The sequence below is a fragment of the Felis catus genome, chromosome B4, assembly GCF_018350175.1.
Source record: "Felis catus isolate Fca126 chromosome B4, F.catus_Fca126_mat1.0, whole genome shotgun sequence".
NCBI classification, from domain to species: Eukaryota; Metazoa; Chordata; class Mammalia; order Carnivora; family Felidae; genus Felis; species Felis catus.
Genome location: NC_058374.1, coordinates 35,233,477 through 36,207,467, shown reverse-complemented (window position 1 = coordinate 36,207,467; position 973,991 = coordinate 35,233,477). Strand labels below are relative to the sequence as shown.

The 973,991-nt window shown below is 43.7% G+C and overlaps 7 protein-coding genes, 6 long non-coding RNA genes and 2 pseudogenes across 76 annotated transcripts; 3 read left to right on the top strand and 12 right to left on the bottom strand.

Annotated features, from left to right (window-relative positions):
* Positions 1-5,389: 5,389 nt before the first annotated feature.
* DCP1B (decapping mRNA 1B) lies at positions 5,390-64,202 on the bottom strand. Its single transcript, XM_003988262.5, has 9 exons — positions 64,053-64,202; positions 57,453-57,493; positions 53,004-53,131; positions 23,395-23,461; positions 21,101-21,236; positions 13,078-13,206; positions 10,715-11,578; positions 7,989-8,237; positions 5,390-5,601 (listed from the first exon to the last, which is right to left on the bottom strand). Exons 1-9 carry the CDS (start codon positions 64,200-64,202, stop codon positions 5,521-5,523), a joined length of 1,845 nt encoding a protein of 614 aa, XP_003988311.1. The 3' UTR covers positions 5,390-5,520.
* Positions 25,972-779,359, top strand: CACNA1C (calcium voltage-gated channel subunit alpha1 C). 40 transcript variants are annotated; one of them, XM_045061160.1, is made up of 51 exons: positions 25,972-26,549; positions 176,427-176,748; positions 181,365-181,470; positions 522,861-523,000; positions 530,084-530,223; positions 567,365-567,523; positions 574,184-574,380; positions 585,052-585,155; positions 592,888-593,060; positions 622,817-622,891; positions 625,360-625,450; positions 632,908-632,934; positions 647,737-647,897; positions 648,853-649,078; positions 663,405-663,612; positions 664,366-664,486; positions 666,177-666,291; positions 667,094-667,214; positions 667,561-667,630; positions 675,040-675,172; positions 679,360-679,489; positions 680,683-680,742; positions 680,884-680,943; positions 685,330-685,436; positions 687,599-687,686; positions 688,470-688,577; positions 689,430-689,482; positions 689,807-689,953; positions 691,321-691,522; positions 693,095-693,253; positions 693,873-693,983; positions 710,664-710,747; positions 711,303-711,386; positions 725,429-725,461; positions 728,757-728,885; positions 731,377-731,442; positions 733,004-733,095; positions 741,150-741,315; positions 741,913-742,040; positions 742,694-742,790; positions 744,606-744,708; positions 754,823-754,924; positions 757,968-758,095; positions 758,521-758,655; positions 760,205-760,557; positions 761,158-761,184; positions 763,532-763,660; positions 767,169-767,275; positions 767,602-767,705; positions 769,514-769,849; positions 771,765-779,359. In XM_045061160.1, the coding sequence occupies exons 1-51, from the start codon at positions 26,411-26,413 to the stop codon at positions 772,065-772,067; spliced, it is 6,759 nt and encodes a 2,252-aa protein (XP_044917095.1). In that variant the 5' UTR covers positions 25,972-26,410; the 3' UTR covers positions 772,068-779,359. The 40 variants fall into 40 exon arrangements, with proteins under 40 accessions (XP_044917095.1, XP_044917096.1, XP_044917109.1 ...); XM_045061161.1 differs by lacking the exon at positions 761,158-761,184 and having other exon boundaries at positions 667,085-667,214; XM_045061162.1 differs by lacking the exons at positions 585,052-585,155; positions 622,817-622,891; positions 761,158-761,184 and adding an exon at positions 585,460-585,563 and having other exon boundaries at positions 25,974-26,549.
* On the top strand, positions 59,841-64,905 carry LOC123386507. Its single transcript, XR_006600470.1, has 2 exons — positions 59,841-63,798; positions 64,179-64,905. It is a non-coding gene; the product is annotated as an uncharacterized LOC123386507 (long non-coding RNA).
* LOC109501414 lies at positions 104,994-121,213 on the bottom strand. 7 transcript variants are annotated; one of them, XR_006600462.1, is made up of 7 exons: positions 120,976-121,213; positions 114,118-114,387; positions 113,358-113,441; positions 113,063-113,141; positions 112,733-112,777; positions 105,285-105,346; positions 104,994-105,192 (listed from the first exon to the last, which is right to left on the bottom strand). It is a non-coding gene; the product is annotated as an uncharacterized LOC109501414 (long non-coding RNA). The 7 variants fall into 7 exon arrangements; XR_006600467.1 differs by having other exon boundaries at positions 114,297-114,387; XR_006600465.1 differs by lacking the exon at positions 120,976-121,213 and adding an exon at positions 114,735-115,772 and having other exon boundaries at positions 112,733-113,441; positions 114,118-114,175; positions 114,297-114,387.
* On the bottom strand, positions 242,818-245,990 carry LOC102900005. Its single transcript, XR_440690.5, has 3 exons — positions 245,733-245,990; positions 244,468-244,627; positions 242,818-243,070 (listed from the first exon to the last, which is right to left on the bottom strand). It is a non-coding gene; the product is annotated as an uncharacterized LOC102900005 (long non-coding RNA).
* On the bottom strand, positions 264,133-264,594 carry LOC111561308 (annotated as a pseudogene).
* LOC123386506 lies at positions 290,950-303,146 on the bottom strand. The gene is made up of 2 exons (XR_006600469.1): positions 302,234-303,146; positions 290,950-291,277 (listed from the first exon to the last, which is right to left on the bottom strand). It is a non-coding gene; the product is annotated as an uncharacterized LOC123386506 (long non-coding RNA).
* On the bottom strand, positions 686,000-697,711 carry LOC111561309. 6 transcript variants are annotated; one of them, XR_006600460.1, is made up of 6 exons: positions 697,582-697,676; positions 697,212-697,292; positions 696,773-696,946; positions 695,723-695,877; positions 690,048-690,207; positions 686,000-686,323 (listed from the first exon to the last, which is right to left on the bottom strand). It is a non-coding gene; the product is annotated as an uncharacterized LOC111561309 (long non-coding RNA). The 6 variants fall into 6 exon arrangements; XR_006600461.1 differs by lacking the exon at positions 697,212-697,292 and having other exon boundaries at positions 697,582-697,711; XR_006600458.1 differs by having other exon boundaries at positions 697,212-697,684.
* LOC109501884 lies at positions 764,773-765,907 on the bottom strand (annotated as a pseudogene).
* Positions 779,360-790,653: 11,294 nt separating the features above from the next.
* Positions 790,654-825,386, bottom strand: LOC102899890. Of its 7 annotated transcripts, none has more exons than XM_045061158.1 (3): positions 800,212-800,464; positions 792,569-793,102; positions 790,654-791,042 (listed from the first exon to the last, which is right to left on the bottom strand). In XM_045061158.1, the coding sequence occupies exons 2-3, from the start codon at positions 793,043-793,045 to the stop codon at positions 790,875-790,877; spliced, it is 645 nt and encodes a 214-aa protein (XP_044917093.1). In that variant the 5' UTR covers positions 793,046-793,102; positions 800,212-800,464; the 3' UTR covers positions 790,654-790,874. The 7 variants fall into 7 exon arrangements, with proteins under 7 accessions (XP_044917093.1, XP_044917094.1, XP_044917091.1 ...); XM_045061159.1 differs by having other exon boundaries at positions 790,654-791,039; XM_045061156.1 differs by lacking the exons at positions 790,654-791,042; positions 800,212-800,464 and adding exons at positions 820,085-820,163; positions 825,321-825,386 and having other exon boundaries at positions 792,151-793,102.
* On the top strand, positions 824,118-847,738 carry IL17RA (interleukin 17 receptor A). Of its 2 annotated transcripts, XM_023256595.2 has the most exons (13): positions 824,118-824,392; positions 834,106-834,130; positions 834,858-835,004; positions 835,985-836,097; positions 837,459-837,585; positions 839,168-839,215; positions 839,318-839,481; positions 840,179-840,262; positions 840,625-840,709; positions 841,526-841,537; positions 841,806-841,907; positions 843,868-843,906; positions 844,506-847,738. In XM_023256595.2, exons 1-13 carry the CDS (start codon positions 824,249-824,251, stop codon positions 846,002-846,004), a joined length of 2,589 nt encoding a protein of 862 aa, XP_023112363.2. In that variant the 5' UTR covers positions 824,118-824,248; the 3' UTR covers positions 846,005-847,738. The 2 variants fall into 2 exon arrangements, with proteins under 2 accessions (XP_023112363.2, XP_023112364.2); XM_023256596.2 differs by lacking the exon at positions 841,526-841,537.
* Positions 846,121-849,500, bottom strand: LOC123386505. The gene is made up of 3 exons (XR_006600455.1): positions 849,133-849,500; positions 848,722-848,839; positions 846,121-847,706 (listed from the first exon to the last, which is right to left on the bottom strand). It is a non-coding gene; the product is annotated as an uncharacterized LOC123386505 (long non-coding RNA).
* Positions 849,501-852,344: 2,844 nt separating this feature from the next.
* Positions 852,345-857,244, bottom strand: TMEM121B (transmembrane protein 121B). Its single transcript, XM_019834246.3, has one exon. The coding sequence runs from the start codon at positions 856,993-856,995 to the stop codon at positions 855,214-855,216; it is 1,782 nt and encodes a 593-aa protein (XP_019689805.3). The 5' UTR covers positions 856,996-857,244; the 3' UTR covers positions 852,345-855,213.
* Positions 857,245-881,197: 23,953 nt separating this feature from the next.
* On the bottom strand, positions 881,198-899,421 carry HDHD5 (haloacid dehalogenase like hydrolase domain containing 5). Its single transcript, XM_003988298.5, has 8 exons — positions 899,158-899,421; positions 893,260-893,463; positions 891,851-891,963; positions 889,946-890,039; positions 888,587-888,620; positions 886,201-886,375; positions 882,281-882,469; positions 881,198-882,092 (listed from the first exon to the last, which is right to left on the bottom strand). Exons 1-8 carry the CDS (start codon positions 899,404-899,406, stop codon positions 881,759-881,761), a joined length of 1,392 nt encoding a protein of 463 aa, XP_003988347.2. The 5' UTR covers positions 899,407-899,421; the 3' UTR covers positions 881,198-881,758.
* A 20,566-nt stretch (positions 899,422-919,987) lies between these two features.
* Positions 919,988-950,298, bottom strand: ADA2 (adenosine deaminase 2). 7 transcript variants are annotated; one of them, XR_006600453.1, is made up of 12 exons: positions 950,186-950,255; positions 946,579-946,946; positions 943,805-944,030; positions 942,217-942,427; positions 931,952-932,079; positions 930,152-930,242; positions 928,301-928,409; positions 925,002-925,159; positions 924,255-924,457; positions 923,919-924,014; positions 921,338-921,576; positions 919,988-920,528 (listed from the first exon to the last, which is right to left on the bottom strand). XR_006600453.1 is itself a non-coding variant. In XM_045061152.1 (11 exons), exons 2-10 carry the CDS (start codon positions 946,898-946,900, stop codon positions 923,915-923,917), a joined length of 1,548 nt encoding a protein of 515 aa, XP_044917087.1. In that variant the 5' UTR covers positions 946,901-946,946; positions 950,186-950,255; the 3' UTR covers positions 921,046-921,576; positions 923,876-923,914. The 7 variants fall into 7 exon arrangements, 6 of the variants coding, with proteins under 6 accessions (XP_044917087.1, XP_023112360.2, XP_044917086.1 ...); XM_045061152.1 differs by lacking the exon at positions 919,988-920,528 and having other exon boundaries at positions 921,046-921,576; positions 923,876-924,014; XM_023256592.2 differs by lacking the exon at positions 919,988-920,528 and having other exon boundaries at positions 921,046-921,576.
* Between the last annotated feature and the right edge of the window lie 23,693 nt (positions 950,299-973,991).

Below are 973,991 nucleotides of genomic sequence, written 5' to 3'. Positions count from 1 at the left end.
TCTTGCCTTCTTATCTTACACCATCTTTTTTTTTTGCCTTGAACACCCGCCTCCCCCCATTTTGTCCACCCTTACCTGTCCTTTGTGAATCGGCTCAGGCCTCCTCTTCCTGGAAGTCTTCTCTCAACCTCCTGTCTGTTTTAGGTGTGCTGTAATATCCCATGCCTATCAATTACTGCCCTTACCACGTCTTACAGTTAGTCTCCTTCCAACCTGGACTGTGAGATCCTTGGGTCAGGATTAGGTCTTATTTGCCCTTATGTCTCCCCACACAGAGAGCTCAGTACATGTTTACTGAGTGAATGAATGAATGCAAGCATGCATGAATGAAGTGGCCCCAAACTTGGCATGAGGAAAAGAGTTTAGGGAAAGGCAGCTCATTTCCAAAGGGTGGGAAAGATAGACATGCTTTTTGGATATATGAACCGGAACGAGGTACATTCCTCTAAGAGGAAAGGGAAAGCACTGGGGAGGATGAGCATTTTCCAGGAATCCAAAACTAGGAGTAGCTGTCTTTTTAGCCGATGTTACTGTGTTTGGCCTGGGGATGACAGAGGCATCTGACGGGTAATGGACATTCAGACACAGGCTGGGCATTTCACTGCAGAACAGAGCCCCCCATCCCATCAGGGTCTGATATTTACGGATTTTCTGTCAAGCCACAGTTTCTCAGCCTCTGGGCATGCTGGGTGAGCTACTATGCATACAGCAGGGAATAAAACTTAAGGAACTCATAACCCTGGGGAAGTGCTATAGGAAGGAAATATGAAAGCATCAAAAAGAATTCTGGACAGATCTATGATGGAGCCATAAATGGCAACAAAGAGAAGCTGGGATACACCTAACCTTTGAGGCTGATGGGAGTGAAGAGCAACTCCTCCCTTGCCACATTCCCTGGGGCTGCTGTCCAGAAGAAAACGCCACTACGGAGCGTAGATGGCTCTGACCCAAAGCGACAACTTCTATGCTCCCATGATAAACACACAGAAAATAATTTTCTTTCCTGCTACTGTCTTGGTTGAAGAAAGAGACAGGAGGTGGTGGGATTCAAATCCAGAACTGTTTGGCCCTAAGTATATGTTCTTTGCCATATGGGATAAGATGCTCATGGCAGCCTACCTGTTGGGACTGCCATCTTGGTCTTTTGAGCCCTTAAGTTGATTGTGTAGGCTCTAGCTGTGCTGAGGCAAGACATAGTCGGCATTACTTCTCAGCCTGGTGGTAGGAAGTGAGAACAAATCTCTTGGAGGAACCAGAGCTTCTTTCACTGCTTATGTCTTCCATAGAATCGTGTGTGGACACAGCTGGATGGGACCTGTCATGGGGCCACTGACAATATGCAGTCTTCTAGACCAGTGGCCTTATTGTTGCTGTTAGTGATGCTCAGCATCACTAAGTTGGGAACACCCACTGCCTCTCTTGAGTGTTTCAGCTCCTCCCAGCCTTGGCAGGATGTCCTACCTGGATTTTCACTCGGTAGTTTGTGCCTTTCATCTTGGTCCTTAGACTTATAGGGGAATTCTTAGGTTTTTGGCTTACAAACATTGGGTCTCCCACCCTTTCTCTTGTCTATTTAGAATGATCTTTACTTCCTTCCTGTTGTGCCCTTGTCCAAGAGGACTGGCTTATTCAAGAAACCCGGCTGCATGGTTTGGGCTGTGCTAGCTGGCTCAGAGCCACAATGCCCGCCTGCACTGCTCAGTCCCTGGAGAAGGTTAACAACAGAGCTATGCTTTCCACCTCCCCGTTGGTGTTTTAAGACCACAGTCGACACACGCAGTTTTTATTTGTGTACTTTTCTCAAGGCTCGAAGTTGTTGGAAGGCATTACTCATAACTCAATTTGGTGAATATCTATCTAGATACTCGAGATTGAGTTAAATATACCAAGTATTTGTAACTGCCTCTCTCACTATCCTAATTATAAGAGGGAGGGGGATGCCAACCACTTGAAACCTGAAATCAAGTATTCAGCAAAATGCTGGGGAGACCCACCAATCTGTGCAGCCAGGCAACTTTACATGTTGAAGTGTTGCTACAACCTGCTGGCTGCAAATGATAAATTTAGCCTTAAAGATGGCTCAATGTTCCAAAGCTTAGGAAGCAAGCTGATTGCTTTGGAAAGGGAGGAGCCACATGTCTGAACAGAGGAGAAACTGGAGAAAAAAGGGCTTCTCTATGGCTAGAACGAGGGAGCCGCCAATTTGTCCATAGATTCTAGAGACCTCACTCCTAACACAGCACCGTCTACCTCCACCCCAGGCCAGCCCAGCCCTGTCCTGTCCTGCCCAGCAGAACAAAGAACTGTCTTCACAGTTCAGTTGAGTTCCTCTCCTTCCTTGCCTTTGTACTAACATATGGTTGAATCCAGGTGAAGCCTGGTATTTAGAGGCCTGGTCTTTGATGGGACACCTCCCATTGTTAGCATTACATACCCGGGGATGTGGGCTCTAACATGTGTCAACTGTTGCTTTTCTCTTTAACACCCAAGAGAACTGAAGATAGCCAATGTCATCCAATTTTATCAGCAAGACTGGGTACGAACACTAGAAAATTCTTAAAGATGCTGTTAAATGTTTCTCTCACTCTGCAATTACCTCCATGCCTGGTTTTCTAAATGGGGAGACTGAGCAATGTGTCTTTTCAGAAGTTCAGGGACTATAAATTCTATTAACAGCACTGTCTTCTCTGGTTTTACAAGTAAAATGGCACTTCACCTATAAATGCAGGGACAGTAACAATACGATCTCGGGTCACACTGACATCTTTGTCTTAAAGAGCTCATGTTCATCTCCTTCGGAAAGAAGGGGTAAGTGTTACTGTTTTCATTTTACTGATAAAGAGATGAAGGGGAGAAGAGGGTATAGTAAAGTGACCACAGAAACATAAGTGTCAATATAAGACTTAACACTCAGTCACAGTGGATGACAAATGATGGCATTGAGGTTCACTCCAGCAGTTTCAGGCCTCATCCCAGTGGCCGGAAGACTGGGACACACCAAACAGTACAGAGGGGGCGAGAACGAACTCATAGAATGCACAGCACAGAGGAACCGCTTTCCACAAATTGCCCCCATCTAAGGACCCTGTGTGGCGGGTCTTACTTTCATTTTACAAATGAAAACAGCATCTCTAAGAGGCTCACCTACGCAGGCGCTGAAGGCACTGCCTGATGAAGGCTGTGTGTTTTGTCCCCACACCTCGCAGAACTGACTTCCGTAACTTCTGCAAGCTTGAAATCCACCTTGTCGGAGAACACTGCCTTTAGGCATAATTATCTCAGTTTTGCATCTGAAATTCAATTAGCTTAAAACTGCTGCCTGGGAGCCAGTGACACCTAGGAGTGGCATCCGTGATGGTCTCAGAATTTGGGATGAAAGTAGGAAAAAGAAAAGTCAATTTATATATGAAATCTAATTTGGGGTACCTTAGATAACCCATTTTATCTATTTCTTGGACTCTCTAGAGGAAGCTCTTTGTACAAAGAAGGTCTCCTCTGTTTTGCCATGTAGAAGAAATAAGCACTCAATCACCAAGTGCCCTTTAAAAGGGTGACTTAGTCTTTGGTCTAAATGAATTGGGCCTGTCACTTTTAAAGTGATTCATTCCAGTAAAGGATGGACAATTTATTACTTTTCAAAACAGATCACTGTGGCGTTGACCTAAAAAGTCCCGAGTGAAGCCTGCAGTGCAGGTCTGACCCTGCTGGGCCCAGGTCCTTTCTTCTGTCACATAGCACTGTGCATCCTTTCACGTTAGGTGCTGCAATTGATATTTCTGTTCTATTTATTCATTGCTGAGGTTAAAAAAATAAATATTTCAGAAATCAGCCATTTTCTACCCCCAGATATATTAAAACATTTAAAATGGAATTCATTTCTCTCTAGTTAGAGAAGCAACTCTAAACATGTAATTAAGATCAAAGAGACTTTTTTAAAGAAAAGGTTGGCAAGCGGTTAAGTATATCATTGATTTTGTTCCAATTTTAGTATGTGTGTTGCAGAAGAGAGCACAATCGCTGATTTCGGGATAATAGGTCATGTGTGTCTCTCCCCTTGCCCCATTCTCCTTATGAGAGTATGGAGGTATTACATACACAATTATTAATTTCAAGTATTTTGTTAGAACATCACATGGGTTTACATCTGTGTTAGATATTGTAGGAGATGTCAAAAAAAAAAAAAAAAGAAAAAGAAAAAAGAAAGAAATCCTTCCTTCCTAAACGTAGGAGGGTAACAGTAGATTCCTCAGTCCAGTGAATGGCACATCACAAGGGTAATAAGAGTCAATTCCTTTCCTGCCCACCTTTTCTCTGTAGAAGAAAAGGCACACTCCTGCAGGAGCAGGGGAAGTGGTATTCCCAGGTACACTACTGATGGTGTGCCTGCATGAAGGTCCACAGCTTAAAGCCCAAGTCTTAGCATCAGAAGCTATCAGGAAACCTATTTTTCCCATGCCTCCTATATGACCTATAAAATGAAAATAAAACCTGTCTTCTGGACAGCATTCTAGAGATTTTTTATGATCTAAGAATAAAAAGAGCTATAGAAATGCAAAGCTTTATTTATTACTAATATTCAGCAGAGACTAATTCCCATATCGACACTTCTGGGCCTTAACAACTTGGCAAGGGCTCTTCTGACTCCCTCCAAGATTAAGCTCCTCATCTCTGTGAACATAAAATCAATCTGCTATGTAGCTTGAAGAGTCTTTGTCATTATGCCCCTAAAGAACCTAGCACCTCTCTTCAGAGGCCAAGAGAAAGCTTTAAAATCTTTTGTAGACTTCTTCTCAGCATGTTTTGCTAAAAATGACAAAATGTTCATTTGGAAGCATAGGCAGGCATATTCGGCTGGTTAGGTCCAAAAGAAATAACAGGAGCTGGGATAAACGAAGTGTTACTGGAAATCTGGGCCATTTGTGGACTCCTAGAACAACTCGCCTCTAGAAGCTAGCTATAAATATCCTTAGAAATAATTTCCCTTCAAAAGCCTTGGGAAAACATGCCAACTGGATTTTTACAAATGAAACGTTTACTTTGGTAAAAGAAAACCTCCAAAGGCTAGGGTAGGTCCGCGTAGGTTAGTATGTGGGGTGACACTGCCACCTGGTGGCTGGCATGCGCTACAGCACAAGGAGCTCAGCAACAGGGAAACCACACTCCCCGCGTTCAAAGAATAACCAGAGCTATTAATAAAAAAGAAACCAAGTTTCCAGAACAGTCCTTCCTACTGAGAGGCTACTTCTTGTAGAACTGGCCCCATGCCTGCAAGGACAAAATAATTTAAGCTTGGAATTTACTGTGTGATATGAGCAAAAGACTTCTATCTGCTCGATTCTTAGTACAAGGTGTAACCAAAGGATGTGATTAAAAAAGAGCTTGACTGAAAAAAATTCTGAAATGTTTTAATTCATATCGTACATACTTTTAAAAAAGGCGGAAACATTTAGGGTAACACCACTGACGTGAAAGAATCTTGAGCCACAGGACCTTGAAAATCAGTCTGAAAATGTTTTGCTTTCACATTGTCTTTTTCATGGCTGCTTGTGTCATGCTGAAGAGATAAGCTTCGTAGATTATATTCAAGAAGTTGTCATCGTTCTGGAAAACAAAATCAAAAGACCCAAGGGAATGTGATTTGGCTGGCAGGAACCAAAGGCTTCCTCTGTCTTGGAGCTAAACTGGCATTCTGACACTCAGACCCTCCTCTCTGCCTGTCTGCTCCAACGGCTGGTGGTTTTTCACTGCACACGAGAGTGTTAAGTGGGACTGGAGGCCTGACCGAGTCAGCTGATGGTGTCCAACAGTCATATGAGAAGTAGCAAGTGCTCATTACCTACAGCACGGATGGGCAGCCCAGCCACATGGCAGTATGGGATGAGGGTCACTCAAAAAAAGCCCGGGTCTGTTTCAGGAAAAGATACAGGTCCTAATAGAAGGCTGGAGTGGGAGGCAATGATCCAGGTCAGTGGTCTCTTTGGTTAGGAGATAGCTGGGGCTTCTTAAAGGTTCTCCAAGTCTCCCACAATATACACACTTTATTTCAACATTAGTTAAGATTTACTTGCAACATGCTTCATTTATATCATCGAAACTAGCATAATTCTCCCATTAATTATGGAAAGTTTTTGGTCTGGGTGAGTGGGCAGCAGTTAGACTGGCAGTCTCTGGGCTCTACTGCCTGGCTAGGACTGAGGGAGAATCATGGGTCTAATCAGTGGTGCTCTTTGTTTTTAATTCTAGAGACTTCTCCCTCCCACTCAAATCCTTTAAAGCTTTAGCAATTCACCCACATTTCACATTCCCCCTTCATTCCCTCTTGGCACCCCACGCACATAGTGTTATTCTCATGCAATGAAAGAGTGATTTCTCCCTGTTTTTCCTACAAAGTAGCCACAAAGTCCCTGTGCGTGAGACTGTGTCCTACCAACAGGCGAATACTAAAAACAGTCTGCATGAGTGACTTCCAAGAGTCCATCAGGAAGATGATGTCTACATGGGGAAAAGTAAAGTGTATGCAGAGAGTGGACGGATCATAATTTTCTACCTAGCAATGTACCGGGCCTGCTCTAGACTTTTGCTGGAGTCTTGGCTCCTGTACAAAGATCTTTGGAACAATGTTTTTTTAAATGGAATGAACCAGAAAAAAAATGTGAAACTTCTCAATTTAAGTTTTTTTTTTTATTTATTGCACATAAAAAAGAAGTTTATAGATGTCCTAAGTCCTCATGAACTTATGAGTGGCTTGAAAAGGTGGGAAATATTTTTACCCTGATATTTGTTTATGGATTATATGGATCAGCAACTCATTTGTTGCTGATCTTTAGTGGGCTGCTATTCTGCTTTCACACTTGGACACTGATTGCTAGCCCTCTCTCCTTCCCTTCCCTCCAAAATACGTGACCTTTAAAAAATGTTTTTAATAACAGAGACCACAGGCTTTTTAACTAGGACGGAACATCTGTGGAGTGCTAGCCAGCTCTCTGAAAGTCTGCCAAAGCTTAAGTAAAGTACCACAAAAATTTTCTTAAAGACTATATCAAAGACACCTAACTATGTTAACTGAGGTGTTTGAAGTCTGTCTGGATAAAAGTGTTCCACTTTTCAAGGCCTAGCATATATTTTTGGGGTATGCTTCACCTGGTAGACTGCTGAACGGCCTCCGGAGGCCCATCCCTTGCAGTCCCATTACTACCATGGCCCCAGCCCAGTGCAGCAGGAAGGAGCACTCTGTAGCCAGACTGCGGTTGAATCCTAGCTCTGCTATTTCCTAGCTGTGGCCTCAGGCCAGTCACTTAGCCTCAGTTTCCTTGTCTCTAAAATAGAAAAGATAATAGGGTTGTTGTAGAAGGATTAAATGAATTAATATATGTGAAGCATTTAAGACAGCGCCCGGCACAGAGCTCTCTACATGTGGCCACTGTTATGTTGTTACCTCACGAGCCAAGTGAGACAAATGGCTGACAAAGAAGTCCCCTCCTTCTATCCTGTCCTATCAGTAGGTTTCAAAATTATTTGTAAAATATGCCCTTAGTAGTCACAGCCATTACTTGCTTCCCTACCTTTTTCCTCCTTCAACAGTCCTTGTGAACCTTCCCCTAAATGCTGCCACTTACTCAAGATGGCTCTCACCTCCATTTCCCCATGGTGAGCTTTCTGGGCACCAGCCAGCACCTACAATGCTCCCAGTGGCTGCTTAATTACACAGTATACGTTTCTTTCTTTTCTGGCAGGTGACAGCTTGGAGGACTTAGTCAATACTACAAAATCCTTGATGGTCTGAGACACCCAAAGTCCACAGCCAGTATTTTGAATCTCACCCAGCTAACTGAGCATGGATGCCGTTGAGGTTTAGGTTGAATTGTTACATGGTCCTTTTATTCTTGGGGAGTACTAAGTAGGCATTAGCTAACTGAGTCTTTATCTCAAAGTGGCAACCAACAGGTCAGCAGGGAAAGGGAAGAAGAGAGACGATGTGACTCTCCTACCTGAATGAGGTACAGCAGTGCTTCCTGAAGCTGGAGCTTGGTAAGTGGGCTGCTGGTGACTGCAGGGGGTTCTGGGGTCTGCAGAGGCAGGAGGAGGCTGGTGGAAGTGGCAGCTGGTTCTTGGCTTCCCAGAGGCAGGAGCCCACTGTCCCTCTCCTTTGGTGGGGCACAGGTGGGTTGTGTGAACACCATAGGGGACATGAGCAGAGAAGGAGCCACTGTAGCAAGGACGCGCGGAGGTGAGATGGCCTGCTCACAGCAAATACACACAGAGGGCAGGAGTAAGTAGCAACTCATTGAAAAGAAAGGTAGACAGATAAAGAGGCCCCTCGCTGGCAAGAATGGATATAAATGAGTTTCAGTATTAATTGCTCACAACTCCACTAGGTGGAGGAGCCTGTAGGAGACTGACTCCTGCTCAGTTGTCTCCATATTTTCCTTTGTCATCACTAAGCTGCTCTGGCAGTCTGCCGCTGTGACTATTGTTCCCACTGCATATAAAGCTCATCCTCTGAGTAATATTTTCTGCAGTTTACCACCATCACTTTGCAGCATGCATTTAGGACTGCTCTTCTCTTCCTCAGGGCTAACTGGCCACTACTCTGACCTAAAGGTCCAGCAACCCACGTGAGTTGTTACACTTGCTGGGGGCACACACACATTTCCATTCCTGATTTCTCTACGTGGAGGAACCTTCCCGGCCTCTCTCCACCTGCTCATGATTTCTCATTAGGAGGGAGACATGCTTATTAGGTTCACCCCTCCTAGTCCCTCCCTGATAGGATCTGCCAGCTCACGGAGAGCATCCAGCTCAAGTACGGGGGCAGGAAGGGCCAGTGGTGCTCAGCACTGCCAGTGACTTATCTGTCCAAGACAGTATGTCTACCTCACTTGGCTAAACACCTAAAACCAAGTTTTCCAACAGCTTTTCCAGTTATGCAAGTGACATTTTATCCCTGTCTGATGGACTCCTACAGCTAGCTCTCATTTGTTTCTAAGGCAGGTGAGAAAAAATGCCCCAAAAGAACTCACGAGAAGGGGGCATAAAGGCTGATAGTCTAGAAGCTGCTGTGACTTTTATGTATCTTATAAAAAGATACTCCCTCAGTATCTTTTTGGGCAGAAAGAAGCCTGGAGGAAGGCAGGTTGTTTGTTTTCTTTAACTGTCCCTATCTGCCATCGCGAGGAGAGGAGCTAGAACAGATGCCACCCACAGTGCAGGTCCCGGCACCCTTAAGGAGAATGCAGTGCAGGCTGACGGATGCACACTGTCGTGATCAGCTCTCCACACACGTGGGCACTGAAGAGAAATGAGAATTGTGCCCACTGAAGTTGATGTCAAACTATTAACCCCAACTTTTCTAGCGTCCCATCTAAACTACCAAGAGAAGCAGGTATCAAAGAAAGGGACACTATCGCACTGAAATGAGGAGGGGGGTGGGTAACAATCGTTTCTTTGAGATTGTCATAAATAATCAACAACACTTTGACTCAGGCTCTCATGTATACAAAGACTTACGCTATGTGACTGTGATCTTTGTTTTCAAAAAGGTGAAGGACTTTTGAGGAACCGTTGTAAGCTACGGTCCTGTAAGCAGGACAAAAAGACCAATGCTGACATCTGTTAATGAACAGAGAGAATGTCCTAACTTTTTTATTTTTTTTAATTTTCTTTTTTAAAGTTTATTTATTTTTGAGAGAAGGAGACAGAGCATGAGTGGGGGAGAGGCAGAGAGAGAGAGGGAGACACAGAATCTGAAGCAGGCTGCAGGCTCTGAGCTGTCAGCACAGAGCCCGATGTGGGGCTTGAACTCACAAACTGTGAGATCATGACCTGAGCCGAAAGTCGGATGCCTAACTGACTGAGCCACCCAGGAACGCCAAGAAATGTCCTAACTTTTAAACCCAATGCCTTTTCACTGAATTTGTACCAATCCAAATGGGAAAAAAAAAAATCAGAGGTCTCCAGATGTTACTCATAGGTGATGAAACAGCTGTGGTTTTCTCACCGCTCCAAGTTACTGATAAACTTAGAACTGCCTTTCTCAAAGGACAGAGTATTTCTGAAAGTATTTCCTCCTGTCTGGCACTTTGTGTGTGTGTGTGTGTGTGTGTGTGTGTGTGTGTGTGTGTGGAGTTAGATGGCATACTCACTCCTCTCTCAATCTTCATTAAGCTATACCAGCGATAGAAATAAAACCAGCCTGCACCTCTGAGGTGGTGAGTCTGCATGCCTTATCACTCATCACACACCTGCAGGTATGTACCCACAGGAAGCACGGTGCCTGGCACGTAGTAAGTGCTCAGAGGTATTTAGTGAATACATGGATAAACAGTAATGATTTTAAAATAATCAGAAAAGGTCGAATGTTTGGCATCTCACAGTATTTCAGAGCAGACAGTAAGTATCCATGGTCAAAGATTAGGGGGTTCTCTGCACGTCCGTGTTGTTTCCCGTGTTCACGTGCTTGTGTCAGGCCTTACGACACTGTGAAGATTTAACTGTACAAATAAAGTATCTCTAAAAGGCGGGAAGCCCCCCAGATGGCTAAGCAAAGAAAGGATGCTCTCTCCAGGCAGAAAGTTATGGTGATAATCAGATGCACAGATATGGCGCTCGGCGCCCTGCTCTGCACAGAAATGTCCCTAGAGCACAGAGGCTGATGCCAAGCTTCACTGCAGTGCAGCAATACCGCCCCCACGCCCCCACCCCTGTAGACACGCACCTGAAAAAGAGGAGTCTGCTTTTCTGTGCTGGGTGTCTTGTCTATCCAGGACTCCAAGGTCTTCCCTGTCCTAGAGCTCTGGGTTACCACGGGGAACTTCGCTGCCAAAGCCGGCCGGTTAGATGCGTGCAACTGCTGCTCCTGCTGTACAATCTGAAGCTTTTTCAGTAACTCTTGAGGGGAGATCACTCCAGAGCTGCTCATCTGATTGCCAGAGAGGGGGAGTGTCGGTCTCGGGTGTGTTGACTGCTCTTTTCCGTGAGCCTGATGTCCTGGTGTCTGAGGTGGAAGGGAGCCATTGAAATACCCCACCTGTGCCTGCACCAGTCCCCTTACTGGAGCGCCGGGGGTGGCAGCAGGGAGAGTGGTGCTGAGGTTTGGGGCAGCTGAGCCAGCAGGTGCTGGTATACTAGGCTCATACTTGTTCGCTGACCTTGGGGTGCTCTGAAGCTTCTCCAACAGGTTCTGAGTTCTGGAAGCACTCTGTACATGACAGGAAGTCCCAATGCTATGGGGAGACCCTGGCTGGACAGGTCCCAGAAAAACCTCCCCAGCAGAACAGGTATTGCCATTTTTGCAGGGCCGGTTTTCAGGCAGCTCTGACAATGGATGAAGGTCTGTACTCCTGACCATGAGTTTCTGAATGGCCGGACAGAGCTGTTTCTCGAGGGGGGGTGAGTGTCTTCTGGGTTCCTCATAGGAGAGAGAGCGTACAACCCCCTGCCTGACCGGAAGTTTCTCCTGCTGCTGCTGCTGCTGGTGGCGGATGGTCTGTGGGGACCCCACAGTTTCTTGACATGTAGATTTGTCCTGCTTCCCAAAGAGAGCTGTCAAGGACAAGTGTTGTGGTTCAGGGTCTAAGGTCTGGAAAAAATAAAAATGTCTGAAAATGGTTCTATAGACAATTTGGTTATATAGGGGGGCTATGAAACATAACTAACCTCACTGATGATTTATTCTATTTACATAGGATCAATTAGAAGGGATGAAAAAACTATAATTATAGTAAATTTTACAAATTTAAGACCTCCTTTTAAGGTCAAAAATTTTCAGTATTCTTCTCTACCACCCCTGAGATAATGGTCATATTCTAGCATCTGTTGATAAAATAGGTCCTTGATGGGCTTGGGGTTCACAGACAGGGGACCAGTATGGTACAAACTTATATATACTAAAAGGGAAATAATCTCTTCAACAGGAAGTCCGCCTAGCCCTGCAGAGTACAAGAAGATGCTAAGAATGCACAGGAATGTGAGGATTTTTGTAGAATTATAAATTTAGGACTGGAAAGAAATCTAAGTCATCTAATCTAACTTGACCCTTTCAACTAAATACCAGTAGCTTTAAAACAATCATCATGTGCATACATACTATGTGCCCTGGCCCGATCAGTCACAAAGCTACCTCCTTCCTGCTCTGTATCACCTCCTGCTCCTTCTGCTGCTTCCTGTGTTGTTGGACTAAGAAAACATGAGCTTCATTCTAAAGTCAACATATTCCAGTTTCTCTATTAAAAAAAATTTCCATGGAAGGCAAACAAAAATAAAAGAAAGCTAAAACATAATTAGAAAGACTTATTTTTTAAAAAAATCAACATGAGCCTTTCATTTAGCCAGTCTTTATGTCTTTTGGCTCTATATTCATTTTCAAAATTGATTTAAATGAATTCCTTAAAAACAAACAAACAAAAAATACCAAATCTTTAATGAGGAATAACCATAGGAAACAGAAATAGCCACGTCACATTTGTAATCAATAATGGGACTTCCAGAGTAGCAATTTTGTTAATGCTGCACTATTCTGAAAAATATATGTACAAAATATGCCATCATACTTATATATTTAGATGCAAATGCCATGACAAATCATCAGGTCTACAGGGGAATTGTATGCCCCTCCTCAGAACAGGAATCCATTTCTGTACACTCAGTGCCCAGCGCCACACCCAGTATGGTGGAAGTGCTCAGAAATGTTTAACTGACTTGTTGCCTTGGTGTCCTTCCCTCAGTAGCCTTGGGAAGCCAACCATCTACCTCAGAAGAACACGGACCTGCCAGGTAGTATTCCTGTCAGTTCTGACAATGTTACGAGTTTGCTGTTTTTTAAAAAATATATTATCTAAGGAGTTCAAGTCCACAAGAGATGAGCACAGATTATGGTAAATGCCAAAATTAAAATTTCAACCTGCTTCTAGGAAGAATACATTAATAGTAATTTTTTAAAAATCTTGAATTTGAAATCTTTCTTGGGTTTACCTTGAAGCACCCTTGAATAGTACCAGGCTCTCCCTTGACTATACTCTGGGTCAAAGTTCTTTAAGAATTCTAGAGAGACATGGCAAATGAAAAGCACAAGACTTGTACCTGGCTGGGCCGAGGTATGCGCTGTTGCTGGTTTTCACTAGGCTTCACTGGAATTGGTTTGATGAGATTGGGGTTGTCATAGATAGCAGATGAACTGGTTATCTGTTTTGGCTCAGAACAGGTTTTACACTGAAATGGAAAAAAGAACCTTATTTTTGGTGAAAAAGAAGCTTTAATCTTTTTAAAAGTACATAACTTGTTGCTCTTTATTTTATCTAATTGGTAGCTATTTTTTGATAAATTTTTGTGCAAAAAGGAAAATTACTTTATCTCCTCTGATATGAGCTATATTTGAGTATAAGTCAAATCCAATTTAATTTTTCTTTGTTGTACAATTTCAATGCCCTAAAAATATTACCAACAGTGTCAGTCTGCAAGACCCAGAGACTCTGAGATACCTAGATGCTTGAAAGGCTATGGATATGCTTAAGAAGCAATAGTTTAAAGATACAGAGTCTAGGAGCACCTGGGTAGCTCAGTTGGTTGAGCATCTGGCTCTTGATTTCAGCTCAGGTCATGATCTCACCATTGTGAGACTGAGCCCCAAGTCACGTTTTGCACTGAGTATGGAGCCTGCTTAAGATTCCCCCCCTTCTTTCCCCCCCTCCCCCCTGCCCCTCCCCCGCTCATGCAAGTATGTGGACACACTCACTTGCTCTCTGTCAAAAGAAATGGAGAGAGTATCACTTACTTAACCATACGCTTACTGTTGTCTGTTTACATTATTTCACACTTTTCAACATGGTATAATAAAGATTTTTACTTGTGGAAAAAAAAGAAATGGAGAGTCTAATGCTTTTCATTGAAAACAGTGATAGAAACAATGATTTATTATTTTTAAATTTTTTAATGTTTATTTATTTTTGAGTGAGTGAGAGAGAGAGAGAGAGAGAGAGAGAGAGAGAAAGAGACAGAGTGTGAGCCAGAGAGGGGCAGAGACAGAGGGAGACACAGAATCCCAAGCAGGCTACAGGCTCTGCACTGGGAGCACAGAGCCCTATGCGGGGCTTGTACCCACAAACTGTGAGATCATGACCTGAGCTGAAGTCAGACGCTTAACTGACTGAGCCACCCAGGTGCCCCAGAAACAATTCTTTAAATGCCATGTCTGGATAACTGTATGGTTTATTCACCCATTAGCAGTTGACTTAAAACTGGGGAGTTGCATTATCAAAGTAACTAACCTTTTCCGTCTACAAACCAAAAAGTAAAGCTGATTCAAACCACTGATTTAAAAACTGCTAACATCATCTTTATTTAATAAATGACGTTTTACATAAACAGAATAATTCAAATCTGAGTGTTCTGAGCCACTCACTACAAATTAGAATTTCACAGAGAAAGAGACAAGAGACAAGACTCATCATTTCAAATACTGAATCATTATCATACATTAATCTAACCAACCATGCAATTGCTAACACAGTAGGATTTATAACACCAAGAATACAGCAATGATGTCAGTATCTACCTTGTTGAAACACCAAATAAAACTGAACATAAAACCACTACCTTCTATTCTAATTGCTAGTTTCAACTGTCAAGGCCTCAGGCCAGAAAATATCTCACACTGTCCCTGACATGGAATGAGCTATAAAGACACTCTTGTCCCTCAAGAATCTAAGGTGTTTTACAGTTATTGGGTTGTATTTTCTAATTCAAGGATGTAAGAGTATGGGGTCAATTACCACCATGTTCACTTGGGTTTGTAAAGTTAATTGTACATAGGACTTATTTTCTTCCAAGAATCCTATCAATAATTTGGGTATTTGGCACTAGATTGATTGGGAGGTGAAATCCCTTTGAGTCAAAAAATGTTATTTCTAATTCTTAGGTGAATGCTGGTGGCTGCATGGACCAACTGGCCTGGCTTTCCAAGGCAATAACCAACACAAGACAAGAATACAGCCTGAGATAGAGTCACTTACAAAATGTTAGCATGGAAGCCTAGAACTTCTGCTTGCTATGTAAAAGAAAGAGGACACTCAGATTACTTTCAATGAATGACCGTGTCTGTACTTTTTCATCCCCTCTGTTCAGGGACCTTGAATTCAAGCAAAGAAAAACAGATTTCCCCCCCACCTTTGCTATACACATATCTGCATGGGCCAAGAAGCTGCTGTTTCTTGCTATGCATAAGCCCCAGATAGCCTTTCTAAGTAAAACTGCTATAAGCTGTCTTCTGTGTCACTACCTATCCATCACTGAAGCCTTGCTTTCATGTAAAAATTGTTCTTTATCAAATTGCTCAGAATTAAACATCATCTGCCTCAATAGTTCGTAGCTCATTTTCCAGCTGTTTAATTTTCTATGCTTCTCTCGACCCAAATAACTCTATGATACTTGGAAAAAAACACAGAGCTGGAAAAAGTGCATAATGGATTCTCCATAGAGATCCTGAGGCACTTCTTTAAAGCCTTAAAAACTATGTCACATGATCTCATTTTCTCACACACAAACACACAAACATATGTACCCATGCCAAGAGAAAAGCCTGGAAGAAAATATACTGAAAGCGTTAAAAGTAGACATCTTGGGGTTATAGGATTATGGATATTTTTTATTTCCCTTTTCTACTTTTTTGACTTTTCCTCATTGAACATCAAACGACACTTAGTAATTTCTTTAATTTTATAAATAAATCACAGTATATTAAAAGAGACTTATTAATTCTTGCCTTAAACCACAAAACACAACATAGTCCATTTCTGCACACTCAGAACTTAACTATGCAGCCAAGGATCCTTTCTGGCCCTGGTTCTTTTTCTTACTGAGCGTTGGTGGTTTTACTGTATTGCTCATTTGCATATCAGCTAGAAGTCTAATAGGAGGTAAAAAGAGATGAAGCTCAAATTAACATCATGCTACTTTACAGCAGATTCACAGAAAGTTGTTGCTTAGGGGAAAAAATATAAAATATTGGCCAAAATAAGGTTTTTAAATTATTTTATTAACTTCATGTAAGTAGTTGCATCTGATGTCAGTAGGCTTCACTTTACCAACATCATGTACCTCTAGCTCAAAAGTTTTCCTCCTCTTAATTTTTGGGATTTTCAAGAATTGAGTAATTTTAAAGTTGGGAAGCATCCCAGAAATCACTGAGTTTAATCCCTACCCAGAGAAGTGAGATTCTTTTCTAGTATCCTGGTATGTCATCATGTGGTTTCTTCCTGAATACTCCTGGTGATGGGAGAGGCACTTCCTCACACGAGAAGTCCGAGGGAAATCTTGTTTTCTTTCTCTTTTGCCTCTGTGTTCCCCCTTTCCTGTACCTCACAGCCATTTTACTCATGATCTCCACATGTTCTGAAATGTCTGTGTGTGGGAGAGGAGGTAACACAAACACAGGCAAATATAAAGCAGGTTTACACAATGCAACAGAAGTTTACAGAGGAGCATATACATCAGGTTGCATAGATCAGAAATAACAGGATGGACAAAGACCATTTGAAATGGGCCGTGAAGGGCTAATCATACGTTGGCAGGTAAAGAAGGAGAGGGGACAGCATGGGAAGAAGGCATGAAGACACTTGCAGGAAGTGACACTGTTACTCTGGTAGGAGTTTCAAATATTTGTGGGGGGTGGTGGAGTAGAAGGTAGTGAGATTAGAAGAATAAACTGGGGCTATGTTATGTAATCCTTGGAGAGTCCAAAGGTTCATATACCAGGCAACGAGAAACCAGGAAGAATTTAGACCAGAGAAGTAATGTGATGATTCAGGTGCTCCTGGGTTACATCACTGGCTGTTAATGACAGAAGGAATAATTTCTTCTGCTTATCACACAGTTGGAGCAATTAACATTATGCATATAACATGTATTTGGGTTTAGAGAAAAGCAAGTCTATACGCTGATTAAACATCTGCACCTCATGTCAACACTATAACAACCAATATGGGGGGCATAATGATGAATAGAACACTGTTCTGACCTCAACAAGTTTATTATTTTTATTTTTTATTTTTTTAATGTTTTTTTCAATTTATTCTTGAGAGAGAGAGAGAGAGAGAGAGAGAGAGAGAGAGAGACCATGAGTGGGGGAGGGGTAGAGCAAGAGAGGGACACAGAATCCGAAGCAGGCTCCAGGCTCTGAGCTGTCAGCACAGAGACCAACGTGGGGCTCGAACTCACAATCCGTGAGATCATGACCTGAGACGAAGTCGGATGCTCAACCAACTGAGCCACCCTGGCGCCTGTGACCTCAACAAGTTTATAGTGGTAGAAGTTGACTTAAAGGTAACAAACGAGGAAGAACAAAATAAGTTCTAAATAGTAACAGACTGCTGAGTTCAGTAGAAAGAATAATTAATTTGAACGAAGAGATATGGGAAAATTCCATGTAAAAGTGGAATTTTAACTGGGCTTTGAAGGATATGTAGATTCTGAAGGGCAAACGAAGTGAGGGGAAACACTGCAAGTTGTAGGTACAGTATAAAGTGATAGCCTACATGACATCTCCAAAACCACGTATGAGTGTTTCTCTGTGTGTGTTCTGTGTCCTTTGATGAGACAGTCAGGTGCAGCTATAAGAGGAGACAACGGAGAGGCTCAGGAAACAAAATTACACTCAAAGGTCCTAGAAACAGGAGGCACAGGACGCCCCACAGGGCCACACGGGGCAGCCTCAGGGTGGGCAGGGAGCAGAAAGCGGGAGTAAAGGGAAAGCCAAGACTAGAGCCTCTGCTGGGGTTTCTGTACTTTAGGACTGGCTAGTTTGGATAATTGCAGTATGTTCTACACTACAGGGTGGTTCCTAGTAGCCTAACCTGGCTCTGAAATGATTAAGGCAGAGGAATATTACCTCCTGGGGTGCTGGGGCCAGATCCAGGAGGGATGGCTCTAGACTGGTTAGTGTGCATGTCAGAGGCATCCTCTGACTGGGCCCTTTGCTAGTTCTAAGAATTGGCTAGCCCAAGGAGGAGGATTCTGTCCCCAACCAGAAGACTTTTAAGATGTCAAAACATCATAAAAGAAAAATAACACAATATATGTGTTTGTGTATGTGAATGTGTGTATGTGTGTGTATGCATATGTGTGTGTGTGTTGAGAGGAGGGAGGGAGAAGAAAATAATTTTTGTTCAATATTTGCATTCATTATTTATTGGCCATCGTTAAGCTGTCCTCATAGAACCTAAGTTACCAGAGGGCAAAAATGTCACCTTTTAAGATTAATCTTTGGTGTGCCTAACATAGTGCAATTAGTAAAGTATAATGAGTTGACAGTTGCCAAGTCATTAGGATATCTTTCAATGGCTGTTAAAGAATTAAGCAAAACACAAAACTAATACAGAAATAGTTGTTACTGACTGAATCTGGCATTTTAAAGAATCCTCTGTCCAGGCCCTCCAATCGAAGGATAACGAAACTGTGGTTAATTCAGATTCATATTCGTTTGTATTCATTCCCTCAACAATCATTTATTTAGCACCTATGTGCTGGGAGCTCTGAAGGTTCTGAAGATAAATGAAGGATGTTCTTAGTACTCAAGTAGCCCACAGTCCAACAATCAAGAGAAGGTCAACCATCAAGTCAAAGGCATGCTAAAGAAATTCGGTCTGTTGTCCTTTACTATGTACCCTCCCCTCAGGATTTTTCTGAGCTTCCTTGTTGTGTCATTTAAGTTGTTTTCTACCTGCCCTTTCCCCCTCTTCCCTTTCATTTTCTGTAAACTATAAAGTTTAAGAAAGCTCAAGACTTAGATTCAGGATCTAATGACATGTAAGAACATTTCGAAGTGGTGCTACATGTTTCTGTTTCACATTATATCACATTAGGAGGCACGTGATGTCTGGTTATCTGACTTTTAAAGGCACTGATCAGTGGATTCAGATGGTGGCAGATTGATCCTTCCATGGTCAAGTTTCCATCAAACTTTCTCATAATATTAACATTACTAATGACAATTGCTTGAATCACTTATTTTACTATGGTGATTTTAAGTTCTATCACTTCATCTACATTTAATAGCTGGAATTCTTGGTTGAGAACTTTCCCTCCTAAACCACGATTATGCGGTTACTCTGAAAATTGGTCCCTGCTGGGCAGGCAGGGTAAATGCTTAATTCCTTCCCATAAACTACCAATTATCAGAGGAACGACTTGGCGTCCTAATACCTCCAAGAATAGCCAACAATTATTTTTTTGTTTTGTTTTATATTTTTAGTCTGCTTGCTCTCTCATCACCACGAACTCACAGATTATATATATGCAATGTGTTTCAATCCATTGTAGTCATTCTTGTTGATGTTAGAATTTGATGTTTTGGTTAGCGGTCCCTTCACGTTGACTTCTGTGCCCCTTTCACATATTTTCCTATCCCAGACATGGGATATAGGAATTGGGAATTTCTTCAAAGAGCCCTGATACCTTCTAGGAGGGAACAGTATTTAGAAACAATAATCTTGGGGCCAGGGGTGCTTATTGCTACTGGGTTGTCACTTATCTCTAGGTCTCTTCAGGGTAGAAGTTAGTAACTACATATTTAAGAAACCAAATATGAACTAATTCTCACACTTTACTTAAAATTTAACATTATATGACTTTAACTTATTATTTTTCTCTTATACGAAAGGTTTTGTTCTGAGCACATAAACATACTCATTTATTATATCCATGACAGCTAAAAAAATTACAATGCCAATGTTATTATTAACAATAAAACCACTGAATGAAGTTTACAATTTCTTTGCAGTTCTTTTTGTCCTTCAAATATAATGCTCTAAGGGTCCTTATGTCCTTTAAATATAATGTACTAAGGGTCCAAATATGGGGCTCTGAAGTCACTTTAATTTCTTTTCTAAGTAATTACATTATGATATTCAGTTATGTACATTATTTCAGCTGGTTTCCAAATCCTAGGTTTTAATTATCCTTTTTCCCTAATTTTCTTTTTTCCTATGTTTCTAGAGAGTGTCAATCTTTTACTTCTCAATTTTTATAAGAGCAGTGTATAAAATAGGGAAATTAACCCTCTTCCTGTTGCTTAAATATAAATGTTTCTCAGTTTTATATATCTTTCCACTTTTTAAAACCAGGCAAAACATTTATTTTTTTTATTTTTATATAACTGAATTAATTGCTTTTGGGTTTTAAGATATAGTTAGGAAGATTTTCCCTTTCCAGATTACAAAGAAATCTATACAAATTTTCCTCTGGTACTTGAATGTTTTTTTTTTACATTCAAATTTCTAATAATTTGGAATTTATCCTGGTATAAGGGACAAATCCAATTTTGTATTTTTCCAAATGGCTACCATTTGTTCCCATTTCATTTATTTAAATATCCACTCAAACAGTTGATTTGAGATTTTCATCTTTATCTTCATCCTAAATGACATCCTAATGGGGGGTCATTTTGGACTTTCTCACCTGTCCCATTGGTCTCTCTGGCTGTTTATGCATCGATACCATCAAGACCATAGTGTTTTATGTGCTTAGGTGTTAATGCCTTAATATTCAGAGTTTGCTGCCCCTTCTCTCCCAATAGTGCCCTTCTTTGTCAGAGTTTCTGCTGCTTTTCTTCCTGTATATTTCTTGATGAACTTTACAATCAACATGTCTGGCTCCAGAAAAGAAGAAAATAAACCAGTCTTTATTTGTTTAGGAATCATCTAAAATTTACAGACTAAACAGAAGTGAAAGCTTTAAGTTTCATCTTCTTATCCAAGATCAGGACATATATTTCCATTTGGTCAAGTCTATTTTTATGCCTTCATACAGGTTTTGCCCTTTCCTTGTTACCTTTATTCCAAAGAATGTTATATTAATAGTTGCTACTGTAAATGGGGTCTTCTAGTAAACCTTCTGATTGGGTACTATTTGTATATATGAAGCCTGCTGATTTCTTAGGCTACCTTTTAATCCACTTAAAACAAACAGTCTTCTTTATCCTGCTGAAAGCAAATAAAGACTTAACTTGTCATACAATTTTGTTTGGTGGAAGGAATAGCACTAAGCCTTTCCCAACAAGCATATTACCACTGTAGGATTTAAGTATGTTTCACAAGGGAAGACAAAAACTCACCTTGGTGTATTCATCTTTGGCCTTGGTGAGCATTCGCAAGATATCTACTTCCTTGCCCTCTCCTGAATTTAGGATCATTGGGGAGTTTCCTGCTCCAGCTCCCTGATGGGCTTTCAACTGTTCATACTGAGTTAGGCTAGAAAAACAGAGGGGAGAATCCACAGAAGAAAAACGAACTCAACACAAATGTCTTTTAAAACCATCCAATTCTCACCCAGTTGTTTTTGTCTTGTTATAGTCATAGTAGAAGTAAGACTGCTTAGGAATTGAAAGAAGAAAAATAAGAGTGGAGGTCCTGAGTACAGTGAGTATATAAATGAATCCAGAGTAGGGGTGGGCAAACTATGTCCTACAGGCCAAATCCGGCCCACCACCTGTTATGTAAAGTTACAAACAGACACACTGTTACTGTATCACTTAGGTGCCTCGCACAGTAACTGCCGAGTTGAGCAGATGTGACAGATAACTATGGCTTTACAAAGCCTAAAATACTTGTTTTTTTGTTTTGTTTTGTTTTTCAGAAAAAGTTTGCTGACTCCTCATTTAGAGCATTTGACAGGACTCATTAATTGCTGAGGAAACCCAATTTAGAGTTCTCAAACACTGAGCAAACGGCATGGCATATCGAGATTTCCACCCCCCCACGCCTTGTTTCAATATGCCTTGAAGTCAAAGCAAAATTGATTCCAGCAACTCAAATCCTCTAGTCCTCTGGCAGTTTATGAACTGTGAAGATTCCACTCTAGAAGAGGGGCATTACAACAAACAAACAAACAAACAAATGGAGCAATGTAGAGTGTCTTCTGTTTTCCTGAAAACAATACAGAAGGGAGACCAGATTGTTCCTATGTGGTGCTAGGTGACACTGAGAAAAATACTTTTCCTTTTGTGTGCTTTGACTTTCAGCTCAAATTTTTATAACTGCCATGTCATTTATGGTAAAAGAGATCTGAGAATTTACTGGGAGATTTAATTCTAACTGAGGAAGGGCTCAGAATCCACACATATCAGCTGCTTATTGCTAGTCAACAATCAATTTCCTGCCCCAGCTGTTAAGTAATTACTGCAGAATGCTAACAATTTTAACATGGCCTCTTGGCTGAGCCACAGGGTATTTTTTAATCTATATAAAATCCTGCTATTATTATCCATTGCACAGTTTACAATAACATGAATGTGTTAGGAACTAGTTGTTATGGTGGTAAATACCAGTTTGAGCACACTTAATCACCATCTGCAACTTGAGCTGGTTACCTACAATTAGCTATCACAAGCTAGATTTTCAGAAATCTATTTATAAAAAAGTGTTCCCCACATTTCGTTTTGGGGGGTCACTTTTAAGTCATTTCCTTGCCTCAGGATTTAAAATTGGAAAATGGTTCTTTTACAGATGGAGATGCTTTGTCAAATCCATGCGGGCAGCAGCCATACTGTGTGTTTGGCGAAGTCCAGTCACTGGCTGCGATACGGCATGTGTAGGAAATTTAGTTCATTCTGAGGCTTTAAACCATCCCCATAAAGCAGGGAAAGAACTGCCTCCCAGTGAGCAGCGTCGGGGCTCAAGAACCAATCACAGAATAGACAGCATGCTTACCTGGGCCTTCTTTTCAATGCAGTCAGGGGAGCCAAGAGTGGGAGTCAGACAGTGATTTAAATTTCCCAAAATGCAGATGGGACAAACCACAACATATCAAGAGATTAAAAGAAAAAGAGACTAGCTACAAAAAAAAAAAAAAAAAGACTGTCTACTGATCACTAAACTAATATTAACCCAGATATTTCTAACAAGATTGAAAATAAAGTCTACGTACTCAACAGCATTTGAGATGTGAGGAAATTCTGACCTCCCATAACCATGGGTATGCAGTTAAAGGAAAGCGTTTAGGGCAGGAAGGAAATGGAAGATCTTAGAGGATGTGTAGCGGCCTTTAAAATGGCTCAGAGTGTTCTTTTTACTGACAGCTATACTGATAGCTTTTCAAAGAAAAAAACTGCTAATTTGCAAATGAGTAAAATATTGAAGAAAACTGCCATCTGGAACAATTCATATCATCGATATTTCACACATGCAAAAAAAAAAATGAGGTGAACTGTTCTACCTACTGAGGAATCTTATCTAGTGAAAATGTAAAAATATGTCTGTTTTTCATCTAAGTAATAGTACATGTTTTCCTAACCACTGTGGAAAGGATTGCTGTGAGGGAGATATTCTGTTAAGAGTATAGTGTAGTCATACTGGGAAACACAAACAAAAGCATCATGTCCTGAAAAATACTTAGCCTTTCAGCACCTACTTTTTCATAAGCTCTGCAATTCTTTGGCATTCTTCCTTATCATAAAACCAAATTCCATAAATGGACACTGCAAAAAACACATCAAACAAATTATGAGCACCTTCAAAACTACAAAAGGGAAAGAAATTCCCTTTCCATCTTGAAGAAAATACACACTTACAAATAAATGAAACCAATCACTGGAGTTTAAGCTTGAAAACCTAGTACTGGAATTTTCTAAGCCCACAGAGAAATCTGTAGTGGTCTTATGCGTGCGCAGACACATATACATACCCCCAATAAAGTATGTTGCCCTTAACAATATAGTACCTGAACATAATGGGCATCTGGCAAATGCTTCTTAAATGAATGAATACAGGCTGAAGACTAAACTCCTGGCTTTGAAGCATCATTGTTTCTAGATTCCATCTGCACATTTATATATGTATTTCATCTTTAAGTATTCAGAAACCTGATGCACAAATTAGGCCTAGAAATCTCTCTCCTCTCAGGAATATGTTAACTGAAAAACTGGCTTTGTAAGCTGTAAGTTAAGAAAGAGTACAGAAAAAAATAAAATTCAATAACAAATCTCTGCCTTCAGAATGTACAGAATACTTACAACTGTTGAAAGATGAGATGTGACTATGTCTTAATCATTTAGGAATGAAAGAAAAATGTAGTAAGTTGTAGCTGCTATGGATTCATCTAACAATTTTCAAATAAACTGTATACCTTAGTATGTGCCCATTTACATCATTTTTATAGCAAAGGCTAAACAGTTCCAAAGTACATTTATAAAGATCTAGTTAAGGATTTGGTGGTATTTTAATCATATAAATAATGCATTAACTACAGATACATTTAAATAATCTTCATTGAAAATGGCAGCAATGTTACGATAGAGCAATGAAAAATAACAATATATTTTTTTCCTAGTACACTATGAATTTTTAATATAATGACAATAAATATATCTTTTCCCAATTTATCTGTTAATTTTCCCTCTTCAAATTACAAATCAAATAAATTTATGTTTGAGTTTTTAAGTTTTTACAATGTTTACACCTACAAATAATTATAATAAAATATAACAATATATTTTTTTAAAGGAAAAACTTTAAAATTTAAACGTTCAAAACATTTAATTATATACATATTATTTGGTCATTAAAACAGCTGATATTTTAACAACTTCTTTTCCCCACCCATCTGACCAGTGCCTCGGTGTGGGATTTCTGCTTCTTGTCAATAATGATTCAGATACAAAGCTTCAGGAAATGTCTCTTTAGTGCTATTTTAAACAGATATAGTTTTTAAAAGGAACCCTATAAATCTGAATTACTGACTCGCCATAAGGTGGCAATGAGGTTTTAAACTTTTTATATGATTAGTGTGCCAGGAATCTTTATCTTACCTACATGTGAAGAGGAAAAAAAAAAAAAAAAGGAAAAACCCTCCAGCATTTTCCTGAACAGGACCATTTTATCCTCCTAGAAATACATACACATATTTCTCTTTAGTACATTGATAATCTTTTGAAAAAAGAACATCTGAATTCTGAAGCTTATGTGCTGAGAGAGCCTCAATACTGAAAAGAAATTCTTTCATCTCAAGATCATTAAATGTGTATCTTAAAGCTTTTCACTCAAGGTTCTTTGCAAATCCATCCACACTAATGTCCTATTCTGATTGCCTACACAGATTCCTATACACTCACCCATTGAGCCTTGTGTCCTTGTAAGCAAAAGTGCATTAGGTCACTGACCTTCAACGACAATAAATCTGAATACATTTGTGTGTTGTGGCAGTTTTAACTGTAGTTATAAAACTAGGAGCCTGGTCTATTTTTTGATTACAGTGAAACCTTCCTTTTCTTGGAGACTGGGTTTCCCAAAACTATCAAAAGAGAAAGGTGGTAGCAGGGGAGAAAAACACAGCACAACTAAGAAACTCCAGGCCCAATGGCAGAGGAAAACCAGCCATTTGTGTCTCATCTGTAGAATGTATTAGTAGAAATGTTTTGAGTGTCATTTTTTTTGTTTGATGTTACACATTTGTGGCATTTGACATAAGGATTAGGTTTTCATAAGAGTTAGATGCCAAGGAAACTGTTGATACAAACAGAAAAGCAGTCTGACAATGTCATTACCATGAGGTAACTGAAATGTAGATTTAGGAAGGAAAAATGCTATGAAAACATCTTTCAGATGCCAAAGCAGAATGAAGGGAAGATCAGGTCTGTAATGACTATTTAAGACATGGTGGAGGTTTCTTTAGGACCTGACCATTTATCTCTAAAACAACGGGACTTCAAAATTAAAATGGGATCATTTTGAAATAGCACTTTTCATCCCAGTTAATACTTAGTTTAAACATAAAATTTAACTAGTTGGTGGAGAAAAAAACAGACCGCCTAACAGTCTTGGCTACTGAAGGGTAACACTGAGATAAAATGTAGAACTGGACCTAAGTTTTTTTCTCCTTAAAATAGTTTCGCAACTTGAGTTGCATTCCACCAGGAAAGGGCCAACAGTTACATGAACGTGCACATTCCAACTGAAGTTTTCTGCCTCTTAGGCCCAAGGTCTCCCAACCCCTGGACAAAACTATCGCTCTTCCACACAAGAGGCTATATCAAAGCAGCTCGTGCTGATATATAAAAACCAGAGATCAACATGCCTCAGGGAGGTGATGAGCTGACAGGCTGACAGAAACCATTAACTTCACATTTCAATCCCAGTTTTCTTGTACAGCCACTGGGGGAGAGGCCCGTCCTTATGTAGGCAGTGAGTACAGCAGGCAAGACAGAAAAAAATAGGTTGAAAAGAACCAAAAAAGAAGGTGTGGTTTCTTGAATTCTAACACTTAAAAAGGAATCACCGGGACCTAAATTTGCGAGGTGATACAGCGGTGTAAACTTGTAGAACAATGAAATGGGAATGACTTCTGGGCTTTAAGAAATTACAAGGAGAAAAGCTCATGAGAAGATTTGTTTTAAAAAACTGACCTATTAGTCCACATCTGGACATCCACCATGCTTCGAGCCTTTGTTCAGCCTGCTGCGCCTGCATACCAGCCGCTTCCCAGGCACCCTTCTGCCGAGTCAGAGGCGAAGTTTAAGGGCACTTTGGTGCATGAAGCTCAACTCAACTGTTTCTACATCCCTCCTGGAGGTAAGTAACCCAAAAGTGGAGTAAAGGCTAGAAAGAACACGTTGAAGTTTACTCTAAAATATTCTAATGACATCTAGAATGTGTGATATAACGACTCATCTTTTTGGCAATCCTCTTCGTATTTAATGCAGGACTTTCAATAGCACAGTTGTGAAATTTTGCTGAAAACTCTACTGTCCTGGTCTATCTCAAGCTTTGGAAAATTTCAATTGAAAAAAAAACACTGTTTGAAGCAACAGGCAATGTAATATTGCCTTCACCTATCTATTTAAGCAACAATCTTCCACTTTCTTTTTAATTCTGCATGCAAGATTAAGGAAAGTAAAAATTCCCCCATTAGATTTCATGTCTGAATATGTAGGTACACACAGATGACAAAGAGAGCAAGCTGATTATATCTGATAATGGTATTTTCTTCTTTTTAAATTTCTTCAGCAGAAAAATTGAAAGCTGATAAAAATTTAAGAGTGTAGTTCAGAGGTCATTAGAGGCAATATCAAAGGTCCTTAAATGCACTCTTGGATTCGTATTAGCATGGAGCATTAGTTCATTCTGGATGTTCTTTGGGGATTTACCTCATCTGGTTTATGTTCCTAACAAGTATTTCTATACAGGATGTTCTTTTAAGCCACATATCATCTGTCCCATGTTTTACCCTAAATATCTTTCAACTCCAAATCATGAATGGTGGTGTGCAGTCGTCTAATAAGGATTCATGCTAACATTTGTGCAACTTCAAAATATAAGGCATATTTCCATATAGTTAGGAAGTAGATAATTCATAATTACATAGGTAAAGTTTAAATAGGCATGAGAAGGATATCTGATTTGGTAATGCTCTCTTCTCTTTCTCTCCTTAATTTTTTTTTTAATGTTAATTTTTGAGAGAGAGAGACAGAGAGAGACAGAGAGAGAGACAGAGAGCACGCGAGCAGGGGAGGGGCAGAGAGAGAGAGGGAGATGCAAAAACTGAAGCAGGCTCCAGGCTCCGAGCTGTCAGCACAGAGCCCAATGCGGGGCTGGAACCCACAAGTCGTGAAATCATGACTTAAGCTGAAGTTGGACACTTAACCAATTGAGCCACCAAGCGCCCCATTCTCTTTCCCTCTTTAATAATTTCATTCAAAAGCAAAGGGATATATGCTTCTTAGAATGCAGCAAAGAAGGCATTTAAATTCCCTTTTTTAACTAGGAAAGCTACGGAAATGTGGCAGTGTAAATTACATAAATCTCTTCTGCGCAGTTAAGGATAAACCAAAATTTAAAATTCCTTCAAACCCCATTCCTTTCACCAAGTCTTTTCCAAATGAGTGGAATAATAACCCCAATGTAAGGACCAACATCTAATCGATGTAAACGCTTGTTTTTGAGACTTTGCTCAAATACCATGTTTCTTGAATCTTTCTGTAAGATTGGCCACGTTGACGATGACCTGTCACTGGTATTTGGTGGTAAGTCTGCACACCCAGCTCCTACCCTTTGAAAGATCACCAGGTAGTTAAAAAATCAGAAGTTAGAATCATGAAGTTTTAGAGGTGGAAGGCAGCTAAGAAGTGTGCAGTTCAACAACCTATTTCACTAATGAGGAATGTGTGGTCTAACAAGGCAAAATGACTTAGTCAATGTCATTTTTACTGGTTCAATCTGTTTTCTCTAAAATATGCTCCTCCCCCCACCTTACAAATGAAGTAAATAAAGATTGAAACAATTTTTATGTTTGAGGTGTAGGCTTGGTTTTAAGAGATGGGAATTAGCCTTTTTTAAAAACAAGTTTGATATGGACTCTCAAAAAGGAAAAAAGGAAAGATGGGAGGGAGGGAGGGAGGAAGGGAGGGTGGGAGGAAATGAGGGTAGAAGGAAGGAAGGGAGAGGGAGGAAACAAAGAGGAATCTGAGATTTCTAGTATTGGCAGTATTTTTATGGCAGTGAATGCTAGGACAGCAATCATACTGCCCATATTCTGGCAGCCACATATGGGAAACGCAAGCTCTGTTTGGCTGCTGTACGCTGACTCTGTACCTCTACCCCATTTGGAAGGCTTTGCACTAAAAATGTTTTCCTTCATAATGTTCTTTAATGCCTTTAAAGCAGTGTTCTTTCATTCACCTTCTGCCTTAGCTCTACTGACCAAACACGGACACAATCTTGTAAAACAAAATCTTCACTGGCCACGGACAGTCTACATAGCGGTGTTATCTTTGGCCCCCCGGTCTGGTTCTTTTCATATGACATAGCTTTACTGCACCTCACAAATCACTGATCCCATGATCTCAAAATACTGGAAGGTTCACAGTAGATGAGAAGCAGTTTCTATTTTATGGGTGACTAATACTCATGAACATTTTGTGAGAAACAGTAGAAAACCTAAATATTGTGAAGTAAAAACAATTCTTTTTTCTAAATAAATTATCTTCATTGTAAAGTTAATGTCAGAAACAACAACCACAAAGACAATCTCTCAACTAAAGCATTATACTAATTTGGATTAAGTTAATATGTATCTCCAACCATACACTAGCATTTATTACTTCAAAAGAAAAGGATGGATTTATCTTTTAAAAAGTTTTTATTTAAAACAAATGCATGTTATGTCATTAGGCCTCCCTAATCTCCACAGAGGTCGTTATCCAAATGAGAAACTTTAGGTCTGCTACTAGCCTCAAGTTCATGAAAGGCCAGATGGAATCTTTTTCATGACATACTAATTTCCTAATTTTATTTATTTCAGGGGAAAGTTCCTTTAATCTGAGATTTAACAAAGTAAATAAACATTAAAAAAAATTAGGAAGCAGGAAAAGTTATCAGTAATAATAAATATAAATAGGAATTACTTATTCTGCTTTTTGGCCATTTAAATTTATATATATATATGTATATATATATATATATATTTTAATTTTATTTATTTTGAGAGAGAGAGAGAGAGAGAGAGAGAGAGAGAGAACTCATGTGTGCATGTATGAGCAGGGAAGGGACAGAGAGAGAGGGAGAGAATACCCTAAGCAGGTTCCACACGTACAGCACAGAGCCCGATGTGGCGCTCGATTTCACCAACTGCAAGATCATGAACTGAGCTGAAATCAAGACTTGGACACTTAACCAACTGAGCCACCTAGGTGCCCCTATATCTTCTTTTTGTTCATAATCCTGTGGATTAATTTCAAAATCTCCTAGACCACAAATAACAAACATGGGTTCCCTAAAGTGTCTTTCCCCCTCTCTGAGCTAATAGTTGTCTTCAGAACTATGAGTTTTTCTCATTCCTTTAGGGATAAATAATCTCAACTTCTTTGTTGCTCCCATAGTTTTTTGTACACCCTTGAACCAAAAAAAGAAAAAAAAGAGCACATGTCATAATTAAGTATTTACACAACTGTTTGCTCCACTAGACTATGAATTCCTGGAAGGTAGGACATTGTTAATACACCCAGCATAAGACTAGCATGGGGTAGACAGTCAATAAATATTTGCTGAGTCAGACTACAAGATCTTATACTATCAATATTCCTTGTATTGCTAATATTAATAGTTATCACTATTCTGGGCTAATTACACATCACAGGTTAGATGTGCTAGATCCTCTGTATTCAATGGTAATAACTTCTACCAGGGATTACATAGCATGGGGTTTCTCCTAACATTGCTTAACATTTCTCCTTCTAACTGGAATTTATTTAGTTTCACACATTTGGTAACCTTCAGCATTAGCTATCTTGATGGGATTTTGTCACTGGGGTTGAGCTCCCTCAGATTGTATATTTCTATTGCCCCAGCACTTTGTAGGCACTAATGTATTCATTTCATGTGTATTTATTATTATGACAATTCTACCATATGCCAGTCTTCCTGACTGAATACCTGTCAGGCCCTGGCAACTAAGAGCTCAAAGAATGCAATTAATCTGCAAAATCACATGCATTTATCTTGAATCCCAACGTAGCAAAATAAGTCTTATCGCATACAATTACAGTTTATGAAAAATATATGTTTAACCTAAACATAAGAGTGTTTCTACATGTCAAAGCTTGTTCCAATGAAAAGCAGACTTCGTCATATTTGACTCAGATTATTTAACCAAGTGTTTGATAATTACAGGAATAGCTTTGCTGAAAATATCCTAACTATTAAATATATGATCAATGAAAAACTTCTAAGATTCCATATAGCAGTGGCCTAGAAAGGAGCCAAATGCTACTTCTTTAAAAAATTTTTTTAAATTTTTAATGTTTATTTTTGAGAGAGAGAGAGAGAGCGAAAGAGAGAGAGAGAGAGACATAGCATGAGCAGGGGAAGGGCAGAGAAAGAGAGAGGGAGACACAGAATGTGAAGCAGACTCCAGGCTCTGAGCTGTCAATACAGACAACTTGAACCCACAAACAGTGAGATCAGGACCTGAGCTGAAGTCGGCCGCTTAACCGACTGTGCCACACAGGCGCCCCCAAATGCTACTTCTTGATTGAAGAAAAATAAGCCAGAGTTTCTGTACTTTTTCCAATTTGACCTCAATCTATAATTATGGATATAGGAGATACCACTTTTTCCCAAAGCCCTTTATGTTATAAACATTGAATCATGTTTTGGTCCTACTTAAATTAAATTAGATCTCTAAGGCTGTATACAGTATAATTTTAACACAAATTCTTGGCTAAAATCGTTTTATTTCTCCAAAACCCCTAAGAACATGAAAAATTCTAACTTTTCCTTCTGTGGGTTAAGAAGTATATTAATCCAATACTTTCAAATTGATTATTTGAAACTATTTTCTAAGTGGTTTTTGGACAAAAGTCAATAATAGAAAAGAAAGACTCTAAAGAAGAACAGATATGAGCACTCAGTGCAGCCATAATGAGCACTGACTATGTGCAAAGCACTGTGTTAGGGTAGGGAAACTAAAAGATGTTTCACACATTAAGCATTTCCGAAAGTGTTTTGGAATCCAGTTTTTTTCTGCCAAGATTTAGACTTCTCTCATGCCAAACTGGGCTCTGAAAAACAAAATATAAAATACAGTCTGTCTCCAAGCCACAAGTGTAGTGTATGAATCCAAATAGCATCACTATGCAGATGTTTCTTTGGTAAAGTTGAGAATCCTAAAAGTGTTTTTTGGTTCAGGATAAAATAAACGTGACTTCACTTTAATTTCACTCACATAGTATCTGTGTATCAGCTTTGCTACATGGGTTCTTTATCTAACTGTGCCAGATTGTTAGGTCAAATAAGTTTAGAGATGCATATACACAGCTCCCCATTAAATTCATGTGACTGTCCTATATCCACTGAGTCCTCTGGTAATAATGGAAGTCTGGAGGCTGCATAAACTGGGTGGTCAGGGTGAAGAGAAGTATTGTTTCCCCACCTTGTGTGTGTGTTTCAAGGAGCTACCAAGTATCGCAACTCAACACAGTAATAAAAAAAAAAAAACAAAAAAAACCCCCATGAAACCTAGATATACTACATGGCTCAAAGGTGAAATTTTGCTTTATGTGAGGCTTTTCAGATCCTCCTTTAACTGATGGGATGTGAGTTCTTTAGATTAATAGTCTCCTCTAGAGTTTAGATCTTTTCCTTTCACCACGGACTGAGCATTGACAGAAGAAAAGAGTGATTCTGGGTTAAGGTCAGAGTGACAGGTTTCATCACTCAAGTCACAGCAGATGTACAACCCTTAACCATATATTAAAACACAATAGCTTTCTGAGCAATGGTGCATAATAAATAGGTCAATTTTTCAGTTAGAATGGTAAAGGAGGCTGACAGACACAGAGTAAGATTCAGTGACCACACTGTAAGGTTTAAATTTTGGTGGCCTTCTTTCTTTCTCACTAAGAAGCCCAGACTTCAAGCTGGTAGAAAGAATTCTTGGTTACCTAGTGCAACCAACCACTCCTCTCATGTACAGTAAAAGAGCAAGACTATATCAGTTACCTATTCTAATTGCATATGAAATGTCAAATTCCTTGTCTCCCATTCCATACTGCATATGATTTGAATGAGTTTACTTTAAGGATCTTGTATCACTGGACAGATCCTTAATAGAACATTCTCTTCTTATTCCTGCAAATACTAAGATTCTGCTAGAATGTCAAGTATTTTTAGCCATATAATTACTTTAAAGATCTTTCTTGACTCTAGAGGGCTTTAGGGGTTCAATAAAATCCCTGAAGTTGTATGCAAAATCATGTGTCTATATGCAAAGAAGACATTCTTGAAAGTAGGAAGTACAAAGCATAACCGCCCCCCCCCCCCAAAATGCCTGGCACATGGCAGGCAATTAAAAAATGTTGCGAGGGCAGGGAGGAAGAAAAATGTTGCGAGGGCAGGGAGGATCATCAGATCCTCAAAGGAATTTGTGACTCAAAAAAGGTTAAGAACTACTATTTGGGGATCAATACACCAGTAAATACCTTAGAATGGAAAAATAACTCTCAATTATCTGTGAGCAGATAACGTGACTTTCATTTTCTTCGTAATAAATTTACACAGAGTTCACTTTTAACCTTTCAAATTGGTTTTGTAATAATTGCCTGAACTGATTCCAAGGTTAAAAAAACAGTTGATAAAGTCTCAAGGTCTTCAAATTTGTTAAGATGTAAGACCTTTTCCTCCTCCACGTGGCCTGAAGTCTAGGAGAGAGCTTCAAAACCAGACTTTGCATCCTTGGCCACAGCAAGGGTGAACCACACAGTTCAGCTTCTGTTACTGCTCTACATTAGCTTGAGAGGTAGGATTTTCAATCTTTACCATGAAATGGCCAACAGTGAGGAATTCAGTAAAGTTGGGCAACATTGTGGCCCTTTCTCAATCACCCCAAGCAGAGTATCTGCTGGACAAAAGCATCAGACATATATCCCTAATAACAAATCTAGAATTGATATAAATGATTTGGGAATTACATTAAGTACATTGTGTCTATTTCTTATCTAGATCTGTTCATTTTCTGTGCTTATTTGGTACCACAGAACACAAAATATTAAGATGTAGTCTCTGCCCTTGGTAATCTATTACTCAGGTCACTGCTTTCTCAATAGCCTAGATAATCAATAATCAACCAATTAATGACAGAATAGTGGAAGAGAAAACATTTCACAAAATGCATTTGACCTATCTTTGTTTGCAAATTTGGCTTTCTTACTGCTATTACTTATTATGACTATGCCCAGGTATATTTCAACTGGAGCTTTGGAAAAAAATTAAAGCTTATATTTCATAATATGTTTTCTAATAGCCATCAAGAAAAACTGTATTAATTGCTTACTATATATGAATTGTTTACTATATATTTTGTTCTAGAAAAAGGACTGTAAAATAGATGCTACGGCTTCTCTCTGCCAGAAAACTGACTTTATTATTTTTTTCATTTTATTGTTTTTAAATTTACATCCAAATTAGCTAGCATATAGTGCAACAATGATTTCAGGAGTAGATTCCTTAATGCCCCTTGCCCACTTACCCCATCCCCCCTCCCACAACCCCTCCAGGAACCCTCTGTTTGTTCTCCATATTTAAGATTCTCTTATGTTTTTGTCTCCCTCCCTGTTTTTATATTATTTTTGTTTCCCTTCCCTTATGTTCATCTATTTTGTCTCTTAAAGTCCTCACATGAGTGAAGTCATATGATATTTGTCTTTGACTCACTAATTTCACTTAGCATAATACCCTCCAGTTCCATCCACGTAGTTGCAAATGGCAAGATTTCATTCTTTTTCATGAAATTTCATCAAATTTGATCAAATTTCATTTGATTGCTGAGTAATACTCCATTGTGTATATATATATATATATATATATATATATATATATATATATATATATACCACATCTTCTTTATCCATTTATCCATCGATGGACATTAGGCTCTTTCCATACTTTGGCTATTGTTGATAGTGCTGCTATAAACATTGGGGTGCATATGTCTCTTTGAAACAGCACACCTGTATCCCTTGGATAAATACCTAGTAGTGCAATTGCTGGGTCATAGGGTAGTTCTATTTTTAATTTTTTGAGGAACCTCCATACTGTTTTCCAGAGTGGCTGCACCAGCTTGCATTCCCACCAACAATGCAAAAGAGATCTTCTTTCTCTGCATCCTCCCCAACATGTGTTGTTGCCTGACTTGTTAATATTAGCCATTCTGACAGGTGTAAGGTGGTATCTCATTGTGGTTTTGATTTCTATTTCCCTGATGATGAGTGATGTTGAGCATTTTTTCATGTGTCGGTTGGCCATCTGGATGTCTTCTTTGGAAAAGTGTCTATTCATGTCTTTTGCCCATTTCTTCACTGGATTATTTGTTTTTGGGGTGTTGAGTTTGATAAGTTCTTATAGATTTTGGCTACTAACCCTTTATCTGATATGTTGCTTGCAAATATCTTCTCCCATTCCATCAGTTGCCTTTTAGTTGTGCTGATTGTTTCCTTCGCTGTGCTTTTTATTTTGTTGAGGTCCCAGTAGTTCATTTTTGCTTTTGTTTCCCTTGCCTCCAGAGATGTGTTGAGTAAGAAGTTGCTGCGGCCAAGATCAAAGAGGTTTTTGCCTGCTTTCTCCTCGACGATTTTGATGGCTTCCTGTCTTACATTTAGGTCTTTCATCCATTTTGAGTTTATTTTTGTGTATAGTGTAAGAAAGTGGTCCAGGTCCATTCTTCTGCATGTCGCTGTCCAATTTTTCCAGCACCATTTGCTGAAGAGACTGTCTTTATTCCATTGGATATTCTTTCCTACTTTGTCAAAGATTAGTTGGCCATATGTTTGTGGGTCCATTTCTGGGTTCTCTATTCTGTTCCATTGATCTGAGTGTCTGCTCTTGTGCCAGTACCATACTGTCTTGATGATTACAGCTTTGTAGTATAGCTTGAAGTCCGGGATTGTGATGCCTCCTGCTTTGGGTTTCTTTTTCAAGATTGCTTTGGCTATTTGGGGTCTTTTCTGGTTCCTTACAAATTTTAGGATTATTCATTCTAGCTCTGTGAAGAATGCTGCTGTTATTTTGATAGGGATTGCATTGAATATGTAGATTGCTTTGGGTAGTATCAACATTTTAACAATATTTGTCTTCCTATCCAGGAGCATGGAATCTTTTTCCATTTTTTTTGTGTCTTCTTCAATTTCTTTCTATAGTTTTCAGTGTATAGATTTTTCACCTCTTTGGTTAGATTTATTCCTAGGTATCTTATGGTTTTTGGTGCAATTGTAAATGGGATCGATTCTTGGATTTCTCTTTCTGTTGCTTCATTGTTGGTGAATAGGAATGCAACCGATTTCTGTGCATTGATTTTATATCCTGCAACTTTGTTGAATTCATAAATCAGTTCTAACAGTTTTTTGGTGGAATCTTTTGGGTTTTCCATATAGAGTATCATGTCATCTGCGAAGAGTGAAAGTCTGACCTCCTCCTGGCCGATCTGGATGCCTTTTATTTCTTTGTGTTGTCTGATTGCAGAAGCCAGAAAACTGACTTAAAAAACAACACTGAAAAGGGGAATGGAAAGCTAATTCCTTCCACTCAGGAAAAAAGATCAAGTTGTACAGGTTTTCATATATTCAGCAAAAAGAAACATTTCTTCTTTGGCCCTGTGGAGGGAGTAGATGGCCCAAGCCAGAGGAAAGAGGGCATAGACTTCCTAACAATCTAGACACTACAAACACAAATTAAACTATTTCCATTAACTCAAATTACTTAAAACTTTCAGTTGAGGTCAAATTACATGAAGGCTTTGGTGTCATTTGTTTTAAAATCCTGAATATGTGTTTTAGAATAAAGATAGTGAGTTATACCAGGTTGAGGAAGCCAAGATAGAAACTGGAGAAGAGTTAGTTTAGTACTGTCATCAATTTAGAAGAAGAGATCAAGATTAGAAGAAATGGTGGTTAATACATGCCAGGATAAAAAAGAAAGGTAACCAATTATATTTAAATATTCATTTATGTAAAGAGTCTTCTTTTATAAAATTCAATTGTTTTCACTCTTTTTCAATGTTTATTTATTTTTGAGAGAGAGAGAGAGAGAGAGAGCGCGCGCAAGTGGGGAAGGGGCAGGGAGAGAGACAGAGAGAGAGAGACATAGAATCTGAAGCAGGCTCCAGGCTCCAAGCTGTCAGCACAGAGCTTGATGGGGGGGGGGGGGGGGCTCGAACCCATGAACTGTGAGATCACGACTTGAGCCAAAGTTGGACACTTAACCGACTAAGCCACCCAGGTGCCTCTACGTTATGTATGATAAAAGGGACAGAACTCAAAGTGTTTTGTTTGATGAGTTTTGGCAATAATACACTCTCAGGTAAGCAGCCACCCAAAACAAGATATAAAACATTGTGATCACTTTTTCAGTCAAAAACTATAGAATTTCCACCACCAACCCCAGCAGATAAAATCATTTTCTCACTTCTATCACAATAGATTAGTTTTGCCTGTTCTTAGACTTCATATGAATGGGATCATACAACATGTACTCTTTTGTAGATGGCTTCTTTTCCTCAGGATGCTTTTGAAATTCATCCATGTTATTGAACCAATTGGTATTTCATTCCTTTTTATTGCTAAGTAGTATTCCCTTATATGGATATACCAGATTTGCTTGTCCACTTACTTATTGATGAATGGACATTTGGGTTATTTCTAGATTTTTCTGGCTATTATAAATAAAATTGCTATGAACATTTGGATAAAAGTCTTTGTGTGGACAATATTTTTTCATTTCTTTTAAGTAAATACTAATGAATGGAAATTGTTGGATCATGATAATTATGTTTATAGGTCTATAAGAAATTGCTAAACCATTTTCCATAGTGGCTGACCATATTACCCTCCCACCAGCAATGTATGACAGCTTCAGATGTTCCCACATTCTTTTTTTTTTTAATTTTTTAATGTTTATTTTTGAGAGATAGAGCACAGGAAGGGGAGGGACAGAGAGAGAGAGAGAGAGAGAGAGAGAGGGAGACACAGAATCTGAAGCAGGCTCCAGGCTTTGAGCTGTCAGTGCAGAGCCTGCTCTGGGGCTTGAACTCACAAACTGTGAGATCATGACCTGAGCCAAGTCGGACGCTTAATCGACTGAGCCACCCAGGCCCCCTGACTGTTCCACATTCTTATTAACACTTAGGTAATGTCAGTTATTAAATTTTGGCCATTCTACTAAGTTATGTGGTATTTTCATGCTAGTTTTCATTTGTATATCCATCCAATGTGCGATAAACATATGAAAAAGTGCTCAACACAATTATGGCAAAATGCAGATTAAAACCACAATGAGATATCACTTCAGAACTCCCAGAATAGCTCAAGTTAAAAGGAACAATATCAAGTGTTGACAACGATATGAAGCAATTGGAACTCTTATACATTACTGGAAAGAGAGTAAACAGGCGTGCAACTTTAGAAAACTGTTCAGCATTATCTATTAAAACTAACAAACCTCTGTACTACATATAAGTGGTTGCTAAAAACGCAAAACAATTAAGTGCATATACCTACTTGAAAACCATGGTCCAGAATGTTCATGGCAACTTTATTCACAATAGTTTAAAACTAGAAATAATTCAGATAACCCACCAACAGGAGAATAAATTAATAGATTGCAATATTCTGATGCTATAGAATACTACGTAGCAATAAAAAGCAATAAGCTATTGCTACAACATAGTTACTTAGGAGTTTCTGGTAATTATAGTTGAGCATCTCTTTATTGGCTACTTATAGATCTTCTTTTGTAAAATGTCTGTTAAAAATATTGCCAATTTTTAAATTGGGTTCTTTTCTTCCTATTACTGAGTTCTTAGAGTTATTTACATATTCTGGATATAAGTATTATGTCAGATATATGAAGTGAGAATATTTTTTCCCTGTCTGTGGCTTGCCTTTTCATTCTCTGAAAGGTATCTTTAGGGGGCACCTAGGTGGCTCAGTTGGTTGAGTGTCTGACTCTTTTGGCTCAGGTCATGTTCTCATGGTTCGTGGGACTGAACCTCACATCGGACTCTGCACTGTTAGCCTCTGCTTGGGATTCCCTCTCCCTCTCTCTGCCCCTCCCCCATTCTCTCTCTCTCTCTCTCTCTCTCAAAATAAATAAAGAAAAAAAAATTTTAAAGGTATCTTTAGAAGAACAGAAGGTTTTTTTGTTTGTTTTTGTTTTTGTTGTTACAGGTTTTTTTTTTTTTTAAGGGGAAGGCAGATAGGTGGCTCAGTCAGTTAAGCATTTGGCTCTTGATTTCAGCTCAGGTCATGATCTCACAGTGGTGAGACTGTTTAGGATTCCCTCTCCCCTCCCTCGCTCCCCACCCTGCACCCAATGTCCCCTTGCCTGCTTGCTTGCATGCACAAGCTCTCTCTAAAAAACAAACAAAAAACCCTGAAGTTTTTGATTTGATAAAATTTTTCCTTTTGATGGGGAACAACTTATCATTTTTTTCTTTTATGGTAAATGCTTACAAGATTTAATTTAAATCTAGTGTTTGGTAATACTACCTGTTTTTAACTGTTGTTGATAAAGTCTTACAGATGTGGTTGCTTACACAAACATGGAAAAAAGGATTTCTTATTTAATTCTCAGATAAATTGTCTATAGCATAAGCATTACTGTTTAAGCCATGTGATTGTGATTTAACAGGGCCACTGGAAAATAGCAACATGACCTATTTTCATATATCCTAACTTTGGTGTAATGAATAAACTTCTTTTTTGGGGGAGGGGGGTGCATTTTAAAAAGGTGATTTTATTAAAGCACAGGGATAGGACCTGTGGACAGAAAGAGCTGTCATGAATAAACTTCTTAAATATCAAATCAGAATGCCTCAATAAAACAAATTTGAAGGAAACATTCTTTTTCTTTAAATGTTTATTTATTTTTAAGAGAAAGAGAGAGACAGAGTAGGAGCAGGAGAGGGGCACAGAGAGAAGGAAAAACTGAATCAGAAGTAGGCTCCAGGCTCTTAGCTATCAGCACAGAGCCCAGTACGGGGCTCAAACTCACAAACCGTGAGATCATGACCTGAGCTGAAGTTGGACACTCAACCGAATGGGCCACCCAGGCGCCCCTGAAGGAAACATTCTGTAAAATGTTTTTTAAAACTTAAAGTTTCATAAAGAACATTCACATAAGATTAAATTAACATTTTCCCACATTATATATCTCTTCCTAGAACTGTTAAATTTCTCAAGATGAGAATGCATGAATTTTCACAACTTGCAATAATTTCTAGAAACTTTTAGGTAAATGTTACTACTATCTATATAAAATCAACCTTGAGGAGCAGAGGAATTCCTATGTAAGCTGCTGAAATTATTTAGTATTTTGAGTTTCTATCCAGGAACCACACAGAGCTTTAAGTTATGTTTATTGGCTGTTGGATAATGCCCCAAAAGAAAAAAGATTGAAGAAATAGTTGTGAAATTGTTGGTTAAGCTTTATTGGTTGCCTTGAATAAAGAAATCTAATAAAAACTCATTACAAATATTTAACTGTGCACACCTAATGCCAGGAATTAAGGAGAGTGGAAGGATATCTTGTCACGTAGGAGCTTTCTAATGGAGAAACTAAGACCAATATCTATAAGGTAAAATATAAGTACTAGTAAGTGCCTGCTCCATATTTCCAGCTCAGCATTTAGCATATTATTTTGAACACTTATATTTATATGTCCGTCTTGTGTGCTAGGATAGTAAACTATAAGAGGGAAGGGATGTGCCTTATTCTTTAATGAACTCTTGAAATCCAGCATTGATCCATCACTATCAACAGACAAGTGCTCAATAAGCACTTAAACAAATCAAAGTATATGTTGCAGCAAGAAATCACAGCTAGACACAGGAATTATAAAAACAGTAGGGAGAGGTCAAGTTTCACTTGGGTTTTGAAATATGAGTAGAATTTATATGGTAGAGATTGGTCAGGGTGAGGGAGAGAATTCAAGGAGAAAAAATAAGAAACATGTTTAAAAACACGGAGATAAGAAATTAAAGAATATTTTGGGAAAAACATATGTTGTGTTTGGTTACAACAGAAAACAAGTGTAGAAGAATAATGGTAGACTTGGCCAGACAGGCAAACTGGTACCTGACTATAGTAAGGTTTAAACACCTCGTGAAAATGTTTTCTTGGTAGGCATTTAAGATTTTGAGCAGGAAAATGACTTGATCAGACTTATGCTTTAGGAAGATAAATCTAACAGTGGTTTTGCATGGAGGGGATAATAAGCCAGATGCAAATTATAAGGCTAATGTTATATCATCCTTTTTATATGTTCTTGGGCTCAATTTGCTAGTATTTCTCTTTACTATGGTAAAACATAAGTAACATTAAGCCTACCATTTTAACCATATTTAATTACATAGTTCAGTGCATTATGTACATTCATGATATTGTGCAACCATCAGCACTATCCACCTCCAGAACTTTTTCATCATCCCAAACCAAAACCCTGTACCTGTTAAACACTAACTCTCCATTCCCTCCTCTCTCCAGCCCCCTGGTAACCACTATTCTGCTTTCTGTCACTTAATTTAACTCTACTAGGTACTTCATACAAGTGGAATCATACAGTATTTGTCCTTTTGTGTATGGCTTATTTCACTTAAAGTCTTAAAGGTTCAACCATGTTGTAGCACGTATCAGAATTTCATTCCTTTTGGGGAACCTGGGTACTCAGTCAGTTAAGCGTCCTACTCCAGCTCAGGTCATGATCTCATGGTTCATGGGTTCGAGCCCCGCATCAGGCTCTGTGATGATAGCTCAGAGCCTAGAGCCTGCTTTGGATTCTGTGTCTCCCTCTCTCTCTGCCCCTCTCTGCTCATGCTCTGACTCTGTCTCTCAGAAATAAATAAACATTAACAAACTTTTTTTTAAAAATTAAAATTCTGCAACTTACATTAAAAAAAAAAAAAGAATAATTTCAGAGCCACCTGGGTGGCTCAGTGGGTTAAGCGTCCAACTTTGGCTTAGGTCATGATCTCACTATTTGTGAGTTCGAGCCCTGCTTCAGCTTCTGTGCTGACAGCTCAGAGCCTAGAGTCTGTTTCAGATTCTGTGTCTCCTCTCTCTGCCCCTCCTCTGCTCACGCTCTCTTTCTCTATCAAGTAACTGATAGTGTTGCCCAGGTTTCTATATCCTTGCTGTTTTCTGTCCATTTGTTCTATCAATTATAGAAAGTGGAGTACTGAAGTCTTCCAAGTATATTTGCAAGGTTTTATTTCTCCTTTTATTTCTATTACTTTTGCTTCACATATTTGGAAGCTCTGTTATTAGGTGTATGTTAATGATTGTTATGTGTTTTGGATAAACGGACCTTTTTATCATTATATCATGTCCATCTTTATCCCTGGTAATTTTCTTTGTTCTGATGTTTACTTTGTCTGATATTAAAATAGTCACTCTAGCTTTCTTTTAATTAGTATTTGCCTGGTATATCTTTCTCTATTCTTTTACCTTTAATTTATCTACATCATTACATTTAAAAAGGGTTTTTTAATAAGCAGCATAGTGTCGGGTCATGATTTTTTTACCCAATTGGACAATCTCTTTTAATTGGTATGTTTAAATCATTTATATTTAATATGCTTAATATAGTTAGATTTAGATCTGTTTTGTTTCATGTTTATCCTTCCTGTTTGGTTCTGATGTTACTTCCATTCTTGCCTACTTTTGTATTACTTGAAATGTTTTTAGTATTCTATTTTAATTTACCTATTGGCATCTCTATCTGTTTGTATTGTATTTTTTTAGTGGTTGCTCTAGGGATCACAATACACACACTTAACTTTTCACAGTCTACTACATTTTTCATTTTACCATTTCAAGTAAACAGAAAGGCTTTGCAACTATATAGGTCCCCTTGCCCTCCCCCTTTATATTATAGTTGTCACACATATCACATCTACATACATTAACCCCCCCCCGACAACATTATAACTTTTGCTTTTAATAATCCTGCGCATTTTAAAGATCTAGAGAGAAGGAAAAGTACTTTTTATTTACCCATATATTTACTACATATATTGCTCTTCCTAAGGCACATTACAGTTCCAACTTTCCCTGTGGTATCATTTCCCTTCAGTCTGAAGAATTTCTTTTAGCATTTATTTTAGAACAGGTTAGCTGACAAAAAAATTCTTTTAATTTTTCTTTATCTGATGTCTTTAATTTCACCTTAATTCTTGGGGGACATTTTCACAGGGGAGAGAATTCAAAGTTGACATTTCTTTCATTTCAGCACTTTGAAATGTTGCCCCACTGTCTTCCAGGCTCTGTGGTTTCTTAAGAGAAATCTGTAGTCATTCAAAACATTATTCCTCCATATGTACCATTTTCCTCTGGTTGCTTTCATGATTTTTTAAAATCTGCTTTTCAGCAGTTTGGTTATGATTAAGAGGCACAGTTTCCTTTGGGCTTATCCTGTTTGGGGTTCAATGAGTTTCTTGACTCCATATATTTGTGTCTCACCAAGTTTGGAAAGTTTTCAGTCATTATTTCTTCAAAAACTTTTCTACAGCAGTCTTTTTCTCCTTTCATGGTACTCCAGTGACACAAGTTCAGACCCTTTGATATTGTCCTATAGGTTTCTGAGGCCCTGTTTTGTTTTCATCTGTTTCCTCTATATCTTCAGGTTGGTGATTTCTACTGATCTATCTTTGAAGTTGCTGACTCTTCATTCCTATTCTGCTATATCTCTATTCTGCTATTAAGACCATCCAGTGAATACTGTATTATTCAGTTCCAAATTTTCCATCTGGTTTGTTTTTATATCTATTTCTCTGCTGAGAATTTCTCTTTACATTCTTTTTAAGAGTATTTAGTTTGGGGGCACCTGGGTGGCTCAGTGGGTTAAGCATCCAACTCTTGATTTTGGCTCAGGTCATGATTTCACGGTTCACAGGATCAAGCCTGGCCTCAGGCTCTGTGCTGTCAGTGTGAAACCTGGTTGGGATTTTCTCTATTATCTCTCTCCCCCTCATTCCCATGCTCTTGCTCTCTCTCTCAAAATAGATAAATAAATAAACATTAAAAAATCAGTTTTACCTCATGGAGCATAGCAATAATAACTATCTTAAAGCCACTGTCTTACAATTCCAACATCTATATCATCTCAGGGTAGGCTTCTGTTGATTGGCTTTTCCCTTGAGAATTGATCAGATTTTCCTGTTTCTTTTGCATGATTAGCAATTTTGGATTGTACCAAATGTCCAACATTTTGGTTACATTGTGAGACTCTAAAAACTCTTAAAATCCCCCAGAGAATGTTTATTTTGTTTGAGAAGGTGATCAACTCTTTTAGGGTTAGATAGGAAGTTCTGTCTTGCCTTTTGTGGGCCATGGTTCTTATGTCAGTTCCATTTCAAAGCTGTGTACTACTCAGGTGTTAGTCTAAAACTTGGATGGTGATTTATATTGTAGGTGAGTTCTCAAAGCCTTTGCTGTTTCTTTGTCTTTGTTACATGTATGTGAGCCTCAGAGGTGAGACCAGGACATGTGTCCATTTATAATCAGAATTAGATTTTCTTATTCAGCTTTCTCCTCTACAGTCTCCCCAACTTTTGAGCTCTCAGGGACCCTTTCCCCCAGTCCTCTGGCTATAAAGTCAGGATATCTGTCAAAGTTTTAGCTTATCACAGTCAGCTAGTCTATATAGGTTGGGATGTTCATAGGTAAAGCAAAAGAAAGATCAAAATATATAGTGGGAATTCTTCCCCATCTTTAGACCACAGGGGTCCTGGTTTCCAGTTCCCGTGGCAGAGACAGGCTGTTTTTTGGAATCTTTAGGTGACTGTGCCACCACCATCACTGCCACAGTGGCAGTTCAGCTTTGCGCTGCAATTGGCTTCAGGGTAAGGCTAGGAGAGGGAAAAAAGGGGGACTGAGGGAGATTCTTTTCATGCTTTGTAGCTTACAGGAGTCCACTTCTCCAGTTCTGAAACTAAAAAAGGAGTTTCTCCTAGTTTTTGTTGTTCTTGTCCATAGTTCTGCAACTTGGCCCACTCTTTTTTTATTTTTAAAAAAATTTTTTTTTCAACATTTATTTATTTTTGGGACAGAGAGAGACAGAGCATGAACGGGGGAGGGGCAGAGAGAGAGGGAGACACAGAATCGGAAACAGGCTCCAGGCTCTGAGCCATCATCAGCCCAGAGCCCGACGCGGGGCTCGAACTCCCGGACCGCGAGATCGTGACCTGGCTGAAGTCGGACGCTTAACCGACTGTGCCACCCAGGCGCCCCTACTTGGCCCACTCTTGAGTCACCATCAGGAGATAAAGAATGGATAAAATCCAGAAATTCACCACCATACTGGTTGTTCTTTAAGCTTTGATCCCCCCCCCCCATATGTCTATTGTTTACTTGCAGAATCTTCACTTAGTTGCTTTTTGTATTTAGGACTTTTAGTTCTGTTTAGATGTGAGAGAGATGTCTCATAGTGAACTTACATTTTGGCTGGTGCTGGAAGCTTTGGTCATAAGGAGTTATGACATACCCCCATGTAACAGATAATGCCTGAACCAGAATGGATGTGGGAAGGGAAGGGAAGAGAAAACAGGAGAACCACTACTGAACTAGGGCTTAGCAACTGTCTGAGAAAGCTTCAGTTTACTTTACTATTACCAAACATGCTACAATACAATTCATATGAATATTTAGCCTTACAAATAATCTATTAATACAAATGAGCACTAGAAGTCCTCTGACCTGTAGCTAAGGAAGTTATACGTTTGGGGATATACATAAGTTTTATTCTTGAGTAAATTTTCCTCTACAAATAATGCTATACATGCTAGTGCTATATTTCATATGTGCATCATTATAATGTTAGTGTGCTATTCTTCAGTATGTGTACACTGGACTAAAAAGACTCTTGTGAGTTGACTCAGAAATCTAACCAACTAAAATATTATTTTTATGAATGCATCCTGATATCCAATTTTTTAAAGTTTTAATTTTTTTATTTGGAGAGAGAGAGAGCATGCGCATGAGCAGGGGAGGAGCAGAGAGAGGGACAGAGAAAATCCCAGGCATGTTCCATGCTGTCAGTGAGAAGCCCAATGCAGGGCTCGAACCAATGAACTGTGATGTCATGACCTGAGATGAAATCAAGAGTCGGATACTTAACCAACTGAGCCACCCAGACACCCCCTGATATCCAATTTTTTTTAAATGTTAATCATTATCAAAATAATACATGTACATAATTTAAAGTCATATAAGGTTTATAATAACAAATAGCAGAACTCTTCTTTAGCCATTACATTCTTTATTACTGTACCTCCAAAGCCACCTTAATTATATACATGACAATTATTACCGCTCTCCATTTATTTCTCATCTAACTTCTCTTGAGGCATTTAAACTTCTTTTTCTATATGTTGTATATACACTACTTCCTGATTTTTAAAAATTCATTGACGATTTAGTTTTCTTATAATACACACACTCTTACATATAAACACACTTTCCCCCATCCTTCCAATAAGTATAAAACCATTCTATAGTCTGTTTATAATTTAGTTATTATAACTTGCAAAGCCATATAGTGTACTATAATTACATTTCCTTTCTTTTACAATATTTTGTTTTCCCAGGAATTAAGAATTGCCTCCTTTTGTTGTACTTTTCCCTCCCTCTCTTGGTTTTCAATGTTTTTACAGCCTCCCAAACTTTCTTAACAAAAAACTATAAATGTCCTAATAGATTCAAAGTATTAGCTGTAAAGTTTTTCCTGGATACCCTTCCTGAAGCCCTTTATTCTTATACTTTAATTTAAACTGACTGATCTTTAGTTGCACAGGGTTCATTATGGGATTCCTTTTTACCACTGTTGTTAGAATTCTTTTACCTCCATCCAGTGTTTGGATTCCCTTTTTCCTGAATGGTTTATGTATCAGTCACAGCAGGCCAAATTATGCTTCAGTAACAAATGACCCCCAAATCTCAATGGTTTACAATGATAAAGATTTATTTCATATACACATTACATGTCCATCATGGGTCACTTTTACCTCTGTGCCATATTATCCTCACTCTAGGATCCAGGCTGACAGAGCAGCCTCTGCCTAGAACATTGCTGGTCATCAGAAGGAAAAGAGACATGGTGAATCATGAACCTGTTCTTAAAGTATCTGCTCAGAAGTGACACAAGCCACTTCTACCCACATTTTACTGGCCAAAGCAATTCATATAGCCATACTTGAGTTCAACAGGGTCACTACATATCCTCCAGGACGGTGGGTCATAGGGGGAAGAACCAAATCATGTAGTCAAGTCTGACACCAACAGAGCAGAGATATATAAACTTTTGCAGGGAAGCAAAGTTAATAATTGTGAATAGTAAAGCTATCATAGCATATCTTCCTCTTTCTTGTTTATTTCATCTTTTATGTGAAATGCATCCCCTGCCCTTGTGGATTTATGTCTTTTTGATTTCTTTGTTGTTATTTCAATAGTTATAGGAGAACCATAGGAATGTGTTCAACATGCCATGTCATCTACTAACCAATTAGTTTAAAAGGGCACTGCTAGGACATGGCATGTTTGAAAGAGGAGGACTGCCCATATATTATCTTTTTCATTTAGTGTACCATTTTCCATTATTTATATCAGTTTTTATCAGATCCTACAAATGTCAATAAAGGATTTGAACTGTATTTCTTTCTGAATACAAAACTACCCAATATGGTAAATTCCCTTAAAACTGAGGAGGAGGTTCTAAAACAACTTTGATCTTAAATATCTTGATTTTGCTTTTATCATTTTCTCTAAGCTCCAGGCTTATGTCTGCAATGAAATCAAGCAGCTCAAAAGAATCTTGTTCTAATCCTGTAGCCACACACAATGATACATTCAACATGTTGGTCTAACTCTGAAATCTACTTGCCAGTGCTGTCTCTAATGTATCTTAGATATTACGATATATTTGGGAAAATACAGTCTTTTTTAGGTGTACGATGGAAAACACAATAAATGGTTACTAAAGGATTATAAAAGAAATGGTCAAATTCAGCTTTTTGATACATTATTTTTATTTGATTTTCTCCTAATAGCTGAGATACAAGAGATTCTCAACTTAAAAAAAATTTGGGGGCGCCTGGGTGGCTCAGTCAGTTAAACATCAGACTCTTGGTTTTGGCTTAGGCCCTGATCTCATGGTTTGTGGGATCAAGCCCCATGTCCAGCTCTGTGTTGACATTGCAGAGCCTGCTTGGGATTCTCTCTTCCTCGCTCTCTGCCCCTCCCCCACTCACTCTTGCTCACTCTCAAAATAGAAAAAACTATAACAAAAACACCTTGTCTTTTATTTATATATTTTCATATCTGTATAGTAATACTGATTTTATTTTCCTAAAGTCTTTCTTTCTCTAGTAACAGAAAGCTATTCAGAAATGGTAATTAAAAGGCATTGAAGGTCATCTGATTTGTTGTATTGGCTTTAGGTCAGTGACTAGATTTTACCAGTCACTGCTCTGTCAGTTGTTTTTTTTTTTTTTTTTTTTTTTTTAAATTTACATCCAAGTTAGTGAGCATATAGTGCAATAATGATCTCAGGAGTAGAACTCAGTGATTCATCCCCTAGATATAACACCCAGTGCTCATCCCAACAAGTGTCTTCTTTAATGCCCCTTGCCCATTTAGCCCATCCCTCACCCAAAACCCCTCCAGCAGCCTTCAGTTTGCTCTTTGTATTTAAGTCTCTTATGTTTTGTCCTCCTCCCTGTTTTTATATTACTTTTGCTTCTCTTCCCTTATGTTCATCTGTTTTGTACCTTAATTCCACATATGAGTGAAGTTATATGATATATATATATTTTACATTTATTTTTGAGAGAGAGCACAAATGGGGGAAGGGCAGACAGAGAAGGAGACACTGAATCCAAAGCAGGCTCTAGTCTCCCAGCTGTCAGCACAGAGGTCAACACGGGGCTAGAACTCACAAACCATGAGATCATGACCTGAGCTAAAGTCAGATGCTTAACCCACTGAGCTACCCAAGCACCCCCATATGATATTTGTCTTTTTCTGACTAATTCGCTTAGCTAATACATTCTAGTTTCATCCACATTGTTGCAATGGCAAGATTTTATTCTTTTTGATTGCTGAGTAATATTCCATTATATACATATACACACACACACACACACACACACACACACACACACCCCACATCTTCTTTATCCATTCATCAGTCAATGGACATTTGGGTTCTTTCCATACTTTGGCTATTGTCAATATCAATGCTATAAAATAAACATTGGGGTGCATGTACCGCTTTGAAACAGCACACCTAGATCCTCTGGATAACTGCTGGGTCAAAGGGTAGTTCTATTTTTAATTTTTTGAGGAACCTCCATACTGTTTTCCAGAGTGGTTGCACCAGTTAGCATTCCTACCAGCAATGCAAAAGTGTTCCTCCTTCTCAGCATCTTTGCCAACATCTGTTGTTGCCTGAGTTGTTAATTTTAGCCATTCTGACAAGCGTGAGGTGGTACCTCATTGTGGGTTTGATTTGTATTTCCCTGATGATGAGTGATATTGAGCACTTTTTCATGTATCTGTTAGCCATCTGGATGTCTTCTTTGGAAAAGTGTCTATTCATGTCTTTTGCCCATTTCTTCACTGGATTATTTGGTTTTTGGGTGTTGTGTTTGATAAGTTCTTTACAGAGTTTGGATACTAACCTTTATCTGATATGTCGTTTGCAAATATCTTCTCCCATTCTGTTGGTTGCCTTTAGTTTTGCTGATTGTTACCTTCACTGTGAAGAAGATTTTTGTCTTGATGAGGTCCCAATAGTTCATTTTTACTTTTGTTTCCCTTGCCTCTGGAGACCTGTTGAGTAAGAAGTTGCTGAGGCCGAGATCAAAGAGGGTTTTGCCTGCTTTCTCCTCTAAGATTTTGATGGCTCCCTGTCTTACGTTTAGGTCTTTCATCCATTTTGAGTTTATTTTTGTGTATAGCATAAGAAAATGGTCCAGGTTCATTCTTCTGCATGATGCTGTCCAGTTTTCCCAACCCCATTTGCTGAAGAGACTGTCTTTATTCCATTGGGTATTCTTTCCTGCTTTGTCAAAGATTAGTTGGCCATATGTTTGTGGGTCCATTTCTGGGTTTTCTATTCTGTTCCATTGATGTATGTATCTGTTTTTGTGCCAGTACTATACTGTCTTGATGATTATAGCTTTGTAATACATCTTGAAGTCAGGAATTGTGATGCCTCCAGCCTTGAAAAACCTTGCTTTTTAAACTTTGAAGTATAAAATAAAAAGATTAAGTATTTCTTAAAAGGTAAGCTTTGCTCAAATGCGTCACTGATGTGTTAGTGCTTTCACTGCTTGGTCCTGGGCTTTTGAAGTTAGGCTTTCTCAGTTCAAATGTTATTTCCATCTCAAAACTGTCATGGATCCTGATAAATTACTAAATCTCTTGAATCTCAGTCTCCTCAATTTTAAACAATAAAAGAATTTCCAAGAAAAAGTCATAAGAGTCATATAACCCATTTAAAGCCTTGACATGGTACTTGGCAGATAGCAAATGCTCAGTAAATGTTTGTGGAAGAAATGAATTTCAGTCCATAATTAACAGCTGTCTTATTTACTTTTAAAGCTTATATAGGTCAAGCCTTATTATAACGAAGTTTAAAAGCTATAAATCCCTTACTATAATAAAACCATATATTTCGTGTTTGGTCAAAATTCAAAGTTGCTTATTTGTTAAACATCTTTTTTTTTATTAACTGAAGAAACTTTAAGATTTTTACTTCATTTTGCTCTTCTAAATTCATCCAATTCAAGGCAGGGTTAATTGTCTCCCTATGTACCATTTTTTTTTTTTTTAATTTAATGAATCTAAAACACTCCAAGAGAAAACTCACCACAAACCTAAATCAACTTTACCTGCTGAAATGTCCAAACATGGCCTATGACACACCTAGACCAAAGTGAAATGCCAAGACCATACAGAGAAGATTCTTGATTACACAGGTCTTGGGGGATATAGAGTCTTAAAAACCATTCTTGAGTGAAGCTGGGTTCATTGTTCAAAGGACAATCTATATGACAGCAGAGAATATGTAAACCATAAGCAATCATTACATAGAGTATTTGAATTTAGAAACATTTGAGAGGTATCTGAGACTCTGAAAGCACCTGGGGTAAACTCTTCTGTGAACCTTTGATGTCAGAGACTGAAAAGGCTTTTACAAATGAACAAAAACCAAAGACTATGGCTGCAAAGGCAATTAGTACCAGATATTAAGGAGAAAATAAAAAGCAAATAAACCCAGAAAGGTAAATAGATCCATTCCCTACCATTCTTTGTTGTTTAACCGATTCCATTTCTTATGGAAATTATTAGAAATATTTTGTTATGCATCCCAAAGGCTGCCTTCAATTTGCATTCGTGTTTAATAGTGCAGAGAACAGTACAGATGATGTAGAAAAAGCAAAAAAAAAAAAAAAAAAAAAAGCAGAATTTATGGGTTTCTGTCAGGTCTGTTATCTTATTGAGCCTCACTTTTCTCATCTGGTGAAAATGTCTACCCTACAAAATTGTGATTACAAAATATGGTAAAATAAATGAAAATGCCTAGAACAGTGCTGTTCAATGGAAATATAAGATAAACCACAAATGTGAGCCACATATGTAATATTAAATAAAAAATTAAAAGAAGCAGGTGAAATTAATTTTAATAGTATATTTTATTTAACTCAATAATTCAAAATATTATCATTTCAAAAGGTAAATCAATTATTAATGAGATTTTTTTACATTCTTTTTTGATAGTAAGTCTTTGCAAATCTGTGTGTATTTTATACTCACAGCACAGCTCAATTCAGACTGGCCACATGTCCAGTGCTCCATGGCTGCTTGCAGCTTGGGGAGACCCTGCTAGAGAGCAGAGGCAGCTTGGGGCGACCCAACTATAAAGCCACGGCAAAGCTTAATAGGTTTATTATATCCAAACAGTATTTCTTATTAGATAAACCCTGTGGGACTTAGGAAAGCTATTTTTTAAATCAACCACATTAAAGAGAATTTGTATTTTTATATTTTTGACATAGTATGTGATATATAATACATAATACTGTGATAAGAATTTACAATAAAATACCATCTATACTGACTAGACCAAGTATTTATCCCAAGTAAGAGCAATCAAAAAGGATTATTATAAATCACTAAAGTCATTTATATTTATTTTTGTGGTTATTTTATTAGGATTTTAATTGTATATTAATTTGGCATAGAACCTAATAATCTAAAAAAGTAAAACCTGACAGAACTATAAGCATACAAATAATTCAAATACCTATAAGCTACAATTGACTTAACTACACTCCCACCAAAGAAATAGGAGTAAAGAACAAAATTTTCCCTATATTACTAAATTTTTTACTTCACAGGACTTACCATTGGTAAGTCATGTTACAGTTTTAATGGCTTTTTTTCTCATAAGAATTTAACTGTGTTCTCTAAATAATAGATGACCACCTTTCATGACAACTTAATTATATGTGAATACAAGTTAAAATACTATATTTCAAAACAATTCACTGAAGTTAAAACATTAAATATTATTTGCATTACATTCATTATTAAAATTACACTGAAGAGTATACAGTCAGCAACTTCTTGAACCTTGACCTCAAAAGCAAGGTGGCAAACGTATGGAAAACATTTCCTAACTGCAAAGTCTTTCTGCAAGTTACGCACAAAGCACAGATCATGTGCATGCACATACAATTTATATTTAAGGATGCTCTCATTTTCTGTGTATGGAGATGTTCCTGCAGTTTATATACTTTTCATCATTCTTCTCTGAGCTGCCCAATAGTTCAACACAAATGGTCAGATAAGATATAAGAGTCAAATGGAGAGAGAATATCGGATAGGTCATTGCTACCTCATTTCAAATCAGACAAGGCCTAGTTAGTTATCTAATACCACAAAGTGTTATGTAACGTTGAACATTATAAAGTGTTATGAAATTCGTAATGAGCAAAACTCTTTTGGCTTTGGTTTTTCATTTACTATATGTTCAAAAGATGGCAATTCTAGAATATAGGCCCTCTCCCTCAAACATCCTGTCAGGATGTTCAGTCAAGTGATACATAAGGAAAAAGTGCCACTAGCTGAATCACTAATTCTGTATCTGTACACTGCCTATGTGTCTGTCCCTCTACAGTCTCCTGACCAAGAATTCACCTCACCTAGCCCTGCTCAGGCTTAAAATCTCCAGTGGGTTCTACTACAAAGTGGTCTAGCTGCAAAAGACAGGGTTCAAATACTTCCATCATCATATCACATTGTTTTCATTTAAACTTTCTCAAGGAAGAAGATATTCCCTCTCAACGGGACATGCATTTCCCAAGCTAACTGATGCTGATACTAAACACAAACACAAACACAAACACATCCGCTGTACAATTTAAAACACTTGGCCAAACTGCAGAAATAAAACTACCAAATGCATTAAGAAAGACTCACATCTGGCATTTCTGTAGAGAAGGAAAGGGTCCTGGAGCTGGAAATCCAGGTCTTTAGTAATGGGTTCTGTCCTGTTTTCCATGCTCAACCTATTCATAATGGTGAACCCATGCTTTGGAGAAGCAGACCTAAAAATCACAAGGGGTGGGGAGGATATCAAAAGACAAGTTATTCAACAGAAGTACACTTTTAGTAGAACTAGTATTTGAATGTCTCTCAACCTTTTTGCATATATATATATATATATATATATATATATATATATATATACACACATACACAGCTTTGTGCAAGCAGACTGTACACATACAAAGCAATGATTCTTTTTTTTTAAGGTTTCTTTTTTTTAATGTTTATTTATTTATTTTGAGAGTGAGAGAGAGTGAGAGAAACAGAGTGAGAGACAGAGAGAGAGAGAGAGCTAGCAGGGGAGAGGAGCAGAGAGAGAGAGAGAGAGAGAGAGAGAGAGAGAGAGAGAGAGAATTCCAAGCAGGTTCCATGCTCAGCATGGAGCCTGATGTGGGGTTCGATCCCATGACCCAAGCCAAAATCAAGAGTCGGACACATAACCAACTGAGTCACCCAGGTGCTCCTAAAGCAATGATTCTTTACTATTGACTAATAGAATTAATGCACTAATTTATGCACCACTTCATATGTAACACATACAGCATGACTGCCATTGCTGTTCCTTTGGCAAAATCAAGTCCTACTCATTTAGCTATGTGTGTAGAGATATCTTGTTTCCCTATCTAGGTTGTAAATTCCTTTAAGGCAGGAATATTAACCACTTTAAAAAATTACAGACACACTTTTGAAGAATCTTGATAGTTAATAGAGAATGTACATCACAATCATGAAGAAATTTTTCATAGAAAATGTTAGTGTCAGTTTGAAATTTAGAGAAATGATGCCACTCACTCTGGTCAACAAACTTGTAAAGAGATTCAGTACAATTAAAACATTACAGAAGTAAGCAAACAGCTTCACAGATAAACTAGTATAAAAGTTTTTCTCCATAAAAATGTGGCATTTAGTGATTTTTATTTTTTGTTTCATTGAATAAACTGTCAGTGCCTACTCTGTCAGGCAGAAAGAGCCCAAATTTTACACCAAGTAGAACTCTACCAACTACATGTGCATTTGTCTACTCTTGGGTGACAGCCATATAGTAATCCAACTGTGCAACTTCTGGTGACAAATGAAACACCAAATGCTTCTATGCTGAAAATGAAGCAAGCAGAATTCATTTATTTACTTGAAACTAGGGCAGCAGGGTAACAAACCCACAGAAATGTTGTGAGCAATAGGAAGAAAAGGTGTTCATGTTTTAATTTTATTTCACCTTAGCCATTTAATGATAATAAAGAAGTAAAATAAAGCTACAGTACCACCTACAGAATTTTCTTTTGAGACTTCCAATTTTAAAGTTGATGGAAGGCAATCATTGTGTAACTTATTTTACAAAGAGGTAAAGCAGAGGTGGGCATATAACCAATACTAGAAATAATCATGACAATCATTTCAACTTAAATTCTCAGAAAGTATGAAAAGTGAGTTCCAGAGATCTCTGACAGAGGGTCCTTTGGAAGTGTCAAGCTCAAAAATCACCAGTGGGTGTCTCTATGAACTCTCTATCACAGAAAGCAAGCCATGGGAGGAAATAAAGAAATAATTTTTTAAGTGTTTTAGGTGTTTTTATACAGAATCAGAATTTGATTCTTCAAGTATTTCATTATCACAATAGGACCTCACCTCTGTAATAGTATGGTTATTATATCATCTCATAATTTATAAAATAGGCTCAGGGGATAAATGTGCCAGTTGCTTTAAAGCAATATCCGTAACAGAAGTCAAAATATTATCACCAGCAGCTCCATTACCTGTACTAAACACTCCCTTCTGACTTTTATGAGCTTTGTCATTCTCTACTGAGAAAAGACCTCAACATGCTAGAATCTGACATCTATCTGGTCGGCGGGGGGGGAGTGAAGGGGGGTTGGCGCACCTCCCCCCTAGCGGCGGGGGGGAGAGGAGAGAGATGGGAGACGCTCCTATTGTTGAGGAGTTAGATTTGGGGAAGAGATTAAGGAACAGGGAAAGAGTTGTTTCTCAACTTAATGGTTTAACTGACAGCTCCATTTGGAACTCAGAGTATATTAAGAAATACTTGAGAATGCAAAATCTACATTTTTGGGGGGTACAAAAATGTATAATTTGTTAATCTTCTGCAGATGAGAGAGAGAGACCCTACTAAAAATCCCTAAAATAAATCATTAATGTATATGAACACATCTTTTCTTTCACTTCTCAAAAGATTAATACATGTGAAAAATGAATGAGAATGTGTCATGTGTGTGCTTAGCATATATCAGAGTTCAACCGTTTGGTTTTCTTTCCACACTTCAGAATTCTCAAGAGTAATCTACACTCTACTGAAGACACTCGGTGGTATGCTCTGGTACTCTGGAATGTAAACTGAAATAGCCAAGGCTCTTGGGCACTCCCACTTTTCTGAAACCTTGAAGAAACTGGACCTCCTCCTTACCTTGCTCATCCATTCCTTTGTTTCCATTCCCACTATGGCCTCCGCCTGCACCTGCACCTGCACACTCTTCCACCATTCCTGCATGGTGCCCGCATCTGGCCTCTGTACCATTCTCATTTTGCTTGTATTTGTATGGCTGGCTCTTCTCGATCTCTCTGGGGCCCTAAAACTTGACCATTAGCTTTTGTCACTTTCCTGTCCTTCAGAGAACACTCATTCTCTCATGGCTTCAATGACCAAATTAAGGCAGATAACTCCAAACTCTGTATCTCCATCCCTGACCGGGACCGGGCATCTCCACCTGAATGCCCTGCTATCATTCCAAAATCGTTATTTCAAAATAAAATTATTTTCAGCCCAGATTCTTGACCTCCTGTCTTTCCATTCTGCTCCTGGTTCTGTCAGTTTTTCAGTCTTCCCTTTCAAAACTTCCATTTTTTTAATTTATTTTAAAAAATTTCATCACTCCTTCTATATGTGCGATGTTTCAAGAAATCTTCTCCAGCTCCACTCCTACCATTTTAGTCCCTCCCCTCCTCATCTCATATCTACTCCACTGCAATAATCTGTCCAATGTCCTAACTCCAACTTCTGGAATCAGTGCATCTTCATAATGCTAATGTACTGACTTATCCCACACATTTTGCCGGAACTCTATTACTTCCCTGGTCATAAACCTTCAAAGACTCCCTACTGCTAAGAAAATAAATGTCAAAATCCATAGTCTGACATTCTAAGCCAGCAAAATCTCTTCACCCTCACTGTCTCCTAACTAACATAAACCAGTAAAAACTCTCTGCAGCCAAAAGTCATTTTCCTTACTGTTCCTTCACCACGCTGGGTTCTATGCCTCGGCTTCCAAAATTCTTCCTGTTGAGACAGCCCTTCCCTCTCCTCTATGCAAGTCAAGTACTACCTTATTCCTAAGGCCTACTTGAGACTCAACAATTCTAAAATGCCTTCCAGAATCACAGCAGCCTATTCATTGCTTATAACCTATCAACTGGCCCTGAGGATAGGCTATCTGTATTGGGGTTTATGTTTATTTGGGGGGGGGGGTATCTTTAAATGTGAATGTGTAAAAAATATATACTTGCGTGTGTGTCTCTGTGTCTGTGTGTGTGTGTGTGTGTGTGTGTGTGTGTGTGTATGCATTTTCTATCTCCCCAGTGAAACTGTTTGCTCTCGGGGCACCTGGGTGGTTTAGTTGGTTAAGCGCCTGACTTTGGCTCAGGTCATAATCTTATGGTTTGTGAGTTTGAGGCCAGTGTCAGGCTCTCTGCTGTTAGTGCTGAGCCTGCTTCAGGTCCTGTCTCCCCTTTCCCAGCTTGTGCTGTTTCTCTCTCTCAAAAATAGATACTTAGGGGCACCTGGGTGGCTCAGTTGGTTGAGCGTCTGACTTCAGCGCAGGTCATGATCTCATGGTTTAGTGAGTTCAAGCCCCACATCGGGGTCTGCACAGGCAGTGCTTAGAATTCTCTCTCCATCTCTCTCTGCCCCTTCCCCACTCACGTTGTCTCTGTCTCTCTTTAAATAAACTTAAAAATATATATATATATATACATATATATATGTATATATATATATGTATATGTATATATATATATATATATATACATATACATATACATATACATATACATATATATATAAAAGAACACCAAGATTTAAGTTTGTCTGTATTGGAGTTTAAGTTACATTCTGCAATTAGTATTCCTCACATGCTACCAGGTGACATTACTCAGTATTCTCTTCTTTACATCAACTAATAACTTCAAACTAAGATTCAGGTTTTTTTCTTCTTTTTGAAATAAAACTACATTTGAGGAAGAAGGACACAATGGAGTAAACATATTCTTTCAAAGACTGTCAGTTTCTTTGTAAAAGTAAAATTTTCTTACCTTGTGTAAACAAATAAAGTTCCTTCCACATCAGTCTTTTCCTAAAAAAAAAAACACAGCAAAATATATATATTTTTCTTCATTAATAGTAACTTTCACAGAAGCTAGAGAACATCCCATTTCAAGTAGGGCCAATCTATGTAATATTCCTAGGACAAGGAGGAAAGCAGTACTGCCTCAGCCTGGCAGTAGCCCTGCTGATTCGACATCGGGAAGCATCCATTCTCCTTTTGTCGTTTACAAAATAAACTGTCATTATCTCTTTTCACCAAAGACAGGGACAGCAACACACCTCTGGCTAAAATAATACAAAAATTTGCTCCATGGATTTCATTTGAAAGAGGAGACTAAAAGTGTGCTGCCTTCTCTATCCTGTGAGCGGAGTATATGCCAAGCTGCGCAAATCACTCATGTCTGCCTTTCATTACACTTCTATTTTCTGGGTTCATTATCTCTTGCCATATCCTGTCACCTAGGAGAGCAGATGATCTGCCAATAATAACTCTACTTTGACTACAACATAGAAGAGTGGAACAATGCTGTAGTTTTCAGAAAAATTAATCACCAACGTGGTGTGGAATATTTAGAGTCTAGTTTGGATCTTTGAAATCAAGTTAGAAACATTGCCAGGCTAGGACTCAAGAAATGTCACAGAAACTAGTTAAGTGGTAAAGTGAAAGTGTTCAACTCATTTCAGTTCATTTGGAAAGGCTCTCTTCCATCTCTCTGAAGACAGGGGCCCAGGCCATGATGAAAATGTTCATCAATATAATGCATAATAAGTTTTAACAGTAAACAAGTTATAATTCAGAATTTCAAAGGTACTTTTGTTATTTACATGTTTTAGTTTCAGCATTCCATTTAACCTAATATTTTACTATTAATCTCTATTATCAAAATCATTTGAAATTTAAGTACACTGTAGTTGTGGGAGAAATATACTCTTTAAGAACAAGGGTATATAATATCAAGTGGTAATTTTTTAAAGATATATTTTTAAATAATCTCCACACCCAACATGGGACTCAAACTTGCAACCCTGAGAATAAGAGTCACATGTTCTACCAACTGAGCCAGCCAGGTGCCCTACATGCCTTTTTTAAAGGCACATAAGGGGCACCTGGGTGGCTCAGTCGGTTGGGCGTCCGACTTCGGCTCAGGTCATGATCCCACGGTCTGTGAGTTTGAGCCCCGCGTCGGGTTCTGTGCTGACAGCTCAGAGCCTGGAGCGTGTTTCAGATTCTGTGTCTCCCTCTCTCTCTCACCTCCCCTGTTCATGCTCTGTCTCTCTCTGTCTCAAAAATAAATAAAACGTTAAAAAAATATATAAAGGCACATAAAACATTGGAAGCATGATCCTCTCACAAGCTCAAGTGATTTCAACAATTTTCTTGGTCACCTTAGTTCGGTGGGTCTTAAAAGTATGGTTCCCACATCAACAGTCTCAGCATCGCCTGGGAACTTATTAGAAATGCAAATTATTAGGCCCCTCCCCAGGCCTATTGAATCAGATGCTGGGGTGCTGCCTAGCACCCTTTTTTATTAAGCTGTCAGGTGACTCTGATGCACGCACGCTTTGTGAAAACCACTGCCTTAGTTCAGTAACATATTCTCTGCCCATAGAACTATATCAGGAGTCATGAAATCAAAATCCACTATGCCCCAAATTATATCAAACATCACCAAACATTGTTTTTTAAGAGCAAATGGATATTAAGAGTAAATTACTTAACAAGAATTGTAATCCTCATTATTATAGAATATGCAATTAGAAATAACTTAGAACAGTGAAAGCAACTTTAGTCAGTCTTTTCTCTAATACATAAACATTGGTAAGAAAGTTAGAGTTCATCCTTAAACTGGATTTATTATACAGTTCATATAAATCACTTCAGTGTACTGTGAAAAATATCCTTATTTCTCAAATGTGGTCTTTTGCCACTGTGCTTTGAAAAATACTGAGTCAAAATTTAAAAAAAAAAAGATACAGAAACATTATTACTTACCTTTCCTTGTGTAAACAAACATGGTTAATTCCTATCTGTTGAGAAATCTATATCCTGGGTGCACTTCTAAGAATTACTTAAACTGCCACAATATTAATCATTGAGAAAATGGCTACCATAGAACAATAAATACTACCCAAACAGTCTAAAAATTTGTGGGCATTCCTAAAGTTCAACTGGTACAGTCAGCAAGTATTTACTATTCCACAGAGACTTTAAGAATAATTTGTAAATATTGGGGCACCTGGGTGGCTCAATCAGTTAAGCATCTGACTTTGCTTCAGGTCATGATCCCTGGTTAGTGAGTTCGAGCCCCGCATCGGGCTGTGTGGACAGCTCAGAGCCTGGAGCCTGTTTCAGATTCTGTGTGTGTGTGTGTGTCTCTCTCTCTCTCTGCCCCTTCCCCACTCACACTCTGTCTGTCTCTCAAAAATAAACATTAAAAAAAAAAGAAGTTGTAGAGATTAAATTTTTGGTATTATTACATTTATAAGAAACTGAAATTGAGATATGTACTGGTGAAGAAACTAGACTAAGAGCCTATATGTATTGCTAGGGGCACTTGCTGCAAGGCCAAAACACTTTTCTGTCTTCCAGTATTTGACCTTGGACTGTTTCATCTTAGTGATCCAAACCAGGATGATTCTATGGATTGGTACACATAAAGCTAAAAGCTTTTGACTTGTTTCCTTTCTTCCTCCATGAAGTAGTAATAGAAATTACCTTTTCTTGAAAAAAATAAAAATAAAAAATACTTTAATGCCCGATTTTAGTTTTGAAAATCCAGAATCAGAAATATAAAAGGCATGTTTCTTCTGAAATTATTCTCCAACTGGTAATAAGCAATTTTTTTTATTCCACATATAAGTGAAATCATATGGTATTGGTTATTTCTTTCTTTAACTTATTTCACTTCGCATAGGGTCCTCAAGGTAATGGACCCCCCTCTTGATAAAGTGTTAAAGAATTTGTGGCCATCTTCAATTGCAACAGATCCTTAAAAAGTTAGAAATTCTCTGTGAATGGCTAGGGGCCATACTTCCACACCCCAATACCACCGGTCTGGTCTCCCTGTATAATGAACATCATCAGGCAACAGCTTTGGAGTTTTCCTTGGGATCCAGACCCAAGTAACTAGGTAAGTCTGCACCAAACAAAATCCACTGTGTCCACTGCCCACCATGAGCACTGTCATCGGCATTGAATTAAAGTGTATAAGGGATTTCTTAAATCCTGATTATGAATACTCAGAGTAGGGTTCTTTCCAGGTCACACTGGGCTAGCTAGTTTATTCTCTATTCTTAGCTAGTTTCTCCACTGAAAAGATAGAACCAGTCTATACCACTCAGATCTTGATGGAAAACACATATTTTTTTGAGAAAACATATTTTAAGTGCTCTGTTACAACTGGATAAAAAGGACTTTGTTAATGTAAATTCTGATCTCTCATAGCTGAACAGCTCTAATTCATGCATGCATTTTCCTGGTGCCTCCAGAGTTATCCAAGGGTAACCAGATTTTTTTTCCCCCCTGGGCAAAGCCCAGGGTTGAGGTTCTGGGGTATAGTTAGAACAAGATTTTATTAGGTCCTCCTTAGCTCCTCCAGGCAAGGAGGACTTCTATGTTAAATCATTAGTTTATAGTTCTGGGGAATTTTAGCTAAAATTTTAAAAGTACAATTTAATGGTTTAATATTATACTTCATTATAAAATCTAACATGTATTAAAAAAACTAAGCAGTTCAAAATTTAAAATAATAAAATGGAATATAAAACAGTGCTAGCTGGCAAATTATTGGGACTTGGCATAGTATTTGGCACTTTTGAAACAACCCAAAGCAATCTCTGCATTACTGATTATCTATGTTAATATAATGAAAAAGTAGGTCTCCATTTATCCTCATAAATCGGTCTCTCTCAGTCATGCATGTAGCACCTAAGTCAACTGTGAAGCTTTTAACAAATAGCAAATGCCTGGACTTTACACCCAGAGATTTTGATCTGGCAGGTTACACCATTTAAAACTCCAAGTGATTTCGATACACAGAAAACTTAGAAAACCACTAGCTAGAAACAAGAGGACAAAAGTCACTCTGAAGCAATTTCTCAAACTCAGCACTTTCAACATCTGGGGCCAGATAAATCTTTGTCACAGGGGCTTGTCCTGTGCGCAGGGTATTTAGCAGCAGCTCTTGCCTCCATCCTTTGGATGCCAGCAACAAGTTCCCTGGAGACAAAGTCAAAACTAGTTACAAACCACTGCTCTGAGGACTGACATGAAAATAAATAAGGTTATACTCTTCAACTGACACATAGGGATTTGGGGAGAGCAGTCTTTCCAGATAATGGGAAGTAGTTCCAGCTCTAAAATTCCCATCCCAGTCATGACATAATCTTTCTTAATCCTTCCTTCAAGTACCTCATTTTCTATCTACCCTTTATTACTAATACCTCCTGCTCTGAATGCCTGAAGTCATTCTTCATCTATTACAGTGTAGTAAGAATTCTCCTCCATTACATCCCATCTGCTTTCTTGCATATACTTTCACCTCCAATCTCAAGACTGTTCATTAAACTTTTATTGGGTTTATATTCAAAAGGGTCCCATCCTGAGGCCAAGTGATGGCATATGGAGAGTGGTGACAAACCATTTACCCTCAGCAACTGCTCTGCATCTGAACTAGGTCTCTTTTTTCCGGCTACCACAGCCTTGAAGATCAGTACTTTGAAAGAATGACCTTTTACTGAATGAAATATGCCCCGTCTGAAGGCAACAAGTCCAGGAAGCAGGAAAACATAACTCCTGTAAATAATGCACTGTGACACTTCTGCCTTTTGATGAGGCTTTAGAAGGACTTTACTGGCTATCTAATAAACCTCTGTAACTATTTTAACAGGTATCTATCACACAGATCCTGTCAAAAGCCTATATAGGGGACAATTGTTTTCCATGATTAATGTTCTCCTCTACATGTTAACAATATCTCAAGATTCTCCAGACTCTAATCCCACTGTCCAGTCAGTTCACACAGGACTATACATCCTCTGTCCTTATCTACTACAAAATTACCTTGATAGAATTAACACATGCCTTCGGCCTTTTTTTTTTTTTTTTTTTTACTAGAGCAGTATAATAGCAATACAGGTGTAGAATATCCTTGTATTTTTTCTAAATTGTCATTGATGAAATTATCCAGTACATTGCTTAATGTCCTTTAAATAAAGACCCAGGTGACAAATTCTCCTGAAAATTAGGAAGAAATAACCTCTCTCCTGACCAAGTGGCATACTTCCTATTACAGAGCAATGAATATTAAAGAGCTCTCCCATTTTCCTTTTTTGCATGATTACTAGGAGTACAGACCTAAATTCCTTGCTCCATTCCAGTAAATTTCCTCAGTTAAGAACTTCAGGCAAAGCTATTCTCTTCTCCCCCATTTTTGGGTCTCCTTTTTAATCTTTTTACTTTTGTTAATGATTTTCAGGTGAATTTTTATTACAGACTGCTCAAGATCCACACTAGAGATAAGGAGGCTATGTACATTTACAAATGCAAATGTTAAAAAAATATGTGAATTTGTTCAATATGCATGTTTTCCTCGCTTGAATTTTGATGTCTTGGAGAATACATTTAAAAAATCACCTGAAATCCATTAATCTAGGCCTTATTCTTTATACTGTTTTCTAACTTATTTAAAAATGATGGATGGCTATATAATGGATGGATTAATATTATTGGGGACAAAAATCAATATGAGGAAAAGAGAAAAATCACATCTCTATATTCAAGTGGGTGGGTTTACAGAATCACACGCAGTAATTCCTGCAACAGGACTCAAGTGTCTTGTGCTCCTACCCCATTCTAATTGTGAGGAAAATTAAATTTCATCCCACTGCTATTTACTGGGGTTTTGCTTTGAAAAGTGCACTAAATAATTCAGCTCCCAAACGGACTCAGATTTTAAACCCATTTTGGTCTTGGTAGGCTGTGGTGTAATCATTATCCCAAGAGCGTCAGCCTCCTTCGAAGTGTTAGACCCAGCCCCATTTTGTCCTTGATTTCCCGATGCTTGCTCTTTTCTTGGTGTATTCCCTGAGTTCACAACTCCTACCAAGGTTTCACTTCTCTTCGTCCCATCTAAGACAGATGTTCCAGAACCAGAACTCGGTTTGTCCATCCGTCCCCTAACTCTGCCTCCCCTACAGCCACGTTTTACTGTAACAGAACCCTGCTTTACTTTCTCGTAGTACATCAGTCTTCCGGCCTCGAAGCATCAGGGCCCCCTCCTTCCTTCAGCTCTCCGGGTCCCGTCCCTGATCGGTCTGGTCTCCCCACGTGGGGTATCGTAGATATTTAAGTCTTTTCCCCAACTTCAGGTGGCTTCTCAGAGCGGCCTCCCTCTCCCCCAAAACCCTCGGCCCAGGAGTCCAACTGCCACAGCTTCGGCCTCAGGCCGCGATCCACCACCATCCACCTCCATCCACCTCCAGGGCGTCAGCGTCTGGTCCCCCTCACTGGGTTCTGGAGCCCCGAGTCTGACCACCCCGTCCCCACCCTATCCCTGCCTGCACGGCCTCGTCGCGTCCGCACGCACCCACTCGTTGGCCCGATGGCCGAAAGTGTACAGAGCCACCTGGCTGGCTACGTCCACGATGCGGTTGATATAGGGGTCGTGGCGCTGCAGGGCCGCCAGGCTGATGTCGCGCCCCTTTCCCACCAGGCCGCCCGCTGCCACGGCCGCCATCTTCCCTCCCTCACCGACATCAACCCCGAGCTGTCGGAAGCCACTCTCAATAGATCGCAGAACGAGCGAGCCACCTCGTAACCGAAAACACGCGGCGACCGCAAGTCCAGGGAGGCCTTCCTTCTCCAGCCATGCCCCCACCTCCTGTGACGGACGCAAGACATTACTAATCGATGGCCGCACTCCCGCCGGCGACGATCGTTGCCACTGGCAACGGCAAGCCCAGGCTGGAGGTCTGAATCCTGTACCCCCTCCCCAAGAGCTGTTTTCTTCTTCTGTGAGCCTTGGAGCTGCACGCGCAATAGGGTGTATCTCTTGGATGTGTTCGACGTCTTGGCATGTATTTTCTTTGACGCTCAGTGATCAAATCTATAATAATAAGCTTCAAGCCTCAAGCATTAATAACTGAGGAGAAACAGAACTGTGATTTCTGTAGGCGCTAACACCTACAGCTTCTCAAAGTGTGGTTCTCCTGGTACCCCCTGGTAGTTCCTGAGACCCTTTCAGTAATTGGCCAGGTCGGAGCCATTTTCATGGCAATGCTAATATATATTTGCCTCTTTCACTGTGCTGACATTTGCACCAATGGTGCAAAAACCATGGCGGTAAAAGTGCAGGTGTCTTAGGAAGAATCAAGGCGGCGGTACCACACTGTAAAAGCCAGTGTCACTTAAGAGTGTTCTCAATAAAGCAGTAAAAACTATTGACTTTATTAGAGTCTAACTCTTTGGTTCACTTTTTAAATTCTGTGTGAAAAAATAAGAAAGAAGTATGTTCAAAGCACATGTGCTGAATATGAGAGTACTGTATATTTGTCTCCATGAAAACACTTCTGTGCTTGAGTTAAAAGCCGAGTTAGTATATTTTTATTTTTATTTTCATAGAACACTATTTTTACTTGAAAGAAAGATGGGCAAACTACGGTTATTCAGACATATTTGATAGACATTTTTTCAAAAATAAATAACATGCATCTGTCACTTTCAGGAAAACAAGGACAATTATTGTTGCCAATGAGAATTTTTGAGCTTTCAAGCAAGAAATAGAAGTTTAGAAAACATATATCTACTACCACAAGTTGGACAGCTTCTCAGTACTTGAGGTCTTTTCTGATGAGATCAGTAGGCATTTACAAAATCTGTGATAAGGATTTGGTCTTTAAACCTTGAGAGAAGATGAACGTTCGTCAGTTTGATTATGTATAACTGGATGTACCTTTTTGTTAAAATCTTTTAGTAAATGTTTAACATTTCTTTTATAAAGGAATTTGCCTTTGTATCTTGAGGCCAGTGGGCAAAGTCTACCTTTCCCAAAATTTCAGGGAACACAGATACACCCTAGTTGTCTCCCTAGCAGTTGGTCCAATGCCTTGTGAATAGAAACTTAGTAAATGCTCACTCTATTGAACTAAACCATGAGATGCTTAAATTTACTTATTAAATGTCTTTTTTTTTTTCTTTTAAGAGCTCTTGACTTATAGAATACTGGAATCTGAGTTGGGATAAAAGAACCAAATATATCAAGTCCTGCTCTTTCAGAGTTTACATTCTGAGGAAGATTGAAAAATTTGAATCTTTAAAAAAAAACTTTACATAGTGTAAGAAAAAAAGAAAAAGAAAAGGGGAAAAACCTTGAGGATTAGAAATAACACTCAGAAAAAAAATAATGTCGCAATGACTTCAGCATTGCCATATTGTTCATCTCCTGGCCCACAGTTTGAGCCCCATATCAAGCTCTCTGCTGTCATCGTGGAGCCCACTTCAGATCCTCTATCCCTGTCTCTCTCTGCCCCTCCCCCGCTCATCCTCTCTCAAAACTGAATAAACATTTAAATAAATAAAATTATTTTTCTCCAAACTCTTTAAGCTCTAGCCTTCTAGGATAAAAACAGACTTCTACCTAATTTCTATTTGAATAACCTGTGTAAAACAGGTCATTACTTATCCAAATATACTAAATTGCAGGCTCTATGTTAGTAAAAAGACCATTTACAATAGGCGAATTCTTTTTTAATCCCTATCACTTCAACTTCCATTGGCTTCCACACTGCTGGCATACTTCCACTGTGTTTCCAGAAGCCTCATTATGATACCTTGAACATCTATTGGTAACTTTGGGGTTTCATGATTATTTTATAACTGTCATTATGAGATAAAACATGTGCTAACACTTGGTATTTAAATTTATACACCACAATTTAAAACAAGTTTGTAGTATGATAAATAATGTCCAGGTCTGTGATTTTTATACCATTGCAATGACTAAGATAGAATTCACTACCTAATCCATAAAGGTAATTTCAGGAACAGAATATGTTTAACTTGTTTGAAAATAGGGATATAACTGAAAAATGTTTGGTTTTGTAGCTATGTATGAATACTTGTAAACAAATATAAATTGACTTTTTAGGGCATAATAATCTAGAGACAGAAATACACAGTCTACTTTATTAGTACTCTTTTCTTTATTGTGTAAAAACCTCTAAGTTTTGCATTTGTCCTAGTGTAGAATGTGTTGGAATGGAGGGGAAAGAGGAGTTTCCAGGATACTCCCTAAGAGTTTGTGATTCTAAAATGATTTAAACAAATTCTAATGTTCTGCTTGTGCTGCCTGTACAAACCATCCTTTTTGCTAGGAATTTTGTACTAAATGATGATAGAAGTAAAGAATTAATGAATGCCCTCTTTCTCCTAGTGGAGGGAATGGTTTGAAGCTGTGTTATCAATTGTTTTCAGCGCAAGGTTCCTTTCTTTTTCAGGCAGCAGTACATAGTGGAATAGGGACCCTTTGGAAAGGGAAATTACTTTAACCTCTTTTTATCAGTCACCTTCAGCAAGTGACCTCACCTGTAACTTAGGGATCCTAAATAATATCCACCCTACCAATTTTATAGAGTAAATGAGATCAAGTTAGAAAGAGTACTTGAAAAAGATTTGCAATCTATAAAATGTTCTGCAAATGAAAAAAGCTATTATGATTATGATTATCATAACTGTACTATCATTAGTATTATTTTCTTCATTGCTATTACTATTTATAATAGAAGCCCAGAAGGATCCTTCTTGTCCAATTACCTAGTCAATGCTCAGTTCATCTCAACAAAGTTTTGTGTGACAAGGAGCTCATTAGTTCCACAGACAGTTCAGTCCTAGGATTTTTACAAGATGGAGAATCTGAGCTAAAACATACTTATCAGAAACTTCACAAAAAGAGGAAGAAATAGTACAGGAGATATAGGTATGTGTTCCATGAGATTGCAAAGCAGTTAAGATGTGAAACAGCCATCAGAAGGCCTTGGAACAGAAGAGAAGGGGCAGATGTGGGGAAGGAAGGGACTTGTTGGGTGAACCTTTGCTTGAGCCTGTAAAAAAGATCAGAATTTCTCCATTCTGGGCCCAGCCACTGACAGGATTAAGCCTCTGTTAACCTGACCTGGAGTGGACATGGGGTAATTGGAGCTCTTTGGTGTGGGGAGACCACGCATGCACATTCTCTTCTAATCTCACTTTGCCTTGAGTCTCTCTGCCAGTCCTACTAAACCTATTCATTTTGTCTCATTGTCAGGGGTCAGGCTTAGTGGGCTTAGAGGACATCTATAATAACAACATATTTTCAGCTACTTCTCAATGCCCAGAACATACTAAAACATGAGGAAGTGCCTTGAATTCCACACAAAGAGATTATAGGCTTAAAATGCAAAAACCACTGTGGTAACTTATGTCCATGAGTCTCAACACCTGATTGCTAAGAAGGCTTCAGGAAAGGGTGAGTTGAGAGGGCAAAAGACAAATCTCCCTGTTTTGAGAGTGCACGGTGGAAGGGACCATAGAAGTTGCATAGACCCTCTGCTGTGTCTCTGCAAACACAGGCTGCTCTGTGTCACGTGATTCAGGAAGTTGTTATTGAATGTGGCCAATTTCATATAAAGCAGTTTGTACTGGGACAGAGTGGGGATGTGGGGGATTCCTAGTGGACTGTCCATTAGGACAAGGATAGTAAACTGAGTTACCTCTCAAATTACCTAGGTGTGTGTGGTGCTAGCTGGTTCACCATAGTGGTACCAATCCCATACAGGAATGGCTTTAGGATTATTTGACTTGGGTGGAGTCCACAGTTCTAGGCAAGTCACTTAAGTTCTCGGTGGAATATGGTGATTGAATTAGAAGAATTCTTCCCCCTCTAGATAGTGTGACTATCTGTTGAACCACCTCCATTCAACAAACCTGTAGATGATCCCAGAAACGATAATGAACAATCTGTTCAGTGCACAGTGAAATTAGGTCAAGATATCAGCCCATTAAGGACTTAGTAATGGACTTACATCAAAACTGAGGGCTGAATGTTTTAATCAAGAAAGAGAAAGGTGTCTTCATTCATTGTGCTCTCTTGTTCTCAGATGGAAGCAGTCATTGTTCAGAGAAATGAATGTTTATCCTTGCCACCCGTTAGGTCGCCTGCTGCCAGGAGTGATCACCTCTCTCTGCAGATTTTTAATCCAGGTGAAATACATATTTCAAGTTACCTTGATGATTTACATGGCAGCCTATAGGAAGCAATCAGAAAAAGTGTCAGGGACTCCTGGCTGGAATACATTCAAAGAGTTTTCTAATTACTTATTATTGATGCAACCCTACCATGTCAGCTCTTCACTTTGTGATTGATTTTTTTCTTTTTAAACTAATGTATGAATCCCCAAAGGAAAAATGAACAGCAAAATATTGTGCTGAACTAAACTTACGTCCAAGGAAAGAGACTTTGGAAAAACAATTGGCTTGGTCAGAAGCTAGGACCCTAAAAAATGGGCTAGAGGCCTGAGGGGGAGGTACAGAATCTGCTGATAAAATGCTGATATTTCAAAACATTTCCCAGCCTGGACCCTTAAGCCTATCGTATGTAGCCTCTATTGAGTTGACAAACTACAGCCCACAGGCCAAATCTGGCCCTCTGTTTCCTAAATAAAGTTTTATTTGGGGCACAGTCATGTTCAATGTATTGTCTGTGGTTGTTCTCACCCTGGAACAAAGGAATTGAGCAGCTGCAACAAAAACCAGATGACCTGCAAAGCCTAAAATATTTACTATTGTTTCCTTTGCAGAAAAAGTTTCCTGACTCCTGGTATATTTGGTTTTTTGAAATGATTTTTTTAAAAGTTTATTTATTTTGGGGCAGAGAGAGAACCCCAAGCACGTTCTGTGCTGATAGCATGGAGCCCAATGTAGGACTCAAACCCACCAACTATGAAATCATGACCAGGGCTGAAACCCAGAGACAGATGCTTAACCGTCTGAGCCATCCAAGTACCCTTCCCAATAAGTAACTTACATCCGTAGGCACCCAGTTTGTGCACATTGTAAGCACATAATAAATTAGAAAGGGTGACAAAGTTTGAAGCCTAGTTTTTATTCTCAAGGAACTTAAAATCTAGTCGAGGAGATGAAGATAAGCATACATGGAAAAATGGTGAACAATAAAACATAATATATAATCAAGGGTTAAATTTAATGTGTGGACAAGCACCAGACTTTAGAGAAAGGGAAGGAGGGTGTGTGAGTCCTCTAGTAGTTGGAGCAAGCAGTATTTAATATAATAAAGTTCCAGGATACCATAAGAGCTTGAATGCTCCCTTGAGGTCCACTGTAATTGGGTTTGACCTGTATTTCTACTCTAGTGTCATTTAAATCACTGATATTTTTGGCCCTGTGCTTAGGGGATACCTTAATGACCAGAAGTATTTCTGAGTAACTTTAACTGATTGATTTTTCTGGGATTTGGGATTCCTTCAATATCCCTAAACTACAGAGAATTTAATTCAGTCATAGTGGCATAATGTCTTTCTTTTTGGAAAAAATATAGTGTAATGATTAAGAACATGAGCTTTAGAGTCAGAGAGACCCAGGTCTAAATCTTGGCCTCATCTTCTCCTAGCAATATAACCTTGGGGGTTCTGTTAAACTCTGGACCTCAGTTTCTTCATCTACAAATTAAGAACAATAATAATGCCTACCTCTTCAGGCTGTCATGAGAACTAAATCATATAATGCATGTGAAGTGCTTAGAATATAAAGCTCTTGGTACAAAGATGGGGCTTGATCAATGTTTAGTCATTGGCCATTACTTTCTTAAAAATTTTTTGACATTTATTTACTTTTTGAGAGACAGAGAAAGCGTGAGTTGGGGAGGGGTAGAGAGAAAAGGAGACACAGAATCCAAAGCAGACTCCAGGCTCCGAGCTGTCAGCACAGAGCCTGACGCGGGTCTCGAACTCACAAACCGTGAGATCATGACCCAAGCCGAAGTTGGACATTCAACTGACTGAGCCACCCAGGTCACCCTTCTCCCCCTTTTTAGTTTGTTGATGGTTGTGATTCTTAATTTTTAACATTATCACCATTGCCAGTCTCCTAATTTATTTCTATAATGTCCTTGGGAACTTGGGGACAGGGAGCACTATATAAAAAATGCAAATACAGATCTACACTTTGATGTACTGGCAGGAACCTGGAGCTCTTTCAGGCTCTGTATTGACTGTCTTTGGAGGAGAGGTGAGTTGACAGTTGTACTAGCCTTGTGGATTGAGGATCAGCATCTATAGGTTTTCACCTATTTCTGTGATGATAGGAGAAATCATGTAGAAACAAGACCAGTTTTTCTTGTCTGTAATGGGGGGTAATAACACTTATTTTTGTAACTGTTCTGAGTATTCCTGAAAGAGCTCTTTGAAACACTTTAAGTATTTTGATGTAGTCATAAAATACAAGGCTTTAAAATCAGGATTTGAGTGTCCAAAGAAGGCTCTCCTTCCTCTGTGGATAAAGCCCAATGATAGCATTGCTTTTTGTTTCCCTTGAGGTAATTTGAAGATTAAAGGACAGGGTATTTTCTACATTTCCTGTTGATAATAAACGGCCTTCTGCAGGGCTTTGACCTTCACTGCTGTTTTGGAGACTCCTAGGAGCAGTGGCCATGACTCTAGCCAGCCTCGCTCATGTTATTACAGGGTTGTTCCTCTGAGGGCCTTTAATGTTAATACATTTTCAAAGAACAGCAAACACTGAATCCATTGTTTGGTTTTAGTTGCTTTTGTTAAGAATTATATGGGCTTTATAGAAAATGAGAAAATGTCAGGAAAACAAGCATGTTTATTTAACCCAAATAAACCATGATTAGTCTAAACAGGGAGAATTATTATAATAAGTAGGGCAGCCTCTGTCTCTCTCCTTCCCTGTGAAGTAGATAGGAAGTATTGCTGTATTCATTTGTCAGATATCCTTTACATTTAATCATTTATTCACTCAGTGAACATTTGGTAAGCTCTTATGATGGAACTGGCACCGGACTGGGAGCTGAGAATACTACAGTGAGCAAGACAGGCATGCCATGCCCTCCTAGAGTTTAGTCTAATTGGGAAGATGGACACATAAACAGCTAATGACAATCAAGTGGTCGGTGCTATGTAAAAGGTTTGGGATGCCATGGGAGCACATGCTGGAGGCTCAAGAAAGGCTTCAGTTTCTTTAAATGAATTGCCAAGTATAACAAAATGAAGGTGTTGTATATCTTCTCTTTAGGCTCAGACCAGGGTGGAATGGCCCTAAGATTGAGAGACTGGGCCCTGGTCATTCTTACACCATGAGTTTTCTTGGGTGGTTTGAGCTTTTCGGTCTTAGAGAAGCCCTAGAGACTTGTCTGAGTGGGGCCGTAGACATCATCCTAAAGCCACCTTGATACCCTTTGGTCTTGGAGGACAGCCGACTAACTAAGACCCTCCCAAGGGCAATCCTTTCCTCCTTAGGGACTACCAACTCTTAGTCCAGGTATTCATCTGTATGAATAGTATGTACTCGAACTACCGATAGTTTTCACCTGATCAGCCCTCCCTTATTCTCCTTGGGGTCTCCCTTCCCAAGGGGGCAGACTGGATTCTCTACTTCTTCACACTTGTCACCCTGAGGCAGGGCAGAGGAGACCTTGTCAGCTATGAAAGGGCTAGTTTACTAATCAGTAGACTCTTCTGTACTCTGTCCCTTTCCCCAGTGCTAAGTGATCATCTTTAAGTAGGGCTAGCAAGGCATACTCATTGGGTTACATTTATTCCTTCTTATTCTTCCTAAGGAGCTATACAACTTTTGTTCCTTCACTGCATTTCATGAAGTAAGCTATAGTGTTGGCTTGTCATAGCCCCAATTTCCCTTCAATGGGGCTAAAAAATCCAAGAGAAGGCTGACTAGGAGTCCACATATGGAGATATCAGGAGCCCCCTCTTTGCTCATACCTGAGGTTAGGGATAGATGAGGGACAGGGATAATTCCTAGGCATTCAAACTTGAATTGTCACCAAGATAAGTAGTTTTAGCCTCTTCTTTGTGTAGAAGAAAGCTAAGCTAGAGGAATGGCTTTTGTGAGGTTACATCAGTTTAAATTTTTTTTTTAACATTTATTCATTTCTGAGAGACAGAGAGGGAGGAAGACACAGAATTCAAAGCAGGCTCCAGGCTCTGACCTATCAGCACAGAGCCCAGTGGGGGGCTGGAACTCATGGACTGCAGGATCATGACCTGAGCTGAAGTTGGATGCTTAACTGACTGAGCCACCCAGATGCCCCAAGGTTACATCACTTTAGAGAGAGCCTAGAGAAGAAGTTCTCAAGCCTTGGTGGAAGGCATTTAAAAAGAAGTACCAATGGCCAGGGCTCACCCAGACTAGTTCATCAAACTCTCAGATTGGGCCTTGGTAAATCTCCTTAAAGTGAGTCTAACTGCAGCCAGGTTGGAAAGTCCCTGGACAGCATGGTTGGCAGCCTGTATGCCAAAGACAAACTTCCTAGGTTTGAATGTGGCTCAGCTATGTCAACCTCAGTTTTCTTTCTGTAAAATGAAGTTTCTAATGAATCCTACTTTGTAGCATTGTTGTTGAGAATTAAATGAGAAAGTACAAGTAAAGCACCTGAAAGGTATCAAGTACCTTTAAATAAAATGGCAATGATAGAACAGGATTAGACTGTGGGTCTACTGATTTCCAGACAATGCTCTTTCCACCTTTATTAAGGCCTATGGGATCAATTCAGTGGCAATTGGGCTGCTTCATCCTTTAAAATGATTCACTGTATTAAAAAATGACGTGAAGGGGCACCTGGGTGGCTCAGTTAAGCATCTGACTTGGGCTCAGGTCATGATCTTGCAGCTTGTGAGTTCAAGCCCCCCGTTGGGATCTGTGCTGACAGGTTCTTTGGAGCCTGCTTCAGATTCTGTGTCTCCCTCGCTTTCTGCTCCTCCCCCACTCATTCTCTCTCTCTCTCTTTCTCTCTCTCTCTCTCAAAAATAAATAAACATTAAAAAAATTAAAAAATAAAATATAAATAAAAAATGACATGAATGGCCTGGTTTCTTAAATAGGGAAGAGTATTCCTTATTTTAAGCTTCTTTTTTTTAATGTTTGTCTATTTATTTACTTATTTATGTATTTATTTATTTTCTTAACATGAGTAATATTTTTATTAGAAAAAAACTGTTTCCCAAAACATACAGTTAATGCAATAAATGACATTGTTTTGTATTTTTTTGCAAATCTCTTTAATATCTGGTTTAACAAAAGAAAGCTACATTGTCACATGGGCTCTGCATTCAGTTTGTTGTGATACATCAGTTTGGTTAAAGGACATGAAAAGAATCAAAATATTGCCTACAATCTTTTTGATAATATACCAAAAACTGACAAGGGGTAGCTCCTTAAAGTTAGTTGCAAAATGGAATCTGAAACCATATTAATGAACTTCTCATAATCTGTTACATTATAATTCAATGCCTTGCACTTTGCAAGAATCTTTTACCTATGAATGATTTTGTAATATCATGTACTGATTACCTAAATCAATATTGGTTAACTGTTTTTATGCTGGTCTCTCAAATACTGATATAGTTCATGACACGATATCAAAAAGTTTCATTTGCTAATATCATCATTAATCTCATGAGAAAAATCTTTAAGTTATTAGGATGCTATTAAGGTCATAGTGACATATACAAATTTTTCAAAATCCTAGCTTTCACTTAAAAGCTTAAATTTCATGGATAGCAACAAATGCCATCAGCCATTTGCCTTACAGTGACATACTCATTTCTTTTTTTATGCTTTTTTAATTGAATTGTTAACTTTTCAGAGTAGTTTTAGGACCACAATAAAATAAAGGGGAAGGTACAAAGATTTTCCATATACTCCCTCCCCACGCACACACACATGCACACACACACACACACACACACACACAGCCTCCCATTGTCAACATCCCCCATCAGAGTGGTACCCAAAGTTCATAGTCTACACTGTGGTTCGCTTTTGATGTTGTACATTCTATGAGTTTGGAAAAAAGTATAATGGTAGTCATCCATCATTATGGTATCATATAGGATACTTTAACTGTCCTTAAAAAGCCTCTATGTGTGGCCTATTTATTCTTTCCCTACTGACCCCTTGGAACCACTGATTTAATAGTTTTTGAGGAATTTTGAATCTACTATGTTCATGAGAGATATTGATCTGTACTTTTCTTATACTGTCTTTGTCTGGTTTTGGTATTTTGGTAATGCTGGCCTCATTGAATGAGTTAGGAAATATTTCCTCTGCTCCCACTCTCTGAAAGAAAGTGTAGAGAATTGATTTAATTTCTTCCTTAAATGTTTGGTAGATTTTGCCAGGGACACATCTGGACCTGGTGCTTTCTGTTTTGGGAAGTTATTAATTACTGATTTTATTTCTTTAATAGATATTCAAATTGCCTACTTCTTGTATAAGTTTTGGGATATTGTGTCTTTGAAGGAATTGGTTCATTTCAACTAGGTTACTAAATTTATGGTCATAGCATTGCTTATAATTTATTATCTTGTTAATGTACTTGGGATATACAGTGAGGTTCTCTCTTTCATTTCTTTTTTTTTAATATATGAAATTTATTGTCAAATTGGTTTCCATACAACACCCAGTGCTCATCCCAAAAGATGCCCTCTTCAATGCCCATCACCTACCCTCCCCTCCCTCCCACCCTCCATTAACCCTCAGTTCTCAGTTTTTAAGAGTCTCTTATGCTTTGGCTCTCTCCCACTCTAACCTCTTTTTTTTTTTTTCTTCCTTCCCCTCCTCCATGGGTTTCTGTTAAGTTTCTCAGGATCCACATAAGAGTGAAAACATAGGGTATCTGTCTTTCTCTGTATGGCTTATTTCACTTAGCATCACACTCTCCAGTTCCATCCATGTTGCTACAAAGGGCCATATTCTTTCTCATTTCCATGTAGTATTCCATTGTGTATATAAACCACAATTTCTTTATCCATTCATCAGTTGATGGACATTTAGGCTTTTTCCACAATTTGGCTATTGTTGAGAGTGCTGCTATAAACATTGGGGTACAAGTGCCCCTATGCATCAGTACTCCTGTATCCCTTGGGTAAATTCCTAGCAGAGCTACTGCTGGGTCATAGGGTAGGTCTATTTTTAATTTTTTGAGGAACCTCCACACTGTTTTCCAGAGTGGCTGCACCAGTTTGCATTCCCACCAACAGTGCAAGAGGGTTCCCGTTTCTCCACATCCTCTCCAGCATCTATAGTCTCCTGATTTGTTCATTTTGGCCACTCTGACTGGTGTGAGGTGATATCTGAGTGTGGTTTTGATTTGTATTTCCCTGATGAGGAGCGATGTTGAGCATCTTTTCATGTGCCTGTTGGCCATCTGGATGTCTTCTTTAGAGAAGTGTTTATTCATGTTTTCTGCCCATTTCTTCACTGGATTATTTGTTTTTTGGGTGTGGAGTTTGGTGAGCTCTTTATAGATTTTGGATACTAGCCTTTTGTCCGATATGTCATTTGCAAATATCTTTTCCCATTCCGTTGGTTGCCTTTTAGTTTTGTTGATTGTTTCCTTTGCTGTGCAGAAGCTTTTTATCTTCATGAGGTTGTCTATTTTTGAGAGAGAGAGAGAGAGAGCAAGTGAGGAGGGGAGGGGCAGAGAGAGAGGGAAAAAGAATCCCAAACAGGCTCCAGCTTGGAACGAACTTGATCCCATGAACTGTGAGATCATGACCTGAGCTGAAATCAAGAGCTGGATGCTTAACCAACTGAGCCACCCAAGCACCCCTTATTTTAAGCTTTTTAATCATTCTGTTTAGTGTCTCTTGCTTGATATAATTTATTGATTTATTTGTTCATTCATTTGTTCTTTGATTTGACAAACATTTGTTGTGTTCTTATTTGGTTGCCGAATACTATCTAAATATTGTCAATATGACAAAAAATTAAAAACAGATCCTGCTTTCCAGCAGTTTAGAGTTTGATGGAGGAGATACACTAAAGCAAATTACTGTACACTGTATTTACTATGTCAATAGATTTATAAAAATAAATAAGTAAAAGTTCTTTTTTTTTAAGTTTACTTATTTATTTTGAGAGAGAATACATTCAAGTGTGCACATGGGGGAGGAGCAGAGGGAGAGGGAGAGAGAGAATCCCAAGCAGGCTCCACACCCAGCACAGAGTTGTACATGAGGCTTGATCTCATGACTGTGAGATCATGATCTGAGCTGAAATCAAGAGTCAGATACTTCACCGACTGAGCCACCAGGCACCCCAACTAAGTAAAAGTTCTAAGAACAGTTTCTAGTCCTCCAGGCACTCTGGGTGACCAAAATACTATTATAGTTTTGGTATAATTTAAGGTGCCAGATGCTAGCTTCAGCCCAAGACATTCTGACTTAATTGATAGGGGTGTGACCTGGGCATCAGGATTTTTAAAAGCTCCCAGATGATGTTAACGTATATTAAAGTTTGGGAATCACTGATGTATGAGCTTCCTGCTCATCAAGGATACAACTGTAGGTAGACTGGAGCTAGATGCTTAGGAGGCTTCTGGATGTGGCTTGGACTTTGGGACTGGAGATTATTCTCTAGTCAACAGGCTGAAGTTTAAGAGAGAAGTGACATCTGATTTCCAGAAAGATACTTCTGGCTGCAATGTAGAAAATAGGTCTGGAGACAAGGTAACCCATTAGGAGAAAAAGATGACACTGAAGGCTTAAACTGGACTAGTATGGTCAGAGAGTGATGGTATCAAAACCCTGGGCACACAGAGGAAAAGAAAAGGAGTCAGGGCAATGGAAATGTTTTGCTTTTGCTGGTTTTCAGCTTTGAAATTGAACTGCCATCTTGGTAAACATCTAAAGAATTCAGTTGCTACTTCATAGGTTGGTCTTTAAATGAAGGCTGCTCCTTCAAGAACTCTCAAGCATTTACGGATTTCAGAATCATACAGAGATAAGTTTTCACCCTTAAAAAAAAAAGGATACAGATTTTTTAATTAGCCAGTTAATTTTGGCAAAATAGATAATTATACTCCCAAATAGACTTTTTGGAGGGAGAGGAGAGGAGTGGTCTGGTTACTTACATTAATCCAATTACTTGGATAATTGCCAAATATCCACTTATGTGATGTGAAGATTTTTTTTTGGCCTTATCCAATGCTTCTTATAATCAAAACGTATTTTTACTGTTGTTGGGGCTGTGGAGCTAATGTGATTCTGGTGGTGAGATGATTGGGTTCATTTGCCTTGTGCTGTATCACATTTCTTTGTCAGTTGAGTCTAATGCCAGACTCATCATTCTCAGGAAGGAGGTAGAAGAAAGCAAGAAGAGCTGGCTGGAGGCTTGCATCTTGGCTGGAAGGCATAGCACAACAAATCAGAAAGAACTTTGGTTACCTTCTAAACTGACACAACACAGTATTAATGTCTCAACCAAAGTGAGGTTCTGAATATTTGTTAGAGCCTTCTAAAATATAAAAAGTCATTCTGTGCTCAAGAGTCATACAAAATCAAGCCACTGGCCAGAGTTTGCAGACCCTTGGTCTAAACAGTGAACAAAACAACACCTCAAGGGCCGATATGTAGTCTTTGCTGATTTCTCTGCTATAGATATTCCCTCTAAGACTTGATTTCACATAGCAACACAAACGTCAAATGTGGAGTAGGAAAGAGATGCTCAGTAGCCTATGGTTTTCCACCATACAAATTCAACAGACCTAAGTAAGTCCAAGAACAAAGATAATGGCAAAATGTAGTAAAGCACTTAGGAAGTAGTAAGATTTTGACTGTTTCTTCCCTTTGTTTTTGATGTAACTTATTTAAGTGTAAGCTTACATATTTGATACCTGCTATGTTTAACAATTGGTTCACAAAACTTCTGAAAATTTAACAATCTTCTCTCATCAGCTGGTGCAAGCTGCTCCTGTGCACCACTCATAGGTGTGGTAGGCAGAATGGAAGGGAAGGTGGAATGCTGAGAAATAACTGGGGTAAAAGTGAAGGAGTGTGGAAAGATGAAATTCAAGGGTGTGGACAAACACTTCATCAACTGAGATATAGCCAAGCTTGGGCATTGCACAAGACAGTAGCTGATTTTACAGAGCTAATTTGGTCTCTCTATCTTAACAAGCATGACTCAATTAATTTGAGAAGAAAATCAGTTCAGTTTGACCAATACCCAGTAGGGACAGAGAACTTGACTTAATACAGGGCACATCTGATTTTAAAAGCAAGGTACTCAAATTTACATGTTAATAAAACTATAATGGTAAAACAAAAGATGGAGCTTTTCCCTTATCATCATGCTGGGTTTTCTTTCCCAATCCAGCTCTCTTACAAACATATAAATAAACTGAAGCCAGCTAAAGCATCAGTCCCAAGTCCCTAATTAAAAAAAAAAAAATTAACCCTCCTTTAAACATTGTCTGATGAGGGGGTAAAATTTATCACTCTCCGCTGAGAGATGGGATTCCTGATTTCTGTGGAGGCTATTGGAGGGAAAAAGGTAGAAGTCAAACTGGGTGGCTCCCTGAGTTGTTACTTGGGCTCTAAGCTGCATGAGTCTTTAACTGCCCCAGAAGAGTGCAGAATGGATGGTTTGGTAGGGAGGAAGGAGGAAGGGGGAAAAGCAGAGGTTGAGATTAAGGATGGGAAGTAGAATCCAGATGGCCTCTAATGGAACATGTTATTTTTGTGAGAGGGTACTATTAACTATAGCACTGTTTGATTTGCTCACAGACTGATTCAGTTTTCAGTGCCCATAATATGTTAAATATTACTTAATATGAAGTACATAACTGCACATATTTAATATTTACTACCTAATGGTATCCTTAAAATATCAATGGTAGATGGTTTTATGTTTCTGTTGATTTCTCATGTTCTTTAACTTTGTGTAGGGAGAAACCATTTGTTAAATTTCTTATGTTTCTTACTATACAGCATTGTGTCATGAACATGGTGGGCAATCTTTAAAATAGGGTTAAAGACAAACATTAAAGGTATATGATTCTTTCAGAGAGTTTCTCTCTCTCTCTCTCTCTCTCTCACACACACACACACACACACACACACACACACACTTTTCTTGGAAGCTGAAGGAAAGGCAGGAACAGAATCCTATCAGCAAAAGCCCTTTGATGGACATCAATAAAAATAATTGCAAACTTTCACTGAGGAATCTCTGTATGCCAGATACCATGCTAAGCATTTACATGCATTACATCATTTAAATTTTAGAATAACTCTGTGAGATGGGTACTAATATTATCCAGACTTTTTAGATAAATTAACAAGGATCAGGAATATTAAATAAGTTGCTCAGAGTCACTCACAGTAGTTGGGAGAGCTGGATGGGGTGCCTAGGACCATTTGTTCTCCAAATCTGTGCTCTGCACCTTTACTTCCTGGTACCTTCCTTCCCAAATCATTAATCAGGATAGGTTTCCTGAAGTCGATTTACATGGAGTTAACTTCAGAATGAAAGAATAAAAATAGAAGGCACTGGGGGATGGGAGAAGGTAGACTCCTTAAGACAGATACAGTAGAAAAGAAGGAGAAAAATTCTAGATGCTGTAAGCTTCCCGAGTCTATAAGTACACTTGGCTGGAATGAAATGGTTGAAGGGGAAAGAAGGGAAGACAGAAGGGCTGATTTGGTGGAAGGCCATGGAGGGAATAAAATTAGACATTGTAGTTACAGAATAGAAACTCTGAAACTACACTGAATCTACAGCATCTCAGGAATGGAAGAGAACTTGAATGCCATCTGCCTAATACATAAATTTGCTCTGCGTCTTGACAAGATGGTTGTTAAGCCTCCTTGAATGCCCTTGAAGATGGAGAACTCATTAGGCAGTGTCAACAGATGGTGTATTAGAAAGTTTTTCCTTGTGTGAAACCTATATATGCCAACCAGTAACTTCTCAGTGGCCAGGAACTGACTTTTTAGTGCCATATACAACAAGTCTCAGAATAGTTCCTAGGGTAAATACAGAAATATCCACACATTGACTATTTTTTCCCAGTAGTAAAATTATTCCTAGATATGGAGTTCACAAATATCCCCTAATCACTGATTATCATTCAGAACACTTCTCAATCAACTGGCATCCTCCTAGGTAATAATAATAATAATAATAATAATATAATAGTAATAGTTGATAATAGTTGAGTGGGTGTTTATATGTCAGGAGCTTTGTATGTGTCATTTCCTAGGTGACTATTTCTGTCTTATAGCTGAGGAAGCTGAGGCTCAGAGAGCTTAAATAACTTTCTCAGGGTCATCCAGCTTATAGACAGAGGAGTTGGGGTTTGCATACAGACAACTTGGATCCAGAGCTAGAATACCCAATAAATAAACCAATCTGCCTGGTATAAAAAGAGAATGTTACGGAAGGTAGAATCTACCCAGGGATATGTAACTTGCACAGTCCCACTTAGAAGGGCTCTGAGCTTGGTTTAATGCTCTGCTGTCCTTGTCTTAAAATTTCTAATGTATTGGGAACAGGGAGCCCTGCATTATCATTTTATACTGAGCCCTGAAAATTAACTGGTTCTGGGCCTACCAATGAAACAATCAAGCTAACAAAGAAACTACCTTTTTGGCAGTGTGGTGCATCTAGTGTCCTGTAGCTGTGAAGGTTAATATGTTTTGGAATGACCTGTAGAACCCACTTCGCATTCTGTGCCTCCTGATTCACTGCCCTGGAAAGCCCCAGAGGGCAGCTGCAGTGGTCTGGGCACAGGACGTGTGGATGGCTTCTTTCCTTGTATCTTCAATGCTGTGCACAGAGGATGGGCCGAGTTCTGGCAAGGATGCTTTTACATTTTTGGTTTTGTTACTTTCTACTCCTTTGACATCGTGTTTTCTGTCAGATGAAATTTATGGGCACATTATAATAGTTGACAGGACCAACAAGCCTCCAGGATTTCCCCGGGAGAAACTTCCACCTGCTGAGTGAGAGCTTCCTCCTTTTGGCTAACATGGGAGCTCTTGGCTCTCCTCATTACTTCCGCAGACTGCTGTAAATGCCAGGAAGGCGGACGTCACAAGAGTCGACAGAGGTGAGATCTGGAGCTGCAGCGGGATCTTTCAGTAACTGTTCCAGGAAAAGTCAGCTGGAAGAGGTCATGTCAGCGCTCCTTGAATATCTCCCTTCATTTGTCTTAGCATATCCATTTGAACAAAAATGTGCCTAAGTAAATGTGACTCAGCCTATGGCTGCCAATTAAGAAAAAGGACAAACAACATGTAATAACACACATCCTCCCCACACCTTCTTTATAACATCAGTTGCCTGATATGATATTTCACTGCTCATTAGTCTTCCTTTAGACTGTGAATTCTTTCAAAGTGGCAGGAAGGTATTGAGAGCACTGGATTGAGAGTTAGGAGAGCTGGGTTTCTGACTAGTTTTACCTGTTCCAATTAAGTGAGGGGGTTAAGTAAGTAATTGCCAAATCCTGCTTTTCATATCCAGCCTAGGACTTTTATAAGGCTTCGTAATTTGGGAATGGACAGATTTTTAGCTTGAGTTTTCTTCTCTTGGCTCAAAGTACATAGGCTTTTGATCAATGAAGAGGTATTTTCTGAGGTCTTTTTATTCACTGCACTGTGAGTACAGCATCAGAGTGATATGTACAGGCAAACAGGTTTATTATGAGAAAATTCCATAGGGGGTTGCTTTCTAGACTTTCCACACTTTTCACTTAGGGCCATGGAGTCTTGGCTCTGACTGTCAGGCGGGATCCACCTGGGCCATATATTTGCATATGACATCCTTAGATGGGATACAGATTCGGCTGCTGTAAAAGAAGCCCAAAATAACAGTGAATTAAATGGAGGCAGACATTTAATTCTCTTTTGAGCAAGCCAGTGCTTCCCAGTGTCAGACACCCAGGTCCCTTCTATCTTGTTAAGTTAACCTCCACACCTAGGCTGTTGCCTTCACATGCATGGCCCAAGATGGCTTCCAGGCATAGTCACTGTACCGGTAACAGGATGAAAGAAGAGGACTGAAAGTAAGCTGCAGCCAACGTATTCCTTCCTAGCCCATCAACCAGAACTCAGTCTGTTGGAAGAGGGGAATGAAATATTTATTCTAGGCAGCCATGTGGGACACTTGCCAATGGATATTGGCAGATAAGTAGCAGTCTCTGACATGTGGTTTTTATCTTAGGATTTGATTAAGATGAACAAAAGTTCTGTTGCAGATGTTGGGAGCATCTGCACCCTTGACCTGTCAGAAGATCTCTACATACATTTAGTATGTGAACTTATATGTGATGAATTATGAAGACTAAAGCAGGTTATGGCATCAATAATCCATCCTCCTCTGAGGAGTTAGTGCAAACCTTCAGGCCGTGTGGCCATGGATACAGTCTCTGAACTGGCTCAGTGTAGGTCTCCTCAGAATACCCCACAGGGTTCTTGTTTGGACTGTGCTAGAATGTCAACTTCTAGCTCTTGGGCTTCATTTATGGACTTGTCAAAGTGTAGTACTGGTTTCTACGGAAGGCAGGCTTAGCTTCCTCCTAATACCCCCAACAAAATGCTGTAGCTTCCAGTTTTTCTAAACTGAATTCTCTGCATCTCTGTGAGATCTCTGTAGGGAAGGGGAGGAGGCCCCTTTTGGAAGGAAAAGTTACTTCCTACTTAGAGTCAGGGTGGAAAAATGATCTCTGGCCATACAGAAACATGTTCTGTAGTTCCGTGTTCCATGCAGCACCTGTAAATGCTGATACCAGGCAGTGGTGTCTCAGCAGAGCAGGGGCAGTGTGTGTGATCCCCCCACCCCCAGGCCAACATCTGGTAGGCAAACAACAAGGGACATTGTGGGGTACACAGGGACTCTAGAAGTGAATGTGACAGTATGCTTTTCCCATCCTAGCTCTGTATGCTCTGCACAATGGAGGGGCAGGCATTTTTTTTGTTACCCACCAGTTTACTCAAAGCCTCTAAAATGATTCTTGGATTGCTTTATTTTTAGCCTCCAAACAAGGCTGAGCCTTCCTGCTCTTCTTTTTTTCTCTCACATTCCAGCCTCTTGGAGTGTAGTTCTGTATTCTGTATTCTGCTTCAAGTCCTCTTCGTCCATTTAAGACTCCAATACCTCTTCTTGGAGAAGCCCTCCCACAAAATACCAGCCTCTGAATTTTTTTGACACTTGCTGATTTTACCTCATATTTCTTATATTCGTTGACTTGAACTATCATTGATCTATATTGTTAAGTACTTAAACTCACATGTTTTTGTCACCTTTTCTCAGGTTGTAAACACTTGAATTCTTTTGTTCCTGTATTTATCAGTCATTTACTAGGGCCTGCTCTGTGCTAGGTACTGTGCTAAGCACTGGGTATGCAAAGACAAACGATTTCCCTCCTAGCACCTGCCTTGGATAACTGAGGAGGGAGGGCAGTTACTAGAAACAGCAACAGAGCAAATAATTATTCTACTGGTAGACATATGTGTGAATGCTTTGAAAAATAAGAAAATCAATTGCCTGGGAATGTTGGAAAGTCTCATGAAAGAGCTGACATTTTTAATGACCTATCAGATGGAAGAGATGGGAAGTTGCTGACGGAGGGAGACAAGAGTGTTAATGTCTATGTTCCACAGTTTGAGGGAGGTGGGGGTTGGAGGTCTGCATGTGTTTGGGTGGGGAAAGGAGAGATGAGCAGGTGAAAATGCTGAAAAGGTGGGGTGGGAAAGATGGTGAAGTACTTATAGGCTCTGCTAAAGTTTTTGGGTAATCTTGTAGTGAATGCGGACCTGAAAACTCTTAAGGAGGGGCATGGTGTGATCACATCTGTATATTAGAATGCTGATGTTGACTTCAGTGTGAAAAATAGATTGATTGGGGTAGGGAGTAAGACCAGAGACAGGTGGATCAGTCTGATACACATTCCTGCTGGAAGATGGCACTAGCAAGATGGGGTGGGGAAAGGCTAGGAATGAATGAAGGGAGCACATCTGGGAGGCATGAGATTGACTCACTGTATGTGGAGGAAGCTGTAGGCACCAGAAGCCTTCACTCCTCTGCGAAAGGCCATGTCTTACCCCATATATGATAAAATATCAACTGACTTTTAAACACTGTATGGGGCATCTGGGTGGCTCGGTTGGTTAGGTGTCCAACTCTTGGTTTCAGTTCAGGTCATGGTGTCACAGTTTCGTGGGTTCAAGCCCTGTGTCAGGCTCTGCCCTGGCAGTGTGGAGCCCACTTGGGATTCTCTGTCTCCCTCTCTCTCTCTGCCCCTCCCCCACTCATGCTGTCTCTGTCTCTCTCAAATAAACTTTAAAAAATTTTTAAACACTGTGTACAAGTATATTTTTGTGAATATTTGAGTTTTGATGTTAACACCTCAGATTTAAACATTGATATCATTATTTTTTTAATTGATTATCAACAATTCATGTGAGTTTACTGCCTGAGTACAAGATGGTGTGATGATGATGACCAGCCTATTTGGTGGTCAGACTATTTTCTTATTAAGTAGCCTTTGTGACATTTTGGGGAGTTCACAGTGTACATTCTGGGAGTACATAATCAAAATGCATTCCCTGCCATGTTACAAACAAACAAACAAACAAGCCTAAAACTGCAAAATGTTTCTTTTACTTCAGGTTTCATGAGTTAAAAAAAAAAAAAGTAGAGAAATAGTCCTCTAATTCTTTCCAGCCATTCCCCAAAGAAAGGTACTTATGATGTTTTATTAAATTCTAACAGTGAGGGTTTTTTGTTTGTTTGTTTACTTGCATCAAGCCAGCAATCTGAACCATGATGTCGGGGGTGAGGGGAGTTAAGAAAAGGAAAATGTTTCCTGGTATAATCTCTCTACTAGTACTAAGAAAGGCTTTGTCCCTTGGGTGGTATATGCCACCCAAATGGCAGAGCAAGGGGATTTAGGAAAATGTCTTTTCTTTTTTGTCTGGTGTTGCCCATAACCACATAATTGTTTTTAACTTAATTGGTTCAGATGCTGCATTGTTTCCAAAGGAGATCAATCTTTCTTCTCTCCATCTCCCTCCTGTTTTTTTCCCCCTATTTGTTAAGCTCCTCTGCTTTAATGCCTAAATGCTTAACAGTTTATCTGTGGATCCCCTTAGCTCCCAGATACTGAAAATGAATTATCTTTATGTTATGGCTGCTATTAATATATTCCTGTTTGTCTTGGCCTCTGAGTTATGGGTAGCTGTCTGCCTTGAACATTGCGTCATAACAGTTGTATAACCTCTTTCAAGCACTGCAGCAAACTTGAATTTATAAATGCCTGTGGAGTGAGAGGGACTGACTTGAGCATGAAGTTCCCTTCCCTGGAGGTCTCTGTCAGCTGATCTTTCCAGAGTGACTATAAGAGACTCTTACTCTTCCTGGCATTTCTTGTCCAATTATTCATTGACCAAGTTTAATTGCAGGGATCCAGCAAGACATCAGTATCAAGTTTTAGAAAGAATGAAGTGGGGTTGCGTTGATTGACATAAAACTCTAATAAATGATCCAGCTTAATAATTTTGGGCCATTTAGACAAAACACACAGATCCAGAACTGAACAGCTTGTCTCCTGGGAGGGGATCCGTTGGGCTGGTAACATTTAGCAGTTAGTTAAAAGGGATGCAGAGAGCTCTTTGGAAGGCTTGGGTTTTGAACATTTTCATTTTGGTCTGGGATTGCGTCCCTGGAGGGATTCCACTTGCACTTCTTACCTGAAATCTTCACCAACTCTGTACAAGTTCATCAATTCAAATAAATATCTTTGAGCGAAGTGACTAGAATATTCCAAGTTTCCCCACAGCATTAAATAATGCCTAAGGATGCAGTATTTGAAATTAAAATTTTTAGGTTTTATTTTCAAAAGAGCTTCACGAATTTCTATTTAAGTGGGTCTCAAACTATGTTCCACAGAGTCACAGGGGTTCCAAGAAAGTGTCTCAGGAACTGCCTGGGACGTAGAAAGAGATTCTGTGTTCTTCCTATGTCACTTTCATCCAGAACAGCTCCACACTTTTATATGCTTTATATGTTGGCCTTCCAAGTAAGTTTAATTCTAAGAATGAGTTCTGCTGCTTAAATAATTGGAAAACAATTGCTCTAGTCCAACTTCTCAGTTTTAATAGAAGAAGATACTGAGGGCCAGAGAGGTTGTAAAATCTGCTCACAGTCACAATACCAATGACCAAGATAGATCTAAAACATTGATCTCTTGTCTACCAGTCCAGGGCTCTTTACTTTTCCTAATGACTATTAGATTCCTCAGCGTAGCCAGAACCAGCATGAACCTAATAGCACCAACCTTAGAGCTAAACTAGAACCAAAAAGAAAATAGATTCTGCCTATAGAGAGGCTGGAGAGCACAGAGGTTAAACATGAGGGCACTGGATTTGGACTGTTGGGGCTCAAATCTCTTCTCCACCCTTAGCTGTATGACCTTGCATAAGCTACTGAACTTTCCTTGCTCCCTGCTTCCTCGGCTGGAAAACAGCTGTTACGATGATAAAATAAGCCAGTGGTATACAAGCACTGCCAACAGTGTGTGACAGGTAGTAAATACTCAATAAACATTAGCTTTTATTTGAAAGTTTGTATCTTAAGCTCTTTGAATACTGGGATTTCTATAACTTTCCCTTGGATGCATTGTAACCTGTAAATCCTATTACATTTGGTGCTGAGGATGACCACATTTGTGGGTATGTGTCCCCTAACATTTGTTAAAGACTTTATCGCGTGGTAGGAGCAGTGATAGGATCATATGCTATTTGAACTGGAAGCTTGTCTTACATTACAGATAGCTGAGTGAGAGCTGAGGCCCCACAATCAGAAAGGACTTGCTCAGTCTTCTGGGATTTTCCAAATTGTGACATCTGACACAATCCTGGGGAGCCTGCAGTCTATCCTAAAACTACTTATTCTTTGCATCAATATGTTTATGTTGCAGTTAAAATTTTTTTAATGTTTATTTATTCCTGAAAGAGAGAGAGAGCACAAGCAGGGTGGGGCAGAGAGAGAGGGAGATACAGAATCGGAAGCAAGCTCCAGGCTCTGAGCTGTCAGCACAGAGCCTGATGTGGGGCTTGAACTCGTGAACTGCAAGATCATAACCTGAGCTGAAGTCGGGTGCCCAACTGACTGAGCCATCCAGGCATAACCCCCCCAAAATTGTTTTTATTGAGGTAAAATTCACTTGACATAAAATGAACCAGTTTACAGTGTACTACTCAGGGGCATTAAATACATTCACGATGCTGAGCCACCATCATGTCTATCTAGACACCAAACATTTTCATCACTTCCAAAGGAAACTCTGTACCCATTGAGCCGTCACTCCCCATTCCTGTCTCCTCCCAGCCGCTGTCAACCACTAACCTACTTCTTGTCCTTATAGATTTACCTATTCTGGATTTTTCAGGTAAATGGAATTATTCAATATGTGAGCTTTTATATCTGGCTTACCTTACTTGGCACAGCACTTTAAAGGTTCATCCACATTGTAGCATGTATCAGTGCTACATTTCCTTTTTATGACTTTTATATCGCATTTCAGTTAAAGGATTCCATACTCCCTTTTGTCTCCCATCATCCCCCTGAACTGAGGCTAACTGATTGTAACACAGTTTTCTGTTTTACTATTTCTCTTTTCCTTTCCACTCCAAACCTCCATCATTGATAAGGGACTGCACTGTGGTTCCCTTTCTTACTACCAACCTATCCCTAGTTTCTCAGGACAGGAGCCCAAGAGCAGAGAAAGCTCACCCACCTGCTATTTTATCTAGAGTATATCTGTGAGGCACCCCTTCCTGCCATTTAGATACATGCTTATTTCCAGGTATTTGTGAACTCTGAGGACCAGGCTGGCAGCTATTCCATGAAGAAGGAAGAGACCTCAGAGGCTGGACAGTTCAGCCTCTGGATGATACCTAAGTTCTGTACACAACCCATATGGCCGTGGAGAGGCTCCCTTTTCATCAATGCCAGCTCTGCCAGCTTTTTGTCACACACTCCCAGCCTGAAAGGGGAACCAGCTAGCACATGGCCCACTCTGTCTTGGCAACAAGCCATAATGCAGGCGTCATTTCATGATGTTGAGGTGTTCTGTTAACCAGGTGAGTTCTTTGTCTGTAAGGATGGACATCTGAACTAGAGAGAAGGAAATTTAAAAAATAACATCACTATACTAATGAGGCCCAATAATTCCTATTTTAAGGTTGGATCTAATGCTGAAGAATCTCTGGCATCCTTCCTTGGAATCAATTACAGTCAATTTCATCACATTTTACATCAGTTAAAGGAACATTGTCAAGATAAAATCTTGCCCAACATAGTTTTTGTTTTGTTTTGTTCTAATTTCCTTACTCTCCTAACCAACAACTTCATAGATTATTTTGCCAAAAACGTATTTTTCGAGCCAAATTTTACGGGTTCAGTCTTTATTTGGGCTGTGGTGAGGAAAGCAGCATCCTCCTGTTCTTGATCTCACATTGGTTAGCTGTACTGCTCTGGTCCTTCTCCATGGTTCTCAGGTGCGCCCTGGGGTTGACCTTTTGTCTGCATGCAGGGGCCCGTGTCCTGTTTCTTTAGGTGCTTGTGAGGTTGTGTCTGTCTCATTGATGGGATTATTTGTGCTAATCTTTCCAGAGGACAGGCATGGGCCACAGCAGGGCAGAGCTGCCTGGGAGGGGTCAGAGCAGGCAGCCAGAGATCTGATGGGCAGCAGAGCCTCGGCAGGTATAAGGCTATGCTCCACAGTTCTGAAGCTGTGGACAAGCCAACCTGTAGGTCTAGGCACCAGGAGCATGAACTCAGTGAAGATGAACTCAGAGTAGCTGAGGCAGAAAGGATCAAATGTGAACTTTTATACCACAGGTGAGTTAAGTAGCCAGCAAGAGGACCACTAGCAGGTTGGGACATGGCCCATGAATTTAGGTTTCAAAAGAGAGGCAAGCTTTGTCCTGACCTCTTTGACCTTCTTTTTTGTTCCCTGTGTCAGGCAAGAATCCACAGGGGTGTGCTGGCTGCTGGAAGGCAAGACAAGCCTCCACACATGCAACTTATTTCTGATTAAGGATGGACAGAGAAGCTCAGACCTTTTCATAGGTCTCCTAGCATGAGTTGTTAATTAGATTTTGTTCTGTTGTGGCATAGGGATCTAGAGACACTGCTGCGTAACTACCCATGGCCATTCCTGGGCCACCTACCAGGCAGAACTCCTCATCATCAAACTTGGAATATCCAAAGGGTCAGACACCTCTTGACTCTCTTAGGGGTCCAACCTGGATTCTTTCTCATCACTGTGGTCTCAGTATGGGGAAACTCTGGAGCTTATCCACGCTTTCCCTTCACTGAGGTTTCTGGTGTCCAGGTGAGCCTCAACTGGCTAAACGGTGGGCCAGGTTCCTTAGCACACAGATGGGTAGAATGGTGAATGTGGGGTTGATCTGAATTCTCCAGGCTCAACCATTTGGAAGACAATGATTTCCTATCTCCTATCCCTCCTTCCTTGTCCCATATCTTTCTTTGGGCAGAAGAGGATTGAAGAATGATTTTCTTTTTATTTCCACCCTTATTTTCTATGGGAATAAAGTTTCAAAATAAGTCTGCTTGAGTGTCTACCTCTTTTCCTCTCCTGCTTCCCCTTACCCCAGAGCAGTTTCTGAGTGCAAAACGGAGTCACCATTACAAATTCCTTTACCCAGGTTGCACCCCTAACTGATTAAATCAGCACCTCTGAAGTGGGTCCCAGGCCCAAGCTGTTTATGCTCTCTCAGTAGGCAGTCATGGTTGGGAACCAAAACCGTAGCAAAACTTCCTAACAGTGGCCTAGCCAGGGTCATCTTGGCCAATGGAGGCATCTCTCTGCTCTGCCTTCCTGGATGGGATCACCAGGAGGCCAGGCTTCACTGCAGGTACAGTTCTGTATCTGAGGCAGCACAGCAGTTAAGAACTTGGCTTCTGACCCTAAATTGTCTAGCTGGAAATCCTGACTCTGTCACTTACTGCTCTGTGTCTTCACCAACAATGCGGGGCTGATAGTTGCCCAGGCTTTGGAGGGTGGTTGTAAGGAAACTTTGAGTTATTGCACACAAAAGGTTTAAGGGATCATGAACCATAGAGGTGCTAAATAAATATTATTATCTGTTATGGAATGATTTGTTTTCATAAAACTTTATTGTTGAACATGATCTTTGCCTCTTGGTGGTTTCTCCTTGGTCCTAGTGTCAATTTCCTCCTCAAAGACAAATGCTCCACCCCTGCTGTGAGGGCTGTGCAGGGCTGACATAGATGTGAGTGAGGAGCACCGACTGCTGGTGTCCTGGTACCTGGAGATGGAGGGCACGCTTTGGGGCACCCCTGGGGGAGATTCCTGTGGCCCCAAGCCCCAGTCCCTCTCTGTATGGATTATCTTACGGTTTTAGGTTTCATCTGAGTGTTTGTATCGTAATGACTCCCATTGGCCTCAGTGTCACAGACTATCCCTAACATGAACAACAATCTGTCACCAGTCACATCCTGGTGCTCCTCCAGGCAAGAGGTTCAAGTGCGTGTTTATAGGTGGCACACAAATTCAGAATAACTCTGATGCTCTTGAAAAGGATTTTTTAAAATGGACTTAGCATCTTGGTTTTCCTTCCGTTACTAACTAAACCTACCAAATGCATCTTTAAATGAAGTCAAAGTTAGGACAATTGATGTTTCAGAATAATTGACAAGCATGAGAACCTGCTGGAAACAGCAAGGTTATTAGGCAGATGTGTTTGTGGGTGTTCAGATGTGAATTAAACCGATCCATTACACTTGTTTGGTGTTCATTGGGGCTGCAATATTTTTATGCAGAAGCCGTGAAAGGAGACACAGTTCAGTGGTGTTTATTAGTGACCTTGTCTTGTCCTCTGAATTATGGACAGGCAGCTCAGAACATCAGGAGGTGGTGCTAACAATTGTGCCGTGTTTCTGTGTATTCTGTATCCGTGAGATGTTGCTGCCCTCTCGGGCTTGAATTTTGAAGTAGAGAAAGTGAACGTGGCTTTTCAGATCGGAAGTATTTATAGAACTAGGTTCTGATATAACAATGGCTGAAGCATTTGTGCAGGAAATAAGAACACACCAGAAAAGAAAGAGAATTTCCCTCCCTACAAAACACCTTCCTCCTGACAGTGTCTACTTTTGGGGGGAGTCTTCTTTATGACAAATTGAGGGTTTGCCAGTCTGATCAAAGGGATATTAGACTGAAAATGCGGGTGGTGGAAGAAAGTGCTAAGCCAACCCTATGGCACTGAGAGGAACACTGGGCTGGCACAGTGATGCAGCTGAACCCTCCCTGGGGGTGTCCCGCTGGCCTAGTCTGCCTCTGGAGAGGAGATGTGTGGGATCTCCAGTCCTTGACTTATAAGGAATCCTGGGGCATGTGTAAGCAGCTCCTCCCGCAAGTGAAGCCCAGTCTCTGTGTCCAGCTGGCTCCTCCTTCTGGCTTCTGACACAGGTGCCCTATAAAGCCCGCCCGCATGCCGTGGCCATTAACCTGCTCGCACAAGCAGACACTGTCTGGGCCGCACCTCTGTCCTGGAATTCTGTGTGGGGCTCAGGCATCTGATACCTCTAGCACCCAGAACATGGATCCCTTTTCCCCCTCCAAACCCAGGCTACTTTTATACCTTAAAAATACAAAAGCCTGGCTGTATGTTCTTTCCTGGAAAATTGAGCTTTATTTCCATTCTTCTATGCTAAATGCCTCTTGGGGTCTTACTGTCCTTGAATGGTCAGTGGCATTATCTTCAGGGCCTTGAGTATGATTCATGCTATAATTCTTTTTTTTTTTCTTTTAGGTTTATTAGTTTATTTTTAAGAAAGAGAGAGAGAGCAGGGGAGGGGCAGAGAAAGAGAGTGTGAGAGAGAGAGAATTCCATGTAGGCTCCACACTGTCAGCACAGAGACCGGAGGGGTTTGAACTCGCAAACTGTAAGATCATGACCTAAGTTGAAATCAAGAGTCAGACGCCCAACCGACTGAGGCACCCAAGTGCCCCCATGCTATAATTCTAAGGGCAAGCATTTTCTAGCTGTCTCATACTAAAACAGATGAGAACAACAACAAAATTCCACTCCCCCCACTATTGTATCATAACACCCCTCGCCCCCGCAGTCAAACCTCCAGCAATCATCTCACCACAGACAGGAGCATAACATGGCTAGATGCCCAGGAACTACAGAAGATGCAGTTTCCAAAGGAGCCAAAGGAACCATAGGCATCACGAATAGAAGCATCGCATCTAAAATGATGGTGGTTGATGATTTGTGCTGGTCTGGTCACCACCCTGAGAGCTCAATTCTGGTAGCATGTTTTTTTTAATGTTTATTTATTTATTTTGAGAGAGAGGGAGAGGGAGACAGAGAATCCCAAGCAGGCTCCGTGCTGTCAACACAGAGCCCCACGGGGGGCTCAAACTCACAAACTGTGAGATCATTACCTGAGCTGAAACCAACTGAGTCACCCAGGTGCCCCTGGTAGCTTATTTTGAGAGAAACACTGATAGAGAAAGAGAGATGAGGATGGCAGAGAATGTGAAAGTAGCTTATGTTTTGGCTTGGAGAATAAAAGATTCATAGAAAAGGGAGGAAGATCTTATATATATTATTTCATATGTTATCTATATTATCTCTCTATAGTAATGATCTATATTCTAATAATAATTCTAGCAATCATATTTTGAATATCTGCTATGTCTTAGATCTTTGGAATGTGTTAACTAGACAATCGTCATGACAATCCTGTTGGGTACGGATGATGAAACTGGAGAGGTGAAATGACTTGCCCAAACTCCCACACTTAGTAAGTGCAAAGCTGAGATTCATGTCTGAGTCCTTCCAGCTCCAAAGGCCATGTGCCATCTTCCTTGTCTCCTTGCTTTGTGGAAGACAGTACGCTTTCTCTCGGTGCCAGAAAACTGAATTAGAGTTACAGAGAAGGAATTGAAGCAACAGAGATTCAACTCAACATTAGGCAGAACTTTCCGTCATGCAGAGTTGTCCAGAGATGAAATGAATAGCTCTACTGTGAGTTTCTAGTCCCTCAAAGGTCTTCAGGCACAGGCTGAGGGGCTGATGTTGAAAGTGCAGTGGGGGTTATTGAGTATTATAAGAAGGAGCCACCAGATGACCCATAGTGATCCCTCCTATTTTATTAGTCTATGTGAAGTAACTCCCCCAAATATACAAGCTAAAAGAGAAGGTCAGTTAATATGCTGGACCAATAACCAATCACTCTGAAATAATTCAAGGACTAATTGTGCCATCCAGTGTTATTAAAGCTTGTTATTTCTCATTCATTCATTCATTCATTCACTTACTCAACAAGTATTTTTCTGAGAGCCTACTATGTGCCAGGCCCTAGATATATAATGGTGATTAACACAGAGTCCCTCTCCTCAGGGCAAAGAAAAGTATAAATAGGTGATTTTAATTCTGTGTGTAAATATAATTAGGAAATTACAGGATGCTGAGGGATGCCTAGTGCGGCTAAGTGGAAACAATTCAGGAGCTACCAAGGTGAAACCCTGAAGAAAAGATAGAGATCTAGGCAAAGATAGGCCTAGATAGAGATCTAGGCACATGTAAAAGGCCTAGAGGCTTGAGAAGCTATGGCTTGAATGGGAAACTCCAAGCCCAGTCATGCACTTCGGGTGTGAGCGCCCCCTGCTGGTATGGGTGGACCTCTGCTCCCCTGCAGGGCCCAGTCTCCCCTAGCCCCACCATGGTGCATGTGACCTATGAGAGAGGATCCTCAGGTCTGTTCCAAGACAATGTCTCCTGCTGCTCTAAAACTTGCACGTTGAAGTCTTGCAAAGGGGCAGTTGGCCCTGAAGATTTCACTAGGCCAGAGCCATTCTGAATTTCTCCACAGAGATGGGGGCACCATTCTTTCTTCCACTAGGTATTATGCTTTGTCACTGGGAAACAAAGCAGGGCTGCTTGTGTCCCGGTGTTTCTTGGAGTCCCTTGGTTCTGCTAGCATCAGCTGCAGTTCATTAGACTCACATGGCAGGGAGTGGGCAGGGTGTTATAGGGGGCAGGAGAGGGGGAGAGGAAGAACTTGGAAATGACAGCTCTGTTTCTTCCAACTCCGTTCTTTTCCCCCCAAACCCCCAGCACACAACTCTTCCATACAGACACCTTCCCACCTCATGCAGACAGAACACTGTGGGTCTTACATCCTTTCAACAACTTGGACACATCTGATTCCCAGTGGGGGGCACAGAGCAGATTCAACCTGGGATCCCTATGATGAGTACATCTATACATCTATATCTAAGTGTGCTTGTGGAACACCAAAATGTGACAGGTAAGGGGATCATCTTATTATTTTCCTACCTCCAAGGCAGGACTGTACTTAAACCATCTCAGACAGATGGTTAACTGTCCTATTTTAAAAGATCTCTAGGGAGGACGATTTTGCAATTCCCCATGGCTGTCTGTTCTAGTATTTAATCATCTTCATTACCAGCGAGTTCTTCTTTATGCTACATCTAAATCTCTTTGGTTGTGATTTAAGTCTTGTTCCTTGAGGGTAGATGCTGTGGATCTTCTGCTTTATGGGAGGGAAGGATTCTGGTCCTAATTTTGCAGGCTTGGGAATCATCCATTCTATTTTAACCCCCTTCTTTGGGGGTTATTTATTTATTTTTTAATTTATAAACATGAGGGTTGAGTTAGGGCTGGTTCCCAAGGAGTTGTCTAGCTCTAAAAGCTGTGACATCTCAAACTAAAAGTGCTGCACAGGTATCCTGTGTGATTCAATACTCTGTAGAAAAAAGAATGCTTTGCTGCATGAAAAGCTTGTGGCTGAAATTTGAAATGAGGCCATATAGACCTAGTCCAGAAAGCCATCTTTCCATTAGTGACACAGGATGGGACTTTAGGAAGGGATGGACAATGGAGGGGCTGCTGCCACTGAAAGCTGGACCTTTCAGAGACTCTGCAGGGCCATCCATGACCACATTTTGTGGGTGCTATGCCAGCCTCTAGTCCCTGACAACTGAGAAAGTGAATACCTGGTTGTATAGAAGGCTAGCTTTTCACCCTCCCCAACCTTCTCTATCTTTAAAAAGTGCTTTAGGAAGGATAATACGTTAAGCCAATACTGTGTAACTCTTCAGTGAACTGAGAAAGGAGCTGTCACAGACTCATTTTTGGTTTAGAGAGGCAGTGGTTGGCATGGGAGGATTCAGGCTGCCTGAGGATGGAGGTTTGCCAGGAACGAAGACAAAGGCTCCACACAAAGAGCAAGAGGATGCTGAACACAAAGTTCACTTATTTCCCAATTTTTTCTAAAGCATTCTTGTCTGCTACCTTTGGTATGCGTGTCCAGAGGACAGCTTGCTGAAGGCTGGTATTAGCTCACTTTAGGGGATAGCTGTTGGGCACAGTTTATCCCAGGCAAAGTTCTACCAGCTAAGCTCACTGAGCATCCGGCCTCATCGGTACAGATCTTTCTCGACTTATAATGGGGTTATGTCCTGATAAATCAATTGTAAGTTGAAAATATCAGAAGTCAAAAGTGCACTTAATACACCTAACCTCCCGAACATAACTTAGCCTAGCCCACCTTGATACTTACACTAGCTTCCAGTTGGGCAAAATTATCTAACATAAAGCCTATTTTATAATAAAGTGTTGAATATCTCATGTAGTGTATTGAAGACTACTGAAAGTGAAAAACAGCATGGCTGTAAGGGTAAAGAATGGTTATAAATGTATCAATTGTTGGCCATGTGATCATGGGGCTGACTGGGAGCTGAGGCTCACTGCTCCTGTCCAGCATTGTGTGAGAGAGGATTGTATCGCATATTGCTAGCCCAGGAAAAGATCCAAAATTCAAAATTCAGAATCCAAAATTCAAAGTACACTGAATGCATATTGCTTTTGCACCTTCGTAAAGTCAGAAAATCTTAAGTTGAACCATCATGAGTTGAGAACCATTGGTCCCTAGCAGTGAAGGCAGCTTCAGCCAATGACAGGATCACATCATGAGACAGATTAACCTACCACTCACTTGTATACTCTTACCTCCTCAAGTTCTTTAAAAAGCTACAGAAATAAAGAATTTGTTGTTGGGTAGGCATGCCAGGAATTTTAATCTTCTACAAATATAAATGTGAGATTGTTGAATTTCTCTTGCTTTTATTACTGGTATCATCAAACACAGCCCTAGACTCACTGTCTGCTGACAGCCATTCTTGTTTTATTATCTCAGAGTTAGCTGGGAGTTAAAGTGTATTAAGGACCCAACTCGGTCTTGAAATTATTTGTTAAAAACTGTAGGGTACTTAGATGGCTATATACTGTATGATTCCAACTCTATAGCATCTGGAAAAGGCAAAACTATAGAGACAGTAAAAAGATCAGTGGCTGGGATGGGGAAGAGATGAATAGGTGAGCAAAGAGGATTTTTAAGGCAGTGGAAATACCCTATATGATATTATAATGATGGATATAGTCATTATACATTTGTCCAAACCCACTGAATGTATAATACTGAGAATGATCTTGTGGGTAAACTATGGATTTGGGGTAATTACGCTGTCAATATAGGTTCATCCTTGGTAAAAAAAAAAAAAAAAACATACCACTCTGGTGAGGGATGTTGGTTCTTCAGAGAGGGGATGCTTCTCCTTCTCAACTTTATGGTAAACCCAAAACTGTAGCAAAACAAAACAAAATAAAAATAAAAAATCACGTTGTGCCTCTGAATGGGAGAGAAAGAGCAGGACCATCCTACCTGGATTCGAGTCTTTTAGGAAGGGGTGTTGGCAGATAAAGCGGGGGTGTGTTGCAGAGCCCATTCTTACCATTGTACAAGTCAGGGAAGAATTTAAATTAGCTCAGGATTCTAACCATCCCCCACCTGATGAATAGCACAAAATTTTGAAAATACCTGAGCCTTCTATATAGCTTTTCAAAGCTTGGGGACTGGCAGCATCCTCCTCCTCCGGGAGCTTGTAAGAGAAATGCAAAATCTCAGGCTCCACCCCTGTCTGTGGAATCAGTCTGTATTTTAACAAGATCCCCAGCTGACTCATATACATATTAAAATTTCAGGGGCAGCTGGGTGGCTCTGTTGGTTAAGAGTCTAACATCAGCTCAGGTCATGATTTCCCGGTCTGTGGGTTTGAGCATCAGGCTCTGTGCTGACAGCTCAGAGCCTGGAGCCTGCTTCAGATTCTGTGTCTCCCTCTCTCTCTATCCCTCCCTGGCTGTGCCTGTGCACGCGTTCTCTCTCTCTCTCTCTCTCAAAAAGAAATAAACATTAAAAAATTTTTTTAAAAATTTGAGGAGCACTGGAAAATGAGAGTCCTTCCAGGTAGAGTCTTAGCATACGATCCCAGGCAAAATTGTGAAGGAGTTCTTTGAATTCACTAGTCTACTTTTTGATAGTCTTTTTTCTCATTCAAGTTTTCTTCTCCCTCCATTCCTTTCTACTCTCATCCCCTTCTCCCCAGACTGCCCCCCCTCTAAAAAAAGCCCATATAGACAAATAATAACACAGACTGTATACTCAGTATGGCCCAGGTCCCTTACATACTGGGACAAAAGAGATATGAGAAGATAATTCATGTTAAATTGTAAGTGACTTCAAAACTTGAAAGTTCTTTTGTTGGGATATTATAAAATAGGATACTTAATAAATCACTAACCTAAAGAGTGCATTTCTATTTGTAGAAACTGAGTCATTGTGGTACTCTGATAAAGACTGTAGACATCTGGGGGATAGGGTGACTTTCTTAACACTCATTTGACACTTTGTAGGCAACCACTTAACTACATAACAGACTGACTTAACTGAAAGGATGACCCCTAAAGCTTCTCAGACTGGTAAGTCCTCATTGCTCACAGACACTAAATTCTTAGTGCTGCATCTCAGATACGTTTTTCTTATCTGTATTATTTTCATGTACTTGGCCACTTAAGGTACTAAGTCCAGGTTTAAAAATACGTGATGGGTCACCTGGGAGGCTTGGTTGGTTGAGCGATCAACTTTGGCTTAGGTCATGATCTCATGGTTCATGAGTTTGAGCCCCGCATCAGTCTCACTGCTGTGGAGCTTGCTTTGGATCTTCTGATCCTTTCTCTCTTTCTGCCCCCCAGCTTTCTCTGTCAAAAATAAATAAAGTATTAAAATAAGTGATGGATGTTAGAAGAGTTTTGATAAGCCAAAGAAACATAAGAGAATTTTATTTTTAAAATTTTTTTTAAAGTTTATTTATTTTGAGACAGAGACAGCATGAGTGGGGGAGAGAGAGGGAGACAGAGAATCCCAAGCAGGCTCCGTGCTGCCAGTGCAGAACCCAACATGGAGCTTGAACTCACAAAACCGTGAGATCATGACTTGAACTGAAACCAAGAGTCAAATTGCTTAACTGACTGAGCCACCCAGGTGGCTCAGAATCTAAGAGAATTCTTGGGGCACTTGGCTGGCTCAGTCAGTAGAGCATTTGATTCTTGATCTCAAGGTCATGAGATCAAGCCCCACGTTGGGCCTAGAGCTTACCAAAAAAAAAAAAAAAAGGGGGGGGGTGGAATTGTTGAGATAATATTTCTGGAGATACGTGGACCCATGCTTAATAGGTGCTAGTGGTTTGCCAGGCAGCTTTGACATGTGATAAATGCTCAGATGTTTTTGTGTCCATTTTCTTTCCAGTTACTGTAGGAACAGATCTGACTTGCGTGATATTTCCCCTTTTTATTGCTTGATCTGATTTTTCTCTCATTTAAGTCACTTCCTGAAGATGCAATCCAACATCACAGCAACTCCCTGACTGTCCTGGGCCCAAATGTTATCAGAGGTGAAATCCCTAAACATGAATTTTGTCAATAAGTGATAGTAAAAGACAGATGCTAGGAAAAGGAGATGGATAAATACAGGTGTTACAGATGGGACACCGGCAAATGCAAGGATTGCAAATGCTTTGTAAGTAAACACAGCTTTTATAGGTAGGAAATTGCAAAATACAGTTGCTATGAGTGATGGTCTTTGGGGCCAACAGTCAGCCCCTTGCTACAAAGAGGGGCCTCTTACTAGAAAAATAAGAGTCAAAACATGCATATAGGGTCCCAGATCCCTAAAAGAGGGTCTTTTTAGCTAGATAGCCCACTAAACAATGATGAGCAGACAAGTGAAGCAATTTAATTTAGTTTAAAACTAAATTAGTTCTAAATTTAGTTTAAAAACTAATCATTGTGGGTAACCTACCAGGGAGCTTCGTCAGGAACATTAACTACCAGCTCAAGGCCACCCTTTCATGTAGATACTTCTGTGAAGTGATTGAGAGAAGTAGGGCAGGTGTCCTGGTCTCAAAATATCTCCTCTGCCAGTCTGTAATATGCCTAAAATTGCACCATTAGCAAATATTCCTTTGGATAAACTCCCTACCACCTCCAGAGATTGATAGAACAATCATTCATTCATTCATCAAATGTTTCTAACCACTTACTATGAACCAAACACTATTCTAGGGAACAGAAATTTATAGGCAAATACAACATGGTTCTTGCCCTTGAGATGCTCAAAGTCTAGTCAAAGGGACAGGAGGTAAACAAATAACTCGAATAAACAAATGGCAATTAGCAATATAACTACTGCTCTGATACAGATAATTGCAAGGCTCTGTGGGGGACAGAGGAAGAGAATTCTCACCCACCTGAACAGGTGAGGCTTCAGGACATGATTCTTGACCTGAGTCTTATAGGATACAAAGGATGCCAGACAGATGCCAGACAAGTGCCACACAGATGTCAAGGATAGGGGTTGGCAACTTGGATGTGGAGAGAAGGAATGGGAGGTGATTTTGGACTATGGGGCTCTGCAAGCAGGAGGGAGCATCCCTGTGTCTAGGCAGAGGAGAATAGACTTTGGGTTCCCATGGAACATCATGTAGGCACTGCATGCCTATGTGTGTTTAGAGAGTGCTTCTGCAAATTGGGGAGGGGAGGCATGGCAGAATTTATGCCCAGAGATGGAGGATGGCGCAGACCAATTTGTCTACTTGGTCACTTTGTTGAAGGCACGATAGCACCATATTTCTCTTCATTCAACGTTCACCCATTCCTCTTCATTCAACGTTTTGCCACCCACATGCAGCTTTTCTATCCAGTGAAGTCTCACTCCATAGCTTCAGCAATGAGAGGGTTAACCAGCAGATTTTTGAGGTTAGACAGTTAAACTCCATCTGTGTGTGTGTTTTTTTTTACATTTATAATTTGGGCATTTAAAAAACTATTGAATATGGCTTAAATGGGGTCTTTGTGTAATGGGAAATGTTTTAAGCCCCATGCTTACCAAACTTCTATAACATTGATCTGTCCCAGGAAATGGAGCCTGCTCTGCCCTCTGCAGTACAATTCATCTTAATGGGACCTTAGCTAAATGCATGACTTGGCAGCAAATAATTTGGTTAATCTAAGTACTCCCTTTACAGGATTTGCTTTTGGAGTTTTAAGGGAAATTTTCAAGCAGAAAATGGTTACTGGGATAAAATTGTTGAAATTTAGTTTGCCTTTCATGGGAAATTTGGCAGAATTTGGTTATCAAACTCCAGGTGTAGGCTGGGTAGTGTGGAGACGTTGAATATTCTTGACTTCTGCTTCTGAAGAATTGGTTTCAAATATTTTCTCTTCAAATAGGTAGTGTGGACTCTTACATAAGCAGTGGTGGCCAACTCTTTCCCCTTTTTCCAAAAAAGGAATTAAAAAACAAAAAGAAAGGACTGGAATTGTGCTTAATGATACTCAGGTTGGACCAGAAATGATTACTGGGTGCTACCACAGATTGTCAAATATGATTTAAAATTCCATCTTTCTGGTAATTTTCTACTTCCTGCTATTTTTCTACTTTTACTCACCACATGTTTTCATATTAATGTTGTTTTATACTCAGAACCCTCTCCTTGGGGGGTTCCCAGTTTATGGTTGAGGGAACTGATACTCAAAGAACATAAGAGACTTGGCTAAAGTTACACAGCCAGCTAGGAATAGATACAAGCTTTGAACTCAGATTTCATTCTAATACCTAACCTTTTTGGCTCCCAGACTGTACATGAAAATATGACAGATTCAGATCTGTTCAATAAATCCTGACTGAAGGCCAGAACCAGGAGAATTTCTCCTGAGGCTGAGAAAACCCAATCTCAAGTTGTTGAAAGGGTAGACCCAAGCAGTGAAGTCCAATAGTCTTCTCTGTTGGGTCTCTATGGATTAAAAACATACTTGAAAATTGAATGATTCTGTCATGGAATAAAGTACAAATAATCTGGGGTCAAAAAGAATCCTCAGGAGTGTTTGGATTGTCATTTTCCAAAGGATGTTTTCTATACTCTCTGGGATAACCAGAGACATGACCACATGACACTTAGCATCTCTTTCTCTAAGAATCTCAAGACTAAAAACCTTGAGAAGGGAGGCAAATTGCTCAAGACCATGTTGGGGATAAACAAAGGGTGGGAAGGAGAAATCAGACATGTTAATTTGTTTCACAAACACGTGCTTATAGACCAGGCACCTGGCGTTGGGAGCCCACCTCTCCTTCTGAAGAGCAGTGCACACCAGTGTGGAGGCAGAGTTATCCTATCCATAGGCTGCCCTAGGTGGGCCTCCCTGGGCATCAGTCCTTGTTGAGCCAGGAGTCCCTACACTGCTTTGCTTGCATATTTCCAAAAAAGAGTTTCAAAAAGTATGTGCTTCACTATACATTTTCAAGTTAACATCCAAAATTTTTCAAAATAAGTTTAAATGGTTGTAAATGATGCAATTTCTGGTGCTTTGTAGATCTTGACAGTTTAAAATAAAATAAAACTGTTGCACCCCTCTTTAAAAAGTTTCCAATGAAATATAAACACCATCGCTATTTGAAACCTCTATTTATCCACTCAAAAATATTATATAAAAGCTGTTTTTTAAATAAGATTTTGCATCATTTCTTTTTCACCTTAGAAACATATTTCCATTTCATTTCCTCCATAAAAGTTTACCCTGATGCAATATATTTTTATGCTGAAAAGTCTGTCATTGATTACACAATCATACTATTCTGCAACAAAAAGAGGTATATAAATTTAAATGTAAATTAAAAAAATTTCCTGTGACTATAAGGCTTGGTGCTACAAGTTTCTTCTGGGTTGAATTATCATCACAAATATTATTAATATACAATCGAGCAAGACAATGTACATACATTATGAGCTTTTTAAAAAATTCAAGTATAATTAACATACAGTGTTACATTAGTTTCAGGCGCACAGTATAGTGGTTCAACAATTCTATACATTTCTCAATGCTCATCAAAAAAAGTGTACTCTTAATTTCCTTTATCTATTCCATGTGTCTCCCCACTCACCTCCCCTCTGGCAACCACAAGTTGGTTCTCTGTATTTAAGAGACTGGTTTTTTTTTTGTCTCTTTTTTTCCTTTGTTTGTTCATTTGCTCTCTTTCTTAAATCCCATATATGATGAAACAATATGTATTTATCTTTCTCTGACTGACTCATTCACTTAGCATTTTACCCTCTAGCTCTATCCACATTGTTGCAAATGGCAAGATTTCATTCTTCTTTATGGCTGAGTAATACTCCATTGTATAAATATACCACATCTTCTTTATCCATTCATCTCTGGTTGGGCACTGGAATTGCTTCCATATCTTGGCTACCGTAAATTCCACTGCAATAAGGCATACAGGGGCATAAAATCTTTTTGAATTAGTGTTTTTGTATTCTTTGGGTAAATACCCAGTAGCGGAATTACTGGATCATTCTATTTTTAATTTTTTGAAGAACCTTCAAAAGCCTCCACAATGGCTGCACCAACTTGCATTCCCACCAACAGTGCATGAGTATTCCTTTTCTCCACATCCTCACCAACAATTATTTGCTGTGTTTTTGATTGTAGCCGTTCTGATGTATGTAAAATGATATCTTATTGTGGTTTTAATTTGCATTTCTCTGATAAAAAGTGATGCTGAGCATCTTTTCATGTGTTTGTTGAATATCTATATATTTTCTTTGGAAAAATGTGTATTTTTAATTGGATTATTTGGTTTTTTGGTGTTTTAGTTATATAAGCTCTTTATATATTTTGGCTATTAATCCCCAATGAAGTAATGATTAATATAAAAGTTAAAAATTATCCCAAATGTATCTCTTACAAAGATGGACGACTGGAGAGGGTATGGTGTCTGATTAAAGGAGGCTTTCTGGACATCAGTATTTCAAATATCTCCTTTTTTGGTGCCCTGGTGGTACTCGCATCACAGGGAAATGGATCACGGAAGGATGTGTGTGTGTGTGTGTGTGTGTGTGTGTATAAAGGCATGACTTTCTTCTGTCATGTGAATGAAGGATGCCTGTGAAAGCTCAGAAGAGAAAGAGAAAGTGGCTGGCAGCCTCCAGCCTCTGCCCCAGTTTGTCCTCCAAATAGTGTTAAGATTGGATATATGTGAAAGTTGGGGATCTGGAAACTGATTCCATTAAAACAATCCATGTACCATGAAGATAACACATACATCAGTTTGAAGATGCCATAAACTACTCCAAATATTTTCCAAACCTGCTTAGGAAATTACTAACGTGTTCTTGATATATCTAGATAAGACTAGTTTGCCTTGGGGCGCCTGGGTGGCGCAGTCGGTTAAGCGTCCGACTTCAGCCAGGTCACGATCTCGCAGTCCGTGAGTTTGATCCCGCGTCGGGCTCTGGGCTGATGGCTCAGAGCCTGGAGCCTGTTTCCGATTCTGTGTCTCCCTCTCTCTCTGCCCCTCCCCCGTTCATGCTCTGTCTCTCTCTGTCCCAAAAATAAATAAACGTTGAAAAAAAAAATTAAAAAAAAAAAAAAGACTAGTTTGCCTAGACTATTCAATATAAATACAGGCATAAATATACCTTTACTTTCAGTAGATTTTAAGAGAAAAGTGTGTTTGGGGGATATTTCATCTACAGAATCAGTTGAAGTGGATATTGTCATTGATTTATCTAGAACAAATAAAAGCTATTATATGCCACATAAATTATAAATGCTGTCAATATTACTCTATCACAAGATTGTTATGGTTACAACATACCCTCTTATGAATTAGAATCATTGAATGATCTTATGCTGATTGGAATGGGAACCAATTCAACTAATCAGAACTTGGCATATCCCTAGCACACATGGGTCACAGACACACAGAGTTGTTGATTTATACTAGTCCGTTAGTCAGGATAGGCAATGTCGCACATTGGTGATGACTTCCAAATTTTGGAGACTTAGTACAATAAATGCTTCTTTCTTTTTTTTTTTAATTTTTTTAACGTTTATTTATTTTTGAGACAGAGAGAGACAGAGCATGAACGGGGGAGGGTCAGAGAGAGGGAGACACAGAATCTGAAACAGGTTCCAGGCTCTGAGCTGTCAGCACAGAGCCCGACGCGGGGCTCGAACTCACGGACCGTGAGATCATGACCTGAGCTGAAGTCGGCCACTCAACCGACTGATCCACCCAGGCGCCCCAATAAATGCTTATTTCTTGCTTATTCTATATATCCAGAGGGGGTTTGTGGGAGAGGTTCTGCTGCACAAAGTCACTCAGGGATCTAGGCTGATGGATGCTTCTCAGTCTTGTAGCTGCACCATCTGGATTATGTGGCAGAAGAGAGAAAATGGGAACATCGCAATGGGTCTTTCATCACCTCAAACTTGAAGCGACACATGTCATTTTTACTTACATTTCATTAGTCGGAACTAGTCCCACAGTGTGTACAGGTACAGAGTAATTGAGAAGTGCAGTCTTCCATGTGCCCAGAAGGGGAGGAAAACAGAATATTATTGGAATTAAACTGTAGTAAAGTTGATATAGGTGTCAGTTCATAAGCAGCATTAATCATCTTGGAAAAAAATGATTACCAAGGTTTGGTGATAAATAATAAAACAACGAGGTTATATTCATTGCAAAAAATGATTATAGTAGCAGGACTGAACATGAGAAAAACAGAAAATTTGAATCTGTTTTGGAAAAAGGCAAAACTGGCAAACTTTGAAAGAATGAAACTTGTCTTCAAATATGACTTTTTTACCTAAGACCTCTTTAGTAGGTAGAGCTGGTTCTGCAGGGTCATATGAAGAGATAGTTCCAAGTCTCCTGTTGCACTTGAAAACTCTGCCAACTTCCTGACTCTACCAGTCTCCACCTGGTTACTGAATTGAAGTCATTTAGCAAGTTCATGATAGTCATCACTAGGAAGATATTCTTTTTGTGGACCATGTAAGCCCTTCAGCTTTGCTTTATCTAAGTTGTTACCTAGATGTGTTATGGGGCATTGACCTCACTGTAATTGTGGTAATGTTCAGCTATAACTTCTCCATCTCCTGGGACTTGGAAAATCACTTGTCAACAATTTAGAAGATAGAGTGACTAAGCCAGATCAAGCGTAATTAGTTATAGGAAATTTGGGTTTACTTTCTGAGAATGTAAATATTTGGAATTATTCTTATCTAAGTAGCTTATATTAGTATTCTTTCAGATTTAGTACAGGGAGGGGACTGCTGCAGGTTGGTCCAGGGTATCCCAATAAAAGATCCTTAGAATTTATAGTCAGAATAGAGGACCATCTTCAAAAAAGAGGTCTTAGGGAACAAACATCCTTCTCTTGTCCAATAAGGTACCCTTCCCCCAAATGTCAGGCAAAGGGCTACCTCACCTATGTCAGATCAAGAACCCAAAATTTTCAAGGCTATGAGAACTCTAGTCTAACGTGATTTGTGATCTTCTAGGGAAGCAAGGTGGAAATTAATGCCATGGAATTCTAAAAGGAATAGATGCAAAGTGACCACTCAATAAAGAATGATCCAGAGCACAGGTATGAACTGAACCATTATCCATGGGTAAGAAAGAGAAAAACCAGGTGTCAGAGAGAAAAGACATTTAATACCAGCTGAAATATCAAAGGAAAGGTGAAATTACCAAGAGTGGTATTAATAGGAGGGCTGTGGATTGAACAAGAGAGTTGATAACTGATTTCTGATGGCGGGGGGGGGGGGGGGGGACATGTTTTAAAGACAATAGAGAACTTAGAATGCATTTACAAAAGGATGGAGGGAGAGGAAAGAATGTTTATAAAGTTGGTTAGAAGAGGAAGGTTCTGGAAGGTTTACTGAAGAAAACACTTTACAGTTTACTTTGAAAAACATTTTCAGGGCACCTGGGTGGCTCAGTCAGTTAAGTATCCCACACTTGATTTCGGCTTAAGTCATGATCTCCCAGTTTCATGAGTTTAAGCCCTGTATCAGGCTCTACTCTGATAGTGCAGAGTCTGCTTGACATTCTCCCTCTCTCTCTGCCCTTCACCTGTTCATGCTCTGTCTCTCAAAATAAATAAATAAACTTAAAAAATTTTTTTTAAAAAAATAAAATAATAATATTGCTCCAAAAATAGTAAGATACCTAGGAATAAGCCTAACCAAAGAGGTGAAAGATCTATACTCTGAAAACTATAATACTGCTAAAAGAAATTGAATATGACACAAAGAAATGGAAAGACATTCTATGCTCATGGATTAAAAGAACAAATATTGTTAAAATGTCTATAATACCCAAGAGCACCTGGCTGGCTCAGTTGGAGGAGCATGTGACTTGATCTTGGGGTCATGAATTTGAGCTCCACATTGAGTATGAAGATTACTTAAATAAATAAAACTTTAAAAAATGTTTATACTACCCAAAGCAATCTACACATTTAATGTAATCCCCATCAAAATACCAACAGCATTTTTTCACAGAACTAGAACAAATAATTCTTTTTTTTTAATTTGAGAAAGAGAGAGAGAGAGAGAGAGAGCACAAGTTGGGCAGAGAGGCAGAAGGGGAGAGAAACAGAGAGAGAGAGAGAGAGAGAGAGAGAGAGAGAGAGAGAATACCAAGCAAGCTCCATGCTTAGTGCAGAGCCTGATTAGGGGCTCAATCTATCTTATGACCCTGGGATCATGACCTGAGCCAAAATCAAGAGTGGGACGCTCAACCTACCGACCCACCCAGACACCCTGAGAACAAACAATTCTAAAATATGTATAGAACCACAAAAGAACCTGAATAGCCAAAGCAATCTTGAAAAAGAAAAAGCAAAGCTGGAGGTATCACAATTCTGGACTTCAAGTTACATTACAAAGCTATAGTAGTCAAAAAAGAGTGGTACTGGCACAAAAATAGACACATAAATCAATGGAACAGAATAGAAAACCCAGAATGAACCCACAACTCTATGGTTAATTAATCTTCAACAAAGCAGGAAAGAATATCCAATGGGAAAAATAATTTCTCTTCAACAAATGGTGTTGGGAAAACTGGATAGGAACATGCAAAAGGATGAAACTGGACGATTTTCTTATACCTCACAAAAATAAATTAAAAGTGGATTGAAGACCTAAATGTGAGACGTGAAAACTTAAAATCCTAGAAGAGAGCACAGGCAATAACTTCTCTGACATCAGCCACAGCAGCTTTTTTTTCTAGATGAGTCCCCCCTGAGGCAAGGGAAACAAAAACAAAAATAAACTACTGGGATTACATAAAAATAAAAAAACTTCAAGGAGCCTGGGTGGCTCAGTTGGTTAATCATCAGATTCTTGATTTCTGCTCAGGTCATGATCTCACGGTTCATGGGTTTGAGCCCCACGTGGGGCTCCACGCTGATAGTGCAGAGCCTGCTTGGGATTCTCTCTCTCCCCCTCTCTCTTCCCCTCCCTCACTTGCTCTCTCTCAACAATAAATAAACTTTAAAAGAAAAAAAACAAAATAAAAAGCTTCTGCACAGCCAAGGAAACAATCAACAAAACTAAGAGGGAACTCATGGAGTGGAGAAAGATATTTGCAAATGACATATCTGATAAAGGGTTAGTACCCAAAATATATAAAGAACTTATAACATTTAACACTCAAAAACAAATAAACCAGTTAAAAAATGGGCAGAAGACATGAACAGACACTTCTCCAAAGAAGACACATAGATGGCCAACATACACATGAAAAAATGCTCATCATCACTATCATCAGGGAAATGCAAATCAAAACTACAATGAGATATCGCTTTGCACCTGTCAGAATGGCTAAAATTAACAACACAGGAAGCAACAGGTATTGGTGAGGATTTGGAGAAAAGGAACTCTTTTGTACTATTGGTGAGAATGCAAACTGGTGCAGCCACTGTGGAAAACAGTATGGAGTTTCCTTAAAATATTAAAAATAGAATTACCCTAGAGGTGGCTGGATGGCTTAGTCAGTTAAGTGTCTGACCCTTGATTTAAACTCAGGTCATGATCTCATGGTTGGAGGTTCAAGCCCCGCATCAGGCTCTGCGCTGACAGTGCAGAGCCTGCTTGAGATCCTCTCACTCCCTCTCTCTCTGCCCCTCCCCTGCTTGTGCTCTGTTTCTCTCAAAATAGATAAATAAACTTGAAAAAAAAACAAAAAACAGAACTACCCTACAATCCAGTGATCATACTACTGGGTATTTACCCAAAGAATAAAAAAAAACACTAATTCAAAGGGATACATGCACGCCTATGTTTATAGCAGCATCTACAATAGCCAAGATATGGAAGCAGTCCAAGTGTCCATCGATTGATGAATGGATAAAGGAGATGTAATACGTGTATACAATGGAATATTATTCAGCCATAAAAGGAATGAAATCTCGCCATTTGCAAAGACATGGATAGAGCTATTGAGTATTATGCTAAGTGAAATAAGTCAGTCAGAGAAAGACAAATATCATATGATTTTATTCATATGTGGAATTTAAGAAGCAAAACAAGCAAAGGAGAAAACGAGAGAGAGAATCAAGAAACAGACTCTTTTTTAAAAAAAATATTTATTTTTGAAAGAGACAGAGCTTGAGCAGGGGAGGGGCAGAGAGAGAGGGAGACACAGAATCCAAAGCACATTCAGGCTCTGAGCTGTCAGCACAGAGCATAATGTGGGGCTCAGACCCACCAAGGTGAGATTATGACCTGAGCCAAAGCCAGATGTTTAACCAAATGAGCCATACAGTAGGAAACAGACTCTTAACTACAGAGGACTGATGTGTTCCAGAGGGGAGATGGAGCAGGGTGGGTGAAATAGGTGGTGGAGATTAAGGAATATACTTGTTATGATGAGCACCAAGTGATGTAAAGAAGTGTTGGATCACTATATTGTACACCTGAAACTAATATTACACTGTACATTAAATAACTGGAATTAAAATGGAAAGTTAAGGGGCTCCTGCATGGCTCAGTTGGTTGAATGTCTGACTCTTGATTTTGGCTCAGGTCATGATCTCAGTGGCTCTGCACTGAGCATGGAGCCTGCCTGGGATTCTCTCTCTCTCTCTCTCTCTCTCTCTCTCTCTCTCTCTCTCTCCCTCTGGCCCTCTCCCCTGCTCACTCTCTCTCTAAAATAAAATTAAAATTTAAGATTAAATTTAAAAAAATAAAAAGAAAAGAAAAACATATTCTATCTAGCACAGGGAATAATTTTGGAATTGGCCTGGAACAGTTAAGAAGGTAAAGAGGTTAGGGAGGCTGAGTAGCAAAATGAACTATGGGGTTTAAAGTCAGGTCCACTCCTACCCAGCTGAGTTGGTGTGTGGACAAGTTACTTAACTTCCCCAAATGTCCAATTTCTTTAAATAAAAACTGGGGATAATGTTTACCCCACCGAGTTGTTATATGTGTGAAGTTGAGTATTGAGGGAAAGGAGTATCTTCTGTAGTCTAGCAACTGCGCTGGGTTTATTTGCCACTCATTCAAGTATTAACATATGCCCATAATTTCCATTTATAAATGAAGAACTGAGAGAGAGAAAGAGAGAGAGAGAGAGAGAGAGAGAGAGAGAGAGAGAGAGAGAGAGAGATTGCCCAAGTTTCAGTAACTAGTAAATATTGGACTTGAGATTGAAATGAGAATGGGTGAAGGGACTTAGTCTGAGTGAAGGTAGTATGTGAGATGAATGGAGACTCCTCAAAATATATGTCCATGTCCTAATCCATAGAACCTGTGAATATTACCTTATTCAGAAAAATAGTCTTTGTTGATGTAATTAACTGAAGGATCTTGAGATGAAGAGATCATCCTGGATTATCAGTGAGTCCACCAACAAATGATGTCTTAAATGTGAGGCAGAGACATATTTGACAGCCAGGAGAGGTGGAGGCAATGGTGACCACAGAGACAGAAATTGGAGTAATGTGGTCACAAGCCAGGGAATGCCAACAGCAGCCAGAAACTGGAAGAGGCAAAGAATGAATGGTCCCCTGGAGACCCTGAAGGGAGCATGACCCCGCTGGATTTTTTTGACTTCAGCCCTCAAATCTGAGAGAATAAATTTCTGTTGTTGTAAACCATCCATTTAGTGGTAATTTTTTATTGCAGCCCTACGACATTAATACATGTGGGAATGGCTTCCACTCTGTGAAGGCCCTTGAGCACCTGAAAGGTGGACACAATATTGGACTGGTTCTGAGACTTACTGAGGGGATTCCTTCTGAGGGTCAGCAGGTCATCCATATGAAGCTGACTTTCTCAGGGCCTTGACAAGTAATCAAGAAAGTCATTTTAATGACTTAGCTCTTCTTTGGGTGTCAGCTTTTCTTTGCAAAGAGCCATTAGAGATGAGGCCACTTGCCCCATTTTTCAGAGGGGGCAAACAGGGGGACAGCTACTTATGTGACTTAGCCTGGACCGCTGAGTTGCTGAGTTAGAAAAGAGAGTGCCATGATTTGAACTCACATGTGGCATATGAATTCTCCTGCGAGAACAGCTGGTCTTCAGGATTGGGCCATCAACCATCTTGCTGCTTTCTACCTTTGGGTGTTAAGTATTGCTGAAAGTCACAAGGGTGGGTATTTTACCACAACGTTATCCCTGCCATTTAAGCTTACTCTAGGATGAGGATTGAATTCCCCCCACACCTCAAACACTCTGGCCTCCTCTTTGGAATTGAAATTGGGGCTGAGCTGCCAGGAGAGCTCTCCTTAAATGCAATATATAAAGACAACCCAGTGGGTTAGCGGGAATCTGTTTTTATCCTATGGCTTCTAGATAAGTAGGTGAGGAGGAGGGATTCCAATGTGATATAGAACAGAAGTCTGTCAGTAGAGGTTCTTCAATACTGACATGGGTTATAAAGGCAGCAGGGTTATTGTGGGTCTCTCAAAAGGAGGGCAGGGATCACTCCACCCTCTTCAGCTCTGCTCACTGAATTGTGAGTAGGGCGAGTTTTCCTGAAGCCTTTCTCTCCCCTCCATTTTAGATCCAGTACCTGAATTGTCTTGTGTGGTAGAGTGGACTGCACACAGCCTCTGGATTTGCATAGACTTGGGTTCAAATCCCAATTTTAATGTGTTTATTTACTTATTTTGAGAGAGAGAGAGAGAGAGAGAGAGAGAGAGAGAGAGAGAGAGAATGTGAGCGGGGGCGGGGGACAGAGAGAGTGGGAGAGAGAATCCCAAGTAGGCTCTGCGCTGCTAGCATGGAGCTTGATGTGGGGCTTGATCTCACAAATGCTGAGATCATGACCCGAGCTGAAATCAAGAGTTGGACACTCAACGAACTGAATCACTCAGGCACCTTTATATTTTTTAAATGCTTTATAGTTTTAAATGGGCAGGGGTGAGTCTCTTTGGCAGGGCTGTGGTGGAGTCACATATTAGACACTTGATAAATCTTTCTTACGGGGATGAGGGATGATAACAACTTTAAATGAGCACATTGCACACTCCTTACCTGGATTATTAATTCTCCCAAGCACTCTAGAGAGGTAGGTACTATTGCTAGTTCCATTTTGTAGAAACTGGGCATTAGGAGGTGAAGTCAGGAGTCCACATTCCCACAGCTTATAGGAGGGAGGGCCTGATTCTACGCTTGGCCTGTCTCCAAAGACCAGGCTCTTAACCATGGTTAAAGCACCTGCCATGGTACCAGACACTCACTAGGTGTTATTAAGTGATGGTACTTAGTCTGAATTCAACAAGTATATATAAAGAGCACCTATGTTCTGGGCACTATTTACTCCTGAAAACATCTAGGCAAGTGACCTGGGAAATGCTGGGATGAATCAGTTAGGTTTGATTAAGGAAGCAGTACCCTCATGAGTACTGGGGGTGACAGGGAGGAAGGGATTGGTTGTAGGGCTGAGACTTACCCAGTGATGGGTCTGAAGTAGCTATAGATCAGCAGGGCCAGAAGTCTGGAAGAAAAGCCAGATGTGAGGTGGGAGAGAGTGAGGCGAAAGTGAAACCCCCAAAGGAACTTTTATTTTTCTCTTGCCACTTTCAACCTTGACTTTGAAACCAAAAGCTGGTATCCTTTACCACAGAACGGGACATAAGCTTTGCTCCAGACTCAGAGTAGCTGAAGGGGAAGATGTGGCAGGAGCTGGGGAAGGCTGTGGGCCCACACCAACAGGGAAAGTCCCCGGATGGGTCACAATGTGTTGACAAGTTTGAAGTAGCCCCCGTAGCCACACACTGACCTTCACAACATGAAAGCTGCCGTTTCACTTCTACCTTCCGAATGCTCCACAAATATCAGTTGTAGGCAATCCTGAGGAACTACATACAGAAGGTAATTCTAGGAAGGAATTAGTTAAGTTGGCCTGATGCAAAACCGCTGCACCGATGTTCCAATGGTGCCACTTCACTGATGCACATGGCCTTACTGAGGTACAGAGGGTAGGTAACCTCTTGGAAGGCGCATTGAGGAAGAGCCTTCTGACTCACTTCTTCCCTGGCAGCCTTGGGTCAGACAGAAAAAAAAGAAGAATGTACCTGTGATCCTACTTCCCAAAGAAAGCTCTTGTCAACATTTTGGTGTGAAGCCTTTGTAGTCTTTTTCTTAGTTCGAGTATACACCTAGTTCAAATATTCAAGAAAAATGGAATCTTAGCATACATGATATTTTATAACCTGTTTTTCTTTTAGTGTGAATAGCCTTTTCCATGTCATTAATATTATTCCTTAACATTGTTTACATCTGCGTAAGAATTCCACAGCATGAATGTACCTAGTTTATCTATGAAGTGGTTAATGGCATAGTCTCTGAAGACAGACTACAGGGGTTCAAATCCCAGGTCTTCCAACATTTGCTAGCTGTGAAAATGGGCAGGAGAGTTAGCTATCCCCAGTTTCCTCACCTGCAAAATGGGGGTAATAGTACTTCCCTCAGAGGGCTGTTCTGAAGAACAAATGACTTTTTATATGTAGATAACCTACCTCTATTCTGATATTATTTAATCAACCTTCTAAATTGAATATTTAGATTGTTCCCAAGCCTTTCACCAAGGCTTTCACTTTTACACATACACCATAATTAACAAATTAAGTATAGTAAATATTTGTGGTTACATTAGGGAATCTCTTCCAGAGTGAATCATGAACTCTACATACATTGAGTGTCCATAATGTACAAAACATTATGCTATACACAAAGAAAAATGAACACAGTTCTCTTCCTTAAGACATTTGAAATGCAGTGGGGGTGGAGAAAAGGCACATTTATATACAAATATAATACTATGTACAAACATACCAGCAGGTAGACAGAGGGCACAAATGAAGAACTGTGGGAGAGGAGAACACACCTTCAGCTGGGGAATCAGACAGGCAATGGAAGAGATAGAAAGACTTCGCCCTCTGCTCCCATCACCTCCCAGATCCTCAAATCAGAATTCAGAGTGGTTTTAGTTTGTCAGGTTCAGAATTTGTTACCTCGAGAGAGAGCACCAAGGGCTGTGTTCCAAAGGTTCCAGGGATACAGGTGTACAATGCAAGACCAAATATTTAGGAAATACCTTTTTTTCTGGAAAAGGAAAGAACACATTTCACAGCTGAATAGAGAAGTGAAAAATGAAACTAAAGAAGCATGAAGGTAATATTTACTTGCTAGATTTATACGGTGCCTACCTTTAGAAAAGCCTGGCTATAAATGCAGCATGTGCCCTCCCCTCCCGCCCCCCCCCCCCAACATACATATACTCTGTTCTGTTATCAGGCTCTGAATTCTCTGAAGCACATTTTGCGGTCATTTTACTATCATTTTAAACTCTTCATCCTTCTACCCACCCCAGATCACCCTCAAACATCCTCTCCAAGAGTAGATGTTTGGAGTCAGACACTCCTAGGCTAAATCCAGACTCTACAGTTTACCTGCTGGGTGACCTTGGACATGTAACTGAAGTCTCTAAGTCTCAGTTTCCACATCTATAAAATGGGGACCCGAAGAGCAATATCACATCACCTATTGCACCTAGGGCTGCAATGAGGATTACACGAGTGAGGCCTGTAAAACATTTACACAGTGCAGATCACTCAATGGTGTGATCACTTATCACTCTGACATAGGCCTATAAGGAAGGCCTTAAGGAAGAGAACTGTGTTCATTTTTCTTTGTGTGTTCATTTTTCTTTGTGCATCCTGAAACTAAGTGGAAGAGATATTTAGATTTTTGTCATTTCTAATTTTCTCTGTTAGGTTGAAAATTGAGTATGAAAACACCAGAATGGTGAAGAAGTCAGATTTCTCCTGTAACCAACAAAATCTAGACTGTTTCTAAATCTAGGCTGCTTTTCTAAAGGTAGGCACTGAATAATCTAGACTGTTCACAGGAGAATGAGGATGACTGATAATGTTTAATGCCTCTCCCAGGGGGTATTTGCATTTTTAACTGGGGCCAAAACCCTTGGCCAAAGGAATAAAGATGGAATGGTGGGATTTCAGCTACCAGGCAGGGGACAGTGGGAAATATTTTGATGTAGTGAATTTTAGTACTCTTAAACCATTTCAGGCACTCATTCATTCATTCATTCACTCATTCATTCATTCAATGCATATTTATTAAGTAACTACTGTCTGCCAGACATTGTTTTATGCACTTGAGATACAATAGTGAACAAAATAGACAAAGATCTCTGTCCTCATGGGTTTCACATTTTAGTGGGGACATAAAGACAATAAATAATATAATTAATGAATAAGTAGGCTTTATTACGTTACGGATTAAATACCATGTAAAAACTAGAGAAAAGGGGAGAGTGGCAGTCCTGGGGGGAGGTTGGACAGGTTGCATACTAAATATGGTGGTTAGGGGGCGCCTGGGTGGCTGGGTCGGTTAAGTGTCTGACTTCAGCTCAGGTCAAGATCTTGCAGTTTGTGAGTTCGAGCCCTACGTTGGGCTCTGTGCTGACAGCTCAGAGCCTGGAGCCTGCTTCGGATTCTGTGTCTCCCTCTCTCTCTGCCCTCCCCCTGCTCACGCTCTGTCTCTCTCTCAAAAACAAACAAATAAATAAATTAAATAAATAAATATGGTGGTTAGGATGAGCCTCATTGAGAAAGTGACATTTCCCCACTGTTTTGAAGGAAGTGAGGGAGTTCACCAACTGGACATCTGAGCAAAGAGTGTTTCTCAATGGGGACAGTTAGAGCAAAGGGCTCAGGGAATGTGTGTGTGTGTGTGTGTGTGTGTGTGTGTGAGAGAGAGAGAGAGAGAGAGAGAGAGAGAGAGAGAAAGAGAGAGACAGAGAGACAGAGAGATGGAAAGGGAGAGGGAGGGAGATGGAGATGGGGAGGGAGAGGGGGAGACAGGAACTGAGAGAGACACAGAAAGAGAAAGGGGCAGTGGGAGAGATCATTCCTGTAAGTGCTTGGGGAACAACAAGGATTCAGTGTGGCTGGAGCAGGTGGGAGAGCACTAGGAGATGAGAAGTTGTGCACTACTGTTCAGGTGAGTTTGTAGGCTACTCTAAGGAACTTGGCTTTTACTAAGTGAAATGGGAACCACTGGAGGGTTTTGAGCAGAGGAGTACAGTGATGTGACATTTTAAATGGATCGTTGTGACCACTGTATTAGGGATATACCAAAGGTGGGGAGGGAAAGGTACACCAGCGGGATCAGCTACTGCAGAAACTCAGGTGAAGGATGATGTTGGCTCAGACCAAGGGGACAGCAGGGGAGGAAATGAGAAGTGGTAATATTCTGCATTTATCCGAAGGTAGAACAAAAGGGATGTAGGAGGATGAGAGAAAGGAGTCAAGAATGACTCCAGGTGTTTGGCTCCATCAGCTGGGATGAGGAAGGCTGTGTGAGGAGGAAGGCACAGAACATAAGGAATTCAGGGTTTGGATATGTCAGGTTTGAGGTGTCTATCCGACTCCCAAGTGGAGACTGAGGTTGGCTGTGTAGCCTGGCACTCAGGAAGTCTGGGCCGGAGATACAAATTTGAGATAGACAGTTGCTTAAAGGCATGAGGACAGATGGGATCACCCAAGGAATGAGTGTGGATGGGAAGTGAGGCGGTCTGAGGGCGGGAAGGTAAAGGTTTTCCCAGAGGGAATTGCAGGTTCCCCTGCTAGAGCTGACGAAGGTCCATTCTAGAGCAGCCCGGGCCTGCAGGGGGTGCCCTGGAACTGGCTGTGGTTGCAGTGATGGAGAGAAATGTTTGCTTCTCCGGGAAGGAGAGACGCTCAATAGATTCCTTCGGGAGTGGCAGGAATAATTAAGAGAAGTAGGTAAGGATATCCTAGTAGCACACGTGCTCGGCTGCCTCCAAGGAATTGGAAAACCTGGGTCTATTAATCTGTTCAGACATCTGGGCACCACCGCCTAGCCTACGAGGCCCCGCCTCTCCAGCCCTTTCTCTCTCTCTCTCCCCTCCCCTCTTCCCATCCTCGCCTCTACATGTCACTTCTACAACCGCTCTGATTATAATTGATCAAACAGAATCACGGAATCACGGCTCATTTTGCTGTTTTGTTCAGTGGCCCGATCTGCAAAGAGACTCTGGTAGTTGGGCGGATTGTATTCTCCCCTCTTGGAATTCCGCTCACAGAGGCCTTCCCGTCGTGGTCTGCCGCGCAGGGACACGCCGGTGCCGCCGAGGATAACGAGGGCGGGGGGCTGGAGGCAGGCGGGGTGGGGGTGGGGGACGCGGCGCCGGCGGCGGGGCGCGAGGGGGTGTGTCCGCGCCCCGGCCCGCCCGCCCCCCCTCCCGCCCTCCCCGGGGGCGCCCCGCGCGGCCCCTCACCCCCGCCCCTCGGCGGGCCCGCCGCCTCGCCTCGCTCCCCTTGACGTCATGTGGGCAGCAGGCTGGCTCGCGCGGCGCGGCCGAGGGCCCGAGCGGGTGCTCAACTTCGGGCTCAAGTCCGCGCGGTGCGCCCTGAGCCGTGCGCCCGGCTCCCCGCGCGCCGCCGCCGCCGCCACATCTGGAAGCGTTCAGCGCGTCTGCTTCCAGCGCGCCGGGCGGGCGGGCGGGCGCGGGCAGGGGAGGGCGCGGGCGCGGCGGGGCTGGGCTGGGCGGCAGTGAGCGCGGCGCTCTCTCGCGCGCCCGGTGTCTCCCTCTCCCTGCCTCTGCAGAAACAGCTCCCTGCCAGAACGGCGCTCGGCGCGGCGCGGCCCGGAGCGGCGGCGGCGCCTCTTCCTGCCTGCTAGCCCTCAGGAGTTGCTGGATCTTTTTGACAGAAAAAAGCCGACAGGGGCCTCGAGGAGGACTCGCCACGAGCGGGCAGAGACGGTTCGGCCCCCTGCTGGCCCGGGCGGACCCCTCTCCCCCCGTCCAGGGGTCCGCTGCTCCCCCACTCCCCTCCTTTCCACCTCTTCTCGCTCTGCCTCTCTCGATTTATTTTTTCGAACGGTGTAGCCGCCAGAGGTGCGGTGCTAAATTCTTGGAAGGGGCCCGGATGTACTGAGGATGCATTACAATTTCACAAAAGGAGGCAGTAGTGGAAAGGAGCAGTTTTTGGTGTTTGATGCAATAATGGGAATCAGGTAATCCTCAGAAGGGAAGAAGAAAATACTGCAGATCCACGGCTTCCTTGAATTTGCACGAAAGCCGCCGACCTCGGAGGAGGGATTAATCCAGACCCGCTTGGGGGTGTTTGGCCATTTCTTCCTCTTTGTGGCTTCTTCTCCTTTTAAAACAATTTTTGGTCAATGGTCAATGAGAACACGAGGATGTACATTCCAGAGGAAAACCACCAAGGTAAGGCTGGACCCCGCCGCCTCGCCGGGGCTCCAGCCCGGTCTCCCGCCCGGTCTCCCCGCCCTCTCCACCCCTCTCCCGCTCTCCCCCGCGCGCTCCCCGCGGCCCCTGGGCCGGTCCCTGCGGAGTTGCCCCGGGCTGCGTCCGCGAGGGGCGCCGGGCAGCGGGGCGCCTCCGCCTCGCCCGAGCGGCCGGGAGCCCGGCGGGACCCGGGCCGGAGCCGCCCGCGAGCCGGAGCGGAAAATTCCCGCCCCTCCCCCTCCCCGTGCCCGGCTTCTCCAGAGCATGTGTTTCCTATGAAATTCCAGGCGAGGGGGAAAAGTTCCCCAAGTGTCTGCTCTGCCTCGCTTTCTCGCGTTTGCCTGGGAAGCCCAACTGCCCGGCCGGCGGCGCCGGGGGGGAGGGGGCGGCGCCGAGCCCCGCGGGCCAGGGTCCCTCGCCTCGCTCCGGGCGCGGCTGGGAGCGCGCGCGCGCACCCCGCCCCAGGTCGGCCTCGCGCCCCCGGCAGCCGCCGGGCGTCCCGCTTGCAGCCGGGCGCCCCTTCCCCCCGGCAGCGCGCTCCAGGTGGCGGGTGGGGGCCCGGGATGCAGATGTGAGACTCGGCGCCTCTCTCCCTCTTTCCCGTCTCCCTCGCTCCCTCTGTCTCCCTTCCTCTCGCCCGGCTCCCTTTCTCCTCTCTTCCTCTCTCCCTCTCTCCCCCCCGGCTCACCTACACCCACCCACCTCTCTACTGCCATTGACCCCGAGTGCACCTACGCCCCGTGTGTTCTTATTCGCACCCACATGTGGGCTAGCACCTGAGGATGTAAGCAGTTAGAATTCGGGCGGTGTGTGGGCTTTGCTTTTTCATGTTTTAAGGAAATAATGAAAGGGTGTGCCAAGCTCACGCGGCTGCACACTATTGCCCAGTGTTTTGCCAGCATCTCCATCCTTGGCATCAAGTGTCACCAGCTCCCCCCAGTGAGGGGGAAAGGCTTTCAGGTAACTCCCCACTTCTTGGAAACTTTCTCCCTCACCCCCATCCCCATATTAACAAGTTATTATGTTTTGGCATTGCTCAGCAGTTAAGGTTATGATGGAGTGTGGAGGGTTGGTCTTGCTGGAGTGTGGCAGCCTCCAGCTTCATCTCTGTCTTGTCTCTATGGCTTTCTCTGTCTTTTTTGGGTGTAGTCTTTCCTTTTTCTCTCCCAGTTTCCCAAGCCTCCCTGTTTACAATCTTCCTTTCAATTTCTTCCTCCTGAATACCTGTCGCTGTTAGTCCTGTTACTTCCTGGGGTATACTTTAAGTGATTCTCTGAGGACCCCAGCCTGGTGTGTGTGGGGGGAGCGGTTGTCTCCATGTCTCTTTTTTCCAGCCTCCTCCTACCCCCATCTCCACCATTTGGGGACAGAGCCCCTGTCCTTTAGAGCCACCTGGCTGGTCTCTGTCCATCCTGAAACCGATTTGAGGGTCAGCTGTCCCTTTGCTTTCCAGCTGGGGTGGCAGCATGAGGATTTTGACTTTTTGGTAGAAAGAATTTTGTCAAGGGCCATGGGTTCTAGGGTGAGCCAGGGCTTTGTCATTAGGGCAGCTTCTGTCCCTGGATTTCTCAATGCCATGACCCCATCCCTCACCTGTTCCCCTGTCCCCTTTCTAGCAGATGGAGCAGTGGATGCATTAGGAGGGAGAGGGTGAGAAACACAAAGGAAAGGGTGATATTTGTGAAGTGTGGGGATGGATGTCTCCCCTCCAGGCTCTCAACTCGGTGTGAGCAGCCTTGAAGAGGAGAGCTCAATAGTATTGTCCTTACTATCACTAATGATGGCAGTATACTGTGGTAAGAATTATTATTCGCATAACGATAATATTAGTTTACCAGGTCCCCTCTTACTGCAGGATAAACCCCTCTTGGCCCCTTTCCTTTCTTTTGCCCCTTTGTTCCCTGGCATCCTTCCTCCCACCCCATATGCAGGGAGCAGACATTAAAAGTAGGAGCACTGACCCTGGAAAGGTTTATGAGAAAGATGGAGGGACAGGAGCAAGTGAGCCGTGACCAGGAGCTCTGCCTTTCCAGCAACATGCCAACAAACACTATGGCAACCTGAATTCCAGTTCTCTCCCTTGAAGCTGCAGTGATTATATAATTCACAGGAGCAATTTTGCCTCCATTCCTGGATGCGGTTCTCAGGTGAAAGAGCACCAGGATCCCTGTCTCCCCTCCATTTCCCATCCCCCTTTCCCTGGTCTTTGGCATTGCCCAGGGTTTTTTTGCAGGGAGGCGAGATGGAGGGTGATGGAGGTAGGGAAGGGCAGACCTGGAAAAGCACGAATATCTACAAGGAAGGGGTTGCTGTGGTTTAATAACCAAAGGGGTGATGAAACATAATTGGGGGTTAGAGTTTCAGGAAAGAGAGTAGAGAAGCCAAACAATTACCTCAGATCAGTGATGGTGACGAACCAAAGAGTGGAGAACTGAAAAAGTTGCCAGTGGTGGGGCTTTACATTCTTCTCTTCCTGACAGAGTTGAAGGCACTGGATGCACTGGCCCTTTCTCCCCAGCTTTTCAGTGCTGTGTGTGTGTGTGTGTGTGTGTGTGTGTGTGTGTGTGTGTGGGCGCGCGTGTGCATTGAGAGTTGGGATATGGAGACCAGTGGCCAGTGCATTGGGATAGCCTGAAGGTTCACTGAAGGACTGGCTTTTGACCCTGGGCTTCAGGCTGGGAGTGGCTCATGTGGGCCTTGCCTCACCTCTGGTGCCCTATCTACTCGGTCCCACGCCAACCTCCCGCTTTTCTGGGCTGATTTTCCATTGCAGGCTCCAGCTAGCAGATGAGTTTCTTAATAGTCAACCAGTTAGCAAATAAAACATCAGAATGTCCCTTATCTGCTGGAGACAAGGCAGAGGGGAGAAACGTGTTCTGGGAGGGAAGACATACTGTGCTTTTCTTTTAACTACTTAGCAATACGGCAGAATAGTAATCATAATAAAGTAATAATAATAATAATGATCACAGTTAACTCTCTTTACAAATGGTCATAGACAATGTTGCTTGCACCTTAGCTTGTGTGGGTTATAGAAAGCATGACATTAGCTTCTCTTTCTCTGGGTACTGCATGGAGGAAACTGGAGAAAAGGGGCTATTGAGGCTCAAAATATCATTCCTAGTATTGCTCTGATACTTTACAGTGTATCAGAATACTACATAATAAACTATATTACAAGAACCAATTATTCATTATTTCCATAGAGCACATGCTAAGAGTATTTAAATGCGCGTGCGCGCACAGACACACACACACACACACACACACACACACACACACTGAATAAGGAAAATATTTCAGATTACACAAGAGTTTAATGCACTTTGGGGACCCAGTGAGTTGTGGAGAGGAATATTGGTAATGCAGCCCCCTAAGACTGTTTGGACATTTCTACCTCATATTAAGTGGAGAATTGTTCTCTACAAGTAGATGTTACAGGTATAGTACTTTGCAGATGAAACGGTGAGCTGTTAGCCCCTGCAGCTGCCTCTCAGAGTCTTGGTGATGACTTGAACTCTTCCTGCATTTTTTTCTTTGAGTGAACATTGTCCTAGGTGGGTTCATCTATGTATATAAAACTTTGGACTTAACACTGAAGCATACCGAATGGGGATTTTGAGGCCCTGCTGATCTTTGTATCCTTACTTCTGGCACAGGTCCCCGCTCATTCAGGCCCTTGATACATGAATGAATGCATGCTGGTGAGAACGAATGAATGGAGACCTAGAAGACCTAAAGTGGATGTGCTTTCTGCCTCTCCCAGTAGGTGGCACTCCAGGGCTTAGGAGTCAGGAAAGGGGCAGTCTCCCTGCGTTTGGTGAGGAAAGATATTGGGAGAGTTTGGAGAGAATTTCCTGTGTGCTGTGACTCTTTGCTTATACCTATACCTGCCCCAGTGCAGAGAACCCCAAAGACCAGTGTGTGTTCCCGTGCCAGCACACACACCAGAGGACCCCCCAGTGTGACTGAGGCCCTCAGTGATCTTGCCACCCTCTGGTAAAGAAAACCCACTTTGGATTTCTCCCACTTTTGCACACTCTTACCTCAGACTTCTGTTTACCTCTAAAACAGCATCCTACTCAGCCTTGAGGGAGCCTTTTGGGTGATTAGCTGAACTTGTTATGGCTGTATATTAATTTTCTCCCTGATTTACCATAGATGTTTTAGTAACCAGAGGGGCCAGGACTTCCCAAGCCCAGTGGAATATGAGGTGACCAGAAATTTGGGATTTGGAAACCCTAACCTATAGGGTTACAGAGCTTGTCAGCTCAAAGGCAAGAAGGCGTTTTCCTAACTTTATTAGGGGAAAAAAAAACACAAAAACAACTGGGTACACTTCACAGCTGATTTCTGTTTATGAGTCTGGCTGGGCTCATGCTGGGTAATGGCAGAAAAGCTCCCGAGACCCAGGTTAGTCAGTAACTGAGATTTGTTCTAATTTTCAGTGATGTTTTCCAACTCTTGGTTGTTTCTTTTCTATCCCTTCAGTTGGCCTTCTTAGTTGTTGTGGCAAATTCTGTGAGGTCTGAGAACCTCTTGCTATCAGGTTAAGAAGGGGCGAATGAGTGGACCATAGCATTTTCTTCCTTTTCAGTAATTCTTCCTGCCTGGTGAGGCATCTGTTTGTTACATGGTAGTAACAGGTCAGCTGGCGTCATCCCCACTTTTCCTTGCTGGGACTCCAAAATCAGTGCTCCGCATTCAAAAGTAAGAGACAATTTTATTTTCCAGTATTGACTAAAGAAAACTGATAGATTGTTTGGGAAACACCTGAAGACTTAAGAGCAAAGCCAATTAGCAAATGATCACACTAATTTAGTCTGTTTTTAGATCCCATCCTCACTGTTGCCTCAGTTAATGCTGGGCACTGTGGAGGAGAGCAGAAGACTGATTTTAAAAAAAAGGCATGGGGAATTGTTTTGCAAAATATCAGGTGCTGAATATTTAGCAACATGAGTGCTAAACATTCTGATAATGAAACAACACTCCAAGCCATGGCTGTCATTATTAAAATAATTTAGTAAACACCTGTTTACATGTACCTCAAGGTTAGATACTGTATAAAACAAGTAAAAGTGACAGGATCCCTCTGGGAAAATGGAATGATTTTCAGTGCTGTTCTAAACCCAGGTCCATAGACTTTAACTGAACCCGGGTCAGAAAAGCAGCATGGAGGGCTGAAGTAGTGAATGTGATGGTTTGAACCAATAGCCCAGGTACTACAGGAAAGGTCTTCGATGTATTTTAATTCCCAGATGGAGTGCTTCTGTATTCAAGATGAGGCTTTACTGACCCTAGGAGGTGCACACCTAGAACATTGCCACAGACCTTGCTTCTTTCCCTCCATGGTGTAGGAGCACTTGGAGGCAGGTGCTCGTGGCAAGAAGGCAACTGGAGCTGAGTCTCGGGTTCCTAGGAGGCTTGGGACCCTGAGAGCCATGCTGCAGTTGTAGTCTGTGCCCTGTGTGGGTGGGGGCCCAGGAGGGCCTTGTAGAGGAGCAGAGTTGTGAAATGGCTGGGAGCTTCAGGAAGCCAGCTGTTGGGAGAAGGACGCAGGAAGAGGCCCAGATGACTGGGATGTGTCCAGGGTTGGGGAGTAGTTTGGGGAACACAGTTACAACTTGTGGAACTGAATTAAATCAAGTGGGGATTTAAGGGACATAAGGAAAGCAGTTTGGGCCTGGAGCTGGGGAGTCAAACAGAGGTTGAAAATAGGCCCTTCCCCAGAGACCAAGGAAATGAAGGGAATAGTAAATCTGGCTCAGAGCCAGAGAATGAGGAAAGGGTGGATTAACTGGCAAGAAGCCAAAAGTTCCTCCCCTTCCCAAAACCTCATCAGACCATTGCTGTCCATAACATGTTCACTTAAAAACATCTTCTTGCTGCACTGTGTGCGTGTGTGTGTGTGTGTGTGTGTGTGTGTGTGTGTGTGTATGTGAGAGAGACACAGAGAGAGGGTGGGGAGGAGGTGGTTCTAGATTCATGAGCTTTGAAGGGTTTGTCAAACAGACGTAGAATAAATGTAATGTCTCTGGGAATTTACTTTCTAGGATCAAAGCATTTTAAGGAACCTTAGGACAAACTGTTTCTAGTTACGAAAACAAAGGCTCCTAAAGAGTCAGTCACTCAGGCAGGGATGTGACAGAAAACAAGGTCTTCAGACTCTTTTTCCTCCTGCTTTCTCTTGACCACACTTGGTATATGTTAAACCTGATAAGAAAGCATTGCTTAGTATTTCTGGTAAAATTTTGCTTAATCAACCTTTCAACCTCTCCCTATTCTACCTCTGTCCAATCCCACCTTTGTACTGACTTAAAATCACTTCTGAGATGTTAGATTTGGAAACAGAGTTGGAGTGGGGTGGGGGTAGCTATCATTGGAAAGGTTTAAAAATAATTTCTCAGGCTGCAGAGTAAAAGTTCATACATGTCCACAAGGACCTCCAACAAAATTCAGATCACTATTCTGTCTGCAAACAGATATAGCTCCAAGCTGTTTTTATTTGTGTACTTCCTTTCTGTCCCGCTCTAGGCTCATTTCAGCCCCTGTGAGGGAGTGGGGTGATGAGAGGCGAGCTGTTCTGTAGGACTTCCCTTGGCGAACTGTTGGCAGTTCTTCGTGGACTGGCTTTGCTGTTGGCCAGTGCATGGAGTCACATCACTGCAGGGTAGAAACCATGGGGACATTTAAGTTGCAGGCTGGCCAGAGGACCGGCTGCCGTGGACTCTACCTGAGTTGGAAGAACAAAGGCTTCTCCTTGCTTCTTTGTCAGGGCTGGTCTTCTAGGACACGGCTCTGCCCAGGAGACGTTTAAATAAGGAGCCCTGGTTTAAATCAGCACATGGAAAGGAATTCATCTAGGACCTGCCTCTGACATTCCCATCATCCTTGAAGCGTTTGTTGGCTGACTTGTTTGATGCTCTTATAAATCGAAAACTGGAAGGCCTTTTAGGCTGACTTGATCTCTAGCTTTAAGACAGGGGCATGAGCTAGACTCACCCTTAGAGATGTGGCCTTTGAGATCCCTGGGGGAAACCACCATTTCAGAACATAGTGTTGTGATAATTTCATGAAATATTCACACTGCCAATCTGCCAAGGGGGGTTTCTTTTAATACACTTGGCTACACTTGGTATTGCCCGCTTGAACCTAGCTAAAAAGAAAATAAAATAATCTTGTCTCCTGTCCTTTAGAGAACCAAGCCAAAATCCAGACAGTAAATGAATGTTCTTCCCCATATAGCCTGTGGGCAGAAATGTTGACTTGATTACTCAATTAAGCTCTATTTACTTTGTAACCATTGTGTCATGTTCAGTCATTTATATTGTTTTTTTCCTTAGAAAATAATCCATGTTGGGCTAAAAAACTTTCAAAGATGTTAGTTAGCAAAAGTAAAAAATAAAATAAATAAGACTACGGCTAGAAAAATGACTGGGGTCACATTCTTTGACTTGATCTTTTGTTGAGAGTTCTGAGGAATCAAGCCTTACATTTTTAATCTATAAAATGGAGATAAGAATCCTTAGCCAGTCAACTTTACAGGGCAGCTGTGAAGCTCCGTATGGGAGAATGAGTGTAAATCACCATGCAGGTATCAATTATTCTTATCAGAAAGCAGACCACTAGGGTTTGAAAAAGCAGTGCCATGAAACAACTTTCAAAGTGTTTCAAACTACTTTGTAGGTGTTATTGGATGACTGACATTATTCAAAATTTCAAAGATGGAAATGGAAAACAAAAAGCAACAGAGACCGAGGTGGTCTGGCTGATACCAGAATAATCAAAGAAGTGAAAAATTGGTCATGATAGGCTTGGTATTTTGGTTTTCTTGACATCTGTTGACCAGTGTGAGGCCAGTAGAATCCCAGGACCGTGGGACCGTCTGAACTGCTGTTTCCAACCAGAGTGTCAGGACCCGGGGGTGCAGGGTTTCCTTATGCCCACCAAGCAGCTGTCCACCTGACACGCTGCTGTCCTCTCCCACCCACAGCGTGAGGCTCCCTGCCTTCAGCCTAAGGTCCAAAGCCAAACTGGTCAGAAGTCCTTTGGTGGTCCAAATATCTGAAAATAGGGCCACTGAGCAGGAAGGACACCAGCTGGGCAAACGAACATCCACTTGCTTTCCGACATGAATTGCCGAAACCTAAACACAGCTCCTTAGTACAGAAGGACAGATGACTGCCTGGAAAATAAAACTTTGCTTCAGATGTAAAACTTGCCTTAGAAAAAAAAAAACCAAACCCCTATTTTTCATGAATAGTAAAAGTGCTAGAGGTTTGTAGATAAAGAGAGGGAATAGTTCCATGCAGCACTGAGACACTTACCACAATAGGAAAAGGCTTTAATTTTCCATCTTAAGTGACAGATTAGCCTTTAGTTTCCTAAAGCAAAAAAAAATCTCATCATTAAAAAGGGTGCTGGAAAATTCACATTTAAGTTTGTACCTTGCTCCCCTCACTATGCCCCCTCTCCCAGCCTCGGGTCAGTCTGTAGAGTCTTTCATGCTTTCATTTTTATTTAAAAAAAATAAGTTCTATTGAAGTATAACTTCTTCCTTTTTATATTTTTAGGATGGGGCAGGAGTGATAACTACCACTTATTGAATGCCTAGTATGTCTCCAGCAGTGTTCTTTGGGCTTCATGCACTTACTATAATTTTGTCCTTATATCAGTCCTTTGCGGCAGGTGCTAATATTTTTCAGATGAGGAAACTGAGGACCAAAGATCTTGTGTATTGTGGCCAGCATCACCCAGACAGTATTGGGGTGTTAGAATTAAATCCAGGTCTGTTAGACTTTCAAAGCATTTGTTGTTTCTATTATTTCTCTATGTGGGGAAGAGGAGAAAGAAGAACTCACTATCCATCCATTTTGGAAAAAACTACCTTGGGCTAGCCTTATGGAACCGTGCTTGGATTTGCTCTGTGGAAACTCCAGCTTCTCCTGGTCATGTGTAGTAGATAAACAGTTGAACACTTGTTCTTTCTTTCTTTCTTTCTTTTTTTTTTTTTAGTATGTATGTATGTATGTATGTATGTATTTATTTATTTATTTATTTTGAGAGAGAGAAAAGAGAGTGTGTGTGTGCATACACACACATACACATGTGTGCGAGTGAGTGGAGAGGGGCTGAGAAAGAGGATCCCAATCAGGCTCCACACTGCCAGCACAGAGCCCAACGTGGGGCTCAACCCCATGAACTGCGAGATCATGACTTGAGCTGAAGAGTTGGACACTTAACAGACTGAGCCACCCAGACACTCCAACACTTGTTCTTCTTTGGTGGCTGCTATGTGGTCACTCTGCATGCCCCTCCTCAGGGTCCCATTTTCTGGCTATTCATTTATGCCCATGGTTTCTGACTGGGCCCTCTTTGGTTTTTCAGATCCCTCTGTAGATCTTAATGGTAGATCTAGACTAGTAAGTCTTGGCTTTGAGATGACCACTTCTTGGCATGGCTTTACTTCACCACCCATTCTTGGAATGTCTTCTCAGCAATTCCCTCCTGGAAAATGGACAGTCTCCATCCTCAAACAAGATTCTGACGAGTTCAGGGGACCATCCTTGCAGCTGAGCTTTCGAGACTTCATGAATGAATGAATGAATGAACTATTTATTTTTAAATAACACCTTTGTGGAGATATAATTCACATGCCATAAAATTCACCCTTTAAAATATACAACTCAGTGGTTTTTAGTCGTTTTACAGAGTTGTGCAACCATCACCACTGTCTAATTCCTGCACATTTCATCACCACAAAAAGAGATGCCCCCCACTGGCAATCATTCTCCTTTTCCTCCTCCCTTCAGCTCCTGGAAACCATGAGTTTACTATCTGCCTGTATGGATTTTCATGCATTATTGTCAGCAATAATAATTCTACAATTGGAGCTCCTCTGTGTAGTCTAGCTGTTGGCAGCACATCTCATGCATTTCAGATCTAGGTATGTCGTGACAATCTGTATGATAAATGATTCAGTTAAAAGGAAGCACATGAGATTATTTAGAGACTTGCGTATCATTTAGAGCTGAAATTAAGTACTTTCTTTCACTTATGGAAAGAATGGTTTTAAGATTTATTTCTTTTAACTGGCTCAGTAAAGCTAAGTGTACAAGTCACATCTATTGATAGTTAAAGGAGATGTGAATGCTGACCTTTAAAATTTTTTTATTGTGGTAAAATATATGTAACAAAAATTTGCCATTTTAACCATCTTAAGTATTAAAATTCAGTGGCATTCATTTACAGTGTTGTACAACTATACCACTGTCTATTTCCAAAACTTTTTCTTCATTCCAAGCAGAAACTCTGTTACCACTAAGCAGTAACTCCCCACTCCACCCTCTCCCCAGCCTCTGGTGACCTGTGATTTACTTTCTGTCTCTATGAATTTGCCTGTTGTAGATATTTCATATAAGAAGAATCATACAATGTTTGGCCTTTTGTGTCTGGCTTATTTCACTGATAGTGTTTTCAAGATTTAGTCCATGTTGTAGCAGGTGTCAGAACTCCATTCCTTTTCAAGGCTGAATAATATCCCATTGTAAGTGTATACCGTATTTTGTTTATCCATTCATCAGTTGATGGACACTTAGGTTGTGAATACACTCTGGCTATTGTGAATAATGCTGCAATGAACATTGGGATACAAGTGTCTGTTTGAGTCCTCGTTGTTAATTCTCTTGGATATATACCAGGAGTGAAATTTCTGGTTCTGAATTATGACTTTTTAGTTAGAAGAGCCCATTTCCTTGTGTGACTCCCCAAGTTTGAATCCTGCAGAGGAAAAATATAGTATTATGAAGTTCCACTGTGTCAGTAATGAGAATGTAGTATTTTCTCTGGGGTCCCAGTGCCTATATCAGAAATTTGACTCTAATTAGGTATTTAACAATCTAACAGCTGTCTTGATGAGGAGTGACTGATGCTGCCTCCATTCCAAGAAATAATGAACGTCCCTAGATCCAGTTCAGCGTTTACCTCCATGCTGATTGGGATTTGTAACTGGACAGGAAATGGGTGTTTGGCAAGAGAAAGCTATTTAGTCTGTCTGTCTGTCTGTGTCTCTCTGTCTGCCCATCTGTGTAGTCCAGGGGCACCCATGTCTGTAGAGAGCTATATCCAGTCTGACAATCCTGATGATTGAGGTGGCTGCTGTTCCTCTGTACTGTTGGAAGGGCAGTGTGGCTGGGTTGATAGGGTCTCTCTTTCCCAGCTTTGGAGATGCTTGGGGGGAAGCCGTGTCCCAGAGCTCTTGTCTACTCCTCACACCATCTGAAGTCTAGGCAAGGGAGGAAAAAAGTGTGATGGAAAAGAAACAGGGAAAAGAGTCAGGAAGAGAGGGAGAGAAGGGAGTGGATAGCAGAGGGAAAAATTTTAAACTTGATAGGTCCATGCTGGTGATTAATGGCCCAGTTAAAGATCAGGAAGCTTCTTTCCAATCTTGGGATGGCTTTTTTTTGGTAATTGTCTTACCTAAAAGTAGTAATATTACCTTACATTTTGATTGACCTAAAATACCTTTTTAGTCCTTTTCATGTCTACTATTTTAGCTGTTCTTCAAAAAAAAAAATCCATTGAAGTAGTGGGACAAGTGTTATTATTCCTAGTTTATCAGATAAGGAAAGCTGGGCTTAGAGAATTGGAACAACTTGCCTGGTTAGGGAAGGAAAAAAAACTAGTCAGGTTTATTTTTTTTGAGAGAATATTTTATGTTAGACTTATCTTATGTTTATTTTTGGGGGTCGCATATATGTTATTTCATTTATTCCTTACACGAACCCTATTAAAGTTGGATAGCTTTTTGGTAACAGGATAGACTAGAATTCACTTCTCCTTATTCTTGGTTTTGTGCTCTTTTTGTAGCCTGGCTGTATTATCTGTTAGGGCACTATGTTCTGATGTAGGCACAGATCTCAAAGCCTTATGCCTGCTCAACTTCACATACTTCCATGAGCCTGTACATCTTGATTGGTGGGTTCAGCCTGGTCATAAATGTGCGCATGTGCGTGTGTGTGTGTGTGTGTGTGTGTGTGTATGTGTGTCTTAGATTAGCAGAGCTCAGTATGCTAAGACAGAGATGCAGGTCACTTCGAAGACCAATACACTTAATTTTATCCAACTATTAGTAAATTATTCCCTTGTAGGCTCTGACTTCACATCCCCTCCCTGGTCCTGCTTATAGGTGTGTTCTGGCCATTGTCCATAGCTAAAATATTGCACAGTGTTTCTCCAAAGTCAAAAAGCTTCTGCTACCTTGTCTGGGTGCCCAGGTCATTCTGGGGCTCTAAGCTCCACATCTGAGGGGATTGCAGTGAGTCACATCTCATATTTGGTCTGCAGTGGATAGAATCTTATGGCTCTGTTTTTCAGTTATTTAAAAGGCAAAAATTTTGACCTATGCCCAGCTGTCTGAAAGACCAGGAGATAAGAAGCCTTTTTCTAAGATAAGTTGACTGTGAAGTGTCCCTGAATGTGGGGTATCTCATGCCAATTGTGATGAAAATAATTTTAAGTTGTTTTTTTCCCTTCCCAGAATTGGGATGGTTGGTCGTTCACAGAAAGTTATGAGCATCTGTTATCTGTAAGGCAATTTGCTCATAAGATCTCTGGATTCAAGGAGACCTTCAAGATTATAGTCTCTTGATTATCCCTTCCTTTAGGGAGTATGTAGTTTAGTAGGAGGCAAGATACACACCCACATTCACAGATAGAACTATAATAAAAGGCAGACTATGCTTGATGTTACAGGGAGGTAAAGATGAAAGCCTTACTGGTTTAAAGAAGGAGGGTAATACAGTTAGATGGAATAAGTAGAGAAGGCTTATGTAAAGATGATGACAGCTGGATCTTGAAGGGTGAACACAAGTAGGGTAGAGAGAGGGGTTGCACATTCACTACAAGAAGAATGGTATAGTCAATGGTATGTTGAAAGGCATATGCATTGGATTTTAAAGGAATAGTGAATTGGGTTGGATTAGAGCACAAGTTATATATGGGCAGAAGTGAGAGTCAGGCTGAAGAGCTTGCATCCCATTTGGTAGGCAGCGGAGGACCACTGAGTGAGGAGTGGTATGGTCAGAGCTGCTCTGCCAGAAGACCAGGCAGGGAGCAGAGTAAAAGATGAAGTGGGGGTGCTAAGACTGCAGGTGGGGGGACATTTATGAGGTCATAGTCCAGGCATGAGAGGGAAGAAGGGCTTTTCTTAACAAAAGCCAGAGGGCAAGGGAATTCTTTGCTGTTGTCTATATGGAAAGGGGAGAGGGTGGATTTAGGGAGTAAATGGAAGATACTCAGCATATGTGCAGAATTAGAGTTTATTTATTTATTTATTTATTTATTTATTTTATTTTATTTTATTTTTTTTAGAGTTCATTTAGAGGTGATGTTTGAAACTGTGGAAATGGATGAAATTATTAGGGAGAGGGAACAGAGAGACGAAAATGATGAAGGGGCTGAAGATGGAGTCCTTACATTCAAAGGATAGGAAGGGGAAGAAATGGAGCAGACAGAACCAGAATGGTCAGGGAAGTAAAAGAAGAGCCTTGCTACTGTGGAGCCATGGAGGGCAAGAAGGCCATCGCTGTCCGTATTAAATGGACTAGTGGGTAGGGAAGATGGGAACTGAGAGAACTCTACTAGATTTGATGATCTGGGTATCAGCAGTGGACTTTGAAAGTGGGTTCAGTCAGACTGCCTGGTGATGAGGCACGGTTGATGTGATGGGAGGCATAAATGGACCACTCTTTCTACTCTTTCTAGAGTCTTGACTGTGAAGGAGAAGAGAAGAGATGGATTTGTTGGCACATGAGAGACGACATGGAAGTGCGGGACTGTTGATGAAGCAGATCTAGAAGGCAGTTGGAAGTGGGGTCAGGGACAGGAACGGGAGGTTTAACCCCAACCAAGGAGGTACAATTCTGTCTTCAGAAATAGACTAACAGTAAGCAGAGGATGAGAACATAAAGAGTTGTGAGGGAGAGCTGAAGAAGGAGATATTATGGGTCTCAGGGACTGCATTGCTGGATCCTGAGACAGATGAAGGCAGTTGTAGTGTAGTCTGAGTTTGAAGACACAGGAAGAGGCAACGGTCAGTAGAAAATACTATGGGACATCCCAAAGATAATCAGTAAGTGTTGCTAAGTCAGAGGAAACCTGGTTGAGGTCAGGAGGCGTGAGTTAGGGGCCAGCAGTGATCAACACTCCTAGGGAAAGTTTTTCCAGAACTGACTTTGCCAAAGTGAGATAGGCACTAAGTAGGTCAAGGGGGCAGAGGACTCTAGTTCTGTAAAGAGATAAATTAAGCTAGAGTTGATGTGGGAGAATGGAGGTGGTTGCCTAGGACAATTGAGGTGGCTGGTGGGAATGGAGGTCTCAGGACACATAATTTTAGTAGGATTCATGAGTCTGAATCCTCCAGCCTGCCTTTGTTCTCATGGATTATTCATCAGAATAGCTGGTTGGCCACTTGAGCTCTGAGTGGATGTACAGAGGAGCAGGTGGGCTTTCTTTGGGGAACATAAGAACAGGAAGAAGATGGCAAACCTGGGTGGTGGGGATAATGGCAGTGTAAGAAGAGTAGATATAAGGTGATGGACTAAGGTGTGTGTGTGTGTGTGTGTGTGTGTGTGTGTGTGTGTGTGTGTGTGGAAGGGTAAGTGCATGGAGACAAATTTTACTGAAGTCTTAAAATTTGGCTTCCTGAGAACCTTCTGGGCACTAACACCAAAGCAGAGAGCCCATGCTCCAGAGACCTGAGGTCATGTTCAAGACAAGGATGGAAGGAAGCAGGTAACATCAGGACTGGCATAGAGGTGGACATAAAACATCAGGTTGTCACAAATAGTCTTGGGCATCATGGACAAGGAGTTTGCACTTTTGGCCTCAGTCATGGCTCAACAGTAGACAGGAGTGTTCTGGACAATTCAGATGAGAAGTGCCGGCTTGGGGTGGCACTATGATATTAGTTCCTTGGAGAACTGATTAGCCTTTGTGGAGTGTTAAGCTTTATGATTTCATATCATTACAACTGTATGTATATAAAATTCCTGAGAAAAGAACAATTTATTATTTTTTCTTTATCCCCTCCCTCTCATAACCTCCCATAACAAAAATGTTATAAACCACTGGAAAATCTCAGGCTGGATCCCATTGGAGCTTTGCAATGCCTGTAGTTTCCTGCAAAAAGAAAAATATGATATCTGAATGTTTAATGAGAGGATGTAGTTTTTGGTGCCAAGGACAATAACACTCTTTGAATGCCATGGACGTATACTCTTCTGGATGGTACTTCATCCAAGAAAGAGTTGATGACCAGGAGGCACCCCAGGCTCTATCCCAGTCCTTGCCACATGTATAGGGACTCTAGTAAGAAGTCTGACAGGCAGCCTCTGTGGACTGGAAAGCCTTGCCTAAAGGCAGTGAGAGGGGCAGTGGCTGCAAAGGCCTAGTGATTTGAGTAGGGGAAGCTAGGCCCCTGCACTTCCGCTCATGTTCTCTGCACTGACCATCACAGTGAAATGCACAGATAGTCCAGTGGCTGCAAGTCCTGCCTTTTTCCTCTAGCTCCCTGAACCCATCCCCTACCTCTTCCACTAGACCTGACCATTGTGTGGCACAACCCCAGCGAGAAGGGTGAAGCCTTTACTGGGAAGCACATTTTTCTGCCTTTCTTAGGTAGTGAAGTGGCACTAGTTGCCGGCCTGCCTTCCCAGAAACCTCTGGGAATTGGCATGACCAGTCCTGTGGCCACCATTTCACCTTGTCTGGCTTTATCTGGGAAACCTCTTTGCCGAGTTTGGCCTTTTATTGTGGAGAAACTCAAGGTGGCACTGACCCCACCTTGATCTCTTGCTGGATCTGGGCAGCAAGACTTTGGGATTTTCCCTTTTTCCACTCCAGGGAAACTTGGGCAGAATGCACCCCTTTCCTCTGAGGGTATCAGTTGGGGAATGGGCTGAGTCTGAATGCACTGGTTTCCTCAATTCCTGTTGCACTTTCCAGACAACTGGTTCTAGATATTTCCTTAGAGTTTGACTTAGCTATCGTAGAATAAAGGGGAAAAGAAGATCCTAAAGAATAAAATGGCCTTAAAAATGTTCTTGAGTTGGATGAAGAAATGGAATAGACCTGGTGTCTCCAAGAGGTAGGCACAGCTCTTCTTTGAGACATCCACAGAGAGCACACTGGGCAGTCACATTTATGCACACTCAGCCCAGGGGCAGGCATATGTCAGTGCCTCCTGAGGGGTTATAAATAGGTTGTGGTCCATTTGAAGGAGAGAGGATAAAATGGTAGTAAAAGTCATCTTTATTGTGTTTTAGGCCCAGAAGTAAATGAACAGCAATTCTAAACCTTAGGGAAGTGTTCCTTTAGCACTTGGGGACCAAATGCTTTCAATTTCTTTGTCAAATATCTCCATGCGGTATGTGTATGTGTGTGTATGTGTGAGAAAGAAGAGGCAGAGAGGAGGAGAGAACAGCATGACTTAGCTGGAAACCTCTGAAAGACAGCATGTTGTTACAAGGTTCAGGCATGCCTGGGCGCAAGGAGACCTGTGTTTAGATGTACCTCAACCCCTTGCTTTGGAATTTTGGTTGAATCATTTAACTCCCCTATGTCTCAGGATCTACATCTGCTACCACTCTGTGCCCCACCCCCATTAAGAATCTGTTTATTCTTTTAGCCCCATTTATAAATGACGATTACTTGAATATTTCATAGGGATTAATTGAAGTACCACAGGAGAAAACTTATTGTGTCCAGTCCTTTATATACTGTCAGCTACACAGGGAAATTGTAATGTAGGTTCAAATGCTTAAAGAATATTTCTGAGCCGAGTTTTTTCTAAGAAAGAACGTCTTGGGGCTCCTAGGTGGCTCAGGTGGTTCAGTGTCCAACTGTTGGTTTCAGTTCGGGTCATCATCTCATGGTTCATGAGATCAAGCCATGCATCTGATTCTATGCTTTCAGTGTAGAGCCTTCTTGAGACAGTCTCTCTCTCTCTCTCTCTCTCTCTCTCCTTCCCCTCTCCTCTCTCTCTGTACCTCCCCCCACTTTTGTGCATGTTCCTCTCTCTCTCTCTCAATAAATAAATAAATAAATAAACAAACAAACATTTAAAAAAAGAGAATGTCTTAGGTGGTAAAGGAAGAATATAAGACAACCTTGCTCTGGAACTTCAGAAATAGTACCAGAGAAAAGGGCTTTGGACTTAAAAAATTTTTTTAATGTTTATTTCTTTTTGAAGGAGAGAGAGAAAGACAGAGCATGAGTGGGGGAGGGGCAGAGAGAGAGGGAGAGGGAGACACAGAATCCAAAGCAGGATCCAGCCTCTGAGATGTCAGCACAGAGCTGGATGCAGGGCTCGAACTCATGGGCTGTGAGATCATGACCTGAGCTGAAGTTGGACACTTAACCAACTGAGCCACCCAGGTGCCCTGGGCTTTGGGGTTTAAAGGCATGGGAATGTCCTGTGTTTCCCTGGCCTAGAGAGGGGTTCTTGAATTGAGGATGCTTTATCTTACATGCAGTAGATGTGATGAAGAATTCAAAGCTGCTCCCAAGGAAGCTTTTGTGAGGAAGCTTTATTTCATCTTTTATTCTTTTCCTTTCTTCTTGGTTTCTTTCCTTAATATGGAAGCACATATTTTATAGTTCTTTCAGGAATGGTCTAGAGTGGTAAATTTCAAACTTCCTCAGTCTTTGTTTAACATTGTCTTTTTTTCTTTTGTCTTCACTCATGAATGATGTTAGGTACAAAATTCTGTGGTAGTAGTTTTACTCCAGCAATTTGAAGATATTCCATTTTCTTCTGGACTCTATTGTTGCAGATGAAAAGTCTGCTATAAGCCTAAATCACTATTCTGACTTAAAAAGATACTCTTTGACTTTAGTGTTATGTGGTTTTACACTGTTGAGTTAATACAGGATTTAAAAAAATCTTGCTTAAGACTTGGTGGGATGCTTCAATCTACAGATTCATATTGTTCTCCAGTTCTGTAAAATCCTCAGTCATTTTTAAATATTGCCTCTCCCCTGGTCTATTTTATTCTAGAACTTTATTATTAAAATATATATTGATCTTTCTCATTTTACATTTTCTCTTAAATTCTCTTTCATATCTTATATTCCATTATCCCTCTTTGTTATATTCTGAATAATTTCTTCAGCTCTATCTTCCAATTCACCAGTTTTTGCTTCATTTCTTCCTAAACTACTGTTTAGCCTTTAAATGCATTTTTATTTTTAATGGCTATTTTGTTTCTAAAAGTTCTATTTTGTTCTTCCTCAAAAAATTTTTAATAGTGTATTTTTTTCCCTTTTGGTTTGTATTCCATATTTTAGATTGTTAATAATTTTAAAATATATAAATCCTATAAATCATATATATACTCTATACATATAAAGTGTGTATAGTCTATTTAAAACTGTTTTATCTACTTCAGCCCTTGGGGAATGGTTATTCTTGTATCCACTGACTTTCATTGGTGGTGGATCATTTCCTTCTGTGGCATATAAATTTTGCCATCTTCTTTGTGAATTTTTTTCCCATGGGGTTTTAAGCACCTTGAGTTGTGGAGGTCTTACAATAGTGCTGTTTTGCAGTTGCTTCTAGTGGGTAGTCTTGGTGGTTTCAGTGTCCAGAAACAGTTTTTAATATTTGCTTCTCGACTTAAAGTGCCCACAGCACACTGGTGCTTTAATTATCATGAGAAAAAAATATTTCAGACCCAGAATTTCAGTCAGAGATTAATGGAACATGTATATGAAATGAATTGACTCAGACAAACAGGAAACTATTTTATTTTATTATTTTATTTTATTTTATTTTATTTTATTTTATTTTATTTCAGTTTAGTTTATTTTGAAAGAGTGAGAGAGAGTGTGTGCAAATTGGGGGAGGGGCAGAGAGAGAGGGAGGGAGAGAGAGAGAGAATCCCAGGCAGACTTTGTGCCATTAGCACAGAGCCCAACACAGGGCTTGATCTCGTGAACTGTGAGATCATGACCCTGAGCCGAAATCAAGAGTCAGACACTTAACCAACTGAGCCACTCAGGTGCCCCAAACAGGAAATATTTTAATTTTTCTACCGTTGCTGCATACAGACCCTCTCTGTTGGATCTCCCTTGCCTTTTCTATCACATTCTCTCAGGCTTATCTTTTCTTTCCACTCACATCCAGTTACTAGAATAGTCTCATTTCAATAGTTAGGACTCATGTTACAGATATTAAAAAAGTCCATAGAGGGGCGCCTGGGTGGCGCAGTCGGTTGAGCGTCCGACTTCAGCCAGGTCACGATCTCGCGGTCCGTGGGTTCGAGCCCCGCGTCAGGCTCTGGGCTGATGGCTCGGAGCCTGGAGCCTGTTTCCGATTCTGTGTCTCCCTCTCTCTCTGCCCCTCCCCCGTTCATGCTCTGTCTCTCTCTGTCCCAAAAATAAATAAACGTTGAAAAAAAAAATTAAAAAAAAAAAAAAGTCCATAGACTATTTCAGGCCTTACCCATGGCTTTCAGATTTGTATGGAGAGTAGTGTAGTGATCTATTTTTTTTTTCCTTCTTCTAGCTCTTCCACTTCTCCCCTATTTCTGCACTTCTCGGATTAGGGCAGAGGAGAAAAATTTAGAGGAAGTAAGGCTAAAGTCTCTCTCCTTGGTGCTGTTTCTTGCCAGAGATTGGTTGACTGTCATGTTCTGTGCTGTGGTACTCATCTCAATACTGGCTCTTTGGTCATTTTTGTGGGTTCTTTGATGGTCCTCATGGGGTCCTTTATACCACAGAGCTCCCTGATGTGGGTAATGTGGAATCTCCCAGACTTCTTGTGAATCTCACAGCCTCTTTATGCTGAGGCAACCCTCTTGGGTGGAGTATTTTACAGTGGCTTCAATCCAGCCACCTTACAGTGCCATTAGCTCAGCCCAGTAAAGGCTGCTGTGTTTAGTTAAAATTTGGAACTGCAGGCAGCTTCCCATTGTTGCCCTTTCTTCTTACCCTGTCTCCAGTTCTCCAAGAATTCTCTAGAATTCTTGAGGCAGGAAGCAGGCAATGTCCTTTGGTTTTTGTGTGCACCCTCCAGACTCTAAAAGACATGGGTCAGCGCTTTCCCCACGATAGTCCTCTGTTCTGGTTCCCTGGGGAGGGCATGTGGGTCCTGTCCCTTAGTGGGCATCAGGCTAGGAGGTGGCAGGCTGGTCTCTTTTTATCGCAGGCACGCCAGTCTCAAGAGATGCTCCCCTTGGTACTCACCTCACTTGGCTTGGGAGGGAGGGGGAGGGTTGGAGAAGCACACTCTGCCATAGCCCCTACCTTATTATCTCTAGGACTCCTGTTTCTAGTCCTCTGCTTATATGGGCTGGATGGGGTGATGGAGGGAGGGTGAAAGGACCAGTTTGGTTACCTCTTACTTTTGCAGCAAGGTGTCTGTCCAGTACCTTCGTTGTCTGAGGAATACTTCTCATTGACTGTTCTTAGGTTTGGGGCTTCAGCTGGAATGCTGAGACAATAGGAAAAGTACCAATCAGCATCTGGTGACCCACATTTCCTTATCTCTTTCTTGGGATGGTGGGCAGAGATTTTAGACTGGGTTTTTTACTGGGGAACAGTTTTTCCAGGTTCTTGGCTTTTGCCAAGGCCTCAGTTCCCATTCTTGACTTTGTGGGGTCCCTTAGCTATGTCTCCTCCCAAGTAGATGTTAAAAGCCCAGCTCTGGCTCCACATCCTCCAGGGCCATCACAGCTGTAGTGCTTCGGCTTGTTACTCAGCTTTAAGTTCTCTCTTTCTCCCTGGGACTGAGGAATTCCCTTTCTTTGTGTCAGCTCATATTGTTCAGCATTTCTCTGCATAGTAAAACAATGAATTTGGTTTAAGCTTGGCCTGCCTCATTGCCAGAACTGGAAATTTGCATCTGTATTTTATAGACCACTAATAATAATTCTACTTCCATCACAAAGATGTGAGGACAAATGAAATCATGGATGTGGACATGCTTGGAAAATTTTGACCCATTTATGAAGAAGGGGTTATTATAAATATACCTCTGCTTGGTTTGTTGAATCATTCTCCCTTGAACTGGTACTTTAGTAAAACTATATTTTTAAGCAAAACTGTCAATGTGACATGATGATATTTAATAGTTTACCTCCTTTAACTATCACATTCAATTTATGGCCCCTAATTATTTCCAGTCTATCCTTTGAGACTTACTCATTTAGAGTATTTTAAACTTTCTGGATGTCAGTCCATTATTTCTTCTTTTTAACATTGTGAAGTATAAGAGGTATATATTAGGTATACATTAAAACAAATTTTCATACATTAGGTGTCTGTTAGGTATATTAAGTATATATCAGGTATATCAGGCTGGCTCATTCTGCTTTTTTTCACTTAGGAAACCAAAGACAGATCGGACTATCAATCATCAATCATCAATCAGTCAGTTAATGTTAAGTGAGTGCTTGCTCTGAGTTTGGCACTATAATAGCCACGTAGCAGAGGGCATAGACAAGCATAACCAATTTTGACAGCCATGTATGAAGCATCTAGCAGAGCCAGATAGACACAGTGCTCAATATATTGAGGAATAAAACAGATGGGCATCTGCCCCCTGGAGCTTACAATGGAGCCACTGGCTGAATTGCATTAGGATTTCTCAGTGATAGCAACATGGTACATTGTTATAACCATACTTACTTGGTAAGTGAGTGAATCCTTCAGACTCTGGAAGTCTTGCTCAGTTTTTTTTACAGAGCGTTAGTATATAGACTGATACCATAATCCCATCAGGGATAAATTAAAACAAAAACCAAAACAAAACAGAACAAAAACGTAGTCTGGAAGTTGAGCAACTTTTGGTATGAAGGCATGAAACATAGTATGAAAAATGATTTTATGGGGCTTGTTTGCTATCTGTGTATCATGGAGGTTTGTCTCTGGTTGTCATTTCTGTGCTCTTCCATTGCTGTGGAGCTTTTTCAGATTACTCTTAGGAATCCAGAGCTCTTTGCTTTTACCTCTCCTTTCCTCTGTCAAGACATGCTCACAGAAAAAGGGCTCAGATATTCAACAGAGTCATGAAGCACTGTCCTTGTTCATCCTGGCAGTCATGGGTGTGTCTTGAGTGAACTCTGCTGTCCCTTGAAGCCAACACCATCCCTTGAGGGTGTGAGGAGAATGGTTCCTTCAAAAATCAGTTAAGAGCTCCTCCAGAAGGAATAGGGCCATGAGGACCCTGCTCAGAGGGAGACTGGAATCAACAGTTTATATTTTTCTATAAAGTTACATCATTTTTATAGCTTCTCCAAAGTATTAGCATGTCCAGCCTTTTGTCTAATTGTGAAATGAAAGATTTTGTCTCTTTTTTTTCAGGAATTCTAGACTCAGAAAATTAAGGTCAGGAGGAATTAGTAAGACTACAATCATTTCATAGATGATTTTACTGAGCTTATGGCTTCAGATTAAATTAGTAAAGGATATAGCTAAGATGGCAAACAGGTTCCAGGTTCTGTGCCCATTCAAGACTAGTGATGGCTACCTGGACTGCCACCTGCTGAAATTGATTCTAACCATTGCCCAAACTGGGGAAAAGAGTGTAGTGATTGATTAGTGATGTCTGCCACAGACTTAGGATGGAGTTAAGGCATGCAACACACCTACTATTTTGGCTATTCTTGGTAGAGATGGACAGATGCTTAGGTTATATTTTAAATAGCCATCAGATCCAGTTACTTCTGTCAAACAAATAGCCAATTCAACAGCAACAGCAAAAAATAAATTGAAATATGTGTTTGGTTATAATGAAGAAAAAAGAAAAGTCTTGTCCATTTTATAGACTTTGTTTTTCACTTTTTATTCAGGTAGGTTGTTAAATCATAGACAATTTTTGAAAGGTGAATTAAATATGAGAGATTCTAATTTCCGATTTAACTTTCCTGGAGGAGTCACTAGATAGTACTTTGTAGTTTTATATTGTCTTTCTAAATATTTTTCAAAGCATTTCATACATAGTATCTCATTTTATTCTCACTTGATCCCTGTGACAGATTTGTTTCTAGTGCATAGCAGAGGTAACTGTGCTCAGAGATGATCTGGCTTGCCAAAGGCAGTCACGAGCAGTTGAGGGGTTGGCCTTGATCCCTGGCTTCCTTCACTTGTACCATGAAATTTCTGTGACCCCTCTGGGGTCTCCAGGAGATTTCTGCCCAGCTGATTATTGTTGATACATTTTCTAAGGGGCAGGAGACTGTATGCTGGGGCAGCGACTCAAAATAGTGTCTGTTCCCTGCTTAAGAGGTTGTCCCGTCAGCAGCAGCCTGATGAACTAGACCCCACTGCTTCGGTAAAATACTTTGGGGTTTATAGGATGGAAAGTTTTGTTTAGAAATGAAAATAGCCCATAGTCATTTGTACCCTGAAGTTGTCAGCTGATGCTGTCTGAGTCACCCCTCACCATCTTCTGGCACTCTTGAAGGGCCTCCCAGTGGTCCACCTAGAGTGGTCTGAGCGTGGCCATATTTGGCTTTCTAGAGCTTGTTGGCTTTGGAAGTGCCTTTCAACCTGCCAACACCCAAGTGGGGACCCAGATCAAGCTGTGCATTTAAATGGCCAGGCAGCAGAGAGGGCTCAAGTGGAGACATCCAAGGGATGTGGGGCCATTTACTTAACATAAATCAGCTCTCTGAGCGGGAGTGTCTTAATGCATTCCTTTGGTTATAAACAGTTTAGCGTCATGACAGCCAACATTTTCTCACCCCGCTTTCCCTAGCCCAGACCGCCGTTTGGATTGTTTCTGCAACCAGGGACTTTGATGACTGCAGGGGATGGTAAGGAGGTCCTTCTGAAGAATAGTAAGCTGTTATTTATCAGAACCTTCTTCCTGGAGTGTTTGTGCTCAGTGGGTGCAGGTGGACCCCCTCCACCCACTCTCGCTCATTGCTCCCAGTGGGTGCTTTGCTGCGTGCACCACACAATCTCATTTCATCCTTACTTCCAATTTATGAGGTAGGAACTACTATTATTCCAGTTTTACAGAAAAGAAAACTCAGGTTCAAAGAACTTAAGTAATGTGCCTAAGGTCACACAAATAATAAATGATGGAGCTGGAATTTGAACCTAGGCAACCTGTCTTCTGAGCCCTTGGTCTTAAAAAGTCCTGCCATGATTATCTTGTTCCTTTTCTGATTTGTATAGTTTATTGCTGGGCTTTTGAGAGTTTTCTTGGTACCTTAAATAGCAGCCTGTATGCTGGCAGGACAAGCCTGTGGGCCCACTCACACCTCCCCTAGCAGGAGCAAAATTCAGGTTAAGAATGTGTGTTGTTTCGGAAGTGGTGTCAGCATAATGGTCTTGTCCAAACTCAGATTTAGAATAGCAAGAACCAGGATGCAAGAATCTTGGTTTGTGGTCTGTTCCAGCTTTCTCTTGGGAGTGGAAGGGCCAGGGCTGGTGTTTGGAAGTCTGTGTGTACCCATAGGGCACTAACCAGGAATCCATTTTGGTAGAAACGGGGGTTGGTATATTTAGAAATCATCTCTAGGGACTGTCATATGTGTTTATCTGCATGCTCAGAGATAAAAGTCAGGGAGGTGGGTCAGTAAGAAAATGCTTGGTTGACATCCAGTTGACACAATGGTTCTTTCCCAGGGATACAAGGCAGCCTGATACATAGGGCCTATTTTGGGGTCTTACTTTATCAATTTGGAATTGTCACTATCTGCACTGCAGTAAAACAAGACTAGCCTGAATCTGCCTTTCCTGACTCGAAAAAATATCATCACACAGGTTTGCCTTAGATTCAGTCTTTCCCCAACATGCTTACACACGCAGATGGAACCTTCTTATTCACTATCTAATTTAGGGCAGAAACTTACAGAGCTATGTCAAGAGGGGCTGTTTTCACTTCTGGATATTACACATGCTTAATGTTCTCACTTTGAATACATTCCAAGAGGATACAATAAATAAAGGAGTATGCACACATCTATCTCAGTGGCAACATGGCTCACGTGGAGTCTGCTGCTTTTGGGGATAATTTGCATTTATTTTCTCCCTCCCCTGCTCTCCCTCCCCTCCCCTCCCCTCTCCTCCTCTCTCCTCTCCTCTCCTCTCCTCTCCTCTCCTCTCCTCTCCTCTCCTCTCCTCTCCTCTCCTTTCCTCTCCTCCCCTCCCCTCCCCTCCCCTCCCCTCCCCTTCCCTCCCCTCACCTCTCCTCCCATTTTTTTCATAATATTAGAGCTGTTTTTCCAAAAGGTAGGAAAGAACAACAGAGATTATATCTTTAGCACCCTATATTTTGCAGTCATAAAATTATTTGCCTCTGACTTTTCTTCCAAGTTTGATTTCCATTTATTCTAGAGTCAAATACACTGGAACTGGGACCATTGCTGGTTTCTATAAGATGGCTCTGTTAAAATGAGCTCTTGCTGTGTATAATGAGACTTCTTATGTAGGCCACCTATTAGGAAGGCCCAGGAAAACTTCTGCTCTTGATATATGCAGCTACCATATTAGAAAGACATGCAGTTTTGCTCCACAGTACTTTCTACTGAAAGGGAAATCGTGGGCCAAACCATCCATGGAATCCAGGAAAGGGACAGAAGTGTTGACTAGGGCAAGACAAACTATCATGATCTGGAACAGATTCTAAGCTAGGATATACTGTTGCATTGTGAACTAGCTGGAGTTTAATGTTTAGCAATAAGACTGACCAACATTCAATATAAACATGAACATGTTTCCAACTTCAGGGATGAATGGAAATTTAAGCTGTACACCTTTATGATCAGTTGGGAAATTTAATTTAGGTACAACTAATAGCTTTGTGTGTAAGTGTGTGTGTGTGTGTGTGTGTGTGTGTGTGTGTGTGTGCGCGCGCGCGCATGCGCATGTTAGGTGGGTGAGAATTTCATGCATTTGCTTGAATTCATGCATTAGCTAACTATCTGGGCAGGTGTTTCATAATGGAGATCTCTCATATACACAAATGATAGTGGGGTTCAGACTTTGTAGCTGATTGTTGATATCTCTTGTATTTCATGATTTCTTCTCCTATCTCTTTCAAAAGAAAGGGGAGATACTGTATGGGCAGTCCAAGATAGATAATGTTATATGTTACAGCTTTTAAGTTTTTACTATATTTTTAAGAGGAAGGGGAGTGGTTTTGGCTAGACCAGGCCGAGTTGGGGTTTAGAAATAAAAGTGGTTATGATTCATTGACTATCTAGTGTATGCTCAGTCTTCCTTATATGGGAACTTCATGTGAACTATGTAATTTATGTCTCAGAACAGTCTTGTGTCGTAGACATACACATTTTAACTGTACATAAAAAAGAATAGGTTCAAAATAGCTAATGCCTGGTGATCCACAGAAATTTGGATCTGTTAAGAGTATAGAGTGTGGAGGTAGAAGATAAGGGCTCTGGCCTCTGGCCTGTGAGGTTTCGGGGAGCTGGAATGGAGCCCTTGTATAAAGCCTAGAACCTTCAAGAGCTTCCTGTTCAAAAAGGGAGATGAGAAAAACTCTGTTTACTGCTCTGGTTCAAGCAGCAAGAAAGCTTCCTGTACCACCTTTGAGAAAGAGGAGCCCCACTCCTGGACCACTTATATGTATAGAGTCTGAATTTATGCTCCTTGCCTGTTATAGGAATTTTAGTGTAAAATTATTAAAAAAATGCTATCTTGGATATTGATTGATGAGTCAATTAAGAAAATATGGTATATACATACTGCTATGGATTAAATTGTGTCCCCCACCCAAATTCATATGTTGAAGCCCTCAAGTATGTGGAGATGGGTCCTTTGGAAGATAATTGGCCTTAGATGAGGTCATGAGGGTGGAGCCCCCATGAAAGGATTAGTGCCCTTCTAAGAAAAGACAGTAGAGAGCTTGCTCTTTCTGCCATGTGAGGTCACAGTGAAAAGGCGGTCATCCACAAGCCCAGATGAGGGCTCTTACCAGAAGCCAATCATGCTAGCACCTTGATCTCAGACTTCAGCCTCCAGAACTGTGAGAAAATAAGTTTCTGTTGTTTAAGCTGCCAGGCTGATTTGATTTGTTACGACAGCCTTAAAAAAGAAGAAAATCCTGCCATATATCACAACACAGATGAACCTTAAGGACGTTATACTAAGTGAAATAAGCCAGGCATGAAAAGACTCTCCACATAAATGTGGCATTTAGAGTAGTCAAACTCTCGGAAACAGGAAGCAGAATGGCGGTTTCCAGGGGCTGAAGGGAGGGGAAAAGGGGAGTTGTTGTTCATTGGCTATGAACTTCACTTTTGCAAGATGAGAAAGTTCTAGAGATCTGGTGCATGGCAATGTGCATAGTTAATGCTACTGTACAGTACACCTAAAAATGCTAAAGATGGTAAATATTATGTGTCTTCTGCCACAGTAAAAAAAAAAAAAAACAACCCTAGATTTAAGATAATTGATATCCATAACGGTCCTTCAGCAATGAACACAAAGAACTCGGAAAGCACACTTCTACAGCTCAGGGTCCCTAACACTTTTGTAAAACAAGCAATCCTGGCTGAAGATGAGCTCTCAATAAAAAACATAAACCTCATAACAAAACAAACCTCCATGAATTAGAACCAGCTAGATACAATAAGCAGCAAAATTAGTGCCCCCAGAATGAAAGGACAATTCGAGGAGACTATAAAATAAATTTGTTTCAAACAATTAAACAGACAAAAGAAGTAAAAAACTTAAGAAAAGAATAGAACTCTATGAAAAAAGAGAATTTTGAACAAAGGGCTGAGTATACTTCTAAAACTGAAAAACACAATTGTTGAAATAAATGACTTTAATTCATTAAAGGGGTGCAACATCAGGTCAGACCTAGCAGAGAGTAAAATCTATGGTGGGAAGTTGCCCCTGAGGAAGCCGCCCAGGCTTCAGCGCTGAGAAAGAAAGTACTGAATCCGTGGAAGAGCAATGAGAGAAATGGAGGACAGAATGAAAAAGGTTCAGTATATGCCTAGATGGAGTTCTAAGAAACAATAGAATGGTAAAAAGACATTGTTTTAGAAGATAATGCGAAGAATGTTCCAAAATTTAAGAGAGATACTGATTTTCACATTGTAGTAGCATGCTGAGTATCGAGAGTAATTAGAAATACATCTACATCTAGACACTCACTGGACAAAACTGCTGGAATGTCAAAGAAAATGAGAAAACCTTAAAAGCAAGCAAGGAGAGAAGACAAATTATCTGCAAATGGCAGTCTTCATCAAGCTACCACCGAGACCAGAAGACAGTGAAATAATGTCTTCAAAGTGCTCCGTGACTCTCAAACTAGAATTCTGTGCAAAGCTGGATTTTCATTCAAGAGTAAGGGTGGAAAGGCATTGTTTGTACAGAGACTGATAGTATGCCACTCTAAAGTGGCCTTGCTGAAAGAACCAAGCCACACGTTTAGTAAAGAAGCATTGTTTGTTTGTTTGTTTCTTTCTTTCTTTCTAAAGAAGACTAAGATTTAGGATAATTTGAAAATAATGTGGTTTTAAACATTAAACAATAATAAGATTCTAATAAGTGATAGATGGAGTGGGTGCAAAGATCAGAATTTAATGCATTCTGAGGTCTTGGTATTTTTCAGAGAAATAGTGAACTGTTATTTAAAATATTTCCTAATTCAAAACAAAAAAGAGAAATATCCAGACACTGACCTTTGGATACCCATCATTAACACCAGAATAACAACTAACATATAGTAAATTCTTATTGTGTGCCAAGATCTGTCATTTATATTATTTCATCTAGTCTCACGGCAATGATACGAAAAAGATAACTTGCCATTTTGAGAGGTAGCAAAACAGGGCCTATATTTACCTTTGTACTCCCATCACTCAGTATAATGTACAGCAGTAATATGTGTTCAGTGAGTGTGGGTGAACCAAACCCAGCTGAGCTTAAAAGGCAATCAGCCAACAGTGTGCCCCCATCGTGATATTAGGAAAGTGATAAAACCATTGTTCAGACTCCATTCTGTTGAATCTCACGGTCCGGTCCTGCTTCTCTACAGGGCTCTGCTCCTCACTGTTTACTTCTCTGGGTAAATGACTTTCTGGAATGGTCAGACATTGGCTGTGCACTTCCTATAAACTGATGCCCCACTTCCCCCCCCCCCCCGTACATTCTTTGGTCTCCTGTGTGACAGGCCCCACTCAGACCTGATGCCCTGGCTGTGTTTTTACCGTGTGTCACACAGGCAAGCAGTCTCTTTGATGTTTGTTTTGATTTCACAAGTTTTTATGTGGTACTCAGACAACATTTCCAGCACTGTGTTGCTAGGAAATGCAGTAATGATCACAGCATTTAGAGCACGTACGTTTTCTCCTCCCTCCCATATACACCTGCCTTTACCATCTGTTCAGGATGCCCACTACTGCTGCTTCAGTACCTTGACCCTGCCCTACTGAGATGCTCCACTGCATTCTGGACTGGGGGTCAGTGGAGCTTGGATTTCTTTACCCAAGGAATTGTCAGTGAGAAAACTAGCACCTAGGGTTGCTAAGCTACACTGTACTCTGTGCTAGTCACACACTGGAGGAGAGGTGCTGAGATACCCCACATTTAAGGAATCTTCATTTGGTTTCCTGTATTTTGAATAAAAATGCTTTATCTTCTCGAGTCTACATGAGATCTCTCTCCTTCCACACACACACATGTGCGCGCGCCAAATTAACTGGTGAAGTCTGTGAAAATAGTTTGTTTTTTTTTTGGTCATTGTTTTTTGTATCTTTGGTTTTAATCATGGATGGCACTGTTGGTTTCCTGCATTGGCAGTTACTTTCAGGCTAAGACAACTCATCAGGTAGTCCCACACGAGCTCACTTGCACACAGAATTGAAAAGGGAGCTCTGAATTTAGGTTCCCATTATTGGCTTCCCACACATTGTTATCATCTTTCTGAGGTTGGTTTGTTGATTGATTGATTGATTGATTGATTGTGAATTTGGGTAGACCTAAGATCAGATCCATCTCAGAGGGCTTTACAGTGCCAGAGTCAGCAGGTCTGCTGCACAGATGGTGTCTTGAAGGCAAACAAAGGCTCTTAGCTTGCTGCTCACGGAAGCTGTGTGCTCCTCAATCTCTCTGTTTCTCCCCAAGGAGGCCCTGGCTGTAGATCCTGCAGTACCAGGGCAGCCAGTGTTGTTGAGGCCTGTGCTCTGTGGTTTTGTGGCTAAAACAAAGCATTTCAATTTCCCCAAAGGGGCCACAGGACAAGGTTATACCTTTCTTAGGGAGATAGCTTGAGGCAGGTGGGAATAGGAGGAGTCCTGTTCTGACTCAACCATCTTGGATGTGGCTTTGGGAAAGCCTTTGGTCTTCAGTTTCTCCAGCTGGAAATTTAGGGAACTCATCTCTGTGTTGTAAAGAGAATTGAGTGAGATGATAGCATGAGAAAACGCTTTGTAAATCTTAAAACAAAATACAAATATAAGGCATTGTTACTCTCAGTGCTTGGAAAATGGATTGTGGGAAGTTAATGGCCCTTGCTGTATAGTGTGTTTCAGTGCCAGGAATGACAAGAGCTGTCAATAAATATCGATTAATGATGAGGTAGAGAAGCTTTTGGACTCTGTGTAAGCCAGGGCTTTCTATATTAAATGCATGCATTCACTCAGTCATTCATTGAGCAAGTATTTATTGAACGCCTGCTAAATGCCATGCACTGGGAATACAAGTGGACAAAACGGTGAGATCATGATTAATGTTTTTTTCTGGCCCTTTACAGAGTTAGGTGTGTTTTTCAGAAAGTTAAGTTTACTTGTTATAAAGGATTGTCCTTTATGCTGATAATATATCTTCCCTGCTCTTCAGTGTTAAATGTTTTTGTTTTTGTGAAACGATGGTGATTGTGGATGGTAGTTGATTTTTGAAAAATTTCTCACATAGCCAATCTGAAAGAGATGTTACTGGTCCTTGAAATTCAAAAGGTTAGGGCCCTGATCCAGCCCAAACTCTTACCCAATGCAGAAGTCTCTTTAGTGTTCCTAACTGGTGGCCTAATTTCTGTTTTGATAATTCTAGGGAAGGGGGCCTCACTAGCTTCACAAAAGCAGCCATTCTGGTTTTGAATAGCCTTTATCTTTTGAAATAAGATAAAGTGGAAATGTGCTGTGACTTAGCTTCTGTGACTTTTGCCTATTCATCTTATTTCTTCCATCTGGAGCAAAGAAATGCATTTACTCTATGTTATTTAGCCCTCTGGATTATTTTTAAAGTTTAAATTTTTAAAAAGTATTTATTTTATTTATTTATTTATTGATTGATTGATTGATTGAATTCCAAACAGCTTGACATGGGGCTTGAACCCATGAATCGTGAGATCATGACTTGAGCCAAAACCAAGAGTCAGATGCACAACCAAATGAGCCACCCAGGTGCCCCTTCCTCTGGATTTTTGAAGCAAGTCACCATGCTCCCTCTAAGCATGTTTTCCAGGGCTGTTGTCCCCACTTTCTTCACCCAGTTCTCATGGCTTTGTTCCTCACTCTTCACCTTCTTCTGGTCACCCTTCACTTTGTCACTGTCCCTCTTGGTGTCTGTTTCTCGGAGGGACACATGCTTCAGCTGTGGGTGGATTTGTGCTGAGTGCTTGCTCAGCCTGCTGCTTCCCTTATTCTAGGCCCTGAATGCAGATGAAGGAAGTAGAGATTGCATTTGCCTTTCTGGCAGCTGTGCTGTACTGTTGACTCACGTTGAGTTACAGTCTACTAAAGCCCCTAGGGTCTTTGTCATATAAACTGCTGATAAGCCAGGGTTCCTCTTACCTTATGTTTAGGCAGTGACATTTTTTTTCGTTTAGGTGCTGTACTTTACATTCATGCCTATTATATTTCATCTTGTCAGTTTGGACCATAGTTGTAGCACACTGAGGTCATTTGAATCCTGATTCAACTTTCTAACTTACTAGCTATTCCTCCCAGATTTGTGTCAGCAGCACATTTGACAAATTTGTCTTCATCCAAGTTTTTAATTCAGTGTTTAAAAAGCTAGAGCCAAGGACAGAGCCCTGGGTCACATCAGTAGAGACCTTCCAAGTTTAAATGCATCTGTGAATCAATGCTCTAAACATCTGTGCATAGAATCAGTGCATCTATGAATGCATCAATCATTAATGCACCTGTGTATCAGCTAACTACAGATCACCTAAGTGTATCATCCACACAGGTGATATGAATTTTTTCTGACTTTTCCACTTATCTTTCTTTAGGCAATGTCAACTGTGCCCATTATTGAGCCCACCATTGTTATGATTATGACCTTCAAATTTAGTTTTTCACCTCACATATCAGTCTCAAGTTCACATTTAAAATTTTCTACTGGACGTCTCCAGAATGTTTCAAGTTTTTCTAAATTGATTCATTGTCTCTATGCCCCCTAGAACCTTTTCCTCTTTCTGTGGTTACTATTTCAGTGATGACACCACCATCTTGGTTAAGCCAGGTACCAGGGAGCCATTCTCAATGTCTGCTTTCCTCTAACGCTACAGCTAATTCAGTTAGCTGGTCTTAGAGACTCTCCTTCTTTATATTTCATAATCCACTTCCCAGATTCTGATCTGTCTTGCCTATGTGATTATAAGAGTCTTCTGACTAGATTCTCTATTCCTGATATTACTTCTTTTAGTGCATCCTTTGCTATGTCACCAGAAAGCAAAAGCACAAATTAGATTATATCATTATATTGCTTTGAGCACTTTGCTGGCTCCCTGTTAAGTATGAATGATGGCTGGTCCTTCATAGTCTAGCCTTTACTTGTCTTAATAGCTAATCTATTACTGTTCCCCTCTACCAACCCTACACTTAAGATGCACTATCTACTGATGGTTCCCAAATGCAGTATATTCATTTGTACCTTGCACATGCTGTTCCCTTTAACAGGATTGCCTTTTCACCCTTTCTTGTCAGCTAGCTTCTATTCTTCTTCAGTGCTGGGCTCAAGCATCCCCTCCTTTGGGACTCCTTCCTGACAGCTCCAGAATGAGTTAGGGGTCCTTTTCCTGAGCTGCCATCACACTCTAGGCATACTGGTTAAATACCTTGTCACATGGTAGAGTAACTACATTCTTGTCTCTCCCACCTGGTTGGGGGCCCTTCTGGATAGTGACTGTGCTCCCTTTACCACTGTAGCCTTGGCTTCTAGCATAGGGCATGGGACATAACAGGTATTCAGGGTTTATTGAACAAATGGGTGGCTTGCCAAATTAGTTCCATTTTATTGTGGACCTTGTGACTATTAATTTCCCTGCTCAGCTGTATTCTGTGTCTGTGGTGTCCTTTTGATTCACTGGCCTTGTAATCCTATTACAAAAGTTAAAGAGGTACTTTGATATCGATTAGGTTTTTTCTTTATAGGTGTTTCAAATCGTTTGATTTCTGATCTACTCTAGGCATGTTAAACTCCATTTTTTTACTTCTTAGTTATGTGTTTGTTTCTCTGGCACTGTATTAGTAAAGGAAGGCTATTAATTATCTATAACAAGTAGTCCCTAAATCTCATGGCCTTGATACAAAGTTTATTTTTTAATTTTGTCATAATGCAGGATTCGTCATCAAGTAGTCTCCCACAGGTGATTCAGTGATCTCAGGTTCCTTTCATCTTGTGTCTCTGCCCCCTTTTAGGTCTTTAGAGACCTCTCCATTCAGCTGATGAATGAAGAAAGAGAGAGGTTTGCAGATGGGAAAACAGAGAGGTTGTGTGTAGGAGGTTCCTCCAGGCCAGGACTGGATGTAGTACCAATCACTTCTGTTCACATTTCATTTGCCAGAACTTAGTCACAAGGCTGTGTCCAAGTACCAGAGAGGCTGGAGAATGTGGGCTACCCGTGACCCCAGGAAGAAAAAGGGAACACAGATATTAGTGAGCATTACCAGTTTCTGATATTATACTCTGTCTTAGGTTCTGACCTCATGTGTTCCAGATCCCTTCTTAGCCAGGGTTTCGCCTCCAAGCCTTTAGACCTTCCATCTCCCAACCTGGGTTTTTGCTTTTTGCTCTTTGCCTTTGCATTTTCTTGAACCCTCTGGTCAGTTGTTGGCTAATTCCTCATTCCTTGCTGATTTGGCTAGATTGATGCCTCATCTCTCCAGTTTCCTAGCAACCCTCCTTGTCTTGCTCACGTGTCTGAGACTGGACCATCTGATCCTTGGTACCTGCTTGCCATCACCATGTGTGTTCCTTGGATGAGAGCCCACCTTAGTCCAAGAGAGGAGAGTTTCTTAAATATGTCCAATGCTTTGAAGTCCTTCCTTTGAGTACTGGTTATGGATTGGAACTCTATTTTTAGAGACAATTAGAGAATGTAGGCAGATGAAATGAGAGCCATAAAATAAGTAAGACATTGGAAAATACAGCTGTGGGAAGCCAAAAGAATCAGTGCTGTGTATCTTGAAGGAGACAAGCCTGAAGGGAAGAGCCAATCTTAACATATTTGTAAAAAGTTGGTTTTAAAATTGTTCTAAAGGTAATGGTGCTAGAGTAGATGTTCTTTTGTTACTCTGAAAAAGAAAGTGTCTCACATTTCAGTGTGGGATTTTTAGGTAGGAGACTAAGAAAAAGTTAATGAATTCCAGAATTTTGGGATCTGGGGATAGGTTCTTGAGAGGTTTAGTCGAGTGCTTTCCTGGAAAACACTGAGTCGGAGAGCCCATCCCAGGTGCCTTGTAAGCGACCTGCTGGGTGGCAGGAGGTGGATGAGCAAGCTAAAATCTTTTCTCATTCTGTAATTCTAGAAACAATAAGCGGGGTGTCATGCTCTTTTGGCTCATACCTCTTTTGAGAGATGCTCATAGTTAAAGTATTTGTCTCTGGGTAATATTTCCCAATGATTTCATAAGTGGAGAGGGTATTGTCTTGTAAGGTTTCAAGTACTATGATGCCTGGATTCCATTACTTCTTTTATCACCCACTCACTCTGCAGGTTACTGACTTGGGCATTCTTTGGATCGTCTGCTTATCTATTAAGTGGGGATGGGATGGAATGAATTTTCAGGAAGTTTGGGTGAGAAGTAATTCATGTTTCTAACTAACATGCTTTACAACATGTGAGTGAAACATGCTATACAATTATTACTTGTGTTAGGTGCATTGCTCTGCATCTTGGTTCTTTTGTTCTTGCCCTGAGACATGTATGGTTATTTGCAAATATTATTTCTTAGAAATAGCTTTTTAAACTTGTGTGGCTCTCCAAGTGAGGCCTGAAGTGGTACCCTCTGTGGGTTTGGGGACCAGGGAGGAAGGAGAGGAAGGTAAAAGCTAATACCTTCAGGCCCCCCACAGCCTGTGGAGGCTGTGATCCATGCTCTATAGCCAAGCTGCTTGGTTTGAACGGGTGGCTTTCCACAGTTAGTTTCTCTGTGCCTCAGTCTTCTTATCTGTAAAGTGGGCATAGTAATATGGTTACTTATGGATATGTTGAGAAGATTAAATAAATTAACACACATAAAATTGTAAGAACAGCATCTGGTCCATATAGTAAATGCTCTATCTAGAAGTATTACTTTTAAGCAAGAATTCCCCAAAGGTATCCCTGTCTTGTTTTCTCCTTTATTGTTTGAATAGGCCCCTCCCATACATTTTAAGGGCTCCAAGGCTGACTTTATGCTTACAGATAAGAGGAGAAGGACATTTCCACTGTTTTCATGCTGGCTCAGGTTATGTCAGGAGATGACTACCAACACACACGGTAACCAGCATTTTCAGTTGATAGAATTTAGTTGGAGTGGTTATTGTATGTAATCACAGCATTGAAGGAATATCTGAAGACCTCACTGCATCAGGCTTGCGTGCTGTTGATATTCTTAAATCGATCAATGAGATGCTGAATTGGTAAAGGAGGGCTTTCAGACCTGCATTATTACTTCAGGTATGGTCTGTGGGGCTCTGACATTTTTCACTTCATAGTCTAGCCAAATTGAAGCTGGTCCCTATTCCTGGTGAATCATCCTGTTTTTACCTCTGATTTTATGTTCTTGAGTATTTACCTGTTTAACGTCACATGAGGAAGGCTGGGGTATGGTGTAGAAAAATGATATCATGAGAGCATTTAGAGAATAACTATACTTGTTTACGTCCAGTCTGGGCCTCTTCCCTAAGCCCTGATCCATTCTTCCCTGTCTCCTTGGTACTTGGCCTAATACCCCTGACCCTGCAAGGGAGGCAGTAGAATAAGCACCACTTTGGAAGATTAGGATAAATTTGCAGGAGCTAAGGCTATACTTTTGAAAAGTTAAAGTCAACAAATGTTCATTAAGCACCTCTTATGTGTAAAGCACAACACTGGGTGCTGTGTGAGGTACTCAGAGTAATAGGACTTGACTGCTGTCCTCAGTGAGCTCATGATCTTCCAGGGGAGACAAACATGTAAGTGAATGCAGGAATAAAGGCACAGTGATGGGAACCATCACATACGCTGTGTTGTAAGAGGCCTTGGGCCCCAGCAGGGCTCATTTGGTACTTGTTATACACTCAGGGACTTCTTATTATTTTTTAATTTGTTTTATTGTGGTGAAAAACACATAACATAAAATTTACTATCTTAACCACTTTTAAGTAGACAATTCAGTAGTGTTAAGTATATTCACATTTTTGTGAAAATAGATCTCCAGAACTTTTTCATCTTGAAAGATGGAAACTCTATACCCATTAAACAATTCCCTTTTCCCTTTTCCTCTAGCCCCTGGCAACCGCCATTCTACTTTATGAATTTGACTATTTTAGATACCTTGTATAAGTGGAATCATATGGTATTTGTCCTTTTTTTTGTGACTGGCATGTTTCACTTAGCATAATGTACTCAAGGTTCTTTCATGTTGTAGCATGTGACAGGATTTCCTTCCTTTTTATGGCTGAATAATATCCCATTGCGTGTCTATATCACATTTTGCTTATCCATTTGTCTGTCTGGACACTTGTATAGCTTCCCCCACTTGGCTGTTGTGACTACCTCTGCTGTGAACATGGGTGTACAGATATTTCTTCCAGACTTGCTTTCAGTTCATTTGGGTATCCAAATATCCAGAAGTGGAATTGCTGGACCATATGGTGCTTCTATTTTTAACTTTTTGAGGAACCTGCATGCTGTTTTTCATAGTAGTTGCACCATTTTACATGTCGCCAACAGTGCACAAGGATTCCAGGTTCTCCACATCCTTCCCAACATTATTATTTTCTGTTTTATTTTTTTTTAATTTTTTGTTTTTAATGTTTATTTTTGAGAGAGCAAGAGACAGAGTGTGATTGGGGGAGGGGCAGAGAGAGGGAGACACAGAATCCGAAGCAGGCACCAGGCTCTGAGCTGTCAGCACAGAGCCTGATGCAGGGCTTGAACTCAGGGACCATGAGATCATGACCTGAGCTGAAGTTGGAAGCTTAACCAACTGAGCCACCCAGGCGCCCCTGTTTTGTTTTATTTTATTTTTGACAGTAACCGTGCTTGGTGTTAGGTGATATCTCATTGTGGTTTTGATTTGCAGTTTTTGATCATTAATTGAGCATCTTTTCAAATACTTATTGGCCATTTGTATATCTTCTTTGGAGAAATATCGGTGCAAGTCCTTTATCCATCTTTGAAAAAGGTATCTATCTATCTATCTATCTATCTATCTATCTATCTATCTATCTATAGAGTGTACATGAGTGGGGGAAGGCCAGAGAGAGAGGGAGAGAGGATCTCAAGCAGTCTCTGCTCTGTTAGTGTGGAGCCCGATGAGAGGCTTGAACTCACAAACCGTGAGATCATAACCTGAGCTGAAATCAAGAGTTGGGAGCTTAACTGACTAAGCCATCCAGGTGCCCTCTTTACCCATTTTTTTAATCAACTCTGAGACACTTTTGTTTCTGTTCTCCTCATACCATCCGTCCCCTGCCCTAGACATCTGGCACTGGCCTGCTTCTGAGGGCCTGGCAGGCAAGGACTTTGCGCTCTGGAAGTCCCAGATGTACAGCTTACTCATCACCATCAGCCAAATAACCAAGACTGCCTGACTCTGCCCTCTCCCTGCTGCTTTCAGGTTGCCATGGTTTCACTCAGATGCAGTGTTGAGGGTATTAGTTTCCTGTTGCTGTTGTAACAAATTACCACGAACTGAGTGGCTTAAAAAACACAGTTCTGGAGGTCAGAGGTCTAGAGTGGGTCTGCAGTGCCGCATTCCTTCTGGAAGCTCTAGGGAAAGAATTAGTTTCCTTGCCTTTTCCAGCTGCTGGAGGCCCCTTCTTCCATCTTCAGAACCAGCTGTGTAGACCTTCTCCTTTCTCCTCCCCTGCCTCTCTCTTCAAAGGACTCTTATGATTATATTGGGCCCACCTGGATAATCCTGGGTAATCTCCCCAACTCAAAATCAGCTTAATCACACCTGCAATACTTTTACTCTGTACGGTAATATTTAGTTCCCAAGGATTAGGGCATGGACATCTTGGGGAGGGGATGTTATTCAGGCTACCACAATGTGCCTCTGCCATGTAAAGGGCAGTGGTTAGAGCAGTTTTCATAGGCCAGCTTCTTGTTATGTGCTTGCCAGCCTCAGCCGTGGCTTGGGTTAGTAGAAATAGCATGTAGGAATCTTGAGGCTTGGGCTCAAGTTTTGTGTTGACCTTGACCTGGCGGTGGAACCTAGGGCATGTGGCTTGCTATCTCTGGGCCTGAGTGCCGTTACCTCTGAGAGGAGGTGCTGGGGACAGATGGTGTCTAGGGCACTCCTGCTCTGCTGTGGCTGAACTTGCCCCCCTTTTACACCCAGCTGTCATTTCTCCTTTCATTTCCTCACTTTGCGTTGTCCCATCAGCTTGTGTAAAGACCAAGGCTGTCCTGCAGGGGGTAGAAAAGAACAGGTGTGTGAGACTTTGTGAAAATGGCTGCCGGGTACCAATTAAAGCATAGCAGAAATGAAGGGCGCAGGGCTCAGCTTTGTTGCCTGCCTCTTTTCTCCAGTCCCCACGTAAAGTATCTTTGGAACAAACCAATGAAATTGGTACATGCCCTGTAAGCCTGATTGGGTCATACATAACTTGCCCAATAATTTCATGCGAGACTTCAATTATCCTTCTTTTCCAATTCAAGCCTGATAAGGTCAAATATTTGTAAGCTGCCAGCCAGATGGAAGCTATGTCTCCCAGAGGCTCAGATGTTGTGTAACCCCATCTGTGTGGTGACTGGTCTGGGCTGTTGCATTCAAGGAAGTGTGAGAGAGTGTTGCCAGCTCTGGATGTGGCATCGAAGGCAAGACATCACTAGGTGTTGTTTGTTCTCTCTGAGATGGGTGGTCCAGCTGTGCTCTGGAGTGGGCTGGGAGAAGTCGCTGGAGAACTGGCATCCTCCGGGGGCTGGAGAAGGAGGGCATAACTCCTTGTGTCTCACACCACTCTTTCGCCTTGCTGACTCAACAGGTACTGTTGGCTGGAAATAGTTAACCTCTGGTAAGCATGCACTGGTGTTAATGAATCCTATTTATCCTTATAATATTATTCCTGTTTTACTGATAAGCAACCTGAGGATCAAACAGGTTAGGCTAACTTAGCAGAGAGCAGCCAGCTTTTTAGCTGGGGAGAGTTGAGACTCACACTGAGCTATGTCTCATTCAAAAACTCCTCTTCTTTGTACCTTGGCACTTTATAACTCCTGGCCTCGTCCCTTCCCCTGAAACCATTGCCCCCTCGGGAGTGGAGTATGGGAGCCATGGGCAGGGGGAGGGAGGGGTGCCTCAGTTAACTGAAGCACTGAGCCACAGTCTAGAGAGGGTGACAGCCCAAAACCACGTGCTCTGGCAGAGGTGAACCAAGTGCTGTAGAAAGCTAAGCTGCCTGGAGCTAACCTTTGGGCCAGTCTCGCCTTGGCTGCTTTGGTTTCACATCCAAATTTAGTCACAGACTCTGAAAGAGCAAAGTCCCTGGCTGGGCAGATGTTACTGGAGAGTATGTGTGGGTGGGTGTCTGTGTGCCCATCTGTGCGGGTGAATGTGCAACCCAGGGATGCTGGTGGCTCATTGAGGCAGCGAGCATGGCTCACGTGTCTGCGTCTCCCCACAGTGCCTGCCCCAGTGCAGCGCATGCACCCAGACATTCTTGACCGCTTACCCTGTGCTGGCACTGTGGGGGCTACAGAGTGGAATGAGATAGGGGCTGTGCTTACAGGGTTATGTCTGTGCAGGGGGAGAAGCCACACACATACTTCATGGAGATACAAGGAAAGTAGTGGCAAAGGCCATGGTGGTGGTGCTCTGTGCCTGCAAGTTACTCACAAGGGACACACACGCATTTGCACATTTGTGCTTCAGCGTGAACGTGTGGTCATGAGGGGAACTTGCTTTCCTGGCCTTATTCTTGGCAGGCAGCAGCTGCTGTCCCTTCTCCCATCACTGATGCTTCTACACAATTGTGTGATCACTGATGATTTGGGGTCAGTGAGTAGTGGCTCTGTAACTCCTTGGTTCAACTGGGAAGTTAGACCAAGCATTTGCTATCCTGAGTGGAGTCCTAAGCCCATAGTTTTATAAAGAAAACTGCCTTTCTTTGTAAAAGGCAAACAGTGATGCTCAGCAAACAGTGTCTGTAGTTGCAGGCTGCCAGGGGACCACCCAGTAGCAAAGCTATGTTTAGTCCATGCGTGTTTTATATTAAAGGGCCCTTTAGTGGAGTACTGAGCACATAGAGCAGACTGAAGCAAATGCCCCATTTGCCCCAATAACCTTCTCTACCTATATGAAAACTAGGTGACTGATTTTTAGAAATATGCTTCTGGGTCTAAGTTCCACATCTATGCTCGTATCCTTCGGTAGCTGGTTTCTGTTAGCTCCATTTCACAGATTGGGAAAACCAAATTGAGAAGACTGCCAAACAAGTCAGACATTCAGGGAGAGCTAATAAGCAGGTAACTGTAGTTCCAGCAGCGTCCTGCTCCAAAACTTGAGTGTGACAGAGAGGACCAGGAAGAACAGATTAGTAAGTCAGCAGATATTTCAGAAGCTGGACAGTGTGCAGTGCAAACACTGTGTGTCCTGCTCTCAAGGAATCATGGCAGTCCTAGCCCATGTTTGTTGAGACTCTGGTGGGGGGGGGATGGCCCTATTTAAGTGGCTGCCCTATTAGGTAAGTGCTTTTCAGCATTATTAGCATTAAAGGAGGGAATTCAGGAGTGGGTGGGGGCATTGAGCATCCACCTAGGAAGCCTGTTTCTTTTGCCAGCATGTTCCTCATGATAAACTCTTCTGCCACCAACATGTGAATTCTAGAATCAATGAGTACCAAAATATATAAATATATATGCATACACACGTGTGTATATATATGTGTGTATACGTATATGTATATGTATATGTATATGTATATGTATATGTATATGTATATGTATATGTATATGTACATACACACACACATATAGGACCTTAGTGATCATCTGGTAAACTCCTTCATTTTACTGATGAGGTAGCTGAAACACAGGGAGATGAATTTGTCCAGAGTCACATGGTTCCTTAGCGGGGGAGGGAAGAAGAGACCCATGTGCCCAGCCCTGGTCCTTGGTCTTCTTGACTCAAGGGGAGCTGATCAGGAAGTGAGATAGGGTGGGGCTGTGTGTGCTTTAGTAGGAGCGTGGAGGGTTGTGAATTGTTGATACTCTGGGTAGGGTCTGTGTTGAGGTGCCCACAGAGGCCTTCGTGGTGCTGAGCCTGATGGCCCTTCTCAGGCCAGGGCCTCTCCATGCCTCTCCTTCATTGCTGCAGGCCTCAGGGATCCAGATTAATAACCACATCAGCAATAAAAGCAATACCAATTAATGCCCACTGTTCACTGAGAACTTTGTATATGACTGCACCGTGCCAAGTGCTTGTAAATGTTTTAAAATCCTTGAAACAGTTTAGAGGTACCTGAGTCTCGGAGATATTAAATAAGTTGCACAGGCCCCCAGGGTTGTAAGTGGCTGTACAGAGTATGAACTTGGGTCTCACGTGACTCTTGATCTTTGCTTTTAACTACTAGACTCTGCTGCTTTCTCTTCTAGCCATCACCATTCACTCAATTCCCTTGTAGCCTGTCCCTAAAACTCAGTATGTATAGATCCCATACTCTTCTTTCTCTCTCCTTCCTTGGTGTCTTCATAGGCCAGCACTAGATTCACTTTGTCTAGAGGTTATAACCCTCCTAATTACTGTGGGGGCATAGTTGGGAGAGAGTCACATAAACAGGGTGACAAAGGAATAGAGATTATAGAGTTTTACAGTGTTTTTACAGCCCTGGTTTCTGCTCTGTTGAATCATAACTCCATTCTGAGATGAAGAATGGAGGTCATGTTGACCTCTGCCTCCTACCTTTGGGTTTTTAACAACAGACTTTCCCACCTCTCCCTGTATGTTCCCTTTTGGCCCAGCCTTTTGGTGCTCTGAGGCCTGGGGAAGGATGTGGGCAGCACTAGAGGTGTTCTTGGCCCACACTGGAACCTTGCTCTGAATCTCTGCCACACACAAGGATGATCCTTGTCAGATGTTTCTTCAGTCTTCCAAGGAGGAAAAGATGGAGGAGAGAGGCCAGGAAGGGTCAGGTACTATTGGTCTGGAAGGTCCAGAAAAAGCCGTGCAGAAAGACGGGAAAAGGCAGCTTGGGGCCCAAGAAGGAGAGGAGGGGCTCAGCTGGCTAAGCCTCCGCCTCTTGGTTTCAGCTCAGGTCATGATCTCATGGTCTGTGAGTTCAAGCCCTGCATTGGCCTCTGCGCTGACAGTGTGGAACCTGCTTGGGATTCTCTCTCTCTCTCTCTCTCTCTCTCTCTCTCTCTGCCACTTCCCTGCTCACTCTGTCTGTTTCTCAAAATAAATAAACTTAAAAAAATTTTTTTAATAAAAAAAACAAAGGACAGGAAACACATATGTACACACTCACGTATACACACACACACGTGCACACACACACACAGAGGGAGAGAGCTCAAGGGATTCCTGGCTGTGTAAGAGTCTCTGAGGAAAGAGCATGGATTTGAGATGCCAGAGAAATTGGAGGACTTGGGGGTGGCTAAGTCAGTCCTGGCCTGGGTCTCGTTGGATGGGGTCCATGTGTTTCTCTCTGCCTTGGTTTCATCATTAGCAGTGGGAATGACGTCATTTGTCCCCTCACGTAAAACTATCAGATGCTAAGTAGAAATCATATTCCTTCAGAAAACACTTCTTTTTGTACCTGATGTGTGTCAGGCACTGGGCTAGGCATCAGAGCTACAGAGATGAACAAGTCACAGCCTGCTCTGGAGATACTCCAGGTGCCCAGAGCAAAGTTTTTGGACAAGACTGAAACCATGGAAATCCAGGGATTGATCTAATGTTCTAGTTACCCATCTTTCCCAGCCAAAGATCTGACGCCTGATATTCAGTGGAGCTTGAGAACACTATAGAGGTATTTGGACGTGAGTCTGGTTTCACTCAGTTGTGAAGGCATGTTTGTGTATGTGCATGTGTGATTTATTTGATAATTGGGAACAATTTATGACGAAACTCTTTGCATCCTTTTCTGGGCCTGTGTCATGTGCTGAGGGCCCAAGTGGAAGCCTATGTGGGGAGGCTCATGTGTAGGGGTAGAGACTCGTCCTGCTGCACACCTCCCTCTAGTGTGCATGCACCCTACCCAGCCCTTCCTGAGGATGGCTCAAGTAGCATACATTACAGATGCCTTTGCCTTCCAGCGCTCTGTTCCTGAGAAGGCAGCCCCCCACCTCCTAGATCTCATTCCTCTTGTAATGTCCTTTAAGTGCTTCAGGTCCAACACTCCTCCCTCTCTGGCTTTTATAAAAAATTAAATTAAAATTTTAATATCTTTATGTTATGTAAAACTTATATAAAGTTTACCATCTTAATGTTTTTTTAGTACATAATTTAGTGACATTAAGTACATTCACATCACTGTGCTATTGTCACCACCATCCTTCTCCAGAGCTTTGTCATATTCCTGATGAAACTCTGTACCCATTAAACACTAACTCCCCTTGCCCTTCTACCCCCCAGGCCCTGGCAACCACCAATCCACTTTCTGTCTTTATGGATAAGACTCCTCTAGGGACCTCATAGAAGTGGAATCATACAGTATTTATTTTATGACGGGCTTATTTCACTTAACATAATGTTTTCAAAGTTCATCCATTTTGTAGCATGTGTCAGAATTTCTTTCCTTTTTAAGACTGAATAATAGTCCATTAAATGTATAAATCACATTTTGTTTAGCTATTCATCTGTTGATGGACACCTGAGCTGTTTCCAACTTTTGGCTGTTGTGAATAACGCTACTGTGAACATTGGCATACAGCATCTGCTCGAGTCCCTGCTTTCAGTTCTTTTGGGTATATACTCAGAAGTGGAATTGCTGGATCGTGTGGTAATTCTGTGTTTGATTTTTTGAGGAACCTTCATGCTGTTTTCCATAGCTGTGGTACCATTTTACATTTCCAGCCAGCAGTACCCAAGGGTCATACTTTCTCCATGTCTTTGTCAACATTTATTATTTTCTAATTAAAAAAAATTTTTTAAATGTTTATTTATTTTTGAGAAGCAGGGGAAGGCCAGAGAGAGAGGGAGAGAGAATCTCAAGCAGGCTCCATGCTGTCAGTGTGGAGCCCAATGCAGGGCTCTATCCCATAAATCATGAGATTATGACCTGAGCTGAAATCAGGAGTGGGGTGCTCAATCGGCTGAGCCACCCAGGCATCCCTTCTCATTTTTTTGATCATGCTATCTTAATGGGGGTGAAGGGCTCTCTCTGGCTTTGAGGACTTCAATGTAAACCATGTTGATCCACCAGGTGTCTTGGGGAAACCCTGGAATAGTAAACCAGGAAAGAAACGAGGGCTGGAGGGTCATATTCTCTCTGTTGCTCTTCCTAGCTGAGTAGCCCTTTAGGTTGACCTTGCCCTGTGTGCACAGACAGATTGGAGGCAGCTTCTTAGGATAGCCAAGCATACCTCTTTCAGGCCCTCTCTGGCTGGGAGCCCAGCCAGTGAACACAGGGAGCTGAGAAAGTCAGGCTGACTTTCTCAGCCTGTATCTTTGAGGTCTGTGGGGAGGAGATCCAAGCGCTGAGAAACTCTGTAGGAGTTAGACTGCTTAGGGAGGAGAAATGGGGGCTGTGAGATGCCCTGACCAAAGATTTCTATGCCTGAGTGTCTGAGCTAGGATCCTGACCTCTTATGGTGTTTGGCTGAGCCTTCTCCTTCTAAAGAGGAGGAAATTGAGAGCCAAAGAAGGAAAGCGGTCTGTCTGAGTGCACAGGACAAATGGGTGATGAAACTGAGACTGGAATTCAGCTCTCTTGACTTCTGGTCTGGTTCTTCTCTCACCAAACTCAGGAAGGAGTCAAGATGGCTTCATATCTTTTGAAGTTTAATATTAACCAAGGAACAACAGGCTCAGGGGGACTTGCTTATTTTTTTGTTGCCTTCCACCATCTTGTCTGCCTGCTGTCTGGCAAAGGTTTTGTGGGGATTAATGAGATAAATGGCTTTGACTTTTCTAAGTGAAAGAAGCATTATACTTTATACAAAGCATCGTTATTAAATAGCCTATGAGTGTAGAGGAATACACTAATGTGTTTCTTTTGTCCCACCTTAATGAGAATTAGAGACATCAGGAGGAGGACAAATGGGTCATGTATGGGTGTATAATGTTTTTCGTGTGTAAGTATGTGCAGTGACCCCCTCCCCACCACAGTGCAGTCCCACGGGGTAATGGAAGAAGAATTTCAGAGCCTCTCACTAATAGAGGATCCTAGGAAAACGGAGCACCGTTTTCAAGGATCTTTGGATTCCTGTGTTCGGAAGTCTCTGGATGGATTCACTTTTCCACGAATTGATACTATTAATTTGTGTGTGAAATATAGCAGTTTTTGAGAGGTGGTTGCTTAACATGGAGGGGGTATGCTTTTGGGGAAATATATATATATATATATATTTTATAAAACAGCTTTAATGTTTTATTTTACTTCATTGGAAATGAGGTATTCTTTTTTGGTGCCCTGAGACTTTGCATGTGGGCATCTGTGGAATGATTCTTATTAAGTATCTTTATATGTGGGTAATACATTCATAGACTTAATCTCATTTAGTCTTTATGATTGTCCCATGAGTAATGTATTATTATCTCTATTTTACAGATGGGTAAACTGAGAAGTGTGCATCACTTGGTACTGGGCAGTGTGGCTGGGGGTGGGAGAGACAGCCACAGGGTCAGGGGCCTGGTTCAATGCTATGGGGTTGTGCTCCAGATGGAGGAAAGCCACTCCCTGCCTCCAGTGTCTGACTCTGTTCCAGCTTCTTTGAAGGGTTTGTGCTGATATGGATGGCACCCCTCAGACCTGGGGCCTGAACACAGGTGTCCTGGCTCTGGGTCCTGGTGTCTTTCTCTGTGTGTACACATACCTGTTCATATCTCATGGAGCCGAGTTGATATTTAATGGAATTGTTGTTACAAATCAAGATAAGAAAAAAGATAGGATCTTGCCCATATATGTATCTTGGCTAATTTTTAAGTCAACTATTTTACTTTGCTCCGAACCTAGATACTTTTGTTCATGGAGAGCTGTAGCTGAAGACACAGGGTGTAATTATCCTTTGTCCCAGAGCTTAGGTTTGAGGCAGCAGAGGGCTGCACAGAGGTGTGTGCTCAGTTTTCATGGGACTTCTTGTTCCTGTGCAGCTGCAAGCAGAGGCTTGTATTTTCCTGCAGTGCTGGGGACTGGGAGGAAGAGGCTTCAGGCAGGCTAGGAAGGTGGGCGGCCGGTTTGCCAGGTGGGGTCTGTGTGCACAGCCTCCCCTAACCCTGCGCCCCACCACCCAGATTGGGTATGTCGACAGCTGGACCACAATCTGATACTGGTTTGGCTACAGTAATTTTGGAAGTGTACTTAAATAATGAAGCTGAAACCATAACTTTTTTCTTTCTGATTACCAAAGAATTATTTACTATACCAAAGTTGGAAAATATAATAACTTCAAAAAGAGCTAGTACTTACAAGGTTCTTACTCTCAGCACTATTCTGAGAGTTTTATATTTATTAACTCATTTGATTATCATAACAATGCTGTGTGATAGGCAGTATTATCATTTACATTTTACAAAGAAGGAATCTCAGCTACAGAGAGGTAAGGCAATTGTTCCTGCCACACGGCTAGTGACTAGCAGAGCTAGAATGTGCATCAGGTCTGCCTGGTTTCTAAGTCTATGGCCCTGAGTTCTAGGCTGAACTGCCTCTCTGCAAATAAATGTGGCCACCTAGAGATAACCACTAGTAGTATTTCTTTCTTTCCCTCCCTTCCTTCCTTCCTTCCTTCCTTCCTTCCTTCCTTCCTTCCTTCCTCCCTCCCTCCCTCCCTCCCTCCCTCCCTCCCTCCCTCCCTCCCTTCCATGCTTCCTTTCATTTTTGTAAATCTTTATTCTAACTATTTACAGGACAAAATCTAGATAGACACATAAGTAGGGGAGTTTCTAAGATACACATTTTTAAATTGTTGGACTTTTTCTATTTTTCAACAATAAGTGTATATTCCTTTCAAGTTTAGTAAAAACAATAGAGATCTTAAATCATTTTTGTCATGCTCATGATCTAGAAAGGTGACTTTTAAAAAAATTATAGCTGAGGGGCACCTGGGTGTCTCAGTCAGTTAAGCATCCGACTTTGGCTCAGGTCATGATCTCACGGTTCGTGAGTTCGAGCCCCGCGTCCAGCTCTGTGCTGACAGCTCAGAGCCTGGAGTCTGCTTCAGATTCTGTGTCTCCCTCTCTCTCTGCCCCTCCCCTGCTCATGCTCTGCCTCTCTGTCTCTCTCAAAAATAAATAAACATTAAAAAAATTATAGTTGAACCTCTAGGAATATTTCTATGTGTTTTCTTCTAGTCTTTCTTCTATGAAAAAAAGTCTTTTTAAAAAATTGGGCCCATACATTTTTGGGCACTGTTTCTGTTGCTTAACATCATGGAAGTTTTTTCTATATTATTTTTCAAAACATAATTTTTATGGCTTCTAAAATTGTATCATGTGGATGTGGGATCAATTTATGTAACCAGTCCCCCTGTGTTGGGCTTATAGGTGATTTTCAATTTGATGTTGGTATAATTTACACTGTGGTGAATACCCGGATACGTTGTTTTGCTGGAGTCTCTGATTAGTCCTTTAGGACAGCTTCTGAGAATGGTAGTCAAATGATTGAATTCCTTAAAGACTCTCATTAGGAGTGCTGTGTTGCTTTCCCTACAGGGTTGATCAGCCCATGCTTCCTGCTGGTGAAGTGAAAGAGGCATGGGTAGGGTTCTGGAGTTCAGCTTCCTCTGCTCCCCTCAGGGCTGAAGAGGCTCCAGACATACTGAGACCTCTCCCGCAAAACAGAACCTCCCATGGAGTGTCTGAGTCTATGAGTTCTGAGCCTCAGCAAGGCCACGCCCCTGTTGCAGGGACCATATGCCATTCACTGTGGCAGTGTGGCTGGGCATTCATAGGCATGGATGGAGTCAGAGGAATTACTGCTGGTTCCTAAAGGTGCCTTGACCAGTTCAGTGGATGAAGTACGTGGGCAGATGAGTATCACCCAAGTGAGTCTTCCTGTCACCCCATCCTCCCAGGTGGTGAGAAGGAAGGAGGTCAAGGCCACTGAGTACACTAACAAGTGTCCTCTCAAGATAGCACTGCCTCATCTGTTGTAGTTCTGGTGACTGGGAGAGGTGTAGTCACTCTGTGTCTCTGTTTTCCTACCAATCAAATGGGGCCAAAGCAGCAAAACCCTCTATAAATTGGGGCCAGAAGTTGAAGTAATTAAAAATGTCATGGGAAGAAACTGTCATGGGACAATTACACTTTGAGATATTCCCTCTTTCATTCAACACATTTTGACGGAACGCACACCATGCTCCAGGCTGTTCTGGACTCTGGGGAACACAGTAGTGAACAAAACAGACAAAGGTGCCTGTCTCTTGGGGCTTCCCTTCTGATGGGGGATAAGAAATAAATGTCCACCTAATATATGAAATAAACACATGAATAAACACACATATGACATGCTAATCTAAAACAATCGAATAACATCATCTCTGTAAACTTCCACATAGAAATAAAAATTTTGCAAAAGAACTCCCATGCAGGAGATGTGTTTTGAGGACCTAGTAGGTGACAACCACCCTGCCAGGGTTTCTGAGGCCACAAAGCTGGTTCCTGTGCTTAAGGAGCTTATGAATCCCTGGAAGAATACGAGCAGAGCACCCATATAAGAGTGTAACCACTCTCAGCCATTCATTAGCTGTAGCCAAGGAGACCGTGAGCCAGTGTTTGGTCTTTTCATTGTTGTGGCCAGCTGTCCCCAGACGTCTACAAACAGAGGGAAAGTTTTTCTGGTTTTCTAGCTGGTATCTGACCTCACTCAGGGCCAGATCTAGTTTTTTCACTACAATGGCTACTTTGCATTGTACTCTGCATTTGCTACTCTGAAAAAGCTGAAATGGCTGACTTGATAAATTTGAATTGAACCTCAACTAGGTCCTGTAATTTAGGTTTGCCATCACCAGGTGGTGATAGGTGCCTTAGTTCAAATAGCAAGAGGTTGAGATTTCCCTCCTCTCCCTGCTTGGAAAAAAGTGGAAGAAATGTTTTATTACTATCACAATTTATTATCTTTGGTTGGAGAGTGTGGTTTAGGGTGTGTATCTGTCAGTTGTTTTCTGCTGTTTTTCTTCGCCTGCTCTCTGATGTCAGTATGACCTTGAGTAATGCTAGGGAAATGGCTTTATGATTAATGTCCTCTAGCCGAGGTAATGTTGGCAGACCTCCTCTGTAGATGGAGGCTAGTTTGCTTCCATGGGAGTCGGTCCTAGAATTCCTTTTCCTGTCTTTCTCTCCTTTTGACTAGCTGCCCTCTGAAGAACCAAGAAAAGATTTAGTTTGCTGGATCACTAGAAGGTGTGGTACCTTTACCACTCTTCCAGTTGTCTTGGGCTCCTGAAATGCTCCAGGTTCTTTGCCTTTTCCCTGGTCATTAGAGAGGAGTGAGATGTAGAATAGGCAAGTGATGCTTTTATTTAAGGCAGTATCTGATTGAATTAGGCGAGGAGATGGCCACAGATGTCCTTGGGTCCCTGTCTTTGTTTTGGAGCAGGTTTGACTACTGTGATGGTGGGCCTGTTCTGAGCATCCCCATCTCTCATGAACTGTGTTTGTAGAAGGGTGAGGAAAGAGTGGAAGAGAATGCTATTGAAAATAGTGTGGAAATGGCTCAGGTGAGAGATACAGGTAGCAGCTGTGACACACTTAGAAGATCCTTTGGGTGCTCGGTCTGAGGAGATGTTTCCACTTCAGCTGGGATGTCCTGGGGCTCTCTTAGGACCTACTTAGGTTGGCAGGGGCGGGGGGGGGGGTGAATGTCAGTTTCCCTATCTGCCCATTGGGATAATTAGTTTTTCATTCACTTGACAAGAGTGTTAGCCACTGAAGAATGACTTTTTGTTTTTAATGTTGTTTGTTGGGTCTCAGACTGTCTTAGGCTTTGAAAACATGTCTTTTTGCATAGGGTGATTATTTCCTGATCAGAAAATCCACCCACCTATCAGCATCTGAATCAGTTCTTGATTGCTTTTTAAAAAAGTTTCTTCACAAATTTTACTCTTTCCATTATGACTTCCTTTTAATATAGACCTGTGCTGTTCAGTATGGTAGCCACTAGCCATGTGTGGCTATTTAAATGTAAACTAATTGAAATTAAATAAAATTTAAAGTGTAGTTCTGTAGTTGCACTTGCTACATTTCAAGTGCTTAATAGTCAGCAATGACTGGCGGCTACCATATTGAACATCTCAGAGTTAAAAGAACATTTTCATCATTGTAGATGTTCTATTAGACAGCGAGACTGTAGACTGTATGTCTCAGTCAGGGGTCAGACCTACAACAGACACTGCTGTAGCCATTTTCAGAGGAAACATACTTAATACAGGAATTCAAGGGAATTTGATTGGAAGGGTTAGGAGAGCAGGCTGTAGGTAGGGCCTCTAGGAATGACTCCCAGGACGACACTGCAGAACTGGCTCACCAAAAGGACTGGGGCTCTGGTATAATTAGGAAGATGAGGAATCTGGAAGCCATTGTGCCAAGAGCTGGCTCCAGGATCACACCACCTTATCCATGTTCCAGGTATCAAAAAACCATTGCCATAGCCTTGCTGGCCCTATAGCAGTGAAATAGATGCTCTCCCCAACAGACTTAGTTTCAGTTCACTTCTTGAGTTGACCAAACCCCATAGTTACATCAGGAAGTCCAGCTACAGGGGATATTGGAAATTATAGTTGTTAGCTCTTTTGCCTCTACAGGACAGGAAGGCACAAGTACAGGGAGGTTGCAAGAGCTGCTGAGTTTAGTCAATCCACCAGTCTACCCCATCTGCTGAATGGGGCTGAGCCAGAGCTGACCCTTCTTTGCCTGAGCACCCCTGGGCTTAAGATGGATAGGTCATCGGGTATCTTCTAAGACCAAGAGATAGTATCTTCCCTTTTGAGTTTCCCAGCTATCTCTGTAATGTTCTAGCTAGAGAAGATTAATGGCCTCCTGCTTTCTAGTTATTTGGCCTTTAATGGGCAGAGAAAGCACGGTTTCTGTTTCAGGTTGGCTGCTACACTCTTAAAGAGAATGTTGGCCCCTGGTCACTACAGTGAGATGACAGACAGCAAGAGCTAAATGGGCTTCTGCGAAGATCTCGGGTGACACCCTGGCCTGAGAGAAAGCATTTCCTTTGCACAGTAGAGATTGCTAAATAAGAGGATGGTTAGGCCTTTAGGAGGAAATGCATTTCCAGTTCTCTCTCTGCCAAGCGTCAACTGCTACTTCTTGCTCTCCATAAATCAATCTGGGTTGTAGTTGTGTGTTTAGAGTCTGGTCATTAGTGGTGACCTCCTTGGTGCATGGATGAAGGTGCTCGGGCTAAGAAGGAGGTCGTGCTGTCAAAGCACATCTGCAGCACTGTACTTTTTTCCACACACATGGCTAACTGGGAATCTCTTTATGGTGCTGGGGGTTTGGTCATCTTTGTTCAAAGGTGTATGGAGGCAGGGGGATGGGGAGTGCTACTTATTTACATTGGAGGATTGGGGTTGGGGGCTTTGAGAAGGAATTATTTAAGCCCAAACCTGAAGCATGAGAAGGAATTACCAAGCCAAGAGCAGAGGGAATAATGTTCTAAGTATGTGCAAAGGTACTGTGGCATATAAGAAGCGAGTGTTTGTGAGGAGTGAAATGAGGCCAGTATGTCAGGACTGCGTTGGACCAGGCTGAGAGGGGAATGAGATGAGAGAAGTGGCCAGGGCCAGCCTATGTGGGCTTCATAAGTCATGGCAAAGAGTCCAGATTTTGAAGAGATTTATGTAGAAGAATGACAGGAACCTGATTTATGATGTATATTTTTAAAAGGTCACTCTGGCTGCTGCATGGAACTTGGATTGGGGACAGGCAGGAAAGGAGAGAGAAATGTCAGGGGGCTACTGCAGCATTCTGGGCAAGAAATGGATGGAGGTCTGGATGAGGGGGGTGGCGTGGGAGATGGAAGTCATTGCTCACAAACTCTTCCTTCAGAAATCTCCCCTATAATCACATCCAAGAAGTAAGTGGGAGAGCCTGAATAAGCCCATGCTTTAGGGTGTAGGTGGGCTGATTCCAGCAATTTCTAATGCTTACCTGTTATCTGCCTTCATCTGTATCATGACCTCATCATAGTGTAGTTGTTAGCAAATAGATATTAAGCATCTTTTGCAGTAAGGCCTGGGATCAGGTGCTTGGATGGAGATTGATTAAAGGAAAAAAAATCAACTTTTTCATTGCTGAGCACCTTCCAGGTCCCCAGCTCCATGCCTCACTCATGGGGGTACCAAGGAAGCATAAGCCACTGCCTCCTGACTTTTTTTTAATCTTTACTTGAACCTTGCAGAGCAGAATGACATATGGCTGACCAGTCTATGCAGGGGTCTTGCCCTGGTTCTAGTCCCTTGGAGAAGCAGCAGCTCTGTGTGCAGAGGAGGGAGCTACAGATCCCAGGGGATCTGGGCCATTTGACAAATGGGAATCATTTTCTTATATGTGAGGGGCAGGTGGCTGTTGTGGGCACCCACCTGTTTGTATGTGGCCTGATCTGCTCTGGGGCTCATTCAGGGATGAGCACATCAGTACAAATAGTTTAGTAAGGCAGGAGCCAGAGCAGACTTAAACGGTGGCATCTTTTCAGCTGGCAGCCAGGAGACAGAGCTTTGAATCAGCTTTATAATTTGAAAATTGGTCTCTTTGCATTGGGTGGTTATTTCGTGCTAACAAAAGCCATCAGGGACACAATGCTGCTTGCCCTTCCTCCATGGCACTGCTCTGGGTTCAAAAATGTGGAGCCTAAGATGGTGATTTTCCATTCCTGGTATTCTTGGATAGTTGTGCCCCCTTATTGAGTGGGACCTGGAGATGCTAATAGAGCCTTGGGCCTGGGGAGGGAATCATCCCAGTGGATGGGGGAAAATTGCTTAGAGGAGAGGAGGCTAGGCTGGGCCTTGGAGCACAGCCCTTGTGGAGACTAGCCCTGTGGGGCCTTACCTGTCTCACCTGTGCGTGGCTCTGTGTTTACTGTGGCAGTGCCTTAGTCATGTCACATGGCTGTAACAATGCTCAGAGCTTCCAGGGCCAAAATAATGAAGGCTGTTTTTTTTTTTTTTGTTGTTGTTGTTGTTGTTTTGTTCTTTGGCTAGGGAGAGGTTGACATTCCATTTTTCCCTATGGACTTATTTGTATGTGCTTTCTCCAGATGGTGTGCTCCAGAGAGGTCCTTGTGCTCTGGGAATATAAATAAGGTCACCCATGGTGCAGGGTGGCTCAGAAGTCAGCTTGCCAAGACATGGCTTTCAAAACAACGTATTGGCTCTGTGGAGCCACAGTCATCTTGCTCTCAATGTCAACAGCTCAAGGTGCATAGGACGTAACCCTCCCCACCACCCCCCCAACCCCACAGCCTTTCTGAGGCAATGGATGTGTTCTCATGCTGGTGCTTCCTGCCTTCTTCCCAGGATTGCTTGGCTTTTCAAACTGGCAAGTGGTAGGAGAGAGGAGGATTAAGACAGTGCTTAGGAGACAGTATGAAGATTAGAGTTTGAAGACAGTGATCTGCGGGAAGGTGTGAGGTGCTGAGGGCTTGTGAGAAGAGAATTGGAGTCTGGAGAGGCTGACAGTGGTGGAGACATGGCTGCTTTTATGCATGTGAGGGAGGAGAAGTTAGTCGAGGAACTAAAATAGAGTCCATTAAGTGTTGTCAATGCCAAGCAGAGAGTCTAGTAGGGAAAAATTATATACCACAGATGGAATGGATAACATTAGAATTCCAACCCTGGTGAACCCAGTAAGAAATGAGATCAGGCCACTGTTTACTGGTCATTCCAACACAGTTGATAGAAAAAGGGACACCTTCCCCTTTCATTCATCCCAGAGGCACCCCAAGGGTTACTGAAGGGGCTAATCACGTAGTAGAATCCTTCCTGTGAAGATCATACCAAACATAAAGGATGTTCTTAGGTCAGAAATGGGACCCTTCGGGTCCTCTGGGTGGCTCAGTTGGTTGAGTGCCCGACTCTTGATTTTGGCTCAGGTCATGATCCCATGGTTCGTGCATTTGACCTTGCATCGGGCTCTGTGCTGACAGTGTGGAGCCTGCTTGGGATTCTGTCTTCTTCTCTCTCTGCCCCTCCCCTGCTCACTCTCTATTTCTCTCTTTCAAAATAAACAAACTAATTAACTAACATTAAAAACAAACAAAAAAGAAATGCAGCCCCTTCACCATCAAGGCCCACAAACCCAGTAGGAGATGTGTGCTCTGCTCGTGGCCATGGTGGTGGGCACACACGTGTATATGCCTGTGGGGTACATGTGTGAATTCTGAGGAGGCGGAGTATAGTCTAGCAGTTAACTATGAGTGCTGTGCATGCTGCTGAAATCTCTCATTGTCTCACTTTGTGACCTTTAATGAGTCACACGCTCCTTTGTTTTCTTATGTGTTAAATGGAGATATGAATGCTTCCAGCTCTCATGCTTCGGGTGCCCTTATTAATTCAAATCCTCTCTTCTAGTTTTTTCCTCTGGGGTATTATAAGAAAGTGAAGGCCCAGCCTTATTGGGGGCCTTCCTTGCTTTATGCCTATGATCCACACAGTGAGTGTAGGGAGGGCAATGGCAAGGTGCGTGAGAGAGAGAGAAGACTTCTCATAGGAAGTATTGGGTTCTCCATGATCCTGACATTCCAGTTAAAATACTTTACCCCTGGGGGTGCAGCAGCTGCCCAGAGCAGCTGGAGCAGAGGAAAAGAGGAAGGTGAATGGAATATATGGGGAGGCAGGAGTCAGTGTCATGTTGAGAATATAACCATGAATTGAGTATAGCAAAGAGGCAATTTTCCAGGCCCTGGGGACTGGGGGTGGGGCTCTAATGCTACAGCGACCAGATGGCAATAGTGCAGGAGGCAACTGTCGGGACAAGAAGGCTGTAGACCAGCTGGTACTAAAGAAGAACTGATGTGCTCATCTTGGTATCATAATAGGGGTGGTAAATTCGTGGCATCTGTGATACCATTTCCTACCCTTTGTGCCCATGGCAGACATCACTAATCTATCACAATATACTTTTCTTTGTAGTCAGAGAAGACTCTGAATCCTTTAGGCACAATCTTTTGGGCAGTCAAGTCAATCAGTTGGCATAAGAGTGAAAACTTATTTACTGTCTGTCACTGGTGTGATGATGGAAAGGACATAGATTTTGGAATTTAGCAGAAATGACAGCTCAGACAGGTACAAGCTTTGTTGTATTGAGCAGGCATATTGGTCAGGTCTTTTTTGGTTGCAAAGGATAGAAACTCAATTTGAGTTAGCACTGAGTTACTTAAGTAATATAACCCGAAGGCTCAGGGTAAGGCTAATGTCAGACATGGCTAGATGCAGGAGACCGATGAGGTTGCTAGAGTCTATCTCTAGGACAGAGTATGTCTGCATTCTGTCTGGCTAAAATGGGTCATTGCTTATCTCCTGTGGGGAGACAGGGCTGGTGGTGGTGGTGATAGGGTCTAGATAGCAGGTCACAGTGGGAACAAAAGTTATATTGAGGGTCAAACACAGAAGGTTCAATCCAAGATAAGAGTAGGGAGAGGTGCTAAGTGTTTATCTGAATACTAGTGAGTTGTGGCGAGGAGAGGGAAGGGGCTCCACAAGGCAGTTTGTTTTGGGCCCAGCAGTTTCCCTGGAAGAGCCTTGTGTATACTGAACAGAGAAGAGGGTCATTGTGAGGAGGTTTGGAGGTGACATGCATATGCAACTGGTTTGCTTGCTCCAGCCACAGTCACTGATGGCAACTGATGTGGCATCCAGGTGCCAGGCTCACTGCCCCACACTGCCACCCCATTCTCTGCTGCTACTCTTGATCCTGTGGCACCCAACCAGGTGACAAGTCTCCAGGTCACGCATCTGTCCTGGGGCATTCAGGTCTGGGCCCAGGCTGAGCTGATCCTGGGTGAACCTTGTAGGATTCTAGGGTGAGGAATCCAGCTGATCAGACTGAAGAGTGCCCAGAAAGTATGCATTGTGTCTTGGGGGCAGTCTCGAAGGCTCTAGGTGCCTTTAAATCAGAGAAGTGCAGATGCCTGTGTTCTGGATTTCACTGGTTTCTACCCAGGTTTCCTTCCTGACAGTGTCCCTCTACCCCACCCTGTCAATCCTTGTCATACAGAGCTCCGTTTCCTAGATATCAAATGCTATATAATGAATCACCCCAAAACAAAGTGGCTGATAGCAGCAAACACCTTGCTGTCTCCCACAGTTTCTGTGGGTCAGGAATTTCTTGGGTCTCTCATGGGGTTGCAATCAGATGGTGACTGGAGCATCTGGGGGCTGGCTGGGAGTCTCTTTCTTTGCATGTGGTCTCTCCATGTAAGCTAGTTTGGGCTTCCTCACCACACGGACTTACACTGCATATTTTGGACCTAGTTTTAGAAGTGATGTACTGTCATTCTGCTGTACTTTATTGGTCAAAACAGTAACCCGAGACAAATCCCATTTCAGAAGGAAAGGACATAGGTCCTCTTTCTTAATGGGAGGGATGTCAAAGATTTGCTGACATAATTTAAAACCACTACAGGCCCCTACCCCCTCGTATCCAACCAACACTCATTGCCTAGATAGGTTTAAGGTACCAGGATATAATCTTACTTTGGTCCAGTGCCTTTCTTTTATTATACTATTTTTATTTTTGGAACTTGGGTAGAGACCTGAGTGAATTACACTCTTCAATTCATTGTACATTTGCCATCATTGCTTCATGCAATGACTCTCATTCATTCACTCATTCATCCATTCTTCCTTTGTATCCCCATATCCTACTTTCCTTTTGTACTCCTAACTTTCCTTAAACAACCATTCTGTTATATTTATGAATATCCTTTATTTTCATGTGTTCTTATAAATATGTGTTTTAATAGACATATCTTGCACATGTACTGTCTTCTGTGTCCTCCTTTTCTCCCTTGCTCGGTGCTCCTGGGTGCATACACGTACCATACATGCATGCTGTAATGCATACATCTTATGTCTTGTCGCCTAAAATGAATCAGTGAAACTAGAGAGGAGGAGTGACATGTCCAGGGTCACACAGCTGAATTGCAACCAGAATAGTTTTCCTGACTCTTTTTCTCGGCATCACACATTAATGTTTTCATGCGTCATCTCCCAGTTTCTTGCAATCATTTGAAATAAGATTTTTTTAAAAAATCGCAAGTCTGGGTTCCTTTTCCTAGCTCTCCTGTTTTCTCCCTAGTAACTGCCATCCTCTGTCCTCTCCTCCTGCAGGTTCCAACTATGGGAGCCCGCGTGCAGCTCACGCCAACATGAATGCCAATGCGGCTGCGGGGCTCGCCCCCGAGCACATCCCAACGCCTGGGGCAGCCTTGTCCTGGCAGGCAGCCATCGACGCGGCCCGGCAGGCTAAGCTGATGGGCAGCGCTGGCAATGCAACCATCTCCACCATCAGCTCCACACAGCGGAAGCGGCAGCAATATGGGAAACCCAAGAAGCAGGGCAGCACGACTGCCACACGCCCGCCCCGTGCCCTGCTCTGCCTGACTCTGAAGAACCCCATCAGGAGGGCGTGCATCAGCATCGTCGAATGGAAATATCCTTTGTGCTCTGGGTTGGGCAGGGGGCCCCTGGGAGCCCTGGCGGGGCCAGCCCCACAAATGCCACCAGGTAGTGAGCTGTGTTGGCTGAGCTGAGCCTACAAAGTGGCTCTCAGACCTACTGCTTCTTCATCACTGGGGTGCTGTTTGAATGCAGAATTTTAGGCCCTGCCCTAGACTTGATGAATCAGGATGTCTGGGGACAGGGCCCAGGAATCTGCTGGAATAACAAGCAGGGTATCTTTTTCATATATTTTTTCATACGATAAGCAACATTTGAGAAAATGATCCTAAGAGGTTATGAAATATCATCTCACCCAGCTGAGCCTTTCCAGGTGTGTTGGGTTAATAGTGGTTACATGCTGCTACTCCATAGCCTTCTTTACCTCCCTTGTTATGGCACTGGCGTAGTTTGATGACCTCCCCTCTCTCTAGTGTGAAAGAGCCCAAGAGGTGCAAGACGGTAGTGGTCAGTGACCCTGGTTCTTGGTTCAAGGCTTAGGAACAGTGGTTCTCAAACTTGGCTGCACATTAGCATCACCTGGAATGTTGTAACAAAATACAGGTGCCTGAGCCCCACTCAGGCATAATTCTAAAACTCTCCACATCATTCTGATATATAGCCAAAGTGGAGAACGCTGGCCTGGAGGTTTCAACACAGATCCACTTTGTATGTATAGAGCCCAGTGAGTGGGTCCTTCAGAGAAAATGACTCTGAAGGGCCAGACTCTCACTGTGGAATTATAGGCCCCTTAATGTCCTGGGAATTGTGGGTTGGTGGAGATTGATAGGAGCTTCAAGATCAGTAGGGCCACCTCTGACTTTCCCCAGTGATGACATTGAACTCCATATGGTCATATGGTCAGTGACAGACAGGACTAGACCTCTGGCACTTAGTTTTGGGCATTTCCATAATAAGAGTTCATGCAGGCAGGGCTACCATGTCTTCCGGGGCTCAGGATGGGAGTGTTTGGTGTTATTCATGACTTTCCATAGAAGGATTTAAAAGTCTTGGGTAGTGGTTGAAAGGCAAAAGAAGATGGCTCCGGAGAGAAGAGCTTCTGTTTAGCAATAAATGTCAGTTCTATAAATGTTTGAGCCCCTCCACTCAAAAATAACTTTATGAGAATGCAGTGCAAGCTGGCCGTCTGTCCTGAGTGGCCAAGCATGCTTCCAGTTCCCAGATGACTGGGTGAGAGGCTCGGCTCTGCACAACCTCCTTATGCTGCTGTCATAACTGCTCAATCAGAACCACAGAGTGGGAAAGGTGGGGGCCGTGCAGGTCAGGCTCCCCCAAAGGGGAGGGCACTGAGGCCTGGAGAAGCTGAAGAACTTGGTCAGATCACATAGCCTGCAATGGACAGAGCTGGGTTTCAAATTGAGGTTCCCCAAGTCCCATATCCATACATTTCCCATTCCCCATGCACCCATAGTATAGAGGATAGGTACCAGGGTAGATGTTCAGGGGAACACCATCCAGCCCACTGGGACACAGTGGCACCTGGATCTGGAGCCTGAACCACTCCCATCATGGCCATGCCTCCTGTGTTCTTGAGTGGTCATGGGTCCACTTTTCTCATCTTTAATAGGGAATAACCAGAGAATTAATAAGGGCTGCAGAGTCCGTGCATGTGGAAGCATTTTCAGAAAAGCTATGTCAGGGGATGTATTCAGTGAGTACTAGTTAACTTCAAGTCTGTTCTTCCTCTCCTGGGATGGACAGCTCCCTGACAAGGAGCACTGAGTGCAGAATGAAGTGCCAGGTGCCATAGTAGCCTGGGAGAAAGGGAAGAGAGGAGATAGCAGTACACAGGGCATGACGGGGAAGTGTGGGAGAATGGGGGCTTTGTAATGAAAATGTCTGATGTGTTGTCCATGGAAACTGGTCAGAAAGCCCCACGAGGCCTGAGTCTGGGATTCATGAAAAGACCCTTGACTGGGTCAGCAGCAGTGTTAACAAGGCAGTTACCTGGTGTGCCACCTGTGGACCCAGCCACCTCACTGCACCCCCATGCTGGGCAGAGGGGTGCTGCAGCCACACCACCTGGGTGACTGTGCCCTCCTCACTGCAGGAAAGGAAGTGGGCCCACCCTCAGCAGTGCTAGTTGGGTAGCATTCTTAGATTGCCTTGGAAGGGTAACTGGACAGGTAAAGAGATGGTCTGGTGTATTAGCTAGTCAGTGTTCCTTGAAAGAGTGGAATCTGATGCTGTCATTAAGAAGGGAAGACAGTTTTAAAACTGGTCTGGCTGCCACAGGGTGATATAGTACGCCTCCAGGTCTCAACCTGGGTTCTCCTCCACTCTGCAGCTGATGGCTTTTCTTATCTGCCTGATTGGTTTCTTTACACATTATCTTCTCTAGAAGTAGCAGGGACTTTTAGCATAAGATGATGGATGGATAGCCTGGATTGGCAGAGGATGTAGAAGTGATAGTGTAAGAGACACCCCAAGCTTAGCCATCACCCACTTTGGTGGAAGGAACAAGTTGACATTTGAGGATTGGATGCATGAGGTCTGGCTTAGCTGAACTGATGTGCTATCACCCTGGTGGGAGGAGCACAAGGGACCAGATGATGGGAATGAAACTGAGCAGCCCCTAGGTCGAATGTCACTTTCCTAAGCAGATGGGGAAAGGGCTAGAAGGGAAGAGGTTTTGTGATAGGAGGAATAAAGTGCTAACTCCCTAAAAATGCTTTAGGGTAACTTTAGGATATATCAGCATAGAGTAGTCCTTACAAACTCAGACTTTGGAACCAGACTTCCTATGTTTGAATCCCATTCTGCCACAGGCTATGTGATGTTGGGCAAGTTAACATCTCACCTTTCTGTGCCCCACTGTCCTCATTTGGAAATAGGGATGACAATTTTATACTCAATCACTCAGGGTGTTTGTATGGAGCAGTTAGAAAAGAGCCTGGCACAGAGTATGCTCTCAGATGTTAGCTACTGTCCTTCCTGTTGCCATCACTGTCATCATTGGCATCACCACTGTTATCACTAGTTCCTTGGCCAACTCAAGGGGCAGCACATATTGGAAAACATAGTCAGTAGGTCTGTTTCTGGACCTGGCTCTGCTGTTTGTCAGCTTGGAATCTGGGAGAGGTTGTTTTACTTTCTGTACCTGTCAGTCTGGGAGGTTAGGCAGGTCTGCTGCCTACCATCTTGTGGATATCAAGGCACACGTAGAAAATGGCAGCCTTCATGAGGTATGCTGGGTAAATGGACCCTCAGCTATGCCCATAGGGCTGAGGGGGATCAATAACTAGCACAGCAGCTAAAGCCTTGACTAAGATGGCTTCCAGGCCCAGAATTGCCCTGTTAACACAGGTCAGAGGCCATTCAAGGTAGGAGAATGAACCCTGGACTCTGTAGTCAGGGAATCTGGGTTCTAGTCCTGACTGGGAAGTACCTGCTGTGAAGTCTTCAGAAAGTTTCTCAGGTCTTCTGGGCCTCAGAGGTTTGGACTAGATAATCTCTAAGGTCTTTCTCCCTGCTTTGATTTATTAACTTTGTGAGTACAGGTTTCCCTGGGAGAGGAAGTTGGTCCCTTCTTCCAGGATTCCCATCCTCTTTCCCTTCCTCTTCCTGTTAGGTCCCATGGGCAAGCCTGGAAACCTGGCAGTGTTATGGGGGTGGGGGGGAGATGGGGCTGGAAGAGCATAAACTGGCCTTCCTCTGAAGTTTCCCCTTTCTGGCCTTCATTTGTGGGCGCAGGGTAGAAGGACCCTTATCATATTAGGTCATTTTTTTCTTGAGAATGTGTTCTTTCTGGAATTTTGATAAAGAAATCTGGTACAAGAACTTCACGAAGTGCACTGCCATTGGTGAGTGAACCAGCTTGTCCCTCTAGATCCCAGCACACGCCAACGGAAAAGTCATGAAGATCTAGATGTCAGCCTTGCCCACTGAAGGCAAGGCCTCCACAGACTAAAGAGAGGTAAGGTATTCCATGTGGAGCTGTGTCTTGGAGCAAAGATGGCTGTCCTGCCCTAAATGCACAGTATACATGCTGCTGTGCTCTTGAGGGTCCAAGCCCCCAGCCATCTTCAGGTTCTGTGGAAGGTGTCAGAAGATAAAGTAGAAAGGGGAAAAAACACTCTAAACTTCAGATTAAAAGATCTGAATCTCCAAATTTCAATGAAAAATCTTGAAGTCAAGTCTGCCTTAAATCTACTATCTCACCTCTCCCAACCATAGCTTGAGTCCCTGGGTGGCAGCGTGGAAGCCACGGGAAAAGAGGTGTCTAGGGGACAGCCTGTCCCAACTGGAGCAGGCACTGCTCTGTAAAAGCACCCCTGAGCACACATGAGGGAAAATGAAGTCCAGTGCAATCTAAATAAATAAAAGAAGAAGAAAAAAGTTTTTAGAAATGTGTGTTTACTCTGGCACGCGACTGGCCTCCACTGCTTTTGACATATTAGGAAAAATTTTGGCGGGGACCCATTAGAAGCACTTTAAAAGGCATATGTTTCTTCTCAGAATACAAGGGGCTTGGAATGTATTGTTCAAACAAAATTCTTATGAATCTTTGATTCATTTTAAAATATATATGTGTATGTTTGTTTCACTTATGCCTTCTGTGGCCTTGACTTCCTTAACTCCCTTCCTCAGACCATTTGAAATAATTATTTTACTGACTATTTTTGCCAATTGTGTGGCCTTAGCGATCTATATTCCCTTTCCAGAAGATGACTCCAATGCCACCAATTCCAACCTGGTAAGTCCACCATCCCAAGTCTCTGCTTTTCTCCCTCGGTGCAGGACTGAGCTTGGATCACATGGATTCAAGGTGGAATGTGGGGAGAAGTGACATGTGTGTTTGACATGCTCAAAAGTGCTGCTGCGCTCAGATCTCAAGTGCTATTGCTGTCTATTCAAATCAGCACCTGTCTTATCACAGCCTGTTTTCAGAAAAAAATATTCCAATTAGGTGGTGGTGAGATGTGTGCTCTGTGTGTGTGTGTGTGTATGTGTGTGTGTTGAGGGCTACAAAATGTGCTGCATAAGTTGCACGTGCAGGTGCTTGCAGGCACAAGCTTTCATCTTGGATCATTTGTTACTTATTTTAAGTGACTGTGTCCCATTGGTAGGGTTTGCTCAGGTGATCTGTAGTATCACTGCACGAGAAGTAATTTCTAGGAAGCTTTTAGGAAAGTTTCCTTTTGCAGCCAAGATGTATTATTTAGTTGAAAGGGTTTTATTTTCTTGGGAAAGGCGGCTTTCCATTTGGATTGTTGGGAGGCCAGTGCTGGCAATTTGGGGTTAGAATTTGTCCATGGAAAAAGCGCAGAGTGTGTTTACTTTTGGCTGAGCGTGAAGTCATTACAGAGGCCTTTGCTCTGTCTGGGCATGGGAGGAAAAGAGTTCTGGAATGCAGTTGGCAAAATCAGGGCACTCCAGGATGCCTCTGCTGCAGGCAGTAAGAAGATCCTGCCTCTCTCCCCCTCCCCCGGCAGGAATCCTGTGATTCCCACCAAGTGCATCTTTTCCCCTCATCAGCACCTTCCTCTAATTAGCGAGATTGGGCTGTCTGATGAGATCGTTTTGAAAAGAAGCAGGAGGGTTACAGAATTCTCCTTTCTGTTGTTGCTGGCTGCTGATGGTATCATGGGTGTAATTCTTTTGCTTTTTAACCTTTGACATTTTCTTTGGCCCCTTCAGCAAATAGATCTGATGCACATTTGAAACTTCTCCCCTGTTTTCCCCAGTTCTGACGATTGGCCCCAGCTCCATATTGGGTAAGATGTTATGGTGTGAGCCGGGCTGCTGCGTCTTGTGGCTTGGCTTGGGCTACGTGTTGGGGACAGGTTCCCTAGCTGGCCAGTGAGCTCCGAGTGATGACATGGCCAGAGTCAGCAGGCAGGCAGAGCATTAGCAGTCCATGCGGCCTTCTGAGGCGTGACCTTGTCTCTTAACAGGCAAGAAATCTTTACTGTGTCAGAATAAATACAAGCAGGAGTGTCTCCCAAACGGCCCTTGGAAAAGCTGGAGCATCTTCCATCAGTTATACTTGTCTCTGTGTCCACCTCCCTCCCCCCACCACAGCCCACCCAAAACCCCTGCAGCTTAGCACTTAATCTGCAACTTAAGAAAAAAGAAAAGAATCTGTGTCTTATTCTGAAGCCAGTGAAGCTTTGGGTGTACTCTAGGCAAAAGCAGTGGGGAAAGTGGCTAGAGAGTTTGTGTTTATTTTATGCCCCAGCCCCTCCTGTCGGAGCTCCCTGGGGGGATTAGCAGCACAGAGAGGGAAGCCTGGGCTGGCTGCATGGGAACAGAGGGGCTGGCGGGACAATGAGGGTAGGGGTTGTGTTGGACTTACCCTGGAGCTGGGGTGGAGGTCGCCGAGTGCAGAGACTGCTGGAGGGACAGTGGAGTTTTAAAATCACACCACAGAGTGATGGAGGTGTTCTAAAGTGGGATGGTAGTATGGTTGCACAGCTGTATAACTGTACTAAAAATCATTGAGTCATATATTTAACAATGGGTGATTTTTATGGTATGTAAATTATACCTCAATAAAGCTGTTTTTATAAAAAAGAATAATACCAGCATGGAAGCCCAGGCCTTTCAATGCCTCCCAACATCAGCTGCTTGTTGCTCTTTTATACCTTGCAAATGAAGGGGAGGTTAGATAGGTGGAGGGAAAGGGGTGATGGGAACAGCCAGTGAAATTTGTCAGTGACATTACACTAGGAGTTTGGGGGGGGGGTTGCAGAGCAAAGTGTGAAGAGTTGAAAAGGGGCTTCTACGTGCTAGATCAATTCCCACCTCTTTCAAGCCATGGCTTGGGCAGTGACTTACCAAATGAAGGAAGCATGCTAGCATTTCCTTTATCCCAAATACAAACACACACAGATAGACACATAGATACACACACACACAAACACACAGAGACATGCACAGATAGACACAGACACGCACATGGACACAGACACACATACAGAGACATATACATACATAGACACACACAGACATACACACAGATGTACACACAGACACAGACATATGTGCAGGTATATTACACAGACATGTAGACATACACACAGACGTACACACACACAGACATACACACAGATGCACACAGTAGACATACACATAGACATATACCCACAGATACACACAAAAACATACATGCACATATACATACATAGACACATAAACACATAGACACATACACATGCACACACTTCTCTAATTCTGCTCCATTCCTGAACTTATATATATGTATGTGTATGTGTGTGTGTATATATATATAATTTTTTAATTTTAATTTTTTTTTAGCAAGAGCCTGCATTTGCCACTTCTGCCAGTTTGCTTTTGCTCTTTCTTCAGCTCCATGCTCTCTGTCTCCCATCTCTATCTCTGGAAAGTAAAAGATATGGATCTCAGTTGGCAAACTCAGGAGGGAAAGAAATGCAACTTGTTTTTGCTTTCCTATAACTGAACATCCTGTCTGATTTGTGACTCCATTTGGCCTGTGGCATAAAGCTCATTCCTGTAAGTGCTCTCAGCCCCTTCCCTGTAGTTGTAGCTTAGGGCCACTGCATTATGGAGCCAAGGGGACACACTGCTCTTGTGTGGTCAGTCCACACCATTGAAGAGGCCTTGTCCCTCTTGGAAGGGCCTTGGTCTTTGATCCCTGCAGGCGGTGTGGTCCCTTATTCTCCAGCATGGGGTCTCTTGATCTGTAGCTCTGGATCTCTTGTGGCCGTGCTGGGGCTGCAGGAATGGGGACACAGTGAAGATTTCAAGGCCTTTTCAAGGACACACCCCAGGGCCTCACTTATTTTTGTTTCCTTGCTGATACTTCCAGGTTTGCCATCTTGGGGTCTTTGTTTGGGGCAAGGTTGACCAGCAGATGCCTCCTGTAGTCTTCTATATGGTTCTCAGTGCCCTGACCTATACTCTTTGAACTCTGAAGCCATGGTGTGACTCCTGTTCCCTGCATTCCACTGTGTCATACCTTCCCTGGGAGAGTGCAGACCATCAACTTAATGGGAGGAGTGCACGACGGCCAAGGGTATTAGAAAACCCCTAAAACAAACAACCAAGCCAAACCCACACTGGCTTGTACACCAGGCTATTATTCTGCTCCCTGGATATAATGCATATGAGTGTTGTGATTTGAGCCCTCTTCTTCCCTTTTCTCTCCACAGCATCTTATGTTGTGAGGTGCCCCTTTGCAAAACTCTTTTGTCCCTTGGCTTTGGGACATAGTTACTATCAAGTCCCCTCCTATGTCTTACTTTTTTTTTTCCTGCTTCTAGCTTCTTGTCTTCTATGGGGACTTTTACCGGTCTGTGTTCTGGCCTGTCTTATTTCCTCTTTTTGTGCTCTCCCTTTGGTGAGCCCAGCTACTTTCACAATTTCATTTTCCCTGTCTAGCTGTTTTATGCTGTTCCTAGACTTATGTATCCAGCTCTCAGCTCTTTTCTAAAGCCCGGGCTAGGATTTCCTACATTAGAGAGGCCCATAGACCAGTGCAGTGATTCCTGAAACTGGCTTGATTATTACAAACACCTGGAGAGCTTAAACTGAAAGATTCCAGTGCTTTGGTAGATCTGATTCAGACTGAGTAGTTCTGGGGCATGGTCTGGGAATATACATTTGGAAAATCCCTCATGGGCAGGATTGGGGAGCTAATGATCAGTCAGATTTGGGAGCTACTGGCTTTTTGGATGGAGTAAACTTTGAGTTGGCCTGATATGGGTTCATGTCTTGGCCTTACCACTTTGTATCTTAATCTGGATCTTAATGTGGAGTTGTTTATTTTAGTCTTTCTGAACCTCAGTTCCCTAGCCTGTAAAATGCAAGTAATGCTCCCTCGCCGGGTTGTGGGGAAGAATAAGGCCGACGGTGGTCATGAAATGCCCAGTATGGTCTTGGCACACAGTGACATGTGCCAGGATGTCTTGCAGACACTTCAGACAAACAAGTCCAGATAGGATTTATCCTCGCTCTCATCACACAACCAGTCTCAAAAAAGAAAACAAAAGAAACCATGCAGGAATGTTGCTCCTGACCTTTGCTCTTAGCCTGGTCACTGGCTCTACGGACTGACCTTGATGTCACACGGAGTCATCCTGAACGCCTTCTTCCCCTCACTGTGTTCATCTGAGCAGACTTCCAGAAATGGAATTTCTATTGACAATATCTCCAATTTAGCTTCCTTTCTATTTTCAAAGTCATTTGTGTAAACTTCCTGTGACTTTGTTTCTTTGTCTGTAAAGTGGGAAGGGCATAATCACAGTATCTACCTTGTGAATTGCTGTGAGTATTAATGAGACAAGACGGGTAAGGTTCTTAGAAGAGTGCCATAGTGAGGGCTCTATGCTGGGCAGTGGTGGTGTTGTTACCCTCATGCCATTGTCAGCATTCCAGCCTGGGCCATTGTGGCCTTTTGCCTAGACTATTGCAATAGCCTTTTGCCTTGTATTCTACCTCCAGAACCTCCTTCTATGGGTCCATCTTATGCTCCTTCAGTCATTTGACAAACATCCATGCCCAGAGCCAGGCACAATGTTTGGGATATTTCAAGAGGCAGACAGGAAAGATAAACATGTACAGATGTTTGCAAATCATGAAAGGTCTTATAGGGGCTCAAAGTGTCAGGGAGGAAGCAATGATTTGTTTTGCTATTGGGAAGAGAAGAGGGAAGGCTTCACATGGGAGGGCATATTTGAGTTGCCTCTCCCAATAAGAGGTGATTTCCAGGCCAAAAGAGGCAGTTTATGTGCTGCCAAAGCGAGCACCAAAAGAGGCATTTCAGGCTGAGGTGTACACATGTGCAAAGGCCCTGTGGCTGTGCCCTTTATAACTAGAGTTTCAAGTGAATGAGAAGAGCCAGGAGAGGGGGTCTTCCTGGCCCATGCCAGCAGTTGAACTTAACTGCAGGTGATGGGAAGATCCTGAAGATTTTAAGAGCAGCAGAGGACTGGGTCTGGGAGTCTTTTTGAGAAAGTGTGCTTTCTTTTTCTCTTTTTGAGAAAGTGTAAGGAAAATGGCTTGGATAGAGACTTCACTATTTGTAAAGAAAAAAAGAAACTGCAGAAGTCCAGATGATAGTGACAATAGGGATAGAAAGGAGGGTGGTCGATTTAGGAGGTAAGCCTCCCCAGACTTGTGACCAATTGGATATTGTAGATGAAGCAGAGAGCAGAGTCCTGGGATGGTGATGTGCCTTTAGCCAGGAGGACTTCACATTTAAGGGGAAGGGACTGAGGAATGCAGTCTGAGCTTTGTTAAGTGAGAAGCTCATGGAACATGCACATGGAGATGTCCAACAGGCAGTAGATACTGGTTAGAGGCTCAGGAGGCAGTTGGGGCTGAAGAGGGAGGAGTGAGGGCATAGATGGTAGGAGAAGCCACGGGCGTGATTTGGAGCATTTCAAGCTGGACCCTGGACTCCCAGGCTGCAGCCATGAGGTGGACAGAGGGAGGGGAGCCCCAGAGGGTATGACAAAGATTCAGCCTGTGAGGTAGGAGGGAAACCAGAGAGAGTAGAGTTTTAGAAGCAAAGGTCAGAAAGTTTACAAACATAGAAGAGAGACTGGTTGCTGGCTCAGGCTTGTCTTTCTGGCAGTCCAGGAATCCCAGGAGGACTGGCCTGCTTTGCGGGGGAAGCTGAGCTCAAGGCCCAGCATAAGAGGAGAGGACGTAGGCTGGCATCTGTAGTCTCCCCCAGGCCCTGAGATAGTAGGTGCATAATGACTGTTTATTGAGCTTCAGTGTCGTGCCAGAACATGGTCCCTCAATCACGTAGGTTCCCCTAAGATGAAGCTCGAAAATTCCCCCAGTACTTTCATGGTGTGGTCCTATATTTTAAATAAGGAGCTGCTATTTCAGAGTCCTGCTCTGAGAAAAGCAAAGGAGGGATGATGGCAACAGCAGTGGTTTTCGGACCTCGGTGGGTGAGGATCCTATGGAGAACTGGTTAGCATGCAGACTCCCAGGCCCTGCCCCAGAGACTCCCATTCCATGTCTGGAGTGGGCCCCAGAGTCTTGTCCACGGTCATCCCCCTTCCTCTGTGACCTGGTGTGGGGGACTGGGGACTGGCCTCTGAGCTTGTCATCATAGGGTGGACCCTCCTGAAGCTCGCCCTCCTGACAGCCCTCTCTGGGACACGTTGGCTGCTGAGAGGTTTCCCACTCTGTTGGGTTCAAGAACAGACTGTTTAACGAAGCACGCTGGTGCTGTCACAGAATTAGCAGCGTCTTCCTTTCACACACCCTGGCAGACTCACATCTGCGCTTATGGTTTTCCCTTCCATACATCCTCCGTCATCCTCTCCTTTCTCCTGTCTCCTTAATATAACCCCCACTTATTTTTCTAGCACTTTGCTTTCTTCTCCTTCCGAGAGATGAAAAGTATTCCGGTATAGAATTTTTTTTGGCTCTTTCTGTCATTATTTAAAGAAAAGTCTGTTTTATGTTCCACCTAACATATACTTTTGCACCCAAATCCATCATCTTTGTTATCTTTTCCTCATGTTAGTAAAGGATAATGAAACCGAACTGGCCCATGACACGACATTTCTCTCTGTGTTATTCACAGTCTTGTTACTGGCAATGCCACCTGCTATGCAGTACATCATTTATAATATAGCAGCTGTAAACCTGTTCCACCAATAGCCGTTACCCAGTAGGTGTATTGTAGGGTGTCTGTTGAATAACCTCAGCGAGTGGGGTGAACTCATCGTGTGTGGAAAACTCCCAGTTCTCTCAAACCCTGAAGTCCACAAAGATTTGGCTTGGGTTGAAATATTAAGAGAATATATTTGGCATTTGACCTTGTGCAAAGAACAGTGCTGTGTACTTTCTGGAGCAAGAGCCAGGCTCTCTGCGGAGGCGGAGAGGCCAGAAAAGGAGTTGTTTTGGGGCTGGGCTTGCCATCTCCATTGCAGACTAGAGTGAGCCCAGGGGGATGGGTTTGTGAGAGGTACTTGAGCCACATTAGGAAAAAGGTTGGAATGTCAGATTTCCTCACTTCCTCCTGTAAAGTTGGGACAATGATGAGAGTTGGCGTCATAGGCTGGCCGCGAGGGTTAAATGAGTTAATGTATGAGAAGTGCTTAGAACAATGCCTTGGCACAGCAAATGGGTGTTGTCCTTTAGAACTCAAAACCAGAGGCTGAAAGCCATCCCCTCCATCTGGTTCCTTGGGGTAAGTCAGGATCAGTGGCACTTCAGGCTAGCTTTTGTTTCAGAAGGGCGAGAGAGGACACCCAAAAGCCCTCGTTTCTAGCAACTCTAATCTGGCAAGATGGACGTGTGTCTGCACATGCCTCAGCCTCATCATCTACTGCACAGGGAGGAGAGTGGAGATGCATTCATGGTGAAAGACAAGCCCTGAAGGGAGAGCCCTGGGTGGCCTGTGGGGGACCCTATCCCCCACCCCCACAGGTGTCTTGTGCCTGGAACAACCCTGTGTCTGTCTCTTCCCAGTCATAGCTTCAGGAGCCGGGGTGTGCCTGAGCACTGTAGAGTGGAGGTTTCCACAATCCCCAGGCAGGCTGGGCTGAAGGCACTCTGCAGGGTCTTGCATTTAGGCCACAAGTTCTGAGATGAGTCCAGGACCTGCCCACCAGGCTCTCCGAGACCTGGGTGGCCCCAAGTCAGAGCTTCTATTTGAGAAGTGAATAAAAATGCCAGTTCAGGGGGCCCCTAATCTCTCTGCAGTGAGCTGTGATTTCTTGTATCATCAGGTTTGTCTAAGAGTGAGACTTTCATGCTTCAACAAAATGCAATTTGTTATTGCTACCTTGTATGTGTCATCTTAATGCCCCAGACTTACACACTTTGCAGAAATACTAGGGTTGTAAAATACACCAATAGATAATTGCAGGTAATAAGCCACATAGCTTCTGCATCGTATGTGAATCGTCTCTGTGCTGTGTGGTGAGAGGGAGCAGGGTTGGGGGGAGGCAGCAGTGTTTAGTCTGTCTTCGGATGAGAGAATGAGCACGATACCGTGCTTCCTCTGAGGTGCTCATTGATTTGGTCAGGGTGGGACCTGGGCATGGGTATGTCTTAAAAGCTATTCTGGAGCCAGGGTTGCAGGAATTGACCTGGGAAGAGAGATCTGAACTGCATGGCCTTAGGTCAGCCACTTAACCTTCCTATTTGTGTCTCTTCCGGCGAGTGGGAGTAATAAAACCTGCTTAGTCATAATAATCGCCCTTATTGAGTGATCACCAGGTGCCAATGCTTTGCAAACACTATTCCTAATCCCCACAGCAATAAATTATAATATCTATTTACTTCTTTACTTGAGGGTAGAGAATTTTTCCCTTTTGTTTGCTGCTCTATCCCCAGCGCCTTGCGCGGTAACTGGCATATGTCAGGCTCTTGATAAATATTTGTCGAGTGAATGAATGAACCCTGCCAGGTAGTATCCGTTTATTTCAGATGAGGAAATAGTATCTCAGAGAAATAAAGTGACTTGGCGAGTGAGTGGCAGAGTTGTAATTTGAACTCAGGACTGTATGAGAGCATTGCCTGGGCTCTTTGCTCTGTTCTCTGGAGTATGTAGGGTTGCTGTGAGCATAGAATGAAGTAGGTGTGAAAATGTTTCAAATATTAAGCACTCTGTAGCAGTATTAACAGGTATTTAAAAAAACAAACTTGGTTCTGTTTCAGAATAAATTTGGTAAATGCTGAGAGAAGTGAAGTTAAATTAATTTGTTGTGAGACTTCTTGGAGTCCTTAACATGATAACAAGTCACTATTTAGTGCTTTGAGTATTTTAATGCATTTAAGAATCTTAAAAACCCTAGTTATTATCCCATTTTACCGATGAGGACACAAGCTCTGAGAATGGAAATAATTTGTGCCTTGAAGCGTAGCTGCGAAGTGAAGACTGTCTTGTAGACAGTTGTGTGGACACAGGCAGTTACCTGCGTGTGTGTTCTTAACCATTGTGCTACAGCAGCCTCCCTGAGAGTTAAGGTGCCTTTAGGCTCCCTGGACTTTCCCAAACCATCCCAAACTACAGACAGTTTGAGGAGTGGTGTCCCTTGGAACACACCATGGTGAATGCTGTACTCAATCAAGTAACTCAGTGGTTTAAAACCACAGGCAGGAGAAAACCCTCACCCCAAGGATGGATGCCGTTGGGAGAAAGGACAGAGCAGGGAGCAGGATGGGGCACACTGCAAGGCCAGTGCAGCAAAGGAGGCCAGCAAAGCCCACCTGGTGGCCGGGTCAGGGACTTGGCATTTCCGATGGGATGGCAAGTTCCCTGATAGAGTTGCGCTTACTCTGTCTTAAACCCTCGGGTGCCTGGGGCAATTGTTTGACTCAGTGTTTCCTCACTAAATATTTCAGAGGAGGAAGCATTGTCTGCTCTGCATTTGCCAGAGGATGGGGTGAGAGGAGATGATGCTTTGAAGTCTAAGCATGTTGACACCTCTTGCTTCATTTTTATCCATCTGTATTCATTTTGGGGGGAAAATGTTTCATATGGATTCACACTCTGGGTAATGGAACCCCTTTCATGTATCAAACTCCTTTTAACGTAAGTATATTTGAAGAAAGTCTTTCTGGAATATAAAATACAAATCCCTGGATCTTTAAAAGAAAATTCTCAAAATACTCCCATCCTTTTTCTGGGACTGTACAGTCACTGGAAACTTCAATTATTAAAACTTCTGTAACACCGTAAAACCATTGAGAGAGTGAAGGAAACTCCCAATGACCCCAGAACACTGTGACCTGAGAGGGTCTTTGGGCATCATTTTCATACACCATCCCTGTTGGGGTGTCTCTTGCCCCCGTACCAGCCCTTTCAGTGTGCTGTTCCCTCTCTCCTGGGAGTGTGGAAACTGGATAACCACATCCATTATAGTTATGTACAAAGTAAGAGTAAATAGATTCTGATTTAGGAATGCATTAGCTTTAATTTGTGGATTTTATACAATTGATTTTGGCTTCTCAGAAGCCTTTTTTCCTCTTTATTCCCTTTGTTCTTACTGATTTCTGTATGATTGAAGTTGTTGGATTAGTGCCTTTCAACTAATAAGAATAATAATAGCACCATCCACACTCATGTAGCCACACTTCCATTGCTGCCACTGCTGTATGTATGTTACAGTGTTAACTCATTTAGTCCTCTCAATAACTCCATGAGACCTCTATTATTATGATTATAATCATCCCATTTTAAAGATCAGGGAAATGAGACACAGAGAAATGAACTAGCTTGCCCCAGGAGTGTGGATCCTTAATCAGTGCCCTTAACTGCTGTGCCCTTTGGCTTCCTTAAGGTGGATAAGGGAGAGGTGTTTTGCCCATAATATGCTCCTTTTAATTACTGGGGGCTCAACTAGAACACCTATAACATATGTGATGATCTTTTATTTTAAATGTTTATTTATTTATTTTGAGAGAGAGAAAGAGAAAGCAAGCAGGGGAGGTACAGAGAGAGAGAGAGAGAGAGAGAGAGAGAGAGAGAGAGAGAGAGAGAGAATCCCAAGCAGGCTCTGTGCTGCACAGAGCCTGATGCAGGGCTTAAACCCACAGACAGTGAGATCATGACCTGAGCCGAAACCAAGAGTCAGACGCCTAACCGATTGAGCCACCCAGGTGCTCCTATATGATGATCTCTTTATCAAGGGTTGTCAGAGGAGGAGGGACAATGGAATGTAGGGAATAAGCGCCTCAGGCTGTATGTGTTTGTGAAAGTCTTAAGGGCATGGCACCCCTGGTTGGTGCCATTTGGTGTGGTGTGGGAGGTGGGTGAGGAGAAACTCATTTGTGTCCATTGCTGCCTGAGCAAAAGGCTGGCTATGAGACCTGAATTCTTTCAAGGATCCCTGAGTCACATTAGCTGAGACCTTTAACCAAGTAGGCCTTCAAGCCTCCTCCTAAATAGATGAGAACCTCAGGTTGGAGCAGAGGACCCAGAATCAGCCTGACTTCCTGACACAAGCGTAAAACCTGAATGAGCCTTCTTGGGAACCGAGTCAGTCCCTTGAGCAGTCTTGGGGATTGTTTGGGGAAGCGTTCTAGAGAGCTAGAAGGGCCTGCATTTGAATGAGGAGCTGTGTTGGGACCCTGGTCAGTATAGTCTAGTGGCTGGGCCAGCAGAATCAGATGTAGGGGACCTCAAGGGCACCCAACCTCAGATGAGAGCCACATCCCTTTCATGGGTGTGGCTTCATGGGATACACCTGAACACTCCAGGCCCCTTGGGAGATGGGTAAACATAAAGCCACAGCCTAAACCTGGTAGTGTGATGACGGTGAGAGAGCCCCAAGTTTGGAGTCACCGACCTGGGGTCTAGCTCCCATTTGGCCGCCAACTAGTGGCATGGCCTTATCACTTTATTTCCCTGGCCTTTAGATTTCTTGGTAGTGACATAGGTAATAGCTTGTACCTCACAGAGTCACAGCAGATTCAAATGAGAGGATGTATATAAATGCTCTGTAAAATGCAAAGTGCCATATAAACGTAGCTGCATTATCACAGTAACTATTGTTATTAAAACTAGTCAGATATAGTCGGTCTCTGATACATTTACTCCCTTTTTTCTGGTATGTTCCTCTGTGAACCTTTTCCTTTAGCCTCCTCTCAAGATAACTTAGAGATGCAAAAGAACTAAAAAGCCAAGTTCCAAATTTAGTTCCTGACCTTTCCAAGATGGATGGTGAGTGGTGTGGCCATAACCTGTTTGTGCTGAGTGCAGCTGGGCTGTTGGAGCCTGGGAAAGCCAAGCGAGGGGACAGCCGTCATATCCTTGACTGGGCTGGGGCCTGGAACCCCTCACCCTACATGTAGGGAGCCCCTTGCTGGGGAGCTCACTGGGTGCTCGTTGTGTTTGCTCTTTGGGGCTAGTTTAACTTGGGCACAGGTGAGTGTGGCAGGCGAGTAGTTCCTTCAGCACCGTCCTACAACTTGTAAAGCCTTCCAAAATACGGGGCAGAGATGACAGGAGAACACTGGAGTTTCTGTGCTCCAGGACACATCATCAGCAATATGGCCTGGGAAGGGCTCTCTCTCTAGTGCCTTCAAGTCCTTAGGGACTGGGTCAGACATTGAGAATAAGGACAGATGTCCAGGAGGGGACCTCGTGAGCTGAATCGGGTCTTCTGCAGATTGGACCACAGTGCTGTGGGATTTGTGGTCAGGTTAGGTCTTCACAGGCTCAGAGAGCACGGACCTCAGAGCCACCTGTGCTTGTGGGTGGATTCTGGTTGTGCAGGCAAGGGCAGTGGCTAGTCTGCTTGAGAGCTGGGCTATGTTCACAGGTCAAATGCAGTTGGGTTTGAGTTGTGGCAGCTGGCAGGGTTGGAGAAGAAGTAGATGCCAAAGGGAAAGGCACAGGAACATGTGTCATCTTAGTCTGCAGGCTGCCACAGGCCCACTTTGCTAGCCTACTTGGTGGCTGAATTCTGGGATGACTCCCAGTGCCCTGCAGCCTTGCACAGTCAGTCCTGTCCCCATGATTGTGGGGCTGTCCTGTGATTAGGACAGGAGAGCATGACTGTGGTGGGGCATGCTATCCTACATAGTGGCTTTAAGAAAGGGGCAAAAATGGAAGGACGGAGGTCTAATCTAGTTTGGTGACTGGGCCCTTCCTGATGAAAAGATTCAGAGTACAGGAGGGTTTGATGTGTGGGATATTTTCTGTTGTTGGTTTTCATGAAGGAGGGACCCTGTAGCAAGCATCTGAGCATGACCTCTAGGAACTGAGAGTGACCTGATCTGATGGCCATCAAAGAATGAAATTCTGCCAACAGTGTGAATGAACTTGCAAGAGGACTCCCCTGTCCGTCACTGCCCTGATTTCATCCTGAGCAGAGAACCTGGCCCCTCTGTGTCCAACCAACAGCACTGTGAGCTGTCAAATGCATTTTGTTTCAAGCCACTAAGTTTGTGGTCATTTGTCATGCAGCAGTAGAAAACCCTCAGTTCCCTCCCACACTTACACCTGGTATTGCTGGGCTTGAGCCGGTCTCTGCCCCTTCACTGAGGGGCTTCTGCTCACATTGTTGTTCCTCTGCTTTGCCTGGCTAAATGCAGCTGGCCCTTGATGTCTCAGCCCAGATACCTCCACTTTATGCACTTGTTCCTCTGGCTGACTTTTACGTATCCTCAAGGCTCTGATTGGAAGTCACTTTTTGTAGGAAGCTTTCTCTTCTCTTTCACAGCTCCATAAGATTTTCTAGATTCAGTAGCCTTATGCATGGTTTTGCTTTCTCCGGTTTCAGTTACCTACTACAGTCAACCAAGGTCAGGAACAGATGATCCTCCTTCTGATGTAACGTCAGAAGGCCAGCAGTAGCCTAGCACTGTATCGCAATGCCTATGTAATTCATTTCCCTTCATGTCATCACACAGGCATTTTATCATCTCACGTCATCACAAGAAGGGTGAGTACAGCCCAGTAAGATATTTTGAGGCAGAGAGACCACATTCACATAACCTATTACTGTATATTGTAATTGTTCCATTTCATTATTAGTTTTTGTTATTAATTGCTTATTGTGCCTAATTTGTAAATTAAATTTTATCGTAAGTATGTATGTATAGGGAAAAACCTACGATCTATGGAGCTTGGTACTCTCTGTGGTTTTAGGCATCCACTGGGGGTCTTGGAGTGTCTCCCTGCAGATAAGGGGGGATGTGTCTCTTATCTAAGCACTGTTAATCTCCTGTTTATTTGTATGTGTATCTCACAGTGTTCGGTTGGTAGGGCTGCTGTAAAAAATTGCCACAAATTTAGTGGCTTAAGACAACAGAATTTTTTTCTCCCACAGTTCAGGAGGCCAGAAGTCCACAATCAAGGGGTCGTCAGCATTGGTTCCCTACAGGCACTCTGAGCAAGAATCCGTAGCATGCCTCTGTCCTCGCTTCTGATGTTGGTCATTAATGTTTGCCATGTGTTAGCTTCTAGACATCTCACTCCAGTCTCTGTCTCCACCTTCACATGGCCTCCTTCTCCAGGTATCTGTCTCTTTGTGTCCAGATTTCCCTCCTCTTATAAGGACACCAGCCATGGGATTAGGGCCCACCTTAATCCAGTGTAACTTTATCTTAACTTGATTCTGTTTGTAAAGACCCTGTTTCCAAATAGAGTCATGTTCACAGGTACCAGGGGACACAATTCAACCCACAACACTCACTAACAGTAAGCTCTGTGCAAGCCGGGATCATGTCCATATGGTATCCAGCATAGTGCCTGAATACTGTAGGAGCTTAATATGTATCTGCTGAGTGCCTGGCTGGTCTGTTATAGGCATTGCTTCACTTTAGGGAACAGTGTGCCTAGGGTGGGTGTGTGTGCTGGCAAGGGTAAGCTCGTGGTGCCCCTGTGACAGCAGAGCTGCCTGACAGACGGCAGCTTGGGTGGCAGCAGAGGTCCCTTCCACCCCAAAGGTCTGAGACCTTAACTCAGTCCTGTAGCTCAAGACTTGCTCCTGTCTTCCCTCTCTTGCCTCCTTGGCCCACTGGTGTCAGATGTGTGCCCCAAGGGAAGGGAAAATTCTGACTGTATCACAATTGGAGGTCTGTGGGTAGGGCAGCTCTCCAGGTTACAGTAGGCCCAGTCCTGATGCCTCCTTAGCCCCTCCTGGTGCCAGTGAGTGGGAAGGAAGAGGCCTCCCAAGGGGCCGCAGAGAGGGCCCTGGCTTCCCCACTGGTTCCCAGTGCATCCTGACCGACCAGGGAAGGCTTGGGCTGGTCCTCCTCCTCTTCCCTGGCACTCAGGGCCATTTGAAGCCAGTTTGGCAGAGGCCTCAGCAGTGACTTATCTTTGCCAAAGTTCAGTCCAGACAGAGGGGAGGAGCTCTTGGTGGACACGTGGCAACTCAGCCAGCTTATTCCACACCCTTCAAAGTGCTGTCCCTCCCTCTCTGTTTTGTGTCTGTGTGTCATCGTGTTTCTAGCAGAAGACCCATCCTGTAACCAGAGAAAATCTCTCCTGGGACGGGGACAGTCCCGAATTCACTCTGGGACCAGTCATAGAAGGTGGATGATTTGTGGAATGATCCCCGGGGAGGATCAGCAAGAGGGTCCTTTAACTGCCACCAGAAATTTCTTTGTGATTATAGATAAGGGGCTCCCAGCACTCTTGATTTGGACTTTGCTCCAAGGACCATTCTTGAAGCATAGAATGTACTCACTGAGTATTTGCTGAATAAATAACTGAGTGGGTATGTGAGTGAGAGAACTTGCTGGAGGAAAGGGTACTGGAGAGGTGGAGTGTGACTGAAATAGCACCATCCTGTCATTCCAGACCTTTCTCTGCTCCTCACTAGCTGGATGACCTTTGGCAAGTAACTTTGCCTCTCTGACCTCTGTTTGTACATTTTTCATCATCCAGGAGAGGATTATAAGTTTATTTATTTTGAGAGAGAGAGTGGAGGGGGAAGGAGCAGAGAGGGAGGGAGGGAAAGAGAGAGAGAGAGAGAGAGACAGAGACAGAGAGAGAGACAGAGAGAGAATCCCAAGCAGGCTCCACGCTGTCAGAACAGAGCCCGACATGGGGCTTGATCCCACAACTGTGAGATTACAACCTGAGACAGTATCAAGAGTCAGGCACTTAACCGACTGAGCCACTTAGGCGCCCCAAAGAGGATTATGTATAGATGGTCCTTTTACATTTTGCACATCTGGAGTCTTTGCCTGGTTGCTAGACCATTTGACTTGGTGGCAGTACAGTCATTCACACATTCATTCAATAAATGTGTATTGGCTGTCTGCTGTGTACCAGCTAGGTGCTGGAAATACGAAGTGTGCATACAGACGAGGTCTCTGCCCTCAAAGAGCTTATGTTCTATGATATCAGTCAGTAAACAACAAGGCAAATTAATAAGCAAGAAAATTTCACAGCATTGACAGTAGTACCATGAAGAAAGTAGAAGAGGCTCTGGAGGCAGAGAGCAATGGGGGTGGGGGTGGGAGGCAGGGAAGGTCTCTGAGGATGGGTACTGGAGCTGAGAGGTGGTGATGGGAAGAAAGGGACACTAGAGGCCTGTGGGAAAAGTCTACAGATGGACCTGGAGCAGGGAGGACTCACAGGTGTGTGTGGTGGGAGTGGCTGGTGCACAGTGAGGAAGGTGAGGAGGCATGCCAGCTGTCAGATGGGAGGAGCTGCCTCACCTGGGCCACGCTGAGGGGGTTGCTCTGAATGTTGGGTTGGCAGGTCCTTTTAGCTTGTGAAGGTCTGCAAAGGAGCAGGAAGCATCCAGAAGGGTGATAGGAGGTCAACAGAGAAAGGTGAACATTTCTGCATTCACTTTGTCATTCCAAAAGTGATGTATGTGTTGCCAGTGGGCCTGTGTAGGTCTCACCAAGAGGAGGGAAAGGTGGGAGTTACAGAAATATGTCAATGGCTCCTGTCAGAATTCATCAGTGATATGGAGGCCAGGTACCTCTGGAGGCAGTTTTCCTGACTCTTCCATACACTGTGGTCTCAGTGATCCAGCCTTTGGTAACCTGTCAAGCTCTCTACACCCTGATTCATGAGGGGAGCCCTTCTGGCCAGCCCATTGGGTGGTATACAAACCCTTCTGCTCCTTGGTGGCTGGAGAGGATTTGGAGCCTCCCTGGGGCATCTGGCCTCTGCAGCCTTTTGCTGTCAGGGGAAGAGGAGCATGGAGACAGCACTCTGGATGGTTTCATTTTATGTATATCTGTATATCCCACCTATCTGGAAGGAGAGTATGGGCAGCCTACATTTAGAACTTCACTCATTTCCTTTGATGGCAGCCCCAAGGCAGAGGTCAGCCTTGTGTGAGTCATAGTAACCCAGTCTATATGAGATTAGCTTGACCAGAAGCCTGTCCAAATATTTGGAGGGGTAATGTTAGAGAGGTGTCTATTCCTTTCCATCATTTGGGGAGGTTGACATGAGACTCAGACACAGGGGAGAGAGCACTGAGCTGGGTGGTCCCTGGTCTAGTCCTGGCATAACCACCACTTGGCTGTGTGCCCTTGGAGGTGATACCTGGTGTTTATGAGTACTTCTAATGCCATAGCTTTGTGCCTTACATGCATCACCTCATTCAGCCTCCAGCAACCATAGGAGGTGGAGATATTGTTATCCCCTATGACAGAGAAGCAAACAGGCTGGAAAAGTGGACGATTTGCCTGGGTGATTGCACCTGGAGAGCAAGAACCCAGAGTCCATGCTCTTGGACTGTCCCCTGCAGCTTTGGCAACTGGCCTCTGCTGGCCGAGTCTCATCTGTAAGGTAGGAGTGGTGAGATGATCTCTAAAGTCCTTTGCAGTCTAATGTCATATGAATTCCTTCCATTAACTACAACAAGATACAAGCCATTGATAGCACCAAAGTCCACATTCCAAAGCGAGGAAACCAGACATATTCTGTACACAAAAACAATTTTTAGGAATTAATCACAAAGGGGGCAGATCAAGAAAAACTTGATATTCTCCCTTGCTCCCTCTCAAATTATATATTTGGAGGAACTTTAATTTTTTTTTAATGTTTATTTTTGAGAGAGAGAGAGAGAGAGGGAGAGAGTGTGAGCAGGGGAGGGACAGAGAGTGAGGGAGACACAGAATTGGAAGCAGGCTCTAGGCTCTGAGCTGTCAGCACAGAGCCTGACACGGGGCTTGAACCCCCAAACCTTGGGATCATGACCGTGGCCCAAATCGGACCGACCAAGCCACCCAGGCGCTGTTTGGGAGAATTTTAAAGGACTTTGTTGAAAGACTACTACTATTGGATTTCCTGGCTCTTGTTGGGTTGTGGTAGGGGATCAACTTATGCTAGAGGTGATACTTATCCTAAGTTTTTCTGACTTTCCTCCCCACCTCCACCCCATCATCCAGTGGGACATGCTATCTGCATGCTGTTAATTGTGTCTTTAGTTTACTTTAAAGTTGCCTAAAGACATTTGACTATAAATTTATAATCACTGGTATTAGTGGTATTTAAAGAAAATAGCTATGGTAGGCAAGGTTAGCTGGTTCATCCAAACAAAGATTACCAGAGCCCTACTCTGTTGCTTGAGGTCAGCACTGTGTGGGCACATAAGAGGTGTAAGCGTCCCTACCGAAGCATTGAGAATGCAGAGTTAGGTAAGACATATGGAAACATCAGGCACTAATCTGTAAGATTCTGATATGATTCTGATGTTCTGATTAGTAGAAGGCCAAAAAGGAAGTGATTAGTGTGAACTGGAGTGGTAGAAAAGGTTTTGCTGGAGGTGGGGCTTGAGTGAAACCTGGAAGGTGGTGGAGGAATTGGCTAGGACAGTGGTAGCAGTGAAGGAATTCCAGGTAAGAAAAACAGGAGATACAATTCCATGCAACAAGTACAATTTTGACATATAAACATGGATTTCTCAAAGTTCAGCCTAAGAACATTTTTGGGGTGGTCTGCATTCATTCATCAACAAATACTTACTGAACACCTACTGTATATAAGACACAACAGGAGTTAAGACACACAGTTCCTGCCTCATGGGATATCGTTCTATCTAAGGGAGACAGGTACCTACTCAGCATCTAATTAAATAACTAATTTTTTAATTATAATTGGCCTCTAAAATATTTATGTTTATGTTTGGGTGTGACTATATTTGCTTTAAAATAATATTTACCTAAGCTACTGAAAAAACAAAGCCTGAACTAACGGTCACCTCATTGCTTTGAAGAGAGGGCTATATTGTAAAGATGATGTTTCTCTTCAGTTGTGATTAAAAAGATGTTTTAGGGTAGATTGTAGAATTTTTGTACTGTTCAGGTGGCTCCTCGATCAGAAAACCTGAGACTTGCTGAATTAGAGGGATGAAGAGTGAAGGGGAAATCTAAATTTCCTTGGGGGAATAGACCGTGATTGCTTGAACTAAATCCTAAGGTACAAGGAGAGGATTCCAGAAGTTAAAGAAAACATACCCCAGGGGAAGAAACGGAGCCACAGCAGAGGCAGGAGGGCCACACTATGAGATTGTTCAACAGGAAACTCAATTAGCATGCAAAAAAGTATCTGCATTTCAGGGGTGTTTTCACTGTGGGAAGGTACTGAGCCTCTGTATGCCACCTGCTGTCATTCCTTACATATCAGGACGATTTGAAATTCTGGGTTGACAAAGTCATTTTTTTCTCCCAGTAGCCAGCCATTTCTAGTAAAGCTTGTGGATTTTTTTGTACAAAAAAAATGTTATATTCATTTTACCCTTTTGGAGTCAGGAGGGTTTCCTGCCTGAATAATTGTTTTTCTTTTCTTTTTCTTCAATGTAGTATTCTTAGGTCTGGCCTTTTGGAACTGAATAATAAAATTCTTTGTTTACTCTGTGGGTCTTTGCTTATGTTAGAGCTGTTTTATCTCAAACATTTGTAATTCTATATGTTGAAATCAGCCTTTCTTAAACTTGTGAATTTTTAAGATTTGAAATCTACTCTTGGTTGTATTTACAGCAACAGTGCAATTCTTGTCATAGGTTTCTTCATTTGTTTTGCTTGTTCATTTATTTTTCATCCTTCACTCGTTCAGCTAGCATTTCTGAGTATCTCTTATACACCAAGCCTGGGCAAGGGACATTCAATTATAGAAAACGTTGTGGGGAAAACACTAGATTAATCTCTGTTATGGTAAATGTCAAGTGTTGCCAAGTGTGGGGTTTGGTGGAAGGTGTGGATTTTCCTGGCATTTGTCTTTCTTGCCTGAATTCTGATTGTCAGTTGGATACTGGCATTTTGAGTGTCGAATATATGTTTCCCTGCAACATAGAGGAAGGTGCTGACTGACCTGCTCTAGAAATACTAGCTGGGCTGTCTGCCCTTGGGCAAGTTGCTTAACCTTTCTGAGCCTCAGTTTCCATCTGTTGCTTAGCACTACTTAACTCACAGGCTTTCTGTGACGAACATTACCTCATTAGAGATAATGTGTCTAAAAGCTCTTTAAAAATTGTGCAGCATTATTCAAATGGAAAGTATCGCTATTTTTATTATCGAGTGCCTACTAATTCCACACCAGGAGTGGTGACAAAGGAGAGAGGGCTTTGTCACGGTGCTGGGTATCCTAGGTGTGTTTTGGATTGTGGGGGGCAGGGCAGTGCAAAGAAAGGCAGGAGTTTGGTTCCTGCCCTGGGGGACTTTAGGCTCAGATTTGGATGACAAGAACCAATTAGAGAATCATGGAAGAGTTAAGAGAAGGCAGAGAGGGCTTGAGGATCTCTCTGGGTCTTTCTGGCTCCAACAGTCTAATCATACTCAGGGAAGGTTTCACTGGGGAGTTGGCTCTCAACGTGGCTGTCATCAGCATCAGTCAGAATCACCTTCTTCATTCTCATCTTATTAACACTGATAATTGTTAATAAAAATCAATATTTATTGAGTGGCAGTATGTGGTGATTCGGTTGGGGAGTCAGGATGCTCACATGAAAAAAGATAGTACATTCCCTGTTCTGGGGCCCAGATGAGGGAGATGCCAAGTGCTGCAGGAAACCAAAGGAGAAGGCAGCCCCAGGTTTGAGGTCAGTGGGAAAGGTGACTGAGCAGCAGTGGCTCCTGACCTAAAGGAGGAGCAGGATTTAGACAAAAGCAGAGCCATCTGAAAGGACATCCCATGTTTCTGTTTATCTGGAAGCATTTAATTATCTGTTTTCCCATCAAGCTTGAAGAGATTACTTTCTATTCTCAATACCTGATTTTGTTTACCTACTAGAAGGGGAGAGCATCTTAAAACCCAACTCATGCAGCCCCCTGCACCATTTCCTCTCTTCTTTATAGAAGGGGTTTTGTGCTGATGCATAGGGGCACTTGTACCCCAATGTTTATAGCAGCACTCTCAACAATAGCCAAATTATGGAAGGAGCCTAAATGTCCATCAACTGATGAATGGATAAAGACATTGTGGTTTATATACACAATGGAATACTACTTGGCAATGAGAAAGAATGAAATATGGCCTTTTGTAGCAACATGGATGGAACTGAAGAGTGTTATGCTAAGTGAAATAAGTCATACAGAGAAAGACAGATACCATATGTTTTCACTCTTATGTGGATCCTGAGAAACTTAGCAGAAGACCATGGGGGAGGGGAAGAAAAAAAAAGAGGTTAGAGAGGGAGAGAGCCAAAGCATAGGAGACTCTTAAAAACTGAGAATAAACTGAGGGTTGATAGGGGGTGGAAGGGAGGGGAAAGTGGGTGATGGGCATTGAGGAGGGCACCTGTTGGGATGAGCACTGGGTGTTGTATGGAAACCAATGTGACAATAAATTTCATATTAAAAAATTTTTTTCATAAGGTGAAAAAAAAAAGAAGGGGTTTTGTGGGATTTGCCAGTGATTTTTCCAGCATTCAAGATAAATGCCTGAGGGCTAATGACACCCAGGGAGGGCTAATGACACCCAGGTAGGGCTAGGTGTGAGGGAAGGAGGACAGAGAGGGAGAAGGGCAGCCTGAGTCCTTCCAGTTGTGGGCAAATGAAAGAGAGGACAGACAAATCTCCCCTGAGAACGCTTCAGTCCCTTGAATGATCAAAGCAAATTAATTTCACTGAAAGGCATATCTCTGTTCCTTGCTCAGTTCTTATCCCTATCTTTATATCTATACAATCCAGGGCTTTAAGGACAAAGGGTGGCATCTAGAGAGATTAAAACAAGTCACTGATATAGGGTGGCAACCCCCAAAATGTTGAGATTCACTTGCTTAGTGTTTCAGAAGCTTCAAAGGAATTGAAGGTTTAAATTTCAAGCAATGGGACCAACCAGAGAGAAAGGAAGGTAGGAACACAGTGTACTGCAGAGGTCGAAGGTGGAGGTAAATTCTGCTGTTTTAACAGGGCCAGGCTTCCCAGACGGCACGTTTCTGGATGATGTTAATACAATGGGAGGTTTACTGACAACTTCTTCAGGCAGTCTTGGGGAGTGAAATGCTAAATATGGGCAAGGCACACATTTGGCTTTGCTGGTACTGGGGCTTCACCGAAATTATCTACTAAGTACTTTCCAGGGACTTGTTGCCTCTTTATGACAAGTGTTAGATAATTTCCATTAACTCAGTCATTGATAGAAAAGGCAGAAAGGGTGGTGGTGGAGAGAGAAAAGATCAAATGAGGCTCAGGATTAACTGCATGAACAGGGGAGATGAAGGGAGAATGGAGAGAAAGCGTACATACATCTTAGGACAATAACATGTAAAAGGCAATGATGAAAATACTGTGACCAGGTTGGAAGGAGAGGAACTGTGAATTATAAAGTGAAAGGAGACTTCATTCTACTTTCCTGAACCTTTCTGGGGACTTCTTTTGGTAATTAAATAAGCAACAGGTTTTCCTCCCAGGTGAATCATTTTGGAAAATTCACCCTTTAACACTTGGGTTTCTATGTTCTTGATTCATAATCCTCGGATTACCACTGTGGGTTGTGAAGGGTCCATTGGAAAACAACACGCCATCAGTACACCTGGTACGAGTTAGCAGGGTGCTGGGGATGGGGCTAGATGCAACTTCCAGGGCTTCTTAAAAATTATTATTTGTACATTTGCACGTATATACATACACATACGTACTTATACCTGCCAGTCTTTCAACAATTTTTAAAGGAATTAGCATTATAAAGTCCTAAGGAAATCTCTGAAGGGACTTCACAATAGAGAAAAAGGAGGGAAAAAGCCCAAATATATCACTCCGCTGCAAACCAATCATCCACACAACCACAGAAATCTCTGATAAATTTCTTGTGAAATAAACTCCTTTCTGCCTGACAGTTCTCTTTGGAAGTGTTCTCTCTGCCTTTCATATTAAAATATTGCATTGAAAAGACCTGCTGTGGAGATATCGATCCCACTTATGGGCAAGGAGGCATCTGAACTTGTCTTCCAGCCACTGCTCAAAGATTCTATGTATTAACCTCTGCTGTTCACGCTTGTGTATTTAACCAAACTCTAAGGCCAGGCCAGGGCTCCTCATTTTTGAGAATGCATTATGGTCCAGGGGTTCTGGGTCACATCTTTCATTTAGCTGCCATTTACCTTTAATCGTACTGATGACGATTACTATGATTACAATTCCAGGGCATGTATCATGTGCCAGGAACTTTACTCATAATAACAACTCTGCAACTTTAGACTTTTCAACTCTTGTTTGCAAGCAAGGAAGCAGGTTTGAAGGCAGAGTAACCTAGCTGTGGTCACACAACTAGGAAACAGGGGAGGTAGGATGTGACCCACATTCTGTGTTACTCTAAATGCTGTTCTTCCCAGTGTACTCAATGTTTGCAACCATGTCTATGCCAGATATATTGTCAAAGGGGCCCGAGGAGGGGGAAGAGGGGTTTGTTGTCTGAGAACACAGGAGTGAGCAAGTGGTGGCTCCCTTTCCTGGGGCTGGAGGGTGTAGCCTGGGACTTATGCTTTCTCAGCCCTGTGTGCTACCAGAAGCCATCCTACCACAGGCTGGCGGGTGTCTGTGGGAGTCATCACTTTGCGTCCTGTCTGGACCAACCCTGAAATCTGTTTTTTGGCTTCTGCAGTGGAGATTCCACACATAAGACTTGATTTTGCCCAGGGTCATCAGGGAAATGATGTCTTGCATTTGGGAAGATGTGGTCTTGTAGGTCACCTGAGCAGCAGAGGAAATCTTGCAAGATGACATTGGGCTTATGTGGAATTAACTTGGAAGCTGATGAGTTGGCTGGACCTGAGAACTCAAAAAGGGCATTTGAATGTTTGAGGCTGAGGAAGAAAGGGCAGCTCTGACCCATCTTGGGATATTGTGCTTTGTTCTTGTGACCCTTTGGAAATGCTTGAATAAACGCACATGTTCAGATTCATGCCAGGCTGGTGTAAAGAATCAAGCTGAGCATGCATCCATTCTAGGCTCAAAGCCAAAAGAAAGAGAGACAGGCCTGAAAAAATATCTGGGGAATGTCATAGTCCCTTCTCCTGGACTTACTTAAAAAGCCCAGGACCCACTTAATATTTTGATTGCAAGAATTATCTCTGTTGATGGTGTTTTGCAAAGCAGGAATCTAGGAAGATCCTAGCTACAGGAATTCTTATAGTAGTAGAGCAGGCTACTGTCCTTTCTGGTTTTCAGCAGTATTTTAATTTCCTGATTATGTATTAACTGTCTACCATACCAGAAACTTTCTTGGATCAGGGCTGGCCTTGAGTAAGAGACGGTAGCCTGAAATGCAGCGGGAGAGATTTGTGTCAACAGAGGACAGCAGGTGGGACCATGACTTAGGAGAACCAATGCCCACTGTCAGAGGGCATGTGAGGGTCCAGGCTGGGACAAACCCCAGGCATGGCTGCTGGGGAAGCTGGGAGTCTGTGCCTGGGGTGCTGGCTGAAGGCGGATGTCGGCATAGTGGCTCAGGAATCTGGGTAGCAGGCAGAGTTTAAGGAACCAGTCTAGCTTTATGGGTTAAGACTGTAGAGTAGGCAGAAAGCAAAGATAAGGCTCCAGGTAATGACTTTTACTGATGGACTATCTGGCACAGAGACCATATAGTAGAAGTCAGAGATCCAGCAAGGAGAAAGGGTAACAGAGAGCCATGACATGGTGGTGGAGTCTGGGCGGCAAGTGTACCAGTCCCTAAGGGCTTTCTGCAAGAAGCCGGCATTCTATAGCAGGTTTGGCTGGCTTGAGGCTTGCAGGCTGAGATAAATCAGAGTCAGAGCCATGTAAGAATGAAGTGGCAGAATAGGAAAGGTCTTGCTGGCCTTGGTCTCTAGAGGAACCACTGCATGGAAGAAGGAATGTGTCCATTAACTGATCAACAGAACACAAGAGAATAAGAGTGTCCTTCACCCCCAATTTCCCAGCACTTCCCGAGGAACAGATCAGAGGGACGACAAACCAAAGAGGAAGATGTCTGTTTACATCATGACCTTCTGCCCTCTGAATTTCAATAAGACTTTTAGGCTACAAAGCATCGTTGATGACAGCAATGCTTTCCCCCTCCTCTAGAAGGTTAGGTGGCTTTGAAATAGGTAAGGCTAATTTCATTCCCTCTCTGAGCTCCAATGGAGAGGATGTTTGGTGAAAAACATGTGGGCTATCATGCAATTAATACTTAATATACACTGGTGTTTTCAAGACAATGACACAGAATCAAAATTTAACACACAACTTTGAGTTTTCAGTTTTTTCCTGCTTCTCTCCTTCTCAAGGGTGAACTGTCTTTAACCCTCCTATTTTTTTTTTTAATCTAATAGCAATACTTTCAAAGCACTTTGAGTACGCCTCCTGGGAAGATGACATGGGAACTACAGTGGTACCTCTGGCAGGTGCCAAGGGCCTGAGGCTGCTTGTATTTTTGTGTCCTGCATGCTTTCCTTTGCATTGGCTTTTATGTCTGTGTTCACTATTGGTCTGTCTTTGACAGTTATGGGGAGGTGTGAGTAAGTCCCAGAACTCACTGAGTTCCACTGAACTTGTATATTTTAGTCGCAAGAGACTCTACCAGTAGTATGGGATTCTGTGGGCACAGTTACACTCAACTGTGATACAGATCATTGGAGCTAAAAGAAAACCTGAAGATTATCTACTTGAATTCCCTGGCTTTACAAAATAATGAAACTGAGGTTAAATTAGATTTTACTCAGGTCTAAAGAAAATTGAAGTCATTCGTAGCACAGCCAGTGTTCTTTGTATAGACCACTGGCTGACCAGTGGTAGCAAGAAAACGCATTTGGGATGGTAGGGCTGAGTGTCTGACTGAAGAACCATTTTTATAGTCTTAAAGCTGTGGTCATCATTCATCATGTATTTGCATAGGCTTAGAGTAGCAGAACCAAAAATAGTCTTTCCCTTTTCAGGAGCAACTCTGCATAAAAGACTCACTTCCTTTGGACTCTGTCCCTATCATATCCCTTTTAGTAGCCAGGCCGAGATATCTGGCCAGGAGTCTGGGTACATCCCAGCCAGAGAACAAGCACTTGTCATAGAATGAGTCGTGAAGCTGGGCGCAGAGCCAGGTTAGCAGAGAAATGGTTTTATATTGATGAAGAAGGGAGATTTATACCTTGTCTCGACCTCTGTCATTATGAAAGCGCTACAGAGAACTAGAGATGACACTAGGCCACTCTGGCAGACACATTAAGCTTGTTTTCCTCCATCCCTAATACATAGGCCAGTGGACCCTCAGGAATCCATTCTCATATGTGGTGGATGAGCCAAAGATTGGGTAGAGGCCCATTTTGATAGCTTATTACCTGACGCTGTATCTTGAACCTGTGCTGCCCTAGGGATATAGCATGTCTTGGAGGGATCTGAACCAAGCAGTGATGTGGCAACCAACGGATCCCTTTCAGTCAGCATACCTGGACAGGTTTGAAACCCTCATGTTTCTGGTGCCTTGGCCCATCTGAGAAGTTTGGAACTCAGGCTGTCATTGTGAATGTTGGTAATGGTCAGTCAGCTGGAGGGTGACATCAGATGTGCAGTTCCCTGGTTAGCCACATCACAGCTGACCACATTATGGTGGAGGTTGTTCATACAAAAGAGGTCACAGATTCCACTAATGACAGAAATGATTCACTCAACATCTATTCTCTTCGTCTTTCATAGTAATAGCATCTTTAGCTAGGGACATGGCTGCCTGAAATAACGAACTACAGTTGGTTACTATGGATGCAATTGGCTGCATCTGTATGGTTAGTGAGGTTGTGTGATAAGTAGTAGCTAATGGGATGTCAGCAGAAGTGATGTGTACAGCTTCCAGGTTTTACCCTTAAAGGGAAAGCTGTGCCTGCCCATTCCCCTTTCTTTCCTCTTGCTGGCATGAGTGCAGTCATGCTGATGAGCCACTTGGATCATGATGACCGAAGCAGCACCCTAGACATGGTGGAGCAGCAAGCAGAAGGCGCCGGTGCCTCTGGCAACTGGTAGAGTTCCAGAAGAAACAGTTTGGGGCATCCAGCTGCCCATCATGGACAGCAGGGCACAGACTAGCAGAATGAAGAGTGAGGAGATAGCCTCATTTCTGATCTAACTCTAATAATAAATGTCAGTGTCCACTGAGTCAGTGGAGTGGTCGGTTCCCCTTTATTGCTTTGGTCTGTTGGTCCTAAAACAGCCTATTGTAACTTGTGTGAAGAACTGGCTCTTATTCTTGAGATGAATGACAGCACTTCTTTTACAGGAGCATCCTCACTTACATAATTCTTTCTTCATTTTAGGATGGAAGTTCTTTTTTTTTTTTATTGTGATAAAACATACATAACAAAAAATTTACTATTTTTACCATTTGAAAGTGTATATTCAGCGGCATTAAGTGCAACAGTTACCACCATCCAGCTCCAGGACTTTTTCATCTTTCCAAATTGAGGCTCAGTAACTAATAAACTAACTCCCCATTCCTCCCTTCCCCTTAGGCCCTGGCAACCACCACAGTCCTTCCTGTCTCTAATTTGTCTACTCTAGGTACCTCAGAAGTGGAATGTACAGTATTTGTCCTTCAGTGATTGGAGGCCACTTGTTTTTTTTTCCCCCCATTTTATTGTGCTTCCTTTCATTGTGCTTCTCAGATACTGTGTTTTTGTTTGTTTGTTTTTATATACAAATTGAAGGTTTGTGGCAGCTCTGAACCCAGAAGGTCTGTTTGCCCCATTTTTCTAGCAGCATTTTCTCATTCATGTCTCTGTGTCACATTTTGGCAATACTAACAATATTTCAGACTTTTCATTATTTTTATATTTGTCATGGTATCTGTAATTATTTTTAAACTATTTTTTTATTATTGAAGTGTAATTTACATACAGTGTTGTTATAGTTTCATGTATACAACACACTGATTTGACAATTCTGTGCATAACTCAGTGCTCCCCATAGTAAGTGTAATCACCACCTGTCCCAATACAATGTTATTATCATATTATTGACTGTATTCCCTGTACTGTTCTTTTTGTCTCTGTGAATTATTTATTTTAAAAATGGAAGTTTGTACCTCTTAATCCCCTTTCTCTATTTCATTCTGCCTCTGCCCCCAGCAACCACCAGTTTTCTCTCTGTATTTAAGAGTCTCTTTGTTTTTTTGTTTGGTCACTTGCTTTGATTTTTAGATTCCACATATAAGTTAAATCATATGTTATTTGTCTTTTCTGTCTGACTTATTTCACTTAGCATAACACCTGCTAGATTCATCCGTGTTGTCACAAATGGCAAGATTTCATTCCTTTTTTATGGCCAAGTAATATTCCAAATGTATATATACCACATTTTCTTTATCCATTCATCTATCAGTGGACACTCCAGTTGCTTCCATATCTTGGCTATTGTAAATAATGTACCAGGAAACATAGAAGTGTATGTACCTTTTCAAATTAGTGTTTTCATTTTCTTTGGGTAAATACTCAGTAATGTAATTACTGGATCACATGGTAATTCTATTTTTAATTTTTTTGAGGAAACTCCAAACTGTTTTCCATAGAGATTGTGTCAATTTATATTCCCACCAACAGTGCACAAGGGTTCCCTTTCTCCACATCCTCGCCAACACTTGTTATTTCTTATCTTTTTGATACGAGCCATTCTGATTGGTGTGATGTGATATCTTACTGTGGTTTTGATTTGCATTTCCCTGATGATGAGTGACGTTGAACATCTTTTAATGTGTCTGTTGGCCACTGTATGCCTTCCTTGGAAAAATGTCTATTCACATGGTCCTCTGCCCATTTTTAGTTGGATTATTTTTTGGGTTGAGTTGTAGAAGTTTTTTAATATTTTGGGTATTAACCATTTATCATATATATCACTTGCAAATATCTTTTCCCAGTCATTAATTTGCCTTTTTGTTTTGTTGATAGTTTTCTTTATTTTTATTTTGGTATGGTCCCAATAGTTTATTTTTGCTTTTGTTTTCTTTGCCTGAGAAGGTGCATCTATGAATATGTTGCTAAGACCAATGTCCAAGAAACTATTGCCTAAGTTTTCTTTCAGGAATTTTATGGTTTCAAGTTTCACATTTAGGTCTTTAATCCATTTTGAGTTTATTTTTTGTGTATGGTTTAAGAAAGTGGTCCAGTTTCATTCTTTTTCTTTTAAGTTTTTATTTAAATTTTAATTAATTAAAATACAGTGTAATATTAGTTTCAGGTGTACAATATAGTGATTCAGACTGTCTGTATAGCACCCGGTACAGCACTCATCACAACAACTGCACTCCTTAATCCCCATCACCTATGGAATCCATCCCCCTACTCACTTCCCCTCTGGTAACCATCAGTTTTTTTCTCTGTAGTTATGAGTGTTTCTTGGTTTGCCCCTCACTGTCTTTTTCCCTTTGCTTATTTGTTTTGTTTCTTTAATTCTACATATATGTGAAATCATATGGTATTTGTCTTTCTCTGACTGACTTATTTCACTTAGCATAATACTAGAGTTCCATCCATGTCATTGCAAATGGCAAAATTTCGTTCTATTTTTTTTTATGTTTGTTTGTTTTTGAGAGAGAGAGTGAGCAGGGGAGGGGTACAGAGAGAGGAGGACAGAGGATCCAAAGCAGGCTCTACACTGACAGAGGAGAGCCCAACACGGGGCTCAAACTCACGAGCCATGACATCATGACCTGAGCCTAAGTCAGATGCTTAACTGATTGAACCACCTAGGTGTCCCAAGATTTCTTTCTTTTTTATGGTTGAATAATATTCCATTGTGTATATATCCCATATGTTCTTTTTTTTAAAATTTTTTTAATATATGAAATTTATTGTCAAATTGGTTTCCATACAACACCCAGTGCTCATCCCAAAAGGTGCCCTCCTCAATACCCATCACCCACCCTCCCCTCCCTTCCACCCCCCATCAACCCTCAGTTTGTTCTCAGTTTTTAAGAGTCTCTTATGCTTTGGCTCTCTCCCACTCTAACCTCTTTTTTTTTTTTTTTTCCTTCCCCTCCTCCATGGATTTCTGTTAAGTTTCTCAGGATCCACATAAGAGTGAAAACATATGGTATCTGTCTTTGTATGGCTTATTTCACTTAGCATCACACTCTCCAGTTCCATCCACGTTGCTACAAAGGGCCATATTTCGTTCTCATTGCCATGTAGTACTCCATTGTGTATATAAACCACAATTTCTTTATCCATTCATCAGTTGATGGATACTTGGGCTGTTTCCATAATTTGGATATTATAGACAATGCTGCTATAAACATGGTGTGTGTATCCTTTTGAATTCGTATTTTGGTATTCTTTGGGTAAATACCCAGTAGTATGATTGCTAGATAGTAGGGTAGTTCTATTTTTAACTTTTTGAAGAATCCATACTGTTTTCCAGAATGGCTGCACCAGTTTGCATTCTCACCAACAGTGCAAGAGGGTTCCCCTTTTTTCATCTCCTTGCCAACATCTGTTGTTTCCTGTGTTGTTAATTTTAGACATTCTGACAGGTGTGAGGTGATATCTCATTGTAGTTTTGATTTGCATTTCCCTGATGATAAAGTAATGTTGAGCATCTTTTTATTCATCTTTTGGTCATCTGTGTCTTCTTTGGAGAAATATCTATTCATGTCTTCTCACTTTTAATTGGATTTTTTTGTTTTTTGGGTATTGGGTTTTATAAGTTCTTTATATTGTGGATACTAACCCTTTATCAGATATGCCATTTGCACATATCTTCTTCCATTCTGTAGGTTGCCTTTTAGTTTTGTTGATTGTTTCCTTGGCTGTGGAGAAGCTTTTTATTTTGATGTAAGCAAGATGTTTCCCTTGCCTCAGGAGACCTATCTAGAAAAAAGTTGCTGTGGCTGGTGTCAGAGAAGTTATTGCCTGTGCTCTCTTCTAGAATTTTTATGGTTTCAGGTCTCCCATTTAGGTTTTTAATCCATTTTGAATTTATTTTTGTATATAGTGGAAGAGAATGTTTCAGTTTCATTCTTTCACATGTTGCTGCCCAGTTTTCTCAACATCATTTGTTAAAGAGACTGTCTTTTTCACATTGGATATCCTTTCCTGCTTTGTCAAAGATTAATTGACCATATAGTTGTGGGTTCATTTCTAAGTTTTCTATTCTGTTCTATTGATCTATGTGTCTATTTTTATGTCAGTAGTATACTGTTTTGATCACTATAGTTTTGTAATATAACCTGAAGTCTGGAATTGTGATGCTTTCAGCGTTTTCTTTTTCAAGAAAGAAAATGGCCTTTTTCAAGGCCATTTGGGTCTTTTGTGGTTCCATACAAATTTTAGGATTGTTTGTTCTAGTTCTGTGAAAATGCTGTTGGTATTTTGATAAGGATTTCATGAAATGTGTAGATTGCTTTAGGTGGTATAGATATTTTAACAATATTCTTCTAATCCATGAGCATGGGATATCTTTCCCTCTTTGTGTCTTCTTCAGTTTCTTTTATCATTGTTTTATAGTTTTCAGAGTATAGGTCTTCCATCTCTTTGGTTAGGTTAATTTCTAAGTATCTTATGGTTTTTGGTACAATTGTAAATGAGATTGATTCCTTAATTTCTCTTTCTGCTACCTTATTATTGGTGTGTAGAAATAAATCATATTTCTGTACATTGATTTTGTATCCTGCAACTTTACTGAATTAGTTGATCAGTTCTAGCAGTTTTTTGGTGATGTCTTTTGGGTTTTCTATATATAGTATTATGTCATCTGCAAATAGTGGAAGTTTTACTTCTTCCTTGCCAGTTTGGATGCCTTTATTTCTTTTTGTTTTCTGACTGCCATGGCTAGGACTTCCAGTACTCTGTTAAATTAAGTGGTGAGAATGTACATCTCTGTCTTGTTCCTGACCATGGAAGAAAAGCTCTCAGTTTTTCCCCATTGAGGATATTAGCTGTTTTTTCTATATGGCCTTTATCATGTTGAGGTATGTTCTCTCTAAACCTACTTTGTTGAGGGTTTTTATCATGAATGGATGTTGTACTTTGTCAGATGCCTTTTCTGCACCTATTGAAATGACCATATGGTTCTTACCTTTTCTTTTATTAATGTGATATAGCACATTGATTGATTTGCAAGTATTGATCCACCCTTTCAACCCAGGATTAAATCCCACTTGATTGTGGTGAATGATTTTTTTAAATGTATTGTTGGATTTGGTTTGCTAGTATTTTATTGAGGATTTGCATCTGTGTTCATCAGGGATATTGACATATAGTTCTCTTCTTTAGTGGTGTCTTTATCTGGTTTTACTATAAGGTAATGCTGGCCTCATAGTATGAATTTGCAAGTTTTTCTTCCTTTTCTGTTTTTTTCAAATAGTTTGAGAATAAGTATTAATTCTTCTTTAAATATTTGGTAGAATTTGCCTATGAAACCTTCTGGTCCAGGACATTTGTGTGTTGGGAGTTTTCTGATTACTGATTCAATTTCTTTGCTGGTTATGGGTCTGTTCAAGTTTTCTGTTTCTTCCTGTTTCAATTTTAGCAGTTTATATGTTTCTAGGGATTTATCCACTTCCTCCATTTTGTCCAATTTGTTGGCATACAGTTTTTCATAATATTCTCTTGTAATTGTTTGTATTTCTGTGGTGTTGGTTGTTACTTCTGTTTTCTCCTTTGTGATTTTATTTATTTGCATTCTTTCTCTTTTCTTTTTGATAAGTCTGGTCCATTTTTAATCTTCTGTCCAGTTTTCCCTGCACAACTTATTAGAAGTACTGTCTTTTCCCCATTGTATATTCTTGCCTCCTTTGTCATAGATGAATTGATCATACATGTATGGATTTATTTCATGGCTTTCTGTCCTGTTCCATTGATATATGTGTCTATTTTGGTGCCAGTGCCATACTATTTCATTACTGTAGCTTTGTAGTATATTTGACACTTGGGATTTTGATACCTCCAGCTCTTTCTCAAGGATTGCTTTGGCTATTCGAGGTTTTATGTGGTTCCATACAGATTAGGATTATTTGTTATAGTTCTAGTGAAAAACGCTATTGGTATTTAAAGCATTTATTTTTATTATGGAGAGAGAGAGAGAAAGAGAGAGAGCGAGTGAGCAGGGGAGGGGCAGAGAGAGAGAGAAGAGAGAGAATCCCAAGCAGGCTCCATGGTTAGTGTGGAGCTTGACATGGGGCTCAATCCCATGACCCCAGGATCATGACCTGAGCTGAAATCAAGAGTCAGACACTCCACCGACTAAGCCAACCAGGTGCCCCACTATTGGTATTTTGAAGGAAATGCATTCAGTATGGATATTTTAACAATATTAATTCTTCAAGTCCATGAGCATGGTATATCTTTTGATTTGTTTGTGTTATTTTTTAATGTATTTCATCAGTGTTTTATAGTTTTTAGAGTATTGCTCTTTCATCTCCCTGGTTAAATTTATTACTAGATAATTAATTCTTTTTGGTGCAATTGTGAATGGGATTGTTTTCTTAACTTCTCTTTCTGTGACTTTGTTAGTGTATAGAAATGCAGCAGATTTCTGTATATTAATTTTGTATCTTGCAATTCTACTGAATTCATTTATCAGTTCTAATAGTTTTTTGGTGGAGTCTTTAGGATTTTCTATATATAGTATCCTATCTGCAAATAGTGACAACTTTACGTCTTCCTTACCAGTTTTGATGTTTTTATTTCTTTTTCTTGTCTGATTGCTGCAGCTAGGACTTTCAATACTATGTTGAATAAAAGTGGTGATAGTGGACATCCTTGTCTTGTTCCTAATTTTAGAGGAAGAGCTTTCCATTTTTCACCACTGGTATGATGTTAGCTGTGGGGTTTTCATATGTGACCTTTATTATGTTGAATATGTTCCCTCTAAACCCATTTTGCTGACAGTTTTTATCATGAATGGATGTTGTATTTTGTCAAATGCTTTTCCTGCTTCTATTAAGATAATCATATGGCAGGGGGCGCCTGGGTGGCTCAGTCAATTGAACGTCAGACTCTTGATTTTGTCTCAGGTCATGATCTCATGGTTCGTGGGTTCAAGCCCCACATTGGACTTTGCACTAACAACACTCAGAGCCTGGTTGGGGTTCTTGCTCTTCTTCTCTGCCCCTCCCCTGCTTTCTCTTGTGTATGCTCTTTCAATCTCTCTCTCTCTCTGTCAAAATAAATAAATAAACTTTAAAAAAGATAATCATATAGTTCTTATCCTTCCTCTTGTTAATGTGATGTATCACATTGATTGGTTTATGAATATTGAGCCACCCTTGCATCCCTGGAATGAATCCCACTTGATCATGGTGAATGATCCTTTTAATCTATTATTGAATTCTGTTGGCTAATATTTTGTTGAGGATTTTTACATCTATTTCATCAGAGATATTGGCCTGTAGTATTCTGTTTTTGTAGTGTATGGTTTTGGTATCAGGGTAATCCTTGCCTTGTTGAATGAAACTGAAAATTTTTCTTCCTTTTGTATTGTTTTGAAATAGCTTGAGAAATATAGATATTAACTCTTTAATACCTGTTTGATAGAATTCACCAGATGGTAAAACCATCTGGTCCTGGGCTTTTGGTTGTTGAGAGTTTTTTGATTACAAGCTCAATTTTGTTACTAGTAATCACTCCCTACAAATTTTCTATTTTATCCTGATTCAGTTTTAGAAGATTGGTGTTTCTAGGAATTTATCCATTTTTTCTAGGTTGTCTGATTTGTTGGCATACCATTTTTATAGTATTCTCTTATAATTCTTTGTATTTCTGTGGTATCAGTTGTTATTTCTCCTCCTCCATTTCTGAACTTATTTATTTGAGTCCTCTCTCTTTTTTTTATTTATAAGCCTGGCCAAAAGTTTATCAGTTTTATTTATCTTTTCAAGTAACTAGCTCCAGTTTCACTGGTCTTTTCTATTTTTTTAGTCTATTTCATTTATTTCTGCTCTAATATTTAAGATTTCCTTTTTTCAACTAGCTTTGAGCTGTGTTATTCTTTTTTTAGTTCCTTTAAGGTGTAAGGTTAAGTTATTTATTTGAGGGTTTTTGTTTGTTTGTTTCTTGAGGTAAGTCTGTATCACTGTAAACTTCCCTCTTAGAACTGCTTTTGCTGTGTCCCAAAGATCTTGGACCATTGTGTTTTCATCTTCATTTATCTTCATGTTTTTTAAGTTTATTTCCTCTTTGATTTCTTCATTCACCCACTGGTTGTTTAATAGCATGTTGTTTAGGGATGCCTGGGTTGCTCAGTTGGTTGGCTCCGTTGACTTTTGATTTCTGCTCAGGTCATGATCTCATGGTTTGTGAGTTTGAGCTCCACATCCAGCTCTGTGCTGACAGTGTGGAGCCTGCTTGGTATTATCTCTCCCCTCTCCCTCAAAATAAATAAATAAACTTTAATAGCATGTTGTTTAGCTTCTATGGGTTTGTATTTTTCCAGTTTTTTTTCCTTGTAACTAATTTCTAGTTGTATACCATTATGTTAAGAAAAGATGCTTGATATGATTTTAATCTTCTTAAATTTATTGGGACTTGTTTTGTGGCCTAATGTGTGATATATATTGGAGAAAGTTCCACATGCACTTGAAAATAATGTGTATTCTGCCGTATGTTCTGTATATACGTGTTAAGTCCATCTGGTCTAATGTGTTATTCAAAACCACTGTTCATTTGTTGATTTTCTGTCTGGATGATCTGTCCATTGATGTAAGTAAGGCATTAAAGTCTCCTATTATTATATTACTGCCAATTTCTCTATGTCTGATGATATTTCCTTCATATATTTAGGTGCTTCTATGTTGGGTGCATAGATATTTACAATTGTTTTGCCCTCTTGTTGGGTTGATTCCTTTATCATTATACAGTGCCCTTCTTTGTCTCTGATTACAGTCTTTGCTTTAAACTTCATTTTGTCTGATATAAGTATTGTTACTTTGGCTGTTTTTTGGTTGCTTTGTTTTTTGTTTGTTGCTTTTTGTTTGTCTGTTTATTTGTTTTGGGGGAATCCACTTTTTACTAAGGTGGGAAAGAGGTGGGTAAATTTCTTGCTAGGAAGGAGCCAGGGACTGTGTTCATTGGGAATTTAGAGACTCCAAACTATAATTGTGCTTTTTTGTCCAGTGTAGGATGTGGTAGCCCTTGCTAAAATGTCTTCTGTTATTGCACCTTTTAATTTTTCTTACTGGGAAATGAATGGTGTCTGCCTTCTTCACTTGGAGGCACAGAGGCATGGATCATGAATAAGGTAGTTGGAATGTAGTTGGCAAAATATTAAATACCAATTATCTCAGAAAAGCTAAATAATCACAGAATCCCTCCAAGCTCTATCACTTTAATTGTGCTTTCAGCTATTCTTGGACATTTCTTTTTCCCTTGCCTCCCTCCACTCTGCTTTCTGTTTCCCAAAATACTGGGCAGAAGTTCTTTTAAATTCAAGAAAAAAGTTAGACTTTACCTTTCTCCCCAGTGACACTCTTGAAATCTCCTCTTTGACCAGGGAGATTTCCAATGTAAAGTTCAACAATAGGATTTTTTTTCCTTTAGGCTCTCCATTTAAATATCTTGGGTTCTTCCTGACAAAAGGAGGCTTAGTCATCCTCCAGCAGTGATGGGTCCTACTTAAAAAACAAACAACTAAGAAATTCTGCATCCCACTCCAGCCATGTGCTGCTGAGACTGGCCAGGACATAAGAGAAGGACAATACACTTGGAAAGGCAATTCTGAGACTTGGGATTATCTTGGCAATGAGACAGAAGGTAAGCGATCAGAAAACAAAATCTACCAGGTTGTAGAAAGAACGCTACCTCAAATGTATAGAGCTACTTTCTTCCTGTGAATCCTAGAGTCTTCTTGCTCCCTGCCCCACTCCTGGGGGTCATTGCTGTGTCCAGCATCCTGGTGCCCACGTAACACAGAGGGACATTGAGGTATTAGAAGAAGGGGGTCTTCTCACTTAGGCCAGTGGGACCAGTGGAGGATGCAGGATTAGGACTCAGGTCTCCTAGCTGGGAGTCCTGTGTATGACTGTGGAGTCTAAAATGTTTCTTTCTTTCTTTTTTTTTTTTTAAGTTTTTTATTTATTGTTGACACAGACAGGGACAATGCGAGCAGGGGAGAAACAGAAAGAGAGGGAGAGAGAGAATCCCAAGCAGGCTCTGCACTGTCAGCGCAGAGCCTGACGCAGGGCTCAAACTCACGAAACTGTGAGATCATGACCTGAGCTGAAACCAAGAGCTGGATGCTTAACTGACCGAGCCATCCAGGCACCCCGAGTCTAAAATGTTTCTAACTATACCTCCAACACTTTGGAATTTGCCATGGAGGGAATCCAAGGCTCCAGGGCATAAGTCACTGAGGGTTTACCAAGCAATTTTACACTGTGAAGAAATTGAAGCCCAGAAGAACTTCTTTTCTGATGACTCCTACACAGGCTGCCTCCTTCCTTCTCTCAATTCCAAAGGCACAGAATGTCTGATCAGAGAGTTTAGCATACTGCATTGTACTGTTTTCTCACAGTTTCACATATCAACCTTGTCTTGCCAATGAGACAGAAGCTCCCTGCAGGATAGATGGTAGGTGGGGGCTTTGTGATTGCTATATTGATGTTGACAAAGCTCCCCAAGTGGGATGTTCCCAGGGCTTGTTTCCTGAGGTGGCTCTGTGTTCTTAAAGAGGCTCATCCCACCTTCCTGGGGTAGAGGTGCAGTCTCCCTCCATTTACTGAGTTATCAGGAGATGAAATATTTTTTTACTTTGTGAATCCCATGGCATTCTGGGAAGACTCTTCTAATGCAAACATAATTCTCTTTGCTTGTAATTACACAGGTGTACACACACACATACACAGAGTCATACCCCTGATGTGTAAGGGGCCTTGTTTTGCCTGGAGAACACAGAGCATGAAGATACATTTTCCATGATGGCTGTTCCCATAGTGTGGGCTTGATTTGCCTGTAGACAGCAGGAGTTGGAGTGTTCGTTTTCTTCAGTACTAATGTAGGACACCTGCCTCCACAGGTGAAGAGAATGTAGCCTTGAGAGCCTAACAGCCCTATGAGCTTTGTAACTTAGACAGTGTTTTTATCTCACTTGGGCTTTGAATTCCTCATCTGAAAAAAATAGGATTACCCTAAAAGGATCTTTAAAGATGTTTTCAGAATTCTATACTAAATGAATTTGTTAAGTTTATTTATTTTTGAGAGAGAGAAACAGTGCACACATGCAGGCACCTGGGTGGCTCACTTGCTTGAGCATCCAGCTTTGGCTCAGGTCATGATCTCACAGTTGTAAGTTTGAGCCCTGCGTCAGGCTCTGTGCTGACAGCTTGGAGCCTAGAGCCTGCTTTGGATTCTGTCTTCCTTTCTCTCTGCCCCTCCCCCTGCTCGTGCTCTGTCTCTCTCTTTTTCTCTCAAAAATAAATAAACATTAAAAAAAAAAACCCTGTGCACCTACAAGCGGGGGAGGGGCAGAGAGAGAGAGGGAGAGAGAGAACATCCCAAGCAGACTCCACACTGTCAGCACAGAGCCTGGTGTGGGGCTCGATCCTACAAACTGAGATCATGATCTGAGCTGAAATCAGGGGTGTGATGCTCCACTGACTGAGCCACCCAGGCACCCTACTAACTGAATTTTAATTGCCATTTTCTCACCATTCTTTGGCCTTCTTAGAACTGACTAGAATAGCTGGATTAAAAAAAAATATTTATTGTTTAATTTACATCCAAATTAGCATATGGTGCAATAATGATTTCAGGAGTAGATTCCTTAATGTCCCTTATCCATTTAGACCATCCCCCCCTCCCACAACCCCTCCAGCAACCCTCTGTTTGTTCTCCATATTTAAGAGTCTCTTATGTTTTGTCCCCCTCCCTGTTTTTCTGTTATTTTTGCTTCCCTTCCCTTATGTTCATCTGTTCTGTGTCTTAAAGTGCTCATATGAGTGAAGTCATATGATATTTGTCTTTCTCTGACTAATTTCACTTAGCATAATACCCTCCAGTTCCATCATGTAGTTGCAAATGGTAAGATTTCATCCTTTTTGATTGCTGAGTAATACTCCATTGTATATATACCACATCTTCTTTATCCATTCATCCATTGATATACATTTGGGCTCTTTCCATACTTTGGCTATTGTCAATAGCGCTGCTACAAACATTAGGGTGCATGTGTCCCTTCAAAACAACCTATATCCCTTGGATAAATACCTAGTAGTGCAATTGCTGGGTTGTAGGGTAGTTATATTTTTAATTTTTTGAGGAACCTTCATACTGTTTTCCAGAGTGCCTGCACCAGTTTACATTCCCACCAACAATGCAAAAGAGATCCTCTTTTTCTCCATCCTCGCCAACATCTGTTGTTGCCAGAGTTGTTAATGTTAGCCATCCTGACAGGTGTGAGGTAGTATCTTATTGTGGTTTTGATTTGTATTTCCCTGATGATGAGTGATGTTGAGCATTTTTTTCATGTGTCTGTTCACCATCTGGATGTCTTCTCTGGAGAAGTGTTGGAATAGCTGGATTTTTAGGGAATTTCTGACCTCAGTCCATTTTACTCATTGGTTGTAGAGATTCATGTCTCTTGGGGCAATGTCTGACTTAAAAGTGCTACAAGAATATATTGGTGGGTGCTTGGGTGACTCAGTCAGTTAAGTGTCTGACTTCGGCTCAGATCATGATCTTGCAGTTCATGAGTTTGAGCTCCGTGTCAGGCTCTGTGCTAACAGCTCAGAGCCTAGAGCCTGTTTTGGATTCTGTGTCTCCCTCTCTCTCTGCCCCTCTCCCCTCACTCTCAAAAATAAATAAACATTAAAAGTAACCTTTAAAAAAAGGATATATTGGATTGCTGAGGGTGGCTCAATCTGTTGAGCGTCTGGCTCTTGGTTTTGGCTCAGGTCTGATCCCAGAGTTGTGGTATCAAGCCCCATTCCAGCTCTGCACTGAGTGTGGAGCCTGCTTAAGATTCTCTCTCCCTCTGCTCCTCCCTGCTTACACACTCTTTCTCTTTCTATGTCTCTCTAAAATTAAAAAAAAAAGAATATATTGATTGTTGAGAGAAGGTGCCGCCTCTTAGAAAACGTCACCAACTCAAAACCAGGGCATCTCCTGATGAGAAAATGGGCACCGAGACTAGTACAAATCCTTCCAGAGGTGGGAGGATGAGCCAGCCAGCCCTGGAAAGCCATTTTTAGGCGAGCTTTCCACTGGCTTTGAAAAGTCTAATTATGTTTCACACTTAAAAGAGAAATATTTCTGAAGCTGAGGATTTTGTTCCTTAAACTTTGAGCAAATTATTTAACTTCTCTTTTATTACATGCCACTTCCATGGCTCCCTAATATCTCTCATTTTTATTATTAATGTTATAAAGTGTATTTCATTAAAGGGTAAAGATGCAGAAAAAGATCAATAGCCAATGCACAACAATAAGAATAGATCTGACAAACAGAGTTGGGTGAAAGAAGCAAGACAAAATATGTTCAGTAGGATTCCATTCATATAAAGCTAAACACAGGCTTTTAGGTACACATTCCATAGGTGATAAAATCATAAAGAAAAGTCAGAGAATGGTTATAGACAAAGTCAAGGTAAGGACTGTAAGGAGGGGTTGGTTCATGATTCGGGAGGACCATGTTGTTTTTCTTGATCGGGATGGTAGTTACATGAGAGTTTGCTTTCTGCTTATTCATTAATCTATAAAAATATGTCTTATGAACTTTTCTGAATGTATGCTATATTTTATAAAAATAGAATACAGTGATATGGAAATGAGAAAAATACAGTAGTTTAGAAGTCGCAGATAAATATGGCAAGATTGAGTGCTCTTTTCCAAAACCACAGTAAAATGATGGCAAAAGAATCTTTAAAAATGCATAAACCACAAAGACAAAATGAATGGAAAAGAAAATACCAACAACCACACATATATAGATAGATATGCCTATCTATAACTATATCTATATCTATATATCTATCTAGAGAGAGGGGACACTGGATTTTTATTTGTCATTTTTTTTGTATTTGAAATATGCTTTGAAGACATATTTGGCCTGAGATTCTTTGCCATGGTTCTTAACAACCATACAACTGCAACCAACTGCTTTATAGGGCTTTGCCTCTCAGATAATTTTGCAGAGGCCTACCCATTCCTCTAGTTTCTTGTTATAAGCATCCTCAATTAAGTTGATCTGGTGTGTAGCACACAGTTCCTCTACCAGGTTTTTGTGCATTGACTTGCCAGACACATATTGCCCTGGATGGGCCATGGTGGATGGGGTGTTCTTCAGCACTTAGTTTGTTCACTTATGTATTTATATATGTATATATTTGTTTATTTATTTATGAGAGAGGGAGAGAGAGAAAGAGCAAGTGTGTGAGCAGGGGAGGGGCAGAGGGAGAGGGAGAGAGAGAATCCCAAGTAGGCTTCATGCTGTCAGTGCAGAGCCCAATGTGGGGCTCAAGCCCATGAACCATGAGACCATGACCTGAGGAGAAATCAAGAGCAGTAATCAACTGAACCACCCAGGCACCCCTTCAGTACCTCTTTTAAGTCAGTGTTAGTGTCCATTTCACTGCCAAAAGTGATGCTTTCCATGGATATAGTGTGGGGGGTTAAGGCTAGAGCTGAATCCTGAACTCACCAGAGAGGCTCTGCCTTCATGCAATCCAGCGGCAACAATATTCTGGAATCTGGAAAGTAGATGGACAAGTAGTGACTGACTTTGCACACATAAGATAACTGAATCCTGAGCTGCAGTGGGGAAAATGGGGATAATCCTCATTTTCCATGCTAGGAAAAAAGTTAAAAATTGGTAAGAAGCTATATGAGCATATTATTTTAAAATACAGAATTAACTACCAAAAGAAACAGCTAAAGACTCCAAAGTGGTTGTTTGTTTAGAAGGGAGGTAGGAAAGAGAACTGTGGTTTTCTTTTTGTGATGAGCCTTTTAGAACTATTTGTCTCTTTTAATTATATGGATATATAACAGATAAAAATGAAAACTGGAAAAAATTAATAGCTTATTGCTGCTAAGCAGCTATTTCCTTTAGAATGATTTTGCATTTTGGGGCGCCTGGGTGGCTCAGTCGGTTAAGCGTCCGACTTCAGCTAGGTCACGATCTCGCGGTCCGTGAGTTCGAGCCCCGCCTCGGGCTCTGGGCTGATGGCCCAGAGCCTGGAGCCTGCTTCCAATTCTGTGTCTCCCTCTCTCTCTGCCCCTCCCCCGTTCATGCTCTGTCTCTCTCTCTCTGTCTCAAAAATAAATAAACGTTAAAAAAAAAAAAGAATGATTTTGCATTTTAAAAAAGAGAGACATGGGGCTCCTGGGTGGTTCAGTCGGTTAAGGATACAACTTTGGCTTAGGTCATGATCTCACAGTTTGTGGGTTCGAGCCCCACATCAGGCTCTGTGCTGAGAGCTCAGAGTCTGGAGCCTGCTTCAGATTCTGTGTCTCCTTTTCTTTCTGCCCCTCCCCTGCTCATGCGCGCTCTCTCTCTCTCTCTCTCTCTCTCTCTCTCTCTCTCTCTCTCTCTCTCTCTCTCAAAAATAAATAAACATTAAAAAAATTAAAACAAAAAGGAGAGAGAGAGAGAGTCCTATGTTGTCCACTCATTATTTAGCAGATCTTTTCTTGAGCATCTGTTATGTGCTGGGTATTGAGGCCACTTCTTTTTTCAGTGTTTTCCTTTTTTAAAAAAATGCTTCTTGGGGCGCCTGGGTGGCGCAGTCGGTTAAGCGTCCGACTTCAGCCATGTCACGATCTCGCGGTCCGGGAGTTCGAGCCCCACGTCGGGCTCTGGGCTGATGGCTCAGAGCCTGGAGCCTGTTTCCGATTCTGTGTCTCCCTCTCTCTCTGCCCCTCCCCCGTTCATGCTCTGTCTCTCTCTGTCCCAAAAATAAATAATAAAAAAAAAAAAGTTGAAAAAAAAATTAAAAATGCTTCCTACTGGGACCCTAAATTTAGGAAACTAGTGACTGCCTGTCCTGTACCTTTTTCTCCATAGATCTCTGCTGTATGTAGTATTGTTGGAAATTGCAAATTTCTAACAGTTTGTGGTTAATTAGCTGAGTACAGTTCCTGGCAGGTAGCAGGCACTCGATGGATAGACCAACAGTTGTTCTTATGTGTACTCCTCTCCTGTCTCTCATCCACAAAGTAGACTAACTCTTGACCTGCTCATGTCCCAAGATCACCCCTTAGCTTGAGCAGAACAGGGAAACTAGGGAGGGCCTGCTGCAGCCCACCTGACCCCCCACTATTTACACCTTTGCTACCAGGAATCTAATTATTTGAGATTCAGCACTTGGAGTTTTGAAGACTGTTTGGAATTTAAGGAAAGTACAAATGCTTCTGAGAGGAAAAAGACTATGAACCATGATCATGATAATTTCCACCCTGGAGTTTCTACACTCTGATATCTCATCAAGGGCATAATGGTGGCCAGAGAGTTCTTTTTAATATTTCAAAACACCTAATGGAAACTGCCCATTTATTCAAGATAAGGCTATAAAGAGTAACTAAAATGTCAAGGTTCTCTGCTCTCGCTGAGAGTATCTACTGACTTGGCAGTGTAGCTCTGGTTATTCCTTGCTGGTTAGGTGCTATGGTTGGTAGCTATCTATCCTTGATAAATTTAAGAGTGGAAGGGGAGATAATAATTACCAACACAGTTTATTTGGTTAACAGAATCTTGCCAAAGGCAGTGCCCGTGTGGGGAAGTAGGAAAGGGGTTGTAGGGAGTGGAGCAGGTGAGGGCCCTGCACACTGTCTCACTCATTCCCAGGAATTTGTGAATGGGCTGAGAGCAGAAGGCAGAGGAGGGGTACGAAGATCAGCTTCTGCTACCCGTTTTATCACTTTGCAGAGGGCTGGCCCAAGGGGCCAGTGTTGCTGTGAAAGGCGCCCAGCCCAGTGTGTCAACCCTCCCTGCAATTCAGACCTTATCACACAGCCTCATGGCAGCAGGGATAAATGCTCCAACAAGGCAAATGAATCCAGAGAGAATAGGAGCCTCAAACCACGAAAAATGATGGAGACTACGGCCTACTTTCTTGCCTTGTAAAAGTCACTTACATTTTTCTGGGGTACCAAACTGCTCTGTGTGGGGAACAGAGCTGTGAATGGAGATGTGTGAACCCTGTTGGGCAAACACAGGATGCTGTGGTCTCCAGTGGTTCTAGCTTTTGAGCCCAGACCAAAGAAAGTGAAACTGGTGACTGTATAGAAAACTTGGACCAACCAAGTTGGTCCATTTACCTCTTTGGTGACTCAGGGGGTGGAAATGGTTTGGGGGGTTTTGTTTTGTTTTGGAGGAGTGATATTTGGAAGCAGAAACTCTAGAGAAAGACATCCTGATCTTCTGGGGCACTTAAACCTACCACCACAGACCTTGGTAGTTAGTTGTTTTCTGTTTGTTTTGTATTTTCTATTTTTGTATTTCCAACCAGATTGTAAGGTTGCTGGCATCCATATATTTACCAGTAAGTCTCAATTTTCTAATCTTTAAAATGAGCATAATGATGCCTATTTTGTAGGTTTGCTGTATTAGGGGTTCACTGCTCAGTTTTGGTTTCACATCCTTTTCCCCTTCCTGTACTCTCTCAGAAAGGATCTCATGTCCAAAGAACAGTACTCTCCAAGTGAGGGAGATGGCTGCTTTCTTAAAGAGCTTAGCAAACATCTGAGAACTGTTCCCTCCTGTTTAAAGACCCCTTGTTTCCTTGCATTGAGCCCAGCCCAGACCATGAACCCATTTGTTCAGCTGGGATGAAGATGCTGATTTTACTGCCACAGAGAGACAAGCCCCACCCAGTTTTGCTTTTTACATGGAATGCATGACAAAGCTGGAGGAAATGAACAGGAAAGTTCACAGAGGGTTGTGGTCCATACTTTCTTATTCACAAAACAAAAGAATAAAAGAAGAAGCAGGACATGCCTTTGAGGTACATTAACCCTGTCCATTGGCTGTCCCTTGGTGTAACCAGTTAGAATAGCTACTCCTCCAACAGGGAGACCTAGAAATGGGATGGAAAGAGGGATGAAAGTGCCCTCAATTAATAGTAGAGGAGTAAACAAGAGGACTGAGGGAAGAAGTTGCTTCCCTAACAGGGAGGATATAGCCCCAGGCACACAGCCTAGCCCATGGGAGGGCCTTCCCAAAGGGTAATTGTCACTATTAGTGATGGCTTTGCCATACTGAGTTGATGTCCATGCTGTAACCACAGAGCTCTACTGAGATGAAATTCCCTCCTTAGTGTGCTTTTGTGGACCCCTTTACTGAGAATGGCCCACAGAAGCACACTGAGGAGGAAATTTCATCTCAGCAGAGCTCTGTGGTTATAGCATGGACGTCAACTCAGTGTGGCAAAGCCATCACTAATAATAACCCTAATAATGTTAATAATGGCCCTCTTGGTCACCCTCATTAAAACTAGAATAATTTCTGTCCCTCATTTGCCCATGTGTCTGGAAAACCAATGGATATGCCTTCCCTATTTAAAATATGACTATTGAAATTTGTGTGCTTTAAAATTTACGGTGAATTTCCTCATATGTCACTTGCACCTCATAACAGCCTTATCAAGCATAGACGGTATGAGTGTAAAGATAAGGAAGCTGGTGTCGAAATGGCTTGAGCACCATGCCAAGTTACTACAGTGAGTAAATCACCAAGGCAGGACAGAAGTCTTTGGACTACACATCCCATGCTCCTTTTTGTAATCCACAATGCTTCTTCTGCCTCCTGTCTATAACCTGGTAACAAGACTGGTCACTTTTCTTGATGAGAGGCATCATGTGTAGACCCTTCTGTTTTCTAGAGGAGGAAAATGGCTTTCAGCTTGTGGTGAAGGTTCTCAGAAAAATAGGAACCAAAAATGTCTTCAAGCCCAGTACAGGTGCCAGAAGAGTTTGGCAAGTGAGTTTACCGCTGCTGAGTCAGGCCCTGGTCCCCTTCTCCCGGGATTTGGATCAATGTTGCAATGACTCTGGCAGCTCTGTGCATTTCCCTTGGCCTCTAAGGCATTCCAGTGATGATGATGGCTTGTCAGGGTCATGGGCCCAGTACAAAGCAAGGCTATTTGTGGCTTATCGAAAACATAACTGGAGCCACCTGCATGTGAGTCTGGCTGCTTGGCCTTTGGGGCCTGCAACTCAGCTGAAATAAAATGTTCATATATCCCTCTGTATAGTACATATCAAAAGTCATATCTTTTTCTTTAAGTTTGCAAGTAATTGGAAAATCAAGTTGTCAACTCCCCTGCCATGTTGGACGACACTACTCAGTTTCTTATTCCATCCTCTGGGCCTGGAACATCCCTCTTCTCTCTTTGTTTCTGTAAATCCTGCTTGCCTGCAAGACCCTACTTTCTCCATGGAGTCTCCTTGCCAGAATGCCTGTGATCTGGTTGTTTGTTGCTCAAGCTGATGCTTTATTAAATATCCCCTTGCAGTGTTTCATGATTGCTTTATGCACAGTTATTCTGGCTGGATTCTTTGGAGCCAGACACTGGATCTGCCTTATCTTTCCCCTTTCTGTAAGTGCCTAGGTGTGCTGAGCACACGTGAATGCTGACAGATTCATCTGATGAAAAAGTGGAGATCTGGGAATCTGGAGATGTGGTTTTGTTATACAGGATGAATCCCTTCACCTCTCTGGTTGCAGTCTTTATCTGTAAAATGAGAGTTGAACTGGATGATCTGTAGAGTTTATGCCAAATCCAAAATTCTAGGAGTCCTTATAGATTAATCATAGAGATTCTCATTGCTTTTACCTGTCTGTATGCATTCTCCATATTGCAACCTGTTAAGCTGCCTTTGTCTTATCACCTGCACCTATGATTTGGCTGCATGTAGCTTAAAAGGAATATTATCTTCCTATCTCAGAGACAAGTTACAGAGGAGAATGAGGGAATAGTGAGTAGTTTTAGAAGCAGATGTCTTTCAGTCCTGGGTTCAAATCACAGTCCTGTCATTTACTAGTGTGATCTTAATCAAGTTACCTTATTAAATACTACTTTTCTCATCATAAATATAGAGTTGATAATATTGGTATCACAGGGTGATTGAGGAATAAGTGAGATAAAGCATGTGTGGTGTATACACAATGTAAGTGCTCAATAAATAGTGGTGGCAATAATAATTGTAATTGGGAAGCAAAAGAGTGTGTCTTCTTATCCATCGGTGAGCATTTTCTGATTTGTAAACTATTGGTTGTATTTTAAGACAATGTGTTTATCATTTTAATAAGCAGCGTAATGATTTGAAGAAAATCATTTTGGTTCTAATAAGAACACTAACAGTACTAATTATGCACATGATAGCATTTTAACAGAGCTCCATAATTTATGGAATTGGGAGAGACTTACAAAAACATGGGTTGACTCTCTGGAGTCTCAGATTTCTGGTGAATGATTCAAACGGGCTACTTTTGCTTCCTGCCAGTGCAAATAAATCAAGTGTAAACCTTTACTTTTTAACCAAATTGTGGAAAATGGGACAGGTTTAATGATAAGGAACTGTCTTAATGGGGCACTGTATTCTTGAGGTGATTGGCTAAGGAGAGACTCTCCGATTTATCCCTGAACTACCAAAAGTAACAGACCTGCTCTCCAATTTGCTGCCCCCCAACCCAGCTGCTCTGGATTTAAGTAAATGAAGTTTCTCGAGTCTTAAAGTTGGAAGGTAGCTCAGTGATCTAAGCAATGAGGCCTTAAAAAAGACTTTGGGTGTAAATCAAAAATTTCTAACTGCCTTGCTCTGAGATGTCAGGAAGGTCACTTATCGACTTTGGATACCTTAATCTTACCAACTACAAAAATGGTATGATGCATGATGAACATAACCTGGCTTTAGAGAGTGTTAGTGAGGAAATAACGTGTTAGATGATCTTTTTCTGCCTAAATGAAAAAAAAAATGTATATTGAGTATTACCTTTCAAGTAACTTGGACAAAGTCCAGGGATTGTGTGTGTGTGTGTGTGTGTGTGTGTGTGCCTGAAGTTCAAGTATTTGTAAAGGTTTCCAGCACACAGTATCTTTAAGAAACAGAGAAAAGAGTTTTATCAAAATAATGCTTTTCATCAGTGGCAGGTGAGCAAGATTTAGGACTTTCAGATCTCCCATGTCTTATCTTGACAATTTATGTTTTAACTGAGTTTCAACATTAGCTCTCAGGGTCAGAAACAATTCCAGAAGATAAAGGAGGACGAGGAAGCCAATTTTTAATAAATGTTCAGAGAGTAAAAAGAAATAATCAAAATGGTATACATTGCAGAGGGCACATGGTCTATGAAGAAATAGCTTTGGGTAAAACAGAACAGGACGAAGCTTCAAAGTGTCTTCTGCCTGTTAGTCCCATTAGTGTTCTAGTGATTTCTCAGAGATTGATTATCTCTGGGGAACTGTGTTACATCAACCCTCAAACTGTTTTTCCAAACCCATTAGGCCCAGCAAACATTCTGCACTGTTGGGATAATGGGCTTTTGTGCCATATTTACCCATATTCCTTCAGCTTGTTTCCCATCCTCCCCAGACCCAGTCAGGGGCAGAAAGATGCCTCCATTCCTAGTAGTTTGTGGGATTCCCACTCATAACCCTTTGAGTGGGCAAAAGAAACTCAGAATGGAGAGGCAGCATCTACCCAGGTTATCTTTAGGTTGGCTAGCCAATTCTTCAAGTGGCTTTTGATGTTTATTTAGATTTTCATGGGGAGATACACTGTCCCCATTCAAAATGCCCCTTTTTATTAGAAATATATAGAATATATTAGAAGTATATAGTATGTATTAGAAGTACATACTTAAGGAGCATCAAAAGTGAGGGGAGAAATAGCATCTCTTGAAGTCTCTTTCTTTGTCTAGTTTGGCGGGCAAAGGAGTTTGCCAATTGCTAACTTTATAAATAACCTCACAGTTTCAGTTTTGTCATATGTAAAATGGCAATAATAATAATGCATCCTTCATAGGGGAGTTAGGAGAATTAAATGGGTTAGTTATTTGGTAAATGCTTAGCACTGTGCCTGCCTGACATCATAGAAGGCACGCAATAAAAGTTAGCTAAAGTTATGTTAATTTTCAAAGGGTAAGAATTAATAGGCATATTGTAAATTGATATTAAGAAGGAATAAGATGCATATTTGGGAAAAGTGGGGGTCCAGGAGAGTAGCTAACAGCATTTTGAATGTGGGAATATGCAGGATGTGAGCACATCTTTGTACTTAAGGTCTACATCCTCCTTGCCACAGAAACTACTTACATCAGACATAGCAAGAGAAAAAGGATAGTGTGAGCATAGTACAGAGGGGCTACCCATAAGTCTATGATACTCAACCTTTTAATATCATCCTCAGTCACTTCATTCATTGATCCCAATTTATCACCCAACTTGTGCTATACATTGATGTTATAGATAAAAACAATCCACTCTTTACCCTTAAGAAAGCTGAGGGAGGACAAGTTCTTGAATGATCAGGAAGAATGAGGTGTACTGGGAAGGCTTCTTGGAGGAGTTGATAACTGAGATTAGATGAGTAAGAGTTATTTAGCAATAGGATAAGAGATTTTCAGGTAGAGGTTCCTGTATTTGCAGAGGCATGGATGACAGAGCACTGTGTATGCTATATCCTGTCTGCTAATTTCAACATCTGAGTCATCTCATGGCTCTTCTCAATTGATTGCCTGTTCTCTTAAGTAAGGAATTTTGGATTATGTGTCTAGCAATTTTGGATTATTTTCTGGACATTGTCAGTGATACATTGTAGAGCCTATGGATTCTATTTGTTCCTCTCAAGAATGTTAATTTTTTTTATTTTAGCAGGTATTGAATATTTTTTAAATTTACATCCAAATTAGTTAGCATATAGTGCAACAATGATTTCAGGAGTAGATTCCTTAATGCCCCTTACCCATTTAGCCCATCCCCCCTCCCACAACCCCTCCAGTAACCCTCTGTTTGTTCTCCATATTTAAGAGTCTCTTATGTTTTGTCCCCCTCCCTGTTTTTCTATTATTTTTGCTTCCCTTCCCTTATGTTCATCTGTTCTGTGTCTTAAAGTGCTCATATGAGTGAAGTCATATGATATTTGTCTTTCTCTGCCTGGCTAATTTCGCTTAGCATAATACCATCTAGTTCTGTACACGTAGTTGCAAATGGCAAGATTTCATTCTCTTTGATTGCCGAGTAATACTCCATTGAATACATACACCACATCTTATTTATCCATTCATCCATCGATGGACATTTGGGCTCTTTCCATACTTTGGCTATTGTTGATAGTGCTGCTATATACACTGGGGTGCATGTGCCCCTTCGAAACAGCATACCTGTATCCCTTGGATAAATACCCAGTAGTGCAATTGCTGAGTCATAGGGTAGTTCTATTTTTAATTTTTTGAGGAACCTTCATACTGTTTTCCAGAGTGGCTGCACCAATTTGCATTCCCACCAGCAGTGCAACCTCGTTGCACTGCATCCTCGTTAACATCTGTTGTGAATGGAGTTGTTAATGGTAGCCATTCTGAAAGGTGTGAGGTGGAATCTCATTGTGGTTTTGATTTGTATTTACCTGATGATGAGTGAGTGATGTTGAGCATCTTTTCATGTGTCAGTTGGCCCTCTGGATGTCTTCTTTGCAGAAGTGTCTATTCATGTCTTTTGCCCATGTCTTCACTGGATTATTTGTTTTTTGGGTGTTGAGTTTGATAAGTTCCTTATAGATTTTGGATACTAAGACTTTATCTGATATATCATTTGCATTTTTCATCTTCTCCCATTATGTCGGTTGCCTTTTAGTTTTGCTGATTGTTTCCTTTGCCGTGCAGAAGTTTTTGTTTTGGTGAGGTCCCAATAGTTCATTTTTGCTTTTGTTTCCCTTGCCTCTGGAGATGTGTTGAGTAAAAAGTTGCTGCAGCCAAGATCAAAGAGGTTTTTTCCTGCTTTCTCGTCTAGGATTTTGATGGCTTCCTGTCTTACATTTAGGTCTTTTATCCATTTTGAGTTTATTTTTGTGTATGGTGTAAGAAAGTGGTCCAGGTTCATTCATCACACGATGCTGTCATTTTCCTAGCACCACTTGCCAAAGAGACTGTCTTTATTCCATTAGGTATTCTTTCCTACTTTGTCAAAGATTAGTTGGCCATACATTTGTGGGTCCATTTCTGGGTTCTCTATTCTGTTCCATTGATCTGAGTGTCTGTTTTTGTGCCAGTACCATACTGTCTTGATGATTACAGCTTTGTAATATGGCTTGAAGTCTGGGATTGTGATGCCTCCTGCTTTGGTTTTCTTTTTCAAGACTGCTTTGGCTATTTGGGGTCTTTTCTGATTCCATACAAGTTTTAGGATTGTTTGTTCTAGCTCTGTGAAGAATGCTGGTGTTATTTTGATAGGGATCACCTTGAATATATAGATTGTTTTGGACAGTATTGACATTTTAACAATTTAGCAGGTATTGAATTTGACTGAACTCAAACATCAAACTCCACTTTCTCTGTAGTGGGCAGAAACTTAAATCTCTGATCAGTTCTATTAAACTTAGCTGGGTTGTTTAGAATCTGTCCCATGCATGTATAGCTTAAGAGTCAGCTAGAGATTTGGATGGAATTTATATATAGAATTTAGAGTTCCATTCTGAGGCTCTCCCCTTTTTGGTATTTCTTCTCTCATTTTTCAGCTGCCTCAACTCCATCTTCTGATTCTGCAGGTATCTATCTAGTTTGTAGCCACTTCACAGGGTGTTTATTGGGGCCCCCTCTCAAGCAAAAAGTTGCAAAGACCAGAAAACTTGTCCAGTGCTCCCTTTACCCAGTTTCTGCCTGCTTTTGGTTGCCCTCTAATGCACACAAATAGTTATTTTTGATATTTTATTAGATAATAGTTATGCAGAAAGGATTGGTCCAATATAAGCTACTTAACATATTGGAAGCAAAACATTTTCATGGATATTTCAAGAACTTCAAGCTGTTCAGTATGGTTGGAAGGGTGTGTGTGTGTGTGTGTGTGTGTGTGTGTGTGTGTGTATTGTAGGGGACTGGAAGGATATATAGCTTGGAGAAAGGCAGAGGCCAGGTCATCAAGAGCCTTGTGTGTAACACTCAGGAATTTGAGCTTTAGCCTGAAGGATGTGATGAAGAGCTTTAATTAGAAGAGTAAAATGATCAGAATTGTGTCTCAGGAACATGGCTTGACATCTGTTTGAAGGATGAGCCAGAAGAGGTAGGAAGATAGTTAGGAGGCTAATGGGTAAAACAGAGTTCAGTTTTCTCCTTTGCAAGATGAGGGGTTGAGCTAGCTGATCATTAATGTCTTTTAGCTTTAACATTATGATTTTCCCACTAATGTCCTTATTTGGCCTTCCTGGAGCTGGGGGTTCCTGTAAGGCTGTGTTTTGCAGAGCACTATACACAGCCCTGTGATCCCAGACTTTAGATGATGCCAACAGAGAAAAATATACTTGGTGGTGTTCTTTGGTTTATGAATACATTAAGGCAATGGGGGCACAAAGCAACACACACAAATGTACCATAGGTGGTTAACAACCTTTGAATTTCTCTGTCTCTCTCTTACTTCCTGCATCACAACAGGCATTTGGTTATTCCATGTTATCTTAAATGGCCTACTATTAACCTGAATTTGACTTTTTAAGTTCTCAAAGAGAAGGAAATGGGCCTATTAGGAACCCTGGGACATATTGCAGTTGGGGTGCCCAGATTGGGAACAGTGGGAATATACCCTATCATAGTTTTCTGAGAGCCTCCGGAAATGCTGATAGCAGTATGATGGACATACTGGATTTTATCCTTTCCTGGTTCTGGCCTAATAGGAAAGTGAGGCTTCCCTGAGCCTCAGAATGTTCTGCATCTTCTAAAGCCTCTTGGAGAGCAAAGAGCTCTTTTGTGTCAGATTGTGATGGCATGCTGAAAAGCAACATCAGCCCTTGCTCAGGAGGGCAGTCCAGAGTCCAGTAGGCTACCTTCATCATGACACAGTTTTATGTGCTTTGCCTTAGTAGGAGCTCAGGCCTTTTAGTTCTTAAAGCTGGCTGAGTATACTATCCTTGGTAAATCAATCCTACATTCAGTACAAGAAACACCAGGCTTTAGGAGTTATAGAGGCAACAATGTAATTCTTGGATGGTGTTTCTTACATGAAACTGTAAACAAGGCCTTCTTCTTAGGATTTCAAGACCTGGTACAGAGATTCGTGAATTACCTTCCTGACTTTTTGCTTTGAGGAATGCCATTTTAGTCAGAGTTGACTAAATGATAAAATCATTTAGAGCCTATGTGGCTCTAAAATTTTTCTATGATCTGTTTCCAGCCTGGAGTGTATGAGTGTATTAGCTCACTTATTTACTAGGCACCTGGGGTTGACCTGGGGAAATTCTAGTGATTAAGATGCAGTTCTTGTCCTCAGAGAGACCCTAGGCTAAGTATCTGACATGGCCCCTCCTTGACTGCTTGGCTTTCTACCCTGCAAACTGAGCTTATGAACATGGTGTGCCTTTCCATGGTGGTTCTCTCTTTTCTATCACACTGTGGCCACTGAATTGGATTTGGTGAAAATATCAGGAAGTGAAATAATGTGCTTGTGGCATAGATGTTCAAATTTGGCCACACTTGACATTTTGCCAACTTCTATTATATCTATTATGGTATAATCTGGCCAGTGTTTGGATTTGAGGGTGCTGTGGGGCTCACTCCAAGTTCATGTCCTATTTCTCTGCCTCTGTGCCTAAGTTTCTGCCATTGGTGTAACTCATCACATTATCATGGGCTATCCCATGGGTTATCATGGATGAAGGCATATTCTACTGGAAGAAGTTGATTGGGGAAGCACTTGACTTATTTATGATGTTCCATCTGAGATCTGTGGATGGCAGCAGTGGGAGGTGGGGATGAGTTTCAGGGGTTGAGAGAAAGTGAGTCAAAAGAGCGTGGAATAGGCAGAAATAGGAATTCTCCCCTGTTGCAGTTTTGGCAGGTTCTCGGCATATATATAATTTTTTTTTTAACTTTTATCTCAAGCATATAATAGATGATCAGACAATGAAATCTCAGGCTCAGCCTTGGCTGGCAGTTAGATCTGTGAATCTCAGCCCCTATTTAAGTCTAGTCAGGACTGAGTCATTACAGGGTGCCTTGCATATTCACATAGTGGGATTTTTCTCAGTCTCATTCATTTTAATGTGGCTTCAGCATAACCAGGTCTATGAGGAATGAGGTATCCTTCCCAATATGGGGATAAGCCCTCTGCTCTGAAGTACCTGCTGATTTAGATCAGACCCTGTTTTTAGAGGGAAAAGTCTGTTTTAGAATAGGAGGGACAGAGGAGCTCAGCCATGACCTAAGGGAAGAGAGGGACTGAGCTATCCTACCCCTTCATGTATGGTTGACTCAGCCAAGTTTGACTGCAAGAATGGGTCTTGGCCCAGGATGGAGAGTATCCATTAATGAGGCAAGTGGCTTCAAGAAGATCAAAATAATTAGTCAGTTTTCACTGCTGCAGTGAGTCACCATCTTGAAGACATTATGTTCCAACTTAAGAGTTAGGAAGCTGAGGTAGAAGACGCCTAGTTCCTCCTCCCCAGGGAATGCCAAGTGTGTCTGAGGGCTGGTGGAGAACGGATGAGGATCCAGTTCTTTTCTGCTGCCTGCGCTTTTGCTTCCTTCTTGCCTTCAGTGGGAAGGAATGTGAGAGGGACAGTGCATTCGAGTCTGAGGTGAGTTGGAACGGACTCATTAGGGGCAGATGAGTAGTCTAGCAGAAAGCAATGTATCTAACACTGCTACCCAGGACCCTGGGGACTAGAGAGATCTCATCAGGCCTGCAGGGGTTCCTGAGTGGCATATTGGTAGGCCTGGCTTTCCAAACCTCACTGTTTGAGAGGGATAAATATTCCCCTTGGAGGCAGGGAGAAGGGCTGATGGTGTCTGCATCTGGAATTCTCCATCTGTGTGACTCATGCAGCCCGTAGAATGCCCTGTAGCAGGGAGAGACAGCTCGCACCCTGTGGTTACTTTACAGTACATGGCTTTCCAAGTACTGGGTTGGATTACTGAGAAGTCTTTTCCCTGGGGCATCCCCATATAGGTGAGGTGGATGTCAGTCTGGAAAGCTGATTCACATATTTTCTAAAAGCCAGGCAGGAGCAACATGACCTGTCAGGGTAATAAGTTCTATAGCTGTGTGGCCAGAGCTAGAAGTGTGTCCACAGAACAGAAATTCCCTTGGAACTGAGCAGGATGTCTCCCTTAGAGACTGAACCCTTGATCTTTATTTTCAAGAGTCCCCCACTGCAGCTGACTTGCAAATGAGAGGCTGAGACAAGAGACGGCTAGGCTTAGGGCATAACATCACCTCTGTAGGAAGGAGGAGTCAAAGTGTACATTCCCCTCCCATCACAGAGTGATGGGCACCCTGCACAGAAAGTCTGTCAAGAAGAGTCTAGTAGGAGAACTCAGACAGATGGGGCTCTGTTAGGTTCTGCCACTTTCTGGATAAGTGACCTTCGGGACACCACTTAAACTCTTTGAACTGTCTTTCTACCCCTCCCTCTGTCCCTCCTTTCCTTTTGAGTGCCTACTAGGGGTTATAAGTACTCAAAATGCAGTGGGAAGTAATATAACAAGGCTGATGCTCTATAAGAGAGTGACAGAAATGAGGTAAACAACTAAATAAGTAAGACTATTTTAAATCCTGGTAAGTGCTTTGAAAAAAAAAAAGTGATGGGGTGGATGGTGCAGTGGAGGGGGGTGTGGCTACTTCTGGGGGGTAGCATGGAAGGCCTCCCTAAGGTAATGCTCTTTGGGCCTTTTATTAATAGGCCTGAGAGAAAGGCCATTAAAAAAAGAAGGAACAGGAAATGCAGTGGCCCTGAGATGGGAAGGCCCGTAGGCAGATGGCCATGATGCCCTAAGTGGGCACAGAGCCTGGTCTCTGAATCCCAATGTGAAGGAAAGCTTATCTGGAATTACTGTGAGCAAGAAATAAACTTACATTGTGTTGAGCCACCTACATGTTGGTGTGCATTATAGCAATTAGTGCCACCCTAACGAATACAGTATAAACCATTGCATCTAGTGGTGCAGAGGGCCTGAAGCAAATGTGGAACTTGAACACAGAAAGGAAAGCCAATTATCACCTCAGCAATAGGAGGGTGTTCACCTCTCTCTCCTTGTAGTCTGAGCCAGAGGCTCTGTCTTGCTGTAATGTCAGTTCAAAAGGCAGCATTTCCAGACTCTTGTCACGTCACCGGGAGCCCTTGGTCCTCTAATTAAGCAGTAATATGCTTATCCAATAAATACCATATGGTTGCAATGAATCAAGACCAAATTATCATAGCTTTAAAAATTAATATTATTAATGTTGATAATAAAATCTTACAATTTTATGTCATGTTTTTCTTCTGAAGAGCTCAATATGCAAGTATTAAAATATATGTCCAAATATCATACCAACTGTGCCTTAGGAAGAGGTGAAGACCCACAGAAAAGTTGGAAAGATGACTTCGTACTTTAAAATAAGGCTCACTTCTTTCACCTATCTCTGACCCCATAAAGATAGCTAATCTTTTCTAGCAATAAACCAGAATAGTGTGATAGAATTAGGAAAATGGGATTATCTTCATGTCACGGTAAGGAGATGAAGCACAAATAAGGGGCTGGAGTGAATTAGATACTACAAAATGTCAAGATGGGAGAAACTAGAGTAGACTTGCCCTCATGAACCTGGACTATCGAGAGAGGATATGGGGTGGGGTCAGGGAGCATGGGAAGGAGAACTGGCCAGCTTTGGCCAGTGCCTTACTGGCCTGGAAGTGGCAGGTGACTGCAGAATTGATGAGGAGCCAAGGGAGGGATTTATTAGGAAGCACTGAGTTCTGAATGGTGGGCATACTTGAGGACAGGAGACTAGCCTCTATCTAAGAGGGGCTTACCCTAAGGGAGGTTAAATGATGGATTGATAATGTGCCCAGGGAGTTCTCTTACTTATGAGTGACAAAAGTTTAAGAGTTTCTGTGTTTGGCTCTAACCCAGATCCATTTCTTCACTGAACTCAGAGATGCCATGGGATAACCCAGGGGAGTTGGGGGAAAGTAGGCATTTACATCTGAGGGGGTAGTTAAGAAAGAGTTGTGAGCCACAGGATTCAAACAAGTTGCTAAGGACACCATGGAGACCATTACTTGGTCAGTTCTCCATTTCTAGGAAGGCCCATAACCATAAACCAAAATTCATTAGTCTCTTATTCAACAGGAATTAATTAATTGGCTATATGTTCTTCTCCTACCCTGGAGGAGCTTATAATTAAGATGATCATACAATGTATTAGCCAAACAAAGACACATTTGAGAAAGAAAGGGGACACTATTAATAATTATATGGGGACAACAGGCACACACAAAGGTGGCTCAGGAAAACTGGGATATATGGAGACCCGACTTCTGAGATATCACTCCATTCACACCGAGGTACAGTGAGATGCATGTTCCATGAGCAGTGCATGTTTCCACCCGTGTCCTCATCTTCTGCCAAGAATGGGACTCCTTTCCTGCCTGCCTGAGTCCATTCTTCTTACTGTCAAGACTCAGCTGAAGCCCCGCCCCCCAACTCTAGCCACTGACTAGGTTTGTGACTTTGGACAAATTACTTAACCAGTACTCAAATTCTGTCAGTAAAATGGGGATAACAAGAATACCTGTTTTGCAGGGTTGTGGTGAAGATGAATGAGTTAATATAGATTTACACTAGAATGCTGCCTGACATAAAGTAAGCACCACATACATACTGGTTACTATTATGATTGGCTTTGTGACAGCAGATAACTTACCCAATGTCTCTGCACTTTAGTTTCCTCATCTGGGAAACAGGGACAGGAATACCCACCTTTTATGGACTTGGAATTCAATAAAATATAGCCCCCCTCTTCCTTAGAATAAGCAGCAGACATCATCCACAGATTTATTGCATAATATATTTAGATGTGGTTAAAGAACATTTACTGAATGGACAGGGGGTTGCCCAAGAGGAAGGAAGCAAATAGGGAGAGGGATGTGTGGCCTTCATGGAAAGGGTAGGCAGGAACCCAGATAAGCGGATTGCTAATCTTCTTAGCACCCCCAGGCAAGAAAGAAGACTCTAGAAGTCACGAGATGGGCTGGCCTTTTTCTCAGGATAAAAACCAGAGGAGCTTTCTTTAAACTAGAGAGGCAAGGCACGTAGCTACATCCAAAGTCAGAAAATGACCAGCTTTTTTGCTTCTAGTATTTGACCTCCATTCAGAACTGATGGGAGGCACAGAACTATTCTAAGTACTTTGAATTATTATTTACTTACTTCATTAGGTTCATCTATAAAACAGCAACTTATATTTTTTAGAAATGGCTTTATCATGGAAAATTTCAAACATAATCAGAGACTTGTATAATCATTTCCCATGTATCCATCTCTCAGCTTCAGCTCCATAGTTATCAACACCTGTCAAGTTAGTTTTCTTGTTTCCCTCAAGACATTTTATCTCAGATATTTGAAAGCAAATTCATCATCATATATACAGATGGTCCTTGACTTATGATGATTTGACTTGTAATTTTTCGACTTTACAATGGTACAGTAGTAGAATCAGTAGAAACCATACATCAAACTTTGAATTTGGATCTTTTCCCAGGCTAGCAATATGCAGTACTATACTCTCCCATGATGCCTGGTGGTGGCCATGAGCCACAGCTCCCAGTCAGCCCTGTGATCACAGGGCCAGTAACTGATGCATTTACAACCATTCTATACCCATGAAAACATGCTGTTTTTCACTTTCAGTACAGTGTTCAATATATTACATGATATATTCATTATTTTATTTTAAAATAGGCGTTGCATTAGATAATTTTGCCCAACCATAGGCTAGCGGACATGTCCTGAGCAAGGTGGGCTAGGCTAAGCTATGTTTGATAGGTTAGGTATAGCAAATACATTTTCAACTTATGATATTTTCAGCATACAGGTTTATTAGGACATAACCCCATCATAAGTTGAGGAAGATCTGTAATTTCCTCTAAATACTTCAGTGTGTATCTTCTACAGATAAAGACTTAAAAAACCCCAAATATCTGAATCACCCCAGACAACAATAACACCAACAAAACTCAGTAAATCCTTAATAACATCTGATACTCAGTTCATATTTAAATTTTCCTTATTATCTAAAAAAAAAAAAAAACCTTTTGCCATTTGGTTTGAATCAAGATCCTAATAAGGTCCACACATTACATTGACTTGTATGTCCTAAATCTCTTTTTATTAACGATTGCCCCCTCTCCTCTTTTGAATGTCATTTGTTTGTTGAAGAAACTGGGTCAGCTGTCCTGCAGAATGTCCCACATTTTGATTTGGCTGACTACTTCCTCATTTTGTCATTTAATTTGTTCCTTTACCCTCCTATTTCTTGTAACCTAGAAGCTAGATTCACGCTCCATTTGTTTTGGAGGGAAGGTCAAGGGTATTCTTGTTGGGGCTATGCACTTCCTGTTGTAGTACATCAACATCACTTGTAGTGATTCTAGGACTTTTGAGGGGGCTCAGGAATTGATTGTCAGACTGTTCTCTCTATTACAGAGCTCCCCATCAACTTTTCACATTGTGATTTTAGCATCCAGTGATGACCGTTGCCCATACCTGTTATTCACTAGGACTTGTAAAATGTCCATTTTTTATTCCATCACTCCTTTGCACTTACTAGCTGGAAGTCTTTTATAAAGAACTACACTCCCTCATCATTTATTTGGTTTTCCTGAAATACAGTTTGATAGAGAAAGCAGGACAAGTGCTTTCCTATCATTTGTCAACTTTTGGAATAATGAGTTGGTGCCCTAGCAAAGAAGGATAGATCTTTCATGAATTAATTAATTAAACAACTATTTATTGAGTTGCTGTTGTATGTTAAGCATTGTTATAACTCCTGATGTGAACAATTTTTTGTTCAGCAGTGAACAAAACGGACACAACTCTGCTTTCTTGGAACTTACATTCTGGTGGGAGAAGACAAATAATAACCAAGCCAGTAAGTTGATATATTGTGTTAGGTGATGACAAGGGATATGGAGAAAAATAAAGCAGGGCAGGGGTATAGGGAGTGCTGGAGGAGTGGGAGTTGGGTTTGCAATTTTAAATAAGGTCAGGAAGGCTCATGAGAAGGTGACATTTAAACAAAAACCTGAAGAGGGTGAAAGCATGAGCCATATACATTGTCGGAGAGGAGCATTCCAGGCAGAGGGTCTTAAGGTGGGGACTGTGCCTACAGTGTTTGAGGAATAACAAAGAGGCCAGTGTGGCTGGTGTGAGTGAATGAAGGGGAAGTCAGTAAGAGACGAGGTCAGAAAGGTGGGAGAGGGGGCTGACCAAGTAGGGCCTAGTAGACATTGGATTTCCCCTTGAATGAACTAAGCAGCCACTGAAGGGTTTTGAGCAGAGGCATATGATGTGACTCCTGATGGAGTTGTCAGGTAAGGGTGGAACCGAGTTTAGATTTAAAAGTAGAAAGCTTCTTTTCTTGCCAGCTAGTACTGGCAAGGTGGACAGAAGGTGTTTCATCTGTTTGGAGGGGAATTCTGCATCTGGTTAGTAGTTGGACTATAGGAAATACTGTCTCTTAATCTATCCTTTTAAGTTCCTAGGTTTAACATTTTCCTTGGCACTGTTGAGCACTTCATAACATAAAATTCCAGGGCAGAAACCTTCCTCTTTCACCCTCCACACAGAATGACTATATGTCCATCATCCCAGAGAAATCGAATTCCATCTTACTCTAAAATTATGATACAGGGGAAAATGCCACCACTTGACCTATCTCCTTTTGTTCTTGGTTACAAGTCTGTCAGCACATTTTCCCATCTCTAAAGAATTGGTGTTGGCTAACCAGTGGGGATTCCTGGTGATTCTAGAGGTAGGTCAGTGTTTGTGGCAGCAGAGACCATCCATCTGTCCAGAGGTTACCACTTTAAGCATGGTGAGGGGCACCCTTTTCCTTCCAGAGTTTCCCAGTCAGCTTGGAGCACACCTTTTCATCCATGCCGCCTTCTCAGCATCCAGAGAGCCTTTTTGTGGACGAGCATCTGTCTTTGCCTGTAACTCCTGCCTGTCATAGGCTGTTAGGAATTTATGGGTGCTTAGCAACCAGGAGAGGATATAATACAAGCAGCCTGAATACAATACAAGCTATGCCTGTCAAGTAGCTGTTCCCTCTCTCATCTTCTGCTCTGGGTTTGTATGTGAAATAAAAGAAGAGACAGAGACACTCAATGTCAACTTAAACAGTGGCTTTTTTTTTAATTAAAAAAATTTTAAATGGAATCTAGTTCAAGCACACCTTGCCTCAAAGAAAGCTTGCAAGCATCCCTTCTCATCATTCTGTGTCATCATTCCAGGTGGTTCTCTGTAACCTTCTGAGGTTTTTTCCCCACAGGCCTACTTCTTGGTAGGTACACCAAGGGAAGCAAGGGGGTGGGAGGAGGCCAGGCCTCTCCACAATGCAAGGTTCTTCTCAAGCTGCAGGTTCTGAAGAGGATAAAGAAGGACATAATGAGGGGAGAAAATTTTCCAAAGAAGGGACATCATAACTTAGAATGGTCTCTGTGCCTCTTATTGAAAGGAAAATTGCTGGCTAGGGGAGTGGCAAAATATTTCAAATGAATGACCATCCTTGGTAGCGGCCAATACACAGCAAATGGAAATGGAGCTCTCAGGCCAGGAGGCTTCAAGAGGAGCCAGGGGCTTGTGGGAAGGGAGGGGAATGCTACAGAGCTTGCTGTCTGCAAGGGGTCATACACTGTTAGCTGCAATTCTTAAAAATACCTGTAGGAGGCATGAACCTTCCTTTTTGCACAGATGAACCTAACTCAGAATTGCTGCTGCATGTGAGGTTATGTGCTGCAGACAGTCCAAGTCTACATAAGGCTTGACAAAGGATCTAAGTGATTGCCTTGTAGTGTCAAGGCATCCGTGTCTGAAGAGCTGGATGCTAAGACCTAGAGTTTGGCCCCCTTGCAAGGTTGTCATAAAAGGCTCCTGGAAAATGCCCTTCTTTCCTGACTCCTGGGCAGACTCTGCCACTTTCTTCATGACCTGGTTCCCACCAGGGAGTTTTTGGGGCTGCGTGAGTACCAGAGTTTTGGACCTATGGGTGTGTTCTTTTTTTTTCAGATGAATTGCACATCCCCTGAGAGGAAAACAAAAAGGTAGAAGTAAGGGGAGTCTTTTTGTGGTGAGAACAACATAATGCTTATTTAATTCATTAAACAAGCATTAAAACGAATGTTTGAAAACTTGAAATCCAAAGTCTTTTTTTTATAATCTGAGTGTCCTCTTGTATCTCCAGTTGTTCATGGTCTTTACAGGCATGGGGACACAGCACAGAAGTTAGAGGGTGATGTATTGCCAAAGATGAAGCATTCCCTGGGCCTACCGATGATGGTAGGTTTTAGTGAACTCATGGTTTTGGACAGATTTTTGACCCAGTGAGCTGTCTGATGAAGGGAAAGTACACAAACTTATTAGTGAAGTCAGCACCTTGGACCCATAGACTCTTTAAGGTTAGCAGGACCTCTGAGGTCATCTAGCCCATTGCCCCATTGAATGCTTGATTAGTAATTGATGCAAAAATTCCAGGTTCTGCATTCCAAAGGTTGACCCAGGCCCATATTATTGGTTTAGAATATTATCATAATTAATGGAATGCTGCTAGAATATTGGCTTCAGACCTGAATTCACAAATTGGAAGATTTTCAGCAGTAAAAATATCCAGAGGAAGCAACAGACATTAGTAAAGTTAGAAAGTAGACACAGTGAGAAAAGAGTAAGTTTAGTAGGTTCAGAAGGAACAATCAAAGTTTCAGAATAATGATCACAAATAAGTATTCAGTAGTTAAATAAAAATACCCTTGGTCCACACTTACTTGATGTGAACCTTCTTTCAGGAGGAGTTCTTGCCTTCCTACCTTTGGTTTCTTCACCCTCTGAACCACTGGACACACAACTACTGGAGTCATCTGCTGAGAGTCTTCTTCCTCTGCATTTGTTCTCTCCAAGAATGAAACTTTCATGGGTTCTCTTTGTCTAATTGGAGAAAGTTAGAGCTTTTTACACTTGCCTTTCAAGGCTCCACCCTTCTTTCTCCACCCTTTGATATAAGCTTTTGTTTGGGGCAGGTGGGTTCACCCACTGCCTCCTGAGCAGGCCTTACTCTGAGTCTTTGCTCATGCTTGTTAGAATGGGGAGCATATCTTATAGTTCCTGTAACTTCCATTATTACCTACCGTGAGGTTGAGTACATAGTAGATGTATGAATGAATAAATGAAGCCTACATTCTACATAAACAAACATACAGGTATAAGCACACACCCATATGTCTGCATGCACAGAAACACCCCCTACTCCTAAGCACAGATGGAGATAGCCCCTAGCACCCCTCTTTTCTGGCACCTGGCAAAGGGCGAGGGGCCTAGAGAAGTATAAACATCAACCAGAGGGGACAGCAGTAAGATACAGAAGCTCCAGTTCTTGTTTCTCTCTGGAGCCAGCATCTGCTAGGAAGCCCAGCAGGTCTGAGTACTGGCAAGCCTGGCATGGAGCCCTTCTCCTTTCAGAGGAAGCAAAATGTCCTGGCAGGATGAGTCAGTGGGAGAATGGAACCAGAGAGTGAGTCACTTTGGGAGGAGAGGCTAAAGGATCTTCTCTGCTCAAAGATATTTTAGTCTTGGTAGGTTTTTCCCATTTCTCTTGTTTAGATATAAGTTTGGGACATGTGATTGCGGTGGGTAAGTTCTCAGATGTAATACAGAAAACTTCCCCTTGACTGTCTGGAGTGCTGCGTACTGGAACACTTTTGCAGTAAAGTGAGAGGTTAAGAGGGCTGGCTTTGGAGCCAGGCAAGCGGGGTCCTAATCACAGCACATCCCAGAAGCAGCTAGGGACCTTGAGTGGGTGCTTGAGTCCCTTGAAGCCTACTTTTTATCATTTTTTAAAATAAGGGTTTTTGCGAGTGTCAAATGAGATCATGTATTCACTTATTCCACAAGTATTTGGCTGTCTAATGTGTGTCTGGCACATTGCTGGGTGCAGAGTACATGGAAGTGAATGCTACAGATTTGGACCCTGCCCTCTGGGGTCCAAGACACTGGCTGGGAGAGCCACCATGAGGAAAGCCATTTGTGTAGTTACCTGTAGACAGGAAGTTCTCAGCCAAGACAGTGATTACAACGATCATTACTATTTCTTCAGTTTCCTCTAAACCAGCTCATATTTTTGCATCTCAGTTTCTTCTATAAAATGTGGAGCTGAATTAAAATAATCTCAAAGGGGAATACCCCCAGCCTCTAGCCTTAAGTTGAAGTTTTGGAGCTCATGCTTGTTATTTGGAGAGTCTGTAAAATACAAATGGGAGGCAGCTGGAGGGAGCAGCATCTAGGCCTTTAGTGTGGGATGGAATTAAGATCAACATGATCACAATAGACTGGTATGGTCACAATAGAATGGTATGGAGACCTGAAGCAAACAGGAAGACATTGGAGTCTGATATTTAGGCTCCCAAACTCAATTGTTCAAAGACATAGTGAAGGAGAGCAGACTTGAGAATAGAGCACATGAAAACAGTCCAGGTATTTCATCTTAAATGATGGGGGCTGCTAAAACTATAGTGCAATCCCAAGCTGCATTTGTAGGTGGGGAGTGCTTAGTGTTTAGGATAGGGGAAGAAAAAGAAGACCAATAATAGCTCAGACTTTGGAGTTATTGTAGGCCAAGAGACCTACATATATGATATTATTTAATTATAGCTTGTTGAATCCCCACAGTAACCCCACAGAGTCAACAATACTATTGTTATTATCACTTTATAGATGGGAATACTGAAACCTAAGTAATGGATTAAAAGGGATACTGCTCATGGCCCATAATGAATAGCTGTAGGACCAGGCAAGAAGATGTATTTTCAGGGGGTCATGTAGAGAGGGAGTGAACTGACTGCGGGTTACTTGTTAGTGTAGAACTCCAACAGTGGGTGGATGCTGTGGGTTCAGTCAAGAGCTGTTTAGAAATAGAACATGTCAAGAGGTTGTGAGTTCTCCATCCTTAAAAGCATTCATGCAGAGGCTGGAGGACAGTCAGTGATGATGGAGAGGGAGTTTTGGCACTGGAAGGGACTGGCCAGATGACATGTGAATTTCTGTCTGTGGAAAAGTAATGATGAGGGAACCCATGTAATCTTTAATAACATGCCCAACAAGAACAACTATAAAGTGTGAGCAATGAGGTAATACTGGGAAAGCGAACACAAGCATGGGTATTACCCAAGTGGAAACATGGGTCCAGTGACAGGATCTGTGCACCTTGGGGGCAGAGGTTCTTATGGGTTTCCTCTTCCCCGTGCCTTCCCCAAGTCTTTCTCTGTACAAGACTCTTTCTTCTTCTCTCCTACAGCACCTGAAATTGAAACCCACTCATATCTGTGGAGGTTTCAAAGCCCTTTGCCTATTGGTGAACCATGTGGGGGTCATTGTTATCATATTGAGGGCACAAAATCCAAGGTCATTCTGGGGAAGTGGCTTCTCTAGTGGAATTTTTATAGGGAGAAGTGGTCACCTCATCTGTATACCCTCTCCTTTTCTTTGTTTAATTTATTTGGGAAATACTTGTCTCATGTCTACTACTGGCTGGAATTGTGCTAGGGATGGAGACTCAAAGGTGACTAAGGTGTGTTGTTGTGTTTTCTCTGTGCAGGGACACAGGGAAGTAAGCAAACAGATGATACTGCACCATGAGTGTTGGGATAAAGGTGCACCCAGGGTCCTGGGGCAGCATGTGGGAGGGGAATTTACCCAGATGTCACCTGGCTGGACTTGATGGTGTCATCCTAATAAAATTTCAGACAGGGATTGGTTTTAGTCCTCATCCTGCCACATGCCATATGGTGGGCAAATTTCTTAACCATTTAGAGCCCTTGTCTCTCCACCTATTAAATGGGGATAATATTACTTCCTTCAATTCATTTCTGTGAAAATCTAGTTAAATGAGTTAATTTAGGGAAACCAATTTAGCGTAGTGTCTGGCCCAATAAAGGAAATTTCCTTGCCTTTCCTGACCTTGGTAGGGGTGAAGGGTGGGCACAGAGATGCTGAACTTGATGTCCACGAGTCCTTAAGACAGTGGTTCCCAAACTCTTGGTCATAGATTGGTGCCCAGCTGAATATCATAATCACAGGAATGGTTTCTTTAGTACAAGTGTTGGGGTGCTTTCTCTGGAGATTCTGTTTTGGGGAGTGTAGGAAGGGGCTGCACCAGAATTTGAGAAGTTGCCCAAGTGATCCTGAAGCATAGGTAGATTTGGAGACCTACTGAAAATATATTCAAAAGTATGAGTGTGCATGCACACACGTACCTATGTGCATTTTTCCAGAGAAAGGCCCCCTTGTTTTCACCAGATTCTCAAAGTGCTTCATAATCCCACAAAAATTAAGAATAGCTCTTGTGTGCTGTGTGCTCGCTGGCACAGACGATGGTCTGGAGAATATGGGCTTAGGACATGAACTGGCCTCTAAGTCTAGCACTGCTGGGCTCTCCTCCTCCCCTCACTCTAGAGATTCCTGGGGAAATAGGAACAGGTGCTTGGTCACCTGACTCTGGCAGGTGGGTAAGTGGGGCATCTCATCATGCTGACTCCAGAGGTTCCTGAGATAGTTGTAACTGGCCTGAAAAGTTGACATGGAAATCATTTACGTCTGGTTCCTGTAAACGTGAAATCTGTTATGAATTACATCCATCTGAGTGAAAGAGGGATAGAGGTTTGTGGTGTGTGTGCAGGAGAGGCAGCCTCTGCATGGTCTGAAAGCTTTTGCAATTTTTCCTAATTGGTCCAATCTTTGTCAGCAATGAGTCTCCTTTTTTCTTTTCTCCATCCCATCCTCTATTGCCTGTAATGTCTGACTTCCTGGCAAGGCAAACAGGCATCAGAACTGGGATGTTGTGATTCCGGAGGATTTTCAGGTGTGTGATGGTAAAAACAGGCAGGAAGGGAATGTTGGCTCTGTGTTTGGCAGCTAAGGAGACTTGTTTTTCAACATGCCTTGTGAGGTTAGGAGACTTGGACTTTTTTCCTTGTTTTCTGTATTCTCGGTAAGTCTCCTAAGATGCTCTATGAACTGTGCTGTGAATTCTGACTTTGCCTATGATGTCCTCAAGTTTACCACTGAAGGGACAGAAGTTCGCAACTGTTTCCGGTCGCCATGGGTGATACCTTGGTAACTTGAACTAAGTTCATGTTAGTTTGTAGTCTTTGGTGTCAACTTTAGGGTACCCATTCCTTTGTTGTCTCCTGTCAGAGCTAACACAGACCAGGTAAGAATGTGATTTGCCTCATATAGAACCCCCTACCATGCAGTTATATCTAGAATATGAAATAGTCAGTGAGTGCTGTGAGTGTCTTTCTGTGTGGTTGTTAGTCTGTTCGTTCATTCCTTCAACCCTTACCTCTTGCTTGTCTGCCACGTGCCAGGCACAGTCACCAACACTGGAAGTATCGTGAGGACCAATGCTCAGTCCTGCTTTTCTGGAACTTACCTTTTGGTGAGAAGGACAGGAGAATAGGCGGCATGATAGAGCAGACAGAGAATCTTGTTTTCTAGGATACTTTCTTCCTTGTTAGCTTGGTGGCTTCCTCTTCCTCACAAAATACTCCTAACACTAGGATCTTAAAGATGAATAATAATGGAAATAACTTAAGATACTTCCCCTTCCATGGGCATTTGCCTTTAAACTGGAGTTAAAATCTTATGTAAAGGGATGTGGAACTAAATTTTGGGATAGGCTCTGTGGGAAGACCTGGAATCTCCCTCTGAAGTGGCTAATGCTGCCCGGCTGGCTGTAGCTCATTCACCATGCCTGTCGCCAAGCTGTGTGAAGGTGCAGATGTCTTCACCGACACCCTCCAAGTTGTCTCTCTTGTGTTTCTACTTCTCTGCTTTGTATCACTCCCACTTTACCACCGGTGAATCCCTCTCTGTTTTCATGTGTGGCTGGCAGGTGCAGTCGAGATACCAGGAGGAAGGAATCAAGCAGCTGAGGAGGGGCCAGGCTGTTCTTCCTCCTGCCCACAGTACCTGCTCTGCACCCAATCCTTCCCCCTCACCACACTGTCTACCCTGCATACCCCCGTGCCTTCAGAGCTTTGCCCAGACCTCTGAGGCCTGCATGAGTGCCTGTCTACAGGGCTGTCTCTCAGCTAGTACTCTGGCTCTTATCTCCTGCCTTGCTTGTATACCCCTGGGCAGAAGCTGCCATGTATCCTTGGCCACCTTTTCTCATGGACCATGTCTTTTTTGCCCTGTCCCTGAGGCCAGCCTAGACTTCCCAAAACATGATAGCCATCTTTGTGGCCCTTGTGTGAAGAGAGCCCAACAAACGCTTGTGGGCTGACTGATTGGCTTTCCAGCCAGGCCATCAGTTGTTTCCTGGCCACAGTCTGGCTCCTCTTTTGAGTGCCTTCCCCTGCCCCCCACTCTAAGGAGGCAGTGGCCAGATTCACGTCAGCAGCTGCTCCCACTGTGGGCTGTGGTTTTGGTGAGCCGCTTTTTAGGCCTCTCATCTTTATGGGAAGCCTGCCCAGCCCCGGCCTGATTAGAATTGGATGGTGGCAATAAAGGTTTCCCTTCCCTCCAGTGGGGCTGAGTGTGTAGCCTTGAATGGCTGGAGTTAGCCACACATGATAGCGGGTTTCCTTCCCGGGCCTCTAGTCACTGTCTTCAACTGTGTGGTGGGTCTACTTGGCTCAGGTCACCCAGACAGGACTGAAGTCAGGCTCTTGCTGTGTTGGGTAGGGCCTGGGTAACTAGGTCAGGTTAGGTGCCCACCCCTTGATCTCCTTTGGGATGGAACTTCTGAAGGAGAGCCAGGCAGTTGTGCAGTGGGTCCTGAAGCAACAGCAGGCCATGGGGAGGATGGCCACGGATGGAGTGAGGGCACCTTTCAGTGACAGAAGGTACCTTCTGCCCAAACAGAAGTTGAATTTATTTATTTATTTATTTACCTATTTACTTACTTACTTACTTTTATTTATTTATTTATTTATTTAAAAAAAATTTTTTTTCAACGTTTATTTATTTTTGGGACAGAGAGAGACAGAGCATGAACGGGGGAGGGGCAGAGAGAGAGGGAGACATAGAATCAGAAACAGGCTCCAGGCTCTGAGCCATCAGCCCACAGCCTGACGCGGGGCTCGAACTCCCAGACCATGAGATCGTGACCTGGCTGAAGTCGGACGCTTAACCGACTGCGCCACCCAGGCACCCCGACTTACTTACTTTTAAAGGAAGGAAGGAAAAGATGAAGAACTTTAGAGGTCAGAGTCTGAGACAGCCCAAGGTGGAGACAAAAGGGGTGTCAGGGAAGAACATACACTGAGACACAGAGAGACAGTGAGTGGCAGATTGGCAGAGAGAGAGGCAGGAAGACCACCGGGAGAGAAGTACTGAGAGGGAGACAGAGGAAGAGGGAGAGGGAAGCCTAGAAGAAGCAGTGGTGACATTGCTTATGGATTTACTGATCCCTGACTTGTTCACAACTTCTGCTGGGAGTCTCTAAAGTACAGTCTTAATGTAGGTATTATTAATAATGTAGGTATTTTTAAATATTATTATTAAATATATTATTAAATAATAATAATAGGATTTCTTGAGCAATTGCTGTGTGCCAAGTACTGTGCTAAGACATTTTGTAAATGTAACCTCCTTTAATTTTTATGACAATCCCATGAGGGGACTTTCATTATCTCATTTTATACAAGAGGAACAGGTGCTCAGAATAGGGAACATGGCAAGCAAGGAAAAGAGCCAGGACTCTGACCTGAGGTCTGTGGAACCCCAACGTGTATCACTGTAAAATATGTGACACTTCTTTCTCTTCTGGGAGCTGCACCATCCATTTTATCCCATGTGGTCCTCTTTTCACAAACAGCCCACCCCTTTTTCATCTCCTACCTCTGCCATCACTCTCTGCTTTCTTGCTGCCAGCAGTCAAGCCCACAGACTCACCGTGAAAATGTATCTTACCTTTGTGTACCATTGTGTTTCTAGAGCCTTTCCCATGCAGTGATTCTGTGAGCAGATATTATTTTCTACATCCTGTAGAAGGGGAAAGTGGCTCAGTGAGATTCAATGACTGCCTAGGGTTACACCACACAACTGTTAGGTGGTGGAGCCAGGATGCAAATCCAGTGTCAGAATTCAAATCCAGCACCCTCCTAACGTCACTGGCCACCTCTCTGAGGAGCCATGTTCTTCATAGCAGCCACTCCATCTTGAGCCAGACGATAGGCCATGGAACCAGGAAGTGGTTTGCATTTGGAATAAGATGGGGTTGGTTGTGGGTAGAGAGACACTGAGGCAATGAGTGGGCCCATAGAAACTTCTCCCTGGGAGCTGCAGCCTCTCCCCAAGGCAGAGCATCTGAGTAATGGCTTAGTGTTGACCGCTGGCCATTTTCAGAAAGTCTGCCCTCCAACAGAGTAGAGGGCTGATACGTCAGGTAAATGTGAGGAAACCTACTGTTTGGGGGGCATGTGTTAGTGACTGGCAGACCTGACATCAGGGAAACATGGAGACAGCCAGGTGTGGCAAAAGGACCAGGAGCAGTGTCCACAGAGAGTAGGATACCTGCCTTGAAGTGTTCCATTTACCTTCTTTAAAGGGAAATGACCACGAAAGCAAAGGCAGATCTCCCACTGGTGCTCCCACATGGTTGCAGCTAAAGTCCTGAGGCTCTAAGGTCCCTGACATGTTGTCCTGATGTCAGAGTCGGGTCTGCTGACCCCTCAGAGGGGTTAAGTTGTCCCATCTGCACCCTCGCTACCCTTCTGTAGCGAGGAGGGTATCTGTGGAGCCACCCCGGCCCTATCTCCTTGAAACACTGCCTTGGGCCTCCAGAAATAGCAGCTGTCAGAGAGAAGCAAATACCCAACAGAACAAGCTGCCTGTGTGTGAGTCTTTTCACTCAGAATTAAAACAGAAACCAAAAAAATTGTTATCAACACAATACCTAGGGGCCATGTGATAGAATAACTGTCGTCTTCCTGGGGTTGTGTAAAACTTTCCAAGGCCCACGGCCCTCTGATGTTTGGTAACTCTACCCATCAGCATATCGGACATCTTCAAATATATCCACAAATCACATCAAGTAGAATATGTTTGCTGTAACAAAGTTAGAAACAATGGTTGTGTTTTTATAATGTTGAGTTTTATTAAGAATAAATTATTCACTTTGGTCTTGTGATATAGACTTTATTATATTGATAGATAACTCTTATGTGTTGAGCTGCATTTGACTAGTTGACACAATGTTAAGTGTTATGGACATTGAGTTACATATGCATTTTGATTTTGTACTTTTCCTCTCTATTTTGGACCCAATCTAGTTTTTAAAAAAATTTTCAAGTGTTTTTCTGGGGTAATGAAAAGCTTGTAGGGCATAGGCATTGAGTCTCTTGTGCCCAGTGTATAATCTCTTCTATCCCTTCCCACCTCACCCTCCAGCCCCAGAGTGAGAGAGAAAGAAAGAGACTTCCTCAATGAATTGATATTCACTTTCTGGCCTAAATTATACTAGGTTCTCAGGTCCTCCAGTCTCCTCTTGGTGTTGTTTTTATAACTATAAAATATAAGAAGTGTTCTTTGAGAAATGTGGAAAATTTCTAAGTGTCCCAAACAGATGATATTAAATCAGTTACCACAGATCCTTTGGCAGAAGGGAGGATATAAATTCTAAATGTGATTGTGTCAACCAGCTCAGATTTTCAGAAGTGAAGAGTAAAGATGTGGGGAGGGCTGGTTCTTCCAGAGCCTCTGACTGCGACCTTTGTGTGGCTCTGGTGTAATGTAGATGATGGATTTTTCCTCTTGCTCCAAAAAAGAGACTTGTGCTGGATGTAGCCATGATGGAGGTGCCTCACAGGCACTGTGTGCAAATATTGTGCCTGAGGGGAGCAGAGTGAAGAACTGACTTGGGTGACAAGAGGCAGAATTTTAAATTTTTTTTTCAACGTTTTTTATTTATTTTTGGGACAGAGAGAGACAGAGCATGAACGGGGGAGGGGCAGAGAGAGAGGGAGACACAGAATCGGAAACAGGCTCCAGTCTCCGAGCCATCAGCCCAGAGCCCGACGCGGGGCTCGAACTCACGGACCGTGAGATCGTGACCTGGCTGAAGTCAGACGCTTAACCGACTGCGCCACCCAGGCGCCCCAACAAGAGGCAGAATTTTAAAAAGGAGAGGAAACCTGGGGAAAACCCCTCTAGGGCCAGGGACCTGGCTCATCCAAGACATTCAGGTAGGGTCCGGGCTATGGAAGCAGGAAGACACTCTGCCATGAGGGGACACCATGGCTTCCTCTTTAGGGACTGAAGCTGGGCTCTGGCTATGCTTCCCAAGATGGGGGCACCAGGTCTAGCTTCCAAAGGGCCACTTCTAGGAGGGGCCTGTTACTCATCTGGAAAACTCTATCAGCACCTTGAGTGGGAACCTGTAGGGGCGAGGGAGAGGGGGGAGCATTTGGCTATCCTCAACCACAGTGATTTACCTGACATAAGAAAAACTAAAATGAAGCATCATGAATTGTGACAGGCCCCGTTAATGTGACACACTCATTAAGAGCTCTGATAACTAATGATATTTAAAGAAGGGGAAAAAACCCTCATAAAAAGACATGAAGGGATTTACTACAGGAAAAGAAAATATAGATCCCTTGAGATGACTGATACAAGAGAACAAAGGAGGTCATGAAAGTGGCTGCCTTTGATCAAGGTGAGAGCCAGAATCTTCAAGGTTGGGCACAGGTACTTCTGAAACCCAGGAGAAGCATCTTTTGGGTCATGCCTGGTGTTTCTCCATTAAGCAAGTAGTACATTCAACCAGAACTTGCTCTTTGTTAATGGAGTGGAATCCCCTTTCTACACTAAAAATGAGATTATGTAAAATCTAAAATTTATTTCAAAGAGGGAGGGCTTTTTTTTGTGCCTGATGCATTACCATAAAATGACACTGTCTTACTCCTTATTGCCTAATTAGTAATATTGTACTTCTGTGTGAAATGGTGTGTTTAAACATTGCCAATCGATTTAAACAAAAGAATTCAAAATACTGTAGGATGGAGCACAGTGAAACATTCCTGCCAGCCAGTGTTCTCCCAGGGTAAGGTTTTTGTCATTTCAAGGTATGCCTGTGCAACAGGAACATAGCAGAAGAGGGAAGTTTCCTTCAGTTTCCCAGTCCTCACCATGTTTTCTGACCTTTCCATTTCCTTCATCCAGGGCTTAGCTGGTCCTAGGGCTGTAAAAAGTTTTAGGGTCTTATAGACTTAGCTGGATATTGGGCTTAGTGGGATCTATCATTCATTTTCTCATTCATTATACACGTAGTGAAGACATATATAAACTATGGGTTCTAGGTATTAAAGACATCGAATGAGGATAATAGAGTTCCTTTCCTTTAGGAGGTCAGCCCAGTGGGAAAACAGATGTTCTTGTGGAAAATTGAAATATACCCTGGTCAGCAAAGAGGATGGTAGAGAGATGAGCAGATTTCATGGCAACCTTGAGAAAGAGTGTAGTAGAATAGCCTGCCTGCTGTAACAAATAACCCCCAACTCTTGGTGGCTTAACAGGATAAAGGTTTATTTCTTCTATCACAATCCAACTTAGATTGGCAGGGTCGTGATAGGGGACATTCAGGGATTCAGGGTTCTTCTGTTTAGAGGCTGTGCCATCCCCTTGGGCCTGGAAATTTTCCTTTGGAGCCCCTGAATCTGGGCTGACAGATAAGAGATAATAAGGGGCATGGAGGGTTGTACCCGAAGTTTTAAGGTCCAGGCCTAGAGGTGGGGCTCATCATTTCCTACATGTTCCATTGGCTAGAAAACAATTCATGGCCCTGCCCCCTGCAGGGGAGTCTGGGAAATATGGTCTGGCTTTGTGCTCATGTGGAAGAGGAGCAGGTTTGGTGAACATTAGTGCCACATTCACTGCAAGGAGCAACTGCTGCCCCCCCCCCCCCCGCCCCGGAAAGTCAGAGCAGCTCCATGAAAAGTGAGTATTGAGGGTGGGTGGAGTTTGCCACATAAAGATGTTGAGTGTTGGTGCCAGGCCAGGAGGGAGTAGGGGTGTGAGAAGAGTACCTCAAGGAAAGGAAGTGGAAATAACTTGGATTTGTCTTCAGATAGAGCTGGATTTAAACATTGGCCTACAACTAGCAATGGTGTGACCTTGAGCCTGGTTCCTGTGTATCCCAGGTGTCAGCTTCAGCTCTTCATCCCATGCCCTTTCCCAGATTGTGGGCATTAGGGACTTGCCTTCTACAGTCCCTGCTGGCTCCAGTGTCAACCACAGTCACTTTCTCTGAGTATGCCCTTCTCCCTGCTCTGGACAAACCCTGACATGGACCTGTTCCCCTTCTTTGAGTTATACACACACACACACACACACACACACACACACACACTCACACACACAGACACTCCAGTCCCACACAAGGTTGTTTTTTTTTTTTTTAATTTTTTTTCAACTTTTTTTTTTTATTTATTTTTGGGACAGAGAGAGACAGAGCATGAACGGGGGAGGGGCAGAGAGAGAGGGAGACACAGAATCGGAAACAGGCTCCAGGCTCTGAGCCAGCAGCCCAGAGCCCGACGCGGGGCTCGAACTCACGGACCGTGAGATCGTGACCTGGCTGAAGTCGGACGCTCAACTGACTGCGCCACCCAGGCGCCCCCCCACACAAGGTTTTTATGAGTATATCAGCCTGTACTCAGGTTTTGGGAAGCTAAAGGGAGTTCACATCATTGTAATGTAAATATTGAATGTTTGAAGTTTCTGTGCTTAGAAAGTCCTTCCGACATTTTTGCCTACCCAGGCCTTACAGTTTTAATGTATTTCTTGCCCTTTCTATTTCTCCCCCTCTACTGCCCCCAAACTACTTGAACATACTCTCCTCATTTTTATTATGCAGAACAGTTCAGCTCTATATAGTCCCTAAACTTAGCTCAGAGCTTTCCTCTGCACATCCACTGATGTGCTTTCCCACACAAGGGGCCATATCCACTGATGTGCCTTCCCACATGATGGGCCATCTGATGGGGATCTGACCCCATCTTCTTGGATGAGGGAAAAGGGGTGGTAGAGAGACTCATTTTTCCATTGCTTCAAAGGCAGAAGCAGATGGCGTCAATTTTTGTTTTAAGTAACTTTTTCTTTCTTTTATATACAATTTCACTAAGGATCAGATGGGAATGTTGCCACCCAAATTGCAAGGTTGTTGTGAGAAATAAGATAATACATGAAAATGTGTAATATGGTGCCTGGCACATAGCAGATCCTCAATTAAAATGCAGCTGTCACTCCTCTCCCGCCCACCCTCAGAGTCACAGGGTATTAAAAGGCACAGTGCTGTGTGGTCAGTGACACTGACCTAGATGGGTCAAGGGGACAGTGTGTGATGGGGAGTCGTGAGAGCTGGAGCTGCAGAGGGGGAGTGGGGCCAAACAATTTCATGCCGTGCTTTTATCCAAGGAGATGGGCCTTTGTCCTCTGCATTCAGAATTCAGAACTTAGCACATTAGATATAAATGGGAGGAGAACCTTTTAAAATAGCCGTCTGTTTGAGCAGAAGTCTTTTTACTGAGATTCAAGATGTGACTCCAAGTAGGTTTAAATTTGCAGAGCACATGCAGAAGCTGGTTCGTCGCTCTAGGATGCCACACCTGCAGTTAGGGCAGACGTAGTGTGTCCTCCCACGTGAGCTGCAGCTTATTGGCCCTGTCTGGAAGACCCGGCTGAAACTTGTTACCCTGAGGAGCTGGTTTGCATGACAGATCCTGCAGGGAAATGGCTGGCAGAGCTGGAGGGTTCACGTACTCTCCCAGCAGCCTGCTCTTTGTGAGAGCCCCGTGCCTTTACTTCTCTTTGAGAGGTAGAGGAAGAGAGGCCCAGGCAAGCTAAGCAGCTGACACAGTCAGGCATGTGCTGCAAGGATCAAAACCCTTTCTCCTGCCACTCCCCCAGTCTCCCAGAGCTAAGAGGGGCCCTGGCCCATCCAGCAGAGGGTCTTCTCCTGCAGCAGTCTCTTGACAAGTCTTTGGGGCCATCCAACCTCTGCCCCAACACCTCTAGGAGTGGAAATCCATTTGGGGATATCTGTAATCCTGAAAAAGGGTTTTCTTAGAGCTGTCTTCCTTTATCTTTCACCTGTTGCACTTCATTTTGCCATCTGGAGGGGAAAAAGGTATTCTCCCTTCCTTAGGAAATCCTTGTTGATACCAAAGACAGCTCCCATGTGTTTCTTGGTTGTCTTGGTTGTCCCTTAGGCTAACAATCCTCTTCACTGCACCCTTTCCCTGCAGTCCTGGCCACCTCATCTGAACTCTGCTGTTTGCCTTTGACCCACAGTTCCTCAGCTCTACTTGGCCACAGGGATGAGAGACTGTTGCTTCCCCTTAGGACAGCATAGCCTGAGATTATATACTGCCTTCCTCCTCCTCCCTGCTCCTTTTTGTCCTCCCCCTCCCTCCTCCTCATCCTCCCTCTCTCTCTCCTCTTTCCCCATCTTTCCTCCTCCCCCTCCCTCCTCCTCTCCTTCATTCTCCCCCTCCCTTTTCCTTTCCTCTTCTTTCCTCCCTCCTCCTTCCTTCCTCCTCCTCCTCCCTTCTTCTCTCCTCTCCCTCCTCCTTGTTCTCCTCTCACTCCTCATCCCCCTCGCTCCTCCTTCCACATCACATTGTTTACTTGTGTTGAAATTTTAGGCAGCTGGAATTCCTCAGTCATTTTTCATGTGTAGTGGTAAGTTTTGTTTCTCTCTTTCTGTCCATGGACAGTTCCTTCTTTTGGAGATTTCCTGGTAAATGTTTTTCCTTGACACACTTGGCCCCTTTTGGGGCTTCTTTGCTTGTCCCCCCCCCCCCCACCATTCCTGCTCTGTGATATTCTTATTTTCTTTCCCACTATGAATGCTGTGTTTCAGTGACTGGAGGAGTTTTGGGCCTATTTGATGAACTTCTTATGCTCCCTTATGCTCCCTGTGAACACTTATGCTCCCTTTGGTTCTATCCCATTTTCCCATGCAGGAACGCTCATTCCCTAAGTCCTGACCGGCCATTGAACACCTATGGGAGGTGTCACTGGGTTTCTTGCCCTCATAGGAGCACAGTGTTCATCAGGTTCTATCCTGCAGCCTACACTGGCATATCTGAAAATTCCATCATTGTAGAAGTAGGAATACTTTCCAAACAAAGGTCCTGTGAGGACACTTGGGGACACCGTATTCCCAAGAGCAAACACTGACTACAATGTCTTTTTGGCTATCATGGGATCTGGTAGAAAACTTTCAAGTTACCAAAATAGAGAATATGTTCTAATGTCTTGCAAATGAACCAAATACACTTCCCTTAATGGGAGAAGAGATGTGTGTGGTTTTTTTATCACTGATAATAGTAGCAGAGATGACAGTAATAGTTATTACTTGCCTGGCACTGTGCTCTGTGTTCTACACACCTTTGTCATTTAGTCCATACAGCAACTAATGAGGAGTGAGTGTGCATATCTCAAAGCCTGGAGGGGTCATCAGACCTGCCCTGATCACACGGCTAGAGAGCAGAGCAGTGGAGCCAGAGCTCCCTGTAACCAGCAAGTCATGTTTCCCACAGGACAGTTGGGATCATGGCTGTGCCAGTGTTGCTGCCACTTGGGGGTGAGTCTCTGGGCCTTAGTTTCTCCCGTGGTAAAGATGGGATCAGATTAGATGTGCTTAACAGTGCTATCAGCTATATATATCTATGATTTGATATCTCTGTTATTTCAGAGACAGCTTCCTTTGGGAAACATTGTTGTCACAAGAAAAGAAAATTGCCTTCTGTCAAAATGTTTTCTAGTCTTGGACACAGTGAATGGGGTTAGCACCAGAGGTAGAAAGCCATTACTACAGGAAGCAGGGTGGAGATGAGGCTTAGGATGGGTGGATGGGCCAGCATCCTAAACTGAATAGGGACATAATTCTTCGGGAGCCACAAAATTATGCATCTGATTCTGTCCCCTGCAATTCAAGCCTGCTAGAGGTAGTGAATGTCAGACTGGTGAGGATCTTCCCCTCGGCCTCAGACTCAGAAATTCATATGTCAGGTCAGGAAGGGGACCCCAGCACCATTTAGCACCCCCTTCATTTTATGTCAGCATACGTGGAACTCTCAGCCCTTAGAGGACAGAGACCTCTGAGGCCATATGTTCCAAACTCCCAAAGAATCTCTGACAGAGGAGACTTTAGATCAGGGGGCCTCACACTCTGTGCCCCCTCAGGGGTACCATCCCTGATAAGTACATCTTCAAGAGCCAGCCTTGGTAGAGCAGGGCTTCCTTTTGGAATATGGAACTTGTAAGACTCTTTCAGCCTCTCTTCCAGTAGTTTATCTGTCAGGCTGGTTAGTAGGACAAGGAGTCCGGAACCCTCCTGTTGTTTCAGGAAGCTCCTCTTGTCCATCTATCCTGAATACCTGTGATTTGCCAGCTCACTCTACAGTTCTTGGTGGGAATTAATGAATCCGGGATTCTTTGCTACTTCTCAGGTGATAAATTGTGATAAAGTATAGTCAAGATCTCCTAGCCTAAATGTAATGAAAGCCTAAATGAAGTACCATTGGTAAGATATTTTGAGTCATACACACAAAAATAATTTATTGGCAATCCCCAAATTTTGAACTGTTCTTTTATTCATTGTTAGCTTGGTGTTTTAAACTTAGAAAATTTTAAATGGCATTTAGATTTCTGGGCTGGCCTGTTTAACCCATAATACAGCTGAAACACTCTATAGTTACCATGAATCACAGTGGAAAATAATATTTTTGTAAATGAGTAGTATAGAATTGCAGTTAGACTCCCTCTATATCGAACTACTTTTGGAAAGCCGTCAGCAGTTTCCAGCCAGAACAGAAACACATTTAACACTGAAGTGTAAAAGCAGGATGTCCGATTAATCTTTACTCTGATAAGAGGGAAGTGAGGAAGATCCGAGAGTTTACTGGGTATTTACATGGTCCAGGCAAGCAGCAAGGAGAGCAGTGTGGTTCAGGGTTCTTGAGGCTGTGGTAGGTGTAGCCCTTATAGTCTCCTGTAAACATTTCTTCCTGGGTATTTTTTTCTAAAATTTTTAGTTTTATTTATTTATTTATTTTGAGAGAGAGAGAGAGAGAGAGAGAGAGAGAGAGAGAGAGAGACATGAACCAGTAGGGAAGGGGCAGGGGGGGGGGGACAGAGGATCTGAAGGAGGCTCTGCGCTGATAATGGAGAGCCTGATGTGGGCCTCGAAGCCACGAACCATGAGATCATGACCTGAGCCACCAGGGTGCCCCCTGAGTATTTTAAATATCACCTAGCCCAGTAGGTCCAGAGCTGATAGGAACAAGGTGGGCAGCAGGAAGGGAAGACTCCAGGGCTTCTATAGTTTTGAGCAGGACAAAACCTGTTAGCAGCCTGCCTTCTGGTTCAGAATGGATGGGCTGGGCTTGCCCAGTGAAACATATTCTGGTCCTTTTTAGGTCAGCTGTCCCATGGCCAGCAGTATATCCAGAGCTGGCTTTTTACCAGGCACAGCCTGGCCCAAAGCACCCCTTCCTTCAGGGGCACCATCTTGCTCTTCTAAGATGGGAGATGGGAGCTAAAGCTGTCAGAACAGGGAGACTGCAGCAAGGTACCTCACTACAGCCCAGAACGCCTACCCTATGCCCTTAGGAAATTTAAATCCTACCACTCTTTCGGCTGCTCTTCTCTATCAAGACATGTAAATCGAGATTCCCAATTTAAGAATTTATCCCTTCTTCCCTGGGTGGATCTCTTCCCTACCCTCTACCTCTGTCTCTCCCTTTCGTTCCCTTCTCTCTCCACTCTACCCCTCCTCCCTCGCCCTCTCTCTTTCCTCCCAGTCCCTCTTTCCCTCTTTTTCCTCCTCTCTCCATCTCTCTCTGTCCTCCCTCCCCCCCTCTCCAGCTTCCCTGCGTCTTGACTTTACTAAAGCTACTCACTGACCATTGGAAATGCCCAATTAAATCCTGAGTGCTGTGTGACTTAAATTCAAATTGTACCCCAGGAATTCTGACACAGTCTGTGTTTCCCATTGATTTAAAAAATTAAGACTCAGTGATATAATGTAATTCATTATTATGTAATAAAAGCCTATTATGGATTGTAATTTTTCAGTGACTAACTCAATTTTACTTATTAGTGTTCATTTAAATCTTAGCTTATTATATGTTCAATACTACAAGTATTAGAACCATTTTTCTTCAAAAATCAGCCATTTGGATTTTTTCATCAGTTTAGACAAGACTTTCCTCCTCCTTCTTTCTCCAAAAACATTCAGGTAGGTGAGATTTTCCTACATTCAAATCAGTGATTGAATAGGACCAAACTGGAGGATGATTAAATTTGGAACCAGAAGCACCAAACTGAAATGAATTTTATTAATTTCAAAATCTGACATTTTTGAGGACCCTTTAATAGAACCAGGGCTTCTGTAAATAACCACCCAGTGAATCAGTTCCGTGCAGAAACAAACCTGTATCTTGAAATGCAACTTTAGATCATTTTCAAACCAAGCTGCAATTTCATTAGGAAGGTTCCCCTGATTTACATTTTCTGGGTTTAGTAAATTCAATTCAAATTTATTTCCTCCTAAATGAATTTTTACTACCGGAAGGCCCTTGTATGGAAATGATCTTCTATCATTATGTGGTTTGCCTGCCCCTGAGGGTGAGATGGCCTTGATATTGGAGTGGCAGCCAGGGCTTGGAGAGGACTGGAGTTACCTTTCAAGGCTGCGTGTGTGTACACACACACACACACACACACACACACACACACACGGCTGAAACAGGAGTAAAGGACACGCTCAAGAAGGAAGGTGCTTGTGTTTGTGCCTGCGTTCTTTAGGACAAAATATTCAGACCTGGCTGTTCTGCTGAAAGCATCTTTGAAGGCAGCAGGGGCCAGGACCTGGGGATCTGCCTGCCTGTTTTCCTCCCCACCTGGCTCTCTCCCCACCTCTGCCTCCCCTGGAGAAGTGGCTCCTGAGGAGGTATGCCGCCAGAAGAGCGCCTGATCTCTGTTGAACCAGAGGCCTCCCCTCAGAGGCTATGTGGATGTGTTCCTCAGGCATAAGAATGACTCACCATGTAATGATTCCCTACAACTCCGTATACTGTAGGCCCCACACGTGTGGGGGAGTGGTACTCTCAGTGTCGCACAGTGGCATTGAGTTCCTCCATTACCAAACTGTGAAGACTTCAGTTTTAAAAAACAGCAATTGAATCATGTTTGGTAGAAAAGGTAAATTCTGCAGTGTCTTTGATAGAAACTCCTCATTTTCTACCCTGCAGCTCTCAGGTTGCACCAGGGGGAGGAAGTCAGAGGTGGGAGGTGGGAAGGTCAGATGAGGGATCCTGGTATTAAGGGAAGAGGACAGAGGACCTGCCTACTAAGCCTTGTGTCCAGGGTTGCTGTGGCGGGCATTCATTTTGACAAGGCCAACAAGAGGTGACATACAGAGCAGCATATTTATTCCATGTGATTCTTAGTCTTCAAGGTGAGGGATGCATTTTGATGTTCTGTTAATTGTTTTCAATCATATATTATAGTGTATTATCCAAAAATCTTTTCTAAACTTTTTCTGAAGCAAATGTAAGCTCTTGTAAGTTAGGTATTAGTTGCGTAAAGTCATTTCTCCTGAAGCTTGTGAGTTTTTCCCTTTTGACCTTCAACAAGTGGCTCCACATTGTTCTATCACTCCATCCTGCCCATCGTCTCCTGAGGGGCTTAGAGGCTTGCGTCCTCCCGATCCTTTGTGCTCTGACATCTTTGGTGTGGCAGCTCTGTCCTCAGAGACCTCCCCCGAAATCGTAAGATGGCTCTACCCATTTCACACATCCCAGGCAGAAGCAGCAATGTCCAGGCCACAGGAGGCATCTTCCCCCTGAGTGTGTCTTAAGAATGAGGATGCTTCCCCCAGAAGTGTCCAATACACTCCACCATTTCTCCTGGCCAGGAATTGGTCAAATGTCCCTTTAGCAAGGAGAATGGGATTTCCTGACTGGTTTAGGTGAATTAGGACTTACCTCCAACACTGGGATTGTGGTATCACAACCAACCAGAATCTGGGCTTTGCCAGCCAGTGAGCAGGAGTGATAGCTTTTAGGCAGGCAGTGATACTGATTTCATCATTAGTCTTCCTGGCAGGGACTTAGAGGGTACCCACCACCTGTTTGTTTATTCATTTTAAGAGTTCAGCTTTAAAAAAAAATTTTTAATGCTTATTTATTATTGAAAGACAGGGAGAGACAGAGCATGAGCATGGGAGGAGCAGAGAGAGGGGGAGATACAGAATCTGAAGCAGGCTCCAGGCTCTGAGCTGTCAGCACAGAGCCTGATGTGGGGCTTGAATTTACAAAATCCGAAATCATGACCTGAGCTGAAGTCAGACACTTAACCGACTGAACCACCCAGGTGCCCCTAAGAGTTCAGTTTTTTATTGAACATGTTATAAAACAGGTTTAGTCAGAAAGACCAACGCCCATGTCATCATCAAACTTCAGATTCTTCTTTCTTTGCTTCTGCCTTCTACTCAGCTGGGGCAGCAGTGGTAGAGCGGTCAGGGCCTCTGCTGGTGCCGTGCCAGCTGCTGGGACAGGTCCACCAGCCCCTACCATGCAGACAAGGCTCCTGATGTTGACATCGGCCAGAGCCTTTGCAGACAGGCCTGGCCACAAAGGTTTAACACTTAACACCTGCTGCTTTCATGAGGACATTGATCTTATCCTCCATTTCTGTCACCTCATTGTCATGCAGAATGAGGGCGCTGAGTAGATGCAGGTGAGCTCCAAGATGGAGGCCATGGTGTGGGCGCGTGCCAGTCTCAGGGTGAAGTGGGGGACCCACCCCAGCACAGCCTCAGCTTCCTCAGAAGGACTGAACACCTTAGCGGCAGCTGCTGAAAGTGATACTGACCATTTACGTTTTTCTAGTCTTTTGTCACGTGCAAAAATATGTTTTTTTTCTCTTTAAGTTGTAATGATTAGAGAAATTATTCAGTGCTGACCTCGGGCCTCTGTTTCTTCTTGCCTGAACTGGACAATGTGGATTTTAGAGTTGGAAGCCCTCTAAGAACATGCAACTCACAAGCACCTGGGTGGCTCAGTCAGTGAAGTGTCCAACTTCAGCTCAGGTCATGATCTTGTGGCTTGTGCTTTCAAACCCCACATTGGGCTCTGTGCTGACAGCTCAGAGCCTGGACCCTGCTTCAGATTCTGTGTCTCCTTCTATCTCTGTCCCTCCCCTGCTCACGCTCTGTCTCTCTCTTCTCTCTTTCAAAAATAAATGTTTAAAAAAACCATGCAGCTCAATCTTTCATTTTACAAATAGGGACACTGAGGCTCATGCTGCTAGGGACTTGCCTGGTGGGTGTCTCATAGCTGGTTTAGCTGAGCATGCCTGTGATGGCTTGTCTCTCATTTCATGGTTTTTTTTTCTACTTTCACTATGCTCCAGCCTCTTTCTGTCCATGTAATCAATGCTATTGTGCACTTTTAAGCTTTTCTCTCTGTTAAAACCTGTGCGAGAACCGAAGAACTAGAGAGCAGTCATTTATAGCTCAGCATGAATATTAGATACTTCATATTTTAAGTCTGCTCTTGAATCATTTAAAGACACTTCAAGCATTTATTAACAGAATGAGAATTATTTTGGGGGTAGGAGACCGTTACTTCTTTTCCCGGTCTTTCAGAATGAAACTGGTACCTCGTCTGCCTTCTTGCTCCTCGAAGGCACAACCATCTCAGGAGCTACAGCAGAGAAGAGAAAGGGACCTTGCTTCACATGAGGAAAGTGTCCTGCTGAACACCATCCTTAGACCCTTCATTTAATCTAAAAATGTTTTGTGTGTAAAGTACAAGCTCTGTTGTCTTCTGTAAGCAGAGGGTGAGGTGGGTGAGGTGAGGCTCATGGATAAAGGGCCATAGGTCCTTAGAATGCTCCGGGTCCCAGAGATGAAGACATCTGTCTGACAAAGTCCCCCATGTCTCACAGTCCAAGACAGACTTCTCTTCTCCATAAACAGATGCTTTTAAGTGCCTGATCATAGAAGCCTAGGAAGTGGCTGTTTGTACTACCAAAGTTTTTTTTTTTTTCTATGCAGATAAAATCATCATGGGGATCCTATGAAAGGAGTATGTCAAGTGTGTACCTGGAGTATCTCCCCTGGATTATTTAGAAAATGACTTGATTTCCACACTGAGTATTGTTTAAAGTGAGACATACATAGTCTTTCCCTTAAAGTGACATGCCTCTGAACTATTAGGTCAGAGACCTAGTTAGGCTATTAGGTCAGAGAAGCAACAGGCTAGTACCAAGAAGGTGGTTTAGGATATTATGTCTGCAGTCCTGTCTCTGAGCTGTCCTCCCCCGTTGCCACCAAGTGCCATGGTTACTGCCTTGTCTTCTTCCCCTCAGGGTAGCTCTTGCTCAGTGCTGAGGCCATTCTTTGTTAGGGTCTGTGTCACCCACTGCAGGGTGTTTAGAAGCCTTGGCTTTCACCCCCACTTAAGTCCCCACCCAGGCATGGTGACACCTGGAAGGACCTCTGCTCACCTCGAACCACCTCCTAAGGGGACATAATGCTCCTGGTTGAGAAGGTCCATTCAACACAGAACCAACTAGAAAGTTAGAATTCTGGGGCCTGACTTAGTCATATGTCTAAGCCTGTCTCTTCCTCTGTTTTTAGGGCAGTTTTCTGAATCTAGAGAAGGAGGACATTTCTTTCTGCTCACCTGGCTGCTGACATTATAGCTTCAGTCAGCGAACAAATGAAATAAACATTGATTATCATCCCCCCCTTCTCTCCACACACCCATGGGGCGTTCACTCATGCATTATGGATGCATTTTCACACCAAAGAGATTGCTAAACAGAACCAAAGGGGGTAGCGTGGGGTATTGTGACTGGAAGACCTTCACAGCAGGTCTTCTTCTTACCAAATCTCAGGGCCCAGGGCCCCAGGCTCTGTTCTTCAATGCCCAGGGGGGCATGTGACGTCTGCACAACCACCACTTCAAAGCGGGATGCAGGGTTAGGGATGCTTGGCAGTTTCTTGGACATCAGACAGCACTTGCAAAACAAATTTGGTGAGTTATGAATGAATCAGAACCAGACGAGTTAGTTACATTTCTCTCAGAATGCATATTTAAAACTTCTTACACACACACACACACACATACACACACACACACACACACACACACACACACACACACACCAAAGAACATTCATCCCTTCCCAGGGGAGGGGGTGTTGGTCACATGTACTGGAGGGTTTGCAAAGCCAGTGTAGTTTTCCAACCCATGACATATCTGCATTCTCATCCCTTCCCTTTTTCTGGGCACCAGTCTTCCTGGTAGGAGGTTATCCATTTGGGCCCCTTTAAAGGACTGGGTGAAACCAGGTGACAGCCTTCTGCAAATTCAACTGGGAAACCTCTGTATGTAGAAGTTCAAGGTACCCTCCCACCACCACCTTGAGAGGCTGGGTTCTCACAGTTCCGACATGGAGATAGACTTGTGGAGGCGGGGTTTGGGAGGTGGCAGGTCGTGGTGCTTACAAGGAGGAAGCCGACAACCCAGAGGTGCTCACTCTTAATTTGGCTTTCTCTTTCTTATCCTTCTATTTAGGTCTCATTAAATGTCACTTCATTTGACAAGTCTTCCCTAAGCTCCTATTCTAAATCCTCTTTCCTGTTATAACCTTTTATCTTGCCCTGTATTGCCCTTTTATCTTGCTCTTGTCTCTTGTAGAACTTAAAACAATTTGTAGTTACATTTATTTGTATGATTGTTGGTCACCCCAGTAGATCATAAGCTGGGTGAGGTTGAGAACCTTATTTATCTTCTCGCCATTGTCATATCCCAGTTCTTAGCCCATTGCTGGCATGTAAGAAATAGTTGTCAGATGAGTAAATGGTGATGGTAGACTCCTCTTGGGTTGATGTTTTTGAATAAGGGGTAGGCAGAGGGTCTGGTGTACATGGTCTGTGTTGGGGATTAACCTTGATTTGGGGATACTCAGGGAGGCAGGAGGGCGAGTTGGGCAAACCTGGGGCTGCTCCATGTAAATCGAGTCTGAGCCTCCTGGTAGTCTACTTGAGATTTGGTGCTTCCACTGGAGCTCCATGAGATGTAAAATCCAAACCTTGGGATGACATCCAGAGGGAAGAAGGCCAGTTGACAACTTATATAATGTAGATTGGTGATTTCAGAAGCACAGGGCAGTGTTTTCAAAAATAAAATAAGACACTAAGGGTTGGGGGAATGGCAGAACATGGGAGTTGAGTCTGCTTCTGACCTGGGAGGAGGTGCTATGCAATGGTGAAAAGAGCTCAGACTTTGGAGTTAAGCCAGCACTTGATTCTAGATTTCACCACCGACTAGTTGTGTGGCTCTTAGCCAAGTTGTTTATCTAGTCTGTGTGAAACTTGGTATTTTTATCTGTAAAATGGGCCTAGTGATAGCTCCTGTTCTGCATTGTCATGGATATAGAGATGACATGTATGTCTACCTCACACTTTGTGTCCAGTGAGTGTTGATTCTTAGTTCTTTTTCTCTTTTGAAGAGTCAACATGGAAGATTTAAGATTTCTCCTTCTCTCCAACCTAATCTCGTCCCATTTATTTAGTCATTTACCAGTCCTTAGGTATATAGTGCTCACATGCAATGTACTCATCATTGTGTTAAGGGTGGTAAAGATTCAAAAGAAATGCAGGTTTTTCCTGCAGAATGTCTCCCATGTTAACATATTCCTAGGAGAATATACCTTAGTTTTCAATAGTCCTGTTTCATATTTTATACACAGCTCTGAATAAAATGATTTTTCAGTTGATATTTATACAGGAAATATATCACCCAAACTCACTGTACATTTTGAAAAAAAGTCTCCAATTATGTTTCTAATACAACTGGTAGAGCATGAGAAACAATTGTAGGTGATTTGTAGAGCCCACAGAGTATCAGTAAAGGAGATGTGCTTTGGGGATATTTTGGGGGCTAAGAAAGGCCATGTGACTACACTAAAGGAACATTCATCCTCTTCTCAGGGGAGGAGTCTTGGTCACATATATGTGTTGGAGGATTTGCAAAGCCAATTTAATAAATAGTGAGGTAGACCAGACTGCTTTTCCAACCCATAATACATCCGCAACACACTCTTCCCCTTTTCCTGACTGCCAACCTTCCTAGAAGGAGGTCATCCATTTGGGCCCTTTTCAAGGTCTGGGAGAAACCAGGTGACAGGCTTCTGCACATTCAACTGAGAGATCAGGAAGTGCTATTTTAAACACTTTACATCCTAATGTGATAGTTTATATGATAGTTATGTGCTGTACTTTGCTTACATTTTAGGAAATACATTATAATATATTTTGGTTTGGGGTTGATGTAATGCAACACATTATAATTTTTCCTATTTAAAATAATGGGAAATAGGTTAGCATTTCCCACTGAACATACGATTTTCAGAAACAGATTACCAAAATGTGCTTTTTCCCACGTGGTCCTTATCTTCAAAGAATGTAGTCTAGTTGGGGTGATAACACAAACAACAAGAATTGAACTTTCTTATAAGGAACATAACATAAGATGACATACAGTTCAATTAGGTGTTGGGGTATGCATTATGGTCTGTTGATTTCATAGGGATTAGAAAAAGCAGAATCACTTGGGTGGGGGGGAAATTCCAGAGAGGTTTCATGGAGGGGACTATACCTGCAGGGACTTTAAGAATGGCAAGGCCTGGCTAGGATGGAAATCAACTTATAAGCCATGGCTGTTTGAATGTCAGGCTTGAGAAATTTCTTCCAGTGAGCATTCCTTAAATACCTATAATGCACCAAGTACTGTGTTAAGTATGAAGTGATAAGGCAGAAAACATAAAACATTGTATTATACCTGCCTCAAATCTCTTCATGTCTAAGAGTAATCAGAAGACATGTACATTGAAAACACACAACATAATTCAAATGAAAAAGTTACAACATGCTGAAAGAGGGATAGTGACGAGGGGAGATGACCTGAGACGTCACCATGGCTTTGGCTAGGATAACTATGTTAGCTGAGATGGTCTTAAGGGAAGACTATGACTAGGGCTGCACATGTTATTAACAACTGGTCCTGCAGCACTCATCAGAATGGATACCACTGGCCAGGAGAGCTGGTGTAGGGTTCTGGAGCCTTCTGTCCTGCCTGGCATAAACCCTCTATTTAGTGGGTTCAAGGGAGGATCCAGGGGACCTGAGGAAGGGGGCCTGGGTGGTACAGGGAATTTGGGAAACTCAGGGAAATGGCCATTTACCGACCAATATGAAAGTGTCTTAATATGTAATGATCAGTTTGTACTTATCATACCTAGTAGCTGAAGATTAGACCAAATTAGAACCCCTGGGGTGAGTAAACCAATGAAGTCAGGTTATCTAACTTCTTCTCACCCCACCCCAGAACAATGTGTTTACCCCGTAACAAATGCCTTGTTTTTGGTTTGGTTTGGTTTGAGGTTCCACCTGGTTTAACCTGAGGATCTAACTTAGGGCCTGAGTACCTGCCCCCCCGCCCACACCAATAGAAATAATGGAGAAACGTCATTCCTTTTCTAACTACTCTGAGCGTTTGAGTTAACTCTAATCCAAGGGTACCCACCCCCTGGCCCCTTCCTCAGATCCCTGGACATCCCCTGCACCCAGTAAATAGAAGATCTATGTCTAGCAGGGCAGAGGGCTCCAGAGACCCGGGCCAGCTCTCCTGGCTGGTGGTGTCCATTCTGACAGGTGGGTGATTTTTAAATATTACTCCCTGGCCCTCATGCCTTCCAGTAAGAAGCAACGAATCATACTATACCTCGCTAAAGTCTTGGTTTGGGGTGATGTGTTTATTGTTAGAACTGTTTTCATAAAAACAATAATCAAACACCTTTAAAAATTTTGTAAGCATCCACTTTATATATCAATATGGTTTAAAAAAAAAAACAAATACCACAGTCCTCATGAACAAACAAACAAGACAGTTGGAAGTGGTCTGTCGATGGTTGTAATAATAAGGAATTCACTGGGAGGAGTCATCATGTGCCTGATATTTGATGGCTCTGGGAAGACAAATGGTGTTCCATCTGTGTGCATACTTGTATTCAAGAGAAAGAGACACAGAGAGTGAGACAGAGACAGAGAGACGTGTGTCTGTGCCGCTCTGTATTTTGGGCAGTGTTTCATAAGATTCTTAACTGGCTTGTACCACCATACACACAGTGTTCTATTAGCAATTGTTTGGCCAAGAATAAAGAATTCCTAATTATATTTTAGAAATACAGTTTAAGGAGCTGAAGTTTAAAATAACTGTCTTGAGCTTCAGAAAATTCATCTCTGGAAACCATCCAGGGAAGGATATTTGTACTTTCCAAGGGGGTGGGGGGGGGTCTGGTGGGGCAAAGAGCAAGTCAGATTTTTCTTACATTTCAGGCAGTGGCTTCCTGAAAGGTTACTCATACATTTCTTTAAAACACTAATTGCTTGCTTTCTCAAGAGCCAAGACGCATCCAGTCCTCCAACCAAATTCTCACCTAAAATCAGAAGGCTTAAAATCCAGTTATTTTAAGTGCTGCGTACTCTTAAAAATATGTGTCTGGTTATGTTGTATATAAGCAGCTCATATCAGAGATGCAGCAAGTCAAGCTGTATAAAATTTAGTAACACATGCCAGAGAGGAGACAGAGGGAGAAGAGAGAGGGGGGAGAGAGAGAGAGAGAGAGAGAGAGAGAGTAGAGAGGGGCGGCGGGGGGGGGGGGGGGAGACTGACTGATATCCTACCATTTCCTCCAGGAGAGGCTCGCATTTTACTTTCAACCCATTTCTAAAAATGGTAAATGCACAGTAAGAAAACAAGTTTATCTGTTGCAGGAAGGAAGGAAGGGCAGGGAGAGGAATCTAATCTTCAACTTGGTGTGATTTTATTTTTATCCAACTGCTTTTGCAACCGAACATCTGGGGGGAGCGGCTAGTGCAGAGTTGGGGTCTCCCTAGTTTTCAACAGCTTCATTAGGGTCATCATTCGAGATTCATTTTACCAGGACCATGGTGCAAAATATGAAGTCTTTGCAAAGACGGGAGTTGGGGGTGGGGTAGGACAAAGTAGTGACGTTCGCAAGACTGTACCAAGTGAAATGGTGATGGTATTGCTCATAATGACAGCTTTAGGATTTCTGCTGTCTGAGGGCTTCAGGTAGCTTGTGTTGTTTCCCTTTCCCCTGAGGAAGCCCAGGATTGGTGGGAGTGCCTCGATTCTGAAGTCCAGGGTAATGATCGAGATCTAGTTGATTCAAGGTTAGAGGTGGATTTCAACCTAGTTCTTGCAGGGCTGGCAATGACATTTGGCTCTAGTGCAAATGACCTCAAAGGCAGTAACAGGCAAGTGTGATCCCCGTTAGGCTTGTGGTGGCTCAGAGAACTGGGCCCAAGTTTCTAAACTGGGAAGCATGCCAGTAATGCAAGTGTATTAGGGGAAAGAGCATTAGGTTAATTTTTTTATTCGTTGATTCAGTGATTCGATGTCTATTTCTTGGTCACCTATGAGGTGCCCAGCGCAATGCCACAGGCTGTACTCAGGGTGCAGTGAAGCTGGCTGCTGTGTCACCGCCATCTCTTCAGTAACTCCTCTCCATTGGAATCTGTGGCTATAACCGGGTATTTTGTGCCATAGAGAAGGAGGAAAGGATGTGGATGGGTAATGAGGACAAGCTGGGATTTTATGTATCAAGATGGTTGTGTAGTGATGGTAAGAGCTGTCTCTTGGGTCCCTTTTAGCAGAAAGGAACATAAAGCTTTCAAAAGAACCCTATTTTCCAGTTAGTGTCAGGACTGACTTTTCCATTTGTTTTGTGGTCAAGTGAAGGCCCTGCTGAAAACCCAGGGGTCCAGGTGGACATTGGCATGCAGGGGCCCTCAGCTTCAGCTCTGGGAACAATAAATCAGACAGATCTTGCTGAATAAGGAGCCCTCTCCAGGCTGTGATGTCAGAGACACATATCACTTGGGATTCTGCAGTTAATGGACTGCTATCCCACTTCCTTACACTTGTAGAAATCATGCTCCAGTAGCATTGTTGGACTCGTCTGGGTTGTGCCTGGTTGTGCCTATGTCATATCAGGCATTGTGAATACATGGCCCCTCTAGTAAAAGTCTGGGGTGTCTGACTTTGGAAGAGAAGAAATGTGTCCATGAACTTTAGCTTGTCTAGAAACAATGCTAAAAGCAGATTTGATGGCTACTGTTGCTGTCTTTTTGTAAGAATATGAACTGCTGTGGAGTCTTGTTGAAATACAGCAGTCATGTGCATCTCTATAACTTATTCAGTAGGACCCTACCTGCTGATTCTCATTCTCTCAAGAGCATAAATTAAGTCATACAGCTCTGGCCTTGCTGGGAGGTTGGGATGGGGAGTGGGGTGATCAATGGGGCTTGCTCTCAAATCCCCAGTTGTTCTGCTCCTACTTTTCCTTGTCATTCTCTCTGTTTACATTATTTGCACAAGCTTGGGGGACCAGAGGCAAGAACTGGCATTTGGATTAATGGCTAGATACTCCAGAACAGTCAAAGAACCAAGAAATAATGTTTATGTTCTGTTCTGGGTTATATATTTTTATGGGCTGATGGCAAAAGAAATAATGATTTTAGTTTCTTAAGTACGCACTTCTTGCACTAATATTAAAAGTAGCTGCTGTTTGCATTTGCTGAGTGCACATTAACCATGGTAGAGGGAGAGTGTGGTGAGTCAAGGGTGAGTCTGTTGGAAGGAAAGAAACCACGAATTCCACTATTGCTGCTGGCTTCACTCAAAGTAGAGATTCAAATTAGCACATACTATCTGAATTAAATAAATCATACTGTAAAGAAATTAGACGGGTCTACATTTGAGGAAACCTTATTATAATGACTTATAAAGGAAATTATTGCCAACAAAATTTTGGGTTTTAATTTATCTGATCTGCTTAAAGCATGACACACCTGTCTATGTGATAAATCAATTTTTTGAGAATAGAGACCTGGATAGAGAGTAGTATTTAGCTCTTAAAATACAGAGCTTAGAATTGTAGAAAGAGAGGTATTTTATCTAGGTCAAGTATTATTACTGTTGATATCTTCACCGTTTACCCAGAATGCTGTCTCTGCCGTGTGTTTGAGGCAGCACCCAGCTCCTTCCCAGCTCCCTCTTTCCCCTGGTGTGTCTGTTGTGTGCTGGCTGTGTGTCTGGGACAACCGCAGGTGCTAAGGTTATGAGGGTGAGTGGTTAGATGTGATTTCTGCCTTTGTGCAGCTTAGGGTCTGATGGGAGAAATGAACAAAGGAAACAGATAACCACTGGACACGTGCATTTTCTCTTCTGATATCAGACTCAGCCCGGAAGACCCTGAAAATAATTTCACTGCCTGTCCCTTGGAGATGTTTATAAATTGCTCAATGATTTTTATCATTATGCTCTTTTACCTTTTGGAATTAGTATCATGATGGCTCTTCTGGTGGTATCACAGTTCTAAAGGAAACTGTGAACCACTCATGCTGCCCAGCCCAGGCTCCTGACTTCCACAGTCACCTCTGGGGCTGAGGCTTGGCTAAGTAGTTTCCAAAAGAAAAGTGGTCAGTTAGGACAGGGGACCTGCCTCTTCCTGTTCCTTCTGAGCCAAGGAGTGGGATAAGTATCTGACAGCCTGGAGTGGGTCCAGCTTCAGTCTGGAGTCAAGGCTGACCACCTAAGTGGGGAAAATGCCTCCTGGCTTTTGCACTGCTGCTCTCTCTCCGGTGCCGCTGGTTAGCCAGCCTTCAGGTTTTAGCCCTCACCTGTTTTTAGGAGGCCCCCTCCTGCCGCCTCAGAGGGGAGCTCCTTGCCCTTGGTGCTGGGCTGGGAGCAGCAGTGGGGGCTGGCTGGGGAGAAGGGCTGGGCTGAGGCGGAGGCGAGATTATTGCCTGTTACACATGGACATCTAGACGGGGGAAGAAACATAACGGCTTTATTTTTAGGCTTTGCTAATTCTCACTCTTCTCCTAGTTCGCTGCTACCTGGCAACAGCTTATTGTCATGGCAACGCCAATGTTAATGAGTGAAGCTCTCTGTGTGTCTGTTTTACCCAGTGCTCTGTGACAGACAGTCTGTGGAGCTATCTTTCTGGCCATCGGAGGCTAAACGCTAGACTCCCTTCTCTTCTGAAGGCCTCCCAGGCCCTGTCCGTGAAGGAGAGGAATGGAGGCAGCTGCCGAGGGATTTCTGGTTTTGCTTACACATTCCTAACGTATTCTGTGTTTACAGATGGGCCTGCCGGCTTCACACACTGCCCCTCCCCCGCCTGGGCCACCCCCTCTCGACATGTTTCACTGGCAGCCATGAGCTTTTGAACAATAACCAGTTTTCTCATGTTCCAGGCACCTCGGGATTTTTATGCAGGTTTTCTGGCACCTTCTCTGCACTTGGTCAGCAAGGCTCTGAATCCTGGGTCCTGAAGAGGGGGGAGGTGGTTGCAGGTCTCAGAGGGAACCTAGGGCTTACATCTGTGAGTGATAGCCCGCATCCCCCTGCCCTCAGACTGAGAAGCAGTAATGCCACCAAACAGTGTTGTCTTGGTTTCCCTGACATCTGTTGATAGAGGTTGCCATCTATGGCCTTGCAATCATATGTGAGGGAGAGCAGCAGAGCCAGCAGCCTCTTTGTGCCTCAGTTTTTCCATCTCTAGGCTGCGCCCATCTGAAACCTTGACAGTCCTCCATGTTAGCCTGCTGAGCAGTGATGCATGTGAAGTGTTCTGGGTTCCCCTCACCAGTCCTATCATGTATGTGGCTTCCAGAACCTCTCTGTGCCTCAGTTCCCCCACTCATAAATTAAGGAGAGTAATCAGGTAAATATGGGTCAAATTGCTTAAAGCAGTGTCTGGCATAAAATAATGGTTCAATCAATATTAGTTATTACTGTGGGCATTATTTACTCCACACACCAATCTTGTGAAATAAGTACTGTTCATATTCTCAGATTGCAAAGAAGGAAACTGAGGCATGGAGAGGTGGAACAACTGCCTTGGGGTGACTGGAAGTGAGAGGCTTCAGTTGGGAGGCTTGGGCCACTGAGCTTGGAGGGGCTTACCCTCCATGCCCCTCAGGGTCGCAGTCCTCACAGCTGTGGAGAGTTGCTCCCTTCTCCTAAGGGTGGCCTTGGGGCCTCGTGAATGTGCATGAGCACTTTGCATTCCTTGGATAGAAGGTGCTATGTGAACCAGAGAGTTATGAAATTTCACCAGTGTCATCTCCAGGGAGGTGGCTCTTAGTTGTTTTGTATGGCTTATCTTGAGGTTGGCACTGCAAGGCTCTGTAATAAGCGATGGAATCAGGATGCTTGGAGACTCCTCCCTATGGCCCCAGACTGTTCTCAGGACACAGGGTCCTTGGCAACTGTCTCTCCATTGAGCTATGAAGCACATCACCACTCATGTACTCCCACTAGCTCATCCAAAGTTTTCAGCTCCTTGCACAGCTTTATTTTTTCCCCAAACTTCTTGTAAGTAAATTATTCTATGTATTTTTTAAAAAATAGCAGATTCACATAGTACAAAATAAAGAATACATGAAAGGGTATACTGTGAAAAGTCTCTCTTCTTCTTTGCTTCTCACCTCCAGGGCCTGTCCTGGTAGGAGACCTACACATCAGAGAACATATACACATATTGTTTTCTCATTCGCCCCTGATGTGAACACTTATACATTCTGTCCTGCATTGCTTTTTTCCCACCTAACTGTACCTGGGAAATTGCTCCTTATCAGTACACAATTAATGAGAAGTGGCCTCAATCATTTTCAACAGACAACTCAAAAATTTTATTGGGTTTTATTCTAGGTCAATAAATTTGTGAATAATTGTGATGAAAACTTAAGAAAGCCTAAACACCAGCAATAAGTTAATAGAAACAGTTTTCTATTATTGAGTATCACCAGGATAATAATACCAGGATTCTTTTTAATCCCTTAGCCATTTTTTAACCTGTGTAAAGCTGAAATCCAAAGTTGCAGAGCTAAAAATGAGCCTGAGTCTGTCTGCGTCCACATCCCTGTGCCCTTTCTGTCACACTGTTCTCCTTTTCTTATGTAAATATGCTCAAAAATGGATCTCAGCCACAGGCCTGGGCCCCAGAAGCTAGGTTCCTCAGAGTGACCAGTGTACTTTTTTTGTTTTTAATGTTTTTATTTATTTTTGAGAGAGACCAAGACAGAATATGAGTGAACCCACTCATATTCCCTCAGAGAGAGAGGGAGACACAGAATCCGAAGCAGGCTCCAGGCTCTGAGCTGTCAGCACAGAGCCCGACACAAGGCTCGAACTCAGGAGCTGTGAGATCATGACCTGAGCCAAAGTTGGACGCTTAACCGACTGAGCCACCCAGGTGCCCCGTGACCAGTGTACTTTAATTTAGTGATGGCATTGCTGAATAGTCCTCCCGCCCACCCGCCTTTCCTCCTCCTGCAGGCCCGGCCATAATCCATAGGCAGACACTTCTGATTGGCAAACATAATTTATTGATGCATGGGGTTCATTTGAACTCCATCTCTTCTCTTCTGTGCTTCTGTTTCTTTACCTGTAAATTGTGCAGAACTGTCTCACCCCTGCCTAAAAGAGATACTGAAGAGGTGATCAAAATAATGTTAAGTGTCTCCCCTCCTCTCTCCTTCTGATGTTGCAGTGGAGTGTCCTCTGGGTCTGGGCTTAAGCACCTTGTGAGTGGGAAGTCAGGAGGAAGGGGGCATGAAAACCTGGAGGCAACTTGGGAGTGTGTAAGTGCTGATGTTTAGTACGTGCTCCGCAAGGACCGGCTGCACAAGATAGCCAGATCCACATGTGGCTGTGTATTTTGGGTTCACTGGTCAGAGATATGTCAGAGACATGCCTGCCTGAGGTCCCTGGCTTCAGCGTTCATCTGCTATTTGGAGGTGTCCTGTTGTATTATTCAGGGCTTCAGTCTTCATTTTCCTTACCCCTCACACTGCCTCTCCCTTCCTTTCTGTGAGCTTGCTCACTTCTTAGGATAGGTTCTGGTCATCTATCGTGGTGCTGAGTTCTCTGCTAACCTTATTGCTCATGACTTTGTGGGACTGGCATCGCTGAGAGGGCACAGACAAGTTCAGAGCTGGGCTTGCTCACCCCGGCCACACCCAAGCAGGTCCTGTCCCCTGGGTAGAGTGCCCTCTTCCTGCTTTCTAGGCCTGGCTACATCATGTCCATTCCCCTCTCCCTCCACTGGGGCTACCCCACATTCTGTGGACTCTCTGCAGCTCCCTGGACTCCTCCAGCTCACCCTCTCTCCTCTCCTTTGAACTCCTGCTGTGGGTCCTGGCCTCCAGCACAGCTTGGCATTCTGTTACATTAACATTTCATGTGGATGGAGAACTAGTCCTTGGGAACGTGAAGCTGCTGCTGTGACTATAGCATGGATGTCTTCCAATATCCTGTTTGGAGGGCTCTCCCCAAAAAGGCAGAGGAGCCCCAAGGTAAGATGAAGGGCCTTAGAGTCCCAGGTCTGCCTACTGAGAGAGGAGAGACCTGTGGGAGAGAGCGGAGAGAGAGACTGTCCCAGAGTATGTCCTGCTGCGGCCACTTGCATGTCCACCTTTGCTTGTGAAGCTTCTGACAGAGATGTTTAGAACTCAACTTGTTGATGAAGTCACGATGCTCCCCTTTTAGCGACACCCTCTGTTGTCAAGAACTCGGAGATCAGAGAGCACAGCAGCAGAGAGATGCATTCTGAAGTGCTGGTTACAGAGGGGAAATGATCAAATATAGAACTGGACAAAGCCACACTGACTGTCCTCAGCACACACCAAAGGAAGTACCTGGGAGTCCTGGGTGAGAATGGGGGAGGCCGGGACCTGGGGGTGTTTTAGGGTCAGAGGAATGTGAGCATGACCCAGGTCCGCTGTCTCCTGCAGTGAGTCCAGGGAGCCAGCCTCCTCTGCAGCCTCCTTCCAAGCCTGGAGAGTGGAGCGCTCTCTCTCTCTCTCTCTCTCTCTCTCGCTCGCTCGCTCTCTCTCTCTCTCTCTCTCTCTTTCTTCCTGCCCTTGCTGCCTTAAAAGGACTAGATTATAATTTCCTTAAGGACTGAGTAGGCCCAGAAATACCTTCTTACCTGCTTACTCATATTAACATTCCTGCCAAGAAAGAGGCAGGTTCTTATTGCACAATTAGAGATAAAAGGTTTGCACTGGAGGAGGCAGTGCTCTGCAGTGAGCATTTCTCATTCAGACATAATCAGGCAAACACCTAGAGTAGTTGACTAGCCAGTAAACCCTTTTTACTTTTGATGGGAGAAAAGGTGTTATTTACAGGGTAGACATTTTGTAAATAAAGAGAAGGGGCCCCCAAAGAAGAGAGAAGAGAGTTAATAGCAGTGATTCTCACCCCTGCAGAATAATAGGGGAGAGGGAAGGTTTAAAAAAATCTAATTTGTCTTCCTCAACTCAGAGATTGGGATTCAGATGTCTTCAGCTGGGCCTGGACATCAGTATTTTTATAAAGTCTTTTTTTAAAGTTTATATATTTTTGAAAGAGAAAGAGAGCATGAGCAGGGAGGGGCAGAGAGAGGGAGACACAAAATCTGAAGCAGGCTCCAGGCTGTCAGCACTGAGCCTGATGCAGGGCTTGAACCCACGAACCATTGAGATCATGACCTGAACTGAAGTCAGACGCTTAACTGACTGAGCCACCCAGGTGCTCCTGGACATCAGTATTTTTAAAAAGCACCCCCAGGTGATTCTAATGTACAGTCAGGGTTGAAAACCATTGGTTTAAAAGTGTTTAAAGACAGAAGGCAAAACGTGCAGACCCCAGCATAGAATTTGCTCCATTTCCCAGGCTAGGACCCACAGAAGACATATCCTGATTTTAATGGACAGTGGCACATTCCGAAAAAAATACTTCAGGATTTTAAGAAGCTTGGGTGTTTCTAAAAAACTGTTCGTACGCCTATGTTTTGTGGCAGCATTATTCACAATAGTCAAAAGTTGAAACAACCCAAGTGTCCACGAACAATTGAATGGATAAACAAAATGTGGTGTGCACCTGCGATACAAAAGAAGGAGATTCTGACATGCTATAGCATGGATGGACCTTGAAGACATTACACGAGGTGAAATAAGCCCAGACACAGAAGGACAAATACTTATGTGGAGGACCTAGGAGAAGCAAATTCACAGAGACAGGAAGTAGAACAGTGGTTTTCAGGGGCTGGGGAGGGAAACTGGGCAGTTATTGTTTAATGGGTATTGGGTTTCTGTTTTGCTAGATGAAAAGTTTTCTAGAGATGGATGGTGGTAGTGACAGTTGCATAGTAATGTGAACATGTTTTAATGGTTCTGAACTGTACACTTGGGAATGGTTAAGTGTCGGAGGGGGGGCACCTGGGTGGCTCAGTCCGTTAAGCATCTGACTCTTGGTTTTGACTGAAGTCATGATCTCATGGTTTGTGAATTCGAGCACCACATCAGGCTCTGTGCTGATGGTACGGAGCCTGCTTGGGATTGTCTCTCTCTCCCTCTCTCTCTGCCCCTCCTGCTCTCTCTCTCTCTCTTTCTCTCTCTCAAAATAAATAAATTAAAAAAATTAAAAAGAGAAATGGTCAAGATGCTAAATTTTATGTGTATTTTACCACAGTTTAAAAATGTTAATTTCAGATTAAGTTAAATTAGTTCTTAAAAATAAGAACTGTTTAATATTTTGGAAAAACAGAAATTTATAAAGAAGAAATTTTTAAAATCACCACTTGGTACTTTGATGTGTTCTTTTTCCTACATGTGTGTAAATGGGCATGTGTGCACGCACACACACACACACACACACACACTTTGGATGCTACTTGATAGATGCTTTGCAACTTGTGTTTTCATTTGGACTTGCTCTGATTTACCACACGCTTATTAGAGATGGCTCCGTTTTGGAGGAGGGCTAAGTGAGGCAACACAGCACAGTCAGGTCTGGAGTTGAAAATGGACTGGATTCACATTGCAGTTGTGACATTCAGGATCTTGGTGATCTTGGGCCTAATTGTGAGCCACAGTTCCTTGTTTGAGGGCTGTTTTGGGAATTAAAGAGATGCCAAGTACTCTCTCAGGCCCCTGGGAAGAGGGAAGGATCACTGTAAGCCTCCACTGATGACACACTTGTTAGAGGCATCTACTTAGTACTTGTCTTCCTCTAAACTTCCCAGATGGGGGTGGGAAAGCCTTCACCAGAGATTTAGGAAATCACTGTGGCTGCCGCCTGGTGCTGTGACCCTGGGGGCATCATGTCCTTTCTGGGTCTAGTTGCTGCATCTGTTAAGTGAGCATGTTGGTTTTTGGCTCTCGAGGTTCCCCTCACTCCACCTGTTCTGGCAGCCTTTGCTCCCCCATAACCTTTCAGTTCCTGATGCACAGCCCTCAGTTGGTATGCAGTACTGTTTATCCACTGTGAGATTCCCAGTCTGCTTGGTTCTCCTGATGTTGTGTTAGGGTAAACATCAACAATGCACAATGACATGCAACAACATTCCAGATGGGAGCCACTCCCTCCATCAAGGGCAGACTGCTTCATGGCAAATTCATTTGCTTTTTCTAGGAAGTTAAATTTCCAGTGGTGCAGTATTGTGGTCATGAGGAGCCTGGAGAGGCTCTGCTGGGAAGAGAGGTATGTTTTCCCCTAAAGACAGGGCCTGAGGGTAGAGGGCCAAACTGCCCCCTTTATGACTTCTAAAGCTCTTGAACAAGGGCAGAGGAAACAGATGGATTGTCAAGACTGTGGAAAGAAGTTCTAAGTCCAGCTCAGAGCTGAGCACATCTCCCAGCTGCCAAATGGAAGGTCTCTATGTGGCAATGCTGGGAAGGAAAATTGAGTTAGGCTGACTTGCTCCAAATAAAATGCTATATTTAATTTCACTCTGGGAAACATTTGATGTCTGGACTACTGCAATATGTGAAATATATTTAAGAAGATCTGTTTTGTTACAACAGAAAAAAAAAGGAGGGCAGAGAGGTCCTATATCAGCTGTAGGTTGAACATACAGGAATCTGGTAATTTCAATTTGGTTTTTAATCCTCCAGCAGCTACTGACCATAGGTTGACTAGTCAGTATCTAGCAACCTGAACATCGTTGTATGAGTTGTATATGTCTCAATATTTCAGTCTGGGAAATGCCTTTCAAGTAGAACAAGACACTCGGTATGGGATGGAAGCTGTCAGTCTTAAAACTGGTGATGTGCATTTGTGTGCGTGACATATGGGAGGAAAGGTTGAGTTTAAACCTGTGCCAGATTGAACCAATCCTACAAATATGTGTCTATTTGTTTTAAAAGTCAGTCTGGTGGAATCTTGTTTCTAAAATTGCTGTGCCGTGCATGCCCTTTGTGATTGCCAGGAGCACTGTGGTTTTGGACACTTCTCCTCTAGAAGAGTTCCCTTGTGCCTTGGTGGGCTATGCAGAGAATTCGAGAAAGAGCCCACAGAACTACTTTACTTTCCACATTGTCCCTGTCCCTGTTTCCATGTGCCTCTGGCCTCACTCTACTTTTCTTTTTTGGTGTGATGTCAGAAGAAGCTGCTCTCCCTCATCTGCCCTCATTTGATATCCGCTCAGAGGACCTAGCTGAGGCAGAGAGACCAACAATGCTTCTTACTCAATTCAGAAAACTCCTGTCTTACATTTTATCTGGCCAACTAGGAACTAAGCATTTTGTTGTTGTTCATTTATTGAAAAAAAATACAGAATCAAGTATTTTCAAGGATTCTGTCACTCTCTAGAGTTGTAAATAGAAGTTGTCAAATACATCTCATGTCCAGTGTTTCCATCAGACTTCTAGAGGGAGAGTTCTGGCCTTTTTCCCTGAAGTTGGCTTGGCTTTATCCCTTCACGATGATTCGGATTAGAGAGGGAAACTAATCTTTTAAAATGACTGTGAAGGTTTTTCTTTGGGGTACCTGAAACACTGTAAACATTTTCTTTCACACACACCATGGGCTTTATTGTATCTGAGGCGCTGTCTCAGGCAGGGCCCTGGAAGAGAGAGGAAGCACATGCTGTGTGGCCTGTTGACCCAGGGCCAAAGGGAGCCCAGGAGAATGGCTGTCCTTGAGGAGGACTCTGACGCTGGATAAACTCCAGACATTGACCTGACAGGGGAATCATACAGGGAAAGCTGTTCTCAACTATAGAAAGGGTTTCTTGCTCTTCAGAGGTGGAAGGAAATGGCTCTTTGCTTCTTGCATCCAGCATTAGCACAAACTTGTGGAAAGGGTGAAGGACTGGGAATCTGGGCACCCTGGTTCTCAAACTGTGCCATGGGCAACTGGGGACATTGTGTAAAAAGCACATACCAGATAGGCATGTGTTGGAATCCTGATGTAATCCATTTGTTATCTCCATGAAGCTGGGTTTCCTGACCTGTAGGAGTGGGGATAGCAATGCTTCAGAGAGTCGCCCGGAGGCTCATATGTGGTCACACATGTCAAATGCCAAGTGCAGTGCTGGCTCCCTGGTCAGGGCTCAGCAGTAGGCAGTTGGTAAAGCATCGCCTCTGCCCACCCAGGAGTTCAGCAGTGCTGATGTGGGTGAGAGTCTCACATGCATGTCCATAGCTGCTATTGTAATCTAGAGATCTAATGTAAACACTTTTTATATTTTTGTTTTTAATAATATGTCAGGTCTTCAAATTGTGAAAAACAGTTGTATTGCCCTATCTATATCTTACTAACCTGGACAATTTAAATATCTCTAGAATATGAGAGAAGACACTTCTGGGTGTTTTCTTATATGTTGTAACTTCTTATGGTAAATTCCCCCCACCCCCCGCTTTTTTTTTGAGATTAGTTTTAAAGGATGTAGATTTTTATTTTCCAATGCAGAAGGGCCTTGTTCTGATGCCTGCTTAGATTCTGCTAGGTCTGTCTGATGTGAGGTGAGGCATCACAGCCTGAGCTTTGGGGTCTGCCGTTACCCACCAGTCTTGACTTGCTGTTGTTTATGGTATCTCTTGTCTTTTCCCCCCTCTTTTCTGGAAGGCAGTAGGTGGTATGTCTTACATTAGATTTAGCCACCATATTATGCTTGGTTAGGGCAGCACTAAAATGACTCTTCTGTGCATTCATTTACTCAACAAATATTTACTGAGAATGTATGATTCTCAGGCACACTGAGGGGCATAAGAGTTTACAATTTCTGTACATGTGGGGGGAGGGAAGGGGGAAGAGACAAAATATAGTAGTAGGCAAATCAATAAGAGATCTTAATTAATATGAATAATGTGGTTGGTGCTGTGGACAAGGAATCTAAGAGAAGCAAAGTGATGGGATATCATGATTATAGGGAGGGAGTTATTTTAAGTTGGTGGCCAGGGAAGACCCCTCTGGGGCTAGGATGATAAATAGGAGCTAAGCTTGTTAAGAAAGAGAGAAAGAGCCTTTTGGGAGAGAGAACAGCAAGTGTAAAGGTTGCAGGACAAACTTGGTGTGTGTCAGAAACAGAAGAGCATCCGTAGTAGGAAGCATGACAGGTTTTTTTATTTTTGAAAGGTTGTCTGCCTAGGCAAATGGATTGGGGGTGGGTGGGCAGTATGAGAGACCAGTTGGGAAGGATGGAGGCTGGTACATTGGGGTGAATGGGACATGCTGTGGAGGCAGAGCTGCTGGGAAGTGGAAATGGTTACAGTCACTTTGGAGGTGGTTTGTTCAAAGCCTTAAAATCTTCATTCCTTTTGGTTCAAGAATTCTGTAGGCTTTTGCCCTGTGGAAGTAATCAGAAATACACAAAGACTATTTACAAGTATTTCATTGTAGTCTTGCTCATAATAGAGTCAAACCTGAAATAATTGAATTCCTCTCTGTTATTCCTCAATTTCTAGAGGACTGGTTGACTATGTTAGGGTGCATCCATGTGATGGAACACCATGTAGCTCTTCAGATGGTGATATGGAGGATACTTAATGGCTTGGGAAGAGGTTGATAGATATCTAAATGGAAATATATAGAATGTCATCCATAATATCTCACTTTCATAACACATAAACTCTATTTACATCTCATGTAATTATAGATAGGATGTACTATAACCTGGGAAGTCTAATAGGGTGTACATTAGAGTGTTAATGACAAGCCATTTCAGGAAGTGAAATTACAAATGATTCATTTTCTGAATAATTATGATTCTTACCGATGGTCTATGATAAACATTTTGAAATAAAAAATAAGGGTTATTTAAAAAGTTATGGGGGTCTTACCATGTCTGATTATAAATTGGAATAGTGAATAAATCAGTGAGATAATGGGTCTTCCATATACCCTACCATTCCTAGGGTATGGTTTGTCTTCAGAAAGTTTGTATCAAGAAAAATGTTGAATTTGAGTCAGAAAAATGGAGTCAGAGACCCAGGTCTGCCATAGACCGGCTTTGGATCTTGGACACTACACTTAGTGTCTAGCACACAGACCCTTGACTTATTCAGTTTGCAAATGGGAATGAATGATGGTAATAATGAAAATAGCAATGATGTTTTGATGGAGTTGTTTTGAGGATTAAATGACAGGGATGAGAAAATATCTTCTAGGATGAAAAAAACAATGTAAATATTAATATTCCAGGGCCCAAGTCTTCACACACAGACTTGATTGTCGGCACAAATATATTTGGGGGTGGATCATTTGTGGCGTACTGTAATGCACATCTCATGCAGTAAAGGGCCACACTTTCACTAAGTGTTAGGCCAGCTTGCTTCTGGTCCCATGCCCTTAAAAAAGCAAACAATCTGAACTTAAGGTACAATTAGCTTGTCCTGAGCGGCAGGCAGCTCTCAAGTGAGGAGTGCTTTCTCATTCACTGGAAAGCTGTAAATGAGATGCCATCTCAGCAGCCGCTGCACCCAGGGCCCCTTTGATATATTACTCAGCTGTTGTGTTACATAAACCTATTGGAAATGAACCTGCAAAGGAGTTGAGCAGAGGGAGGTACCAGTGAGAATAAGGATGAAGGAGAAATGCACTGTCTCTCTGTTTAAAGGAGACATTTGCTTTTTAATGGACCCTGGACACTGGGATCTGAAATATCATGGCCCTGATGTAATGGAATGGATATGCATGGAAACATTGATGAACGACTAACAGGCACTTGATTTTTAAATTCTTAAATTGGTCAAGGCCAGGAATGTCCTGCCTGGCTCTGTAAGACTCATAGTGTATTAGATGGTGTTGTCCATATTAGGATGTCTTATTGGAGAGTTACCCCTCCGGGAAGAAGTTGTATGTGAGTCCCTTACAGCACAAGAGTTTGAGCCTCTGTTTTCAGCTTGTGATTTCTGGAAAAAGGGAAATGAAGCAGCCAAGCCTGACCAATTGCTGAGGTTTATTTCTTTGGGGACTCCTAGCCTCTTTGAGGTGTAGAAAGTACAGCATACACATCCATTACGATAAAGGATAACTGTTGCTGAGTTGAATTGCTACATTGGAAAGAATACTGGTGCCCAGCAGTGCCTTCTGACTCTAAGAAAAGATCCCTAACCTTGCCATTTCAAATGAGGACCCTGGGAGCTGCCAGTTAGGTGTGCCAGTAGTGCATTCCTTCTGATTGAACATTCACCATCCTTCCCGTAGTGGATGACCCTACCATCCACATGTTCAATTATGTGGGAAGGATAATGGCAACAATAACAACTACAACTCCATTCAGATATCTACAACTCCATTCAGATTATGATGCATCCTATAAAAGATGTACACATAAAATCCTCTGGGAGTTTAAAGAAGGGACAGAATACTTCTGTTTGGAGATATCAGGAGAAAAGCAATTTGAATGTAATATCTGAGATGTTGATTACAAATGGTAGGGACCGTGACGGGTGGAGAGGTGAGAATTAATTCCCGGCTGGCCTTGCTTGTTGGATTTTATAAACTGAACCTACTGCCTTCTGGTTGATTCTTGCAACTAACCCCATGCTCCTGGTTAGTTCCACTTTGTAATTCTACTTCACAATGATGTTCAGAATTGGAAATGGAGTTTTTATTATAATAAACATCGTTGGTCTCAAGAGACCTGTATGAAAAAGTAGGATTTCCAGTCTCCTACTCTCTATTACCTGTATGTGCATGAGTCACATATCTTTATCTTTATTCTGGAACTCTTTCCTGCACCTCTAATCCACCTGGCTAAGCATCTAAACTTGGTTATCCGAGCATTCTCTTAGGCTTAAGTCTAAAACAGAATGTACTACCTTCCCTTCCCCCATTTTCCTTTCACCACAAGCTCTCAACTTCCCAGCCACCTGTCTTAATACCTCATAGCAGTAGCAAGAATGGCCAGTTACATTGAATTTTAATATGAAGGGAAGGATAGAGTCTTGTATTAAAAGGTGAGTTTGGAGGTCGAGATCTTTTGTTGGCTCACTTTGGGATCTTGGGCAATAGCATAACTTGCCATCAATTTCCTGATGAAGAAAAGGCAACTTGGCTTCCTTTGTATAAGCAAATAGAAAAGTGTCAGAGATAATTAAATTGTAAAGCACCTTGGGGTCCTGAGATGGGAGGTTCACATGTAAACACCACTATGCCATTGCCATTGTTGGCACACGGGGATGAAAATGTATTTTTGCTTACAGAGTGATTTTCTGAGGTTTGGTTGAAAGGGACAACATGTACCTGAGCCAACTATTAGGACTATTTTTCTTCTAGCACAATTTATCAAGTGCTTTTTGTCATACCCAAATTTTGTAGGAGTGGAGAACTTTTATGTTTAAGGTTGTGGCTTTTTAGAATGAATGAATAACCAATAGCACTCCAAACTGAAGGATGTGAAGATTGTCAAGCTTCCATTTCTGATTTGCTTTCTGTTCTCGTACAAGTCACCTCACCTTTCTGCTTTTTGTTTCTCCATCTGTGAGACACTGCTCACTTCACCAGGATATCTTCAATATGAATAAGATAATGTGTGGAACCCTTTCAGCTGCTGCATCATTTAAAAGCATTTATTCAGCACTTATGCCATGTTGCACAAAGAGAATTATAAAGACCACATTCCTTCCTTGCCTGCTAGATTATATTCTAATATCTTCTTAAAAAGGCAGAAACTAGGTAGCTAAGGAGAGTAATAATTCAATTGCTATCTTTGTGTTATAGGATACAAATAACAGTAGCCTAAATAATAAGAACTGAGCGGGAAGAAATCTGGTTATCAAGGTGGAGCTCACATGAAAAATCTAGAGATAAAATGGGAAGTTCTCACCTATCTGGAACTAAGTCCCACAGGAACCTTGTTTTGTGTAAATGAAATTCCGAAACATCACCTCTGGGACCTGAGCAAGGAGACCTTAGTAAGAGGGGCGGGGAGGTTAGGGTACAGGAAAAGTGCTCTAGAGAATTTTGTTTGAGATTGTGGGTAATTAGGTTTCTGTAACTGTTTCTTCTTTCCCAGTACAACAGAGACTTGTGTTAAGGTTTAACATCTGGAAAGAGAGGCTGTTCTAGGGTAGTAGGCAACCACCATTTCACTTTCTGAACATTGTGGTCATTGCATTGTGGGTCTTCATGAGAATGAAATCCCAGTCAAACTGGACATGGGTGAAGCCCTAGGGAGCAGGGCAGCCATACAAGAGCAATCACCAAATCATCTGAGTATGAAGCATCCTGAGGAACTTTCACAAGACTGTATGCATCTTACTTCCCCATCAGTTAAACAACTTTGAAAGATTGGCCTTTGGGAGAAGAAGGCCACTTACTTCCCCAATACTGGGAGAAGGAAGTGGAGATGTCTAGTTACTTACTAAATCTCTGCTGCTTCTTAGAGAAGCTAAACTCCCAGGTATGTAGTGCTCTCACTTTCTCTCTCTGTCTCTGTCTTGTTCTCTCTCTCTCTGTCAGCTCTCTCTCTCTCTCTCTCTCTCTCTCTCTCTCTCTCTCACACACACACACACACACACACACACACACACACACACACACACGGTTTTCTTCCTAGAGGGGTGGTAAGATCTGTCAAAATTAATTAAATTATCTGTTACTTTTGTTTCTCTTCATAGTTTACAGCATCTTTTCACTGGTGTGATCTCATTTGACACCGAAAGCTAGCTCTCATGGTGGGTGGGACTATTACTGATGGCTACCATTGTACGTTAGAGGAAACTCAGACTCAGAGGTTAAATGACTTGGCTAAGGTCCCCACGTAGATCTAAGACAGAGGCAAGGTCTTTGAACTCTGCATTCATTCTGAACACCTTGTCATTCTCTCTGGAAGATATCAGCATTCTAGAGGCACCTGTATTTAAAGACCACCTCTCAATGACAGAATTTCCATACAAACTTTTCAAGACCCATATACATATCTGGATTTCCTCTCAATATCTCACATTTTAAAACTACTATTTGTCACCATAGCCTGCAGTATGGTTAAAACCTGGCTTGCTATTGTTAATAATTATGCAGTGTCTTTGTTTCCTCCAAGGAGACTCAAAATGGAAGCTAGCAGGCTGGGAACTTGTCCTTCACTGTGCTTGGGTCGTTAACAGCTATTAAACACATGGAGCTTGACTCCCATCGCCCTTTAGTTCTCAGGCTCCCTCCCTGTTGTTTTTTCAGCAAGAGCTTCAAGTATTCTATTGGTATTAGGAGAGTTCTTGAAAAACATCCTATGGTGGTACAAATTTTTTTCTAAGGAAGGCATCCTATAAGCAGTAAATCTGAACAGCAGCACCTGGATCCCTGACCAGGTGGAAGGTGCTAAACTTGCCTAAGGCTTAAACATATACCTGTCCTGGGCCCAATTACAGATATTGTTTTTTTTTTTTCATTTCATAATGCTTTATTATTTGCCTGGGAACCACTGCGCTTAAGATTTAGTGTATTTGGGTTCTTTATAGGAGACAGAAAGATAACTACATGTACATAAAATCTCAGAGAGAATATGAAAAAAGCTCATCAAAGGAGAAACTAATTCCAATCCAGTGGCCTTCTTTTTTTTAATATGAAATTTATTGTCAAATTGGTTTCCATATAACACCCAGTGCTCATCCCAACAGGTGCCCTCCTCAATACCCATCATCCACCCTCCCCTCCCTCCCACCCCCCATCAACCCTCAGATTGTTCTCAGTTTTTAAGAGTCTCTTATGGTTTGGCTCCCTCCCTCTCTAACTATTTTTTTCCTTCCCCTCCCCCATAGTCTCTGTTAAGTTTCTCAGGATCCACATTAAGAGTGAAAACATATGGTATCTTTCTCTGTATGACTTATTTCATTTAGTATAACACTCTCCAGTTCCATCCACGTTGCTACAAAAGGCCATATTTCATTCTTTCTCATTGCCTTGTAGTATTCCATTGTGTATATAAACCACAATTTCTTTATCCATTCATCAATTGATGGCTAAAATGAACAAATCAGGAGACGATAGATGCTGGAGAGGATGTGGAGAAATGAGAACCCTCTTGCACTGTTGGTGGGAATACAAACTGGTGCGGCCACTCTGGAAAACAGTGTGGAGGTTCCTCAAAAAATTAAAAATATATCTACCCTATGACCCAGCAATAGCACTGCTAGGAATTTACCCAAGGGATACAGGAGTGCTGATGCATAGGGGCACTTGTACCCCAATGTTTATAGCAGCACTTTCAACAATAGCCAAATTATGCAGATATTGTTGTTATGCTGACACTGTGGCCCATGTGTAGGGAGGTGATCCTAGCTAAGTGTTCACTCCAAAACTTCTGGGTGGACCACTGTGTTTTTCTCTGTGTCCTGGCCTCCTCTTTTTAGCTAATCACCCTCCTCTCTGAAATTCTCTCTCCCTGACTTTGCCCAGGATCTCCTTCCAGAGCCCCTTCTCCCTTTCACTAAGTCCAACTTTCTGGAAAAATGATTCTTGTACTTTAGTATCCATCTTTCCTGAGGACATTTAGCATTTCAGACTCTCTGTGGGAATCAGAGACTCTGCCCAGCTAACGGAATCTCCCAGGTGGGTAGTGTAGTCTGGTGATGTGCATCCGGGGCTTTGGGGTCAGACGGACCTGAGTTTGAATCCTAAACTCTTTTGATTGATACAACAGCTCCATAAAATAGGTACTGCTCAGTCTGTGTCTTACAGAGGAAATAGCTCAGGAGTTAACTTACTTGCCTAGAGCTTGAACTCAAGTTTGCCCCACTCCAAAGTCCATGATATGAACCACTCTGCCCTACTCCCCTTTCTCAGCCTGAGCTGGCAAAGTGGTCCTTGTGTTCTCCCCACTCTGCCTTAGCTCATGGGAATGATAAAACAATACAAGAGTTAAGTCTGAGTTTCTGTTTCCTAAGAATCTAGTTGACATGCCATGTGTAAAGATGTAGGGGCTCAGTTATGGAGTTTGGAGGTAAAGGAGATTGGAAAGGAGGGAAGCACAGTCGAGATTTTGAGCCTCTACAGGTGAGTTTTCAGCTCTCCTCCAGGTGCACTCATTCCATCTTCCACCTTTGTCATTGTGTCAGCAAGGTCCCCTGGGTGAGGAGACTGTGGGTGCCTGGGATGAGCAGTGCTGCACTTTGCCTGTCTGTGATTTTCTTCCTTGAGGATAAATGCAGCAGGATGCCTCTCCCATCTGACTTGAGTCAGATGTGCCCTAGTTGCCAAGGAAAGAGGAAAATTAGCATTTCTAACAGTGAGTAATTGAGACTGACTATGTGCCAGGAACTATACTATACATGTAGGTCCTAGAAAAACAGAGATAGGGAAGACGGTCCCATGACCTCCAGGAGGCTCAATCTGGTAGGAAAGACAGCTGATGTACTGGCCAGTTATCATTAACAGGCTAGAGTTGTGAAGGGCATGAGAACAAGACACAGTGTTGATTAGGGGAGAGCATGGGATTTGGAGTTCTGAAGGGCGTATCCAGCTTTGTCTTTTCCTTGCTGACCCACTTAGGCAAGTTCAGTTTCCTCATCTTTATAATGTGCATCAGTATATTTTTTCTTGTAGGCTCATTGAAAGGATTAATTAGATACCCATGGGAAGTGCATGTGCTTCATGCGGACCTCATCCAGTGCCTGGGAGGTAGTTGGTGCTCAATAAAGTAGTAGCTATACTATGCATATATAGAAATAGATGCATGTGTGTTTGTATATATGTATACATATTTTTAAACTCTTTCTTTCCTTTATTCAACAAGTATTTATTGAGTACCTGTTCTAGACACCAGAGAGTTAGCAGTAAATAGAACAGCTCTTCCTGCCCACGGGGAGCTTAGGTTTTAGTAGGGAGAGACAGTAAATAAATAAAATAAATAAATAAATAAATAAATAAATAAATAAATAAATAAATAAATAAATAAATAAAATACATGGTATTAGATGGTGACAAGTGCTATGGAGAAAAGTAAAACAAGAAAATAGGGATGTGGGTGGAGGTTTAAATTATTAATAAAATGATTAGGGGATATTTGAGGGAACTAGCCAGGTGGACATTTGGGAGAAAAGCATTCCAGGCAGAGGGAATTGGGAGAGCAAATATTTAGAGGTGAGAGCAGCCTGGCGTGCTCAGGGAAGGGCAAAGAGGCCAGCACATGTGGAGTGGCATGAACTAGGAGGAGCTCTAGTTGAGGATGGGACAGAGGGCTCACTAGAGGAAAGATGGAGCAGGACTTTGTAGGCCATGGTAAGGACATTACCTCTTACCTGGAACAAGACAGAGCCTTTAGAAGTGTTGAGCTAGACAGCAACATGGTCTGACTGTGTTATAATAGGATGACTGTGGTTGCCATGTGGAGAAATCACGTATGGGGGAAGGATACCATGCATGCATGCGTGTGTGTGTGTGTGTGTGTGTGCACATGTGTGTCTCAGCATTAAATCAGAGAACCTTGATGTAAGTAGAGAATGTGATTGCCCTGTGTTACAAGGACAAATGAGAATGGATAGTGGAGGAGATGGAGGAGGAGGCCTGGAGAAATATGGTTCATATTGTGGGTTTGGCGCTTCCTTGTTATTTGTCTGAATGGTTTCCCATCGCTGTGGGCTGGGGACACTATAGCAGGAAGTGAGGGACTGTGGGCCTCTCCACCAGTCTCAGGCTGGGCCTTGAACATGTCCAGATTGTGGGTGAATGGACATTGTGGGGAAAGGCATGATGCACCCATGCATGTCAGATATCAGAGCAAGCCAAGATCTGAGGGTATGCTGAGGGCAAGGCAGGGACCCTTTCACTGTGGCTTTCCTGTGTGCCAGACAACGAGGAAGGGTGTCCTCAAGCAGAGTGGGGGGATGGAGTGAGAGCCTAGAAGCACAGTCCCCGAGAAGTGAGAAATTACGTGTGTGTCTGTGGATTGCTCCAACTTCCCAAGAAGACTCTGAGGACTTGAGAGCTGATAATATGACCTAAAGTGTCCCAAAGGCTAAGAGAGGAGCAGGTGAGAGTAGTGAGTGAAGTTACACAGCACCCACCCTGGCCATTGGTAGCTTCAGGAACCAGCAAGTGTGTGCACTACTGACTTGTCCTCTCTCTCTCCTGATTGCTCAAGGGGACCTATACTTTTCTGGAGCAAAGAGGACTTTACAACTAGAGTTTTCTCTTTTGATTTTGTGGGGTATTTTTCCTCATGGTCAGTCACAAAGCCATAAATACATTTCCTCAAGACAAGAAGAAACAACTAACTCTTGTGTAGTGCTCATTTTGTGCTAAGTACTGTTCTGAGTGCTTGATTTGCAATAACTCCTTTAATCATCAGAATGGTTCTGTGAGGTAGGTAGCATTATTATCCCCATTTTGCATAAGAAGAAACTGATGTTCAAGACCTTGCCCAAAGACCCACAGTTAGTAAGTGCTGGCCATTATTGGAACACATGTTTCTGACTCCAAAAGCCTTATCTCTTTTCCCTTTATCAATCTGGTAATTATTTGTTATTTACCATGTGGAATTAGTTTTTGGAAACAATTTGTACAGATATACACAAAGGAACTATGTGGTCACAAAGGGGAAAAGCAGCTGCATAAGTCCTTTTACTTTCCCATATCTGTGTGGGGTTCCTGCTTGGCAGCTGGCAATTTCCACCTCTTGTTTGTGTTGTAATTTATTACACGTATGTCATCCTCCTTCCTGAGGCTGGAAACTCATTGAGACCACAGTCCATGTAGAATTCATTGTCATATTTACTATTTACTATAGGATCTCAGCCAATGCATAAAACATAGTAGGTCCTCAGTAAATACAAAATAATTTCTAAAGTTGAATAAGTGTATTTGGTAACCAATTCTTAAGCCACCCATTTCTGAAAATAATGAAAAGGGGGACATTTAAATACGTGAGTGATAAGACATTCATTACAGTTAAATGGTGCTTTTATGATTTGCAAAACCTTCTATACAGTTTATCTCATTTCACCACCACCCCCTCACCACCAACCCTTGTAAAGGTGGTGGGGCACATGTTATTTTCCCAATTTAATTATGAGAAAACCGAGGTTAGTGTCAACAAGTGATCTACCCAGGGTTGCACACGGGGCTATTTTGTATTTGTTCTTTGTTTTTAAAATCAGAGCAGAATCAGAACCATCATCTCCTGACTTTCTATTTTGTGAGTGACACATACCTACTAAGTACAAAGCTTGAACATAGGACCTAATGATACTCATTATGCATGAACAACAGGGTGTTTTGATTCCTCTCTTTCTGGCAGGTTGCAAACAATTTAGTAGAGTACTACTCAAAATGTGGGCCCCAGCTGCTAGAGACAAGTTAACCAGTTACCAATCTATGGTGAGATCACGAGCTTGTGGCAGAATGTGAATCAACTACGTCATAAACACTGCTTAGTTTACCTGACTTTTTTTTCCCCTCTTTTTACATTTTTCTTTTAAATACTTTTAGGCTTACATAAAAGTTGAAAAATAGTACAGAGAGTGTGCATAGATCCTTCACCCAGCTTCTCTTATGTTTATATCTTGCATCACTGTAATATAATGATTAAAGCTAACAAATTGCCATTAGTACAATACTTTCAATACTTTCAATACTTTCAATACTTTCAATACTCGCGGTCCGTGAGTTCGAGCCCCGCGTCAGGCTCTGGGCTGATGGCTCAGAGCCCGGAGCCTGTTTCCGATTCTGTGTCTCCCTCTCTCTCTGCCCCTCCCCCGTTCATGCTCTGTCTCTCTCTGTCCCAAAAATAAATAAACGTTGAAAAAAAAATTTAAACTTTAGATTTCCTTTTGATTTCACCAGTTTTTCCACCTATGCTTTGTTTCTGGTCCAGGATCGAATACAGAACCCCACCTGGCATTTAGTCAGCAATCTCCTTAGTTTTCCCCCAATATGTGCTTGTCCCTTGGTCTTGCCTTGTTTTTTTCCATGACTTTGACACTTTTGAAGAGTACAGGGCAGTTATATTGGAGAATGCTTCTTAATCTGAGTTTGTCTGTTTCCCCATGATTTGATGTAATGCATTTTGCACACTGAATACATGCATCACTTCTGAATATCATATAAGTAATGTGCCCTTTGCATTCTATCATAATAGAAGCAGAAGATGTTAGAATGTTTTTTTGCTGGTGCTGTTGACCTTCACCTTCATCACTTGGTGAAGGTGGTGTCTGTGGAGTTTCTCCACCGTAAAGCTGCTATTTCCCCATTTCTAAGTAATACATATCCTGTGGGAGATATTTTGAGACTGTTCAAATTCTGTTGCTTCTCAAACTTATGCTTATAATTTTAGCATACATAGTAGATCTTGCCTGCAACATTTATTGCTGTGGCATTAGCCTAGTTTTTCTATTGTCTTCTTTCCCTCTACATTTATTAATTGGCATTCTTCTATTAGGAAGAGCTGTCCCTTCTTCCCCATTTCTTTCTTTATTCAATTATTAATTTATGTCACTGTCATATTTATTTTATTCTATGGGTCACAACCTAATACTACACATATTTATTCTATTGTTCAAATTGATCTAGCTTTGGTCATTTAGAGCTCTTCTGGGTCAGCTCCTATAGCCTTCAACATGCCCTCAGTCCTCAAGCATTTTCTTGCTTTTGGACCACAAGATACTCCAAGATCATCTTGAATTTTTCCTTCCCCAACCCTGAAATGAAACACTTCCCCCAAGGAGCCCTGGTTTATTTCATTGGAGAATATATAAAAACCAAGATTTGGGCACTAGGCGTGCTCATTGCTATCAACTTTTTTTATATCAATATTTCCTTGATGAAGGAAGCTTCACATTTTGAAAGTGAGTCAATGAGCTCCTTATCTTGTCATGAGCCACTAACAATTTGTGACCCTGCCACTTTGAGTCTCAGTGGTCTTAAAGATCTGTAACCATGCACATGTCACCCATCTGGTGGTAATTTTAAATTCCATTGAATTAAAGTCATGAATCAATGTTATTCTTTCACTCATGCACGAAGCAAGTATGTGTTGAGCACACAGTACGTGTCAGGCCTTGTGGGTGCTGGGCTCACCATGGTGCATTAAGTTCTCCTGAGGAACTTCTAATACAGTGTCTTCTATTAAATGTAGGAGACAATACTCTTTTTTGGTCACTGCACAGTATGAGAACTTATTTAAGATTATTCAGCATTCTAAAACCTAGGGGATTCAGCCTAGGGGATTTTTAATTTTGATTTTGGATCCAGAAATTGTGAGAATATGAACAGGCTGTTCCCTAGCACTGTAGCACTTGGTATCATTAAAAACCTTTGCCCATGACTTGATTCTGACATATGGGTGGTTGAGTCTTTTAGACCTTATGCAAGGAGGCTGGAGACAGATACTTTGACTTGAAAAGACTTTTGGTGTTTAATTGCTCACTCTAATCATTGTGTGAAAGAGTCTGCTGGCAGGAAGGAGTAAAGGCTTGTGGCAAAAATAGGGCTCCGTCTTCAGTGCTTCCCTCTCCCATGGAGGCTGGGAGATGGAATAAGAGTACTCCTCTTCAAACTAGCCTCAAACCCCAAAAGGATCCCTTCAGCAAAAGTGTGTTTTCAAAGATTCTGTTGCTTGACTTTAATATACTCCACCTGTACATCAAGTTGGATCTAGGCTCAGATTGAAGAAGATAAACAGTGATGTCACTTAAGGTCACTTGGACATGATTATCCCCACTCCCACTGTATCCTATACTTCCCATCTGGTTTAATACAATCTGGCATTATTTCAGTGCTTCCCACTTTGGCTTGTTATTAGTACTTCTTTTAACTGTTTGAGCACAAATGGACTAAGAATCCCTTTCACAGCTCAGAAAGTGTTTCTGGCAAAGAGGATTCTGCTGGTTGGACAATATAATCCTATCAAACAAGTCAATTGTCTGGAAGCATCTGTTGGTCTCTTTTACTTTTGGAAAAGATGGAAATGCTGAAAACTGATGCTAAGGGGTGTTCTCTCTATATTAGTCCTTTCTGGCATCCATTAAATTATGAGTATTTTGTGTTACTGAACACATGTGTGTTTTGGCATGCAAAATATACACACAATGGCCAATTTATTGCCTGTTCTTGGGAGGAGAGGAACAGTGGAGCTGTGGTAAGTCGATTGCCATGCACTCTGGTTAGAAATGGGAGGACAATAGGATCAACTGTGTTTGCCTTGAAAAGTAGCATAGGCATCTGAGAATCCATTTGCCAGATGTGTCAAAGATGGGTAATTGGGTATACGTTTCTCAGCATATAATGCCATTCATTTAATGTGGCCAGTTCTCCAACCTTTAACTTGGTAGTTGACCAGTGGCTGGATTATGAACATGAAATCTTTAGTGCCTATCTCACTGTGTTGGTGCTTTTCACAGAAATTGTGTGTGTGTGTGTGTGTGTGTGTGTGTGTGTGTGTGTTAATACATGAAATCCAGTTTAGAGAAAAACTTTGTGTGCCCCATCCTGCTTGCAATGCAGTGGTCTGCCCTTGAGAATTTTAAATGAGCTGACCTACATAGCTTAACTATTTCAATTAAAAGTGGCAGAGAGTGTAGATTGGCAAGAGGTGGAGGACAGCAAGGGAAAAATCCCTCCCAGGAGCTTTGGTTCAGGCAAAGCAGTGGAAGAGACAAGAGATTCTGGGTAAGAATCATAAATGATAGCCATCATGGATGCTTTGACACCCTGCTATGAGTGAAGTCCTTGCGAAGGTAGTTCCTTAGTATCCCTTGCTATGGACCTGTATTTGGTCTTCATGGGATTGAGGCAAGCCAACTCTCTCCCGGGGAAGAATTTTGATGTTATTCCTTAATTTTCCAAACATCCACTCTTGTATTGTCAGCTGTCTCTACAGTTGATTCTCTGAAGGGCTGGTGCTCTCCCCATCTCTCTAAGCCTTGTCTCAAGGGAAGATGTGGAGAGGAAATGCTGTATATGGTACAGAGTAGCCATTCTTGAATTCTTATTTTCCATTTCTTCCCTACTGCTCAGAATTCTGACTCCACAGAAATTCCTAATTAACTCAGTTGCTCTACAGCGACAAGCTAACATCTGGAGCTACCAAGTCAGGAAAGCCATTCGGCCCAGATCCAGCACGGATTTTCTCCCCTTCGCACCCAGCTCAGCAGTTGGGCACTGTACCAACCCTGACATTGTGGGATGAAGATGCCAAGGGCTGGAGCAACTCAGGGCTAATTGTTTCACCCAGAAAATCATGGGTTAGATATTTTCAAATTGCTTGCCTATTTTGAACAGTTTTTTGTTTTGGGGTTTGTCTTGTTTTAGGGGGTTTTATTGTTGTTATTTTGGTAGGAGATCAGAGATCATACAGTCCCTGGAGGGGGATCTGCCCTACATATTGCCTGTATGATACTCCTACTAGATGGGGGAGATGGGGGTTAACTTAGGGCTATGACCAGGCAAAGGTGTAGTACTCTTCAAATCTATCTATATGGCTCCTCAGGAGCCATATGAAATAAAATGATGAACAACAACTTGTCTCTATCAGGCTGGATGGAGGCAGTTAGGTGCACAGGAGATGTAGAAGCCACTGCTAGTTTGCTTTTTTCAGTTCCAGTTCACATTTGTGGTACCGTCTATCTGTTTATCATATATAGTGCTTATTATGGGACTGGCACTATTCTGTTATACGTAATAGTGGACCTGATAAAGTAGGTACTAATGTTGTCCCCGTTTTACAGGTGAGAACTCTTAGGCATTGAGAAGTTAATAAATTTGCTCACAAACATTTGCTTCTGAAGCTAGGGTCAGAGATCAGGCAGTGTGGCCTTAGAGTCCAGCCTGCTATACCAAAGACACACTGTCAGTAATGTAGGTTCCATTTCAACCCAGCCCCAAGGGTTTTCAGAGAAAAATCCACAGTGCTTCTTGGGTCAAGGTCAGTGTGGCTCAAACTTAAATTTGCATATGAATTGACTGGAGATCTTTGTAAAATGTAGATTCTGATTCAGCAGTTCTGGGGTGTGGCCAGTTCCAACAAGCTCCCAGGTGATGTCAATGTGGCTAATTCGTGGTCCACACATCCAGTTGCAAAGCCTTAGTAGGCTATTCTATGATTTTCACTATCAGATTGCACTTAACTGGCTGTGGAAGAAACCCTTGCATTTAAGTAGAGGACTCATTAACACCAATATGAATTTAATGAGTGATCAATTGGAAAAGAAAAGAACTATAGAAGCAGGGAGTAATCAATTTCTGTTAAAAAAAACTAATTTTCATAGGACTTTAATAGAAAATGGAAAGAAAATGTTCTCCTTTTCTGTGTATTAGCCAAGGATCTTTCTTTTGTTCTTGGGCTTACCTCAGTACTTCTGGGCTAGTTTAAATCCTCATTTTTTTCTGAGTCACCATTACATACAGTTCTCCCAGCCACACCCCAGCAATGTACAAGGGATCAGACACAAAGTTAGATCCCATCACAAAGGCAGAGTCACCATGGTAACCACATCCTTTGAATCTTGAGTGTGCCCAGGAACCTGAGCAGAGCTGATAGTTGAACCAAGTTGTTCTCCTGAGAGATGGGGAGGAACAGAGCCCTGCCTACACTAGGCTGCTATATCTTCATCCCTACAACCAGAGGTGTCCACTTGCTGTGAAGAGTCTAGACACTCGGAACATCCTCCCCTCCCTGTAATCTTGAAGTTAGTCTCCAGGGTGTTTTCTGACCCTAACTGCCCTAACACCATGAGAATATTTCAGTGCCTTGGGATACTCTTGTTCTTCTGGTTTGAGTTTTGGTGGATAACCACACCTGAGTCTTGCTGTGTTAATATCTCGATATTTTGGTTTATCTGCTTACTGGTGGTGTGGGGCATATGGCAAATCCAGTAGTGAATGGGCCTGGGCAGATGTGACCCCACCACATGGTGGCCTCATGGGGAATCTTAACTCCAGTGTATGGAATCAGTGAAAAGTGTAGCTTTCTAGATCAGGTTTTTATTTTATACGTTAAGGCAAAAAGCTATCTTCTATAATTTGGAACCTCTCTTCCTTTCCAATTCTCTCCACGGCCTCCATTGCTTGAGGGATGATGGTATGGGTTCACTTTTTCCCCTCTCATTTGGATGACACCATCAGAGAAGCACTCTGTACCTCTCCGTCAAGACCCATGAGATGACCTAATGTTTGATGGAGCTGAGGAAAAAGAAACCAAAATGACCCAATGGAACATAAATGTTGATTTGTTATTATTGTTTGATAGAAACAATGAACTCAGTTGTATTAGCTTGGCCACATGACTTCTTGAAAGGCATCTTTCAGATATGGAAATACTTCAGAGGGTTGTGTTGAGTCTCTAAGAAGACACTGAGCATTCAATTCCCAGTTGCCAATGGTCGACCTCTTTTGAGACATTTCCAACTGGAAAGGAAAGACAGGTCTTCCTACCTCCTGTGGAACCTCACTTTTAATGACGTTGCCTTATGAAGATGTGACCTAAGGAAGGACTGGGTACAGACAATGCTTTTAATCTCACTCACCTTATTCTTCATCTTTATATCTAAGTTTCAAGAAACTAATGTTAGCTAACAGCACTGTTTTTACTGCTAAGCAAAACTTCAGGAAGGGGCATTCTTTGATAAAACATTAACCAATTTTCTCTCGATTTAAATTAAAACCTATACTGTTTTCCTTTGCCCTCCAAGCTCTACTCTTATTTGATTATTACAAATCATTTTAAGGAGTATAAAAGTGACAGTGACTGGTTTTAATATTGAAAACCTAAAATTAATAAATGCAGTTTTGACTGCTGCTGCTGTCCTTGTGTTCTTTTTTGTATGTTTATTTAAATGCCAAACAATATTGCTGCTTGCAGACTGTCCGTTCTAGCCTTTATCATCAAAACCAACAGAATCCGGTTTGGGACCAAGGCTCATGCACATGAAACTGGGAAGACATTATGCTGAAGAAGCATTTCTTTTTTTTTTTCTTTTTTTTTTTTAAAGTTTTATTTTTCAACATTTATTTATTTTTCGGACAGAGAGAGACAGAGCATGAACAGGGGAGGGGCAGAGAGAGAGGGAGACACAGAATCGGAAACAGGCTCCAGGCTCTGAGCCATCAGCCCAGAGCCTGACGCGGGGCTTGAACTCACGGACCGCGAGATCGTGACCTGGCTGAAGTCGGACGCTCAACCAACTGCGCCACCCAGGCGCCCCAAAGAAGCATTTCTTTTTAGAACAACCAATATTGATAGGAAGCATGATGTGTGTTTAAGCCAATAAGTATTTCCTGTGAAGAAGTAAGTAATTAGTTGATTTTGACACCATCTTCCCATAGAAATAGTGACACTGGAGCAAAGATACATTTTTACTGAATTTTGAAAGACTGGAGCAGTTCTTGCCTTGAATCTGATTTCTGTCAGACCCAGAAGCTTCTCATAATACATTCTCTGGCTGGTGAAGGGTGGTGAAGGGTGAAGGGTTTGGGAAATGGAGAGGAATTCCACTAAAATCACTCTGAACCTTAGAGAAAAATTGGAAGGGGATCAGTCAGCTGACTCCCTCCCGTGTGAGTCAGAATAAACACGTAGTTCTGCTGGGACCTGGAAGGCTCCAGTTAATGTGGAATGGGCTTGGGTGGATCCATGAAATGCTCTGGGAGAGGAAGGGGTTGGCTGTCCTCAGAGAGGGGAGGGAATCTGGATTTCTTAGTCCTTTGGGTGGAAGGTTACTATGTCCAAAGGGAGTCTTTTTTTTTTTTTTAAGTTTACTTATTTTGAGAAAGAGAGAGAGAGAGCAAGCAGGGGAGGGGCAGAGAGAGAGACAGAGAGAGAGAGAGAATTCCAAGCAGGCTCCACACTGTCAGCATGGAGCCTGACATGGGGCTAAGTCTCATGAATTGCGAGATCATGACCTGAGCTGAAACCGAGAGTCATGTGCTTAACCTTTGAAGCCACCCAGGTGCCCCCCAAAGGGAGTCTTTAAAGAGACTTTGTCCAAAATAAGAGGGTTATACTTGCAGGAAGTGGAGAAGAAGAGGTGAAGTTGGGAGGAGATCTCCTTGGTTATGGCTGAAATGTGGGAGTTGATAATGTAGAGAGATTCTGGAACCTCCAACTCTGGTTTTAAGGGTCAAGGGTTTTCATTTTGACTAGCTTAGTTCCTCAGCTTATTAAATGGCTTTCATCAAATTGCTTAACCACCTTAAACCTTAATTTTCTCACCTGCAAAGTGGAGATAATGCTTGTTCCAGAAGGTTGTTAAGGGGATTACATGAAATAATATATAGCGTCATGACTGTCACATAGCAGCTCTTCACGTTACAAGTTATTGTTACTACTTCTAGTTCTGTTACAATACCTGACTTGGGAAAGCATGACGGGTGAGGAGTGACGATAGAAACAGTCAAGATGTAGACACTAGAGCTGGCACAGAAATGGCGGCAGAAGTGTTTAAAGGGGACCCAGGCGGCAGAGCACCACAGTTTGGCTCCATCCACAGGCCATTGACTGTCATGTGGTGTATTGGTTGCCTAGAGGAACAGCAGGGGTTGGGACAACAACACCTCCCTCAGCCCCTGGGGCTTTCCTCCTCCACACACTTCCCCCTGCCCCCTGTATTTCATACTGGAAAGGCTCTTGGTGGGAGCCACAGCTGGGAGGAGACTATGGGCTTAGAAACAGTGTCAGGATGAGATACCACAGACTCTTGGCCTTTTTGCCCAATCCCTGAGGTCACAAAGGCTTCCCTTCCTGGGGTTTTGCTCACTAGCCACAGTGTTTTAGCTTTTTTCCTGGGAAGCCCAGTTTTTAACTGGTAAGAAATTTTATTCCAATAGTCTGTTTTAGTTCCCTTCTCTGTTTTTGATCGTCCTTCTTCTCTCCCACCAGCCTCCCACTCTGCCCCCCTACACACCCTGCCTCTTTTCCAATTTTAGCGGTGTTACCAGGGCAGCTTTTCAGAAAGCCTGCTTCAGTGGTTCTCGCCTGGGCCGTTTCCACAGCGGCTGTGTGCCGGGTACCATTCACTGAGGCTCAGCAATTGTGCCCCATCTGTTCCTCTGGCTGCAGCCACCAAGCATCTGTGGGGGGTGGTGAAGGCTGAAGATGCCCAGACAAGGGGCAGGGAGGACCTGGCCACGTGATGACCAATGCAGCAGGGGTGCCTGGCAGGAGACTCAGAATAAAGGGCCCTTATGACCTCCAGGGGTCGGGAAAGAGTGGGAAATGGAGATCAAGTTAAAATTAAAAGGTTTTAAAAAGTCATTTGTGAAGAATTAAACAAATTTCTTTCAAACTGCTTTATTACACATAGGAATTGTATCAATCAACAGTGAGCACTAAATTGCTGGATCAGTCAGAAAATATTGTTGCTGCTGAAGAATCAATGCTAATTGAATCATTAGGGCATTATTACATGAAACACAAATAGCTTAGTATGATAATTCTCTGCTCTGCTTGATCTGTTATCTTCCAAGAAGCAGTGAAACTATGTCTGTACTGCCTGATCAACTGCCAGGGTCCCCTCCATTACTGCCTTTCTCATTAGAGTTAAAGGTGGGTAGTGGTTGTGGTAATTTCCCCCTATTAAGAAAAGGAGGGCGGGTGCCTGGGTGGTTCAGTTGGTTAAACATCCAAGTCTTGCTTTTGCCTCAGGTCCTGATCTCACGGTGAGATGGAGGCCCACATTGGGCTTCACCTGCTTAAGATTCTCACTCTCCCTCTATCTCTCCTCTATCTCGCTGCCCCTCCCCTGCTCACATGTTCTCTCTCATAAACAAACAAACAAACAGACAAACTTTTTAAAATGTGTATAATATAGTCCTTCTTGAAGTCAGTGATACTGAATAATCTTGACAAGTAAGAAGGTTGAAGAAGAATTTGGATTGCATTTTGGAAATCTTCTGGTAGGGTCTTTGATATGTGAATATATGTCTGCAACTTTATTGAAGTAGGCAAAATGCAAACAGTGACCAACCTGAGCTCAGAATAAAAGGCAGGGCTGCAATGGGGATGCCAGTTACAGGCTGAACACTCAGGTCTGAGCCCTGAAGCTGACTGGAATGGCTCTGGAATGCACAAGACATTTTCTAAAGTCTTGGAGGCCAGTATTAGAGCTGGGTTCACCCTCTATCACCTACACACTCTGATATTGACCTTTCCACATTGAGGTGCTGATGGATGTTAGTGAAAGGAATGAAATATTTTCTAAAGTAGGCCATGTTGGCCTCAGCTTTCCCTCCTCTTCCACCCCTCTTTTGGCCATTTTTCTTTCTCCCCCACCTACCCTCCTGACCCCTGGCAGCCCAGAGCCCCCATCTGGAGCCCTCCCCCAGGCTGCCTGTCTCACTCTGTCAGTGGCTCCTGTTCTGAAATTCCCCTCCCTTTGTGAGAAGGTCTCATCAGGCCTGGATTTCCAAAGTGCATATCCCCCCATCTCACCACCTACCATCTTGGGTGTTTTGGCTGGTATGAGACTCCCCCCAGGGATTACATTTGTATTTGAACAACAGGTTACTGGGAATGTAAATCCTAACCCAAATGGAATTATCCTTGAGGGAGTTTCAAGGATTTCGTAAATAATACCAGAGACATAGTTCACAAAACCAGTCTTGGCTGTGTCTCTCCTAACAATGGGAGGTGATGGGCGTGGGAAGAGGAGAGGCGTTTCCTTGAAGGCTTGCTGCAGCTTTCTCTCTGATTTGTATGTGGACCAAGAGACCTAACCCCTCCCATGTGTCAAGGAGCAAAGGGGCACAGTGAGAAGGACAGCATTTGTCGCAGACCCACTATGTCCTGCTGGTGCACTGGCAGTGTGCTTTCACGTAGACCATGTCACCTCGCCCTCATAAAAATGCTCGGAGGTAAATATTATTACCCCCCCCTCAGTTTTAAGTATGAGAACACAAAAACTTAGAATTAAGTAATTTGCCCAAGGTCATGTAGAAGAACTAACATTCAAATCCAAGTGATCTCAACAGCAGGCATGTCCATGGTATCACATTATGTTTTCCCTCTCCCCTTGCCCATCACCCCACCACACACATGCACACACATGCACATGCACATGCACACACACACACCACTTCTCTCGGTTGATTCTAACTGTCCTGTATTTGCCTCCTGTAGTCTTTCCTCCAAGTCACATCCCTACTTACTCATCTGCAGGACCTCCTCTTTATCTTCCATATTCTGCCCCCCTTCTTTTCCAAGCTTCTTTGTCTTCCTTAGCAGCCTCTCCACCAGACTGCCATCTTAGATGTTCCAGACCTTGGCCACCCCTCCCCACTCTGCGTATCATACCAGAAGCCCTAGTGGCCAGCACATTGTCAGGTATCTCGCAAATATTTAGGGAATGCATCCTCTTCCCTTGCTGCGTCTGCCCAGCTCATGTTCCCTTCCTCCACCTCACCAGCTTGTACCAATTGCTCCTTCTCTACTTGCCCTTCTCAGCTGTGCAGTGATTTCCAGAGGCTGGTGAGCAAAACAAGTAGAGACTGGTCATAAAAGAACCCATGGTGGATGCAGTTAGTGATTGTGTACGTACGGGCAGAAATATTACAAACATTTCTCCTTTTTGCGTTGCCCTTGGCTGCTCTTCGGTGGAAGAAAGCCTTTATCATGCTTCTACTTTACATGGGAATACTTGGTCATTTTCCTCATTTGCCCCCGTAATTAGTTTTTCTGTCTCCTCCACAATAGAAATGAAAGAATTATCATGAGGTGCCGTGAGCCATGCCTGTGTGTTTCCCCTTTTGTCAAATGCAGAGTACTCCAATCCATAACACTATCTTGTTGTCAAGGTGACCCCTTCTGAAAAAGCTTCGGGGTAAGTGTGCGTGCGTGTGTGTGTGTGTGTGCGTGCATGTGTACATAAGCCAGAGAGTGGGTGAGCAGAAGAGAGCACTTGTGTGGGGGAATATATATGTGATCAATCACACAATGTGAGAAGCCTGGAAAAATAGGTCAAAGAAATGACAGGACCCACTGTCTCTGCTGTAATTCTGAGGTTCATCCAGTGTCTTAGAAGATTAATGAGTGGGGTTTTGAGTTGCTTTGTGCTTTCATGGGCTGAGCAGCAGTAGGCAGATCATTTTTAACCCACCTTACCTTTCCTTTTCCCTGTTCAACAGTCCTCAGGGGGAAGAGCATCATCTCTGCCCCTTGTCTGTCCTCCCTTGCTCAAACACACCTAATGGGCAGAATCATTAAAGGGGGGGTGGGGGGGGGTTGGCAAGATTCCTCCCAACTTGAGTGCATATGCCACGAAAGCAGGGATTTTCGTCTTGTTTTATTCCCTGTTGTATTTCCAATGCCTGGGACACAAGGGATGTTCACAAAAGTTTTATTGAATGAATGAGTTTGCAAAGTATTTCTTCTAATTTGCAGTCATCGGCATCTCTATTTCCTCTCTACCTGAAGGCAGTATTACCCTGCCCTGTCCCCTGGGCCCCTGCTGTCACCATCATCACTCAAGATCCTCCCTGCATAATGCAGCCTCATTTCTTGATCCAGACTTCTTCCCAGTCCTCTACTCATCCCTGTTCCCATCCACATACCCTCTTGTTCCCCCTCTGCTTCTTCAGACTTTCTACATGGCCATGCCGTTTTCCCAGCTTCACTTTGCTCTTGGTACAGCCCTACCTTCTTACCTCATGGGGTTCTCTTTGGCCTTCAGATCAGAGGTTGCAAGCTCAAATGTCTACCCAAGCTAGGCAAGAAATGTATGTAAGGGAAGCAGGCCTGGTACAGGGAGAGGGTTCACATTCCCATAGGTGTATGCTCGTCTCCAGCGTTATAGGAAAACATCAATGCAAGAATAATAATACATAGCTTCTGACACTTGGTCTCCAGGTTGGAGAAACAGTGGGGAATGAAGGGGTCTGTGCCACCCTCAAGAATACTTATTTCCTTAAAGGTGCACCTACAGCAGATTAGCACCATGACAGAATATCTGCCCACTGTCATGAGCCCTTCTGGTAATATGGATTTGGGCTGAAACCTAATGTTTCGTAAGCGCTGGCTCAAAAAAAAATTTTTTTAAACAATTATGTCTGCCAAATAAAACACATTTGTGGTCACAGTGACCCACTGGCCTCTGGCTTGTGACCTCCACTCCAAAGAGTCTTCCTAGGTCACAGGAAGTGACTTTCCCTTCCCAAGTGCCCCTAGAACTTAGAGACACAGCATCACATGGTAGGAAGACCCCTAGCCAAAGAGTCTGAAGACCTACTCTCTAGTCCTGATGGCCTCAGTTTCCTCATTTGTCAATAGGAACAATAATATTTGATATGTTCAGCTGCTTGGCTGATAATTTTGGAGTGCTTTCATATGCATGGTTTCATTTGACTCTCAGAAGAACCCTGTGTAGGCTTGAGAAATATTTTTAATTTAATAGGAAATAACTGAAGCTCAGATAGGTTAAATGTGTTACCCAAGGCCATACAGCTTATAAGTGGTAGAGCTGGCCATGGCATTTGGGTCTTTTGTCTCCTGAGGTTTTGTGTTTTGTTTTGTTTTTTAAATCTTGGACAGAATGGTAAGCTGTTAAGTGCTATGTGGATACTTAAGAAGAAGTGAGAAGCTTACTGTTATGTGGGTTACTACTCATATGGTAGATGCCATACATTACCACATAGTTAAGCAGTCATCTGCACAGCATGGTGATTGATCTTGGATTATTTGACACGTGGTCATCTTCTCTGACCAGACTGTGAGTACCCAGACACAGGGATGAAATCTAGTACAGAGATGTCTGTGGAGGTGTTTGGTAAGTAATTGCTGATAAACTGAATCAAAGGAAAGTGGTGATGCCATGTGAGAGGGAGCCATACCTTGACACCAAAGCCAGGCTGTGCCTGAGGATTGTCAGGACCTGTGGACCCCGTGATTCTCAATGCTGTGCTCTTAGTATGCTAGTAGCTGTTGGTCACATGTGCAGTGTAGCACATATGGCAGCTGCTGTCAAGATGGTCACCATCCAAGGCCTCCCAGTTGGGATATGGGAAGGAATGAAATGGCATGGTGGCATTTTGGAGTACGACCTGGGTTTGATTAATTCTTGTTTGTGGACAGTTTAACTCTCAAGCCTCAGTTTCTTCACCACGAGGTTAACTGCAAAACAAGGATAACAGAGGCTACTTCATATGATGGTGAGGAAGGCTAATGAAAGTCACATGTGCTAATACAACTATACAGTGCCTGGCTTTGATCAGTACTCAATGCAGTGTACTGCATGGGGATTCCTTTCGTGTAGCAGGACTGGTAAGGGCACTGTTTATCTGCTTGTGCTGATGCTGGGCCCTGAATTCCTCACAGCAGTTGTCAGGTAAGATTCACTCAATGCAAATAATCCTTTGTAACAGTACCTGGACGAGCCTTGTAACTTGAGATTTTATGAAGACAGTAAAAATAAGTGGAAACTGACTCCGTCTACATAATGGGAAGAGAACTATTTTCAATTTGCTTAATCTTAAAGCCAACTACACACAATTGTGGATATACAGCAGAGTTATGATGAAATTCCAGTTCATCTTTACCAAACCTCCAGTCAAAGGGATTAAGAACATGGTCTCTAGATAGTTCTGAGACGTTCCACCCACCTCTGGATCCATCCCTGCTGTTCTTTGCTAGGATTTCCTTGTCTGTTTCAGGCCTTCGGCCTCCTCGGTCTGAAGTTAGGCACTCACTCCAAGATTCTTTTAGCTGCGGCCTTCATTAATTACTTTGGGAAGGGGACTTTGGCTCCCCAGGATGCTTTGCAGAATGTCAGCTGCCTCCTTTGCTCATGACCACTAGCCTAGGAATGTGGTGTTGACTCTGGTTGCAGCTCTGCTCTCGAACAGAAACATTTAGGGCTGGAGCCTTTATTCTTCACCAGGCAGGAGTGTTTCCTTAGGGGGAAGGCTAGGTGAAAACAGACCTTACCCTTCCATCATTCAGCACGATGCCATGACACTCCTTTGTAAACCACTGGACAGCCAGATCCTTCCGGAACAGCACCCCCCCTCCCCCCAGGTCCCAGCCGTCCTTCAGGATTGTGCTGTTTACTTCTCTGTGCTCACTGTGGCTCAGTCAGTACACATTTCCCACTCTGGGGTTTGGCAGAAGGGTATGCAGAATCCTGGTGTGTATGGCTCTGAGAGTATAAGGCCAGCAGTAGGTCGTGTGAGCAACTTACTCCTCCTGAGAGCAGAGCCACCTGCCCACTTTGCTGTGTGCAAGGACTCTCGTTGAGCAGTTCAGAGCCTGGCATTGAACTCCCCCACAGGAATGTGCTGGGGATTATTGGTTAATGCCGGTAAAGCACTTGGGCTATAAATGTCAAGTTTAATGTTAGTTAATAAACAGGGGGATTAGGTTCATTTATGCAAAAAGGAACTCACTTCACAATGGACATGGAAAGGAAGACTTTACTTTTATCAACAAAAACAAACAGTAAACTGTAAACCCAGATTCATCGAGCCTGAGGCTCTATCTGGTCTCTCACCCTGACATCCCACTGGTTTTCTCTCACTGGCCATAAACTCTGCTTGCTTCCGAGTGGATTACCTAATTGTGTTTGTGTGTTTGATGTCTTTTGAAATGAAAGCATCTCAGGAAAGTGTTGAAAGAAGAGCAAACAAGATAGAGACTGCATGGCCAAGTGGAGAGGCCCATGCCATTTGTGACACCAAGAGGGATTGGTGTTACTATTCCCTGGAATTTGGCATACTTTAAAGGAGGTGCTTCAGTTAATGGTCTTCTATTCTTTCTATTTTGTACATAACAAAACTGAAGCATAAGTATTTCAACAAAACTGAAGCATAAGGATGTGCTTTGAGTTCATTCCCTGTAAGAAGCTTCTGAGGTAAGTTTTTCTCAGCTCAGTTCCCCTGAGAAAATCCTTCAGCACATGTGTACTCAGCCATCCATTGTTTAAGTTTTTGCTGACAGGATAGCAAAGGGAAGAATCCTTACAGAATCCTTGGCCAGGAATTTGCTGGGCACTTTATAAACCTCTCTTTGTCAGGTATGTCATCCCATTTTGCAGACTAGGCAACTGGGGATCAGAGAGGGTGGTCTACAAGATGTCTGAGCTTTTGCACTTCTCACTGTGTCTCCTAAATGTAGTGATCACACTGTTCAGTTAGTTTTATTTTTATGTTCCACAGCACCTAGTATAGATCCATAGCCCTTTTTCTGTAATTCTGAAATTTGAGAATCTCTGAAAAATGAAAGTTCAGTTATTGTCCATTTGGCAAAACCTCGACCAAACTCATGTGGGGGCAAAGAGACCTAGACTGATGTGAGGGCAACTATGGTCTTTATTTAACCTGCTCAGAGTGACTATTCATATGATTCATGGCAGAAATATGTTGACCTGTGGGGTCCTTCACCCTGCTGTGGTGTTATATACAGTATATGCACAAATTACCTTTCTAGAACCTGAAACGTTCTGAATTTTGAAATGCACTTGGCCCCAAGAGTCTACAATAAGGGACTATGGTTCTATATAAAGCTCTGTGCACAGGAAACCCTGGCTGTACACTCTCCATTAGTGGGAAAGCCCGGCACATGGACTTTCCTATGCTATGCACCTGTAGCAAGGGGGGTCACAGAAGCGAGACAACCTGTTCAGAATCTTCATTAGGCACCTGCCATATAGTAGTGAGAGGAAGGGCTAACAAAGAAAAGAAGACTGTAAATTAAGAAAGGCTACATCGATTTCCTTCCTTTCCTATAATCCTGTGACTCCTAAAAACTTGCAGCTTCCTTTAATTCATTCTGTTTGTCTTTTGCAGATTTCACCCAAGTATTTCAGAAATAAATCTTACTCTTAAAAATACACCAGGTGGTGGGGGTGGCCTTTTATAACCTTACTTTCTTTACATGGTCATGACACATTTCACGGAGTTTGGAACACCCTTGCATTTTCCCAGGAGGGTCACTCCTGGATTCCCTGCACCCCCCTGCCTTGTCAGTGCAGTAGGGTCTGCTTTTCCCATCAGCCTGATGCTCCCTTGTCCTTGAACTCCATATTCTGGGTGGATTTAATTAGCTAAATTCGCATGTGCCAAGATGAGATATAACCTGTGTTGGGAAGTCCCTTGGGGATTTCTGGGGTAGGAGAAAGCTCAGTGGTACCATACTGTGATGGAATGTCCCAGGATAACAGGGCAGGGCAGTGTGACTGCAGACTTCATCCTCCTGGCGGGCACGTTGTGCCTGTGGCTGAGCCCCAGGCTTCCTCATACTCCTGGGGAGCAGCCAGAGTGGGATCTGATTTCCTGGTTCTTCCTCAGTTCCCTGCGGACTGTGATAGCAAGATTTTGCAAAGGCACAAAAGAATCTCTGCTGAAACTTTTAAAGTCTTTAATCACTCATTCTTGTTTCTTCTTAAGCCCCTGGACTTTTGCCAAGCCTCTTTGTCCTTCCTCTGTGAATTCTCTGTCACTTCCACTTACCCTCGTTTCACCTGCTGCTCCTTCTCTTTGTTTCCCAAGGGAGAGGAAGATGACTGGAATTTTAGGAACAAAACAAAAAACAACATGGGACAAGGATAAAAAGTGCTGTGACCACTGCAGAAGGTGGACAGATGGTTGAGAACCTTTGTAGACTGGGAGAAAACAAAAACAAAAACAAAAAGCAAAAAACACAACTCTTCTTTCTTCTCCCATTCTCAAAAAAAAGTTATTTCTAAAATTGAGCTGGCTTATTGGGTGCCTTTGTTTACTCAGACCTTGTTTTAACTCATAAATTCCATGTGTGTGTATGCGTGTGTTTCTTTTCGCTAAGGGAAAGATAACACCACAACAACTCAGCTAACCCGGGAGGGTTGGCCCAAATGTTGTAAAGTAACGAGGCAGCTGTTATTCTGTGCTCTGTTTATGCTGTATATTCTCTTAATGTCTTGCTTAGCATGCTGTAGCAAAGTATCATAGACTGGGTGGCTTAAACAACCACACATATTTATTGCTTATGGTTCTAGAAGCTGGAAGTCCAAGATCACGATGCTGGCAGGTTTGGTTCCTGGTGAGGGCTAGATTCCCGGATTATAGGCAGTTTCTGTCTCACTTGTGTGCCTCCTCAGCCTTTCCTGGTGTGTGTAGGTGGACGGAGAAAGAGAAACCTCTGATGTCTCTTCTTCTACTTACAAGGTCACTAATCCCACCATGGGGTTGACTCCTATGACTTCATCTAAACCCAATTCCCTCCTAGAGCCCCAACTCCAAATACCATCACATACAGATTAGGGCTCCAACATATGAATTTTGAGGGGACACAAACATTCAATCCATAACACTGAACTTCCACTTCCTGGCTGATGGACTCTTCTTGATAAATACAACCAGTGAGCAGTGCCTCTTCCCTGCTCAACTCCTGACCAGCTAAGCAGAGGAGCAGATGAGTTTGGAGGCCAGAGTTGGAATGCTGGGAAAGTCCAAGAAACATTCCTCTACGGCAGGACCAAGGACCCAAGGGAGCATCCCTTTCCATTATGAAGGAGCTGGGGCCCACTCCTGTGCTCGATTTTCCCATGGTTTTAGCTAGTGAACAAACTCTAAGTGAGATGTTAAGCCCATGGTGCCATAAGAACTGACAGATGATGTATTGCTAAGTGACATCCAGGACAAGCAAGAGATGGCTTCTGGAGAAGGGATGGCTGCAATGGGGAATAAAAGCAAGTCCTCCATTCTGTTTGGGGTTAGGCAGGTGTGGGATCCCAAGGTCAGTGCAGGGCTGCTCATGCTCACTCCAAAACCTCAGTGGATATAAACTCTTGAAGAGAACAACATCCAACTCCACTTTCCTTTTTTTAAACATTAAATTTTTTTTTAACATTTATTCATGTTTTTGAGAGACAGACAGAGACAGACAGAGACAGATCATGAGTGGTGGAGGGGCAGAGAGAGAGAGGGAGACACAGGATCTGAAGCAGGCTCCAGGCTCTGAGCTGTCAGCACAGAGCCTGATGCGGGGCTTAAACCCCTGAATTGTGACGTTATGACCTGAGCCGAAGCTGGATGCTTAACTGACTAAGCCACCCAGGCGCCCCTTTATAAACATGTTTTTAAAATGTATCTGTTTTGAGAGAGAGAGAGAGAGAGAGAGAGAGAGAGAGAGAGAGAGAAAATCCCAAGTAGGCTCCACACTATCAGCGAGTAGCCCAACGTGGGGCTTGAACTCATAAATTGTGAGGTTGTGACCTGAGCCAAAACCAAGAGCTGGATGCTTAACCGACCGAGCCACCCAGATGTCCCCAACTCTACTTTCAAAAGGAGCTTGGAAAGAAATGAACCAAAGAAGGGACCAGATGCAGTTTCCTGGCCATGGTGCCTCACAGTATGGAGGTGAGAGGGGCTGGCTTCAGAATTGACAACCGTAGGCTCAGTTATGGCTCTGATGTTTGCCAACTCTGGGACCTTGAGCAAATGGCTCAACTCTCGACCTCAGTTTCTCCATCTGTAACATGAGGGTTGTAATAGCACTGGTCTCACAGTGCTGTTATGAGGATTGCATGTGGGAAGCACCTGTCACAGTGCCTGGCGTATAATAGGCCCTCAGTAAATTTGGGCTATTACTATTGGCACATGTGATTGGCATCTGAGTTTTATTTAGTAGCCATTACACTTTCTTGCTAGTATGTATGCTCAGGAGGCTATCAACAGAGAGGTAAGGAACACAGACTGTGGAACCAGTTTGTGTGTTTGAACTGGTTTTGTTTGAATCCCAGCTCTATCACTTACCAGATGTATGACCTTGAGCAAGTTAATGGACCTCTCTGGGCCTCACCCTTCTCATCTTCAATATGAGTATAAGGTGGTATATACCTCATAGGGTTATGGGGAGTGGATATATGTGAAGCAGGAGTTGGCAAACTATGGCCAACAAGCCAAAACACTACCTGTGTTTGTAAATAAGGTTTTAGTGGCACACAGCCATGCTCATTCATTCATGTATTATGTGTGGCTACTTTTCTGCTACAACAGCAGATATGAGTAGCTGTGACAGAGACCGTCTGACCTACAAATTCTAAAATATTTACTTCCTGGCCCTTTACTGAAAAAGTTTGCTGGTCTCTGGTTGTAAAAGGTTTAGACAGTGCCTGGCACAGAGTAAATGCAAGATGAGGGTTTGCTATTGTTACTACTGTTATCTCTTTACAGTTTATGATCACTAGACCCTCCCTAGTGGTACACATAGGTTATGATCATTCCCTTCTTGTAGAGGATCTGGGATGTAGAGGACTCAAGTGACCTACCCAAGGTGGAGCTGGGTCTAAAGTCTAGCTCAGGGCACACTCTGGCAGTGGCCCTGAGTCAGAGATACTTGCCTTGCCTTTCCTGTGGATTTCTCGAGGACAGGGCCATTGTCTGTCCATCCCTGTTTCTGCTCTTCTCCCCAAGGCCCACACAGTGCATCACACAGACCCTGGCTTCAGGGATGCTGGCTAATTCATGCCTCCTGCCCCCACCTGCCCAGCTCCCAGCACTGAGCTCTCCACATGGGACATCTTTAGCTCTGGGTTGTTCACCTCCCTGACTGCTGAAATTGGGAGGGCTTGGCTTATTACCATGGCAGAAACTCCTCTGCTTATGCACATAATGTGGAATCCGGGAAGAAGACCCACTCCATTTCTGGACCGTTAGTCAGGACCATGGGTGTGACTGATCTCTAGGTGGTTCACTGAGCACTTTTGCATTTGTTATCTCACTTGATCCTCACAGCAAGGGACAAGGTGGGTGATGGTGTGCCCATTAGTCAAGCTGAAAGAGACTGAACCCATACCTAAGAGCATGTGTTAAATGGCTGAGTCAGAAATGGAGTCCTGGTCTTCAGCTCTGTCCAGCTGTTCTCCCTTCCCCAGCCTCCTGGCTTGATCATCGTGGTGGTGCCAACACCATACCCTTGGGCACTCCTTCCACTGTCTAATGACTCACTGTATGATACCTCTTCTTTGGCTTTAATGGAAATTCCATGTGCTTTAGGAGTTTGTTCTGCTCTCAGTGGAGATGAAAAGAAGCTACTCAGAAAAATAACTATTTTGTAATCTTTGGTCTTGATGGTGTCTTCTGCCCAACCAGTCTAGGCTGGCATTTCTATCTTTTTGGGTTTGCTGGAAAAGGGTCCAGCTCACCCACCAAGGTGACTTTTGTAAACTGCAATTACACCTTCCAGTGTGAAGCAGACGGAAGGACAGTTTGTTCTGAGTCAGCTTAGCTCTTCCATAGAATAGTCATGTCACTTTGGAAAGCCCTGAGTTTGGTGTGTGTGTGTGTGTGTGTGTGTGTGTGTGTGTGTGTGTGAATACTCCTTGATCATGTAATTTCTGGGGAGTAGAAAACCACTCCTACAAGCTTCTGAAGAGCATAGGAGAAACTGGAGCACATTTACAGTAATTATGAGCTTATGGGGATGAAGGGCAAAAGGAAGTCAAGTTACTAGCAGAAAACATGGTCCATTTGACCTATCTCCTGGGGACTGAAGTTCAGCACAGGAGTAGACAGTTGATGGCTAGTCAGAGCAACACCTAACTTTCAAAAGCAATGATATGAAATGGCTCAGCTAAACCATGTTGAAATCTCCTTCATAATGAAAAGCAGGTGCTATAGGAGAGAACCCACTCCTACAGATTTCCAGCAGAGGTTTCCAAACCAAGGAGGTTGAAGTCGTTCAGCAAGGCCACCAGGAAGCAGCCAGATGTCCTGGTGTTCACCCAAATGGACCTGCCACAGCCCTTGAGTTTCCCCATTACTAACCTTCCAGATTCAGTGGAGACCTTCTAGACACTGTCAGTGCAGTGTAGCCAAACTCAGCCGCAGTCCCCTGTGAATGAATGTACATAACTTCTGGTGGGTAGAACAAGAAATTGCTTTATAACCAAAATGCTCTTTTGGTTGGACAAATAATCAGAAACAGCTGCCCTGCAGCTTTGAAGAGAATGGAATCTTCCTAGCCTCCATGAAGCGAAAACAATTCGGGAACCAGAGCAGAACAAGGACCAGGATGGGACATGGGGCTTAGAACAGACTTCTGGCACCACCCCTGATTGACCCTACATCACTTCCCCTCTCTGGCCTTTGGTTTCTGTATCTCTCAGACAGGGCTAATGAAACCTGTTTCTTACTGAAACTCCACACCGTGAAAATTTATTCTCTTATTGGCAGCAGGCTTAGGCAAAGTGGCCCGCCACATAAAACAGCTTGAATCCTTGAGCATGGTGGATGGAGGTTGTTTAATGACTGAAGCTGTGTAGCCTGCTCCATGTTTGTCTTACCATTAAAATTTTTATTGTTATTTGTGAAGTATCCACTGGAGTTCAGGAAAAGTCTGCACACTACTAAATCAAGTGAGCTCAGCTCCTGCTGCAGTTAAAATGAGTGCTGTAACCCCAATTAATAATGATTTTTTTTCACCAGAGACGGCTGCTTGCATGAATGTATTATCTGCTGGGGAGCCCTTATGGAGCCTGCTCCCAGTGTGTAAATATTCAGTCTGCCTAAAAAAGAAAGTCCAAAAAAGGGCTGGTTTATTCACAGTGGCCTCTATGATCTGGTCACAGTCAAGGGCCTCTTCAAATCATCAGCTCTGATATTATACACAAACATTTGGGTCTACAGGATAATCTGGAAAGAGGATGCAAGAGGGAAGGCAGAGTGCTGAGTGTGAGGTGGGGCGGTGGGGGCAGTGCAGGGCAGGAAAGAGAAAACCAGAAAACTGAGAGCTGAGGTTGGAAGCCATGAAACAGGGCTGAAGGCTCATGCCATGATTCATGGCTTATCCTTATGAACAGCCTCTACTGTACATCAAGAGGCAGGGACAATAGTGACGAGCTTAGAATGTCAAGGTGGCCTCTGTAGGTGGTAGAGGCCTGCTTTGTCCAGATTATTCGGTTCCATTGAGAGCAAATGCCAGATTGGATCAAGGTGTTTGTACATGGACAGCTGTATGTTTTATATACAGACCTGGTGAATCAAGCCCCTTCTGTCTTCTTTGTAAGCGTTCTCAGCTATTATTTCTTCCCATTCTCTTTCAGAGATCTTTTTGGTCCTTCCATGGCCTTCTGTGTCATCACTTACAGGATGTCTCTTAGCTTGGATTACACTACTTTTTGCCGTCTCTATACATTCAAACTAACTTGAAAATTTTGACAATGTTCCCCGCCCCCCATAGAGGAGAGCACCACTAATTCTCTACTCTTTTTGTTACCACAGGCAGGGAGAAGAGGGTTTCTACGCCACAGCCCCGTAGTGAATGGTGTGGGAGGAGCACTTCCCACTTATCCCTTGACTCATGCCCTTGACTCCAGGGGAGGGGAAGTAACTTATCTGATTCATGAGTTTGGCTTAGCCCCTCTGGGACTCTCTTTTGAATCTACTTGTCCCCAAAGAAGGGCTCACCAAGTTACTGGGGCTGGCTCTGGCCCTGTGGGGAAAGCCTACAATGGTTCCACTTTTTGATTGGGCGAGTAGCTTTAACTCTGAGTGAACTATTGGGCAGCACTTTGTAACCACCCATCTAAGCCACATTCTCCAATTTAGAATTTGTTTGTAATGAAGCTTTTAGTTTGATTTCAGTCTGTATGTCTCCTATATCGTATTTCTTAATTGGTTCTGAACTTGTAAGAGGGAAGAATGGACAATTAGTTTTTGGCCACCACCCAAAGCCCCAGAATTCCTCCTTGATCGCTGTTTCTAGAAGGCTCTCTGAGCAGCTCTGGGTATAATGGAGGCAAGGCAACATCTGTGGACCATTTTCTCCCTCAGACTACTATTTAGAATTATAAGAACCCAAGTCTATGGCTCCTGTTTTTGAGAACATCTGCCATAGAAATGTTATAATTTTCCTCTCTCTTTATCTCTGAAATAATGATACTTTCCTGAGAGGAGGGCATCAAGGAGTAAATGAAATAACACACATTTACACACAATAGGTCATCAGTAAGTACCTGCCCTTCCTTGGTTGCCTGTGTCACAGTTAAATAGTGATTGCTGAGAGAAAGTTCACTCTGATGTCTAAAACAGGCCTATCTTGTTACCTTTAAAAGCCATTATTTCTGTATCATTGAGAGCGATTTATAAGCTTAACATATGATGAGGAAACGTCATACCCCATACACCTGGTTTAGGGGACCATTTGAGAGAAAGAACCTCAAAACCAATAGAGAGAAGAGAAGTGTGCTAAGAAGGAGAAGAAACAGCCAGGGCATCTGGAGAAAGTGGAGGATGGGCCTGAAGGAGTTTGGCTGTTAAAATCATTAAACATGCAGTGATGAGCCTTAAGGTATCCATTGGTGGACCTCATCTGGGCACTCCTGAGTTTGGTTGTGCCTTATTTAAAGCTAAGATCGGAGCACCTGGATGGCTCAGTAGGTTGAGTATCTGACTCTTGGTTTTGACTCAGGTCATGATCTCACGGGTTCATGGGTTTGAGCCCCACATCAGGCTCTGTACGACAGCATGGGGCCTGCTTGGTATTCTCTCTCTTCCTCTCTCTCCACCTCTGTCTCACTTGTGCTCTCTTCTCGCTCAAAATAAACTTTTTTTTTAAAAGCTAAGATTGACAAGGTCTGAGAAAAGTTGCTAGACATATGCTATGTTAATGTATAGCTTTCTCTCCCACATCTTGGGATGCAAAATCATCTCATTTTTCTGGAACTTTACCATATGTGTCTAGTACTGTGCCCACCACTGTGGAACCCCTAGATAGGCATCCACACTCCAGTTGCTCACAGGCTGGTAGGGAGAAGAATATCAATATGGAAGAGAGTCTTAAAGCAACACAGAACTCTTTCGATCAGCAAGCTTCTTGAGGACATGGCTTGAGTCTTATTTATCTTTGTATCCCCCGGTCATCTGGAGCAGCCCTTCTCCTTTGTTTATTTCTTATACAGGGTTTAATTCCATTTATATTTTAGTTCTGGATATATACTAGGTGACCCTGAGTTTTCTAGCTGTATAGGAATGGAGGCACAGGGGCTCAGACAGCCAGCTTCAAGAATGATCTGCTTGCCTATTGCTCTTGTGTCTTTTCCATCTATTCATCAGTAAACTGACACAGATGTGTGTTGGCTCCTACTCTGTGCTGACGATTGTTCAGGGTCAGAGCTTCTCCTACCGCTCACCTTTTGTCCACTTGATTGTTAACATCTACCTCAGAGGATGAGGGAAAAGGAAAAATCCAATCAAAGTACTCCATTGTTATGGAGTCAGGGTTGAAGTCAGCTTGTTGACCCATCAGAATTTCAGGGGAAAGGAGAACATTGATGTTGAAAAAGTTCCTTAGGTGATTCTGAAATGGCCCACTGCCCACTTCCCACCTTAAGAACTACAGGTTCATTTCCATATATTTTTAATTTTAAAATGTTTATTTATTTATTTTGAGGGATGGGGGAAAGGGCAGAGAGAGATGGAGAGAGAATCCCAAGCATGCTCTGTGGTGTCAGCCTAGAGCCTGATGCAGGGCTCGAACTCACATACCATGAGATAATGACCTGAACCAAAATGAGGTGCCAGTTGCTTAACCAACTGAGCCACCCAGGGGCCCCCATTTCCAGTTTTAAGAGAAAGATCTTGCATTATCCTTCTCTCCCCTCTTCACTTTGGTTGGTGATTGAGGAATGGTCTCTCTGAGACTCATCCCAAAGATCTTTCAAAAGAAGAGAAACAAAGCTTAGCTTGGTACTTCTTTTCTGAAGAACATATGCTTTGATGCAAAACTCAGGAGCAACAGCCTTGAATTAAAGCAGTCATGACTTCCCATCAACCTTAAGGCACTTTGGCTGTGGGAAAGCAGTTGCTTTGGATGCAGAGAGGTTGGATGCCCTTCTGGCTTCACAGCTGACCTGCTGTGTGACCTTGGGCAAGTCAGATTTCCTCTCTTTGCCATCTGTAAAACGAGGATAAAGACACTTGCTACCTACTGGTTTTACTGAGGTACTGAGAGCATGTGAGATAACAGAACAGAGTTCTCACAGTTCTGCTTCAGAAACAAAGTCTGGTTATCAGGAAAGCATCATTCCCCAGATTCAGGGAGTTCTGACAATCTGTGCAGGGCTTACAGACAGTCCTGAGGTCATCCCAGGGTGTGGAAGGCAGCCTCTCCCTCCAGGCCCAGACCTACTTACCAATGCCCTTGCCTGTCTGCACCAGCAGAGAGGAAGGGATGTCTGAGCTGTCAGGAGGTGGTGGGTACAGATGGTCTCTGGCTGAAAGAGAGGGAAGTGCCAATCAAAGAAGGTCGGCCTCCTCAATTAGAACTCAGAGCAGATGGGTCTGAGGCAGCCAGGAGGGGCACTTCCCAGTTTACGAAGTATGTGATGGTGAGCTGGTGGCCTTCAGAGAACCAGAGAGGTCACCTAGTTCATTTCCTTTCTTTGAGGAAGGGCGTTTTTAGGATAAATCTGACAGATGAGTGTCCTCATTCAACAGATAGTTAATAGCTTTACTGTGAGTGGGGCCGTATGCTAGGCCCTGTGGATATAATATTAAACAAGATAGACCTGATCCTGACCTCACCTCACAGATGTTACAATCACACACACTGCTCCTTGCCACTCGCATAGGAATTGTGGGTGGGACGGGAGGAGGAAAGTCACAAATGCAGATTCCTGGATCCCACCCTAAAACTACTAGATCAGAATATGGGGAGTTGAACCCACAAGCCTATATTTTTAACATGTTTCATGGTTCACCCTTGTGTGTGTTAAAGTTTGGTAACTGTCAAAGCGAAGAGTGATCAGTGACTTGAGCACACCAGTGTCTTAAAAATGAATTATATATACAGTTGGAATGCTTTTGCTAAGTCTAGTCTCCCATGTCTAGGTTGCTAGAAAAGTCCTCCTCCCGCCCCCAATTCTGGTTGTACAGAAGATAACTGCTCAAATCAAATAAACTGAAGGGTTGATTGAGCTTTTATTCCCTGCCTAGCTTCATGCTGTTTGGAAACAAAATATAAAAGCTATATTCTTGGCCCCTGTGAGCCTACAGGGTTCTTGGGCTGATAAAACACACCAGTTACCCAGCCAGAGATGAGGAGGTTAAGGGCCAAGATGCAGAGCAGATGAAGTCCCCAAGCATATATAAATAAAGACATTGTTGGAGGACATGGTTGCAGCCAAATCCTTTCCAGACATCCTCTGATTCCAATCTGATGACCAGAGTAATAACCTATTAATGAAGTTGAAAAAGTGTCCTGGGGAAATTCAAGAGATGTAGGTGTAGGGGAATCCTTACTGATGAGAAAGTTCCACCAATGAGGTGTTCTCATGTTTGGGAACCAGAACACTATCTTTTAAAATTCTGAACTTTCCCCCCCCCATTTAGTTCAGTTCTGTCTTCTTTGGGCAAGAACATCAATTCTTTTATTAACATTAGCTGAGTAATAGTTGAACCCTGAAATCATAATGGCTTAACACGAAGTTTATTTATCACTCATATAAGCCCAGTCGGCCTCGGGTAGCTCTTCTTAGGTAGCCCTGCTCTGGTAGCCCTGCTCAGGTAGCCCTTATTTATCGAGGGATCAAGGCTTTGCCATCTTTGGGAGGTGTCTTCCAAGGAAGTGATATCCAGGAGCCAGCCAGCCAGAGGAATGAACAGAGAGGATAATGGTGGCTCTTATGGGCCAGGCCTGGAAGTGGTGACTGTCACTTCCACTGATGTTTCATTGGTCAAAGCTTGGTCATGTGGCCACATCTGTCTGCAAAGGATGCTGGGAAAGGTAGTCGACCTGAGTGCCTGGGCATGGTGAACAGCCAGCTCCACCCTATCATGTCTTCCTAGTGCAGCTCCTTCCTGCAGGCTCTTGGACTATTGTCACTGATCTCTCCTCCTCCACATTCTCTCAGTCTCTCAAGCAATGAAGTTCACAGCGAGTTATACCTCCCCAATCTTCACACCTCCTTTATACTCATCAGAACTGCACAGAAGGTCTTGATATTGTATATTCTTTATCCTTCCCCCTCATTTCTCCTCTTCCTCCACTTCATTTGGTTGTCCTCTTAAGCTAAACTACCTGAAATCGCTGATGTTGGATAGTTTTTGCCCTACAAAGATGGCATTTTCGTATGGTTCAGTCAACATTATACTCTCAGCTTTCTCCTGAGAACCCTAGATCTGCCTTCAGTAAATGCATTCCCAGTCCACAGTGGGCAGAGGTTTCTTTGAGAATTGAGACAAAGGAAAGAGAGAAAAGATGAGGGCAGGGTTTGCATTCAGTGCTGTTACCTGATGTGTTTTGGATCTCCCCTACCTCAACTAAGAGCAATCTCATTTCTTAATAATTTCTTAATAATAACCTCTTAACATGGCGCCTGGGTGGCTCAGTTGGTTAAGCATCTGACTCTTGATTTCAGCTCAGGTCATGATCTCACAGTTCGTGGGTTCGAGCCCCACATTGGGTTCTGTGCTGACAGTGTGGAACCTGCTTGGGATTCCCTCCCTCTCTCTGCCCCCTCCCTCAAAAGAAATAAATAAACATTATTAAAAAATGACCTCTTATTTCTGGTTACATACTGAAAGTTTTCATGTACATCATCTCATTCAGTTGCTTTAAGGATTTGGCCTCTCAATTAATGAGATATGAGAGGTATATAATAATATCCTTCTTTATATTATACTGCCAGGAAACTTAGGCCAGCATTTACAATTAGTCAGAATAACTGTCCTATGCTTTTGGCTGGTCTACTTGCAAAAAATTACTTATTAATTTTTGGAAATTGTCATTTTCATCTTTTTTTTAAATGTGAGATTAAAATTCTCTCAAGTCACCTTTTAAAATGGTGTGGGATAAAGCAAGTAATTTTAATTATATCATAAGTCTTTTTAGGAAGACTTTATTATCATAATCTTACATATGTAGAACTGAGGTCCATAAAAATAAAGCCGTTTTTCAGAGCCCTGCTCAGCATGGTATCTGGAACTGGGTGCCCACCTCTGGTACTCTTTCCGCTCCACAATGCTACCTTGTCCAGATGGCCCATTAGGACTTTAATTGCTTCCCTCCCAATTTCACATGATTCTTATTTTAAGAGACTTGAACGTTTTCTATCCTATTTATTATTATAGATGTATGAGCATTGTCTAATTAAAAAGAAGTCATATTTTTTTAATCAATTTGTAGTTAGGTTTGTTACATCAAAATGAATTCTTAAGTTTTCAGAAAGGGAAGAGAGGCCAAAAACCCTTCAAGAAAGTAGATTTGAGAGACGGAGTAATAAAGTGATGTTAAGAATTCAATATAAGTTAACTTGTATATGCTTTTAAATTCCAAAAATCGGTGGGGGAGATGAAGTTACACTAGCGAGTGAACATGATTACTAACAATGGCTTTTCCTAACTGGAAGGGTTTTACATGGGCCTGGGGGAAATCAGATAGCTCAGTATTTCCTTCACTTTCTGTTTTTTCTTTTTTTGGGTGGAGGGAAAAGTAGTCCAGGGCCATGAAGATGCCAGGAAAAGTAGCTTAAAACTCAAAATGTGGTCATGAGCTAACATCAAAAATCACCTGGGAAACCTAATAGAAATGCATATTCTTGGGCCTTGCCTCAGATGACAGATTGGGAACCACCTGTCCCACCCCCCCACCCCCCCCCGTCGCAAACCTTGGGACCCAACAATTTGTTTTTTAACAAGTGTACCTGGTTTTTCTAAGGCAGGCTAAAGTGTGTGACCATTTGGCTTAAAACAACATCAGCTGGAAGCCACTTCTTCATTTGGATAGGAACTAGACAGTTAAAACATCTCTGAATGAATTAAAACTGCTAATGAGGACAATTAATGTCTTTGTCATAAAACAAACAAACAAAAAAACCTTCCTGAGTTAGTAGTTAAAGACCAGAAATAAGTTGCTCTGAAGTGTTCTAGTGAGAGCTAAGGGCAGGACCGAATTTCTGAGGGTCTCTTGACAGGAGGAAGTAGTAGGGAAGCCTGTCTTCTGTGGCTAGGAGGCTGACAGTGTTGCATTAAGAACTGTATTGGATCTAGGTGTTTAATTTTCTTTATATAACCAGAACAACAGTTGTACTTTAAAATTTTTTTCTTATTAAAAATTAGTCAATTTATGCTTTAAAAATTTTTGTAGAAAAAGCATGGGTAAACATCACTGTCAGTGAAATTCCTGCCTTCTTGGGTGTTTTAATGTCCTACTCAGAGAACATCTCTTTCCCAACCGGCATCCCCAGATTGCACACTCGCATCCAGAAGAAAACAGTAACCTTGGGAGCATTGGTCCAGCAAGCTCAGTCAGCCCGGAGGAGAGCAGCCTGCTTCTCAGTGAGGTCACGGACCCCTGCTGTGCTAGGCACATTGGCCTGGTATCGGCACTTGGCTGACACAATCTGGGGAAGAAGAGAGGAGTGTAGTGGCTCAGACCCACAAAGGCAAGCACCTGCTTCTGCCTGTGAGGCCATAGGCCTGTCCTGGAGTTAGTGTAGCATCATGGTCAAGAGTATGGACTAGGGATCCACATGGAACTTGGCTCAAGTTGTGCTTCGACCACTTGTTGGCTGTGTGATCTTGGGTAAGCCATTGCCTCTCTCAGCCTCAACATTTTTGTTCCTAAAATGGGGGTAATAACAATACGTACTATGGAGGATTCTTTTGAGAATTAAATGAGTCAGAGTAGCAGTTCTCAGCCTTTTTGGTCTCAGGAATGCTTTATACTCTTAACAATTATTGAGGATCCCAAAGAGTTTTTCTTTATGAGGGTTGTAACTGTCACTGTTTACTATATTAGAAATTAAAACCTAATTCATCCAAAAAACCTCACTACATGTTAACATAACATCTTTTTAATGAAAAAGAATTGTTTTCTAAAACAAAAAATTGAGTGAGAAGAATGATATTGCCTTACCTTTTAAAGAGTTTCCTAGGGGCACCTGGGTGGCGCAGTCGGTTAAGTGTCCGACTTCAGCCAGGTCACGATCTCGTGGTCCGTGAGTTCGAGCCCCGCATCAGGCTCTGGGCTGATGGCTCAGAGCCTGGAGCCTGTTTCCGATTCTGTGTCTCCCTCTCTCTCTGCCCCTCCCCCGTTCATGCTCTGTCTCTCTCAGTCCCAAAAAATGAATAAACGTTGAAAAAAAAATTTAAAAAAAAAGTGCTTAAAAAGAGTTTCCTTAGTGTCTGGCTTAATGGAAGAGAGATTCTAGTATCTGCTTTGTCACTCAATATGATGCAGTATCGTGTGTTATGCAGTTATGTGGCTTAGAAAACTCCACTGTAAGACTATTAAAGTGAAAAAGGGAAATAACATCTTAGAATTATTATGAAAAATTTTTTGAGCTCACAGACACACCAAAGGGGTCTTAGGCACCCTTCTGGGGTTCCCTGGGATACACTGTGAGAACCATTCGGTTGAAAAATCATGACAAAGGTTTAGTATACTGCTTTGCACATAGTAAGCACTAAGAAGTAAATTATAATTGTAGATATCACCATTAGCTAGGGGACAACATCAGAGACAGTTTCTACACATACTAAGGTAGAGTGCTAGAAGAAAGTGAGGCTTTGCTTCCTGCTTCCTGTGTGCACAACCCGCACACCCAACAGGTGCCTCTGTTGCTGCTGCAGAGAAGTCCTGCGACATCTCATCTGGCCAGTGAGAGCCCTGAAAGGGCCTGGATATGTTTCAGGCTGCAATGCCAGGATTGTGCACATGTACTAATATGGGAATGATTTCATGTGGGCGTCACAAAGATGCCTTTCTTCCTAAGAAGCAAAACACTCGCCTCTCCATCATCTTATTTGTCATCTCAGCATCCCCATGTCAGTCTAGTCCCAAGGTGAGTCAGTGCCAGGGCCAAGTCTTTAACCGGAGTTTCCTGATATAGAGCAGAGTCGGGTAAGGAGGGAATGGGCAGGATCAGCAGAGGTCTGCCAAGGGGCACAGTGCAGTGCCTTCAGGACTCACATTGTGGACACAGAACTTGTCACCTCAACCTAGTGGATGGTCAGTTACCCTGAGATATGGGCCTAGAGCCCATGACTGTCCTCCCATCAAGGGACTTGCATACCATGTGACAATCAGCTGGCACTCCCAGCTACCTTTCCCTTGGCTTTTCTTTGAGTCCAAAAGCCATAATGCAGGCAGTGGGCTGAATGCTGTACAAGCTGCTGTGTTGGCATGTAATTTGGAAACCCTTTTCACTTAGCCATCTATTAAACACCTGGTGTGTTTCGAGTCCCCAATCTGTTTCCTCCCTCATCTGCCGCCAAGAGAAAGAATAAAGGAACACTGACCAATCTGAGTGGGGGCTCAGACTTGCCGTTGCAACAGCAGTCTTTCTTGTGGCCAACACCTGTGTCTCTGGCATCAGCAGTGGGTATGTGCAGCCACAGATTGGGGATGAAGATTGAGGACCTGGGACCAGGAATCTGACCTGTGCCAGTGCTCATTGTCTGAGCAGATCAGTGTCTGTGGATGGCAGAGTCAGAGAAAGACAGAGACTGGTAATGGGGAAGGCCAGGATGTGGCCTGGAACCAGAGTGATGCTTCATAGGTCCAGGGTGGGGGTGAGGATGTCCGAAATGTGGGACAAATGGTAGGAGTCCAGAAAGTTAGTGGGAGGAGGAAAGAGTGACAGCATATAGAAGATCAGAAACCCATGACAGGTCTGGGAAGTGGCTCTGGCCCCTGCTTTTTAAGTATTCTCTGGGCACCTACAGGGTAGGGGCTATATTCATTCAACAAATATTTATTGAGTACCTATTATGTGTCAGGCATTTTGTAGATATATCAGTTGTGGCATTAGTGAACAAAACAGATAAAACACCCTGCTTTCAGGGAGCTTACCCCTTAATGGAAGGAAGAAAACAAAGAATAGGAGAAAATAAAGGAAGAAAAGAGTAAAATATATTAGATATTGAGGGGGAATTAAGGCAGGGAAGGAGATAGGGTGCCAGGATGGGATTATAATTTTAAATAGAGGGGTCAGGGAAGGTCTCATTGAGAAGATGCCTCATTTGAGGCAAGACCTGCAGGGGTTAAGGAAGTGAGTCTGGTAGATATCTGGGGAAAAGGGCATTCAGGGTAGAGGGAACAGAAAGTACAAAGGCCCTATGCTCAGAGTGTCTTTGAGGAACAGGGAGGAGGCAGGTGTGGTTGGAGCACAGTGAGCTCTTTGAGATGGGGTCAGTGAGGAATAAGGGAAGAATAAGTAGAGCCTTAAAGTCATTGTGATGATTATGACTTTTACTTTGAATGAAGTGTAAAGCTTATGGAGGGTTTTAAGCAAGGAGTGACATGATCTGATGATGTTTTAAAAGGGAATCGAAGGGGAGGCTGTTGGAGCTGGTAAAAGCAGGAAGATCACGCAGGAGGCTAGATCAGTAATTCAGGAGGCAGATGTTTGTAGCTTGGACTGGAGCATAAACAGTGGAGGTAGAGAGAAGTTGCTGGATTCTTAATATATATTAGAATACAGCTAGGGATGTGAAGGCGATCTGGCTGCGACATCTGTCACCCCATTGATCACCAGGGTTGATTCGGCTGATCTGGCTGGCTAGGCGGGTGTCCCCTTCCTCCCTCATTACTCCATGTGTGTCCCTCCCGAAGCTGTGCGCTACGTTGAAGAGGACAACCTTCCCCAATAGAGGAGGACTGTTCTTCGGTCAAGGGTATACGAGTAGCTGTGCTCCCTTGCTAGAACCTCCAAACAAGTTCTCAAGGTCCATTTGTAGGAGAACGTAGGGTAGTCAAGCTTCCAAGACTCCAGACACATCCAAATGAGGTGCTGCACATGGCAGTCTGCCTTTCTTTAAAAAAAAAAAAAAAAAGTACACCTGGAATGATTTGCTGACATATTGGACAATAAGCATGGAAGAAAGAGGCATAAAGGTCAACTCTAAATTTCTTGACCAAAGCAACTGGAAAGCTGGAGATAGCCATTATCTGAGATGGGCAGTAGTTGAGGGAAGTTTGGATGTTGGGTTTTGGATGTGTTTAGTTTGAGGTATCCATGTAGAGATGTCAAGATGACTGGAGAGGCCAAAACTAGAGCAGGGAGAATCAGAGAAATGACTAAAAAGTGCAAAGGAGAGAGAGAGAGAGAACAAAGAACAGCAGCTCGTATAAAGCCAAGTTCTACTTCTGGGATCAAATGATCAATGAAGGGGCATCTTAGAGCCAGCCTCAAACCCTAGGCCTAAACCCAAGGAACAATGAGCAGCCAAGGGTGTCCATTCCCTTTTCCACCCTGCTGGTTTTCCCTAGTGGGCAGCAGAGGACAGTGCTCAAAGCCTTACTTCAAACAAGGCTGACTCCCAGGGAGTAGGCAGGAAGGCAGGCCCTGCTGGGATTGGAATGGACACACAATTTATTGTGGTATCTCCTAAGACAGGCTGTCTCTGGGGGGGTTTCTGGGGGGCTCTTCTGGGGAGGATCCATGCTCTGCTTTTCCCAGACCAGTCCTCTGGCACCATTGTTCTCCTGAGCCTGTCTTCAGATGCCTGCAGTTGTCCAGGGAGATCGAATTGGCAGATCAGAAGTCCTTGATTAGACCTGCAGAATGTCAGAATTGACAAAAAGAGCATCCTGTCCAACCTTCTCTTCTTACACAGGAGGGAACTGAGCTCCAGAGAGATCACATGACTTGTCCAAATTAGAAGCTTTATGACCTAGGGCAAATCACTTAACCCTCGCATCCGTGCCAGGCAGAGAGCGTCTTCCCAAACGCACTGTATGCTTGTGGTTCTTCCTGTTCCCCGACCCTCCTCCACATGGGCTATTCACTGCCAGATCAGGGTTTAGAAGATGACTGGCATCCCTGAGGTCACCCAGCCCTTTTGGCAAACTAGCCACCCCATCAGATGACACATGGATTCCTTAGCAGCGAGTACTTCCTCAAGACATATTTTTCTTAAAATTGATGATACTCCTTTTGGCTTTGCCATTCCCCATGTCCTCAGTGGGGCAGAAAGTTAGCTCTGCACCAACATGTTCTTCATCTGCCAACAGCCACCTCCTTCCCCATCCCAGAGCTGTCTTCTCTGGCCTGCCCAAACCCACATTGGTCCCTTTTGTTCCCTGCAAATCCCTTTCTCCTTCCAATTGTCTGAACTGAACTTTTTCTTGACTACTTCTTAAGCCTCTGGATTTCTCCTTAAATATCAGCTCCAGGACGCCTGCCTGATGAGCTGAGGTCATTCCTACCCTCAAGTGACCTGGTGCATTAAGCAACAATACCAGGGATTCCAGGACAGTGAGTTTGAAGATCAGCATCTTTGCTGGCCTGGTGGGAGGCCCTTGGCCCTTGTGGAAGTGGGTAGAGTGATACTGGCTTTCATACAGTCTTCAGGAGGGAACTGTTAACTACCATGGCTGTCTGCCTCTCTAGGTGAAGAGTGCCGGGTCCTCCACCCTCCAGTTAATGGTTCAGAACTTACAGAGCTGGAATCAGCAAACTGAGCATTTGTCCTACTCCTGTTTCATGTGAAAATCCTAGGCTTGGGGCCCTCTGAACCCATGGGTGCCTGATGCTTTATTTCAAGACAAGGCAGGAAGATGATCCCCCTCTGTCTTGCTTTGTGCCCTCCTCAGCTTCCTGCTGGATAGTGGGGGAGGTGGCATGTTAGCAAGGATCAGGAACTTCCGAATCCCCAGCTCATTCTTCTCCTATCCTGTCTTCTCCTCCTATCCCTTCTTTACAGGTATTCAAACCTTTTTAATTCTGTGGTGGCTGAATAGCCTCCCCCAGGGGACCATCTTGCCTGCAAATGCAGAGTGAGATGTGCTTCTCCACCATCATCTTTTCTCTGTTTGTGATGCCAGAGCTCAAACCTATGGTGCAGTGGAATGAGCCTGGAATGACAGGGGAGACGCCTAGGCTCTACCCCTCTTTTATAGTGAACCTGACAGTTGTGTCACTCCTCTCGGCCTCTGTCTCCTACGAAAGGTGATGCTGGCTTGGCCAGCAATCTCTGGGGTCCCTTCTGGCTCAGACATACTGCTGATGGCCTTCTTGTTCCCAGTGTATTTTTTAAGGATCCTGTGTTATTTATCTCAGTATCTCTGCTCCCCTCCACTGCACACTGCTATCCATGCAGTAATGACATCAAAACACCCACACTGTATCTCAACAATCTGATGAGATAAATGCCTCATCCTTGGGCTCTGTGGACACAGAGTAGCAATTCCCCTATCCCACTATCAAAAAGCTCAGAAAACACAGGCTGCCAAGGAAGAATAGGCAGCCATACGGATCACCATGTGCGTGTCATTAAGCACATTCTCCCAGCCCCAAAGCCCCTGTTTTCTCCAAAGCTGCCTCACTTTTTCCCTTCTTCTATCTCCAGAATAATGCCTCTGAACTGGTTAGCTTTTGAGAATGTGTTGGGAGGGCTGACATTGGGAGCATATGGTCTTGTTATCCAGCATGTAGCTCCAAGTTGGATGCACCAGCAACTGGCCAGGTCCTGAAAGTAATTAAACTGAGCGTATTGATCCAGGGTGGCGCCAGGGGCCTCAAGACACCTGCTCTCATGCTCCTTCTGAAGTGTCCCTCTCACTGGTGAGACAGACTGTGGGACTGTCAGTGTTGGTGCTGCCAGGCCTGGCATGATGTGTTTGCGCCCCTTCTCCCGTTATGGACCAGGAGCCGGGACGCCACATGGGAGCTGGGACATTCCAAGAGAAGCAGTAGCTGGTGTGGTCCTGTAGTGAAAATATACCTGGCTCCAGCATGCTGAGTGAGTGACCTTGGGCCTCAGTTTCCCTGTAAGCAGAAAAGAGATAATAGCAAGGTCCTTGTACTTCCAGGAATGCTGTAAGAATCCAGTGCTACAATGTAAAAGCACATAGAGAGACTTAGAGGGAGTTCACATATCAAACACTGTCATGTAGGGAGCTAGGCGGGTATGGGTTCAAAGTGTGACATGCGACTGGCTATATGTACTTAACTGTTCTGAGCTTCTCTTTACCATCTATAAACTAAAGGATAATAAAACTACATTGACTGGTTTCTGATAATAATAACAAGTGCATCTGTTATTTATTGAATTGGATTCTTCCCAAAGCCCAGCACAGTGCCTGATGCACAATGGGTGCTCAAGAAATGTTCATCAAGTAAAGGGAGCTAGGGGCTTTACTCATACTCTCCTTTAATCCCTACAACAAACCTGTTAGGCACCATAGGATTATTATCCCCATTTTAAATATGAGTAAAATGAGGCCCAGAGAGGCTAAGGAATGTGTCCAAGGTCACATAGCTAGGACTTGGTGAAATAAGTCCCATTGTATAGTACTTGTTAGAGCTTCCTGGGAAGTTTGGCAATAGGGTGTGGACAGGACCTGGCAAGGAGGAAACACCCAACTGGATGCACCATATTCCATCCACAAAAATATATCATATCCCTCATAACATCCCACAAAACTAGGTATCATAATGCCCACTTTACACATGAGCAACTGACGCTCAGAGAGGGAAAGAACCTGAAGGACTGCTTGCTTCCCACTTGAAAGAGTCCTAGTGAAGGAAACCAATTTCCCATGAGTTTCTCTTCCATCTCAGTAGGACCATCAGCTCTGCGTGGCAGCCTGCACGGTGCTCTGTCCCTCTCCGAGGGGGATGTGACTGGAATGTCTCAGACGGCCCTGGGCAGCAAGCAAGGAGCCCAGCAGGCTGGAATTCCTTCCGTGTGGCACTTCTGGGAGGGATATTCCCCCTCCGTGATTCTTGGGAAATCTTGGCATCTGGCTGGTCTTGCCGGCCCTGTTTCTCTGACTGTTCTTTCTGTCTTGGGGCCCTCGCCAAACATCTGACACCGTTCAGGATCGATTGCACGTAAAGTGAAGAGTGGTTTTTATTTTGTTTTGTTTTGTTTTTGGGGGGTTTTCTTTTCCCCCTGTTGTCATCTAAGAAACAGGTTTTAGGTCTTTGATTCTCTTCCAAAATAACAACCATATGGGGCCTCCATTTATACTAAACAGCCTGTGCCTTTTGCAAGAGACCAGTTTGTTTTCATTTCGTGTTGAGCCTTGACTTGCTCTAAAAAGTTTTAATCAGGTAGCTTCTGAAAGAGGGAGAGAGAGACTTGTGAGCACAAATGATGCCTTATCCCTCTGAAGGGAGTTTAGCTTTCAAGGGTATGGCAGGAGCAGAGCCAAGAGCCCAAGAGGTGAGATCTGGAGAAGCCGAGGGTCACTGGCAGGACCCTGGCAGATCCATGCTCAGTGGCTGGAACAAAGAGCACTTTGAACCATGCAGGGCTCTGGCATGTTTGTTGATCGACTTATCCATGGTCCAAGCCAGCTGCTTTTGTTCCAGAGGATTTCATGGATTAACTCCCTGGGCTTCAGAAAATTGTTTCTTTTTAAGAAAGGGAAGTTTGGAGGTGACTGCAAAGGAAATTCTTATGGGCAGGCTAGGGGTGCTGGGGGAGTATTGGACGGGGTGGGAGGTCACATATATATTGGGGAGATGGTCAGGGGCTCCCAGGGAGAGAATTGTATCCACAGTCATGAGAGGGTTCCTCCAAGGACCTCTTCTAGCAAGTGCCGGGTCTGGTAGAAACAGGAGTGTGGAGGCCTCAGGCTGGTAGCATCCTGGGCATTAAAGCTAGACCACAGCAAGGACTCCCCAGGGCTGAAGGTTGCTAGGCACTGGGGTAGGTTTCCTAGGGAGACCGTGACTAGAAACACCATCTGCCAAAGATGATTTAGTTCCAGAAGAGGCAAGGGAAAGAACGAGATGGTCCTTTCTGTCCTACTTAATCTTGGTTCTGTTCGCCTGGGCCACGCATTCCTTTCCTGAAGTGGAAGAAGGCAGATGCGGTCCTGGGTAAACTGTCTTGTAACAGGGAGGGCACCACCTCTCCGACTTGCTCCCATCCCCTGCCTAGGCCCTGGGTCTTGAGAACTTGCCCGTTCCCTGCCCGCTGTCCTGCCCTGGCAGCAGGTACCAGCAAGCCCACGTGTTGTGGTGGGGAGGGTGTAATGGGCATATGATTAAATACTCATACTTTGTCAAAACACTGACAGTTACAAAATGCCTCCGCATCTACTCAGGGAAGGGTGAGCAATGAACAAAATGACTTCAATATGCAAAAGACATTTCCATGGAGGCCAGGAGGGAATACGAATCCTAGAGCCAGGAGGAGTAATGGGGATTAGTGCTTGATTTATAGGCTGGCTGAGAGAAATCTACTGGCCTAAACCTGCCTAAATTCTACTGTCTGCATGTGTGCTTAAGGAGCTGGGCCCACTTTGCTTTGAAAAGCTGTTCCGCTGCTGTTGATGGGAATGAGAGTAAAGTACCTGGCCAGGGTTGAGGGTGGAGGAATTCTGAGCCCCTGGGTTCTGGATTGAGCAAAACATGCTGCCCTGATAGAAATATGTGGTCCTGAGGAGAATTTGAAAAATAAGAAGGGTGATTGCTTATTTAGGACAGGTTTGGATACAACCACTCCTGGAGGCAAGGAATGAACTTCTAACCATGGAAGCTTTGTGTTTTCTCTATAGATCTATCTTGAATAAATATAAAGAATGGGTCATATCACCATACGAATTGGAGTACACTGATGGTTCAACTGAGAGGACCTTATTGAAGGGCATTTTCACAGAGGGAGAGGGAGCCAGCAAGGCTGTTAAGCCACCCACATCTAGCAGTGGAGGGGAGCTAGGTCAAAGGGGGAGGAAACAGTGCTCTTGGATTCCAGTGAGAACTGGAGCTGGGGAGGAGGGACCATGAGCTGGAAACCATGGTCATGTAAGGACATGGCCTCTGCCAGGCCAATAGCACCACATCAGGTGGGCGTGGAAAGAAAACATCCTGACTTCTCTTTCTTCATAAGCTCCAGTGTCCTGCTGGTGCTTCTCATTGGCCAAACCAACCTGAAGCCAGATAGCAGGAGAACCTGGGAGATATAGTCCCTGGGCATCAGCCCTCCAGGCCACAGAGCAGGGTGGGGAGGGTAGAGAGTGGATCTAGGGGAGTCAGCAGGGAGCAAGAGCTTATTTGTAGTATTAGCTTAGTTTGCCAACTCTGGAAAGCTCTTCCTGAGGAGGGGAATTTATAAAGAGCTTACCTACTTTCAAATTATTCGGTCCCCAAGACTATCATGCTTACCTTGCAAAACACATTGCTCAAATGATAAAGGAATTCTGAAATGTCCCACATATCCCTCCTTTATTTGTGAAATAATCAGCTTTTGGAGGGCAGTGACTGAGCCTTTTATTACCAGTTGTCTGAGTAAATTTAACAGCCCCCACCTGTGTATAGTGCATTAAACTTCACAGAAGACAATAATTCAAACCTTGAGGCTGACAAAATGGTGACAAGGCGGACCTTTTGGGGAGTGAAAATGAGCAGGCTTGACTCAAGCACTATGAGGTCCACAAGCACTCTAAAGATGCAATAAGCCCTCTCTGGTGAAAGAACACAGATACACAGTGCAGCGGGAGCCCATGGCAATGGAGGACAGGGATCACGAAGCAGAGAAGGAAGTCACTGGACTGTCCCTCTGGCTTAAGTGTGGCCATGAATATACGCCATGAAGGGCTTGTGGTTCCTAAATGCCTCTGGCATCCTGAGCCCTTGTGGTGGGTATTTCCACTATTCAGATTATTCTTTTAGGTGAAGAGCTTAATCCACTTGAGAGGGAGAGCATGTGAAGTCATTGGCATATCCAGACAGACCAGATGGCCATTTCCCTCCTTGGCCAGGCCTGGTGATGGGTGGGGGTGTGGACAAGGTGAGAAGAAAAGGGGAGATAAAGGGCATCAGACACACTCTTTGCCAAGGGCTGATGGCCTGTGGCCTGTTCTTCAGAACAACATGGAACTGTTTGAGATAATAGCCCATAGTGTTCTTTCTCACGTAGCTGTTTCTTGGTCTCCAGAATCTTGCTGGGCACTCCTTCATGGTGTCCTGGGCAGGCAGGCTTTGTCATCTACAACCTTTATGAGGCAGCCAGCTGCCACCACTCAGGCCTGGCTGGAAGGGCCTAGGCAGGGTGGGGTGTGGAATTCAGTTGATGGTTTCCAATTCCAATTTGGGTGAAATGCAGATTTTCCTCCCCTCTATGTTTCTCTTTCCCAGTTCTGTCCTGAATGGAAAAAATGTCTGTAGATTTAAGTCCAAGGTGCAGCACTGGAGCTGGTATTTTCCCTTTTGACACAACACAGAAAATGGAGACAGCCCTGGGCCTGAGGGAATGCCTTCAGAAAGACTCTCCCTGACTATGGGTCACGAGCCAGATGGCCTGAGCTCAAGTCCTGCTGTTGCCACTCACTGGCTGCGTGTAAGTTATTTAACGTCTTAGTTCTTTGGTTTCCTGACCTGTAGCCTGGGGGTAACCATCGTATCTATATTAGGGATACTGTGATGAGGGCTGAATGGCTTAAGGTGTATAAATACAGCCAGCATGCCCATTGTACAATAGGTGGCATGTGAGTATTTGCTGTTACTATGAGAAGTACTCTTCTGGGCACGGCATCCTCCTGGGGCTCTGGGGACATGGAGCATCTGTGAGGCACCGGTGGGGGAGGTAAACATCCCTCAAGCATCTCTTTCATCAAGAAACCTGCAGTGAGTCTGCTCACTTGAAGAGTCTGGATCCACTCCACAATCTGGCTTCCAACCTTACCTACTCTTGCTACAAGTCCTCTGCCTCACCAGGGAAATCTGTTAGTTCCCTCCAACCCCCACCTGCCGCCATCCCCCGGATTTGCTTTTACCTGTGGACTTACTTCTATGTTTTTAACACTTCTTTAAGAACACAGAAAAAGGAGCTGCTTCCTAACAGTTCTTCATAGGGCCTGGCATTACAGGGATTTGCACAGTTGGTTTTGTAGGGCGTGCCTACTCCTAGGGGGTTGACTTTTTGCTTGTTTCTCTGATACATCGTCATTGTGTTGTAGAGACAACTCTGCATCTCAAATTCCTGTAAGGCAGCGGCGGAAGGGCTCTGGCTGCTGCCTGGGACCCTGTCTTTTCCTGAAACAGAGGCAGGTTACATGTGACCAGTGCTAGAGTGTATTTATTCGTTCTACTGAACACATGTCCACAGTCCCAGGACATGAATAAACTAAGTCCACAGCTACAAGAAATCAATTCATAGGCAAGTAAGACTCTGATGCTGGCCTTTAAAAAGAAACTACTTGCATTATGTGTTACAGATCAACATTGTCCCTATTAGGAATAAAAAGCCTCAATGATACCTTTACTTACCACTCTATGTTGATTGTTAAGGGTTATGTACCGAGATGACTATTTGATCATTTGACATCTAAGCATCAGTAGTTCAAAGTGGGGATGCAGAGCACCAGGCACACGGAATTGGTAGAAGAAATAGAACTGGTGGAGAAGAAACTGGACCCCTAAGATCTTACTATCTGTGCAGCCTGGGGAGCTCCTCTGGGTGCTGGGTGAGGATCAATAGGGCAGCCAGTACCCTGAGGACATACTGCTCCTTTTGGGCTAGGGAGAGGGCCTTCATCTTTTCTGGGAATTAAATCAAAAGAAAACCAGAAGAAGAATCTAGACTTCTTGAGGCACTGCGGGGCAAACATCCCTCAAGCATCTCTTTCATCAAGAAACCAGGAGTGACTTGGCAAAGAAAGCCCAGACAGACAGGGGTGTTCAAGGAACTCTGTAAGCTCTCCTGTGGACTAAGAGGAAGGTACTTGCAAATCCAAATGGGTACCATAGGGAGCATGCCTGCAGAGAATGGAGGGGACCACCTTCTTGGCTAAGCAAGAATCCCATATGCTTAGGAGGTGACAGGAAAGGTATACCTCCGGTGCAAAGCCCTGGAGGGGGCTGATTCATGAGGCGCAGCACAACATAGACTCAGCAACCAGCCTGCCTGTGAGGGAAGCTGGCTCCACTTCTGATCATGTGACCTTGGGTAAGTTTCTTTACTTTTCTGCCTCCCAGTGTTCTTATATCTAACATGGTAAGGATGGTATTTACCTCAGTAGGTTGGTCTAAGAATTATCTGAGCTAAGGCATGTTATATGCTTAGGACAGAACCTGGCATATGCAAAGTATCCAAGAAGTTGTTTACTATTATTATTATTATTATTATAATTATTATTACTTATTATTGTTCAGGATTAATCAAAGAAAGCTTCTACCTTTTCTTTTTTTAAATTTTACTTTTTAATTTTTTTAATTTACATCTAAATTAGTTAGCATATAGTGCAAAATAATGATTTCAGGAGTAGATTCCTTAGTGCCCCTTACCCATTTCTCCCATCCCCCCTCCCACAACCCCTCCAGCAACCCTCAGTTGTTCTCCATATTTATGAGTCTCTTCTGTTTTGTCCCCTACCTGTTTTTCTATTGTTTTTGTTTCCCTTCCCTTATGTTCATCTGTTTTGTCTCTTAAAGTCCTCATATGAGTGAAGTCATATGATTTTTGTCTTTCTCTGACTAATCTCACTTAGCCTAATACCCTCCAGTTCCATGCACGTAGATGCAAATGGCAAGATTTCATTCTTTTTGAATGAAATATGTATATGTACACACACCACATCTTCTTTATCCATTCATCCATTGATGGACATTTGGGCTCTTTCCATACTTTGGCTATTGTTGATAGCTATATCATGCTATAAACATGGGGGTGCATGTGTCCCTTTGAAACAGCACACCTGTATCCCGTGGATAAATGCCTAGTAGTGCAATTGCTGGGTCATAGGGTAGTTCTGTTTTTAGAAACTCCATACTGTTTTCCAGAGTGGTGGCACCAGCTTGCATTCCCACCAACAATGCAAAAGATATCCTCTTTCTCCGCATTGTCGCCAACATCTCTTGTTGCCTGAGTTGTTAATGTTAGCCATTCTGACAGGTGTAAGGTGCTATCTCATGGTGGTTTTGATTTATATTTCCCTGATGAGTGGTGTTGAGCATTTTTTCATGTGTTGGTTGGCCATCTGGATGTCTTCCTTGGAGAAGTGTCTATTCATGTCTTTTGCCCATTTCTTCACTGGGTTATTTGCTTTTCGGGTGTTGAGTTTGATAAGTTCTTTGTAGATTTTGGATACTAACCCTTTATCTGATACGTCATTTGCAAATATCTTCTCCCATTATTTCGATTGCCTTTTAGTTTTTCTGATTGTTTCCTTACTGTGCAGAAGCTTTTTATTTTGATGAGGTCCCAGTAGTTATTTTTGCTTTTGTTTCCCTTGTCTCTGGAGACGTGTTGAGTAAGAAGTTGCTGTGGCTAAGATCAAAGAGGTTTTTGCCTGCTTTCTCTTCCAGGATTTTGATGGCTTTCCTGTCTTACATTGAGATCTTTCATCCATTTTGAGTTTATTTTGTGTAGGGTGTAAGAAAGTGGTCCAGGTTCATTTTTTTCTGCATGTCGCTGTCCAGTTTTCCCAGCACCACTTGCTGAAGAGACTGTCTTTATTCCGCTGGATATTCTTTCCTGCTTTGTCAAAGATTAGTTGGCAATATGTTTGTGGGTCCATTTCTGGGTTCTCTATTCTGTTCTATGGATCTGAGTGTCTGTTCTTGTGCCACTAGCATACTGTCTTGATGATTACAGCTTTGTAGTATAGCTTGAAGTCTGGGATTGTGATGCCTCCTGCTTTGGTTTTCTTTTTCAAGATCACTTTGGATATTCAGGGTCTTTTCTGGTTCCATACAAATTTTAGGATTATTTGTTCTAGCTCTGTGAAGAATGCTGCTGTTAGTTTGATAGGGATTGCATTGAACATGTAGATTGCTTTGGGTAGTATCAACATTTTAACAATATTTGTTCTTCCTCTCCAGGAGCATGGAATCTTTTTCCACTTTTTTGTGTCTTCTTCAATTTCTTTCATAAGTTTTCTATAGTTTTCAGTGTATAGATTTTTTACCTCTTTGGTTAGATTTATTCCTAGGTATTTTATGGTTTTTTGTGCAAGTGTACATGGGATTGATTCCTTGATTTCTCTTTCTGTCACTTCATTGTTGGTGTATAGGAATGCAACCAGTTTCTGTGCATTGATTTTACATCCTGGGACTTTGCTGAATTCATGAATCAATTCTAGCAGTTTTTTGGTGGAATGTTTTGGGTTTTCCATATAGAGTATCATGTCATCTGCGAAGAGTGGAAGTTTGACCTCCTCCTGGCCGATTTGGATGCCTTTTATTGCTTTGTGTTGTCTGATTGCAGAGGCTAAGACTTCCGATACTATGTTGAATAACAGTGGTGAGAGTGGACATCCCTGTCTTGTTCCTGACCTTAGGGGGAAGGCTCTCCGTTTTTCCCCATTGAGGATGATATTAGTGTTGGGTCGTTCATATGTGGCTTTTATGATCTCGAGGTATGCTCCTTCTATCCCTACTTTCTTGAGGGTTTTTATCAAGAAAGGATGCTGTATTTTGTCAAATGCTTTCTCTGCATCTATTGGGAGGATCATATGGTTCTTGTCCTTTTTTTTTTTATTGATGTGATGAATCACGTTAATTGTTTTGCGGATATTGCACCAGCCCTGCATCCCAGCTATAAATCCCACTTGGTCATGGTGAATAATTTTTTTAATATATTGTTGGAGCTGGTTGACTAATATCTTGTTGAGGATTTTTGCATCCATGTTCATCAGGGAAATTGGTCTATAATTCTCCTTTTTAGTGGGGTCGTTGTCTGGTTTTGGAATCAAGGTAATGCTGACTTCATTGAAAGAGTTTGGAAGTTTTCCTTCCATTTCTATTTTTTGGAACACCTTCAAGAGAATAGGTGTTAACTCTTCCTTAAATGTTTCATAGAATTCCCCTAGGAAGCCATCTGGCCCTGGACTCTTATTTTTTGGCAGATTTTTGATTACTAATTCAATTTCCTTACTGGTTATGGGTCTGTTCAAATTTTCTATTTCTTCCTGTTTCAGTTTTGGTAGTGTATATGTTTCTAGGAATTTGTCCGTTTCTTCCAGATTGCCCATTTTATTGGCATATAATTGCTCATAATATTCTCTTATTATTGTTTTTATTTCTGTTGTGTTGGTTGTGATCTCTCCTCTTTCATTCTTGATTTTGTTTATTTGGGTCCTTTCCTTTTCTTTTTGGTCAAACTGGCTAGTGGTTTATCAATTTTGTTAATTCTTTCAAAGAACCAGCTTCTGGTTTCATTGATCTGTTCTACTATTTTGTTTGTTTTTTTTGTTTGTTTGTTTCGATAGCATTAATTTCTGCTCTAATCTTTATTATTTCCTGTATTCTGGTGGTTTGGCATTTTATTTGCTGTTCTTTTCCCAGATATTTAAGGTGTAAGGTTAGGTTGTGTATCTGAGATCTTTCTTCCGTTTTTAGGAAGGCCTGGATTGCTATAAACTTTCCTCTTATGACTGCCTTTGCTGCATCCCAGAAGTTTTGGGTTGTGTGTTATCATTTTCATTGACTTCCAGATACTTTTTAATTTCCTCTTTAACTGATTGGTTAGCCCATTCATTCTTTAGTAGGATGTTCTTCAGTCTCCAAGTATTTGTTACTTTTCTCTATTTTTTCTTGTGGTTGATTTCGAGTTTCATAGCATTGTGGTCTGAAAATATGCACGGTATGATCTCGATCTTTTTGTACTTGCTGAGGGCTGATTTGTGTCCCAGTATATGGTCTATTCTGGAGAACATTCCATGTGCACTGGAGAAGAATGTATATTCTGCTGCTTTAGGATGAAATGTTCTGAATATATCTGTTAAGTCTATCTGTCCAGTGTGTCATTCAAAGTCATTGCTTCCTTGTTGATTTTTTGATTAGATGATCTGTCCATTGCTGTGAGTGGGGTGTTGAAGTCTCCTACTATTATGGTATTACTATCGATGAGTTTCTTTATGTTTGTGATTAATTGACATATATTTGGATGCTATCACATTTGATGCATAAATGTTTATAATTGTTATGTCTTCTTGGTGGATAGACCCCTTGATTATGATATAATGCCCTTCTGCATCTCTTGATACAGTCTGTTTTTAAGTCTAGATTGTCTGATATAAGTATGGCTACTCCAGCTTTCTGGAATCTGTATATAGATATAGATATAGATATAGATGATATAGATATAGATATAGATAGATATACATATATATGTATGTGTGTGTGTGTGTGTGTGTGTATAAATGTATATATATATTTTCATCTTTTCTCCCCTCAGAGAGTCTCCCTTAAAATTTCTTGCAGGGCTGGTTTAGTGGTCACAAACTCCTTTAATTTTTGTTTGTCTGGGAAACTTTTTATCTCTCCTTCTATTTTGAATGACAGCCTTGCTGGATAAAGAATTCTTGGCTGTATATTTTTCTGATTCAGCACACTGAATATATCTTACTACTCAGAAAAGTTCTACCTTTTCATGACTTAAGGTGAGTCCAGTATCTCCCTTTACTTTATTGCCTCATCCAGGTTTACTGGTACCAGATTTTGGTCTAAGGGCTCTACAGCATCGTTTCCCAACCCTGTGAGGGATACAAAGATGATGGTTCAATAGAACCATCTTTGGCTCAGGCAAATGTGGCTCATAGGTGGAAGGACTCAGTGGAACACACTCCTCCATGAGTTCATGTGAGAGTCACCATCAAGAGCTTGGCTAAGTTCTGAGCAGTGTAGACAAGGACAAGTTTCTCATAGGATTTTCAGGACCATACTCTTTATAGCAGTAACTAGCACAAGGCAGAAAGTGGGGGACTCATGGGGACAAGGATGTGCCAGCTGGAATGGGCCACATCCATAAACAGAGTTGCACTGGTACTGGAGATGTTTCTGGATACTCATCTTGGAAGACTTGAAAGGTGAAATATGCTCTTGTACCCAAAGGGTAGGGTCTGGTCTGGGGACAGAAATAGGAGTGGGTGAGGAGGCTCTCTGCTTCCCTCAGTAAGTACCAATGCCTGACAGCAATTGTATACAGGCTCTGCCCTTGACCCTGGTGAGAACTTGATGGGTGGCCATTGATTGTACAGTGCAACGAGTATGGGTTTTACATGGCAGTTTCTAGCAGACAGGGCTTGCTCATCTGAGTTCTGTGCAGCATGCAACAGGAATTATCTTTGCCATGGTGTTAAGGAGTAGCATAATGTCATACTTGGGTGCTTGAGTGGTGGTGATGATGGTGATGATGTGGTGGCCTAGGGCCCCGTGCCACCTCCTATGTGGCTTTATCCTTGATAGCAGCAAGTCATCATTCTGTTCAGCCCATTTCTAAACGGGGCCAAAACACCCAGCAGCCATCTCAAAAAATGCTGAGGAGCCCAGGTATCTACCCAATATTGGCATTCTTGAGTAGTTTTAATAAAAACCCTTGTTGGCTTTATTTATTCAGCTGTGAAGGATCTGTTGAGTTTCTGAGCTGTGAGCATTCCCTTCAGGTAATAGAAGGAGGCTCATCCTGGAAGAGGGAGTGTTTACCTTTGTCCCATTCATAGAGGTCCTAGAACACTCCCAACTATGAGGGAGCCCCCGATGCCCTCATTGAGTTTTTAATCAGTTTGTGACTGCTCAGTCCAGACTTCAGAAAGATATTATAACAGTAATGATGAAAATGGCAACCTTTGGTGAAGCATGCCAGATGGTGGGTGTCTTACATGCATGATTTCTAATTCTCACAATAACTGCATGAGGTAGTTTCTTTTTTTTTAAAGTTTCTTTTTTTTAAGTTTATGTATTTATTTTGAGGGAGAGAGACAGTAGGAGAGGGGCAGAGAGGGAGAGAGAGAATCCCAAGCAGGCTCTGTGCTGACAGCACAAAGCCTGATGCGGGATTCAAAATTACAAACCGTGAAATCATGACCTGGGCTGAAGTCAGATATGTAACTGACTGAGCCACCAGGCACCCTGGCATTCATATTTTCTATTTTCAAATGGGGAAACTGAGGCCTGTGGATCCCAAATGTCTTTCCCAAGGCCACCTAGCTAGAAGCCAGTGTAGTTAGAATTCAGGCCCAGGTCTGTCTGATTCCCAGGTGGTGCCTTTTCTACAGCACAGTGCATGGGTACAGTCTGGAGCAAGAGGTGACAGGCTTTGCTCTAAAGGAGCACCAGATGGTGGAAGAGTGCCAGAGCAGGCTGGCACAGTGGCTCCTGGCTGGGACGGGATGCTGACTCCCCCCAGTCCTCAAGGGTCAGGCACAGGACTAATGTCTCTGTCAGTAGACATTGGTCCCAGGCGACCAGGCATGCTGGCAGCTTTCCTGGCCTGGGCACGCCCTGCACAATTCCTCCAGCATGCATGGGCCTCTTGACAGGGAGTGACAGCTGTGATTCACCGCTTGCACCAGTGGCAGGAGAAACACGGGTGAAACAAGGGGGAAAGGACTATAATTACCTCTTAACACGTTTCCACATTTCTCTGCTGTCAGAATGGTTTTGTTTTCTGATTTATTTTGATCTCCTTGAAAATTAGTTGCTGCAGTGCATTGGGTATGTAATCGTTGTCCCGCTAGCTAGCAGTCATCATTGGCAATGTAAGCCAGGCAAATGTGATTTTTATCCCCTTTCCCTGATTTGTGTCAGTTTCTGTGTGTGTTGAGGGCCAGGGGAAAGGGTTGGCCATGTGGTATTAGGTATGTCGGCTGCCTGTCTGCATACCCTGGCTCCTCACCACTACCCTAAGAGGGGGCAGAGTCTTGCAGGCAGTGTCTCTCCAGAAGCTCCATGCCCCCATGGATTGTCCAGCGAGCCTACAGTCTTAACTCTTTTGCCCTCGCTTTCTTTCATCCTCCTGCTCTAGGCCTTGTCCAGGCTCCCCACCCTCTCCCCTACAGGCACATACAACTCCCTATGCATTCCACCCCAGCTCATGGCCCCCACACAACTCCAGCTCCCACCTTTGACCTACCACCTCCATCTGCTCTCAGGAGCCTGTACCCACTCACAGAGCTCTTAGCCATGAAACACAGAGAACTGGGCTTGACATCACTCTGCCCACAGCACCGTCAGATCTGTGCGCCATTCTCTGTGGGAAGGTGGCCAGTCTTAGTCAAATGGAATAGTAGAGACCTTTTCTCTCATGTCAGGTCAGGATGGAGAAGGGAGCTGTTATGGTGCCATGGCAGTTTAGGTGGGGGAGGAGGGAGTCAGCCCTGTAGAATGTGAGGTGCTTGGTACCTTTCAGGGATGGATGTCCATCAGTAGGCCCAGGAGAGGGTTGCCAAAATGAGCACTATGGAAAGAAGAATTTTATTATTATTATTTTTTTCAACGTTTATTTATTTTTGGGACAGAGAGAGACAGACCATGAACAGGGCAGGGGCAGAGAGAGAGGGAGACACAGAATCGGAAACAGGCTCCAGGCTCTGAGCCATCAGCCCAGAGCCCGATGCGGGGCTCGAACTCACAGACCACGAGATCGTGACCTGGCTGAAGTCGGACGCTTAACCGACTGCGCCACCCAGGCGCCCCGGAAAGAAGAATTTTAGAGCCAGGAGGAAACTCTGTGGTCATTGAGTCCAATGACTTTATTAATCAGTGGAGAATACTGAGGCCTTAGAGATGGGACAGGGATATACTCAAGATACACAGCTGGCTGACAGCAGGTCTGGGCTAGAATATGGATTTTGATTACATTCTATCCAGAAGGAGGCTGGCTGGCTTCATGATTGGAGCAGACAGCTGCCCATGTGCTGGGATTTGGAGGAATCTGCCATTTCCTTCCTGGGATTCTATAATCCAAAGAACCTTTTTCACTAACAAAATTTGGTGCCAAAAAGAAAAGGTATGGGCTACTTTGTTTCAAGTGCATGAGGAGGAGCGAAACGGAGCCCACCTGTTCAGCTTCCCCTGATATTACAAGGGGGCCCCCTAGGCATCTCTCTAGAATCTTTAACAACCCATAGAATATAGTGACAAAACATTTGAGGCCCCTATTAACAGGGCATATGAATGGATGAAACATGCCCAGCTTCTACACCTTTGCATGATATATTTCCCAGAGTAATTGAAAGCAGAGACCAGGACTATAAAAGAATGGAGTTCCCAATAGGAGAGTTGTTGAATAAGGAAATATTTGGAAACCAAAGGAAATGGCGTGGGAAAGATAAGTTCATCTGGGGTGCTTTTGGGTTGAGGATAGACTAGATCAAGAAATGGTGGGGGTCCTGGAAGCTGGGGTGCCTGAATCAAGAGTGCAGGGATCAGAGATACCAGAGAAGATTTCAAGCATAAACTCCAACCACTCGATGAAATTACCAGGAGTATGTAAATTCTGACACCTGTGCCATGGCCTGAACTCTTTCCAGCATGCCAGAAGGGCTACAGAGTCACTGCAGAAAATCAGATTAAGCTTTTCTATCAGAGACTGTGCCGTCACCTAATATTGATAACTGATATTCGCAGAGCACTTCATGCTTTATAAGTCACTCCCGTATGCCAAGTGATTCTTCCAATACCACATGAGGTGGCTATTATTATTACCATCCCCATTTCACAGATGTAGAAACACAATGAGCCATTGCTTTGGAAGCACCATTACTAACAATGCCTTCTAACAGTTATATTTATCGGCTCTTGTCCTAGAAACATTTCGTTTAATTCATCTCTCTCTCTTTTAGTAGACAGGCAAACAGTAGAACACACACACACACCACTCTTTCTTGCTCTGAGGATTGGTAGGGAAAGGATTTTGCTTCTGGCTTCTCAATAGCAGTTTCTCTGTCTTTGCTCTCTAACAAAAGACACCTTCAGAATGCCCTCTGCTCATTAATGTAAGGAGGCTTCAGGCAACAACAATGGGACTCCAACCCTGCCACGGGCTCCTATGAAGAATTCCAAGAGGATGTCCCAACACATGTCTGCTCAAGGATCCCAGCAGAGCATGTCTTAAGTCCTTCACTGCTGGGTCTTGACTGGGCAGTGTCCCAGGAAGCTGAAGGAGCCTTCTCTCTCTTGCCTCCTCTACCTAACAGAAAGGTGGCTTCTGTCCTCTCCACCCCTCCCTCCCCAACTGCACGCCACAAATGGGTCTGTTTTCTCTGATGCTTCTTTATTGCATGTTAACACTTAATTTCTGGACTTGATCCTATTATACCTGCAGCAATAGAGAGCAGAGCAGAAGGGCCCTCAGATACTATATTAGAGGCAGAAACCGCCTTTAATCTGATCACACTGAGGTGGCTACATATCGTCACTGCTTTTCATGCAGACTGGGGCCAGCCCAGCTACCAGTGCCCAGACCACTGATTCCTGGCCTGTTTCAAGGCCTGCAGCGAGGACCCACCCTCACTCCCCACCACAACATGCCTGGAAAACAGATTCCAGGAACTTTGCCCTTGCTGCTGGTATGGTCCACGTGGCACAGAAGTATGCCTGACTTCAAATTTGATAGGAACAGACCAATGTATGAAGTCACCAGATACCGAGATGTTTTCTCCTGGCTTTTATATCTCCCATTTATGTTTAAAGATATTTTTTACTGATGTATAATTTTCATAAAGTAAAATTATTTTAGGTCTACAATTCTATGAATTTTTAAATATGGCTTTATTGAGACATAATCAACATACAACAAACCACTCATAATTTCAAGCATGTACTTTGAAAAGTTTTAACATGCATGTGCACTTTGTGAAACCATTACCACAGATGGTCAAGAGAGTGAACAGATCTGTCACCCCCGAAATTTTCTCTTGTCCTTTGGTAATCCTTCCAGCTCATCCTCCCCACCATCCTCTATCTTCTCCTGTCACTATGTTTGTATTCTCTATAATTTCTATAGGTAGGATTTTTATATATGTATTCTTTTTTAACTGACTTCTTTCATTCAGCATAATTATTTTGAGATTTGTGGATGTTGTTGGATGTATTGATAATTCATCCTTTTTTTATTGCTAACTGATGTTCCATGAATGGATATACCCAAATTTGCTCACCTGTTGATGGAATTTTGGCTTTTTTCCAGTTTGGGGCTATTTAAGTAAAGTCGCTGTGAATGCTTATGTAGAAATCTTTGTATGGGCACATGCTCTCTTTCTCTTGGATAAATACCAAGGAATGAAGTGGTTGCATCATATGGTGCTAGTGTATAACTTTCTAAGAAGTTGTCAACCTGTTTTCCAAAGTGGTTGTACCATCTTACACTCTCATCAGCAGTGTGTGACAGTTTGAGTTCCTCTCCATTTTCCCCGATACTTGGCCTGGCATTGGTTTTTGCTGTTACATATAGATAGTGGTACCTCCTTGTGTTTTCAATTTGCCTTTTCCTGGTGACTAATGATACTGCACATCTTTCATATGCTTATCTGCCATCCACATATCTTCTTTGGTGAAGTAAAGTATTTATTTGTATCTTTTGCCCATTTTCTAATTGCATTGTCATAATTGCATTTTGAGAATTCTTTATATATTCTTGATACTAGTTCTTTATTAGATATGTGCTTTGTAAATATTTTATTGCAGTTGATGGCTTGTCTTTTCTCTGTCTTCTTTGTCTGAAACCAGTTTCCATTTATGTGTGGATCAATTCCATCTATTCTCTATTCTGTTCCATTGACCCATTTGTCTGTCTTTACACCAATACCACATGTTTTTGATGATCAAGTCTTTATAATATGTCTTGAAATAAGGTAACATTTGCTACCGCTTCAACTTTGTTCTTCTTTTCTCAAAGTTGTTTGGACTATTCTAGATCGTTTGCATTTCCATATGAATTTTAAATCTGCTTGCCAATTTCTGTAAGGAAACGTTTTTACTTCATGTATTGTGAAGTTCTGTTGGTAGGTGCATAAACATTTAGGATTGTTATGTCTGTTTAAAGAATTGGCCCTTCAGGGGGTGCCTGGGTGGCTCACTTGGGTAAGCCTCTGACTCTTGATTTCTGCTCAGGTCATGATCTCACAGTCATAAGATTGAACCCCATGATGGGCTCCATGCTGGGCATGGAACCTGCTTAAGGTTCTCTCTCTCCCTCTCTCTCTTCCCTTCCTCTACTCGTACACATGCGTGTGTGTTCTCTATCTCCTTCTCTCTCTCTTTTAGAGAGAGAGAGAGAGAGAGAGAGAGAGAGAGAGAGAGAGAGAGAGAGAATTGCCCCTTTTGTTGCTGTGAAAATACTTTCTTTATCCCTGATGATATTCTTTGCTCTGACCTCTACTTTACCCGATCTTAACGTAGCCACTCTGTTTTTCTTTTATTCATGTTAGTATTGTTTATCTTTTCTTAACTTTACTTTTATTTTTTGAGAGAGAGAGAGTGTGTGAGCTGGGGAGGGACAGAGGGAGAGACAGACAGACAGAGAATCCCAAGAAGACTCTGTGCTCAGCATAGAGCCCGACACAGGGCTCCATCCCTTGACCATGAGATCATGACCTGAGCTGAAATCAAGTCAGACTCTTAACCCACTGAGCCACCCAGGCATCCCTCCTACCTTTTACTTTTAACCCATTTGCACCTTTATATTTAAAATAGATTTCTTATAAGCAATGCATAGTTGGGTCATGCTCTTTATTCAATCTGATTGTCTCTTTTAATTGGGGTTTTCAGACCATTATATGATTATTGATATGCAGTGAGGTTTATCATCTTGCTATTGTTTTCTATGAGTCCCTTATGTTCTTTGTTCCCTTTTACCTTTTTTTCTGCCTCCTTTTGGATTATTTTTTTTCTAAAATTTTATAAGTTTTTTATTTTTTTACTTTGAGAGAGAGAAAGCGTGAGCAGGGGAGGGGCAGAGACAGAGGAGAACACGAGAATCTCAAGCAGGCTCCCCACTGCCAGCATGGAGCCTGACATGGGACTTGAACCCACAAACTGAGAGATTATGACCTGAGCCAAAGTCAGATGCTTAACCAACTGAGCCACCCAGGTGCCCCTTAGATTATTTTTTTTTGTTCCATTTTATCTCTTTTGTTGGCTTCTTAGCCAAAATTCTTTGTTTTGTTTTATAATGGTTGCCTTAGGGTTTATAGTATACATTCCTAATTCATCACAGTCTACCTTTAAGTGTTGCTATACTGCTTTCACTTAGTATAAGAACCTTATAATAGTATACTCACATTTCTCCCTTCATGGCATTTACACTATTGTCATACATTCTATTTATGCATTTGTTATGAACCTCATAATACATTATATTTTTGCTTAAATTGTATTTTAAAGAAAAAACATACATCCATTTCTGTCATTTTTCATTTGTTTATCTAGATCCACATTTTCATCTCATATCACTTTCCTTCTTTTAACATTTCTTGTAGTGCAGGAATGCCAGTAATGACATCTTTTAGCTTTTGTATGTCTGAAAAAAAAGATTTTTCACCTTTATTATTTTTTTAAGTGTATTTGTTTATTTTTGAAAGAGAGAGAGAGTGTGTGTGCATGTGCATGCAGGACAGACAGAGGAGAAAGAATCCCAAGCAGACTCTGAACTGTCAGCATGGAGCCCCACTTAGGGCTCAAACCCACAAACTGTGAGATCATGACCTGATGCGAAATCAAGAGTCATATGCTTAACCAACTGAGTCACCCAGGTGCCCCTCACCTTCATTTTTTAGATATTTTTTGCTTAGTATAGAATTCTAAGTTGACAGTTCCTTTTTTATTAATTTAAAGCTATTGTTCCACTGTCTTGTTGTTACATTGTTTTAACAACAAGAAATCTGCTGCCATCCTTGTCTTTGTTCCTCTGTAAATACATCTGTCTTTATGCTCTGGCTACTTTTAATGTTTTCTTTTTATCACTGGTTCTGAGCAGTTTGATTATTATGTGCCTTGGTGTATAATTTTTTTCATATTTGCTATGCTTGAAATTTATTAAACTTCTTGAATCTGTAAGTTTATGTTTTAAAAATTAAATTTGGTGAAGTTTTGGCTGTTATTTCTACAAATATGTTTTCTGTCTCCTCCTCCCCATTTTGTGAGAATTGTAATTGCATATATATTAGACTGCTTGAAGTTGTCATACAGCTCACTAATGCTTTTTCTTTAATTGGTCTTTTTCTCTTTCATTTCAGATAGTTTCTATTACTATGTCGTCAAGTTTACTAATCTTTCCTTGTGTCATGCATAATCTGATGTTAATCCTAGCCAGTGTATTTTTATCTTTGACATGGTAGTTTTCATCTCTAGAAGGACTATTTGGGTCTTCTTAATATTTTTCATGTTCCTACTTAACTTTGACCATATGGAATGCAGTTATGATTACAGTTTTAATATCCTTATCTGCTAATTCTAACATCTGTGTCATTCTGGTCAATTTAAATTGATTTTTCTTCTCATTGTGGGTTGCATATTCTGCTTCTTTGCATTGGATGAAAGACATAAGTTTTACCTTGGTTAATGTTGAATTCTTATAAATTCAATTCAAAATAGTTTTATAAATATTTTTGAACTCTATTCTGGGACTCAGTTAAGCTATTTGGAAACAATTTGATTCTTTTTTGGTCTTGGTTCTAATATTTGTTAGGCAGCATTTAGTCTAGGGATGATCATTTCCCACAACTGAGGCAAGACCCTTTTGAGTAGTCTACCCAATGCCCTGTGAATTACGAGTTTTTACACTCTGGTTCATAGGAATAGGAATTATTTCCAACTCTGTGTGAGCACTGGGCACTGTTCCCTTTAATCCTCTTGGATGGATGGCTCCGTGGCAGAAAGACCCTAAGGTGATCCTCAGTGACTCCTGCCTCTTCTTATTCATGCCTTTGTGTAATCCCTTCCCTTGAGTGTGAGTAGGAGCTGTGGCTTGTTTCTAACCAATGAAATATGACATAGATAGTAGGGTGCCACTTCTGTGACCGGGTTATATTATATGGTAAAGGTGATAGGGTGTCTCTCACATGATTGTGTTATACAGTAGAAGACTCCAGACTAGGGCTAGAAAGCCTCCTTGTGGGCTTAATGATGTAAGTGGTCATATTGGAGAATCCCACGTGTTAGGGAACTGTAGGCAGCCTCTAGAGCCCCAGGTTGTCATACAGCCACAGGGAAAAGAATTCTCCCACCAATCTGAATGAGCTCGGAAATGGATTCTTCTCTAGTGGAACCTCCTGATGTTATTACACCCTGGCCAAAACTTTGATTATAGCCTTGTGAGGCTCTGAACAGAAGCCGCAACTAAGCTATGCCCAGACTTCTGACCTACAGAAAGAGTAAGATAATAAATATGTGTTGTTTTAAGCCACCAAGTTTGTGGTAACTTGTTACACAGTAAATATAAAAACAAATATAGTTCTTTCCTGTGCCTCAGGCCATTTCTTCACACACATGCATCAATGACTACTTTGCTGAATCACCCAAGGGGATCCTTTGCAGACCTCTGGAGTTCTCTATTTGTGCAGCTCTGTCCTATGAAATCTAACTGCCTCGGTCTCCCCAGACTCTCAGCTCCATGTCCTTAACTCAGGGCATCTTCAAGGCTCTACCTGGGTTCTCCCTACTCATGCTGTGGCCTGCAGACTATAACAAGGCCATGAGCCTAGGATAGTTGTGGAGCTTACCTCGTTCCCTTCTTACATCTTCAGGATCTCAGACAGTGCTTTTGTTGCCTGCTGTCCAGTGTCTGGTTGTTTCAGGTGAGAGTGTAAATCTGGTTACCATTATCCTACCTTGGCCAGAAGCAGAAGTCTCTGGTTCTATTAATTCTGTCAAATGTATATAATCATATAAGCACTATCACAATCCAGATAGAAAACATTCTCCTCATCCCCCAAAGTTTCCACATGCCTCTTTGTAGTTCCTCCTCTCCTCAGCACCTGGCAACCACTGATCTGGTTTCTGTCCCTATAGCTTTTCTTTTTCCAGAATATTGTATAAATATGATTCTATAGTATGTCACCTTTTGAGTCTGGTTTATTTTAATTTAGCAGAATGCTTTTGCAAGTCATGCATATTATTGCATGTATTTGCATGTATCTGCTCATTCCTTCTTATTGCTGAGTAGTATTCTACTGTGTGCTTGTATCACAGTCCTTTCGGTGATTTGGGAGTAATTAGTCCAAAGAGCTATAGATTAATATCTATGTCTCCCTAAGATAGGGAGACAATCAAATTCCATGCGCTAAGCCTAAGTCTTTCTGTTTTCCTGCCTGCCTGCCTGCCTTCTCACCCATCCATTCTTACCCCCATTCCCTCTCCTCTCTTCGCCTTCCTTCTTGCCTTCATGCCTACCTTTCTTTAGATAAATGGAGGTAAAGTTACCTAATAATTTGACAATTATTATTTTAAAACCAACCCAAGACTTTTCAACCTATATTCCACAGACCGAGATGTCTCCCTCTATCCTTAAATCCAGATGACTGTTGGAAATTCTGGAAGGAAGAGATCCAGGGGTGACATTTCTGGAATTTGGTGGCCTTGTATGACATCACACTTTGGAGGCTGGATTGGGATACATCCAGTTTTGCCTGCTTTCTCCTTCTCCTTTCCTATTCCCAAAGTAAGGACAGTCCTCTGATCCAAAAAGCACTAGACAGCCTGAATGCATTCCTGGCTTGCCGATCCTTAATGCTTAGATTTCCTTCCCAATGGGAAGGGAGCCTGTCTGAGAAGTGAGGCAGGACTGGAAGTTCTGTGGAGGCTGAGTGCTTCTCATATAGGTCCTGAAGGCCCTGCCTGAGGCAGTGGATTTAGGAGAAGATTGTCATGACCACTTCTTCCCCCATAGCCATGTCAGAGTGGAGAATGCACCCAGGCAGGAACTTAAGAGGAGGAGGAATGAGTGTGCTCTGTACATCTGAACTAGCTGTGCCCACTGAATGAGCTGTCACGGACAGGTGGATCTCACTCGATTCACACCAGAGAAGGGATATGGAGTGTGGAGCCCTGCAGTCTGTCTACGGCAGGTCTGCATAGACTTAGCTTTCTCCAGACTTGGTTAATTCCTTTAAGACCCTTCCTCACTCTGAAACACTTATAGGATGTGTCAGGAATGTTTTCAGCTTCAAGCAGTAGAGTTCTTAAGAAGTCTGGAAGTAGCCTCGGGACTGTCCAGCAGCTCAAGGTGCCACTGAGAACCGGGGCTCTCTCCACTCCCTCATACTAAGCCTGTTCATACTCAGACTTGCTTTCTCCTTCATGCAAGGCAGGTGGTGCAGTGCCAGCATCACATCCACATTCGAGGCAGGGTGAAAGAGGAAGGTATGGTGACAGCAGCACTCTGTCCCTTTAAACACACAACAGAGGCTTTCCCAGAAGCCCCTGGGATAATACTTCTTGAACTTCAGTATACCTAAGTGTCACCTCAGGGTCTTGTTGAAACACAGATTTGGATACTTTAGATCTGGGGTGGAGCCTAAAAGTCCACATTTTGACCAAGCCCTCAGGATATGTCAGTGCTAGTAGAAACTGCATTTTGAGTAGCAAGGTGCCAGGCTACCACTCCTTCATCATATTGTCAGAACTTAGTCACATAATTACAACTAGCTGCAAGGGAGGCTGACAAAGAAGTTTGCTTTGTTCAGCCTTTATAAAGGAAGGGGCCAAAGAGAAGAGAAGGCAAGACTTTGTAGGACTGTGTACTAGAATTCTACTGAAAACACAAGCTACGGGAGCTTCTGAAGCTACAGGTTGACTTGGGACAAGATAGAGACCTCGTCCCCATAAGAGAGGGCCATAGACCTGCTTACACTGTGTCCACATCCAGTCCATAGGGCCAGGAACTCCCTGCCCTGAGCTGGTCATTCCTGTGTGCCAGGCTGTGAGTGAGCTCATGGGAGTAGGGACTCCACTTACAGAACTCCATTGCCTTAGCACCAAGCACGATGCTGACACATAGCAGTACCTGGTAAAATGTTAAACTGTTAAACTGAAATGTTACTAGCACATTTTCTTATTACAGGTCTTCTCAAACTTTAATGTGTATACACAGTTGCACAGTTAAGTAGGGGAACTGTGTTAAAATGCAGATTCTGATTCAGTGCACCCAGAATGAGGATTCAGGATGCTGCGTTTTGAACAAGTTCCCAGGCAATGCTGCTGCTGAGGATTCTGGACCCCACTTTGAACAGAAAGGGCCTAGAACATGTAAAGTCAAGTTTTTCTTCTTAACTTATCAGCAGTCACTTGTTATTCATTCACCCAGGGTGAGCAGCTGTTTGTGAAGATGTTATCGGATATTAGAAATAGACCCATGGAGGTCAGGGGGACCCTGCTGTGCTTGTTTCTGAGGCAGGGGGCCTGGAAGTCTGTAGATCTCATCCCTTGCTTCCTTGAGCCCCTGCCTGTCCAAAACAAAAATGAGCAGTGTCCCGGGGTGAGAAGAGAGAGCAGCCAAGCTCATCTTTCAACAGCTCTTAACTTGCTTGGCTCTAGACGTGAAACAGGAACATGCCACCCCTGTCTCAGCCCTGGCCTTCCGGAAGTGCTGGGGACTCAGGCCCAGCTGCGTGAGGGGCCAATGCGTTGCAGATGTCCGAGGTTCCCTGGCACAGAGTAGGCTTCGGGGGGGGGGGGCTCGGGAGAAGCTAGGAAGAGCGAGAGAGAAATACATTTTCTGTGAACAGTTGTGCCCAGGGGAAAAGCTAAATTCTCTAGAGCAGAGCTTTGGATTTTTTTTTTTTTTTTTTTTAAGTAGCGGGAACCCAGTTACTGGAATTTCTTCTGAATTAAAAGCCAAACAAAAGTTTCTTGCGGTTTCAGTTACACAAGAGACTGCTGCCAAGAGGGAATGAATGAGAAGAGCTGCTGAAAGGAAGAGACCATGAGAGGCTGGAGGATGAGGGGGTGAGCAGGACAGGACCCCAGGGCCCATCACAAAGAAGTTCTCTTGGTTGGGGCACGCTGCCCGCTTCTGTGCTGTCAGCTTTTCAGGGAAAGAACTGACTGTACCAGTCTTCCAAAGGGGGGTGCGTGAAAGTGATGTGTACGCCCTAAGACATGTACACATGTAAGTGATTATCATGCCTGTGCAATTTACCATAATTCGGGCCTTGCACTGTATGGGGTCTTGCTTTGTTCGGTTTCCTGGCTGATTGGCAGTTGGGCCAGACGGCTCTCCTGCCCCTAAGCTACGAGGCTCTCACTCAGATGTGAGGCTGCAGCCAACGCCTGCTGCTGCAAGGAGCAGGGATAATGAACTTCCACCGGTAATCCCCAAACTTCATTTTTCTCAGCACCTCGAGCCTCCTCACACTACCTTCCTGGTAGCCACAGAATGGGCCTGGCCAGAATATGTCTCCGTCTCTCTCCCCAGCCTGCCCTCTGCAGGTGGCACTGCTTGAAGCAAATGGGGGTCTGGAGGACAGGTCTGCAGGATCCCAGCTTGGGCTCCTGTGGTCCCAGCTTCTTCCCTGGGGAGAACAGGGGGCCACTAAGTGCTGGCAACAGCTCTCAGACCCAGTTCCCTCTTAAAAAACTTTCCATGTTTCGGGGCGCCTGGGTGGCGCAGTCGGTTAAGCGTCCGACTTCAGCCAGGTCACGATCTCGCGGTCCGGGAGTTCGAGCCCCGCGTCAGGCTCTGGGCTGATGGCTCAGAGCCTGGAGCCTGTTTCCGATTCTGTGTCTCCCTCTCTCTCTGCCCCTCCCCCGTTCATGCTCTGTCTCTCTCTGTCCCAAAAATAAATAAAAAACGTTGAAAAAAAAATTAAAAAAAAAAAAAAAAAACTTTCCATGTTTCTCCATTCCATCCCTGCATATTCACCTGACAGGAACTTCCTCTTCCCTTGGATCAAGTGGGTTGGAATGGCTCCTGAGAGCTGCCTGAACTCTGCATTCAGAGTTTCTGCATTCAGAGCTTGAAATGGACAGTGGGAGGAGTATTTATACCACAGACATCGGCAAGGGTTACAAATCAGGGTTTTCCTCCCACCATTCCCTGGAAAGTGGTTTGTTGAATACTTAGCAGCATGTACTGGTTATGAGCACTTGTGAAGGTAAGGTCCAAGTTGGGAGGAGCCTGGGTAGCAGAGGGAACCCTCCCACCTTCCCAATAGCCTATGCTGCCCATCATAGAGTAGCTCGTTGGAACCAGGAGCTCTGCTCTCTGAAACTCTTTGGACACTCCCTTACCCAAGAGGGTTGATCAGTTCTTCTGTCGGAGGCTTCTGCTCTGGAACACAGCTGGATGTACTCTAAGCTGAGTTGTAGACAAGACTTATTTTCTGTGTTCCTGGCCTCCCTTCTATTCCCTTCCACAATTACCCATTATCTAAGACCTGTCTCTTTTTCTTAATGTTTATTTATTTTGAGAGAAAGAAAGAGATGGGGGGAGCACATGCACATTTGTGGCATGGAAGCAGGGGAGGGGCATAGAGAGGAAGAGAGAGAGAATCCCAAGCAGGTTGCATGCTGTCAGTACAGAGCCCAACATGGGGCTCGATCCCATGAACCATGAGATCATGGCCTGAGCTGAAATCAAGAGTTGGCCGCTTAATCAGCTGAGCAACCCAGGTGCCCCTAAGCCCTGTCATTTTATCTGACATTACTTTTATTCTTTTTAAACAACCTGCCACTGATATGCACATTCAAAGAGAGATTGATGTCTACCTACCCAAAGACTTTTGGGAGACACTGGGGAGTGTTTTATTGAGGATTACAGTTGTAAGTCCAAGGAATACTGCATTGATAGTGGGGTTCAGTCATTTCCCATGGGAGGTAGGGAAGTGCTTTTTAAATTGCACAGCTTTTCAGATTTTGTAGTATTTTAAGTCACCACTTTTTAGGATTGGAAATCACCCTAGAGATCCTTTAGTCCAGCCCTCATCTTATAAGCAAGGAGGTTGAGGCCCAGGGAGGGTTCCCGGAGGGGCTAAACTCTAACAAAAATGAAAGTCTCCTAGTGTCTTTGCCTGCTTGCTTGCTTGCTTGCTTGAGTGTTGAAAGGGCCGATGCCTCATGCCAAATTATGGATGACTGCTGGAGTTATTAGGATGAACAGAGAATCACCAAAAGCTAAATACTCATCATTTGCATCTGGCCATTTCTGTCTTGTCCTTTTTCTTTGCAAAGAATTTTGAAACTAGACTGGCCTGTTTGACTTTCCTTTACAGTTCTTGTCAAAACTCACTGAGGCCTGAGAAATGGGGTTGGCTATTTACATGAAAAGGGAATAGGAAACAGAACCTTGATTTTCCTAGGCTCTTACCTTTCTTTGGTAAAGGAATTTGAGATGTCCTGGAGGCAGATATTCCTAGAATAGAATTCTTTTGAGGTGGAGCAAGCAGATGCAAATGTGCCGTTGGCAGCATGCCAGATTTTAAGGGCCAGTGTCTACAGGAAGTACATGCAGGGATCAGCTGTAGGCCCCTGTGGGGAAAGACATCATGGGTAATATGGAGCCTGTTGGCCCAGTAACTAGCTGCTTTACAGCAGTCTGGATTTGGGGTTCTTCTTGCTGGTTGAAACTCAGGTTCATTAGGTTCATTCACCAGCTCATATTGATCGAGCATGGATGATGTGGTAGGCATTGGCAGGGTTGTAGCCATGAGAATGGCTCAGTCCCTGCCCTGGAGAGTGTGCTGGCTAGTAGGGAGACATAAGCCAAGAAGCAAATAGCAATGTAACTTAGGTATTAAAACTCTCCTGAGCAGCTCTCCTCTGGAGAGAGGGAAACAGAGTCAAGGGAATCATTCTTACAATTTTGTTGTTTTTTCTTACTGAGTGATCCTCATCCCAGGATAGAGGAATTCTTCACTGTTCCAAAAGAGTGTGTCTCAGGTGCTGACATTTTGCCAGGACAATAATTGGTAGCTGCCCTCCACTCCAAGCAGATTAGAACCCCAGTGGAATGTTAAGCAGATTTTTATTCTCTTTTTCTGGAGATAAAATCCAAAGTCAAGGAGTGGGGGCTTGTGTAAGAAATTTGGATGTTGTGTATTTGGTCTGGCTAACTGGTCTCAATTACACTTATGTAGTAGCTTCCTATAGGAGCCTGCCCCCAACTGGCAGAGGGGCTGTTGGCCATTTAGACCCCATCTAGATTCCTCACACTGGTCTTTCTTTCCTTTTTGTGGTCTCTTGGCATTTTCAATCCCTTTCCCCTTCTTTCCAAGGAGTGTTCTAGAGAGGAGGGTTTCTGGGAATGGGCACCCTTCTCATCTGACCTCCCTAGGGTGAGGGGCAGGAGCCAGTATCGAATCATCCTTGCTTGTTTGGATTGTGGCCCAGACACTTGTGTCCTCATGGAGCAACACTGGATAAATGACCAATGTCCCTTGAGGCGTGCTACTCATAGTGCAATTCCAGAGAAACAAGGGGATCAAACTGAAAGTGGCTCATTTGTTCCATGGTTATTTAGGAGGGTCGAATCAGTTGAGATCATTGCCCCAAAGAGCAGTTTCAGCCTGCATGGTTTGGAAGCCGTCTTGTCTGATGATAAGCTATGTCCAACTTTGTGATTCTGGGTGAAAGAGGTCCATGTGCCATTGGGAGTGACTGTGTGAGTCTTTTAAGTTACTAATTCTCATCTATGGCCACACATTAGAATCACCTGGGATTAACAGAAACAATGCCCAGATCATATAGTCTAATTAGGACTCCTGGTTCTCAGACTTTAGTGGTCCTCAGAATCACCTGGGGAACTTGTGAAAACACAGATTCCTGGGCCCCACCCCTCGAGTTTCAGGGGCTCTGGGATGAGGCCTGAGAATATGTATGTCTAACAAGCTCCCTGATAATTAGATGCTGCTCATTAAGGACCACACTTGGAGAATCAACAGTATGATCAACTGGGTGACAACTCAGAATCTCTGCTGGTGTGACCTGAGCATCAGAATTTTTTCAAACTCCCCAGGTGATTCTAATGTACACCCATGACTAAAAACTATATTAAATCAATGATTTATGGCATCTTCTGATAACTATTCTCTGGTCAGATTGTGTGCCAGGAACCATGTTAAAGTGCAAGGGACCTTTAGGAGTTCCACTGATCCCTGAACCATCAAAGGGAATATAGACCTGCCCAAGGACATCCAGTGGTTGTCCTTGTCCTTTTGAGGATTGAAGTAAACCTCCATCTCTCCCTGCCCTTTTCCCTTGAGGATGAATGTGCAGCAAGCTGTTGATAGCAATGTCACTTGCCATGAGCCTCCTTACACTCTCTAGCTAGCCTCTTCCTGAGGTTTGATGATTTCTGGCCAAATATATGATGATGGGCTATTTACCTCACTCTGGAGTTTGAGACTCTTGTACAGATTCTGCCCCCGTGGGCAGTTCAGGAACCAATCAACCACTTGGCCGTGGCAACCCAGAAAGCATCACCAATTGCTTTGGAATAGGTTGATTGCACCCAGAAAGTGCCCTTTCCACTCTCCCCATCAAGTGTGTTTGCAGTTCCATTTTCCTCTTTGAGTCAGCTCTTCTGTTACTGGGCTCATGTTTCTTTCTTTTTTTCTTTCTTTTTTTTTTTAATTTTCCAAATTATAAACCTTTTTTTTCTATTTGAAGGGTTCCAAAAACAAAAGCACCTGCTCATTTTTTTAAATCTACCCCTTAAGTAATGGTAACATAATATGTATTTTTAAAAATATTTTTAAATTAAATTTTTTTTTATTTTTTTAATTTACATCCAAGTTAGTTAGCATATAATGCTATAATGATTTCAGGAGTAGATTCCAGTGATTCATACCCTATGTATAACAGCTAGTGCTCATCCTGACAAGGCCCTTTGCGCATTTAGCCCATCCTCCCTCTCACAACCCCTCCAGCAACCTTCAGTTTGTTCTCTGTGTTTAAGAGTCTCTTATGTTTTGTCCCCCTCCTTGTTTTTATATTGTTTTTGCTTCCCTTCCCTTGTGTTCATCTGTTTTGTATCTTAATTTCTTCATATGACTGAAGTCATATGATACTTGTCTTTCTGTGACTAATTTCGCTTAGCATGATACCGTCTAGTTCCATCCACATAGTTGCAAATGGCAAGATTTCATTCTTTTTGATTGCTGAGTAATACTCCATTCTATATATACCACATCTTCTTTATCCATTCATCCATTGATGGACATTTGGGCTCTTTCCATATTTTGGCTATTTTCAATAGTGCTGCTATAAACATTGGGGTGCATGTGCCCCTTTGAAAGAGGGCTCGTGTTTCTTGATGGGGTCTGTGTTTTCCGAGGCCTTCAGGAGTGGCTCTTTCTATCCAGTTTGGGTGCTAGGCTGAGAACCCACCCTTGTGTTCTGTGCTTTGTGTCTTTGGCAGGTCAGAGCCTCCTTGGTCTTGTCTCCCCCATGCTTGTGTCTACAACAAATGTGAGGAGAAGCATACCAATGAATCACCACACTGTAGGGTGCCCATGCCCACTGCTTTGGCAGCCCCAGTCAACAGATTCTGTAGCGCAGTCTTTGTCAGCAGCACTGCTACTGAAGGCAGCCAACAAGTACCACTAATATGCGCATGTGACCTGAAAATTACAATGTAAATGGCAAGGCAACACATGTATAGGAAGGCAAATTTTAATTAAAAGTGTGTTCTCTGACTCAGCCTGCCTGTAAGGATACAGAAATGCCAAACTGTCAGGATGCCAGTCAGGTTAAAAGGGTTCTTCCCTCGTGCAAAGTGGACCAAGTGGAGGAACTAGGGCTTCATTGAAATTAGATGTCTTTGATTAATTATGTACCAGATGCATCCCATATGGGGAAGATGTGCCCCCAGTTAGGAAAGCTGGCAGGAGCCGAAGCTTCCTGAGGAATGGTGGGTCTCCTCTCTTGCAATGAGATAAGGGTGCAGGCCATATAGTGGGAGTGTATGGGAGGCAGATTTCTGTGTGGGAAAATGGACCACATGGCCCATTAGCACGTTGTGTGTCTTCCAGTGGGTGTAGTTGTTAGGGCATTGGACCCAAAAGTCATTCTAAGTCTGCTGGAGCACTGGAAGGGAACAGGCCAGATGAGGGCAACCAGTCATGTCCAGGGACAAAGCTCACTGTAAGAATGAGTTCCTATGGAAATCTCCAGGGGAAGGATGGAGAAGAGCTACAGAGTATATGAAATGTGTGGTTGCCATTTGGGCTCTGGTATAATCAGGAAATCAGATATGTACAGTGGAAATTCATTCATGTAACAAATATTTATTGAGTTCCTACAATGTGCTGGCATGATGCTTGTTCCTGGGGACACAGTGTTGGTGTAGATAAACATGGTCCCTGTGTTCACTGAGATTCCTGTACCATTGGAGCATATCAACATAGACAGGGTACTCATGATAAATATATCAGGACTATCTGCGCAATGGCCCAAGGTTCTTATGATCACACAGTGGGGACACCCAGATCTGAAATAACTTTTTAGGATCTTAAATGGTCAAACACAGATCTCCTTCCTTCCTCCCTCCCTTCCTTCCTCCCTTCCTTCCTTCCTTCTTTCCTTTTCTCCCTTCCTTCATCTAAAGGAACAACTTTCCTATTTTGTCATTTACATGCTCACACTCTCAGCTCAAGTGACTCTTCTACTCATAAGAGGAAATTTGTGTCAAATCACATAGAATCACTGAATATATGCATTTGGAAGATCACCTGGTCCACCCCTCTGACTTTAAACATGAAGATACTGAAGCCAAAGAAGTTAAGGAACTTGTTCAAAATGATACAGCTAGTTAGCAATAGAATTTGGATGGAAATCTGCTTTCTTGACTCCTGACTTAGTATTCCTTTTACTTTATTTTACTTTGTGTCACCTTTGAAAAAATGAAGCCAATTCAGGGGCACCTGGGTGGTTCAGTCGGTTAAGTGTCCGACTCTTGGTTTCAGCTCAGAGCATATCTCACGGTTTGTGAGTTCGAGCCCTGCATCAGTCTTCACACTGACAGTGCGGAGCCTGCTTGGGATTTTCTCTCTCCCTCTCTCTGCCCCTCCTTCGCTCACTCCCTGTCTCTCTCTCAAAATAAATAAATAAAACTTTAAAAAATATTTAAAAAATGAAGTCAATTCAGGGCAAGTTCTTGGGCACTTATGGCCAAGCTTTCACTCTGAAGAGTTAATGTTTTAATTGGCACAGCAGAGCTAAGTCTGCAGGTGGGTAAGTGTAGACAGGTGGAGAACCAGCATCAAAAGAGAGCCTTCTGGCCAGCACCTGACTCCCTTAGCAGATGTCGTGTCAATTGGGGATTGGCACATCAGGAAAGGGCTGATGCTGGGATGCTGTCTCCTGGGACCCCTAGGCTCAGCAGGGCAGGTTCATGTTTCAGGGAAGAGTGGTGCGAATTTTCTCTAGGGAGCCTGTGGGCGGCAGCCCCATGGGTGAAATGTTGGAGCAGGCACTTTGGGGGAAAATTATAAGAATGGGGAAGAAAGTGCTGGTTGGAGATAGAGAAAATGCTTTCTTTGGGGGAAAGAAATCATCTGTATCAAGGAACTTCCTTTCCCCCATGCAGATCTGGGGAGTATGACCAGAAGGCATGGTGGGAAGGCTGCAATGGGGACATGATTCACTGTATTGTCCATGAAAAGGAGGAAGGGCACCTGGGTGGCTCAGTCGGTTGAGCATCTAACTCACGATATCAGCTCAGGTCATGATCCCAGGATCATGGGATTGAGCCCCAAGTCAGGCTCTGCTCTGAGCTGCCTAAGATTTTCTCTCCTCATTCTCTCTCTCTCTCCTTCTGTCCCCCTCCAATGGTGCTCTTGCTCTCTCTCTCTCTCTTAAAAAAAAAAAAAAAAAAAAGGAACCAGAGGAACCTCCTCTGAGTTTTATTAAAGAAACATGCTTAGAGTTACTCCACCCAACCCCCCACCCCCACCCCTGCTGGGCCCAGGGCTATTCCACTCAGTGTCATAGAGAGTGAGAAGCCAAACCTGTGCACAAAAGGAGTCAAGGATTCTTACGAGAGTAAAATGTTAAATTTACCTGGAGAAGTTACTTTTCACAGGGATGTGAGGTATGTGAAAGACCAATATTCCAAGAATGAAATTGCCCGTATCATCAGCACTGGTTATGGGATCTTTGGGACACAGGGATGATTTCCTAACTGCCCTAAAGAATCACATCCTTGGCTTTCTCAAATAGGTTGTCTGAATCAGCCAGCCAATTGAGAAAAAATGGTGGTGGTTTGCAGCATGGATTTTGGAGTTACGTAAACTGGATTTAAATCCTCAGTTCTGCTAGTTGCCAGCCATGTGGTCAGGCCCCTTTAACTTGCTGAGTCCTAGATCCTATGTACTGTGAGGTAATAACTAATACATCACAGGGTTATTGCAAGGATTAATAGCATCAAAAGCACCTAGTAGTATGTCTGGCTCATAGCAAGCACTTAAATGGTAACCCTTACTAAAAGCAATAAAAAGTCCTTCCTTTGAAGCAAAAAAACAAACAAACAAACAAACAAACAAAAACAAACAAAAAACGTTATTTGGAAAATAGTGCAGCCTTTTAATGAGGGAGCCTCAAAATCCATAGATACCAGCCAAAACAATCAAAATGGAACCCAGACGGGTGTTTATCCAAGGCCCTTTGCTTACCTACTCTAGGGCCCTGCCCTGGAGCCTACCCAAAGCATTTGCTGGCGCCACCTACTGGTAGTTTCTTGAAACTACAAGCTCCTTTTCTGGATTTGGCTCCTTGGTGAGTAGGACACCAGGGAGAGGAGGGAGGAAAGGAAGGTAACTAGTAGTTTTGTAACTGTTTTGATTACTTCAAATTGAGATGTTTGTAAATAAGATGTTAGAGTCTGGAGATTTTGTTTGGTCTTGTGTTCAGCATAAATATAGTTTTATTAAAACTTGTCACAGCAGCATCCTGTGGTGGAGAACACAGGATCTGGCTGTGACAATAGCTAGAGCAACTTCCGAGTGGCAGCATTTGGAAGTGCTTTTTTCTGGGTAGCACATCCAGGCCACTGTTGATTTGCTCTTTGTCTATTCTAAGAAGGAAGAGAGGCGAGTGTAACCAACCCACTGACGTTGGTCCATTTGCCATTAACATCACCTCTGTTTACTACATGGGAAAGTGGTGCACATACAGGGGAAAAAAAGCTTCTCCAGAAATCCAAAGTGAGGCAGAAGAAAATATCCAAGTTAGAGAGCCATCCTACATTTTATTTTGAGTTTTTGTTTGGAAGCATTTTTCCAACTGAGAAGGCAAGAAAGTATTGTTTCAACTCTTCACTTCTTGGTTGGGTTTAATGATCTTTCCCATTTTGGGGCTACCCTGAGCCCAACTATCAGTAAGAGCAACAGGAGGGCATTGCAAGGGTTAGAAATAAGGGGAAAACAATTGCCAAACATCTATTAAGCACTACTATGTGTCAGACCTGGTTGTGGTTCCTGGGGAGGCAAAGAGGCATAGGACTTGAGCTTATCTTTAAGAAATTGGTAGTGAGGAAGTGTGACAAGTTAGATGAGAATTTAGTGATGTAAGTTGGTGTTCGCTTCAGCGAATGATGGGTCTCATAAGACAGGGCCATCCTTTTGTGGAATATTAGAGAAGGAAGCATGCATGGAAAGTGGTTGGAAGTGGTTCTGCACCTCTGAGATGAGTCAATTCTGTCTGCATTTTGTATGTCCTTTCTCTGTCTACAGAACGTTGTTATAGATGCCCTGAGGTGTTTGGAGAAGGATAAGGTTAGGTACCCTTTCTCGCCCTCTGTGCCCTCCCACTCCCACACTGTACAGCATAGAGGTCAGGAGCACTATTTCGGGAATCAGCCCACATTTGAAATCTGCAGCACTAATCAGCTCTGTGACTAATCAGCTCTGTGATCAAGTTATGGAACCTCTCTATAGACTTATGTATTCAATCAACGAACATGTAGCAAGTATCTTCTGTGAAGGCATGGGGGTGTTATGGTGGCCAAAGCAGGTGAACTAGAAGGATTAGGGTAGCCTAGAGCATAGAGGATGCACAGAGATAGGTGAATGGGGAAGGAAAGGCAGGTAGCAGGTAGCATATCTAAACAAAGCCACCTTCTCTAAGTGGCCTGGGGACCTTCTAGAGCTCAGCCAGATCTCTGCCCCAAATGGACAGACCATGGTGAAGAACCAAGTGGGAATGTGTGTTAGTGTCCATTCCTGACTTTCTCCTCTTTCCATTTTGTTTGTGCCCCGCAGCACCAGGCCCTCATGGTGGTGCTGGTGGGAACCTGCACACCTGGTTACATGTCAGTGCCAAGGAGGCTTCTATAATTGGTTCCTTGCTTTTATTTTCTGGCATATTTATTAATTCCAGAAGACCTTGGCAACTCAGGAAATTCCACTTTCCTCTGCAGCTCCTTTATACTTTCTCTGGTGTATGCCCAGGCCACAAATACTTGTGTATTACTTGGATTTTCATAGAGACTTCTTATAAAATCTGAGACCCTGGTGGGTATATTTCTGCCCTGGGGGTGGGACAGGAAAGAGAGTGGAAGGGGGAAGGTGAGGCGTCTGGACACTGAAGTGTCAGGGACCCTGGTGTTAGCGTGTCACACTGACCGGTCATAATATCTTCTCTGTGTCTGAGCATCCATCCCCTAACATGGCTTCCAGGGCTCGTCAGTGCCTACGGGACAGTCTTCATGCCTGTGAAGGCCTCTTTCAAGGAAACAGTAATACTTTTAAAATCTCCTCTGAAGTGCAAAAGTGAAGGACATGGTCTCAAGCTGTAGCATAGGTGTGCTGGATAGATAGAAGCAGGGTTTTTGTTTTTTTTTCCTGATACAGGTACAATGTCCTTTTGCTTATTAACAATAATATATGTAAATATGAATGAGTCATATCTGATAACATGATGACATAGTGTGGTCCTGTCACATCCTGGGATAAATAAATGTCTAGTATGCTTAATAAGTGTTAAGAACAACTAATATTTTTCAAACCTGTGACTCCATGAATGCCTTTAAACCTAAACTCTTTCTTTCTTTTTTTAAAATTTATTCTTTTTTTAAGTTTATTTATTTTGACAGAGAGAGAGAGAGAGAGAGAGTGTGTGTGAGTGGGGGAGGAGCAGAGAGAGAGAGAGAGAGAGAGAGAGAGAGAGAGAGAGAGAATCCCAAGCAGACTGTGGGCTGCCAGCTACACAGAGCCTGACATGGGACTCGAACTCACAAAAACATGAGATCATGACCTGAGCTGAAACCCAGAGTCAGGTGCCTAACCAACTGAGCCACTCAGCCACACCTAGAAGGAAGAACATTCTAAGCAGAGAGAAGAGCATAGCCCATGGCATGGGGAATGAATGTGGCTGATGTTTTAAAGGAACCTTGAGTAGGCAGCCTGCTAGGGGAGATGAAGACTGGGGCCAGAGTGGGAAGACCTTGAATATCCTGGGAAGAAACTGGATCTGTTCCTTTAGTCAGTCAGGGAGTGCCCTGATGACATTTGGGAAGGTCTGTCTGGTGGTGGCAGGCAGTGGCTGGAAGAGGAAGAGTGGACAGGGAGGTTGGTGGGGAAGCTGCTGTGGTAGATCAGAGAGGTCAAGAATGCTTGGTCTTCAGTGATGAGGGCAGGAATCCAGGCAGAAAGCAGGTCCAAGAAGATGTGGCTCTGTGAGCAGGGAAGACTGTCTCTGAAGACACATCATAGAGCTTGAAGAATGCCACAGGGTCAAGAAAAGAAGCAGAGAGTCAATGAGAGTAGAACTCAGGTCATCAAAGTCAGACAAGTCCAAGTAGGTATGCTGGTTAAAGCAGCTTTCTTAGTTAATATACAACAGGTCACTGTCATACCAAGCATCTCCGGAAGCTGCTGGGACTATGGATGCATTGTTGATCACACTGACCAAGGCAAGTAGTCAAGGCAGTTTTCACCATTAGTCAAGCAGAAAACCCAGCCATAGGTGGGCCAGGCAGTCTGTTCATGTGTGTAATTGGTATGTGTTGTATCATGTCTGCCCCAGTTGTGGGATCTCCATGGGCTCACAGTTCTGTGGCATACTCTTCTCAAGGAAGGGATTTCTTTGGCATTTGTCTCTCACCTAACCCTTCTTCCTATTTCTTCTTTCACTATGTCTTCTGGGGCCTGGACTATTGCAGTAGTCTTCCCACTGGGTCCTTGCACATAGCCTCCCATTAAATTTAGGAAGAAGACTCTAGCAGAGGTGTGCATAAAGCCCTCTGCTAGAGTCTTCTTCCTAAACCCTCTTTTGCTCTTTAATCCCCCTTTAAAACAGATTCTTTGGCTCATAGAAGCCTAGATAGTTAACATCCTTAATCTGACAGGTGGCCCTTAGCAATCCCTGAAGCCTATTCTCCATTATTATTTAGGAATCAGCTAGTATGGCCAAGCTGACTAATTCCTTATTTCTTATTCATATCATGTCCTTCCCACCTCTGTCACCCCCATCTAAAATGCCTCTTCCTGTTCTGTCCTTCAAGGTTTCATTCAAACCAACCCCCCTTCAATGAAGGATAAGTCCTCTGACATCTTGCAGCCCTTACTATATACTTCACGCATTTGGTACAAGGCAAGTGTGTTTGTGTGCCCCAATTTTTCTTTCCAGGGTGGGGAATTTTCTTCTATCTCTTGGATTCCCAGTACCTAGCAGAATTCCCTTAAAATAACATTGTTCAGTGAGTATGTGTTGATAATAATGATTCTGGTTCAGCTGAGGGGGGCAAATAGATGCCAAATAGTATTAAGAATGGTAAAGGTTTAAAAATAATAACCTACCGTTTATATTCATCACAGTATGTCAGGCACAGTGCGAGGCCCATCACAAGCATATGATGTCAGTGTTGTAACCACCCTGTTGCTTGGCAATACCTCCATTTTACAGATGAGCCTGAGAAACTGAGACTCTGAGAAGCTCAAGGTCACATGGCTTGTAAGCGGCGGATATGGAAGTAGAACAGCTGTCTGATTCTCAGCTCACATTCCTAACCTCTCAATGTGCATCCTCTATTAGTATGTCGTATCACAGATTGCATGGATTTTTTTCACTGGTTTGTTTCTGTGAACATGTTGCTTCTTTGTCCCTGTGACTGGGTCTTGCCCTCCTCTCTAATAGAGGAACAGCCTTGGTAAGAGGCAAGGAGAATGGAAGGGGTGTCACATGCCAGAGTGGTCAGAAAAATGAGGTTGCTCAGCAGGTGTCATAAAAATGGATGACTTGTGCCCTGTGCCTTAGAGTAAAGATGGGAAAATGGAAAGGGAGTGGGGAAAAAGAGAGATGTTGACAGATGATGAGTGAGCACAAGTGTTTATCCATGCTAATGGAGTGGGGACGTGATAGCCACTCTGCCCTAATGGTTATGAGGAGCAATCTCTTTGCAGCAAAATGCAGAAGTGCAGGGAATCTTCACCCTAGAGACAGAGGAACCTAAAACCCTTGATTGCAAACAATAGCAGAAGCATTTCTATATAGTCTGGCCTCACAGGCCAAAAGACAGGTCATAGGCAACAAAGACAGTTTATATTTAGGGTAAATTTAACCCTGACACTGGTTTGGGCTCTTTTCTCTCTGGACCCTCAATCCAAGGCCATCGCCACACACTGGGACAGGCTGGAGGAAGGTTACTGGGGTCAAAAAGAGTGCAGGTCCAGTTTTCTTCCCTTCCAACATCAACCCGAAAAAATATCTGCTTTCAGAACATCCTCATCCCAGACCACCTACTGCCCACCACCACCTGCACTGTTGCCAGGCAATGTGGCCCCAACCTCCTACTCTGAGGTTTCCCACATGAAACTGCTGACTATCTGCATCCTCTACCATGGAGCCAAGGAGTGAGGAAAAGGGGAAGGGAAGTCAATGTGATAAGGGGCACAAAGTAGTATAAAACGCCCCAGTTGGTGTGTGGTCCAACAATAGAGAAACATCCATCTGCATGGGGTGGAAATTTCTCTTCCTTGTAAGTGTCCCACTGCCTGAAATTCCACCGTTAGAGCTTTGCTTTGCTTCCATTATTCCATAATCCTCCAGGGAAAGAGAAAACTTTAACGTGCTAACACCCTTATCAGAATCACTTAGCTCGTCACAGATCAAATAAATCCATGGAACTGACTGAAGAAATGGAGAAGGGCTTAGAAAGCCAACTGTGTCTTCATCATCATTTTGCCTGGATACTGCCTTGGGGGTGCATCCCTCTGCCAGTTGGTGGGGAAATATCCATGATAAAAGGAAAGGTGTCCAGTGAGGGACAGAGAAGCAAACAACTGAGTAATAAAACTAACTCCGATTTTGTTTGCAAGCTTCCTGAGTGTTCTCCCCTCAGCTTACCCTCCAAATTTTAATTGTCATTTACTCTAGAGACAGGAGCATCAAAAACATGGGAACTGCCTTATTGACAGTAGCATTTACCAGAGGCATTTACAGACTGATTGTTTCTTCCACAGTGCTGGTGGGGCTTTGGGAGAGAGAGATTCTGCCTGCTCCAGGAGGATATTGACAAATAGAAAACCGTTGGCAGATTCAGAAAGTTGTCATTAGTGGACAAGTCCACGGGCCTGATTCACTTGTGCTGTTATTAAGATTGTTATTTTTAATTTCTCAAAAGACAGTGGGTTGTAAGAAAATGGGCTGTTGCCTCTGCCTCCCAAGAGGAAAGGAAAAGGGGAGAGAGATTGCTAAGGAATCCTCTCTGTGGAGTTATGACACCCAGGTGTTGTATTTTCCCCACCATCACTAAGCCTCAGAGCATGCTTGTGAATTTTGAGTGATGTTTTGACATTAAAATCATTCAGGTTGCATCTCTGTGAGAATCTTGGGTCCTCTCCTTCTGCTTGGTCTGAATATATACATTATAGATGTGTGTGACTATCCATATATTATATATATGTATGAATATATGTTAAATATGTGCGTGTGCATATGCATAGGTATATTCATATATCTCACATTAGAATATTTCTCCATACCCCATGAGTTCACAGGTATATGTAACATGTATACACCTGAATTTATTTTTAACAGTTGGATATATATAGATGTGTTACAGCACTCCAGCATTTGCCAAAAACACAATATAAAACCAAAAACTGCACACACATTTAAAGGAGGAGGAAGACGAGTGGGAGGAGAGGCAGGAAGAGGGGGAGGAGGAGAGGGAGGAGGAGGAAGAGGGAGAGGTGAGGGAGGAGGGAGGGGGAGGGGGAGGAAGAGGAGGAAAAGACAGGGAAGAGAAACTCTCAGAAGGAGGTTGTCTTTTCTGTTTCAGGGGCCCTTAGCAGTTGTTCCAAAATATACTTCCTTCCTGCCTTGTCCAGTGTGAAGGAAACAATATTCCCAGTGATTATAGCCATGGGCTTTGGAGTCAGTTTGGTTCAAACACCCATATGTGCTGTTGTGACCTTAGTCCAGGCACTTGCTCTCTCAAAGCCTTGGTTTCCCCCATCTGAGTGTAGGGGCAATACCTCCTACTGCTCGTAGGTTGTTGGAATGCAGAAGTAAAGGGAAGTGAGTGTAGACAGCATGGCTCCTGCCTGCCCTGTGATAAGCGCAACAAGGGTCTCAAGTTTCTTTAATAAGAAACAAAATCATTCATGCTGGAAATTAAAATGCAGGTATCCTTCAGGTGACAGTGTCATAAATTGGCATCAAGGCTTCAGTGACTGATATTATTCACTTTTTGCCCCAGCATTTGGAAAACAAAGAGTAGAGTCTGGAAGGCTGGCAGGCTAACTGCTGTTGTGCCATGGCATCATCTGGGGCCACCTGGTTGGTTCTGGTTCTGATATTGCCATCAGATGTAAGCAAGTCACTTCCCTTGTGTCCCTGTGTGTCCATGGAGGGCCTCTCCCAAGTCTCTCCCAGCCCTGACGTGTTGTGTCCATGACACCAGGTGGACAGGGAAGTGTGCTGAAAGCTGGCCTAAGGAGTGACACCAACGTGGTCACCATCTCCCAGGGACTTGACTTTATCCATTTGCACGTGTGCGTGGAATATGTTTTGTTTTATTTACTCTTCCTAATGAGGCTGAACTGAACTAGTAATGGTATTAAAACATTTTAATGTTACTAGTTTTAAAATTAGCTGGAGCTGTTAAGGAGCATCCCTGCTCACTTTGTTTATGTGAGAAAGCAGCTTTTGAAGGTCAAGGCTGAATGGCCAGAGTCCTTCAACTTAAAAAAGACAAATGTGTAAGCTATGCATTAGAACCACCAGAGAAGCTTTGAAAATATGGATGTGGGGTGCCCTGGGCTCCAGCTCTTCTTGGCTCTCCTCACTTTCCCTGGACATCACTATTGAGGCCCAGTGGACTAAACTATATACATTTTTCAGTGGATATGGGGAGGGAAGGAAGCAGGGAGGGTTGGAATGCCAACCAGCTGTTTCCCATTTCCTACCCAGTGAGTGTTCAGTAAGTATTCATCAAAGATCTCTTGTCTGATGCCTGTCGTGGTTTAATTCAGGTGCTGTGGACAGAAGAGCACAGATTGTATCAGTGCTTCTCAATCCTGAATGACCACCAGAATCTCCCAATGATCTTTGAGATAATATAGATTCCTGGGCCCCACTCAGATTTGCTGAAACAGAATCTCTGTGGGTAGGAATGAAGAATGATTATTTTTATTGTTGTTTGATTTGATAATAAGCTAGATTCAGAAAACACTGGGAGGCAAAGACTCAATCCTCATTTTCCAGGAAAAGAGACTTTACATGTCTCCTATTGACCATCTGATGGTTGTGGGGTCCACTAGATAGACCACTGTGAGCTGTGGGACCCAGAAAAGATACCCAACCTCCTCAAGCCTCATTCATCATCACCACAATGGCACCTGCTTCATAAAAGTGTTGGGAATTAAGTGAATTAATACATGAATAGTGTGTAGCACATCACAGATATTCAGCAAGTGTTAACCATCATCATCATTCATTTTGTAACTCAAGTCGAAGCTGCAGACAAAGAGAGAAATTTAGGAGATTTAAAGAATGTGAAGTAAAAACTTCTGGCCCTGAAGTCTGCAGCAGCCCTAGGGACTGGCGGGGGTAGACTAGTTTTGAATTCATATCTGAACTGAGAACTCTGGGGAGGGTTGAAGTAATGTTCTGCACATCACACGCAAGACATATTTATAAAGAATGAGTGCCATCTTTGGGAAAACAGTGAGGTCCTGATTACCATCCAGAATGAATTAATTAAATTCATTTATTGAGTGCCTACTGTTTGCTCAGCTTGATGTTTTGGTAGCATCACATAAAGAAGGACAGTATTCCCTTCCTTGAGGACATTTGTGACCCGGTCTAGGAAGTATAGTTAGCACTGTTTGAAGAACAGGAGCCAGATAAGAGGATGTGTAATTAAGTGCTAAACTGTGTCATTCGGACTCTCCAGAGCTAAAGGATTCAAAGGGCATATTCAATGAGCCCTGAAGATGGTGAGGGGCCTCTTGAGAGAGTAGGGAAAGGGCCCTGAGTCAGGAACCTGCCCGGGGAAACCCAAGACAAGAAATGTGTAAGGCGAGGCTTCTGGAAAGCAGCCTGAGACAAAAGTGATACAGCTGAGATCAGGGTGATGAGCAGCTGACCTGCCTGGGATCCCTGAGCCCATGGCCACTTCTCATCAGGGTCATTAAACTCTGTGGCCTTGGGGACAGCTCCCAGTGGTCTCTGGGCATGCATGCAGTCCACTTTTGGTTGTGAGCAGGTCTTCATGGAAGATTTGCCCAGGAAGCTGTGGGCACAGCCTCCATATCCTGAGATTGTCTGGAGTGGGGGGGGGGGGACACACTCAGCTCCAGGGCTCACCTGACTCTGGGTAGGTGAGTAGGTGCCCTCCTTCCTCTGTGCCACCTTTTGGGGGACATTAGTAGAAACCTCTGTCCCAGAAGACTAGCTCCATATCCTGCTTTCCTCTGTGGATGTTAAAGGTTTTCCAGTCTTATAAAAAATTTTTTTAAAAGTCAGATTTTATGCCTTATGTTAGAAATGCTGCAGCTTTAATTCCCCTCCTGGTGAATCACAGATTGCTTATTAACATTTTTCAAGGTTCAGAGAAGTCTTGCAGTAAACAACCCTGTGTCACCTCCAAATTTTCTTGACCACAGAACACTTCTTCCTACAGAGCACCTATGAACATTCTGAAAATGTAGTGTCATTGGCTAATCTCCTGTGGAAACCCTGGAATAATAGGGTCTTACAAGGCAGAGCCTGAAGGAGCCTGACAGATATCATCTGCCCATTCATTTTCCAAGTGAGGTGCACAGAGGCCCAGGATACCGAAGAGATTTTCCCAAGATTCCCCAGCCTGGCTTTGGCAGTGGTTGGGAGCCCCAGATTCTACTCCTAGTTTAATGTTCCTTAGTTGTTAACCAGCTGGAAATAAAAATGAGAAGAGACTGTAGTCAGGCTTTGCAATTGAATGAACTATCAGTGTGGTTGAGAGACTATTTCGAAGACATTTTAGATTTGTTTCTGGGTCAGTAATCTTGCAAAAGAAGTACAATCCAACTGATTTATTAGGAAAAAATTTGTAAACTTTGGTTCACTTACAAGAAGAAGTGTTTGGGTTTCTGAAAAGGATACTGCTTTTGAGGCTGGATGATTTTCGTGACCGACAAGTGTTTATGGACTGAATTCTGGCTGCCTCGGCTATTCGATGAGACGTACACAGTGAATTCCTACCCTGAGGCCTCATCTGTGGCTATTTAACCCATTCACCATCCTTGACCCTTGACTGGGGGACTCTCCCAGGACTGGGACGGTAGAATGGAGAGTACTTGGCCTATATCTTGGTAGGAGCATAAGGCAGTGCATGGCGCCCCCGTCCCCCACCTCCCGCACTGTGAGTGCCAGGTTGGCCCAAGTGCTGGGAAGCGAATGTGAAGCTCACCTTCCAGAGGAGGTAGGAGGGTAACTTTGAGGCCCCTGCCTCCTGTGTACTCTCCATGCCTTCCACAGGTAAGCTGTAAGAAGCTACCAATTCCTGGAAGTTCCTTCCCTTGTATCCCTGCCCTCCTGGAAGCCTGTGGACTTTTCTTCTCTGCTGGTGGGGGCTGTCCACCTGTGCCCATGTCCTCTCCCCTGTGATGGTCCACAGTGAGCCAGGGTTGGGGGAGGGCTTGAGGGTAGGTAATGAGTGGCCTCTTACCTTCTCCTCCACATATGCTTTTTCTTGAGAAGGGTTAAATACATTAATAGCTTATTCACCAAAATGTATCCAGACCTATTTTTAGTGCTTTGAACATGTTGACTCTTACATAAGATTCATTCAGTATATATAAACTATTCAGTAAATATTCCCTCATGAGAAGAATGGTATTTTGGTCTGTTTTGTTTCTCTGCCCTTCACGTTCTAATTTAGGACTGGGGAGCATGTTGGCTCCATCTCCATGTTGGTTGTCTTAAGACTGAGTGCTCTGGCTGTATCTCATTGCCTTTGCAATGGTAAGGGGTTAGTGCCTGACTGGGAGACTTTGTAAATGCAGGACATACATCACAGCACAAGCAGGGGAGGCCAGAGAGCAAGATGCTGAGCGGGCTCTTCATGCCGTGGAGAGAGGATGGCCTGGTGCCGTGGGGAGCATCACTCTGGGCCCTCTCTCTTCTTTTCACTTGACTCCTCCTTCATCTCCTCCTTTGGCCAGGCTGTGGGAGCTTCGGGCATTAACTGGCAGGGACATGGATGGGCGTTGGAGCCAATATCCTGGCTCATGAGCATGGCTTCTAGCCACGCACATGTTTTACAGATTGGAAAATGAGTGACAGAATCTGTCTGAGGTGCTTGGGCTGCCTTGAAAAGAGCCCCACAGATTGGGAGACATGAACAACACAAATATATTCTCTCAGTCTGGAGGCCACAAGTCTGACATCAAGGTGTCAGCAGGGTTGGCTTCCTCTGAGGCCTCTCTCCTTGGCTTATAGAGGGCCACCTTCTCCCTGTGTCTTCACACCACCTTCCCTCCATACCTGTGTGTGTCCACCCTAATGGCCTCATTTTAACTTACTTAGCTCTGTAAGAGCCCTGTCTTGAACTATAGTAGCCCTCTGAGGTACCAGGGACTTGGACTTCCACATATGAATCAGGGGGAACACATTCAGCCCTAATAGAATCCACTAGTGGATTTGTCTACATGGGCAAGACTGGTATGAAGGTTGTGCAGAGCGTGAGCACCTAAGTCCCATCCAGGCACCCGGGGGGTGGAGGAGGAGCCCTGAAAACTGGTATGTTTGGGGAAATGAGATGCTTTGTGGTAGGGACAGTCTTGTTGGGCTTTCATCCCGATTCTTCCTGCATGCCACAAGTGCGTACCATGTAGGAGGCCATGGAGGGAGTCTTTGCAGTGGCCCTGCTGCTTCCTGGGGGAGGTGTGGCCCTTCTCGAGAAGAGCCTGGGCAGATGGCTCTGTCTCTCTCACCTGCCGAAGGCAGGGTAGGGAGTAGGTCTCGTTTGTCACTTCTCCTGTTAGAGCTCTGAGAGTTCAGACAAGGACAGACGAGATGTCTGTCAAGGACTTTGAACTCTGGTGGAAAGTGAAACATCAGACAGTGGATTCTGGTGACTTACGAGTCTGTCAGCTGGAGGCAGTGCAGACCCCGTGTGTGTGTGGGTGCACACCTGTGCCCGCGAGCATGCATATGCACACATGTGTGTGCCTCCATGTGCTTGTATGCATGCATATGAAGGGGCAGGGTGGGGGCTTGAGAGAGAACAGGGCCCTGGGAGAAATGTGGAGGGTGGTCCAGCCTAGCAGACTCTTTGGGATTGCCAGTCTCCCCTCCTTCCGAGTGTGGCCTCCCCGAGCATGCAGTGGCAGCCACAAGAGGCAAGCCTGATATACTAACCCAGCACTAGAGGAAACCCTAGTGCCCGGTTTCTCTGGACTGAAATCACCTCCACTGTGACCTGTTTTGTCCCCCGTGTTGTCACTCTTCCACCCTATGAGTAGGGCCAGACCGACCCCATAAAGCTGGGAGAGGAAGTGGCAGCTCACATAACTGAGCATCCAGAGGAGGCAGACCCTGTGTTCTTCCTGTCTATAAAGGGAAAGAAAGCAGATTTCTTACAGGCCACCAAGCATGTGCAGACCTCCCGGTGAATGAGCCCTCCCTGTACCACGCAGCACATTCACCTGAGCCAGAGCAGCTAGTTGCTTGTGAATTCAAAAGATGCTCTTTGCATCCAAACACTGAGCTAAGTGAGGTTCAACACGTGGGCACAAAGCAGGGCTGTAGGGGGAAAAGAGGCACAGGGCAGGGTGAACCACATATGTGGATGAGAAAAGTAGCCGCACTAAGGGCTTTCCATTTTTACAGAGTTTTAATCTTGACTGTGACATTAAATTCTTACCTAGTTGAACACAGTGCTAAGTAGCTAGATGGCAGCTGTGTGAGCACGTTTTTAGAATATCTGCCTTGGTGTCAGCACCATCCTGAGCCACTCAGAAGACTGCTGGGCAGAGACTCCTTGGTAGGGGCTGAGGGAGGTGTCTGAACATATCTTCCCTGAACTCCTGTCCAGCACCCAGATGTGCACACACAGGGCTAGTTCTGGGCTCAAGCTGGCTCTGTGCCACCCCAGCCCTTCCCGTATCCAGCACCTGGGCCTAGAAACGTGGAGTTTAAAATCTGAGAGACTCTGATATCACCTAGTTCAACCCCATAATTTTACTCTGGAGGAAGCCAAGGCTCAGAGAAGTTAAGACACTTGCCCCAGTCATATGGCAAAGTTCGTGGTGGAGCCTCACATGGAGGCCAGCTCTCCTGGTTCCCAGTCTGGTGCTCCTCCCGTGTATGACAACATATCTGTCTTATCTTGGATGCTGTCCCCATTATCCTGCCTTTCTTTCAGCTGTGCACACCTGTAGAGGTTCAGAAACAACTTAGGGTGAGTTTTCTCCTTCCTACCACCAAGAAATAGTTGGCTGTTTTTTGGTGGGTTTTCTTCTTCCCACCACCCAAACCAGTCTGCTAGTGAGGCAGAATTGTGGTGTAATAATACTATAGCAGACACCTTTCTGATGCTTACTGTGTACCGGACACTGTGTTAACTATAGTACTTAGGTTAACTCATTTAATCCTCATATTGACATTCCCCATTTTAACAGTTGAAGAAGCTGAGGCATGAAGAGGTTAAGGAACTTGCCAGAAGTTCCTTAAGGAGTCAAATCCTGGTGGTGGAGCCAGGATTTGAAACCAGGTAGTCTTGCTCCAGGTGCCATGTTCTTAACCTTACCTGTCTTTCCCATGAAGAAAGACCCACTGGGCCACTAGTCCTATTGGGTGACAGGCTGCTAGGATGTGAAAGGGACTTCAGAAACTTCCAGAAGCTATGGTTTGGCTAGGCAGATTGATGTTTTCCAGGCTCTGGTCCATGGTGGGAAGCTTAGAATGAGCAGATACAACACACCTTCAGCCTGTGTGATCTGTGGTCGGACACATTCCGGGCGAACAGGATCAGCAGGAAGCCCTCAAGGACAGAGTGATACCTGGCGCTGGCCTCCAGTTCAGGTCCACTGTCTTATCCTGAAATTCTGCCAAAGAGCATGCAAACTTGCAGAACCCTGGAGTCCTCTCACAAATAGCTAGTTTGAGTCCTAGGACTTGAGTAACAATAAAGTTAAGTCTATAGTCTTTTGTCCCCTTGAACATAAAATTAAAGGGAAAAACCTTAAAAATAATTCCTCTTCTGCCTCTCCTCAACTCCAGATCCTCAGAATGTCAGCCTTTTCCTAAAACCCACATTCAGACACTTCTGAAACTATACCTTTGTGTATCACAAACTGTCTTCCAAAGAATACTGGATGAACTTTACTTGTAAAAAAGAGTCAGTCAAAAAAGTTTGAGACTTGCTGGTTTAGAAACATGCTAAACAAGCTGATTTGCCACAGGACCTATCATTGGGGTCTTTAATATGCAAATGTCCTTTGGAAGAAGAGCTTATGCACATCCATCTCACATACAAATGAGAAAGTGTTTCTAAAGTCTGTGTGTGTGGGAACAGCTCCTGCAGTGGCAGTGATAGGAAATGAGATAGTGGCCATTTGCTGTCAGGGGAATGAGATCGTCAGGGCTTCCACATCCCCAGTGACTAGATTTGGAGGAGCAGAACTTCCCTCACCAAACCACCACTGCTACCCAGAGCCCATTCTTAGCTGCCTGTGGGGTACCCAGCTGAAACATGAGACAGCCGCCTGCCAGCCAGCTCTTTGCATCCTTTCTTGAGCAAGCTGACGACTCTCCTCCCATCTCCTCCTGGAGTTTAGCCTTGGGATGTGCAGAGCTGCAAGTCTGATTTGGACATTCGATCACCCCAGAGGATTCAGAGCTGGGTTCTGGGCTCCTGCTGATGTGCCTGTGGGGCTGCTGCAGGTGGTGCTGACCACTGCACTTTAATCTGTTTTCTGTATCTAGATGCGGGGTAAGTTTCTTTGGCAAAAATGATGTCATTGACAAAATAAAAATCTGAACACTGGAGATTTCTTTAGTTGAGACAAAGCAAGGCTCCACGATGCCTAGGAACCTGTGTAGGACCACACAGCTCCTAGGAGGCAACAGAGCCCTGACTAGAATCCAGCTCCCCGCTGCCCAGAGTTTGTGGGTTTCCCCGTTGCATGGCTGTGCCTCTTGCCAAAGCTCACTGGGGTGGAGGTGGATGGCCTGAAACTTTGACTCTGGTTCCCAAATTTTGCTGTGCAGCACAACCACCCAGGGCACTTTCTAAAAATTACAGAGCCATCCATCATGAAGGACCAGGACCATGCAGGATGAACCCAGGGATGTCATCTGGGAAAGACACTTCATCTTTTGAGGCTATGAATGGAGCGTTCTTTTCTGTGCTGCTGATCCCAGAGCACTGAGAAGCTTTGCCTGCTCTCTGGTGTGTTTGAATTTGCATGGTCTCTTGACAGGGCAGAAAGTTCAAATTCTTCTGGCTTAAGCCCACTTATGTAACTAACTGGCCACACTCTCAATTCTGGAAGACCAATACAACTGCCCATTATTGTAGATTCTAAAAAGCAAGGGTAGAAACAGAAGCTCCTGGAGCCACAGAGGCTACACCAGGAAGACTTATTTACAGGGAAGATCTCTGCCTCTGTTCCCAGAGATTATCATTCAGGGGGTCTGGGGTGCAGGCCAGGAATCTGCATTTTTAGCTTAGCACACTCCCTTACCACCCCCAGCCCATGTGGTTTTGATACAGTTAATCCTTGGACTACACTTGGTGAAATGCTGACGCAAATAGTAAAGACCCAAAACTACTTAATTATAGGAATCATTCAAACACCCACAGGCTAGGATATGAGGCAAGAAACTCCAGTCCATGATTGTCCAAGTGGCTTAGAGAAAGAAGCAAGGTGGGTAATGTGTAACACAGCAATGTCATCTTGATATCATTTAAAAAATTATTTATTAAGGGGCACCTGGGTGGTTCAGTCAGTTAAGCATCTGAATTTTGATTTCAGCTCAGGTCATGATCTCACGGTTCGTGGGTTCAAGCCCCATGTCAAGCCCTGTGCTTACAGCACAGAGCCTCGTTGGGATTCTCTCTCCCTCTCTCTGCCTCTTCTCCCCCTCTCAAAATAAATAAGGAAACTTTTTTAATAAATAAAAATAATAAAAAATAAAAAGTATTTACTAAGCACTGCTTTCTAGGTGGCTTTGCAAGCACTGTATTGCACCCAGTGATCTACACAGATGTGGTCCCTGCTTTCTGGCCACTTACAATCCAAGAAGGAAGGAATAAGGAAGTGGAGCAGAACTGGCTGTGGAATGCCAAATACCCAGCACAGAGCCTGGGAGACAGCTGGGATCTCCAGTTTCCAAGAGGGAGCAGTCTGGGTATACCTAGTACTACCTGCAGTCAGAGACATGGTAGCCTGGGGATCTGTGATTAAAATCTCCCTGCATGGTCCCAGAGCCACTCAGCTCACTACTCAGGCCACTCAAGCTACTGTGCTGGGAGCACTTAGTATTCAAGACCCCTTGACAACTCTTAGCGTTCATTTAACACTTAACACCCCCATCAGAGAAGTTGTAGTATTATCTCTACTTTATACACAAGAAATGGAGGCTCAGAGAAGTAACTTAACCCAAGTCAAGGCCTCAGTCCAGGTCTGTTTGATTCCAGGGCCCACTTCTACTCCTTTAAATTTCCTTAACCGGAAAGATGGGGCAACATTCTGTATCCTGCCTCACAGTTGCAGAATTCTTGAAGTGTATCACTAACAAATCTAACTTGGCTTTTGAACCAGTGGGAGACAAAACTACATTGACAAATAATAGGATTTACATGAAGTTTTGATTTGTTTAGAGAGATACTATAAACCCTTTAGCGTTGTTAACTAATTTGGAAATTTGACTTCCAAAGGAGCCAATGCAAAGTATTTTTCATAACCCAGCCTTCCTTTCTCAGATCTGAAGAGGGAAATAATATGGTAGATGTCTGAAAGTGTGGAGCGGGTTATATTTAGCTCTGCCTAAAGGCAGGAGGAGGGACTAGATGAAATTTGCAAGGGCCTTGTACTCAGAGGATTCTTTCATTCACTGGGTTCCAGTTCTCAGTGCATAAGAGGTGCCAAGGACCCAGTGTGTTTTGGAGATATCGTGTAACCAACTTGTAATGTTCTCAAGCACATCAGAAAAACCAACTGTTGCCTCCAAACACCCTTCTTAATGCAGATGGAGTTTTCTATGAATCCTGGAAAATGCACTTGGGTGGGAGGTAGATAAGGAATGGGAAAAGGAAGACAACCCCAATTTTAGCAAACCAAGAGCTGGTGTCTGTAACAACGCAAAATACTTTCTAGAAATCTAATCCTGGTCATGGGTGTAACATCTTTCCCCCGGCTCTCATCCTAGGCTTCCTTTCATGCTGATGGCAGCAAATGGTGGGGCTTTCCTCTCTCTGCTCAGAACACAGGACATCACTCTTTCTCTGAAACTAGCCAGGTTCTTTCCTTATGTCAGCAGCTTGGGAGAAAGCCACTGTCACCTCATCTCTCCCTTGAAGCACATCTAACTTTCCCAAATAGCAAACTCTGTCTCTTTTAGCAAATGACTTCCAGATGCTGGAAGCAGCGGCCAGTGGAATTTTATTGCCCCCAAACTGTGGTTCTGGGCCACATACTTCTGACTTGAAGGTAATTTGGAATGTAAACATTGCAAGGCGTGTACTGGAATTAATTAAAGCTACCCTGTATTCTCCTAGGCCTACACGACTGCAGTTAACTGTTTACATTAACACCAAGCCAGGCAGATCAACTGGAGTGTGCATGAACCCTTGATTACCACTTTTCCCCTTTCCTTCAGAAAAAAGTGAAATTGGACCCAAGCTGGCCCCTTTCCTTGGGAGGGGGGGGGTCATCAATTCCAACGTAAGAAGAGGCTTCTTAAGCCATCTTCTCTACCAAGCAAACAGAAGGCTGCTTATACATTGAAGCACAGGTGGACATCACATGTTCACCTGGAACCAGTGACAGGCATGACCCCCTTGCTGTGTCAGATATCAGAAGCTTATTTAACTAGAAATGCAAGTATGCACATTGAGAGGGACAGTCACAGCCATGGTGGGCCTGCATAGAAATCCATGGCATATAGCACATGGCTGCCATAACTAGACACAGCTTTGGGGAATAGTTTTTTAACTTCATGATGGCATTGAAAAGTAGGCTGAACATTCTGGAGATGGATGGTGGTGGTGGTTGCCTAACAATGTGAATGTATTTAATGCCACTAAACCATACTCTTAAAAATGGTTACCATGGTAAATTTTATGTTTATGTGTACACTCCCCCCCCCCATAAAAATGTAGGATGATTGGGCTATAAAGGCTCTTTGGGACTATGCAAGCTATGAACGTCTAGAATGTTCCTTACTCTCCACCATGCAATACAAGAGGGTGGAATTGTTGCTCTCTGGGAACAGTTCCACACAATTCCAGGGTGTTTCAGGGGCATATACGGAAAATACTAGGAAGTCATGCTCCTGGGACCCACCAATTCCTCACATCCTCTCTATGTCTTGAGTGACATCTCATGGCAAGGAGCATTAAGAAAAGCTGAATAAGTGGTTACCTGCATTCATTATTGACTGTAGCCATTAAAACAGACTTAAAGTCATCTAGATTAGCCCCAATCCTAAAGGACAAAAAGGACTTAAAAATTGTTCAGTGTGGTGAAAGCAGGTGTCTGGGTGTGGGGGCACACACCAACTATTGTATTGTCCAAACTCTGTGATTGTTGGAGATTCCTCCTTATATTAAGAAAAAAAAAATCCTCCTACCATATTCATTGGCCCTCATTCTACCCACTCATATTACAAGAATAAAGTGCCAATTCCTCTTTTAATAGTACTTTAAGAATTTGAAAATGAATTTGAACTTTCTGTTGCTACCTGAGATCATCCTCAGTTCCATCAGATGCTCCTTTGTTGGCTTCCAGACCCCTTACTAGCCTATGCATCTTCCTTTAGGCTCACAGTCATTTTTCAGAGTGATGCTAGAACTAAACAGTACTGTTGGTGTTATGCTCAGAGAAGGGTGTAGAAATTTTATTCTCTATTTTTCTTTGACCTCCATATGTCCAACAATATAGCCCAATGTTATATTTTAACCATCATATCATATTCTTGCTTCAAAAAAAACATATGGTCACCTAAATCCTCCAGATTTTTTCACAGGAATAGCTGTTGAGCAAGGGCTCCCCATTCTTGAAGTTAGATATATTTGTTTAACCTGAACCCAGAAAGTTAACATAAACCTTATTATAATTTATTATTTTGAATCAGTCCATCTGATACTGAGATATAGAATCCTGATTTCCTTACCTACTCTCCTTCCTAGATTTGAGTGTGTCTACATCTTCATCTGAGTTACAATTCTGTGTAACACGTTTTGATAGAAATGTTGTACAGAATTGGGCCATGGAACACAGAGACCACCTTTCCAGTTTACAGCAAAGCATTAATCAAAGCTCTGTGGGTGTTACAAAGCCTCTCTGAATCCACTTAGCCCCATCTTCCAGCTTCTGGTTCTCCAGTCTGTCCCCAAGGATTGGTGGAGCCTCTGCTCAAGAGAGGTTAAGTGACTGTAGCAGTCAAGCCAAGCTAAAAGGGGAGCATGGTCTTTGGCATGTGGTGGGTGTCCAGTACATTCTGTGGAGTGAGTTAATCTGTGAAAATACTGGTCATCCCCAAACCTCATTGTAGGTGATAATTTAGGCTTCACTTCCTCCCCACAAAAAGAGTTTCTTCAAAACTGCTCACAAAGTGAAATGGGAGGCTTTGAGTTGAATTTCTCCTGGCACCTCTGATAGGATGCTAATCAACAGGACAGTAGCTCAGAGGTCTTTGGGAAGAGGTGTAACTTAAGGTTTAAGGGCCCAGAAAATCCCCAAGAAGAAAATAAGGTCATCCCTGTAATCAGTGAGGATAAACTAAATGACAGTTCGGAACAACATTTGGTTTCATGGTTCACTCAGAACATTGATCAGGAGATTTGGGGAGTGGATTTTCCTGACTTCAAGGAAGTGGAGGCCTCTTGCCCTCTGACATAGTCTGTCAGGTAGGACAGTCTGTCAGGTGAGAGCTAACAGGACCCAGGAGGACCCTTCTTAGTGAAGTAGCATTAGCAGGTTGGTTGAGAATGAAGCAGATGGGGCTAAGGAAACCAGGCTTTCAGCTGAAAAAGCTTTTATTGCTCTTTATCTATTGACACTTTTTCAATTAAGGAGCCTCCCCTGAGATGATCTATCGCCTCCCTGTCTGAGCAGGAAATAATTACCATCAAAGCAATTTCATCACATGCCATACATCTTTCTTGTGACCAGGGAGGCCACAGGGAAAATGATCAGCCTCCTGCCTGCTGCGGCTTTATGGGCACAGGGCCCTAGCTTTGGATGCCATCCATCTTTCTGGAGGGCTCAGCCCCTACTATGCCTCCTCCTCTTCCTTCTCTCTCCAACCCCTTCTTGGTCTCTTTGGGGCTGGTGACAATGTTAGGAAATCTAACCATGTTACCTGCTCTGTCTGAGGAGTGAGAGGAGCTGGAGCCCCCACTTTCTCTTATTCTCAGCACTGGCAGGGTCACTCATATATCCAGATGTCTAGGAACATGATCCAGTAGGGGTTACCATAGGATCAATTTTTATCTTACTGAGGGGTGTTTTTTTCCTTTTTGAGAGTTCAAAATTCCGATGTCCATGATCTGATATTCTAAAATAAATAAATATAAGTGTTATTGAACTACAACACGCATATGGTGAAATATAGAAACTGTAAGTGTAAGCTTGATGAATTTTCACTGAGTCAGCACTGTGTAGCCAGCACCCAGATAAAGAATCAAACCATTATTTGCTCTCCTTGTGTCACCTTCCAGTCACTGTCCCCTTCTCCCTGAACCACTGTCCTGACCTCCAGCTGCATAGCTCAATTTTGCCCTTTTTTTGTACTTTATATAAATGGAATCATACAATATGTACCTTTGGGTCTAGCTTTCTTCACTCAAAATTATTTTGAGATTCATCCATTCTGCTGCTGTAGTTGTTTTTTGTTCATATTCGTTGGTAAATAGTATTCCTTCTTATGAATAAACCACAGTGTTTATAACCATTCTATTATTGATGGATATTTAGTTTTTTTCCCTTTGAAATAATAAACATATGCATGTACTTCATTTAAGGGTAATTCCTAAGAGTGGAATTACTGAGTCATCAGGTATGTGTATATTTAGCTTTATTGTTGCCAGTTTTACACAGTGGCTCCACCAGTATGAACTTTTTTTCAGTGTAGAAAAATGAGAGAACAGTTCTCTGTCCGCCTGACCCCCAACCACCATCTTGCTTTTATAAAAGGAAACACAGAGCTGTGGCTTATCCAAAGTGAAAAGGGTCAGATCTTTTGACCTGTCATGGGATAACCTTTATGTTAGCCTGTAAAGGACTCTTCCTTTTGATGGATATGAGGGAAGAGGGTGCATCCTCCTTATGTCCCTCAAACTTTCCTTCAAACCATTCTTCTACATTGATAATTTTTCACAGTGTCTTATGGGAACTCCAAATGTTTAAACACAGATGGACACCAAAGGAGTGGTCCTCTTTGCCTTACTTATGTGGAGGATTTGGGCAAGTTTGAAACCTTACCCTCCCTTGATGGATATCATCCATGACTATCTGCTTTTCTTTGCATCAATAATCTGGGAACGAGAGAGAAATGAGTGTTTGCTTAAGATTGAATTTATGACAACATGGGACCAGCCTCCATCAACTAGACTGATGAATGCCTGGGTAAGCATACTGCATATTTGTGTATTTTTCCTTCTAGCTACCCACCCCTTTAGCCTTCTTTATTAAGCAGCTGTGTTGTCAAGGTGTTTGACTTATGAGGGGAAAGAATGAGCTCTAGCAGTCCTCATGCCACTCGCAGTTTCCATTAACGAAAGAAGTGAAGGCAGAACTGTGCTCCCGTGCCTGGCACAGAGTTTCAGGTGTGCTTCAGCTCTCCTCCCCAGAAGGGTTAGGGAGGGTGTGCTAAAGGGGAAGAAAAATCTGTTTATTGAGCAAAGATTAAGTTCTGGCCATTATTTCAGGCATGTGGATACAGTTGACTGAGCAAATGAATGAATGAATGATTAGTTTTAAAATACAGTTAAGAGAGCTTCTGTTTGCTTTCTCAGAACAGAAATCTTCTGAGACTTACTTTGATCCAGAGTAAGAGTGCTCTAAGAATACATGGCTTTTTGGCCAAAGTCCCTTAATGTTCCATAACCTTGGGAACCTCTTCTCATCAACAGAAAAATCACTGTTATAGTTCTTTGTATATAAGACTCTCTTGGCTTCTCCAGAGCCAGCTCTGAGGGTGAGAATAATCACAAGCCACAAGCTATTATCAGAAGGCAGGGCCTTTGTGGACAGAGGAGTAACTGAGGGCCCTGTGCCCCAACCCAGGAGGTCACTAGCTCCATTAAGAGAATGGGCTCTGGGCCTGTTAAACCTCCACTAACCTGGGGCAGACCCCCAAAGCTGAACAGATCCAGGGACATAGAAGTTCAGAGCAGTTGAGACCATGGCCTCTGGTGTCAAATCCCAGCTTTCCTATCTCTTAGCTATGTGACCTTGAGAAAGTACCTGTGTTCCTCTGAGATGTCAAGTTTCTCATCTGTAAAATGGGGATAATCATATTGACCTCATTGGGTTATTATGAGGATTATATCAGTCAGTGTGTGTAATGTGCAGGGCATATGGGAAACATTCAAAAGTATTGGCTATTATTTTTGTTGTTGGAGAAAATTTTTGTCAGGCACCTGCTATAGGACACTCCTTTTGGGATATCTGCTTTGTGCACAAGTCCAGACATAACTGGCATAATGCCCATGTAGGACTGGTTGTTACTGGAGAGTCTGCTTTACCTGGTTGAGGAAAGTCCTTGTTTGTCCTGTATAAAATGCCAGGCTACAGGCTCAGGCATGGCTAGAGTAGCATCTATAGGGTCAGAGACCCCTGTGGCCAAAGAGATCCCCAAATGCTTGTTGATGCCTAAAACACTATTAACTCATTTGTTCACCAATGAAAATGACCAAGTATCTGCTAAGTCAACCTTGCTAGCACCCTACATGACTGTGCATATGTTCATGCTATATAAAGAGAGCTGGTTGCCAGTAGAATGAAATGCATAACTGCATAGAAAGATGACTGAGTGTTGGTTTGATTTTGTGGATTAAATGAGCTTATACATGCCAAGCACTCAGCATAGTGCCTGAAACATGAGAGAACTTCATTACCTTCCACCTCAAAACAAAACAAAACAAAACAAAAACATTAAAAAAAAAACAGAAAATATCAAGTACTGGTGAGGAAATGGAGAAACTGGATCCTTGTACACTGTTGATGGGAATGTAAAATGGTTCAGTTACAATGGAAAACAATATGGAACTTCCTCAAAAATTTACAATATAACTACCATATTATCTAGCAATTCTACTTCTGGATATATATCCAAAAGTGTTGAAGGGAGGGTCTCAAAGAGATATTTGTACACCCATGTTTGCAGCAGTGTTATTCACAGTGGCCAAAAGGTGAAAGCAGTTGAAATATCCATAGATGGACAAATGGATAACCAAATGTGGTGTATAATACAATGGACTACTATTCAGCCTTAGAAAGGAGGGAAGGTCACTTGGGGGTTCAGTAGGTTAAATGTCCGATTCTTGATTTTAGCTCGGGACATGATCTCATGGTTCGTGAGATCAAGCCCCTCCATTGGACTCTAGGCTGACAGCAAAGATCCTGCTTAGACTTCTCTCTTTCCTCTCTCTCTGCCCCTCCCCCACTTGCACTCTCTCTTGCACAAAATAAATAAATAAAAACTTTTTAAAAAGGAAGGAAATTCTGACACAGGCTACAATGTGAATGAACCTGTGAAGACGTTATGCTGAGTGAAATAAGCCAGTCACAAAAGGACAAGTACTGTATGATTCCACATTGTATAAGGTATCTAGAGTAGTCAAAGTCATGAAGACAGAAAGTGGGCTGGTGGTTGAGGGCCTGGAGAAGGGGAGAAGGAGGAGTTGTTTAATGGGTGCAGAGTATCTGCTTTGTAAGATAAGAAGAGTCTGGAGAATGGTCGGATAGCAATGTGAATGTGCTTAATGCTACTGAATTGTATACTTAAGGCTGATCAATATGGTAAATTTTATATTTATGTGTATTTTACCAAAGTCTTTTTAAAAATTAAAAAAATGTTTTAAATATAAAAGGGACTCAGTAAATAAATATTTGCTGCATCTGAATCCAGCTGAACAGAAGAAATGCCTTGGAGAACAAGAGCACTGTGGATGAGGGCAGGTCCTGCAGATGACTGGATGTGCAGATGACTGGATGTGAGAAGAGAGGCCAGTTCTGGAAGGGATGGCTGTTATGCCTCAGGTCTCTTTGCTGTCTTGGCTTGGGTGGAGAGATTGCAGGAGAGCAAAGAGAAAGACACGATCACCTTTCATTTCATAATCAAACTGAAACCAGCCCTGGGACAGGTGCTGACAGTGACTTGAACACATTCGAAGGAATAAGTAACTGACATCATGTGTTACTTAATGGGGGAGAAGCTAGGGAGGCTGAGCCCTGAGAAAATGTGCCATCTTCATGTGCCATGAAGGCAGAAAGTAGACAGCAATGGGGAAGAGGGTCCAAACACACATTGGAAGGTTTGCTTGGGGCTGGGAGTGGTACTGGTGGGTAGCAGTGGCTTGGTTGGCAATGGCCAAGAAAGTGCAAGTTGTGCTAGTCTAATTGACTTTCCCAAATCAGATTCATGAAGTGTTTAAAGACTTTTCTGTAGACCCCTCAGTTGAGTCTTTCTCCTTCTGGAACTGGAACCCACACAATCAGAAAAGGTTTTGTTAGAGCCACGAAGTGTAATTACAGACCTGACAGGTGGCTGCAAGTCAGAGGAGACATCTTACTCTGCAGACACTTAAACAATGATTTCAGCAAGGTGACAGCGGAGAATTCTAAGGGTGTCGGCCTGCCCTGTTGAGCCACAGCCCAGCACCACATCGCAAGCACCTTCCTTCCTGGATGAAGATCAAGGGCAGACAGATCCAATGACATTGGGATAAATTGGTCTTTTTTCTCAGGTTTGCAGTGCAGGCCAAAAAGAGGCATCATTCATCCATCCTTCCCCTGGCCAGTCCACATTCTTCAAGTGCTCTCTCTGTGTCAGGCACTGCTCTGGACACTGGGCCACACAGTCTGTAAGGACATGGCTCCTGCCTTCAAGGGGCTTTTAGTCTAGAGACCCATTGCCGAGGGTCTCAGAAAACAGAGGAGCCAGAGCGGCAGCTTGGACACAGGTGGGGACTCAGGGCTTGGGTGAGTTTATAGAACCTCCCCATGGCAGGCAGACACCCATGCAGCAGTATCTAGGTAGAACAGAGCCTGGCAGGAAGTAAGTGTCCAAAGGGAGAGAGATGGACAGATGGGGTGAAGGAGAGAGGGAGGAAGGGAGGGAGGGAGGAAGTCAGGCAAGCCTACTCCTCTGAGTCCTACTCTCTGGAACAAGAACTGAGAAATTCAGAATTGAGCTCCTTTTCTGATAATAGTGATGTCTTCCCAAGGACTAATCCTAAGTCTCCAGAGGGGTGCTTGAAAGTGTCTAACAGCAGTTCTTTCCTGGGAACGTTAGGTTCACAGGCTCCCCTCCTTGAGAAAAATGCCCTTATCCTATAGTATATCAACCGCTCTGTAACCTGTCCTAACCAGGACAGGGTCATCGTGGATCACTAAAGCCTTGTGGGCTCCCTCCCCTTGCCAGGATCATGTGATATGTGATACAGCTTCCAGGACCATGCAGGAATGGATCACTTTCCCACATAGCAGTCCAGGAAGCAGACAGGCTGTCTTGTGTGGCCCCAGGGTCCTGACAACCCTTGCTCCCTGTGCCTTTCTTGCCCTTTGGAAAAAGGGCCTGGCAGCACTGGTTGGCTGACTCCAAGGTCCCTGTGCAGAGGCTCTACAAGGTGAGCCTCAGGCCTGGGAGAGTGGCTGTTGCTCACTTCCTGGGGTCTCAACACAGACCCACCCCCCCATCCAAAAGCAGGCCTTGTCTTCTTCCACCTGCCGGACACTCCTTAGACCCTCTTTAGACTTATTTTATTCCTTGGTCTGCTCTTGCTATGGATTTTCATCTGATCTGACATGTCTACAAGTGTTGTAGGCTTGCAGGGAGTGTGGTGGGCCAGGCAGGGTTGAGCATTCCCTGAGACCCAAGGCAGCAGGAGTGCTGGGGGCGGTGGGGGGGAGGGGGAAAGGTCCAGATCCTGAGACAACTCAGGGAGGCACCCCATTACACGGGAGCTTCCGGCCAGACATTTCAATTCCTCACGCTTGAGTCATTTCAGCGTTTCAGGGAAAATACAAACTGCTTCCCAGGGCTGAGGAAGCCCCATGAGCTATTCTGGTCTTGGCACCAGCTCCCTGCCCCTCTACAGTGCTGATCCCCTGGGGCTTTTGCTGCAGGATGGTCTCTTAACTCTGCCATCACATATTTCCTTTCCCTTCTCAGACAACCAGTCCCCTCACTGCCCCCTGCCCCTCTGGGGATTCTACTTCTAGCTGGTCCAGTGCTCAGGCCACTGGGTGTGTCCCCTGCCTGAGGACAAGCCCCATTGTTACTGACCCCCTGGGCCCCTGGCTCCAAACTGAGCAGGAAAATTGGATTTCCAGTGGTTAGTCAGTGCCTGCACTCAAATCCTGGACTCCAGGCCCTGTGGGATCGAACCTCCCTAACCCCTGCCTCCCAGCCCTAACCTTCTTCCAGGCAGCCAGAACAGCCTGCGGCTCTGCCCTCTATGGCTGTCTTTCAGCCTCGCTTTCATTTATTTCCCATGTGTTTGTTGAATATATAATTTTTAGTGAAAAAGAAAGCAGCAAATACCCAAATATCCAATACCAACTTGTCCTATTCCATCAGGCACTACGTATGCACTCTTAGTCTGAGGAAATACACACAAGGCATTAAATAGCAATTATTGTAATTAGCAGAATGCACACGTGATCAGTCACCCTTGGGCCCCCGCTCTTCCGGTTACTGTGCCTGTGGCATTCATGGATGCTATAAGGGGCAGAGGAGGGAGAAAGGGGGCTTGTTCCCCTGGGCTTTCTTCCCTCCTCTGGTGCATAAGGATCTTTCTGGGTTAGAAAGCCTCCCTCTAAGGCTGCCTTTCTCTGTGACTCACCCTCAGGACACAGCGCCCCTGGAGAGAAGTACTGTATTAATTAAGCTCATCCCTGAGGTTTGCAGCCTCTGTTAGGCATTTAGGCCAAGGCAACTAACTAGGGGGAGGAGCAGAAGATAAGGACAGTATTCCTGACGTGCTTGAAAACCTGAGCCCATCTGCACCCCCTTCTGTGTCCACCCAAGCTCCCCTCAACACACACTAATGGCTCCAGGATAGTTACAGGTCCTGGGTGAGATCCAGACCTGCTAGTTCCCCCAAAATCCTTGGATCAAAGGAAGGGTTTCGATGGCCATGACCACTGTAGCAGCAGCTGTTTAAGGCTACGGATGGCCGAAACTGCAGCCTGTAATCACATATTTTCGGTTGCCGCATTATTGAAAATTAAAGGTGTGTGAGGCACAGCCTCGTCCTCCAGCCAACAGCGACCTGCCTGCTTAGCCTCAGAACAGGCTGCCAGTGTCACTGCAGCCAGCACTGGCTGCCCTGGCTGCCAGCTGCGACTGTAATGGCTCTTCAAACCTTTCCATTTTTCCAAGGGGACCTCTTTCTAGTTTCTACAGGTGTGGTTGGGGAGGAGCAGGTGCCTGTATAACCTCAGCCCCTCCCTTATCCCCTAGTATGAAAGGATGGACTCTGCCTTCTGTCCACCCCCTCCCCCCAGGTGCAGGCAGTGTACCCATGGAATCCCATTACTTGAAAGTTAGGTCAGGACCTTAGTTCCTCATCCATAAAATGGGAACTTATTTCCACCTTGTAGGACTGAGGGGATGATTTAATGCAGTACTGCTGAGCCTTGTGTTGACATGAATTAATTAGTTAGTTAATTAATTAATTAATTCTGGTGAGTCAGTAAATACTGAGCACCTGTTGGGTGTCAGGCAGGAACTACTTTAGGTTCTGGGGATAAAGCAGTGAGCAAGATAGGGCTTGGCTTTACATGTGAGTGTGGGTGTGGATGGGTGGAGGAACAGACAATTAAGTAACTATACAAGTAACTAAACAAGGTGTTTCAGATAGTGATATGTGCTTTGAAGGAAATAAAATCATATGGGATGGGAGAAAGTTCCATTTGAGCTGAGACCTGAATGAGGAAAAATAGCTAATCACGTCACAGTCTGGAGGAAGAGCACTGTAGGCAGGGGAATGTCTCATGCAAAGACCCTGAGGCAGTGATGAGCAGAGCAGGATTATGTTGTGATAGTATCTGGTTCCTGCCTCAAAGGAATAGTGCAGATCAAGTGCATGTTAGAATCCTGAGGTGACCTGGGGACCTCATTCAAGATTCCAGAGAATCTTCCACCTAGGAGTGACCACTGAGTTCCTGGGAGGTGTCTCAGATTGGGCAGAGCTATCAGAACTAGATGTAGCTGCTGAGGCATCTTATTTTGTTCAGTAGCTAAAACTCATTTATTTATAGAGCATTAGTATTTATTTTTATTTGAGATAGATAGAGTGCACGTGAGCTGGGGAGAGGGGCAGAGAGAGAGAGAGAGAGAGAGAGAGAGAGAGAGAGAGAGAGAGAGAGAGAGAGAATCCCAAGCAGGCTCCACACAGGGCTCAATTCCCCCACCCTGGGATCATAACCTGAGCTGAAATCAAGAGTTGGACGCTCAACCAACTGAGCAACCCAGGAGCCCTATAGAGCATTATTAAGAAACCAACTTAACCTGTACTCTGGTTGAGTTGCCTTACAGTTGTGTGTGTATATTGTTTAACATTGCACGGTATTTGCCATGCAAATACGCCTTCTCAGAGGATGAGCAAGGAGCAGTGCTTGAGGACCTGGGAAGGTCACGCTTGCTCACAAAGTGCAGCCTGGTGAATCACAGGTGGTTCTGGAGCCAGCCCGGATTATGGTTTCTACTTTTAATTAAGTAGTAATGGTGTTCGTAAATGCAGGGGGCCAGAAGACTGACTGAGGGCTGGGAGGGGGACAGCACATTAACTCCAGGGATTATGTATCCTGCCTCTTCGAGGTGCCCCATGGTCCCTGATGGTCCTGACACTCCATGTATGTGTGCAGCTGTACAGTCTCCAATCACTTCCAACTGCACCATCCCATCTGAGCTCAGAACAAGCCTGAGAAGACAAGAGAGGGCTTGTCACCTCATTTTGTGGTTCTTTGTGGGACTGTCAGCTCTGAAGGTACTCTCACCATGCACCTGAACTTTGGTCAAGCCCTGCTCTCGAGTCTTTCTAGCCTGCTCTCTGTTCCTACTTTTCTCCATCTCCTTCCCCCTTGCTCCCTTCTCCCTCTCCCCTTTTCTGCACACATGCAAAAGACAGCCAAACACAGCTGCAGCTCTTTTTTCCGGCAGAACTTGCTCTGTCTTTCTCAATCTGGTAAATCACATTTCTAAGTAAGCTTGAAGTTTAGAATTTGTTCCTTAAACTCACAATCCAGAAAAACAAAAAAACACCCAAGCTACCTTCCTCGATGGCGGCATTGCTGGTTTCCACTCTTTCAGGGACCAGGTAGATTTGTGCTCACCACCACCGCCCCTCTTGGCAAGGATGGTGGTGGGCAGGAGTCCAGGCCTTACTTTGTGGACCAGGAAAACAATGACAGGATCCGGGGGAGTGATTGGGTGCTGGGGGCGGGTGGAGTGTGGAGCCATCCGGAACAGGATTGGACTGGAACCAAACTGGAAGGAGGATCATAGTCTGGCCATGGCCCGGAACCCACCCTCCTGTGCTAGCCCTCCCCCTGAGCTTCTCCACATGCTGAACATCCTGCCCTGCATCTGCCCCCTTCCTGCCCTCAAGAGACTAGACTCTTTGCTCAGTGATAACCAGCCCACCTCACAACTTATTTTTCAGTGGCTGTTCCTACTTCTCTTTACTAATTGTATCTTAGCAACAGGCTTGGGGAAACTGCATTAACTCAAGAGTGACCCTACCAGAGGTTGACTAGGGCTTTGTGGTGAGTCAGTGCAGGGAGTCAGATTTGGGAAAGTTTCTGGAGGCACCCTTCAGACCATCTCTGAGAGCCGGGGGTCCGGTAGTGACCTTCTGTCTCTGTGTGGGAGTAGCCCTCCTCCCATTTCAAACAGAGCCTAATGGTAGCGGCGGGTGGGGGGATAAGAGCGGGGTAGTGGTGGTGAAGGAAGGTCAAGAGCACATGAAACCTGAGCCCTTCCTGCCCAGCCCACTGCGTAGTAGCCCTTTCCATTTCTCTGGTGAGTCTGGGTTGTGTAGTCAGTCTGGACATTTCCATTTGAGAACAAGCCAGTTGGCTCTATATATAACCCAAATGTCCAGAGGATTGTCAATCCTTCTCTTCAAGTCTAAAAATATGAGTGCAAGTTCCCGCTCTGATGCTTGAAAGTGACTCACTGTAGCCTCAGTTTCCCTCCGAAGGACAGAGAATGGGCCTGACATCTCAGGACCTCCATGGGCCTTGCATAAGACATACAGACACCTCACGGGGCAGCAGAAACCTAGGGGAGCCCAACAACTGTTCATTTATTTATTGGTTTTGCTTTTGGGAGGTTTTTTCCATTTTTCATATTTTCATTTCTCTGGACTGAAAAAGGGACTAGCTGCAACCTTATTGCCCAGTGACTGTGCCCAGGAGCATCTGGGTATGTACTCGGATCATGCTGGGTTTGCCCCCATGTTTGCCCAAGGCAGTTTCATATGTGCATGAAGAGCACAGAGCATCCCCAACCCTTCCTGCCACTCAGAGCCACCAAGGCCCTTTCTGCCCAGGGGGACCGCCTCCGTCAGCTTACACCTGTTGGAAAAGGAGCGTTGCCAGGATCCTGATGCTTGCAGCTGCTTTTCTGCTCTGCTCTTGTGTCTGAAGTAGGAAATAGGGCAGACTTGCTGCTAGACTCCAAAGGTCATTAACAATATGAAAAGGAAATAAACAGGCCTCTGTAAATCACCTCTTTGATGGGCCTGCGTGGCAGGGTGCTGGGAGAGGTGGGGCACTGGACCTGAGGAGCTGAGCTGGGTCTCTCTGCTTGGCCTGACTCTGTCTTCGTCCTATTCTCCATCTGATGAACCCACCAAGAAAAAGCTATTGTGTACCTACTGTGCATCAGGCACTGTGCTGGACACTTTTACATTAGTTATGGAATCTTCACCCCAACCCCATGGGGAGGGAATCATTTCCATTTTTACAGATGAGGAAGCTGAGGTTCAGAGAGGTTAAATGGACAGACTCAAGGTCATATAGACTCAAGGTCATATAGACTCAAGGTCTGGGTGGGCATGGGCTCTTTCCTGAGAATCTTGCCATCCGAGAGCCTTCTACAGTGCTGTGAGGTGAGCAGGTGCACTGCCCTGCTCCAGCACCCTCCTGCCTTCCTCTCTGTGCCACCCGGTGTGCAGAGCACCCACCCTCTCCACAGAGGCCTTCCTGAGCAGCCTCTGCCTACCACCAACACAGTCTAATCCCCAGTGCCATTTCCTCTGAGCTCCTTTCCTGTTGGAAAATTATCCACTGAACTCCCTGATGCAGTAAGAATACTTGGTCACAAAATGGTAGATTAGTTCACTAATGGGGCACCTCTGTAGGACTCTTGAAGATAATCCCTAATAAGTCATTGTCTAATGGTTGCATTTTATTTTCCTGTTTTGGATCATGGTATATGGTTTGTTGGAAGGAATATAGACTCTGAAAGACAGATGCCAAGTCCTGATCCCCACTAAACATTGATGAACATACAAACTCTCTGGGCTCCCACTGTATCATCTGTAACACAGGGATTAGGGAAAATTCTGCACATTAAGCACATAACACAGGGCCTGGTGCCCAGAGAGACCCTCAACAAATGTTAGTTTCACTTTTTGTCCCTTTTGAGGGCAAACAGGTATTTTTTCTTGATTTATTTCAAATCGTGTAATAGCTGCCACCTCCACTGTAAGACCGTCCCTGGCCATGTGGTCTGGTGGCATTGCCCTGACCTCTTAGGGCACTCAGCCTCCAGCTCTGTGGGCAGCAGGAGGTTTTCTCTAGGCCAGGGAGGAGGAGGGGGCTAGAGAAGGACAAGACCCCTACTGCCTTGGCTGTGGGCTTTCCCAAGGGGTCCTCCCCCACCATTCACAGCAGATGTCTGGCCTGCTGCGCCCTCTGCTGGTCACTGTGGGGGAAGGACACGAGAGGGGCTGCGGGGCAGTGAGTCTCCCCCAGGCCGCAATTTGAGGAATATTTTTGTTTTTCATTATTAAGTTTTTCAGAAGAGATTTTGAGGGAAGGACTAAAAGAGACAGGCAGAAAAGAATAATGAAGGATGGGAGAGAGAGAGCTAGAGAGAATAGAAGCCAGTTGGGGGGGGCAGTTAAGAGGATGAAGGCCATACGGTATGTGAGCTGGCCTTTCTTCACAGGGAACGCGGATCTCACGTTCATTAAATACACCTGGGAATCCTGTAAAAACTGCACATTTTTAAAAAGTTAACTGTATATTATAGAATTTTAATCTGATTCAATAAATCTGAATCATGGCCTAGGAATCTGCATTTTGATGAGTTTTCCTACAAGTTTGACGCAGATGTTTGGGGATCATACTTTAGGAAGCCCTGAACCTTCAGCTGGGACTCCAAGATGCTGGATTCTCAAATTTCTCCAAGGATTTTTGCCCCTCTTCCTGGAAGAGGCAGGATCTTGGTCTCATTGAAGATTGTCTACACACCGAACTTGAAAGGGCTGCCCCATTGCCCTTAGACTACAGTGACTATCTTTCACAAATTTAATCGGACATGACTCCTACCTCTCAACTCTCCTCATGTTGTATCTCTAGTAAATACCCCCTGAAGCCCTAGTAAATACCATCATTCTTGGCCTTGAGGACCCAGTCCATATTTCACACACTTCTTAAGGCCTGGTTATCTTGATCAGCTCATTGGATTACCGCCTGAAACCAACCAAATGTGATATTTCATTGATCTCTCCTCATATCATGTCACTCAGAATGGCTTGTGACTGACAGATAACTGAGATGTGATCTAGTCTAATTGTCCTTAAGCAAGAGTGTGTATGAACAACACTTCAGGAAGCTTTCTAAAAATATGCAAGCTTGGACTCCAGGAGGCTCATGATTTGGTGAACATTCTCTTGATAGTGCTGTGGCAGATACTTAGGTACCCTCTAATACCCATTCTTGCCCTTCCTCCATCCCTCTTTGTTTTTTTCTTCCATCCTCTGCCAAAAATATGGACATGATGGCTGGAGCTCTAGCTACCATATTGACCCGTGAATAGGAGGTACACACCCTGGAGATGTATGAATGGTGAGTTGGCAGCATCTGGTGTTTATACATTATATATACATTATATAGTGTGACTGTTTACCTCCAGATTTTTATATAAAAGAAGTAAGCTTCTATTTTGTTTAATTCACAAAAAAGGGAAGCCCAAACCTCTCCCTAGAGACTCAGATCCTGGATGTTGGATGTCTGTTCCTCTTGTTTTTTCAGTAGCTTTATAAATTCTTCCTAGTTGTAGCACACACAGTACTTAAACTTCCTTTGCAAAAATTGTAACCTGAAAAGCACTGCCAGGCATATATAATTAGCCAGAAATATTCAGTTGATTGAGTGATTGATTAGGTTGCCTCTCTTCCTATTTCTACACAAAGAAGATGAAGTTCATCTTCTCCTGACTCGGTGGAGTCAGGAGTTCTGGGGTTTTGTTCCAATTCTGTCAGTAACTAGTTCCATGGCCTTGTAGCTAACCATGGTCCATGTTAGAAGAATGGTTTTTGACCAGGTGACCTTCATTCTCCATCTATTTATAACATGCCAAGAGGATGACCTTAGTTCTAAGAGGCATTGGGTGATGTGTGCGGGAGTTTAGAATGTATGAACCTGTTTGGTGAAGTTCACTCAGTGACATTGTTGGTTGGAGCATGACTGGGAAAGACATAGGGGGTGATACAGCAGTTCCCCTGGAAGAAAGTGAACTTGGAGGGTTGCCTTGTGAAAAGCAAGATGAAAGTTCAGCTGCTTCATTATATGTAATCATAAAGGCAGATGGATTCAGAGGAAAACAATGAACATGACTAGAACTGGTGAAGTGAAAGCCCTGAGGTGGAGGGTGATGCCTGAGAACTGGCATCTTGTTACAAAACCCTCAGATGCTTCCTCTGACCTTATCTTCCTGCTTCACCTATGTCCTGTCATCCTGAATATCTAATTCAAAAGATGAGATCATGTAATTACTCCTTAGGAAAATACATCTTCCAGATGCCCTAGATAGGGGACCAGTTCTTTGCAGAGGAGAATTTTGATAGCATCTCAGCCAAAAGAGCAATCGTGTTAGATCTATCAAAGAGGCAAGACTGCTTGCCCCTTTTCTCCCCATGCATGAATAGTCAGGAAGATGCTGGCTGTGGTATTGGCTGCCCCTTAAATAATCCCTGAACTTTGAAGGTTTATTTAAGCTGCCTGGATTTCTCAAGATGGTTTGCTCATTTCTTTCTTCTTGGTATCCGGGCAGTAGAATGTCCCTGGGGATATTCAGCTCCCCGAGGTGAACAGTGTCTGCCAATGGGGCTTTGTGCCTAGTTTAACATACATTCTCAGATGTTATTACAGTAAAGTCACCATGATTCTAGCAATTTTATCCCTTTTCTTTTAATTTGTCTGCAGTTGTCACTTAGTTCTGTCCCCAGAATGGGCATTGAAATGAACCAAAGGTAGAGATGGATGGGGTTGTCAACCTGAGCTCTAAATGCAGGCCAGATTGTCTGCTCTTGTTCATTCACCCGAGGATAGATATTAGGAACACAAGTGAACATTAGCAGATTGGCAGTCTTCAAACCAATGTGAGCAGATTCATATGGAACACATAGGTGGGCATGTGGCTTGACAGATAAGTCTTATGGAAAGTTGGGAACAGAGTGAATTAACACCACTTGGACTGTTCTCGGGCCATTCATTTACCATCTTGGTGTGATTAGACAATGATGACTAGATGGGGGCTTTTATTGTGTAATCCCAATTGGAAAGTCATTATTAGTTATTGTTAGTGTGCCTTCCTTATTGTGCCATTGGATTATCTGCAGTGTATACTGTGACAGTGTAGGTAGACAAGGCCACTCCCTGCAGCCTCCACAGAATGACTAAAGAGCAGTGCAGTGCCTCATCTGGGGCCAGGTGGATTTGCCTGCACATGAACCAGCCCTTCTTGTGTTATCCCTGTTCTACTCTTACGTCTAAGACTGGTTTGTTCAGGAACAACAACAGTATGGGCATTAATGAAGTTTGCTGTGAGCACCTCCTCATTTTGTGACAGAGAACTAAAGACAGAGCCCAAGGGAAGTGTTGGTATATGATGGCTCCCTGGTCCCTCTGGTCACCCCCCTGGCCTCCGTGAATGTGCAGACACTACAGGCCCTGATAGGTGCCACTGTCCTAATGACTGCATTCCAGTCTTTACCTGTTTTCTCTACCGGGATCACGTCCTTCTCCTGTGCATAATTTCAGAATGGTTTTGATTAGTGGAATAATAGCATCAACATTTTCTACTGTTTAATTATTATAATTTTTCAAACACATAGAACTCTGTAGTATATTAGCCAGAATTAGGTGATGTCTTGATATTACAATGGTTGCTTGCTGTACTCATGCCAAGTATGGAAACTTGCTCACCAGGAAGGACTCCCTTCATCTGTAGTAGTAATGTGCCAGCCAATGCCAGTGCCCCCCATCAAGGCAGCGAGTCACTGGGGACTGCCCCTCGTTAATAGATAGTGCTGTAGGGCTGGCATCAAGTAAGTGGTCCTATTCTACACATGTCACATGATATACTCTACCTTGTCACCTTAGGTCCTTCAAATACACACAAAAAAATCTTGTTTTTAGCATTTTGACAAGAGGAAAATATTTTTGTTCACTAGCTATGGATGCCATGTGGTTGTGTGAAAATGGGTACATGGTAAGAAGTTTTAAGCATGGGAAAGATATGGTCCATTTGCATCTTTGATTTAGTGAGGGGGAAGACCTAAGACAAAAAAAGTACCAGTTAGGTGCCTATGACATGACTGTCATGGTCTTTGTAGTAAAACAAAACAAAACAAAACAAAACAAAACAAAACAAAACCCAACCCCCTACAAATCTTTTAGGAAGGCACCAGGCTTCAGAATGGTATTCTACTTCTACTTCTCAGTAAGGCCACAGCAGCTGTTTTTGCTCCATTCAGATTAGAAGTCCATTGCTGGGGCAGTTGAGCCCCAGTTGGAAGTACAGTAGTTGGTTTGCACTAAGGGACATGCTATTTTGGAAAATTTACGTCTTTAAACACTGGCAACCCACCCAATGTGGTGAGATGCTATCTCTTTGAAAAGCTCACTGGAGCTAAGAAAGACTAGGAAAATGGCTGGTTGGTGTCTCTCCACTTAGAGAGGGGCACACTTGTGCTGAATGTAGAGATGAATGGCAAACACACTGTTTGAATTGCATTCTTCCCCTCCCTCCATCCCTCTCACCCTCATAGTAGAAGCTGCACAAGTTAAAAGCACAGTTAATGGGACTCTACCTAAATAGAAGATGTTAAGAGGACTGACCTTCCCTGTGCCAGTGTGGGAGGGCTGGGATGTGTGACCTTAGGACGGTCATCGCAGACTTCTGAGCCTCAGTTTCCCATCTGCAAAATAAAGGAATTACGTTGAAAAACAATAGTAAAAGTAATAATGACCAACATTTATTGGGCTCTTTCATGTGCTAAGTACCATTTCAAGCACTATAAGTCTTTTGACTCATTTGATTCTCATAATAACCTATGAGGTCAGTATGGCCATTGTTTCCATTTTACAGGTTCAAAAGCTGTGGACCTGGATTTGAATCCAGGGAGCCTGGCTTTAGTGCAGGAGCCAGATGCTTAGCCATTATGCTCTGCATCCAAGATTCTAAATTATGTGAGATTAGGAGAGAAAAACAGTTTACCCTGAAACCTCTATAAAAACCACCTGGCCAGATGGAGATACAAAAGCAATTTCTAAAAACAACAATGATAAATCAGTGGTGAAGGAAAGGATTATATAATAAGAGGTGCTAGGACAATTGGTTAGCTACTTGGAAAAAATATCAAAGCAATTTAGATTCTCATTTCATACAGTTTGCCACAATAGATTCCAAGCTTATTAAATAAATTAATGGGAAAAGAAGAAAATAGAAGAGAGTATCAAATCTTTGGCTGGGGGAGGACTTTAATAGCTCAAAAAAATGGAAGAAATTACAAAAGTTGATGATAGTTCTAACTTCAAGAAACTGGAAATCTGTACACCAGAAATAAAAAAGTCAAACAGTGAATTTCTTAATATTTATATTTCTTAATATTTTTGCCTAATAATTATTTTGCTTAACATTTATGTTTAAAAATATATCTAAAGAAATAAGAAATGCAAAAGCTCTAATAGATAAATTGGCAAAAAATTCACACAATGCCCTAATAAACATTTGGGAAAATGTTTGACCTAAGTAATAACTTTAAAAACTTTATAGGGGTGCCTGGGTGGCTCAGTTGGTTAAGTATCTGACTTCAGCTCAGGTCATGATCTCACAGCTCATGAGTTCGAGCCCCGCATCAGGCTCTGTGCTGACAGCTCGGAGCCTGGAGCCTGCTTCTGCTTCTGTGTCTCTATCTCTGCCCCTAACCCACACGCATTCTGTCTCTGTCTCTCTCAAAAATAAACAAACATTAAAAAAATTTTTTAATTCTACTTTATAAAGAAATGCTATATTGCATATTGCATACATATTACATATTACATACATGTATATGATCTTATATACATATATAAATGTGCATGCATAAATATATATGTATATATACATATGTACAACATACATACACATATTTCCTATCTCTATAGCTGCTGAAAGGACTTAGAAGTGACAACCCAGGAGCAGTAAGCAAAACTAGCATCCAGTTCTTGGTCTCTAAATAGTGTTCTCCACTAAGAGGAATCAAAAGCAAAGTAAGCACAAGAGAATCCTGCAATATCTGGTGCCAGAAAGTAGTGCTCACAGAATGATGTGTCAATGGACGTAGGTGCCAATTCAAAGGGACTCACTCCCACTGGCTAAATCTGAGATAATTTGAGCTTCAAAGTAAATGACATTAACAGATTGAATAAAATAATAATCCATGAGTCCATATTGATGTAAGTAACTTAATGAGTAAATAAATGGGGAAGAATAAAGACAACTTTCTGTTGAAACAAAATGCTAATAACTAACAAATACGGAAGAATGAAGGCATTAGAAGGTCACCACTCAGCCATATCCCACTGCTTCAACTAAGAATCATCAATGTATGCTAAAACCAGTAAGTGAATCAATTTTTTTAATGTTTATTTATCTTGAGAGAGAGAGTGCAGGGGAGGAGCAGAGAGAGAGGGAGAGAGAATCCAAAGCAGGCTCCAAGATGCACAGAGCCTGACGTGGGGCTTAAACTCATAAACCATGACATCACGACCTGAGCTGAAATCAAGAGTCAGACGCTTAACCAACTGGGCTATCCAGGTGCCCCCATAAGTGAACCTTTAATGAAGAACAGTATATTTATTTACATAGTCTCAAAGTATCTCGCCAGAAGTTACTTATTAAATAGTAACCTTCCAGTGGAGAAACTCATATACCACCTTCACCAAGAGATCAATGTTAAGCTCACCACTAATGGGACAAGCCCACATCATGTACCCCCGTTATGATACTTTGAGATAGATACAACATCACTTCTGTGTATTCCTGCTCAGAACGCATAACCTTAATCCAACCATGAGGAAACATCAGAAAAACCCAAACGGAGGGACATTTTACAAATATCCTGGCTCTTTCTAAAAAAATGTCATGGTCATGAGAGAGAAGATTGAGAATTTTTCCATCTAAAGGACACTAGAGATACGACAAATAAATGTAATACACATGATCGTGGATTGAATGCAGGACTAGATTTCTTTAGGAGGGTGGCTATTAAGGACAGTGGGTGAAATTTAAGGTCTTCAGTTTAGAGATAGTATTTATCAATGTAAATTTTCTAATTTTGTTAATCATAGTACATAAGAATGACTTTGTTATTATGAAATACATACTGAATTATTTAGATATAAAGGGGTATTGCATTTGTTACTTACTCTCAGATGACCCAGAAAGAATTTTATGTCTCTTTGTATGTGTGTGTGTATGTATGTGTGTATGTATGTATGTATGTATTTATTACATATTTATATATCTAAATCTATCTTGCTGAGAGAGAATAACAAAGCAAATATGGCAAAATGTTAACAATTGAGCCATCTGGTTAAAGGGTACTTAAGAGTTCCTTTTACCACTCTTGCAAATTTTCTGTATGTTTGAAGTTATTTTAAAATAAAAAGTTAAACAATAATGAATGCCCTGTTTTGCCTCCAGAATTAACAAGGGGAGCAGGATATGAGGAGGGCAAAATTCCTGAGCCCTGCCAATGGGAATGCTTCACCCAACTTGTCTGGAATGCAACTTGGCAATTTGCATTTAGACCTGAAAAATATTTAAAACTTTTAGCCCCACTTCTACACACAAAAAATTACAAATATGTAAAGATTTAAGTACAAATATCTTATTGCAGTGTTACTTTCAAAAGTGAAAAATTGGAGACAAGGTAAATATTCCACAGTGGGGCCTGATATGGCCCCGCTAGGGAATATGATGTGCCCGCTGAATGATATCTTGGAACAGTCTTTAACAGCATGACCAGATGCTTATCTTATAATGCCCTGTGAAATACCAAAAAACAATATACATTCTATAAATCTCAATTACATTTAAAACATACATTAAAAAATCTGGGGGTGCCTCTATCAACAACAGCCAAAGTATGGAAAGAGCCCAAATGTCCATCGATGGATGAATGGATAAAGAAGATGTGGTATTTTTACATATGTGTGTGTGTGTGTGTGTGTGTGTGTGTGTGTATACACACACACACACACACACACAATCGAGTATGACTAGGCGATCAAAAAGAATGAAATCTTGCCATTTGCAATTATGTGGATGGAACTGGAGGGTATTATGCTAAGTGAAATTAGAGAAAGACAAATATCATTTGACTTCACTCATATGAGGACTTTAAGAGACAAAACAGATGAACATAAGGGAAGGGAAACAAAAATAATATAAAAACAGGGAGGGGGGACAAAGCATAAGAGACTCATAAATATGGAGAACAAACAGAGGGTTACTGGAGGGGGTGTGGGAGGGGGGATGGCCTAAATGGGTAAGGGGCATTAAGGAATCAACTCCTGAAATCATTGTTGCACTATACACTAACTAATTTGGATGTAAATTTAAAAAATAAAATTTAAAAAAATCTAGGCGTGCCTGCATGACTCAGTTGGTTAAGTGTCTGACTCTTGATTTCAGGTCAGGTAATGATCTCTCAGGTTCATGGTTAGAGCCCCACATCATAGAGCTTTGCACTAACATCATGGAGCCTGCTTGGGACATGTCCCTCTCTCTCTGCTCCTTCCTTACTCTCTCTCTCTCTCTCTCTCTCTCTTGCTCTCAAAATAAATAATAAACTTTTAAAAACCTGGAAGAAAGTAAGCCAGAATTGTAAGCTAACCCTCTTTATATAGCATTTCCTCCTACTTTCTAATGCTTTTCAGTTATATCTTATTTCTTATCATAAGCAAATAGTCCAAAGCCAGAAAATAATGGCAACACCAAATAAAGTAGCAAGGAGAGTTTGAGCCTTTTTATGACCATGTGAAGAAAGTCCAGTGTTCCAGCAGCCCTGAAGCAGCCCCCTTGGGCTTGCTTCAGTCCCAGCTCTTGAAAGAGGGATGAACACTAAGAGGGTCAAGGTGACAATGTGAAGGGTGGCCCTCCTGTGGGTAATGGGGGTGGGCACTATGGAATCTCACTTACCGCCCCCAATGGATAAGGAAACAGAGTCTAGGAGAGATTAAATGATTACACAGGTCAACATTTAATAAGAGGTGAGGCTGGAGTTCCATGTGAGCTTGAATGACCCCAAAACCTGTGCCCTGACTTCCTGCCCTGACTTGCCCCTGGGCAGTGCCAGCAGTGGGTAGAATCAGCGTGCTGCTCCTTGTTTTCATCCTGACTAGTCAGCTTGCTTGCTTTCTTCCTCCTCTCCGTCTTGGTTTCCTCAAGCTTATTATTTAAAAAAATAAGCATCCTTATTTTTCTCCTGGAATTCTCATCCCACAGTGGCCTAAGGGGAAGAAACAATGTTCGCTTCAGTGTTGGAAGCATTAACATATCATCCAGTCCACTTCCAAAGGTGATTTACTTAGCCTTCGAGGAGCAAGGAGCCCATGCTGTTAGGATGGCGCTGGTCCTGTGTTCTCCATCACCTCAGAAGGCATAACTGCAGGGGACACCGCAGGGAGAGATTTAGTTTGGCATCCAGAAGACTTTCTAACAGTAAGAGTGAATAAACAGAAATAAATTACGCAAAGACACCACTCACTCTCTCCCAGAGAGCCTTGAGAAGAAATGCCTAACATTTGGGTATCTTCTTTGGTGTTCAAGGTGCTATGGCACTTGTCACCTCCTCAGATTCTTACAAGAGGGTCCTGAGAAAGTCAGGGCAGGAATCATTACCCTTAGAAAAGGAAGCAAGGCTCAGCGAAATTTAAGTTACTTGCCTCCAGTCATTGGTGGTTAGTCAGTCTTCTGACTTCTGGACTCTTACTTCTTCTGCCCCTTGGGATTTAAAATCTTCCTTAAAGACCACCCCAAGGCAGGGAGGTGAGCTGGATCATTTCTAAAGCTGCTTCCCTCCTTAACAGCTTGATTTACCTCAACTAGTGAACTTCTCCATTCTTATAAATGTTTCTCCTCCAGGTTACCCCATCTAGTGAAAAAGATTCATGTAAGGCAGAGATAGGCTGGAGCCTCCATCTGGACACTGTTAATTCATCCTGTTCCAGAGGAGACCACCCTCAAATGAAGGTGCCCCGACATGACTGCAGTCCAGCAGTTGTTGATTAACACACACTGGGGGTACTACTGGAACTGGGGAGAGCCAAAAAAGGGGAAAATCTCACCATGGGTTGAATCAAAAGAACTCCCTTGAGGCTTGGAGGGACAATGGTGTTTGTTCATAAGGATGACTCCACTTCCATCTGGCAGACTGGGCACATTTTTTAAGAGAGGAATTATGCTGTTGTGAGGCAAAAGTGGGCTTTGAAGTCTGACAAATCAGGGTTTGGTGCTGACTTCATTTCTTAGTTGTATGACTTCTAGAAAACTCTTTTTTTTGCAATCTTTTTTTTAATGTTTATTTTTGAGACAGAGTGCAAGTCGGGGAGGGTTAGAGAGAGAGGGGGACAGAGGATCTGAAGCAGGCTCCACACTGTCATCAGAGAGTCTGATGCAGGATTCGAACTCATGAACCATGGGATCATGATCTGAGCCAGTCTAATGCTTAACTGACTGAGCCATCCAGGTACCCCCAGAAAGCTCTTTAACCTCATTGAGTCTTAGTTTCCTTAGCTGTAAAATAAAGATAATAATAAACTCATGGTTTCATAACAAGGGTTACTAAGATGGCAAATACCAAAAACCTGCCATAATTGACTCTCAACAATTTTATTTTACTCCTAATTAAATGGAAATATTATACTTTAGGGTTCCCAGTGTGTGTTTGGGAAAGACAAGCTCATAATTCATTCGGGGTCCTAAGCTGCATTTCTTGGGCCTCTCCCATTCCTTTCTTCAAGTTCTAACCTCATGGATCTGTATGAATGCTCTAAGGGTAACACATCCGAAAGCCCAATTCAGGGACCCTCACATGTGCTCTGAGCTGGTGGTGGCCACTCATGGACCCCAGCCAGCCTTATCTGAAGCCCCTACAGGCCAGAGTGTGACTGTAACCACGTGTCATCACCCTTGCTCACCCAGTAGCCTCATGTTGGCTGCTGGAGTTTCAGTCTGGGTTCTACAAATGGCCCTAATGATTTATGTCCCATGACCCAGTGTTCTGCACCCACAAGCCTGTAGCCTCCCACCTGCCGGAAGTCATTGGGAATTAAAAACACCAGTGAAAACAAACAGCTGCAATGTATTATGTCAGAGCTATTTCCTTCCTCTTGAAGACAGTCTCCAGAGGTAATTTTCTTTAGGTCACCTACCCTGTGTTGAACTTAATAGCTTAAAAATGACCTAAAATGTACAAAGATGTGCAGGTATAGAAGGGGGAAAGGCAGTTTTCCATGGTTAGGAGCCTATCAGAGCAAGATGTCAACACACTGGCTCCCTCCTGTCCCTGGAAAGCAGGTCTGCTCTACTCTTCCTTCCAAGTGCATTTCCATGTGCAGGATGTGTGTCAGGGGGATCCTGGGTTAGAGACCCAGCTCTTCCATTTGCTTGCTGAGTAAGCTTCTTCTTCTGAGCACTTGCTTCTCAAGCATGAGTGTCTTGTCTTGTAGACTGAGTGCTGACATCTGCCTGACCTCGTTACAGGTTGTTGTGAGGTCAAATAAGGCAGTGCAAGTGAAAGCCCATGGTAAATTCTAGAGTACAGATTCAGAATGAAGTAAGTTGTCACAACTTTTGGCAAAAAGAATGTATGGCAGTGGTATAGATATCTCTCCCCAAAAACATAAGGCTGGAAAAAAAATCAAGGCTAGCCCGAAGGCTGTTAGTGTATAAACAGTTTTTAAGTAGTAAAAAATAAAGAGAGAGAGAGAGAGAGAGAGAGAGAGAGAGAGAGAGAGAGAGCTAGAAGATTTTAGCATAGGGAGACCTCAAAAGCCTTGAAAAGGAGTATAAAACCTCTCCAAACAAAACAAAACAAAAGCATCCTCTTTGTTTCTCAGTGACAATTCCCAAACTATTTTAAGCCACATTGATTCTCAAGAGAGAAACCACCACCAAAGCATGGATGAAGAGGTTTCATTTCCCTGCCACTGCTGTGAAATACCCCATGCTAATTTAAAGATCTGGAATTTTCTAATAAAAACAACCAGAATGTGTTAGGCAAGATTATTCCAACTCTGCCCATCTGTCTTTCTGTCTATTGTATCTGTCCATCTAGCCTGCTTATTTCCAAAAGATTTAAGAGGGTTTTATTAAATTTAAGACCATATGAAAGAGGACAATTATAGCCCCTGTTTGATTTTTACATTACAGATAGAGCAGTAGTTTTTTAAAGAACCATGTTTGTCTCTGTCCTATTTTGGGTCTCAGGTACATGGTTCCTATTTTTAGTAGCTCTGTGGTATTGTGAATCTGAGATTTCAACCACCAGTGAGTCAGAAGGTCTGGCTGCCCAGAGATACGTGACTCAGATGGGCAGGAATAGTCTGCCAAGAGGTGAGGGTTGAAAGGGGAGCTTTTGTGCTTAGTGAAGAACGTAAATGAAAACTTGATGTTTAAATAGAATTCTGTTACCCTTCCAGAGGTCCGTTTCCCCTCCTCCCTGAAACTTCTAATCCCTTACCCAGGAAAGAACCAGTGCCAACTCATTAGCCATTTCCTCCTCTTTAGGAGTGTCCTGGGGAAGAGGTTTCTGGGCCACATCAGAACAGCCTCTTCATAAGCAGAAATGGAAGAAAGAAATGGACAGAGTACAGATGTTGGGGTAGGTGAGGGTCACAGGGAGAATTTTTCCTTTTTTAAGAGTAAGGAACTAGAAGAACAGGTGGCTTCCTCTGAAAAGGGGGAAGTTACCAGTTGGTATTTTCTTGATTAGACATTGGATTGGAAATACCATAGAATTTAGTTATCCATTCACCATGCATCCAGTTTAACAAGCATATATATATATATATATATATATATATATATATATATATATATATATAAAGCTGACTACATACTGGACTAGCCCTTTGCTAGATACTAGGAGAAGAGTATTCTCAAGAAGCTTACAGATTGGCAGAAGATAGTCAGAGAGACAATTTTGCTACAGGATCCTTTCCAAGGCTAAGGTTTAGTGAATTTAAGTTTTCAGGAACTTTGGCACTTCAGAAAGTCTCTGTAGAGGCTCTGCTTGCGTTGAGGTAGATGAGCACTTGGGAGTACATAACTAGATAAACCCAGAGGAAACGAGGATTGTTGGCTTTGGCTATGTGAGTACCCCTCCCCCTTCATACTTTTCCCAGGCACAGACGTCTCTTGAAGCCAAGCACCTGCAGGGTATGGGCCCTCTCTGGGCGTGGGCCCAAGGGTTCCAGTGATCAGAAGCCTCCAGCCTCACCTGATTGAAAATGCTCATCATGGGAGCTGGGATAGTTGTGGTTTTAGCTGCTGTTTAGATTTTCCAGTGTTCCATGAAAGCTCCTGAATCTCTTCCCTAAATAACAAAGTTCTGTTTGGTATTTGGTGAAATGTTTGGAGTGTAGTGTTCAACTGAGCAGAACTAAGCTACTGACAAAATACTGTCTCAGTCATTTAATAATAATAGCTAACATTTGTATAGCACTCTACAGTTTAACAAAGCTCTTTGCAGCAGCTCTGAGAGCTTCATCTGAGGGCAGGGTTACCATGGGCATTTCACCCATGGAAAATGGGCTGCCCAGAGGAGCTGAGGAACGTGCTCCTGGGCCCACGGCTGGTAAGGGCAAATGTGGGACTTTTGAGTCCTGAGCCAGAATCATTGCCCTTCACTACCCTCCCTGAAAGCTTTGGCAACTAAATGCCTCTTCTAATGCTGGTTTGATTGTTGCCTCTGGTCTCAGTCCCCTGCAATATGCCAAAGGCTGCTACCAGTTGTATCTTCCCCAAACTCTCTTTAGTTGTGTAATTGTGCCCTTTTCCTGCTTCAGCACCTAGAATAACTCTTCTAGGATTAAGTCCAGGCTCAAAATACTGGAATATCTCCTCTTTGCCTGGTGCTCTCTCACTATCCCACCGTACTTCCTCACCACCAACAACTGGCATTTTCTGTAACCAGGCTGACTTTTCTCCATGATTAACATGCCATGGTCAACTTTAGATCCCAGTGTTGGCTAGCTGTGAGGTGGGAGAGGGGAAACTCATTTGTTTGTTTGTTTTCTCTTGTAGCCTCCTTGGTATCTGGCAAGGGGCTAGTTAATGAACAGCAAACCCCTTCTGAATCAGTAAGTCAGAGAATCTGAGTGAAATGGGCATTTGTGTGGACATAACAGCACCACGATAGAGTCAAGAATAGGATAAGCCTCCAGGATGGGCTCTTTGTGGGCAAGAGACTGTCTGAAATAGATGCTTAGGAGAAAGGGGAATGTTTTTCCAAGACCAGTGAGCCCACATCATGAGCAGGATCAGGTGTTTTGGAGCCCAAAGTGGCCTGCAAATCAGACATGTCCCCTACCCTACCAGTGGAAGTTGGTGTGGCTGGAGTCATGGCCACTCTTTAGTCAGTTGGCAGTGGCCACAGATGGCTCATATCAGCTGTTTTCTGGGCAGAAGCCATTCTGTTGATCCTCAGAGATTGGGGGAGGCCTGAGGGGATGGGGATTTATTTAGGAAGACAAGTTTAAAGGAACTTCAGAATGGAGCACAGAATGACTTAGAGAGTGGGCCCCAAAGGGGGATTCAATGTCCTGGAAGCATGAGAATATCAGAGGCCTTGGAGGGAGTCCCATTGGAAGTGGAATAGGGATATTGAAGGCTTATCCTAGGCACTCTTCCTCCATGTCCCTTCCTCTACCAGATTCATCCCCTTCCCCCATCACCTCCTCAAGTGGAGCTATTATATTGATCACTGTAAACTGGCTTAATAGGTTTTATGGACTAACCTGATCATCTTACTATGAGTTACAGTATTATTTTGTGGGGAAAAATGCTCCATGCCTTTTTTCTCCAAATTTTAGTAATAGCCTTTGTTTTAAAGAATAATCTTAAGGGGCAACTGGGTGGCTGTTGGTTGAGCGTCCGACTTCGTCTCAGGTCATGATCTCACAGTTCGTGGGTTACAGCCCTGCACTGGGCTCTGTGCTGACAGATCAGAGCCTGGAGTCTGTTTCAGGTTCTGTGTGTGTGTCTGTGTCTCTCTCTGCCCCTCCCCTGCTCATGTTCTGTGTCTCTCTGTCTCTCAAAAATAAATAAATGCTAAAAAAATTTTTTAAACAATAATCTTAAAATTATAATTATGCAAGTAATACATAATCATTATGGAAAAATTAAAGGACAGATTTTTTTTGAGAGAGAGAGAGCAGGGGAAGTACACAGGGAGAGAGAATCTCAAGCAGGCTCCATGCTTAGTGCAGGGCCCAACACAAGGCTTGATCCCATGACCCTAGGATCATGACCTGAGCCTAGATCAAGAGTCAGATGTTCAACCAACTGAGCCACCCAGGCATCCCAGGACAGATTTAAAAAGAAAACAAAACTATTCAAAGTATCAGACATCAGGGACACTACCATCTTGTAGGGTATATCCTTCCATCTTGAACCATACGAATGCAAAAATGTAATTTTTAAAAAGAATCCTACTATACATAGTATGATATGTAACCTGGTTCTTCTTTAATTACATACCATGAATACCTTTCTGTGGCACTAAATATGAATCTACAGTATCATTTTAATAGTAATCTAATATTGAATTATATGAAGGTATCATAATGTACTTAATCAGTGCTCTGTTTGGAGAGGGTTCTCTATTATCAACAGCACTGTGAAGAATAACTTTATTCTTCTATATATACCTTTATAATATATATAAGAAATAACTTTATCAGTATATATCTCTTTTTGTACTTGCTTTATCCTGATGAGGAATTCTAGTAGGGGGATTTATAAGTGAAATGTTATGCCTCTTGCTGTATGTTACCAAGACCCTTAAGAGAGCTTATTGAAATCTAGATTCTCAGTAGCAGAGTATATAGCTCCCAGTTCTTTGAGCATTATCTTTACTAATCTGAAAAGAAAGAACAACTAAACATGGTATAACATTGGAAAATGTTTTCTGAACCAACCCTCATCCTTTGAAAACACAACTGAGGAGCCACCTGTAAAATCCCTAGCAAAACGTGGCCAGACCCAAGCCAGGGGCATCCTTATTTCTACCTTTTGTTGAGACAAAATTGTAATGCAACAAAAAAATTTGAATGGTTCTAGAAATGTAGTGAGATGGGATTGATTTCATCCCTATCTGAAATTTCCTTGAAAAAAGAGATCCTAGTAAAGATCCAACTGTTTAATTCATGTCCCAGTGCCTTTGTTTCCCAACCAGCTTTGGACTCTGATTGGAATACAGTGTAGGCACCTTTGAGACCATGTTTGAAGTAGACATGAAGTAGGAGGTGCACTGGGCCCAGCTAAGGACCCTGGCCTAGGCCGGCTCTGCTGTTCTATACCTGTCACCAGACAGGCCCTTCCTGTCCTCACCTGTGCAGGTCTGAAGCGACAAGGACCACGCCTGCGCATTGGTTGGACAATCCTGACTTCTCTGCCCACATGCTTAGCTGCGTGACTTTGGGCAAGTGATGTGCACAGTGATTATGCTGTCTACCTCATGCAGTTGTTGTGAGGATTAAATAATGTGTTAAGAGCTTGGCACACGATAATCATTTTTCTTTTGCCGTTTCACTCCGCCATCTGTTCAAATGAAGGATTAAATTATCTGATCTCTAAGAATCCTTTTAGATCAAATTTCCTTAGGATTTCAAGTCAGCACGAGTGAGATCTTGCCTGTTTAAGCATTGATTTCAGCGTAGCTGTGGAATCCTATCTCAGGGAGGTGATGCTTTTGCTGGCTTGGCATTTTTGCAGATAGCCACAGCCTTAGTACTCACACTGAGACATTCTCCTGTGCAGGCCTACTCTTCTGTGATATTGTCCATGTGCTTCTGTTATCTTCCTTCGTGACTGTTGTCCAGTTTAGAAAATGTATTTCCGGGGGATGAGCCCATACCTGTCATCTCCTTTGACAACTCCCCCAATCTCCACAACCTCCTCATCTCATGTGCACCTGCATGAGGGGCTGCATTCAGGCATGACTAGCTGGTTGATAGGGTGTTTGATTGACAGGGAATTTATTTCAGTGGGTCAGCCTTACTGGTCCTGGCTGTGATGTCCTTTTCATTGCAGCTTGCTATTGGTTTATTTCAGCCCATCTGCACACCCCCAATACCACCAGTCAGCTCGTAGTTGCCTGTAGCTCTCATAGGTATCCCTCCAGGAGTTAATTCCATGCTGCTCTGGCAGGTCTCCACCTGCCCTAATGGGTTAGATCACTGGGAGTGATGATGAGGCCCAGCCATTTGTTAGGAAAATAAAACAGAACACATTATTTCCAAATATTATAAAAAAGGAATGACTCGTTAAATATTAGCCACTTAAGTGTTATCTTTAGAAATGTCTTCCCTTTGGTCCATCAAGCAATCTAATCTCCAGTTTATAATGTAATGTAATTGCTGAGTTGTAATTCCAACTATATTACATCCCCTTTAACTCATGCTATGTGTCCCCAGTGATGGAGCAGAGTTCTGGGTTTCCACTTCATGCACATAAGGTGCCTTTCCTTTTCCCTGCCCTTCGCTCTCACCTATTCTAAAAGAAGTAAATCCAGTTTTAGGTGTATCCAGAGTTCTTTTTATGTTTTCCACACTTCATAAATCCACCTCGGAGATTCATCCATCTAATCCTTCTTTCATTCAACAAATATTTACTAGCGGGATAATAGCCACTTCAAACGTAGAGTTTCTTTCCAATCTCATGAATGAGAATATGACTAGCACAGTGCCTGGCACACAGTAGGTACTCAATACATTTTTTTTAAAGCAGCTCTCATGGTTCTTGATGGTCTGGGCCAAATATTGTAGCCCTGGGCCTAGGTAGATTTGCCTGGAGGAAACAGTTTGCTGCTTTCTTAAACAGAATATATTGAATATATTTTAATCATTTAATCTTAGATTTTATCACATATTTAATCATTTACTCAAGATACCCCAAAGCTATCATTTTGACCGTCAGTGCTGTAATGAATGTTTTATTGAGGAATGCAGAGTTCTTTGTGCCTGTATTAAAGAAGCTCAGAGTGTTGTCTTTGTGGTTCTTATGTTTGATTTTTAGAATTTCTTTCCTTCCTTGAAGTGAGACTGTGGGAGCGGGAGCCTTATTTTTCTGTCAGTGTGTCTCTTTGTGATAACAAGTATCTTACATTTATTTATTAGGAGTTTTCATATGCATTATTTTATTTAGTCCTTACATCAAACTCTGCAAGGTAAATGGAATCACCTCCAATTTTGCTGATTAGAAGAGAGAGGGGGAAAAATACCTGAAGCTTTTAAGAGTTAAGCAAGGTATCACAGACCACATGGATAGGAAAGGGGACAGTGGAACCTACAGCCTGGTCTTCTGATCCTAAGCCTGGGGCTCTATGCCAGCATCCATCTCCTTTAGCAACTCCTGACCTTTGTCTTAGAGTGTTGGTAACCTGCTGCAAACCTGAGTGTAAATGACTGGGTAAATGTTTAAGAGGCTTTGCTTCAAAGAGAATGTTTGAGATTTAGTGCATGGGTTTTGTGACCTCTCTTTATTGGCTGTTGACAGACCTTTTTCTTCTTTTTCTCTGATGTATAAACAAGGAAGATGGATAGCAGATAGGGTTGCTAGATTTAGCAAAAAACAAAGCAAACAAAGAACAGTAACAAAAAAAAAAACATAAGATGCCCACTTAAATTAGAATTTCAAATAAACATTTTTTAGTGCATATTTCCCATGTATTATTTGGGACATACTTAAAAAAAAGAATGATTTTTTTTTTTTTTTTGTCTAGCTGAAATTCGGATCTAGCTGGGTGTCCTTGTTTTATCTGCAGCCCTAAGAGTTGGGCTTTCGTCTGGGCTCAGTAATGACAGAAGTGCCCTGAGTGAGAATGAAGGCTGGGAAAAGAAACTGGTAGGTTGCATAATCTATAGTGTTAATTAGATAATGCTTCCTGGAAACAATGGGTCCTGAGATGCTATTTACACAGCAGTAGGGAAGTGGTTTGGCAGGTAGCTGGAGAAGGGGCTATTCGTATGAAAAAGAGAATAGCAAACTGGAAAAGGATGCCATCTGGAGACACATGCACAGACCAAACAAGGGCCAGTTTACTTTGAGTAAAAGTAAATTACTTTTCAAACATAACAGTGTTTTGTTTCCTGCCTAATATAATGATCAGTTTGGTTCCTGTACTGGAAATAGAAAAAATGGTGTCACCTTCCCTATACTCTCAAGGCAATCTGACAATGATTGTTTGAAAATCTTTGGTTCCCTCAGGCAGTAAATTTAAGGAGCAACTGCCTTGAAAATGGAATTAAGTTGCTAAAGACATCTTTCAGGCAGTCTGGAATTTCTTGAAATCTGGGATATCATTTTTTCCCAATAGCATCTTGAGATCTCCCAAGCCCTGCTTTTAAGGCTGATTGCTACCTGCTATTAGGGAATTTGCCTATGAAGATGCCAGGTAAAGGAAGTTTACAGGGTAAGTTGAAAATTGCCAGCCTGTTAAATGGGATGATGTAGCAAAGACAAGGCATTCTTTGTGATTGCCTCTTCTGGGTATGCAAGTGTTTCACATGCAGCCTTTCACACATCTTTGTAAAGCTTCTCTTGCACCCACAGGAGTAGGATCATGCCTCATGTCCTTGTCTGAGCGTCTCTCTATCTCCTTTCTTTGTATGGTGGTTTACATTACAGATCCAAGGACCAAGCAACTCCCTTTTAAAATTTATATCCACTGATTTTTTTTGAGCAACTTTATTTTTTTTTAATTTTTAAAGGTTTGTTCATTTTTCAGAGACAGAGAGACAGAGTGTGAGGGGGGAAGGGCAGAGAGAGGGGAGACACAGAATCTGAAGCAGGTTCCAGGCTCTGAGCTGTCAGCACAGAGCCTGATGCAGGGCTCAAACTCACAGACCGTGAAATCATGACCTGAGCTGAAGTCAGACAGTTAACCAACTGAGCCACCCAGGTGCCCCAATCCACTAATTTTTCTTATGTGCTTGTTATATACCAGATACATATGAAGATGCACAGTCTAAACCTCCTCCCTCAATGGTTTTTATTTTTTTAATTTAAGATTATTTATTTTGAGAGAGACAGAGACAGTGCAAGTAGGGGGGAGGGCAGAGAGAGAAAGGGGGAGAGAGACAGAATCCCAGCAGCCTCTGCACTGTCAGTGCAGACCCTGATGCAGGGGCTCAAACACACGAACTCATGACCTGAGCCAAAACCAAAAGTCAGATGCTTAACCGACTGAGCCACCCAGATGCCCCCCACCAATGAGCTTTTGAGGGCCGACTGGGTGCCTGGCCCCGTGGCAGGTCTTTCACTTTGCCTTCAGCACCCATACTCCTGGAGGGACATGGAAAGGAGCTGAGGGTGCCAGAGACTTGCCTTCTGCCCCATAGCTAATAAGCAGCAGAGTTGAGATTCGAACTCATGTCTTCTAACTCTAATGTCTTGCTTTCTACTTGTCTGACATCACTTAAGACAAGGATTACAAACCAAGGCGGGATAGGTTGTGCGCAGTGGTATGGGACTACACAGATTGAACTCCTGTTTCTTTAAGACATATTTACTTTGGGGTGCCTGGGTGGCTCAGTGAGTTGAGCGTCTGACTCTGCCTTGGGTCATGATCTCACAGTTTGTGAGCTCGAGACCCATTGGGCTCACTGCTGTTAGTACGGAGCCCGCTTCAGATCCTCTTTCCCCCCTTTCTCTCTGCCCTTTCCCTGCTTGCTCTCTCTCTCTCTCTCTCTCTCTCTCTCTCTCTCTCTCTCTCTCTCCCAGAAATAGATAAAACATTAAAATATTTTTTTTTTAAAAAAAGAGACCTATTTACTTTGAAAAGCTGGTGTGGCGGTCCCAAGAGACTAGGCTTGGGGTTTTGCCTTAGCTTCATAGAAATGTGGACATTGAGTCAGCTTTTCCCAAACATCTAGAACTGAAGCTGAGTATCACACAAAGTCAAGTTGTGTGGCCCTGAGCCCTGTATCTCCGGGTTTGAATACTGTGGAGAAGAATCGCCTGCTGAGAACCAGGAGAAAACCAAGCAGGTGCCTTTCTCATCAGTGGATTGCAGGAATGGTTGAAGGCTCTGTTCTCCCTGAGAGTACCATGGAGGTGGGTGGGTGTCAAAAGTACTTGCAGAGTGTACAGAGGCAAAGAAAGAGTTTGCAGGAATCTATGAAGCAGGGGTGCATACAAACTATGAAGCTGTGCGGGGCACAAATGTCACCTCATACACAGACCCTGCCCTCTCTCCTTCTTCCAGCAGGTGTTAACTTCTTGGTAGCTGCATCATGGGAAGTTCCTGGGGCCCCAAGGAAGAGCTGGGGTGGGAGATTTGGGGGTGCTTAGGGCAGTAGCTATGAACTAACCAGTTCTGAAGTATTTTAATGGTTTAAACACTTAAATCTTAAGTGCTTTATTACATATATTAGCTTGGGTAACCTTCACAAATTACTGTAGGAGTTAGATTCTCTTAATATTGCCATTTCACAGATGTCAAAACTGAGATACAGAGCCATTAAGTAACATCCCTAAGATCTCAAAGCTGGAAAGAAGCAGAGCTGGATTTGAAGCTTCTGCTTAATTTTGAAGACTGTGTTCTTAATTACAAGGTGATTTCTGTCTCTTTATGCTAGTTGCCTGCTACTCTTTCTGGAGGTTTGTCTAGGCTGGCCACCTGAAATCATTCATTTCAGAACTGTGGCATGGAAGTGACTGAACAGGTTGGATCATGGTATGATCTCTCCCTGAGGTACTAAAAAGGAATAAGGTATGATGTTTAGGCATTGGAAACTTCGTTCTTCTCTGCCAAATTCCAATGTCTGGGACCTGGATGAGGGGAAGGAGAAACCAACCCACCTCCACAGGCCATGCCCAGCACAGGAAACCCCATGAACTGCCTCTGAGACTAAGCTAAGCCTGTGAAGAAACTGGGGCCATGTGGTAGTTCTCAGACTCCAAGGAGCTTTTCTGATACACAGACTGCCTCTGTTTTCCATCCAGAACCATTGTAGGCCCTTTGGGGTCTTGGGGAGCCCACCCTCCTGGGCTCTTGGAAACCTTCCCTGAGGCCTTGCTCTCTGTAAGGTGATAGTTGTGGCTTGTCTGTCAGCAGATCGGTGGAAGGCTGAGCTGTAGGGTGTGTGTGTGTGTGTGTGTGTGTGTGTGTGTGTGTGTGTGTGTACATGCATGCTACATGCACGTGCGTGTCTGCATGTGAGTGTGTGTCCAGATGTACTCCACCCCCTCCCCTAGGCATAGGACAAACTCATGCTCCCCAGATTCTAGAAGAAATGTTTCCATTGTTCCAGTGCTTTGGGACAATGGGCTTGCTATTTTTAAAATTTGTGACCCATGGGGCACCTGGGTAGCTCAGTCGGTTAAGTGCCCAACTCTTGGTTTCTGCTCAGGTCCTGATCTCACAGTTTCATGAGTTCCAGCCCCACATCGGGCTCTTTGCCTGCAGCATGGAGACTGCTTGGGATTCCCCCCTGTCTCCCTCTCCCTCCTTCTCCCTCCCTCTCTCTCTCTCTGCCCCTCCCCCGCTCACACTGTCTCTGTCTCTCTCAGAACATAAATAAAATAAATACACTTTACAAAAATAAATTAAAAAAATAAATAAACTGAAATTTGTGACCCCAGGAAGAGATAGATGTTGACACTGTGTCAGCATGGCTGTGGCTCAGTGCAGTGCTTCCTGGCTTTCTCTGAATGTCCTGTTCACATCTTAGAACCTGCTTCGGGGTAGGGAGCACCTTCTAAGCCTTGAGGATGACTCCCTTCATCTTACAAAGCACAGGTTTGTCAGGTCTCAGCAGGGGGTGATGGGAAGGTCTTCCAAAGTAGTATTTAGGAGTAAACATTTCGTTTATTTCTAATAAACCTTGCTTTTGTATCCACTTCATGATAAGAATATACAGGTATAGACATAAGTATACACAAAGCAGTGTATATATGACAATCATCTGGTTTCTTGTTCACCTCAAGGGCCCTTTTGGGAGTGCCCCATGATTTGAATCATGTGGATTTTTGCCCAGGCCTCCTCTCTTTTCGGAATGCTAGTCCCCTGTGTAGCCCTTTGACTCTGGCTAGTGCCACAGACTCTATAGGACTCAGGTCATCTGACCCCCTTCCAATGAGTGAGGTGCCCTTCGTATCATAACATACCCTATTTTAGTCTGTCTCCTGCCTCATAATTCTTCACTCATAAATTCTTCGTCTCATAAATTCTTCCAGGGCAGAGACTGTGCCTGGCTCTGTGTCCTAGCTCAAGAGGTATATGAGCCTGCGTTATGTGCAGTTAGCTCCCAAATTAAGGGATGAGTGCTCCCTTCTCTGCCTCCCCCAAAGTCCACACTTTTCCCACTATACTGGTGAGGAATGGACTGAGATTTACCAGCACCATGGCTGCCTGTCTTCCGGATCATTTCATTGTCATTTGTACTTCCTCCAGCATCTGGGTGCTGTGTGCCAGGCACATTCACAGAATCCATTATTTCATTTCCTTCTGAAGACAACTCTGTGAGGCATCTGCCAGCTGCATAACCATATACATTCTGGAGGTAGATGGGGGAAGGAAGGAAGGAAGGAAGGAAGGAAGGAAGGAAGGAAGGAAGCAAGCCAGGCTCTACATATCTACTTGTGGGTTTAGTAAAAACTTTCAAGAGAGGTCCTGCGTGCAGCCAACTCAGAATTAAAAAAACAACAACAACAACAAAAAAAAACGGTAGCAGGCTCTGGACCTGACGCCCACTTGCTGGTTGCATAGAGATTCCCCTGCCCCATCTAGCAGAAGTGTGGTTCCAAGGGTCAGAGAGTCTCAAGAGATAGGAACCCAGGAGCCATGAGGACTGAGCTCATAGACTGCCTTTGGAATTCCTGGATAGATTAGTCTTCTGGAATCCAGACCCCTGTGCCCCACTCAGGCCTGTTCTCTCTCTGCCTCACTCAAGCCTGAGCTGTGGACACAGGGCCAGACATGCCCACTGATGTCCCTGGGAAGCTTTTGCAGGTGGCCAAGTTCCCTCAGCCCCTTCCCACCTTGGGAACAGGTCTCAGACCCGGCTGCCACCCTCCTGGGTTGCCTCCCGCTTTGGGGGGCTGTGTGTGTGGAGGGGGGATGTCTCATACCTCATACCCACTGCAGAGGAGGTTGTTCCACCCTGGGGCTATTCTCACGGAGCCACTGCAAACAGCCCTTGGAGCATAGCAAGAGAGTCAGTGCCAGCCAGGGACTCTGGTCAGGTCTCAGGGAGAGAAGCTTGCCCTAGAAAGAGCAGTGAGGCGGTGGCGCAACAGACCCACTCTGGGTTGTGATGAGCCCCTCTTCGCCTGCAGTGCAAGTAGGAGGGTGGCTGGGCTGGCTGCCAGCAGTGGGACTGTTACCAACAGATGTGCCTGAGGTGGGGAGGGGCCTGGACAGCACAGGGGAGTCCTGGGCCAGTCCTGACTTCCTGGACCTTCTGCCAGATGGATTACAGGTCTGCTGCAGGCCCCCTTCCCTCCTCAGGGCAAGGGCGGACAGCCCCCAGCACCAGCCATAAGGAGCTAGACCCATCAGACCCAGCTTGGGGGGAACTTCCCGTGGTTTCCAGCCCACGCTGAGTCACGCAGCTTCTCAGCCACTTAGACAACCCAAACGTGGAGGTGACTGGCATACCTCGGAGCCCCCTTTCCTGTCGGCATTTATGGTGTCTTCTCACTGAGCCGCAGCACCTGGTGGAGGATTACAAATAGGGTCCGCGAGGGAACGGGGCTCACAAGTCGGGTGGGCAAGGGTTTCAGGCGACTAGTCGGCACAGGAAGAGGCACTATATTAAGGCCTGGTTATGTTTAGAAGTCATCCCGAGAATGTTTGGCATGCTGAATATAAACTCGCACTTCCGTCTGCCTGCCACACTTTAAGATCTCTCCCAGAGGGACGCAGAACGTGGGGCACCCTGGAGGAGCTGGGAATGTCTCAGGGGGAAGGTTTCTTTCTCGGGAACCAGGGGACAGTGGGAAATAATTCCTGAGCTTGCTCCTTTCCCAACTTCCCAAATGTAAGATGGGGACATGGATAGATGTGAGCCAGTGATGTCGGCATTCAGATACCAGCAGGAAAAGCTCTCCTGTGAAGCCCACCCAATCCTTAAATGCCCCTCTAATGGACTTCCTCTGAGAGATGGGTGCTAATGTGAGGATTATAGTTGGAAGTTCAGTTAGCCCAGAATGGTGAAAACAATGGCTGTTCTGGATCCATGCTGAATTGAAGGATGACAGCCCCAGAAAGGACAGTGGGTTCTTATCCTGTCCCCTCACTTGATAGATGGGGAAACTGAGACGTAGAGACAGGATGGTGACCTGCTCAAGGTCATACCACCATTCAGCAGCAGCCTAGGCTGTAGGCTGCAGGTTTGGTTTGCTCTAATTGCATGTTCCCATGGATTGTAAAACCACGTTTGGGGTGGGAAATGAAATCACTCTTAGGATTGAGATATCCCCCAAATGCAACTTACAGAGCTGAGACTTGGTTTGGAAAGTGGCCTTAGCAGCTTTGGGATAAGGAAGCAGTGCAGGCTGGTCATGAAATTACAACAGAGTATCAGGGAGATTCTCCAGTACTGTCTTAATTGGAATAATCTTTTTTTAAGGTTAAGGGGAAAATGGAAGGGCTCTCATGGGGTAAATGCTTTTGGGCAAATGCTTGACTCTGCCAGGCCAGGGGCATCTCTAGTAGGGATCCACCACGCAAGGGAAGAAAGCCCTTCCCCACCTTCACCCTGCCCTCATCCTCACTGTGATGTTAGCCCTGTACATGGTCATGGGCATGCAGTGTGGTTCCTGGACTTAGGAGGAAGGTACTGTGGGTGAGTGTGAAGAGCTCTGCCCTCACACAGGTCTGGCTTTACATCCTGGCTCTGCTTTTCTGCTGCTTTATAAAGATTTGAGCTATTTCAACTCCTGAGCCTCCATTTCCTCCTCCATAGAGTGGGGATAGGATTGTGTATGAACAAGGCCTGGCACATTGTGTCCTCCAGAAAGGGCTCTGGATATAGTAGATGCTCCAGAAATACTGTGGTCTGACTAGGAATTTGCAGATTTGTTATTTGCTTAGTCTTGAAGAGGAAAGAAGACTAATTTCCCAGTAATCAGGATATAAAGATGTAGTGGTTGCAGAGAAGATCAGAGAAAGAAATGGAGCAAGGTAAAAGGAGTAGCTCCAGGGTTCACAGAAGTTTTGGGATTCCTTTTGGGGTCTCTAGCTATGATGTTCACCTTGGGAATCATGTTTGTTCATTCAATGGCTTGTCTGGAAAACTATAGTGAGGTGAGGTGACCCTTTCCATGTAACATCCTTGTTTTGGTGGCTGGTGTGAAATTCCTCCTTGCTGCATATGCCTTCTCTCACTGTACCAGAATAAGACCAGAGACCCCCACATCCCTCCATCAAGTCAAGGACCTACAGCTGAGAAAAACCCAGGACTGGACCTTCCCCAGAGGGTTAGGTTGTGACAATATTAATACTAATCAACAGTGGTGGAATGGTCATCACATGCCAACTGCTGTGCTGGAGACTTTACTTCAGAGCAAACCTAGGTGGTAAGACACTGTCGTTACTCCACTTCATGGATGAGGAAGTTGAGGCACTGGAGAGGTCCTATAATTTGCCCAAAGTCACCTGAGAAGTCAGTGGGAGAGGTGGGATGTGAACCCTGGCAATGTGACTCTAGAGTTTGTGCCCTTAATCACTATACCATACAGCTTTTTAAGTAATAGAAAGAGAAAGATCAAAGGGGGAAGGAGAATGGGCCTCAATATACCCATTGACAGGAAATAGAAAAGGAAGTGCCCTGCACCAAGTGGCCAGTTGTTGAATGGACAACATTCTTTCCCTGAAGGCCCAGTTGTTGTTGGTCTGAATGATAAGTACCCCCTTTCTCCAGCCCTTCTCCACTGAATGAGAGCTGAGCTCTGCCCCCATCACCTGCCCCAGCCAGCTTCCTTCACCTGGCCCCGTTTCCTTTTAATCATTGGACACTAGAGTCTCTTGAGTTGGAAAGGACCGTGGAGGTCACCCAGTTAATTCTGTCACCCAACTCAGGCGTCCCTCTGTGGTCTTCCTGGCAGGACCTGTCAGATCATGCAAGGATGATGGAAAGAAGCTCCTTCAAATACCCATCGAATTGTTGGAATGCCCTTGTTCATAACCTCAAGCCAAAGGCTGCCTCCTCACAGTGGCTCCTGCAGGCCCTCTGGTCTGCTCCCTCAGGCCATCTCCTGGCCCAGAGGCAGTTTGGTTTCCTCAGTTGTCCCATCAGGAGTTGGAGGTGTGATAGGTGAGCTGCTCACTCCCTGGGCCCTGTCCCTGCCTTCTCTGTCTCTCCTGTCTTCAGGGTGGCTAATGTGGCCTGGTGAGTGATGACTTGTGCAAGGATTCAGTGAATGTGAGGTTGAGAGGCCAGTCATGGAGGGACTGCTTGATTTTAAGTCTCCTTTCCCATTTATCTTTCCTCAAGAACTTTTCTACAGTGGTCATCTTACTTGATTTGGTGTCTCCAATGCTGCAGACTGGAAATCACCATGAGCAATTCTGTCTTGGCTTGGTTGCAAGACAACATGTTTCCTTGCTGTAGGATTTGTAGTTCTGTGTTCCCCTGGAATGTCCATTTCCCCACCCCTACGCCCAAATCCATACCTACCACCTCTTCCCCACACCTTGGGCCCAGAAATGATCCAACAAGGAAATTTGAACAAGAAAGAGACAGTCCCAAGGCTCCAGAAGAGCCTGAGGACAGAAATAGGACTCCTGTCTTGCCAGGTTTCTGTCTACCCAGTACAGCAAGCCTGAGTAGCCTGCCATGCTCAATGTGGCCTGACTCAGAAACATGTTGGTCAAAATGCCTACCTTCCACCCCAAATGCAGCACAATTTCCTGTGTCTCCAGAGCCACAACATTCCTTTCCTGTGCTTCTAGTCTGCTCTGCAGCAGCTTGGTGAGAAGACAGGCAGTGTGGGGCACTGTCAGATTAGATGCTCACCTAATGTCTCAGAACCTACGCTGTGGGCCTTTGGCAAGAGACCCTGCTGAAGACGCTACCCCAGGTGGCTCTGTCCTCTTCTCCCCCTCCCCTGCTTGCCTAATGAGGCCTCCTAGGCTGCCTGAGGTTGTCAGAAGGTCTATATGGTGAGTCCTCAATTGACAGCCCCTCTGGGAATACAGTTCCCCTGTAATTAAATTCTTACATTAAAAAAAAAAGTCTTCATCAATCATACAAAACAAGCTGCCTGCATTTGATGTGTGTGGGTTGCAGGAAGATTTGGTACAAAGTAGTAGGGTTTGAAGACCTTCACAAGACATGCCAGGTGAACTCCCTGTCTTACTGCTATTTTCACCACCTTTGCCAGTAGCTGCCTCATTCCCCATCCTGGAAGGGGATGCATGTTACACCCAAGGACCACTGAACAAGCACCAGACTATTTTTTGGGAGAAATATGTCCTGTGTTTGACTGTTTGGGACAGAAAACTAGTTTAGGACTATCCCTGACCTGCCTCTTGGTTGTGATATGGGCTCTGAAAGGCCACTTCAACACTCTGAACCTCAGTGTTGCCGGTCTGTAAAATTGGATAGTGATGTTCACACTGACTTTCTCAGAGCAGTGGTGAAAGTCTGCAAGACAGGGGCACCTGAGCATCTGACTTCAGCTCAGGTCATGATCTTGCGGTTCATGAGTTCAGGCCCCACATGGGGCTCGCTGCTGTCAGCACAAAGCCTGCTTCATATCCTCTGTCCCCTCTCTCTGCCCCTCCCCCACTTACGCTCTCTTAAAAATAAACAAACATTAAAAAAAAAAGACTGTAAAACAAATGACTTTCAACTCGCGAGTGTACACATAAGGGACTGATGGATGGTTTTTCTGGAGGAAAGGGTGGAGCTCCTACTGTGTGGAAGACAGCGTGCTGGGTGCTACTGGGAGGTCACCTGTCAAACCTGCATCAGGGCAAGGGAGATGAGTGTGAGTTTAGAGGAGGACCAGATTACTCTGGCCAGGATGCTGAAGGGTGTTGTCTTAGAGAAGGGGGCATCAAGCAGAATCCTGGCATATGGGTGGGATCTTTAGAGGGAGAGATAGTGGACTGTATCCAGCCCAGCCAATGAGTCTCCTCAGGCCTGATTCAGCCTAGGGAAGGGGCTCCCTTGGTTTCAGGAAATTCTGAAGCCGTGGTGCCTTGTGGTAGCGGACCTGCATCTCCTTGGCTCTGCCCTTATACTCCCCACCTGTCCCCTGCAGGAATGCTTCAGTGTTGCCTGGACTACTTTCCTGGATTGAGCACCCTCTCCAGTCCCCAGGAGGCCTGGCACTCACCTGAACAGGGTTACTATGGTAGGAGGTGAAGAGGGACAGGACTGTGGGGCAAGTCAAAGCCCAAAGTGGCCCACGGACCACCTGGCCGTGGATGTGCCACATGCCACCCAGTGGTGCTGCAGGCCAGGGAACGCACTCTGGTCTGGAGGGCTCCCTGAAGGAAGTGGAGTGTGAACCGTGCCTCAGCTGTGGACAGGATTTGAAGGGAATGATGCCAGGGGTGGGCGCTGCAGTGCAGGCATGGGACTGGGGATGGATGAGGCCTGTCTTGGGGATTATGATTAGATCCGCGTGGCTGAAGCAGAGCTGTGTGGAGAGAAGCTGGGCGAACAAGGCCAGAATGGTGGGGGAACCACACCTTGTGGCTCCAGAATGCTGGTTAGGCATCTCAATGTCGCACTGTAGGCAGCAGGGTCTTTTGCGTGTGGAGGGAGAGGTGATATAAAACAGTGCTAGTTGTGTCTTCGGGTGATTAATCTGGCATTTGTGTTCACAGGATTAGAGGAGAGAGAATCTGGAGACAGACTCCCATCAGGCAGCCCTTGCTATGGCCCAGGAGCCATGTGAAAATGATAGAATTGGGGTCTGCTTCCAAAATGCAGCTGGGGGCATTGCTAGGAAGGAATGGATGGAATTTGTCTTCCAGAAACTCCTAAACTGGTGCACGCCCTACCTTCCATATCAGCTCTGCACAGTCAAGCTGCCAGCCGTCCCCTCCCCCACCACGTCCCCCTCAGGACTGCAGCCTTCAGATCCCTGCTCCCCTTGCCGGTGCCTGTCGCAGAAGCCAGTGCAGAGCAGGAAACGGAGAGCACAAGGCCAAGCAAACAGCTTTGTGTTTCTTCCAGTGTCTCTGGGTCATTCTTCAGCCACCTGCTTGGAGTTTTGATAAGCCAAGTCTTTCTTTAGAAAAGCAAGCAAAACGGCTAGCAGGAACACTGGCACGATGTGCAGTCATTACTGAAATGCTGGTAGGATGGGAGGTTGTTTTTAAAATTTTTTTTTTCAACGTTTATTTATTTTTGGGACAGAGAGAGACAGAGCATGAACGGGGGAGGGGCAGAGAGAGAGGGTGACACAGAATCGGAAACAGGCTCCAGGCTCTGAGCCATCAGCCCAGAGCCCGACGCGGGGCTCAAACTCACGGACTGTGAGATCGTGACCTGGCTGAAGTCGGACGCTTAACCGACTGCGCCACCCAGGCGCCCCGGGAGGTTGTTTTTAAAAGAGACTGAGAATCTAGTCGGCAGCTGAACTGAATCCCATCTTTGAGAACCAGGGAATAAGAGGGGGGAAATGTCTCCCTGGCTGAGTTTGAGGTTGTGAGAAGTGTATGTTCTGGTCAAGCCACCAGGATGGTCCTCTACTGGTACAACAGCCTGAAGTGTGGAAAAGACTAGAAATGGGATCCACTCCTCCCCCCTGCCTGGCAGGAAGAGCCAAGGCACTCCCACCCAAAGGATGGGTTCAAATTTAATTTTTCTGAGCATGGCAAGAAAATGCTGAATCTCTGCTGCTCCTGACACGCACTTGTGCTTTCTCCAGACCTGACAAGACTGGCCTTGATTTCTGGTTCATTCTGGTTCATTCTCATTTTCCTGGTCTACTGTCTCCCTTTCAGTTTCAACCCAAATATTCTTTTCTGAGCTGGTGGGTTTCCTCCACCCTTAGCCTCTGTTTTGGTGAGCGACTCTACATAACCCAGGTTTGCATAGTAGACAAGCTAAAGAACCCTAAAGAAATGAAACCAAATGCTAGGGTTTTAGGGGGGTGCCTGGGGAGGACTGGTGGGGAGCTATAATATTGTATAAAGTGGATATTAAACCTACAGCAGCAAAACTAATTTTGTTTCCTTTACCCCCCCAACAATATTTACAGTATTTAATTGGAAAGGGTTTTTGTTATTGTCTTTTGGGGGTTTTTTTGGCCATTGTCAGGCCAAACCTCTTTTAAGCCTTCATTTAAGACCAAGAGCGGATTTTACTTTGGGATCTGTTCTTTTCCAGAGGGGAGAAAGCAGGCTGTCATTCATCTGTTAAGGCATGGCCATGGCAGTTGTTAAGGTAATGAAAAACTTAAGCTGCTCTGAGCCCCCTCCAATGCCCTGTGCCCCTTCTAGGGCCTTCTCACCATCCCACATTTCAGCAACTCAGAGTCAATGCTGGTGCAGGAGTCTGCTCCCACCCTGTTCCCAGGCCCATTCTGATCAGTGGGTGCCACACTAGTTGCAAAATATTGTTAGAAGCTCTCTGTAGTCTGCAGGTTATGTAGTCTGCCAAGTCCCTTGATTCTGGGTACTAGAATTTACTGCTGCTCTATTTTTCCCTTATTGAGATAGAAATGGTACTTGTCAAAATCCTACTCACTCTCTTAGGCCCAGCCCAAATGTCACTTTGTTGATGAAGTCTCCCCTGGTTACAATGACCACCTGCTCCTTTGGCCACATGACACTTGGTTTGTGCCTCTTTTACAGAACCGATGGTATTTAACCTGATATTACACCAATGTTCACAATGGGCAATTTGCCCCCCAGGGGACATTGAACAATGTCTAGAGACACTGTTGGCTGTCAAAGCTAGAGATGAATCCTACTGGCATCTAGTGGGTAGAGATGAGGGATGCTGCTGAACATCCTACGATACACAGGACAGGCCCCACAGCAAAGAGTTACTGGCTCAACATATTAGCAGTGCCAGCCTGTGTGTCTCTATGTCTGTCCAGCTCCTACCTGTGAACTTCTTGAGGGCAGGACACTGCTGCTTGTATCATGTTCCAGCCCACTCCTCCCTGCCCCCACCCATCTGGAACCATGGTGATCCTTTCAATTTAGTTGGTCACTCCATTGTGCGTTGAACTGAACTTACTTAGCTAAATTGAATCAAACTGAATTGAACCTAAGCTACCCACCAATAATTAGTCAAATGCACCAATTACCCTGTGTGGTAGTACAATCTTTCCTTTGCTTCACGATCAGGGAGTGAAGAAGGTCCTCTTTAAGCCCACACTAGTAGGTGAGCCCAGGCCCCTGAGAAGTTGAACTCAGGGGCTTAGGGACAAACATGAACATTGTAAAGGCTTTGGCTCCTATCATGCATCTTAGGGGCACAAGGAGTATGACCTTCTCATCACCCAAAAACAGATGAAGCTAAGAGCTACCACTGCCCCCAACTCTCTTTCATAGTAGGTGTTGGAGAAGTGCAGGACAGGCCAGCCCACTGGCCTAGAGGCAGTGCAGTGAAGGGCAGAGCAGCATTCTTGCATTGTAGCCCACAAAGATGTTCATATCTCTTCTACACCAGTACTGACAGTCTGACCTTGACCTGTGGCCCTTCTTCCCTCATTTGTAAATGGGAATAATAAATTCTTACCTGCTTTGAGGCAGGGGCTGGGCTTGGTCATCCTGGTGCCTAACCCAAATATAGTGAGCATTCTGTGTGCCTCGCTTCATTTACCTTTATCAGTGTTCCCATTCCAGATGAGGCCACTGAGGCCCAGAGAGATGGCATGGCTTGCCCAGGGTCACACAGCTAGAATGCGGTAGAGCCTGATTCCAAACTCAGAGTCTATGCCTCATCCACTCCAGAACACTGCTTCATCCTTCCCTCTACTTCTCAAAAAACGTAGTGTCTACCCATCTTTCCATCGTCTTCATGGGCTCTTAAAGGCATAAGGCTGTTTTTCCTGGGTGTTTTTAAGCCATGTTTGGAATATACACAGTGATCTCTGGGCTTTCACTCACTGACTAGAACCAAAGTGGGACAAGATTAGAATTGGAGCTTTCCTTTTATTCAAGATTAGATTTGCTGTTCCATCCAGAATAACCTGCTGTTCCCCATCTATACTCCCTGGTTTCAAGCAGACCTAAAATTACAAGAGAATTACCTTGCTTTGAGGCAGCTGGTATTTCTGTTTCCTGATGAAAGTAGATACTAGAGAGTGGAACTACCCAGAAACCAGGGGGCGGCATGTTGGCCATACGGGAGGCAAATAAAGCTCGTTTTCTTTTCTTGGCCTTCTTAAAGATGTATCTAATTTGGGGCATTTTTAGTTTGGTTCATCTGTATCTGGAAAGGTTCTTCTTTTCTCCCTAAGTGACATCTCTCTTGAGCGCTTCCCTCTTCTCAAGGTGAGTAATCCCCTCTCCAGCTGTTCGTAATTACTAATTAGTGAACAAAGAGGCTAACAAACAAAATTAGTCCTTGGGCCATAATTTGGGATTGAACCAAAAGGAGAAGAAAGGCCTCAGTGTGCTTTTCTTTCCCCCCTAAAAAAAGAAAACAACAAAACATAACACATTTGCCCTCGGTAATTTGTCATAGTCACATCTGAGTTGTCCGTAGGCTGCATATTCACACCATATGAGGAGAGGTTGCAGGTGATGGCTTACCTCCTCAGCCAGTGGAGGGGCCCCAGACAGGTGCTTCACAGAGCATGCCTGGCATCATCATGGGATGGAGAAGGAATGAGCTGCCATTCTTTAGAAGAGGTAAGCTCCATCCTACCCATCTGCTCATCCATGCTGGCTCAGGGGAAGGGGTACTCTTCCCATTCTCTCTCTTTCTGTCTCGTTCTCATCTTCAGTATGCCCAGTACAAAAAGAGATATAGGCATTCATATTCCACTTACATCATGTCTTTGAAATCTCGTTACTGCTGTTTCCATTTATTGGCCAAGACATTGAGGCTAAGATCTACACGCTTCCTCAGAGAGACACCTAATAAGTAGCAGTACTAGGAATTAACTGTGGTCTCAAGATCCAGTGCCCATAGCCTTAGGAATTTACAACTAATAAATGCCAATTTCATTGGGAAGACCAAAATAGCATATAAGAAAGGATTTAAGAAGAGAGAAGTGCTAAATTATGAGCTACTAAATACACTTGGCTTTCTAGAAGCTGCACAATCCAGGTTAACCACAAAGAGGTGGGTGGTCTGTGAGTGGGAGAACAGTACGCTCACCTGCTTGGCTGTTCTGTGAGATCACCTCTCAGGAAATATTTAGAACTCAATACCCACTTTCTAACTTCCTCAGCGAAGTTCCACCATCTCTTTCCTTGCTGGGAAAGTGGGATAATTGTTCTAGGCCCCTCGAGGCTGCAGAGGCAGATTTTTTTCTCAATTTCCCTGCCCTTCTGCTATCTCTCTTACCCCCTGCTATTTTCCTTTGCAGCCTACTCTCTGTCTAGCTTCTTCCTCCTTCCTCCTGGCTGGCTGATCTCTCATATCATTGACTTGAGAAAGTTTTGCATCCCTTAAAAACCTTCTCCAAAGTGAATTTATGCTATGATGAGTGGCTGTCACCAGGGCTGCTGATGACCCACCCCTTCCCTTGACTCTGGCTCCCACATTCTATTATGTTTTCTGCCACTTCTCCATTGCTGAGTCCCAGCCTGCCGAGTTCCATCACCAAGATCAACAGCAAAGCTAAGCAGTCCTTCCCGATGGTTGGGTGGGCCATCAAGTAAGCCATCAGTCCTGTAGACTCACCTTGTCTCTTTAGCAAGCACCCAGAAAACTTTTGGGGTGTGTTGCCATGGAGATGATGGAGTCTTCCTTGTAGTCCCTTCCTTAGACTTTCTTATGCAACCTGCCTCTTTCCGGAGTGCTGGGATGCTACAGGGAGGTTTCTTAAATTAATCCTGTCAAAATAGCCTTCGAGTTCTTTTGGAGCAGGGATTTTTTTTTTTTTAATCTCACAAGACACAAACTGTTCAAGGGAAGAACTGGGAACAAAGACAGCTCAAGAGGACCGGGGGGCACTTGGAGAACATTTAGAGGAGAGCGTGGAAATGATTGATGGGCTGGGAAGTGGGACCACAGCAGAGGGGTGAGAGGCAGGGGCTGACTTAACTGGGAGAAGAGCAGGCTGACAAGTGACCTAGTAGCAGGGTTCAAGTTTGTGGAGTGTTAGGATATGGAGGCTGGTGATTAGCTGACTCCCCATCACCACCAGAGAAGGCAAGACATTTAAAGAGGGAGGAAGAGGAGGGGAGCATGGAGCTGCTGGAGGAACTGCTGGCCAGAGTGTGGTGAACACAGAGAGAGGGTGGGTCGTGGGTCTCCCTACCTGGTGTCTTCCCCTATGAGCCAGGCACTGGTGGTGCAAGTGGTGGAGCATCTAGCCCAGAGGCTCCCAGTCACTCGTGCTGTGATCAGCACCTGGATGGCAGCATTGGCATCTCTCCACACATGTTCAGAATGCAGTTTTCTGGGCCCCACCTACATCTCCTGGTTCAGAATTTCTGGATGGGAAAGTCCAGGAGTCTGTTTTTAATAAATTCTTCCAGAGGAATCTTAAGAGATTCATTGAGAACCAAGAGGCTAGTATATGGAAAAAGAGAAAATACCTCCTCAAATTCCTCTTGTCCCCTTCAGCATCCAGCATGGTCTTTCACCACCCATAAGCCTTTCCAGAACCCAGACCACAGATGCCCTCGTAGCTCTGCCCAGTGTCTCTACTGGCTCCCTTGCAGTGGGCCCTCTGTGGGGCTCAGGAGCCTGGTGCCTCTTCTCAGGCATGGGCACGAAGCTTCTAGAAGAAATGCTCATCCCACCTCTTTGTTCCTGACTTTGCTGACAGTGACTGGAGTCTAGGCAGTAGCTTTGTAGAGTTAGCCATGACCAAGGAGTCCCAGAAAAACCCCACCACTGCATCAGGTGGCTGGCGTGCAAATGGGCTGGGAGCCAAGAGACGACCCCTCCTGCTGGAAAGCAGGTCATCTTTCCTCCTCTGGTCAGGTGTCCTCCTCTGGAAATGGAGAAGGCTATAGATGGTCTCCAAAGTCTGTTCTTTCTGTCTGTACTGGCCATTTGAGGAGTTGGATTTCATAAGGAATTCTTGAAGAATGTATAATCCTGGGTTCAGTGCAGTATTCAGAGTGCAGTGGTTCAAATGTGGTGATTTTTTCTCTTTTACATTATTTGCCTTGGGGAGCTAGGATGGATAAGGAAGAATATACCAATATGCCTGTCCCCAGTTAGCTTGTGTGAGGCTGCTGCTCACCACATGTGACCGTGGGCATGTTTCTTTCACTTGAAGGCAGATTACCAAACTACAGATCCTGTTCTTTGGCTTTGGAACAGGTTTTTGTGTTTTAAATGTGGCGCCTGTAATCAAAGAGTACTGTTCATAGGAAGTAAAGGAATGTTGTGGGGAAGGATCATTATTTCATGGCCTTATTTGTTTTATTCCTGCTGAGTTCTAGACTACAGTGGTATTTTTAAAAAAGAAGAAGACGAATAAGAAGCTCCAATGGCAATTATTAACTTTGCTTCTGAGGTGTTGGAGACTAGCCACATCCTGGTACTTGAAAAAAAAAATAATGAAATTTTGGTATAAGACAAATTACTAGTTTTCTACCACAGAATTTAGTCCAGCTTTCCTCCTTAGGAACTGAACCTTGATTTTCACCTGGCACATTGCAACCTAGACTGAAAAGACTGTGTTTTCCAGTCTCCTGTAAGGCTTGGTGGCAATTTCTGGCCAATGAGAGATATAAACTAAAGTACTGTATGTGGTAACTTAACAAAACCTCCTTTAAGGGAGAGGGATGAGCCCTTCTTCTTCTTTCTTTTCTCCTTCCTGTTTCCTGGAATGCAGTTGTAATGGCTGGAATTCCAGCAGCCACGTTGACTGTACAATGGAAGCGAAGAATTTGCTGATGGCAAAGCATAGTCTCAATGACCATGAAGCTGCCATCCCAGCCCATCTCCCTTTAGACAGAGACTTGAGAGAAAAATAAGCCACTCTTATTTTTTGTTTCATTTATGCAGCTGGAAAAGACATAGGAAAGGGCACAGTTTCTAAAGTCAGACTGGTTGTGACATGCAGGTCTGCCTCTGATTAATCATGACCTTGAGCATGTTATCCTCTTGATTTTCAATTTCCTCATTTGCAAATTAGAATAACAATCTCGGGGCACCTGGGTGGCTCAGTGGGTTAAGCGTCCGACTTCAGCTCAGGTCATGATCTCACAGTTCGTGAGTTCAAGCCCCTGTCGGGCTCTGTGCAGACAGCTCAGAGCCTGGAGCCCGCTTCGGATTCTGTGTCTCCCTCTCTCTCTGCCTCTCCCCCACTCACGCCCTGTCTCTCTCTGTCTTTCAAAAATAAATAAATGTTAAAAAAATTAAGAAAGAAAAAAGAATAATAATCTCTACCTCACAGGCTATTCATAGGTATTAGATACCATATTTATAAAGTATCCCATTTAGTACCTAGCACATCGTAGATGGTTAAAAGTAGCAGCTATGTGTATGTGTATGCGTGTGTATCCATCTGGCCACAGACACTGTGCCATGTTCTGGAGGTGTATAGATAAATACAGTATACCCCTGCTCTCACTCGCAGGCTCGGGGGAGAATCTTGGTGTCATAGCCGGGGGCCCAGTCATAAAGTATGTGCATGTCTGCATGCCACGATGCAGGCTTAGGTGATCTTAGTGTACACATCAGCAATTGAAGAGTGCTCTCTTGCAGTGAGGCCTTTGGTCTTTGCTCACTTGGACTTGCTACTTGGGATACTCTTCCCTCTCCTTTACTCCTCTGAATCCTGCCTATTTTTATGGCCCATTGACATCCTTTCTCTTCCATGTCTAAACTATTGCAGCCATTCCTTGATTTTTACTAAGTTTGTCTCAGCAAAGACCACAAAGTTAGGGCTTAACATATTCTCTTACTAGGTGTGTGCATCTGTGTTCATGTGCAGGTATGCTTGTGCGTGTGTGTGCATGTATATGCACCCATCATTTCCAGCTGGACTATGATCTTCTTAAAGGTAGAGACCAGGTTTTAGAATTCTTTTTATGTGGAATATATAGTAGGTGCTCAGTACTGTTATTGAGAAAGCAGAGTTTTACAGGTTAAGAACTTTTTTCCCTGTGAGAGCTGTGTCAGGCTTGTGGTCCTTCTCAGTCTCCTGTGACTGCAGACTGTGTAATGAAGCAGAAAGGGAAAGAGCGAGGAGGATGAGGGATGGCTTGGCTCAGAGGTGAACACATCACCTGGCCCAGGCTCTGAGCCCAGGGGCTAGGGCAGCTTCGCCAGGCAGACACAGGGGAGACTTTCTCCTCCCCAGGTAGGAACTGGATGATAAGAGATGGTTTCTCACCCTAAGGAAACTTCTTCATAAAAATTTTCTTCATCAAAACCTTCCCAGTAGCTGTAACATGCTGTTAGTCATATGTGATGATGGCCCAGGGGCGAGTAGGTGTCAGGCATTTTAGATGAACTGTCTCTTTCTATTAGGAACGAAATCTTGAAATCCCATATATTCATATTTCAGCTCTCAAGGGGTTATGACCCTCGGCCTAGGAGCCACCTCTGATTCTTCTTGCCCCTTGTCTTGCCTGCCCATTATCTGACTCATAGCATTGTCTATCCCCAGGAGTTACCTGTGAGGATCAGGAGACAAGCTGCCTTGGAGGGTTTCCAGTTCTAGAAACCTTAGCGGATCTGATAATACACTGGGAATATCTTATAAAACACAGAATTATCCTTTCCCCCCTTTGTCATTTTTATATTTCTGTTTTTATAAATCCCACATTATTTTGACCTGTCTCAACTAATACCATAGTCCATTCCAAATAACTTACTAACCTGTACTAACAAAACCAGTTAGGGCTGTCAGAATAAATGTGTATTATCTGGCTCCTTCTCATCCCTTCTCGGTGAGGTCTTTCTCAGACTGCTGGGGTGCTCAATGGACAGGTACTTTCAGAGTGCCCTCTGTATGTCCCACATTAGGGTCCTCACTCTACCCTCCCCATCTCCTTTCCAGAATTGTCTTCCTCCCTTCCCCCCTTCCTTCCTCCCTTCCTCCCTCCCTCCCTTCCTCCCTTCCTCCCTCCCTCCCTTCCTCCCTTCCTCCCTCCCTCCCTTCCTCCCTTCCTCCCTCCCTCCCTCCCTCCCTCCCTCCCTTCCTCCCTTCCTCCCTTCCTTCCTTCCTTCCTTCCTTCCTTCCTTCCTTCCTTCCTTCCTTCCCTCTGTGAAAGAATAGACATGATGTGTATGTGGAAGGCTGAGGAGGATAGCCTGGGAGTTCTCTTTCAACCTGAGAGTCCTCGTCTTCCTCATCTCAATGTGGATGAGTTCTGGGTCTTCTTCAAGGGCAGCCCTAACCCATCAGTCAGCTGTCTGAACCCCAGCCCCAGAATCCCTGTTTCTGGTATGAGTTCTCAACCTCAACGAGAAGGGAGATCAGAGTGAAGGCTGTTGCCCCTCCTTGTAGCTCATTTTCTTCTGTAATCATTGTGATTCTGAAGGTCTGTAGGTGAATATATATAAGAATAAAGAAAATTGATCAGAAATATTAATACAAAAGGGAAAATGCAATTTGTGGAGGATGCTGAGACCCCATGTGGGCTTCTGTAGGAGAATAGGAAGTGAGACTGGCCTTCAGGCTAGAGGCACTACAACAAATACAGTTACAGAGGAATTGAACAAATGCATTTACAATATCTCCCTGAATTAAAGGGTTAAAGTCTGCCTTTACCAATTTTATCCTAATAGTGGAAAAACCGCCTGATATTTTCTTAGTTTTTGACAGTATGCTCAGTGAAATTATGGAATGTGTATAGGGGCCAAAGAAGGCAAACATTTTGATTTTCTAAAGTCCAGAGGCTCTAGAAGAGTAAACTTGATGTTACTCCATGGCAGACTCTTAGAATAGATTCCCTAAAAGATAGCATATGTGTGCCTTAGAAAGAAATCAGTAATTTTAGGAACACACTGAATTAACTAGGTTTTCTTAGTTGGGGGATTACTAGGCTTGGATCAAAAGGATACCTAAGATAGTGTTGATTTCAATAAGGCATTTGGAACATCTATCATAATTTCTTCATGGAAAAAAAATGTGGAAAATAAGTTGTGATTGATTGGCCAACTCTGATCAAAGAATGTGGTTTAACAGATTGATGCCAGTTTGGAGAGGGGCCTCCAGTTCAATGCCATGGTGCCCAGACCCAGTCAACATGTGTATCATTGAAACTGAAAAAAGGAAACATCACGTTTGTTGAAGACACAAAATTGGGAGAGATGACTAATGCCATAAGTAGAAAAAAATATTTACAAGATCCATGCTGGCTCCTTACTTAACATGGCAGGAGACCAAACATGCTTGATATGCTTCCTAAGAACTTCCAAATAAAATACCCATAAACATACCAACAAGTTTAAAATTGGCAATCACATTCTAAATTATGGAGTAGTTAAGAGCATACATCAAAGAGCAAGTGGAATTCTTACCAGTGGGACTGGATGGTTTGAGAGGCACATTGCTGGCCTGCATTCCACACATCTACCAATTGACAGTCCCCAAAGAACTGGATTGTTAAATAAGATGTAATTCAGATAGAAAGATATTATAAAGACATATTAAGATATGAAGGCTTCTGAAAATAAACCATTCATATCTTCCTCCTGAGACAATGAATCAATTAATCCTTAATATCCAGGTGACTGAAATGAATCAACATCAAGGACTCAAGGATAGTATAAAATGGACAATGATGAACTTGAAACCAATTAAATAGAGCTAGGGTATAATAATTAAGAGCACAGGCTCTGGGAGGCGCCTGGGTGGCTCAGTCAGTTAATTGTCTGACTTCAGCTCAGGTCATAATCTCGCAATTGGCAGGTTTCAGCCCCATGTCAGGCTCTATGCTGACAGCTCAGAGCCCAGAGCCTGCTTTGGTGTCTGTGCTTCCCTCTCTTTCTGCCCCTCCTTGCTAATGCTCTTTCTATCTCAAAAATAAATAAACATTATAAAGAAAAAATTTTTTAAAAGACCACAGGCTCTGGGATCAGAGAGACCAGCAAATGAATCCTAGCTCTACCACTTACTAATTCTAGAACTATACAAGAGTTATTTAGCCTCTATGAATTTCACTGAAAAAATTGGATTTCTATAAGAATTAAGTAGAAAATGTGGATAAAGTGTTTGATGCAGTTCCTGGCACATAAAAAATGCCCAATAAGTTTAGCTTTTATTGATGCTATTAATATCATTAATAAAAATAACTTTGTTAACTGTAATTACAAAATAAAAATTGGAATTAATTTTTAAAATTATATTTTTTATTAATTTTTTAAAATGTTTATTTATTTTTGAGAGAGACAGAGACAGAGTGTGAGTGCAGGAGGGGCAGATAGAGAGGGAGACACAGAATCTGAAGCAGGCTCCAGGCTCTGATCTGTCAGCATAGAGCCCGACGCAGGGCTCGAACCCACGAACCATGAGATCATGACCTGAGCTAAAGTCGGACACTTAACTGACTCAGCCACCCAGGTGCCCCTAAAAATACTATTTTGAGGAATAATTGTGTGATAAGAAACTTAGTATATAATACAAGGTTAAATGAATAATATTAAAGAAATAGTGCTCAAAGAAATTAAGTATTACATGTGTTTAAAATGTATTAAATATACTTGTCTTTTTTTTTCACAATATATAAAGTTTATTGTCAAATTGGTTTCCATACAACACCCAGTGCTCATCCCAAAAAGGTGCCCTCCTCAATACCCATCACCCACCCACCTTTCCCTCCCACCCCCCATCAACCCTCAGTTTGTTCTGTTTTTAAGAGTCTCTTATGCTTTGGCTCTCTTCCACTCTAACCTCTTTTTTTTTTTCCTTCCCCTCCCCCATGGGTTTCTGTTAAGTTTCTCAGGATCCACATAAGAGTGAAACCATATGGTATCTGGCTTTCTCTGTATGGCTTATTTCACTTAGCATAACACTCTCCAGTTCCATCCATGTTGCTACAAAGGGCCATATTTCATTCTTTTTCATTGCCACATAGTACTCCATTGTGTATATAAACCACAATTTCTTTATCCATTCATCAGTTGATGGACATTTAGGCTCTTTCCATAATTTGGCGATTGTTGAGAGTGCTGCTATAAACATTGGGGTACAAGTGCCCCTATGCATCAGCACTCCTGTATCCCTTGGGTAAATTCCTAGCAGAGCTATTGCTGGGTTATAGGGTAGGTCTATTTTTAATTTTTTGAGGAACCTCCACACTGTTTTCCAGAGTGGCTGCACCAATTTGCATTCCCACCAACAGTGCAAGAGGGTTCCCGTTTCTCCACATCCTCTCCAGCATCTATAGTCTCCTGATTTGTTCATTTTGGCCACTCTGACTGGCGTGAGGTGATATCTGAGTGTAGTTTTGATTTATATTTCCCTGATGAGGAGCGACGTTGAGCATCTTTTCATGTGCCTGTTTGCCATCTGGATGTATTCTTTAGAGAAGTGTCTATTCATGTTTTCTGCCCATTTCTTCATTGGATTATTTGTTTTTCGGGTGTGGAGTTTGGTGAGCTCTTTATAGATTTTGGATACTAGCCCTTTGTCTGATATGTCATTTGCCAGTATCTTTTCCTATTCCGTTGGTTGCCTTTTAATTTTCTTGATTGCTTCCTTGGCAGTGCAGAAGGTTTTTATCTTCACGAGGTCCCAATAGTTCCTTTTTGCTTTTAATTCCCTTGCCTTTGGGGATGTGTCAAGTAAGAAATTGCTACGGCTGAGGTCAGAGAGGTCTTTTCCTGCTTTCTCCTCTAGGGTTTTGATGGTTTCCTGTCTCACATTTAGGTCCTTTATCCATTTTGAGTTTATTTTTGTGAATGGTGTGAGAAAGTGGTCTAGTTTCAATCTTCTGCATGTTGCTGTCCAGTTCTCCCAACACCATTTGTTAAAGAGACTGTCTTTTTTCCATTGGATATTCTTTCCTGCTTTGTCAAAGATTAGTTGGCCACATGTTTGTGGGTCTAGTTCTGGGGTTTCTATTCTATTCCATTGGTCTATGTGTCTGTTTTTGTGCCAATACCATGCTGTCTTGATGATGACAGCTTTGTAGTAGAGGCTAAAGTCTGGGATTGTGATGCCTCTTGCTTTGGTCTTCTTCTTCAAAATTCCTTTGGCTATTCAGGGCCTTTTGTGGTTCCATATGAATTTTAGGATTGCTTGTTCTAGTTTCAAGAAGAATGCTGGTGCAATTTTGATTGGGATTGCATTGAATGTGTAGATAGCTTTGGGTAGTATTGACATTTTGACAATATTTATTCTTCCAATCCATGAGCAGGGAATGTCTTTCCATTTCTTTATACCTTCTTCAATTACCTTCATAAGCTTTCTATAGTTTTCAGCATACAGATCTTTTACATCTTTGGTTAGATTTATTCCTAGTATTTTATGCTTCTTGGTGCAATTGTGAATGGGATCAGTTTCTTTATTTGTCTTTCTGTTGCTTCATTATTAGTGTATAAGAATGCAACTGATTTCTGTACATTGATTTTGTATCCTGCAACTTTGCTAAATTCATGTATCAGTTCTAGCAGACTTCTGGTGGAGTCTAAATATACTTGTCTTAATGAGGGGAGCCATGAGTTACAGTTTTGTTTTAGACTTCTTAAGTTATAGAAGCTTTTGTTGCATATATATGTAATAAGTGTAAAGGTTAAAAAATCAGGTTTTTTTTTTAACTCTCATTAAAGAAAAACAACACCAAGAGGCTAAAATGTAGTCTGTGAAACAAAAAATGAGAAAATAAACATACACAAAAATGTCCAGAAGCATAAAACAAAATGGCCAAAGATATCAATGGTGGTAAAATATGTAAAAGTGGGTTAAATGTTCTTGTTAAAAGTCTAAAACTCTCAAATTTAGAAAATAAAACCCAATCATATTCTTGTACAGACTCACTACACACAAATGATACAGAAAGACTAAAAATAAAATTAATGAATTAGAAAATAATACAAGAGTGGATTTGATAGGTACTGCTGTGAAATAAAAAATTGTGTGACCTCTATAAAGTTTATAAATAAAAAATAAAAAGGAAAACAATAAGGAAGCATAAAAGGAAAACAATAAGGAAGCATAATATATACAAAGGAAATTTTAAGGTTAAGAGAATGGATGATATTAATAGTTGTATGCTAAAATATTTGAAAATTTCAATTGCAACTTTATGGAGAAATTAAAGTTTCAACTTTAGATAATTTGTTCCAAAACACAGAAAAGGAACATAAATAAAGTTTAAAAACATTTTAGTAAAAGTAGCATTATCTTGAAAAAATTGTCACACATAGAGAAAAAAAATTATTTCAATCTTATATATGTACACAGATGAAAAATAAATTGAATCCAGTAGATTCATAATTTGGTAGGATATATTCAGTGAACTGAAAAACTATTTGATATTGGGAAATGTATTACTATAATATATCACATTAGTGAATCAACTAAAAAAATAATGCATCATGCAATAAAATCCAATATCTATTTTATTTTATTTTATTTTATTATTATTATTATTATTTTAGATAAAAGGCATTGGCTGATTTATTTCCACCCAAAGTATTTCAACATATTAATGGAGTTTTTAAAGTGTAACCTTTTGGCTGTGTTTTTATTTTTATTTTTATTTTATTTTATTATTTATTTATTTTTTGTATCAAATTTATAGTCAAATTGGTTCCATACAACACCCAGTGCTCATCCCAACAGGTGCCCTCCTGAATACGCATCGCCCACCCTTCCTACCCTCTCACCCCCCATCAACCCTCAGTTTGTTCTCAGTTTTTAAGAGTCTCTGATGCTTTGGCTCCCTCCCTCTCTAACCTTTTTTTTTCCTTACCCTCCCCCACAGTCTTCCGTTAAGTTTCTCAGGATCCACATTAGAGTTAAAACATATGGTATCTGTCTTTCTCTGTATGACTTATTTCACTTAGTATAACACTCTTCAGTTCCATCCACGTTGCTACAAAAGGCCATATTTCATTCTTTCTCATTGCCATGTAGTATTCCATTGTGTATATAAACCACAATTTCTTTATCCACTCATCAGTTGATGGACATTTGGGCTTTTTCCATAATTTGGCTATTGTTGAAAGTGCTGCTATAAACATTGGAGTACAAGTGCCCCTATGCATCAGCACTCCTGTATCCAATCCATTTTAAATAAACTCACTATGGGGGCACGTGGGCGGCTCAGTTGGTTAAGCATCTGACTTCAGCTTAGGTCATAATCTCATGGTTCATGGGTTTGAGCCCCACGTCAGACTCCGTGCTGACAGCTCAGAGCCTGGAGCCTGCTTTGGATTCTGTGTGTCCCTCTCTCTGTTCCTCCCCCACTCGTGCTCCATCTCTCTTTGTCTCTCAAAAATATAAATGTTAAAAATAAATAAATAAATTTAGTGTACTAGAAATTGTATACTTAACATAATTTTTAAAAAAAGTATCTCAAACCAACAGCAAACATTTAGTGATGAAACCCTGGAGTTGTTTTCTTTAAAATCAAGAACAAGAAAGAGATGTTCACTAGAACCATTGCTAATTCACATTGTAAAGGGTCTAGAGGATGCAACAAAGTAGGAAGTGGAGAAGAAGAGATAAAATTGTCAATATTTGTAATCAATGTGATTATAATCCTAGAAAGTCCAACTAAAAGTGGTTAAGATTAATAAAACCACCTGGAGGTAGCTGGATATGACATAAATACTTTAAAAATCAATAGCTTTTTTAAGTATCCAAAATTAAATACATGAGACTATATGACAAATGTAACTGAAAGTCATAGACCATTGTTTGAATAAATGGGATCATGGAAAGAGTGAACATTGTGGAAATTCCAGATATTTTCAGATTAATTCATAACTTTAATTCCATTCAACAGTCCAGGGTAGTCAGGCAGGGGAGAGTTGGAGGTAGTGGGAAGAAGGGGAGCACTTGACAAAAGTAATTCTAGAATTTATTTGGAGGAATAAACAGGCAGAATTTACCAATAAAAACATGTAGAGAACACTAGTGAGGAAAGGATCCTTTTCTATATAAGAAAATATAATACTATCATTAAATAGAATAGTATAGGTAAAGGAATCCACAGGTAGAGCAGTGAAACAAACCAGCTAGGAAACAAACTCTGGTAATATTTACTGGTGTATAGAATAAAATTTTTGAACAGAAATGTCCAAAATAGTGTAATAGCATCATTTTCATTTATTTATTTATTTATTTATTTATTTATTTATTTATTTATTTATTTTAACTTGTTTTATTTTTTATTTTTTTAAATTTACATACAAATTAGTTAGCATATAGTGCAACAATGATTTCAGGAGTAGTTTCCTTAGTGGCCCTTACCCATTTAGCCCATCCCCCATCCCACTACCCCTCCCGTAACCCTCAGTTTGTTCTCCATATTTATGAGTCTCTTCTGTTGTGTCCCCCTCCCTGTTTTTCTATTATTTTGGTTTCCCTTCCCTTATGTTCATCTGTTTTGTCTCTTAAAGTCGTCATATGATTTTTGTGGATGTCTAGTTCCATCCACGTAGTTGTAAATGGCAAGATTTCATTCTTTTTGATTGCCAAATAATACTCCATTGTATACATCTACCACATCTTCTTTACCCATTCATCCATCGATGGACATTTGGGCTCTTTCCATACTTTGGCTATTGTTGATAGTGCTGCTGTAAACATGGGGATGCATGTGTCCCTTCGAAGCAGCACCCCTGTATCCCGTGGATAAATGCCTAGTAGTGCAATTGCTGGGTTGTAGGGTAGTTCTATTTTTAGTTTTTGGAGGAACCTCCATACTATTTTCCAGAGTGGCTGCACCAGTTTACATTCCGACCAGCAGTACAAAAGAGATCCTCTTTCTCCGCATCCTTGCCAACATCTGTTGTTGCCTGAGTTGTTAATGTTAACCATTCTAACAGGTGTGAGGTGGTATCTCATTGTAGTTTTGATTTGTACTTCCCTGATGATGAGTGATGTTAAGCATTTTTTCATGTGTCAGTTGGCCATCTGGATGTCTTCTTTGGAGAAGTGTCTATTCGTGTCTTTTTCTCATTTCTTTACTGGATTATTTGTTTTTTTGGGTGTTGAGTTCGATAAATTCTTTATAGATTTTGGATTATATATGTGGATTTTTAAATCAATTTGACTAGTAAAAGAGAAATGCAAATTAAAACAAGGTACCATTGTTTTACTTATTAAATTGACAAGCATTTATTTTAAAACATAGTATATTAGCCAAAGTTTTGGCGAAATGGGTTCTCATATACTATGGTAGAAATAGAAAAATTTGTAACCTTCCTGGAAATGATTTATACAAATTATATACAATTTGTATATAATTTATATAAATTGTATATAACTTATACAAATACATCTAGGTCTTTCAAATGTTTCTATCCTTTCACCAGTAACTTTCCTTATAGGAATCTAGGCTAAGAAAATAATTGGGCAAAGATTTATATTTATGTACAATGATGTTCATTGCAGCATTACGTATAACAGCAAAAAAAAAATGGACATAAGCTAACATCAAAGGGGAATGTTTAAATAAATTGTGGTATAATTCATGTGACGAGCTAATAAAAATGATATTTTTAAAGCTTGCAAGTCAAAATGTTCATTGTGCATTAATAGTAGGATATAAAACATACGGACAGCATAATAACAGAGATTAAAAGGAAAATAAATATGCATAATATCACATTTTCTATACTCTATAAAAATAAACTCAGTAATCTATGAATAAAAGTTCTGGACCACAACTAATGAGATCAATTTATTATTAGAAATGTAAAGTTCTACATTCAAGCTCAAAAAAAAAAAAGATAGAAAAGGAACAGGACTGATTTAACTTATGGGAAAAAAAAAACAGGGGCTTTAGTTGCCCACATGCTTGGTGATGTGATTGTAACCAAAAAAAAAAAAAAAAAAAAAAAAAAAAAGACCGGGGTTGCCTTGATGGTAGGCTGTGGTGTCCAGGTTATGGGAACAACAGTCCCTTCTCCTCTGTACAGGTCAAAGCACATCTTGAGCATGGCTCCCCATGTTTCCAGGGGCCAAGGGGATTCCTCATTTTGTCTTGGTCACATTCAGTGAGTGAAACCAGAGTAGCCATCTGGAAACCATGTTACATAAGGACCTGTGCGGGGCCAAGGGACATTTTGCCTAGAGAGGAGAATATTTAGGGGCAATGTAATAGCTGATTTCAATTACATGAAGAGGCTGTCACAGGAAGAAAAATTAGGCTAATTTGGAGGGGCGTCAAGAAGCAGAACTAGTTCTTGGGGAGGAGTTAAATGAAGACAGATTTTAGAACAATGTAAGGTCTGAGTTATAACAATTAGATGTGTGAACAAACATGATCTCATCTTGAAAAGTGGTAAATTGTTCAGGACAACAGAAGCTGAACAACTCTTGTTGAGGAGTGATCATCAAAGACTTCACTGAGCAGAAATTGGCCTAGAAGCCATTGAAAGACCATTTCAACTGTAAGAGTCTGTAATTTCATCAATGACTGACTGGAGGTCTCAGTGGGCAGAAAAAAAACAAACATTCAATGTTACACAGATTCTCAAGCCAGTGGTTCTCAACCTTTGCGATGCAACAGAATCATCTAATCTGTGAAAAACAGATTGTGGGGCCCTACCCCCCCAGTTTCTTATTCAGTGGGTCTGGGGTGGGACCGTGGAATCTATATTTCTAACAAGCTTCAGGTGATGCTGATGCTACTGGTCCAGAGACCACACTTTGAAAACCACTGCTTGAGGTCACTAGTAACAAATAAGGAGGTTTTATTGAGCCTATAGTCTAATGATATAAAAATCCCAGCATCACTATATGGAATATAAAAGATACATGCTAAGTAATTACTGATTCTCTTATCTATAATTCTTGAACTGTATTGTTGAAATTTGTGGAATTAAATTACAGGCTCTTCAGAGGTCTGAATGGATCCACATTCATATCCTGATGACAGGACAGCCGTATCAGCAGGCCAAATAAATTGATGTGGATCATTAAAAGTCTGTAAGAGAAGCAAGTGCTGCGATTTTCTTCTATTCTTCTATTTTTAGCTGTTCTACATTGTGGGGAAGTTCACTGTCACTTAGAAATTCATGAAGGAACTATAAAGTGTTGGTCTTGGACTTCAGAATGGCTCACAATTAGCTTTTTTGGATTTTGTCTTCTTGGTTTGTTGTTTATGGTTTGTTGTTTTCTTGGCCCTAAAAGAAGGCCCTCCTCGGTGAAACATGTTGCTATGATTAGAGCACCGTTTATGACCTAGAAAGCCAGAGATGGGCTCCAAAAGTTTGAGGATGCCCCCAGTGTCTCTAAGTAATTCTTTTTTTTAATATTACATTATATTTTATTTTACTTAAATTCAAGTTAAAATATAGTGTAGTATTTGTGTCAGGAGTAGAATTTAGTATTTCATCACTTATATATAACACCCAGTGCTAATACCAACAAGTGCCCTCCTTAATGCACATCACCCATACCTCTTGTGATTGTCTCCATTCAAAGTGAGCCTCATTTATTTGAGTTTTCAGCTAATCAGCTTAGGAAGGAACAGCCTCCCCCTGGCATCCCCCCAACCCCCTGCCACTGATCTCTTCACAGTTTATGATGTGGAGTGTGAGCAGACTGTGTGCTTAACACACTTTGGAGTCAGTTGTCATGGTGCTGGGGAGGAATCTGGTTCCTATAGCAACATCAGGTTGACTTGTTGCACCTTGTACCACAGGCAGATCTTGAGCAGTGGCTTATTTGATCTCAAGTTAATCTGGGAGAGATGGGTATGTGTCATACTGAAAAATGTCCCATTTTCCTACAACTCACCCAGTCCTTCCTGTCTGCTTATCCTCTCATCCATATCATCAAAACTTTTTTAAAAAATAATAAAAATTTCACATGCCCTTTCTTTAACCTACTTAAAAAACTCCAAAGTATTACTTTAAAATTTTTTAACGTTTTTTTATTTTTTATTTTTGAGACAGAGAGAGACAGAGCATGCATGGGGGAGGGGCAGAGAGAGAGGGAGACACAGAATCAGAAGCAGGCTCCAGGCTCTGAGCCATCAGCCCAGAGCCCGACGCGGGGCTCGAATTCATGGAGTGCGAGATCGTGACCTGAGCTGAAGTCGGACGCTTAACCGACTGAGCCACCCAGGCACCCCTCCAAAGTATTACTTTAATACCTTCATCAGATTAAGGTGTAGTTTAAATGGTTAATTCCTTTTCTGTACCTTACTGAAACCAGTTCACCCGATGGCATGCCTTTTCTCTGGCTAGGTCTGTCCAGCTACTTAGGGGGCTGTACATTTACTTACCAGCATTCATTTTTATTTTCCCCCTTTTTTCCTCTTTAGTCTTCTCTAACTTCCTTTGGATCCTTCCTTTCTTCCTTGGTGTGCTAGAATTTTCTGGTATTGGAACTTTGATTGCAATACTTAGGAAATTTGGCCATCATTTTTGGTTATACTGAGGTTTTTATTGTGATGGCAGTCATTGTTTTTACCCTTTCCTGCTTTCACGTTATTTGTGGCTCCCATTGGAGCCTTCCTAAATTCTCCATGCCTTCCTAAGCTCTGCTTGTTTTCCTGTGATTGGGAACTGGGTGTTATTGTTTGTTTGTTGACAACTGTGCAACAGGCTGATGTGTCAGGTAGGCTGCCAGAACATGACCTTCCAGGCCACCAACCCTCCACTTCTCACTGTAGCGCATCCCAGCCCCTACCATGTTGCTTTTGGAGGCCCAGGCTGTAAGGTGGGCATCAGTCAGGGCTCCTGTGCAACTCACACCAATGTAGGTCCCCAGCTCCACGGTTTGTCCTCCACTCCTGTGTCCACTCCAGAGCAGAGTCCTTAGCCATTCATTTAGCATCCAAAGAATACTAATAGAGGTAATAACCATAGCTGTAGGAATGACACATTGGTGTTAGGTGATAAATAAACCATCGCCCGTCAGCGTCAGCCCTACTGCATCCAGCCAGCACAGTTGGAAAAGCAAACCACAATGTTGAAAGTCATTCCTTCAGTCTCCAAGTCACGCATCCAGTAGAAACTGGACTCTTGGAGTGCTGGGTGGTTCTACATCAGGGTCTGTGGCAGGACAGCCTCAGAGTTTGGCATCATTGTTGGGGAATCAGGCATAAAAACAATAGCATGCTTTCAGTGACGATCGATGCTTTAATTTTTACAAAACCTTTTGGAGATAAGATTATTATACCATTTTCCAGATGGGGAAACTGACTGAGAAAGGATAAGTGGTTTATCCAAAGTCACCCAGCTAAGAAAGAGTTAGAGCTAAAGCATAACCTGGGTCCAAGATTCCCATCTCACATCTACTCTTCTCTCTGGGCCACACTTGTGTTGAGCAGCTACCCAAGAAATGGCATGGCTGAGACACTGCTGAAGAAGGACAGTGTCTGCCCTGTGGGCCACCTCAGCAAGCTGTGTTGGCTGGAGACATGTTGGGCACAGGCAGGGCTCAGCCTCAGAAACTTCTGATGAAAATGACAGCTGGTGTGATGGCCTGGCTGGGGTATGGCCCAGCCTGGAGCTCCTGTGGGACCTCAAGCCAGAGCATCTTCCATAAGCAGACCAAGTCTTAGCTTTCTTACTACAAAGTGAAAGAGTTGGATTAGGAGTCCTTAAACTCATGTTCATTTATATTATTCTATGACTTAGGAAGCTGTTTGTTGATGATCAGATGTTTCCTTTTTAAGGTATTTTCAGCTTCCCATTTATAGTCAATATTGAGTTGTTCCCTGTGGGTGTGTCCAGGCCCCTGCTGTCTCTCCTCTCCACACATCACACCATAAGGATGCTTTTTATTGTTGTTGTTATTGTCATTGTTTTTATTATTATTATTATTATTTATTATTTTATTATTATTATTATTTGAGAGAGAGAGAGAGAGAGTGTGAGCGGGGAAGAGGGGCAGCAGGAAAGAGAGAGAGAAGCAAGGATCACACTCAAGCAGGATCACACTCACTGTGGAGCTCAGCACAAGGCTCATTGTGGGGATTGATCCCATGACCTTGGGATCATGACCCGAGCCAAAATCAAGAGTTGGATGCTCAACTGGCTGAGCCACCCAGGTGCCCCTATTTTTGTTATTATTAAATTGAGTCCTTGCCTTAGCATTTTCTTAATGTTCTAGGCAGGGACAGTGGATTTCTGGCAGTGGTGACCTAGTCAGTACAGAGCCTTTAGCCCTACTGGTGTTGCCCAGAGCTCACCAGTTAACTCCCAGGCCAACTGCGCTTGAAAGTGTTGACCCAGGCCACATGGACTGAGAGCTATCTTCTCTTCCAAGTCATGTGCTTTTCACATGGGAGGACTGTAAAAGATTAAACAAACCTAGAAACTGTCAGAGAAGGACCAAACCACCAAGGGAGCAAATGAGAAGGAACAGGAAGTGATCCAGGCAGGGCCTGTGTGCAATCTACTGCCTAGCTCTGTGCCTGGCACCTGACAAACTAACAGGCGTTCAATAAATATTGGTTGAATTTCCGTCATTGCTCAGGTGATAGGAGCAGCTGAGCTCAAGCAGGGTTTCCCCTTAAGCCTCAGCCTTGGAGAAATGGTATCTTTTTTGTCATTAGAAAGCATATGGCTATTCAGGCTACATAGGGTTAGAAGTCCAGGCTGGAGCCCCAGCTCTGGACCTGCTGTGTGATGTTAAGCAAGTCGTTGAATTCCAAGCCTTGGACTGTGAGGACAAGCACCCCTTCCTCTCAGACTTGCTGCAAAGTCCTTACAAAATGCACCTGAGCTTAGGCAAAGAGAACAGGGGTAAGGTCTTACCCACTTCCCCTACACATGGCATAGCACTGGCACCTGCCAGGTTCTCAGCAAAACGTGGCCGTTGGGTAGATGAAGAGATGGGAGGACAGAGGGACAAATAAATGAACAAGGAGTGTCTGGGAGCTAGGGCAGACAAACTTCACTTAATCTGAAAGGGTTGTCCTGGATTACTGTAACAGTCCAAGGGCCAGTGGCTTGCTGTCTGTTTCTGCCCAGAGAAGCCCTGGGGAGGAGTGTGGGGGCCTAGATGAATCCAGAAACACTCAGGCACGAAGCTTGAACTAGGATTCTGATGCTCTGGGCTAAGTAATGCTACATCTGTCGCTAGAAGCAGAAAGGCATACCTTTCTGCTCGGAAAACCCCAGCTTCCAGCCTGCTCAGCAGAGAAGGGGTGGGAGACAGTGGCACCCCAAGAGTGTGGAGCACAAAGGCCCAGCACCGAGCATGCTCCACTGCCTGCCTGTCTGGCTGGAGATGGATGACAGTAATCACAGAGGCGATAATCTGGCCTTTTCTTCCAGGCCCACCTGCTGCTGCTGTTGTCACGTTCTGTGCTCTGCTGCCATCCTCCGCAGTGGTGGGGCCTACCTCTTGGCAGCCCTGGGGTAATAATTAGGGGTGGGATAGCTCCCCAGCTGCTGCGATATATTTGAGGAGGAGCCTGGGGAAGAGGCGATGGCTGGGATCCAGCCAACAAAAGGAGAAATTAAATGGGCTGTCCCGGGAACCCACAGTTAGCATTTAAACTCTAGCATGAGCTGTGGGTTTCACCTAAAAAGCAGGGTTTTCGTGAGGGTTTGGACTCCCCCTCCCCCATTCCCTCTGCTACTTGTGAGTACAATTCATTCTGGTGAGGTTGGATGACTCTCAGCAGAACCACTCAGATATGATGCTGTCATGTGTAAGGCTCAGAGGCTGGGTCTGAGGCTTCCAAGACATCCCATGCAGTGCGAGGATAAACACACTGACAGAAAACAAATGAGTGTGGCTTCAACATTGCCCCCATCGCCCCTGACCCATTCACAGCCCAGATGGCAGCCCAGTCCACAAGGAACTTACTGTCTAGTACAGCCTTCCTTGCTGAGTGCCCTCAGCCTACATTCTGCAGGCCATCAACATGTGTGGCAGGACCCAAATTTAGAGGGAATTGGGATTTTGTTTCATTTACTGTCTGTGTCATTCAGACTGCCATATTGGTTGTGGGGAGAGAGCCAGGAAATATTGATAAATACAGGCACAGGTACTGTGCACTGAGCACATCCTGTGTTCTTTATGTCATGTCATCCACACCACATGCTTAAAAGATAGGGTTGTGTTATTTCCATTGTACAGCTGAGTAACGTGGGGGCCACAAACATTTCATGCCGGCCCAAGTTCAAAACCAAGTGTGCCGGACTCCTAGACTTCTTTCTATTTTTCTGTGCTGTCCAGAACATGACCCAATGTCTCTCTTAATAGAATTGCAGAATTTTACCACCTCTCCCATGTGGAAAAACCCTGTGAAAGAAGGTGGGGCCTCCAAATGAGCTCCTGGAGCCCAAGAGCTGAGTAAATGGGACTTGCCAAGGAACCCCATGCTCCTGAGCCGTGAAGAGGGTGGAGGCGGGGGTAAGAGCCCTTTGCACAGCTGAGCTGTTACTTCTTTTCAGCCAGGAGCTCAATGAAATCATTTGCCCTCTTTTGGACTTTAGCTTATTCCAGAAATGACGATGACAGAAGAAATAATACAGTTAATGATCGCAAGAGGGTTAATAACTGCATGGGAACAAGTGAAGCACTAGGTCTTGGGAATGGACTCCACAGGTAGAAACAGCCTCAGAAATACCAGTTGGGAAAATATAAAGCAGCTTGAAGGGAAGGGTCTCAGTGTCCCAAGGGATGCATGCCACCCTCCATGTGTGCAGTGGCTGGAATGCTTGATGCCCAGGTGAATGGACAGATTCAGGGACTTCGATGTCCTGTGCCAATTATTTTTCCCACAGAATGCCCACCTTCATTGCCCATGATTCCTCAAGCCATCAAACATAGGCACGTTTGTGCCAACCAGTGTCTACAGAACCATGCCAAGGGTGGGTGGTGGAAACCATCTGCCATATATGCATGGTAAGGGGCACATCTGACCCCTGTGGAGAATTTAAAAACAATAATAAAACTTACCAAGAGCTGGTTTGCTTTCTGTCGCCATTATGTTCTGGCAATTCTAAATAATGTCAGTGATAAAATACTGCCCAGTGGAGCAGGATGCTTCCCCAGCACCCCACCACCACTTTGCATTCCACAGAATCTATACATTTCTCTGTTGGACTTCCTTTGCTTGGCTGCTCTTGGCGTTCAGTTGGTCGGTTGATTTCCTTGTTAGCCAACAGGCCACTGCAGTCACTTTCAGTTGCCATCCTGGTCAATCCCACGTTAACTACACAAATTTAAAGTTTATTTATTTATTTTAAGGGGGGCAGAGAAAGAGGGAGAATCTCAAGCAGGCTCTACACTGTCCCCTCCAATGTGGGGCTCAAACCCATGAACCATGAGATCATGACCTGAGCTGAGATCAACAGTCAGATGTTTAACTGACTGAGCCACCCAGGTGCCCCACTACTACACAAATTTAGGTTGTTTTGTGGTTGTATTTAGGCAACTACCTTGAGAATGGTAGGAAACCCCAGGAGAGGAGGAGAACCAGGTGGGAAAATACCGTTTTCCTCTTTTTGTTATTTACTTATAAATGTCACAGAAATATTTCTGTTCATTTTGGATTTTTGCAAAGTGCTTTTTTTAAATGGAGACCTAGATCCAGGGCCTGTGCTGGTGATGTCCCTTTAAGCAGAGCCAAGGGGGGGATGGCATGGCAGGGACATGTGAAGCTGCAGAGGTACTTGCACCGTACAATTTTCTGGGTCCTGACTGATAAATTATTGTGCGTCTTCCGTGTGCTCTGACATGCAATACAATTTGTCCGTGCAGCAGTGATGATAGGCTGTCCTGGGCTGATAATCAAGAACCCTCTATTTAGCTCCTTCAGCCTTTTGGAGAAATCTTAAGTAACTGTTCGTGTCCCTTTATCAGTTTTCTCTTCCACATTTTAGCATAAGTGGAAAAAGCTTTTAACCTTGAGAATTTTACTCACTTGGGGGCTGGGGGCGAGGAAGATGTGTTGTTAAAAGCGTAAAGGAAGTGGGAGGATCTTGACACTCTCAGCTAGAATGGCTTTTTCTTGGCCTGCCTCATGGCAGTGTGAGACTGTCTGGGTCCTAGAGATTGTTCAGTCTGCCTTCACTTTACAGGAAAGGAAGCAAACCCCGTGAGGGAAGTAACTTGCCCAAGGTCATGGGGTGGGTCCGCGGCAGACCCGTCAGGAGGTCAGGTTGAGCCCTGCCACGCACCCCTCGCCCCCATCCTGACCCCAGAGAGACCTGCACCAGCCCACCATACTTCCCATGGGCTTTGGGCTCCTGACACACCCCTGCACCTGAGGGATGGTCAAGTCAGCTTAAGCATCTGTTCAACACTCTACCCTAGTGGTGGGGTGTCCCTTGCACACTTTCCAGGTAAGAATTATTGGTAATAGGTTGTATAATCATGAAGACAGATGCCACTTTTGTTTCTGTGTAAATTGCTGTATAGCATCTCTATAGTCTAACCCCACCTTGTGTAAAACAGGCTTTGGCATTTGTATGCCACTTTTTGGATTTAGTTTTACAAGCCTTAACACATGAAGCTGCCTCTTTCCTTAAAGGCACAATGCTTGCAACTTGGGTACCTGGACAATGGTCTTGTGATTCAAATACAGTTTCCAAAAGATGGGACCGACAACAAGAGAGCAGGCAAGGATTTCATCTGTGTTATTTTGGTGATGGAATGAGCATTCATTAATTGTCCTCTATCTGGTTATATTCAACTGATTTTTTTCACCTCTTGGGGAATCTTCTACTAACCTTTTCTAATAAACTAGGTCCCTAAATAGGTTGGTTTGGTTCCAGATGCTTCCTCATCCCCCTTTCATTCCCAGGGAACAAATACACAACCCATTTGGGTCAGTTTTCAACCTATTCTCCTGTTCTTATGAGGCATTTGGAATCTATATCTTCAGGGCCCTGATAATTCTAGCTGTGAACACAGTGCCTGGGATTGGTGGGGGGGGGGGTCCCCGCACTGAGGAACTCTCTCACGTAGCAGCCTCACTAGCCAGATGCTTCAGCCCCAAGGAAAGACGCTGCCCCTTTCTGCACAAGCAAAGCCCTCACTGCAGAGGAATTTGTCCAAGCGGGTATCACAAAGGTTTGTTCTGGGCTGAAAGCTGGCACGAAAGGGCTCTGACAGTGAGCAACATTAGAATTAAAGACATGATAATACTAATTAACTTTCCCATGCCCATGCTCTGTGCATTTATTATTTGTATAGAGATAAAGCCTTAAATAATAGGCTGGCCTCTTTGGGAGCCCCAGTTGGGGGGAAAGAAGGCAATGTCCTCATTACAGCAAATAAGATAGATGGTGTTCTGCCACTGTGGCACATCCCCCAAGGACAACCTAGAGATGGTGCAGCCTCCTTCAGAGCGAGCCCTGTGTCCAGTAATGTGCACTTTCTCCTGGCAGGGTGTGGGGAGGGCAGCGGGACTAGGGCATGTGGAAGAAGAGAAGCACTTTCCAGTGACTTGGCCATCTGCCTTCCTGGGCCTGCTATGAACCATGCAACAGTAGCCTTCAGCCTGGCCACCTGTGGTTGCAGGAAGCTCTCTTGATTCTGTGGCCTCAGTTTTGTCCTTTATGAATAAGGGAAGGTAGAGGATAGATAAAAAGTCATCAGCCTGGACAGGCTTCAAAGAGTCCTTGAAGTTCCTGAAACTATATGCAAAATGTGACTGTGCTTGTGGGCATTTTTCAGGGACTAGAAGCCCACTGCTTGCCTCTAAGTCCCTGAACCAGAGGTTAAAAGCTACTAAAGGAGGAGCTCCCCAAGGGTCCACCTTTCTCTTCTAAGTCACTGATTTTAGAGCTGCCAGACCTGATGCACTGGGGTTGTGGAGATGGATGATGGATGCTTGGGTTGAAATACCCTATAAATTAGCTGTGTAAAAGCAATTGACTCAATGGCTTTCCAATAATGCCTCCCAAATGGGGTGGCTCTAGTGCCCCTACCTCATCTGCATCTGCAACAGCTCTGGAAAGCTGGCTCCCCTCCCCAAGTTATCCTCAACATAAAACCCCAGGACATTGCATCAGTTCTGGGCTAACCCTGCAGACTGTTCCAACCATGGGGCAGCTTAGTGGTTCCCTTGTGACACAGAACTAAGCCCATCTCCCCGAGTCTGTTTCCCTCTAGTGCCCTCACCATCTAGAGCCTGTGCACTATACCTTCCACTCCAACCAGGTGACCTGCAAAGCAATTCCTAGGATGTCTGATTTGAAATTCGACTAATAAATTAGTAATAATGAGTTTGACAATTGGGAATGCTTGAGAAAAAATCTTCTGAAGTACTTGGAGATATCCTGGGGGGAAATAGAAACAACTTTATTAAGAATTGGAGCATCTGGGAAAATACTGGGAGACTGATTCCCAGGGACTGCCCTGGAATCAGAGGGCCCTCTTTGATTAAGTTCTGCCTCCAGCCAAGTGCAGACAGGTTTGCTTCTCTTTTGTTTTCCCAAATATTCCCCTTGCTCTAATCAAGAGTTCTTTACCTGGGATTCAAGGAGTCTATAGATAGAATTCCAGAGGGTCCATGAACTTGGATGGGAAATAATTGGATCTTTTCACAGACTTCTTCCTGAAATGTATCATGTTATTCCTTTGTGAATGTAGGCAACAATCCACCACACTAGTGCAGTATCTGTGACTTTTTCCCCTGTTAAAAACCATGGGTATTTTCCTATCACATTAAAATGGTTATAGATGTCTCAAAAGGATTGTTTTCCCTTCATCAGTACCTCAAAAGTCTGGTAGTCTACTCGATTTGTATTTAATGCATTAACAAAGAAGCATGTGTATTTTTATATTGAAAATTATCTTTTAAATATTTTTGTTAACTATATTTTAACATAATTGGTTTTCTTTGCAATCCTTGATTTCCATTTTAAAACATTATTCTGAGAAGGGATCCGCGGGCATCACCAGAACTGACAAAGTCTTCCAGAGCAGGAAAGGTTACAGTCCCCTCCCTGCTCTGCATAGACAGTCCACTTTTCAACCCTGTGCTGCTTCTCTCTGGCCCACATTAAGGGTGGAACTCTGAGCTTATCTAACTGTTGGGGGAGGAGAGACAGAGTCCAGGAGAGGAGGGCAGAAGATGTAGGAGCCTGTGTGCTAAGAGTTGAAAGCAACCACATACCCTACAAGAAAAGGTTCCTAACTTGGGAAACCCCAGAATGATTTTGCCAGAGACACTCTTTTATCTCCTCAATAAGTAAGAAAATAACTCATGAGTATTGACTACAGTCAATATCACATCAGTGTGGGTCTGGTGGAATTGAACCAGAACCCCTCAGATATCTTGGGTCAGTTTATTTACTCCCCACTGTTCCTTGGAGTCCCACAGTGGGGAAGGGGCCTTTACTCTGAATGCCTGGACCAGGGCTTGGAGGCCGCTGACTCTGGGCTAAACAGGACTTCCCTGAGGCCTGTGGTTGGGGGAAGGGGCAGTAGCCCCTAATAGTTAGGACTGTGGACTCTAGAGCCAGCTAGAACTAGGTTCCAGTCCCAGCACTATCACTAACCCTGTGTCCTAGGCAAGTTGATTCATCTCTTTGTGCCTCAGCTTTCTCACCCATAAAATGGGTGCTATTTCGCTTAGGCATGCCTGGCTTGTCATAAGCACTAAACACTGTCACAGACAGACAGCCCCTGCAGCATTTGCAAAGCTTAGAAAAAGGAGAGCGGACGGGGAGCAGCAGAAACTGAAGCAGAGAATCTTGTGGTAACATTCGATCTGGAGGTCCTGAATCTTCCTTTTACCTGTCATTCATGTCACAACAGCTCCTGGGTGATAAAGAGACCAGAAGCGGGCTGAAAGTCTTCGGGTGGTAGGAACGTGCCCTTTCTCCTTGGTTTGTAAGTAATGGTTCCTTCACGTCCAGCTGAGTGAGGGGTCAGCTGCAGCTCCAGAATAAACGCATGTTATAAATAGAGGGCCGAGATTCCCAGACGGAGAGGAGGGGGTCAGTGAAACAGCAGAATAAGTTGGGAATTTTCACCGCTTCATCTGTAATGATAACATTAACAGCAATCATAATCATCATAAGAGGGGATCTTGTAGCAGAGCCAGAGCAGGGAAGAAAGCCTTTTTCCCGTGCCTTCCTGGGGAGAACTAGACACTCAAACCACGTCAAAACAGAAGGAACCAAAAATATAGCTAAAAACCTTTTGCCCAAGTGGCCTTCCCAAAGAAACCAAGATAAGACGGCCCTGCTGCAGAATGGGCCCAGAAAGGAGAGAGCAGAGAGAGGGAGCTGGGCCTGGCTTCATCAACTGGTTTTAACTTCCTCCGTTAATCACTTCAGTAGAGCTGTTAACAGGCAGGAAATCTAATTGATGAGCATTTCACCTCCCGGCTTCCCTTTCTGCCCAAGGTGCTAATGAGCAGGGAAATCACAGATCCTTTGGTACAAGGTCCTTAAGAGGTCATGCGACTGCCAACCCCACCCCACCCCCACCCGCCTCATTTGAACCCCAGCAAACCCTCCAAGCGCTCTGATTTTTATTTTTTAAATTTTTTTTCAACGTTTATTTATTTTTGGGACAGAGAGAGACAGAGCATGAATGGGGGAGGGGCAGAGAGAGAGGGAGACACAGAATCGGAAACAGGCTCCAGGCTCTGAGCCATCAGCCCAGAGCCCAACGCGGAGCTCGAACTCACGGACCGTGAGATCGTGACCTGGCTCAAGTCGGACGCTTAACCGACTGCGCCACCCAGGCGCCCCTGATTTTTAAACTCCTGTAGACTAATTTTCTCACCTCTTGTGGTCACACACAACACAAGGGAGTCTCAGCACCCCCAGGGACCTGCCCTCCACCTGGCCCTAGCTCTGCCAGCCAGCCACCCATTGCTTGTCCTGTTGCTGGGGAATCGCTGGCCTTTCTGTAGGAACTCATGTTCTTGAAGACAGTCATTGGATCTCATTTCTGCTGTCTTTTCTCGAGGCTGCACAACTGTGCATCTTTCACCCCGTGTGTACGCATTGTTCTTTTGGACCCCTCCCCTCAGGATGCTGTGTTCACCTCCCTCCCGATTCTCCTTCTGCTTTCCTTGTGGGTCCCTGAACTGGGCACAGAATCCATTCAAGCCTTTAGCAACACTGGGTACAGTTACAGGAGGTCTCCTAGCACCTGCTGGCTGCTCCTTTCTAACACAGGCAGAACGGTTATCCCTTCCAGTACACAGCTCTTTGTCAGTCCCCACCTCCCTCTCTCCTTTATGTGAATGCTCTATTTTCTTTTCCCTGTAGACAATCCTGCACTTTTTCTTATCTGAGTCATAAGAGTGACAGGGAAGGGAAGCTAAGGAAAAATAAGTAGCACTGCCAATATGAACCTGGGACTTAATCCTCACCTTGGAATGTTCCAGTGCTGATGAGGGGCACTGCAGGAGACAGACAAACTCTGGAGCAGAAGGTTTCAGAGGCCTGCAGAGTAATTCCTTTGCAATCTGAACAAAGCCCATTCCTCCTCTTTAGCAAATGCTTTTTACTTTTTGGTCCACTGGAACTTAGTGCAAGAGCAGTTCTCCAAAGGGCTTTCTGTGTCCCATTGGGCTTTAATAGTCCCTGTGGATGCCATCTGGAAAGGGGTCAGGGAATGGTCATCTTCCAGCATGGGAGCCAACCAACTGGGAAAAGAGAGTGAGATGGAGAAAGAGACAAGCCAGTACTCATTCTGAGAGGCTGAAAATCACTTCCGAGGGCCTGACGATTTACAAAGACGCAATCTGGATTCCCAGAGCAAATGAGTCTTTATACTCATAACAGGTTGTAATTTGAGTCATATAGGAAGTTAAGAAAGTGAAAACATGAGTAAATGCCAGTGTGATAAAATCATAGTCTCCAGGCTGGAAAAGACGTTACAGGGATCTGCTTGCACTCTTTCACTTTAGAGATGGGAAAGCTGGCCTGCCCAGATTCACACGGCTAGTTACTGCAGGACAGCGCCAGAACTGTTGGCCTGAGTCGTCTGTCCTGCTCAGGCTTCCCTCTCAGAAAATGAGCCTCATTGCCAATTTCAGATACAAAAAAAGAGAGAGGCTATCAGAAAATGACCCCACCAACAAATAAATTCATCCCTTCCCTTGTTCCTGTAACACCCCTGCACCTGAGGGCATCCAGGACCTACAGCTGTCTTCCGTGGCCTCATGCTGTCACTCCCTCTCCACCCTCTCCCTGTAACTTAGTTAAATCCCTGCCATCTTTAGCCTGCAAAATTGGAACAACCTCTGGACCGGTCTCTCTTCTTCCCTACAGTCCTAATCCATTTGCCCCTCTGTAGCTAGAGTTAGCTTCTTTCTAAAGTGCAATCCTGATAAAATCGTTTCTCTGGTTAAAAGTCTTAAAATCCTTCAATGACCCCAGTTTCCCCTTAGGATAACTATCAAACTCCTTAACACGGTTAACAGACCAGTGGTTCGCACCCCTGGATGCACATTAGAATCACCTGGAGATCTTTTAAAACTCGCCAATGCCAGGGCCTCACCCCTACTGATTCCACAAAATGAATCTGGGTTGGGGCCAACTGTGTGCTGGAGCTGGAGCTGTTCCGGCTGGCCCAGGAGAGCCAATCATTAAATGTTCAGGAATTTTGCAAGTGGGTTGTTAAACGCAGCCATTATTAAAAATTAAATTATATAAACCTACAACTAAATTATATTAAAAACAAAGGTCATAAAATACTCAAAATCCATCACTTCCTAATGATTTGACTATATTTTCTTACTGACTATGCTCTTGAGGTTATTTACATCGATTGTGTTTGTATGAAGGAAATACATAATGCTGTGCTACTGTGCATATCTTCCCAGCTCTGCCTTCTGTAGCTTGAAATTGGCCATCGTGGGAGTATTCATACCATGAAAGTAGCAAACGCAACAGATCCCCCCACCCAACCCATTCATTAAACATATCATTGAGTGAGGCTTATGTTTTGACATAATTTTTTTTTAATTTATAATGTTTCTTTTTGAGAGAGAGAGAGACAGAGCATAAGCAGGGGAGGGGCAGAGAGAGAGGGATACACAGAATTTGAAGCAGGCTCCAGGCTCTGAGCTGTCAGCACAGAGCCTAACACAGTGCTCGAAATCACAAACTGCAAGACATGACCTGAGTTGAAATCAGAAGCTTAACCGACTGAGCCACCCAGGCACCCCTTGAAATAATATTTGTAAAATTCCCCCAGCTGGGTCTAATCAAAGTTGAGAACCCCTGGCCAGGATCTGGCTCCTCGCTGCCCTTCTAGCCTAACCTCTTGAAAAACTTCTCCCCTGCCCACAACTTCCTTCAGTTCAGCCACACAGAACCACCTGCAGTGGCTGAAGTATGTCATGTTATTTCTTGTTTTTGCATTTTTATTCCCCTTGACACACTGTTTTTATGCCTCGGATGTCCATTGCTTCCTCTTTGGCCTGGCAAGCACCTGTTGATTTTTCAGAACTCCACTCAATATCTTGTCCTCTGGGAGGCACTTCCTAGTGCCTTCCCCTCCCCCAAGTCCCACACTCTCCCTTTGGGACCTGTTCATATAGAATCTTATAGCACTTTATGATTACATTTCTCTCTGCACCTCCTCTATGAAACAGTGAGCACTCTGAGGGTAGAGCCATGACTAGCTCAACTACACTCCAGCATGGGAGCAGTCCCAGCATAGTAGATGTTCAGCACATGTTGTGTGGGTACATGAGTGAGTGAACCCAGGTCTCCTGGCCCCCAATGGGGTGTTCTTCCCACCCCACACCTGAGCCAGCAGTTCTGAGCTTCTAAAAAGTCAACTGCTTCTGAAACTTTAACTGGATTGTACTCTGTGCCTGCTGCTGTTGAGCCCAATAGGAAGACAGTCCCCACTTTACTATTATTGAGTTAAGTTTAGTTGTTTCAGGTTTGGAATTCACTCCATGCATCCTTTGTTCATTCTGTAATACCACCAGTATTCGAGGCCTTGGGATGTGGTGGTGCACAAGGCAGGCGAGAGGACTGCCCTCACAGAGCTGTCAGTCATGGGTGGCTCAGATGAGGAAAATAGCACTTACTATTAAATGTGATAACTGCTATGGAATGGAAAGCATCTGGCTTCAGGGTGACCTCCTGGTCTGCAGAGTACATGGCTTCCCAGAGTAGGTGAAGTCTGGGCCTGACCTTGAGGAAAGAGGATTGGAAGGTGTTTCATGAAACTGGAATGTCCTGTGTGAGGGCTCCAGGACCAGAGCGAGCTCAGTGGGTTTAAGGAGCTAAAAGAAATTGGATGATAGAATTGAGGAAATGAGTAGTGACAGCTGAGGCTGGAAAATCAGTCAGGGGCTAGGACAAGAAGGGTCTCCAAAGCCATTTTCAGGAGTCTGGATTTTATCCTGGAAATGGTAGAACACCACTGAAAGCATAATGCAAGGGAATCCTGCTAGCAGATCTGTATTTAAGAGAACTCATAGTAGTGGTCCAGAAGAGACAAAAATGAGACAAAAATGGTTTAGTAGGAAGAGGCTGCTGTTAGGATGGCTAAAAGGGAATGCATTCAAGAAGCAGAATCATAGAACATGATGGCTGAACTTGGTGGTGAAGGTAAGGGAGATATGAAGATCTGGTTGGAGAGGTAGGGAGGTCAATCAGTTCATGGGCTCATCTTTGGGTTTGTGGATTTGACAGTATCCATGATGAACCCAAGTGCAGTTATCTGGGAGGGAGTTAGATTTTCAGATCTGTAACTTAGAGGAGATATGTAGGAGAGAAGTATAGACTAAGGGTCATCAGCTTGTAGATGGTAACTGAAACCACAGAAACAAAGGCCATTTGTTGTCTTAGAAAAATGAATAGAGTAAGAGGAGCTTAGGGCTTCATAGGAAGAGCTGAGGATGGAGATGAGCCCAAATGGCCAGAAAGTAATAAAACCATAGAAGTGTGGAGTCGTGAAAGCCAAGGAAGATTTGTTTGGAGGAGTGAGTGGTGAACAGAGGCCCATGTTCTTGCTGATACGAGAGGCTAAGTAAGATATGGACTGATGCGTGGCCCTTGGATTCAGAGCATGTTGGCCATTGATGAGCTTGACAAAAGGGGTGCAGTTTTGAGCAGAGGCCAGGAAGCACTGTGCTGGGGGTGGGGTGGGGTGATGGGGATGAGATGATGGAGACAAGTGTGTGAACTCCTTCAGGACATTAGGCTACAAAAGACAGGGGTTGGAGAGGGCAGTATATGGAGGGAATTCTGTGGGATCAAGAAAGGGTTTTGGTTTGGTAGCTTGTTTTCAAGCAGGAGAGGCAAGCTGGCTACATTTAGAGTAAAAAGGAAGATTGTGAGCCTGTCCTCCAAATGAGGGAGAGTGACCTTTTAATACGATCAGTGCCATATGTTATTGTGTAACCCCTGTGTCTAACCTGACAGACATTTAGAATTGTCAAAGACATTTCCTTGCTTAGCCTCATTTCATTGATAACTGCTTGTGCCAATTCCACATGGCCTCCTAATTGTCCATACTTTGGGCCTTCATTTTTTTTCTTCCTTGACAGATTTTTAAAATAAGGCTCCCATCATTAGCCTTTTGGGGGCATCATTAAGTCCATGTGTTTATGCTCTGTTCTTACTCCTGCTCTATTCCAGCCCAACTCTTCCCATCGCTTTAACCACTCTGGCCCTGAATCCCTGTATTCCTTCCTTCCTTCTTTCTTTTCCGGGCAAGTTCCCACTGGTTAGGATATACTCTGTAATTCCTGCCTCGCCTACCTCTCATTTAGCAGAGTTTACGGAAAGCTACCTAACGTGTCTTGAATTCCCAGCCTGAGAAAATTAGGCTGAATTTTTATTATAGCTTCTCTCAAGAATACTTCTAGAAATCACAGAATCTTAGAACCTTATTACTGGAGTAGAAGTTGAGAAGTCACCTAACCCATCCCCTTACCTCCAGGCAGTTTGAGTTTTCTAAACTCTTTATAAATAGATCTTCTTCTTAAATATTTCTACATAAAAGATCACAACCTAAGCCTATGATTAGGGTGACCATATAATTCAGCATTTGAACAGGAATACTTGTAAGAATGAAATTTGGGCCCTAACCAAATAGGACACCAGGACAACTGAGGTAAATTGAGACTTTACTGGGCTAGCCAGGACACACAGTCACCCTACATATAATGGATATGAAAGATGGAATCTGAGAAAAACTTTTTTGGCATTAGGAGATAGTCATGGGCATTTATTATATAGGATAGACATTGTTCTACATACTAGAACTAAAGATGAGTAAGACATAATCCTCACCTTAAAAAAAACTATTGGGGAAGAGAGACACAAATACAATTTGCAAACAGTTTAGTAAGTTTTTATTTCAGTTTTGATAAGGAATAGCTTTATGAACAAAGTGCTTTGGGAACAGAGAAGAAGTGATCAGGGGTTCAAGAATCAGAGGAGGTTACATGAGAGCTAGGTTTTGAAGAATGATAGGATTACTCTAGAAGTAGAGTTGTAGAGAAAGGGGGAAATGTGAAGATACGGAGACAGTGTGTGACCAGAGGACAATGTTTGTAAAAAGAGAGAGGCAGGAAATAAAGCCAGGAAATGGATTAGGGCCCTGCTAAGGAGCTTTAACCTTTTGAAGGTATCATCAGTTCTGTGTGTTTGTGATCTCTCACATGTGTGCAGGGCTTTGTCATGCTGGAATTTAGTTGACACATCTAGGAAAGGTGTAGAGAAGGCCAGAATAGGGAGTGATTGGGGGTAGAGAGGCCAGCTTAAAGACTCTCTGAGCAGCAATGCAATAGGGTGTTCCCAAACTCGGGCAGTGTCAAGGAGGACAAAGAGGAGGAGAATGCAGCAGTAGAAATGATGGGATTTAGTGCATGACATTGAAGATGATAAATACCAAGTTGGCAAGATCTCAGGAGTCTACTTTGGAGGACCAAGAATATGGGCTTCCATTCACTAAGACATGGAGTAATAAAGGGGCTGGGTCTAACATCACTGAAGACAGTTTGGGGCACTTATTTAGGTGCTTATGGTACATACACATAGAGATACCTATTATATCTTGGGTCTGGGGCTAAGGGGACAGATTCTTTCTGGAAATAGTGATTCTTCAGTGGATTGATTGAAGATGTGGTGGTAGATGAGAAAAGTCAGGGAACAAGTATGGAATTGAGAAGACTCAGGAACCCAGGCTTGACCTCTGGGAAACATCTAACCCCAAAGAAAAGGGAACCATGAAGGCTCTTCAGAGTGAGCAAGATCAGAGAGAGTCAAAGGAGCACTGTCTAGGAAGCCAGGAGAGAAGGACACTCAGAGTTGCGGGGGGTGACCAAGGAGAGGCCACCGGGTCTCAGAACCAAGGCCTTTGGGGATCTTTAAAAGAGCCGTTTTAATAAAGTGATTGAGCAGGAAGGAGCCTTGGGTAGAGTGGGATGGGAGATGGAGAGGAGGAAACAGCAAAGTGTAGCCTGCTTCTTTAACATTTGGAGTTGAAGCAAAGGAGAAAGTTTGAAGTTTGAGGGTGAGCTGGGGTTTAACAAAAAGGCTTTTTTTTTTTTCAGGTTAATGGAGCTTAAGGAAGTCCCTTTTTAAAAATCTTTTAATGTTTATTATTTTTGAGAGAGAGAGAGGGCACTTGAGCCGGGGAGGGACAGAGAGAGAGGGAGACACAGAACCTGAAGTAGGCTCCAGGCTCTGAGCTGTCAGGACAGAGCCCAATGTGAGGCTCGAACTCATGAGCTGTGAGATCATAACCTGAGCTGAAGTCAGACACTGAACCAGCTGAGCCACCCAGGCACCCCTGTGCTGAAAAATTCTTATAACTTTAAAGTCAACATTTTCCCCAGACATTGGCCTATAATAAATTATTCTAGATGTTAATTTAAACAAGAGGGGGAAGGGGTAAATAAGTGGATTATTTCTAATGAACCATCTATTTACAGTATTTTCATAGTTACCATCAAAATGTTTCCATCTGATAGTTGTCCTCTGTGCATCCACAGTAACTTAATTTTTATAATTTTTTTAAAGTGATGTGCTCATTAGAAAAATTTGGCAACATAGCCCCTTCCTTCCTTCCAGGAAGCTACAGGGGCCCTGCTAGCTTTCCACCTGTCTGGGCATCTTTGCACAGACCTCGTCAGCTGGTGGAAAGAGAAAGCATCTGATCTGCCAGCTCCTTAGGTGTATCTTTTGGTTGGTGGTGGATTTCTGAGAAACCATTCTCTGGGCACTGGCCCAGAGCATACTTCGCATTTTCCCTAAGCTACTCTCACCTTTATCCTTTTGAGGGAATTTGTCTTTGGGTGATTCTGTGTCTCCAAGGTGTGTGTGTTTAAAGAGGTCTTCTCACTGTTGTTTGTGCAGAGGACTTGAACACAGGCTAGAGAATTGTCACAGATGCCCACATGGGAGGAAAAGAGCTGTACCTGAGGAGTTGCCCAGACAGCACATTGGCTGAATGTTCTCAGGGTTGATCCCACCCCCCATGGATGTGTTGATGGGCACATTCAGCAGAAATGTGGCAACTAGAGAGCTTTTCTTTATGTCTCTCTGGACTTCGATCCTTACATCTACTAAGAACCCTGTATTATTGACAGACCATTGACTAGTGTTAACCCTCTAATAAATTACTGCCTCGCACTCAGGCCCCCAGACAGACACAGGTGCCTCAGCTAAAGCTCACCTTGGTAGTTGCTTCTGGAGTGAGCAGCCTTGTACCTGAAGCTAACACTGCCACTTCATCTTCTGTGGAAATCTGGGCTTACTAGGAGAGGCAAGGCCCCCAGACAAGTGACATCACAACTTCCTGACAAACAGCAGAACATGCAACCTGGGCTGAGGAGTCCTCTTCAAATGATTACTAGCTGAGTAGAGAATGGGCAGACAGTATGTGAATGACTTCCAGTTGTAGACCCAGACAATGGGCTCATCCCCAGTTGGCCAGGGCCTCCAACACCTGTTCCTCCAAGGCGGCCATGGCATCCAGTGGTGGGGCTAGCATACAAGTTTCCGACTGCTGGAATCCTCATTTCCTGGCTTTGTCATCAATTAGCTGTGTAATCTTGGGCAAATAGTAATTGGAAAGAGCCTGACAGCCCAGATCTCACGTTTGCTCCTTGCTACCTGTATGGTTTAGGGCAAACCATTGAACTTCTCTAAGCTTCTGTTTCTAATATGTAAAAGATGATAGGAATACTTACTTTGTTTGCAGGGTTGTTGTAGAAATTAAATGATGTATGTCAAATGTCTAAAATACGTGTTCAGTAGATGTTAGTTTCCCTTGTTCTCTCAGGTTTGTATCCTTATTGGGTCTAAAATTCTGTCATCCCAACAACCCTTCAGGGTAGGGTCTACATCTCTGAATTAAACTGAAAAAGGAGGCAGGGAAAGAATCCACACAATTTACTCAAGTTCTCAGGATAAGCCAAGGGTGGTCCAGTCCTGCATGATTCAGTGCTCTCCTCTTCCTGCTCCTGATGTAGCTTCTCTCTGGTGTGAATACAGGGGCCATTCCTTATCTCACAGGGTCAACATGGACACGGCTGTGATAAACATAGGCTTCAGAATCTCAGGGCTTAAAAAAAAAATCAGGTGAATAATAAAATAAAATTTTCTCCATTCCCTGATGCTTGACTTTCAAAGGAACAGGTAGAATAAATGTGAGCCCTGTCCCTCGAGTACACCTTTAAATATTAAGCCTTTTACTTAATTATGAAAAAAAAAAAAAAAAGCAGATCCCCTACTGCCTGGAGAAAATGGCCATCTTCTGTCCCTGGTGACATGATGTCATATCACTTAATGTCTATGTAAATATGAAGTGTTTTCAATACTATAAAATCTTGGGTGGGGTTTTAGGAGGCCTCTCCCCTTGGCCAACCCAAAAAAGTCTTCAGAGAAGCAATGAGGATAGAGGTGGGACTGAGAAGGAAGGGCTATAGGAGGGAGAATGGGAGCCCACCCCCAGAGAAGTGCAGCAGGTAGTACCAACCCAGTCTATCTCAGGTTAGAAATCTTAATGGTTTGTTTTCTCATCTATAACTAGGCTGGATGTACCATAAGCTGCATCTTAAAGCCCGTCTGAGGCTAGACTCCTATTAGGGCCCAAATTCTACATTGTTAACTTATTTTACTGTATGTGTTTGTATTTTTCATTTGCTTTCTTTTTTCTTAGTTTCTTATTGATATTTTTATATGAAAATTCCCAGCTTTGTTTTAGCCTAATAAATAAGAGTTTTTTCATGACGCTTAAGATAGAGAGAATCGGTGCGCCCCTAGTGGCCAGAGGTGGTAGTTACGGGGAAAGCGAGCCCAGCGTCCCTCAGAGCCCCGGAAAGAGCATCTTCTGCTGGAACTGCCCAGGAGACAGCACACTTCCCAGGCTGGAGTTGTGTCTTTCTTCCTATCTGAGATTTCCCATATATACCTTATCAGGCAGGCCTTTTCTGTGTTTCACTGAGCCTTGTGATTTTAGAAAAACTAGGCAGTGAACAGGGACCTGACTTCCAACTTTTCTCTTTTGCATTTATATCAACCCAGATCTGAGCCACATACATATAATATCAGCCTTCTATTGAGAGTTTAGAATGTTCTAGGCATTGACATATGTTATCTTATTTAATCATTACAAGCCAAGATCAGGTATTAGGGTCCCCAGTTTTTGAATGGAAAAACCAAGGCTAGAGAGATTAATTTGTCAGGATCACATAGTGCGTCTGGCTCACTGGAGCCTGAGTGCCCAGTCACATTGTCTACTCTCATGACATTGAACTTCAACAGTGGATGGCCCTGACTAGTTCATGGGGTTCAGCTGACATGGGAAGTGTGTGTGAATAGTATGTTTTATACAGGCTTTCCCACTGAGTCCAATACCCTAGTCGAATAGATAGAGCTTCTAGAAAATATAATTCTTTTTTCTTTTTAAAGGTTATTTTTATTTATTTTGAGAGAAATAGAGAGCAAGTTGGAAAGGAGCAGAGAGAGAGAGAATCCCAAGCAGGCTCCATGCTGTCAGCACAGAGCCCTATGCGGGGCTTGAAGTCACAAACAGTGAGATCATGACCTGAGCCAAAGTCGAATCAGACCTTTGACTGAGCCACCATTAAAAAGAAAATAGAATTATTTTTAGAGTGCTCAGGCATTCCCTGAGATTCTAACTGTGCCAAGTTGTGTGTGTTTCAGTGACATGTGTCTGTACTCCACACTTTCTGAGATGGGACAACTGAGAGAGGTGAAGAGAGGGATCACTTTGGGAATTGTGCAAATATTTGCAGCTTGATTATTCCTGAGTATATATCACTAGCAAAGCTGCTTCTGCTCCCTTCCGGGTCTGAGTACACAAACGTCTATCCAAGTAGAGTGGTTCTTTTTTTTCTCTTTCTGTGGTTGGGGGACAGAAAGGCAGTCCAGCAAAACCAAAGGCTTGGGGCAGGCCTGACAGGATTTGTAACCTGGGGAATGTGCTGAGCTTTGATTCAGCTGAGCAGTGGCTTGCTGCCCAGGCCTTGTGGTCCTTCAAGACATCAGCTGAGGATCCCAAAACGTAGGGCCCCATGAACAGGGTGAGTTGTTGTCACCAGGACTTGCCCTGTCACCACCTATTAAATTTTGCGGGGACCCAGCAGCCCCTGGCCTGTGGTCACACAGCAGTCTACCCCTGGCCAAGAACTCTGGCATGAAACTAGACCTCTCCAACTATTTAATGTTTCATTAGTGGTTTTCCAAAGGCATGGGTCCAAGCTTGGCTGGGCCACGCCATTCGGAAGTACGTGAACACTTAATAAAATCAAACTGTTGAAGGATCCCAAACCCAGGAATCTGGTCACTTGGAAGTCCAGGCTGGAAGCCCACAGACGGCTGCTGCACTGTCTCAGTTTTTTCCTCTTCTAGATGTTTCTATGCCATACATCTGTCTCTCTCAAGTTATCCAGCCTGTTTGTAGTTCTTAACTATTGGGGTTCACTAACCCCTTTTCATATCTAATGAAAGTTTGGACTCTCCCCCCAGAAAAATGCACCCATGTACTAGCATACAACATTTTGTTTAGAATTGCAAGGTGTTCATGAGCCACCCTCTAAAGATGGATCCCCATGTGAACCCCTGTGCTTCCACATTTGACATGGGGGACTGTGGAGTATTCTCTCACCAAGAAAATGCGTAAACAAGGTTTGTATTTTTGAAATGTCAGAAGTCCTCAAATTGCAGAATGAGGCCTAAGCTATTAGTCACTTAGGACTTCACAGGCAAGAGTAGGAGCTCAGTTGAGTGACAGGCCTTTCCAGGCACAGAGTCACTCAGGGGCAATTGTTCAGCCCCCAGGAGCTTTAGGAGTCTGGGGCAGTCGAGGTATTGGAGAACGTGGAACAAGGAATGGTCTTCAGCAGGTGCTAATGACAGGATATGGAGGGAGGGAAGCAAGTAATGCAGCACATCTGCCTTCAAATGCTGATGGCTGTGGACTCTGTGGCCCTGGGCAAGTCCAGAATCTGTGACCCTGTAAATGATAAAAGCTAGTGGTTGAGAGGCATTAAGACATCCAAAGTGTCTGGCACAAAGCAGGAGCTCAATAAACTACACAGAGCTGATGGCAGAGATGGAGGAAATAGTAAACACACCCCCTTCCAGATGAGTGGTGTTAGTGTCACAGAGGGCTTCCTGCTGGCTTCTCACCTCAGGGGCCTTTTGAAAAATCTTTTGTACTTTCCTCCTTCCTTCCAGCACCACCCACCCCCTCCGCCCACCACTTTAAATTTGAGAGGAGGTGAGAATGGTGAGGAGAAAGTATAGTTAGGTATTTTGGCAACTAGCTAGGCAAATGGCATAATTTGTCCCCCAAATGAGCTGCAGCAGGTGCCCTTTGGGAGAAGGAAGAACTCTGAAGTGTGAGCACCCCAAGGAGTGGTCCAGGCCTCCTGACCCAGTCCCAGAGCCTGCAATTCCGGAATCTCCACCATTGGCCCAAGGACAGGCCTAGGGTTGGGATAAACTCAGACCACGCTGGCAAGGCAATTAAGAGGAAGAGGCTGTTTGGCTTCTTCCAAAGGGTAGAGGAGGGTTTCTCACTTTTGTGCACTAAAGACTAATGCACTCTTTTAAAGTCATTATTTTCATCTTCTGAGTTCTGTTGCTGTTGGGCAAACTCTGGTAGCCAAGATTACTTAGCACTCTGAAGGCCTTCTCCATGTAGCTGCCCCTCCCCAGAAGGATCCCTGACACCTTGAGTCCCCTGGCCAAGAAAATTGTATTTAGCTTTACTTTGTGAAGTTTGTATTATAAAAGTAATAGGTACTTCTTCATCTTTACATATGAAGTTATCACATTGAATGAGACTTTCCAAACTGCATGCCTCCTATTTGGAGAGGTTCCTCTAAATGAATGTGTCCCTCCCCTTTGAGCATTCTGAGATTCTTCACTGTTAATAGCCTGGGAGGAAGGGTGTGGCTGGGGCTCAGGAGAGAGAATATAGGTACATGACTGTGTTTAGTTGTAGGGAGCACAGTCTTTTCTTTCTGCCCCACCCCTGTCCCCTGTTCCCAAGTGGAGCCCCAGCTGAGCAGGAACAGCCCACAGCTGACCTGCCACTGTCTATGTGAGTGATACTGCCACTCTGCCAAGATGCTCACAAATATTTTGGCAGGTTGTCTGACTGCTATCGATGTTTTCTAGACAGATAGTCTTGGCCTCTGTGGAAGAGGACAGTGAGGGGGTGGTGCTAAATGGGGGCATAACTCTGGTCTGTAAGTCAGGAGACCTGCACTTAAGAGCCTGTGAGCCACATCTCCTTATCTGCAAGTCGGGCAGCTTGGGTCTTCCCACCTTCCACAGAGTTAGTATCAGTTGAGATTCTGTCTAGAGAACCACTATGAAATGTGCATTCCAGAATTCCAGGTCTGCTCATAGCTGTGGAAAGAAATGGAAATGTGCCAGTTCCAAGATGATGGTGAGTGGCATCTAAAGATGTACTAAGCCATTCCTGGATCAGATGTCCCAGCAGAGCCCAGCAGGTTAGAAAATGACAGCGGAGCAAGGAGGCTGTGGCACATTCTTACTTGCAGACTTAAGAATGAAAAGACCTTTGAAACACTATAATGGGGAAGCCGGAAGAACACTCCTAGAGTCAGGTAGAAGAGGAGACTCCCTGGAGGAGGGAGGTGCCTCCACCCTAGGCACCTGTGACTTGGCCAATGTGTGGCCAGCCATCCTCTGCCCATTGCAGAGGGTCATGTTGCTAAAACATGAATTTGATCCTGCAATGGCTCCCATTGCCCAAGGAGCAGGTTTGTGCTCCTGAACACACCAAACAAGGCCCTCAGAGCACTGGCCCCTTTCACACAGCTCTCTCCCCATAAGACCACCATTTCCCAAACTTTACCTCAAGCTCTTGGCACATACTGTTTGCTCTGCCCAGAATGCCCTTCATTACTGCCCTTGAAGGAGTAACTCAAATGTCACCTCTTTAGAAGCCTTCCCTGACCCTCTGACCCCTACATGGATCTGTGCTGCCCTGCCTGAGTCCCTGCTCCCCTAGATGGAGAGTCCTCTAACAGAGTTCACATCCAGTCCACTGATATTCAGCACAGCACCTGACTCACAGGAAGTGCTGAGGAAATGCCAATGACCAGCTAACTCTGGCCTAGAATACCTCAACCCATGATCTTGCACTCTGGGGCTGACTTCCATGTCTCACTTCTGTCCCCAAACCTCTCCTCTTCTGAGGCCAAATGGTCATTTCTTCAGTGGTTCATAGGAGTCTTCAGTGTCTGTGTGAGTGGGTAGGGCACGCCCTGCAGCCTGACCCAGGAGACACTGCACTTAATGGCCTGAGGTAGGCCCAGCAACCCACATCTTGGAGGTGATATGTAAGGTGCAGGGATGCAATAGTGAAGGAGCCACAGAGCTGGAAGGAGCCTTTGGGCTCTCACCTCCAGCAGAAGGGAAGAAGAGGCCTCTAAAACCCTGCTGTGAGAACACTTCTTGGCCTGGCCTCCTGCTACCCTGTATTCTCACCCACCGCCACTGGTGGCTCTCCTCTGTCCCAATAAACAGTTAACTGGCATTAATTTCCTGTCACCGGCCCCCTCTCCCGTTTGCCCCTGCTGACATCCTCAGGAGGAACAAGGGAATAGTTGGCTGGAACCAGCTCCCCAAGAGGACCTCAGCTGGCCCCTAGCACATTGCACACAGGGAATGTAGCAGCAGCCAGTGGCTGACCGTTCACACCTCAGCACAGCTTCTGCCCCCAAGCTTAAAGGATTAAGGCTGCACCTGTAAAGCAGAGAGAGCTTGTATACGTACAGCAGGTCTGAGCAGAGCGGGGGGCAGTGTGAAGATTCGGTTTTGTTCTACAGGAAGCCAAAGAGAAGAGTGATTTGGCCCCGGGATCTGTCAGAGTACAGAACATGAAAATAAGGGAAACAGACCAGGGACAGACCGCTTGAGTGAAAATGTCTAAGGGAAACGGGAGAAGCGAGGTGTGTTTAGCCAGCTTTGTCACACTAAGCAGGATTGTTATTAGTAATATTGAATACATTATCCCAGCACCCGGAGGGAGGTGAGTTCTGTCACTGTTGAAGCTGATTAGATTGGGAATTAATCATGGTGTTGGCAGTAGGCCCTGACTGATATGCCTGGAACAGGGTAGTGGGTGTCAGGGCCCACGGCCCACGAGGTGGCTGGTGCCTTTGGCCAGGGAGGGACAGTGGTCTTGAAGACAGAAGCCCCACTGCTTTTCCAGGTAGGGCCAGGCCTGTGCTGGGCTCAGAGGCAGCCATGAGGAAGTGACAACCCCCTCAGCCCAGAGTCCACAGTGGGTATTGACACAGATCTAACAGTACACCAGCTATTTGACCTTGAACAAGTCACCTGACCTTTCTGACCTGCAGGGATATTTTTACTGAGGAGCAAGTGGAGGCTCAGAGGGGTGAGCTTCTCTCAGGGTTACTTAGAGGACAGGGGAGAGGAGTGTGGAGTGCTTTGTGGACTGGAAGCAAAGAGGAGGCTGTGTGAGTCCTTACAGAGAACCAGGGGGCTGCCTACATGGGTTTTTATGAGGACCACTCGCTCTATCCCCTATGAGTTCCTTCCTGATCCAGGGCCACAGTGGACACAATTGTCATCATTAGGTAATTCATTCCTTTCTATCTTCAGAGCTCCTAGAAGCCTTCCATTTAGCCCCAGGAGTAATCTATTGTGAACGAACATCTCAGAGTTGGCAACTCAGAAGTGCAGGGAAGTGTCCTTGGTGGGGAGGAGGGTGGGACTAGGGGGGACTAGGAGGTTTCTCCTGGGACCAGGCCACTGGAGGTCTTCCGGGATCCACCCTGAACTTCCCCAGCTCTTCTTGTCACCAAGGCATCTTGATTCATCCAGCACAGGTAGAGATGGCACAGAGGGACCAACTAGGCAGACATCCTCTGGGTTCAGGGGAGCCCAGTAGTTTTTTAGGCCTCCAAAGGCATCAGAATTCATCCTTCCATGAGATGCCATCTCAGTGCCCAAGGCCACTGGAAAATGGTCCCTAGAAAATGGAGCTCTTTATACAGTTTGCCCGTGCCTTCTCCCCACATGGGTTTACTCTCTATTTCATTAACGAGCTGCTCACAGTTACCTCAGATCATTATAACTTGGAATAAGCTCATTGTTTGGAATCAGCCCTGCCTTTCCTGTCTCTTGGGTTTTTGGAAATATTAATGCAAAACTGCCTGCCTTTAAGCATCAGAGGTTTGATCCCCTCCCTTGCAAAGGATTTGGGAGATTTAGACAATGGGTCTTATAGCAGCAGTGGCCCATTTCTATGGTTTTTTTTTTTTTGAGAGAAGGAGAACATGGGCAGGGGAGGGACAGAGAAAGAGAGGGACAGAGGATCTGAAGCAGGCTTTGCATGACAGCAGAGAGCACAATGCAGGGCTCAAACTCACGAACCGTGAGATCATGACCTGAGCTGAAGTCAGACACTTAACTGACTGAACCACCCAGGTGCCCTGACAGTGGCCCATTTTTAAAATTTCATTTCCTGGAGGTGAGAGCAGAAGGGTGTACTATGGAGTGTGGGATAGGTGCCTGGGACTTTGCATTATCTCATTGGTTCCTCACTGCAACACTATGAGGTGGGCAATGTTAAACCCTTTTTACAGAACTGAGAACTGAGGCTCAGCAAAGTTAAGTAACTTGCCCATACAATACATCGCTGGTAGAGTGAGACTCAGCCTCACTTAATTTTAGAAACCAGGATATTCCTTTCTCGTTGATTTAGTCCCAAAGCTAAACCAGAATGAGGAACTTGGTGATGAGAAATAGCTCATGGAGAAGCAGGTTTCAGGTGGTTTACATGGAGCAGGTGCTCATCACCTACCAGGTTATCATCAGAGTTAAAAGCACATGATTTGGAGTCAGAGGAACCTGGGTGTCAGGGCCTGCTCCATCACCCACTTGCTATTTGTAAGACCTTGGCCTCATCAAGCCTCGAATCCTGGTCTGTCACGTGTTAGCCACCTAAGGCCTGCTCTGAACATTGAACAGAATAATACAAATAAGGCACTCAGCATGGAGTCTCCTCTGCCCACCCCAGAGTAGTTCAGGGTCCCCATGATACACCCCACAGCATCCTCTGCCCTCACTTGAAAGGCTCTTCCTTCTTATCTTTCTGCCTCCCCACCAAGTTGCCCAAGCAGAGCCCCATCTGGCCTGCCCACTGCTGAGTCCCCAGCCCTTGACTCAGTGCCTGACACCAGGGTCAGAGGTCAGTAAATATTTTATGGCTATGAGCTACAACTGTTACCATTGTTGTTTCCTTCTTCTACCAAAACCCCATTTTTCAGTTTAGCCTGATACCTCCCTCCTGCCCTGCCCTGCCCACCCATACCCTGCACCTCCCTTCTCTGAGCCTATTCTCCCTGCTTTTCTATTTACCCTTGCCCTCCCTGCCCTCACTCTCTGCATACCCTTGCCTCCTTAAGTCTCCTCACAACACTCTCAGAATATTGGGGGTGCTTCTGGTGACACCTCAAGGTTTGGTACAGATCAAAGTTAGTCCCTCAGTACCATACTCATGCTTTTGCCTCTTCAGCTCTTTGGGGTTGGCCTCTGTGGGGTTTGGCGGAGGGGGGGGACGTGTGTTCCCATCTCCATGGCAGGACTCAGCCAGGCTGAGTGTGGAACAGGCTTTTGGGAACATGGAGTCTATGTGGTGATCAACAAAGGCACTCCTAGGTCACTTTCGAGTCCTATCACATGGGTGGGGGTGATCACCTTTTGGCTTTTTTCCTACTTATTAGGACCTTCATGATTAAGGTTGGAGGAATTGGTTAGATTGTGTTTTGAAAAAGGGTGAAAATTTGCCTTTTTATGTTTCATGCTTTATCATCCAACCATGCATCCCAAAATATTGATTTGGCACTTAACTACATGTCGTCCTCTGGTAGGCAATGAATCAAATGAGATTAACACACCTGTTGACCAGCTTCAAATTTAAGACCCAAAACCAGACCCACCAATGAGGACTTAAGTGTGTCTTTAAAGATGAGTGACATAAAATTTATTATTCTCATGTTCATAGTGCACACTTCTAATAACAGACACATTTTCATGTCTGTGCCCTCATCTGATCATCATAACCAGCCTATGAGGTTGGCATGTAAGATAAGTCTCCTCATTGAACATATGGGGAAACTGAGGCATGGAGTATAAGGTTATAGAGCCAGCAGACAGGGAAGCAACCATGGAGACTCTGCCCCTGATTTCAGTGCTGATTGGGTAGACCCAGGCTGCCTGGGTGTGAATCCAGTTCCTCCACTTGTTTAGCTTTGTTTTCCTTGGCAAGTTACTTAACCTCCCTGTGCCCAAGTTTCCCCATCTTTAAAATGGGTGTGATAGCACTTACAGGCTTATCATGAGGATTAAGTGAGTTAATATCCACAAAACAAGTACTAACTTATTATGTGCTGGCACATAATAAGCACTGAATATTTGCTCAGTAAAAAATACAAACCTAGATGCACATATGGGGTCCTTTTGTAGACTTTTGGACATCTCCACATTTGAAAGGAAGGGAACAAAGTGTCACCTAGTTTTCTGTTAATTAAAGAAGGCTCCAGATATGGAGTCAGCCTCATGAGGATGGAATCCCGTATTTTAAAACCCTTGCCTAAAATAACTTGGATGTTCTCTATGCATGAATGTTGCATGTGCATGCCTCTGGATAGAGAGCAGGAATACGAACTGAATTACAGTGTCTCAATAATAAGATGGCAGTGTTAATTCCAAGTGCTGGAACATCCTGCATGAGAAAACCTGGATTTCCAACCTGGTTCTCTGACTTCACCAAAGCTAGATAATTATCCAAGCAGCACCTGACCCTTCTGACTATTTATCTTATCGGTAGGCAGCACTTCAAGCCTTCATTGTTAAGGCTTCCCTTCTTATTCCTGGCACTTTAAGGATGATAACGAAGTAAGGGGAGAGTGCCGTGTGCAACGTGGCTGGCTAGGAACCTCAGACGAAGAGTGCAGTTTGAAGAGGCAGTGCCATGTTCTTCTAGGGGCCAGAGCCAGGCCTCACATGGAGCTCTGGAGAACAAGAGCCAAGCTGGATGGAGCCAGCTGGAAGAAGAAGGTGTGAGATTGCATTGCAGGCAGTGTGGGTATGGAAAACAAGGGGTTTGGTTTCCCAGGCCACTCTGCCACTTACTGCTGTGTGACCTTAAGCAAGGCACTTAACCTCTCTGAGTCTCAGTGGTCCTATCTGGGAAATGGAAATATTAATACTGGCACCGTCTACATTATAGGTGAAATCAGTTCATAAATCTTTTTTTTTAAGTTTATTGATTTCTTTTGAGAGAGGGAGAGAGAGCATGCGAGCAGGGGAGGGGCAGAGAGAAAGGAAGAGAGAGAGAATCCCGAGCAGGCTCAGCACTGTTAATGCAGAGCCTGACATGGGGCTTGAACCCGCCAACCATGAGATCATGACCTGAGCCAAAGTCAAGAGTTGGATGCTTAACTGAGTGGTCACCCAAGCACCCACAATTCATAAATCTTAAAGAACTATACTGATGTTGTTGTAAATTGGAGAGAATCAGTGGTTGCTAGCAATAACTTTCCATCACCAACCAGCCTTGTGGGCCCCAGTGTCAGTGCACACCTCAGAGCCTGGTCTCAGGAACAACAGGAAGGTTCTGCTACTCCACATCCATCACCAGAACTTTTCTTCCCTCAAGGATTTATTCTTTGGGTGCTGACTTAAGCCATCATCATTTATACTACCTTATGAATAATAAGTTTATTAGATTTTTCCCACCCATTTGACCCCCTACTAGGAGCAAGATTTGTTTTGTTTTGTTGAGAGGGGTGAGAATTGAAAGGGATAGCCAGATCACAAGGATCTCAGAGTTAGGGGAATTGGAATGGCTTTGTGGAGACAGGGGAGGGGAACTTGAGTATCTAGGCAATAGCCCTGAGACACACAGAGCCGGGATGTAGGACTAGAGTAATAAGGAACAAGCCACAGTCTCCCCAGAATTTCCTAGAGGCCAACCTGTTTGTAATACCCTTCATTCCTGGGGCGTCTGGGTGGCTCAGTCGGTTAGGCGTCTGACTTCAGCTCAGGTCATGATTTCGCAGTCCGTGAGTTCGAGCCCCACGTTGGGCTCTGTGCTGACAGCTCAGAGCCTGGAGCCTGTTTCGGATTCTGTGTCTCCCTCTCTCTCTGACCCTCCCCCGTTCATGCTCTGTCTCTCTCTGTCTCAAATAAATAAATAAATAAACGTTAAAAAAAATACCCTTCATTCCTTTCTGACCAGTGCCTCATCTCCCAAAAACCCAGTTGAAGCAGACAAAACTCCAGGCCAAAGACACTCCTTGCATTATTGACCTTCTAGTCTTGCCCATGGCTGGGTAGTCTCCTGTTTACTCACTCATCTGTAAGGGCTGCGGAGTGAAGGTGTTGGAGGCAGGAGTGAGTGTGGTATTTTTGAGGACCTGGAGGAGGTGGGATTTGGAGAATCTGGTGGGAGCTGCAGGCACATAGCGCCCACACTGGCATCCCATCTCAGACAACTCTGCAAAGTCTGGAACAGCCATTCCAAGGCTGCTTTTCCTTTCCCTTTCTTTTACTCTCCTTTAATTAAACTTTTTTGATTAAATGACAGCTTTCATCACTCCTGGCAGCTGCTGAGAGACAAGATAATTTATAGATGCATTGACACTGTATGATTAGGACAAGTACAGTAAATAACAGATGAGAAGATGATTCGCAGCAACCTGAAGGCCCCCATCTCTTCAATCCACCCCCTCCCATCTCCCAAGTGAGTCCCAGGTAGATGTCTGCTACCATCACTATGGGATGCCTTTCCAACTGCAAAACATCAGAATCATGGCATGTAGAACACTGCCCTGATCCCGTAGACCACAGTCCTGCTCCGATGCCCCAGGGGCTTTTTCAGAGCTGCCTGTTACTACATGGGGAAGCACCTAATATTCACTCTTGAAAGCTTAGAGCTCCTCCAGGTCAGAATTTCCTTGCTGGTTACTGGGGTATGCCTGAGGGCAGGGCCTGGGTCCCCTGGGCCAGTCACTTCTGGTGACCACAAGCACATCATTCATCTGTTGCTGGATGCCATGAAAATACTATCATTTTCTCTGTGTGCCCCACTGTAAAAAAGCCTGAGAATCTACTCCCTATGCCTCCTACAAGGGTAGTGATTAAACCACCTCAGGAAATACTAGCATCTATCCTCAGACCTTCAAAACTGTCAGGGTCCCAACCTCCTCCCAAATGCACCTTGTTACCTCTTAATGTTAACCAGAAATACTCACGGTGGTCAGCCCAAATGTACCCCTCTTTCTGGGTAAAGCATATTTCCCCTTGTTTGACCCTCCTCAGTCTAATATTTTGTGTGTTCCTTTTCTTTGTGTGCTCTTCTTCTCAGGAGCATCCCTACCTAAGTCACAGGAGGTCCACTTAGCAGGCATTTTGCATGTGTGTGCAGGTGTTGTCTGTGCATTTATAATTAGTATTTACTAGGCAAGATTAAATCAGTGACATTCAACCATGTACAATCCTGAATAATTAGGCACTGAATTGTAAGACAAAATTTTATTTCACCTCAAAGGTTCATCCCAGTGTGCATCCCTTCCAATGTGGACCCTTCTCATGTGGCTGGGAAGGAAGAATCAAGTGCCCAGTCTAATGCATGAGGTACTATGGGTTCCAGAAAATTAAGTGGACAAACATGTGTGAAAATAAATGATGTATCTTGTCATCTTCTGGGGGATTACTTGTTAACATAGAAAGAAATGAAGCAATTGAGATTTCCATTGAAAGATTACACAGTTTGTGGTTGGTTGTTTTGTTGTTTTAGTTTTGTTTTTGTTTTTGTCTTTTGTTTTGTTTTGTTTTGTAGCTGTTGTTTGTAAAGAGCCAAGCATGAAAGACTGAGAGAGCCTGGAAAAAGACAAACTTTAAGATTATAAAGAGGTATCTGGGGCACCTGGGTGGCTCAGTCGGCTGAGCATCCGACTCTTCATTTGGGCTAAGGTCAGGATTCCAGGGTCATGGGAATGAGGAGGTATCCATGTCACACTTATTCCTAGTTTCCCTTCAGTTGCCTAGCACAGCGCTTAGGACACCACAGGTGTTTCTATATATACATTGCTAAACTGCATAGGGGAACATATTTTGTTGGTTGGCTCCCCTGCTTCAGTTTCCCCTTGGCAACCAAGGCTTGCTGGTTTGGAGGAGGACTTGAGCTACTCCCGGAGGAAAATCAGGAAAGATGGGGGAAGGAGACATGGATATGTTCTACTGATCTAAGTTACATTATTTTTAATTTTTTATTTCTAAATAATTATAGATTCATAGGAACTTTCAAAGATAGGACAGAGAGGTCTGCTGTACCTCAGAGGTTACATCTGACATAACCATGGGACAATATCAAAACCAAGAACTGATACTGGTACAATGTGTATATATAGTTCTGTGCCACTTTATCACTTGTGTGGATTTACGTGAGCACCACCACAATCAGGATATAGAACTGTTCTAACACCACAAAGATTTTACTCATGTTACCTCTAAATAGTCACACCCCACTTTCCTCCCCACCATCCCTAATTCCTGGCAACCACTAATTTGTTCTCCATCTCTATGATTTTGTCATTTTAAGAATATTATATAAATGACTTATTTTTACTTTCCTGTGGATTGCTGGAACATGTTTTTAGAACTCCATTTTTATTTATCTCTAGTGTTTTTGAGTGTATCTCTTTATATAACTATTTCATTGGTTGCTCTCAGTATTATAATATATACATAATTTATCAGTCTACTGGTGTTACAGATTACTAATTAATTTACTAATTACATTTACTAATTAATTACCAGTTCAAATTGTAGATACTTTATCTCCCCTTACCCTGCCTGCTTATAATATAACCATTGCATATATTTTCTCCACATACATGAGAAACACATTAGTGTTACAACTTTGGCTTTAACCATCAAACATAATTTGAAAAACTCAAGAGAAGGAAAGTCTATTGTATTTACCTCTACTTTTGCTCTTTCTGTTCTTTCTTCCTGATGGTCTAAGATTCCTTTTTTTTTTCTTTTTCCAAAAAAAATCATTTCTATTTAGAGAACTTCCTTTAGCCATTCTAAAGGTAAGTCTGTTGGTGACAGATTCTATTAGTTTTCCTTCATCTGTGAAAATGCATATATTTTCCTTTCATTCATGAAATATATTTCTGCTGGATGTAGAATTTGGGTTGATAGTTCTTTTTATTTAGCTCTTGAAAAATGTTATGCCACTTCCTTCTGACATGTGTAGTCTCTGATTAGACTTGTTTCCCTCTCTAGGTAACCCATTCAGTTTTCTTTCTGTGCTTTCAAGATTATTTCTTTGGCTTTAATTTTCAGGGGTTTGTGCTGTGTCTTGGTGTGGATTTCTTTCAGTTGATCATATTTGGGATCATTCAACTTCTTGAATGTGTTAGTTTATATCTTTTGCCAAATTGGGGGAAATTTCAGCCATTATTTCTTTGACTACTTTTTTAGCCCCATCTTCTTTCTTTTTTCCTTCTGTTATGGCCCAAATGTTAGATCCTTTGTAATGGTCCCACAGGTATCTGACACTCCGTTCACTTTTTAAAGACTATAGTGTGTATGTTGTCCACAATGGGTGATTTCTATTGCTCTGTCTTCATATTCACTGATTCTTTCCTTTATTGTCTCCATTCTGCTATTGAGCCCATACACCGAGTTTTTAAATTTCCTTTGTTGTATTTTTCAGTTCTAAAATTTTCATTCTTTGTATCTTTTATTTCTTTGCTGAGATTTTCTATTTTTTTCCTGAGACTTCCTGTTTTTTATTATATTGTTTTAAGCTTATTTATAAGCTCTTGTTGAAGTGTTTTTATGGTAGCTATTTTAAAATCTTTGTGAGATAATTCCAACATCTGGGTCATTTCAGTGTTGGTATCTGTTGATTGTCTTTTCTCATTCAAGTTGATATTTTCCTGGGTTTTAGTGTGATGAATTATTTTGATTGAAAACTGGACACTCTGAGTATTTTTTAAAGTCTTCCATCATATCTGGCTTCCTTTGACGTGAACCCAGCAAGAAAGAGGAACACCACCTCATTACTCCCAAGTGTGAGTGGAAGTCTAGGTTTGTCATTTGGCCTTCACTGACACTCAGTAGGGCAGGGTCTTTTCATTACTGCTGGTAGTAATTTAAGCTCCCCACTAGAACTTTGCTGATGTCATCCTGACCGTGGCACCATAGTGGGCGACACTGTCACTGGACAGCAGTGAAAGACATGACTCTCCAGCAGGCCTCCACTGACACATCTCAACAGGGAGAGGGAGGTGTACCTCATTACTGCCAGGTCAGAGTGGAAGTTGTTTCCCCACATGGTCTCCACTGACACCATGGGGGTACTGGGGAGACTCATTACCACCCAGAGGGAAAGAATGTCCTGGTTCCTCACTTGGCCTAGTCTGACACCATCCCAACAGGGGATTTGGAGTGCCTCATTATAGCCTGGCAAAGATGGAGGTGAGGATGGAAGTCAAGGCTCCTCACTCAGCCTTTGCTGAAGGAGGTGGGGATGGAGCAACAGTTTTCCCTGTGGTGTTTGACTGGAGTAGAATGATTACTATCTAAAGTTTTCTTAGTTTAAAATCAGGCAAAGGATTTGAATAGACATTTCTCCAAAGATGATACAAATGGCTAATAAGCACATGAAAAGATGCTCAGCATCACTAGTCATAGGGAAATGCAAATTAAAAACACAATGAGATGCCACTTCACACTCATTAAAATGGAATTATCAAAAGAACAGCAAATAACAAGTGTTGGCAAGGATGTGCAGAAGTTGGAACCCCTGAGCATTGCTGATGGGAGTGTAAAATGGTACAGCCACTATAGAAAACGATATGATGGTTTCTCAAAATATTAAGCATAGAATTACCATATGATATATCAATTCCACTTCTGGATATATACCCAAAAGAAGTGGAAGCAGGGACTCCAACTATTTGTGTACTTGTGCATAGCAGCATTGTTCACAAAATCCAAACGACGGATACAATCCAATTGTCTAACAATAGATGAATGGATTAAAAAATGTGATATAAATATACAGTGGAATATTCTTCAGCCTTAAAAAGGAAGGACTTTCTAATACACACTACACCACTGAAGATTCCTGCAAGCATTATTCTAAGTAAAATAAACCAAACACAAGAGGCTAAATATTGTAAGATTCAACTTATAGGGGTGCCTAGAGTAGTCAAATTCATAGAAATAGAAAATAGAATAGTGGTTACCAGGGGCTGGGTGGGGGGATTAACTGAGAAGTATTATTATTTAATGGGTATAGAATGTCAGTTAGGATGGTGGTGATGGTTGCATACAATGTGAATGTACTCAATGCCACACAACTGTACACTTAAAACAGCTAAAATGGCAAATTTTATGTTATATATATTTTACTACAATTTGGGGAAAAGTTTCTTTCTTACTAGGTGATTCCTTTTCCTGAGCCTTTAGCTAAAGACAGGAGACTTCAGTTGGATATTGTTTCTCTGTACCCATTAGGATTTTGGGTTGCCCAGAAACCCAAGGACCTCACCCACTGTGTCGTTCCTCAGGCCCCACGATTCCTAACCAGTCTGCTTTCTTCTCTCCACCTTTTAGTCTTTTTATGTTTGTTTTATGTGTAATGTCCATGGATTTTAGTTGCACTTTGTGGGGGAGAAATAGGGGAAAATATGTCTGCTTCATCTTTTCATAAGTAGAAGTCTCAAAGCCACTTTATTTTATGGAAAGATTTCTGTCCATGTTTCACTTCCTTTTGCTAGCCAGTGAAATCTCATTCCTTTCAATTTAGTATATAAAACTATAGCTAAAAACATCTCTCATTTTTATAGACAAGGGCTCTTAATTCTGAAATCTAATGTTGATATTTCTAAACACTTCCAGAGCAACAGTTATAAAAGTAGCATGTTGTCATAACATTTCATTCCCCACCATCTCCTCTGTTCTGCCCTATGTTTCAACAATACTAATTCCAGGTAAATCTGACTAGTGCACATTCTCAACCATAAAATTAATTAATTCTACTTGTGCAGACATTTCTCTTCTTGTCCTAATTATCAGTTTCTTCAACATGTGCCTGCTGTCCCTTTCAAACTTTTATTAATGTATGTGATCATATATGTTTATGGTAGATTTGTGCTTTTGTTCTCATCATAACTTCTAGTATTTAAAATAGCCCTTGGATGAAACACCCTGGTGCAGCAGTAGAAGCAGTGGGCTTTGAATTAGGACATTTGGTTTCTAGTCCTATTATTGTCACTAACCAAGTTATCATTTCATTCCCCTGAACCTCAGATTCCTCATCATTAAAATGAGGGAAGGAGAATTGGATCACCCCTATGGACTCTTCCTGTTTGAACCTGACTTTACATTTAGGCTACTCATCTCTAATAAAGTCAACGTCATTATCAGACCAGGGGATTAGAAAGAAAGATGTCACCCCACACCTGATCACCTTGATGATTATGTGCTGATGGGTAGGAACCAGCAGTAGCTTGATAGTATGTGTAAAACTTCCATTGGATTCCTATTTTGGGTTTGTCACCATAATTTTTTCTTTTCATTGATAATTGTGCTTGGAGCAATACCCAAATTATAAGTGATTTTTGTCCATTTTTTTCTCCTGAAGTTAGGTGCCTTAATCACAAGGTCTTCTTTCCCTTTTGCCTCTTCCTTTCTGTGTCCCCACAACCCCCTTTTGCAGGAGTAAAATATGCTTGAAGCTGAAGTGCTCACCTTAGCAAAGTCAGTCACCTGTGCTCTCTATGCCTTCCATGGCTCTTGTACCAAATACAAGAAAGAAGAGTTAACCCAGGGCCTGCTTTCCACCAGGGGAGGGAGCAACTCAGGTGTGATGCCCAGAATTCCTGTCGGGGCAAGAGGAAGAAATAAGGAAAGAAAGAAGATGAGGCCAGAGGGGAAGGAAGGGCACAAAGCAGAACCAACAGAGCAGAGAGATGGATGAGCAGGATAGCTCAGGGAGACAGGAATGCAAACAGAGGAGAATCCTCTATCAGGGAGGGGATGAATCGTCCTTACCTGTCAGCCACCAGGCCTCAGTGAGCTGGCAGCTTCTTCCTCTCACAGACTGCAGGTTGTTTTTAGCTGCCAGCCTTGCATGTTGGGATTATGCATCCTGCTCCTATTAAAGTTGGCCAGAGGGACAGTTTCACTTCTCCAGAGCAGCATGGCTTGCCCAGGGTCAGTGCCCATGTTGGTTACAGAATCTACATTACCTTGCAGGGCACCTTTTTAGCAGCCTTACCACCACCCATTTTTTAGAAACAAGAAACTCTGGCTTCACATTGTCTGAAGCATGAAAGGGCATAGAGAACCAGCCCCCCACTCCAGATCATGGAGACACCTTGCTTTAAGAGTTTTTCAAGAAATGGATCCCTGCAAGGAACTTGGTTCATGACACAGTTTTCATTTTTAATGGACCATGATTTCCATGGATCACTTTGTGTAAAGGAAGCCAAAATCAAACATTTAAAGTGAATGAGAATAGGGTGCCCAGGTGGCTCAGTTGGTTGAACATCTGGCTCTTGATTTCAACTCAGGTCATGTTCCCAGGGTCCTGGGATCAGACCCCATGTAGGCTCTGTGCTGAGCTTAGAGCCTGCTTGGGATTCTCTCCCTCTCCCTCTGTCCTTCCCCTATACATGTGCATGTGCTCTCTCTCTTGATCTCTCTCCCAAAAATAAAAATAAATAAAAATAATAAAAAAAAGTAAATGAGAATAAACATGCCTGGAATAAAAAGCATCTGTACCCTGTGTGTGTGCATGTGCGTGTGCATGTGTGCGTGTGTGTGTGTACATTCAGCATGCATATATTTTTCAGGAGATAATGCTATACGTAGATGGCTCCCCTGCTCTTTTTTTCTCCTTGCTATCTGCTACCACACATGGATTTTTCTCTGGTCTTTCTCTTCCAACTCTCCTTTCCTGGACAAGAGCCCCAGCCTCTTCCATATAACTGCTAGGTTCTGTCACTCTCTGGAGAGGCCTGTTCTACCTATTGGGAAGGGTCTGGGTCAGCACAAATCCCACCATCATGATGTCCCCCCCCCACCCAGCAAAGCTCCCCAGGTGGGTGTCCTTTCCTAGTAGATCCCACCTCTTCACAACCTTGTAAACTCAGATGTCAGGAGCTACCATCACTTAGGAGGGTAGAAAAAAAGAACAGAATTCCCACCTCTAGTACCAGTCCCTACCCAGAACCCTTAGCAAGTAAGAATGAAAGCAGACCTTTCTCTAGATTTTTATGAAAAGGCAAACTCCAAAGAAGTCACAACTTGCAGGTAGTTGGAGCACTGGGGCCTTTAGGGACAAGGCACCTGAAAGACCTTTTAGAACCAGAGAATGGTGGCTGGAGATGGGGACACACCAGAATGTGGTGCTTCTATTTTCCACTGGATAGAAATTACTGATAATTACTACAGAAGCCCTGATCCTTCTGAGGTCTGAAATGACTTCAGAACAGTTAAAACCCTTGAGAAACAGAGCAGGGGAGCATTGTCCTACTTCCCTTCCAGCTCTGCCTGGCCCTGGGATTGCTGGAGCTGCTGGCTGTGGCCTTCTAGCTGCTTCAGAAACAAGCCATGAGGTGTCCAGGCCACCCTTCACATTTCAAACCAGGGATCCCAGAGGTATGTGGAGCTTGGGGAGATGCACTGCAATGAGAAAAAAAAATTGCAGAGCCCTGGCAGTAGAAGAGACAAGTGCATTAACCAAGCATGCAGCCTTGCCCACCCCAGGGCTCCCTCCTGTAATCCCTTCTTTTGTGTCTTTAAATACAGTCCCAGTGAGGAGACACAGAAAGCCAGCCTTCCTTCTGCAGCGGTCTCCCTGAGGGAACAGCAGACATCTGCCTTCTTTCATCTGGGGAGTCATGTAAGAGGCATGGGAGCCATGAGAGGTGAAGGCCTCTGAACTTGGATCATCTCTCCCTCCCTGCTCTTCCTCAGGGCTTTCATTTGGGGATAGGAAATGCCCTTCTGGGGCCCAGAGCATCTGCCACTGTGATCCACAGAGGTCCACAGGAGCAGCAGCTTCATGAATAAGAGAACCTGCCCTTCTCTCCCTCACCACGGCCCCCAGCCCTACTGCTTGACTCCCAGAGTACCTCCTACCAGGACATCCTCAACCCCTGCTGGGAAGGCAGTCCCAATATGAGAAAATTAGTAGACACTTAAGAGCTCAGTTCAGCCTTCGGCAGACATTGACACATCTTGTGTGCAGGTCTGGGAATTGGTTTCTGACCAAGGCCCCAAAGGATGATTGGGTCCAAACACCCCCACCCTTGTTGACTTCAGCAGTTAGCCATGAACCCAAACAAACACCTGCTACAGTAGACAGCCTGGACTGGCCTCTGCAAATTCTCCATAAATTGTGGACTAAGGGAGGAGAGAGGAAAGAGCCAAGAGTCAGAGAACCTGGGCTCTCATCGCCTCTCTGTTGCTAAGCTTCTGAGGGTCCTCAGGCAAGTTACAAACCTTCTGGAAGTCTTTTTCCTCACTTGGAGTAACACTACCTGCCATTCAATTAGCTCTTATTAGCCTCAGTTTTTTATATATTCAAGGAGTAATATATATATATATATATATATATATATATATATATATATATATATATATATATCACAATAAGAATGGCATGCTCACTGACCCATCAGAACAGACCTAACAGACAAAACACCCTGTGTACTCACACTGGGAGGGACACCCCAGATGAACGTTGGTTCAACACACATCTCCCTTAAACCTCATACAACCATGAAATGTAAACATTGTCATTATCTTATGATGATGATTATTCCCACTATTCACTTTGTGAGTTCAGAAACTGAGGCTCCGGGAGGTTAAGTATGTTGCCCAAGGTTGCATAACTAGAAGAGATACCAAGAAAGGTGAGAGAATGGTAAGGATTCCTAGTGGAAAGAATCACCACCTTCTCTGGTCAGCAGCTGCAGAACTACAGTGCTGTCCTGGGCAGGAAACTGGGCAGTGACACCCCACCCCTCACCCCATCGGTTGGGGTCTTTGTCTCAGGATATGGTCTGAGCCCATATTTTTAAGGCCATCCAAATCCAATACCAGCCTCCACATAGCCAGCTCAGCAGCTGGGCAGCCTTCATGGGCAAGGTGAGCTTGGGGCCTGGACAGTATTTATGACCAGCCAGAGCCTCCACAGCCCATTAACTTCCTAGCATCATTATCACTCACCCCAGTCTAACCCAGTCCAGAGAATACTGGGGATCCCACCAGGTCAGTCTCGGGGGCCTAGACCAAAAGAAAGAGAAGGGTCCCATCAGACCGTGGCATCCTGGAGACAGATACACTACACCCACTGGCATTTGCCCTTGCATGCTTAACTGGCATTTCTCACTTATAGCAGCCCGTGGTGCCCTGTAGACACCAGGGGACCAGTCTGTGGTGACAAGGTTCTTCTGGCCTAGTTCTTGCTCACTAGAGTCTGAGAAAATGCCTTGGAAGTGCAGCCCCTAGAAGGGCTAGGACAGAAGCGCCTGGGAACATGATGTGTGCTCAGTGACCTAGTCCCTTAGATAATCAACACTCCAGAGAGGGCTCTTCTACTTGGCTCTGTAGCCTGTTAGAAGGTCTCTCAGAGAAACTCATGTCAGGCAGTAAGTTTTAGGATGAGGTACTCCATCAAAGGCTTTTCAGGCCCTCTGAATCTTTTGACGTGTTGGGAACAAGGAGCAATGCCCAGCAGACCTGGCTGCTTAAACCAGGGTCTCTGCAAAGTGAGATGTAAAAGCCAAGGGCACAGAAGTGGCAAACTGACTCAGGCCCAGGAGGCTCTGATCACATGCATTCTGCTTCATGGCCTGGAAGAAAGAGCCCTGGGCTATACGTAAGGAAATCTGGGTTCTGGTCCTGTCTCCCATGAATTGAGTTCAGTTTCATTCAGTGCCTAATAAATCATCCCACTTTTTTGAACCAGGGAATAAATAAATATCTTGATCAATAGGTCAATAAGTAAATGTTTAACAGATGTCTATAAAATGTATGTAATGCATTTTCAGACTGTTGACATTGGAAGGAGGGACTCTGCTGAAGGGGAAGACAGCGTCTGTACCTAGGTGTTTCCAGTCTGCTAAATGCACACCAACATACCTGTTCGATGTGACAGTATTGTAGAGTATATAAGAGGAGGCACCACTGAGGAAGGCCTTTGAAAAACATTCAATTTTGCTCAGAGATAACAAACTAAACTGTAAGTGAAACTTATAAGCTAAAAGGCTGGGAGAAAGAGACATTCATAAAATCAGTCATCTCTGGGACCCACTTTTTTGGTGAATAAATGAAGGACAGGAAGAAATGAAAGCAACCTGACACATTGTGAATGACTCTCCCACCCTCCTTCCACCCTCCCCCAACCCTCCTGAACCCTTCCCCTTTGCTGCTTAAATTGCCATATGAATTCATTGCTCTTGCCAAATGAAGTCGGCAGAGATGGAAATGTTCATTTATTGGACCAGACATGTGTCAACACGGCTCTGATAAAATGCTCCTATAGGCCATCTGAAAGCCCATTGACTCAAAACCACTTCCTATGCCCCTGCAAAACTGCTGTTTGAGTTTTTTTTTAATTTTTTTTTACATTTTTTTTTGAGAGACAGAGAGAGACAGAGCATAAATGGGGGAGGGGCAGAGAGCAAAGGAGACAGAGAATCCAAAGCAGGCTCCAGGCTCTGAGCTGTCAGCACAGTCAGCACAGAGCCCAATGTGGGGCTTGAACTCACAAACTGTGAGATCATGACCTGAGGTGAAGTCAGACGCTTAACGGACTGAGCCACCCAGGTGCCCCGCTATTTGAGGTTTTATGGCTGCTTCTGGCTACATCTGCCCCCCCACCACCCTGGTCTGACCACCTTTCTCAAGTCCCACTGCCCCTTTATAAACTTCATATGAACCACTCAGATCTTGGAGCCAACCTATCCTTTCCCACCTCTGTGACTGTCCACAATGTTCTTTCCACCTAAAGGGTCCTCTGGCCATCTGCCTGTCCTTTAAAGCACAGTTTCATGCTGGCCCCTCCAAGCAGCCTCCCCTCCCCTGAGCTGGAGGTGAGCTGCCCTTCTCCTTCCTCAGCACTCCCGCATTCAACCTTGTTCTATCATTATTTGAATATAGGATTTCCTCTACTGCCAGATCATAAATGCCTCGAAAGCTGAGACTATCTGGTGCATGTTGAAATCACTCCCTGCGTGCCCCACCCCTGCTCAGTGTACTGCCTCACGTGAGGAAGATGCACGTGGTGTGTGCAAAGACCATGGGGTTCAGAGGAAGCCAGGCCCCAGCTCAAAGCCTGGATCCATCATTTACTGTGGGACCTTGGCCAAGTTGCTTAACTTCTCTGAGCCGCTACTTCCTTCTCTGTAAGATGGATATTACAACAACCGCACTGTGATGACGACTCATTGCCTTATGGTGTCTGCACAAGGCAGTCGCTCATTGTTGGCTCTATTTTCATTCTCCTCACCTCACCGGCTCCACCCCTTTCAACATTTCTTTTCAAAGGACTACCACCTGTACAACACAACCCTCCAGGTCCTTCAGGATTCAGTGGTTGGGGATGGGAATTTTACTGAGATGATCAAAGGGTTAAGCCATATGGAAACTATGGGGGAGATAACTGCTTCCTGTGGATGACCGAATTCTGACTGGTTGTGCTGAGTGGGTGGTGTGAGTACAGATGACTGCAGGTAGGCAAAGAGCCTGACAGATTTACCTCTGAGGAGGTGTGAATATGAACCCCATTCAGCTCGTGCCCTTATATACATCAGGGCTTTCTGCCCACTGGTCTCACAGGAAAGCCTGTGTCCATTGAGATGCCAAAAGTTCTTCTGAGATAACAAAACCCAGCAGGGTTCTGTGGTGCAGTGAATGTCGGACACAGAGCTTGGAGTCTAGAATGAGGCTGAAATGCCCTTTGTGTTTTGATGGTGTTAGAGAGAAGGGGGACCTCCAAGCTTCCTGGGTATAACTAGTCCTCAACTCATGGCTTGTATTGAAATGGCCTCTTTCCTAGTCTGGATCCTTCTCCTGGCTCTGAGGCTTCTCAAGCCAGGGGCCACTGCTTCCTCATCTGTGGATCTCCAGTGCCCAGCATAGTGCCTGGAGAATGATAAACTTATAATAAATGTTTGTTGAAATTATCAAAACTTGGACCCCCTGAGGCCCGGGCCTCTGACTGGACAAGCAGTCTGTTGGATACTGGGCAGGCACATGGAGTCCATTTCCACAGGCTCTGGCATTGTGAGCCCAAGGCTCAGAGAGAGTCACAGTGGGAAGAAGCAACATGGAGGAGAGTACTTACCCTAGAGCAGAGGCTGCTTGTGTGACCAAAAGGCAGTCAGATGTCTGCGGGGGATCCTGACTCCAGTTGGATCGAAGTACTGAGATCATGGGCTTTCTTCCTCCACAGGGGATTTACAAATGGCCTACTCTTCCCAGAGGAGCTGAAACAGTGCCCTTCCACATCCAGTTAGGTTATCTGTGGGCTCCTGGAACATGGGACAAAGACATGCCAGATACATGCCCGGCAGGCTCTTCCTGCAGGGCACATTCCATGTGACACCTGTGTGCGCCGTGGGCTCCTGTCACATGCACACACACACCCTTCGTTGGGCAGACACCCCTGGGGCATTGTGAGCATGGCTGCAGGAACCTTAACCCTGGGCATCCGTTCTGGGTAGGAATCGGACTCTGACAGATGTGGCTCTCTTTCTAGCTCTTACGTGTTTTCTCTTCCTGGTCATTCTGCCATTTTATCCTCCCTTCTTATTTGTCAGTTTTCTTCTCTGGCCATTTATACTTGTCTTTTACCTCTTGTCCTCTTTCTTCCCTGGTGGGCACCCTCACCCACACTCCTGCTGATGCTCTAAGAGCCACATCAACCTCTTCTACCCACATTTCTGGATTCAACTCTGGCTGTGACCCTGAGTGGGGCCCAGCCAGTCCCCCTGCTGTCCTGCAAGCTGCTGTCCTGAATTGCTATCATGGAAATGAAATGTTCAGTTTTCTTCCAAGTGGAGATGCTTTACACTATTTTCTGCAAGCCCACAGAGAGTGAAAATAAGAACCAATAATAGCAGCAGGAACAACAAGATCACTGCAAGAAGAAACAAAAACCTGTAAAAGACTCTGGAACCCAAGCGTCTCTGATTTGATCAACCCCAGGTCATCGGAGGGTGGCCATAAGTGGGCCGGGCCTGGCCTCTTGCCCTCAAGGTCCCCTCACTTTGCCACACGTGGTCAGTCACAGCTGAGCACGTCAGCTTTTCCTGTGGGACAGCAGATGAAATTAGCGATTCTCCATCACTGTTGTTTCCTCCTCCAACTTCCACTGGCTCCTAATGCTTTTCTTCTTCTCTGCTTCTCCCTTTGCCCACATTCCTCTCCTCCAGATGTTGGTCAGGGCTGTTTCCCTGACCGCTTTTCTCTGCACCCCACACCCCAGGCTGTTAACTGCCACCTTCTCTGATGCTCACTCGTAGTGATCTCGCTGTCCGCAGGTGGCTCCTCATCTTGCTTCTGTCTCTTACCTTCCCTCTTCCTGAGGGGCCAGGTCTCAGGCTAGCTTGAGTGCAGGGTTCCAAGGAGGTAGAACCCCACCACCATACACATACACACAGCTTGCTCCTCCTTACCTTTCGGGCCCTAGCTCATTACCTCCTTCTCACAGAGGCCTTCCCTCATGCCCCCATGGATTTCCTCTTAACATCTTATCACTATTAAAAATGTCTTATTTGTCACTCATTCTGTGTCCTCTCCTCACCAAAATACAAGTTCTATGAGATCAGGGACCTTTTCTCATGCAGTGCTCTGTTCCCAGGGCCCAGAACAGTGTCAGGCACATTGGAGAAGCTCCACTGGAAAGGAAGGAGGGGAAGAAAGGTGGGAAGGAAGGAGGGAGAAAAAGGGAGGGGATAAGGAAGGGAGAGAGGGAAGGATAATTTGTAATATTTGCAAATATTAACACATTGAATCTTCATAACAGCCCTAAGGGGTAGCTGCTATTATCTCCATTTTACAGATGAGGAAACTGAGGCACACTTGGCCCAGATCAAACCCCTAGGAGGTGGCAGTGATCAGAACCAAGATGTCTCCCTCCTGAGACTGGGCCCTTAACCAGCTTGCGGTCAGTGTCCAGTAGTATGGACGAGGCAGGAGCCTGGCTGGTGGCAGTCGGACTCCTCTCTCTCCACCAGGGAGCTTGTCCATCAGGAGCAGGAGCTGAGGGGGACGGGCAGTCATTTCAACTTGGCACCTACCTTGAGAGTAAGGCCCACATAGATGATTTCATTCATCTTCACACCTTCATCATAACCCCCTGAAAAGGGTGTTACCAGCATTACCTTTCACAAATCAGGACCCTGAGGATCAGAGAGACTAAGGAACTGGCCAGAGTTCACACAGCCATTACAAACAGGGGCCAGGGCACCTGGGTGGCTCAGTTGGTTAAACGTCAACTCTTAGTTTCAGCTCAGGTCACGATCTCACAGTTCATGAGATCAAGTCCCACATTGGGCTGTCAGTGCAGAGCCTGCTTAGAATTCTCTCTCCCATTCCCTCTGCCCCTCCCTCCACTCACCCACCCCCAGAATAAATAAATAAACTTTAAAAAAAGGGTGGGGGGGGCTAGATTCAAACTCTGGTCTCCTGGTTCCAAATCCATTCTTCACATCCTTCACGCTGGGCTTCCCATGAAAGACACTCCTTTGACATTCATGACTGCATCTTCCTGTTTTGAAAACTCTTGTTCCATACACACATGGCATAAGCATGCCATAAGCATGTATATGAGGCATATAATTGCCTCATATGGTCTCTGGTCATTTCTGTAAAATGTTGAGCATCGGCCTCAGGCAAGGATGTGACATTGATCTGATGGTGAAATCAGGTTCAGCTCATGCCATTTTGGTGGAGATCTTTTCCTGAACCTAGACCCTCCCACAAGCTGGACCTCCATGTGCTCAACACTGTGATGTGTGTTATATAGGTTGGTCCTGTGTAGGGGCTTCCTGAGGTGAGCAGCTTCAAATCACGGCAACCTTTACCCTTACTTTGAGGCCCCTAAGCAACAGGGCTTCACATACCTGTGGCTGGTCGGTGGGTCTGAGCTCTGGCACTTTGCAGTCCTGTGAGCTGCTTTGCAAATGCACATGCCTCAGGCTCTTCCCCAGTCCCAATTCATCTCTGGGGATGGGCCCATCACTTTATTTTTAATATTTCCCAAGAGGCAGGTTTCCCCACTAAGGCTTTTGGAGCCAGGAACCCTGATTTGTGTCCTCCTCTGTCTCCTGGTGGTGTGTGACTTGGCTGCAAGAGGGTCTAGGCAGATGAGAAGGGAGAGGTAATGATGCTGTTAATCAGAGACACTAATCCGTGCTAATGTATCATCCCTTCCAGGTAGCATTAGAACATTCTAATTCAGTTAAAAATCGCATCTCCTTGAAAAGGCCCTTGAGGAGTGAATGATATGAATGTGGAGAAATTAGGAGACTGGCTGGAGGGTTCTTTGGGCAGGAGACTTTTCACTGTGCTCCAATTCCCCCTGTACCTCTCCAGCTGGTGGCAGAGGCTGGCACCAGAGTGCCAAGGGAGGTGTTCCCAGGGAAACTGTCTTCTAGCCATGTATTCAACAAGCACCAACTTGAGGCCCACCACACACAGGCCCTGTGCTTGTAGGTGGGACTATGGGGGTAAGCAAGACCAGGTGCAATCCTTGCCCTCATTGGGCTTACACATAGTGGAGGAAATTATTGTTACTTAAGTAATTATTTCCATACATGTGGACTGAAGGGGCTGTTCCTTTCCTGACTCTGGGGTCCCTGCTACAACCTTCTGAGTGCATGATCCTACCTGGGACCCCAACATAGAATCCTAATAACATCAAGGCTATTTTTTCAGGGAGTGGGGCTGGCCTGTTATTTCAGACCCCTGGTGAGGTCCTGAAGTGCTCCACGTCCCCACAGCATGATGCCTGACATTCCTTTGCCCTTGGTCGAGGTCTTCCACATTACAGATAGATTTGAACACAGAAAGGCACAGACACCCCCCAAGAAGGGGGACCTCTAGGACTTTGTTTTACAATAAGGTGTAAATAACCTGATCCTTCCTGGGAGCAGGGTTATTTTTGTTTTTGTTTTTGTTTTTGTTTTTGTTTTTGTTTTTGTTTTGATAGTGTATTGTCACGTTAGCTAACATACAGGATATACATACATACAGTGTAGTCTTGGTTTCAGGAGTAGATTCTGGTGATTCATTGCTCACATACAACACCCAGTGCTCATCCCAACAAGTGCCCTCCTCAATGCCCATCACCCATTTGACCTGCCCTCCAACCCCCACCCCCATCAACCCTCAGTTTGTTCTCTATATTTAAGAGTCTCTTATGGTTTGCCTCCCTCTCTGTTTGTAACTTATTTTTCCTTCCCTTCCCCTATGGTCCTCTGTTAAGTTTCTGAAATTCTACATATGAGTGAAATCATATATCTGTCTTTTTCTGACTGACTTATTTCACTTAGCATAATACCCTACAGTTCCATCCACGTTTCTGCAAATGGCAAGACTTCATTCTTATCATCAGCTACAGAGTGGGAGTAGATTTTAATAATAGAGAGAACCTGACAGAGGTGTGGGCCTGAAGGAAGGCAGGCGGAGAGCCATGAAAACAAAATCTGCCCACATTTCTGCCCAGTTAGGCCAGAGTAGTGTAGAGAAGGTGGGATCAGAGAATGGGAGGCAGAGGATGGGAAGAGGGAGAGAGAAGAAAAGGCTCCAGTGGGATGTCCCAGTTATCTGCCCTAAAGCCAGGAGCAGGAGCCAGGGTCACTCTTCCAGCACATAAATGAAGCTTTGAGGAGCATGCAGGCAGCTCAGTCAGAGAGACTGACCTTTGCCTGCACAGAGTTGGTAACACCCCTGGGCACTTGGCCAGAAAGCTTCCAGACATGGGTGTCTGCAGCCTGATGCTGGCCATGCTGAGCCCCAGTGTGCTGGGAGGGGCCTCAGACCACCTCCTGGGGTCCCAGAGCCCTTATGGTCTCTTGAGAGCTATGGTCCCCTATGGAAACATGCATAAAAACATGTATAGCACACCCTATATACATGCTTTAACAGAGGCAGGCGGAGGTGAAGGGAAGAGGCATTCATTTTACACATGAGAAAACTAAGGCCCAGAGAGGCAAAATGCCTTCCCCCAAACCGAGTCCTCTCTACCCAATCCTGTGCTCTTCCTTTCTATCATCCCAGATCTACCAAGAATCGTTTATCACATCCAACTAGATTTGTTAGGGCATACCTGGGGCCCAGACAGACTAGAATCTTACAGTGCCGTCCAGATGTCACTCCTCTGGCTACACAAGTAAACTCAGACTTGATGGTCCATGTGTCCTGATTTGGGCGGCCAGAGAATTGCCCCCCCAAAGAGGGGCATAAACCCATTCTTCAGGGCACACAGTGAGGCCTCAGTTAATAGTAGTTGCGATATGAAGGAAGGGGAAAAAATTCTCAGAGGTGTACCTTGCAACTCCTCTTAAGACATTTTGACTCTGAAATCCCACTTCAGGCAGATTGGAGAGAGGGCAGCTGGTGCTGGGGTGGAGCTGGCTTCAGAGGTGTGTCACAGCAGGGGCCAGGCCTCTGCCACCACCTCTGTCTCCCACACGCTTTAGCCTGGTCTATATAGAATATATTCAACTTTGCTCGGGGCACTGCCAGACTTTTCCTTGCGGATACATTTTGGCCGTAGCCAGGATAGCTCAGCCAGACATGGTTGACAGCGTCAGGCAAAACAGTATATGTGTGTGTGTGTGTGTGTGTGTGTGTGTGTGTGTGTGTGTGTGCGCGCGCGCGCGCGCCCATATTCAGGGGAGGGGTCGGCAGGAGACTGAGTGCTAGAGGACTGAGAGTTATGGAGCCCAAAAGGGACATGGAGCCACTCCCACTAATTACACCCCCCTCCTCCCCCCTCCCCTGCTTCTCTGCCCTCCACCCGGTTGCTTTCATCCTAGCTGCCACTATTAATGCCTGGGAGAGATTGGACCCGGGAGGCACTGCCAGTCTCTCTGCTGCTGAAATGGCTGAGGTGGTGGGAGGGGTCACTGGGGTGGATGGGGCTACCTTCAGTACACAGAGCTGGTGTCCTGCCAAAGGAGAGGCTGCTTGTCATTGCGCTGCATTCTCGGCTAACTTCTCTCTGGAAACATATTCAGTTCTCTGTCCCGAAGCAGGTGTGGGTTGGGCCAAGGTGAAAGGAGAGTCATACTGTTGGGACCCAAATTACCTAAGTCCCTTTAAGTGTGTCCTGTAAATGAGGAGCAAACATGATTTTTCAGCAAGGTTTCTGGAACATCCTTGTGAACTTTGAAACATTGAAGCATGAGTTAGACACAATTTGTTCGATAATGAACCTTTGCCTGGGGTGTCAGACAGAGCCAGGGCTTAGGTAGAAATCAGAGCCAGACTCCAGTCCTGGCTCCCCAAATCACTTAAGGTTCTGAGCTCTGTTTCTTTATCTGGAGAAAATATACCCATTTCTTACAGTCATTATGAGGATTAAATCACATTTTGTATGTGAAGATCTTTGTGCAAATCTGGCACCAGGTACATGCTAGTGGGTGCACTAAAACTTTAGTCCTTCCTCTTATCTAATTGGAGGAAACCTACTCATATTTCAGCCAGATTCTGTGAATTGAATTTAAAATGGTGTAATAGCCAAAAGTTTAACTGGATCTGGTGAATAACAGAAGTCCCAAGAAGTCAACTTTATTTGCCTTTAAATAAAATTCTCAGATTATTTTTCTCATACTCTCAATTCAAAGGGCCAGAAAACTTAAAGCTTACTGTGATACTTTAGAGGGAACTTATAAATATTTATAAAGCATGTTGTAATTGTAACATTTTCTGTGTTAACTGGCTTTACAACCATTTTTATAGCATAATCTGCTCAACTAACCCAATAATATGATAACTTTTGGAAACTGCCTCATAAATGAGAAACATGTAAGAACCAAGAATAAAAAAAAAAAAAAAGACTTACTTGGCCAATGTTATATAGCAAATTAGATACCACACCTGGTTACAATCTTCCACACTTGAAGCTTCATATTGTTAACTAAACCCTTGGTCGCATTTTTTTTGAGGGAAAAAGGGGGTTTGCCATAGGACATGGAGTTATCGGAGAGAAACTTTCAAGGTTTGAGAAGGAAGAAATCAGCAGAACCCAATCAGAGCAGTCCAGCAGTTGGATTCTCTCTGGTTTCTCTCTCCACTGACATTGGTAACTTCCTTTCTTCTCTCCTTGCTAGTCTTTAATGGACTATAATATTACTGTAATGCTCTACCCGTTGTTATGGCCATGCTAAGACATGGTGAACTTGGTGATGAATGAAATACCATTCTCTGTTTCTCTACTTGGGGAAATCCATAAATAATTAGACTTTAATTTTTCAGTTTTACCATCTAGAAAAAGAAAATGCCCATAAATCTCCCAAAACAGAAATAAAATGTAGCCCATTTAATTACCAACAAGTAAACAAAGTGATTCTTCCTTTGTAAGATACCCAAACACATTCATAATTGGCTAATTAAACTACCATAGAAACAATTATTCAGTATAAAGAGGAGAAAAAGAAGAAGGAAGGAGGGGAGCATTCACAGACACCCGGTACTTTCAGCTGGGAAAGTAATGAGCTTTTCCAGGCCAGTGGAATAGAGGGAGAATAATGGGAGAATGGAAAATAACCCCATGTTGGTGATGTTGCTTCTGCAGACACAGAACCAAAGGTAGGCCTTCATCCTGTTTTACCAAAGAGAATCTTTCCTTCCTCTTCTCCCCCACCATCCTGTAGGAATATGCTCCCCAACAGGCCTTCCTTCAAGCCAGTTTCCTAGCAGTTTTACCCTAGAAGGAGTTAGGAGTATTTTGGATGCTTTGGGAGACTCACTGAGGTATAATTAAGATGATCCCAGTTTACTCCTGTGTCACCACATAATTATTAATAGTGCCCCCTTTCTCTCTCAAAAGTGCCTTTGTTTGAATGATAAATTATATGATCACCCTGTATATCATTCAGAGAGAGTGGAGCTGTCTGTCAACTTTAAGTCAACACTGATGGATTGATGGTAGTTGCCTGGAGAACTGTGTTGAGAAGGATTCTGAGGCCATGTTGTGGCCCAGCAAGTAAAGCCATGGTGATAGCTATCTCCCAAAGGAGCAAATAAGGGGAGGGGCAGAACTCCCAGGGGCAATGGAATGAGCGTTGATCAAAGGTCAGGTCTGAGTTTATAGTCAACTCTGCTCACAATTCCCTGTGCCATCTTGGGTGGATCACTTCTATTTAATGTTGAACCAGGTTACATGCAAGGTCTCCTTCAATTTCATGAATCTATCTAATCTTGTCTTGAGTGGGAAATTATACTAGATGGCATTTTCCTTCCATAAAATTATGTGATCCTATGATCATTTTAGGAGAAGGTTCTCTCTGCCCCCAAAGGAAAGCTACACTTTGAGATTGATGCCAACTAGTATCTCCATAGTGCACTCTACAGTTTACAGAGCACTTTCATGTATATCACCATAACCACATGATGCCGCCTTTATTTTTATCATCCTCATTGTATAAGTGAAAAAATTAAAGCTAAGAAATGGCATTGTCAGTATCACAAAGAACAGCACTCTGGGCTTAGCATAGCACTTACAGTCTATATGGTTTGGTGGAGTTGACTTCATCTTTCAGTGTCTTGATATCCTCATCTATAGGGGAGGGCTAATATACTCATATCATGATATCATGAGGATTAAAGGAAATCATTCGTGCAAGATACTTGGGACAGTGGTTGGGATTTAGAACACACATAATAAAATTAGTGGAAGGAAGTGGTAGGTGGTTTGAGGTGGTGGTAGCATTAGTCGTAGTACTAGTATAAGTAGTGAAGTGGTAACCAGCTGATAAACAGCATAACCAGGATTCTTCTCAGGTACTGTGACCCAGGGGCTATTTATGACCCCAGAATTCATTGTCCACTCCCTACCTCAGGATTTACAACCACAAGTCAGAAACAGCAAGCCTAATAATAAGAAAAATGAAGATAGGTTTAAGAAGATATTTTACCCATGTAGCATAGAGAGAATTTTAGCTTGAAAGTCAAAGCTCAACCTTCCTCAGTCACAGATCATTCCAGCAAAGGATGTGAGCAGCAGACTGAGGACTGCTATTTAGACCATCGCTTCACTTGTGGGCTCACAGTAGCCAGGCGAGTGGGCTATGCTTGCTCTGTCTCACTCCCCTCCCAGGCAAGGCTGCCTAAACTGTCAGTGTTTCTTTAATAACTCATGCTTATTATGTGGTTCCACACTGGTCAGGACATTTTTTCTCAGTCCATACCTAGCAAGCTCTGGTGTTTTGTTAATGGCATTGTCAGTATCACAAGCTGATGCTCATGGCTCTGTGTTTTTCCATTTTCAGTGGGTCTGCACAAATTTTGAGCACTTTGCAAGAAATACCTCCATTAGCTGAACTCCTGTGTGACTCAATGAATGCTGAATGTGCACATCTGCCTATCCCTCAGGTGGAGAAGGGAAAATCTGTGAGGGATAAAGAAGGGAACAGAGTGAATAGGTAGGAAAAAAGAAAAAAGCTAGAGAGGCAGAGGGGAGAAGAGAAATAAAGGAGGGTGAAGAGCCAGAGAAGAGGGAGAACAAAGGGGAGCTAGAAGCCTGCTCATGAGGACAGGGCAGCTTTCATCTAGCATGAGGCAGATTCACTTGTTCTTTCTTGGATGTTTGGCATCTTGGATAAAAATATGTCAGCTGAATGGTGTCTTAATGATAGGGAGATAGAGAGGAATGGGACACTTTGTAGAAACATCAGGAATGGAGTGTGCTCACACGGAGGTGGGTGTGAGTTCCTGCATTGTGTTGAGTGGAGACAAAGACCCCAGTCCACCTGGAAGCCAAAGCAGCATTCCCAGGGGAAATGTATGTTCTCATGATTGGAAAGGCTGGCTCCACTTTTCATAGCAGCCTCATCTCCTCACCCACAAAAGGAGAAAGGGACATCTCTAAATGGAAAGGATCTTCCTGCTGTTTCTGCAAGGAAAATGAGCAAGATGGAAAGAAGGACTTTGAATATTCCAAGGAAAGAGTATATCATAGCCAAGGGGCAGCCACAGGGTCAGGAAGTTCAGGAACTTTGTGATCCCTCTGCCTATCTCTGACTTCTGGTTGCATTGTCAAATGTCAGGTTCTGTTTGGGACATGCCTCCTGAGGGGAGGGTGGAAAAGATGGTGAGGGATGTCTCTCCAGGGAGTCTGAGCTGGCAGAGGCAATGGGTATGGAGGCTGCCTGAGGGCCACAAATGTGAGGAGAGTCCTCCATCAGGAAAAAGCCAGGTCCCTTGCCAGCAGTATGATCCATGATGGAGAGTTTTTAGGCATAGATTAGCTGAGATGAGAGCATAATATGGTAGAAAGAGCACTGAATGTGGAGTCCTTGGCTAAGACTTTTCGTCCCAGATATGCTGCTTCTAACTAGTCATGAGACTCTGAACCAGTCATTCCTTATATCTTACCCTCATTTTCCTAATCTATAAAATCGGGGACTTAACTAGATTCTCCCTAATGGCTGCACTTTTTAGTGGCGCATGAGTTCTAGCTTCTCAGGCAGCTCTATGGAGTTACCTGCTGGGAGCTATCTGTACCTCCCCCATTGACCAACAGTACCTCCTGTGGCCCAGAGGAAGCAGGGCCTGCTAGACTCAGTTTGGTAGTCTGCTCCATGGGAGGGAAAGAGAAGCATCCAGGGGAGAGTCACAGAGGAAGAAGGGCATACAGCAATGGGCTGAAGCAAGCCTCTGGCCCTCAACTTCCCCAAAGAGGGACAGGCCTCAAATCATTGCAGATAGAGTAGAAGCCTACAACACCAAATTAAACCATTCTACATAGAATGGCTAATTAAATTATAGTATACCTATCCCTGCTGCTAGAATGCTATAAGGATATTGAAAGTGATATTGAAGACAAAATTGAATGATGTATAAGGTGTTTAAAACTTTTGGTTAAGCAAAAATGAAAGATTATTAAACAATATGAAGAGTATGATGACAATTTTGAAAATCAGAAATGCATATACACTAAGGAAATTGCACAAATGTTGACAACAGTTACCTTAAGAAGTGGGATACTGCTCATTTTTGTTTTCCTTTTTCACCTCATAGTTTTCTTAAATTTGTAACATGAAATATTTTATCTAAGCCATTAGAAAATAAAATGATCAAAATTATAATAATGAAAGGGGCCCAGCTGAGGGAACTGCATGGGAACACAAGGCAGGAGCTCAGAGCAAGGCAGGATGTGAAGGCAGGGGGTTGGACAGCATGTTGCTGACTTCATTGTGGGCCATTTGAGAAAACCAAACCAGAAGACTAAACTAGGAATGCAAGAAGACTTGACCTTTACCTTCACAGTTTCACCTTTTACAGCCAGTCTTCCTAGCTCTTGCTTTTTTGAATGCACTTACCTCATTTCCAGTCTGGGCTTAATGCTCTCCTCATTTGCAATGCTAAGCTTTTTATCTGTTTTTCTCCACGCAAAGCTTTGTAGTTCACTTTAAAGACCTTAGTGAAGGCTGAAAGACACAGGAAGCTCAGATTATCCAATGCCCAATGCCTGGGACAAATGAAAGGTCACAGGAATCAGAAGGCAAGTTTCCAGAGGGTTCTAGGAAGTCCCAGGAGACTCATGAGGCCAAGTAATAATTTGGCAAGAGGGGTTTACTTGCTTTGGTTTGGGTGTGCCTCTCTGACTTCCATGGTATTAGTATAGGGGCACAGGAAAGCATTTGTGATGGGACTGAAAAATGAGCTCAGACCCCTGGTAAAGCATGAGGATCCAGGAACAGCTCAGAACTGGGTAGAAGGTACCTTGGTGAGAATTGACCCAGCACAGTTATTTGCAGATACTCATTGAATTTCTAAGTCTCATCAATCAATGAGCAATAACTATAGCTGTCCTATACAAAATATTGAGTTAAAAGCTGAGTCTAGGGGTGCCTGGGTGGCTCAGTCGGTTAAGTGTCTGACTTCGGCTCAGGTCATAATCCCATGGCTCATGAATTTAAGCCCCATGTCAGGCTCTGTGCTGACAGCTCAGAACCTGGAGCCTGTTTCAGATTTTGTGTCTCCCTCTCTCTCTGTCCCTCCCCTACTTGTGCTCTGTCTCTGTCTCTGTCTCTCTCTCTCAAAAATAAATAAACATTTTTTTAAAAAAGCAGAGTCTAAATGTAAGACGACACTTTTTCCACGAAGGACGGTAATCTAATGGAGAAGGCAAGATGTAACAAACCCATGTGAAGATAACATTATTAGAAATAATTTATAACAGTGTGCAAGACATGCCACAGGGTGTTGAGTATGTGATTAAGGGCCAAGGGAGTGGCACAGACAGTGAGTGCCACTGTTCTGAGAGCCATTTAAAGAAGACGTAATTGACCTGAGTCTTTAATAATGGATAAAATCTGAGGAGAAAGGGAGCAGATATTTCAGGCCTGGGGGGGAAGCATGTAGGCAAATTCTTAGAAACAGGAAAGCTCAAATTATATTTAGAAGCAGCAGAGAGTGCCATGCAAATTGTTGTGAAATGGTAATGTGTCAGCAAGCTTGTGCTGCATAACAAACTACTCCAATGCTTAATGACCTTAAACAGCCACCATTTATTTAGCTCACAATTCTGCAGGTTAGTGGTTTATATTAGATCAGGTTGGCCAGTTCTTCCAGATCCTGCAGGTGTCCACTAGGGTTGTTCAAGTGTCTGTGGTCAGCTGGTATGTCACTAGAGCTAGCCTATTCATAATGGCCTTAGATGGCTGGGATGCCTGGGTGCTCTTTCTGCATTATCTCTCATTCTCCAGCAGGCCATCTTGGGCTTGTTCATGTGAGAGAAGCTGCAAGACCTCAGAAGCCAAGGCTTAAATGTCACTTCTGCAGCTTCCTATTGGTCAACACAAGTGACAAAGTCAGCACAGATTCAAGAGGTGGACAGATAGACTGATTCTTGATGGGAAGAGCTACAAAACATCATGGCCATTTTTGCCAGCTTCCACAGATTGGTCATCTGGTACCAAATCCAAGAGGGCCTTGAGTGCCAGAGTAAAGGATGCCTTAGTAGGAAGAACATGGAAATTACGCAATGAGGTAAAGGATGGGAAGGACATGTTTCCCAGATGCCAGTGTGCTGGCCTGTGCCAGTCTGCAGTGAAGATTTATTGGACCACAGTTAGATGAGAAAAATAGGCAGAGTGCAACGTGTGAATATGAGCCATGGTGGGGGACAGGGGGCTGCTAACTGCTCTTCATTCTGGGGTTGTTTCTCCTTCCTTTTATAAAACAAAAGAGATAATAAATGGTCGTTTTTATTTTTAATATTTCTACTTGGCAGAATGAAAAGTTGGCAACTCAAGTCTGTCCCTAACATCTTTTTGGTTTTGCTATATTACTGATCCATGAAATCTTGACAAGAGCCTGGGAAGCACTGCACAGTTGATTAGGAGAAAGAATTCGTAGAAGAGAGGGGCACCTGTGTGGCTCCGTTAGTTAAGCATCTGACTCTTCATTTTGGCTCAGATTATAATCTCAGAGTTCATGAGATCAAGCCCTGACTCAGGCTCTGCTCTGACAGTACAGAGCCTGCTTGAGAGTCTCTCTCTGCCCCTCCCCCCTCTCTCTTTCTCTCTCAAAATAAATAAATGAACATTTAGGGACACCTGGGTGGCTCAGTCAGTTAAGCATCCGATTCTTGACTTCAGCTCAGGTCATGATCTATCTCACAGTTTGCAAGTTCAAGCCCTGTATCAGGCTCTGTGCTTATAACACAGAGCCTACTTGGGATTCTGTCTGTCTCTCTCTCTCTCTCTCTCTCTCTCTCTCTCTCTCTCTCTGCCCCTCCCCCACTTCCTCTCTATATATCTCTCTCAAAATAAATAAAAATAAAATAAACATTTAAAGAAAAGAATTCATAGAAGACAGAGGTGGCTTGCCGTTGACCTGAACAATCAAGGAAGGCCCCTGGTGGAGGTGGAGTCATGGCTAGACCTAGAATGAATGGCTAGCATTCTGTGAGGCAGATTTTTTAAAGCAAAATATTGTCAGCTTTGGAATGTTTATACTGTATTAGTGAGCCCTTATCAGATCAAACATTCAGTCCCATGACATCAGAGCTTTCAAGCTGAGAAACACTTTCAAAGGAAAGGCTATCTTGTAATACTTGCTTGGAAATTGAAAATCTGTTTCAATTCTACTTGAAAAGTGCTTTCACAAGGTTCACTTGTGCATTATTAGTTCAACAGTACACAGCCCAGTTTCCTTTCACTGACAGGTGAGGCCCTCCCTGATCAGGCCCCCACACTGCTTTTCCAGCCTCTGCACTACCCCTCCCCTGTGGACCCCTGCTTTAGCCAGGCGGTCAAATGCCTTTGGCTGGAACAGCTTATCTCCTGGCCTTGGATCCCTACCTACCCTCCAGCTCTCTATTCTACCCCTTCCCCAGTAATCAGTTCACTGGCTGCCTTCTCCAGATGTAGCCAGCTGTGGCATTGGCCATCTGTGTTGCTCTCTTGGTGTTTATTTTTTGGGGGGGGGGTATTATTCCTACCAACCTAGACTGCTACCTCCCTGAGAGGGGAGTTCTTATCTCCCAGGTCTCTGTATGCCCCGCATGTGCAGCACCTGGAAGACAAGGCCGATGTTTGAGGGCTCGTAGCTGGTTGGTGGGTTGGTTGGTAGAAGAATGGAGCTGGCTCAGAGTGGAGCTTTGCTCTCCCTGAAAGGGGTGTCCAGCCTGTGGGGCCCACTTCTCTGTGCTCTGACCCTCATCATTCCAGTGAACTTTCAACCCAATGGGATGCCCCCTGAGTGGCTGGGCATTTCATTACAGGCACCAGTGAAGCAACAGAGCCCACTAAATTACTCTGCACTGAGTAGTGACTTTGCAGTGGGTGGTCAGGAGGCTGACAGGGCTGAAGTTAACCCTGTGTCCATGCCCCATCACATCAGTTTTGTGTGAAGAGAGGAAACCAGGAGCATCACATGCAGTGGTTGTCTAACAAAGCATCACAACCTGGTGGCTTAAAACAATATAAATGTATTCTCTCATGGTTCTGGAGGCCAGGCGTCCAAAACCAAGGTGTTGTAGGAGAGAATCAGCTCCATATCTTTCTTTTAGCTTCTGGTATTGCCAGCAACTCTTGGCATTCCTTGGCTTCTAGATGCATCACTTGAACCTCAGCCTCTGTTGTCAGAGGAGCCTCTGGGTCCCTGTTTGTTTCTGTTTCTCATCTTGTAATAACACCAACATATTGGAATAGGGGCCCAGGAGATGGCTTTGTGTGTCAGGTTCAGAAATTTGTAAGGGATGCTGGGAGCTCTTTGATAGGTACCAGTTCCCCCGCTCACTCCCAGAAAAGTCACAGTATTCTGTACACCAGGATCCCAGCAGCACCTGACTGGGCCCATCTTAGATAATGGAGGAGGAGAGTTTCCACGAGTCTGGGTTTTCAGGCCAACTCCAGCAAGGGAGGAGGGTACAGAGTGTGAGAAGCTGTGCATGCCATGAGACATGAGCATGAGACATGAGCAGTGATCCCAACTTTCTATAGACCTGCTGTGTTGTATTTCACCCCATGAGTTAGCAGGACAAGTCTTCTTATCTCTAACTAAAATCCAGAGACCCTTGGTGGCTTGCCTGAGGACCTACATACAGATGGTTAATTCTGTAGACACGTGGATTTATGGTCTCCTAGAGCCTTCCAGCTAGTTCCCAGGACAGTTTTATAGAGTCTGTAGATCTATTCTCCATCACACTATCCTTGGGTTTGCTTCTCCCACCGGCTCTTTCCCTACCAGCCCAGGGAGAATCACCTGTGACTCTTTGATCCTTGGCCCAGACATGTATGAGACCCAGTGCTGGCACACAGCAGGTGCTCAGGATACACCACTTCCTTTCCTTCCCTCTGACCCTTTAGACTCCCACAGCCCTGGTCTCTGTTCTTCAGCTGCCACTCACCATATGCTCCTTCTTGGGTGACGAGGGGATCTTCTTGGATAGGTTGCATTCTTGCATGAGTATAGAAAGTCCTTCCTGTGTGCTCCCCACAGATATCCCACAAAGCTGGGCACAGGGAGCCTGGTCCCCACAGGCTGATAGCAGAGAACAGGCCTGACTTCCCTGCCCTCCCTTGGCCTCCCTTTGCTGCTGTGCCTCCTACCCTGGAAACATACCAACTGCTGACTCAGGGTCACCCAGTGCCCCAGCACTGTCCCTGGCCTCAGATGTCTCTACAAAAGCCACACATCACTCCTCTGTGGGTGGGTCTTGGTTGTTCCCCACAGAGCCCCTTCACTCCCAGGAGGCAGAGATATGTTTGAGCATCTTGTACTGAAAGCAGCCATGGAAACCTTATAGACCAGTAGTTCCCAACCTGGGCACTGTCCAGAAGCTGGGGAGCCTGCTAGAAATCCAGACTCCCAGGCTCTTCCGAGAATATTCTGATTCAGCAGATCTGGGATGGGGGCTCAGGAGGCTATCTTTTTAACAGGCGCCCACAATGTTTCTAGGTGGCGATCAGAGAACCAAAGTTTGGGATCCACTGGTAGAACCCAACCCCTTCATTGTGTGGATGAGGAAAATCAGATTCACAGAGACTGTGTGGCCTACCAAGGTCACCCAGCTTGATAATGGTGAAACTAAAATTAGAACTCAAGATTTCTGACTTCCAAGATGGGGCTCACTGCCACAGCTTGCTCATTGCCCTTGCTATGTATGTTTCCAGAGAGAGAAAACAGTAAGAGGCAAGGTGGAATCCAGGAATCCAAATGTGTTGCTGTATGCTAAGAGGTCATATAAACATAGTGATTGAGACACCAGCTTGGTACCCAGCATACCGCAGTTCCAAACCTGTAAAATGAGAATAATATTCCCCACCTTCCAGGGTTGTTAGGAGACAATCTCTGTAATGCCCAGGACCTGGCATGCCACAAAAACTGGGAGCCAAGAGTTTGGCCCCCTTTGAGGTGTTCAGATCCAGCACCCTCATTTGCCTGCCACTAAAGGACTAGAGGAATCCCACCAACAGGCAGGGTGTGCAAGTGCCATTGCACTACTGTGTGGTGAGCAGTTTTCCTCAGGACCCGGTGAAAGTCAGGGTGAACACAGGGACCCCAGACATCTCAAAATGTCCATCCCCTTTCTTACCTATCACAAAATCTGTCTTCATCTTGGAGACAGCTCAAACTCATCTTACCCCTGCCGAGGTCCCCAAAGGAAAATACTATGAATTACTGTTACCACAACTCCCCTTTCAGGGCATGTCCCCAGCTTTTATTGTTCTCTGTTTTATATCATTATAATTGAACTGATCAGCAAGGAGAACAGGCCCGTTTTTACAAGGGAAAGGAGACACCCACAAAAAGCCAAAATTACAACTGTTTGCAGTTTGCAGGAAACACTTTTTAAACTAGATCTGCTTTTGGTATAGGCGTCAGCCAGTTTCCGAGAAGCATTCACGCATGAGAAGCCCAGCCTGATTTAGAAGAGAAGCAAGTTAGCCCCCTTTGGGAGGCATGTGGTCAGCAGAGAGGCTAGGCACAGACGTCAGGCCTAAACTCACAGACTTCCCAGAGCAGGAGGTGGACCGAGAGCTCCTGCAGGGCAGAGACCATCCCTTTGCATTGTTGCTGCCCTGGGATTCTCCATGGCCCCACATGCCATCAGTGTCTGTAGAATGAAAGTAGTTTAATCACCATCCTGATGGCCAACCTAGAAGACTTGCTCTAGCAGCTTGGGGAAGTAGCTCCAATATTGTGGGGTTCAGTTTCTGCTCTAGAAGTCTGTGAGTCTCCACCCCATGACCCCAGTGCTGTAGAGGATGGGTGGCTGAGGCTAATGGAGATCAGAGGGAGGCCAGAGGTGAGTGTCAGTGTGAACGGGGCAATGGGCCCTGCTCCCGGGGTCTTCATGGTGCTCTTGTTTGACCTCTTGAGCATGCATCTGTCTTGACTGAGAACTCAGTCCTTCCTACTGCTCAGTTCACATGTTAGGGAATTTTTTTTTTTGCTCATTTTTATAGTATACTTGTATACTATAAAAGTATACTATAAAAGTATAGTATAGTATACTTTTTCATACTTGTATAGCACTTTGACAATTACAAAAGGCCTTAATGCATATTATTTACATATTTTATTTCCAATTCACCACATCTCTGTGAGGTAGGTTTTATCATTTCCATATTACAACTGAGGACACTGAGGCCCAGAAAGGTAAAGTGCTATGCCTAGGACTCATGGTAAAAAGCAGCAAATCCAGTCCTTATGGTTCTGTGGCCAATATTCTGCCATTGTTTCAGGTGTGCTGATGCACTGATGAAGCCTAGGCCCGGATGTCCAGTGGCATAATCTGATGGAGGAAGTAAGATGTGCTCACAATTTGCTATAGCACAGGGCAGGATATTACCCCCAGCATGGTTCTCCAGCCATGGTCCTGGTCCTATCTGAAGTGCTGTGGAAGTTTAGATAGTGGAGCAAGCATGCAGTAGATCAGAAAAGGCATAGATGTAATGTGCTTTAAAAAAAAAACATGTAAATGAGGGTTATTACCATGTCATTTGTATTATGCAACTTTGTGGCTTTGGGCAAGTCACCACCCCTTTTTGTGCCTTACTGTCCTCATCTGGAAAACTAAGGCAGTGGACCCAAAAAGCTTCCAGGTTCCCTCCAGCCTAAGACTTCATGCCCAGATGCGTTCTGCACACCACAAAGCTGGTGTCCTCCCAAGCCTTCCGGGCAAGCCACCAGTATAGAACTAGAGCATTAAGGGGGCAAACAAAGCAGAAACAGAGGCTGTGTGAGGGAAGTGTTCCCTTTGGGGCAGGAGCCAGAAGCCACATAGGCAGGGAGGATCCCTGTTGCCCAGCAGCCAGCACCAGAGGAGCTGGCTGCACAAACAAGGCTCTTGTTCACAGAAATTGATGTGCATGCTAATGTCTCTGAACCATATGGGAAGCGTGGCCAGGCTGCTGATGGTGGGCATTTCATTTCCTTGCCTGTCAGTTTTAAAGGAGCCTGGATCGATGGTGCCGCTCGCCTGTCTCAGCACAGGAGATCGGCTGAGCAGCTGAGGCAGAAAAGGCATCCACTCTGGTGGATCCAGTGCACACGGAGCCAGAGCCAGCCTCCTTCAGGTGATGCTCTTGTGAGGCCACAAGATGTGGAGCAGTCTCAGGCCTGGGCAAGCCCATGTGGATGGGGAGGAGAGAGGGCCAGCTAAAACGGCAGAAACACTGTGCGGTCCTGGACCCATGCCTGCGTGGTAAATAGCCCTTCTCTGCCTCTATGCATCCATCATCCACCCATTCATCCATTCATTCACTTATTCACTTATTCATTCATTCATTCACTCACTTCATTTGCTTCCTTCTTGCTCACAGATGTGAGGGCACCTCGTGGTATTAAGTACCATTCATCATGGGCCTTGGAAGAGATATGAATAGCTCTACCTAAGGCTTAGCCCCTGAATGCACACCCACAGGTGACCTACCCCTGTGCCTGGGTGCATGACCCCGAGATAGCCCTTCCCACTGTTGGAAAACACCAACTCTAAAGAGTTCTCCTAGGAGACAAAATCGGCCTCCCTGTCAGGTCTGTTGATGAGTCCTGCTTCCTTCCTCCTGCCTTCTAGAGCCACAAGGAGTCAGTCTGATCCTTTCAAGGGACAGTTCTAGAGCACAGTGTTTCCCCAAGTGTGGCATGTGACCCTGGGTGACATGTGAAATTATTTTAGGTAGTACATGGACAAGCAGTTTTAATAGTTCTTTTTACTGTCACCTTTCATGGTGGCTGGTGAGCAATAGCAGGGATACTTCTAGTTTAAGAAATTCCCTCCTAAATGTCTGTATAAGAAAAGCAAGTTGAGGGGCAGCTGGGTGGCTCAGTTGGTTAAACATCCAACTCTTGATTTCAGCTCAGGTCATGATCTGAGCCCCACACTAGGATCCATGATGATAGCACAGGGCCTGCTTGGGATTCTCTCTCTCTCTCTCTCTCTCTCTCTCTCTCTCTCTCTCTCTCTCTCTCTCTCTGCCCCAACCCCGTGTGTGAGCTCTCTTTCTCTCTCAAAATGAATTAAAAAAAGAAAAGCAAGTTGATTTAAAGCATAAGTATTAAGTAAATAAATAATACTAAACATACATGGATGTGACAAAAATGATGATGGTCTTGATAATATCTCTCTGGGCCACCCTCTTACCACCATCCCCTTCCTGAACTTTAAGCCTCTATTCCCATCGACTTGGCCCTATTCTTTAATCACAGATTGCATATAACTATCACAGCTTCATCTACAAAGATGGCTTCTCAAACCCACACCTTCAGCTCTGACCCACCATCCTCTCAGTCACCTGTGCACATTTCCACTTGGATGTTGTGGCTTCCCCTCATTGTGTCTGTGTGACATCTCTAGAACCACTGGTGGGGGGGGGGGGTTTAGGGAGAGAGACATTTCTTGAGTATTTCCTGTTTAACATGTTAGCATACTTTTCCCCTTGGTCCTTAAAGAGTCTTGATAAGATGCTATCTCGGGGCGCCTGGGTGGCACAGTCGTTTAAGCATCCGACTTCAGCCAGGTCACAATCTCGCAGTCCGTGAGTTCGAGCCCCGCGTCAGGCTCTGGGCTGATGGCTCAGAGCCTGGAGCCTGTTTCCGATTCTGTGTCTCCCTCTCTCTCTGCCCCTCCCCCGTTCATGCTCTGTCTCTCTCTGTCCCAAAAATAAATAAACGTTGAAAAAAAAAAGATACTATCTCTATGTTATATCTAGGAAATGGAGGCATATGACATGTGCACAATTTGGCTAAGGTGCAATAGTTGTGAGAGTTCTAAAATTCTCAGGGTTTGCCAGTGCCGTGGAATTTGCATTATGCCTGAGGCAGGAAAGGGAGTGTAGATGATCTGGCCAAACTTGGCACTTAGTGCATAAAGACACCACAGCCCAGTGACATGCCCAGGCCACTCTGCTAGCTCTGGCCAGCTCCTGCTTTGGACTCTATTGTTGCCCATGACACTCACTTTTCCATGTCATTCTTCCAGACATGCATTGATGTCATGTTTGATGATTGCTTCACGGCCCACCTTCCATCCTAGTGTTTTCTGAACCTGTCACTGCCTTTCTTGTCCCACGGCTCCATCCTTCTATGGTTCAAACTGTTACCACCTCATTCCTGAACTACTGCAGAGTCTCCTGAATTTAATCTGTCTAGGGACTGCTTTCCATATCTGTCTTCCTAAAACATATCTTCCATAAAACAAGGGGCACATATCACCTCTTGATCACAAACCGTCATCAGTTCAAGTCACTGCAGACTTTAATCCCAGGGACAATACCCTCATATCAAGTACAGACTATCCTGTCACTTGAGACCTGACTTAATTTAAACCCTAGCTGTCTTTCCAGCTTTGTCTCCCACAATGCAAATTCTTTAGCAAAAATGGTCTCCTCCTTGTGTCTCTGAGGGAACTTACACTTCCCATATGGAAATCACCTCAGTGCACCCAAGGTTCACCCCTCAGACCCAGCTCATACCACATATGCTAGCCTCCAGCCCCTAGAAATCCACCTTTTCTCTAAATTCTTGATCTGCTTATTATCTGGAGGAGTCATTTGGCAAGTAACAGATGTGACCCTGTGCTAGAATTCCTCTCCATCAGACACACCCTCCCTGCCTCCTCACCTGACTATGAGCCCCTGGAAGGCAGAGCAGAGTCTGATACCCTTTGCAATCCTGGTCCTTAGTCTCAGTGCCCTTCAGGGCAGGCCTCTCAGTACATGTTCTTCATAGTGATGATGCTATGTGTCTTCATGGGGGCAGAGGGTAAGGTTGTTGAGAAAGAGTTCCTCCTTTCTCCTCCCTGGAGTTGCATACCAAGTGCTGGGTGACAGATAGCCTGCTGACTCATGGGACTGTCTAGGGAGCAGATGAGCAGAAGATGTGAAAGCACATTGTAAAGCAAGAAGTGCAGCATGTGAGAGAGGCCACAGCTGCAAAATTGACCTCAATGTCCTCTAGGTGTCCTTTGGACTGTCCTCTGGAGGGATCTGTGAGCCATCAGTCCCTGGCCCTGTATAAGGCTCTGTGGAGGACACAGGGAAATTGTAACATAGTGCCTGCCCTCAGAGCACTCACATTCCTGATGGGGGAAGAGATATCTAGGACACTTGCCACATTCTGAAAATGTATAAAAAATACCATAAAGCCAGATGCAAAAATTCCAAATGACTGCCCATAAGGCTGTAGGGCTCACAGAAAAAGGAGATTGAGAGCCGTAGAGAAGTTAAAGCAACCCTCTAATGGGAAGAGGAATCCAGTGGAACTAGGTATGTGGGAAAGTAGCATCTTAACTTGAGTGGTGGGTGTTGGGAGAAGACAAGGTATATATGTGGGAAGGGAAAGATTCGAGTAAAGGCTGGGACCTAATGAACTAGGAATAAGGATGTGGCATGATAAAAGTGAAGTTCTGAAAAGTTACTTGCTCAGAAATTTCTTCATCCTTTGAGGGGAAAAAAACCCAGGCTAGAGAGAGAAATTCAAGGTGTGCATCCATATCCTCCATCTCCAGGCTTCTGGTGCTGGGATGTTGAAGGGGCTCCTCTGTGCCTCCACCCAACTTCTTTCAGGACGGCAATGCTACTGCCTCACGGTAATGCTTATGCCTCATGTCCTTTGCCTCGACAGCTCTGTGCTGAAACAAGGCTAAACACAGAACTACACAGGCTACTCTCTGATGGGGACTTGGGCTGAGCTCTCTAGCTGTAGTCTGAGACCATAATCTGAAATAAGCATCTCCCACACAGGCTGAGAGCTAACCAGGAGACAGAGGAGCATTTGTCTTGCAGTGTTTATGAGCTCTTGCCTTTCCTGGCTGGGTGAGACTAAGCTAGTTCTACTGTGCCCAAATGGCTGATAAGGGGTGGAAGCACTGAAGCAGCAGAGGGATAAAGAGGTTGAATGAGGAGTGATGTGTAGAGATAGCAAACAGAGCCTAAAAGGAAGGGTGCTTTCAGATGCAAGTGTTTAAAAACTCACCTTGAAATGGTTTCTACAATAAAGAAATTTTATCTCATATAAAATAAGGCACAAATTAGGATGGTACCAAAGTTGGTTAAGTTAACTCACTGGTTCAATGACTTTATCCAGGACTCCATTTCTTTCCCCCTTTTCCATCTGCCACCATCAGCATGTTGCTCTTGTCCTCAACTAGTAGTCCTCATGATCCCTAGGTGGTTGCCATGGTTCCAGACTTCATATACATATACATGAGCATGTCCAGCTAAAAAAGAGATCATAGTGCTCTTATGAATGTATGTCTCTCTCTCCCTTTTAGTCAATGAGGAATCTTTTCTAGGGGCATCCCAGAAAATTTCCCTTCATGTCATATTGGCCAGGGATGGGTCACATGCGCTTCTATAGCCAATGGATGGAGGAGAGGAATAGACTGATCTCTGTTGGGTTAGACTAGTGGTTGGTTTATGGCCACAGTGCTCCTCACAAGTAGTGACCAGGTTTGATTAGGAGTGGGAAGAGAATGCAGGGTCCATACTACAGCCAGCATCTTTGGCCATATGTCTTCACACCATCAGCCAAACAGACTCTGCATCCTAAGCACTTGCTTCACACTGCTGGGTTTCAACAAAAACCATTAAGCATAGCCCCAACAAAGCCCCACACACTTCCTGTTCTCATAGTGGTGTCACATAAATGGGTCCTGAGGTATTTGAGAGCTGAGCTGGGGGAGTCCATCTATCTCTGTAACCACAAACAATAGGAAAAACATTAAACTTACAGTCCTAGCTCTACTGCCTACTAACTGAAGGGCTTTATGGAAAATTATCAAATCTCTTTGATGAGTCTCCTCATGTATATAATGGAGAAAATATTTTTAATCTATCATGCAGAGTTACTATTATAACTAAAGCATCCAGGCTCAGACTCAAGTTAATGGCAGCTGTGGTGCTGTGGTGGAGGAGGGAGGAGTGGTGGTGGTAGTGGAGGTAGTGATGGTGAACACACTAGAGGTGTGATGGCAGTGGTGGTGATAATAGTGGTGGTGGTGCTGATGGTGGTAATGATGATGGAGGTCGTAATGGTGATCATGGTTTAGGTGGTGATAATACTGGTGGTGGAGGTCCTGGTGATGATAGTCCTGGTGATGATGATTATGAAGGTGATGGTAGGGATGGTGATGACAGTGGTGGTGGTGGAGATGGTGATAATGATGGTACAGATGGTAATGGCAGTGGTGATGATAATGGTAGTGGTGTAGGTGGTGATGATGATGATAGTGATGGTGGTGGAGGTGATGATGGTGGTTATGATGATGATGGAGGTGGTGATGAAGGTGATTGTGATGATGATAATTGCAGTGGTGGAGGTGGTGGTGATCATGGTGGGGGTAGTGATGGCAGTGGTAATGATGATGAGTGGAGGTGGTGGTATTGATGGTGGTGCTGATGATGGTATAGGTGGTGATGGTGGTGATGATGATGATTATGGTGGAGGTAGTCATGGTGATCATGGTGCAGGTGGTGATAGTGATAATGGTGGTGGAGGTGGTGAGATGACAGACGTGGTGGTAGTGATGGTGATGGTGGTGATTTGAGAAGGAAAGGAAAGTGGGAGTAAGAGGAATAAAGGGAAAGAAAGGACTTGCCCTTCCCATTTTACAAAGTGGTCATGTGACTCTGGGGCACCTGGATGGCTCAGTCAACTAAGAATCCAACTTCAGCTCAGGTCATGATCTCGCAGTTTGTGAGTTCAAGCCCCGTGTCAGTCTCTGTGCTGAGAGCCTGGAGCTTGTTTCAGATTCTGTGTCCCCCCCCCCACCTCTCTCTCTGCCCCTCTCCCACTCATGCTCTCTCTCTCTCTCTCTCTCTCTCTCTCTCTCTCTCTCTCATAAATAAATAAATAAATAAATAAATAAATAAATAAATAAATAAATATGACTCAACGATAAAAATGTATGGAAAAGTGCCTTCTAAACTGTAAAGTACTACCTGATGAGTTATCACTGTGATGCTTACAACATGGTTCACAAACCTCCCAGATCCGTGGGAGCACTGACTATCATCCTTCACCCTTGTCTGCCATAAGTGAAATAATTCACTTCAAGAGGCAAAGTGTTGTCAGGTTCCCAGAGACATGAGGGAAATGCTCACAGATAGGGCGCTGGGAGTTTCTTTAGCCAGAATGGAACCTATTACTGTAGACTTAAGGACTAAGGAGGGAGCTAGGGAAAGAACATTTGGAAGACTTGGAACCCAGCAAACAGAGACATTTTTGGTTTGGTTTTGTTTTTAATTTGCTTTGATAATAGAAAGCAGATGTGAGGACTAAGTCTCTAGTTTCTGTTGAAGAAGATCCAAAGAGGCACAGAAGTGAGTTGTGCTACCTTCTTAGAAGCCAGGAAAGGTGATGAGGCCAGGGCAGGGGAGGAAGCAAGAAGTAGCAGGGCCAGTGCTGCTGGCCACTCCAGCTGCCCAGCAGGGCATCATGGAAACAAGCAGAGCCAGGACCTCAGTGGAGGATGCTCAAAGTCTTCAAGAGCAGGGACGTTCACTTCACAATGTGTGCAGAACACCTACTGTGTGCAGGTGCCAGGATGACAGTTATGGCAGCAGCTACCATTTGAGTGATGACTCCGGTTTCTGCTTCTCATAATTACCACTATTCCCACTCTACTGTTAAGAAGCCAAAGTTTGGAAAGATTATGTAGCTGATCATGGAGAAACAATTTGATCCCAGGTGTATCTGACTCCAAAGCCCTCTTTCCTCTGTCACTTTTCCTTTCATTTAAAGACACTTCTTAACCAAAGGTGACAAAGACACTTGCTTCTGCCCTGCAGGCCCTCTGCCCCTGGAGAGGAGAAACACATAGAAAACACACACTTTGTGGTGAGTGCTATCATCTGAAGAAAAGGTGCTGCAGCTGCGGGAGGGACTGATATTCCAGCCCACTGGGGGCAGAAGAGGCAAGGGAGGGTTGAGAGGTCCAGACAAGGTGATGACATTCGAGCTGTCTTAGATCTGAGAAGGAGTCTGTCAGGTAGAGAAAGGGGTGGGGCTTGTCAGGACAAGAAGAGAGTTGCATGTAAACAGCCTTTCTGGTATGAATGTGGTGAGCCTTCTGGTGTGGCTAGAGCTCAGGGTGGTGGCTGAGGATGAGGCCAGAGGGACAAGTGGGGTTGGACTGTGATAGACCTGGGGGCCAGGCGAAGGGGGCTACATTCCATTTTAAGGCAGAGGGGGGCTGTTGAAAGTTTTTACACAGTAAACCTGTGTAGATATCGATGGGAAGGGTTAGGAAGCTCCTTTAATATCCAACCAATGATGGAGGCCTAGATGGAGATGGGCAGTGGAGACAGGCAGAAAAGACAGGGTCCATTTCCCTGGGCCAGGTATTGGTCTGACTCCTCAAAAGAAGTGGACATTTATGAAGGTTTTGAGGCCATTCCTGCCCAACCCTCCATTTGGTAAATTACATTCTAGCCCACAGGTCACTAAGCAAATCCCCCATTGTCCCCAGGAGTAATTCAACCCTGATTGGTAATATCTGTCACCCTCTCCACTCCATTACCCCCAAAGAAAGGGTAATATCCCTGAGCCAGAGTGAACTTTTGGGAGAGGAAGGGACTGGCCATACTCTGACAGCCAGGGCTGCCCTGTTAAGGATGGGCCGCCTTATAAGAAAACGACAGCGTGAGATGGAGGAGGTTGAAGGGAGGGACTCCTGCTGTGGGTAGGAGGCTGGCCCACATGCCATTTGGGCACTCCAAGAAGGTGACACAGGCAGCACCTGACAAAGGTTGACTGTTCCCTCTGTACTGATCACATGCTGAACACCAGATAAAGAACTTAAGCCAGCCAGAATCTGCTCTATGGGGCATTACATTGAGAAGCCCGGCCTCGGAAGGGACCCAGGGATGGACAGAGATGCTGTCTTGGAGATAGAGGCAGTGAAGGGCCCAGGAGGAAGAGACAGGCCAGCTCCCCAACATCTGAGATAGCCCGCTTGGTGCTCTGGAACTGTGCTGGGGCAGCTGAGGCAAGGCTGGCCTCCAGGTAGGAAGATGTGAACTTGAGAAATTAGTAAGTGGGTAAGTCTCTTCAACTTAGCATCATGGATAAGCATGGAAAAATAGTCCAGTTGGAGGAGAGTTTTTATTTTTGTTTTTTTAAACTGAACTACTATAAAACCAATGGCACTGGCACACTTTTCAGCTCACTCAGCCTCAATTGCTACTTGCCCTCAATAAATAGATGAAATTTTTTTCAAAGCTGCTTTACTCTTAGACTATTAAGTGGTTTGTCCTGTCCCTCCTTCCTTTACTAGAAGTCCTGAGTCTTAAGGCCAGACTATTTGAACCACCAGGCACCTTCTAAATAAGGCTTCTATATAATGCCCTTGGGAAGGGCCTGCCCTCAAAGAATTGTGAAATTGAAGCAGTTGTCTTCAGGGGCCTCCCACCTCCCTTCCCAGCCCCCTTCTTCCCAATCCAGGTGCCCCAGGCATCTGTCTAGGGTTTCACAAAAGACCACACTGTCAGCTTTCTGATAAACTAGTCCCTGTTAAGGTGAAGGTTGACACAGATTTAAACATGACCTCATATACTTTAGGTGGAGACCTTTAAAAGATGGAAAATTAAGATCCGAAGGAACGCTTCTCTTTTTTTCACTATGGTAAACTATATATAAAATAAAATCTGCCATTCTAACCATTTTTAAGTGTACACTTCAGTGGCACTAATTATACTCCCAGTGTTGTACACCCATTACCACTATCTATGTCCAAAGTTTTCCATGCCCTGAAACAGTTCCTCCCTCCTTCCACCTTCTGGTAACCTCATATCTACTTTCTGTCTCTCTGAATTTACCCGTTTTAGACTTTTCACATAAGTGGAATCATACAATGTTTGCTCTTTTGTGACTGCCTTCATTCACTTAGTATAATGCTTTCAAGATTCATCCATACTGTAGCCTGTGTCAGAACTTTATTTCTTTTTATGACTGACTAATATTCCATTGTATGAATATCCTTCATCCACTGATGGAAGAAAGGCTTCCTAATGGCTGAATTCTAGGCACCAGTAGAGACCCAAGGAGAGGGGAATATTTGGAGATCCCTGCTACCAACCCTTGAGCCATGCCATCTGGGTGCCCACCAGCCCCTGATAGATACAATAATCCAGGATTTCAGTCATCTCACAGACAGAGACAGCTGTCCTATAGTAGAAGGAGCACCAGACCAGCCATCAGGAAATGCAAGTCCTCATCACATGAGGTAGATGTGTGGCCTTGGACAAGTCCTCTTATTTCTATATAATGAGGAGCTTGGGGCATGCATGTCCTTTTATGAGGTCCTTCCAGCTTCTTATATTCTGTCAAGTCCCTCAGTGTCCTAAGAGACACTTGCAGTGCAGCAAGCGGTGTGGGGCAGAGCAGACACTCAGGAATGCTTGTGACCCTCGGAAGGAAGGAAGGAAGGAAGGAAGGAAGGAAGGAAGGAAGGAAGGAAGGAAGGATGGAAGGAAAGAAAGAAGGAAGGAAGGAAGGAAGGAAGGGAAGGATGGAGGGAGAGAGGGAGGGAGGGAGGGAGGGAGGAAGGAAGGAAGGAAGGGAGGAAGGAAGGAAGGAAGGAAGGAAGGAGGGAGGGAGGAGAGAAGAACTGGAGGAACTAAGGTATTCCAGTTTCTTTATCTCCCTTCATTAGAGATAGTCGGGAGGCTGTATTTAGAGGTCAGATTGAATGGTACTTAAGTTATGAAACAATCTGGAATATAAGGTGTGCTGCTTGGCTCATTATTATTGTGTTTCTTGTCTTTGCACCTTGTACTGAGATGGAATTATATGACTGGGCTTCTCATCAATTCTGTTTGGTGTAGAAATCTTGGCAGCTTCAATAAATACACTTGCATAAATTTAAGTGAATACACACAGGCTCTCTTTAGTATGAATTCTCACAACTTGGCTGTTATATAGCAGATATGAGCTGTACAGTGTTCAACACAGATGGTGGGCATCACCCAGCTGTGCCATACATGTGTGTGTGCAGAAATGTGCACACGTGTATAGACATGGCAGGCTCTCCATGGTTGTCCTTGTCCAAGGAGCTCTACCCTGGCATGGCTTCTGTTCACAAGGAGTCTGTGTTCTCCTAAAGCATAAATATGAATAATCTCTTTACTGAAGGATCATTTTATTATTAAATCTATTTGTATTTACAGTGATCCTCAGAACAATGAGGAAAGGAACTCTTTGTTCCTTTCTATGTTTTGAAATTTGACTGTGCCTTAGGCAGAACTGCAAAGACACCAGGGATTGGCATCCTTACTTGCCATAGAATTGTGAAGAGACTTCGGAAGTCCTCTACTACTTTGGAATTCATGTTCAGAGTTCCAAGAAAAACAAACAAACAAAAAAGCACTGAGTCCTCCTCTCAAATAAAATCTCATGAAGAAACCAGCTTATAAAGACAATAAACATCTTCCAGGCTAGTCAGGAAGAGATGGCTACTTCTTTTTTGTGTGTAGTCTCTGTCCACACCCCATCATATTGATTCTCTGGACTCTTTTGAACTGTCAGGATCTCTGGACAACTTTGCATGTGGGTTAAAATGGCACTGGTCTGGTTCAAGGTGGTGGTGGGGTCAGTGAGCAAAGCCCCATTTTCTCAGCCTTCCCTAGCCTGTAACTCCTCCCAAGCAGCACTGTGTAAGCCTAGGGCTCTCTGCGGCATTGCATTTTTTTGATGCTTAGCTAGTTCTTTTATAGATGAGACAGACCCAGCAAAGTAAAGTGACTTACCCAAAAACACACACAAAGCCAGTGGTACCAGAATCAAGATTATTACCATCAAAAGATAATTGAGTCTCTGTCCTATAGAAGCTTATAATGTAGTTGAAAGATAGGATATGTGTACATGAAAAGATAAGTGGAAAACTAAGATAGCCTGTACTCACAAGTGTCTATTAGTTCCACAAGTGTTTAGAAGACATCATGGTTCCTGGGATCTGAGACTCTCTCTCCACTGAATTTTTCTAAATATTTCATACATGGGTATTGCCATGGACCCCAGCTTCCAGTGGTAGCGCTGATAAATGAGCAGGGAAGAGAGGAAAGAAAGGGAAAAGAAGATGAAAATGGGAAGGAAATAATAAGGGGAAAGATGGGAAGATACGATAGGAAGAGAAGGTGACAGGAAGAGAGGAAGACCAAAGCATCTGAAAGGCCCAAGTCATCACAACCTGCCCCAGGCAGGTAGGACTTCACCCATACTTTGGGGGAGGGGTCCTGAAGGAGCCCTGGGACTCCATTCTAATGGACTTCCATTCCAGCCTTGACGGTCAGAGAGTTTCCACGCCATAGTTTGTTTCTGTGGTCCATCCTCTCTTCTCTTTGACCCTTTTCAGCCTCAACACAGAACAGTAGGAGTGGAATCTTAGTCTGTTCCAGGCTGGCTCCCAAAGCTCCCGAGTTCCCAAAATCACATTAAAAAAAGGGCGAGTTCATAAGCTGAATATTGTGCATTCTCAAAGAGCTCTGTGGCCCCTCAGCATTCGGGAGAGCACACAGCTCTGGCCTCAGAATTCAGGCAGGAGGAGGGCTGTGAAGGAGTGTGTATTCACAGGACCAGAGATGCTGAGATATCAGTGCAGCAAGAGGATGGTTTCAGACAAACTTTTGCATTTCTCTACTCCATTCATTTTTTCCCTTAGATGTTTCTATGGCAACACAACATATGTTTTAAAAGGATCAACCAAGCTGTTTCACTTGTTTATATTTTTGTTTCTTTCTTTCTTGGGTTTGGGGTTGGGGTGGGAATAACTTTAAGGGCATTCATGCCCCTAAGTTCAGAAGGAATACAGTACAGCCACCAGAGCACACACACTCAGCAGCACAGATGACTGCGTTCCAGACACTGCAGCAGGCACCTGCCCCTTCTCAGGATTCTTCATCCAGACCCCATCCTACTGGTCCCCTGTATCCTTTTCAGTTCTATCTCAGATCTTTAAACAACTTAGCATGAGGACTCTGACCTAGTTGTGTCTTTGAGAGATAAACAGGGACCAGTGAGATCCCTGGCACCCAAGAAGGCAAGATGAGATGAATGGACATTTGGACCTAGGGTCAGGAAATCTGGTTTCCCATCTTCAGCATTTACCTCCCTGGCTGGGATCTTATCAGCATCCCGGTTTTTCAAATGAGGAGGTTGATTAGATACCCTGTAAGATTCTTTGTATCTCTCCAACCCTATGGCTTTAAGCAGAATCCTGTAACTTGTGCCAAGGAGGTGCATTCCCATAATGTGAAAGCACTTTCCTGGGATGAGATTGCCCCTTATGGAGAGGGGTTCCGGCCTCATCTCCCCTCTCTATAGTCTGCACACTTTCCCAGGGCAACCTCATCCAGGCCTCCCCTGACAGCCAAACTCCTCCTGAACCCCCATTCTGTATGTCTGATGACCAGTAGTCCCAACTAAATGTCCCACAAATGCTTTAATTCAGCAAGTCCAGAACTGCTGTCTCTCCCCTCATGTCCCCCTCTGCAGTGAGAGGCATCACCATCCACAGTCACCCAAGTTAGAAACCTCAGGGAGGGGGGCAGTGCATTTCTTTCACTGCCTCTTCCCCCAACCCCTATATGCAACCAGAAACCAAATTACATCCTTCTGTCTCTCAAACCTACCTACCTACTTCTCACCAATACCAATGCCTACCTTGGCTCAAGCCTCCATGATCTCTACATGGGTCACCTCCCCCCAAATCCTCCCACCCCATCACCACCCTCCTTACATAGACCAGTGCCAGACTACAATACACATCTAACCCCATCATTCACTATCTCCTCAGTGTAGAATTCAAGCACGCAGGTGTAGCCACAAAACCCCTGGTCATCTTCCTCCTACCAACCTCTCCAGCCCCACTTCCTCTTAGCCTTCACTCCAGCCAATCAGATGCCTGTATTACCTGAGGCTCTACACACACACACACACACACACACACACACACACACACACACATACCTTACACAAGTTTCCTCAGGTTGCACTGTGCCCTTTTGTAACATGCTTTCAACACTGTCCTAATAGATATTTTAACCCCCAAATCACCTAATTTTAAAAGACCAGAGGCTCCCACATACTACTATTGGTTCCTGGGTCATCTCCCCCACCCCATGCAGCCACATCCCCAGACCAACCTTATGATGCTGTAATGGGTAGTAAGTAAAACACAAGTCTTCCCCTGAGGTGCTCGTTAATTCTGGATTCTCCATCCCCTTCGCACAGCTACTGCCTGATCAGGACCTTCATCAGCACATGAGCCAGTGGTTCTTAAACTTTTGGGTGCCTCAGAAACACCTAGAATTGTCTGCAATGCACATTTCCAGGCTCCATAGCCAGGACATCTACTTTAGTAGGTCTGGATAGGGCCCAGAATTCTGCATTTTTAAACTTTGCAACTTCAAACTGCTTCACCCAAAGCCGGACGCAGTGAGGCTGGCACTCACTCCAAGTCTAGTGCATCAGGGAAAAAATGGATGGGAGCACAGGCACATGTGTGGTCAGGCATCTCCCCACAGAGCTATCCATTAGGCTACTAATGTCCCTGGTCTTGGAGCCCCCTCCCAGCAGGCAAGGCAGGAGGGGGTGTGCCTTCCCAGGTGATGCCCTCTCTCCACAGTGTGGGTGAGACCTGGAAGTCTTTGGTGAGCTCTGTCTGATCCAACAGAGGATGGGAAGATAGGTCCGAGGGTTCTGAGCCTAGCGCCCATTGGAGCCTGTAATCAGGCTTTCAACCTGTGGCTGAATGCCATGTGGACTGGTGTTTTGTGGCTCCAGTGTGAGATGAGCTGAGGCTCCTGCAGAGGCGAGCAGTGGAGCATAAAGGCATCCAGGCAGCCTTTGCCTGGTGGGGGCCATTAAGGCTATGCACTGGGAACAAGGTTGTGGGAGAAAGCAATTAGTGGTGAGGGAAGCCAGTGAATCAGCACAGAGTCGGCTCGCTCTAATTGAGCCAAAGAGTTTTTCCTGTTACGTGTGGGCTCCCAGGGACAGGAGCTTCATCCTTAAATGCAAAGCCTTTCTTCAAGATGGCAGAGGGAGGAAAAAGACTACTTCTCATCCTTGAAAAAACAGCTGAGCCTTTTCCCTTCACTGCCCCACCCCAGTGCCTGCCTCCATCCTAGAAATGCTGATTTTCTTGACTGACCTGGTCTGTGTCTTTGGACAAAGATTTTTTTATTTTCTCAAGAAAGACAGAGACTTCAAATTCAGGGTCAGTGTATATGAGCAGATTGGCTCTGTTTGAGCTGCTGTTAGATTTTCAGTGTCTCAACTTCTTTGTGGTTGTGTTTCTGTCCTGTCATTTTGGAGACCTTGATTAGCATACTGTCCAAGGCAGCTTCTGTTATCCTCAGGATTTGTCACCTCAGTATTGTAATACACTGTTCTTGTGGTCCTGTTCCCTCCTTTCTCAGCCGTGTTCTCTGTCCTGACATCATTTCCCTCTAGATCAAGACATTATGAGGTCTCTTCTGAGAAATGAAACATTCACTGATGAACTAAATAAGATGTTTCTCCAAAATGTGTAATTTTTCCACCACCCTAATATTTGCATTTTAACAGGGGGCATTTGAAAACTAAAAAAAAAAAAAAAAAAAAAAAAAAAAACCTTAATGCCCAGTGGATTGGAGCTCTAAGGTTGAAACAGACTGTGGAGTTGGTAATCTGGTTTGGGGGTCCCACCCAGTGTCCCCCTAGATCCTACCACAGAGGGAACAGCATTCTCCTCCACCTGCTTGTGTGCTCTACTGGTTCAGAAGTTACAAACCCCCAATCTAATGACTATTTTTCTCTCTTTTCTATTTTTGTTTCTTAGGAACGAGTGGAATATCTCTTTCTCATAATTTTTACTGTGGAAGCATTTTTAAAAGTAATAGCCTATGGACTTCTCTTTCACCCCAACGCTTACCTCCGCAATGGCTGGAATTTACTAGATTTTATAATTGTGGTTGTAGGGTAAGTATAACTACCTTTCTCTATTCCCTCCCCTTACCCCTTACCATCAACAAATGCATATCTCCTTTTCCTTCTGTATTTGTATCTCTTTTTGGTTTGGTCACAGTAGCACTGGGCTCTAGGCAAGATGAGAGGATCTATTAAAAGTCACTTTGAATTCAGACTTTCTCCAAAGGGAAAAGATCTCTTACCTAGGAACACCTCCTTCACACACGCACATGCTCACACATGTGCACTCATGTGCACACACACAGGAGTGGAATCTGAATGCTTTTAATGAAACTCAGTGTCCTCCATGCAGCTGAGTCCTCTGCTTAAGGTCTTTTATTCTGTCTCCAACCACATCTGGCCCAACACCTCTTCAGACTGGTTTCCCTGCCACATCCCTGAGCAGGGTTAGTCCAGCCTGCCTGTGAGCATGGCAGTGGGGCGAGGCTGGCACACACCGTCCTGTAGATGCCTGCTCTCACCTCTTCAGTGGGCCTTGTCCAGGGTCCCAGGAAACAGGCTGCTCAAGATAAAAGGGTGAGGAGAAAGCAGAGAACTATGAAGGGCCAAGGTTGTGGGTGACCCAACTAGAGCCAAAAACGCCTTTCCCTAGAGGGATGCTTTGCTGTGGCAAAAGGTGAAGCAAAGTCAATGTATGCCTTTAAAAAAAATAAAGCAATGTAAGCAATTGTAAATAAAATTTAGAAGTGATGATCTCCTTATCAAGGAATTAGTAACTTTGCAAAAAGATTCTTTATGAAATATTTAGGTTTTTAAATATTTATTTATTTTTGAGAGAGTGCAAGTTGGGGAGGGGCAGAGAGAGGGGGACAGAGGATCTGAAGGAGGCTCTGCATGGACAGGCTAACAGCAGTGAGCCCGATGTGGAGCTTGAACTCACGAACCGTGAGATCATGACCTGAGCTGAAGTCGGATGCTCAACTGACTGAGCCACCCAGGTGCCTGTCTATGAAATGTTTGTCCCTAAACAGGCCTGCATGTGCTATGCAAAATGTCATTTACTAAGACACAGTTCATGAAGTTCCAACCAGTCATCTATTTTGTGAGGGGAGGGCACCTTTACAGCAGATCCTACTTGAGGAACAAGCTGGCTTCTTTGAACTGATCTGCTATTACTCTGAACCCAGAGAGTGGTCACACAGTGGCCACCTTGCATTTTTACTCCCTTGGAGTTCTGACAGGCTTCAGTGTCGAGGTTAATATGTCATCAGGCTCATATCCCAGGAGCCTATTTTTGATTGATGCCATTTGTGCCATCCCAGTGAAGACATAGGTCCTTCTGGACTCCTCCATAGCACTCACTGCTCATTCTCTCATGGGACTGACTGGTCTTTCCTGCAAGAAATAACAAGAGAAAATCAAGATCATTTAGAAGTTATTTCCTTGTCTCTGGCCATCTGGATGGCTATTTGGGCTGTTTGGAGCTGTTTTAGGGGTTTTCTTTGTTGTCTTTTTTTTTTGTGTGCAGCCTATGAATGACACACTTTGGCCACATTAACATCAGGGCTATTTGGGTGACATGAGAAGCACCAAAGTTCTTGGAGTATTTGCCAGGAATAGATCTGGCTCTAGAGGACTCAGAGTGAGGATGCAGCTCTAAGAGATCTTGCTGCTTTTGTTCATGCCAGGATAAACAAAGAAGAACTGAACAAACACCTTGCATTAACTCAGTAAGCCATAGCAAAGGCCTTTGAGGTGCCTTGTTCCAAATGCCCCTAAATCCCTTCAAATTCAGTGTCTTTCTCTAGGCCTCAGGCCCCAGGGGACCTTTCACACATAGAAAAGAGCCCCAGGAATGAGATTTATCAGGAGTTGAGGGTGCCTGCAGGGACCAACTTTGTTTAGGCAGAGAAGCTACATGTTCTTCTCATGTTTATGGAAATGAGTTAGAGTTGAGTGCATACAGCGCTCTGCCCCCTTCATGGCCCTACCTACAACATGGGAGGTGGAAACAAGAGGCACAGGGCAGACCTCAAAAGGGAGCCCTAGAGGGGCCTTGTCATGCAGTTGCACACTTGGTGACACTTGCTCGTCTTTTGCTAGGTTGGACCCTCGCCTTGCTGTTCCTCCCCATAAGCACAGAGGGCAGACTTTTTGTGGAGTCAGCCCAGGTTTCAGTCACATCTTCCTGGGGTCTAGGCCATGAGGCTGATGAAGAGGCCCCCTTCAAAAAGATCAGAGGAGGGCACTTGTTGGGATGCACACTGGGTGTTGTATGGAAACCAATTTGACAATAAATCATATTTTAAAACAAAACAAAACAAAACAAAAAGATGCCTCTGGTAGATTGTTTAGGCCACAGAAGTTATGATGCTGGTGGTTGCTGAGCCTGTGGTTCACCATGACCCTCTGGGCTTTTTCCCCATTGATCTCACACATGGACATATTTGACACCTAGTTTCTCTTCTCCAAGGGCAGTGGTCCCATGGGGCTCTCTGTCTAATCTAAATCTCAGCCTCGGGCACCTGGCTGGCTCAGTTGGTAAGTGTTCGACACTTGATTTCAGCTCAGGTCATGATCTCGTGGTCGTGGGATTGAGCCCTGTGCTGGCCTCCATGCTGGGCTTGGAGCCTGCTTGGGATTCTCTCTCTCTCTCTTTCTCTCTCTCTCTCTCTCTCTCTCTCTCTCTCTCTCTCTCTCTCTCTCTTTCTCTCTCTCTCTCTCTCTCTCTCTCTGCACTTCCCCCACTCATGCTCTCTCTCTCAAAAATAAATAAACCTTAAATCAATCAACCAATCAATCAATCTATCTCTGCCCATTCTTCTAACTGGAAAAATCACACACACACACACACACACACACACACACACACACACACACACACAGCATAGCTCAACTTTCAGCTGTACCTTCTTTTCCTGCCCTTTTTATAACATTAAATGGATATCCCTCTGCTTCCCTTATGTCTCCTGGGAAGTATCTACTCCCTGGGCTCCTCATCTACAGCTACTTAGGGGAAGGTTTCTTCTGCCCTTCTACGATCAGAAGGGGGTCTGCCTGGCCCTGGAGACAGGTGGGTGTGCCTGCCTGCTGCCTGAGTGCCAGGCTAAGAGCTGCTCTCTTATTTCTGCATTGCCATGCTGGGGTCCTGGGACAAGAGGCATTTCCTTCCCCCCCACAAGCCGGTCACATTTCCTTCCCAAAGTGGAAGAGTTTCCTTGGTACAGTGTGGAGATGGGCCTACTAAATGAAAGTGGGGAGGACTTCAGAGGCCTCTCCCTCCCCAACCCAGGGACCTCGGGATCTTCACTAGATCCCCTGCTCAAGACACTCTACTCCAGCCACAGGGGCTTTTGCTCCTGTCTTCCTCCCAATATGGTGGCCCTGCTCTTCTGACTCACTGGGCCCTCTAGAGCCTCATTGTTCTCTTTTAAAAAGCTCCAATGTCCAGCTAGGAAACTGCCAGACACAACTCCTGGAGAATTCTGCCCCCACCCCTGACCAAGCATCCACATCTGAACCCAGCCCTTAGGGACAGGTAGGCACAAAGCAGTGGTTTGGGCTTTACAGTGCCTAATCAAGGAAAACACACCAGTCCCTACAAGCCAAGAACACCTCCTAGACCCATTCCTGAATTTTCTACCCCTTAAAAATTAAAATCAGGCACTTAATAAAGTGTCCGCATCAAGTTGGGACAGGGAAAAGAGAAAAAAGTTGTCTAACCTCTGTTCCCTTCAATGAATAATATTTTGTGAACAACTTGTACTCTAATAAGCATATTGCTTTCTTCCAGGAAATACTAGGAACCAAATCTGGTTTGGATTTAGAATGCTGTTTGACAAACTTGCAAACTAGTCTCCATTTTCTAAGATTTCAGTAATCTAGACTTCAGTGGAAAGAACATTTCTCTGCAGAGAAAGAAGCCCGCTCCCCTCATCAAGGCAACTCTGCCTGGGGTTCAGGATGTCACCAGCTAACATATGACACCATCAAATTGCCAAGCTGAGCTGAAAGAATCACAGGACCAAGAAAGACTTTAGATGTGGTCTGGTCAGTGTTGTCAAACTTTTTAGCTGCAGAACCCATTGTTAAAGTCTTACTCAAAGGCCCATGAAAGCCACTGTGTTCCAGCCACTTTTCTCTGGCCTTGCTGTCCAAGATATCCCCAGGGGATCCATGGAGCACAGTTTGGAAATCCTTAATCTAGACCAACTCCCTCAATTACTGGGCCCTGCCTGGATTTGAGTTTCTTCAAAGCTAGGCCCCTAGCTGCAGCCTCCCCTGTTTTCAGATCTAGTTCCCTGGGGCATGAGTCATTTAAGGAGCTCAAGCCTATTCCTCAAGAACAAAGTTGCCCTGGTCTTCAGTTCAGGCCAGATGTGGGGACCCAGTCTGATACCTGGGCTTCCCCCTGACCCCAGGCCATGACCAAGCACACACTCTACTGACAGTGAATCGGTGGTCATCTCTAGTACAAAGGACAGAAATTGCCCTGTGTGTCTTTTCTTTCCCCTAATTTTCTTGGTCACCACAAAAAGCCCAAGATTCCCACATGGTTCTCTGCATCTTCTGACCCCTTCTCCCTCTCCATCCCACTGAAACCTTTCCACTGTGCCCTCTGCTCCCCACAAGCCATCACCCATTCAGGTGTCAGCAAACATTTTCTATAAAGGGCAACATGCCCATTTTCAGCTTGCAAACCACGTACTCTTTGTCCCAACTATTCAACTTTAGTGAGAAAACAGCAATAGACAACAGCAATATGTAAACGATGGGTGTAGTTGAACTCCAACAAAACTTCATTTACAAAGCAGATGGCCCAAGTGCTGCCCTAAACCCTCAGCTTTGTCTCTGGCCTCTCATTTAACTCCCTGACTCCCCCCAGTAGTCCTGCCTACCTTGCATTCTCTCAAGAGATTACCACTCTCTCCCAAATGCCTTGTTCCACAACCCAGAGGTCAGGAGAAGGGCCCTGTGTTTCTCTTATTTCTGCTTTCAGATGGCTACCCCTCCCCTTCCCTAGCAACTTCCAGTTTTAATGTGTGTGATCAGACCCTTCTACCCCTACTTCTCCTTATGGGATCCTCTGTAGGCCTCTATGGGACTCTATTCCTTGAAGACATGAGCTCTTGGTTCATTCCCATTCTCTCTAAACTTAGTATTGCTACTGTCCCTTCCAGTAGCTTCTTGGTTCCTTGATATCTTCCCCACCCAGCGACCCTGACTCCATCCTGACTCCAGCTGCACACTCCCACGGTTATAGCCACTATCCCTGCCATAAGTAATAACTGAGCCCTCCCCCATAATGTCAAACCAAACATCCCACTCTGTAAACAATACCACCCATATTTCCAGCTTATTCCCTCTTACACTTTGACTCTGACAATCCATTCACCCTGTCCCATTCTCTCTGTTCCTCCTCCCATTGTGTCCAGTCCTCCTTTTAACCAGCTTAAATGCCAAGCCCATCATAATCTCTCACTACCATGTACAGTCAACTTCCTCATTTTTCTATTCATCTACCTTGCTCATTTGGAAAAACACCAACCACAATCAAATACAACTAGATGGAGATCCATCTGGTACCTGAAGCTATGCCATTGAAAGGGGTAGAGAAACTTAAAGCTGAGCTGATGGGTTTCACTTTACATTCATGACCACCAACTTCAAATAGGTCCTTGATGATATCTGGTAATCCTACTACATGTGCCTTCCTCATTCACTCTTTGCTTTCTTTGGTGATTCTTTTATACCTTTGCCTCACCCTTCAAACTTCCAGTACCCACTCCTCATTTGCATTTTCAGCTGATAACCTTGCTCCCTGTTTCCCTGAAAAAACAGGTGCAATCAGGATAACATCTGTACCGCTATAGTGTGCCCTCCTACTAGAACCATGATAAACCATCCCTTCTCCTATCTAGGGCCAATACCCCTCAGGGTACATGAGATACCTTCCTGCCTACTGAAGGGTATCAATCCTTCCAGTAATTATTCCCTCACTTCTGCATTGCCAGATCACCTGTCTCTGTTACACAACTCTCATCACATATAAAAATGTTGCTGTATCTCCCATTTAAAAGCAAACACTACTTGGGGCACCTGGGTGGCTCAGTCGGTTGAGCGTGCGACTTCGGTTCAGGCCATGATCTCACGATTTGTGAGTTGCAGCCCCACATCAGGCTCTGTGCTGACAGCTCGGAGCCTGGAGCCTGCTTCGGATTCTGTGTCTCCATCTCTGCCCCTCCTCTGCTCATGCCTCTGTCTCTCTCTCTGTTTCTGTCAAAAGTAAATAAACATTTTTAAAAAATTAAAGCAAACACAACTCTCTTGATTCCACACCCTCTCCTGTAACCATCTTTTTTCTTCTACCACCTTTGACAGCAAAGCTCATCAGAAGGGTTGTCCATACTGTAGCCACCAGCCACATGGCCACTCAGCACTAATCTAGAAAGTTTCAATTACATATATGGCTCAAATTTGTGGCTTGCATTATAGTTGTGTTAGAGCGGTCTCAAACTTTTCTTGCTGTCTTCTCTTGAACCCATATCTATTAGGCATTGTCCCCATCACTCCACCAAACAGATGTTTCAAAGTCTAAGTGGTCTGCATGTTACTAAAGCCAGTGGTCAGTTTCCCATCCTTATATCCGCAGCACAAAGCCAGTTTCTATGCTATCATTTATTTGTGCCCAGTTTAAATCAAAAGGGAATTGTTAGGAGTAAGAAAGTAAGTGGGGAGGAAAGAGGATGCGGTTCCTGGCCACGTGAGGGCCGGCTTTAGGAATCCTGGAGTGGGGAGAGGACACCACAAAGGGACAGAGGCACTACTGCAAACTTTAGTGGCTTTACACTTCTATGCAGGCCACCTAGCTTATACAAAGCCATTTGTGTTCATGCACAACTTTATGACTACAAATGGCCTGCCTATCCCCTCTCAGACCTTTCTAGGCAGTGGATATGTCCCTTGGGTGATACCCACACTGAGGGAATGTTATCTTATGATGGTCAGAGTCCCTTCCCCCCACACACCTTGGCACTGGTTCCCAGGCTGGAGGCACCTGCGAACTCTGCTGTCCCAGGCTTCCTTCAGAGAATTCAGAATCTGACAGCTCCTTCTCCTCTTCTTCTCTTCTAGGCTTTTTAGTGCAATTTTAGAACAAGCCACCAAAGCTGATGGGGCAAATGCTCTAGGAGGTAAAGGAGCTGGATTTGATGTGAAGGCACTGAGGGCATTCCGCGTGCTGCGCCCCTTGCGGCTGGTGTCTGGAGTCCCAAGTAAGTAAAGCCATTATTCTTGTTTACAGTGTTATCTTGTCACCAACCTCTGCTTTCTTTTGCTGAATTGCCGGGAGCACTTTGCAAAGAAAACTGATTTCATATAAATGGAGGGGGCTTTTCTTAAATGAATTCCTTTGCTTTAAAGAACCTAACTCTGATATGAGTCCATTAAGACACACTGTGGTCCCAGCTCCTGTAAACACCTGGAAAAAATCCACAGCAGTCACGCAGCCAAATGAAGACAGCCTACAACAGAGAAAGCAATCCCTTGGCCATCTGAGCAATCCCCTCAAGGCCCTGGGCTGGGAATTAAAATACATTTTCAGCAAAGGAGCCAGGTGAGCAGAGAAGGCTAATCCCCAAGGCTCGCAAGGTATTTTAGCCTATGAGATTATCTCTACTTTCTGTATTTTTCCAAAGAACAATCTGAAAAGCATCAGTGGATGTTCAAAAAAGTTCTGTTTGCCATTTCTCTCAACCCTTTCCTTTTTTCATGTCAAATGGGACATTTTCGGTTTCAGAAGCCCTATTTATGGACAGGCTACCTGTCTTTGTAGAACTGGTTTTGCCAGAGGGTGGAGGGTGTTTAGCTCTCTGAATCAAGCAAAAGGGCTTCAGAGAGATATTGTCTATTGTGTATCTGGATAGCAGTCACCTGGACAGCTTCTCTTCAAGCTCTTCCTCCAGAAGCCTATCCCACCATGGATGAGCCCCAGGCAACTAACACAGCAGCTTCGGGCACCCAGCTTTGCTCCAGCAAAGCCCAGCCCAAGTTGTTCCTTGGGGTTAAGTGAGCTTTCCAAGAGCTCCTCTTTCCACTCCTCCTTGATGAGTTGGTGGGATCTGAGCACAATTGTGGACTTGTGTGCTGAGATTTTTCCCTCTCAAGTCAGCTCCATCATCTGGCCCATAACTCAAGGTAAAGGAGGTCCCTAGGACTGGGCTGAAATCAGACTAGCTTAGAGATGGGAGCAGGGGACAGGAAAACAAAGAGGTCCTCTGAACACAACCTTTACCATACAAATGTGAAGGACCTTATAGTAACCTGTTCAATTCTTTCTGTACATGCACAGAAGAGTGAAAAGATCTTCCCAAAGTAACTTAAGTAGCCAGCAACAGAGCAAGACTAGAACCAGGTGTCCTGATTTTCAAACCAGCTCTCTTTCCCACCATACATACAACTTCTTGTAAAGGATTAACTAGTATATAACTCTTGATTGTCTTAGACTTTTACACGTATACTTGATCCCTTGAATTACATTCTAAGCCCTGGAAGCCCAGAATTCTTCCTTATGTTAACTCTGATTCCTGCACAATGACTACAGTGGTCTCGGTACAAAGTAGAGGAATTTACTGGATAATTGAAGGTAAGAGTTAGACTATTTTCTTTGCAGTGGGACCTCCTAAGTAAAGTTTGTGGCCTGTCTTAAATTCAAAAGTGAACATGGAGCTAAGCCACATAAGCACGTTTAGAGCAGAGTCTTTCTACTTAACCATTATAGGGTATCTAGGAATGGAAATAGTATCCAGTTGACTCTTGAACAATGTGCAGGTTAGGTGTGCTGACACTTACCTTGTGCAGTTGAAAATCCACATAAAACTTTTGACTCCCCCCAAAACTTCACTGCTAATAACCTGTTGACCGGAAGTCTTTTGATAACATACACAGTTAACACATGTTTTGTATGTTATATATATTATAAACTGTATTCATACAATGAAATAAGCTAGGGAAAATAAACTGTTATTAAGAAAATCATATGGGGGCACCTGGGTGGCTCGCCAGTTAAGTGTCTGACTCTTGATTTCAGCTCAGATCATGATTTCACTGCTCATGGGTTCGAGCCCTGCATTGGGCTCTGCACTGACACTGTGGAGCCTACTTGAGATCATCTCTCTCCCTCTCTCTCTGCCCCTCCCCCACTCATGCTGTATTTCTCTCTCAAAAAATAAATAAATAAAGCTAAAAAAAATCATATGGAGGGGCACCTGAGTGGCTCAGTTGGTTGAGCATCTGACTCTTGATTTTGGCTCAGGTCATGATCCCAGAGTCATGGGATCAAGCCCTGAGTTGCATTCCTCACTGAGCGTGGAGCCTACTTAAGATACTCTCTCTAGGGGCGCCTGGGTGGCTCAGTCGGATGAGCATCCGACTTTGGCTCAGGTCATGATCTCGCAGTCTGTGAGTTCGAGCCCTGCATTGGGCTTTGTGCTGACAGCTCAGAGCCTGGAGCCTGCTTCAGATTTTGTGTCTCCCTCTCTCTCTTCCCCTCCCCCACTCATGCTTTCTCTCTCTCTCTCTCTCTCTCTCTCTCTCTCTCTCTCTCTCTCTCTGTCAAAAATAAATAAACATTAAAAAATTAAAAAAAAAAAGATACTCTCTCTAGAATCATGAAAGCAGGAAGGGAAAAAAAAAGTCCCTCACATACAAGGGAAGACAGATCAGGTTTGCAGCAGACCTATCCACAGAAACTTGGCAGGCCAGAAAGGAATGGCAGTATGCTGAATCAGAAAAATATGCAGCCAGCAAGGCTGTCATTCAAAATAGAAGGAGAGATAAAAAGTTTCCCAGACAAACAAAAATTAAAGGAGTTTGTGACCACTAAACCAGCCCTGCAAGAAATTTTAAGGGCGACTCTCTGAGGGGAGAAAAGATGAAAAAATATAAATAAATAAATAAATAAATAAATAAATAAATAAATAAATAAATAAATAAATACCCAAAGCAACAAAAGATTAGAAAGGACCAGAGAACACCACCAGAAACTCCAACTCTACAAGCATCATGATGGCAATAAATTCATATCTTTCAATACTCACTCTAAATGTCAATGGACTCAATGCTCCAATCAAAAGACATACAGTAACAGAATGGATAAGAAAACAAGATCCATCTATATGCTGGTTACAAGGGACCCACTTTAGACCTAAAGACACCTTCAGATTGAAAATAAGGGGATGGAGAACCATCTATCATGCTAATGGTCAACAAAAGAAAGCTGGTGTAGCCATACTTATATCAGATAATCTAGACTTTAAAATAAAGACTGTATCAAGAGATGCAGAAGGGCATTATATCATAATCAAGGGGTCTATAGACCAAGAAGACCTAACAATTGTAAACATTTGTCTGCCAAATGTGATAGCATCCTAATATATAAGTAAATTAATCACAAACATAAAGAAACTCATCAATAGAAATACCATAATAGTAGGAGACTTCAACACCCCACTCACAGCAATGGACAGATCATCTGATCAAAAAATCAACAAGGAAACAATGGCCTTGAATGACACACTGGGCCAGATGGACTTAACAGATATATTCAGAACATTTCATCCTAAAGCAGCAGAATATACATTCTTCTCCAGTACACATGGAACATTCTCCAGAATAGACCATATACTGGGACACAAACCAGCCCTCAGCAAGTACAAAAAGATCGAGATCATACTGTGCATATTTTCAGACAACAACGCTATGAAACTCGAAATCAACCACAAGAAAAAATTTGGAAAGGTAACAAATACTTGGAGACTGAAGAAAATCCTACTAAAGAATGAATGGGCTAACCAAGCAGTTAAAGAGGAAATTAAAAAGTATCTGGAAGTCAATGAAAATGATAACACCACAATCCAAAACCTCTGGGATGCAGCAAAGGCGGTCATAAGAGGAAAGTATATAGCAATCCAGGCCTTCCTAAAGAAGGAAGAGAGATCTTAGATATACAACCTAACCTTACACCTTAAGGAGCTGGAAAAAGAACAGCAAATAAAACCCAAAACCAGCAGAATACAGGAAATAATAAAGATTAGAGCAGAAATTAATGCTATCGAAACCAAGAAAACAGTAGAACAGATCAATGAAACCAGAAGCTGGTTCTTTGAAAGAATTAACAAAGTTGATAAACCACTAGCCAGTTTGATCAAAAAGAAAAAGGAAAGGACCCAAATAAATAAAATCAAGAATGTAAGGGGAGAGATCACAACCAACACGACAGAAATAAAAAACAATAATAAGAGAATATTATGAGCAATTACATGCCAATAAAATGGGCAATCTGGAAGAAACAGACAAATTCCTAGAAACATATACACTACCAAAACTGAAACAGGAAGAAATAGAAAATTTGAACAGACCCATAACCATTAAGGAAATTGAATTAGTAATCAAAAATCTGCCAAAAAAACAAGAGTCCAGGGCCAGATGGCTTTCCAGGGGAATTCTACCAAACATTTAAGAAAGAGTTAACACCTATTCTTTTGAAAGTGTTCCAAAAATTAGGAATGGAAGGAAAACTTCCAAACTCTTTCTATGAAGCCAGCATTACCTTGATTCCAAAACCAGACAGAGACCCCACTAAAAAGGAGAACTATAGACCAATTTCCCTGATGAACATGGATGCAAAAATCCTCAACAAGATATTAGCCAACTGGATCCAACAATACATTAAAAAAATTATTCATCATGACCAAGTGGAGATTGAGATGCAGGGCTGGTTCAGTATCTGCAAAAACAATTAACGTGATTTATCACATCAATAAAAGAAAGGACAAGAACCATATGATCCTCTCAATAGATGCAGAGAAAGCATTTGACAAAATACAGCATCCTTTCTTGATAAAAACCCTCAAGAAAGTAGGGATAGAAGGAGCATACCTCGAGATCATAAAAGCCATATATGAACGACCCAACACTACTATCATCCTCAATGGGGAAAAACGGAGAGCTTTCCCCCTAAGGTCAGGAACAAGACAGGGATGTCCACTCTAGCCACTGTTATTCAACATAGTATCGGAAGTCTTAGCCTCTGCAATCAGACAACACAAAGCAATAAAAGGCATCCAAATCGGCCAGGAGGAGGTCAAACTTTCACTCTTCGCAGATGACATGATACTCTATATGGAAAACCCAAAAGATTCCACAAAAAAACTGCTAGGACTGATTCATGAATTCAGCAAAGTTCCAGGATATAAAATCAATGCACAGAAATTGGTTGCATTCCTATACACCAACAATGAAGTGACAGAGAAATCAAGGAATCGATCCCATTTACAGTTGCACAAAAAACCATAAAATACCTAGGAATAAATCTAACCAAAGAGGTGAAAAATCTATACACTGAAAACTATAGAAAGCTTATGAAAGAAATTGAAGAAGACACAAAAAAAATGGAAAAAGACCCCATGCTCCTGGAGAGGAAGAACAAATATTGTTAAAATGTCGATACTACCCAAAGCAATCTACATGTTCAATGCAATCCCTATCAAAGTAACACCAGCATTCTTCACAGAGGTAGAACAAATAATCCTAAAATTTGTATGGAACCAGAAAAGACCCTGAATATCCAAAGCGATCTTGAAAAAGAAAACCAAAGCAGGAGGCATCACAATCCCAGACTTCAAGCTATACTACAAAGGTGTAATCATCAAGACAATATGGTACTGGCACAAGAACAGACACTCAGATCAATGGAACAAAATTGAGAACCCAGAAATGGACCCACAAACATATGGCCAACTAATCTTTGACAAAGCAGGAAAGAATATCCAATGGAATAAAGACAGTCTCTTCAGCAAGTTGTGCTGGGAAAACTGATAGTGACATGCAGAAGAATGAACCTGGACCACTTTCTTACACCATACGCAAAAATAAACTCAAAATGGATAAAAGACCTCAATGTAAGTCAGGAAGCCATCAAAATCGTCAAGGAGAATGCAGGCAAAAACCTCTTTGATCTTGGCCACAGCAACTTCTTACTCAACACATCTCTGGAGGCAAGGGAAACAAAAGCAAAAGTGAACTACTGGGACCTCATCAAAATAAAAAGCTTCTGCACAGTAAGGAAACAATCAGCAAAACTAAAAGGCAACAGACAGAATGGGATAAGATATTTGCAAATGACATATCAGATAAAGGGTTAGTATCCAAAATCTATAAAGAACTTATCAAACTCAACACCCAAAAAACAAATAATCCAGTGAAGAAATGGGCAAAAGACATGAATAAACACTTCTCCAAGGAAGACATCCAGATGGCCAACCGACACATGAAAAAATGCTCAACATCACTCATCATCAGGGAAATACAAATAAAACCACAATGAGATACCACCTGACACCTGTCCAAATGGCTAACATTAACAACTCAGGCAACAACAGATGTTGGTGAGGATGTGGAGAAAGAGGATCTCTTTTGCACTGCTGGTCGGAATGCAAACTGATGCAGCCACTCTGGAAAACAGTATGGAGGTTCCTCAAAAAACTAAAAATAGAACTACCCTACAACCCAGCAATTGTACTACTAGGCATTTATCCACGGATACAGGTGTGCTATTTCAAAGGGACACATGCACCCCCATGTTTATAGAAGCACTATCAGCAATAGCCAAAGTATGGAAAGAGCCCAAATGTCCATTGATGGATGAATGAATAAAGAAGATGTGGTATATATATACAATGGAGTATTACTCAGCAATCAAAAAGAATGAAATCTTGCCATTTGCAACTACATGGATGGAACTGAAGGGTATTATGCTAAGCAAAATTAATCAGAGAAAGACAAAAATCATATGACTTCACTCATATGAGGACTTTAAGAGACAAAACAGATGAACATAAGGGAAGGGAAACAAAACTAATATAAAAACAGGGAGAGGGACAAAACAGAAGAGACTTGTAAATATGGAGAACAAACTGAGGGTTTCTGGAGGGGTTGTGGGAGGGGGAGTGGGCTAAATGGGTAAGGGGCATTAAGGAATCTACTCCCGAAATCATTGTTTCACTATATGCTAACTAATTTGGATGTAAATTTTAAAAAATAAAAAAATTTAAAAAAAGATTCTCTCTCTCTCCTTCTGTCCCCTCCCTTACTCACATTCTCTCTAAAAAAAAAAAAAAAAAAAAAAAAAAAAAAAAAAAAAAAAAACCTTTTTTAAATACAAAATTTAAAAAAATCATATGAAAAAAATACATTTATAGTACTGTTCTATATTTATTGGAACAGTCTGTGTGTAAGTGGACCCACACAGTTCAAACTTGTGTTATTCAAAGGTCAACTGTATATGATGGCCAAGATCCAATTTCCTTTCTGTGAAACCTAAATTCTTTGGGTTTTCTTCATCAATCAGGCATAACTCAATAGATCAAAATCAAGGAATGAGAAGGAGGATGAGAATAATTCTGAACATGATTTTAAGGAGATTAATATGATGGTGCAGTCAGTGTGTCAGTGACAGGAATTATGAACTGATTCCAAACTTTGGACATAAAAAATCTTACCCTCTCATGTATGTGCTTTTAGGAGCCCACAATTTCAGAGCATTGTTCTCAGTATGAGGACATATCATAAAGAATAAATACGTTTATTTCACTTAGGAATTTGACAGTCTAATAAGAGTATATCAGTCAGCTTTTGCTGTAGGAACAAACAATCCCAAAGTCTCAGTGACTTAAAACCAGAAACATTTATACCTGGTCATGTTACATGAGGATGTTGATCAGTTGCAGTTTTTCTGGGCTCAGCTAGGCTCTGGGTTTGACTGGGTTCTGTATGCTCCTTCATTCCAGAGCACAGGTTGAAGAAGCATCCAGCCGGTAGGCCATGTTTTTCTCATGGCAGAGGGGGCAGATGCTCACAAAGGGGGCAATTAGCTAAACCACACATGCATATTTTAGGTTTTTGCTCAAATATGACTTATATCATGGCTGCTCACATTCTAGGGGCCAAAGCAAGTCACAGTGCTATCTTTGTCCCAAAGATAATGTGACACAGAAGTATACTATACCTATAGAGAAGTTTGGGTGAATAATTGTGAATGAATAGTACAATCTAACACAAAGAAATTGAGGAGACTGTTATTAACAGAAGTAATTACAATAATAACTCCAGTACAGAAATTCTTAATTAGAGATGCATATGGTTGAGAGTCACTCATACTTCAGTGCATTAAAAAGGAAAATTAGATTAGATATAGTAGCTAGGATTCCATTACAGAAGAAGCTTCCTAAAGAAGGTGTCCCATCTCCATATGCATTTAATTCATGGTAGAACTGTATTGTGATGGTCAGAAAATTCCTTGGAATTCCTTGGAATTCTGTCATCAAGAAGAGGAGGACATGATATGATACCTCAAATATAAGGCCCTCATATTACCTGCTATGTAATCCAGTAAGATTGTCTTTGTCATTAAAGATGATCACACTGAGATGGTTTTGCAGTTGTGGGCAGGCTTGCAGGTGGCTTCAGGCTTATGCATAGGGCTAACACCTGTGTCTTGTTTTCCATGGGTCACCAATAAAAACAGAGTAGCTCTTTTTGGAGCTTAAAGAAAGGGCTAATCCAGCCTGTTACCCTTTCTCACTGGAAAAGTATCTATGTGACGTTTAAATAATAAAATATGTAGACCAAGGTGAATAAGTGCCCATGCTAGTTTGGTTGATATCATCCAGGAAAATGTCAGCAATATCTCCTACCACTACAAACCTAGACAAATACCTCCTTCTTCCATTTCTTAGAATTTTTGGGTGTCTTCTTTTACACTTCAGCAGATCTTCTCCAAAGAGTTGCCTCTGTCTGTTGATTCCAATTCTTGTCTTCTTGATCTCTCTTAAATCCACACCAGCCAGGCTGTCTCCTCCATTACTGCAATAAAACATCTCTTGTCAAGACCACTAGTTATTTCCACATTACTGAATAGCGTGGTCAGTTCTCTGGTGCCATTGTACTTGACCTAGCTGCAGCATTGAATACAGCTGATCATCACTTGTCATCACTTGGCTACTGGAACACCATTCTTTCTCAGTTCATTTGCTTTTCCTTATCAGAATGACTTGCTGATTTCTCATCTTTTTAACATTGGAGAGCTACAGGCTTAATCCTCAGACCTCTTCTCTATCTCAGGGACAGTTGATTCCAGGTTTTCATTTCCAGCCTCATGGCATTAACTATCACTTATATGTCTTCTAATAACTATATATCACCAGCTCAGACTTCTCCTCTAAACTCCAGACTTATATGCCTACCTGCCCACTCCATTCCTTTAATTGGATGTCTAAGCATCTTGAACTTACCACATCCATAACAGAACTTCCAATCGTCCCAAAGTCTTTCCTGTCTTGGTAAATGTCAACCTCATCCTTCCAGTTACTCAGGCAAAAAATCTTGGACTTATTTATTCCTCTCACCCTTTGTATCCAGTCCCTCAGGAAATCCTATCAGCCATCCCCTCAAGAAACTCACTGTTTCTTACCACCTCCAATGCCAGCCACTGACACCTCTTGACTGGATTATTATAATAGCTTTCTAACTGGATTCTCTGTTTCCATCTCTGCCCTTTGCCACAGCTTAGTCTTAACACTGTAGCCAACAGCGTCTTCTTAAAATGCAAGTCCTTGTAAAAAACAACAAAACAAAAAAGCCCCAAAAAACCAAACATGTCACCACTTTGCTCAGAAACCTCCAAGTCTCCCCTAACTCACTGAGTGAGAGTCAGAGTCCCACAGAGGCCTACATGGTCTCACCCCTCTCCCCCTCTAACCTCATCTCCCTGCACCCTTCCCTTCTGTCCCTCCTTGCCAGCCTCAGTGACCTCCTGCCATGCCACCAACATTCCAAACCCACTACCATTATGGGGCCTTTGGGTTTGATGTTCCTTGTGTCCAGAATGCCCTTCACCCATCCCTCTACTGGTCTGGCCTGCTCACCACCTCCAGTCTCTGCAGAAATGTCATCTTACCTGAGAGGCCTGCTGTCCCCACCCATGTTAGCAACCTTACATTTCCTGTGCCCCTTCCCTGCCTTATTTTTCCCACATCACTTGTCACCATCTGTCACACTATTTACTTACTGCCCCTTGCCTCATGAGAATATAACCTCCATGAGACAACTTTTGTTTGTTTTATTCACTGCTGTATCCTCAGCATCTGCAATGCCAGATAAGTCTTTGTAGAATGAATGGCTGGCATTGTGCAGGTGTCTCACGGCCAGTGCTACACACAGCAGTTACTAAGAACTAACAGTCTCCTTAAATGATGCTAATGCTAAAAGGCCTCCCATTTGTGAGCTTATTTAGCATTTCCAAAGGGTGTTTGTTCTTCTATCTTATTTTATCCTCATGACAGCTGTGTGATATGTGGACATACACATAGGTGATATGTAGATAATGTGTTATTTCTTGTAACAGGTAAGTTGGATGATTTGTGGAATATGTAACTCTAAGTCCAAAAAGTTATTATTATTTTTTAAATGTCCATATGTGTATTAAATGTCACTGAAATCTTAAGATCACAGATTATGGAATGAGAGAGATGATTGTGAGGCTACAAGTCATATATTAATTTGTTCAACAAAACCTACTGAGTGCACACTTGATATAAGATTTTGCTAGCCATTACAGCATATGCAGAAATGATTCCAATGCCAAGTATGTTCTCAAAGAGACTGAAATGTAAAAGAAAAGATGTTCAAAGAAATGATGGTATGGAACAAAAATTGGAGAGTGCTCTCCCCCTGCCTCAGGGGAAAAAAAAACACAAAAAACGCTTAAGATGTGATCAATTCTGTGACATGTATGCTTTGGGGGTTCTATACTTTTGGGAGTGGGGATAAAGAATCAGGAAGACTTCTTGGAGGAGGTAGCATTTGAGATAGATCCTGAAGGGTAAGTAAGAAGGAGCATTCTAGAAAATTATTAAAAGTAAGGAGAATGACTGTGGCCCTAGAGTTATAAACAGTAAGGCTGTAAGTTTTCAGAGTTGACTTCACTATGGATGTAAAAATTAGTTGACTCTTTCAGTGAAATTCTGTGTAATCAAAATATTTGTCCATTTTGTTTCATCAAGACTTCCACAATTAAGAAAATCACTTGCCACTACTTGTGAGGCCTCACTTACCCACAGCAGGATTACTGTGAGGCATGCATATTGTACCAAAGGATAGGCCATATGGAACAATAAAGGTTATACAATGAATGTGAACAATAACATGGAGGGTTATGATTAAATATTTGCAATGTATATAAAAGTGCATTTGTCTGTGGTAATTTCCTCCTTTCCATGTAATATCATATGCCCTGCTGGAGAAGAACTTTCAGGAGTAGATCGAATAAAGGGAGCAGACAGAGAGATGGAGGAGAGAAAGTGGTTTTTTGATTTTTGAGGTCTTTGACAAAAACTCTCAGCAGCCAACTGGACTTGATGGAGAGGATTGAACAGTGACCTCCATGCAAGACCAGCCTTGGAAAACAGTATCCATTCACCATGAACATTTATTGAGCACTTTCTGTAAGCCAAGCACTAAGTAAGGCCCTAAAGACACAAAGATAAAGAGGATACTACCCCCATCTGTTAAGATACTTGAATGCTTTAGAGACTTTTTATGGGGCATGCTTTCCCTATGGTATGAATTTTTGTAAGATTAGCTCTTTCTCAGTTAAAAGTGTCATTTCTGGAATCACGTGGAATAGAAAACAATTGGGTATTAAACAAGGGTTTGCTTCCTAAATGAGAAGTGAGAAAGAATAGTAAGGACCATGTATGGAGAGGAGTCAAACCCTTTCTTCCTATTTTTTTCTTGCTCACATTAGAACTGTTTCCAGAAAACAAATCAACACCAATCAGCCAACAAGTATCTGTTGATTGGATACCATATCAAAGGTACCAGGAGAGACAAGACATAGTGGTTCTGAATATAAGTCAGACTGCCTGGCTTTTGCATTGACTTACTCTGTAACCTTAAGGAAGTTACTAAGCCTCTCTGTGCCTTAGCTTCCTCATCTGTAAAATGGAAATAATAGCAGAACCTATTTCATATGTTGTTAGAACAACTAAATGAATTAATGCATACAAAGCACTTAAACAGTGCTTGCTTATAGTAAGTGCTCAGTTAAATGGTAGTGGTTGCATTAAATTATATCACATCACATTATATTACATGAGGCACATAAAATAGAAGTACATGACAAAATCACTATCAAGACAACATATATACTTTAAACATTAAAGAATATTTAAGGGTGCCTGGATGGCTTAGTCGGTTAAGCATCTGACTTCAGCTCAGGCCATGATCTTGCAGTTTGTGAGTTTAAGCCCCACATCGGACTCCCTGCTATCAGCACAGGGCCAGATTCAGATCCTCTGCACCCCCCTGCCCCTCCCCTGCTCCCCTGCTCGTACTGTTTCTCTCAAAAAATAAATATTCAAAAGTAAATATTTAAAAGTAAATATTTAAAAATAAATATATAAATAGGGGAGCCTGGGTGGCTCAGTCAGTTAAGTGTCCAACTTTGGCTCAGACCATGATCTCACTGTCCGTGAGTTCAAGCCCTGCATCAGCTCATCAGAGCCTGGAGCCTGCTTCAGATTCTGTGTCTCCCTCTCTCTCTCTGCCCCTCCCCTGCTCACACTCTGTTCTCTCTCTCTCCCTCTCTCTCTCTCAAAAATAAATAAACATTTTTTTTAATTTTAAATAAAAATAAATAAATAAATGGCCAGAATATTTAAGAGTTAAATAGCAACATGAGACCAAAAAATACCAGAGAGGCATTATGTATGATAATGAAGTAGATTCAAGGGGTGAGTTTTCCAGGGACTGTGGCAGTCCCGAAAAGTTTTATGAAGGAAACAGTAATTGAAATGAGCCTTAAGGTTTTGGTAGAAGAGATAGGGATGGAGATGAAAGGACATTTGGGGTGAAAACTTCATTTGGGTTACCAATGCAGGCCAGCACATGGGTCCATGCATGTGGACCAGGCAGCCACAGAGGAGGAAGTAGTGAGAACCAGGTGAGGAAGTCAGCACGGAGCAAACTACATTGAGTCCTGGATGTCAGGCCAGTAAGGCAGTTTTCTAAACAGACTCTCCTCGTTCCTCTCCACTGGAAACATTCAAAAGACTGCACCGCAGAGACACAGCAAAGTGCCTTGAAAATCTCCTCAAAGAGTATCAGAATGAATGGCAGATCTTGATTCCAGCGAGCTTCATTAACCCACCCTGGACACAGCTAGCCAGTAGCAAAGCTAGGGTCAGAATCAGACCAGAGCAGCCAACCCGCTTAACATGCTGCTTTTATTGCTATTGATAGAGTGGATTCTTGACTTAAAACTTCCTGCTGCAAAAGTTAAAAACTCACCTGAGTGCCCAAGAACCCAGGTGAACCACACTCATTCTATAATGCAGTTTCCCCCCAGAATGAGTTCTCCCCTCCTGGGGATTAGTAACTGTGAAATTGGCCACACTGATTAGCAAACACTGCCAGTTAATCAGACCCATTGGGGGCATATTAGAGCTGCTAAAAACAACTTTTCTGAGTGTTTTTACACTTTGATGGTTCAAAAGCAGTTATGCCATCCTGCCTGAAATTTGTTCTTCGGTAAGTTGAGCCACAGTGGATTGGCAGTCACCTTTACAGCACCCAGGACAGTGTTCCCAGGGGGATACCTGCACTGTGCTAGGGAGGAGGAGGGCTCAGGTACCAGAGATGGTCCCAGCAAAAGCTCCCTCACTGGATTTAAGAACACCTCACAATCCCAGATTTGAAGAAGGAAAGTCTGTCTAGAGCTGATACTTGCAAATTAAGTCAGCCTCTTGAAATTTACAGATTTTGAAAACTGACTCCCAGAGAAGATCCGTGAGTCCGAGCAGAGGCTCAAATGTACCTTGTTCTCTCCCCAACCCCCCCCCCCACTCTTTCCTTTGTCATCATCTTTCCCAACCTCCCTTTCTCCTGGTTAATGTGACAATCCCATGAAGTGCCAGCATGTTGCAGGTGATGTGGGAGATCTCAAGCCTGAAGACTCAGATTCCAGCCCTGCCTTCACCCCACCTAGCTCGGGGACCTTGGGCAGGTCAGTTCTGTCTGGGTTTCTGTTCTACCTGTAACTTGAAGGGCCTGAACTGCCTGGCATCTGTATCTTTTTCCCTCTTCCATTCTCTTCCTCTCTGCACCAGCTGGTAGCCCTTGCTGGTAGCGGGCCTTCTTGCCTCTCCACACCCTGCTTCTCTCTTCCCTTTCATTTCCTTGGACTTGGCCCTCTTCTTCCCCTCACTTTCTAATTTGTTCTGTGTCTTTATGTCTCTTTTTTCCTAAAGTGATCTTAAATGTCATGGAACCTGAAACCAAAATGGGGAACCTTAAACCACTTAAACCATTTGTACTTCATACAAGGACAGGAGCATGTGCAGAGGCTCACGCCTAAGTCCTTCCCTCTCTCTACTTCTCGTTGGACCAGAGCTGTCCGGTCCCACTCCTGTCCCTTTCAGAAATCCTTTCTGCCGCATCTTCTATGTCCCTCCTCTGCCACTGTTTGTTTGGTTTTTTTCTTACATTAAAACAGGAAACCTTGTTCCCTGTGTTCTTCTCATGGTGCCATTCCTGAACCAGAATGTCTGAGTGGGAAAGGACGTTAGCTATCTGGTCCAGCCAAGTTTCCATTTTACAGATGAGAACACTGCGGCCAGCCATTTTAAATGGCTTTCTCAAGGCCACACAGCTACCTGGTGGCAGGCAGATAGGACTCAATTCCTATACCATGTGTAAGAAGACTAACAGGAGTCATGATGGACCCTCTGGTTTGTATGGTCTTTGGAGCTTACAGAGCTCCCTCGCACACCTGTGTTCACAGCCACCCCAAGAGGAAGCCTGAGGGGATGTCAGTGCCTCCTCCACTTTCCAGTCAAACTGCTGGCATGTCTTTGTTAAGGCGGAGCAGACCCTCTGGAAGACAGCTACAGACAGCATGGCCTCTTAACATTCCAAACAGGTTGGCCGGCCTGCTTTGCTGTGAGGGGTCTGAAGTCAGCTCCCTGGTGTTGGCAGGCCTTGCCTACCAGAAACAGAAGAGAATTTAGAATACGGTCCCCCACATCCTGCCTCAGTCCTACAAAACCTTTCATGTTCAAGACCGCTAGGAGTTGATGCCCACCCTCTTCCACATCACCTAGCATGAATCTACTGTACCCCCCTCCTCTGATTTGGGAACTCTTGACCCCTCTGCTTTAGATGCCTCTGAAGGGGTCCCTAGACTAGAAGGTCAGAGTCACAATTACAGTCCCAGCTCTGCTGCCAACCTCTCTGTTCCTTCACACATTGCCTCAGTTTCTCTATCTACAAAGTGAGATTAGTGATGAGTATTCCATGGACAGGGATGAGGTTTTACCTCTAAAGCCCCTACCAGCTTCTAGCAACAATGAGTTTTTTAAATCCACCTCTTGAAGAGAGATGTTATGGATTATGATGAGCCATGGCATCAGGTAGTGAGAAAAAGAAGATGACCCAAATGCAGCAAAGCAAGTTAATTTAAATAATGAGGATATTTCAAAAGTTCCAGTGCCTGTTGTTGTGGTGTTTTACTGAGAAGTTATTGAAAAATCAATAACAGTACCTGATTACACTGAGAAATCTCTATTATTTGGTGTTCTACATACAGCAGCTCAAAAAATAATAATGGCAAAGAATGATGCATCTCACCACACAATAACTTCTCATATTTACTAAAGTGCACAGACATTCCCCCAGTGATGAAAATGTCCCTTTTTGATTTAAGAACAAAATGTAAGTGGTGATAAATGTTAGGGTTACCACCAACTAAAAGCAATATTCAGCATCAGTGCAAAGCTTTCAGACTCTACAAGCTGTATTGGCTGATTAATCGGCCCAGTGGTCCAGGAAGGCAGGGACATTATCCCTAATTTATAGATAAGCAAATACAGTCCCAAGTGCTTCTCCCAGAGTAATGAACAGAGATGGGTTCAGATGATTTTCCAAGTCAGGAATATTCCCTGTAGGGCTCAGGTCTCTGTTGTTTGGAGGAGAGCACAGTTTTCCCATCAGGGTGCTCCATATGGCTTGTGAGATTGAGGACAATTGATAGTTCCAAGCGCTGGTTTATTTAGGTTTTGATGGTTCATGAACCCCTTTGGTTACAGAGGCTGATGAGGGATAGTATCATTGATGCCTAGAGACTTGTGAGAAAGTGGGAGGCGCTCTGGGTCTACAAGTGAAAAAACCAGGGATCTAAGTCTGGCCAGTGAGGTGACCATATTATTTAAATTTGATCTTCACTTTCCTCATCTGGGAAATGAAAGGGTTAAACTGTATTAACCCTAAAATTCTTCTAAGCAGTATCATCCTATGCTTTAATGGTATAGAACAGCAATAACCCAAGAATTTCTTTTTTTAATCACTAGTTCTAGACGTAGTGATCGACAGGGCATGACCTTTGGCAAATCCCTTCACTCTTTTAGCCCCCAATATATTAGCAATCAGGCCAGAGGTGGGAGAATATGTCCTATAGTAAGTCAATAATATTTATTAAGCACTGAGAATGTGCCTAGGACTGTGGCAGGTGGTGTAACTCACAGAAGAGAGCTTCGTAAATTCAGGAAGTTCCATGATTGATTCTCTTTTGTGCCTGGCCCTTTTCTGGAGATCCCCAAACATGAAATAACAGCCAGAAGCAAGGTGACTGTAACCTAATTTAAAATAATGATAATAATAAAGGCCACTTAGGCTTACAAGTGACCCACGCTTTATAAGTGCTAGAAAGAAAAATGAGGGGGGAGAAAATGAAGATACAGTGAAGTCAGTGTCCCATGAAATGATCAACACACAGGACATGAGCCCCATGTACCTGTTATTCTTGGTTTGTTCCCTCTTGCTGATTCATGACAATTAGTAGTTGAGGACATTGACACTGGAGTCCTATTACCTGGGTTCAAATTCCCAGAGCCACCAATTATTAGCTATCTGCCTCAGTTTCCTGATCTATAAAATAGGGGTTCAAATTGCATTTATATCATGGAGTTATTGTGAGGATTAAATAAATAAATGCTTGTAAAGCATTTATACTTGTGCTCAACACATAAGCATTCAACAAATATTAGCTGTTAGTATTCCTGGGTTCAACTCTCTACCTACCTTAGGCTCCACATTAGACTCATTAAAGGAAGGGGAATTTCTACAATTGATCTTTAAAAGTTAGCTTTAATGGGGCACCTGGGTGACTCAGTTAAGTTTCCACTCTTGACTTAAGCTCAGGTCATGATCTCATGGTGTGTGGGTTCGAGCCCCATGTCAGGCTCCACACTGGCAGCATGGAGCCTGCTTGGAATTCTGTGTCTCCCTCTGTCTCTGCCCTTCTCCTAGTCTCTCTCTCTCTCTCTCAAAATAAATAAACATTATTTTTCAAAGTTTAATGAAGTATAATTTATATTCAGTAACCCCCTGTCCTATGTGATTGTTACACATCTTTTACTCATACATATATTTAAACCACATCCTACAGTGTTAATATTTTTTGCTTTAAACAGTCAGTTGCCTTTTAAGTAAATTATGAAAAAATAAACATAGTCTTTTCTATTCACACACTCATTTACCATTTCTAGTCCTCTCCATTCCTTTCTATAGATCTAAGTTTTCCTTCTGGTATCATTTCCCCCACCTTGAAGGACATCCCCTAGGATTTATATAACACAGATCTTCTGCTACAGAATTATCTCCGCTTTTGTTTATATTAACATGTTCTTATTTCATCCCCTTTTTGAAGAATATTTTTGCTGCATATAGAATTCCTGTTTGACACTTTTTTTTCTCATAACTACAAAGATATTGTTCCATTTTTTCTGGCCTCCATTGTCTCTAATGAGAAGTCATTGATATTCTTATGGTTCTCCCTTTGCATGTTTCTTTTTTTCCTTGACTGCTTCTAAATTTTCTACTTTGGTTTTTAATAATTGACTACAGGGGCGCCTGGGTGGCGCAGTTGGTTAAGCGTCTGACTTCAGCCAGGTCACGATCTCACGGTCCGTGAGTTCGAGCCCTGCGTCAGGCTCTGGGCTGATGGCTCAGAGCCTGGAGCCTGTTTCCGATTCTGTGTCTCTCTCTTTCTCTGCCCCTCCCCCGTTCATGCTCTGTCTCTCTCTGTCCCAAAAATAAATAAACGTTGAAAAAAAAATTTTTTTTTAAATAAAAAAAATAAAAAATAATTGACTACAATGTGCCTTGTTGTGGTTTTCATTATATTTTTCCTGCATGGAGTTTGCTGAGATTTTTAGATTTACTCATAACTTGAAGGCTTTATTAAAGTTTGAGGAATTTAAGGCCATTATTCCTTCAAATATATATATATATATATATATATATATATATATATATATATATATACACACACACATGTATATATGTACATATGTATACATGTACATGTATACATACATATATATAAAGAGATATAAAGATTATATAATAAATAGAAAGAAATATAAAGATATATAAAGAGAAGATATGTATATATAGATAGATAAAGAAAAGATATGTATATATAGATAGATACAGATATATGTATTTGAACTTTATATATAGATAGATAGATATGTTCTCTTTCTGGTATTGCAATTATACTTATGTTAGGCCATTTTATATTATCTATTATCTCATTCATCCCTGAAGCTTTGTTCAGTTCTCTTCAGTTTTTTTTTCTCTGTTTCACAGATTGAATTTTCTATTGATTATTCTGCCAGTTCACTCACTTTGTCTTCTACTGTCTTAATCTTCATTAAATGTATTCAATAATTTTTCGTTTCAGTTACTCTTCATGTATATGATCTCCATTTGATTTCTTTTTATGGTTTCAGTTTATCTGTGAAATTCCCTCTCTGTTCTCTTTTTAAGGCAATATATTTCTTAATTCTTTTAATATATTTTCCTTTAATTCTTTAAACATTTTTTAAGCTGTTTTAAAATCCCTGTCTGCTAAGTCAGACATCTGAGAGATCTCATTTTAAGTTTCCTTTTGAGGGGTACCTGGGTGGCTGAGCCGGTTAAGCGTCAGACTCTTGGTTTCAGCTCAGGTCACAATCTCATGGTTCATGAGATTGAGCCCTGAAGCTGTCAGCACAGGGCCTGCTTGGGATTCTATCTCCTCTGTCTCTGTCTCTGTCTCTGTCTCTCTCTCTCTCTCAAAATAAAAAAAAAACTTTAAAAAAAAGTTTCCTGTTGAATGGTTTTTCTTGATTACGTATCACAGTTTCTTATTTCTTTATATAGCTAGTGATTTTTTTCTGAATACTGGAATTATGAATATGCTGAAAAGAACTGTATTGATGTCATCTTGCTACCAATGTTGATTGTTCAGCAGGCAGTTCATTTACTGACTGATCACTGTGAACTTTTGTAGGCTTGGCTTTTCACTTGTTGGTGCAAACTGAAAGCCAAAGCCTTTCAACCTCCAAGTTTCATTTGCCTTTCAGATCTTGTCAAAGCTTCCTTTTAGGCTTTATCAGGAGCTGGTCTTACTGTAGGGTAAGTTACTTACTCCAGGTGTGCCCCTTCTGTTGTCTCAATTAGTTTCCCAGGGTATTAATGAAATGTTGACTAATCTTCTCTTTCTGAGATTCCAGTTACACTTATGTTAGGCCATTTTATATTATCTATTATCTCATTGGTTCCTGAAGCTTTGTTCAGTCTTCTTCAGGGCCAGAATGGCATCTTATACACTTTAAGGCTGTATGACCCAGCCTTAAGCCATGGATACACAGGGGACTCCTACACAAACTTCTAGGGCCTCTTATCTACCTATCTGTCTCCTCTCTGATGTCACCCCACAGCTACTACAGCTGCCCAAATTCTGATCTGATCTCTACCTTCTCACATCAGTTGGTTTGCAGTGGTCTGTCTGCTTAGACTGTAGCTCTTGCTGCTACAATGAGAAAATTGTTCCCAGTCATAGAATTATGGTGTTTACATCATGAGTTTCAATTCTCTCAGGGATTATAGCCCTGTGCTGCTTTATGTCCACTTTCTGAAAATAATTTCTTCTTATATTTTTGCCCAGTTTTTTAATGTTTTTGGTAGAAGGGTTCATCTGCTACTAGTTTCTCTAAAATGGCTAGGAATGGAAGTATACTTGATTTTTAAATCTCAAAATCAATGACTAATATTTTAGCAGATATAAACTATTCCCCAAACATTACACAAATTCCATATGATATTATTTATTATGTAATATGTGATTATATATTATATAAGTTACATATTAATTTGTCACACATTTATTGAGGATTTATTATATATAAGGCACTGTGGTAGTTGGAAGAAGAAAAGGTACTAAAATCTTTCTTAAGATATTTAGAAAATAACCCAGCAAATTTTACATTCAATTTCTTCGCCTTCTTTTAATGATATTGAAACCTAGACCCAAAATGTGACATAACTGCCAAGGTCACACAGCTATTGGAGGCAGAAGAAAAAATAGCCTGGCATTTTTTTCCAGTAAATCTGAAATCTCTTTAAACAAAGCAGAACAAAACACTAAGCATAATGCTTACAAATTTTTCCCTCTATAGAAAATTTGATAAGTGCCAAAGTCACTATTGATTCATTAGTTATTTGAGCCAGGAAGGGAAATAAGTAAGTCTAGAATCCTAAGAACATTTTGTTTGAGTTTCATAGAAAGATTGATTCTAGTGTACAGAGTCACCATAAGTTGGCATCAATAAACAAGCTTGTTTCTTTGTTAAACTTCACCTCAAGAACAGCTAGGGAAGAGAAAGCTGTGAGTTTCCTAGGTATAATAGTATTTCTTGGAGAAAGAGATATAATCATGACTAGTAATTAGTAACGGATCCAACTTGATAACTCTACAGTGAATAGATCTCATTTGCCATCTAAATCCTGGAGATACTTTATTTCTGCACTTTTTACACATTTCTGAAAGAAGGAGTAAGAAACAGTAGTGACTGTAACCTAACCATCACTCCCTCCTGTTTAATCTTATTATCAGGTATTTCACTCTGTATACAGTCAGTCCACAGAAACCTCACTCCAGAAAGTTCTATCCAGGGTCTGGCACTAAGAATTTGATTAGCAGAGATTTTCCAAACCTTTTTAATATGCCCATGTATCCAAAGACCCAATTACCTGGATCTGGCATGGTGGTAGTAGGGAAAATTATAATGAGAGGACTTGCCTAGGTAGTTTCTTCCTTAAGAAGTACAGGTCACTTTTACTTTCTGAAATGTCACATGAGGTAATTTGGATCAACTGTCCTGCTGAGGACAACTAGAAATTCTGAACAAAATACTCTAAATCTCTTTTCTGAAACTTGACAAAAATGCCTGACAAAAACAAATATGAATCCTCTCTGGAGAAAGATAACATCATCAAGTTTCTCAAATTATTTTGAAAAACAATTTTGCAAAAATAATGTCTAACCCACAATACAAAATAACTAGGCACACAAGGAGACAAGATAACAGGAATGAAAATTAGTAGAAACTGCATACAATATAACCGGGCCCAGAAGGGATCCAGATATTGGAATTATCAGATATAGACATGAAAATAACTGCATTTACTATATTCAAAAAGATTGAAGACAAGATTGATAATTTTCCAGAGAACCAGAAGATATGAAAAAGAACCACATATAAGTTTTAGAAGTGGAGAATACAACAGCAAATATTAAACATGCAGTGAATGGATTTACAAAATATGTAGCACAGCTGAAAACAGAATGAACTATTGATAGGTCAGGGGGAAATATTGAGAATGAAGCACAGAGAATCAAAATAATGGGAAATACAGAAAAAGAATGTAAAAGATTGGAGAATAAATGCTGAATTATATGAAATTGTTTTCTACATGTATTGATAGACTCATAATTTTTTTTTGTAAGAAAGAATACATTCTAACATGGCACTGAAGTATAATATAGTGGTTATCTAGATGTAGGAGGGAGTACTACCAGGTGGGGGCATGAGTGGGTCTTCTGTAGAGCTTATGATGTTCTATATCTTGACCTGAGTGATAGTTATATGGTTTTATTTTGTGATAAATTATAATATAAGTGTGCCTGGCTCAGTCAGCTAAATGTCTGACTCTTGGTTTCGGCCCAGGTGATGATCTTATGGCCATGAGATCAAGCCTGTGGTGGGCTCCACACTGGGAACCTACTTAAGATTCTCTCTCTCCCTCTCTGTCTGCCCCTCCTCTGCTCACATGTTCTCTCTGTCTCTCTCTCAAAAAAATTTACACTCTGTGACCTCTTTCTTTTTTGCACTTTTCTGTATGTATGCTTTATTTCACTTTTTTTTCAAAAAGGTTTAAAAACAAAAGAAAAAGTGCCGGCCTAGGCATCTACATCATTGGCAAGTGCCAAAAGAAATCTGCTTCCTATTCTGCCTGTAGCAGAAAGATATAGTTTGTCACCAGTAGGGAGGCAGCATATACAGCGGTAGCAAATCATGATCCCAATGATTTCCAATGGATGAGAGTTGTCATGAGAGAGATACTGTTGAGAAGGATTGCAATGCCTCATCTGGGACAGGAGGGAAAGAGGCCATGATGGATAGCAACATCTGCCATGGCACAGGGTCGGAAAGTAGTGCAGCATATCTGCCATGCTTGCCTGTATAATAGCTAACAGTTGAGGTTTTAAAGTAAAGTTGGCTTAGCTTTTAATTCCAGCTCCAGGTATGTCATTGGACAAGTTATCTGTCTTGCCTAAGCCTCAATTCATTTATCTTTATCAAGATCATTGGGGAATTCAATGAAATGATATATGTAAAGCACTTAGCACAGTGCCCAGCACAGGCTGAGTCCTCAAGAAATGGTAACTGATATTATCATTATTGTTCACTTTGGATCATCTTGTCTCCATTTTGCCATGTTTATTTTTCTCTAATATCAGGATTTTTTTATTATTTTTTTTCTCTGAGGTTCTCTTTCCAACCCATATTGCTAATACAAAAAATTAATTCAACATGAAGGTTGATATTTTAATTAATCTTCATAGTTTTTAATATATTAGGCAACAGAGTATTTGCCATCCTTTTCCTAGGACAACAGTCCTCCTTTGGTGACACGCACAAATTTATTAATATGGAAAGGTTAAATTGAAAAGAAATGGACATCTTTGATGAATAATGACATTTTAATAAGAACATGTAAAAAAAATAATAAAACTTGAGACTGTAGGAAAGCTATCCAGGCAAGAGTTCTTCCTCCCTTAGTAGGAAGACTCTCTTCCAATAAGAAAATGTATCGGGCATCCTTGAACTTCAGTATGACAAACTTACTCTTTAACCCAAGAGAGGACTACATGTCTTCCTAGTTCTAGACCTATTCTCTTTTGAAAGCCATGAAGCCTGTGAACCATTAAAAGTGCTCATTGTTCCATGGGTCAAATGAAGGCACAAAACATGACCTGTGAGATTTACAGGTCTAATTTCTAGCCAATCCAAACTGGTTCATGTGAATCAGAAGTTAAGCATTAGGTCAATAGTTGCAACTGTTATGTTGATGATGGTGGTGGTGGTGGTGGTGGTGGTGGTAGACACAACCGGAATTGCCAGTAAGAGCATTCACTTTTATTTTTTTTATTTTTATCTTTTTTACTATTTTTTCTTTTCTTTTCTTTTTTTTATATAATTTATTCTCAAACTGGTTTCCATACAACACCCAGTGCTCATCCCAACAGGTGCCCTCCTCAATGCCCACCACCCACTTTCCCCTCTCCTCTACCCCCCATCAACCCTCAGTTTGTTCTCAGTATTTAAGAGTCTCTTATGGTTTGCCTCCCTCCCTCTCTGTAATTTTCCTCCCCCTTCCCCCCCACCATGATCTTCTGTTAAATTTCTCAGGATCTACATATGAGTGAAAACATATGGTATCTGTCTTTTAAATGTCATTCAGATATGACTTTGGAAAATGAAGATTAACTCTGATTGACTAGTGAGTTAGCGTCAGAGGACACTTATCTGATCACCTTACCTAGGAGGGGACATCTTGGCTCACAAAACTCAGAAGTTTTCCAAATAGGGTAATTGCTCCTAACAGAACGGTGATTGATGGTGGCACACAGAAAGTCAACAATACTTTGCCAACTACCCTAAACTCATTGTTCTGTCTGCCCACATTATCCCATTTGCACCACCAAATCTACTCTCCACTCTTCTCTACTCTGCTCTTAGGCCTGGGGGAGCTGACCATATGGAATACAACAAAAGGCTGCATTGCTTCCCAGCTTTCAGGTAGATCCAATCAATAGGAAGCAGAGAAGGAGCTCAGCAGGAGGGAGAAGGGTGAGGTCAGAGTTTTCACATCCCTAAATCCTTTCTTAGCACATCTTCTCTTAAGATGGTCCATCTCCACCAACTGCTCCCCTTACCACTCCTGGTAACCACCTGTTTGTTGCTGGAACCTACTTTTGTGATATTTGTAACCTGGTTTCATTTTTTCTGCCCATAAATTTTAGGCATCTACTATATTCAGATCACATAAAAGGGAGTTAGGAGTCTACCCTCTGTGATGGAACCACTGCAGGTTCCTGAGTAGGGCAATTTTAGGATGAATAATGGGCCAATGCTGCAGAATGGGTTGGGGTTGAAGGTAACTGGAGACAGGAATACCAGTATATCAGTCCAGGCAGGAGATGGCAAGGACAGCAGTGGCTGCAGCGGGAAGAGCAGATATAAGAAAAACAATGGGATGAAAAATTGTCTGCAGTTGAAGGAGTAACCCAGGGTGACTGCCAAGTGTTGAGCCTTGTGGGTACTGGCTTTAGGGAGAAGGCTGAGTTCAGATTTAGATTTCTTGCGTGTGAGGAGATGGAACCCAGTAGAAATATCTAGTAGATTTATAGAGTAATATGATTTGAACTCAAAATAGAGGACAAAGAAAATGTAATTGCAGATTTGGGCCCATCTAATGGCAGTGACTACTAAAACCTTTAGGAGGGAGTGAAGTGAACAAATTTCCTGAGAAAAAGAGAGTTAGAGACAGCCACACAGGGGTTAGAAGACTAACTGAATAAAAAGGCAGAAGGAAGCTTCACCCACTGACACACCTCACATATACATTCCTCTCTCTCCTTTATGTTTCCACAGTTCTTTGGACATAATTCTTAGGAAACATTGTCACCTGATTCTGCAATTAGCAGTTTCCATGTCTGCCTCTCCATCTAACTCACAGCTCTTCATGGGCAGCAAGTGCATTTTTTTGTCTTTGTAATATTCTCCAGACTAAAAGAGGTCCAGAAGGGAGGGAGAGGAAGGAAGGCAAAGAACTAGCTGTAGAGGTAGAAGAACTATAGTTTTACACTGTCACAAAGACAGGGAGGGAGAGAGTTTTTGAAAAAAGGGGGTAATCAATGACATCAAACAGGCCAAGGAAGATAATGGCCATGGCAAAGGCATGGGTTGGCCAGTTGGTGGGCATAAGTAACTTTTATGGATGCAAGCTTGGTAAGAGTAGTAACGATACAGGCTGTCAAGAGCGAAAATTGATGCCAAGCTCTTCCTTCCTGTAACATTGCAGGATTGAGTCACAATCATTAGAATCCCTTCCATAACTCTGTTGGATAGCTTTTATTGTTACTGGAAGGAGACACTAGCATACATCACTTCTGCTCCCCAGCAGCACAGTGTAGGTGTAGTCTCCCTGTCTCACCCTCTGCCAGGATCATGTGTTTAGAAAAATAAAAATAAAGATTATAGCAAAGAATTCTATAACACCCTGACATCAATTAGTGTGCGATATTTTCTGCATCCAGCGTTGACTTCACACACTTTACTGATCATACAAATTACCTGAAAAGAGTGATGTGGCAAGGATTACTCTACTCCATTAAAAATTCAGTAACTGCTTAAGAGCAGCATCCAGCCTTCAGCAAGGCTGGATGAGATTACTATGATTTCCCAGGATAACCAGCATACTCTAAGGCCTTGCTTCCCAAGTGTGGTTGGTGGAGCAACAGCTTTGGTCTCACCGAGGTGTGGCCCAAAATACAAAATTCAGGCTCCATTCCAGATGGCCTGAATCTGAATCTGCATTTTAACAAGATCCCAGGTAACCTGTGTGCATATTCACTGCTTTAGGGTTCTACTGATAGTCTGAGCATACTTGCAATAATAATGGCATTTACTATCAGCCACACATTGTTCTCAGCACTTGATGTGAATTAACTTGTTTAATCCTCACAGCAACTTTATGCAATAGTTACTATCCTCATCCTTACTTTAAGATGAGATCAAATAGCTTGTCCAAGGTCACTTGGCTGAGAAGTGGTGGAGCCAGGATTCAACCTGGTCATTTGACTTCAGGGCTTCCTGTGCTTTAACCACTGCACTGCACTGCACTGCCCTTCCTCCCCCACCTCCCATGGCAATCAGCTCAGTAGGTTCATAAGTAGGGGATGCACAGTTGCATGTGGTGGCCTAGAGAAAGGCAACTTGACCCTTAGAAGAACACCATCCTACTGTTTGGGTATACCAGTTTCTATTCATTAGGGAAGGGGAGCTCCTCTGATAACAATTCTGCCAGGGCAAACAGAGAAATGAAGCAGCTGAAGAAGGAAAGCCTCATTCTAGATTCTCCTCCTGGGAACTGCTGGTATTTTATCTACACTTCCTCAAAGTCTGTGTCCCAGGTCCAAGGTGATTAAGGTCTAGGAGCAGTACGGGGCTCAATGGACATGGTAAGGACAATACTCTACTTGAGCACCTGTTTTAATGGAAATATATTCCTTTTAGATAGGAATTCTGAGGTGAGGCTGGTGAGGAAGCTTAGAATTGGCTCACTGTGTAGTGACTCTATCATTTTGTTTGAATTTGGTTAAAAGTTTGTTGGAAAATACAGGAGGTATATCACACTTTGGTGGGGCCAGCCTCTCAGTTAAGCATCATCTAGCTAACCAGACCTCTGGATTAAGCAGTATGGTTTTCTGCCCAACGTTCCACAATGACAGGATAGCCAGCTTAAATCAAGGAATTGTTTTCTAAATTCCTGGGTGTGGCCTACAGTGAGGGCCGTCCTGACTCCTCCCTCAGACTTGGACATGGGCACATGTCTTCCTAACAAATACCCTGACACAGTGCAGGGTCCTAAATCAACAACAAAACCACCAGCAATGCCATTGGAAAGCACTGACTGCATCAAGAATGGGGTCTGTACCACCTTAGAACTTTTTTGGGTTTGAGGTTGGGGGGACATCTCTTTCCATCTAGGCTTCCTGTATTGGCTGCATGTTATGTGGTACCACAACTCTCTTTTAAGTTGGATCAAGTCAGCCAAAAGCTTGGTGGTAAAAGTGGCCCCCAAAAGAGCCAGCAGGGCATTATGGGCATACCCTCAGAGTTTTTGCAAGTTCAGTTCCAGAATACCACAATAAGGCAAATATTGCAATAAAATGAGAAAATTAATTTTTTTCATTTATATGCATTTTCAAGTGCATATAAAACTTATGTTTACACTATACTGTAGTCTATTAAGTATGCAGTAACATGATGTCTTTAAAAAAAAACAATGTACAGACCTTTATTAAAAAATAGTTTGATTGACTCTTCCTTTCATGAACAATTTCTCTGCAGCATGTGATACTCTTTGACACGATTTTCCCCACAGTAGAACCTCTTTCAAAACTGAAGTCCATCCTTTCAAACCTTGCTACAGCTTTTTCAACTAATTTTATGTAATATTCTAAATCCTTGGTTTTCATTCCAACAATCTTCACGACATCTTTACCAAGAGGAGATTACATCTCAAGAAGTCACTTTCTTTGCTCATCCATAAGAAGCAACTTCTCATCCATTCCTATTTTATCACGAGATTGCAGCAATTCAGTCACGTCTTCAGGCTCCACTTCTAATTCTGGTTCTCTTGCTATTTCCATCACATCTGCAGTTACTTCCTACACTGAAGTCTTGAACCCCTCAAAGTCATCCATGAGCGTTGGAATCAACTTCCTCCAAACTCCTGCTCATATTGATATTTTGACTTCTTCCCATGAATCACAAATGTTCTTAGTGGCATCTAGAATGGTGAATCCTTTCCAGAAGGTTTTCAGTTTACTCTGCCCAGATCCATCTAAGGAATCCCTATCGATGACAGCTATAGTTTTATAAAACATATTTCTTAAATTGTAAGACTTGAAAGTTGTAATTACTCCTTGATCCATGGGCTGCAGAATGGATGTTCAGTTAGCAGGCATGAAAGCAACATTAATCTCATTGGACATCTCCATTAGAGCTCATGGGTGACCAAGTGCATTGTCAGTGAACAGTCATATTTTGAAAAGAATCTTTTTTTCTGAGTAGTAGGTCTCAATAGTGGCTTAAAATATTTAGTAAACCATGTTGTAATGTCACCCAGGCTTTGTTCTTCCATTTATACAGCACAGACAGAGTATATTTAGCATAATTTTTGCAGGCCCTAGATTGGCATTGAGCATTGGATTTAATTTAAAATCCCAGCTGCATTAGCCCCCAACTGGAGAGCCAACCTGTCCTTTGAAACTTTGAAGCCAGGCGTTGACTCTTTATAGTTATGAAAGTCTAAATGGCATTTTCCAATATAAGACTGTTTTGTCTACAATGAAAACTTGTTGTTTAGTGTAGATCTTTTGATAATTTGCCAGTTTCTCCATCAGTACCTGCTGCTTCACCTTGCTTTTCTATATTATGGATATGGCTTCTCTCCTTAAGCCTCATGAACCAACCTCTGCTAGCTTCAAACTTTTATTCTGCAGCTTCCTGACTTCTCTCAGCCTGCATAGAACGGAAGAGACTTAGGGCCTTTCTCTGGGTTAGGCTTTGGCTTAAAGGAATGTTGTGGCTGGTTTGGTCTTCTCTCCAGGTCACTATTGGCCTGTGAACTTTCTTTATATCAGCAATAAGGCTGTTTCACTTTCTTATCATTTGTGTGTTCACTAGAGTAGCACTTTTAATTCCCTTCAAGAACTTTTCCTCTGCATTCACAACTTGGCTATTTGGTACCAGAGGCCTGGCTTTCGGGCTGTGTCAGCTTTGGACATGCCTTCCTCACTAAGCTTAAGTCATTTCTTTTTTTTTTTTAATTTGTTTAATGTTTATTTACTTTTGAGAGAGAGAGAGAGAGAGAGAGAGAGAGAGAGAGAGAGAGAGAGAGAGAGAGAATGAGCAGGGAAGGGGCAGAGATAGACAGAGACACAGAATCCAAAGCAGGTTCCAGGCTCTGAGCAGTCAGCACAAAGACTGATGCGAGGCTTGAACTCACGAGCCATGAGATCATGACCTGAGCTGAAGTCAGATGCTTAACTGACTGAGCCACCCAGGTGCCCCTAAGCTTGGTCATTTCTATCTTATGATTTAAAGTGAGAGACATGTGACTCTTCGCACAAAAACACTTAGAGACCATTGTAAGGTTATTAATTGGCCTGATTTCAATATTATTGTGTCTCAGGGAGTAGGGAGGCTCAAGGAGATAAAGAGAGATGGGGAAATGTCAAGTCGGTGGAGCAGTCATAACACACACAACATTTATTGATTAAGTTTGCCATCTTCTAAGGGCTGGGTTCATGACACCACAAAACAATTACAATGATATATCATAATACATCAAAGATCACTGAGCACAGTTAACCATAATAAAATATAATAATAATGAAAACATTTGAAATGTTGTGAAAATTACCAAAGTGTGACACACAGACACAAAGTGAACAAAATGCTGCTGGGAAAATGGTACTAATAGACTTGCTCAATGCAGGGTCACCACCAACCTTCAATTTGTAAAAGATGTAGTATCTGCAAAGTGCAATAAAGTCAAGTGCAATAAAACAAGGTATGCCTATAGAGTACTCTTGGCCCAATTCCCTGCCTTCCTCTGCTTTCTCTGTGGCTAGGAAGAGGATTATTTCCTCCATTTTACAAATGAGGAAGTTGTCAGAAGAGCCTTTCTCATGTGCTTCCTGAATTATTTTCTCTGAAAGTGTAAGTGATTTCTGCTTCAAACAGAAGCAGTAAACTGGTTTCCCAAGTCTCCTTCCAGTAATATCTTTTAAGAGGCAGAGAACAAAGCCAAAGGAAAAGCATGAACCTGGCAGATAGGAGAGCCACAGGTCTTTCCTCAGACGACCAGGCAACCTACCTCTCCTGGAACTTAGACCCTTCTGCCTACCTGGCCAGCTTCTCTTCTTGGTGAAGCCTTCTTCTACCCTCTATGCCAAAGAATGATCTTTGTAATACTTTGTTCTCTTCCCTTAAAGCTCTTAAAAAGTTTATAATTGTTTATTGATTGTATGATTGTTTAATTAATGTTTGGCTTCCATTACAAACTCTGTGAGGGCAAGGCCTGCAGACCTCTTATCTACCACTCTATCCCCAGCCCTAGCACAGCAGGTGGCCCATAGAACATAACTTAATAAATATCCTTTGAATGAGTGAAAATTAAAGTATTGAATTACATGACCCCAAAGTCCTCTTCCTATTCTGACAAGCTTTGGTTTGTTTATGAGAAACTTGGACTTATCACCACCACACTAAACCCAAACCTCCCTTCTAGTTCAGTGATTCTCAGCATTGTTTTCTTATCAATTTTATGATGAGGATTTCTTGATAATTTTTATTGTTTTCTGAGTGCTTGGCTAGAACTTTGGAGTCTGAAAAGTTGGGACATGAAGTGTACATTCCTAACCACCAACAAAAAAAAGCTGTAAGTCAATGTGGAACCTGACCAATGAAATCAAACTAACATTAGCAAAGATCTCCAATTTGGGGGTCTTCAATTATTTCTCCCTTTCCTCCCACTGTATACCAGAACGACTTAAAAGTTGAGTTCAAAAGGAGTATGGGAATAGAGTTTACATGAAAAGAACAGAGCCTGTAGGTCTAGCACTTGATCAGACAACCCTTATGCATATTACCTTTCAGCCCCAGTAAGTTTTCATTTTCCTTCTTCAGGCTCTTGCTCACAAAGTCATTCTAAAACTCCTTCCTGGTGTGACCCCTGGGACCCTGAGAAGAACAATTCATCACCAAAGCAGGGCTTAGTGAGACGTTTTTTTATGAAACAAGAGTGTGATATATCCTCAGCTCTGTATCCATCCTGGTGGACCATCTGTAAGGGGTATGGAAGCACCAACTTCAGTCGGCCTGGGCAATTTCAAGCTAATCTCAACACTATCTTCAAGAAAGATGCCAGATTGTGCTTTCCATAATTGATGGCTCCTCTTAATCTTTTAAGGAAAAACAGGACAATTTATATGCCCCAGATCCTCTAAGTCTTTCCAACCCTGGAATTTTCAGGTAGGTATGCAGCCATTTGTCCAGGGATTAACAGCAACATAAGAGGGGGGAAAGGAAAAGCCATACATGCCAACTAAGATCCATCTCTGTCCTTTTCCTAAACTCAGCATCGAATGGTGCCACTTGCCAAAGCCCCATCTCCCTGGGATATCTGGCAACCAGGCATCTTGGGAGACTTTCCTTCTACCAAGAGGAGGTCATCTAACATGAACTGCAAATTATCAGACACTGGATTTCTATATTATATCCCTGTGTAGAACTGTGTGTTCCAAATTTTCTGGTATAGTTTGCATATCAAACATCCTCTCCTATTGTTCCCATAGGTACATGTATATTTGCCAGATCTCATATCCTGATTTGAAGTTAGGAAAATAGACTCATCATATTTTAGGCCTTTACTGATCTTATGCTCGGAGGACATTTTCCAACAGTTGCTGTGATCACCAGGCTTACCTAGGGTCCATTTGCTTCTACCAGCATGAGCAGCCAGCCCTGAAGAAAGGCCTAGCAATTTTTTACCAGCCATAAGCATGGCTTATCTGAGTAGAACACTTGGGTGGAGAAATGTCAAATTAGAACTTGAACTGAAGGAGCTGTTTCTGGGACAGCTGTGAGCCAATTCCAAAAAGAAGATAGTAAGCACCCACACCTTGAGAGCCAAATTCTGTAGATGGACTGGAAAGAAGGAATTCTGGCCCCATGCTTTCATATACCAGTCTGTTCCAGGCTGTCCCAGGCTGGCTGCGAGGAAAGTAGGCAGAAACTAGAAGTTTTTCCTGGACTGGCCTTAGAAACATCTGGGCTCTCCTGGAAGTAGGGACTAGGCTTCCACGCCTTTCCCACAGATGTTGTAAGCATGTGTTTGTTGCTTTATAGACATAGATTTTGGAGGCTAAGAACCACAGTCTAAGTGCTATGGGAAGGCATTTAGCACAGTGGCAAAGCCCACAGGCTCAGGAGCCAGGCTACCTACCTAGTCCTGTACCCCATACTACCATTCACCACACATGTAACTATGGGCAGGCCATTTTGCCTCCCTTGGACTCACTTTTCTCATCTATAAAATACAGTTAATAACAGTACCTGCTTCGTGGGTTGTTGCCAGGAAGAAATGGAATAATCCAAATAGAGTGTTGAGAGCTGCACTTGACCCACAAAAATGTCTTCAGAACAGGTTAAGCAGGATATAGGGGGCTTTGGTGTGCCAGGGCAATTCTTCACCCAAGAATACCCACAAGGCACCTCCTCCAAGAACTTGTTCAGTCAATGCTTGCACATATCTGAGAATGAAGATCCCACTACCTCTTAAAACATCCCACTCTAAGGGAGCCTGGGTGGCTCAGTCAGTTAAGCATTCAACTCTTGATTTTGGCTCGGGTCATGATTCCAGGGATATGGGATCGAGCCCCACATTGGTCTCTTAAGAGTCTGCTTAAGATTCTCTCTCTCTCTCCCTCTGCCCCTCTTCCCTGCTCTGTCTCTCAAAAAACAAAACAAACAAAAAACATCCCATTCCATCTTCAGATAGGTCTACTTTTTTAATAGTTTTCATTTGTGTTGAATCTAAATCTTTTCTGGAAACTTCCTAGTTAGTTGTGGTTCCATCCCTGTGGTTACATCAATTCATCTAACTCCTCTTTCTCAAAATAGCAATTTAAATCATGTGGAAATCATTGATATCACCCTCCCTGCCTGTGCTTTTCCCATTCTATGAGTCTTATCTTTTTCTGACAATACATCTTTAGTTTCCTCTAATGATTATTTAAAGGCATGGTTTTCCATTCTTTCATCATTGTGGTTTCTGTTTTTTAAGGCAGCCTGTGCTTACAGATGCAATTTAGCTCTGTGTGCATTGAGTCTCTACTATGTGCTAAGATACAAAGATGAGAAGACGAGGCTTCAGGGAATGGCATTCTAGGCAGGTGTAACAGCATGTGCTGAATAGGGAGGCATGAAGCCGGAGAACTTCAGACAGTGCAGTATATTCCCAGAATAAGGAGTAAGGTATAAACTGGAATCAGTTGTGATCAAACTATGAAAGTTGGCAGGTGAGCGTTACGTGATAGGGAATCATCAGAGGACTTTTCATCAGGGAAGCAACACGTTCTAGTCTGTGCCTAAACGTGAGCATTCTAACTACAGCGTGAAGATTGGGCAAAACTGAACGTAAGGAGACCATTAACTGAATGAAGAGCACCAAGAAGATGGAAAAGAGGAAAACAACTCATGAGTCAAAATGTCCAAAATATATACCAAAGGCTAACAGTGCCTATCTCTGGGTGGTGGAATAAGGATTCCACCTTATTTCCACCTGATTTCTTGCTTCTTTTTGCTTCCCATGTTTTCTAATTTCTCTGTGATAAGTATTTTCTGTTTTTCTCAATGATTTTCTGTTTTTTTCTGTGATCTTCTCTATAATACATGATTTTTCATATATCATTTATATAGTAAAAATAATTTATGCTTGTCTAAAAATACTTCAAAATCAAACTTGCGTGACTTGATAACCAGTTAGAGGGAAGAGCCTCGGCAATCGGTTTCATGGCCTGGATCCTCAGGTGGGAGGTATGGCCTCCAACTGAGATAGGGACAGGGGAACAGGTGTCCCTGATGGCTGAAAGGAAGTCCACAGGCTACTGTGATTTCGTTTTGGCCTCTTTGTAGCCTACTCAGAAATCTCTGCCTGAGTTTGCAGGCCCCTGGAACTCAGCTGTCCATTCACATCCCTACCTGTACAGCACACTCCATTGCATCAAAGTCCATCAAAGCAAACTTTAGATTTAAAGTTTTTCCCTCCTTCAGTAAATACTTACTGAGTTCCAGGTGTGCCTGGCATGGTGAAGTGTCCAACTTCGGCTCAGGTCATGATCTTGTGGTCTGTGAGTTCGAGCCCCATGTCAGGCTCTGTGCTGACAGCTCAGATCCTGGAGCCTGCTTCGGATTCTGTCTCCCTCTCTCTCTCTGCCCCTCCCCAGCATGCACTCTCTCTCTCTCAAAATATAATAAACATTAAAAAAAATTTAAAAATACTTACTGAGTGCCTGCCATGTGCATCAGTGCTAAAACAGCAAAAAGAGCAGGCAGCCCCTGTCTTCAAAAATTCAGCCCAGTGTGAAAGACAAATAAAAATGCTTTAAAAAATCATTTGATGAGAGGCACCTGGGTGACTCAATTGGTTAAGTGTCCAACTTCGGCTCAGGTCATACCTTGCAGTTTGTGAGTTCGAGCCCCATGTCAGGCTCTGTGCTGACAGTTCAGAGCCTGGAGCCTGCTTTCGATTCTGTGTCTCCCTCTCTCTATTTTCCTCCTTCACTTGCAATCTGTCTCTCTCTCTCTTTTTTTAATCTTTATTAAAAAAAACACTTAATGAACATAGAATTCCAAACTGAGACTAATGCTCCAAAGGAAGGGAAATGGTTCCAAGGAGATATATAAGAGAGGAAACTTCTGTCTGGGAGCTTGGAGAAGGATCCCCAAGAAGAGAGATGCTTGGGCCCAAAGCAGAAGGATAAGTAGGAGGGGACTGTGGAGAAGAATTCCAGGCCGAGAGAGGAGCATGCTTCACATCCCTGTGGTAGACGAAGTGCAGGCATACCTCATTTTATTGCACTTTACTGTATTGTGCTTTGAAGATATTGCATTTTTGACAAATTGAGGGCTTGTGGCAACCCTGTGTCAAGCAAGTCTGTCAAGCCCTTTTCCTAGCAGCACTTGCTCACTTTGTGTCTCTGGTCACATTTGGGTAATTCTCACAATATTTCAAGCTTTTTTATTGTTATTATATTTGTTATAATGATGTGTGTTCTGATTTCAGTGATTATGACTCACTGAAAGCTGAGATGATGGTGAGCATTTTTTAGCAATAAATTATTTTTTAATTAAGGTATGCACGTTGGTTTTTTAGGCATAATACTATTGTATACTAAATAGACTACAGCGTAGAGTAAACATAACTTTTACTTGAACTGGGAAACCAAAACTTCATTTGACTCACTTTATTGCAATATCCATTTCATTGCAGTGGTCTGGAACAAAACCCTCATATCTTTGAGGTCTACTGTGTAGTATATTGGAGGCTGAAAGAAAAGCTGTTTGGCCAGGAGTGTGGAGAGTGAGGACAGGGGATGGGGCGGGTGGAGAAGTAGATAGGGCCAGACCCTACAATGCCTTAAAGGACACAAGAAGGACTCTCGTCTTAACCTAAGAGCAGCACCTTGGCTGAAGCACAGAGGACCAATTCCCATTCTGTGTCTCTCACCACTTTCTTGCCACCCAAGGCTGTGGCACTAAAGGCCAGGCAGCAAAGCCCACTGATGGCCTGGATAGGTTGGATCTAGAGATCTCCGTCCTCTTCAGTGAGTAGCACTTTGAGAGCTCCCCGCCCCAGCAGACACCTCTGAAACTTGCTTTGCAATTCAGTTTTCAACTTCCTCCATGGCTTCACATACTTTAACACTAATGTGTGTACAACTTGCTAATTAATGAAATCATCTGGATCTGAAAACATCTTGTTCTAATGGGAGGCTGCAAAGCACTCTCATTAATTCACAGGTAAAATTATTCCAGCTTTTCTCTTTTATTTTTTTTCCTCTCCCCATCTTGGCTTAATAACTGGGGAGAATTCCTCTAATTAGCCTTGTGAAAATCACTCCACCAAATCACAAAACATCAGTGGCTGCCTTGGGGTCTGGGGAGAGGGTGACCCAGACTTTGTTTACCCAGTGCAGAGGGAGGGCAGTGGCTGAATACAAAGATGAAACTTCCAACACAAGAGAGGATGTCTGCGGTTGGGGGGGTAAGTCAGATGCGGACACTAAAAGTGCCCTGTGTGGTGTGATGCACAGGTGGGCATCCTATCATATGTGTGTCAGAGGTGGCCACAAGATTTTCTGCACAACTGGCCTAGATGTAAGGAAGGAGAACCTGCCCTTTCCCCCACTTCTGCCGTAGGACATGAAGATTTGGTGTACTCACTGTTGATAGTAATCTAGGGGTGACTGGCTGCAACTGTCTCTCCACCATTTGCAAATGAAAACTTGTAACATCTCTTTTGAACAAGGAGTATTCTTGGTGTCATTTATGGTTGAGTTCATAAGTTTGGGGGTCCTTCTTCCCATAAGATGATAGTACAAGCCTTCAGTACTTTGGGGATGCACTGACAAGACTGATATGCTACATAGGATTTTTCGTTTACTTTTTTTTGTCCTGGCAGGATCTGAGTACTTTTAGTTTTTATTTTGGTAATATATACATATCAAACTTTGCCATTATAATCATTTTAAGTGTATGGTTCAGTGACACTAAGTATATTCACATTTTGCAAAGACCACCACCATCCATCTCTAGAACTTTCTTATCTTCCCAGATGGAAATTACATATTCAACTTGAACTCCCTTCATTGGGGCTTTTCAATGGAGGGCTCTAGTGTTCTCCAGATATGGGCCCTGAGGGAAAGTGGCCTGGCCAGAAATCTGTAGGAAGAGAGGTTCACCCACATGATCCAGAGAAGGTCTTAGGTATCACCACCTATGTGTAACCTGGGGGTATGAATCAGTTTCAACAAAGAAAGTCCCCCCTCCTAGATGCCTGACAACCAGGCTGATGTGCGTTTTCTGGCAGATGGGTCAGCCACAGGATCTAGTAATCCTACCTTGAGGGATAAGCAAGTCCTTGCAGAGCTGTGTCTAGTCAAAGTTAATTCTCACTGTAGTGAGATGGTGGTCTAGGACAAAAAGATGCTAGGTTATCTCTAAGACAGGATATTAGAAAATTGGATAGTTCTGGATGAAACAACATGTTCTTCCCCTTAGAAGTACAGCATCTGCCAGTCCTTTCATTTGAATGTGCCTCCAAGAAAGATTTGGAGTCAGGCCAACCTAGATATCAATCCCTGTTCTGTCACTCACTGTGTGACCTTACACCTCAGTTTCCTCATCTAAAAAATCAGACTTGTGATACCTCACTAGTAGAATTGCTAAAAAGATTACATGAGATTATGTCAGTATGGCATCTGAGATAGCACTTGGTTTAGTAAGTGGAAGCTGATGTTCTCACTGTTACTATCTAATTTTGTCATTGTAGGTCTCCAAGTCGTTCTGAATTCCATTATCAAGGCCATGGTCCCCCTGCTGCATATTGCCCTGTTAGTGCTATTTGTCATCATCATCTACGCTATCATTGGCCTGGAGCTCTTCATGGGAAAGATGCATAAGACCTGCTACAACCAGGAGGGCATAGCAGGTAAGGAAGATGCTGAGAGGCCAGCTCTCAAGAGGCTTCACTGTGTCATTGCTACTTTCCTTGTAGTTGGGTGAACTGCCACCATATAACCAGTGGTGCTAAGCAAGGCCTCCTCCATTCAAGGACTCATCTTTTCATTCCATGGTTAAGTGAGAGGCAGAGATTGGTATTGTTTTTCTCTTGGTAATTTTTCTTTTTACTAAAATAGATCTCTGTTAAGACAGCTGACATCCAGCACTGCTAAACAGTTTAAATGAGCTGTGTGATTCAAAAAACATAACCAAGCCAACCTTGAGTATTTTAATTTAAGAATCAGAACTGACCCAGGGCACCTGGGCGGCTCAGTCAGTTGAGCAACCGACTTGGGCTCAGGCCGTGATCTCGCGGTTCATGGATTTGAGCCCTGTGTCGGGCTCTGTGCTGACAGCTCAGAGCCTGGAGCCTACTTCAGATTCTGCGTCTCCCTCTCTCTCTGCCCCTTCCCCGCTTGCACTCTGTCTCTCTCTCTGTCTCAAAAATAAATAAACTTTAAAAAAAAGAATCAGAACTGACCTAGTGATGGTGTGTATCTCTATTCCATTGGTCCTTCAGTGTCACTTGTCATTCAAAACCCTGGCAACTTTGCCTGCAGCCAGTAGATGCCTCCATCACAACCCTGGGTTCTTTCCACTATCTAGGGCTCATCTTGCCTCCTCTGTGTCAGTGTTTTGTGCTTCTACATTCATAGGCAGAACCTCCCGCCTTTTTAAGACTTCTCTATGTTCCTTCCATAAAACAATATAGTTAACAAGAAATGCTGGCTCATTTAGCACTTCTCTGAATACAACTAGTTTTGGTTTGTGGGATATGCTACAAACTGCTGTCTTAGATTACTAAACTCTCAGCTGCACCTTTAAAAAAACATTTAAACAGAGATTGACAAAATAAACAGACATATAAAGGAGTTTAACATAAAAACTTTTTGAAAAAGTACTTTCCCCCAAAGGGGTTAGCAGTGTTAAATTTATGTGATTTTTTATTCCAATAACAAGATCTTTCATTCTAGTTTTTGGCATCTTGATGGAGAAAGGGGAACATCTGTCTGAAGCTTTAAAAGATACCTCATTTCTTTCCATCAGTACTGCTTCTCATTTCTATTCAGCCCAGGCATTAAATTAAATGTGACCCCTCTTGCCTTGGGATGGTGAAGAGAGACAGATCTGTATGACAAAGAATGAAATGGTTATTCATATTCAGAAACCAAAATAGAGTACCAGATCTGGATGATCTCGTTTGACTGGGTGGATTGACTGGGTATTTGTTGTTTTTAGGTCACTGCTGCATAACCATAGTCCTAAAACAAACAAACAAGAAAACTATAAATCTATAATCACAGGCTTACACAATGGTTTTTACTGTTTTGATGAAGAGTCTGTTTAAGAGACCTTTTTTTTTTTTACTCTAGAGAGAACTTCCTAATTATTTGGGTCATAATTATATAAAATAAGCTATCATATTAAAAAAACAGAAGCTCTTTAATATTAGAACAGATCTTGTCTTCAGCTAAAACTCATCTTTGCTTAAAGGAATACCAAATAATGCAATGAGTAGTATTTTCCCCTTGAATTCAAATCCTTCTTTTTGTTCACTTCAGTCTGTAGCCAGCCCTGAGCCAATACATTTATGTTAATTGTGTAGCTTTATTAGATCTCATTCTAAGTCCTGCTTAAGAGCTACTGTATTATGTCTAAAGTTTATGCAGTTGTATTGAAATGATTGATGACTCTTTAGACCCAAAGTCCTCAGGCAGTCACAGAGATATTGAGTATCAAAGACCCCAAGAGTGGGTTATATGCTATGGTGTAGCTCTCACCAACAGCATACCAAGTGGAGGACAGTGAAATGATGAAACTCTGCCACAGAGCTAAAGATAGCAACCCTACCCTGCAACCAAAGGTCTGTATACAACTTACCTAAGGAACATTGCTCCCAGAACTGCCCATGGTTTCTATCATTCTGCTGGGAAAACAGCAAAAGTATGTTTTTCACTGGTGGCAAGATCCTCTAAAGGCCTATACTAATAAGCAACCTGGAACATTGGAAATCACTAGGCATCACTGTCAGACCTTCATTGGCCTCAACAGGCATGATAAACAAAAGAGATACAGGGTGGGATGCTCTCCTCTGTGCCACAGCTGCACAGTCTGGTGAAATAGCCACCACTGGCCTGCTAAAACTTATAGTGGCCTCCCCACTTTTGGATAAAGACTAGAACTGGCCTCACCAATTGGGGTGGCCAATTTAGAACCATACTGTTGTCTATCCTTGATTTACAAAAAAAAAAAAAAAAAAAAAAAAAAAAAAAGACCAGGAAAAATACTTGAGATGTCACCTGCTCACCTGCTTCCTACCAGAAGATGCATCAGATCATTTAGTGGTAGTTTTCCCTTTACTCCACAAGTCAGAAGGGAAGTTAGCTCCCATCAGTGAAAATGAACATCAGCCTGAAGAGCCAGGATGTCAGAGGACAGACACCAAGAGAAGTGTCCCAAAGAGAGGAACCATGCCAGCTCCATCAGGAAGGTGACCTCACTCTGTGTAGAGCCAGGCTCCCTGCTGGGAAGAGGGGCTGAGGACACGTGGCTGCAGAAGACTTTTTAATCAACACACTGCAATCTAGAGCTCATGTAGCTCCTCCTTCCTAAATCTGCCATCTGATGACAATCTAGGGACCCACTCCATTGCTCCCAAAAGAACACAGTCATCAGGGCCTCTTCCACCTACATAGTGACTAAAACAAATAAGAAGGAAAAAGTGTATGGAATCTGGACATATTTCATGCAGCCAAAGAGATCAAAAATTTGTAGTCTTTGAAGCCAGTCTTCATGTGTTTTGGAGAGTTTTGTACCACCTTTAGAATGGGTGATTTTTTTTAAAATTTCAGACTTTAGATTGAATTACCATATTATTCTGCAAATTTAGATTATTCAAAAGTGCTTGTGAGCCCTTGTCGTAATTTTTAATGGAATTTAAATCAAATTCTTCTTTTTTGCACTCTAAGATTATTCTCAGATTACGAATTTTATGTGCTTGTAGATTTTAGGACACATTGGATTTTAAGCCATGTTTTCTATGAAGAAAGGTCTTGAGCTGGCCAGGTGAGCCATTATTCAGCCTCTAGGCTGCCCTTCTAGTTCCCTGTAGAGGTGGTCTCTGAAGAGGCAATTTTTCTCCAATCCCGGAGGCATCTGCAAGGCGCCTTCCTAGTTCCTCAACAGATACATCACCATATGCCGGCACCTTTTGTTTCTGGTTGTCCCATCTGTTTGATGGTACTCTGAGCCAGGCTACTCTGAATAGCTCTCCCAAGCACACTAATTACCCCTGAGACTGGCAGAGAATTGGTTGGCTCAAACCTAGAAATGAAATCACTTCCATTGTATTCACTTCTTAAAGTTGGTCCTAAAAAAATAATTGATTTTGTCTTTGGTGATTTCTCCTTGGAACCCCTTACTGGCACTCTCCCAGGATTTCATATTCTTGTTGGTATTAACTGCATTTCTAAAATCGCTCCTAATCTTTGCCTCCATTCTTTTACCACAAACTTAATTTGGACTTTCCAGAATGACTCTACTTCTCTTCACTTCTGTTTTAAAACATAGGGCCCACATCTTTGTTTCTGTTTCCTACATCACGTTCCTCCTTTCTTCCCTGGGACTTCATGACTCTGCAGAAGAACACCAACACATTTTCACATTCAAGCCATTTTTCCCCCACCCTCAAGTGCATGTCGCAAGGACCTGCTGATTTGTGTGTGTTCACATTTTTCAAGTGTTCCCTTTAGTGCTTTTTATAGAGACCTATTTTTACCAGATCATCATTGCTTCTTAATTGTTCTCAAATCTTTTTTATTGTTGTTCAAGATAGATTTAAAATAGCAGAATGGCGCTTGAGCCTTAAATAATCTCTGAATCTCAACCCTTTCTTTTTTATTAATGAGATCACTTCTCCTGATTCCATTTTCCTTTCAACATATATATTTTTTAATACCCTAAAATATGTTTTTCTTCCTTGAGGACACTCAGAACTCACTTTGGCAACCTTCACTTTTTCCTTATTTTTGTCTGTTTCAGGAAGAGAGAACACAGGGAAGGCTGTAAGATGAGCAGTCATAATACAAAGATTAATGGCATCTTTATTCACTAGAAAGTAAAACAAGAGAAGAAGAAATGCAAGTTATCTCTCTGTTCTTCCGCCTTCTCTTTTCCTCCCATCTTCTATATCATTCCAACACTTATCATAGTGACTGAACACATCACGGTAGAAAGCCATCACCAGAATGGGTGAGAGCCCAACAACACGTATGATCTGTTTTTTTCTTGGTTTTCCAGACTCTCAATTTTTTAGGTGTTTCTTGCCCACTTTTTCATGTATTCTTTAGGTTTTGGATTCACTTTTTAGTGTCCCTCTTTTTATAGCCTCTCATTAGTTAAACTCACATCCAAATCTCCAAAGACTTCAAAAATTCAAAAGTCACAGAAGAGTTCTGTGACTAGAGTTCAGTTACATAAATGGAGCCCTCCTGGGAGCCAGGCCCTAGAGTCAGAAAATGGTGTAGACAGTCATTCCCTCAAACAGTTCAGTGACCAGTGATGAAGACCTTTACAACTTGGTCATCACAGAAAGAATCACATGCAACCTGAAGCACCAGGCCAAGAATAAGCCAGGAAGCAGCACTGTTCACAATAGCCCACACCTGGAAACAATCCAAATGTCCATCAGCTGGTGAATGGATAGGCGTATAATGAAAGGCACTCCTTGGCAATAAAAAAGAATATACTGATATATGCAACAACACAGAACACAAAAACATTATGCTAAGAAAGAAGATAGACACAAAAAGCCACATATTATATGATTCTGTTTATATGAAATTTCTAGGGAGGCAAAGCTATAGAGACAGAAAGTAGATCAGTTTGCTAGGGGCTGAGGATAGGAGCAGGGATTGACTGCAAACAGGCACACAGGAATTTGGGAGTTTGATGGACATGTTTTAAAATGGATTGTGGTGATGGCTGTGTAACTATATAAATTTACTAAAAATAATTGAGCTGTACATTTACACTGATGAATTGTAAGACATGTAAATTATATTTCAATAAAGCTGTTAAGGGAGAAAAAAGAAAAAAAGCCAAGACACACTCCGGCATATATTTTCAACCATACTGCTCAACTCATTTTCATAAGAACTGTCTCTTAGTTAGGATTAATATTCCTCTTCCTGTCCTCCTCTTGAGGGTGAACAGTTTCAAATTTGAAGCCACAAATTGAGAAAGACCAACCAATATTCTTCAATACAGAGGTACTAGACTTGTAATTGTTTTGATGCATATGAAACAAGATAAGACCCAGGGTGACCTGTTATCTCTAAATGAAGAACTACAAGTAAATTCGCTATCCCGGGGCATATATTTATTCACTGTCATTAATGGCAATCATTTGTTTGTTAGGACTGGAGTCTATTCTGTTTATTATTGTTACCTTCTATAAGCATGAGACAATGTCTTTAATTTTACAAACTTCTGTGAATTCCAAACTATTACCTTCCACAGCTGGGGCCAACTCTCAGTATTTTGCCATAATGGGAATTCTTAGATCAGTCAAGTCTTATTTCAATTCACCAATGATCTCCACACCAAAAATGTAAGACACATCTTAACTATTAATTTCCTAGTAGTTCTCCCTGGCATGTGGAATTGGTCCAAGCCCTGTAGCCACAGTAGATATGTTATATGGTTTTCTGAAAAAACTCTGTCCATACTGAGTATTCTCCCTATTACCCACTGCCACTTTGTCCTGATTAGAGGTCAGAAAATGATTCATCTCTTCTGAAATGTATAAATTCTGGAGACCAAAGAGCAGTGCTGCAAGTCTGTAAAAGTCAGTAGTATTTGGAATCAAGGGTTATAGTAAAGATTGCTATGGTTGATACTTTCCCCCTATGGTCAAAATTTATTTTTTATCCTTTATAAAGGCTTCCACTGTAAAATGATTTGCATGCCTGGTAATGCATCATGTAACATGTAGTGGAGAAAATGTTACTGAATGGGATTTGTTGGCTAATTATGTGAAAGAGTCTTCCAGTCAATATAGCCTTCACCCTAAACTCTGATATTCCAATGGAAATGTCCATAGAGACTTTATCACCAAAAAAAAAAGAAAAGAAAAGAAAAGAAAAGAAAGAAAAAAAAGAAAAGCAAAGAAAGAGAAAGAAAAAGAAAAAGATCATTTTCCAGGATATTTTCCACCTGGAGTAATTGCATCATCATTATTTTTTAATTGGTCATTTGACTATGATGTCAACATGTTTCAACAGAAAGTGTGATAATAGCCTTACTGTCTTTGAAATCAATTATTGAAGTTAAAATTCAGTCTAACAATTAGTTGAAAGTACTGACCTGCCAAATCAATGACACCCTAAATGAATACCTAGTTCTATATGTTGTTTAATTTGTCTATGGGGGAACTAACAAAAACTTGTTCTGCATTATTGTTGTGGTTGTTTTGCCTATCCCATCAACCTTATCCTATCACTTTTCTCTCTGACCTCTCTCTCCTTCTTTCTCTGCCCATCTCTCTCCATCCCTTCTGCTTCCTTCTCTTTTCCCCTGATCATTCAAGATGTTCCAGCAGAAGATGATCCTTCCCCTTGTGCTCTGGAGACTGGCCATGGGCGGCAGTGCCAGAATGGCACTGTGTGCAAGCCTGGCTGGGACGGGCCCAAGCACGGCATCACCAACTTTGACAATTTTGCCTTCGCCATGTTGACAGTGTTCCAGTGCATCACCATGGAGGGCTGGACAGATGTGCTATACTGGGTACGTAGCTTGAGATGGGTGGAGGCAAGGAGTCCAGAAGGCTGCAAGCCTTTCTTTGACATCTCCTTTTTCCATTCCCCCCATGACTTTGTGGTCACGTACACACCTTGGTGGAATAGTTGATGAATGTCTTTGATTTCTTCCAGATCTTTCCTGAGAAACAAAGCATGAAATTTGCACCCTAATGAGTCTCTCTGTTTGCCCACCAGCCTAAGAGAAATGGCATCTCTCAGTTTGTCCTACTGTAGTGAGAAACACTGGTGTGCATCTGATGCTCTGTGAATGAGGTGGCCAAACCTAACACGAGGATTCTATTCAAGTCCCCTTCTCATTGTGGAGTTCCTTCTGTTCTTATCCTTGTCTTGCATCTGTCCCCAAAAGAGAGCTAAAGAGCACAATTATTAATTTTTAGGGCTAAAGAGAAAAGTCATACTTGGTCTTCTAACAAGAAACAATTTTTATTGAATTGTGTAGCATTATGGCATGCTATTATATTTCTATTTCTCATGTTAATCATACCTTATCATATTAGAATCGTCCATCAGACAAATACATTGCCATTATTTTCACTGCTAACAAAATACTCTGTTGGTTATGTGATGCATATTTATAAATACCACTTCCTAAGTGTCAACCAGTTGACAGTAAATCTTCTACTTTCAAGATGCCCTTTTTATTATCCAGCAGCCAACACTACTTTGCCAACATTAAAGCTGTTAAAGTGCCAGATTTTTGCCTATGGGACAGGCAAATATACACACCATATTTGAGCTGTCTCCATTCTGGCAAAGTCAAGTCCATTATTTGTAAAAGCTCCAGAAAATATAATTCTTTATAGTATCTCCTACTTGAGCATGAGGAATGACTTGCCAGAATCCAGTGTTGTTCTCCAGCATTTGGGTGAAAAATGCTTGTTGCCAGTCTTGAAAATACCATCTCACACAGAGTTTTGCAAATAGTCAAATTTATTTGGCCATGCTGAAAACAGCCTAAGATCCTGCTTAGGGAATAGTGTCTACACACTAAAGCAGGGAAGAGGGAGAGGAAAGTGAATGCCTTCCCGTTGAACAGAGCTGCCAGATAGAAAGGAACTGATGCCAAGAGAGGTGTTGACTTCTTCCTAAAATCATAAGAGTTTTGTAACAACACAGAGATGTGGCACAGGGTATTGTATCTTCTAATTTTTTCATAAGCACCATGTCCTCTCGATTCAAAACTCTTCTTCCCAGTTTCTATGTTCTAGTCAACATGCTGAAACCTTGTGTTGCTATGAAATGCGTACTTCTGCAAATGACTACTAGAAACTTGCCCAAGAGCCTTGTACCCAGCAAACATTTATTGAGCATTCCTTGCATGCCAGGGATGCTTCTAGGTATAGAATTCAGACATAAATAACATCCAGTTAAGACTGAAAAGTTCAGTCTAGAGAAACAGTAAATCTAAACTAAATAATGGTTGTACAACTGGAGCCTGTGCTCCAATGGTATTGTTGCTATGTTGTGATACTTTGAAAAGAAGACAAAGGCCAAATCATCTCACCCTCAAATTAAAATGAAACACTAGAAAACATTTTTCCAGCCTATGCTCAATACAAAACTGGTTTGAACAATTTCTAAGAGGAAAAGAAGGAATTGAACTAATTTGAACTAAATTGAACTAATTTGCCTAAATATGCTTAGGCAAATTTATTTTGTTTAGCAAAGCTGATCAAATTTCCCAAGTGGCTCTTCTACCTTGGGTAGATCCCTCTGTCTAGCCAAGGACAGAAACATTCTTCTGCACATTGAGGTTTCTGCTATGGGCCATAGAACATATGATCATATGGAACTGTGCTTTGGAGCCTCATCACTTGAGCTTCAACCCTACGCCTTAAGTTGCTATAGGAATGACTTCTGTGGCAGCAAATTGAGGGCAGAGTGGCAGTGGGTGGGTGGGTGTGGGGCTGGGGGAATAGGTATAATTTACTTTGCTGATGGCCCTGATATATTTTTGTGATCTTCCTTCATCACTCCCTCCCTCTCCCCCACCATAAGTCATTGATACCCCACCAGCCAGATGTGACCCAAAGAAATACTGTCATAATGACAGCCAGAGTGGGGAATGAGAAGAAGCACACAACTGCAACTACCAATTTTCAGCAGCTGTGTTGTGCTTTCTCCCCTGGGGTGTATGTGATAGAGCTCAAGCTGGGAACAGAGTAAGTGTCAGAGGTGAAGGAACAATCCCAGGCTCATGGGACATGCCTCTCTGATTTTCCCAGCACCTTCCCAAAAATGGCCATGTTGTGTGTGTGTGCATGTACATGTGTGTATGTGTCTGCACACATACACACATGCACATGCACGTATGCTCCTTAAGCTGAAACAACTTCATTCTTGGGTATTCGTGATGGAAGCACTTCCCAGCCCAATGCTCCTGCTTTCAGATAATTTCTCTAATTGCTTTGACCTTTCCATGGCCATTTCTTCCTTTCTTCCTTCTTCCTCTCTCTCCCTCTTACTTCTTCCCCTTCAGCCTTCCTCCTCCTTGCCTCTGGGCTGTATCTCTAAACCCACAGACTCCTAAGTCTTGATGTATCTTAGTATAAAACATGGAGCTTTCTAATTCCCTCCAAGCCACTGAATGAGAAGTTCCAAAGTTAGGACCCAGTATCTGCACTTTGGAAAGGCTTTCCAGGGAATTCTGATTCCCAAGCTTAAGTCTGAAAACCCCTAGAAATCTAACCTATTCAGCCTGCATGGTGCTGCTTTGATGCCACTGGATTTGAACCAGTCTAAGGAGCTATGGTTTCCATGGAAATTGGGGGAGTAGGGTCTTCCACTCAGAAAAAATGCATTTCCCTTCAAATGCAAGGGGCAAGTCTAGAGGATGTTGGAAGGAGCAACCAAGATTTTCAAGTACAGCAACGAATGGAAACCCCAGAGCCGGGTTCATTTTGAACTATCAAACACCTAGTTAGATATACCTAGGGAGAGAATTGGCCATTAAAGCACTAAAGAAGCAATTGATTCAATCACTAGATAAAGCTTGGGATGGAAAGCACCAGGAAGGTCACCAGTAGCAAATGGCAGACACCTGCTTCCTACCACGGATAATATCAAGTTTATTTCTCTTTTTCTCTGACATCCGTTATTCATCCCATTGTTATGATTTTGAAGAGTTAGTCGACTAAAAATATAAGATCAAACTGCAATACTTGAACAGTTCCTCAGCTGTTAAAGCTATTAGCCATACATTGGGCCAAGGCCCCAACTAGGTGAATGATTTGTTGAAACATTTATTTTACCAAGTCCGCAGATGACAGGGTAAGGGGTAGGAAACACTGGGGATTTGAAAATTAAGCCGAAACTCAGTCTGAGGTGTGGTTTCTTTGGGCAATGGCTTCTTAAGCCAAAGCCTCTTCATTTACTTTCAGGACATCCACCCTCTTTAAAAATGATGGGGAAAGGTGATCAAATAAAAAGTATCAGCCTTCTTTAGAAGCACTGAAGCACCAGTGTTTGAGTATGTGCCTTCCTGAAGATAGAAGAGACTGTTGAATCAAGATGATCTGCAGAATTCTTAGACATGATCAAGAACTAGGGTCAGTTTGAAATCCTAAATATTATCCCTTCCACGTTGTGGCCAAATCGCAATTAAGTAGCATAAACATCAACCAAGTGTCTGTTCAGTGCTGACTTTGTACTTGAGATAGCCACATGCTCTTGTGAAACAGAATAACATGGCTACTTAGGGTTTAGAACATCTGGAGAGGATCACATGTAAGACTTGTGGGAAAAGGAAGCAGGAGTTAGAGTAGGCATCACCCAAGAATACACATTTCTAGCTCTTTCATAATCTAGATAACTGAATAATCCTTCATCAAGAGGATTCTGTTGATCTCTGCTCACTCAGTGCCCTCCTGATCCAAGGTCCCCAAGAGTATTACATACTGTGGAGCACAATAAAAGCACTCTGGTCTAGGTTTTCCTGGACTCACACCCCAGCCCACCCTACCACCAACATACTGGGATCGCTTCTTTCTGACACCACCCATTGACCCCCCACACTTGGTTTCTCCAGGATCAGTTGTTTCATTGATCCTTAAAAAATAGAAATTGGACTTAAAATAGGATTAGAAAGAATACTTAGTGAGAAATCATATAAAGAAAAGATTTGTTAGAATCACAAATAGTGTCTTCTGTAATATCTGGGTTAGTTTGGACTCAGCAGGAGAACTTGGGAACAAAATTCTAATGTTTTAACCTTTCATAAGTCAGTTGTCAGCTCCACACTTTGTCTTGTCGTCCCACTTACATGTCTGGACATGCTGGCAAGATAATTCCTACTAAACTCTCTCTCTCTCTCTCTCTCTCTCTCTCTCACACACACACACACACACACACACACACACACACACACCCAGGCAGGTTGATTCAGGCTTTACCCTATTTTTCCCCACTCAATCTTTTCTTCAAAAAGCCACCTTTTTTCACTGCAGAATATAGAAAATGAGTCTCTGAAGGCATCAAGAAAGCAGAAATGAAGCTGAGCTCTATTGATGACCTAATAGTCTTTCTAAATGAAGAGCTGAGAAAAAATCCTCAAGTAACCTAGAAACAGTATTCTGGGCTCTTTAACAGATATCAGAGTAGAGAAAGTGGTAGGTCCTACTTAAGACCCTTCAGTTCTTAACTTTTAATCTGCTTCAGTGAAAGTGCTCCCCACTTAGTGCACATGCCGCTTTAAATAAAGAATGTCATTTAGTAAACTGGTGGTTTATAAGCATATCAAAAAGAAAATTAGCATCTCTCAAAGATATTATTTATTTAATTATTTGGTTTTATTTTATTCATTTCCCTGGCATTAGAGGAGTCCTTATTATTCAATAATTCCATTTAACAAACATTTATTGAGCATGTACTGTGTTCCCAGGACTGAGTAGGGACTCGGGTAGAGAGATGGGGAGGTGTTCTGCCCTCAAGGAATTTAGGATCTGATTGAAGAGCTAAGGGACACACAAAGAAACATAACTTAGCAGCACAGGACAGTACACTCAGGGAGAGCAGAGAGAGTTCCACACTGGCACAGAGCACTTCAGGAAGAAAGTGGAATTTCACTGGCCTTGAGGCTCTTCCTCCTGGGAAAAGCAAGCTTTATAACATTTTGGGAGATTGGAGAGAACTGTGTTTTAGGTTCTCTCAACAGCTCAGCTCAGCTGCCCCAATGTGTCTGAAAAGCCACCTACCTAGAGGTGCAGTCACAGGCATCAAACTCAACCCCACACCTGGTGGCTGCCCAGGACAAACAAACATTTCTTCCTTTGGCTGTGAGCCAGCCTTCTCCTCCACAGGTGTTCATACCTGGGGCCACCAGTCCACTCCTTATGCCCTCTAAACTTCCCCAGGATGTCAGTGCGTGATTCCAACTGAGTTCAGGGATTTTTTTTTAATAGATCAAGGATTTAATTTTGTTGGCTTGCCTTTATGTCAGGAGGCTGTTGGTGTCTTTCCCCCACATAATCCAGGCTTTTACTTGTGCCCTGAGGCATTCACGGGTTTTCCATGTACAATGATAAATAGGTGCAGGGGGTGGAAAGGAGTCAGGTAGTACCTGTTGTCTGACTTGCTACTCATTGACCTGTGGATGGGAACCCCATGTCCTCTAATGATTCTAGCAGCCATATCATCCTCTAATGATACTCTGTGCAAAGCACTGTGACTTTTATGGGTTTACACCTCCTGCCTTTGATGACAAGTGACAGACTTCTTGGCATTTGCTGAAACTACTTAGTCTTTTTAGATCCCCAGTGCCTATGCTATGAATCTGATAGGAGAAAATACCACAACTTGAAAACTCATGGAAATCAGCTAGGCTTGAGAGTAGCCTTGACAGACTAGGGTCCAGGGGTTTTGTTCCTCCAATTTTTTCTTTCTGGGAAAAAATAAATGTTGGATTTGAAGGTCTAAGGTTGAAGTTGCCCTCAAGGAATTAAATGTTCTTTTCAAAAGGTTCTTCTGTATTTTTCATTCAGTATCACCTTTGGTGTGTCTATGGATTCTGGGAATTATTTTAATAAGGTGTGTGTTTCAGCAAAGCCTGGTATCATCCTGTTAGTCCTTGGGCCTGAAGGCCACAATGGCTGCTTATGGTGGACATCAAGATGTCTAAATACATGCCTTCCTTACAAAAGTCACAAAGCTTCCTTTGTTATAGGCCTAAGAAATATATAGCTTTAATGGTTTGAGAAAACCCATCCTTTTTCACCTCTAAATAAGGGTGTCAGCAATCTGGGTCATTTTTAAAAAATATGTCTTTATTTATTCTCTCTCTTCTTAATAGCTCCATTCCAGCTGATTTAAGACATCAATCTCATCACTCCAGGCATTGCCCTACTTCAGAGACACCCAGCATTGTATGCTCTCTGCTCAGTCTGCCCCCAAAAGTAGGTGGCCTAGAATAAAGAAGAGAAAGCAAAAGAGAAGACAAGAAAGGGGTGCTTTCCTCTCAGGCCTGAGCCACACAGACCAGAGAATCACCCACTGGTGGCTGCTGAGCATTGCTGCCTGAGGAAGTGATGGGGTCTTGGGAACTTGTTAATCTCCCCACCTGTCCTCCTACCTCCTGCTCCTCACCTGCTATTCTGCATCTTAAACCTTTGAAAGAGAGAGAGACCAAACCAAAAGCATAGGACAAAAGAGAGGTAGGGATCCTGAGTCTCCTGAATATAGCCCTAGCTCTCTACGGGATATCTATAGGTCATGAAAATATCTATGAGTCATGAGGTTACCATAAGGATATCAATGGGATATCTATGGGTCATGAGGTTATTATGAGGATATCAATGAGGTATCTATGGCTCTTGAGGTTATAGGATATCAGTGAGAAATCTATGGGTCATGAGGATATCAATGAGATATTTATGGGTCATGATGTTATCTACAGATCATAATGTTATGAGGCTCTCTATGAGCTATCTGTGGGCAACATGGTCTATAGCTCCATCTATCTGAAGTCCTTAATGATGCTGGAAGTCACTCCCCTTGTGACACAAAGGAAAGGACACCCAATCTGAATAAGGGCCCAAGGAAATTTCCAGGGTTCATGAGTTTGTTGATTTGTAAGAGATATGTGGCCTGGGGAACTGTGTTTTCTGTGAGGTTAAGTGTGCACAAATTTAGGGGTATGAGAAACCAGTCAGGAGAGATTTAATTCCAAGGAGGTTGGTTCAGTGCCAATCAGCCCTCACTCCCACTCACCATATGCCTGGGCTCCAGAGGCAGCTCTGAGAGTGTGAACTGCAGCAAACATGCCATTGCCTTCTGGAACTACTTGTTCCCCTCTGTCCTGAGGAAGGTGAGGAGGTCTGAGATCCTGGGTGAAGCAGGAGAACTCACTCAGAACAGGCCCCCTTGGGGAAAACTCTTCTAGGATTAGCACAGAGCAGTTGGTTGGTCAGAAACATGCATCCATGGGGTTGTATGCAAAGCACCATTGGTGCTTTTCTCAGGTGGGTCCACAGTTTCCATCAGCTTCCTGACCAGCCCACCCTTGCTAACTTAGGGAAGAGGAAGGGGCTCTGACTTTCATTGGAAGGACTTAATCTGAGAAAGGAAAAGCTAGGACACCTGAAGGGTTCATGGCCTTGAATCCACTTTCTATAAACACCTCCTGGCAGATGCCTTCTCCTATCTCAGGGCTGTTTTCAACCCCATCGCTTTCACTGTCACAGAACATGGTGTCTTACACATAGTAGGCACTCATGAAATACTGTTGAACCAACGTGAACTCTAATGAGACCACTGCTAAGACTAGGGAATGGCTTATTTCACGGTCCCCCATAATAAAATGTGACATCAGACCCTGGGATCACATGGCCATCCTTACAATCATTATGTGGCCTGTGGTTGCCTAGCTCACTGTGGTGCCTGTGCCTTTCTCCTCCCTAACTTTATTTCACCAGTCCTGCCCCTTCCTGTATGACTGCCATATTCTTTTTCTCCTCCTGGGAGTGAAGGTAGTTATAGGTCTTTCCTCTGCTGGTTACTTTCTGGTTAAAGGAGGCTCCCAGGCTCCTTGTGAAAGGGGCACAGTCTGACACACACAGACTTTACTAACCTGTCTCTTATAACAACTGCTGTTTTGCTAGATATTTTAGTATTCAGCCACTGGAAAAAGCCTCCATCCCAGAGCCTGGATGGCTTTTCAGCTGTGGGTTCTATTTTTGATAATTGCCAAGTTCCTAGGAAACCCACCATTCTGTCATAGGATCGCATGGCCTCTGGGCTTCGTTCCTGCTCCAGCACTCCTTCTGCCTTCAGTGACCCCATAGTGCAAGGTTTACCCACTCCTGCCTGGTTAGGCCCTTGCTACCTTCTCTGAGCCTCATATAGCCACTCTTCCCTTTGAGCTTCTATAACCCTGCCTGTTTATTCCTACAACTGCATTTACCACCTCCAGTTGTAGTTGCCTTTTATTTATCTGTCCCCCATGCTAGCAAGGGCTTCCTATTTATAGCACAGTACCTGGCACATATCAAGTTCATTGATTCACTCAACATTTACTGAGTACCTGTCATGTGCAAGGCACTGTTTTCAGCACCAGTGAACAAACCAAATCAGAACTGCCTGTCCTCATGGAGCTTACATTCCGCATGGAAGACAAACACATAATAAATATGTGTATATAAATGTATGATAAGTTATACAGTTAGAAAGTGATAAGTACTATGTGAAAAACAGCAGAGTATTTGGGAATGGGAATGCTCAAAAAATTCATGTTAAACCCAATTATGCAATGGTTGAGTGGACAAATGTTGGGAACTCTTCTTTTGCTGAGTGAGTGACTCAGTTCAAACCAGTGATCCCCAAGCCCTTAACACAATTTTTGTACTCTGCACTATGGCTACATTTGGTAGATTCTTCTAACAAAAATATAGTAACCCCAGATACGTAGTATTAGATTTGAAAAGAACATATAGGAATACAACACTTCAAACCAATCCAACTAGGTAGGTCTCCCAGAACTTCTCATTCTTTTCCACTCACAGCACACAGAGAACACAGTATTTGTCCAGCATGATTAGGCACATGGATAAGGTTTCTTGGAGCCTGAGAAGCCCTGAGGGCTGAGGGCGGTACTATCCCAGCACACATGTGACTCATCTGAGGCACCTGGCTTTCGAATCACCTGGGTGACTAATATTCAGAATTATGAGGTGTACCGATTTGGGGGGAATGGCCCAGGGATCTGCAATGGTAACAATTCTTCCAGATGATTCTGATGCTGGTGGTCTTCAGACCACACGTTCAAGAACATTGCCACGCAACAAAGCAGAGAAAAATAGTGAATCACTATTTGTCGTGTCGCGTCCCTGTTTTTGAAGTTGGGAGTTATGGAGAATGGTGTAAATCAGTGGTTCTCAAACTTTAGTATACATCAGACACACTGCAGGGCTTGTTGAAACATGGCTTTTTGGGTCCACCTGCAGAGTTTCAGGAAGGGGCCCAGGTATGTGCATTTCTAAGGAGGTGAGGGCCACACTCTGAAATCCACTAATTCATTCAGGAAGTTTTTGTATTAGGAATTTGGATTCCTGTAAGGGAATTTCACAAGGGCAAAGTTGTGGTTCATTTTAGGAAGATAAGACTAAATCCTGATTGGTCTAGCCAGAAAGCATCAAAAGAAGTAAATTTGAGAAACTAAATCAGAATAAATTTCCTGTTTGACAAAAATGCTGCTCTATCACCTTGCATCATGTTCACATGTACCCTCCAGCCAGTGATGTGCTGGTAAATGTTAACCACCAATTCTTAGGAGCAAAGGGGAGAAGGGGTCTGATCGGTGTCATTTGTGCATTTCTGCCCACCATGGTCAGCTTTAGGCTACCATAGTGACATCACTGAACATGGAACTGGGAAGAGACACAGTGGCTTTCCAAAGCCTAGGGGAACAAGTTCCAGCACACCACTGCCTCCAGCTACTCCAGGGGTTTGCAGCCTTTCAGACTGTTTCCATGACCCTTGTTAGGTGTGGTCACAGTCTCCAGGCTACAGGCTCTTTCCATCTAGGAAATATGGTTGCAGGACTGGAACTGTTCTCTGAATACATAACTAAAACGACCATCTTTCCTGGGCTGTGGCCCATAGTGCTCGTGAAGCACTGGACTTTTGCCTCTAAATCCTGGGCCCAGACCAGGAAAGCCCCTTAGGAAGTTCTCTCCTTCCTCACATCCTTGAAGATTCTGGATCTCTGGCTCCATCAGTAAGAGCTGAGGCACTCCTGACACCAAGGTTGGGGTACCCCCAGAGTGCAGTGAAGGATTTAATGCCATGTAAACCCAACTGAGCTAAAACCATCCTACACTGAAGAAATAGTTTTTTCAGGTGGCCCACCTTCTTAGACAAGTGAAAACGTTGAAGGAAGCTTTGTGTTCCAGAAAATAAAACAACAGAGAGAGCCAGAAAAGCCTCCTCTTGAGGCAAAGCCTGCAAAGGGCCTTTGCAGGTCAGGTCAGGGTCATGAGGAAGTATTTTGAACATTGAGGGTGACAGTGGTAACCATGGACCCTGGTTTAGCCTCACAAGTCTCCAGTTCTGTTCACACCCTTCATGCCTGCCTCCTCACTTTAACTCATTCTGCTCTCTCTTTCCTGCTCTTTTCCTGCTCTCATTCTGCTCTTCATCTTTCCAGATGCAGGACGCTATGGGCTATGAGTTACCCTGGGTGTATTTTGTCAGTCTGGTCATCTTTGGATCCTTTTTCGTTCTAAATCTGGTTCTCGGTGTGTTGAGCGGGTAAGCTTACCATTTCTATGTACTCTTTACAATGCAGCCGAGCAAGGTCCCAGGTCCCACTATATACATCACCAGGGTCCTCGGGGATGGGATCCTAACAGGCCAGGAAAACCAGAAAAAAAAAGTCCCTGTTCAACCACAGATTCTGACCTATTGGCTGGGCAGGCTATTTGGCCTCTGATTTGGACCTAGAGGATCCCCAGGTCCCGGCACTGCTTGGGTCAGTGTCCAGGAGCTGGTGATGGGCACTTGGCCGTGCTCGGCTGCTGAGTGTGCCTCACTAACTATCATTCCATTCTTCCAGGTCAATGATGCCGTAGGAAGGGACTGGCCCTGGATCTATTTTGTTACACTTATCATCATAGGGTCATTTTTTGTACTTAACTTGGTTCTCGGTGTTCTTAGCGGGTAAGCAGGACCAAGGAAAAAGGTCTTGATTTTATTTACTTTATTTACTCTTTATGCTATTCCTGGCTTTATTCTTTTTTCTGGCTCTGATGAACCTGGGATAAGAGGCCACCTCAGGAGCCTTGAAGTGAATGTCCTTGGTCTGGCTGGACAGAGGATCAAATGTACAAGGATTAATCTGTTGGTTTGGGCTTCTTGAGGAGATACCTAGACTCATCTGTCTCCTGCCAGCTCATGCAACCCCCTCCTACCCTCAAGTGGCTGTTCAGGTAGGCAGGATGCTTCTCCTTCTACCTGAGGAGTTGCATGGTGAGACCCTTGAGTCGAAAGGGTTTGGAAGCAGGGATTGCAGGGAAGATTCACAGACTGTGCTGCTAACACATGCAACAGCCTTGCAAATAGGTACTTGCCTAATTACAGTTTGAGACAGGCTAACAGTAAAAATTTCAGATAGCTCTTATTCAGTACTAAATGGACTGGAGTAATAAGAGTTGAAAAATAAATAAACAAACAATTTTAAATAGAATATAAATAAACAAATACAAAATAAAAATAAAATCCCCTTTGATTCTAATTCATAGACTCAGCGGTCCATGTCTTGTATGTCCCTTTCTGGGTGGAAAAGGCAGTTAGCTGTTCAAAGCCATAGGTTATTTGAGAATAGAGGAGATGGAATATACTTTAAGTTTATCTACTTGGCTACAAGTATAAAGTTTGCCTAATTTGGGCTTTCCTCTGATAAAGTTAAAAAGTGGTAGAAATAGCCTATGGTTGAGGCATCAAGCCACCTTGGGGATGGCCCCCTTGATACCACAGAGACGCACTGGGCATTTCTTCAATGTACCTTCTTCTTCACAAGTCCATGCCAGCCATGCCAAGGCCTAACACCAAAATGCTCCTGGTGACCTGCTCGTGGGTGACCCACTCTGCTGCCTTCGCTACATGGGGGTGGGGGACAATCTATTTCTGCCCTGCTCAAGACAGGTCAGCTGCTTCAAGTAGCCTTTCCTATGTCTCCAGGGACATTAATGCTGGGACAAAGTCAGGCCTGATGGGAACAATTGCATTTCATTTTTACTAAGTACATAAACTGGGAACAGCTACTTCTGTCTCCTGCCATTGCCTAATGCATTGCAGGAGCATCAGGTTTAGTCTTTGGGATTTGGTGAAGGAAAGAATCTTCTTGCCATGGTGGGTGGCCTGTTAGAGACTTTGATGACACCATGCCTTTTGCCAAGGTAAGGCCACACAGGAAACTAGTGTCACCCATCAGGGGAAAAAATGATGAACAGGACAGCATAAGCCCCTGATTAGCTGCCTGGAAGGTGGAAAGGTTTTGATTTCTGTGTTCCAACACAAGAAAATGCCACTGTGTTTATATGTGAATCACCAAGGAAAGCATTAAAAAATCCAACTTCATCACTCTCACCCAAGACAAATTTGAACACCCCAGCTCTGCACTTGTTAGATGCATAATGTTTGGTGACTTCACCCTTTTAAACCATCTGAAAAATGAAGATAATAATACCAACTCATAGGTTGGTGTGATAATAGAGTGAGATCATTTGTGTAAAATACTTAGCATATAGTAAGTGCTCAATAATGGTGCTGTCATGACAATGATTATTGTTTACTTGGTGCCTATCATAACTGGAATTATTGAATAGAATCATCAGCCTTTTCCTTTTAAAGATGAGGAAAGTGCGCCCAGACGTAAGTGACTTGTGTGACATCATTATGCTTGTAAGTATCAGAACGAGGACCAGCACTCAGGCACAGCCTGGACCCCATCTTCTCATCGGTGTCTGTGGGATATACACTGAATGAACTTAAGCTGTAACACAAGCCAGAGCTCTTAACCTTTTAAAAAAATGATTCTACTTTCTTCCCCCAAAGATTAGGATCGATTCTAAGCAAGTGAAATTCTCCCCAGGAATCCAAAGTAGAGAATCAGCACTAGCCCATGAAGGCCCCTCATCAAGCAAAGTATCCACTCACAGTCATTCTTGGCTCCCCCAGGAAAGCTGTCTTCTTGGTGATGTCAAAGCAGAGAAATCAAATGGCAACAATTGCTGATGTGAGAGAAAAGTTGTTTTGAAGACCATGTCTTGGCCCAACTCATTCCCATTGAGATAGTGTGTGTACAAATACCTAGACCAAACCCTGGCACATAGTAATACTTCAAACATGAGTTGATTCTGAATAGGAACACTAAGGCTTTCAGACTTCAGAATCGGCTCTTGTGTAAATTGGTCTCTGTGGAATACCTTCCCCAGCATCTGCTCCCTGACCCAGAGTGGGAGTCTGCTCCTCACAGCTCCAAAACTGCTGAGGGAGAATCTCCCAAGTCTTCCTGGGCCACTGGGCACATCCTCTGCCTAGTCAAAGAAGTGTCTGTGGAAAGGCATCTCCCCTTCTTGGTTTAAGGAGGCCTCCTAATCAGTCAAAAGGGCTGGCCACTCTGAATGGGTGGCCCTGAGTCCACTCAATGACAAAACCTGGAATCAGGCTCTTACTGGCTGACCACATGGTGGCAGTGGTTTCAGTTTTGAGTCACCATCTTGATCAAACAGGACAGTAATATAAAAGTCACCACAATAATACAACCAAAATCCCACTTATTCATCGTTCAGACTTCTGATTAAGCCAACCTTCCAAAAGTATCCAAAAAACTCTCAGAGCTCCACAAAATTCACTGTCCCGATGATAACATGAACAGTAACCATCATTCTCCATGGCAGGCTCTATGCATGGAGCTGCAGGTATATAGCTCATTCAGTGTTCACAAAAACCCTATGAGTTAGGTGTTATTTATAGCTCCATTTTATAGAGAATAAAATTGAGGCTCAGATGAGGAAATTTCACTTCAATTCTTACAGATGAAAATGGAGGATCCAGGGTTAAACCCAACCAATGGGAATCCACAGCCTCTACCCCTATCCTCCATGTTATACTGTCCCCAAACCCAGTTAACCAGTTAATCCTACATTCCTAAATCATAGTCAAGAAGCAGAGAGGTGAAGAGCAGTAAGTGTAGTGAGGAGGGATGAGAGGAGCAGAGAGGAAGCAGAACCAACCCATAGGCTGGCTGCTGGAAACAGCCACTGGGAACAGAAAGAGCCCCAACAAGAAGAACCCCTACACCCATCAGTTAGTGATTATATTATTTACAGTCCAACACAGTAGCTCATCCTCATAAATTATGTCCTTCAGTCACCAAAAAAAGTTAAATTGTGCTTGGACTATTCTGTTAAAGCAGGAAGGAAAGATGACACTCTATAAAGTAAAAAATAGAAATTTCGAGATTTTGGTCACCAGAGAGTTAGGCATCCTTTACCCAGAACCTTCACATATCTAGAGCATCTTCTTCCTCATGAAGCCAGATGGAGTCAGCGTAAAGAATATACATCTCATGGATTTTTTTTTCAAAATGGTTTAGTGTTCATTATCTATTGATCCTCACAAGCTTACAGGACTGGTATTACCACCAACAAGAATTGGATTATATTTGCTTTTCTCTCCAGAAATCTCTGTCTCCAGCCTACTAAAATTAAAGCAGTGACAATGAGATTCCCAACATTGTACTTAAATTGTGGTCAGGTAGAAGTTCCTGGCCTCTGGAATCTGGTTACTCTTTGTTTTTAAGTGATTGCAGAGAACTTCAGACATGTGCTTTCAGTAGACAAAGAACTCAGGATCTCTTAGATGGAGAGCCATCCTGTCCCCTTTCCCACTGGGAAATGGGTGTGTCTCCCCAAAACAGCAGGGGTCTTGGTGGAGAGGCAGTTTGCAACCTGATAGCATGCCTGGCCCATGGCACATAGTTAAGACACAATGTCTAGGCCCAGAAAGAAGCAAGAGAAATGCCAGGACATGCATTCTTTGTGGGTGAAAGCAGAAGAGATAGCAACATCTATAGTTATTTTCATTTTCTGTATAGTTATGCGTTAGGAGGTCACCATGAACATTGAGTTAATGAATACTAAACCATTACTCTTAGGAGAAATACAGGGCTAGGATCCTGTGAGTCTATAGTCACAAGATTTTTGTCAAATAACCAATACATAACCTTATTTTATGTGTGTTTCTGTTTAAAGGCATCTTATTTAATATATATTGTTGATTCATTAACATTGTGCTCATGGCACTATCACTGATGCCTTAATGGAGCTTATCTAACACATGTACTTTTTCTGTAAAGCACATCACAGCCTTCTTGCACTAAGGAACACTAGACAGCACTTCAGCATTGTGTTTGGGGGCTATTTTTAACAGAAAAACCACCAATAAAAAGTGCAGAAATGTGAAAAACATGGCACTAAAGAGACCATAAAAAGTACACTTGTTTACAGTATAAGAGCTGAAACAAAGGCAGAGTGTTGCCTTGTTTAACCTCAGCTAGGAGTGTGATTTCAGTTTTACCCCATGCTGCACATATCTACATATGACCACAATGGCACACAAATATCAATTTGGGAGTTACAAATAAGTTTTAGCAAGTAGGCAAATTCGCAAATACAGAATCTATGAATAATGAGAATCGACTATATTGATCATGAGAGGGCCTAGAGCCCCACCAAGCCCTCTGTATTGATTGGATTTTCCACATGCACCTCCCTCTGTGTGCTTTACATTACTGAATACTGGCCCTAGCTCTCTATTCCACCTCTCACTTTTCACATTGGCCATTGCTGTGAAGAGCTGTGCTCCTGCCTTATAACAAATGCCATGGCTATGGCTGATTGTCTGGCCAGCTCTGGTCCCTGGGCCCAGCACAGCCCATCAGGCTGGGGCTTCATGTCTTCATTAGTTCAGTCCCCAGAGCAGGCACATGGCTAGCATCCAGGCAAGGAGATAAAGCGAACCAGAAAATCCCTTACTGCGTGGGATCTGGAGAGAGAAACTGTGACTCACCTTCCATCCAGCCACAAGCCTAGTTATACCCCTCACACTATAGGAGCCAAAGGGAGCCAGAAGGACTTCAGATCCAGTCCTGCCTCTTCTCCATTCCCTTCACACCCCCAATACAACCTCATGGATATTTATGTAAGTTCCCCAGAGTCTTGGAGTATGGATGATGAACTTTCATTCCATGGGGCAAATGCTGTAACATAAGACTGGATCGATTGTCCCTACTCCAGTTTGATTCCAACCCTGTTCTCCTGACTCCAGAAGGATGGGTAGTTGTCTTGTAACTAGAACTTGAGACCTCTGCAAAATAATCCAAAAGAGCTAAAGTGAACCCATAACTATTAAGTCACCTTACAACTCCAAACCCATTCCACAGAAAAGGAATGGGGAATGCAAATGTATGAGGGCATAATGATAGTCCAGAGAAGGGTCCTGGAAGCACAGCTATTGGAGTGGATTTGCATGGGGAAGGAACTACCATATGAGGTGACCATCTCTAGAGACAAGCCTACAACCCAGGTGGTATGCCCAGATATAGGGGGCATATCCAAGCTCATCCGCAACAGCAAAAGGGGGGAGGGAACAAAGCAAGGCAAAGCTTCCATCTTCATTTTGAGCTGTCAATCTGGTTGCTTTTCCCTGGCATTAAACTTCCTTGGAAGAAAATGAAGGTACTGCCAGTTGGCAGGAAGCCGGAGAAAGAGCAAGTTCAATCCAATTAGAACTGGATTCAATCAAATTTAAGAAGAAAATTCCATCCAAAGCAGAGCATCATTAAGACAGCAGTTCAAGAAAACTCATTAGCTTGAGAGCCCCCGCATCTCCCAATTAAAAAATTCCCTAGACCACTCCTTGTCCTAACCCCTTTTCACCATAAAAATAGTGAATGCTAAAAATCTGTACGCTCTGAGGCCATATAAGCAAAATGCAAATACTAAATAGATAGTGGATGTGGTGACAGAGGCACCTCTACAGGACTGAATGGATTCAGGCGCTGAGCTTTTGTCCCTCTGTGATTTGTTGCTGTGCCCTTCCTTCCAAGGTGCCTTTCCTTAGTGTGGCTTGTGCCTTCAAGGTGATTGCTACAGCCTCCTGCCCTGAACTAGGCCTTTACTGGTAAGAGAAGGAAGAATCAGGTCTCTGTGAACTAACCAAGATGCCCAGTACATGTCACACATACACATACACATACACATACACACACCACCACCACCACCACCAAGGGCCCCATTTCCCATTGACTAAATATCAAAGACGAAAATGCTCCTATAGTCCTATTTTAGAAGAAAAGGCATTAAGAGCTCAGAACTAGCCCTCTTGAATATCTCCTTCTGCTGCCAGCCCCTTTCTTGCTAGAAAGTGCATTTGAAGTCAGAGAGAAAATAAGAACAGAATCAGAAAATAGGAAAGAAATACCAATTTTGTCAGAAATTTTTCAGTATGCCCTTCTTTCAGTAAATCCCAATCCAATTCCAATTTCTACTCATGATTACTTTAAACTGAATGCATCATTTAACTTTTATATCATCTTTCTTTTATATATTTTTCCATTCTGATTACATTTCTTTTTTAACATAAAGGGCAGCCCCCAGGACATTTTCTTGTGTTTGGAGTCCTCATTTGTCTCCTCGTGGGGAAGAACTTTCTCTAGATTAGAAATCCTTCCAGGCATGTTAAAAGTGGCAAAACGAGCTCTAGTAGTAAGAATAGAGATTAAGGAGGTTAAATCTCCTGGGCCTTAAATCAGTGGTGTACTGGTAAATATTTACCAATCGGCTCTGCAGGGAGAAAAAGCTCTAGTTTGTAGCATTTTGCCAATTTCCATGGTGTAAATATTCCCACCGTGGCCAATTTCAAGCCACAAGGAGATATCAGTGAAGCTAGAGCAGCAAAGAGCTGTGTGTGGTGGGCTCCCAGGAGCCAGTGCGGGTGAGTGGGCTTTGGCACACCACCAGTCCTAACACCTTTGTCATCCAGAGATGTTTGTAAGGCTTTCCAGTGGCCACCCAATTCCAGGGGAAAATGAAAGTGCATGGTCCAAAACTGTCATGGAGGTTTTAAGTGACTGTTTGAAAAGGGTTTCCAGGTCACTGGAGTACAGTCACTATTAAAAGACAAAGTCTGTGACCGTGATCTAAGAATAATGAAATGGACTTTATCCGTTACTTTGTACTCTGGTGGCCTGTGTCAAGAATGTCCGCTTCAGTGACTTTCTGTTTATGTGAGAGTGAAGACAAAGCCTGGGATGAGAGAATGCTGTCTGTAGAAAGCAGGGGCAGGTGGGCAGGTCTCCTGGTGCAAAGAGAAGAAATTAATCCCTTTATTTCCTCTTATCTCCATCTCTCCTTCCCACCCACCTGGCCCTCTTCCTCTGTGTGCTCCCCTACCCTGCCACTCCACTCTCTCTTGCCAGAGAGTTTTCCAAAGAGAGAGAGAAGGCCAAGGCTCGGGGAGACTTCCAGAAGCTGCGAGAGAAGCAGCAGCTGGAAGAGGACCTGAAGGGCTACCTGGACTGGATCACCCAGGCAGAGGACATCGACCCTGAGAACGAGGACGAAGGCATGGATGAGGAGAAGCCCCGAAACAGTGAGCAGATGTCCTGTCTTGGGCTGGGTTCTGGGAGAGGGAGGGGACAGAGTCCAGAACAGTGAAACCTTCTACCACCAACTTGTCCTTACAGTTTGTCTACCTGGAGCAACATTTGTAGCATTGATTATGATCATTTCTGCTCATAGAAATCAGTCACAGATGGGAAATAATAGCTGTTGATCTGTAAAGCCTCATATTCCTTTTAGAATCCAAGGAGTCTAAAAGACAGTTGAGATTTTGCTAAGGTGGACTCTTTTTTTTTTTTTTTTTTTTTTTTTTTTTTTTGATCAGACATCCTCCTCCAGGCTCCATCTCTTTGGGCAGGGGTTAGATTATGGTCTTCCCATTAGAGTTTTAAAATCCCTACTGTGTAGGAATGTATGTACATATATATCCTAACACACATATGTGTGTCTAACATGTGAGTCCAGTTTCTTGTCCTTGTGAGTAGGCATTAATTATGTCCATTGTGTTCAAACCCCTCCCCAGTTGATTTCTTTGTGTTTCTACTCATTAGTAACTGAATTCTAATTGGGAATCTGGGAGAAGGAGCAGGTGCAGGGAAAAGAGAAGAAGACAGTCAAAGATGAGAACAAAGAACAGAATGTCTGCTCCCTCATTTCAGAGACTGATTTAACTATCATCTATCAACTATTCCCTTTCTAATAACTCTGCTCAAGATGAAAATACAAAATTAAAACACACAAACAACAAGGGACTGGTAACAACATAAATTAACAACCTGAAGAGACCCTTATGCTCTACTAAGTAGTTTGGCAAGTTGGAAGGCAACACCTTTGATGGATTGTAACAGTGAGCAATAATGCCATTGAGGGTTGTTCTGGAAGAATGCCTGGCACCTAATTTTATACTGTTAATGGTACTGTGGAGTAGTTGAACAGTTGGTGGACTGAATGGTTTGGTGAATAGATAAGTTGACCTGTGAGTGACAGAGAAGCTTACCTCAAAGACACAGGAAATGGCATCTTGGCTCCTCTCTTCACCTTGAGTCAGGGTGGAACACCTAACTCATGAGTAATGGCGATGAACATATTTCTTCCCATGTTATTAAAAATGTTCAGTATCCACTACTTGCTAAGCAATTAATTGCCATCTACATAGACATATAGTTCTCCTGTTCTCTGGCTAACGCAAGAGCTTCCATGGAGAAGTATGCTGCTTCCTGCCTTGCCCATTAAGTGAAAAAATTCTAAGGAATTTCCAGTAGGAAGTATTCTTTGCTGCTGGAGCAGATCACATTGACAAGACCCATCCACCCACCATCTGGCTAAACTTTGGGAAGAGCATACTGAACTGCCTACCCCAATGGGCAAAGTTTCTGCCAAATTTTCATAAGCTCAAACATGGATGAAATCAAACTCTGGAGACTGTTGTGCCTCTCACCTCATACTCTTTCCTCATGGCTGGAGAAGACTTTTGGGTCTACTTCTCATCCTCAGCCAACCTGTCCTCGGAGGACAGAATGAGAACCTGGCTCCTTCAGTTGTGGAGATGGTGGTGGAACAGTTCTAGGGAATGAGGCAAGGGAATATGTATCGAAAAAGCAAGATATAGAGAGTAAAATAGACATTTGCAATGAAGTGAATGTGAGAGACTTAGGAACGGAGCCAGAAAATGGGGCCAAAGGACTGTCTATTGGGGAAGTCCAATTAAAAGCAGAATTGATGTGATTAAATTATTAAGGAGTTGGCAACGAAAAGATCTGCAGAAAAGGCAAGTGTGTGGCTTAGTATCTATATTCTCTTCTTCAGAACTTCATAGTTTGCCCTTCAAAACAAATAGGAGGAGAGAAATGCTGTTACAAATTACACGTATGTTTCAATTAAAGTAACATCTTAGCCTTTGAAATTGTTAAAAGATTACAGGTTAGTGTACTTACCAGTTCTTTTCATCTCAAAAATTAGGTGGTCATTTAAAAAAACAAAAAGGTATCATCACTCTTCATCAATGACCCCAGCAACTTTCAGGCAGAATCCCTGTCAGCACTTACAAAATGCCACTGGTGGTGGGCACCAGTGAGATGGAGCTGTCTCCAGCACAGGGACAGTTTAATGGCACATTCCATTGTAGCTGGGCTTACATAAAGGGGCCCAATTACTCATTTTTTCTAGGAAAAGCTGCAAAACCACTGAGGAAGTAGAAGGAACAGGGATTGGAAAGACAACAGAGAGAAAGGGCATAGTTGAGAAGCATGTCTCTAAGTAATTAGAGTAAATGATGTTTCCAGTGAAAATATATGCAAAAACCTATTCTAGTTCATTCTTTCCTCCCTCCTTCTGTCCATCACAATTCAGGGCAACTCTGTGCCAGGCACTTTTTAGGCCCTGGGGGTATAGTAGAGTCCTCATTTACTGATACAGGGAAGATGGGGAGAGAAAAGATGTCAGGGCAGGAATATCATGAAAACCATTGTAGACCTTTAAGTTTGAAATGTCCATTAGACTTCCAAGTGGAGATGTTGAGTGAACAACTGGGATAAATCTAAGTCTGGGGAAAAGGTCTGGGACAGAATTATAATTTGCAGAGTCATCATTAGCCTAGCTGCCATACTAGGGTGTAGTATAGACAGAAGTAAGACGCATTCCAAGAACCTGGGCCCCAGTGATGTTTGGAAATAGGGGTGATGAGGAGTAACCAGCTAAGGGAGACTTAGACAGGCACTGCCAGACAGGAGGAAAAGTGAAGGAGGGTCCGTGCTGCTCAGAGGTCAAGCAAAGTGAGCGCCAAAAGCGAATCATTGAGCTTAGCAATGTGGAGGTCACCGTTGCCTCAGCAAGAGCAAGTGGGTGAAATGGTTAGGGTCAAAGCTTAAGGGCAAATCAGAGTCTTCTTTCATGAATCTCTTGAGTTTAGCTACTTCACAGAATGGTATCAAGCATTGTTTGAAGACCCTCTGTTGTTGGCATGACCTAGCTGTCAGCCATCTAAGTGTTTCCAGAAAGAGGAGAGGAGGAGACTCATGTAATCCATCCTGCATGTGACCCTAAGAGGTTAGTGTCTAAAGGCCAACCTTGCATTATATCCCCATCTATAGTCATTTCAGTACTAGGCATTGCCTCTGCCACTGGTTACAGACAGCCTTAGGAGAAGGAGAAAATTACACTCATGAAGTGTTTCTGGGCCCAAAAGAGGTGAAGCAAGCAGGGGGTAGGCTTGTGCACTGTTGCTTCTGTGTCACTTCCAAAGCAGGCAGCCACATGTGTCTTAGCCTTCAAGCCCTGATCCTCTCGGGTAAAGACCAGGGTAATGCAGAGGCCTTCCCTCTCCCTCCAAGCAGCAATGAACATCCCTTTTGAAGGCACCACTTAGAAAACTATCACTGCTGCACAGAGCCCACTGGTAGAGATGTGCTGCTCCAAGAGACAGGGCCCTTTTTCCAGCTTCAATATTGAATCTAATAGAAGGCCAGTCGTTAGAGAGAAGCCATAGAGAAAGAGATAAAGTCAGAAATTTCTTCTTTCTTTTTCTCCTCAAGATCAAAAAATGCATTTATTAAATATCTACCCATATGGGAATCTCTGTCTCATATCATTAAGACATTTTAAATGCAGTCCCAGCCCTCTAAAGCTTGCAGTCTGACAGACATTTATGTGGATGAGCATATAAAAGACAGACAGACGGTGGAAGTGAAACATTGAATTTCCACATAGATAAGCAGGATTAAATATTTACACCAGTGGTATTCAGTTATGTGACTCGGGAGCCACTTTTCCAATCATCATTACCCGACAGAGCCGCATGACTGCTACATGCCCTGCAGAGTCTGGGATAGTGTACTATTGAAATACAGAAATCTGAGGACTTATGAGAGCAGCAGGTTGCCCACAAAAAGGCCCCATGTGGCTCAAGAGCAGTAATCTGAAAATCACTGATTTATGTTGTACACATGTCAAGGGCATGTGCATCATTATTTCAACTTTTTTTTTTTTCTTACAATTTAATCCATATAGTCAGTATTTACCATGGACTTAGCTCATGGTCAGGGGTTACCACACGTCTAGATTTTTGTGACAGAATCCCACCAAGCATCTGGCTCAGATTGCATGAGATGAAACATTAACAACTGTTTTTTCCTTGACTCCATTATTTTGTACCCTTTAATTACCATGTGTGAGAGGGCTGTCCTGACCCCATGCTGCTCAGTGACAGCGGACTGTGCAGACCCCAGATAACTCTTGCTCCCCCACCCCCGTTAATTCCCAGCTGGTCCAAACAAGGGCCCTAAAACTTTAGTGTTGGAATGTGGCCTGAGATAAGGTGAAGAAACTGGAGTCCAAGATAGGAACAGCTCACTTGAGCTGATTATTGGAGAGGGCAGGACTCAGAGCCGGGTCCCCTGATTCACCATTCAGGACTCTCCACCACACCATGATGCTCCTCACAGAAGCCTTGTCAGATGGTTCTCCCCAATTGTCCCTCACTCCTCCCATAGCACTTGGGATGTGTCCCCCTCTTCGCATGCCTGCTAGGCTACACTGTGAGGTCCTCAGCCAGCTGCTCTTAATTCACCCTGTGTCCCTACTTCTTGACAAATCCCTGGGCTTGGAAATATTACTGCACATATAATGCAAGTGATTTACAAGAGTTTGTGAGTCCCTGTCCATAAGCAAGTTTTGGCAAAGGATCTTCCACCTTGCCCTGGGCTGTTAGGACACAGAAGCCCTGACCATCACAGCTACTTCGTTCTGTCTGTTCAGAAGTGACTTTCTTGTGGCATAATTGATGACTGTCTTTTGGAGTACTTTCATATATACATCTGTTGTCCATTAGCTCTGAATCATTCTCCACTCTTGCAAAGTGTCATTTGAAGCCAGGCAAATGAGCATGGAACCCACATAAGCAAGGACAGTGGCAAGGTAGAAGGATTGCAGTGTCATGGAAAGGTGTGGGGAGCTCTTGAGAAATGAGAGAGAGCTGTGCCCTGAAGATGCCAGTGTCTAGTGGGAGTTGCTATACACCAGGGCTCTGCAGTGACACTATTTCATGGATTCTCTGGCTCCAGTGGTAGCATTGTGTGTGGTACCTCCCTTAGGGGGGTCATGTCATAACAAAGACCCAGGCGGGTGTTTCCATAGGTAGCCATCTGCCTTTGGAGCACAATCTGGCTGCTGTGCTGTCTGGCCCTGCAAGTTTATAGATGCCATTGTCCCAGCCCTGGGAACAGTGGAAGAGCTGCATGAGGGGTGGTATTGAACATAAGTGAGAAGTTGAACATAGCAATTTCAGTGAGCTGCCATATACTTCTTACAGCAAAACCAGTTTGGGGTAAAGCTTGTTAACCTTGAGCCATTACAATCTTCTCAGTGAATGATGGCTATATGCTTCTGGAGGAATGGAGAAGTAAAAGCCCCGTAGAACTTGACAGACTTTGATGGCCTGCCCGTGACCAGCCTTAGGTCAGTGTAAAGGTGCCTGACTGGTGTGTGAAGTTATAGGTTAATAACTGCTCCTGCTCTGGAAGCACATACGCACCCCTTCCCTACCCCTTACCCCCACCCACTCAGGGAGACTCCCAGTTCACACACCCTTTCAAGACAGAAGGAAGCTTCCTGCATCCTTGCAGGGCCCAGGGCTCTGTGGTGATGACATATGAAGGAGAAAAAGGCAAGCTGGGGGAGTACAAGAGCACACACAGGGTTATATCTTTAGGGGGGCTTATGCCAAAAATCAGTTACACCCAACAAGAAGACAAATGGTTACATTTACAGTGAGGAAAATAGTCAACACCAGCTGAGAAATGTACCAGAAGAGGGCTTCTTACACCTTTTTAGATCTAGCACCCATGGCAGCAAGCACTCAGCCAGGTACTTGCCAGGCAATGCTGCAGTTTCCTGGAGACACAAGATTACCCACTGAGCCACCAGATCACTCCTGCTGCTCTTGCCATGTGAAGGGATAAGTGGGAGCTGTCTTCCTGGGATCACTGGCCAACCGTGCACTCAGCAGGGGTAGAGCAAAGAGGCTGTTAGATCTTAAAGAACTGAGCAAGGCCAGGAGTCCTCGGTGGGGCCCCAGAGCCTGGAAGGTCCATTCCTACTCCAGTGCCTGAGAGAGAGCATCCTCTGCCTTCCAACCAGAGTTCCAGCCCAAACCAGCATCTTCCAAGCCTTCTTCTGTCTCTAGCAACTTCACTACCCTCCTGACTACAGGCCACTGGGCCAGAGGGCTTCTTCTTCCTCCCTCTTTCTCCCCACTCCTCCTCTTCTGTGATCCTTCCTCCATTCAGTCAACTGTCAGGTCTTATCAGTTCCTCCTGCCCCATGGAGAGTCCCCTCACCCCGTCCTTCCCTTTCTCTCCACCTCTCTTCCCCCAGGTAGTAACCATATGGCTGCCCTGCCCACCAGCCCCACTTCCATACACCCTGCATGATGTGGCCAAATTCATATTCCTAGAGCTGACATGTCAGTTTCCTGCTAGAAAGCTTTAAATGTCTCTGCACAACTGTAAAATAAAGCCTGAACATCTTCTCTCAGTATTGCCAGCACCTCTGATCTATCCCAGCCAATAGCTTGAGCATATCACTCTCTATTCATCCTCAGGAAAACTAGACTACTCTTTTTTTTTCCAAACAAAACAAAAGTTTTCCAAACAAAAGCTACTTTCTTGCTTCTGGACTTTGATGCATCTCTCCCTAAAATACCCTTTCCCTCCTCACCTCACTCAACTGCTCCAACCCTGCCTACCAGCTCAGTACCAGGAGCATGTCTTCAGTCCTCCCAGACTTTCCCTCTCAGGACAAGCACTGTCAGACACTCTTGACCTCTCCCCTGCTTCACCAGTGTGAGTAGAGATGGCCCAGCCCTCTTGTCATACAGAAAGCTCTTGGGAGGCAGAAAATATGCTTTACTAACTTCTTATTCATTCTCCCACTCAGCATCTAATACAGTGATTTATAATTAATAGACTACCCCTATCCAAAAAAGATTGAACCAAATTGAGTTGAATCCAAGTCTTTGGATCAAGAATATTAAAGTTTTATATATCTACATTGCTACCTACTTGGCCAAATACCCTTTGTCTAGTCTTAGCCATACTCAGAGTAGGCCCTCAGAGAATGTATCAGCATTGGAAGTCTGGGTAGAAATGATTTAGGGGTTAAGAAAGCGGGCCTAGATGAACAGCTGAAAGGAGGTAGAATTATAGGCCCACTGAAAGAAAAAGCTTGATGGCCAATGGATCAAGGGGGTGAGATCCTCCACTCCCACATTCTCTCCCTGAGGGGGAGTCATTGTGCTGAGGGGGTGCACAGCTTGTGCTTTTTGGATTATGAGATTGGATACTGGACACATATCAGCCCTCTATGGGCTCTCCTTGTTGAGGCAGGACAGAGCTAAGGGCATGACAGGGGACATGTCTTTTCCTTGCATGCAAGGGGGGAAAGACATAGATTATCTCATTTAATCTTCCCCAAGATCATCTTATGTAGATATTCATGTGCCATTTTATAGATGGAAGAACTGAGGCTCTGAGAAGTTCACTTGTTCATGTCCTATAGCTTGCACATTGCACCTAACCTCAGGTAGGTAGGCCTTGAGTCCAGTTCTGCTGACCCTGTACTATATACCTTTATACCCATATATTCCTTATACCATGATCTCTCCCCTCATATTGTGGTGACTGTCCTCCTCCTCCAGCCAGAAGGGTACTAGAAGAGGGCTTCTCTAACCCCCCAGAGGCCAGAGTAACCTTTTCTTCTCCTTCCTTATAGCATTTATTACCTTCAGTCTAATGGGCAAAGCAAGATAGAGGAAAGGGGGAGAGGGGAGGACAGCAGAGGGGAGAAAGTGGCAGGGAAAACTGATCTTAAATGTTAACATAAAGGGGCATGAGTTTGATGTTTAAAGAAAGAGAGAAAGGATGAGCTTTATGATTACAAGAATTATGTTTGAAGCATAACAGGAAGTGATGGCATTATCTTGCTCAAGCAAAAAAAAAAAAAGTTAACTGAGATCAAAAACTGTCCACTTGGGAGTGCCCGGCCAGCTCAGTTGGTTGAGTGTCTGACTCTTGATTTGATTTTGGCTCAGGTCATGATCCCAGAGTTGTGGGATCTAGCCCCGTGTCAGGCTTCTCTCTGAGCATGGAGCCTGCTTAAGATTCTCTCTCTCTCTCTCTCTCTCTCTCTCTCTCTCTCTTCCTCTGCTCCTCCACAGCTCATGCATGTGCTCTATCTCTCTCTGTCTCTGAAATATTTTTAAAAAACTATCCATTTGGGGTGGTGCCTGGCTGACTGAGTCAGTAGGACATGTGACTCTTGATCTCAGAGTCATGAGTTCAAGCCCCATGTTGGGCATGGAGCCTACTTAAAATATAAAATAAAATAAAATAAAATAAAATAAAATATGTTTAATCTTTAAAAAAAAAAAAACACGTCCATTTGGAATGGTTTAAGAGATAATCTTGCTTGAAAGAAAACATGAATATGACCTGTCAGAATTTCTTTCAGTTCAGGGCCCTTTGGGACTTGATTAAAGGATAGTGTTGTCAACCAGAATGCTCCAGGAACGGGGTATTCTAGCTCACTGACCATCTAGTCTCCTGCCTTGGCAAGTCCACTGTGAGGTACATGATATAGTTTGTCTCTGACAATGCAGGATTATGCAGTGCAATGGGGTCATCGCTTTCAAACCTCTGATAATCCTAGCAGCCTCGGCATTATAGAGGCCCAGAGGAAGAATCCTGGCCAGGGACAGCCTCACAGCAAGGAGTTCATATGTGGTGTTTTTGGAAAAGTCTTGTCACCTGCCTGAAACCACAAAACCCTTTGAACAGTGGATCTGCCCATTCAGCCTCGCCCAGGGTAGGTGCCCAGTAAAGTGCCGATTTTAATTTGGTGCTTTGCAAACAGATCGACACACCTGGGAGCTGGAAGTAGCTCAGCAAAGGGATCTAAGGGGAGATGAGGAATCCTAAATTTCCTTTGATCCACTTCTTCTGATAACCAGTGCTCAGCCTCCAAGCAGAACCACCCACAGTACAGTTGCCCTTGGCTCCTAACACCTATCCCTCCCTTCCTTCCACATAAACACTGACAGATAAAAGCCCCATGTCACATCAAGATATATTATCTGTCACAAGGCTGTTAGTGAAGGAGAAGGAGTGACAGCTCCTGCCTCTATCATGTGTGCTGATGTGGAAAATTATCATCTGGTAATGGAAGGAGATTAACCACGTACTATATTTCCATCATCAGGGTGTGTGGTAGGGGAGGCCAGCAGAAGGGGCACAGAAACTGTGATCACTGGCCTTATGGTAATGAACAGTTTTGGGGAGACCTCGTGGAGTCACACATGCTCACTTGAGAGAGACATTTGTGCGTTCATTCAACACATGTTTAACTACCAACTATCCGCTCAGAATACCAAGATAAATAAACACAGTCCATGTCCTAAGGGGACTTACAGCTTAGTTAAGGAGATAGATGCACACACAGGTTACAGCAGTGAGCTGAAGGTATGAAAAAGGTACTGGAGAAATACAGGAGAGAGGAAGTAGTATTTGGAAGAGGGTGGACAGGCCGCCTACCCAGGGAATGATTCTGGAGGGGTGCCATGTCAGTCAGGGTGGGCTAACTGTTGTCATAAGCAAATCGAGTCTCAATCACTTGACACAGTGAAGGTTACTTCTTGCTCCACAGTTCAGTGTGGGTTTGATATTGGTAGGAGGGGACATTCACCTCCACACAGTCTTTGAGGACCAGGCTTCTTCCTCCTGGCAGCTATACCACCCCTTGGGCCTCTACGGATCCCCTGCAAGTGACCAGAAGAAGAAGGAAGGGAGAGGAAGTATAGAGAGGCATTCGGGAAGCTTTGAAGACCAGGCCTAAAAGTGTGGGCATGGCTGCCATCCCCATCTCATCAGCCAAAATAGTTACCAGCTCCAGCTAGCTTCCAAGGGGCTGGGAAACATAGTCTAGCTAAGTTCCCAGGGGGGAAAGAACAACTAGAGTTGTGTGGACACGTGGCAGGAACTATGCTACAGACCAGAAGCAGTTCACAAGGCAAAAAAGATGAGAATGGACATTGTAAGCTGAGGGAGCCACATATATCAAGTATAGAGGCAAGTAATAGGAGGATGAAAACAAGGAAGAGGAGAAAGGAAAGGACCTGACTCTGGGGTGCAGGGGGAGAAACCAAAGACAAGCCAAGAAAGAAGACAGCCCTGGTTCCAGAGGGCTTCAGACATGGAGTTTATCCTGGGGATAAGGAGGGGGCACTGAAGAGACTTAAGCAGAGTTCACTGTTGAAAGGTCACCATGCTCTTAATGGGAACAAGTGGTTGGAGGGATGGAGAAGCTGCAAGCAGGGAGGTCGGTCATTTCAAGGGCTGATATAGCCAAAATGAGGGTGATAGAAGGGGAATGGAGTGCAAAGATGACTTTCCACCCATCTCCTGCATCCACCAGGACAGTCCTGGGGAATGACAGACCAAAATGTCTTTGGGATAAATATCCAGTAATTTACCAGACCCAGGGATGGTGGAGGGGTTGCAGCAGTGACCTGTCCCCGTGAAGGACTCCCCGTGGGAGCTAGTTTGTCATGTCTGGGAGCCCTGTCAACACTTGGCCCCTGCTGTTCAAGGCTTGTTTCTATCCACGACCATAAACACACCAACAAGCAGTCACTTTACCCTGAAAGGTTCCATGTGTAGAATTCAAGCGACTCTACCTCATTTAATCCCTGCCCTTGTGATTAAGTAATTTATGAAAAAAAAAAAAGTTCAGTAACAATCCCAAACATAGGGCTTTGATGGCTCCATCCTTCAGGATTACTTCATCAAATGGAAATGCACATGCCTCTGGTGATAACTACAGTGTTTCCAAAAGAGATTTATGCTCCCATATAATAGGAAATATTTTGTCCTCTTAAATAACTATAGTACCTGCTGTAAGTGCTGGACTATTAATCATTATGATCACTGTGCATTTAAGTCTTGTGGTTAGTAGAACAGGACTGGAGCCTGGTCAAGAACAACAAAATCACCCTAAAGGACTAGCTCAATAGAAGAGTGGTCCCTTGGGAAGATGAATGGAACTCTTAAAATCAGAAGGCAAAATGTCAGTAGTAGGCTGGGCTGAAGGCAAGGAGAAGAGGGAAAGCTGGAACAGGGAGGGTTGTTCCAGTTAAGTATTATTCCTGCCTCCCTCTGGGCTACTGTAACCAGTTACCATAGACTGCATGGCTCAAACAAGATTGATTTCTCTTACTTCTGGAGGCTGCAAGTCCAAGATCAGAGTGCCAGTGTGGTCAAGTTCTTAGGCAGGGTCCTTTTCCTGTTTATAGAGGGCTGCTTTTTTTCTGTGTCCTTACATGGTAAAAAAGAGCACAAGCCTTCTCCCTGACCTCTTCTTCTAAGGCTGCTGATCCCAATCCTAAAGGCTCTATACTAATGACCTATGACTTCCCAAAGGTCCCATCTCCAAATACCATCACATTGGTATGTGTTGGGTTTCAACATACGAATTTGGGGGTGACACAAACACTCCATTGCAGTGACTTTTCTGTGTGTCCCTGTACTAGGCTCTGGATTCCTTCTTTAGCCAAGTGGATGGCTCCAGCACAATCAGAAAATCACAGAATCCTAAAGTCCTGGGGCACAAAGGGGTCTTCAGGTCACTGAGTCTATCTCCCAGCATCTGGGCAGAGCCACACAGCATCCAGTCATGCCTTACCAGATGCTAAGAGAAGCATCTGGGTGATTTCTATAGGACCCTATCTCCTATAAGACTGGTATGTTTCCTGAAGACAGCAAAGGGCGGATTTCCTCCCCACTCACGGTGCTTACAAACTTACTTTTTCTCAGATATGCATGTAGGTTTTAACACTCTCAGGGCAAATCATACAACGTGCTCAAGGGCAACATAGTGGGAACTGGGCACAGTCCTCCCAGAACAGAATAATCACTGTTGTTCATTTCTGAGCACCTGACTTCAGGCCTACCCTTAGACTTCAATGAAAAGGCCATAAACTTTCCTCCCCCTGCCCCCAGTTTGGATCCACCGGGAGGACCCAGACTATCATGACATTCAGTGTCACCCATCTCAAAGTGGAGGATGAGCAAGAAAAATGTTTGCAATTAAGACTCTATTCACAAAATACAGTCCATGAATGAATGGTCTCCTGCAGAGGTCATCGAGGAAGACCAGAGTGAAAGAGTCAGATGTCCTATTCCAGATGAGATCTCCAGATAGCCTAGGAGAAAAAAAGGAAGACAAAGATTTAGCCATGCAATCAGATTCATACTAATATATACTCTTTTCAATAAAGACTTAATTCATATTAGTTCAGACTGACAAAAATTACTCCCAGCAAAGATCTTCAGGGATGATTCGCTAGGTAGAGCTTTGATGGAAGAAGTTTAAGGTTTGTCCTTTCCAAAAATGTATATTCAAATTTTGATAAGGTCCTTGGTGTTGGTTTGTTTTATTTTTATTTGTTTACAAAAAAAGTATGAATATTAAGATACTTTTTAAACATCTGGACTAAAAAGCCTTTGATGCTCCCTAAATGATGTTCTGAAAACAATTTGCGAAGCATAAAGCTGGTTTTGACTAACATACCCTAAATCTCATACACAGGACTTCACAGTGCCTCATATGCAGGAACACAAGCATTCCAAGATTAGAGGTCAAGAGAAAATATAAACACAGGCCCAAAGCTGTTAAGGAATTATTACAACTGCCCTGGAACTTGTCTGTGATATAATAGATTTGTTCTCAACAACTTACTGACGAGGTGGAAAGCCTTAATTATATGCTTGACAGGCTGGCTTTAAGGGGAAAAGCCTTTGTTTACCTTCCCAATTCCAAGCTTCAAATCAACCTGTCCAACCACTGTATCTCATTTCAATGACTCATGAGATATGATAATGGTATCCAGTATCAGGCCAGTTACTATGCTAACAAAATTCTCTGAAATTGCAATACATACATATAAACACAGACATATATACAAACTTGCACACATACACACCTTACACGTGGACAAGAAAAAATTGAGGACCCCTTCTAGTCAGAAATATTCAGAGTTGGAGTCTCATTGTATGTATTATTACTTGCTTCAGTAAGCTGAGTTCAGCTATGATGAGGAGTTTGGCACCACATTTGCTGTGCCCAGCACAGGCAGAGGAAAAGATCCCTGCTATCACCTGAGGGGAGATCCTCTTCTTGGTGTGATAAGTAATGCCAATGGTAGAGGGCCCTAGCCCCCTTGACCTACAGCCCATTCTGCCATTCAGCAGTGACTGTGAAGTTGCAGTGGTCGGTTGCTGACAATTGGGCAAAACACCCTAGGTTTTCCTCAGGAAGATCCCAAGCTTTAGTAAAAATTGTAGAGCTGCTTTTTAAGCCTCTCAGATGGTATACATTTTCATTATAATTTCCGTAATCACATTAATCCACTTGATGAGATGAGTTGAGAGTGCAGCAATGTGAGATGAATGGCCCTCACCTTTCTCTCCTAACAGGATGCCAGAGTTTTAGGTGGGAGTAGTCTGTGTGATGTAGTGGTGCTGATTAGGAGTCTGAGAGAAACAGGCCACTGGCTTCCAGGTCCCACTCAGTTACCAATTGGCAATTAGTCCTTCTCAGTCTTCTCATTGGTAAAATGAGGGGTTGGGCCAGACAGCTGCAAAGTCCTCCCCCCCCACCCCGCCATGTCTTTTGTTTCTGTACTTCTAAGTTGACATATGTTAGCTTTAGTCCTAGGAGTCTGAACCAAACCTGGATCTCTCCAGTCCATCAAACCCCAGAAGGATTTAATTGATTCTAGAATCCTGCAGTTCCCAGACCCCCAGAATTTGTACTGGGTCTCCTGCAGGATTCCCTGAACTCTGGAAGCAGCCTGTTGTTCCAGAGACCATCCTGGCACCTATATGCACTCCGATCTCCCTGCCTTGAAATCCCAGCTCCACCATCTGCCTTTGGAACTGCATCAGCTCCATTTCTACCTGCCCTCTCCTCACCGCACCCTCCACCTCTCCTCACTCCCAGAATGACTACTCCAGGCCTCCACCATATATTGTGTCTATTTATTCATCCATCTTATACAATCTACTGGGGCACATACCTTATGAGGGTGGTAATTTTGTATTTTCAGCATTAGCACAGAACCTGGCAGATAGGCAATGAGTAGCAGTTGGAAAAGGGATGAGAGATGGGGTTCAGAGGGGGAGAGGGAGAAAAGTGTGGTCTTGGCCTGAAAGTCTGAAACTCTGCCATTGGGAACAGATGACTGGGGCCTGCCTTGTCACTGTGTCAGAGCTAAAACCAGGAAGGGCCAGATGTGATCTAGCAGAGGATATATAATGAGTCAGACACACAAATTAATGTTTTGTCTTCCATTTCTGATCTGTCAACATTTCTAACTTCTGCTAGAGGAAAGGCCCATTCCTTGATGTTTTTCTTCAGGTCCTCACCTCTTCTCCACTTTATTCTTCACATTCATCCAGAGAAGTAGCAGAAATATCCTTATTTTCTTTCTCTCTCTGTAGGGCCAGCTAGCTGGCTAAGAATGGCAGTCAGGAAATGGTTAAGAGAGTACCAAGAATAAATGCCTAGCTGCTTCTTTAGGATGGGAAAACTGAATACGTTTAAGGCTTGAAAAGGTCAACTCTCTTCCAAGGGGGCAGAGGTTTGATTTTCATCCATTATGTGGTCTTTGGCATCATGCTCATTTCATTCACTGGATGCGATGGAGATTTATGGAGTAAATGTTATCACAAGCTGAGACTTAATGAGATCTCAACTGTATCTCCTGGATGTAGTGGAAAGCAACCATTTTGGTAATAAATAGAGAACAGCATCTAATTTGTAAATTCCTCTTTCCGTTTCTAAGTTTAATCAGATCAACGAAACTGAAGGGAAATGTTGATGACCCAAAATTATTTTCCATGCCTCAGTCTGGCCAGGAAGCATCACTCCTAACGGAAATGGCATGTTGCTCTGGCAAAGGTAGGGGATGACATTTGTCATTAGACTAACCCAATTGTTGCATATTAAAAAATATATTTAGACAAAAATCTATTTAAAACCAAACTGGAACTGAGGCTCCAATATCGCTGTGACTAGTGTCACTGGTTCATAGAAGCAGAAATTCTTTCCAAGTAAGTTACAGAAATCTGGAGCAGGGGCCACTCTAAAAAGGCCCAGGACCCATATGATTGCACCCAACTGAGATCCAGAGTAAGGCTAGAAGGACCACCATGGTGCCCAGGTTGTGGTCCCAAATAACCTTTTATGGCAAGGCAGAGAGCAGGTTAGGAGACCAGAACACAATCTCTGGCAGGTTCTTGGTTTCATTTAGGGTTTAAAAAAAGAATCCAAGAAGCACAAAAGGGATGTAAATGCAGCTATCTTCTTTCCAATTGTGCTTAAATAGGTTTTCAGGATTCATGGTAAAGATGTTTACAGATTGTCTTCTCAGGAGCTGTTAAGCATTTCCAGGCAGAGACCGTGCCATAGGTAAGTTACTGTTAGCACACAGTAGGAACTTCATGAATATTTCATGAAAGGACTGACAACAATGATGAAGACATGGGGGAAGTCGATGGCCCCAAAGGGAGCTCCATTAACTGCAGCCATCCTTAGGGACTGGCCCTGGGAACACATATATCATCACTAAGAAGTGTTCAGACTCCAGATGACCTTTTAGATGCAAAGCAAGTGATCCCGAGGTTCTTCTGTTTAGCCTGAATTTTGCTTTTTCATTCCCCAATAAATATATACAGTTCCCAGGAATATTATCTCTAATCCTCACTTAAACCTCCAAGACTGGTATTATTATCTCCATTTTTTCAGATGAGAAAGATAAGGTTCAGATAATTTGCCCAAGGCCAGACAGCCAATACAAGGCTTAGCCAGGACTCACGCCCAGGTCTGACTCTAAGGACCAGCCTCTTTCTCTTTTGTCAGGCAGGAAAGAGGTGAGCACAAAGAACAAGGTAACCCTCCACCCCCCCTCCCACTGCCAGAAATACCTGGTGATAAGGAGGGGAAGTGGAAGGGAAAGAAGACCCTGAAAAGTAGGAGACTGATTCGTAGTCTCAGCTCTACTATGAATAGCTCTGTGACCTTGAACAAACCCTTCCCCCTCTAGGCCTCAGTTTCCTAGTATGTAAAAGTAATAATCTCTGGCTTTCTATAAACCCTTGAGCATTCTGATCCCTTATAGCCCCCTCTGGCACTGTGTTTTTCTTTGAGTCCTGTATTCCAGAAGTTATGGGTGTCTGGGCCAGGCAGAGAATATCCTCCTTTTCACAGACCCTGTCTCTGCCCTTCATGGCTGGGCAGCTACAGTTGGCTACAGGATAGACAATGTCCAAAGTTCTTACTAGAACCTTGGGTGGCCTCCCTCCAGCATCCAGCAGCTATGCTTCTGCTCTGTTCCCAGAGCCAATATCCTGATAACTTTGTCTCTACCTTGAAAGCATTGAATGTTAGGATTTCAGCACTGGAAAGTGTCTCAGAAGCTCATTCCTACTCCCCTGGTGTCTTCATCTATGCATGAAACTCCTGTATAGCATCTGTACAATATGGAGTCCATTCCTCCCCCCCCCTTTCTTGAACATTCTGTGAGAGGAACTCACCAACCAGGTCACAAGAAACCCCTTCCATTTTTGTGCAATTCCAGTTTTTATAAAATTCTTCCTTCTCCTGAGCTGACAGGAGACAAGTTGCTATTTAACTTCCACACCCTGGTCTGAGGTGTCAGGAGGCACAACAGTGCCCTCCCGATGGCACTGTTAATTACCCTCACCTGGCTAATTACTCACACTAATTGCTTCTCTGTCTCTGCTTTCCCTCCTGCCTTACATTTCCATTAGGGCTGTGCTTCTGACATCATTGCCCACATCTTCCCATTGGTCCTCCAAGTAACCTATGAGGGAAGCACTGAGCTGTTAAAACCATGTATCCTTCCCACTGAGTCAGTGCTGAGGAGGACCCTGGAACAGGGCTCCTGACTCTGGCATACACAGTTTCCATGACACTTCTCTGCCTGCATCTCTCTTTCCCCCACCCCTACGCAGGACATCTTTCCTCACCAGTGCTGACCTCTGTGCTTAGTCCCTCCCATCTGCAAGGAGGCTCACTGTCTACAGTTTTATTGGAATAAAAAATGGGCTACTGTCTCCTTTCTGCTTCCCCAAGTCAGGCAAATACTCTATCTTCAGTCCTTTTCAGCTAACCATCAGATAAGGATTACTCCCATAATGCAAGCAGCAAAAGCAATAGAGTTGCATGGATCTGCCCAAAGTCCCCATGTCCCCTCTCTACGGACCAACAACACCTGTTCATCATGCTGTCCACACAACCAGCAGTTCTCTTCCTTACTGGAAACACCTGTTCTTTATCCCACCTGCCATGACCATGACTGTGTCCAAAAACCAAAATTTCTGTGTCCTTCCTTTTGGGTTTGCTGGGCCACTGAACCCACAGCACAAATCCTCATAGAATTGAGGATTCAGAAGGGGTGCAATAACCCAGAGGTGGCACTACACCCCATGCAGGAAGGCCAAGGTGAACCCAAGGTCATGCCTCCCATTTAAAGTTGATTTCTGGAGCATTAGCATTCCCACTTCCTGCCAGTACCTCTAGGCCTTTTGCTTGTTGAAGACAGTGGTTCCTGTTCTCTAGATTTCAAAAACCCTTTCTCTCTTCTAAAGGAAGAACAATCAGCCTCTCCAGCCAGCCCAACTCTCCTGAGAAATTACAGAAGAGTTCTAAGATGAGGGAAAAGAGGGAGGAGGGATGCAGAGTGAATAATTCCTTTGATTCAGATTAAATCTTAAGGGGAACAATTTGGAGGGAGAGTATATTCAGTAGAATAATAAAGTGACATTGTCCGGCAGTAAAATCCACATGTTCTCCTTGCACATTTGGTTTGGGAGTTGTTCCTCCTTCTCTGCCTTGGTTTAGAGTTACCCCCGGTTGCTGTGGGCATGAGCCACCATACCCAGCGGTCACTAGTCTGAGCCCTTCTCCAGCATAGCCAAAGAGGGAGGAAGGAGGCTTCAGCAGGTAGCTGTGTGTGTTCCAGTCCCCGCCCTGAAGAAAGGGAGAATGAGTGAAACAGCGCTGACCCTGGCCCCACCCCAGAGATGCTCATCTGGACCCCTCTCTGAGGGTGAAGAAGAGACATGGAAGAAAGCTGAATGGGGGTGTGTGCTAACCAGTAATTGTGAGTGGCCTCTGGGCCTCCAGCAGAAGTCATGGGCCTGCAGCACTGCCTATCTGGTTTCCCAGGGAAATCAGTGTGGTGCCACAGAAGGTGCCCTGCTTTCTGAGAGCTGTGGTGGAAAGAAAAGGACAGGAAAGTAAAGCAGAAAAAAGCAGGTGAGTCAATGAGGTGTGGCTCTTCCCTCCATTCACCAGCCAGAGTCAAAGACACCATTGGCTGGGGGAGCAGCAGCGAACAGAGGACTGACAAGACTGCATCCTCTGCTCACACGAAGCCTCAGTCTCCTCATCTAGAAATTGTGAATGAAGACACCTTCCCTGGCTGTCTCCCCAGGTGGTTGTGAGAATTAAATGGCATGGTTTCCCAAGAGTAACAACAGTGCTGTGCTCTTCCTAATGAGCAGAGAATGAACTGTAAATATACCAGAGCACTGAACTACGTGGTACAAATAGTACCTGTTTGGGGAGGAAGGATGCTGTGATTCTGTTGGTCCAAGAAGGCCTCAGGAAGACAATAGGACTTGGAGGGAAAGAGGGTCTTATGCCCGTGGAGGAGCCCAGGGGACATTGCAGCAAAGACCAGATGTAGGTGGGTACACAGTTGCTGGCAAGCACCTTGCATGTGTTAGGCTCTCCACAAAATGGCATCAAACCAAGCTAACCCAGTGTGGCATGCTCCAGAGGTCAAGAGGAGAGCTGAATGCCTGGCCCTGAGCATTCAGTAGGTAGAGATAGAATAAGGCCAAATCACAGGGGGCTCAGGAGGTAGGCTGCAGGTTCTGTGTGGTGCATGGCAGTGATGTGACATGATGAAATGATGCCTAGGGAAGGCTCCCCAAGCAGATGAGAATATCAGGTAAGGGCTCCAAGAACCCCTTCTGTCTGGGCCCAGCCATACCCCTCACAAACAATCCACAACATGGTGTTGCATCAATCAGAGCACACTTGTAAATCTCAGTTTATTTTTCTAAGCAAAAGAAACCTTAGGAATCTCTTCTCAAACCCCCAGCAAAGGCTTGCAAACTCCCAATAACAAGCAACTCCTCACCTCTCAAGGCAGCCAGGCCACTTCAGAAATGTTTCTTACATTAGGGAAAAATCTTCATCCCTCCAGTTCTTTGATGCCTTTTCCTTGTAGAACTACTCTAAGCAGGCAATATCTTCCCTCCAAGTGAAAAGACTTCAAATATTTGAGGAAGGTGATGCCTCCTAACCTACGTTAGACTAAACGTTTCTAATTTCTTCCTGGAACATGACATACAGCCCCCCCACCATCCCAGAGCTACTCCTCTGGCTGCTACCCCTCTGTGAATGTGGTCCTGAGCTCTGAACCCCATCCTAACAGGATCTGACTGATGCAGAGGAGGGGAGCACTGCTTTCCTGGGTCTTCATCCAAGGCAGGGAGCCTAGGATCTTGTGAAGTGACACTGTAGAAGGACCTTTCAGTGCCACATGTGGGCCATTAAAATAGCAATATGGACCCAAGACTACATCCTCACCCCAGCAAGCAGGAGGAAAATCACAACTGCAATCCTCCAGCAGGCGGAGTTGGGAGATTAATTAAAGGACTTGCCACAGAAGGGGGCAAGCTGATTGATACCCTGACAGCTGCCCATAAACTCATTCATGAAATGATGGGGCTGAAGAGGCACCATGGGGTTGGGAGCTAAAGTGACTCACTTCACATAAATGCCATTAATGGAGGCAGCCTAGAAATTTAAGGCAGCAATTTGCTTGCATGCTGGAAGGGAAGGCAAAGCTAAGACCCTTCCCAAGAGGTGGTGCTCCTTATTTGGGGCAGCTCCTGCTTTGTGGGTACCCACATCCTTCGAGATTGTGTTGGGCTCCTGGAGGGCTTCTTGCAGGAATCTGACCTGAGTCAAAATTATCTCAAGCAGCGGAAAACAGTGAAAGGGAAGACAGAGCCCAAGAAAAAGAGAAAATGAGACTGAATCATGTGTTCTATATAGCCTCTGTAGACAGCAAGAACAAGGCACAAAGTGTAAATCTCATCCACAGTGGAACTTTTGGATTCCAGACAAGTGGAGGGAGCTCTGGGCCTCTGCTCAGCTATGATGTTCCAGGGTGGACTTTCAGCCTCCCCATGATGTGAGGGAATGGCAAGTGAGAAAGGCAGCAGTGCTGGATGTGGGGAGAGGACTCTTCCTCTACCACCAACCAGCTTTGTGACCCCAGGCAAGTCACTGACCTTCTCTGGACCTTAACATTCCCATCTGTAAAATGAAGTCTGCCCTACCCCTTCTAACCCTGCAATGCAGGTATGATTCAGATCTCCCTTTGCAGTGGAGAAACTGAGCCACAAAGGGATGAAATACCATGTCTAAGGAACAGAACTCCAAAGTGGCAGAGACAGGATTCAAACTCAGGCCACCTGGCTCCAGAGCCCATGCTCCTAACATGCTGCTCTGCTTACTACCTCTTCCTCTTTGCCCAGGAGAGCTGACAGGGAAGCCCTGGGCAGGGTCATGAAATAAATGGCTTCTCCCAAGGACCTCCACCTGCACTTTCTGCTCCCCTTCTCCTCTCAGGGATCCAGGCACACTTGTAGGGCTCTCTAGTCCTCTCTAATGATTGGGAAAGGGCTTTGAGAGGGGAGACAGCATAACATCTACCACAGTTCAAATGCTGGATCTTATTAGCTGCTTGCTTTGAATAAATGACTTAATTCTCTAAGCCTCAAGTTCCTGATCTACAAAATGGGAATATATAATGGGAGCATATAATCCCTCATAGGATTGTTTGAAGCTTGAATCAGTTAGCATATGTAAAGTGCATGGAATAGTAGCTGTTATTATTCTTACTATTTCTTAATACTATTAATATTAGGATAGAAATGGCAGATACTACTATTACACGTCCAAGAGTCTTTGCACTCTGAAGGGACAAGACCCTAAAATGAAGGAATGACCAGTAGACATCACTGGACTGAGTTGGAGAGGGATTGAGGACACAAGTCATTCTCTGTCCTTGTTATATCATACCACATGGGTGACCATGTACTGCGAAACCAGGCTTTGGGAATTATACTGTTCCCCACAGCCTAAAAGTAGTTTGTACCTAAAAAAAAATTGAGTTTCCAAAGGGATCCTACACAGGAAGGCCACCATCATGCATGTCCAGAAGATCCCATCTCAACCCCAATGGCTGCAGTGAGCTCTGTTTTCCTTGGGGATGTCCATGCCCTCCTGTGTGGCCAGATGTCCTGTTTCCCCCATGGTCCCAAGGGCCTGAGAATGTTCCACACTGGCCTGCCATTCCTAATGAAGGTGGGGCAGGGTGAGGGAGGAAGAGGAAAGAGCCATGGACTAAAGTTCAGACATTTGTTTGACCCAGCTAAACTTCCTTCCCCTGCCTCCTCCTGCCACTGCCCACCTCCCGCTACCCACATCCATGGCCCGACTCAGTGGCACCACAATTGTGGAGAGAAATTTTCTGCTTGGGAGCACTGGATGTTTATAGCCTGCTGAAAGCAGAGCGACCCTGGTTTTCTTCCTTGGATTATGGCTGCAGATCAAGGGCAGGCATTTATGCCTCCTCCCAGTTTATAGCAGTAATAATAATTATGATGGCACATCGTGCTTATATTGTGCCTTTTTAATAAGGCCACTTTGTTTGGCTTCTTAATATTTAATCGTGTTTTATATTTACTTTCTGATAGCTTAACATCAACCAGGTTTTAATTGCTTATATAGGGGAAGCCTTGCTGGGCCTCGGCTGGCAGGAAGCTTCTGAGAAGGCTCTGGAGGCTGTGGCACCTTTCTCTATGACCTTTCAAACCAGATAGGCTGCCATAGCTGGGCTCCATTTTGCTTTCTCTCTCCCTATCTCTTTCCTCTTCTTGGCTACAATCTACTTTTCTCCTCTCCTTCTCCCTCTCTTTCTTTCCCTTTGAAGAGACCTATAATTCATCATCTAATTTAATTTATTAATGTAAGAGATGAAGAAAATGAGACCCCAAATAATCATGTGGCTTATACAGGGTTTGGAGCTATTTTATGGCAAGACCAAGGAAGGGTCATCTTTGGTATTTCCTAGACTCACAGTACTAGGGAGATTCCTAAGACTCTCAGTTGGATAAAGACATATAAAGAGCTCCTTCACGCATCAGCCTGAGTCTGTATTTGACCATATGTTTGATCTATCAAACTACAGAAAAGTAGTAAGGAATAACTTTCCAAGTTATTTTTTCTGCAAGAGAAAATGAAATGAAATGAAATGAAATGAAATGAAATGAAACACAACATAACATAATATAATTTCTTCCAAGAGAGTATCCTGGGGCAGTAACCACAACCAGAATGCTGTGGGACAAAAGCCATGCCCACTGTAATACCCTGCATCACTAGTTCTTATCAATTAGTTCTCATGTATTTGAGCAGTTATTCTGGAGGTTGTCTGATGTACGCAGGAAAGCCCTGGACACAATGCCAGTCATGCTCTACCATTTACTACCTTTCACCTTGGACAAGTAAGTTCAACCTATGGGGACTACCCTGTCACTTAACCATGGGATACTACTATCTATCCTGGACCAGAGGGCTACACTGGTCAGGCTCCTGACAGAAAACAGACATACTCATTAAGTGGGCGATATAAGGAGAGGTTAAAAAAAACGCAGGAAGGTTTAAGGAAGTCAACAAGGGATAGCACAGTATCCTAGAGATAACACCTATAGACCTGCTGGAAGAACCTGATGGACAAAGTGAGAGAGCAGTTTCCATAAGTCAGAGAGGGAGGTCATGAGGAGAGAGTCATGTGACCAGACCTGTGGCCTTCAGCAATAGGATGCAGCCACTCTGTACCACCCTGAACATGCCACCAGGGAAATGAATACCCCAGCCTCACTTTCCTCAGGCTTCATAGACATCCTGCTGGCACTCCCTATTGGTTGACCCAGCACAAAGCCCTAGTATAGGAGAGGTTGTTGTTTTTTTTACAAAGATCAGCCTTCTGGACTACAGGGCATAGCAGAAAGGGATGGAGGGTGTATCTAAAGGACAAACCCTCAAGATGTCCAGCATATTAGGAGTGCCCTTAAAACTCTGTGAAGATAGAAAGTGTTATTATAGTTCCATATTTAATACCACTAGGATCTGAAAGGGAGTCCAGAGAATTCTAATATAAAGACTCTGGCCTTGAGGAAAGTATAACTTAGGGAGATAAATCTAGTACTTGTACAGCAAACTATAAGAAAAACAGATTAAAATTAGTTGGTAATATTAGCAAATACTTACAGTACTTACCATTTTGTAAGGTTTTTATAAATATTATTTCACTTAATCCTTACTAGAGCTTCATGAAATAAATAGTATCATTAACCTCTTTTTACATATAAGGGAACCTCAGAAAGGTTAAATAACTCACCAGAGTTTCATGGCTACAAGAGGGTGAAAATAGAACTTGAATTTACATTTTGATTTTAAATTCTCATGGACCCAAATGTTCCAGGAACTCAGAATAGGGGACTCGGTGACAGTAGGTGGTCCTGAAAAGCTCCACAAATGAGAACTGGGCCTCCAGTAATGGATGAAATTTGACTAGTTGAGGAGTCAGCACATTTTTTTCTCTAAAGGGCCAGTTAGTAATTATTTTAGGCTTTGCAGGCCACACAGAGCCTGTATTGCAACCACTCAGCTTTGCTGCTATAGTGTGAAAGCCACCATGAACATACATACGCAAAAAAACATAGCTGTGTTCCAGTAAAACTTTATTTACAACGTCACTCCTCATCAGGGAAATACAAATAAAAACCACACTGAGATATCACCTCACACCAGTCAGAGTGGCTAAAATGAACAAATCAGGAGACTATAGATGCTGGAGAGGATGTGGAGAAATGAGAACCCTCTTGCACTGTTGGTGGGAATGCAAACTGGTGCAGCCACTCTGGAAAACAGTATGGAGGTTCTTCAAAAAATTAAAATAGACCTACCCTATGACCCAGCAATGACACTGCTAGGAATTTACCTGAGGGATACAGGAGTGCTGATGCACAGGGGCACTTGTACCCCAATGTTTATAGCAGCACTTTTAACAATAGCCAAATTATGGAAAGAACCCAAATGTCCATCAACTGATGAATGGGTAAAAAAGTTGTGGTTTATATATACAATGGAATACTACTTGGCAATGAGAAAGAATGAAATATGGCCTTTTTTAACAACATGGATGGAACTGGAGAATGTTATGCTAAGTGAAATAGGTCATACAGAGGAAGACAGATACCATATGTCTTCACTCTCATGTGGAGCCTGAGAAACTTAACAGAAGACCATGGGGGAGGGGAGGAGGAAAAAAAGTTACAGAGAGGGAAGGAGGCAAACCATAAGAGACTCTTAAATACTGAGAACAAACTGAGGGTTGATGGGGGTAGGAGGGTGGGGGGAAAGTGGGTGATGGACATTGAGGAGGGCACCTGTTGGGATGAGTACTGGGTGTTGTATGGAAACCAATTTGACAATAAATTTCATATTAAAAATTAAAAAAAAAACAAGCAGAAGTCTGGATTTGGCCCAAGGGCTATTGTTTCCTGACCCCTGGAATATATGAAGAGGAGGTGGACAGGGTATGATCTATGATATATGTTCAAAAGCCCAGAGGTTAGAATAAAGATGGTACATTCAAGGGACAATGAGAGGGAGGCCCAACTTGGGCAGAGGATTTCTGCAGGAAGTAACAGGAAATAAGGATGAATCAATAGCATTTTAGTCAGACAGGGCTGCCCTAACAAAGTACCACAGACAAGGTGACTTTAACAACAGAACATTACTGTCTCACAGTTCTAGAAGCTAGAAATCCAAAATCAAGATGTCACCAGGGTAGGTTTCTGCTGAGGGCCCTGAGGGAAGGGCCTACTCCAGGTCTCTCTCCATGGCTTATGGATGGCCATCTTCTCCCTGTGTCTTCACATTATCTTCTCTCTGTATGTCTCTGTGTCCAGATTTCTTCTTCTGATCAGCATACCAGTCGTATTGGTTTGAACCTGCCATAATTGTATCATTTTAACTTAATTACTTCTTGAAAGACCCTTTCTGCCAATACAACTACACTCTGAGCTACAGGGGCTAGGACTTCATATGAATTTCTAAGGGGCACTCACAGCCATTACAGATAGCATGGAGCCAGATTACGGGGAGTTTTAGATTCCAGATTAGAGTCAGTGGGATAGGAAATTAAGAATCTTTTTGCATGTTAGCCATAATTCTGATTAGTAGTTTGAGAAAATGAATACTAATTATACCATTCATATGCAAAAAAAGACAATAAAATGGGCATCTGCCAATTAAATAGCAAAGTAAATTGTTCAGTTCATACAAGAGTGCATGGAAGCCTCAGAAACTAGATCCTGGCAGTCTGGCAGACCCAGAATTCAGCCCATTGGCACCATACATCACTGCACAACACTGGAGAAGTTCAGGTTGGGTGAGAAATGCCTTCAGCTCTGTGGGCTTCTAACACCTCTGCCACTGCCTGGGATGTCTGGCCCTGAAACACCAACCCTCTCCCAACAAAAGGAGATAAATGATTGACAAAAGTTCATGAGTTCTCTGACCTTGGGTAATGAGATGAGTAGCTAAATTCCAAACTGAAAACCAGGCATTTCTCTGGGCAGATCTCAAGAGAGGCCAGCCATTCCTACTGAAAGTCACAACCAAACATTGCAAAACCCCATCCCTGGGACAGTGGATGACCAAAGATTTTAGAACTAGGCAGATTTCTTCATCTCTCCTGGGTCCATTTTTCATTTCCTCACATGGATCTTTTCTCTAATGTCACTCAGTCTATTGTGATGCATAAAAATATCTGAGACAGACAGCCTCAAGAAGCAAGGCCAGATATTTTATGTGTGGATGGTTCTCCACATATCTCCCCCTAGCCTTGGGATAGGAAGGAAGGAGGGGAAAAAGGGAGGAGGAAAAAAACAGTAAAGGAAGAGATGCCTAAGAAGATTTTGCTTACGGTTCCCTTTGTGGATTAATTGCTAAGTAACCGTAGTGACTTTCTTTTTCTTTATCAAAACCAATGTTGCTCTTACTCTCAAACTTTGGTCAGAGCCCCTTCTGGAGTCATTTTTTATTTGTGTGGATGAGTATAGCCATCTTTGAACACACTTATTGCATCATGATAGCTAAATTAGATCTAATTTTTTTTTCTTACAGAAGACATGAATGCTAACACACTGGAACAACCTGGAGATTTACCACTTGGTCATTTTTTTTAAGTAGTATAAGGAACTGACTGGAGACATTAGTCTTACAGAGAGCTTCTCTGTTGACCATAGGTTTGGAAAGCCTGGCCAGCTGATCTGTGCAGCCATGCTTTCAAAGCACTATCTTGTGTTTAATGGGAGATTCTTAAATTTTAGTAAACCTTCAGAGGGTTTGCAAACCCAAATGTACCAGGAACTGTCGATCTTCACCATGGCTTAGATCTAGTGCTACTTTCCCAGCATGATTACCAGATAAGATTATCCCACGTAGAAAATGGCTTATTATAATTCCCCCAGTATCCACACAGTTTTTCTCCAAGTAGGTCGGGAGAAACATTGGTTACTGTGAAACAAGAACTGTGCACCTCCCTTGAAACATAGAAATCATCTACCAGGGACATCTGGGTGGCTCAGTTGGTTAGGTATTCAACCCTTTATTTCAGCTCAGGTCATGATCTCAGGGTAGTGGGATCAAGCCCCACATTGGGCTCCACGTGGATATCATGCATGGAGCCTGCTTAAGATTCTCTCTCTCCTTCTTCCTCTGTGTCTCAAATTTTAAAAAAAATCTACCAAGCACTGTCCAAACAAGAGTTGCCACCAAAAGAAAATGTTTGGGGGAGAGAAGACATTAATTCAAGATGCAATCAGTTGTTGGTGAGGTGGAGTCTACACAACTCATTGTAGTAGTTGTGATATTACTAAATGTGTAATTATGTTATCCACCATCTGCAATGGCAGTTGTTAATTACTCTTCCAGGAAAATCTCATTTCTTTGGGAATCTTCTCAACAGAAGTCAAGGGACAGGATAGTCCAGAAACCCAGATTTGATCCCAGATTCATCCATAACGATGAAATTAGAAAGTTATAAAACTAGCTTCCTCTCCCACATTCTTTCTCAGTATTCTCCTTACTAAATCCATTCAAAAAGTACATTTTATTCCACAGAGGGTATGTTGTTATGACATTGTCTGCAGATGAGCAGACATCAAGCTTCACTTCACAAGGCATCAAGAGGGTTGCCTTTAGAGGAGAGGTGCCCTCAGGCACCAGGGTTCTTTGCCATCTTTCTAACTTAGTTTCCCACCAATTCACTGTCTGAATGGCCAAAGAAGAGTCAGAGTCTCCAGCTCATCCATAGAATAAATATCTAACAATTATAATTCTCAACTTTCAACAGTTCGGGCACTCAGATTTCAAGAAGGAATCCAAGTCTCTCTCTCTCTCTCTCTCTCTCTCTCTCTCTCTCTCTCTCGGACAACAAATCCCTTAAAGAATCAACTGTGATCCTGCTGTCTAAGCCCTTAGAAATAGAAACACAAACTGCATTTTCACCCATCTTATTCTCTTAGGTATTTACAGGATAAACTGTCACAAATAGGTGCTAATATTAATATGTTAATGTATTGCTCCTTCCAAGTGAGATATTTTCATTTCAGCAAGGAACCTTCAGATATATGACTTTACCCAACAGAGAAGACCTAGCAGACACTACTGAACACTCTTAAGGGAGAGGATTTAGATGCTCTTCATATAACTTGCCAAACAGGTGGCTGCCAACTTTGCCCATGTGAGATACCAGCCCTGGTCAAATTCAGTTATACACTGAGTGACCATGTATTTATCAAGCTCTATTGTTTTAAAAGTTATCATGCAGTTATTTCTGAAATTAAACAATATGGGACAGTACTGATACCAAAGCCAGAAGCTGAATAATGCTTCTGTATAACAGGTCCCAATGTTCTGGGCTTTCCTTCACTGACCAAGTGTCTCTTGTTTCCCAAGACAACTGTGTGAACAAACTTGGTGACTGGCAGACTATGTTGACCCCTTTACACCTCCAAACAAAAGACCGTTCATTATAAGATGCTTACTTCAGTGAATGTTATCATTATAAATTGAGACATATCTTCTGCTAGAAAGCAATTGGAACCAAGTCATTAATTTCAGCTCCTAACCTTCAGGGCTTTTCTTATATAGGATTTTTGAGAAGTGAGAAAAAATGCTACTGTTGTAAAGTGTCTGCTTATTCTAAGCTTTGTGTTTTAAAGATGTGTGTTTGGGACATGGCCCTTTACCTAGGTTAAAAATAAGCCTGACCCTTTTCAATCATGAACCAGTCTTCAGAATTCTCACTAACAAGCAACATTCAAGGATAGCCATTGAATGTGATCCAAGTTCCAGGGGAAGTGGATAAAATAAAGAAGCACCTAAAAACTTGGATTGACCTTCCTCTTCATGCCCTTTCCTGGAACTGATGGGACTACCTACCCATTCCTCATCAGGGCACATGCTTCCTCTCCTGAGTGGTAACAGATTTTCCACCTCATTAATAAGTTGTGACTAAGCCTCACTCACCACTGGTCCCCAGCAATCTCCATAGAGGCCTGGCAGAGGTGCAGTCAACACTAATTTTGTCAGAATGGGAAAATTCTCTTTCTCTGGAATTAGATAAAGCATTTGACATCCAGAACTCAAAGTCTGTTGCAGAATACAGAACTCCCCCTCTTCCATTTGTGGCAATCAGTGTTTTTACAATCTCCTTAGTACCTTCTTCTTCAATCAGAGCCCAGAGCCAAAAGAAGCTTACACAACTCTTCTCCCTTATACACCAAACTCCTCCAAAGACCACCCATTGACAAGCAACTGAGCAACTTCTTTGCCTGTTTAAACTGATTGAAAGCAGATATGTATGTGTTGAATATGATCAGGCCTGAAGCACTTGGTGGATCTTTATTGAATGGGACTGAGTAGTTGAATTGGACAAAGGAACAAATAGATCCATGGATTGTTTTCCATCTGCAAGTGACATGATCTGGGTGTAAGTAGTAAGAGAGGGGTAGATCCACTACAGGTGGGGAAGAGGTCAAGTCACCTGGCTATTGGGTAAGAGTGATAAGGCACACCAATGCTGTAGTTTGATTTTAGCAGTTACCCCAGGGGAGCCTGTAAAAGAGGCACCTCCCTAGGGAGGCAGCAGGGATGGGTGACAGCATCTCCTAGGAAACTCTTCCCTCAAAGCCACTAACTAGATAGACCAGTGTAGACTGAAGCTTCTTCTGGAGTAATTCCTTCTCCTCAGGGTCCATCTTTTGTTTTGTGTCATTAATTCATGTGATTTGGGGTTTTGGTTCTATTTTGTTATGTTTTCTTGTGTGTTTTTGATTTATTGCTTTTTACAGTTTTCTTAGTTTATGTTCAGGGATTAAAATGGATGTTCTATGTGAAAGCTGAGTTCCTTGTTTCTTTCTTTTGCCCGTGGCTGACTGCATGCTCTCTGTTGATGTCTTGTTCCTGGTCTTGACTCCATCTTGTCTGTGAAAGGAAGCACTCCAGCGGGCTTGCTTGATCAGAAGAAAGGGAAGTTTGCTTGGTTTAGTCACTCCACAGAAACCCATGGTAATGTTCCCCTGTGTTCTATGTGTGTAAATATGCATTGGTACATACCAGACTGGAGGGGAGGGTATTTTTCTTGATGGCTTGTGATACAGTGGTCCTGTATGTGTGTGTCTGTGTGTATGTGTGTGTACGTGTGTGTGTGTGTAAGGGTATGGTAACCTTCCCCACTCAAAGCCAGTGCCTTATCATCTCTTAATATGTATAAAGTCAGCAAACATGACTTTATACATGACAAAACAAACAGCAAAGCTGATTGCAGCAGCTATTCCTTTATGGAACCCTTCCTTTGGATAGTACCACCCAAGATTAAGGTCACTGTAAATGCCAACTTGATACTGATACAGGCAGTTCCTTGATTTAGAAGATGATATGGTTCCTCCTTAAAGCCCAGGCATACCCACTTCTAATTTGGTTGTCTTTCCAAGCCTAGCACCATCCCCATCATACTACTCCAGTAGCACAAAAGGGGCTCTCTGGGAGAAAAGTGTCTCAAAGTCAAAGCTTTATAACTTTAAAGAATGATGCCTGAAGAATTAAAGTAACCTTAGGTCAGAGAGGGCCAGAGATAGATAAAGTGAAAGAGTGAAGGCTCTTCAATTGTATGAAGGCTCTTCAATTGTATGAATGTATGTATGGATGTAACAAGAAACCTGACAAGCTCTGAAAGTGCTGTCTTCCCTGCTCACAGTGCTAAAACCATCCCTAAGGTCTGGCCTCACATACCAGCTCCCTCAGACATCAGGCTACAAAGGGAGTCTAAATGCTATAAAATTGAACACCATCATTTGGCTATTCACCACGCTCCTTTGATGCTTCCAGAGCCTTATTTGGCTATAAGAGCCCTGTCTTACGGTGTAGAGTGAGGAGTTGGTCAATAAGGGACAATTGAGATGAGCATGGTGAAGGGGGTCATGATACTTGTGCTTCCAACCAAGTCCTACTCCAAACCCACTGTGTGAATGTGAGAATCTTCCCTTCCCTGTTTTGTAAAGTGAAGGGAACAACTTATAGCTGGGTAATATCTAAAGTCTCATCCAATGACAACCTTCTTTGAAATGGCATCCAGATTTCTTTTTACCCAACTGTATTAAAAGTGAATCCTAGGGTGGAGAGGTCAAACATATGGTAAGTCATGGGTTCCTATTTGTATCTTGCATGTTCCTGAAAGGAGTGTATTCTCACCCACCCATCTTGTCTTCATCCAAAATAAAAGAACCTTGGAAATTTTCCACCCAACAACATTATCCATATAACCAGTAGAAGCTTTTCCTGGGCTGTGGTGGCCCCATGGCGATTTGTCACATGGTGCCACATCACCTGATACCATACCCTCATTAACTGAAAATTCTGTGGCTGCTGAGGGTTAGTGATTTTCTCACCACATGAGGAGTTCTGTTCTGCAAGAAGAATGGAACCAGGACCAGTGCTATAATGACCCCTCTGAAGAACAAGGGTTACCAAAAATAAAACTTGTTGTGTCATATTAAAAGGGTAAGAAACGGTGGAGAAGAAGAATTCTCTTGAGTAAAACTTTTATTTGGAATAAAGAATAATAATAAATGGCTTCTCTAAGCCACCACACTGGGTTGCAAGCTAGATGACTCCTGCTACTCTGGAAATCTAGCCCACTGCTGCCTTGGGAAGAGAGTGTAGATTGACTGGACAGGTTGGCACCAGTGGAATTAGATGGTTTATATCCAAAGTCAGCCTGTTGGGATGGGAACGTCAGATTTACTGGAAGGGGAAATAATATCCCAACCTATCTTTAGTCTATCTTCAAGTCACATTTAAATTTAATTGGTGGATTCCACAGTTGTGATCCTCATTCTTGGTATCTGTAGTGCTAGTTTGAATCTTAGTACATGATTCTGGTAATAGCCATTTATTTCAAGCTCCCTATTTCAGGTATGGTCCTAGATACACCCAGTATGCACTACAAGACAGGGAGCAGTCTTCCACATCCATATAGTAGTTCATGAGGCAACAAAAACACCCTTTCTACAAATAAGCTGGACCCTAAATTTGGGGATGAAGCCCCTTAGAATTGATGGGTGGGGAAAAAAGCAAAATAAAATATTTTCATGAAAGCTCTTCTTTTTATGGCTAGTAGTGGATGCAAATAGAAAACTTTTCTATTGTAGGAAAAGGTAGAAAAGGATTCAGTGGTCACTGTTTTCAAGAAGCAAATGATCTTATCACCACATTTCCTCCCAAATCCTATGAGTTTGAGTGTCCTTGGCAGCAAAACTTACCCTAGACAAGCATCAGGCATGTTGGTCAAGGAAACCCCCAAACTTGGCCATGGCACTGTTCACAGCAGCACCACTGTACCCCACTATTAGATGCTGCTCAGGCTTTCATCCTCCCAAGCAGCACACAGTCTTGAAATAGGGTGTTGTGCAAACTAATGCTCTTCTCTCCCCTTTCCTTCCCACCCTCAATGCCTTGCATCCCTTTGACTCTTATAGTGAGCATGCCCACAAGTGAGACCGAGTCTGTCAACACCGAAAACGTGGCTGGAGGTGACATCGAGGGAGAGAACTGCGGGGCCAGGCTGGCGTGAGTAGGCACGGCGAGCCCAGGGACTGGGGCTTTTCCAGGTGTGCGGGAAGGGATGCTGTGTCCTGAAATCACAATGGCTTGGCCCATCGTGGTTGAAGCAGAGGTCAGAGAAACATAAATCTCAGGTGGTGACTTGTGTAAGAAAAGACTGCCCTGGGTTGAGTATGGCTCCTAGGCAGGGGGAAGAGTCTTAACATTAAAGCCAGTCTCCAATTCTGCACTCCTGTAAGGGTCTGACTCATGGATTTCAAGCCCCTGTGCATTACATCAGTGAAATATGGGGTGGTGGGGGGTTAGAGGTGGCTCCAAAGTCTGTTTCTTCCCAGCCTCTCTCACCCCCTGTCACATGAGACACCTATGTGAGGGTCCCTGGGTCCTGCTGGTAAATGTGACCTGGAATAAGAGGATACAGGTAAGAAAATAACCTGGGAGCTAATAAACATGTTGGTCCTTATCTGCAACTCTAGTTACCCACCTAGTAAAGGGAAATAGAGATTCCTGAAGTGCAACCTTGAGTTATTGCAGAATTTGTCAGTGTTTAGCCTGGAACGTGGCCAGTCACCTCCTCCAAAAGCAGCTCCAGCCTAGATACCTATGACTTCCCTTTCCCTGGATCAGACCCCAGGGCCTAGGCTTTGGTGAGTGACTGGCCCAGGACTGGGCCAGGTGCATTAGAGGAACAGTTCACACATGAATTATCACAATCACCCATCTTAGTTTTATCTTAAAAATGGAAACCAGTAGTCCCTGGGAAATGTTCTTCCACCAAAGAACGAAGGGAAAAAATAGTTTAACTGCTAAAAATAAGCAAACTGCTGGTTCTGTTACCAGCATCTCAGCAGAGTCCAAAGATTAAAGTTATATTCTGTCAGGGATTCACATTGACCTTGGGAATGAGGCCTCATGGAACATTCAGGATCTGCTTTGGGAAGTGGAACTTACTCTTCTTGTTGACTTTGTGGTATAAGAACTGTAAACTCACCTTGGTCCCTGAAAAGCACTGCATGCAGAAGGCTCTGAGTAGGACCAGTCCCAAATAAAATTAGTTTCAAAATCATTCCATCAGTGAAACAGTATCTTATTTCACCCTTCATTCCTGAAATGACTCAATGGTGTGAGCAAACCCCAACCCTTTTAAAAAGATTCTCCATAGATAAGTCTAAACAGAAGCCATGCCAGCCTTGAGAATGATCTCCAAGCCAAAGGAGAAGGGAAAACAAGGCTTAAGAACAGACCAGCTCTTGCAACTTCTATTTCCAGGGTACACAGGGCCTTCAGTATCACTCACTCTGACAGTGGCACCAGGGAGTCTGTACTGCAGATTTCTCGGCATCATTGGGAAGCAATTATTGTCAAAATGTTGTTAAAATACGGGGCTAATTACATTTTTAAACAGCAGTCCAAGCCTTTCCCTCTTCTTCTTTTGGAACCATACAAAGCAAGCACTCAAGTTTTTGCAAATGGGCCCCAGCAAACCCTCTAAGTCTGTCAGGCCTTTCTCTGGTCTTTATAACATGGAGGACCCTGCAACTCTGGCTTTTAGGCATAGCCCAAGTTGCAGACCAGGAGGGACCAGGGGAGTTCCTAGCTCTAGGAAGTCACTTGAGAGTACATTTCAGGAGAGTATGGTGGCTCTGTTGGAGGGTGAATATGATTATCCCCCAGAGAGGGAAGCTGGTACCTCTAGTATATCTGTCATTTCTTTGAGGACACATTCTGCAGGCTGGGAGAGCTCTGTAGAAATGGTTCCTATTATCCTTATGAATATCCACATTGATGCATCTACTCTGTGCATATAAAATACCTAGACACAGTACCAGAACTATAATATATACCTAATAAATTATGGTCTTTCCACCATCTCTCTACTCACCCCCACCCCACTCCCTGCCTCAGCCAACCATGAGATAAGACCACCAACATTCCTGGTGGGAAACACAGTGTGAGAACTGACTGGAGACTGAGACTGGGTCTTATGGGAAGGAGACAGTGAGGGTCTAGCATTTTTAAAGCTAAGAGTTAAAAGGCTTGTGTGGTTGGATGAGACCAGGATGAGAATTTATAGGCAGTGAGAAGGCCTGATGAAGATGGTTCCTGAGGGGGTGGGGGCACAGAGAAAAAGGAACTACAGTATATTTTTGGGGGGAGATGGAGGTGATTAAAAAGAAGGAGCCATCAAAGTTTGAAGACAGTAAGGGTGTTGAAGTAGAATTTGAAGCAGGGGTCCAACGGAGGGGCTTGCAGGTACTATGCAGGCAATAGGATATAGAGGTCCAAGGTGCAGCTGTGAACAGGGATGGAGCCACACACTTGAGGTTATCAGTATAAGAGCTATTAATGAGGGTATAGGACAAGGGTTGTTCATAGAGGAATAGAGTCAGAAGGCCAAGGGCCGAACCTTGGGAACCTGACACACAGAAGAATAAGAACAAGTAAATGAAACAAATGAAGAGATGTTAAGGGAATAGACAGCAGCACTTGCCTGGAATCCATGGGAGAAAGAATTTCAAGAGAGAACTGTTTACTTGTACATTCATTCAAAGTATGCCCAGCTTGGTGCTAAGTGATGGTGATACATAGCAGTAGAAAGATTGATATCATCTCATTGGAGTTTATAATCTGTGTGGAAGTGACATTAAACAAGTGAATAAGTCACTGTAAACAGGGTAAGTGTTAAGAAGGAAAAGTATATTGTAAGGCTAATAACCGGTTAGACTGGCAACTTTTTTGAAGAATTAAATTTAAGCTGAGAAGTGAAGGGTGAAAATACATTATTGAAGTGAAGAGTAAGGAAGAATGTTCCAGTCAAAGGCAACAGTGTGTTTCAAGGCCTTTGGATGGAAGAACTGAGAGGCCAGTGTGGTCAGGGCAGAGCATGCAGGGAGAGACAGGGAGTTGAGGCTGGAGATGGGCATGGCCTGGTAGACCCCTTAATGATCTTTGTCTCTGTTACAAGACTGTGAGAAGTCATTGAATATGAGAAGTCACAAGAACATGGAGCTGGGTAGGGAGGCTGATTTAGTTTGTTTTGCATTCTTGAAGGATCACTTGGATGTGAGGAAAAGAATAGGTAGAAGCAATGCCAACACGGAAGCAGGCACACAGTAAACCATCATCAGTAGCAATTACTGAGGTGTGAGGTGATGGTGGCCTAGGCTAGAGTCACATGTGGAGATTAAAAAGTGGTTGGGTTATTTGTGTGTTCTGGAGCCATACTCTATAAGACTTGTTTGTGGGAGTTGGAGTCTTAGAGAAGAAGAGGAGTGGGAATGAGCCAGTGTAGGGCACTTGCTCCAGAAGTGAGGCCATGGAAGGGAGAGAAGAAAATAAGATGGCAGAAAGGAAGGCAGCAGTGGCCAAGTAAGGGCTTGTAAACACTGGGACAATCTTTATGGCAAAGAAGAGGCCAGTGAAAGGGGAGGGTCTAAGGATGCCAGAATGGAAATGAGTGATTATTGGAAGGCATTGCCTAAAAGGGGAAGGTTGACTTCAAAGACGCAGTTGGAGACACAAGATTTACAAAGGAAGAAGGAGTTCCTTACCTCTGGGACTAATTGGAAGATAGAAAAAGAAACCTGGCATCAGCAGCCCTGAGGTCAAGTCTCAATCAGCCACCAACTAGCCATGTGACCTCAACCAAAGCACCTCCCCTCTGAGTCTTGGTCTCTCCCTCTGGGACACAAAGGAGTTGTCCTGGTTGTTGGCTCAGAGTGCTGTTAGCAGAGGCCTAGGGCCCCTGGGAGCCACCTGCAGGGGCTACTGCAGAAGGGGACCACTTTCACCTCTTTTACATATTGGGCTTCCATGTAAGATTTCATATGAATAAAACATTCTACAACTTGATAAATTGCAAACCATAGATCCAGGTGATATCTAAGGATCCCTTCCAAGCTCTCAAATTCTACAGTTCTATAACAAATATAAAATCCAAAATAGGCTCCAATGCAGAGTGAATGATAGGAGTCATACCAAATTATCTGTCATTTCATCACAGAAAGTGGGGGTTAGGTGTCTTAGGAACCTGAAGAACAGTACAGAGGTTTCAAACTAGTGAGTCACCAAGAGGTCACTAAAAGATTGCTGAGCATTGCTGAAGCCACAGTGGAGCCTGACATCGTAAATGTGAAGTCAGCCTCACAGAACAATTCAACATATTTTTTGGCAGGCTATGTGGCCCAGAAGCACTAAAAGCAGAGAGTGGTGTGAACCAGGGTGGCAGTTTAGCAAGACAGGCAAAGTAGAAGTCCCAGGTACTGTGTGGAGAGCAACATCAATGTGACCCTGGGGCCAACCTGAGAACTGGAAGTTAAGCCTGACATTAACCTGAGAACCCTACAAGGGTGTGAATGATAGGGAAGACATAGTGAGGGCAAAGATTGGGTTCGGAGGAAGAGCAGGAGGATTAATAGAGAAGGTGACTCTGTCCAGAATGTGGAGTGACTGAGCTAAGCATCCAGTTGGAGCAGTGTTCTGTGATGACAAGGTCCATTACCCTTCTAGAAATAATATCTGTGAATGGTGTTGAAGTTGTGGAGTCCAGGAGGTTGAGTCAGATGTGTGTCAACCTGGATGGCAACCACTGTGCCATCTGACTTAGGTTAGAAGCAAATTGGGACAATTTAGGGAAATACTATTTCATACAGCAAGTAGTAAATATATGGTTCTCATTACTCTAGGAAGGAGAGAAAGTCTGAAATATAAATAGTTCCCAAGAAGTAAGTAGTTAAGCAAAACAAAAGGAGTTTGAATTTGTCTTCAATTTTGAAACTTAATATCAACAAAGAAAATCATGGCTTCCTAGAAGGTTTGTCTTGGAGGCTTGGGTAGAGAAAGTATCCTGGGTTGAAGGAACTTCAAGTCCAAACCAGTAGAATTGTTCTGATGAGCATGAGTTACTTTCTCCACCTCCCTGCTCTCCTTCAGGAAGCCATTTAAAACACAAGGTAGGGATTGTACCTCCCTAGGATAACAGTGATAGAAAAAGCCAAGAAGACTTCTAAGCAAGTTGTGCGTACCCCATTGGGGTTTGGAAGACCTCTACTGTTCTGAGGAATCTGAAGTGGTTTAAAAACTGGTGGAAGGAAGCAGCATTTACCACATGTCAGCCAGACCAGGGTGTGGACTGGTGCCATGGTACAAGGCACCCAGGTGCTCTGGTGCTTGCTTACTCACACAGTAAGACAGACCAGCTTTCCAAACCCTGAGCCAGCGGTTACTTCCCACAAGGTGAAGTTGCTGAGCAATGGGATCCCTCTGTTTTCATGAAGTGTGGTCCTACAGTTGTCTCCCACCTATAGGAGGGAGTATGGAGAAATTCAGACGCTTGGCCTTTACAGAGTTCTAACCTCAGCTCTCCAAGGACTGAAGTTTCCTTTGTCTCCAGATGTTGCCATTTGAGCAGTACCCTCCCCATTTCTTAAGTAATATGATACTTAAAAGGTAATGAACATTTCTGACCCAGTGAACCTAAAATTACATTCATAATCCCCTGAGAAGAGCAGCAACAATAATAGGCTTTGAGTGTGGTATCCAGGGTTATACATCAGGACTTGAAACTAAGTGGAAAGGAAAGTCCTACTCTATTTCCTCCTCTTCAGAATGTTCCAGAATGCCACAGAAGGACCCATAGCTGATGACCATGCTGGAACTAGGACTAGCACCTCATTTCAAACACCTCAGCTCTGATCCCCCTCTATGCCCACTCCCCAGAGTCATTTACCTGGGAGATATGATATTTGGTTTTAAGAACCCACTTTTGCTGATCCACTTGGACTGAGAGAGACCCTTACAGGAAATAGCACGTGGTCTGCATTAAAGGACACCCTAGAGAGGATCACTGAGACATTTCTGAAAGAAGGCCTGGGGCCAGACCAGGTTCTGTACACAGAATCACAAGACTAAAGCCCGTGGTCATCCACTTTGGCTTATGCCTAAGAGCAAGGAGAGTCAACTCTCCAAAAGTAAGCCTAGAGAAGACCCTGAAGGTCCCCAAGCTCAGCATGGCCTGCTGGAGAAGAGAGGACCCCAGATTCCCCAACACCCAATTAGCATCTGGAAAACATTTGTTTCTCCCATTAAACCGTGGCTCTAAATAAGAATGCTGTCCTTGGCTCCCGGTCCCCTTCCCACACACTTTATTAACATGTGATTAAACACTCCAGCCCTAGCAGGCAGTCTTAGGGGTGGGGAAAGGTTATTAGCTAGTGGTTCAGAGCAGTAAAGGCACTTGGCTAGGATTCTCAGTGCCCCAGAGATATAATTATCTCACATACGATGGCTTTGCCACCTGTCACATCTTCTGTTAATTTTTTTTTAATAAAAAATAATGAGAGGGGTTGTTTTCTTGCTATGTGACACAGCTTGCTTTGTGCTGAGCTAGGACAACACAGGCTTGCAGCAGTTGCCTCCTGAACTCCCTGCTCATGTTTTCTCTCTGCATCTGTCTTTGTCTCCCTACCAATGTCTCTGTCACTTTCTTCCTCCCCAACTTACATTCTGCATCCATCAAGGTATGCATCTGAGCATGGTTGCTCCACCTACAATCTCTCCACCTTACTCCCTTAACACCAAAGGCTTTTCTGATACATTGCCTTCAATTGTTTTGTCTCAAATGCTTACATTCCCTGCCCCCACCCCTTCTTCCCTCCTTCTCCCCTCTCTCCTTCCTCCCTTCTCCCAGCCTTCCTCCTCCTAGTCTCCTGTGGACTCTCCTATATGAACTTGGTAGCCTCAGGGCCTCCTTGAAGATTCCTCCTTCCCCATTCAATGACCCTTTGAGTCACACCTGCCCTATGCTTTCACCTGAAAGTTCCCCATGTCTTTAAGGCTGCACATAACTGTCAGTTTCCTGAGCTTCTGACAGGACCTGTAGCTGTTCCTTTAGGCCCAGCCACAGCCCTCAGGCCAGGATTGTAATGGCCTTTCAGTTCCCAGCTGGCTTCTATTGCTTATCTTCACTTCATACCCCAGCATTGGCTGGGATCCTGTTCAGACAGCAGTGGGGTCTGTGATGACATGCTCCTGCCTCTCTCTGGTTTCCAACTGGTGAGACTTTCACATCTGCAGAGAGACCTTCCTGTCCTCCATGGCTCTCATCAAGGTGCAGCATTCCCTACACACAGCCTAACCTAACTTCATGGGACCTGCTGAGCAGATGCTGTTTGCCACATGGTGCCTCCAGAGACTCTCCAGAGAGTGTTGCTTCCACTTAGAAAATACTGGATTTGTAGACTTGTCAGTCATTGGTTTTCACATTCATACACACAAACGTGCCAGGAGATGTTGACAAATAGGGTTTTGACTCTTCAGAGTTGTTCTACTTCACTCCACACATCCATCCAGTGCCCATTTATAGTCATGCAGGGACATCAAACTTCTCTAGAATTGCTGAATATCTTTTAAATGGAAGAATATGCATATTTGTCATTTTGTAACATCTGCTTTTTCTCTTTCAGCCATCGGATTTCCAAATCAAAGTTCAGGTGAGTGATATGCATGTTCATCTTCTTTCCTACTGCCCACCAGCTCTCTCCCTATGCTTTTGGGTAGCCCAAGGTAATACCTACTGGGTGGGGCAGTACAGTGAGGGTTTTCTTCTACGGAGTAAATGCTCTCTTCTGTACAGCTATGAAGAAAAGTCCTTTAAATCAGATCCAGCATATAATTCAAGGGTTGATATTTGTTGAATTTTCTTTGCCAGTCTTTTTGGCAGCACCATCTCTAGGAGGTTGTGAAACCCAATGTGTCTCCCTTATAAGATAAAGTCCAATTAAAATAAATGTAATATGGACACTTGCTACTGTTCTTGCCTACTTCATGTTTGTGGAACACAGTGAGAAATGAACTGTAAGGACTATGGAATGCACATAGGATAACTACACTGTTCTGCTTCACAGGATCTGTGGTCTTCAGCCCCAGATCTCCCTTTCCAGCCTCACCTCCCGTGCTCCTCTGCACATAGTCTTTGTTCCCACCACATGGAATGGTTAATTTCTTGCAGTCACCAGAATGTTCCCTGTCCTCTCAGACATCAAGGCCTTTGCATGTAGGCTTTCTTCTACCTGAATCACTGTGTCCACATGTCTTCATTCGGAGAATTCAGATTTTTGTTAACCTCAAATGTTACTACATCTACCACACTCCCTGCAAACTCTCCAGGAGAAATTACTCACCTCTCTCCATTCTCATAGTGCTTTCTTCATTCATATCTCTATCACAGCACTTAACATACTACACTCCAGTTATTGGTTCATAGGCCTATCTTTTTCAATAGCCCCTGCATGCCTCAGAGAGCCTAGCTAAGTACTGGTCCAAGAGTAGGCTGTCCATACATGTATGTTGAATGGAAGAATGAATGGATTTGTGGAGTGGGGATGTGAATTTTCTCCCACAAAGCTTCTACATGCCAAAAATATTTGTTGTTTATGTTTTGTAATTGATCTAATCTTGCTTCCCTAGCCTCACCTACTGTGTAGCAGGAGCATAAATAACACTAAACTTTAGTCCAGCTGGGTACATATAACCCACTGCTATACTTTAAATAGTCCTTGAAGGTGAAATGTTCAGTTTCTCATATTTCCATTTCGCCAGCTTTTCTCCAGGATGGAATCTGGATGCATGGGGGCAGGGAACTTCAAGATCCTGGGAAGTAAACAGGCCTTGGTGAGGGCTGCTCCTGGAATCCTTCTGAGTCCTCTGCCTATCTCCCCTGTATGATGGCTAGTCTGGGCTTCTCTCTGAACTGGCCCCTACTGGAATGCAACAATCCATCTAGTCTAGACATCTACCTCTGGAGTCCATGGGTCCCCCCATATTTTCATTTGATCTTGAAATCTCTGCCTCTGCTCTCTGACCTCCAAGGTCTGTCAGTCCACTGACTTCAGCTACCTCCACACCTCATCTGAGTGCATGGACACTTCCAGGTCCTTCACACTCCGTAAACAAGCTACGGGAAACCCAGAGCACTATGGCAGGCTCACCTACCTACCCGCCTCCCACTGCTGTATTTGTACCAGCCTGAATAGAACTCTGAGTCAAAGACTGATGTTGTCCCAGGGGGCTGCAGACAGCCCCCCATACTATACCCAATGGAGGCCACCACTAGCCTCAGTGTCTCCGGGCTTCCCCATGATTATTTGGGTATTTCTAAAGCAACCCTCTGCAACCTCTTGAGACTTGGCTCCTGGGCTGAGAATTAAGTGAGGACTCTGATGTCTTATTTTCACCCTATTTCTGATACCTTCTTTCTCCCATAATTTGCTAGAACTGGAAAATGCAGGCCTTTCTCCCCTTCCTCTTTCTTTCAATCCAAGACCTCCTTTACATTAAAAAAAAAAAATCTAGGGTCAAGTCTACCAAGCCTAGCTGGTACATGAAAAAGAGAGTTCTAAAAAAATATTTTAAAAACACTTTTTCTCTCAGTGATGCTTGAATTTTAATGCTTTATCTTCAGTATCTGAAGAAGTGGCATATACATAATAGGAACTGAATTAATATCCGATGAGTGAACGAATGAATGAATGAATTGTCTTGCCTTAGTAAGACAATAGGCTTACACAAACTCAAACAAAATATCTAATTTGACAGCCAAAGCTGAGAAAGCATTCGTGTTCCTGACAGTTCCAAAGCTTCTACACAATAAGAGTAAAGGGATGTAAAAATCCATTTGAAAATATTTCCAAAATATCATTCTCATGACATGCAAGTGAATAAGTCATAAATGAACAAATGAATGCATGAATGAATGAATGAACATGATCCAAAGGATTGGAAGAGAAATTAAATCTTTATATGGACTCTGTCTAGTGAAAGATTATCCAGGAGACTAGGAACATTTTTTTACTCAGTGACCCATAGTGTAACCTGTGCTTTTGAAAAAGGAGAGGAACAGGACAGTGGTCCCCCTAAACCTCAGGGCTCTTTTCCAAGCTTTGAGACTCACCTCAACCTGCTGTCTGCTTAACCTCCTATATTCCAGCCATTTGATCTCTGGGAAGAGTTCCTCCCTCTATAGCTACTGTTCAAGATACAACAGAGACACAGAGAGAAGACTTTATGTTCCCAAAAGGCACACTACTAGTAACTTGGCACTATCGTTCAACCCATTTTCAGATGAGGATACTGAGGGTGAGAGATGCAGATGGTCACCTGGCTTATATATGGCCAAGTGAGAACCCACACCCAGGTCCCATACTGCTAATCACTGTGCCAGACTAGTGATAAGGTTCTACCCAGGAATACTAAACTCTATTTCTGCTCAGCTATTATATCTTAGGCATGGGCAGGTAGCTCTACAGCAGGGCTGTTGAATAGAAATATGTGAGCCACATAAACATTTTAAAATTTTTTCTAGTAGCCATGTTAAAAAGTAGAAAAAAACAGGTGAAAATAATCTAATATAATTTATTTAACCCAGTGTATCAAAAACATTATCATGGCAACATGTAATTAATATAAAATTTTTTGTTTCTTTGTGTGTGCTTTGGTTTGGTTTTTGCTTTTTGGTGTTTTTTTCCCAAATTTTTATTTAAATTCTTGTTAGCTAACATATAGTGTAATATTGGTTTCAGGAATAGAATTTAGTGATTCATCACTTACATGTAACACCCAGTGCTCATCACAAGTGCCCTCCTTAATGATCATTGCCCATATAGCCCATCCCCCTACCCACTTCCCTCCAACACCTCAGCATTTCTGTCTTTGAGTCTCTTATGGTTTGCTTCCCTCTTTTTCTCTTTTTTTCCCTTTCCCATATGCTCATTTGTTTTGTTTCCTAAATTCCACGTATGAGTGAAATCATATGGTATTTGTCTTTCTCTGACTGACGTATTTCGCTTAGCATAATACACTCTAGCTCCATCCACGTTGTTGTAAGTGGCAAGCTTTCATCCTTTTTGATGGCTGAGTGATATTCCATTACATATATACATATATGTGTGTGTACATACATATATACGTGTGTGTGTGTGTACACATACCACATATTCTTTATCCATTCATCAGACAGTAGACACTTGGGCTCTTGCCATAGTTTGGCTATTGTTGATAATGCTGCTATAAACATCAGGGTGCATGTAGCCCAATCTGTACTTTTGTATCCATTTGAATCTGTACTTTTGTATCCTTTGGGTAAATACCTAGTAGTGCCATTGCTGGATCTATTTGGGTAAATACCTAGTAGTGCCATTGCTGGTAGTTCTGTTTTTAACTTTTTGAGGAACCTCCATACTGTTTTTCCACAATGGCTACACCAGTTTGCATTCCCAACAACAGTGTAAAAGGGTTCTCCCTTTTTTTGCATCCTCACCAAAATCTGTTGTTTCCTATGTTGTTAATTTCACCCATTCTGACAGATATGAGGTGGTATCTCATGGTGGTTTTGATTTGTATTTCCCTGATGATGAGTGATGTTGAGCATCTTTTCATGTGTCTGTTAGCCATATGGATGTCTTCTTTGGAAAAATGTCTATTCATGTCTTTTGCCCATTTCTTCACTGGATTATTTGTTTTTTGGGGGGTGTTGAGTTTGATAAGTTCTTTATAGATTTTGGATACTAACCTTTTATCTAATATGTTATTTGCAAATATCTTCTCCCATCCCATCAGTTGCTTTTTAGTTTTGTAGATTGTTTCCTTCACTGTGCAGAAGGTTTTTATCTTGATGATGTCCCAATAGTTCCTTTTTGCTTTTGTTTCCCTTGCCTCCAGTGACATGTCTAGTAGGAAGTTGCTACAGCCAAGGTCAAAGAGGTTGCTGCCTATATTCTTCTCTAGGATTTTGATGGTTTACTGTTTCACATTTAGGTCTTTCATCCATTTTTAATTTATTTTGTGTATGGTGTAAGAAATGGTCCAGTTTCATTCTTCTGTATGTTGCTGTTCAGTTTTCCCAACACCATTTGTTGAAGGGTCTGTCTTTTTTCCATTGAATATTCTTTCCTGCTTTGTTGAAGACTAATTGACCATATAGTCGTGGGTCCATTTCTGGATTTTCTATTCTGTTCAATTGATCTACATGTCTGTTTTTGTGCCAGTACCATACTGTCTTGATGACTACATCTTTGTAATATAGCTTAAAGTCTGGAATTGTGAGGCCTCCATCTTTGTCTTTCTTTCTCAAGATTGCTTTGACTATTTGGGTTCTTTTGTGGTTTCATACAAATTTTAGGATTGTTTGTTCTAGCTCTTTGAAAAATGTTAGTGGTATTTTGATACAAACTGCATTAAATATGTAGATTGCTTTGGGTAGTGTCCACATTTTAACAATGTTTGTTCTTCTAATCCATGAGCATGGAATTTTTTCACATTTGTGTCCTCTTCAATTTCTTTCATAAGTATTCTATAGTTGTCAGAGTACAGATCTCTTACCTCTTTGGTTAGGTTTATTCCTAGGTATCTATCTTATGGTTTTTAGTGCAACTGCAAATGGGATCAATTCCTTGATTTCTTTTTATGCACTTCATTATTGGTGTATAGAAATGCAAACAATTTCTGTACATTGATTTTATATTCTGCAACTTTGCTGAATTCATGTATTAGTTCTAGCAATTCTTTTTTGGTGGAGTCTTTTGGGTTTTCTACATAGAGTATCATATTGTCTGCAAATAGTAAATTCTTCCTTGCTGATTTGGATGCCTTTTATTTCTTTTTGTTGTTAATTGCTGAAGCTAAGACTTCCAGTACTATGTTAAATAGTAATGGGGAGAGCGGACATCCCTGTCTTGTTTCTGACCATAGAGGAAAAGCTCTCAGTTTTTCACCATTGAGGATGATATTAGCTGTGTGTCTTTCATATATGACTTTTATGATATTGAGGTATGTTCCATCTATACTTACTTTGTTGAGGGCCTTTATCAAGAATAGATGCTATGTTTTGTCAAATGCCTTTTCTGCATCTATTGAGAGGATCATATGGTTCTTATCCTTTCTTTTATTAATGTAGGGTATCACGTTGATTAATTTGCAGATATTGAACCACCCATGCAGCCCAAGAATAAATTCCACTTGAATATGGCTAATAATTCTTTTAATGAACTATTGGATTCAATTTGATAGTATCTTGTTGAGAATTTTCACATCCATGTTCATCATGGATATTGGCCTGTAATGCTCATTTTTAATGGGATCTTTGGTTTTGGAATCAAGGTGATATTGGCCTCATAGAGTGAATTTTGAAGTTTTCCTTCCCTTTATATTTTTTGGAACAGTTTGAGAAGACTAGATATTAACTCTTCTTTAAATGTCTGGTAGAATTCTCCTGAGAAGCCATCTGGCCCTGGACTTTTGTTTGTTGGGAGACTTTTGATTACAGATTCAATTTATTTGCTGGTTATGGGTCTTTTCAAATTCTGTTCCAGAATATTCTCATAATTGTTTGTATTTCTGTGGTGTTGGTTGTGATCTCTCCTCTTTCATTCGTGATTTTATCTATTTGCATCTTTTCTCTTTTCTTTTTGATAAATCTGGCTAGGGGTTATCAATTTTATTAATTCTCTCAAAGAACAAGTTGTTAGTTTTTTAATATGTTCTACCTGGTTATTTTGTTTGTTTCTATATAATTCATTTCTGCTCTAATATTTATTATTTTCCTTCTTCTGCTTGCTTTATTTGCTATTCCTTTTCTAGCTTCTTAAGGTGTAAGGTCGTTAGGCTATGTATTTGAGACTTTTCTTGCTTTCCAAGGTAGACCTGAATCGCAATACACTTCCCTCTTAGGACCACCTTTGCTGCATCCCAAAGGTTCTAGATTGTCCTGTTTTCATTTTCATTTGCTTCCATGTATTTTTTTTTATTTCTTCTCTAATTTCCTCGTTAATCCATTCATTCTTTAGTAGGATATTCTTTAACCTCCATGTATTTGTGGTCTTTCCAAATTTCTCTTGTGGTTGACTTTGAGTTTCATAGCATTGTGGTCAGAAAAGTTGGATGCTGTGTTCTTTTGTGCTTGTTGAGATCCGATTTGTGACCCAGTATGTGATCTATTCTGAAGAATGTTCTATGTGCACTCAAAAAGAATATGGATTCCACTGCTTTAGGATGAGTGTTCTGAATATATCTGTTAAGTCCTTGCAGTCCAGTGTTTTATTCAAAGTCACTTTTTCTGTGTGCTGATTTTCTGCTTAGATAATCTGTCCATTGTTGTAAGTGGGGTGTTAAAGTTCCCTACTATGGCTACTTCAGCTTTCTTTTGGCGACCATTACCATGATATGTGGTTGTCCATCCCCTCACTTTCATTCTACAGATTTCTTTAGGTCTAAAATGAGTCCCTTGTACACAACATATAGATGAGTCTTGTTTTTTTATCCATTCTGATACCCTATTCTTTTGATAAGAGCATTTAGTCTTTACATTTGCATTTAGTCTGTACATTAGCATTTACATTTAGAGTGATTATTGAAAGATATTAATTTAGTGCCATTGTGTTAACCTGTACAGTTGGTGCTTCTGGTGATGTTCTATTTTCTTTCTGATCTTTTTTTTTTTTTTTTTTTTTTTTTTTGTATTTTTTCCTCCACTCAAAGAGTCCTCTTTAATATATCTTGCAGGGCTGGTTGGGTGGTCACGAAATCCTTTAGTTTTTGTTTGGGAAACTCTTTATCTCTCCTATTCTGAATGACAGCCTTGCTGGATACAGTGTTCTTGGCTGCATATTTTTCCCATTCAGCACATTGAATATATTATGCCACTACCTTTTGGCCTGCCAAATTTCTTTGGACAGATCTACTCTGAACCTGATCTGTCTTCCCTTGTAGGTTAAGGACTTTTTTTTCCATTGCTGCTTTTAGGATTTTTTTCGTTGCCTGTGTATTTTGTGAATTTGACTATGATATGTCTTTGAGATGGCTGGCTTTTGTTGAATTTAATGGGAGTTCTCTGTGTTTCATGAATTTCAATGTCTGTTTCCTTCTCCAGAGTAGGGAAGTTTTCAACTATAATTAACTCAAGTAAACCTCCTCCTCCTTTTTCTTTATCTTCTTCTTCTGGGACTTCTATAATATGAATATTATTATGCTTTAAGGAGTCACTCAGTTTCCTAAGTCTGCATTCATGATCCAAAACCTTTCTTTCCCTCTTTTTTTTCACCTTCATTAATTTTCATAATCTTATCTTTTATATCACTGATTCATTCCTCTGCTTTGTCCATCCTCATTGTCATTGCATCCATTGCATCTTGGTTATTGCCTTTTTTATTTCAGCCTCACGAATTTTTAGTTCTTTTATCTCTGCAGTAAGGGGTTCTCTAGTGTGTTCTATGCTTTTCTCAAGCCTAGCTAATATCCTTATGGTTATTGTCTTAAATGCTGGTTCAGACATCTTACTTATATCTATATTGATTAAATCCCTGGTCATAACTTCTTCCTGTTCTTTCTTTTGGGGTGAATTCCTTTGTCTTGTCATTTTGTCTGGGTCACTAGTTTTGGGGGGGCGGATTGTTAGAAAAGCCTGCTCCTATATTCCTGCTCCTGAGAGTGATAGAAGAGGTCCAAAAAAAGAAAAAAAGAAAAAAAAAAGAAAGGGAACTAGATCCTATTTCCCCTAGAGCTGAAGCTTTTGCAGCATCCTATGATCAGTAGACTTGATGCATGCAAGGGGTTTGAGCTGGTCTTCTGGGGCTGTGGTCTGCTGCACTGAATCTCAGACTGACTTGTCCTAGTAGAGATGCACCTGCAGGGTACAGGGGGCAGAGCTTAGTGTAAGCAACTACAGCCTCCACTTGCTAGTGCTGTTTTGCTCACTGAAGTTGATCAGTGCTGATGAGTGGGCTAGGGTGGGGGGAATAGTGTCACCCCACTCTCTTGTCCCCGGAGTGGGGAGTTCATGCCCACCACTCTTCAGAAAGCCCTCACAGACAAGAACAGAAAGAACATAAAGAACAGACAAGCACCTCTTTTGTGTCCCTAGCCTCTTCCAGATCCCTGCCTTCACCCTGCCTGCGACCGAGCTGTCTATCTGCCAGGTAGAACAGTACTCTTGTGTTTATCTCAGGCATGCGGCTAGGTTTCAAAATTACAAATTTTAGAGATCTGTATGGCTCAAACACATGCTGATCCTCTGGGAGAGGGCCTAGCCAGGTTTTTGCCATTTGCTGGTTTGTCTCAGAAAATGGTCACGAGATCGTGTAGTGGTTCAGAGTTTATGGTAAAGAACAGCACAACTCCAGACAAAGGTTTGTTGTCCTTAGGCAGTGTCTTTTTTCCTATGCTAGGGAACAGGGCAGCACATTGGTGCTGCCACTTTTTTTGTCCCCAGAGGGGACATGCCACCACTCCCAAATGCACTCCAAGCAGGGAAACTGTTTATCTCTGTGCAACCCAGGGAATTCTCAGACCATGCTGCCCACTCCTGGGTCTCTACCTTCCTTCCCCACCAGAGCACCACCAAGCCCACCAGGCATGACCCTAGCAATGGCACAGACCTTCAAAATTTCAGCTTTCTAAGTGAAGGAAGCCATAGAGAGAAAGACAGATACCATATGTTTTCACTTTTATGTGGATCCTGAGGAACTTAACAGAAACCCATGGGGGAGGGAAAGGGGGGAAAAAAGAGGTTAGAGTGGGAGAGAGCCAAAGCATAAGAGACTCTTAAAAACTGAGAACATACTGAGGGTTGATGGGGGTGTGGGAGGGATGGGGGGGTGGGTGATGGGTATTGAGGAGGGCACCTTTTGGGATGAGCACTGGGTGTTGTATGGAAACAAATTTGACAATAAATTTCGTATATTGAAAAAAAAATTTCAGCTTTCCACTGCACTGCTCTCCTTTTCCCAGACAGTGGTTTTTGGGGGAGAGTTTTTCTTGTACAGTTCCCTTCATGCACTTTCACTCTTTCCTTCTCTTTCTTTCTCTTTTGCTACTCTCTACAAGATCAGAACTCTGTCCCCATTGTGGCATCTGCAACTCTTCTCTCACCCAAATCAACTCTCTGCAGCTCCTGTCTTCCACAGTGTGGCTGTTTTCTACCTCTTGTTGTGCAGTTTTGCTCTCTTAGCCTTCAGATATTGGGTGTTCATGATGGTTTGATATTTATCTGTGTTTGAGGGATGAGGCAAGCTTAGGGTCCTCCTAGTCCTCTGCCATCTTAACTCCTGTTTAATATAAAAATTGAGATATTTTACATTAATTTTTGTACTAAATCTTTGAAATACAGCGTTTATTTTACACTTACTACATGTTTCAGTTTGGATTAGCCAATTTCAAGTGCTCAAGAGCCACATGTGGCTAGTAGCTACTGCACCAGATGGGGTGGCCCTAAAAGGTCTGAGAAGATACAAAATGGCAACCCTCTAGTCTAGATTCTACAGTCCACTGATGTTGTGTGTTTAAGGAATAGCAAAGCAGGGCAATGGATTGAAAATGTCATGAAAATTATCAAAGTAGATCTGGAATTATTTCAGTCTGCTGCTAGGATTTCCACTACAGATGCAAGAAGAATGTATCTTCGTACTTTCTGCCTGATTATGGCAGCCATGATTGAATGGGAGCATACAGGAGAAAAGCATAGTAGTACAGGGGGGAAATGGAGAGGGAATTTTTGCAACTCAGAATAACTTTGTAAACAGTGAAGAGCCTGTTTTACTCTTTAAAAAGATTCTAAAATTTAAGTTTTAACAAAATGTCCTGATCATTTTCTCAGTTTAACAATGACAAATAAGACAATTTGAATTTCCAGACATTTGCAATACAGAATGATACAAAGTCATGGTTTATTTAAAAGAAATATTAGAAGAGAAACTTTAGAGGAAACTCAGCAAATTATAGTCAAGTTATAATGTTCAGGCAATATTAGGGGATTCCTTTTGTAAGCCAAGTCTCCACTTTGAGGAATTAGTTACAATAACGAATTTTGCAACATTTGGGCATCATGGTTCAGAATAGGATTTAAACAGTTAGGGAACAAGTTATTTAGAAAGTCTTATGCAACTTGCAGGGATTAATCAGATAACCTGTTGGAGTTTCCAGATCTTGACTTTACAGAGTTCTGAAGTGAACCCCATGGGGTTCTAAAATCTGGAAGGACTGTCTTGCCCCATCTTCAGTGAAATGAGCAGCAAGGACAAGGCACATATATAAATTTTCCTAATCTCTGATAGTCCATTTTAAGTTACTTACATATAGTATAAAAGAGTTAAATTTAATCATTTTCTGTGTTGCTTGTTCCCAGTTAAAGAAAAGATAGGAACTTATTCTAGCCACTAGAAAGAGCCTGAAATGTCCACCATTTTGCTGTTGTCTACTCTTCTAGATGCCTGACAAAAATTATATGCCAAGCAAACTCTTTTAGTAACACTGCCCTTTCCTCACCCCCACTTTCATCCCTGGGTCACAAGAGCTCCAGGCTCTCAAGTCTTGTCTTCAGCAAGACGTTAGTAAATCTGCATAGAGTTTGTCTCTGCTGTTCTACCAACCTATCAGTCAAATGTCCTTACCATGTGAAATGGACTGCACTAAGTACTGTGAGTCTATAGCAAAGTGTAAGACATAGTCTTTTTCCCTCAAGGATCCTATGATCTCACTGGAGAGGCAAGAACCATATACTAAAAGATAACTGACAGTATGGGGAAATGAGAAATCATTTCTTTTGGGTAACCTTTGCTGGCTCCTCCACCCCTGACTAGGAGGCCCTTTGGTGTGTTCCTGTGGCACCTCTGTGAAGCCTGCCTTGGTGGTAAGCAAACTCTTTCATTGCTTACAAGGGTCTTTAAGCATGAGTTTTATGCAAAGACTGTCTATCCTGTTAACTATTGAATATCTATTACCTATCCCATGATAGGTGTTCAATACTTATTTCCTTAATGTATAACTAAAATGAGTAATGCAGACAATAAGTGTGACAGGAGTACTAAGTCTGGGAAAACTAGAAAATTTCACCACGGAGAAGCTGGGACTTGAGCTAAGCCCGAAAGAATGGCAGGACATAGGAAGGGAAGGTCCTGGCAGTTGTGGGGACAGTCCATGTAGGTGGAAAGGCAAGAGTAAGGCCCAGAATTAGGAAAAGGTAAGGAGGATCCCAGGGTGAGTGAGCGGAACTTTCCTATGGGGATGCAATGATACAGAATTTTGAAGAAGTAGATTAGGCACATTCATATCCACCTTTCTGTCCTATGTCTACATATGGGAACTTCTATTTCTAGAGTAAATGACTTTTGTGCTTAGTGTGAAGGGAACATGAATAGCAGGCAAATTTCTCCTCCCTATTTTATCATTTAATTTCTATATCCTCCGTGTGTATGTAAACACACAAATAAATTTACACATTCTAATAAATCATTACATTTATTATACAGTAGGAAGTGTTGCCAGGAAACCAGTTGTCAAGCAAAGCTATATTTTGAAGAGTGGGAGGTGTATAATTATCTTTAAATACTTTCTCTGGATAGTAATTACCCCCACCCCCACCCCAGCCCAAATCCATGTGACTCCCTTGAATGGATGTGCACAGGAACAGCACATTTAACAACCACTACCCTATCCAACAGCCACTCCTTCAGCGAGTCAGGCAGTTCTAGACCCATGGGATAGGCCTGACTATGTGGTACCTCGTATCCCAAACTCGGGACAAGAGGAACTTAATCAAGTTCTCAGTATTAAACTGACTCCAAGTCCATTTTTATATACTGTAAAGAAATACAAACTTGATTCTTTGGACTCTGAATCACAATTATCAGTGATTTCTGTAACATAAAATTATATCTATTTAAAATATTCTTTGAAACTACAGTGTAAGCTATTTAAGACCAGATAGAAGTTTGTCCTGAAAATTCATTTTTTAGGAAAAAATTGCACCAAATTTTTCTACAGTATTAATAACCACAATAATAGGGAAGAATCAGTGTCCTGTCCTGTCAAGATAAGACTCCTCAGTACCGAGAGCTGGCAAACTCCAGAGGACCACCAAGAACCCCTTGTCCCACTCCTTTGCCCTTCTCCTCAGCCTCCCTCATCTTCATTCTTACCCAGGGTGGTATGTCTAGGAAGATGTAAGCCTCCCTACGTGCATTTTGAAACCTTAATTTTCTGACCCCAATGCATTTCTTCTCTATGCAGTGAATTACCCCCAAGTAGCATGTAAGTATCCCCTACAAAGAGATAGCACACACTAGAGATGGCATTCAAGTACCCATGATGAGGTAGGGTCAGATCAGAACACTATGTGATTAATTCTTCCTTCCCTCCCTGTTCTGCAAGCCAAAAGCTAAGTTCTGTCTGCAGTTCTGAGGAAACAGTTCTCTTCTTAAATGTACTTCTCACTTTTCTAGTCTCCTAATGGATTTTAACAAAGAGTTGGTAACAGGATTTTCCACAGACAGTAGGTAGAAAATACAGAGTGAAAACATAAATGAAGTCAAGCTGTCTTGAAAGTCAGTTTGGGGGTGGGTGGATGAATCCATAGCAGCAAGGATCTGCATTTCTAGAAACGTAGAATACAGATGTGAATACAGATATTCATGGACTATTGTTCCAAGATGCTTCTTTGTTCCTTCCCTGCCTTCTTTATTACCCACACAGGGGCACTGCTTTCTGACTGCCTGTTGGGTCTCTCTATATACATGACCTGCAAGCACTTCAAATCTATTTCCTGAGCTGGGCGCCCCTACTTTCCCCTCATAGCAACCTCCCTGCCCAGAGCACTGCTTCTCCTTGTCTGTACCTATATTGGCTAGAGGTGCCACTCTCCAAATCACCCCAGCTAGAAGTTTTGGCTGTCTTTCCATACCTTTCTCTCTTACCTTGCACATCCAGTCAAGCTCAAAGTCCTATTGATTCTGCCTCCAAAATTGTGGAGTGTCAACTCAGTGTCCTCTTTTCCATTAATAAAGCTACTGCCTTCATCATCTCCAGCCCAGATGGTCAAAAGAATATTTCTCATACTACCTCTGATCTAGAAGTTGTTTTGTTGTTTAGTTGGTTTTCTAAAATCAAATTCCATCATTCTCTCTCTGGAAATCATTAAGGTGTCCTCTGTAAGTCTCCCTCCCAGGCACTTCTCCACGATCCCTTCCTTCTCTCCTTTGTTGCTACTGTCAGCATTTATTAAATGTTTGGTCAATGGAACTACCAAACATAGCTATGTATTTTCTCTGTATCTAATAAGGATGAAATTTGGGAAAGCTATAAACTCCTGCACCATAGAATTTAAAAATGTGAGTGACTCCTTGGTTTAATCTAGCTTAATGGTTCTCAATCATGGTTATAGATTAGAACCCTCTGGGGAGCTTTAAAAAATACCCAGCCCCCAGAGAATCAGATTTAATTGATTTGGAGTTGGAGCCTAGGTACTAGTGGAAGGTTATGATTGTTTTTTTAAGCTTCCCCAGGTAATTTTATGTACAGCCAGGTTTGAGAATCATTGACAGAAGTCCCTAACCAAGAGACCAAAGGAACATTTTAAGGACCATAGCTAAGCTTCCAGGGTTCCATGTGCTGTTGTATGAACTAGTATGCAGAGATGTGTGTGCATGTATGCGTGTGTGCGTGTATGCTCTTTTCTGAACAGAGGATCTAAACATTCATCAGAGTCTGAAAACATTCCATAACCCCATAAAGGCAAAGAACCTCTGATCCAGATTCAGCTCTTACACTTTACAGATGAGGCAGCATCTGGGCGAGAGACTGGGCTGGGGTCGGGGGAGAACCAAATCTGGCTCTGCCACTGTGTGATATTAATCAAGGTATTCAACCTCCATGGCCCTTAATTTACTCCTCCTCAAAATCAGGATAACACCTGCTTTTCAGGGTTATTTAAAGAATTAAAGAGAAGGCATGGAAAGTGCCTAATATGGTAACAGGCATAGATGAAGTTTCATTAATGGTAGACATTACTAGTCCTATTCCTACCATCACTACTAATAATTCTCCTAATACTTGCAATATAATTTTGAATAATGCTATTATTATAAAAAAATATCTATTTATACCAGATGCAATATATGGTGTATATATATATATATATGTATATATATATATATATATATATATATATATATATATATATATGGATTTTATTGATCTGCACAACAACCCTGTGAGCTTGGCCCTATTCCTGTTTTACAAATGGGAAAAATCAAAGCTTACAAGGGGCAGGGCTACACCTGAGGCCACACAAGTGACAGATCCTGGTTAACTTGGCATGAAGCTTATCTGTTTGCCACCAGATTGTACTGCTCTGGTGAGGCCAAGTCCCTTAAGGGAAGAAAGGAAACCACTATGGTACCTTTCATATTGGAAAAAATCTGAATTTCACAGTCACCTCCCTCCTCATCCCTCTCTCCTTGCTCCTTTTCCAGCCGCTACTGGCGTCGGTGGAATCGGTTCTGCAGAAGAAAGTGTCGTGCTGCAGTCAAGTCTAATGTCTTCTACTGGCTTGTGATCTTCCTGGTGTTCCTCAACACACTCACCATTGCCTCAGAACATTACAACCAGCCCCACTGGCTCACGGAGGTCCAAGGTGAGAGGCAGCCCCTGGCACTATCCTGCTTTACTCTTGTTAACTTAGCCCTAAATCCCAGGGAGGGAATGGTCACAGGCACAAGGTTGATGGGAAAGTTGCCAGTGGCCGTGGTGCTCTTGGCAGGCACCATGCTGGAGATACCAAGGGCCTGACAGCTTGCAAGCCCCAAGCCCCATAGTAAAATGTGCAACCTCATTATAAACAGATGTGGCTCACCTGTGTAGGCCCACACCATCTGTCTACCCCAACAGTCACCGTTGGGTCCAGGTGACAAGGACACATGCTGCCCCCTGTTTGGCTATCTCAACCCTTGGCTGCCAACTTCCCAGAATGGATTTCCAATACGATAGTCTGCAGGTGGACCTACCAGAACGTGTGAGGATGAGGTGAGCAAAAAGCCAAGAAAGAGGACAGTAGTGGCCTGAGCACGAGTTGCTGTCCTCAATGGGCAGTTAGTACCCTTCCCTGAACCCCTAGAAGAGGACCTCCTTAGCCAGTGCCTCAGCTCCATGCCCAGGAAGTCAGGCAGACACAGGGGCTGCATTCCAGAATGCTGGGAGGTGGACAATCTCCCAGTGTAGAGGGCAGATGGGTGACTTGTCTCCCCCTTTTGGCTGATTGGTTTGGGCAGATTATTTACCTCTCAGAACCTCACTTCTCATCTCTGAAAAGCTGCTGGAAGGAATAAAGAAGATCAGCACACAAAGCCTTTGATGCATGGTAGATCCTCGATACATATTTACTGTGATTATTACTAGATACCCCTTTCTTGTCACTTTGGCCCCAATTGTTCTGTTCTGGCAGCAACATATGGGAGAGGGGTCCTGGCTGGGAAGGGAAGCATCTGGCTTTTTCTCCAGTGGTGATAATTACTCTTTTCTTTCTCCTCCTCCCCCCTCTCCCCACTCTTACATCTGTGTTGGGATCCTACCCCCTCTCTTGAACCCACCAGACACGGCCAACAAGGCACTACTGGCCCTTTTCACTGCGGAGATGCTGCTAAAGATGTACAGCCTGGGCCTGCAGGCCTACTTTGTGTCCCTCTTCAACCGCTTTGACTGCTTCATCGTGTGTGGGGGCATTCTGGAGACCATCCTGGTGGAGACCAAGATCATGTCTCCCTTGGGCATCTCTGTGCTGAGATGTGTCCGGCTACTGCGGATATTTAAAATCACAAGGTATTTGGTTTCTCACCTCCCTTTGGACCTAGAACTCAGGTAGAAGTTCTTCCAGAAGGCAAGGGAGGCAGAAAGTCCTGGGTGGGAGAGTAGCTGCTGTTTCTTAAGAGGTCTATCCTTGGCTCATATATGATGGAGAGGAATTTTTCTTCATTTAGATGACATATCATTTATAAGTACCTTTGACCACTGCTACCAGAGACAACTCAGTGGCACAAACAAATTTGGGATTTATTTAGTTACATAAAAGAAGTATAGAGGGGCACCTGGATGGCTCAGTCGGTTAAGCATCTTACTCTTGATCTCAGCTCAGGTCATGATCTCACAGTTCATGAGATTGAGCCCTGTGTCGGGCTCTGCACTGATACTGTGGAGCCTACTTGGGATTCTCTATCTCTCTCTCTCTCTCTCTTTCTGCCCCTTCCCTGCTCACATGTGTCTCTTTCTCGCTCTCTCTCTCAAAATAAATAAATAAACTTTAAAAAAAAGTGCAGAAGTGGGCATCCCAGGTTAACTGAAGAAGACAGAGACCCTGTCCTTTTTTTTTTTTAATGTTTATTATTTTTGAGGTGGGGGAGGAGCAAAGAGAAAGGAAGACACAGAATTTGAAGCAGGCTCCAGGCTCTGAGCTGTCAGTACAGAGCCCAACCTGGGGCTCAAACCCACAAATGCAAAATCATGACCTGAGCCAAAGTCAGATGCTCAACTGACTGAGCCACCCAGGCACCCCTCCCTGCTGTCCTTTGCTTTGACAGCCTTAGAACCACCTTCCATTCTCTGGGTCAAAGCAAACACCCATCCTGGCTGAGTCAGCCCTTCCAGAGCTCTTTGAGAGATCTTACCAAAGGATCTGTTCTCATGGCCATCCCAACTGTTCGAGAGACTGAGCAATGTGGTCTTTTTCCTGTGCATGTGCTGCTGAAAATGCAGTCCAGTTTCCTTAACTGAGTAAGGATGATGGCTATCATGGCACAGATGGCTTTCACCCCTCCTTCCTCACATTCACCCCCTCTCCGTCTGCCTGTCCATCCACCCACCCAAAGACTACAGTCTCCCCAGCTCTTGGGGTCAAGCAGTGATTCTCATGAAGAGGAGGCATGGGCGGGGGCATGGGGCCAGGCAGCATGCTCTAGGACAGTCATTTCGACTGTGCTGTGACCTATTTGAGTGGTGAAATCAATTGATTGAATCACAACCATCATTTTTAAGCAGATTTATTGACATATAATTTACATACTATAATTCATGCCTCTACAGTGCACAGTTCAGTATTTTTCTGTACATTTACAGAACTTTGCACCCATCACCACAATTTAGTTTTAGAACATTTTTATCACCCCAGAAAGAAACCCATACCCACTCCTCATTCTCCCCACATTCCTCCCAGCAGCAACCAATAAAATTTACTTTCTATTTCTGTAGATTTCCCTATTCTTGACAATTTCTATAAGTGACATCATGCAGTCTGTGGTGTTTTGCGACTGGGCTTCTTTCACTTATGTAATGGTTTCAAGATTCACCCATGTTGTACCATGTGTCAGTACTTTATTCCTCTTTATGGCTGAATAATATTCCATTCTGTGGATACGCATTGTGTTTGTATGTTCATTCATCAGTTGATGGATATTTGGTTTATCTTTACCTTTTGGCTACTATGAATAATGCTGCTATGAATATTCATGTGTAAGTTTTTGTATGGATTTGCAGTTTCATTTCTCTTAGATATATACCTAGGACTAGAATTTTTAGGTCATCTGATAACTGCACATTTAAGATTTTGAGAAACTGCCAAACTGTTTCCAAAGAGACTGCACCATTTTGCATTCCCGCTGGTGATGTATATGGGTTCCAATTTCTTCACATTCTCATTTTCCGTGAAAGATTTAAATAGAATAGGAAACTCTCAGAAGGCCTCACATGAACATAAGCATTGTTTCTTAAAAATCTTTGAGATATATGTCTGAGTTGCAGTAGGTTGTGGTCAACCTTGAAGGGACATATCAGAAACATGTGAAAGGGAGGAGGCTCAAACTCTGACAAACCTCCTCTTTGTAAGAGTCTCTGCTTTGGGATCCCAACTGATAATAGGGTCACTGAAGCCATCAGTTGTATTGTATTGGGAAAAGAGGGAGTGGGCTCAGTATCTTTCATTCAGGGATTTGAAGGTAACCATACCTGCTTGATGTGTTCTGAACATGGCTGTATGAGTAGTCAGGGCTTGCAACACTGCCCTCGGTTTGTTGTTCTCTTTATGGCTCTCTCAGCAGCCGCCAGCACACATTCCTGGGGTGCTGTCGAAGGTCAGATGAGAGAAGGCATTTAAACAGTGCCAGGCCCAGGGACACTCAGCAGCCAGAAGACTTATTATTAACCTGTTTATTATCTTTGTTGTTATTTGGAGGGCAGAGAGGTGGGGCCCTGAGAGCCACCTACACATATACAGTCTCTTACTTCTGTTTCTCTCCCATGTTCCTACTATGCATCAAGCTCTGAGAGATAAGGGAAGAGAGGTATGGTATGACCTGAACCCAGGAGAAGTTTAAAGTCTGGCTAGGGAGATGGAGTTTGTGCATATGAAACCATTGAAATAAAATCTAAGACAGAATAAAATGAGCTGGCAAATGTTGGGACAAGGATGGGAATACGTGCTATTAGAAGTTGGGAAAAGGAGAAAGTCCCTGGGGAATGTTTAATGTCACAGGATGGACTTCAAGGACATGCAGAATTTAAACCCACAAGTTTAATGTTCCTGAGCAAACACCTCCCTCCCCTCACCCCAGAAAAAACTCTTTCTGTATGCCCTGAATATCTTGACATTACAGAAAACCCTTGGCTTGTTACTAAAAGTAGTAGAAATATAATAACAATTATTGTTAATATGCATCAGTACTTACTCTGTGCACCTAGTGTGGTCTGGCTTTTTTCACTTGACTCATCCTCACAATTAACTGTAAGAGAGGGTCAGAGGAGTGTACTATTATCATGATTCCCATTTTATAGATGAGGAAACTGTGGTTTAAAGATTTAAGTCACTTACCCAAGCCACACAAACTGCTCAGGGATGAATCTGGGATTAAGTAGCAGATCTGTGTCTGACCTCAGGTTCTGTGCTCCTAACCATGACCATGAACTGTGAAGTTGACTGCTGAACTGTCTTGTCTTTATCCCAGAGGTGTGCCTTAAAGGATTTTTACATATGGATTCTTGTTGTTGGATATTTGCTGATTCTACCTGTTCCTCCTTGGGTCTGGTAAAAGCTATTTTTCACTTGGAGTTTTCAGTGCCTCCTAAATAGTTCTCAAAAGTCTATGTGTTTGGGGGTTTGTTTTTGCTTTTGTTTTTTAGATTCCTATAGAAAAGAATTCTTGTTCCTAGATATTGTCATAGAGTCTTGAAGAGATTTGACATTCATTCTATTTCTAATCAATAATTTATCTACTTCTAAGCTGAAACTATTGCCAAGAAGCCATTTTAAAAAAATCTGTCTTTGTCAGAGAGCTTCCCATAGTCCCTCCAAAAGAAAGATTAGTGGTATTTCAGATCTCTGTAAAGTCTATAAACAGAATAATTTCATTATCTAATTGGAAGTTACTTTGGCAAAGGCCATCATCTTCCTGTTTTGCAAGCCTCCAACCCCTCGGGTGCTTTTGGAAAACAACATAGAGACTATAACTATGTGGGGAATCCCATGCCCCTTCTGAACCTTGTCTCCAGTATACTCCAGTGACCAAGAAAATGCCTAAAATATGGTCTGGGAGTGGACATCTGGTCTCTAGAGATGGGTCATCTTGAGATGGTCCTGTCATCAAGCAAGCATATTTCTCTATCTTCTTTTAAAACCTCTTAGAGAAAATTTTGTAGTATCTCAGTATTATTAGTATGTTAAAAAAGCATTTTTTCACAGTGCATTCTGACCCAGTGATTGTGATTCTCAGACACAGTTAAACTCAATAAGAGCTCATGAAGGACCCACACCTCTAGAGATTTCGACCAGCAACTTCTAGAGAGTTCCATACTGGTAATCCAGTGACCTCACTTTGAGAAACGCTGGTCTAATTTCCTGCTGCTGTCCTTTGTCCACTTCCCTGTCTTAAAATATGGACCTTCATATACAATTGGAAACCTTAATTCTTTCATCTGCTTTCCCTTCTCTATACTGTAGCCCCTAATCATGTTAAGATTGTACTTTGATTGTTCCTGACTGGGAAAACATATAATGATAAAGAGCTACTATGAATTCAGCAAAGTCTTTAAATTATTTTAATTTTATTAATTCCTATACACTTGTATACATTTGAAAAGTGGTAATGTACACACAAGATGACTGTCTATTTATCTAGAGTGCTGTAATGTTTGGTGTATCCATGGATTTGTGGACGCCTTTCTAAAATTCCAAGCTTCCCTTACCTCACCCAAGACCTGCACTCTGAGTTTGGAATACTGACCTAGACTAAGAACCCTCAACCATGATGTCAAGACACAATGGTATGTCCAGAGCAGTTGAACAGTGCATAGCAATAATTTGTTATTATAGGAGATGAAATACCAAAGTTTATGAACAGTTAGTTTTCTAAAAAGTAAATGCAAATAAATTCAAGATTGTTCCTGTAACACCCTCACTGTTGGTCATTTGCATTCCCAAATGCTTTTATGAATGGGCAAGAATGGGCTAGAGTTACCACTCTTCATGTTACCTGAAGGGAGCAGAAGTTTTTGATATATGATGAATATGAATATGATACATGAAGGAAATGAATTTTCAGCATGCCTATTTTTGTGTATTTTGTCAAAATCTGAGAATTCATTAGAGAGTATACTGTGCGTATGAATACCATCCATCCTACATGTCTCATAAAAAAAAAAAAAGAAAGAAAGACTGGGAACCCTGCACTGGACTGTAAATCAGTTGACTACTGAGTGTTAATAATATTGGGAGTGGTAAATTACCACTAAATTATGAAATAGGGAAGGCAAGATTCCTGCCTCAGTGAGAACAGAGAGGCATACATGTGGCCAAAATATTTGTCATCTTTTGATACATTACCCATGACAGTGGGCCTTCCAGCCAAGTAATAGATTGGATTCTTTCTCCTGCTTTGAGGTTTTACAGGGCTCTTGAATGTTGCCAGTTTTTAATATCAAGTATGTCTACTCTTTGTCAGTCCAGTCTGACTTATTCTACAGGGAGGAAGAAAGACCTCAGTTAGACTAAATCTGGATGTGATTTCAATTTACTAATTGCATTTCATTTTTTATAAAGTTTGTTTTTAAATGCACTGAAATCCCTCCAGCCCTTGCTGTTTTCTCTCTTAAACCTTAAATCCATTTCTTTCTCCTACTGCTCCTCCCCTGTGGCTCCCTTCCCAGGCCCTGAAATGTGAGTTTGGGCTGACTCAGCATAGACAGATTTACAGATGAATCATGACCACATATGGGCTCCATAGAGCCCCAAGGTGAGAGCCTTTCGCAAATTCTCCAGGCTCTAAATGTCTCCATTTCAACTGCCAGAATCTGACCATGAGCATCAGATCCACCTCCACACTGCCCTGACCCTCCCCACTCTAGCCCTCCTCTTCTCAGGACACTGTGGAGGCTCTGAGCTCCTTACGGACCATTATTAAAGAGATATGTTTGGCATCTGCCCAGTTCCCAGGCCAGAGTCTATGGAGAAGGCAGCTCAGACTCAAGAGCCTGCTCACTGCCTTCAGCATGAAGGGTGGTTATTCTCTGGAATGGTGACTGGCTGGTATTATCTACTGGGGATTAAGAAGACCCAGATGAGGATGACTTGAATGTGTTCCTTCCCTAACCCTGACACATCTGGTACAGGGGCCCACTAGTGAACCCTGAGTAGCTCTGCGGTCCAGGAGCTCAGAGGAGCACAATCCCAAGGCAATCCCAAGATGAAGACCAGATGACCTTGCCAGCATGACAGGGTTACATTCCCCTACTGGGAATGTATTCTCAGTGCAACCAAGGCCTCTTATGCAAACAGAGAATACAAGACCTTTGAACTTGTTATCCAAGGCAGGGTTTGACTCTAAAGCAAAACACATAAACTGTGCATTCTCCTAGAATGGAAGGGGCAGAGGTAGATATCAGCAGGAACTAAACTGGTAGATTTGGCCTTGAGCTCCAAGCTGTCCCAGACCCTGACCACGATAGTATAGAATTCTCTGGCTCTTCCTGGACCAGCACATACCTAGTTCAGCCTCCTACCTCACTAATCCTTCCAGGCTCTATTGTGTCTTACAGAACCAGAGGCCAACTTTACTGAAGGGCTAGTCCTTGTACACCCACCTTGTACATCCCTGTGGCAAAGCTGAGCTTCCTCCTTGAATGAACCTTCTGTGCTTCGCCCAGTTATCTTATGTGACCTGCATTTCTCCTCCCTTCCTTAGGAATAGTGTATAGAAGCCTCATACCACACAGATTCACCACATGAAATTTGCTTTATAAATATTCTACCAACAATAGATCACTACCACCAACACTGAGAGGAGTTTTATTTTGGAGAGGGTTAGGGTGTTTTTACCCCTCAGGACAAGAAGAGTTGGGACAGGTATAAATTTAGCTATGAACCTCTCTGGAACAGAGAGGAAGTAGAGTGGAGCATTTTCAAAGCACCCTGAAGCTATTAGTACTGTTATTTTGAAGGTCTTTTATTTATAGCAGGCTCGATGCTCTCCTCCATACCTACACTGTAAAGAACCCTGCCCTGAGCTATTTGAAGCAAAAGTTCACAAGATGAAAGTTCCAGTTCAAGCAAGGTTCAGGCCACTTTCTGCCACTAAAGATAAGGGAGAAGTCCACAGGGCCCAAACAGACTTAGCAGAAAGAATGATGGAGATACAATACCCCTGAACACATGGTGGTCATTTAAGCCAAGAGAGGCAGAGGGGAAAGCTAGCAAAAGTGAAGCCATAGTCAGCAAGTGAAAGAATTTAGGTAACAAAGAAATTGTCTGGATCAGAAAACCCTCACGTGCACCCTACTTTAAAGAGAGAACAGTGGGCTAGGTTGTATGGAGGATGGGGTGGGCAAAGACACACTTTGTAGAGAATGATTTAGAGCCACAGGAGAATTGAAAAGTTGAAAGGATGACCATAGCCAGTGGAGTGTCTGAGGATGGTGGGGTGGAGGGAGGGGAGTCTTTAAAGCTGGGCATGTGCATCTGGGGCTGTGAATCCCCAAATACAGAATGAGACTTCTGTGTATGTGGATGTGTGTGTGCACTGTTCTGAAGACGAGATGCTCAGTTTTTCTGTCTCTCTATGAGGCCCGGACATTAAATAGTTTGTTCTGCTGCTGCTCACCTTTCTCCAAAGATGTTCATTTTTGGTGACTGTGTGTGCTTCAGTGGTATTAATTGATTAGGATAAAACCCTCAGATGATTGCTAATATGCCACTAACTCTTTTAGTTTTTATGTCTAGAAGCTAATGTATCTAAAAATGAGAGTGATTCTGAGATCTGAGGCATCGTCTGATCTGCATGTCATGGTGATAACAGCCACCAAGAATCAGATTGACATTAAGGAAGAGAGAGCTTCAGGACTTGCATGGCTGCCAGCATTTCATTTAAATGCTACTTCATGTCACCCTTCCCAGAGGCTGCCACCTGTCACCTACAATTCTCATTGATATCAGTGGTAATGAGGCCCCCGCCCTATCTGCTGCTATCAGCCAAGGCATGGGAGGCTCCAAAATCCAGCTCTTCTCTGACCCCTAATTGTGTTCTTTGCCACATCAGTTCAGCAGTCCCTTTGTCTCAGTCCTTTAGAGAGCACATAAAACGTCTCCAACCATGTGCACATTAGGGATGGACACCTTCTGTTCAGCAAGCTGTATGCCCCTCGTAATGCCAGACTACTGGCACCAGCTCTCCTCCCTTAATTCTGCTCCAAAGGAACAGAAAGTACAGGTGGCAAGCCAGCTACAGGGCAGACCCCACCTTGCCCCTATTGAATGGAAAGCAACTGGAAGTTGAAGATAAACAGCATAAACAGCCATTTGTTTCTTTGTCTTCACTGTGTCTTAACTGTGTGACTGGTCCTAAATGCATTATCTTTTCAGTCTGGGTGTTTTTCATGAGGAAGGTAGGATGCCATCAGTTTATCTGGTTGTAGTTTGTCCCTTAAAGTCTGGTTCAAGCCCTTCAACCCACAACCATTGGTTTTCAGCCACCAGGATGGGAGTTCTTCCACAAAGGAGACACATGTTCACAGAACTCTTTGGGAAATCCTACTGCAAGGGTCTCAAAGCCATAACAACCCTATCTTCTATACATAATCAACTTTATACATAATCACTTTCAACCCTATACATAATCACTTTTTTCTTTTTTTGTTAAGATATAATTGGCATATATATTAGCCATTATATATAACATTATATTAGTTTCAGGTGTACATAATGATTCGATATTTGTACACATTGCACAGTGATCCCCACAATAAATCTAGTTAACGTCTGTCACCCTAAATAGTTTCAAATTTTGTGTGTGTGATGAGGAATTTTTAAATTTACTCTCTTAGAAGCTTTCAAGTATACGATACAGTATGATTAACTATAGTTACCATGCTATCCATTCCATCCCCAGACTTATAACTGGAAGAGTGTAAATTTGACCCCCTTCATCCAGTTTGCATATCCCCCAACCCCAATCACCTATCTATTCCCTTAATACATAATAGTGGACTTAATGTCAGGCAGTGGAATAGTCAGGAATCTCAAAAACTCTACCCATGAACTTAGGGAAGTTATAGGAAAAGAAATGATGTGAGAGAGGTGTTTTCAGGCAAAGTATGTTTGACTTAAGTACATGTGTGAGAGGCCACCACCACCCCACCCCTTCTCCTGACACACATACACAGAACTATCTTGTAATCCCATGTCCCTTGCTTTCCCCTCCAGTAAGTATAAATGTGTCACATTTATAGTAAGATTCATTCGTCCATTCAACAAAATATTCATTGATCACCTCCTTTGACTAGCCATTGTTCTAAGCACTAAGGATACAAACAAAGCAAGTGAATTCCCTGCTCTCATGGACATTACATTCTCATGGCAAGTGGTAATGAGTATATTAAATAGTGGGAATAGGAGATAGATGTGGTCAAAGGAGGACCACTGTAGTGAGGGGACATTTGAACAGAGGCCTGCAGGGACTGAAGAAGTGAGCCACACAGAGTTCTGGTGGAAACCTCTGTATACAGCAGAAAAACAGGGACCAGGGCAGGAGTATGCATGGAGGCTGGGGGAGCAGCGGGGGACCAGTGGGCTGGAGCAAAAGTGGTGGGGAGAGTGGGAGGAGATGAGGTCACTGAGGCAGTAGAGGCCAATTCCGCATGATCTGTTAGGCCTTCCAATGGGAAGCAAGGGCATGAAGCAGTATTGAGGTTTAATGTGACTTACATTTAACAGGGCCTCCTGCTGCAGTGGTGTGGAGTACATAGATGATTGTGTACTTCCCATTGCATGGTGTCAGGAAGTATGTAGCATCAGTTTGTCTCGTTATTGGTGATTCTAAGTGTAGAAACTTGGTTAAGTGGGTATCTGCCAGATTTCTCCACTGTTGAGGTACCCTTTCCCTTTATGATTAATAAGTAATCTATGGAGTGATATTTTGAGAGTATGTGAATACCCTACTCCCCAGTGACCTTTCACCTAGTGGTTTTAGCATCCATGATGATCATTACTGAATTCGTTGCTAATGCTAAATGGTTATTTTTTTAATTTTATTTATTTATTTTGAGAGAGAGAAAGACAGAGAGAGAGAGCGGGGAAGGGGCAGAGAGAGAGGAAGAGAATCCTAAGCAGGCTCCATGCTGTCAGCACAGAACCTAATACACAGGGCTTGATCCCACGAACCCATGAGATCATGACCTGAGCCAAAATCAAGAGTTGGCCTCTTAACCAACTGAGCCACCCAGGTGCCCCCAAAATGGTGATTTTCTGATTCTATCATTCATTCATACATTTGTGTTATCCATTTGACATATTCTATAAAGGAAACCTCTACCTCCTTTTTTAAATATCGATAGATTTACATTGTTTTTCAGTATGTTATAATCCATTACTATCAATTAAAAAAAAAGTATGGTGGAGCGCCTGGGTGGCTCAGTCAGTTAAGCATCTGACTTCAGCTCAGGTCATGATCTCGCAGTTTGTGGATTTGAGTCCCCACATCAGTCTCTGTGCTGACAGCTCAGAGCCTGGAGCCTGCTTCGGATTCTGTGTCTCCCTCTCTCTGCCCCTCTCCTGCTTGTGCTCTGTCTCTCTCTGCCTCTCAAAAATAAATAAATGGTAAAAAAAAAAAAAAAGTATGGTGCATTTGAGGGCTTTTTACCTGAGATGCATGTAGTGTGGAGAAAGGCTGCAGGGAGCAAGTGTTGAACAGGGAAACCTGTCAGGATGTGGGATTGCTGGCTCGGCTGGTGACAGAGTATGGGAAGTGGCCAGATTCAGGCTTTGCTTGGAATATGGGACCACAGAGCTTGCTGATGTGGGGTCAAGAGAGACTTCAGGATGACTGCAAGTGTTGTGTCTTGGACCAGAAACTATGGGAGATGATGGGGTTGGAGCTCTGTCATTCCACACATCTCATGTTGTGAGCCCATCCCTGGCTGACCAAGAGAAGTGCAGACTTTCCCTGGATACCTCGAGGGACATGGGGAAGCGTGAGAAGAGTCCTCACTTTTAGTCAAACACTCCACCCATTGCCTGCCCCTCTGACCATTACAGCCCCATACCTGCTCCACTGCTGGCCCCCCAGGGCACTCACTATCTGCCATCTTTCATGCCCAATGTTTCCAAAGAGTTCTTCTCCACTAGATGACTCATTTTGTTTCTCTACCACAGCCTCCACTTTCCCAGAACTCCAGGCACTCCTCCCACATCCCCTTTCCTCTCTGCCTCCTGCCTGCTCCACTCCACCAAACCTCTGTCCAGTCAGGGGCCTCCTTGTCTGGCTTCCCATTGGGTCCCCATGGCTGTCACACACCTCTGAATCTCAGTTGTGAGCCTGGTTTGAGTTATTTCCCTCATGTCCATGTGCCTCATGAAAATTAAGGCTTCAACCTTCTTTGACCATAAAGGCTTTTCCAGAATATTCCATGACAGTTGAACACACAGGAGATCTCTAGGGGGCTCTGTGACCTTAATCCATATATACTCTTCCCTCTGATACAGCTGGAAAATCTTGTTATAAATATGCTCTAAAGTTACTGGTTCCTAAATACCAGTCTACTGACAAGTTTTGAGTGGTAGAATGAAAATCACTCAAGTCCCAGCACCAGAGATTATGATTTCATGGTTCCAGGGTGAGGCCTGGGAATCAGTATATACAAAATGACCAAACTCCTCTGCAGTTTCCTCTCCAGTGTGGGAACACTGCCCTAAATGTAAGAAGGACAGGTATCCTAGCCCCAGAGAGGTTCTCTTACTTCTGGCTTTAAGCAGAGCAAATATTACAATCTCTAGCCTATTGGGGTGACAGTCTCTCACAGTAATACTAGTTTGGACAGAATTTATCTGAGAACAAAGATGGGGAGAATGGAAGAAAAAAACTTCTGATCTTTGCCTTCAAGAACTCAGAGCCTATTTGGAGGAGATGAGACTGTCACAAATGAAAAACACTGAAGAGCATTTATAGAACAGATACAAATAAATGTATATTAATATTCTGCAAACAGAGGAAGAATGGCTGGCAGGCAAAATAGAGGTAGAGAACGGCTGAATTTGTGAAGGAGAAAGGAGCATTAAAGACGCCAGGCTGGGAAGAAGTTCACGTTTACATCCAAACTGTTGGCCCATCTGCTTCTTTCACCTAATATGGAACTATTCTCTGGAGAGAAGTACCCAAGCTGGGGGTGCAGCTATGAGGCTATAATGGGGGTGGTTTGCATGTCACTCTTTTAAGCAGCAAAAGCAATTCACTACATATATTGGTAATAAGCTGGGAATGCCTTAAGTGGAGGCAGTCAAGACTGTGACCTGGAAGGCAGACAGGCCAGAGGTGGAGCTAAGGAAGTGAGATTTCTCAGTTGCACATGCTCCAGTTAGAGGCTGTGTTCTTTTTGCTACAGTGAATTTCCTTATCGTGACAGGCCCAAGCTTCATCCAGCAGCCATTAGCAACCCACACCCACACCCCTTTTCCAAGAGGAAGGGATTTTCCCAAGGCTATAATGAAGAACCTCTGTATTTACAGTGGAGAAAAGGACTGTGACTATAATGACTGGGAGCCTCCTCTCCAAGGAGCCCCATCTCTTCCCAGAAAGACCTCCCTGCCTTACTCATAGACCTCTTTGATTTCTGGTAACCCAGGAGTTTCTAAACTTCCCTGCTTATCAGAATCATCTGGAATGCTTGTCAAAAATACAAGTTTCTGGGCCCCAAACTATAGCTATTGAATGAGAATCTCCAGAAGAGACTTTTTAAAAAACCAAATCTTTGGACAGGGTAAATCTGGGAAACCTCACTAAACCTTGTACCCTCTCTTAGGGGTGCCTGGGCTGAGGGCAGCATTCTTGGGGAAAAAAATTAATGTGTTTTTCTGTCTAAAGACTGCTAGTGATAACAGTAATTATTAACCTTTATCAACTGTGTGCCAGGCACTATACTAGGGTGTTTTTTTTAAGAGTAGGAATTATATTTTTTCCAGTTTTATTGAGGAATAATTGGCACACATCACTGTATAAACTTAAGGCATATAGCATGATGGTTTGATTTACACATAGTAGGAAATGATTACCACAGTAAGTTTAGTTAACATGTGTCATCTTATATAGATACAATAAAAATAAAAGGAAAAAATTCCCTCCTTTTGATGAGAATTCTTAGGATCATCTCTGAACAACTTTCTGGTATATCAGCGTCAACCATAGTCATCATGCTGTACGTTACATCATCATGTACAGGTCATCATGACCTATTTATCTCATAACTGGAAGTTTGTACCTTTTGACAACTTCATCTAATTCTCCCCCCCCCCTCTGCCCCCTGCCTGTGGTAACCACAAATCTGATCTCTTTCTTCTACAAGTTAGGTGATTTTTTGCTTTCTTGTTTTGCTTTTAGATTCTACATAAAAATGAAATCATGCAGTATTTGTCTTTCTCTGTCTGACTTATTTCACTTAGTGTAATGTCCTCAAGTCCATCCATGTTGTCCTAAATGATATGATTTCCTCTTTTTTATGGATGAATAATATTCCAGTGTGTATGTATTATACACACCACAAGTTCTTTGTCCATTCATCCATCAATAGACACTTGGGTTGTTTCCGTATCTTGGCTATTGTAAATAATGCTGCAATGAACATGGGGGCACAGATATCTTTTTCAGTTAGTGTTTTCATTTCCTTTGGATATATTCCCAGAAGTGGAATTGCTGAATCATATGGTGGTTGATTTTCAATTTTTTGAGGAACTTCCATGCTGTTTTCCATAGTAGCTGCACCAATTTACATTCCCACCAACAGTGCACAGGGTTCCCTTTTCTCCACATCCTTGCCAACACTTGTTACCTCTTGTCTTTTTGATGATGGCCATTCTAACAGGTGTGAGATGATACCTCACTGTGGTTTTAATTTGCATTTCCTTGATGGCTGGTGATGTTAAGCATCTTTTCTTGTACTTGACGGCTACTCATATATCTTCTTTGTAAAAATGTCTATTCAGGTCCTGTGTCAAATTTTTGAATTGGATTATTTGGGGCTTTGCTTTTTGTTTTGTCATTTTGTTTTGTTTTTGCTTTTGAGTTGCCTGTGTTCTTTATATATTTGGATATCAACGCCTTATCAGATATATGTTTGCAAATATTTTTTCCTGTTTTATAGGTTGTCTTTTCACTTTGTTGATGGTTTATTTTGCTGACCAGAAGCTTTTTTAGTTTGATGTAGTCCCACTTGTTTAGTCTTTATTTTGTTGTTTGGAGAGCTGCTTTTTTTTCCTCATGTAATATTCCCAATTGCTACTGTTGTCTCTATTTTCTTGGATGATGAGGTAAATAGAAGGGAAGTTATGTGACTTGCCCAACTGCAACTAGCAGGTAGCAACTTGTGGAGTTAGACTGGAACTCAGGCTTCTCACTTCTTAGTTCCCTCTATTTGCCATTACACATTACTGATCCTGGAACATTGAATTAACTAGCTCCACACTCTAACTGTGAGCTTACCAGCCCAGTTCACACCACCACCACTATAGGAATGAAGGGGCAAAAGGAGTTATAATTTATCTTAAAATTTCTAGTGGATGCGTGAATGAGGAGTGATGTTAAGGAAAGCATAGAAAAAGGATGCTAATCTCCCTCATGCTGGTCCTCAGGTACTGGAACTCCTTAAGCAACCTGGTGGCATCCTTGCTGAATTCTGTGCGCTCCATTGCCTCCCTGCTGCTACTCCTCTTCCTCTTCATCATCATCTTCTCCCTCCTGGGGATGCAGCTCTTTGGAGGAAAGTTCAACTTTGATGAGATGCAGACTCGGAGGAGCACATTTGATAACTTTCCTCAGTCCCTCCTCACCGTGTTTCAGGTATGGACTCTTCTCTGCTGGGATTATGAGCGGGAGGGTGGTTGAGTGGCAGGGTTGAGTTTGGGTGGGAAGATGGAGTCTTGAAAAGGTGGTGGAAAGCTTCACCCTTACACTGGGCAGCCAAAGCCAGCCTAGATCAGTCATGGAGGGACCATGCCCAGTTGAGTCCTGAGTTCTTGTAGTTCCCCCTACCCTCAGTCCCCCATGGAATTCCACTGTTGTATGAACCACTGGGGTAAAAAAATCTAAATGAGTAGTTTAAAAACTCTTGCTTAACCACAGAAACTTCAGATAAATTCTGCAGGAAAGCCCAAAGTATAAACAAAGGAAAGCAGACTGCCCTCATTGGGAGAGGAGAGGGTGATGGGGCTCCGTCTTTCCTACCCACCATTCTTGCCCCTTGTTACTCTTTCAATGAATACATTCACATTTGCAAAAGGACCCTGAGGAATGGCTGATGGCAGCCATCTTGTGCACTGCATGTGAGTAGAAAGAGATGCTTTGACCAGGAACGCCTTTCAGTCACTTCTCAAATAATATCATGCCAGTGCACTTTGTCTAAGTATAGGGTCAAACTTGCCCAGGTCAGTAGTTCAGAGCCCCTGGGAGGAAAACTGGGGGCCAAGAGGAGGGAAAGAGGTGGAAAAGAGATTTTAGACATTTTTGTTAACATAGTGGGGCAGGGCAGGGGAGTTTTGGGGTTTGCTGTTGGTCTAACGCTGTGTCCCTTATTGGTGGGAATGTGTCATTCAGATCCTGACCGGGGAGGACTGGAATTCGGTGATGTATGATGGGATCATGGCTTATGGCGGCCCCTCTTTTCCAGGGATGTTAGTCTGTATTTACTTCATCATCCTCTTCATCTGTGGAAACTGTATCCTTTGCTCCTGCCTCCCCGCCCCTGCTGCCTCACCCTCCCTCAGCCTGCAGCACGATGCCAAATACGTGTGCCCAGCAGGTCCTGACTTGGGGTTGAAAACTGTGGTTGCCCATCCACAGGGCCCCCAGGCAAGCAGGGGAAAGGTGTGCTCTGGGAAGAAAACGTTTCCTGTCCCAGAACCACCTTAACTGTGGAGGCAGGTCTTGGTGAAAGCCTGGCTCTTTGGCACAGGCAGGGATGTAAGTTCATATTCCTGAATCAGTTTGGGCTGCAGTGTTGCCTGACTCCAGGAGGCACGATCTCATTGTAGTCTAGGTGAACAATGCCCCCTGGTGTTGTGCATGTACAGCTACTCACATAGATTCCAATGTGAACACACTTGGAGTTGGGCTCCAATGCCTTGGGCTATTGCTGCTGGAGGTAGGAAATGCAGTTAAGGGGGACTGAGCCATCATTCTTGAAATGACCTTCATCTCTCCTCCCTATTTTCTGCTCAGTGTCCCTCCCTCTGAAGCCACTCTCCAGGACTTTAGTCACAGGCAAAGCTGGACAGGCTTCACCAAGCAGACCTGACAGGTCCTTGCTGATCCAGACCATGGGCAGCTTTCCAGGGACTCAAGCTGCAGGCGGTATTCTCTCCTGCTGGTCAAAACCCCAAGAGGGTTGTGTGCAGAGGCAGATGGTAAAGTAGAAGCAGCTCTGGCCGAAGATTCGGGTTTAAATCATAGTTTAATGTAGTGCCCAAGGCATGAACATTGATGCTGACAGACAGGCTTCACTTTTTCCCAACTGGGTGATCTCCAGCAAACTAAAGGTTCTCTACTTCAGTGTCTGTAAAATGGGGTGATGAAACATTACTGCCTACTACTTAAGGGATCATGATGAAGTTTAATGAGATAATTTATGCAAAGCCCCTCCCCCGCCTGCCACAGTGCCAGGGGACCAAGGGCAGGTGCACAGTAAGATCCTTGGTCAAGCCCTTCACCTCTGTGGGTTGTGGCTTTCCTATATGTGAAATTGTGTGATTATCTGGGTGCCTGGGGGTGGAGGTTAGACTTAACAATATTAAGACCCCTTTCATCTATACTTTCTTTGATTCTGCAATCCTCTGACCCACAGTGTTTCTGTTCAAGGTTAGGGATGAGGGCAAGAAGGAAAGGGCAAATGACTACTTCATTTAGGAGTTTCCAAGATTCAGCCAGTTCCAGCTGGACACTGCAAGGGTCTTTGTATGTGCAGGCTCAGATTAAGAGTTGGCAGAGATATCAGGCCGCCTCCTCAGTGCCCAGTTTTAATGAACCACTCTTAAGAGCATTCTGCATTCTGCTAGAAACAATGCTGTTTATAATGTCAGTTACAGCCAGTCATCTCAGTAGGGAAACCAATAATGAAACCCAGCAATTAAAGAGCAAGGCAGGCTTGCTGCCTCACTCCCTGCCCACTCCACCCTGCAAGCTATCCTGCTCTTGACCCCTTAGAAACCTCCTAGTAGCTAGTAGGGTAATGGGGAGGGAGAGGTGTGGAGGAGGGACACTACCGGGCTCTGAACTCCTCACAGTGAGTCACCACTGAGCTCACTCTATGAGGAAGTCTACCCCTGCATGTCTTGCACCCTCCCTGCCCCCTGTGCCCACCAAATACCCCAAGGCCAAGGGTCATTTTCTTTAAGAATGGACACAAACAGATATCCTACTGAATGTGTTCTTGGCCATTGCTGTGGACAACCTGGCTGATGCTGAGAGCCTCACATCTGCCCAAAAGGAGGAGGAAGAAGAGAAGGAGAGAAAGAAGCTGGCCAGGTAACCCTCTAAACTTACCTAGACCCAAAGCCCCAGGGTCCCAGTTCTGGAATGCCATTCCCATTAGTGATAAAGAGAGGCTTTGGTGCTGGCCTCTGTCAGCCATCCCTCCTAGAGGGCACTGGGTTTGAGACTTCACAGTAAGCTTCACACAACTTTCTCTACTATTTATTAGGTATTGCCCTAAAGTGGGGAACATTGTGAATTATAGTATTTGTGAAGGTATTCTATTTCCCACCTGTCTAAGAAGTTGGGGGATTCTCTTTTGAGAAGGAATGTCATGATAGGTGGTAGGAATGAAGGATGGGTAGAGGAGGAAGGCAGCCGCTTAGAGGGGAAATGCAATTCTAGCTGAGTTATAACTTTTCTCTGTTTTATAAATCATTGCCAGCGTTAAGAAAACAAGATAAGGCCCTGCATTGTCTTCTGTCATTGTCTAGATGGGACTGTCATATGCCACACATCTGCTGGATACAGGGCAGAGTTTTCTAGGAACCAATCCTGAATCAGATCCAGAATGTTTCTCTGATTCAGACACAGACTAGAGCAACTGAGAAGCTGAAATAGTCCAACTAAGTACAAGACAGAGCAAAGTGTGGCCTGGTGCCTGGATGGAGGGCCCAGCCCAACAGCATCTGTGATTGAGTGACACATGCCATGTGCCCTGGGTAAAGGATGATGGACATAGGCCCAGGGAATCTGCTCCCACTAGTCCCCAGAAGACCACAGGGTAGTTGATTTCTTCATGTCTCCTGTCATTCAGTAAACATCCCTTTAATTTTTCTACCTGCTGACCGGCCAGGACTGCCAGCCCAGAGAAGAAGCAAGAGATAATGGAAAAGCCAGCTGTGGAGGAAACCAAGGAGGAGAAAATTGAGCTGAAATCCATTACAGCTGATGGAGAGTCCCCACCCACCACCAAGGTAAGAAGCCATCTTATTCCAGGAGCTGAGAGGGCCATTGCTGGGGGAAGGAGGGCAAAGCCTTCCCAGACCACCCACGCAAACGAGGAAGGAAGGAAGAAAAGAGACTCAGTGAAACAAAGCCCATGAAGATGGACCAGAAACACTAGGAATGTGAAGAGAAGGCAGACTGGTTGAATTCCAGCCTTCTGTCGATGTCTTGAAGGATATATACAAGATAATAAGGATATACTTTTGAGTCAACAGCTCAACCACTAACCGTGATGCAATTTCAAGGCTCTAAGCCTCTCAAACAATGGAATGTCTCTAATTGGATTCTTCCTCCTTCTCTCCTTTGGCTGCCTAGATCAACATGGATGACCTCCAGCCCAATGAAAATGAAGATAAGAGTCCCTACCCCAACCCAGAAAATACAGGTACCATTCCCACTGCCTAACTCTGAGGTTGGGAGGTTGGGGGTAGAGAGCCAAGTTCTAAAGCCACATGGAACTACCTATGTATTAGGATCAATGGCTCCAGTTTCTCTCTACAAGCACCTTGCACTGATAAATGCCTTTTGTCTCTGTAGTTAGGCATTACCAATCATCATCCAGAGGAGAACTTTGCTCCTGGCTTCCTCGTAATAACAATATAACATTAAACAAATTGTGTTTGAGCAGTGCTGATTCTATGACTTTTGGAATGGGGATTCTATATACATTTAAGGTTTTATTATATCCTATGCTGTAAAATCATTAACTTATATAATTTATTAATATAACATATGTTGCAGTGTTACGCTCACTTAATAGTAAATCCCGACTCTGCCTTGTCCTTACTCAGGAGGCAATGCTGAGTACAAGGACAGCTGCCACCACAGATGTCCCACTTGTTGCTTTGTCAAATGCTTTCATTTATTACAAAAAGAGCTCTTACCAACTCAGCCTTCTCATCTTCTGATACATAGATTGGCAGGCAGTCTCCTTTGAGAGGGCTTAATGTCAGAGGTCCTTAGACCTCCCTCCAGAATTCCCTTGTCTGCTTCATGAAACTCTACATCCTGTACAAACCCTCTGTTCACCTTCCTTTTACCTAGAAGTGCAGCTATTATTACCAGCTTCAAGCTTGCAGTCAACTGCACACAATCGAGGGACTGTTGTTTTACTGACATTTCCTTCTCTGTGCAGGTTAAGCTACATCTGGGTTGGTAACCACATTAAGTGGCTAAAAACCTTCTACATTTATGAGCAAAGCTAGGTTTTCCTTTTGGCCTTCTCCCCACCAGTTCTCTGCTGGCTTGTCTGCAAAGACACTGGTGGCCATCTTCCATTTTCCTTAGGAAGCAGGTTTTCTGTGGTCATTCCACCCTCACTCACATCCTGCCTCGAGAGAAGGAGGATTCGATTTCCTGGGGCTTGGACAGAAGGAAGAACAAGAAGGGTGTTTCCATATGCTGGGCACTAAACCTTCCGAAGTCTGAAAGCTCTCTGGGTGGGAATTCTTACAGAATTTCAAAGACAGACTAGATATGTTGACCAAATGCAATGGGGAATCCTGTCTTAGTCCTGAATCAACAAATTAACTCTTAAATGACGTTTTTTAGATAATTGGAGGGAAATTGAATATGGACTGGAAACTAAGGATTTAAAGTAGTTTTTGTTCATTTTGTTACTGTAGTGATGTTGTCGTAGTTCTAGCTTATACATGTTGAAGTGTGTATGTCTGGAGTCTAGAATGTTTAGAAGCTTCCTTAAAATACTCCAGCAACTCCTGGTGAAGCTGGGTGTGGAGGTTTGCCACACAAGTCTCTCTACTTGTGTGTATATTTTTAAAGTTTAAAAAGAAAAACAGTGATAAAAGAAATCCCTCTGAGTCCTGGGCAGAGCTGGCCCAGGTCCCCCTGCACACAGCATACAGGGGCAGAGAGTGGGCTTGAGGGTCCTTTCACAATGCACCCAGGTGCAGGCAGGCCCAGGCCTGCTCCTTCTACCGGGCAGGGGGCAGCCACACATATGCCAATAATCTCCAGTTTCATCCATCTAAATATACTCATGGCTTTTCTCTTCTTTGATGCTCTATGACATCAAAGAGAAAAAGGCCAGTGGAAAAAAGATTAATGAAAACATTGTCACCTTATTGGGCACCATTGAAATGTCTCTCTGTTGACCCAGCTTTGAGGATTCCTGGAATGGTTTTGCTTTTAAACTGAAAAGCTATTCCCACACTCTGCTAATTCCTCATGATTCTTTAGGTTTTATAGAGTGTCCTTTCACTAGTCATGTGGCCACCATTCTCTACCCTGCTCCAGACCCAGACCTTCCCAGGTTTCTCACAGGCATCTCATACAGCTGTGTTGGTCTGTAGACAGTGGAGGCTGTCCTGCCTCAGCCACTGCCACTCTCAGGCTGTGAAGATCAGCCCCTGTGGCCCCCTTGTTTGTTCTCCATCCCTAATTTCCATTTTCTTGCCCAAGAGTGGTGTGCTCTTACAACTGGTGGCTCCACATGTTCCCCCTCACTCCAAGGAACCAGCTTCTGCTTCCCAGCTCCTCCTTCCCCTGTCTCTGCAGGTCACCTCTTGGACCCTAATCCCAGGTGCAACAGAAGTCCCCAAAGACTCCTCCCCAGGTCACTTGGCCTGCTGTCTTTGTTCTTGTCAATCTTTCATTCCCACAGGCTCTTCTCTCCTCTGAACCGTAAAAGGCAAAGAACCTGATCTGCCTCTGCTGTGTCTGCTTCACAAAGATACCCTTTGGGAGGCAGCAGTGGTGAACACTGCACCTGCCCCACTTGCAGCCAGACTCCCAGAGAGAGAAGGGGCAGGGCCAAAGAATATTCTCACACCCTCCTCCTGCCCCACTTCTCACTGGGGTACACCTGTGCCTATACCCCATCCCCAGGATGCTGTGCATGCTTGTCCAGGCTGCACCCAAGCATTTGTGCTGAAGCAGCTGAGGGGGGCTGAGCTCCAGCCTACATTCCCCGAGCAGGGGCCTCTGTCCTTATGTGAACACCCAGCAGAGTGGGGCCTGCTTCTGATTCACACAAAGTGCTAACTGGCCAGCAGTGGAGCATCAGTCCTTCCCTCCCTGTTTAAGCCCCAAAACTCAACAGTTGGTTTAAGCCTCCCTGCTTAGTATACACTAGATTTTAGAAATCTCTACTCACCCAGGAAATGTGCCAAGTTGTGCTTTTACTTAACCAACTCTTTTTTTTTTAATATGAAATTTATTGTCAGATTGGTTTCCATACAACACCCAGTGCTCATCCCAAAATGTGCCCTCCTCAATACCCATCACCCACCCTCCCCTCCCTTCCACCCCCCATCAAGCCTCAGTTTGTTCTCAGTTTTTAAGAGTCTCTTATGCTTTGGCTCTCTCCCTCTCTAACCTCTTTTTTTTTCTTCCCCTCCCCCATGGACTTCTGTTAAGTTTCTCAGGATCCACATAAGAGTGAAAACATATGGTATCTGTCTTTCTCTGTATGTCTTTCTCTTATTTCACTTTATTTGAGTGAACATACAGATGTTAAGAGTCATCAAGGACTTAAAATTAAGAGACACTTGAAAAGGAAATGTGAATGATATCAGAGAAGGCATAGGACAGCACCAGGAGAGACAGCCAGCCTTCACAGAGAAAGGTGGGCTGCGCTGGGCTTTGTGTCTGGGGAGTTGGAGAGGAAATAAGTTGTTTCAGAACATACTACTGTCATAGACGGGGAGCTGGAAGAAACCATGGAGATAGTCATTCACTTACATGTACCAGGCACTGTGGCAGGCACCAGGGATACACCTGTGGGCAAGACAGAGAAGGCTGCTGCTCTCCTGGAGCTTACGTTTCAGTGGGGAGACAGACAATGAGCAAGAAAGGGGGCCAACTGAAAGGCAACATCAGGTGGCAGTAAGCAGCAAAGAAGTAATGAAACCAAGAGATGTGTTACAAGTTACTCACTGGCACAGGCTGCTTTGGCTGTGTAGTCAGCGAAGGCATTAGGGCTGAAACCTGAATAAGTCACAGGAATTAGATGTATGGAAATGAGAGGAAAGAGCTTTCTAGGTGGAGGGCTAGCAATTGCAGAATCTCTTGGGCAGAATGTACCTGTCTGTGGAGGAATCCAAAGAGGCCAGTGTGCATGGAGCAGAGAGAATGAAGGGGAAAGATAGTGGGTGGGACAGGGACTAGGCAGGGGCAGGTGGGACAAGGCTTCAAAGGCCTCCTGAGAGGTTTGGATCTGAGCTGATGCAATGGAGAATCACCCGAGATTCTCAAGCAGAGGAAGACATGATCTAGTGTTGGAATTACCTTTGGAAGACTGTGCCGCATAAAGACAGGGCAGTAGATGGTCAGGATGAGGACTGGAGGCAGTGAGGATGTTAGCAGTGGTTCTGGTGAGAGGCAGTGGCTGCTCAGCCCAGGGTGGTGGTGCTGCAGACAGAGAAGTGGCAGGACTGGCACTGCATTTTGCAGGACTTGCTAGTGGCCTAGAAGTCAGGGGGAGAGAGTGAGCAGTGGAGGGAGATGAGGTTTTAAACTGAGCCAGCAGAGAAGATGCCCAGTGCAGCAACAGGGGCATCCTCAGCCTTATGTCTCGGTATTCCACCCACAAAGCTCACCTCAAGGTGCCAATCACGCCAATGAACTCTGGGGCTGCACTAAAAACTGTATGTTCCTCGAGGGCAAGAACCACAGCTTTGTGTTCAGTACACTGTAGGCAGTAGGTGTTAGAAGTAATTATTTTTATTTGAATCGGCCATGAGCAAAATCACAGAAGTGAAAACGAGTGTCAAATGGGTAGGGGACATGGATCACCAAGGACCAAGAGTGGGGCCTCCAGCCCCGCAGTGGTTTTACTTTTGAACACTGGACCCAGCCATCTGGAAAGCAGCAGCAACCCTGAAGTGTGGCAACACCTTACTGGCCACACTTCTCCAAACCCCAAGAATGGGGATGGGAAAACTGAAGATCCCACAGGGTCCCCTGGCATCTGGGAGTGGAAGTCTAGGTGACTCAGTTGCCAACCCCAAAAATGAACTTCATTTGACTTTTCCTCCCCTGCCAACCTCTCTCCTTACACTTAATACATGCAAAGCATCACATCTGTCAGATTTCTTTCCCTTTGAAGATTTGCGTTTGTCCTTCAGAAGTAGTTTCCTCTTAAACACTATGCCTGGAATTCAGCTCATGTGTGTCTGAATGGACCAACTGATTTGCTTCTCCCCAGGAATGGAAATCAGGGTAGAGCTTCACAAACCATGAGGCAAGCTATTGCAGATGGAAGAGCATGCAAAATTCTTCACCAGGAACTTGGAAAAACACAAAGCTAGTAAATATGTTTTTCTATAAACACACATGATTAAAATAAGCATTAAATTACCTGTTACCAAATTATCATGAATAAGAAAGTGTTGGGTCATTTAGAGCAAAACTGAAAAGAATACAAACAGCTGGGCAGGAATTTAAGATCCTTCTCAATTAAATTTCATTTATAAATATTGTGATTCAGGCCAACTCCTGTTTTACTTATTTTGCTTTACAAGGAGACTCTGCCTTTCTTTTACTTACCAAGGTTTGGTTAGAAAGCTTCAACCATTGGCCTGTTCACCTCGTGCCTCTCTTCTCCTAAAAATATTAATTGCTTTGCTGGTCAGCTCTAATTATGCCAGGGGGATAAAAATTGGATTTATTCCTATATTCTGCTGGTCCCCCAAAAAGCCTTGGGCCCCTAAATGCTTCTTGCTTGATAAAAAAACACTTTCTGTGGTTGATGGGCATTGAGGAGGGCACTTGTTGGGATGAGCAATGGGTGTTGTATGGAAACCAGTTTGACAATAAATTATATTTAAAAAATAAAAAAAAGAACCACTATCTGTGCCAGGCATTTTTTTTTCTTGGCACAACCTAGCTTCATTTTAACCGGAAGAAGAGAGAGCATGCAGAGACATGGCTGGTCCCTAAGATAAACGTCCTACAGGACTTTTATCTTTCCAACCAGCTTAGTCTCCACCTGACCCTCTTCTTTTGTAAAGTCCCTTTCTTTATAAAGCAGATGTTGATGTGAAAGTGTAATCATCAAAAAACAAGGGCTACTATGCGCTGAGCAGAGTGTCTCTCTCCAGGGTTTTCAGCACATGAAGAGATGGAACAGATACATGTAAAGTCAGGCATTCAAGGTATTTGGTCCCAAGTGCCAAGTGAATGCAGGAGAATGACAGGGCTGCTAGAATCACATGAAGGTCATTCTCAAGAGCCCAGGTATTCGGGAGAGCCAAGTGAATGATGCTGTCTTACCTGAGAGTCCTTCTGGCTCTACACCGGGAGATGAGAGCATTTCAAATAAGGAGACAGCATGAGGAAAGGAGAAAGCACATAGCGAGTGTATTCATTTCCTGGGGCTGTCATAACAAATTACCATGAACTTGGTGGCTTAAACCAGCAAATATTTATTCTCTCACAGTTCTGGAGCCTATAAGTCTGAAAGCAGGTATTGGCAGGACCATCCTCTCTCTAAAGGCTCTGGAAAGAATCCCTTTCTCGCCTTGTCCCCATCTCTGCCAGTGGCCAGCAATCCTTGGTGCTCCTTGGCTTCCAGCCTCATCTCTCTGGTTTCTGCCTCTGTCTTCATGCGTGTGTGTGTGTGTGTGTCTGTGTCTCCTTATAAGAATAATAGTCCTTGGATTTAGGGCCCACCCCACTCCAGTATAATTTCATCATGACTATACATCTGCAAAGTTACTGTTTCCAAAGTAAGGTCATGTTCTGAGGTTCCAGGTAGGCATGAATTTTGGGGGGACGTTATTCAGGCCACTACTACAAACCTTCAGAAAACAGTTTGATATGAGTGGAAAATTTGTTAGGGAATAACAGCAGGCAGAGATCAGACTGAGAAAGATGCTAAGCACTACTTACAGGCTAAGAGTCTTCTCTGTGGGTAGAGATAGTAACAACAGCTAACATTTATATAACACTTGCTATGTGCCAGGCCCCACTCTGAGGTATGTATGTACTATTATCCCATTTGCAGATGGGGAAACTGAGACCAGAAAGACTAAATGCCAGAAAGAAACAGAGCCAAGATTTGGATCTAGACATGGCCAGAGAACCCATGTTGTTTTTACTCCCATTCCCTCTCTAAACATTTTTAAATGCATTTGACCAGAAAAAGATATATAGTAGTTTCCTTCCATGGGCAGTGGCTGTGTAAGCAAAGGATTTTGCTTTTGGTCCACAGTAAATGTGGCCCCTGCCCAGGATAACAAAGGGGCTTCTCAAACTAGTGTTAATGTCTAGTCTTTTGAATGAAGTGCCTGTTGTGGCCAACATCACTGTCCTATTATCGCTACAGCACATGAGTTTTTGGTATTTTTCAGGAATGGGAGTGTTGATTTTAAACTCCAAGGATGGAATTGATTGCAAGTCACCTAAGCCATACCCATTACCCTACCTGCAGCCTAGATGGACAGGCACACCTGGCAATGCCCCAGTCTTCCCCGATCACCTTTCCTAGTGCCTTACAACTAGAATGACCAACCATCCCAATCTGCATGGGACTGAGGAGTCTCTTGGGATGTGGGAATTTCAGTTTAAAAACCAGGACAGTCCTTGACATGAACTAGCCACCCTACTTACAACCCCCTTTGTCATGTGCTGCCAGAAAAGTCTCTCTAACAAAGATTCTAGCAGCGCTCACAGGGAGAGAGCTGAATGTCTTTGTTGATACCCTTCATTTTCAGAGATGCAAATGATGTCTTGATTCTGGTTGGTAGGAAGCTATCTGGAAGTAGGCAGCATAGTGGTAAAAACCTAGTGGGAGTAGTGGAGTTATTTAGAATGGTGCTTTTTTTCTTACAGGAGAAGACGATGAAGAGGAGCCTGAGATGCCTGTGGGCCCCCGCCCACGACCACTCTCTGAGCTGCACCTTAAGGAAAAGGCAGTGCCCATGCCAGAAGCCAGTGCATTTTTCATCTTCAGCCCCAACAACAGGTATGCAAGAATGGTGGGGAAGGTGGGACTCTACTCTCTCCATGCTACAAGCACAACAAATGCTAACATCCTCCAGCCTCTGAGTGGAGCCTGGGACTCTCCCAACCCCCCACAACTTGTGCAAACAGGCACTGATTTAGGGAAAAGTATCCTATATTCCAAATCAGAAGACTTGGGTCTGTTTTTCCCTCCATTTTTTGACACATGTAAACTCTATTTCTACACTTTTGGTGATTACCCTTGGTAATTTACTAAGTCTATTTAATTTTAAATCTCAAGTTAAGCAGTATCCTACACCTCCTCCTGCAAAATAGAAAGAGCTTATACTGTTTTAACTTCTCTCAGCCCTCCTACCTTACATGTTATTAATTAGTATTTTAGTCCTGTCCTTTATTTTTAATTTCACAAGTTAGACATTATTATCATTTTCATTATTATTATATAGACCAATGTATACTTGGATTTTCATACAACTTCCCATTTTACTCATTCACCATTTTTTCATGTATCTCAGTCCACCCTTCTGTAATCATTTTCTTCCTAAAGCACATTCTTTAGAAGCCCCTAGTGTTTCTTTTTGTTGTTGTTTTTGTTTATGTTTTTATTTTTTTTTACTATGAAATTTATTGTCAAATTGGTTTCCATACAACATCCAGTTCTCACCCCAGCAGGTGCCCTCCTCAATACCCATCACCCACCATCCCCTCCCTCCCACCCCTCATCAACCCTCAGTTTGTTCTCAGTTTTTTAAGAGTCTCTTATGATTTGGCTCCCTCCCTCTGTAACTTTTTTTTCCTTCCCCTCCTCCATGGTCTTCTGTTAAGTTTCTAGGATCCACATAAGAGTGAAAACATATGGTATCTGTCTTTTTCTGTATGACTTATTTCACTTAGCATAACACTCTCCAGTTCCATCCATGTTGCTACAAAAGGCCATATTTTATTCTTTCTCATTGCCACATAGTATTCCATTGTGTATATAAACCACAATTTCTTTATCCATTCATCGGTTGATGGACATTTAGGCTCTTTCCATAATTTGGCGATTGTTGAGAGTGCTGCTATAAACATTGGGGTACAAGTGCCCCTATGCATCAGCACTCCTGTATCCCTTGGGTAAATTCCTAGCAGTGCTATTGCTGGGTCATAGGATAGATCTATTTTTAATTTTTTGAGGAACCTCCACACTATTTTCCAGAGTGGCTGCATCAGTTTGCATTCCCACCAACAGTGCAAGAGGGTTCCTGTTTCTCCAATCCTTGCCAGCATCTATAGTCTCCTGATTTGTTCATTTTAGCCACTCTGACTGGCATGAGGTGGTATCTGAGTGTGGTTTTGGTTTGTATTTCCCTGATGAGGAGCGATGTTGAGCATCTTTTCATGTGCCTGTTAGCCATCGGTATGTCTTCTTTAGAGAAGTGTCTATTCATGTTTTCTGCCATTTCTTCACTGGATTATTTGTTTTTCAGGTGTGGAGTTTGGTGAGTTTTTATAGGTTTTAGATACTAGCCCTTTGTCCAATATGTCATTTGCAGATATCTTTTCCCATTCCATTGGTTGCCTTTTAGTTTTATTGATTGTTTCCTTTGCAATGCAGAAGCTTTTTATCTTGAGGGGGTCCCAGTAGTTAATTTTTGCTTTTATTTCTCTTGCCTTTGGAGACGGGTTGAGTAAGAAGTTGCTGCAGCTGAGGTCAAAGAGGTTGTTGCCTGTTTTCTCTTCTAGGGTTTTGATGGTTTCCTGTCTCACATTTAGGTCTTTCACCCATTTTGAGTTTGTTTTGTGTATGGTGTAAGAAAGTGGTCCAGTTTCATTCTTCTACATGTTGCTGTCCAGTTCTTCCAGCACCATTTGCTAAAGAGACTGTCTTTATTCCATTCGATACTCTTTCCTGCTTTGTCAAAGATTAGTTGGGCATGTATTTGTAGGTCCAGTTCTGGGTTCTCTATTCTATTCCATTGGTCTATGTGTCTGTTTTTGTGCCAATACCATGCTGTCTTGATGATTACAGCTTTGTAGTAGAGGCTAATGTCTGGGATTGTGATGCCTCCCACTTTGGTCTTCTTCAATATTACTTTGACTATTCGAGGTCTTTTGTGGTTCCATACAAATTTTAGGATTGCTTGTTCTAGCTTTGAGAAGAATGCTGGTGCAATTTTGATTGGGATTGTATTGAATGTGTAGATAGCTTTGGGTAGTATTGACCCAAAGCCCCTAGTGTTTCTTTATGTAAAGTCATTTGACCTGTTTATCTCTTGTTCTTATTTTCATTTCTTGTTCTTGAAAGATAGTTTTACTGTGTACAAAATGTTAGGTTGACAGGATTTGTCTTTTAATATATCAAAGGTATTATTACACTGTATTTTTCCTACTATCATTCCTTTGTAGATAATCTTCCCCTTATCTCTAGCTGTTTTGAATATCTTATGTTGCCTTTGGTATTGTATAGATATACTACCATGTGTCTAGATATGGATTTCTGGCCATTAATCCTGCTTGGAATGTTATCGATTTATATTTTTCTCTAATTGTAAAAAAAAAACATTAAAAATTAGAATGAGAATTGCTAATTCTTGCAAAATTGCGGCCATAATCTCTTTCTGTTCTTTCCTTCTAGCATTCCAAGTAGACATATGTTAAACCTTCTCATTCTGTCCTCCTACATCTTAATGTGTCTAATAAATCTTTCACCTCATTATATCTCTTTTAGTATTCAGGGTAGTTTTCTCAGTTATATCTTCCAATTTCTTAATTCTCTCTTTAACTTTGTCTATGTTACTGTTTAAACCAGTTTTTATATCGACTTATTTTTCATTTCAAACAGTTCCATTTGCAGCTTGATTTTCTAGAACCATCTGTCTATATCTAATACTTCTCCTATTGATTCCTCACTTTGTGATCAAGTCCTTTATTCTGTTAAATATTTCAAATATAGTTGTTACATTCTGTATCTGATATGTTCAGTATACACAGTCTTTGGGAGGGCGTTCTAAATCATTTATTTGTTGTTTCTTCTGATTTCTTATCTTAGAAGTTCATCCTCTTATGTGCATAATGATTTTTGATTGTGACCTCAGTACTTCATCAGATTCTTGTGGACCTAAATTAATATTGGGAAGCTTTCTTCCAGAGGCTTCTTAAGAGTGTTGGCTTAGCCTAAAGTCCCAAGCTTCAGTGCCCTACCTTAAGACTGGCTTGAAATGCAGTTTCCCCATAGCAGTGCTACTACTAGCATCTATTCTCAGGCAAATCTGCCCTTCCTGGATACCTATCACACAGACCCTGGCTCAGTGGATTTGCTTATTTGTTTGAAAAGGATAATCAATGCAGACCTTCTAACTCTAATGAAGCCAGAATTGTCTCATAGAGTTTGCCCTTTCCAAGATTTGCTGCTTCTGCAGCAGTGGGGTCTCTCAGAGCACTACAATGTTGTGAGAAGGAGTCTGAAAGCCTGGATTCAAGCCCTGAACAACGCACCCCCCCGCACACAACACTCTACAGATTGTCTTTCTGGGCCAGCCTCTCCTTCCAGGGTTTCAGTGTTTTTACCTATAAAATGAAGATAATAACACCCATATCCCCTTCCTGAGCTGCCAGGATGAGATAGTATATAAGACACACTTGACATTCAAGGATTTAGCCTTTGTGGTACTACCAATGAGTGCCCAGAAAGTGTGGAATTCAATTGCATGCCTTGGAGCTATTACACAGGAGCATATTGCCTAGCCAGAGAGTAGGCTTAACCAGCCTTTCAGCATCGACTCTGGGTGGGATCTGTTGTTCCCTATATATAAAAATATAAAGGAGATCTTATAAAATGATTTAATGATGGGGAAAAAGAAGTCCCCCCAAAAAAGCCACTTGTTAATGTCACAGCAGTATATGAAAATATTGAGATTCCTGAAGGTCTCAGATGTAACCCTCCAAAATGTCAAAAGCTTACTGCCTATGACAGTGCTTTATAGCTGCAAAGTTCTATACAGATGTGCCTCACACTGAGGGTGTAGAGGGGGGGTGGGATGTGATTGTCACTACCCTCAGCAGTAAGACCTCAGGTTGAAGAGCCCACTCCCAAACTAACAAGCACCTTTCATAAGCTGAAAGAAGGAGTTGAGCTCCGGCGACCCAGGAGCTGCTTCTCTGACCTTTCTGACATACTTCGGTCCTTCTTTCCTCCTCCCCACACAGATTTCGCCTCCAGTGCCACCGCATTGTCAATGACACGATCTTCACCAACCTGATCCTCTTCTTCATTCTGCTCAGCAGCATTTCCCTGGCAGCTGAGGACCCTGTCCAGCACACCTCCTTCAGGAACCATGTATGCATTCCCTTTTGTCCCCTGCACCTCTTCTTCCCAAGGATGGGACTGGGCCCAGAGCTCTGTTGCCAACCTCAGTCAGGACCCCAGTTCCAAATACTATAATCAGATGCACAATAAACATTTCTTTAAGAGATTAGGGCTTTGGTAGAAACCATCATAAATGAATAAGAGAACCTGTACCCATATGCCTCAGGCTGGCCTGATTGGCAAAATTCGAGACCCTCATTGCCCTATGGATGTATCCCTGGTTCCCTATGTACTTAGTAAAAAGTAGCCTCTGACTTCCTGCCTTGCTCCCAATAAACTCTAACTGGTCCTAATCACCAAGCAGATAGGGGGAGCATTGGCAAATAGGTGCCAAAGATGAGGCTGACCTTATACAAAAGAGAGCTTCAGTGACCTTTTGTAGAGTAGAAAACTAAATTTAGAGACCCACCCAAGGTTCTGGTAAACAATATTAAAGGCTAGAGTAAGAACTGCTCTATCTCAAAGCCTGAAGACTTTGTCAAATCCCAACCAGATGGACGTGAAGAGAAGAGTCCACCAACCTAAAGTCATACTCATGCCAAACCACTTGGTGGTCCTGCAGCCTGCTTGGTCCAGAGTTTTCTTAAAAAGGTGTTGGCCCTAGCTCTGATCCATCACCTGAGATATAACAGAGCGTGAACCACGTAGCCTGCCCCCAGCCTCGGCAGTCCTCACATTGAGGATTTTCCTTCCTATGCCCCAAAGAACACAACACCAGTATTCCCACCAACATGAGAAGCCAGCTGAGTCACACCAAAGTGAGTTAAGTATTTTGCATTTTCCTGCAATAAAAAGAAAACCCCACTCTCTGTCCTTTTGACAAGCATCCCAGTGGTCTGATTTGGGTTTGTAAGTAAATTGGATTGAGAAAAGCATCCAACCAAATGCTGCCCAGACCCAGGACCCTGGAAGCTCCCCTCACATGTCTGGGGACTTCGTGTGAAGCCACTAAGCTGCCTGAGGCCAGCCCCACTTCAGGATCCAATGCTGTGTATATGCTACTCATCTCCTAACTGTCTGTCTCCACATGGAAAAGCTCACATGACATGTAGTGTGGTTCTGAAGAGTGACTCCTTTTCTGGTGAATGTCCGCTGACCTCTCCTTCCATCCTGCTTCTCTCCCTTCCCACCCCATTCCCACCCTGTTTCTTTTTGTTTTGCAGATTCTGTTTTATTTTGACATTGTTTTCACTACCATTTTCACCATTGAAATTGCTCTGAAGGTAAAGCCCTAATGCCTCTCCCCATCCTGTCCTCCATGAGCCTCCACTAGCTCTCTGCTTCTGTCTGGCGCTAACACACATGTTTCTGTTGGTGTCGAGTTCACTCTCAGAGCCACTAATCCAATTGTGCTTATTTTTCAGATCCTAGGCAATGCAGACTATGTCTTCACTAGTATCTTTACATTAGAAATTATCCTTAAGGTAATGCAATCTGAGCAATGCACTCTCTGCCTATTTCTCTATATCTGCTGTCTCTTTTCTCTCTTGTTTCTTTCACTCTCTCTTTTTTACTCTCAAGCATGAAACTTGATGAATTAGTGCCCTTCACTTTGTGCCCCTCACTTTGTGCCCCTCACTTTGCTCAGGCTCAGAAGCTAGAAGAAACCCACCGCCACTGCTGTGCCTCCTCTCAGCCTGGAAGGCTGGAAGGCTCACAGTGTCAACACTGATGATGTCCTGTCACCAGGTCTGGCACTGTGCCAATGCGTGTTGTGCCCCACCACCCCCACACACCCTACCTCCGGGTCATTGATGACTGACCCCTGCTTAGAACTCCCCCTCCTTCCTCCTCCCCAGAGGAGATGCTGCACAAACTCCAAGAGTGGAAAAGCTCATGGGGCATGGGAAATCACTTTGTCCATGCCCTTGGACAGCCTTGGTCAACACCTTCCTCCATACAAGTGGCAGGTGCCAAGGCTAGGCTCCAGATGGGCCTGGGTGATAGGAATCATGGGCCTAGTTAATGCAAGATTTGAGGCCAGTCTTCCATTGGGGGCTTTCAACAGATGACTGTAGATTACTTGAGTCCTCAGTTTCCTGTTGAAAAGCCTTGTTACGATGCCCCTTGCCCTAAGCATGAAAGAAGAACCAGGTCCCAAGCCCCGGTCCTGAGAGCACATGGAGCTGGCCCGGCCTGTGACTGGTGGCCCCAGGTGCTGCTGACCCCTGATGGCAGAACTTCTACAGACTTACCCCATCGGTAGAACCAACCTCTGAAAGCACTGGGATGAGAGAGATTGCTTTCTAAGTTTTATTTTATTACTTCTATTAATTTATAATTAATATATTATTTATATTTATTTTATTATTATTTCTAAGTTTTTCCAGTATACATCTGAGCCTCTAAAACAATGTATTGCCAAACCACTCCATCTGAGACTCAGGATGTGAGTTCTGAGACCCAGGAAAAGTACATTTCAGCATTTTCTTTCTTCTCATTTACCTGAACAGGAGGGTTGTAGGCTCTAAAACATATCCTTCAGCTTGGTGTCTTCTTCCTGGGAGACTCATCTGGGACTCCTCCTCCCAAGGAGTCCAGGCTCCCTCTCCCCCTCCCTGGGGCTGATGCCAGCCACTGTCCACATCTGACCACGTGCCACAGCTAGCCTGCAAACCCTTGTTTTCCTGATGCAACTTCTAAGTCATGACCCAGACCTTTAATGTACATGACAGTTTTGTCACATCCAGATACAAGTTGAGTGGGGCCGTTTTGAGTGTCCACTGTGTCTGTGTCCCCAAAAGGCTGAGCTGTCCAGACCTCCAGCTTCTGTCCCTGGTTCCAGTGACCAAGGGACTTCCTCAGGTTTCCTCTTCTACTCTAAGACAGTGGATCTGACCAGGCCCCAATCCCTGGGGGTGGGAAAAGGGAACCAAAAGCTGTCTACCTGCATTGAGATGTAGTCTGTAAAACCCCCTTTCCATGGTGAGCTGAGTTCTGGACTTCAAACTCAGGGAGGCACACAAACACCCAAAACTCTTTCCTGGTATAAGAAAAGCTCTGAGGCCCATTTCTCAGGACTCCTCCACAGAGCTTCCCTTATGGATTTCAGTGGTGCTGTTTATCCTTCAGGGTTGCCATGCAAACAGAAGTGAAAGATCTCTTTGCAAACATTATCATGGCAAGAGCCTTCCCTCCCTTCACCCTCTCCCTCTTCTACTCCCTTTGATGCTCAGTGTGCTTCTAAATATAAAGCCCAGTCCCCACCCCACTTCCCTGCACCTCCTTCCACTGGGCCCCTCTGCCTTACCTGAAGGCTCAGCTTTCTACCATGGCACAGACAACAATGGTCTCATTGTCCAAGGGGCATTTAGTGTCAAGAACAGTTTAAAGACCTGGGGATATTTGGCCTTAAGAAGAAAAGGCTTGTAGGACCATGACTGTTGGCCTGAATACTGCAAAATACTGTCACATAGAGGAGGGATGAGGTGAACTGGGCCTAGCAGTAAGTACAAGTTATAGGATACATCCAGTAACTAGAAGAGCTGCCTGGGGAGGCAGTGGTCGCCTGTGACTGGACAGAGCGGCTTTCCTGCCCTTCAAGTTCAGAGAGTCAGCAATCTCATGGCCACCTTTTTTTTCCCTGAGGCTGAAAATACCACGGCAATAGGCTTTTCCTATGCAATGGCTTAGAACTGTGTGGCCATTAGCAAAACGGGGTATGGAAAGGACACTTTGCACTGAGTACCTGAACCTGGCCTCTTCTGTTGTTTTAAACGGCTAGAATAATTTTCAAATAAATTCTCATTTTTCAGCACCCAGTTGCCCTTTCTCCTAAGGCCATTCTGCTGGCCCTGCCCAGGCATGTCCCTCCCACCTCTTACACATACACACTTTTTGGAGTGCTGGTCTCATTCTAGGCCCCTGACAAATAGGACCCCAAAGTCAAAGGACAGACGTTGGCACTGTGAGCCCTACTAGTGCACCTATTCAAGGAGTGCTCTTCCCTGACCGTGGAGGGCTCTGTGATGCTCAGTAGTGTCCTCACAATATTTGAGACAAGAGTGAGGCAGGGTCAGACTCAGTGCCTTCTCTGAAACTAAAAGTGAATGGCTAGGGAAGGTGCTTGGCCTTCTGCAGGCACAGAGGCTCTGTGTTTAAGTGAATTATAGGAGCCACCAAATCCAGTCCCTGCAGTCCTAGATCTTCACTCAAAGACAGGACAGCAAGCCCCTCCTAGATTTTCACTGAGAGACAAGACAGTAAGCTCCTCCAGATGGCAAGCCTATATTCCCCTGCAACCTTTTATATAATATACCCACTTCTAGAAACTGTTGCAGGACACAGGTGCCTGAGTCCCCTGTGACCCCCTGCAGTAGGAGATAAATGGAAAGAATTAGGTTGCAAGAGCTATTTTTGTCAGTTCCCCCTGTGTTTGCTTTTGAATTGCTCTGTGGACATGCTGCCTTGGGCATGCTCTGATTCCAAAGAGATAAACTGGACCCCAGATGACCAGGGAGCTGCTCTCAGTCTCTCAGCCACTGGCTCCAAATTGTTCCCTTTGGCTGATGCATCACGGCCCATGGCCTTTCACAACCCTTAACCTGGAAATCTGCTGGCTCTTAATTCAAATCAACAGAATTGGAAAGGCTATTTGAGCATCTACAGTGACTTTATACTGAGCTCAGAGAGAGATAATAATAGCCAAGTCCTGTAACAATAATCACCATCCCATGTGCTCCCGTTTTAGTCTTCAAAGGACCTCCATGTTGCCTTTCTATGTGTGCCTCATAAAGACAGGGAATAGTATGCCCACTTTGTAGATGGGGAAACTGAACATCCTTATATAGGAAGAATCCAGAATTCAAATCCAATCTATCCGGCCTCAAGTTTAGTTTTCTCTGATGATAGTAAGTGTTTTACCTGTAATAACTCATTTGATGCCAATAACCCTAGAGGGTAGACATTATCATTACCCTCATTTCTCAGATGAGGAAACAGGGACATAGAAGCTAAGTAACTTGTTCCAGGCCATACAAACAAAATATGATAGAGCTGGGATTCAAACTCAGGCAACCTGGCTCCAGAGCCTATGCTTTTAACCATGGTCCCACATTGTCCCTCTGTGTGTTCACATAGCTTGGACCTTAAAGAACATCAGTCTAAAAGGAAGATAATAGAATTGAGTTTAGAATATTTGGCATAGATCATAAACACTAATTAAGGTTAGGAAATGGAGGAATGCTAATTGCCAAATGTATTGGTAGAACTTCTCACTGGGCACTAGGATGCCCAAGACTTGGGTTTGCCCAAGACTGAAGAGTTGCCTGGGTGGTACACAGGACTTTCAGTACCAAAACAGGAATCCTGGGAAAACCAGGACAGTTGGTCACCATACTAGGTGTGTCCCACCTTTCCCCAGATGCCTAGTATCTGAATCTGGCTCTGGGGGTTGGGAGAGGAGGTTGGGAAGTTTGCATACAAAGGGAAACCTGGTCTGGGCAGTGTCAGCAAAGGGCCCCTCAGGGCCAGGATCAGGGACCTGTGATGAGGAACAGTGGAAAATGAGAGATAGATGGCAGGGCCCAATCTGAAAAGGCTTCAAATATGGAGTCTGGTGTGGTCTAGTAAGTGGAAGGAGCCACTTAACCATCCTGAGCCTGGAATTCTTTTGTGGTTATATACATGATTGCAGAATATTGTCCTTGGCCCTGCCTCTCTTTCTGCAGTCCTGCCTGCCCCCAGTCCTCTCACTGCTCTTCAGCTTGCCCTACCCAAAGGATGCTGTGGGAGGAGAGGGAGGCATGAGGGGGTCTCTGGAGCTTGGGTAGGGACCACTCATGCTCGTGTTTCTCTTTGCCTCCCTGCAGATGACTGCTTATGGGGCTTTCTTACACAAGGGCTCTTTCTGCCGGAACTACTTCAACATCTTGGACCTGCTGGTGGTCAGCGTGTCCCTCATTTCCTTTGGCATCCAGTGAGTAGGACTCCCTCAGCCAATGATGGGGCCACACAACTAGAAATGGGTGTCAGAGAGAACGATCAAGACTCTGAAGTCTTGCATGGCCACCAGTCTATGACAGAAACAGGGAGGGACCCCTGAATTGTACAACATGATGGCTTTTTGTCACATCCTCAATGGTGTGACACTTGGGGGGTATGTCCATCCAGCCAGAATATGTTTAAAATATATGGATCTTGGCATGACAGGCAGGACCAGGCCCAGTTATAATGAGAGGAATGCCTCCAGGGCCTTCATATCTCCTCTACTACCTGCCCAGTGCCCTTGGCTACCCTCAGCTCCAAGAGCCCTCCATTGCCATAACCAGCCCTGATATTCCAGTCCATCTTCCCTCCCTTTCTCTCTCCAGTCAAAGCACCTGATGAGAAGAAGGGAGTGGGGGACAGAGAAAGAGAGGAATTACAGATTCTCAGTCTTGGCTGCATAGTGGAATAGACTGAGTAGTTTCAGGAAAGACATTTGCCTAGATCCCTCTCCCCAAATTTTTATCTAATTGGTCTGGGCTACAGGCTCGGGCTTTAGGAATTTTAAAAGTTCTCTGGGTGACTCCACCATACAACCAAGGTTGCCAATTTGCTCAGGTTTAAAAGGATCCAATTACTAATTTCTCCCAAGTTCTATCTGCTGATAACATTAACTCTGCCTTCAACTTAAAAAGCCCTTTCACATGCACAATCTTCTACTATCCCCACAAAAAAAGCTGCAGGGAGGGCAGGGACTGTTACCACCATTTTATAGATAGGAAGACTGAGGTTCGGGGCATGAGATGTGCCCAAGGTCATACCAATGGCAGAGGAAAGGGGTCCTGGGTGTCCTTTCCCAAGGGTGTTTTCATGGTAAGCCTAGAAAGAGCAGACATGGGAGGAACAGGAGTGAGACACTCTCTGTGATCATCTGTTATCATCTCTGTGATCATCTTAGCTGTCTGCTGGGAGCCTACAGGTCTAGATTCTAATCCCAGCACTACCACTAAACTACTATTTAACCTTGAACAAAGAACCACCCCCTTCTTTAGTCTGTGCTTTCTGCACCTAACCTTAAAATCCCTTCCATTGCCATTCAGCACAAACAGACTCCCTCCCTGAGATACTTGGATAACTAGGAATGCCCTTTGAATCCTTTCAGATAAAAGAACCATGAACCAGAGAAATCAGATCTACCAGCTCCCTCCTGAGCACATTATCCTAACCTCATGCTGATGTGTCATACATTTTTTAGGTCCCAAAGTGTGTACAAGGCTCTCTGAAAGACTGTGAGGATATCTCAAGCAAATGGGTAGTGTGTGAGGGTTGAGATAGAGACCACCTGGATGGATGAATAACTCCAGAAACCATGCAGGCTTCCTGCCGAGGGGCTTGTGGGGAGAACTGCACCTTAGTGCCTCATTTCCACTAGGGAACAGCAAAAGCTGAGGCTCCCAGAAATCCTGGCCAAGCCCTAGCATCCAGGCATGTGGAACCTGCTGTGTAGAATCCATTCCTTCAAGTCCTGAGTGTGTTATGAACGGGTGGTTTTATATACACCTGTAATGGGCAACTGCCTGGAGAACACCAGAATAGCTCCTCCATCACCTCCAGCCAACAAGGCCTGAAGCTCCACCATCTGTATCATATTTCTTCGAGATTGGTGATGTCTTCATCAGACATAATAATAAAAGCTACCATTTATTCGGTTCATAATATGCACCAAGCACACTGCAAATGATGCAGATACTGTTTCCTCATTTAATCCCTGCAACAACTTATGAGGTCCACTTTACAGATGAAAAAGTTAGGGAATTTATCCTCTGTGAATTGGCTGTTAAGGGACAGAGCTGGGGTTCTCTTTTCTTTACTAAAGCTCCCCTGAGTAACACATTATATTGCTAATGACTTCTGGTAAATTGCTTTTCATATGATTTACACACCAACAGGAAGTCCCAGGGTCACTGGCAAGTTCCAGGCTCTTCTAGGATGGTAGATGGGAGTAGAGAATTGTCCCAGGATAAGAAAGTCCTCAAAACAGACTTTACACTTTCTCAAGTTTGCCTGGGGTCAGCCTGTCAGGACACCCCCTCACATTATTTCCTGCTCCACCACAACAGGAGCTTACTCCCCTGCCCTGTTTCTCTCTCCCAGGTCCAGTGCAATTAATGTGGTGAAGATCTTGCGAGTTCTGCGAGTCCTCAGGCCCCTGAGGGCCATCAACAGGGCCAAGGGGCTAAAGGTGAGAAGGGTGGGCCTAGGTGAGGAGCCATCAGCAGAGCAAGCATCAACCCAGCTGTGGACTGGGGGGATATAAGTGAGGCAGGGGGGTGGGGGTGGAGGGCTGGACAGAGCAGAAATGGCCGGAGCAAATGGCTGCTGTGTTAGAGCCTGGACTCTCCAGCCTGTACTTCTAGTCTCACTTCAGGGTAAAGAGAACAAGGAAAGGCAGCTGTTCAAAATCAGAACTTCTAGGGGCTCCTGGGTGGCTCAGTCAGTCGTCTGACTCTTGGTTTCAGCTCAGGGCATGATCTCATGGTTCACGAATTCAAACCCCTCATCAGGCTCTGTGCCCAGCTACATGGAGCCTGCTTAGGATTCTATCTTTCTCCCTCTTTGCCCCTCCCCTGCACTCTCTCTCTCTCTTAAAATAAATAAAATAAACTTAAAAAAAAACAAAATCAGAACTTCTAAGCAAAACTTGTGCATAAAAGAGATACACACACAAACCCAGGGCCCCCACATGCAGATGAGGCCCCCATATTCCTCCACCTATAAAATGGGAAACTAGCAGAGCTTTTGTCCCTATAGTCACCTAAAGTCCAACAAGGGACTTTGAGTTCCATTGGATCCCATCACCATGTGAACCTGGAAAGGTGCTTTGCCTCTTTGAGTCATATTTTCACTCTGGTGACAAAGGGGCTGTCCATGAGCCTCCCTCAGAGAGGTTCGTGCCTTGGCTAACGGAAGCTCAGGCTGTAGGCACTTCCTGAAACCTGTCCCCTGCCTTCCCTTTCCACCACAGCACGTGGTCCAGTGCGTGTTTGTCGCCATCCGGACCATAGGGAATATCGTGATTGTCACCACGCTGCTCCAGTTCATGTTCGCCTGCATCGGGGTCCAGCTTTTCAAGGTAATAGCTTGGCTCTGATCTGTGCTCCTGCTTCCTTCCCCTCCTGTCAGCATGCCTGAGAAAGATTGCTGGCAGATACACTCAAAAGAGGACAGTGGCCTGGGTCAGACTTAGGATGAGTGGAACCTCCAAACACCCTCCCCTCAGCTTCCCCCACTGGGAAGGAGGACTCTCCACCAAGCCAAGGACCCCCTTGGTCTTGCAGCGCAGCCTGCCTTTCTGATCCCTTCCCTTCCTTCTAGCAAGAAAGGGAGAGGGACTTTTATCCTCTGAAGCCTCATGCCATTCACCTGCTCAAACCTCCGCAGTGGTCCCCCATTATTGACAGCATCAAATCCACCCTTCTCCAGCCAGCTTTCAGAACACTGCATCCATCCAGGTTCTCTCTCACTGCCTCCTGACAAGCCCCCCCCCCCCCCCCCCGGCTACAGTGAGGCTGGCTTCCTTGGTTTCTGCTCTTTCTGCCTTAATCCTTTTATTTCTGAAGCATTCTTCCCCCTGCCCTCTCCCACTGACCATATAAATTCACCTGATTTCCAGCCATTTAATTTGTCCCTCTGAGACCTGTTCCACTTCCACATTCTTTAGGCCAGCCAAAAGAGTCCAGTTCTTGTGGAGTGGAGTTCTCCCCTTTTTTAAAAATTTCAATGGTACATCCAGCACTGAGCATCTTTATTCACTGACTGCTTGGTATATTTGAGTCATGGCTTCCCTGTTAGATTCTGCTCACCTTGTCCTTTTTGCCCCAAGTTCCTAGCATAGTGCTGGGCTATAGACATGATCACTAATCATTTCTTGACTGATTCATTGATTAATGAACATCTCCAATCACTTTGTTCTTTTGCCTTCCAGGGAAAGCTCTACACCTGTTCAGATAGTTCCAAGCAGACCGAGGCGGAATGCAAGTGAGTACAAGCTGGAGGGCAGCCAGCACAAAGGATAGTTAATTCGGAGAGGTTAGTGACTTGGCCTGAGAGGAAGGACAGTCCATTCTTTCTCAGATAGCACTGACAGGTGGACTTCTACCTTTGGGTAATGTGATACTGTTGACATGAAATGTAAGATTATCTATTCTTGAAAGGTCTACCCACTGAAGTTCTTCACAACGGCTCACACTGTGGGGTTTAAGCCTAGCCAGTCTCATCCCACCCAGCAAGCCAGGAGTCATTGGTGGGTCAGGTGTGAAGGAAGGTGAGAAACACAAGAATTAACTCTTCCTTCTTTCTCAGGGGTAACTACATCACATACAAGGATGGGGAAGTTGACCACCCCATCATCCAGCCTCGCAGCTGGGAAAACAGCAAGTTTGACTTTGACAATGTTCTGGCAGCCATGATGGCCCTCTTTACCGTCTCCACCTTTGAGGGGTGGCCAGAGTGAGTATGCAAATCACAGCCTGTCCACCCTGATATTAGAGCCCAAGCTATTCCCTCAAGTTTTATTACTGTCCCACACTCAGGTCATGCTTACCTGTGTCCTCCCCAAACAATGAGGGTTTGTTCCTAGACAATCTGCATACCATGGTCACTGCTGAAACATAGACTATTCTTTTTCTGGAAGATGTCAAATTTTCAGAAATTCCAACCAAAAATGATCTTCTTTTAGCTCTCCTTCCCTACTTCAGAGTGAGCTGCAATGATAGGGATCTTTATCATTACTTTCATGGCACATAGGAATGGGGTGAGTTTCTCTAGGTATGAGCCCTTAGATAGCCCTTAGACAGGATTCAAAATTACTGATCCCAACATGCACTCAATGTGGGTAGAGATGGCAAAGATATCTGTTTTAGACTCTACCTCAGTCTCCTTGGAAAAAGCCTTGTCTATAATTACGGTGAAGAGTAAGAAAAGGATGGAAGCCTGAATCCAAATTCCTCTGCAGAGATCATGCCTAGACCAGCCTGGTTGGCCCTTTACACTGTTATCACCTCTACCAGGCAGCTTGTGCATCAGGTGTTCCATATATCTTTGTATAGACACCTGCTTCCCCGTACGCCCCACCCAGTGCACTCCAGGGAAATTATCATCTAAAAGAAAGAAAATTCTAAATATTCCTAAGTCAGTAACCACACATGGATCTTAGATAAGAGTCCCATTATTATATGGTAAAATATAGATGATACCTAGAGAATAACCAAGTACTGTGCAGACTAACAAAAGAAAGAGAGGAGTTAATCCCTGTCCATGAAGAGAAACATACACATATAATGTCATACATATATAAACTACCTAAGTATAAACCCAAACCATTGTTGATGATCTGAATAAGCTTGGGTCATTTTTACCTAATATTTTTATCTAAATGGATATTTGCTCTCAGATAGATTTATTTTATGCTCACTGTAACATCCTCTGAGCCTATGCCAGTTTGCAAAGCTGTTTCAATATTTACTAATGTTTCCAGTATTTGAAATCAATGTCCATGACTCATTTTACAAATTCTTGACAGTTTCAAAACACCCTCGTATACACTATATCAACTATCTTGCCAGGTAGGAAAGTCAGGAATTATTGTCTCTCCATTTCACAAATGAAGAATCTGAGGCTCAAAGAGATTGATTTGTCCATGGTCCCACCCCAGTAAGTGGCAGAGCTGGAACTTGAACCCAGATCTTCTGACTCCCAGCCTATAGCTGTTTCCAGCACCCTTGATCCTGAGGATACCTAGGAGTAGTGGTGCTGTCATTCCACAGAAGTGACACTGCCTCTCTGGTTCCCTCTGTGGGGCCTGTCTCCTCCTGCAGGCTGCTGTACCGCTCCATCGACTCCCACACAGAAGACAAGGGCCCCATCTACAACTACCGTGTGGAGATCTCCATCTTTTTCATCATCTACATCATCATCATTGCCTTCTTCATGATGAACATCTTCGTGGGTTTTGTCATCGTCACCTTCCAGGAGCAGGGGGAGCAGGAATACAAGAACTGTGAACTGGACAAGAACCAGGTAGCTTTCTAGGAAGAGAGGAACAGGTGGCAGGGCCGGGTGGGGAGCATGTGAGGAATAACAGCAGTTGGCAGCCTGTGGCCAACCCAGAAGAGAGGCTGAGGTCCGAAGAGAGATCTATGCAGATGCTAAGATCATCTGTCTGCTCCTCAACAAGGGGATAGGGCTGTCAGTCTTCTGGAAGGCCCTGGACGAAAGAAATGCAAATCTCTGCAAATCCTGAATCTGACATTCAGCCAACAAATATTTGTTAAGCACCTACTTAAGGAGACTCCATGATAGATGCTGTGAGAAAAAACCTCACACCCTATCTCTTAGAAGTTAACAAGTTAATAAGTGCCCATGTGGGTTGGCACACTGATAATGAAGAAAGAAACTAGAGCAATGAGGCAGTGAGGATTTCAGGGGTGAGGAAGAGAAGGGCCTTAGAAAACCCTTAAATGGTTTAAGTAAAACACAGAGGCCTGTGCATGAGGTGGGGGCAAGAAAGAGGCTTCAGTAGGAATAATGTGATAATGCCAGGACAGTAAGGTATTCTGTGGCCTCTGAGAAAGTTGGCAACTCCATCAGTGAAGAATGAAGCTGTTACAGTGGGCTGCAACATGTTGTCACTGAGGTCAGTTCCCCAGCTAGACTCCTCAATGGGGAGAGTAAGGAGGAGTTATATCCCTGTGTGTGAGTAACTTAAGGTCTCATATGGGAAAGCACATAGCACAAGACACTCAGCTCTACACCAGTTAGACCAGCTGGACCTCTCATGGACTTTGATGTCAACATCTTGAGTTTAGACTCGTCATTCTGGCTGTTCTATGACCTTTGGATTGGAAGAAAGACAGGAAAGAAGGAGACTAATTAGAAAATATAGATGAGAGATGATTAGACCCTCCTCTACTATCAGGTTAATGATAGTGGAGGTGGAGAAAATAAGAGGAAATAAAATTGGTCAGGCTTAGAGATTGGGTGTGGAGGCTGAGAGTAAGGGAAGAGGCTGGAATGACTCGCCAGTTCCTGACATAGGAATCTGGGCACAGTGCAGAGAAATGAACTAGATCTGTTCTGGAGTCTCAGGAATGTCGTCAGCCTAAGATCTCCTCCCCTATCCATGAACTATCTTCAGATCTTGTGTACATGGGTAAATAAGGAAGATTGACTTAGGATAGGAGGAAAAGTTGAGGAGGGAAGTGCCCCAAGGAGCATCTGTGGCATAGGAAATAACCAATGGGAAGAGGAACTGTCATTCAGTATTTATCAAATGCCAACTAAGTGTTGGCAGCATACCAGACATTACCAAGTTGAGAAAATGAGACACAAACTCCATGACTAAATCTTGGTAAGGAGATTGACTAGAGGCAATTCTTTCCTTCATTTAGGGAGTTACAGAAAAAATTTTTTTAAGTCCAAATAGTCTCTCAAACCTATAAATGAGGTAGAGCAGTAGATTATTTCTCTGACTCCCAAGGTGTATAGTTTCATCCACATCCCACCCTCCTCTGCCATCCCCACACACATCATCCAGGTTACTAACACCCTCTCTCCATTCCCACCCCAACCCTCCCGCTGCCTCCCTCCCAGCGACAGTGTGTGGAATATGCCCTCAAGGCCCGGCCCCTGCGGAGGTACATCCCCAAAAACCAGCACCAGTACAAAGTGTGGTACGTGGTCAACTCCACCTACTTTGAATACCTGATGTTCGTCCTCATCCTGCTCAACACCATCTGCTTGGCAATGCAGGTCAGTGCAAGGGGGGCCCTGGATATGTGATGCCTGCAGGAGGGAGAATACTAGGAGAGGATATGAAGTGTAGAAGACCTGCCTGGCTGTCTCTAGCGTGTCACCTTCATATTGACCAAGGAAGCAGAAAGAGCAGAACTGTCTTCTTTTCCCAGATAGAGAAAGATAAGTGTCCCTTTCAAGGATGAGCTCCTCTCTGGCATCTTATGAAAGAATCCATAGGAGCCTGGGTTAAGAAAACATTTAGAGTGAAGAAAATGGAGAACAGAGGGGGAGCTTGAAGAGCTCATTATTATCAGTGAGGCATGGGTGTAGAGGTTGGTTCTATATCCACCTGTCTTCAGGGAAGTCAACTTGTGCTTGAGCTCTCCTGAGAGCCAGAAGTCTCCATAAAGTTGTCATAACCAATCAAAGCAGGAACACAGAATTCTGCCAACCTGCATTTTCAGAGCTAGCAGAGAAGGGAAGAATTTGCAGGTTTTCCTGAGTCCATCTTACTGCCCATGGAGATGTGAATGGCCTTCCAGGTTTTAGTTCAAAGAAGATCTCTGTTGAGAGGAGGGTGGTGAGGAGTAGGGATGTTCCCGCCTCATTTTCACAATCTTTCCCCTCCCCTCAGCACTATGGCCAGAGCTGCCTATTCAAAATCGCCATGAACATCCTCAACATGCTCTTCACTGGCCTCTTCACTGTGGAGATGATTCTGAAGCTCATTGCCTTCAAACCCAAGGTAGGCCTCTGAAAAAGGTGTCTGATCTGCAGGGACCAGAGAGATGGAGAAGAAGGGGAGGAAGGAGTGCCAGTATTGAAAGAAGGAGAGTGAGGGGCAAAACTAATCAGTGAAAGACCCCATGTTCTTGGAAGACAAATGTTATACCTCCTAAATCTACCAGGAGTTGGACCAGGACAACCCCTTGAGATAGAGTCTCTAGTCTAGTCCATGGCTGGGATATACAGGAAACAGATTCCTCCCTGAGCCAAGCCTCTTCTTCCAAGGAGGCAGATGATGGTCCTTCTTCTCCCCTTTCCTACCCTGTCTCCACCCTCACCCCCCAACACATAATCTAGAAGCAGCTATTCCCACCAACTGGCAAACCAAACCTCTTCACAACCAGTCCCCCAGATTCACTCAGGCTGCTGTTCTACTCTTCTCTCACTTCATCAGCTGCACAGACCACCCTCAAGCTCAGCCAGGGCTTCATTTGCTCAGGGCTCAGCATTCCAGCCTATGGGGACCTCCTGTTCCCCTCCTTGGAGGCTACATCATTGTTCCCTTGCACTTTCCAGTACAAAAAGGGCAAATGTCTTATAAGCAGACTTATAAGCAATTTCTAGAAACAAAGCCTGGAAGAAAGATTAGAACTATTGGCTGAATGAGGCAGGGTAGGGAAGGTTGGATTGCCTGTCATCTTGGATTCTCTGTGCCCCCCTAACCAGCCCCACTCCCTTCTCCTGGATAATGGAGGAGTAAACTGACTTGAATATCACCCACCATCTTCCACCCCTGAAGACAGGTCAGAATCACTGGCATCCCCTGGCTTGGGATTCACAACATGGGCAGCTACTCCTGAGGGAGGGTATAGCAGCAACTCAGTGGCTTCTCTGGCTACCACAACCCCTTTTGGAGAGCAGTAAGAAGGAAAGAGTTGGTTTTAAGAGAATCATATGGCTCCAGACTTGAGGAAACCTCTCCAGCTTTTTGAGCCTTCTCTCCCCCTCCTTTACTAGTTTTTACAGATACAACACATCAAAAAGAGACAAAAAGGAAGAGTCCTTGACCATATATTCCATTTTTATTCAAATTTTTACTTGTCCTGGGATTAATTGGGACAGAGGGGGTGCTCCTTGGCTATTGGATCTGTATTCATTTACCATGATGTCATCTTCTTTGAATTAAAATACAACTAACATTTCTGAATAACCTGCCATGTGCTACACATATCTCATTGCATATAATCTTCAAAACACCCTCATAAGAAAGGTATTAGCATCCTCATTTTAGGAAAGAGGGAAATGAAGCTCAGAGCAATTAAGTGTAATATTAATTACACCATTATTAAGTGGCAGAACTGGGAATAGAATCTGGTGCCTCTGACTTTATAGTCGATGTCATTTCCACTGTGCCAAGCATCTTCCATGTCAGGTGTTCTGCTGGGTACTTTTCAGAAAGAGGGAAACAACCTTTAAGAGACTTCAAAGATAAGACAGACAATATTCTTGTAATACTTATTCCTTCTCTCAAAGAATGCCTGTGAATCTTGGCTAATTTTCAGAGGATAAGACTCTTAATAAATGTCATTTGGTGAAAATAATGGTGTTTTCCTACCTCCTCCAGGGCAGAAAATATACTCTTTTCACTTTCCCCTCCAAACCCAGTCTTATTCAGGGGCATAAATATTGTCCTGGCCTAGAAAAGACCACTAAATGTCCCTGGCCACCTTCCATGGGGCCCACAGTACCTCTGCTTACCTGTGGTCCTATTCCAAGTCATGTGGTTCAGCAGTACTGACAGGTTCACAGCCCACAGCAACGTGACCAATGAGGCTGGGAATACAGGATCATTGCCAAGTTGAGCTTCAGTCTCAGATGACAGCCTCTAGTAGAGAAACTGGCATCGTTTTCACCTAGTTTCATGAGACATATGGTTTAAATATTTCAAAGCCTTGAGTCATTCCACAGTTGACTCAGATGTGTCTCTGATGGTGTCTGATGCAGTCTGCAGAACCCTGCATTGGACTTTCTGAATTATACCTCATAAGTACAGGAGATGTATTAAGCAAACTGCCCTAAGAAGAAAATGAAATTGATCCCTGCAGGGGCTTATGCCTGAAAGACACCCTTACCTAAATCCTGCAGATCAAGGAGTAAGCCATTTTCTAGGAAGTAGCTAGCTGAGGTGGTCTAAACCATAGAGTGACTCCTAGTTGTCTCAATCCCTAGTTTTCTATTGTGAGAAGATGGAATAAATTAAGAGAAACTTTTCCCAAAGAAATAAGAGAGCTATCCTGGGGTCAACTGCATTTCACACATGCCAGGGTCAAACTGTGGTGTAAATTGAGAGAAAAATGGATATTTTCTGTGAATACCTCAAAAGGGACTTCTGATTATAAGAGGGGTAAGGGTCACTGGACCTGGCTGGCCATGCAAGGAAGGTTGACCAGTTGGAAGGAGACTTGAAGAGAACAGGGTGTCCTAGTTTCTCATTAAGCTATGTTCTTCATTTAGGGAATAGACTCCAAGAAAAGCATCCTCCAAAACTGGCATAAAATCAAACCAGAAACAACTTGAAGCCCTGGTGTTATAAGCCAAGAACCAGTGGTGTATACAGTGACCTGAAATACAGAACAGCTTTCATATCTCACCATTAACTGAGATTCTCTTCAGCACCTTTTATTTCACTATAATGATTATTTATCTATGATATGAATGAGTCTGCACTTATAAGCATTGGGTGTGAAAGATCAGTCAGGTAGCAAGGGTGTAGAAGACTGGCATCAATTGTAACCAGGGAGAAGTTACCTGAAGTTCTCAGTGCTTGACTTTTCTTCTCTATTCTTTCAGTGTCTGTGATTGGTTGGTTGGTCAGAGAGTTGGCTGGATCACTTTGTACTCTTACTTTGTTCTTTCATTGTCTTCATGGTGATTGATGTTGCCAAGTTCTTCATTTCTGTTCTCCTCACCACACTATGGAAACTGAATTTACTCAAGTAAATCCCTGCCCTAAATCCAACTGCCCCACTCCTTAAGTTGACACTCTATTCCAAACACACCAAAAACTATGGGTGAATATAAACCAGTTTAGAGCAATCAGTCCCCCACCTCAGAGATCTGTGGTGATGTCTGAAGAGAATGCAGTAGGTAATAGTAGTATTGATTCTACACCTAACAGCAAGCCAAAGGAAATCCCTTCCCTAGAGTAGGAGATACTTGGAGACATTGAATGGTACCTGGGTCCTACCTGATTGTGCAGGACCAAGTTGGTCAGCATGGAAAAGTCTTGGTTAAAATTTTCTGAAGGTAACTAAATAACTGCACTGTTCTATAATGAATTGAAATGCATCAGCAATGACAGAAAAAAATTTTAAGATACACTTTATAATAAGCGCTGAAAAATATCTAATGCCTAGGAATAAATCTAACCAAAAATGTCTAAGATCTCTACAGAGAAAACTATAAAATTTCATAGAAAGGAACTAAAGACAACTAAGTAAGTTGAGAAATATCATGTCCATGAGTTGAAAAACTCAATATTATAAACATGTCATTTCTCTTCGAACTGACCCATAGATTCAGTACAATCTCATTGAAAACTTCAGATTGGACTTTACCCAAGGTGAGAATGTCAGGTGAAAGGGGAGCCACCAGCCACCTGGTGGCTGATAGAATGATCCTGGGTTGTTCCAAGGCTTTAGCCCATTTGGGCAGCTCTGACATCACCGTGGAGGGAGAGGCAAAAACCTGGTCACAGATACTCCACTGTTAGCTACAGGTTTTACCAGAAGGGGTGATGATGTCACGTGGCTGCCTGGGATTTACTGTTGACAATGACTCAGCAAGCACAATGAGGAGGTGGGGAGAGAAGGAGAGGCTCCAGGCTTGTCCTCCTCAACAGAAGTCAGTTGCCCAGAAAGGTAGGAATCCCTGCAGTAAAAGGCTCCTAACTCCTCTGCTCCCTGTAAACTTTCACATGGGTCATGGAGGGATGAAGAAGCAGATCTGCTGTTGCTGAGATGTATCACCTTCCCCTTGGCTGCTGCCCACTCAGTATCTCCCCCAGGGGAGGATGCTAAAGGGCATTTGACCCTGGCAGCATCCTGTGATCAAAACCTTGGCCTCCTCTTTCAGCTCTTTCCTAGCCTGATAATGGTCCAGAGAGGTCAAAAGAACCAAAGGAAAATCCCTCATTGACCCTCCTGGTACCCCAGCTTTCTTGAATAAGAGCAACTGAAGCCTCAGGACTTTCCTGTTGTAGAACGAATTAGGGTCCAAAGGCATTTCAAATCTAAGGGATGAAGTGAGGCCTCTGGACCAGCTCTATCTAATAGAACTTTCTGCAATGTTCCATATGCACTGTCAGTAATATAGCCTCCTATGGCTATTGCATGTTTGAAATGTGGCTAGTACAGCGGAGGATGGGTTTTTCAAATATATTTATTATAATTAATTTAAAATTACATAGCCAAATGTGGCCGGCAGCTGCTATATTGGGCAGCACAGCTCCAGACACCGCTTCTTACCCATAATATTCCCAGCTTCTGCTGTCTTCTGTCTGTCTTAGTTTCTTCAGCCCAGCTGCTCTGGCTTCACAAAGCCAGATGGTTTACCTCACCCTCCCCGCTTGTTCTCCAGCTGTTAATTTTCTACCAGAAATTGACTCATAATGGTGGGAGCCCTCTTGACAGGGTAAGACAGCAGTCTCTTGCTCAAGGATCCCACAATGTGGATTTTCTCCTGACTCGGCCAGTTCATCCCTGGACTTCCCCAGTCCTTGTCAGCTGCAAGTGCTGAGCCTCCTTCCCTGTGGGTCCTGTCCCACCAGGTTCCTGAGCTAAGGAAGACCCTAAGGAAGGTGGGAAGAGTGTGGTCTGGAATTAGTCTTGCTACTGTGGGCTGAATATAAGGTGTGTCCCTGGTGATCCCTGGGGCACCAGCTACTCTTTTTCCCAGTCCATTAGACTTCAGACCAGGTTTCCCAATAGGCTAAAGTTCACCAACAACTCAACAAATACTGTATTGAGCACTGACACAGCAGTGTGCTTGGTTCCAGGGACACAACAGTGACGACAGGCATGTTGGTGAGCATAGCCTTGCTCACTTCGCCTTTTTAAGAATAGACCTCCCTGACTTTGGCTCACTCTTTGGTCTTGCAGAGTCCCCATTTCATTATCTCATTCATCCCCGGAAAACCTATCCAGCCTGGTACTCCTGTTTCTACTTAAGAAGCAGTGAATAAACACACGAACCCATTGTGTATCGATTCCAATATGTTAAATTAAGTAACATTCAGGAACAAGGAAGGAAGGAAGTAATATATATTAAGTGTCAGAAGAACATTGCATTAGATATTCTCCATTCACTATCCCAATCAATCTGTGAGACTAGTATGATGGTATTTAGGAAACTGAAGGTCAGAGAAAAGCTAAGTAATGTGTCCAAGATGGCAAAGCTAGTTTTTTGCTGTTGGTTTTGGGGGGATTTTAACGCAGGTTTAGGTGATTCAAAAGCCAAGCCCTAACCACTACACCCTAATTGAAACAATAAACATGAACAAACTGAGATGTCACTCTGTACCTAGTGGGTCCTCAGCAAATGTTCATGTTCTTCCTTATAAGCAAATCAGAGACAGAATGAAGGCAAGCCACTCTCAAGTAATAAGTCTATGTAAACTGATATAGTCACTCCATTCCCATGTCCTTCCACCTCCTCTGAGGCCCCTTCTCTCCCTATACCCCTCATTCCCTCATTCTGTCCTTGGCCCTTTGTTTCCCTGGATTTATCTGGACCACCTGGATTTCCCTTCCAAATCTGAAGTGACAGGTACTTTCAGGAGAGGGAACAGTCACCTGATAGGTGACGTCTAATAGCCTACATATTAATGTATGTGCACACACACATGCACACGTACATGCACATGCACTTGACATGTGAAGACTTTCAAGATGTGAAGACAAAAATTAGATTGCCCAATTCCTGGAAGGCAGGAACTGTGTCATATGCAATTATGTGTCCCATGAGAGGCATTCAGTGAAAGTTTAATGCATGCATGCAGGATGCAAATTACAAAGGAAAAGAGAATCCAAATGGTAATATCAGAAAACACCATTGGGGTGCCTGCGTGGCTCAGTCGGTTAAGCGTCCGATTTCAACTCAGGTCACGATCTCGCAGTCCGTGGGTTCGAGCCCCGCATCGGGCTCTGTGCTGACAGCTCGGAGCCTGGAGCCTGCTTCCGATTCTGTGTCTCCCTCTCTCTCTGCCCCTCCCCCGTTCATGCTCTTTCTCTCTGTCTCAAAAATAAATAAACGTTAAAAAAAAAAAAAAGAAAACACCATTAAGATCATCAATCTTCCATCAATGCAGAAATCTCTACACATTCTTCCTTTCTGCCATAAGGGATCCCCTATTTCTACAGGCAGCTCTGTTGGGAGTCCTTCTTTATATTGAACTGAAATGTGCCCCTCTGTCATTTCTACTTACTAGTACTGATTTTTCCATCTTTCCTTTCTATAAATGGTTATTGAGCACCTCAGTGATGATGTTGAGACATGGTACTATCTCACAGGGCTCACAGTGTAGTGCAGAGACAAAGAGATTAAGGAATAGGGCAAGTGCTATGCTGGGCAAAATAGGCCACCACAGGGTGAGCATGACTGAGGCAAGAGACACCTGTTTGAGATAAGGTTGTCAGGAAGGTACCATTAAACTGAGGCCCAGAGGTTGAAAAGGCTGGAAGAGCATTTGAGGGAGAGGTGAGAGCAAAGGTCCTGAGGCAGGCAGGGATAAGCTCAGCTTGTTTTAGGAACTGAGAGCAGTGAGTAAGAGAAAAGGTTAGAGGATATAGACCCTTCAAAATCTGTAAGGGGTGTGGATTTACCCTGACTGCCCTCAGAAACCACATGGAGCAGGGCCTTAGCAGGAATTATATAATTGGATTCATGTTTTTGAGTCAGCGTGCTGACTGCTTAAAGAAGAATGCACTGTTATGTGCCAAGAGGGAAAGCAGGAGTCTGTTCCTGGAAGCACAGGTGACAGCAGTGGAAGACAGAGAGAGGTGGTCAGAGTCGTGACATTGCCCAATGGTGAAGAGGTGTGAGGGTGAGGCAGAGGAATCAAAGGAAGGTCAGGATAGTCTTTTCACAGGACTGCCTCTTGTCCACCTTTATATCCCTCCAGATGCTAACACAGTAGCACCTGGTACTTGTCAGTCTCTGGAAATGTCACCTGAATAAGAGCAAACCAAAACTGTCCTCCACAGACAGCATCCCCTGGGAAAACTGAGGAACCCTGTGTCCTTCCTCACAGAGATGATCCCAACCCCTCGATGACAGGTCTAACACCCTATGAGGAAACCCCCTTCAATTCTCACCCTCCCCAGGTCATTCTCAAGAACTAGCTAGAGAGGGAAGCAGAGATGGAAAGCCAAAGGAGTGGCTGCTAATACCTATAGAGCTGCCATCTGGAGTGGCATTCGGCAGTACCTAACATCGCCACCTAAACTAGGGAACTGCTGTCTTCAGTGTAAGGAGACAGGTTTCTTCGTGTAGGACTCAGAGCCTGTGATGCAGGATGTGCTCCAAGACTGCCCCAGGTTAAAGCCCCAGGAAAGGCTATGAGAATCAACACTTGCAACATTTTTAGGGGACTGGATCCTTGTTTTTTGGTTTGTTTCTTTTGTTTCATTGGGGTTTTTTGATATGCTAATTAACATCTCCCAGAACTGTTCCACAGAACACACTTTTGGGAATCTGCAGGGCCCCACACTGATCCAAGGAGGTGAAACTGACATTGAGGGTTGAGTGGGTGGGGCCAACGATGTTGGATGTCCCGCAGTGGGAGGGACAGTTCCACCCAAGGGAGATCTCACCTGTGTATCCTGTGAAAGCACTTGGGGAATGCTTACCTGAGGAACACCATGGGTAAACCCTGAGATGCAGCTCCTCAGTGGCTGGTTAATGGCCAAGGTTCAGTGTAGATATAAAAGTATGAATGACTCTTGGACTGAATGACTTTCTATTCCCTCACCAACCTGGAAAATTCAACTGTAAAAGCTCCGAGAGTAAGCAATATTTTCTTTTAAAAGTTGTATAGAAACTTAGACATCCTTTTAGATTAGCTGTCTTCTATCCTTTTTGAACCAAAGTTCTCTTTTTGTAACACTTTGTGATACCTCCTTAATTCTTCTTAAAGAAAATCAGAGGAAACATACATCTTTATGTACACAAAATTCACATCTATACACATAAGGTAATATTTATATATTAAATGTAATGTAATATTTATGTACATAAATTTTATATTATATGCATATATATACACACATATATATAAAATCCCTGAATTTTAATGCAGTGGGGAAAGTCTGTATTTAGTAGCATTCATTCCACACAAAAAGTAGAAGTCAAGGAAAGAGCAGAGATATGAGACCTTAGAATAAAAACTTAAGATAAGTTATAAGTGACGGTCCTTATTTGTATGTGGCACCCTACATGTGTCCCAAAAGTCATACAGGACACACCACTGTTCATTAGGCAGAACTGTCCCATGCATAGCAGGACATTTAGCATCCTTGGTCTACCCACCCCCATTACAAAATACCAGTTTCACCCCCCGAATCTTAGGGGTGCTCCCACAGATTCCCAAATACCCTAGAGGACAGTGCACACCCCATAGTGAGAACTACTGCCCTAGGCTAAGGTAGGACTTCATTCAGCCTCTTATTTAATTCTCGAAATATTTGAAACCTGTTTATCCAAATTATTAAGAAACCAGGGTCTCCCACCAGCAGTGGAACCCCCTCAACCCAGAAACTCCCCACATATGTAAGTCTCATTCAAAGGAGTAGAAACGGAAAGAGAAGGAAGGGAGGCAGCAAGGAGGAACCACGTAACAACTCCCTGAGCCCCTGGCAGCAGACTTCAGCAGAGTCAAGAGGTACCCGCTGGGTAGGGCGTAGCTCCTGCCTGTTTCTTAGCAGCCTGATTATTATTTATTTGTGAGATGTCCATAGGGTACCTGATGCCAAACAATGCATGCAGACAGCCACAAATGGGCTTTGTCAGGGAGGGGCCTCCCCACCGTGGCTCTAGTACCGGGGGATTTGCATATTGTTGCAACATTGTGACAGGTTTCTTTCCTGCCTGGCGCTTGAGAGCTTAAAAGTCACTATGAATGATAAAAAATAATTACATGACTTGCATAAAGCCTTTGTGTGGGAAGGGTGGTATTAGCTATTACATTTAATTATTTAATGTGGGAAATTATTCACACTGTGTAAAGAAGCCCTGTGGAAAGTACGCCGTGGTTCGCTTCTCCAGCCCTGCCACTGAGAAAGAAACCAGAACACCCTGAGTCTGGGAGGGGAAGAGGGATCCTCAGACCTGCCCCACCAGGTCTGAGGCTCTGCCGATGCTCCCAGCTGCTACTATAGGAGAGGGGGCAGTGCAGGAAGGCCATGGGCAAGGCCACCCTACTGACTGCTCAGACTGCAGCAGTAGAGGGGTCCTCGCAGCAACACTGCAACCAGTAGGCGCTGAACACATCCCGTGTGAACTGAGGCTGTCCTCACAGAGCCTGTGAGGGCTGCATAGTGATTGCTCCTGTTTGACAGAGGAGGAGGCAGAGGCTATGGGAACCTGCCTGCACAACTCAAGGTTCATCTCTGGAAACAGGGCAGTAGCTCATTCAGTTCACGTTTCATGCACTAAAGTGGGCACAGGTGCTGCCTCTCACAATTGCGCTTTGGTCACCCCTACCCCTTCACTAAGCAGGGGTCAGCCCATTAGGCCAGGAAGGACACGGAGGAGACCTGTCCGATCTGGGTTTGGAGTGTCTTCCCAGCTGGATTGGAGAGAGGACTCAAGGCAGGCAGACCACAGAGGGCTGTCAAGGTCCAAGTTCAGTCTCCTCGTTCACCCACTCCCAACACTGCCTGTTCTCTGCCTTCCCTTGTCCTTCGGAGCATGTCTGTAGTGTTTATTTGAACTGCAGGTTGCCTGCATACATTGCAATGTGTCTGCCTGGCCTGTCCCCGCCATGGGGACACATCCATCCAGCACCCTGGTCCTGGAGGAGACCTGGGCAGAAAGCAGCTCAGTAGTAGCAGGAAGCAGCCACTGGGATCCTGCAGCCCACCCAGGTGCATGCTGAGGCACAGAAAGAGCTTTCTGTGGTCCCCAAAAGGAACTTAGTCAATAACCCCCAGTTTTTCATCTGCTCCCGGGGGGAAGAGTGCAAGTGTCAGATCTATTCAATCTTGTGGCACCTAGTAAGGCACCTAGTAAGTGCTCACTGTGTGCTCCTAAGATAAATAAATGAAAGAAGGCCTTTGAAACATTCCTGGGGATGAAAAAAACTTAATTTAAAAAAAAACATGGAGAAGATTTCCAGTTCAAAGTGTCCAGTTCCTCCAACAACTTCAAGGGCAGCCCTGTCACACCACCCACCTCGGGTCTCCTCTCCCCAGGGCCAAGGACCCAGTCCCTAACCCCAGCCCCCTGCTGGCTCCTCCCCTTGTGTCCACTGTCCCCAGTTATCTGTACAGTGTGAGCCTCCAGGAGCCTCTGAATGAACACACCACAGGGTAGGAGCTGACAGAAGAAGGCAGAATCCTTACTGCCTCCCAGGCTGCCAGGTGCCTGGAGCAGCTGCATGCTCCAGTTACCACTTCGCCTTTAGACACCACTAATCTCCATGATTACTGTTATGTCTAAATGACATCCTAACATAATACAATTCATATTATCTCTGCTTGGTGTCAGTTACCATTTTGCTCCCTGATACTCTGTGAGATCGACTCTCCCCACGGCTGCGGTGCTGCCAGCTGCATTCAGCGCCTCTCCCTGGCTCATTCACTCTCCCCCCACCCCCACCCGTGCCTCAGTCCCATGTCCCAAAACCCAGGAGAGACCAGTGCTGCCAAGGACCTGGGCACCTCCCCCCACCACACCAACACCTCTGCTCAGCTCCCTGCCTCATGTACCTTCTCTCAAATGCTTGTTCACTCAAGCAGGGGCTCTCGTTCTCTTTCAGGGACCCCCTTCCCCTGGGGGAGGATGAACCATGGTTGGCCTCTCCCTTCCATTTTAGGCCCTGCCTCCAGCAGGTGGCCTGACCCCCCTCCTCCAGCTTTGTGTGGACTCCCAGCTTCCCCCCTGAGATGCAGAGCTGCCAGAGACCGCAGTCCACCTCTGGGCACTGTGCATCCTGCCTGCCACCTCTCACACTCCCCTCCACTCCCCCTCTTTCTCCTTTTCTCTCTCCTTCTTCCCCCCTTCCCACTATCCATATGGCTTTTCCTCTCTCACACCTCTTTACATCCTTCCCTCTGCCTCTGCCATCTACCTTTCATGACCTTCCCCATCCATGCCCTTCTCACCTTTTGCTTCTCACCTGATTCCTGCAGTTCCTTTGCTTCTCTGCCATCTCTGCCTCCTGCCAGCTGGGCTCTGCCTCCCTCTGACACTCTTCCTTCCCTGGCCTTTCTCTGTCTCAATTCCAGCACCTCCACTGCTAATCTCAGCTCAGGTCTCCCATGTGGACACTGTGCCTGGCAACACTCTCTGGGGCTCTAGTGTCTCTGGAAGTAAGCACCCCCAGACAGACTGAAAGTCCAGGTCAGCTTCCGCATCGGGGCTAGGAAAGTTTCCTCATCACCTCCTTTGTGTTTCTTTGCTTTACCATCAGAAGTAGATTTGAAGGTGGGCAGGCAGGAATAGAGAAGAGGGGGAAAAATGATGGCAGCAAAATCATCATTACCTCAAAATCCCTAAGAAGACACAACATAATCCCAGATTTTCTTGTGATACCTTCTCACCACCAACCTGTTAGCTTTTATTGCCTCTAAGATCACAGAGGAGACCTCGGCTCTGGGCAGGGAAGGAACTAAGAATCCAGAATTCAAGGGCAAACGCACGTGCCTATAACCTCTCTGTAGCAGCCCTGCTCTCCGGGATCAGAGGCAGAAAACAGACCCACGTGGCAGCCCATCCTCTCCTCCCAGCCTTCTAGGCAAAAGAACAAGGGCCTGGGTCTCCGCCAACACAGATAGTAGTTTCTAAGAACCTGGCAGTTAACTGTCTACATAACCTTGAGTCGAACAAAATTGAGCCATGACAACTCACAAACTGTCATCAATCTCCAAATGGTACTAGCCAGATTTATTTCAAGAGTCTCAAAAGACAGTCAAAGTACTCACTCATGACTCAAGGTAGGCAGAAAAGGCCCTAGATGCAGACAAAAGGTAAGCTCACTATCCTAGAACCTTCTACTTCTTCCCCACTTCTTCCACACACCTGCGCTTTGCCTTCCCTTCTACTCAGTCCCACACCCAAAAGTGAACTTGTGAACCCTGCTTAATGAGGAGAGAGGTAGATGAGCTCAAGTTAGTCCTGACAGTCATCCATGTTCATTTAGAGCTTACTTTAGGCCAGGCACAGGTCTAAATGCTTTACAAGCATTGCCTCACTTAATCCCCACTATCACCCTATAGTTTTCCCATTTTACACATGGGGAAACTGAGGCGCAGAGAGGTGAATTTATCTGCTCAAGATTACCCGACTAGTAAAGTGTCAGAAGTAGAATTTGAGCCAACAACCTACCTCCAGAGACCATGTGCTCTTTCGACTTGGAAACTTCACTGATGGAGGTGAATCAGGGCACAGATTATCCAAAAGGGAAGGAAATTCACAATTCTTGTGTAGTCAAAATGCACAATGTGGTGTTTTGCAGCAACTTTTCCTTTCCAACAATGATTTGCTAAAGCTAGAATCAGGTTGGTCTACATGTTGTCAGTCCACCTCAGCTGGTGAGCAGGGGTCCAGCAGCACTCAGGAAAATGGGTGATGCCGAGAGTATAAGCAACATCACAGGGGTGGCCGCTTGGCAGCCTGAGTGGATACACATGAGACCAGCCCCAGGAAGGCCAGAGGAGAGGCCCATCTTCCAAACTAATCCCCAAAGCCTGGGATTTGAAAGGGGAAAACCCACTACATCTGCAGGATTTAAGGAAGCCAAGGGAAAGCCTTCTAGCGCCCCAAACACCATCCCTTCTGGGTGATCAACCCTGCTTGTCTCTGAGGAGCTGGACATTAAGAGGTTTGGTTCGCCATTTCAAGGAGAGCAAGGAAAACCCTCTTCCTAACCTTGACTTCTACCCTACCCTTTGGGACTTCATCACCAGGGAAGGAAGGAGTCACAGGTACAGCTTGGCTCCAGGTTAAACTGATTTGATAAGAGAAAAAGTCTACGATTTTTCCCACCCTCCTTCTTCCATTACACCCGCAAAATCTGTATTACCTGTGGTTTCCAGCAAATAAGGTGGTGGGCTAAACAGTGTGTGTGTGTGTGTGTATGTGAGAGAGAGAGAGAGAGAGAGAGAGAGAGAGAGAGAGAGAGAGAGAATACTAAGCTCTTACACTCCAGAGTGTGCAGGGGAAAAAATATTCCTCCAGGCCCTGCCCACATAGGGATTTGGCCAGGTGTCTAAATGGAGGAGATCACCTTGTTTCTGGGGATGGGTTTGGAACAGGTGGGAGGAAGGACTGTTGGGGGGGGGGGAGCAGGGAGGAGGTGGACCAAGGAAACAGAGACCTGAAAACTGGGTCTGAAACTGTCTTCATGGTCCAGCTTAGAGAATTGATGGGCTTATGGGATAGAGGAGTGGGAAGGTGGGTGTATGGACGAGTCAGGGTGAAAATCTGTCTCTTAAAGGGATCCTGCCACCCACCCACCCCAAACATGCTCCCTCACCCATGCATTCTAGCTGTGTGTAAATCTTCTCGGGAAGAGTCCACGGGAGCCCTTGGCAATAAGGCAACTGGTCGGTCTCTGCCCCCATTGGAGGCCCTGGCACTGGGCCTACCAGGTATCTTGCCAGGGACAGAGGAGTCAATGAAAAGCCTCAGTAGCACAGCCTGGTGATGGCAAGGATGAGGCATGAGGCATTCATCTCAAGAGAGTCCAACCAATGGAAGCCAGCCATGAAAGGTTGGGAGAGGGCCATGGTCAAGGAGGAATGGGCTGGCGTGTGTTTTCCCTCTGTCTGCATGTACACAAAGAAATCCTAGAGAAAGGATAATGAGTGTTGCCCAACTGGGTAGTTGGCAGGGTCCCTTTAGGTGTCAGTCCTTCCCCTGGTGCTCACCAGGTGACTAACCTGTGTGTTTATCCTGGCCTTTGCCCTACTCTCTGCCTTCCTTCCCTTTTCTCCTCTCTCAGAGGCGTTGCAGACCAGGCCGGCTCACCCATTTTGTTTCAGGTCTCTGGTGAATGAGAAGGCTCCAACTCCTCTTCCTTTCCTGAATGCTGAGCCTTCCCCCTTCCTATCTCTCCTCTTGCCCCCACACCCAAATAATGTTTTGTTACCACGTTTTCTAGGCTAGATGCTGAATATTCCTGGACTCTGCTCTGGTTCCTGTTTCTCTCCTTTTTCTTCCTCGACCCCACCTCTCCTTCCCTTCTGAAATATCTCTCCCCAAAGAGATGGTATTTCCACCTAGAGAGACTCTCCCAGTGTTTTCCAAAGTCTAAAACACATATATATTTATATCATTTGGGGTCTTCACTCTTTACCTCCCTTCTTTCAAAATCCATTTTCTCCCTTTGCCCTGTGAATTATATCTAAGAACCTGGGAAGGAATTAGTTATTTCCTGCTCATAACATGTGACTTAAATAGAAGAGAACAGTCTCCCTCTGCCTCAAAGGCTCTCGTATATTCAGAAACTATTCTGGGAAGCCAACAAGAAAGCCATGTTTTCCAGCTGACCCTCACCTAACCCACGCCCTGGCCAACCTCTGCTTCTCCAGTCTAGCTGTCCAAAGTCTCCGCACTGGCGTTTCTGTTTTCTTTTGGCAGAAATGCCTGGGAACTGAGAGGCCCCTTTCCCTGTGACCTGACCTCCCACACTAAGAATAACAGCCCTAGGACAGCATGTCTTGCGATCCCTCTGGAAAGAGGGCATGGCCGGGAAGTGGGGAAGTTAAGGGAGCTGGATAGAGCCAGGACGATGGAGGAACAGACTCTTGGCTCTTGTGAGTAACATATTAAAAGGGAGAGTTGGCAGCCTTCAAGAGAACTGGGGAAAGAGGTCTGGGAAACTCTCAGAGGACCCTTAATGCTTTCATACCCACTCCCCAACCTCTAGAGTTTGCCACCAGCAACCTCGAGGCCCCAGCTAGTGTCTCAGAGAATAGGAAAATGCTGGTCCTGCTGAACAAATGTGGCCCAGCCCTGTCTTGTCCCCTTTGCAGAACATTCCTTGAAAAACTGAAGAAGCAAATGTAATGTCCTTTTTTTAAGAAGATAAATATCTTTAGTACTAGGTCCTTTCCTTTCCACCCCTGGGTAATGTGCCTATCCTGTTCCTGGGGTTGCCTGAACTGTGCACATATACCCCATGTGACCACAAAGCAGTGCTCTCTAGACTCCTCCACCTCTCAGAGAGGCAGGTGGTCCAGACCCAAGACACCTGTCTTCTCTGTAAAGAGTCCACCCTCCCAGGACTCCTGGAATCCTCTAGGATATCTGAGACAGCCTATCCTTGGGTTGACTCCTCATCCAAGACCTCAAAATAGTCTTTCAAAATCATCTCTTCCCCTTCTCCAAATATGATGGAACACCAATGAAATCCATGAACACAGGGTGAAGTGGTGAAGTCTGGACACTAGTCCTCCCACTCTGTGCCATAATCTCCCTTCCGTGGCACCACTGCCTCCAGTCCCTTCTTGTGAAGCCTGCATCCCCATTCCCTCTACCCAGACCACCCCTATCAATCCAGTTCTCAGGCTTTGATAATTTCATTCACTTTGGGTGGCATTTGCATTTCAACGGGACTCTATATCAAACTGATGGTGTTAGGAGAGGAAGCTGGGGGAGGTGCATAGGAGATACCCCTGAAAGCACTGTCTAGGGCTCTATCTGACATTACTGAACTAGAAGACTGACCTGGACTCTGTCTCCTTTCAGTTAGTAAAACCTGTGCCAGAACAGAGCTGTCCCTGGAAAGACCAGGGCATGTCCAGTGCTGGAACAGGGATGACCCTGATTCTAGCTGCATAGAGTCGAGCTTATTAGAGGTATTGTTTTTATGAGGCAGTCCTCTCGTTATTGCTGAGCTTTACATGAGTCACTGCTGAGCCCAGATGACCTGGCCACCCTTCTGGACCACACTGCTGTGGTTTTCAGGGCCTTTGGAATTCCCAAATCATCCACAGGACCACAGTCCAATCACCTCAAGGGGATCACACACCTATGTCCCTCCTGCCTCCATCTGTGTCCCTCCCTGCCTGCAGACAGGCCCTTCTGATGGAGAAGAACTGGGGGCATAGGAAACGCTGAGCAGGGACTGAGTCCAACCATGTCTCTGTGCCATTGCAACTCCCATTGCCTGCCCCCATGTCTATTCCTATCCCCCGTGGGAAACAGAAAGAGCCTTTGTGCAGGAGGGTGGTTATGTGGGATGGACCTGGAAGAAGGGGGGCCTTGTGACCATGGGTGGGTGGGGCAGGAAGGTTGGACCAGCCACTTCCCAGCCACCTGCTTCCCTCTTGGGCTCCTGGCCACAGATAAGGGCCCTCACAACTCCAGCAGCAACACTCAGGTGCCTGGACGGTGATTCTGATGGTGATGTTGCTCTGTTCTTGTCTGTCTAATATTCCTTTTTAATCCCCATCCTGCCTGCCCCTCCCTTATGTAGGGTTACTTTAGTGATCCCTGGAATGTTTTTGACTTCCTCATCGTAATTGGCAGCATAATTGACGTCATTCTCAGTGAAACTAATGTGAGTATGACTCTGCCCTCCCCAGGAAGCCTCCTTCTTCCTCCTCTGCCTCCTCTGTTTCCCTTTCTGTCACTCTCTCTCTTTACCTCCTTTTATTTTTTTGGTTTTTTAATTTCCTGTTTTTACCCCCCTCCAGTCATGCTTTTTATTGAACCTGCCGTCGTCTATGGGGGAAAAAAAGTGGGAGCTTCTCCTCCTTTTTTTCTGTTTGTCCCAGCTCTGCCCCACTGTGCTGGGCCCAGGAGCCCGGAGCTGAGCGAAGGGGCAGGCACAGGGGAAATCTTTGAACTAACCCAGCTTTTGTCAGCCCTCTCCGCCCTGTGAGAACCAGGTTGCCCAGGTTTGAGCCGCCAGAACTGTAGAGTGGTAAGAGAGTATTTAATATGCCCACGTAACCTCTTTCTTTTCTCATTTTTTTCTCTTCTCTCCTTTCTTTCATGCTTTTTTTTTTCATTTTTTCCTCTTCCTTTTTGTTTTGTTTTTCTCCTTTGTTGTTGGTTTTTTTTTTTTTCTCTTCTTTCTCTCTCTTTTCCTCGGCTTTTCTGCCCCATGCAGCACTATTTCTGTGATGCATGGAATACATTTGACGCCTTGATTGTTGTGGGTAGCATTGTTGATATAGCAATCACCGAGGTAAACGTAAGTACATGGCGTCTGTACCTGACTGTCCGTGCCTGTTCTAACACTCATTTGTCGTTCCCCGGTTCATTTTTTTTCCTTCATTTTATTTTCTCCTCCCCACCTCCTTATTTTTATTTTGTTTATTTTATTTGTTTGTTTAAGTTGGTTTAAAGGATTTTTTTTTCCTGTTGCTTTATTTTGATTTTTTTTAACTTTTGGAACGAGTTAGGCCTCCCCTTTCCTTTTTTGATTGCTGCATCTTTTCTCTCTCCCTTTACAATCAGCCTGGCATGACTCACACTGTATAGGAGGATGCAGCTATGGGAAACAGAGAGTGCCAGAGCAAAGGGGTATTTACAACTTCTGGGCCACTGCTGGGGCAGGGACCCAAGCCTCTCCTCACCCCCACCTTCACCTCCAGACTGTTGCCTTTCCCTGTCTCACCTTCCACTCCCATGGCACCTTGGAAAGGAGCTCCCTCACGGTGGACCACCAAAGTTAAGGCTTGGACTTTGCCTGCCTTGTCAGCCCAGAGACCAGCCCATTACATTCACACTGAAAGGAAGGGCTCCATTGCCATTTTAACATCAGCAGCCCCTGCAGGCAGCCCAGTCCCCCCAGGCTCCTTTGGGAGAGGAGAACCGACCATGTCAGGACCCCTGCTCAGATCCCTCTTCTCTGGAGTGGCCAAAGAACCAAGCAGTTGGGTGATCCACTGGGAGCTCTTCCCAGGGTCTTTCCTTCCACAGCCTTTCCTCCCCTGGCTGTGGAAGCAGATTCTGGATGAGCGTCTCACTCCCACATGAACCTTCCTGGAGAACTGACTCTTGCACCTGCCTGGTTCTCTCCCACTCCCGACCCCATCACAACCCAGCCCCCGGCTCCCTAGCCTCAGACAGAACCCCAGCCCCTGCCCCCACCCAGGGCCTCCTGCCACCTTCTCCCAAGTTGCCTCCTCCTATACAGTTCCTTCCAGTTCCTGCACATGTCTTTTTGTTACCTGGCATGTTTAAACCTTCTCTCTTTATCTATAGGCAAGCCCTCTTGCGGTTAGTCTTTAACATGTGTCCGTTTGATTTTTTTGTTGTTATTATTTTTCCTTAATTAAGAGACTTGGTAATGTTTGCACAAACCTTTGATGCACTGAACCATTGAATAACAGCACGGAGCAGACGCTGTAGAGTTTTGATCTAAGATGTTTGAAAGTACCCTACCAACTGCCACCATCTCCCTTCTCCATCCTTACCCTCCTTGCTCCACTCCATATTTTGCTCCCAATCAGTTGAACTGACATGTTATCATATCTGCCTGATTCCCCTGACTAGAAGCCCATCTACTTTCCTTCCAGCAGATGGACGTTGGAAGGAGCCTGTTAATACTTTCCCTACATTCCCCTCCCAACCTCTTGTACCCTCCCTGCTCACCCTATAGCTACAGATTCGATGGTCCTTCTTTCTCCGAGATCCCCCTGCGTTGTCTTTGTCTCATGTTGTGTGTGTGTGTGTGTGTGTGTGTGTGTGTGTGTGTACATACTCTCCCTTGACTTTTCCCATGAAATTATCAGATCCTTAAAAAAAATCAATCTTCCTACTCATGCTCTGTGCCTCCCCTCCCCTCAACACCTCCCACAACCACCCTCACCACTCCTGAGCACACTTTAGGACTTTCAGGCTAGATGAGCCCTAAATCTCAGGTGCTAATCAGGTCCATGAGTCACCCACGCATGTCTAAAGGCCAGCACCTTTGTGCTTGGAGCCTGTGCCTTATGGTGCTCTCAACTGATGGAGCAGGCAGAGAGAGAAATAGAAAAGAAAGAGCAGCCTTGCCTTCAGAGGGGTTTGTCTTCAACACAGTAATGCAGTTCTGTAAGAATCTATGCCAAGAGACTAAGAGCTCTCCTGGATGCAGGGAGGACTCATTGCAGCCCCAGGGGGTACCTTTGTGATTCTCACTGTTGGCAAGGCCTACATCACTCAACCTGCCATTTTCTCCCAAACTATAAGTGTTTTTAAATGAAAAACAAAGCAAAATAAGTTTGCTAGGGTATAAATTTTCTACAGAAAAAGTGGCTACATTGGGATAAAGAAGGAGTGTGCAGGGCAAGAAAGGAGCATGAAATCATCATGCAGACCCTTATGTTTAGATGATGGTTTTCTACTTATGATTCACCTATGCATTTATCTCAGGTAACTCATAACTGCCTTGTGAATTTCACAGGCAAGAATTATCACTCCCAATTTGCTGACCGTAAAGATGCTGATGGAGAGATTTAAGTGCCTTTCAGAGCCATACAGCTGGATTTCGGCCTCTTGGTGTAGCCAGTTCACTGTGCCCTGGGCTAGAGCACCTATCTCTTCACTCCAAGGTGCCTTGAACAAACACACACATCTCACATAACCCCCTATGTGTACTCCCACTAGCCAGGATTTGTTCAGCTCTTACATCGTGTAATCTATTCCTATTTTTTAAGTCATCTTTTTTATTTACTTAAGTAATCTCTACACCCCACGTGGGGCTTGAACTCACAACCCTGAGATCAAGAGTTGCACATTCTCCTGACTGAGCCAGCCGGGCACCCCTGACATTCTGTAATTTATATTTTAAATAACCACACAGGGATTTTTCCCATTTTCTAAACTAGGAACTATGTGTCATCCCACCTGAGAGTCCTGATGTACCTCTGACTCCTCCAGCCTCCCTTCACCCTGCACTGAGATTCTTCTCACTCCTCCAGATTGAGGAATTTGTTAAAAGTCATACAAATGACAACTGAAGGGTTGTCTGGAGATCAAACGGGGACAATGTGTATAAGGGAGAGCAAGAGAAGGTGTCCAGAGACCCACACCACACAACTAATGGCTTCTGAACAAAGAGAATAAATGTAACATCATCCAAAGCCCAAAGGCAGTGTGGGAGAGGAAGAGAGGGCCAGATGTGAAGTCAAAAGCTCTGCCTATAGAAGTTACCAAAATGCCCAAAGACTTAGTTTCCTCATCTGTCAAAGGAATATGATGATATTTACTGCAGTGTGTTTTGAGGCTGAAATAAGAGCATCTATTTTAAAACTCTATGTAACTGTAAAGCACCACTGAGTGGGAGAGATGATGGCACCCAAGCAAATGACATTTTTTCCAAAACCCCTACTGGAGTAGCTGGCAGGGCCTAATCTCCAACCAGTTATATCTAAGTATAACTTACTACCCACAGACACTGCAAGGGCCCTTATTTCCTGGATATGCTTAGACTCTGGAACATGCTGGACAGCTACAGCCAGGTGAAAGGAAGCACCGTGACCACTGCCCACAACTCAGGCCTCCATAAGCCTCCTCCACAAGCATGGTCCTGGAAGGACCCCGAGCTCAGTGCTGTGGATGACAAACCAATGAGCAATAACGTGTAGTCTCAGAGGTAGGTCCCTCCACCACACGGTTCTGCCTTCACGTTGTCGGCAGGTTATGGGTCTGGACGCTCCCTGGCATGAGGAAGTTCACAGCACCCAGGGAAGTTTCCCTGGGTGCTGCTCTAGGCCTTCCTGGAATTTTCTAGCCATACTGTCATCACAAGACATCCTTTCCCAGGCATATGTTCTATTTGGCAGGAATCCACACTTTTAGCCTCAGAGGAATCCATAAGGGCTTTCACCTGTCACTCATTATCTTTGACTCTTTTAAAACTACAGAGATCAGCTCTTGGTCCCCTCACTAAATCCTGTATTTATCCTAAATGCCATCAAATACTCCCCACATTTATATTCATCTCCCCACAAATACTGTCTCTTTCCTCCTTGCCTTCACTACACAGGCCATGGTGCCTTACCCTCTCAGGAAATGGGTTTTCCACCAATCCCAGGAGCCATCATTCACTCACTTCACTGTGTTTATTGTCTCACCTTCTGTGTGTCAGGTACTATTTTAGGCACCTAGGATACATCAGTGGGCAAAACAAAGCCTGTTGCTCTTGAGCTGGCATTCTAGGGTTGGAGGAATTATCAGACAATAAGCAGTGTTGTAAGTACAGAAAATAGGAACATCATACAGTGTATCAAATGATAAGTATTTTGGAAAAAAACTGCCAACTGAAGGGGATCAGAGGTGCTGGGGAACAGTGAAGGCAGGTGCTGTCTTAAAAAGATGGGCTTCACTGAGGAGGGGACATCTGAAGAAAGCAAACATGTGAAGAAGGTGCAGAGTTACCCATGCAGATACCTGGGAGAGGAGCTTTCAGGCAGGAGGAGCAGCCCCTGTGGCTGGTGCAGACTGAGCAGAGGAGAAGAAGAAAGAGAGGATTGGACAGGGACCAGATTTTGGCTTTTACACTGAGTAAGAAGGGAAGACACCAGTGCCTTTGAGAAGAGCTGTCCATGATCTGACTTGCATTTCCAAAGGACCACCTTGCTGTCTATAGGAGTCGAGAGTGGAAGCCCAAACACCACTTAGAAGGTAAACACAGTAATCCAAGTAGAAGGTGATGGTAGTTGGCGACAAAGCAGCAACAATAGAAGTGGTAAAAAAAATGGTCAGATTCTCAACCTGTTTTGAAAATAGAACAGTGTCTCCAGACAGACTGGGTGTGGGTGTGGGAGAAAGAGGCATCCAGGATGGCTGGGGCTGGGCCTCAGCAGTGGGAGGATGGAGTCAGTATCAACTGGGAAAGACAGCAGGTGAAGCATGCTTGCATGAGGAAGACAGGAGCTCCGTGAGGACATCAGTGGAGATGTCAGGTAGACAGTTGGGCACATTGTCTAGGGTCAGGACGTGGAGTCATCAGCATGTAGATGCCATTCAAAGCTGTAACAGTGGTGAAGAGCACCAAGAGAGGGAGAAAGGCAAAGGAAAGACGAGGACTGAGCTTGGGCCTCCGGCATGAAGAGGGCAAAACCCCTGTGCTCACAGCCACTCTGTGGTTGAATTTCTGTTCTCTCTGGGAGATGCCTGTGAACAAACACCAGACGTTACTAGAGGCAGATCGTGAGTCCCCACTTTGTCTAATTCCGCTGAGTTCTGCTGAGTTCCCTAGGCACCAGCCATTGCCCCTCTCCTCCCTGATGAGTTAACCTTGTTCTCTGCCTAAGGCCCCTTCCTCTGTGTGCCCTGTGAGGGCAGAGTGCAACAGCGCATCCCTCTGGGACTACTTTATTTCTTGGGTCTGAAATTATATTTTCCAGAGGGAAACCTAAAGAGGTAACCCTTGTGATTATTCATGGAAGACCCTGGAGCATCAAAAACTGCTCCCTAACATCCAGACTGGAATCAACTTGGGTGCCTGGGACAACAGCCTTGCCCAACACTCTTCTTTTCCAATCTGCATTTTAAAGACTGTTACACCACAGAAAGTGCTAAGGGGCCTGGGATCTTCGCACTGTGGATATAGAGAAACATTCCCAAACAGTGAATTAAGAAGCCTGGGTCCTCTTTTCAGCTCTGGCACTATTAATCCCTGTGACTTAGAGCAACTAACCCCATTCTCTGGGGTTCCTCGAATGCATGTGGTGAGGTGGCAGGTTGAGATGGTCTCAACCTGAGGGATCTAGCATTGCACGATTCTGAACTGGGCTTTTCCTGATATACTTTGAGGCATTTTTATTTCCCTTCATCACCTTGCAGATTCGAGAGGGGTGCTCCTCATAAAGCTCCCAAGACCTGTGGGAACTGGCTCACTTGGCTTTGGCAGATCTCACGTGGAAACTCTCTGGAGAGAAGGCCCTAAAGGGACCTTCTGGGAAAGGAGCAGGACAGAGATTGTGTGAGGGGAAACAAGGCTGGCTTCTGGGGGGGCTCAGAGGGAAGACAATCTGGAGGATTTGTTTAGGTGCCAAAGTGCTAGTCCACAGAAATGACCAGAACAGGAAAAGCAAGTTAATTAACAATGGTACTAGTTGTGATCTTAGCTGATTAGGAGTGAGGTGGAGACAGAAAAAGAGGAGGAGGAAGAGGGAAATGATGGCTTCTCTTGGAGGAGTATTTGCCAGGCTATGTTAAAGACATTATGCACATGGTCAGATTAACTCCTCAGAACACTTAGTCTCCATAGGAGGAAACCGAGCTTCACACAGGATGAATAGTTTGCCCAAAATCACATGGCTAATGGGTGGCAAGACTGGGATCTCAAATCCATTTCCATTAGAGAATCGACTCCTGCACTTTCGTTGGCTAAATCCCTGAGCCAGACTGCCTGGGCATCTCAAGGGGCCCCTGCCACTCACAGGTCCTCATGCAGTGCATTGCCAGCACTGTGACCTGGCACAGAGCTGCCCAGCCTAACTTCTCTGTGCCTATTGATGCTGCCAGTGCTGGACCAAGGGAGCCAAGGCTGCCCTGAGAATGCTTAGACAGATAGGTCTGCATACTCCTGACTGATGCCCCTGATTAATAGGGCTCAGGAGAAAAGGGCAAAGTGTAAATCAGCCCCCACTACCCTTGCTCACTTGACACTTGCAGCTTGAGAAGGAAATGGGAAGGGGGGGGACACTAGGGAGAATGTGGTAACAAGACTGGGAGGGATGGGGCTCCACTGCAGGGAGTGTCCAGGGATGTCTCCCAGGAGCCTCTAGGTGCTGGCCCCAAATCTTCCTTGCCCTGGCTCCTTAAGCCAGTGGTACCTTCCCACCACAGACCCACGGGACAAATAACTGTCTCTTACTGGTTTCCCATAAAAACAATAAAGCAAGTTTGATTCCTGCTCTGGTTTCAGGGTCTGCAATGACAGGGAAAGGAGTCATCCTGAGTCATAGAGAAAGAGTGTGCTGCACATCCACCCCCTCCAGGATGAGTCAGAGAGCTCCACACACACGCTTCAACCCTCTCTCCATCCTTCAACCCACAGTGCCTCCATGGGGTGGCCCTCTTGGTCTGCCTTTCCCTGCCCCCAACCATAACAGAGAAGGGGCCAGAATGGGCACAAGAAGGACAGGGCTGATGCCCCTCAAGAGCCATGATGAGGGGTGGAGGCAGACAGTGGATTCGTCCAAGAATGTTGGAGTGGACACGACTTTGCAGACCTTCGGCCCAAGCCCATCTCCACATATTCCGCACATGTGCATGGAGTATTTACTGTGCAGCAGAGCCTGGGGATATACCAGTGTTTCAGATGAGGACACAGAGGGCCAGAGGCAGGAAACAACGTGCTCATTCTCACCACTTTTTAATAGCAAGGCCAACCCACAACCTGGCCCCTGACTCCCAATCAGGTGTGTTGGTGTAGGGGGCTCAGCTGGTGGCATTACCAGACTTTGTCTATATGACAATGGTCAGTGAGTCCAGAGCTGGTTCTAAGGTAGATTAAATCAAGATTGATCTCAGACTAAACTGGGTGGGGCAGACTTGATCCTTGACATCTCTGTACACCTCTATTTCCCTTTGCTGGATCCCTTCTTCTATTGCTCATGGATCTCCCTTCCAGCTTCTTCCCACTTGCAGCACCACCCCCAGCACCAATACAAAACTAATGCGACCAAAGTATCCTGTTTCCAATATACTAATTCATACTAAGATAGTAGTGACTCAGTAAGCTACCTTCTGAAAAGTAACGTTACCCTTCTCTTTAGAGAAGATAGTAATGCTCAACTTAAAAATTGGAAATCTAGTGTGTCTAATATAAAACTTTGAGGAACATGACATCTGGGTGAAAAACATATTCCCCACCCTCCACCCTCCAGTTGCTCTACAAAGGCAGTTTTCTACTCTGCTTGGAAATAAAGTTAGCCCTCAAGAGATTTAGCAGTGCATCTATCAGCAGTCTAGTTGGCAATGAAGAGCCATTTTGAAAGTCCCTGGCCCTCTGCAAGGAGAGGTTTGCTGTGCAGGCAGTGGACCACAGAGTACCATGAGGGCAGATGTGATAGAAAGTCAGGCCTGATAAATCAGCCTGGTATGCAAGTTTTCCCAAAGCTGTTGCCTTGAGGCGTCCTGCAGGCTTGACTCGAGAAGTCCGTGGGAACCTGCTTTTGTATGGAAATCCTGGTTTCGGTCCTTCATTCAGCCTGTGTTGGACAGTCTGAGTGTTCTGGCAGTTATAACCCATCAAGGCTCCTCTTGCCCTCTGCCTTCTGACCAAGACCCCTTCACTTTCTCTTTTCCTCTAATTTTCTTTCCTTTCCTTTCGTCCCTATTCTCATCTTTTCTGTCCACACACAGCCCTCTCCTTTCCCCTAAAATAGAAGAGCGGAAGGAGGCTGTCACAACACACCCCTTGGTTTAGCCAGACCACCATCTGGGCCTTGCCAGTGTCTCTTACATTAGTTCCCACAGGCTAGCAAGCTACTGTTGGTGTCGTTGCCAGAAAGTTTCTAAAGCAAAGGGATCTAGAACATTCCATGAGCCAGCAGAGGATGTGAGAGATCTATACCTCAGGCAGGTTCAAAAATGCCCATGAGGGCCCCCCAAAGCATAGTTTATACCATTTTCTCTTCATATTTAGTGCACCTTTTCTCTCTGTCATACTCTTGTTCTCTGTCTCCCGTTTTCTCTGTCCTGCTGGGCTTGTGTTCTCCTCTCTCTCTCTCTCTCTCTCTTTCTCTCATATATAGAATTCTTTGATGTTGTTAGCACTGCTGACAAACTGATTTCATTCATTTATTCTTTATGGGTTTCTTTTGTTACTTGAGTGAAGGATATTGACTGTCCTTCCCAAGGGAAGATAAAACTATCTTGACAATTTAATTAGTCTTGTTTAGCATGAATTATTGGCAGGTAATAGCACCTGGCGAGCCATCAGTCTGCAGGTGAGTAACACAATGACTCCTGAGGCTTTAGCTGCTTCCAGCCACATGAGCTAGCCACTGTGCAGCTAATGATACAGGGGTCTCAGCTGTCCACTCTCGGCAACCTAGCACACAGAGACAGGAAGAGAAAGAATGAGCCAGGAACCAACAACCCCCATGCTCTGTACCTCTCCAAAGAATCCCTTAAAGGAAGTCCTGAAGGGGCATTTCAACTGTGTGTCTGTAACCACAAAGATTCAAGAAGGGCCCTTCTCCTTCTGGCTAGAATTTTACAATGGGAAACAGATACAAGCCAGGAGGTTTCCAACATGGTGGAGGTAGACAAGGGGGAAAGGGGGACTGCTCTTTCCACTCTCCACTGCCTCATATTTGAGCTTCCTTTCATTTTTTCCTGCCCTTTTCTGTCCAGTGTTTCTGCCTCCCTTGTCATTACCCCTTCTTCCTTTTCCTAGCACCCCTCCTCCACAGATCTATCTCTAAAGACCAAAGACCTCCTCCACAAACCAAAATGGAAATTCTGCTTGAGAACTGCTTGCAACAACCCATATTTCCTTCATTTTCCATTAAATCTTAAAGCCATTGACAGCTACCCTCAGCTTCTATATATCCCAGTTGACTTGTGCTTAAACTTTACATCTCCCTAGCAAAGAAGCTCTTCATTCAACTTCAGAGGGTTACAGTTTAAAACATATTTTACTTTGGTCTCCTTAAAATTCCCTTCCTTGCTGCCATCTCTGGTGGCTCTAAGTTTTAGCATCTCCCACCTCCACATCTGCAGGGCCACACTTTAGTTCCTGGTTGAAAGAGGAGATAAAAAGGATAATGAAGACTCTTCTGCCTTAACCTACATTTGCTGGCTCCTGACTGTGAAGGTGGTGTCAAATATCTCTAGAGGCCCCTGACTCCTGCTATTTCCAGTCATCCCTGCCTGTACCAACCTGATGATTGTCCTCCCAACTTAGATTAACTAGAGTATCACCAACAAAACCTCAATCCCTCTGCTTTCCACCATCCCATGACTCTCTTACAACTGAACCAGCTATCCTGTCTTGCAGATCAAATTAAGATGAGATTAGAGACAGTGAATAGAGAGAAGCAGAGAGCAGAGCTTGGGAGGTAGGGAGGGTGTCAGCTGGACCCAGACTTTCAGGTGGTCTGAAATGGAACTTATATTAGATCCACTCCCTAAGCTCTGGACAAGAGATACTTAAAAAAAAAAAAAAAAGCAACAGTTCTGACACATGCTCCGGTGGCATTGCTTTTGACTCATGTTTCAGAGGAATGTAAAATTTTAGCAACTGATATTATAACCATTGTCTCAATGGCGGCCACTGGGATGGTGCATTCCTCTTCTGTGGGGCCTGTGCATGACTTAGCCAAGAGCCAACCTTCCCTGGAGGGAATCAGAAAGTAATCTGCACCTTTCAAAGTCAGCATGTCCAGAGAAGTGCAGCAGGGGCTTATCTCTTTAAAATGCTCTGTAATGACTCCATCCACGTTGCTGCAAATGGCACGATTTCATTCTGTAATGGCCTGATCTCAAGAAAATATCCTGGAATACAGCTTTATTGGGTACTCCAGCCTAGATATCTACTGCCCAGTTTCTAATCCCTAGTAGTCCTTACCTCCTTGCTGTGTTGAGAAAAGAAACACTCCCCTTTTATATGGCTAAGAGGTATTTTCAACAACCTTTTAGTTCTTCAGAGAGACTGACTATGTAATGTTAACAATTGGGAGACACGTTCCACTGATTCTCCCCTTCATCCTTTTGGAAAAATCTCCATCTAGGAGAATCCTCTCCTTATCAGCCTCTGGTATTCCCTGAGTTTCACTCTTCAGTATCCTACGCATGCATGGTCTAAAGATGGTACCCCAGTGAAAAGGAGCAGGGAAGACATTCCAGAACCAAGACTTCATCCACTGAGGTGATAACTTCTAATTTGATCCTGAGCTTGATTCAGAAAGACAGTTTTCCAAAAAATAGCTCCTATTTGCTGTCCAGTGCCACTCATATCATCATTTCCAGGTATACAAAACCTAGGTAATCTGCATAAATACACTAAACAAAGTACATGAGTTTCCTTTCTATTTGCCCTTAACCTGTTAGCTGGAACCACTAGCCAGGATTCTTTATGAAAATATTCCACCTCTGCCTCACCAATTGAATAATAACTTTATTTCATTTCTACCAATTGTATGAACAAATTAAGTTAATTGACCAATATCTTTAAAACCCTTGAAAATTACCAGACCATTAGAAAACAAAGATTAAATAATTGGCTGCTGAGTGCCTACCATTACTGGACAAAATGCCACTGGAAAACTCAGCCACAATGTTCAGAATAGATAAGCAGCTCTGTTGGCTCACTGTAGAAGGGTCTCCAGGCTCATGGGGCATAAGTCTTCAGAGTCTTTCCACCTTTTCCTCCCCAGGAAGACCACAGATGGAGAAACTCTAAACTAACTCAGGGGAACTGGGAGCAGATCTGGGAAAGGGTCAAAGACGAATGGCATAAGTACTCCAGGCCATCAAACAATTCCGAATTTAGTTCAAAAAGTAGAACTATTGCTAGGTGACCTTTCAGGGCAGTATACCAGGGAATCACAGAGTGGCAAACAGCACAAACATGGCTCTGGGCTAGAGGTGCAGGTGCCCAAACCCAGTGGGTCCAATCTCCCCTTCTAGCTCACCAAGAGATTCCACTTACAGCTAAGCAAGGGTACCAAAGACTGGAATGACTACACAAGATCATCTAGGAAATGTCCTTAGGGGGTTGGCACTATGTCAGTGTACTGTGGGCTCTGTGAGGGCGAGGGCTGTATCTCAAGCTTCTTCCTATTTCCACTTAGAAATCACCCAATGATTGCTTTCTTATTATGAGTGGTTAGTTTTTTTTTGAGACCCTGGATCTTAAAAACATAGTTCTTCAAATAAGAATAGGCTTATATGAGACATTGACAAACACCACTCCCGTAGGTCAAAAGTGCCCTCTGAATAGCATAGCTTAACACCCAAGAAAAAAATTAATCTCCAAATTAAAATGAGTCTTCAGATTCTCCCAAAGTGAGACCCTTAGGAGAGCTATCATTACCTGGGCTGGGGACCCAACATAGGAGTCCCAGAGAGCCCCATCCTTCCTCTCCCTTCTTCTCTCATTGCTCCTCCTGACTTCTTACCCCCTATTATAGAGGTGTATCATAAGTATTATTAAGTTAATACATTTTTTTTTAATTTTTTTTCAACGTTTATTTATTTTTGGGACAGAGAGAGACAGAGCATGAACGGGGGAGGGGCAGAGAGAGAGAGGGAGACACAGAATCGGAAACAGGCTCCAGGCTCCGAGCCATCAGCCCAGAGCCCGACGCAGGGCTCGAACTCACGGACCGCGAGATCGTGACCTGGCTGAAGTCAGACGCTTAACCGACTGCGCACCCAGGCGCCCCAATACATATTTTTAAAATAATAAGATACAATCAAGGTGATTAGAACATACTCAAAGCTAAATCTTGAAGTAAAATATGACTTAAATACATGAGATCTTCATTCAATGAGAGCTGTGAAAAGCTAAAAAGCAACAAGGAAATACACAGTTAATACATTTTAAAATCCCACATGTGGGATTCTGAATGTTTAAGAAGTAAGAAAAATGGTTAAAATTTTTCATGGCTGGGGGTTAACTCATTAGGGCCACATGACCCAGATATGTTCTCTAAATTGTCTCCATTCTGGTCCTGTTCAGGATAGGATTGACCCAGAAGATGCTTAAGGTTTTCTCAGGGATCTTAGGAGTAATGGTAGCTTTGGTGGTTTTCAGGGTGGATCCAAGAGGAGAACAATGGCCCATGTCTCCTATGGGAACTCTATCTAATGCCCTGGCATTACATGTAGTGTAGATTTACCTCTGTCTGACTCACACTCCCTTCTCCATTATAGCTCTAGAAACACAGAACTTCTTATTCATTAACACAGGAACACAAGCAGTCAAGCTGCTTGATATTACTTCTGTGTGTGTGTGTGTGTGTCTGTCTGTCTGTCTGTCTGTCAGTGTCTGTGTGTGTCTGTTTCTATGTTCTATCTCATCCTGCTAGCTAAATTCTAGTGACCCCACAGCCTCCAGGCCTGTCAACTGACCTGGCAGCTGGTATTCCTCATGAAGCAGAAAGCAAGATCTAGAATGCACTCTGTAAATGACTAGAGAGGTGTCCCTTCCCTTCTTTTCCCTTGCCTCACCCTTTCTCTCCACCATTCCTAAAAAAGGACATCTTAACAATTTGCTATAGGAAAAAAAAAGTAATTTGCTGAGAAATCTGTTACCAAAGAAGTATTTTCAGTCTGCAAGTAAATGTCTAGTTGTGCACATTTCCATCCTTCAAAAATTCCATTACATGTTTCCTTGTTTGTACCTTAAAAACAGAAACACAAGAGCAACCATCTGAAAGTGGAGGGTAAAAGCAAAGTCATGACCTTCTAGAAAGAGTTAACAGCTCAGATGGTCAGGATCCATCAGGGGCTTAGCTCTGGGGCCCAAAGAGTAGGGGCATCTTCCTGGATACAAGCTCAAGGAACTGGGGGTTGCAATGGGATACTCACCAATGGCCAATTTCCTCAGCTCCTCCCCTAAAATGAACTCAGCAGTCAGACCCATAAGAACAGCTTTTTTGAGGGTTAATAATAGTATCCTAAATTGTGTGCAAGTCTTCAAAATGTAAAAAACATTCATTATGGCCAAGGCTCTACACCTATAGACTGGGAGCTAAGCAAGACCAACTCCTGCCTGAACCTAAGCTTGAGGACAACCCCCACTACAGGGGGGTTGAGGACCACCTCTTTAGATCCTCCTCAGTGATAACTAAAATTCAGTTTTCCCCTAAACTTGAAGGACCATTACCCTTGAACTCCTCTGCTCAAGTATGTTTGGGCAGGGATGTGCACTAAGCATAACCAAGGCCTTTCTCCTTCAGCTGGCAACACCCAGGGTAAGCTAAGTTCATAAAGGTTATCTTAGGAGACATAGCTCATTTCAAAAAACAAAACAAAACCTTCCTGCACAAAATTCGGAAGAACTCATTTGCCACGGGTGTGAATTATTTAATGTGTGCCCAGAAATGGTCCTGAATAGAAAATGCCTTTGGGTCCTCACTAGATGTGAGACACACCTATGCAGAGTTCACTCACAGTGATGTCCCAGAACCTGCCCAGCCTATGCTTTGTATTTCTTTCACTTGTTTCCTTTTGCCCTCCCCTGCCATGGTGTTGCTCCTGTGTTAGCCGAGACCTAGAATACCAGGCATCTTCGTTGGAGACTCATTACAGCTTATCTCTATCTGCCTTTCTTTAAAGCCAGCTGAACATACCCAATGCTCTCCCTTTATGGTAAGACCGACCCTCCTGACCACGCTGTTAGCTTCTGTGACCCTCCTCTAACACCCCCACCATCACTCCCCACCCCGGTCCCCAGAGTCTCTCGGAGCCCAGCCTCGCTCCTGTTGCCGTTGCATGTAGCCACCATGTCGTGTCTGTCCTGCCCTCTCCTGCCTGGTCATGTGTGAGCTGTGAAGTGCTGTTTCTGTAATGGTGTTCTTTTCCCTCCCTGAGCTTTTCTCCGGGTGATAATTCACTGTGATCTTGACCATCTAATGAGCCACCGGGAGAGAATTGGACCCAAGGGCCATTTCCTGTTAAACATTCTGAGGACTCCACCGGCTGAGTCTCTAGCCTTAATCTGATGTGGGAAATTTGTGCAGGGCACCCATAAGCACCATGGTAAGGGCCTCCAGAGGAAAGAGAAGGATAACAGAAAGTCAGATGATGACTTCCCACTAATCATCCAGTATCTGTAACATCTGGCCTCCTGTGTGCTCAGTATTTAAGGCCACAGTAAAATGTGTAAGGTGGAATTTATTACTGACAGTATGGCTGAATATCCAACCACTCCAACAAATATACCCATGAATTTTTCTAAATTGCTGAAGTTCATTAAAATTAGGCTATCCCCACTTTTCTACAGCAGGCTGCAAGCAGAAAAACGAACTCAGTAGTTTGATTGGAACACTCCTGATGTAGGAGTCTATGATTCACTTTGCCTAAAGTGACAGATGCCACTGGGTGTGACCTTGAAGCCTCCTTGGAGCAACCTTCTCCAAAAAGCTGCCATCACATGTTTTAAAACTGAGCCAAGTGTGAGTTTTTAAAAGGACGAGTGAGTAGGTCAATTCCCTGAAAGTCAGCAGAATGGGGGCAAGATTGGGCCGGCCGGTGGTGTCTCCTAACACAGCCCATCCCAGGCTGGCTGGAAGGCTGCCAGGGAAAGGCTGAGACTGGATGTTGTACCCTACTTCACAGAGGCAGCCACTGGGGTCTGCTTCTTCCCAGCAGTGTCATTTGGCTTCTTAGAGGACGTTTTTGTGTCTACATGGAAATGTGCTTCTCCTCCTTCTAGAGTGTTAGGAAACTATAGCTACTTGTGGGGACCGGGGAGGGTGGTGAACCCAACATGGAATTCAAACTGCAAGCTTGACTTTTATTTTTTAACTTATTGGATCCAGATGCCCCTGTAGCACCAGCTTCTCAAACTCTTGACACTCAGAGCTGAAGTTCCCCATGTAAGCTTGTTCTTTCTTCTTTTTTCTCCTTTCCCGAACATAGTGGAACTGACAGCTGAGTTATAAAACCCCAAGCCTCCTCTGCCTTCTCCTCTGGGGGAACACAACCTCCTTTTAAGGAGAGAAAATAGAATTTCAAGTAGATACATGGGTGATAGAAATGTGGAGGTTAAGGGCATCAAAGACTTCAAAATACACAGGCAGGGTAGGGCCCAGGGGCAGGATGAGGAGTCCCATCCTGAGTCCTGCGATAGCCCATGAGCAGGCCCCCAGATGCCCACAGGTCACCCTGCCTAAGGGGAACAGGCCCACTGACAGGATCTGAGGCAGCTGTGGTTTGAAAATAGAAGAAATAGTGTGACTCCTCCCCTGTCTGGAGAGGCAGACAACTAGGAGAGACCCTTCGGACATGGTTTCTGTGCAGCCTTCCCAGGGCAGAGTGAGGGTGTGCCGACACGTAAGCTGCTGCCTCTGAGGTTTTTGCCACCCTCGTGGGTCTCCCATGCTGAACAGGAGTAGTAGGATGGGTGGCCTCGGGAACCACCAGCCATGTCAGTGACAGCAGACCATGGGATTAGAACAAAGGGCATTTGTGCTAATAGGATTTGCAGGGGTGCAGACAAGGTGTGGATGTTGTCAGGATCTGGCCTGGAAAGGACTAAAAAGAAAGCAGAAAGGTGAATCAAGAATGGGGAGGGCAGACACAGATCCAATGACTGGAGACTCCTCCTCCCTTGAGGGAGGCACAGGACAGGAGCAGTAACAGGAAGCCCAAAGGTCCATTCTCTCCTGGTGCTGACAGGGTTGGGTGAGCTGCACTAGCTCTGGGGAACAGGCAAGTGGCTCCCAAGGGACTGCCACCACTGGCTCTCTGGCCGGTGTGGGCAAGAGGGCCAGGGATCAGTCCATGTTGTTCTTAGGTCTGGAGGCAGAGTGTGACAGGGCAGCCTGTATTGCCCCTGAGCCCTGGGCAGGCACGTGCCCCAGCCCCAGGCCCCTCCAGGTCCAACAGGCTCGCCCTGCTAGCCAGCAGACCCCCAGCAACACCATATTCCTGCTTCCACTTGCCTTGGCCTGGATTCTGTCCTACTTCACCTTCCCCTTGCCCTCAAGCTTCAGAACTCCCCTGAGGAGATGATCTGCCCTAAGCAGAACCCCTTGGTCCTCTCATATGGGGGCATGGACTTTAGGGCTCACTTTGAGGGACTACCCCCCCACCTCACCCTGCCTGTGCTCCCCACCGCTTCTAGGGTCTCCTACAGCCTGGAGAGGGTTAGGGCCTCTTAGAAGCCCCAGGGCAGAGGGGAGTAGAACAGCTTCAGAGCCCAAGGGGAGGCAAGGGCTGGGAAACAGTCACCATCAGAGCACTGAGCACTGAGCAGCAACCCTATTCCTACCTTCCCTGTAGCCATGTGGGAAGAGGTAGCACAACAGGAGCTCTGGAACCCCGAGCTGCCAGGGCACAGGATCCTGCAGTGGGCAACGCACTCCAATCCTGTTTGCTGTCAGCCCACCCGGCCCACCAAGACCCCCAGTACAATCATTCGGGGTCTGGGATGGAGGCCATGACCTGACCCGCCCAACCACCTTGCACAGAGCCACATCCCGCTCCAGATGCACGTCCCCCAGCCAAGCCAGACAAGAAAGAGGCTGGGCTGCTTCCTCAGCATTCAGCAGAGGCAGGATGCACCAAGACAGCTAGCTCTCAGCCTAGGAGATTTCAAAGCATATGGAAGTTCCTTATGGAATCTTCTGTTACTTCACCTAGGGGGTTAAGAATTAGGACTAAAGGGCAAAAGAGGAGAACAGATAGGGTTATGGGCTCAGGGGCCTGGGCACAACTTGGCTCTGCAGAGACCTCAGGCCTGAGTTGTCTACCTGGAAAAGGTGAGCAGCTGGTCTCCCATCTGTGACCCAGTGGAGAGAATCTAGTGCAGCTAACCCTTCCCTGCCTGCCTCCACCCCAACCAAGGGCTGTGTTGCTCAGAGCAGGGCCCACCTCGTTCTTGCCCCTCCCCTCTTTGTTGCTGTGTTAACTACCACCTCCTATTGCCGATGGATTCCAGAACGCAGAGGAGAACTCCCGCATCTCCATCACCTTCTTCCGCCTCTTCCGGGTCATGCGACTGGTCAAGCTGCTAAGCCGTGGGGAGGGCATCCGGACCCTGCTGTGGACCTTCATCAAGTCCTTCCAGGTAGCCACCTCCACCCTAAGCGGGCTGCAAGGAGAAGAGCCTCTTCAGCTCCCCAAAGGTGGGGCTGCACAAGGGTCTCTGCCCATCTCCTCCTGGGCTCCCTGCGTGGGAGGCGAGGTGATGCTACACAGGAAAGAACACCCCTAGGGGTCCAGTGTGGGGCTCACACTGCTGCTCGCCAGCTCTGCCCTTGATTTCCTCCTGTCTATAATAAGGTCATTGGGCTGGATTTGTGGTTTTCAAAAGCAAGCTCTGGAGCCCCAGACTTCTCCAAAGTCAGAGCAGAGAAGGCTGGGAGCTAAGGGGGAGGCTGAGTGGTTCTGCTTTCTTCTCTCATCTACGTATTTTTCCACAAGAATTTACTGCACAAAGAGGTTTTATGGTGGAAAAAATTTGAAAAACATGGGCCCAGATGATCTGATAACCTCAATGGCCCTCCCACTTTTGGCATTTTTAGGATCTGGCCGTCACCTGCCTCCCAGTAGGCATTTCTGTGGTGTCTGCTGTCCATACCTGTTTGTGGACTTAGCCAAATTCTCCAAGACCCCAGTATCACTCCACTCAAGGAGAGATGGTCCCCTCCCAGGGGCACAGGGTTGCCTAACTATAGGATCAATTCTCTTTTCTCAGCCTTTATTTTCCATCTGTGAAAGCAGAATAATGGTCGCCCCTGGCCAACGGTTTATGTAAGTCTGAAGTTAAAGAGCAGCAGACTCTGTGAGGCCACTGGAATTTTTTTTTTTTAATTTTTTTTTTCAACATTTATTTATTTTTGGGACAGAGAGAGAGACACAGCATGAACGGGGGAGGGGCAGAGAGAGAGGGAGACACAGATATGGAAACAGGCTCCAGGCTCTGAGCCATCAGCCCAGAGCCTGACGCGGGGCTCGAACTCCCGGACCGCGAGATCGTGACCCGGCTGAAGTCGGACGCTTAGCCGACTGCGCCACCCAGGCGCCCCGGCCACTGGAATTTTTTGAAGATGACAGTGTAGGGCCCCTGCACGTGCTGCCATGCTTCCTTAGCCCTGCACCAAAGGCAGCTTCTCCCTGCCCATGGAAGCACCACTGTCAGTCTTCCCAGCACTGAAGGATTCCTTCCTTGTCCCATGCGATGGCCAGTCTGAGCCCAGGGATGGGCATGGGAGTGGATCCCTGATCTGAACGTGCCCGTAACAGAAGATGCAGTCAGAGGAAAGTGTTCTCCAGGCAGGTGCCTGCCTCGCTTTGGAATTCTATCCCAAAGGCATAAATAAACACCCTTCCAGGCAGCCTCCTGCCCTAGGAATCATCATCCGAGATCCTTGACTGGATCAGCCTCGCTGCACTCCTCAGAGCCAACTGTCCACCCACCAGCCCCAGGCTGGCTCCCCACTTAATGATGGCCTGCAGCTGCCCTCCCTGCCACCCCCAGCCCACCTCCCCCCAACCTGTGCCATGCCTTGCCCACTCCCTGGGAATCTGAGGGTTCCGGTGAAGCAGGACTGGTGGCTGGCCCTGTCGGTGGGTGCACCCCTAGGGTCCCACAGCTATGATGATTATACAGGCCATACACATTTCTCTGGGCAAGGAAAAAGCAACAGACAGGGCTAACTGTGTGGCTTGAACGTGGATCAGGAGCTCTGACCTGACAGAAAAAGCATTCGTGTGATCTTGCAATGCCATCTAGTGGTGTGTGGGCACCTGGCAAGGCATTTCCCAGATTGTTGAAATCTCCTGGATTCCAGAGTCAGCCCTGAGCCCCAGGAGGCCTCTCCCACTCTCCCCCAGAGAAGCAGCAGAGACTCTGGAAAATGAAGTTGTCTGAGCTGCCAGGCAATAAACATTGAGTGAATAAAATATATGGGACCCAACAATGTGGAAGGCATTACATTAAGCATTTTGTAAACCTTAAATCATTTAAACTCCACAAAACCCCTAAGAGGTAATTCTTCATTCTTCTCCTTCCTCAGAAGAGGAAACTGAGGCTCTGAGAGGTTAAGTAATATAGCCCAGCTCCTATGGCTAGAAAGTGGTAGAAATAGGATTTGAACCCATGATCTTTCTTTTATTTAAGTTTTTCCTTAGTAATTGTTTTTATTACAACTAGTAGATCATCATGCTACGGAAAGGAAGGGTGTAACCTGCCTCCACCCCATGCCTCCCCAGGAAAACTTGGTGTGTATCTTCCATGGCTTTCTCCTTGCTGTATAGAGCCTAATTGGAGGACTTCTGCTCATTCTTGATAGTTTTTATTAAAGCAGTATCATACAATTTCCCTTACTCTGCAGCCTGATTTTCTCAGTACACCACACTCACTGCTTCTCGGGCAATTGAAACCAAGGGAAAATGGGAGGTCAATGCCATGGTTCAGACCTTCCCCCATACGCTGAACTTCTGTGGGCCCTGGGAAATGCCACCTCCCAAAACCAGGCCACAGTGCCCCCTGGGAAGGGATCTGGCCAGCCATCTCCCTGCTGGTCTCACGCCCTGTATCCTGTGCTTCCTTCCAGGCTTTGCCCTATGTGGCCCTTCTGATAGTGATGCTGTTCTTCATCTACGCAGTGATCGGGATGCAGGTAGGACAGCTCTCCTGCTGCTCCTCTGCTTCTACTTTCTCTTCCCAGCTCCCAGCCCCACTTTCTGGACACCTCCTCCCTCCTACCTCCCTCTTGCTCCGACTGTCCCTCCCTCTGCTTCCACTTCTGAGACAAGAAAGTCACAAGAATTAGAACATCCTTTCAAATGGCAGCCTTATGGATAGGAGGATGAATGGCCAAGTGCGGTACACAACTTCTCTCTCCTGCACCCCAGGCCTGGCCTCTGCTCTCAGGTAGGGAAAAACACTCCAAGATTAACACCAGGGGCCTCTGTAGAGACAGCCCTTCCAAGAAACAACACTAAGGGTGTGTCAGACAGCACCCCTCCCTTTGCCCAGGTTTGCCGGCCTGAGAACTAGCCCCCAACCCCAGCATCATTACGGAGAAGCTCATGACTGAGAGGGAGGGAGAGAGGGAATGGAAGAGTGAAGGAACAAAGAAGGAGGAGGGAAGGAGGGAGTCAGGTGGGCAAGCTGTCCCCATCAAACACGCAGCAGTTTCAAGGGCCCCCTCACAGGTGCCCTCACACTCTGTGGCATTCTCCAGCTGGCCTCTCCTCAGGGCTCCAGAGAGCTCCCACAGCCTAGCACTCACACTGGCAGGGAGCTTTTCCTCAGCAGCTCCCTAAGGAAGATTCTCCTACTTATTCCTTGCAGAAAGACCTCAAGTTTCCTAGGCCGAAATCTTTTGAAATGAGAAGAGCTACCTTAACCCTCACCAACGGTGGCAGCTTCTAGGATAGTCATATCTTTAAATGGTCATAAAAATAAGGAGGCCCCTAATTTCATGGATAAATTAAGCTTGCCCAAGTCCAGACTGCTCTGAAATCCAAGAACTGAATTTGGAAGAGTGTTTGGGCATCTGGGCTGAAATGGCAAGGAAAAGGAGGCCAGAAGCGTAAGTCTTGAGGGCCTAGCAGTGACTGTAATCAATACCACAGCGCTAGACACTTGCAAGCGGCTGCAAGATCCTAGGCATTCTCACCACACCAAAAAAAAAAAAAAAAAAAGTTACCTGTGTTAACTGTGTGAGATGATGGATGTGTTAATTATCTTGGTCTTGGTAACAATTCTACATTGCATTGTACATCAAATTACCACCACATTGTACATTTTAAATAGACACAATTATCTTTGTTAATTATTCCTCAATAAAGTTTTTTGAAAGAGAAAAAATATATATTCTCAAGAATCTGCAGCCAGAAGGAGGAGGAGGAGGGGAAGAAGACCAGTGAACCCTCTGTCCCTACACAAAGCAGGGTGCTGGTTGCAGCTTCCACTTGCTCTTAGCCCAACTCCCAGTGGCCCACAGGAAGGCCAATGGGTACTTTTCCTCTTACACCTGCCCAGTGTGGTGGATGGAGATCAGGAGCTGGATAGGTCAGCAGGTGCCTGCCTCCATGAGGCCCTCCCAGGTCATGTCAGGGGACTCAGCTCAGCTATGGGCTGGATTGACCCACAGTCAGCTGTGACCCCTAAAGAGTCCATTGAACAATGAGTGTCCACCATGCACTGACTTACTCTCCTCTCCCCCTGCTTAGGTGTTTGGGAAAATTGCCCTGAATGACACCACAGAGATCAACCGGAACAACAACTTTCAGACCTTCCCCCAAGCTGTGCTCCTTCTCTTCAGGTGAGTCTCTGAGGACAGATGCATACAAACACACCTACATGATGCAGCCCTATGGTCTGGATGCAGAATGAGAGGGAACTCTTCCAGGGGACTGTGCAGGGAGAGAAATCTGTTGTTTCATTGTTATTTGCAATACTTTCCACTGAGCTGCCCATTGGTCACTGGCTAGTAACCACCCAAAAGCACTAGGTCGTCACAAGTCTAATACTGAAAGCACTGTGGTTTGGAAGCCAAACAGGCTTCAAGCCAAGATTGTGACACATTCGCTGTGTAAGACACCTAACTTCTCTGAGTCTCAGCTCCCTTGCAAACAAGTACAGCTATACCAATGTCAGTGTCATTTGCTGAAGTGGGTTATTATGTCCTCATGAACTTAGTCTCCTCCTCATTTTAGCCAGCCATGAGCTTTCACCCCTCTTGGAAGGCCACCACCTCAGGCCTAGCTGGAGAAAAGAGTGTTTCTCAGCCTGCTCCTGAGTGAGTGAGTCTATGCTGCAACCTACTTCTTCCTCATCTGACTCCTAATGACCTCTTTGGTCCTTCTCAGTTTCCTGTTCCTCACAGCCTGGAACTCTGGGGCCCCTATCTAGACCAGGGCTGGCAGATGAGAATGATTTACCCCATCCCCTGGACCAGATGACTTCTAAAGTCCATTCCAGATCATATATTCTACATATTATGGCCCTGGGAGAGGCAGTGAGCTCTCTACCATTCCCTGGGGTCCCTTTCCAGAAAATCCAGAGATCTATCAGACAGCATCACTTTCACCAAGTTCTATCAAATCCTTTCCCCACATCCAAGCTCAAGTATCATTATTGCTCAAAATGTATTAAATCAAAACACTTAAGCCTGTGCCATATTTATATATCAGAGCTGAACACAGATATAAGACTGAGCACATGGGTCTATCTCCCCTCCTGTCCTAAAGCCCTTGATGACAGAAGATATTTCTTAAAAGAATAAACCCATAACAATACTAAGGTTGGGGGGGGACATGAAAGAGTGCTGTTACTGAACCAGGAATGTTGAGGAATTTCTAAATGGAAGAAATCAGATGGGGTTCAATTGACAAAGGAACAAGATCTGAAGAAAACACCTTCCCAACAATGTGTGGCCTGTGAAAAAAGTGAGAGCACTTCCTGGATCCACAGGTGCACAGCACAGGAGAGACCATGACCAGGCCAGCTCCTCAAGGACCTGTATTTGGAGAGCATTTGCTAATGCTCACAAGCTGAAAGCAGCAGCACTGAACATCACATCCCTGGGCTTTGGGGTCTGAGAAGTAGAACAGGGTCTGAGAAGTAGAACAGGCCCCCCACAAGGAACTCCACCCTCAGAGATGCTACCTTCCCACCTCACCTGACAGCACATCTTCTCTTTCTTCCATGATCTCCAAAGAGTCTCTCTAATGAAAATTTGATCCACAGAGTTGTGAACTGGGTTCTGAAGCACAAATAACAGTCAATAATAATACCAAAGTATTGGGGGGAAACTAGTATCAATAAAGAAAGGCACCATGCTCAATTAGCAGATGAATGAACACATGAGGAGGAAAAAGAATATATGAAGCTAAAAGATTTGAAAATAAATATAATTCATATCTTTAGAGAGATTGCAGAGCATATTACATCTGTTAAATTAAGAAGGAGGAGGAGAAGTTTTTTTTTTTTTAAGTTAATTTATTTTGAGAGAGAGAGAGCAGGGGAGGGGCTGGGAGAGAGAGAGAAAGAGAATCCGAAGCAGGCTCTGTGCTGACAGCTCTGGGTTCAGTCCCACGAACTGTGAGATAATGACCTGAGCCAAAACCAAGAGTCAGATGCTTAAGTGACTGAGCCACCCAGGCACCCCAGAGAAGTCATTATTAATAAGAACAAATTAAAGAAAGAACTCAAAAAAACATACAGTTGTTGAAATATTCAGAAAATGGGCACAGCTAAAGAATGAGGTACTGAGCTGAAAGGTCAAACCAGGATTCTCTTAGTACACAGCCAAAGGGACAAAAAAACTGAAAATATAAAATAAAAATTAACACATGGAGGATAGAACTGAAAATCCCATCTTTCTCATACAAATTCAGCTAGAAAAGACAGAAGGAATGGAGAGAAGGAAATGAAGGAATGATCAAAGAAAATTTCATATAAAGATCTGAGCCTTCAGATTGAAATGGCCTACTAAATGCAGAATAAGTTTGTCAAAAAGTCCCTTAGACACATTATGATGAAGTTTTAGAATACCAAGAATAAAGAAAATATCCTTAAAGCTTCCTAAGAAAAAAAAATACTTTCAAAAGTATTCCCGGGAATGCAAGCTGGTGCCGCCACTCTGGAAAACAGTATGGAGGTTCCTCAAAAAACTAAAAATAGAACTACCCTACGACCCAGCAATTGCACTACTAGGCATTTATCCATGGGATACAGGTGTGCTGTTTCGAAGGGACACATGCACCCCCATGTTTATAGCAGCGCTATCAACAATAGCCAAAATATGGAGAGCCCAAATGTCCATCGATGGATGAATGGATGAAGATGTGGTATATGTATACAATGGGGTATTATTTGTCAATCAAAAAGAATGAAATCTTGCCATTTGCAACTACGTGGATGGAACTAGACGGTATTATGCTAAGTGAAATTAGTCAGAGAAAGACAAAAATCATATGACTTCACTCATATGAGGACTTTAAGAGATAAAACAGATGAACATAAGGGAAGTGAAACAAAAATAATATAAAAACAGGGAGGGGACAAAACAGAAGAGACTCATAAATATGGAGAACAAACTGAGGGTTGCTGGAGGGGTAGTGGGAAGGGGGATGGGCTAAATGGGTAAGGGGCACTAAGGAATCTACTCCTGAAATCATTGTTGCACTATATGCTAACTAATTTGGATGTAAATTTAAAAAAATAAAAAATAAAACAAGTTAAAATTGAAAAAATACCAATTTTCATTATACTTGGTATTAGCAAAAGTACATACTAGAGGACAAAGGAATAATGTATTCAATATTATGAAGAAAATGTACTTTTGGACCTAGACTCCTATAATGCAGCCTAATTAGCACTGTAACAAAGCAAAATAGATTCCAAAAGCATAAGAACCCAGAAAGTTTACTCCCTCACATAAACCTTCTCTGAAACAACTACACAAGGATGAACTTCCACAGAATGAAAAATTAATCTAACAAATAGAATGAACAGAGTAATATTAGTAAAGAAGCCATGAAGTTTATAGTTATGAGTTATGAACAAAGAAATTATAAACCTTATATTAAATCTAAATAGTTGTTAAGGGAGGTATTAGTTATTAAAGAATTATTAATTTTTAAGTGTAATAATTATATTGTGGTTACATAAAGTTATCATTTTATTTTTTAGATGCATATTGAAATATTTAGGGTTGATAATAATGATATTACATGAAGTTTGGGATTTGCTTTAAACTATTCCATCACAGAGATAAAAGGTGCGGTATAGGGAATATAGTCAGTGGTACTATACTAGTATTGTATGGTGACAGACGGTGGCTACACTTGCAGTGAGCAGAGCATATAGACTTGTTGAATCACTGTGCTGTGCACCTGAAACTAATGTTAACACTGTGTCAGCTACTTCAATTTTTTTAAAAGGTGAGAATCCAAAATACAAAAGAATAAAATAAAATAATATAAAATAAAATATTCCAGCGAAAAGGGGAGAAGGGTAATTTGGGGGAGATATATGAAACACACACAGCAAAATATTGAGGATTGTTAAGATTGGGTGATGGGTACCTGGGGTTTCTTTATAAATTCTACTTTTGTATATGGTTGAAAATTTTTGTAATAAATTTTTAAATAAGAAATAATAACTGTTAAGGGAAAATGTCCAAAACCTCAATAGCAATTTGCAAGTAAAAACCTTAAAATTATCTCAACAAAGTCAGAAGAATGAGGTGGTAGAAGAATAAGAAACATGAAAGTGTGCTGACATTCTTCTCTTGTTGTAGAAAGGAAAAGATGCTATTCAACCCTATGCACAGCCAGGGGAAAGTGTGTAAATATATATGTTAAATATTTGAAGGTCAACCATTAGAAAAACAGAAATGGAAATGTGTACATTCCAAATCACTAAAGGGGGCAAAAATCAGCAAGTAAAACCTTAGCAATTCCACAAAAGGAAGGAAAGGCAAAGGAAGGAAGGAGGAAGGAAGGTGGGAAGGAAGGAAGGAAGGAGAGAGAAGGGAGGGAAAGAAAATTAGAAAAGAAAACAAGATGGCAGGAATAAAAGCAAAGATTAATAATCACTAAAAATTAAATTTCTCTATTAAAAGATACTCTAATGTTGGTTTTAAGAAATCTAACTGTAGCCTGTTTATAATATAGTAAAATAAAATGATCTAAAGAAAATAAAAATAAAGGAATGGAAAAAGAACAATGCTTAAAAAAATAGATGTAGTAATAACAGTATCAGAAGAAATAAAATTCCAAATGAAAGGCACTAAATAAGACAAAGAGGGATATTTGATATAGATAGAAGGTATAATCCACCAGATTACATAATAATCACAAAACTACATGAGCCTAACAATATAATTTGGAAATATATCAATGAGACTAATAGAATAATAAGGAAAAAATGAACACTCACATACACACACACACAGAAATACACACAATGGGAGATATGCCAAAAATGACAGATCAAATAGAACTAAATAAAAGAAAGGGTAAAGAATATCTAAAAACACAATTGATACGGACACCTGGGTGATTCAGTTGGTTGAGTGTCCAACTTCAGCCACTCATAGTTTGTGAGTTCGAGCCCCACATCAGGCTCACTTCTGTCAGCACAGAGTCTGGTTAGGATCCTCTCCCCTTCTCTCTACCCCTCCCCCACTTGTGCACGCATGCACACACATGCTCTCTCTATCTCAAAAATAAATATTTAATTTTTAATTAATTAATTAAAATTCAAAAAACACACAACTGACAAATTTAATGTAATAAATTTGTACTTAATAAATTGCAAAAAAAAAAGTTATTTTTTTTTAATTTTTTTTTCAACGTTTATTTTTGGGACAGAGAGACAGAGCATGAACGGGGGAGGGGCAGAGAGAGAGGGAGACACAGAATCGGAAACAGGCTCCAGGCTCTGACGCGGGGCTTGAACTCACGGACCGCAAGGTCGTGACCTGGCTGAAGTCGGATGCTTAACCGACTGAGCCACCCAGGCGCCCCCCCAAAAAAAGTTATTTTTAAGCACCCAGAAACATTCACAAAAATTAGCCAAGATTTAAGTCACAAAGAAAAATTCAATAAATTGTAAAACTTCCCCTGACTCCAATACAGCAAAAATTATAAATTAACCACAAAATCAGTAGTCCCTCCAAAATCTATTCATGTAAATGTTTTGAGTCACTAATCTAAATAACTCAAAGCTGAAGCTTACATACTTCTTAGAAATGAAAAATGAGAGCAGTACATCTTAAATTTATAAGACGTATCAATCAATACCAAAGAAAATTTCAAAGCCAAAATTTTATTTTACAAATTTATAATAACCAAAACAATGGATGGAAAAAGAATAGCAAAATAACCCCTAAATATGAAATAACTCACTTATTAAAATAAAAGCAGAAATTAATAAAACATGAAACAAAAATATTTATCAATAGACCCTAAAACTAAGTCTTTGAAAATACCAGTGAATAGACAAAACTTCATCAAATCTAATTTTTTTAAAAAGACACATCAAGAATAAGAAAAGAAATACAATTATAGATATGCAAGAGATTTTCAGAATGATAAAATATGAACAAATTTATGTCAAATACTTGAAAATCCAGTAGGCACTTTTATATAGGAAAATATAAATCACAAAATTATCTTAAGAGGAAATTTTGTTTAATTAGTCACAATAGAAATTGAAAAGGTAGTCAAAGTTTTAGTCCTCAAAAAGTCCCAAGATCCAGTATTTTTGTGTGTGATGTCTACCAAAATATCAAAGAATAGATCATCCCTATGTTACATAAACTTTTCAGGAACAGAAAAAGGTAGAAACACCTCCTCAGTCATTCCATTTAGTCATTCCATAAAGCTAAATAAGGCTACTACCTTATGTATTAAGAAAGGGGAAAAAAGCAAGAAGTATAAATATGAAAACGTGTAGACATAACTGTCATTGTTGGCAAACAACAGTCTAATCCAGGTAGAAAAAACAAGCAAATCAACTCAAAAACCTTATAACAATTAATAGAATCAGTAAAGTGGAAGATTAACAAAAGAAAACAATCACTTTCCTGTACTGGAAATTATTAGTTTGGTCAGCCTACTTTAACAAAATATGAAATGAGTGGCTTAAACAACAGACATTTCTTTCTCACACATCTGGAAGCTAGAAGTCTGAGATCAAGGTCCCAGTCAATTCAGTTCCTGGTGTGAGCCCTCTTCCTGGCCTACAGACAGCCACCTTATTGCTGTGTCCTCATATGATGAAAAAAATGGAAAGCTCAAGTCTCTCCTTCTGTTATTAAAAAGACACTAATTTTATGGGGGACCCAGCATTATGACCTGATCCAAATCTTATTATCTCCTGAGGCCTCACCTGCAAATTTATTGAGGTTTAAGGTTTCAACACATGAATTTGGTGGGGGACACATTCAGTCTATACCAGGTAATTAGTAAATATAAGAGAAAAGAGCACATACTATCACTTTTCCTAGTCAACATTATACTGCAAGTTTTATCCAATGCAATAAGAAAAATAAAAAGTAAGAATTGCAGAAGAAACAAAATTAAATGCCAAAAAATCGATTGCCAAACTCAACAACAGTTTTAAAATGGGCAAAAGTCTTGAATAGACATTTCTCCAAATATCCAAAGAAGATATATAAATGGCCAATGAGCATGTGAAAAGCTGTTCAACATCACTAATCATAAGGGAAATATAAATCAGAACTACAGTGAGATACTACCTCATATTCATTAGGATACCTACTATCAAACAAAACAAAACAAAACAGAAAACAACAAGTGTTGGCAAGGATGTGGAGAAATCGGAACCCTTGTGCCCTGTTGGTGAGAAAGAAAAAGGCATAGCCGTGGTGTAAAACAGTATGACGATGACTCAAAAAATTAAAAATAAAATTACCATATGAATCCTTGCACAATGTATAGGTAAATCAAATCATCATGAAGTACACTTTAAATATCTTACAACTTTGGGGGCACCTGGGTGGCTCCATCTGTTAAGCATCCAACTCTTGGTTTCAGCTCAGGTCATGATTTCAGAGTTTGTGAGATGGAGCCCCACATGGGAATCTGCACTGATAGCACAGAGCCTGATTGGGATTCTCTCTTTCCCTCTCTTTCTGCCCCTCCCCAATGTGTGCCTGTGCACTCTCTCTCTCTCTCTCTCACACACACACACACAAACACACACAATAAACATTCAAAAAAAGAAAATAAATAAATACCTTACAATTTTATTTGTCAATTATACCTCAGCAAAACTGAAAACGAGTTGGCAAGTCCACAGAGCAATGGCATTTGTCCTGCACTGACGACCAGAGCATAGATTGGACAAACCTTTGGAGAACCAGGAATACCTAGTGAAAGTGAAGACGACCCTAACTTCCACTTTCTAAGCAGATATCCAAGGCATGGACCTGCATTTTGATTGCAGTCTTCTTTATAATAGCAAAAAAGAAAAGAAAAACCTTAAGCAGGACAATGGGTTTTTTTTAATGGTATATACATAGAGTATACTCCTATATGGTAGTTATGTTGAATGAACTAGAACTAAATGGATAAATCTTAACATGAATTGCAAAAAAAGAGGGACTTTTCAGAAAAGGCAGTTTGTCACCATTTATATATAGTTTTAAAACATTCAAAACAATGATATATATTTTCGTATCTGATAGTGACTGTATCAGACCATTCAGGGAATGATAAACACCAAATTCAATTCAGTAGTTCCCTCTGGGCAGGGAGGATGGCACAAGGGGTAAGAGAAAGATCCAGAGATATGAGATGGGCCCCATGGGTAGTAGACTCTCTCACCGCTCTCCCCTAGGTGTGCCACAGGGGAGGCATGGCAAGACATCATGCTGGCCTGCATGCCAGGGAAGAAGTGTGCCCCCGAGTCAGAGCCCAGCAACAGCACGGAAGGGGAAACGCCCTGTGGCAGCAGTTTTGCCGTCTTCTACTTCATCAGCTTCTACATGCTCTGTGCCTTCCTGGTAAGCCAAGGTGGGGCTGAACAGCCATGGGTATGAGTGTGCAGTTCAAGGCAGCCCAGGCCCTCTATCTACCTTTGCAGCTTGCAGTCAGAGCAACTCCATCAGAGGAACTAGCTTGCAGAGACTGAGTTAGGAGGAATGTCCAACCATCAGACAAGGACACAAAGCCCGGGGCCAGAGTGAGCCCAACTAGCATCTTTCTTGTCCATTCTTGGCTCTTGTGATGGTGTCATTGTACTAGAGGACAGAGGGGATGTGTGTGGAGGCCTAGAGGCAACCTGTATGTTTTCGACACTTTGATGCAGAGTGCAGGAAGGGTGGTGGATAAAGCTGCCCTCTGTCCTTGGCAGCGCTACCCAGCAATTGTGTATGAGAGAAACTGTCCAGCCCACATGTGGGGTTCATCCAACCCTGCTCTGATGCAAGCAAATTCATACCCAAGAGACCCAAGTTCCAGGGACTGGTGTTTTAAATGGTGAATATAGCTGGTCTTTAGAAACATGGGCTTCCTGCCACACATGGCACCGGCTGGCAAAGAGGATTCAACTGTGCAGGAGGTCCTCTTGTAGAAACTCATCATATCTCTGTCCTCGGCAGATCATCAACCTCTTTGTAGCTGTCATCATGGACAACTTTGACTACCTGACAAGAGACTGGTCAATCCTTGGTCCCCATCATCTGGATGAATTTAAAAGAATCTGGGCAGAGTATGATCCTGAAGCTAAGTAAGTTCCCAGAGAGAAAGACTGATTCCCAAAACCCAGAGAACATTATGTGACCACACCTATAGAAGCGGTTCAGAACAGTTTAGCATTGGGTAGATCGACTGGAAACACTGAACTGCACCAGACCCCAGGGCCAAAGGTCAAAAGGACCAGTGATACGCCAGGCATCTTTGGCTAAGTCAGGAACATGTCTGCTATTTTCAGTTGGACAGAAGGATGGGGGATCCTAGTGTCAGGAATAACTAGTAAGTATTCAAGTTAAAATATTTAGTCAAGTAGATCTCACTCCATTCTTGCTTCAGGTTCAAAGATACCCTCATAGGTCCATCACATTCGGTTGACGCTCAATAAATGCCTTTTGGTCAGATGGTTAGATTGCAGCAGCAAGTATCTGTAAGAATCTCATTGTACTCCTGAAAGTCTCTTCCACCTTAAGCAAAGCACTGGTGGAAAATTGTTCATTAAAAGCGCTGGTGGAAAATTGTTCATTAAAATGTATATATTGGTTTTGGAGTTTTACCATGCAATTCTGCAATTCTGCACCAAGTTTGACCAACAGAACAATAGCTTTGGAGAGCCCAGACTGAGTCCTGGGCTGCTAGTCGAAACCACGACTCTTGACTGATCTTTGACTCCTCTCCTTCCTCTTTTAGGGGTCGTATCAAACACCTAGATGTGGTGACCCTGCTCCGGCGGATTCAGCCCCCACTGGGTTTTGGGAAGCTGTGCCCTCACCGCGTGGCTTGCAAAGTAAGAGATGACCTGAGTTCAAAGGAGAAAAAGAAAAAATATGGAAGGGAAGAGGCCTATTTGTCTTGTGACCTTGGTCAGACCTTGATCCTTACAGGGATTGAAGACAATATTTTATGTGCCTAAAGAAATGAGCATGGGCCAGATTATATTTTGAGGTTCCTACCAACAATCAGTCCTCAGACACCATAAAGGAAAGATGAAATGGATGCCTCATGACCCAACCAGCCACATGCCCAGTCCCATCAAGCTGCACCACCTAGGCATCCTAGAAGACTTCCAGCCAAGGACAGATGGATTAGGGGTTCTCTTCCTGGGATCAGGGGGCTACTAGAGTGTCTATGTATCAGCCTCAGGGACCTGTAAATCTCTAAAATTGTGTGCAAAATCACTGAAACACTCACAAATTGTACCAGGGAGAGGAGCCATCATGTTCGTATTTCTAAGTGAGTCCATGACGCCATAAAAGTAAAAACAAGCGTCCTAGTCTCTTTAGACCTAACTGTTGCTCATGTGGCCCTCACATGACCCTGAGAGTGAGCGCCCCCTTCAATTGTGTGTCCAGGCACCTCCCTTACCTCATTATAATCCCAACCAGGTAGCCCCACAAATGCTGAAGGGTATTGTTTCCACTCTCTCCCCTCTTCTTTCAATCCCCATTTCCACCACTCTGTACTCCTTATTGGAATAACAATGAGCTGAAAGGGGTTAGGGAAAGTGAGATCAGAGAGCTGTATAGAAGAGGCTCAAATAGAAAAATTTAACTCTGTGGATAAACCATTCATGGAAAATGGAGAACTGAATTGTGCTCTGTTTTACTCATTTTTTTCTCACTTGCATCTCCACCTTGTTCCAAAAAAGATGTTAGAAGATTTCCAAGGGTATAGAAGATAAGACCAAAAAAAAGAGCACAAATTAAATGTAAAGTCAAAGCACAATGGACAAAAAAGCAAGGACAAATGTGGCCTGCACAAGGTGACAGTGTGTCTTTGTGCCTTCCAGACTGCCTGGGTGTTGAGCTTCCCCACGGCCAGTCCACAACTCACACTGTCCTTGAGAGTCAAGAACATCCAGTCACTCAGGAAAATTATAAACCTTTTTGGCACTATGGTTAATGGGACACCATACGATCTAACGAATAAGATCTTTGACCACATCTTGAGAGCAGATGCCAGAATGGTGCTCTTTCTCATAATTACTCTGGTGTGTGCTGAGGGCCGCACACCAGGGCACAATGCAATAGCAGCTATTTTGGGTGGTGAGAATGGAGGGAAAAGGGCAATCTGATCCAATCCAGTCAACAAGCTTTTAATTCAGCTTGATGCAGAGGTATATTTTTCAATATACAGAAAAGAAGATACACTACACCTCCTGCATGCAAACCTGCCATTACTGTCTCTCTTGTCAAGGCTTTGGATGAATGCTGCTGGCAGGTGGGCTCCTGGCAAATGCCTGGCATGCAGCTGTTCTTCGTTGCCAGTAGAAAGCACACCCATATGCCTGAGCAGACATTTGAGCAGAGGAGGGGGTTGTGTGGGCTTACCATCCTTTTGCGGAGGCAAGTGTCTAATAAGGACAATTTCCATTCTTCCTTCACTCTGTGTGGTAGGGTGAAAGTACTTATGGCAGAGCTGAGATTCTCCCCAGAACAGATTTTGAATACATTTTAGTGACCCATGCCTCAACCCCCACCTGCTCCCAACACACACACAAGTTTCAAGGCTCCCTCCTGGCATTCTCCTGCCATGGTGGTTCTGTAGGTCCTTTGAGAACTGTTTGCTGTAATCACCAGCTTTGCCTCCCTTTCTCCTCCAGCGCCTGGTCTCCATGAACATGCCTCTGAACAGTGATGGGACTGTCATGTTCAATGCCACCCTGTTTGCCCTAGTCCGGACAGCCCTGCGGATCAAAACAGAAGGTAAGGGTCATCTAAGGGCCACTGGGAGAGCCATTCAGAAGGTCTAACAGGTTAACAAAAGAGGAAACCAATAGGCTATAAAGTGCTCCCAGGATCTTCCCATCCTGTGTATCAGAGCAGCGGCTCAGTGATAACCTTCACATGCTGAAGAGGCCTGGCCTGCTCATGTTTCCTTTGCTCCTTGAATGGCCTTTTGGCCTCTAGCCTATTTATTTTGAACCCTAGCTTTCCATCAATTTCTATGAATGATTCTGGGTGATATCTTGAAGTCATAGCTTATACTTCAAAAGCAGAAGATGATGAGTGTTACCTGAAGCAGGACTAAGCCCCATCTAAATGAAATTTTACTGACTGTGGATCTCTCAAATGTTTACCTTTCTTTTTAAATTAGAAGTGTCAGGAAGGGGTCATATTGGCAAATGGTGATTATGGTCAAGGTAATCACGTACAATTATACAGGCTGTGCCTGGATCAAGGTGCTCAGCTAGCTGACAGGTATGGGTTAAGATCTCACCTGTGCTTTGCTAGCCGGGCCATGCTCCCTCAGGGATGTGTCCACCTGAAGGGATGCCTTCTGGTTTGCACAAATGTGCCCTATGGGCTAGCAGCAGCCTTGGCTGATATAATCAGCTGTCTTTGTAATTGATAAGTATTTCTGAACCAATCTGTGGAAAAGGCTATATAGAATGTACCTAAGAAGATGCAATTGCTCTCCAAGAGCTTCTAGCTTAATTACAATGTTTCCTAGAGTGTGGTCAAAAGACCACCTGCCTCAAAGTCAGCTGTTGAAGCTTGTTTAAAACTTGATAAGGCATTTATTCTCTCTCTACTTCAGTTTCTTCATTTGTAAAATAAGAATGATAATGATGTGTGGGAATTCAGTTCAGTGAAGAATCCAAAGAAGTGCCATTTCTCAGTTAAATCCTTCCACAAAATAATAGAAACATCTACAATGAAGGAAAACAAGAACCAGGCCAGCAAGACACATGTCAAAGTAATGAGCTAATCTTTAAAAAATTGAAAATAGTTCAAGTTATGCTGCCAAACTAAAGAGAAACAAAGGCTGAAGGAGGCAGTCTGAGATTCTGGTGTAAGAAGACCCTGAATTCACCTCCTCCCAAGGACACACCAAATCTACACCCACATGTAGAGCAATTCATCCTGAAAAACAGCTTCTGCACAACAAATGTTAGAAGCACCACACAGAGAATGGCAGGAAAGATGACAACATGGTAACCATGGGAACACCCTGACCAATGTGATGACCTGCAGTGAGGAGGGATAGCACTGAAGGACCTGCACCCAGACTCACCTACCCTGAGACACAGGGGGAAAACAGGCAACAGGACTATAAGTGAAGGAAATCCATTTACATCCACTAAATGGTGGGGGGAGTACTGGAATTCTTTCCAGGTTGGAGGTACCAAAAAGCACCATTGTTTACATTCCTCTTTCACCTTGATAATGCAGATGAGAGCAGGGTCTAAGTGCTCTAGTTGGCCTGATAGGGTTGCTCCAATGAGCCCCAGGCCCTTAGCCCACACCAGCTTCCCCCAGGTAGCCCCCACCCATGCCCACCAACTCCAGCCAACCCACCAAGGTGACCTGGTCTCAGTGCACCCCAGGACACCCCCAGTCAGTGTCTGTTGAGCTCCAGCCATTCCATCAGGGTGATCCAAGCACCATATGTCCCTTGACTCCCTGAGGCCCTGCTGGCTTCAACTCCAGCCAGCCAGCCAAAACTTCCAGGCACATGCAATCTACACAGGGGATGTTCCTACATGAGGCCACTCCTTGAGAATAGGAGAGGTAGTTATTCCACCTAATTTGTAGAAACAAAAATTGAAAGTCAAACAAAATGAGGAGACAGAAGAATATGTTCTAAATGAAAGGGAAAAATAAAACCCGGGGGCGGGGGGTGGGGGTGGGAAATCCCTGATGAAATGGAGATAGGTAATTTACCAGACAGATTTCAAAGTAATGGCCATAAAGATACTCACCAAACTCAGGATAAGAATGAAAGAACACAGTGAGAACTTCAACAAAGAGTTACAAAATATAAGAAAGTACAAAACAGAAGTCACAGAGATGAAGAATACAAGAATTGAATTGAAAAATATACTAGAAATCAACAGTACAGAAGAGTGGATCAGCAATCTGGAAGACAGAATAGTGGAAATCATCCCGTCAGAACAGCAAAAAGAAAAAAGAATTTTTAGAAATGAGAATGGTTTTAAGAACCTCTAGAACAACATCAAATGCACTAAAATTCACATTATAAGGGTTCCAGAAGGAGACGGGGGGGCAGGAAACTTATTTGAAGAAATAATGACTGAAAACTTCCCTAACCTGGGAAAGGAAACAGACATCCAGGTCCAGGAAGCACAAAAAGTCCTAAAAGAGAACCCAAAGAGACCTATACCAAGGAATATTATTAAATTGTCAAAGTTAAAGACAAGGGGAAAAAATTTTAAAGCAACAAGAGAAAAACAACTTGTTATGCCCAAAGGAACCCCCCATAAAACTATCATCATATTTTTCAGCATAAATTTTGCAGGCCAGAAGTGAGTGGCATAATATATTCAAAGTATTGAAAGAAAAAACTGTCAACCAAGAATGCTCTACCTGGCAAGGTTATCATTCAGAATTGAAGGCGAGATAGTTTCTTAGACAAGCAAAAGTTAAAGGAGTTCCTCGCCACTAAACCAAGCTTATCAGAAATGTTAAATGGTCTTCTTTAAGCAGAAAAGAAAAGGCCATAACTGGAAATAGTACAAGAAAAAACTCACTGATAAAGAGAATATATGTATTTATATACTTATATTTATCAGTAAATCAGCCACTTAAAAAGATAGTATGAAAGGGGTGCCTGGGTGGCTCAGTCGGTTGAGCATCCAACTTCAGCTCAGGTCATGATCTCATGGTCTGTGAGTTCAAGCCCCACATCGGGCTCTGTGCTGACAGCTCAGAGCCTGGAGCCTATTTCAGATTTTATGTCTCCCTCTCTCTCTATGCCTCCCCTGCTCATGCTCTGTTTCTCTCTCTGTCAAAAATAAATAAACATTTAAAAAAAGATAGTATGAATATTAAGAAAACAAAAATAGTAATTTAACTATAACTACAGTAAGTGAATAATACACAAAATAAGAAATATATCAAATATAACATCAAAAACATAAAATATTGCGGGTGGTGGGTAAAAATGTAGTGCTTTTAGAATGTGTTCAAACTAAAAACAAATTTTGTTCAAACTGAAGTGACTATTAGCTTAAAATAAACTGCTATATATAGAGAGAGAGCAATATTTATGAACATCATGGTAACCACAAACCAAAACCTACAATAGATAAACAAAAATAAAGAGAAAGAAACCCAAACATAACTAAAGAACCATCAAACCACAGTGGAAGACACCAAAAGAAGAAAAATGAAACAGAGAAGAACTGCAATAATAACCAGAAAACAATTGACCAAATGATGATAGTACATACCTATTAATAATCACATTAAAAATAAATGGACTAAATGCTCCAATCAAAAGACATAGGGTGTCTGAATGGATAAAAAACAAGACCCATTTATATGCTGCCTATAAGAGAGTCATTTCAGATCTAAAGCCACTCGGAAACTGAAAGTGAAGAGATGCAAAAAGATATTCCAGGGAAATGGAAACAAAAAGAAAGCTAGTGAGGCAGTACTCATATTAGACAAAATAGACTTTAAAACAAGGACTATAACAAAATACAAAGAAGAGCATTACACAATGAAAAAATGTTCAATCCAAGAAGAGGATATAACATTTGTAAATATTTATACACCCAACATAAAGCATTTAAATATATAAAGCAAATATTAATAGGCATAAAAGGAGAAATTGACATTAATACAATAATAGTAGGGAACTTTAATATCCCACTTAATCAATGGGTAAATCATCCAGAGAATCAATAAGGAAATATTGGCCTTAAATGACACATTGGACCAGATGGACTTAATAAATATATATAGAACGTTTCATCCAAAACAGCAGAATACACATTCTATTCAAGTGCACATGGAACATTTTCCAGGATAGTTAAGCCACAAAACAAGTCTCAGTAAATTCAAGAAGACTGACATCATATCAAGCATCTTTTCCAAACATAATGGTATGACACTAGAAATTAATTGCAAAAAGAAAACTGGAAAAAAAACCACAAACATGTGGAGACTGAACAACTTGTTACTAAACAACCAATGGGTCAACAAAGAAATCAAAGAGGAAACAAACAAAAATACCTTGAGACAAATGAAAATGGAGATACAACTTTCTAAAATCTATGGGATGCAACATAAGCAATTCTAAGAGGGAAACTCATAATGATACAGGCCTACCTCAAGAAACAAAAAAAAATCCCAAATAAACCATCTAACGTTATACCCAAAGGAACTAGAAAAAGAGGAACAAAGCCCATTAATAGAGGGAAGGAAATAATAAAGTCCAGAGTGGAAATACATGAAATAGAGATTGGGGAAAAAAAGAAAAGAAAAGAAAAGAGCAGTGAAAGTAAGAGCTGGTTCTTTGAAAAGATAAATAAAATCAGTAGCCAAACTCAAGAGTAAAAGAGAGAGGACCCAAATAAATAAAATCAGAAATGAAAGAAAAGTTACAACCGACACCACAGAAGTACAAAGGGTAAGGGGTGCCTGGGTGGCTCAGTCGGTTAAGAGTCAGACTTCAACTCAGGTCATGATCTCACGGTTCGTGGGATCAAGCCCTGCGTCAGGCTCTGTGCTGACAGTTTAGAGCCTGGAGCCTGCTTCAGTTTCTGTGTCTCCCTCTCTCTCTGCCCCTCCCCTGCTCAAAAATAAATAAACATTTTTAAAAATTAAAAAGAAAAGAAATACAAAGGGTAAGAGATTACTACAATTATATACCAACAAATCGAAAAACCTAAAAAAAAAAAAAATGAATAAATTCCTAGAAACACATAACCTTCCAAAGACTGAATCACACACACACAAAAATAGAAAATATGAATAGGCCAATTACAAGTCATAAAATTGAAACAGTAATTTTAAAACTTCTGAAAAACAAAAGTCCAGGACCAGACAGCTTCACAAGTGAACTCTACTAAACATTTAAAAAAGAGTTAGTATCAGGGCACCTGGGTGGCTCAGTCGGTTAAGTGTCTGACTCAATTTTGGCTCAGATCATAGTCTCATGGTTCATGGGTGGGTCATAGTCGCAGTTCATGGGTTCGAGCCCCACATTGGGCTCTGTGCTGACAGTGTGGAGCCTGCTTGGTATTCTCCCCCCCCCGCCCCTCCCCTGTTAGCTCGCTGTCTCTCTCTCTCTCTCTCTCTCTCTCTCTCTCTCAAAAATAAATAAGTACAGGGGCGCCTGGGTGGCGCAGTCGGTTAAGCGTCCGACTTCAGCCAGGTCACGATCTCGCGGTCGGTGAGTTCGAGCCCCGCGTCGGGCTCTGGGCTGATGGCTCAGAGCCTGGAGCCTGTTTCTGATTCTGTGTCTCCCTCTCTCTCTCCCCCTCCCCTGTTCATGCTCTGTCTCTCTCTGTCCCAAAAAATAAATAAACGTTGAAAAAAAATAAAAAATAAATTAAAAAAAAAATAAGTACATTTAAAAAATTAAGGGGGCGCCTGGGTGGCTCAGTCGGTTAAGTGTCCAACTTTGGCTTGGGTCATGATCTCATAGAGTTCAAGCCCCATGTCGGGCTCTGTGCTGACAGCTCAGAGCCTGGAGTCTGCTTCTGATTCTGTGTCTCCCTCTCTCTCTGCCTCTCCCCCTGCTCATGCTCTGTCTCTCTCTCGCTCTCTCAAAAATAAACATTAAAAAAATTTTTTTAATTAAAAAATAAAAATAAATTTAAAAAATTTAAGAAGAAGAGTTAGTACCTATTCTTCTCAAATTATTCCAAAAGATTAAAGAGGAAGGAAATCTTCCAAACTTATTTTACAAAGCTAGCATTACTCTGATACCAAAACCAGACAAAAATACCACAAGAAAGAAAATTACAGGCCAGTATCCCTGATAATATAGATGTAAAACTCCTAACAAAATATTAGCAAACCAAATTCAACAATACATTAAAAGGATTATACATCACAATCAAGCGAGATTTATTCCAGAGATGCAAGGATGGTTCAACATCCACAAATTAATCAATGTGATATACCACATTAACAAAACAAAGGATAAAAAATCATGATGATCTCAATAGATGCAGAAAAAAGCACTTAACAAATTCAACATTCAGTTTATGATCAAAAATGTCAATAAAGTGGGTATAGAAGGAATGTATCTCAACATAATAAAGGCCATATATGACAAACCCACAGCTAACACCATAGTCAGTAGTGAAAAGCTGAAGCTTTTCCTGTACAATCAGGAACAAGACAAGTATGTGCACTCTTACCACTTTAATTCAACGTAGTATTGGAAGTCCTAGCCAGAAATTAGGCAAGAAAAAGAAATAAGGGCATCCAAATTGAACAGGAAAAAGTAAAACTGTCACTATTTGCAGATGACATGATATTGTGTAGAGAAAACCCTAGAGACTCCACCAAATCTATTACAGGTGACAAATGAATTCAGTAAAGTCACAGGATGCAAAACTAACATACAGAAATCACTGTTTCTATACACTAAAAACTATCAGAAAAATAAAGTAAGGAAACAGTTCCATTTACAATTGTATCAAAAATAATGAAATACCTATAATACATTCAACCAAGGAAGTGAAAGACCTGTACTCTGAATACTGTTTAAGACATTGATGAAAGAAATTGACAACATGAATAAATGGAAAGATGTTTTGTGCTCATGGATTGGAAGAATTAATATTGTTAAAATGTCCATGCTACCCAAAGCATTCTACAGATTCAGTGCAATCCCTACCAAAATACCAATGGCGGGGCACCTGGGTGGCTTAGTCAGTTAAGCATCTGACTTCAGATCACGTCATGATCTCATGGTTTGTGAGTTTGAGCCCCATGTCAGGCTCTGTGCTGACAGCTCAGAGCCTGCAGCCTGCTTCGGATTCTGTGTGTGTGTGTGTGTCTCTCTCTGCCCCTCCCCCGCTTACACATTGTCTCTCTCAAAAGTAAACACTAAAAAAATTTTTTCAATACCAATGGCATTTTTCACAGAATTAGAACAAAGCATCCCAAAATGTGCATGGAACCACAAAAATAAATAACCAAACAGTCTTGAAAAAGAAGAACAAAGCTGGAAGTATCATCCTTCATGATTTCAAACTATACTACAAAGCTAGTATACTAATCAAAACAGTATGGTACCAGCATGAACACAGACACATAGATCAATGGAATAGAATCAGAAAGTGCAGGAAAAAAACCCACACATATGTGGTCAATTAATCTATGACAAAAGAGGCAAGAATATACAATGGGGGAAAAGTCTTTTCAATAAATGGTACTGGGAACATTGGACAGCTACACGCAAAAGAATGAAACTGGACCACTATCTTACACCACATACAAAAATAAAATTTAAATGGATTGAAGACTTGAATGTAAGACCTGAAACAATAAAACTCCTAGAAGAAAATATAGGCAGTAAATTCTTTGACGTCAGTTTTGGCAATATTTTTGGACCAGTCTCTTCAGGCAAGGACAAAGAGCTAAAATAAACAAACGAGATTATGTCAAACCAAAAAAATTTCACACAGTGAAGGAAAAGGCAACCTACTGAATGGGAGAAGTATGGGTGACATTTGTTCTTCCCCAAGGTTCAAAGGAAAATCTGCTCTGTGACTCTCTTCTAGCTTCTGGTGGGGGCCAGCAATGCTTGGTATTGCTTGGCCATAGCTGTATCACTCTAGTATCTGCCTCCATCTTCACACGGCCTTTTTTCTGTGTGTCTCCATGTGTCTTCTCCTCTTCTTATACAGACACCAGTAGTATTGGATTTAGGGTCCACTCTAATAAAGTATGACTTTGTCTTAACTAGTAACATCTGCAAAGACCCTATTTCCAACTAAGGCCATGTGCTAAGGTTCCATGTGGACATGAATTTGGTGGGGACACTATTCAACCCACTACAAAAGATAAGCATTTTTATCTGAGCATTATTTTAATTATGGCTCTTTCATTGTATATGTCAGAAACCACTAACTACCTAACCAGGAAGTGAACCTAACCGTTAGGGATGCCTCCATAACTGGAATGCCCAGGATTATCCTCTGGCTCCATGTACTTTTTGGATCTGACAGGGGACTCAGGAATCCATCACTCTCTCTCCATTGCCACCTCTGCTTACTCCTGTTGGACCACTTTCCACAGGAGACTCTCTGGTGTGGCCACAGGGCAGATTTCACCTCAGATAGTCTAACACCAGAGCTCTCAACCATACTGCTTCCCCTGTGTAGTAGCAGTAAACACCCCTGTATTGGTTTCCTATACCTATACCAATTACCACAAATTCTTTGGCTTGAACAATACCTATTATTAGCCCACAGTTCTAAAGGTCAGGGGTCCAGCCATGGAGTAGCTGAGTTCTCTGCTAAGAGTCTTACAAAGCCAAATTAGGATATTGATCAGGATGTGTCCTCTTCCAGAAGCTCCAGCTCATTTAGGTTTTTGGAGGAATTCATTTCCTTCTGCTTCCAACTTGGGACAACTCTCTAGTTTTATCTTTTGACCTTCTTCATGCATTACTTTTTTATTTGTTTTGGTTTGGTTTTATTGAAGTACAATTGACATATAACATTACATTAGTTTCAGATATACAGCATAATGATTCCACATTTATATATATTAAGAAATTATCACCGTAGTAAATCTGGTTATCATCCATCACCATATATAATTATAATTGTGTGTGTGTGATGAGAACTTTTAAGATCTTAGCAACTATCATGCAGTATTATTAACCATAGTTACCATGCTGTACATTGCATCTCAGGACTTATTTATTTTATAACTGGAAGTTTGCACCTGTGAACTCTCTACTTTTAAAGAGCTCATGTGTGGGGCGCCTGGGTGGCACAGTCGGTTAAGCGTCCGACTTCAGCCAGGTCACGATCTCGTGGTCCGGGAGTTCGAGCCCCACGTCAGGCTCTGGGCTGATGGCTCGGAGCTTAGAGCCTGTTTCCGATTCTGTGTCTCCCTCTCTCTCTCTGCCCCTCCCCCGTTCATGCTCTGTCTCTGTCGCAAAAATAAATAAACGTTGAAAAAAAATTTTTTTTTAAATAAAAAAATAAAAAATAAAAAAAAAATAAAGAGCTCATGTGTTAGGTCAGGCCCACCTAGATTCCCTATCTTAAGGTGATAGGAGCCACATAATATAATATAATCACAGGAGTAAAATCCATCAGAGTCACAGTCCCAGGGACCATGCAGGGTGTGTATATATTGGTGGTGGTGGGAGATAGCTCAGGCAGAATTTTAGACTACTGCCCACCATATCCTCTCTTACAGCTGCTCTACCACCAGTGGCCTAGAGGCTGCACCAGATAGGCATCAAATTAAGTCCATTTTATCAGTGGAAAAAGTAGACCCAGAGAAACTCTAAAACAGAACCCAGTGTCTACTGATTTCTACTTCTACACTGAGGTAGAAGTAGAAATTTTTTTGCCACATCCTCCCCACAGGAGACTCAGAAAAGGGTTTTGACACCAAGGTCCCCCTGTGTATGGATGCTTTATGCCTTATGTGGGGGAAACCTCCCAATCACCCACAGAGGCCCATGAGAAATGCCATGCACTGGAACAGTCCCTCATGCTCTCTGGCAGGTGGCTGTTGAGCTTAGTCAGGGCAGGCTGTCTGGTCTGCTCCAAGTGCCACCCACAAGGAAGCAGCATGTGGGGGTGAAGGGATACCAGTGGCTGGCCCAAGCAGCAGGCAGAGAGGAAGCAAAAAGGAATTGCACTGGACAGGGAATGGAGGGAGGGGGAGGTAGGAGTGCAGAGAACAATACAAACAGAAATGGATGGAGGTAGCCTAGAGAGAGAGTGAAGCTCGTGGACCATGTCTCTCTGTGGGACAAAATGCCACCAGTAGCGGCTTCCCACTCTACACAGAAGGACACACTCCATGGGAGGGCCCCAAGGGGCTGATGATCCTTTTCAGCCTTGCATCTCCCTCCCCTCAGGGAACCTAGAACAAGCCAATGAGGAGCTGCGGGCCATAATCAAGAAGATCTGGAAGCGTACCAGCATGAAGCTGCTAGACCAAGTGGTGCCCCCTGCAGGTGGTGAGTACTTCAGGATCTCTTGCCTGGTTTCTGAATCTACTAGAGTCTTGGGAGGCCTGCTTTCCCCAGGCCCTTTGTGTGTGGGGCTCAAAGGTGCTATTGGTTACAAGGGACGACGGTAGGGGTACCTGGGTGGTTCAGTCGGTTAAGCGTCCAACTTTGGCTCAGGTCATGATCTCACGGTTTGTGAGCTCAAGCCCCACGTCGGGCTCTGTGCTGACAGCTCAGAGCCTGGAACCTGTTGCAGATTCTGTGTCTCCCTCTCCCTCTGCCCCTCCCCTGCTCACGCTCTGTCTCTCTCTGTCTCTCAATAATAAATAAACGTTAAAAAAAATTTTTTTAAAAGAAGAAGGGACGAGGGTGCCATGCCCTTCACAAACTCAGATACAGAATGTCAGCTTGGAAATCTGGTCCAATCCTACATTTCAAGACCAAGCAAGGCCCCTCAATACTTAGAGGTTTGACAGAATTTCCAAGGAAACTCTGCAAATATAAGTTTCCCCATAAACTACCAGGCTGTTTGCTCTGGAAATCATGGTGCCCTGGAAAAAGAATCCCCTGAGATCCTCTCTGGGTTGAAATTCTTTTTGTTTCTCCTAGGGCAGTGTTTCTCTACCCTGTCAAACCCAAAGCCCCTTTTCATAACAAAAAGTTTATAATGCTCTTACTACTACCCTGAATGAAAATAATAATCTTCCTACATATATAATTTCCAAAATATAATATAACACTTTAATATAAAATACATTAAAGTCAAATGTTCTTCAATATATACATGCTAAGGCACTATGGCTTATGACACTATGCCAAAAGTCATAGTTAACTGAAATACTTGCACACATCTACATATGATGAGTAAGTTTGTGTTTAAAGGAACTAAGATGATATTGAATATCATTGACATTTTGTGTTTATCATTTTGAGGGATAACTAAGTATATTAAATAATATAATATTCACATGTATGTATACATACATGCACCTACGTATGTGCACATACATAGAACAAATGCAGACCGATGTAAGTAGGTGACTACTTACAGACCGCAGCAGACCGCAGGTGACTCAGACCACAAGCAGTGTTGCCATCAGAGATACAATTTTCCAAAATGTAAACCCCTCTTAACCAAGTGGAAACAAAGCAAATATGGTCTTCCATCAATTTACACGGCAGTTATATTCCTGGAAAATTCTGGATATATTAAAAGCAGGCAAAAAATTATTTTCTGTTCATATGTAAAATGCAGTTAGGTTCTTAGCTTAGATAGTTATAGACAGGTTATGTCCCCACATGGACATCTAGCAGATTGCAAAGCTATTATTTGTTGTGTAAAACATGCCTGTATTTTAAGGGACACATCTGGAACCACCTAATACCTGTAGCACACTGTGACAGCTAAAAGAAAGTCCCACGCAATCCCAAAACACTCCTTAAAATGTGACACCACCCCCCCTGTTGAGAACCACTTCCCAAAAGGAAGCAGGACAGGAGCTAAGTGAAAAGTCACCTACACAGGCCAAGCATCATCTGACGTTTTGCATACATTATTTAATCCTTATAACGTTACTATGAAGTTTGCTCAAGAAACTGAAGTTCTTCAAAACTATGTGGCTGACCCAAGACTACATGGTGACTACCTAGTAGGTTCAGAATCCAAACCCAGGTCTGAGGGATGCTAGAACTCCAAGCTCTTTCTTCCCTACCGCTCTTCCTCCCCAACTACCCTAAACAGGGAACTCAGGGCTTTCCCTCTCACATGGTAATGAGGTCTTTGTCATGTAGAAGGTCATCACTGCTGTAGACTTGGCTATTCTTAAAGTACAACTAGGAGTAAGAGAACCATCACAAGCCCCTATATCTAACCTACAAGCTATCTCCTGGGCCCATTTCCCAGAGAAGAAGATGGAACCAAGGAGCTACTCATAGGACATGCAGTGTTCTCCTTGGAGAGTCATTGGCTTCTCCACCACCTGGTTCATTCCCAAGACAGAGGCTGATTATGTCATGTGTAACTTGGGGGTCCAGCCCAGCAGGGACCCAGCCAAGCCACATGGTAAGAAAACCCAATCTGTCTAAGAAAAACCTAGACTTAGAGGAGAAGGTGCTCCTTACACCAAACCCCATCTTTAAGCAGAACTGTTTGCACTTAGGGGACTGGTCAGTTTATGATGGGCATCTCAAGTTTTAGAATCAAATAGGGACACCTGGGTGGCTCAGTCGGTTGAGCGTCTGACTTTGACTCAAGTCATGATCTCATGGTTTGTGAGTTCTAGCCCTGCATCAAGCTCTCTACTGTCAGTGCAGAGCCTGCTTCAGATCTTCAATCCCCCTCTCTCTGCCCCTCCCCAACTTGCACTTTCTCTCTCAAAAGCAAACATCTAAAAATTTTTTAGAATCCAATAAAAATGAGTTAGCAATATAAGCTAAGTTTTTTTTAATTTTTTTAATGTTTATTTTTGAGAGAGAGACAGAGCATGAGTTAGGGAGGAGCAGAGAGAGAGGGAGACACAGAATGCAAAGCAGGTTTCAGGCTATGAGCTGTCAGCACAGAGCCCGATGTGGGGCTTGAACTCGCAAACTGCAAGATTGTGACCTGAGCTGAAGTCGGACGCTTAACCGACTGAGCCACCCAGGCACCACTAAAGTTTTTTATACATTTTTTTAACTTTAAAAAAAAAAACAAGGTGGGAAATAATTTTGACAATAGGCTACTTCTAGTGTAAAAAAAAAAAGATGGGATAAGAATATATTTGCTTATTTTCAGAAAGCATTTGCAGAAAGACTTTTTGGAAAAATAAACTAATTTGAGAAAGGTTATTTATTAAAAGGTGGTAACTAGGCAGATGGGGGAGGGGTGGTAAAAAAGTTTTCACTGTATACCTTTTAGTATATTTTTGCCTTTTGAACCATGTTAATAGACTACCTCTTTTTAAAAAATTAAATTTAAAAAACTTAAGAAAGTTTGGATGCTGAAAAAAGTTAATGAAGCCCAACTGAATCCCCCCATTTATCTCCCTTCTGTCCTTTTTTTCTCACATCTCAGATGATGAGGTCACCGTTGGCAAGTTTTATGCTACTTTCCTGATCCAAGAGTACTTCCGGAAATTCAAGAAGCGCAAAGAGCAGGGCCTTGTGGGCAAGCCTTCCCAAAGGAATGCCCTGTCCTTGCAGGTGAGGGGTGAGGGGGGGGTCCACACCCTAAGGAAGGGCCTGGTCACCTTCTTCCAACCTCTGGCTAGGGCTTAAATCTGTCATCAGTGGGCTGGAGGCCAGGTCCCTTCAGAAGGAAACTTTCTGAGAGTTCCAACCTTTCTACAGGTGGGTGTGTGAAGGGGCTACATACTGCTTCCCACACACCCTGCCCTCCACAGTCCTGCCCGCTTCACAGCTCCCCAGAGCTCTATGGAGCTCTGCTGAAGTTCTGGAGCAGCCCTTTATCCTTCCTGGGTGGAGAAATGGATTCTTCCACTCTGGGGCAGACAAGAGAGGTCCCGAACCACATCCCCAGTTAGCACACACAGATAAACCCTCTCAGGCTCACCTGCCTTGTGGAGAGGCAGGTGGGTCAGGTGGCTGGGTGCCCCTCTGGGTTTCAGGCTGGCTTGCGCACGCTGCATGACATTGGGCCTGAGATCCGACGGGCCATCTCTGGAGATCTGACAGCTGAGGAGGAGCTGGACAAGGCCATGAAGGAGGCTGTGTCTGCTGCCTCCGAAGATGACATCTTCAGGGTAGGTGGATGCCATAGGAGCACTCTCTTATCTTTTTAAAGTTTGGTTTGAAGTAAGAAGGTGGGCTGGCTTCACCTTTTCTGCTAAGAAAATCCAGGGAGAAAGCCCTGAGCTCTAAGGCAGATTCCAAGCTCTTCCCAGTCAACTGTTTCCTATCCCTGCATGTTTTCCAAGGCTGACTCCATCTCAAGGCTGGGCTCCCAGGACATGGCAGCTTACAGAGTGTCACTGGCTCTTGGAGAAAGAGGGGAGGAGCCCTTTTCTTAAGGGAAATGTTTCCTAGGAGAAACTTCTACATTAGAAGTTGCAAATGGTGGCTCTTGGGCTTCATCTAATCTGCAGACCTATTTTGTTTGCCGACATTTGGAAATTCAGCACATTCAAATAAAAATCTAGACCTCTGGCTTCTCTTTAAAAAAAATCAGAAAATCTGGCTTATGTTCCCACGTGGTAGCAGAGGAGTGGAGCCAAGTGGCAATTATCCTCTTGAGATAAAGCATGTGTTCTCCAGGTCACAAAAATCCCCTCCAGCCTTCCTTCCCTCTCCCATCCTGGATATGAAGGCTGAGTGTCAGTTTTAGAAGTGAAAACCAAACCTGACTCTGCCAGGATAGTAGAACTCTTGGGTCCTGCTCTCTCCATTCATTGTGGCCCATGCCTAAGCCCTGAGGTACTTGGCTAAAACCCTTCCCAAGTGAGGGAGAAACTACTGACCACCATTGCAATGGGGCCATGCTCACAACTGTCCCTTCCAGCTCCCACAGGGGGACCACACAGGGGTCCTGGGCTATGGAGTCACCGGGAGGAGCTTGCCCTCCTTGTGGCTACCCTGTCATCACCATCCTCATCTTCATCACTGTGAAATGTCCATCACTGAATGGCCTCAGGGACTCAGCACCATGATAACACTGCCCCAGCAAGACCCCACAGATCAACTTGCAGATAGCTACTTTCCCACTCACCCAGGACAAGAAAAAAGTGTTAGGAAAAAACATTGGGTCCTGATTTGAAATCTCTAAGAACCTCCCAGGGGAGAGAAAGCCATGATATAATTAATGGAGTCAATGTGTCATCCTTATTTTCAAAACCATTTCGCCAACATGGTTTCTAGCTCAGTGAGCCATTTGGATCTCCATTTAAAAAATTCTTGTTAGAATCCCCTGGTCTCTTTCCCCACCCCTCAGCCCTCACCGTGCCTCACAGCCGCCAAGCCAAGCACTGGCTGCAATTAAGGATTGCCATCCTACACTGGTCCTTGAAACTCCTCGTGGGGTTCATTAGAAAGTCCCAGGGGAGCAGCCTCCCTGCCTGACTGGTTCTGCAAGAGGTCCTGTCCCTCACTGTTCCCCCCAGTGGTTTCAGAGGGGACTCTCTGGGTCCCTCCCTCTCAAACCACCAGGCCACGCAGGTGAAGAGTTCCCCATTTGCCATGTGCTGCCCGGCGTGGTTGTGCTCTCTGGAAGGCGGACAACCTTCCGTGCCTTCGCTGAGAAGGAGAGGTAGCTGAGGGGGCTTTCTCCTCCACCCACCCCTCCCGTCTTGCCTACAGAGGGCCGGTGGCCTGTTCGGCAACCACGTCAGCTACTACCAAAGCGACGGCCGGAGCGCCTTCCCCCAGACCTTCACCACCCAGCGCCCACTGCACATCAACAAGGCGGGTAACAGCCAAGGCGACACCGAGTCGCCATCCCACGAGAAACTGGTGGACTCCACCTTCACCCCCAGCAGCTACTCGTCCACTGGCTCCAACGCCAACATCAACAATGCCAACAACACTGCCCTGGGCCGCTTCCCCCGTCCCGCTGGCTACCCCAGCGCAGTCAGCACCGTGGAGGGCCATGGGCCCCCCTTGTCTCCTGCTGTCCGGGTACAGGAGGCAGCATGGAAGCTCAGCTCCAAGAGGTAAGCAGGAGGGTGGGGCATCCAGGGCCCATGCACAGGGGCCCCACACACTCCAGCCCAGAGTGGATGGGGGGAGAGTTTGGCCCCCAGGCCTACCACTCACCCCTCAAGCTGGGATGGAGGCTGCTGCCCCAGAGCCCATCAAGAGATAGGCAAATGCTGCTTCCCAATCTTGCCCTTGATTATATGTGGCAGCCACCCTCGGGAGAAGGCACCATGGCCCCACTGCCCAACAAGTGTCCTGAGATGCACACTTGTGGACAGAGCCTCCTGTGCTTTCTCATGCTAACCAAGCAGAGGAGCTCCAGCCCCTGATCCCTGGGATGTCGGCATTCTGGCTCCACAGTAGACTCTGTTCCCCTGGCCTTTCCCAAGTCTGCCTAAACCTGGCCTTTGGCTCAGTTAAGATGGGAACGGAGCTACCATCTTTTCTTTATGTCCTTCTCAACCCTCTTGGGAGGGGCATTTTGGTGTCAGGAGGCCCTTCACGGTAGCACTTGCTCATTCTGCCCCAGTGTAGGATCATTCCTGGTAGTTTGACTGATCTCCCACCTCCTGACGCATGCTTTTCTCCCCACCCTCTGCTCCCTGGTGCTCCAGGACACATTGCTATGATGTGCTGGGACGGTAGGTGCCTACTTTCATGCTCTGGGCCTCAGGAAGCACAACCTGGGCTTAGAGGGTCTCCCCGCTTTTTCTGTCAACAGCTCCGGGTACCCAAGGCCGGGTGGGTGGGAACATGCCCCCACATCTTGCCACTTCACCCTTAGTTGAGCTGCTCTTCCAGAGCAGGACGGCCTCCCCACCACAGCAGGCCAGGAAGATCCCCAGCATGCCATGTTCTTGGGCAGATCCCTCCTGCTTGCAAACTTAGAAAATAATCGTGAAGTGTGAGTGTCTTTCTGGACAAGTGTCCTGAAGCTGCTTTCATCTAAGGAGACAGCATACCTGCCCCCTGGTTTTCACTTCTGTTCTTACCACCCATTTTCAAATGGCTCCATGTAAGCCTACGTGGCCTGGGCATTTAACAGTGTTGATGACAGCCAAGTCAAACCTTACTGCCTGGAAGCCTGGCTGGTTAAACCACCCAAAAGCAGTGTTGGGTGAGTCCTGCTCAAGAGATGTATACTGATGCCTTCTATGTGCAGGGCAGTGTGCTTGGCACTGGATTTTGTATGCTGATGTGAAAGGGTTAGCTTTGTACAGAGGAATATCAAAGTTTAAGTGGCTGACCCATGACTGTCTTGGTGGCCCCTCCCTTTTCTGCAAACCTCTTCCCCTTCTACAACCTTCAGGGACTCAGTCTTAGTGCCATTTTCTCCCTTGCTCCCCTTACCAAAACCTCTTCTTAATGAAGGCTCATTGTGTCCATCATTAGCTTCTCAGTGTAAACTAATACCCCCTTCAAAGGGTATTTTCCAAACTGTGTTCCATATTAAATGAAGGGAGAGTGGTTTTTAGAGAGGAGATAGGAGAGACATCAGGGGATTGTCTTCCTCTCCCCACAGATACATCTATCAATGATTATGGTACATGCAAAGCACCTAGCACAATGCCTAGCATGTAGTAAGTGCTCTCTAAACATCAGCTTCCTCCCTTCCCAACACAGTAAACAACACTCAAGGCAGTATGCTTCAGCTTGGTGAGGAGGAACAACTTAACCGAGGTTGTAGCTCTGGGGCCTCATCCTTCATCTTGCAGCTCAAGGCTAAGTGCAGTGGCCCCAGGACTAGCCTTACTTTTGATGGGGACAGGCCAGCATGTCTTGCACACAGTGGCCCCCAAGAAGTGGTGTTGCCTGCCTGCTGCCATTCTCCATCTCCAGCTCATCCCATCATGCCTCACCAAAGCTCCTTTCACATATCTCTCTTCCCACTCCATCAAGAGCCTTCAACATTTCACCTGTCCTTACTGTGGGGTGGGCAGCCATCTGTTAGGGCCTTCTCCAGAGAACCAGGTAGGTACCCAGGAATGGTAGCTTCCTGAATTGCACACAGCCCACTGGCTCAGGGTCAAATCTAAGATGCCAATCCATCACTGAGCCCTGAGAAAATAAACTGGGATATTTCCCTGATGCCTCCATGAGTAAAGTGGGCCCCAGCATTCAGGAACTATAGGAAGAAAGATGGAGGGAGGTACTGAGTGAGGCACAGACAGGAAAAGAGAGAACACCTGGACCAGAGCTAAGAAGACATGACCAAATGAGCAAAAGATCCTGGTCTGGAGGGAAAACAAAATAATCCAAGGTACATCCTGGTGTGGGAGGATCTCAAGCTCAGCAGGGAGTCAAGCTCACTGCCCAGGACAACAAACCCCCCTATGTGAGGCTTCTTCTCCGTGCCTTCACTCCAAGGAGCCAATGACAAACCCAAAGCCATGTCAAAATGTGACACCAGGAACTTCCCAGCTCTGCCCAACTAGCACCCAAAGCCCCAGCTGTCTCTAGCAGAAGGAGAGGACAGCCCTTGCGCAGGCCCATGCCGACCTGTATAGAACAGTCCAGGACCCTGTTTTAAAAGCTGGTCCTTTCTACCTTTCAAAACACCATCTCATCTGTTACTTCATTTGTTACTCCCAACAAGTTTCTGAGTCAAGCAGGGCATATGTTCAATTTTATTGATAGGGATACTGAGGCATGTGGTGAGCTAGTGACTTATGCCAAAGGGCAACTGAATTGGGGTCAGAACTCAGATCTCCTTGGATCCTACCCCAGAGATGCTTGTTCCATGTGGAATTCTATCTCTAATCTTACTGCTTCCATGGCTCCGCGGCTTTGTCAGCGACTGCAGGAAGAAGAGGCCACAGCAGTTTTGTGTGAGTGTGTGTGCACGTGTGTGTGTGTGCGTGCGTGTTCCCTGTGTGAGTGCATTGCACATGTGAATAAGTGCATGTGCAATGTGTGCCGCCTCACCTGCTGAAGGAATGGTGGGGATTAGCAGTTTCTGACTTTATTTCTCCATCTTGGACACTTCAGGTGCCACTCCCGGGAGAGCCAGATAGCCATGGTGTGTCAGGAGGAGGTCTCTCAGGACGAGACCTATGACGTGAAGATAAGTGAAGACACTGAGTACTGCAGCGAGCCCAGCCTGATCTCCACAGAGATGTGAGCTCTGCCCCCAGGCTAGCCCATGTGCAGGAAAGGGTCTGGGGGTAAAGGGAAGCTCCCTGAAATCCCTCCTCTGGGCATGACTTGGGGAGGAGGAGATCATATATCAGAAGATGCCTAAAGCATCTGTCACCTCATTAGGGAGATGGATGTATGTGTCTCCACCCACCCCACCCCATCCCCGACACACACACATGCACACTATCCCCCAGTTAGCTTAGCTTTTCTTGTGATGCAATACTTTCAGGAAAACTTTAAAACATTGTTTCATAAACTTTTTTTACTGAAACAAACTGTCATAAACATACTTTGGAGTGAGACTCAGTACACACATACATGTATTGACAAATAAATGTTCATGAAGCTTCTTATAATAAAGCTACCCAGCAGAGGGCACTGCTGGCAAACAGTGGCCAAGATTTTTGTCAGTGCTGGAATTTTTAATATAATTTATTATCAGATTGGTTTCCATACAACACCCAGTGCTCATCCCAACAAGTGCCCTCCTCCCTTCCCATCATCCACTTTCCCCTATCACTCAGCCCCCATCTACCCTTAGTTTGTTCTCAGTCCTTAAGAGTCTCTTATGGTTTGAATTTTTTAAGAGAAGCGTTTTTTAACTACAAGTCCAGACCCATTCGAGGGTTGTGACATTTACTTAGTTATGATCGATACTTTTTTATATATTAATGTTTTATTGGAAAAGGTACATGAGGGGCACCTGGCTGGCTCAATTGGAAAAGCATGCAACTCTTGACCTCGGGGTCATGAGTTCAAGCCCCACGTTGGGTGTAGAGGTTACTAAAAAATAAAATCTTTAGAAAGAAAAAGAAAGGAAGGAAAGGAAAGGAAGGAAAGAAGAGAAAGAAAGAAAGAAAGAAAGAAAGAAAGAAAGAAAGAGAAAAAGGAAAGAAAGAAAGAAAGAAAGAAAGAAAGAAAGAAAGAAAGAAGAAAGAAAGAAGAAAGAAAGGGAAAGGGCACATGAAAACCACCTATGGACATGAGCCCAGGTGAACATAACATGCAAGCCTCATCACACCGTCTTTTGTCTTATAAAAGCTTAACTTCTTTGGAGTAATGTCTTGCCCATTCCAGCAACAGTGTCCCAGTTAACTTGTTTCCTTTTTCTCTAGGCTCAAAATAAAATCAAACTCCTCTCAGGTCAGGGCTGAGTTGAGTCTTTGGCGAGTGAAGAGAGCCATCTCTTTTAAGGGGTCTCCAGTGGCTTTGTGAGCTTGGTGATGGGTTTTGAGCTCAGCCAGGATACTGAAATTCTTCCTCATCCAAACAAACTGCACATCCACCCTGGACCATTTGGGGCTCTCTTCTTTGCTGGATGGGTCATAACAGGGATTGTTTTTTTCAACCTATGTATAGTCTGAGTCAGCCTCTTTCACAGGCCTCACAAGTGCTTTGATGTCTGGCTCTTTGCAGTTGCTATGGTAGAAGGCTTCTTCCTCCAGCTTCAGGACTGGAAGGAAGTTCTGGGCCTGGTAGTTGTAACATCATCCCAGCACGCTGTCTGCTAGGACTGTGCTTAAAGCTCTCCAATGCTGAACATCACATCCACACCTTTGTCTAGTCAGCTTTCTGGCCCTGACTTTATCAGCCACTAACTGCTAGATTCTCCCCAGAGTTTTTAGAGGCTGAAGCCTTCTGAAGGCTGGAGTTTATCCACTTTAGCTGATGCCCATGCTGGGTTCTTAGTCTTGGTACATTTTCCTGCTGGCCCTTTATTGTCTGTCTGGCCCAGCAGGCTCAGCAGCTCCAGGCAGCCTCTTCTCCAGTCTCAACATGGTCTCTTCCAGGGGGCTGAAGACCAGAGGATCCTGGAATCAATGAAGAAACACAAAAAGCAACTCTGTATCTGCCTCCAGAAACTTCCCCAGGCTCCAGAAAGCCAGACCAAGATCAGCATTTTAAAATAAAGAATAACATAGTACACAATAGCATAGAATAGGTTAGAATAAGACAATAGATAATAGTGTATCCAATGTCACAAAGGTATTATTTAGTGAAATACTTGTTTAATGTGTGTACTGAGTCTCATAAAATGTATTTATGACTGTGATTGCATTCAAAAAGTTTAAGATGCATTATTTTAGTAACTTCCCTAAAAGAAGGACCGGCCCCTTAGCCTTTTGATTTGTAGAGACTGCAAATTTTCACATGGCCACATACCCTAGAAATCAGTAAAAGCATATGCGTCCTTCCGTTTTGGCTCTTACTGAGTGCTTGGTGCATCCAGGCACTCTGCTAGAGCATGAATAAACCGGCCTCCGCACTCAAGGATATTTTACAAACTAGTTAAGATCTCAGAAGAGGGAGATAACATGGAGATTTTCTAACTACTTGTTCACAGAGTGGTACAAGCAATGAGGGGGATAGACATTCAGAGAAGGTCTGGGTCAAGGTGACCATAACAGCCTCCTTGCACAAGATCAAACAGAAGCTGGGTCTTCAAGAGTGGGTACAATTTGGATAGAAGAGAATATAATAGGATGAGTTCACCATGTCAAAAATGAGAGGAAAGGCTTGGAGGTTTTCAGTCAGAAATTTTCTTGCATATCTACAAAGGCTCAAGGGCAGTGTGCTAGGAGCAGGGAAGGCAGCACAGTCTCTGCCCTCGAAGCATGTGGAGTCACACAGCAGGAACAGAGTCGGTGGCCTTGTCTGTAAAATGAAGGGGTTAGAATGCACCTGTCTTCTTGGACTGCAGGCTGCTCCCACTGGGGACTGTGAAATCAACTTAGTGGATTGCAGCTGACATTGTTTGATGAAATAGAATAGACTAAAGTAGCATAGAAGCCACCAGAGAGCAATGCATGCAATAAAGGTAAGTATGGTTCCAGAAGGCGAGTTCATTTAGGTGTGTCTATGTATATGGGACCACAAGCAGTATATTTCTTATTGTGACTCTCCATCAAAAAGGCTTAGAAGCCATTGAGTAGATGCCCCCTAAGGCCTCTTACAGCTCTGCTGGTCACTGACTAGATGACTGGGTGTTTGCCATAGGTAACCACTTTTGTGTCCTGATGATGAAGGGTGGGCAGGCCAGGGAAAAATTAGGGGAAGGAGAGAAGTTTTGGCTGAAATTGGGAGTACTCATGATAAATAGCACCCACATATGTAAACAGCGGAGCCTAGGCTGTTCCTGGAAAGAATCTTGTGGGCCAAAAATTGTTTTCCAACTTTCTCACCAACTTTGACTCAAGATCGCCTCCACTGCCTCAAATCAGAAATGCAAGGCTCATGAGCAGACAGACCGTGTATGAGGAGCTGGAAACATCTGTGACGCCAGAGAGCCAGGCCCAGCCTTGGGGGGTGGGGGGTGGGGGGTGGGGGGGGAATTCCTGCTGCCCCTTCGCCAAACCTTTAGGAGAGCAAAAAGTGGGAGTTCCCTTCGCTAAGGGAGAAAGCAAACTGCCTTCAGGGGTGGCAGCTGTCCCTATGGGGTGGAACTTCTCAGCCTCCCGGAATAAGCTCCAGGAGTTCTCTGTTCCAGGCTCTCCTATCAGGATGATGAAAATCGGCAATTAACACCACCGGAGGAGGACAAGAGAGATATCCGGCAATCTCCAAAGAGGGGCTTCCTCCGCTCTGCCTCACTAGGTGAATACTCACACCTCTCACTCCAGATGTGACCAGCCAGGTATCACCCCCCAGATGACTGGTCAGGCATTCAGGTGGCTGAGAAACTGCCATGGCCTGGCTCAGACAACTCCCACACAGTGGCTGCCCAGTGATGAGACAGGATTCTAAGGGCAGGGCTTGTTGGGTGGAACTTGACCATATGCTACCTGATATGGGAGCCAAATGGTAGAGAGAAGGTGATCCAAGGGCCACTAACATGGCTTCTACACCTCCCAAGGTATGAGCCTCACAGGTCTGTGTCCCCTTTCCCTGTGCTGATCACAGTTCTATGGCTGGCTTTGTAGGTCGAAGGGCCTCCTTCCACCTGGAATGTCTGAAGCGACAGAAGAATCAAGGGGGAGACATCTCTCAGAAGACAGTCCTGCCCTTGCATCTGGTTCATCATCAGGTAGCCCAGACTTTCAGATATGTCACTGGCCATCACCCCACAGGCTACAAAACCCCCATGATTATGGCAAATCCCAAGACACCATTCAGTCTTCCCTGTCTTGACCACTCATAGTCCCAACCCCTGGCCCTAACAGCCCCCGATGAGGGCACTTGTCCACACAAGTGAGAACGTTAACAAGGGGTGTCAGTTCCCAGGGTGGAGATGTAGCAAATACTGGTGAACAGGAGCTCCTCATGTGGTCCCAAAGGATCAGCAGTGCCAGGATTCTGCCTCATCTTTCTTCCTACAATGGTGCAGATGTTCCCTCCACAGACATTGGCTTACACTACAGAGCACTCAGGCGGATGTACTTACATAGCGTTACTTATAGATGTACTTATACAGAGTTGCAAGATACACCAAAACATAGAAATGATCAAAGATTCTGCCAGCAACATGGTCAGGAGGAGACTGATATTCAAGGAAGGCAGGTCCAGAGAGATTTGACAGTTGAAGTATCTCTTGGCATGGCTGACTCCAACTGAGTCAGTGAAATCCGAGACACCAATGTCCAACATAATCTCAGGATCTTAGAAATAATGCAAACCTCAAAGAACCAAAGGCCAGTCTCTTACTTCTGGGCAAATTAGGGTCTAAATTTCCTAAAGTTTTTACCTCTCAAATTGTATACTCCCTCACCACAGGCCCATGCATTAGATGATTTCTTTTAATACCCAAAGGCACTCAACTGCCAATCAAAACTTATAATGTGCAAAAGATGGCCATTGTGGCTCAGCTAAGTTGATATGATTTCGGCTCAAAGTATCCACTGTTTTGCTTAGCCGATGTGGCATTGCCAGCATACATATGATTTCCACTGGGCTTTCTGGAGTATTGAGCATAGCCTTATACTTCCCTCAGATCTCCAGGGAACCAGGGACCCAGGCTGGACACCATCAAGAGCTGTGGGCAGGGGAGGCAGGCGGGGGGGACACTGCATGTGCTATTTAAAAAGATTTCTAGAAGTTCGTTTCACCCATCTATTCTTATCATGAGGTTAGGAACCTCTGCTTTATTTACACTCCCCCCTTCATGCCTTTCCACTACCCTCCAACCCACTGCCATGTTCCCTTTCCTCTTCCTCTCCGTCTGGGCTTTCCCACTGCACACTCTCCCATGGACACTTCCACTCAGAGAAATTGTTGTGGTGGTGACATGGAGGTCAGAGGATACAATATGTAAATAGTCTAATCACAGCACAGTGTAAGATTTGAACAACAGCTCAGAGACAAGCTGAGCTAAGGATCAGCAGGACATTCTTAATAGCCTAATTGTAAAAATTAAAACAATAAGCACTGATTTTTTTTCTAGCACTTTATGGTGCTTCACAGACCATATTGCACTTGAACCTCACATCAACCCTGCAAGATAGGTAGATAGAGGGCATTCGTGTTCTGGTTTTAGAGCTGATGAGGGCAGCATTCCTGGTAGACTGCTCACGAGAAAACCAAAAGCAAAAGAATTCACTGCTGACTGGTGATAGGGCCAGTGCTGAAAGGCAGACGAGCTTGATTCCACTCCTTTGCAACTTTCTGGATTTGGAGGAGAAGGCGATCACTGCAGACGGACATGATCACAGAATATATTTTAGGGTGGCAGACATGAGCACTGGGTCGTGATGGGCGGGGGGGGGGGGGTGGGATTCAGAGGGCTGAAAATGATGGATGTGGGCTCCAGGTAGATGGAGCTCGCTGGGAACAACAGCTGCTAGGAATAGGCAGAGGCCTGACTGCTTCCAATAACCCGTGTTCCTTGTGTGTCCGCAGGCATTGGCGGTGGCAGGCCTGAGCCCCCTCCTCCAGAGAAGCCATTCCCCCAGCACATCCCCCAGGCCCTGTGCCACCCCACCAGCCACTCCAGGCAGCCGAGGCTGGCCCCCACAGCCTATCCCCACCCTGCGGCTGGAGGGTGCCGAATCCAACGAGAAACTCAACAGCAGCTTCCCGTCCATCCACTGCAGCTCCTGGTCTGGGGAGCCCACACCCTGTGGTGGAGGTGGCAGCACCATCCGGAGAGCCCGGCCAGTGTCCCTCACTGTGCCCGGCCAGGCTGGGGCCCAGGGCAGGCAGTTCCACGGCAGTGCCAGCAGCCTGGTAGAAGCGGTAAGTGACCCGGAGCTGCACAGCAGGCAGACAGGAGGAAGGAAAGGCTGAGGGCAGCAAGGGGGCTTTGCATGAAGAATGGAGAAGGGAGGATCTGGTCCTTTCCCAAGTAGAGTGGATGTCGAGTTTCTTGGCCAGAAAGACCCTGACTCCCAGGGTCCACTGAAGAAGGGCATGGTGTGCAGAAAATGGTGATCACACAAGACGCTATAGTCTTCCGCTTGGGCCGGGCCTGCTGTAGGAGGAGAAAGTACTGAGCAACATAACCCTGCCACAGGCCAGTGAACCCCAAGCAGGGCCCCAGGCACCAATTTACAGCCAGTGGTGAGCTCTGAGGGCTCCAGATGCAAATGTGGGCCTGGGCTGGGTTTGTTCAGTATCAGTATCTGTGGTTCTCGAGCCTGGGGCTCATTAGAATAACCCAGGAGATTCAGAAACCTAGGACACATTAAATGGATATTTTTTAAAGCCCTTTGATGATTCTAATGCACAGCCAGGGGTGAGAATCACTGTTCTAGAACAAGAATGCTTCCGGCTCCTCCATGCTCTGCCCTGGCCAGAGCAGCTAATGCACTCCTGGCACCACATTTTGGGGGACTGTGACAAATTGGAACAAGCCCAAAGGGGAACACAGCAAGGGGTTGGCAGGGTCCCTAAATGCCATTTCCTATGAGAACTGTCGGGGGAACTAGGGAAGCAAACCTGGAGGGGGGACAGCCTAGGAGGCCACGATAGGCATCTCAAACCTGTGAGGCCCCTCATGTCCTGGGCAGGGGCTCTTAAGTGCAGTCCTGGAGCGGCAGATCAACCTTCCAGGTGAACGGATTCAAGGTCACATGAGGAAGACCTTTCCAACAGAGCTTTTCCCAAATGAGGAGGGCTTTCCTATAAAGGGGTGAGCCCACCATCACTGGACACATGCAGGCAGAGACACCGCCCATCCAGTCGTCAGGCTGTTGTGCAGGAGGTGGAGAGTTAAACCAGATGACCTCTAAGGTCACTTCCAGCTCCGAAGCCCTGTTCTTCACTTGACCTTGATTATCCCTCATTCAGTTCACAGATTTCCATTGAGTGCCGTCCATGTGCAGGCTCTGTTCTAAGTGCGGGGATATAGCTGAGACACCAGTTTTTGCTCTCATGAGCTCATGCTGTGGTGAGGAGACACAGACAATAAATAAACATGTGTGTGGCATGTCCCACAGGGTGGGAGCTCTGAAGAAAACTTAAGCAGGAGAGGAAATAAAGAGTGATGGGGTGAGGAGCAGGACAAATGGAACTGGGAGGAAGGCATTCCAGGCTTCATTATGAATCCCTTCCCCTTGGCTCAGAGCCAGTCACTAAAGCAGCCTTTAGGAAAGAGGGAGCAGCTCTGGGATCACCTGCTGGCCTTTGGAGCGGGAACAGAAGCAGGTGCAGACATGCCATTCTGCACACCTCCCCACAATCCTCTCCCACAGAGGCAGCCAGCCAGCAATAGGCAAGGGGCACAAGGTAACAAAAGGTTAACAAGTTTCACAAAAGGAGGATGAAGGTTTCTTGGCAAGAATAATATGACAGGCATGTGGGGGTGGCAGGGAGGAGAAAAGACAGGGTGGGCTGGGTTCTACCTTAGACAACGGCCCAGCAGCACCCCTCTGGCCCCCTCTGTAAGTTGAGTTCTCATGTGTTTGACAACAGTTTTTGAGTGCCCCAGCCAAAACATCTCCCCTCCAACCTACGCACCCCTGATTCCTTTGGGCAATGCTCTGTGTCCACTCCTTTCCTGTGAGCACCCCTACACACACACACACACACACACACACTTCCCAAAGTTACCAATTATACGCCCCTTGCCCTAGCCCTAAAGAGAAGAGTCAAGCTCCAGGAATAATGTTCCTCTTTGGTTCTTCTTCATGGTCCTCCCTTCCCGCTTCAGGTCTTGATTTCAGAAGGACTGGGGCAGTTTGCTCAAGATCCCAAGTTTATTGAGGTCACAACCCAGGAGCTGGCTGACGCCTGTGACATGACCATAGAGGAGATGGAGAACGCCGCAGACAACATCCTCAGTGGGGGCGCCCAGCAGAGCCCCAATGGCACCCTACTACCTTTCGTTAACTGCAGGGACCCAGGGCAGGACAGAGCAGAGGGCCAAGAGGGCGAGACCTGCGCGCCCACCCTGGCGTGTCGGAAGAGCGAGGAGGAGCTCCAGGACAGCAGAGCCCACGTCGGCAGCCTGTAGTAGCTAGGGCTGGGGAGACGCTGGGTTTTTTATTTGTTTCAATGTTCCTAATGGGTTCGTTTCAGAAGTGCCTCACTGTTCTCGTGACCTGGAGTTAACCGGAACAGCGTCTTCATTCATTTCGTTGGGACAAGACGCAGAGTTGGGTGGTGGTGGAGAGCCAGTTTTTCGGGGGGCATGGAAGGCAGCAATCCCAGTTTGTGTTGTGTGCACAGAGGTAGAGTGGTGAGGAGGAGTGGAAGAATCAGGGAGGGAGAGCAAGAGAAGAGACGTCTGCCCTCGCCTCCGGGCATGAAAGAGAACCTCAGCTTCCTGCGGTAGCCCTCACCAAAAGGACCCTATGTCAAACGGGTGTCAACTTTGCTTGTAAAAAAAAAAAAAAAAAAAAAAAAAATCATTTTGCACATATTCTGTATGAGCCTCACTGTCTCCATAGAGCCAGGGCCCTGTGGATTTGCAGAAGGAAGCAGGGGTAGGACTTCAGCGAGGACCCAGCCCCATCCCAGAGAGGGAGGAGGAACAGCAAGAGGCTGCAGGAGCTCGGGAACCCGGAGCGGCTGGCGGGGGGGCGCGTGGCAGCCTCACCGCCAAGGCCCCGGCCACGCCCACTCGTCTGCGTCAGGCTCACCTAGCCTGCCCTGGGCTCCAGCTCCAGAATGGCGGCTGGGCCTGTGTTGGCGGGAAGGGGCAGCTGGCGCTGCCTGCCAGGGAAGGGGCAGCCAGTTCTTGACGCGACGAGGTGGTGCTGAGCTTCTGTTGAGCGCTCTTTTGTTTTGTGATTTGACATATTTCTTGACAGCATGTTGCAGTTTTCGTTTTTTTGGTTTTTATTTTCATTTTGTTTTCCCAGGGGGAGGGGAGGAAGAAGTGTTTACAAAGCTTTGTAGCCACCCACCTTACTGTTTTCACTTTTGCAAATGTAAATCGGGTTTGGTTTTACTGTATTATTTAAACGATTGTGGTTTTCTTTTTCTACGGTGGGTTCTGTGGAGCCGCTGTAGTCCGAGTTTTACCAGCCATTGTGTATGCGCAATAATTTGTTATAATTTCCGTAGGTAGTAACAACAATTTTTGGGGTTTGGTTTTATAATTTAAAGTAATGCACTTGATGTGGTCTTGCACATATGGGTGATTGAGTTGGGTTCTTTTTAATGCTGGGTGTATCCGTGGGTGCCAGAGAGCGGAAGCACGGATGAGAGAGTCTCTGTGAGTGTGTGTGCTACGTGTGTGTGTGTGTAGTGGGTTGTCTGGGCACATGTCCTACGTGTGTATGTGCACCCATGCAGTGCGCCCATGCGTGAATGAGTGTGTCGCTCCCCCTTTCTGGTCTAACTGTGGGGAGATCTGAATCTGGGGCCATTTGAAAGCAAAAACAAACCACTGTCTCTGCTTCTGAAACGGGAATCAGTAACTCTTTGCATTTTCTGTCCCACAAGATATGCAAAAACAATGCAATAATATTCATTTTAAAAATACAATTGTGAGTTGTGTTGGCATTAAAGCTGTATTTAAAAAAAAACAGAAATTTAAGGGAAAAACTCAAGAAGGCGTTTTGCTTCGATATATTCCGTGTAATGTTTTATTGCATTGATAATGTTTCTGTTGAAGAAACTGTTATACTTGAATTCAGGTCAGTTTCAGTATTTTACAAATATTTTTTTAAAACTGAATTGCAATTGTGCCAAGCGAATATAATGAATTGAATTAAGTTTGTTTTTGAATTCACTTCTTGTATATTTTGCTGCATGTAAGTAAATCATTTTGTATTTGAAGTGTGACAAGCTTTACCCTTGAACTCTGAAGTGCTTTTCTATATGTGGTTGGGGGAAAGGGAACGAATATTCTTTTAATTTTTACAATGAGCAAAGGTATCACCAGTATAAATCATTACCCCGCGATCCACAAACAGGTTTGGACATTACTGTTTTGCATATCTTGTGTTCGCTTCCATTTCCCTCAATTTTTCCAAAACTATATAAGTATATTCGTACTACATCTTGCTTTGAGAGACCAGGACATGTCTTATTCCTGTCTTCGTTCTATCCACTCTGCTCCAGTTCTCTGATATGGACTTTCTCTAGGGACACTCCTTCACCATGAGGGGACATCACCAGGCTGGCGTCAACGTCCCCCATGGGAGAAGTGGCTGGCTTTTCTGTTCACTTTCACCGCACAAACTTTCCTCAGTGGTTTCCTCAGGAAAGTGTATACTGACTTGAGAGGATGGAACTAGAGTCGGGCTGGTTGGAGGGAAGGGAGTCCTCCCCCTGGCAACTGCTCTACCCAAACTCAGACGGCAGGGGCCAGAGAACAGCAACCAGGTAAAAATCTTTGTCCATCCAAACGTCAGCTCTGTCTTATTCACTTCATCTCTTCCTCTCTGGAGCAGGATTTCTTCCAGACCCACCCTCGTGTGTGTGGCAGCCATGGAAGGGACCAGGACTGGGGAGGACGTGTCAGGAGTTCACAGTGATAGTGGAACCAGAGACTTTGTGGGAGCATCTCTTATGCCCGTTTGTGTCTACCTAGAACATCATCCTATTGGTGCTGTTTCCTTCAAATAGAGTTCAACAATGATGGTTGAAAAGGAAGTGATTTGGGGAAAACAGGACCAAACCATTCATCCAGGATTTACTCATTGAATGTCTTCTGGTCCCAGTGTGCTCTCAGCCCTTATATGAGCAGCCTAGAAATTAAAGTTGGAGAAAGTCCACTACCCCAATGAAGATGAATTTCACTTTCAAGGACTGATTCATGAAAAAGTGGAGAAATGTGCCAGATACTCCCAGGTTAACTTACTGTCTAGAAGCAGGAGGGTTTCTTCCTGTTTCTCCAAGCCCAACCCATCCAAACATTTTTGGTTTGTTTTCAGTGCTGTGAAGGCCTTCTAGAAATTAGGTGTCATCCTTTGTCTAGTTTCCCAAGATGTCTGCCACTGTGCTGCTAATATTTTAATTATGATGGAGAGGGGAGCCCTTTTGGATTAATACCTGGTTCTTGCTGTACGTTTGGTCCCTGGATAGAAATTTGGAATCTTAATTGACTACATGCACACAAACACACACACAACATACACACTCAGACTTCCTGCTGCTTTTTTCCTTTTAGACTTCTTCTGCATCACCAAATCTCATTAGCCGGCTGCAGGCCGGGCTCATGCCAGCTACCCCCAGGGCCGTACCTAAGTATGCCCCTTACCCTTCACCACTCATGCCTACAAGGTCCCTTCTTCTTTATAGTCATCTCTGTCAGAAGACCAGCTAGCCTTGCACCCTATAGGGACAATGTCAGCAGTGACAAGGGCATCTGGCCCTATGCCTCTATGAAGGAAAGGAGTTTCATATGGGAGTTCCCTGTCTAAAGCCATGAGTCTTTCTGGCATGACCTCATGGTCAATTGGTAAAGGGCTGACATAAGATACTTGTCATCATGACAGACTGGTTAAATCAGTCATGAAATCCTGAACCTCGTCCATTAGATGTTTACCCTCCACCTAGAGCAGAACTTACCCCATGACCTTGTAAAACATAATTGTCAAATCTTCTAAGAACGCTTAAGTGGCAGGAGAAAGCTGCTAATGGCTGAGGACCAACAGGACTTGAAGAAGTGCAATGTAAGTTCTGGGGGCGGTGAACGCGATTTTTATTTGTCCTCTGAATGGCCCAGACTCTTTTATTTCCACACTTTGGCTTTTTAGTAGTCATGTGTGTGATTTTCAGTTGTCTCCTTTCTGTCTGTTTCTAGAAAGTTCTTTTTGGTCTTGAGCAGAAAGAGAAGAATATTTTCCTAGATTTTGGCTTGATCCATGAATTTTTCTCTGCTTTGCTTCACAGGCAATTAGTTATAGTCCCTCCCCTCACCTTCTAAGTCTGACAGGCTGCCCTCTGACTGGGAGGTCCAAGGACAAAGGAACAAGGCTTCCTTACTCTGTCTTTATCCTATGACGCTGCTTCCAAATCTCAGGGGCTTGTCTGGAGAGAAGCTATCATTTTCTCACAGCCATTTTCCTTCCAGAACTTTTCCTGATCATTCACTTAAAGATAATAAGGCAACCACAGGAGAAGTGTACCTTTCAATGCCTAAGTAATATCTTTCTGAGAAATAAGAACACCCTGAAAATGAAGAGTTTGGAAGGTATCAAAAGGGTTTCATAGAAGCCCGTTGATATATGCCCATCATTCCTAAATGTCAAGATATGTAGCAAGAACCTAGTTCAGGCATACAAAATAACCCTGGTAGTCAGGTTTTTAGCCTCATCAAAGTACAATTATAAATGTTACTAAGGAGGATGAAAGCATCTCAATCCTGAGGGACCTAGAAAAAAAAATGAAGTATCATTGTCTAAGAAAAACTATTTAGCAAAGAGACCAGAAAAGGGCAATCTGGTTTCGAGAAGACTCATTTAAGCCCCAAGTTAGTAAAAAAAAAATAATAATAAATAAAATAAAAATAAACAAAAAAAATAAACAAAAAAAGACATAGCTCTGGTCAGGGGAAAGTATTGGCACAGAGAGAACAGGAAGGGAAATGGGCCAAAACAAAGGGTATGTCTTGACTCTTTATGCATCTGTCCCCATTTTATGGAAAGAAGTGTCCAGTTCAACCACCCACAATGGCAAGAACAGGGGAGAGGCTGATGCCTCAAGGATCAACTTTAGAAAAAGAGAAAACTAAAGTTTCCATCTGGCATTGTTTTCCCAAACTATTTGGCTAGATGTGGGGTATCTGCCACACTATCTTTCCTCTCTGCTGGTGTCCCTCCCCTTGTATTAGCCAGTATGCCACCTGAAACTGACTCTAGTCAGTTGGAAGGTATGAAGGGAGGCCTAATGTCACTCACGGCGAAGCTCCTGGTCACCACATCCATGTTCCCCATCAGCTCCCTCTGAGGAGACACAAGGAAAGGAGACAAGGGAACGAAGTGTCCTACAACTGTCAGGGAGAGAGAGGGCCTCTTTTCCATTCCCCAAGCCATTCTCTCTATTCCAGCTTCCTGCCCAACCCCCCTTTTTCCTTCTCCCCACCTCCCAGTCTAGTCAACAGAAGAGTTGAGAGGAGTCCAATGTGCAGATTCTTACATAGTTTCTTTGTGAAACTAGTTCTGGTTTTAACTTTATTTTTTTTATTTCAAAGCAATGAAACTTTGCTTTGAAGCCAGATACCAATAGAACAGGTGGTTTCTGCCAGACTTCCACATGGTTGGGGAGATATTTGAACACCACACACACACACACACACACACACTTCCTTAAGGAACAGGTGCTAGTGAAGGGGTTGAGCTCTGCACACATGATATTGTCCTCCCAGAGGACTGAGCACTGTGTAGAGAGAAATGGAGAGAGAACCAGAATAACTTCCTTGGGTAGAAATAGTGTCATCTGAACCTATTATTACTGTGAACTAAATATTATTTATCTATATTGAGAAATACTACTACTTCTAAAATCAAGACTTTTCCCTCACATGATTTTAAGAGTCTTGCTCCACAGCAGATGCAGTGGTATAGACCCTTTGGCCCTTTGGCTCTCCAGTATTCTAGAAAAGCCTTTTGATGGGTCTCTGAAAGGGAATTAGAGATTGCCAGAAGGATATATTGAGCTGAGTTGAACAAATCTATTCAACACTGAGAGCAGAGTCAGAGTTGGGACTGTCCACAAAAATCCCCTAAATCTCTACCAAATTAAGAAAGACAAGACAAAGACGAGAAAATTAAACAAAAGCTTCAAATGTTACATCACCAAATATTCTCCCTTCAGATCAGATGCTGGCCTCTCCACAGCTATATACTCTCTTTTGGGGGACATCCCATACACCCCATTTCCCAGAATCTAATGACTTTCATAAGGTTCCTAGAAAGGGCAGCATGACATTTAATCTACCATAAATCAGACATTTACTACAAATTTGCCATCCAAAAATCACTCATGTACTTCATACATAAGAAAATGTTTCACCTAGATCATTATCAGAAAAGTCTCTTGATGGAAAAGGTTGTACATCTTAAGGGAGGGTAATTTCTATGTGAAGAGCTGTGGAAATAGGATGGTTCCTATTTTCAGTTTAAGCCTGAAGAACTCTTGTTCTGATATTCTTGGAGCCCCGGAGTGTATAAGCAGAGGAATGAGGAAGATGAGGGTGAGTGGGCACCAGCGTCAGCACTGAGTCACTGCCAAGGGATGCTGAGGGCTGCAGGTTTCAGACCCCCTGCATGAAGTCTCTCCTGAGCCTGCAACCAGGAAGGAAGAGAAGAGAAGGTTCCCTTCTGTAGAGTCAAGGAGGAACAAAAGAGGACAGGTCACTGCATCCTGTACCAAGCCCCCTCCCCCAAAGATTTCCCAACATGGGGAAACTACATTAAAGCTTAAAAAAAAAACTTGGGAATCAAGGGTAGACGGTAAACAAACAACCTTGTGCAAAGGGCTCCTTTGTAAGGCAACTCCAGTGACCCAAATGCTATGGGCTCTTTTCTGCTTGCACACATCACACCACCCATGCATCAAGCTGCATCCCATTCCCCCATGTTTGGAATCCATCTCTTGGTTTCTCAACTAGATTATGCACTACCCCATAGCCGCTTTCTGCCCTGCCCAGAACATATGCTGTTCTCCTAGAGCCTCATGGGAATGAGGTCTAGCACCAAATAGGCTGTGGGTATCAAAGGCATAAACAAATTTGGACAAATCTGTGATGGTAGTAGTTGAGAGCAACCTGTGGAAAAACACACAAGTTTGTTAAGAAATTGGGTGGTGGGTCCCCAGCTGATGAAGCACTGGAATGTCTGTTACTCTCATAATCATCTTGTTTTAATACCCTAGAGCTGCCAAGCAAAATTTCCGTCCACATAAGAGGCTCCAGATACACCCCCCTCTCCTCATGTCCTCTTGCTCAGGCCCGAACCAATTTGTATCATGCTTGTTCTCAGAGCATCACAGAAAGATGAACGGTGCCTCCATCGTCATCCCACTGCCTGTCACCACCCCCCACACCCCTGCACACCCCTCCTCTCCAGGCTCCACGACTTCACAGTCTTACTATTGTAAATACTGTTGTACAGTTTGTAATCATCAACTAATCCCGTTGTCAAAGGCCTCGCCTGCTGCGCCTTCTCGCCCTTGAGAAAGGCCAGGGAATCTAGAAGGGGTAACCTTTCGAGAAGAGCTTCAGGGTCATCTCTGTGTGAGACGCTATGTATATTCCTGTAAGATTGCATTTTTATCTAAGGAATGATGTTATTTAAAAAACAAACAAAAAAACAAAAAACAAGAATTGCAAATAAATTTCTTAACAATGTCTACACTGGTTTTATCGTATCTTCCACATCCTTCCTCTTCTTGTGTTTCCTACAGGTTACAAAAATACACTTAACTGCCAGATTACCCTCTCAGAACCTCCAGAGGGTGGGGGCTGGGAAAACATGTGAAATCTGAATCCGATGATAATCTTTAACCTTATTTCAGCAATTTATTCACTCCTTCCAATGAAAACGTTAACAGAAAAACAAAGTTGACAAGGAAAGAGAATAGGAGGAATTGAATGGATAATCCACAAAACAGAAGAGCAGCTTCCCCCCCTCCCCCCCACGATATTTGGAAAGGCATAAAATTGGTTTTGAATGAATGAAGGGAAGAAGGGAGGAGGGAGGGAAGGGAGAAAAGAAGGAGGGAGGGGAAGATCAGATTATGTATATTAAAGATTAAAAATTCAAGGTTCTTTTTTTTGGGTTCTGTTTTATTATTAAACTGGCTCTGACAAAGCTTCCAGAATAATTCCCTGTGTAAAAATAATTTGTCCCAGAAATCCATGTGTCTTAGTTGAATACAATTATAACAACAGAAACCCTCCCACCGTTGGATGTTCAAGTCCATTTTAGGAATTAAAGGACATCAACCAACTTCCCTACTTCTCCAGAGCCTCCCTCCTCCCTAGCCCATCACCCATACCCTAAGCTCTGAAGTCTAGGGCCCTATGAGGAGAACAGAGGAGTGAAAGAGCTGGGGACAGTAGCTACCAGAGCAGGCTGGGAGGACACTCCACAGGGACCTGCCCACAAGGTCACAACCCATCAGCAGATCCAGTCATTATTAAAGCACCAAAGTTTGTAAATGATACCTTTAACCAATGAGAATAGATTCAGGATTCACCCTATAATGAAATTACTCTGCTTTGCATTTTGTATGCTTTCCTGAATGGGAGTAAAAGGAGTGGAGGGATAGCCCATGGCAGGAATTAAACATAACCGTAGGAGCACATCACCAAACTGAGGCATCCCTTATGTGTGCAGGGCCTCACTTCTGCTTTATAATTTGGTGTCAGCTCCTTCAGCCTGGCCTGGCCTTCAAACACTCTTCCTATATCAGGTCTACTTCTGCCCATTTCTTCCTTTGTCCTCACAAGAAAGAGGACAAAGATACTAGATATCAACTAGATATCTAGGTACTAGATATTAACTGGGCTGCACTTGCTAATGGGCTGAATTACTGCATGGTAAAAAAAAAAAATCAGTATACATACATGACACTCCCTCTTGTCCTTTAATTTTCTAACCTCCATGTAATGAGCAGAACTAAGCATTCTTTCTACAAATCTCTATCTCTTATTTTTTTCTCCCTTTGTTTCCATATGGCTTGCCAGGTAAGTGGCTCACCAGTCCCTCAATCTCTTGCTCTTCACAGCATATAGGGATATATTAGCCCAAGAATTAGTCTGTGAAAAGTGGGGGAGCAGAAGACTCTGAACTCACCAAGAGCCAAAATGACGGGCTCCAATCCAGCCTTCACAGAGCATTATGTTGTACATTATCAGACATTATTCTGGCTAATGATAGAGTAACATTTACTTTCCAACTGACTACAATGCCATGTATATAATTTCCTGGGGAATCCCACAGGGAGGAGAGGCAGGGCAGAATTTGGCACTCTTGAGAAGTTCAAAGAACATCAAAATCCCCCATCACAAAGGTTGACAATTTAAGCCCAAGTGTTTCAATGATGCTCCACTGAGATTCTATGTAACACAATTTCGGAATCAGAAAATATAGTTATATATTTGAATACCATTATCTGTGTGACATAATTCTTGATACTCAGTAAAGCCTTCTCTTCTCACAACTGACACATGCAATTCTATCATTTGTGTCTCCTCTTTTTAACTTAGGTATTATCAAAGTGTGGTTTCTGAACCACCTGGCAGAATCATTTGGGATACTTGATTAGAACACAGATTCTTGGGGTGCCTGCGTGACTCAGTCAGTTAAGCAACTGACTCTTAATTTTGGCTCAGGTCACGATCTCATGGTTCCTGTGTTCGAGCCCCGCATCAGGCTCTGCATTGCTGGTGCAGAGCCTGCTTGGGATTCTTTGTCTTCCTCTCTCCCTGCCTCTCTCTCATTCTCTCTCTCTCTCTCTCTCTCTCTCTCTCAAAAATAAATAAATAAACTTTAAAAAATTGTTTAGAAAGAACACATATTCTTGTTTTACCCACAAACTTGTCCTTATCTCAAAGCTATTAAATCAGCTACTTTGAGGTTGGAGCCCATCAATATGCATTTCAGCAAGCTCTCCGAGTTGTTCTTATTTAGACCAAACATTTCAAATTGCTGGTATCAGACTGATTTCTATTAAAATGCATGGTCCCGGGGCGCCTGGGTGGTGCAGTCGGTTAAGCGTCCGACTTCAGCCAGGTCACGATCTCGCGGTCCGTGAGTTCGAGCCCGTGGGCTGATGGCTCAGAGCCTGGAGCCTGTTTCCGATTCTGTGTCTCCCTCTCTCTCTGCCCCTCCCCCGTTCATGCTCTGTCTCTCTCTGTCCCAAAAATAAATAAAAACGTTGAAAAATAAAATGCATGGTCCCTGGGAGAGGAAAATTTTTAAGCTTCTTTCATTCCATTACATCCCAGGGGAAACCAAAGGTCTTAGAGGATATAAGTAAAAGATTTGAGAGCAGATTTTGATGGGAAATGGGAGCAATCGTTGTCAGCACTGAGGAGGGAGAGTGGAGACAAAAAGGAAAGTACAACAAAATATGCAAGAGGGTAAAGGTTTAGGTAACAGAAGCAGAGGCATCGTGAGGCAAACTTCTATTTCACCCACCTAGGAATTTTGATTTGTCTAGGGAAGCAATGAAGTCAGATTAAGCAAGTGATCTGGCCTCTGTTCTAAGATCCAGTGAGAAATGAAAGATGGCTTGACCTTCTACACATGGCTGCCATCTTAAACATCTTCTTATGTTTCTTCTTCTTAGTCTTCCAGACTAAGACTACCGGAAAGACTTCTTCTGAAAACTCCTTTGAAGGTGTGGTAGTCCTCAAAGTCAAGCTACTGTCAGTGGGACTCTCCCCTAGTCCTCTCTAGAGCATCTTAAGTTAGAGGAATGTCGGCACTCTACATCAGGGATCAGACTAATGGGTTGGGACTGATAGGATATAGGAGGAACAAGAAAGAGAAGACTCTGAGGTGTTGAGGAAGAGGATCTTGATGAATTACCTGTACTTCAGGCATTCTCCAAACATAACAATGAGTGGCAGTCACCTCTAGAAATTCTACCTAATAATCTTAAAATGTCAGGTTTGTGCTCAGGAAAGGAGAGAATTTGAGATATGTTAGTATTAGGGTGGCTACATTGCATGTTGTCTATAACTAGGACTTTTGAGAGTAAAGAAGTTCTGGCCCCTTAGTTGTCCATCCAATGAAGACCTTTGGTCACTCTGATTAGAACCCAGAAGAGAGTGTAGCCTAAAGAAGATGGAGCATGGATTAGCTGGCACTTGGTAAACAGAGCCTCCTTTAACTCCACTTTTGCTCCTAAAATCAAGTGTCCACAGACTGACCTTTTTAAATAAATCAGATTACATCACATCCCTGCTCTCAACTGTCTAATGCTTTCTCATCACATTTGGATTAAAATCCAAAGTCTTTACCATGATCTATAAAGCCTTAAGCATCTGGCTTCACCTACCCCTCTACTTCTCAGACCTCATTTCCCACCATTGTCCCATCCCACTCACTTCCAGCTATAATCACCTTCTTGCTGTCCATTAAACACATAAAATGTATTCATCCCTTTGCCAGTTATCAATTTATTGCTGCTGAGCACTAAACCTATGCTTTTTACCCTGCTCTGTGATACTAGAGTTCAACCACATAAACATTTCTCCTTTGCCAGCTGGCTCAATGCTTAGTACAGTCTTTGTCAATAGAGGGCACTGAAAGTCCATTGCAAAATAAAAGGACTTCCTTTCACAATTCAGTGTGTTTAGGCATATAGCCATGGAGCAGTATGTGGGAGGCTAGGTACTGGTCATCTCAGTAGCCTTTACACACCAGTTCCAGCCTGCTGATGACCTCCAGCAGGTTTCTCCACCACCCAACAGGCCATGTTTATGGACCTTCCCTGACCCATGCCCTCTGGCAAGTTTCCTTAGCACTAGCAGGCTGTGTGATCCTGTAGCAGCCATGCCTCTCCAAGAATGTCTGGATCAGCCTTGAGGTGAGTGGTGACGAGAGCTTTTCTAAGTTCTTAGTTCCTTCCTAAACTACTCTCCCTCAGCCCTAGAGATAGTAGCTACTTTTTTCTTCTAGTTTGATAGCTAACCCTTTTTATAAGCAACAATTCTTTATATTAAATTTCTTCTATTCAAATTACTGGTGTGGGGTCTGTCTCCTGATTGAACCCTGATATAGAATTGATACTAGAATGTTCTGGAGAGACAGACTCTCAACGATAGAATTTGAGAGTGAGTTTGGTCATGTATTAGCATCTGAGGGCAGTACTAAGTTCTTTGTTAGTGGAAATTGGATGCCAGTTATCCATGACATAGAGTGACATCCCAGTTAATAAAATTGCCACCTATGATGATGTATTAATTAATGCCTTGGGAGCCCAAGTAGCTGCTGCATTTATTATTATGGCAGTAGTAATGACAAGGACTGTGGTGTGGAACTGACTTTCCCAAGTACATTGCATTACTTATGGGAAGAAAAAGACAGGCTCAGGATCATAACCTGAGAATCAGAAAGCTCTTACCACAGTCCTACTATAATATTTTATTTCTTATAACTAATATTGCTGAATATCAAGCACAAATTTAACTTTGAAAGTGGTTGAATTACAATAGCAGTTGGATTCACAGCCTTCACAAGCTTCTTAAGTGAAAGAACACTGATTCAGAAATAATGAGACCTTGAAACATGGATGGAGAAATCTGGTAGTATTCAAATGAAGTTGAGATTCTAAAATCTCTAAGTCATTCTGAGCATCCCTTTGCAACAGAAGCAGATAAGTGCTACAATGACTAGCCTTCCTTTGCTGGAAAACTATGATAACATCATCTAAGGCAGATGTCTTGAAAGGGATGCTTATTCTCCTCAAGATGCACTATCATCACCTCTTATTGCTTCTAGACCCACAACTTGGGTCAAATCTCAGCATGTGTCAGGGACTCAGACACACAGTATGACCCAAGAGGAAATGGCTTGTACTCTAAATAAATTATGACTTGTAAACCTAGGAATATGTGGGAGTGTATTCTAAGGGAGTTAGAACATGGAGAGTAGAGGGATACCTGGGTGGCTCAGTTGATTAAGCATCTAACTCTTGATTTCGGTGCAGATCATAACCTCATAGTTCATGAGATCGAGCCCCTTATCAACTTAGCGCCTGCTTAGGATTCACTCTCTCTCCCAGTCACTCTGCCCCTCTCCTGCTCCTCTTTCTCTCTCTTAAAATAAATAGATAAACTTAAAAAAAAAGAACATGGAGAGTGGAATATAACTCTGTATCAAACCAAATTAATTTATATGTATGTACTTACTAGAGATTTCAGATTTTGTATTTCAAATTATGCAGATGGAAGTGGCTCTGACACCTTACTTAGGTGGTCAACTGACTCTTGGACTCAGTAATGTCCTCTGCTTAATGACAGTGAGATACCATAGTTTCCATGATCTGATATGAAGGAAGGTGTCTGAAGGTTTAGGAAGATGGAAATGTTGATATGTACTTATCATGTGTAATATGCATCCCCATACCCTCAACCACATTCCCTGAGAAGGCTTAGAAGACCCTCCCATCACTAAGATTTTGAGAAATAAATTAATGAAGGAGTACCTGCATCCTTTCAAAGCTCTGTAGTTACTCTCATTTGTAGACTAGATATGGCCATGGGGGATGCTACACTGATTTCAATAGGTTCAATGAAATCCTGGAGTTAGAAAGATCAAGAGACGGCATGTCACTGCCTGACAAGGTGAACACATTTACTACATAAAGGGGAGCAGGTCCTTATCAGGGAAATACAAATCAAAACCACACTCAGAGATCACCTCACGCCAGTCAGAGTGGCCAAAATGAACAAATCAGGAGACTATAGATGCTGGAGAGGATGTGGAGAAACGGGAACCCTCTTGCACTGTTGGTGGGAATGCAAATTGGTGCAGCCACTCTGGAAAACAGTGTGGAGGTTCCTCAGAAAATTAAAAATAGACCTACCCTATGACCCAGCAATAGCATTGCTAGGAATTTACCCAAGGGATACAGGAGTGCTGATGCATAGGGGCACTTGTACCCCAATGTTTATAGCAGCACTCTCAACAATAGCCAAATTATGGAAAGAGCCTAAATGTCCATCAACTGATGAATGGATAAATTGTGGTTTATATACACAATGGAGTACTACGTGGCAATGAGAAAGAATGAAATATGGCCCTTTGTAGCAACGTGGATGGAACTGGAGAGTGTGATGCTAAGTGAAATAAGCCATACAGACAAAGACAGATACCATATGGTTTCACTCTTATGTGGATCCTGAGAAACTTAACAGAAACCCATGGGGGAGGGGAAGGAAAAAAAAAAAAAGAGGTTAGAGTGGGAGAGAGCCAAAGCATAAGAGACTCTTAAAAAGTGAGAACAAACTGAGGGTTGATGGGGGGTGGGAGGGAGGGGAGGGTGGGTGATGGGTATTGAGGAGGGCACCTTTTGGGATGAGCACTGGGTGTTGTATGGAAACAAATTTGACAATAAATTTCATATATTGAAAAAAAAAATAAATAAATAAATAAATAAATAAATAAAGGGGAGCAGGAACAAAGGTAATCAGAATGCTTTTGGCCAATTGGGATCTCAAGTGGTAGTTAATTGATTGTATAGTAATAAAAGAGATCTCCTATTAAAATATTGCTAGATCCATGACAGGAGTCAACTATGACCCATGATCCAAATCCAGCCCTTACTTATTTTTATAAATAAAGTTTTATTGGAACACAGCTACACCCATATATTTACATACTGTCTATGGCTGCTTTCCTGCTATACCTGTAGAGTTAACTAGTTGTGACAGGGACTGTTTGGCCTACAAAGCCTAAATTTTTACTATTTGGCTTTTGTCATTAAAAGTTTGCCAATCCAATGAGAAAGAATGAAATATGGCCTTTTGTAGCAATGTGGATGGAACTGGAGAGTATTATGCTAGGTGAAATAAGTCATATAAAGAAAGACAGATACCATATGTTTTCATTCTTATGTAGATCCTGAGAAACTTAACAGAATTCCATGGGGGAGGGGAAGAAAAAAAAAGAGATTAGAGAGGGAGGGAGCCAAAACATAAGAGACTCTTAAAAACTGAGAACAAACTGAGGGTTGATGGGGGTTGGGAGGGAGGGGAGGGTGGGTGATGGGTATTGAGGAGGGCACATTTTGGGATGAGCACTGGGTGTTGTATGGAAACCAATTTGACAATAAATTTCATTAAAAAAAAAAAGTTTGCCAACCCAGAGGTGCCTGGGTGGCTCAGTCGGTTAAGTGTCCTACTTCAGCTCAGTTTATGATCTCACAGTTTGTGAGTTCAAGTCCCACATCAGGCTCTGTGCTGACAGCTTGGAGCCTGGGGCCTGATTTGGATTCTGTCTCTCTCTCTCTCTCTCTCTCTCTGCCCCTCACCTGTTCCCTCTCTCTCTCTCTCTCTGTTATAAATAAACATTAAACATTTTTAAATAAATAAATAAATAAATGTTTGCCAACCTGGGTCTATATAACTGAAAAATTTCTAGTTCTGTTGGTTGAAGATCTGGTTTGAGTCATTGCAATGGAGACTCATGATCTTTCATCTAGTTTCCAGTCCTAAGCCAATTCACATATCCAGAGACTGTTGGTTAAAGGGGAGACACTCTGCAGAATGGCCACAAGTATATACAGCAAACATTCCTCTAGGACTTCTCTGAGGATATCTGTAGCCATTTACCAGTAGCTGGGCACTGGAGAAAAGGAAATACCCAGACTAATAAGGGATCGGTAGATACAGGCTCTGAATTGAAGTTAATTCCTAAGAATCCAAAACACCACTGTGTCCCACCAGTCAGAGTGGGGGTTCACGGTGCTTGGATGATAGATATATACCTCACAGAACTGTGTCTGATCAAGGAACTAATTTGGCAGCAAAAAAAGTATAGCAACAGGCTCTTGCCCATAGAATCTCCCACAATACTCCATTACCCAGAAGCAGCTGACTGAATTGAAAGGTGGAAGGGCTTACTGAAAACTCAGTTATAATATCAATTGTGAGACAGCACCCTGAAAAGATGGGGTCTAACAGGCTAAAATACATGCTTTGAATCAGAAGCCATTATGTGGTGCTATCTTCCACACAGCCAGAATATATATACTCTCTGAATCAAAGAGTAGAAGGGAGAGAAGCTCCTCTCACTATTATACTTAAAAAAAACATTGGCAGAATTTTTCACTTCCCATTCAGCAACCATGAACTCTTCTGGTTTGGAAGTCTTAGTTCCCAGTGGGGAAGTGCTTCTATCAAGGGCATGGTGGCTCTATTGATTTGGAAGATGAGACCACCACTTGGCTATGTGGGAATCTTTATGCTGAACCAACAGGCAAGGGGAAAAAAAGAGTTACTCTACAGACTGGAGTGATTGATCACAATTGCCAGTGAGAAATTGAGTTGCCCCTACACGTAGGGGACAAAGAAAACTATTTCTGGAACCCAGAATACTTCCATGCCCAATAGTGAAGGTTAATGGAAAACTATAGCAAACAAAAGGAAAAGTTAAGACTCTTGAAGATTCAGACCCTTCAGAAATGACAGTTTGGGTCACCCTATTAGGATATTTTGGGTCACCCTATTAGAAACTTAAGTTTCTGGCTCAGGGCAAAGAAAAACATAAGAAGGGAGAAATATCAACTATGACTTTGTGACCAATTACAAGGATTATATCAGTTTTACATATTTTCTTTTTGTGTACATATTTATTTGTAAATTATAACTATTTTCTTCTCTCTTATTCCTTCCCTTATTATTTTATATATACAAGTTGCTAAAAATTAGCTCTGTAGGGGCACCTGAGTGGCTCAGTCAGTTAAGTATCTGACTCAGGCTCAGGTCGTGATCTCACTGTTTCTGTGTTAACAGCTCAGAGCCTGGAGCCTGCATCAGATTCTGTGCCTCCCTCTCTCTCTGCCCCCCCCCAAAATAAATAAAACATTAGGAAAAAATGTTTTAAGAAAAGAAAATTAACTTTATAATTTAGCCATTATGTAACAAAATTTTCAATGGAACTATGACCAAATTTGAAAGTACTGAATACAGTCAGCAATAGGTATAATGTCTATTGTGACTATTTTCAGTTTGGAGAAAGTGTGAGCACTGCTTCCTTGTACAAAGAACAACTACAGCTTTGTTAGGTGGAAACAGAGTTGTTTCATTGTTGTTTAGAAGTTTAAATGTGTGCAGGAAGGTACATATGGAAGCTGAGTTGCCCAAAGGATAGACTGCCAGTTACCAATTTATTGTCTTTTTTTTTCCTGCCCCAGTTTTGTGATACAAGGGCTGGACCCTGTAAACATTTCTCCTTTGCCAGATGGTTTAGTGTTAAGATTTGTCATTAGATAAAATAGGTAATACTGGAAGGACACTAGGAGGCAATAGTAGAAAGAAGGGAATTCCTTCAATGTGCTATTTCTTGGTGCAGCAGCCACCAAGTTCTGGTGTGTGGGAGGCTTGCTAGAACTCATCTAAGTAGCCCTATGGACTGCCTTCATTTGCACTCTCTGACGAGTGAGTCTGCTTCTACAGAGTAGCTCTGACCCAAGTTTGTCACCCTCTGGCAGATTTTCTCATCCCCCACAGGCTACATGTTCCTGTAGCAGTCATACCCTTCCCTCCTGGTTCATCTCCATCAGTCCTAGAAGCAGAAGCTGTTTTCTGTGATTGCTACTTCCAGATCCCTTATAGTCCTCTTTTATCCCATTACGTAGTTAATCACCTTTGACTACTTAGACTTTGCACCAAACTCTCCTTGTTCAAATTATTGGTGTCATTTCTGTTCCTGATTAAACTTTGACCAATACACCACCTCAGAGCCCTTGCTCTTCCCTCTGTCTGAGACAGTCTTCATCTGGATAATTGCATGCTCAAATATAGCTGTTGACGGACTGCTGTCACTGTCCAGACTGTCCTTCTTGTAATTAAGCTAAAGTCTCTGATGCAGCCTCTATTCTGTGAAACAAGATGGCACAGATCCAACCACTGAGCACCATGCCTGCAACCAGGATAAGCCCAGGGAAAGGGAAAATGCAAGGTTTACTGGGGATATAAACCAGACCTTGAGTTTTGACTCTCAATAAACCTGCCTGAGAATAGTATTACCACTACCCACAAGCTCTAGGAATAGCATCAAGATTCTTTTAGAGCACAGGATTATACTCCATTTGTCCAAAAATGTATTTAGTGTCCTTACTATGTACCAGACACTCTTCAGGGCACTAGATATACAGCAACACTTGGCTCTGATTCACCCCTAAATTTTTTCACAGTTCCCTCTTCTACACAACTTCCAAGCATGCACTGGATAAAACCGCATCCACAGGGTGTGGCCTCCCCACAAACCCAGCTGAGTTTCAAAATGGGGCCTCAGAGGCCCCTGCACACAGTTGTGCTCAAAGATGCCCAGCCTAGGATGATAGTAGAAGGTGGCATCCAGCAGCACCAACTGCCAAGCTTTGTGCCTGGTGGAGATTGTGTGAGCCCAGCAGGTTCTCATTTTACAGTAGTATTGCAACAGGAGGTTCTGGAACCTCAGATCCCACCTGTACGACACCAGTGCAGATCAAGGTGGATCATTCAGGACAGTAAGAATCTTTCCAGGGCTGGCCTATGCAGGAGCCTTCTTATCTAGGCAGAAGGGTCAGAAGCAGCAGTCACCTTAGTCTCTGGCACTCTCTGCTAAAACTTATACAAGCCCCTCAGACTGTGACTGGGTCACCTGCTGGAAGAAAGCAAAGGAGTATTGTTTCCTGGGATGGAAGAAAAGCTGTGAAAACCTCAGATGCATTAATGCTGAGACCAGCCAGCCTCCACTGGCTCTTATACCATTGTGGGGCCCCTGGGGTCAATGTGTTAGTTTTCTATTGCTATATAACAAATCTCCACAAACTTAGCAGCTTAAAACAACATACATATATTTTTTTAAGTTTATTTATTTGTTTTGAGAGAGACAGAGAGACTACGAGTGGGGGAGGGGCAGAGAAAGAGGCAGAATCTCAAGTAGGCTCCACACTATCAGTGCAGATCCCAATGTGGGGCTTGAACTCACAAACCATAAGATCATGACCTGAAGCAAAATCAAGTGTCAGACACTTAAGCAACTGAGCCCCACAGGCACCCCAACATGCACATATTATCTCACAGTTTCTGTGGGTTAGGGGCCCAGGCATGGGTCCTCTGTGCACGGTTTTGCAAAACTGCAATCTAGGGGTAAGCTGGGCTGTATTCTCATCTGGAGGCTTGACTGGGGAAGAATCCACTTTAAAGTTCTTTCAAGTTGTGGGAAGAATTTAATTCCTTTGCAGTTGTATGACCCCATTTTCTGCTGGCAGTCAGCTGGGTGCCACTCTCAGCCCTAAGAAGCCACTTGCAATTCCTTGCCATGAATGCCTCTTCAAAGCCAGCAAGGGAAAGTCTTGTTCTAATCTGCTAAAATAGAATTATATATAATATGACATAATCAAAGGAGTGACATCTTATTGGTTAGAAGCAAGTCACAGTTTCTGCTTACATTCATAAGGAGGGATTATACAAAGACATGGATACCAGGAGGCAGAAAATCATTGGGGGAGACCTTGGGATCTGCCTGTCACAGTCAGCCTCAAAAAAATTCCAACTACATCCAACTAAGTAGTTTCGGAACATTATGCTTGCTTGGACAACACAGACTGTACCCAACAAGGTAAGGCTCTTGGCATTGCCCTCGTTCTTCATCTCACACGAAGCACCTGGAAGGAACCTAAGCCTCAGGCACAAGATGGCTACTCAAATTAGTTCTGGGGACAACTGCTTAGCACAGGATGAGGTAACTAGCCATACCTTCTCTGTAGCATATTCACTCTGATCCCCATCTTATTGCCTCCCCCCAGATGTGGAGAGCTTTAGCCTTATCTGGTCAAACCACCTTGTGCTTGCAAATAGCATGACTCAGCAGGGAGCCCAAAGCATTGTTAGTAACGTATGTGCAGACTTGACCTGAGCTTCAACATAACTCAAGATAAACAGGTACAGAAAAATAATAATAAAATTTTTAAAAAGATAGACAGGTCAGGTCTTGGAGAGAGACAAGATTCTGAACATAGTGAAACCCAGTGCACTGATTCCTCCAAACCTCATTCCCACCCTACCCACACTCATCCTCTCCCCAGTGGGATTCATCCAGATTTATTCAGTCCTCATTGGAGACTCAAGTGAGGTGGCAAGACTGCGCCCACACCTAGGAGCTTGAGTAACTTGCTCTGACAGTCCAGCTGAGAATTTTCCTGTAGAGAAGAATTACCTTCCTTTTATTTACAACCCAAATTGGGGAGGCCAGAGCACAAGTCAGCCAATCTCCTCTGAATCTTTAATGCTCTTAGTTCTAAGACTATGAAAGCTCTTCCTGATTTGAAAATACTGGAAGGATGAAGTAGCAAGCTCAAGGCCACAGGCTTCTGGGGAGGACCAAATTAGATAACACATTTGAGAAAACTCTGAAATGTTATCAAGTGTGTACCACCCACCCCCCACACACACAGTTAGACAACCTGAGCCTGGCTGTAGAGAGAGGACACAAGAACAATAAATGTTTATTTTATGAAGGACTAAAGCAAAGAAACAGCAAGAAGAAGCCCTGCCCCAGACACAATATTTAAAGGAACACAAACTTCCTAGTGTAAGGGAGGAAAGACTCTCAATAAGAACTTCAAACATTAGTCAAGCCAAAACTTAGCACTGGCAAGCCCTTTTAGCAGGTAATGGTGGATGCTGTACATGAAGAAACCTGAACAGAAGAGGATGATCATGAAGGATAAGGTGATGAGGGTGTAGATGGACATTCGCTTCTCCATGGTCCCCCTGATCAGGCAGAAATAGGGTCCTGGACAGCTCTTGGTGCTGCAGTGAATGATGGCTTGGCTCACCAGGGGCAGGTGTTGGTACATGAGAAAAAATAAAAACACACACTGTGCACCAACCTGCAGGAGGAAGTAAAGGAGATACAAAAGCAAAAGCGTCTTCTCCTGGTGGAAGTTCAGGATGGACTTCTTCGGGGAAGGGGCATTCTCCTGGATTCCCACCATGGAGCCCTCCTCCATTTCACCTGCCGCTGACTCCACTGACTTGGCTTTGATTTGCTTGTGCCGAATCTGAGCCATGAAGAATTCCATGAGGAAGAAGAGGGCCAAGAAAATAAAGAAAAAAAAGTACCAAATTCCCACTACAGGACTGTTAAAACTTTTTTCAAAACACTCAATCAAACAAGTATTGGTAATGTTGCCATGGCACCAGAAATCTTCATGGATGGGAACCCAGGGCATGCGGACCACGTACACCACCACTCCATACACAGCGATGAACCCAAACCACAGCTGTCGCCCAATATAGTAGCGGGATTTGTCACCAGCCACTGAGTGTAGCACAGGGATCAGTCCAGCCACTGCCGCTGCAGCCATCTCTTCAGAATCTCAAGGGACCACAGTATCCAAGACCAGGAGGACTCCTGACAGCACCTCAAGAAGGGCAGGAAAGGAAAGAAGAACACAGTGTCAGAACTTGCTAGCAGGCAGCCAAGAATCCTAAGCACATCCAAGGAGATGGTTCAGGTTTTAGATCTGCTACCAGCTGTCAGTTTCATATCTTTATACACATGCAGTATTTGTGCCCCATGATATGGTTATTCCTCTCTCCACGTTTCAGCCTATGATAAAGGCTGTCCACTCTGGACACGCCCAACTGCACAACAGTTACATATCTCATCTTTCCTACTAGATTATCAGCTTCTGGAGGTCAGGAGTCAAACTTTATTCACAGTTAAAATGTCCATATCATCCGGTATAGATAATGACACATAAGGGTCTAATTAGACTTGATAAATGAACAAAAGGATGGAATGAATAAATGAATTTAACTATTCAGGTGTGTCTGGTTGTTCTAGAAGCCCTATGATAATCTCTATACTTTGTATCTTTGCCAGGAGATTTCTTAAGACTATAGAGAAAAATAGAACATTTCCTTTTCTTTCATGCACATGGCTTCTGTTCCATCCACAATTCTTCAGAGGGTACCTATCACCATACTTTATTGATACGACTACTACTAATAATACTCTTTAAGAGTCCCCTTCCCTGTTTTTATGTTATTTTTGCTTCCCTTTCTTTATGTTCATCTGTTTTGTATCTACATATGAGTGAAGTCATATGATATTTGTCTTTCTCTGACTTATTTCGCTTAGCATAATACCCTCTAGTTCTATCCATGTTGCTGCAAATGGCAAGATTTCATTCTTTTTGATTGCCAAGTAATACTCCATTGTGTGTGTATATACATATATATATATATATATATATATATATATACACCACATCTTCTTTATCCATCCATCTGTCGATGAACATTTGGGCTCTTTCCATACGTTGGCTATTGTTAATAGTGCTGCTATAAACATGGGGGTGCATGTGTCCCTTTGAAACAGCACACCTGTATCCCTTGGATAAATACCTAGTAGTACAATTGCTCGGTCATATAGTAGTTCTATTTTTAACTTTTTGAGGAACCTCCATACTGTTTTCCAGAGTGGCCGCACAAGTTTGCATTCTTACCAGCAGGGCAAAAGAGATCCTCTTTCTCTGCATCCTCGCCAATATCTGTTGCTTCCTGAGTTGTTAATCTTGGCCATTCTGACAGGTGTGAGATGGTATCTCATTGTGGTTTTAATTTGTATTTCCCTGATGATGAGTGGTGTTGAGCATTTTTTTCATGTGTCTGTTAGCTATCTGGATATCTTCTTTGGAAAAATGTCTCTTCCTGTCCTTTGCCCATTTCTTCACTGGATTATTTGTTTTTTGGGTGTTGAGTTTATCTTTATAGATTTTGGATGCTAACCCTTTATCTGATATGTCATTTGCAAATATCTTCTCCCATTCCATTGGTGGCCTTTTAGTTTTGCTGATTGTTTCCTTCACTGTACAGAAGCTTTTTATTTTGATGAGGTCCCAATAGTTCATTTTGGCTTTTGTTTCCTTTGCCTCCAGAGACGTGTTGAGTAAGAAGTTACTGCGGCCAAGATCAAAGAAGTTTTTTGCCTGCTTTCTCCTCGACGATTTTGATGGCTTCCTGACTTACATTGAGGTCTTTCATCCATTTTGAGTTTATTTTTGTGTAGGGTGTAAGAAAGTGGTCCAGGTTCATTCTTCTGCATGTCGCTGTCCAGTTTTCCCAGCACCACTTGCTGAAGAACTGTCTTTATTCCATTGGATATTCTTTCCTGCTTTGTCAAAGATTAGTTGGCCATACGTTTGTGGGTCCATTTCTGGGTTCTCTATTCTGTTCCATTAATCTGAATGTCTGCTCTTGTGCCAGTACCATACTGTCTTGATGGTTACAGCTTTGTAGTATAGCTCGAAGTCTGGGATTGTGATGCCTCCTGCGTTGGTTTTCTTTTTCCAGATTGCTTTGGCTATTCGGGGTCTTTTCTGGTTCCATACAAATTTTAGGATCATTTGTTCTAGCTCTGTGAAGAATGCTGCTGTTATTTTGATAGGGATTGCATTGAATATGTAGATTGCTTTGGGTAGTATCGACATTTACCAATATTTGTTCTTCCTATCCAGGAGCATGGAATCTTTTTCCTCTTTGTGTGTGTGTGTGTGTGTGTGTGTGTGTGTGTGTGTCTTCTTCAATTGCTTTCATAAGCTTTCTATAGTTTTCAGTGTATAGATTTTTTCACCTCTTTGGTTAGATTTATTCCTAGGTATTTTATGTTTTTTTGTGCAACTGTAAATGGGATCTTGATTTCTCTTTCTGTTGCTTCGTTGTTGGTGTATAGGAATGCAACCGATTTCTGTGTGTTGATTTTATATCCTGCAACTTTGCTGAATTCATGAATCAATTCTAGTAGTTTTTTGGTGGAGTCTTTTGGGTTTTCCATATACAGTATCATGTTGTCTGTGAAGAGTGAAAGTTTGACTTCCTCTTTGCTGATCTGGATGCCTTCTATTCCTTTGTGTTGCCTGATTGCTGAGGCTAGGACTTCCAATACTATGTTGAATAACAGTAGTGAGAGTGGACATCCCTGTCACGTTCCTGACCTTAGTTTAGCTGAACTTAGCTCTCAGTTCTTCCCCATTAAGGATGATATTAGCGGTGGGTCTTTCACCTATGGCTTTTATGATCTTGAGATATGCTCCTTCTATCTCTACTTTCCTGAGGGTTTTTATCAAGAAAGGATGCTGTATTTTGTCAAATTCTTTTTCTGTATCTATTGAAAGGATCATCTGGTTCTTGTCCTTTTTTTTATTGATGTGATGCATCACATTGATTGTTTTGCAGACACTGAACCAGCCCTGCATCCCAGGTATAAATCTCACTTGGTTGTGGTGAATAATTCTTTTAATGTATTGTTGGGTCCGGTTGGCTAGTATCTTGTTGAGGATTTTTGCATCCATGTTCATCAGGGAAATTGGTCTGCAGTTCTTCTTTTTAGTGGGGTCTCTGGTTTTGGAATCAAGGTAATACTGGCTTCATAGAATGAGTTTGGAATTTTTCCTCCAATATCTATTTTTTGAAATAGTTTCAAAAGAATAGGTGTTAGCTCTTCTTCAAATGTTTGGTAGAATTAGAAAAACCATCTGAACTGGGCTCTTGTTTTGGGGAGATTTTTGATTACTAATTTGATTTCTTTACTGATTATGAGTCTGTTCAAATTTTCTATTTCTTCTTGTTTCACTTTTGGTAGTTTATATGTTTCTAGGAATTTGTCCATTTCTTCCAGGTTGCCCAATTTATTGGCATATAATTGCTCATGATATTCTCTTCTTATTGTTTGTATTTCTGCAGTGTTGGTTGTGATCTCTCCTCTTTTGTTCTTGATTTTATTTATTTGGGTCGTTTCCTTTTTCTTTTTGATCAAACTGGCTAGGGATGTATCAATTTTGTTAACTCTTTCAAAGAACCAGCTCCTGGTTTCATTGATCTGTTCTACTGTTTTTTTTTTATTTCAATAGCATTGATTTCTGCTCTAATCTTTATTATTTCCTATCTTCTGCTGATTTGGGGTTTTATTTCCTGTTCTTTTTCCAGCTCTTTAAGGTGTAAGGTTAGGTTGTGTATCTGAGAACTTTTTTCCTTCCTTAGGAAGGCCTGGATTGCTATATACTTCCCTCTTATGACAGCCTTTGCTGAGTCCCAGAGGTTTTGGACTGTGGACATTTTAATTTCCTCTTTAACTTCTTCATTAGCCCATTCGTTCTTTAGTAGGATGTTCTTTAGTCTCCAAGTATGTGTTGTCTTTCCAAATGTTTTCTTGGGGTTGACATTTGAGTTTCATAACATTGTGGTCTCAAAACAGGTATGGTCTGATCTCGACCTTTTGTACTTGTTGAGGGCTGATTTGTGTCCCAGTGTGTGATCTATTCTGGAGAATGTTCCATATGCACTTGAGAAGAATGTGTATTCTGCTGCTTTAAGATGAAATGTTCTAAATATACCTGTTAAGTCCACCCAGTCCAGTGTGTCATTCAAAGCCATTGTTTCCTTGTTGATTTTCTGTTTAGATGATCTGTCCATTGCTGTAAGTGGGGTGTTGAAGTCCCCTACTATTATGGTATTATTGTCAATGAGTTTCTGTATGTTTGTGATTAATTGATTTATATATTTGGGTTCTTTCGCGTTGGGGGTACAGATGTTGGGACAGTGGAAAAACAATGCACATACTATTTACAAATAAGTGTCCATTTATAGCAGAGTGCCTAGCACATAGTAAATGCCCAGTATGTGCGTGTGGATGTCCCTTGTTCCAACACCAGCAAACATGGTTGTTCTCCAGGGTCCACTGGGACCTTTGCCTGTGGGGAGTCCACACAACCTACCAAATGTCTTCTCAGCAGAGGAACCACTTCTCCCTATGTGGCCCGAGGATCCCTCGGACCTCACTGTCTGCTCCTGGGGATTCACTGTTCCCACCAGAGCTCCACCAGGTATCAAGTCATGGAGTTTCAGACTCTGTTCTCTCCTGTTCATTGAGTCATAATGGTATCCACACCCTCTCCTTTCTCCTTTTTCCCTTTCTTATTAATTCTCTTATGGGTGTTTCCACTCTTTCTCTTTTTCTCCAGCTAGTTTTGGGGAGAGGGCTTTTCCCGTACTCTCCCCACTGTCTCTGTCCTCTCTCCACAAGCAAAAACAGGTCCCTACCCTCCATGGCTTCTCTCTCCCTCATTTCACCTCTCCGTGCCATGTACCTGCCAAGTTCTGTGGTTCAGTTATGCAGATTGTTGAGTTAATCCTCAGATCAATTTTTTAGGTGTGCAAGATGGTTTGGTGTTGATCTAGCTGCACTTCAGGGAAAAGAGATGTAAAAAACTTCCATGCTGCTCAGCCATCTTGGCCTTGACCTTTCTTAAATCTTTTTATTAGCTTAATTTGGGTAATCATCAATGGTTGTCCTGTTTTACATGTGTTCTTGTACATGGCAGTGACCAATCATTTAATTTGAGATTTAGAATATTTGACAAATTTTGAGGAGTTTTTTGTGATGAAATACACATTAACACAGAATCTACCATTATGATCATTTTGAAGTGTACACTTCTATGACATTGAGTACGTTCACACCCTTGTGCAACCATCATCACCATCCATCCCCAGAACTTTTTCATCTTCCAAGACTGAAGCTCTGCCCCTAAACAATAACTCCCTTTCGCCCCCCACTCTCTCTGAATCCCTGGAAACCACAACTTTACTTTCTGTCTCTAGGAGTTTGAATACTCTAGGAACCTCCTCTAAGAGAAACCATGCCATAGTCATCCTTTTGCGACTGGCTTATTTCACTTAGCATAAAATCTTAAAGTTTCATCTACATTGTAGCAAGTGTCAAGTTGTCCTTCCTTTTAATGGCTAAATAATATTCCACTGTATGGAAATACTACATTTTGCTTATATATACATTCATTGATGGACATTTGGGTTGTTTCCACTTTTTGACTGTTGTGAATAAAATGACCATACCACACTGAGATATCACCTCACGCCAGTCAGAGTGACTAAAATGAACAAATCAGGAGACTATAGATGCTGAAGAGGATGTGGAGAAATGAGAACCCTCTTGCACTGTTGGTGGGAATGCAAACTGGTACAGCCACTCTGGAAAACAGTGTGGATGTTCCTCAAAAAATTAAAAATAGATCTACCTTATGACCCAGCAATAACACTGCTAGGAATTTACCCAAGGGATACAGGAGTGCTGATGCATAGGGGCACTTGTACCCCAATGTTTATAGCAGCACTTTCAACAATAACCAAACTATGGAAAGAGCCTAAATGTCCACCAACTGATGAACGGATAAAGAAATTGTGGTTTATATATACAATGGAATACTACTTAGCAATGAGAAAGAATGAAATATGGCCTTTTGTAGCAACGTGGATGGAACTGGAGAGTGTTGTGTTAAATGAAATAAGTCATACAGAGAAAGACAGACACCATATGTTTTCACTCTTATATGGATCCTGAGAAACTTAACAGAAGATCATGGGGGAGGGGAAGAGGAAAAAAAGTTACAGAGAGGGAAGGAGACTCTTAAATACTGAGAGACTCTTAAATACATAAGAGACTCTTAAATGCTGAGAACAAACTGAGGGTTGATGGGGAGTGGAAAGGAGGGGAAACTGGGTGATGGGCATTGAGGAGGGCACGTGTTGGGATGAGCACTGGGTGTTGTATGGAAACCAATTTGACAATAAATTTCATATTAAATAATAAATAAATAAATAAATAAATAAAACGACTATTAACATGGATGTACAGATATGTTTGACTTTCCAATCACTTCTTGTGAGTATATAACAAGAAGCAGAATTGCTGGATAACATGGTAAATCTATGTTTAATTTTTTTGAGGGATCACCACAATGTTTTTCATAGCAGCTGTGCCATCTGCATTCCCACCAGCAATACATAAGTGTTCTAATTTCCCCATGTCCTTGCCAACACTTGTTGTTTTCTGGGGTTCTTTTTAAATGCTTTGCATTTTACTAAAAAATTGTCACAGCTAGTGCTGAAAAGTCTTCTTCAAAGGTGTCTGAGACTCAGCAATATTTCTAAATTACCCCCAAGAATCAGTTCACATCACTCAAATAGTCATACATAGGAATGAGAGGCAGGCTCCAGAGTGAGCTCATGGATGTAGGACTACCCAGTAAGCCTGCCAAGAGCAGTGGTTGATCAAGGAGAAGAGCCAAAGGGGGTAGATGGGACAGTGGGAAAACAATGCACATACTGGGCATTTACTATGTGCTAGGCACTCTGCCATAAATGGACATTGATGTATCATTTATTCTTTAGAACAACCTTATGAGATAAATATTCTCAATTTCTAGACAAGAAAACTGAGATTTAGAATGGCTAAGTAACTCCCCCATGATCATTATATAGCCAAGTACATGGAGGAGTCAGGATTAGAAACCAGAGTGTCTAACTTGGCAGCCTAAACTTTGGATTTCATCTGCTTTGCAAACGCATGGTCCAAAGATAACAAGGAGGAAAGGAGGAAGGCCATGGTGGGTCTCCGAACCCTCACCTGCCAACTCTCATGGGAAATAAAACAGTTGGTGGTCAGACTCACAGATCTTTGCTTTCCTTCCTTCAGAGACAATTTTGTGGCCAAATCCCAGTCACTCAAATTGAAGCATCAAATCTCTGGTAACATGTGTTGAGTGGTGACTAAAAGGGCAGGTTTTTACTGCAGTGGCTGGAGTGGATCCAGTCTGGACCATTTGTGTCCCTGCTTCTGCCGCCACAGCTCTGAAGCCCTGCTTTTTCTCTCCTCTCCTATGTAAAACCTGGTGGTCAACAGGAAACCTCTCCTTCCTCACCAACTGTTCCTCTCCTTAGAATCTCTCAGCTAGCTGCCCCATTGGCTATGCCACCTGCCTGTCTTCACAGCCTCTACAAATCATCACTCTCAGAAAAGCAGGTGTAGGAGAACCTTCAGATCAAGTATTCTATAGTGTAGAATGGAGGGTTTGTACAGGGTCAGGAGCCTGCTTGGAAGATTGAGCCAGGGCCCTGGTGATATCCAGGTCATGGTCTGTCCTTTTCCTTATCTACTCCTGGATTCAGATGCCTCAATAGTATGACTCTGAAACAGACTATCAGCAGATTCAACAAGGAGTAACTGGTACCTTTCCCATTCTTCTCAAACCTCCAACCCCTTTCTGCTACACTCTCATCTCATTTAAACTGAAAAAACAGTGATTGCCAGCCAAGAAACTCCCTCATTTTCCAAATGAGTCCCAGATCCCATACCTGGACCTTCCCAAGGACCCCATCTCCTCAGTCAAAACTCTCCCCTGAATCCTCGATTTCTGCCTTGCTACAGAATTTTCCCACCAGCACTCTTGCCCTTACCTAGCTTCCCTACACCCTACTCTTCCTCCTAGCCAAGTTCCTGGATAAAGCTGACCCTCTCCTATGTATACTGTCTCCACCTCCTCACCTCTAGTCCACCACCAGTTCCTCCTGTGTAGGGAAGTCAAGATCTCCATCCCCATCAGAAGTGTGAAGGGCTTGCTTTAAGTCAAGCAATGAGAATGACTGTTTCACTGTTTTCTTTTTGCCTTGCCTGAAATCTCAGAGCTATATGTTCAATTATAGTAATTCTATTAGACTAGGTTCATGGTATATTTATTTTCCTTTCCTGATAATTTTAATTGTATGGTTTGATACTATAGGTCATATTATAGGTTACCACACATTCTTCAGAGCTAAAATTTATAAATAGACAAGAAAAGAAACACCTGGATTAATTTGCATTCAATTCAAAGAGCAATTTCACAGGAATTATGTGAATGATTAAAAATATGGAAAAAATAGTATGCAGTCATTTAGCTCCAAATCCTCTGTGCCTAACATGAAGTAGGTCTCAGTAAATGCTTATTCAATGAGTGAATGAAAAATACAATGTGAAGAGAGAGAAAAATAGCACAATGTCACGTGCTCAATAAATACAACATTGTTTCACTATGTATGCCTATCATACACTAACAGAAAAACGTATGGATAAGTGAAAACAGAGAAAGCATTGGAACGGTGGTGTTGTATATGGATTTCTTTCTTTTATATCTATGTTGATATTATTACAATGAATACAAACTGGAGTGGAGGTACTAGAATGCTGTACTACAATTACACATTCTAGTGTTTAATTTGGTAGAAGATGGGTCTTGGGTTATCTATTGCTTCAAATCAAGCCATTTCAAAACTTAGTGACTTAGAGCAGCAATGGCTTATTTACTTCTAATGATTCTGTGGGTTAAAAGTCTGGGCAATGCCTGGTTGGCTAGTTCTTCTGTTCCAGCTGGGATTAACGGGGGTGTCCATGAAGTTGCAGTCGAATGGCAGCTGGGCTGAGCTGGAAGGCCTAAGAAGTTTCACTCACATACCATATAGTCAGCTACCCAGCATGGCCTCTCTCATTGCACATGCTAGCTGCCTCATCACTCAGTATTTTATCTGCAGCTTCTTTACTGCATGGCAGCTGGCTCTCACAGAGAGCAAAAGAGCAGAAACTACACTGCCTCTTGGAGGCCAGCCTCAAAAGCCACACAATGTCACTTCTGCATCTAGGCTCAAGGAGAGGGAAATAGACCTCTCTTCCTAATGGTCTCATTGCAGAAATCATGCAAGATGGGAGATAAAGTTATGATCATCTTTGAAGAACAGTCGGCCACTGGGTGCTTAAATAATGTTTCACTTCCAAAGTTGCAAAGAAACCTCTTTTAAGTACTCTGCCAAGTGGAATAGACCTTAAGGATAGTGATATATAAAACCCTGAGTGTTCATTTTATTTTGGGAAAGAGGAGGGAAGAGAGAATGAGTGGGGGAAGGGCAGAGAGAGAGAGGGAGAGAGACTCCCAAGCAGGCTTCATGCTATCAGCACAGAGCCAACACAGGGCTCGACCTCACAACAGTGAGATCATGACCTGAGCCAAAATCAAGAGTCAGACATTTAACCAACTGAGTCAGCCAGGCACCCCAAGTGTTTATTTTAATCATATCCATTGAAAAGAAGAAAAAAATGAGCAGCAGCAGTCTTGAGAGGGTGAGAGGATAACTTGAAGCACATCCAGAGACAATGAGCCTGACTACATAGGGACCCTTTATGAGGGCTACTAACCTAGTCTGCCCACTGGCTCCTGAATCTCAACCACAGATCCCAGCAGGGGTCCCTCCTGATTCATTCTCTCTCTCTCTCTCTCTCTCTCTCTCTCTCTCTCTCTCTCTTTCTATCCAGCATTACCTAGAGGTTTTATTTTGTTCTTGTTGTTTGAAATTTTATAAAAATGATTTTAGTGGTTATTTTCTATTGCAGCAAAATACACAAACATGAAATTTATCATTTTAACCATTTTTAAGTGTACAGTTTAGTGACATTAAATATATTCCCCATGCTGTGCAACTATTACTACCATCCATCTCCAGAACTTTTCTTTCCTCCCAGACTAAAGCTCTGTACCCATTCAACACTAACTCCTCATTTCCCTCTCCCCTGAGTCCTTGGCAACTACCATTCTACTTTCTGTCTCTATGACTTTGACTACTCTAGGAACCTCAAATAAGAGGAGTCATACCATCCTTTTGTGTCATCCTTTTGTGACAGGCTTATTTTACTTAGTATAGTGTCCTCAAGTTTCCTCCATGTTGTAGTATGTGTCAGAATTTCCTTCTTTTTTAAAGCTAAATAATAGTCCATTGTATGGATATACCACATTTTGTTTATCCATTCATCCATCAGTTAACTGGGGACGAATCAGTTAACTGTTTTCACCTTTTGGCTTTTGTGAATAATGCTGCTATGAACATGGGTATACAACTATCCAAAACAGTTTTTAAAAACATAATTGGTTAAGGGCGCCTGGGTGGCTCAGTCAGTTAAGCATCCGACTTCGGCTCAGGTCACGATCTCACAGTCCGTGAGTTCGAGCCCCGCGTCGGTCTCTGGGCTGATGGCTCAGAGCCTGGAGCCTGCTTCCAATTCTGTGTCTCCTCCTCTCTCTGCCCCTCCCTCATTCATGCTCTGTCTCTCTCTGTCTCAAAAATAAATAAAAATGTTAAAAAAAAATAATTGGTTAATTTGACTAGTATTTATTGAGTACCTACTATGTGCCAGTTGCTGTGCTAGATGCTGGGAACACAACAATAAATAAGACCCTCCCCAGAACTTACAGTTTGAAGGGGGAGATAGAGACAACCACAGATTTCAATATGGGGAGATAGCTGTTAGGACAAAAAGAATGTGAGCACATGGGCTAGGTACGCAGCCTAATCTCCCAACAAAGGCTTTCTGGGTTGTGTCACTTGGAACCTGAGATCTAAAAAATGAGTCTGGTATAAGGGTGTGGGGAACAGATGAGTGTGGGCAGGCAGAGCAGCTTGAGCAGTAACCCAGAGGCATCTAGGTCAGAGAATGAGAAAGTGGGGTTGACAGACAATGAAGCTGGAGAGATGGGTAAGAGCCAGAAGATATAAGGAGGGCCCTTGAAAACTTGGTATAAAGTTTGAGTTTATCCTAAAAATAATAGGAATCATCAAAACATTTCGAGTGGAGAGGTGATATGATCTAGTTTACACTTTAAGCTACCAGCCTGTCTAGGGTGTGAGAGTGGGTGGGACTGAATGGTGGCAAAAGAACAGAGGAAGCCACAGTAAGTATCTAATTCATCAGGAGTGGAGACCTGGACTAATAGGAGAGTGGGGAATGTAGATCAAGGACAGCTAGTGGCTGACAGAATGTAGGAAGTAAGGGAGAAGGTGTCATCATGAAAAAAAAAAAACACAGTTATTAAATGAACCTTTAAAGCATAAAAAGAAGTGTAGCAAAATATTGGTAATCTGGGGCGCCTGGGTGGCGCAGTCGGTTAAGCTTCCGACTTCAGCCAGGTCACGATCTCGCGGTCTGTGAGTTCGAGCCCCACGTCAGGCTCTGGGCTGATGGCTCAGAGCCTGGAGCCTGTTTCCGATTCTGTGTCTCCCTCTCTCTCTGCCCCTCCCCCGTTCATGCTCTGTCTCTCTCTGTCCCAAAAATAAATAATAAACGTTGAAAAAAAAATTTAAAAAAAAAAAAAAAAAAAAAAAAAAAAAAAAAAAAAAAAAATATTGGTAATCTACTGTAGGGGTGTGGTCTTTACTTTTATTTCTTCTTCATCAAGGACCTGGGGGTATCTTTGGCTTAGTCTGCTCAGACCTTCTTGATTCAGCAGGCAGATTCACTGAACCTGCTTGACCTCTTCTATGACCCACATCAAAAGAACTGCCATTTTCAGAGCATAATCTATGTCTTGATACTCTGAAAACAGTATGTTCTAGACTGAGTTGTGCCCCCTCCCTAATGTGTATGTTGACACTCTAATCCCCAATGTGACTGTTTTTGGAGATAGGGCCCATAAGAAGGTAATAAAAGTTAAATGAGGTCATAAGGATGAGATCTTAATCTGTTAGGACTGGTGTCCTTATAAGAAGAGGAAGAGATATCAGATCTCTCTCTCTCTCTCTCTCTCTCTCTGCACCCTCACAGAAATGAAGCCATGTTAAGACAGCAAGAAGACAGCCATGTACAAGCCCAGAAGAGAGGCCTCATCAGAAACTGACCCATCCAACACCTTGATCTTGGACTTCTGGCCCCAAAAACTGTGAGAAAATACATTTCTGTTGTTCAGGCCACCCAGTGGTATTAGATATGGCAACTCTAGTGGACAATATAGTCGTAAGAGGTAGGACTTACCATCCCATTCTATAGCGGAAGAAACTGAGGTTCAGAGAGGTTTTATTTTTTTTTAACATTTATTCATTTTTGAGAGACACAGAGTGTGAGTGGGGTGGAGGGGCAGAGAGAGAGGGAGACACAGAATCTGAAGCAGGCTCCAGGCTCTGAGCTGTCAGCACAGCTAGGCGTCCTGAGGCTCAGAGAGTTCTACTTAGCTAAGACTCCACAGATAGTAAGCAGCTCATCTCAGCATCTGTGCAGGCTTCCTTATAGCAAGGCTTTGTCTTTGCAGAGAGTTGTCTGAGCTACCCTGGAAGTACCAGGTCTTTACCAACTCTTTCTAAAATCCTAGCTGATGCTCTTCCTCACAGCATAGAATGATAGTACTCCAGGGTCTGCTCTGAAAAAGTACCCCAGACAGGCATGCCAGACTCGGAGACACAGAGATCTGCTGCACTGCTCCACCCTCCTCGATAGTGAGGGGGATTTTAAGTCGGCTATAAACTTTTCAGCAGCTATAAACAGAGCTACTTCTTGGCTATACATGATTTCACATGAAACTCCAGCACTTCACTACCTTCTGGAACTGCAGAGTTGCTAGCTGTAAAGAGCAGTTTTTTCCAATTTAATTATTTCTGTTTACCTTTGTGTAAGCTACTTAAGCTTTTTTAAAGTTTATTTATTTATTTTAAGAGAGACAATGAGCATGAGTGGGGGAGGGACAGAGAGAGTGGGAGAGAGAGAGAATCCCAAGCAGTCTCCGCACTGCCACCTGTGGAGCCCATATGGGGCTCAAGCCCACAAGCAGTGAGATCATGAACTGATCTGAAACCAAGAGTCAGTTGCTTAACCAACTGAGCCACCTAGGTGCCCTACTACCTTCTTATAGTCTCCTTTATAGTATAGGTGGGATGCCTGGGTGGTTCAGTCTGTTGAGCATCTCTCTTGATTTTGGCTCAGGTTATGATCACACATTTCTTGAGTTCGAGCCCCACATCAGGCTCTGCACTGACAGCATAGAGCCTGCTTGGGATTCCCTCTCTCCCTCTCTCTCCTTCTCCCTGGTTCGTGCATGCTCTCTCTCAATCTCTCTCTCTCTCTAAAATAAATAAATAAATAAACATTTAAAAAAAATAAAGTATAGGTAGACATAGGCCCTACTGAAGCAATTTCTGAAGTCGTAGTTTGAACCGGATGAAATTGTTGATTTTATAGATCAAAAATGATGAAATATCAGCAATTTCATACATGCAGTTGGCCCTCATCTCTCCCCACTCTATTTGCTAACTTCTGGGTGCCCAGGACTCATGCTACTCTCTGACGCCTGGGTCCCTAACTTCTTCCTACCATCTACCCCAGTGGTAGCCCAGCTCTGGACAGAGACAGAACCTAGGAGAGAAGTCCACAAAGGAAAACAAATGGAATGGTCAGGAAGATAGAAGGAGAGACACAGAAACCAAGGGTGTAGAAAATTTAAGAGGCTCTGACCTGGCAGGTTCTTCTCTCCCTGAGGCTCTGACCATAGCATTTCTAGAATGTCTTTGTGAGGTTCAAGGAAGGCATGGGAGCCAGAACAACCTCAGCACCACTACCGCTGCCCTCATGAATGGCCTTTGCACAGCCTAGGTGCTGGTTTCATAATAAAAATGAAGCAAAAACAACCCTGTCACATCAAAGCCAGACAGACTTGGCAGCTGGCAAATCTCATTTGGCAGATGTTGGCTGGATTTTGTCTGAAAGACCTTGTGGTTCAAGACAGGAATAAGAGAAGTTCAAGGTGAGCAAAAGGCTCTCGTATCCTGTTACCTTTTCAAGCCTTCAGCTGTGGGCTCTGTAGGGATGTCCCACTGTGGGCTGGATTAGACCCAGAGGTTTAGATGAGCTGAATTTTCAGGGGCAGGGAGCAGCTGTGGTTGAAGTTAGCCTTTCCCAGAGTGCTGCTTGCTGATTTGGAGCAGGAACTAAGTGGAGGACTCTCAACATGGGTTCTGTCCACATTCTGAGTGGAGTTTTCCATGAATTGGCCAATGGTTAGCATCCCTGGCCTGAGTGAACTAAATGCAAGTAGCACTCTCTGGGCATTGACACAACGTCCAAGCCCAGGGCTGGGAGCTGGAGCAGCTTACAGTGCTGATGATCTCCAAATTTAAAAAGGGTTTTCCCATTACTGAAAGCTTTCCCCCAAAGGTCAGGAACGTGACAGGGATGTCCACTCTCACTACTGTTATTCAACATAGTATTGGAAGTCCTAGCCTCAGCAATCAGGCAACACAAAGGAATAGAAGGCATCCAGATCAGCAAAGAGGAAGTCAAACTTTCACTCTTCACAGACAACATGATACTGTATATGGAAAACCCAAAAGACTCCACCAAAAAACTACTAGAATTGATTCATGAATTCAGCAAAGTTGCAGGATATAAAATCAACACACAGAAATCGGTTGCATTCCTATACACCAACAACGAAGCAACAGAAAGAGAAATCAAGATCCCATTTACAGTTGCACAAAAAAACATAAAATACCTAGGAATAAATCTAACCAAAGAGGTGAAAAAATCTATACACTGAAAACTATAGAAAGCTTATGAAAGCAATTGAAGAAGACACACACACACACACACACACACACACACACACACAAAGAGGAAAAAGATTCCATGCTCCTGGATAGGAAGAACAAATATTGGTAAATGTCGATACTACCCAAAGCAATCTACATATTCAATGCAATCCCTATCAAAATAACAGCAGCATTCTTCACAGAGCTAGAACAAATGATCCTAAAATTTGTATGGAACCAGAAAAGACCCCGAATAGCCAAAGCAATCTGGAAAAAGAAAACCAACGCAGGAGGCATCACAATCCCAGACTTCGAGCTATACTACAAAGCTGTAACCATCAAGACAGTATGGTACTGGCACAAGAGCAGACATTCAGATTAATGGAACAGAATAGAGAACCCAGAAATGGACCCACAAACGTATGGCCAACTAATCTTTGACAAAGCAGGAAAGAATAACCAATGGAATAAAGACAGTTCTTCAGCAAGTGGTGCTGGGAAAACTGGACAGCGACATGCAGAAGAATGAACCTGGACCACTTTCTTACACCCTACACAAAAATAAACTCAAAATGGATGAAAGACCTCAATGTAAGTCAGGAAGCCATCAAAATCGTCGAGGAGAAAGCAGGCAAAAACCTCTTTGATCTTGGCCGCAGTAACTTCTTACTCAACACGTCTCTGGAGGCAAAAGAAACAAAAGCCAAAATGAACTATTGGGACCTCATCAAAATAAAAAGCTTCTGTACAGTGAAGGAAACCATTAGCAAAACTAAAAGGCAACTAACAGAATGAGAGAAGATATTTGCAAATGACATATCAGATAGAGTTAGTATCCAAAATCTATAAAGAACTTATCAAACTCAACACCCAAAAAACAAATAATCAAGTGAAGAAATGGGCAAAAGACATGAATAGACACTTCTCCAAAGAAGACATCTAGATGGCCAACTGACACATGAAAAAATGCTCAACTGCACTCATCATCAGGGAAATACAAATCAAAACCACCATGAGATACCACCTTACACCTGTCAGAATGGCTAACATTAACAACTCAGACAACAACAGATGTTGGCGAGGATGCGGAGAAGGAGGATCTCTTTTGCATTGTTGGTGGGAATGCAAGCTGGTGCAGACCCTCTGGAAAACAGTATGGAGGTTCCTCAAAAAACTAAAAATAGAACTACCCTATGACCCAGCAATTGCACTACTAGGCATTTATCCACGGGATACAGGTGTGCTGTTTCAAAGGGACACATGCACTCCCATGTTTATAGCAGCACTATCAACAATAGCCAAAGTACAGAAAGAGCCCAAATGTCCATCGATGGATGAATGGATAAAGAAGATGTGGTATATATATACAATGGAGTATCACTCAGCAATCAAAAAGAATGAAATCTTGCCATTTGCAATGACGTGGATGGAACTGGAGGGTATTATGCTAAGTGAAATTAGTCAGAGAAAGACAAAAATCATATGACTTTACTCATATGAGGACTTTAAGAAACAAAACAGATGAACGTAAGGGAAGGGAAACAAAAATAATATAAAAACAGGGAGGGGGACAGAACAGAAGAGACTCATAAATATGGAGAACAAACTGAGGGTTGCTGGAGGGGTTGTAGGAGGGGAGATGGGCTAAATGGGTAAGGGGCACTAAGGAATCTACTACTGAAATCATTGTTGCACTATATGCTAAGTAATTTGGATGTAAATTTTAAAAAACTAAAAAATAAAATTTTAAAAAAGGGGGTTTTCCCATAGAGCTGCCCAGCCCTCTCTCAACCCAGTCTTTAGCTGGACTTCACCTTCCTAGCTCTGACTGACCTGGTGCTGACAACTAGGGAAGGAGGGACAGGTGAGCTCAGAGGGGAGTTTGAAGGGAAATGCAAGGAATGGGGAGTCTTCATCCCAGCTCTAGGAAGGGGGACTGCACAGTAGTAAAACTGATGACGAGTAAGAGGAAACAGAGACAGTGGTTCAAACCCAGCACCTGCAGCCAAGGCAACAACTTTTTTTTTTTTATGAAAAAGAGAAAAGTGGGAAGAGGTCTGCATCTCCAGGACCCCCAGCACAGATTTGCAAAAGCACAAGGACTTGTCCTGCCAGGGGTAAGGGCCTAGCCCCAGGATGGCCAGGAGATGGGAAATACTAATAAAGTGGACTGAGAGTAAGGAAGCAATGGCCCATGGGCTCCAGGCACGGGTACTCAGGTATTCCAGGTGACCTCCATCATCTCAGAGACAGGTCTTTGATCAGAGTAAGGATGTCAGGACACGTCCTCATTCCCTCAGTCCAGAGGCCAGAGTGCATAACCTTGAGCAAAGTAAGGGTGACAGCCATAGAAGCAGACCATTTGGAAGAGACAGAGATGAACATTGTTGGAAGCTGAGGGAGCAGGTACCAGTTTGCACTCCTGATGCAGAGGCCCACCCCATGTGTGGTAAGAAAGCTGCCCTGGAAACCCTCAAATTGCCCCACCCATCAGAGGGGGTTAACACTCAACAAACCACCTCAGCAAAGACACAAAGGAACAGGGGGTTTGTGACATTAGATCACATTAAGACTTTGTTTTGTTCTCTGTGGTATCTGTAGGGCCTAGAGGAGCAGAATAAGTAAGTGGTAAGTAATGACCCACTTTGGCCAAGAAAGGTGTTTAAGATGATGTATTTCACACTGCCCTAGTTCGAATTAAATAAAATCATGCCACAGATTGCCCCAGAAGTAAACCAGATCACCAAGACTCAGGACTGTAACAGGAATGTGTACAAAGGGAGGGCCCAGACAATAATAAGGCCAGTGGTCTCTGAAACAGCAACCAGGAGGAATTCATAACCCAGATATCTACAGAAATTCCAGGGCTATCACAACAAGGATTACAGAGTGCTCAGGAGCTCAGAAGGCCCAGGACTGGATCATCAAAGGGAATTCCTTATCTGATATGAGCTGTGGTGAAACCAGAGAGCAAAGCAATACCGCAGATTTAAGAGCAAGTCAGCACTCACCTGGTAAGGACACCCCCTCGAGCCACTGAAATACTCAGGTAGATCATCTCATCTGGAGGACTTCTAGTTTATAAGGAGACACTGGAGGCATGTCACCATGCTGCTCTAGGCAAGAGATCATGATCCAGCATCAAGAGAGGAAGTGGTAACAGTGCCAGGATGCATCCTGAATGCTGTTCTACCCCCCAGAATGCACCCACCAGGCCAGGACCCAAATAGGTCTTCATCTGACTGGTGAATAATGTACAGGTCTTATCGATACATAGTACGTATGAGCCAAATGTACTAGAACTCTGTGATACACATGCAAACAATACACCATAACCAGGAGAGACCACTTTCATGTTTGAGTGGATACTGCTGCTGCAGCCATGGGGATCCTTGCCAACAGCCAAGGGTTGGCATGCAGGAAGACTGCAACTATTGCTCTGTTGAAGGAACTCGTGCACTCATCAACTGCACCCTTAAGTGCAGGACTGACCCTCCTTCAGGACATAACCTGGACTTTCTCTCCATCAGATCATCTATAGGAGGCAATGGAAGTAAATAAAAGAGGACATGGACTCCCAGAGAAGCAAATACACACCATATGCCAAATCTAGGCCAGAAGGCACGTTTTATACCAAGGCAGGAACCTACAGGGGCCATCAACAGGAAAAGGGGAGCATACTCAATTCAACCTCTTACTCAGAATGGAGGGGTGGATGTGGGGATGGACATGGACATCACTCCAATAAGTAGTTCCTTTTTCATCTCAGCAGCAGTGACTATGGGAACTGTGAAGCTGGGCTCTGGTGCCCTAGGAGAATGGTGAACTCTGAGCAGACCATAAGCATCCATAATCTCAAAACCACCTTCCCTCTAGCAAGATTTGGACCAATCTGAACTCCAGCCAAACAGGGGAGCGTGGTAGGAGGAGATGTATGCAGACTATCTGGAGCAGGGGGCGGGCGAGGGGTGGACTGTCTCACAACTGCCAGCAGCCTATGGAACTGGAGGTCCTGAGAGCCCAGCCTGCCTATGGCAGATACTGCCATCATGCTCTTTTTCAGCTGGACACATAGCTTCACTTAATAAGACTACAACCCCCATCCTCTCCTCCCTTCAAAAACATTCTGGTGAGTGGGATGTGAGCAGGTGAGGCATGTATTTTCTGGGTTGTACACTCCAATGGAAATGGCTCACCCTCTCCTCTCCCCTCCCCGCTTCTCACTAGCTGAAATGCCACCCCAGATGCAGACCAGGACCGTCCCCCAGGGGTGGTGGAATAAAAGGATAGAAGGAGCCTGGCCCCCTGATGGCCTCATAAAGTAGAGTCTTCATACCTATTTGAACTTTTATATGCAACAGAAATACAGTGTCTAAGTCAAAATTCTTCTGAATGTCTTCTGCCCCCAACCAAATTAACATCCAAGTGATACCTGACCCAAGAATGGACAGAGTCAGGTAATCTCAGAGAACTGAGAGAACATAGAATGAGTGGCTAAGAAAGGTCAAGGACAATATGGGTTGAAAAAGAATGACACAATGGCTGCAAGGGGAGTAGTCTGTGATCTGGTTAGTCCCCACTACCAAATGTTGCCGACAGAACCAAATGCCAAGGAGGAGGGAGGAGGATCACACCTGCGCCTCTGCTGTTCCCAGTGATATTCTTGCTGCAACGGGGCATCCTGAGGGGAGACGTTGACTTCCACAGGTCGCTGGAGACCCACGAGAGGGTGAATTGGTGAGTCCCACTCCACAAGGGTAGAGGACAAACACTCAAAGAACTGCACAGAGGGCCTCAAGTCATGACCTCACAATTTGGGAGTTCAAGCCCTGCATCAGGTTCTGGGCTGACAATGTAGAGCCTGCTTAGGATTCTCTCTCCCTCTCTCTCAGGCACCCCCCCAAAATAAATAAATAAAAACGTTTAATAAAAACTGATAGACCCAATTCGTGTGTACCAAAAAACCCTGCTGTGTGACCTTGGGAAATTAATTAGCAATCTGTCCCAACTTGTTTGCTCGGCTATGCAGTGCCCGCCTCCCAGGGTGGTTTCAAGGATTAAATCAGCTGGGAAAGCTGTGCCCCGGCTTCGTGCTCAGTCTGCACCCGGCAACCTCTGGTTTACTCCCATCTGCTCTCACCTGGACTTCTGACTTCCTGAACCTGTCTGGAAAGCTGCTCTGTACAAACCCAGAACTACAGCCGAGGAGCAATGGGGCAGAGCATACAGGCACACAGCTACATGCAGGTAGAGGAAAGGGGTGGTTGCTGCCCTGAGTTCCACTCAACATGGCTCTATGGGTTACTCTGCTACCCCTTCAAGCCACCTCCGAAGTCCTTGCTTCTTTGTGATTTTAAGACCTCATAAATTGGGGCGCCTGGGTGTCTCGGTTGGTTAAGCCTGCGATTTCAGCTCAGGATCTCATGGTTCTTGAGTTCGAGCCCTACATGGGGCTCTCTGCTGTGAGTGCAGAGCCTGCCTCAGATCCTCTGTCTCTGCCCCTCTCTGCCCCTCCCCCATAGTGTGTGTGTGTGTGGTGACCTCATGAACTAAGTGTGCCACAACCCCAGCACCCACATTCTTCTTGGGATCTTACTTCTGTCCCCACAACCTCACTGGGGCTGCATTCTCCAAGGTCACATGGAAACCCTTAAACTCTCAGACCTGGGGCCTGAGTCTAGTGCCCCATGGAGCACTTAACTCATAGAGCTCAATAAATCTTTGTAATCTAAAATATTTCTCTTCCCTGGCAATCACCTCTTCAACGAGGTGATCAGACTTAGCATTGGTAAAAGGAGTAGTTATGCAGCCCTGGGACAACCCAATAGCATGAACTGTACACTTCCATTGGATGAATTGGGGGCACCTGAGTGGTTCAGTCATTAAGCATCTGATTTAGGCTCAGGTTATGATCTCATGGTCTGTGAATTCGAGCCCCACATCAGGTGAGCCTTGCTTCTCTCTCTTTCTCTCTCTGTCCCTCACTCACGTGCACCCTCTCTCTCTCACAAAAAAAATAAAAATAAAAAATAAATAAATAGGTGAATTGTATGATCTGTGAATACCTCAATAAAACTATTAAAAAATAAAATAAATAACAGTGGGAACAACCCGAGCTTATTTGGTTCTCCCAATGTGACAACATATGAAATACACAGCATCACCTGGGGGATAATCTTGGCAAAAAGATTTAACATGAATCAAAGCAAGCCTTTAGACCTCACTTTCAGTTTACAGGAAACATAAGGGATAGAAAAAATCGTGCTAAGAGACACTATAAGAAAGTTGTCAGAAAAATATAAAAATGTGGAATAGTCAATGTCATTTTTTAAAGTTTATTTATTTATTTTGAGAGAGAAAGCAAGCAAGCAGGGGAGGAGAAGACAGAAAGAGGGAGAACCCCAAGCAGGCTCTGAGCTGTCAGTGTAGAACCCAACTCAGGGCTTGATCCCACAAACGGTGATATGACCTGAGCCTAAATCAAGAGTCAAACACCTGACTGACTTAGCCACCCAGGCGCCCCCTCAATGTCATTTTTAAAAGGTGAGGGACATGTTCTAGATCTAAAGAGACATAACAACCACATGCAATATGTGTAACTTGAATGAACCATGGTTTTAAAAATGCTATAGTTAGGGGCGCCTGGGTGGCTCAGTCGGTTGAGCATCCGACTTCGGCTCAGGTCACGGTCTCACGGTCCGTGAGTTCGAGCCCCGCATCGGGCTCTGGGCTGATGGCTCAGAGCCTGGAGCCTGCTTCCAATTCTGTGTCTCCCTCTCTCTCTGACCCTCCCCCGTTCATGCTCTGTCTCTGTCTCAAAAATAAATAAACGTTAAAAAAAATTAAAAATGCTATAGTTAAAGCATTTAGGGGCACAATTAGGGGAAATTTGACTATGATCTGATTATTAACAGGTTGGTGTTAATTTTCTTAGGTGTAATAAAGGCATTCTGTTAATGCAGTGAGCTGTCTTACTCTGCAGAGATGCTTGCTGAAATATTTGGGGGCCAAGCATCATGTCTACAACTTTCTAATGTTTCTGAAAAACACACATCCACATACACAGATATAGAAGTACATTAGTAAAAATTCAATATATTAAAGAAAATAAATAGATAAAAATAAAAATAAAATCAGCTTTTCAATTCCTATGAGAAAGCCTGCTGGGACTTTGAGAAATATTCTGCAAATGTTTTTATAGTTTACTTTCTTTCAGTGACCACTAACCTCTAGCCATGTTATTGACAAACACTTACACATAATTCTGTACCTCTCATTACATCTTTCTCTGTCTCTCAGTAATAGGAATCATTTCTAAGCCTCTGATTCTTTTGACTCATTTTGCACAATTTCTCCCCAAATCTCAATGTTCTTTTAAAATATAAATTTAGTAATTATCCCTAGATGTAATGATCACGTACTCTGTCTCTATCCTAGGCTCTGCCACATACTGTGATTCCAAGCAAGTGATTTACTTTATCAGTTTACTTATTACTAAGGGACAATATTAAACTAAATCAGTATTGAGGTTTAGTTGTGGTGCTGCTGGTGGTTTTATTTTGTTTTGTTAATACTAAAACTCTCTCAAGAATGTGAGGAAATTTATGAATTCTCTTTCCAGGGTAAGACATAAACACATAAACATTTTGCAAATTATTTCTGAGTGTTTATAAACTTCCTAGAACCTACCCATGGACTTCACCTAACAATCCCTGGACTGGATGCCTTTAAAAAAAATTTTTTTTTGCAATAGTTCTTTCGGGCTCTAATTCTAACTTCTCTTAGAAATAGAAATGGAAAGGGGCGCCTGGGTGGCTCAGTTGGTTAAGCATCTGACTTGGCTCAGGTCATGATCTCACAGTTCGTGGGTTGGAGCCCCACATAGGGCTCTGTGCTAACAGCTCAGAGCCTGGAGCCTGCTTCAGATTCTGTGTCCCTCTCTCTCTGCCCCTCTCCCGCTTACACTCTGTCTCTCCCCACCCCACCCCCTCTTTCTGGCAAAAATAAATTAAAAACATTAAAAAAAATAGAAATGGAAAAGCAGCACTTTCTATTATTGCAAAGAAGCTGCCTCCAAGAATGGTGCTGACATCCCGTAGGATTCTGGGACCTTCCTTTGCCTAGAAGGTAAGTGGCAAGAAAGCCCAATACATCTGTTTGTTTGCCTCCCAGAATGCAAAGCTAATCATTGGTAGAATTTGATAGAACTTTCCCCTTAGATAATATTTCTCTATTTTTCAATCTGCTCCATAAAATATGACCAATATGTTTAGCAACTTACAACTCTTACTTCTATTAAATTTAGTTGGAAATGTCGTATTGAATTTAAATAGACATGCTGTAAATAAAATATTTTTATGTCAGAACAACAATTAAGGATTGGATAAAGTGGAAATTATATTGAAAACATCATTATGAACTCTTTACTTTTAAAAGTATAATAGTCCCCCCCCCCACCACCTGCCTTATCCACAGGGATATATCCCAAGACCCCTAGTGGATGTCTGAAACCACAGATAAAACCAAACCCTATGTGTACTATTTTTTCCCTATACATACGTATGATAACTTAATTTGTAAATTAAGCACAATAAGAGATTAACAACAATAAGTAATTTAAAAATGGAACAATTACAACAATATGCTGTAATAAAAGTTTTGTCAATGTGATGTCTCTCAAAATATCTGATTTATTGTACTCACGCTCTTCTTCTTGTGATGATATGAGATGACAAAATGCCTATGTGATGAGATGAAGTGAGGTGAATGGCACAGGTGTTGAGATAAAACATTAGGCTACTGCTGACCTTGTGACCATACCTCAGAAGAAGGATTGTGTTTCCGGACCACAGTTGACCAGGGGTAACTAAAACCATGGGAAGCAAAACTGCAGATAAGGGGGGGGGGGGGGATGACTGTCTAACTGTTCTGTCATTAAAATGGTCCACAGCAGGGGCTCCTGGTGGCTCAATCAGTTAAGTGTCCAACTTTGGCTCAGGTCATGATCTCACAGTTTGTGGGTTTGAGTCTTGCATTGGGCTCTGTGCTGACATCTCAGAGCCTGGAACCTGCTTCAGATTCTGTGTCTCCCTCTCTCTCTGCCCCTCCCCTGTTTATGGTCTGTCTCCCTCTCTCTCTCTCTCTCTCTCAAAAATGAATAATAATGTTTATTAAATGTTACATAATGTTATCTTAAAACATATATTTTAAAAAAATGGTCCACAGCAAAATCACCCATTTCAGACATACATGGAACAATTCGAATGTACCCTTAGAACAAATAACCAAATCTTGGTGAAAAGTAGCTAAGTCCACCTTTGTTGACTAAAATACCTTATTCCTAGAAAGTGAAATACTTCAGACCATCTGGGATGGCACTGAGGAGACAAGAGCAAGTTTTAAGGATCTTTCCCTGGCTGAGATATTATAATTTGAATAAAAAGAAAAAATCATTATATTTCATTGGAACAAATCTGAGAAAAGCATCAGCCTATAATGGTATTCCAGAAGGAGAAAAACATAAAATATCCTAGAAGAAAATTTCAACTCATGAAAAGGATGGTTATGTAGGATATATTAATGATGATCATGTTATTCTCTTTCTTATCACCTTGGTATTAATATTAATTGTATTACACTGGCATCGTTTATTATGTTAAGAAATTATTAAATACATTTTATTTTTTATTTGTTTAAAGATCAAGCTTTACAGTTAGAAGGGTAATTGGCCCATTGACCATTGGGAAGATGTCTACAAATGACTTTAAAAAATTTTTTTAATGTTTGTTTTTGAGAGAAAGAAAGTGAGCAGGGGAGGGACAGAGAGAGAGGGAGACACAGGATCCAAAGCAGGCTCCAGGCTCCAACCTACCAGCACAGAGCCTGATGTGGGGCTCGAACTCATAAACCATGAGATCATGACCTGAGCTGAAGTCAGGTCAAATGCTCAACCAGCTGAATCACCCAGGTGCCCATACAGATGACTTTAAAATGAGAGTTGAGGGGCACCTGGGTGGCTCAGTCGGTTAAGCACCCGACTTTGGCTTGGGTCAAGATCTCACAGTTCGAACCCCGAGTCAGGCTCTGTGCTGACAGCTGGGAGCCTGGAGCCTACTTCGGATTCTATGTCTCTCTCTCTCTGCCCTTCCCCCCCCCTCAAAAATAAATAAATGTTAAAAAAAATTTTTTAATGAGAGTTGAGGGGAGCCTGGGTGCCTCAGGATTAGCTCAGGTCATGATCTCACAGTTTGTGGGTTCAAGCCATCTTGGGCTCCATGCTGACAGCTCAGAGCTTGGAGCCTGCTCCGGATTCTGTGTCTCCTCTCCCTCTGCCCCTCCCTGGCTCATGCTCTGTCTCTGTCTCTCTCTCTTAAAAATAAATAAACATTTTTAAAAATTTTTTAATGAGAGTTGATAAAAGAAAGGGAAATATTTGAAGGGTATGGAATCCAATCAAACAGGAAAAAAAGAATTAGTTACAATCTGGATGCAGGGTTCATTACCTCCTCAACTCAAATCAGGAGCACAAAAGTTATGAAAGATATTCTATTATAGAGCAGATGGATGGTCCAGGTTTCATGGAAAAAAGTTTGGCCTGAAAAGGTCTATTATAAATAAGAAGAATTTCAGTTTATATATCAGTTTGCTTTTGCTGCATTGAAACATCCCAAACTTAGTTACTTAAATTCTCTTATTACTCTTCATTCTGTGGGTCAACTGAACAGCTTTTCTGGTCAGCTGGTACTGAATGGTCAGGCTGAATGGTCCATGTCAGGTGGTTGGAAGGCTGTTGGTTTGTTGGTCTCTGTTCCACATGGTCTCTCATCCTCCAATAGATTAGCCCAGGCTTCCTCATATGGGAGTTTAAGGATTCCAAATACACAGAGAGAGAAAGCCCCAGTGTTTCACATATGCTATCATCCCATTGGTCCAAGCAATTCCAATGACCAAGCACAGAGTAAGTATGAGAAAGGATTACTCAACAAGGTATGAACAAATCAGGATATGAACCATTACTGCAATAACCTTCTGTAGTTTGTTAACAATTAGATTTGCAAGTGTTACTTAAACACTTAGGAATATTTTGTTTGTTAAATTTATAAGTCTACTTGCTTAGCATTAGATATATTTGCGAGAAGCAGACACATAAAATTTGTGATATGGTTTGAAATGTCTAAGAAAATATAATTAATCAAGTTTTGAGTAGTGTTAAATATTTAAAGACAATTTAATTTTAAATTTATGAGTTAACTGTACATGAATCAAAGAACAAGTAAAAGTGTTCTTATTTTAAATAAATATTACTAGATTAATAAGTGGACTAGCAAGATTTGTAAGTTGAATTTAAAAGCTTGAGAAAAACTAGGACTTAAATTTCATAAGTAAGTGAATGATAATTAAAACACCAATATTATAAATAATTTTTCCACATACAAAAACCTCTCTCAGGCTTTAGTAAGCCTTAGTGGACACATTTATCCAATAGTTTATTCAAAATATATTTGTTGATCATCTGCTATGAGACAGATGCTTTCTAAACACAGTGTAAAGTGACTCCCAGACCTTCTTTGGTTGAGATTATACATAGTAGAGAATACAGGGAGATAATAGACAAATACCGATCAGAGACTATTTCCTTACCTCCCGACTCTATCCCATCTTCCTCATGGCAAAAACCACTCTGTTCTCTCTCTCATCATCCAAGAGTAGGAGCAGTGCCTTCTTCTCTTTTTCCACAGCCAAAGACACCACCAAGTTTCAGTTCCTGCCTAACTCCAGTTCCTGATATCAGCCTACTAATCCTTTTATAATCGATAAATCCACAAATGCTTCCTGACTATCTACTATTTCCTCAGGATGAGGCAGAGAAGAAGGGAAGAAAACAGTAAGAACCCAGAGAACATGCAATACACAAAGCAGTACAACGGTGCACTCAGTAAGTATTTATTCAACACGGCACACCAAGCAGAGCACTGAAGGGTGAGAGGAACACAGTGGTAGGGAAGCCAGGATCCTTGCTATAAGGAAGGATCAGTCCTGTAGGCAAGATTCTGTTAAACTGAAGACACCCACTTTTTTATATTTTATAATCTTTCAAATTGCAATTCATCTTATGATGGTGATGCTTTCCTCTGGATGAAATACAATAAGTGTAGCACAGAGCAGCTTCATACCTGAGAGCTGTGTAAGAGCCTATGGCAATTTGAATAGTGGTCCAAGTCCAGCTGCAACATTAAAATCACCTGGGAAACCCTAAAAGAAAGAAAGGAAAAAAAAGCTAATGCCTGGATTCCATCCCAGATGAGCTAAATCAATATGGGGAGGGCAGGGCTGGGCACTGGTAGTTTTTAAAGCACCAGAATGTTGAGTTCAAACTAGAATACACATTCCCAAGGGGCATGCTTCCATGGATGCTTCAGGTCAAGGGTCAGCAAACTAGAGTCTATGGCCCAAATTTGGCAGGCTGCCTACTTTTTACCACCTCAGGAGCTAAGATGGGTTTTACATTTTTAAATAATGGGGGAAATATCAAAAGAGGAATAGTATTTGGGTAATGTAAAAATTATATGAAATTCAAATATAAGTGTCTGTAATAAAGTTTTACTGGAACACAGCCATACTCCTTGGTTTACATACTATCTATAGCAGCTTTTGTTGTTGTTGTTTTTAATATAATTTATTGTCAAGTTAGCTAACATACAGAGTATACAGTGTGCTCTTGGCTTCAGGAGTAGATTCCTGTGGTTCATTACTTACATACAACACCCAGTGCTCATCCCAACAAGTGCTCTCTGCAATGCCCATCTCCCATTTTCCCCTCTCCCCCACCCCCTGTCATCAACCTTCAGTTTGTTCTCTGTATTTAAGAGTCTCCTATGGTTTGTCTCCCTCTCTGTTTATAACTATTTTTTTTCCTTCCCTGCCCCCATGGTCTTCTGTTAACTTTCTCAAATTCCGCATATGAGTGAAAACATATACCTGTCTTTCTCTAACTTATTTCACTTATCATGATACCCTGCAGTTCCATCCACGCTGTTGCAAATGACAAGATTCCATGCTTTTTCATCACTAAGTAGTAGTCCATTGTATATATACAATGTGTGTGTGTGTGTGTGTGTGTGTGTGTGTGTGTGTGTGTGTATACTACATCTTTATCCATTCATCAGTTGATGGACATTTGGGTTCTTTCCATAATTTGGTATAGCGGTTTTTGTGCCACAAGGGCAGAGTTAAATAGCTGGGATAGAGGGCATATGGCAAAATATAAAATATTTACTAACTGGCCCTTTACAGAAAAGGTTTGCTGATCCCAGTTTGAAGAAAATGGGTTTCTAGAACCTCAGCATCTCTCTCTCCTCTTCTAAAAACTTACCTGCCTGGGAAGATGCCAGCCATCAAGGGCCCAGGTATGGGAGGCATCTTCTCCTTCCCCACCTCTTTTTCACATTTGCCCTTCTCCCACTTTGAAAAGAAAAGTAGACCTCTCACCAGCCCTGGGGGGGTGTAAAAATCTCACCCGGCACTAAACAAAAGAATCTCCCTGAATACTGGTGTCTAATAGGATTCTAATGACATCTTGTTGTCAAGTCTTGCCAAGCATTGCATTACCAAAACTGAAGGAGGACCCAGTCAAGTTATCAGCTGCCAAACCATCGAAAATATTTGGTGACAGATAGCTATATGATTTGGGGCATGTAACTCAGAAGGGGTTCAAAGAATTGAGTAACATGGTTATGACAAACCTAGTATCATAATTATTTATGTAAACAAAGTTTTCGAGGCTTATATGCAAAATATTTAAAATGCTGAACACAGTCTCATTCTGTGAATAAGCAGTATTTGTCCTCAGATACATGAGGAAAAAAATTACTCGTCTCATAAGAGAATTTCAAATGTTTGTTATTCTGTGTAATAATTACTATCAAAACTTGTGTCACTTTTACATCATTTTGATCAATTAAGTACTAATAATTATGAAATGAGGGCCTCAATTTCTTACTGGCTATTGACTGGAGGCCTTTCTCAGTTCCTTGACATGTGGACCTCTCCACAGGGCAGCTCACAGCAATCCAGAAAGAGGCCAAACAACCAGAACCCATGGTCTTTTTGTGGCCTAATATTGTGACATCCCATCATGTTTGTCTTATTCTACTCCTATTCTGTTGTTGGAATCAAGGCATTAGTCTCAGCCCACATTCAAGGGGAGGGAGATATAAAAGGATGTGGATACCAGGAGGTGGGATCATGGGAGCCATCTCAGAAGCTGCCTGCTACAAATGTCAAATTAACTATATCCTCTACATCTGCTTAATTACAGGATTAAAAATTTTAAGTGTCTTTTTTTTTAACGTTTATTTTTGAGAAAGTGCAAGCAGGGGAGGGTCAGAGAGGTGGAGACAGAGGCTCCAAAGCCGGTTCCACGCTGACAGCAGTGAGCCAATGTGGGGCTTGAACTCACAAACTGTGAGATCATGACCTAAGCCAAAGTCAGACGCTCAACTGACTGAGCCACCCAGGCACCCCTTAAGTATCGTCTTAAAAAATGGGGGAGAGCGGGTCACCTGGGTGGCTCAGTCGGTTAAGCATCTGACTTGGGAACAGGACTTCCGCTCAGGTCATGATCTCACTGTTCTTGAGTTCGAGCCCTGCATCAGTCTCTATGCTGACCAGAACAGAGCCTAGAGCCAGCTTCAGATTCTGTGTCTCTCCCCATCCCTCCCCCCCACCTCCGCTCCCCGCCCCTCCCCCGCTCTCAGGCGCGCTCGCTCTCTCTCAAACATAAACATTTAGAAAAATGGGTGAGAGGATGCAGAATTTTCCAAGATTCTTTCAGAAATGAACAAGTAAAGGGACGCCTGGTTAAGCATCCAGGGCTCTTGGTTTCAGCTCAGATCACGTTCTCCCAGTTGCTGAAATCAAGCCCCAGGACAGCTTGGAGCATTCAACCTGCTTGGGATTCTCTCTCTCCATCCCTCCCCCACTCATGCTCGCTCGCTCTCTCTCTCTCTCTCTCTCTCTCTCTCAAAATAAATAATCATTAAAAAGAAAAAAAAACGGGTAAAGATGTTCGGAGAGCAGGATGCTTGAGGCCTAATTGAGCAGCAGTCTGTTGGGGGTGTGGGGCTAACAGAGATAATCGCCAGGGGTCCTCAGCAGCAGAAAAGGATGGCGGCTGCTTCAGACAATGAAAAAATCCACCGACCCAGACTTGGGAGCTCCAGTCGGTGGGTGCGAAACACACGGAAAAGCTATGTGCGTCTAGATTCCGTGGGCTTCAAAGGCCAGGCCAGGCCAGGCGTTTAGAGTTGACCAGGAAAGAAATGCGGGGGAGGTGGGTGTAGAGGAAACGGAGGAAGGGGATACGAAATGCAGTTTAAGAAAGGCAAATGTGCCGGGAGCGGGTAGGGTGAAATCCGGGAGGCAGAGGCTGGAAGCCACGAGCCGGGTCGGGCAGTGGCAGGAGTCAGGAGAAGGGAGACGCGGCCCAACTTGGATAATCTGGGGAGTCCGGACAGGAAAGCATGCAGTCAGCGCTCCTCCAGAGGACGAGTCATCAGGAGGGAGACTAAGGAGCTGTAGTCGCGATGGCCGTCCTCCAGCGGACGTGGGGTAAGTCTCGGGAAATACGGAAGTCTTCGGCGCTGTGAGCACGCAGAATGGTCCGAAACCGGGTGCCTGCCCCCCAAGAATTCAATCTCCCAGAGTCGACGCCAACTGTGTGGGAAATGACTGCTCCTACTTCCTCCCCCGGAATCCAACTGAGAAATGGGTCGGAGCCGGCAGCAGCAGCCCCTGACTGAGAAAAAGAATGTCAGAACAGAGCCAGACAACTGAGCTGCCAGGGGTGGGAATAGAGGGGAAGGGAGTAAGAAATCGATCGGACTCCTTTGGAGTCTCGAGTTGGGGCCTGACGTCCAGGAACCGAGAAGAAAACGCAGAGAAGACTAACCAGGGGCGCGGGCAACGCGGGAAAGAGCTAAAGCCGGGCGCCACGGCTGGCGGGTAAGCGCGGAGATGAAATTTGCGAGCTGGCGGGAGCCGAGAGCTAGGAGAGGCGGTGGGCGGGGCGGCGGGAAGCTGGCGCGCAGGAGTCGAGCCCAGGCCCCGGGAGCGCGGGGAGGAGCGCGCACCTGGACGCACGGCCGGAGGAGGACCCAGCGGAGCGCTGGTCGGGCCAGAGCCCCGCCCCTCGGCGGCCCGCCCCCTGGGCGGCTGGAAGCCGGAAGCAGGCGAAGTCGAGCCGACTCGGAGCTTCTCGGCGGAAGGGAAAGTCCAGGGCCGGTCCCTCGCAGCGCCCCAGCCGCCGGGTCGCGAGCTCTCCGCGACAGTGCGGGGCCATGGGGACTCCGCGCCGCGGGCCACCAGTCGTCCCGGGGCCCCTGCTGGGACGGCTACTGCTGTCCCTACTCCTAAGCGGGCTGGCCCCGGTTCGCGCCTCCCCGCGGCTCCTGGACTACCCGGCACCGGTCTGCTCCCAGCAGGTGAGACCCCGACGCGCCCCGAGGTTACTGGGACGTGGGTGAGGGACAGAGGCGGTGGTAGCGGACGAGGTGCCCCAGGCCGGGCCGGCGGGAAGTCTAGGCTGGGGGTCTCGGAGCGGGCGCGCTCCGGAGGACACTCGGATTGGTGGGAGTTGAGGGGTGAAACCGAGAAGAGGGAGTTTGCGGGAGAGAAGTTCGCGCGGTGCGTGTTGCACAACCCGACCCGGCGTCCCGTGTGGGAGGCGGGAGCGCCGCCGCCGCCGCCGCCGCCGCCGGGGCCCCACGGTTCGGGGAAGGAGAGGGAGGCGCGGGGCCTGGCCGGAGAGGCTGGGCAAGGCCGGTTAGAAAGGGAGGCGGGGGGAGCCCTTCGGAGGAGTGGGGACTGGACCCGAGCGGCCTCCAAGCCGTGCGCCCTACAAATCCCCGCGGTGCCGGAGCGGGCCAGGACCCGAGGTCAGGAGACCCGTCCGGACCTCGGGAGCTTCCCTCAAAGAAGCCCCGCCAGCCCCCCGGCAACCTGATTAGGGGGAGGCTCTGAGGAGCTTGGGGGCCCCAACGGATCTCGGCTCCGCTATCCCCAGGAGGGACCCAGCGGTCCTAGAGCCCTGTGCTCGAGGCCGGACAGCCTGCGGGGGCCGAGGGGACGGAGCGGTGGGACGGGTACAATTGTGCGGAATGCAGCTGGCTGGCTCCGGGCAGCTGGGCAACACCTCCCCAGGGCGAGAAGCCCTAAGGACTGGGGAGAGGATTAAGACATCGCCCTTCCAGCTCCTCCACCACCGCCGCCGCCACCTTCATCCAGTTCGGACCCGTCAAGTAGTACCCCCAATGTGCCCTCGGAAAGTGACACACCCACCCGTCGGGTAGTGGCCTTCTGTGGAGGACCATCTTAAGGGGAAAAAAACAAACAGCAGATCACCTTGCTCACCTCCACAGCTTCTCCCCTCAGAAATGTCTCTTTCCTCCACTTTCTCTCTGGTTTCCTCAGCTCCCTCCCCTCCACCACCTCTGACCCAGTATCTGAGTCAGAGGATGTGAAACAACCAAAGATATGTCTCCTTATCTAATGTCATGGAGGATTTGCCAAAAGAGAGTGGAGAGGGAGTGACGATTTAGAAGAATTTTTTTTTATATGAATAATGTTGGGAAATGTCCTTGTGAGTCCCGCTTTTAGGCAAAGTAGGGGACTTGTGCTCAGCAGATCCTTCCCACAGACTTGGTATAGAACTGTTGTACCTAGAGAATTCGTGTTCATTTTCTCATGGCCGTTTGCCAGGTGTCTGAAAAATACAAGATACTGTTGCTCTGAACTGAAACTATGAGGAAACACCCCTGGGACCCTAATGTGCAGGGACTCAAATCATTTAGGATGGGGAAGAGGCTTGAAGGTGCTAACTATGGTGCAAGGCAGCCTGTAGCAAGGGCTCCTTGTGCAACCAGGAGTGTACAGAATTCCAGAGAAAGAAAAACTCTTTCCGGCTGGGATGTTCTTCAGGGCAGATAAGACATTAGGGCAGCCCTGAGGGGTAGTGGGAGCTGTCCAGGTGGTAGACAGAGGCTGAGCCCAGGCCCTTGGGTGAGCAGGATAAACTGTGTGATTGCACCAGAGAATGTGGCAGGAAAGTGAGAGAAGAAGCTAGAAAGGGAGGTAGGGACTCCATCATGGCCTGGTATAAGAGCTAGACTAAGTGTTTGATTTTAATCACTCAGTGGGAAGCTATTGAAAGTCAGGAGCAGGGCTGGAGACAGATACTTACCGGCCAAATTTGTTTGCCATCTCCTGTGTTCTGCCTTCCCTCCATCTTGCCTCTACATAGACACTTGGCTCACAGACCGCTCATCTCCATGAACAAACAGCTTCCCTGCTTCATCGACTAGTCTTTAAAAAGAAAGAAACAACACCCTTCAGATTTCTCTGCCTCCACTGGTGTTTGTGGATACAACGCAATATAGTGAGGGTAGGGGACACCACAAAAACTTGGCTTCAGAGCACCTAAATTTACATCCTGATTTCACTTTTAGAATCTCTGCAAGCTTAGCCAACGTAAGTGGCCTGCACCTGGGTTTCTTCACTTCCATAATGAAAGACCTGGATGAACCATCACAAAGTGTGTACCACTTTCCAGAATACAAATGTCTATCCAAAGCCTGGTTGGAGTTCTCGCTCAGTGACTCTCTCCCAAGACAGAGTAGAGCCTTCTACATACCTGTTCTGTGCTGCAAGCACAGGACTTGGGGCTTGATAAATATTTGTGGAATTAAAGTTGAATGAATGAATGAATGAATAAATGAATGGTTAGCTCTGCGGGAAGAGCAAGGGTAAACTGACACCAAGCATAGCACTATTTCTGGCTTCCTGGGTTTAGCACCTCAAAACCCAGATGACTCTGAGTTCCCCACAAAAATCAATACTGGAGAAACCATAAGTAATTGCATTTCCCTGGGCAGCCTACTGGTTGGCCCTTCCCCCTGCCTGGGCTTTCTCACAGGTTTGCCATGACTGCTAGCCAAGAGGAAAGCCCTCAAGAAAAGACAGTGACTTGGATTTGGTCAGCATGAGTGTTAACACACGATTTTAGAGACAGGATGTATGTTGTATTACAAATTCTTTTTTTTTTCTTTCTTTTTTTTTTTTTTTTTTCCTGAGCACTTTGTGGTTTTGACTTGTGGTAGAAAAACTGTTAGATTTAACCCTTATCTTCTGGTTGCCAGGCCACTCCTGGCGTAAAAAGTTGTGTTCTGTGGATGTTTTTTACATGGTATAAGCATTCCAGCAGTCAGGGTCACTGCTGGCAGTGGAACCAGCACAGTTAACAGGTTCCTTGACCATCATACCCAGCTCCTCGCTTTGACTGCTCACGGCGAGACTTCCATCTCGGTACTGTGATATCACATAGCAGCCAGCAGCCAAAAGCACATGGCAGTACCGTGCAGGGAAGAGGACACACCAGGTCAGAAGATATGGTCTCTGGGTCAAGCTTCCCTGCTCACCCACTCTGTAGCCCTGGGTCCACTCCACTGCTGTGGACCAATGTTCCTGCCTATAAAAGATCCTCCCCTCACAGGGTCATGTGATAATACGTGAGTGAGTGAGTGAGTGAGTGAGTGAGTGAGTGAGTGAAAGCAACAGACTACATGCGCTGTGGCTTTGGAAGGTACAAGGGCACTAACATTCACCTGTAGCTTTGTGGCAGGCACCCTGCCTGGGGCTAACATGCTAGCTTCATCCACACTCACAATAACCTGCCAGGCTGTGTGATTACATGCTAGTGGCCAAAGGTCACACAGCTAGTGAGTGCTGTACTGAGAATCAGAGCAGTATGTGGCTTCAGAGCCCGCTTTTCTTTACCAGGCACTTGGTAATGTTCATTACATGCACACAGTTAAACATAGTGAAATAAATTTCTTCCTTTTAATCTTTACCACTATGGATAGAGAATACTGGCTTACCTGTTGTAGGTGTCCCTTTTTTTTTTTTCAATGTAGACAGTATAGCAGTGATTAAGAGCATGGATTCTGGGGGTGCCTGGGTAGCTCAGTCAGTTAAATGTCTGACTCTTGGTTCCTGCTCAGGTCGTGATTTCACAGTTTCGTGGGTTCAAGCCCTGCATCAGGCTCCGCGCTGAGTGTGGAGACTGCTTGGTATTCTCTGTCTCCCTCTTTCTGCCCCTCCCCTCCTCGTGCTGTCTCAGTCTCTCTCAAAATAAATAAACTTTAAAAAAAAAAATGAGCAAGGATTCTGGAGCAAAACTACATGGGTTTGAGTGTTAGCTCTATGGGATCTTGGGCCACTTAGCTGACCTCTCTGTGCCTCGGTTTTTTCATCAGTAAAAATGGAACTGAGCCTGGGTGGCTCAGTTGGTTAAGCAGTTAAGCATCCAACTTTTGGTTTCCGCTCAGGTCATGATCTTATAGTTTGTGAGTTCAAGCCCTTCATCAGGCTCTGTGCTGACAGCTTGGGATTCTCTGTCTGCCTCTCTCTCTCTCAAAAATAAATAAATAAACATTTTTTTAAATGGGATAATGGTACTTACTTCATAGGACTATTATAAAGATTAAATGAAATATGTGTATAAAGTGCTTAGCATGATGCCTGGCACAAAAGAAGAACTCAGTAAATGTTAGCTGCTACCAGTGCCATCTTCCTCACCAACATTCTTTCTCAGATTTCTGCAGGAGGGCTAACATAATGCCATTCACAAGCAAGTAGCTCATAAATAATATTCTGATCCAACTATCTTTTTTAAAGTGGACATTTGAAGTAAAGAAATTTGGGATGATTTGTTGGAGGAGAATACAACAAGATCTGTCTCAGTAGCATTCAGAGAAGAGCCTGAATGCATTTTTTACATCATTTAAGACATCACACTAAAGGAAATTCTACATGGAAATTAAAAGGAAAAAGTCTGCTATTCCTTCCCCTAAACAAATTAATGTTTTCATCCGTTTATCTCACTGTTTAATCCCTTCTTTTGTTTGGAGTAATGTCCTGAATAAAAGTCTGTCTTTTAATTAATTCTTATCAAGGTAATATGTAGTAATCCTATGCTTGATTTGGCAGCATGTATAATATCATGGTGATCCTTTTAAAATTATACTAAGACCTTTAAAACCAAAAACATCAGATCTCTGTCCCAGCCCTCAGCACTTCCTAAAACTGTTTTCCAGAGATGATCACATATACTTCTTTTAGTTTTTTGTTTTGTTTTGTTTTGTTTTGTTTTTATTTTAGAGAGAGAGTACATGTATGCACTTGTGGGAGCACACAAGCACAGGCAGGGGAGGGGCAGAGGGAGAGAGAGAGAAAATCTTAAGCAAACTCCATGCTAGCACAGAACCTTATGTGGGGCTTGATCCCAGGGTCATGAGATCATGACCCAAGTCGAAATGAAGAGTTGGATGTTCAGCTGACTGAGCCCCCCAGGTACCCCTAGTGTTTTTTTTCCTCTGGCATTTGCCTCCACATTTCTAAATGTACTTACACTGTTTTTTCTTGACTTGTCAATTTTAGATATTACCTATTGACTCATAACATAAAAATTTAAATTTCTTATACTTCTGCTCCCACTGCTTCTCCCAGCATCCCCATTGTAGTTACATCACAATCTCAATGAAATCCATGGGGTTTATACCAAGTAAGTAATATTCACTGCTGAGGCAAATAGGTGCCCTTTGATTATATTTATTTTCTGGTGTAATTTCTTTTCCTCTGTGAGATGATATTTCTTTTAATTCTTTATCTTCCATAATTTTCCATATAACTAGTTTTTTCTATCAGATTTGTCATACACTGTTTTCCCCAAACATCAGATATCCCATCAATTTCATTTCCTCATCCCCCAAAGAACTCCCTCCTGGAACCCCACATTCTCCAGCTTGGACCTGGACTTGCACCACGGCACAACTATCATACTAGATAATCTGTCCTGTTTACAGTTCCCATGTCCTGGACCCTATGATTTCCTTCTCAGAGCTTAACTACCTTATTTTGCTGGAACATATCCTCCTGCAGTTTCCTAAGAAAATGCATAAGGATATGAGGGAAATATATACACATACATGCCCTCACACTTTTTTGATTAATTTGGCTGGTTATAAAAATCATGGATTAAAGATCATTTTCCCTTAGAATTTTGAAGGCATTGATTTGTTGCCTTCTGGCAAACAGTACAGATGCTAAGAAAGCCAATGCCTTCCTGACTGTGTGGTACCTATTTTTTCCCCCTCTGGAAACACTTAGGGTCTTCTTTTTTATTCCTGCTATTCCAAAAGTTTCATGAAGTGGGGCCTTGGTCTGGGCCTTTTTTTCAGGCCATTCAATGAATGTTTTTAATTTGGAAATATGTATCCTTTAGTTCTGGAGTGGATTTTTTTGCTTTTTAATTTTTTCCCCTCTGTTTCCAGTATAACAGTCTTTGGGAAATCCAGTTAATCATACTTTGATTTCCTGAATTGATTCCTAAATATTCACATATTTTCTCTGATTTCTGATTGTGCTTATTCTACTTTCAGAGAAATTTCCTGAATTTTGTAGCCCAACTCTTCTATGGAGTTTTTTATTTCCAAGGTTCATTTTTATTCCCAGCTTGCTCATTTTACCACAGTATCCTGTCCTTGTCCATGTCCTCTCTTATCTCTTTGAAAGTATTATAATTTTGTTAGTTTTAATTTTATTCTGTTCCTACCATTGTCTTATTCCCTTCACGAGTATTTTTTTTTAATTTGTATGTTTTGATCTATTTCTCATACAGGAAACCCTTCTTAAGTATCTGATACTCTTTGGCTGTCTGAGAATATTTTAAGAATGAGGTCCTAATCATGATGAGCACTGAGTAACGTATGGAAGTGTTGAGTCATGATATTGTACATCTGAAACTAATATAACACTGTATGTTAACTATACTGGAATTAAAATGAAAAACTTAATTAAAAAAATTTTTTTTAAAGAATGAGGTCCTAAAAAGCTGATTACATACTCTGTGTAGATAGGGCTTATTGGTCATCAGACTTTAATATAGTGGGTCAGGCTAACGATGAACTTGCCCTGTCTATCAGTGGACTCTTTAATGTCAGCATCTGGAGGTCCTTTCCCAGGGGTTGGCTGCCAGCATTCTGAAATCAGAGCAGGGAAAAAGAGGCTGAAGTTCCCAACATTCTCTATGTAGACCTTCACTTTACCACACCCCCTTCAGTTCCTTTGTTTATACTACCTCCCCAGATACCTGATACCTTTAAGACCTGGTTCTTTAAAAGATTCTGATGAGCCATTGGCTTCTTTCTTGTCTCATTCCCTTCTGTAGCAAGGAACTCAGATGCAAGTTCCTCCACTTGGCCTGAGCCAGTCGTCCACTCCTCCTTCCTCTTTGGCTTTTAAAAATGTATTCACTTCTTTTGTCCACTGGTGTTTCCTCTTTGTCCTTGAAAATTTATAAAATTTTCCCTTTCCTAGAATTTTCATATGGTTCGGGGAAGGGGAAAAGATATATGTACATGATCAACATGCCACAACCTCTAATGGAATTTATTTTTCTATATTTCTATTTTCTACATTTCACTTATATGCACATTTTTTTCTTCTGTTTAAATCTTTTCCCCTTTATCTTCCCTCTCTCCATCTCTTCTGCTTCCATCCCTTTACAGTAGCCAATGTGTTAACAGCCTGCTATATATCTGTCCACATATTTTCATATGCTCATACAATCATATTCAAACACATGTAAATATATGGGAAGGGTTTTTTCATCACTTGTTTCTATTGAAAATTGGGTCATATGATAAAAAGTTCTTTGCAACTTATTCTTCTCACTCATCAACACATCTTAGCCATCACTCCAGGTCAGTAGATTTCTATGTAACTAATTCTCTTTAGTATTTACATAATATTCCATAGTGGAGAGCAGTCTATCCAACCATTTGTCTTGATGGATAATGAGATTTAAACTAGATCTCACATTATTCAGCCGTTCCCTATTGATGGGCATTCAATACCACAGAACAAAAGGATAAGTTACCCAATTTTTAAAGATAGCACAAAGATAATTCTAAAACTTGATAAATTAGGGGCACCTGGGTGACTCAGTCAGTTAAGCATCTGACTCTTGATTTCAGCTATGCCCTGGTCCTAGGAGTTTCCGGTGGATGGAGAAATGAGCTTGTGCTTGGGAGGTAATCTCCTCACCAGCCAGGAAACAGAGTGACACTAGAGTGAGCAGACAGCTAGTAGATTTTGTTGAATATGTGAGGAGAGCCTAGCAGGGTTTTGATGGCCCTGGGTAATGATAACTCATCACCAGGAGCTGGACAGGCTACAGAAAATCTGGACCCCATGGGCTCATGAACTGGTGTCCCAGATGCCCAGGTATGGATGAAATGGTGTGCTTGAAGTCAATCCTGGAGCATGCTCAAGTATATCATCCCTGTATCCACTTTATGAGTGAACCCTGGTGGCACAGCATCTTACCCCTCCCATCTTTAGCCCTGTCTCTCTGCTCTTTTTTTTTTTTTTAAGTTTATTTATTTTGAGAGGGAGAGATAGTGCATGTGCCAGCACAAGCAGGGGCTGGGTAGGGGGAGGTGGGCAGAGAGAGAGAGAGAGAGAGAGAATCCCAGGCAGGCTCTGCATAGAGCCTGATGCAGCGCTCAGACTCAGGAACCCATGAGATCCTGACCTGAGCCAAAGTCCAACGCTTAACTGACTGAGCAACCTAGGGGCTCTCTGCTCCCTTTACAGAAAAAGGTGGGTGCTGACCCCAACACCCTATTCACACACATATACCAAATTTCGGTGTTGTCCCGAAAATCAAAAATCGTATTTCTGATCTGCTTTGACATCCAACTTTCTGTCCCACAAGCCATGATTGGTCCGTTTTGCCAGTTTAGATAACTAGAAACAACTGCGTCTGAGTTCTTCCTTTGCTCCACTGCCAAATCTGAATACATGGAGATCACCGTAATAATAATAGCTTCCATTTTTTGAGTGCTTACTATATGCCAAGCTCCAAGGAAGGGCAGCCAGTAATTAAAGAGCAACTATTATGTGCCCAACACTGGACAAATATTGTCTCATTTAGCAGGCAATGACATAGTTCGCTGGGCACTACAGCCAACAAAATTCCTCATAACGATTTTCTTAGGGCTTCTAGTAGGCTGCCTGTTTAACAGTCCAGGAGCACTGTATTACTTTATTTAATTGCATCATTAATACACAAATACATTTCTGCCTTTTGAAATTTTTTGTAATAGAGATATATTAGAAGTGGAAAGTAAGGGGCTTCCTTAAACCTACACCACCATCACCACCAGCCCATCCCCTGCCCCATGATCTTTATATTTGTGTCATTTGATTTTCAACAATGCTGTGAAGTTAGTGTTATGGGTATTCTGATTTTACAGTTGAAGAAATCAAGGCCTGGCAATGTTTGATATCTTGCCTAAAGTCACTTAGCTGGTAAGTGGTGGGAAGGTGGCTGAGCTCCAGGGATGTGTGTGTGTCTTCCAAAGTAGAGTCAGCTGGCCAAACTCAAGCCCAGTAATCACATCTCCTATTGTTTGTAATTGGGGCTTCTAAATTCGGCTCCCCAGAGCTCCTCTGGGTTAGAGAGTTAACACAGATTGCCAAGTGGGAAGCGACATAAGGTAATATCTGTACTTAGGTCTTCTGATCTATAAAACAGGGCAGAGGGCAATACTTAATCATATGTGTATGAGGGTTAGTGAAATAATATATCTAAGTCACCCAGAACAGGATCTAGCACCTAAAGGAGCTTGTAGAGACTTGGTGAATTTTCCATAACTGATTCTGTAACGAGGGATATAGTTTCTGTTCCCTCCTCTTACAGCACTGTTATCCAGATGGGAGACGGGAAGTTGCTGGATATTTAGAGGCCTCTTCAGCAGGGTGCCCCAAGAGAACCCTCTCAGTGTCTTTTAAAATTGGGAAGTTCCTGGCTGTTACCAGTTACTCAGAAAATGCCCTTTCTGTTTTGCCAGCCACTGTACCCACTGCCATCCTGTTTCTCCTGTCCAAGGATAGGAGTGCAGAATAAGAGAAGTGTGAGGAGAATATGGTTCCCTGCCCCAAGAGCGGCCTGAAGTGGGAGTGGGTGGCTGTGTACATTTTATCCTTGAGAAGGAGCCAAGGGAAGCATGGGGAGCCTGGCTGGTGAACTACCATTCTTTCACAGCTGTAATTACCTCCTTCTTTTTTTCCACAGGGGCTAAACTGCGTAGTCAAGAATAGTAAGTCATCTGTTTTTGTTAGTCTTGTCATTGCCTTGTTAATAAAATGCTAACCCATGCTGATCTCCGACAAGAGTGCTACCAGTCCACTTTGTTTTGGGATAAGGGTTACAGCCCTCAGCAGGAGGTGCCCTTGGGAATCCAGGATGTGTGTACCTGTGCTTCCTGTCAAGAATATCCATTATGCAAAAGTCCAAAAGTGAGAATCAGAATTGTCGTTTGGGTTTTGAAAATATTATCTGGGGTGCTGCCCTGGTGTATCTATAATACGATTTGATTTGCCAGAGCTTGTCACTGTCAGGCGAGAGACATCTGTGGTGTTGGTCCTGTTTTGTGTTTTATTTCAAGAAGGAGGCACATACTTCAAGTGTCTGTGCTAATTAGAGACCCCTGGCATATAAAATGAATCAACTTTTATCACTACCCCATCCTTCCTGTACTCCCATTTCACTGCTTTATCTCAAAACCAAGTTTCATGCTTTGTCTTCTCTCTTAACATGCCCTTTAGACTTCAGAGATTTGCAGTGACCCAGACAAGCTGGAAAGGGGTGAGGGCAGTGTGGTGAAGCCAAGAACCCAGCTAAGGGTCGCAGGCCCCTGAACGTTTAAGATCTAGCTCTTTGGAGCCACTGCTGGCGCATCTTGCCTGCATGCCTCATTCTTTTGCAGTTTCTTCAGGTTCTTGCAGAACATGGAGGTCTCTAATTTTTGCTTTTTCTGGCTCCAGGTACCTGCCTGGATGACAGCTGGATCCACCTTCGAAATCTGACCCCTTCATCCCCAAAGGATGTCCAGGTCCACCTGGACTTTGTCCAGACCCAGCATGGAGACCTACTGCCTGTAGCTGGCATCAGATGGACCCTGCAGACAGATGGTGAGTGGGCATGTCAGATTCTGCCTGGGAGATTCTACCTACCTCCAGGTGAATCCACAGACTAGACCATACGGCTCTCCCACCAGACTCAGAATTGGGTTCCCAGTCCTATGCTCAGACATGAGGGCCCAGATTTCATGCTGAAAGGCTCTATCATTTCATGCAATACATGAATACTTCTTCAGCATTTTAGATATTAACCAATGATGGTATCTTCTCAACCCACCATCCTTCCTTCAGCCTAAAATCCTTATCACCCTGGAAAAGGAAGTCAAATGGTTAATTCTCTGACTGCAGTACCAAATATTTATTGGAAAATGGTAACACATTTGCCAGCCTGCTTTTCCTCTTAATTTAGGGGCTGGCTTTTTTTTTTTTTTTTTTTTTTTTTTTTTTTTTTTTTGTAATCTCTGCTATACCCAACATGGGGCTCAAACTCACAACCCCAACCAAGATCAACAGTCACATGCTCTTCTGACTGAGCCAGCCAGCTGCTCCTAGGAGTTGGCATTTTTTAAAACAACACCCTTCCCCCAAAAAACCTTCTCCAGGGATAGAGAGTTGTATGACAGAACAAGAGCCAGCCCCACATTTGTGACCAGGGCCTGGGGGAGGTTATCCTCTTTATAAGTCTCCAGCCTCTGGGTGCCTGCCCCAGCCTATCCAAGGATTGGGACAGCCATGTGTGACACCTGTACCATGTTGCCAACATCCCAGCCACAAATTTGCACAGCCTTTGCCTCTAGCCCAGTATAAAGTTTCATTTGTCCTTGCCCAGCTGGGAGGTAAGTGTCAGCAAGGCAGGAGGCTAACTCAGGCCCAAGAGTGAGCAAAAAGTAACAGGAAGTGGAGGGTTAGGTACAATGTGCAGATTTTCTTTTAAGAGTGAGTAAGCATAACAGATGGGGAAGTACCACACCCCGCGGTTTGTGTTTGTTGATCTACATCTGTTTGTCTCCTCTCCTCCCTCTGGCCTGCAGCCAGCATCCTCTACCTGGAGGGTGCAGAGTTGTCTGTCCTGCAGCTGAACACCAATGAACGTTTGTGTGTCAAGTTTGAGTTTCTGACCAGACTGAAGCATCATCATAAGCGGGTAAGTGTCCGGCTCTAGAGTGGATTGTGTTCCTCTGGTGACAGTGAGGAACAGAACATGTTTCCAAAGACTTCCCAGACATACCCACCTGGCTTTTGCTTCCAACTGTAACTAGATGTTCATTATAAAGAGAGTTGAATGGGAAGGACTTCCACGGCCCCACCTCCTGGTCTCTTTCTTTGTAACCAAATTAACCTAGGGCCTGCCTCCAGGAAGAAACAGCTTTGCCCGGCCTAGAGAACCACTGTGACTGGGGCACAGGCCAGTGAGTTCTGCAGCGGTTTCCGTTTATTTGGCTGCTCACTGCCCGATGGTAAAATGTTCATTCTCATTTAGTTTGCTTAAAGTATGGTCCTTGGCGGCATCCGCATGACCTGGGAACCAGTCAGAAATGCAGAATCTAGGGCGTCACTCCAGTCTTCCAGAATCAAACTGTAAGGGCGGGGCCCAGCAATTGGTGTTGAACAAGCCTGCCCAGTGATTCTGGTGCAAGCTCCAGTGTGCAAACTGCTGGTTGAAATCTGCAAAAGTACCTGTTTGCAGATCCCCCACAACCACAAGCAGCCAAGACAGATCCCTTCTCCTGTATGTAATTAGGACCCTCAAACTTGACTGCCAGGTGGATGGTGAGGACCACGTGCCTAGATCAAGTTAGAAGCAAACCGCCCCCCCACCACTAACCTCTGTCCACCACCAGGATAGTTAGAATGAGAAGTGGAATCAATGCACATCATCTGCACCATCCAGAAAAAAAATATCTGCACACCTTCTGTTACCTGTACAACAAAGGTGCCTACAGATGCAGACTCAGTGGGGATCTGTAACCCTCCCTCTGCACTTTCCTGCTCCAGAGCATTCTCAAGAGATCCCTGGTTTTCCCTTAAGGAGGAAGAGTCATTTAACAAATGGTGTTTAGCTGCCTCTTGGTTTTTTTGTTTTTTGTTTTTTCACATATTGAATGATTCCATTCATATGAAAAGCCCAAAATAGGCAAAGGCATAGAACTGCCTCTTGTGTGCTAACTCTCCCAATAGCCCCAAGTCCTCTGGCTCGGCTCCCTTGCGCTGTAGTTCTGGAGTTTGAGAGGGCTCACGATGGAGGAGGACTATTTTGGCTTTCCCAGATTCTCTGGCATATGACACTACAGTCTACTGATGAGGGGCCAGACTTTTTTAAAATAGGCAGCAAAGACCAGAGGAAACAAAGAACAAAGAAATGCCTCCCTCTGATTTGGGATCTTGCTTTGGTGGTTGTTTTCTTCTCCCATTTCACTGATCTTTTGAGGGCGGGTGGGCTTGGAGTTCTTTCGGTGAGAAGTGTGTATGTGACCTTTCCAACCTCCCCTTCCTCCCTCTTTTCAGTGGCATTTTACCTTCAGCCACTTTGTGGTAGAACCTGGCCAGGAGTATGAGGTGACTGTTCACCACCTGCCCAAACCCATCCCTGATGGTGACCCAAACCACCAGTCCAGGAACTTTCCCGTACCTGGTAAGAGCACCCTCCCAAGCCATTCCCTTCACCACTCAGCTCTTGGAGAAGAAACCAGCAGGTGGCTCAGACATCAGCCTCCCTGCTCAGCTGGACTGTGACTGCCATTACAGCATGTGATACCTACGGAATAAACAGATGCCACAGTTGGGGAGCTCCTGCCCAACTCCCCAGCTCCCTCCCCCTGAAGGGTCAGAAGGACAAGCCACTCTTGAGAGAGTTTTAACTCCTGCTTCTAGTCTGGTTCCAGCTCTCGTCACCTTGCTCTGCACCTTTTTCTTTTTCATTCCCCACTTGTCCCCACCTGATTCTTCACTTTTTACCCCACATCCTACCTGCATTTATCCACCACCATCCCATGTGTGATACCGTCTCCTCTTCCCCCACTAATCCATCCTGCCTAAGAAGACTGCTGGGTTTATCTTCTAAACCTTTAATGTGTGTGCACCATCTATTTCTCTGTCCTCCCCAGAATCTCAGCCACAACCTACAACATTTCTCATTGTTCAAAGCCAACTACATATGGAAACCCAGCCCCCTTGAGGACAGGGTCTGGGGCTTGCTCAGGGTCTGTGCAATCTCCAGAACCACACAGTGCCTTGCATATAGTAGGTCATCAGGAAGTGCTTGTTAAGGATGATGACAGTCTTCTCCATTCCTAGAGCACTCCACATGGGCACATGCACACACACATACACACACACGATCTGCTTACCCTGCTTTATTTTTCTTCATGTTACCCATCACTCCCTGACATACTATCACCATATATTTGTGATGTTACATTATACTGTTTGTTTTCATTGGTCTTTTCTACTGGAATGTGCTCTCCAGAGGGCAGGGACTCTATCTTATTCACCACTGTCTAAAACAGTGCCTGGCACAGATTGGGTGCTCAGTAAGTGCTTGTCAAATGTGTGAATCCCCCCAGTCCCCTCGCTTGTTCCTGCAGTAGACTCAGTGACTGTCAGTCTACAGCGATTCATACCTATCACATGTCTTCTTAAACCAAAGTGAAAATGATACAGTCAATGCCATTGGGGAAGGGAGGTTAGGAAGATGTTTCTGAAGCAGTGGTCCTCAAGGCAATCCCTGGGCCAGTGGCATCATCAAATTACCTGGGAGCTTGTTAGAAGTACAAATTTTCAGGACCCCACCCCAGACCTGACTAAATCAGAAACTACCCATGATGATGCACAGGAAAGTTCGAGAAACACTGCTGTGGAGGAACAAAATGTTTCTGCCCCTGTCAAGAGTCAGAGGCAACCCACAGAGAAAGCTGGAGGTGGGAGGAGGATCCGGAGTGGGCTGAGATTCTTGGGTCACTCAGAGCAAGCTCAGGAGGAGTACAGTTGAGTCTGGAAGGTTCCCTGAGAGAGGAAGGAGGAGACAACCAGGTCAGCCCTCAGTTCTGTGGGACCTCTGGCTAATGGCAGCAGTGCTGTCTGGGAACTGGCTTTGAAGGGCCCATCTTTGAAGCCTCCCCAGAAGGAAACAGGTTGTATCCCTGGTGTTGGGTGTCTGGAAGAGCAAACTTTCTAAGGCAGAGGCTTAGTTGTTTCACCTTTTTCTGGGTTGATAGGCTGCGAAGACCCCAGGATGAAGATGATCACACCATGCGTGGGCTCAGGTAACCACACCTGGCGGTCTTGCTGGGGGAGCTTTGCCCAGGAGCATACACATGCACGCATGCCCTCCCCTCACTCCCAGCCTGTGTCTGCGCCCTGAGCAGGCAGCCTGTGGGACCCCAACATCACCGTGGAGACCCTGGAGGCCCGCCAGCTGTGGGTGAGCTTCACCCTGTGGAATGAATCTACCCATTACCAGATCCTGCTGACCAGTTTTCCACACACGGAGAACCACAGCTGCTTCCAGCACACACTGATGGTGCCCGAGGTAATGTTGCCACTGCCCTGACCCCTCCAGTGTAGTACCATGCTGCCTCCCTCAGCCTCAAGTCTCCCTCCACTGTCAGGACAGAACCTTTGCCAGAAGCCCAGCGCTCAGTACCATGCTTAGTCAACCCCAATCCTGCGCATCTGTTTTTTTTCTTTCCTTCTGGTACGTGGTTGACGTAGAATCAGTTCTGTGGTTGATCTTTCCTTTGTCTCTTATAGTTGATTCTGCAGTTGATAGAAATGTCATTGATCTCTGCCCTGCTCACCTCCCCCGTCCTTTTAGTTCTTCCTTCCCCACAGTGTCCTCTGTTCTTTTTGTTGTTGTTTTCCACCTATTCCAAAAAGGATCTGAATATTTTTAAATGTGGGTATTAAGACAAAGGGGAAATAAAGATGAGGAAGTAAGATGGAACCAGGGTGCAGTTACTACTGAAAATATGTGTCAGGCCGTTGGTTATGAACACAGATTGTCCCCACGATGCCAGCAGCAAAAGCAAAGAGAAATTCCAGTTACTAGATGTGTTCACGAATTAACAATGAACCAGTTGCCCTAGGGAAACATAGCCTTTCCTGGAACAGAAACCCAAGAAGCATTTGTGTGTGTGGCCTTCCTATGGGGCACAGTGGACAGCGATGCCAGAGTTCTCAGCAGCCACCTGCAGCACTTTCTCACCCGTCCTCTCCTCTCCCTACAGCCTGCGTACCAGGACTCCCGCCAGCGGTCCAATGTCACGCTCACCCTGTCAGATTCTAATTGGTGCTGCCGCCACCGAGTACAGGTGAGTGAGTGTAGTGTGCACAGGTGTGGGAGCACGTGCACAGGTAGCGTTCCTAGAAGGGCAGACTAGGAAAGGAGGGCGGCTCAGGGACTCGTGCTCTCTCTGAGGACCTGGCACCGTGCCCCACTGGGCCTCCCTGCCTGGTGAGGCATCATGTCCACCTTCCCCAGCCCTTTCTCCCAGATTCACCTGGCCGGGCTTCTTTGGCCCCTGTAGCTGATGGGCGATCTGTCCGACAGCACAGGGAGGTCCTGGAGCAGCCAGCCAGGTGTGTGTCCTCAAATAGCCTGCTGGCGAGAAAGCATTAGTAGAGGACCCCAAGTCTCCCCAGCATCTCAGGATCCCTCTCTCTGCTCTCACAGATCCAGCCCTTCTTCAGTAGCTGTCTAAACGACTGCCTCAGACACTCCATAACTGTACCCTGCCCGGAAATTCCAGATCCTCCAGGTAGGAAGTTTATGGCTGCTCTGGGGCATTTTAGGGGGTGAGTGTGAATGAAGTCAACACCTTGAGCTGAACCCTGACCTGGTTCTAAGGGTGGGGGCGGAGTTTAATTTTACTTAGAGTTACTCAGGCCTGCAATGTGGGGCTCTAAAGACACTCCTGGGTTGGACTCCTGACTGCCTTTCATTAGCTATGTAGCCGTGGGCAAAATACTTAACCTTTCTGATCTTCAACTTTTGAGACTGAAAAAAACAGGAATTGTTACTGTCAGAGAGTTGCAGTTATGAACCATGTACTGAAGGAAGTGTTTTACCATGTCCACTTTCAGTCCTCACAAATTGTGACTCTTCATACTGTGAAGCAGAAGGTCCTTTCCGCAGGTTCATAGATGAGGAAATAGAGGCACAGAGATGTTCAGTAACTTGTCCAAGATCACACACCAAGGAAGTGGCGGAGTTTCAGCTTCTGGCCTGAGGGCCAGAAGCTCGGCAGCCTGTTCCCTCCCCCTGCACCGCTGCCAACCTCCCACTCATAAGCCACCCACCCCCTAGCATGTGGCTACAGCCAAATGCAGACCAGAAAGCAGCAGACATTGCATTGGCCTGGAGGAGAACCTAGCCTCCCGGTTGAGAGTTGGGTCATCTCTTAATAGACCGACAACTTGGGTGTTCCATGTGGATGTTTCCACTTAGTTTACCGGGCATTTGGAGTGCTAGTGCAGGGCCAAGGTCACTGCCAGGCCCTCAGTGGGGGCAGTGATGGTTCTTGTGGTCACTGCTAATAACTAAGAATACTGTTTTCCCTTTGTTCTCACTGCAGTCTCAGTCACAGGTAAGCCCCACTCTCCTTCCCGTAGCGCTGTAGGAGTCCGCAGGGGCCATTCCCCAGGGGCCACGTGAGATGTCCCTGACTGAGCCTTGGATGGAGCCAGGCAGACAAGGCTGAACCAAGAGGCCAGCCCAGGGGTGGAGATCATCACTGTGTCATGGTGCAGGCCAGAGTGGACAACCCAGGGGCTGGGCCCGGGGGCTGGGGGAGCTCAGGGCTGGCATAGCAGACCCCCTCTGCTACATCACTCATGCTGTTCTGCTTACCACAGACTATATACCCCTGTGGGTGTACGGGTTCATCACGGGCATCTCCATCCTGCTGGTGGGTTCCGTCATCCTGCTGATCATCTGCATGACCTGGAGGCTACCCAGTAAGGGGCAGGGGCTGTGGGGGTGGGTCATGGGGTTTTCCCCTCTGTTCCTCTCTTTATTCCTATGTCCCCTTCTTTCTGCTGCAGTCTCTGTAAGGCTGTACTAGGAGGGCACCCTTCAACCCCAGCCTGAAGAACAGAACTTGCCTCTTTTAGGCCACACCAAGCTCAGTTGTCAAGAACTCAGCCTGCAGGAAGGCTGCCCTGGGCTCAGATACCAGCTCCACCACTTACTACCTGGGCAAATTACTTAATTCTCTGAGCCTCAGGTTCCTCTTTTATAAAGTGGAATTTATAAAGATACCCACATCGTAAAACAAATATAAGGATGACATGAAATAATGTTTATATATGAATTCTTAGCATAGAGCCTGGCACATATTTGCTCAACATATGTTAGCCATAATTATATTTATTGCTACTAAAATTAATACCATTAAAACAAACTGGATGGAAGGAGCTAGGGTAGAATTTCCCTGCATCAGACATGATCAGCCAGGCAGGTGGGAGAACCTGAATGACTCCATCCTGCAGCCCCCAGACTTGTACATCCTAGGTCAGGGAGAATGGTGAAGGGGCAGCATGGTGTGAAAAGAAGGCTCTGGGTAGACGCAGAACGTACAGGTGTGGGTCCCAGCTCTGCCTCCCTGCTTTGCAGGCATAGGCAAATTGCTTAACAAACCCTAGATTTGATCTTCCCTTCTGTAAAATGGGATAACACCTCCCCCTCAGGGGTGTGTAAGGATTGAATGATCTGGCCAAGTTCTGAGCAGGAGAGAACAAGGGCCTTTAGCCTAGGGGCTCAGCCTTTCCCTGCCACCCCACCCCCACCCCCCACCCTCCGCATTGGGCCCGGGCCCTTCCTTCAGTAGTCTGGGAGCTGTTTCCACACATTCAAGTCTCGTCAGGAGTAGGTTTTATTAATTATTATTTATTGTGTGATGGGAAGAACGCCAGACCAGACACTGGAAGACCCAGTGAGAGAGCTCTTCTCCACAGGATTGTTGGGAGGGTCAAATAAGTTAACATCTCTGCAAACACTTTATAAACTGTAAAGCTCCCTACAGACACCAGAGAGGCTTTTGCTTCATTTCTGTTGTTGCACTTCTGACCTTTTACTGAAGTGCCCCACGCCACACTGACACGAAAGGACACATGAAGAAGAAGACATGAAGGAAAGTTCACTCATTTAACTATCTTTTGGTAGTTCCGGTAAAGGGCCCAAAAGGTGGGGATTGAAATGAAGGTTCTGCATGTCTTCCTTGGCCGTCGGGGTTTCCGTTCACCCTGCCATGTCACTGGGGAGCCAACTCCTGCACCACAGCTTCCCTCTTTGTAGCTCAGGGGGAACAGTTGCTTAAGAATGTTGTTTCTCTTCCTCACCTCAAAAATACTAGGAGGAAATGTTGTAAACCGGCCTGGTGGGGGCTACTTCTGGAGATGTGTTGTAAGCCTCTGGCAAGGACACTTCTGAGGAAGAGGCTTTCCCTGCAGTGGGGTGTTTCTCAGAAGCAGCCCAGCTGTGGAGAGGAGAGGAACCAGGGCTACAATGAGGGACGTGGGTGGAACTCCCAGTCACCGCTCTGAGGGCCCCTGCTGGGTCAGTGCTGCCAAGTGCTTGTGACCCCTGCTGACTATGTTCAGTGTGCCAGACACTTCACATATACAGTCTCATTTAATCTGTGCCACACAGACCCATTTTACAGAGGAAGAAACTGAGTTTCTGAGGCATGGGTAACTTTCCCAGATCTCACAGCTGTTCGTGGCTGACCTGGGATTCACACCTGAGTGACTCCACACAGCACAGGGTCCTGCAAAGGCCCTGAAGTATCTAATAACTGCCCTCCCTTATCATTTGCTCTGTGTCAGGGGTGTGACAGCATGCCATCAGGTGCCCTTGTGAATTGGTCCCTATTTCTCTTCCAAAAGAGCTGCTCCAGTGTATTTTTGTTTCTTTCAGGGTCTCATGAAAAATACGGGAATGACACCAAATGTACAGGTCAGTATTTCCTGGTGTGGGTGGCCTCTGTTTGGTGTGTTTTGCTGTCAAAGGCTTGATGGAGGGTTCTCTTGAGAGACATGGGTGGGTTGCCTTCTGCATTTTAACTCCTGAGCTCCTTCAGGAGACCTCCCCGTAAGAGGACCTGCTTCCTAGTACCACCACACAGAGGGGACCTCAAATACAAAGCTAAGATAACATTTTTTAAATCACTTGGACAAAGAAGGAAGGGAAGGGACCATCTTTTATAAAAAGAGGTCCTACCTATAACAGATATTTGTATTCCATAGGCAGGCCTTTGTGTCTCTTTTTCTTTTTAAAGTATCGGCTAAAGGCCAGATAGGAATCTTGAGAAAGAAATTCACTGTCCCAGAAGGGGTCAAATTGTGATTCTTTTCAGGCAGCCAAAATGGGCAAAATAGCAACATTGGTTTATTCAGAGACCTCAGTTGCATTACTTCGGCTAGGGAGCCAATCTCTTCCTGGTCTAGGGTGCTCCTGGCCTGACCCATTAGGAGTTCTGTCCCTGGCCTGTGGTTTGAGGATCATTACAGATGCACACCTGAACCTGTGGGCCTGGTTTTCCTTGTTTCCCTCAGATGTCCTGCCCAAGAGCAGCCTGACGCCCCCACCCCTGAAGCCCAGGAAGGTCTGGATCGTCTACTCAGCTGACCACCCCCTCTACGTGGATGTGGTCCTAAAGTTCGCCCAGTTCCTGCTCACCGTCTGTGGCACCGAAGTGGCCCTCGACCTGCTGCAGGAGCAGGTCATCTCAGAGGTGGGGATCATGACCTGGGTGGGCCGCCAGAAGCAGGAAATGGTAGAGACCAACTCCAAGATCATCATCCTGTGCTCCCGAGGCACCCGCGCCAAGTGGCAGGCCATCCTCGGCTGGGAGGAGCCTGCTGTCCAGCTTCGGTGTGACTGCTGGAAGCCCGGGGGTGACCTCTTCACAGCGGCCATGAACATGATCCTGCCAGACTTTAAGAAGCCAGCCTGCTTCGGCACCTACATTGTCTGCTACTTCCGTGACATCAGCAGTGAGAGTGATATTCCTGACCTCTTCAACATCACTCCCAGGTACCCACTCATGGACAAATTTGAGGAAGTTTATTTCCGAATCCAGGACCTGGAGATGTTTGAACCCGGCCGGATGCACCGCGTTGGGGAGCTCACGGGTGAGAACTACCTCCGGAGCCCCAGTGGCTGGCTGCTGAAGGAGGCCGTGGAGAGGTTCCGGGAGTGGCAGGCTCAGTGCCCTGACTGGTTCGAGCGCGAGAACCTTTGCTCCGCAGAGGACCAGGACCTCCCATCCCTGGATGAAGAGGTGTTTGAAGAGCCGCTGCTGCCACCGGGAGGAGGGATCATCAAGCAAAAGCCCCTGGTGCAGGAACCTGCCTCCGAGGGCTGCCTGGTGCTCGATCTGCGCGTCTGTGAGGAAGGAAGGGGAATGTCCCGGCTGGAACCTCAAGTTCAGCCCCAGGGAGAGCCGACAGCCCTGATGCTCCAGACAGAGGTGCTCCCTGTGGATGAGGCGCCTCCAACTCAGGCAGTGCAGCCTGTCCATCAAGCCACCGGGAGCAGCACAGCCAGCCGCTTGGCCGTGGTAGAGGGAGATGAGGCCTGGCCGCTGTTGGAGGGCCACGGCCCTCGGCGGAACAGCATCCTTTTCCCCGTGGACTCAGAGGACCCGCCCCTCTGCAGCACGCCTAGGACATCGCCCAACCACCTCCCGGAAGACGTGAGGGAACAGCTCGAAGGCCTGATGTTCTCACTCTTCCAACAGAGTCTGGGCTGCCAGGACCAGGAGGGCTGGGAGAGCGCTGCAGCAGCCCTCAAAGACCTGTACGCTCCCTGTGAGGATGGGCAGCGACAGTCAGTGCAGTCCGACCAGGGCTACATCTCCAGGAGCTCCCCACAGCCCCCTGAAGGACTCCTGGAAATGGAGGAGGAGGGAGAAAATCAGGACCTGGGGAGGTCGGCCAAGCAGCTCTCGCCTGAGGACCTAGAGAGCCTGAGAAGCCTCCAGCGGCAACTTTTCTTCCAAGAGCTTCAGAAGAACTCTGGCTGGGACGGTGTGGAGCCCGAGATGCCATAGGGCCTCTTTAGACCCCGAGTGTTGGGAGAAGGGTGCATGTATGTACACAAGTGTGCACGTGAGTGTATGTATGTATACATATGTCCGTGTGTGAAATGTTTGCCTTTGAAGTGTTAACCTCTTGATCCCTGGGCATCCCCCTTAATTTTCTTTCTCTGACCCTCTGGTCATGATGTCTCTTCCCCACAAGAATCCACAGCCCATTCCCAGGAGCTAGTGACAAAGTGTCCTTGAGTCTCCACCATTCATTCATTCGTTAATTCTTTCATTCATTCAGCGTTTATCTTGCACCTCTTATGTGCCAGGCATCTGAGATACAAAGGTAAATTGCAGGAGATACTGGCCCCGGCCACGGAGGGGCTTAACATCTAGTGAGAGCAACAGATTAGTAAACAGGATGGTCATGAGCGAAGTAAGGCCATAGTAGAGGTCTGCCCAGGGCTATGAAAATACAAAGAAGGGAAACCTGGGCCAAGACACTGTGGTTGCAGAAGGCAGCAGGTGGGGTGAGGGCTGGAGCAGTAAGAGAGGTGGTGGAGAGGCAGCTAGAGCCCCAGTTGGAGAAGGCATGTGGGCCAGGCTGGGGTTTGGGACATCAGCCCTGTGGCCTGGGATTCCTTTGATATGGGAAGCTGCTGCTCTGCAGAGAAGGAGGCTGAGGACCAGACATACCTGAAAGCCACCTCAGCTCAGTTTTGGAAAGAGACAGGATGGAAATGTGTGGTGTGAAACCTAACAGCATTCAACGGGGAGAAAACTCTGAAATCCTGAGCCCCTGTTTTGGCACTCAGTCAAAGACAGGGTCTTTAGGGACTGCGTGAGCGGGCCCCTGGACAGCAGCCCCCCATCCGCACACCTCTTGCCCCCCGTGAGCACAGGAAGCACCAGAGCTGGGCGCCCAAGACTGAGTATGAGATACGGACCTCACATCAGGGTGGGCAGAGAGGGGCAGGGCAGGAGTTAGAGGGCTGGCAGAAGCAGGCCTCTTTGAGGAGAGAGTGTACCTCTCTGTCTTTAAAAGTCTGAGTTGGTTCAAAGAGGAGAGATGCTATGGCCCAGTGTTTGAAGAAGTGGTTCCTGAAAGTGCCTCCTTTGGAGAAACTGAAGGCTTTGTCCCTCTGGGGTCCTGGCAAGCACACTGGGATGCCATCTGCCCCTGGAATGGAGTCACAGCTCCAAGCTTGAGTGAAGGGGTGAGGATTCTGGCACGTAATGGGAAACCAAGTATCACAGGTTACCTGTGTGTATGCCACACCCATGCATATGTGTGCACAAAAGGAAGATTATCAATAAAAGAATGAATAAATGTGTTAACTCTGGTTAGAATTCTGGGTAGTTACTTTGAGTTCCATGTTACTATGGGTCAAGAGTTCCTAGCTGTAGAGTCCTTTCCAGTGGTGCGATTTCACCTCATAGTGGCAACGGCATCAGGCCTAAGTCCCAGACAGAGTGTGGCCCGTACACAGCCTGACAGCAGGACCAGGTAAGGTGTCTGTGCACCTCCAGAATACTTACATTGACACCTAATCCCCAGTGTGACGGTTGTGGAGGGACAGGTGATGAGGTCACGTGGATGGAGCCCCAGACTTCCTCCCTTCTGCCACGTGAGGGCACAGCGAGATGGTTTGTGAACCAGGAAGCATGCTCTCACCAGACACCCAATCTGCCAGCTCGTTGATCTTGGACTTGCCAGCCTCTAGAACTGTGAGAAATAAATTTCTGCATTTATAAGCAGCCCAGCCTATGGTGTTCTGTTAAAGCAGCCCTAACAGACTAAGAAGGGAGAAAAGGAACTGAGTTCTCCCAGCTGCCAGCCTCGCAGGCTCCATCTCTCCTCCAATAAGCTGGGTCCAGATGCCTACCAGCCTGTGGTGTTTCCCCAGCTTCTAGGAAGCATTAAATGTGCAGAGTGTGGAATACCACCGTGGGCTCTTCCTTGCTGGAGCCAGGGCTCTCTGTGGTGGCAGAATGGCCCTAGCCAGTGTAGTGCTGGTGCCCAGAAGACATTCCCATTTGAATTGCATTCCCCACAAACCTTGAATTCTAGCTTTGCTGGCCTCTGAGGCTAAAATGTCCTCAATTAGCATTGTTCACTAAGTCCTGTTTATCTCCAGGGCTGCTACTTTTCTTCCTAACAGCTTTGTTGAGATACGATGCACATACCATACCATTCACAGCTGCCCCCATGCAGTTCAATGGCTTTTAAGAGTTCAGACTTCAGCAACCATCAGCATAATCAAGTTTAGAACATTTTTCTTACCCCCAAAAGAAATCGAAATCTAGCACTCCTTAATCCTCACCCCAACCTCCCTAAATTCCTCATCCCTCTATAGATTTCTCCATTTTGGACATAACATGTAAGTGGAATCATGAAGTCCCCAGGCTTCACCCTTTCTTTAATGTTCTTCCCTGGCTCCTCCCCTGTTCCCTGCCCTACCCTAAAGCCCCAGTCTCATAATGGTCTTTCCAGCATAAATGCTGGAAATTCTGTCAACCTGTGGTGTCTGCTGTCAGCCAAATGCCAAGAGCTTCAAGAGCATGTATAAATAAAGCCATGCCTTTCTTTTCATACTATTCTGAAACATGGCTAATAAAATCCTACTTCACCCAGAAACACCATTCCAAGAACAGATGTCCTCCAAGCTGTGACTTTCCTACCACTCAGGCCCTCTCCTAAATAGAGTGCAGAAGTGGCTCAAGTGGGTGGGAGGACCCACAGTCAATATACGACCGAAGCCTGCAGTGGAGTAGCTGTGACTGGTGTCCGGCCCAAGTCTGCATGCTTGCACCAAGCCAGCTTCCAACTTCCAAGTGGACTTGCCTGCTGTCTTGTTCCTAGTTTAAAAAAAAAAAAAAAAAAAAAAAAAGAGGCAGTAGGGATGATTAAATGGTGATGTAGACATTGTTCAATACAGTGCTTTCCAACTCAGCTTCCAAAACCAGTTTTTCTTTTCTGCTTAGGAAGGACCTCAGAGGTGTCCAGGCTTTCAGGGAGTTGTTAGTCACTTAAACATCCATTCAGCAGTTTGAGCTGGGATCTCTGCATGGCAGGCTATGATGGATTTTACTGATTTTCTGCTTATCTTTGAATATTAAATAAGGCATAAGGGAGAGGAAGATGCACTTACAATGCAGTGGAAAGTTTTAATCCTGTGTCCTTTAGCTTTGCAGTTGGTGCGCTCCCGTCCCAAATACACAAGGGCAGTGCCAGGTGCCATTCTGCCCCAGCATTTCCTGAAAAGACCTGTCAGTTAAGGGCCACAAGACACAGGCTGCTTCAGGCTGTGCAAGAAAGTAAGGGCCCAAATATGCGTGAGCTTAGATTAAAGCAGAGCTGGTATTCCAGCTCCAGCTGTGGGTCTCAAGCCAGGGATCTGGAAAGAGATTTTTTTTTTTTAAGTTATTTACAGAGAACAGGGGAAGGGCAGAGAGAGGGAGAGAGAATTTTTTTTGGGGGGGGGGGTGGCGCAAGTGAGTGAGGGGCAGAGAGAGAAGCAGGGCTCACCTGAAGCAGGGCTCGTGCTCACCCGATGCAGGACTCGAACTCCTGAACCATAAGATCATGACCTGAGCGCAAATCAGATGCTTAACTCACTGAGCCACCCAGGCGCCTGAGAGGTTCTTTAAAAAGAGGCAACCCAAGGGCTGGTTAGCCCAAGGTTAACCCAAGTCTGGAACCCTGGCTCTGCTGCTTGCCAGCCATGTGGCTTACCAAGTAATAATCCTCCTTAGGTCTCAGGCTGCAGGATGTGCAGCAGGGGCTCCTACCTCATAGAGGTCTTGTGAGGAGTGGCTGGAACGTGCATGTGAATCACTTGGGTGTGTCCTGCACACAGGAGCACTCAGTAGTACATGATAGTACTCAGTACACGGTAGTACTCAGTATGTGGTAGTACTTAGTACACAGGAGAAATCAGTACATGGTACTACTCAGTACATGGTAGCCATCACACCATCCAGGTGTTGCTACCCCTACCCACTGCTGCTCTTGTGAGGAGTCCAGGGGCTCCCTTAGGTCTCATCGTCTTTTAGCAAGGAGCACTCTGACCTGATTTGGGTCAGAGCAGTTTAGGAACCTCACTGTTTATCTAGCTTCTCTTCTGTTGCTATGGCTTTCTCACTATAGTGTTTGCTTTTTCAGATTACAAAAGTAATATCCAATATTCTTTATTATGAGAGAATATAAAATAAAGCAACTGCCCCCAGCCCGTGGGTACAGGCTGCGAAGTTGGGGTGCCCACTCATGGCCTCCCACATCACTCCTAAATGGCTTCAAGGTCCATCTTCTTGCTTTTGGTCTCCCCTCCAGCTCTCCATGCCCTGCTGCCTCCCCCAGATCTTGGCACTCGGTCCACATTCACATCCTGTCCATTTAGGTTGGTTAAGACAGGTGAGCCAGCCTTGTCTGTTAGAGGAACATGGAGTCCCCTCTCTCATGACTTGAAGGATACCAAGAGTTCTTGTTCAACATGCCCCCACTCCCAACACCCCAGTTCCTAGATTCCTTTCCTCGGAAGAGTAGTCCCTTAGGCTGTTTACTGGATTCTTCCTTTCTGATTAGAGAGGAAGAAGATAGATACAATAGTGACCTGAGAAGAGGAGAGAGAGCAGAAAGGAATGAGGCACAGGTGGCTGGCTCCCTACTTTTGCCTGCACCCTGACATGGGTGTCCCACTAGTGGACTTTTGCTCAATGCCTCTCTCTTGGGACTCACACAGAATATGAAAACCAGCCCCTGCTTTTTAGCCAGACCATTCTGAAGCTTTAATAAGGGAAAGTTGAACTTAATTGACAGCTGAGTCTGTAGGCTGCCTGGGGTAGTGAATATCTGGAAAGCAGACAGACCTGGGTTCAAATTTGGATTCCCTTCTTTTTTTTTTTTTTTTTTTTTTAATGTTTATTTGAGAGAGAGAGAGAGAGCACAAGCAGGGGAGGGGCAAGAGAGAGACACACAGAATGTGAAGCAGGCTCCAGGCTCTGAGCAGTCAGCCCAGAGCCTGATGCAGGGCTCAAACCCACAAACCGAGAGATCATGACCTGAGCTGAAGTCAGACGCTTAACTGACTGAGCCACCCAGGGGCCCCTGATCTGGATTCCCTTCCTGACTCTAGTGTGGTATTCAGCAAGCTACTTTATCTTTCTGGGCCTCAGGAAAATAGAGATAAGGCTCCCTTGGAGATGGCTGTGAGGATGAAATGGGCTGCTGTGCAAGGGCCTGACTCAGGCGAGCACAGGGCATGTTCCCAGGTTCTTCCAGAGGGCCGGAACTTCAGGGTCAGACTCAACCCCTCAGGCAAGGCCTGAGACCTCAGCCCTGCCCACTCTGAATATACTGCCCATTCATATGTCATTTCTCATTTTCACAAAGATGTTTTCATATATGTTCCAGTTGACCAAATGGGTAAGAGCTAGCTTGCCTAACTATGAGAAATGTGTAAATATTTATAACATGCTTAGTCAAATTAATCATCTTATTTTACATCTAGATTTAGGAACAAATGAAAACATGATCTTATGTTTTTGTCATTATTTTATATGTAAATTTTGTCCCCCATTATGATTATAAATATCTTGAGGAAAAGGACCATTTTTGCATATGCCACCTCATTTAATTATTACCACAGCTTTTTGAGATAATATTGCTCCTGTTGATGAAAACCTGGGAGGTGAGGTAAGTGCGTGCCCACAGCCTCAGCTAGTAGAACAGAGAGCAAGCCGAGGGCCAGGCCGTTCCCATGCTCTGATTTTGCCTCTTTCACCCTCTGGGTCCAACCACTGTGTAGCCTTTGGAATGGCCAGAAGCATCATAGGGCAACAACACAGAGTGGCTATATCTATGCTAAAAAAAAATCTATTATTTTTGTGCAGACTCAATGTTCTGTCTTAGACTTCACAGTCCCCTTTGTGTTTGTTTGTTTGTTTTTTAAAGGCCTTATTCTTCTCATTCATACATAATTCATGCCTTTGGCTGAGGGAAGAGTAATAGAGGAGGACAGAGTACTTAAACATAAGTTTCTCAATCTTTCTTTTGGCAAGTTATTCTTAGAAAGAAATGGGAGTGAAAGCCCCAAATGGCTGGGGAAATCTCTCTCAGGCCAAGTGCCCACCTGAGTTAGCTCTGCCTACAGAAAGCCTGGCTAGACACCCCCCAGGTCAAGGCCAAAACCACACTGCCTCTCTGAATAGCATGCCAACCGCCCAGAAGGAAATAGCCAAGGTGTACCCACGATGTTAACATAAGCCTATAAAATGATGACAAATGTCACAGTGACATTTAAGAATTTAGTAAGGAAACCAGGACAGGAAAGATCTTAAACAAACCACACAGGAAGCTTGTCACAAGTCTCAAGGCTTTTTTTTTTTTTTTTATTTTCAGAACAGAAGCTGGTTTTATTTTTAAAAAGAGAAAGGGGGAAAAAACGTGATAAATGCTAGTGAGCTGCCGCTTCCCTTCTTCCAGGCTCTACCAGCCAGCTCTCCTCCACAAAGACACATAGAACCAGAACCAGGGCACATTATAGCAGAACAGCCTTTACAGAGGGTCTAGTCCAACCCCCTTTTAAAACAGATACGGAGTCAGAGGCTCAGATCAAGAGCATGCCTTATTTGCACAAATGTTAGAGGCAGACAGTCTGAATTCTGAACCCAGAGTACTTTTCTGTGAACTATACTGCCAGCACAAGCCTCAGGAGACAGTGCACCTTATCTTTATTTAGACCCACGGGAAACATCTCCAGTTTGACCCCCCACTAAAGATGCCCCTAGAAAGCAAGAAAAATGAAACTTTAGGGGTTTTTTCTTGTTGAGCGTGGGGCAAGGAAAGAAAGTAAAAGGACTCAAGAAAGAAACACCAGAAGGAAGGGGTTGACCCCTGAGCACAAAGTGCTTGCACCAGATGTTTGAAAGAGAATGTCCAGGGGTGAGTGGGGGGGGGGGGGAGGGCAGCAGACAGAGCCTGAGCAGGCCTGGCCTCTGCCAGAATTGGCCCAGGTGCCATAAATCTCTTGTCATATCTCGGGAAGTGGTAGCTCATTGGAACCTATCACAGCCTCCCACAGAAAACTCAACAGCACTCAGATTTTACAGTCATTCAGCAGGAGACCACCATCCAAACAGGAGAGAGGGGTGGGGCAGGGGCCAGCCAGGGGCTGGCCATGGCTCAGACACAGAGCCCTTTCACAGTCACTGAGATTAGGTAGCAGAGAGAGCAAAGCTGGAGAGAGGATATGGGGACCCAGGGAGCAGCCATGGGGGCCCACCCAAGGTCTGAGCCCAGAACTTCAAGCACAGGGAATTTAAAGGGAGAGGATTGGGGTAAGAGGGGGGAGGGGGAGAAGGCAGAAAAAAAAAGATTCGTTGTAAAATCCAACTAGCTAATATTGGACCTGGTAGGGTGAGGGGCTGGGAACACAGATAATACATTGAGTGTAAACATTTTTCCTCCATCGTCCCCCACTGTGACAGTAGGGGAGGCTCAGAACTCTGCTCAAGCCATCAGCCTCTCTGTCTCTGTCTACATGGACAGATGTTTTCTGTCAACAAACTTCCAAGAAGTTGAGAGAGAAGGGCCCCAAGTGAAAAACTGAGGCTCAGAAAGCAAGTGACATGTCACTCAAAGCTAGTGAGTGACAGAGTCAAAACTACAGTCCGTGACTTCTAGTCTTTTGTCCAGGGTTCATTAAACCACACAAGACTTCTCAAGCATAAGAAGTTGGGGAGGGGAAAACAAAAATTCTTATAGCACCACCCCATCTTATTATGGGGTGGAAGAAAATGAGTATTTCCTGGCCTTGCTGCCAGCTGCCCTCCTGCACTCTTACCTCCCCTAAAAACACTTATCCTGCCTCAAAGATTCCAAGAGTGAGGTCCCACGTAGAGAATATAAGTGGGCAACCCCTGGGTGTCCCTCATCATCAACCTCAGCGAGAATACTAGGGAGGAAGGCAGGGCGGAGGTAAGATTTGCCCAGCCTCTCTATGCAGCCTGCCTTCTCCGTAGAAATTCTCTTAACCAGAGCCGAGGATGAAGGTCATCACCACATTTTCTGATACACACCAGGCTTCCTAGAGGAAGGACAGATGGGGAATTGGATTTCCTTGAGCCGATGGGAGCCCCAACTTCACATCTATCCAGGAACCCCACCAAAGCTTTTGTTCTGAGCCAAGATCTGACCCAGTCAGCAACAAACCTCAGGAAGGATAAGAGTTCCAGGTGCAAAGGGAAGGAGACAGGGAGAGCAAGCCAATGGCTGATACTCCACAGACCCTGTAATAAGACTGGCACCAAACCCCAGCTGGATCCAGTGGCCATGTTGAATGCAACTTCTGAGTATTTTGCCTTTATTTTTTGCAAGCAGCATCAGCACATGATGCTACAAAAGTTGAAAGCACGGAGGTAGAAATGCTCACTCACCCAAGAAAGGGTGTGGTTTGGTCCTTAAAGTAGGGACCCTCTCCTCCCCAAGCTGAGAAGAGAGGAGTAGAATTGAGGAAGGTCCTGGGTGAGCTTCTCCCTCGGAGGAGAGCAACTGGGCAACTCCCAGGAGCCCAGCTCTTTCTGGGAATTCAGGGCCACAAATTCAGGTAGCAATGAGGAGAGTGGTCATATGTGTGGTGGGGAGGGCAGGGCCTCCCAGATCTACTGATTGCAAGGGGTCACAGTGTGGACACAAGAAAACAACACTATACACACAGAGACAAACACAGACTTTGCATCTACTATCTGGGGGGAAAAAATCCAATAGACACATCAGGGGAACAGTGGATTCCGGGTCAGTTTCAAGGCATGGGACAGTGACCACTAACCACAGCCTATAAGAAGCTGGCACTTCCAAGCAAGAGGGAAGGCTTAAGGCCCAGCACCCCCTGCCTGGGCACCACCTTTACTCCATGCTCCCCCACAATGGACAGGAATTAGGATGGCAGTGGGAAAAGCAAGAAGCAGAGGTATCCAGCCCCCTGGAGGCTAGATTAGAGTAGGATACGGAAAAGGGAGAATCGAGTAAGTGGACCTTCCTCCTTCATCATTAGCGGCTGGTCTCCCTCCAAGCAGTCTTGACTCACAGGGTGCAGAAGGACACACTGGCCCTTAGCCCTATTGACAGTTACCTTTTCCAAATGGAGCCTGATCAAATCTGGGTGAGAGAAGGTCAGAGGATAAGGGGCTGGGGTCTCTCAAGCCCAAAGTAAGCCCCTCTCCTTTATCCCTCCTCAATTCTGGGAGGCCACTGCCAGGGTATTGACATAGCCATGGGCTCCTCCCTCATTCTCCGAGATGCAGTGGCCCAGCTGAGAGACTCCCTGAGGTGGTGGTGGTGGTGGTGGCGGCGGCGGCGGTGGGGCAGAGGGCGGAGCGCCATAGCCCCCTCTCCCCCGACTGGGGGAGGCCCGACTCCCCCGGTCCCAACAGCCCTCTAGGGCTTCCAGGCCGCGGCAGCCTAGGAAGAAGAGGTTCTTGAGCATGAAGATGGAGAGGGGCTGCTGGTAGCTCACCACCAGGAGGCAGCGCAGCGCCAACAAGGGCACGTCCACCAGGCAGCCACCCAGCAGTCGCAGAAGGCGGCTACAGCTGCCCGGCCCTGAAGCCTGGCCCCAGGACGAAGCTGCCGCTGCGGCGTTGAGCTCGTAAAGCCAGAGCACCGGCGAGGAGAGGGTGAGGAAGTAGACGGCGATGAGCAGGTAGCGCAGGTGCGCGGGTAGCGGCACGCGGCCTTCCAGCATCAGCTCCACCAAGGTGAAGCTGTCGAGCAGGTCCAGACACGTGCCCAGGAAGCAGCCGGCGGCTCGGTGCTGCTGGGGCTGCAAGAGTAGGGGTCCCGCCGAGCCAGGGGGGGCGCCAGCCTCGCTGATGGCCCGCACCAGGCTGTAGAGCAAGGGCACGGACAGCGCCATGGTGATGCGGAAGCCCGTGGTGCCGAAGGGCGCGCGCAGCTCTATGAGGTCCAGGATGGACGTGCCCAGGATGAGCACCACCTTGGGCGTGAAGGCGATGGAGTAGATGAGCCAGGCCAGGTAGGCAAAGGCGAACTCGCCCGCTGACCCGACAGCCCCCGGGCCGCCCCCCGGGCCACCGGCGCCCCCGCGGCCGCCGCGCGCCTTGGCCCCTGCCGCAGCCCCGGCGGAGGCTGCGGAGGAGGCGGGCAGGTGCAGGGGCGGCGCGGCGTGGTGGTGGTGCTGGTGGTGGTTGTGCGCGCCGCTCGCCATGCCGCCCCGACGGCCCCGGCTGTTCTTGGCGAAGAAAATGGCCCAGCCCACCACCACCACCAGGTCAGTGGCGATCCAGGAGCACCAATACAGGTCGGTGACGGCGATGAGGTACAGGTCCAGCAGACCGCCCTGCGCCAGCAGCAGCACCACGGACAGCGCCTGGTAGCCCCAGCGGCACCCCGGGCTGGGGGCGCAGCCGCGGCGTCGACTCCTACGGCTCGACCGGGTCGGGCGACCGCAGCAGCAGCAACACGAGCAGCAGGAGGTGCCGCTGCCTGTCCCGGTGCCGCCCGCGCCCCCAGCCGAGCGGCCCCCGGGGCCCCCGACGGCCCCGGCCGCCGCGCCCCCGCCAAAGTCCGCGGCTGTCATGCTGCAGGAGGAGGTGGGCGTGGAGGTGGAGGAGGAGGTGGCGGCCGAGGAGGAGAAGGCGGCGGGCGCGGGGTCGGCGGCTGGGGCGCCCCCCTGAGCAGGGGGTCCCGGGAGCCCGGCGGCGGTGGCTGGCACCAGCGGCTTGCTGATGCTGATGCTCTCGTCGTCGTCCTCTCGCTCGGCGCCGGTGCTGCTGCTGGGGGAGCGGGAGCCGCCGCCGCCGCCGCCCCCGCCGCGTCTGCCGCCGCCTCCCCCCCGGCTGGTGCTGGTGCTGGTGCTGCTGTCGCCCGAGCCTCTCCGGTCGCGGAAGGAACCCCCCCGGAGGAAAAGGGGCTGCAGCCGGGCGGCGGCGGGGGGCGGCGGGAAGGAGCCGGACGAGGACGAGACCGAGCGGGGGTTGCCGAGCGCTGGGTGCATTGTCCTCCAAGGGGCTCCGGGGGCTGCCCAGCTGCTCCCTCCCCGCCAACCCTGGGCTGGCTAGGCGGCCGAGGGGAGCCGGGGCCAGCCGCCGCCTCCTCCGGAGCGGCTGGGACTCGTACCCGGGTCGGGCAGCAGCGAGATCCGGACTGGAGCCACCGGACTGGGCGAGCCAAGCCCCGGGTGGCTGGGAGCGGGGAAGGCGAGGAGCTGAACCCTCCGCGGTGACGACGGGCGCGGCGGGGGCGGGGGCGGGGGCGGGGAGCGAGCCCAGCCGGAGAGAAAAGGGAGGCTGGTGGCGGGGAAACCAGGACTGGATTTAAGGGGGAGAGGAGGAGGAGAGACCAGAGAAGGAGAAAGCCTGGCTCGCTGGATCAGCAGGAAGAAAAGGGGGAAGGGATTGCTGAGACACAAGAGTTGGGGTGGGGAGCGCTATGGTGGGCCTAGAGGAAGAGAGGAGGGGAGGCGGGAGGGGCTGGGAATCGGGAAGGGGCGGGGTGGGGGGGTCGGTGGTGGCGCTGGGAGGACTAATCCGAGCATAGGATTCCTAGGAAAGTCGTTCAGAGATCCCACTAGCTGAACTGCTGAAGCGTTAGCAACTGGATGGCCTTGGTCTCAGCGCAGACCATGCGCCTGAGCACCAGACACAGACGACAGGTTCAGGCCTCTCCTCCTGGTCAGCACACTTTTGCAGGCAGAAAGGCAGCTCTGGCCCCTTGGCTCTGTCCAGTGCCCGCTGGCTGGGGCATCCTGCCTCTCCTTCAGGCACTTAAAAACTAATGAAGGCGTCAGGCTATACAATTTAAAAGGACCAGCCCAGTCATGTATTTCTACATATTCATGTGCCCCTGCACTGAGTTCAGTGATAGACCCTCAGAGAGGTTCCAATTTCCAGTGAATGGATCAGTTCTTTGAATATAACTGCTGGGGGAGAGAGGGTACGTAAAGGAATTACTTATGTGGCCCCAGCCAAGTGGGGCTTTTGGTATTCTCAGAGGTCTTTAAAGTGGTAATTGCAACTAATAAAGATGTACATAGCAGAGAGTAAAATAAAGGCATCTTTAGAGGTATGGGTACCTTGATAAAAAACAAAAGCTCAAAGACAGTGATGGGGAATGTTAACAACCAGCCACTGTGGGCAGAAGGCACAGTGGGCCTGCAGCTACCAGTTCAGAGCTCTTTCTGACTCAGCCCCTAGGATTCATTCCATGACTGGGGCTAGATATCCACCAGCAACTCAGAAAGGCAGCAGGTAGAGCTCTGGCTTTACAGATTTAGGGGAGGAGAAATGACTAGAGCATTTGGGGCTCAAAAAAAATCCGAGGCTCATGTATAATGCAAACATCCTGGCAAGGCAGGAAGCTTGTCGGCCCCTTCCTCCTTCCCCACATACTTCAGGCTCCAAGTTCCCTGCCTTGATTTCATTGCCATTGGGGCTCCCTTCCTAGATGACACCCTGCAGTGCCAGGGAGGAGGAAACAGTAAAGCCCAGGCCTTGCCCCTAAATCTGCCTCTTGAATAAGGGCCAGTTTGAGCCAAACTTGTTTTCTCCAGTCTGTACAACTAAGCCATGGTAAATGTGGGATTTAGAACCACAGCCTTCACTTTTCCATCTGCCTCTGTCACACACAGCCTTTCAAAAGTTCTATGTCCAATCGTCATGCCAGACAGAACGTGAGCTCTGGGGTCGGTGGCCTCAGCTCTGCCACTTAGCTTGGTTATTTCCCCTCTCTGAGCCTCATGTTATCCAACTGTAAAAAGGGACCAATATCTACCTTAACAGGCTGTATATTAAGAGAGGTCGTGAATTCAAAGGTTTTAGCCTAGTGCCTGGCACAGAGTATGTACTCAGTTAAAGGCAGCTGGTGTATCCTAATTCCTCTTAGCTCTTGTCTTAACGTCCCAAGGAACATTAACTCATGGTACAGGCCACTAATGATGGTTTTCTGGGCTGGATTCCTGAGGCCACATCCAGAGTTCTGTCCCCCACAGCTTTGCACTTTGGGAAGTGCCAGGGAGCAAAGCCACTCTCATTAGGACAGTGGTTCTTGGAGCTGGTCTTCACAGACTTCAGTGTGAGAGATTCCACTATGGCAGCTGGTGCCAAGGCCCCTCCACATGGGGCAGGGTGCAGACCTGCACTCAGGTGTGAGCGGATGCAGCCTGCACTCAGGTGTGAGCATCACAGCAGACCCAGCAGGCATCAGGATTGAGACAGTCCAGGTTAAGAAGCAGACTGGGGAGCGGCCAAGTGCTAATGGGAGTAATTATAGCCAATCTCCCAGCTCTCCCCCAGGGAAAACACCAGCCAACAACTAACCTGAAAGCTGACCCAAGCCTTCTGCTCAAGTTAATGAAGAGAAGGTGAAGGAACAAAAGCAGCTGATGAAGGCAAAGAACTGGGCTCCTGAGGGAACACTCAGAGATCTGCTCCCACTCCCCACACCTGCCGGCTACCCTGACCCACTCACCACTCACGGTACTCCCCTCCTGCTCTCACCTGGCAGGCCCAGCCCCTCCTCCCACAGGTGCCCTCAGGACAGGTTCCCTCCCCAGCCACTTGAATTGTAACAGCCCTTTGAAGTTATCCTTTGTATTTCTGGGAAATACACTGTCAATCAGATTAACTTTCTTGTTTTGGTTTTTTTTGAGTTTATTTATTTTTGAGAGACAGAGAGGACACAGGGGAGGGGCAGAGAGTGAGAGTGAGAGAGTGAGAGAGAGAGAGAGAGAGAGAGGGAGAGAGAATCCCAAGCAGGCTCCACACTGTCAGTGCAGAACCCAATGCGGGGCTTGATCCCACAAATTGTGGGCTGAAATCAAGAGTCTGACACATAACAACTCAGCCACCCAGGTGCCCCAGATTAGATTAACTTTCTGTACAAGATCTTTTAGCCCAATTTTTTCAGATCTGAGGCCCTGAATAAAAGACCACATATAATAAGGATAAGAAATCCGAGTACATGAAAGAATAAGTTGGTGGCCTAGGTATTGGAAGGATCTCCTCTTTGCACTGGGTTTTTTCTAATCTTCTGTGTACACACACACACACACACACACACACACACACACAGCCTTTGCTTCAGCCTGGAAAGGGCTTGACAAAGACATGACAAGAAGAAGGAAGACAAAAAGACTTCCTCATATATAAAGTGAGAGCAAATATCCTACAAGGATGTAGCAAAGGGAAGATACAGATGCCAAGGACCTCATAAGCCCTGAGGATCTATGCTAGATATCTTACATACCAAACTGAGAGACAGAAAGGTAAAACAACTTACTCCAAGTCACACAGCAGTTAAGGGCAGAGTTAGGGTTAGATCTAGGCTTCTCTTAGCCCAGTGCTCTCACTGCGTACCACTCTCCAGGATGGCAGCACTCATGGGCATCCTGGGGGACAGGGACAAACTAAGCAGGTTTCAAACCAAAATATACTTACCTAAGAACCTGCTAAACACTAGGCACTGGGTAAGGTTCATTTGGGGACCTAATATTCTTGTCCTCCTGGAACAGCAGTAGACAGACTAGGAGTAAGGGAAAGATATCCCTGCCAGCTCAGCAGCATAGGAAGGTTCAGTGAGGCAGGGCCAGCCCCTCCAAATACTGAACCAAGACCCCACTCACTCCCGATCCATTCTCAGTTCACTATCACTGCCCTCTCTCACCTTCATAGCGAGAATAAAGAACAGGTCCAAAGAGAACTGTCAGAGGGGTGTGTGGAACCTCACAGGTACTTGTGAAAAGACACAAGCAGGGATCTCTGGTTCTCAACTACACAGTCACCATACTGACTATCAGAAAATGAAAGGGAAGCTAGCAGGGAACTGGGACTGAGACAGGATGAGTCTGTGAAGCTGTGTGCGGCTTATTAGGAACTTGGAGCCTCAAAACTGCTTTTAGAGCTCTCTGAAGATGGACATTCCTCCTGCCCCAGTTCAGAGCTCCTCCAATACCTGGAGCAAGGCTGTGCCTTGAGCTGTCCCACAGATGTCACACAGACATGCCATTACCCTCTTGGGGAAAGGAGGCAACTCCATGTATCAGTCCCCGGGCTAGGTGTCGGGATTCTAGACACTAAAACAAGGCAAGTCCTTTCCTAGGAACCCACACTGGGAGGGAGACACAATAAAATATTATGAATGTTATGACCAAATGTTATATAGGGTCCAGAAGAGGTATGAAATAGGAGTCGGTAAAGCATTCAAGGAGGATGGGGTATGAAAGCTGTTGTAAAACATGAGCAGATGTTGGTTAGCAGATAGTAGATAGGGCTGGATAGGGAGAGCATCCTAGGTAGAAGGAGCAAGATCAACAAAGTACCAAAGGTATGAAATAGCAGGACACTTTTAAGGAATTACAAGTATGGGACACTGCTTGAATATGAGGTGCAAGAAGATGCAATACGAGATAAGGCTGAGGAAACAGGTAGGACCTCATATGCCAGCCCATATGCAGAATGGACTGCATTCTGAGAGAACAGGGAACTCTTTTTTTTTTTTTAAGATGTGATTTATTTCTTTATTTTTTATTTTTAGAGAGAAAGAGGGCAGGGAGAGGGGCAAAGGGATTGAGAGAGAGAGAGAGAGAGAAAGAGAGAGAGAGAGAATCCCAAGAAGGCTCCATGCTCAGCACGGAGTTGGACATGGAGCTCCATCCCACAACCCCGAAATCAAGAGTCAGACCCTCAACCAACACTCAACCCAGGCACCCTCAGAATAGGGAACTCTTGAGAGCAGAGATGTAACAAGAACAGATCTGCATTTTGGAAAAGTTATTTTGCAGTAAAGATGATGGATTTGGAGGGGAGAGAAAGTGAAAGCAGAGACTATGTTCTACTTCTGGCAATACTGTGAACTAAGTAATATAAAACCTCTCCAGCTAGCAAAAAAATACAAGATAAAATTGAATGTCCTTTTAAATGCCCAGTTAAGAGAGTAAGATAAATTCTTGGGGCCATAAATAAAGAGGAAACTAAAAACCAAAATGATAAGTGAAGTAAATGATGCTTTGATTGCCTTCACATATGTAGTCTCTTAGATAAGCGATGTTATCTAATATGGTAGGGACTAGCCACAAACAACAATCTAGGTTTAAATTTATTTCAATTGCCATTAATTGAAATAAATTAAAACCTAAAATTCAATTCTTCAGTCTCACCAGCAACGTTTCAAGTGCTCAAAAGCCCCATGTGACTAGTGGCTACCATATGGGACAGCAGATACAAAACAATTCCATCACTGTGTCACGTTCTATTGGACCACACAGATGGGAACTTGGATTTAATAGCCAAACAGACAGGAGACCTGGCATTCAACCCCAATGAGGCAAGAAGGCAAAGCTGAGCTTCCTACGTAAAACCAGAACCCTCAATGAAAGGATGGACTAGAAAAACAAATCTACCACCCAAATAGGGAGACTACATCGAAATTAATGAGGATTGGCCTCAGCTAGAAGTACAAGGAAAACCCCTCCTGGGAATTCATTACCATGAGCCTACACCACATATAGATTTAGAATTTCAATGATCTTATGCTAAAAATTAACATACATATTGGTTATAGGCTGGGCCACCTGGGTGGCTCAGTCAGTTAAAGTGTCTGACTTCAGCTCAGGTCATGATTTCAAGGTTCATGAGTTTGAGCCCCACATCAGGCTCCTGGCTAACATTGCAGAGCCTGCTTGGGATTCTCTCTCTCCCTCTCTCTGCCCCTCCCCTGTACTCTCTCTGTCTCTCTCAAAATAAATATACTTTATTTAAATATATATATATATTGGGGCACCTGGGTGGCTCAGTCAGTTAAGCATCCAACTTCAGCTCAGGTCATGATCTCTCAGTCTTTGAGTTCGAGCCCCATGTCAGACTCTGTGCTGACTGACAGCTCTAGAGTCTGGAGCCTGCTTTGGATCCTATGTCTCCCTCTCTCTCTGCCCCACCCCTGCTCATGCTCTGTCTCTCTTCATCTTTCAAAATTGAGTAAGTGTTAAAAAAATTAAAATATATATATTGGTTGTAGGCTGACAATGAACATAGATACCTACCGAAAGCAAATATAAAACAGTTCTGAAGAGACACACCTTCAACACAGGCCTTACAGAAGTCCCATAGATAAAACACCAGCAAAAGTGAGCTCACATCCCAAATTACAAAACACATAAGGAAATAATCCATCATGAATGAAAGCCAGCAGATGAAATATACAGCAAGATTAGACCGTTCCCCTCTACCACCAAGAACTTCAGATGATGGCTATAATACCAATAAGTTTACAATGATTAAAAACATTTTTAAAAAGAGTGCTATGAAAAAGAATAGTATAGAAAAAGAAAAGAACAAGGCAGGGAGAATTACATCCAAGAATAGCAGTGTGTGGATCTCTATGAATTTGCTCCCCAGTGAAACAGCCATAACTGCTAGCAACTATAAAAAACAACCATTTAAACAACTGAGGGTCAGGGCGCCTGGGTGGCCCAGTTGGTTGAGCACTGACTTGGCTCAGGTCATGATCTCATAGTTTGTGAGTTTGAGCCCCGCATCAGGCTCTGTGACAGCTCAGAGCCTGGAGCCTGTTTCAGATTCTGTGTCTCTCTCTCGCTGCTCCTCCCCTGCTCGTGCTCTGTCTCTCTGTCTCTCTCTCTCAAAAATAAACAAACATGAAACAAACTGAGGGTTGATGGAGGGAGGTAAAAACCAACAAACCAAACCAACCAGACAAATGATTCAAAATTTCTGAAAATAGTCTTAGGGCATCCAACAAATAGAAAAACATTTATTCAATAAAGTACACTAAATCTCTGTAAGAACAGCAACAGTCTGTGGCATTTAAGCCACAACCTGCTCCCTCCCTCCCCTAGCTGAGTGTGACAGAAACTACTTCATGTGAATACTGCCAAGAAAAAGGGGCTTCCCATCTCCTAGGCTAGGATAATGGTTTCTCCCTAGGAAGGGCTTTCTAATACAGCCCCCTTTCCCCCAGCTTCCTGTGTAGAAATTCTATTCCAAAAAAGCACAGCTGAGAGATCTGAGGTTCCCTACCTCCAACCAGTCCCTTCCTAAAGAGTAAAAGTTCTAACCTAGGTGTGACAGGCTAAAAATACTGAACCAAATCACCCTGTCCCAGCTCACTTGTGGGGTAGAGGTTCCAGGCAGGGAGAGGCAAGCTGAGAAGACAAGGAGCTATTACCCCCTCCTCTCATCCCCTTCCAGTTCATTGGAAAGGTATATCACTCCAAGAGAAGTGTGTTATTTCTGTGTGAGCACTGGCACAAAGTTTCTGCCTTAGATAGAGAGACAAAGAGCTCTGTAGCTCAGCCTAAGGAGCCTGATTTTATTTGGAACAGAGTGTGAGGAAGTTCAAGTCTAAAGGCACTGTTGAAGACAATGGAAATCTTGGTGGTAAGTAATTTAGAGGAGGCTTAGGTAGTTCCATGATGGAACAAGTGAAACAGTAAACCAGTTAGAAGTTTAACAGAGAAAACCGGGGAAAGAGCTAAAACCTGGGGACAGAGCAAGCCTCAAAAACTGGTCTCAAGAACTACCCCTGCAAAGGGGTCCAAATTTATTGGATCAGATGTGGAGCAATTTATGCCCCAGGACATTGTGAAAAATAACAGAACAATCAGCTATCAATTAGTGAAGATTAGAGCTGAGTGTGAAACCAACAGAGGCAGACCAGCCAGAAGCTTAACAGGGAGATCAGGAAAAAAGACAGCCAATGAGAACCCAGCTAAAACTGGAACCGTCCCAGGAGGGAAGGGAGACTGAGTTCATGTCCATTGCTACATCTTCCAAAAAGTGATATCAGAGGCTTTGCACTACAAGCAAAACAGACTTCACTGAATTTTTCCACCCATGTCACTAAACAACAACAACAAAACAAACATCAATGACAAAAAGTCCTAAGGTGGGGGTGAGGGGTCATGATCAGTTCCCAGAGTTGCTATATTACCTTAAATGTCCAGTTTTCAACAAAACATTATGAAACATTTTAAGACGGGGTGCCTGAGTGGCTAGGTCCATTGAGCATCTGACTCTTCGTTTCGGTTCAGATCATGATCTCATGGTTTGTGAGTTTGAGCCCCGCATTGGGCTCTCTGCTGTCACCGTGGCACCTGCTTTGGATCTCTTTCTGCTCCTACCCTGTTCTCTATTTCTCTCTCAAAAATAAAATACACTTAGGGGCACCTGGGTGGTTTAGTCGGTTAAGCATCTGCCTTCAGCTCAGGTTATGACTTCACAGTTAGTGAGTTCTAGCCCCACATAGGGCTGACAGCGTGGAGCCTGCTTGGGAATCTCTCACTCCCCTCTCTCTCTGCCCCTACCCTGCTTGTGCTCTCTCTCTCAAAATAAATAAATAAACTAAAAAAAATTTTTTTAATAAATAAATAAAATACTTAAAAAAAAAACATATAAAGAAATAGGAAAGTGTGATCCACACAGAGGGAAAGAAAGCCAGACAACAGAAACTGCCATTGAGGTGTCTAGACATTGGATTTAGGAGACAAATACTTCAAAACAGCTATTATAAATATGTTCAAAGAACTAAAGGAAACCATGCTTAAAGCATTATAGGAATGTATGATGATAATGTCTCATCAAATACAGAATATGAAGAGATAGAAATAATAATAATAATAATAATAATAATAATAATACCACCAAATGGAAACTTTGGAGTTGAAAATTGCAAAAACTAAAATGAAAAATTCATCAGAGGGACTCAACAGTACAGTTGAGCTGGCATAAAAAAAAGAATCAATGGAGATTAAATACTCTGAAGAACAGAGAGAAAAAAATGAAGAAAAAAATAAACAGAACCTCAGAGAGATAATCATATCACCATTAATCATATCAACATACACATAATGAGAATACCTGAAGGAGAGGATAGAAAGAAAAAAGCAGAAAAAATATTCAAAGAATTAATTTCTTGAAAACTTCCCAATTTGATGAAAAATATTAATCTGCACATCCAAGAAGCTCAACAAACTCCAAGTGGGATAAACACAGAGATCCATACACATCATAGTCAAAATGTTAAAAGCAAAAGACAAAAAGAAAATCTTGAAAACATCAAGAAAAAAACTACATCATATACAAGGGAATCCCATAAGATTAACAGTTCACTTCTCATCAGAAAGAGTAAAGGCCAAAGCCAATGGGATGACAAATTCAAAGTGATGAAAGAAAAAGTGAAACAAGATTCTTATATCCAGCCAAACTACCTTTCAAAAATGAAGATGAAATTGGGGCACCTGGGTTCAGGTGGTTCAGTTGGTTAAGTGTCTGACTTCAACTCGGGTCATGATTTCACGGTTCGTGGGTTTGAGCCCTGCATCGGGCTCTGTGATGACAGCTCAGAGCCTGGAGCCTGTTTCAGATTCTGCCTCCCTCTTTCTCTGGCCCTCCCCCACTCGCGCTCTGTCTCCATCTCAAAAATAAATAAACATTTAAAAAAAAAAATGAAGATGAAATAAAGTCATTTGTAGACAAACAGAATCTGAGAAACCTGTTGCTAGCAGTGCTACCTTATTTTAAAATGCTATTCTGAAGGACCTTCTTCAGACTGAAAACATTAATTCAAATCCATATGCAACAAAACAGTGTGCCAGTAAAGGTCATTACGTATGCAATTATAAAAAATGTAATTGTGTATTTCTATTCCTTTCTTCTAAATTATGTGTAAAGCAATTGCAGCAAAGGTCCTTATGTAGGTAAGTATAAAAGAATGCAGTTGCACATTTCTTCTTTCATCCAACTCATTTAAAAAGCAATTGCATCTTTTTATCAAATAGTACTGGAACAACTGGACAAAAAATGCACACACACACACACACACACACACACACACACAAAGAATCTAGACACAGACCTTACACCCTTCACAAAAATTAATTCAAAATGGATCACAGGCCAGGGCACCTGGGTGGCTCAGTCAGTCAAGTGTCTGATTCTTTTTTTTTTTTTTTTTTTTTAATTTTTTTTTTCAACTTTTATTTATTTTTGGGACAGAGAGAGAAAGAGCATGAACAGGGGAGGGGCAGAGAGAGAGGGAGACATAGAATTGGAAGCAGGCTCCAGGCTCCGAGCCATCAGCCCAGAGCCTGATGCGGGGCTCGAACTCACGGACCGCGAGATCGTGACCTGGCTGAAGTCGGACGCCCAACCGACTGCGCCACCCAGGCGCCCCTCAAGTGTCTGATTCTTGATTTTAGCTCAGGTCATGTTCTCACAGTTTTGTGAGTTTTAGCCCCGCACGGGGCTCAAAGCTGATGGTGAGGAGCCTGCCTGAGATTCTCCCTCTCTTTACTCATGCCCCACTCACACTCTGTTTCTCTCAACATAAATAAATAAACTTTAAAAAAAAAAACAGATCACATGGGGCACCTGGGTGGCTCAGTCGGTTAGGCGGCCAACTTCGGCTCAGGTCATGATCTTGCGGTCCTTGAGTTCAAGCCCCACGTCGGGCTCTGTGCTGACAGCTCGGAGCCTGGAGCCTGTTTCGGATTCTGTGCCTCCCTCTCTCTGACCCTCCCCCATTCATGCTCTGTCTCTCTCTGTCTCAAAAATAAATAAACGTTAAAAAAATTAAAAAAAAAATAGATCACAAACCCAAATGTAAAACACAAAACCATAAAACTCCTAGAAGATGACACAGGAGAAACTCCAGATGACCCTGGGTTTGGTAATGACTTTTTAGATACAAACACCAAAGTCACAGTCCTTGAAAGAAAGAATTAATGTCACACTTCATTAAAATTTTAAAATTTGTGGCACCTGAGGGCTCAGTTGGTTGAGCATCTGACTCTTGATTTGGGCTCAGGTCATGATCCCAGGGTCATGGGATCAAGCCCCATGATGGGCTCCGTGCTGAGCATAGAGCCTGCTTAAGGCTCTCTCTCTTTCTGCCCTTCTCCCCAGCTCACGTGTTCTCTCTCTCTAATTAAAAAAAATTTTTTTTAATTCTGCTCTGCAAAAGACACTGTTGAGAGAATGAAAAGTCGAGCCACAGGCTGGAAGAAAATATCTGCAAAAGACGTATCTGATAAAGGACTGTTATCCAAAATATACCCAGAACTCTTAAAATTCTACATTAAGACAAACAGAATTTTTCAACTGTAAAAACATGGGCCAAAGACCTTAACAGACATTTTGCCAAAGAAGATATACAGAGAGCAAATAAACATATGAAAATGTGCTAAACATCATATGCCATCAGGGAAATGCACATTAAAACAGCAATGAGATACGACTACACATCTAGTAGAATGGCCAATATCTAGAACACTGACAACACCAGGTGCTAGTGAGAATGAGAAGCACAGGAACCCCTTTGTTCAATGCTGGTAGAAATGCAAAATGACACGGCCACTTTGGAACATGCTCTGGCATTTCTATAAAACTAAACATATTTTTTGGGGCGCCTGGGTGGCTCAGTCAGTTGAGCATCCGACTTCAGCTCAGGTCATGATCTCGCAGTTTGTGAATTTGAGCCCATGTTGGGCTCCGTGCTGATAGCTCAGAGACTGGAGCCTGCTTTGGATTCTGTGTCTCCCTCGCTCTCTGCCCCTCCCCCACTCATGCTTTGTCTGTCTCTGTCTCTCAACAATAAATAAATGTTAAAAAAATTTTTAACTAAACATATTTTTATCATATGACCCAGCAATTGCACTCCTTGGTATTTCCCCAAGGAGTTTAAACCTTATATCCACACAAAAACCTGCACGTGAATGTTTATAGCAGTTTTGTTCCTAATAGCCAAAACAGAAGGAACCAAGAAGTCTTTCAGTAGGTAAGTAGATAAAAAAAACTGTACATACAAACAATGAAATATGGGGCGCCTGGGTGGCGCAGTCGGTTAAGCGTCCGACTTCAGCCAGGTCACGATCTCGCGGTCCGTGAGTTCGAGCCCCGCATCGGGCTCTGGGCTGATGGCTCAGAGCCTGGAGCCTGTTTCTGATTCTGTGTCTCCCTCTCTCTCTGCCCCTCCCCCGTTCATGCTCTGTCTCTTTCTGTCTCAAAAATAAATAAACGTTAAAAAATAAATAAATAAATAAAAAATAAAAAAAACAACAATGAAATATTATTCAGTGCTAAAAAGAAGTGAGCTATCCAGCCATGAAAAGACACAGAGAAACCTTCAAAGCCTAATACTAAGTTGAAAAAAAAAAAAAAAAAAAGCCAATCTCAAAAACCTACATACTTGTATGATTCCAACTATATGACACTCTGGAAAGGCAAAACTATAGAGAATATAAAAAGATCAGTGGTTGCCAGCAGTTAGGAGAGAGGGAGGGATAGGTGGAGCACAAAGGGATTTTTAGGGCAGTGAAAATCCTCTGCATGATACTATGATGGGTGTATATCATTATACAAACCCACAGAATATACACCACCAAGAGTGAACCCTAAGGTAAGCTGTGTACTTTGGGTGGTTATGATGTGTCAATATAGGTTCATCTTTGGTAGAAAATGTACCACTCTAGTGAGTGATGTTGATAATGGTGGAGGCTACACATTTGTGGGGACACACGGTATACTGGGAAATCTTTGTACTATTCTTTCAATTTTGAGAACCTAAAACTGCTATTAAAATTGTCTTTTAGGGGCACCTGTGTGGTTCAGTCAGTTGAGCATTCGACTCTTGATTTCAGCTCAGGTCATGATCCCAGGGTCATAGGATCGAACCCCACATTGGGCTTGAGATGAGCATGAAGACTACTTAAGATTCTCTCCCCCTCTCCCCCTCTCCCTCACTCATGCTCTCTCTCTAAACAAACAAACAACAATAATAATAAATAAATTTAAAAAATAAATTGTCTTATAAAAAACACAACTGCAGGGGTGGCTCAGTCAGTGGAGCATGCAACTCTTGATCTCATGGTTGTGAGTTCAGGCACCACACTGGGCACAGAGATTAATTTAAAACACACACAACTGCGTATTGTTGGGCCTTTAGCACATAGAAATATATTTGACAATAACAACATAAAGGAGGTGGGTGAGAGCAAAGCTGTGTTAAAGGATTAGATATCAGATGGTAACCTGATGAAGAGAATTCTCAGAAATGAAGAGAACCAGAAATAGTAAGTTTAATATGACAAACCATAAATATATACTTTCTCTCCCTTCTACTCTTTCTTTAAAAGACATAAAATTATGGGGCGCCTGGGTAACTCAGTCAGTTGAGCGTCCGAATTCAGCTCAGGTCATGAGCTTGTGGTTCATGGATTCGAGCCCTGCGTTGGGCTTTGCATTGACAGCTCAGAGCCAGGAGCCTGCTTTGGATTCTGTGTCTCCCTCTCTTCCTCCCCTGCTTGCACTCTGTCTCTCTCTCAAAAATAAATAAAGATTAAAAAAAATTTTTTTAATAAAAATAAAAGACATAAAATTATATAAAGTAATAATTATAACAAAGCATTGTTGGGTTTGTAACATTAAGATAGAATACATGTAACAGTAATAGCACTAAAAAGGGAATGGAATAATAAATAGAAATATAGTTTCTAATATGATTCAAATTGCTGCTAGAATTCTGGAATTTACTATAATTGTCAGTGTAAAGAACCATGTCTGGACCCTGTTCCATTTTTACACCAACCTGGTAAAAGCTGCTCTCCCGCAGAGCCTCCCCACAATTAAACCCCATGTGAGCTCTGGAAAAAAAAAAAAAAAGTGTAGTTTCTATATCTCCCTGGAATTAATATAGTATAAATCTGAAGTGGATTCTCATGAGCTAAGATGGTATATTCTAAGCCCCAGAGCAACACTAAGTCAGTTAAGCCTCTGGCTCTTGGTTTCGGCTCAGGTCATGATCTCACAGTTCATGAAATCAAGCCCCACATGGGGCTCTGCGCTGGCAGCAGAGCCTGCTTGGGATTCTCTCTCTCCCTCTCTCTCTGCCCCTCCCCTACTCATGCTCTCTCTCTCAAAATAAACTTTAAAAAACTAAAATATTAATTTAAAACTAAAGAAGTACACAAGGAAAAAAATCACAAATACAAGGATTTTTTTTTAAAAATAAGAACTTCAGATGAGAATGCAAGCTGGTGCAGCCACTCTGGAAAACAGTATGGAGGTTCCTCAAAAAACTAAAATAGAACTACCCCACAACCCAGCAATTGCACTACTAGGTATTTATCCATGAGATACAGGTGTGCTGTTTCAAAGGGACACATGCACCCCCATGTTTATAACAGCACTATCAACAATAGCCAAAGTATGGAAAGAGCCCAAATGTCCATTGATGGATGAATAGATAGAGAAGATGTGGTATATATATACAATGGAGTATCACTCAGCAATCAAAAAGAATGAAATCTTGCCATTTGCAACTACGTGGATGGAACTGGAGGGTATTATGCTAAGTGAAATTAAGTCAGTCAGAGAAAGACAAAAATCGTATGACTTCACTCATATGAGGACTTTAAGAGACAAAACAGATGAACATAAGGGAAGGGAAACAAAAATAATTTAAAAACAGGGAGGGGGACAAGACAGAAGAGACTCATAAATATGGAGAACAAACTGAGGGTTATGGGAGGGGTTGTAGGAGGGGGGACGGGCTAGATGGGTAAGAGGCACTAAGGAATCTACTCCTGAAATCATTGTTGCACTATATGCTAACTAATTTGGATGTAAATTTAAAAAAATAAAAAATAAAACAAGTTAAAATAAAAAAAATAAGAACTTCAGATTTCAAATATATAGCCATCGGAAAGAATTTAATAGATGAATTAAGCAGAAAATTAAACACAACTGAGCAGTGTAGATTTAATAATATATGTATCTGAAGACATTCTCTAGAATGAAGTACAGAGAGTTAGAGAGTGGAATATGTAAAAGAGAGATCAAAAGACATGGTGGATGAATTGGGAAGATCCAAAATATGCCTAAAGAATTTCCAGGGGAAACTAGAAACAATTGGGGGAAAGACAATAAAGAAATTTTGGCTGAAAATTTCCAAAATTGGTGAAAGAACTTCTCCAGTCCAGAGATTTAAGAGTTGCAGTAACTCTTAAACAGGATGAATTAAAAATAAAAATGTCTAAATGCTTTGAAGTGAAGCTACAGAATGTCTAAACAAGGAAAAGATCTTAAGAGAAACCAAACAGTAAAAACAACTTACTTATAAAGAACAAGTTACATTGACAGTAGACTTTTCATCAGAAATGCCCCTGGGTGACTCTGTCTGTTAAGTGCCAACCCTTAATCTCAACTCAGGTATTGATTTCAGGGTCATGAGTTCAAGCCTGGCATTGGGCTCCGTGCTGGGCATGGAGCCTACCTAAAAAACAAAACAAAAACAAACAAACAAAAAAAAACAACCCAGGGGCAACTGGGTGGCTCAGTGGATTAAGCGGCTGACTCTTGATTGAGATCAAGGTCATGATCTCATGGTTTGTCTGTGCTGACAGCTCAGAGCCTGCTTGGGATCTTCTCTCTAACCTCTCTCTCTGCCCCTCCCCCACTCGCTCAAGCACACACTTTCTCTCTCTCAAAAATAGATAAATTTTGGGGGCACCCGGGTAGCTCAGTCAGTTGAGCATTGATTTCAGCTCAGGTCATGATCTCAGTGTCATGGGTCGCTTGGGATTCTCTCTCTCTCTGCTCCTCTCCCCTGCTTGTGTTCTCTCTAAAATAAAATTCTTTAAAAGTGTATTTCTCGGGGTGCCTGGGTGACTCAATCAGTTAAGCCCCTGACTTCAGCTCAGGTCATGATCTCAGGCTTTATGGGTTCAAGCCCTGTTGGGCTCTCAGCTGACAGCTTGGAGCCTGGAGCCTTTGAAATCTCTCTCTCTCTCTCTCTCTCTCTCTCTCTCTCTGTCCCTTCCCCACTTGTCCTGTCTTTCTCTCTCTCTCTCAAATATAAACATTAAAATTTTTTTAAAAAGACTTATTTTAAAAAAGGGGTATTTCTCAGTCTATGCCTTGTCTTTCCTTTAAAAAAAGAGAATTCCACCATATCATGATTTTAAAAAGACAGTATAGCACAGTAGTTAAGGGCACACACTCCAAAGCCAGATTGCTCGAGTTCAAATCCTGGCTCCACCACTGAGAAGCTGGGTGACCCTTGGCAAATTACTTAGTCTCTCAGCCATGAATTGTCTCATCTGTAAAATGGAGACAATAATATATACCTACTTCATAGAGTTGTTATGAGGGATAAATAAATTAATGTATAATTAATGTATCAAAAGCACTTAGAGGGGCGCTGGGTGGCTCAGTCTGTTAAGACTCCGACTTAGGCTCAGGTCATGATCTCACAGGTCCCGAGTTTGAGCTCCATGTTGGGCTCTGTGCTGACAGCTCAGGCCTGGACCCTACTTCAGATTCTGCGTCTCCCTCTCTCTGCCCCTCCCCCACTAATTCTCTCTCTCTCAAAATAAATAAACATTAAAAAAAATTTTTTTTAAAGCACTTGGAGGGGCACCTGGGTGGCACAGTCGGTTGAGCATCCAACTTTGGCTCAGGTCATGATCTCACAGTTCATGGGTTCAAGCCCCACATCAGGCTCTGTGCTGACCACTTGCTCAGAGCCTAGAGCCTACTTCAGGTTCTGTGTCTCCTTCTCTCTCTGCCCCTCCCCTGCTCACGCTTTGTCTCACTCTGTTTCTCAAAAATAAATAAATGTAAAAAAAAAAAATTATAAAAAAAAAAGCACTTGGAAAATCCTTGGCACATAGTGTTATATAAGAATTTGCTACTATAAAAGGACCAAGTTCCAGAAAGACATCATAATTCTGAACTTGTATGTATCAAATCACATAGCCTCAAAATGTATAAAGCAAAAAATGGATAATTATGAGACACTGCCAAATATTTTATTATAGTAGGGGATATAAGCATTTCTTAGTAATGGATAGATCAAATAGTTGAAGCAATGATAAAGATATATACAGCTTTTGGTTTTTTTTTAAGTTTATTTATCTATTTTAAAAGAGAGAGTGCACACATGGCGAGGCAGGAGCAGAGTGGGAGAGAGAATCCCAAGCAGGCTCCCCACTGTCAGCACAGAGCCCAACACAGGGCTTGATCTCATGAACCATGAGATCATGACCTGAGCCAAAATCAAGAGTCAGACGCTTAACTGACTGAGCCACCCAGGCACCCCTATACAGTTTTAACTGCATCATTAACAAGCTTGATACAATGGCTGAATATAGAACTGTGTAACCCCCAAATTTGACTATTACACATTGTTTAGAAATATATTACAAAACTTGACCACGTATATTACATTCCAACTTGACCACTTGACCATGTATATTACATTCCTTGACCTCAAAGCAATTACATTAGAACACAGTTAACAGAAAGATAACCAACCACTCCCCATACATTTGGAATATTTTAAAACATACTTGCCAATAACTCATCTAAAAATTGGAAAATATTTTGAACTAAATGATTTTGAAAATACTACCTGTCCAAATGATGTGATACAGCCAAAGCACAACTTAGAGCAAAATTGATAGCCTTAAATGTTTGTTACAAAAGCAGGAAGACTAAAAATTAGCAAGCTAAGCATCCAAATAAGTGGGAGAAAGAACAGAGTAAAGGCAGTGAAATCATAAAGAAATTATTAAAGAACATAAATAATTAAAATTGACATTTAAATACACAAATATCTGGCATGGCTTATTAAGAAAAAGGGAGAAAGTATAAATAAAACAATATTAGGTATGAAAAAGGAAATCTAATTTAGAAACAATGGAGATTTTTAATGGTAAGAAGATTATGAACAATGCTATGCCAATGTATTTGAAGACTTAGAAAAAATTGGTAAATTATCTAGAAAAATATGATGTTCCTAAACTGTTAGAAGTAGCAAAATCTGAATATACATTTAATTATTAAAGAAATTGAATCAGGGGGTGCCTGGGTGGCTCAGTTGGTTAAGTCTCCGACTTCGGCTCAGGTCATGATCTCATAGTTTGTGAGTTCAAGCCCCACATCAGGCTCTGTGCTGACAGCTCAGAGCCTGGAGCCTGCTTTGGATTCTGTGTCTCCCTCTCTCTCTGCCCCTCCCCCACTTATGTTCACTCACGCTCTCACAGACACAAAAATAAACATTCAAAAAAAAAAAAAAAGAAAAGAAAAGAAATTGAATCAGTAACTAAAAGCATTCCCCACAAAATTTGCCAGGTCCTAATAATTATCTGTGTGTTCCACCAACATTCAACCAACTGATAATTCCCATTTTAAACAAACTGCTGCAGAAAATAGGAAAATATAGAATGAACCACTATTTATTTTATAAGACTAATACAATCAATGTCAAAACCAGACAAAGACAGTAGAAAATAGTTAAAAATATACAGGCCAATCTCATTTATGAACATAGACAAAGAGCCCCTAAACAAATGCTGGCTACTAGCAGCCACCAACATGCAACATAACCAATTAGGTTTTATTACAAGAATGCAAGGAAGAGTTAAAGAGGGAAAAAAAATTCTATTACTGTAATTTACCACATTAACAGATTAACGGAGAAAAGCATTTATAATCAACTGAATAAACATAGAGAAACAACTTCCAACATTTATTAATTTAAACAAAAATTTGGCAAAACAGAATTTCTTCATCCTGGTAAAAAAAAATATGGCAACAAAGACAGGGTAGATGCTGACTGATCTCATTTCCTTTTCCTCAGCACAAAGGAAGACGTTTCCCATCCTCTTTGTAGTTGCACTGGAACCATGTGCCTGGCCAATGGATGTGGACACAAGTATTGTGTACCACTCCCAGGTCTTGCCATAAATCCCTCACAGTCATCCACTCTCTCTCCCTCTTCCAGAGACCTTGGAAATCATGCATTGAAGATGACAGCATCACAAAATGGAAGGTGTCTGGATTAAGTCACTACTTGGAGTGGAAAAGCCAAGAATAGCCACTTAGCCCACATGTGAGTGGGGGTGGTGCAGAGATAGAGAAAGAGAGAGAGAGAGAGAGAGAGACAGAGAGACAGAGAGACAGAGAGAGAGAGAGAGAAAATCCCAAGCAGGCTCCATGCCACCAGTGCAGAGCCCAATGTGGGGCTCAAACTCACAAACTGCAAGATCATGACCTGGGCTGACACCAACGGTCAGATGCTTAACCAACTGAGCCACCTAGGTGCCCCAAGAACTTTTAAGTACTTTTAGCAACTTTCAAATACGTAATACAGTATTATTAACTACAGTCACCATTTTGTACATTATATCCCAACTTACTAATTTTATAACTGGAAGCTTGTACCTTTTGGTCCCCTTCACCCATTTTGTCCACCCCCACCCCTTACCTCTGGCAACCACCAATCTCTTCTCTGTATCTGTGAGCACAAGGGGGTTTTTTTGGTTGTTGTTTAGATTCCACATAAGTGTGATAATATGGTATTTATCTTCACTTAGCATAAGACCCTTGAGGCCCATTCATGTTACTGTAAATACCAAATTTCCTTTTAAAAAAAATTTGTTTTAGTCTTTATTTATTATTGAGAGACAGAGAGAAACAGAGCATGAGCATGGGAGGGGCTGAGAGAGGAGGAGACACAGAATCCAAAGCAGGCTCCAGGCTCTGAGCTGTCAGCACAGAGCCTGATGCAGGGCACGAACCCACAAACCGTGAGACCATGACCTGAGCCGAAGTCGGACGTTCAACTGAGCCACCTAGGCGCCCTACCAGATCTCCTTTTTATAGCTGAATATTCCATTGTGTATATGTATAGGTATACATCTTGTATGTGTGTGTATACATACATTTATCAACTCATCCACGGATGCTTATCACATGCTTCTGCATGCTATTTTGTCCCATTGATTTGTATCCCTCTGCCAACAGAACACTGTCTTAATTAGTGTAAGTTTGTAAAAATGTTTGGAATTGGATAGGGCCCAAGTCCAATGTCAATACAATGAGCTTCTTCAAGACCAGGGCAGTTTCTCACTTCTTATCCTTGGGTACTTGATGGTCATTTTGTAAGTAAATAAATGAAACTGAAAGAGGAAGTTAGAAAGTCCAAAGAAAAAAGCAGACAAGAGGGGATATGCCCCTCCCCTCTCCAAAGAGAAGTCCCAGGAATGCTAAGTCTGGTCTGGTAGGAGTGTAAGTCAGAGCACTCAAATCACAGTGGGAGGAAGTGGAGAGAGTATAAAGCTAGACCCCTCTTCTAAACCTCCCAAAATATAGAAAATGACAGAAGGCTTTTGGAACCAAGAGCTAGAGGAGCCTGGAAGCAAAAGCTGAAGCTGTCAGCTTCCCAACAGTTCACACCCTGAGACAATCCTCCCACCTCCAACCCCCGAAGCTGCCAAAAGCCCCAGGCAGGGAAACAGGCGTCCCAAGATGGCCCCAGCCTCAGCAGCACCACGCAGCAGTGGGGAAGTGACAGTGATTAGGGGAAATAAACACTATTATAGCTGTGATATTTTAAAATTCCACCCTCGGGCAGCATCCAGTTGCTATGGCAACCCTAACTCTGTTGGGAGTTCTGATTACCAACTTGCTCCATGCACCTGCCTCTGGCAGCCTAGAGGTGTCCTCAGGAGGCCGGGAGCTGCTGCCACCAAGGGGAACACCAAGGAAGTGCCTCTATGTTCTGGCTCCAAGGTAATGACTTGAAGAGACCCAAGGTGATTCTCTGTTCAGTGTGAACCCCTCATGATATAGTTTTGTTCCAGCTTAATACTTTTATTAAAAATACTTGGGGTGCCTGGGTGGCTTAGTCGGTTGAGTGTCCAACTCTTGATTCAGCTCAGGTCATGATCTCACAGTTTGTGGGCGTGGACGCTACATCAGGCTCAGCACGGACAGTACGTGGCTTACTTGATGTTCAAATTGACTTACAAAGTATTTTTTGTTTTGTATTCACTTGGCTCCATCGAAACACAAAAAAGTAGTATTTTCATTCAGTTTGGGACTGAGCAAATGAAGCAGTTGGTTGTGAGTTTTGGTTCTGTAGTTTAGACAAAGCCCCTAAGGGACAAGATTGGCACTGGAGCTGAGCGGCTGGCTGGCCCTGTCCTCTGACACAGATTTGAGTAAGTACCGTTGCATACACTTGCTCTTTGGCACCCAGTCTGGAATGGCTTGTGGGATCTTCAGGAAACCCAAACAAGTAAGAGAGAGAAATGACTACACAGTCAGAATGACAGGCAGCCAAAGGGACAGAGCCAGAGGTAGACAGGCACAGAGATGCTGTCATTCTGTCATTTCAATGTGGAGCAAGGGAGTCTTGACTCTGGCATGATTCCTCCCCATATAGCCATACTTGCCTTTATTTTCCAACTCATTTCTGCACTCACCTGTCATTCCATTTGGTAAGCTTGACCTATTTGGCCCGAGGAGAGCTCACATGGGCTGTATGCACAACAGCAACTGCTCCAGGATACAAAACAATGCTTGGAGAAGGGCAGCAGGCTGGCTAAGGGTAGGAGAGTCTTTGGTGTGTGTCTCAGGAAGAATACTGGGCTCAGAGTCAGGAGACTGAGCTGCAGACCCAGCCTCTCCATTTGCTAACTGACTGGACACATCATCAGTGAAAGGTAAAGCACCACGAGAGCAGGTATTGTTGCCAATGACTGGTCATTGCTACGGCACCTAGAATGGTGTTTGGCACCTAGGCGATCATCAATAAATGTTTCTGAAATCAAAGTAAAATAGTGCCTTGGTGCCTTCCTTTAGAAAAATAGGGTAAAAATTCTCTCTTCATTAGGGGCTTTAGAAGGCTCTAACAAAACAGGATGAACAATGTTGAACTTACAATGCTTTGGAAAAACTTAAGCGATGTACAAATGGAATCTAGCAAGACTGCCAGCCAGATGCAGCCAGATGCCGTCATCAGATGACTGCTAGACAAGGTACTTCTGAGGCCAGGGCTTTACCTACTTGCTCAGGGCACTTGAAGAAATACTCAGTTAAATGCTTGTGGGTCCCAGGCACTGGAGTTGTACTACTAGTTGCCTACTCAACATCCATTCTACTAGTCTTCCAAACAGACAGACCCGGATTTCATTTGAGCAACACTGTGCCCTGTCCCTGCCTCCTTGTAGCTACCAGCATCTGTGTGATCCACCTGTAGTCAACCAGACAGAACTGAAGTCCTAAAGTAGAACCTCTGGGAAAGTTCTTTTGAAGGAATCCAGCTCCACTTGCTTTGTCTTCACCTTTTTCTCCATCCTCCTTGGAAGGTGGATGAGCCATCTTGCAATTGGACAAACATACATGTTAAGGATAGTAGGCCAAGCACCTGAGTCCTTGATGACACCCTTGAGCTTCTTCCCCAGCCTGAAATGCCTACTCTGAACTTCCTATCGTTTAGAAAAATAACCACCTATTTGTTCAAGCCACTGTAGTCAGATTTCTGTAATAAGCAGCTGAACAAAATCCTAAATGATACAGTACTGCACTTAAAATAGCTCATTTATGACATACACACTGCCAATGCCAGTTTTACGGATGAGAAAATGGAAACTTGGAGAAATGAAGGAAATTGCCCATGGCCATATAGCTAGTGAATGACAGCTAGGATTTGACTCCAGGTCTGTCTGACTCCAAGACCCTTAGTCTTTTCACTTCTGCCATAATCCTCAAAGGAGAAGAAAAAAAGAAAATCATGTTTGGGGGCACCTGGGTGGCTCGGTTGGTTGAGTGTCCGACTTCAGCTCAGCTCATGATCTCACAGTTCATGAGTCTGAGCCCTATGACTGGCTCTGTGTTGACAGTGTGGAGCCTGATTGGGATTCTCTCTCTGCCCCTCCCCCACTTGTGCATGCATGCACAGTCTCTCTCAAAATAAATCAATAAACTTAAAAAAAAAGGAAGTAGACATAGGTCACGAGTAATAAGGACTATGGAAAAAACTAAGGAATTAAGAATGCTATTTGTTATAGGAAGTTGAGGGAGTCTTCTTGGGAAGACATATCCACCAGACACTGAACAAGTGATGAGGGGGGAAAGAGATAGAATGAGCCATGTGGACAGTGGAAGTAGGGCAGAGGGAACCATGAGTGCAGAAGCCCCGGGGGCAGGAATGGGTATGATGGATTGGCAAGGGAGCCAGCAGGGCTAGTACAACATGAAGGGGAAAGAACAGCATGTAGAGGCATTTGTGCTGCAGTAAAGAATGTGGGCTTTTCCTCTGAGATGAAAAGTCATGGAGGGTTTTGATCCTAGAAGAGGTCAAACTTAGGATTTTGCTTCTGGGCTACTGAGTGAAAAGCAGTGGGGAGGGAGGAGGAGATGAGGCAGGGAGGCCAGACTGGAGTGTGCCGCAACAACGCAGGCCAGAGGAGCCAACAGTCTGGAGCAGGGAGGCATTGAAGGCTGGAAAATGTTCACACTCTGGGTACATTCTGAAGGCAAAGTTGCAGGATGTGCTGATGGACTGGCCGTAGGAGATGAGAGAGAAGACAAGGGTGTCTAAGCCTTCAGCCTACTATCTTTAGTGCTGTGTCTACGGGGCGGGGGCTGCAGGAGGACCCAGAGTAGGACCCAGGCTGCTCAGGGTGCTAGGAGTAAGGTCAGACTGCACTCAGCTTTGGACACAGCCAAGCTCTGATACTTCTAGAGTGAGCACAGCTCATCACTCCCTCCTTTGTGAAACATGTTCACTCAGCTTCCTAGACTCTTGTGACTCTATTTCACTGGCCACTCCTTCTCAATCTCCTATGTTTCTTTCCCTCTGAATGACTACCAGGCATCCAAACAAAAGGGTCAGGAAGTCAGTGAGATACAGAGAAGTAAAGAGTATTTTGAGAAGAGGGGAGGGAGTCATCAGCTTTGTGTCACATGCAAATGACTGCTGGAGTAACACAAGGGCAAGAAATGACCAAGGGATTTGGCAACACAGACCATGGAAAGTGAAATTGGATTGCTTGTAGAGGAAGGAATATAAGAAACACATTCTTTCCAGAATCACACAGGATTCTGTGTGATTTGTTCTTTCTGAACAAACCATAAGCGAGATCTTTTTTTTCCGTATCAGAGAAGTTGCCAAGTACATACCAAAGCCTGGGCATAACTAATTCCTAGACAGACTCAGGCTTTGCAGGTCGGGGGTGGGTTGGTGGTGGGAGGGAGAACAGAGGTAGGAAAGCAGAGACATTAGCACCTTATGGGAGCAAAATGGCACCAATCTCTTTGCTTCAAGATCACCCACATTGCTCACCCACTACTCTTCCCCCACCGGACTTTCTAGTACCTTCCAAGAAGCACTTCACAATAGACAGCATAATGAATTTTTATTATGATTATTTCAATTAAAAAAAATAAGCCCAGAAGTCTCTGGGCAATAAGCTAAAATACAATAAAAAGCAGTATCTTAGTGTTAGCAACATACCTTGCTGGCATGCAGTGACACAGTAGTAGTAGTAGTGCCTTCAATGCAGGCAAGGCTCTGTAGAAATTTCCACATTATTTCCTACCACTTCCCCTTTTTTCAGAAGTCCCTACTGAAATGAGAGATGAAACTGAGGCACAGAGGTAAAGGAACTAGCCTGAGGTCAGACTGCCAGGAGAATCAGACAGGAACTGAGCCCAGAAAATCCTGACTGTTCTACCCAAAATGCTACCCAGATACAATTCTGTGGCTATTGCCCAGCAGGAGAAGAAAAACAGTGTCTTCTTCTAAGTGACCAGTTAATAACACCCCGTGGGGCGGCAGAAAGTGTTACAGGAAGCAGCCCTGACTTGATGCCCAGCGATCTGGGCCAGAAGCTAGTCAACAGGACTCCCGTAATGTTCCAGGGCCCCTCCTGCCCCCTTGCCTCCAATGCACAGCCCTCACTATAAAATCCAACCCTCCTTGTGGAAAACCAGCTGCACCGCCTCGTTCACATCATTCACGATGTGGGATGCCTCCATGAGCCCCGGGCTGAAGCTGAAGTCCCGGTGCCCGTGGAATGGAGCCTCCTCTGCACCCTGGACAGGCTGGGTAGGCTCTGGACCCTTGGGATTGTACACACCAGTGCACACCAGGATAGAGGCGCAGCTCTGCGTTGCTGAGGGTCGTTGCCTCCACAAGCCACCAGCCCCCTGCTTCTCTGCCCCATCATGCTTCACCATCTGCAGGTACTTGTGGAACAGGTTGGCACCGTAGACATCAGACATAGGATTATCACTGGCAGGGGTAGCCATACCAGAAAAGGAAAGAGAAAAAAAAACCCAGTTCAGTGTTACAAGGTAAACAGAGCGAAGGACAGCTGTGGAACTGGCGTGCATTTGATACAAGGAAACAAGGGAGTGATCAGGTATGGAGGAAGAGCAGGGGGAGTCTTGAAAGGGATGAGAAGCTGGAGCAGCACTTACCCAATAGCATAGAGTTTCCGAATGGGGGCCACCCAGCCCCGCCTCTCCGCCTGCTGCCTGATCAGGTCCTCTGCATACTGGTAAGTGAGGACGCTGGGTTTGCCCATCAGGCCTTCGTATTGCAGCTCTTTGCCCGTCATTTTTCGGTAAATGGTTTCCAGGCACAGCAAAAAGGTGCCATGGCCAAACCTGTCAGAGAAGAGAGCTCAGCAGTTCAGGCCTCCCCTCACAGGCCCCAAGCAGGACCCTATACCTTTCACTCCAGCACCCGGTTGGTGACAGGTAAGTGAACTTATTTCTAGTAAGAATGACATTACCTATTTTTATGACCTGCTGTTATCTACTAACATTTGTTGAGCACTAGAGATGGCATATCACACTTACCTCTCAGAATAACCTCATGAAAGAGCAGTCATTCTCCTCATTTACAGTGAGAAGACTGAGGCATAAAGATTAAGTAACTTGCCCAACATGGCAGAGCTAGGATTACAACCCAAGCAGTCAAGACTCAACAAACTGAAGTTTAAATTCAGCTTTAAATTTGTGGAGACTACTGGTTGCCATTCTCCCCTTCTTTCTCAGTGGCAATTTGCAGCTTACCATATTGTGACCCGATGTAAAAAGTACTCCCTTGCCTCCACTTGCCTCCACTGCAGTGAGGTGAGCAGCCATGTGAATAAGCTACAGGCAAAGAGTCAATGAAATCAGAAGTGCTGGGCTAAACTATTAGCAAGTGTAAAATTGGGGAGTATAAAATTGTTCCATCCTTCCCCACTCCTTCCTGCTGCCTGGAATGCTGATATGGCGCCTGGAGTTCAGGCAGCCATTTTGGATTATGCTGTGAAGAGCCAAGGATTGCACAGCAGGAAGACAGAGGGAGCCTGTCCCAGATAGGTGGGACTTCCACACAAGCCCTGGACTGCTTACCGCATACTTCTTTAACATGAGAAAGAAACTTCTATCTTGTTTAAGACACTTTTGTTTTGGGTTTTCATCCCTGGCTGCTAAACCAAATCTTAACAGATACTGTCCAACATATTAAAGTTGTATTTCACAAATCAAAACCACATTGAGATACCACCTCACACCAGTCAGAGTGACTAAAATAACAACTCAGGAAACAACAGATGCTGGCAAGGATGTGGAGAAACAAGAACCCTCTTGCACTGCTGATGGGAATGCAAACTGGTGCAGCCACTAGGGAAAAGTGTGAAGGTTCCTCAAAAAATTAAAAACAGAATTCCCTACGACCTAACAATAGCACTACTAGGAATTTATCCAAAGGATACAGGAGTGCTGGTGCCTAGGGGCACATGTTACCCCAATGTTTACAACAACACTTTCAACAATACCCAAAGTATAGAAACAGCCCAAAAGTCCATCAACGGATGAATAAAGAAGATGTGGTATATCCATACAATGGAATACTACTTGGCAATGAGAAAGAATGAAATTTTGCCATTTGCAACCACGTGGATGGAACTAGAGGGTATTATGCTAAGTGAAAGAAGTCAGTCAGAGAAAGACAGATATCATATATTTTCACTCATATGTGGAACTTGAGAAAGTTAACAGAACACCATGGGGGAAGGGATGGGGCGCCTGGGTGGCACAGTCGGTTAAGCGTCCGACTTCAGCCAGGTCACGATCTCGCGGTCCGTGAGTTCGAGCCCCGCGTTGGGCTCTGGGCTGATGGCTCGGAGCCTGGAGCCTGTTTCCGATTCTGTGTCTCCCTCTCTCTCTGCCCCTCCCCCGTTCATGCTCTGTCTCTCTCTGTCCCCAAAAAAATAAACGTTGAAAAAAAAAAAAAAAAAAAAAAGAACACCATGGGGGAAGGGAAAGGGAAAAAAAAGTTACAGAGGGAGGCAAACCATAAGAGACTCAAATACAGAGAACAAACTGAGCGTTGATGGGGGCTGGGAAAATGGGTGATGGGCATTGAGGAAGGCACTTGTTGGGATGAGCACTGGGTGTTGTATGTAAGCAATGAACCATGGGAATCTACCCCCAAAGCCAAGAGCACACTGTACACTCTGTATGTTAGCTAACTTGACAATAAATTATATATTAAAAAAAAAAGAAAATTTAAAAATAATAATTAAAAAACAAACTTGTATTTCAGTGTCACTTATTTATGTGACAAATTTTATTTTCAATTTTTAAATTACTGAATGAAAATTAATCTCGGGGTGCCTGGGTGGCTTAGTCAGTTAAGTGTCCGACTCTTGGTTTCAGTTCATTATCTCACAGTTTACAAGTTCAAGCCTTGCGTTGGGCTCTGTACTGACAGTGCAGAACCTGCTTGGGATTCTCTCTCTCCCTCCCTCTCTGCCCCTCCCTTGCACACGCTCTCTTTCAATAAATAAATAAAAACACTTAACAAAAAAAAAAGAAAGAAAATCAATCTCAAATTTAGTTTATAAACTGAAATTTGCCCCTGGCTATTCAATTCCAGCCTACATAACCAAACCCCTCTCACCTAGTGTCAGCACACACTAACTATAGGAAGAATACTTCAGAAAAAATATCTAACCTCAGCATGCAGAAATATACGTTTTATAAAATATTTATTTATTTTGAGAGAGAAAGAGAAAGCACAAGTGGGGGCAGACAGAGAGAGACAGAAAGAGAATCCTAAAAAGGCTCCATGCTCAGCTCAGAGCCCCAATGCAGGGCTCGATCTCATATTGTGAGATCATGAACTGAGACAAAATCAAGAGTTGGATGCTTAACCGACTGAGCCACACAAGTGCCCCTGCAGAAATATATCTTTTAAAGTAACAAGGGAACACTTGTAACACTCATCTCTTTGAAGTTAATGAGTGACATGACTTCAGTCGCATCAAGTGTTGGGCCTGCTGCCCTCTGTTGATGGATCACTCACAGAGTGCACTGGGAATCAGTAAGTAGCAGAGAAAGAAAACTCTAGACTTTGGGCCTGCAGATTAAGAGCAGCCATACAGTACACAATAGCCATAGCTGCCCTTCCAGGAAGGCCCTCAAGGGCTAGGAAAAGCGCTGCCTAGACTGTTCTTAGCCTCCAAAAAGGACACGCCAGATGAGGTTTAAACAGCTGAGGAGAGAACATGGGCCTGCTCAATATCAATGTGCCTTTGAGAAAGTCACTTACCCACTGGGTCTCAAGCTCTCTGGCCTACACAATCATCAGAATAATTATTGCATACCCTGCCCTACATCTTAAGGGCAGAAAGAAACAACAAAGAACTCGTGCTACAGGGACAATGCAAGGAGCAGCTGTACTGCTGGCCTCAGAAGTCATCCATCATTTGGGCTCCATAGGCAAACACAGCATGTTCTGGAGGAGCCCAGCTGGCTCAGTCGGTGGAGTGCACAACTCTTGGTCTAGGGGTCATGAGCTCAAGCCTCACGTTGGGGATAGCGATTACTTTAAAAAATAAAAAATCTTAAAAAAGGGGTACTTGGGTTGCTCAGTCAGTTAAGTATCCGACTTGATTTTGGCTCAGGTCATGATTTCACAGCTCGTGAGTTCAAACCCCACATCAGGCTCTGGGCTCACAGTGCAGAGCCTGCTAGGGATTCTCTCTCCCTCTCTCTCTCTCCCTCTGAAAATAAAATATATAAACTTAAAAAAAATAAAAATCTTAAAAAAAATAACATGTTCTGTTAAGATTCTGGAGGGCAAAGATCATGCGTTAAAGATCATCTCAACATATCTTCAATGTTCTGTAAGCTATACTTTTCATTTAATAATTAGAAGTGACCCATTGAAAATCCTCCCAGAAGATTAAGTTTCTGTGACAAATATGGGTTCTGCTCAGGCAGGGGTCTGACCACTCAGAGTACTGACCGCCCAGATGGTAGGAAACTGTCAGCAGGACCACCCAGGCAACAGATGGCAGTGGCCACCACAGTCAAACCCCGAGACTCTGTGTCCTCACCTGGGCATCCTGGCTTCAGCCATCCAAAGGAGATCCATGTTGCTGGCCAGGACAGGAAGATGGGGATAGGGGGCTGTTGCCAGACCAGTCCCAGGGTTCCCATTGCTGAGAAGGACATCCATGATCAGCTGCAGGCTGGTCTCCCAGCGGATTGGCTCCCCAAGGAGGAGTACCCCTTTAAAGAGTAAAGGCATGGAGGTGAGGGTTGCAGGGCACTCTGCCTGCCCTCTGTGGCTGGCAGGAGGAAGGCCCTTAGAAGGCCAGCTGATGCCAGCTGGCACCACCCAACCACAAGCTCTTCCTCCACAGTATACACCCCTGCAAGGGCACAGTTCCCAGAACCAGCCTTCAAAGAGCCACTCACCCATTCACCAAGGTGAACAAAGCCCAGGACCCAGGAAGGCACTTCCTAAGGGCTCCCACTTTCACTTGTATTCGCCAGTACTTCACAGAAGAGGTGAAAACAAAGAAAACCAGCAGCCAAGTCTCAAGCCTGCTTCCTCCGATGGACTAATGCTCTCCTGACCACCTCACTCACAAGTACCTGGCAAAGGGCTCATCTTCCTCAGCCACTTCTCTCTGAGCCCCAGAGGCCTGTAAACCTAACAGCTAGGACAGGGGGATCCAGAGTGACACAGACCTGCATTCCAAGTCCCTGTTAATTTTCCTTTGTGAATGTGGGCAAGTTATTTACCTTCTCTAAGCCTCGGCCTTCCCAAGTATGTAATAACAATACCTACTATTGTTTAGGATAAAAATGATGTAATAAAGCACTTAACCCATGCTGGACACACAGCACTTAGCAAATGGTAGCTGCCAATATAAGCTACAAGGCCAGCGACTGAACAAAACCGGTGGTCTCAAGGGGGAAGTACTACCCCCTAGGGAGGTGTTCTAGAAACTGGAGGGTGTATTTTATTTTTTATGTTTATTTATTATTTTTTAGAGAGAGAGAGAGAGAGAGAGAGAGAGAGAGAGCAAGCGAGTGGGGGAAGAGCAGAGAGAGAGGGAGACGCAGAACCCGAAGCAGGCTCCAGGCTCTGAGCTGTCAGCACAGAGCCCAACACGGGGCTCAAACCCACAAACTGTGAGATCATGACCTGAGCAGAAGTTGGTTTCTTAACTGACTAGGTCACCCAGACACCCCTGGAGGATGTATTTTAATTGTAATGATCATGGCAAGGGATCATGGGAGGGGGCCAAGAATGCTAGATGCTCAGGACACTCCTACTAAACAATCAAAAACTGGCCCCTATTAACATTTGAGTGTTCCATCTGACATTCACAAAGGTGAAAAACCTATTTATAATTAATTGAGCTTAAGCCCTAATTTAATTCTACATGTAAACATAAAGTATTTTTTGGTAGAGTTTTCATACACACTCATTTTCCAAAAATGCAACTATCATGTAAGTCAAGAAAAGACTGCACTTTATCTTTCCAAAACTTTACCAATAGCTGTTCCCTATTTTGGAAAATCACTTCACCAATGACAATGCTGCCCCTAATTTCTGAGTCACAAATAAAACACACCTATATCACACCTATCACACTTATATCAGGCTGCATTTGTAGCTGTAACATTCATGGTGATTCCATGTTTTGTATTATTATTTCACTACTTTATTATGTCTTCTTGAATAATCATTTACATGTTGAAGTACATATTACCTTACTAAAAAATATTTGTTTTATCTCTCCCTCTTACAATTAGGGCTTTAGGGGCAGCTAGGTGGTTCAGTCAGTTAAGTGTCTGACTTTGGTTCAGGTCATGATCTCATGGTTCGTGGTCTCAAGCCACGCATTGGGCTCTGCACTGATGGTGCGGAGCCTGCTTGGGATTCTCTCTCTCCCTCTCTCTGCCCCTCCCCGACTCACGCACTCTCTCCCAAAATACATACATACATACATACATACATACATACATACATATATACATAAATAGGGCTTATGTTGAACTAGTTAATTTTTAATATACAGTATTATTCAGTATGTATTCAATTAATATACAGTATCAGTGAACTTCACTGCAGAGTAGTAAAGAGGACATTATGGTATTTTTGTTATACAAGGGAGAACTGGGTTTAATGGAGCTGTGAAACGCTGGTTTAGATAACCTCTGGGGGCCTTTCCATGCTAAGGTTTTCTACACTTACAATTTTTCTGGAATACTAAGGCAAGTGACATGGGGAAGGAAAGATTAAAAACAAATGTCTCAGAGGTAGTAAGTGGCAGATCTGAGACTAGAACCCAGACGACCTGACATCCAACGCCCCTAGCAACCCTACCAGTCTGTAGGCACAGAGCGGCACTAGGACAGCATGGAGGGCCAAAAGGAGAAGCACCCAGAGCCACGCCTATCCATCCCAGCAGAGGACCTCATTACCTTCAATGGCAGGGAAGTCGTTCCTTAGAAGGGGCTGCCAAGAGACAAAGAATAGGCCCATTAATGCCACAGTCGCAGTCCACTACCAGACAGCCACACAACCAGTTTCAAGGAGTAGCAGGAGGAAAGACACACTTTAGACAGATCAAAGACCACCCCCAGGCCTAGTCCAAGCCAAGGAGAAGCCAGGTAGGACTGAGGAAGAAAATTTACAAAGAAAAGTAAAGAGAGAAAGAGCAGGGCTACCACAGAACAGTCTGAGGGAACCCACATATGAAAGTCTCCCAGGAGGAAGGGCTAGTCAGCTGTCCTTCTTCAGGACAGGAGGTAAGTTATAAGCCAAGCAAGAGTCTAGAATCAGGTAGCTCAAGTGAAGGTAAGCCTATGGAGAAAAGGAAGGCCATCAGGGCATGATGGACCATTTCTCTCAACATGAAATGAGGAGGCAGGAGTCTTCAGTTTACCTATCTCCTGGAGTCCGTTCCTTTTCTAGACTATTAGTCCTGGCGCTACTACTAACCAGCTATGTGACCTGGGGCAGGTCCCTTCCTCCGCACGGGGCTCAGTCTCTGAGCTGCTCTAAGATCTGTTCCAACTCTGACATTCGAGTTCTCCACATAATTTGCATGGTCCTAGAAGAAAGCTTTCAAAGGCAATGAAGTGCTCTATTCAATCAGAAAGTTCCAGAGAAAGGACTAAGGCTACATAAACAAAAGTTAAGCTTGTTTGTTTATAACTACATTTTTCCATATTTTGACAGTGGTTTGACTTAAACTGTAGGCCATATGACATAGAGTTCACATGAGAAAGGGGGGCCAAAGGCCATCAAGGGCGGGCAGTCATACTCTAAAAGATCAACGAGAGGCTCCGTAACTAGTGATCAGAAGAGATAACAAGTCAAACCAGTGGTTCAAATAAGAGCCAAACCCACAAGGAATATGGACATACTTAGAGTTGCTGGTTACTTTTAAAAGCAAGCTGTTTCTCATAAGGACAACTTTCCACAGCAAGCTTCAGTATAAAGTAGCAGCAATGATTAATTTCACAAAGGTTAATGATTCTCCCAAGCAACACTCAAAAAGCCAGTTGGTAAAATATAAAACTCCTCACTGGAAATGCTAAGGCTTTGAAAGGGATTCTCAGCTAATTACAAACGATGCAGAAAGGAAAGCCCTTAGGAGCCAGTTGCTCTTCTGGGCCATCCTTGTGTATCTGGGGAACAAAATCCTTGGCCAGATATGCCTCTCCAAGATGGATAAGATGAAGTTCTTAGTGGGAGGGGTTGCAAGGCTGGTAAGAAGAACCCATGTGGGGAATAAGAGGACAACACAAGACACCCAGGAGCATGCTCATTATTACCGTGGTCTTTGGCCGCCGCTGGAGATCCACCATGTCAAGCACAGGAAAGGCCATTCGCAGCTCATCCACAGTAACCACATTCTCAAAGCCCAGTCTACAGCAAGATTAGGAAAGCAAAGCTGGACACTTCTGGGAGATGCCTCTAAGGTGAGGGGAACCAACACAGTCCCAACCAAAGTAGTCCACCCAATCCCCAGACAGGAGTAAACCAGTGAGAGCCCAGACACAGCCCCGCAAGGCCCATGGCAATCCTGGAGGACAAGCCATGACTGCACAGGCAGAGCATGTATGCACACCATCACTGAATGCATCGGTGGTCACTGGGCACACTCCGGTGCCAGGTCCTATGCTGGGCACTACCAGGGCACAGAAGCACACAAGAATCTCTGGCCTCAAGCTCACTACATGCCCAGGGCCCATTTAAACCAGCACTCTGTGAACAGTGCTGCCACATGTGTTGAGTTCAAAAGAGGAGACTCCTCAGCAGGCTGGTAGCTGGACAGAGTCTAGAGAAGTCAGACGTGAGCTAACTCTTGAGGAGAAGCCAGATTCAGACAGTTTGGGGAGGCCACGAAGAGTGGAATGCCAGTGCCAACCAACCTCACCTCTCCAAGACCTGCCTCCATTTTCTTGCCCTCAATTCCCACTTAAAATCTTAACTGGGCATGGTTTCAGATTACTTTCAAAATGAATCTCTCAAAAATGCTTCCATTAGATCACCCCAACAGCAACAACACCTGCAATGACTCTCCTGCCCACATAAGTAAGTTCGCTGGCCTCTTGCCCTTACTTCTGAGGTTTCCTTTCCGAGACACCACTCTTCCTCTTCTCATTCCCCACCCTGTCCCAATCCAATCTCCTGCTTTGGGGATCCATGTCTTCCCTGCTCTCTTCAGCATCCTTACCTCCTTCCCCGCATGGAAAACCGTAACCATCTCCCGTGGCACAGCCACATCCCTCCATGAAGCCACCAGTCATTCCCACTCCCAGATCCTCCCTTCCCAACACCTGTGACTCTCAGAACCTGTACTGCACTCCTTGGTCTTCAATCATGTATCATCTTAAACACTCCTGCATCCTTTCTGGGTGTGCTACTCCTACCTCCTCAAGCATGAACCTTTTGAGGAAGACACAGCCCCATGTGCTTCTCTTGGTCTCCCTGCCCCTGCAGAGCACACAGCACAGGGCTGGTACAGAGGAAGTGCTCAACACAGGTTCACAAAATGAGCAAATGAATAAGCTGCTTGAGTACAGGGACCAAGTCTTCTGCCTCTTGAGTGTACACACACCCAAAAGGTTCACTGTAGATATTAGTTGATAAGTTGATTGAGCACCCCAAAGAACAACGCTAGAGCAGTCGTTCCCAAACCTAATTAGTTTTCTCTTTTAACATACAGATTGCTGATTTTTAATCTCAGACCTAGTAAACCAAGAATCTATATATATATTTTTTAAGTTTATTTATTTTTGAAAGAAAGAAAGCATGAGCAGGGGAGGGGCAGAGAGAGAGAGGGAAGGGAGACACAGAATCCAAGAAGCAGACTCCAGGCTCTGAGCTGTCAGCATACAGCCTGATGCGGGGCTTGAACCCATAAACTGTGAGATCATGACCTGAGCCAAAATCAGGCACTTAACCAAGTGAGCCACCCAAGTGCCCCCAAGAACCTGTATTTTAAGCTCCCCAGTAGATTCCAATTCAGTGGGCTGGCTTTTGGAAACTATCAGGAACCAGGACCGGCCATACCTGGGAGCCATCCTCCCTCCCTCCAGAGCCTACCACATATCCCATAAGCTCTGGCACCATGCAGTCAGAACACCTCACTATGGTCCCCCCTCAGCCATGGAAGGAAAACTCCAGTCCTGTCCTCTCCTCTTCAGCCAGAGCAAGAATCACCAAAAGGATACACTCGGGCATTTTCCACCAGGGGCCCCTGCCCAGACACCAGCATCCGCTTGTTGTGATATTGGGAGAAGAGCTTCATGGGGCTGTGAGAGAGAATGACTTGGTCTGGCTCCACCTGTACAGACAGCCAAAGACAGAGGACAGCAGAGGTGACACAACAGTTGAAAATAATGGGGAGATAGGTGGCTTCTTTCACTTAGAAAGGAAAAAAATCTGTGCAGAAAAAAGGTGGGGGCAGCCTTTTCTGGCACCCGGACACTTCTAGACACTACCCAAACAGGTGTGAAAAGAACCTACTTTGGCTCTTGCCACAAAAAACAAACAAGCAGGAAATGCCATTAGTCGTGGGTTCTGACCACTCACCAAACCTGTTCTCAGTTCCTCCAACTGGAGACCACAGGGTTTATGTGCATGTTCTTTGTCATTGTCACAGAAATATGCCTCTGACTTTGACTTTCTGTTTTCAGTTCTACTTAAAGACTTAACTTTTTAACATTTATATAATACAAACTCCAACAATGCAGCCAATATTCACAATGTTTTTGGAACCCTCTCTGGAAGGCACAGAAGGGAACCAGTTGTACTCTTTTGCTCTGCATTCACCCCCAAGCAATGTTGAACCCAGTCAATCAGCCACTTTATTTATTCTTTTGGTTCCAAAGGGCTGTTTCCAAAAACTAAATCCACCCTTAACAAAGAAGGATGTGTTGGGGCGCCTGGGTGGCGCAGTCGGTTAAGCGTCCGACTTCAGCCAGGTCACGATCTCGCGGTCCGTGAGTTCGAGCCCCGCGTCGGGCTCTGGGCTGATGGCTCGGAGCCTGGAGCCTGTTTCCGATTCTGTGTCTCCCTCTCTCTCTGCCCCTCCCCCATTCATGCTCTGTCTCTCTCTGTCCCAAAAATAAATAAACGTTGAAAAAAAAAACAAAAAAACAAAGAAGGATGTGTCAATGTTGATATACCAAGTGGAGCTCCAAATGGGCAAAAAGGGACTGCTTTTGGGGGACAGTGTTCATTCAGTTGTATACAACTTATTTATGAGAAACAAGAGTGCCACCTGGTATACAGAGATTTAGGAAAATGTGACCCTTGCTTTCCAGGGGCTGACAATCCAAAACAGACAATCCTGGTGCCTAGAAAAGAAATGGATATAAAGACAGCAGACTGAAACTATTTAATCCATGGGCAGGATTTTTGTGCTCAACGCATAATGATATATAAAAAAATGCCCATGCTGATGAGGCTCTACTCATGAGTCTAAGCTTGAACTTCAAGTTATTTTCTAGTACTGACCCAACTGGCCATGCCCGAGGGCTATGCAACACTGCCCGAACCCAGGAAAGGCAGCTTAGAGTTGGAAGGGGGGTGCCACCAGAACCACGTCTTTGGGCTTCCATGTCTCCACCTGCCTCACCTTGAACCCCAGCAGGGCTGACAGCTCCTGGGCTTTGCTCTGTTGTAAGATGTTCCCAGCATTCGTGACAAAGACCACGGGCACCCGTAGCTGCCCATGAGAGTTCACCAACCTACGGAATGCTTCCAGAGCAGCAGGGATCACTCTGTGACCCCGCACCAGCACTCCATCGATGTCCAACAGGAACCCAAAAGTGGGTGCGCTCTGCACAGTGGAAAGAGAATCACCACAGCGTGAGTCAAGAGGCAAAGGGGAAGAAGGAAAAGACCCTTATAAAGTGGTGTGCCTCATTATCCTCAGGTCACCTAGAGCTTTGAATAGAAAATGAGGACATGGAGGGCGCCTGGGTGGCTCAACCGGTTAAGCATCTGACTTCAGCTCAGGTCATAATCTTGTGGTTTGTGAGTTCGAGCCCTGCGTCGGGCTCTGTGCTGACAGCTCAGAGCCTGGAGCTGCTTCAGATTCTGTGTCTCCCTCTCTCTGCCCCTTGCCTGCTCATGCTCTGTCTCTATCAAAAATAAATAAACATTAAAAAAAATAAATAAATAAAATGAGGACATGGGATTTCTGATAAGGCAAATCCATCTATAAAAATGAATTAGTCCCTTGTCATGTATTTTTAAGGATATAAGTATTTGGTTAAAACTATCTTTACATAATTAATATAAAAGAATTTTTAAGTGGAAAATACAGAAATTCAAAAACATTCCAGCACTTTAACATAACCAATCTCATCTCTTTGTTTTCTCCCATCCAAGTACTAACCAGGCCTGACCCTGCTTAGCTTCTGATTTCAGATGAGATTGGGTGTGTTCAGGGTGGTATGACCATAGACTCTTCTTTTTCTATTCTTATGCTTATCACATAGCTACAACAACACTTTGTATGTTTGATTTTACATCCTGTTCTTCTTGCTTGACATTCAAATATTTTTATCTGTGACAACAGCCTTCATAATCATCTTTTACAATTTTATTACAATACACACGAAGTTAAAAAAAAAATTCAATTGCTATAGATGATATAAAAAATTTCTCAAGTTTCTTGTCTCCTTCTTCCACTTAGTGTTGTTTCCTATCTTGTATGTTTCCAGGAACTTTTTATAAATCTATAGTAATAACTTCTTATCTGTTAACTAACACACAATGGCATTATATTTTATTTTCTTTTCCTTCTGACCTTTTTTTTTAGATACCTTTTGGTATCTCTTATTTATCTTTCCATATCAATATACATAGTTCTATCTCCTAAACATCATTTCTAGCTACATAATTCTCAGTGAATACTCCACTAACATTATATTTCCCCCTATTTTGGATACTTACGTTTTCCTACATTTTTGCTACTATGAATAATGTTATAAAGAACTTCTTCATGATTACTGGTTTTTCCTTAAGCTAGATTTATAAAAGTAGGAGTAATAAGTCAAGAGTGCAGGGGCACCTGGGTGGCCCAGTCAGTTAAGTGTCTGACTCTTGATTTCGGCTCAGGTCATGATCTCGCAGTCTGTGGGATCAAGCCCCACGCTGGGGCATGGAGCCTACTCGGGATCCTCTCTCTCTCTGCCTCTCCCCTGCTTGTGTTCTCGCTCTCAAAATAAATACACTTAAAAAAAAAAAAAAGTCAAGAATGCAAACATTTTGGGACTCCTGGGTGGCTCAGTCAATTGAGTGACTGATTTTGGCTCAGGTCATAATCTCACAATTCATGAGTTCAAGCCCCCACATCAGGCTTCTTGTCAGTACAGAGCTTGCTTCAGATCCTCTGTCCCCATCTCTGTCCCCCTCCCCCCTCTAAAAAATAAATAAACATTTAAAAATAAAATAAAATCTTAAAAAAAAAAAGAGTACAAACATTTTAATGATGTGTAACCTACTGACAAACGTTTTCTAAAAACATGTATCAGGGCACCTGGATGGCTCAGTTGGTTAAGCGTCCAACTTCAACCCAGGTCATGATCTCTCATGGTTCATGAGTTTGAGCCCCACATTGGGCTCTGCACTGACAGCTTAGAGTCTGGAGCCTGCTTTGATTCTCTGTCTCCTTCTCTCTCTCTGCCCCTCCCCTGCTTGTGTGCTCACTCACATGCGCTCTCTCATTCTCTCTCAAAAATAAATACTAAAATAAAATAAAAATGGGGCACCTGGGTGGCTCAGTCGGTTCAGCATTGGCCTTCAGCTCAAGTCATGATATCACACACAGTTCATGGGTTCAAGTCCCGCATCAGGCTCTCCTTGCTTCAGATCCTCTATGTCCCCCTCTCTCTGCCCCTCCCTTGCTCATTCTCTCTCTCTCTCTCTCTCTCTCTCTCTCTCTCTCAAAATAAATAAACAAACTTAAAGCTTAAAGTAAAAAAATAAAAACGTGTCAACTTACACGGCCACTGGTAATGCACTTTATGCTTGCCGATAATAATTTTCATATGTATCAAAGAGTTTGTTAATTATCAAAGGTCCGGTTAATTTAAAAGTTTAAAAATAATGGTATCTCTCTCAATATGTATTTCTTGGAACTTATAAAGTTGAACATTGTCCTTTTTAAGTTTATTTATTTATTTTTTAGTAATCTCTACACCTAACATGGGGCTACAACACACAACCCTGAGATAAAGAGTCACATGCTCCTCCTACTGAGCCAATCAGGCACTCTGAACGTTGTCCTTTTTTTAAAAAAAATCATTCTTTGGACGCCTGGCTGGCTCAGTTGGTGGAGCATGTGACTCTTGACCTTCGGGTCATGACTCCAAGCCCCACATTGAGGAAAGAGATTACTTAAATTAAAAAAAATTGTTTAGGGGGCACCTGGGTGGCTCAGTCAGTTAAGTGTCCAACTCTCAATTTCGGCACAGGTCATGATCTCAAAGTCGTGGGATCAAGCCCTGCAGAGGGCTCTGCACTGACAGCGCGGAGCCTGCTTGGGATTCTCCCTCTCCCTCTCGCTCTGCCCCTTCCTCCCTCTCTCTCTCTCTCAAAAATAAACATTAAAATAAAAGGATAGGATATTAAGTTATATTAAGGAATTACTAATGTTGTTAGGTATGACAGCATTGTAGTTATGTTTAAATGTCATTTTCTTAGACGTACACACAGAAGAATCTGAGGGTAAAGTGATAAGAAATCAGCAATTCATTTTAAAATCTTACAGCTGGAAAAAACAAAAAATAAAAAAATAAAAGCTTAACACTGGAAAAAAAGAGAGGGGAGGAACATAAACAAAGCAAGTGTGGCAAACTGTCATTAACTGCTAAATCTGGGAGATGGTTATATGGGTTCATATTATTGGTTTTGGATTTTTGAAAACTTACATAGTTAAAAAAAAATAAAATGTCTCATTTGTGCTGATGGCTACAAAATTTAACCATACATAGTTTTAATGCCCATATCCTAAATAGCCACAAAAGTTACTCTCTTAGAAATAAGAATCCACAGACCCTGCTACCGAAAACCTTTTTCAGGACAATTTAGCAATGTCTTTAAGGCTCCCTCACCTCTAACTATATAAATGAGTAATCATACACCTCCAACCCTTAGATGAATGTATACAGGGAAACAAAGCACTCAGTAACAAGAAAGTGAAGGTACAATTGTAACAAATGTGCCACATTAACACCCAGATATTAGTAACACAGGAAACTGGGGGAAGGGGGAATATATATAGGATTCCTCTACAGTTTCTGTTCAATTTTTCTGTAAACCTAAAACTTTTCTAAAAAATAAAGTTTATTAAGTTCTTTAAACGAAGTTATCTATATAGAAAGAGACCTTCTCCTTTCTTTTTTTTTTTTTTCATTTTTCTTTTCATTCTCTTCTGTATCTGTGTTCTGATTTTTCTTCCGCTATCACTTGTTTTGTTATCTTTTGTTTTTAACTAGTCCTGGGTATTAGGCCAAATCCTAAAGTTCTTATCTGTGGCACTGATAAAATGTATGGTTTAGGTTTGGGTTTTATTTTTAATGTTTATTTTTGAGAGAGAGACAGACAGACAGACAGACAGAGAAAGGGGAGGGGCATGGAATCCTGAATCTGAGCTGTCAGAGTCTGATGCAGGACTCAAACTCACCGGCCGCAAGATCATGACCTAAGCCGAAGTCAAGACACTTAACCAACTGAGCTACCCAGGTGCCCCAAAATGTGTGGTTTTAAGATTAGTTTGAAGTGAAGGGACTACTAAGATGTTCCTTCGTATTTTTGCTTCTAACCTGGAATTGGTTTGGTATGTTTTCAACAACAGCATTAGAACTGTCTACTTTACTGTCTACTCCAATCATTTCCACATTTAAGAGAACTTACTATCTGCCAGTCATTGTGCAAAGTACCCTACATATATCAGAGAAAATACCCTACAGATATTCTTACAAAAACACTGCATGGTAAGTAATATCCTCAATACATAGATGGAGAAATTGAAGCTTAGGAAGCTAAGTAATTTGCCTTAAGTCATTTAGTAAACAGTACAGGCAGGATTCAATTCTAAAGCTAGTACTCTGAAATGCTGATGCTACATGCCTTCTTCCCTTTTTCTACTCTATCAGAAAGTCACTTGGAAATATCACCTGCAAAGACGCTAGAGTCAATATAATCGTTATAAGACAAAAAGTCCTTTTACCAAAATAGTCTCATTCCATGCTTCCAGCATGGCCACTTTTAGCTCTGTGGCACTAGTCAAGTCACTTAACTTCTTTGAATCTTAGCTGCTCCATATGCAAAAATGAGGACAGTGATAACATAGCTGTTAGGAGCTAGGACTCTGGCACCATACTGCCCTGGATTCCGGATTCTACCACTTACCAGCTGTACACCCTTGGGAAAGTTGCTTAACCTCTCTGTGCTTCAGTCCCTCCATCTGTAAAATGGAATAACAGTACTTACCTCATAGAGTTGTCATAAAAATTGTATATATTAGTAATTGTGAAGTGTGTGGCACAAAGTGCTGTTTTTAAAAATAAGTATTTAAAATTATCAAAGGGTTACCGTGAAAGCACTACATAAATGTATATTATCATTACACACAGAAATTGTGATTTTAGAAAACGAAGTGATCCTCTTAAAAAAAAAAAAAAAAAGACAAATGGCCCAGGGGGAAGTGAGGGTAACAGATCTGACTACCTGCCTTATTAGGGTCCTGGCACAGTTGTCCACCAGCTGTATGACCTTACAAAGAAAAGTACTTAAAAACTTGACTCCAAGCTTCAGCTTCCTTACTACAGGGTTATATCTACCTCCAAAGTTGTGGAATTATCACTTAAGCACCGGGGCAAATTGGGGACCCTGCACCAGTTCTCTTCCTCTAGCCCCTCAGAGCTTCCCCTACATTCTGCGTGTAACAGAGGCTCATTATAAGCACGGCCCACAAGCGAATGGAAGCAAAGTAAAAAAGTCGCACAAAACCCACATTTATCTCTGGGCTGTCCGTTTATATAGGCGCGGATCCCAGAGGGGAGTCTATCGCGAGTACCCAAATCTCTTTCAAATGTAGCTGAAATATCAAAACCGAAAGATTCTCATCCTGAAAAATCACAGAGGAAATGCAAGAATCACACTCTGACCAGGAAAACAGAAACACAGAAATTGCGGAGTAACTTTGGAGACGAAAGCAGCGAACGGCCAAGAAACAATCCTGGTGCGCGTTTTGGGTTTGTTTTGTTCATTCTCTAGCTGGAGTAACTTTTCTTTCAGGCCGAAGGCACGGCAAATCCCCTGACTGAGGGGGAGGCGGGACGCGCCAGGGACACTCGTGCTCTGGGAAAGAACGAAGCGCACCGAGGTCAGTGGCCTAGTAAAAGCCATTTCCCAGGAGGCCGGGGATGCCGGAGTGGCCCGGCCCCTCCCTCCCTCCCGGCGGCTCCGGCCCCATCCCCAGCCCTGAGGACCTGCTCGGTGGGAACCTGGACTTTCTCACCTGTGCTGAGTCCGCGGCGTAACCTCTTCTGGGGCAGCGGCCCCGGAGCCCAGCCGCCGCGCGCGCCGCCCCCCACCAGAGCCCCGGCGCCGCACCGACCGCCGCCAGGCTGCGGAGCACAGCCATCCGGCCGCCCGTCGCGCGCACGTGCAGACAGTCGCCACGGCCCGCGGCCGTCCCCGCCCACGTCCCCGCTGCGCAGCCAATCAGCGGCCGGGGAGCTCTCGGGCCGATCGGTGCCCGAGACATCTCGGGAGTTGTAGTCTCGTGTCCGTGTCTGGAAGCCCGGTGAGGCGCGAGCCAGTTGGGGCTAGAGGTGTGACTGAGTTCTGAGTCAAGCTGGGCACGGAGTTGAGCACGAGCGGGGCGGGGCAGGCCAGGGGCAGCGGCAGGAACAGGGGCCGGGACTCAACCAGGTGCAGAAAGTTCTTGCCCGGCGGGCCGTGGTGGGGGTTCTGTTGGAGCAAAGAGGCGCAGGCCAAGTCTGGCCTTTAGTAGACGGACACTTGGGGTGACAGGCCAGTATGCACGGCCTATGTACCTGCGGACTTCCTGGAACATGCGTTTCAGACTGAAGTCCCAGCTCCCTCAACCTTCGGTGACTTTATGAGAGAAAAGAAACTGTGTGGAGGGAATCAATCCTTATTTGCAAGGGGGAGGGAGAGGCAAAGTTTTCTTTTGATGTTCAAGTTCCCTGAACACCAATCAAGGAATTCTTGTAGGATACTAATTATTCATTCTTGTAGTCTTTCAGTAAATATTCGCTATGGTCCTCCTTCCTGCCCGGCTGTGTGCTAATTCCTGGGGAGACTATATGCATAAATAATCCTGCAAACTTACACTTTGTAGGGAGGTTGAATCAGGACTAGAATACAAGGGAGAAAATAACTGTCCCAAAAGAGGGTCAGATAACTAAGCGAACACCTTTGCTTTTGAGCACGGCTGTTTGTACCATTTGAAATGTGTAAGATGCCCCCTTTTAGACCTTTGATCTGTCCCCTGGGTATAGTTACACCAAGAATGGCTGAGTCCACAATATATTTAGCATTAGGTAAGAGGAAACAAGGGGGGCGTCAGGGATGGACAGAGACTGTGCTAACTCAGAGATTAGTTGGCAATATCCTCTGATCTTCAACTTTGAAGGCCAAGATCTTAATTTTGTCAGTTCAGGTGCAACTGAGCAGGATCTGGCAGACTGATTCACATTAACTAAACCTATCATAGCCCAACTCATAAACTCTGCCAGGGTATTTGGCTTTCCAAGATTGAAATGTTCCTAATCTCTTCCTGCTATCAAACTACCTAGAAACTGCTTTAGCAGGTACAAGATTTCTTGGTGTAATGATTTTAAAATATGTCCACAATTTATTTGACAATCCTCTTCTAAAAAGGTGTTTATTCCCCTCCTATTGAGTATGGGCTGGACTTAATGCATATTTTTTTAAATTTTTTTTAACGTTTATTCATTTTTTGATAGAGACAGAGCATGAGTGGGGGAGGAGAAGAGAGAGGAAGACACAGAATCCGAAGCAGGCTCCAGGCTCTGAACTGACAGCACAGAGCCCTACTCGGGGCTCAAACTCACGGAGTGTGAGATCATGACCTGAGCTGAAGTCGGACACTTAGCTGACTGAGCCACCCAGGTGCCCCAGACTTAATGCATATTTAATAAATAAAATGAAGCATGCATAAATATAAGTAATTAATAAATACATAAATTTTAAAAATGAAGTAGAAGTAACACTGTGAAGTAACACTGTGATTGCCAAGGCTAGGCCCTAAAAGATACTGTGGCTTTTCTACCTTGTTCTTGTTTGGCTCATTCATTCTAAGGAAGTCAAATACACTTAAAGACACTCAAATACACTTAAAGACACTCAAGCCAACTCTCTGGAAAGGCCCACAGGATAAAAACCTGAAGCCCCCCCACCAATAGCCATGTGAAGAAAGCCATCTTTCAGGCAGGTCCTCCAACCCTCATGGACATCTTGGCCAAAACCTCATGAACAACTGTAAGACAAAACTACCCAGCCAAGTCACTCTTGAATTTCTAACCCTCAAAAACTAGGAAATAATAAGTGTTTGTTGTTTAAGCCAGTAAGTTTGGGGGTAATTTATTGCACAGCAAGAGGTAACTAATACACTTGATGATCACAATTATATCATAATCACTGCTATTCCATCTCCAGAGGTTTTGCAACCTGGGTCACTGTGTTCTGTATCTGGATCTGCTTTGCTTTCCATCTTCCCCACCTGTGCACTGAACTCCATGAAACTTGAGCCATCCCTGGCAGGAATCAGAAGTAGCCTGGTTTGTTTCAGGAAAGGTGACAGAACACATATATCTGGGAGGTTCCGATATAGCTATTGTAATTAATACTCTCTGGGTATTTGTGTATGTGCGTGTGTGTTTAAATATTGGTAAGTCTTCCTTATATTCTCTAGGAGTTCATAAGCCAGAAACGATTAAGAAAAATCCTTGAGAGCAAGGTGCCTCTCTGATTCACCTTTGTCTTCCTCATAGGTCATATTGTGGTAACTTGCACTTGATGGGTGCTCAATTAATATTAGTAGGCAAATGAATGAATATCCATACTCCTGCTGTCCCTATAAACTTGCTCACATATATTTGTATGTACACCTGAGTGCATAAGCCTGCTCATATCTACGCACATACTTTGTGTTAGTTAGGACTAGGATTGGCTATAAGTAACAGAAACCTCCAAAGAGTAGGGCTTAAATAAAGTAGAAATTTGTTTCTTTCATAGAAACTAAGTTGGGAAAGAACAGTGAGGCTTGGTATTGTGACTCCATCAACTGATTAGCTACCCAGGCTCCTGTTTTGCTCCTTTACTGTCTTCACTGCACAGCTTCCACTTCATGGTCCAAGATAACTGCTCAAACCCAGATATTATGTTCATATTCCAGGCATCAGGAAAAAAGAGACAAAAAAGGGTATGCCATCTCCCTACAGGTACAATTTCCAGAAGTCTTACATAGGTATGCCTCATTCTACTGCACTTCACAGATAATACATTTTATAAAATGTTTATTTATTTATTTTGAGAGAGAAAGAGCATAAACGAGGAAAGGGCAGAGAGAGAGAGAGGGAGAGAGAGGATCCCAAGCTCTGTGCTGACAGCACAGAGCCTGACGCAACACTTGATCCCACGACTGCAAGATCACGACCTGAGCCAATATCAAGAGTCAAACACAACCACCTGAGCCACCCAGGTGCCCCCAGATAATGCATTTTCTGCAGACTGAAGTTTTGTGGCCACCCTGCTTTGAGCAAGTCTATCAGTGCCATTTTTACAACAGCGTTTGCTCACATCATGTCTCTGCGTCACATTTTGGTAATTCTTGCAATGTTTCAAAATTTTTCATATTATTATATTGTTATGGTGATCTGTGATAAGTGATTAAGACTTGCTGAAACCTCAGATGATAGTGAGCATTTTTAGCAATAAAGTATTTTTTTAATTATGGTATATCAGGGGTTTTTCTTTAGACATGGTGCTACTGCACACTTAGTAGACTACAGTATAGTATAAACCTAACTTTAAATGCACTGGAAACCAAAAAATTTACTTGACTTGCTTTATTGTGATATTCACTTTGTTTCAGTGGTTTGGAACGGAACTCACAATACCTCCCAGGTGTGCCACATCTGCTTATACCTCACTGGCCAAAACTCAATCACATGGCCACACCTAGTGTCAAAGAAAGTTGGAAAATGTAGCCTTGTACCTGGTTAAAAATAGGGGTGTCCTTTTCCACATAAAAAGAGAATAAAGGGAGGTGCTTCAGTGGCTCAGGACCTGTATGAGCTTTCCTGGCACCAGTGCTGCAGCTGGTCACCAACCTGGTGACCCAGTCTCAGATGAATTATGTGACCCTAATTTGTAGCCAGGTGATATTTACAGAAAAACTTCAGGGGCGGGGCACCTGGGTGGCTCAGTCCGTTGAGTGCCCGACTTCAGCTCAAGCCATGATCTCACGGGTTGTGGGTTCGAGCCCCGTGTCAGGCTCTGTGCTGACAGCTCAGAGCCTGGAGCCTGCTTTGGATTCTATGTCTCCCTCTCTCTCTGCCCCTTTCCCACTCACACTCTGTCTCTTTCTCTCAAAAATAAATAAACATTGAAAAAAATTTAAAAAAAGAGAAAAGAAAAACTTTAGGGGCACCTGTGTGGCTCAGTCAGTTAAGCATACTACTTCGGCTCAGGTAATGATCTCATGCTTTGTAAGTTCAAGCCCCACACTGGGCTCACTGCTGTCAGTGCAGAGCCTGTTTCAGATCCTCTGTCCCCCTCTCTCTCTGCCCCTTCCCTGCTTGTGCGCTCTCTCTCAAAAATAAATAAACATTAATATAAATAAACAAATTAAAGAAAAACTTGAAACCCCCCAGGCTAAAGTACTTTATCCTTGAGTGCACTCCTCCAGACCTTTGCCCTCCTTACCCCTGGCTGCAGAGAGGGTGGAGGGGTGACTTTCTGACACTTTGTCCCATCTGTAGAAGAAAATGAAGAACTCACGGAGCCATCAGTCCACACTGATGGGTTCTCCTCACAGCCCCATGCTCCTGCTCAGATGCTCCTTGTCCCCAGCACTGCCAGTGTTTCATGCCTTTGCCATGTGCTCTGTTCCCTTTCCTGTTCTCTCCCTGTCACTCACCACCTGCTCCAGGGCACTCCAGCCGGAGAAGCTTGTTGACCCAGAGTGTGTGTAAGCTGTCCTGAATACCAAGCCGGGTCGTGCTCCAAGAGCAGGCTGTGAGGAGAGGGCTCCTCAGAGACTCAGGATATAAGTGGGCAGATCAGCTTGGCACACCAACCTTGTTCCCCCTGCCACACCTGTGCTCTGTCCAACATGTCCATGTGAAATGCAAGCTGATTTCTGAGGTGGGGATGGCAATTAAATGGAAAGGAGAGGGGTAAACGAAAGAAGGGGGAAACTGGAGAGGAAGAGTAGAGAGAAAAGCAAGAGACAAGACTGATCAAGAAAAATGCTAAAAATCCTACACACAGAAGAGTGAAGGAAGAGGAAAAAAACAACAGAACGGAGAATCCTAAACATCTCGGAAGCATGTGATTCCAAGTGAACACTTGGGCTGGATTCTCAGTAGCCCCAGGGCTCTACCACCCCCTGCTCAAAGCCTGTGGCCCTTCCTCTGACTTCCTGCTACCTGCCCTTCCAGAGCTCTTTTTGTCTTTTTTTGTTTTTTTAATTTTTAGACTAGTCAAGTAAAGCAGTGGAAGTAGAGAAGGAACAAAGAGATTTGTAACTGGCTGTGATCAATTAATTGTAAAACCACTGTACCCAGACCAGCCCTTCTTAGGCATTTTCAGCTCCTCAGACCTTCCCTGGACTGGATCCCCAGGCTGCCCTGTACTTCTGGGTCAGGGCAGCACCAGGCCGCTCCAAATATAGTTAGTTCATTGTTCATTCCCTCCTTTGAGGAGCCCTAAGGGGAACATTTACCCACTGCAGCTCAGCCCTCACACTCTTCTGCCACTGGCCCTCAGGGAGCCTCTGAGGAGAACCCACAGGGCCACATCCTGCAAGCTCCATCCTGACTGACTAGCACACAGGTGTTCCATTCCTGTGAGCTCCAAGCCCTCACAAGGAGGGCTAGGGATTCAGGGTGAATGGGGCCTGGAGGAGTCTGACTGCCCTCTAAAGCCCAGGCTCTTGAGTAGCTGAGCAAATGGAGGAGCTGCCCCTCTCCAAGCCCCGACTCGGTGTGATCCTCACCTGGTTGCTGCCCCTGCATCTCCAGCCCTGCACAAGTCACAGAATGCCTAGACTGGCTGCTCTTCACTGAAACGCAAAGACCTAGGGGCACTGTCTATGAAACAGCCCTATGGGAAGAATCACACCTATGTCTTATCAACACTCAAAGTGTCTGGGGTTCCTGGCTGGCTCAGTCAGTGAAGCACATGACTCTTGATCTCGAGGTAGTGAATTCGAGTCTTACATTGGGTATAGAGATAACTTAAAAAAAATTCTAAGTCCAATTGTCAATTTACAGGAAATATGCAGGCCAGAGGAACATGTTAAAGAATACTCTTGGGCTCATTTCCTTCCATGGACACCACTTGGTAACACCCACATCAGTATAAATAGCCCAGAAAACAACCGAAGACTGGCAGAATATGCACGCCAGAGCTAAATATAAAGAAGCCACATCGAAGAGGGTAAGAAGGGTGGAAATGTGTTCAGGAGCTAAATGGACCCAGGGACTGTCTGCATTTGAGAGGGACACAACAGGCACAGAGAAGAGAGAGTGGCAGATCCCCAACTGGGCACCACAGGCATGGGGAGACCTGCACAAGGAAGATGAATCTCCAAAACATTTGGCTTTCAAAACTAGAGGGGCCCAACAATCAGGAGGGCTTAACACCTGAACTTTAAAAATGAGTTGGCTCAGCTCTGGGAGAGCCAAGAGGGTAGAGTCTCCACCCTTAAGAGACAGCATAACGAACAGCCCCATTGAGATACAGCATAGAATCAGTAGTTTGAAAAATGCCTGGAGTATATGGGAAGTTATATTTACTAATCTCAGAGTGTGTGATGGAGGAGCAGGGATCACTGGGAGACCTTTCCAAGAACAAAAGAGCTGGCAGGCACCATTTCTTTCCCCCACCTCAGCCAAGAGGCACAGACACCCACAGGAACTGGTGCAGTGGCAACATTCTCCACTTAACTTGCTAACTGTATGCCCTGCCCCTGTGCTCTTCTGCAGACCCACTCCTCCAACCTGGCCTCGGCAGGAATTTTCCCCAGTGGCTACAGGTTCCCCCTGGCAGCTGGTTGGCTAGGACCTTGCTGGCACCATGTGGCCCATCCCTGCATTCTCCTATGGAACTGTCTCCTCCAACATGCCCTTGGTAAGAGTCCATCCAAACCTGCACCACAAGCCTGGCAGTGTGTGAGCAGCCCCAAAAGCAGCCAGCACCACCCTCAAAATGACTACTACCCCAGGGAGAGGGGAAGAAAATGACACACACCAGTTTAACTGCAGCCCCAGCAGTGGAATGGGGGAAAACATCTGGTCTGACTGTAGGCCATGTCCACCATGGAAAGTTTCTCAGAGGATAACACAGGGAGAACACCCAGAAGCTCTGGAAAACACCTAGTGTGACTCAACTCAAACCCGAAGTGGTCCCAGACTGGCCCACTAACAACACAGGGACCAAACCCTACTCACAACAGGCAATGCAGTTGACTAGACTGATGGCAAAAGTGGCTTAGCCACAACAGCAGAGCACACACAACACACATAGGAGAACATACCCACAACACAGCCCTGAAGCACCAGGTTCTAGTGAACAGGGGACACTGCACTGCAGAGCACTATAGGACCTCTTCTTCACAAGGCCACTACTTTCAAGAGTAGGAGACATAGCTGACTTTCCTAACACATAGAAATGACAGAGTTACACAAAATGAGGAAACAGAGTAATATGCCCCAAAGGAAAGAACAGGACAAAATCACAGCAACAGAACAAAACGAAACAGAGGTAAGTAATATGCCTGATAGAGAATTTAAAGGGTCATAAAGACACTCACTAGACTTGAGGAAAGAACTTCAGTGAGACCTTTAACAAAGAGATAGAAAACATAAATAACCAATCAGAGATGAAGAACTCAATAACTGAAATTAAAAATACACTAGAGGGAATAAACAGTAGACCAGAGGAAGCAGAAGAAAGCATCAGAAACACAAGAAAGAGGTGCTGGTGAGGAGTGGAGGAAAAGGAACCCCTGTGCACTGCCGGTGGGAATGCAAACCGGTACAACCTCTGTGGAAACCAGTATGAGGGTGCCTCGAAAAATTAAAAATATAATTACCATATGATCCATTAATTCCACTACTTAGTATTTACCCAAAGAATATGCAAACACTAATTTGGAAAGATATGTGCACCCATGTTTATTTCAGCATTATTTACAATAGCCAAGTTATGGAAGCAGCCCAAGTGTCCATCGATAGATAAACAGATAAAGAAGTGGTGCAGGGATGCCTGGGTGGCTTACTAGGTTGAGCTTCCAGCTCTTGATTTCAGTTCAGGTCATGATCCCAGGGTTGTGGGATTGAGCCCCACATCAGGCTCTGAGCTGATATAGTGGAGCCTGCTTGGGATTCTCTCTGTCCCTCCCCTCTCTCTCTGTCCCTCCCCTGCTCACATGCACTCTCTAAATAAATAAATAAATAAATAAACAAATAAATAAATAAATAAAGAGGGGTGCCTGGTTTTCTCAGTCAGTTGAGCATCTGACTTCGGCTCAGGTCATGATCTCACCATTCATGAGTTTGAGCCCCGCCTTAAGCTCTCTGCTGACAGGATGGACCCTGCTTCAGATCCTCTGTCTCCTTCTCTCTGTCCTTCCCTCTCTCTCTCTCTCTCTCTCTCAAAAATAAATAAACATTGGGGAAAAAAGAATGAAATCTTGCCACTTTCAACAACACCAATGGAGCTAGAGAGTATAATATTAAGTGAAATAATACCAAGACAAATACCATATGATTTCACTCCTATGTGGAATTTAAGGAGCAAAACAAGTGAACAAAGAAAAAAGAGACAAAAACCAGACTCTTAATTTTTTTTCATGTATTTTAGAGAGAGAGAGAGAGAGAGAGAGAGTGCTTGCAAGTGGGGGAGAGGGAGAGAAAAAGAATCTCAAGCATGCTCAGTGTGAAGCTGGTCATGGGTCTTGACCCCATGATGCTGGGATCATGACCTGAGCCAAAACCAAGAGTTGGATGCTCAACCATCTGAGCCACCCAGGTGCCCCTAGACTCTTAACTATAGAGAACAAACTGGTGGTTACCAGAGGGGAGGTAGGTGGGGGAATGGGTGAAACAAGTGAAGGGGATTAGGAACACACTTTATCATCATGAGCACTGAATAATGTATAGAATTATTGAATCGCTATACTGTAAACCTGAAACTAATATAACACTGTGTGTTAATTATATTGGAATTAAAAAAAAAGAAAAGAATACTGTAGGAATGCAATGAGCAAGTTCCAGACTGGGAATGTTCTACAGGTCAAACCTAGTTTTTTCTCCAAATAAATTTCAAGAAACAAAAAAAATAAGGAGGGAGGAGGGGGTAGGGATCACAGGCAGACAGATCCAGAGGTGTGGCTGAACTGACCTTCAGTCATCACCATTAGAAATCAGAACCATTATCTACCTCCCTGCAGAACCTGGACAGCAACAGCGAGCAGCTAGTGATGGAGCATTCATAAATGGAAGACAGGGTTGCAGTCCCACGGGAATGGAAAGAAAGAACCATGTGCACAACCATCCTAGCCCTCCCCTAGCTTTGTTTTGCTTGCGAGCTCTGATGCCAGGGTCTGAAGTGTAGAGTCAGGATTTCTCAACCTCGGCACTACTGACATTTTGAGCAGGATAGTCTTGTGGGTGGCCATGTTGTCCACTAGGATGCTTAGCAGCATTTCTGTCAATAGCACCCCATCCCACCCTGCCTCCCAAGCTGGAACAACCAAAAATGTTACCACACATGGCCAAAATGTGGGGGCACCATTGCCCCTGTTGAGAACCACTGGGGTAGACATTCCTCTAACCCTCTGAGTTAGACAGAGTAGCAGGAGTACCAGAATTCCCATTTCCTGAATGCTGGGCTTCACAGTTCTGAAGAGGCCCCATGAGCAGAAGCTGAGTTTCTCATACTCAATCTCTGCTTCCCTCTTTTTAATCCCAAACCCCTTCCTAGCAGTGGAGATGCTTAGATTCTCTATGTAATCATATCTCATTGCCAATTGGCATCACCCTGATTTGTATATAGGGAAGATGTGTTCATTTCTTTAAACTTTTTTTTTAAGAATCTTTATGCCATTTCTTTAAACTTTTTCTTTTTTTAAGAATCTTTATGCCCAAGGTGAGACTCAAACTCATGACCCTGAGATCAAGAATCACATGCTCTACCTATTGAGCCAGCCAGGTGCCCCTCTGTTCATTTTTTTATAACCTGGGAGTAGGGAAACTTCTATGAACCAAAATTCAGAGGCAATTTTTTCAAAGGATTGATACATTCAGTTACATACCATTAAAAATCTTTTGCATGGCAAACAAAACAAAACAACCCTACCTGTTAAGTCAAAAGACAAATGAAAAGGTGGGGAAAAAATGATTTCACTTGATATCACAGCTCAAGATTGAATATCCCTACTATACAATACTCCTGAAAAGCAAAAGGAAAATACCAAAAACCAAGCCCTACAGAAGCATGGGCAAAATATAGACAAACAAGTTACAGAAGAAGAAATGAAAATGGACTTTAAACATATGAAAAGTTCATTTCATTCATAAGAGAAATTCAATCTAATATTTTACTGAGATACCATTTCTTATTATCAGATTGTAAAAAATCAAGAAGTTGGATAACATACTCTGTTGGCAATACCATGTGGAAACAGGCATTCTCATTTACTGCTGGATTCTACAACCCCTAGGGAAGGAAATTTCTCAATATCTAACAAAATTACATATGCATTTTCTCCTTGACCCATCAATCCCATTTTGAGACTCTTTCCCAAACTTGTAGAAATACAAATTAATTTATTCATGACTTTTTCATTGTGGCATTACTTGCAATTAAGAAAAAAGAAAAAAGAAACAACTTAAGTATCCACCATGGGGGATTGGTTGAATATACCACAGGACATCTCCACAATGGAGCACTGTGTAGTCAAACCAAGAAATGAGTGACATCACTATGCAGATTATGGATTAATCCTGAGTATATAGTATAAAGTTAAAAAAAAGTCAAGTATACATATTAGGCTACACTTTGTATAAGAATTGGGGGACACACAAATACATACATATGTATGTATGTATGTATATACATATATATATAGTATATTTATTTTTATTTCCAGATATATGTGGCTTATAGTTTTGGGGAAATACAATTAACTCAAAAAGTTAGTAAGCATCCAGTTAATTCCACTGAGAGTAACACCATGGCAAAGATCATGCCTAGTTATACTTTTTAAGCCTGAAGACTCTGGTCTTCTACCAGTTGGATTTTGAGCTTTGACAGTCCCTTCTATGTCAAGTTAATGGCAGCCTCCATGAGGCTGGAGGAAATGTAGGCCTTGAGCAGAAAGGGCTTGGGCAGAGGACTGAAAATCTCAGTCCTCTCTGTCCATGTCTGTTGCAGTCTCTCTACTTTTGAATGAGGAGGCACTCGTCTTATCCTGCTGAGGCTGGAAGCAGTTTGAGATATGGAAGCAGCTGGCCTGTTCGACCTGACATCACCAACTTAGATACTGGTCTCCTGAAGAAAGCACCTTCCTGAGCAAAGCTGTATTCTCATTCCCATCTGTCTCTGCTTACCAAGTGTCCACCCTTGTCTAGAGTTGACCTTCCTGAAAGTGGCAAGAAGAAGCCAGCAAATACCAATATTGTGAATTTTTCTTTCCTCTCTGTATAATGTTATGTATAGCCTTGACTGGTGCATGATCTGTCTTCCAGGGAAAACAGACAACAGGTTGAATAGATCTATATTGAGTCATGCTACTAGCTTTCTACTAGCCAGTGATTTATAACGCCTCTACTGTTTCTCTGCTTCCACAGAACAAAAGCCCCATATTTTAGGTTATTTTACATGCTGTACTCAACTTCCAGGTACTATATTTGGTATAATTAGGATTGAGTTTAGCTATGAGAAACATAAAATCCGAAGTGGCAATAGCTTCAACATAAGAAACATTTCTTTGTCTCTCATGTAAATAAAGGCTGGCAGTAGTCAATCCAAGGCTGGCAGAGTGATACACAGGTGTTAGAATCCAGACTTCTTCCATTGGTTTTTCAGCATACGCCTCAACATCTAGCTTTAATCTCATGGCTTAATATGGCTGCCTGGGCTCTAATCATCGCATCAACATTTCAGCTAGCGAGAAGGTAGAAGAGATAGAAGACAGTTGGTCCCTTTAAGGACTCCTCCCACAAGTTATATACACACTTCTACTCACAGACCATTGACCAGAACTTAGTCATATGGCCACATACAGCTGCAAAGGAGGCTGGGAATGGTAATCTTCATTTCAGGCAGCCATGTGTCCAACTGAAAATCATAAGTCTCTATTTCTAAGGATACAGGGGTAACATATATCATGAGACAACATCAGTCTTTGCCATATTACTCCTGAAGCAGAGCATAAGAGAAGGAGTTGGTCCTCATCTCAGCTCACCAAGCTGTATGGTTACCCAACTTGTCCTCACCAGGTTTCCTTCCAAGATTAACTCAGGGTTTGATTTTTTTTTTTTTCCCAAAAGGATGATATCTCCTTCCCCCATGCACTGTTCCTATTGGCCTTCCTATAGAACATGGTTTCTTCCTACAGTGTTAATTCTTCCTTAAGACATAGGAGAACAGAATGTCAAAGCCAGAAAGGTCTCTAAGAAACACACAGCTCCAGAATGGGAGAAAATATTTGCAAATGGCATATAACATAAAGGGTTAGTATCAAAAATCTATAAAGAACTTACTAAACTCAACACCCCAAAAAACAAACAATCAAGTGAAGAAATGGGCAGAAGACATGAATAGACACTTATCCAAAGAAGACATCCAGATGGCCAACAGACACATGAAAAGATGCTCAACATCACTCATCATCAGGGAAATACAAATCAAAACCACAATGAGATACCACCTCACGCTGGTCAGAGTGGCTAAAATTAACAACTCAGGAAACAACAGATGCTGGCAAGGATGTGGAGAAATGGGAACCCTCTTGCACTGTTGGTGGAAATGCAAACTGGTGCAACTGCTCTGGAAAACAGTGTGGAGATTACTCAAAAAGCTAAAAATAAAGCTACCCTACAACTCAGCAATAGCACTACTAGGAATTTATCCAAATAATACAGGAGTGTTGATTCATAAGGGCACATGTACCCCAGTGTTTATAGCAGTGCTATCAACAATAGCCAAAGAATGGAAATAGCCCAAATGTCCATCGAATGATGAATGGATAAAGAAGATGTGGTATATATACACAATGGAATACTAGTCAGTGATGAAAAAGAATGAAATCTCGCCATTTGCAGCAACCTGGATGGAACTGAAGGGTATTATCCTAAGCAAAATAAGTCAGTCAGAGAAAGACAGATATCATAAGATTTCACTCATATGTGGAATTTGAGAAACTTAACAGAAAGACAACGGGGAGAGGGAAGGGAAAAGAGGCAAGCCATAAGAGACTCTTAAATACAGAGAACAAACTGAGGGTTGATGGGGGTGGGGGAAATGGGTGATGGGATAGAGGAGGGCACTTGCTGGGATAACCACTGGGTGTTGTATGTAAGTGATGAATCATGAGAATATATTCCTGAAACGAAGACTACACTGTATGTTAGCTAACTTGACAATAATTTAAAAAAAAAAAATAAAGAAAACACTCAGCCCAGCACCTGTAGTGACAAAAAATGAGCTCTTTGACTTTAGAGGCTGTGAGCAGGTTTGACAAGGGTCAATGCACACACACACTCACATGAGCTAGAGCTCAGACCTCCAGGGCCAGCACTCTGTTCTCTCTCCTGTATTGGTCTTTTCAAATGACTCCTATGTCCAGGCAGGTCTGCGCAGTCACCTAGATGGGAATCAATCCAGAGCAGAGTGCACAGCCCAGTCCACTTCCCTCTTTGGGAAGAGGTTCTGTTCTCCATCACTCTATTCTGCTTTTTTTTTTTTAAACGTTTATTCACTTTTGAGACACAGAGAGAGACAAAGCATGAGTGGGGAAGGGGCAGACAGAGGGAGACACAGAATCTGAAACAGGCTCCAGGCTCTGAGCTGTCAGCACAGAGCCCAATGTGGGGCTCGAACCCACAAACTGCGAGATCATGACTTGAGCTGAAGTCAGACGCTCAACCGACTGAGCTACCCAGGCACCCCTATTCTCCTTTGTTGCACTTAGCCTTAGGTGAGTTATTCAGGGCTAAAGAAGAGCAGGGCTTTTCCGAAAGACGTCTGGGAACTTAGATGAGCTCCAAGCATCAGGACATGGTTGAAGCAAGTGAAGGAGGAGGTTCGGGAGAAGGCCTTTTCCGGGTACCTGGATGGCTCAGTCGGTTAGGCATCCAACTTTGGCTCACATAATGATCTTGCACCCGAGTCAGGCGTAGCACCTGCCTGGGATTCTCATTGTCTCCTTTCTCTTTGCCCCTCCCCCACCTGTGCTTTCTCTCTAAATAAATAAATAAATAAGCCTTTACCAGAGCTCACCAACTAAGGCATTGATCCCTTGGCCTTCCACCCCTTTCCAGAGCAGACAGTGATGCAAGAGCCCCGTATGTACTACAGAAAATTGTGTCTGATAGAAAAGAAAACTGAAGGGTGCCTGGTGGCTCAGTCGGTTGAGCATCTGACTCTTGATTTCAGCTCAGGTCATGATCTCATGGTTTCAGGGTTCTAGCCCCATGCCGGGCTCTGTGCTGACAACACAGAACCTGCTTAGGTTTCTCTCTCTGCCTCTCGCTTGCATTCTCTCTGTCTCTCTCAAAATAAATAAATAAACTTAAAAAAAAAGAAAAGAAAACTGATGCCTCATTTTTCCTTAAAAATCTCATTTGCATATTTTTCTTTGTTCCATTTCTACTTCTAACCTGCCTGGCCCAGGCCTATGACCTATAAACCAAGACCCTGCTTCCCACCAACCAGTGCAGGGATGATGATTTAGCACCTTCTCTAGGCCTCACCTGAGCTGCTGTCATGAAAGAATGGCAGTGGGGTGGGGGGTGGGGGGTGGGGGGGCGGGGGGAGACACAAGTCTATGAACCCAGGGAAATGCTCACAAGGCTCTTGTTACTTGGCCTTTTCTTCATTCACTGAACAAAGTAGGTACTTATTCTATTGCAGCAGTATTTATAATAAGAGATATTTGAAGGCAATCCAGATGCAACTTGTAGGGGCTTTGTTAATTGAACTATGGCATGTTCCCACAATGAAACACTGAGTTAGAAAAAGGAAGTATTCCCTGACCCAAAATGGAAAAATCCCCAGGGCATATTGTTAAATACAAAGAGCAAAGCCGAGAACAGTGTGCATAATATGCTGCCTTTTGTATCAGAAAAGAGGAAACAGAATATTCATATTTGCATTTGTTTATTTTGCATAAAGAAGCATGAGAAACTAATACGTATGGTGGGAAAAATGGGTGTGGTGGGAAGGAGGATGGGGTGAAGTTGGGACAGGCTTAAGACTTTCTAATCTATCCTTTTCACATTTTTTAAAATTTTGAAATGATATTGTATACGTATTCAAATTTTTTTATTTTAAATATAATAAAATTTAAAAATTATTATGGCACTATTCCCTCATCTTGTACTATGTACTCTAAATTTGTACAGAGCAACAGAGTAGGACGTCCCAAAGTCAAGAACAGGCCTTTCTACCTGGGAGGGGAGCTGAGGCAGCAAAAGCAAAGCATATGAGTGAGGTAGTGGCAGGTAATAAGGCAGAAGCAGGGAGGGGGGTAGGGCGGGGAGATGGTGCTGGAATGAGATCCTGAGGACTATTTACTGTGGGTAGGAAATGGACCAAAATAGTAACAGTAGTGGAAGTATGGGTGATTTTTGTTTCATCTATACTTTTTAAAGTTTACAAATTTGCTACCATAAGCATGTTTTACAATCAGAAAGTATTATTACTGTAACTTATTATATGAAGTGTTACTCCCAGCAGTGACAGGAGGCGACAGCAGAGGATAAGGGAACCAAACGGTGCTCGTAGATCTTGGAGGCATTTGTGGTACCGCAAGTGGCCACCAGGGGTCAGCAGCATGCCGCAGTCCCCCCGCCGCCAGCTACAGGTGACGGGACGAGGCTCCCGCCGGGAAAGGTCTTTCCTGCTATCCTCAGTCTCACACTAATCGCCATTTGCTTTCCACATGCTTCTGTCTCGGGCCATTTCCCACTAAATGGCAGTCACGAGGGTCTCCGAGGGCCACAGCTGTCTGCAAGCTGGGGAGCGGTGGAGGTGGGGGCTGGTGGAGATTCTCTGGACCTGCGCTCTGCCTAGAAGGCCCTTAGGCTGAGGCCCTGAGCTCCAAGAATCAATCCATTTCTGCTGGTGGGGGACAGGAAACTAAGCCAGTTTCCGGGACTGGAACTCCGCCAAAGGAGAGCCAGGGGTCACAGGAGGGGTTAGCCTGTCCCAGGAGGAAAATCGCTGCTCCCAGTAGGTCTAATGGTTCTGTCCTCATTAAGCAAGGGTACGGGTGGAGGGGTTGTCTGAGGGTGGGTTAAGGGGCTGAGGCTGCCCAAACTCCACCGTCTGAACCAGAGAACTGACCTAGGCTCACCAGGAGTTTATGGAAACCTGTTACTGAGAGGTGCTTCAGACAAGAAGAGAACAGCCCTATGTTGTATGAGCCCAGACCTAAGACTCTGGAAACCTGCTGTCACCTACCCTGTGACCTTGAGGGAGCTGTTTACCCTCCTTGAGCCTTAATTGAGACCTCTGTAACACAAAGAGTTAGATAAGATGATCTTTAGGCCTCTCCCAGCTCTGATATTCTATGAATCTAAAAATTCCAGTCTTCCTACCCTTTCCCACCCCAGAAGGGGCTTAGCCCCAGGAAGGTCTGGCTGGACCAAGACAGATCTCATCCCCCTAACATGTGGTTTGAGGACAGTCCCCAGGCAAGTTCCCTTTGGAAGATTAGATCCAGGACACCCTGAAGGTAGAGGAGGAAAAGGTTCTTGGCTACAAGCTGGGACAAAATGAGACTCAGCAGCTCTGCCCTGGAGACAGTAATACCTGTAAGCATTGAGTGTTATGGATATTTCTCTGGCAAAGCCAGTTCAAAATTTCTCCCGGTCCCCACCTTGCTCCCAGACAGCCAGCGGCTCCCACACCTCTATTTACACCCTTCCTGGACAGAGATGAAAAGACCAAGAAGGTTAAGTTATTTTTTGAATAACAGCTATGCAAAGTAACATATGTTATGTATGTGAAAATAATATTTATAATCTAGCATGCTAACTTAATGCTGGTCTATAGATGCAGTTATATATATCCAATCCTCTAGTGATCAATTCTTGTGAGAGGCAAGGATCACATCAGTCACTCAAACTCCTGACCTTGGGAAAAGGGACATTCTGGGATTCTAGACTGGGTGACTGGGGCAGGTTACAGAATCCTATTCTGGTGAGCTTTAAAAATTAAGCAGGCCTGATTATTCCTGATTATTTGGGGCAGCTCTTCCACAAGGGGTGATGGTTTAGATAACTTTCAGGATCCCTTCTAGGCTGAGAGCCTATAATGTTTTTCTCAGTTTTGCAAGTCTTTTCAACTCAACATACCTTCCCTTGTTTTCCTTATTCCAAATGAAGAGCTGACCTAGAGAAAGACCCCAGATCCAGATTTTGTGGGACCCTGGGGCTTATACATATTTGAAGGACCTTCTTAAAGAAAAAGAATCTTATTATTAATTTTAAATGTTTATTTATTTTTGAGAAAGAGAGAGACAGAGCATAAGTGGGGGAGGGGCAGAGAGAGAGAGAGACAGAATCTGAAGCAGGCTCCAGGTCCCAGCTGTCAGCACAGAGTCTGATGTGGGGCTCGAACTCACCACCCATGAAATCATGACCTGAGCCAAAATCAAATGCTTAACTGACTGAGCCACCCAGACGCCCCCCAAGACAAAGAATTTTAAATCACTAATACACAATTTCTCTTAGAAAAGATCCATGAAGTGCAAGCCCCTGAAAGGAGAGCTTCAGTAACACCACAGTGAATCCATTCATTTAATGATCACTTAATTATCTCTTCAGGCTCTAAAATGTCCCTGTGTTTGTCTCCTTCCAAATCTTTTTCTCTTTCCTTCCCTTCCCTATTGTGTATAGCTTTCCCTCCCTTTCCTTGAGGCATCTGGGACCAGAGGTATCAGCAGAGCCAGCTGCAGATGAGGTGGCAGTGGGGGGTAAAGATAGACAACACAGACAAGGAATCAGTAACTATAAAGACACATTGAGGATGGGGGAGCCAGATTTCTCACTGTTGGGGAACAGAGTTAGACATGGGAAGGGCTGAGGCCAGAATAAACTCATGGTATTGAATGGAATTGGAGGTATAGGTACACGTTCATGGTTTGTCTGTGTTTTTTTTTTTAAACTCTAGACCCAATGTAGGGCTGGAATGCACAACCCCGAGATTGAGTCATATGCTTCCACCAACTGAGCCACCGAGGCACCCTAGAAATTCAGGGTGTTTAAATGCACACAGATAAATTTGGAAATAGATATAAATGTATATGTATAAATATGTGTGTGTGTGTGTTTTATTTGAGAGGAAGAGAGCATGAGTGGGGGAGAGGGGCAGAGGGAGAGAGAGAAAGAGAGAGAGAGAATCTTAAACAGGCTCTGTGCTGAGCATGGAACCTGATGGGGGGCCCAATCCCATGACCCTGGGATCATGACCTAATCTGAAATCAAGAGTCAGATGCTACCTACTGATCCACCCAGGTGCCTCTATGCATGTGAGTTTTAATATATACAGTTAATGAAAAAAAATTCAACTGAGTAAATGTGAAGATCTAATTGGCTTTATTAAGCAATTCACAGGATCAGGCAGCCTCCCATCTAGCAGTAGAGGGGACCTCTGAGGAGCTGTACAAAATGGAAGGTTTTTATAAGAAAGACAGTGGGGCAAGAAGTTAACAAGAGTGAAGACTGTTCCAGGTAAGGTCACCTTCCCTTAGGGTGAAGGGCAGGGGCTGTTATTAGGTAGATTACCTCATCTTTGAGGGATGGAGAGGGCCCATGTGGCAGATTATCTCATTGGTGCTGATCAGAAAATTCCTGACGGACCAGTTAAGACTTCTATTTCTGGCACAAGTTGAAACTGCAGTGAAGTTAGGTATTAAGCCCCGATATGGTGACTTGGCCTAAGTGACACCATTTTGGGAGTGTGATTTTCTTTGTCATAATATAAATTATAGTTATGTATGCATATATATGAATCATATTTATGTGTGCATACACACATGCACCAGTAACAATGAGCACATCTAATGCTCAAATCAAGGCTTCTAAGTATTCTCTACTAAAAGGAATCATAGTTCTTTGGAGAAGAGCTCATATCCAGCACGAGACAAGGAAAGTGCAAAATGAACCTAAAATACTTAATTGTGTCAAAAAGTAAGGAAATTCTAAAAAAAAAAAATCATAAGAATTTATTAGAGTCACAGGAACCAGCTTAACAGAGTTCCTTCCCAAGGTCAACCCTGGAACAGTGTAAGCATCTTAAAAGAAATGATGATAGTGTTAGATTATGGTCCACTGAATAGAATAAGGATCCATGAACCCTAGTGATAGATAGATAGATAGATAGATGATAGATAGATAGAGATAGATAGAGGAAGTTCTTCCTTATAGTAGAATGGCAACTAATAAATATGGAAGAAATCAATATTTGGTGATTATATTTTCTAAAATATTTTCTAACAGTATCTCTAATCCTACATGTTCTTTTTACATTGTGACTTTGATAGTCTTCTGTCAAAGAGTGGGGTCTCTGTCCCCTCCTCTTGAAACTGGGAAGGCTTAGACTGGAGAGATATCACCAATCAAGGATGGCAGAAGTGATACCATGTAACTTCCAAGGTCATATTAGAAAAGACAATAGAGGGGTGCCTGGGTGGCTCAGTTGGTTAAGCGTCTGACTTCGGCTCAGGTCAAGATCTCACTGTCCATGAGTCCAAGCCTCACATTGGGCTCTGTGATGACAGCTCAGAGACTGAAGCCTGTTTTAGATTATGTGTCTCCCTCTCTCTCTCTGCCCCTCCCCCGCTCACACTCTGTCTCTGAGAAATGAATAAACCTTAAAAAAAATTTTTTTTTAAAAAAGAAAGAAAGAAAAGACAATAACAGGGGTGCCTGGGTGGCTCAGTCGGATAAGTGTCTGACTTCGGTTCAGGTCATGATCTCGCAATTCGTGGGTTCAAGCCCTGCATCAGGCTGTATGCTGACAGCTCAGAGCCTGGAGCCTGCTTCAGATTCTGTCTCCCTCTCCCTCTACCCCTCCCCCACTTGTGCTCTGTCTCTCTCTCTCTCTCTCTCAAAAAATGAATAAACATTAAAAAAATTTTTAAAAAGAGAAAAAAGAAAAGACAATAGCATTTCTCTTTTACTACATGAACACTTACTCTTGAAGCCTTTGGCCTCCTCACACACATGAGCCACCCACACTGGCTGATGTGGACACTCCATGGTTGAGCCCTGAGATTGTATAGAAACAAGATGTCAAGGGGCGCCTGGGTGGCTCAGTCGGTTAAGCGGCCGACTTCAGCTCAGGTCATGATCTCGCGGTCCGTGAGGGCTGTGAGTTCGAGCCCCGCGTCGGGCTCTGTGCTGACAGCTCAGAGCCTGGAGCCTGTTTCGCATTCTGTGTCTCCCTCTCTCTAACCCTCCCCTGTTCATGCTCTGTCTCTCTCTGTCTCAAAAATAAATAAATGTTAAAAAAAAATTAAAAAAAAAAAAAAAAGATGTCTGGCCAGCCCCCAGCTGCTCCAGCTCCACTACCATTTTGACTGCAACCTCATGAGAGACCCCGAAACTAGAACTGCCTAGCTGGTCCCTTTCCAAATCCCTGACCCACAAAACCTGTAGGAGCTAACAAATTTATATTATTTCTTAAGCCATTAAGTTTCGAGATAATTTGTTACACAGCAATAATTAAGTGGAACAGTGATGATTGGAGTAGTAGAAGATTCAGATGATAATCTTCAGTGACTGCAAAAACTAATGGGTTAAAGATTTGATGAGGAATAAGATGTTTACATAGAGTTAAAGTGTTTCCCCATTAAATATTTATTAATCACAAAGTAGAAAGTTTTACAGTGTCAAATCCTGGCAGACATTTCCTTAACAAAGTGATTAAAGTGAACATCATCATAATGGGACAGATTGACATTGTATGCCTCGGTATACAGATAAATGTTTAACTACTGGCTGGGGGGGCTGGATGTGCACTGATTTGTATTTGCTGATTTCTGTAATGTAAAAATTCCTCCAATGACCCAGCTGCCTGGCTGACTCTTAACCTCAGTATCATGAGTTTGAGCTCCACGTTGGGCCTGGAACTTACTTAAAATATATTTATACATATTACAAAAACTCCCATGATGACCAATTTCAGACCACCATTGGTTTCACAACAGGCTGAAATTTTAACAATTGGCTGTTGCTTGCTGGTGCAGACCACCTCCAGGGGACACAATCCATGTGTCCCCTGATATGATGCACTGAGAAGGACAAAGATACTTCTGAGGTATTCCTCCTAAGAATGTGTAACTGGAATCTCTTCACAAGGAAACATTACATAGGCCTGAAATGAGAGACACTACAAAGTAACCGGTCTGTACTCTTCAAATCAAGGTCACAAGGCGCCTGAGTGTGTGGCTCAGTCAGTTGAGCATCTGGCTCTTAATTTCAGCTCCAGTCATGATCTCCTGGTTTGTGGGATTAAGCTCTGAGGTGGGCTCTCTGTTGACAGCAAGGAGCCTGCTTGGAATTCTCACTCTCTCTGCCCCTTCTCTGCTCCTGCACGCATGCACAAGCTCGCTCTCTCTCTCTCTCTCTCTCTCTCTCTTTCTCTTTCAAAATAAATAAATAAAAACTTTTTTAAAAATGTCAACATCACAAAAGACAAGGAAATACTGAAGAACTGTTCCAGACTGAAAGAGACAAGAGATAACTAAATGTAACATGTGATCCTGGGTCAGGTTCTGGGCAGAGAGAAGAAACATGCCTGGAAGGGCCAGGGAGAGATGGTAGTATCTTATCAATGTTAATATCCTGCTTTGGATGGTTAAACTGTGGTTACATAGGAGAATGACACTGTCTTCAACAAATGTAGACTGGAGTGTTTATAAGTAATGGACCATACTGTCTGCATCTTAAGTCTCAATTGGTTAGAAAAAATAGGATCTATCATGCAGACATTGAAAGAGATACAGATACATAGAGAGAATGATACAGCAAATGTTATAAAATGTCAATAATTGGGAAACCTAGACAGAGTATGTTAGAGTTCTTTGTACTATTCTTACAACTTTTCTGAAGGTTTCACATTATTTCAAGATAATAAGAAAAATGCTCCAGGGTTTTCTCTGAGTCTGGATCCCAAATTCTCACCTGTTGGGAAATAAGATGATTCACATCTCCAACAACATTCCCTCAGTTTGAATTTCCAGAAGTCTCCCTGCCCTTCCTGGGAGCTGTGCCAACTGATGAAAAGCTCCAGGACCCAGGAGGAGGGGGCTGGACCAAGGCATTCATCATAAGCCAGATGATGGGGACTTGTACAATAAGCCTGGCAAGTCAGGGACTCTTGGTGCCCTGGACATTAGGTTTTTCCAGCCCAGACAATTCACCTGGCAAAGAAGAAAAAAGGATTTAACCTCACTCTAAGAAATAAATAAATATAGACTACATGAATTCAAATTACAAAAATACGTTTCATTAACAGAAGGCTTTACTTCAGATTTCCTTTAAATAAATAGTAAGCCCCAGGTACAGCATGATTTCGTTTATAAAAATTCAATTAATATGCAAGTTTTTCCAAAAAACATATGTCAGTGTACCTTCTGGGAAGTCCTACAGGAGGAATACGTGAAATCAGATTTAACTACCCCTAGAAGAAATATTACTCAGTTCCAAGGGGGCTACAAGCTATTTCCCACATTTTCATAACTCAGGGTCTGGTTCTGTTGATGTTTCTAGTTCTTTGCTAGGACTCAGCCTATTGAACCAAGCATGAAGACAAGACTTGTAGCTGGTTTAATCTGCCAAATCAGTGATCACACCAAGTCTAGGCCAGAGACCTTATGCTCCTGGGAGACCCCTGTAGTCATGGCAACTTGCTACAAAAGCCCATTCAGCTAAGTTCCCATTTTCACCATTTATTAAATGTGAGTCAGTTGAGCTGGGACCTATGTGCTATCCACTGGGATTGGTTAAGGCAATAAATCAAAGACTGTCAGAATTAGACAGGATCTTAAAGGTCATCTTGTTCCATCTGTGTACCAGTCTGTGGTTGAGGACCCCTAATCAACAAGACTTTTCCCAGTGTCATGAACCAAAGAGTGATACACTACTAATGGAGGGATGGTTGGCTGCTGCCTATGAACTCAGATCAGGTGATGGCTGATGGATAAGAAGATATTTGAATCCATCTGTGACTTTTAAGGAATTTTTTGATCCTTCTCCACATCCTTTAGTCAAGTGAAGACAGGGATGGCTTCATGCCTTCCTTCTCCTGAAGACTAGGCTATGAGCCAGAATTTGATCACATGAGGTCTTTTTTTTGGGGGAGACTCTGCTCTGTTTCCTCCTGCTTCAGCAACTGGCTCAATGCATACAGTTATATCCATTCATTCAACACATCTTTTATTGAATACTAACTAGGTTTGGGGCATGGAGCTAGGCTCTGTGTTCACAATGTACATGAAACAATCATTAGCTCCTGCTCACATGGAGCTTACAGTCTGGTGGGAGGGAGACTATCAACACAGAAATAAATATATAATTACAAATTATGCTAAGAGTCATGAAGGAAAAAAGCAAGGTGCCATGAGAGATATTAATAGATTAGGGGTCTAGGAAACATTTCTGAGACAATGACATGAAATGTGAAACCTTAAGGGTGAACAGGAATCAGACAAAAGTGGAAAGAAAGAATATCCCAGTCAGAAAGAATGAGAAAAGACTGATGCAGCATAGGGTTTGGGATATTTGAGGAACAAAGGACCAGTGAGGCCAACGTCTGGTACACTGGGGGAGACTGGGATAGGATGATGCTGAAAGGAATCCAGGTTAAACAGGATGCCACATGCCCTGTTGAAACATTTGGATTTTTCTAAGAGCACTGAGTTGTAAGCAGTGTAAACTGATTTAATTTAATTTTTAAAAAGCCATTGCTCTGTGAAAATGAAATGAAGTCAAAGAGAAGAAAGAGAGCTCAATTAAGAGACCGTTATAACTCGGACAAGAAATGATAGTGGTTTGAACTCAGCCAATAGCAACACAGGTAGAGAGGCATGGAGATACATTTTGATGCAGGGAACAGGGGAGAGAGCAGTATCAACAATTTCACTGAAAATTTCTGCTCTCAACACCTGGGTAGAATGGATGGAGGTGACATTTGCCAAGATGGGAAAGACCAGGAAAAGGTTAAAAGGGAGAGATTGAGAATTGCACATAGTAGGTTTCTGAGATTCTTGTGAAGGATCCAAGTAAATAAATAAATTTGGGGATCATCGGCAAATAAATAGTATTTAAAAGCAAAGGAGTGAATGAGACTACCAGGAAAACACTATAGAGTAAGAGAAAACGAAGAGGAGAAGAAGCAGAGGCATGAATAGAAGAGAGGCAAAACTAAGTCCTGAGGAAATCCGACACAGAAATCTGATAGAGAAGAGCAACTGGCAAAGGGACCCTAGAAGCAATGGCCAGAGAGAAAGGAGGAAACCAAGAGCGTTGATGTCACTGGGGTTGAGAGAAAAGAATATTTCAAAACGATGAGTCTGGTAGAATGTTTAAGTGTTCCTGAGAGGATAATCAGTGTCGAGGCCATTGATGACCTTCATGATGTCAGTTTTGATAAAGGAATGGAGGTAGAAACTATACTGGTGTGGGTTCAAGAATGATTGACAGAAGGTGAAAACAGCTTACAGAAGAAGCAGAGGAATAGGGTAATAAGTGACTGTCTTCTCACTTTGGCCTCCCAGCCAGGTCAGCTACAAACTTATTCCATCTCTCCTCCCAGGTTTTCATGGCAGCTTTTTTATCAATATCCATCAAGGTGCTGAATCTGCGGAGAAAAGGCACTTAGGTCAGCCCCAGGAGAAAGGGTTGGGAAACAGATGAGGGGATCTCAGATGCTTGCAGAACACATTTCTCCCCAGTCCGAGAGCAATAACGAAACAGAGGTGTTGTGGAGAAAACCCAAAGAAACCTTCTAAGCTTCTGCCATAAACCTCTACTAGAGATAAACACAAGTTGTGAGGTGGAAGAGGGAGTTGGGGATCTGGGAAGTACACAAGACCCTCACCTGATAGAGTTCATGGCCAGTTGTTTGAGTGTCCTCAGATCAGCTGCCATTCCCCCAATACCCATGAAGGCCTCATAGAAATCATAGGACAAGCCTTTGGCACCAAAGACTGCCGGGTCATCAGAACTGATCACCATGGGGTACCCAGTGGCCATCAGAACAGCAGCAGGATGGTTTCTCAAGTCAGACACCAGTTTCAGAACCTGCCCAACAGGAAGCAAAGAAGAAAGACAAACTCTGACCCAAAAACATTGGGATGACTTCTGGATACAATACAAGGAATAGAGCCAGTCCTCATACTCTTCCCAATTTTCTCCAAGATTCTTCACCTTCACAAACATTTGGTCTCTCTCTTGGTCTGGCTCAGAGCAGCTCTCTGGAACACAGCAGAAGAGGCAGGTGCACAAAGACCCCCAAGCAGCTGTGAAAGCAAAAGTATTCTATGGCCCCTCCTACTTCACTGGCCTTCCTCAATGTCCCTTTAGCTTTGTTTTTAGCCTTGCCCCAAATTCCACCCCACTGGGGACCCTCAACTGCTGCCTCAGTTGCCTCAACTGCTGCCATTATGAATGGATTAGGCAAAGGGACATTCCTAAATAACTTATTAAGGGGAGAGAGACAGCAGAGGAATATAGAAAACAAGTGAGCTCAGGAGCTAGAAATCATACAGGAAAGTTTGGGAATCAGAACAGAGGTTGAGGTTGGAAAGAAAGATTGTATTGGGTTGGTGCCATGGATCATGCATACCTGGTTGGAGATGGGACAGACTTCTATGGGGATGTCCTTCTTCCAAGAGTCAGCCCAGACTGCTGGGTGTTTGGTCAAAGCAAATCCATGGCCAATCCTGGTAGAGTTCAGTATTAGAGCAACCAGAAGGTTTCTATCTATGGAAGTACCCTGCCAGTCTGTGGATAAAGGGGAAGTCTCCAGTCAGATGGATCTGGCCCATAGACTATCCTCAGATAAAGGCTTCAGATCCCCAAGCAAGTAAAAGAACATTCACACACACACACACACACACACACACACACACACACACACAGAGTTTCATATAACAATGCTAAAGAGAGGTAAAAGAGAGGAGGTATGGCAAACCTTTATTTTATGTATGTATGTAACAGATGAGGAAGTTGAAACTTACATAGGCTTTGTAAATTGAAGGAGCATACTCAAGTAGCAAGACTCAGTTTTAAACCTTGGTCTATCTGAATCCACAGCCTATATTCTTTCTTTCCATTTTTTATTTGTTTCCAGAGCTATTTTCTGGGAATTTTGTTCATGATTTTTTACAACAATGTGTTGCAAACTCTTTCAATATAATTAAAAACAAATTTTAAGTTTATTTATTTATTTTGAGAGAGAGAGAGAGAGAGAGAGAGAGAGAGAGAGAGAGAGAAAGTGGGGGAGGGGCAGAGAGAAGGGGAAAGAGAGAATCCCAAGCAGGCTCCATGAGATCATGACCTGAGCCAAAACCAAGAGTTGGACGCTTAACCCACTGAGTCACCCAGGTGCCCCTATAGTTACTTGTATGTACTTATTTAATTTATATCTTTAACAATATCAATTGCAAGACAATTGCCAGATCACAATGACCAGTACTGACAAAGTGGTGGCAGATAGCGTTGGCTGCCTACTTACCAGCCATCCCCATTGTACATTCCTTTCTAGCAGGGCTTTCTTTGGAGGGTGAAAATGAAGGTCCTGACTCTCCCAGCTTCCCTTGCAACTAGGATAGTCCTAATGCTGACCTGGAAGGTTATTGGTAGGGAGATCTTGGGCTTCCTCCCTGATAAAAGAAGATACCCTAGAGGAAACATCTTGTCTCACCTGAATGTGACTTCATGGACAACAAAGTAAGGTAAACCTTGAACTTGATGAAAACAGCAGAGGTTGCTTATTATGTGAAATAACAGATGACCTTGTTGTAAAACCTATTGAATGTGTGTATTCCATTCCTGGCAGCCAAAAGCATCCTAACTGACCCACATATAAAATATGAAAACTCCACTGTTCTGTTAGGAATAAAGTCCAAGAATTCCCATTACTTTTTAGGGCATGTGTTTTAGGTGGATTTTCACTGGTTTCCTATCTAGAACTTTTTTTTCAAAGATTTCTTCCTTTTAAAAAATAAGAACATTAGGGACACCTGGGTGGCTCAGTCAGTTAAGCATCCAAGAATTTGGCTCAGGTCATGATCTCATGGTTGGTAGGTTCTGTGCTGACAGCACAGAGCCTGCTTGGGATTCTCCCTCTCCTTCTCTCTCTCTCTCTCTCTCTCTCTCTCTCTGCCCCTTCCCTCCTCACATGTACATTCTGTCTCTCTCTCTCAAAATAAATAAATAAACTTAAAAAAATAAAATAAATAAAAATAAGAACATTACTCTCAGGTATCAAATACCCAGTTCCTGGCAAAATCCTCTCCTAGGGCCATTCGTCTTGGAATTTGGTTAGATCCTATTACAGTGTTTCATACTGTTGAAATGATTTCACACAGGTAAGTATGATTTTCCCAACTAGACCACAAGCTCTTCAAGGTTAACATCCCCCTACTCCCTTGCCCCATCCCCCACAAACAATTCTTCAAATTTCCTAGAACAGTTTTGATCTAAATTGGGTCTAAATTGATTGAAATGTCAGGAAATAAGAGAGTAAGGCACACATACCCTTCCTCTGAGAGATGGTGTGATAAACCAAGGTTTAAGCCTGGTTGTGAAATCCAAGCCCCCACACTGCTCTCCACTTATCTCCTTGGTCTTCTAAGGGTGACAGGTGCCTTCAGTACTCAGGGACACCAGGTGGGGTGTAGCAGCAAGATTTCCTCCTGATCTAAGCCCCCCAAATCTTCATTTTAACCTGAAATTGCAACCATGATCTGGGACTCCTTTTGCTTAGGACTTACATATTTTAAGGACTGGAATATGGGAAGCTCTGAGAGACGACCTATGAACCTGTGGAGTGAGCTTTAGGGAGCAAAGACATGGCTGGGCTAATGGCATTTCATAAACAATAGTAGTCAAGCTGTCTGGGCTGGGTGGGGTCTCCTCTTCAGCACTGATGAGTGTGGACAGAGCCTCCTAGTTGCCTGGTTGTAGTCCCTTTTCTGCCACTTACCCTTGTGTGACTTTGGACAGGTGAATTAACCTCTTAAGCACAACTTGATTATAAAATGGAGATCATCAGAAAGAATTCAAAATCAAATTCCACCAATGACTAGCTCTTTACCCTTGGGCCAAGTACTCTATGTTTGGAGCCTTGGGCTCTTCATCTATAAAATGGGGATAGAGATTGGTTAGTTGGTTAAGTGCCCAACTCTTGGTTTCAGTTCAGGTCATGATCTCACAGTTCGTGGGTTTGAGCCCTGCATTGGGCTCTGTGCTGACAGTGTGGAGCCTGTGTGGGATTCTCTCTCTATCCCTCTCTCTGTCCCTTCCCTGCTCACCCACGCTCTCTCTCTCTCTCTCTCTCTCTCAAAATAAATAAATAAAACATTTAAAAAAATAAAAAATAGGGGCGCCTGGGTGGTGCAGTCGGTTAAGCGTCCGACTTCAGCCAGGTCACGATCTCGCGGTCCGTGAGTTCGGGCCCTGCGTCAGGCTCTAGGCTGATGGCTCAGAGCCTGGAGCCTGTTTCCGATTCTGTGTCTCCCTCTCTCTGCCCCTCCCCCGTTCATGCTCTGTCTCTCTCTGTCCCAAAAATAAATAAACGTTGAAAAAAAATTTAAAAAAAATAAAAAAAATAAAAAATAAAATAAATAAAGTACAGTTTAAAATATAAAAAATAAATAATATTGGGATAAAAACACCTTCCTGGCAGGACTGGGGTGAGAATTAGAAATAATATATGTAAAATGACAGATACTGTTATATTATCATTGTTATTCCTTCTCCAGGGGGAATACATATTTCTCCATATGAAATGGACAAGTGCCATTAAATGACTATCAACAATACCAATACTGCCCCAGGATCCCATCAGTTCTCTTGAGTGATGATAAGGAGCTTTCCTATCCATCCCACCTCTGTCCTGCTCGTCTCCACATGGCTCACCTGTCTCTCCAGCATGGAAAAAGTAAGGCAGTTTAACGCCATGCAAGGTGGGAATCATCAAAGCCTCCCTGTAGTCATACAAGGAGTGGCCAGTGTCCTCATGCCCCACCTGCAGGACAGAGAGGAGGGGACATGGAGCTGTCTGCTTGGTCCATGCCTCAATTTGCTGATGGTACCCTCAATAGCCTGTGAATACTCTCCCTTATAACCTGACGTTACTACTTGAGGCCATTGTCACATAGCCTTTTAAAAATGACCGGCAGCAAAATTGGAAAAGAAAAGAAAGTGTATTATCACCCCTAAGTAATTCCCCCCGCTTAGTCAGTCAGAGGCTGTATCTCGTATCCTCCCACCCCTTTCCACCTTGTGTTCTGACACCACTTTCCAAGTCCCTGTGCTCAGCCCTGAGCTCCTTGCTGTGGGCAGAGAGTGAGGGAGAAAGCAAGAGCAACAGAGAGACACAGAGAAAACAAGACATTGAGATACTGACAGACCCACAGAAAATGGAGAGAGAGTGCGAGAGAACAAGAGCCCTGGACCAGGAGTCAGGAAGGCTCCAGACTCAGCTCAGTCACCCATTACCTGTGGGTCCTTGGACATGTCAGTTTCCTGGCAGGGTCCCTCTGTGACTCAGTGCCTCAGCTGTAACTACAACAAAACTATGCTTTTCAAACTAAACCACACATATCCCCAGGGCTTGTAGCTGCATGCCAAGAGTAAGGGTGCCTTAGGATAAAATGGGTACCTCCTTCAGAATGCCTATTTTAATTTGTTGAGGGGCAATGGAACATTTTTATAATAAGCCAAATACAGGTATTCAATGTAGTGGAATGGAGTGCAGGCTTGAAAGAGAGTTGGAACTTGCAAGTAGACTCCTTTGAACAACTATCTACCCCCCTTCCTACCCCAATTTCCCTCTAGAACTTGTCCATTACAGTCCTTGAATGAACTGTTCTGGAAGTTCTATACTAGAGGCTCTTCTTCTCAGCCCCCTTTGTCAGGGCTGCACACAGAGGGGAAAGGTGAGATGGGAGGAACTTCTGCCCCTTTCTGAAGAGGCTAGATCCTTGAGCACCCCCCAGAGATCCCAGGAAGGCATCCCAGTGCAAACAAAATGATTCCTTGAAATCCACTCCTTTGAGCTCTGGATGTTCTGAAAGCAAAAGCTTAAGCCCAGTTTCAGGTAAAATGTACAGATATACTCCCTCCCTATAAGAGGGAGTCAGGAGTGCCTTTTAGCCAGTTTATTCAAACTAATTTAGCTTCCTTAATGAGACTGATGAGTTGCCACCTAGGAAGTGTGCCCTGGCTATCAGAACTCGGCTATGGCTTTGATTTGGGAGGGGGCGGGGGGTTGGCGGTGGTCAAGGCAGTGACACCACTATGGACGTGCAGCTTCAAAAATAGCTGAGGAAGCAAATGGATGAAGGGACAGAGGACACCTTTCCCATCCTTGACAGTTTTGCCCAGGGCTAGACCCATCTCTGCTTCCAGACCACCCTCTATGTGCTATAGTTTTAAGAGGCAGGTGTAGGTAGGCCACATGTGCTAGAAAGAGGATGGAGGGCAGGGAAATGGAAATAAGCCCACCATTACTACCCAACCTCATTGAGTTCCTTCCTTATTCTGGAACTCCCCTTTTCAGGCTTTTAGCCCTGTCTGCTCTCCTTTCTCTTGTGACTATCATCCTCCTGCAGGCCCCTACACAAGGTCAGTGCTAAACCCTGGCCAGGCCTGTGGTTGACAGCCTGAGCCTCTGCAGAAGGTTTCAGTGCATGCTGCCAGGGCCTTCACAAAGAGCTGCCTGCTGGGCCCTGGTCTCAGACAGCTTTGTTGTGTAGGGTCTGTTACCAGGTCAAACCCTGCCACCATCCTGGGGAACATGGTTCGGAGCGTCATGGCTGTTTGGATGGATTTCATGATGAAGGACACATTTTTGACTCTGTGGGAGAGACAGAGAAAAACATAGGAGACAGTGTGACTTGGCATTGGCGGACCTATGTACCCCGGGGGGACCCCATACCCCGGAGCAGCTCCCCCAGTGCCTGGGGCTGGTCTAGTCCAGATTACTCAGTAACCACTTCTCAGACCCTCAGCACATGAGCCTATCCTGCCCATGCTGTTGTGATCCCTTCCAGGGGGTACATCTGAGAGATATTTCACCCAAATCCACCCTTTTGAGGAGTCCGGCTGGTTCTAGAGGAAACTTTGGTGTCTGAACAACAAGTGAGGAAAGGAGACCCATGAGATAGGTTTCATTTGTCCACATTTGTATGAAGCAAAGAGGTGTTGTCCGAAACTTGCCCTGCATCCCCAAGACGAAGGCTCCTGGAATGGGTGCAGTACAGAGGCCAGCTCTCTGTTCACTGGACACCTGTGAAATGCTACAATTCCCAATTGTATGAATGCCCAATTCCCTGTCGAGTCAGCTGGACCTGGCAACTGTATGTCCTCTCCCTCCAGCTGAATCAGCAAGGCCCTGGGCACTCCAGAAACCATGTAAGAAAACTGTCTTACTTCTGTCTGTACCCTCTCTGTTCAAGACCAGGATAGGGGTGAGGCAAGCAGCACAACAGAAGCACCAAAAGAAAAGTCTGGCACAACTCTGTGACAGGACAAAGGTCTCTGCACAGCAGCTGACTCACTTGTTCCTCAGTTCTATGGGCCTACATTTCTCCTGCCCCCTCCCTATGCCTGCCCATTCCTTCTCCTGCAGAGCCTCCCCCTCCTGCAGATCCTCTAAGGGATCACAGGAGGATTTACCACCTGCAACCCAGCCCTCACACCCTCCTGCCACTGGCCCCCAGAGAGCCTCTGAGAGGAACCAGTGGGGCCCCAGCCCGCAAGCTCCACCCTGGCCGACTAGCACACAGGTGCAGGCCTCTGTTCTCACAAACGGTGAAGGGGATTCAGGGGAAATGGGGAGGGGAGGGGTTTGACTGCCATCCAGAGCCCAACCTCTAGGGCTGAGCTGCCCCTCCCCAAGCACTGATTCAGTGTGATCCCCATCTGTTTGCCACCCCTGCATCTCCAGCCCCACAGGTGGGTCACAGTCCTTACACAGGCCTGCCTTTGACAGAGAGCCTTCCTTGGATAAAACTAAGAAGGGAAACTAAGCTCTAAAGCTTTCTGTGCTTGCTTGGGGAAAGAGTGGGTCCTTGTTCTCACTGCCAGGTCACACATCCACACACAGACTCTGAGATAGCTGTCACTCAGGGCTGGGTCACCAATCAAGGCCAACTACACAGCCAGGGACAGCACATGGTTGACATGAAGCAGAACCCCACCAGCCAACTGAAACAAAGAAATAGACCAGTTATCTGAACATACTGGCAAAAACATACCCATAACTGAATCACCCAGGCTGACATGAGGTCAAGGCCTAGAATTATTTGGAAAATTGCCACACTTCTTCATTTCAGTCTGGTTGTGAAGATTCGAACTAGAAGTGACTTCAGAGATAGATTTTTGCTCTCATGCAGGAACATGCATGCCAAAGCCATGGCTCTTTGGCATGGAGGGTGGGTCTCAGAAGCCGGCCTCCCAGCCTCCCTCTTTCTCCCTTTCTCCTCCCCTTCCCTTCCAAATCTAGTAGCTCTACCTGCATCCTGTTCTCCCAAATCCTGCAGCTTCAGCCGTGTTCTCTCTCACCTGTGATCCGAATAAATGATTTTGATTCCAATAAACCCAGGATGCTTTTCTGCAAACATACAAGCCACTTCTCTGTAAGTCTTCACTGACCACTCTTGGCTATGGACAGTCCCGTTCAGTTCATACACCTGAGAGGGAAGCATGGTCCTGGTCAGACATCAGAGGTGAGCAAAACTTCATTCCCATTGCCAATAATCTCTAAATCTCTACAATTTCCTTGTCCAGTGCCTTCAACAGCTTCTGACACTTATCAGAAGTCCTAGTCATGTCTGGAATAATGCTCTTGAATACCACAAAGCTGGGGTGTCTGCCTGTCTCATTCATTGCTGGGTCCTTGCATCTGTAACAGTGCCTGGCACATGGTAGGTGCTCAAAAGGTATTTGTATAAAGAATGAAGAACAGGTCAGCTGGGGAGAGGACAGCCAAAAAGAGGAGACCAAGGACCTACTTTATCTTCCCATTCTCCCACTCTTAGGTGGGATGTCCCCTCAGGTGGACATGGTTAGGGGCCAGTGAGAAGAGCCAGGATTGGACCGTGGGTAAGACAAAGTAGAAAGACACAGTGGAGAGGACAGGGGTATAAAGAAGTCCCCTCCAAAGTGCCCACTTGGCAGGTTGGGCCACACCAAGCCCATGGTGACAGGCTGGAGGGGGTTGGAGCAATGACATGGCCCCTGCCGCTCCCTCTGCCCTCTCCTGTCACTGGGTCAGCTCTCACCCCTGCACAAATTGGCAGGTCAGGATTCAGAACAGGATGCGGGGGTTTCCAAAGAGGTTGTGGGGCAAAGGAGGATGGGAAGAAATAATATGCAGAAGGTATTTCCACGAACATCAATTAAAAATGCGCAGTGTACAAGGAACCAGGCTAGGCATTGGAAGGGGTAAACAAATGTGAGTGAGACAAGATGCCTGCCCTTAAGGAGTTTCTAATTTAGTGCAGACAGACTCTATTCCTTTTTTTAATACAAAGAGGAAGAATTAAGTGCTAAATAGAGGTTTATGGGATCTCAGAGGGAAAAGGTCTCCTTTTAACTGGATAGGATCAGAGAAGTTTTTCAGGGGACATGGCGGTGAGGTCAGACTTGGAAAGGCAAGGGGGATTTGATATGCAAGAAACTGAGAAGCCTGCTCTGCAAGCAAGCCAAGCAGCGGCCCCACTGGTGAGAGCATTGCTAGTGTCCTGGTGTAGGAAGCAATGGTTCCACACAGAGTGAGAGCCCACCAGGGTGCAGGGAGCAGAGGCTGAGAGGCAGAGTGGGAGCCTCGAACTATCTTACCACCTAATGGAGAGGAATCCTTTCTCCTCACTGGGGTCAATTCTTGTATCCTGGCATCCCAGGAGCTGGGTGCTCTCCAGGACCCTTTTCTCCTTTCCCACAGGTCCCTTGCCTCACAGCACCCTTGCCAGCCTGGGGCACCTCCACTTTCCCTCTTAGCTGCACCCTGCAGGTGCCACCTTCTGTTGCAGGACAGCCTCCTCTTCTCCCCAGACACACAGAGCAGCTTTTTTGTTCTTTCATCTCTGGATTGGGGGTGGGGGGGCTGGGGGGGGGGGTGTCTGTTCTGCTGCCTGGGTTGGGGGAAGTGGGGTGAACAGGCAGCTGTTTCCAGCCCCTTCTCTTGGCCCCTTTGGCCTTGGCTCTTTGGTTTCCTCTGCTGATGCCCCAGGGAAGCCTGGCCTCTCACACAATCTCTGGGCTCAACTATTGGAAGGTGTATCTTCCCTGATTGCATGGTCTAGGAATGGACAACAGTGCTTACTGAATGTTAAGGCTGCCAGAACTTTCCAGAGGAGAGGATTTTAGGTACTGCTAGCTCAGTATCTAGTATAACCTATTATTATTATTATTTACTGAAGGGGATCAGACCATGCCACCCTAAAATATGCCACTTTTGCATAATAATTAAAACAATTTTTAATGTTTATTTTTGAGAGAGAGAGACAGTGTGAGCAGGGGAGGGGCAGAGAGAGAGGGAAACACAGAATCCAAAGCAGTCTCCAGGCTCTGAGCTGTCAGCACAGAGCCTGATGTGGGGCTTGAATTCAAGAACTGTGAGATCATGACCTGAGAAGAACTTGGATGTTTAACGGACTGAGCCACCCAGGCACCCCAGCATAAGAATTATTTTGAGTGGAAGGCAATTAAGCAGCAAACACAGAGATCTTTGCTCTCCTCCTATCTGCCTAAAAGGACATAAACTTCGGTTGGTGCAAGTTCCCCCTTTCATCTCCCACACCAGGAAAACGACCCTTATCATTGGAGACAGAAGGGCAGTTCTGAGATGGGTCTGCACAAACAAACCTAACATAACTCTTATCTTCTATTAGTCTCCCCCATATATTTACTATCCCACAATTTACTGCCCCAGAAACCCAAACCTATTGCCTTGTCATTTCTCCACAAATTATCGCCACTTGTTAAAACAGTGTATAAGTACCTGTTCTACCCACTTCTTTGGGTCTTCACTTTTTTCTACAAAGGTCTCCATGCACATAAAAATTAAATATTAACATCAAATAAAATGTGTATGCCTTTTCTCCTGTTAATATGGCTTTTGCCAGTTTAACTTGCAGGCCCCAAAAACAGAACCTTAAGAGAGTAAAGAAAAAGTTATTTTTGTTCTTTCCTACTTCATCAGATATTTTTTATTAAAATTTTTTTTAATGTTTATTCATTTTTTGAGAGAGAGAGAGTGCACAAGTGGGGAAGAGGCAGAGAAAGAGGGAGACACAGAACCCAAAGCAGGCTCCAGGCTCTGAGCTGTCAGCACAGAACCTGATGTGGGGCTCAAACTCACAAACTGCAAGATCATTACCTGAGCCAAAGTCAGACGCTCAAAGGCTCAACCAATGGAACAACCCAGGTGCCCCTTCACCAGAGATTTCTAAAAAGAGAATTCTTCCTGTCACTGATCAAGGCTTCAACAGACTTCCAGGCACTCTGTTAGAATCTTCAAATCTTTGATGCTGAAAGAGCTTATATGCGGTACCCCAGCAGTTCCCAAAGTGTGGTCAGGGAGCCCCTGTGGGTCTCCTAGACTTTTACAGGCAATCTGCAAAATCAAAAACTCTCCTCATAAAAATTTTAAGATTTAAATTTAAGATTTGTCTTTTACATTCTCATTCTCTCCTGAATATGCAGAATTTTCCAGAGGTTGCATCATGTGTGACAATATTAGTCTGACAAATAATGGATTGTGTGCTTATGTAGGCTTGTGTTTTGGAAAGTTCTCAGTTTTAATTTTTTTTTTTCAACGTTTATTTATTTTTGGGACAGAGAGAGACAGAGCATGAACGGGGGAGGGGCAGAGAGAGAGGGACACACAGAATCGGAAACAGGCTCCAGGCTCCGAGCCATCAGCCCAGAGCCTGACGCGGGGCTCGAACTCACGGACCGCGAGATCGTGACCTGGCTGAAGTCGGACGCTTAACCGACTGCGCCACCTAGGCGCCCCATCAGTTTTAATTTCTAATGAAGGCTATATTATACAAGATATAGTAGATAATATCCACATAAACAAAAACTTTTTGGGATCCTCCAAAATTTTTGAGTGTAAAAGTTTGAGAACAATTGCATTAACCCATCCCAGAACTGATACCTGAAGCTGTCTTGGCCTTACGCAGCTGATTTGCAGAAGGGAAGAACATAATTCTTCACTGTGCCTTGACTGCTGTGTCATTACTGAGTCATGTGCCCACACAGCCCATCTGGATTGCAGGCCACTGAGGGCAGGATCCAGGTCACCTGGGTCTTCCCACCTCCCCTCCTTTAGCACCAGAGAAGGAGCTCCATAAATAAGCATTAACTGAGGAAGAGCACTGTCCACTTGGAGTTTCAAAACTACTCAGCCCCAGGCAGCATGTTTTGGAGAATGGATAAATAGATGGGTGTTGGAGGGGTGGTAGTGCCAGCAGAACAGAAGGGAGACAAAAGAACCTTTTAGAAAAATCAACAAATGACAATTCTGTCTACAAGAAGACCCTTGGCATACTAAACAAGGATGTACAGATATGCAAATGATACAACCAGAGGCTTGGTGGGGGTTTGCCTATGGCAGCAGTTCCAAGCCATCAATTCTATCATTGCAGTACTTATTGCTGGAGAATCTGGGACCCCTGCCTTGCAGGGTTCCAATCCCACTGCTAGTTCCCATAGCATGGAAAGCCACAAAGATGGAATCTGGCTCCTGGGGCGGCAGATACAGATGCCCCTGGTCTCTTGGTGCCTCAGTAAATCACCACCAGGGCCGCCTGTGCCTTGTGTTCTTGGGCTTCTGGCCTCCAGCCAAGAATCTGCAGGCTTTGTGGAAGCACCTAGGACAGGATCTGAATGTTCAAGAGCACCCCTATTTCAAGGAGCAAGAGACCCTTTTCAGGGGGAGACCTGCAACTCCTCCCGGCCTCACAGCTAGACTGATTAGAACATTGCTGTGAAGCATGGTACTGGAGGAAATTTCACAGCTGGTTAGGGGATTCTGGGCAGCCTTCTGGGTTTAGGCTCACAGTGGAGATACAATCTGCCCCAGCCAATCATACCTCATAGGATCGTTGCAAGGATCAGATGAGTTAATATTTGTAAAGCACTTAGAAATGATAACAACTCAGAAAAAATAAAAAGAATAAAAAAGGAGGAGGGCACCTGGGTGGCTCACTTGGCTAAGCGTCCAACTCTTGATTTGGGCTCAGGCAATGATCTCATGGTTCGTGGGTTGGAGCCCCACGAACACTGGGCACAATGGGCTCCACACTGACAGCACAGATCCTGGTTGGGATGCTGTCTCTCTCTCTCTCTCTCGAAGAAAGAAAGAAAGAAAGAAAGAAAGAAAGAAAGAAAGAAAGAAAAGAATTTATAACTATTGGTGCCTGGTTGTCTCAGTTAGAAGAGCATGCTCTTGATATTGGGACTCTTGATATTGGGATCATGAGTTTGAGCCCTTCATTGGGTGTAGAGACTACTTAAATAAATACATAAAAACTTAAAAAAAAAAGGAAATGATAACTATTAATAATAATATTATTAGCATCAATCTTATTATCATCACCAGATGTAGAAAAACAACCCAAAATCTGCAGTTATCCTAGAAAGATGAGTTACTAGAGCACCATTCATTTACCAACCATTTACTCAGCTACTATGTGCCAAGCATATGCCCACACTTTTATGTCATCGTCTCATTTAATCCTCAAAACTACAACATTAGGTAGTTCTCATTTTACAGATGAGGATTTTGAGGCTCAGAAAGCTTAAGAAACTGAGTCATACTCCACAGTGGGAGTGAGGGCTGGAGGTCTGCTGAGTTTCAGAATCTTACTGACCCTGAGTGTCTCCAGTCATCACAGCAGCCCATCTTTCCATTTCTGTGATAGTGACAGTTAGGGGGGCTCAATGTCTCAGCTCTGGCTGCACTTCCAGAACCACCTAGGGAGAGGGAAATGCTTGGGTCTCACCCCAGACTAATTAAATCAGAATCTCTGGGGTAGAACCTCTGGTGTGGTTTGTTTGTTTGTTTGTTTGTTTTTAACCTCCTCAGGTGATTCTAATGTATAATGTACAGCTGGGGTTAAGATCTACCATTTTGTGGATTTGAAGTAAACAGCATGAATACAGCATAGTAGGATAAATGCTATTATAAAGGAGAGCAGTTAAGAGGGTCCCTCCAGTCTTGATCGTCAGTATTCTTGCAGTTATACCAGTAACACGAAACAGGGGTCACTTCAGCAACAAGCCAGGTGGAATTTTCAGTGGAGGCTCTGCCAAAAATCCAGGAAAAACCTTGGCCGGGGTGGGGGGGGGGGGGAGGTGGGGGGGGGAGGTGGGGGGGGAGGGTGGGATGGGTAGAAGTGCCAGTAATGTTTGTTATACAAGTGACAGCATCCAAGAAAACATCTGGGAACAACCATCGTGGGTTCTCTGCCACTGCCTGTCTCTCTCCCAAGACCCCCTGTGAATAAGTACCAGCAGGGCAATCTCCTGTTGATAATCCTCTGGGGTCTTATAAGAGCTCCACTCTGAGGACTGGCCAGGACCCAGTCTGGGCCTCAGATTCTGGCCGTGGGGGAAGGGACTGGAGCCCAGGAGATAAGACCCGCCTAGCAACTGTTGCTAAAGGCAAGTAGCCTTTGTTATCAAGCATTAGTAACACAATAGGAGGCTGAGCAGCCAGGATAGTCCATCAACATCATCCCAGGCCCTGAATTAGCCCCACTAGCAAGAAGGGGGAGGTTGTGCGGCTCAGCAAAAGAATTCCAGTGCAGACGGTTTTTAGTTGTTAATGTGTTGATGGCTCCCCCTACTCTGGCTAATGGGGGGCATTAAGGCATAGACTCTCTATTGCAAGAGGCCTTTGTTCCAGGGTCAGAGCAGAACAAATGGTCACATCCCATCCCCCTCAGCCTCTCCAGAATCCCAAATCCCAGCAGCCTTCCACCTTCTAGGATGGTGGGGGGTGGGCAGAGTGGGAAGAGATGTTAGGAGCGAGGCAGGGTCCCCAAGTTAAATGTCCTGGAGCCCACTCAGCATGGTAAGGAGAAAATACCCCCGCAGAAAAGGGGGAGCAATGGAGCAGGAAACTGCTCCCTCCAATTGCTCAGCATCTTCCCCTAAATGCTTCTCCATCGGGCTCAAGATGAAAGTCACAGCCCTCAAACCGACCAAGACCCAAACCCTCCACAGTTTCCCCCCTCCCTCCTTTTCCCTCCACCCCCTAAGGAGCCCAGGGCTCCGCCAGGATTCGACGGGCTACCTCCCCCATGCCCCATGCTGAGAAAGCTGTTGGAATGGCCCAAGAGGAAGCAACCCCCGCCCCTGGCCCCCAGCAGGGGCCAGCACCACTCTGGGTGAATCATCAGCTCAGCCAATCCTAGGGACTCTCTTTTCCCTACAGAAGGATGAGACTTACAGCAGAATGCCTTCTCTGGGGCTCCTTTTGAGATGAAGCCTGGCTGCCTTAGTGCTCAAGTCCAGCACCCTGGCATCTATCCAGTCACCCAATCAAGTCACCAACGTGATCTTGGTCAAACTCTGGCTTTTCCAAGCCTCAGTTTCCACATCTGTAAAATGCAACCTTGCTATGCACCTCAAGTGCTTTGTAAAGGTCAAGGCAAAGAAGGCCTTTTCTCAAAGTGTGGTCTGGGTCAGACCATCTGCATTAGAATCACCGGGAGGAGAGGAAGAGGCTAGTTGATTTTGTAGCTTCCTGGTCCTACCCAAGAGCACAGAATTAGAACCCTGGGAGGTCAGGGTCCAAACACGAATTTTAAAGAGCACCTCTGAATTATTCATATGAACAGCCAAGTTTGAGGACCACAACCAACAAGCGTGATTATCACTCTTGGTGCCTCTTGGCAATATAAGATGTGGGGCCAGTCTGAAATATCTCACGATCTGACATAAATAATGAGGCAACAACTGCTCAGTGCTGAATACCCACATGACCAGGAGACAAAGAGGGGACATACGGACTGACACAGTCCTGGGAAGGGGGTGAAGGAGGGATTGGCCAACCTACGAACCAGCCTAAGTGGGACCCAGACAGGAGGAGGGGCTTAGATGGGGGGCAGGTGGGGAGTGCATGCTTGGAGACAGAACGATTCCCTAGTCAAAAAACATGGGAATAAATTGTTCCTGGAAGTGCAGTTTCTTTCACCTTACCTAGGCCAGGTCCAGGGCCAGCTCATCTCTTACAGAAATTCTTCTCTTAAGAGGTTGTTGGACACTCTCTCTTCCTGGAAAAGGATCATTTGTGTACTCTGCTCCCAAAACCAATGGAAGCTCTACTGAGAGACAAAGGTCAGCCCCATTCCCACTTCCCAAGAACTGTGCTTAAAGCTTTAATTATCAAACAAACGTCAGATCCTGGGGGAGATAGGCACCCTTACTTGAGAGCCAGCTCACCAGGACCCTCCAGGGCCTGGCCTTGAGCTAACCTCAAGGAGGGTATTAACATAACTAAGGGAAAAGGTGGGTCAGTTGGGAGAGTTGAGCCTTGAGGAAGCTTTGTCTCAGAAGAAGGGAAAGGGAGCCCTGACCCACAAACTGGAATTACTGGTTCTTGGGACACGTAAATCTTTCATTAGAAAGTCCTTGAACACTTTAAATCAAACTAGGGGTAGTAAAGTCAGTTTAGGAATCCCACAGAGAATTTTTAAAAAATTTTAGAATGCAAAAATATCACAATCTGTACATTATATTGTTTCCTAGAAAGTTTCATAGATACATGTGAAAACACTGTCTTCAGGATGCCCGGGCGGCTCAGTCAGTCTCTCAGTCAGACTGTGAGAACCGTCTCACAGTTCATGGGTTCGAGCCCCATGTTGGGCTCTGTGCTGACAGCTCAGAGCCTAGAGCCTGCTTTGGATTCTGTGTCTCCCTCTCTCTCTGCACCTCCCCTGCTCATGTGTGTTCTCTATCTTTCGCTCTCTGTCAAAAAAACAAAACAAAACAAAACAAAAACATTAAAAAAGAAAAAGAAAACACTGTCTACAATAAAGTCAACTTATTCGAGCACTTTCCACCCTCCCCCCCCCCCCCCCCCCGGGAATTCATTGGATTTTTCTCAAGGTTAAGAACACTGTCATGGACTCCCGTAAATTCTCAGAGCTCAGTGACCAGGCTTATGAGGGCTCTGGTTCAACAACACATTTCTGGCTATAATTTGGCTTTAGGAAAGGCTACAATTTGCCTTCAAGGAGAGAACTTACCAATCAAGAAGCTCTAAGTGTCTGGTCTGATTGATTTTTCTCCAAAAAACAGCATTCTGCCTTTCTCGTTTATACATCTGTCTCTTATGAACTTGCTCAATGTGTGTCAGTCCTCTGGAGCTCTATCACTTCTGACTGTACAAACAATACAATTTCTGAACCTATAAAGACCATGGAATATGGTAACAAAGCCAAAATAATGCCATCCTGAGGGCCTTGCCACAAACTTGAAGGTCAGTCACCAAGGTGTTGACGCGGTCAATAAATATTTCAGTGAATGAGCAGACTAGTTAGGATACAATATAGGGGAGAGCTCTATACAAAGGTTACTTTCCCCAAGCGTCTTAGAATCTTTAACCATCTCCAATGTTTGTGAGGATTCAGAAATCCTTCCCATTCCCACAATACCCAAATCCTTCCCACAAATAGTCCTCAGGGAAGTTCTAACAGATATCCCAGAGGAATGGTCTGGGAGCATCTGATCGCCTGGGGCTGCTCTCCTGAGTGAGGCCTCCCCTATTGTGGAAGCCATCCTAGTTGTCTCCTACTTTTAGAACAGCTCCTTCTGAGTCTACTTCATGAACTTTCCATCTGATGTCTGTGTGCAGGGCCCCCCTTCCAGGCCCACTCCTCCTCTCATCTCGCAGCTTCTGTGGGAACCTCATCCCTTTCACAGTTTTAAAGATTACCTTTCTGCAGACAAATGTCAAACATGTATTTCCAGGCTAGAACCCTCTCTCCTCTGGGTTCCAAAGTCATATATTCAGCAACTTCCTGGACATCTTCATAGGGATGTCTCATAGCACCTCCATTCTACAGGTTTAAAACCATTTCTCCCTTCCCATCCAGCCCCTCCTCTTATATCCCCAATGTCACCATCAATGTCACCACCAGACAACCCAAGTCGAATACCAGCCAGTTGCAGTAGAGTCCTCACCACCAGAGTTAGTCAGTAAAACCTCTAGATTCCTCCTCCAGCACACGAGCTCTTCCTCATCGTTGCTACTGTGCCTGTGGCCTTGTCATCTCATACCTGTGGTCTCCCTACTCTCCCAGCCTCCATCCCCACCTCTTTCACTGGGTGACCCTCGCACAGCAATCCATTCTCCCCAGGCTACCAGGGTGATCCAATTGCCAGACCCAATAGCTGTCCCAGTACCAAGAGCATGATCCTGAGGGACTCTGGGAAGCTAAATTTTGACATGAAAGGAGACAGGGCAAGAAAGGTCCAGGCATGAGGCACTGCTTAGAGCCCAAGGGCAGGAAACGTTGAGCAACTGGGAGGCACTGTGTATCCGGGAGAAGGGGAGAAGGGGAGAAGTGGAGATCATGAGAGAAGATGGGGTAAAAGGGCAGTGAGGGTGAAGGTCATAATTTTGTGGGAGCCAGCCAAGTACAGTTCAGGTTTCCTTGCTCATGGTCATCCCTGGAAGGACACATGTCCCCTTTGAGATGAAGGCAGCATCCAGTCCTTATCCCAATACTGGAATTGGGAGCCTGTGAAGACCTACAAGGTAACATCTGAAAGTCAAGCCAGAGCAGAGGAGAGGAGAGTGGGCTCACCGGGAACAGCATGGCTCTGAGCTCCAGGTAGAGTACATTGTCCTGGTAGAACTCCTCCAGTGCCTGGAAGACATAGTCTCTGAACACTGGTGCATAGTGGACAAGGCCAGAGATTGTGAAGAAGATACTATTAAACTTGGACCAGACAGCATCTTGGTTTGCATAAGCCACCTCAGGGTTCTCAGTCATCAGAGTGAAAGTCTGAAGAAGTCTGCATAAGACACAAAGAGGGTAAATTGAAGAAGTGTGTTTCAAGCCACCACCTTCAGGCATCTGCAGGAGTCCTGCCCACCTCGCTTCTCCCACCCAGAAGCAAACCCAGATGCATCACAGTGAGCAGTGATGAGAGGCCAAGGAAAGCACCCCAGGATTTCTGATGGAGGCCCCCATCCCTGAGACCTGCTTTATGCTCCTCAGGGCACAGCTCAGGTAGGATGTTCCCACTAACCAGGCTGTCTTGCTCCCCTGTGCATGTTTGGCCAGTCTGACCCCATTGCACCCTAGACTAAGCCTCTTCGGGGGGTGTTATGCACTGAATTGTGTCCCCCTAAAACCCATATATTGAAATCCTCACCCTCAATGTGACTGTATGTGGAGATAGGTCCTTTATGGTGGTAATTAAGGTTAAGTGAGGTCATTACATTGGGGCCCAAATAGAATAGGGCTGGTACGAGAGATGCCAGGAGTGTGCACACAGAGGAAAGGCCATGTGAGGACACACTGAGAAGGCGGCTGTCTGGAAGCCAAGGACAAAGGCCTCAGGAGAGACCAAACTTGCCAATATCTTGATCTTATACTTCTAGCTTCCAGACCAGTGAGAAAATAAATTCCCATCGTTTAAGCTACCTACTGTATGGTATTCTGTTGATGGAAATAACTCTGACTCAGGTTTACATCCCTGAGTAGCCATTTACTAGCTGTGTGGTCTTGGGCAACTTCCTTAACCATACTGAACTTCACATTTCTTACTCATAAAGGGCAATAATCTCAAAAAAGCACTCTGTAGATGGTTCTATGATTAAAAAAGTTATTACTTATAATATTACTTTACAAATTTGTTAGGAAGTTGCTTCATCATGTTTTCAAGCTGTTTCACCCACCAATGGACCATCATTATTCCAGGAGCTGGGAACTTTTCCTCTTGCTGGAAATTAAGCATCTAGACAAATCTCATTTGATGCAACAATAGTGTCACTTTTAATACCTTTTGCAGATCAGATTGAATTTTAAATGAACCAGAAAATTACTATTTGAATGCTTTTGTGAAGCAAAATATCCTGTAAAGTTAAAAGAAACGGCCTCCTCATATATATATATATATATATTTTTTTTTTTTTTTTTTTTTTTTTAAGTAGGCTTCTTGCCCAACACAGAGCTCAATGCAAGGCTTGAACTCATGACCTTGAGATCAACACCTGAGCTGAGATCAAGAGTCGAACTAGAAGCTTAACTGACTGAGCCATCCAGGTGCCCTGATTTTTTTTAAGGGTGCCCTGATTTTCATAAATGGGGTTGTACTAAGACATACCTGTACACCACCAACTACCTATGATGAGTATGTGACACATTCTTTCTGAACCACACTCACCTGTTGTCAAACTCAGTGACATTCTGTAGCTCCTTTCGATATTTCTCCAGCAAAACCCACTCCGAACACTCTGCTGGTTTAGGAGTGGGGGGCGCTGGATAAGCAAATTTGAACTTCAAGTACCCGCTTGGGGTGACACAGAAATGGCAGTGGGGCCTGTACGTGACATTTTTCACCAGCCAGTTCATACTCAGGATGCTGAAGTCATGGACGTGTAAGGCAGCCCCTGGAAAGGGAAGGAGGGCAGGGGTAGAAGTGAAGCAAAAGAGGTGAAATCCAGATTCCAGGGCTTAGGGGCTGTGAGGACAGTGCAGATGGACAAGAAGTGAGAATCACAAGGTTGCCTATCTGGCAGAGTTCCCCACAACTGCACATCATGTACCTTTCCCACTCCAGCGCAAAGACTTCCCAGGCCTATGTCTGCCATTATCTCCCCAGGATGGCCACTGCCTGCTTTGCTCTGGTTTAAGAAGGGAGCATCCCTCACTAGTCAGAAGCCATGATGACCTCATTCAAGAGAGGGAGCCCAGGGGAGCCTGGGTGGCTCAGTGGATTAAGCGTCAGACTTGGGCTCAAGTCATGATCTCACAGTTTGTGGGTTCGAGCCCCACGTTGGGTTCTGTGCTACAGTTCAGAGCCTGGAGTCTGCTTCGGATTCTGTGTCTCCCTCTCTCTCTCTCTCTGGCCCTACCCCACTCACACTCTGGCTCTCTCTCTCTCAAAAATAAATAAACATTGAGAAGAGATAGAGAGAGAGAGAGAGAGAGAGAGAGAGAGAGAGAGAGAAAAGCAGCCCAGGGGCACCTGTGTGGCTCAGTTGGTTAAGTGTCTGATTTTGGCTCAGGTCATGATCTCAGTTTGTGAGATTGAGCCCTGCATCAGCAATTCTGTCAGCGCAGAGTCTGCTTGGGACTCTGTCTCTGTTTCTGCCTCTCCCCCACACATGAGCTTGAGCTGTGTATGTGTCTCTCTCTCAAAGTAAATAAATAAACTTTAAAAAGGGGGGGGGGGAGGGATGAGCTTCAGCCCTTGCTCCCACCCTGGTCCTGTTTGCACAACCGTCCTCAGTCCTCTCAGCCTGCTCCCAGCGCCCACGCATTGGCTTTGCATTCCCTGCTTCCAGCCAGTATCTAGGCAGCTTCTGGCCTGCAGGCTTGCCATTGATGCCCTATGCTTCTTTCAGACCTGACACCAATCTAGACTACAGCACTCCTCAAGTCACAGTATACACTGTCCCTCTGCTCTTCCTGCTCTGTCTTAGCACCTGACCTTGACACGGGCCACTTAGGTGTCACAGCTGTGTGAGCTTTGGCATGTCATCTCTCTAAACCTTATGTCCTCCATCAGGTGGGGATGTGACTTTACCAACTGCATAGTTGTTTCTTTGTTTTTTTAGTCTCCATATTTAACATTAAAATAAAAGAGGTGTAGGGGCTCCTGGGTGGCTCAGTCGGTTCAGCGTCAGACTTCGGCTCAGGTCATGATCTCAAGGCTCCTGAGCCCTGCGTCGGGCTCTGCGCTGACACGTGTGTCTTCCGCTCTCTCTGCCCTTCCCCTGCTTGTCCTCTGTCTCTCTCTTTCTCTCTCTCTCAAAAATAAACATTTTTAGGGGTGCCTGGGTGGCGCAGTCGGTTGAGCGTCCGACTTCAGCCAGGTCACGATCTCGCGGTCCAGGAGTTCGAGCCCCGTGTCAGGCTCTGGGCTGATGGCTCAGAGCCTGGAGCCTGCTTCCGATTCTGTGTCTCCTTCTCTCTCTGCCCCTCCCCCGTTCATGCTCTGTCTCTCTCTGTCCCCAAAATAAATAAACGTTGAAAAAAAATAAATAAACATTTTTAAAAACCCAAAATGTTATAAAATAAGAGGTATAGAAAAGTCCTTGTAAGCTGCAAACTGCTATTTACGTGTGCCGGATGGTAATTATTTTACTTCTCATAGAAATGTATATATACTATAGACATACACTACTAGAAATGTGTTTATTCAAGAGAAACATTCACATCATACTCTGGTACCTCAGCCTGAGACGGGGCAGAAGAAGCAGATGTGGGAAAAGTTGTGAAGAAAGCAGTAGCTCCTATGGGCCTAGATACCCGCTTATGGGTGGACACATCAGCTTTGTCAGGAAAGACAGTGATGCCCGGCACCCACTCCCTGCTGCCTGTGTGAGGCAGAGTCCCCTTGGAAGCAGGGCTCTGGGTTTCCAGGGTGAAGTGGCAGCCCCCTCAGACCGCCCCCTTCCTAGTCTGTGAAGCCAGAACAAAGGTGCAAAGTAGCCAAGTGGGGTTCTTGCTGCTCCATTTATTTATTTATTTATATTAAATTTTTTTTAATGTTTATTTATTTTTGAGAGAGAGAGCACAAGAGGGGGCAGGAGGTAGGGGGGGGGAAGGGGGGAGGAAGACACAGAGAGGGGAGGGGCAGAGAGAAAGGGAGACACAGAATCCAAAGCAGCCTCCAGGCTCTGTCAGCACAGAGCCCAATATGGGGCTTGAACTCATGAGCTGTGAGATCATGACCTTAGCCAAAGTCAGACACTTAATCAACTGAGCCACCTAGGTGTCCCTACTATTATTTTTTTAAGTAGGCTCCACACCCAATGTGGGGCTTGAACTCCTGACCCTCAGAACAAGAGTCACATGCTCTACCAACTGAGCCAACCAGGCACCCCTCACTGCTCCATTTAGAACAATAACAGCTCCAATAACAACACTAGCTCCAAGTTTAGTTCTCCCTACCTTCCCAGCACCCCCAAACCACCATCTCCAAACCTCTACCTTTTGGCATCTTCTTCAGGATATTAAACACCTCACTTTTCTCAATGAGAGTCTTGGCCCGGAAAAAGTGCATGCTGGGAGGGAACTTCTGGGTCCTCATCGCCTGTGTCACCTCAGCCTTTTTGAGAGCCATGAGCCTCTCATTGGCTAGCTCCTCCTGTTCGGTCAGCACCAGCTGCCCCCCCAGCTGCATCATCTTCTCTCTCATCAACAGCTGGTTCCATGCTTCATCTATGGATATGGCCGAGCAGAAAAAAGGCATCGCCACGGCCAGAAGCAGGGAGAGCAGGGCTGGCCACCCAGATGGGCCATCCACAGGCATTGGGATGCCTGGAAGAGGAAATTGCTCAGATGGAAACCTGACAGGACTAAAGAAGGGAGTAGGTCAGCAAAAATGTGCAGATTTAAACGTCAAATTCTGATTTTCCTTCTACCACTCTGTTTTCAGATTACCAGGAGGCAGCATACAGAAGGGTTCCTCTCTGAGACCCCAGAGGAAAGACTTCCAAGTACAGACATGAAGGGATTTCCCAAATAATAAGTCACCATAAGGCCTTCTTTAAAAAAGTGGACCTTTTCAGTCAGCAAGCCCTGCTCACACGTAGAGGAAGACATTGCAATCAGATTTTTAGTGTTTCACTTTTTTTTTAAATGTTTATTTATTTATTTTGAGAGCCAAAGAATGAACCGTGAGATCATGACCTGAGCTGAAATCAAGAGTCGTTGCTTCTACCAACTGAGCCACTCAGGCACCCTGAGTGTTTCACTTTTAAATATCACCAGAGAGTAAGAGATTACAAGACATATAAAAAAGCCTCTAACGTGATAAAGTTAAAAACAAACAAAACAAACAAACAAATAAACAAACAAAACCACACATGTATAGAGAAGGAAGACAAGAGAAGGAAATAAAAGAAAAATTCAAAAGAACCATACTTAATATCCTAAGAAGGATATGAAAAGATATTGTGTCCATAAAACAGTTACCGAGAATTTTAATGTTTATTTATTTATTTTGAGAGAGAGTGTTTGAAAGGGGGAGGGACAGAGAGAGAGGGAGAGGGACAGAGAGAGAGGGAGACAAAGGATCAGAAGGCGGGCTCTGTGCTCACAGCAGAGAACCCAATACAGAGCCTGAACTCAGGAACTGTGAGATCATGACCTGAGCCGAAGTTGGACCCAACAGACAGAAACACCCAGGTGCCCCAGCCACAGGGAATTATAAAAAATAAGCAGCATGAGGGGTACTTGGCTGGCTCAGTTGATGGAGCATGCAACTCTTGGTCTCAGAGTCATGAGTTTGAGCCCCATGCTAGGTGTAGATTCCTTAAAAAAAAAAAAAAAAAAAAAAAAAAGGGACACCTGTGTGGCTCAGTTGGTTAAGTGACCAGTTCTTGGTTTTGGTTCAGGTCATGATCTGACGGTTCATGAACTTGAGCCCCAAGTCAGGCTTTGTGCTGACAGTGCAGAGCCTGCTTGGGAACCTCCCTCCCTCCCTCCCTCCCTCTCTCTCTCTCTCTTTTTCTCTCTGCCCCTCCCCCCACTTGATCCCCCTCTCTCTCAAAATAAATACATAAACTTAAAAAAAAATAAGAATAAATTTCAAAATAGGGGCACCTGGGTGGCTCAGTTGGTTGATTTCAGCTCAGGTCATGATCCCAGGGTTGTTGGATGGAGCCCCGTGTCATTAAGATTCTGTCTGTCTCTCTCTCTCTCCCTCTGCCCCTCCCCCCCTCTTCCTGACTCTCTCTCTCTCTCAAATAAAATAAATTAAATAAACAGAATGAGAAGAGCTTTTAGAAATTAAAAATACAAGAGCTGAAATCTTAAAATTTACTAGCAATATTATAAGATGGAATTGAAGACCATCTTTTAGAAATTAAGATGAAATAAGAGAGAAACAAATGAGATGATTATTGGCTCAGGAAATCCAACACCCAAATAACAGACATATCAGAAGAAAAAAAAAAGAAAAAGAAAAAAATAGATTGTAGAAAAAAGTAAATAAGTAATACAAGAAATTAGACCAGAATGTAAGACCTGCATCTCTGGATTGATGAGACTCTCTGGGACCCTATCACAGCACAATTACTCAATAGTCACACCATGAGATATCATCTTGATATTTCAGAACATTAGCATTCAAAGATTCTAAAAGCTTCCTAAAAGCTGCTAGTCCAGGTTGGCAGTGAGCAAGGTTTGAACAGCGGAAGGAAAGAAACTCACCTTTAGTGGTCTCCTCCTTCTAGACACTGTTAGCACTTTACCTGCTTATTTATTTGAATTACATTTATGAAATGTGGGGCACCTGGCTGGTTCAGGTAGAGGAGCATGAAACTCCTGATCTCAGGGTCATGAGTTTGAGCCCCACATTGGGTATAAAGATTACTGAAATAAATAGATATTTTTTTTAAAAAAGGAATTGTTTCTTCATACTTCATAGTAGGATATGGTATCCTGGAAAGAATCAAGACTATAAATTGGAAGACCTCAGGATCAGTCCCAAATTAGGATGTCTTTAACCATGAGAGCTTGGACAAACTGTTTAGTGTCTATGGGTCTCAGTTTTCTCATCTGTGAAAAGGGCAAATTATACTAGATCAGTGGTCCTCAAAGTGTGATACATGTATCATTAGTGATACATGATATCACTGTTTAGGTTGAATAAAAAAATTTAAAAACAAGTTAATGTAAAGAAAGATACGAAATAAATAGAAATGCAGGGATATGATGAAAATGGAAAGCTTGCTAATCATTGAAATACATTATCTCCAAGGTCCTTTCCAGGGCTAACATTCAATTATTCAATGGTACATCAGACACCAACAGGGGATTTTAAGAAGGAACTGGACACTATTTACTCTAGTACCACAGCTATGGTAGGGTAGCTACCCGAATCAGAGAGTTGGACTTTTGAGGAACCCCCTCAACTTCATGAAGTCTTTGACTCTGTCTCGAGGCTACAGTGTTTGCCAACAGCTGAAACCTCTAGGACAAGAGGAGAGTGACATTTGTGTCACCATCCCACCCATCTCATGCTGTGTCTTCCAATCGACAGCCCCAGCCACTTTCCCTCTCTCCTTACTAACACATAACAGAGGCCACTAAGTTCCTAAATCTCCAACTCTGTCCTCTCCAAAGACACCAGAAGTAGCTGTGTGCCCCACATCTAGCAACTTCTCCTGACCTGACAGATAAAAGTTTATCTAACACTGGTCCAGGACCAGCCTGCTCAAGCATAAGGAGAAATAATCCCTGTGATAATTACTGCTATGCTTACTTCATCTCTCTCCTCATGAAAAGTTTCTTTTACTTTTAAAAGAGGGTGCATGAAAACTCTATAAAAATAGCTTGTTCCCAGAGTAAGAACGAGGAAACGGACCATGTGCGTCTGTGACTCTGAGTGAATATCCTTGGGCCCACAACCATTTTCAAAAGCCTGTTGTAGAGAAAGGCTATGCACTTCCTCCGCACCGAAAGTCACAAACTCACCTAAGGTAGGGGGCAGGGAGGCTGCTGCCAGGGAAACAAAGCCTGAGTGCCCAGCTTCCCAGCTACCTACTGGAACCTCATGAGCTGGACCCCCACCCCAGGGGATCCCAGTTACCTCAGAGCAGCTCCAGAAACTGCAGACTGTTTGCTGAGTCCCCCGACAGCTGTGTCAGAAGCACCAGAAAAGCTCACCATCCTCTTTTCACTTCCTGTTGGGGCAGGTTTCACTTCCTCTCAGCCTCATGTTGCTCGGGTCTCCAAAGAGAGGCAAGGAAGATAGTCTGGCAGAGCTGAGGCAACAAGTAGGCCTGCGTGTATGGGTTTACGTTTGTGTGCGTGTGTGAGCATTTATGGACTTGTGGGGTGATTTATGTGTGTGTTTATATGTGTTCAGGTGCATTTTGTGGCAGGTTTTTGTGTGCATCTTTGTGTGTGTGCATGTGTGTGCATGTGGGTTTATGCATGTGGGGATTATGTATATGTTTGTGAGGGCAGTTGTATGCATCTTTGTATGTGTCTATGCGTTTATGTGAGTTTATATGCACGTGTGGGCTTATGTATGTTTTGGGGGAAGATATATGGGTGTTTGTGCGTGAGATGTCATTGTAGGGTCCAGAACATAGCTTAGACAACAAGTGCCACAAAGAGGTACTCCAAAATCTGCTCATAAACTTTGGGCAGTATACCCCTCCTTAAAATGTGACTGTCAATTGTGGGACAACCCACTAAACAGCAGGTAAAAAAGTAGATATAATAGAAGGTACATTTTAGGGGGAAAATCAGGGATCTGGAAGCACAGTAGTTGAGGAAATAAGGAGGGGTGAGGCAGGAGCTAGGGCGTAAGGAGGAGCGGCCAGAGGCAAGAGGGATAATGGCTCCTGAGGGAGAGCTGACAGAACTGAGCCTGGCCATTCGTAGCTGTATGGCCTTGGCCTTGTTATTTAAGCTCTCTATACTTCAGGGGTGCCTGGGTGGCTCACTGAGCAACCAACTTGGGCTCAGGTCATGATCTTGGGTTTGTGAGTTTGAGCCCCACGTAGGGCTCTCTGCACTCAACACAGAACCTTCTTCAGATCCTCTGTCTCCGTCATTCTCTGTCTGCCCTTCCTGCTGGTATGCTCTCTGTCTCTCTGTCTCTCTCAAAAAAAAAAAAAAAAAAAAAAAAGACTCTCTATGCTTCAGTTTCCTGATCTGAAAGTGGAAGTCATAAAAGCAATGACTACGTGGGTGCACTGTGAGAATTAAATGAAGAATGTGTGCAAAGTGCCTGGAGCATAGTAAGTTCTCAAGAAACAGTAGCCATTACTATTACGGGAAATAACTATCGTGATAGATCATCCAGGTCAAGGTAAATAAGACATGTGAGACTGTACCAGTGACTTCTACAGCACGTGCCTGCCATGTGCCCCTCTCCTTCCCAGCCCTGTCTCGGGCCGTCTGTCTCCAAAGACACCCACAAATCCTCCAGCACTTCCACTTCTGCATCTCCTGAACAACTGTAACTTCAGGGGCCCCTGACATCATCTTCTCCAAACAGTAAAAAGGTCATCTGTTTCATAAACAGCAAGAAATTCGCAAGTGAAAACACAGAGGAACTAAGAATTCCCTCATCACAAGTTCAACATTAACTTGTTCAAAAGTCAGTGAAATCAAAAGAAACAAACAGGTAGTAAAGACAGACAAAATTGACTAAAGTACAAGGGTAAGAGGGCAAATTGCCAAATTGTGAACATAAATCACTGGAATATTTTTTAGGATACCAGATCAGAGTTAAAGATAAAGCTTTTCTTGGTGCATCTGGGCAACTCAGTCGGTTAAGCATCCAACTTCAGCTCAAGTCATGATCTTGTAGTTCATGGGTTCGAGCCCTGTGTTGGGCTCTCAGGTGTCAGCACAGAGCCTGCTTCAGATTCTCTGTCCCCCCCCTCTTCTGTCCCTCCCCCACTTGTGCTATCTCTCTCTCTCTCAAAAAAAAAAAAAAAATTAAAAAAATAAGACTTTTCTTTCCAAAAGCTTTGGTTAAGAGTAAGAGCTAATGTTCACATCCCAAAGGCTCTGGAGACTCCAGCTCACAACTGAGCCAGGAAGTGCAGTAAGCCAGGGGAGGGAGGGCTGTGGGTCTTGAGGCTGGAGTTATTGCATCAGGCTGAAGCTGGTTGGGCCAGGGGAGTGGGGACCCAGATCTTGAGACAGAAACAGGGAGGAGAGGGGCGAGTGCATACCCGGACACAGGATCAGAAACAACAAACCCAAGCAGGGTCAGACCCGGGAGACTGACCAGCAGGATCTGCACACCTCTCTGCCTTCTGGGGCCATCAGACACGCTGGGGGTGTGGCTGTAAGCACTGTTTAGCAGAGCAGGTGTGGCATCTGATGACAGCAAGCCCCAGTGTACAATGGTGACAACATGCTGGAAGAATATTCTGCCACATGAGGAGACCATAAAATATGGAACAGGGCTCTGCTTTTTACGTTTTATTGAAGGCAACCATCAGAAACAGAACTGGCTTTGTGTTCAGAATCTGAAAATCTTCAGGGCAGAAAAAGGGAACCAAAGCATCTTTTAGTGACTACAAAGCTTAACCTAAATGAAATGAAGTCTGAAAGGACAGGTGGGTTATGACCCTAAACTGGAGACAGGAGAGGATTTCAGAATTGAAGATGGTGTTTGACTACATAAATATCTGAGAACTATTTTCATTAAAACATTTCCCTCTCCCGTCAATACCATGAATCACATGCCATTGAGACGTGTAACATATGGCAAAGCATAGGAGAGTTACTTATGGTTGAAGGTGTGAAGTGCTGGATCCACCACTTTTTTTTTTTTTTAATTTATATTTGAGAGAGAGAGAGAGAGAAAGAGAGAAAGAGACCTTGAGCAGGGGAGGGGCAGAAAGAGATGGGGGGCAGAGGATCCAAAGTGGGTTCTGCAAGCACTGTCAGCACAGAGGCCAATGCAGGGCTCCAACTCACAAACCTTGAGACATGACCCGAGCCAAAGTCAGAAGCTTACCAACTGAGCCACCCAGACACCCTTGGATATGCCACTTTTATACAAGATAAATAAGGTTTCCTGACCCCCAGAGTTAAAAAAAAAAAAAAAAGGAAATAATATCAGCTAAAACTTCTTGAGAATTATATATATTGCCTATTTTAATCCTTTAGTTGTCTTATAAGGTAGGGACTATTGCTAGCCCCCTCGACAAGAGAGTACACTGAAGTATTTGGAGAGAGGTAGGTCACTTGCCCAAGGTCACACAGCTGGTAATGAGTGGAGTGTGGACTTGCACTCAGGCAGTTTCCATCTACTGCCTTACCTGCTGGCAAGGAAACAGGTCTTCAAGGTGGCAGGGAGCCACTGCTGTGGGAAAGTGGCCCTTGAGACAGAAAGGCAGATCCGGGTAGGAGAGCCCAATTAGCAAAGGTGGGACACAGGAACAGGTATTATCGGGCATAAGATGATTTTTCCAGATACTAGGAGCTTGCGCTTTAATTAATTAATTAATTTATTTATTTATGATGTTTATTCATTTATTTTTGAGAGAGAGAGGGAGACAGAGAATCCCAAGTAGGCTCTGTACTGTCAGAGTCTACCCCGATTTGGGCTCAAATCCATGAACCATGAGACCATGACCCGAGCCAAAACCAAGAATTGGACACCCAAGCAACCAGCTGAGCCATCCAAGCACCCTGGAGCTTGTGCTTTTAATGGCCAAAGCAAAAAAATTAGCTCTTTCAAGGAATTGCTGATTGATTTTGAAAAAAATTCTTAACATCTATCATCTATGAGCTTAATGCCTTTATCTGCAGTAAGGGGAGAATAACAATATTCCTCCTGCTAAGTTTTTTTTTTACCAAGTAAGTGAGGGTGTGTGTTAAATTAATGCACATGAAAATATTTCTAAAACTACAAAGTAACTATGCAACTATACAATATAAGTAATGTTCCCTATACAAATCTTTTTAAACTGTTTTTTTTCTGGCTTCTTAGAGCATGATGAACACAATTTGACCTTTCATTGATAAGTCAAGATCATCATTATGAACATTTATTATTATACTTTGTATTGCATACTATCACTATATTTAGTAATACTGTGACACTGTTTGACCCTGTCCTAAATGGCAGGGCTAGTATATACTTTTTATATGATTTTTCTGTTCCTCCCCATGCAGTTAATATTTACTTCTGGTGGGTCTCTTATCTAGCGATCTTCCCTGTAATGTGTTACTCCTTGTTGACTGTGGACTGAGACCCAGATAACTAAACTTGCAAGGAACGTGGGTCCTAAGTGAGACCTTCTCCAACTGTCTTATGAGTCAGAGTATATTCATAAATGCATGGACTGATTTTCAGTTACAGATGGGAGATCAAACATGTAAATTAACCTTAATTCCCCTCTAAAGCCTCACTAAAATGACAGTGAAGAGATTTATTATTTATTTGTTTGTATATTTATTTAAAATATTATCTATTTATTTTGAGGGAGAGTGTGGCGAAGGGGCACAGAGAGAGAGGGAGAGAGAGAATCCCAAGCAGGCTCCACACTGTCAGTGCAGAGCCCAACATGGGGCTCCATCTCACAAACCTTAAGATCATGACCCATATCAAGAGTTGGTTGCTCAGCTGACTGAGCCACACAGGTGCCCCAAAGAGATTTTTTTTTTTAAAAAGCATATTCCCATAAATATGAAAAAAACAGGAATGGAGAAAATAACAAAATACTTTTGGAAGCTGGGAGGTAGATAAACAAGTGCAAATAACTTAGAAGATGTAAAAAAGTAGAATCTTATGGGCGCCTAGGTGACTCAGTCGGTTAAGCACCAACTTCAGCTCAGGTCATGTCACAGTTCATGGGTTCAAGCCTCTTGTGGGGCTCTGTGCTGACAGCTCAGAGTCTGGAGCCTGCTTCAGATTCTGTGTCTCCCTCTCTCTCTCTGCCCCTCCCCTGCTCATGTCCTGTCTCTCTCAAAAATAAATAAACATTAAAATTTTTTTTTTTTAAATAGAAAAAGGTAGAATCTTAAACCAGCAGTGAGTACATCTAAGAAACAACCTTGGGTACTTCTGGAAGTAGGGTGAAGGCAGATTGGGAACAGGAGGAACAGAGGACTGAATGGAAACCTTTATTTTTTAATGTTTATTAATTTTTGAGAGAGAGAGAGACAGAGTGCAGAGTGTGAGCAGGGAAGGGGCCGAGAGAGAGGAAGACACAGAATCCGAAGCAGGCTCCAGGCTCTGAGTTGTCTGTCAGCATAGAGCCTGACATGGGGCTTGAACTCATGAGCCGTGAGACCATGAACTGAGCCAAAGTTGGATGCCCAACAAACTGAGACACCCAGGGGCCCCTGGAAACCTTTTAAAGGAATGCCTAGGAAAAAAGCCATGCAAACTAGAGCTTTTTTTTTTTTTAAGCAATGTGTACACCCAACATGGGGCTCAAACACATGACCCCAAGATCAAGAGTTATGTGTTCCACTGACTGAGCCAGCCAGGCCCCCAAACTAGAACATTTAAACACAAGGACAAAACCAGACCCCTAGAGCCAGAGACATTCTTCCTGTACTCTTCAGCAGAGCACTGCAGATTTGTTTTGGGGAAGAGTAAAACAGTTTCTGGCCTAGTTAAGCATGATGTGGCTCAGTTGTTTAAGCGGCTGACTTCAGCTCAGGTTATGATCTCACCATCTGTGAGTTTGAGCCCCACATTGGGCTCTGTGCTGACAGCTCAGAGCCTGTAGCATGCTTTGGATTCTGTGTCTCCCTCTCTCTCTACCCTTCCCCCACTCGTGCACTGTCTCTCTCTCTCTCTCTCTCTCTCTCTCTCTCTCTCTCAAAAATAAATAAACATTAAAAAAAAGGAAAAAAAGGATGGTGTATCATGCTAAAAATGAAGATAATATTGAAATATTGCACACTAAACAAGACTTTCTTCCCTACTAGTCTCTCAGACATCAGCAACCAACTTCATACCAAGAAAAGGGAAAAGCCTTCAACCAAGAAAAAGGAAAAGCCTTCCTTGGGGCTTTCACCAGCCCCCAAGAATAGCCCTAAAGATACTGACAGGGATTTACCAGATCACCCCTCCCCATGTACACAGGGCTTGTAGCATTACCCCATTCTTAAATAGAAGCAGACATCCAGGAGCCACTACATTTGAGGAATCTATTTTATGACAGAGCAAAAAGTATCATGGAAGAAAGAGAACGGGGAAAGCAAAGAAAACTCCATCTAACATTATTAGTGTCAGAAAGGTAAAAGAAGGTATTGTACCCATGAAACAAGAACAGGATGCTATAAAGAAGGGATAGTCAAAGGGTGAAAAATAACTTAGCAGGGGTGCCCAGGTGGCTCAGTCAGTTAAGTGTCTGACTTTGGCTTAGGTCATGATCTCACAGTTTGTAGTCTGAGCCCCACATCAGGCTCTCTTGCTGTCAGCATAGAGCCTGTTTGGGATCCTCTGTTGCCCTCTCTCTCTGCCCCTCCCTCTCTGGTGCTCTCTCCCTCTCTCTCTCTCTCAAAATAAATTTTAAAAAATAACCTGGCAAAAATGAAGGAGAGTAAAAATGAAAAACTAGAGAAAAGTTGAATGATAAAGTTAACATCTTCCAGAAGGTAAAACAAAAGGAAGATTGAAGGGAAAAGATTTTTTTTTTTTAAGAAAAAAATCAAATGTATGAAAACTGCACATTGCAGAAAGAGAAAGCAGAGTGGAGAAAAACCAAAGAAACCATTCAAGAAAACATCTTAGAACAGAAAGACCTGTGAGTCTAGACAGAAAGGGTCCTTGGGAAGCCCACGAAACAGATGAAAATGAGCCACACCAAGGCCATCACAGTGAAGTTGTGGGGACTTTGGGAACAAAGTGAAAAACTCCAAACCATCTATAACAAGAGGGTGAACCAGAAGAAAGGAATTCAGGGGATCCAGGAAACAGAGCAGCTAACACAAGAAAGGGACAGAGCCCGGAGCCCAGAGCAGTGCTGTATCCCTGGGGGCAGCCAGTCCTCCAGCAGCTGGAGCTGGGAAAAGAGCCTCTGGGGAAGCATTTTGTCAGGATGAAATTGGTAGGATATCTAATATGTTTGGTTGCATTAAGGGTTTCCGAAAAGAGAATTTGAGGATGAATAAGGGGGAAAGATATAGAAACTAAATAAGCAAGCAAAAGACAATTATGAATTCCATGAAATACAGATTGTGCTGAAAAGGAAAAGTTATTATGGTGAATTACATAGCTTAGCAGTGTCCACACATGATTATTAATACAGCACCGAATATAGAATTAACAAAATCATATAAATACATAGGGATGATGGAGAGATAGGAAAACGTGGGTGTGGTGGTAGAAGTAGGGGGAAGAGCTGAGAGATACCTACATCTTCAACAGCAGGAAGCCTGCAGCTAATGCCTAAAACAAAATAAATCGAGAATAGCAGTATAAAAAGTTATTAGGGATATGGAGGGAGGTGCTGCACGTTTCAGCTGAAAGGCTTGGAGAGCCTCCGGGAGAACAGCATGGCGGGTGAGGGGGCTGTAGGGTAGGGGTCAGCCTGTGGAACCCTCTGACTCAAACAATGGGCCTGAGTGCACGGCACGGCCCCAGTCAGACTGCCTTCTTCCTGTTTTTCAGGCTGCCGGGTCTGCCAGTGAAGTGACCTTGCAGAGTAGAGAGATGAGTGGTATCATACACAAACCACAAACGTTACACCCCAGCAGAACTCAACAGATGGTCACTAACCAAAGACTGGAGAATTCCTACAGATGAGCCATTTCATGTTTCTAAAAAGCAAACTCTGAAAAGTAAGACTGAGGGATCCAACAATTCATCACCCTTGAAATTATTTGCTCAGGGTCTACCTGCTTCGTCAGATTGCAACACTTAGTAAATACATGTTCAAAAATCGTTAATATTTATTTAGTGCTTACTGTGTCCCATACACTATGCTCAAATGCATTACCAGCATTGTCTCATGTGGTCCTCGGGACAACTCTGTGAGGTGGAGAATCTGCCCATTTTACACATTCAGAAGTACAGCCCAGAATCAGTTTTTTATGCCAGGCAAGGGCATAAAACCCCATTCTGTTCTACTGCCTTCTGTGTTATCTTTTTCTAAATGTACTTCTTTTTTCCAGCTCTGTTGAGCTATAACTGACATATTTGTAAGTTTAAGTTGTACAACATGATGATTTGATATATATATGTATTGTGAAATAATCACTATAATAAGTTTAGTAAACACATCCATCACTTCACATAATTACCATTGTGTGTCTGTGTGTGTGTGTGGTGACAACACCCAAGATTTACCTCTTAGCAACTTTCAAGTATATGCTACAGTGTTGTTAACTATAGTCACCATGCTGTGCATTAGATCCCCAGGACTTACTCATCTTCCTTCCATGTTCCCTTGTTCCTTGCCAAATTCTCAATGACTTGCAGAGTGCTGGCACACAGTAGGTTCTCAATAAAGATTTCTGGGTTTTTTTAATTTTTTAAGTTTATTTCTTTATTTTGAAAGTGACAGAGACAGCATGAGCAGGGAAGCGGCAGAGAGAGGAAGAGAGAGAGAGAACTCCAAGCCTGCCTGTACAGAGCCTGACGCTGAGCTCAATCTCACAAACTGAGATGATGACCTGAGCTAAAATCAAGAGCTGGATGCTTAACAGACTGAGCCACCAGGCACCCCTAAATATTTGTTTTTATTGTCCCTTTTGTTGGGATGCAAACAGAGAAAGGGAACCTATAGAGAGAAGCCCTTCAGCTCATGTCTCTCAATATGTCACACAGTAACTGAGGATACTCTAATATCTAAAACTCAACTTTGCTCATACTGACTTTTTTACCTCCTTTCCTCACAGCACCTGATCCTCTTCCAATTTTCCCTTCTTCATTAAGTGGCACCTTCAACCACTCAATTGCCTTTGTCAGAAACCTGACTCCCCCTGTAGAAGACCAGGAATGGCTGATGCAATCCATGTCTCCCACACCAACCTTCACCAGACGCTGCCTGGCCCCCTGCATAGGTCTTGTCATCCACATCTTCCTCTGCCATTGCAAACCCAACATGAGGCCCCAACATCTCTCGTCTGCTCTACATTAATAGCTTCCACTTTTGTCCCTTTCTATTTATTGTCCCGATCTAAAAGCACAAAATCTCAGCATGTCCCCCATGGCCCTTCCTGCTAAAAATCCACTACACTAAGAGTAAAATCCAAACTCCTTTTCTCAACCTACTTGGCCATGTTTTATCTGGTCCTGGGACTATCTCTCCACTGTCTCTCCCCACTTGCTCCGTTTTGCCCACTGGCCAACCTTCTTGTAGCGTTTCACGTGTAGTGAACGCTTGCACTTCTAAGAGTTTTCAAGTGTGATTCCCTTTGCCTGCAATGACCTCTCCCCTGCTCTATCAGGCCAACTCCTGTTCATTGTTCAGGCCTCAGTGTAAATGCTTTTCCTCAGGGAAATCTTCAGTGAACACTCTGCAATCTAAATACAGTTCCTCTGTTACACTCTTCATAATACCCTTTTCTTCTTCTTCTGCAGTATGTGTCCAATTTATAATTTTGTATTTATTTATTTCCATGATTGTTTATTTAATATACTTCTTCATATTGGAAATTGCTTGAGGGCTTTCTGAACGGTTGTTTACTGTGGTGTCCTTAAGGAGTACACAGTGTCCAGCCCAGAGTAGATACCCCACAAACATCTGCTGCAGGCAAGCAAGTGGCAGGTAGGAATGTACAAATGAATGAGTGAAAGAAAGTATAGAGGAAAAGAAAATTCTGAGTGTTTGCTGCAGGTAGTAGACATTTGAGTTTTCTCAACCTGGTGTAATGGAGAAGAGGTAAATAAGATCAGTGTCTTGCAAAAGATGGTGAGTCAGCACAGACATTCACCTACATGGCCTGCCATCTGCAGAAAATTATAATAAACAGATAAGTCTATGTCAGTGATGTAAATGGTGCCCCCTAGAATTGTGCAGTTCTCATCTTGCACAATCACACCTGACAGCCTGGGAGGTGATGATAAATGCCAATGGCATATCGATAAGGGCTGGATGTTCTTGTTTGTTTGTTTGTTTTTCATTTTATCCATCTTTGGTGAAACACTGAAGTATCTCTAGGAACCAGACCTTGTCTTGGAGTAACCTTATCTTCCATTGTTTCGTTGCTAGTCTCCAAAACACACTCTTTGCAAGCACCAACATTTACCTTTGCCCTCTCCACAATTTTCATTGTTCCATTCTTATTTTTTTCTTTTCCTATTTTGGGGGGAGAGCGGAGTGACAGTTTTTTCTTTATTACACCTGTCATACCTGATGAGCCTGTATTCTGGTCCTTTGCTCTGGCAAGTTCAGAGATTCAATCACACCTATAAATGTGTCTTGCCACCTTGAAAGTGGGTTCTGAATCCAAAGACAAGAATTGGCCTCTAGTGTGACTGTGCACATTTTGGCCAGCATTTTCTCTGCTATACATGTGAGGACCTTAGCTTTCTTGGGGTAACACCATCTGTGGACAGGGTAACAGCAGGACCACCTGCACCTCCTGGCCTGGTGGTTGCTGTGTGATTCTTGAGCATGGTAGGAAAGGGCCAGCTACCTCAGAAATCCAGATATCTACCCAACTGAGTATTTTTTTTTTTAAGTAAGCTCTACACCCAACATGGGCTTGAACTCATGACCCAAGATGGAGAGGCGCACGACTGAGCCAGCCAGGCCCTCCTCACTTGCTGAGTATTGCCTCCTCCAAGAATTCCATTCTGCTTATCTAGCCTGCAAAGCACAAACAATTTTCTCCTCTCTGAAGGAGAGACATTAGTAAAGCAAATCAGCATGTCGTTCTTCTAAAAATGCTCCAAAGGTTTCCCAGAATACTTCACTAGCTTCATTGCTCACCCCACAATCTCCTGCTAGTCATACCGAATTCCTCGCCATTCCCTCGAACAAGCCAGGCTCCTGTTGCCTTCAGGCCCCAGCACATAGTCACATGGGAAGATTTTTCATTCCCCTTTGCTTGGCCAACTCCTATTTTCCAATCTTAGCTGTACTGTTTTTACTCTCAGAAGTCTTGGCTCCTTCTCCCAGGACAAAAACCAAGTCAGATGCTGGTCAGGTGTTCCTTGCATGCTCAGCCCTCAACACTAACACCACATTGAAATGTTCCAGGTACCTGTGTGTTTCTACCTCGAAGATGCACCTTCTCTGATGGCAGAGACTCACTCATCAAGCACTGTGCTCGGCATCTTACAACTACTCCATAGATGTTTGTTCAGTGGATAGGTAAATGAAAGAAGCCACCTAGTTTCCCTTACCTCTTTCAGGCTTCAGTTCTTGTCACTGAGGGTATATCAGGAACAGGGTCTTTCAGCTGTTCACTGACAGCCTCTGTTACTCTGATTTAAGCAGGTCTTTTTCCCCCAAAGTACACTTCCTTATCCCTGTACTACATTTCTCCACCTCTTCTTTAGTCCCCAAGGCTCCATCCAGAGCCTCCCAATATGACTATTCAGGGGGATCCCAGGAGGCACCCGTCTGTGCAAGGAGATAGAGACAGAGGCGCAGAGAGAAAGAAACTGAAGTAAAGAGGAACAGGGAGCAGAGGAATCCATGCTTCCCGACAGCCTCTGTTTTGCTCTGCTCGTTACCTCCCAAATCTGAAGGACATACTATTGTTTCTATTGTACAAGGTGTGGCCACTGGGGCCCCAAGGCTTCAACAGCCAGCGTGTCTCATCAGTTCTGCAGCTACCAAGAGGTGGGACCAGGTAAAAATAGCTCTCCACTGAGCCTGTACCATGGGCTCAGCCCAGGACAGGGATTGCTCCATGTAATGCTCATGGTAACCTCAGGAGATAAGCCGTTTATCCCCAGTGGGCAGGTGAGGAACCTGAAGTCCAGGGAAGTCAATAAACTCCATCCAGGTCACATAGTAAGGGACTGAGCCAGGACCACTGCACCTGCCCTGTGCTTAAGGCCCTCTAGGGGAGGAAAACAGAAAGTAAGTGAAAAATAAAGCATACAAGATCACTAGAGGGAAGAGGGGTTCTGGAGCAAGGACTCCATATGTACCTCAGTCTCCTTCACCAAGAGGGGCCAGGAGGCCATGTGTACATCACACCTCTGGAGAATGAGTTGACAGTGCCCACTGCACAAGCCCTCACCACCTTCTTACTGGACACTTCTATTTGCCCTTCCTTCCCATGACTACCCAGGGGCTAGTATTGGCTCTCAGGCCACTTGCTTTCCATAGGATCCTATGGTCAATTCTTCCATTCATGCAGACATAAGAATATTGGTCCCAGCTCTCCATTCTCAACCTTGACTACACTTTAGAATTACCTGGGAAACTTTTGTAAGCCACACACATCTAAGCCCCACCCCAGACCAATTAAATCATAGTCCCTAGGCTTGGGTCTTGGGTACTGGTATTTTTTTAAAAGCTTCCCTAGTGATTCTCATGTGCAGCCAGATCTAAAAACCACTGCATTTTAGGAGACGGGTCCATATGGAAAAGTTAAACTGCAATGTATGGCATTATCTACACACAGAAAAGACCCAAATTCTTTGGGGGTCAGGGAGGGGAGTTGGTGACAGCCTCATAAAGGAGGTGAGATTTGACATGACCTTGAGCAACATCCAGAGGAAGGAGGAGGGAGACACCAGAGGAGGAAATGACAGGAACTTGCGCTTTCCTCCTCCTGCTACACAGGGCCCATCCAGACTCTTCCACTCCTCAGTGACATTTTACCCAGGATGGGGGTCAGCAAAGGCAAGCTGAAAAGAGTTCCAAGTATGAAGGTTTATTTTGAGGCACATTTAAATGGTGCCTGACAGTTGATGAACTGGAGAGAAGAGAAAGGAAAAGTAGAGAGAACAGGAGAAAAATACTTGCTCTCCTCTGCCCCCATCACTCCATCCTCCTCCCTCAAACAGAATCAGGTCCTCTCCACTCCTCACTGAGATGAACTCCTGTGCTCTCATCACCAACCATGGAGACTCTTTCAAAACAGTGCTTCCAATGAGGCACTGCAGCTCAGAAGGCAATGCCTGGTTCCTTTGCTCCCAGAGCTCAAAGCAGTGCCGCCAGCTGTCTCCATGTCTGCAGCTTCCCCTAAGGAGACACACGGGTGGCACAGGCTGAGCCCAGGGAACCAGCTATGAGGTGTGGGCATCTGTCTCCTGAGGCCACACCCTCTCTTTACTCCCCTCTCCAGATGCTGATGAAAATGTGCTTGCAGCTCTGTTTTATGGAGAGAAACTGAGGTCCACTGGAAGGAAATAATATTAAATATATATATTTATTTATTTTTGAGAGAGAGAGAGAGAGAGACAGAACATGAGCGGGGGAGGGGCAGAGAGAGAGAGAGAGACAGAATCTGAAGCAGGCTCCAGGCTCTGAGCAGTCAGCACAGAGCCCAACATGGGGCTCGAACTCACAAACTGTGAGATCATGACCTGAGCTGAAGTCAGACATTTAACCAGCTGAGCCACTCAGGTGCTCCCATCACTGGAGGAAATAATCTGTGTACAGTGATACACCAGAAGTTCCAAGCTAAAGGTAAATTACCCCAGATACCAGTTCAGGTGGAGGACGTGGGTCAGCATGGACAACAGGGCTACCTCTGTCTTCAAAACATTCCCCAAATAGGGCTAAGAATACCTCCACAAGTATGACCTACTTTTCAGACGTGCTGATGTCTAGGATAGGGTCAGTCCCTGTGGGCTCAAGATCAGGGCGTGGGAGGGTGTGTGTGCCTGTGTGCCTCCCCTCACCACCCCCAACTAACCAAGAATATCAATTTGCATCATGAATTATTCTAGAAGTGTGTCAGAACAACCACCTAGGCAACATTTCCTTACCCCCCACGCAAATGGAGAGATTTGGGGTGACTCCACCTCCAAACCTGGAACCTGGGGAGTCTGTGTTAACATGCAAATACAAGGGCCTTAAATATTTTTAAAGGTGAAATATAAGAAACAAACTGCCCAGGGGCCAAAAGGATTACCTTTTATATGCAAATGCAATAATGTATGTTTAAATGCAGTTTTTGTCAGGGTGATGAGCTGACTCAGGCTGGAGGGAAGGGGCCACCTGGGTGGGCTCCAGTGCATAATAAAAACCCCACCAGGGCGGAGAAGAAAAAGGGGATGCAATAACCTGGGAGACTAGATAAGAAATTCTGGGGGCAAGCCAGCATGTAGAAAGAGGACCAGATTCCTGGGGTCAGTAACTAAGGGTGACAAGACTTTCACTTCCACCAGAAATCTGAGTAGTCATCTGGGGCAAAAAATAGGCCAGGAAGGTGCTATCTCAGAAACCAGAGGCAGGAACTCAGAGCAAATGGAGAGCGCCCTGCCTTAGTGGCCCACACTTCCTCTCCTGCAGCACCCCCCTCTCCCCCCTCCCCTCCTGCTCAACTCTAACTCTTCTTTCCAGGAGCGTGCTCAGCTGTGGATTACTTGAATGTGGGACTACGTTGAATTTTATTTTGATATTCCCAGTGCCTGGCATTCATTAAGTGATCACTGATGAAGGAATGATTATTTGCTTCTGTTTTCCTTCTCATCCATTCACCAAATATTTGCTGAGGTCAGCCGTATGGGAGGCAATAGATTGCAATTGAGAGAGACAGAACGTGAAGAAATGATCAGCTAATTCTACACGTGATAATAATTACATTTAGGGTATGAAAGGATAAGAACTGCATAGAAGGGAGACCCAACCCAGAGCAGGGGGTACAAAACAGTTCCTCACAGGAAAGGACATCTCAGATAAATCTGAAGGATGGATAGAAGTTAGCCAGAGGAAGAAGTGTTCCAGGCCTAGAGAAGAGCAAAGGTCCTGAGGTAGAAAGTTTAAGGGACTGAAAGAAGGATGGAGGCTGAGTGGCAGCAAAGGAAAGTAAGTAAAGAAAATGGTGTGATGCAGAGAGGAAACATTCACCTCCATCTAGAAGCCCTGCCCCTTCTGGTGCACTGAGCCATTACAAGGAAATCCATTCCAATGGATTCAAAACAGATTTGCATCCATCTCACTGCTTGTCCTTTTCTGGTCTTCCCAGGGTCCAGGTCCTGCGTTTGTTTCTTGGTCTGCTTTTCCACAGTACCTGAACCTGGCTTAGGGAGCAGCCCTCCTTTCCTGCATGGATGACTGTCAGATACTGAACAGGCAGTAACCTCCCCCTGGGATTGATTGGCAGTGTAATAGCGGTGACAGTGACTTGCAGAGTGTTGTGGGGGATTCATCCTGGCCTGGTGAGTCACCAGAGTGAGTGTGAAGGGGTGAGCAGAGCAGGCCCCCCAGGAGCTCTTCCGGATACTTCAGTCACTTCCATCTCTTACTGAAGCTGGAAGTTGAGGCCCCCACAAGACCTAATAGGAGGAAGCAGACTTGTGCTCAGGGCGATGGGGGATTGAGCAGGTAGGAGAGAGATAGTATGTGCCTTGAATGCCCAAGCCCTGCTGTGAACTGGGTTTACTGTTTCAGGTGAAGATGAATCCAAACAACTGGACAAAACTAATGAAAGAAGCAGAAGTTGCCAGGGAAGCCAGAGAACTCCCAAAGGCTCAAAAGAAGTGACTGTTTTGAGTCAGAGCTTGAACACCATCCAGGTCAGAAGGGAGTAATAACTGAGAACCTGAAATGGAATTTCCTTCTTTTTTCTTTTTTTCAATGACTTTATTTTATTTTATTAAAAAAAAAATTTTTTTTAACGTTTATTTTTGAGACAGAGAGAGACAGAGCATGAACGGGGTAGGGTCAGAGAGAGGGAGACACAGAATCTGAAACAGGCTCCAGGCTCTGAGCTGTCAGCACAGAGCCCGACACGGGGCTTGAACTCACAGACCGCGAGATCATGACCTGAGCTGAAGTCGGCCGCTTAACCGACTGAGCCACCCAGGCGCCCCACAATGACTTTATTTTTGAGTAATCTTTACATCCAATGTGGGGCTCAAACTCACGACCCCGAGATCAAGAGTCACATGCTCCACTGACTGAGCCAGCCAGGTGCTCCAGAATTTCCTTCTAGACAGGTTTGCACAGAGTGAGTTGGGGATAGGGTGGCACCGTATACTTTCTGGAGGCACAACCTCAGGGGATGTCATTCAGATCAATGTCAATTTGAGATTAAAAGCGCCCCTTGGCAGTGTGCAGTATGGCAGGCCCGTGGAGGGACAGTATGGTCAGAGGCCCTACAGAAATGCTGGAAATGCTTTTGGAGGAGCTGAGACTATCTCCAGGTCCAGCAAGGATTCAGATTCACAAATTTAAGCAAAAGCTTCCATTTCCTGGGCTACTGCCTGCGGACAAGCTGGGTACCTATGAGACTGTGACCAAACCAACTTGTCACTAGCCTTAGAAATGTTTGAACACTTAAAAAAAAAAAAAGAGGGAGAGAGGGGCACCTGGCTGGCTTGGTAGTTAGAACACATGACTCCTGATCTCAGGATTGTGGCTCAAGCCCCATGTGGGGTGTAGCAAGTACTTAAAAATAAAATCTTAAAAAATAATAATAATAAACTTTAAAAATAAAATAAAAAGAAATCAGTGGTCCCATGCAAGAATGACATTTATGTATATGGAGTCACTGACAGCTATTGACTGTAACAGAATTTTGGAAACAGACCAACAGTCCATCAGTAAGAGACAGGTTAAGTAAATTATAGTATCCACTTATGGAGAATTATGTTTTATTAATGATAGATGAAGGGTCACCTGGGTGACTCAGTCAGTTAAGCATCTGACTCTTGATTTCAGCTCAGGTCATGATGTGACAGTTCATGAGATTAAGCCTCAAGTAGCACTTTGTGCTGACAGCGTGGAGCCTCCTTGGGAGTCTCTCTCCCTCTCTGTTTGCCCCTCCCCCACTTATAATCTCTCTCTCTCTCAAAACAAATAAAGAAACTTAAAAAAAAAAAGATTCTCCTCCCTTTCCCTCTGCCCCTCCTCTGCTTGAGCACACTCTTGCTCTCTCTCTCAATAAATAAATAAATAAATAAATAAATAAATAAATAAATAAGATGAAGAACTTTTTTCACTATGCACTATAAGAAAAATATCTCCAAACTACATTTAAGTTAAAAAAAAAAAGCACAGTGCCAAAGTGTGAAGCGTGTACAATGTGCCACCTTCAATATAAGCAAGGAGAAGAATAATATATATTCATTACTGTGTTTGCAAAAAGCAACTCTGGAAGAATACACAAGAAACTGATCAGTGTGGCCAGCTGGTAGTTTGGGTGACGAATCAGGGTGTAGAACAGGATGTGGGAGTGAGATTTTTTTTCTGTAAACAGTTTATGTTATTCTGATTTTTTCAACCATGTCACTTATTTGTGGTAGGCAGAACAACTTCCTAAAGATGCCCTAATCCTCAGGCTACGTGAATATGCTACGTTTTAGGTCATTTAGGTCACGGATGTTAAAATGGGGAGATTATCTGGGTGGGCCCAATCTGATCACCTAAGCCCTCACAAGTGGAGAGCTTTCTCTGATTGAAGTCAGAGAGATTCAGCAGCAGGAGGCAGAGAGATTGGAAGTTTGGGAAAGACTCAGGGGGCTACATGGAAAGCCTGGGAAAGAAAGCAGTCACCCCTCAGAAACTGTCCTCTGGCTGATAGCCAGCAAGCAAACAGGGACTTCAGGCCTGCAACCTCAAGGAACTGACTCCAAATTACAATGTGAATGAGTTTATTTATGTATTTATTTTTAATTTATTTTTTAAGTTTATTTATTTATTTTCAGAGAGAGAGCACACGTATGCACGGGGGAGGGGCAGAGAAAGGAAGAGGCAGAATCCCAAGCAGGCTCCACACAGTGCAGAGCCCAAAGTGAGCCTGGAACTCATGAGCCAAAGATCATGGCCCAAGCCAAGATCAAGAGTTGACGCTTAACCGACTGAGCCACCCAGGCAGGCACCCCTATTAATTTATTTTTAAATTTTTTTAATGTTATTTATTTTTTAAAGTAAGCTCTTCGCCTCACTGACCCAGCCAGGTGCCCTAGTGTGGACAAGTTTAGAAGCCAACTATTCCCCTGAGTCTCCAGTGAGGAACACAGCCCCACCAGCACCTTGATTGGGGGCTTGGGAGACTTTAAACAGAGGACTCTGGGGGCGCCTGGGTGGCGCAGTCGGTTAAGCGTCCGACTTCAGCCAGGTCACGATCTCGCGGTCCGGGAGTTCCAGCCCCGCGTCAGGCTCTGGGCTGATGGCTCAGAGCCTGGAGCCTGTTTCCGATTCTGTGTCTCCCTCTCTCTCTGCCCCTCCTCCGTTCATGCTCTGTCTCTCTCTGTCCCAAAAATAAATAAAACGTTGAAAAAAAAATAAAAATTAAAAATAAATAAATAAATAAATAAATAAACAGAGGACTCTGCTGAGCCCACCTGGACTTCTGACCCACAGAAATTGTGAGAAAATAATGTGTGCTCTCTTAGGTTGCTATGTTTGTGGTAATTTGTTGCATCAGCAACAACAATAAAAAATTGTCTATTCAATATTTTTTTTAAATAATGTTTTTTCATTGGTGCTCAGAAAATCTCTTCCTTCTTTGTAATTTTTCCTCCTTGAATGAAATTTAGAGCATGAGTCAAGAAGAGGCTTGAGAAGGGTGCCTGGGTGGCTCAGTTGGTTAAGAGTCTGACTCTTGATTTTGGTTCAGGTCATGATCTCATGGTTCGAGAGATCAAGCCCCACGTTGGGCTCAGTAATGACAGCTTGGAGCCTGCTTGGGATTCTGTCTCTCTCTCTCTCTGCCCCTCTCCCACTTATGCTCTCTCTCTCAAAATAAATAAATAAATAAATAAATAAATGTATCTTTACAGGTATTTTTACAAAAAAAAAAAAAAAAAAAAAGAGCCTTATAAAAGGCTCAGTCCCATCTACATTTTAGGGCAAACTAGGTCCAAAGATTCACCATTGGTTCTATCTTGTCAATTCCTGTTCAGGACTCTAATCCAGACTTTCCTTACAGTCTCAAGAGAGTGTTCCAGAAAGCATGGAAAAATCAAATACTTAGTTACAAACAAAGAGATATCATAGTCCATTATTCTAGCCTAGGGTTCTTGAAGTTTGGGTCCTGGGCTACAATCATCATCATCACTTATAAACTAGCTAGAAATGCAAAACCTCAGAGTTTTCCTGGATCTACTGACCAGAACCCCTGGGGGTGGTGCCCAGGTTTCTGTGCTTTAACAAGTGCCCCAGGTGATTCTGATGCTCGCTCAAGTCTGAGAACCGTCATGTGTCCTAGCCTGTACAATGCCATCTTCCTTTAAATGACTGGGATGAGTGGCAGAGTTCATAGAGAGAGAGATTAGAGGCATTTCAGAAGGTGGGGAGGTTCCCAGATTCATCATAGCACATCTCCAAGTGTCCACTAATTCTCAAGGGCTTCACAACAGAAAGTTTGCTGTGTTAGATAAGCACAAACAGCTAGGTTAGGAAAACTTGGCAGGGACAAACAGGAAGTGGCAGGACGCCCTTTCACAGAGGGTCAACTCTGACTCAATACCAGCAGGGGCTGCCCCGACAACACACTGTGGGTGGGCAACCGTGGGCACCATGTAGTCTGTAATATTCTCAAAAGTGCTGTTTTGTATCAGTTAAAAACATACCAGAAAACACTATTCCAGAATATAAATAAGGCATGCCTAAGTAAACCAAGAAGTGCTTGCAATTATTAACTACAAAATGTTTTTTTACAATCTGAAAGGAGTTTGTGCACTTAGCTCCCGTCCTGTGTGGTTGGGCAAAAGTTGGCAAATGATGCTCCACAGCAGACCTGGGAGGTAGGAACTCAGGTGAGAAAGTGCCTTTTCTAGGTGCCTGCAGGAGAAAGGGACGGAGTCGTCTGACAGGCACACAAGAAAGAACTCTGGGGGCTAACATGCAAGGAGAGTCTGCCTACCCACCACCCCTGAGGCCCACGGGTGGATCTCTTGTTGGATCTCTTCAACAAACAGGCAATTGTCCAAATGGCCTGACTGGGACTCCACTCATTAGTTGCCTTTTGGTCTTCTGCCCATTTATGTCTAGCCTGTCTTTCCCAATTGTTCAGACTCACGTTTCCATATGCCCAGCCCTACATGCAGCTTCTTCTGGTGCCTAGCTCAGCCTGTCTCTGTCCCTCCCCCTACACTGCTGGTGGCAACAGCTTAAACTGCACAGCCGTGGATGGACTGCCTAGTGCAGTCACCTGTGCAAAGAGAACCAAGCCCTGGAAGAATGTTTTTAGGAGTCACCTCGACTGCGGGCAGCTTGAGCCCCTTACTTCCTTACAATGTAAGGTGACCCATGTCACAGGGGTGCTTGCATGATGTGGGGCAGAATGTGAGAGTGGGGGAAGAGCTTGGACAGGCCAGGATCAGGAAAAGAATTGGTGATGGAGACAGGGACCCTATTTGTTTGGTTTGTAGAGAGCATCAGAAAGAGTAAGCCTAGACACAGCTGCACTGAGACACACAGCTGGACTGTAGTATCCCTGCGGGAACTCCCCCAAGTGTGATACGTAACTTGGGGGGTTTCCAGAAAGCTTGAGCCCTTCATCTGTGACAGAAGATACTTCCCTTCTGGGGTGGGGGGGTTGGTCTCAACATCTCTATCTGTATTGCTTTGTTATAATTGCCATGACAAAATAACAAAATACCACAGACTGTGTGCCTTAAACAACAGAAATTTATTTACTCACAATTCTGGGGGCTACAAGTCCAAGATCAAAGTGTCAGCCAATTGGGTTCCTTCTGAGGCCTCTCTCCTTGGCTTGCAGGTGGCCACCTTCTCACTGTGTCCTCACATGGCCTTTCCTCTGTGTGTGTGCACACCTGGTGTCCCTCTGTGTGGCCAAATTTCCTCTTTTTAGAAGGACACCAGTCAGACTGGATTAGGGCCCACTCTTATAGCCTCATTTTAACTTCTTTAAAGGACCCTGTTTTTTGGGCGCCTGGGTGGCGCAGTCGGTTAAGCGTCCAACTTCAGCCAGGTCACGATCTCGCGGTCCGTGAGTTCGAGCCCCGCGTCGGGCTCTGGGCTGATGGCTCAGAGCCTGGAGCCTGTTTCCGATTCTGTGTCTCCTTCTCTCTCTGCCCCTCCCCTGTTCATGCTCTGTCTCTCTCTGTCCCAAAAATAAACGTTGAAAAAAAAAATTAAAAAAAAATAAATAAATAAAGGACCCTGTTTTCATCAACGTATGAATTTTGGAGGGACACAGTTCATCCCAGAACACTACTAAGAAATAAATAACATCAACCCATCTTTTTTCTTCCTTTTTTTAAAAAAAAAATATTTATTTATTTCTGGGAGAGCGCAAGCAGAGAGAGGAGGACAGAGGATCTGAAGCGGGCTCTGCTCTGACAGGCTGACAGCAGCGAGCCCAATGTGGGGCTGGAATTCATAAACTGTGAGATCATGACCTGAGGAAAGGTGGGATGCTCAACCGATTGAGCCACCCAGGTGTCCCTAATATCAATCCAGCTTACTAATTGAAGGAACCATGAAGAGAAGGCAGGGCTGTGTTAGAATCAGCAGAACAAGTTTTGATTTAAGCACCCCCTGCAAAATATCAGAAAGGTCGTTCTTGTCCCTTGTTAATGAAAAAAAAAAATCACTGCATCTAGGAACTATTAATTGAGTGCCTCTCTGTGCCAAGAATTGTGAAGGTAAAGCCATAAAAGCTGAAAGCCAAGGCCCCCACTGCAATGCAGGTATTGTCTGATATAATCAAGGAGAATTTATTGAGTGGTGGAGGTTAAAGTAGTATCACACATGCTGGATCCCAGTCTTGAAAAAGCTTGTAATTCTTGCTGGGGCGGCTGGAGGAACTCCTATGATACAACAGGAACACCACCAGGCAATATATGAGTTCTCAATCACGCAGTGCTTCAGAACAAGGAGGATCGATGGGGCGGTGGAGGGAGAACAGCTCAATTACTCAGACTGAAGCATTCATTAGTCTGAGCCATTGTTCATGCTACAGATTTTGCTGCTCAGAACAGTAAGAGCCTTGGGGTCCCTGGGTGGCTCTGTCAAGTTAAGCATCGACTCTTGGTTTTGCTCAGGTCATGGTCTCGTAGTCATGAGATCAAGCCCTGTGTCAGGCTCCAAGCTGACTGTGGGGGAGACTGCTTGGGATTCTTTCTCTCCTTCTCTTCCCCTCCCCTCCCTCAAAAAAAAAAAAAAAAAAAAAAAAAAAAAAAAAAAAACCACCCAGTAAAAGCCAGTTAGAAAGCCTTGATCACATAGATAACTCAAGATCTGCAGTTTCAAGTTTCTAAAATCACAAGCCAAGCGTGGGTCTTGCTCTGCTCACCATTTTCTCCCCCACCCCCCCCCTCCACCTAACACCAAATATGAGCTGAAAGCTTTCTCTGGGTGGCTTTGCCCCTGTGAAAGCGTATGAGAAAGGGGGTCCCCACCCCACCTATGCACACAGACCTGACAGTGAGTTTCAGTAGGACAGGCTGAATAAGCTCACACCTGTGCCCCGTTCCCACTGCACCCCAAGTCCCTCAGTCCTCTGAGTTGCTGGTAATTATGCCCTTATTTGTTTAGGAAGCCCGTGGCTACTTTTGACCAAACAGGGCATCAGTTGACAGGATGTGGGCAGTAGGAGGAGCCTGTAGAATTAGACAAAGACAAGCAATCAGAGCCAGGCAGAGAGGACAGAGAACACAAGGAACTGAGGGCTAGAACCACCTAGCTTGACTTGTGCTTCTCTCCCCTCTTGTTTCTGGTCCCAGGGGTCCAGATTGGCCTGGGAGTGCAAGTGGGGTCTCCTCGCTTCTCCTGAACCCCACGCTGTCCTTCCAAAAGGCCCCTCTGTTTTCACCCCCAGTTCACCTGTGCGTAGCATGGGGAATGGCCCCCTCCTAGGTTTCTTGGCGTGGGAGGGGCTCTGCTTGGTGGGCCCTTGCCTCCTCTATGCACAGGAGTCCACAGGGCAGTGACCAGGGCCTAGTAATGGCCAAAATGCCTTCCTTTCAGATGATAAGTTGGGAATATCTCTAAAAACTGTCTGAAGCAAGTAGATTAGAATTCACTTTCATTGAGAAAGTGCCCCTTTCAGGAGCAACATTTGTTGGGGTAGAGTGGAGATAGGTAGGGCAAAATCAAACAAATGGAGATGGCCAGTGCAAGCTTCCTTACAGCTCCTGGAATCCCAGAGTTCCAGCGTGCCCCAAGTCGGTGCCGGGTTTGACACACAGTCCACACTGCTGGACACTGACAGAGAAACTAACTGCATACGGAGGGTGGAGGGTCACGGCATCCTCATTCAACTTCTTTTTGTTTGTTTATTTGTTTGAGAGAAAGAGGGCAAGCAGTGTAGGGGCAGAGAAAGAGGGAGACACAGAATCTGAAGCAGGCTCCAGGCTCTGAGCTGTCAGCACAGAGCCCAACACGGAGCTCAAACCCATGAACCATGAGATGATGACCTGAGAAGAAGTCAGACACTTAACCGACTGAGCCACCCAGGCACCCCATCATTCAACCTCTATGTCTCTGGTGTGTGACTTCCAAAGGATACTAGCAGTTCATAAGAATTGATTCAGCATGAATCTGGCTTTAACTATAAGAACAGAAAGATGAGGATCAACCTTCCTTGAGTTCCTGAGGAAAAGGAACCTAAACCTGAGTTTCTCCATGGGTACTACTTTAGTATCCCTGCTCTCCTGCTCTCTCTCACACACAGCTCTTGGAAGCCCTGGGAAGTCCTGAATCTAAACTCTTTTTTTTTTTTTTTTTTTAATTTATTTTTTTTCAACGTTTATTTATTTTTGGGACAGAGAGAGAGCATGAACGGGGGAGGGGCAGAGAGAGAGGGAGACACAGAATCGGAAACAGGCTCCAGGCTCTGAGCCATCAGCCCAGAGCCTGACGCGGGGCTGGAACTCCGGGACCGCGAGATCGTGACCTGGCTGAAGT

Excerpts from the sequence above, each read along its gene's own strand:
- ADA2 (XM_045061152.1), bottom strand. The coding sequence starts at position 946,900 with ATGCCTGTGGATGGCCCATCTGGGTGGCCAGCCCTGCTCTCCCTGCTT. Across the intron at positions 928,410-930,151 it reads TGGTGGCAGGGTTTGACCTG|GTGGGGCATGAGGACACTGG; the intron begins GTAACAGACCCT and ends TCTGTCCTGCAG. Across the intron at positions 925,160-928,300 it reads TTTCCATGCTGGAGAGACAG|ACTGGCAGGGTACTTCCATA; the intron begins GTGAGCCATGTG and ends CTTTATCCACAG.
- LOC102899890 (XM_045061156.1), bottom strand. The coding sequence starts at position 793,045 with ATGGCTGCAGCGGCAGTGGCTGGACTGATCCCTGTGCTACACTCAGTG.
- IL17RA (XM_023256595.2), top strand. The coding sequence starts at position 824,249 with ATGGGGACTCCGCGCCGCGGGCCACCAGTCGTCCCGGGGCCCCTGCTG. Across the intron at positions 839,482-840,178 it reads ACACACTGATGGTGCCCGAG|CCTGCGTACCAGGACTCCCG; the intron begins GTAATGTTGCCA and ends CTCTCCCTACAG. Across the intron at positions 840,263-840,624 it reads GCTGCCGCCACCGAGTACAG|ATCCAGCCCTTCTTCAGTAG; the intron begins GTGAGTGAGTGT and ends CTGCTCTCACAG.
- DCP1B (XM_003988262.5), bottom strand. The coding sequence starts at position 64,202 with ATGGCGGCCGTGGCAGCGGGCGGCCTGGTGGGAAAGGGGCGCGACATC. Across the intron at positions 23,462-53,003 it reads TCTCTACAGAAATGCCAGAT|TGTCCATTTATGGAATTTGG; the intron begins GTGAGTCTTTCT and ends TGTTTTTTGCAG. Across the intron at positions 8,238-10,714 it reads AGCAGACTCCTCTTTTTCAG|GCCATCTCACCTCCGCGCGT; the intron begins GTGCGTGTCTAC and ends TGCTGTGAGCAG.
- HDHD5 (XM_003988298.5), bottom strand. The coding sequence starts at position 899,406 with ATGTCTCGGGCACCGATCGGCCCGAGAGCTCCCCGGCCGCTGATTGGC. Across the intron at positions 890,040-891,850 it reads CTGGTGGAAAATGCCCGAGT|ACTGGGCTTTGAGAATGTGG; the intron begins GTATCCTTTTGG and ends ATCTTGCTGTAG. Across the intron at positions 882,470-886,200 it reads GCTGAAGCCAGGATGCCCAG|GTTTGGCCATGGCACCTTTT; the intron begins GTGAGGACACAG and ends CTTCTCTGACAG.
- TMEM121B (XM_019834246.3), bottom strand. The coding sequence starts at position 856,995 with ATGCACCCAGCGCTCGGCAACCCCCGCTCGGTCTCGTCCTCGTCCGGC.
- CACNA1C (XM_045061160.1), top strand. The coding sequence starts at position 26,411 with ATGCTTCGAGCCTTTGTTCAGCCTGCTGCGCCTGCATACCAGCCGCTT. Across the intron at positions 622,892-625,359 it reads TCACTCCACAGAAACCCATG|TGAGCATGCCCACAAGTGAG; the intron begins GTAATGTTCCCC and ends TGACTCTTATAG. Across the intron at positions 761,185-763,531 it reads TGCTATGATGTGCTGGGACG|GTGCCACTCCCGGGAGAGCC; the intron begins GTAGGTGCCTAC and ends TGGACACTTCAG.